Genomic DNA, 1153433 nt, shown 5'->3' with positions numbered 1-1153433 from the left:
ATGACTATGCCTGAGAGGATTGCATACTGGGGACACAGGGGTTGGCATTGACTTAGATGGCAAAGATGGACAGTGAGCAGATACACTGGGAAGGCTGAGAGGACAAATTGGACTTGTCAGACCGAGAGTCCTATTGACATCCTGGCCAAGGATGCTGAGCCGGCAGTTGGAAACATAAGTTTGCATTTAGACTTGAAGTCCACACTGTCGATGTAACTTTGGGAGTCTTCCGCATATGCTTACATATCATCACCTGGAACTTTGTCATATAGACAGGCTACTCCTAGCTGCAGAGAAGGTAGAGAAGTATATGTTCACCTTTTCCATCTTCCACAGAGAAAGGCAGCAAGAGATAAAAGGATTGATCCTTCAACTAGCAACATCTGGACTCATGTCTCTTTAGTTCTTCCTATGCAAAACAGGGAAAATAAAATTTACTTTACATGATTTTTTAAAAATTTTTTAAATTATTTTTTTATAATAAATTTATTTTTTATTGGTGTTCAATTTGCCAACGTACAGAATAACACCCAGTGCTCATCCTGTCAAGTGCCCCCCTCACCCATTCACCCCCACCCCCCGCCCTCCTCCCCATCCACCACCCCTAGTTCATTTCCCAGAGTCAGGAGTCTTTATGTTCTGTCTCCCTTTCTGATATTTCCCACACATTTCTTCTCCCTTCCCTTATATTCCCTTTCACTATTATTTATATTCTGCACATGAATGAGAACATATAATGTTTGCCCTTCTCCTGAAAATTCACCTGAGGTCAGCAATAGAAAGCTCCAGGCATAAATAATATGTTCTTTAAATATACAAGTTCCCCTTGCTTCCCTTCAAGTGATCTGAGATGTTATGGTAAGTTGTTAACTCAGTCTATAATACTTATTTTTGGACTTCCTCATTTAATAAACCAGTGACACCGCTATTTTTACTTTCACTGCTGTGGCAGAAGAAAGGAATTTTTTCTTCCCTGCCCCCCAGAGCCACATACTTTTGAGAGTTCGATTGGTTAAGCTGGTTCTCTTCCTCTCAATGACTCTTCATTCTCATTTCTAAGGGGGTGCTGTTTTCACTTTTACACTTCATTTCCTGTGAGTAGCAATGGGCAAAGAATTTACAAATTCTTAGTAATGATTAACCATTGCAAGATAGGGACAACTCTCCCCCAACCTGAGACTTCACTGGAGAATATGTGGGAAGAACACTCACAAAGTACAAAGAAGTCCAAGGCAACATGAAGGGTATCTCACTGAAGGCCAGGTGGAGGCTACTTGGCGGAATGAAGTCAGAGCAAATCCAGTGGCTGTCAGAGGAAAATAACTCTAGAGACATTATTCTCCACTTCCACATCTGGCAGAAAACTATGTAGTGGCATTCTGAAGTCTCTTCTCAGCCTGATCCGTTGGTTTTATATTTACTTTACACCCTTTTCTCTCTCACAGTGCAAAGATGAGACAAAATTTTTGTGCATACTTATACCTATAGAGGATGGCCATAAAGTTTTGACTCTTAGATAATATCATTTTATCATTTATTGTACTGTGATAACAGTAAATCTTTTCCAATGTGTTTGTCTGCTTTTCCTGACTTTGTGGCCAAAGAAAATGGAGAAAATTTGCATCTCACAAGAATGGCATCTATGCTTAGCCATTGGGCAAGAGCCATTTACCTGAAGTGTGGCTTCTGAGAATGTGGTCATGGATCCAAAGGGTAGTAGTTGGTGTTGTCACTCACTTATGCCCCACCACAGAAGGACATGTAAGCATCCATGACCACTGCAATGCTTTGGACTGGAAAAATAAAAAGGGATATTCAACAGACATTTGCTTAAACCAGGAGTTGAAAAGCCTTTTCAGTAGAAGAGTAGACAATAAATTTTATAAACTTTGTGGGCCATACAACTCTGCTATAAGATGAGAGGCATTGTGTGTGTGTGTGTGTGTGTGTGTGTGTGTGTGTGTGTGTTTGTGTGCATGCTCACACGCTCACACATGTATGTATGAGTCAGCTAGGGCTGCCATAATAAAAAACTACAGAGTGGGTGGCTTGTACAACAGAAGATTATTTTTCCACAATTCTTCAAGGCTAGAAGTCTGAGATCAAGCTATCAGCAGGGTTGGTCTTTTCTTAGAGCTCTCTCTTTGGCTTACAGATGGCTGTCTTCTCTGTGTTCTCGCATAGTCTTTCCTCTGGGGGGTTGTTTATGTCCTAATCTCTTCTATAAGAACACCAACCATATTGTATTAGGACCCATCCTTACGGTTTCATTTTAACTTAATCATCTCCTTAAGGATACTCTCTTGGGGTGTCTGGGTGGCTTAGTCAGCTAAGCATCTGCTTTTAACTCAGGTGATGATCCTGGAGTCTCAGGATGGAGTCCCACATCTGGCTCCCTGCTCAGTAGGGAGTCTGCTTCTCTTTCTGCCCCTCACCCCACTTGTGCTCTCTGTCTCTCTCTCTCACAAATAAATAAATAAAATCCTAAAAAAATAAATAAATAAAGATACTTTTTCCAAATATGGGCATATTCTGAGGTACTGAGGGTTAGGATTTCAATATATGAGTCTTGGAGTGACACAATTCAGCCCATAACAGTATGTATCTATACATAAATATAAAATATTATATATGTATAAATACATACACAAAGTATTATATGTAATGTATTATATTTATACTTCTTATGCAGATACATATATCTGTACATATGAGTTATACACACAGGATTCTGAGATATTATCCAATTTGTGCTTGAAACTTCCTCCTATCTATGGAAATACCAGTCCCCTGACTGCCTGGGGGCAGCTTCCCCCTGTAACTGTAGATGTCTGCCAAACGCTTGTTGTCCAGATTAGTTAATCTTTGTAAGATGCTCCGAAGGGCAAGCTACCTTAACCTCCTAACCTCACCATGCCTGTTAAGTGGAAGGGAGGCACCCTGCTCCTGGGACAACTTCACCTGTGGAGTCTATGAGCAGGGTCTCAAAAGAAAAAGGCCTCCTGGATGGGGGTTAAAGGGAATGGGAGTGGGGAGGACTCCGTGCTTTTGTTTCCCTAAAATTCCTTTAGCAGCAGGCAGGAAAAGTGACCACAGCAGGGTAGGCTTCTGTTTAGGCTGAGGAAGCAGGGAGCCAGCCAAAGACCAGGAAAAGACCCATGCTTCTGGGTTAAAGATAAACTAAAAAGGTATTTTAAGAGCTAGCTGTTGGTCCAGTGGGAACAATAGATAAGTTAAAGGCCTGGGGATTAAGCCAATTTCATCTCTGAGTAATTTTTTTAGGAAACTATAAATGACATAAAGATTGGCAACAATTGTTCACTTGAAAAGAGATTTTTCAAGAATCTTGACTTTTCCCTTGATATATGGTCAAAATGGGCAGAAGCCACTTAGCTTTCCCTGTAGCTCATACTTTATTCCTTTGGGGTCACTTTTCTACTTGTCAGTTACAGATTGGTCAATTTTATTTTCAATCATGTGTAGGCGCTAATTTGTCCAAGTTCTTTGCTACTCAAAGCAACAAGTCTGGACCAGTAAAATCCACATATCCTGGGAGGTTTGCGAGAAATAGAGTCTCAGTGCCGCCCTTCCATCCCCACTGCCCCAGACCTGCCAAATCAGAATCTGCATTTTAAGAAGATCCCCTGGTGATCTCTATTCATATTCCAGTTTGAGAAGCAGTAGTCTAAGGGCCTAACATCCTATTTGTGACCTTTTCTGGAAGGTAGAGGCCACATGCAAACGTATAATACTCTATTAGGAACCATTTCTTATAATATGTGATCTTGAGTAGGCAATAAGCAAACACAAGTGCTTTGATGATTGATAGGTCTAGCTTCATCCTGCTTTTCAGTCTGTACATTGTTGGCTTTATTATTTGTCTAATTGCACCATTTTTCTGCTGTGTTATCTTGGGTCACTTACTTGACCTTCTATGACTGACTCAGTTTCTCTTCTGTAAAATGAGATTTAAAATAGTATTTATCTCAAAATATTCCTGTAGGCTTTAAATGAATTAATACCTGGGAAGCACTCATATTGACATATTGTGTCTGGCATATGGTAGGAGCCCAATAAATGTTAGCTAAAAATACAATACAGCAGGACCTCTAAAAATACTTACACTGTTAAAATCTTCCCAGGTGCAAATTGCTATGATACATACATGTTTTTAAAGATTTTATTTATTCATGAGAGACAGAGAGAGAGAGAGAGAGAGAGAGAGAAAGAGAGGGAGACAGAGACACAGGCAGTGAGAGAAGCAAGCTCCATGCAGGGAGCCTGATGTGGGAGGGACTCGATCCCTGGTCTCCAGGATCACACCCTGGGCGGAAGGCAGGCGCTAAACCTCTGAGCTACCCAGGGATCCCCATGATATTTTTTTAATGTGCTATCTGGTTTCTTCCTGTGCATTTGCTACCTTTCTTGTTCTTTCGGTTTCTTGAGGGAAAAGTAAATGACGGTTACCATCTCCCTATAAAACCATATAGCACAGTGCTCAGCATACAGAAGATTCTTAGCTTTGCAAAATTATCTTTGTTCATGTGCATAACCATTTTGACAGTGAAAACTGATTTGACTTGTTTAATGTTTTTCCACTGCAGCAATGATTAAATTGGCTATAGTTCACACATTCATTCATTCCCTCTTTTGACAATCAAGGTTTCAGCACTTACTATGTTCTAGATTTGGTCCTAGATGCTAAAGATACAGCAGGAACAAATAGTTTGAAAATCCTTTGAGGAGTTTTCCCTCAAGAGATGCAGAAAAATTAGGTGTTCATGAAGGGAGTTGAGAGGTGGGTCAAGGGAAATTAAAAATATGGGGGGTGTTACCACATGTGCATATACTCATGGCAATTGAGATAAAAATGATGAGAGGGTTGGGGGGAGGCAGTTCTCTCCTTGGGATAATGAGTGGGTGAGATCTAATGCATCAGTATTGCAATTGGCCCTGGTTGGCAGCAGCGACAGCTTCACCATAGAGAAAGGAGAGAAAGGAGAATATATGGATGAGCACAACTCACTGCCAGCAGTTGGGTAGATGTGACAGCGGGAGAATGACGAATTTCTCATCTAATTGCTACTTAAAAAAATTGAAATAGGAAACAAGGTAGATATCCGCTCAGGAAGCTGAATAAAGGGGAGAGATTGGAGGTTTCAGGAGAGAGAATGTGGGAAGTAGCCATCAAAGAGAGCAGGAGAGAAGATGGGGTCTGCACACACAGAACACCTGCCCAACTATGGAAAGGTCCATTGCCCATTATGGTCGTGAGTTTAAGGAGAGACCGGGTAGCACACTGGAGTGTTTTTCTTTGGTCCCTTTCAGCTACCTGGGTGCAGGTGTGGAATAGGCCAAGAATTGTACCTCAACCAGGTTGTACTCATGGTTTGGTGCCACGTGCAAATAGCCACTGGAAAGACTAGATGTGCCAGTTCCTTAGGGATCTCACACAACAAGTATACTGGGTATGAATTATTTGCATAATAATAAATCATTTACTCCCAAAGAATATGTTATTCCCCCTGGTATTATGCTGTTTGCATTAGGTTTTTATATTTCTATTTTCAAAGACTTTCATTTCTGGAGAAATGACAGATACTCACATATTCTTTCACTCATGTAATAATTCCTTGACTTCACTTAGACCCCAAGTTCACCCATGCCTTCTTATGGCCCTTCAAAATGGCGACTTTATTTAGTGCCTACACCCTAGAATGGGCAACCCCAGCTGGAAATCTGTTTGCTTTGCTGACTCAATAGTTTGCCGAACAGCCTGAAAGCGTTAAAGCAGCTATTTTGGGGGTTTCGGTATCTCCTCTATGTCAGGATCTTGCTTTTTTGTATATTCAGAATGGAAACTTTTTGTTCCTCTCACAAGGTTGAGAAAGGCGTTAAAGATAGATTTGTGTCACCCAAATTTCCTTTTTTGTCCCTTCCTCCACTGTGTTGGCTTACATTATTACCCAACTTCCATGACTGTCCTTTACCTGAAACAGCAGTGTTCCAGAGAGCTCTTAAAATCTTATGCCCCAACAAAGAGGAAATGAATGAGCTTCATGCTTTGTAAATCTTTTGCAACCTCCTGTGGTGAGTGCAGGGGTTGCTCTGTATATTCTCAATTCTCTCTGGTTTCTGGGCCACCCTTGGGCAATGGGAAGCTGACTGTGCTCTGGTCGCTAAATTGTCCTTGACTTGGGGGTTGCGGTTTGCTCTCTAACGTAAGCATTGTTGGCTGCATATTTCTTACCATGCACAGGTGCAAGAAGTACCCAGGGGGCTTCCCCATAGCTCTGGATCATGCATATCTTTCCCTTGATCACATTCTGTACCCTCTTCACACCTCCCCTCCCTCCAGTCTTCCCTGATAATGCCAGGGTAGGGACATTCTGTTCCAAACTCATTAGTCAAGAATGTTACCAGACTGCCCTGAAGAGGGTTTTCTCTGGTGTGGGCTCTCTGCAGTGGTGCAGAAAATCTGAAAATCATGCTGTCTTTATACTGAGTTCAACTCAGGATTACATTTCCTCCCCAGTGCCCAGGCACTAAAGATATGGTCTTTTAAGACTCCAACAAATTTATAAAGATGTCCAAATTAATAGTTACCCAGCATATGGAAGTGTGCAATGAGTCCCTGGAATAGTCATCCTCGAACTCATTCTTCCAAATGGTTCAGTGTTTGGCTTCATCTTGCTAGGGAGAGTAGCCCTTCTAATGCATGAAGTCAGAAGAGGGTAACATTTGTGCCTGCCTGCAGCCACTTTTTGGGACTCTCTGGGAAAGCTAGAGAGCCAAGCATTTGAGTCACGAATATTTGTCAAGCGCCTTCTATGTGTGTTAGGTGCTGTACTTTACAAAGTGATTCTCAAATTTTGCTGCATTTCAGAATCCCCTGGGGAGCTTAAAAATAATACTGATGCTTTTGTTACAACCTATATAAAATAAATCTCCAGGGAGGGGATCAAGGTAACAGAATTTTTTAAAGCTCCTAGCAGATTTTTGGGGTGCCTAGGTGGTTTAGTCGGTTAAGTGTCTGCCTTTAGCTCAGGTCATGATTCTAGGGTTCTGGGATCCAGCCCCAAGTCTTGTTCTTTGCTCAGTAGGGAGTTGGCTTCTCCCTCTCCCTCTGGCCTTTCCCCTACTCAGGCTTGTTCTTTCTTTTTTTCTTTCTCTCAAATAAAGAAAAGGAAAAAGAAAAGAAGAAAAAAAGCTCCTAGCAGATTCCAATGTGCAATTGAGGTTGGAACCAGTGTTTTTTGACAGTGCTCTTCAACTTTAATGTGAAAGTGAATCCCCTGGACACTTTGTTAAAAATGCAAATTTTGATTCAGTAGGTCTAGGGTGGAGCCCGGGGTTCTACATTTTCTTAGAGTTCCCAGGGAGCTGCTGGTCTTCAGACCACACTTTGAGTAAGAAAAAATAGTTTCTTTATCCCTTAACGTGTCAAGCTTTCCTGTCCTTGAGGTTTCACACAAGCTCTTCCTTTTTCTCTGAAATCACCTCCCTGGAAATCCCCAGAAAAGATGCGTTCTCAGCCTTTGGTCCTTCAGGGTTTTCCTGACAACCCAATAGAGAGTAATCTCTACCTTATTTGTGTATGGTTCTCTATTTCTTGTTTTCTCACTGGTCCTGACTAGTGTAAGTGCCAAGAAGCCAAGTACCACCTCCATAAATTATCCTCAATGTCAGCACATGTCTAACACAAAGAAAGCAGCTGGTAAATGCTTGTTGAATGAATGACCACAGGGAAGCCTATTCAGTTTCACCTATTTTTCTATTTCAGGTGAGACAAGAAGCAGAAGTAAGAATAGACCAGAGTTTTCCATGAGAAAGAAGAGAGTATCTTTAAGTATGCCTTATCTGGCTCTTGTTTTCTAAAATGAACTTTGACTGAAAAATTATGGGCAAGCTCAAGAAACTCAGACCTCCTTCCTAAAAGCAGAGCTTGAGGAGAATCTACGGCACCTAGAGAATTCATTCCATGCCTCCAAAAGGCTGAATCATCAGTTTGACGGTATCATCTTTTCAGGTCACTGCAGCTCACTCAGATATCATCAAGGTGAATAATCAACAGAGAAATGCCATAAACATCTCAGACATTGAAATGACCTTGAGGTTGGTTCATTACTAACCTGAGACCATATCAGAGGCCTTAACTCACCACAGGCAGCACTTCATCCTTGCCAAATCTGGGACTTCAGATGGCAAGTACACCAATAATCTTGTTTAACTCCTCATTTTAAATTTAAATCATGAAAACCAGAAAGTTACATTGATTTCTCATGGAGGTACAGAGGTCTCAATACCAAGGCTATGGGTACTCCAAGTAAAGGACTATGGAGAGCCAAACTACAGTTATTTGATGAGATTAAGAGATACAAAATCTATCCAGTCTCACAAAATGGGGGGAGAAGGATATTATCACCTCCTTTATTCTTAGACAACTAGGGCATGAAAGAACTAATTGATCACCTAAAGTCATTCAGCAATGGGATAGAAGAATAGGACCAGATCATCTCTCTTCCCAGTGGAAGCCTGTGTACTCAGTGACACAATTTCCCTCTTCCTAAATTCACTACAAGGGATTTGTGTATTATGTTTCCTTAATTTTTCTGAACGGGACATTACAGGATCTCAAGTCTATTTCAGGCATATGGATTCTAAGGATAATGAATTTTTGTATTTGCCTTAAGCATTTATTTAGTTTTTCATTTTGAAAAACTTGACTGTTACCATTGACCTTTTGCTTAGTGTTAAGAATGCCCATGGGCTGTGTATGCTGGCAAGTGTTTGTTAGTGACACTACCTTTTCCACACTATAGAACAATAAACAGGGAAATGGCTAGTAGATGTTGGAGTAGTATTTAGGGACAGGACACATACCATCTAGGAGTCTGGTGATACTGCCTGAATCAGTGCCGCAGTATTATTTATACGATCCCCATGTAGAAAAGGAAACTTTTGGTAAGATTGCTCATCTCGCTCACATTTCCAAGGTCTAAAAGTCTCTAAAATGCCCCAAGCTGAGATATTCTGTGTGATTACAGCCTTTAGAGATCTCTACAGCAAGAATACAAATCAGGAAGAGTACATGTATTCCAAGACAAGTTTCTCTGTCCTTCAGCCATTCAGCTCTAAAGCCCAGGAGAAAAGAATGAAATTCATTCTGCTGTGGGCTCCAAGGTAATCTTTGAAGAACAGGAGTTTGATCAGCAGGTAACAAGTTACATTGCTAAAATAGCTGAAGAAGCTGCCTTGAGAGATTATAGAAGTCATAGGATCTCAGCACTGGATACCAACAGGATGGGTCTCACCTAATGCGAGCCTCCTTACAGAAAATCCTCCAGGCCTCATGAGGAATGAAGGGCTCAGAACTTTGGGGAAAGTCATTCTTTGTTGGTTCTGATTTTAAAACCGGTCTTCCTTAATTTAAGCCTATGTCTGTATCATTCTAAGTTCTACACAGAGTTTTCACCTCTAAAGCAATATACTATATAAGATCAATTCTTGGGGATCCCTGGGTGGCGCAGCGGTTTGGCGCCTGCCTTTGGCCCGGGGCGCGATCCTGGAGACCCTGGATCGAATCCCACATCAGGCTCCCGGTGCATGGAGCCTGCTTCTCCCTCCGCCTGTGTCTCTGCCTCTCTCTCTCTCTCTGTGACTATCATAAATAAAAATAAAAAAAAATTAAAAAAAAAAATTGAAAAAAAAAAAAGATCAATTCTTTTTCTAGCCATTTCACACTCTTTATAGAAATAGTTTTACTTATAAGTTTAAAAATGAAAGACTCCAACAATAATCCTGTGAGCATTTATTTATTTATTTTTAAAAGATTTTTATTTATTTATGAAAGAGAGAGAGAGAGACAGAGAGGCAGAGACACAGGCAGAGGGAGAAGCAGGCTCCATGCAAGGAGCCTGACGTGGGACTCGATCCTGGGACTCCAGAATCAGGTGCTGGGCTGAAGGCGGCGCTAAACCACTGAGCCACCCAGGCTGCCCTCCTGTGAACATTTAAACAAAGATATTAAGACCTGTCTTAATTAATTATTGTTCTCTTCTACACTTGAATGTAAATGATTGATTTTTATATATGGTTCTAGATGTCCTTATGCTAGATGCTCTTCATGCATTCATTTATTCACCAGACAATCATGTATTTATACAATGCTCTGTGTATTTTATGAAATATACAGAGTGCAGGAGGACTATTACTTTCCTTGCACCTTCAATAAAGTAGGCTCAATGTGTGTTTGCTCCTTATTAGCATCTTTGTCACATAGTTGTGATCTGCTTTCAGCGAAGTCCATCTCCTTCTGTCTGTGACTGGGAAGATATTTGTCAAAAGATTCATATTAAAATAGTCTTGAGAGAGTGGAACTATACGAAATAGTAACTATTTTAAAAAGACAAATAACTACAAGGAAACATAGACAAGAAACTAGAGTTTAAAAGAGGTAGTGGATTGTCTAGTAGGTAGTAACTTTTCCTTCACTAGAGTTTCTTCAGATATTGTTGAGGGACATCTTGCCACGAACAGCGAGAATTACAGAATTTGATTTAATTACTGCAGTCTGTGATTTCAGCTGTCTCTGTGTCTTTAGACTTCTCCACTTTGGTTTTCAACTATTTGGTTTTGTTTTTAATGAGTGTAGAGAATAAGCCCTCTCTCTGCTGCACTGCTAAATAAACTGTCCGTTCTTTGCCCCATAGAGCCATTCATGTACGAGCCAGGCAGAGGTTGTGTCATTTACTCAGTCCCAGGCATGGCTCACATGAATTTAATATTACTATTCCTCTAACAGTTTTATAGTTTTAGCTCTTTACACTTAGGTGTTTGACCCACTTTGAGTTAGTTTTTGTATATGGTGTAAGGTAAGTGTCTATTCTGTATGTGGATGTCCAGTTTTCCCAACATACATTGTTGAAGAGATCATCCTCTCCCTGTTCAATAGTCTTGGCACCATTGTCAAAAATCATTTGACTCTGTATTCCAGGGATTATTTCTAGGCTTTCTACTTGATTCCATTGCTTTAAGTGCCCAACTTTATGCCACCATCACATTCTTTTGATTAACCTTTGTGGTTAAGTCTTGAAATCAGGAGTGTGAGACCTCCAACGTTGTTCTTTCTTAAAATTGTTTTGGATATTTGGGGTCCCTGGAGAGTCCACAGGAATTTTAGGATAAATTTTTCTATTTCTGCAAAAATTGCCACTAGGGTTTTGATGGAAATCACATTGAGTCTGTAGGTCACTTTGTGTAGTACTGACATCTTAACAATGTTGTCTTCTGATCCATGAACACAGGATGTCCTTCCATTTATTTCTGTCTTTAATTTCTTTCAACAATGTTTTACAGTTTTTAGTGTTCAAGTCTTTTCCTCCTCCTTGGTCAAGTTTATTCTTCTGTAATTTATTCTTCTTGATGCTATTGTAAATGCAATTGTTATCTGATCTTTCTATTAATATCTCATTTTATGGATGAGAATACTGAGGCACAGAGACATTAAGTTACCTGGTCCATGAGTAGTAGTAGCAATAGGACCACCAAACTGTGAAATCAGGATTTGCACTCAAACTGCTTGATCTCAGAGTTGTGTTCTTAAGTGCTCCACTGTATTGTCACTGCAGAAAGAGGAGTAGACCTTCAAGGGCCCTCAGGATGGTGATTTATGGTGGAAAAGCAGGATTTCTGTGGTTTTTGACTACTCCTCCCTGTCCTTCCTTCATCCTTTCAAACTACCTCTTTCTAACAGTTCACTGCAAAAGAGAGACAAATTGTAAACAACAGACCTTCAACTTTCAAACGTTAGAAGCTTGATGAAGATTTATAGCCCATTCTCTTAGAATGCCCCTTTTCCTTCCTTTCTTAGCTGGACTGTGAATAATTCTTATCTACTTATGTGGCTTTTTAATTTTTTATTTTTTTACATTTTACTCCAATTTCCCAGAATAATTTCAATAAATGATTAGAAACTGGTTGAATACACAGCAATAAATTTTTTTTTAAATTGAGCTTTGTAGTAGCTACTGGTATTTTCCTTATTATGGATTTGTCTGGATTTTACAAGGATCTCTTTGTATAACCAAGCTCAATAAACCAATGTGCCAAACAGAGGTTTCATTTATCTCTGGCACAGTAGCGCCAACCTAACTCAGGTGGCCGACTTGAATTAGTATGATAATCTCGCTCACAAGCCCAGGTATCAAAGACTTGAAAATGTATGTGGAAAAACCCGAATGTTTCACATGTTTCATAAGGGCAGCATTTTAAGAACTCAATGGGGAACCCCCAGATGAAAGTACTAGAAAAATGTCTATTCTGTAACATCCTCTATGTAATCAAATGAGGAAAGAGTGAAGCAAAGGGCAGGATCTTCAAAGCAAAGAAAGGATCTTCATTCCTTTCTCTCTATTCATCTAAATAACCACCAAACTCTACCCATCCTTATTTCTAAATATCTTCCAGTCAATTCACTCCCTATTCCCACAGCCACTGTCTTCATTCAGGCTACCATTCTCATTGCCCCAGATTGCTACTGCAGTATCCTCATTTGACTCCTACTCTCCATCTCCTCCAAGGGTGATCCTCTAGAGAAAAATTTCATCATGGATCTTCTCACCTGAAAACACTTGATTTCGAATCACATCACTTCCTTTTTCTTTTTCCTTCCTCCATCATACTTCTTTCTTTCTTCTCTAGCTAGACTTGCTTTTAGGACATGCTATTCTTTCTTCCTGGAGTGATAGCCCTCTGCATCTCATATATCAGTCAAGGTCCAGTCAGGAAAAGGAAAACCACTATAGTTTCAGACAGAAAGAAATTTAATACCAGGCATTGGTCACATAGATGATTGAAACTGAGAAAGCAAACAAGGGAGTGATACAACTCCGAAGCCACAAATGGGAAATAGATCCCATTTTTTTGGGTTGGGGGGATAAAGAGAGAAGATGGTTTATTTGATCCCAGAAGTCAGGTAAATACTAAACTCAGAGCAGAAACTGAGGCAATGGAGGGAGAGATGATATCCTGTAAGAACTAGAGCCATTAAGAAGATGCAGCCATTGCTTGAGACCCTAATGAAAGAAGACGGAAGAAGGAGCAAATACCAAGGCTTTTTTCTCCTCCTATCATCCCGAACCCCACAATGCTTCTCATTAGCTGAATTTACATTGAAACCACAGGAGAAGAGGTCTGAGTCCCTCCTATACACAACAAGGCAGAGGAGGGTAAGAGAATGAGCTATATATTCAACTAATTCTCTCTTTTCAGGATTCAACTTAAACATCATTTCTTCTGGAATACTTTTCCTGATGTTGCCATGGTATCTAATTATGGCCCTCTCTTTAAATTTATTTTATTATTTTTACCTTTTATCTTTTAATATTTTTAGCTTTTAACATTTTATTATTATTATTTTTTATTCTAGATGCTCATTTAATTATTGCTTTCTGACCTAATCCATAAGGTCTTTCAGACTTTCCATTGTCCCAGTAACAAAGCAGTGTAATAATAAATATTTGTTAAATGAGAAAATGCTTTTGGTAATTGCTCTTCCTAGAAGTTGTACCAGTTTACACTCACCAAAACAATAAAAGTGCTTAAGTTTTCCCAGCTTCACCAGATTGTATATAAGCAGACTGGTTGATCCTTGTGGACCCGAGAGTTGAAAATGGTATGTCAATGAAATTTATATTTGCATTATTTTTATTGCAAGTGAAGATAAGCATCTTTTTATACATTTAAGAATCTGTGAACTACTTACATCCTTTGTTCTTCTTTCCATTTGGTTGTTGATCTTGGTTATATTGATTTATAGGAGTTTTTTATATCAGGATAATTAGTCCTTTGCCTCATATAAACTATGAATGTTTTTTTCTTAATTCATTGTTCATTGTGAGATTTCGCTTCTTATGGTTTCACCATATAAAAAATTTCAAATTTGTTACTATTTTCCTTTAAAGGTTCAAATACAAGATGGCTTTTGATTTATACTTAGGTATTCTTTATCCTAAGGATTACATTTAAAAAAATCTCCTGTTTTCTTCTAATATTGTATAACTTAATACAAGATGGCTTTTGATTTATACTTAGGTATTCTTTATCCTAAGGATTACATTTAAAAAAATCTCCTGTTTTCTTCTAATATTGTATAACTTAATTTTATTTAAATTTTTGTGTTTAAATCTGTGATCAGTCTGGAATTTATTTGGATATAAGGTAAGGCATTTAAAGTAAAACTTTACTTTTTTCCCTAAATATTTTTTTACATCTCAACATCATTGTTTAATAATCCATCTTTCCCTTCATGAACTTAAAATGCTATTTTATCACATTCTAAATGTGGATATCACATTGGATTTATTTCTGTACTTTCTACTATGGTCCACTGATTTGTGTATTGATGCAGCAGTTCCATAATGATTTAATAACTATATATTGAATTTTGTTTGTTTTTTTTTTTAAATTTTTTATTTATTTATGATAGTCACAGAGAGAGAGAGAGAGAGGCAGAGACACAGGCAGAGGGAGAAGCAGGCTCCATGCACCGGGAGCCCGACGTGGGATTCGATCCCGGGTCTCCAGGATCACGCCCTGGGCCAAAGGCAGGCGCCAAACCGCTGTGCCACCCAGGGATCCCTATATTGAATTTTGATTGCAATATTCAGATGTTCTGGTTTAATACCTATTGAAAATATATGACAAATAAAAAATCAAAAATAGTAGTAATAGTAGTAAAGTTTCCTGTTAGAGGTTCCAAACTAAACCATGAAGAAATATATAAAATTAAATAAGCAGGGCTTCTTCTTTCAAGTTGGATATAGGCTAATCCTTCTACTTCAAGAAAATACAGATTAATTACAAACCATGAAACCACAGAAACAAGAAGGATTCAATATACTAATTTTCAGTAAGGGGAAATGTTTCTGATGACATTTATGTCATCCAGATATATATTTCTTAAACCTTAGGGGCACTTTTTGACTATGAGCATAGGTTAAGCATTGGGTTCACTCAAGTAAAGAGACTTTAGGGGAATGGAAACCAGCAAAGCTGCAGCAGTTATACAGAGCTGGCATGACAGGATGAAAACTCACAGGGACCTAAATGTGCCACCAGATTCCCATGGAACGTTTCCTGGGTTTTGATGCTATGTGGAAGACAGGGGAACTAAGATGGAGGATTCTAAACAACGGAGTAAAACCTCTCACAGTCTTGTGTGCTTGGTAAACAAAAAACTGCTGAGACAACATTGACCTCACTGCATAGCTACTTTGCCTCTCAAGGTATCTGCCAGAATTTGAAGACACATGAGTATGAAGCTGGAACCCAAGCAGAGCAAATTTAGATCCCTTGATCTTTCAGTACTGAGAAAAAGGAGACTCTTCAGGCTTTCACTCAGATCAGAGGTCCATGGCTGAAGGGCAGAATTAAGCTGGAGAGAAGATGATTCTCACTACATTGCAACCCAGCAGCACCCAGCTCAATTTCTGACTGAATCAAGTTGATCAGCCTTCACTTTGCCTAACAGAGGAAAAAAGGAATATCCTCTGCTGTAGGAAAACATCTTCTAGGATGGCTCTTTAGCATGCAATATCTGGAAAAAAATTAAAAGTTACTGATCATGCAAAGAAATAATACTGACTGATAAACAACAGAAAAATAATATGATAGATGCAGACCCACAGATGATCAAAGTATTGGAGTTAGCAGATGAAGGCTTTATCCAAACTATAATTATTATGCTAAAGAAAAGAGAACTGGAAGTACAAAGTAGACGAGAGTATAGAAAATTTTAATAGATAAACCTATAAAAAAGAAATTAAGTGGATATTTTAAAACTGAAAAACTTTAAAACTGAAAAATAGGATGAACACAGAGAACCTTAATGGGGCAAATTGTAGTCAGATTGCTTAAAATCAAAGTATTAAAAGCAGCCAAAGGAAAGATAAGAACATTACCTTTATAGGAACAGTAGTTACAGTGAAAACTGTATCTCAACAGAAGTGATAAAAGCCAGGAGGTGAGTAAGTAACACTTTTCAGGGATTGAAAAAAAAGTAAGAACTAATTTATATCCAGTAAAAACATCCTTCAAATATGGAGGTGGAATACATATGCTTTAAAGACAGAGTTAGATAGCTAGTCTAAAATAGACTATACTAAAGGAAAAACATAGAGCTGCATCCTTCAGATATAAGAAAAATGATTCCAGATGGAAACATGGAAATATTGGAGGAAATAAAGACTAATATAATGAGAAAAATATATGGAAATTAAATAAATGCTGGCTGTACAAAACAATAATCTTAATGTCTGATGGAGCTAGGAATGCATGGCAATAGTAATGCAACAGTGATTGGAAGTAAATGGAATATAATAGACATCCTAGCAATGTCAGGAAAGTGGTGGAAGTAATAATTTATATTAGTACTGTAGTAATCCAAGAATGTCATTGCAATCACTAACAGAATAATAAAGTAATTTAAAACTAACAGGTTAATAGAAGGAAAGTTAAATTTAAAAATTGATTGCCTCAAAAGAAAGCTTTAGAAAAGAACAAAGGAGAAATAGAAATAGAAATAAGTCAAATGGAAAAGAAAAGGTAGCCTATATATCCTGTAATATATCCATGATTATGTAAAATACAAATGAACTGAATTCTCCCAGTAAAAGAATATTTTTGCTAGACTCAATAAAAAATATGATGCTTAGAAGAGCCTAAAGTTTGAAGTAAAAGAATAGAAAAAGATACACAATGTAAGCATCAATAAAAAAAAAAGCTGTACTAATCTATACTAATATTGGACATGTTATATTTTAAGACAAAAATATACAAAGCAAAAGTGAAAAACACAAATCTAAAATCATAGTGGAATACTAAGGCTCCTCTTTCAATACACAATAGAAAAAGCAAACCAAAAAAAATTCAGTAAAGATATAGGTTACGTAGATAAGAATGTTAACTAAATTGATTTAATTGACAATAGAGAATATTGCATCAAAAAGCGATTAACACTTTTAAGGGCACAAGAACATTTTCTAAAACTGACCATATGTTGAGTTATAAAGAAAACATCAACAAATTTCAAAAGATTGAAACTATTCATAATGTGTTTCTTCACCATAATGGAATTAAACCAGACATCAATAACAAAAGGATAAATAGAAGAATTCAAATGCTTGGAGATTAAACATATGTTTCTAAATTATTCATGGGCCAGAGAAAAGATCCAAATGGAAATTATAAAAGATGTTAAGTGAATGGTAACAACAACACCATACAGAAAACTTATGGAAATCCAGCTAAAGCAGTTAATGAAGAAAAGGGTTCCCTGAAGTACATATATTAGGAAAAAAACTGAAAATTTAAGTTTCCATCTCAAGACACTATAAAAATAACAGCAAACTTAAGATTAGAAAAGTAGAAGAAACCAAAAAGATACTTAAGAATAAAACAGAAAAGAAGCAAGCAACTGAGAAAATCAACAAAGCCAAAATTGGTTCTTTGGAAAAAAAAAAAAAAACACTAGAATTAATAAACCCCTAATAAAAATGATCGAGTAGAAGAAAATACAAATTACAACTATCAGTGATGAAAAAGGAACATTGGTTTAGATCTTAGAGACATCCCAAAAAATAAGAAAATATTACATACAATTTTATTAAAATGTGTTAATTTGAATGAAATATATAAAAATCCACAAAAAATAAATCTTGTATAAGAACAGAGAAAATATGAATGTTTTATACCTATTGGAATGATGGAATTCTTTATTGAAAACCTTCTCACAAGAAAACTCAGACTCAGATGGCTACATCTTTGAATTTCTTCAAGATATTAAGGGATGAAATAATACCATCTTGCATATAGTAGTCCAGGGAGAAAAAAAAAAAGGAAAAGTAAAGGTTTCTTAGAATGCGAGAAGCTTTAACTATAGCAGAAAAACAAGATAAATAGGATTTAATCAAGATGTAAAACTCTGTTCAGCACAAGAAACAAACATTAAGTGACTAGCAAACTACAGCCAAGAAGAAAAAATTCACAAAGCGTACATCTGACAAAGGACTTGTATTTTATCCAGAACATAATTTCAAACAAAGTCATCTAGGGCTCTTGCTATTTCCTGCCAGCCAGGTCCAACAGGCATAATGGCACCAAATGTCTGTGCCAGTATGATGTTTTGAGGCATACCAGGTATCAGGTTCCTTTTGGATGATACTATGACAAATAACAGATTTGACATGACTCAAAGCAAAAACAGCTAAACAGCAGTATACTGCTGTCTCTGCCTTGTGAATACAAATTATTTCCCACTATCTTTTTTTTTTTTTTTTCTGGAGGCCTAGATGACTTGGTAAAACACAAGAGTGCCCCAAAGTGAGAGAAAATAACCAGAAATTTTCAGGGGCTTGAATATATTGGTGAAATCTCCAAAGGACTAATTTTGGGAACACGTGGGATATCTCCTTACACTAATCACTAAAGAAAAAGGCACATGATGGATAGTTCTCTTTGAATTATAAAGGCAATATATGCCATATTTAAGATGCTGTTCCAATCCATTTATCAGGTCACCCACAAGGATACTGGATCAGAAGGGAAGGCTCTGAAGCAGGTTCATGCCACACTGCAAGTGTTCTGGCCAGATTGCAAGCTGTCTGACCACAACCAATAGTATTGGAAAACCCTAAGAAGACATTCAGAGAAAAAGTTCTAGGTTTTAGAGTATGGGTATGTTCTCTTCTGTGAATCATTCTCCATTTGAAAAGTAGCTCCAGATTATGCTTGATCATGGGAAATGAAATGACTATGCAACTCTAACTTCTCTTAATGAACTGAGTATTATCTGATCCAATGAATCATAGGATCCTACTGTAAAATAAAGACTGTATACAGAAAACCGAAACTCAGTAGGTCCAAAATGCACAAGTACACTGTATAAGCAGACAACATAGACTCCCATGGCACCTGCTCCTACCAGTTTCTAACTTCTGTTTTGACTCATACCCATTACCGCATGAAAGTTTCTTATGACCGGCAAATGGGGGAGGAAATAATGTGAGCCTGGTTTATAGATGTTATCTGCACACTGTCTACCTTATAGTTTTATGCAGGGCTGTCCCTGAATGATAGTGGTGAAGGGAAAGTCTCCCAGAGGGCCTAACTTCATACACTATACTTAGTTGTCCACTTTGCATGGAAGGAGGGATGATCTGCTATGGACCTACAAGTGGTCGATGAGTTGACCTGCTGGATAGGGACCTATAAAATTGAAAATTTTGTGCAGGAAGTTCTGAAGTGGAGTAGTAAGGGAATGTGCTTTTGGAATGGATATTCCAAATATTCATGTCCCACATAAATACATACCCAGACAGTGTCCACTTTAGAGATTTTCAAAAATCAAGTTGTTAAGATGTCACCTTGTGGACCTTGTGGATCTCAGTCAGCCTCTTTTCCCATCATCCTGCACTGATGAGTACTGAGGGCATGAAGGGCTAAGTTTGGAACTTGTGGATTCACTGGGAAATCTGTTAGTGCTGCTGTCTTACCTACACCTCTGGTGAAAGGAAAACCACGACAACCCAATAAACATAGGATAACCAACCACTCATATCCCATGAAAGTGAAGGTTCAGCTATACCCTCATAGAGAATCTTGCCAGGCCAAATTTAGTGTAAGGAAATATGGGATGGATGATAAAAGAAGGATGGTATGATTATCAAGTTGGTCTTGGTGACCATCTAAGTAAGTAGAAGTATGTCTTATATTAGTTGATTCTTTTTGCTCCTGCTGTCTTATACCTTATATGGAGAGAAATTCGAGTGACTAATGTTTTGAGTTTTTTTTTTAAGATTTTATTTATTTATTCATTCATAAGAGACACAGAGAGAGAGAGAAGCAGAGACATAGGCAGAGGAAGAAGCAGGCTCCATGCAGGGAGCCTTATGTGGGACTCGATCCCAGGTCTCCAGGATCATGCCCTGGGCCAAAGGTAGGCACTAAACCCCTGAGCCACCCAGGGATCCCCTGTTTTGAGTTTTTGATGGCAGTATGACTGAGTTTATCTTGAGAGGATACAACATTTGGTAAGATTTTGTGTGTCTCCTGTGTTGGGATCATAAGTTTTCATCCAAAGAACAAGAGTAGAGGGGCACCTGAGTGGCTCAGTGATTGAGCATCTGCCTTTGGCTCAGGTTGTGATCCTGGAGTCCTGGGATCCAGTCCCACATCAGGTTCCCTGTGGGGAGTCTGCTTCTCCCTCTGCCTATGTCTCTGCCTCTGTGTGTCTCTGAAGAATAAATTAAAAAAAAAAAAAAAAGAACAAGAGTAGATGTTGAGGGTCAAAAGAGGTGGATCAAATATCTTCTTTTGCCCATTGAATATGTTCTCCATCCTTCTCCAACTTACTCCATGTCCAGAAAATCCACTTTTATGAATTGTATTAATGGGCATCTTCACTTGCCTTCCTGTTGGGTTTGACCAAAAGATGTTCCAAGCAGGAGTCCAGAGGGTAAGAAGAGAGAGAGAATTCAGGGTATTTATTCCTCTGGCTTCCATCCTGGAGGTAGGTCACATTGTTTTACTTAAGGATTAGTTCCTAGTAGGAGACCTTCCTACTCCCTCTTTGCCTCCTTCAGGTCTGGTAGTGGGAATAGCTCCTTTTGTTCTGGGGTAATGCACTACCCCTTGTTGGTTTCCCAAGCCTTACACAGACCTTTGTAATGGACTCTCTACTAAATTCCTCTTAATTACTCATTTGGGGTATGCCATGTTTTCTGTTTGAAACACAAGCATTTTATATCTCTCTCAAAACTTGTCTTATTAATGCATTCCTAATGTTAGCAGATGACATTACCACCTAACCAATTACCCAAAACAAATATCTAGGTGACATCCTGGTGTGTTCTTTCCTCTTCATTCCTCATGGCTTATTCACAACCAAGTCTCTTTCTTTAACATTTTTTTAGGGGCACCCGAGTGGCTCAGTTGGTTAAGTGTCTGACTCTTGGTTTAGGCTCAGGTCATTATCCTGAGGTTGTGGGATTGAACCCTGCATCAGGCTCCATACTGTGTGTGAAGTTTGCTTCAGATTCTCTCTCTCCCTCCTTCTCTGGAGCTCCCCCCCCTGGTTATTCACATGCTCTCTCTCAAATAAATAAAGAAAAATTTAAAAACCACATTTTCAATACTTATTATGCCTGCAACTATAGCTTTATAACTCAATATTTGCAAGTCTTCTAACACAACTCTCTTTTTGAGTCTTATGCCTATCCATCCTCCATGTTGTTGCTTTTCAAAAATGCATAATTGAGCATATCTCATTATTTCTTAAAACCCTTTCATATTGCTTCCTCATTCACAGTCTCAGCCCAAAGTCCTGAGAATGACATGGAAGATTCTTCAAGCTCTGGATCTGCCTATTTCTCTCTTCTTTCCCTCACACAGTATGCTTTGGACATACTGAGTGGATTGACTTTCTGAGAACTAACCAGGCTGGTTCATGTCATCATGCCTTTGTGCGTACTGATTATTCTGCTTGGCAGGCCCTTCTTGATCTTGTCTACCTGAGAAATATGAAATCATTTTTTTAAGACACAACTCAAATATCAACTTTTATAGGTACGCTCTCTTGACTTAACTTGAAAATCACATAGAATTTATGTCATTACCTTACATTCACTCCTTTCGTAAATATTTACAGACACCCTATACCACACACTTATTCTGTCACTGAAGATATGGAACTTAATGAAACATAATCTCTACTCTCTTGTAGCTGGTGATCTAGTAGAGAGATACACACAGAAACAGTTAAATATATTGCATTTATGTTTGAGATTCAGGCTAGGGAATAACATGAAGTAAGTCGAGAGGTTGGGGATTCCTGGAAGGAATGCTATTTTATAAAGGATGGTCAGGCTAAGTTTCATCGATAAGGTGATATTTGAACAGAGGCCAGAATGAAGAGAGTAAGCCATTTGGATGACTGAAAGAATATCATGTGAGGCCAAGAACCCTGTGATCTCAAAAGTCCAGTGGCAGGTGTGCACTTAATACTTTCAAAGACCAGCAAGGTGACCAATGCAGTAGAAAGATACGAGTGAGGTAGAGGATTGTAGGAACTAAGATGAAAGAGCTATAAAACTTGGAAGAACCCTGGGTTTTTCTCATGGAATGACGGGAGATTTGGGGGAGTTTTAAGTGGAAGGCTAATGTGATCTGACTTAAGTTTTTAAAAAATGACTCTGGAGGGACCTGGGTAGTGCTGTCAGTTAAGTATCCAACTCTTGATTTGGGCTCAGGTCATGATCTCAGCCTCCTGTCAAAACCTGCCTTGAGCTCCATGCTGGGCAAAAAGGCTGCTTAAGATTCCCTCTCTCCCTCTTCCTCTGGCTCTCCCCCACAACTCTCTCTCTCTAAAACAAAGAACAAAAAACAAAAAAAGACTTTCCTCTGTGCTGACAGTAGTCTGTGCCTGGCCTAGGGCAGAGACAAAGAGGCCAGATAGGAGGCTGTTGCAGTAATCCAGAAGATAGTGGTGATGTAGACCAGGGCAGTGGTGGTGGAGGTGGTGAGAGATGCTTGAATCCAGATTATATCTTTCAAGGAAAGCCAACGGATGTACTGAAGGATTAGATATAAAGGAGATACACACACACACATGAATACACACATACACACATGACCTCACACACACACATGCAAAGACAGAGACAGAGAGATAGAGAAAGAAAAGAGTTAAGAATGACTTCATGGTTTTTGTTTCAGCAACTGACAGGTTGAGATTGCTCTCTCCTGCCCTGTGGAGTTCAACAGCAGGTGCAGCTCTTGGCAGGGAATGAGAAGTTCCATTTTGAATATAATAAATTTGAGCTGTTTGTGTGGAGATCTCAGGTAGACAGTTGAATATATATGCCTGGAGTTAGACGGCTGGGATAAATATCTAGTCATGAAAATAGTTCTCTGTAATAATGTCCACAATGCCTTGTTGGATTTATTTGTTTCCATATTTGCATCCCTAAGTAAACTGTAAGCTTATTAAGGCCAGCAACTATGCCTGATTCAATATTGTATGCAAAGCAGCTAGACCAAAGCTTAATAAATATATATTGAATAAAATGTATGTGTGCATGGTCCTCACTTGGCCTCTTCTGCCTTGCATACCTGTTTTCCTAATTCTCATGTCCTTGGAGGAAGAGATACACTGGACATCTATTTATTCTTAACACCCAGTACATCTCCATGTATATATATAAAATAGATCCTCCATATATATTTTCTACATTGAGTTAGTGTCCCATACTCTATTTACATCTATATTCTGGATATACATTTGGATTAATAAGCACAACTATAATTTTGAGATGGGCTTCTCTGCAAACCATGTGTCTCCCATCTCTAGTTACCCTTTCAGTGTCAAGCAAAATTCAACATAAGTGGGGAAAAATGAAGGAACTTATCCCATAGTCAAATACAATTGACTTTAGCACGATCAATCTTCTCTATACCATTAATATATTCCTCCATTTTGTGGCATCTTATAGTCCTCAAAGACCTTTTGCACACATTTTCCCCTATAATTCTTATAACCGACAGAGCACCAGTGAGGATATGACTCGCCAAGTGCTACACCATTATTAAATGACAGAGCTTGGAGTAAAACCTGGTTGTGTTTGTTTGTGGGTTTTTGTGTGTGTGCATGACTCTAACTGCCAGACTCCTTTCTCCACACCTTTTTGTCTTCTTGGTGGTCTCTGTATTTTTAGTGCAAAATGCTGAGTCTTGAAACTATTTTCTATTGAAGACTATTATAAGATGTGTCCTGACTCTGTACCATGATGAGTTTTTTTAGAACAATGTAGGAAACATGTAGAGTGAAGTTTGGAGGCAATTCCTCACAATTGTTTGGATGGCTATTGTAGAGAGAGAGAGAGAGAGAGAGAGAGAACAATTATTGGTGAAGATACGAAGAAATTGGAACCATTGTGCACTGTTGGTGGAGATGTACACTGGGGCAGCCACTCTAGAAAACAGTATGGTGGCTTCTCAAAGAAACAAACATAGAATTACCGTCTGATCCAGCAAACTCTATTTTGGGTATTTTCTCAAAGAGATATCTGCACTCCCATGTTCATTTCTGTGCTACCCACAATCGCCAAGTTGTAGAAACAATATAAATGTCCACAAATGGATGAATGAATAAAGGATATCTGGTACACACACACACACACACACACACACACACACATGAAGATTATTCAGCCATAAAAGAATAAAATCCTGTATCATACTACAACATGGAAGGACTTGGAGGACATTATGCTAAGTGAAATCAGCCTGTTACAGAGGGGCAAATATGACACGATTCCATTTATATAAGGTCTCTAAAATAAAGAGTTAGACTCATAGCAGCAGAGAGTAGAACAGTGATTGCCAGGGCAGGGTAGGACATGTAAATGGGGGGTTAGTGTTCAAATGAGTACAAAGTTTCACTAATGTCATATGACTTACTTCTAGAGATCCACTGTACAACATTGTGCCTATACTTAACAGTATCATATTGCACACCTAAAATTTTGTTAAAAGCATCTCTCTCAAGTTGTGTTTTTCCACAGTGCAAAAAACTGGAGATGACCTTTTGCCCAGAATAGAGAATGTAGGACACCACTCTCCTGGTAAAAGGCTGGAAAGGTCACCGATGGGCAAAACAGATTGTACACATTTAGTTTAGCATCAGGGTCACCCTGGTGTAGACCCCTGCCTCAAGAAGGAGATGACACCGTAACGGCCATATTGGTCATTTCTGTTTGCACATTTTCAGTGCACAGTACTTTTTAACACAAGTCCTGGAACAGGACACAAACTTCTGCTGGCTGAGTTATATGCTCCAAAATGTGAAGCTGATGTCACATTTTCTTCTTCTTATACTAGCCAGTCTCATTTTGTCCTTTCCTGCAGGGACCTCCCTACCACTGCCCCACCCTACTCCCAGCCCACCCAAAGCTCCTTGGCATCTCTTCCATCAATATTTCCACTGCGTATCTGGGGGGAAAAACTCTGGAAAAGAGGTTGACACCACGGCCTTCACTCTTGTCTTGGACACTTGTCCTTTCAGACCCAACATTTGGAGTATTTTCCATCTCCCTTAAATTTGCCATAGTGCCAGGAAGATATCAAAGGAGATGGTTTGGATTGTTTACAAGATGCAGACAACATAGCATCCACAAAGGACACAGGGTATCGAATGTTGAAACACCCAGGCCTTCCTTCTCTCTGAGGGGGTCCTTTGTGAGTGTTTTTGCTCTCTCCAGCGAGGAAGACATAAAGAGGTCTCTGTATAAAGCATGACCAGCTTTCACACATCTGGAACGTTTCCACAATCTGTCTGTATCCAGCTGCTGGAGGAGGACCAATGTACCCTGGCAGCGTACCTCATACCATCAGGGCACGTTGCAGGCTCTATCCAGGGAGAAGTGCTGAGCTGTTGACTGCTGCCACCACAGCCTCATTCCATTCGGCTGATGGAGATTTGTCCACTGATGACTGAGACATCCTTTTCTCCTGTTGCTCTCCAGGCTGGTGTGGACTCAGGATGTGATATCTGATCATTCTGGAAGCCATGTCCCTGGTTGTAGCTACGTGTGCACCCAACCTCCCTCTCTCTCCAGCACCCTCTCCTGTTTCTTCATGGGCATGGGCATGTCCAAATTTGACAGCCAAATGGCAAGTCTGAATTATACCATTGGCCTAGTCATCAGTGTCATACTGTCACCTGACAATTTGCCTTGCTGGTCCCTTTTTTTTTAATTAAAAAAATTTTTTTATTGGAGTTCAATTTGCCAACATATAGTATAACACCCAGTGGTCATCCCGCCAAGTGCCCCCTTCAGTGCCCATCACCCATTCACCCCCAACCCCCCGCCCTCCTCCCCTTCCACCACCCCTAGTTCGTTTCCCAGAGTTAGGAGTCTTTATGTTCTGTCTCCCTTTCTGATATTTCCCACACATTTCTTCTCCCTTCCTTTATATTCCCTATCACTATTATTTATACTCCCCAAATGAATGAGAACATACACTGTTTGTCCTTCTCCGATTGACTTACTTCACTCAGCATAATACCCTCCAGTTCCATCCACGTTGAAGCAAATGGTGGGTATTTGTCATTTCTAATGGCTGAGTAATATTCCATTGTATACATAGGCCACATCTTCTTTATCCATCATCTTTCGATGGACACCGAGGCTCCTTCCACAGTTTGGCTATTGTGGACATTGCTGCTAGAAACATCGGGGTGCAGGTGTCCTGGCGTTTCATTGCATCTGAATCTTTGGGGTAAATCCCCAACAGTGCAATTGCTGGGTCGTAGGGCAGGTCTATTTTTAACTCTTTGAGGAACCTCCACACAGTTTTCCAGAGTGGCTGCCCCAGTTCACATTCCCACCAACAGTGTAAGAGGGTTCCCTTTTCTCCGCATCCTCTCCAACATTTGTGGTTTCCTGCCTTGTTAATTTTCCCCATTCTCACTGGTGTGAGGTGGTATCTCATTGTGGTTTTGATTTGTATTTCCCTGATGGCAAGTGATGCAGAGCATTTTCTCATGTGCATGTTGGCCATGTCCATGTCTTCCTCTGTGAGATTTCTCTTCATGTCTTTTGTCTATTTCATGATTGGATTGTTTGTTTCTTTGGTGTTGAGTTTAATAAGTTCTTTATAGATTTTGGAAACTAGCCCTTTATCTGATATGTCATTTGCAAATATCTTCTCCCATTCTGTAGGTTGTCTTTTAGTTTTGTTAACTGTATCCTTTGCTGTGCAAAAGCTTCTTATCTTGATGAAGTCCCAATAGTTCATTTTTGCTTTTGCTTCTTTCGCCTTTGTGGATGTATCTTGCAAGAAGTTACTGTGGCCAAGTTCAAAAAGGGTGTTGCCTGTGTTCTCCTCTAGGATTTTGATGGAATCTTGTCTCACATTTAGATCTCTCATCCATTTTGAGTTTATCTTTGTGTATGGTGAAAGAGAGTGGTCCAGTTTCATTCTTCTGCATGTGGATGTCCAATTTTCCCAACACCATTTATTGAAGAGATAACAGGCCAATAACCAGGGAGGAAATTGAAGCAGTCATCAAAAACCTCCCAAGACACAAGAGTCTAGGGTCAGATGGCTTCCCAGGGGAATTCTATCAAACGTTTAAAGAAGAAATCATACCTATTCTAATAAAGCTGTTTGGAAAGATAGAAAGAGATGGAGTACTTCCAAATTCGTTCTATGAGGCAAGCATCACCTTAATTCCGAAACCAGACAAAGACCCCACCAAAAAGGAGAATTACAGATCAATATCCCTGATGAACATGGATGCAAAAATTCTCAACAAGATACTAGCCAATAGGATCCAACAACACATTAAGAAAATTATTCACCATGACCAGGTAGGATTTATCCCCGGGACACAAGGCTGGTTCAACACTCATAAAACAATCAATGTGATTCATCATATCAGCAAGAGAAAAACCAAGAACCATATGATCCTCTCATTAGATGCAGAGAAAGCATTTGACAAAATACAGCATCCATTCCTGATCAAAACACTTCAGAGTGTTGAGATAGAGGGAACTTTCCTCGACATCTTAAAAGCCATCTACAAAAAGCCCACAGCAAATATCATTCTCAATGGGGAAGCACTGGGAGCCTTTCCCCTAAGATCAGGAACAAGACAGGGATGTCCACTCTCACCACTGCTGTTCAACATAGTTCTGGAAGTCCTCGCCTCAGCAATCAGACAACAAAAAGACATTAAAGGCATTCAGATTGGCAAAGAAGAAGTCAAACTCTCCCGCTTCGCCGATGACATGATACTCTACATAGAAAACCCAAAAGCCTCCACCCCAAGATTGCTAGAACTCCTACAGCAATTTGGTAGCGTGGCAGGATACAAAATCAATGCCCAGAAATCAATGGCATTTCTATACACTAACAATGAGACTGAAGAAAGAGAAATTAAGGAGTCAATCCCATTTACAATTGCACCCAAAAGCATAAGATACCTAGGAATAAACCTAACCAAAGAGGTAAAGGATCTATACCCTAAAAACTATAGAACACTTCTGAAAGAAATTGAGGAAGACACAAAAAGATGGAAAAATATTCCATGCTCGTGGATTGGCAAAATTAATATTGTGAAAATGTCAATGTTACCCAGGGCAATTTACACGTTTAATGCAATCCCTATGAAAATACCATGGACTTTCTTCAGAGAGTTAGAACAAATTATTTTAAGATTTGTGTGGAACCAAAAAAGACCCTGAATAGCCAGGGGAATTTTAAAAAAGAAAACCATAGCTGGGGGCATCACAATGCCAGATTTCAGGTTGTACTACAAAGCTGTGGTCATCAAGACAGTGTGGTACTGGCACAAAAACAGACACATAGATCAATGGAACAGAATAGAGAACCCATAAGTGGACCCTGAACTAATGGTCAACTAATATTCGATAAAGGAGGAAAGACTATCCATTGGAAGAAAGACAGTCTCTTCACTAATATGCGTTTTTAAGAATCCCGTGTAACCAGGAGCATTCCTCGGTTAGTTTCTTTCAAATTTATTTTTTAAAAGTGTATACAAATTTGCATATTCATTCCAGCCCATGTGGAAGGCAATAGGCTGCTGTTGGTTCGGGCTGGGGTCTTGTAAAACAGCCAATGCTGCCTCATTGTTACACACACACTATTCCACGAGAGGAACAATTCTCTGGGAGAGTATTATTTCCATTTCCACTCTAATGAGGGGCTAAGACAATACATGAATGTACTCAGCACAAAACACAAACGTAAATGAATCATAAAAACAGAGATGTGAATGTTGAGGAGAGAGCATTGTAACTTCTTCAACGTTTAAAGTTAGAAAGATGGAAAAACCAAACTCCAGTGGGAAATACCTTAGATTTCTGTCTTGCATTTCTGTATCAAAGGGAATTTATCTCTTTACTGATATAGCATCCACTCTTTCAATGTTTATAGCTATTCCCTCCCCCCTTTTTTTTTGAGACAGAGAGAGAGAGAAAAAAAGAGAGAGCATGAGTAGAGAGAGGGCAGAGGAAGAAGCACACTCCCTGTTGAGCAGGAAGCCTGACACAGGGTTGGATCCCAGGACCCTGAGATCCTGAAGTCAGACCCAAGCTGAAGTCAGACGTTTAATCGACTGAACCACCCAGTTCCCCCTACAGCTGTTCTGAACACATTATCCTAGTTACTTGATTTTTTACCCATTTGAAAGAATCTAAGATTGTCCTGTGGGGATTATAGAATTCCATTCTCTCCTATTTTTCCTTATTGAAGTATTAAGATATCTTGGATTATTGCAGGATATAAAACAAATCTATTAAAGACGCTCTCTGAAACACTTTCACCAACACAAGCATACATTTATGCATTTATGAGCACAAGTATACACAGGCACACGTGTCTTTATACAAACATGCACTATTTCAGGGGCTGGCGGTAGGAAAATTTAGTTCTCCCCAAATATACCTTGTGCTATATGCATGCTCTGTTAGGGGTTCAGTTGAAAGGGTTGAGGAGAGGAGTGGAATTTTAGGAGTCTTCCCTGAAGATGATTAAGATGGACTTCTTAAAAGATAAAATAGAAGATCTTTTCTTGTGAGGAGCGAACAGACAGCAGTGGGAGTCCCATGTTCCTCGCTCATTTAGTCTGCTTCACTGACTTTCTGGGAATGTACTTCCTTGACACTGAATAGAACCTGATTTGCACAGGGGCACCTGGGTGGCTCAGTGGTTGAGCATCTGTCTTTGGCTTAGGGCATGATCCTGGGGTCCTGGGATCTAGTCCCATGTCAGGATCCCTGCAAGGAACCTGCTTCTCCCTCTGCCTATGTCTCTGCCTCTCTCTCTCTCTCTGTGTCTCTCATGAATGAATAAATAAAATCTTAAAAAAAGAGAAAAACTTACATATTCATTAACTTTCTCTACTAGGCTATCCTCTAGAATAACCAGAGTAAATTTTCTTACAGAAAACCTGAATTCAAAAATCACATCAACTTGTGATTCCATATAATTATGATAAGTAACAGCAATAAAACAGTAACCTATCAAGAGTTAGCACCCATCAAGAGATAACTAGAATAACCACTAGAATCCCAGGTGCCTTAGGAAACTTTCCTTGGGCGAGGTTTACATGTCCTTCCACCTCTCAAGATGGCTTTCTTCTCTCATTCCTTCATGTGGGTCTCTGGGATTCAGCTTTCTCCAGTGCTCCCACTCATGATCAGCCATCAGGTTGGCAACATTTTTTTCTCACTTCCCACATTGGTGATGATGTTGCTGTGATCCTCACTGCTTTTCTGCTTGGCTCCCTTAACCGGATGGATACTACTCTCGGACTTTGGCTCCTGGGGCAGAGAGCTTTTTGAATTCCTAGTTTCTCACTGTTCTTTCAGCAATTCAGCAGTCTATTTCCCATTCTTTATGGGGGAAAACTAGGACATCTAGTTCTCTAATCAATAAATTCATTCTCCTTGATGGCAGTCTGGAAGATAATCTGAGTGTGTGGCCCACACTGTATGTAGATCCCCAAGCCAACCTAGTCACTTTGCCTCTCCCTCCCCATTAGGATCTAGGCCCAGATGATAAAGAGTGGCCTCTTTTCCAGTAGAGCTCTGTTGCTGGGTTTCAACCATCCATCCTGGCATGTCTACTGGGTTCTCTTGGTCCTTCAAACAGGCCCAGACATGCCTGAATTCTTGGTATTCACTTGATTTAGGCTCTTGCTTTGGGAAATTTGCCTCCTATACTTGGGTCCTTTCCCCCTCTGTGTTTTCATTTCAGTGATCATCAGTCAGAATTTAGCCTTCTTAAGCCCAGATCCTGACACTTTGAAAATCCCTGCCTATACCCATCCAACTTCCAACCAACATGGTATCCCCATTTTTCTGTCTTTTATGACTAGGGTTTAAATGCTATTATCCTTTTCTAGGACAAAATTTCCCATCATTTGGTTGAATGAGGTCATATGCATCCCTATACTGAAGGTATACCAGGTTGTTCTTAGCAACTCTTTTGTTCCTATCCAGAGGGCTCCAAGTTGGGATAGTGAGCAAGACAGTCTTGGAAGCAGAGGAAGAAAATATTGAACTATTATTTTCATTTATGTTTTACCAGAAGAGAAGTAAACTGTAAACTTTATGGTCTCTGCTCTGTGTCTTGACACTGTTGCCCTTTGTTCAGATGACCCTATGGTTCATGAGGGATCCTGAGGAAAGTACTACTAGAGGCTTGATAGTCACTTGGTCACTGGTTGTTAGCATAGTGGCACATATTGTCATTTGTGTTTGCCTGGTTCAGTGGATTACAGATATTATCTGGCTTTCCTAAATTAAATCTCACAGTATGATTAAAGGGCATACAAAAATGGCTGGAAGGGATGGCTGATTAAGATAATATTGGTAATGCTGACAAAAGGGAAAAAGTAGTGAAGCTGACTCTTTTGAGTCCCATATAAGCTCTCATTGGCCAAAGTAGGAGGCAAAAACAATGACTATTTAATCCAATATCAAATATCGTTGAGTGGAGAATGAAAAAAACAGCATGCTCCTGCACAAACTTGAATTAAGAACATTTAACAATCATTGTACAATGAGTAAAAATGAATTGATTTTCTGTATTTGTCCTCTTAAGATTTTCTCTTTAGAATTCTCCTCATTTTGATGGCATCTTCATTCTGTTTTTTCCCTTTTAAGTGGAAATGCCAGCCTGGCTGACCTAAATCTTAATATCGTAATACTGTGAAAATAAGGCCAAGCACATTGCATCCCCATTCCACACCTTCCACTGACTTCCCATCAAATCAACATCCCCACAATGGCCTTCAAAGCCCTATGGGTTCCCTTCCCTCTTGTCCCCTCTCAACCTCATTGATTAAAATCATCCCTGCCCTCACTGGCTTCCTTATTCTTCGCACACATCAGGCAGTGATAAAATTATCACTTTATTATTGTATGATTTAACTATTGTAGTTTTATAACACATAGAAAGGAAGGCTTGGTTTGCTGAGAGACTAGGACTTCTTGGAAGGAACCAATACTATCATTTAGATGCATCATATCTGAGAGGAGGACAAAATGTTTCACCAGAAATGATTTGGACTTTCAATATATTAAGTATTTAATTTTGGAGACCTATGCATTTTTAAAATTCCAAAAATGTATTGAGAAGAATTCTCTTTTGACAAATTTATTTCTTGGAATATTAAAAGGACTCTATGGAGAAATTTTTTAGTAAGGATCTAAGCATGTTTCTGATAGAGTCCTTACAGAGGGGAAGTTCATGAATGCCGAATTGGAAATACTAGATACAAAAAAAAAAAAAAATTCATTGATTCTCTATTGCCGTAATAAAAGTACCTAGAAGGAAACTAATCAATGGTATCATCAAGATGCTACATCTTTGGAAAAATTAAATTCCAGGGGTGCCCTAGAATAAGTTAGGAAATAATACAATTGGGTAAATCCACCAAGGGGGAAAAAAAGACATTTTATGGTAACAGGAGAGAAGAGAGACAGCATTTAGGGTAACATCCACTTGAGAAAGCAGCAAGCATTGGGAGCAATTTCTTCCTTATAAAATAATCTATCTATCTTTTGGAAGTGGGCAGAAGTCAGGGGGCGATGGAAGCACTTCTGCAGAAATGCAATCAGAGCTATTACCAATCTGCACAGAAAATATTTCCCTTAAGCAGAACTGCCACTGGTATTGATACCTTCTCTTAGGGATCAATCTCATTCTGGCCCAAAGGTGCTTCAGGAAATAAAAACTTATGGGGATGATGGTGCCTCTAAGTTATTTCCTCTGCTCTGTTAGTCCCACTCTTTTATCAACAAGAAAGGCCTTCAGGAAAGAGGTCATACACCAGTTATCACCAGTTACACACACAGCTCTCAGGACATTCCTGAAGTCACACATTTCCAGGGCATGCTGAGATACTGCAAAAATGAACCAAGTAGTTACTTTCTGTCTGCCCTGAAAAGACCCTGCACAGGCATCTTATTCTTCAGCAGCTCCTGCAGAGTCAAGTTATCCGAGGGTCGCTGCATAATTGGCCTCACTTTTGTTTCTGACTTTACTCGGGTAGAGATATGAGTTATAGGACATAAATCTATTCTGATAGCTTCATTGGGCTGGCAGAAATTCCGCTGTTCAGGATACCATGCATGGATTAAGTTTTTAAAACGTAATGTTGCTGGGTTGCCTGGGTGGTTCTGTTGGTTAAGGGTCTGCCTTCGGCTCAGGTCATGATCCCAGGGTCCTGTGATCAAGTCCCACATCAGGTTCCCTGCTCAGCACAAAGCCTGCTTCTCCTTCTCCCCCTGGGTTATGCTCTCTCTCACTATCTCTCTCTCTCTCAAATAAATAAAATCTTAAAAAAAGAAATGTAATTTTGCTTTCATGAATCTGGTGCAGCATACCTCTACATTCTTTATCAATGGAGAAATCAGACCTCTTTTAATGGTAATTAGTAATTAATTGTTATATTTTGGGATTTGTTATGTGGGAAGAGCTTTCTTGCTAATTTTAGGGTCCCCAATACTAAGAGCTATACCTAACTCTCCATTTTTTCCCTTACAAATTTGCATTTCCCTGTGATAGATCATCAGTCAAGTTTTCTTAAATGAATGGGTCAGTCAATAAATGAAAGATTGAATTATAAATAAGCATCAGAGACATGATCTCTGTCCCTAAAACATCTTAAAATACAGGTGAGGGGGATGATCTGAAGAAAACATCAAATCGGTTAGTAGAGGCCAAACAGGTGGTACAGATGATACCTCCTAGCGAACTCCAATGGTGGAAAGGCCTCTTGGTTAGAAGTTGGATTTGAACTGTATGTTGAATGATGAGTAGAATTTCAATAACCAGAGCAGATGTTAGAATATTCCTAGCAAGGTGGTGATGGAGGGAAAGACATAGAGATGGGCCTATATTAGGTAGGCTCTGGGCATAGTGAAGAGGTAAAATTAGCAGGAGATGCAGCTTAGAGTGCCAAAGGAAAGAGCTTAGACTTTATCCTATAGAAAGCATCAAACTCTACAGTTAAAGAATTCATCTTATAGACGCCAGGGGTGGTGCTAGAGATACAGGTTAAGGACAGACACAGCCACAGGTTAGTGCCACAAAAATGATCGCTACCTGATGAACTTTGAGTTAGGGTATGGTGGTTGATTCTACCTACACTGGCTAAGCACGCAGGGCTGCTGAGGCCAAGCCCTGTCTTTCACTTTGGACATTTTCCATTGTGCTCAGATAGAGCAAGAAAATAATACTTGTGTAAAGAAGCCCCCCAGATGCACAGCCCTGGGAGACATCTTCTGTCAATCCATTTCATTTTCCAGTGTTTTCCCAAGAGAGTTGAAATCCTACCTGACACATGGGCCACTAGACAGCCTCAGTAGCACTACTTACTAGTGTTTCCTGAGGGCTCCAAATCTATCATGAATTATGCAGAAAACTTCTAAGTTATTTTCAAGGTTTTAAAAAATCATAGGAAAAAGTCATCATATCCCCAACACTTAACATATAACATAAGCATTGTCTCTCCAATCAAAACATATGATGGAAAATAACTAATATTTCTCTATATTTTATTGGCTGTGAAAATGAAGTCCACAAGCAGAATATTTTTCATTGTTTTGACCCCCTCTTAGGGAGTAGCAAGAACCAATAAGTAACCAATTTAATTTTGGGCAATGCAGAGAATTATCACAATGTCTAAAGCATGAATTATAAAAAAGTACATGCTGTTTCCCAAATCTATAACCACGGTCTTCTAACTTTCAAGTTAGAAGAGACATATTTAAGTTTGCTTGGGTTTGCAGAGGAAGTACTTCGGCTCTTACTAAAATTGTAACTTGCTTTAAAAGTAAACTTCAGAGGGTGCCTGGGTGGCTCAGTAAGTTAAGTGTCTGATTTTTGGTTTTGGTGATGATCTCAGGGTTGCGGGATCGAGCCCTACCTCAGGCTCTACGCTTAGCTCAGAGTCTGCTTGTCCCTCTCTCTCTGCCCGCCCCTTCCCTTACTCTCTTTCTTTCTCCCTCTCTGTCTCTCATAAGTAAATACAAAATCTTTAAAAAAAAGGAAACTTCAGAAATAGAGTTGATTCAGAATTTCAATGGGAGAAAAGCTAAGGAGCTTTTTTCCCTGCTAAGATAACTTGATAACTTTCCCTGTTGTGCTGTTCAGTCTCACAACTTTGTGAACGAAGAGGGTGTCGTGATCTCGGATAGGCACCATTCTAGAAAAATCAAAGCATGACAGAACTTGGCATTAATGACTTCAGTAACTTAGAGAGATGAAAACTGAGGAGCATGTCCTCACAGGATGTTAAAGGAGACAGGGTGACTTCCACATCTCCCGTGAGGTTCGGTGTTTGTAAATACTTTCAGAGTTATATACTTGAACTTATAACTAGTAAAAATAGAATAAAATAAAAAATAAGATTTCATACTTTAAACCTGTGTGCCCAGGTAGTTCAGATGACAATCCTTCCCATCCTCAGGAAATCCCACATCAAGAACCACAGAAGCAACTTCTATTTGAAGCTGACCTTGTCTAAGAACCAGGTTTACATCAGCATTATCTACTCGCAAGTGGCTTTACTTGACTTTTTCTTAGCTTTTCCATATCTCTCCTGTCCGAACCTCCGATATTGGTCTTCCCAATGACCTATGACTGTTCACCTTGGATCCTTTCTTTTCTTTCCCCGCTCTGCCCTCTGATAACTGCAAGTGCTGGGAGTCTTTTACCTTGGCTACCTGAACTCTGGACACCTGACTCATGCTTGCAGTAAGCCAGGAGTACACTCCCATAGAGTCGTCAGATTTGCAGGTCTTGATCTTGACTTTGATTTTCTTGCTGAACTGCCATTCTTAGATACTATGTGGCTGTAAGACCTCATTAAGGAGGTTTGTGGAGTCACTTCCCTGGGAAGTTTTCATAAGAAAAGCTGAATAAACTTGCTTAGGTATGAGTCTAGCCTTGGACTCAGAGACATCCTTGTAATTCTATGGTCCTTATCAACATTACTGCTCTAAAACCTCACAGCACCATGCTAAAAAGAAAGGATTTCTGTAGGTTAGTGAAAAATTCTGACAGTCTCTCTAGGTTCAATTTCAGGTCCTTCTCACGTGAGACGTGTCATGAACATATGGATGTAAGTCATACAGATCCTCAAGAAATGTGGAATTACGAAAATCAAACTCAGAAAGAACCACAAACATGAAGGACTTGACTTTGCCCAAAATCATTAAATATTTCTAGCAAGAAATTTAAATTTACATCCCTTATCATTTATTTCAACTTTGGAGAGATTTTTGAACACACAAAGACATTTTTATTTAAATTGTCATGGCTTGCTTTCTGTTCAAGGGATTGAAAAAAAAAAAAAAAGCCAGGGCTTTCTGACTTTAGCCTCCCCACACACATCTGTGGGAAGGAGATAGCTGTGGAGCCTTCTATGGAAGGGGTCTGGCTCAAAAGGTGCAAAATGAGAGCATGTCTTGAAAACATAGAACAAGATGACGTCAGACATCCAAGAGTCTGGGAAGAACGAGGCCCTGGTGAGACTGCCCCAAATCAAGCCACTGTGAGATGTAGAGGACACCCCAGAGGTGCAATGAGGTAGGTTAAGGGAATGAGGCTAAAGGAAACCTTTCTCTTTCTCCTGGGGTGTTGGCTTAGCACCTAGGGCTGCTGGGCCCTGGCCCTTCCCACCTTCCGTGTAGGACATTTCCTATTGTGCTCAGACAGGAAAAGAAAACACTGCACAAAGAAGAGCCCCAGGTACTCAGGCCTGGGAGCCACCTTCAGGCAATTCATCTCACTTCCAACTGTCCAGTGTTTTTCAATGAGACCTGAAACCCTAACCAACATGCTGGCCACCAGACAGCCTGAGCTGGGCATTTCCTTTGGTAGTGCTAATTCCTGGTGTCTTTACAGGGATCCTGACCCAGAAATGCATCTCAATAGGTAAGAAGTTAAAAAAACACAAACAAATGGGGGAAACAACCGGGTGATAAAACATTCTTGAGTTCAGGGGAGCTCAGAAAGGGTATTTGGAGCACAATTCACACTTGGGCCAGCCAGCTCTGTTCATGCTGATAAGTCATTTTGGGAAAAACAAATGAATTCATATCTGATAAACCAGTACATTGATAATACCAAATGCCTTTTGCTTTTCTAAGGCTCTATCAGGGAGGGGGTGGATAAGTTCCCGCTGTACAAGGGCTGAGGAAGGGAAGATTTACTGTGAGTGCAACACAATGGAATATTTCTCAGCATAATCAGTTTTGCAGGGATTACAGTGATAAGTTCCCTTCCTCCCAGGTAGTTAGGACATACCTTCATGTCCCCATACCTGTTTTAGAAAGATAGTTGATAAAATCCATTTCGAGCTTGTCTGTTGTTCCAATTAATCACAGACAGCAGCTGAGTGGATTCCAAGGGAGTTTTTTTGTTTGTTTGTTTGTTTGTTTTTAATGATTTTAAAAATGGTTTCAAGGGGGTAGGTCCGGCGCTGTCTAAATAGTACTTCCCATGTATGTATATATATATATATACACATAGATATATACACATACATATATTCTCCTTGTATATTGTCTATTCCTCCTAGACAGCTAGCCAGTCAGGGACCTCAGAGAAAAATAGGGTCAACAAATTAGACATTGGGCTGGATTCTGAATGGTAGCTCTTTTAAAGCACCTTCTGCTTCTGCATCTAGACTTAGCACTAACTTATATTTGTATTTATGTTTTGTGACATTAAATAGTAGAACATAAAAAGTCAGAAATGCCTGAATAATCTAGGGGCTGTAAGCAAGGCGTACATAAACCAGAAAGAAATACCAGTAGAACAATTTCTGATTCTTTCTGGGTAAGTTAAGGGTGAGTTGATATGAAAGATCTTAAAAAATGGGTAGGTCCTAACAAGCAGACAAAAGTTCTTTTTCCAAATACATCTAGCACAGAATAGGCATGCTTAAATATTCATTCATTCATGCATTGATTCATTTATTCACCAGAAAAATCTACATAAGCACCTGGGAGATAATGGTTAATAAGACAGACATCCTCATTTTCATTACACTGTGATGTGGTGGTTTAAGGACTACAATTATAACACAGTCTGATATAAACTAAAAGGGACTAGGCGAGATGGGCAGCGTGCTTTAGCAGCACACAGCAGAAGGACAAAGAAATTCCACACTGCCTCTCCTTGGGCTCTTCCTCGCTGAAAGGTAGAGTAAGTGCTCTCTTGTTTTCACAGCAATTTATCAAATGTACTTCTTGGCGCCTCTTCGAAGAGCTGTCTGATGTAATTTTGGTCAAAATATTCAGAATCAAGGCTAAATCCATCCTCTTGCTTTGCTCCTTTAGTCCAAATTAAAGGGTCTTTCTTAAAATATGGATTAGATTTTGTTTTCCATCACCAAGCAGGGGCTTTGGCACATAGCTCCCAGCACTTCTCCCTCGGAGACCATTCTCAGAGTCCCAGAGGAAGCCCTGCTGGTCCACAGTGGGATGCAGACATTGCTTCTCTCTTATGGGCAGATGCTCCATATGAGACCCGGGGAACCGATGCGTCTCTGGGACTCAGTTTCATTGTTCTTCTATAAAAAGTTGAGACTCGGTTAACTCTAAGGTTCTTTTCAGATTTCAGTGGAGAATCAGGATCCCCTCTCCTATGTATTAGGAGATGAATCTCTGAAATCAATAGTGCTTTTGCATCATTAGAGGGCAGACTTCCCTTGGAGTAGGAAATGAAGAAAAGTTATAGGAAGTCAAAATATTTGATGTGAAGCATTGGATTCTTCTCTTGGTGGGTGAGCATCAGAGAGGGAATGACTGGGAAAAGGCAGTGGAAATGATGAAGGAATTGGCCACTAGTCCCAGAGCAAATGGCCACTGTCAATCAAATGCTTAGTGTACGTGCACTGTGTTGAAATGCAGGGCCCATTAGTTGATCATGAAATCAGCTTATCGTATTATAAATGTCATTAAAAATAAAATAAAGTAGGCCCCCCTGGGTGGCTCAGTTGGTTAAGCATCTGACTCTTGATTTCAGCTCAGGTCATGATCTCAGGATCATGAGACAGAGCCTGAGCAGGGCTCTGAACTCATTAGGGAGTCTGCTTGCGATTCTCTCTCTCTCCCTCTCTCTGCCCCTTGCTTCACTATTTCTCTCTCTCTCAATAAATAAATCTTTAAAGCAAATTAATTAATCAATTAAAGTAAAATAGAAAACAGGTATGTTTCATATAATAAGAAATGTTATTTAATGAAATTTTGCTTCATATATATGTGTGTGTGGGATTATGCCCTGAATCACAATATAAAATTCATTTCTAACTGTACATATAGGTCAAACACCTTGAGAAATATTGGTCTAAGGGATCAAATATCGCTTTTTGGGTTAAATATTTAAGATATTTATATGCTAATATAGAAATTGTGGTTTAAGATCTGGTCGAAGTAGGGCAAGACTCACACAGAGACAAACCAGTATTACACACTTAATCATCTTGCAGCAATAGAATACATTCTATTTCATATACATACCAACATTTTTTTTGCCTTTAAACTTACAACATTTTCTCATCTTGTAAGTTTTGTTTGTTTGGTCTTTGTAGTCTTTGTTATTGGCTTTGAAATTAGAACCTCATCTAGATCCCAGTCCCACCATTCCCTAGATGTATGACTAGGGAAATCATTTAACCTTTTTCTGCTGGTTGCCTTACTCTTAAAATTAGGATAACTGCACGTTGCATACAGAGTTGTTTTTACTCTATCAGCTAATGCATGTAAAGTGTTGAACTCAATCCCTGGCACATAGTAAACTCTCAATAAATTATAGTTCTCATGGTTAGAAGAGAATTAAAGTTTTCCCTTCTTAATTTAGGAAGCTAAGTGTAGAACAAGCCATGTGATGGCTGATAAACCAACACAGAGATCCACCTTCTAGCAGGCTGCATCTTTGTCCTCACCCACTCTCTGAGAAACTAGGTATTAGGTAAGAGTCATAAATTAGCACACACAGCCAAGGACAAAAACTGATCTCAGCTCATATACATCTCCTTCAAACTGCTACTTTAATCTAAGAGACTGTATCATTTCTGGGCTGTTTTCCAGTTGAAAAACTAAAGAACATGATGTCTCTGTGTAGGGTGAGTAAGTTGGCCACCAACTTAGGACAATTCACTACCCTGAATGGGATCCTACTTCTCACCTCTGCTTTAGGTCATGATGCTGAAGCACAGCATAAAATGTTGTGGGTACGTGCAGAGCTTTTGGAGTACTCCATGACAGAGGAAGCCCATGTGGGTAATATCGTTGTTTTCCGAGTACCCAAGTCTTGTTATTTGTGAATATTACCAATTGGAAGTGATGAAATTCATAGGACATTCATGAAACAAGGAATCTCTTTTATCTTAAGGCCATCCGGTGCCCTGTCTATGGTCAACAATCTCAGCTGACCCAGACTTGGCACTTTTCAGAGATTGAGTTCATGCTCTTCCAAGTTACCTGTGCTGGTGGATAGATTGTCTGATGCATGATAGAATTATATAATTTTTGAGTTGTAAGACTTTACAGAGATCATCTTGAATGAATCCTTCATTTTATAGTTGAGGAGACAAAGCCAGAGGTATGAGATTATCTGCTTAATTTTATCACTTTGTTCGTGTGTGACTCAGGACCTGAACCCAGACATTCTGTCTCCAAGCCCAGTACCCTTCCCACTGCATTCTAAATTCTCAACAATGGGTATGAAGTAAAGGCAGTCAAGGTCATGGCAGGACTACTTAGAGCGGCCTTCACAAAGCAGGCCTATCAATTCTCCCTCAGCCAGGCCATGAGACATACTTCCCATGAGAGGCAAGAGACTAGGCTCTCTCACACTCAGCATCTCATATTTCTCTCTAAAAAACAAAAAAGACTGACTCCCTTTCTGAAGGGCATTTGACTATATATTTCAGAAGCTCAGTGAATATTCATGACTTTTAGCTTAATGATTCCACTCTTAGAAATTAATCATGAAGAAAGAATCTGGATAAGAGCAGAGCTTTAGCTACCAGGAGGACATGGCATCGTTTTTATAACAACAAGATCTTGGACTCAGGAGAATTATTTAAATAAAGATGTTATATTTATATATAGCTAAAAAATGATGTTTTAGAAAGTAACATCTAATAACCTGAGGGAAATGTTCTTGATGCATTGCTCAGAAAAAATGTTTCATGAAACAGTGACTATGGAATTATCTTAATTCTGTAACAAAAATCTATATTTATACCTCTATTTATTTAAAATAAGGACTCAGGGATCCCTGGGTGGCGCAGGGGTTTGGCGCCTGCCTTTGGCCCAGGGCGCGATCCTGGAGACCCCGGATGGAATCCCCCGTCGGGCTCCTGGTGCATGGAGCCTGCTTCTTCCTCTGCCTGTGTCTCTGCCTCTCTCTCTCTCTGTGACTATCATAAATAAATAAAAATTTAAAAAAAAAAGTTTTAAAATAAGGACTCAGATTAGATATTGTATATATCAAGAGTGGGTGATAAAATGGCTGAGGCATTAATATTTTTGCTTTTGTGTTTTGTTGTATTTTCCAAAATTTTGAACATGGACATATATCATTTTTGTAATGAGACAAAATTATTTAAAATCTGATTTCATCCTTTACCATACTTCTAGAGTGTCCCAATAAGCTAAAGATGTAGGCTACCACTCTAGTCCTTAAGTGGGGGTACAGTGGTGAGAACAGGAGAGAATCATACTCAGCAGATTAATTATATGTAGTATTTCCAGTCCTTTAGGCCCATTATAAACATCATCAGGCACAAAATATTTTTTAAGATTTTTTTTTAATGTTTTATTCTAGACTCCCTGAAGGAAATCGATCTGAAACACTTTTCAAATTTTTTAAATGATTTTATTTATCTATTCATGAGAGACACACAGAGAGAGAAGCAGAGACATAGGCAGAGAGAGAAGCAGGCTCCATGTAGGGAGCCTGATGTGGGACTCGATCCCAGGACTCCAGGATCACACCCAGGGCCAAAGGCAGGCACTCAACCACTGAGCCATCCAGATGTCCCTGAAACCTTTTTTTTAGATCAAGACCCAATCAGGGGTTCCTGAGTGGCTCAGTCAGTTAAGCATCTGACTTTTGATTTCAGCTCAGATCATGATCTCAGGGTCATGAGATTGAGTCCCATGTTGGACTACGCACTCAGTGGGGAGTCTGCTTGAGATTCTTCCTCTACCTCTGTCCCTTCTCCCTGCTCTCTCTCTCTCTCTCTCTCTCTCAAATAAATAAATAAATCTTTTTTAAAAAAGATGCAATTTGGCAAGAAAAAAACTCATGACTTACCCCTCTGTCTATTTCCACTTTCTATTGGTCATATAGAACTGGTGAGAAACAAAATAAAACACATTGCAGCAAACTGCATGCTGGCAATATGTAAGAATCACTTACTATATGTGAAAAATATACGAGCTTATCCACATGATTTTATGTTGTAAAGCCATGTGACATGGGGCCCCTGGGTGGCTCAGTGGTTGAGCCTTTGGCTCAGGGTATGATCTTGGGGTCCTGGGATCTAGTCCCACATCAAGCTCCCCACAGGGAGCCTGCTTCTCCCTCTGCCTATGTCTTTGTCTCTCATGAATAAATAAAATCTTAAAAAAAATAAAGTCATGTGACATAAACCTAAAACTAACCTTGCAATGTTATTATCTCATTAGTAGGTTGCAAATTACTTGCATAGAATAGATGTATAAATGGTACAGAACACCTGGAGACTTTACCATCCGAGCACATTTGGGGCTTGTATCTGCTCTAGCACAGGGTGTGGGTGAGTCATACTTGAGCCAGAACAGGCGTACCTTAGTTTAGTAATTGGGAAATTATAGACCAAAAATAAACTTGATACAAAAATGCATCATTACACACTATAGGGCCAATCAAATAAACTACATCAAACCAGATTGATGATAATGAAGCTAGACCAAGAACGATTTATCACTGAAAAGCAAAAATGACAGCTATTGAAAACTCCTTCCAACCAAAACAAAAATGATGAGGCAACTGATTTGAAAGTCACCTTCCCAAAATTTATGGAATTCCAAATAATGGCATGAACCCATACACTGTTGGACCTGGGCAATGTGGCCACAGAGCTCCAGTTTTTGGTAGCCTATGAGAGAAATTTTCCCTCGGTAAAATCCAATAATAGACTATTCTTGGTTTATGGTATGAAGTTTGTGTAATTTTTGATAATTTCCTTAGCGGATTGGCTCTATGTACAATGGAAATCAGTGGCCTCCCAGTGCTCCTGCCTGCGAGTATTTAGGAAAGGCTTCTCATTTTAGAATCCACACTCTGTCTGAGGGCCACCACTGTGCCAAGTTAGTCGCTTAGATTACTGTGAGGTTAGGGGATTCTTGATCAACGTGAAGTATGGAAATGGGTGAGCATCTGATTCATGGGTTCAACTCAAGGCCTCCAAACCTTGGCCCCAGGAGTTAGGAGGAAGAAGAAGAAGCTTCTTCTAGAGTATACAAAAATCCAGACAGCTTTTCTGTGTTTTCTGTTCCATCTTTCTTCCTTTTCTATGTCCCTTTCCTGGTTCAAGGTCTGAGTAGTGACAAAAATAGAAGATTGAGCTCCCCTCCCCATCCAAAAAAAGAAATAGAAGATCGGTTGTGGAGGACATCCCATGTCAGGGCTTTTTTTTTTTTAATTTTTATTTTTTTTTCTGATGACTTTCCATTTATTTTTGGTTCTTTTTAAACAGGCCACCTCTCATCTCTGGAATAACTTTCCTTTTCCATTGCTGTGCACCCTTGTTCTACAGAAAGAAGGGGGGAGCTTTCGAATTTTAAAAACAAAGACAAGAGGTTGGAACAGCTGTAATAGCCTCCACATTCAGGGAATTAGTGATCACGAGAACATTCCAGACTGGGCCCAAGAAGAAAACCTAGAGAACCTAACCATGAGACAGGCACTGTGATGCCCAGGTCTTCGGAGGAGGGCTGAAGAATTAGCTGTGATTTGTGGAATGGGTGGAGGACATGAATTCCAGAAACTGAAAGTGCTTTGCATAAATCCCTCCCTTTAAAAATGGTTTGGCTTGTCAGATGTCATCTGGCCCTGACAATTTACATGTTTCCCTCCAGGGACAGAGGATACTGGAACAGTAGCAGTGGTCTGGAAGCATCATGATTTTATGGGCACCAGGACGGCAAGGGCCGACGCTCTGGCTGTGTGTTGCACAGCCAGGCTCTGAGACTACTTAGGGCTAGCAGACTTGAGGGCGCCCCTGATCACCCATGCCTGGTGCAGGGGCCCTGTAATCCCTGAGGGCTCCCAGTCAGAATGAGTCAGGCCTTGGCTCCCTTGGACCTCAGCGAGACTTGTCTTCTGGCCCCTCCCTCTTACTGTCTTCTCTGCTCTGTGTGGCTTCTTTGAGCTTCTCAAGGTTTCTTTACTCTTTTCCTACTGATACCTGCACTCAGAAAAGGAGCTGATCTTTGCCTGTCCTGTGAATATCGACTTAGGTTGACCACTACATTTCTCTTAAAGACTTTTTTTTTAAGATTTATTTAATTCAGAGAGAGAGTGTGTGTGGAGGGGCAAAGGGAGAGGGAGAGAGAAGATCCCAAGCAGACTCCCTACTGAGCATGGATTCCTAATGCAGGGCTTGGTCTCACCACCCGGAGATAATGACCTGAGGCAAAACCAAGAGTCAGACGCTCAACCAACAGAGCCACCCAGGCACCCCTGACTACCACCTTTCTGAATGCAGTTGTCATTCTCACATTGTCCTCCAACGGTGCAGAGAAGGTCATGTTCCCTGGCAGAAATGGAGTGATATTTTGGGGGACCAGGAGGGTTTCTCAGGTTCCCGGACTTGATAGGATTGCTCCTTCCTTAGATAAGGTCTGCTCCTGAGGGGATGTTTGAAAAGTTCAAACTCAAGCTGGAAATGATCACTGGCTCCTGCCAGCTCTGAAAGGACTTCCAACAAAGAATTCAGATTTTTTTTTTCCTCTCAGGAAAGAAACTGGGCCTATCCAGAAGTGCCCCTGCCATGTCTTTATTTATACTCCCCTGGCTCTAGGTAAGCACCTGGGCAAGTGGCCTAAATTAGCCTTGCCTCAGTTTGCCTCATCTATAAAATGGGGGGGAGGGTAACAAAAATAGTATTATCTTTTAGGAAAGCTGAAGAGCTGAATGTGACAGTATGTGTAGAAAGGCTGGACACCCAGTAATCACACCTGGGCCATGATGACTCACCCTTGAGGCTCGAGGATTAAAGACTTAACCATCTAACTTTGGACTCAGGCCCAAAGGTGAGGTTGTTGTTTTTGTTTATTTCTAAACCGAAAGGATAAAGGTTGAGCAGCAGGCCATCTTCTCTCACTTTGTGCAATTCGGGACCCGCACGGCAGGGACTTATCTCCAGGAAGTCTCTTTGGCCTTGAAGTAGTTCTCAGTCAGTCCAGCAGAGCACACGAGCGCACGGATGCATTTCCTTCCCTCTCCTCCTCCGACGCAACCACTTAATTGTCTGGCTTGGATCACCCTGTACTTCTGCCTATTAGGTTTGCTTTGTGTCACGTGTCAACCACTGTCCCAAACCAAGAACCAAGTTCTCTCTTAGCACACAATACTCAGAGGATAAGAAAGGTAGAAAAGGCAAGGCAAAGCTTGAGGATGTGGTGGGTCGGGTAATGTGAGTTCAATCCACAAAAATCTAAATAAAACAACGTACATTTCAGTCACAGCTGCTTTGGCTGATGGGTGTCCTAGTGTATACATTGTGCATTAATATTGAAATTATATTTTTCTGTGTCTATCTATCCTGCTAGATTCAGCTTCTTTTTTTTTTTTTTTTAAGATTTTATTTATTTGACAGAGAGAGAGAGAGAGAGAGAGAGCCCAAGCAGAATGGCAGGCAGAGGGAGAGGGAGAAGCAGGCTCCCCTCTGAGCGGGGAGTCCGACTCGATGCCCGGACTCTGGGACCATGACCTGAGCCAAAGGCAGACACTTAACTGACTGAGCCACCCAGGTGCCCTAGATTCAGCTTCTTGAGCTTCCAGCATCTTCTGTTGTATTCCTAAAGCCAGCATGGGAGGTTCCAGGGATATGTTATCCTCTTAGCCAGTGCCATACTTCCCTTTGTTTACTGAGACTAGTCACAGGGGTCCAGATGAGGGTTTCTTTCTGCAGATATACTGTTGGAAAGGCAGCCTCACCTGGCATCCGAGAAGGAAGGCCAGGTATGTAGGTGTCTTCTGGAGCCTAGGGTAGTGTGGAGATCCTCTTGCATGTATCTCCACTCCAATGTCTGCGGTTGATGTGGTTACTTCTCTGTCTTAGCTTGGGCTGCTCTAATAAAATACCATAGACCGGGTGGCTTATAAACAACAGAATTCATTTCTCATAGTTCTGGAGGTGGGAGGTGGGGGGGTCCACAATTAAGGTATTGGCAGATCCTGTGTCTGGTGAGAGCTTGTTGCAGACAGCCGACTTCTGGTATCCTCAGCATGATGGAAAGAATGCTAGCTGGCTTTCTGGCCTCTTCTAACGGCACCCATCCCATCCATGAGAGCTCCACCCCTGCAATCTGATCACCTCCTACAGGTCCTGTGTCTGGATACCATTGTACAGGGATTAGACTTTCACTATCCTAATTTTGGGGGACGTGAACATTCAGTCTTTTGCAGTAGCTAATCAACACCCTTCCGTTCTCACTACCTCCACTTCTACTAACCAGGCAGGACCCAGGATGGCTGCCTGAGGGCTGAGGGTGGGGAAGGGCTTGCATTTCAGCTCATATAACTCCAGCAGCACCACACAGCGTAGTAGCAACCTTGCATTCTCCCAATCACTTGCCCTGTGCCTAAAAAGGATGAGAACATGTCAACAACACCACTTACCATCCGAGTCCCAGTGGGATCTTTGCCAATGTACTTGTGACATCAGATCAAACAGCATGAGCATCAGAATTTGAAACAAGGTGATTTTTATTCTCACCCTTGTGACAAACTGTCAAGAAACAGGAAAGAACCTGAAACATGGAAGGTTATGTCTCTAAGAGGATCCAGCCAATATTCCCAGTTCTGTGACTCTGTCCTACTCCATCTGTGGCCACAGCCATCTCTCTTATCCCCAGTAAATTTCTAAGCAATTGCTCACTCTCAGCAGGGAGAAAAGGACAGAAAGATTCACTCCAAAACAAAGGAAATCTCCTAAGGTACAAATCAAAGCTGCCTAAAGTCACCTGGACAGACAGCTGTGTTTGTTGTTTTATTTAAATTGGTTCAGAGTTGTCTCCACTTCATAAGACAAGGAGAGAAGAAACAGACAAGCAATCCACAAGGTAAGAGAAGAGGAAAGAGAGAAGCTATGAGAAGGATGATGAGCAGTTGATGTAAAAGTGAGGGCCAAGCGTTGAAATCCTGTCTTGCTAAGTAAATGATCTGCTGTGTTTCTTATCAGAATCTCTGTCTGCTTTGTCCTTAACTCTGTCTCTTTGGGGATGGAAGGGGACTGAGAGCACAGGAAGTCATCCCTAAGTGTCACCCTCCCTCCCTGCACCTGGCTGCATACCCTGTCCTACAGCTCCCTGGGAAAACCCATCACTGCAGCACCCGCCACACTACAGCGATGTTGGCCCTTGCTCGTGGAATCAGGAGTCCACTCAGGCATCAGACCAACGTATTAATCTTTATACTTGAGGTTCCAGCTCCTAAGATGTTTAACAAAGATTGTTTGAAAACAGCTGAACAATTTCCTCTGATAAAACCCAGTAAAACAAGAAATTTTGCTATTTGTCCAATTGATTAAAAATCCTTAAATTACGGATGCATAGGTGGCTCAGTCAGTTCAATGGCCAACTCTGGATTTTGGCTCAGGTCATGATCTCTGGGTCATGAGATCAAGCCCTACATCAGGCTCTCTGCTCAGCAGGGAGCCTATTTTTCTCCCTGTCCCTTCTCCCACCAAATAAATAAATAAATACATAAATAAATAAATAAATACATAAATAAATCTTAAAAAGAATACTTAAATTAGAAGAATGTGTATTGACATATTGGCAGTAAAGACATACCAAAGTGCAGTATTATTATGGTGCAGCATGTCCTTCTGTGCTAGGATGGGGTTGGAAGTTGGCTGACAGATCAGTGCTTCCTGAAGACCCCCCAGCGAGCTGACAAGAAGCACTGAGAGCTTCTTGTTATAAATGAACTGTGAGAGAACCCAATCTTTAATGACATCAGAACAAAATAGGAAGACGGTACCTTGATGCTTTAGCACCATATAGATATCAAGACCAAAACTTATCCTGGTTTGAGAGTTTATTTTCCCTGCGCTCCATTTTTCCTCTTTCAGCTTATAAACAAATAGGGTTGGAACAAGAGTCCTATAAGCAAATTGTTAGCCAAAACAATAACAACAATAACTCTCACGGTTTTTAATACAACACATCTAAAACAGGCATTATTTCAAGTGACTTAGAATGAATCAGCAAAGAGGTTGGGCACAAACTAGACAATAGCCTCATCACTGTCCCCAGGGTTTCACTGTGGCCCCAGTAGCCCTCCATCACCTTCCCATCGTGTCCCCTCCTCTTCTGCACTATGCACTCCCTGGGCAGGCTCCTTTGCTATTGGGAAGTTTGCTTTAGGTTGCTTCACTTTTACAAAGGACCTATTCTATTTTATCTTTTAAGATTTTATTTATTTATTCATGAGAGACACACAGAGAGAGGCAGAGACACAGGCAGAGGGAGAAGCAGGCTCCCTGCAGAGGGCCCAATGTGGGACTCGATCCCAGGACTCCGGGATCATGACTTGAGCCAAAGGCAGATGCTTAACCACTGAGCCACTCAGGCGTCCCAACATAGGATCTACTTTAAATACATGTTTTCACTAACCAATAAAATCCAGACGATTTTCACTTTTATAGAATGTTAACGGCTTCTTTGCTTTTTTGCTATTTCTGTTTGTGAAAGCTTTTGTAGGAACACCCTACTTTCAGACAGTGGGGGAAACCCATATTCTTCTTCTTCTTATTAGTTGGCAGCCTCTGTTCAGCTAGAAAGGCATGCGAAATGACTGCTTGTGGCACTGCTCTCCATTGTTAGGGAGACAATAAAAGGATGTCTGATAAGGATCTTACGACAGATTTTTCTCCAGCTGAAGCATATTGGCGGCACAACTTTCCAAATCTGCGTTTTACCTGTGGCTCCACAGAGCTAGCCCAGACTCCTTGCCAAGAGAGGACATTGTTCCTTCATTTCTAGAGGCGCAAACACTTTGCTGCATTGTGCAGACATTGTCTTAGAACTAGCTAATTCTCACATGACTAACTGGTGACTATAAATCTCTGGTCGTCAAAGGATTTTTGAACCGTCTCAGTGTTTTGGGAAAACCTATTTGATTAAGAAACATGGGAGCAGGTTCCATGGAGTCTGTGTTCAAGAAGGAGTAGATTTGAATATACATGTGTGGGAAATTTGGATTCTTCTCTAAAATGTAGATTGAAAGTGATGCTTTGTTTTATACAACAGTCACAAAAAGAAGATAGGGATTTTTCAGCTATTTGTCTTGCACTGGATGTTTTCAACAGAGGCTCAATGACCATTTTCAAGTACAATCCAGGGGGAGTATGTTAATGCGGGCTGGGAACTACACCACCTGGCTTTTCATTGTGAACACTAAGATCCGATATGTCCATGGCTCCCTTAAATAAGACCATCCCAGGGCACCTGGGCGGCTCAGTGGTTGTGTCTGCCTTTGGCTCAGGTCACATCCTGGGGTCCTGAGATCAAGGCCCACATCAGGCTCCAACAGGGAGCCTACTTCTTCCTCTGCCTGTCTCTGTCTCTCTCTTTGTGTCTCTAAGGAATAAATAAAATAATACCTTTTATAAATAAATAAATAAATAAATCCATCCAGGGGTGCCTGAGGGGCCTGATGGATTAAGTGTCCAACTCTTGATTTTGGCTCAGGTCTTCATCTCAGGCTCGTGAGATCAAGTCCCACATTGGGCTCCACATGCTCTCAGCACTGAGTCTGTTTGGAATTCTCTATCCTTCTCCCTCTGCCCTTCCTGCTCATGCTCTTTCTCTCTATAATAAATAAATAAATATTAAAATTAATCAATCAGTAAGAGCATCCCTATATATTTACCATATAATTCAATTAAGGAAATTTCAAGTTATGTGCCAAACTGTAGGAACGCCTCTTGGCTGAAACAAACCCCTTGTTTATGGTCTTCTAATCAACTGTATTTATTGTGTGTGTGCTGTACATAAGGCACCATACCAGGCATTTTGGATAGCAAGAAACTAAATATCTGAACAGAAATATTTATTGAGGAAACAAGTCACAAGTAGATAGAAAATTAATTTTTAAATAGCAGATGGTTGCCAAAAACTCTTTATAGGTGATATGGAGGTTCATATCAAGGAGAGAACATTCCACACTGTAATGCTGAGGAAACATTTCATTAAGGAAGTGGTATCTGATCTGTCCCCTTTGAAGAAATTTTTTTACCTGTGTGTTTCCACTGCTTCCATTTAGTTGTATATTTGTGGTTAATAAAAACTCAGTCCAGAATAATAGTTTTGGTTGTTGCTCCCTATGTCTGTCAGATGATCACAAAAGTGAATAGAAACATAAAACATAAACATAAAAGATAACAGAGAGGTACATTTGCAGGATAGCTAGAATTTAAAAAGGTAAATGTGATGGGAGGACAAAGTTGTTTATTGACAACGCATATCAATGATTTCACCTCTTGGTTTCATTCATTCAGTTTAAGCTCAAGTATTTTCAACATAACAGTCACCACAATAAAAAGAAACAGCTGGATGCAAATTATTGCCTCATACCTTCTAGGTCAATATCAACAAAGGGACCATGATTGCAACACTTTAAAATTGTTGAGAATAGCTAGTATGGTCCCTTCTAACATGATGTGAATAATAAGGAAGAATTTCGGGGATTGGACTGTATTTCTGTTTTTTTTTCTTCTGTATTTTGTAACATTTGGTAAACATAAGGCGCCTTCATTTTCTGTTCACCATATGCACCATCTTTTCTATTAGCACAAAATTCCAGTGACCCTTAAGTAATCCAGATTCAGTGACAGAACATGACTAAGAGTCTGTTACTATTAAATAAATGAACACAATTCTATTTAATCTCATACAATTTTGGTAGAAGATTTCTCCTTCTTGAAACCTTTTTGATGGTATAAAAGTATTGTTTAGAATCCAAATATTTGTTGTAAACTGGTTTCATGATAGAACAATAGCTTTCACTTGGCCTATTAATTATTTGAAACATTTATTAGGATTAAAAAGATAAGCTTCCCACTTACTTAATCTCCTTTTTAAGCACCGGGTTTCAGTAGCTTTGTTTGTCCTACTATTTTAGACAAGGCAGAAAAAAGCAAAATCGACAGATAATAAGCACTCAACTTTATACACCTGGGGAAAATTAAACCGATGACAATTATCCATAGAGCATATATTCAGCCCGGTGCTAATTACTCCTTTGAGTATAAAGAAGTGAGCCTTGGTTCAGACCCTCAAAGTGCTTCCCATCTTGCTAGGGAAAGAAAACTCCTACAAGTGACCTACTTAGGCAATAATATCTAACTTGAGTGATTCAGAGTGATAATAGGGTTAGAGATGCATAAATGGGAATCAGACCCAGGGGAATGTGTAGGAGAAAGTATGATATGATGTAGTCTTTGAGATAGATTCCATTCTGGACAGGCTTGAGGGCAACAAACATGAGAAAAAGGCCATTCTGTTCATGGCCAGTGAGAAACGATCACTTGATCAAACAAAGAAACAGAAGGCAGGATTAAAAACAGGGCAGCCCGGGTGGGTGGCTCAGCGGTTTAGCACCTGGAGACCCAGGATCGAGTCCCATGTGGGGCTCCCTGCATGGAGCCTGCTCCTCCCTCTGCCTGTGTCTCTGCCTCTCTCTCTCTCTCTCTCTGTGTCTCTCATGAATTAATAAACAAATCTTAAAAATAAAATAAAAAATAAAATTAAAAAAATAAAAACAAACCAATAAACCTTCCTGACTAAAGTGGAGATATCCTTGGGGGGGAAGAGCGGACACAAGTGAATCTGTAGCTAAAAGGTGACCAAGTAAAGGTGTGCTTTGAAGTTTAGGCAGAAGAATCTATAGTGATAAGTTGGATGCTTGACTCCAGTACAATCCTGATTAACACTGGAGAAACCCCAGCTGGACAAGGTCTTTCACAACTAGTATAAAATGATGTGGCTTTTTTTCAATTATGCTATAGAAGTTGGTGAGGAGATAACATCATTTCATTGTAAGTGATGCTTCCAAGTGATATTTCATTTTAAATTTGCTTGTTTAATCCATAATGTGTTTTGAACTTTCGGTGATTGCTAATGATTGTTTTCTAGTCCAATTTGAAAAGAAATTAGGAGTCAAAGAGCCATTCAACTATTTGAAATCTGACAGCTTGCTTTGTGCTTTATTTTTAAGGAAAGCTTGTGCTTGGGGCTCTAATTTGTTATGTATATTTATTACAGTCAGATATGGCAGCTGTTAAGCAGAATAAACAAGAACACAGACCTTAGAGGCAGAGTAAGATTGAATTGAATCCCAATTCAACCTCTTACCAATATGCGACCTTCAAGGAGTTGTTTTAGGTATCCGTGCTTCAGTTTCCTCATATACAAAATGGGAAGAGGATGGTGAGGATAATGATGATGATAATAATAATATCTACTTCATGGAATTAAATGTATGCCTATCCATTTATCTTTATCTCTATTATCTATCTATCATCTATCTATCTATCTATCATCTATCATCTATCTATCATCATCTACCTAGCTAGCTTTTAGAATAGTACTTGAGTAGAAGCTATCAATAGGTATTAACTATGATTATTTTATAGCAAACGTGTCCCCAATATTATACTGTGATTAAATGTATAAGCATTTTATCGTATCTACAAAGAACACTCTAAAATCTAGATATTGGATTAAAAGGGTTTGAGAACCACAGAGCCAAAAATAGGAAGCAATTATAGTTTTTGTTCAAAAAGTGACATGATGAAAATAATTTTTCAGTAAGAGTAGCTATCTTTCTTCTCTTTTTAATGTATTTTCACTGCCCACATTTAACCAGAACAATCTTATCCGTTCCCATGGCGTTATTGATAGTATTTCTTATATGCTGACATTCAAATGCTTATCTCCAAACCTGACCTTTTCTTCTCATTCCTAACCTGTCTATTCAATGACGTACTGGAAATCTATTACTCCTTCAGGGTACTCAGGGGCAGTGTTTCAAACTTAGCTGTTGTCCAAATCTATCATATTGGTAGACTCCAATGCACTGGTTCTCAGAATGTAATCCCCTATCAGCCGCAGCAGCAGCATCGCCAGAGAACATGTTAGAAATACAAATTCTTGGGACACATGGGTGGCACGGTGGTTGAGCGGCTGCCTTTGGCTTATGTCGTGATCCGGGGTCCTAGGATTGAGTCTCACATGGGGCTCCCCACAGGGAGTCCGCTTCTCCCTCTGCCTATGTCTCTGCCTCTCTGTGTGTCTCTCATGAATAAATAAATAAAATCTTAAGAAAAAAAAAGAAATACAGATTCTTGGGCACTATACCAGACCCTTTGATTCAGAAATTTGGGGGTGGATGGGTGGACTGAAGGGCAACCATTTGTGTTTTAATGAACCCAGGTTGATGAAATTTTGGAATATAGGTGAGGTACAGAGCCTACGACCGAGAAGAAGGAATTCTTAAGATGCCTTTGGTGCAAAATGGTGCTTTTATTAAAGCCTGGGGACAGAACCCATGGGCAGGAAAAGCTGCTGCCCCAGGCTTGTGAGGGGTGGCTTATTATATACTTGGGAGTTGGGTGAGATAGGGAAAAGGGAGATTTTAAGAGGATTTTCATATGCTAAAGAGGACCTACAAGATACTAGAGGCCTTGCGTGGTCAACTTAAAGATTGTTTTTCCCTCTAACAAAGCATTAACATTAAGACAACTGGAAGCTTCCTAAGGAATGCCACACATATTCCACCCTGGGGCGGGGGGTGGGGTGGGGGGATAATCTGTGGGATATCAGCTGTGCTTTGTCCTCAGCTAGCTCTGTTCCCCCATTAAGGTGAGCCTGATGCTTGTTAGACTCTGAAAACTATTGGTCTAAAACTAAGCTTTATACTTTATTCTAGACCTAGTTTATGACTCACTCACTCTTCACAAAAAAGATTCAGTTTTCAAGTAGGAAAGATGATTCTGGTGATCTAAAAGGAGAATGAGTAGAGGGGACAAGATGACTACTAGAGATGTACCTGGTGACTAATGAGATAATAGCCATTGGAACTTCACCTGGGGCAGGACAGTGGATTTGCCTTATGACTAAAGCCAGAACATTCTAGGTTCTATTCTCTCAAGTCTGACTTGAGACTTATTAGCTCGTTCTTTCTAACTATGCACTCTTTTTAAAAAATATTTTATTTATTTATTCATTGGAGACACACAGAAAGAGGCAGAGACATAGGCAGGAGAAGGAACAGCTCCCCGCAGGGAGCCTTCTCTGGGACTCCATCCCCGGACCCCAGGATCACGACCCAAGCTGAAGACAGACACTCAACCACTAAATATGCACTCTTAATAAGCTTCAATATTCTTAGTAGAATTTTTGAAAATTCAACTTAAATAGTTATGATCATAAATCCTTTTAAAAGGGTTGAGAAAGGTGTCTTAGTGGCCAAAGTTAAACTAATTTATCTAGATTTTCTAAATCATGAAACTTTGTGTCCATTAAGAACAGCCTTTAACCTCTATAAATTGTCTGGGCTGGATATTAGGGAGATCATTTATACAACTAAGGAAATTGTATCCATGGTATTTTCCCAAAGTTTTCTTAATGTATCTGGAAATTGTTTTACATTAAAATAAGTATGAAAATTAGATCATAAGGTGAAAACTTTTTTTTTTAAAAATGGTTTATTTATTTATTTATTTGAGAGAGAGAGAGAGAAAGCAGGAATGGGGGAAGGACAGAGGGAAAGAGTAGAGCAGATGCCCATGGAGCAGGGAACCCAATATGGGGCTCCATCCCAGCACCCTAGGATCATGACCTGAGCTGAAGGCAAATGTTTAATTGACTGAGCCACCCAGGTGCCTCATAAAGTGAAAACTTTTAAAATATTTTATTTTTAACATTTCTAACTTAAAGAAAATAATATCACAGGCATTATCAAGGTTCTTGTTTTGTCTATTGATTCTTTTGAATGCCATTCTTAGCAAGCCATGCACCAAATGGTTTTGTCTTTGGAACAAAACTATAAGAACTCAAAGCCTCTCTTTCTCTCTCTTTCTCTTTGTTGTTTTAAAGGAGGCTCTTAGTAGTGAGGTGGAATATTTTTCAAAAAGATAATACAGGGTTCAGATAATTGTAATTTAAAATAAATTATGCTTTATCTTCCAATAATCAGAGGAAAGAGAGATAAGAAAAAGTAGATTTCAGGTCAGTCTGGAATTTAGCATAATTAAATTTATCCTAGCACATTTAGGAAGCTTGTGGGGGAAATTACATAACTTTTCCTCTTTCTTTCTTTATTAATTTTTAATTTATTAAGTCTTCACTATGACCCATACATTTGCATGGTATTGGCTATAAAAAATGAATTAGACACTGTTTCTGCTTTCAAGGAATGCATTATCTAGAGAACTAAGATTGTAAAATTTCATAGTGCGTTTAAACAAAAAGTTAAATGATGGCAAAGAAAATTGATGTTCTCTAATGTGAAACAATATGTAATCTTCATTCAAAAATATAACCAGGGACACCTGGGTGGCTCAGCGTTTGAGCATCTGCCTTTGGCTCAGGGTGTGATCCTGGAGACCTGAGATCGAGTCCCACATAGGGCTCCCTGCGTGGAGCCTGCTTCTCCCTCTGCCTTTCTCTCTCTGTGTCTCTCACGAATAAATAAATAAAATCTTTAAATACATATACATATATAATCAGATAACTAAAGTCAATAGAGATTTTATGAAAACCAATAGCAAGAAAATAAGTAATTATAAAGATAAATAGTACAAACGATAAATAGTACAAATGACAGAAAAAAGAGAAGAGAAATATAAAGGGGTTGTTTTTTCCATTTTACTTTAATTATGAATACAATTCTCTGACAAATAGAATAATTCAGAAAACAAAAGCATTGAAGTAATATTGTTAAATAAAAATAAAAATTAAAAGAAGGGTGGAAGAACATAGGAAGATAAAGGAATGAAAAATTAAGAAAACTGATAAGATTTCAAAGATGAATTTAATAGGCCCAACACCTGCTTAATAAAAATCCGCCCCCCCCCCCAAAAAAAAAGAAGGAAAGGGAGGAGAGAGGATTAGAGAGAGAAGGAGGGAGAGAATGAAAGAAAGAAATGATCTAAAAACAAAGGGTTGTAATATCACAATATCCTCAATCTCCAGATTAGGTGCTAGGCTGAATAAATTTCTAAAAATAGCAAAACTGGACACATTATATTAAAATCGCAGAGTAGTTTAGGTAATAAGATGATTCTCAGAGTCTGCATGCTGAATTTTCAGAAATGCAAAGATTTAGAAAGTTTAACTCCCATGCACCATAGTTGTAAAAATTGTATAAGAATAAACTAATAATACAAGAGAATACACAAAAAGAACATGGAGTTGAAGAGAAGGGGAGCTAACTGGGGTGTGCAAAAGAATTACTGGGCGGTAACTATGCAGCAGACAAAGAAAACATCAGGTCCAAGTTCCAACATGAGTATCTGTTCGTCTGAGAAAAAAAATCATTTCAAAATGAAAATACTGTGCATTTAGCTGCATGGTATAATTAAGACGTTGGGATATCTCATTTATGTAGTAGAGGTGACATATATCTCTTCTCAACAAAAACAGGACAAAAAAAAAAGATAGTAAAAAACTATAGGAAGAACCAATAAGCTAATTATAATTTAAATATGAAACAAACAAACATTCGTGTGGTTTAGAGGAATTCAAGCTTGGTGAAAAAATTCACATATGGTGAGGGAAAAGAGGTTTCATTTATTCTTGTTCTTATTTTCATTTCAATTTGAGTGGCACAGATTTAAAGGCATAGAATTCATTTTACCTACAATCATATTAGTTGATTTTATAGCAAGCAATATTTTGCAATCAAAATATTCTAAGTGCTGTTTATTGGTTTTCCTTTTTTATGATTTCCACTTCTCTACTGAAATTCTTTCTTGTCTTTTAATTCTTTGAACATATTAAGCATAATTATTTTAAAGTTTGTGTCTGATAACTATTTCTGAATCCCTGTCATATTCTTTCTCCTCCTCCTCCTCCTCCTCCTCCTCCTTTGCCTTCAATCAATTGTTGCCTCTTTTACTTCTGGTTATTTTTTTATTTATATGTGAGGCATTGTTTATGAGAAATTGCAGAGTTAATTTGAGGCCTAGGGTAATGTTTTATTTTTCTAGAGACGATTCATGTCCACTTCTGAAAGATTGAGATGTTTCCAGAGCCTGCCTTAAGTTTCATCCTATTTCTGGTTCACTGCTTTCCCTAGAGTATCGCCCTTCAGAGACTTAAGTTAAAGTCTCAGTAGTTTACCAGGGTCCATCCAACTTGAACATCCTGGTTCAAGTCATAATTCTTCATTTTACAAACCGGCGATCCAGAATATGCTGCCTAAAGTTGAAACTGAAAGTTGGAACTGAAAATAGAGGTTTTACACATATTAAAGTTATAGATAGTAGATAAACCAAAAAACCATCAACAATGTATCTGAAAAATTTGGGACCATTAGGGAAATAGGGGAAGGTATAAGAGCCAAATCTGCCTCTTTCATAATAATGGTCAAAAAATAATGCAGAACAGTGAGAAATCAACCTTACTTGGAAATGTGGCAATAAACAACAGATCTAAGGCATGGTTATCTTTGGGGGACGGGGCCCAGGGATCCCAGGAACAGGTGGAGGACCACCTTTCTTTTACTTAGACCCACTCTAAAATGTTTAATGTAAAAAAAAAAAAAAAAACAAAAAAAAAAAAACTAATTCTGGGAAATTCAGTAAATTTTTTTTTTTTTTTTAACAACAAAGCTTCTTTCTTTTTTTTAAAGATTTATTTATTTATTCATGAGAGACACACAGAGAGAAGCAGAGACATAGGCAGAGGGAGAAGCAGGCTCCATGCAAGGAGACCAATGTGGGACTGGACCCTGATGTGGGACTCGATCCCGAGACCAGGATCACACCCTGGGCAGATGCTCAACTGCTGAGCCACCCAGGAATCCCTCAGTAAAAGTTTCATAGAGGTAGAACACTTTTCATTTTTTTTTTAACACTTTTCATTTTAATGGATAATTTCCTTTCCCCCTCTTAGTCATAGAAAATGGGTGGTAGTTTGGAAAGAGACATGGACATGTACCATACCCTATTTTACAAATGACAGAACATTCTGTCGGTAGATTGGACAATACAAATGAAGGAGGAGAGTAGTAGGAAATGAGGCAAATATGTGATTTAGGAGCCAGAACATAAATGGTCTTAGAAGCTCTGAAAGTTTTTCTCCAAAGTTTTCATTTAAAAGTCTTGGAGGTAGGGACGCCTGGGCAGCTCAGGGGTTGAGTGTCTGCCTTTGCCCCCACCCTGGGACAAAGGCAGAGTGATGTCTGCCTTTGTCCCAGGGTGTGATCCTGGGATCCGGAATCGAGTACCACATTGGGCTCCTTGCGGGGAGACTGCTTCTCCCCCTGCCTATGTCTCTTTCTGTGTCTTTCATGAATAAATAAATAAACTCTTAAAAAAAAAAAAAGTCTGGGAGGTAGTTGTCAATTTCCTGAAACAAAGAACACTAAAGGCAAAGCAATCTGAAGTGAGGACACAGTGAAGAGCAAGTAATCCTTCAGATATTTCATAAGAATTGCTTTAAAGTTTATAAAGAAGCTTCTTAGCTATTGTATAGGGTAGAGGAACTCAATTTGTTGATCGCTTTGGCAAAATAGCACTTCTAGAAGATTCAGTAAGATGACTGAATTTAAGAGCCTCTATTTCTGCCACGCTCTCCAAAGAGAAAAAAAGCTTTTAAATTGTCCTGGGTCTCAATGTGTTTTTGAAACATTTCCTTCATTCACTTTCAGCCCAAATAATCACTCTTGGTATTCTCGGAAGAGTATACAAGTCATTTTAACTTTGCATATATAAAGATCCATACCATAGTAGCAAAAAAATAATATTCATGTTGATCCTAGTAAACTCTGGGAAGATCTGATGGATCCTTCAGATTATAAACCCTCTTTTAGAATAGGATATTAATTTACCAAAATAGCTTCATGTGTACAAAACTTTTTGATTTATTAAGAGTTTGTGAAATGCGGAGGGGAAGTTTGCAAATTGTTGGAGATACTAGCAATGTGTGTAAATCTCATGTTTTGAAAGGGTGAGAGGCAGGGGTGTGTATGAGTCCTCTTCTTGATTTGCAATGACAGTGGATGTGTGGTCCTACGTTCTCATGTAATTAACCGAGAGTTCAAAGGCTTATAAACAAAGATCTCAAGAATCCAAAGTAAGGCAAAGTGAGGACACAGATGCTAGGCTAGTTGCACAACAACTGTTGATACCACACTCTTATGAAAGGGTGCATGCCTTTTAGTAGCTGGGCTAGCTGCCTCCCAAAATCATTCAGGACAATAAAGGGAGGCGACTGGGGACATCTCTGGACAGATACCTATTTTCACATCTCTTAAGTGAACCAAAATCTGTAAGTATGACTTGTCTCATATATCTTAATTTTTGTTATGGGTTGAATTATGCCCATCCCCCTTAAAAAATAAAGATATGTTAAAATCTCAACCTCCAGTACTTCAGAACCTGATCTTGTTTGGAAACAGAGTTTTTGCAGATGTTATTAGTTACAATGAGATCACACTGGAGTATATTGGGTCCTACTTAGTATGACTGGTGTTCTTATGAGGAGACAGGACACAGAGAGAAAGCCGTGAAAAGACAAACACAGAGATTGGAGTGATGCAGCCACAAGCCAAGGAATGCCTGGTGCTACCAAATGCTGGAAGAAGCCTCCAACATAGCATGACTCAGTTGTCACCTTGATTTTAGACTTCCTGCCACCAGAACTGTGAGACCATAGGTTTATGTTGTTTTAAGCCACCCAGGTTGTTGTACTTTTTAGAACACCCGTAGGAAACTAATACACCACTCTAGATCCCTAAATGCAGATACACTGGAATATAAAAATTAATCTCTCAATTAAATGCAGCAATCTCATCATAATGACTCAATATTTTGGTCTCAATATCTGTCAAGTATTTTTAGTAAAAATATATTTTTTGGTAAATATCTTCCTTAAGGGCCACATAATCTTCTGCCTTGTGGACTCAGTCATTTATTTTATTATTTCTCTGTGAGGTATTCAACTTATTTCATTTTTATCCCTTTCCCCTTCTCTTCTAGATAGAGTTATCATAAACATCTTGCTATGGAGGTATTTGTCTACTTGTTTGACTATTATTTTAGGACATATATGTAGAAATAGAGTTACTGGATCAAAGGGCATTAACTTTTTGATATTCTTAATATATGTCATCAAACTGCTTCCCATAAATGTTATAGCAATTTATTGGTTTCACCTGATATTAAAAAATCAGAACTGTATCCCAGGACTCAGAATTTTCACTAAAAATATCCTCTGCTAATTGGACTAGTAAGAAATCTGTTGCTTTAAATTTCATTATCTTGAATACTGGAGTAGAACTCCCCTCTCCCAATAATTATTAACTCTTAGTACTTCTATGACACTTTCTACTTTTGTTCTTTAGTCTTTTTTTTAAATAGGGCCTTTGTGTGAAATCTATTTCTTCCTTAGTATGTGGAATATAATAACATTTTTTAGTGTTCTCATTTGTAACATGAGGGTAAGAACAAGCATTCTCTAGAGCTGCGGTAAAAATGAGATATGCAGAATATACCAAGTACCAGGCACCCAATAGAGTCTTAAAAATGAGGATTATTTACTATAATTTCATATGAAGGTAAAATGAAATGACCTGCATATACTGTCACTTGTTCTCTCAGACTTAGTAGCATGCTTACTTTGACTTTGCCAATAAATTTATTCCCCTTTGTGTAGTGACTTTAGCAATTTTCTATTTCAGTCTATAGTCTTTATTAAGGTTGAACCAAGGTGGAGGAATAAGCTGGTCTGAAGACTCACTGTGGGGAAAAGCACAGAAACATGGAATGCATGTATAAAGTAAGGTCTGCACTCGGACCACCTGATTTTGTGTGTTGGTAAGGTGTCTTTGGACAAGTAAATTAACCTATTTATGCCTCAGTTTCCTCTTCTGAAATATGGAGATTAATAATGTAAACTATCTCAGATTATTATGGAGGTTTAATAGCTCTATTAGTTATGGATTGCTGCACACCACCTTACCCCATATTCAGCTGCTTAAAACAATACTAAACACTTACTATCCCACACAGTTTCTGTGGGTCAGGAATTCAGGTGTGATTTAGCTGGGTGCTTCCAGTTTAAGGTCTCCCAGGAAGTTGTGGTCCACATGTCCTCTGGGGTGGTGGTAATGTAAGCTTGACTAGGGCTGGAGGATCTGATTCCAGAATGATCATTCATGTGGCTGGCAAGTCATTGCTAGACCCTGGCAGGAGGTCTAGGTTCCTCACCACGTGAATCTCTTTCCAAGTCTGCTTGAGTGTCCTAATAACATGGTCTTCAAATGATCCCCCCCCCCCCAAAAAAAATGCAAGGAGAAAGTTGTAATGCCATTTGGCCAAATTGCTAAGGTCTCACACTGCCATTTCTGCCAGTCTCTAATGTAACCTACAGTCAAGGGAAGGAAAATCAGTCCCTGCCTTTGGAAAAGAAAAGGAACAAAGAATTTGCGGACTTATTTTAAAACAATCACATGTCTTAATGTATGTCCTACACGTAACTGGGACATCAAAGAAGAACACAAAAGCTACTAGCCAATGTATCATCACAATCATCATTATTGTCCATAGCACTGTCATTAAGGAACTGCAAATTGTTTTATGGTGGTGCCTTTTGAGTTCATGTGAGGCGTGGTAGAAATTGAGTCTGTAAGATACACAGGAGATAGATTTAAAAATGGGTGAGTATGTCATAATACAGCACTTGCATTTTTCCAATAAGTCCTTGGTTTTCAAACTGGGCTACCCCCAGGGCACACTAGGTAGGCACAAGGGACAAATGCTATTTAAAGTAATAGGATAAACACATATCATATCTACTGAAGTGCTACTTTATTGGAAGAAACAAAAAAGTAACACTAAAAAGAAACGTGCCATCAAGCCATGAAAAAACATGAAGGTAACTTAAATGCATGTTACTAAGTGAAAAAGCCAAGTCAAAAGGTTCCATAATGTATGATTCCATCTAGATGACATCCTGGAAAAGACAAAACTATGGAGACAGTAAAAAGGTCAGTGGTTGCCAGGGGTTAGGAAGGAGGGAGGGGAGGGAGGAATAAGCAGAGCACAGAGGATGTTTAGGGCAGTGAAACTATTCTGTATGATACTATAATGGTGGGTATAGGTTATGACATATTTGTCAAAGCCTATAGAATGAGGGTTCACCAAGAGTGAACCTTCATGTAGACTATGGACTGTGGGTGATAACGATGTGTCAATGCAGGTCCATGAATGCTAACAAGTGTTACACTCTGGTGGGGAATATTGATAATGGGGGAGATCTGGGGGCAGTATATGGTGAATTTCTCTACTTTCTGTTCAATTTTGCTATGAATCTAAAATAGCTCCAAAAATAAAGTGTACTTGGGAAAAAAGTAGATGTGTTGGAAAATAGATTGTAAAGTTGCTATTTTAAAAATGGAACATTAGGCAAGTGGAATATTGGCCTTCTGATAGGCTTCTTTGGATTACGCCCCCTGATCCTGAGTAAATAATTTACTTATCTTTCCATTTGGGGTAACTTAAGGGAGAAATTAAGGGACTCTGTTAGCTAATGAGGAATCACTGAAGGATCTTAGGCAAGGTAAGAATTTGACATTTTCAAAAGGTACTTCAGTCAAGAATACTGAAGAAATTTTTAATAAAAGAAAGGTAGTGAGGTGCCTGGGTGGCTCAGTCAGTAAAGCATCTGCCTTTGGCTCAGGTCGTGATCCCAGGGTCCTGGGATCAAGCCCCATGTCTGACTCTCTGCTCAGTGGGGAGTCTGCTTCTCCCTTTCCATCTACCTGTTGGTCTACCTGCTTGTGCTGTGTTCTTTCTGTCAAATAAATAAATAATATTTTTTAAAAAAAAGAAAGGTGGTAAATGTTTCCATTAATCCAACAGATATTATAGGTGTTCCAAAAAAAATAATAATGGTGTTACAAAGCCTTAATAATTAAACATTGAAAAAACTAGGACAAGAATAACAAAAGGATCCATTTACAAAAGTAATTTTTCCAGAAATATCTGCTGGTTTATGCCTAAAAATCTAATATGTAACTAAGAAGGCATTACCAATGAGTGGGGCAAGAAGTGGATTCAGTGCATGTTGGGGAAAAATGGACACTCTGGGAAAAAGTTTAAGTCCTAGCCTCATTTTGCATTATATGCTAAAATAAATTCCAGATAGGTGGGATAAACGTAAAAGTGAAATCATAAAAGACTTGAAGGAAATTAGATGCATATTTACTTGCTGTATGGATGGAAAGGGATTTCTAAATATGAAAGCATTAGGACTCACTAGGGAAAAATAAATGAATGGATGTATCTAAGTAAGTATTAAACCTTTGTATAATACAATAAAATTTTTAAAACATACCCTAAATACTGATGGGTAGTATTCATTGTGTGCCAGCTATGTGCTAAATACCATTCTTGGAGCTTCATCTTAATTATTTATCATTAATCCTCACAAAACAACACCTAGGGCCTAGTATTATTACCTGCACTTAACAAGTGAGGAAAGTCAGAATACAAGAAATGGTATCAATAGTTTACAATTCTGGATGCACATTGAATTATACAGAGGGGTTTACAAAACCCCATGGGTAGACCCCATTCAAGGACAGTTTAATTAGAATCCCTGAGAGTAGCAAGTGGGCATCCAGTGCTTTGTCCAGTTACACAACAGAGACAGAGCCAAGGTGTTTCTGCTTCTTAAACATATGGACTTTTTTTTACACCACATAGAAGGATTTCTTTAAAATATAAACAGCTGCCTAGTTCTCAAAGATTGTAAAATCTAAATGAAGGCTTAAGGCAGAAAAAATTTTAGAAATGAGGATATATTTGTTGATCCATCTGCAACATGGACTTTCTAACTATGTTTTGGGGTACTGGTAAAACAAAAACAAAACAAAAGAAAAATAATAACCATATGGCTGGAATGGATGATCCTCTGAAAACTCCTTCAAAGCTGTGTGCTATAGGAAATGTGCTACAGGAAAGAACGGAAGGTATAGAAAATGACTAGGGGAATGATAGCATTTTGATGGTCTAATAATTTTGAAACAATTGGCAATGCATGCCCAACAGGTAAGATGTCCATGCGAATCTACCTTCTTTGGTGTATTATTGCCATTGTACCTTCTCCTCCAAGCAATACATAACAACATGCATGAGCCACTTCACTGCACCACTTTTAAGAGCACAGATTTTGAAAACAAATCACCTCGTTTAGTCCCCAAATATACTCTCCATAGCTCTGCAATTTTACATTTGTCAACTTAACTTCCCCATGACTCAGTTTCCCCAACTGTAAAATAGGAATAATAATAGTATCATCTTAATGCTGCAAAAAATTAAGCTGACATACTAGATTAAGATTTTTTTTATAGGTTTTCTGGGTAGGAATGCAGGATCAACTTGGATTGGCAAGCTCAGGGTTTGTCTAAATAAGGGCTGTGTCATCTGATGGCTTGATTAGGAGTAGAGGATCCATTTCCAAGGTGGCTTGCTCACATGAATGACAATATGGTGCTTACTCTTGGTGGAAATCTTTGTTTTCTGTCCCCAAAGGCCTCCCTACTGGACTGCTTGGGAGTAATGTGGCATGCCATCTGACTTCCTCCAAAATAAAGATACTCAAGATACCAGGGTGCAACTTGTAATGCATTTTATAACTTAGCTTTGATCATACACTATCACTTCTGCAGTATTTCATTGGTCACACATATGAGCCCTGATTCAATATGGGAGAAGACAACACCCTTGTACCAGGAAGCAAGGATCACTCGGGGCCATTATTAGGGGTATAGCTACTTTAAGTAACTAGTTTATAGGCTTTTTGCTGCTATAAATAACTAGTTTATAGGCTTTATATATTATCTGTTTTATATATATATATATATATATATATATATATATATATATATATATCCTTAGAATAGAGCTTAGACCAATAACTTAGAACACACTTAGACCAGGGCATAATATATTGTATGTGTGTATATATACACTTCCCATTTAGAACAAAGCTTAGACCATAGTAAATATATAACTAAATCAGAAATCAGAGGGTGAGTCTAGGCTTTAGTATTAGTAGGTTAAAAATCACCTCAGATGATTCTAATAGGCAGCCAGCTTTGAGTATCAAAACTGTATCCCCATACTTAGCTTCATTATGATCATCAACCCTGAAGCCCTAGAGGAGAGGTTTTTTTTACCTTGGCTGCCCAGTCTGGAGAGCTTTAACAAATCTGAAAACCCAGACTACATAGTGGTCCAATTATGTCAGAATCTCTGGGGCACGGGACTCAGGCATCAACATTTTTTTGAAGCTTCCTAGTCAAGTTAGATACCCACTGTTTCAGTTATTTAACTTAGATGATTATATTCCAATTTCCCTATTTACTCTATGAGCTGAACTCTAACTCAGCATTTAAATCCTGGAGACCTAATTTCACTTGTTGAAAACAAAGGGAAGACCTTTGACTCACCCTAATGTGCTGGGAATGCTGAAGATGGGTGGGAATGTGCAGCATGGCGCCAGTTGCTCTCTGACTGTGCTGTGTCTGGAGGATTTGAGCCTCTAGCATGTCAGCCAGGCTCCTTTGGCCAGAAATTGCCTTCATGCAAGAGTAGAAACCTCCTAGGCATGTGATTGCTGGGCCAGGAAAATGTCACCCATTGCCAGAGAAAAACCAGCCTTCCACGAAATTAGAGTGAATGGCACATGAAACCAATTTAGCCAAAGTGGTTGGAGAGGCATCAGAAGCATTGTGAGATGGCCACTCTGGAAACAATGCCTAAAAGATGCACCTGGTAATGTTTATAGGCGCTGTTCAGGCAGAGAACATGCTCCAATTCAAGAACACAGAGCTGCCTATTTGCTGCTCTATGAGTCTGCTTTTGTAAATGAGCATTAACATGGCAAAGAAAACAGTCAATTACAATTTGAGGCAGATAAGCAAGAAAGAGCAAATGGCAGCTGTAGTTGAGCCAGAAGAATACTAGGTGAATGGCAATTTCCAGTGAATGATACCCTCAAACTAGACACAGAAAGCTTGCATTCTGGAAAAATCAACTCTTTTTGCAAATATTTGGGATTGAGGGAAGCTCTTAACAAACTGTGCTCATAGCTTTCTCCCCACATTTAAACCTATGTTTGTTTTAAGTAAAGCTTAATCCATGTGTTTCTGATTCCTTTATACATAACTCATCAGAGTCTTTATTCTGAAAAGAAAAAAAAAACTTTTTAATGTCCAAGATGCCTTTGCTTTTTAGCCTTTTAAAGCATTTTTCCCTCTTGAAAAGGGGTTCAAATAGCATGTTTGCCAAGTTTAGAACCCACTCAACTTTTGTGAATGCAGAATTTTGCTACTGTTCAGGATTTGAATTTTTCCACATTTGCCAAAAATGTGACTTCTTGTTTGTTTTTAATATTCAAATCCCCTTTTTAAAATTGAGTTTGAGACTCTTAATGAACTGAATATAGTAGATTTGCCCATCCATAGATTATTTATCTCCCCCTACTGTGGACCTTATTGATGCATTTATATTACAATCTTTCTGAGCCTTGGGGACAATTTTTGTTTGTGTTGCCTATTAATATGAGAAAAACACATTGAACTTTTGATAGCACCTTTTTATCAGGAATCTCAAAGCTGGCTTGCAAACATGGACACAGAGCTATGACAACTTTGGCCAAATACCCCATGATGGATGAATTCTTGATTTGAAGGAATAAGAAAATGAGAAGTAAGATTATAAAAGAAGAGTGTATGGATGGAAAGGAAGGCAAATGGGCCTTTTGGACCCCAATAACGATTTTATTGTACATCACCTAAGAAAACTAGTTAGGTATTCTTATTTTTAAATTTTTGAGAAATCACTGGATATTTACCCAAGGAAAATAAAAACACTAATTTGTGGGCAGCCCCGGTGGTGCAGCGGTTTAGCGCCAGGGTGTGGTCCTGGAGATCCAAGATCGAGTCCCAAGTTGGGATCCCTGTGTGGAGCCTGCTTCTCTCTCTGCCTGTGTCTCTGCCCCCCACCCCCGCCTTTGTCTCTTTGAATAAATTAATAAAACATCTTTTAAAAAAAAAACCCCACTAATTTGTAAAGATATGTGCACATTTATGTTTATTGTAGTATTATTTACAATAGCCAAGCTATGAAAGAAACCCACGTCCATCAGTAGATGAATGAAAAAAAAATATGTGGCATGTATGTGTGTATATAACATATATAATATTCCACTATGTATATATGTGTATATATATATTAGAATGGAATATTACTCAGCCATAAAGAGAATGAAATCTTGCCATTTATCACAATATGAGTGGACCTAGAAGGTATTATGCCAAGTGAAATAAGTCAGAGAAAGACAAATAACGTATTATTTCACTTATATGTGGAATCTAAGAAATAAATGAACAAATACAAAAGCCAGATTCTTAAATACAGAGAGCAAACTGGCGATTGCCATGGTGGAGGGGAGTGGGGGAATGAATGAAACAGGTAAAAGGGATTAAGAGATACAAATTTCCAGCTACAAAATAAGTCACTGAATGAAAAGTACAGCATAGGGAATATAGTCAATAATATTGTAATAACTGTGTGGTGGCAGAGAGTGACTACGCTAGTGGTGAGCATTGAGTAATGCACAGAAATGTGGAATCACTAGGGGATCCCTGGGTGGCTCAGCGGTTTAGCACCTGCCTTTGGCCCAAGGCTCGATCCTGAAGTCCCAGGATGGAGTCCCACATCGGGCTCCCGGCATGGAGCCTGCTTCTCCCTGGCATGGAGCCTGCTTCTCCCTCCTCCTGTGTCTCTGCCTTTCTCTCTCTCTATGTCTATCATAAATAAATAAATCTTAAAAAAAAAAAAGAAATGTGGAATCACTATGTTGTACACCTGAAAGTAATATAACATTGTATGTCAATTATACCTCAATAAGAAAGAAAGAAAGAAAGAAAGAAAGAAAGAAAGAAAGAAAGAAAGAAAGAAAGAAAGAAAGAAAAAGAAAGAAAGAAAGAAAGAAAGAAGAAAGAAAGAAAGAAAGAAAAAGAAAGAAAGAAAGGTATCGGTTTCATAACCTCTGTTTCTTAGAATGAGAGGTAAAGAGAACTGACCATGTTAATCAGACTCAGCCAAAGTTGGGTTGAAATATTGCAAATCACCTAATAAAAACTAAATAAATGTTAGTTATCTATTCAGATATATTTAGATCTGTGCAATGTTGTATGATCTGTTATTTATAATATCTATCTTTTTCTTTATTAAACTTTTAGTTATACATGCTTGGTTCAGGCAATCAGAAAGAGGGAGGAAATAAAGCTCAAGAAAGTTGTAATCATGGGATGTCTGGGTGGCTCAGCGGTTGGCATCTGCCTTCGGCTCAGGGTGTGTCCTGGTCCCAGGATGCAGTCCCGCATTGAGCTCCCCGTGGGGAGCCTGCTTTCCCTCTGTCTATGTCTCTGCCTCTCTCTGTCTCTCTCATGAATAAATAAATAAAACCTTAAAAAAAAAAGAAAGTTGTAATCAACTATTGTCAAGAAACTGGGATAAATATTATTTTTATAGATGCTGTAAACTGATATCTAATTTAACCCCCAGATGAGTAATTTGGATCAACACCATCTTTTATATTGATTGTTATTTGGTAATGTGGGACATTCGTACAGGAAATGAAAGTCATAGTTCTTGCCCTTGAAGAACTTACAATTAGAAGAGTTTATAAAATTTCATTATCAAATATAAACCACAGAAATAAAGGATTAATTCACAGCAATGACAGATGTACTAAGCAACTTAGTACTTGGGGAGTTGAAGAGGATAGAATGTCAGCAGACAGACTTGAGTGACCAAATTAGGGAGAATCACAGGACTTTGAATGTCAGGACACCACAGGAAGTAGTAAGCATGATTTTCCACACAATAAAAATTTATTTTTGGAAAAAAAGTATAATTGAAATCTTTCCATTTTATACAAATAGTTTCAAGTTTGATATTTAAAAAGAAGACAAAATGGAATATTGCAATGGAGAGGGATATACCTTAGTAATTACTATTGGCAGCTTGAGTTTATTTTCTAGAACAAGGTTCACATCTATTATATCTTTTTAATATTACCAATTGGATCAAAGCATTTGTTATTATAGTAATCAATTTTTTAAAGTGAATGTTATGAAGACCATTTTTCAAGATGGTTATATATTTGATATAATATATAAGCACATTTCCTTATTGTATTTATTATACTTTGTGCAGACATTTTATCTCAGTGCTGGGCTCTTAATTGACAATGAGTAATGTAAACTGAAGTTTCCTCTTGAAGATTATACAATAATTTCTTTATTAATCAGGAAGAAAAAGCAGACATTTTTAAGGGAAGATTTCAATTTGTTTTCTTTGAGTGGCTGGCCTTAATTCAGTCTGTCTCTCAGTGACTCCCACCTTTTATTTATTTATTTATTTATTTATTTATTTATTTATTTATTTATACAAAGTAGAGCTATCATTATTTCCCAGAAAAAGAAATATGAGATGAGTCAAGGGTGAGTGCTTGAAAAGGACAGTTGGACTCCATAGTTATAGAAACCGTTCCTTGGTTTCTGGGAAAGAAGTGGAGTAGTAAGCATGAGGAATCTGTCCCCCCACCTAAAAAAAATATTGTACTGGGGGAGTCTGTCTGATGTAACTATTTTGGAATTCTGGAATCTTTTGAAGGCATGCAGCATTCAACTTTCAGGGGAAGATTTAGATGGTAAATTGTGGTTAATTTTGATCAATTTCAGCCCTTAGCACAGTAGCCTCTACCCCTCCCCTATCTCCAGCTCCATGTTTGGCAGTTGTCCATGTGTTCCAGGGGCAGGTAATATGCAGCTTGTAGGAGCCAGGGTGGGCATACTAATCAGAGTTCTCCAGAAAAACAGAACCAATAGGACATTATCATCAAAGTTTCAAAAGATAAAGAGAGAAATTTGACAATAGAAAAGTCAATAGACAATAGACAATAGAAAGTGAATCACCACCTATAAGTGATCCTTTGTAAGTTGGTCAGCAGATTTCCCAACAGAAATTTTGGAGGCCAGAAGAATGAGCAGATATATTCAAAGTGCTGAAAGGAAAAACAAACAAACAAACAAACCCTGTAAACCAAGAATCCTGTATCTGGCAAAACAGTCCTTCAAAAATGAGGGAGAATTAAAACATTTCCAGGTCACTAATACCTGAGGTAGTTTCTTACCACTAGACCAGCCCTGGAAGGAATGCTTGAGGGAACCCTGCAAGTTACAGTGAAAGAAACTCAGAGCTATGACTGAAAATCAATATACCAGCAGTTCTAAAAGCTCGTAACATTGCAGCACTAATTTATAACTCCCATTTTTTATTTCTACATGATTTAAGAGACTAATACATTTTTAAAATCATTATCTGGAAGTTTGTATTATTGTCACTTTGGTTGGTAACTATACTTTTTGTCTTCTATGTAATTTAAGAGATTAATGCATTTAAAAGAATTATTAATTTACGTTTTGGGCTATACAACGTGTAAAGATGTAATTTTGTGGCAATTTAAAGAGGGGGCAGAGCTGTAATGGAGCAGAGTTTTTGTGGTTTATTCAAATTAAACTGGCATAAATTCAAACCAGAGTGTAAGTAACTTTGGATTGCCCATAGTAACCACAAAGAAAATCAGCATAATATATACACAAAAGGAAATAAGGAGGGAATTTGAATGTTTCGCTATTAAAAAAAAAATCGAATGAACACAGAAGACAGTAATGCAGGACAAGAGAGGTGAAAAAAGCTATAAGATGAGGAAAAGAAATAGCAAAATAACAGAAATAAGCCTGTTCTTATCAGTAATTACTTTAAATGTAAGTGAATTAAACTCCCTAAACAAAAGACAGAGATTGGCTGAATGGATAAATAGATCAGTTACAAAAAGACAAACACTGTATGATTCCACTTATGTAAGGTAATTAATCAATCATAGAGACAGAGAGTAGAATGGTGATTGCCAGAAGTTGGGGAGAGGAGACTGAGTAAGGAGTTATTGTTTAATGAGTATTGAATTTCAGTTTTACAGGATAAGAAGAGTTCTGGAGATGGTTGGTGGTAATGGTGGTACAAAATTAAGAATGATTTTAATACCACTGGACTGTATACTTAGCAATGGTTAAGATGGTAAATTTTATGCTATGTATATTTTGCCATAATAAAAAATGGAATAAAAAAGAATAATTATTTCTTTTTTTAAAAGATTATTTATTTATTTATTCATGAGAGACAGAGAGGCAGAGACATAGGCAGAGGGTGAAGCAGGCTCCATGCAGGGAGCCTGACATGGGACTCGATCCTGGGTCTCCAGGATCACTCCCTGGGCTGAAGGCAGCGCTAAACTGCTGAGCTACCAGGGCTGCCCAGAATAATTGGTTTTAAATAATTGGTTGCCAATTAAATTATTTTTTTAAAAGATTTTATTTATTTATTCATGAGAGACACAGAGAGAGAGAGAGAGAGAGAGAGAGAGCCAGAGACCTAGGCAGAGAGAGAAGCAGGCTCCATGCAGGGAGCTCGATGTGGTACTCGATCCCGGGACTCCAGGATCACACCCTGGGTGGAAGGCAGACCTCAACTACTGAGCCACCCAGGTGTCCCTGGTTACCATTTTAATTCTGCATTTCTGGGCAAGACCAGAGAAGTAGATGCATTTGGCTTAAAATACTGAGTAGTGTCAAATGTCATCTGAGAGTTGCTTGGTTTCTCTCAGCCTCCTATTACCTACCATCACTCCTTGGTGTCAGCCACATATTAGATGAGAGGCATTATGTAATTTTTTTTTTTTTTTTTGCATTATGTAATCTTATATGACCAGCAGTACATTAGGATCTGCTTGTTGGAGTGGGGCACCATGTTCTTATATCCAGAGCCTTGGATGTAGAGGGGTTTCAGCATGTGCTTCCAAAAAAAAAAAAAAAATCGTCAGGAAAAGAAAGATAATACATCAAATTTCAGGTTTGGTTTACATCCATTCAAGTAATCAACAAATACTTATTCAACATATATCAGGTGCCAAGTACTATCCCAGATGCTAAGGGCCCTTTGGTGGCAGAGTTTCATTCCCAAGGGAATGAAATTATTTACTTAGTGTTTCCTTAATCAGATAGGTATTGGAGAAATAATGCACCACATCAAAATCCTAACAATAATTTTGGCTAAGTCTAGAATATTTCAATTGCTCTATTTCCTTGTAGAAATGACACATAAAATCATCATATAATAGGAGACATGTTGCAAAGCACTCTCATGAATTATAAGTTAAAGTGAAAGCCATGTTTTAAACCAGGCCAGGAGTATTTTGAGTTTATAGTGGTCCCAAAGCAAGACTCAATTTCTAGCTTTACTGAGTGAATTTATGTGGATCATTTAATACCACCGAGCCTTCACTTGAAGTAAAATGCTGCTAATTCCCACCCTTCTGTGGCAGGCAGTGTTGACCTAACATTCTCATTCTCTTTTACCCTTGCTTGCCTCTTGTATAGTCTTTCAAAGCTAAATATGAATTTTCCAGCAAGTCTTGCAACTAGAGATGGCTGTGTCATGAAGCAAGCTGATGAAAGTAGAGATGTAAGTATCCAATAAGACATGAGTAGATGCATGTTGAGGTAAGGTGGAAAATTCTGGAAAACATTAACTTTCCAGATAGAATGGCACAGACTCAGCTGGGGCCACTTCTCATCCTCATTTTCTCCTCTCTTCCTTGAATGAAGTTGTGATAGCTAAAGTGTCACAATCACGCTATAGTGATGAGGTGACCAGCAGAGGACAAAATCCAATGTGCTAAAGATAGCTGAATGAAAAAGAGAATCTGAATCCTGGAAAATATTACTGAGGCACTGAGCTGACTTCAGCGAGAGCTAACCTGATTTCCTGTTCTTTTTTTTTTTTTTTTTTAAGATTTTATTTATTTTATTTTTTTTTTTTTATAAATTTATTTTTTATTGGTGTTCAATTTGCCAACATACAGAATAACACCCAGGGCTCATCCCGTCAAGTGCCCACCTCAGTGCCCGACACCCAGTCACCCCCACCCCGGCCCACCTCCCCTTCCACCACCCCTACTTCGTTTCCCAGAGTTAGGAGTCTTTCATGTTCTGTCTCCCTTTCCGATATTTCCCACACATTTTTTCTCCTTTCCCCTTTCTGTAAGGAAGACACCATGCACCCTCAATGTATTTAAGCCTGTGTTAGTCAGAGATTCTTTTTCTTGCGGCCAAATGCATTGCTATGTGGTGACTCTTTCCACCTAAGCTTACTATCAGGATTTCACACAGACATGACATCAATTGCTTATTTTACATTATTGATTTCATATTCTCATTTTGTATATGAAGAAACTGGGGCTCAGAAGGACAAGTAACAGCAACCTTAACCTGGGTCCTCAAGCTGCACTTCTCCTTTTTCTCCTTTCTCTCCCCACCCCCACCCCTACTTCCTTTCCTTCTTCTTCTTCTTCTCCTCCTTCTTCTTCTCCTTCTTCTCCTCCTTCTCCTTCACCTACTTTTCTCCTCCTCCTCCTCCTCCTCCTCATTCTCCTTCTCCTTCTTCTTTGGCACTAGCCTTTATTGTGACTGGAACCACATAAACAAAATACTCTCAAGATAGGGGAAGAGCCTTGTTAACACAAATCCACTCCCCATCCCCAAACAAATTTTATTCTATTCCTTTTGCTTTGCGTTTAGATAGCTGAACTAGTGTACTTGTAGAACAAGATGGAGAATGAAGACAGCTCACCATTTCATGGATCAGAAACCTAACATACTTACCTGATTATTAATATTTTGAAGAGTTTGAAAATTCTTATTATTCCAATACATTGCTCAGGTTCTTCATCTCAGATAAAACTGGTATTTATATATAAAAGGCTTGGGTTGTTATGCTGACCTATTTAGTCTGTGAACTAACCAATGAATCATCTCTAACCGCATGTCTTATGATCATGCTATGCCGCACATCCTTTTGAAGCATGCAGAGTAAATGAAAGCATTTTGTAAATGATGATGCTCTTATAACGTCTCTAAACATTGGTCTAGTCCTTTAACATGTTCAGTGCATTTTCAAAAATTTCAACAGGTTTGATTCTCAGAACAACCCTGCAAAGGAGATAGTATTAATATCCCTGGGTTACATAATTAATGTCAATATTTTTCTTCACTGCTTTCATGACCTCTACTACTGCTCAACTCAGCAATTCTCCTATCACACTGAACAGTTCCCACATACTGTCCTTTTTCCTCAGTGGGTTCAAGCTCTTTCTTTGCCTTGTGTTCCTGCCTTGGTCTATCTCTACACATCCCTTGTAAAATTCTATTTTAATTAAGCAGGTGATGTAACCACAACATCAGTGCAGACATCGGCTTGGCTGAGGCCAACGAGCTCTGGAAATCTCACTAAAGAGGGTGTCCACATTGCCAAATTCACTTATTAAAAAAGAAATGCTTATAGTATTAGGCACGAAATGTGATTAGAGCCAGTTCTGGCCCGAGGTGACTTTTTATATAAAGGTGATGCCTCCAATTTTGGAGGAACTGCAGCCCACTTTTTTTTTTTTTCCTACCAAGCCTGTGTGTGTACAGGAATCTCTTTGCCTCATTCAAGCTAACCTGGTAAAATCTGCCCCTTGCACACAGACCACTTCCCCAACCAAGTTGGTGACTGTAAAGTGATACCAAATGAAAAAGCAAACACCAGTTTGTTGAAATGCATTCTATGAATAAAACATGGCAATCCAGGGTCAATAGGGAGCTAAGAAGTTACTCTACCTAATATCTCCCCTATGAAGTCTTGGCTGCTCCAGGCATGGCCTCTGGACCAGCATCATCACGCTACCTTGGAGCTTGTTAAAAATGCAAAATCTCAGATTCTACCTCAGACCTACTGAATGAAGATCTAAATGTTAACAAATGTGTAGACATGCTGAAGTTTCAGAAGAGTCCTGTGAGGAGCCACCTATCATAGAGATGCGTACGTTACGGGTGACCAAGAGCCAGGTTTTGCCAGAGCATGCATTTTTGTCATCTCTCTCTTTCTCTTTCTCTCTTAGTATTTTTAAAGTTAGTTTTAGAGGTAGAATTTAGTGATTCATCAGCTGCATATAACTCCCAGTACTCATTCCATCTAGTTCTCTTCTTAATGTCCATCACCCACTTATTCCTTCTCTACACCCATCTACCCTCAGCAACCCTCAGTTTGTTCCCTAGAGTTCATTTCTTATGGTTTGTCTCCCTTTCAATTTTCATCTTATTTTATTTTTCCTTCCCTTCCCCTATGCTCATCTGTTTTGTTTCTTAAATTCCACAAATTGCCATCTCTTTTGGATCTTGTTTGCGGTGCCTGAAGAATTTCAGTGAACGAAAATGCACATTCCTTTCCCCACTTTATTTTATTACTCAAAAGTGTAAGTTGGTCTACTAATATGGCTCGATAGTGAGTACATTTGGATGCATCCACTTAGAGCACCAGTGGATATTTCACTATTGTTTGTCGTCTCTGGTTAGATTTGGACTAAAATTTGTAACTGAATTTCTGAGATCTTATTGATCCTCAAGTTCCATTCCAACTTGTAAAGTTTGTTGAATAAAGTATGTGAAAGCACATGGTGCCTATAATAGAGTGGTATGCAAAAACAAATGATATCATATTTTCGCCTCATGAATATTATTATTGTTTGTATCTTGGTGGATCCACATTTAGAGGATGTTGATGGGGATGCAGAGAAAATATGGACTGTGACAAATTTGTTTAATAATTCTTTTAACAGTTATGCACAAATTTTCTCCTAGGCTCCTGCATTGTCCTAGTGATAAGCATATAAAGATGAATGGGTCATAGTGTCTCTGCTGAAGTTGCAGATGATCCTGTGGGTGCAGAACCTTGAACAGCATGACTCCAATGGCACCAGTCAAAGCCAGTCTATGTGGACTATCAGGAGCTGAGCCTGCAGCCATCTTGAGCAGAAAATGCAACCAGCTATTGCAGAGTCTTGAAGTATCACCCCTCCCTGCTGCTCAACAGCCACATGAATGTCACTCTCAGAGCAATGAATGTAGATTGAGCCTGAATTAGCTGATGGTGGTAGCAGGTTACAGGGCCTTTAGAATTACCTTGACCCCTCTGTATACTCCAGAAAATGCTGCATTTATGCTTCTACCCACCTGAAATGACAGTTGAGTGCTCCTTTATATTGTGATGTATAACACAACAATCACTCCTTAGTATCACGGTAATGTCTCTGTCTCATCATAACCCATTCATCTCTGCAACCCCTCCCATGTGGCTCCAGAGTCTAAACTCTACAGAAGCTATTTTCAGAAGTCCTGTAATAACATAGACATAATATCTGTAATGTACATTCCACGGTCACTTTCCTTCTGCTATGTCTGACATTTGACACTGTTGATAACATCCCTTGTTGTGAAGACCTCTCTTGTCTCTGGGAAGTTAGCTATGGTCATTCTTTCTCCTCCCCTGGTTCTATATCTTTCCCAATGGGCTTTTTCCAAATTGCAGAACTTGGCCTTCCCTTGTTTTGTTTTATGCTTTCTCTTTGGGATCTCAGTCAAACATCCCACAGCTTCACAATCCCCAAATTTGTCACTCCATCTCTGACCCCACAACCCCCACATGCCTTATCAGGAGCTTTCTGTTTCCAACAGCCTTCTGAACAGTGCCATCAGGTGTCATACTTCATCACCACGGCATCAACACATTCTGAAACTGAACTCACCATCTTTGCCTACAACACTGCCTCCTTTTCTTGACATGCTTATTTTCATTCTTGGGAAATCACGGTGCTGAAGTGAGAAATTATCTTTAATATTTCACTATCTCTCACCTATTTAACTAACCAGCCACTCAACCACATACATTCTTCCTTTCAATGGCTCTTTTGTCCATCTTCCCCTTTTTCTCTCATTGCTATCACTTTGGCCCAGGCCATGAATAACCCATGCTAATCAGTATGGGGTAGAGAGCAAGAGTGCAGGCTCTGGAGCTGAGCCATTTATGTGGGTTTCCAGCTCTACTCTTTATTACGTCATTTTGGACAAGTCAGATCATCTCTTGTGCCTCCATTCCTCATCCACCAAATGGACATAATTATAGCATCCATCCTATACATTTGTCAGAGGATTAAATTAGTTGATGTTTGTCACATACTTACAATAGTCCTATCACATCAGCTGAACTTCATTCAGCTTTCATTTCAAGCATAGTAATGGAGAGATTTGGAGGAGTGAGAGAGACAGAAGCATGTCTTGGTTTTTACCAACTCAGTTTAGCTTCAGATCTAGTTTCCAATCTCATCTCTGTGTGACTTGGAACAAGTAGCTTAATGTCTCTGAACCTCACTTTCTTTATCTGTAAAAGCTGGAAAGTAATAGCATTATAAATATGAAATGTAAGTATATGTGTTAATTGTTTAAGTCCTCATTTGAATTAGTCTGCATATAAAGAAAATACCTTATTTAAATGAAGTATCATAAATGGAATGTAAAAAGAGCGAATGAATGGGTGCACATGGAAAGTATGCAGTTAAGGAATATATGTTAGTAGTTGTCCTAAATCAGACTTGCTCATTCTCATCCTTTGGCTTAGTTAAAACTGCTACTTGCTTATGCTTATCTTAACTCACTTTATCCTCCCATCTTTTTTAAAAAAATTAATTCAAGTATAGTTAATGCTTAGTGTTATATTAGTATCAGGTGTACAATAGAGTGATTCAACAATGCTCAGGGCTCCTCACAATGGTTATGCCCTAATCCCCTCCTATTTCCCCAGCCCACACCCAGCTTCCCTCTTGGAACCTGCCTTCCCATCTTAAAAGTCCAACTGTGCTCCCTACATTTGTGAGATATCTCTTTTCAACTCAGAGTTTTCTTTCTTCTTTATAATACCTATAATGTATATTGTTAATTCAGGGTTTACTATGAACTGCCCTGCATGGTTAGTTACATTTTTATGTTTGCATATTTATTCAGTTCAGCACAGAAATTAGGTCTTCATATTCCCTCTACATATAGAATCGACCTCTGCAAATAGCAACCCCTCAGGTTTGAGTTTTTAATTTAATATTCTGTGTAAAAAGGAACATTTGCCATGCTGACTTGTCATGTTATATGAATGCCATAGACTCAGGATGTCTCTCCTCCTTTGTAGAGGAAGAATTAACTACCCTCAGGCTTGCTGGGCCTTTTGAAGCCACATGGCAAAAGCTTCACTCACACCACCTCCAGCACCATGCCCTTCTATATAAATATGCTGTAGATTGATGCCCAGTATGTGAAATCTGGTTGTTCTATACACTAATTGCAACTGCTTTCTCTTTGGTGGGAACATTCTAGTGGGCTCTGAAGAAAATAAGATCCAGCAAGGGCAAGTCTCACAATAAGTTATGCATAAAGCATTTTTTAAACAATCCCTAGAAACAGCTAGCTCTTTCCTCATCTGTCAATTTTGATTTGGGTTTTCTAAAGGCCCTGTAATTGGTAATTCTAAAGGCCTTATAACCAAAATACAAATTTTATGGTTTAAAATGAGATGTATTCATAGACTCTTAACTTGCCTCATTATTTATTTCAAAGTGCAGACCACATAGATTTTTATGTATTATAAGTCAGCCTATTATAATGTTTAGGTGGTGGCCTAAGCTAACTCAGGCTTTCAGTCCAAATACATTACAAAATACATTACCCTTTTTTCAATCCTTTCTTCAACAAATGCTTCAATGCTGACATTGCTGCTGTGGGCCACAGTCCCAGCATAGTCCATTAAGGAGGAAAATAGACCATTCTTGACATGCTTTGGAGATTTATTCTGGAATGAGGTTCAACGGCCATTTCAGAGAGCCTAAGGCTATGTGAGGGAATTTGGATCCACAGACTGAGGAACTTGAGGAGAACCTCTGCTTCCAATGCTTTGTTACTCAGCCTGAGCAAACATTAGATTTCTGGCATAGCCTCACATGCTGACCTGTAAGTTGAGGGCTTAGCGATTACCTGCTGGTTTTTAAGAGAGGTAATAAGCCTAACATTGGTGGATCAGTAACTCTATCATAATCATGCTCATGCTGGGGTACCTAGGTGGCTCTGGATTTCAGCTCAGGTCATGATCTCAGGGTTGTGAGATGGATGCCTGTTTTGGGCTTCCCCTCATTGTGGAGTCAGCTTGAGAGTCTCCCTCTCCCTTTGCCCCTCGCTGACACTTGTATGCTCTGTCTAAACAAACAAATAAACAAACAGAAAAGATCTTAAAACAATAGTGTTCATGCTGATTTACAAATCAGTCTACTGAGCATTTTATATACGCTATCTCATTATACTGTCATAGCAGTCCCTACGAGGTAGGTAGAAGACTGAAGTCAGGTAAGCGACCTAGAATTAAAGTGTCAGGGATATTATTTGAACCTAGATCTAGCTAGATACAAAGTTTCTTAAGCCAATATTATATTGCCAAATGAGGACGTTTCCTGACATTGTAAATGTTTTGGTGGCTGAGTCTGACTTATTGGGGGAAAATGAATCCGTACGTTTGAAAAATGTGTTTATTTGAAGAAGATATTTTAATAAGACCAGTAACAATGGGGATTTTCACCACATGGTGGAATGAGTGTATAAATATTTGAAACTGATTTTAGAATGCCCTGACTATGCTGATTACCTTTCTATGTGTGTATTTGGTGGAAGGCAGTTATTGATTAGTAAGGGGCACAGAGAGTTGGAAATATTTAATCTCCTTATCAGCGTTTACATGGGTGCACGCCTATGTAAAAAATTTTTGACGTATATGCTTAAGATTGGTACACCACATTTGTAAGTTATATCTCAATACTTTTAAAAATTAAAATGCCTTAACATATTCTGGCCTTATTGTTATTTAGTAGATGCTTAGATCATTGCTATAAGACCTTTCTTCTTTTCTAATATGAGTGTTTTATGCTACAAATTTTTCTTAAGCACTAATTCAGCTGTATTTTCTACATTTTGCTATATTATGTTATGCTCATTCAATTCAAAATATTTTCTATTTTTCCTTATGAATTCTTAATTGGCCCATGAGCTAGTTAGTAGTGTTATTTAACTTTCCAACACTTGGGAATTTTTCTATTTTTAATTTCTAGTTTAATTCCATTGTGGTTAAAAAGTATACTCTGTTCTCTCTCTCTCACTGTGTGCCTATCATAAATAAATAAAATTTAAAAAAATTAAAAAATAAATAAAACTCTTGAATCCAATTAGATATTTAAGTAGAAGTTGTTTTCTAGTCTAAAAATGGTCCCTCCTAGAAATATTTGAAATGCAAGTCAAAAAAAAAAGTATACTCTGTATGCTTTCAATTCCTTAAAATGTGTTGTATGGTACAGAATGTGGTCTATATTATATGTGCCTGCAAAGAATGTATATTCTCCTTTTGTTGGATAGAATATTCTGCAGATGTCAATTAGGTCAAATTGTTGATAGCATTTTACCAGTCTTTTACATCCTTACAGAATTTCTTCCTACTTGTTTTTATCAATTACTGAGAGAACTATTGAAGTCTCCAACTAAAATTACTACTTGTCTTTTTCCTCTTGTAGTTCGACCAGTTTTTATTCATTTACTTGAAGGTCTGCTAATAAGTATATAAAATGATTATGTCTTCCTGATTATTCTAGCTCTTTATCATTAAGAAGTGGCCTTTATTCCTGGTGATATTCTTTGCTCAGAAATCTGAGCACTTTGTCTGATATCAGGATAGCCAATCTAGCTTTCTTTTGATTAGTATTTTCATAGCAAATCTTTTGCCACTTCTCACCTTTTTTTGTCTTTATATTTAAAGTGAGTTTGTTATAGGCAGTACATAGTTGAGTCTCACTTTATTATCTAATCTGACAATGTCTGTCTTTTCATTGGTATATTTAGACCATTTACATTTAATGTGATTACTAATATGATCAGGTTTAAATCTGCAACATTAACATTTGTTTCCTTAATGCCTTATCTATTCTTTATACCTTTTGTCCTGTTTTTCAGACTGATTTTGAATTGAGTATTTTTATGATTAAAGCTTGTTATTGGTTTATCACTTCTAGATCTTTTAAAAAATAATGTCGGTCCAAGCATTTATATTATACATATTTAATCAATTATAGGTTATTCTCAAATAATATAGTACTGCTAAAGGTAAGGTGTAAAATCCTTAAACCAGTATATTGCTAGTTCTGCCTCTCATTTTTGTGTTATTATTGTCATACATTTTATATCCTATATGATATAAACCCACAGTAGATTGCTACTACTTTTCATTTAGACAGTAAAATATTTTACAGTGATGAAAAATAAGAAAAGATGTATTTTATATTAATATCTTCATTTTAACCATTCCTAGAAATCTTCATTTTCTTGTTTAGATCCAAATTTCTGCTATCATATTCATTCTGCTTAAATAATGTTCTTTAACATTTCTTGTAATCCAGGTTTGTTGAAGAATTCTCTCAATCTTTTTCTTTTTGCCTGAACAAGTCTATTTTGCCTCCTTTTTTTTTTCTTTTTCTTTTTCTTTTTTTTTTGATAGAGAGAGAGCATGAGGAGGGGAGGGGCAGAAGGAGTTGGAGAGAGAAAATCTCAAGCAGTCTTCCAACTGAGTAGAGAGTCCAATGCAGGGCTCAGTTTCATGACCTTGAGATCATGACCTGAGCAGAAATCAAGAGTCAGACACTTAATGGACTGACCACCCAGGTGCCCTTATTTTGCCTTTAGTTTTCAAAGATATTTTCACTGACTGAAGAATTTTGGATTGATTTTTTTTCCTTTGAAATTTTTAAAGATGTCACTTCACTGTTTCTTGGCTTGCATGGTTTCTGACAAGAAATCTCTGACACTTCTAATCTTTGTTCCTATGTTTGCAATGTGTCTTTTTTTCTCTGACTGCCTTCAGATGTGCTTTTCATCTTCAATTTTCAGAAGTTTGTATCAATGTGTTTAGCTATGTGTGTCTGTTTGTGATGCTTCAGGATTATTCTACTTGGAGTTCGTTGGGATTCTTGGATTTGTGGTTTGACATCTTTTTTTTTTTTTTTTGCAAAAATTTCAGCCATTATTTTTTCAGCCAGTGTCCACATTCTGTCTCATTGGAAGAGCTTATTTCTCCTTACATTTCAGACCTGCTGGTTGCATTGAAATCTCAGCTTCCTAGGGCACTCAAGGAAAATTCTAGTATCATAGTTTACCTAGTTTGTTTTTATTATTAGAGTAGAAGCAGCACTGTTTCCTAGAAGGAAGTGGAACTCTCTTTATTGGACACTTCAAATAAGTATCTCTTTGGTATATGAAGCTGTCAAACCTATGAAGGGTTTGAGATTTTACCCTACTTGCAAGTTAACTAAAGTAGTCTGCTTCTGCTTCAGGTATGCTGGCCAAAGACATAGGACTCCTGAATAAGACAAAGGTTAGTTTATTATTCATAGCAATTAGGGTAAGCAGAATATCATTCTGCCCATTTCCCAAGCATTAAATCCCAGAGGGCAATAGCAGAGGGCCAGATGATCCCTGCACATGCAGTGGGTTGTGTTACAGGGAAGCCCTGATTTTAAGGAAACCAAACATTTTATAATTGGCATTAGGTAGCTGTGCCCTTTGCTGTGAAGAACACACTATTTATTCCCTTGTTTTCTGTACAAATATAATTGAAGAGAGTCCAAAACAAAGGGAATCAGCACTTCTGCTCCCAAAAGACACAAAAATGCAAGAGACTTATGGGGAACTTTCTCCCCAAAGAGATAGCATCTCTTGAGCTGATCTGTTTTCTCAATCCACATTCTCAATCCAATTGTATTGGTAACTCAATTCTGTATTTTGTCTCACAGAGAATCTATTTCCATCCATTTCAATGATATTTATTGGGGATCTCTCATGTACCAGCAAATGTGCCAGGTAGCTGAAGATATTAGAGTGGAGAAAATAAATATAGTCTCTATTTCTCCAAGCTGAAAAATAGGATAATTGGAGTCTTTCAGGGTTTTAAAATCCTGAAAGCCATACAAAGTCCTAATGGGCTAAACTACCAGGGATGAAAGAGTTCAATATTCAGACCATAATTTCATGTGAATGCCACTTACATCTCTAACTTTGTCACAATTCCTTTTCCATTATGCACATCTCCATAGGAACTTTAATATCACACTGTGCAGTTTTTAAAATCAAGAGCTGCATTTTATTATGCAGTGCTTTGTTGTAATTTCTCATAGACTTTATTACCACATAGGAGACACAAGAACTTTCTGTGCAAACTTGCCTTTAAAGGTGTTTCCTAAGCCTCACATGTTATTTCATTAGAAAATGATACTTCAACCTGCTTTAAAAAAAAAAAAAAGGCTTCATTTATTTATTTGAAAGATAGAGAGAGCAAGAGTGGTGGAGCAGGGGCAGGGGGGTGGGCAGAGGGAGAGGGAGAAGCAGACTCCCTGCTGAGTGGAGAGCCTGACACAGGGCTCCATCCCAGGACCCTGAGATCATTACCTAAGCCAAAGGCAGATGCTTAACAAACTGAGCCACTCAGGCACCCCCATCTTGCTTTTCAATAACATGGGAAAATATCCACACAATTTTTACCTGGATGTTTGCCACATCAGAAAGCTTTGAATCATTAGGCATAGCATGTAAATTCTGATATTTTATCACCAGCAACCTTTACACTTCATAAAACAGATATGGTGCTTCCTATTTCTGTACATGAAGGTGAAAGATAAAATTGAAGGAAGTTTGGATTTGCAAATGACTTGGAACCACATCTTGAACGCTATTTTTTAGCACATGTCCGTTTCAAAACAGATATAAAATGTAATCTTTTTTTTCTTTGTCTTCAACTGCCAGGAATAGGAAGATGATGGCATTTCATTTCTGAGAAAACATCACAGGTTTACCTATTTTCCCCCAAATAATGCCTTGGACTTAGTAAAAATCAGCCAGTAGGTTTCTTCTTTCTTTCTTTCTTTCTTTCTTTCTTTCTTTCTTTCTTTCTTTCTTCTTTCTTCTTTCTTTCAAGATTTTATTTATTTATTCATGAGAGACACAGAGAAAGAGAGAGAGACAGAGAGATACAGGCAAAGGGAGAAGCAGGCTCCATGAAGGGAGACGTGAGACTCGATTCCGGGTCTTCAGGATCACACCCTGGGCTGAAGGCGGCGCTAAACCTGCGCTAAATCGCTGAGCCATCCAGGCTGCCCCAGTCAGTAGGTTTTCTTAGAGCTTACCCCTGGACTTTTAAATTCTATAAATGCATATATGTATATACCAATATACCTACATACACGATTTAAACGGTGTTCTTTATTCATTTGTGCTTAATTATATGTCCTGATTAAATGTTTCTGTGCCTGAGATGTCTTGTCAAGACAATGGTTTAAGTGCTGACCTTTGAACCTAGGAGTTCTGTTTTACCAGCACTCAACTGTGGAAGGGCCAAAGTTCAGCTCTCAATTCAGTGTGTGCTGCTTGATTTAAATGTGAAACTTGGCACTGAGTGTCCTCCTGTGCCTGGTTATTATTCTTGGAATGCAAAAGGTACATGTTTTTGTAATTCTCTAAGGAACTCCTCTATAGCTTTTCCAGAACCTAAGTCAGGTTTCACTTCCAGGCTACGTTCCAAGTCCTAAAATTCATTTTTTAGCAGCTCTCAGACAGATGGGTGCTATTTTTGAAATCCATATGGGCTTTCCTGTCTGCTAGGGTCTATTTAATGGTCTACATCACTACTACAGAAATATACTTAGTGCATTTGTTCTTCCCTTGTTGCATAGAGGGCTCTAGTTTCCATCCAAAACACTGAAGCTGACCTGGGGAGGAAAGGGAGAGCAAACTCATTTGTAAGTGAACTTTAGTCAGCATTTCTGAACTTCCACAGATTCCGTTTCAACGTTTATTGGGAACTTCAGACATTAGCAATAGTTAGAGTATGATACCTATAGCTACCCAGGCAGCCTAAGAGAAGAAAATAAGAAGTGAAATATACATATGCATATGCTATGATGTTTACAGCTGGTAAATTCTAAATCAAAACCTATAGATTAAGGCTTGGGGAATTAAATTACATTTTAAAGGCAATAGGGGAGCATAGGAAAACAGCATTCTAAGTCAGTAAAAAAATCTTCTGTAGCTAAAAGACCATTTGGTGTCTGTTTTATAATCCCTTGTTTTTTGGAACTCTGACCTCACCTCTCTGAAAATCATGCATCCTATAACTCCTCCCATTCAGAACATAACCCAGAATCACAAAATTAGCCAAAGGTAGTGCTGCAAGCTAAAATCAACATCTCCGTGTCCGTGCGCTAAAGCCCAGGACCTTGAGTCGGAGGCAAGCCCCAGGTCAAGACCTATTCATCTGTAGTTCATGCACAGTTCTAAAAGCTATCTCCTATTCATTTTTTGTTTGTAAAACTTGGCTAGGGCCGTCATAACAAGTGCCACAGGCTTATGAAACAAAAGATGGATTAAACAAAAGAAATTTGTTTTCTCAGGTCTCAAAGCTGGGAAGTCCAAGATCAGGGAGTAGGGCAGTGTTGGTTCCATATCAAGGTCTCTCTCTGTGATTTGCAGATGGCAGTCTTCTCCCTGTGTCTGCACATAGTTGTCCTTTAGGCGTGTGCATAATCTGTGTCTAAATTTCCTGTTTTTATAAGAACACCTGTCATATGAGATTAGGGCTCACCCTTAAGATCTCATTTCACTTAATTCTCTCCTTAAAAACCTTATTTCCAAATACAGTTACATTCTGAGGTAGTGGGTGGGGATTAGGATTTCAACGTATGAATTTGGGGGAGATATAATTCATCCCATAATATTATTAGCTCTGAAACAAAAACCTGAAATAGTAACTATAGAAAGATATGACATTAATCAGGTGTACCAAGAATAGCAATAAGCAAAAATCCAAAGACAAGAAACAGGATTGCAAATTTATTTTAAAAGCTCACGTAGGTCTATTGAAAAGCACAAAAGTCTGATGCAAACATCCTTCATCTCTCAACAGGTCCTGGATCATCTTGATATAACCATAGAATTAAAACTGAGTGAAAAGTGGAGTGTTCATCAAATAGAAGCAGTGGTTTGTTATAGAATGACAGATGAGAGCATAAGTCCTAACAGCATCACTTTGAACAACCCACTTTAACTTTCGAAGTATTTGTTTTCTCATTAGTATCATGAGGATAAAATTATTTGTGCAAATGCCAGAGATAAGAAAGCCATGTGTGGGTAAGTGTTTCAGAAACTGATAAGCATTCTACCAGGAATAAGTTCTTAGATCCAATAAGAAGACATAAAAATTTGTGTTGCACGTAAATAGGATCTAGATTTACATACCAAAAGGATCAAGGAGGGAACTGTTGAATTTTTAATGAAGCATAGCCTTAGTCATCCAGAAAACTGATTTTTAATAATAAAAAAGCTAAGTCAATTTCTAAGAGTTCTTTCAGGATTTATTGCAATGAACTTTCTTAAGACAAAGCATTACTAAAATAACCAGATGAGGTCCTTCTGACTATATTGCCCTGTATTCAAATTCAAGAAATGATAGCCATAAGAAGTAACATGATATAAGAGAAAGAGTTCTGCTCTGTAAATAAAAGAAATTGGATTCTGATTAGAACTTCCGAAGACCTTAACCTCCATTTGTTTTTCTGGGTTAGTTTCCACTTATTTAAAATAAAAGAATAGAACCAGAGGGTTTTTGTGGTGTCTTCCAACAGTAAAATTTATGAAGAGCCATTTCCACTTCCTTTGTTCTCATTTCATAGAATTGGGGAAGATGTAAAAAGGAGATGGTCTCTACTTACTTACCAATTAGTTCCCTTACCCACCTCTACCCACAATTTGTGGAGATATGGAGAGAATATGAATGACCAGGAAACCTGGTCTATCTCCTCAGCCACCTGTCATGGCAACCTTGACTCTTTGAATGAGTGTAAGAAGTCTGTTCCTTGTGTAGGGACTTCCAGAACAACACATGATTGTCATGTCTAAATCTCATAATGGGTAGGTTGCTGTTTTAAGGTGCTAAGTCCTCCTTAGCAAGGTACCACCAGGCCCTACTCTGTCTGAAGTGTTTTAATCTCTGCCATTCAGAAGAAACCAAATAAGCTGACAGGGGACAGCATGTATGCAGATTGTGTCAAATCAAATGTGCCTTTAAATGCTGTCAATAATTTAGTCACTATAGGAAGCTAGTGCTCTCAGATTTCTCTGCCTAAAGTCCTAAGAAGAAAGCCTTTATCTTAGATGGAAGCACATCTAAGAGTCCCTCTTTGCTTGAAGACAATAAGTATCCACCACGTTAAAAATAAATTCTTCAGGGGCATCTGGATGGCTCAGTGGGTTAAGCATCTGCCTTTCACTTAGGTCATGATCTCAGGGTCCTACTCCCTGCTCAGGGGGGAGTCTGCTTCTCCCTCTCCCTCTGCCCTTCCCCCCACTTGTGCTCTCTCTGTCTCTCTCAAATAGATAAACTCAAAGAAAGAAAGAAAGGCAGAAAGAAAGAAAGAAATTCTTCAATTCTTCTACCCAAAGCAGTTAAGGATTTGGGGATGGCACCAGAAATGGTTATCAAGCAAGCACTTTATCAGGCTGTAAGTGATACAAGGTTGCACATGAGAAGATCAACTTCACTGAGCTCATGATCTAAGAAAGAAAGAACAGTTTGAAGTGCTAATACCAAGGACTTAGGAAATAGGGCAATGCTTCTGCAGTAGAGCATGCAGGGATACAGACTTTGAACTCCAAAGACAATTCAAATTGAATATACCAGCAACCAAACTCATTATCCACCACCCCTTCAAACCAATTCTTCTAAGTCACCCAAGCAAGAATATAACCTCCCCTCCCATCCCTAATGAGTAACTAGGACCTACTGATTCTATCTCCTAAATATTTCTGAAATCCATTCTGTTCTCCTGTTTTTATTACTATTACCCTAGTTAAATGTCTCTGCCTGCCTCTTGTCGTACCAACCTGTAAATCATCCTTTACACAACCAACAAATTATCTAAATAAAATACAAATTCAACTGTATCATTCTTTTGCCTAAAGCCCTAAATCGCTCCTCTTTTTCTTCCATAGAAGTCCAGCCTCCTCAGAAGGGCATATAAAGCCTTCTGTCATCTAACCCCCTCTGATATGGCCACTTTACTCACTTCCTTTAGAACATATCGAATCCAATTCATTTGTATTTTCTTACACATTGCTTTAATACACTTCATCTTAGAAAAGCAACATAAATGCTGATCATTTTATAGCATAGGTACCTTAAAATAATTTATGGGTTCTCTGAAACAGACAAGTTCTTAATAAGTTTAAGTGGTAAGAGCTGTGTTCTTCCACTGGATCATCATCCGCTAAGCTAAACACCTAGGTTTCAGGACTTTACAATGAGGATAAAACCCCATATTTAAAAAATATAATGACAGTCTTCATAAGCCAACAAACTGTTCTCTACTACTATAATCTTTCCTCTATACCAGGCAAAATTATAGTAAGATAAATTAGTTTAAAGAATACAAATTTAGAAATAGCAGAGAGAAAATCTAATAACGGTATTTTGATAAGCCTTGTTCAGTGCAAGGCATTTCTCCCCATGGGCATAAACTGATACTGGGGTGGGATAAGGGCGGGGGTGGGAGGAACATGAGCTACTGTCCATGGTCCTGATACAAAAATACACGCCATGACTTGGTTGTTCTCTGTGGGCCATATCCCTTCTCCCCCACATCTACCATCCTCCAGCATCCAAGAATTATATCAATACTGCTAGTTGTAGTTTTTTTCAAATGAGTCAGTGCTTTAAATGAGCACCATTATAGATTGTGTCCCTCTAAAGGATATGCTGAAGTCCTAACCCCCAGAACCTGCGAATGTGACCTTATTTGGAGATAAGGTACTTGCCGATGGAATCAAGTTAACATGAGGTCAAACTGGGTTAACTAGTGCTGTTACAACAAGAGAAAAATTTGGACATAGATACACAGTGGGGAAGGCCATGTAAAGACAGAAGTGGAGACTGGAGGGATGCATCTGCAAATTAAGAAGCACCAAATATTGCTGGCAATCTAGCTGGCAACCAGAAACTAGAAGAGATGAGGAAGGATTCCTCTGCCAGAGCCATCAAAGAGAGCATGACCATTCCAATGACTTGATTTCAGACTTCTAGCCTCCAGAACTGTGAGAGAATACATTTCCATCATTTTAAGCCACTAGTCAGTGGTCATTTGTTAGGGAAGCCCTGGGGAACTGATAAAAGTAACCTATAAATACTCCTTTGAGTTTTTTTTTTTTTATTTTGCTGTTACTTGACATCCCCAAGTCTTAGCTAATTATCTTTCTTCAAGCTATAAGTTTGGTGGCCTCCTTAGTCTGTATAAAGGATAGTATTCAGGACTATAATATGATAATGCCTATAAGTGAGGGAAGATCCCACTGTCAACACTAAATTAGGCTTAGGGTCTGAGTTCCATGGTACTTCTTTTTTTCTGCTTCAGTTCAAGTGGCAGGGCAAGTATATCTTTCACTTACAGGAACAAAACAGTTCCATATAATTCAACATTAGTGGTAATCCAGGGGCAGTTTTTGGAGATTTTGCTTCTCTACTTTTCTCTTTCGGATCTTTACTACTTATGTGTCTTTCTGAGCATTTACAGTGATTAATATGTCTACTTACTGTTTTAAGACATTGTGAGGTAAAAGAAAATGGGAATTATCCATCAAAATGTCTACTTTCTTAAGTCTTTTTTGCACAAGAGGACACACTAGTGCAGAAATGGCTGGACAGAGAGGATGGCACAGTGGACACCGCATGCTTTGCAAGCTGTAAACGTTCCTTGTGACTTGTTTCCTCCTGACTACAGTGATCCAAGTTATTTTCTCCCCATGCATAAACTCAGTGACCGACAAGGGTATCTTTATTATTCTTCTGCCTATAAATGCCATTTTTTTTGTTGTTGTTGTTGATGAGAATACAGAAGAATTCCTGTCTTCCTTACTTTCTCATCTAGGGTATGTGTATGTGACCAGGGGGCGTGTGCTCAATACTCTGCCTGCTGATGTTATCAAGATATCCTATAGGGCATACTGTTGAAGAGTTTCCTGTTCCTGCAGAACAGAATGGCCAGATTGAGTTTTCAGACAATGTACTCTGGGTGGATGATGCTGACAGGCTGCACGTTAACTCAGAAAGAGCCTTTGGCATGACTGGCAACATGACATCTAATTCTTAGATTGTTTTCTTTCTGTTCAAAGGAGTGATCTTTTCTTATCATAATCTTCCTATAGATTTCGAAACACACTGTGTATCCCAGTGTAAACACGACTCTGGGGGATGGCTTCCTAAAATGGATTTTTCTGGGGTGAATTTTGGAACTGTCATCTCAGTAGGTAATATATTAGACAAATTGACCTCATTGGAGTTGCTTTCAGGTTGCAGCACTGGTTTATTAGAATTTAACAGACAATTAGAACTTCTGTGGGATTCATTTATTTTATTTCAATCATTTGGATCAAATGGATACAGTGAAACTAAGAACTTTATTTCAAGATTATTTTCATTGGTGTTAATTGAGATAACCAGTATGTTGAAGGTAATGGGTTTTAACTTTTAAGATGTTAGTCCAGAATCTTGCCCTTCTTTCAGGCTTCTGAGAATAAGTGAAATAATTATTATTTTCTAACCAAAACTGTTTGCCAGGTGAACTAATGATCATTTAATAAAACTATTCCTGTGGTTCTTGTTTAAGTGTGGTATTACTCTTGACCATTGTGGGATTAAGTCTTTTGGATTAAGCTGAAAAATCCCGATGACTTAAAAGCAGTAAATTCTGTTCTTATCAGTTATTTGTCTAAAACAACAACAAAAAAAACCACCCATAAAAACCTTAATATGGCATTTTTCTGCTCAAAAACCTTTGTATTGTTGATTCAACTATTGAAATACTTTGTCACTTACATCTCCCTCTGTTTGATTGTTCCCCTTTTTCAAATGAGCAGCAGGATGCACAGCATGTCTTATGTTAAAAAGATGACTCTTTCCAGGGTGAAAACAATTTGTGTGCAGTGACATGGCCTATGCTCTGGGAGGAGACAAATAAGAAAATGAAGCCTGCCCGAGTTCCAGAAAAGTTGAAAACTAACTTCCTTTATTTGGTAATGATAGAGCTAGCTAATAAGCTTAGCTTGGGGTAGATATTTAGAAGTTCTCATACGATTTGGATATTGAATTTTAGCAGGACATTTGACAAAATCTTATGCTTATGAACAAGATGCTTAGTGACTGGTGCACAAACTACTTTATGGTTAAAACACGTTAAAAGAAATAGAAAACTCCTAGTAAGGTACCTATGGGTCCCACCCAGATCTGTGTTAGTCAGGACTTCTGTGAAGTCATGGGCTCAGTTCTGGGTGCTGGGCTTTATGAAGGCAGTGACTATGTAGAGTATATCCAGAGAAGAGAGGTTAACATGGCCACAAGAGTCAAAATTGAGTCATTTGAAGGAAAAACTGAATAAATTCAGTTTGGATAAGAGCTTGGATAAGAAGGATATGCAATGCTGAACAATATGGTAGGCTGGTATATCAAAGAAGGACTTATTCTATGGGGTTCTTTGATTTAGAGAGGCAGCAGGGGATAGAAAGGAAAGATCAAGTACTTAGAAGCCAGAACTGTGTTTATCACAACACTTTCTAGCTATGTGGAGCTGAACACATTTTTTTTCCTATATGAACGTGCTGACTTTGAGATGATTATAAGACAGATATTAATAAACTGCCTGGACTATAAGATGTTATGGATTGGATGCTTGTGTCTCCCTTTCATCCCAAAATCATACGTTGGAACCCAAGTGTGACATGGTGGCATTTGGAGGTGGAATCTTTGGGAGGTGATAAAGTCTAGATGAGGTTCTGAGAGTGCCACTCTCATGATAGGATTAGCGTTTTTATTTTCATTTCATTTTATTTAGTTATTTGACAGAGAGAGTGCATGAACAGGGGGAATAGAAGGCAGAGGCAGAGGGAGAAGTAATCCCCCTGCTGAGCAAGGAGCTGGATGCAGGGCTCGATCCCAGGACCTTGGGATCATAACCTGAGCTGAAGGCAGACACTTAGAAACTTACCTGACTGAGCCACCTAGGCATCCCATGATTAGTGTTTTAATAAAAAGAGAAAGAGATATGAGAGTTCCCTTTTACCCCAAGAGCACTCACCAAGGAGAGGCCATATGAGGACACAGCAAGAAGGTGGACATCTGCAAACCGGGAAAAAACCCCTCATTGAGAACTGAATTTGCTGGTGCCTTGACCTTGAACTTCCTAGACTCCAGAACTATGAGAAAATGTGTTTGTGGTTTAAACTACCCAGTCTATGGTATTTTGTTATAGCAGCCTGAGCTAAGAAAGTAGATGGTATTATTTCAAAGAATTAGAACTAGTATCTAGAAGGTCCTGGGAAGTAGTTTTGCTTCACGGTAAAGAAGGGCTTTCTTGTATTGAATGCATTCTAAGAAGAAAGTAGGGGAGTGGACTCCTTCTTGCTGGGGTGTTCAGAGTCTATATGATAACCTGACCGATCTGTGTAACCTTTCTTCCACTTTCTTCTACTGGCTTGCCTTTTGCTATATGTTAGAGATTCTAGGCACAAGCAAGTGAGAAATCATATAGGGAAGGCTAATTTAAACAGTATATCTAATTCTGATTTACCTCATGGGTTTGTAATTCAATTTCTTGAAAAAATTTGTTCATTTATTTCTAATTTGGATGTGTTCATTTATTTCAGCCAGTTGTACCTGCAAATTATATCTTTTAACATCATATCAGTTACTGCCACCCAATCACATGGCTATAGACTTAAGAAGAGTGCTCATTCTCTTAAAGTTGGAACTCAGGAATGAGTTTTAATTGCTCCAAACCAAACATACTCTGTTTTCAAATGGAGAATTATAGTCTCTAAAGAGAATAAAACTAAAATGCAAGAATGCATCTTTTCTATTTTCAGAGACAAGATGAAAACTTGACTTACATATATTCCCTGCAAGAAATAGATAAATGACCCTCTGTAAAGCACAGGGAGTCCCGGTGGATAACTGGATCTAACTTATGGCACCGTGAAGGCATGTTAGTGTAATTTATATGCCACTAATGATACTTATATAAATTTCATTAATATTAAAAAGTAAATTGTCACTATCTCTGTGTGGATAAACTATATTTCTTTGGTGGCTTTTGAAAACTATTCTGGGCCCATAATGGGAACTCTCATGGGAATTGAGATCCTGTGTATAAAATTAATGTCCATGTATCACTCACTGTAGGCAGCTCACATTATTGTTCAGTGCAACATATGTTAATAAATTAAAGCCACATGAACCTAACTAATAGACTAAAGAGAGACATTTTTTAAGTTTTTTTTTAATTGGCTTTGTTAAATTCAGTAAGAAAGAAGATTCTAAAACATGGCTGAAATTAAGAGTCATTCAAATCTAAAGGAATGGATGTTGTAAGTTTCTTTCTGGACAACAAATGTGATCTCCATATACAATACATATTTTAAAAGGTTTGAAAACCTTATCCAGAAATCAAGATACATTCATTAATGTGTTTTGTTATAAATTACATGGGATGGGTATAATTAGATGAATTTTCTCCATAACAGAGACATTTATCATATTTTATGTTCAAATAGGAATTGATTGAAAAATCTTTTCAGACATCCCTCTGCTGACAAGTTGGCTTTTCCAAAGTCATTTTTAGAATTCTTCAAGATTTAGTGAGCGAGGTATCTCAAGTGCCTCAGGTAAGAAGAATCATTCTTAGGTATGAACAGATAAAACAACTTACGTATTAACCTGTCCAAACTACCATGCAAATATGTCAATCATTTCCTGAAAAAGAAAGCATTTGAAATAGGAATAAAAATTCCTGTGAGCATTATGTAAATCTATTAGATCCATATCCATGTATTATTTGTCTCATCGACTTCCTCACACTTTAATAAAAGTTATTTTAATCAAATCAAAAGAAGAATTTGCTCTTGCTTTCATAAGTGCCTTAGGGAACTACAAGTGGCTCATTTTGAGCCTTTTGAATGTATGTGATACTCTTCCAAATTCAAAAGCGATCTTGAATTTAGGGGAGCTAAATAGTTTCCCCAAATATACAAAGATGATAAGTGACAGAGCTGGGACTCAAACTCACGAGAGATTGTTTAAAAATACCAACTTTGGTTTTCTCAAGACAGCACTCTGTCTTCTGGGAAAACCTTTCCATCCCATTTGCTGAACTCATTCCCTCCCTTTCACTACTAAACATCAGTTATTTGGGTCCCTGGACCAGACCTTCTTTCAGTATATTCTTTACCTAGACAACCTCATCTGTTCCCACATGCACAAATACCACCCAAATGTTGACAATTCCCAATTTCCATCTCTAGCTAAAAATATCTCTTCTAAGTTCTAGATTTATACACCCAAATGTCTTATAGTCAACTCATACGTAAAATTTCAAAAGCTTGCCTTCTCCACAAACCAAAATGAACCATCTCTAATTTCTCCATCCCAATAAGTGGTACTTCCACCCATGCATTTTTCCCCATAACATTGATTTGCCTTTGTCACCCACAACTACCTCCTAACTATGTTCTGTTGAAATATTTTCTAAATATCCCTCAGGTACCTTCCTTCTATCTCCTGGCAATGAGGACCCCCCCCCCCCCAAATGGTTCCTGAATCAGAAAAGCCAAGTTGATTTAATATCATCATTTAAAAAAAGTGTAATGGGTTTTATTTCTTGTTCTTTGGAAAACTATAATTATGTATTTGCTCATTTCTGTAAGAACTTGCTTTCCTTGCCTTGACAAATTTTGAACTGTCTTTAATTTTATGAAGGCAAAAACAGTTTAAGAGTTTTTTCCTTATCTTGATGCCTATTTGCCTCCTTTCTCTATGTGACAGATTTTGTGTTTTCCAGAAGTCCTTCCAATCCTCATTTGGGTCTTTGCTCAATTATTCCTCTAACAGCCTCCCTTTTCTGTCCAGCCAGTCCTCAAATCCTGGTTCTCTAGGGACTGTGTTTTTATTATTGTGGTTTACATATGAACATATTTTATATAACCAGACACGTGAAAACACTTTATTTCAGGGTTTCCCTTATTTTAAAAATATTACAGAATGGAATTCTTTTATTCTAGAGAAGGGAGAAAAAAGAAGAGATATATTAGCTGTTTTAGGTCCCAAGATTTTTCCACAGGACTAACATATTATAATCAAGGTTTTGATATCACCCAAGTTTTTTCTTTCCCGTATCAACACTCAGTCCTTCAGCTAACATTTCATGCTTATAGACAGCAGTGTGCATGGCAAATGGATATCACACACTCCTGATAATAGCCAAGTTTTCCCTCCTAAAGTCATGGCTTCTTGAGAGGAAGAGATCTAGAATCCTAGTTGCTGATCTGAGACTTGATAGAAAGACCTAATGGTCTTTTGCTTCTCATCAGACATCAGTCCTCACTCTGCATTACCTGAGCTAACTTTATAAACAGACTTAGAATACCTGTGACACCTTAGAAGGAGAGCTTTTTAAATTATTGCAATTCTGTTTCAAGGATGGCTTGCATTTATAGTATCCAGGCATAAATAGCAAAAAGGCCAGCTTCTGAGAATGAAAAACAAGGCTGAACATGGATTTGTATCAAGGTTTTCAGGCAAAGTCTTGCAGTTCTGGGAATTGACAGTAGTCTAGCAGTCCAGGGAATCGACAGTAATCACAAAGTGGAAAAAAAAAAAAAAGATTTTGTAGATATTTTATATCCAACAATATCTCTGACAAAGTCCTCATTAAACCTACTTCTTATCTATGGGTTGTTAAATATAGTCCTACATTATTGCATAACAAAGTCTGTATTCAAAATAAGGCAGGAGGAATTTTTTTTCTTTTAAAGGAAAAGTCATGAGATTTGAGAATCAAAATTATTGAACCAGAAAGATATAAAATGAATATTGTCAGACCCAGGCTGAGGAAAGTACAACAGAATTCATAGGTTTGGAACTCAAAGTCCTGCTTTGCCACTTTGTAGAAAATTGATCACTTCCTAGAAATTAACTAACTCATTTTCACCTCTTTCCTCACCTGTAAAATGGAGATCTATTTGTAATTCAACAACCATTCATTGAGCATTTATTATGTGTCAGCAACTGTCTTAGATTGGGACGAAGCGTGGCTATGAAGAGATAATGATAAAAACAAGAACAAAAACAAAACAAAATAAAATAAAAAAAAAAAAACAGAAAGGCAGGCAAATATGTTTCCTGTTTCCCAGACACTTAGTTTAATGGTGGGAAATATTAAATGGATAATCAAGAAAAAATGTATGTACTATAGCTGTGATTAGAACTATGAATTAGCAGAACAGAACAGGGTGCTATGAAAATCTATTACAGAGTTAACCTGATATAGTCCAGTATTAGTAATAGTATCTGTGATGGGCTGAATAATGGCCCTTCAAGATGTCCATGTCCTAATCCCCAGAATCAGTGAACGCTATATGGTAAAGACTTTGCAAATATAATTGAGTTGAAGATTTTGAGATTGTACAGAGTTATCCAGATAGGCCCTAAATGCAAACATGAACATCCTTATCAGAAGAAGGCAGAGGAAAACTGTAGTCAGAGAAGAAGGAGGCAGTGTGGCCACGGAGGCAGAGTTGGGTTGCTCTCAGCAAAGGAGGCCTGGAGTCACCAGATGAGAGAAGAGGCAAAGAACCGATTCTCCCCCAGAACCTCTGCAAGGAGCACGGACCCCCTGGCTCCTTGATTTCGGCCAAATGAAATATATTTCATATTTCAGGCCTCTAAAATTATGATTTAATGCATTTGCATTGTTTTAAATTTGTGATAATTTGTCACAACAGCCTCAGAAAGCTCACACAGTTCCATGTCACAGGGCTTGCCAAAAGCAGGCATGGAGCTTGGAATATTCTGTTTTCATTCATTGCCATTATTATCTAAACCATCTAAGTTAGTGGGAATCTGTTCTACCTTTAATGATCTCCCCCAAAAGAAGATGCTTTTGCTCCTCAGAGAGAAGAGTTTAACCAAGCCTTCCACTTACTAGCGAATGACAGTCATTTAGAATTTGTTGTGTGCAAAATGTGCTGGAGGGTTTTGTTAGCTCTGTAGTTATAAGGAGAAAATATTCTCTATGACATTATTTTTGCTCTTTCAGCATTTTATTCCAGTCTTTGCTACAATGCTTATATTTATATTTCAATCTATTTAGGTTTACATGTCTGAATCACTAAGGATGGGGGGCCTCTGAAATCTGGCTCTGTATTTCCAGAACAGAACAGAGTGTCTGGCAGGCAGAAGGTACTTCACTGTGAATAATGAATTGATGGGCTGACTGAATGAACAGATTCATACTTCCCGGTTCACCTCATTAAATGGTGGTCCAGGGTGGAGGAAGAGGATGACAAGCAGATGTAACAGTGAGTATCTTTTGGGAAGGACCATAGACACGTGTATGGAAGACCAAACCAGACTCCTGTGTGGCCTGGGGAAGGCACTGAATCCCCTATTTCTATTTTCTTCTCTAATAAGAATCAGATAAAATAAAATAAGGGGTTGTAGTGGGTTAAACAGTTTAGTCATAGAAAAGCTGTTTATTGAATACTTTGGCCAGATGCTATTCAAGGACCTGGGACTGTAACTATGAAAACAATAAGATCTTTTATTTCATGGAACTCAAATACAGTAGGGAGAGACAGTGGATAAACACAAACATGGGGGGAGGGGCAAGACGGCGGCAGAGCAGGGTCTCCAGGTCACCTGTCCTCAGCAAATTACCTAGAAAACCATCCAATCATCCTGAAAACCTACGAATTCGGCCTGAGATTTAAAGAGAGACCAGCTGGAACGCTCCAGTGAGAAGAGTTCGCGCTTCTATCAAGGTAGGAAGACGGGGAAAAAGAAATAAAGGAACAAAAGGCCTCCAAGGGGGAGGGGCCCGCGAGGAGCCGGGCTGAGGCCGGGGCGAGTTGTCCCCAGGGCAGGAGAGCCCCGTCCCGGAGGAGCAGGAGCTGCACCGACCTTCCCCGCGGAAAGGCCTCCCGGGGAATTGGAGCAGGATCCCCAGAAAGGCGGGGACGCCCTCGGGCTCCCTGGGACAGTAACAGAGGAACTGCGCCCCGGAGAGTGCGCCGAGCTCCCTAAGGGCTGCAGCGCTCGGCGGGGCCCGGAGCAGCTCGGAGGGGCTCGGGCGGCGGCTCCGCGGAGGGGGCTGCGGGGCTCCGGGAACAGCTCGGAGGGGCTCGGGCTGCGGCTCCGCGGAGGGGGCTGCGGGGCTCCGGGAACAGCTCGGAGGGGCTCGGGCGGCGGCTCCGCGGAGGGGGCTGCGGGGCTCCGGGAACAGCTCAGAGGCGGCGGCTCGGGCAGAGGAAGAAGCTCCGCGGAGGGGGCGGCGCGGCTCCGGGAACAGCTCGGAGGGGCTCGGGCGGCGGCTCCGCGGAGGGGGCTGCACCGCGGGGAGCGCGAATCCAACAGCGCAGGCCCCGGAGCACAGGGCGCCGGGACACAGCCCAGGATCCGGCCTCCCCCGGGACAGGCAGAGGCCGGGAGGGCCCAGGACAGCGAGGACGCTCCTGCCTGGAACTGAGCAGATCAGCGGCCCCGCCCCGGAGCCCCCAGGCCCTGCACACGGAGAGCCCCGGAGCTACTGCGGGGGCTGGATCCAGGGTCCCAGAGCTGCCCCCGCCACTGTGGCTTCCTCCCGGGGCCTCACGGGGTGAACAACCCCCACTGAGCCCTGCACCAGGCAGGGGCAGAGCAGCTCCCCCAAGTGCTAACACCTGAGAATCAGCACAGCAGGCCCCTCCCCCAGAAGACCAGCGAGACGGACCAGGTCCAAGGGAAGTCAAGGGACTTAAACTACACAGAATTGGAAGATACTCCCCCGTGGTTTTTTTTGTTTTTTGTTTTTTTGTTCTTGTTTTTGTTTTTTTTTGTTTTGTTTTGTGCATTTTTTTTTCTCTCTTTCTTCTTGATTTCTGATTGCTTCCCCCACCCCCCCTTTTTTTTTCTTTTTTCTCCTTTCTTTCTTTTTCTTCTCTTTTTCCCCTATTTTTTTCTTCTTTCTCTTTTTTCTTTTTCTCTTTTCTTTCCTTCTCTCTCTTTTTCTCCTTTTCCCAATACAACTTGTTTTTGGCCACTCTGCACTGAGCAAAATGACTAGAAGGAAAACCTCACCTCAAAAAAAAGAATCAGAAACAGCCCACTCTCCCACAGAGTTACAAAATATGGATTACAATTCAATGTCAGAAAGCCAATTCAGAAGCACTATTTTACAGCTACTGGTGGCTCTAGAAAAAACCATAAAGGACTCAAGAGACTTCATGACTGCAGAATTTAGATCCAATCAGGCAGAAATTAAAAATCAATTAAATGAGATGCAATCCAAGCTAGAAGTCCTAACGACGAGGCTTGACGAGGTGGAAGAACGAGTGAGTGACATAGAAGACAAGCTGATGGCAAAGAGGGAAACTGAGGAAAAAAGAGACAGCCAATTAAAAGACCATGAGGATAGATTAAGGGAAATAAATGATAGCCTGAGGAAGAAAAACCTACGTTTAATTGGGGTTCCTGAGGGCGCGGAAAGGGACAGAGGGCCAGAATATGTATTTGAACAAATCCTAGCTGAAAACTTTCCGAATCTGGGAAGGGAAACAGGCATTCAGATCCAGGAAATAGAGAGATCCCCCCCTAAAATCAACAAAAACCGTTCAACACCTCGACATTTAATAGTGAAGCTTGCAAATTCCAAAGATAAGGAGAAGATCCTTAAAGCAGCAAGAGAAAAAAAGTCCCTGACTTTTATGGGGAGGAATATTAGGGTAACAGCAGACCTCTCCACAGAGACCTGGCAGGCCAGAAAGGGCTGGCAGGATATATTCAGGGTCCTAAATGAAAAGAACATGCAACCAAGAATACTTTACCCAGCAAGGCTTTCATTCAAAATGGAAGGAGAGATAAAGAGCTTCCAAGACAGGCAGGAACTGAAAGAATATGTAACCTCCAAACCAGCTCTGCAAGAAATTTTAAGGGGGACTCTTAAAATTCCCCTTTAAGAAGAAGTTCAGTGGAACAATCCACAAAAACAAGGACTGAATAGATATGATGACACTAAACTCATATCTATCAATAGTAACTCTGAATGTGAACGGGCTTAATGACCCCATCAAAAGGCGCAGGGTTTCAGACTGGATAAAAAAGCAGGACCCATCTATTTGCTGTCTACAAGAGACTCATTTTAGACAGAAGGACACCTACAACCTGAAAATAAAAGGTTGGAGAACCATTTACCATTCAAATGGTCCTCAAAAGAAAGCAGGGGTTGCCATCCTTATATCAGATAAATTAAAATTTACCCCGAAGACTATAGTGAGAGATGAAGAGGGACACTATCTCATACTCAAAGGATCTATCCAACAAGAGGACTTAACAATCCTCAATATATATGCCCCGAATGTGGGAGCTGCCAAATATTTAAACCAATTAATAACCAAACTCAAGAAATACCTTGATAATAATACACTTATACTTGGTGACTTCAATCTAGCTCTTTCTACCCTGGATAGGTCTTATAAGCACAACATCTCCAAAGAAACGAGAGCTTTAAATGATACACTGGACCAGATGGATTTCACAGATATCTACAGAACTTTACATCCAAACTCAACTGAATACACATTCTTCTCAAGTGCACATGAAACTTTCTCCAGAATAGACCACATACTGGGTCACAAATCGGGTCTGAACCGATACCAAAAGATCGGGATAGTCCCCTGTATATTCTCAGACCATAATGCCTTGAAATTAGAACTTAATCACAACAAGAAGTATGGAAGGACCACAAACACGTGGAGGTTAAGGACCATCCTGCTAAAAGATGAAAAGGTCAACCAGGAAATTAAGGAAGAATTAAAAAGATTCATGGAAACTAATGAAAATGAAGATACAACCGTTCAAAATCTTTGGGATGCAGCAAAAGCAGTCCTGAGGGAGAAATACATCGCAATACAAGCATACATTCAAAAACTGGAAAGATCTCAAATTCAAAAGCTCACCTTACACATAAAGGAACTAGAGAAAAAGCAACAAATAGACCCCACCCCCAGCAGAAGAAGAGAGTTAATTAAAATTCGAGCAGAACTCAATGATATCGAGACCAAAAGAACTGTGGAACAGATCAACAGAACCAGGAGTTGGTTCTTTGAAAGAATTAATAAGATAGATAAACCATTAGCCAACCTTATTAAAAAGAAGAGAGAGAAGACTCAAATTAATAAAATCATGAATGAGAAAGGGGACATCACTACCAACACCAAGGAAATACAAACGATCTTAAAAACATATTATGAACAGCTGTACGCCAATAAATTAGGAAATCTAGAAGAAATGGACGCATTCCTGGAAAGCCACAAACTACCAAAACTGGAGCAGGAAGAAATAGAAAACCTGAACAGGCCAATAACCCGGGAGGAAATTGAAGCAGTCATCAAAAACCTCCCAAGACACAAGAGTCCAGGGCCAGATGGCTTCCCAGGGGAATTCTATCAAACGTTTAAAGAAGAAATCATACCTATTCTACTAAAGCTGTTTGGAAAGATAGAAAGAGATGGAGTACTTCCAAATTCGTTCTATGAGGCCAGCATCACCTTAATTCCGAAACCAGACAAAGACCCCACCAAAAAGGAGAATTACAGACCAATATCCCTGATGAACATGGATGCAAAAATTCTCAACAAGATACTAGCCAATAGGATCCAACAACACATCAAGAAAATTATTCACCATGACCAAGTAGGATTTATCCCTGGGACACAAGGCTGGTTCAACACTCATAAAACAATCAATGTGATTCATCATATCAGCAAGAGAAAAACCAAGAACCATATGATCCTCTCATTAGATGCAGAGAAAGCATTTGACAAAATACAGCATCCATTCCTGATCAAAACCCTTCAGAGTGTTGGGATAGAGGGAACTTTCCTCGACATCTTAAAAACCATCTACGAAAAGCCCACAGCAAATATCATTCTCAATGGGGAAGCACTGGGAGCCTTTCCCCTAAGATCAGGAACAAGACAGGGATGTCCACTCTCACCACTGCTGTTCAACATAGTTCTGGAAGTCCTCACCTCAGCAATCAGACAACAAAAAGACATTAAAGGCATTCAAATTGGCAAAGAAGAAGTCAAACTCTCCCTCTTCGCCGATGACATGATACTCTACATAGAAAACCCAAAAGCCTCCACCCCCAGATTGCTAGAACTCATACAGCAATTTGGTAGCGTGGCAGGATACAAAATCAATGCCCAGAAATCAATGGCATTTCTATACACTAACAATGAGACTGAAGAAAGAGAAATTAAGGAGTCAATCCCATTTACAATTGCACCCAAAAGCATAAGATACCTAGGAATAAACCTAACCAAAGAGGTAAAAGATCTATACCCTAAAAACTATAGAACACTTCTGAAAGAAATTGAGGAAGACACAAAGAGATGGAAAAATATTCCATGCTCATGGATTGGCAGAATTAATATTGTAAAAATGTCAATGTTACCCAGGGCAATTTACACGTTTAATGCAATCCCTATCAAAATACCATGGACTTTCTTCAGAGAGTTAGAACAAATTATTTTAAGATTTGTGTGGAATCAGAAAAGACCCCGAATAGCCAGGGGAATTTTAAAAAAGAAAACCTTAGCTGGAGGCATCACAATGCCAGATTTCAGGTTGTATTACAAAGCTGTGGTCATCAAGACAGTGTGGTACTGGCACAAAAACAGACACATAGATCAATGGAACAGAATAGAGAACCCAGAAGTGGACCCTGAAATGTATGGTCATCTAATATTCGATAAAGGAGGAAAGACTATCCATTGGAAGAAAGACAGTCTCTTCAATAAATGGTGCTGGGAAAATTGGACATCCACATGCAGAAGAATGAAACTGGACCACTCTCTTTCACCATACACAAAGATAAACTCAAAATGGATGAGAGATCTAAATGTGAGACAAGATTCCATCAAAATCCTAGAGGAGAACACAGGCAACACCCTTTTTGAACTCGGCCACAGTAACTTCTTACAAGATACATCCACGAAGGCAAAAGAAACAAAAGCAAAAATGAACTATTGGGACTTCATCAAGATAAGAAGCTTTTGCACAGCAAAGGATACAGTCAACAAAACTAAAAGACAACCTACAGAATGGGAGAAGATATTTGCAAATGACATATCAGATAAAGGGCTAGTTTCCAAAATCTATAAAGAACTTATTAAACTCAACACCAAAGAAACAAACAATCCAATCATGAAATGGGCAAAAGACATGAAGAGAAATCTCACAGAGGAAGACATGGACATGGCCAACAAGCACATGAGAAAATGCTCTGCATCACTTGCCATCAGGGAAATACAAATCAAAACCACAATGAGATACCACCTCACACCAGTGAGAATGGGGAAAATTAACAAGGCAGGAAAACACAAATGTTGGAGAGGATGCAGAGAAAAGGGAACCCGCTTACACTGTTGGTGGGAATGTGAACTGGTGCAGCCACTCTGGAAAACTGTGTGGAGGTTCCTCAAAGAGTTAAAAATAGACCTGCCCTATGACCCAGCAATTGCACTGTTGGGGATTTACCCCAAAGATTCAGATGCAATGAAACGTCGGGACACCTGTACCCCGATGTTTCTAGCAGCAATGGCCACAATGCCAAACTGTGGAAGGAGCCTCGGTGTCCATCGAAAGATGAATGGATAAAGAAGATGTGGTTTATGTATACAATGGAATATTACTCAGCAATTAGAAACGACAAATACCCATCATTTGCTTCAACGTGGATGGAACTGGAGGGTATTATGCTGAGTGAAATAAGTCAATCGGAGAAGGACAAACAGTGTATGTTCTCATTCATTTGGGGAATATGAATAATAGTGAAAGGGAATATAAAGGAAGGGAAAAGAAATGTTGGGAAATATCAGGAAGGGAGACAGAACATAAAGACTCCTAACTCGGGGAAACGAACTAGGGGTGGTGGAAGGGGAGGAGGGCGGGTGTTGGAGGGGAATGGGTGACGGGCACTGAGGTGGACACTTGACGGGATGAGCACTGGGTGTTTTTCTGTATGTTGGTAAATTGAACACCAATAAAAGTTAATTAAAAAAAAAAAAAGAAACTGTAAAAAAAAAAACACAAACATGTTAGGTAGTGCTAGTGATCTGACAATTAATTAGCAGGAGAGTATGATAGACTTTTAACTACATTCTAAATAGGAAGGAAGCGAGAGCAATGCAAAGATCTGGGGGAAATGGTTTCAGGCAGGGGGAGAAACCAGTGCACAGGCTTTAAGATGGCAAAAGCCTTGCTTGCTTGCATAGTGGAAAGAACGTAAGAGTGGCTGGAGGCTTGAGACAGAGACAAGCAGAGTACAAGATGACAACAGAGCAGCTCAGAGGAGCCAGACCTGCAGGTTCATAAAAAGCAACATAGAGAACTTACAGAATTTTTGATCTCTCAAGCACTGAAGGATTTAAAAAGGGGACCAACTTTGCTTGGGCTATTTATTTTTCAGAATCACATTTTGGGGGGATGGGTTGCAATGAAAGCAAAACACCAGATGGTACGCCATTGCAAAAGTCCAGATGGGAAAGGATGATGATGGCTTGCATTAGGGTGGGAGCAGTCAGATGGCAAGAACTGGACAAATCTGAAATCTCTCTTGGTAACCGAGTTGACAGGACTTTCTTCTCTGCTTATTGGACATAGGGATGAAAGAAAAAGGATTCAAGAACAACTCTTTGATTTTTATCTTCAGCAACTGGGTGAATCACAGGAAATTTATTAATATGAGAGAAAATAAGAGGAGAGTCAGGGTGCAGGGTGGGAATCATGATTTCTGTATTGAGATTCCTGTCCAATATTTAATGATACGTCAATTGGGCGGTCAAATATGTAATGTGGGGTTTAGAATCAGAATACCCAATAGATGGAAAATTAGATTCCTAGAGCTTCAGTAACAAATTATCCCAAACTAAATGGCTTAAAACAATAGAAACTTTATTGTCTCACAGTTCTGGACTCTAGAAAGCAGATCAACTATTGCTGGTAGGGCCATCTTCTCTCAAGGCTCTAGAGGAGAATCTATTCTGTGCCTTTCCCTTCACTACTGGCATTCCTTGACTTGAAGCTGTATAAACCCAGCCTCTGCCTCTGTTATCACCTGGCACTCTTCTCCCTACCCATCCATGTCCAAAGCACCCTCTTATAAGGGCACCAGTCAATGGATTAAAGCCCACAGTAATGACCTCATCTTAACTTGATTACACCTGCAAAGACCGTACTTCCAAATAAGATCACATTCACAGGGACTAGGGTTTAGGGCTTCCAAATCTTTTCTGGGGGGGGGACATAATTCAACCCACAGCAAATAAATGGTCTTTGCATTTTGAGCCTGAATGATATTCCTTGAGAGAAAGTTAGATAGAAAAAAGGCCCGCACATCTGGCCCTGGGGTGCTCCAACATTTAGAGGCTAAACAGAGGAGGGAGAAGCCTGGATAAAGGCAAAGAGAAACCAGGAGAGTCTGGTGTCCTAAAAGATGAGAGATGAGTGTTTTAAGGGGATAGCAGTGAAAGATCTTTGCTATTCACAAACACTAAGTCATGGGACATTCTATGCCACCAGAGGTTGATTTTACAACAGAGAGAAGTCACGTGCAGGAGCTACACCCTCTGGAAGACAAGAAGGGCTACAACTGACCTTTGACTGGAACAGGAGCACACTGTCCACTGTAGCACATCCTTGGACACACTTCTGATCTTAGACCAGAAAACAGGCAGACTTGCTAGATCCACAGGCAGGAAGCTTGAGATATGACAATGAAAAGGAGTGATGGTTTTTTGTTTTGTTTTGTTTTGTTTTGTTTTGTTTTGTTTTTGGAGTCTTCCAATTTCCTCTGTAGTGAGTGAGGCAAAGCCATTAGTCGAGAGTGAGTCAGGAAGAGGAAATGTAGGTGACACAAAGGGAGGGGGGTGGGGAGTACAAAAGGCCTTTTGGAGAGTGGGAAAGTGACAATACTAAGGACATGTACTAGGATTGAAGTAGGACAGCTTCTAGTTTGGGTTCCATGATTTGAGCCCATGATAGTTGCACATGCACACACACAGGCACACCTCTGAGCTTTCTCAGAGTTACTTATTAAAACCGATTTGTAAGCATACCTACCGTATGTATTGAAGATATTGGTATTGGCCGATTGTCATGATGTTACACTTTGTACAGTCTACTGTTTGCTCATTGATTTTGTAATGACCTTTTTGGTTTTAATTGTTCATGTTGTCAAATTGCATCCTTCTTCGTGACTTTTCCCATTGTTTTTATGCACAGGAAGTCCTTCCTTTAGAAGGGTATTACAGCTGGGTCTTTTCTTCGTGTTAAGCTGCCACCATTTCTAAGACTTTCCTAATTTATGATCCTCTTTTCTATTGTAATGCTCATCAACGTCCTAACCAGCCAAGTCTACAACTGAGTGTTGAGATCTGACCTGCACGACACTAAATTATATGTTTGAAGAGTGTGGAATAGACACAGAGCCCAGACCTCAAACTATAGCCAAGTATTTCAACCTGTTTATTTTTCCTGTACTTGAATATTCAACTTTCTCATATACATTCCTTAGATTTTTGGCTGAGAGTCAGCAGAATTAGGAGTTGGAAACAAACAAACAAAAAAACATAAAGTAGTAAGTGGAAAGAAAGAACATCCAGTGAATAGGTGGGGATTTGTTCTTTTTCACCATGGCAGCTCAATGTCAGATGCCCAGAGCAGAGAGAATAAAAAAAAAAAAAGCTCTTGGAAAAGCTCACTGGTCAAGGGAAAAGCTCTCTCTTGCTCCCTGTGTATGTCCCAAGCCAGGGAAGAGCATTTTGCTCCAAAGTTTGAGAGGCTCTCCAGGGATTTCCTTGGGGCCTGAATAAACACTTGGGGTGTCTTTTGTCACATTTCACTTCATCTAGCCAACAGGAGCTCTATCACTCCTGGCTTGGGAAGAGCAGGTCTGCCCTTGGGTGATTTTAAGTTCGATGTTAAAGAAAGAATGTGGAAGCAAGGCAGCATGAAGCATGTTACCTGGACATGTGTATTCTTACCAGGTTGGGGAGAATCAGGATGATGCTTAACCTCCAGTTTAGGAATTCATGAAAAAGCAATTATTTACTGAGCACCAAGGTTGCACCAGGCATAGTTATAGAAATGGAAACTCTTGCTTGTGTCACTGAGTTTGCATGAAGTAGACTCTCCTTTCAGAAGGAAAACTAACTGTTCATAGTTTGCAGACTGGGTTCACTGATTCCTTTAGCACCTAATTCTCCTCATGAATATCCACATCAACTTACATTCAGTGTCTTATAATGTTTACTCTCTGTCCAGTCATTTGTCTTATTCATCTAATACTACTACTACTACTGTTACTACTACTACTACTAATCAGTATCCTTTCCCCCTGCATTAGAAGGGGGGCCTGGAGATCATTAGGGGCAACGTGACTTCTATGATGTCATTAGAACTGCTTTTGCTTCTGTGTCTCTTTGCTTTACCTTTTCTCCTTCTACTCTTCATCTCCTTTTCCACTTTCTTTCCATGCACCCCCATTTCTCACACACACCACACACACACACACACACACACACACACATAAATGCACAGAGAGACCACATCTCATACCTGGCTTTCAAACACTGGGGACGCTCTTTACCACATTACTTACAAAGTGCGAAACTCTTGCTCTCTCTTTTTGTAGATTTAGTGGCTACAGAGTGTTCATGTCTATTGTCACGTACAGTTTTCTTTCTTTTGTGGAGTAATTGAAATGGAGTCATGACTCAACCCTTAACCGAAACACCACATTGTGAGGCTGACAGATTTGGAAAATACTGGAACTCCTACCCTAACCAAAGCTGTCTTTCTGGTCTCTTATTCTATTATTCTTCCTATCAGCTGCTGTCTGTGCTTGGAGACTCCTTTTCCTACTTAATTCCATTGCATGACTAGATGTAACGAGGAGCCTAAGTGAACTGCAGATTAAGAATGAAAAAAAAAATATTCTGTCTTCAGAGTAAATTAGTTAAGAAAATAAGGAAATTCTTACATCAGAATCTCTGAATGTGAAACCTGAAAAAAATCATATGGAGCTATGAGAATGAAATGATTTTGGACTCCCCAGATTATAATTGATCCATGCATATGTTGATCCATTTTAAGGGGTTTTAGTTAAATGCTAACATGGTCATACAAGTAGTACATTTTTATTTTTCTCCTGATTAGACCCCACTGTTTGCTTTATCATTTCCCTTCCTTTTTCATAAAGAATAAATTGAGATCTTTAGATGTTAAGCACTTATTGTAATTTCAGGATACGATGAGATCTGAAATGGCATTTGGAGCTTCCAACATGTAGAACCGGAAATCCCAGATCAAAGGTGGCATCTGCTCAGGCTCCATCTGTCTTGTCCTGCTAGTCAGGTGCCATGTCTACAACAATTTCCCAGTGAGTATCAAGGCCCTGACTGCATACCTGCATATGGGCTTCTCACTTCAGGTAATTTTTCTTACTCTGCAGGATTATATTCATCTCTTCTAAATAATGCTGACCAATTATTTGTGACTTTTACCTCTGTCTTCTCCTCTGTCTCTCTCCCTCCCTCTCCTTCCTCTTTCCCTCAGCCCATCTCTCCTCATTAAGAAATGGGGTCATTCAAGCCAGGCCACAGGGGTACTGAGTCTCTGACCTACTTCTTTGATGACAGCACCCTGATTTTGCCTTGCCACCTTCTTGGGTGCTTCTCTAGTTCTTACTGTTTTGATGTCAGAACTCTCTGCACCTTTTGAATTTGCTGGAAACCTGATATTTTCACTATAATTATGGGCTTTCATTTCTGTGAAATGTGCTAGTTGTTGCCTGGATTGAGTGGTGCTCTGTGTTGTTCTGCATCACACCTGATTCCGCCTTGCCCGGCACTCCTCTGGGTCTCGAGGGCTACACTTTCTTGTTGGCACTGTAAGAGAAGGTCTCTAAGTCACAGCCTCTGAGCGATTCCACCCTGTGCCACACGCCAGTGTCTTCACTCATCACATTCCTAATTCTCTCTGGGTCCATCCTGGTGGCTTTTAGGGTTTTTTTTTGACACCCGGTCTGACTGAGCAGACCCTGGCTCTGCAGCCTGCCTTACCAGAGTCCCTACTGTGCAGCTTGGCATTGGGACCCTGACAGCCACATACTGAGTCTCAGATCTCTGTGGGCCTTTTGTGGCTCTGTTGGCAGCTCTCAGCAGGCTGGACAGCAGTTTGTCTTGTCCTGCAGCTTTGAGCTGAAAGAAATAGCCTCTTGGCGGTCAGGCACCATGAAGACTTGCTCTCCTGGGAAGCATAGATTCTCACTCCTTATATAGCCTTTCCTTGCTCCCAATTTCAAAAACTCCTCTACTGCCAGACATGCAGCCTCCCCTCAGGAACCTCATCTATTAGCTGGGCCTCGTCTATTAGCAGAGAGCATCAGCTCTTTCTTGCCTGCTGTATGAGCCAGACTCATGCATAGGTCCTTATTTTGATGAGTTTTAATTCAGTCTAATCTGGAAACTCATTGGGATGGGCACAAGTAGCAGTCTCTCATAAGGTAAAACATTGTCCCAAATCCTAGGACAAGAAGATGTAATCCTTACTTCCTGCACATACATGTTCTTATGAACACCTGCAGTAAAACACATACACACACAGTCTCTAGCACCATAAAGATTGGACACACACCCTGCTACACTCATTCACACATGCACCAATGTGCCTGCAGCACTGAAATATTAGGATTCTTCTCAAAGCAGCCATTTTGAATTCAGCCAAATTTCTTTTTTGAAAATTGAATTTTAAGTTTTAAATGCTTTGTCACACTTGTACAAAATTCCCTGCATAGACAGACTTGTTTCAGGTCTTCATACAGTATATATGACCCCTAACTATTTATTCTAGAAACACATGACTCTCTTTACTTGCTATGCTATTTCAGTCCACACTGTTCACCTGGGAAACCTTAAGCACAACTCACCTTACTGAGCTAGTCCAGGAAGACTTCCCTTAGATTCCCACCCCAAACAAGTGGTTCTGGCTCCTTGTTCTATAATCCCAAAACACTTTGTACATTCTGTAATATTTTGATATAGGGTTATAGCTTTTTGTATAACATAACCATGTATTATACTGTGAGCTGCTCAGATGAAGGTGTTGTCCTTTGTCATCTCTGTGGGTCCCAGCATTTAACATGGTGCCCACGGGGCACATGGTTGACTCTTAATAAGTTTCTACTGGCATACAAATTGTCAACAGGTATATTAAAAAAGTGTTAAACATCACTAATCATCAGGAAAATGCAAGTCAAAACCACAATGACATATCTCTTCACACCTGTTAGGATGACCATCATCAAGAAGATAAGAAATAGGGGATCCCTGGGTGGCTCAGTGGTTTAGCGCCTGCCTTCCACCCAGGATGTGATCCTGGGGACCCGGGATTGAGTCCCACATCGGGCTCCCTGCATAGGGCCTGTTTCTTCCTCTGCTTGTGTCTCTGCCTCTCTCTCTCACTCTCTGTGTCTCTCATAAATAAATAAATACATAAAATCTTAAAAAAAAAAAGAAGATAAGAAATAGCGAGTGTTGGTGAGGATATGGAGAAAAAGGAACCCTTACACAACTGTGGGTGGGAATGTAACGTGGTGTACCATTTTGGAAAACAGTAGGGGGTCCTCAAGACATTAAACAATGTGGGGTGCCTGGGTGGCTCAGACAGGTAAGCATCTGACTATGGCTCAGTTCATGATCCCAGCATCCTCAGATCAGGCCCCACATCGGGTTCCATGCCCAGCGTGGAGCTTGCTTCTCCCTCTGCCTCTGCCCTTCACCCCTCTTGTGCTCTCACTCTAGCTCTCTCTCTCTCAAATAAATAAAATCTTTCAAAAAAATCTCCAATTGATTTGTCACTTCAGTCATGCATTCATACATTCAACAACAGTGTGAGTCAAAACTTAAAGTAATAAATGGCAGTGAGTGTAGACCTAGCCTAAGGGTCTCTGTGGGTAGAATCTTTCCAGGAGGATCACTTGCTTTTCTCAGGGCACGATTTTGCTTTTTCCAACACGGTTGCTTAATCCTGCTGACATATTCCAGGATACTGTTAAGTCTGATTAATTAATTTGTCTCTGTTGTCTTTTACGTTTTCCAAAAAGTTTTCTGTGGCGAGCTTGGTGGCCTCATCTACAGTTTTCTTCCCCTCTGCAACTTGTTGGGGAGTTTCTTTCAAAGGGAAATGTAAGGCCTGATCTGTCAGTGTGGGGGTTCTGGTGAGGTGATTGTTTACGAGACATGGATTAAGAACATTTAGTCCCCTGTACATAGACTATGCTCTCTTCCATCATTTTAGTGGAGGAGTCAATAAAGACATGTTAGTCTTCTTAATAAGTGACAGATAATCTGTGTGTGCCTGTTTTTCTGCCTCTAGCTTGGAGACAAATGTTGTTCACACTGAAAAGAATGATGTGTGTTTGTCTATTTGACTATTAACTTTATTCCTATATATGGCATCGGTTTGTAATTCTATTTGTCACTCCTGGCACTTTGTGCCACATGTGCGTTTTCTTTCTCTCCACTTAGTGCTATGATCATGTTGTCTGTTTCTTTGTATAATATGTGTGATGTGGGCCTCTGTGTGGAATTCCATTTGCTTGGTGATTAAGAAAGTTCAGGTCTGGCTGAAGTCTACCATTGCCTTCCATGAATATGAAGTTTTCTAAATAAACATTAAGAATAAAATAGTTCAAAGAAATAGGGAATCCACTTAAGGGAAGAAGATATAATCATCGTTTGAAAGCAAATGAATCCTGTTAACCAGGTGTTCTCTTCAATCATGAACAGGACTTCTATCTGGAAGCATTTTTGCTACATTTGTCTGCAGACCTTTGTATTTGTGAAAATAATAAATATGCATCTTTATGTTTCTATGATGAATATGTGAACTTATGGATTTTTTTTCTCCTTCTATTAATCTAAGTGAGAGCCTTGTTAACCTTAAAGATAAAAGTCAGCTATTTTACAAAAAAAATGGGCTTATTTAGGAGTAATATAGAATTACAATTCGGGATATGCAAACTATAGCCAAACTATAGGCAAGTCCAGCAAACAAAGAGGACCATTATTTTATGGAGGAGGAAGCTGGGAGGGGTTGTTTTGGACAAGAGTCCTTTGGAGAAGAGCAAGAGTTTGGGGCAATGACAGTTTCTTACTGGCTGAGTTGCAGGGGTGGTCGATGTCTTGTAGGGGAGGCAAGGTACTCCTTTCCCTGTGGGGGCCTGTCTTTGATGATTCTTTCCTGTGGAGGATTCTCTGGTGGGGTCTGTGACGGACAGACACTTCCTCTAGCTACTGCCTTGGGGCTGAGCAGCTCCCCCCTTCTGGCTTACCTTCCAGCCTCCCTTCTCTGTTAGTGAGGTTTCCCTTTATTTTTATTTTTATTTTTTTTTATTTTTTTTTTAATTAACTTTTATTGGTGTTCAATTTACCAACATACAGAAAAACACCCAGTGCTCATCCCGTCAAGTGTCCACCTCAGTGCCCGTCACCCATTCCCCTCCAACACCCGCCCTCCTCCCCTTCCACCACCCCTAGTTCGTTTCCCCGAGTTAGGAGTCTTTATGTTCTGTCTCCCTTCCTGATATTTCCCAACATTTCTTTTCCCTTCCTTTATATTCCCTTTCACTATTATTCATATTCCCCAAATGAATGAGAACATACACTGTTTGTCCTTCTCCGATTGACTTACTTCACTCAGCATAATACCCTCCAGTTCCATCCACGTTGAAGCAAATGATGGGTATTTGTCGTTTCTAATTGCTGAGTAATATTCCATTGTATACATAAACCACATCTTCTTTATCCATTCATCTTTCGATGGACACCGAGGCTCCTTCCACAGTTTGGCTATTGTGGCCATTGCTGCTAGAAACATCGGGGTGCAGGTGTCCCGATGTTTCATTGCATCTGAATCTTTGGGGTAAATCCCCAACAGTGCAATTGCTGGGTCGTAGGGCAGGTCTATTTTTAACTCTTTGAGGAACCTCCACACAGTTTTCCAGAGTGGCTGCACCAGTTCACATTCCCACCAACAGTGTAAGAGGGTTCCCTTTTCTCCGCATCCTCTCCAACATTTGTTGTTTCCTGCCTTGTTAATTTTCCCCATTCTCACTGGTGTGAGGTGGGATCTCATTGTGGTTTTGATTTGTATTTCCCTGATGGCAAGTGATGCAGAGCATTTTCTCATGTGCTTGTTGGCCATGTCCATGTCTTCCTCTGTGAGATTTCTCTTCATGTCTTTTGCCCATTTCATGATTGGATTGTTTGTTTCTTTGGTGTTGAGGTTTCCCTTTATTAATTTCCACAGCTTCTACAGTCTATAGAAGGGAATGGAAAGACCACGATACAGGGACAATGGAAAAGCTGTAGCCACTTATACTGGGAACTCTGCAGGTCTCAATGACTTTCTTTTTCTTTTCTTTCTTTCTTTCTTTTTCTTTCTTTCTTCTTCTTTCCTTCCTTTGTTCTATTCTTTCTCTTCTTCTTTCCTTCCTTCCTTCTTCCTTCTTTCTCTCTTTCTTTGTCTCCCTTCCCTTCTTCCTTTTCTCTCTCTCTCTTTCTTTCTTTCTTTCTTTCTTTCTTTCTTTCTTTCTTTCTCTTTCTTTCTTTCTTTCTTTCTTTCTTTCTTTCTTCTTTCTTTCTTTACTTCTTCCTTCCTTCCTTCCTTCCTTCCTTCCTTCCTTCCTTCTTTTGAAACAAACCCTGGAACAAAAAACTTTTCTAGGGTTTGCAGCAGAGATTCCAGAAATGTGCTGGAAAATAGGGCAGAAGTTGGCAAACTTTTTCTGCAAAATACCTTAGAGTAAATATTTCAGACTATGAGGCCCATATACCGGCTCCTGTGTCTTCCTCATTGCTTTGCTTCTTCACTCCATCTCAGCAGCACTTTAAAAAGCAGGCAGACACGGGCTGGATTTGGCCCACAGACAGTAGTTTGCAATACCCCAGGAAGAGGGGATTGCTTGTTTTTTGAGGACACTTATAATTATGTGTGTTCTGGGTGTGTGTGTGTGTGTGTGTGTGTGTGTGTGTTTGTGTATGTGTGTGTTGGAGGAGGAGGGGATTGGGATGATGGTCTTTGAAAGCCTGGAAACTTTTTTTTTTTTTCAGCTTATGAAATATTTTACTCTTTTAGTGTTCAATTTAGATTCTTCTACTGACCAAAACTAGCTACTTTAACTCCTTTTCATAATATACACGAGTAAATATATACTCATACATAAATGAGTTGAAATAACACATTAATAACCTTTTTAAATTGACATATCCATCCAGAAATGTATATTTATGAACACAGTTCTAATACCACAACCCAACAAAAATGGCAATAAAGTTATTTATGTTGATTGCCCTCCAAACTGTTTTCCTTTATATGTGTTCCTATTATATGTACACATCTATATACAAATGTTTACATGTGTACAGAGCTATACCTATAAATGTGAAAAAGTTTAGATAATTTTATATTTTAGAATCATTTCATCTATTTTCATTTAATATGTGTTTTTTGACATATCACTGAGTTTTTGTAAACATAATTTTACATTACCAGGCATAACCTTCTGTTTTAGCAAAAAAACCATCATGCATTTAATTTTCTTTCTACCAGGTTCTTTTAGTTGTAATTTTTAACGCAAGGAACATCTTCATATTTGCAGTATTCTTGAATGAGAGCCAAAGATTTCACACATATGTTAGTAGTGAAAAGCATAAAACAACTACATTAGAGGTTCCTACAAATTTATCTGACTAAGCAAAAGGAGTATAAGAGTTCACTTTTTACTGGGAAGTAAATAATCTCGAAGAATATACGTGTCTATCTTACTCAGCAAGTGCTTTGTGATGTTGTTCACCGAGTTTATCATTCCATTCTCCAAATTCTCTTTACCACTTGACTTAACCTCCCCATTCTCCAAGACCCCCTTATATTTCTACTGTACACAAGATGCGTGGGAAAACCAGAACTTGACTGCTAAGTGCTCCTTTTTAAAGGAGTATTTTCTGTTAGCGATTCAAGCCAGAGTAGACCACAAATCTCAGATTACAGGGAACTAAAGATGATTTGAAACATAAAATTCAGCTTACTGGAAAAGGTGTAGTGTTTGCTTTTATATTGTCCAGGCTATATGAATTAGTTTTGAGCTCTACAGATACAGATGCAGACATAGAAACTTCCATTAACAGAAAAGGTTTGATATTAAGTGTTGGCAAGGAAAAGTTTCAATGAAAAATGCAATTTAACTACTTGGTGTTTGTTATGAAGGCTCAAAAGATAAGAGCAAGTCAAATTGCTCATATACCATAAAAAGTGCTGTGAAACATTGTCTCACAACTACAACAATGAGAGGATCTGAATTTGAAATAGATGCAATATTCTCTTTAGTTAAAAAAAGTTGTTCACCAGTAGCAAAAGGAAAGTGAGTATCCGCTTTAGGTAGGAACGATTGACTAACTGATCACAGCCAGAGACCTAAAGGGGCACCTGTGGGGCTCAGTTGGTTAAGGGTGGAACTTTTGATCTCACCTCAGGTCTTGATCCCAGGGTCTTGAGTTGGAGCCTTGTGTTGGGTTCCACACTGAGCATAGACCCTACATAAATAAAAAAATACATAGAGCCTCCTCTGAATGATCAGATGGATTGATTTAGAGGACCTTTTCAGGGATGACCCCATCTTCTGTCAAAAAAAATCCACTTTGCACAAAGTCAATTGCTAAGTGCTTTGGGACCCCAGAGGGAGAGAGGTGGTCCTTGAAGCCAAGTCTCTAATTCTTACTTAGCCTGCCATACTCATCTCCCATTCTCCGTCCTCACTCCACTTTATTGTGTACAAAGCACTTCTGTAACATCAGTTTCTATCAACGAGGCTCAAAGAGAGTATGTATCCAGGGTCCTTCACCTAAAAAGTAGAACAATTGGACTCCAGATCTTAGATTTACTTTCAACAAACCCTGCTGTGTGGCAGGAATTGAAAAAAACTGGAATATTTCCTTGTCCAAAGAATCTGTTTCATGTGCATGTCATGATACCGTGCCATTCCACAACAGTTTAATCAATGCTGATAATAAGAAAAAAGTTGAGAATTTGTGAACAATTCACAATGGTATTTTTATGTGCTATCTGTAACCTTCTAATTTATAGGTAGAGATTCTTTCTAATTTAGTTTCTTCTTGAGATTCTTTTTTCTAATTTATAGTGTACAGAAAATGTGTGGCTCAGAGCAATTAAATAACTTGCCATAAGACCCACGGTTAGAAATGGTACACCTGGCAGGCAATTACACCCAGAGCTCTAGAAGCAGCTTTCTCTCTCACACTTTTTTTTTTTTCTAGGAATAACTGTTCAAATTTAAATTCCCCTCAAGGAGCAACATATTCACACCATCTACAGAGATTGTTTTCCTGGCTGAAATTGCAAAGACATTTGACCATTAAATATTGATGGCAAATGGAAAGACAAACCTAGAAGTAGCAGCAGCAAATCTAAGTTGATGGTGGAAAGGATAGAGCTTGAAGAAGTGGTTGTGCATTTGGGGGAGGGAGGGCATTGACAGCATTGCCAAAGGGCACAAGGATAATGTGTGTACTAGGCAAGTTATGTAGCCTCTTTTGACATCATATTCTCCTCATTTGTAAACATAGAAATTCCTACCTTCTTGTGTTGTTGTGAAGAAGGGAAAAAAGAAGATTGTGGAGCACAAAACATAATCTTTGTTTACCTCAAAATTTTGCCTCCAGCCAGCCCTCTGTCTGAACAGAATCTATTTTTCACTCTCTACTAAATCTTTGTTCTGAAAACAAAGCAAAACAAAATTGAAAACCTTATCTTGGCCCCATTCCTCCACAGCTACTGAGCCATTTCTTTGTCCCTTTTACCAGGAAATCTCCTTAAAACAGTCATCCATTCTCCTGGTCTCCGATTCCTCCACTCCTATTCTTTCTTAAACCAGCTCCAGGCAGGTTTACATGCCATCACTTCGTTGAAACTGCAGTCTGGCTCAATCCAATGGCCAGTTCTCCATCATGATCGTGCCTGACCTACCAGTGACACAATCAGCATTTCTTTCTTCTTGATTCATTTTTTACTTAGTTTATAAGACATTCCAATCTCTTGGCTTTTTTTCCTACCCAACCGGCCACTGTTTCTCTGTCTCTTTTGCTGGGCCCTCCTCTTCTTCCCAGACACCAAATTTTGGACCAGTCAGGGCATCAGTCATTTTTGCCCCTCTGTGTATTAAATCCATGGTGATCACAGATTTAAATGTCATTTTTATGATGACAACTTCAATTATATAAGCCCAGACCCAACTTTCTCCTAAGCCCCAGCTTCACTGAGCCAACTGCCATCTCCCCTTGGATATGTAATTGGCATTTCATGCTCAACCATCTCTAAAATTAAAATTTTGAGCCACCCTCACCCCATCTGAAGAAATCAGCTTTATCTGCGGCCTTCCTCATCACAGGACATGGTAATTCATTTTTCCAATTGCTCAAAGCCAAAACTTTGGATCATCTTCACTCTTTACTGTCTCACACTTCACATCTGGTCCTTCAGGATATCCCGTCTCTAACCTGTGAGACCATGTGACTCCTTCTCACTGCCTCTCCTGCTGCCATGCTGGTTTGAACTCCCTCATCTCTCATCAAGTTCATCATCATAGCTTCCTGAATTCCACTCTTAATCCTTTGTGGGAGCCAGAGTGATCTGTTAAAATGTGAGGTTACAACATCACTCCTTTCCTCAACTATTTGCTGTGTCTCTCCACTGCATGAAGAATAAAACCCAAAATCTGAAAGTGGTTTGCCCAGTGTCCTGTAGACCCTTGATCCTTTGTGGTGACCATTTCCTGCTATTCTTTCCCTCCATCCCAGCCACACTACCCTCCTCTCTGTTTTTGGAAACCAGACATACTCTACTTTTGGACTCCGCTATAGCTGTTCTTGTGCCTGGAACACTCTTCCCCCAGATGTGCATGTGGTCTCCCTTACCTCCTTCCAAGCTTCATGTCAATGTCACCTGCTTGATGAGAAAGACCATTCTATTTAATATCTCATACTATTATTCCCCATGGGCATTTTCATTCCTTCTTATACTGATCTACTTCTTTTATTCCCTATAACACTTACTGTCTTTTAAACATTCTATATAATGTACTGATAAATTATGTTTACTTTGTATTTGTTTTCACCCACTAGAATACAGGTTCCTTGAGGACAGAAATGTTTATCTGTGTTGTCTCTGGTGCCTAGAACAGTGGCTCCACAAAACAGGCACTTAATAACAATTTTCCAAAAGAGTGGTTGAGTGAATGAATTGAAAATGAACTGGATTTGATTCAAGAACAGGGAGGGCACGTCCTCCACATCAGTCTGTGGGAAAGTTATACGTGGAAAGCAGAATCTACCAGCAACCACTCTCTCATTCTGTCCCAAGGGAGAGGTGTGAGGTTTTCAGAGAAAAGTTTAGCTTATCAATTGTAATGAAAATGTATACTAGCCACCTGGAAAGAGAAATCAAAAGATATCACTTAATGTAGACTTTCATCCCTAGAAATGGATTTTTTTAAGTTTAAACAACCATGTATGCATAATGATTACATAGTCAGTGAATCAACATTTGAATTCAAATTTTATTTATAAAAAAGTAGAGATCTGAGAGTCAGATTCTTGTTAAAAATTCCCTGTTTTCCAAAGTATATTCCTGGGAACCCCAAGCCTGGGAGACACTTAATAAAATAAGTGTCTCTGGGTCCAATAAGATAATAAAGTGACTCAGTGGAGTGTGACAGGTTGCTCATACTGGCTCATGCATGTGTGTGGGTACAGCACATGCAAGAAGTCCTTCTTTAGGTAAAGTCAGTTTCTATTTCAGAGAGAATTCAAAAGCTTCTCCAGCGTTGCAGAGACTGACCCTGTTGTTTTGTTTTTTTCAAAACCTCAAAATAGGGGGGCCCGGCTAGCTCAGTTGGAGGAGCATGCGGCTCAGGGTCTTAAGTCCAAGCCTATTTTTTTTTTTAAAAGCTTACTTAAATAACAACAAACACTAAAAGCAAAATAATTTCTATATACTAAGAAAACCAACAAATTTCAGAATAAAAGGAAGTATGTGAGCTCAGAGCAGAAAGAGGGCCAGGAAAGAGAGAACTCGCTTCAGACTCAACTTCTCGTGTCCCCCTAAAAGCATGTTCCTATTTGCTCATCAACTTCCTCCCACTGGTGTTTCAAATTCAATAGTACGTTGGACTTATTTTCTTCTCCCTGAAAGAGTTCATAAAGTCTCAGACACCTTTAATCCAAGCTTAAATCTTTTTTTTAAAGGTATACACAGCTCTTTTCAACCCTGTATTGGTACCGTGAAATCTAGAGTACCAGGAACATTTACACCATGGAAATAGGCAACTGGCAATAAACAGATGCTACAAATCAGACCTCATTATTACTAATCAGATTTAAATAAAATTTAAATAAGAGAGTTCAGGGACTCGTGGGCGGCTCAGGGGTTGAGCGGCTGCCTTGGACTTTGAGCATGATTCTAGATTGAGTCCTGCATTGGGATCCCTGCAGGAGCCTGTTTCTCCCTCTGCCTGTGTTTCTGTTTCTCTCTCTGTGTCTTAAATACATAAATAAATAAATAAATAAATAAATAAATAAGTCTGTTGTTAAACTTTTGCTCCCACACAAAATTCATATTTGCCTTTTAAAATCACAGAGCTGTCTGGGAAAAATCGATGTAATGTCTCCTAGTCTAACTGAATATGCATAACTGTGGAATCAGTTTTTATTTGTTTTCTTGGGGGGGTGGTTACCCAAGGAACACAGATTAATATTTTCATAGAACATATTTCATAAAATGCTCTGATAGTAGAAATTGCATGGAATTTTTGAGCATGAAAAACCTAAGTTATCAAATATGTAACGTTGGGCAATGATACTAAAGAAATTTCCTCTTGTGAAAATGAGAATTAGCAACCAAAATCTTATTCCTCATCACACAGACATATGAATTCAGAATGGAGAATAGGAAGTGCTGTGTATCACCATTTTATTTGTAACAATGTAACAATGTAACAAGATGTGTATGTATCCTAGACTTAGATTCATCATAAAATAGTTCGTGTGATTATTTTTAAAAAACACAAATCTTACCATATAATTTCAGTGTTTGTTTTGTTTTGTTTGTTTGAGCCACCTTCTCCAGCACTCTTACTTTTTTTCCTGGTGAGTTTTCTTAGAGACAGGACTCATGGAAACATCTTTCAATTTTATTTCTTTGAGATAGGTTATTTTGTTCCAAATTCTAAGTAAGGACTTTGAGTCCAAGAAGCTTCAGGTATGAGTGAGTTGTCCTGACATCTGGTAAGTATTTTATCCTAGTAAACAAATTGTTCTCCATACACTAAGCGGGTATTTCATAACACATTGTAAAATCTTCTTAGGTAAATAACTTGGTCTGTCTTATTTATTAGGAAGACCAAATGGGTAATTATAGAGGTTTCTAGGAAACGTCACTTCCCAAACAATCCCAGTACCGATCCCAGCTCAAGCAGTTGTTTCTTGCCAAAGTCAACTTGCCCCGTACCAAATGGTATCAAGCAAGACTCCAATGACTTTCATCAGAATAATGTAGATATTCCAAATGATGTTTCAAAACAACTCTTAAAAAATCCTTCTATGTGCAAATTGGAGACACAGTAGATTATGTAAGGAAAAAAAAAAAAGTGTTTTCTGGAACAGTATTTCCCATGGGATTCTTAGGACACATCTTGATTGCAACCTGCCATGTGATTTTCCATGAGCATCACTCTCCAGATTGTGGGGAGGCTGAGTGAGCGGGGCAAGTCATCAAACAAAGTCAAACACATGCAAATGGAAGAACTCCTTGGCACTAGTCACAGAGCTCTTACAGAAACCTACGAGCGCCTGAGTGGCTCAGTCAGTTAAGGGTCTGACTTCCACTCAGGTCATGATCTCAGAGTCCTGGGATCACGCCCCACATTGGGCTCCCAGCTCAGCGGGGAGTCTGCTTCTCCCTCTCTCTGTGTGTCTGTCTCAAATAAATAAATAAAACCTTAAAAAAGAAGAAGAAGAAGAAGAAGAAGAAGAAGAAGAAGAAGAAGAAGAAGAAGAAGAAGAAGAAGAAGAAGAAGAAACTGAGACTGAGATCTATATGTGTAGAAAATTCTAACCATCAATGATCACCTAAAAGACCTTCCTTCTGATCTTCAGTTGAGTCATGAAAAAGTAATATTCAGGAACACAAAATAGTCAGCTTTAGCTATCATGTAGATTGCAAAGATTTTGCTTTCCTGTTATCTCTTGGTATGTGTGACCTTTATGATCTCTTCAATGTGTGTGTACACTTCTGTGCAGAGGAAACAAGCACATTCAAGAGGAATCATCAGCAAAAGGCCTTCCAGGACCACCAGGTATACTTTTACTACATTGTGCTGATTTTGCCACAGCCAAAATTCTTATATACTGAAACAGTCATTTTCAGTTCTGCTTAATGCAAAAGCAAAAGCCTTTGCCAAGAAGAGATTATAGCTGGAACACAGACATTAATAAGTATGTAGCTAACAACAACAGAAATTAAGCTGTTCTAAAATAACAAATACATTAATGAATTAAATAAAATAAAAGCTAATCTGTTCTTTCTTCCATGTATCCTTGCTAGTATTCGCCAGTATTCCCATGAAAGACTGTTAGTTTTTTAAGTGAAAGAAATATTTCAGTTCCTTTTTTCAATTATTAGTAAAAATGAGTGGTTTTCCACAATTGCGAATGAGTTATAGTTCCACCTTTAAAAATTTTTTGTGTCTTTTGCATATTTTAATTGCATTTTCATCAATATTTCTTATATACTTTATGTGAGCTCTTTATAAAATAAAGTGATGATTTAGTTATTGAATATCTGAATATGAAATACCCCTGAATTTTTATTATTTTTTTGTACAAAGAGAAGCTTAACATTTTTATATTGTCAGATCTATCACACTTTTCCTTTCTAACGTTTCCTCCCACACCTAACCTTGTACATTTTTTTTCCTGCTTTGGAATTCACTAAACAGATACTCTGATGTTCTTCTAGTTTTCTAAGGTTTAGCTTGTATTTAATTGCTTACTACATCTGGAATTTATTCTAATCCATTGTGTGAGTTAGGATCTCAACTGATTTTTTTAAGACTTTATTTATTAAAGAAAGTGAGGGTGGCAGGGAGGGGCAGAGAGAGAGGGAGAAGCAGTCTCAGACTCTCCACTGAGCAGGGAGCCCAATGTGGGACTCAATCCCAGGACCCCAGGGTCATGACCTGAGCAAAAGACAGACACTTAACTGACTGAGCCCCCCAAACCCCTCCATCAACTGGCATTTTTTAAACATTTTATTTATTTATTCATGAGAGACACACACAGAGAGAGGCAGAGAGATAGAGGGGGAAGCAGGATCCCCGCAGGGAGCCCAACGTGGGACTCGATCTCTGGACTAGGATCACATGAGCCAGAGACAAATGCCCCACTCCCGAGCCACCAAGGTATCCCTCAACTGACATTTAAAAAAAAAAACAAATTAACTATCCCAATATTTACCAAATAATCTTTTCTCTCCCCATTGATCTGTGAACCTTAGCAAGATGGATTGCATAGGGCAGGAATGTGCATTTGAGAACTTGACAGGCTTAGGTCGGGCTCTCAGCTACTTTTTAACCAAGTGGTCTTGGGCAAGTCCCTTTATCCTTCCGGATTCAATTTGCTCATCTGTGAAGTAAGGATAATAATGTCTAACTGCCCATATCATCATGAGGATGATGTCAGAAAAGACAGGTAAAGTGTGGAACCCAGTCCTTGTGACATAATCAGAGCCAACTGACAATGTTAATAATATTTCTGCTGTCTCATTGAGAAAGGCAAAATTCTTACCCTAGCCCTGCACAGCCTTTGCCTTACTCTTCCCCACCATGGTCACTTTCTGGCCTCATCTTTTCCCCCTAGCTCATCCTATTCCCACTGCACTAGTGTCCTGGCTGGCTCTGAATCAGCCAAGCTCACTCCTGTCTCATATGTTTACTCTTCATCTTCTGTCTCCCTGGATATTTTCCCAGACTCACCCCCAGCTTGCTCCCTCACCTCTTGAAAGTCTGCTCAGCTGACACCTGCTCATGGAGGATTTCCCTGAGCATCCCATTTAAGATCAGGCCTGCTCTCCAGCTCTCCTTCTCATCCTTGTTTACTTTTCTTCACAGCACTTGCCATCCTAATATATTTTATGTATTTGCTTATTGTCTGTGTCCGCTCTCCACCTTGCACCAAGAAAAAAGCTCCATGGGGTCAGGATTTTCCAGCCATATTTTTTTATTAGTGTATCCCCAGTGCTGGCAATAGTGTTTGGCACAGGGCATGTACACCAAAAATACTGCCGAATGAACAAATTGGACTTTTTTCCAATAGGCTGTTTGCTTCAACTAAGGATGGGAGGGATTATTATACTGACAATAAAAGAAGTGGGGGAAGAGGAGCAACAGAAAGAGGAGCAGCTCATACCTTCTTCAGGGCAACATTTTATTGGAAGCATCTGTTCGGAAGCTCCGGCTACGGAGTGTGGCCCTACTCTCATACCTGCCTATGCAGATTTGCTTGCTTGGAGGTGCCTGGGTGGCTCAGTGTGTTAAGCATCTGCCTTTGGCTCAGGTCATGATCTTGGGGTCCTGGGATCAAGCCCTGCTTCAGGTTCCCCACTCAATGGGAAATCTACTTCTCCCTCTTCCTGTACCCCTCCCTTTGCTTGTGCTCTCACTCTCTCTCATAGATACGTAGTAGATAGATGATAGATAGATAGATAGATAGATAGATAGATAGATAGATAGATATAGAGATAGATAGAGATAGATAGATAGATGATAGATAAGATAGATAGATTTGCTTGGGTACCTGCCCTCTGAGGAAGGGGACTCTTGAGAACCAAATGGCCAAACTTGAGCTGATGAAGAAGGAGCAAAAGGGGAAGGAATGGCCCTTCAGTGAGTGGGCACCATCTCTGAGTCTGAAGTGTTTGGGAGACCAACTGAGTAACATGCATGCTTAGTTAATACGTGAGCAGTAAAGTATTAATCTTGGGTTGTTAAATGCCTGAAGACTGAAAAATCTGTGACTTAGTACTCAGCCATCCAAAGTGACATAGTTCTAAAACATTGTTTAAAACAAACTCAAAAAAATAAATAAATAAATAAAACAAACTCGATTCTTAGGTCTTCCCTATCTTCTCTACACTGAAAAACAAAACAAAGCATTCAAAAACTGTAGGTTGCACAATCTTTTTGATGTCATCATTTCGTGATGCTCTCTGCACAACTATTGGGAAAATTAGATTTACTTTTAGTTTTCTGCTTATGCAATAAGATAGAAACTCCAGAGATGTCTTGGCACTTCACTCTAATGTCCTTCCTCTTTACTTTCTTGCGTTTACTTGACAGAATTGTAGTAATTTCCTAAACCGTATGAGCTATACTACCAAAATCCTTTCAAATAAACTGTTCTTACTCCAACAATGGACATGGGTTTCCTAAGGTCAGCACCAAGGGACTGTTTTCCCCTGTCTTTGGCCTAACTTTTTCCAAGCCTACATAATCTTCTTTAATATGTCCCATTTCCATTCCTATTCCCAAAAGATTCTGAATGGAACTCCTTCATTTTCTTCCAGCTAGCCATGTCCTTGGAGGACTAGAAAAGCCTTAACTTTATGAAGAGCAGAGAGGGGGAGGAGCTGGCTTCATTGTTGAAGCTACAGCTGTTTCATAACCCTCTTGCACCTGATGTAGAGCCTTCCCACCAGACAGTATTTTCTGTTGCCTTGATAACCTCCTGACTCAGGACTCCTAGCAACTCCCAGAAGTCCTCAAGTAGTTGAAGCCAATGTAATCATTATCAGGATGTCCTCTTGGCCCATGTTTACTATGAGGCACCCAACCACAATGAGTTTTTGGATGAAGGTGAGACAACCAGTGATTGCTTGCCCATGCATGAAGAGGCAGGCCTCTCGAAATCAGGATGCCTTGCTTGGTACAACCATGGATGACTCAGATGGGTTGGATTTGGGGACAATGCTTGTTAAGATTTTATAAACCAGCCAGCAGCATGGTGCTCATGTTACTGACTAAGAAGTTCTCTGTGTCATATTGATTAATGCAAGTTCACCATGTTCTCTAAAAACAGTAACAAGACGTAACTAAGTTTTTGTTCCATCAGTGTCCACATTGCATGCCTGGGTTTTTATAATTTAGGTCTTGTCTCTGTCTTTGACTCCTCATTGTTCAGAGCAAAAGAGATATTTATTCATATAACCAGTCAACAGGCATTTCCCAGGTCTCATAGTGTTTGACTGCCCTTCTCAGTTCTGTGGTGGTTGTTGCGAAGGACATCAAAGAATTACAAAATATTGTCTTGGGGTCAGGAAGGCTGTACCAAATTATTCACATCAGGATGATGAATTAGTAGTGGCAAAGTAGCCCCAAGGTCTATTTGTATATTAATTTGCATGGAAGAGAAGAGCCTTTGAGGAGATTTACACACAAAAAAATTGGAGTTAGAGGCGAGGAAGAGCATTTGCCTCTCTCTCAGCCTGGTCCATGGATTAGGTGGGAGCTTTCTCACAAAAGGGACTGAAGACAGAAACTAAAAGAGGTCGTTGAGAAATACAGGTCATTGTGCAGAAATGATCTGAGACCTCGTGACAAACGACAGCACACGATGAGGACAGGGATAAAATGAGAAGAGGAACACTCTCCCATATAGGAGCGGGACAGTAAGAGCACAGTGTGGGTGCCCACAGGCCTGTGACTGGAGGCCCCTGGGATTTATACTCTGGCAGTGGATCCAGGTCTAATGGGTTCTGGAAGCAGTAGGCGTCATGTGGGCCAATGTGGAAAAACAGAAGAGGACCCTTGGTAACCACACATGAGAACCACAAGGGAATCCCAAGAATAGGTGGGAGAGATTTAGGGTGGCAGGTGAGGGACCTCACTAGGCAAGTAGGGGCGGTGAGCCAGTAAATTTTACCTATTACTCAGCTTTGGCTTAATTGTACCCACACGTTGGAGATAGTTTTCCTGATCTGATTTTTGGAGTCTCTCCAACATTTATGAAGTGAACGTTGGTGAGGCAGTTCCTTCCAGGACATGGCTAGTCAGAGAGGGAGCAGACTGAGTGGGAAGAGAGAAGAGGCTCGGAGCCCAGGTCAGTCCTAAGAAGGGAGGTAAACGATTTTCCATTTCTCTTACCCTCATCAGAAGATTTTGATTACCAAAATGACTTCACAAGGTTATAACCCCCTGAACTGATAGAAAAAAGGAGCAGAGAAAACATTCTAATGAAGGTGAAGTAACATTAGTCAAGTGGAATATTGCTCCCACGTGAAACACCATATTTACTTGGAGGGGAGCGCTCCAATTGACCACACACATTGCTGCTGATTTTTGCCTCTCTCTCCTGCTGGCTCCATAAGGCAGAGGTGACCTGGTTGATTGCTGTGTGAGCGAGGCAAGTAATGATATGGAGACTCAGTTAATACTTGCCGCTCTTAATTATTAACAGCTGGTTATGAGCATGCTTCTTCTAATCAAGTGATCGCCAAGTGAAGAAAGATTTCACCTGCTTAAATAAGTCTTGCAACCTGTACCTTTTTCTCTTTTATTATGTGGCATTTGATCCAAATCCTCCTTATGTGAATATGATGATCAGAAACCTGGAAAAAAAAAAAAAAAGATCTGGAACTAGTCTTTTATTGATTGTGACTTCCACAAGCTTGAAAATGCCTGGAATTGTCTTTCCCTGGCATGTCACTTGCTTTTGGAAAATTTGCCATAAGATTAAAGCCAATGGGCAAGAAAGAACTTTTACAAGTTATATAATCCCTTGCTTCCTTCTATTACCTCCAGTTATAACTGGTTTTATGGATATTTCATTACAGAGTTTTAGGGATAAAAATCAATTGTTAAATCGATATATCCATTCTTCTCTGAAAAAGGATTTGAAATACAATAATAGATCTCATTTACAGGTAAGATCTCAGAGGAAATATTTTATGTCTGGTTCATTATTAAGAGCACCTATTCAAAATGAAATCATTTTACATATTCCATGTGTCAAAAACCATGTGTCAGAAGGATCTAAGATTTGACCTTATTTAGAAGCTAACAAATTAGATGCTTTTGTAGATGTTTTGTAGATGCTGGCCCCAGACATGAGACTCCTGAGTCACAGACAAAGAACTTTTGGCTTGCAGCAATAGCAATAAGCCAAGTATTAACATTCTCTTGTTCCATTCCACAGCCCCAATTACATAGCACAATTCAAAGGGAGCCAGGTGACATCTGTACACACAGTGGGTTGCGTTACAAGATAGGAACCATAAGCTCAGGGAACCAGAATCTCTTACTGTAAGCCTGCCTGTCCTTTGCTCCGGAGAGAGACACTCTTTCTATCTTCAAAGGCAGTTCACCACACAAAAAGCTCTGAAAAGGTAACTCAGAACAAAGACAGTCAATACCTCTGCTTACAAAATGTGCAGAATAAGCTATTCATTGAGAATTGTCCCGAGCCATATACACATATTTTAAAAGTGAATGTCTTTGTCAGGTCAAATTATAGAAATGAAATGTAAGAGGCCCCCTAAAGTAATTTTTAATTATGAGTTCATAATTCAATTGTGAATTTTACTTTGTAATATGTAATCTTAATGTATATGACATTCGTAGAATGTCATATTCGTAGAATATTCGTAGACATTCGTAGAATGTGACATATTCGTAGAATATTCCCAGTTAATGTTTTCATAATATAAACCTATAGCGATAAAAATAGTATTAAAATATAATATTAAAAATAATATAAGGAGAAGTTACTTTTTTCTAAAGTGACATTTCTCTTTGAATTGAGATGATTGAAAGGGTTAGCTATCAAGTAGAAGACCAACGAGAGGAGATCTTTGCAAAATTTATTCCATTACAAGAATCTGGAAGAGAAATAAAATTTTTCTCTTAAAAGTATTCATTGGAATGGAAATATTCCAGTATAAATGAATAATCAAAAGGAAGGTTATTTGTTCTCCTTACTGGGAAGGAAGCTCTTGAGCTTGGCATTAAACAACTGGGGGATACAGCTAGATGGCAGGAGGTAGTCCAAAGTCTGTAAGATGGCAAAGGTGACCTGAGGATTGCAGGATTCAAAAAGAACTTGGTCCAGTTCAGATCTTTCCAGTAACAGGTAAGTACTAGTTGACTAGTTTGGAGTTTTTTTGTTTTGTTTTGTTTTTGTTTTTAACTACCAGAAATACTTGATTGCTGAAATGCAAGTTCTTATCCTCTCTTTCACTTTATTCATTATAATTTCCCCATCCCAACCCAGGAAAGATAATAATTCTATAAGCCCCAGACATAATTTAATTTATTCAGATGCCAAAAGCTTCAGAATAAATGCTTCCACCTTCCAGAACTTGATAGAACTTTAAAGACTGACTAGTTTATTGAAAGTAAGTCTGAACTTAATTTCTTCCATTTGCTTACTGAGATAAACACACATCTCCTTGGCTGCCTACTCTGCCTTCCCATGCTACTGTTCCCCCAACCATGAACCAGAGATCATAACAGTTTTTACCTGAGGAGTTTGTTATGAAGGCTACATGATTTAATATGTGTAACAGCTTTAGAACAGTGCATGATACATAGGAAGCACCTTATAAATGTTTATTATTATTATATCAAAACCAGCATTTTTTTTCTTTTTTTTTTTTTCAGATCAGAGTGACTTTGAGGTCTTGGCAAAGCTAAAAATGTTTATATCAGCATAACTTCTATGAGCAGAGTATCAGGCACTTGGTAAGGATTCAGTTACCATATATTGAATGGATGGCTGTAATATATGACTACATAGACCAATGATGCTTACACTTATCTCTTTATTCTCATTCTATTACAGAATCTAATCATTATATTTAAAATTATGTGAAAGGGAGCTAGAGAATAATCCCGAGCCTAAACCAGCACCTGTGGGAATGCGCTGTGCTCCTGTTTTTGTCAACAATTAATGTCCTCCCTCCTTCCCAGTCTGATGGAATTTTGGTGGAGGCCTGTCTGCCTCTTTCTTTCTTGTGGTATTGAACTGTCACGGCAGCCATCGGGACAGAACAAGACAGATCTATGCCCTAAACTCTAATGTGTAATTAAAGTGAAAAGTAAAATGTACCCAGTCACGTCCTCTGAGACTATGCGGGCTGAAAACTAAAATCATATGCAATTCAGAGTCATGGCATTCTGTCCATATCTTAATCCACAGATTTTACCCTCCATCACCTTTGGGTGAAATCTATTTGTAGTGGCATTTGGTCAGAAAGCTCTTGAGCAGAAAAGGCTGTCTCTAGGGTGTGTTTTATTTTTAATTCCACATAATTACTCAAGTTGTTCTATTTCACTGCCTGATTGAGTGTAGACTGAGGTAACCTGACAGATATTTTCCAACATGTCTTGGCAATTGCCTGGTGCCCCACCAAAGGCTTTGCTAGGAAGGCAAAACCAAGTATAATTTGGTCCCATTTGGAGGGCTCTCAGTTTTGGGAACTGTAGTGGTGGCAGATGCTCCTAGGCATCAAGGACTATTTGAGTAAGAGGGTGGGTGGAGCCTCAGCACATATTACAAATCTCAAAGAAATTTTCACAGCTAGAGCAACCCTACTGTTTCTGTTGGAATGTGGAGGAATCATTTTCTTCTTAAGAAAAATAAACTCGTGGGAAAAAGCTAGCTCCTGATACTGACTTGGAAGGAAGGAGCACAAAGTCTGTAGTTTGGGTTTATTTGAGTACCAGAAAGCCTCCACCACAGAGTAAATAGAAGAAAGCATTTTAAAGGAGACTAGGATGTGCTAAATTGTCTCTTTCCCTCCTCCTCTAAATTCATATGTTGAAACCCTAATCCTAAGTGGCTCAGAATGTGACCATATTTGGAAATAGGGTCTTTACAGTGTAATTAAGGTAAAATGAGGTCATCAGGGTGGGCCCTAATCCAATATGACTAGTGCCCTTATAAGAAGAGGGAATTTAGACACAACATGTGAGGAAGGACGATGAGAAAACACAGAGAAAAGACAGGCATCCGCAAGACAAGCAGAGCAGCCTCAGATGAAACCAGGTCTGCCAACACCTTCATCTCACCTTCCAGCTTCCGTAACCAAGAAAATACATTTCTGCTGTTGGAGCACCTTAGTTGGTAGTAATTACTGACAGCAGCTGTAGTAAACTAATATAGAGATGGAAGACCAAAGTCACTGCAGACAAGCAGTGACTCAAACTTTCATGGTCCATACAGTCACAAGGGTCATGAGGAGGGTGGAAAGTTTTGCTAAAAATGAGTAGTTCAGTGTTTTCACACTCAAGTCCTGTTATGGAATTTTGCAATTTTTCTGAATAGAAATTCTGTAAAGAACCTTCCTGAACCTTGATTTACTCATTTTTAAAATCAACTGTAAGATCCTTGCAGCAACCACAGGGACTTTTATGTCATTTTGTTTTGTTTTGTTTTACCTGGATCCAGCCCCACTAGAGAAAAAAAAAATTAAATGAATAAATCAGTGACTAGAAAAAGAGAGCACAGGAGTTCTCCCTCTTCAAGGAGCTAATAACAGTTTGGGGGGAGATACTTTGCATAGACAAAGAAATACACCCAGGGAGGTGCCTGGGTGGCTCAGTTGGTTAAGCATCTGCCTTTGGATCAGGTCATGATCTCGGGGATCTGGGATCAAGTCCCAAGTCAGGCTTCCTGCTCAGTGGGGAGTCTACTTCTCCCTTTTCCCATCTGCTCATGCTCTCTGTCGCTATCTCTCTCACTCCCTCTCCCGAATAAATAAATAAAATCTTTTTAAAAAGGAGAGAGAGAAAAAAAAGGAAGGAAAGAAGGAAGAAAGAAAGAAGAAGAAAGAAAGAAAGAAAGAAAGAAGAAAGAAAGAAAGAAAGAAAGAAAGAAAGAAAGAAAGAAAGAAAGAAAGAAAGAAAAATCAGGAGGCAGATAAGTGAAGAGTACTCAACATAGTGTGGACTCTGAAGTTCTGAGAAGGAGAGATCTGGGATGATGATGGAAGCCTTCAAGGAGGATGTGAAATTGACTTACACTTTGAAAGCTGAGTGGAGACTGGATACAAAAAAAATCCCCAGATACATCTCAGGTAAAAGTAAAGAAGTAGACAATGCAATGTATGTTTCAGGGACAAAAAGAGGAACAGTTTGCCCATGTGGAGCTTTCTTCAAACTGGAGAGAACACTTTTGGGAGTTCGTGTTAGAGGATAGTTTGTCATGAGCCATGGCCTTAAAAAAAAAAAACAAAACAATAAGGTAATTTGACCAGATGTTGGAGGCAGAAGGAATTTGTCCAACTATTAAAATAAATTGAGAATATTATGAATTTTATTATGGCAGGTGAATGTTTCATCTTTCTGACCTAGAAAACTGTTCTATCCCAGGCCACTGACACCTTAGGGAGTGCATTACAATGACCTATGCTCCATGTAAGAAGAAAAGATTTGCCAAAGAAGTGAATGAACAAACATGACTCCAAAAGGAATGCTTCCAGAGCTTTAAAATACCAGTTCCATTCCAATAGTATTCTGATGATGAATCTCTGTAATCTTGTCATCAAAATAGAAATCTGGAGAATTGCCACTTGGCACTGCCCTTAGGCCTGTTTAATCCTTTCTATATGTCTTTGAAAGCAATGACTATGTTTTACAAATTAAGCTTTTAATTCAGATCGACCTTTACAATAGCAATCCAAATGATTACATTTTATTACACTGTCAATCTTCTATGAATTCAATCAACAGCAAGTTATTGAACTTCTACCATGCACAGAATCAGCTTCAGGGAAGAATTAACCCTAAAATAATTGTTGATGATGCAGTGTGATGTCTATATATTCTGTTAATGCCATGGAGGGCTCCAAAATGCTTTACTCAAATTGAGGGAGGAATTGGTGGGGAAGTTTGGATTTTGAAGATGGTGAAAAAGATCAAGTCATAGATTTATTGAGGAAGATGTTACATAGAGAAAGCTGTTAGCTCTGCTACTCATTAGCATCTTTACCAATGAGGAGTGAGAAGGGAGAGTGAAGGTAAAATTTGAATTCATTACATGTGGCTCCTCATTAACCAATTGGCCTAGAGCTTCATGAGTATGGCTGTTGAAGGAAGTTTTGTTGGGAAAAACATAGGGATGGGAGAGAAAAATCTGCATTAAAGGAAGGGCAGAAGCTCATGATCTAGAGCTGGGCTTTATTTTTTAAGGGTAATGGGGAGCCATTGGTGTCTTAGAATAAGGTTCTAATAAGATGTGAATTACATTTGGTGAATGTAGTCATCTTCACAATGCATCTTAACTAAAGAAGCAAGAAGGCAGGCTAGGTGAGATTTGGATCATTTGAATGAGAGGTGATTATAAACTATTGCTAAAGAGAGTGGTGATGGGGAAGAAGGTAAGACTATTGACAATGTTGACATGAAGAACAGAACAACAAAATGTGGAGAAAAGTAAAATAAGGAGACCAAGGTGGCTGAATGCTGGTAGACATGAAGCATAGAGAGGCTGCCTATAGAACAAGCTTTTTCAAAGGTCACTTGGGACAATTTCCAAGGAGTAAGATGAGAAACACAATCAGCTAGTGGCATATGTATTGTTGCCCATGTCTCTTTTTAATGATTTATTTATGTATTTATTCATGAGAGACACACAGAGAGAGACATAGGCAGAGGGAGAAGCAGGCTTCCTGTGGGGGGACCCCTGATCATGACCTGAGCCAAAGGCAGACGCTCAACCACTGAGCCACCCAGGTGCCCCCGTTGCCCATGTATTACAATGGTTGAGGAAGTTGACGTGTGTCTTGGACAAATGCATAAATTAATCAGTGCCTAAAGTCCCTGACTTCTCACAAGCTGACAGAGATGCTAATGAGCCACAGAACTGTCACTAAACATCGTCCTGAATAGCTATGGCTTTATGTCCCACAGTCTTCAAAATCCAAATCTCTCTACCATGTCCCATCTCAAGTTGAGTAAAATTATACACTTCCTTTGTGTTCATGAGGGATTACACTGCCCATGGTGCATGGTTTGAAGTCATGCCACCAGATTAGGCACCAAGTGAGCTATTTTTTAAATAATAATAATAATAATAATAATAATAATAATAATAACAGTAATGAAAATATAGGCTTAAAGAGGAATATACCATCTTGGGAATATATTCCCTCAACCTTTCACAGCCAAACAAGAGTTATGAGAATTCCTCTTCTCTGAAGAGTTAAGTTCTATGAGGTGAGAGATGCAGTAGAAAAAAGGAGATGTACAATTAGATACAGAACAGCTGACTAGTCATTTGTAGGTCTAAGATCTTAGGAAAGTGACACAGATTCGGATTCTGCAAAATGAGATTCTACCATGAGTCTTCTTGGAAATTTCTTTCTATGGTCTATGCTGTAACTGACAGCCATCATTACTGATCTTGTCATTGTTGGTGGTGTTCCTCTGATGATGTCATCGCCTTGCCATAAACACAGGTTCTGTGACTTTTCTTGGCTGTTTCTTTCTGAGTTTCTTTCTTTCTTTCTGAGTTGGGAGAACATAAAGTCTTGGGCTTGTCTAGGAATGTGGCCTTTTCCTGACTAAGTTCAGGTCATTTTATTTTTATGGAAGATCGAGAAAGGAATGGATTTATTCTGCTGAAAGTGCTTCACAAACTACAAAATACTCTAAATGACAGCCGTCTTATAGAAAAATTCTGAGCATGCAGATCTTCAGATGGAAAGACACGGATGGTGGTGTTGAGTGGTGTTTAACCCACAGAACTTCATAATGATCAATAATGACAGGCTGTGATAAAAACAGACTTGTGGGCTTCCCATGTGTTTTATGGATTTGGACTGAAACCAGGAAGCATCTTTCTCAGATTAGGGAGTCCCATGTGAGTTCTTAGGCTCTTTTTCTTAATGCTGTATTTCAACCTTCCAATTTGGTCATCAAGCCATATGCCACCTATGGACAGCAGTTCTCCTTTCAGATAAGTGGTCTCCAAGCTGCTATTTGGGGCAGAAGACCATATTCTGGTTATAGGTCTGCTGTCTGTAGGAATCCTATCTGTGCTCCAGTGTGCTGGCCTCACCTCACTTCTATGACCAAATCTGCGTTCATAGCTGAAGTGCATGCTTCCTAGAGAGGAGTTGTGGGTGCACTTCCAGTTCTCTCAGGGACTTTGTGACCTTGGGCAAGCTGCAGAAATACTTTGTGCCTTAGAGACAAGTTACTCCCCTTACCTCCCTCTGACAGGTGCTGTCAGAATTAGAAAGCTCTGGAAGATTCTGAAAACGCAAACCTAAAATAATCATTATAATTAATAATAGTAATTAACTTTCATCATAGGTGAGTCATCTACACCTTCAAGTTTCAGCGATAATTTATTTCAAAGCTACCCCTTAGCATTTCCTTACTTACTGGGCTCATTCATCATAAAAGCTAAAATATATTTTCTTTTTATTTTTTCCAGCTTTATGGAATTGTAATTGACCAACAAACATTGTATATATTTAAGGTGTACACTGCTATATGTATGCATTGTGAAATGATAACTATAATCAATATAATCAAGCTAATTAACAAGCAAACCCACAGCCTCACATAGTTACCATTTGTGTGTGTGTGTGTGTGTGTGTGTGTGTGTGGTGTGTGTGTGTGTGTGTATGGTGAGAACACTTAGGATCTACTTTCTTAGCAAATTTCAAGTATACAATACAGTATTGTTGACCATAGTCACCAGGCTGTACATCAAGTCTCCAAAACTCATTGGTCTTGCATAGCTGAAACTTTGTACCTACACTATGACCACCATCTCCCCATTTCTTCCATTCTCCAGCCCCTGGCAACCACCATTCTGGGATACACTTTAAGGAAAATATTCTTAGCTTTTGAAGAGAACAAAGAGAAGTTTTCCTATCTCATATTTAATGCATGTGGATGGCTGCTATTGGCAAAGTAATTTTTTTTCTTTAAACCACAATGAAAAAAAAGGGAGGTAAATGTTTTTTAAAGTAATCTAGAATTCTGTATCTGTAATTATGTCAATACTGATATTTTTGCTTTTAAATTCCTTCAGTGCTCAACAGGCCAGCTTATCTCTGTGAAATGTTTCCTTCTTCCTTTGTCCAATAACAAATGGATAGGAAGTTCAAACATTTATACTTTTTCTTTGAAGCAATTGCTCTAAATCGGTAATGCTGTTCCATCAGCTACAATTTTTATTTCCCCCTGATAAAGTTTTAGGTCTGTGCTCATGAACAAGATATATAACTGTCAATAACCATCTTTTCAGCAGATAGAGTCAGAGTGAGTTTATTAAACAGAAAGAGCTGCTCTCCTGGTCTTTCTTCCTGCGACGAATTGCCCAATTATTTCACATTCTTTGAGTGTAAAATAAACACATAAAGTCTGTAGAGATACTGCTGCGGTTATTTATTTTTCAAATGTAATAAGAAAGTAGGGGGGGAGGATGACCTTTTCTTAGGACAGGAAACAAAATTAGACCTGACAGTGATACATTATCAATTTTCACAACTATGAAAATATTCCAGAAAGCAAGCAGTTCTCTGTGCACTCAGGTGACTGGCCAAGCTGGCCTGTGGAGTCATAATACCCAAGTCTTTTAAGTTAGTGTTAGTTAATTTTCCTTTTACTTGCAGGGTTTCATTTACTCTGGTAAGCCTCATAACCATGCATAATTATGTCTGCTTTCTTCCTCATCAAATCCCACTACCTCTCCCAGGCCAAAAGGAGCACATGATTCTCTTCTTAATGAAGGTAAAAAAAGAGCATGTGGACTCTGAAAACAGGTTTAGCTGAGGGACATGCCATGGTAAATTTGCTTTGTGAAGCTGAGGCAAATAACTAGATCTTCCTATTACTTCCATTTCTCAAACAAAAGCCACCAAAACAGCTTTTCTTGCCCGACAGTGTTATGACCATGAAAATGCATGGTCAAGTTAAAAGACAACTACATGTATGTATACATACCACCCCCACCCCCAACCCTGCAGAAAGAAAATCTGTCAACCATGCAGGTAGAAACATAGAGCTTTCAGATTCTTTTTTTCTCTAATCACAAACTTGTATTTTGTTTAAGTGGATGGGCTCTCAGCCCGAAGCATAATAACCATATGTACATGGTGGTCAAGGGCAGCAACAGTTGAAGATTCAGAAGCATAAGGTTATCTAGAGTTGAAGAAAAATATTTCTAGACCTCGTACAGACATGGCAAATTCTGGCAGGGAGAGAAAGTAATAAAGTGAGCCAGGCAATGCATACACACAGCTCTCCTCTGAGAGCTTAGAGGAATGGAGATCATTTTTTTTTATATATCTGTCCTCAATAATACCCTCTCATTTTCATCTCCACAGCTGCCTGAGCTTGAATCATTGTTTGGTTTGTGTTAAAGGGGACAGATGCTGGGGAGAGGACTGGTCCCGATTTCCAAATTTGCAAAACCTGCAACACCTGGAGAGTTCTGGCGAGAGAGCTACAGTGACTGGATTCACTCTTGTCCTCTCTCTGGGTGGTGGTTTGATAAGAAGAAGCCACAGCCCTGACATCATCATCATCATCATCATCATCATCATCATCATCATCTCTCTCTCACTCAAGACTTTATTTATTTATTCATGGGAGACACAGAGAGAGAGGCAGAGACATAGGCAGAGCCTGGTGCGGGACTCAATCCAGGGGTCCTGGGATCATGCCCTGAGCTGAAGGCAGATGCTCAACTGCTGAGCCACCCAGACGTCCCTTGTTACTCTATTTTTGAGGAGCTTCAGCAGAAAGCATTCTGCTCCTCATATTCAAGCTTCATGAGCATTGGTTTGGAACAAAGGAAACTGGTAAAAGAGAGAAGTGTGAGACATTGCATAGTGTTAGAGCCAAAGCCTATGAAGCCAAGATATGTATATACTAGGAGTGGGATCTTCAGGATGAAGGTTTGGGTTGTCACGGCCTGGGTGTCAGATCTCAGTGTTGGTCCTTGTCCCTCAGGCTGCCATCCAGGCTGAAGATAGCTCTGGGAGAAGCCACAAGAAACATGCCCTGGTCGAAACTGGTCCAGATCCACTATTATATACTTCCAACCCATCCCTATCTTGAAGCTCTTTCCTGGGTGGTATCAGCCATTGCAATCAGGCTCATATTTTGAGGATTAAGCTTTCATGCTTTTCAAGTCCAGATAACACATTTTCCTGTATTAATAAATACAACTGAGAATTCTACAGGTTTTCCTCAGTGTTAGCTCCCTCTCCAACCCATTTCTTGTCTTATAATCACATTATTACCAGGCCAGGATTCTAGATCATTTCAGATATGAATGCATGTTTTCTGATATGATGAATAGAATGCTAGCTTCTCTTTGGGAGTAGATTTACACATTTTATTAGAAAGTCTGCTTTCTGATTGTGCATTTGTGTCTGTGTTTCAGATTTCAAGGTTGTGGCTGCTTTTCTCCTTTCCAAATGAAGTTTTTCTGGTTGCTCAAACAGCCTTATATCCTTTCCTAAAAATTTTAATGCATAAATTTCTGTACGTTGCTATCATGAGTAAACCACTCTTCCTCCTCCCTCTGAGCTATGCTCTTCATCTGTCAGTCATTGCAAATCACCACATGAGACATGGTGAAACCAAGACAAAATATCCTAATGTTAGGCCCTGTGGTTCACCTTCTCCCTCAAGGCTTTTTTTGTTTTTCTTTAATTTTTGGTCTTGGATAAAACATTTGAGAAATTCTTGATGTGAGCATAAATTTTATTGTGGTTAGGACTTGATCTTTTCTGGGAACAAAACAGCCAATAAAGATTCACCAAAATGTTTCAGTCAGAAAGCAACAATGCGTTTTCCAGTTCTCAAGCAACTAAGTCCTTTGCACTCTGGAGCCATCCTCTCTGCTTACTGAAAGACAGCTGTCCATGGGCAAAGAACTGTGCCAAGTTTCTATTAGAACAGGGTCTTTTCTCCTTGGCCTTCTGAGAGAAATTTCCACTGAGCTGGCTGGGCACATTCCATGTGAGGATTTGGCACTTAGCAGGGAGAGAATAGCTCTGTTGTCAGTTCTTAGTGGAATATAAATCATTCCAGAGAGGAGTGAAAGAAAGAAGTTCCTTTCTAGTCTTTGGTCCTAAGATTCACACACAGCCATCTTTCTAAGAGGTCCTCTGAGATACTAGTCTAACAGGGCTTTCCTTCTTGATCAAACCAGACATCAACAAAAGATGGAAGGGGTACCTGGAGACAGACCTATTTCTCTCCACTCTGCTCCCCTGTCTCTCTCCTGATGAGACTCCAAGGGGACAAGTATGCTAGAGACATAGATAAAAGCATAGATAAGAGCATTACTGAGAATGTTCCTTGAGGTCCCAGGGATCTCAGACAGACCTTCCTAAGGCAAGAGAGCTCTCAGGGGAAAAACCCTCATACCCAAAGCTGTACACTCTATGAGACTTTTGTTAAGGGATAGAAACCTAATAGAAACCTAACTCAACCTAGCTTAACCAAAAAAAAAAAAAAAAAAAGAGAGAGAGAGAGAGAGAGAGAGAAAGAGAGAGAAAGAACTTTTTGGAAATCAAGATATGACTGGATTCTGGATTTGAAGGCTGTCCTTAGCAGTGCTTATGCCTATTCTACTCCCACATTCAAAAGTCCCTCACAACACTGAGTCTACATAGAACTGTGAACTTGTGATCTCAAAGGAAGAGATATCACCTCTTCCAATAGTTCTGGCAAAGTCAAGAGAGGGCTCAGACTAACTTGGGGTAGATCACATGCTTATTCCCCAATTAATCTTTGTGGCCAGCAAGATGGGTGGCCATAATTGATCGAGTCCATTTCTAAGACTAGTAGGAAGTCAGACAAAGATGGGGACTTAGGAATCACCAGAATCCCTTGCACTGAGAGGATTATTAAAAATTGAAGGAGAGTTGATTCCCTGAAGAAGTATTAAAGTACAGAAAAACATATGTTCACTGCACATATGGGAAGACCCTGATGGGGCATTCATTATTGAAGGACATCATGCATTTCTCAGTGCTCAGAGAAGTAGAGGGCTCTGGAGGAGGCTTACATAAGTCTGTGAGTTACAGGGGGAGCTGTGGATTCAATTTCAAGTAATTCCATGTACTTTCCTGGATAAGCTTGTGAACTCAGGAGGTTCCTGGATGGCTCAGTCGGTTAAGCATCCAACTTTTGATTTCAGTTCAGGTCATAATCTCAGGGTTGTGAGATAGAGCCCTGAGTCAATCTCTCGCTCTTCCTCTGCTCTTCCTCCCTGGGCTTGTGCGAGCTCTCTCTCTCTTTCAGGAGATTAAAAAAAAAAAAAGACTGTGAACTTAGTTATGTTTGGGTTTGGGGTTTCTATTTCTAATATCTATAGTTCTGTTTACTTCTCCTTTCTACCCATTGCCCACCAAAGTACTTACACTTCCAAAACCATCTGGTCCTGGTGTCCCACTCCTGAGTAATGACATGAACAGGTTACCCCTCATTCTTTTCCCAAGTGACTCACCCTATGTTTTGAACCCCGAAGAAATTCAGGGGAATTGATTAATGATTAATATGAACTAAAATGAGTGTTGTTACCAGAGAAGATCCTATTGATGCTTCAAGAGAGGCTATCCCTTTACCTTGTGATTTCCAGACTTTGAGATTTTCATAGACTATCAAAATGAGAGAAAGAGCACTATTGAGGAAGTAGAGATGAGAAGGAGAGGAGGGGAGAGGAAAGGGAAGGGGAAAAGGAAGGAAGGGAAGGGAAGGGAAGGGAAGGGAAGGGAAGGGAAGGGAAGGGAAGGGAAGGGAAGGGAAGGGAAGGGAAGGGAGGGGAAGGGAAGGGAGGGGAGGGGAGGGGAGGGGAAGGGAAGGGAAGGGAAGGGGAATGAGGAAAATTAAGGATTGGTTTGGGATTTTTAAGCATTTTATTTTGGTAAGTTAAGGACCTTAAAAATAGCCACAATAAAACCATTTGATGTCACAAAAAAAGGAATAAAAGAACAGATATTTTAATGCCAGGAGATTTGGAAAGGGTTTAGTTTCATATTCAAAGAAAATTATTTAAATTTTAAAAATTACAACTTTTTGGGAAAACTCACTGAAATGTCCTGAATTAGCCAGAAATCTTTTAATACTTCATCCCAAAGCAGCCCTTGCTAAAAATTAGCATTTGAGAACCTCACTGGGAGTTTAGGGGTGTGGCTCATCCATGGGAGAACTTAATGGCCATTGGGCCTTCAGGAAAATAAATAAGTCCTCTACCTGTGAAGACCTGGCCTTGTTTTAAGCTATGGAGTCCAGCAGAATTTACACATAACAGAATCATCCTTGATAGGGACCTTTTATCTCTCAGCACATCCTTCTCTTTCCCTAGAAGGAGAAACTGAGGCTCAAGAGAAGAGACTAGGCTAAGGCCACACTCTACAGATAAATCCCATAGCCAAGGTGGAACTTGCATGAACCAGGACTCAGCTGTTATTCAAATAGAAGGCAAAGAGAAAGGAGAAGAGTTGGAAGTGAAAGATGAACACATCCCCAGATGGGCCCAGTGGACAATGGGTGGAGATGACCATAGGTGACAGGAAGGATGCTGGGCCAGAGGTGGAACACTTTAGCAAAGGAGAATGTTGTCAAGGGATGGAGCCTGGCCTGGCCCTCTGGGGGAAAATGATTCAGACCATATTGGGGGCCTGGCAGTTTCCAGGCAAGCCCCCATGAAATGTAAGCAAGACCCTTCCCTTAGGAACTCTGGATTCTTAGGCTGATTATCAAGAAGGGAGTTTGGGCCCCCTGAAGGACAAGTCAGGGTATGGCCTTGTCCTTGGAGCAATAGCAAGACAGATTTGATTGGCTTCAGACTATCAGGCCACTGGGTGGGACAAACTCATTCTGAAATGAAGATTAGTATGTTAACAGCAAAGGAATATTTTACATTGTAAATGTGTAATTTGGGAGGAAGAAATCTGTAGGACTTTTTCCCCCAGTAAAATGGCTGTTATCTTTAATATCTTCCTGTCTCTTGAACTCCATTGTTGACAAAGAGAAGCACGTTTCAAGCACAGAGTTAGAAAAGGCATGGTCACATGTGGATGAGGAGACATTTAAATAAGGCTGTGAAATTGTAAGCCATTTAGAACAAAAAAGAGATAATCTTGGTGAAACCATGGAGAAAGACAAAGACTGGCTCTCAGAAGAGCTGGAAGTGAGTGGAGAGTAGAGTGGCCAACTCTGGCAAAGTGCTTATTAAAAAAAATCCCAACATTAAGCACAGGCAGAAGGAGGACACAGTCAGGTCCTATGGAGCTCCTAACCAGACACTGGAAATTAGGGTGGACGTTCAACTTTGTAGCTAATTCTTGGATTGGAAATCCAGTAGACCCATGGAACCCTACCATGTCTACTAAGGGACACCAAGGACATTAGGCCTTAGACCAAAAGAGGTGGCTTAAGCCTTGGGAATAGGAATAATACAACTTTTTTGAGATACTTTATTTTTTAATTTTTCTTAAAGATTTTATTTATTCATAGGAGGCACACAGAGAGAGGCAGAGACATAGGCAGAGGGAGAAGCAGGCTCCCTGTGAGAAGCTCAATGTGGGACTCTATCCCAGGAACCTGGGGTCCCGACCTGAGCCAAAGGCAGATGCTCAACCACTGAGCCACCCAGGCATCCCTTGAGAGACTTTAAAAGAGAAAGTTCAGACTGAGCTCTGAACATCCCTTAAATCCAGTGGGCAACCCCCACCCCAAGATTAAATCCAGTAGGGAATGTGCCTAAAATTCTTTAATGTTGTGAGATTATAGGAAGCTATACCTCAGATTCCTTTACATTTACTCCCACCATCTCTAAACATTGAAACTGAGGCTCCAGAGAGTGGGTTCAGAAAGTGTGGCAACACCTACCCATTTCTCCCGGAACCCAACAGTGCCCTGGATATGGGAAATCTTTGGTGAAAATATCAGCCATCGAAACAAATGAAATATCCTTGGGACATTAATAATTAAACGTTCATATCTTTTACGACAAAAACAATGCTCGGAGCACGGCATTACTGGAAGTTCATGAAATGAACCCTCGTTTTTGGGTCAGTGTTTACTACAATCCTGATTGTTTCAGAAAGAAAACTTTATGAAAGGAAATCAAGAGCGTTTCTCCAACTCCACGGGTACGGCAATAACAGGAAACAAAAGTCCTATTTCTGTAGTTTGCCAGATAAGAACTGAATAGTAGATTTTTTTTTTTTTGAAGGCATGTGGCAAATACTGTTAACCACATATAAATTACTGTCTATTGCATAGTCTTGGCTGGGTGACTTACATTGTAGCTTCTATTTCTGGTGGGGGAGACACAGGCATTTGTCATTACTCCAGAAAATGGTAAAAAATGACAAGTTGGCAGAAGAGAAATTGCTGCTCAGAGAGCAGCCGCTTCAGCTCTGGTCATCCGGTGGAACCACTCTGCCCCAAGAACATTCTAGATAGTGAATTTGCAAAAGGGCAAATGCCAACTTACCAAGCAATTAGAGGTTATTTCTAACAGACTCCAAAGATACTACAGTAAATGCTGTTTAAGAGTAGAAGAAAAAATAGCACCTAGTGGCCTGAACTGGGATCATTTCTTTGAATATGCAAGGAGATGTCTTTATTCAGTTCAGTTCAGGGCACATTTGCTTATTACATATTTTATAATTCAAGCACAAAAGCTAGTTGGCCTAATGCAATATTACTTCCCCAAACTTTTCTCAAGTTCTGTTGTAACAGCAAACATAATTAGGGAGGTATATGTGTTTCATTTTAAAGTTTATCTTCTCAGTGGCTTTGCAAAAGACAGGAAAATGAGATCAGAAGCCCACAGTGGGTCATTTAAGACAAATCTCCCCAAAACACACCTTCTAAGCACATATTGATACCGAAATATGTACATTGAAGGATTTTTTAGGTTATAATGCAAAAGTTCTTTTTGGTCATGGTTTTCAACTCTTTAATCATGATGCCTGATTATCAGTTTCCTTGTTTGCTTAGCATCACTGATACCATCCATTACGGACAAGGCAGTGAATAAGGGATTTTTAATATGTGGTTATGTCAATAATTGTGAAATGTTACTGAGACCAATAACAGAGGGTGAGATTAGTACCTTTATTGAATGTATGATTGTTACAACTATTAGAGAACTGTAAAAATACAACAGAATGCATCAAAACCCCAAACTCAGATACAGTCACTGCTTACATTTTGCTATATTTTGTTATGCATTTTACTTTCTATCTTTACTAGATCACATTTACCCACAGTTTTTGCATATTGCTTTTCTTTCACTCACCTTTACATCATAAGCAATTTCCTTTGCTACTAAAACTCTATGCAAAGATCACTTTTATAAATGGATTTATTTTATATGAATATACTAGAATTGACACACAAAAGTTGTTTGTGCTGTTTCTTATCATAAATAATTCTATGTAAAATATCTTTGCAAATATATCCTTTTCCTTATTACTTATGATTTCCTCAAGATTCTTAAGAGTAAGATTACAAGGTGAAAGATATAAATATTTTAGAACTCTTGATACATATTGCCAAAAATGAATTATACACAGGGGGCATCAACTTATATCCTCAACAGAAGTTTAAGTAAGCAAGAAAAATGCACTTAGTTTTCTTTAATATGATTCTGTGGTAAACAGAGCCTTTGTTAAGAACAATCTATTGAGATATTTTTGTTTAAGATAAAATAAAGGTGGGAAACACCTTTAAATTACTAGCAAATGCCAGGAATTTAAAAATATATTCAAAATTTATAGCAGAGGCAACATCATAGGCAATTTTTAAGTCCACTTTTTAAGAATAAAAGAATCCCTGATATTCGCCACCTGCTTAACAGTTTGCAAATACTTTCATAAATGATCTCTTATGAATCACCATGAACTTTAGCAAATACTGAAATAATCCAGACCTACCAGAAACCACTAAGTGCAATCACATTTTAGAGATATCACAAAATAGTCTGGCATTTAAAATCGATTTTTCTCGTTTGTCTTAAAATTTTTATTCCCAAGAATGATTTCTGCTCTTTGTAAAGAATAAATTCTGTGGTATGGTTCTTTTATTCCAAACAGTTTCCAGCAGAGGAAGACAGGTCTGGGACTCCTGTCTGTATAACTACATGTCTTTCCATTACCTTGAAATCAAATAATGGGAAGAGAGAAACCATTGCAGCATCCTGAACACACCATGCGTGCCCCTACCTCCCAGTCTTCCCACCTGCTGGTCCCTTTAGCCTAGAGTTCCCCCCCCCCAATCCTGTGATATCATGGCTTCTTTGCCCCCTTCCCTCGGGTCTTTGCTCAAATGATATAATCTCAGCTGGGGTTCCCTGCATGGTCCTACTTAGAATTGCAATCACCACCATCCCGCCCCAATTCCCACCCCAAAAAGTCACTATCTGCTCCATTTCCTTGCTTCTTTTTTTATATAGAACTTGTTACTATGGAGGCACCTGGGTGGCTCAGTGGTTGAGCGTCTGCCTTTGGCTCAGGGCATGATCCCAGGGTCCTGGATCAAGTCCCACAACAGGCTCCTCACAAGGAGCCTACTTCTCCTTCTGCCTATGTCCCTGTCTCTCTTTCTGAGTCTCTCATGATAAATAAATAAAATCCTAAAAAAGAACTTATCATTATTTTTGTTTTTTGTTATTAATATAATGCTCAATTACCACAACAATATTAGGAAGCAGGTAGCCTCTTCTGAATATGTATTCTATGGGTCTCCACATAAGTCTGGATAATGCTAGGTAATTCCTACCTTCAATGGAATTCACTTTATGTTAGTATATATAATGTATTAATAGATGAAGAAGGTCTGCAATAAAGAACTGTTCAACTTTATTTTGGCTTTAATCTTTTATTTGACTTTAACCAAGCATGACCCAAAGGATGCTTTTCTCTTTTTACATGACATGTATTCTGATCATGTTAAGATGCTGAGTCCTGTAAATGCCCTTTAATAACTCACAGAATGCATGAATTTTCTCCACTTAACAGAGAAGAAAGTTGAGACTCCAAGAAGCTCCGGGACTTACATAAGGTCAACACAGAGAACATGCAGTAATGCAGATATCCTAACCCTGCTCCACCCGATTCAGGAGGCTGATCTTATCACCACCTCATTCTTCCTTATCACCACCTCCTTCCGCCTGTCACCTAATTTGATTATGATTATTGCACATAGAAATGACAAGACAGCAACACAGCTGCACTTCTAGAATTGTTGAAAACTCAAACACAACTGGAAAATGGACTAAAGATAAGATCACATTGTGTGAACCTGGAAGAAACATGAACTCTAAGTGCTCGGCCATGGCTCGGTGCTACCAGTGATTTTCTTCTTTCTGACATTCCTGTTGTAGGCAGGCAAATAAAAGCAAAGCCATTATCTAAAAGCTTAGAAATGGTATAATTCACCTACAAAGATTTCAATTTTATTTATTTATTTATTTATTTATTTATTTATTTATTTATTTATTTAATTTTTGAGAGAAAAAGTGAGTTGGGGGAAGAGGAGGAAAGAATCTGCAGGCTGCGCGCTAAGCAGAGTTCCTGAAGTGGGTCTCTATCCCAGGGCCTGGGGAATCATGAGCAGAGCCAAAGTCAAGAATCGGATGCTTAACCAACTGACCCATCCAGGCGCCCCTCACCTACAAAGATTTTAAAAGAGAATCACATTAAAATCAGTCCGTTAGAAACACACTGACACAAAATGAAACGTGAAGGTATTTTCCTTTTGTCAGAGAGAAATCTGGAAACTTTCAGAGTGTGGATGAGAAAAAAAGTAAGCTTCAAAAAAAAAAAAACCAAACCCTTAGGTTTCTGCTGTTACTTAACCAGGGTGAGCTTTATAGTCAGAAATCCCAGCTAGAAAGGAAGGCTTGCTCATACATAGTGCCTTGTCTGTTTTGGAGATGTGCTTATTTGGTTTCTGAATCAGAAATTTCACATTATGTAACTAGTGAGGTCTTTAGAAAAAGCCTGACAAAATGAAGCGTGGGGTTCAGAGTCGAGCAGAGAGTACTCGGGTTTTTGCTGTTGTTGAAGTTTACAGTTCATTGGAAGTGAAAGAGAAAAAAGTCCATGGTAAATAGGGAGATCATGTTTGAAGTTCATGTCTTTATTATTAATCTCCCAAAAGAATTTGCAAGTCAGGATGGGCAAAAATGACAGGAAAACCCAGGTGAGATGAGAGGCCAGAGAAATATCACAATGGTAAATTGCACGTGGTGTCAAGACAAATCATCTCAATTTGGCTAAGTTGGAAACAGTTTATGTGCCGTTCATCTAGCACGCCATATGAGATAAACAAGACTTGGAGAGGCGTCTTAAAGATTAGACCACATATCCATCTAGCTCAGTTTGTTTTGCACATTGGGTCCTTTTTATGACCCACAGTATCCCTCAATTAATGGCACCAAAATAGGAATGGATCAAAATACTCAAATCATCCCTTTTTTAAAAAAATAGCCAAGCCATGATAAACATACCCAGGTACCTGTCCCAGCCCTGGGCTGACATAGGTAGACTTGTCTTGAAATATTCTATGCATGATTAGTTTATAATTTGCCTCTAGTTGTTAAGATAGTAGGCATGTCAGATCGAAGCTGAGCTCCTTGGGCATGCTACTGTGCAGCAAAATAATGACAAAACTCCCAAGTTATTATCAGTGGCAACACTGATTATGAGAAAGACCATGAAATATTGTTCCTCAATCCAAAAGCTGTTAACAGAAGCGTTGAGACCCAGCAGGAACTTTCTCTCTCTTGCTGTCTATGGCAGAGTTCTCATCTACCTCCTTATACGCAGATTGGCAGCCCTACAATATTCACAGGAGAAAGGACTTCTTTATATTCCTATGATGTTTTTCCGGGATACTAGCATGCACGTTTCTAACATGTCACTCTTTCTAAGATAATTAAGGATTTTGGTTTTGCCAAAAATGCACTTGAAGCAGGCCTTGCAATGTCAAACTTAGAGGTTTTGCAAGATGCCAAATATCTATGTTTAGGGCAATTTGTACACATTTTGGACAAGGCAGAGCTATTTATTTTGAAATTAAAGTGTCTCCAAGCAACCATGCATTACAAAACTTTTTGGAAAGCCTTCTGGCAATGGCTAAGGAGTATTTTCCATATGTATGAATAAGCATGTAGAGATGATGGGCATAAAAACCCATTTCCAACTTCTGACACTTCTTGTGCCTGATTTTACCTTACAGAGAAGTTAAGAATGGGGCTGCATGCACTGGCTTGTTCTGTACATCTTCAGCGAGCCTCTCTCTCTCTCTCTCTCTCTCTCTCTCTCTCTCTCTGTGTGTGTGTGTGTGAAATAATACATATAATGTAAACTGCAAGAGCAATGTTCAAGTTTATCTCAAAGAGGTATATCTCTATGTTCATTTTTCAGGTAGTTAACCTTCCAGGGAAAGTGTCCTTTGGGCTAAACATTTTTTGCCCTTTCCCTATATTCTTGGCATAAAGGGAAACGCTTCTCTGAGAATATCTATCAGATCCCGCAATGGGATGAATAGGTAGGGAGAGAAGTTACAGAACATGAAAACCAGGATTACTATTTATTTATTATTATATTTATCTGACACTTGTGGGTGGCATTTCTAGAACTTCGTTTCCCTAGGTGACAGGTAAGTGAGGATTGGGGCAGGATCATCTCTCCATTACAGGGAGTCATGTGGCTTGAAAGTAAAATACTCCTGATGCTCTGCTGTTGTTAGGACAACTCTTAGTCAACTGGTGAGACTTAGCTTTTGAGGTTAACTTCTGGTTTGTCAGTGCCTCAGAGAATTGTTTTATATTTGGGAATTCTTTTCTGTCTGTCCATAAGCCTTTCTTTATTTGCACAGGGACTACCCTTTGTAGCTGTGTCTTGGCAACATTCTGTGTGTCTTACCAACCAGAAAACAATTGCTCAGTTAAATATAATTCAAGTTTTATTTCTCAGCAAATCTTCTAGAGTGTCCCAAATAAATGCATCATTAAATGATGAAATCCTTGCTGAGCTCAGACTCTCTATCGAGAGCTTGATATGTTTTAGCACCCAGTTCCTCTCTCCCCTTATGTTCTGAGTCTAAGCAAATTCTAATTGTGATTTATCTCCCCGTGGAAGTCTGACTACAGGGAGAGTTTTCACTAATAATGCCACTATAAGTATTCCAATTCTCTGACAGTTCTATTTCTCATTGCAAATTAATACATGGGACAGATATAAATGATATTCCACATTGGTTAATTTGAGACTGCCTACCCTCATTGAATGAACAAAATCTAATCAGAAGCTACAGGTCAAACATCAGATTTGGGTCCATGGTGGATAATTTCTCCAAGGCTCTCTTGGGCTTGTCAGACTGCTAATTTGCTTCCCTGGAGGCAATTCTCAGATATTACCATGTGGAAACTGTTCTAAATTCCTACAGTCCTCTTTGTACTTTCATTCTAGGAAAGTTTGGAAACTGTGTGGGCAAAAATATTGTGAAATTGCAGGTGGATATTGAGGAAATTTAGGTGATAATCATGCAGAGGGAACAGTTGCTTTGAAGGCTGGGAGTGGTAGGTCAGGCAAGGATAGATTCTATATCCTTCTATAGAGTATCCACAACATTGCCAGCATGCCAGTGTGAGGGAAGAAGAAAAGCTTCCATAGAAGGGAATGTTTATCCAATGATAGCCAAATTTTGGAGGATGAGGAAAATAACAGTTCCCTATCTATATTAACTTGGATTTGCCTCTACCCTTTATCATTAATCACTGCTCCAAACAAAGTTAATGGGAATGTTATGGCTCAGTTTCTGTGGACTGGGGAAGCTTATCAATGGGGCTGCCACTTCCTAGCTACTTGTGGAATTTATCTGTGTTAAATGAGTTCACTCAGGGATGTCACGAACATTATAAACTCTGTCCTGCTTGGATGATGAAATATTAAAAAATATTCACACACATTTAGGAAAAAAGAAAAAGGGGAAAAAGATCCAACTTCCTCCTTCCATTCAGCCATGAAGACTTAAAAGGACATTTATCATTACATACAGTAATACACATCAATGGAGCTTAATTATATTTTTAAACCCAAATAGTTTACAATTCTGTGATTATTCGGGGACACATCCCTTTAAGAAAGACTATTTTGAAAGATCATGCACAATAAATTGGTAGCATACTAAAAAGTGGCTTTCTTGGATGAAATCTACCTGAATAGCTTGCTGTCTACCTGAGACACGCACATTTCGCCACATAGATGAACAAGGTTGTTTTATTATGTTATCCAAATAGTGAGTCATTGCTACTTAAGAACTCTTGATTCCTACAACCAAGAATAAGGCCACATCAAGAACACTGTAGCTGAGTTCCAAAGGGCTATAAAATCCTTGCCCACGTTGATATGGAAAACAAGTTATAAAGCCAATCCTTCCCATTAAAGATATGTGCACTAAGTTCACTAGAGTGCCCTGCATTTCAATTAAATGATGTCTCTGAGCAACAAGAGTGAAATGCAGATGGTCTTGAGATAGTAGCAGGATGAAGACAGGAATAGCCAAGAGCTCTGCTGTTTGTTTTTGCTAAACTCTGTGCTATTTGCATGATTATGTTACTGAGAGTCCAGGTAGTTTTAGTCTTTTACATGGGGTGGGATGAAAGAATTAGGCAAGAGGGAAAGAGACCTAGCTAAAGAATGCCACACATCCAGTCTTCCTTAAAGTTGAGGAAGAATCCTGCACGTTAGTTTTAAAAGCCACTATGTGACTTTCAGATTTGAGTTTCTTAAATATGCTAAGATAAGGCTTACAGAGGGAGAGTGTGATTGAAGAGGCTAAATTTCACAAATTTTTTAGGGGCTACAAAAAACTATCTGAATCGACATTTCTAGGTAGATAACTTTCTTCCTTCCCCCATCCCAAGCCTTTTTTCCACATTATTCACCAAAAAAGTCACATGTTCCTTGTGAATTAGAACTGATTTTATTAGAAATAGAATTTACTTTAAGAAATACTCTACTGATAACCAAGACACTAAAATATCCTTTAATGTAAGAAATATTCCTAATAACTTTGCTAGGATGCTAAAAATAAATGACTTTTTATGTCTCCTTTTCAAGTGCTGTGGGCATTGGGCTGATGAAAAGCTTCTCTACTCATAGCTGAGTAATCTTGGGGATGTTGTCTAAATTTTTTGAGATTTGGTTTTCTCATGTCTACAAATGAGGTCAGTGATTCCTACCATCCAGTGGTCATGACAATTAAATTAGATAAACTATATACATTTTTTAGTTTCTGGATTACAGTCGGTCCTCGGTATAAATTCTCCCAATAATTCTTTCAATCCCAACTAGATTTTAGGCTTTTTTGGTCCTATGATAACCAACTGTAACTATAATTAGTGGATTCAATCCTTAAAAAATGATATATAAATTATTCATGATAGAATATAAATATGTTTATTATAACCATATATCAAAAGCATTAGATTAAATACATTTTATTAGTTTTTTTCCAATGATTTAATACTTAACACTTTATCAAATTCTAATATACATATTAATTCCACTGACAGGAAGATTTTCTGAAAGGATATAACATATAAGGAGAAGTAGGGCTTCTTCACTCAAAATCAAAATAAAATCATGATTTTATTATTCCATTTTTGCATAAGACATAGGCTCTTTTTCCAAATCCATTGGTAGAAGTTGGACAGGATTCTGAGCAGGGAGAGAAGTATGAGCAAATGTGCCAATAGCTCAATACCCAGATCAAGTACTATCTCCTTCAGCAATTCTTTGGTTATCATATTTGGCAAATGAAATGACTGCTAGACTCAGGGGACCCTGCTGTGGAAACAAAGAAGACATTTGCGTCCTTCAATAGGTTTACAGTCTAAAATAAAGAGAAATATTATATATATAATATAATATATTGTAGATGTTGGAGTAAGGGTATTTGGCCAATTCAATTTGGTCAAGGTGGTGCATTCCAGAAAATACTTACTATAGTCAGAACCATTAACCTGATATTTATACACAAGTACTTTGTATGCATAACTAGGTGTCCATCAAGTAAGGTGAATGAGGATGATGGTGGATAGTAACAGACCTCAGAGAGGGACCTCATAAATGAAGGTACAAAAGCGTGAAGCATCCTGGCCTATTAGGAGCCATCAGAAAATGAGTGGGCCTGACACAGAGGGGGTGGCAAGAGATAAGTTGGGAAAAGTAGTTGATGACGAGTCTTCATGGTTTTCTGCTTATTCTACAGAAGTTGGACATTGTCCTTAGGGGAGTGGAGAGCCATTGAAAATTTTAAATAATGAGAGCAAATAAGAAGACAGACATTCTAGAAAAAAATCTCTGGAAGAAGTACAAAGGATGAAGGAAGGCTAGATTGGATGCAAAGTCCAGATTGGAGACTGTTTCAATCCTCCATGCTAGAAAGTGGCTAACATTCTCTTTTTGAAGTCCTAATGTACTGATTGTCAGTGTCATTCATTTTGCCACTTAGTTGTCCTTTTATTTCACTCAGAGGAGTTTTCTTTCTACAACTACATTGAAAACTATTCCACCCCTGACATATCTTGAATTTTTTTTTGATATCTCCTCTATTAACCCTCTGGAACACACACACACACACACACACACACACACACACACACACAAACAGAGCTCCCAGGACAGGAATGCACACAGAGAAGATGAGCAGACAATGCTTAATTGACATATTCCACTGGTCTTGAAATACACACAATCAGTACCATGAGGTCATTCACACTGAAGGTCATATATCCACATAAGCTACTAAAAGATATCTGAAGGCTAACTCAACACACTGGAGAGTTGAAATGTGTGTGCCTCCATCTAGTTATTCGGTGTAACTTTATCTGAGTATTTGCATATAAAAATTTTTGGCTATCCTCATATGTTACTCTAATTTTGATTTCACTGAATGTATGAGATGACTTTGCCTTCCACACATTGCCCTCATTGCTCACACCTTGCAAACTGAGTTTTCTTAGAGCTGTATCCAACTCAGTGGAATTTTCTTTCAAAAGCATCCACTCATTTCTTTGCAAAGCTGGCTTTTTATTTTTTTATTTATTTATTTTTTTTTTCCCTGGCAGGAAATTTATTTTTTTTTAATTAACTTTTATTGGTGTTTAATTTACCAACATACAGAAAAACACCCAGTGCTCATCCCGTCAAGTGTCCACCTCAGTGCCCGTCACCCATTCCCCTCCAACACCCGCCCTCCTCCCCTTCCACCACCCCTAGTTCGTTTCCCCGAGTTAGGAGTCTTTATGTATTTGAACAAATCCTAGCTGAAAACTTTCCAAATCTGGGAAGGGAAACAGGCATTCAGATCCAGGAAATAGAGAGATCCCCCCCTAAAATCAACAAAAACCGTTCAACACCTCGACATTTAAAAGCTGGCTTTTTAACCTGACCTTTTTCTGTATGCACAAATTAAGCTTCATTGCGAGCATTATCCTAACTGATAAAGGATTACATTATAGATGTATTAGAAACAATACACATAACATGCTGTTTAGGTGTAGTGACATTTTGTGGATGACTGGGAGGTATTAGGAAGGAAAAAACTCCCTGTAAAATACCCCACAATTCTCGGTTTTAAAATTCATGGAATTGGAGGCACCTGGGTGGCTCAGTCAGTTAAACGTCTGCCTTTGGCTGGGGTCATGATCCTGGGTTCCTGAGTGGGGAGCCTGGTTCTCCCTCTCCTTCTGCTTCTCCTAACCATGCTCTCAGTGCCCTCACAAACATGTACTGTCTCCTTCTCACAAATAAATAAATAAAATCTTTTAAAACATTTATGAAATTGGACGATTATGTAGTCTAAGATAATAAGACTCTCTACTTTGAAATCAATTCCCTCCTAAGACTACGTTTAGTTTTTAGATGTGTATGGATATGTACATTTAGGTACTAGAAATTTTAGTTGATTCTGCAAGAATGCAGCTATTCTATGGAGATGTCTGGGACTTGGGGGAAGAGAAAGGGATAGAGTGGAAAAGGTGAAGGAAGAGGAAAGAGGAGGAGAAAGAGAAAGGGGTAGAAGAAATTATTTTGGAAAATGTAAGGGTTGGAGAATAACTCCTAGGCAGGAAAAAAGGAAATATCAGAGACAGAGACATCAGGAGAAAATGAAAAAGTAGGACTGCACAGGAATCCATGACATTGCAAGTTCCCCCTCACAGCTGTCCTCACCCCCATCTGGTATGTGGTATTGTACTACAGTGGTGAGAAAATGAACACTGCCTTTCTCAGATTCTTTGCAGCAGAGGTTTCCTGACATGATTTAGGTCCTGTTGATTGGAGACATTGTGAGAAGCTTTAATTTAATTCTGAACCAAGTAGGGAGCCAGAAAGCATCAGGTCAGGCATCCATTTTTCTGATAGAGATATCATCAAGGACACCAGATTCTGGGGCCCGTCATTCCGATGGCAGTTCCTTTATGCCCAGGTGGCTCAGAACATGTGATCCTGAAGATGGTGACAGTCTCAGCTCTGGATTGCAGATGTATTTAGGGAAATGGCTTCCTGATTCCCAAGCATTTTGATTGTGGTAGAAATAGATCCTGCTCTTCCAGTATCTGATTCTCTGTTTTGAATCCCTTACTGCTTAAAATAGTAGAGTGTTTCTGTTATCTGCAACTGAAACCTGATTTATACACATCATTTTTGTGAAGTGACCATGAAGAATCCATGAGAGAAAAGTTGGGAGTAACTCCTTTAGGAAATAAAACTTTATCATTATCAAAGTACCTTAGGTATAAAACTTATACATGTTACGTCTGTATTGGTAAATATCATCCACTTCATTATTCAAAGGTCACCTCTTTCTCATTATCAGTTGTCCTGACAATAGCCCCTAATACCAGAATTTAAAAAAAGAAAGAGACTTTTGAACAGAGCACCGGAATAATTCTCATTGATCCTCATCCGACGAGCATTCAGAATATCACTGACTGCTAATTAACATGAAAGTCAAAGAAATTGACATTTATAATTTCTCACTAATGTGAGCAGAAATTAGAAATACATGGGAAAAACTTATAAAGACAAGCACAAATAAGTAAGAGATTGAAATATCACAGAGGAAATGGAAAGAAATCAAAAGGAGATATGATATCATATTCCCCAAAATATCATTCAAATTATAATGCAGAGACAGCCCCCCCAAAAAAAACCAAGACTATGCTCCGAGACAAAATATAAAAATTTGTTATCATTTTATAACTTAAAAACATATGATGTAATGAGATGAAGACATTTTACAACACAAACGCTTTAAGTAAATAAATGAGCCACGGTAATTTCTTTAAAGTGGATGGGTCACCCTTGAAACAAACGAACACTCACAGAGAGAATCAAATGTGTGTCATTCCCACCATGTGTAATTCATCAATGGAAGTTGGACTGACACCAAAGAGCCTGAGTAATAATTCTCTAATTGAGTAAATAGGAAATAATGGAAGTACTTCTGGGGTTTGCTTAGATTATGTGACATAAGGACACATTGGTTGAGTGTCCTGAAATTTCAGACAGTGAAGATGATCGCTTGACAATAAATTAGAAGCCACATTAAAAAATTGCTCATCACTTTTTCACATAGCCTACTCAGTGTGGCCGCTAAATCAAGTTCATGAGTTTTTGTTCTCCCTCCCTTCTTGGCTTTATGGCAAGGTCCAAGGCAACAGTCCTTGCCTATATCCATGACATCAACTATTTCATAGAGTGTTGTTGTTTTGTGCCCTCTGCTCTGAACTCAAAGCATAGATAGATAGATAAGTGATAGATTAATGGATAGGTAGATGATAGATAAATAGATTGATAAATAGATAAGTAATACAACTTTCCAAGGCATCTGATTACATGACAAATGATTTTTTGCAGAATACATGAAAAATGTATACATGAATACATGTATACATGTATACATGTATACCTGAAAAATGATTTTTTGCAGAATAATATATAAGGTATAATCCCCATTTAAAAAAACAAAAGAAGAATGTTTGGGTGGCTCAGTGGTTGAGCATCTGCCTTAGGTTCAGGGCATAATCCTGGAGTCTGGGATCAAGTCCGCATCTTGTTCCTGGCAGAGACCCTGCTTTTCCCTCTCACTCTCTCATGAATGAATAAATAAAATCTTTTTAAAAAGAAAAAAACCAGTTGTTTGTATATATGTAGGTTTGCATAAAATACATAGAAAGTAGAAAGACTGCACAGATGCACAAAAAGAGAGAGAGAAAAAAAAAAGAACACCTCTGGGCCAAAGAAGTTAGCATAGGGAATATCTGAGGTGGTTGGGAGCACAAAGGCAGGTGCAAGAAAGCTGAAGTCATCTTAGACTCCCTGTGCACCTGGATGTAATCATCATCACATCCCTTCCATATTGTCTTCTTCATAACTTTAGAATTTGTCTATTTTGAGAAATGGCTGTCCCTTCCTTAACTTCCCCAGCTTAGGCAGCCAATATCTCCCACTTCGGCTTCAAGCTATTCTTGCAAAAGGTTTAATTGCTTCTAGTTTTGCTTACACATATTATCCTTCTGCAGCACTAAATCCATACTGATGCCTTAGCCATAATTCTTTTAAAAATCTTTGAATTTGACAATTAGGCATTATACGATTATATATTTGGCACAAATATATTTTCGGTGTAGATAATTCAAATTATCCATACATTTCCTTTCTGTCTCTACCCCCTCCACTTACCTATCCATTCTCTATCCTAAATCCCACTTGCTTCCCCAGAGGCAGCGTGATTTGTTACGCATCTCTCCAGTTTCCTTCTATGCTTCTTAACATACTCACACTTCTATACATCTTTTTTGTTATTAGTTTTTGCAAAAACATGATTTACCATATATATTATTCTGCAGCTTTAGTTTCCTTTAAAAAATTTGTCTCGGAGAATTTTCCATCTAGGTATAAAAGGTCTACCCTATTCTGTTTAATTGTTGCAAAATATTTCATAAAACGGATATATTATGATTTATTTCTTGATAGACATTCAAGCTTATTACAGTTCAATGCCATTAAAAAATTCCATATTTGTACAGCAGACTCATTTTTATAGAATAGACTCTCTAAAAGTGGAATGCTGAGAGGAAGTATGAATTTTTTTGTTTTTGATAGATACTGTCCCAAATTACATTCTAAAAAATTTTTTTACCCATTAGCACTTTATCTCTTGGCACCCTCATCAAAAGTGCCTGGGGACGCCTGGCTGGGTTAGTCAATAGAACAGGTGACTCTTGATCTCAGGGTCGAGAGATGAAGCCCCACTAGGCATGGAGCCTACTTAAAAATAAAATAAAGTGAAGGTTTCTTTTAAAAAGTGCCTGTTTCTGCAACTGATTTTATCTTTTAAATGTTTTTAATTATGATGGTAATATATGACATTTACTTATTGTTTGAATTAGTAATTCCAGAAACATTAAATATATTTTACATTTTTATCTGGTATCTCTAGCTCTATCTTTTGACAAATACATATTTTCATTCATTTTAATAGAAATTTTAAATTGCGTTAAATGAATTCTATCTATGGATGGATCAATTGATCGATTATTCTTTCATCTGATATATAGAGCCTCTGATAGGCAATGGTCAAAGACCTTTTATTGCATAGTTGGGTCTTTTTTCCAATGATGTGAAACCATTTCATAAGATACCACAATCCCACATATACATGGTCTGATTCTGGGCTTTCTGTCCTTTTATATCAATATGTTTTTACGTTTTGTTTTAATGTCACACTGTTTTAATTTCATAGCTTAATGACTTGTTCTTGTACTTGTTCTTGTCTTATTAGACAAGTCTCCTTTTCTTTATTTTTTTAAGATTTTATTTATTCATTAATGAGAGACAGAGAGAGAGAGAGAGAGAGAGAGGCAGAAACATAGACAGAGGGAGAAGCAGGCTCTCTGAGGGTAGCCTGATGGAGGACTTGACCCCAGGACACTGGGATTATGCCCTCAGCCAAAGGCAGATAGATGCTCAACCACTGAGCCACCCAGGTGCCCTTTTCTTACTTTAAAAAAAAATTCTCTTGGTTATTTTCATAAATTTTATTTGCCATATGAAATTGAGAGCTCATCAAGTATCATGAAACTTCACACTGGGATTTTCATTGAGGTCATAGAAATTTCAAGGGATAATCTGGGGAGAAATAACCATTATACAACACTGAATCTCTTTGTCCAAGAACGTGGGTAATTATTTCAGTCTCTAAATATCCTTCACTACATTTTTATGGTTTTGTTTTATATGGTTTCTGGGTTTTATTTTTGCTATTGCAAATGGATTTTTTTTTCTTCCAAAACATTTTTCTAATTAGTCATTTCTGCTATTGGGGAAATTTTTAAAATTTATGTCTTCATTTTTCAGCCTATCTACTTTTTAATCTTACACCTTTGTTATTCCTTTTCTGACTGCTTGCATTTTCGGTTTTGTGTTTGAGAGCTCTTGCTTGGGCTTCTTCGAATTTTTAGCACCTGGCTCTGGTGGGCTTAGGGTGGTGGCAAAAGTGACCCATTGGTTGTTAGAGCCCTGTCCTTTTTTGGGGTTTTTAAACTTTATTGAGGAATACTGACAAACATATACAATTGTATATACTTAAAGTGTACAATGTGAAAATCTGACATACCTACACATAGTAGAACGACTACCCGATCAAGATAATTAACACATTCATCACCTCAAAAGTTAACAGAGATAACTCGATGTGTGTGTGTGTGTGTGTGTGTGTGTGTCTGTGTGTGTGTGTGTAAGAATGCTTAAGATCTATTCTCAGTGACTTTCAAGTAGTCAGTACTGTGTTATTAACTGTAGCCACTATGGAAAACCCTATTGTCGTTTCTCAAGAAAAAAAAAAATAACTGAATTGCCAAATGATCTAGCAATCCCACTCCTGGGTGGGATACACCCCAAACAACTGAAATCAGGATCTCAAAAAGATCTCTATGCCCTCATTGCAGCATTCGCCATAATACCCAATATATAGAAACAACATAACTGTCCTTCCATGGATGAATCTATAAATATGTGATATATATAAAATATATAATGTTATAATAGCATATTATTCAGCCATGAAAAAGAAGAAAATCCTGTCACTTGCAACCACATGCATGAATCTGGAGGGCATTATGTTAAGTGAGATGAGGCAGAGAGAGAGAGTCCTTCCCATGGGAGGCCAGTATCTTCCTATAGTGTTGCTCCATTTTCCTGGGGAGCACCCACCCTCTCTGGTCCAGTGTTGGGTACACACCATGACTGTCCATGTGCTTCCTCAGATGAGGAAGCAAGAGATGGGAGGGCCATGCTCCAGCTACTTTGCCCACAGCCCCCAGGTGAGCTCCATGATGCTTCCTCACTGGATCCTGTGACTTCAAGTTCTGAACTGTATTCTGGACACAGGACAGTATATTTTTTTCTAATATTTTCTATTTTCTAGGCATTCTTCAAAATCTCAGGTCCACCAATAGTACTGTTGCTTGTTTTCTAATGTTATTATTAGTTTGTTTTCTTGCTGTCATATTTTTGACTGACAAGGAATAGAGATTGAATTCAGTTCAGAATCCTGATCACTAGAATGATTTCCTCCAGATATGAAATTTATCATATCTTTTGTCCACCTAAAACATGCTAGTGATTCTTCAGCTCCTTCCTCTATTTCATAGGACACTTGATCATCTGGTCCCTTCCACCTGTCCAGCCTCTTTTCTAATCACCTCTTCCCTACAGCCTAGATTTTCACACAAACACATCCTGAATACTTGTATCCCCCACATTCTCTCTCACCAGTCCTTACTGTCTGCTACTCCTCACACTCTTCATTAGTTTTGCCCATTTCATCAGTTAGATTAGAACTAATAGGGCACCTCCTCCAGGAAGCTTTCCTTGGCCTCCAAAATTAGGTTAGATGTCCCACATTCCTTCATCCATGTACCTTCTGCTTATTCCTGTCATTGCATTTGTCACATTATATGGAATTTTGCTTTTTACTTGTTCTTTACCTTTTTAGCCTGTATTTTATATGAAAGTCAGGGATTGCAATTTATGCACCATGTAAACAACCTGATGGAAGGAACTGCCATCGATTCTTATCTGTATAATTTCTAGAGCTCAGTACCATGCCTTAAACATAACCTCTTAAAAGCAAGAGCTTCGGGGTGAGTCAGACTTGGATTCCAAATCTATTCTGTCATTTATTAGCTCTGTGCAGGGCTGGTTACATAATTGGGGGTGGGGGGAGGAAGGGCAAAATAAAATGTGAGCCTTGACTGGGATGAAGAAGTCAATCTCTCTTCCCACAGGCCTAACTCCTCAACCCACAGCTGATGGGCAATCTTTAAGAGATCACAGCCTCCTGTGGGAATGAGATTGGTACCTGGATTAGGAACAGTTAACTGGCTTTTGCCATCACCTACCAAAAGGGGCAAGACACTGTCAGACCAGGACAGAGACCTCTCTTTCCTTGACCATTTCAAAGACTCCAACGGACCTCCCTGTGCACATGCCCAGAACTCCTCCTACCCCCATCTGGGAAACTAACAGCAATGGTGGACCGAGGGTCTTGTCCTGCAGACAGTCACTGCTCTGTCATAGGGTGGGGTCAATAGCAAAGATGGGAGGAGAGAAGCCAGTAACCTCTGATAGGCAATCGGAAGCAAGACCACTTCTAAGCTAAGGTTCCAGCTCCTGGTATATTCTACATTGTCTCTTCAGACCTTACTTTAAAAACAGAAATTCAATGGTAAAATAATTAAAATGTCCAGAGGAGATAGTAGAGCTTTGATCTCAGGAAGAAGGAGACCCTGCATAGCTGTTGTGGTTGCAAGCCCAGGAAGCTGGCCCTGACTCTGTGACCTAAAACAGTTCACCTAAATTCTGAATTTCAATGTCTTCACCTGAGAAATAGACATGATAAAACCTACCTCATCAGGTTGTAGTAAGCTTTAAAGAAGTAATGTCCTTAAAGCTCAGAACACAGTACACTAATATTTTTATGGGAAGTTCAAGATCTCCTCTTTGGAAGGACTCAAATACAATTTTTTAATGGACTGCTTTGCTGAAGCTGAAGATGTGCCAGAGTTTATGGAGTCATTAATCCTTTTCTTAGCCCTTACCTCTTTGGGGTTGGATGGTGAAGTGGACAAAATGGCCATGGGATCATTTCACACTGTGGTCCACCATGTGGTGTGGAAATCAACTCTCATCGTACACCTCAGGGTGGCTCCTGATCTCCTGAGGTGCTTAAATAATTCTGTTTCCTGAGCTCCACCATCAGAATAGCTGGAGAAAAGATTCAGGAATAGATGTTTCTTGCAAATATCCTGGGTGATTCATACACACACAAATTTTTTTCTCAATATTTTCAGGGTGTTTTTCCCCTCTTTTGAGGTCAATTCACATGCATGGAATGGGTAAATCTTAAGTGCACATTCACCGACAGATGCATCGACCCTATGCAATCTGAGCCCCTATCAACACGCAGAATACGCAATGAGCTACATGTTTGTGTTCTCCCCGAAATCATCTTTTGAAGCCACAAACCCCCAGTGATGGTATTTGGAAGTGGGTGCCTTTGGGAAGCAATTAGATTATGAAAAGCATCGCCCACACCAATGGAATTAGTTTCCTTAATAAGTGGAGGCACAAGAAAAGTCACGACTTTCTTGTGCATGTGAAAAACACAGGAAGGTGGCTCTCTATAAGCCAGGAATCTCGCCTCCATGGTACCAGATGTGCCAGGGCTTTGATCTTGGACTTAGCAGCCTCCAGAACTGTGAGAAATAAATGTTCCTTGTGTTAAAAAGAAAACCACAAAGCCCAAGCCACTTGCCCCCAGGACAGTAAACCAGGATTTCATTGCAATTTCAACTTCTCCAGCAGTGGAATTTTAAACCAAGCAGTCTGGAATTTTCTGATCGGTTCCAATGAGGTCATCTGTCACATGGGTTCTCTCCATCCCCCAAAGCAAGATAAGGCGACACCACCTAACAAGACTTCCTCCTTCCCTCTAAGAGAAGATGACCTCGCTAAAATAATCCTTTTTTTTTTTTTTTTTTTTTGCTAAGAACTTCTTGTCTCACCTTCTTTCTGAAATAAAACAAAAACAAAAACAAACAAAACCCTTCCATTTTGTACGATTCCTTAGAGCATCTCTCTGCTTGCCAGATGGGATGTTGCCTGATTTATGAATCACTTCAGAAAACTTATTAGGTCTTCAAATTTACTTGGTTGAATTTTTCATATTTATTAGTGTGTAAGCCGCCCAGTCTGTGGTATTGTTATTACAGCAGCCTGAATTGACCAGGACAGAACATTACCATCACTCCAGAAAGCTACCACCTGTCCTTTCCCGGTAAATAGACATGCTCAGCCTCCCAGAGATAATCACAATTAAGATTTCTTTCCAACATAGATTTCTTTATGCCTGTTTCAGAGCTTCACATAAAGGAATCATGTGTTACATACACTTTTCTGTAGAGCTTTTATTCAACACATTTCCATCCACAATGTTGTCTGCATCAGATGTTGGTCCCTTCTGGTTGCTGAACACTATATAAACTCTACGAGTTCCTTTCACTACAGGAACACTCTACCATTTATTTATTCATTATCCTACTGGTAGACACCTCTGCTACTTCCGATTTAAAGCTATTATAAATAAAGTTGCCATGAACATTTTTGTGCAAGCCTTTTTAGATAGATTCTTATGGCTCTTGGGTAAATACGTTGAAGTGGAAATGCTGGGTGGTAGAGGAGGGTGTAGATTTAGTTTCATAAGAAAATTCCAGTTCTTTTACACTCACACCAACAGTGTTTGAGAATGTCACTTCTCATCCTCACAGAAATTCAGTGTTGTTGGTCTTTTATTTTTTTATTTTTATTTATTTATTTTTTTTGTCGGTCTTTTATTTTTTATTTATTTATTTTTTTTGTCGGTCTTTTAAATTTACTTTTAACCCTTCTGGTAAGTATTAAGTGATATCTCACTGTGGCTGTGACTACCTTTTTCCTGACAACTATTGATTTTGAGCACTATTTGCATACTCTAATTGGCCATTCAGGTATCTTCTTTGTAAAGTGTCTGTTTCAATCTTTTGTCATATTTTGAATTAGGTTATCTGTCTTTTTTATTATTGAGTTGGAGGAGTTCTTTATCTATGCAGGATGCTAGCCCTCTGTCAGATAGGGCTTACCAATTGTTTCTTTCATTCCAAACTCTATTTTCTTTTAATGGTGTCTTTTGAAGAGCAGAGTTTTTTTGTTTGTTTTGTTTTGTTTTCTAAAGATTTTATTTATTCATTCATGTGAGACAGGGAGAGAGAGAAAGGCAGAGACACAGGCAGAAGGAGAAGCAGGCTCCATGCAGGAAGCCCGATGTGGGACTCGACCCCAGGACTCCAGGATCACACCCTGAGCCAAAGGCAGATACTCAACCGCTGAGCCACCCAGGTGTCCCAAGAGCAGAGTTTTTAACTGTTGCTCAAGTTCAGCGTAATACTTTGTTCCCACATGGTTACTGCCTTCTCCCAAGCGAACCACGTCTGTGTCCACTTATCTCTGGACTCCCAGCCTAACCGTACCTGAGAGGTGAGCTGGGAGGTGAACAGCACACATTTCCATTTCCAGCACACATGTCCCCCATTTCCATTCCTCCTCACTCTTCAGGCCCCCGCCTCCAAAGCCCTCTGAACAATGACATCAAGGAGGTGGACTCACTAGGCACCTTTTAAGAAAATCTGTCCCTGATACCACCATTTGGCAATTTTTATTTTCCAAAGAAAAGGACAGCAGCCCTTATTTCCTGTTGTTCCACATTTTTCAGAGACACAAATTACTTACTGTGTTTAAAAATTCCTGACAGCATGGAGCCTCGGGTCACGATTTAAAATCTTCAGAATTGGGGGCAGCCCGGGTGACTCAGTGGTTTAGTGCTGCCTTAGGCCCAGGGTGTGATCCTGGAGACTCAGGATCGAGTCCCACGTCGGGCTCCCTGCGTGGAGCCTGCTTCTCCCTCTACCTGTGTCTCTGCCTCTCTCTCTGTGTGTCTCTCATGAATAAATAAATAAAATCTTTAAAAAACAATTTAAAAAAATAAAATCTTCAGAATTGGGAACTCAGAGTGAAGGCAGAAGAGGAAGACTGAGATGCTTATAGTGAGCTCCTCGGGCTCTTATGTTATGTTATATTGTGTTATGTTATGTTACTCGAGGTCTCTGTGTTCAGAAACAATCATCTGGAGCTTTCACAGCATTTGACAGGGGGTTAGGGAGTGAGGTAACCATCTTTGATGAGAAACAGCAGACACAGGGAGAAGGCACCTTGCCTCAGGCCATTGTGGGGAGCTTGGAACAGAAGCCAGGCCCCTATCAGGAGGTCCCAGTCGCCTCTAAAATTCCACCATCAGAACCAGGCAGAGCACAAAAGAGAAACCCACTGAGGAGAGGAAATGTTTTCCCACAAAAGCAATTTCCTCCAATTTGTATTTCAGCAACAAATTCGTTTCCAGTTTCAGATGCCACTATTCAAAACTGACCTGTTGCCTTTCGACTATAATAGAAGCTCTCTCATTCTTCAGTGATTTGCTTGTAAATATTTATCAATAGAGCTTGGCCCAGAGCCCCCTTCCTCCGACTTTCTGACAGGGAGCCCCTGGCCCCTGCTGGCACTTCTCAGGCCTTGATTACGGTTACCTCCTTCACAGGGATCGATGTGCTTTCTCCTGTGGGTTATGAAGTGCTATAAATGCTTACCACTGAACTGTCAATGTGGAGAAAAAAAAAAAAAAACTGTAAATTTTCAGAGTTCAGTGATCTGCATTATGCTTTTTATACTTTTGCATAGGTCCGGAAGATTTGCTTTAATCTTAAGAAAGTGAAGCAATAGATTAGATTAGCTTCATTATATTACTCAGTACCCACTCTGCTAAGATCCTGAAACTGTCCCATTCCTAGAGTTGTATGTGTTTTCTCTTCCAATAGAATCTGGTTTATTAATGATAGGAACAAAGGCTTGATTAAAATTTCAGTCTTCCTCTCATTGACTGCTATAGTCATCTAAGGCAGTGGTTCCAAGCCCTCAGCCGGCATCAAATTCCCTGGAGAACTTGTTAAAACATAGATTTCTGGGCCCCGCCTCCAGAGCTCTGATTCAGAAGATCTGGAGTGGGGCCCGGAAATTTGCATTTCTGACAAGTTGCTGCTAATGCTGATGCTGCTGGTCCGGGAATGCAAAGCATTGATTTGGTGCTTCCATCTGAACAACCAAGGGTATTCACTTTTCAGTTTTGATTTCAAGCAAGTGATTGCCTTACTCCCATATTCTGAGCAGTGCAGAATAGTAAGGCTTTGTCTTCACAGGTAACAGGGTTCACCTCATGCAAAATTTGAGAATAAGTGACCCTCACACGAACAAAGACACATCTCTAGGTACCAGGGCATCCTGCCCAGTCTTGGTGGCCTCTGGCTGTGTTGGGTTTCTCCAGCCCTGGGAAGGTCTGTGAAATGTTCTTATATGTTCTATGCTTCCTCCACATCACTACCTCTTTCTAGCCAGCTGCTTTTTTTTTTTAAACTTCTTCCGCAGAGATATGTTAATTAGGATCTCCTCATTTGATCTTACCCGCTACATCCCCATCTGTTTTAAACAGTCTCCTACCCACACTTCAAGGCTTAGCTGAAACCTCACACCCTCACCCCCATGACACCCTAGAGGAACTCTCAGCACCTCTCTGTGGTCTGGGAGCATTATGATCAAATATTGCATGTAACACACGGCCCTGCCCTTTTCTGGTTACATGTTTATCCCTTTCTATGAAACTCAGGATCTTCTAGACTGAGCAGTGTCTTAGTTATGTCTGTCACCCTGCAAAGTCACACTCAGTAAATTAAGAAAGCAAGACAGGAGGAAGGAGGAAGAGAGGATGTTCTGCTCCCAAGACATATGTATCATTCATTACAGAAAAGGGTAGGATGGTATTTGGGTGGTTGGGGAAAGCAGTGAGGGCTGCTACCTACCATGACAAGGCAAAAGCTTGATTCTCACATCAACAATGGAATCAGCTGCATGAATGATTTCACCATAGGCAAGACGTGGATCCAGCCCACCAACAGAGGAGGAATGCAGAATGCATTGCCCACACCCTTCTGGTTCTTATGGCCCTTTGGCAGAGAGGATGCTGATGCCATGATAATGGTGGGGAGCTGGGTGCAGGGGGGAGGTTACTTGAGGCTGAAGAACTATAAGACTCAGGAAAGATATGGGATGAGATAAAAGCAAAGGCCGAATAATATTTGCAAATAGAGTTACTCATCATCGGCGCACTATACACCAGGCACTCATCTAGGGTTAAACTTACAACGAAATTGAGAGTTATGCAATAAATTAAAATAGTATATATTTGTATCTTTATCCTGTGTGAATAGTATTGGGATTTCCTTTAATATAAGAAAGAAATCATAGATTCTTTTCTACATTTAATTTATCTTCAATATCTTGCAATATACAAGTGACAAATGAACTCACTCATACAATATATGCCTTTTTGCGGGGTGCCTGGTTGGCTCAATCAGTAGAGCATGTCACTATTGATCTTAGGGTTGTGAGTTCAAGTCCCCTGTTAGGCATAGAGCTTATATATATAAAAACTCTCTCTATATATAGATAGATATAGGTATAGATATAGATATAGATATAGATATAGATATAGATACAGATATAGATACAGATATAGATACAGATAGATATATACAAGGCACATATATGTATGCCTTTTTGCTCTTTCCAAAAATAGTGTGAGAATATTTCTTCATAGAGCCACTTTAGAAGATATTTGGCAGTATCCTACCAAAGCTAAACAGTCTCATTATTTGATCCGGCAATCCAGCAGTCATACCTCTAGGTATTTACTCAACTGAATTGAAAACTTATGTTCACATAAAAACCCGCACACAAATGTTTGTAGTAGCTTTATTCATAATTGCTAAAAATTAGAAACAACAAAGATGTCCTGCTGCAGGTAAATGGACAAATAAACCTTGTTAGATCCATAAAACAGGATATTATTTAGTGATTAAAAGAAATATGCTATCGGGACACCTGGGTGGCTCAGCAGTTGAGCACCTGCCTTGGGCTCAGGTCATGACCCTGGGTCTGGGGATCGAGTCCCGCATCAGGCTCCCTATGAGGAGCCCGTTTCTCCCTCTGCCTATGTCTCTGCCTCTCTGTGTGTCTCTCATGAATAAATAAATAAAATCTTTTTAAAAAAGAAATAAGCTATCAAGCCATGACAAGACATGAAGGAATTGAAACCATATTGCTAAGGGAGAGAAACCAGTCTAAAAGGCTATATACTATATACTATATACTGTGTTGTGTGTTTAGAACAATATGGCCTTCTTAGAAAGAGACACTCTGGACACAGTGAAAAGATGAATGGTTGCCAGGGGTTGGGTGGGGGAAAGAGAGAGATGAATAGCTGTAACACAAGGATATTTAGAGCAGTGAAACGACTCTGTATGATACTGTAATGGTCATAACATAATCCACCATTACAGTGAATGCATGTCATTATACATTTGTCAAAACTCTTAGAATGTGCAACACCAAGAGTGACCCTAAAGTAATCAGTGGACTTCAGTTAATTATAATGTCCATATTGGCTTATCAATCATAACCAATGTATCACAATCATATAAAATGTTAATAAAAGGGGGAAATGAATGCAGGGGAGAGGGAGATTTATGGGAACTACTGTACCTTCTGTTCAATTTTTCTTTAAACCTAAAACTGCTTGAAAATGTAAAACATGGGGTGGGATAGGGAGAAAAAGCAGACTAATTCTGAACCACTCCAGAGGATCAAACTCAGGTGCCAGGAAGACCTTACTTAAAATGAAAGTTGATAAATATAGGAGTAGGTCCCTTTCATTGGTAGGCTCATGCTGCAATTCTATGTCTACCCAGAATGATGGCTCATGGAAGAAAGTCATATTTCAGTTAGGTTAGAACATTGGAGTAGATGATAACTAAGGTTACCTGCAATTTTGATATCCCGTGATGCAATAGAAAGTAACTACAAGTATAATAAACTCTATATATCAGAAAGGGAGACAGAACATGAAAGACTCCTAACTCTGGGAAACAAACTAGGGGTGGTGGAAGGGGAAGTGGGCAGGAGGTGGGGATGACTGGGTGGCGGGCACTGAGATGGGCACTTGGCTGGATGAGCACTGGGTGTTGTTCTGTATGTTGGCAAATTGAGCACCAATAAAAAATAAATTTATTAAAAATAAATAAATAAATAAATAAATAAATAAATGCTAAATTAAGATTAAAAAAAAAGTAAAGAAAAAATTAAAGTCAGGATGACATATTTCCCCAGACTAGGGGCTGAAGAAGGCAAGCAAAGCATGTGGAATGGCTGTAATTCTGAATAGTGGTCCTTGCCCAATAAGAAGTGAGGTGAGAAGGAGGAATTAAAGAGTTGTGCTTTTTTTTTCAAAAAAGATTTTATTTTTATTTATTAGACACAGTGAGAGAGAGAAAGAGAGAGAGAGACAGAGACAGAGACATAAGATATTGACAGCTGCAGAATCTCCCTCTCACCTCAATTTTCCAAAGAGTATGATCACATATGAATGCATGTGTGTCCACACACCCAAAATCACTAGTGGCATGAGTCACCACTAATGGGTTGGCCAATTAAGTGGTTGATTTGTTTTTTTGAAACATCCATACTAATCCTCAAAGATATTGTAGAAATGAGAGAATAGGGGCACCTGGGTGGCTCAGTCAGTTAAACATCTGCCTTCAGCTCAGGTCATGTTCCTGGGGTCCTGGATTGATCCCTACATGGGGCTCCCTGTTCAGCAAGGAGTCTGCTTCTCCCTCTCCTTATGCCTGCCTCTCCCCCTGCTTGTTCTCTCATTCTCTCTCTCTCTGTCAAATAAATAAATAAAATCTTTAAAAAATACAAATCAGAGAATAGATACCCTTGGAATAAGAGTCTTTAAACTAAATTGTCCCATATCTGGGTATTTTTACAAATCTCCTCTTTCTCCTCCTATAAGGGAAACTACAGGCAAACTTTATAAACACACCTGGCTACAAAGCCCCTCTGTGTTCACTTAGGTGTTCTCCTCTACAACATTAAAAGAAATTCAAGGTTCCTGTCTGCAGAGCTGCTGTTGCCAGGGCAACAAAGCCTCATCAGAATGCAGTTGCTTTGAGTCTCAGTGCCCAGCTACTGGCTCTTTTGATTGGTGGACACACAGGAATCTCTTTATATCTAAGAAAGTTAATTTCTTCATATGCATCTATTGCACAAACATATCGGTCACCTGGGTCCAGACAGACTCCTGTATCTGGTTACCTGAGTAGCACTTGTTCGTGGAGAGAGGAAAAGAAATGCCAGAGGATAGACCATTCTGACCTTCACAAAGAACAGGTGGTACTAAGGGGTCCTCTCTACTCTGCTTTCCTAGAAGTTCTCCAGAGATCCACAAAGCTTGAATGTTTGTTTCTAATAGGCAGGCATTCCATCCTCCCTGAAGGCACTGTAATAGTCTATGACACAGGTAAATTCAACACGGGCAAATTCTCCAACTAGAACTGACACTAATGTTCCCTAAATATTTAAGGCTGGGACCACTCATCAACAGAATTCCCTGGTACTCAGCTTTTATTGGAAGGTCTTCCAGAAGCAGCCTAAATTCTTATATTTCAGGTTTGTTCCAACTCAAACAACTTACCTGAGTGATTTCTGGAAAGTATGTAAACTGATATCGATTGGGTTTGAGCTATTTTGAGCTTGATAGAAATCCAGATGAGATATTAACCCATTCATACAATCATGAGTCTGTATGTATATTGATTCAATAATCCAGAAAGCCAGTCTTTTTCATGGAAATATGCTTCGGAGAACCCTCTCTATCCAATTTTTGTTTTCTTTTCTTTCCTTTTTGTTTGTTTGTTTGTTTCAATTTTTGTTTTATTGGCAATAAGTGACCTGACTTTCTCATTCATCTTATGGATGATGATACAGCAAATGTGCTAATGTGCTCGTCTAAGAGAAATCTGAAATGGGGTCATTTTCAATTTTCTTTAGGAGAACAATAAAGACATGATGACTGTCTCATTATGAAGGTTCATTTCATACGCAGCATGTAGATTTTTAGCAAAATTTTTAGTATCTTGAAGGTTTACTCTCAGGAAAGCTTCATGCCTTTTTTTTTTATATACTGTTATTGCATTTTCCCTGGGTATTCTAGTAATATTTCTAGAATTTTTACTCTCTGTTTAGCATTTGTGTAATGTACTCTATTCTTATATTTTACTTTTAAACTTGTCCCTCAAGAGGTACCTGAGTGGCTCAGTTGGTTAACCATCTTTGGCTCAGTTCATGATCCCAGGGTTCTGGGATGGAGCCCAGTGTTGGGCTCACCCCTCAGCGAGGAGTCTGCTTTTCCCTTTCCCTCTATCCTTGCTCATGCTCTTGCTCTCTCTCTCTCGCTCTCTCTCTCAAATAAAGTCTTTTAAAAAAATAAACCAGGCCCTCAAGACTTCTGATTTTCTAATTATTCCCATTAACTTACCACGGCATTTCCAAAGAAAATTACAACACTTTTTTTTTTCATTTTTTTCCTTGATAATGTCTTCCTTGAAAATAGCATCATTTCAAATGAAATCCATTTAACTTCATTAGGTCTAGAGTGGGCATTTACCTCCTCTCCTGATAGGCAAATTCAGGTTCATTTGGGTTCAGGTGGCCCACATAACCAAGGGATTCTGGATGCGATCTCCTCTGAATGTTTGTCCCATGTTTTTATAGCTAGAGCCACTTGCCAGGTCATTCAGCAACTCCAAAATGATTGTTTAAAGCAAGAAAATGTGCCTGTGTGGTAGAGTGTACAATGTAAAGCCCTAACCTAGAAGATTGACATTAAAACATTCCTTTTGCAGTAAAATAAACAGTTTTTTCTCCTCCTAGATAAGGTGCAGTAATTTTTTTGATTAATCCATATGGTTTTTGCTCTTGCCTCGGAAACCACTAAAGACAACAATTTTCCAGCTCCCTTCCTCGAAATTTTCATTATCAATAAATGCCTGTGATATCAGCTGAGATTGCTTAGCCCACACATCCGGCTTATATCTTAATTGCAATAACTTCTTGTCACAAACAGCCAACTGAGCTGATGTATGGAAACACTGGATTTTTTTTCTCCTCCCCATCCTCCCCCCTGTACCTCCAACCCCCTTCCCTCCATTCCCCATTCCCAACCTCACGGAGCCCGGAAAGTCTTGCAGCATTCCTGAAAAGTTACATAAGACACCAGGAGTAGATAACATTGTATGTTTCAAGTTTAAAATGCAGAATGTTTATGCCTGTCGGGAGAGAAGAATGAAAGAATATCTTTTTCAGGAATCCTATCTGAAATGACTGCAGTCTGAGAAGTGTTTCCCTTAGTGTAAAAACGATGTTTGAGGAGTTTGAGGGTTCTTTACTACCTAGTCAATGGCAAGTTCTTTGTTCCTTAAGAATAAATAACAAGGACCTAAGGGTCTAGGTTACAGCCACTTGGCTGAGATTTCTTAGGTTTTGTTGGAGGCAGGGGCAATGGAAGCAGAACTTCAGATCCAAGAGCAAGCAGTATCTTTGGTATGGAAGGACCAATAGGGTGGAGGAAGCAGGTTGTGGATTGGCATGAAAGAAAGACAAGCCAGGTTCTCCCTCGAGCATTTGACCACCTGGCTAATGGCTAGTTTGCAGATACAGAGAGTTAGGTCTGCCCAGCTCTTGAGCTTTAATCCCAGCAGCCTTTTCCATCTGGCAAAAGAGACACCTTCTCTGAGAACAGAAGACACTGTGCTGTAATTCAAAAGAGGAGATCGTGTCGTTGGCAAATGGAAGCACCAAGAGAAGAGGTTTAACGTGTAAACATATTTGCCTGAATCAATATGCCACACAGAATTGGTTCTTCCGAGGCCTCCTGACCTTGCCCTTCCCTTCGGTGAGGTCAGCAGCGCGCCCACACACACACACACACACACACACACACACACACACAGCCCCACGGCTGATTCCAACACACTGCAACCGTCTCCGAGCCAACACTGAGTTACGGTCATCTCAGCACTGCCCAATTTCCAGGAAACTTCTGGGGCGCTCTGTTCTTTGTGGTCTGGCATCGGGATGGAAAATTTAAGCTAAACGCAAGTGGAGGCTGGTTGGTTCCTACAGACTCTGCATTCTTTTCTCCGGGGGGTCGGGTTTGTGAACAAGGATTGGCCCCACCTGTAGTGTAAATATTTTCAAAAGGCTTGTAGAGCGTAGACATGACCTCTGCCCGGTGCACTTACCACCCATCTAGATAAGTAACAACAGAAGGGAAATGCAGGGAGCATCTCCACTCCTTTCTTCAGGATGGAAGTGACTTGGAAAAAGGAATAAATGAAAGAGAACTGAACAATACAAAACTCTTCGGCTGGTTTCTTCCCTCTGCCCACATTGGCTCCTGCTGTTGCTCTTTCTCATCCTGCTGAACTTATTTCTTTTATTTTCTGTAATGGAGATCTGCCACGGTGTGACTGGGGACTGCTGAATATAACTGAAATAAAGCACAGTGTTTACCAATGAGTCTCCTTGTGGCAACAAGACCCCTCTGTTTCATTTTATTTATTGAGCTGTGATGGGCATATAGTGAAGCTGTACCTGTTCCATGTACACATCTTGATGAGTTTGAGATAAGTATTCCCTTTATCTTAATACTGTCTCATTTAGGTCTTTCTTGCATCAGTACTTTTACCTGATGTCATTAATGAAATTCACTCTTGCCCATATTCACCAGAAGTCAATGGAACCCCTGCTAAGCATGAGACACCATGCAAACCAAAAAAAAAGCCAGGTGATAGGGAAAAAGGCCTTTGCAATGCCATCTGTAAGGGTAGTGGAAGACAAGAGAAAGTGACTGCCACATCTGGATGGTAATTCCAGGGTAATGGCCTCCAAGGGATGATCCTGACCAGCAACCTGGTCGGATTATTAATCTCTCCATGTTTCCCATCTGTAACATGGAGACAAAACTAGTATTTCTTATAGAGGTGTCTTATGAATTAGATCTGGGCTTCCAGTGACTATCTTCTACTTGTAACTCATCCCTGGCCCAGGAAGTTTAAGAGATGACCCATTTTCTTGCTGAGTTGCAATGACTTCCAATGCTGAATGGAGATGAAAGGAAAGTTGGGTTTTCTTCATCTCGGTTGGGACTGATTCTTCCTGCAGCTTCCATCACTTTGTAGGGTTAAGTTAGACATGGATGTGGCAAGTCCTGCCCAGCTAGGTAGATACAAACTTCCAACACCCAAGCCTCGGGCAAAGTGTGACTCACCAAATCTCCAGACGTTCTAGAAGGCATAAGAATGTGAACATTTGGGGCACCCGGGTGGCTCAGTGGTTGAGCATCTGCCTTTGACTCAGGTCTGATCCCGGGGATCCTGGGATCGAGTCCCACATCAGGCTCCCTGCATGGTGCCTGCTTCTCCCTCTGCCTGTGTCTTTGTCCCTCTATCTGTGTCTCTCATTAATAAATTAATAAAAATCTTTAAAAAAAAAAGAATGTGAACATTCAATTGTCTGGTGTTTGATGTTCAGACAGACCCAAGGGCCAAGAGAGCAGCTGTAATTCACATGACCAATAAGAGCCCAGATCACTTTGATAAGCAGGAAGATATACCCCCATGGTTCTACCTTAAGTTGCTATGTCTCAGCACAGTAACTCACACGGAGGAAGATCTCTGGATGAGAACTTAGAATTTAATTGTTTGCCATACTAATGAACCAAAGAATTGAAGCTGGTTAAACTCTTTCAAAGATGCTATCACTGTGAGAAACTGCCATATTAAGACTAAAATTCTCATTTGAACTGGAAGATTGAGGTAGGATGAAAAGGTTCGGAAGGTGGAATTTGGGGGGTGATACCACTTATCTAAGGGATAGATGTATAAGACATTTCCACTTATGTGACATCCAAATAACAGACACTAAAGAAACTCTTAAGTGAAAAATCTCATACTCGATGTGATAACAAAGAGCCAAAACTCAGGGAAACAAGATGATATCAGTAAAATAAGCATGCACACACACCCAAAGAAAACTCATAACTCTTCACAATCACCCCCATGAGATAGATGTTGTTCCCATTTTATAGGTGAGAAAACTAAGGCCTAAAACCATGAAGGGATTTGCACAAAGTCATCCCAAATCACCTTCTTCTGGCTTTAAAATCTGAACACTCAATACTGCAATATTCCTTCATGTCAGAGATTTACTTATGTTAAATGTACCACTTCTAAAAAGGCATGATATCCAAGGCTACTTCTGGCTCTGCAGACTTCACCTTAATATAATATTACCTAATGCCAAGGAATTTCTTAAAAATTAAATCATCCTGTAGGGCAAAGACTGAAAAACTATTGGCCATGGTTCAAATCCAGTCCTCTGTCTTCATTTTTAAATAAAATTTTATTGGAATACACTCATGCTTTATGTATTATCTATGGTTATGTTCAAGCTGCAACGGTGGAAGGAAAGTAGTTACAATAGAAATCCTATGCTCTGCAAAACTGAAAATAAGTATTTCAGTCACTTGCCATGCAGCCCTTTACAGATTCATATAAAAGGGTTAGTATAGGGCAGCCTGGGTGGCTCAGTGGTTTAGCGCCACCTTCGGCCCGGAGTGTGATCCTGGAGACCCGGGATGGAGTCCCATGTTGGGCTCCCTGCATGGAGCCTGCTTCTCCCTCTGCCTGCGTCTCTGCCTCTCTCTCTTTCTCTGCGTGTCTCTCATGAATAAATAAATAAAATATTTTTTAAAGGGTTAGTATAAAATTAATCCATCTGCCTATATATTATATACAATATTTTACAGTGTTCATGATGTTAACTGTGAGACTTCTTGCAATTTCTTAAAGCAACAAATAAATCATAACAGACTCAAGGCTACTTGATACAGTGTTAGGGGTAAGTGTATTTTATGCCAAAGTGCCAAATCCACTTTGGGTAAACTTAGTACAATTCCCTTAGGCAAAATATCCTACTCCCCAGTGATCCTGGATAAATATAATCTTGACATGAAAGTATTCAACAGGCTCTAGTCTATAGCTGAAATTGCTACAGTAGAAGATGTATACTGGTTGTGGACTCACTCAGCAAATTTATTCATATTAAAACATGCTTTAGGTTTTAATTTTGCTTTACCACCCCCCACTTGTACAATTTGATTTTTGTTGTTTGCTGTGGTTTTATAAGCCATTTATCTTTCTTTCTTAGCTTATGAGCACTTGCATTCTTTTGTATCTAAATCTTCAAACAGCCATACAATGAGTAAAATAAAATTGTTCCTGTCTCTCCTAGTTTTCTTTTTCTACTGATTCATTTGCATTAGTTTCCAAACATGTTCTGATTTTTCTCTCATCTTTAAAAAAAAAAAGAAAGAAAGAAAGAAAAAAAAAAAAAAACCTTCTCTTGACCAACCTTCCCCTCTATGGTCCTACTGGCTAACATTTCCTTAACGTATAACCCCTTCAGAACTTTCTTCCAATTCTCTTATTTCTTCCCTTTCAAACTATTCCAAGCAGGCTTTTGTCCTCCCCACTTCCACTCCAGCTACTAGCAGTCAGCAATGACCTCATTGTTAAACCCCTACTCAGCTCTCAATCCTCATGCCACCTGACTTGCAACCGCAGCATCTGATGTATTTGCTTGCTCTATTCTCCTTGTTATACCCTCTTTCCATGGTTTCCAGGATGCCACACCCTCATGGGATCTTGAGTTTTGTCCCAGTTCATACCTAGAACTATGCCTGAGACTTTGGTGCTCAGTAAATAAGTGTTTAAATAAAGGAGAATGAGACACCTAACCTCATCTGCACCACAAAATAAATTCACACCACTGCTAGCAGGATACTATCAAATAATGTTTGGAAGCTTATTTAAAAAAATGTTTATCAAAAAACCCAAATGATCACATTCCAATGCACAAATATCAAGTACCATTAACAAAATAGCTACCCTTCATCTATCTGTGCTATCTGTATACACACTTCCTTTAAGGTATTTAAAGAAACTGTAAAATTTTTATTGATAAGGCAATGACAGTATTTCATTCTTCTGGGAATACCACCCATTTGGGGGGAAAGAATTACAAATCTGAATAGACCATGGATTGAAAAGCATGGCCCAACATCTTTCTTCTTTACTTATCACTGTATTTGACAGAAGTTGTAAGAAGATCCTTAGGAATATATCAATGATGGATACAGTGGTGAATAGCCATGTTAGGAAAGCCAGTTAAGGAGGTCATTTGGATCAGGATGACACATTAACTACGGTGTTATCTCCTCTGGTCAGATAATATGTGGCATGTAGTAGGGGAATCTTCCCTGCCTTCCCACTCCCTGTGAAATAGAAGATAAGCTCATTGTGGGTGTCCAGTAATACTTCACAATAGAATGAAATTGGAAAAAAGAAAGCATCCTGGTAGATTTTAACTGAGTTGTTCCTGATTTAAGAAGCATTTTTTATTCAATAGGTCGCTCCTAGATCAAAACACTTGTATGTGGGATCCCTGGGTGGCGCAGGGGTTTGGCGCCTGCCTTTGGCCCAGGGCGCGATCCTGGAGACCCGGGATCGAATCCCACGTCAGGCTCCCGGTGCATGGAGCCTGCTTCTCCCTCTGCCTGTGTCTCTGCCTCTCTCTATCTCTCTGTGACTATCATAAATAAATAAAAATTAAAAAAAAAAACAAAACACTTGTATGTGATAAATAGAAATTAAGAAGCCAGACTCTCACAGTTATTCAAAACAGCCTTTGAGAAAATGGAAAGCGATTTTACTGAGCATCTGCACGTTTAAGGAGACAACAAGCACGTATCACAAGAACACTATAAACACAGTATGAGGACGAAGTTAGGATTGTGATATACAGGGCTTCCTCTGGGTGGGTGACATGCCACCAAGACAAATGGCATTCCAGCCACTCAGTTGGCCAACGTCTAAGATTATTAACCAACTTCCGTCCTGTTCTTTTTTTTATGGGTTTTAATGACCAGACGAGATTTCACTGTTTAATATTTAAACAAATGTTTTTTTTAATGCAGAGACAATAAAGCCACTGTTGAGGCTGGCTAGGACTGTTTAATATTCTCCAGTATGGCTGACTGCCATTCCCGCTGGAGTAAATGGCATAAGTTGATTTCTAGAAGTGTTCAGAAATTGAAGCTCTTTTGGTGACACATGTGAAAGGAATCTCCTTGAGTGGCACACAGAGCATACCAGGTGTGTGTGGTCTGCCCTGCAGGGTGAGTTCCTCTATTGTTCCGGCTCTTCTAGAAGAACATGATTTGGTTAGGATAGCTTGTGTTGGCTGAGTGAACTGGCTCGCCTCCACGTGTTCCTTCTCTGCATTAACCCTTATCAAATTGCTGATGGCCTTTAATATACCCCTTCTTAATTACCCACTGTCAGATGCAGCTGGGTAGTGGGTTTCTGTTTGGAGATTCAATATCCCACCTTGGTAAGATGACCTGTAATGAACCACTGAGGTAAGCTTACTTAGCATAAGGGCATGTTTCACAGGAGGCAGGACATCTCTCAAAAGCCACTTTGACCTACTTAAAGAGTAGTTCTATATATTTTTGTTCAAAGTTAGGTGTCATAATTTTTGGATTACATCAGGAAGCCTAACTTTACAAAATGTTCAGGATCTTTTATGTGCCTGAAAAGACTGTGATGGACAAATCCACAGACGGTGGATTTGATGACACCCCTAAGGAGGTTTTATCTCTTATAAGGTTGAGTGTGGGTAGGACAGGCTGCAAATTGGGTCACTATCCCTGAGGATATCTAACCACACAACCCTCAAAAATATTGAAGTTGTACATTCTACTTGTGCCCATCATGTTTTAACTAGTTGGGGGTTTTTCGTTTTTTTTTGTTTGTTTGTTTTGGTTTTTGGTTTTTTTGCCTAGATGAGAATGGAGTCGAAGATAAAAGCCAGCAATTGGAAATAACAATATAAACCATCTTAAGTGGTACAATCACAGCAATGAGACAGGGACCAAATAGAATTTAAGAAAAGTTTGTTGATTTCTATTGTCTAAATTGCCTTCTTTAATAACAATCTTTATACATCTCAAATGTAAAAAATAAAATCATTTGAATATGATTGTGTATAAATTCTAAAGCTTCCATAACACAGTCTGGTAAATAAGATGATTCCTCCAATCCAACACCCATAGAATATGCATTAGAGAACACAATTTCTCAAAAAGGGCATGAATTGATATAACTCATCCACATTCTCTCCCCTAGCTCTCCCAGACTCATGATGTCAGAAACGGCAGCCCAGAGCCAGAAAACCATTTAAAGCTACCTGGCCACAGGGAGAAGTATTTCTCAAACTTGTCAGATCAGAAGTATTACTTGGGGCATTTGTTAAAAATATAAATTCCCTTCACCCTTACCCACCCACTCCTCACTTCAGATCAACTCAAGAATATAGATTGTTAATAAGTCAGTTTTTTATATGAGGAAATTGTGTGAAACATTTTTCCAAGGTATAGAATCCCAAAATTATGACCTCACCAATTGAAGATGTACCAGTTTTGTGGCTTAATATATTCACAGGGAATGAACAAGAGAAACTGAAAAAGAACTAAGATATAAAAAGCATATATAAAAAATATAGATGGTAGGAGAGAAAAAATTAAGCATGGCAAGATAATGATCAGAAGTAAGTAATGACTAGAAACTTAGGATATGAGAATATGAAGGGAAAAAACAGATACAAAGACAGAGATGTAGAGAAAGAGATTGATTTGCAGAAAAGTTTGCTTTCTCACATTTACTCTGAATTAGTCTTGGACTTGTGTCCAAGATCAAGGTCCCCTGTTCTCATGACAGGGCCCTGCTCAGTAGCCCCTGTCTCTTTTATGCATGTAGTATTAGACACTTGGAGCTAATTAGGAATATGTGAAGTTTTGTTCTTAAAGTGTTTATTTTTAAAGTAAAATCATTAAGGAAAATAAATAGGAGTAGGACATGTGTTGATGGAAGAGCTACCATTAATTGAGCATCTAGCTATGTTGCGCACACTATCCTTGTGCTCTAGCATTTCTTCATTGATCTTCACAGCTCTCCAAGAGAGGCTTTATTGCAATTTTATTGATAAGGAAACAGAAACTTAGAAAAGTGGTTTATCAAAGATCACATCATCTACCAGTGGGTTTGAACCCAGACACATCTCTTTCTTTTATACTCTATATTCATGAGACAGTAAACTGTGGATTATGAGGCAAGAATCTGGATTCATTTCCTAGGTTGCCTGATAACTAATTCTGTGTATTTAGTTCCATGTTTAGTTTTCTTTGTGCCTTGGTTTCCATTTCTTCCAGTCTGTAGGCAACTTTTCTATTATCTGCTCAATATAGTATTAGTTGACATTAAGTATGGGGTTTCTATTTGGGTTCTACATCTGGTGTGAAATTGGGAGGAATGTATTCAAAAACTTTCAGTTGCTATCAAAATGGCAGCAGTGGCTCACAAGTGAGGAAGCCCATTAAAGCAATTCGAGGAACTATTCACCTATCTGGGAACCATCTGGTGGGTTACTATTGTCTTTGGACCTTGTCTCACACTTGTCAGCTTGCTAAATTCTAACAAAAGGGACAGAATGAAGCTACTATCTAAAATAAAGCATCTTGTGCCAACTGGCAAAAGGCAAACATGATCTCCCAGACACTCTTGCCTAGAAGTAACTGTTCTCTAATGAGTTGCTGTTTTTATTAAATATTATGTAGAGCTGATTCATCCTCTTGGATTATAAGAGACACAAACATAACGCAATGTGCTTTTCCTATGCAGAAGCTATTTGCAGCTATGTAACAAGTCCCGAGTGAATGTCTGAAAATCAGTCATGTTTGTACAGATTTAAAGAGGTTTGCACAAAGCTTTGAAAGAATTAAAAATAAGCATTTTTGAACAATCACTGCCATCCAAAGGACAATGCTCCCTGGTGTCAAGGCGTATCCTTTGCAAGAAGGAGATGGGGGATGTGAAAAAGAACATGAAATTAATGTTAAGAAAACAGATGTCCAGAGCCTTAGGGATTAGCAATGCAATTCCTGAGCAAGAGAGCTATAAAGTGCAAATGAGTCCAGGAAGGAAATGCGATAATGTGGGGGAGTGATATCTATTGGGTAGATCCTAGGTCTGTAGGGGTTTCATATTTTCAGCAACGACTCAGTGATGGCACCAAGAACGTATTTGTATTCGATAAGTTAATAGGTGACCCTGGGCTGACCCAGAGAAAATTAAAAGTCAGAATGCCTTTATTCAAGATGGGGGGGAAACTTGGTGAAAAATTTAAGGATAATTTCCAGACAATGCAAACACTACAGAAAGTAACATAGCAGGAGAGAGCTGTTTGCAGTTTACCATGAACTTCGTGCTATCTCTAACTCACCAGTACACAACGTGGTAATGTTTCCATAGAAGCATATAGGATGTACAATAATTAACTGGAAAGGGAGTATCCAGTGGGCTCCCTTTTCTTTAGCCAGTAAAACAAATGACAGAAGGAGAAAATAGGAGAGAATTAAAGAAAGGGAGATTTGGGTCAACCAAGGGGATGAGATTTGCAATGAAACAAACTGTTCAACACCGAGAATATCTGGTTAAGGATGTAGAATTATCATCCTTATTATCACTTTCTTGAGGTCTTTAAAAATCAGAGAATTTCTTGTCCAACCAGGACAAGGTGCTTGCTATTAGGATGACCAACATGAATTGCACCTAGGTTTAGAGGATTCTTTAAGGCTCCCTTAGTCTGTTGTTTCTGTGGACCTTAGGAGAGGAAAGTGCAGGCTGTTCAAAACTTCCCTGGGCTTCTTGCTCCCATCCTGGATCCAGACAGCTCTCAGGATAACCAGACTTAGGTTGTGCTGGCTTTTTATCTCTCTGTGTTAATTGACTCTAAAGTTGGAGCATATCCCTGTTTCTTCCCACTCTATCCCCCAAAATGGAAACGGATGAGTTCATTTTCTCCTGCCCTGAACTAGCTCTGACTTTGCTAGCTCATGTTCTCAAATTTAGTTGTCTCACATAGCAGACTGAGATGAAGAGGAAAAAAAAAAAAAAAAGGAAGAGGGATGAAAAGAAGAGAAAGCACAGGCAGTGCCAAGAGGATGACTGGGGATGTGAGCCTTGGTTTAATTTCCATTTGCACATAATCTTGAATGGGACTCAACATCAGTTAAAATGCTATCTTGACTCTGGAAATGTAGCTTTAATGTGAATTCCTCAGTCTCCCACTTCCAATCCATTTGTAACCCTAAAACTAGAAACTCTGGTACTTCCAGTTCTTTGCATTATCAAAGAAGTGCTCTCTGATTAAAGAATCAAAGTCATCTTGAGTTATAAGAGACATTAAGAGGAAGAACATCTAGTCTAACAATAGATAATATCTAGTCTTTATTTTACAAATTTGCAAACGAACAGCCAGGAGAATAAATGACTAGACCAAAACTACTCTTCTCTGGTTTACAGTCAAGATTGTGGTTCAGTTGGTTAAGCATCTGCCTTTGGTTCAGGTCATGATCCCTGAGTCCTGGGATCAAGCCTTGTGTCAGTGCTCAGTGGACAGTCAGCTTCTCCCTCTCCCTCTGCTGCTCCCCTGGCTTGTGCGCACACGGTCTCGCTCTCTCTCTTTCTCTCTGTCAAATTAATAAAATCTTAATTAAAAAAAAGATTGTGGGCTTCTTGTGAGCAGGACATTTGTCTATCTTTTTCTGCCATAACCTCAGAACTTAGCACAGTGCCAGGCATAGAGTAGAAACTCAACGTGTTTTTATTGAATGAATAAATAAATGATTCCTGATGCCCCTTCTCGTGTTCTTCCCATTCAAGCACACATTTTAGTTCTAAAAGAAAAAACAAAATCGAAAAAGCAATCTGAGGACCAATTTAGCTCACTTCACCCCACCTCAAGCCCTGAAGTGACCTAATATTTTATCTTGGAATGTTCCACTGTGTTTCCAAAAATTCTTAGTATGTTGTAGTGTGGTTTGACTTAATTCTGTTTTCACAAAAAAAGTCTGGCTAAGTGAGCCTTTCACAAATGCTCCATTGTTATCACCAGTCTCAAACTTTCACCAATGAAAAGAGTCACCTTATGAAATTTTTGCTGTTTTGATTCTCAGACTTTCTCCTACTCTTCACAATTAGAGGAACTCTCTTACCTTAGTTTATAGTAGAAGTAAATAGAGTACCATAAGCCATATGTAGGTAAATCTCACCATAAATTCTAATATTAGAAAATCTGATTTCCACTAAATTCTACCCCTGAAGCTAATAATATAGGATATGTTCAGCAAATTGAATTTAAATAAACAATTAAAAAAAAAGAAAATATAACTTCAAAACAGATACATTACAGGGGAAGCCAATTTTTTTGTAGTACTGAAGGATGTACCATAAGAGTCCTTTAAATATTGATCTAAGGTGTAAATGTGGTGCAAATTACATGCCACCTTTTCGGAACACATCTATTGTGCAAGAGAGGTAACTTCTGATACAACTGCAGGATAGGTAAGGCAGCCAACTGCTGTGGCATGTTTTAGGACTGACTCGGGGCATTGGGAGTCAGAGTTCCCAAAGCCCTGTAAAGCATGTGGACTATTTCAAGCTCCAGAAGTCAGGGATCATCTAAGAACTACCATACTTGAAACTTGCTCCACAGCCAGTTAAGTCCAGAGAGGAAAGAGGAATAGGAATAGGAAGAGAATGTTTTAACCCTTACTGAATGTCAAATGCCCTACTCCTGGCTAACTTTGACTGACACATACCAAATGCTAACACACAGGACGCCTGGGTGACTCAGCAGCTGAGCATCTGCCTTTGGCTCAGGGCCTGATCTGGGAGTCCCAGAACCAAGTTTCGCATCAGGCTCTCTGCATGGAGCCTGCTTCTCCCTTTTCCTATGTCTCTGCCTCTCTTTCCGTGTCTCTCATAAATAAATAAATAAATAAATAAATAAATAAATAAATAAATTCTTTAAAAATTACTAACACTCTGACACTGAGATATTCATAATTTTTTTAAAAAGTAACTCAGGGGGACATGTACAATACAGTAAAATAGAGAAATCAAGTGTACATGAGAAAAGGGATAGGAATAGAAAAACAGAGAAGTTAAAACAACAAAGTGCACCATAATATATGTTATTACAAGAGACATGGATGTTGATTCCTGGCTTTTTAGCAAGCAGTCAGTGAGGAAAAGAGAACTGATCAGTTATATAACTCGTTATCTCTCTAAGATTTTTTTTTAATGCTCTAGAAAGCACACCAGATAGAAATTTGTCTCCTAAGTCCTCATAAAGATGACTCTGGGTAAATAATAAATAGCATCCCTAAAGACATAGTTATCATAGATGAGTGGTTCTCAAACTTCAGAGTTCTCAAACTTCAGAGTCAACTGGAAGACTTATTAAAACACAGATTTCCAACACCACTCTCTTTCTGGTGCAGTTCATCTGAAGTAGGGCCCTAGCATTTGTATTTTTAATATGCTTCTAGGTGATAGTCATGTTGCTGGGCCAGGAACCACACTCTAAAAACCATTGCCATAGGCACAAGGCCAAATTTGCCAGGTCCTTTTCCTTAAGCATCTTTCCATATAAACTGATGACAATGCATAACTACAATTGAGCAGTTACCTGGGATTAGTTCGAGTGCGTCCAGACACATTCCTTCTGGAGACCTAGTCCACAGCAGAGGAGGAGGAGAGGTAATGACCATACCATTTATCCATGAATAATATTTGCTATATCATTCTTTGCAGTTTTGCAGCCCAAACTCTGTTGGTTTATTCATTGTATCTCTCAGGAAACATAGATTTCTTCCTCACTCATCAGATTGCTCTGGAGAAAGAACTCTACCTACTGGAACATAACCATCACGTGTCGGCAAACACAAGAACAATCTTTTCTGATTGATGGCTACCTCTTGAGTATCAATAGTCTTTTGCAACTGTATTACTCATTATTTACATGTTCCTCTTTCATTATTCATCTATTATTCATCAACTTTTTAAGAGTGAGATTCCTTATATTTCCAACCAGAGGCCAAATTCTATAGACATGTGGAATGCTTCCTTGCATCACTAAGTCACATGGCGTAGCACTTGTATAAAATGGGCACTCAATTATTTGAGAGCTGAACAAGATGCTTAAAAAGAAAATGGTAAGAAACCGGTGAATCTGAAAACTCATGTCACCAAAGGAGATTCCCCTCAGCCATCGTGGCATACCTTCTTTCTCATCAAGATGGACTCTTGTGGATTGACTACATTCTACTGAGGAAACGAAAATGTGTGTTTAAAAATGTGATTTTGCTGACAGTGTGAAAAATACATGGCATCGTTATTTTCCTTGAAATAGGATTTTTTTCCCGTATTTTAAAGCTGAGTTCATTCATTGATTCAACAAATATTCTGAGCTTTTATTACGTGGAAAGTAAAAAGAGTACTATCTTAGGGAGCTCACATCACACTATGGAGCACAGACACATAACTCATTAATGTGACCCATACTAGATTGGACATACCCATGAAATAAGCTGGGGAAGCAAAGAAAATAATGAGCTTGGATGGCAGAGTGTGGGCATAGAAGGTTCTCATATCTAACCAAAGGAGCCGAATGCGTATGAAGGGTAGCACACATTTTAGGAAAACAGGACTCATACTGTAAGGAATTGGCACACCTTTTACCATAACAGGTGAAGCAAACAAACTAATCCATTAATCAGCTGTGAGCAAGGGAAGCATGAAGAAGTTTGAGAGGACACACACAGTAACATGTTTGGAGTGGGGGAGCCGGAGATATCCCGCCTCCAGTTGTGATGGTCCTGACATTTCACCATTAAGAAGCCATTCTTCTACATCTTAAACATTCTCTGATTTTTCTTTTCTTTCTTTTTTAAATGTATTTATTCATGAGAGGCAGAGACAGGCAGAGGGAGAAGCAGGCTCCCTGCGGGGAGCCTAATGCAGAACTCGATCCCAGGACCCCGGGATCACAACCTGAGCCAAAGGCAGACACTCAACCACTGAGCCACACAGGTGCCACCATTCTCTGATTTTCTAAGTCCTCAGGTAAAAATGTCATTTCTCCTAAGACAGTATCTTTCAACGTGGTGACACTGGACATTTTGAACTAGATTATTCTTAGCTGGGAGGGACTGATAAGTTGCAGAATATTCAGCAGCATCTCTGGTATCTATCCCCTAAATGTCAGTAGCAGCCCACTCCTTAGTCATGACAATAAAAAATACCTTTGGACACAGCCAAATGTCCCCTGGGAGGCCACATCACTTCCCATTGAGGTCCACTGTTGTAGGACGTTTAACACTTTAGGTTGGGGTCAGGTTTGTTCTGTTTCTTGAGATTGAAGAATAGCTCTCCTCTCTCTAGGGAGACTGCCTCTTCCATGTAGTCATTTTGCAGCTAAGAGAGAAGTGACTGACCAGTTAAGAAGCAGGATGACAATTGCCCACCAATTGTATTGGCTATAACAACTCTGTCTATCAATGGGGCGACAGGTGTCACCACCAACTGAAAATTTATGAATCAAACTATTTAAGCAAAGGAGAGATCTTGGGAGAGGGAGGAGAAGCAAATCAGAGTGTGATAAATCAAAATGGCCCAATTTTATAAAAGCTTGGAGAAGAATGTCTAAATTAAATCTTTTCTGTTTAGGTATATCATACAGCAGAAAGGAATTTAATTGTTGATTTATTGGTTGACTAAGCATCTATAAAGTACATAATTATCACTGATACATTATTAATAATCAATCCTGAAAATAATAATGTCCTTTATGTATATATAATGCTTTACAGCTTTTAAAATTCTTTTCACATATGACCTTTTCCAAAAACAGGCGATATTCTGATGTTTCAAAAATCAAAACAATCTAGAAAAGGATAAGTGTGAAAAATCTCATTTGTACCCTTGTCCCACCCACTCATTTCTTTCTCACTTCAGATAACTATGTTTGAGTTTCTTTGCTATCCTTCAAGAATTTCTTTTTTTTTTTTTTTAATATTTTTTTCTTAATTTTTTATTTATTTATGGTAGTCACAGAGAGAGAGAGAGAGGCAGAGACACAGGCAGAGGAAGAAGCAGGCTCCATGCACCAGGAGCCCGACGTGGGATTCGATCCCGGGTCTCCAGGATCGCGCCCTGGGCCAAAGGCAGGCGCCAAACCGCTGCGCCACCCAGGGATCCCCCTTCAAGAATTTCTTCATGAAAATCCAAGAATATACAAATATATATTTATATTTTCCTGTTTCTTACACAAAAAGTACCATGCTACACATTCTGTTCTGCAGCTTGTTTTTTTTTGTTTGGCTTTTTTCCCCCCACTTAACCTCTTGGAGACTCCCATACAGAGAGTTTTCTCATCATTTGTTTCTTATAGCTACATTGTGTTCCATACATAGATATGCCACCATTTGTGTAAATAGTTCCCTATTGATGAACTCTTGGATTATTTCCAATTATTTTCTATTGCATGCAATGCTGTGATAATTACCCTTGGCCATACATTGTTCCATGCATTACCTTCATCTGATCTTGACATCAATTGTATGAGATAGACAGGGAAAGGATGTTCCCTTTGTTTTCCAAACTTGGTTCTTTCTCTGTGTGTGGAAAAAAAAAAAAAAAGCACAATCTTAATCATATTTAAGTATACAGTTCACTAGTGTTGAGTATATTTACATTATTGTGAGACAGATCTCCAGAAATTTTTCATATTGCAGGACTGAGACTCTATACCTATTAAACACTAGTTCCCTTCTTTTGCTCCTAACTCTAGCCTCTGGTAATCACGTCTACTTTCTATTTCTATGAATTTGACTCTGTTTTAGATACTGCATGTAAATACTGCATGTAAATTGTGTTTTTGTAGCTGGCTTGTTTCATTTAGTATAATGCCCTCCAGATTCATCCATGTTGTAGAATATGACAGGATTTCCTTTCTTTTTAAGGCTACATAGCATTCCATTGTGTATATACTACATTTTGTTCCATTCATCCATTGAATGGATGACCCTAGGTTACTCCCATTCATAGTTATTGTGAATAGTGCTGCTATGAACATAAGTGTGCAAATATCTCTTCAAGACCCTGCTTTCAATTTTTTTTTTTTGGTTATATGCCCAAAAGTGAGATTGCTGGATCATATGATGTTCCTATCTTTAATTTTTTGAAGGATCACCATATTGTTTTCTATAGTGGTTACACCATTTTATGTTTTACATTCCCACCAGCAGTGCACAAGGACCAAGTTGTATTCTTAAATATTCTAAAGATGATGTGTTATATATGCAGAAACCAAGACAGGCTGCAGCTAATAGAATACCAACTAGGAAAGAGAACTTCTTGACACAGTCCAACAGAATTTATTGACACAGTCCAGTGTTCTGTATTATTCTCCTCACTGTATTAAAATTCGAAGTGAAGCAAACAATGCAAATGTTATTTTCTATCATCAGTAAGTTTGATCATCTCTGTTAGAGTCTCTATAATAATTAACCCAAAGATTTTTCTACCCTTTGAAAGGATAAACTTTCCCCTCATTCCTCATGTATACTAGTGCTCTTCTCCAGCACCACTTCCAAAAATGTAGACGATTAGTATACTGGTTCATTGGTAGTTATTTATGCCAGGTTATATTCATCCTCCATTATATATAAATTAATTGAATTCTTGAACTTGGGAACACAATTATGCCCCACTGGCCCAACATCAGGGAAAGAATCTCAAATGACTAATACAGTAACCCAGCTAGATGTGTTTGCTAACCCAAAAAGCTGTGATCTCTGGGCCAGGCACGTGGGGCCAGAGGAAGAACTAACTCTTGGCTGTATTAGTGGATTTTTCCACCAAAGAATTATTGCAGGAAGACGGGTCACAAAGTCAAAGCATATATTACTGAGCAGGGAATACCATCAGAGGCAAAAACAAATATGGGCAGGAAGAAAGGAAAGGCTGGCCCATTCTCCCTCACACGTCTCACCTCAAAGATGTTGGTGGTTGGAAGCTGTTTCAATAATGATAGCTCAGACTGATGACAATGCTCTCTAGAACTGTCCTTGTGATCTGGCTGTTTTATGTTTCAGAAAATATCCAGTGAAGTAAAGGAAGGTCATTGCCACGGGGAAGGATACAACAGAATGTTGTCCAGCAGAACTATTACTTTTCCTGCTCTACATATGTCTCAAATCAGCATTCAAAGGCTTTATGCTCTAATTATCAGGGAGCTTGCCGCTGATGATAAAATCATGATCTCTGACACTGGAGTGCACATGTCAACATTTAAGAAAAAATAGCTTTTATGCATGAATGGCACAATTAATAATCAGCTAACAAGTACTGGAATCTGACATATCATAGCAAAACTAGAAATATACCCACATGTAGAAGGAGACATGGAGATGTGCCTGTCTTCGACTTGGCATTGGTTGGAAGGGGAAAGAATCCTCCCTAAAGAATTCATAACCACACTCGCACATATGTAGGTTTGCTTCCCAATTTTGCACTTCCTGTTTGGTCCAAAGAAATCTGAATCTAATCCAATCCCTTGGGGAATAAGCCTTGACCTCCAAATTCTTTCTATTTCCCAGTGATCAAACCATGAATCTGATCACAAATTATCTTATCATTTATCTTAACACTTAAATTTATTATATAAATATTTCCAGAGAGCAGTAACACATGAAGACATTATTATCCAGATATCTACTGTAACTCTATTCTTAGCCATCTACATAGCTAAAGCAAGTAACTCTTGAATCTCAGAATTCACCAATTCGAGTATTGCTCAGTTACAAGTGAGGAAACTAAAGCATAGTAATTAATTAACTTGCCCAAAGTCACAAGAAGTATGTGGTGGTGATTGGCAAAGTAGGATTCAATCCATGATAAGTCCCAAATGTTTTACTACTGTACTATATGTACTGCCTCTTTCTAGTGCACACATTCTGGGTTTTTTGCAAGAATTTAAAAATTTCTGAATATTTTAGGGCCTATGTATGGTTAGTGAACAAGTAATATAAGAAAACTGTTCTTTTGAAGAGTATATTAAAATAGGGAAACATAAAATAAGCAAGTAAAAATAATAGCTTTAAGAAAATGGTAATTGCTATAAAGAGTAGAAAAATGAAATAAAGAATGACTAACAATTAGGATAGGGCTGCTTTTTCAGCAGAGCTATTTTATCTTATCACTAAGTTGGTGATGCTTGCGAAGGGTCATGATAATGAGTTTAAAATCCAGTTATCCTGAGATCTGGAGTCACAGAGAGAACTTCCCAGCCAAAGGGAACAGCAAACATAAAGATTCTAAGGTGAGAGGTTGCTATATTTGACCAATAATCACCTAGTGGCCTGGAGTCTACATGAAAGACAGAATGGTTGGATGATTTCAGAGCAGTGTGTGGGTCTAGATCATGTGGGGTCTTGTCATTAGCTGGAAACTACTGGAGGATTTTATCATATCACTCGAACCATTTGAAGAACAGAGTTGCAAAAGCAGTACAGAGAGTTTCCAAATAATCCTTCACCTAGCTTCCTCCAATTTTAACATCTTACATAATCACAGCACAATGACAAAAATGAAGAAATTAACTGAATTACAGATTTATTTGGATTCTTTTTTCAGTATTCTTTTTCTCTGTCAGGATTCCACACTGCATTAAGCTGTTATATCTCCTTTGTCTCCTTCAATCTATGATAGCTCTTTAGTCTTTCCTTTTCTTTGAGTACCTCGATATTTTGAAGGATGGTCAGCTACATCTGTAGAGTTTTTCTCCATTTGAATTTCTCTGATGTTTTCTCATGATTAGATTGGGGTTATACGTTTTTCAAAAGAATATCACAGAAGTGATTCTCTTCTCTGTTCATCATTATATCAGAGGGAATAAGATACTATTACAAGGTGATGTTAACCTTGATAATTTGGTTAAGGTACTGTCTATTGGATTTCTCCAATACAAAATTACTAATTTTCCCTTTATAATTAATATCTTACTAGAGGTTCCTTAAAATCATGAAAATGTCCTGTTGTATCTCAACTTTGTGTCTACTGATTTTAGCATACCTTATTGAATCTTGCCTGCAGCAATGACTAGTGTGGATTTTACTCCACTTGACCACTGCCCAATAGAGAGAGCTGGGGGGACCTGGGTGGTTCAGTGGTTGAGAGTCTGCCTTTGGCTCAGGTCATGATCCCAGGGTCCTGGGATCAAGGCCTGCATCAGACTTCCCTGCCCAGAACCTGCTTCTCCCTCTGCCTATGTCTCTACCTCTTTCTCTGTGTCTTTCATGAATAAATAAATAAAATCTTAAAAAAAAAAAAAAAAGAATAGAGGGAGCTGAAGAAAAATCTAGGGCTTATCCAAAGTGAAGAGTCTATTAAAAAATTGCTATTGGATGTATTAGATGGGGATGGGTTGATAAAAACACACTCACAGAAGGGGCATCAAAGATTTGCCTGTTTTAAACTTATTTTGTGAAGGCTAAAAATATTTCCTTGGAATCCAGAAGCAAAATATGTCTTTAATGTGGATTTGCTCCCAAAGTTCAAACTTGAGATTCTATTTTAAGGTAGTCTGAGGTCACTAGTGCCCCAATAACCTCACAAAATCAAGTGAAAATAATCTAAACAGAAATCCACTTCCAACATTGACCATTAAATATTTCCCTAGATAATGTTCTACAGAACATGAATTCAGTTAAAAATCATAAAATACACAAAGGAGAAAGGTGAATTCAATGGAAACCAGCAGAAATAATATATAGTAGAATCACATAAGCCAATATTTCTGGTACTGGAATTTTTTCAATAAAAATACTTAATAGGTTTAAAAAACAAAAGAAATATTCATAAGAATATGTCTATAAATTACCAAATTTGAAAAAGGAAATCACTTAGAAGTAAAAACTGTAACAATTTAAATTTAAACTGAGAGGATAAGTTAAACATATTAGCATTTTAGACCAAGCTGAAGAAAGAATTAATAAACTGGAAAATAGAACTGAAGAATTTACCCAGAATTCAGCATATTGGATCAAAGAGAGAAAATATGAAAAAGAGTTTAAGAGACACGGAGAAAAGAAGACAATGTAACCCAGACAAGAATTTTAAAATTGGAGAGAAATGAGGGAAAAGAGGAAAGGAAATATTTGAATAGAGAATAACAGAATTTTTCGAAATTGTAGAAAATTTAAAGATTTTAGAGTTAAGAAATCCAATGCAAGATAATAAAATATATCTACAATTAGACTTATCCCAGTAAAACCAAAAAACACGAAGACTAAGTAATGGTCTAAAATTTGTCTGAAAAAATATTACTGACAAATTAACAACAATATGCCTAATTGATATCTCAACAGCAATAATTACTTACCTAAAACTGTATACCTATAAAGACTATTTAATAGTGATATTTTTAGAAAAAAACTAAAATGAGAAAATTAACAATGATATTTTTAGGAAAAAAATCATCATAAGAGAATTTTCACCAACATTTATTAAAGGAAAGTATCAAGAAAGTCCTTTAGCCAGGATAATCTCATGTGGAATTTCTGAAATGCAAGAAAGAATGGATGAGTAAAGAAATTGGTGAAACATATGAGCAATTTACACAGTGATTGTAAAAAATAACTAATATTTTCTAATTTGGTTAAAATACACACAAGAACAAAAATACAGTGCACTGATGGTATATAAGAAAAGAGAAATTGTTTGAGATTATAGTGCTATTAGATCTTATGATGTTAAGTAGAAAGGTCAAGGTAATAATTAATTTTATGTATTAGGGTTCTCTTGAGAAACAGAATCAATAGGGTTTTTATTATAAAGATTGACTCACACAATTATGCAAGCCAAGATGTCCCCCAGTCCACTGTGTGCAAGCTGGAGAACCAGGGAAATTGGTGTATCATTCAGTCCAAGTCCAAAGGCCTGAAAACCAGAGGAGCCAATGGTGTATATCTCAATCTTACTCCAAAGGCTTGAGAACTGGGGAGCACTGATGTCCCAGAGCAGGAAAAGATGGATTTCCCAACTCCAGTGGGGACTGCAAATTCATGCTTCCTCTGGCTTTTTGTTCTATTTGGGACCTCAATGGACTGGATGCTGGGGAGGACAATTTACCTTATTAAGTTCATCAATTCAAGTACTAATCCTTTTGAAAGCATCCTCATAGACACACTCAGAAATAATGTTGTACCAGCTTTCTGGGGATCTCTTAGCCTCATCAAATTGACCCATAAAATTAATCATCACATTTTAAAATTTAAGTAAAGTAGCATGGTAAAATTTTTACAGTAACTATTAATGAAAAAGAAACTGTGTTTATAATTTAAAACCAATAGGGGAGTAAAAGATGGAATGAGAGAAAAAAATTCAAATAATTTCAAAGACAAAAAGGAGAAGAAACAAATATACTCAAAGGTTTAGAAAAGGGGAAAGAAATAATAATGGTAGAAGTAATACCATGTATATAAATATAATTACAATAAATATGTGTGAACTAAATTTAGCAGCCAAATAGCAAAGATTATTACACTGTATTAAAAGATCCACTTATATGCTGTTAACAAAAGATGCACATGCATTATAATGCAGAAAATTTGAGAGTAAATATTTGAGACAAATATTAGACAAAGGAAACCCAGCATCAATATATTTATATCAAATCCTGTAGACTTTATGATTATACCGGAGGTACAGTCACTATATTGGATAAAATGTTTAGTTCACCAGGAGGATGATATTTTTAACATATCACTAATGTCTATAAAGTAAAAATCAAGAGAACCACAAGAAGTAGATCAATTAACCAACATCCATCTTTCAACTTGATAAATATATAGATTTTGAATAACACAATTAACAAGTTAAATATAAGATGGATATTTAGAACATTTTATCCAAAACATACTTTTTAATCATACAAAATAAAAACCCCCCACAAAACCTACCCTTATAAAAATCTAACCTGTAATATGCTTAGATCATGAAAACAACAAATCTCAAAATTTAGTATCATACAGACTTAATTCTCTGACCACAATATAGCAAGATTATAAATTAAATAAAAATATAATTAGCATTATTCCACATATCTGGAATTTTTTCCATGTATCTTGAACTTTTTTTTAAAATAAGCTCCACATCCAGCATGGTGCCCAGTGCAGAGTCCAGACTCTTGACCCTGAGATCAAGACCTACGCTGAGATCAAGAACAAGATGCTCAACCAAGCCACCCAGGAGCTCCTCATATCTGGAATTTTTAAAAAAGAAAAGCAGAGTTCAAAATCTGAGTCACAAAAGAAATAATAATGAAAATAAAAAATTAGAACTATCCAATACCCCAAAATACTACATAACAAAAATGAGTGATACTGAACAAAAAGCAATGCTTACAAGTATAGAGCTTAAATATTTGTATTAGAAAATATTAAAAGCTGAAATTTAAAATAATAGGCATCCAGCTTAGAAATTTAGGAAGAACATCAGAAAAAGTATAAAAGAAAGAAATGAAAAAGATAAATTTGTAACATACAAGGTAGGGATAAAATAGAGGATTAGCAAAGCCAGAAGTTTATTCTATGTAAATACTAACAAAATTTTTTTTTTTTTTAATTTTTATTTATTTATGATAGTCACAGAGAGAGAGAGAGAGAGAGGCAGAGACACAGGCAGAGGGAGAAGCAGGCTCCATGCACCGGGAGCCCGACGTGGGATTCGATCCCTGGTCTCCAGGATCGCGCCCTGGGCCAAAGGCAGGCGCTAAACCGCTGCGCCACCCAGGGATCCCCAATACTAACAAAATTGATATCAGTTCAGCGTCTCAGCTGAACTGATCAAGACCAAAATACCAAAAAATCACAGTTTTTGAAAAATTTGTTACTAAAATTGACTCAATAATTTTTCTTTAAAACTTGAGTTAAACTAGCCATTTAAGATATTGAGTCAGTAATTTAAAATCACAAACAAGTGAGAAAATCCTAGGTGCATTAATGTAGGTAATGTAAATCATTCTAGTTAATTTACAAAGAAAAGGATTTGGAACCGGGTAATCACCTTTACAACATCACTGCAAGGACTAGGCTAGATTTGGCAGACTTTTTCTGTAAAGGAAAAGATAGTAAATAATTTAGGTTTTATGAGTCATATATAATCTCTGTCACATATATTCTTTGTTTTGATTTTTGGTTTTTAACAACACCTCAAAAATGTAAAAATCGTTTTTAGTTCAGATTATATAAAAGCAGGCCATGAATTTGGCACACAGACTCTAGTGTGCCGGGTCCTGATCTTAAGCTCAACATCCTGGAATGATAAGTGGAAGCAGGTGGTTTGTTGCCCACATTCAGGATAATTGCTAACTCTTCACTTTGCTTTATGTTCTTTTTTTTTTAAGAGAGAGAGAGTGAGAGCAGGTGCAAGTGGGGGGCAGAGCGGCAGGGGGAGAGAGAGTATCTTGAGCAAGTTTCATGCCCAGCATGGAGCCGATCAATGTGAGGCTCGATCTCACGACCCTAAAATCATGACCTGAACTGAAACCAAGAGTCAGACACTTAGCCCAGTGAGCCACCCAGGCGCCCCTATTTTATGCTTTTTAAAATTAAGAGCACTTCATATTCCACCCTCAGAAAAAAAGTTGATTAGGGAAATAAAATGTCCTCAAAACTCCACAGAACTGCTTTTTGTACAACAGCATTCAACATGAACTGAAATTGAAATGTTTATTCCTATTTTCCTGCAATTCTAATGTTATGTTCTTTTTCCCTGTGTGTGTTTATTAATATGCAAGTTTACAATAGATTATAAAAGATGTGTTCATATATCTATGTAGACATGCATGTCTTGACCACTGTATATTAATATTATATATTTACATCTAATTATAAAAACATATTAGAGACTTATTTGTGTTATCTATTTCCCCAAAGCTGTCAGCTCTGACAGCTTTGGCTTCTTACAATTACATGCATTTATTGATTTGCTTATCACTTTCTTATCAATTCTTGTCACATTACCTAGCGTGTCATGTGTTAACTAAATATCACAATTCAAGACATTTTGGAAAGAATGAGACAAATAAATTGAATAAATAAAATATGAATCCTAAGAAAGTATGGAAAGTATTTTTATAGCATAGTTAGCAGCTTCGCTGTGCTCAAGATATGATATATATACCACTAAAATCATAATTGATAATATTGCATTGACAGTGGATGCCTGGAATATATATAAAGAAACAATATTTTCCATATGTCAGTTCCTTTCTGTTTATTCACTTTTGTCTAGAACTAGCAAACCCTGAATATGTCTGGATGCAATGGTAGTTCTAGGATATCTAGAATTTCTAGCCCAATTAGAAACACTTCCCTCTCATATTTTTATATTTTTTTCAATGAATGTTAACAATTTCTATATAACAAATCAAGCTGATGGTTTAGAACCATGATTTTTCAACTCTCCCTAGCCCACCACTTCTTTGGCATATGTTCTTATTGGTCCAGTTTCAAAGGGATTTAGCATGCATGTTTTTACTGAAAGCACAGGACATCAACCCTGGCACGTCTATAACATAGTGGACAGAGTCACCAAGAATTTCCCCGAGGTCGAAAAGAAATTAAATGACATTCTTTCCCTGAGTTCTCAGCTGGAGAGAAAGAACAAAACAACCTGTTCATTGCCATCTATAGAAATTTGGATCTAATCAAGGACTGAATATTAATCATGTTTTTACAGGAAGAGCAACACCAGGAAGCTTTTCTAGCTGAAAAAAAAGAAAGAAAGAAAATGAAAATAAAGCAGTGCACTTCACAGACAAGAGTTCTGAAAATGACTCATCCAGGAATCATGTCAGGAATGCCTGGCTGTTGCCAGATGGCTGATTTGGGTGTCAGACTGAATTCTTGAGATCCAGGTTGTAGGACAGTCTCTCCTTTGGATCAGATCTTACCTTAAACTCGTTGAGACCCCAGCTGATATCCAGATGGGATTGGATGTTCCAGGTACATGGGGATGACGCTATGGTCTTAGGGGTTAGCTGACTTGTGAAAGAAGCATATTTGTTCCAACTCTCTTCTCTGTAATGGAAAACTACAGACGCAGCCTCACCTGTCTTGGTGGGACTTCAAATTAATGTAAGCACGTTTCTAGAATACATACTCATTTGGATGGCAATTCAGTTCACACACTTACAGAAATATGCCCAGTCTACCTACTGTCTTTTATTTCAATTAACCACATACTGCCTTAGGATACTTCATATTTTTTTAAAGATTTTATTTATTTATTTATTTATTTATTTATTTATTTATTTAAGACACAGAGAGAGAGGCAGAGACACAGGCAGAAGGAGAAGCAGGCTCCATGCAGGGAGCCCAACGTGGGACTCGATCTTGGGTCTCCAGGATCATGCCCTGGGCTGAAGGCGGCGCTAAACCACTGAGCCACCCGGGCTGCCCAGGATGCTTCATATTTAATGCGTAACACAATTTAAACTCAAATCATTTGATTTTTCATTTGTTCTCTTATCTACCAAAGCCAGCTATAAGCTCAGCGAGAACAGGGATCATGCTTTTTACTCTCTTGTGATCCCCATCTAGACTGAAGTGGAATTCAAACATATTCTGAATTTCAAATGAATAAAAAAAAAAATCCAAGTGATGTTCTTCTTATGAAGGAACATCATGAGCTAAAAGAAATCAAGATAAAACATTTCCCAGAAACTTATCTTGTTTTATTGGAACCAAATGGCAAAATCCTATCGGATGGGCAATGTGATTGTTGGTCTGTATGCTGTTCTCACAGATGTGCTGGGCACAGCATGCTTTTTCCTGGGGCATAAACATGGGTGATGCCTTCCTCTGCTTTTCCCTTACCATTGGATTTTAGCATTAACCTCAAAAGCAAAACTACTTAAAAATTAATCTACATATATAGTAATCAATCAGCATTATTATTGAGAGACTACTGTGTTGTGGATTATTATTTTTCAGAAGTTGAGTAGGTGTTACAAAATTAAAAAAAAAAAAACATTATAACACCCAAACTAGAAGTCACTGTGATGGGTTAATATGATTTGCAGTGTATTTTTGGGGAAATAAACTTTAAGTTTTTTAAGTGTGTGGGGCGGGGGGGGGGATATTTTGCTAATTTAACTCTTCTAGACACAAGGATCATGACCCTCATTAATCAGGTAGGCACTTCTGAGTTTAACAATACCTTAGAGATGTTTTCCAAACTGTACTCCTTGATACACCAGTTTCTGGCAAGAAGTCAGTAAGTGTTCAATGAAAATAGTGATTAAGTAAGTTTGGGAAATTGTGCCTACTTTGTCACCCACTTGAATAATTCCCAATGCATGTAATCATAGTAATGATTCTGAGAAGTCCTTCTGTTAAGAAAGCTTTGCTCAGCTTTGTTTAACTCAGTGTTTCCCAAACTAATTCACTTGTAGACTACCACCCCCTTTTATTTTTGATGATTTATTAACATTTCAAAGGACATTAGTGTTCCAAGGAGCACAATTCAGAAAAAGTTCCCTAAGGAGTTTATTCTTTATTTCCATTCTTTTTGAGGACAATAAAAGGATTAGTTGAAAAAAAAAACCACACCTGCTCTCTGTAATGAGAACTTCATGTGGTTTACTCTGCATGAGTACATTGGTGTCCTGGCTCGCCACTCCCTCCTAAGAAGCAGAGAATAATCTGAAACCCGTAGGTGGGGTAAAGGAATCCTTGCTATTCCATCACCATATGAGTCTGTGTGTGTGTGTGTGTGTGTGTGTGTGTGTGTGTGTGTGTGTGTGTGTGTTGGAGCATTTATTTCTTGTTTCTCACCCCATGTCACTAAATGTAGAAAATGTACATATGTACATTAAATGTACATATTTCCTTTAGTAACCACGGAAATAATTTGTTGCTGATTGCTGAGTTTTTTTGTCTTTGCAATTTGTCTGTAATTCTCCAAAAGATCAACATTCCGTGATATTTGGGAGAAACAAGAAAGATAAAGATATACCTACCTACATCTTGATAATTTCTTCTATTGTCCAGAATATTCTGTGATGATGGGTAATGTGTGTCTTCAACTTCTTCCCTCAACCTGCTTCATTGTTTCACTTCATAAACATGTTCAAGTCTTCTCTATGCTAATCAGACAAACTCTCTTAAATCTCTTGGTTACAGTATTATTCCTCATACTATTCTCAGCCAAATTTCTAGAAGAACATTACTTTTAGTCATTCTGCTTGCACCTCCAATTTACTCTTCATCCCTCTACATTCTTCCTTAATTCCTTTTACTGATACTATTCTGAGAACAACAACCATCATGTCTCTGTTATTATCTTGCTTGATCTCTCTGATGTAACTGACTCATTAACCAGAGCCTTCGTGAACTTTCTACTCTCATAGTTTTCATTATACCACACCTTTTCAGTGATTCTAATTCTTGGTCATTTTGCAGAATTCTCCATGTCCATCTGACCCTAACTTTGCTGTTTTCTGGTGTCTGTGCTTGCTCACTCTTCTCACTCCATTTGTTCCTTCTGGGGAATGTATTCCATTCTCAAATATTTAGCCACCATTTATTTGCTGATGATTTGCAATTATCTATCTCCATCATGAATATCTTCCCTATACATCAGACTCACATTATCAGATGTTTCCCAGACACCTTTATCTAAATATTCCACATGAATTCATACTCAACATACTCACAGTAGAACTTTACACCCCTTTCTCCTACTTTTCAAGGATTTACTTTTCCAAATGTAATCCTTACTACAGTTTGTGGTAGCCATATAGTCTTGGTCATGCCAAAAAGAAGCCTGTATTGCACCTTCATGCAGTCAGCCTTTCCTCTTTTCTTGCCCTTCCTTGCAACATCTAAGAGTAACTTGGTCCTTTCAATTCTGTTGCATTGCCATGTGGAATAGCTTCTGAATTTGTGGTCTCACTCATGCAAGTTTATTGACCACAGAGCTGCTAAAATCATCTACCTAAAACACAAATCATGTCAAGTCATGGCTCCACATCATGCCTACCAGTCAAAATATAAAGGAAAGCTCTTGTCTACAGTACTTGTTCTCTTTCAGATTGCCTGCAAATTCTTCATTTTTTCATCTACTTATCTCTATGAAACTGGATTTTCTTCAGATACTTCCAAAAAATTAACACAGCAGATTCAATTTGGAAACAGAACTCTTAAACTAGACACTAAAAACATTTGCAAAAAATGTAAAGCAATGAATGCCTCTTTCCTCACTAAATGTGATTCTTGTTTTGGAAAAAATAGTTGCTTTTCATAAAAACAGGTCATTTATGTTAACATAATAAAGTTAGAATTTGTTATTTTTAAATGAATGAATGCATATTCTAGATGCCTCAGTTGTCATTTCTAATAGTAAATACAGATTGATGCAACCTGCAAAGGTCAAAGTTATTAAACATCCTCAATCATATTTAACAGTATAAAGTCATCCTGAGACCAAAAGCTTTATAAACTTCTGATGTAACTGTTACAATATAAGCTTCTATGCATGCAGATGTTCATTCACCTATTTGAAGTATTAATGATAATGTTACATCTGACTGCATTTAAGCCAATCAATTCTGGGGTCTCCTCCTTGAGAAAGGACTCCTTCAACTCCAGTCTAGATGAGGTTGTTCCTTTCCTGTGCTCCAATTGTGCTGAAATAACTTGATTTCCTTTATCTCTCCTAAAGAATTGTCAACACTTGAAAAAGGTACTGTATTTTTTTCACTTTTATATTCTCATTCCCTTGATCAGTGCTACAAGATAATCTATAACTATTCACAAATCAAAGTCAGGGCTACGGCTGACTTCAAAGAAGCTTTCAGTTTTTGTGGCTGGCTTTCTTCCAGTTGCACCCAAAGTCAGATCAGTCTCAAATTCTCTTAATTTATGCCTATAAATCACCAATTCCATGTGCTTATCCACTCACTCATCCATTCAACAAATCATGAGTGCTTACCGTGTCCCAGGCACTAGGCTAGGCATGGTTTCAATGCTGAAACAAAGCCCATGTGTTCTCTTCCCATTTGAAGCAAACTGTCTACAAAGAAAACTCTAGGGGCACCCAGGTGGCTTAATCAGTTCAGTGGTCTGACTCTTGAATTTAGCTCATGTCATGATCTCAGGGTCGTGCGATGAGCCCCATGTGGAGCTCCAGGATCAGTGTGGAGTCTGCCTCTCTTCCTTTCTCTCTGCCCCTGTATCTAAAAAAAATAATAATAATAATCTTAAAAATCTTAAAAAAAAGAAAACTCTAGTGCACCAGTAAATACACAAATACTGTATACTTGTACTTATGGCTAGGAAAAACAAACATTGTGCTATTAGATAGGATCAGGAAGGGAAAAATCTTTTGATGGTTTGGACAATCAGAGAAGGATGCCCTCAGAGGATGATATTTAAGCTAAAACTGTAAAGGGAGAAAGAAACAAGTGCAAAATGGAATAAAGAACAGGAAGTGTAAAGACTCTTAGGTAGGCAAGTGCTTGCCCTATGTGAAGAACTAAAAGGTAGGAGTCAAGAATAATCCTACTTTTTTAAGTGAGCAACTACAGGTGTCTTTTATTGCCACCACTTAACTGACTAAGCCTCCTGGGTGCCCCTAGAGTTTTCTTTGTAGACAGTTTGCTTCAAATGGGAAGAAAACACATGGGCTTTGTTTCAGTATTGAAACCGTGCCTAGCCTAGTGCTTGGGACACAGTAAGCACTCATGATTTGTTGAATGGGTGAGTGAATAAGTATATGGAATTAATGGTTTATAGCCATAAATTATGAGAATTTGAGACTGATCTGACTTTGGGTGCAATTGGAAGAAAGCCAGCCACAAAAACTGCCCCTGGGTGGCTCATTTGGTTAAGCATCTGCCTTTGGCTCAGGTCATGATCCTGGGGTCCTTGGATGGAACCCTGCATGGGACTTCCTGCTCAGCAGGGAACCTGCTTCTCCCTCTTCCTCAATCTCTCCCTCCACTTGTGTGCTCTCACTCTCAAATAAATAAATAAAATCTTTAAAAAAAATCACTCTGATTGCTACCTGGGAAATGAAGAATGAGAAAATAAAATTAAAAATAGGAGGACCATTTAGAGAGTTCCTGCAACATCCAGGTAAGAGTAGCTTAGACTAGGGTAGAAATGGAAAGATTTGAGATCTATTTGGAAGTTAATTAACAAGGTTTGATGGTAAATTGGAAGTGGAAATGTGAAGAAAATGTAGGAGTCAAGAATAATCCTACTTTTTTTAGGTGAGCAACTACGGGAGTCCTTTATTGCAAAAGATGTCTTCAGGACAGTAGGCTTATAGAGTGGGAGAAGAGCTCAGAAATCAAGAATCAAATCGTTTTGGATATTACATTTGCAATTCCTATGAGACATTCAGGTAGACATCGGTGAAAGGTGAGCTTTGTATATACGTTTGAACTCAGAAAAAGATGACTGATCAAAAATGTTAATGCCAGTCATCAGCACGTAGATAAAACATAAGTAAAATAAAGTTCAAAATATTTCCTTTGCTGTTTCTTCTACTTAAAAATGCTGATATAATTCTTGACCTCCCCCATCCCATATTTGTGATATAAAAAAAGGTTCAAAATTGGCTTCCAACTCTAAATTTTGAAAGCCTTGCTGTCTCCCATTTACGGTCATTTCAATAAATGATTATATTGCATCTTTCAAAAGATTAATTTTTCAGCTTTTCTGGATAGGACTTGTACTACAGAGTGTGGTATTCCTAAGGGTTTGAGAGTAGATCACTTCTGGGAAAATTAAATTATTTTGCAAGTATATGAATGAGGTCAGTTGTTATTTATATTAACCCATGGTGAAAGAATTTATAAAGTTAGGAATCATGTGTGATTAGTGAAACATCATCCTCTGGTGTTTTGTTTGGGAAGTTTAGATTTAGGATACCAAATTTTCTTGAACAGGTAAGACCTGAATTTTGTTTTCAAAGTTGATATAGTTATTTTCTCTATGGCAAAAAGCCTACCAGTCTAAGTCAACATTATTGCATTAACTATGGGTGGGTCTTTTCCCACTTCTATATTTGAAGCTAAAACTGAAATGCTTAGGTCATTAATCTTTGTACTCCCAAGTTCGTGTAAGAACTCATGCCTGTGGAATTCTTTGATTGAGGTAGCGATGTCAGGAATTTTGGAGAATATCCTACTAAAAATCTCCCGAAGGCTTATTACCTCTCCTATCAGTACATATAACACACAAATAAAACAAAAAAACTGTGATTTGCTAACAAACTTAACCCTGAAGATGGAGGTGGAAGACATGTATGCATGGAAAAACATGACCAATTACATTTTTTTTAAGTTTCATCTTAATTCCAGTTAGTTAACTAACATACAGTGTTATATTAATTTTAGGTGTTGGTTACATATTTTTACATACTAGTTTCCAAGCATTACTAGACATGGGGATCTTAAAACAATGACATATTACCAAACTTTTCATCTATCACTTGAAGATTTTGGAAAAAAGAATATTATGACTTTGGTTAAGCTTGTAAATTATACACATGTATATTTACGTGTATATGTGTATATACGTGTATACATGCATGGATGTATATGTGTGTAGTATATTAACATGTGTAGTATATATGTAAGTGTTGGTGTATTTGTATATATGAACATATGTGTAATGAAACCATAGATATCAAACTATTGATATGGATTTCCTCTGAAGAAGAATGTGGGAACATTGAGATGCATGAAGTGGGCTTTCATGTTTATTCCATATATGTTCATAATATTTTAATCTCTTACCATGTGAGTGTATTTATATTTCTTGCATAATTTTAAAAGAAACAGAGGGGAAAAAGAGGAAAATAAATAAATACTTGGATAATATTTTACTTAAAAAGCAGGAGGATAAAGAAGACAAAGAGAATAAAGGGAAGACAATAAAAAGTAGAAATATGACAAAAGTGTTTAGACTTGCTTCATCAACTTGTTTCAAATCTGGAAAATTGATGCAAAGACCTGGCCATCTGAACTTTGGCTAGACCAAATGTTCCCAGTAGCAATTGGTGGGTTACAAACAAATGCACCTTTATGTACTGGTTTCATATAAAGAGAGATCCACCAGAATCAAGAACTTGTCTTTCTCTGGGCTTTGCCTCCCCATTTCTATTGCTGTTCATCATAGGGATCCTTCAGAGGATGAGTCATTACCAGCATTATGCTGTTGATCTGTGTTTTCGGCTCCCATTATTTAGATGGCTGACTTTGGCTGAGATCCTTTTCTTTTTGTTTTTATTAAATTCTCTTTTTTAAAGAGTTTGAGAGAGAGAATGAGAGAGAGAGAGAGAACACACAAGCTGGGGGTGGGGTAGAGGTAGAGAATCTCAAGCAGACTTCATGCTGAGTGTGGGGCCCGATGGGGGACTAAATTTCATGACTCTGAGATCATGACTTGAGCTGAAACCAAGAGTCAGACACCTAACTTAGTGAGCCACCCAGGCATCCCTTTATTGATTTCTTTTTAAAAACAAGCTTCTCAATGCTGTTCTATCTTTCCCTTGGGAATCGTCATCCCAATCCTCCTGAATCATAAAGTCATTCCTTTAATCCTCATGAGTACTTGTTCAATATGTAACTCTTTGTAGAAAGAACCGTGAGCAGCTTCTCTCAGAGAAGGAAAACCCTCTAACTCCTGGGGGGAATTTCTATGTTATATCCACCTTGCCCTCCAACATCTGCAGAACCCCCTAGAAGAACATATACTATTCCTGTGGAGGAATTCCCACAAGCGTTGAGCAGACTCTTGTTACTAAGAATACAGTGATATTTGAATGAATATCTCTCAAGGAGCTGGAATGGAAATGGGTTTCATTACTGACAATGAAATGTCCCGTTGTTCCTTTCTCTCCTTCTGCTCACACCCTTATATTCCTCCTTTCTCTTCTCCCTCTTTCCTTCCTTTTTAACTTCCTCTTCATTTTATGTCCAGTACATGCAAGAGTCGTTGTTTACAGAAGGCTGTTCACCCCAGGGTAAGTGTGACTTTTTCTGGGAATGAAGTGTCAGCGGGCAGCCTTGGTATTATTGCTCAGAATGATGCAAAGCCCTCATAACAGGGGAGGGCCTGCGGCTTTGAGTGATGAGCTAGAACCCTAGATTTAATCTGACAGGCAGCCTCAGTGACTCGAAGGAATTCACAAGGAACACTTGGTCCCTCCTCGTGAGTCCAAGCGCTGTCTGGAGCTGCCAGTCTGTCTTGTCCTGTACTCCTTGCCCAGGGCAGGTTGGAGATCCTAACCCACACTTTAGACAGAAATAGGGTTGCTTGTTTGCCTCAGATACTAAGAACAACAGCATTTGAAAATGTCTTAAAATTGCCCAATCATACCACATTTTATTAACTGTCCCTTCCTCTGCCCCCAAAAATAAAGGCAAGAGGAACAAAAGAAAAAGAGAGCCCTATCATCTCTCTAACGTCCCATAACATGGTATATCCTATGGTGAGATGTGGCAGTGAGTACAAAAGGCTGTTCAGTCTTCCTGGATATTTGGGGCTAGTCTTCAGTATTTTTTTTAAAGATTTATTTATTTGAGAGAGAGAGAGGGAGAGCACAAGCAAGAGGGGCCAGAGGAGAGAGACTCTGAAGCAGACTCCATTCCCAGCACAGAGTCTGATGTGAGGCTCGATCTCAGGATGCTGAAATCATGACCTGAGCCAAACCCAGAGTCGGCCACTTAATGAAGTGAGCCACCCCAGTACCTGACTTAAATGAGGCAAACAACGTCAGAGAATGACTCTCTCTACAGGGTGTTGGGAGAGGACGCCTAAGATATATTTACTTTGAAGAAATGATGCACTTAAGGTTGTCATTTAAGTGATTTGATCTAATAAGTCATTGACTGAGCATGGAATTAAAATTGTTTGGAAGCAAATTTTCCATTTGATATGTTTCTTGGTAAGGACTAGCTGTTGAACAAAAAAGTCGTTGACATTTGACTCATGCAACTTTCCAAAATGTGCACGTGCAAGATTTTGAAGGTGTAGGCAAGGTTATTTAGTTGTAACTTAAGCCATATTCCACAAACTTCAAGATTTCTATTGGACAGAGATGACAAAATTATCTCAAATAAAGAAATGAAGTCAAAAGAATTTAGATTAATTTTCTTAAGTATACTTTGGGTTTTGAGTCCAGAACATTACCTGCAGGGCAATTCTCACCCTCTATCTGTTACATTAAGAACCTGGAGTCACCTGTCAACTTGAGAAAACCCACCCAGAAACATTCAACAAGTTTACTTCTCACCAAGCAGGAGAGTTGGCATTGTTTAAGAGTTTGAAGACCCTCTCTTATTTTTATGTACATGCCTGGGCATTGTGAAGTATGCTCATCCCCCAGGCAACCCAGAGCACAATATTTTCTTCCTCCAGGTCCTTTAATAACTTTGGATTTGCACTATACCAGCATATAGCACCTTAGCATTGCTGATTTTTAATGACTCAACAGGTCTAGACTCATAGGCAAGAATTTTAGGGCCATCGCCCAGGCCTGAATCAGCCAGGACTAAATCCAATTCATCACTTTGCAACGATATTTGTTTATTCTTGTTCCAAATGTGATTCAAAGAAAAACAAAGCCCAGGGAAGCTCAGTACAATGTGTTAGCCTGCAAATAGAGTTATTTTAATGAAATGTATAGACCTGGTCACCATGCCATTTCAAGGACTCTTTTGACTTCATTTATCTGAAGTGACCAAGAGAATCGCAAGTGAGTCATAATTATTTATTGTTCTCCAAGACAAAAATAAAATGAGTAATAGCCAAGCCTCACAGAAAAAAAGGATGATATACCAGAATATTCATAATCCTTCCATTGTGCCCAGTTTCAATTATCTGATTGTCAGTGTGTTTATGGCTGCCCTTTGGATAAAGCCCAAATCTGTGATCATTAGCCAGCATTATCTCAGGCAACATTAGCCTAATGAAACTCTCCTAATCTTTTGCACCTTGGGCAAGGTGACTCTAATCTGGTTATTGATAAATCACCACCTATTCTATTAATCATCTGCATTCCTATGTTGGGTGCAATAAATGCCAAAAACCTGGAAGTTGTCATTTTCTTCTCTAAGTCTCAGAATCACAATTTATACTTGTGTCTTGAGGTCCAACCAATAAGTCCTTCCAACTTTCAACATCTCTAGAGGATGTCATCTCACTCTGATTTTATAAAGATGATCCTGGCTATGGGTGGTGAAATCCTTAAGAAGATGGCAGGTAGGTGGGAGATGAGAGGCAGGCTCTGTCTCAGCCCCAGCAGTACAGCTACAGTCCTTGACCTTAGGAGGCAATGCTTCTCCATTTTTACAGTATAACCATGATAACATGACCAACCTATGGTTTTCAAAGGGTGCCCTGTTTTTGCCTTAAAGACAAATTAAAAAAAAAAACACTCACACAAAGAAACATATGTTCGTACCTTACCTCTTGGAAGGAATTAGAGACATCTGATTAAAAGTGAATCTGATTACAGGTTGTAAACAGTAGAAAGTCTTTGCTTTTGTGTGGGTTGAGTTGGTTCAATGTTCCAAGGAAAACCTGATAATTCTTCCTCCCTGCCTATATTAGAAGAAACATCCCTCTGCGGTAGGCTTTTTTAGGGGGCTGGGTCGGCCTCTGAACTTAAATCAACTACATCAGGAACCTGGGTGATGTTCTGGCTGTTTATTGAGATGGTTGGAAACAATTCTCACAAGATATTTGGAGATAATTGACTGCTTCAGGTCAGGATCACAGCTGTACAAATGGTTCTTCAAAAGGCATGACATCAATGAAGTATTTCTGATGGTTGAAATAAGATACTACTTATTGTGGTATTTTGTAGGCCAATTTATTTAGTAGACATGAAAACTCTCATAGAGCTTGTCAGGACACACTTTACCCTCAACAGACGATCTATCTTCCTTTAATTGAGTTAAAATGGATTTCTCAGAGAGCCATAAGAAGGTTCAACTGCCAATAATGACTGAGGATATAACCCATACTTAAACTGAAGTTTGGTTGTTTTCACAAGCAGATAACTTACTCAGTCAAACATCTTGGTCATTCCATACAAACAGAGTTCAACAGAGCTACTGATGGAATAAAACACTGATATCTGAGTGTATTGTGTGTTTTTACCCTTATGATGGGTTGAATTTGCAATGGAGTCTATTCATATTCAAATGGACCCCCACTTAGTCCTTTATCCCCATTTGTCTTTTGGGATTTATCTCTTTCAGTTTGTGGCCATGTCAGGCCTGTGCTCACGATCTACCCCTTCTATCAGTAATCCCCATGTTGGCTGGACACAGATCTGGATTACTTTCTCTTCCTCTGTACTACTTCAGCAATAATGCATGCTCTTGGTAAATACATTCTTAATGATTGTAAACAGATACTGTTCTAAGAACATTTCCTTTCTTCTAAAGAGAAGGCACACATTTATACATGGATGAATATGTTCATGACTGTCAGTGAAATCAGGTCTGAGAACGTCCGTGTTTCTATTCCTGGTTAAAATTATATTTAAATTCTTTTAGGGAAAATTTGCCATTACAGGTTTTCAAGAATTTCAAAAGGAGAGACGGAAAGAATGAGACTGGCAGACTTTTGGAAACACTTTGATGTTCCTCTCATCCTTGCCCCTTAACTCCTTGGTGTTTAAGCTTGTTTTCTTTTAAAAGAGAAGTCAGTCAGGGTGCCTTGGTGACTCAGTCTGTTGCTTTCAGGTCATGTCATGATCTCAGGGTCCTGGGATCAAGCCCCACCCCATATGACTGCTTCTCCCTCTCCCTGTGCCCCTCCTCGATGTTCATGCTCTCCCCCCACCTACCTCTCTCACACGTAAATAAATAAAAAGAGAAATCAAACTGTTCCTCTTTTAAAAATTCTTAAAAGTCTGGGGTATCTGGGTGGCTCAGTGGTTGAGCATCTTTCTTCAGCTCAGGTCGTGATCCCAGTGTCCTGGGATCAAATCCCACATTGGGCTCCCCGCGGGGAACCTGCTTCTCTTTCTGCCTATGTCTCTGCCTTTCTCTGTGTCTTTCATGAATAAATAAAACCTTTAAAATAAAAATTCTTAAAAGTCCTATAAAGATACTACATACACTTAATTACGAATTAATAGTAATATTTCATCATTAATTGAAACCGCAGATCTGAGATATAATGGTGATACTCCGAAAAGTTAAACTGACATTTCATTTCTTTATTGAATTGTCTCTTCTACCACACAGAATAGAATTGCCAAAAGTAATATAATCCATAATTCATATAACATTGTGGCCAGAACTACAACCTAAAATAATTTTCTTTCTACCTCATGGCTCCTAAGGAGAAATGCCCTCAAAATGCTGGAAGTACAACTCATTTTGATCACACAGACCTTCAGATCTACTGCATCCAGCAGTTGGGCAGAATTTTTGCCCTATTCAGACAGACACCCCGTTAAAAAAAAAAAAAAAGCCCAAGCACCTTTTTGATCTAACTTTAAAAAGCATTGTCAATGTCAAGAACACGGAGACTGTAAGCTGTGAGTTGTTTATTATGCTAGAAGGAGTCTTCTGTGTTGTATTGTTTGTGTGGTATGAAGCAACATTGTATGCCTGCCGTCCCTTTGGGACCCTCATGAAAAGGAGATATTTTATCTCTCTGCCTATGCCCGTAAATGAATTCTGCAAAGTAAATACAATATATAAAGACAAGCCTGGCTCCAGAGTCATCTATGTACCTTCTTTTGGTTATAGAGGAAGTTACTCATGCTTATCAGAGGACCAAATTTTGTGTGCCATTCTTAGGTCATCGGCATTATGGTAAGAAGACACCATTAAGGGTGGTTTTTAGGAACAAGGTGTGCCAAAACATGGTCTCCCTGTCTATTGGCTCCAGGGAGAGTGCTCCTTCCTTTATCCTTGAGGTAGAGGAACTTCTATGAACAAAAAGAGAAGTCAGATAGATATCCTTTGAGAATGGGCAACAGATCACTAGTCATACAGGGGAGGTGGTTAAACACATTAATTTAAAAATATTTTTTCCCATCTATGGCACTGAAGTTTGGAGAACTGGAATCCCTTTTATTTTATTAGTTTGAATCAACGTGGGATTACTTGCCTCCGTGAGGAAACCAAATATGCAGGAATTTAGCCACTTGACAAAACCGTGACCCCATTACAAGCCAGACAATGGGAAAGGACAATGGAGAAGGAAAGTCAAGTTGAAATTATATTGCTTCATGACTGAACCATGTCATTTATTTCCTGATCCTGACTCACAGCCTCTTCCACCCATGTACATCAGTTTTGTCCAATCCTTTCCATTTCTCCAGATTCCTCAGAGCATGGGAGTCTGACATCTGTCGTCAGTGTAAATGCATTGTTGGGGTTAGATAAAATTGCTTCAAAGCCACAAACATCCAGACTCAACTCCTGAATCTGCTACTTGCTAGCTATGGGGCCTCAGACAAAAGCTTTCTAAGAACTTGCTTGCTTTATAAGTGATTATAGATTTTGTAAAGTAGCTATATAACATCTGAAACAATTTCCTAGAAAGTGAGGATATAAAAGCAGATCATAATTCTAAGATGTTTTCAGAAAAACAACTCATTGAAAACACTTGAGCTATTTTTTTTTAAGATAAAGGATTCAACTGGGAAGTATTTTGTTAGTTAACCATCCTAAGACGTATAGTACTCACTATGTATAATATGTTAACAAACTTAAAGATTTAATTTTTACCCACAGGCATCGAAATGATTATTGAAATTCACATGAAAATATTAACCATATATTACTGAGTTTAATTTAAAATTTAAAAATAGAGGGGCACCTAGGTGGCTCAGTGTTTGAGCATCTGGCTTTGGCTCTGGTCATGATCCCGGGGTCCTGGGATCCAGTTCCACATAAGGCTCCCCACAGGAAGCCTGCTTCTCCCTCTGCCTGTATCTCTGCCTCTCTCTGTGTCCCTCATGAATAAATAAATAAAATCTTCAAAAAAATAAATAAAATAAAATAATATTTAGAAATAGAAATAATTTAAAGTTTTATTTATTTGATTTTACTGAGATACGATTGACAGACAACATTATGTTAGCTTCAGGCACATAACATTATAAGTTGATATTTGTAAATGTTGCAAAATGACACCACAATAAGTCTATTTAACATCCATCACCATACATAGTTAAATTTTTTTTTCCTTGTGATGAAAACTTTTGAGATCTACGCTCCTAGCAACTACACAACTTAGCAAATATACAATGCAGTATTTAATATCCTCCCTCTGCTGTATATCCTCCCCCATTACTTATTTTAAGAATAATTTAGTTTTAATCTTAGAAAATCAAACATAGGTGTCTATGAATACATAACTGAGAGTTTTATGAGCTTCTCTTTTCTTTATTCCTCCCCTAAGGAATCCTTCTCAGAAGCTTAAGATACTGTTGTCAGTATCTTGTTCAATAGCCATCATATATTAAATCTGCTAAAAATTTTAACTTACAATGTCAGCTCAACCAACATTTCAATCATGCAGAAACCTGAAGAATCAAGGTTAATTCACCAGGTGCAAATTTTATACATATATAGCGAATCTGGAAAGTATATCTTTGGATTGATTTTCTGTGGAGGTTACAGTGGTCTATTTTGGCATGTCTGCCCCTTAATATCATCTCTAAGTATAAATTAGAACCCATCAAGTACCAAATACAGCTGGAATGTAATTGCCCAACAGGGATGTCAAACTTCCAGAGAGTAACAGTCTTAAGCTAAGTATTTCAAGGGGTTTACATCAATATTTTCTCTTCCTATCACTGATCAGAGAAACTGAAGGACTGAACAATTATGATTTCCCAATCTCATTCACTGGAGGAGAAAAATACTATGGAAAGAATCACTTAGGATTCCGGTCAGTGTCCATCAGCTCCCTTTCTACGGATTTGTGTAAATCTACATTCTAAAAAGTGAAAACCCGTTCACACTACTCTCAATAGTATGGGCATCTGTTTTGACTCCTTCGGTGACTTAAAAACATCTCTGGGTCTGGATGTGTGCACTCTTGAAACTGCAATTTGTCAGCTTTGTAGTTGACAGATGGCATTTGTAGGGTTTGATTCGGGCTTGTCTTTAAGAGAAAAAAAAAATTTTTTTTTCTTAAAACTGTATGCCTTTATCAGAAGTCGCCCCTGGGCTGTTTACAAGTGCCATGGTTACAGTCCAGCTAGACTGATGATATTCACATGCAGGAAACAATGCAAGGAAAACAGGATTTGAACGGCTCCGACTGCACTGGCCCAAGAATTCCAGGAAGTGATTGTACTTTATGAAACCGTCTGTGCTCCGCTAGATTGTCTATAGCTTTTAAGGTCAAGTCCTATCACACTGAGTTTGCAATGCCCTTTGTAACAACGCCGAGTGTTTATGAAGCTGAGTACATGCTGTATTGTTTACCAGGCCGTGCGGTTTAAAGGTGCGATATCCCAATCTGCTGTTCAGGATGGCACTGGGAATCGATCAAGGGCTTTTCTGACATGGGCTTGGGATCAGTTCAAAGAGCCACTAGCAACAGGGACCACGCGACAGTCCAGAGCATGGAGAAAGTCACGACGCCTGCAGTCTCTGGCGGGACAGACGGGTGAGACGGTAGAAAATAAATGTGGGGAGCGCTCTGAGTTTATGTTTTAAGATTTCTGTGCTTCCTGCTGTGGCCGAGCAGTCGCTTGTCGGAGGGAGAGAGGGTCTGGCGTACAGTATTCCAAGAGTGCGGAAAGGAGCCAGAGACTACAATGGAATTTACTTCTTCGTAAGAGAGCTGGGAGGCAGCCAGGCATTCCAGGCCTTGCTCTTGGATTCTTTGATTTCTCTGCAGGGCAAAAGGACCAGAGATGCCTTGTGCTGCTGGACTCGGGCTGCTGGAGCTGGACAGTGGACACTGATGTGGGAAGAAAAGGCAAAAGAAAAATGAAATTTCCTTACTACTCCCAGCCCATTGACAAGTCCTTGAGACAGGCAGAGTGACCTTCATCTGGGAGCTCAGCTGCCTCCACGTTGACCCTTTGCTAAGGGCAAAAGGCAATCTTAGCTTAACTTTATCCCCACCCCCAGGATCCTGTAAGTCTCCTTTAACATATAAAAATTCCTTAGGAAACTTCCTTTATCTCTACTCCCAACCTAAGATACATGTTGGCAATCATCCTCCAAGCACATGGCCCACCGATATTCATCTGAAGGGTCTCATGACTGAGTTTTTACTAAACAGCAATAAATGACCTTTTCCTAACAATAGCTGGCTCCCTCAAGATCCTGGAGAACTCGCTTCCAAAATACCTTGGAGGATTGTGCTCTCCCTAACCCTCTCCCAACTTGAAAATATATAATCAGTTGCCCGTCATAACCCCAGTGCAGCACCTTCTGCCCATGGGTCCTGTCGTGGGCTTTAATAAAAACACTTTTTTTTGCACCAAAGATGTCTCTAGAATTCTTTCTTGGCCGTGGGCTCTGAACCCCAACATTTTCCTACATCAGACACCAAATCGACTCAAATGACCAGACCCCTGCTGCTCCTCCCCCATGAAGGATGTTGAAGCTAAGTCAAACAAGCAATAACCCATAGCTATAGTTTAGGATGCTGTAGCAACTGATCATCTAGGCCTGCAACCTTTCAGGTAGGAGCATCCACTGCTACCCCAGCTTAAGTGAACTGACTTTCTGGAGATGTTCACATGCTATGCTCCAAAGTGATGGCCCCTTAGGGACAAACATGACAGTACTGTTTTTTCAATACATGGACCGAATGAGCTTTAGGGGGTGATTGTTGCTGTCAAATCAATCAACTTAAACTTAAGGGAGTGCATTAGTTTGTAAGTTAAGTGACTTCCCATTAGGTGCCATTTCTTCAAGGATGGAAAATAAATGGACAACAGTGAAATACTCTCCATCCAGCTCCACATTATGTACCCCACTACATTACTGGTTTCACAATGGAGGGTTGTATTGTGTTGAATATATTCATTTTATTTTTAAATTTCATCTTTAAATCAATAGGTACACTATGGAGAAAATTTCACAGTTCCCTTTAAGCCTTTTAGTAAAACTTATTTCTTTCAAGTAGGCTCATAAAAGAGTCACTGTTGGATGTAGTAGTGAGCATAACCACCTCATCAATAGTTGCCAATGACTCTTCAAAATTCACAAAACTAAATAAAAATTTAAAAACACCACTCATCAGGTAAAAATATGGTAGAAAACACCAGATCAGAAATCCTATGATCTTTGTTCTGGGTTTGGCTTTGGCACTAACCACTAGGAAATTTCATTTCTGCTATTTATAGGCATTGGGACAATCACTCCCTGGACCTTTGTCTTTTCACCTGCAAATAGAGGAACTTTGAATATGTGATATGCAAGGGCTTTCACATTTACAAAGATAGAATCTGAACCTGTGGCCTCCAGAGAAGACTCTATGGAGAGAGAGGGTGAAAGTTTCCTGGAGGAGGTAAGAAAGGCCCATATGGGAAAAAGAGCCAAGGTACCAAATTTTGAGGATTAATCCTGCCATAAGAAGAAAAAGAATACTTAATACTTTACATTTGCATAGAACTTTTTAAAAAGTGACTCCACAAAAAAGAAAATGACTTCATATTCGTTAAATCCTCAGAAAAATCCTAGGATGTTGATATGGCAATTTTCTTTCTTTGTTTCTTTCTTTTCTTTTCTTCTTCTTCTTCTTCTTCTTTTTTTTTTTTTTTTGATATGACAATTATCAAATCACAAATAAAGATGGAAGGTGAGTCTTGCTGAAGGTACCTAGTACTGAAAGCTTGCATAAATAAAATAAAATAAAATAAAATAAAATAAAATAAAATAAAATAAAAATACCCCCCCACACACAAAAAAACACACACACAAGTTTTCAGGCTCCAAGACCAGGGCTCCTTAAGCAGTCCAAATAAATAAAAGGTAATGGTGTCTGATGGAGAAGAAGTCCAATTGAGAGCATGTCTATTCTTGGTTCTTGCTGTATCACGTTTAGTTTTCTCAATGTTCTATGTCGCAAAATGTAAAAGACCATTCATTGGCCCTTTGTAGGAACATCTTCTGATTTTAACTGTGTTAATTTTATTTTTCACCCTGTTAAGATATAACATTCATAGAAAAGAAAGGAAATTATGGAGGTATTTATTTGAGGCATATCTTAGGAGAAATATATATTAGAGATTATGAAAACAATTTTTTGTGTCCTAAGTGCTCTCAGCAGATTGTCAGATGATATAAATAAATGTTAATTACTTAACTTATTCAATATTTATGCAGGTGGAGCTAACAAAAGTGTTAAGTACTATAGATACAAAAACAATATGTGAGATACAAAAAAGCTGTTTTTATAGGGAAAAATACAGTTTGCAATTCTTATGCTGGAGAAAGAAGAAAGACTTAAAATTAATGAGCTCAATACCCATTCTAAGAAATTAGAAAAAGAACAGCAGAACAAACCCAAGGTAAAAAAGAGGGGAAGGGGTGATAGGAAATAGTGCAGAAACAAATAAAACAGAAGGTAAAGTTTCATATAAATATTCAAAAAGCTCAAGCTTTGTTTGCAAAAACAAAGTTATGGTAGATGTATCAAGAAAAAAAGAGAATATGCAAACAAACAGAATAGGCCAAAAAAAAGAAAAAAAGAAAAAAGAAAAAGGAGAAATTAACATTATTCCCACAGATATTTAAGAAGAAATAAGAAAATATTATGCACAATGTTAGGCTAATAAGTTTGTAAGCTGATGAAATATATGAACTTGTAAGAAACATAACTTATAAAAATTACTCAAGGGGAAATAGAAATCCCCTACAAATTAGAAATGTAATTGAATCTGTAGTTTAAAATCTCATAAAGGAAATGTCATGTCAGATGATTTTACTTATGAATTCTACCAAACATGTTTAACACAAACGCTTCCAGAGACTAGAAAAAGATGGAGAGCTTTCCAACATATTTCATGAGACTTGTACAAGCGCAGTACAAAAACTAAGAACAAAGCAAAGCAAGGAAAATTACAGGTTAGGATTATTGTCATTCACTACATTAACAGTTAAAGGAGATAAGCCATATAATTAACACCCAGAGTAGCCAAAACCTGTCCAATGAAATTCAATAACCATTCATGATAAAACTTTTGGCAAAGTAACAATAGAAGAGAATGTCTTTAACTTGATGAAGATCTATAAAACTCCAGAGCAAACATCATATATAATTGTAAAAATTTGAAACTATTTCTTCTGAAATCATGAGCAAAACAAGGATGATATTACCACTACTTCCTTTCTACATTGTCATGGAAATCCCAATCAAGATAAAACATAAACAATTAATTCAATCGATCAATCGATCAATCAAGAATTGCAAAGAAAGGAACACGTCTCTTGTTATTAATAGGTGATATGAAAACCCAAAGAGAAAACCCAATAAAAGTAGTAACAAATCAATCAGCAAAAAAATTCATTTCTAGCTATAGTCAGATACAAAATGTAACTTAAAATACCTTCTACAAAAGTAAAGGACGCCTGACGGGCTCAGTCAGTAGAGCATGCAACTCTTTTCTCAGGGTTGTGACTTCAAGCCCCACATTGGGTACAGATATTAGTTAAAAATAAAATTTCTAAAAAATAAACAAAAAGAAAACACCTTCTGTGAAAGCAAGTAGATATAATAAATGATATAAAGCACATAAATACATAGGAATAAATCTAACAAAAGATATATGACATATGTATGATTAGAAAGGTTTTTGGAGCTCATTAAAGAACTCAGCCAATGGAAAAATACACCATCTTTTTCGGTATGAAGAGTAATATCATAAAGTTGTTAATTCTCAAATGGATCAGAATAGTAAATGTGATTACGATAACAATTTCAAAAAGTTTATTCTTGGAATTTAACTAGCTGATTTTGACATTTATATAACAGAATAATGGACAGCCAGTGTGCTCCCAGGGAAAGAAAATAAGTAATTTGTGTGGCACCCCTGCGAAGCTCAGCAGTTGAGTGTTTGCCTTTGGCTCAGGACGTGATCCCAGTCCAGGTATAGAGTCCCACATCAGGCTCCCTGTGGGGAACTACTTCTCCCTCTATGTTTCTGGTTCTCTCTGTGTCTCTCAGGAATAAATAAATAAAATCTTTAAAAAAAAAAAAAAAGAAGGAATTTGTGCTCTTAAATGTAGTGACTCATGTAAAACTATACTAATTAGAATACTAATAATGTGATATTGCACTCTAACAAGGAGACCAAGGGGAATGGAATGGAGAGCTTAAAAACAAATCCACAGATACATGGAACAAATATGACACCTATAACAGAGGTGGTATTTGAGATTAATAAAAAGATCAGCCATTCAATAAAAGCTACATTCAAAAATGTTTAAAGATTTTTTAAAATAATCTCTACACCCAAGATGGGGCTTGAATTTACAACAGCAAGATTAAGTCTCACACTCCACCAACTGAGCCAGCCAGGTGCCCCTTACATTTGAATTTTTAAAACTGAACTTACAGCCCTCTTCTCACACTGTACACAAAAATCAAATTCCAAGAGGATTAGAGAAATAAACATGAAAATCAGAAGTACAGAATCCCAAGAGAATGTAGGAGGTATCTATAAACAGAACTTAAAATTTACAAACTCTAAAGAACAAGATTGAAGAATTCCATGACTTTAAAACTAAGAACAATTCTTCATCCAATGAGCCCACCAAGAGAGTAAAAATAACTAGCGATGGAGTGAGAAAACATAATTACCTCACATATCATTTATGAAAGCAAATAAACTCCACATAGTTAAAATTTTTGCCTATCACTATTCCTGCTTTAAGAGCTTGAATCAATTAATTAAATAAAAAGAGAAACAACCCAATATAAAAATGGGAAAGAGACCCAAAAAATAATTCCAAAAGAAAGGAAACACACATGGCCTGTCATAAACACTGAAAAGTTGCTTGGCTTCTTCAGTAATCAGAGAAATGCAAAGGCAAGATCACAATGAGGTTTCATTCCACATGTATCAGATTGAAGAAAGAAAAAAAATATTTGGACATTAGCATGTGTTAAAGAGGATGTTGAGCAATGGGAACTCTCATCTAGTTCTGGTGGGGGTTTAAATGTGCACTGCTACTTGGAAAACAGTTGGGGATTGCCTAGAAATGTGAACATTCATAGTTTATGACCCAGCAATCCACTTCTGGTTCATACTCAGACTCTTGTTTATGTGCACCAGGAGCCAAGTACCCGAAAATTCTTATCAGTGCTCTTAGCAGTAGTCCCAAACTAGGAAACATTCAGATGCTGATCAAAATCAAAAGAAATAAAGCAGAATGGACAAATTCAAATGTGCATCAAAAGCAAAATAAATGAATTCACATGATGGAATATTACATAACAGCAAAAAATAGTGAGCTACAGATACAAGCATCAACATGGATGAATTCCTAAAACATAGTTTTGAGCAAAAAGAGTAAGTCCCAGGGAAGTATAAATACAACATTTCTTTGATATAAATTCCCCCCTAAATCAAAACTAAACTATAGTTTGCTTAGGGATATGCACATAAATGTTAAAACTACATATGGGGCACCTTGGTGGCTCAGCTGGGTAAGTGTCCGCCTTCAGCTCAGGTCATGATCTCGGGGGGTCCTGAGGTCGAGCCCCCTGTCAGGTTCCCTTGTCAGCAGGGATTCTGCTTCTCCCTCTGCCTCCCTCCCTGCTAGTTCTCTCTCCCTCTCTCTCCCTCTCTCAAATAAATAAATACAATATTTCTTTTTTAAAAATCCTACATGTATATTTATGGGAAATGATTAACACAAAATTCAGGATACTGGTTACCTGTAATGGGGGCAGGGAAAGCAATTGCCAGGTCCACATGGAAGGGTTTGAACTATAGGTTATGTTCTGTGGGTAAACTGCATAGTAGGTACTTAGATATCCACATTATCATAATCCTTTATAGTCTACGGGTATATTTTAGATTTTTAGATTTTTGTATATGGATGATATGGATGATACACCCCATAATAAAAATAAATAAATCTTTGCTTACCACAGCATTCATGTCCAGAAGCACTTCAAAATAATCCCATTCTTTGCCACTGGATTATTTTGGTAGGAAATGCTTTTATAAAAAGCCCTGTCTTACAGTTAACATAAACGATGAGCTTTCAGGTTTGGATGGACGAGGCGATAGATAGTGAGAGGGGGCCTGTGGCTGCCAGGGGTGCACGTGAACAGTCAGAGGGCAGGAAGTCAGCGGGTACTGTGGCCGACCTACTTCACATAGCCAGTAATTTCACCCAACAGTCCCTGTCTGCAGAATTGTCGCAAGCTGGAAATCCCACATCAGTCACCACTTCCCTGGTGACATTAGGCTGTTCTTCTGAATAATGGAAGGCTGAATTTTAATCACAAAATAGAAGGAAACGGAAAACAAAGAACGAACCCAAGAAGTGGAATATGAGGGCTGGGGTTTCTCCCTAAATTTCCCTAACACGTGTGTGAATGTTCTCCTCGGTTAAGTATTTGGAAAGCACATTGTATTTCATGAGTTTTTTTTTCTTCTCCCCTAAAAAAGAACAATTTGTTCCTCTACTAGAAAGAATGGCAATGTTTTCTTTCTTTATTACATGATAACACCATGTGACACCAGACAGGAGAGATCTTATTTAGGGGATACATGTGTGTAAAACTAAAAAGAAAAAGCTGGGAATAACAGAAAAGTAAAATGGGTAGTTAGCTCTGGCAAGGGTGGCATGATCACTGAGATTTACCAGGTAAGGAGGGTGGTTCTAAAACACTGGCCATATTCTATTTTCTTAATCCAGCTAAAAGATACATGGCCTTTCCTTTTACTCTTATTCTCTAAACTGTGCATGAATTTTTATAATCTCTTTTCTACACATTATAAATTTCATAATGCCTATTTATTTGCTTTATTTTACCTGAAGTTCTTAGATGCTCCCCATCAAAAGAAAAAAAAAAGCAGAGATAAACACAGAGGGCCCCCAAAGAGCAAATATCAGAACCAAGCAGGCCAAGGTGAGAGAGATTTTTCTCACGTATACCTGGTACTCTTTTAAGGCATCAGACTTTTAAATACTTAAATACTTTTAAATACACTCATAAGAGACACTTTAAATGCTCTCCTCCTGACCCCGGACAAATCACATGCATTTGCTGGAGGCTATGGGTTGAGTGGAAAGGGAAAGGAATACCAGAAGAAGAGAAGCCACTGAGGTTGCAACCCAGTTGGTCTGCCAGAAGCATCTCAAGAAGGATTCCAAAAGCAGTGCAATAGATGTAGAGCAACAGTGAGTTAGCCCCACAGCTGCCTGATAGTATGATGAGCGTGTCTACCAGTTTGCTTCCTGTGGCCCAAGCTACGTCTTCTGTCCCAGAATAATTTTTATCAGCAATGCCCTTTTGCTCTCAAAAGCATCCCGGTGAAGTATGCGGTCATCCTCTACACAAAGGAAAAGATGTTAACAGTTGGGGGGGGGGGCTCATCCAGAAAGACATCATAAAAGGGGAGAAGCTAGAGTTTAGATGCTAGCTTCTAACTGCCCAGAAAGGATGGAGAATTTTTTTTAAAAAAGAAATCAAGACAGAGAGAGAGAGGAAAAAGGAAAAGGAGAAGGAAGGGGGGAATTCTTTGTGGATTTGTTTAGATCTGTATGAAAAAGAAATGAGGAAATGTAAAACAAGACTCCTACATCCAAAGAAAGGATTGGTGGATGCTGGAGGGGATGGCATGAGGGGAGGGGGCCGGGAGGGGGTAGGGAGGGTGAGCAGAACAGGTGAAGGGGATCAAGAGACACAAACGTTCAGCCCCAAAGTAAGTAAGTCACAGAGATGAGAAGTGCAGAGTAAGGAGTATGGTCCATAAGACTATGATCACTGGGGCGCCTGGGTGGCTCAGGAGTTGAGCGTCTGCCTTCAGCTCAGGTTGTCATCCCAGGGTCCTGGGATTGAGTCCCACATCAGGATCCCCTCTGCCTGTGTCTCTGCTTCTCTCTCTGGGCATCTCATGAATAAATAAATAAAATCTTAAAAAAAAAAAAAAGACTATGATTGCTTTATGTGGGGACAGAGGGTAACCAGACCTGCAGTGAACCTTTCGCAATGTATAGACTTGCCCAAGCACTCACTATGTCCTATGCCTGAAACTACTATGACGTCGTGTGTCAATCCTTGGCTTCAATGAAAATAAACAAATGAATGAATGGGAGAAAAAATGCCAGGGGATTAGCTCTTACTTTCTTGACCAACTTGTCTTCTGCTTTGAGCTTCTAAACGGTGTGCCTGGGCTTCTTTTCCCTCAACTCCCTTTCCATCTGAGATGTGTAAAAGACACACGGGAGGAACTGGAATAATCACAGTTGACTTAGAGATTAGGGAATTTCAAGCCCTGCATCATGTCTGGGGAAGAAAGGTTGGAGGCTTCCTACCTATTCTCATCACAGGGTTTGTGACCTGTGTTCCTGCTATTCCCCAATACACATTCTTGTGGCTTTGTTAGTTCTGACAAAGAATGCTGGAATTTATGAGCTCTCTCCTCTTTTGACCCTTTTGGCTGGATTTATCAACATTCTCTAATTTTATTAACAAAAGAAAAGGAATTATTTTTAGGTGTGATGACCACAGAAGGCTGAAACCAGACCCTCCCAAGCATGTTGCAACTCTATAAAGCGGTCCTAGGAGGCTCTCTGTCCCTCACGTGATCTCAACTCATAAGTCATTGTTTTGTAAACCTCGTCCTAAGAGGACCAAGTCACAAAGTTTCTGTTTTGTTTTTTCTTTAAAAAAAAAAAAAACCCATTTTGCATATAACCATAAAGTGAATAACAGCTTATAGCAGCAAGGGATGAGGAGGTAAGGAACAGGACGAGGTAGGAAAGTTTCAGAGAAAGAAATTCAAACCCAGCCTGGAGTATATCTCAGCCTCCAGAGACCCCAGGAAAAATACGAATGGCAGAGTTAACTAGAACACAAGCAATTTAATTTGACTCAGGAGAATGAGTAGAAAGAGAGGGTTGATCTCAGCCTTGGAATCAGACACTCCTAGAAGGAAAAAAAAAAAGGCATTTACTAATTAATTCATTTATTTATTTATTCAAAATGAATAATAGCAACCAAATCATGGTTAGCTACAAGGGGAAAATTTTATTTGTTGCTTTCAGGTACACTAAACTCTGGATATCAATTTATTGAGTACAGGAAGATCACTCAGAATTACTCTAAAATGCTGCAATATATTTAAGGAAGATCCTTGGCAGCAAAAAGACTCACACTACACAAGCTTGAGCAAATTTATGGCAACTCTAATGGGCCAGTAAACACTATCAGTAATGTCTTCATTTTTCTTGGTTTTAAGGCTACCTCTTTTGCTACGTGGACAACTCAGTTCTCCCTTTTAGTCTCCACTTAAAAAGAGAGTCAGGATTCATATGTTACACTAGCCCTAGACTCTTCGTGGCAAAGGAATATTTACCCAGTATTGAGACTTATGAATATAAAGGAGAATGACAAAGCAATCTACAAGAATTTCTCCCTATCAACACTGACTCCAATAAATGTCATAGTAATGAAGATTTGGGAAGTGGAAGCTTTTCAGTAAAGGGGAAGGTATCAATCGAGTTTAACTTGGAACAGGGAAGAGAAGCATTTAAGTTGTGTTTTAGAGCGTAGATGTCCACCACATACATACTTGTTCAATCCTCATTAAGGCACTGTGCCAAGCATTTATTTTTTCCCCACTCTTTTTCCAAATAATGGGTGAGTTCTGCTCTTTACCAGAATGGAAAAGGTGGTGATAGCAACTTCCCCTGAAGAAACCATCTGAGCCTTTTAGCTGAGATGCCAAAGGGAAGCCACCCAGAAAGAAAGCTTCCAAGTATTAGGACAGGATTTTTCTCTTGAGCATTCAAGCTTATTTGCCTCTCCAGACAACTTTCAGTGTCTCCTCCTTTTAAAACAAATGTACTTCATTTGTTCATTTGAGAAGTCTTCATTTTGAGTGCTGTTGATATATGGATTAATTTTGAAGTGATGTCTTGGTAGAAATTGGCACATGATCAGCTGATAACAAGGGTGACCCAGATGAGAGAACAAGTGATACAAGTGGAAGTCAAGGTGGAAGAGAGGTGGCAAAGACATCAGGAGACAGGAAAGGAGAGGAGGAGACAACAAGAAAGATTAATTTCTCTGATTTAAGACTTTTATCTGAACTGACTCTGGTCACTGTAGGAATTAGCTCACATAATGCCATGCAATACCCAGTCACCTGGCAAACCTTTATTGAACATCTCATAGGTTCCAGACACTCAATTCAAGTCTAAGGATTCAAGACTGAACAAGACATGGGGTGTCTGGGTGTCTCAGTCTATTAAGCATCTACCTTCAGCTCAGCTCATGATCCCAGGGTTCTGGGATGGAGCCCCATGTCAGAATTTCTGCCCAGCAGGGAATCTGCTTCTCCCTGTCCCTCTGCTCCTCTCCCCCCCCCCACACCCACCTGCTGCTTGTACTTGCTCTCAAGTTAATAAATAAAATATTTTTTAAAAAAAAAGACTGCACAAGACAAAGAGAGGACTTCTACTGCAGACTACATCCCAGAGGAAATTACATCTAAATTCAGCTTTGAGGAATGAATAAGAATTTTCAAGAGAGGCAGGTAGCCAAACATGGCCATTTGTGGCTTCTGGTTCAAAAGGATCCTCAAGCATTGCTTTTGCAATTCTTTCACTTTTCCCCAGAGTCTCTACACTTTATCTCCTGGAGCTTTCCATACTGTCCCATATCTACTTACTGTCAGGAAATGACCTAGGCTCCTGTTCCTCAGAGAAAGAGGTTCACCATTCATGAAATCCTTTAATTTCTCTCCATGATCATTCATCCATATATCCCCAATCCTACCTCATCACCTCATCTTACAGGAGAATGTCCTCATTCCCCCACCCATTACTCCTTGATATAACCAAGTCTTTCTTCAATCATTGAGACCTGTACCTTTTGTATCTCTTCTGGAACCTTTGATACCATTGTCTTCATCCTCCCTCCTGCCTTCATCTCACACCCTAGTTCAGCATGAAAAATGCCCAGCTTTTCTCCCTCTTAAAAAGCAAACACATGCATACACACATACTCACAAATGTTTATTAAAACAATTCCTGTCAGGATTTCTCCTACCTGTACTTATATTGTTTTATTCATTTCATTTACAAATCAATGAATTCTTAGTGATTCTCAACCTAATTAACCTTTCTACACTTTTAGACATTACTGACTGTTTCTTCCTTCTTGCAGTGCTCTCCTTACTAAAATATTAATTTCTTCCCAGTTCTCTTACCCATCTAATTATTCTTTCTAGATATCTTATCATTCTTTATCCGTTAAATATTTGTAGTCCCCAGGGGCACTTGGGTGGCTCAGTGGTTGAGAACCTGCCTTTGGCTCAGGTCATGATCCCGGGGTCCTGGGATCAAGTCTTGCATTCAGGTCCCCGCAGGGAGCCTGCTTCCCCCTCTGCCTATGTCTCTGCCTCTCTCTGTGTGTCTCTCATGAATAAATAAAATCTTTAAAATAAATAAATAAATAAATAAATAAATAAATAAATAAATAAATATTTGTAGTCTCCAGAGTTCAGGTTGTGAATTGCTTCTTGTTCCATTAGCTCTCCCAAGTAATTTTATTCATCTTTAGGGCTTATTTTCTCTGACTTCCCGTGCCCAACCAACAGTAATTTCCATTAGATCTTCCTTCTTTGTATTTATCAGTCCCAACCTCTTCTCTGTATCCAACCTATTGCCATTCATCAATGCTGGCTATCCTCACCTATCACCTTGTTTAGAATTAAAGCATCTTAATGCATTTCTGCCTCTATTCTGGCAACCCTCCAATTCCTCCACGGTTTGCCAGAGTGATCTTCCTAAGTGATAAATCTTATTTTGTTCCCCTGCTTAAACACTGAAATGCTCTTCATTGCCTTCAGGATAAAGTTCAAATCCTTATGAAAATTCTCATTGTGACACAGAGACTCATTTAAGGTCAATCTCGATCTACTTTTATAATTTCTCTTCCCCTTCTTTATACCAAGTGAACACTTGGAAAAAATTTTCATCACCCTTCAACCATGCCATGATTTTCACACCTCATGCCTTTGCTTCTGCTGAAATTCCAGCCTGGAATATCTTTCCTGAATTTTTCCACATGGAAAAATTATACTGATTCTTCAAAAATATGAAAAATAATGACATCCTCTGCAAAGCATATCTTGTTCTACCTCCTTACTCTCTCCACCCTACAAGAAAAAATGTCCCAGACAAATTTAGTTACTCTTTCTTCTTGGCTCCTATAATATTTCATCCATTCCACTACTTATAGCCCTTACCAGATTGTTTCACGTCATATGATAACTATTTCTCTTGGGAAATCAGGGTAAGGACAGTTAATGTCACGACTGAAACAATGATGATCTAGAACACTTAAGCTGGTGAGCCATCTCCTATGCCATGGTGTGTGCTTAGTATCATCCTGCTGGAGGGGAAAGTAGATCTGATAACCTCTGAAAGACTTTGTCTGTACTACCATGATTCTCTGAATAGCTTCTTTCACCATTGCTTCACCACAGAATCCACACAGCTGATGCCTTTGTTTTGTAAAGGCCACCCTGCGAACAGTGGCATGAAATACAGCACCTCTCTTACCACATCATAGGTGCCATTACTGAAGGTGACATCTTGATAGCCTTCAGGCTTGCTCTTATTCCCAAATGCCTAGATAAGCAGAATAACATTGTTATGGTGGTCCCATAAACTGAATCATTTTGAAAAAGGTCACAGTGGTTGGGCTTTTCCATAGGGGATTTACTATGACATACAGAGTAGTAGAAATGAATGTATTGTGTGTCATTAATCTGTTAGTTCAACAGAACTTCCTTGAGATCAATCCAAATATGAGAGTGCTTCTGAAGTCTGAAGAACTTTTCCTTTTCTAAAATGGGAACTGAGATAGAGATGTAGTTTCAAACCTCATGGGATAATTTAGTCTAATTGTAGGTACTGAAAACCCAAGTGAGCACCTACCATGCACCAATTAAGTGAAATATAAACAGACACTGTGCAAAAGCACTATTTGTCAAGAATTGAAGCTCCCTGAATAAATTCTCAGATAAAATTCTTTTAAGCAACAGTTTTATAATAGCGAATGGACATTGTGGGCCTCGTGTGGACAATATGTGATCCAAACAAAATGGGAGCAGTTCAACTTTGAACATTTGCCCTGCTCTTTTTGGAGGGAAGGGAATGAAGGATGTGAAAGAAATTGGTCTAAAAGTTGGAAGGAAAAAAAAATAAATAAATAAAAGTTGGAAGGATCTTAGATCTCCTATCACAGCTTCTCTATAACTGCTTATAGGACTTAGAGAAGACAGCCATCTGGTGCCTCACATTCTCCAATACAATACGGATAAAATACCTGCTTCGCAAAAAGACACAAATTGAGTATGATATGTGGAATGATAGTTACCTCGGTTCTTAGGAGAAGCCACACACTATAAGAACAAAGTATTTTCATCTGTATTGTGTATTATTCACTCATTCTGCAATAGTCATTGAGCACTATGTGTCAAGCACTATTCTAAGTGTGGGAATGAGTAGAGAACAGAAGAGACAAAAAAAAAAATCCCATCTTTTTAAGAACCAGCATTTAATGGAGGAAGACAAAAGGAAATACACAGCAAAAAATTATATATTGGAAGACAGTAGGTTGGATGGAGAAAAAATGAAACAGGGGAAGAAGGCAGGGAAGTCTAAGATTGGAGATGGATTCCAACTTTGAATAAATGATGCTCTGGGAAAACCTCACTGAGAGCAACAGTTGAAAAGCACTTGAAGAGGGAAGTGAGATGAATTATGAAAATGAAGATATATGGAGAAAGAATCTCTGGGGCAGAGGACACACAGGTGTGAAGAATTTAAGATGGAAACATGACTCTCTGTTCAAGGAACGATGAGAAGGCCAAGGTGGCCAGCCGTTGGGAGGAAGACCAGAGAGTTAGCAGGAGGCCAGATGCACAGAGCCTTAGAGCTCATTAAAGGATTTGCTTCTCTCAGGCAGATGAGGAGCCATTGGGAGACTTTAATCAGAAGAGAAACATGGTCTGACTTGTATCTTAAAGGTATTCCCCTGGCTGCTGTTTTGAGAATAGATGTGTGGGAAGGTGCCCAGGTAATAAGCTGTTATAGTAATGCAGTTAGTGGTTAGGGCAGAAAGGTAGCAATGGATGCAGTGAGAGATGATCACACCATGTATTTTAGAGGTAGAGACCGCAGGATTTCCTATTAGAATGAACTTGAGGGTGAGAGAAAGAAAGGAGTCAGGGTGACAGCATGACTGTCATCCTAGCAAATGACAGAATGTACTGGCCATTGTAATTCCACTGATGTGACACTAGTTCAATTTCAGGGAACTTAAGGCAAATAATTTAACATTATCTCTTCTTCCACATTTGTATGTATCTTTCCAAGTGATAAAAATGTGAATATTCAATTGGGAAGTTTTAACGACTTTGACTAGGGGCGTCTAGGCGACTCAGTCGGTTAAGCATCTGCCTTTGGCTCAGGTCATGATCTCGGGGTCCTGGGATCGAGCCCCATGTTGGGCTCTCTGCTCACGGGGAGCCTGTTTCTCCCTCTCCTTGCCATTCCTGCTCTCTTGCTATCTCTCTTTCTCTCTATCTCTCAAATAAATCAATAAAATATTTTTTTAAAAAAATACTTTGGTTGAAAGAAGCTATAAAATAAATTATATATATACATATACATATAACTTTATCCTATATATATATATATAAGTGTATATATGTATATAACTATATATATAGACTTTAAAAGGCTCACTTAATCCTAACAAACAGTCTGTGAAGTAAAAATACATCCACATGAAAGGGACAATATGGTGTTATTACCCAGGTTTTACAATGAAGAAACCAAGGCCCTGAGAAACCATCATGCAGCTAGGACCAGTTCTGATTCCTTCTCCAGAGAACTACCGTAAACACTGCCTCTCTGATCACATTAAAGCCATGCGGGTTACTTTTATAATAAAAAAATAATGATTTCTATGTGGAAGGCTCTTGGGTTTCAGCAATGAATGAACCCCTCCTCTTCCAGAGAATGTAGATTGGTATTATAAGTAAGACACAATGGATTACCAGTTGGCTTTTTCTCCTCTTTACATCTTATTTCCCCATCCTTCAAGTTAGAGAGTCATTAATCGGCAGCTTTGTCGTTCCATATGCATTAAAGCTAAACTGTGAAGATTGACTTGAAATGCAAATGCTGTTTTAACACCTTTGCAGCAAATACTACTTATTCTAATGCTAGGCAAATAGCGAGATCAGGAGATTGTGAAACTCAGTTTTTTCTCCTATTCAACTGTCTCTATTTGCTATCCTAGAATATTCTGAAGGCAGCAAGTCATGCTAGAAGAGAAAGTTTATAACAATTTGTATTTCCTCTGCTGTGGGGCAAAGAAAACCTTAAATGTCGGTTTTATAGTCTTCTGTACTCCCCAGGGAATTTAGGTATGCAGAGCTTTGGCTGAGATAGGAAAGGAACAGCTCAGAGGTGGAGGCTGCTGCTTAAAATGTTCCTTTGTTTCATTTTTTTCCTGTTATTGTATATGAAACTTTGAAACCATCCTGACTTTCCATTCCAGAGGCACAGGCCAGCACAGGTGCCAATTGCCAGGACTGCTTGGATGAAGGGCATACACCGTTACCAGCTTTTATGGGGCTCCGAGGGAACGCAGAGGGGGTTTCATGGAGAAGTTTTACTATGAGATTAAGATGTTTGCATACCAGGGGTGCCACGGTAGCTCAGTTGTCTAAGCATCTGACTCCTGATTTCGACTCAGGTCTTGATCTCAGGGTCCTTAGATCAAGCCCCGAGTGGAGCCCCATGCTCAGTGGGGAGTCTGCTTGGGAATCTTTCCCTCTGCCCTTTCCCCCACTCATATGCACACTTCCCCTCTCTCTCCCTCTCAAATAAATAAATAAATCTTAAAAAAAAAAAAAAAAAAGATGTTCGCCTATAAGGGTAAGCTGTAATCCTTTGCTACCTTTGGGTGAAAGGTGTCCTGTAAGGAAATTCAATAAGGGAGATCTTCAGGTTAGATAGAAGGTAGAATGAAGTAGGGTATGAGTAGTCCCCAAAACAGAGTGGAAATTCAAGGCTATGGGTCCTACACTCAGTCTGTGTTTACTTGTCTTGTAGGCTGGGCACAGTGTCTAAATTCTCGCTGCTTCCATTTCCTTATCTATGGATTACGGCATGCCATGGGGATAGGTGTCATTTCAATACATAGATACCATCATTTCTTGGAAAATAAGCGCTTTGTTTAGCTGACAGGGCTCTCTTTTCTGTAGAACAGGGTGTGAACCAGAGCTCCTGGGTCTCACTCCAAAACTCTGAAGATATTCAGAAGATGCTATGGACCAGGCACTTTGCTTGACTTTAGGTACGTTACCCAACGACTGTGCAGAACTTTGGGAGATCTGTTTTATTGTTCTTTGGGGTATATTACTCTGAAGTGATGGACTTAAAGACCTTCCGGACTGACCACTGTGCCATGTTGAACAGCAAAGCCACTTTAACTTGCTAGGTTTATTCTCATACTCTCACCTGTGCCACCTCTCCTCTCAAACACCACGCACACACACACGGGATATCTCCTCCCACTGGTCATTTGCCTGACCGATCCCGATGATTTGAGGGATGTCAAAATGCTTTCTGCTGCCACATTTATGCACCCCTAAACACTTCTCCTGTTATGACACTGAAACCTGTTATTAAAATGGAAAGGAGAAGAATCAAATCTACTCTGTTGTTGCTCATAGCATCAGTATGAGCACTGGGTTTGAATCCCAGCTCTGTCGCTCCCTGCTGTGTGATGCCTCTGAGGCTCAGTTTCATCCTTTGTGAAATGGGCACATTAATAGTACAGGCCTCATAGGATTTTCTATGGGAAGTATAAGCAATAATGATACAAAGTGCTTACAATCTTGCCTAATATGTAATAAACACACAATAAACACAGCTTTTATGATTATTTCTGGTTCGCCCATCTTCAGCCAGAAGAGGAAGGGCGAAGTGTTATATTTGCACCAACCATTTACGAGTGTTCAACATAATTTTTATTTTACTCCTGTTGATGGTAAATTTTAAGGGCTTGTAAGAGTTGCCTCGTCCTGTAGACAAAGACCATTCCAATCACTCTATTGCTAATGACTGGAGTGACCTCTAGTGGTACCTTTATCATACTGGGGGGGGGGGTGACCACTCAAAGGCCCCTGCTAGCTAACATCAGCTTTTACTATTTTGCTTGTAAGCCCAAAATTCACAAATTGCTTAAGTGGAAACTAATGTAGTGTTTAATTGGGTTGACTGATTTCATAATGAAAATATTAATATTCACAAAGTAGTTTCAACGGTCCCTTCTGAACATCACCACACCCGTGCCACTATCTGGGTTTGTTTTCCATTACTGCTAAGTCAGAGGAGTCATTCATTCATTTTCAGTTAAAATGGGTTGGTTGCCTCCCATGTGCCTGACACCGTGCTAGACAGGAAGAGACAGATAAAGATGAAAAATGGCCAAGCCTCTGCTCTTAAGGAGCTCCTTACTGAGTGAAAGATTTGGGAGAGAGTTTGAGGAGCAAAGTACTAAAAAAGTGTCTGCTTCTCAGAATGTACTAAAAAAGATGCCAGCACAAAGAATTAGCACTGTTTGGTGCTTTCTGGAATTGTAGACAACCTTTCTTTTTCTAATAAGGGAAGAAACAGACCCCCTTTAAACAAAGAAAGCAGAATAAAGGATTGTATCCATCAAAATACAAAAGAATTCTCTCCCGTGGGCTGGGAAGTATTGGCTGAGTGTAGAGTCAGGTAGCAAAAAAAGACAAGTACACTGCCATGGTTTTGTTTTTTTAAATCCATATGAAATAAAGCAAACTCAAATTCCAAAAAAATCCTTTAAAGAAGTTATTTTAAACTTGTTTCATTACCAGCAATCATATCTCACTTCTTTTCTGGATAGTTCTACTTTCATATAAACTTACTCCTTTCTATAAAGCAATGCATTAATAAGTAGGCAAGTAAAGATGATAACTTTTTATAGCTTGATATAAATTTTCGTGTAACTAAGTTCACAAGTCAGGAAAATATTTTGTCATATCCGATTTTATCTTGTAGAAGATTGGCAATGTACATCTAGTCTGTGTCTAAAGAAGTAGGATTCCCAAAGAGAACATTAGTGCTCTGTTATAATACCTACCCTTCAATCATTTTTATTTGATGGCTATACCAAGCTAAAGAATATTTTTTTGCTACACATGAAAAGTATAATTGTCTCTTATTTCTCTATTCACTTTCCATGAAGACTTTAGTGACGACTAGTTGACAAGCTAATAACCTTCAAAGAGCTATTCAGACATGGCAGGCATTTAGAAATTATTCAAGCCTAATTCAATCTAAAGGCCGCAAAATGAATTCACAAAATCTCAAATTCCTCCCTTTTAACTTTATTTTTTTTTTGTAAATTTATTTTTTATTGGTGTTCAATTTGCCAACATATAGAATAACACCCAGTGCTCATCCCATCAAATGCCCCCCCTCAGTGCCCGTCACCCAGTCACCCCCCCACCTTGTAACTTTATGTGGCAATACTATGGCGATAATTCCCCCCACCTATAATGTAACTGGAATTTTCCTGAAATATTAGGCTTGATCATTGGGAATTCTGTTCCATTTTGTAATAAGGTTTCTATTTAGTTGCTCACTTATGTTCATTCTCATGTCCTGGGAGTACAGACACAGTCCATCAGGAGCACCTAAAAAGTTTTGTTTTTAAAACTTATTTGTTGGTTTATTCTTACTTATGTTTTCTTTATTCTTTACATCTGTTTTTTTCTTCTTATTTATTCCTTATTCTACTGAGGATTTACCTTATTTATTCTTAGCTGGTCCTCAGTTTAAATAAGCTTTAAGACATTCAACAGGATGTACCACGTCTGATGAGGAGCTGGAATAGGATGGAACATGCAGTTCATAAAGAAATATTACAGGAAAGATGTATAGGGAAAAAACCCAGGCTGAAAATTATAACATTACCTGTCCCTGGGGAGTCTTTGATTTCTCACTGTCAGATTTTGTTGACTCAATGTTTTATTTGCTTTACACTTATAACTACATTTACAATCTAATAGTCCATCATAGGCAATTAATATCCTTAGTCAACACTGAGTGGTAATTTGGACACAGTTAAACAGCTTATGCTTTTCTAAGCACTTGTACTAAACATTGGGCTAACATTAAGTTTGTTTGCTACATTGCTTTTAGTTATTTGAACTTCTATATCACCACTTAAAACAACTATCAGCACATGTCTAAAACAAATAAAAGAGGTTAGTTGGCAGCACAGATTTAAAAACAACTTCTCATGCTAACTGGGAAAAGCTATAACATTTGGATATCTAGCTTCAATTCCAGGGAAATAATAAAACTGGGTCAGGTCTTCATTAGAAAAGTGTTAGGGCTTATTGGGTACCTACCTCTGCTCTGTGAATTTTCAAAGTAAGTAGATGTAACTTCCAGAAGCCTCAGAAAATATTGGGAGATACAATCGTTATAATTATGCCTTTGAAACTTTTCTAGCTAGCGTGTTCTTTCATACCATTCCGTTTTATCCACACCCGTTTTTTGCTTCATCTCCTTTGGAGTATCATCCACAGGTTTGAGGTTTTTTGCTCCTTGGCTAATTGCTTCTCTCAGCAGTTTGCTGCCACCTAGTGTCCAGGATGGGCAGTCATGCATTAAATCAGATTTGGTGAGTGACAGCAACTTGACCCTCACCAGAGAGCGCACAATGCAAAAACTGGCATATGAGAGTTGTGATAATGGCTCTCATGATGATCCAATAATGCCATCAGGTAAGATTCAACTCCCATTAATACGTACCTCACCGTAAGAATGACCAGGAATGGGGTGGAAACAGTTCCAATCTCAAGTTAAACTAGAAAACCAACTTACACATTTTCAAGCAACTGAGTTTCTTTCTTTTTTTTATTTAAAGATTTTATTTATTTATTCATTAGAGACACAGAAAGGCAGAGACACAGGCAGAGGGAGAAGCAGGCTCCCTGTGGGGAGCCTGATGCAGGACTCGATCCCAGGACCCTGAGGTCACGACCTGAGCCGAATGCAGACGCTCAACCCCCGAGCCACCCAGATGCCCCTCAAGCAACTGAGTTTCAAAACTTATTAATTATGAGAATTCTTCTGGCACCAGCCCTACCACATGAGTTTAGAGAACACAATCACAGAAGATTTAGTAGAATTTCAGAGGGATTTATACTGAGTTCTGCCAATTTTAGGAGTACTTTTCAATACTAAGTCCCAGTATAAGGGAAACTTCTCCTTATTTTGTCTACAAAGTGTTAGGCTTCCTCCACTTTAATCTTCCATTTATATCCAGCTACAATTGGATGGCATATTACTTCTGAAAGTCTAGTTGTTACTAGGATATGACAAACAGTGTTTGACATCCACTTTTCTTTCCAAGCCTGTTCCACTTATAGCTGTTCTGAAGAATAGACTTCATTTTGAGAAGTGAACACTGTGCCGTTACATAAAGTCTGATTGATGGCAGTTAAGGTGGGCAGGAGTTATCAAAATCTGAAAACGAAGTGTTTGAAGGGGAAGGAATGTATTATCATTAAAGAAGTGGGAGGATAGGATTGCCTGCTCTGGCTGAATGATGGGTTGGAAGCACCAGCCTTCATCATAGATCCCAACAATGGAGCCCAGCATCCTCGAGGACTCGCTCTGCTGGGCTGACCTCATAATTCATTAAATGCCATTTGTCAAAAAAAGTCCTCTTCAGCAATCAATCTAGTCACAAGCAAAGACTTGTTTGGACATCTCTCTGCATGTCTCACCAGACTAAAATATTAAAACTTACAAAAGAATGACCTCAGCAACTCAGAGCCAAAAAATGAGGGAATTGGGGAAAAGAGAGAAAAATTCAGCCTCGCTGTTAAAGTGATTCCAACATCTCTCTTCTTTCCTCCCTACTGACTATGTCACAGTGCTCACACTTGCCCACTCCCATTCTCCCTCATACACACCCACAGGTCTTCACATATTTATCTCTCCTCTTTCTTTTCTGCAAGAAATATATGCCACGGAATCACTCTCCTGGTAGTGGAGCAACCATTGCAATATTTAAAACCCTCAGTTATAAATTTTATGGCTGCTCATAAAGTTCCCAACTGATTGCCAATCTTTCCCAACCATTTCCTATATGGATATAAGCTTAAAATCTTGGAGCATAACACATGGTCTGTGTGAATAGAACAAACAGAAAGTCCTTACTTTCATAACTCTAAACATTTTCATTTAAACAGTCCCATATTAGCAAAGGTGAGACCCCTTTTTTGTTTTGATCATTAAGTACGTGGCTACCTGAAGGAAGACAGGATTTTGCTTTGTTTCTGTTTTGTTTTTAAGATTTTATTTATTTATTCATGAGAGACAGGGAGAGAGAGAGAGACAGAGAGAGAGGCAGAGACATAGGCAGAGGGAGAAGCAGGCTTCCTGCGGGGAACCCCATGCGGGACTCTGGGATCATGACCTGAGCCAAAGGCAGATGCTCAACCACTGAGCCACCCAGGTATCCTGGAAGACTGGATTTTGAATGAAGGATTTATCCTGACCATGCTGGCTCTGTTCTGTCCCTATATATCTGATGACATTCTTAATGAACATCTAAACCTATGTTACAAATGAGAAAATTTCTCAGATGCTAAGCAATAATGCAAATTGCATGTGTGTGATATATACAAATCTGTATATACACCCAATGTTGCTGATAGATTATATGCATTAGAGGGGATGAGTCAGGAACAAGAATCTAGGCTCTTTTTATGAGAAAGTCATCCAGACATATACTTTCCCTGTACAGAACTTGAGTTTCCGATTGCCAGTATTCATAAACCTAATGGTAATAAAATTCTTTTCTTTGTTTTAAAAAAAATACATAATGACACTTACTGTATTTCACAAAGAAGGCTAAGCATCCTTTTTCCACCTTGTTCTATTAATATTACGAAAATCCATCAGTTGTCTATTGGTGTGCCCTTGATAGGATTTTAAGAACAATTTCCTTTTCAAAAGGAATGGGGGGGGGGGACCTTGAGCAGTGAAAGATTGTACATTCCAAGAAGGTTAACAAATTTCCTTCAGTGGAGCATAGTGAAAGGACTGTGGACAGTGTGTGTTGTGCTTTATCTATTAAAAAAATGTATAAAAAAGAAGCAAGGATATCACCATCTCTTCCAGCATCCAGATCTACAATTTACAGAGTTAAACAGTAATTTTGAGCAACTTTGAAAAGACAATCAATATCATATGCCATTTTAAACAATAAAAACTTAGGGTACCTGGATGGCTCAGTGGTTGAGCATCTGCCTTCTGCTCAGGTAGTGAACCCAGGGTCCTGGAATCAAGTCCTGCATCAGGCTCCCTGCATAGAACCTGCTTCTCCCTCTTCCTATATTTGCCTCTCTCTGTGTGTCTCTCATGAATAGATAAGTAAAATCTTCTTTAAAAAATTAAACAACAAAAGCTTTGTCTTTTTACCTCCAGCTATCTTACATTTTAAAGACACAGACTCAAAATAGCACAATGCATATTTCTAGATTTTGGTCATTAAAATGCTTCATCTGTAGCCTGCTAGTCACAAATAGTCAACTTGAGAAAATAAACCAAACTAAAAGTCTTTCTTGTTCCTCTAACCATTTCTGGATTTTTTTTCAACCTTCTTGTTCATGCAAAGAGAGCCCAAACAAACAAAATCCAGCTGTTTGCCCAATCTTTTCGATTTACGCCTGCATAAATCAAACCAGAAGTGACCTTATTTCTTATTTCACCAAAGGGAGTTGGTGACACATCTAAACCTCCCCCTGAGTAAGAGAAATAGGATAGGCCAGAAAGACAAATCATAGACCTGTAAGTCAAGGTTTATCATAGAGAAACAACAGGAAATATCTATGAGGTTGTTTACAGCTTGTCAGGCTGACTTAATATAAGACTACATAATGTGACTTACCTTGACAATAGTTTCAACTCTGGAATTTCCTTCCCCTGTAGTAAATTTTATGGTGCCCTTGAACCAGGGAAGCAGTGTGGTATGCAGTGTGGGAAGACACAGTCTTTGCTGATAGACAAATTGAAGTGTGAATCTCCAAACATCCACTTGGCTTTAGCAATATCTTAATGAATCTGAAGTTTTTAATTGTAAAATGAGTATAAGAATCTATATCTAACATTACTGTATGAAGATCTAGAGATAATATACAAAAAAACTCCCTGAATACATCTTTAACCATTTTTAAAACAACGTTTTATTTATTTATTTGAGAGAGACTCTGAGCATGAGCCGAAAAAGGGCAGAAGGAGCAGAAGGAGCAGAAGAAGCAGACTCCCTGCTGAGCAGGAAGCCCAATGCAGGGCTCAATCCCAGGACCCTAAGATCATGACCTGAGCTGAAGACAGATGCTTAACCAACTGAGCCACCCAGGTGCCCCCATCTTTAACTATTATTGAGAGAATTATGAGCATCAAGCTATAGAAGCCAGAATGAGGAGAAGATTTTGTCCAAGACACAGGTAGTAAAAGGAGGTAAAATCAGGAGAAATCAAATATCTCTTTAGTAAAAAGTTTATTTAAGATTCAACCATCACAATGAGGCAGGAACCAGATGATAGAGACTTTGTGAAGGTATACGCTGCCCCAAACCGGAACTGCTCTACTTGATCACATCTCAGATTTGTCCCTTTACCAAAAGGCCCTCTTAGAAATAGGCCCTGTGCAAAGTCGTGCTTGTGGAAAGTGTTATTCCACAACCATTATGCTAAAATCAACCTGGTGAACTGCAATGCAGCCTTGGCAAGTACTAATTTTCTTCACCCACTGGGCACATGCCAAGTTGGTGTGTTCAAAATTTCATTTATTATTCAATTTACATAAAGAGCTATTATTTGGAGGTTTTTTTGCTAGACTGTAGACTTAGGAAATGTATCATTCAGCAGAAGCTATGCAGCTAAGGACTTTCATCTCAACTTGACATTATTGTTACTGGTGCAAAGGTGTTGCCTTTTAGGCAAGAGCTGAAGTAAGAGCTGCCATATGTCTTGGCAGAACTGGTATCTGTGAGATCCAGCACTAAGCCCCACGTGCCTTGGCACAACAGCTGCACAAATCAGTGCTGCAGAACTTGTTCTAAATACGTCACAACATAGATCTGGAGCAAGAAGGCAGAAATTTGAAATCCATAGGACTAGGTTTGCTCCTCCTGGGAGTGCTAGTTGTTTTACTTCTGCAAATATCTCAAGTATCTTTTTATGCGAGCCACTGTATACACATTATTAATGTTTTACCTGTCTTGCCCAGAACTCTAAAAATCATTTTATTTATACCTCAAAAAACATTTTTCACTGGATAAAAAGGGAGCATACCAAGTTTCAAAGCTTCAAAAAGGGAGAATTATTTCAGAACCCTGCCAATATTCACTGCAGTGTGATTAGAAATGAATCTTGGATAGGCAAAGATCTCTTGGATAAGACCCAAAAAAAATCCCTACCAAAAAAGAAAAAAATGATAAATTGCACCTTATAAAAACTAAAAATGTCTTATATCAAAGACTGTATTAAGAAAATGCATAGACATACTACAGACTGAGAGAAAAATGTTTCAATACATTGGCCAAATGACCAAGGACACATATCCAAAATATGTAATTACTACAAACCACTAATTTTAAAAATGCAATAAATATTGGCAAAAGTTTTGAATAGCGACATTCCACAAGATAAACAAGTAGACAAAAAGCACATGAAAAAGCTTTCACCATCATTAGTCATCAGTAAAATGGAATTTAAAACCAATAAAATGCCATTTTATGCTAATCAGAATAGCTAAAATGAAAACCTCTGACAACACCAGGTGTTGGCAGGGATGTGGAACATCTGGAATGCTCAGACACTGCTGGTGGGAGTGTAAAATAATAAAGTACTTAAGTACTTTGGAAAACTGTTTGACTTCCAGCAATTCCCCTCATACTTATTGATATACAGAAACAATAACATATGTCCACATACAGACTGACATGTACAAAAATAGTCATAGCAGCTTTATTCATAATAGCCAAAAGTTGAAAACAGCCCAAGAGCCACTTCCTAGGGACATGAATACACAAATTGTGCATATTCATATAATAGAACAGTCCTCTGTAATAAATAGGACAGAACTACTGATACACACAACAACCTGGATGAGTTTCAAAAACATCATACTGGGGATCACCTAGGTGGCTCAGTCAGTTAAATGACTCTTGATTTCAGCTCAGGTCATGATCTCAGGATTGTGAGGTCAAGCCCTGCATCGGGCTCTGTGCTCAGTGAGGAATCTGCATGAGATTTTCTCTTTCCCTGTCCCTCTGCTCCCCCTGCTTCTCTCTAAAATAAATAAATCAATCTTTAAAAAAATTGTCATACTGAATGAGAGAAGCCCAACACAATTGACACAGTATAACTCCACGTATATAAAGTCTAAATTCAGACAAAACTAATCCAAGGTTCTTTCAACATATCATTTGCCCAGAATATAATCCAAAATTATTCTATAAAGAAAGAGGGAATATCAAACATACTCAAGAGAAAAGACAAGCAGTGGAGACTGACCCCAGGATGATCCAGATATTGGAATTAGCAGGCAAGAATTTAAAGCAGCTATACAGCCATGCTAAAGTTTGTGACATGCCCATGAGGAAGGAAAAGGCAGGAAACATAGACAAGAAATGGAAACTAGGGGAAAAAAAGAACCAAATGGAAATCCCACCTGAAACAAATTAAATATCTAAAATTAAAAATTCAATGAACGGATGAGCTGAACAGCAGATGGGAAATTATGGAAGAATTATTGACCTTGAAGACAAAGAAGCAAATTATCCAATCTGAGAAATAGAGAAAAGTAGATTCCAAATAATATATAAGGCCTCAGGAACTCATGGCACAATATCAAGAGGCAAACAGAATTCTTGGAGTCCAGTAATAAGAAAGAGAGAATGAAGCCCCCTAAAAAAAACTATTTGAAGAAATAATGGTTGAAATTTTCCCATAGTTGGTGAAAGACAAACTCTATATTTTCAAGAATCGCAGCCAACCCTGAGTCTAAGAGGTAGGATAAAGGGGCTTGGTGAACACATACTTCAATTATTCTGTATGTTAGAAAACATTTCATAATAAAATGTTGAAAATAATATTTAAAAACTCATCAAAACACTTAGATCTGTATATGATATTGTATCTCAACATATCAACTTTTAATAAGTAATTAGAGTGTGTTAGGTGGATATTCAAGCTTCAAGCGTTAACTGAAAGGTGTTCAACATCTTTGTGATTCCTGCTTATTGAGGTAAAATGTGGTCCATGGAAAAGGCAGCCCATGATTCGCATTATCTGATATAGGGTCTACTCCCAAATAATCAGTTAATTTATCATCCCCTTGTCACTCACTGAAAGTTCTTCATCTCATCTCATGGATAAATATATACACATCTGGTGAAAAAGTTTTTGTTTTTGTTTTTAAAGTGAGAATGAAAGATGGGAGACAGAGTGCCATGCACAGCAACCTCCTCCCCACTCTTGTGTTGGTGATCTGGTCTTTCTCAGCAAGAGTGTACATTACAAAGATGAACCCGAGAGTCTAATCTTTCAGCACTATATTTGACCATAGGATGATAAAGAATAGCGTTCATTAATTTATTTGTCCTACCTCTGCCACTTACTAGTCATGTGACTATAAGCAAATCCCTAAATTTACTCAAAACTCCATTTCTTCTCTACAAGTTGAAGAAGTGAAGAAAAAAATTGCTCCCTCAAGCCCCTTTCATGCCTAATATTTGTTGTCACCACTAGGCTCTTTTGAAAAGGACAATAATTCTATGTTTCCAGGAATTCTACTGAGATGCCAGGTCAACTGAATTTGTCTGGTATTTTTCTCTTTGGTCCAAGTCTAGGATCTACTTGCAGTCGGCCCCACCTGAACCCAGCAGATTTCGAACATATTCAGATAAGCATCACCAGCTCGGAACAAGTGTTCTTGTTTTAAAAAGGGAACTGACATGAGCAACTAGGTGGGTTTTAAAAGATATGAAAATCCCCAAAGAAAGTTAATGTGCTGTGATTAAGTTCGTACAGAACTGACATCATGTGGGGGAAAAGGAAAACCACCTACAAGAAAGTGTTACGCCTGTCCCTGTTTTCAAGTTCCTCCCACGCGTCTACTGCTTCTGTTGAAACTTGTAATTGCTAAAGTACTTTTTTATCATAAAAAGAGCTATAGTTCTAAAAGGGACTATTGGCACCCAAATTCAGCTTTGGTGCTCGAGGCCATTAAATTTTGTCTGGTCATTTCTTTTCTGGGCATTTAATAGCATTACTGCTGTCAGTGTGCCCAGAAAGGGGGGCATTTTCTATGACTCATAAATACAGCGCAAATATTCCACTAATTTTTGAATATTTCTTTCTTGGGACAAAGAGCTGGATTATATCGAGGCACGATGGCCAAAATAAAAGCAAAGATTTCATGACTGGTGAAAAGCAATCTACGTTCAACTGGCTAATCAAAGCATTCAAGTAACTGTAAAAAGCTCATGTCCTCATTCAAGGTGCTTTAAATACAAAGAAGTTGTTTTCAGAGTAAATCCAAACTATGGATTGGATTTAAAAATCCAGTTTAAATCTCCATTTAAAATCTCCATTTAAAAATATAACATCTGTGCTAGCCTAATTTTCTGAGTAAGTAGGGTGAGCTGATGATCAATTCTGAGAATTAACTATCGGTGAGGCTCTGATTTGCACCCTTACCCTTCCCCCCCTGGCTCTCCATAGGTATAGCTAACACCAACCAGTATCTATTTCAGGAAATGCTGAAATCTGTTTATTTTGTAATTATCAATCGGGGCAGGCCTTTTCTGAAGCTTTCGTCTGGGCATCCAGAATCGCTGACTGCCACTAAGTTCATGACATTTTTTTCAGGCAAGAATTCTATCAATTCAAAATTATAATTCAGAGATCACTTTAGGCTTGGGCCAAAAAGACAGAGATTGCAGTGTTTTCCAAACTTTTCTCCCAGAAGCCCCTTGAGATCTACAGAGATACACCAAGGGCCTGGTCCTATTTAAGTAAAACAGCTCAGCTTTTTCTGTTTCTTTTTAAAAAAAAATAAAATGGATGAAAAATCATGGATTATATCCAACTCCTCTCAATTTAAGGTTGAGAAAAATGGAACCTCAGGGACATGCAGTGGCGTTTTATAATGTAGCTCAGCTAGGGGATTTAGACAAGTAACAATGATTAGACCAATAAATAGGAGAGAGAAAGAGAGAGAGAGAAGAGAAAGAGACAGAGAGAAGCCGAGCTGGGACCCTGTCCCACGGTGATAACACTGTTTTTCTCAGTTACCTTGGGTAAACGTCACCTCTATATCATACCTAATGTGTCTTGTTCCTTTTCATGTTTGTTGCCACCACTTTAGCTTAGGCCTTACTTGCTCACGATGGGACTAGACTGTGTCTCCCTTCAGTCTCATCCAGCATCTTCTTCCTTCGATCCATTTTACCCCCTGCCACCGGACTTCCTACTGACCATGTTACGGCCTTGATGAGAGATACCTGATGGCTCTCCATGGTCTTCTGCTGTGCTTCCCAGGGTGCAGCACTGGCCCTACATCAATGCTACCTGAAAATTTGTGAGAAATGTTGTTCCTCAGGCCCCACCCCATACTTGCTGAGTCCAACACTCCAGAGTTAGTGCCCTGTAATCTGTGTCTCATCAAGCCTTCTGGATAATTTCAATGCACACTCACACCGAAGAACCCTAGTCTACAGAAGAAACTCCAAACTCTGATGGTTCTGCATCATCAGTTTCCAACCTACCTCCCATCTTTATCTTCTACTGCTTTCTAAAATGGAACCTACGTTCCACATAAACTGTACCATTCCTTTGACCCAAGAGATGACTGAACGTTTCCTACTTCCCAGCCTTTTCTCACTCTGTTGCATGAGCCAAAAGTCTCCTTCATGCTCATCTGTATATGTCAAAACACCAGCCTTCTAAAGTCAACCTCAACTGCTCCTTCAAGAGTACCTCACAATATCCACATGACTTCAATAACTTCTCCTTATTCTGAAGGTCTACAACATCTTCCCCCTCCTTTGTTTTTTTTTATATCCTGACTAAATTATGATTATTTATCTATATGTCTTGTTAGAGCTTCTAGATACTTTAAGCCTATGAGGTAGAAGGCTGTGCTTGTAATTGTTTTGTATCAATGTGCCTACAACATTGTATAGATTTGATAAATATTTGGTAAATAAAAGAATAAAGACTTCTTTTTTTTAAAAGATTTTATTTTATTTTATTTATTTATTTTTAAATATTTTATTTATTTATTCATGAGAGACACACACAGAGAGAGAGATAGGCAGAGACACAGGCTCCATGCAGGGAGCCTGACGTGGGACTCAGTCCTGGGCTGAAGTGAAGGCAGTGCTAAACTGCTGAGCCACCAGGGCTGCCCAGAATATAGACTTCTTGAGACTAAGAACTATATCCTCCTTGGCATCCAGATGAGGTATTGTATATAACAGGGGCTTAGTATGTTTATTACTTGAATAAGAAACTGAAGAATAACAGTTTCTCTCAAAGGTCTGGTTTCTGATTTGTGGTAACATTCTTTGCACATCTTCTATATAACATTATTTTAAAAATACTTTATGACTAAAGTACAAATAGCTAGGAATTTAAAAAACCTGAATTCTAGACCAGTTACTTGCTGTATGTCACTTTACATAAGCCACTTGTCTTTTCTGGGCTTAAATTTCCCCCATTTAAAATGAAATTTTTAGACAATATGTTTTTAAAGCTCTCCTACTGTTTAAAATCTATAATTTTATAAATTAGCATAATGCAGTGAAAAGAGCACCCAATCACCAGACACTGAGTCTTTCTGTGATAACCATTCTGTTAGGCACTAGAAGTGAATTTTGAGTACCAGATCCAGCCCTGTAACTGACTAACTTTTTATATTAGTCAAGCTCCTGTAATGATTTGAATTTCAATTCTTCATTTATAAAATCAGTTTTTATTCTAGGAGTTTTATCATGCAGGGCATCTCTTTTTTCTTGTTCTCTCTTACTGCATTTACTCTGCCTTGTGCTGCAGCCATCAGTACAATCTTTTCTGTGAGATTGTTCCACTTCACCCCCCATGTTTTATCTTCTATTCATGCAAAATGTTTAATAAATGCCTGTTGAGTTTAATTGGAAAGAGCACATGTTTTCTTGCAACTTACTGTAAGATTTGGTATTTCAATGAAAACATGACTACAGTTTTCTATCAAAAATTTTAAAGTCTTGAAAATTGTGGAATATCACAACTTCAGATGCTGCTGTATCATTGAAAAGTCTGTAGGTTTTAAAAGGGATAGTGGGACTTTATTTTACTTGAAGAATTTCAAGCCTGACACTTTCTTACAGTAGAATCAATCCATAGTGGCAAGGTTAAAAATTCATGCTGACTGGAGTGACACCAGGCAAAGAAAAAGAGACTAGGAAAGAATCTGGAAAATCAAAAAGCAGAAAGGCTAGAACAACTCAACAGTCTGTATCAATGATGGTCTCAAATCCTATGACAGTCTTTTCTGAGGATAACAATGTGGTAAGATACATAGCACACTGACCATCCTGAAGTGGAGGGTGTGTAAGAAATGTGCCTTGGTGCACATGCTCTGTTTCTCAGATTATGCCTGAAGAAGAAAATGCTCCAGTGGGATTCTTTCCAATCAGCTTATATATATATATATATATATATATATATATATATATATATATATTTACTTATATATATATAATTTTGTATATAAAAAGTATATATATATATAAAATTGTATTTATTAAAAAATAAAAAATAAAAAAATAAAATTGTATTTATTTGAGAGAGAGCAAGAGAGCACAAGCAGAGGGAGAGGGAGAAGCAGACTCCCCACTGAGTGGGGAGCCCCACACAGGGCTTGATCCCAGGACACTGGGATCATGACCTAGGCCGAAGGCAGATGTTTAACTGACTGAGCCACCTAGGTTCCCCTCCCATTAGCTTCTGTGGAGAGAATTTTGCCACCTTCTGAAATTACATAAGAGAGAAGATATCCTTTCAAATCTTAGATGGAAAGAGTGAGTTAGGGTGGGCATGAAGTCTCCCAGGCACCCTCTCATCAAAATATAACCAGAATGTAACTCACCTCTTTCTACAGACCATAGGCTGAAAACCAAAGAGATAACATAGAAGGAAGAAAATATGACCACTTGGAAAGCTCTTATCATCAGGTGGTTGTATATCCATTGATAGTGAGACAATTTTGACTTTGAGGCTGTAGTAGGCTAAGGCCAAAACTATACTAAATGAATATGAATCAAAAACTCCTAAGCCATCATCCAATGCAGGAACAGTAGAGGGAATATTGTCTGGAGGCTGGACCAACAAGAATTTCAAAGCCCAGAATCTGGTCATCAGACCCAGGTGATGTAATTTGCCAAGGAGCCAAACTGTTAACTTATTTGGTAGTGTAAGTGGTTTCTGGGCCATGAATGAGCTGAGGGCATATAATTGAGCAGAATTACCAATACTCATTCCTCTGGCCACAAAGACATCACATTCCACAGTACTGAGACCTCCAAACTTAGGATACACTGTGAGACAGAAGGAAGGAAGACGCAAAGACGTGTGCATCTGTATCCCCTTTGTGTCTTTTGCATTTTCATTAGGTGCTTGGAATTAAATCCATGCAAGAGAAATCTAGAACTCTTTCCAGCTTGTCACACTTACAGTTCCTTTTTTTTTTTTTTTTTAAGATTGTATTTATTTGTTCATGAGAGACACACACAGAGAAGAGGCAGAGATCCGGGCAGAGGGAGAAGCAGGCTCCATGCAGGGACCCCGATGTGGGACTCAATCCCGGGACTCCAGGATCATGCCCTGGACCGAAGGCAGGTGCTAAACCACTGAGCTACCCAGGAATCCACTCACATCACCATCCTTGAAATAAAACCCAATTCAGCGATCTGGTCTCACTTAGAAACCCAAGCTTCTCAAAGAGCATAGATTGACATGTCTGGCCTTTTACAGATTAGGTTGATGTAGTGGATTGTATTTTTGTTCTCAAATAGTCATCACACCTACTTTGGGAGAATAAATGTACCCATCTCATTGACAAGAGGCTTGACTGTGTGGCTGGCTTAAGCTAGTGCAATGTGAGCAGAAATGTTGCTCCAAGAAGAATGTTCAAGAGCCAGTGTGTGATTCTGCCAGCAATCCTGTCCCTTTGCTAAGATGAAAGAGTTTCAGGTTGGGATCACCCCTTCAAAATGAAGAGATTGCGGAAAGGAGCCATAACAAACATAAAACACACATGAACTTGAACAGTAAATTCTTGTGATTGTGAGCCACTAAGTCGAGGGTTCATTTGTTACCACAGTATAGCTTAGCCTGAACTGACTGGTACACTCATGTTAAGTCATAGGCTTTCTTAACTGTCAGAAAAGCATGTCAGGCATCTTATTTTCCAATAAACAGCTGGTACATGTATAAAGGTGCTATGCTCAATGTTTCATCATGTTGAAATTTTATGTATTGATATTTTATGGTTTTGGTTCAAATGGTCTTATCTATTCTAGGAGGTTGGTGATTGAGAACCATATGCATCTGCATTCTCCCATCTACCAGTCTCCGTTTGGCCTGAATTCATTAATAGCCAATTTCCCCTGAGGCCAACTTCTGAAATTGTGTCACTAATCTCAAAATGTTCTACTAATTGAAACTTGAGTGTTTCCCTCGGTTTGCAATCTAAGTTCTATAAACTCCTATTGTCATTATTTGGAAGCTTCGTAGAGAAAAAAGGCAAAACGCATATTATTTTGACCTTTCCAGTGCTCAAAGAAGATATACCTGATAGAAGCCAAAGTATAGTTTAGCCTATAGAATCATGTGCATTATCTCTCCTGACCAAGTGAAGAGCTGTTACCACAGAGATACTGGCCAGAGTGTATAGGATTTTCTGCTCTTAAGAAATTATGGGAAAATTTTTCTATATTACACTTCAAAGTTTAAAGATGGAATCTTATCATCTTTAAACATGGCATTATTGTACACATTAATGTTCTCTACTGCAAAATTAAATGCAATTACTCTTCTAATTTGGAATCAGTCAGTTCTCATTGGTGTCATATCTGACAATTTTTGCCCTTTAATTGAAGAAGATAGTTCATTTATATTTAATGTAATTACTGATAAGCTACGTTTGGGTCTTGTATCATCCCGTTTGGTTCCTACATAGCCCTTTCTTTATTGCTCTGTTCTTCTTTTCTTGTCTTCTTTGGCTTAATTAGGTATCTTTCGGTAGTAGTTTCTATCTCTTCTGTTGGCTTTTAAGTTATATCTATTTGTAATACTTTTCTAGTGATTCTTCTAAGGATTTTAATACAAATCTTTGACTTACCACTAAAAGAAAGCATCACTACAACTTAGGTTACTTTGTATTAATACCATACAACTTTATATACAACACAAGAACCTTAAAACAATACCATTCTATTTATATATTCTTTCCTTTTATCCTGTTGTTACTTATTTTATTTTTATATATGTTGAAATCACACAGTACATTTACCACTTTTACTATTAATATTTAATTGTCTTGAATTAATTTAAGAAAAGAAATAAAAGACAGACACTTATAGTTACATAGTTATCCAGTATTCTTAATCTTTCCTGTAGATTGGATGTTCCATTTGATATCATGTCAGAAGTTTCCCTTAGCATTTCTTATAATGTGGATCTAGTGGCAACAAATTATCACAGTTTTGGTTTATCTACCACTGTCTTTACTTTGCCTTTGTTTAAAAAAAATTTGTTGAATATATAATTCTAAGACAATACTTGTTTTTTGTTTTGTATTTGTTTCAGAACCTTAACGATGTTATTCCATTGTCTTCTGGCTCCATTCTATGGAAAGCCAGTTTTCAGTCTTATTACCTGTATGTGATATAGCTGTTATTCTTTGGATTCTTTAAATGTTTATATTTATCTTTGATGCTCAGAAGTTTGATCACAATGGATACAGGGGTTGTTTCCTGTGTGATTATCCTGGTAAATGTATGGTTGCAGAGCTGGTTAGTCTTCGTTCACATTTGGGTTCTTTTTTTTAAAAGATTTTATTTATTCATTCATGAGAGGCAGAGCCATTGGCAGAGGGAGAAGCAGGCTCCCTGCAGGAAGCCCTGTATAGGACTCAATCCCAGGACCTTGGGATCATGCCCTGAGCCAAAGGCAGATTTTCAACCACTGAGCCACCCAGACATCCCTCACATTTGGTTTCTAAAGCTTTGACAACTTCGGCCTCCTGGTTGGCTCTGGGGTCAAACTCATGCAGCTACTAGACCTTTAAACAATGAGACCTCACACATGGAGGAGCACAAAATTGTGAGACCATGAGACTGCTGGGCATATCCATTAACCCAAAGACCTCAGTCTTATGAGTCTATAAGACCGAAGACCATGAGAAAGTAGGACTGTGGAATGACAAGGTGTTGAGACCATAAGACCTCATGTTTCAAGATTGCAAAATGTCCACATGAGACTGAGATTGTGAATATGATGGGATACACAATCTCTGTGCCTACTCAGACATCTGATTTATTATTTTACAATGCAGTTAAGTAAACACAAAGAAATTATATGTCCTGTGGCTTTATTTGGAGCTAGCTAGGTTTAACTCTGTATCTTTTTTAAACAATTGCTTATGTATTTAATCTTCATAGATTAATTAAAATTATAGGCAGGTTGCTGCTTTTAGGACTGTCAAGGAGAAATCTCTTCACCTCTTCCCTCTTGAAAACTACTCTGTACTAATAAGAACACTGAACTCAAAATCCCTTTTTGATGAAATCTGCAACCCTTGACATCAAAATGGGAAGAAAACAGTTGGAGGAATAGTACAACATAGCCGAAGAGGGGTAGGTCAATCTAAGTTTTGTTGGAGGTAATGCCAATAAGAACAAGCCCATTGCCCTGCAAAACCCAGGAACAGCTTAGGAATAGGAGGCATAAGATACTTTGTAAAATGAAACTCAGTAGGAAGGGTATAAACACAGTGGGTTCATTGAAAATTTATTTTAAGAGCAGTTAGATAATCAGTGCTTCATCCTTTCCAGATAATCAGGCCACTTCTCTTCCTTTCCACTACTGAATATAACAGGTAATTTTTTCAGAGAAAGAACATCAAAAAGCCTCCAAATTAAAAAAAAAAAACATCAGGCACAGAGAAAGATGTTAGAGATGTTCTAAACTGCAATCCAAAGACAGGTCTATTAACTACATACCTACCTTCTATCACTCACCAAATGACAGAATGCCAATAGTTTAACATAACCTTCCAGACAGGAGATTGAGAGATCCATCTCTGAAGAAAGTTAATTAACCCAGAAAAAAACCCAAATAGATACTGATATTTTGGGGTTCCCCAGTGTATCATTTAGAGAAAGCTACCTGCTGTAACAAATAGAGACCCTACCCCCCAAAACACATTCATGTTTAATTCTCACTCACTAAGAGTCATGCCATCATTTGGGCATCTGTGCAGACAGAGACTCTGCCATCTTCAACACATGATTTCCAGGATTGTACTCTGAGAATCCTTCTCATTCCAGACATAAGGGAGTAAACTATGGTGTTTTCATGGGCCGAGCTTGTAAGTGGAAGGAGTCACCTCTACTAACATTCTGTTGTGTAAAACCGTCATAAAGCCATATTAAACTGCAGAAGGGCTGGGGAATGGATTTTGGTGAGCAGCTGGAAATTTTAGCCACACTCAACCAAACTTCTAGACCCAGGACTAATGGGTCTCCAATGAGTAAACCCTCTTTGTACAGAAAGCCTTTTAGTGGCCATGCCTGATTCATAGAAACAATCCTCAAAAAAATGAGATTTGGACACAATAAAAATGCAACCACATGTAAATTAGGAAGTATCCTTGGAAATTAAAATTATCATAACTCCAATTAAACATTCAAAAAATCTTGAAGGATGAAACTGAAGAAACCTCCTAGAAAACAGAATAAAAAGGAAAAGAAGGCCAAAAGGAAAGAAAAGGAGAGGGAAGAGAGGGCAGGGGAGGAGAAGAAACAGAAGAAAAGGAAGGAAAGGGAAGATGTGAGAAGATTTTAGCATCATTTCAATAGCAACATTGGAAGCTAGAAGCAAAAGATTAATGGCTTCAAGCTTTACATAAAAATTTATTCCAAGCCCAATGATTAACTGTGTGTAATGAAAGAATAAAGAAAATTTCATATATAAACTGAGCAAAGTTTCAAAAAAATGATCTTCCATGGATCCTTAATTAGGAAGCCAATAAAGAATGTGTTCAACCAAAAAAAAAAAAAAAAGAAAGAAAAAAAAAGAAAAAAAGAATGTGTTCAACCAAAACAAGGGAGAAAAATAAAAAAAGATACAGACACAGGATTCTAGAAAAAGGCCATACAAAACAGGAAGAGAAGAAGCAAGGGAGTCTTAGAATGAGGGCAGAGGGATGTCAGAGAGTCTCACAGAAGAACTAGAGAAAGACAAGTATAGATCTAAAAATTGAACAGAAATTTTTAAAAGGGGGCTGTTTCAAGAAAAAATAAAGTGGAACTGATCATCAGAACAGATTTCACCATACATTATGGAAATATGTTAACAGAGTTAGTGGAAAATGTAGTGAAATGTAGCCACAGGGTCAAAGAAAATTAAGGAAAAGAGGGGTAAAAGACTATTCATTACAGAAAGAATAAAAAGTCACAAAAGAAAAAAATGTAATCAGAGAATGCAACACTATTAACAATATTCATATACTCTATTTGCTATTTGTTGATGTATAACAATCTACCCCAAACTTTGCAGCAACACCTATCTTGGGCATCTGGGTGGCTCAGTCAGTTAAGCATCTGCCTTTTGCTCAGGTCATGATCTGGGGATCCTGGGACCGAGTCTCACATCAGGCTCCCTGCTCAGCATGGAGTCTGTTCCTCTCACTCTTGCTCTCACTCTTACTCTCTCAATAAATAAATAAATAAATAAATAAATAAATAAATAAAATATATATATTTTGTTGTTTTTTTTAAAGCAAGCATACTTATTATCTTACAATCTGTGGTTTGGGAATTCGAGCATGGCTTAGCTGAGTCTTACACTCTGGTCTCTCAGAAATCAAGGTGTCAAGCCAAGGTCTATTGTATCATCTGAAGGTTTGACTGGAGAAGGATCTGCTTCCCTATTCAGTCAATGGTTGTTGGCAGCATTTGGTTTCCCACAGGAAACAAAGCAACTCAATTCCTCATTGGTTGTTTGCCAAGGGCCACCATCATTTCCTTGCCCCATGGGCCTCTTTATTTTGGTAGTTTACTTCATCAAAGTCAAGAAAGCAATCAAGTCTGCTAGCAAGACAAAAGGTAAAGTCCTCTGTAACCTAGTCTCAGAAATGACACCTATTTGATGTTGCTATATTCTATTGACTGGGAGCCAGTTACCTGAAGAGAGGGGATCACACAATACCAGTCATACCGGAACATGGAGATAATTAGAGACCATTTTAGAAGCTGCCCACAACACAGCAAGATAGTTTTTCATTTTTTACAGATTGAATTCAATTTTACAGACATACCTAAAAAGTGTGATAGAGATCTATTGAGGGTATGGAGGGAGAGGGTAGGAAGCATAAGAGAATTAAAATTCACAATGTATATGCAGGCAATATATAAACAATATCTAATAGATATCAACTGGAGGATAGTAACACAAACATATAGCATTTACGGATATGAAGTAAATATCAAGAGAATCTCAAAAAAGTTAACAATGATTGCCTCTAGGGAGAGGATGGGGCAGGAGACAGCTGGTTTTGTTTTTTGTTTTTTTTTTCCTAAGCAACATTAAGCAAAGACTTGGTATTTTTCAGGTAAATACAAATGGATGAAATTTTGATTGCTAAAGGAAAACTTTAATGTTGACCACATTAATTGGATTTCAGACTTTAAAAACAAAAGATTTTCTTCACTTCGTGATTTTTTCCTTGTCAGTTGCATTACTTTTTAATTAATTAAAATCATATGCTAACATGTAAAATATATTATCAGATATTCATTGTTATTTCTAGTTTTTCCTTTGGTCAGTACAATAGGTTTTATTTAAAGTCTGTATTTGTGTGTGTCTGTGTGTGTGAGAGAGAGAGAGAGAGAGAGAAAGAGAGAGAGAGAAAGAGAAAGAGAGAGGAGGGAAGAGAAATGAGACTTTGGTAAATGTAACAGAACATTTCAGTGTCTTTTAACTAGAGTTGTAAGATAACTATCCCCTCATCAGTGCCTGGGACCTATATAGCACAAGAGAACCACTTCCTGGGCATCACCCCCCCCCCCCAAAAAAAAGATGGAAGGATTTATGAGTGCAAGGAAGGAAAAGTACAAAAGGTGTTTCAGGCATGAGGACATTAATTCATGCCATTAACTAAGCACTTTTCTTTTAAAATAGGAATCTACCCATTTTTTCCACCTTCTCTTTCTAGTACCTATATGTTCTATTACATTTTTGTCTGCATTTTAACAGGAAATTGGAAAATATTTCAGTGAAATTGAAGAGCAGTAAGGGTGAGGTATCCCTTGGACAAAGGACAGCTTTCAATGATGGGAAAAAAAACAAGAAACATGAGGATGGCCCATACGTCTTGCCACTTTTTACTGTGACCAGGGATATGGTAATGTGAACAAAGGAATATTACATGTGGATATTTTTAAATTTTTGACATAAGAAAACATAAGACTCCTCTTGAATAGTTCCAACTTTAGAGATAGTTGCTACATCTTCAATTGTATTCATGAAATGTTCTTTTCTTTGTAATTAAAAAAGAAGATTTGCTTAGATTTAAAAAAGAGAGGTTTGCAAATCTAATTGCTATCTTTTGTAGAAAGTGGAAGTCTTTAACAAGCCACTCTATTCTCTTTGTATGCCTAGACATTTACATGGTTCCTTTTTTTGGTAATCATTTATCAGCTATTTTTAAAGATGACAAGAATATATTTTTTTCTTTATTTCTGACACAACTTTCTATTATTCCCAATAACAACTGAAGGAGTATTTTTATTTGTATGTTCATCTTCATATTTACTGGATTTTTTAAAAAAAATTTCTTGATCTTGAAGTACTTTTAAATTTAGTCTTAAATTTTAACTCAAACTCACCTGTGGCCACTCTTACAGTAGATGTTTCGAATGCCTGTCTTGCAAGCTGACCTTTGAGATAGGGGGCCCAAGTGAAGTCCTTTGCTCAAGGTCACATGGCTAGCTAGTGCCAGAATCGGGAGGACGTCCGCTCTCCTGACAGATTCTTATGCAATGTTCATTCCACTGTGCTTAAAATTCTCTCACTATTTCCTCTGGTAAATAAATGGAATTGAGATTTGTTTTGTTTTGTGGGATTTATGAATAAATACTCCCTTCTGCCTCTAGGTGACAAATTAAACATATGTCTGCACAACACTTATCCACTAACATTCATAGTAGCATTATCCATAGTAGCCAAAAAGTGAAAACAATACAAATGTCCATCAATTAATGAATGGATGAACAAAATGTGGTCTATTCATATTCAGTAATAAAAAGGAATTAAGTACTGACACCTGCTACCACTTGGATAAACCTTGAAAACATGCAAAGGAAGTCAGGCACAGAAGTCCATATACTGTGATCTCAGTTATATGAAATATTAAGAATAGGCAAATCTATAGATACATAGAATCATGTATGCATAGAGTTGAAAGAGGCAGGAAGGCTCAAAGATGACAGGCAAGAGGTGTGGGATTTCTGTTTGCAGTGATGACAGTGTTTTACAATTGATTGTGATAACAGCATTACATAGTGCCCTAAGTACACTAAAAGCCATTGAATTATACACTACAAATGTGTGTAATGTGGAATATAAATCATACATTAATAAAGCTGTTAAAAATGTGCCTTTTTTGGTGCTCATTTTAAAAAGAATTTAGATTTATATCATTAAGATGAAAAGAATTATCAGTAGCAACCATAGATATAAAGGTGCTCTTATAAAACAAATGTTATGGGGTGACTGCGTGGCTCAGCTGGTTAAGAGACAGACTCAGGTCATGATCTCAGGGTTATGAGGTCAAGCACCATGTCAGGCTCCCCACTCAGCATGGAGTCTGCTGGAGATTCTTTCTTCCTCCCCCTTTACCCTTCCCTTCACATGTGTACCCTCTTTCTCAAAAGGATAAATAAAATCTTTTAAAAACCCCAGATTTCTCAGAACTAAAAGAAACTTAATGTGTTTTGGGGTTTTTGTGTGTGTGTGTGTATGTGTGTGTGTGTGCTTTACCTTATGTATTAGATCCTCACTGTAAGCTGTGCTAAGAAAAAAATCAAATGCTTATTTAGCTGTCTGTGATAGGCTCACCCTTTCTGCAAATACAGACCCCCAACCTGCTCCTAGAAGCTGCTGGATACAGGGGATAAAATGGCAAATAAATAAATAAATAAATAAATAAATAAATACCACCAAGGGAGTTCATGGTAAAGATTCCAGTTTAAAAAAAAAATACAAAAATACTAATTCAAAAAGATACATGGACCCTGATGTTTATAGCAGCATTATCAACAGTGGCCACATTATGGAAAGACCCCAAAGTCCATCAACTGATGAATGAATAAAGAAGATGTGGTATATATACATATGAATGGATAAAGATTGATGCACACACACTCTGGAATATTATGCAGCCATAAAAACAAATGAAATCTTACCATTGCCACTACATGGATAGAGCTAGAGTATTATCCTAAGCAAAACAAGTCAGTCAGAGAAAGACAAATATCATATGATTTCACTCATATGTGGAATTTAAGAAAAAAAAAGAGAGAGAGGCAAACCAAGAAACAGACTCTTAACTCTGGAGAGCAAACTGATAGTGAACAGAGGGAAGAAGGAGGGTGAGGGGTTGGGCTACATAAGTGATGGGGATCAAGGAATGCACTTGTGATGAGCACCAGGTCATGTGTGGAAGTGTTGAATCACCATATTGTACACCTGAGATGAATATTATACTGTATGCTAACTAAATGGATTATTTATTTATTTATTTATTTATTCATTTGACAGAGAGAGACCACAAGCAGGGGGTGTGGCAGGCAGAGAGAGAGTGAGAAGCAGGCTCCTCGCAGAGTAGGGAGCCCAACTTGGGGTTCCATCCCAGGACCCTGAGATCCTGACCTGCGCCCAAGGCAGCCGCTTAACCCACTGAGCCACCAAGCACCCAACTAACTGAAGAGTTAGCATTTGTTGAACACATTTTACATGCCAAACACCACGCAAATAATGGTAATTAGTTTTAAAGTTATAATAATGGCCAATTGAAAAACCATTTATTACTCTACAATTAATATTGGTTGGCTATTAAGATAATGAAGTGTTTAAATTATTCAGTTGACATCTATTTCATGATGAAAGTCATCCACTGTCTTATTTCTCTCTGTGTCTCAGGAAACTATTTGACTAATGATAATCAAAATATAATTTATAATAAAAACTTGTTGAACTCTCAAAAGCAATTAATGAGTTAGCAATATGATTAGCTTGTGACTGCAGTTCATTAAAATCCAAGGAGTAGTCAAACAGTTGTCTTATTGATTCTTTTCATCTCCAGTTCAAGAGAGCAGAGCAAAGAAAACTATTTACAAAGGCAGCATATGGAGAGTTATGAGCATAATTGGAAGGCTGGCTAAGGCCAGTGCAAGTTTGCAGACTCTCACGAATATTGTGGTCTGATGACTTTTCAAAGGATTCGCAAGACTAACCACTGCTTTCTGCTTTACCTCACACACCTTCCAAGAAGCCCTCAGACACAATAGTTGCTTTATTCTTTTGTACTTGAGCTTCAAAAGTGAGTTTCTCTTTATTATGTATAGTTTGGGTGCACGGCAGGTGAAGGCAGGAGCTTGGCCATTGACAACATGTGTCGCTCGTGCAGTTATGTGGATTATACTTACCTTTCTAAGTGTGACTTTTCTCCTGAGAACAAAGTGCTTTACAAATATCTGCCGGAGCTCAGAACCTCAGCAGGGAGACAAGAAGATAGGGACCAGTAGTAAACTATTTCACACCTGAGAAAATCAAAGGAAAAGAGGCTTTCCAACTGCCACGTAAGGGAATTTTAATCTTTTTTTTCCACTGTAAAAATTTATTTTATTGTGATAAGAACACAACATGAAATCTACCCTCTTAAAAATTTTAAGTGTACATTATTGTTGACTATGGGTATAATGTTATATGGCAGATCTCTAAAGCTTACGCACTGTACTTAAACTTTATGCCTGTTGAGTAATAACTTGCCATTTTCCTCTCCTCCCAGACCCTGGAAACCACTGTTTCACTCTTTGATTCTATAAATTTGACTATTTTAGATAATTAATGTGGGTAGAAGTATGCAGTATCTGTCTTTCTGTGACTGGCTTTTTCCACTAAGCATAATGTTCTCAAGGTTCATCCATGTTGTCACATATTGCAGTATTTCCTTCTTTTATAAAACAGAATAATATCCCATCGTATGTATATATCAACAGCTGGATGAATAGAGAAAATATTAATATTTTAACTACTCAAGGCAAATGAGCTAAGAAATAATTCGAGGCTGAGTTTGCCTCCTGCGTGCTGACAATGGCAACACAATCTGAAGAATTCTGGGGGACTCTGCTTAAGCTGTAGGCATCCATGCTGCACAGATGCTCTCATTGCAAATGGCACTTTGGACAAAGAGGTGTCCCACAAGACAGTTTTGAGCCAAGGGGTTGTTGAATTGACTTTGGAAAATGTGGCATGAGGGGCACGTGGGTAGTTCAGTCGGTTAAGCATCTGCCTTTGGCTCAGGTCCTGATCCTGAGGTCCTGGGATGGGGCCCCCACATTGGGCTCCCTGTTGAGTTGGCAGTCTGTTACTATCTCTCCAGATCTTTCTCTCTCAATCTCTCTCAAATAAATAAATAAAATCTTAAAAAACAAGAAAAAGTGTAGCATGAATATGTAGCTTAAATATAAAACAATCACTATTATGCACACTACATAAGACAGCCTCTGCAATAATTGCCTCTGTGACCATAACAGAGATTTGTTAGCTGCAGAAGTTTACAGGAGGTGAACTTGATTGAATCAACTCATGAAAGGATTTGGAAATTTTTTTTAAAAGTCTGTGCATACAAACACACGCTTGTAAATTACCAATATATGCTTAATCCAGTCAATCAATAATGAATGAAAAGTTACAACTAGATTTTGAATTAAAGCTATTTTTAGATGAACTGATCATGGGTTGCCTAGGTGTGTCAGTCGGTTAAGCATCCAACTCCTGATGTCATCTCAGGTCATGATCTTAGGGTCGTGAGATGGAGCCCCTAATGGGCTCCATGCTGACCAGAGAGTCTGCTTGAGAGTCTCTCTTTGCCTTTGCCCCTCCCCCACTGCTCATGCACTCACGCTCTCTGTAATAGTAATAATAAAAGAAAAAAAATTTCAAAGGAAAAAAAAAAATGAAGGGATTGTTATCAGCAGAATTGGAACCAGAGATGGTGCAGAAACAAGACAGCAAGGACAGGCTATGCCCATGAGTGGCCGCCAGTGTCAGGCATCAACACTCTTGGGAAATGGCACTTCAGGGTTCAGAGGGAAGGCATCAATAACCCAGTAGGACCTTGACTGGTATCTATAGGGCAGGCGCTATTTTTGTCATTGGTAGGAAGCTAGCAGGCAATGAGGGAACCAGTGGGTGCCAGCTGGGGAAGGTCTGCGTGCTGTCTCACTCATCATGAACCAGAAACATCTTGAGATGGGTCCTCAGACAGAATTCCATTCAAGGGGCTGTCATTGTCCTGGGGACGCTCAGATCAACGGGAGCAATAAAAGAGGAGAGGTGATTTCTGCAGAGCAAAGAAACAGTGTTTTGTTACAACTGTGGCATTATTTTTGTCCCAGATCATTGTTGCAAGGAGAAAAAAATAGATGAGTTATGTTCACCTTCCAAAAGGATATTTTTAGTACTTTTAAAAGCCAATTATGAAAAGCCATATGTAATTATAAAATAATGCTTTGTTACTCTAATCCTGTAGTATAGTGCCAACAAGAAAAATAAAACCCAAAAATTAACTGCAATAAAGTGTCCTGTAGGTTTCTAAGTCATACTGAGATTGTAATTTTTAAAATAGCCTTTATATAATAGAAGTCTAAATAGTCTGATTTTTATTTGTTTTTGCTGTTTGCAAATATGTTACCATGACCAATATAAGTCAAGAGAATATTTATAGTATAAATGATGAAATAAATATATGCTTGTCTCTCATACCTGCTGCTACAGATAATACAGCGTACTGTTTCTATCTTTCCTGAATTAGAATTTCTTTTATTTGCTTGAGGACATGACTTCATTTTTTTTTTCATTTTTCTTAAACTTGTCAGTAAACTTATTTTTGCATTAATCAAAGTATTTAAATGCCTTTCTCTTGAGTCATGCTTAACAGAAACATAAACAGGGTTGGCTTTAGATAAAATTGTAAAAAGGCAACATTTGTTTCCAAGCCTCCAGTTTACCCAAAATGTTTTCAACCTTCCCCAAACCCCATCTCCCGCCCTCCCTCCTGTCCTCCAAAGCAAACTGTGTCAGTTTAACCTACCTGATTTAACCCATCGCAACCTATCTTAGAAACAACTACTGAAATTACTTACTATCTCCTCCTTTTATCAAAAAGTATCAAAAATAGCAGCTGAATTTTAACAAAAAACAATGCCTGGGATGCTCACATCAAGGTAGCTTTAATCCTAGGAGTGTACTTGGCCTGCCAGCATATGCAGTCTCAGGAAACATCTGATGGTACATCTTCCCGAATATAACTATTAATGGCACATCATTTTAAACATTTCATGTGAAAACAAACATGGCTATATAAATTCGGATTGCAAAGTACCAAGAATCGCAAAGAAAAAACACAAGACTGTGAGGAAATTTTATTATTGTGATAGGCTGTTTGAACAACCACCCCCCCCCCCAAAGCCATTCATTTTTGTTATTTGATCTCATGTCCCACTGCCATCAGATAGGCATCTGTAGGAAAATTGAAGCAGCACAGTCTTCAGCCAAGGGAATGAAGTCCTAATGTCTAATTATTTCAGTACCACCCAGCTGGAGAGATACCAGAAATTAGCAAGAGGACGATAACTCTTATGCAGTAGAGATAAATTGAAATTCCAACATCTACTACTGGTGTGACCTTGGGCAAGTCACTTACCCTCTTTGAGTAAATCTCTACATGCCACATAAAGGTAAGTGACTCTTGTTTCTATTTTTTGTTCTATTACTTGCTTTGTAGAGATGTTCATAGGCCCTCTCTGGAGCCTGGAATCTCATCCCCACAGCTGAGCCCCTCCCTGCCCACTAGCTGACTGCTGGTCTCCTGCTCTGGTGTGATGTCCTTCTGGGCTTCTGAATTCAATTTAAGAATTGCCTAGGGTAGAGTGTCAGCATTTGATCATAAATAATTATCCTTGTTGTATATTAAGATTTTACGCAGAAATAGAAAAACATGTCTGTGTTTTTAGAATCTGTAGATGATTTTTGCTCACATCCCTCCTCCACCTGAAGGATCTGTAGGAGCTTGTGAGGAATGCAGAATTGGTTCTGGTGATGCCTACATCAGAGGTGGAAAGAGCTCGAGAAATCACACTCCTTTCTTTGGAATCAAGATTACATCTATCTTGGGTTTATTTGCCATCTGTGCTGGTAAATCTTTTGGGGAGAGACAGATATATAGTTTTAGATTTGAGGCCATCAATTAGGTATTTATATAAATAGCAAAATGTCTTAATCTGAACTTGGAATTCCTGGTAGAGGGTTTGTATACAGACAATGCCACTTCCCTCGTAGAAAGACAAGCCATACATATGCACACAGAGAAGTGTGCAGGGTTTTTCACTCCTAAAAGACAGCCCCCAAGTGCAACTATTTTTGATAGGGACAAGACCCCTTTCAATGGCCACCGTGTTCTCCTTAGTGTTCTCCCAGAAACTGGGAATTTGAGTCAGCCCCAGGGCTTTGTTTTCAAAGGAGACACAAAACACACGGCCACTCTAAAGCTCCAAGAACAGTACCTGTCAGGAAAGGGTATGTTAGCAACCAGAAATTAAAAGTGTATTTCCCTAGAGACTTTCCAGATAACACGATCTGATACATTCTGCTCAAGTTTGAGAGTTGTTAGCACATCTGGCTTCTAATCCCAGTCCTCCCACTGTGATTGTACAACTGGTAGACGGAGCAGGTTCCTCCCCAGTTGGCATGCAAGGAGGCTCCAGCTGAGATGGGAAAGGCAAACGAACATGCTCAGGGGATGGGAACAATCTCAAATCTATCTTCCCTTTAGCTTTGAACATGTTTATTCTAATGCCACAAACTTACTCTCAATTTTAGGACACGTGGCTCCTATTTATTGTTTTTCTTTTCCTTTAAGAGACATAATTTTCTTTCTTGTTCTTCTATTTTTTTCTTTATTTTATTTTGTTTTATTTAACATAATGAACACAGACAGATACAAAGAGTACAATAAAAAAGAAGTATCGTAAGCATGTTGAAAAATTCCTTTCAAGGCTTTTAGCTATGCATATGCATGTGTTCGAAAATCAGAATCATAACATATAGAGTCACTGAACATTTGCATTTCTTCTTTAAACTACACATGTCATGTGCCCAAATTTTTAAGGAGCTATATGCCTTCTTCTGATTGATTTCAAAGCCCTATTTATATATTAAAAACAGTTACACCTTATAAAGGTAGCAGTCTTGTTCCTGGTTTATTCTTATTGTTTGAACTCTTTTTTTTTTTTTTTTTTTTAGGTTAAGGTAACCATAATTTTCTGAGTGACAAAACCAAAACACATCATCATGGATGTATTTTTTTGTTTTGAGGGAAAAAAGCTCACATTAATCTACATGTTGAGATAACCACTATTAGTGCTTGGTATGTATCTTTCTCAATACGTATATTTACATATAATATATATTTATTTTGATTGTGTTTACCTGAAAATCGTTGTCTTTTACTTTTATTTTTGACTTGGCCATATTCCTTTACTTTAGGCCTATGGCTTAAGAGCTCCTAACTCTTAGGAGCTCCTAACCTAACTGGATTCTGAATTTTTTCCCCCTCTAATTTGAGAGACTTACTGTGGCAGTTAAAACCACTTACTTTATAACGTGTTCCCACCCACCCACCACTGTTTCTGTTTGTTTGTTTAAATATTTTACTTATTTATTCATGAGAGACACACAGAGAGAGGCAGAGAAACAGGCAGAGGGAGAAGCAGTCTCCATGCAGGGAGTCCGATGTGGGATTCGATCCCAGGATCCCAGGATCACACCCTGAGCCAAAGGCAGACATTCAACTGCTAAACCAGCCAGGTGCCCCTCTGTTTGGTTTATTATCACACAGACTATTCTCGCTGTCTCTCTTCTTTTTATACATTTTTTTCTAAGATCTTATTTATTTATTTGATGGAGAGAGAGAGAGAGTACAAGCAGGAGGAGTAGCAGGCAGAGAGAGGGGCAGACATGCTAAGCCTGTGGAGCAGGGAGCCCAACGCGAGGCTCAATCCCAGGACCCTGGGATCATGACCTGAGCCAAAGGCAGATGCTTAACTGACTGAGCCACCCGGGCATCCCCATTCTTTATTTTTATAGTTTTTTACTTTATTTTTATATATAGCCTTTTTATGTTTTGTTAGTGATCACATTTTGTTTTGTCATTACTATTCAATTAGTTATTTACTGATGAGTGTTTTAATATTATACGGTTTCCCTACTAAGAACTTCTGGGGATGCCTGGGTGGCTCAGTCAGTTAAGCAGTCTGCCTTTGGCTCAGGTCATGTTCTCAGGGGACCCTGGGATTAAGCCCGGAGTTGGGCTCCCTGCTCAATGTGGAGTCTGCTTCTCCCTCTCCCTCTGCTCCTCCCCACCCCACCCCACCTCCAATTCATGCTCTCTCTCACTCTCTCTCAAATAAATAAGTAAAATCTTTATTTAAAAAAGAACTTCTGATACTTTTATTATGCTGTATGTGCATATATGTGCTAGAAGCATCTCTAATATTAATTAGTTTCCATGGTCATGCACATTGTCATTTCTCGTTTCACATAACTTACACATTTTCCAGTTCTCCATTTGGGTTTTTCATTCGGTTCTCTGGACCAGCTGACAGAGACCCAAGCCCATTTCCCATCATCTTTGTGCATAAAATATCTATAGTATCTACGCAATGAGTAAGTACTCACTCATCAGTACGCAATGAGCCCTTCTCATTTGTAGGCTCCAGTGTTCAGGACAATTTTCTTCTTCCTTTAATTATTGCTCTGGGTTCATCAACAGCACTGTTTCTCTGAAAGTCTGTTCGACATAAATGTGAGCCCTAATTATATCTGCATTGCTCACCTTTTCTTCTTCTCTCTCTCTTTCTCATTTTTATCTCTAGACTCTCTGCCTTAATTTCAGGAACAATTCTTGAGTTTCTCTTCCACTTCAGAAATTTTATATTTTCAGTATCCAATCTACTATTCATTGTATGCATCATGGCTTTTATTAGACACTTGTGTTTTTCATCTCTCTCTCTACCACTCTGATTTTAGAACTTCATGACTACCTATTTTGGATTCATATATGCAAATTTGCTTAAGGCACTTTAATAACACAGTTAGAATCATTGAATTTTCTTTTCCTACTGTTTCTTGAGGCAAATTTGTTTCAGAGGGAAGCATTTGCTTTGATTCTTCAGAGCAGTTCCTTATATTAGGTTAAAGAATATTACAGCCTCTCTTTATTTATAAATATGGCAACTTTATATGATTTCACCTAAAAGAAATATTTTCTTTTTTAGGACTTATGACTTAATCTTCCACAAGTAAACTGTTGCTGCCCAGATTGACTTATAGCCAAGTCAAAGTAAAGATGAGTTTGTGAGAGATTTATTTGTGTCTCTGTTACTATTCTTCAGGTCCAAGTAAATGGGAAGATTGAGTATTATTCTTGAAATGAACTTTTCTGTGCTAGGTGAGGTAGGGTATGGGGGAATCAATACCACAATCTCAGCAGTCAATTTTGTCCATGTAATTTCCATATGTGATGGTGGATGCTGCATAGCAAAAACCCCCACATTTCCTTAGGACTGCCTAGTTGCCATTCTCTTTTCAGTAATCATGGCAGACAAAAACAATGGTTCTTGGCTGCTATATACATTTGCCAGGAGATCCCTGGGTGGCTCAGTGGTTTAGCGCCTGCCTTCGGCCCAGGGCGTGATCCTGGAGACCTGGGATCAAGTCCCACATCAGGCTCCCTGCATGGAGCCTGCTTCTCCCTTTGCCTGTGTCTCTGCTTCTCTCTCTCCGTCTCTCTCATGAATAAATAAATAAAATCTTAAAAAAAATACATTCACCAGATTTAGCAACTAAAAATATAAGATGCCTTGTTAAGTTTGAGTAAATAACAACTTGTAATATTAGTATGTTCTATGTAATAGTCAAGACAAGTTACACTAAAAATTATTTGTTGTTAGTGCAAATCAATACCACAAAGAAGTATCACCTTCTATAGGTCAAAATGGCTAGAATAAAAAAGATAAGAAATGACAGGTATTGCCCAGGATGGAGAAGAAAAGAAACTTTCATGCACTGTTGGTAGGAATGTAAATTGGTGCATCCACCATGGAAAACAGGATGGAGAGTCCTCAAAAAGTTAAAAATAGAACTGCCCTACCATCTAGTAATTGTGCTACTAGGTATTTGCCCAAGGAAAATGAAAACACAAATTCCAAAAGATATATGCACCCTTATTTTTATTGCTACCTTATTTACAATAAATAGATAAGATATGGAAGCAACCCAAGTGTCCATCAATAGACAAATGGATAAAGAAGATGTACACACACTATGGAATACTACTCAGCCATAAAAAGGATGAAATCTTGCTAACATGGATGGATCTAGAGGATCCAGAGGATGTTATGCTAAGTAAAATAAGTCAGACAGAGAGAAAGATAAATACCATATAATTTCACTTACATGTGGAATCTATAAAGCAAAAACAAATAAACAAAAAAGTAGAAACAGGCCCATAAATACAGAAAACAATCTGATGGCTGTCATTCGGGGGATGGGTGGAGAGGTAAGCAAAATTGATGAAGGAGAATGGGAGGTACAGGTTTCCATTTATAGAATGAATAGGTCACGGGGTAAGGTACAGCATAGGGAATATAGTCAATGGTATTGTAATAGTGCTGTATAGTGATGGTACACTTCAATAAAAAAATGATTTATTGCTAATCTGAAATTCAAACTTTGTTATTCATCCTGCATTTTACCTGGCAACCTACTGCTAAGCCTAGTCACAGCATTAACTTCTTTTCAACACGACCAGGCAGTCAGTATAAATCAACCGGAGTTGACATGTGAGTTGATGCCCATTTGACATCTTATAATGGAGCTTACCTAGTAGGATACAAATGCGGACAAATAGGTCATACTTGTCTTCAATACTTGCATTTCTGAGTGTTTGGATGCTTGCTGGCGTCTGTCAGGATCTCTCCCACACGTGACCAGGAACACTGCTGTTATGCGGGAGGAATGGCATTGGTCACTCTCTATAAACTGTCATCAGGGTGGGTCCACCTCACCATCTCTCCCATAAGTTCCTCAGATGTCATGAAATGTCAGTAGTGCCCTTCTCTAGTTCCTAGTGGCCATGCAAGTTTCTGTTAAGTATTTCAAAGGGATTTGGGGGAAAAGAATATTAGATTACTGTGATATAGTCATCTTACCACCTAACCTGGAGAGTCAGAATGATTTTTCTTGATCTGAGGCAAAACAAATTTTTGCACATGGTCAATGGACATATTCCACCATGAACTTTAATAATCATATAAATCGGATTGTGATACTTATCTATCGAATGGCCAGTGTTTTCATGAATTCATTGTTCTCGTTGTAAAAACAGTTTTTAGAAAAAGGTAATCTTGAAAGTGGCTCTTGCTCCCTAGTTGGAATGTGAGGCAATATGCAGACAGTAAGACGTGCTAATTAAATAGTGTGAAATATAACCCTTTAACATGATGAACGAAACCTTGGAAATTTCCCATGAAGATAATTTCTTATTACAACACACACTGACCAAACTTTAAATGAAGATCCATTGAGAATAAAAATCAAAGAATTTAGACAGCACCTCCAAAATGATCATACGTGGCCTCTTTCCTTCTCTGCCTTTATCTCTTCCTCTCCATGGGTGACATATAAAGAAGAATTCTGCAGCATTAAATCAGATTTTATTCTCACTACTATCATCATATGCACATCAATGATACATGTCATACTCTTGTTTAGTTAAGTGGAGATTATAAGGAAAGCATTCCTTTAGAGAATTTGTTACTCAACTTCTATGGCTATTTCATTCTAGAAAAATAAGATTTTGGTCTACGTATTCAGGACTGATGCCTTTATTTGAAGTTTTCAGTAAATACTAAGGCCACTGTTTAAACCTATTTAAATACAATAGGAAACTACAAAGTTGATTCATTTTCAGTTCAAAAAGTATGTTGCTAATAATGTCCTACTGTTCCTACAGTAAGATTACTTTCCTTTTTATTTAATTAAGGTATACCTGACACACAATGTTACATTAGTTTCAGATGTACAACTTAGTGATTCAACAAATCTATATAGTGTGCAATGTTCACCCCAAGTGTAGCTCCCATCTGTCACCATGCAACGCAATCACAATACCATGGACTATATTCTTCATGCTGTGCCTTTTATTCCCATGATTTATAACTGGAAGCTTGTACCTCCCACTCCTCTTCACCCATTTTGTCCTTCCCTCTGGCAATAGCCAGTTTGTTCCCTTGCATTTAAGAGTATGTTTCTGCTTTTTTTAGAAGGTTACTTTACTTTTTTGGTGTAGAAATAGCTTTGATTTTTTATTTTAAGTTTTATATGTAATGCATATTCAAAGTAAAAATCAAAAAGTATAAAATGATATAAAAAATAGGAAAAAAAAAACTACCTTTAATCCCAACACTAGAAGATAAACTTTACCATAATGTTGGTATATCTTTCTGGATTTCTAGTCGTTTCTACTTAGAAATATAAATGTGAACATATACATGAATACAAAACTACAATCAGAATGTTGACTTTATTTTAGGTAATATGTGCTTCAGCACTTTGTTTGAATTCCTTTTTAATTTTAAAAGCCACCCTATAAAGTAGGTACTGTTAGCATTCCCAGTTTAGAGATAAAGAAATTCTGAGGACAAATTAGTCAGCTCGTCCAAAGCGACACGCTAGCAAAAGGTGAAGCCAGAATCTGAAAAGCAGATTTACTCCTGAGGCAAGACAGGTGAGGGGCTGTTAATGACTTGCATTTTTCACCTAACAGCATATCACTGACACCTTTCCACATTAATACATACCTAAACACATACATCCTCTTTATGGATGCATAGTATGCCTTTAAATGTTTGTGCCTCAATTTACATAAATGATCTCTTTGTGATGGGGTTTGGTTTAGTTCTTTTATTGTCAATTCTACAATAATGCTATGAAGATCTTGCCTAGATCTTTGCTAATTTCCCTGATAACTTATTTAGGATAAATTCCTGAAAGTAGAATTTGAGTGCTCAATTTAATTTCTTCTACACATTGACAAAATGCATTTTCTAAAGGTTACAGCCATCTACACTCCTGCAAACAGCACCCCAGAGTAACTCTTCTCTACACTGGCTCCACATAGAAAAATTCTTAACATCTCACATTCCGGGTGGCTCAGCGGTTTAGCACCGCCTTCAGCCCAGGGCGTGATCCTGGAGACCCTGGATTGAGTCCCACATCAGGCTCCCTGCATGGAGCCTGCTTCTCCCTCTGCCTCTCTCTCTCTCTCTCTCTCTCTCTCTTTCATGAATAAATAAATAAAATATCTTTTTTAAATCTCACATTCCAATACACTTTGAAAACATAAATCTCCTTCCGTAGTGAGTTAGTACTGTCATTTCCAAAGTCCAAATACTTTAAAGACTATGATTCTTTGTCTATTGGACCAATGCTCTTGCAGAAAATACGGTTCCAGGGTCCAGTCACCCAATCACGGCCAGCAGGCGGTGCTCATACACAGATTTGAAAGCTCTCTATGGCCACATTTACTCTGATGCTTAGGGCATCACTCACATCGTCTCAAACTCTTGGGCAGCACATTATGGCCTGCTTACTGGAAACTTACGTAATAGTTTGTCCAGTAATCTCTAAAATTCAGATTTTTTTTTGTTATTCCTCTTATATCAATGCCTTGGCAGGAGTGGTGTTAGCAAAGTCCAAAATAGCCTTCCCATTAGGAGGTCTACTATCTATAAGCAATAATAGCTCACTAGGACTCTTCACATGAGTTTTCAAGCATCTGATCTTAAACATGAATCAGCCAGCTTTCAGCTTTTACTTCTTTACCTATACTTCTTGTCTATAAGGAATGTCATATGCCAAAACACTACCTCATGCTCTTTCTCTGCCATATTTCACTTGTTTTAAAAAATCATACATTTCTTATTAAAACTGTGGCTAAATATTTGTCATTGCAAGACTGAGGTGAATACATTTTTCTATGTTTTCCTTCCATTAGAGCTCAGTTTATTTCTTTTTTAATGTCATTATATTGGAAACCATCATACTGCCTCGTACTTAATATAAGCACATTTCAGCCTCCTCTATGATTTCAGAATTCAAATGGAAAGTTTGAAAAATATGATCACACACATAAAAAATGTCTGAACATTCAAAATATCAGAAACAAAACAGATGAGCATATACCAAGGAAGAATAAAAGAAAAATAGCAGGGGGCGGGGAAACAAGCCATAAGAGACTCTGAACGATAGAGAACAAACTGAGGGTTGATGGAGGGAGGTGGGTGGGGGATGGACTAGATGGGTGATGGGATTAAGGAGGGCACTTGCTATGATGAGCACTAGGTGTTGTACGTAAGTGATAAATCACTGTATTCTACTCCTGAAACCAATATTGCACTGTATGTTAACTAACCAGAATTTAAATAAAAATTTAAAAATTTTTTGAGAAAAATATTTACAACAAATATGATTCACAAAAGACGACATCCTTAAGAAATGAAGAGTTTGTAATTGTCTATTAAAAATATTAAAAACCCTAACAGAAAAAAATGGACGGTGAACTTGAACAGAATTTACAAAAGTACAAATAACTATGGATGTATTTCAAGAAAATATTTAATCGAATTAGTTATGACAAAAATACAAATTAAAATGATCTTGTTCAAATTAGCAAAGAGTAATTCAATGTTAGTAATACTATGTTAGGACATGGCAAAGGTCAAAGTCACACCTTACACATGGTTAGTAAAAGTATATAAACACTCTAGAAAGAAATTTTACAATTAATAGCAAAAACATTAAAAATATTTATGCCCTTTCACCAGTAATATATTTCTGGAAATTATCAGAAACCAAGTCAAGTAGTATATATGTAAATTTCATTCTGACATTATTTATTCCAACAAAAGACTACACACCACCAAATATCCAACAATGCAGCATAATTTTTAACATATAAATGCAGGATAGATACAGGAAGAAAATATATCCTATTTTTAACATTTATTTTTTCTGGATGTAAAGTAATAGTTTTTGTTTTTAATTTGTACTTGTTTGTTTCTCATACTTTTACAATCAGAAAAAAAAAATAAATAGATTTAAAAGATCAACATGACTGAGGTATAATTTCCATAAAATAAAATGTACATACTTTAAGGGTAGAATTAACTGAGTTTTGGCAAATGGCGCGCTAACATGGCACTCATCATAATCAAGATACAGAATATTTGCATTTTTAAAAAATAAGCTCTACACCCAACCTGAGGCTTGAACTCACAACACCAAAATCAGGAGTTCCCTGCTTTACTGACTGAGCCAGCCCATTGCCCCACATACAGAATATTCTCTGCCAAATCTTTCCGCCTCTATCCCCAACAATCCCTGGTTAGCTTTCTGTCATAACACAGCAGTTTAGCCTTTTGAAAATTTCATGTAAATAGAATCAGTAGGTTATCTTTCATGTTTCTTTTCTTCCCCTCAGCATAATTTTTTGAGATTTAAATATGATGATATATATATATGTATATATACCCATAGCTTGCCTCTTTTCACTGTTGAGGAGTATTGATTTCAAAGATATACAACAATTTGTTTATCAAATCAACTAATGATGGATATTTGGGTTGTTTCCAGTTTGGAGTTATTATAAATAAAGCTTCTAATTATATTGGCACATGTGAACATATGCTTTAGTTTTTCTTGAGTAAATATCTTGGAGCAGATTTTCTGGGTAGCATTGTAAGCGAGTATTTATTAAAAAAAAAAAAAACACCTAAAAGCAGTGTTTCTAAGTAGTTATACCAATAGATCTGCCCAACAGCCAAGTATGAGAGTTTCAAACGTTCTACATTCTAACCAGCATTTATAATTATCAGTCATTTTAATTTTAGCCACCCTCATAGGAAGAAGTTTTTATTTCCTTGATTATTAATGATTCTTAGCCTCTGTTATGTGCTCATTGGCAAAATCTGTAGGTCTCTTTTTGGGAATAGTCTGTTCAAATCTTTTTCTAATTTTCAATGGGATGTTTCAGAACTTATTATCGAGGTGCAAGATTTCTTAGTATGTTCTAAATAAAAGTCTTTTGTCAAATGTGTATATTGTGAATATTTTTCCCAGCGTGTAACCTGCCTTCTTAACAATGTCTTTTGAAAAGCCCTTTTGGATTTTAGTGATGTACAATTTCTCAGTTTTTTTTTGTTTTCGTTTACGGATTACGTTTTTGGAGTTGTATCTAAGACATAGACATACAGACACTGAAACCACCCAACACCATGGACTGTATCATCAGAAGAAATTTCTCTTGAATTTCTGTTTTTCCTCTAGTGAGCAAGAAACATGAACAAGTCCTTTAAGTTATCTGAACATTCGTTTCTTCACCTACAGAATACATATTTTTATACTCAATTTCAAGGACTGTTTTGAGCATTCAAGAGAGCTTAAAATGTCTAGAGCAGCACCTGACACAGATGAGGAAAACAAGACATGTTGGTGTCTCTTTAATGACCTTGGTCAATTATGGCCTTTAAACAACAGTCAGCTACGGGTATATTAGAATGCATTTCCCCTCAGGGTTTCTAGCTGTAAATTTGCATTTCTGGCCATCTAATTTTCATTTTGATTCTGCTTCCTAATTTTGTTATGACTCTTTGGTGAATCACAAACTTTTCTGGGCTGCAGTCTCTTTCTCTGAAACGTGAGGTCACTCCTCATTCTTTATAGTCACTTCCATCAATAGCTTATGAAGAGCTGGCATTTCATCAGGAATTTAAATATCAAAATAAAAGAAATTTTTTTTTTCTTCTTTGTGATCTCTGAAAGTGAAAAGACAGTCTTCCAGCTACTGAAGTACTGAGTGCCTTCTACCACTTTCTCCTAGTCCAGAATAATAAAAATTAAAAGATAAAACATCTTAAAGAAAAGAGATGCATTTTTTTTTGCCCTGCAAACTAGTTTAGCTAGGTCCCAAGTTCAAAAACTGAAGGAAAATTAGGTCATTATTCTAGAAAATCCAACTACAAAATAAGAATTTTACATCCATAGAACCATAGCGTCACTATATTTATTTCTTTGTAGCCTGATACACTAACAGCATCAAATGTACCAATTACACACAAACTTTTTACTATGAAGGTCCACTTTTATCATGTTCTCTTCTTAATTTTTTTTAAATTTCAGCTTTATTAAGCTATTCATCACTTCTATATTTCAAAATATTTTATGAATACAATGTCGAATATTAAATATTAATTGATTATAGCATGTTTGATTCATCAAAATCTTCGTAAGTAATGGTCAGTGCATCTAATTGGCATGAGAAAAAGAAAGCCAGGTTAACTTGATGAAATTCCTCCTGCAAAAGAGGCTTAGTTAAATATTGTGGTAAATTAACTGCATTCTTTACCCTTTCTTGTTTCCACACCTTTTGTTAAAGTGACTTCGGAGTTCTTCCTCTAAAGATGGAGTATTTCTTCATCCTTGATGCCTTGATTTGACCTTTAGGATAAGTGGAAGTGACAGTGGGCTAGTTCTAAGACTAGACCTCAAGGGGCTTTGCACGAGGCTGCTTGCTGACCTTTGTTTTCCCATCATCCCCAAGACAACATGCCCTGGTTAGTCTCCCAGATAATGAATGAGACTCATATTGAGCAGTGCTGGGTAGCTCATCATCTTGGTCATGGCCAACCTGCATCAGCCACCTTCCAGCAGGTGAATGTTCTCAATCAGATCAGCAGAGACTCTTGGTTAACCCCAAGGCTGACCCCACACAATAAACACATATCACTGTGCCACAACATAGTTTTACAGTTGCTTGTTATGTAAGTAACTGAAACAATTATTGTGAGTTTTCTTGCACATAATGGGAACACATCTATTATGCTTTTAAATACTTTGAAAATAATCTCCAAACAGTTTTTATTTCCTCAAATACCTAAGCTTGGTTACTCCCTCTAACAGACCTCTTCTGTATGTGTGATCACAGCCATTGTTACAAAGAGGCCACATATGGGTCAGATATGAGTCCATTTAACACAAAACAGGAATAGCTTCCTTCAAATGCTGCCATGCTCGTTTTTAGTCTCAAAAATCAATTTCTAAGTGAAATCGCCAAAGCCAATAAATCTGGATTCAATAAAAATATGTGTACGTATGTGTAAATATGTGGGTGTCCTTGTATCATACCTACATATCTTTATTAAATGCCTCAAAATATTTTTAAATCATATACCCACTGTAAAGAAAACTTGAATAAATTCTAATAAGTACAATTACCCAGATTATTTTACCTACTGGAAGTTTATTTTAAAAAGGTTAAACCAAAATAAATAAATAAATAAATAAATAAATAAATAAATAAATAATAAAAATAAAAAGGTTAAACCAAAGCATCAAATTATTTTTAAGACTCTCCTAAAATATTTTTTATACCAAGCAGGAGGTAATTTTCACAAACTGTTAGTTAATGAGGAATATATACTTCCTAAACATAATAGTTTTCATCTAAAACCAGACACCACAACCTATTCAGTAATAAATACTTGATTTATCACAGTAATATCAGAAACAAACAAAACATACAAGGGCACCACCATTATTTATCTGGATTCTAGAAGTAAGACATCATACATTAAAATAAACAAAAGAAGATGTCAGTATTAGAAAAAATACATTTATCACTACTTGAAAGTAACATCATTTTCGATGGAGGCTATTCAAGAATACGGATAAAAAATATTTGAAGTCATGAGACGTTAAATAAGGTAGCGGGTTGAAACCCAGACAAAAATAAGTTGACATCAGATCACGTTGTACATCATTTCAATTCTTATAAATGGTGATTGATTGAAATCACCCTTTTACTGAAGAATAATTTAGAGGAATACTATCTCAGGTTTGGAGATAGATGATAGATAGATAGATAGATAGATAGATAGATAGATAGATAGATAGATATAGATATGCATATATATGTCAGTATATAGATATTCATATAACTTTAAAATAATACTTGTGACTATTTCTACTGTTGATTAATGCTATGAAGATTAGCAGAATTTAGGCACAGCACAGAAATGAAATGAAAAGTGATTAAATTTTATTATAATTTATTCCTGTGCATACTATACCACGCATATCATCAACTAAGTAAGTGCTATAAATCGTTATCAACATTTCAGTTTATCCTGCAAAGTCATTTGTACTGTGGTTGTAAAAACCCACACTTATATAATTATTTCAAGCACTCAGTAATACTAGAAAGTACTAGAAAGCACCACAATGTTTTTTAAATGCGGATTATTTTTAAACATGCCTGTAGCTATGGCAAGCACACGCATACCCTCTCTGTTTACTCTGTGTGAGGGAGATGCTATGCTACTTTGCATAAAAATCATTTCTCAGTGAGAAACAATTCAACTTTGCACTCTGACTTCCAAAAATGCTCAAGTATATATGAAGGTGATGAGATTCATGCAACCCCAGGTGGATGGATTGAAGTTCATCTTCTCTTCCTCCTTCAGCCTACTGTTTGGGAGAGACACTAATGAACACTGAAATGACCATACATTTAATACAACCAGAAACACAAAAAGAGAAAAAGAATCAATATAGCCTCCTCCTGCAAATTCAAGCGTCTGCAAGGCTTCTAAAGACAACCCAACAGAGAGCAACAGATATCAATCATTACATCACAAACAAAAAATGATATGAGTATATGAAAAGCCGATCAATCTCACTAACAATGAGAAATGAAAATTAAGATGAGCTATAATTTTTGTCTACTAGATTGGATGAAATTGAAATGACTGATAATATTCAGTTCCAACAATACAGTGGAGAAATAACATTTTCATCAAATGCTGGGGGGTCGATACATTGGTACAATTTTGTATAAGATAGTTTTGTCTGCATTTGAAAGGAAACCCAACTAGGAGCCCCTGAGTGGCTCAGTCAGTTGAGCATCAGGCTCTTGGTTTTCACTCGGGTCATGATCCCATGGTCATGAGATCGAGCCCAGTATTTGGCTCTGAGCAGAGTCTGCTTGGGACACTTTCTCCCTCTCCCTCCTCCTCTGTGTCTCCCCTGCTCACTCGCTCTCTCTCTCTCTCTCTCTCATATAAATAAATAAATCTGGGGAAAAAAGGGGGTGTGTATGTCTGGGTGGCTCAGTTGATTAAGCAGCTATCTTTAGAGCCCCATGTTGGGCTGCTAGCCCAGCAGGGAGTCTGCTTGTCTCCTCCCTCTCTAAAATAAATAAGTAAATCTTTTTTATTTTTTTAAGATACATGAGGCTTACCTTTCCTGACAGAAAATAAATTTGTGGCAGTGATATATTTTGTGTGTGACATTTTGGTGGTATCTGCCAAAATTTAAATGCATAAATCTCTAACAATGTAACATTTCTTCCAGGAATTTAGGCTAGAGATACTTCCAGAAACACTGTTGAAAGATATAGGCTTCCTTGTAGGTACTTCTGGGATTTTATACATGTATGTGCATCTGTATATCTTTACACAGTACTTCTGGAAATAAGTGTAATCATGCCAGCATCATTAATAAAAAATTGGAAATAACATATAACTTAAATGTCAGTTAATGCTTATTAAATACTTGTACCTGGTATAGTATCAGGTACAATATGTGCTAAGTGAATATTTAATGTTTTGGGTTTTGTTGTAAATTATTTGTTCTGTTTTTTTTTTTAATCTCCATCAATGTAAGATTAAATCAATATTGGAATGCCTTACAGCAATCAAAAAGAACCACATAGGTTTACATTTGCTGACATTGAAAGATGTATAAGATATATTGTTCAGAGAATAAGGCAAGTTTCTTAATAGTATGTGTAGCATCATCTTATTTTTCTTTAAAAAGGCAAGGAAAATAAGGCTAAGAATATAATTGAGAATGAGTTTAGGTTTCAATATTGCTGTATTTCTTAAATAAGACCCAAGCATTACTTGTTCATTCTTCTGGGTGATTTTGGATGTCCCTTTTTGTTTTCAGTTGCTTAGTACAATGGATATAGATAAGATGTATTTTATATTTAACCAGCTTAGAGTTCTTAGCACCTCTTGAATATATAGCTTGATGTCTTTCATCAATTAAAAATTGCCAGACACTTCTCTCTAAATAATACTACCACCCATTCTCTTTCTTTCTCTTATGGCACATCAATCACACATGTTAGATATTATTATCATCTCTTCTGTGTCTCTTTTACTCTTTTCTAAAATTTTTATCCTTTCATTTCTTTGTGCTTCAGTATGGATACTTTCTTCTATCCTACCTTCAAGGTTACTTATTCTACCTTTACTCATTTGCAATCTGCTGTTAAACCATCCACTGAGTTTGCAGATTGCATTTTTCAGTTCTGGAATCTCCATGTGATTCTTTTTATAGTTTCTTTAGAATTCATATTTGTTTATTTTAATGCCTTTGACATGTATTATGTATTTTGAAGTTCCCGATAACTCCATTATCTGCATCTGAATATCTATTTTTTTCCAGCCTTTCTCTTGATTTTTGGTCAAATCTTATCCCTTCACATGACTTATAATTTCTGATTAGAGCCAAATATTCCCTATGAAAAATTGTAGAGATGTTTTGAGACTCTAGATAATATTACCTTTCTCCAGAGAAAATATAATTTAGTTTCTGGCAGGCAGCTATGCTAGATGCATTAGTAATCCAAGATTTCCTTTTTTGATCAGGAATTGATATGATCTAAAATTGGGCTTAATTCTATATGAAATGTTCTAATTCCAGTATCCCAGTGCTTGCTTTACCTTCACCTTGGAGAATCTCAACCAAAAATCTGGGATTTTTGTGAACCATTTCCCACACATTGGTGGACCTTGAATTCCAATTTTTATAAACTCATTCCTGTTGACAACTCTACTCAGCTTCCCAACCTTTAACATAGATTACTGTTTTGAAAATTGACAAATGGTTTGAGAGACCAACTCTCTGACTCTGGACTTACTTTTTCATTGGGGAAGGGGAGGGGGCTTTGGAGTACCCAAATCTTTACTTGCCAGTTTTTCTATCTATTTTCAAAGAACATTCGTGAAAAACAAATTAATATACCATTGGCAAATTACAAATCACAAGTAGTGTTTTTTAAATTAAAAAGAAGAAAAAAAAAGACATTATAGCAAATCACACTTTGAGTTAATTAATATCTGACATTTCTATAAAAATGAGGCAGAGGTTTTAACAAAAATTCTACATTTAGAGATTATATTCTAGGGATTTGAACCCTACAAAATATCAGGGGAACCACTAAGTGCATAAGGTATTAAAAATGGGAAACTGGTTGTCTTCGGGCTACCCCTTAAGATTAATCCCACTGGAAACTGAGATCTATTAAAAAGTACCAAAGTGACCAAAGAGTAGGAAAGAGAATGAAATATCTGGGTTAAAATGTTAACATAAAGCCATAATCTTCTTCTATTAATACCATTAAGATAGCTATTGAATGCATTATTTTCTCTTAACCATATATCTGGCAGTCCATCAATGTTAATACAAGCAAGTAAAAAAATGGTTATGTAAAACAATCAGCAGCAGCAACCAAGCATAGAAAGGGCAAATAGGCTTCAAAAAAAAAAAAGGAACTGAAAATTCTTTTGTGACTTCACATCTCCTGATACCACAACTACCTCTCAGAAGTCATATAAATGAATAAAATTTTACAAAATCCTGGAAATTCCCAATAATACCCACTTCCCATTTAGGTATGCCCACATTGGCAGTAAATAGGTGAGTCAGGAAAAATTCAGAGGAAAAGATGTGAATGTAAGCATTATGAACAGTAGGAATGTTAAGTCATACTGTGTGGACAGAGTGGTCCACCTTAACCATAAATAAAAGAAAAGGAACAACAATAAAATAAGTCATGAACTGAGGAATGGACACAAATTTCCATTCAGTGCCTCATGTCAGAGAAAAACTTTAAAAAAATATAAATACATAAACCAAAGATTCAGTTAAAACAGTAAAACCATAAAATAAGAGGGAATTGAGAAAATTCTTTCCAGCCAAGGAAACAAATGGATAACAAAAAACTCACCATTACCTAGCTAATAAATAAATAAATTAGAAACCTTAAGAAGCAGATTAACCATGGCTGAAAATTAAATTACTGACAAGGACAAAAGCCTTTGAGATAATTATAATAAATGCTGAGGAAATGGGCAAACAGATAAGACAATTAAAAAGAAGACAATAGATACAAAAGATAGACAAACACCATCTATCATCATGATAGTTCCTATCCCTGAGGAAGAAAACAACAAATAAAATAATAACAACAAAAAGAATGTTTAAAGATATAATAGGTCCAGGTAATTTTCTGCTATCCTAATGTCCAACTACAACCGCAGGGTAATAATAATAATAACAACAATGACAACAATAACCTCAGAGAGAATAAAGAAGACAAAAATATAAAATGAGAGGCTGAAAAGCAAGTGGACCAATGGTAACCTATTTGGCAAATATAAGAAAGCCAAAACTCATGCAGTCAAGACAGCTGAAGCTCAACACAGTTTTCTTTACAGAATTCTCAAAAGGTTCATGGACCCACAGCCTCAGATCTCTCTAGAACTGTGGGTAAATGGAAGAGATGCCAAACTGATTGAGAGAGTTTTTCCCAAAGAAGTTAGCTTCTTAGTATCCTTTCCCATCTCGTGCTAAGCCTTGAGATTTATTATCTAGATATTTAGATTCAGTGGCTCTATGCACACTGATTTCTAACTGCAGAGACCCCCAACCCCACCCCGCAACATCCCCAGTTCCCCTGACTTTGGCTCCCAGAATGATGGCACTTGGATGTCCAAATAGGAGAAAATTGGGACACTAAGCAGTTCAAGAGGACATATTTAAAGACATCGATATTTGGAGATTCTCAACAAAAAGTCCATTAAGATCATCCTATAATGAAGTTTGAATACAACAAGCCCAACCCATTAACTCAGTGCTTCCAATCAGCTTTAGTAACTCATTTTAATCATAAACAGACAACCCAGAATTACAAGAACTAAAGGGAAACCTGTAACACAAAAGAGGCAAAACCAACCAACCAACAAAACAATAGGGAAAGAAAAAAGAAAATCCCAAATTAGAGAAAACTGTGTAGGGAAAAAAAATCCTTAAAAATGGTATTATTGATATCCTCAGAGGTAAGGAAAATCAATGCATCCTTGAAACTAGATTAGGATGCTCTTAAAAGGAGATTTCAAACAAGCAAAAGCTTTTAGAAACAGAAAATGTAAAAACAAAAACTGAAAAACTCAATTTAAAAAATGTAAGTGAGGAAGTTCTCCATAAAATAGTGCTGAAAGACAAAAAGGATTAAGAAAGAGGGTAAGAAAATCAGAAAGCCAATTTATGAATCTAACACTATAATAATAGGCACTTCAGAGAGATAAAATAAAAACAAGTGAGCAGAGAAAGTCATCAATAATATAATTTAAGAAAATCTCCCAGAACAGAGGTGCCTGGGTGGCTCAGTTGGTTAAGTATCCAACTCTCAGTTTTGGCTCAGGTCATGATTTCATGAGTCCTAGGATCTAGCCCCACATGAGTTTCCACACTTTGACGGGAGACTGAAAAATTATCACCCTCTGCTCCTCCCTCTTCTCTCACAATTAATCAATCTATCTTTTAAAAAAAAAATATTCCAGAACAGGACATACATCACCGAATAAAAATTATATGTTATGGGATCCCTGGGTGGTGCAGCGGTTTGGCGCCTGCCTTTGGCCCAGGGCGCGATCCTGGAGACCTGGGATCGAATCCCACATCAGGCTCCCGGTGCATGGAGCCTGCTTCTCCCTCTGCCTGTGTCTCTGCCTCTCTCTCTCTCTCTCTCTGTGACTATCATAAATAAATAAAAATTTTAAAAAAAATTATATGTTATGAAAATACAAACGACCTCATATAAAAATGATCTTCCAGTGCAAACTGCTCAGCAGTTTAGCGCCGCCTTCAGCCCAGGGCCTGATCCTGGAGACCAGGGATCAAGTCCCATGTCAGGTTCCCTGCAGGGAGCCTGCTTCTCCCTCTGCCTATGTCTCTGCCTCTCTCTCTCTGTGTCTCTCATGAATAAATAAATAAAATCTTAAAAAAAAAGGTCTTCCAAAGAAGATATATATATATATATGTATATATATGTATATATATATATATACATATATAAGTATATATATACGGAGTTCTTTTGTGTATATATATATATATATATATGCAATATATGCAAGAGAACTCAAAACATTACACAAACTTTTGTACATAAACTATAAATTTTCCATGATAGCTAAACTATGGAAAACCCAGGTGCCCATCAGTTGGTAAATAGCTAAACAAATTGTGATATATCCATATAATGGAATATTATTCTGAAATGAAAATAAGGGAAATACTGATACATGCTTTAAAATTAATGTATCTTGAAAATATTATGCTAAATGAAAGAAGTCAGTTAGCAAAAGTTATATAACTGTATGAATTCATTTATCTGAAAAGTCCAGAAAAGGCAAATCCGCAGAAACCAAGTAGATTAGCGATGCTAATGCTAGGAGTTCAGGTTGGAGTTAGTGTTAATAGCTATGGGGTTTCATATATACATAGTATATGAAATTTCATAATATAAATATTCTAAATTTGATTATGGTAATAATAGCAAATTCTTTGAATATACTAAAAAACATTTAATTGTACACCTTAAATGGGTGAATTGCATGATAGGTAAATTATATCTCAAAAAAGCTGTTTATATGTAAATTATATTTAATTAAAGCATTTAAAAAATGATTGGCCAGGCTTCCAGTATAATGGATGAGAATAGATGCAACCAATGCATTTTGTTACCACATTTCAGAATACCAAGGACAAGAAGACTCTATAGACTTACAACGGAAGAAAAATTAAATAATAAGAATCAGAAATCTGGATGGTGTCACAGTTCTCAGCAGCAATCAGAACCATGAAGAAATGCATCAATGCTCTCAATATTCTGAAAGTAAGCACTCTGCAGTCTAGAATTCTATAGTTAACCAGACTGTAATCAAGCATGAGGCTAAGATAAAGATCATTCTGGTATAAAATATCTCCAAAAAAGTAACCTTGTGCACCCTTCATCAAGAAGCTTCTGGAGGATGCCTTCTTGAAATGGGAATTATCAACTAAGAAGATGACTAGGGATAAGGAAATAGGTCATCCAGTGCTGGAGAGAGACAAAGAGAATTCTCCGGAAATTCCCAAGGAAAGGGGAAATCTGAAATGATAGTTATGCTCTAGATCAGAAGGCAACAATCCAGTCTGAAGTATCACAATAAGCAACAAATATACAAAAAGCAGTTTTCACCAAGAGCCTTAACTGCCATCCAACCCAAAATGCCTGGATGTACCTGCTTCAGATGCTTGTGTTTTGGATTGCATAACCATGTGCTGTGGAAATTTCTGTTCTGTCCATGCTCTGATATTAGATCATCTAAAGACACTCATTTCAGGAATGCCTGGGTGGCTCAGTGGTTGAGCATCTGCCTTTGACTCAGGTCGTGATCCTGGGGTCCTAGGATCAAGTCCTGCATCAGGCTCCCCCAGCCCCTCAAGAGCCTGCTTCTCCCTCTGCCTATGTCTCTACCTCTCTCTCTGTCTCTCTCATGAATAAATAAATAAAATCTTAAAAAATAATAAAAGTAAAACACTCATTTCAAACCACAGAAGTGCACTTCATTCACCTTTACTTGGGAGCTAAAAGTAAGCCGTGATGTGATATGTTAATCAGAGTATCCGGGATTATGCTGGGTAACAAATTATCTCTCAAGCTTTGAGGATCTATCACTTTCATACTACATGTCCAATGTGCCTTGGCATGGATATCCTGCTCCTATAGTCACTGAGCACCCAGGCTAATAAACACTCTGATTCCTAACATCTTGTTCTCACAGTTGCTGCGGAGGGTTAAAGAGAGTTGGTTTAGCAACCACGCCTGAACCGCTCCCAGAAATAATATACATCTCCTACACTCCCATCACATTGGCAAGAGCTAGAAAAATGATCCTACTAGAACCACAACGTTTCTAGGAAATGGGACAGACCACATGAATATATGGTGAGCAATAAATATCTCTAATATATAAACTGAGAAGTAAAAATTACAAAGTAGCCTGTTCTCTCTGAACCTAGCTATCCAGAACCTGGCTCACAGTCCACACCCCAGATGCCTCACCTTGGTAAGCCCTGTGTTTCCCAGATTTCAGTTGTGACCTTGTCCACATCTCTCCCCATGGGAGGCAGTTGTTGATTCTCAGGAAGCTGAAGTTAGAATATGAGACTGAGAATGTTCAGCTTGTTTTCTTCATCAGTGGGCCTTCTCCTAACATAACTATGTTTGTATTTGCTACTCAGATTTTCAAAAAATAAGAGCAGGCAGATAGAGAGAAAGAGAGTTAACACCAAAGTCAGAATAGTGATGTCTCTGGTGGAGAGAAATGGTAATACAGCTGAGAAAATGAAAAAGTAACATAAACTATTTCTTAATCTGGGTAGTAAGTGCTGGGTACATAGGTCTTTGTTTTATTAATGTTATTAAACTAAATCTCTATCTATCTATCCATCTACTACCTATCTAGTCTACCGGTATGTGTCTCCAGTTTCCTGTTGTACAGTAAGGATTAACATTGATCAAAGAAAGATTTGGCCTGAGAAGTGACCCCTAGACCCTTAGAATGTCTTTCTTGGAAAGATCGTGTTTATTATTTAGAGGCCTTGGATGTGCGATATCAGCTTGACCCCTGGAGAAGCTGGAAATACAGGTCAGCTATGGGGGCAGTCAGCTATGGCCATGTACCTGGCCTCAGTGAAATCCTGAACTCCAGGGCATGGTGGAGCTTTCTTGTTTGGCAACACTCTTTGCATGTTGACACACAGTGTTCCTGGGATCAGTGGGCCCTGTTTGCATTACTTCCTTGGGAGAGGACAGCTGGAAGCTCTTGAGGACAGCTGGAAGCTCTTGTCCCATCTGGGATGCTATCCTACGTCCCTCTTCCCTTTGCTGATTTTGATCTGCATTCTTTTCCTATAACAAACAAATAAGAGCTTTGCTACATTCTGTAAATTCTTCCAATAAATCAGTGAACGTGGAGGTGGTCTTGGGGACCCTGGGACTACATCCAGATGTAAGACAGTTTTTGCAATTAGTTTTTTTTTTAATATAACAGAAGAAAAGTTCCCTAAATATAGGAAGAATTAAATCTGCAGAACAAAAAGACATTTTGTGCTCTGTAAAAGATTTATTTACATCAGGACATGTCACAAAGAAGTTCCTGGACATTAAGTATAATGAGGGAAAAGAAATCTTTAGTCATCCAGGGGAAATGCGGTTTACTTACGGAGACAGAAATAACTGCTGCTGAATTCCAGGGGAGAATATTAAAAAAATTATAAAAATCTGAGAAAGCACTACTGAAGAATATAATACTCAACTTAAATTTATGTTCAAGCATTAAACTAACAGACCAACATTCTTACTGAGGAAACAATCATGGGGTAGTGCACCCGTAGGCCCTTGCTGAAAGCAGTTACGCCAAAGTGAAATCATGCAATCAAATACGAATCAAAATATAAATAAAGATCTCAGAAAGGGAGACACGGGACCAAATTGATGAGCATTAAGCACTGAATTCATTTTATTGTGGAACCCGGTTAAACATGCGTTGGAGGGGCCCCTGGGAGGCTCAGTTGATTTAAGCAACTGACTCTTGATCTTGGCTCAGGTCTTAATATTGAGGTCTTGAGGTCAAGCTCCCTGTTGGGCTCCATGTTGGGCTTGGAGCCTATTTAAAAAAAAATAACTGCTGGAATCATGGATGAAGAACAGAATGTAGATGTTAAAACTCTCAGCTAAACAAAAATAATAAAATAGAAGTCAGGATGTGATTGGGAAGAAGGTGGGAGGGAGGGGGAGAAAACATGATGAATTCCTCCACCTTTCATAGCAGAAAGCTAAAGAATTTTTTCAGAAATGGACCTAACCCAAAAACATGACTCCCTCTCCGATATTTTTCATAACCAACTTTCCTTAAAATAAATCTATATAATTGAGCTAATATAAAAATAACTGACATTTATGAATCACTATATCCTAGGCACTCTTCTAAATGTTTTCTTTATATTATCTCTTCTTAGCTTTGCAACACTCTATGATTTAGGTACCATTAATCCTATTTTACAGATGAGAAATCTAAGGCTCAGACAATGTGAAATAACTTGCCAAAGTTCCCACAGAAAGTTAAAGGGTGGATCCTGGAAGTAATAATTTTTCATGTATGGAAACAATTCTATACAGTTTTTTACTTCAGATTTCTTTCCTCCCTTATGTTCACTTGTAATTAAATGTGAAATCTTAATATGATATACATAGCATAATCTCATTGTTTTTACAAAAATGTCTTTCTTTGATCTAGCTATATATGCATGCACATTGAAAAATGTTCCAGATATAGTCAGTAATATTGCAATAACATTGTATGATGGCAGATGGTGACTGCACAACAAAAAAAGAAAAAAAAATGTGGAGGAACGTTGCTCACCTATTATTAGAGAAGATGTTTCAGACATTTAAATTTGGGGTAATATCTCTGCTCTATAGTTATGTATATTGTTTGAATTTACATAATTCATAAGGTCTATAAAATTAATAAAACACTCTTTAAAAATGTATCTTATAATTTGGCCAGGAAAAACAGCAAGCTTCTGCTGTACCAATACCATGAAATTTTGAGCAGCTATTCAGCTTAAGTGTCTTTCTTTTGGTTTTCCCTCCTGCCCTGATCTCAGGGTCATGAGATCAAGCCCAGAGTAAAGCTCAGGCATAGAGTCAACTTGAGATTCTCTTTCTCTCTCCTCTCCCCCTCTGCCACTCCTCTGTCTCTCTCTAAAATAAAAAAATACATCTTTTTAAATAAAGTGCTGGTGTTAAGACTTATGGATAATGGATAAACTTATTTTTGTAGAAACAGTCAATTTTCAATAAAACATGAAGAATGCATTTAGTCATGTAAAATTAAATATTGTGTGTGTGTGTGTGTGTGTGTGTTGTCATACATAGAAAAAAGTTCTTCAAGATAGTAGCCGGGGTTATATCTGAATGTTAGAATATGAGGGCAGCCAGGGGGCATCAGTGGTTTAGTGTGCCTTCAGCCCAGGGCCTGATCCTGGAGACCCGGGATCGAGTCTCACGTCAGGCTCCCTGCATGGAGCCTGCTTCTCCCTCTGCCTGTGTCTTTGCCTCTCTCTGTGTGTCTCTCATGAATAAATAAATAAAATCTAAAAAAAATTTTTTTGAGATAATTTTTACTTTATATTGTTTTCAGAGTTCTCCAAATCATTAATCATAAATATGCTATTAATTTAAGTACAATTGGGGAAATTAAAAAATTAAAATTTGGGGAATTATAAAGGCCAAGGATACATTTGTATATGTCCTCAGAGAAGTTCCCAGATTTTCCTGTGCTGGCTGTTTGGCAAAGGTGTGGGTGTTTGGGTTTTTTCCACTATTTTTTTTTCCTTTGCTCATGATTGCTTAAAACCTCTTTCTTGATTATCCTCTTTGAGATGTAAGACAGCGGGAGTTGTTCAGTATTGAGTCATTTTGACGGGGAGGGGGAAGAAAATGCTCCAGGGCCATTTGAACAACACGAAAGAATTGATTATATTTTTGACCTGTTGCTGCTCAATTAGGTGACTCTGCCCAGCTGTGGCAAGATTGCCCGAGCAGGCTATTCTGCTTAGGGAACATGTCGTTCTCAGTCCTTTGCTAGACTGATTTACCCCCTTGCTACTTAAAATGTGGTTTCTGGCACAACAGCACAGACCTCACCCAGGAGCTTATTAGGCCCGCAGAGTCTTGGGTCCCACCTCAGACCTACTTTTATCAAGATCCCCAGGTGATTCTCAGGCACATTAAAGCATGAGAACTGTTGATTCCAAGAACATCATGTTTCTGATTCTCTCTGATGGGTGGTCAAATGTGTGCCTGCATCTAGGTCAGAGAATCACAGAAGGTTATACGGAAAATACCCACATTCCACAGAGGAGAAACCTGGAGCATAGAATATTATTTCTGCTCCTTGTGGCCAACCATACCCTGGACACACAAACCTGCTCCAGGATCTGCAAAACCACAATCCAGATGTAAATTGGCAGCACTGGTTAGGATACCAAAGACAAGTAACACTGACACTAGAAATTGGAAATTGAAGACCACGTTACTTGAATGTTCTGTTTCTTCTTCAGAGAGCTGATTTTCCAGCTCTTAGTACCCAGGTTGGCACATAGCAAACACTGTGTTTTTAACCTAATAAAGAATAAACTAGGGGCACCTGACTGGTCGATGGAGCACGGATCATAAGTTCAAGCTCTACCTTGGGTGTAGAGATTAGTTAAAAATAAAATATTTTTTAAAAGAAGAGGAAGGGGCACCTGGGTGGCTCAGTGTGTTAAGCATCTGCCTTTGCTCAGGTCATGATCCCAGGGTCCTCTGATGGAGCCCCTCCATGGGCTCCTCCCTGCTCAGCAGGGAGTCTGCTTCTCCCTCTCCTTCTGTGTGTTGGCTTTCTCTCCCTGACTGTCTCTCAAATAAATCTGAAAGAGAAAGGAAGGAAGAAAGAAGAAAAAGAAAGAAAGAAAGAAAGAAAGAAAGAAAGAAAGAAAGAAAGAAAGAAAGAAAGAAAGAAAGAAAGAAAAAAAAGAAAGAAAAATTAGATGAACCTAAAGAGAAAATTAATACAGAGTTTGACAGAGGAGCCCAAGGTCAGTACCATTTAAAGGTAAATCCAGGATTTGCATTTAAATCTTTTAATGGCAGGGATCCCTGGGTGGCTCAGCAGTTTGGGCCTGCCTTCCAACTGGGGCGTGATCCTGGAGTCCCAGGATCCAGTCCCCAGCCGGGATCCTTGCATGGAGCCTGCTTCTCCCACTGCCTGTGTTTCTGCATCTCTCTCTCTGTTTCTCATGAGTGAATAGGTAAAATCTATTAAAAAAATAAATCTTTTAATGGCCGTTCTGTGTTCTTTCTACCTCCTTTCCCCATTGTTGCTTTCCTACTTGTTTCTCTTTTAGCTGGTCCTCTACCATCCAAGTAAGATAATAGACCCAATGGGAAATTATGATAATCTCAAGAGCTACCAAAACGGTAATTGGAAAAGAGTGATCACCCTTTCCCATTTAAATTTGTTAAAATCATCAGAGTAATGTGTGCTTTGTGAACATGATGAAATTATGTCGAATAAGCTTGGTGTCGAAACACCAAATATAGGGAAAACTATGAAAAAAAATTTCACAATGAGCAAAAACAAAACTAAAATCATGGACTACCTGGGGAAAAAACGTAACAAATTCCATGTGATTCCAGTTAGAACTCCAGCAGCATGTTTTCAGGAGTTCATGGGACAAGTCTAAATTTCACCTGGAATCAGAAAGAAAGGAAAACAGCCAATAAAACTCTGAAAGAAAAGAGTGATTAAATGAGACTTGCCTCCAAGAGATTTCAGCATTTACCATAAAGCTATTGTGCATGAAGCAGTATCTTACTGGTGAATTTAATTTGTACTTTAAATCACATATCAGTGATATTTTTATAACATTGAGTCTTTTTGGCTAAGAAAAAAATACAACAATATCTTACTGGTGAATTTAATTTGTACTTTAAATCACATATTAGAGATACTTTTATAACACTGAGTCGCTAAGGAAAAATACCTGTCTCCCTTTATTAATACATGGCCTTCAGTAGCATCGCATAATATTTCTTATCTATATATATCTTGTTAAATATATTTGTTAAGTATTTTATGTGGATTATAGTAGTTACTTTGTGGCTGTCACTATCTCTGTTGCTGTTATTATGAATTGATCTTTTCCAACCTTCTATTTTCCACTCTTTATAAAAAGTCAACTCCATGTTTAGGAATTGAATCTGTAGAAGTACTCAAAGAAATTAAACATACATAAAATGGTGTTTCACTGCAAGATGGCTTCAAAAAGTAAAAATAAGGTTTGACAAGTAAATTCTATTCTATCCTTACAATAACATACTCTGGAGTCATTTTTTAAAATGACTTGGATATATAACGAATTGACATGAGTCACCGTCTAAAATATATCATAAAGAAAAAGAATTTTAGAACAGCATGTCAAATAAACCATCTTATTTTCTAAATAATGCATGTCTACAATGTATTTTCAATAAAGGCTCATACTATTTTGTAATTGGACAAAATTAAAGTGGGACATCTTTAATACAATGCAGTATATTGCAAGCATTATTGTTCACTTGAGAGAAATAAATCAAAGCAGTATAAGAAAGAAATTTGAAAATCAAAATATTAAAAACACCATAATCCCATGATCTTGCCCAAGCAATATTAATATTATAATGCATATGTTCCTTTTCAGTCCTTTCCCCTATAATCCCTTTCACTATTTTTTATATTCCCCGTATGAATGAAACCATATAATGCATATGTTCCTGCCTTTTTCCACACTGACTTGTAAACATATTATACAGAGTTTACTAACTATGAATATGCTGGCAATATAATATCCTATTGTGTGATGTCCCATAAATTATTTAGTCTTTCTCTTACAATTAGAAATTTAGGTTGCTTCAGTTTTCTCCATCCTAAAGAACAGTGTGATATGGACCTTCAAGCAAACAGCAATTCTATTAAATTTTAATTACAATTAATGTGACTTCCATATTGAATATCTCAAGTTGAAATCACTGCTGTAACATTCATACTTATTTATAGATACATACCATCGCAGGATAACCACTTGAGAAATAAAAAATTCATCAAAGCTGTTTATTTGGATATTTAATAAACACAAAATAGTTACTTCAATCACTTTTCCGGACTTTTGTCTGGAATGTTTCATGTGCTTGATACTCAGAATAACTTAGCAGAGTGGAAATTGCTTTGGATCGTTAAGGTCAGCTGATCAATTCTTTTTGCGGATGTTTTGAGGCAAGAATTCAAAAAAGACTTACACTAGAATGTAGGGGAAGGACCTCAATGTTCTTTTATTTTCTTTGTAAACCACCATTTAATTAACTGTTAAAATTAAGTAAAGAAAATTGACTTGTGTTAGTAGAGAGCACTAACAATGAGCATGTTATTATTACGGACCACGGCTGAAAGCAGTCAGTCTCCATGCTTTGTCAGTGGGAGAATTTAAATGCCTTTAAGGAGAAAAATGAGACAACAGCACACTGAGCCAACTATGCAATTCTACCAAATTTTCCAGGAAATAAAGTTCACAATGTTTATTTGAGAAGGTACATGATCTCAAAAGCTGCACCTGCGAACTGCCATTAATAATTCACTTTGTCTGATTACTACAGATAAGGAGAATATTGTAAGAGTTGGTATTTAAATCAGATAAGCAGAATATTGTAAGAGTTGGTATTTAAATCTCCACTTCACAAATGAAGAACTGCCCCCCAAAGAGTTGAACCCTCTCACCCAAAGTGATGCTACACAGATATGTTCTATTTGAAATTGGTAATTCTCATGGAATGTGGGCTCTGGTTTGTTTGTCTAGAAAACAGAATATTCATTAGACGGATTGCTTTCAAAAATCAAAACAATTATGTAAATTCCCAACTACTTCAAAATGATATAAGGATTCACGACATCATTAAGTGGCATTTAAATGTGAATTTTACATCTAAGGTAGCTGAAAATCTAGCCTGCCTTTGTGGAGAGGAGGTGAGATTTATTGGGAATGACATGAGCAAACTTTCTGTGTAGATGGTGATATTTTAGAGTCCTAGGAGTGGACAGATAAGTGATAAAATGAGTATAGTAAAATTTAACAATAGAATCTTGGTGAATATTCAATATTTGTTATAAAATTCTTTCAACTTTTCTGTATGGTTGAAAATTTTCTGCATGTTATAAAAATATAATAAAAAGTAAAGGGAAAAAGGCATGGAGTTTTAGAAACCCATGTCTAGGCAGACAAATCACTTACAGTTATTTAAGAAACTCAATTTGAAAGAATGCACAAAAAATTATCTTAGGCATTTGGAACCTGACTGCATTTCTTAAGAAAATATTGATTTGTCTAAATTGTATTCAACTTTACTGTAATAAAAACTGAGATTATGGATTCTTTTCTGGATATTGGAGAGGTATATTTTGTGTTCAGAATGCTTCATTATTAATAGATTTATTTACCATTCGTGTTGTTAGCAGCTGAATAGACATTTCTAAGTGTTTCTTCTTTTGAATAACTATAGAGACTTAATTTCTCTTTCGTTGTCTTTTCAACTGTTTTCACAATTCTTAGGACAACCTGGAAAGCAAGCAAAGCAAATTTTGAGTAATTTAGTATGTCTGGGAAAGCCTTGCCATCGAGCTCACTTGAATTGCTTTTTCTGGTGCAATGGGGAAAAACAGCTTCCTCTTTCAAGGCAACAAGCTCCAGAGACAGCTGCCCTCAGGGGCTGGATTCACCTCCATGGTTTTCCTCTATTCCACGTGTCTTTCGATTTCACAGTTCAAGGAAAGAAGGCAAAAATAAACAAACAAAAGACCCCTAAATAGTCCAAGTATCATTCTCAAAGAAAATTATTTGGAACAATTGTCTTAAAAGAATAAGCAACAATCTTTTTAAAATGACCTTAATAAAGTAGTAGTTTTGCTTTTCTAAAAATGATGGACTGATGGAAGCTGTGTGTTTTCTCTCTGTAGTTCTATAAGGCGCATATGTGTTTAAGCTTTGTAAAGGCAGGCAGTCACTGCACTTTATTCTTTCTGGAAATTCTGGGCTGTCAGAAAACCCATCTTTGCTATGTTTCTCCTACTATAGAGGATGTGGATGAGTCCCGCCTGCTTGTTTGCTAAAGATATTAAAACATGTTAGAGCAATTCTTTGTTGATACTTATATGCCGCTTGAGGCTTTTTCTGATTTTTAAATGCTTCACCAGGCTTACTGCCTTTGTAATACTTAGCAGTGGGAGCTAACCCTGTCTTAATGACCATTTATATATTAATACTCTTCATAATAGTTCTACTTATTTATTTTTTTTTAGTTCTATCTGTTTTTTTAACAACTTTCAGAAACCTGAGTGTATTTGTGAAAGTTCCTTACTAAATTATCGAATAACAATGGTAAGAGGTGCATTTATTGTAACATGATTAGTTTTTCCTGGGAGAGATATGCAGGTTATTGGCATAAAAATATATGAAAAAGAAGTAACAGAGCCTACTGGCTCTCTCCCACGAACCCAAAGCGTTAGATGCAATAGAAGTGACAGCTTTAAACCTAACACAGAAATGGAGGGAATCCCTGCGGGGAGAGAAGGCTCAGAGTCTTTGTTGCCATGTATGTAGCAGAAATGGCAGTGAAGAGCCAGGAACAGAGGTTAGGGAACTAGGTGGGAAACATGTTTTACTGTGTTCTTTTCTCTCCTCCAGTATTTCATCTGCTGTCCTTGTGGAATAGAAAAACTTTTAACTTCTTGAGAACCCTCCATACTGTTTTCCAGTGTGGCTGCACCAGCTTGCATTCCCACCAACAGTGCAAGAGGATTTCCTTTTCTCCACCTCCTCACCAATGTTCATCGCCGCAATGTCCACAATAGCCACAATGTGGAAGGACCCGAGATGTCCATCAACAGGTGAATGGATAAAGAAGATGTGGTCTATAGATACAATGGACTATTACTCAGCCATCAGAAAGGATGAATACCTACCATTTACATGGACGTGGGTGGAACTGGCAGGTATTATGTTGAATGAAAAAGGTCAATTGGAGAAAGACAACTTTCATGTGGTTTCACTCATATATGGAATATAAGAAATAGTGCAAGGGACCATAAGGGAAGGAGGGGAAACCAAATGGGAAAAAAATCAAAGAGGAAGACAGAACATGAGAGACTCTTAACCTGGGAAAAAACTGAGGGTTGTTGCAAGGGAGGTGGAGGGAGGGATGGGGTAACTGGGTAATGGGCATTAAGGAGGGCATGTGATGTGATGAGCACTGGGTGTTATACGCAATTGATGAATTATTGAATACTACATCCGAAGCTAATGATGGTCTGTATGTTGGCAAATTGAATTTAAATAAAAAAAAAAAAGAAGAAGAATAGGAAAACTTTAATTCCAGCCTAATGCTGGGTAGAAGAGTAGGTAACATCAGAGAAATTTTAGAACCTGGTTTGGAAGAGAAGGGGAGAAGAAGTGGTGAGATAAATTAGCCAACCCTCCATACAGTCCCTCCTCCTCCCACCCTGCTTCCACCCTTAGTGAGATAACTACAACTACGTGAGGGGACTCTTCAGAAATAGCAGTGCCTGAAGCAGAGGTGCTGGAGGGTACCTGAGGAACAGGACCATTTTATGAAGAGGGTAGATGTGCAGTAACTCAGGTGTAACCTCAGAGGCATATGTCCCTTTCCCTGACCAGTCTGAAGGGGTGAGAGCTAGGGCTGAGGCCTTTGTCCCTTCCTCTGTCTATACCTCACTGGCAGGTAGAGTTCACTGATTTAAAAGATCATGAGCTTGTGGAGAAAATAAGGAGACATCCACAAAGCACAAGCAATACAGAAGTGAGATCACATCTGGAAAACCTAAGCTAAAGTAAGCAGAATTAAAGAGCATGAAGAACCAGAATTTAAAATAAGCTCAATAGAAATTTTCAATGAGATAAGGAGAATATTGAAAATATGTGCTTTGGTTAGCAGTTAGAGATAAGAACCATTTAGTGAGACAGGGCATGAAAAATATGGTAGCTACAGAAAGATCTTAAAAGGTGATTAATTGGCAGAATAGGTATAATCAAAAACCTAATTAAACTGGAATATCAGATCCAGGAACTCTCCAAGAAGGCATTAATAAGAAATAAAGAGATGAAAAATAGCTTATTTAATGTAAAAGTCCTAGAGAAGGAGGGGAAAATGTAATCTATGCTAGGAAAAGTAGGGAAGTGTAAATATTTGTGTAATATAGGAGTCCCAGAGAGGAAAAAAATATATATATATATACATACACACAATATATATATATACACACAATATATATATATGCTAAGAAACATAACAGAAAAAAAGTATTCATGATAAATATAAATGAAATAAATTAAGATCAAAAGATAAAACACCTCAGATTGAATTAAAAACAAGACAAAACAAAATACAACATAGCAATATAGTGTATGAGATAAATTAAAATAAAAGAATATTGAATGATTGAAAATAAGTTACCAGATAAATATGAGTTAAAAGAACACATTTTAGGCACTTTAGTATTAGTCAAAATAAAATTTAAGACAAAATTCTTAGAAATCAAAGAGAGACATTATTTACTAGAAGAGAGATAATCAAATAAGACTCCAAGGACTATAACTGCATACAACTATATACTCTTAAATAAATAAAGGAAAACTGATATAGATTGATCAACTGGTAGCTGAATATTTTAATAGCTCCTTTCCAGAGTAGAATGTAGATTATATAGCTCATGCAGAGAAAAAAGAAAAAAGACAACACAACTTACAGGTATATAATTTAAATATACATATACTTTTGTACCAAACATATACCAAATATTCACAGTAATGAACTATGAATTTAGGCAAGAAAGAGAGCTTCAAAAAATTCTAGAGAATTCAATGTAATATCAATTAAATTTCTGATCATAATGCAATAAAATTAAAAAGTAAAAACAAAATGAAACTCAATCTGAAAAGTCAAAACAGTTATATCCAGCTTCAAGAGATTAATTCAATTCAACAGACACTTGTTAAGCATCTACTAACTTGCAGTCCTTGGATACCTACAGAGGATCCAATAATGCCCATTGAGATACAGGATAAAATATAATAACCTATTTACATTTTTCTCATACTTTAAAAAAATCTATGTTAGTATATATTTTTAAATGTATATAATGTATTGGTATAATACTTGAAGTATATAATATGTACAAGTAGTAAGACATGTCATATATTAGTTATGTGTCTGTAGTGTTTATATTAATTCCCGAGGGTTGCCATAACAAATTACCATAAACTGGATGGCTTAAAACAACAGAACTTTATTCTCTCAAATTCTGGAGGCTAGATGTTCAAAATCAAGGTGTCAACAGGACCATACTTCCACAGAAGGCCATAGGAAAAAAATCCTTCTTTATAAGTGTTCTTTCCTTCCACTGATTTCTGGCAACCCTTGGTGTTCCTTGGCTCTTGGCTACAACACTCTAATCTCTGCCTTTTCTTCACATGGCTTTTTCCCCTCTGTGTGTGTGTTTCTGTGTCTCCCAAGCTCCCTCTCCTTGTTAGGACACCAATCGTTGTACTTAGGGCTCACCCTAATCTAATAGGAACACAACTCGATTACATCTACAAAGACCCTATTTCTAAATAAGATTAGTCACAGGTACTAGGGGTTTGGACTTCAATATATCTTTCTGGGGACACAAGACAACTCACAACCTTTTTTAAATTATGGAAGTATGCAATTCAAAAAAATTGAGATCACTAATGTGGAACTCAGGGGCAAGTACCATGGGAGACATGGGCATATTTCAGATATGGCTCCTGGCTTTTGCACACTAGCAATCTGTGTGATACATCACAGGTTCACTAATTACCATAATATATTTTGGCAGGAAAAATGTTACAAGAAGAGTCCTGACAATGTTATAAGGCAGTGCAAAGGAAAAAGGTCATAACCAGGTCAGGGAATCATGAAAGCTTTGTTAAGGAGGTGATGTTTATCATGAGCACTGAATACCATTTCATCCAGAGAGATGAACACTCTATAGAATGATTTCCTGGCACAGATACAGAGCCCAGGGAAGGAGCCAGAACACTGAATATAGTTTGGTTTAGAGTGATGGATAGAAAAATAAGAGGAGATCACATCACAGAATCCCTTGGAAACCAGAGGAAGATTTTATTTCCTTGTTGCTTTTGTTTCCTGACTTTTTTTTCTTTTTTTTTTTCTTTTTTTCCTTTATTTGGTGGCAATAGAGAGCTACTGAATGTTTTTGAAAATCTTATTCTGGAGGCAGTGTACATAATGGTTGGAAAGATGGATAGACAGGAGATACAGGGAGATACTGTTTAAATACCTAGGCCAAGGAGAAATAAAGACATAAAGCCTCAATATCTGTGAGAATAGGAAGGAGGAAAGTGATAGGAGGACTATTAACAATGTGGAAGAAATAACCTGGCAAGTGATTTATTGAAAAGTTGGAAGAAGTCAAGGGGCTTGAGTAATCAGGAAGCCAATACAAATGGTCATGAAAAGAGAGGAATCAAAAGGAAGATAGAAATTGTTTTTGTAAGGGCTTCAGGTTGGGGCACCTGGGTGGCTCGGTCAGTTAAGCACCCAACTCTTGATTTCGGCTCAGGCCATGATCTTGGGGTCGTGAGATTGAGCTCTATATCAGGCTCCACGCTGGTCATAGAGTCTGCTTGAGATTCTCTCTCTCCCTCTCCCACTGCCCCTCCCCCTGCTCATGCTCTGTTTCTCTCTCTCTCAAATAAATAAATAAATCTTTTTTAAAAAAAAAGTTTGACGTTGAAATTTGGACACAATTAGATTTAAACCTACCAAACAAGGATGTCAGATAGAAAAATAGAAAAGGTTTTGAGTGCTCATAAGACAATCCAGGTCAGAGGCATAATTTTGGGAGTCATCTGCCTAAATCAAGGTGAGAACTAAAGCTCTGAGAGTCCATTTGCTCTCAAGGAAAAAAGTAGCAAAGAAAGCAGAGATAGGGAGGGATGGAGTTTATGGTCTTAACTGCTTATTTTTTAAGTTATTTTTCATATCCTCCAACAGATTTTACAAATGGAATTGCTGAAGCATGCGTTTGTAGCAGAACAAGCCTTTCTTCTGCAATATACTGCTTTTCCTCTCCTCATCTGCTCATTTTTTCATTCTTTGCCTATTAGGCCAGCTAATGTCAAGCTAATAGAAGTGGGTGGCTACAGAGAATTCTGGGATAAGTCTCAATTTTTAATAAATACCTTTAAAGATTCAGACACACACACAAATACACAAGTATAGCAAGCATTGTGTTAGGAGTGGGGATATATGAGGGATGCTGAGCTTTAAGAAACCTGTAGTTTAATGAGGAAGCTTTCAATCATGTAGGGAGAAATGCTAAAAGCAGAACTGAAGGTGTTTGATGAATTAATGGGTAGCTAGGTCTCATTATTTATATAACAATTAGACATTTATCTTTTAATGAATTTGGTGGTAAGGCAAAAGTGAGGGAAAAAAACCAGCAGTAGCTTGTAGCTTGAGCAGGAGAAAAGAAAAAAATAATACTTTTCATGATGAGGAACAGGTAGGCATGATTACTCAGAAGAAAGTGGCCCAGGAGAAAGGGAGTTGGATATTCATATGATAGGATACCTAGCAGTGCAGGGTCAAAAGTAGGCACAAGTAGATAAGGCTGGAGTGCCAGCCCAAAATGAGCTCCAGTCTTCTTTCTGAAGAGGAAGAGAAGGTATGGAAAATAATTTGAGGATGGAGAAAGAATGTAGAAGTTGCAGAGATTGGATAACCAATTAATAATATCACTGGACTTTAAAGATAAGAAATAGGGACACCTGGGTGGCTCAGTGGTTGAGAACCTGCCTTTGGCTCAAGTCATGATCCCGGGGTCCTGGGATCGAGTCCCACATCTGGCTTCCTGCATGGAGCCTGCTTCTCCCTCTGCCTGTGTCTCTACCTCTTTCTTTGTGTGTCTCTCATGAATAAATAAATAAAATCTGTAAAAAAAAATAAAGATAAGAAATCTTTAAGTTGCAAGTACAAATATCAGGGAAAAAGAATCAGACTGCATCTCAGACTTTGCCACAAAAAAATTGCCCCAAAATCCTTGAAGAAAGAGTGAAGTATACACCCATCTAAGCAGTCTTTCATATATAATGACATAAATATTTTGGAATATACAAGGAACTCAGGGACTATAGTCCCAGATATAGATATACTGCACAAAAATGAATTAAGAAGCGATTGCAGAAGAGAAATTAATGAAAAGTTGAGCTTGAAAAGCAACTGACACAGGGACACCTGAGTGGCTCAATTGGTTAAGCGTCTGCCTTTGGCTCAGGTCATAATCTCAGAGTTCTGGAATTGAGCCCTGCATCAGGTTCCCCAGTCAGCGAGGAGTCTATCTTCTCCCTCTGTTCCTTCCCATCCCTGTGCTCGCTTTCTCTCTCTCTCTCTCTCTCTCTCTCTCTCTCTCTCTCTCTCATAAATAAATAAATAAAATCTTTGAAAGAAAAGAAAAGCAACTGACACATAAGTGAATATTTTTATACTATACTTAAGATACATTTAGGGTTAAACCCAACTTTGTTTCCTGGCCCAGAAAACTACATGACAAAAATTTGATATCTTTGAAAAAGATGAGTTCCAAACCAATCTCTAAGTAAAATTTGTTAAACAAATTCATTCTGAGGTTGGAGACTGCCTGGCTATAAAACCAAAAATAGCTTGTAATATTATTGAGTTAATATGGAATTGATACAATATATTACTCCAATTTCCAACCTTACTCTTAGCAAGGGAATGAACCCAGCAAGGGAATGTTACAACAATATAAAAATTTGACTTAAATAAGACTATGTTGAAATTTGTCTTTAAAAATATTTTTTTTTAATTTTCTAGTCCCTTCTGTATTTCAGGAAATCTCTACCCTATGAGTTTTTCTGAGAAGCAAAGTCATCTCCCAGTGAGAACAAGAAACACCAGGGCTCTACTGGAGATAGCTTGAGCCCCTAGCCATGGCTTGTTTCATCAAATGTACCCACTCAAGACTGAATGAGGAGCTAAAGGTAAAAAGATGTGCCTACGGGAAGCTTTTGTGGTGGACAATAGCAAAGGCAAGAGCTGCTCTGCCTTCCCAGGGGCCACAGTGGCAAAAGTACAGAGGAGCCACCTGCTTTCCAGGGCTGGGGCAGCAGGGACCCAACCCATCAGATTGTTTAGTGGTAACAGCAGCAGTGTCCCAACCTGACTCCCTGCAGGTCTCAACTGCAGTAGAACTGTGGCCGTGGCCTTAGTTCTGACCTCCTTTTATTTGCCTTTTATGTGGCCCTTTTATCTGCCACTGTGGACCCTGGATATTCACAGAGCGATCTCTGGAATACATGCATACACATATAGCCTAGGAGGAAAATTCTAGAGTTCAAATATTGTACCATTTCACTGAATACAACTTTCCAGTTGTGTCTCCCATTATTACCATGCTCTACAGGCTAAATGACTTATCACCTGTACTCACTCTCATTTCAAGCTCCTGATATTCCTTGCCTGGGATGACATTTCTCTCTCTCTCTCCAATAAGAGAGAGACTTATGTCCCTTACAAAACTTAACCAAAGAGGCCAAATGCTTCCATGGCCATGACTGAAAGGGGAATGCACAGGTGTATCTGGAGAGAAACCCATTTTGTACTTTTGATGCATGGTGGCTTCCTGCTGGGAAGCCGTGGTGCTGAAAACAGCGACCATCTCTCAGAGAGCTGGGAGGGCCGGCTTATGACTTGAACTGAGTATTCTTGTCTATTGACATTCTTCCATCGAATTGTGTAAATCTCTTCCTAGAGTGCTTTCCTACTACTTTTCTCTGTTTTCTCACAGGGATTCCCTCTCCAAAGTGCCACCCTTAAATAAGAGCCTTGTATTTCATTAGCTGCCCACTGGAATGAGCAAAAGAATTAGCCTTTTTACAAACAACTGCATTTTTCATTGCTGTTCCTGTGTCTTATTATACACAAAAGAGGACTTACATTGGAGGGTGCTCCAGGGCCCATTTCTACTAGCTAGACAGACCTCTTGCTATACTCCTCAAGCTCCCACTTAAATGCCTGGCCCTCCTTAGTGTGTTTCCTAAACCCTCACCTGCCCATTTCACATCCTGACTACATTCCATTCCTTCTTTTAGGTTGCCACATCAGTTAGCGCTTCTTTTAAAGCAATTACACTTACAATCAGATGCAACAATGACAAATGACGTGTTCTTTTATACCTTTCCTAGTCTTTCCTCTTTCCTGTACTTTAAATTACTGAAAGAAACTAACAACCAAAGATGTTCACAGATTCAGTCACTCAGCAATCACTAATGGAGTTCTTGCTTGTTCAGGCACTGCACTTGGCTTTGGTCACCCAAAGATGAAAGTAATAGGTTCTGACCTTGGGAACTCAAAATCTAGTGGGAGAGAGATGGAAACATGACAGAGAATCATTGTCCATTTAGGCAAAAAAGAAACATACAAGTTTTGGGATTTCCTAGGATCCCATACCAGGTGGGTACGGGGAGCAGGGAGGATAGAACTGCAAAAAACTTCCCCAAGAAGTAGGACCTGAAGTCATTTGTAAAACATTAGAATATCAAAATGGGGGGAGGAAAGGAAAAAAAAAATTTCAAGGTAGAGGAATAGTCTGAACAAAAGCAGAAACACAAAAAATGATCCGTGTATGCAGAACACAAGGATTTCAGTATCACTCAAGTGTGAAATACAGAGGTAAGGTGCAGAGGCCAGATGACAGAGGGACACACATAGTATGTAAAGAAGCTTGGGATTCATTTTGAAGGTCCTGGAAAGTCAGTGAAGGATGAATTGGCTTAATACTTTGGATAGATCACTCCATTGCCTTTGCATAAGATGGATTTGAAAGGGAAAATACCAAAGTCTGGTAAAGTGATTAGGGGGTTGGTACTATACTCTCCACCACAGAGTATCTATTCTAGGATAGGGATTATAGGGTAAGAGAGGATGTGATGACTTAAACAATTATATAGTAAAAAATTGATTGTGTTTGGAGATTTATTTTCTGTGGGAGATTAGGAGGGAGGGAGGAATCAAGGCTGCTCCCCCATTTTGTTGCATCAGAGAGATGGTCAACCTGGAGGAAACATAGGGAGCTAAAGAAGATGATGTCTGTATGGGACGAGTTGAGTTTAACTGTAGTGGAGTTGGTACCTAGTTGGAATTTAGATTATTAGGTCCATCCTGACTTACTAAACAACTGAATTTCAGGAGAAAATTCTGTGCTAGACAGATTTGGGCTTTACCAGTATCAAGCAGTATCTCACGGTTATACACATGAGAATAGGCAATGTAGAGAGATAATAAGATGAGAAAAGAAACACCAGGTTGGCACTAGAGCAAGGTATACCAACTGTAATGATGGGCGGCAAACAAAACCTTCCAAAGAACATGGAGACAAAATGGTCAAAGATGCATGGTGGAAAAAAAGAAGCAGATATTTGAAGTGAGGGAGTGTGCTACCATGTGAAACTGGATGAGGATCGAACAAATGCCCTGAATGTGACGACATGTCATTGTGCAGGTTGCAAGCTAGAAGCCAAATCTCAGAGAGTTGGGCAGCCCGGGTGGCTCTGCGGTTTAGCACCACCTTCGGCCCAGGGCATGACCCTAGAGACCAGGGATCGAGTCCCATGTTGGGCTCCCTGCATGGAGCCTGCTTCTCCCTCTGCCTGTCTCTCTCTCTCTCTCTCTCTCTCTCTCTCTCTCTCATGAATAAATAAATAAAATCTTTAAAAAAAAAATCTTAGAGAGTTGAGTAGTGCCCGCAAGATGTGGAAGTGAGTTAAGAACCATAACTGGTGAGGAGTGCAAAATGAATGGATGATAGAGAGGACCAGAAATCTTGCCAATTTATACAAAATCAGCTCTGCATAGTTTAAAATGGCATGTCTACAACTGTCTGCAGCCCCACCTGAGCACAATTATCAGAGTCACCCCTTGATCCCCGACCTTCAGCCATCCCTCAGATCATGGGACATGATGATAGCAGGTGTTCTCAAGATAGATCAAGCCGGCAAACCGATGTGGATGGTTAAGCAACTGTCTAGCAAAACTGATTAAAATAGATAGCCCAACCACTTGTGCATTTTAAGTTTTCTTCAGCCAGCCTTGCTATAAGGATGAATTGCAAGGCTAATGGCCTCAGTTCTCTGCTAAGGCATTCCCCACAGATAGTTTTCCATAAAAGCCAGGCAAGGAGGCAATTACAGAAAACATGGGCTACAGGGCAATTTACACGTTTAATGCAATCCCTATCAAAATACCATGGACTTTCTTCAGAGAGTTAGAACAAATTATTTTAAGATTTGTGTGGAATCAGAAAAGACCCCGAATAGCCAGGGGAATTTTAAAAAAAGAAAACCATAGCTGGGGGCATCACAATGCCAGATTTCAGGTTGTACTACAAAGTTGTGGTCATCAAGACAGTGTGGTACTGGCACAAAAACAGACACATAGATCAATGGAACAGAATAGAGAATCCAGAAGTAGACCCTCAACTTTATGGTCAACTAATATTTGATAAAGGAGGAAAGACTATTCACTGGAAGAAAGTCTCTTCAATAAATGGTGCTGGGAAAATTGGACATACACATGCAGAAGAATGAAACTAGACCACTCTCTTGCACCATACACAAAGATAAACTCAAAATGGATGAAAGATCTAAATGTGACGCAAGATTCCATCAAAATCCTAGAGGAGAAAACAGGCAACACCCTTTCTGAACTCGGCCACCGTAACTTCTTGCAAGATACATCCATGAAGGCAAAAGAAACAAAAACAAAAATGAACTATTGGGACTTCATCAAGATAAGAAGCTTTTGCACAGCAAAGGATACAGTCAACAAAACTCAAAGACAACCTACAGAATGGGAGAAGATATTTGCAAATGACGTAGCAGACAAAGGGCTAGTATCCAAGATCTATAAGGAACTTATTAAACTCAACACCAAAGAAACAAACAATCCAATCATGGAATGAGCAAAAGACATGAACAGAAATCTCACGGAAGAAGACATGGACATGGCCAACATGCACATGAGAAAATGCTCCGTCCGCATCACTTGCCATCAGGGAAATACAAATCAAAACCACAATGAGATACCACCTCACACCAGTGAGAATGGGGAAAATTAACAAGGCAGGAAAACACAAATGTTGGAGAGGATGCAGAGAAAAGGGAACCCTCTTACACTGTTGGTGGGAATGTGAACTGGTGCGGCCACTCTGGAAAACTGTGTGGAGGTTCCTCAAAGAGTTAAAAATAGATCTGTCTTACGACCCAGCAATTGCACTGTTGGGGATTTACCCCAAAGATACAGATGCAATGAAACACCGGGACACCTGCACCCCGATGTTTATAGCAGCAATGTCCACAATAGCCAAACTGTGGAAGGAGCCTCGGTGTCCATCGAAAGATGAATGGATAAAGAAGATGTGGCCTATGTATACAATGGAATATTCCTCAGCCATTAGAAATGACAAATACCCACCATTTGCTTCAATGTGGATGGAACTGGAGGGTATTATGCTGAGTGAAATAAGTCAATCAGAGAAGGACAAACATTATATGTTCTCACTCATTTGGGGAATATAAATAATAGTGAAAGGGAATAGAAGAGAAGGGAGACAAAACATCAAGACTCCTATCTCTGGGAAACGAACTAGGGGTGGTGGAAGGGGAGGAAGGCGGGTGGTGGGGGTGACTGGGTGGCGGGCACTGAGCAGGGCACTTGACGGGATGAGCACTGGGTGTTATTCTGTGTGTTGGCAAATTGAACACCAATAAAAGATAAATTTATTATTAAAAAAAAAAAAAGAAAACATGGGCTATGTGTCCCTGTGTCTGCCTACGTCTCCCTCCATGGCCTTCTCATGCTACTGTTCATTTTCTTCAACACCCTATTTTGAGACAGATTTACAGATGCTGTCACACCAACTGATGTTTGGTGATAAAAGTCATTTTCTCTGCTTCAGCCCAGCTTTTTCTGTCCAGCATTCATAATGAACATTTGGATCTCCTTCAGGATCAAAGAATGCAGGGAGAATTGTCAAATGATAGCCTGAAGACTCTCATCACAGTAGACTGGGTTTTGTTTTGTTTCTTAGTTGCCGTATTTGCAAACACATTAGGTCTCTGGGACTATATTCTATTTGCTTTGAAATCCAGGGTTTTAAAACTCAGAAACAAAGGTCAAGACCCTATGTAAGAATCTAGATGGACGAAAATATTCTCACTCTTCCTACTCCGACAAGCAGGCAACTTGAGGTGAATGCTGGGGGCTACATTCCACTGTCCAACAGGGATCCTGTTTGGTTGCTTCCTGTGGGTTGTGACAGAAATTGGCCTGAAGCGAGAAGGGGGTGGGAAGGTTTTGTCTACACTGGAAGCAGAAGCAGTTTCTCAGAGTTCATTGCTCCTATATTTAAATTTGCTTTCTTAATGCTCAGCACATCCTCTTGTTTCAAGAACGCATTCTCCAACTTCTCCATTTAGTTTGTAGACTTACCTTCTTCACCTGCCAGAAATTGGCTGGAGGAGTTAAGTGACTTCTCAGTAACCTACTTCCTACCACTACAGGGATTGCAGGCTGAGAAAGTGACAAATCTGAATGGTCATCCTGTGATGCCTGATGAAAAAATACAGAAAAATTTGTATGTAGAATAAATGTAACTTGTGTCCAAGGGAGAGAGAACATTTTGAAATTTGTTGTTGATTTTTCCCCCTTGGTTGTCTGTTAAGAAGGAGAAGAAATGTCAATCCCTCTCGTTTTCTTTGCTGAAGCAACAAAGAACAGCAAAATGCCCAGCAGGGTCTCCTAGCACATCAAATTCTGGCTGTGCAGAGACTCATCACCAGATAAACACCATCAGCCAGCCCTGCCACAAATGAAGGTGTTCCAAGCAAAGATTAAATCATGATCATCCTCTACCCTGATACACACACACACACCTCCCCACTCCTACCCCAAGTTCGAGCTGTCTTCCAACTGTGGGAAGCCCAGATTGGATTATGAGATGCAAAAAAAATCTCTTTTAACCTATTATACCAGGATTGGGATCCTGGTACTTAGTGTCCAACATAGGAAAGGGGACAAGTCTCCTGCTCAACCATTAATTCAGGCACAGGTCCAAGGGATGATTTAAGAAAGGTTGGGAACATGGGGATCCCTGGGTGGCGCAGTGGTTTGGCGCTTGCCTTTGGCCCAGGGCGCGATCCTGGAGACCCGGAATCGAATCCCACATCAGGCTCCCGGTGCATGGAGCCTGCTTCTCCCTCTGCCTATGTCTCTGCCTCTCTCTCTCTCTCTCTCTGTGACTATCATAAATAAATAAAAATTAAAAAAAAAAAAAAAAGAAAGGTTGGGAACAGAAGTGGTCTGGGTGGCTCAATAGGTTAAGCATCTGACTCTTGATCTCATCTCAGGCCTTGATCTCAGGGTCATGAGTTCAAGCCCTTTGTTGTGTTCCACACTGGGCATGGAGCCTACTTAAGAAAAAAAGTTGGGAACAAAAGTTGCAGAAGAAAGATCAATAGGGAAAAAAGAATGGAATACAATTCTCCACAGAGATATAAGAGAATGAGTGTACTTTTCAATTGTGAAATTGGAACTTTAGCCCTTGCCTGGCACAAGAAGGTATGGGTGGTGATGGTCAAGCATGATAAAGGAGTTGAAAGTAAATACACATGAGAATAGCTTTGAAGAGGAAGTCCCTGAATTACAGTAGTCAAATCTCAGGAACTCAGTTAATAAGTTAGTGTTGGATAATAGTTAACTAATTGTAACATTGCCTTTTGAAAAAAAATTAAGATTTTATTTATTTATTCATGAGAGACACACAGAGAGAGGCAGAGACATAGGTAGAGGGATTACAACCTGAGCCAAAGGCAGATGCTCAACCATTGAGCCACCTAGGTGCCCTTGACAAATTTTTAAATGCAATAACAAATGGCAGAAAACATGTATGTTACAATTTTTGAAAGTAATCAGAAGAAAAGCAGTAATGAGAAATATGAGATCTTATCTTGCTCCCAGCTCTCATGACCTGAATGTCACACAGATCCCCAAGTCTACTGCTGTTGCTTCATTTCTGTTAGTCATCCGTTAAGTGACTTGAACAGATTTAATTACATGTCATAAGAGGCAATGAAACCATTATATAATATAGCCCATTTGTAATTTTTTTTCTCCTCCACAGCTTCTGAACACAGAGATTGATTTTTTGAGTAAAACTGATTTACCCTGATGTGTCCCTCTGGTGACATCCCACAGGACTCCAGTTCCACCTGCTTTATTATCCATCCTCCCAACTCTTATTCTAGTCCTAGATCCCAGAAGGTAAGAGGAAGAGGAAGGCAAGGAGGAAATGAGAGGAAACAGTTCTAACTCCAATGCCTGTTGCCAGAGGGCAATTCTGGAGGCCAAGAGATCACTTTGGAAAATATTGCATGATTTCAGGAAGTGGGTGATGATGGTCTGTGTGGAGGGTGGAACAGAGAGAAACTGACAAATTAAGAAATACTTAGAGGATTATTGTAAAGACTAATTGGTTTAGGACAAGAAAGAGGAAATAAGAGAATGATGGCTTAAGCAAATTGATAAATATGGTGCTTGTTACTGGACCAAGGAACAAAGATGAGAAGGAGGCTATTTATGAAGTAAGATGACTAATTCTGTTCTGAATACCCTGAATATGCAGGGATCTGAAAGACCTCCAAATGGGGACCCAATAGGTAACTGAATATATGCATCTGAAGCTCAGGGGCAAGTCATTGCTGGAAATACAGATTTGAGAGTTAGCAGGGCTTACGAGGTGGCAATGGAAGCTGTCAGATTATTGCAAACCCCCACAGGGACCATAGGGAATCCACAGCGTTAGAAGAGCAAAGGGTTTTGAGAAACTCCAATATTTAAGGGATTGAAAGAAAGAGAGGCCTAGAAAACTGTAAAAATGAGGTAAGAGAAGTAGAAAAAAAAACATAGACGAAATTGTCGGAATAAAAACTAAGGCAATAATGTATTTCAAGAATGTCTGAAAGATGGTAGCAAGGCACGTAGAAGAGCAGTTTGAGGATCTTCCTAAATTCTCCATATAAAAGGAGATAGAGAAACTAAATAGCAAAACCAAAACATATGGGAGCATGTAGAAGAATTCTTAGTGACAAGACACCTTTACAGACTCCAAAATACAAGGGAGTGACAACAAACTATTAACAGTGACAAAACCCATGCCATTCCAGCATCTGTGTGGGAGAATGAAGATGGAAGCAACAGGACACCCAACAGACCTGAGATTAGGAGGACCTCAATATAGCCACCAGGAAATCACTAGAAAGTCAAGTGGGCCAATTTGGGAACAGCAGCTGAACTGGGCAGGGGTTTCCTTACTCTGAATCTCTATTTCTATAGTGACTACGCTCACAATAAGATCTCAATCAGTTGGACTAGTAACCACACTCTGAACTCTTGAAACTGAATTTCAGGGCTCCTCATGGGACAGCCCCCACACTGGAGGAGTGAAATAAAAATTGAGCATACTAAAGAGAAGTCTAGCTCAAAGTGAGGGGAACAGAAACAAGACATCTTAGACAAGCCACCAACATTTTATAATACCATGTAAGAATGACAGGAGAGTTTTGTGAAGTTAAAAATGCCATCAGAACTAAACCTCCTGTTACACATTCAGGAAAAGGAAATTGCCATAAAAAATTATCAAGTTCAAATTTTTTACAAGCTTTCTACAAGATAAAAAAAATAAAGAGCAGACTAACATCCTATCCAAAATACAAGCATTCCAAATGGTGTGTTCAAACTAGATCAAAATTACTGCATACATAAAATAAGGGAAAAGACAGGAAAATTACACAAGACATGAAAGAGCAACATATATCAGAATCAGAAGACCTCAAATGAGGTGATGGAAGTAAAAAAGAATTAGAAATAATTCTGGAGATGGAGCTATGGAGATGTGGAATCATTCACTATATTGTATACTTGAAACTAGTGTAACATTGTACTGCAACTATAGTCAAATAAAAATCGTTTTAAAAAGAAATAAAAGAAAAAATTATTTTTGAAATAAGGAGTAAGCTAGACAGCACGACAGTAAAACAAAACAAAACAAAACAAAACAAAACAAAAAAAAACACAGATAACGCCTTAAGAGAAATTTAAAAGAATGAAAAGATAGAAATGCTTTAACTCAAAAGAAACAAAGACATTTTTAAAGGGGCTCAAGAAAAAATGAAAGTATTGAAGTTAAGTAAAAATGATCTAATAAACAGAGAATATAAAAAAAAAAAGAACAAGAAAACCGAAAACAAGAGAATAGAACGGATACCCAAAACTAAAGTACAGGAGAAAGTTTCTAAAATTAAATAAAAGGATTTGAAGTTACATATTGAAAGAGCACAAGTCCACATAGACCCAAATAACGAATAGTACAACATTCTCTAGAAAAATCCTAAACTTTAAAGAAATTTATAGAGAAAGAAATTTAGATAATCATCAGACTTTTTGACCTCACAGCTTTGTATCAGATTAATATAAAGTGAAAGATAGTCAAAGATAATGATTAGGGGGATCCCTGAAGTGGCTCAGCAGTTTAACGCCTGCCTTTGGCCCAGGGAGTGATCCTGGAGTCCCGGAATCGAGTCCCACATCGGGCTCCCTGCATGGAGCCTGTTTCTCCCTCTGCCTGTGTCTGTGCCTCTTTGTGTGTATCTCATGATTAAATAAATAGAATCTTAAAAAAAAAAAAAAGAATGATTATGAACTAAGGATTTTATATCCAGCAAAACACAGACCATCAAAAAGAAGTATATAGAAAAGTCATCATCACAAAGAAAGAATAGTATTCCTATAATTCTTTTCAAAAGAATCTACCAGAAGAGAGCAAGCTTTGAGCAATCAAACAACTAGAAAAACATGACATGAAGCCAGATGATGAGCAATAAATCTATAGCAATGTGTAAAACCAAGACTAAAGAGAGGTTACAGGGAAAAAGTTTAATATGCAACAGCTGCATGATCTGACAATGTAGATATGGTGCTGTCATTACCTAAGTGTATAAGGATATTGGCATATGCAAACAATATTTTAAAATTACTTTAGTTATTGTAATTGATGGTACTAGCATTAGTGTTAGTACTCTGGGAATAGTTTGTATATATAATATGGGGATAGTTTTCTGAATCTTGGCACTATTGCCATTTTGGACTAAATAACTTTTCTGTTAAGGGCCAGTCTGTGCATTTAGGATGTTTAGCAGCATCCCTGCATCCTAGGTACTAGTAGCACTAAAAGTCCTCACCTCAAGAGTGACAACCCAAAATGTCTCCAAACATTGCTAAATGTCCCCTGAAGAGGACAATCACTCTTGATTGAGAACCACTTGGATAAATTAAATGATTAATCATGAGATATGCTAATTTTAATTCATCCCCTGAGTCTTTTAAACCAAGATTCTTGGTATAGAGGAAAAGAAATACAGGTTATAGTATATACACTGAGGAGAGAGAGAATTTGCAGTATCCAAATTTTCGTCTTCAAATGTTATTTCCCATTAAGAGAAACCAGGGCTTGTTGAGAAATGGCTGGCTCTGGATCTGGGGCAGGAAATGATTTTGGAGTTCCTTAACATGCCAGATATCAAGGAAGAAATTAAAGACAATTAGGGTCAATGTTGAAAAGACTCAGGGTCTAACTTGAAGAGTTAGATCACTGGCCAAAGTTCAAACAATTAATCTTCAACAAAGATAAGATTTGCAATTGGTTGGAAATCATTCATTATGTTTAAATTTATGAGTTCATAATAATATTTTAAAAACAATGATTGATTTTCTTCAGAAGATGATAGGGAAACAGGTAATCACCTTGAACTCTTGTAAGTAAAGAATATGAATCAATACTTTATCCAGCTTTTCCTCAATTAACCAAATAGTGGATGAGAGAAAATATCTCTAATAGGTTTTCAAAAATAAATTCAAAAGAAATGAAAGATTAGAATCTCAGCGTTTTGCAAACTCCTACAATTTAATAAATAGATCAAGGCATTGAGAATCAATGACACAAAAATATCAACAATCAGACATAATGTGCCTCCTGAATAAAGGACACAGTACCACCTATAGTCTTGCCAAAGAAATCAAACCAGACTCTGATTAAGTGTCTGGGCCCACCTGTTAGTTTATAAGAAATAGAGGGGATGGAGGAACATGCTACCAGGAGTATGGCTATCAGCAAAATTCAGATTGTGAAAAAATACACAGCAAAATGGTCAGAGCTTTTTCACAGTCAGATTGTAAGGGAAAGAAAAGAATGCAAGAGGAAATTACATGAAAAGAGGATTAAATGTTACATCCAATAGTTTTAAATGGGCGAGGCTAAGCTGTAGTGTCTAAGCTATCATAGGGATGCACACAAGAGTGATAAAACCATGCAGAAGTCCAAGGAAAATATATTTTGAAAGATTTTATTTATTTATTGATGAGAGACACAGAGAGAGGCAGAGACATAGGCCAGAGGGAGAAGCAGGCTCCCTGTAGGGAGCCCAATGTGGGAATCGATCCCTGGACCCCGGGATCATGATGCGTAACCCCTGATGCACCCAGGCTGCCCTACAAGGAAATTATTAAAGCAAAAGTCAGGGTGGAGGTTACTCGTAGGAGGAGAGCTTCTGAGGTGGCAGCATGGTTTCTATTTCTTGGCCTGAGTGATGTTTACCAGAGTGGTCAATATATATATATATATATATATATATATATATATATATATATATATATATAATATTCACTAATTTATGCACTTATTCTCCATTATCTTGTGTGTCTGTTTTATTTTACAATGAAGAGATTGCAAGAGAGAAATAGACAGGAAAGGCATAGATCTCAAAAATGAGTATTTCTAAATCCTCTCAATTTTGTGACGAGTAGGTCAATTTTTGCCTTATTGAGGCAGTTTTGGTGAAGTGAGAGATGCAAAACATACTGAAGTAGGACGAGGAAGGGAGGGAGGGGGAAATGGAAACAGCATGCACAGGCAACCCCATAAGAAATATAGCTTTGGGGGACACCTGGGTGGCTCAGAGGTTGAGCGTCTGCCTTCCGCCCAGGGTGTGATTCTGGAGACCCCAGATGGAGTCCCACATCCGGCTCCCTGCATGGAATCTGCTTCTCCCTCTGCCTGTATCTCTGCCTCTCTCTCTGTGTGTCTCTCATGAATAAATAAATAAAATCTTAAGAAAAAAAAAAAGCTTTGGGGCACCTGTGTGGTGCAGTGGGTTGAGCGTCTGACTCTTGGTTTCAGCTCAGGTATGATCTCAAGATTGAGAGATGGGGCCCCATCGTCAGGCTCACTGCACAGTGCAGAGTCATCTTGAGATTCTCTCTCTCCCCTCCCTCTGTACCTCCCACTCTCTCTCTCTCTCTCTCACTCTCCCTCTCAAATAAATAAATCTTAAAAAACAATAAAAGAAACACAGCTTTGAAGGACAAACAAGAGATTCAGCAATAGAGAGAGGGATGAGCCTAGAAAAAAGAAAGAATGTGCTTAATTGTTGGTGGAGAGTAGTACACAGAAAGGGGGAGATTAAAGAGATAACTGAGAGACAGCCAGGAGCCAAAGTGAGAGACAGCCAGAAGCCAAATCTTGAAGATCTGATATCAAAATAAATCATGATAAAGAGAGAAAATTTTTTATTTAAAAAAAATAAAATCCTTACGTCTATAGTAATTTAATTGGCTGATTGACTAAGGGAAAGAAAGTTCTTTCTTTCAGTAAAATGTTAATTAATAAACATGAAGGAATGAATGAGAGAACTGGAAAATTTCAACAGGATGGGAATAATAGGATGCTGGACTTCAGCAGTGAAATATTGAGGAAGAACAGGATATTAACATAGCCTCAAGTTATCTCCCCACAAATCACTTATTAATTATGAAGGGAAAAATAATAACTTTGAAGTAGAGAAATATGGCAGACACTTTATCCAAGTCAATATTACCAATATTAGAACAACACGACCTCATGCACCTCCTGGTACAATGCACTGAAGAAGACACATGTCAGTTATGTTCCTGGCAGAAATGAATGGCCTGAATTGTAATTGCAAGAAAAAAAAATCCAAATTACAGGACATTCTAAAAACTCACGGGGCTTTATTTTATAAAACTGTTAAGATCACAGAAGACAAAAAAAGTGGGCAAAGAACTATTCTAGATTAAAGACCCTAAAGAGATATGACAACTTAATAAAAGAGTCATCTGGGATTGGATCCTAGCATGGAAAAAGAAAATAGCTATTTAAAGGACATAATTAGGAAAACTGAGAGAATGTGAACATGGGCCATGAATTCACTATTAGTATTGTTGTCAATGTTAAACTTCATGATTTTCACCACTACACTATGTTTACATCAGAGAGTGTCGTTGGTCTTAGGAAATACGTCCTGCAGTATTTAGGAGGTAAGAAGTTGGCTCTCTCTCCAATGTATCTGAAATTATTCTTTATGAATTGAGACAGAGAGAGAGGAGCAGATGGGGCAAAATGTAAACAAGTGGTGAATCTAGATACAGAGTATATGGATTTTCTTGTGCTATTCCTGCAAAATCTCTGAAATTGCATCAAAATAGAAGAGGGGAGAGGAGGAATGATTGATGGATCAAGGTCAGTAAGGAGATGAAAGGGGAGAAGATTTAAAGCACATGCAGAGGGAAGAGCCCTAGATTAGAAGAGGGACACTGTCTCCATTGTAAAAGGAGAGAAAGGGGAAAGATGGCTTCTGGTGTCATTTTCTGTGTTAGTTGAATGGAGAGAGGATAAAAATATCATCCTACTAGCAAGGGGAAAAGTCTTTATATTACCCTCATCCACTTTTGAAAATCGATGAAGGAAAGAGCAAGTGTGAGCCTGGAGCAGAAGGACTATTACTTGGCAGAGTGTGTTAATGAATCTTTGGGTATGCAAAGAAAGGCTTCGGGTTCACTGTGTGAGCACACATGCCCACTCCTGTGTAGTGGAGGACAGAGATTGGGAGAAGTGGAGGGAGAAAATAAATAATGCAGGAGGGTCGCAGCCTCACCATTACTGGGGAGACAGTGGTTCAGAAGAGAGTGAGACACTTACTCCCCTCTACTGCCCAGGCCAGGATGCCTGGTTCTGGTCCTGCTTATGATTTTCCCCTAAACCAGTTTTCACAGGATGAGCCTTGGGACTATTTTTAAACTAAAGGCATAAAATGTGTTCTACCTGTAAATTGTTCACATAACTGTTAGCCTTAGTCATTGCTCAAATTTAAAAGCTATTTGTGGAATGATGAAATCCTACAACAAATAGTGAAATATTCAAGTTTTAAACCCATCTCTGTAAGTACAGAACAGTATTACTTTCATGGCTTTCTGTTAAAATGCCCCAAAGAGACCAATAGTCAAAATAGATGCGATGCACTTTCATTCAAAAGTGGGTTTTTCTTCCTTCAGTGGCTCGCAATTTTCACCATTTCCTCTCTTCAGCTTGTTAGAGCAAAGATTTAGTCAACTGACAGGTGCACCATAAAGTCTTAAAAATAAATAAAAATTTGGCCCCCAGAGATATGCTTACAATAGTAACGCTGTTCAAGCACAAAGTTTAAATATAGTGTTCTTTACACATGGAAGAGTATAAGGTCACTAGAAAAATTTGGTTTTTTCTAACAAATGAGCATTTACCCATTCAAATGAAGTAAAAGCCTATTTGTAAAATTTGGGGATGTTGGAAAATTGATTGGATGGCTGAATTTCTCTATCTAGCAAGATCCAGCCAGTTACTAAGTCTCTCTTATTTTCAAAAGAGAGACTAGGAATAAGATTGCTCAGAAAGTTGGACAAATGACATCAATGGCCAGAAACAAGAAGCTGGCACCATATAGCTGGATCTTGGGTTCAGATGATGGTACAGGGCCCAGCTGGGAGGGAGAAGCATCTTTGTTCCATTGTGTATAATGCAAGTGGAGAGATGGATCTCATATACAGCTCATTTTATCCACCAGGGATGGACTTGAAGGAAGGAGGATTACAGGATATTTACTCAAACACTGAAATCAAGCCTAAATTGCACACAACAGATACAAGATAATGTGTCAGAGATGCTATAAGAGCACACTGATTTACAACCATTATAACGGGACCACATCTAAGAGCCAACCACACATTTTATAGATAGTTCTTTCAATAAGCCATCTAAAAGGCAAATATCTAGCAAATACTTCGATGTTTTACTCATCCATTCTATAGACAGTATTATGTTCATGGTCCGAGGTTAGAAATAGGACAAAGAAAAGGATTGAAGAGTGCTTATCTCAAAAAGCTCATGGCCTAGAATGGGATGCTTGCCATCAACATCATCATTGCCATCATTATCCTCATGACCGTGGATATACACAACAAAAATATGCCTCTACTATTATGGGAATATCAGAGAGGGAGACAGGAGCAGTCTGTTAGCCCATTCTTTAGGAACTGGTAGAAGAGTATTGAAAGGTAAAACAGACTTACACAGGGAGAGTAGAGTGGATGGGCATAAAGAAGAGCATGACTGAGGGCAACGAGGCACCAGAAAGCAAAATGCCCTTAGAAATCAGACTTTTGGTCTGCCTAGAGGGGATAATGCTTGTGGAGATGCAATGGCATGTGACAACTGCTGAAAGAAAAATTGGGGGGTCCTGTATCTCATATTAGGGAGTTTGAACTGCATCCTGAAGAATCTCCAAAGACCACTGTTGCTAGGTAGAGCTGAAACCTTCCTGTTTTGAAGTTTTAAGATTGACTTCTCAATTTAAAAGTGTTCAAGATAGAAGATTCTAAGAGGAAACACATTATAAATGACCTAAGTTTCCAGTTACGAGTTACATATAAAAGACAAATTGACCCAGCAAAGATAATCTGTTATTGAATTTTAGCATGCAAAATATCTATCTCAGCCACTTACTGGAGTGCTTAGAACTTTGCTTCTTCTCTTCCTTAAAATTGTTGGTATGACTATCCCTCTCTGGATTTTTAAACAGTTTTTCTGTTAATGTGTTAACTGTCATGTTTCCTAACAGTCTCTTTTGGGATCAAATTCAAGTGGTCGTTCTCCAGGTACCAGGATAATTTCCCAGCAGGATGGTGTATAGAGAATTACACAGTTGAATCAGTGCCAGTGAGCAGTGTAAAAACTGACATCAAGTCCCACAAGATGTCTAGATAGTGAGGAGAAACTGACACATTTCAATTATACATGAATCTCTCACCCTCTCCATGGTGGTGGCCCCAATAATGTTTGAAGTTTGGTTTTGTCTTAGCCTTGTGATGCCTTGAGAAAGAGACTCTGATTATAGTTTTCTCAGCATCCAAAAGATTATACTAGTTTCTACTCAAAGAGCTGTTAGTAATAATTTCTACCCTAACAACTGTACAAAGCTTCCCTGATGTGAATTCTGTGCTCCCACTTATTGGCAAATCTTTAGCTCCCCAAAAGAGTCATTATAGTGAATTTTATTTCATATACTTGAAAATTTTTAAATGTATGCAAATAATCATTGTGTTTCCCAACCTTTTGAGATAAAAAGAAAATTTCTTCATAGAGATGGGGAAAACTCATTCTAGGTTTGGAAAACAACATTTGCAATGGCTTTCAGGAATGAAAGTATGCAGAAAACTTCAGAAGACCATGTGGCTACATCAGAGATATCTGAGAGGTGAGGCTCAAGCAGGAAGTGGTTTTGCTTACTGTGGCAAGAAAGGAGCTAGAAACACATCCCGGAGTCTGGATGGGTGTTAGTGAAGGAGCTCAGGCAAGTGAATGACATGCTCAATTTGAATTTAAAAGATTCATTCCAGCATCATTAAGGGGAAGGGGTTATAAGAGGCATGCCTTGGATCCCAGAGACCATTGGAAACCTTTTCAAATAACTAAAGCCAAAAATGATGAGGCAGTAGAAATGGAGGATACAAAGGACCTCAGGAGGAAGGAAAATTGGCAGGACTTAGTAACTGGCTGGATCTTGCTGGATAGAGAAAATACAGGGATTTGGGGGGACTCCCCAGTTTGTGGATGTGATTTCCTGTATGATAATGTGCTATTTACAAAGAAAAACAAAGAATACAGGAGAAAGAACAGTTAGGGCATATGTAATGATAACAGCTAAAATGTATTCAGTGCTTATTCACCATCCACTATGTTAAACTCTTTGCATTACGTTATGTCAAAGGGCATGATGAGTTTGAGAGGCCTATGCCATCCAGGGGAACATCCTCATCAGCAGCACCAGGAGGGAGCATTGCTTTGGAGATCCCAATTTAAGAGTCACGATAATAATAAAAGCAATGGTTTATTGAGTGTTTGCCATATGCCAGATACTGTTCCAAGTACCTCATGTGTATAACCCGTGTAATTCTCAGACATTCACATGAGATAGCAACTATTATTAATTCTTTCCATAAAAGAGTCGAACAAGAAACATTAGTTGACTTGCCCAAGTCATGGAGCCAGTAAAGGCTCTGAATCAGGAACCACATTCCCAGTTCCTAAACCTTAAGGTTGAAGACCCAAAGAAAGTTGCAAAACTAAGAGCCCCAAGCCACACTTGTGTTCCTTTGGTAATAGGTTACAATTTACTACATTTTCAGCCCTGTGGTGGGGTTCTACAACCCAGGGAACAAATGGGCATGTCTTGAGGGAATTTAAGTTAAGAAACCGGATTTGAAATTCTCCTTTGTGTGATTGTAGGCAAGTAACTTTATGTCTATGAGCTTCATTTTTTGTCATTCTGTCAAAGTTGTATAATACCACCCAAAAGAATTTTTCTGACAATGAAAAGAAATGGATTTCAAAGTGGAGCATATAGTGAATAGGCACTAAAAGCCTATCATACATTCAACTCTCTTCCGTCTGCAATAGCCTATTCACTTCTAAAAGTAGCCACCACCATCACAAAATACCAGTGAAGAGACAAGGTCAGGGTTGGGGAAGAGATACTTCAGAATGGACTTCCTTCACATCTTCTTTGGAAAATTAACATGTTCAGGTGAGAGAATCAACACTTTTTATCTACCCTATTTCAAGAATTAGAATGAACAGCTAATTATGTCTCTGTTCTAAGGTAAAGAGAATTATGAGATATTACCATTTCTTGGTTTTCTACAAAAACCTGTATTCTGTGTCCTTAAACTGACACAATAATTTCTTTAAAATATCGTAGTAGATATTAATCCATCTGTAGCTATTTTGCATTCTCAGATCACTGGGAGTATTATTGCTGTCATTCAATTTTTAAAACCTTGAGCTTTATGACTCTGCAGATTTTCTCAACTTTAAGTGCAGTTTTATTGCATTTTGAAAATAAAATATTTTCCTTAGATGCACAACTCTTATTGTTTTTATTGAACAAATGTTTAAGCTTCTCAAGGACAGAGAGAGTGTCTTGCAATTCTTTCACACCATCTGTAGGTACCCAAGATAGTTTGGAGAACTTAACAAGCAGTTATTGAACACAAAAATACAGACATTCTATAAATTATTTCATAAGAATCATTCCACTGGTAGGTCATTGTTGAGATTACAGCAACACTTTAATTATAGCATATCTGGGCATTTGGAAAAATCTTATTAGGATCAGTGCATAACACATTCTGAGATAATTAAGAACTCCTAAGCTTTCTGAGATCCCATTTTACATCATTGGATAAGCTAGGCTGCCAATGAATAAGCTAGACTCTTGAGAAAATTTGCAGAACTATTTAAAAATACATGGCTTAAGTCTTTCTTCCTTCTTGGAGTCGGGCATAATCCATCTGATTAAATTATAACCCAACAGAAGTAGTACTTTAGAATCAGTCAATACTTCCTTCTCCCCAACCTGATTTCCAAGGCAGAGGCATAAAAATCCCATCATACTCTATAATTTAGGTATTAATCTTTGACTCATCCTTGACATTCTACTTACACCTACACAAAGTCTTTCAGTCTTACAAAATGCCACCGTTTCAAGGTTTAGCAAATTGAGGCATACAGCTCTTTACCGCTAAAAGAAAAATCTCTCTCCTTGTCCTGACTTCTTGCTCCCTCCCTCTCCCCCAAAACTACTTCAGCACATGACGAGTTTCTATCCTATCTCTAACTTCAAAAAATTGTTGTATAAGCTCTCTAAATTAATTGAAACTCTTGAAAGTTAAGAGCTTAATAAAAATTCAAAGGTTGGGGTGCCAGGGTGGCTCAGTTGGTTAAGCTTCTACCCTCAGCTCAAGTCATGATCCGAAGGTCAGGACCCCTGCTTACTGGGGAGCCTGTTCCTCCTTCTGCCCCCTCCCCCTCGTGTTCTCTCTCTCACTTGCTCTCTCTCTCAAATAAATAACTTAAAAAAAAAAAAACAACCTCAAAGGTTTCCTAAAGAATATGCTGTTTTATGTCATCGATGATACCTTCCAGAAATTACCTTCACACCATTCTGTTGCACAGCAACTAAGGCTTCTATTATTAATACATTCCTGGTGTTATGCTCTCATTATAAAAAAATCCTATTATATTTGATTGAATTTAGATTTCTGCTTCCCCTTAAGACTTCTTAGCACAGTGATTCTTTTCCCTAGCTATACATTAGAATCACCTGTGGAGCTTTTAAAATACCAATGCCTGGGCCTTACCCCAGAACAAATAAATCAGAATCTCTAGGTGCAAAGTCTGAGCTTGGGTGTATATTTAAAGTTATTACTTTTTTTTCAATGCACAGCCAGGGCTTAAACTACTGTTTTAGCAATTCGGGGGCACTTAAGTTGGGTTTGGCCAGGGCTCACTCATTATCTTCTAAGCATGACCCATGATCTGCACATTGGCAAGAATCTACTCACCTCTAAGATATGAAGCAGGCTTTTAAACTTTACTCTTTTTTAAAGATTTATTTATTTTAGAGAATGAGCATGTGTGTGTGTGTGTGTGTGGTGGGGGCAGGGAGCAAAGCAACAGGGAGAAGCAGACTCCAAGCTGGGCATGGAACCTGAAGTGGGGCTCAATCCCACAACACTGAGATCATGACCTGGTAAAAATCAAGAGTCAGATGCTTAACCAGCTGAGCTACCCAGGGACTCCAGGCATTTAGACTTTAATGTGCGTGGACGTCACCTGTGAATCTAAGCAAAATGCAGGTTCTGATTCAATAGGTCTAGGGTGGGACCTGGGACTCTACACTTCTGATTAGTTGCTCTGGATTTCTACAAATGCTGCTTGCGGGAACACCTTATCTCTTATAACTGCACTTGTTCACACTGTTTCACATTCCAAATATATTGATTGAGAATTCATTTCCATAGGTGCAACTTCTCCCTTTAGACCCAAATTTCTTTCGAATCAACCAAAGAAATGGCAACGTTAATGGGTAACACTAAACTGTCACCAATGTTGCCTCCTTTGACTCTCTAAAAGAGTTCAGGTTTTGTTTGCTTTATTATTTTGTTTAATAAACATTTTTATTTGTGTAAGCTCAAATAGATTGCTTAGCTGCCCTAGAGAGCAACAGAGTTAAGAGATGTCGATTTAGCAAATAGTAAAAATAAGTACTCATGTATTAGGATGAACTCAAATGCATAAATGGTGGTTCTTATTAAGTTAGTGTGGTTTCTTGTCTCTATACTTTCATTCCACAGTTAGCCCCAGATAAAAGTGTCGTGCTCATCATAAAAGCGACTCAAGATCCTTCCCAAAAAAGGTGAGGCAGTTTCAAGGGTATTCTTATTGTAGCATGCTTTACATAGCTTTTCAGGCATTGCGGTTTGAAGAAAGCCAAATTTCCAAGCTAAATTCTATAAGTGGAAATTGGAGGCTATGGTTAAGTGAACAGAAATAGAATTGACAACCTAAATGCGTCAACATCCATGAAAAGTGACATCAACAGGTTTGGTGTGCTATTGCTTCTTCTTTCTTCTTTTTTTTTTTTTTAAGGTGAGTAGGTGTTTAAAACTTTTAAATGTTTAGAAAGTGTTCTTTTCAGCTTATTTTGCTTTATGTAATTTTTTTAACAAGAAAGGAATTCTTTGCAAGGATTAGAAGATATGTTAGCACCAACAAATGTAAAATCATGTATCTGGCTAAAAACAAGGACATCAAAAAAGACTACAGCCCTATCTCCCAAGAAATATAATTTGGGGACTATTATCATAATCCTTAATAATTAGAAGACACTTCTGCACCTTGGATCTGATCATGAGTATCTACAGAACTGCCTGCCATGGAACAATATCGCTACTTGGCTGTTCGTGAAGCATTTGAGGAGTCTCTTTGCTGATATCCAAAGGGCTACTTAATGAATTTTTAAGAGAATAGAAGAATAGATCAATTTAAAATTTCAAGAACAAAAAGATGAAAACATTTCCAGGCAATCTCTTCTATCATTCTGCCTAAGTTTGTTGATGTTGTTACCTTTAAAATGAATTTGTGAGCCCAGAGAAGAATATGTCGGTTGTTCTATCAAAATATTTTACCTCTACTGATGAAAGGCATTCAGTAAAATTCTTGATGAAGCAAAAACTAATCCCTCCATTTTCTTTATACCCTAATCGCCGTGTACATATTTTTATTATAGGCCATTCTTGTTTATTGTATTTTGAATCTATTTACTTTGGTAGACTGAATTCTCTGAATGCAAGGATTTTATTTTTGATCATTTCTGGATTTAGCACCTCACCAGTGTCAGGTACTTTTGGAGACTAAAAGTGGTTCAGGACCATCAAGATCATATTGTTTAACCTAATATTGTTCAATATTTTATGAATGAATACACAATCAATTACTTCAGATTAATATTCCATATAGCGGTGTTGAACTTTTCAAAAGGAAAGTCAGCACCTATTCCATGTCTTTCATGTTTTACAATGTTTATGAAATGATAGGAAGTATCAATTAGTCAATTGCTGACTTGATACTATGGGGATTTCCCCAGTTATTGTGACAAATAATTCAGCCCTAATAGAGAAAAAATAGACCTCTGTGCCTCATTATATTCTGATAAATGAATTAAAGTTTTGTGTATCTTTTGAATAGGAGAATGTTTGTTTCTAGAAACAGTTTTTCATTCAATGTGTGCATGGTTATGTGCTATATATATAGTACACTCTATATAGATTTGTCTCAACATTTCTTAAGAGCAGACAAAAAACTAAAGTGGAAAAAATTAACTCTGGAAAGTTCAAATGAGCTTTTTGAGGAAGATGCCTCCTCAACTGAAGACAACTTCAGAGAAATTCAAAACAGTCAACAAGCTAAAGGATACCAGAGTGAAAATTAATAAGATAGAGCCATATTTCTCTGAATTTCATTGCCCAAATGATGGTATGAGAAATCCTTTATACCATTTAACAATATGTTTCAACAATAGCTCACTCTGTGAAACAACATAACCACATAAACCTTCCAAAGGACCATTTTTACTTCTTGATGGATGTTTCTATCTCACTTAAATGACATATTGGCTTTGAAGCCACTCTAATTTTGAAGGTCTAAATAGACCTTCCTCAAGGAAGGTCTATTTTTGAGATATTAGGCCAAATATATATATATATATTTCCTTCATTTAAAACCAGTTTGCTTCCAATATTAGTATTCAAAATGACTCGCTGCTATGAAAAATAATTAGAGGAAGAATTGCTATTTCTCTAATGTGGAAGTCTCACAATAGGCTGTCCATGTTTAAAAGTAAGAAATATACGGGGTGCCTGGGTGGCTCAGTTGGTTAAGCATCTGCCTTCAGCTCAGGTCATGATCCCAGGGTCCTGAGATCAAGTCCTGTACCAGCTCCCTGCTTGGTAGGGAGTTGGCTTCTCCTTCTCCCTCTGCCACTCTCTACTGCTTGTGTGCTGTCTCTCTCTCATTCTCTCTCTCTCTCTCTCTCTCTCTCTCTGCTTTCTATCTCTCATATAAATAAATAAAATCTTCTTTAAAAAAAAAGAAAGATAAAACATAACCCCTTTCCAAGGAATGAAAACACCATCACGTGAGTTAAGTGTTTAAAAGTCAGCCTTTCAATCTCCCAGAACATTAACTAAAATGAATGAGATAGAAAAATGAACACTAAAATCAATTAACTTTTGGAGTGCCTGGATGGCTCAGTTAGTTAAGCATTGGACTCTTGATTTCACCTCAGGTCATGATCTCAGGGTCTGGGGATCAAGCCTGTGTCAGGCTCAATGCTAAGCAGGGAGTCTGCTTGAGGTTCTTCTCCTTTGCCCCTTCCCCTGCTCCCTCCCTCTCTCTCTCTAAAATAAATAAATCTTTTTTTAAAAAGTTGAAAAACTCAATTAACATTTCTTTCAATTAAAAAATTAACTTTCCTTTTTCGCGCTATTGCTGGGAATATAAAATGGTGCAGCCATTATGGAAACACAGTATGGCAGTTCCTCAGAAAAGTTAAAAATAAAACTTCCATATGACCCAGTAATTCCACTTCTGGGCATAAGCCCTAAAGAGTTTAAAGCAGAGGGGCACCTGGGTGGCTCAGTGGTTGAGCGTTTGCCTTCTGCTCAGGTCATGATCTCAGGTCCTGTTATCGAGTCCCGCATCAGGCATCAGGCTCCCCACAGGGAGCCCTACCCTGGGTGGCTCAGTGGTTTAGAGCCGCCTTTGGCCCAGGGCGTAATCCTGGAGACCTGAGATTGAGTCCCACATCAGGCTTCCTGCGTGGAGCCTGCTTCTCCCTCAGCCTGTGTCTCTGCCTCTCTCTTTGTGTCTCTCATGAATTAAAAAAAAAAGAAAAAAGAAAAGACATCAATGGTGTTGATGGTCTCACAATATGAGTGTACTTCACACCACTGAACTCTACGCTTTAAAATGGTGAGATGGTAAATTTTATATTATGCATACTGTATAAAAATTTAAAAAAATTTTTAATTAAAAAAATCATCATCTGTTGTCTTGGTCAGAATAGACACCCACAGATACAGGTCGGTAGGACAATGAATATTCTGAATCGGCATAATAGTCATAATATTGGGAGTGGCACCCAAACACCTGTGCTATTGCTTGGGTTCTGTGACTTACCAGTTCTGACAAGTCCATTCAGTTCTTGAGTTTTGTTGACCTCTTCTGAAAAATGAAGTCATAATCCCACTTCTGATTTCCATGTGATGTTGTCATAAGAGTGAAATGAGGATTTTTAAACTGAAAAAATCCATGTCCCATGTTGGAAGAAGGGTAGGGTCCAACAAAGGGCTTTTATGCCAGGAGACTCTGTTAATAAGCGGATGGGTTCAGGGTAGGCAATCTGAAGAAGGCCTAGTGGACACTCCTTCCCCCTCTTAGCTGAATGGCCATATGGAGGAGTCCACCTTAAACCTAACCTTAGTTTCACCACTTAAGAACCTATTTCTTATGTAACCACAGACAGGTTACATTATCTCTTCACACTTTGGTTTTCTCATCTGTTAAATGAGAATAACAATCAATAATTACCTCGGGGTTGAGGGACACCTGGATGGCTCAGTGGTTGAGCGTCTGCCTTCAGCTCAGGTTCTGATCCCAGGATCCAGGATCGAGTCCCACATCAGGCTCCTTGTGGGGAGCTTGCTTCCCCCTCTGTCTCTGCCTCTCTCTCTCACTCTCTCTGTGTCTCTCATGAATAAACAAACAGAATCTTTAAAATTTTTTAATTAAAAAATAATTATTATCTTGCGGTTGAGACAAAGATAGATTATGGTGCTTAAAGCAGTTTACCTGGCTGCCAAGAAATTTATCAATAGAACATCACGTCTGTGTGTAACTTATGGCATTGGTTCTCAAGTTTTAACGTGCATATGAATTTCTTGAAAAGCTTGTTAAAATGCAGATTCTGAAACAGTAGGTCTAGGGTGGGGCTCAAGATTCTACAGTTCCCAAGTGCCAAGGTAATGCTGATGCTGTCCACCCATGGACACATTTTGAGCAGCAAGATTCCATACCATGGGTCTCACAGGGTGATTCACTTTTAAATATTCTGGTCTCACTTTAAAAAAAGAAATAAGGGATCCCTGGGTGGCTCAGCGGTTTAGCGCCTGCCTTTGGCTCAGGGCGCGATCCTGGAGACCTGGGATCAAATCCCACGTCGGGCTCCCGGTGCATGGAGCCTGCTTCTCCCTCTGCCTGTGTCTCTGCTTCTCTCTCTCTCACTGTGTGCCTATCATAAATAAATAAAATTAAAAAAAAAAAAATTTAAAAAAAAAAAAAAAAAGAAATAAGGGATCCCTGGGTGGCTCAGCGGTTTAGCGCCTGCCTTTGGCTCAGGGCGCGATCCTGGAGACCTGGGATCAAATCCCACGTCGGGCTCCCTGTGCATGGAGCCTGCTTCTCCCTCTGCCTATGTCTCTGCATCTCTCTCTCTCTCTCTCTCTGTGTGTGTGTGTGTGTGACTATCGTAAATAAATAAAAATTTAAAAAAAATAAAAATAAAAAAAGAAATAAGAGTCAGAAAGTTTAATCAGGAGTGCTTGGGTGGTTCAGTCAGTTAAGCATCTTCAATTCAAGTCATGATTCTAGGGTCTTGGGATCAAGCCCACATCAGGCTCCCTGTTTGGTGGGGAGTCTGCCTCTTGCTTTCCCTCTGCCTGCTGCTCTCCCTGCTTGTGTTCCCTTCCTCTCTCTCCATAAAATACATAAATAAATAAAATCTTTTTTTTTAAGATTTTTATTTATTTATTAATGAGAGACACAGAAAGAGAGAGAGAGCGGCAGAGACACAGCCAGAGGGAGAAGCAGGCTCCATGCAGGGAGACGTGAGACTCGACCCAGGATCTCCAAGATCAGGCTTTGGGCTGAAGACAGCGCTAAACCGCTGAGCCACCCGGGCTGCCCAAATCTTTTTAAAGAAAGTTTAATCAGGTCTCAGTTTCACTGACTTCAGTCCTGAAAATTCTACATTTTTGAGCAATAAGTTACTTTAGACCTACAGACTCAATCATTTAAAATCTCCATCTTTTATGAGAGGGAAAGAAAAGCCCAGAGCTGATGAATATTGTGCCTATCATCACAGAGCAATAGATTTAGGATCAATATCTGAGTTTCTCAGCTCCCAGTCCTTACACTTTCCAGGAATACAGTGATTGAAGACAGAGTCTTAACCCAACACCCCCACAGACATATATCCTAACTGAGGAAGTTTTGGAGGACTGAGGGACAATTGTTAGCCTTTACAGAGAAGCCAGGGAGTATCATGCTTCATTCTGCTCCAAAATGTTCTTCTGACTCTTCCCAAAGGAACAGAAATGAATGACTAATCCAAATTTTGTCAATATCTTCAAATCTAAGCAAGTTTAATGCAAAACATCCCAGGCCATTTCCACCTTGAAAATGATTTTTCCTTGGAAATTTAAAAACCACTCATCCAAGATTCAGGCTTTGGCCTTTGGATCTTTGAATCTCAGGCTACAGGGTCCTACTCTTTAAAACAGAACCACTGGGGTCCTCCCTGAAGAACAGACAGTAATGGTGACAGCCAACACCTAGGGCCTATGAGACAGTCGACTCAGAGGGGGACTTTCTCCACACCCATGACTAACCACTCCTGAGCTTCCTGAGAATGTGTTATAAATGTTCCCAGAGCTGTGCTGCAGCCCAGTGGGTGCTTTCTTGGCTCTGTCTCACCACATATGTTATCTTCATGGTAGCTGCTCCCAAAAAGGGTTGTAACTCAAGGGAATCTCTTCACAGATTCATGTCTGGCTTTAAAACAAGGAGCTCTCAAACCTGTCAAATCAGGAAAGCAGACGGTGTCTCTATTTTGGGGTACATTTTCCCTCTGGGTGTGTAAAGGTTTCCTTCAGGAGGACTCTTCCCTTTTACATTCATAGGTTTGAGGCTTGCATGTTGGAAACCAACTCTGTGTCTGGAAAAGATCCTTTTTCAAGGTGTACCATTCAGTGAAGTTCAGGTTGAATCTATAGGGAGGGGATAGCAGCGGGTGGGGGTACAACATGCACAGCTTAATGTACACAGCATGCAGCATTAGTTGAATACTTCTGTTGGTTGCCATAGGAATGAGAAGACTTTTGATTTTAAATCATAGTTCCTCTGGAGCTATGTTAAAAATGTGACTGTGGATTCTTGCTGTTTACAGCTACGAGCTTTTTAAATCAAGGATTCTAAAAAAAAATGCAGCCCAAATGTTTACCCTGTTAAAGGAGGTTACACTAACCTGAAAAAAATGTCACTCCCAAGGCCCTACCCACTAAAGAACATGGACTTCTTCCAACTACCTTGGGCATCACAACTTCCAAGCTAGTGAAAAACAATGTGGTCCTGTTATCTTTCTTCCAGAAGGGATTTGTGAAATACAAGGAGAGTACAAGTGGTGTAAACTTGTACTGGTGGTAACTCCCCCAAGGCAGTTGTCATTACATTGTAGGGTAGGCTGGGGAGGGGTCAAGGGGAATATTTTTAAAAATAAGGAATTGGTCTAAAACCAGTAACTCTTGAGATCATTTTTTAAAAAGATTTATTTATTTATTTATCTATTTATCTATTTATTTATTTAGTTAGTTAGTTAGTTATTTGAAAGAGAGAGAGAGAGCACAAGGGGAGACAAGGGGGAGGGGCAAAGGGAGATGCAGAAGCAGGCTTCCTGCTGAGCAGGGAGCCCAACTTGGGGCTCAGTTCCAGGACCCTGGGATCTTGACCTGAGCCAAAGGCAGATGCTTATCTGACTAAGCCACCCAGGGGCCCCTGAAATCACTTCCTAAAATTGTTTCGTAAAACAATTTTAGTGGCACCCTCTCTGTTTTTGTTTCCTCTATTAATTGGCCCCCTAATAATTTTTATCACTAATTCAAGGTTCTGATATGGATTACCAGTCTGTAATTTTAAGGTTAAATGCTGCACCAAATTTGATTAGTGCCTACTCCCTCCTTCTCCCACCACCAGCTAGATGCTGCATTTTTCATCTAATTTGAAAAGCTATGGAGAAAAGTTGAGCATCTTATGTAAAGCTTCCCAACTGGCATACCAAGTTGTTGCCCCCCAAACCCTGGATGGCTGAGCCCCTAGAGCTGACTGCCCCTCAACACATCTACTCATTTATAAATATCATTTTTCAATGTATGCCTTAATATGAAAAAAGTTGGGAGAATCTAAGTTTGGTGAACTTGTACTCTCCTTGAGAAACAAATTTGTCTGGTTTATTAATGTATTCCCAACAATTCATCCATTGCTTAGCACACAGTGAATGATAAACAATTATCTACCAATTAAATAATTATGAATAAATGAATAGTGACTGAACATTTAGACCAGACAACATGTCTGGACTTACCCCTGGAAAAATATAAACTTCTGTTGTTGAACCATTTATTACCCAATGGATGCAGGGCCTACTCTGCTCCAAGCATCTATATATATTATGTCGTTTAATTTGGCTGAGGAAAGAGATAAGTTTATGAAAAAGAGTGGCCAAAATTCTGCTATAGTTTGTAACTCCCTGTTGCAGGAAAAGGAAAGCAGAGTGGTAGAGAGAAAAACAGCTGCCCTTTTGGTGAGGATATGTTGGCAGGGGTTCTTGATGCTTCCCTCCTTTGCATGGCACACCAGAAAAAGAACACATATGGAGAGCTCGTGGAGTCCACGAGCATTCTGTGGGGAAAGATAATTATAATAACTAACACTCTGGGGCACTTACTATGGGCCAGGTACCATTCTAGATGCATCTAGATGTATTATTTCAACTAATACATGAGATAGATGTCTTTGGGGTACATAGGATGGGATATATTATTCTCGCAAATCCTTACATTTGTCAGCTGTTGAAAAAATATTTTCAAGTAATTCCTAACCTAAATGCTTCCTGTGTGTCAGGTTCTGTGTTGTCTACATAGGTCATCTCATTTGATCCTTATTTCTATTTTTGTTCTACAGAGATGGAAGATGAAGTGTACAGAGGTGAGCTTGCTCAGCTAAGAAGCAGCAAAACCTGGATGCCCAAGCCAATATTTTTAAGTACTTTACTACATTGTCTCCTGAATGATTGCAAAACATTTCTTTGGTGTTTATTTTATAGCAATGAGTATTCGAGGCTAAATATGAACAAAAAATCTCCAGGTACTAATTAATAATGCTTGTGACAAACTAAAACTCAGTAAGTACCAATAAGGTTCTCTTTATTTCAGAAGCAAACTCCCACCTACCATCACTCCCTTTTATAAGCATCATGGGAAAGGTGGTTCTTCTGTCATCTTCAACCCAGTAGGAGCAAGGAATGCTGATTTGGAAACCTGATACCTGTGGTATGATGCTCCTCCATGCCTTCAGGTGATAGATCCCAAAGACATTTATCTCTGAAATCAAACCAGGAACTGTGTCATGAATAATAATAATATTTGTTATGCAAATACCCTTGCACAAATGCACAAGTAAAACATTTAGTATTAATATTTAAGCAAATAGACCTTGTTGTAGAATGTGTCAGTATATTAAAAACCTAAAAAGAAAAAAATAAAAATAAAAAAAATAAAAACCTAAAAAGGATGAAATAGTTATCAAAGTTCCTTTGATTTATACAGTTTTGTTGTTTGTTTGTTTTTTTTAACCTTGACATTTGGGAAGAAAAAAAAGGAGTTCAAGGTTATCACTGTGTCTCTATTCATTTTTATCATTTTTTCCAATGTCTTTATATCTCTGTCTACCTCAGTCTTTTTCTAATCTGAACTTGTCTATCTATCAATCGATCTATCTATCTATCTATCTAATCTATTGGTAATCCTCAGTTTACAATAGTAATATGGGATTGTAAAAATGACCTTGAAATGACCTAAAAAAATGACTTATACTGTTTTGATGCAATTCAAACTTACTCCCTGTGGGCTCTCACTGCTATATTCAATCTTATTTTCCTAATATGCTTTGAAAGTTCAGGAGCCACATCTCTGTAGAGTCTATGACTCATGCCCTCAGAGATCACTATTCCTTCTTTATATAACACAACTTGGGATATTTTCAGGCTACTTATCCCGATTTTTAGGAGGACTAGGAAAATGCAATTGAACTTGTGATTAGTTTTTGCCCCTCCAGGAGAGTTGAAAACAAATTACACATTCTCTCTACACATAAAGAATTGAAGGCAATGTGATTTTCTTACCAAAAGAAATGAAGTTAAATATCATTATAATACATGCTCAAATTCATGTTTAGAAAAGCTACTACTGTCAATTCATTTCTCCATCAGTAACTGGCCACTTTCACACCGTCATAGTTAGGGATTTGAGAGTTATAATAGTAGAGAGTTACTTGAGGATTCCTCCATTCCCTACTCAACATTTCTTTATTTCCCTATTTCTAGATGAATTAGATAAACACTAAGAGAGAAATATAATTTATGAATATTCTTTCTGCCAAGCAAAGAAATTTCTGTATTATAAGAAAGATCAACTTACTAGAATCCAGTTCGTAAAAAAGTACAATACTTTTTTCAACCCTTGTTCTTTACTCTGTGAACCAGCCCTTTTACAAATATTTAAAGAGAGGAAAGAATATTTTCAGAAGTGGGCAGCAAGTGGAGCTAAAGGCTTCATTCTCCTTGGCCTTGGCTTCTGCCATATTGGCCAATGCCACCTCTCATCTAATATGTCTTTCTCCAATGCGTCCAGAACGTGTCCAGCTGCGTGATTTTATTTTGAAGAATTTTTCTGCTAACTGAGAATAAGCCAAGGGGGAAAATTTTTGACATGATGTTCTTGAATAGGATTTAGAAGTCTGTCTATGGTCCTTTGGGGGCAGTGTCAGTCCCTGGTCCAAATTATGATGTTTTAATGCCCATCTCTGCCAGCTGAAGGTAGGCTTACCTCATTTTATTGCACTTCATAGATACTGTATTTTTTTTACAAATAGGTTTCTGGCAACCTACATTGAGCAGGTGTATTGACTCCATTTTTCTAAAAGAATTTTTTCAATCACTTCATGTCTCTGGGTTACATTTTGGTAATTCTCACAGTATTTTAAACTTGATGAGGATGAGGATGAGGATGATGATGATGTTTGTCATAGTGATTGGTGATCAGTGATCTTTGATGCTGCTATTGTAATTGTTATGGGACATCACAAACCGCACCGGTATAAGACCATGAGCCAAATCAATAAAGGTGTGTATTCTGATTGTTCCACCAACTGGCTATTCCTTCATCTCCCTCCCTCTCCTCAGGCCTTCCTATTCCCTGAGATACAACAATATTGAAACAAGGCCATTTAATAATTTTACAATGGTCTCTAAGTGTCCAAGTGAAAGAGAGTCACACATCTCTTGCTTTAAATCAAAGGCTAGGGCAGCCCCGGTAGCGCAGTGGTTTAGCACTGCCTGCGGCCTGGGGTGTGATCCTGGAGGCCCGGGATCGAGTCCCACATCAGGCATGGAGTCTGCCTGTGTCTCTGCCTCTCTCTCTCTCTCTGAATAAACAAGTAAATAAATTTAAAAAATAAAAAAAATAAATCAAAGGCTAGAAATGGTTACGCTTAGTGAGGAAGGTATGTCAAAAGCCAGGATAGGCTGAAAACTATGCCCCTTGCACCAAGAAGTTAGCCAAGTTGTGAATGCAAAGAGAAAGTTCTTGAAGGAAATTAAAAGGCTACCTCAAGGAGCACCTGGGTGGCTCGGTCAGTTTAGCACCGAGTTGGTCTCACCTCAAGTCTCGATCTCAGGGTCATGGATTCAGGCCCTGCACTGGGCTCCACATTGGGCTCCGTATTGGGCACTTTGGGTGTGGAGTCTACTTTATTTTTTTTTTTAATTTTATTTATTTATGATAGTCATACAGAGAGAAAGAGAGAGAGGCAGAGACACAGGCAGAGGGAGAAGCAGGCTCCATGCGCCGGGAGCCTGATGTGGGATTCTATCCCGGGTCTCCAGGATCGCGCCCTGGGCCAAAGGCAGGTGCCAAACCGCTGCGCCACCCAGGGATCCCTGTGGAGTCTACTTTAAAAAAAAAAATGCTACTCCAGTGAACACATGAGTGATAAGAAAGTAAAACAGGCTTTTTGCTGACATGGAGAAAATTCTAGTGGTCTGGCTAGAAGATCAAACCATCCACAATACTTCCTTAAACCAAAGCCTAAGCCAGAGCAAGGCACTAACTCTCTTCAGTTCTATTAAGGCTGAGAGAGATGAGGAAGCTGTAGAAAAAAAAGTTGGAGCTAGAAGGAATTGGTTCATAAGGTTTAAGAAAAGAAACCATTTTCATAACAGAAAAATGTCAAGTGAAGCAGCAAGTGCTGATGTAGAAGCTGGAGCAAGTTATCCAGAAGCTCTAGCTAAGATAGTTAATGAAGATGGCTGCACGAAACAACCGATTTTCAATGCAGGCAAACAGCCTTCTATTAGAGGGAGATGCCAGCTATGACCTTCATAGCTCAAGAGGAGAAGTCAACGCCTGCCTTCAAAGCTTCAAAGGACAGGCTGACTATCTTGTTAGGGGCTGATGCAACTGGTGACTTTAAGCTGAAGCCAAAGCTCATTTGCCATAAAAAAACTCCTAGGGCCCATAAGAATGATGCTGAATCGACTCCTTCTGTGCTTTATAAGTGGAACAACAAAGCCTGGATGACAGCACATCTGTTTACAACGTTGTTGACTGAAAATTTTAAGCTCACTGCTGAGACCTACTGCTCAGGAAAAAAAGATTCTTTTCAAAATATGGACTGCTCATTGACAATGCATCTTGGTCATCCAAGAGCTCTGATGGAGATGTACAGCAAGAGTATGTTTTCACACCTGCTAACACAACATCACTCTACAGCACATGGATCAAGAATCATTTCAACTCTCAAGTCTTATTATTTAAAAAATACACTTTGTAAGGCTCTAACTGCCATAGATAGTGAGTCCTCTGATGGATCTGGGCAAAGCCAAATGAAAACCTTCTGAAAGGATATCTGGGTGACTCAGTCAGTTAAGCATTTGACTTCAGCTCAGGTCACGATCTCAGGGGCCTGGGATTGAGCCCTGCATTGGGCTCCTTTGCAAGGAGTCTGCTTCTCCTTCTTCCTCTGCCCCTCCCCACCCCACTGATTCTTTCTCTCTCAAATAAATAAAATATTAAAAGAAAAGAAAAGAAAAGAAAGAAAAGAAAAGAAAAGAAAATAAAGAAAAGAAAAGAAAAAGAAAAGAAAAGAAAAGAAAAGAGAAAAGAAAAGAAAAGAAAAGAAAAGAAAAGAAAAGAAAAGAAGAAAAGAAAAGAAAAGAAAAGAAAAGAAAAGAAAAGAAAAGAAAAAAAAGAAAAGAAAACCTTCTGGAAAGCATTCACCCTTCTAGATGCCATTAAGGACATTTGTGATTCATGGGAAGAGGTCAAAATATTAAGATGAGCAGGAATATGAAAGAAGTTGTTGATTCCCACCCTCATGGATGACTTTGAAGGGTGCAAGATGTCAGTGGAGAAGTCACTGCAGATATGATGGAAACAGCAAGAGAACTAGAGGCTGAGGGTGGGACTGAATTGCTGCCATCTCATAATAAAGCATGAACAGAAGAGGAGATGCTTCTTATAGGTGAGCAAAGAAATTATTTTCTTGAGTTAGAATTTATTCTTGGTCACAATGCTGTGAAGACTGTTGAAATGATAAAGGATTTAGAATATTACATAAACTTAGTTGATCAAGCAGCAACAGGGCTTGAGAGGATTGACTCCAATTCTGAGAGAAGTTCTACTGTGAGTAAAATGCTTATCAAACAGCATCACAAGCTACAGAGAAATGACTCATGCCAGGAAGAATCAATCAATGTGGCAAACTTCATTTTTGTTTTATTTTAAGAACTTGCCACAGCCACCCCACCTTCAGCAACCATCACCCTGACCCATCAGCAGCCATCAATATGGAAGCAAGACCTTCTACTGGCAAAAAGGTTGCAACTCTCTGAAAGCTTAGATGTTGGTTAGCATTGTTTAGCATTGAAGTATCTTTAAATTAAGATATGTACATTTTTTAGACATAATGCTATTATACACCTAATAAACTATAGTATAGTGTAAACAGCTTTTGTATTCACTGGGAAACCAAAAAATTCACTTGACCTGCTTTATTGCGATACTTCATTGCAGTGATCTGGAATGGAACCTGCGATATCTCCAAGGTATGTCTGTATCTGGCACCTTCTATATAAGTGAGGCTCAAAACATGACTACATGCTTACATGGGATAAAATTAGTTTCCTCCTCCATGTGAGACTTTGTTTTTCCCAGTCTACCTTCCCAACCCTCGCAGCCTTCTTTAGCTCTCCAACGATCATGAAAATCTTTTCACAAGAAAAGTCTGGAAATTCATTTACTTTAAATTAAAAGTAACTGATGATGGCTTAAAGTGTTTCCTCTCCCAGGGAGAGTTCAATGGGAATAAAACCTCATATAAAATGTTTGCAGTCTCCTACCATTTGATGACAATCTTCAGCAAGCAGGGAAGGAGAAACTTCTTTTGAGGAATGGGTTGAGAGAGAAGAGAGTGACTTGCCAAGCAGAGAGAAACCATTGCTATTGCGACATATTCTGAGGTCAACTGTTTGCAAAAATAAATGAATATATTGTTTTCTTTACTTGTTTAGCAAAATAGCAGTTAATCAAAGATCTTAAACCTAGGGACCCCACCAAGGAATCCAAAATGTTCCCACATTCTAAGAGAGCTTCTAACATTTTAAAATTAAAGTTAGTTGAGTTTGTTGGGAAAAGAGAAACTTCCCCAATATTTCATGCAGGAAGAAGGCTGGACTTCATATAGTTCCACACAAATATAAAACATTGTCTGCTGGAGAGTTCTGGAATCCAGTAAAGCAATTAAACAAGTAAAATTAATTATAAAATTGTCAATAACACAAAACTCTTCATCTCTTAGTAAACAATAAACCCAAACTGACTCTGATGGAAGTTAGCACAATGATACAAAAAGAACAAAAAAGCCAGTTGTCTACATAAAAATCATGTGACCTTCTTTCCCAAAATGTCTAGATCTTGTGGATCCAATAGAATGAATAAGTATACCCCCAAAATAAATTAATACAAACTGGTATTTTTCCTGGTCTCTAGATTCCATCTTCTAATATACCTCCATTTTGAATTAATCAAATACTTTTCCCTTCCTATATAGAGCATTCATACACATATGCTCTTGTCATGAAACTGAATAGAAAGTACACACATCTCTGCCGCGTCATGTATTTGTAATAATCCTGGATTATTTCTTTCAATCTTACATTTCCAAACTTCCATGTTATAATGCCATTGATGTAAAAGATATAACTCCACTTTGGCCTCTTTTAAAATAGTTTTTTATTTCTTGCTCACTGAGATATGTTAACACTGAGTTAACTTTGAGAGCTGATGTTTTGAAGATGATTTGGGCTGAATTGTTCAGTGCTACATAAGTGTTATTCTGAATACTTGCCCTAACCTTGCCTCCTTCTGTGTCTGGTTCTGTTATACCTCAGAACAATAAGCCATTATAAATGTTGCTTTTGAGTGGATTAAAGTTATAAAACAGAGCTGAGCTGATCAGATCGTGACAATGGCTCTCGAACATTATGATGCTTCTCACCTTTAAAAATAATTCCTCACCCAGTTATCCCTATATGTAATCTATATCTATGCTCACAGAAAGTAAAGGCATTTTTTTTTGAAAATCTATTTCAGAAACTGATCTTATTATGTTAAAAAAAAAACAGTGGTTAATTATTTAGTAAAATGAAGTCCCCGTTTTGCAAGTGAATAATCATTCCCTTCCCAAATGTATTTCTTTCTCTATGGTGAAACCTTCCTCTCTGTGTTTTCTTAAATCATGGCCCTTTCTTATTACATGTAGATTTTGTAAGACACTTCAAATTTACCTTTCTTGGCCAACTGTTCAGAAATGACGGACTTCCAAACCCATCCCCTAACCTCTGGGAATCAACTCCATTTTTCAAATTTCCAATTTAGCATCTCTGTCTTCAGTAACACATTCATCTGTGCTCACCTAAATGTTCGGTGTTTGTCAGCACCAGTAGGTTGTGCAGTCTCTCTCCCTGTCTCTCTCTCTCTCTTTTTTTTCTCTCACCTATGAGTCATTACGATTTCAGTAGATTCACAATAGAGAGTTCAGAACCTGTCGCCCACACCTCACTGTAAGCTAAAGAAACCAGAAGACAGCTTTCTTCTCTTGTAAATGTCAAGTGTTCAGCATGTCTCCATTGGAGGCTGAATAGAAATGTAACCTTAGAAAAAGTAAGTCCTTGGGCCGGAGCACAGCTTTGAGTATTCTGCTCTAAAGTGGACTTCCCTACAAGACCATATGCTTGGTAGTTTTAGCTTCTTGTTTCATCAGGCTCAACTCAGCAGCATCAGCTTAGTATCTGATTTGTTCTGATTGGGTGGGAGAGCCCACAAGACAAACAGTAGGAGATTTTCAGGTTTGTCTCAAAAGCAGCCAGAAGAACTGTATCTGTGGGAGAGGGGAGTGTGGTGGTCTTCCATCTAAGACTTCTCAAATGTAGCTCCTTTTTTCTTAACAATCCAACACACCACACACCATGCCATACTCATTACTAATTTTTCTTGGTCAACTGAGGGTTGAAAACCCACTATAGCACTCGAATTTGACTATGATTATGCCTTTCATGAGCACATCTTCGGGTATTGTGTCTAAAAGTCTTTCCTGAGTCTTGATAGGGAGGATATCCAACCAAAGTCCTTTTTTGCTCTTGGGTTTATTTTGTTACATTCAGACAGAAAAGAACGCATTTAGACATATTGGCGTGATTTAGGCTAGAGCTTTGACCAAGCAATCAGAGGCAGGAAGAGGAAGAAAGGCCAGGGAAAAGAGGGAGGGGGTGAAATCAGATGTTCACTTTATATTTCACTCCAGAAAACAGCTCACAATTATAATTACCCACCTTGTTTTGCAGCTCAGAATAAAAGTGGCGTTGCACCAACCCCTACCCAAACAGCCATCGTGATTAGAAAGTACTCCACACCTTGGAGAACTGAGGAGACATGAGCATAATTTTAAATGCAAATTAAATTGAGGGGGTAGCAGAGAGAACACATAAAAGACAGTAAAACAAAACCTTTCAATTTTCTTAAATTAGCAGTCTAATGTGTTCTAAAGAGCAGCTCCACTCACATCTCTTCTTAGGGGTTGCATTTCATCACAATATAAAATGGGCAAATCCATCACTTTCCTCTGCTCAGTGCTCTTGAATTGAGATTGAAGGGAAAATTAGAAGCTGTTCATTTGGGCTCGCGTGCTCAGCAGCATTGCACAGCTTCATTTTATGCTCTGCGGTGTCCTGCTGCAAGAGGTCAACAAGTGCTGGTGAGTATCTGCTAACTTCAAGACTCTTCCTTTCCTGTATCTTTTTTAGCTACCTTTCTTTTGGGGGGGGGGTCTCCTAAAAGATCTATGTTATAATGCATTTTTTTTTAAGGCTGGGAAATTTCAGGCAGCTTTTTAAGCTTCTTCCAGTGACTGATTCGCAGAAGGAAAGAGTTATTTTCAGCCTAGATGCTGGTGACTGATCTATGTATGTATTAATTATAACAGGGGAACGTTTAACATATGCTAGCCAGAACGGCCTTTCTCTACAACCCGTAGCCAGCATTAGGGTAAGAACTGGGTGCCCCCAACAATTTCGAGACAACTTTTCTATCCTATTAACTATTTAATCATGTAATTCTGTTGCAATTGCAAATCAAACTGTGACTTGGGGTTATGAACATAAATTATTGAAGCCCAAATCCATTTTTAAACAACTATGGCACTTCTGTGCATAAGAGATGGAAGGGGTGAGGGGGACTGGACAACATGATGGTTACATGTCGATTTTGAAGGTGATGGTTTTGTGCCCAAGTTTTATATGGGAAACTGGTCATTTTCTTCCCTCACAGTGGAGGATACAAAGAGGCTGAGGCTGGCGTCACCTTCTGTTGCTAAGGTAACATGCTCTGGCCATTTTATGTGATAAAGGAGGTCCAGTGGACTGTATACATTATTCATCGCTGTTCTAATCAAACAATCAAAATTGTTTACTTTCATCGGGAATTTAGTGAGATCAAAGACGCTCTGGCTGAAATTGTTCTTGCTTTGACTGTCTGCAGTTAGTCCTTGATTTTTTTTTTTTTTACAGTAAGTATGATTTGCTGTTGGGGTACCTTTGGGTATTTTTTAAAGTTTTCTCTGATCAGATTTGGCTTCTTAAATTAAAATATGCACTGTTAGAAAGAGAAACGAATTGGATTAGCCTTCTGAGCTTGATTTTAATGACTTTGTCTTATAAATTCTTTCCAAAAACATCCTGCAGAAATAGACTATTTCTGCAAGTATCGGGGAAAGGCTACATATGCTAAAAAGAACCCAACAGGCTGAACGCTTTTTAATGAAGTGCATCAGCTTCCTGACAGGCTAGTGCATGATAATATTATGATCATTGCTCTACAGAGCAGAATTCTTTCTCAAAAGCAGCCTGGGTCAGGGGCAAGCAGGTGATGATCCTGTAGCACTTTATAAAATGTGCTGGAGGGAATCACCAAAAAGGAAGGAATCCAAGGCATTTTTACAACAAACATGTCAGCATGTGTCATAAACACAAGGCACCTATAAGTGGAGGCTCGGATTCCCAGGCGGTTCTCACTGTTCTAGGGGAATCGGAACTCCCGGGACCAACTGAGGATCAGTGCAGAACTGCTGACACTTAACGATGCCATTCATCAGACAGATCTTTTGAAAACGGATAGCATATGAATTTAACAGCCTAATTTCCGGTTAATATACAACAAGAAAAGACTGGTATGTTATTTCTCTTTAGCTTAAATCCTCTGAGTAGAATATATTTCTTTGAATGATGTTGATTAAATGTTGCATTTTCTCATACAGCAGGAAAGCGATGTTGAGGGTGGCTTTAGCATTGGAAATGTCAAATGAGGGAGTATTCTCATGGGATATTTCTTATTCCAAAATTTTAAATACATATATGTGTGTGTGTATATATATATATATATATATATATATATATATATATGTCCTTATAATATATAACAAATATAATACACTGTATATACACATGTTTATATATATATGGTTTTAAACATCTATTTGACAGTGTAACATATTGCGGATTTTTTTCCTTTTTCATAGGCATACAAGTAACTATTTTGTCTTGAAACTCTGCTTTTGGGACAACAAGGATGGATTACCCCAAAATGGATTATTTTCTGGATGTCGAGTCTGCCCATAGACTCTTGGATGTTGAGTCAGCTCAGAGATTCTTCTACAGTCAAGGAGCTCAAGGTAATAAAATGGGAGCAGGAGAGAAAACTCCTCTCTTTTGCATGTTGGTTTTATATTGACAGTGCAGTGTCTACTGCAGTAGCTTCAGCTCCACTGCAGATCAGTAATTGGAATTATTAAATCAATAACAAATCTCTACCAAACTGTTGCTGAAATTGCGGCAGGCGTGTAATAGAATGGATCAATGCAAACTTCTTGGATGTGATTTAAAAAAAAAAAAAAGCATTCTACTCAACTTTTGGCTCAAATGCCCCCTTTGAACAGCTATGTTAGAAAATAATTTCCACCTCCTTGCACCCAATACATAGGTATCTGGGAAGGTATCCAGAATGCTCCTAACCCTTCCCCCTGAAAAGGTTAAGTTTGCAGCCACTACACTTGAGGAGATCTAGGGCACTCTGACCTATCTGATTGAAATCCAGCTGGATTAGGGGCTCCTGAGATCAGCTGTGTGCTTCTAGAGCTGCCGTATCTGTTTTAGATCAATTCAGTTACTGCTCAAGGAATTGACAGTGCACTCGGGGAAAAGGAAGGAGCATGGCTGTTGTGAAGTGTGGCTGCTACGTGCATTTTTATTACATTTTTCAAGATGGTCAGTCAGGCTCCAGATTGCTTGCTCTTCTTGTTCCATGGTGCCTTGGGAATGTTTTGTCAGAGCATTAGAAAGAAGCAGGAGTGTTTCATGGGATCTCCTGACAGGCAGGAGATTTTTTAAAAAGTGGATTTTCTCTTTTCCATGGAATATTTAGAGTATTCGGTCAAGGCACCCTGATGATAGGCCAGTGATGCTCTGAGGAGGAAGGCAATGTCTGTGATCTTAAAGAGCAAAGTCGTCAAATTCTTGGAAGTCAGAAGCCAGAACTGAGAAGGGGTGCTGTTTGGGGGATGCTGGTATCTTTGTTAGGTGGTGACAGGTACTTTACACAGGGCCCTGATGAGATCTCCCTTGGCTTTCCCAGAGGTCTCCTCTGCACTGGCTTTCCCTCCCTAGCAAGCCAATTTCCCATGGCAACCTTGAAGGCTTGCAAGCCTCCTTCTCCTCTGCTTCCATTTTTCTGGGTATGATCCAGGCTTCTTCTTAAAGTCAGGAGGGTCTGGGAAAATATCTGGTTGATGTGCTTGGGTCAGTGCGCTCATCAGCAGAGCTCAAATTAGCAAAAGTGATACAACAGCTAATTTTCCTCGGGCCTCTTGTTGTGTGCAGTCAGCAAATGCTCCTCTCAGCCACCTCAAGAGACACGAATACCTTACTGATGTGAAAGAGTGAGAGGCTGGCCCACAACCTCCAGCCCCTTCTAGATCTGCAAGTACGAAGATGCTAGAAGTAGATGGAGGAAAGGAGGGGCTGAGGCTCAGTCCGGGCTCCAGTCCCATGTTTAAATGTTACTGCATCTGATTCATTCGATCTGGGCGCGACAGTAATGTTCAGTGGTGGGGTCATCTCTCTGAGCTGTGTAATCATTGGCACAGAGGAGAAGGGGAGTCGAGTTCGTTAACTTTGCCTTGCAGGAGAGACCATTTAAGGCTTTAAGAAGCCTGTGGGCTCCGGGCTTCCACGGAAGGAAAGCAGGCAGGGTGTGGGAGGCTCAGAGGACTCAAAGCAGCCTGGTGGTTGTCAGCAGATGGAGTTTGGGGGTGGAGTGGTCAGAATCGTCGCCATCCGTGACTGTGGTGTAGACAGCAGAACTGGAATGACTCGAAAATGCAGGGGAGGTGGTAGCGTAAGCCACCAGTGCTCCTGGGAGCACGTTCATTTTAAGGTAATCGGACTGACGTTCCAATCCAAGAATCTGGGACTCATTGTAAGGTTGAGGGGTCCCTAAACATCAACTAGGTCGATTTTTTTTTGAAAACCCCAGCCTTCCTGAGTCAGACATCCGGGTGTACAACCTAGGAGTTTGCATTTTAAGCAAGAGCTCCAATGATGATAACCTAGCAGCACATCAGTCTAGGAGCTCACATTTAAGGACCAGTCCACCCAACCCCATTTCATTCCTTCCTCCCCAGAACAGGAACATTTTCCTTCACATAAGAGGCAGGATGACACAGGAGTTGCAGACCCAGGCCCCTGACCACGGAGGTTCAAATCGTGGGTCTGCCACAGTGAACCTAGGCAAGCTCACCTCTCCCATCAACAGAAGTCATCATAGTGGCCAGTTCATAAGTTAATAAGGGCCTTCAGGAAGTAAGATTTTAAGGTGCTGAAAACTGTCTGCCCCCTAAGAAATGCTACACATCAGCAAATCAGTAAAATAAACATCGCTGGCAAAAGGCCATCCCCTCCTCTGTTTGAAATTTCATAAGGAAGCCATTGCCAAACAAGAAGGTAGCTTGATAGGAGTTTAACCTCCTATTTTTTAAAGAAAAATGAAAGAAAGAAAGAAGAAAGAAAGAAAGAAAGAAAGAAAGAAAGAAAGAAAGAAAGAAAGAAAGAAAGAAAGAAAAAATTTAATTTGACATGAATTGTAAAACACAGTGATTATTTTCTGGTCACATCAAAACTCAGGTCAAAATTGAAAAATAGTGAAAGTTTGTCTTGGTACTCCCTTCCCACATAGTCCTCCTTTTCACATTAGAAGTGAAACTTCCCTACGCCTTCCCCAGAGCCTCACCACCTAGGGCCAGTGTACCCCAGTTTCTGGAGCTCTGCTGTCACTGTGACGTGGGGCTTGTCACTACACTGCCCCAGGTCCTCCCTGCGTCTTCCTTCCACTTGGCACAGACTCCCCAGTCTTTCCTAGACAACCAGCCCCTGAACCTGATAAAGGGCTCCACTGAGTGGGCAGAGGCCTGAGAACCATAGTCTGCACTCCTTCCTTTCAGAACCAGATGGATGTGCTTGAGTGGAGATTTTGAGCACCAGTGGAAAGGGGGCAGAGTGGGAGGAGGCTCTTGGGAAAGGCATTTGAGGCAATTAGGGTTTTTGTGCTACTGCTGAATCACAGCTCATGGCAGCTCTCTCTCTACCTGGCCAGCTCAGCCCAGGACAGGGGCATGGTAGGTTAGGTACCCCTGCTCTGACATCTTCTTCTAAAAGAAAGTCCAACTGGGAGCATAGTATGGAGCTGAGCACCTGAAACTTGAGTGACCTGGGATTTGACCTACTAAACTGGTGGGCGATCATTGCCCTTTTGAGTTGTTCATTCGCGAAGTTATGTTGGTTATTTCTGTAGACTGATCAGGTGTTCTTGCAGGTGTAAATACTTTTAAAAGGGGAAGGAAGAAAATCTGAGTTTTATTTTCTGCATTACCATCCTGTATCAGTTTTATACTCAGATTCAGAAACTTCTTAGAAACCAACTCCTTCTCTAATAAGCACATGCAAAACGGTTGTCTAAGACCATGATACCAGAATTATAGCATTTTTTACCCCATCGCAGTTATTTTTCAATTCTTTTTGGAAAGTAGCAAAAGGCCTGCCCCTAAGAACGTGCTTTTAGCTAGTAAAAGCCAGAGAAACCCCAGAGGTTGAAAAAGAATGACAAAAGCCATCCAATCTACCATGGAACAAATTCTTCTGAAAGTTCCAGAGATTTTCGAAAGTCAGTCATGAGCTTTGTGGAATAAAGCAGGTTGCTCTGTGGAGCTTCATCTTTCCTTGGTTTGGTCCCCAGGTAAGGAAGATGAGTCCATGTCTCTTGGGGAGTCTGCTTTGGAAAGCATGATGTATTGCAGAGAGTAGAAAATAAAATCTAGGGTCACCCTGTTAATCATCCATCAGTGAAGGATACTCTTCCAATTAATCTGTGAGTGCTCTGTCACCAGTAAAACGTGCTTACCGAGAGGGAATTCTGTGAGGGTCTCCATGAACTCAAAGGGAGGATTCTTGCTATTAAAAATACACCTGGCATAGAGACCAGCCATGTCCCGACTTCACCCACCTTCTGGGTTTCTGACAATGATGACTCATACACTCAACTTCGGTCTGTAATATTTTTACTGAACAATTGCATTGGGAGAGAAGTCCTATTATAAGATCACAAAACTAGCATCAGGATTTTCATGTTGGAAGGGACATAGACGGTGATTCTCTTGGCCCCTCCTGAAACCAAGTGAAACAGAATTTGTGAGGGACAGACCCAGGTCCCAGAGCTACATTTTCAAAGAGCTAATAGGCTATTCTGATGAATAGGTAAGAACCACTCTTATGGATCGTTTATCACATGCTATTCAGAGAGTGGCCGGGAACTAGCAGCACCGGCTCCTTCTCAGGGCTTGTTAGAGATGCAGAATCTTAGGCACCCCAGACCTAGAAAAGCAGAGCCTGCATTTGGACAAGATTTCGCAGTAATTTATGTTCGTTTGAGAAGCAATGACTGGATCCAGTGCATATAGAAACACTTGGTGAGCTTTTATGGACTCAAGACTGGAGTCCCACAGCAGACCAATTAAATCAGAATCTTTGGTGGTGAGCTTTATACTTTGGGGATCATTTTAATTGTCCCTGGTGATTCAACTGTGCAACCAGGACTCAGAACTAGTGACCTCCTGTTTTACAGTAAAGTAACACATCTTGCAGCTATTCTTGCCTGGGTATCTTTCTCTATCTAGGTCCTTCCCTTAAATAAATCCACAGCATTGGAAAGGTGCAAATGGACTTTTTATAAAAAGGACTGGGCTATGTATGGGTGCTACCCTTTGCATATGCATTGGATCCATTAATCCTCAAAGAAACTTTGGGAGAGAGGAATTATGATGCTTATTTCACAGATCAGAAAAGACTACACATTTAGAAAGCAGTAAAGCCAGGATTTGAATTCAAGTATTTCTGACTCCAACAACCCTACAGGTAGTGAAGGAAACATTCATAACCAAATCAACACTTCTAGATATGGTGAAGTTCAAGGTGGTTCCACCACATGCCCAGATCACACAGCTTATAGCGAGAAGGTGGAGATGGGAACCCAACTCCTGTTACCACACACACCTATGCCCTCTCTGCTATACTAGGTTTCTTTTCTCCAAGATCGTCAAAATCCTCAGACAATTAAATTTCCTTCAAAAGGGGAAATATACTAAAAGGTAACCAATTGACTAAAGTCACTAGGCAATTAATTGTATGGCTCCTGCTCACAAATTTCCCCTCTTTTATCTTTTTAAATTACTCTTGGCATTAGAACCAGGTGATCTACTCATTTCATCATATAGCATCTTCTCAGTCTTGTCCAACGAAGGGAAATGCTGCTCTTGACAACTGATGAATGCCACAGTTAGTAGCTAAGAATCTTTTCAAGTTGTATTTGGAAATGGAGAGGAATTCGTTTAAACCCTCTCTTTCAACATCTTCTCTTGCCCACCCTATGAAATCTGTAAGAATAGCTGACTCTTTGATCTATAGCTCTGAGTTAAATATACTCTACACCTAAACTCTAAGCCTCTGGGACTTCTTGACATGGCCCCAAGAGACGAGGACATTTGGTAACACTTGATCAGTTGCAAGTCATTGACTACGGTCACCAGCACAGAATGTGCTCGTGCTATTTCCTCCCCTGTGCTTCATGCAAAACCCAACCCAATGTTGCCTTCTCTGTGAAGCTTTGCCTGACTTTTCTAGCCTTTTACCACAGCGTTCTGTTCATGCTTACTTTATAGCCTTTGTCCTATTATATTATTCAACTTCCACTACTTACTAGCTGCAAGAGTTCACATAAATGGCTTCGTGTCTTTAAGCATCAGGGTTCTCATCATTTCTTTTTTTTTTTTTAAGATTTTATTTATCTATTCATGAGACACACACACACACACAGAGAGAGAAGAGAGACAGAGACAGAGACAGAGACAGAGAGAGGCAGAGACACAGGGAGAGGGAGAAGGGAGAAGCAGGCTCTATTCAGGGAGCCGGACATGGGACTCCATTCTGGGACTCCAGGACCAGGCCCTGGGTTGAAGGTGGCGCTAAACTGCTGAGCCACCCTGGCTGCCCTCAGGGTTCTCATCAAAATGGATATAACCCTAGCTCTAAATTCATAGAGATTTTTGAGCATTAATGGAAGTGTGCTTATAAAGTGTTCAGTATATTATTTATTATTATTGATTAGTCATTGATGCTTTTGTTTCATTATTACTTAGGTGTCTGTTGCCTACCTAGAGAGCACTGATTTCCTTAAATATCATTTTCTGGGTGCCTAGTATCATCCTTGGTATAGAGTAGGAGCATTAAGATTTAGTAAATGTCTTTATTGAACTCAAGGAATGAAAATGCTTAAATCTCCATTACAAAGAGATACTCAGGATTCAGGGAAAGAACTTTTGACAATTAAAGATCTGGAAAATAGAACCTTCTAGGATCTTTAAGGAATTCAAATCTTTAATTGAAAATAAGAGGCTGCTGAAGGCCAAAGGGAGGGGCAGGCAAAAACAATTTTCAAATACATACAGGTGCAGGACATGGAAGAACATTATCAATTTTGCTATATCTCCCATAAAATAGAAGAAATTTAAAAAGCAAAAGCAAAAAGAAAACAACAGCAGGAGGGATTTTGTGTGCTATTGAGGAGCATTATTAACCTTTTACCTAGATTTAGAGAGTTGTTCAACAATACCATTCTTAGAAGAGCTCTTTAATTTATGATACTCTGTGACGGTTGAATTTTTATTCTGCTTAAAAGCAGAAGTATAGAATAGGTGACCAGTCAATGTTTACTTTGCTGAACTTAATTGACCTCAGTCCAAAAGCTGCTTTGAACATATTCAAGAAACTAGCTCTGAGTTGTATCTCAGTTGAGATACCTTTCCCCTTCCTTCTTTAGATGCTTACTGCCTAATCCAGTGCTTACATTCTTTGGTTGACTAACTCTCAAACCAGTTTCCATTCACACTCCTGCTTCTGACCAGACTCAATGGAAGGTGGCTGTAGATACCCACCTAAGCCCCACGCTGGAGACACCTACCTTGAGAACCACTCACTGAAAGCCTGGCCATGGGGTTTCTAGGAGTCCTGCTAGGAGTAGATGCCTGGTTGTCTTCCTTCTTTTGGTCTGTCCCCTGAGACTTTCATGCCATGGTCTTAGATGTAGCTCATAACAGGACCTAGAGGTCAAATTGTCCCCATAAGAACTGAGGTAGAAACGGTGACTGGAAAGCAACCTGATCCCCATGTGAGGCATGATTGCCAAATGGATTATAACTTTTCTATTCACCAATATGATGTCCTCCCATTTGCCCCTCAGAGTCCTGCTAGGACCAGCCAGTCACATTCATCTTCATAGGGTATGTCCTAACCAAGTACGATACATGTAATTTCCAGACCTCTGTCTCTGAGAAGTGCTTCAGAAGACACTTTTCATATATACTTTCTAGCCTTACTTTCATGGCACTCAAGTCCTCACCCTCAACAAATACTTGCTTTTTGTCTTTTTTTTTTTTTTTTCTTTCCTCTAAAATTCTATCCAGGAAGCAGCATGCTGTGCTTCACTCACGGATGACAAGCTAACTACCAAGCCTTCCCTCCTAACCTCCCACACACTCCATTTTAGACCTGTAATTGCTCACACGCAGGCTCTCCAAACCTGTGTTTAATACAAGGAACATTCTGTGTGAAGGAGAGGGTGAAGGCAGATTAAGAGAAAAAATATTATGGAGATAGCCAGCCTGCCAATTTCATCCGTAGGTAGATGACCATAAAATGTAACCTTCCATTTCCGGAGTGTGCCATAGGAACAGGGCAATTCTCAGTACACAAAGTAGCATTCTTGGTGCCAGCAATTTACCTGCATGCAGTCTTCCAAACCTTTTTTGTGCCTTTGCCCCCAGCAGGCATCTGCTTTGCCATGTATTGTGACTCAGTGCTCTTAAGTAAAGTATGATATGTGAACAAGAAGGAAGAGAGAGAGAGAAGATGAGGGGATGAGAAACAGAAAGGGGAAAAATTATGTGAAAATACAATGAGAGAATTCCAATCAATTAATAACTCTTACTTTGACATAAGGCATATGAGGGAGTGGATTATAGATTCGGCTCACACTCAGCCAGCATCAGCCATGACCCAATTAGCATAAGCAAATCACAGGTGCTTGGGAAAGAATTCTCCTCATTTTCCCAAACAAATCTGTTTTCCTAAAAACTTTCAGTACCACCCTCTGGGACTAAGCTGGCAGAGGCAAGGGTTGAGAGCCTAGCTCATGAAAATCAGTTCATGGCTAATACCATTTTTAATATTTTAAGGAATATTTCAGTAAACAATTAGACCCCTACACTCATGAAAAACCACAGAATGAATATTGGTGTGAAACAGTACTTCTGAGGGACACCTGGGTGGCTCAGTGGTTGAGTGTCTGCCTTTGGCTCAGGTCGTGATCCCAGGTCCTGGGATCGAGTGCCACATCAGGCTCCCCTCAGCCTGCTCCTCCCTCTGCCTATGTCTCTGCCTCTCTCTCTCTGTGTCTCTGTGTCTCTCATGAATAAATAAACTCTGAAATGTTAGGACTGAACAGAGAGAGAATGTTGGAGATCTATGTATCTTTTTTCAATTATAAAAGCAAAAAAGGGTAATATTGAAATATTTGGCCAAAAAATGGGAAGGAAAATCAACCCTACACAACTACTATTGACCCTTGAACCAATACAAGGGTTGGGGCAAGTACTGCCTATGAAGTCAAAAAGCAGTCTATAGCTTTTGACTCCCTCCAAACTTAATTACTAATAGCCTACAGTTGACCAGAAGACTTACCATTGATAAGCCATCAACCAACACATATTTTGTATATGTCCTATTTATTATATACTGTATTTTTTATAACAAAATAAGCTGAAGAAAAGAAAACATTTTTAAAACAATCGTAAGGAAGAGAAAATACATTTACAGCACTGTATTTATCAAAAAAAATCCACCAATGAGTGGACCCACGCAGTGCAACCCACATTTAAGGATCAACTGTGCATATGTATTATGAATATATTTGGCCAGTTTATGCTTTGCTTTCTTACTTTCTTAGTGGTATATTTTAATAAGTAGAAGTTTTTAATTTTGATGAAATCTGTTTTTTTATTATGATTATGATTTTATCCTTTAACAAATCTTTGCCATCCTGAACGTTATGAAGGTATTTTTCTGTGCTATTGTTGTTTTTTTAAAGCCTTGTAGTTTTAGCATTCACATTAAATCTGTGATCCACCCTAAATGAATTTTCTGGATGATATGGGGTAGAGGAAGGATTCTCTTTATTAAAGAGAAAGAAACTCTTCTTATTACAACTGACATTTTGAAATGGGATCATTGAGAATAGAATATTTTGCTTATCTCTTTTCTCTCTCATGTTTTCTCCTTCCCCCTTACTCTTTATAGTCTTTATGTTGCCCAGATCAAAAGTGAGTTATCATAGATGTGGTTTATATATCTTTGGAGTTTGTTCTTTATATGAAATTTGAACTAGGAAAGTTAACGTTCCATTTTTAAGTTACTCTAAAAAGACTGAAGAATTCCCAAATTGGACTTTTTCTCAAAAAGTAATGATCTACATGGCATAAAATAGCAAAAAATCTAATATAGTTCTTTGTTTACAATTGTGAATGTTGGCATACCAATCCTAGGACTACTGGAATTAGAAATAATTGAATTAAAAAAAAAGAAATAATTGAATTTATTATTCTGTCATGTAATGTTATTTAAAATGTTTTTGTACATTTAAGGTATTCTCCTAGATATTATCCACTTTAATATTCATGCTAGCCGTCTATTTCCCTATTATTCAACTATCAGAAAGTCTTCAACGTCTATTTCTGTGTGTAAAATTGTGTTCATGATCAATCTATTTGTAACACTTTACTTTTGTTATACATATACAATGTCTTGGTGGATTAATAGAATTTCAACACACAAAGCACATTCATTCTGTTGGTCATTCAACAAATATTTATTGAGCACCGGTAGACTGCCAAGTACTAGCCATGTATGACTCCAGCAGTCAATAAAACAAACTGAAACTTGCCTTTATGGAACTCACATTTTAGTGAGATTTTTTCACTTCAATTTATATACCAAATATTTATTTACCTTTATTTAAAATTAAATATTCAGATATTAACTATGTCTGAATTATTTGCAGCAGACACTTATATGCTTATCAAATCGTGTGCCCCTCCTTTTCATAGTGTAGAGTTCTTTTGAGAAATTCCTATCCAGCCAGGAATTATACTTCCCACACCCTCTTATACCTTCGGTAATGCCTATAATCAGTTCTTGCCAATGGAATGACAACAGAATTAGTGTGTCACTTCCAAGCCAAGGTATTTTAGAGGTGGGTATACCTTCTCTACGCTCTTTTTTTTTTTAAATTTTGTTTTATTTTATTATTTTTATTTGAATTCAATTTAGTCAACATACACTGTGTTATTAGTTTCAAGGATAGAATTTAGTGATTCATCAGTTGCATACAACATCAGTGCTCATTACATCAAGTGCCTTTCTTAATGCCCATCACCCAATTACCACACCCAGCAGCCCTCAGTTTGTTTCCTGTGGTTAAGAGCCTCTTATGGTTTAGTCTCCATGCTCCTTTTCTTTTTGCTAGCTGGTTGTAGATGACACGAGGCCCTAGGGGATGGTAGAGCCCAGAGGGAAAGTGCCAATCACTGTTTCGCTTCAGACAGGAAGGGGGTCTAAAGTAACTCAGACTCCAATGTAAACAAAAAAATACAAACTTAAGGTTTATTTGATAAATTAGCATTACCATCACATTGTTAATACTGACAACTGTCGATCTGAATAGGTTTGATGATATGATGAATATCATGGTGTTTATCTGATAATACAATCATTATCCTTGATCTAGTACAATTTCGGAGTTGCCAAAAAAAAGTGATACTGAAAGATACAGTCAGCTATGCATCCTCCCGAAGGACAAGGCCAACTCCTAAAAGGAGATTTTTGCTAAATATTGAGGCCAACACAAAATTAAGTGCATCCCTTAGCAGTTACTGACTTAAAAAAAAAGTTGTGTAAGAAAATAGGAGTAATTTTGAGGACTCCATGGCCCATGAACCAAATTTGCATAGTTATAGTATCAAGTGGTTACTATTGGAATTCTGATCAAATTAGGCTGAGGAATGTGGAGAATATGGCATAGGAAACCATGTCATTCCTCATTCTGTATGGTAGTGAGTGTAAACTGGGTCAAAAAAATATATATGTATGCTTTATATGCTCATATAGGAATAGAATATTTTCCCTCTGTGGGAGTTGAACCAGTGACTAGAAACAGAGGTGGAGGGGAGACTTTTCACTTTTTCACATCTAAATATTGTACCTTATGAATAATCACCTATTTAAAAATATATCTTTTAGGGGGATCCCTGGGTGGCTCAGCGGTTTGGCGCCTGCCTTTGGCCCAGGGCGTGATCCTGGATCCCCGGGATCGGGTCCCGCGTCGGGCTCCCGGCATGGAGCCTGCTTCTCCCTCTGCCTGTGTCTCTGCCTCTCTTTCTCTCTCTATGTCTATCATAAATGAATAAATAAATCTTTAAAAAATAAAATAAAAAATATATATATTTTTAAAAAATGCACAGTAGCTTGTGAGAAATTATTAGTATTAGGGAAGATATTATTTTACTGAATTCAACAAAATCCATTATGAAAATTGGTGTATGAGAGATTGCAGAATTGACACCATAATTTAGTAAGTACCCTCAATAACATCCTTCTCCTAAAACCTATACAGTTTTCTAGGTTTTCACCTACAACAGCTATTAAAATCAGTGTTGGAATAAACTGAAGTTAAAACTAACCCTCTGAATCACACTATATACTAAAATGATCAATTAAGATTTTTTTCACTTAAAATGTTTTTAAATACTGAAGCACATTGTTATTTTTGCTTCATCAAAAAGTCTGTCGTATCCTAATACATCCCTAATGTATGATATGCCAAACTTTTAATCAAATAAACAAAAAATTACTTGTCTTATTTATCATCTTTAATTTATCTGTTAACTACATCTTTTGTGTATATTTTAGGGTATATAAAATATTCATAAAGTACAATACTGACCCATAGATTAAGAAGTACATTTTTGGGAATTCAGGCTCAGTAAGCTTCTGCTGGTGGGTGGCTGAGTCTGGGTTTGAAGATGCATCTGTATCTGCTACAGAAGCTCTGATATCCCTGATGGGAGTAGTCAGATCAAGGCTGTCTCAGAAGCATGGTTTGAGCTGAGACTTGATTGCTGATAGGATTTAAATTGGAGTTAGGATGAGGAGGACATTATAAAACAAGAAGACACAGAGGGAACTGACAGGGCTTGTTTAGACCATTAAAGCAAGTCTCCAACGGGGGTCTGGGCCCATTGACAGCAGCATCACTGAAGCCATGTTTAAAATGCCTTCCCCACACTTAGTAGATCAAAAGTTCTGGTGTAGTGGAGTAAAAAATGCTCATTTTTATCAAGCTCCTACTAATTTTTAGGCTCACCAAAATTTGAAAATATCTAATTCCATGGAACTACACTGGAGGGCATGTGGATTTGTACTGCAGAGACATTATAGATTATAATAAAAAAATTAAAATAAATAAAAAGCAGCAGTCAGTCCCAAAAAAGGAAATTGAGAAATGGCTACTTTGAAGTATTCATCACAGATGGGTCAGCCATATTACTAATACTTACTTCAGTTTAAAATATTTGCATTTCCATGGCGTCCTGAGCACCCTGTTGTTACGAAACAAAGAGACTTGAAAAATTTCAGCCTCATTCCTTTTTTGAGTGTTGGACAGTGCTATTGTTTAATTACTTTGAACTCTAGAAAAAAGCCCAGAAGGGCAGCAATGTTGGCTGCGTGCCCCTCTCCTGCCTGCTTATCCTAAAGTTAAGGATATTTTAGGTATTTTAGTTAAATGTATTTTTAAAGTTGGTCAGTAAATGTTTCAGTTGTTGAAAAACCCCCTTGTGTCATTAAAGGCTCTTAGTCCATATATATTCTCAGGCTCTTCTGAGTTTCACACCTTTGTTACCCCTGATGCAACTGTAAGGTAGGAAGATGAAAAAAAAATGATGAATATCCTAGACTCCCTTTTTTCCATAAGCTGTTTCCAGAACAATGTGTGGAACTCATGGTGATCATTTTAATATTTAATATAATCTGAGTATAATTTTGCCTCAAAACATTTTATTCCAAAATGTCATGTTCCAGGTATTATGTTGATACATTTGTAATCTTGGTGCATATATTGCCACTTTGTGACAAAGGGCTTGTGTTTTTATTTTCCTTCTGTGGAGAAAAGATGGAAGACTCCTACCAGGCTACTTTAAAATGAAACCCTGGTACCAGTTAATGTGCATCAAGATTACAATAAAGCACAGTGCCAATTTAAACTGTGTGTGCATTCCCTGCATTTCTCACTCAAAAAAGGGGAATTATTTGAAAACTTAGGTTTTTACAAATAAAAGATGACCAGGGCAACTGAGTGGCTGAGTCAGTTAAATGCCCAACTCTTGATCTCAGCTCAGGTCTTGATCTCAGGGTCATGAATTCAAGCCCCAGGTAAGGCTCCCTACTCAGCAGGGAGAGTAGCTTCTCCTTCTGTGGCTCTCCTTGCTTACATGTTCTCTCTTTCTCTCTCTGTCAAATAAAGATGTAAAATCATTACAATAAAAAGTCATAAAGGAACAAAAATACATTTACAGAGCTGTACTGTAGTTATTTTTAAAAATTCACATATAAGTGGACCTGTGTTGTTAAAGGGTCAACTGTATTTTAATTTTTTTATACTTACTTTTGGTCACTTTCATACCTGTTCATATTTTTACAAAGTGATGTTGTGGCCTATACAAAATCAAGGTTATGAATGCAGTCTTTTCCAGGACTGACTGAAGAATACCATGTTTTAGGGCTGGGCTTCAGAGTCACGGATCTGATTTCACACTATGATTTCCCTTTCATAGTTTATGACATTAGGCAAGTTCTTTAATCTCTGGTTTTTCCCTTTTGAATGCAAATGAGAATAAGAGTTCCTAACTCAAACAGTTATTTTGAGGATTACGTGGAACAAAATGCGTTTCCACAAACTCTGGTCCAATATACGATTTGCAGGTAATACTTATGAACTCTTTTATAATAATAATGTATCTGTTTTCATCATGTTTTAGAAAAATGCAAATTAAAGAAATATATATGAAAAATATAGCTATAGGGGCACCTGGGTGGCTTAATGGTTGAGAATCTGCCTTCCGCATGATTCCGGGGTCCTGAGATTGAGTCCCACATCAGAAAACAGGAAACCTGCTTCTCCCTCTGCCTATGTCTCTGCCTCTCTCTGTGTGTCTCTCATGAAAAAAATAGATAAAATCTTTAAAAAAGAAAGAAAGAAAGAAAATATAAAGCTATATAACTAGACTTCATACTTAGGGACTATTGCTTAGACCAAGCAGGGAAAAGTAGGCTTACTGAAGTCTATTTAAGGAGTAACATTAAGTAAATAATAGATGACACTTTGATGGAGCAAAATCCATAAAAGTGATGTAGGAATGACTAACATTTGGAAACACTGAGCAAATAAACATAAAACACTAAGCAAAATGTCAAGTATCTAATATGCATTTAGTAAGGTTTAGCTCTTGTGTTAAATATGCTTTAGTTTTGTCAAGCTTCCAAAGGAAAATAGCAGGGCCACCCTGTCCCATCTCTGGTCCTCTCTGCCACCATTTATTCCTAATTCAGATTTCTAAGCTCCTTGAAAAAGTGAGACAGTCTGAAAACACAAGAACAAGAAAAAGCAACAAAACTTTGGTTTTTTAAAATACAGCTGCCAAAATCCCCAAAGAATTTTCTTTAAGGTTGGACTGCTGGTAATTTTCATCCTGCAAACTCTGTCAAAACATGAGCTCCACTGTACTGATTTCCTCTGGATTTACAGCAAACCCTAGTTTATCGGGTTGTGGCTTCCAGGTGGTGACTGACATAAGCCAGCATTTACCAAGGAATGAGGAAATCGATTTGGGAAAATCCACTTTAAATCATACTTCTCAATAAATATTCGTCTAAGGAATGGTAGATTGCCACAATAAGGAAAACAAAGAACATTCATGAAGTAACTGTTGTGTCTTCAAGAAGCTCAAAGACAACACATATAATGTAGTACAAAGTACTGTAATAGAAGCAAACACAGGATCTGAAAGTTGGGAAAGGAAAGAATTCAGAGAATTCTTTGTGAAGGATTTAACGACTGAGTTTCATCTCAGGATTAGCACAGTAGTGGGGCTTCCCAACAGAAAAAGCTAGTACATATAGGTCTTCCCAGAAACAATTCAGTAGGGCCAGATCAAAAAAGTAACAAGAAGGTGAAGGTGACATCTGAGATTGAAGGAAAAACCAGAGTTCAAGGAAAGAGACCTTGCATATGAGATTAAGAAATTTGCGGGGGGTGGAGGGGTGCCTAGGTGGTTCAGTCAGTTAAGTGTCTGCCTTTGGCTCAGGTCCTGAAACCAGGGTTCTGGGGTTGAGCCCTGCATCCTGTATCAGGCTCCCTGCTCAGTGGGGAGCCTGCTTCTCCCTCTCCTTCTGCTGCTCCCCCTGCTTGTGCTCTCTCTGTCAAATTAATAAATAAAATCTTAAAAAAAAAGAAAAAAGAAAAAAATTAGCAATCTGTAGAAAACACAAAGCCTTGGAAGGATTTCTAAAGCTGGGACAGTTTCTGGGCCAATTCATCCCCAATCTTGTTAGATATCAGAAACATACATTTTACAGCCCTGACTCAGATGCACTGATCAGAATTTTAGGGAGTCGGGTGTGGCAATCTGGATTTCCTTCTATTTTTAAGGGGTTGTTTTTGTCTTCTTTTTGCAGCTCCCAGATGCTTTGATGTAAATAGTATGAAGTCTAGAATTTGAAACCCACTGACTAGTCTCCTTCTTTACTTTTAAAATTCTTTTCTTTTCTTTTTAAAAGATTTTATATGTATTAGAGAGAGAGAGAGAGAGAGAGAGAGAGAGAGAGAGGTGAGAGGCAGAAGGAGAAGCAGGGAGCCTGACATGGGGCTCAATCTTGGGACTCTAGAATCACAACCTGACACAAAGGCAGATGGTTAACCGACTTAGTTACCCAGGTGCCCCTAATTCTTTACGTTTGTAGATGAGAAAAATAGAGCCAAGAGAGGTAAATAAATTAAATGGAATAAAAACCCAAGATTATATTCATTTACATTCATTATTTGCTGACCATTAACCATATTCTGGGAATTCACAAAATAGACAAATCCCTAGGCCTCAAGGAGTTAATCATCTAATATAGGGACAGATAAATAAGTAAATGATTTCAGGACCAAAAGATAAATTCTGGGAGGGCTGTGAGTTTTATAAACACAGAGGAAGGCACCCATATCAGACAGAGATAGGTTAGTGTACGCATGTATGTTGGGGAGAGAGGGTAGATGTGTTTTCACTTTAGTGTCCAAGTCCAAGATGAGATGATGGTTAGTCAGCCTTTGCCTTAGACTTAAGTAGGAGAAAAAAGAACATTCAGAGCTGTGTGAAATGGCTTGTGACAAGGCATGGACACATTAGGAGTATGATATGTTAGGAGTATGATATGTAACCATGTTACAGAATGAAAAGGAAATTGGAAATTATTGGAAAATATGAGGAATGGCAAGAGAAGAGACTAGAATAGCAGGTGGTAGCCAAGGCATGAGCATACTTAGTAAGTAGGCTTAACCAAGTCAAACCTGATACAGAAGGCACTAAATTATCTAACACAGAGGAGAGCTGTTGTGAGATCTGTTTATCAAGACCACAGAAATAGAGGTCAGGTTAGAGGGAGTGAGATTAGAGGTATAGAAAGAGAAGCAGTGGGGCACCTGGGTGGCTCAATGGTTGAGCATCTGCCTTTGGCTCAGGTCATGATCCTGGGGTCCTGGGATTGAGTCCCACATGGGACTCCGTGCATGGAGCCTGCTTCTCCCTCTGCCTATGTCTCTGCTCTCTCTGTGTATCTCTCATGAATAAATAAATAATTTTTTTTTTTAAAGAAAGAAAGTGAAGCACCTGCAATGATCCCAACAAGACATAAAGACTGTGTGAAAAAGGAGCTAACTGATAGGGCACTTGAGTTAAGCATCTTCCTTTGGCTCAGGTCATGATCTCAGGGTCCTGGGATTGAGCCCCCATGGGGCTCCTCGCTCAGCAGGGAGTCTGCTTCTCCCTCTCCCTCTGCCCCTCCCTCCCACCTGCTTATGCTTTCTCCCTCTCTCCGTCTCAAATAAATAAATAAAATATTTTTTAAGTGGGAGGGGGGCATCCCTGGGTGGCTCAGCGGTTTAGCGCCTGCCTTCAGCCCAGGGCATGATACTGGGGCTCAGAGATTGAGTCCCACGTTGGGCTCCCTGTATGGAGCCTGCTTCTCCCTCTGCCTGTCTCTCTCTCTCTCTCAATCTCTCTCTCTCTCTCTCTCTGGGTGTGTGTGTGTGTATGTGCATGTGTGTCTCTCATGAATAAATAAATAAAATCTTAAAAAAAATAAAGTGGGAGTGGGGAGGTGAATACTGACATAGTGACTTCAATAAGAGTGAGGGATCTTGGAATATTAAGAGAGTTCTTTCCAGATTATGTGGTGGTAGGGTGAGTAGACAGAAAGTGAGGAAGGGGTGCTTCCATATGTCTTATGTGGACCCATTGGGTAGAGGGTGAGGCTGTTCATTGACAGAATATAGAAAGAAAATCAAGATGGAGGGGAAAAAAAGATATGCTCAATTTTGAATATACTGAATTTGGAGACCCTATAGAACATCCAAGCATAGATGACCAGCAGGGAATAAATTCTATAGGTATAAGGCTTGATAGAGAGACGTCTATATAATAATGTCACTGACTGCTTTACAACTATATCTAAATATGTGGTTCCACTGGGCCTTTAATTTTCCTTTCGTATTTTCTTGGAAGACTGGGAGATGGTATAAAGGAAACATTTATTTTGCAAATTAAAGATTTTGACTGTAAGTACAATATTTTCTCTCTAGCACTAGTACTTAAAATTAATAGGCCGTTTGAAATATTTACATAAACCAAATGTTTGAAGTTACCAATTATTATTTCAAATTCTGACTTGTGTTTTCATAAGAAGCAAATTTTGAGTTGACACAAGATCATCTAAAGAAAACAAGTTTTTATTTTCTTTTAGATAATCTCAACGCAGTTCAATCTCTTCACAGAACTGTAGGCTCTAACAGAATGTTGCAAAAGAAGGGGAAGAAAAGAGATCCAGCTAGAGCTGTTTAAAAATAGACCTTACTTTTCTTTTGAAACTACTCAGTAAGATTTTTTGTTACATTTAGTTAATTATGTACTATTTAGTGACTGAATTATGTACTATTTGATCGATGACAGGCAGAGAAAAAACTAGTTGGCTTAGCCCAATTCAGTTCTTGTCTCTGGAAAGCAAAACCACACTCCAAACACTATCTCCCAAGACTGATTTTTACATTAGCCCCCCCCATCCTATGATAGCTCAATAATCTGGACATGCACACAGGAATTGCAAAGGGAAATGAGAAGGGGAAGAGGACTCACATTTCGTATGTCAGGGGCTTAGTGTTTATTGTCTCGTTTAGTCCCAGAAAGAGAAATTTGTGGAAGTATTTGTTGTTTATTCTCATTTTAAAGATGAAGTAATCCACGTTTCCAATAATCAAGTAACTTCCCAAGCTCATACAGCTGTTAAGAATGAAGCCAGAATTAACGATCTTGAACCTTTTGATTCTTCTTATTACATCCTGTGGTCCTATATTATATTGGCGACAGTGGCAATACTAGGAAAGATGTGCAGTCACACATGATTACTCTATTTCGACATATTCGAAGGTGGAATCTCAATATAGTAAGATACAAATATGACAATGAAGGCATTTTATGTAGTTATATTCTTAGATCCAACTTTTTCTTTCTTTTTTTAGGAAAAGATTCTACTTATTTATTCATGAAAGACACAGAGAGAGAGGCAGAGACATAGACAGAGGGAGAAGCAGGCTCTCCTCAGGGAGCTGGATGAGGAACTTGATCCCAGGACCCCAGGATCATGACCTGGGCCAAAGGCAGATGCTTAACCATTGAGCCCCAGATTCAACTTTTTCAAGTGATTTTCACCTTTATTTATTTGAAAAACTATCACTATCAGATGGTAGATCATCTCTGTCCTTTAGGCTGAATTGCAGAGTTGGGGGTGGGGGTGGAGAGAAAGACAATCTGCCTAAACCCTCATGGGAACTTTTTATTCTCAAAATTCATTTCTCCCTCTCACTACCGACATAACACATAATAACTACAGAAATTTTAGAAAATATAGACAAACAACACACCAAAACTCTCTCCATCATCCAAAAATAAGCACTCTACAACCAGTGAATATCCTTGTAATCTTTTTTATACACATTAGCGTGCACACACACACACACACACACGTACATTTCTTTTAACCTTAATCAAGTTCCTCAGCTTTATTACCTTTAATTTTCTCTGTCTGAATTTAAAACATAAGTAAATTCTTCATATCTTGGTATAGTTGATTCTAACAAATGTAGGAAATAATCAGACACAGTTTGGGCTAAGACACAGAGGTCAACCATGCTTTATTTTTGCAGAAAGGGTGACTTTGCCAGCTGGGTTGATGTTCCTGGCTCTGTTCTGCCATTATTTACTAGACAGAGTCTCTGACTAATACCCTGTGATCTGATCACTGTCATCAGGCCATCTGTAGACACAACAGAATGCAAATAAAATATCTTCTGAATCTATATTGGGCAGGCCTTCCTCTTAGACACATACATTTAGGAATTTTTGTGTTTTTCCCCTTCCACCATCACAATATGTTTTTATTTTTATTTCATCCAGCGGTAGCACTTCATTACCTACCATGAGCAAGTGCTTAGATCTAATATCTCATTTAACAGTATAACATCTAGAATAATAGAACATTAGAACTAGAAGGGACTTAATCCAACTGGCTCATTTTACAGGTGATGAAACTGAGGCTCAGAGAAGAAAAGCAAAGCAAATCGTGTTAAGCAATACCTGATATATACCAGAAGCTATGCGTGTTTATGTCAAAATCACAAGCTTGTGTCAAAATCACAAGCTTCTGATTTAGATATGATTGCCTCCAGCTTATAGGAAATTAAAGCTCAGCAGGATCATACAACTATGAAGAGGTAAAGCCATGATTCCAAGATGAGTTTTTCCAACTCTGCTTTTCCCCACAATATCCTGCTTTTCTGGAAAGAGGTGACATCTAAATCAGACATCTAGATAGTAAGAGAACAGAAAGTTCTAGTTCTGGCTCTCTACTACCTAGACTGATGCCCCTCTCTCTACATCTTGCTGTTGTACATGTGGCTCAAATGGGATTAGACCCATGGTATGCGCCTCTGAGAGCACTTTGCAAGTGATCGAGCCCAGCAGTTTGCCACACAAAGATATATCCAAGTATATGTCATCCTTTTATACATTGAACATGAATTAGAAATAGCAAAACCTTCAGATTTCACATCATGACATTAATTATAGCAACTATATTGAAAATCAACCATGTAGAAAATACAAAATCAAAATAAATAAGGCTTAACTTTACCTGTGCTATTCAACACGATTGGAAAAGTGACTTGCAGATCTGAACCAGGCATGTTCAACATTTAAGTCATAGAAAGCTATTTCAGTTTATGCCCAACTCAGTTCAACATACAAAGCCTAAAACACATTTTCCTTTTCTGCATCTAGCATGATTTAGCACCCAGCCCCCAGCCGCTCTGCACAGTATCTACTTTAAGAAGCTGAGAGGAAAGGAAGCAATGAACATTTGTTGCCCGCCTACCATTTGTCAGGCTGTGTGTTAGGTGTTTTACATTTATTATATAATGTTTTATCCTCCCAAGGCCCAGTGAGAGTTTATTTTATCTCTAATTTACATATAAAGAAACTGAAGCTTGGAGAGCTCACTAACTTTTTTCCAAGATCTAATAAGCATTAAGCTTAGGAATTATGCCAAGGTTTAATTGCGCAGTGACAGGCTTACTTGGAGCCGTCCGGTAATAATAGTTTTTAAATAATAAATGTTTATTGGGAATTTTCTTTGCCAAAAACTCCATGTATTGCATGCTTGAATCCTCATAGCAACCCTAAACCATTGGCATATGTAAAGTCCATCATATAGATCCACAAAGGGTAAGTGATCTGCATGAAATTGTACAACTTTTATTTTTAAAAATGTTTTTAAATAAATTCAATTTAATTAACATATAGCATTACTAGTTTCAGAGGTAGAATTCAGTGATTCATCAGTTGCATACAGTACCCACTGCTCATTACTTCAATTGCCCTTCTTAATGCTCCTCCTCCAGTTCACCCATCCCCCCACCCACCTTCCCTCCAACAACCCTCAATTTGCTGCTCCCTAGAGTGAAGAGGCCACAACTTTTAAGTGTGGAACTTCAGCACAAACTCAAGAAAGCTAACTGCAAAGTCTGTGCTGCTAACCTTTATTTCCTATTGTCTGAAAGGAAAATAATACCCACATCATCTCGTGTTTATATATATTCAAACAAAATGAAAATTACAATGTATCATAGGTGGAAAAAGACAAAGAAAGAGGAAGTTACTACATTCTCACAGTATGCTGGATTGGGGATGGGAATAGAAACTTTCCAGCCATAGAGGATGAGCAGAGTTTAGACAGGCAAAGATGGGGAGGAGAAGAAAAAGAAAGATTTTCCAGGGGAAAGATTTGTACTGTCATTTGATAATGTTTTCTTAATTTGTGTTTGAGCTTATGTCTTAAAATCTGCTCATTGTTCCATCAAAGTGGTTAAGATTTGGGTTTTCTGATAGACAAAGATGGCATCTAACTGTGCATGATTGATGCTCTAAGTCCCCTGAGAAGCCATGTGTATTGTATAATTGCCTCGTGTTGCATATCAAATTACCCCAAACCTTAATGCCTTAGAATAGCTAATGTTTATCATCTCACAGTTTCAATAGGTGAGGAATTCGAGAGTATCTTAGCTCAGTGGTTCTGGCTCAGGACCTGAGGTGGTAGTCCGGAGGGATGTTGGCCAGTCAGCCAAAGGCTACAGTCATCCAGATAGAGGAGGAGTTAAGGTGCTGGAGGAGTAGGAGCAAGAACCCTGAGCTCACCTGGTCCCTCCACAGAGCAGAGCTAGTTAGTTATCAAATTGTTCTGAACACCCAAGAAGTCAATCAATAGGTCTGAGAGAACAAAACTGCAAGTCTACAAGTAGAAAAGCAACCACCTTTTGGAAAGTAGGAGGTAAGGAAGTTCCTGGGGGCAAGCCGAGTTGCACAAGCAGCAAACAAAGAGGGAGCCCAATTAGGAGGCTACCACCAAGTATTAGAAGTGGTCCAGTGCAAATCTGAACTTTTAAGTTCTCTCCCGTAGAGGATGCACCTGGATTAAAGGTGCTCAGGTGGTGGAGAGGTGCAGGATCCCAGGAGCGACGGGGTGGTCTGAGCATCCCCTGGGCGGCAGGAAGATGGTGGTGCCAACGTGCAGTGCTGCTCCTAGGCCGGGAGCTGGAAAGGCTGCCCAGAGCCGGGTGCCCGCTTTCTGCTATAAACTGAGCACAGGCTATGTGGTCGTGTGACCGCTTTCCCGGGTTGTTGGGCAACTGAGGCAAGATCCTTCCATGCAGGCCAAGGGCAAATCGGAAATTTGGAGTTTTGAAACTTGATCATGCATCTGAGATTAAAAAAAAAAAAAGAAGAAGAAGAAGGCTCAGACACAGGCAGGATGAATGCAGGGTTCAGATGGAAACTGGGGAAACAAATCAGGTCATTGATTGCTTTTCTATGAGGGCTCACTGAAGAGTGGGGGGCCGGGGAGCAGGGCAATGCCTTATTCATCCCTTCCATCACTGCTGAAAGCCTTCAGGGAGCAAAACAGTGCCACCTAGTGGCATCTGGTGCGGCTTCTAGCTGTCAGCCGCACAGCCTCCCTGTGCCCTGGAGGGGCACTTCCACTGGAAAGTAGTCCACCTGAGAATCTGTGCACCAGCACCCTCCCCCAGAAGGCCAGCATGAACTCACTCACACCAATTTTACGGATTATAGAAGGCCGCAAAGCTTCAGCTCTAGGAGAAGTAGATTTGAGAGTCCTTTGTACTTTTGTTCTTTATTTCTTTTATTTTTACTATGTTTTCATTTATTTTCTTATTTTTTCCAATTCCTTTTTAAAAATTTTTAGTATTGATTTTTAAAATGTATATATATATATACTTTTCATACATATTACTAACATTACATACTTATATTTCTCATTCATATATATATTTTTCATACATATTTTTAAATTTTTTTGGTCTACTTTCATTTTATTTTATTTTCTTATTTTGGGATCTAGATTCTTTTAACCAACAGACCGAAACACACCCAGGATCTGGTGGGGGGTTTTGGGTTTTCTTATTTTTTGTTTTTCTTGTTTGGGGTTTGTTTTTCCTCTGTTTTTTTGCTTTGTTTTTATTTATTTATTTTTTGTTTTGTTTTGTTTTCCGAGGTCTTGGGGTTTTTTTATTCTTTTTTTTTTTCTCTTTCTTCTTTTCTTTTCTGGACAAAAAGATGAGATGGAGGGATTCACCCCAAAAGAAAGAACACGAGGTAGAACTCATGGCCAGGGATTTAATCAATACAGACTTAAGTAAAATGTCTGAACTAGAATTTAAAAGAATGATTACAAGTATACTAGCTGGGCTTGAAAGAAAGCATAAAAGACACAAGAAAATCCCTTACTACAGAGATAAAAGAACTAAAATCTAGTCATCCTGGAATTAAAAATGCTGGGACTGAGATGGAAACACAAATGGAAGCCATACAAACAAGATAGACCAAGTAGAAGAGCAAATCAGTGATATAGAAGTTAAAATTATGGAAAATAATGAAGCCAAAAAGAAGAGGGAGAGAAAGGTAATGAACCATGAAGGTAGACTTAGAGAATTCAGTGAGTTAATAACACATAATAATATTAGTATCATAGGAGTCCCAGAAGATGAAGAGAGAGATAAAGAGGCAGAAGGTTTATTTGAAATTATAGCTGAAAACCCCCCTAATCCAGAGAAAGACACAGACATCAAGATCCAAAAGGACAGAGAACTCCCATTACATTCAACAAAACCCAGTCATTGCCAAGGCATATCATAGTCAAATTCACAAAATACGCAGACAAGGAAAGAATCCTGAAAGCAATAAGGGAAAAAAGATCCTTAACCTACAAGAGAAGACAGATCAGGTTTGCAGAGAATCTGTCCATGGAAACTTGGCAGGCCAGAAAGAAGTGGAAGGAAATATTCAATGTGCTGAATGGGAAAGATACACAGCCAAGAATTCTTTATCCAGCAAGACTATCATTCAGTATAGAAAAGCTAAAGAGTTTTCCAGACCAAAAAAAAAAAAAAAAAAAAAAAACCAAAAACAAAAACAAAAAAACAAAACACACACACACACACACACAAAACTATAGTTTGTAACCACTAAACCAGCCTTGCAAGAAATTTTAAGTGGGACTTTTAGAGTGGAGAAATAAAGACCAAAGCAACAAAGACTAGAATAAACCAGAGATCATCACCAGAAACACCAACTCTAAAGGTAACACAATAGCATTAAATTCATATCTCTCAGTAATCACTCTGAATGTAAATGGACTAAATGTGCCAATCCAAAGACATAGGGTATCAGAATGGATTAAAAAACAAGATTCACCTACATGCTGCCTTCAAAAGACTCATTTGAGACCTAAAGACACCTGCAGATTGAAAGTGAGGGGATGGAGAATCATGTATCATACTAATGGACATCAAAAGAAAACCAGAGTGGCCATACTTATATCAAACAAACTAGATTTTAAAACAAAGACTATAACAAAAGATGAAGAAGGGCATTTTATTGTAATTAAGGGGTCTATTTATCAAGAAGATCTAACAACTGCAAATATTTATGCCCCCAACTTGGGAGTACCCAAATATATAAATCAACTAATAACAAACATAACCTCATTGATAATACAATAGTAGAAGATTTTAACACCCCACTTATAACAATGGACAGATCATCTAAACAGAAAATCAACAAGGAAACAATGGCTTTGAATGACACACTTGACCAGAGGGACTTAACAGATATATTCAGAATATTTCATCCTAAAGCAGCAGAATATAATTCTTTTCTAGTGCACATGGAATCTTCTCCAGAATAGATCACATATTGGGTCACAAATCAGGTCTCAGAAATACAAAAAGATTGAGATCATACCATGCATATTTTCAGACCACACTGCTATGAAATTTGAAGTCAGTCATAAGAAAAAAAATTGGGAAGACCTTAAACGCATGGAGGTTAAAGAATGAATGAGTCAAACCAGGAATAAAAGAAGAATTAAAAGGAATACATGGAAGCAAATTAAAATGAAAGCACAACAGCCCAAAACGTTGGGGATGCAGCAAAAGAAGTTCTTTTTTTTTTTTTAAGATTTTATTTATTTATTCATGAGAGACAGAGAGAGAGAGAGAGAGAGAGAGAGAGAGAGGCAGAGACACAGGCAGAGGGAGAAGCAGGCTCCACGCAGAGAGCCAGACATGGGACTTGATCCCAGGTCTCCAGGATCACGCCCTGGGTTGAAGGTAGCACTAAACTGCTGGGCCACTGGGGCTGCCCAGCAAAAGCAGTTCTAAGAGAGAAGTATATTGCAATATTCCAGGCCTACCTCAAGAAACAAGAAAAGTCTCAAATACACAACCTAACCTTACACCTAAATGAGTTAGAAAAGGAACAGCAAATAAAGCTTAAAACCAGCAGAAGGAGGGAAATAATAAAGATTAAAGCAGAAATAAGTGATATACAAACAATAGATTAATGAAACTAAGGGCTGGTATTCAAAAGAATTAGTAAAATTGATAAGCCCCTAGCAAGACTTATCAAAAAGAAAAGAGAAAGGACCCAAATAGATAAAATCATAAATGAGAGAGAAGAGCTCACAATCAACACCACAGAAATGCAAACAATTATTAAGAGAATACCATGAAAAACTATATGCAACAAACTGGGCAACCTGGAAGAAATGGACAAAATCCTAGAAACCTACAAACTACCAAAACCAAAACAGGAAGAAATAGGAAATTTGAACTGACTCATAACCAGCAAAGAGATTGAATCAGGAATCAAAAATCTCCTGAGAAACAAAAGTCCTGAGCCAGATGGCTTCCCAGAGGAACACTATCATACATTTAAAGAGTTAATATCTATTCTCAAACTGTTCCAAAAAATAGAAATGGAAGGAAAACCTCCAAACTTATTCTATGAAGCCAGTGTAACTTTGATTCCAAACCTAGAGACTCCACTAAAAAGGAGAATTACAAGCCAATATCTCTGATGAAGATGGATGTAAAAATTCTCAATAAAATACTAGCAAATTGAACTCAACAGCACATGAAAAGAATTATTTACCACGATCAAGTGGCACTTATTCCTAGAGTTCTGGTGGTTCAATATTTGCAAATCAGTCGTGATATACCATATTAAAAAGGAAAAGGATAAGAACTGTATGATCCTGTAAATAGATGCAGGAAAAGCATTTGACAAAATACAGCATCCTTTCCTGATAAAAACGCTCAATAAAATAGGGATAAATGGAACATACCTCAACATCATAAAAGCTATATACAAAAGACCCACAAGTAATACCATCCTCACTGAGGAGAAACTGAGAGCTTTCCACTACAGTGAGGAATAAGACAAGGATGTCCACTCTCACCATTACTATTTCACATAGTACTGGAAGTCTTAGCCTCAACAATCAGAGAACAAAAAGAAATAGAAGGCATTCAAAAATCTGCAAGAAAGAAGTCAAACTCTCACTATTTACAGATGACATAATATTCTATGAAGAAAACCCAAAAGACTCTACCAAAAATTGCCAGAACTCAAATATGAGTTCAGAAAAGTTGCCAGATATAAAATCAAAGTGCAGAAATATATTGCACTTTTATACAACAATAACGAAGCAGCTGAAAAAGAAATCAAGGAATCGATCCCATTTGTAATTGCACCAAAAATGATAAGATGCCTAGGAACAAACCTAACTAAAGAAATAAAAGATCTATACTCTGAAAACCATATGAAAACACTTATGAAAGAAATTGAAGAGAACAGAAAGAAATGGAAAAATACTCCATGCTCCTTGATTAGAAGAACAAATATTGTTATAATGTTATCCTGCTCAAAGCAATCTACAATTAGATTGTAATTAATCTAATTACATTAAAATTTAATGCAATCCCCATCAAAATACCACCAGCCTTTTTCACAGAGCTAGAACTAGAACAAACTTTCCTAAAATTTATATGGAATCACAAAAGACCCCAAATAGCCAAAGCAATTCTGAAAAAAGGAAAAACAAAACTTGAGACATCATAATTCTGGATTTCAAGCTATATTACAAAGCTGTTGTCATCAAGACAGTATGGTATTTTAAAAAAAGGATGGTATTTTTAAAAAAGGATGCCTAGGTGGCTCAGCAGTTGAGCATCTGCCTTCGGCACAGGGTGTGATCCTGGGGGCCAGTATTGAGTCCTGCATCAGGTTCCTTATGGGGAGCCTGTTTCTCCCTCTACCTATGTCTCTGCCTCTCTCTCTCTCTCTCTGTGTCTCTCATGAATAAATAAATTTTTTTAAAAAGTATAGTATTGGGACAAAAACAGACACATAGATCAGTGTAACAGATGAGAGAACCCAGAAATGGACCCACACCTATATGGACAACTAATCTTCAACAAAGCAGGAAAGAATGTATAATGGAAAGAAGACAGTATATACACATTAGTTTCATTTTTTTATTAAAAAAAAAAAAGAAGAAGAAAAGGAGAGAGGGAAACAAGCCATTAAGAGACTCCTAATGATAGAGAACAAACTGAGTTGATGTAGGGTGGTGGATGGGGGATGGACTAGATGGGTGATGGGGATTAAGGAGGGCACTTGCTATGATGAGCACTGCGTGTTGTGTGTAAGTGAAGAATCACTGAATTCTACTCCAAAAACCAATAGTGTACTCTACCTAAAATTTAAAACAAAAGAGAACAATCCCTCCGCCAAAAGAGTCTGCAGTCATCCAAAGGCTTGACTAGGGCTTCCAAGGTGGGTCACTCAGGAGTCTCTGTCCTCGCCACATGAGCTTCTCCCTGGGTTTCTTGGGTGGGTTCCCCCATGACACTGCAGCTGGCTTCTTTCAGAGCAAGAGACCCAGAGATAAAGCAAGGTAGAGTCCACAATGTATCTTATGACCTGGCTTTGGAAATGATACACCATCACTTCTAGAATATTCATTCTAGTGGTCACAGAGACCAACCTTGATATGAGAGAGGGCTACACCAGAGTATGAATACCAGAAGTTGGGGATCATTGGAGGCCATCTTGGAGGCTGGCTATCACAACACACGCACATTTTTACAGGAGAAGAAAAAGTTCAAAAGAAGTAAAAAACATGCTCCTATTCTTGAACAGATTTTGCTAATATATCTCAAAGCTTCAAGTGGCTTTAAAATTAGGTACAATTTTACAAAAGCTAAAATGTTGTCCCTCTGGAGAAGTCAGTATGTCTATGTTAAGGTAGCTGTTAAATCACCTTGTGTCCATCTCTATCCAGGTATTAATTCAAGGAAAGCTAGATATTAAAGCTTTAAAAGAAGACTCAGACCAAGTCCAATATTATAATAGGAACAGGGCTGGCTTGAATGCCTGGCATGAAACCATGGGAAGCCACCACCTTTGGGGACTGCTGTGGACTTCAAAATTCTATAGTTCTATCCACATAGACTAAGATGGGAAGGGTGTACCTGTGAAGTTGTGCAGTGTGAAAATTCTGAATTAAGGCCAGTAAACACTGTGGAGCTGGAACTCTAGACAAAAATTGTAAAAGCAAGGCAGCCACTCCTCTCCTTCATGGGCCCCACAAAATTAATCAGAAAAAAAGAGAATTCATATCAGAACTTTGTAGAATGGATAGCTCATTTAACAGCAAGTTTAGCTGAGCGAGCTAATATGTACCAATAACAATTCCACAGATTCTGGGTTTTCTAGCAAATTATTTTTAGAAAAGAACAAATGTCTTAGCAGCTACTTACCAAATTTGTTATAATAAAAAGCTTAAAAGTATTTTCAGTATATTTTTGTTAAGCTATTTAAGATATATGCTACTAATGTAAACTTTTTAGGGTTGATATTGCAGTTAATAGCACAGATCCTTATTATTTACATTTTGTATTTTCTACACGGATGATTTTGAATAACATTACTGCAGTTAGTGACATCACACTCATTTGTTTGTTTTGTTTGTTTGTTTATTGAGAGGTTAGGGAGACAGAGAGGAACAGAGTGGTGGGGCAGAGGGAGAGGGAAAGAATCTTAAGCAGGCTCCATGCCCAGCACAGAGCCCGAGGCAGGGCTCAATCTCACAACCCTGCAATCATGACCTGAGCCAAAATCAAGAGTCAGATACCCAACTGAAAGCCATCCAAGTGCCCTGACATTTAGAGGTTCTCGTATTTTTTATTCATGTTAGATATGCAAAATACCGATATACACTTCATCTTTACAGCCCAGATTCTTAATCTGCTTGGCTCCTCTATCAATCAATCAATTTTTAATTTAAAAAAAAATCAAAGACCTTTAGCATAATTGCAGGATAGAATACCCTCAAGGTCAAAACTGCATTTATCTACCACCTGTGTGAATAACCGAAAATGACAGTTTTTTAGAAAGATTTAAAGTAAGGATTGGACATCCCCTCTAATCCTTGGAAACTTTCCTAAATAGAAACATGTGTTTACTAGTTCCTTCTAATTTTCATTAGAAAAAACCTACAGAAAAGTTGCAAAAATAAAATAGTACAAAGAATACTTACCTTTACTCAGATTTACCTATTGATAATATTTTGCCCCATTTGCTTAGCATATGCTCTCTTGCCTCTGTCAAGCAACCAATTGATCAATTGATTGCTTTGTCCAGAGAGAAGTGTAAAAGTGTATGTTTATATTGAGAGAGGGCGGGAGAGAGAATATATACATGCAGTTGTGTGTGTGTTTGATTTTTGTGTGTATATATGTACATACATATTTTTTTCCTAAATCATCATGGCCCTTTATCCCTAATACTTTACTATGTATTTCCTAAGAATAGGAATAGGATAGCCTTTTTCATAACCACAGCACAGCTGTCAACTGCAGTACATTTAACATTGATACTTTATATGTTTTTATTCAAATTCCAGCTAGTTAAAATTCAGTGTAATATTAGTTTCAGGTGTATAATATAGAAATTAAACACTTCCATACAACACCTCGTGCTCATCACAACAAGTGCACTCCTTAATCCCCATCATCTATTTAACTCATGCCCCTAGACACCTCCCTTATAGTAATGGTCAATTTGTTCTCTATAGTTAAGAGTCTCTTTCTTGGTTTGCCTCTCTTTTTTTTTCCCCTTTGCTTATTTGTTTTGTTTCTTAAGTTCCACATATGAGTGACCTCATATGGTATTTGTCTTCCTCTGACTAATTTATTTCACTTAGCATCATACCCTCTAAGTTCCATCCACATCATTGCAAGTGGCAAGATTTCATTATTTTTATGGCTGAATAATATTCCATTGTATAAATATATACATCTTCTTTGCATTCATCAGCTGATGGACAATTGGGCTATTTCCATAATTTGGCTATTACAGATAATGCTGCTGTAAGCATCAGGGTTCATGTATCCCTTTAAATTAGTATTTTTAAATTCTTTGAGTAAATACCTAATAATGCAATTGCTAGATGGTAGGGTAATTCTATTTTTAACTTTTTGAGGAACCTCCATACTGTTCTCCAGAATGGCTGCACCAGTTTGCATTCCCACCAACCGTGCAAGAGGACTCCCCTTTCTCTGCATCCTCATCAGCACCTGTTGTTTCTTGTGTTGTTAGTTTTATCCATTTTGACAGATGTGAGGTAATGTCTCATTGTAGCTTTGATGATGAGTGATATTGAGCATCTTTTCATGTGTTGGTCATGCGTAAGTCTTTAGAAAAATCTCTCTTCATGTCTTCTGTCCATTTTTAATGGGGTCAACCATTTTTGGGGTGTTGAGTTTTTAACTTCCTTATATGTTTTGGGATACTAACCCTTTAACAGATACATCATTTGCAAGTATCTTCCACCATTCCATAGGTTGTCTTTTAGTTTTGTTGTTTCCTTCACTGTGCAGATGTTTTTCATTTTGATGCATCCCAGTCATTTATTTTTGCTTTTGTTTCCCTTGCCTCAGGAGACATATCTAAAAAGCAGTTGCCATGGCCAATGTCAAAGAGGTTACTTCTTGTGTAATCCTCTGGGATTTTTACAGTTTTCTGGCTCACATTTGGGTCTTTTGTCCATTTTGAATTTATTTTTGTCTATGGTGTAAAGAAGTGGTCCAGTTTCATTCTTTTGCATGCTGCTGTCCAGTTTTCCCAACATTGTTTGTTAGAGATCGTCTTTCCCATTGGACAGTCTTTCCTGCTTTGTCAAAGATTAATTAGCCATATAGTTGTGGGTTCTTTTCTGGGTTTCCTATTCTCTTCTATTAATCTACGCCTATGTTCCAGTGCCATATCGTGTTGATCTCTACAGCTTTGTAATATGATTTGAGGTCTGGACTTGATGCCTCCAGTTTTGCTTTTCTTTTTCTAAGGTTGCTTTGGTTATTTGGGGTCTTTTGTGGTTCCATTCAAATTGTAGAATTGTTTGTTCTGGCTCTGTGAAAAATGCTATTGGTATTTTGATAGGGATTTCATTGAATGTGCAGATTGTTTTGGGTAGTATAGACATTATAACAATATTTGTTCTTCCAATCTGTGAGCTTGGAATGTTTTTCACTTCTTTATGTCCTCTTCAATTTCTTTCACCAGTGTTTTATAGTTTTCAAAGTACAAATCTTTCAACTCTTTAACACTTATACTTTAATGCTTTCTTTGAATTTCAATTATCTCAGCGATCCCAGAATGTCCTTTATAGCACTCTTTCCCTGCAAGACAGGATCTAGTCCGGAGTCAGTTCAGTCAAAGTTCTGGCTTCAGTACAGAGTCAGTCTAGAGTCAAATATCTTTTATCTCCTTTTACCTGGAAATTTTCAAAGCCTTAAGCCTTGTCTTTTAAAACATTGGCTTTAAAAAAAAAAAAAAAGAAAAAGAAACACAGTTCTCCTTCTCCTTTTTAAATAAACACTTCCTACTTTTGAAGTTGTCTGACATTTCCTCATTGTTCTAGTCAGGTTACTCATTCTAGGATGGAACACTCCAAGAGTAAGGTCATGTTCTCTGGAGGCACTCAATATCCATTTGTCCCTCCATGGCATGGTAATTTTGATTGTCCAGTCAATGTGTTTTCCAATTTCTCCCTTGAAACTAATGAATCCGTGGGAGAAGTTTTAAGATCATGAAAATATTATCATCAAAGTTTCCTCCTAGACTTAGCATCTATTATGGATCTTTATTTGATCTTTTTTTTTTTTTTCCTTGCTTGATCTTTATTACAATGGCTGCAAAATGATGATGATTTTCTAGGTCCTGCACTCCTTCTGAATTGAAGTGTCACCTCTCTGCATTCTTTTGGAAACAAGAGCCCTCCCCTTTCCTGAATCTCTTTATCTAGTCATTTATCCAATTATTACCAGTTTTATCCACTCATCTATTTATTAGTAGGACTCGTGAATGCCCATTATTAACAATTTATCATTTATTAGTGGACTTAATTATCATTATTTTTTGTTTTGTTCAAATTGTTCCAGATTTGGCCAATGCAACCCCCTTCAAGTTGCCTCCTATGTTTTTGCGACATGCCCCTTAATTTGGAGGAACACTGCCTTGTTTCTGGCATAATAAGATTATTCGTATTCTTCCATTATTCTTTATATGCATTTCCAATCTAGTTATTTGTTGTTGTTTTTAATGCAGCACGGAATGCTGAGAATAGAACATTTAAAAGATCATGGTTATAAAAGACAGATATGATGATAGCCTAAAACTAATACTAAGAAAAAAAAATACAGAATTTTGGGTAGTGGAATGTAGATAATCACAAAGATGGCCCAACTCATTAGGAAACTATTTAATCAGATCAAATTAAATAGTTATTAATAGTATGGTTTTGTAAATATTTGGTACTTAAATGCAATGATTATCATATTTATTTGTGCATATTAATAAGGTGGAAGCTTTTTTTAAATAATAAATTTATTTTTTATTGGTGTTCAATTTGCCAACATACAGAATAACACCCAGTGCTCATCCCGTCAAGTGCCCCCCTCAGTGCCCGCCACCCAGTCACCCCAACCCCCCTCCCTCCTCCCCTTCCACAACCTCTAGTTCGTTTCCCAGAGTTAGGAGTCTTTATGTTCTGTCTCCCTTTCTGATATTTCCTACCCATTTCTCCTCCCTTCCCTTCTATTCTCTTTCACTATTATTTATATTCCTCAAATAAATGAGTACATATAATGTTTGTCCTTCTCCGATTGACTTATTTCACTCAGCATAATACCCTCCAGTTCCATCTATTCTAGGTTACCCTTGCATTCTTAGGGAAAACTTGGATTAGTAGGCATTTTTTTAAAATAATTTTTATTGGTGTTCAATTTACCAACATACAGAATAACACCCAGTGCTCATCCCGTCAAGTGTCCCCCTCAGTGCCCTCCACCCAGTCACCCCAACCCCCCTTCCTCCTCCCCTTCCACCACCCCTAGTTCATTTCCCAGAGTTAGGAGTCTTTATGTTCTGTCTCCCTTCCTGATATTTCCCACACATTTCTTCTCCCTTCCTTTATATTCCCTTTCACTATTATTTATATTCCCCAAATGAATGAGAACATACACTGTTTGTCCTTCTCCGATTGACTTACTTCACTCAGCATAATACCCTCCAGTTCCATCCACGTTGAAGCAAATGGTGGGTATTTGTCGTTTCTAATGGCTAATATTCCATTGTATACATAAACCACATCTTCTTTATCCATTCATCTTTCGATGGACACCGAGGCTGGTGGAAGCTTTTTTTAACTGAAAAAAGAGCTTGTGCATTTGTTTTTAAATTGATAATAGTTGTATCAAATAACTACAATACTCTACATACCATAATATTCTCCAGGATATATTTGTTTATGTAATAATGTACATATTTTATTTCTAAATGTTTAGTAGGGGGATCCCTGGGTGGCTCAGTGGTTGACTGTCTGCTTTCAGCCCAGGGCGTGATCCTGGAGACCCGGGATAGAGTCCCACTTCGGGCTCCCTGAATGGAGCCTGCTTCTCCCTCTGCGTGTGTCTCTGCCTCTCTCTCTGTGTCTCTCATGAATAAATAAATAAAATCTTTAAAATAAATAAATAAATAAATGTAGTAAATGGTGACTAGCAAATTTGTATTAAGGTAAGCAAAATTCTATGAGCTGACAAGTTTTCTAAAATTAATTTTTTACTGATATATGTATAGTGATGTACACAAATATAAAATATATGACTTAAAGAACTTTTACAATAGTAATCACTTTTTCTAAAAGGTATAATCATCACTCAAGTCAAGATATAGAAAGGTTCCTTTGTCACACCTTCTAAGACATTATCTTTCTAATTAACCTCCTATCAATGTGTATTAGCTTTATTTATTTTTCTTGAACCTCACATAAATGGAATATATACATATTCATATAATATATAGGTCTGGCTTCATCTGTTTAACATTATGTTTATGAGATTCATCTATCTTGTTTGTAGTGATAGTTTGTTCTTTTTCATTTCTATGAAGTATGACACTGTAATTTAAATATTATTATTATTTTTGTACATTTTGCCTTTATTTTTTTAAAATTTTTTAAGATTTTTATTTATTTATTCATGAGAGACACACAGAGAGAAAGAGAGGTAGAGACACAGGCAGAGGGAGAAGCAGGCCCCGTGCAGGAAGCCTGACATGGGACTCGATCCTGGGTCTCCAGGATCACGCCCTGGCCTGAAAGCAGTGCTAAACTGCTGAGCCACCTGGGCTGCCCTACATTTTTCTTTTAATGGTTATTTAGGTTGTTTCCAGTTTGGGGATGTTATAAATACATCTGGTATGGACATCCGTGTCCATGTCATAGGGTGTTTATGTGTTTATCTATACTTATGTATACTGTGTGTGTAAATAGGTGTCCAGAGTGGTTTTACAAGTTTACATTCTCACTAGCTTTCACAAGAGCCCCAATTCTTCTACATCCTCACTAATACTTGGCATTGAATGACTTTTAAGTTTTAGCCAGATTGATGGGTGTGTAATGATATGTCATTAGGCTTTTAATTTTAATTTACTTTTAAGTAATGATTTTAAGCATCTTACTGTACATTTGGATTGTCTTGTGTATGAAGTGCTTGTTCTTTTGTCCATTTTAAAAATATTGAGTTGTATTGCCTGTCTTTTCATTATTGTCTTAGAGGTTCTTTATTTATTCTGGTTACAAATCCTTTGTCATATACAAAACTTAGAATATCTTTTCCCAATCTGTGGCTTGCCTTGCCACTGTCTTTATTCTTTTACGATTTTCTTTTATTTTTTTAAAATATTTTATTTATTTATTTGAGAAAGAGAGCACAAGCATGAGGGAGAGAGCAGAGAGAGAAACATACAAAGCCAACTCCCTGCAGAACATGGAGCCTGATGCAGCTTCAGAGGGGCTTCCCAGGACCCTGGGATCATGACCCAATCCAAAGCCAGAAGCTTAACTGATTGAATCACTCAGGCACCCCTAAGATTTTATTTTATTTTTAAAATATATATATATATATTATTGAAGTTCGATTTGCCAACATATAGTATAACACCCAGTGCTCATCCTGTCAAGTGCCCCCCTCAGTGCCCATCACCCAGTCACCCCTGCCTCCCCGCCCACTTCCCCTTCCACTACCCCTTGTTTGTTTCCCAGAGTTAAGAGTCTCTCATGTTTTGTCACCCTCTCTATTTTTTCCCACCCATTTCCTAAGATTTTATTTTTAGAGTAATCTCCACACTCAAAGTGGGCTTAAACTCAAATTCTCAAGATCCCAGGATCAAAAGTAGCATGCTCAGAGCCATTGACTGAGCTAGTCAGGTGCCCTGTCTTTTCTTTAAGAACACTACATGTAGTTTATTTGTACCAAGTTGTTGAACTTATATGAGCATAAACATGTTTGTAGTATTCTCTTATTATTCTTTTAATAGATATAGGATCTATAGTGATTACTTATGTTTGATTTCTGATATTGGTAATTTGTATGCTCTCCAATTTTTATCTTTGTTATGCTTGCTAGAAGTTAATCAATTTTATTGATTTTTTTTTGAAGAATGAGCTTTCTGTTTCATTTGCTTTTTTATTGTTTCCATGTTCTCAATTGCACTGACTTCTGATCTTATCTTTATTAGTTCCTTTCTTCTACTCACTTTAGATTTATTTTCCTCTTCTTTCTCTAAGTTCTGGAGGTAGGATTATTGATTTGAGAATTTCCTCTTCTCTCATATGGACATTTAGTGCATAAATTCCGCTATCAGCACTGTCTCAGCTGCATCCCATATATTTTGGTATGTTGCATTTTTTAATTGTATCTTGTGATGAACAAAAGTTCTTAATTTTAATAGCATCAATATGCCTGTTTATTCTTCTATTGTTAGTACTTTTCATGTCCTATTTAAGAGTCTAGGCCTTAAAATATACTTATAGGAAAAAATTTTCTTCTAGAGACTTTATTGTTTACCATTCACTATTAGGTCCATGATCCACTTGGAATTGAATTTGTGGGTGGTGTGAAATAGGGACCAAAGTTTGTTTTCCACCATATGAATATCCAAGTGATCAAGCACTATTTATTGAAAAGTCCATCTTTCCCTCACAATACTGCAGTGGACCTCTTGTCATAATCAGGTCACTGTTTATATATGGGTTTATTTTTAAATTCTCTGTTCTCTTCCATTTGTCTAATTATCTTACTTTGTTTTCAAATTCTATACCTTTATAATAAGTCTTGGTATCCTCTATATCCTACATTTAAATCTCCAGTTATTTTCTTATTATTTGTCATGATAAGGCTACTCTTATCCCTTTGCATTTTCACACAAATTTTAGAATCAATTAGCCAATTTAAAAGAGTTTGGAATCTCATTTAATATATAGATCAATTTGAAGATACTGATGCCTTTACATAGTGTGTCCTTTAATCCATGAACATGAGAATGGGTTACTCATCCCACTCCTCATTTATTTAGATCTTCTTAATTTCTTTCAGGAGTGTTCTGTAGTTTTTCATATAGCGGTCCTGCTCATCTTTTGTGGGGTTTATTCATAGGTATTTGGTGGCTTTGATACTATTGTAAATGATTTTTTATAAATTATACTTTCTATTTTTTTCAGTATATTGAAACAAAATTGATGTTTTTTTACTGCTATCGTATCAGTGATGTCAAATTCACTTATTATTTCTAATAGTTTGGATTTTTATGGATTCTATATGTATATTCTCATAACATACATGACTCATCACAATTTTATTCGTTTTACAATCATTATATCTTTCTAATTATATTTCTTTTCTTTAACTTAAAAGTCATTGCATTGACCAAGACTTCCAGTATAATGTTGAATACAAGTACTGAGAATGGACGAAGTTTGAAAATCTAGGTACTCAGGTCTCATCCCCTCAAAATTCAGTAGGTTCAGGTTGAGGGCCTCAAAAATCTACATTTTAACAAGTATTCTAAGCAATATCAATGTAGGGGTACCCTAGAAACATATTTTGAGTAATACTTTTAAAGCTTCACTCACCTGAAGAGTTTTCTTGATTAGGATGGAATCAGGAGCACTCCTCTTTCTTCCTTATCTTCCCACCTTCACTTCTTCCATGCTAGCAATGTTATTTTTCTGATCACCCTCTTGTGCTGCCTTTCTTTCTCTGTCTCTAGTTCTGGATACAACATGCAGGGTCTTCAGTATTAAAATGTTGACTGGCTTTAGAAAAGAAAAAAATCTTTTTAATAGCACCAACATGCTTGAGTCAGCAGTCCTATTCAAAAAGAAACAATCTTTTTAAAAAAGTATATTCAAAAGTTGTTGAGATCACAGTTGAATTCAGTTCTTTCTATATACATATCCACACCCACACATGCATGTACACAAACAATCATATGGGTCTTACTACATGATGGAAACAGTATGAGGAAAAAAACAGATTCTAAAGGATACAAAGTTGTAGAAAATAAACTTGAATAATAGGAAATCACTAGAGAGAAATATAGAGACCATGTGGTTTCCTAAATATGGCTAGTTACAAATCAAAGACACAATGTATTTTCTTAGATTAAGAGACAAAATATGCCATGGATATTTATGGAAGGAAGAAGAGAGAGAAAAATAGCTGCAAATACAGAGTATTATAGCTAGGCAGGGCCTTAAGATCGCGTTAGGTGGCCCTGGCATTTTTGTAGCTGAAGTAACAGAGATCCAACCTGGTAGAGTGAGTGACTTGCACAGTGTTACTTGGTGAGGTAGTGGGATGCACCCAGCGTCCCAGATTCCACTTCAGAGTTTCTTGCTTGATGTCATTCACATAGTTTATGATAAGAGATCACGTATATGAAAGGAATCCCAGAGAATAAGGAATGTGGAAACAAAAGTGAGTCCTTCATATAGGATAAGAGAGAGCTACGGGAAATGGAATCAATTTTGTCAGCAAGTTGTAAGAAAAGATGTGAGAAAGGAGGCAAAGTGAAAAAAGAATGGGAAAAACTAAATGAGACAAAGAAAACAGTTAAATTACAGAAGTCAAAAAATGGAAGATAATAGAAATAAAAATACAATAAAATAATTCAAGATCATGTAGATCAATGTAGTATTTTTATATCATTTTCATCAAAAGTATATCTATCTAGAATTATTTTAATAATAAAATTTTTAATTTTATATTTTTTTATAATTTTATATTTTTATTTATAAAATATAAAATCTTTAATTTTATTATTAAAATAGTATTTTTAATTTCATTAAAAATTTAATGAAATTGTATAAAAGTACATTTAGACTCCTGTAAAGAGAAGTACACCTAAAGTGGTAACAATGTTAAGTTCTTGATCTTCTAAAATGCTGAAGGAAGAAGATATAGAAATCCAAAGAGGTACTTCTCTCTATCAGGAACCATTAAATCTAAAATCAAAGAAACACAAAGAAAGCTAAGGCTAGCTGTTTTTTCAAATGTCTGTATTGTTGTTTTTTTTCTTTTTAAGACGTGGATAATGAATGAAAATACAAGAGATGGAGAATCTCAAAGATTTTTGAACAGTCAAGTGTCACTGGTTTAATTCAAAGAGAGTAGAGTTTTTACAGTATTCAGAATTGTTGGACTTTATTTCCTTACTATTGCATTTCCTTAAGAGCCTGAACCTAAATGTTACAATCATAATATTGGTTTGCTGCCTGAGTAGCCATTTAAAAACATTAACCTTCATGGTTCATTTGATGAACCAAATACTCCTGTTGTGTCTCCTGGGAGAGGAGACATCCATTTTTAATCTATATTTAACAGGGATAAACTGGACACAATCATGAGGCATCATAGAAAAGTGAATTTTAAGTGTGACTAGTCAACCAAATATATATTTAGCAAATCAATATACTGGTTAAGGACACAGGATTTAAAATCAGGCAGACATGGGTTTGGTCCATAATTCACTCTTTACTACTCATTACTTTTTCTCTCCTTCTTCCCTCCCTCCCTCCCTTCCTCTTCTCCCTTCTTTTATTAAAAAATATCTATTGAGTATTTACTATGTGCTAGGTTCATGCCATAGACTAGTGGGCTAGTTATCTGACATTCCTGAGAGAGAACATGGAAAGTTTATAGAGAAGAAATTTGTGGTGTGTGACATAAGCAAAGGTGCAGATGCAGAAGTGAGCCAGACTGGGACAAATCTGAGCAGACTGGAAGCAAATAATGGGGGATGAGTTTGGAAAAACATGTTAAAGTCAGGTTGTGAAGGGCTTTGCATGCCAGGATAGGCAATTTCAAATTAACGGTGCAGATAATTGGCAAACAATTAGAAATTGAATGATTTGGGAGGAATCTAGTACAGAAAGCCAAAGGAGGATACTACTTCAAGAACAGTTTATTGTGTACTTCAGAGCAGACAAGAAAGAAACGGATTTAACTGTTAAAAGAATATGATGACCTTTAACATAAGTTTGGGTGGTAGGGATGGAAACCAGTGGTGGGGATGAAAGCGGGGATTGAGGGTGAAGACATGGACCCTGTGTAGCAAGAGTTCCAAGGGAAGCATAAGCAGAATGAGAAGGAAATAGTATGGTAGAGATTGAGGAAGCAGCGAGGCCAAGGGCAGGTATATTTTTCCCAAGATGAAGCGTTACTAGCTATGTGTAGAGTAAAAGATCCGTGTGGAGAGACTGAAGACTCTAGGGTGCAAGAGTTCCGAACTGACAGCAGAAGTGCAGAGGGAAGTCTTGCAGAGCTGGGGCAGCACTTCTTCCTCTGAGATGGAAGGGTATGACTTGACACTGAGATTTCCTTTGTAGCAGGGAGGGAATCAAGGCAACATTTATCTGTGTACTCCAGGTGAGCTCTTATTAGAAAGAAGAGTGGCAACATCAAGCCACAAAAAGACCAAGTGACTGAGGCCGTAGAAAGACAAACATAAAAGAGGTTAGCCCATCAATAGATTCAGTAGGAGCATCAAACCATTCTGATTCACACTCCAGAAACCTTTCTACTTCCTTCTGTGCTGTGTAATGTGGGAAATTTGCAGTGCAAACATTCAAAGAAATGTGAAGTGCTCTTGATCTTCACCTCAGTGGTACAGGGTTATAGAGACTACAGGTCCAGTGCAAAGACCATTGTGTGTCCCCTAAGGCCACGAAATAAAGAAAAAACTTAAAGGTTAAAATGAATGGGTGTTTATGTAGGCATAAACACATCCTAGAAGTTCTCTGTGAGTACTCAGAGTCTGCATTCAAAGTATCAACTCTGAAAACTCTATGGCCCAACTGCTTCCAAACTTGCATATATCTTTCCTCCACCGACCCTCCACCTCTAGGGTCAAGGGGACTGGTAAGAGAGCTTCTGAAGTTTGCAGATCCGGTGGCATCTTTATCTGAGCTCGGGGTTGGGAAAGAGGGAGCCTAGGGGTACCCTGGGTGCAGCGCCCTCCCCTGTGACCACCGTGGGGGGTGGGGGGCTTGCACTCCAGCAATAATAATCCCTCACGAAGCCGGCTGAAGTAGGTCCATCTGGCCAGGCATCCTCAGTCTGAGGGAACCCTGTGGGTTAAGGAGACCCAAGTGTGCACTTGAAGAGCCGAGTAAGTGCGTTTGGCGGGAGAGGGCACAGTGCTGACTGGGCACCTTTGCTTTGGAGTCTTCCCTTTCGCATCAGCCTATCTGTGCCAACAGCTGAAAAAACTGGGGCTGCGGGCAGGAGGCGGGGTGTCGGTCGGGAACACTGACCCATTGGCCCTGTGGCTGCAAGAGGACTTAGGGGCGCCCTGGCGCAAGCCAAGGGAGAGCCTCATCTCTGCTCCGGTCCACAAATCCTTAACGGATTTTCTTTCTCTCCCTTCACCCTTTTCTCTCCTTTGCTCCCTTTCTCTCTCTCTCTCTCTCCCCCTCTTTTCTCTCCTTTGCCCCCTCTTTTCCCCCCTCCCTCCCCGTCCCCTTCCCTTCCTCTCCCCTCCCCCTCCCCTCCCCTCCCCTCCCCCTCCCCCTCCCCGGGTGGGAGCCTCTTCCTTTCCCCTCCTCCCCTTTTCCGCCTCTCTCCCTCTCTCTGCATCTCCTTCTCCCTCTCAGCTCGCCGGGCGACCCTGCTCCTGCCTCCCACATTAATGGCGGCATCTTCGGAGGATGATATAGACCGGCGGCCCATCAGAAGAGTCCGCTCCAAGAGCGACACGCCGTACCTCGCCGAAGCCAGGATCTCCTTCAACCTGGGGGCAGGTAAGGACGACGCTGTCGCCGGGCTCGCGCCCCCACCCGCGCCCTGGCCCCCAGCCCCTGCCCCCGGGGTGTCCCCCGCCCGCCCCCTCGCTACCCCGCCGGGCGCTGGGCTCGCTCCCCCGCTCTTTGTGTCGCGGGTACTGGGAGGGGGGGTGTGTGCGTGTGATGGGGGGTGGGGGAGGGGAGTGCGCGGAGCCCTACATCCGCCCAGGACTCCCACGCGGGCTTTCCCCTTCCACGCGGAGAGGAAAGTGCTGTCAGTGGTAACAATGATCTTAGGGATCACCAAGAGCTGGGTCGGGCTGCCAGGGCACCGGCTGTGGGCGGAGGGTCTGGCAAGGCTCTGCTGGTGAGGTTTGCTGGCGGGGTTACTAGAGGGTGGAACTTGTTGGTGACACTCAGACCGGTGATCTCTGGGGGTGGGGGGGTGGGGGTTGACACCACTGCTGCGGTGTTGGCTGGGGAGAGGGTGTGGGGTTGACAGCCGGGGACAGGACCTTATCCTTTCACTGAGCTGTTGGAGAGCAACCCCAGGGATGATGATGATAATGATAACATGGTCTATAGGATACATGTTAGGTGATTCGACTGTCACTAGTCCTGGTGCCCAGAGTGGCCCAGAAGGCATTAAGTGGAAAGGACAACTGAGGTGAAGGAGGGAGGGAGGGAAGAAAGGAAGAGGCAATAGAAAGGAGTGAGAGACTCAGAGAGTCAAATTGCTTGGGTTGAGATCTCTCAGGGTACCTGATAAGAGGTACCCTGTGTCTGCGGTCCTCACTGCTGCTACTGCTCTAGATTCACAGGCGGACCTCACCCTCTGTTACTAGCAGATCATCACCATCACTGGAAGGAAGTTATTCCCCACTACCTCCATAGTGCTGCCTTGTCTGAACGCCTCCTAAGCATCCGCCCCAGTTTGTGCCTCTTCTTTTCTAGAGTCCCTCAGCATTCTAGCAATTCCAGTGCAAAAAGGGGGAAGACTACCCCTCAAAATAGGTTTGAAAACCAGATAATAGCTCTTTCTTTAGCAAACTAAATCCTTGGAAATGGAACTGAATCAAAGTATGTGTGTGCCCGTGTTGGGGGCAAAGAGAACCTTTAAATGATAAGTATTGTATACACTGTTGAGAAGTTTGGACAAAGGAGAAAACTCTGATGAGAGAAAGAAGATGTAGTGGCTAAGTAACCTTCTCTTCATGACTGAAAGAATGGCAACTAAAAGTACCAAAGTAGCCAAGTTCCTTGGAGTGTTATTTTCCTGTGTTGGTGATTTGGGGTTTTAATCATATGTTTCTCATCACTCCTAAAATGTTTTCCTTTGGATTTAGGGCTGGGGAAATGACTTCTTTATTGGGGGAAGCTTTTGCCATTTTTGTGGCATGCTGTAGTAGCCTGTGGTCTCATTTTGGAACTGTTAATCCTTCACTGGTATGTTCCAGATTCAGGATGTGGATGTGAGGAGTCTTCAAAAGTACTGAGAAGAGTTGTTTTTTTTTTTATGACTGAGATTGTTTTCTCACGGAGTGATATTAGAAATTGTACCACTGACCTCTTTGCTACCACACTCTGGTATATTCCTTGGTGTCTTTGGCTTAACACAGGAGAAAAAGGGCTAGAGTGGCAGTTAGTAAAGGTTGTTTAACCTTGTTTTACTTTTACAACAAAACAATAAAATAAAACACTAAAGGGAGCTTCAAGTTTCAGCCACTACTGAGTGAGGTTGAGCATTTGCCACCAGATTAAACTCAGTGACTTGCAATCTTTTATTCTGGTTGAATTACTCTGGAGGCCAATTAAAAGATTGGACTTTTCAGTCAAGACTTGTTTCCCTTTAATCTGGAAATACAAGCCCAATGGGCTCCACGTGCCTTCTGTATGTCCCTTAGAATCCCTCTGATAGCAAGAAAAGACACCAGCAAGAAAGAGAAATGCCATCCAGAGGATGTTGGAAAGAAGGGGGGGCGGGTGTGCAGTCGCAATGGGCTCTGTTCTGCAGTTAGGGGAGCTGTCCTCGCTTGTGGTGCTGAAGCAAAGAGCTGTGCGACAAAGACCTAACTGTGAGCAAGACACTCGAGGGAGGGGTCCCCTGTCCCTCCCAGTGATGGAGTCCCAGGGAAAATGCAGAAGATCTAGGCACCGAAAACTTTTCTATCCCTGCCCACCTACATTTACAGCCTGTTTACTACCCTCACGCCCACTGCTCCACTGCTCAAGTCAGGCAGTTCTGCTCTAATTTTGCGCAGGCTGCTCACTCCTGGCGCTTTGTTTATTTTCCAGCTGGTTTCTGGTTGCTTTCCTGACGTAGTAAGATCTATTCGCAGATGTGCCTTTCCCCCGCGTTTAAAAGTAATTGTAACCCCTGGTTTAAAAAGCAAACAGCCTTGTTTATCTCCTTGAGCAGCAAGTTGTAATTAAACTATTAGTGTCGTTATCAGCGTTACTGAGCAGAGGAGTCTGCACACTTCTAATAAATTACATAATTTGGGCATAGAGAGAATTTTGTCTCTTAACAACAATTTACAAACAATTAAGCAAGGAAGTTTTCATCTGCCCTTTATTCTCACTCCTCTTCTACCCCCCAAATACTCACTTATTGTTTATTCTTTCCAGAGAAAATTTTTATTGGTTTAAACTATTTATGTTTAATTTTTGCTTTCCCACACCCACATATTACATATTTTAGAGGTTTAGTAATGCTTCATGGACTAAATATACATATATTCATTTTATTTGGATATCACAAAGTCATTTTGGGTACCAACACCCTTAAACTAATCTATAGAGTTGCCAAATAAAGTGGACAGGGCATTTTGAATACTAATTAAATACTTAAGCATCCTTTCAACTACATCCTGTCCCTGAGGGCACTTAATATCATTTCAGAAATAACTCCACAGCTTGAGTGAAGGATATACTCCTTCACCTACAGTCCCAAGTCAATCAAAGAATAGCACCAAAATGTGGGTCTTACATCAGTTTATGAAGATGCAAATTTCAAGTTTCAGCCTAAACTGACAGGGTATAGAACAGAAGTTTTCTGAACCATGATTTCCATTTTTCAAAAAGAGCCCCTTTTATAGGTTTTTAACTTCTATTCAGCACTTAGTGTATTATGCTAATATTGATAATGATTGTTTACTGGAGGTAGTATAAATGCTGCAGAAAATTAAGCCAATGTATTTGCTGAAACTTACCTAGACACATCAGACCTCATTTAAAACATTGAAAGAGGTTTCTTTTTTCCTGAGAAATTAAAATGTGTTATAAGGACATCGTGTAACAGAAGAATGTATTCACACTATTAGTAGCAAGTGTTTCTAATTGTGTTCTCACTTGATAATGAACATCACTGACATTTAGCTTGTGAGAACTTACCCTGCCTTATGAGGTCATTCATTCACTGCATTCAATGCAGTGAATGCTCATCTGGCAGATGTTTTCCTATAGGCTAGTGTGTTTTATTTATCTTTATATTGAGAGTATATAGAAGAGTATTTGATATATACATATTTGATACACGCTGAAACTGAAAAGTTCTCTGTAATTACACACTGAGGTGAATAGAGGTATTATGGTAAATAGAAGATTTAAGCTCATCAGAAATTTCTTAGAGGAATGTCAGAAGAAGGAGGACTAGTCACCCTGATGATTTAGGATTTTTAAAACCCAAAACCAATATTGGGCCACAATTGAGAACAGTGAGTACTTCTCTAATCATAAGGAAGTTTAACTTTTGTTGACATTTCAGAATTGCTTTTATGTGGAGTAGATTTTAAGTTAATAGCATGGTCAACCTCAGAATACCTATCTTCTTTGGGAGTTCAAGATCTGTTTTAGTCTCTGATGTCATTCAAGGGTAACTGTTCCTGACTTCTACTGGTCTTCTCCACTCTTTCAGGCACTGAGGATAATAGTCAAAATTGGCTTGTTCTGGCTGCCTGTAAGAATGGATGGGTTAGCCAGATTAAGTTATAAACTGGGTCTAAGGAGATCTCTTTCTTCCTACCTTTCTTGAGAAGGAAGACTGTCTCTTAGTTAAATTATGAAAACCTATGATACTAAGAAGTGACAACCCAAAATATGCCATTATCACTTAGCAATGAGAATTCTCCGTAGGCAAAATTGTGAATATTGTCATACTGAACCAAGATTGTTTCACCAATCAGAAGGTCCTGATAAGCATCTTCTTTCACTTTTTCATTGAAGAATGTCAATGCCTCCATATATATATATATATATATATATATATATATATATATATATATATATATTTTTTTTTTAAACTTATTTCAAATTGAAGACATCATATGGGTCTGGCTTTTATTTGATGGGCCCAAAATCTGCTTGAAAGTATTGCTTCTAAGAGAAAAAGAAAGAAAAAGAAAGAAGAAAGAAAGAAAGAAAGAAAGAAAGAAAGAAAGAAAGAAAGAAAGAAAGAAAGGAAATAATGGGTTTCATATTCAGTAGCCACAATCCAAATGGATGGCCATGTAGTTCACCAGAAGCTTCAATTATTGGACTTTCTAAGGGTCTGCCCTCCTTCTTTACTGTTGTTAAAGCTAACCAACCTGTAATCTCATTACGTAATACATTCAGATGGTACTGATGAAGACCACTCCAGACAATATAAATAATATAAACAAGGTAAAGTAAATAATTAACAATATGAGGAAATGGGAAGCCCTTTGCTGTTAATATTTATCTTGGCTGCTTACAATGTCATCATTTCAACAACAATTCATACATTTATGAGACAACTCAAACATAAAATCTGTGTCACATGGTTTAATTTCTTGGGATCTCTGGTCTGAGCATTATTAATTTTTTTAAGATTTAAGTATTATATTTATTGTTATCACTAAATGATAAGTTGCTTGTTTAGTTTGTCTATAAATGTATATATATTATATATGTTGTATATTATGTATATATTTTTTTGATTTCATGAAAGACCATGGAGGTGTGTTTTATATGAAAAATATGAATCAAGAGTCAGAAAAACTTGATTTTAATGCATCTCTGCCTCTAAAAGCATGGGCCAGTCATTTAATTTTTCTAGGCTTGATTCATTCAGCCCTAAGATGAGAGATTTAGATTTTAAGATCTCTAAAGTCTCATCCAACCTAAAAATTTTCTATGAATAAACCAGTACTTCTAACTCTTGCTGTACTATTGGGTATACACTATACCACTGATTTTTATATGCCATCTTATTTATGGTATAAAGCATATAGTAGAATAGCATAATTATAGCAATAATTAAAATATTTGATCACAGCTAGTTATGAATATAAGTTTAATTAAAAGAAGAATTAACAGATATTAATAATCAATAATTAATTCTTAATAATTAACAATGTGCTCAAAGGCCTATCTACATACATCATCTTAATTAAAATGTTTTAAATTTGAATATTCAGGGATTAGAGTCTTTTACATGATTGATGCTTTGTAAATGTTTGTTGTACGATTGAATAAAGTATTGGAGAAATCATAGCAATGAATGGCAAGTGAGAAAACTAAGTATTAATCCAGTCTCCCAATTGGCATTTTAGTTTTTTAGCCTGTACTCTTTTATAATTAACATGAATAGGGTATGTAAGATCTATATTTTCCCTTTATCCTTTTAAATTACCAGGAGAGGTAAATATATTCCTTTGGAATTCAGATAGAATAGCCTTAACTTCTACGCACTAACTGTAAAATTTAGGCCGGAATTACAGAGAATTTCTTCTCCTTTTTCTTCCCAGGCATATATATTAACAGGAGCAAATAAGTTGTTGGTTGGAATAAGTGCAAAACAATATTTTTATGCATATATTTTAATACCAAACAAAAATATTTTATTATTACAGTTGGACTTACTCCCTGATATATGCAACTTCAATTCATGATTATGTGCTGTACAAGCAGGCATTAAAACACAAGTGGAAACGAAAGATAGTTTGTAGAGCTATTTCTCTCCTTGACTTGATAAGGTGAAAAAGGAGACGTATATTATAGACTGTATTATATCATAAAAACAAAAGAGGCCCTGAAAGAACTATTAATAGATATAATATGTTCCTCACTGAATGATACAAGAATTCTAACATTTTTTCCCTTTGTTTTGCCGCTGTTCCCACCCACTTTGTTTTTGTTTTTGGTTTTTTCCCACCCACTTTGGTAGATGATAAAGTGAATGTGATTTCAGGAGGAAAAAAAGTGGACTTTGTTAAGACTGTAATTGCTTTAATTTACAAGTCTTTTATATAATGTAGGATAGTTAAATAAAAGACAAAATCAATTTTCTGGCCTTATTGAATGATGATGGATTGGCATAACTTTCTACACAGGTTATCGAAGGACATCAGGAATAATCACACTACTAGTTATTTGACATTTATAAAGATACGTGTTGTGTAAAAGCCTGTAGCTTTCCTATTGATCTTTTCTTCCACATCTGTGTATCTTAAACTAACAATTCAGGAGCAGAATCCTTGAATAGTAAACACTTGGGCTGTAATAGTAGTCATGAGTATTCAATGTATATCTTGGTTTTGAAACTATACTGAACTTTATCATTATTATTGCTTGCTATTTATAGACATAGAAAGCTCATTATATCAAGATCTCTACCAAACATATGATAGCAGGTTGGTTTAATACTCAATAATGGTTTGAACAAGAGTACAGAAAAAGCTTCATTATGTTTGAATTTATCCCTATTCCATTTGGGCCCTGTGCTTTGTGGGAGAGGTGGAAGACACAAGAAGAAGTAATAATATAATAATATTTATTTATTTAGCAAATACTGAGAAGTTAAATATGTATTAGACCATGTTTTAGACATTTGGGAAACATTAGTGATCAAACAACATCTAATCCTCATAAATTTTAACTTCTAAAAGTGGATTATGGACAATAAACAATATAATATTTACATACATTGTATAGCATTTTATAAGTTAAGCACTAAGTCAAAAACAAATAAAGGAAGGTAAGAGTATAAGGCATGTGAAGGCAAAGAAAGGCGTAGATTGGAGGATAGGCAACACTGAGAAGAGGGAACGTGAACAAAGTTCTCCGAAGTAGGTGAGAGAATGAGCAATGCCAGTGTGGTTGGAGGACAGGATAAGAGAGAGCTCAGGGAAAGCAAGTGTAAAGGCCCTATGTCTGGAGTGTTCCTGGTATGTTCAAGACCTGGCAAGGAGCCCAGTGTGTCTGGAGAGAAAATTTGTGAGGCAACAGGAACCAGATTCCACAGGATCTGGCAGGTCACTGCCTGGCTTTGAATCTCCTCTTAGTGAAATGTGGGACGGTGCAGGGATTTAAGCATAACAGTAACACGATTTGAGATAGACTTTTATTTATTTATTTTTAAGATTTTATTTATTTATTCATGAGAAACACAGAAAAAGAGGCAGAGACACAGGCAGAGGGAGAAGCAGGCTCCATTCAAGAAGCCCCATGTGGGACTCAATCCCAGGAATCTGGGATCACGCCCTGAGCCAAAGGCAGACGCTCAACCGCTGAGCTACCCAGGCATCTCTGAGATAGATTTTTAGAAGGATCACTGGGGCAGCGGTGGTAAGAGAGTGGGACGATGAGGAAGCAGGGAAACTGATTTGGAAGCTCTTACAATAACCCAGAGAAATAGTGATGGCTCAGCAAAGAGGTACAGCAGCCACAGTGAGAAGTGATCAGATTCAGTATGTATTTGAAGGGATAGCCAACAAGCTTTCGTGATGGATTTAGCATGGGTTGTAAGAGAAGAAAAGGAACACGAAGTCCCTCAAAGGTTTGACCTGAGCACCTACAGGATAAAAGAGCCATTTTGGAGCTCGAGGGAATGGTCAGAAGTTCAAATGCAGACATGTCAAATGTGAAATGCCTACCAGACATCCCAGTGGAGGTATCAAATGGGCAGTTAAACGGGCCTAAGGTTAAAAATGCGGTCTGGCTCAGAAATAAATATTTAACTTGTCTGTATATATAGAGTGTTTACTAACATTGACTGTGCTAGGGGCTTTATTAACATTTGCCCATTTGTTTCTCATTGGTATAATTAATATAATCCTTATTTTATTGACTTTGAAATTAAGTCACAAAGAGGTTAAATCATTTAGCAATGATGATATAGATAATTAGGGGAATAGGTGAAGAATTGGAAGTTAGATCATCTTTTATATGACTCCAAACCCATATTCTTTTTTTAAAAAATATTTTTATTTATTTATTCATAGAGACACAGAGAGAGGCAGGCAGTGACACAGGCAGAGGGAGAAGCAGACACCATGCAGGGAGCCCGATGTGGGACTCCATCCCGGGTCTCTGGGATCAGGCCCTGGGCTGAAGGTGGTGCTAAACCGCTGAGCCACCCGGGCTGCCCTCCAAACCCATATTCTTAATGGCTATGCTTTCTTATAAGAGACCAAGCTTATGTCAGCTTTGCCATAAGGACAAATTTTAAGCGGAATGTAGCAAAGAGAAAAAAAAATTGGTAGAACTAAAAATGCATCCTACCTCAGTATTTTAAAAAATGTTTGGCTAGGCCTCACTAAAAAATTCACTTTAGGGACGCCTGGGTGGCATAGTAGGTCAAAGAGCTGACTCTTGGTTTTGGGTCTGGTCGTGATATCATGGTTTCAAGCCCCACATAAGGCTCTGTGTTGAATGTGGAGCCTGTTTGAGATTCTCTCTCACCATCCTCTGCTCCTCCCCACTTGTGCTTTCTCTCTAAAAAAAAAAAAAAAAGAAGAAGAAGAAGAAATGCGCTTTATATCACCTCACATACACACTTGCATATTTATAACTGGAATAAAATATTCCTCAAAATACCCTTAATAGGTATGAATATACTCTGATGTTTTCTATATTATCCTATCCCATCCCTTCCCACCTCATTCCGTTCTAACATAGTCTAGTTATAAAAATGCTAGTTACAACCCATCTCAAGGATTTTACAACTACGGTTTAAAAAACATTACTTCATTGGTTGTTTACCAAGTGCTATTTCTGAACTCAGAAACAGTATTTACAAGAAAATACCACTTCGATACTTCTTCAATTCCCCCAAGAATGTGGTAAGTTCATTTTCTTAACTAGACATGAGTCAAGGTGAAAGAGAAAAACCCCAGAGTCAGGACCAACTTAGCTATTGGATACAATAGGCACAGATCCCAGGCTGACAATACCTTTCAAGGCCCACAAAAATGTTTTAATTTCTTTTAAAGTCAAGAAAAAAATGAATATAATCCAACCTGGTTTACATTTGTCTTTATACCAACATAGTAATAAAATATAGTTTTTATTTTTTTTTTAATGAAAAGGATTTTTAAAGGCAAAAATGCCTAGGAGCCACGAAAGTCTTACAATGTAGCCCTGCAGAGTAGAAAGAGGACAGATAGAAGCCTTTCTTCTCCAAAGTAGTATAGTGGTCATGTGAATATACTCTTGAAACTAGACTTCAGTTTTCTCACCTATAAAATTGAATTAATAATAGTGACCATCCTGGAGGTGTTTTTTTTTTTTTTTTTCCCATAGAGTAGGTAATTTTTTTAAATGTGAAAAACTTAGAATAATGCCTGGCATAGAGTGAGTATTCATTACACAAAGCAGGGAGTGAGCTTTCTTACATTTCTGTGTTTTGCCTCATCTTCGTTCAATTCTTCCAAGATACTACAAAACAGAAAAGAATGGAAAGAATGAAAAGAAAAGGAAAAAAAAAGGAAGATGTCCTTCGAGTTACCACATCTTATAAAACTCAATGAACTACAAATTCAGGAACTTCCACGTAAAGAACAAATTTTCTTAGCTAAATTTCACCTCTACTCAATAAATCTTGTTTGGAGTACTGAATGAATATGACAAGCCCCAAATGAGAAAGGAAGCCACCTTCAGATTCTAAAAGTTAAGGAAATTTACATTTAATAATCTATCCCCTGAGAAGTTGAATGGATCAACTTTGAAAAGTTGATCTTTTGCAAATGGCCATTTGGAAATGGCTATCCCATTCAAATAACTACTGAACTTTCCAGTGATTCCCCTGGATGTGGAAGAGATGTTTTGTGGGAAGGGGAGGAAAAAAAAAAAAAAGAGCAAAGAAAGGGATACAGAGAGAAGAAAGGAGGAAGGCAAAGAGGGAGGAAGAAAAGAGAGAACACAAATGTTTAGTTTGAGGTGTCATCCACGTAGGCCAGGTGGACATCAACAAATCACAGAATCTTAGCTTTTAAAAACCAGAAGGAGTATCCTCTTCCCTGAATCATGGGCACAAGTGTTCTGTGACGGGTTTGGAGAATTACTGATACCAAAATCTGAGTATGCTACTCAAGGGCTGTATCACCTCTGAATCTTTGAAACCTATACATGGAGACAACAATGTCTGCCTATTTTTTGTTGTCACTTTAAGGACCAAATGTAAAAATGTGTTGCCAAGAGCCATGTGCTATACAAAGGCAAGAAATAGATGTGGTCAGGGTGAATGGGACAGCTTTAGAGGTCTAGCTTTGGCACAAATAAGGCATAGGAATGAAAATGTGAAAAACAGACTAATTCTACCTAAAATGTTGTCTTTGCCATAGCCAAAACTTCAATACAGCCTAATAGCCCAGAAAGACTGCCTATAGCATCTACCTTGCACCTCCACCATCAACTCTCATCATTGTATGAAGTGTGGCCGCATTGGAATATTATCATCCATCCATAAGAGACAAAGTGCTTGAATTTTTAGAAGTGCTTGTCATTTTGAAGCTAAAAGTAACCATACTGCACTCTAGAACCACTGGCCATTTGGGGCATTAGTCCAGCTTAGCCATAAACAGACACTTGGCCAAATAACCAGGTGCATTCATCTTTCACAACCTCCTCTCCCATTTTCTTCACGCTCCTCTCCTTCCCCTGATTATTATTATTATTATTTTTAACCTTAAACCCAAAGCTTTCAAGGCCAGATCTTTATTTCTGAGAGGAAGAGGCTCAAATGTCCCACCCCCTTCATCCCAACCCCCTGTGTATCTGCGGAAGTTTACAGCTGTTTATTACCTCCCACTGAAACCATAGAATTACATAGTTTGCACAGCTGTGAAGCCAGCTGCCCTGTGTTCACTCCAGATCTCCCACCACGCTGCCTTTCAGCAACATCTTTGCTTTATCTGGTTGTGACACCGGCTGTAATCAGCTAGGAAGCAACTCTTTCAGTAAGAAAAGTGACTTCCACCAGCAGTTCTGGCATGAGACTCAGAGCCATCTCACATGTAAGGCAACTTCTCAGTTCTAGAAACAATTCCTCAATGTTTGGTTTGGTCAACTGAAATAGAACAAGCAGAAACAAAATTAGGAGTGAATGAGTGCTTATATTTATTTGTACTTTTGTCCTTGTCACAGTTTACAGGGGATTTCATTCATATAAAAGCAAAAGATTTCAGCGGATGCCTGCGTCTACAGCTAGGATGGGTAATGCAGACCACGCAGACCACACCAAATTGTGGTTAATCACAGATTCCCCATTACATATAATTTATGATACCACATAATTTTCATGAGTGTATTTTACTGCATTTTTGACATAAAAAGATATTTGGTGAGTAGGCTTTAAGCAAATTAGGTGTTTGATCCATTATTACAATTTTGCAAAACTTCAAAATGACTAAGTCTTTTTTTTAAGTTGTAAAAGACCTGAGGTAGTTTTCCTTTATCTTCTCGTGTAGGGAGTTCATTTTAAATGTGCAAAAATAAATCATTAGTGTGGTTTCTGATGTTTTAGCCAAAGGTATTTCCTACACTTTGTGTACCACTCACTCCTTGCCACAAAAAATTCTCTCTGCTTTCTGACGTAACCAGACAGCACAGTCACTGCTCCCTTGGTTTGTTGTTTAGTTGATTTGAAAATTCTTTTTTGTCTTTCAAAGTCTATTAATATGTTTACACCTATACTATAGGTAATATTCTTTCTGGTGTCTTAAGAACATTTTGTATTTCTAGAAATAAAAGATTTGCCTTTATTTTTCTTGTCCACCAAGATCTGAGTCAAACCATGTCATCTTGTCTGATGGAATAGTAACCACATAAATGGAAGTATGTGTTAAGTCTAAGAACAACTAGAACCATCCATAAATATAATACCAGGTCAACCCAAAGTAAGCTCAAATCAGCCTTAAACTCACTTCATTGGCCTCTCTGTTACAGCTCATATAATATGATCTGTATGAACAATTTCTGCTGTAAAGTTACCTCATAAAGAAATATATCATCTACAGTCCTTTCATAAACCCAATTATAGGAGCAATTCAGGAGAGTTACAGCTACTAGAATCTGTGTTCTATCTCCTCCCTGGTTCCACTTATTAAGGACATTGAAGTGGAAATATTGAGGTGGAAAGGAAACAATGACTGAATTTACCGAATACAGAAAAGACTGGTATAATCACTCAATCAGGCATTACTTTACTTCTTTTATTGCCATGTTGCCAGCTTCATTTATTCTAGGTGATTTGACCAGAGAAAAGCTATCAGCAGGCCCTGTGTATGCAAATATGAATATATTTTCTTTTAAAAAATGTATTTTCAGTATCTCATTGACTTGGGTTTTTTTTTTTTCCAAGATTATTTATTTGTTTAAGAAAGAGAGTGTGTGCAAGTGAGGGGAAGGGGCAGAGGGAAAGAATCTTCAAGCAGACTCCCCAGTAAGCACAGAGTCTGGATGTGGGGCTGAATTCCATGACCCATGAAACCATGACCTGAGCCAAAACCAAGAATTAGATGCTCAACCACCCGAGCCACCCAGGCGCCCCTCTCACTGACTTATTTACACAAAATTGTGTATGTTTCATTCAAAAGTGTTGGCACTATTTAATTTAAATCCAAATCTTCATAGTGCTTGGATAACTAAGATGTTAAATGGCAAATGGCAGAGAAATAGAAGAATAGTAATTAATAGAACATCATTAATTAATAATTAAGAAAATATATTATTGAGCAAAGACAAAGTCCAATTGTAAAAGATGCGATTCCTTTTATTCTTATGACATGGTTCAGACCAGAAGGTATTCACATGAAATTTGTTGTTCTACACAGAATTGAAATAGTGATACTGAGGGCAGCCCGGGTGGCTCAGTGGTTTGGCACCTGCCTTCGGCCCAGGGCGTGATCCTGGAGTCCCGGGATCGAGTCCCACGTCAGGATCCCTGCATGGAGCCTGCTTCTCCCTCTGCTGTGTCTCTGCCTCTCTCCCTCCCTCCCTCTCTCTCTCTCTCTCTGTGTGTCTCTCATGAATGAATAAATAAATAAAATCTTTAAAAAAAATAGTGATACTGACTTTGAAAAGAAATTCCATAGGTTATAATAAAAAGGCATCAAAAGGGACCAAGCTGAGAAATGGGTGTTAATCAAATTAAAGCTTTTCTGCAAAAAAAAAAAAAAAAAAAAAGCTTTTCTGCAGCCAAGATTCATCATTCAGAACCAGAAGGAAATGAAAAGCATCTGATGGCTACTTGTACATTGATTCCAATATTTGGTGCACTCCCCGCAACTGGGCACATACACTCAACACCACCAGTGGATATATTTTTTCAAAGATTCCATTTATTTATTCATGAGAGACACAGATAGAGAGAGAGGCAGAGGCACAGACAGAGGAAAAGCAGGCCCCATGCAGGGAGCCCGATGTGGACTCCATCCCGGGACTCCAGGATCCTGCCCTGCACCAAACCACTGAGCCACCTGGGGATCCCCAACACCAGTGGATATTAAAGTGAATGTAATTTTCTTTCCAGTTGCTGGTTCTCAGAAGACTTTATTCTTTGCCAATCACTACAAACCTCAAATACGGTCCAATAACCACAATGAATCTTGAGTGCATTTCAGTCTTTCCTAAATTATAACAGGTTTCATCTCTCTCGTGCTTGCTCTTCAGTGATTCTAAAGAATTGTGTTATTTATTTTATGCTCATAAAAATATAAATTCTTCCATAAGTCTTCAGTGTCCATAAATCTGCTGCTGAGTTTTACTTATTCTCCACCCCCTGAGGGGGAGGACAGTTTCGAGTCTTAGATCCATCTAATTCCCCCCCACCCACCCCCTCCTTATGTTCCCAGCTTTGCCTATGTAAGGACAAAATGCTTTACCGTGGTGAAAGCTAGAGTCTGTATAGTTGGAAGCAGATCATAGGAGCAGGGTGGCAAGTAAAAGGTAGAGCTCTAGTTTTCCCAGGGATAAACTGCCAAGAGTGCCCACTGGCTTGTAATATGCCATCATATGTAGAAGGAGAAAAAAATGTCTGGAGATTATTGATTCACATGGGAGCTTTGGTTAGGTAAAAGTGTAGTGTGACTCGTTTGACTGCTCTTGAAGTGTTGTGTATAGAGGGAGAAGCACAGATGTGTCAAACAGACCTGAGTATGAATTCTGACTCTTTTGGGCAAGTTTATTATCTTTATGAACTTCAGACTGCTTACCTATAAAATGGACATATTCCTTTCCCAGGGTCATGAAAATGACTTGAAGAGGGTATATAAAGTACCTGGCATAGTGGATGCTCAGCAAACACCTTTCAAACCATAGCCATCAGATGCTTTTCATTTCCCTCTGGTTCTGAATGATGAATCTTGGCTGCAGAAAAGCTTTAATTTGATTAACACCCATTTCTCAGCTTGGTCCCTTTTGATGCCTTTTTATTATAACCTATGGAATTTCTTTTCAAAGTCAGTATCACTATTTTTTTTAAACAAGAAGCATGTTCAATTTAGTTTAACATAAAATCTCAGTATTGAATCACAGGGACAACTATTAGATAAACCAAAGTCCCCTTATAAAACCCATACAAAAGTTTGGGAAAAGAAGGGATGACTTGTTTATCGTGACTTATTTTATTAAATATACTTATAACACATATTCACCAAAGGCCTGCTACATGCTTGATATGGATTTAACAGTTTCCTCAACATGTAAATCCATCAGTGAGAATATCATCATCCACCAGACTCCAAACTTTTTAAGGGAAGGGACCATGTCTCCCTTATATTCACCCATGAATCCTCAGTGTCTAGCATAGAACATGGCCCATGAGAGGTGCTCAAAAGTACTTGCAATGAAAAGAACTGTTATCATGGCAATGACCATTTTGCTATGAGTCCATCTTCCATCTTTATACCAAACTCAGTGGATTTCTCCAGATTTTAAAGAAAAGGCCTCCTTTAAAATTTTTTTTTGCATTTTCATGTTTTTATTGAGATGTAATTGACGTACAACATTGAGTAAGTTTATGGTCTACACATGTGGATGAAAGGACTTCATTTTTTAAGAGCAGTTTTTGATTACTAGCAAAATGGACAGGATACAGAGATTTTCCCTATACCCTTTGCCCAAACATGCACAGCCTCCGCCATGATCAACATCTCCCACAAGACTGGGACATTTGTCACAATTGATGAACCTATATTGACATGTCACTATTACCTAAAGTCCATACTTGACCTTAGATTTCACTCTTGGTGTTGTACTTTCTGTGGGTTAGTCAAGTGTATACCGGTATGGATCCATTATTATAGTGTCATACAGAGTATTTTTACTGCCCCCCAAATTCTCTGTGATCTTCTTATTCATCTTTCTCCCTATCCCTCATGCTTAGCAATCACTGACCTTTTTACTGTCCTTATTGTCTTTTCCAGAATGTTATAAAATTGGAATTATACAGTTTGTAACCTTTTCAGATTGTCTTCTTTCACGTGCATTTAAGGTGGTATGTGTGTAAGATTTTTCCATGTCTTTTCATGGTCTGATAGTTCATTTCTTTTTAGCACTGAGTCGCATTCCATTGTCTAGATGGGCCACAGTTTATTTATCCATTCACCTACTGAAGGACATCTTGATTGCTTCCAAGTTTTGGCAATTATGAATAAAGCTGCTATAAACATCCATGTGCAGGTTTTTGTGTGGACATAAGTTTTCAACTCTTTTGGATAAATACCAAGGAGTGCGATTGTAGGATCATATGGTAAGAGTATGTTATGTTTTGTAAGAAATTGCCAAACTGTCTTCAAAAGTGGCTCTACCATTTCCCATTCCTCACAGGCAATGAACAAGGATTCCTTCTTTTCACTTCTTAATAACATCTATGGACACTTTCATATATTTGGTCCTTGTCTCCTTCTGACAGTTTCCATAAGCAGAAGCTTTAGAAGGAGACACTTACCCTCTCAGAGCTGTCTACAAGCCACGCAGACCTCTCAGTATTGCTGTATCCACCTCTTCAACCCTGCTCTCTGGGAAGGGTACAGAGATATGATATTCTCTAGAGTTTGTGTCTGGTCCTAAAATACATGGAAAGAAAGGGTTATGTTGGTTTTCAATATTATTTCATTATAATCGCAATAGCACTAGTGATGATACCATTAGCTTTTCTCCATCAATACTCAGTTCATGGTCCTCCCCGTCCCCCAAGTGATTCTCTAAATACGATGGAAGTTTGAAAGTGCAGTTCTTGCAAAGGAGATTGGCTGTTACTTCTTCATGCATCACAACTAAGAATACCTTTGATTTTGCCCATTTTGAAAATGCCAAAGTAGAAATGAAGCAGGTACAACCAATCGTAATGTGCTCCTTCTCATCAATCTGGCTTTTTGTTGTTGTTTTTTTCTTTTTGAGCTTAACTGTCAGAACTCACTTCACTGTGACAAGATCATGGGAGTCTGCCATTTTCTATATCTCTGAAAACTATAGCTAACTTTTATAAAATAAACCTCAATGAACTAGAAATAACATGCTCTGTGTAGGACATGACCCTACATCTCTAAGTCCTTAGGGTATAAACTTGGACTCAACAAAAATTTTTTAAATTCTGGTATAATTCTCAGTCTGCCTTAAATTTTGGAGTGGGCAAATTATTAAAATATTTAAAGAATTGAGCTTAAAGAAAGCCTAGAGATTACTGTTCCTGTTAACACATCTTGCAAATGAAGAAACTATGTCCTAGTGAACCCTATGGTCTCCAAGAAGAGGGGGAAGAAAAGGAAAAAGAAAGTCTTCAGAATTTAGACAGTCAGAAGCAGCTCAGTTCCAGGGGTGTGCTGGCAAGATTATAGGTTCTTAAGAACCAATGAAGCACACCTTTTCCCAACTCCACGGTCAGTGACATCACATCAGTGGCTTGAGGTCAGCCATAGAGTGACTATTTACACATAAAAATCAGCAAATACTACTATAAGTCAGGACATTTTTTTGAGAGCTGACACATCACTGTTCAGTTCCCAGAGTTGAGCCTGATATTTAGTTATCTTTCCTTTTTTTTTTTTTTAAGATTTACTCATTTATTTATGACATATATATATAGAGAGAGGCAAAGACACAGGAGGAGGGACAAGCAGGCTCCATGCCGGGATCCTGATGCGGGACTCGATCCCAGGACTCCAGGATCGTGCCCTGGGCCGAAGGCAGGTGCTAACCGCTAAGCCACCCAGGGATCCCCTAGCCTGATATTTAATAGACATACTCTAAGCACCATCAAGTATATACATAAGTGGTTTAGGCATGTTTTATTAGATGCTAAAAATATCAAAGGAAAAGTATCAGAATGGTTTCGCTTGACCAATTTAATTTGACAACTTAACATTCTAATGTTTATTTACTTCAAAGGATCTAGGAACATGTTGATAGGTAAAATTACTTTACTGCTATTTTAATATGGCAAAATCAATATGACTAAGATGCAGGATATAAGCATGTCTGTCAAAAATATTCTTTCATCTTTAGAATAGACAAAAATGCATGATACAACTTAACAATTATTCATAGAGAATGTTTTATCATCTTTTATTGTATTTTGGACACTTAGGAAGATGAAAGTGGATTTCTTTCTGCAGTCCATTCAATAATAAGATCAGGTTGGCCAACATTCCAACATATTATGCAGCATTTCCACATTTCCCAACTAATGCTACTATAATATATTAATTCTATTTGGAATCGAGTTTCAATCAAATAAATGGTGCGTCAATTGCAATATCGCTGCATACTGGCCTTGCCAACTGGAAAGGTGCATCTTGAAGCAAGAAGTCAACAGCTATTTGGAATTCTTACAGCCTATCTGTCCTTAGAACAATTGCTAATCTGTATCAGAGTGAAAAAAGTCATTACATGTAGGCTTTCCAAAGAGAGCCTCTTAAAATTATATTTCAGTTTCTGCAAGTCACATGTGTTTTTTAAGCAGTGGAGAGAAAGATTTTTTTGTTGTTTTCTGAATAGTTGTTAGCTTATAGTAAATGCAGCGATAGATGAAATCAGGGTCCCAAGGGAGCACCTGACTTGCTGGAGGGAATTTGAACAACCTCCTCTATGCTCTTCTTCCCTTTTAAAATGTGACTCAATGACAATCATAAAGGAGTGCATGTGCATACACTAAGAAACCAAATTAGAACTTCGCATTTATGCGTGAAGGCAGAATAGGGTAATAAATGAGAATGTTTTCTCTCTTGGTGTATTTTAAAGCTTTCCAGGTCATTTCTGGGCATTCTGACATATAGAAAACATATAAGCAATTCCGAATGAGAGGTCATTAATTGAGAAAATAGCCTAAGGATGGAGAATTCTAGGAAAGAATGATAAGACAAACCTAAAAGGAATTAATAAATCCCATTTCAGTTACTTTAATATATGCCAACTGAATAACGTGAATCAACAGAAAATGTTGTATGTGGCCTCAATATTATCTCATAATTAGGCTTGGCATGTTCCCTTGATGTAGAAAGTGACACCTGGTACATTGGGACAGTAGATTTGTCATTGGGAAGTAGAATTGACTGATTTTGACAAGTTTCATGTGACTCAGTACAAGGTCTCTTTCTATGGGGACAATTACTTAGAATGCTATCAAGTCCTTTTTAGGGAACAGATCCTGGGAAGAACAATTACCCCATCAAACCTCTGTTGGGCAAAAGATCTTACGTCATTAAGGTCATGAATTAGTGTCAAGGGCTGGAAATTTTCTTTTCATTTACTTTCTCTTTTTGAGGAAAGAATGAGTTCCAATCCTGGTTCCGGTTGGGGTCTGGGGGTTAGACCATGGCCCACAGAGTCCTGCCCTTGGAGTTACATCTCACCTCCAGGCCTCATTAAGTATGAGACCTTGAGTTAGTTGCTGAACCCCTCTATGTCTTTTTGTTTCTGGGTAAATTAAGGATAAAAATAGCATCTATCTTACAGTTGTGGGAACTAAATAAAGCAAAACGTACGAAGTTCTTAGAAGAGTTTCTGATACATAGTAAGCGTTCCGCAAATGTTCACTGGTTCTATCAGTAACCCTGCTGGCTGGGTCAGCCCAGGAGTCGAATAAGCTTTAGACACTCAGCACCTATCGGGAGAGAGCCATAGACACGGTGTGAGCAGAGCCAGTTGGCTCAGCTGTGTGGTCCCCTCTATGAGTCCCTGCTTTTGCTTTGTTCTGCATAGATCTGCTTAGAGGCTCTGAAGAAAACCTCTTTAACACCCAGGTCGAGTCCTGGCTGAAGCAATCTGTCCCAAAGCCATCATCAGGCTGTGACTAAGCAGATTCAGAATTCAAGCCTCTTTTAGGTAAAATGATTTATGGGGTTAAGTATTTAACTCAGCAGGCAGGTAAAAGATGTGATAACCAGTGTTTAGTCACTTATAACTCTAACTGCTTGAGATGATTATGCAATCTGAAATGCCACAAGATGTGGGAAGCAGGGTATGAGTCAGTGAAGACTTAGATCCTCTTACCCTTTCGTTTGGAAAGCCTCCTTGGTGTGTCCTCCCACTGTGGGGACTCTTAAACCTGGTTGCACAATTAACCCAAAAGGGCAGTAGTGGGACCAGAGTTCCAGATATTAACACAGCTATTTTACATAATACCTCTGCTTAGTATCCCCTACCCCCAGATCCTAGTGCTAGGCAGAAGGGACACAAAGATAAGCAAGCCCCTAGTCCTGAAAGCCTGAGTTGTCTAGGGTAGAGGGATAGTAAACAGGTGGTTCCACGGCAAAGTGTTAGCAATGTCATAGTCAAGGCACAAAGCTTTACTGGACGTGGACAATGAAGAGCCTAGCCCTGCCTGGGACAGTAGGGGAATCTTTACAAAGGAGGGCACCTGGGCAGATCCTCAGAGGATGAGTCAGATTTTTCCCATGGAGGAAATCATGGGGAATTGAAGGGCATTCTGCACAAAAGGCATCTGGCACTTAGTTTCTTCTCACAAAGGTTGTATTCCTTAAGAAATGTGCGTATATGATCTGTAATGCTCCTAACTGACTGGACGTCTCGGCCATTGAGGAGTGCAGACTGAGAGAAGAAAGTCATGGAAGGTGACTGTGATGTACCATAAGTGCTATACCAGCAGAAAATAGGGATCCCCCCAGCAGAGCCTCAGGATCTGGTGGGGCCTCACAGTGGAGACTCACGGTGGAGGTGGTGCTGGAGTAGAGTTTTGGGAATGAGAGGCATCCCTCAGGAAGGCAGAAGAAGGGGTGTATTTGTCTCTCTCTCTCTCTCTCTTTTTTTTTTTTTTTTACAGGGGAAAGCACGAACACAGTTGAAGGGGTGTATTTGAAGGTATAAAGGTCAGATGGCATGCAACCTCTCAAAGAGCAGGAAAACTGGAGAGCATGTGTGAGCAGGGACTTGCAGAGGAGATGAGGAGAGGGGACCTGACAGTGCAGGCCTCCTACAATACTCAGCAACAGTAAGGAAGATGGATTGGAGAGTGTCCATACAGGGAGGTGCATAGTTTCTCTGAAGCATTTTGCAAGACCCAAAAGAGGTATGAACTGGGGCAGTAACAGCAAGGATGGAAAATTTATTTAGAATCAAGATATTTTGAAAAGTAAAATAGCCAGGACGTAGTAACCGTGGACTCTGAAGGTGTAGGGAGAGAGGGATGAAGACCTCTACGTTTCTTTCTTGGCTAACTAAGTTCTGTTGACCAGTTCAGGGAACAGAGGATGGGGCACATACTCTCAGGACAGGTTAATGAGCGTATGTATACACAGACAGGTAGGTTTGCGGGTGCCTGTGCGGCCTCCCAGGGGAAGATCCATCAAGAAGCAAATACATAGGTTAGAAGCTAGGGAGAAATACTCGTATTTACTAAAATCAGGTAAGTTCAGAGATTCTTGTTCAGGGTATCATCAGCAATTACATTGTGCCAAAGTATAGATACCCTCAACATTGTCTTCATTTTAAGTGTACAATGTAGTGATTGGATTTATGTACTTAACACAAATGATCATCATAATAACTTTAGCTAGCATCCCATCACCAGCCTTTTCTTTCCTTTTTTGTTTCTTGTTTTGTTTTGTTTTTTTTTTTGAGTATGGTTGACACATTATGTGACTTCAGTTTCAGGCAATTCAACTTCTCTATAGGTTATGCTACACCCACTACAAGTGTGCAGCAGCTACCCTCTATCACCATATAACACTATTACAACATCACTGACTATATTCCCTGTGCTGTGCCTTTATCCCCATGATTTATTCACTCTATAACTGGAAACCTATTTCTTCCTCTCCCCTTCACCCATTTTGCCAGTCCCTCCACAGTCCTCCCCACTGGCACTCATGAGTTTATTCTTATGTATATAGGTCTGATTCTATTTTTTGTCTGCTTATTCATTTGTTCTGTGTTTTAGATTCTACATATGACTGAAATCATATGGTATTTCTCTTTCTCTGTCTGACTTATTGCACTTAGCACAATACGGTCTAGATCTGTCCATATTGTCACAAATGGCCAGATTTCTTCCTTTTTTATACCTGGGTAATATTCCATTTTGTATATATACATATCTTCTTTATCCATTCTTCTACCGATAAACATAGGTTGCTCCCATATCTTGGCTATTGTAAATAATGCTGCAGTTCACATAGGGGTGCATGTATCTTTTCAAATTAGCGTTTTCATTTTCTTTGGGTAAATACCCAAAAGTGGAATTACTGGATCATATGGTATTTCTATTTTTAATTTCTTGAGGAACCTCCTACTGTTTTCCACAGTGGCTACACCAGCTTATATTCCTACAAGAGGCCCAGAATAGTCATCACCATCCTTTTCTATATTTGCTGTGACCTAACAGAGCATTAGGAAGTGCTATGCCAGGGAAACCATGGTGAGAGACAGAAGGGGATTGGGAACAGACTCTGGAAAAACATCCATTTTAAAGGGTGCAGAGAATAAGACTGAGCACTAGCAGGTGAGGAGGAACCGAACAATGGGGAGGGAGACAAGAGCAGGCCAAAGGATAAAAAGGATTTTCTAGGGAAATACATTGGCCAGTCGCCTTCATTCAAGGGCATTCGCCGTGAAAGAAAGATGGGAACAGTACCTTCATTAGCTAGAGTGGGACAGATGTCAGAAGAGGTTTTGTTTTGTTTTTCAGTTATGCACAGAGGTGTGGCTAATCTGATTTCCCTAGTTAGGTTACAAGCTCCCTGAAGAAGCAACCGTGTTTCCTCTAGCGCTGGGCACAGCCCTGATGCTAATTCGGGGCATGAAGATTCACATACTGATTTTTGTCACAGAATTATTCAAACAACATCAATGGTGTGCACAAAAATTTAAAATGTAACTCCTTCCTATTTTTAGAAATATACGAATATACACATTTCATAATGAGAGAAAGCAGGTTTTGTGATGTTAACTAATAATAATGAGTCTTTTAAAAATACTGTAATTCCATAGATACTTATCCTCTTGCTCTGGAGATTTTCTTTTATTTAGACTTAATTTTAAAGTGTAACAAGTTATGTGCCTGCTTTTCTCTGCACACCGGCCTTTCTCCTACATTCATCTGTTAAGTAACATTTTCTCTACCACAGTGCTTGGACCATATGTTCCCCTTCTGTAGTGTTTTGACTTTCTTTGGTGGGGTAAATGGTACTTGGAGTGAGTCTCATCATTCTCAAATACCAAGCAAATACACTAATTAGGCTTAAAAATGATATCAACTCTTTCTGGGCAACAACTCATTGATCAAAAATGTCACCCTACTATTGCTCCTAAATTGAAAGGTACATGTTGGTTTATACTGGGGAACGCATGCCCCCCAAAACATGAGAGTCCACATTTAAAGTTTCTGTTTGTACTAGGATGTGTCGTTTAAGCTCAGAAAAGTGTTAGAACTGATTACAAATCATAACAAATGGACTCTATTTTCAACGGCCATTTTTAATTTAAACTTGTACCAAATCCAGTAGGATTTCCAGACATTTTTATAAAGATACAATATAGATGTGATAAAAAAGAGACCTTTAAGGAAGAAAATATGCCCTTCAAAATAATGAAAAGAATAAAACAATCTGGTGAACTCATGGAATGCATAGCAGAAGCCTCTCTTTGATAGAAGTCTGAAAGTAGTCATTAGCGAGCAGTAATTTCTGTGGTTTCTGTGTGCATTTTCCTGAGGTGAAATTGGGCGTAGTTATTAAAAGATGTTTAGATCTCCAAATAAAAAGACCGGGTTTCACAGCTAAATTCCATTTCATGCCAAGATTTCTCAACTGTGTGCAATAAATTAAGTTCCATTTCCAGGAGTTGCCCCTCATGTGTACATAAGGATGTGTACATTTTGTATCAGCTCAGTATTTTCAGAGCACTGTGACAAATGGTTCTATTTTTTCCCAACTCATATCCAGTTTCTAGAATTTGTACCATCTAGCCTCACCTGATCCACTAGTGTATCTTGCAGACCTACACAATTTGTCGCTTTCTTAGAGGGATAGGATATGCAATGTCATTAATTCTATTACCTTGTTTTAAATTAGACACTTGAAAAACACCACATTTCAAGCAGGGCTTAATAACCACATGCAGCAGAACTAGAAAGAAGGCTGTCAGTTCAAGGCATGTCTTGGTTCTAATATTAAACCTTAGATTTCACAGATCTCATAATATCTGAGCTGTGACTATTTGCTTCAGGCACAAATGTGGCATTTAAAAAAATTTTTTTTCAACCACATGGACATTTCACTTTGCCAGAATATTTACTGCTTAAAATATTAATGCTTGAAAATATGAAACTCTAACTAAAACATCCAATTTTGTCACATACCAAGAGTCAAATATCTTTTTGTCTGATGAGATCCTCTTTCCTTCTTTACATTTCCAGGCTCCTACATACTTGTCACCCATTTTGTGTTCATTGGTTGATGGATTGATTGATTAGGCAATCAAATTGACTGCCCATAAATTGCATTCTAAACACAAAAAGACCTTTTTTTCTCTTAGAATTTTTGCCTACAACTTTCACTCTGGGAAATTAAACAGTATAGATATACATGTAAAGGACCAGAGAAAGCAGTCATGGGTAAAAAAGAAAAGTGAGAGAGTTCATAAAATTTAAAATGTGTGGCAACTAGCTTGGGTAGCTTAGTCGATGAAGTGTGTAACTCTTGATTTTGGCTCAGGTCATGATCTCAGGTCATGAGACTGAGCCTGAGATCCAGTTCATGATCAGTACTCGGATTCTGTTTGGGATTGTCTCCCACTCTTTCTCCCTCTGCCCTTCTCTGTGCTTGTGCACACATTCTTTCTCAAATAAATAAATAAAATCTTATAAAAAATAAAATAAAATAAGTGGCAATTGTGTTTCTTCCAGATGAAACAGATACATATTTTTTTGCATGGGAACTACCCTGTATTTTATACTGATATATATATATGGCATTATTAGCTCTCATTGCCCATGACATTCATGATTAATGTTTGCATAACTCCCTAGAATTTACAAAGTGCTCTCAGCTCTTATCTTCTCAACTGCAAGGTAAGCTCCTTTAGACCTAGAGGCATATTTGTATTTTCCTGACACTTCACAGGCTTAAATATATCCAAATCAATAAATCTTTGAGCTGTTAGGAATCTGTGGGATGTTTAATGCAATATCACAGCTGCAGATACATATATTATGACTGAGAGTCTGTTTTCAGTAGAGGCAGGAAGAAAGAGGTACAGGCTTTGGCATCAGAGCTTAGTTCCCAAAAAGCAAAACCATTTCCCAGTAAAGTAAATGAAGATGTTGCTAAAAAGTTCCTGAATTCTTTGAAAGTGTATTTATAACTGAAGAACCCATGACTTTCTATTATCTCTCTAAGGAGACTCTGCACTTGGGTGCTGAAGAGATGGGGGCACCGGGTGAGGGCTACCCCAGGCCCTACTAGCCAGAGTAGCATATTAAAAGGATGAGCAAGGGAAGGGTTCAGGGACTCACTGTGTTATCTCTCCAGGACTCACTTCATCTCTCTTCATCTTTATGACACATTAATTACCCAACGACTCCCGCACTATATCACATCTTATCCAAATTTTCAAATAACCAATTTGCTAATATTTGTAACCCTATAATAAATCAAAGTTCAGCTACCCCAAAACACCCCTAATGAAATGACATCTCCTATTTTTTAAAATGTTAAAATAAATATCTTAATTTTTTTAAACATTTATTTAAAGGAAGTTGGATGTGGCCATCTGTTGCCACATAGTTAACCAGTAATATAGTAAATACAAGATGAGGACATAAATCTATTTCCATTCACTGAACTCATTAATCATGTGGCCTAAAGCGACTGCAGGACAGCACTCACCTTTTTAATTTGTATTATGATAGTGAGGGCTAATCCTAGGACACTGCATTTATTTTCAAGTACCAAATGACAAATTAAATAAAATTTAATGTGGTGGGTTTTTAAAAATCCATTGTGGTAGAGAAAACATGCAAATTCATGTGAGATGCAAACTGGTTTGAAATGTAGTTTGTACATATGGGAATCCAGGAGCAGGTGGGGTTTTTTGCTCTTCCTGTAGTAAATTTTTTAGAAGCTTGGTATTTTAAGATCTGAGAGTCCAAGATTCTCTCCTGCCAATAGTTTTGACTGGAATATACTGTACCATCAGGCTTGCCTACCTCCAGATCTGATGGAAAATAAGAAATTCTCAACCATTTTCATAGATTCTTGGGGCAGGAAACCATTCATTATTTATGTTAAAATCTAAAACTAAAACTAAATAATTAAAAATAATTATTTCAATCAACAATCATTTACTGAGGGCTTACTCTATGCCAGGCATTGTGCTTAGAAATGGAAAGACAATGATGAACATTAAAATATTACTCCCTGTTCTCACAACTCTCACAATCTTAAAGGGCACCTCAGTCTGAACAAATAATGTTTGAAAAAATTTTTAAAGATTCTATTTATGTATTTGAGCATGTGCATGAAAGAGAGAGCGTGCACAAGCGGTGGGTATGTGGGGGGACAGAGAAGAGGATCCCTAGCTGAGCAGGGAACCCAATGCAGGGCTCCATTGCAAGGATCCTGAAATCAAGCCCTGAGCTGACATTCAGTGGACTGAGCTACGCTGGAGCCCCGTGATGTTTTAAAAAAAAAAATTTAATGAAAAAAGATTATTGTCCAAAGACTTTTTTCTTTAAAAATGCATATATAACCTTTTAAACAAACATGAGGTTATTTTTCTACCTCTTTTGGCTATAAATGTTTACTTTCTTCCTTTTAACTATCAATATCTATGTCAACAGAAGAAAGTATTGGTTACATAGCCAACAGTCTCTTTATTTCCTTTTTCCTGTTTACTTATAGATTGAAGAAAAAAAGTGAGAATTTCTTCTGTTGTCTTAACACACTCCTCATTATCATTTACAAATTTAAGTTAGTCCAAAATAAGAAAACAATCTTCCTATTTCTGTGGAAAAAGCTTATTCTGTGAGGCCTGAATCAGTACTGGCAGCAGCCTCCAGTAAAGCAGATGCCTGACCATGTTCACCAGCTAACATTGGTGGTGGTCCTGGCAAGTCTGCACACACCCGTCCTGCAAAGGTTTCCACTCCGCTTTGATAAGCATCAGACAGCGGATGTCTGGGTAGATGTGGGCTCGGGTTCTAGGACAAATCAGAAACTCCTTGTGTATATTATCTTTTCTCTATACTCCATCTTCATATTTGGAGTTTCACATATTTTGAATAAAATCTCGCTCAACTCTTAAATGGAGTTATTTAAACAAAACAGACGTATTATTTTAAGGTTTATTTTTATTTTCATTCATCATTCATATCATCTTCCCTAATTTAAGAAACGAAGAAACCTCAAACATTAGTTATATAACCAAGTTGGTCTTTACCTTTTTCCTGTTTACTTACAGACTGAGGAAATAAGATATTGGACTGTAGAATAATATTGAAGATTCTTAGATTCTGTTGAAAAGAAAGAAAACTAGGTAGGGTCCTTTACATGATATAGCTTGTTACAGAGCATCATCTTTGATACAGAGAAGTTATGACCCATCCTTTTCCCACAAAAGAACCAGTAGGCTTCCAGAGTGGTAATCTTCATTCATGTTTTAGTAAATTTACTCACTTTTAAGGTTAGAAGTTCTCAATGTGCACACAGCATTTGTGTTTAATATCCACTGATTGGCAGAAATGGTGAATAACTGAGTAATACTCAACCATTTTTGTACTTTATTCAATGCAACACTATTTGCATAATCTGAAGAACAAGAACATGGATATGTTTGAGATATATTCAGACTACTGTTACTAAGTGGTATATGTCCATGGATGGGATGACTTCTTATAACAGCTCTGGGGTCCCACAGCAGTTCAAAAGGCATGGGTGTGGTATGGAAGGGAGAGGGGACTTCTTCAGGTTAAATAATGCATGGATCCTTTTTAAAATAAAAAAAAAAATATTGCTGGGCCCCTGGAATTGCAAACCTGGTTATAAACTCCTTTGCACTCATTCAGAGCCTTTGTCTAGCCATAAAATCAAAACAAATTAACAATCAAATACAGGCTACAAAATCAATTAAAATCAAATTAACAAAACTAATTTGATGTGGCAAAACATGTTGTTTGGTTAAAATTAAATTACCACTCAAAATGTGAATATGGTATTGACTACTATGGCAACGGGGCTTCTGATTTCAGCATGTCTATAATATTTTAAGTGCCAGGAGATAATTTTTTGGTAGAACATAGTAAAGCCTTAATTTCTTCTATGGATTTACTTGGTGCAAATAAATTATTTGCTTAAAAATCTATCTTATAGTCTGCAATAGTATTACTTATCACTGTTGCAAAAAAGTTACATTCTTTTTTTAGATTATCATCTGAATAAAAACACCAAATCAAATACATTTCTGTAGAGAATTTGCAGAATCTTAAAAAGGTGTTTAAGCACTCTCCTACCCCCATTTCCAATGACTGTGGACATCAGTTTGAAACCCCTAGAAGCCAGTAAACCTTCTGAACTTGCACAATGTCAAAGTGTTGACTCTATAATAATAACACAAAGGCTTGAAATTCAGTGTTATAAGCTATTTAAATGCCCAGTTGAGATTCCTACAAAGAATATTGCAGTTTCACTACTAACTCATATTGTTCCTTCATGCAAATTAGAAAAAGATACCCCTCTCAGCAGACCTAACCCCAAGCTGGTGTTCACAGCTTAGCCACAGGGGCCAGGCAGGATTTCAGCTCCACTTATCCCCTGACTCATGCCTTCATGTTATGACAACCTGCACAACTGTACATGGCAGACTCAGGATATTAAGAAGTTAAGGAAGCAAGATTCCTCTCCTTAATTTTGTTTTCCATAGAAAAAAATCCTGACTCTCAAATTGACTCATTAGTGGAGTTAAACCTCTTTGTAATGTCATATTTACTTCAATTGATTAAAGCAAATGCACTGGGAGATACTCCATGCAGTTTCCCTCAGGAAATTAATCTTGGTGACCTCATCTTAAATAAAAGACACTTTCTAATCATGATTCCATTTCCATTTATTTCACTAATTCCATTGCATTTTCCCCATTTTTCCCATTTACTATAATTGTCCAAGTAATCAAACCCTAACTTCAAGTCCCCTAGCACCTTCTCGATCTCATTTTTTTTTGTAGAGGCTATTTCCTTGTTATATGTGACATTGTGATTCATAAAAAAAATGTATATTTGGTCATTAAGATGATAAAAATATATCCTTCATATATGATTTGGTCTTAGTCTACGGTTCCTGGCTCAGAGCTCTAAAAAACCTTAGAATTTCCTTCAATGAAAGCCATAAAGGTGTCTTTCTTATTTTGATGAGGAGACCTTTGGAAAGCCTTTGGGTAACCCAAGGATGGAGGCTGGTTACCAGGAGAACCAACCACGTGATGCAGGATTGGACCATCAGTCTGGGAGGCGAGCTAGGCTGGAGATTGAGTCAATCAATGGTCAGTGATTTAATCAACCATGCCTATATGATTGAAGCCTCCATAAAAACTCAGAAGAACAAGGTCGTTGGTTGATGCAGTCTCTTAAGGCGCTGACTCTGGGTTTCGGTTCAGGCCCCAATCTCAGGGTGGTGGGAGCAAATCTGTGTGGGGCTCCCTGCTAAGCATGGAGGTCACTAAAGTTTCTCTCTCCTTCAAGTTCTGCCCCTCCTTTTTCTCTCTCTCAAATAAGTAAACATGTCTTTAAAAAAAAAAACGCTTAAGGGGCACCTAGGTGGCTCAGTTTGTTGGGCATCTGCCTTCCAGTCAGGTCGTGATCCTGGAGTCCTGGGATCCAGCCCTGCATTGGGCTCCCAGCTCAGCCGGGAGTCTGCTTCTCCCTCTGCCCTTCCCCCTGCTCATGCTCTCTCTCTCCCTCTTTCTCTCACTCTCTCTCTCTCAAATGAATAAAATCTTAAAAACAAAACAAAACAAACCTTAAGGACTATGTTCAAAGAACCTCCAGGTTGGAGAACATGTGTGGATTTGGAGAGAGTGGTGAGCCTGGGGAGGGCATGGGAAGCTCCAAGACCCTTCCCTTATGCATCTTGCCTTATGCATCTTGCCTTATGCATCTCTTCTGTCAGGATGTTCAGCTGCATCTTTGTCATATTCTTTTATAATAAGCTGGTAATCTGGTAAGAAAAATGCTTCTCTGAGCTCTGTGAGCCACTCTAACAAATTAACCCAAAGAAGGGGTCTGGTTTATAACCTGGCTTTCAGCTGGTCTGAGTGGATAGGGAGGCTAAAGAGCAGACTTGTACGGACTGAGCCCTTAACCTTTGGGATCTGATGCCACCTCCAGGTAGATAGCGTCAAAATTGACTTGCATTACAGGATAGGCAGTTGGTGTCCAAGCACTGTTTATTGCTGTGGGGAAACCCCTAACCCGCATTGGAATTGGTGATCAGAGCCACCAATTTACTGTGTGATGGGGACTAGAAAGTTATTCACCATGGCAACATTTCTCAGCAGCAGTGTGGGGATATATATATATATATATATATATATATACATATATATATATATACATATCCTCACTTGCTCGCTATATATATATATATATATATATATATATATATATATATATATATATCTTAGTTTAAATAAAGTATTCTTTTCATATAGATAGAGTATTTTGAATAGGAATACATCATGGAGAATTATGTAATACTGTTATCCTGAATATTGCTCACTGAGCTTGCAAATGCTGTGTACGGGTCATTTCTCAATGTGCATGTTATTGAGAAAGTCAGCTTGTGTTCCCATCCTGCTCTAACCCAGAGAGAAGGGAGGAGGAGAGAAATTTATCAAGAACCTGTGGCAGAGAACTCTGAGATGACACCCAGAGGTAGAAACCAGGAAGTTGAGGACTGAGTTTCAAGAACCTGACTGTATATTAGTGTAGTATTATTGTTGTTGTTTAGAATCTTTGAGTTATATGCATAATAAAAGCCCGATGTTTAGAAGAGCAATGGAACATTCCAGTGTGTTGTGTGTGTGTGTGTGTGTGAGAGAGAGAGAGAGACAGAAAGAGAGAGACAGAGAGAGAGAGAGTCCATTCCATTCCATGTGGGTGCATGCACATAAGCATTCTGCAGAGGCAACTTTATATATGAGCATCAGGGTCTGAAATATAGAAACAGATAATTGCTGTAACGCGATCGTGAGCTTATGTAGTAAATCCTCTCTTCTCTATGCTTCATACCCAGCAGAATTATGCAGAGGCAATTTTACTTAGTGGATTATGGCCATTTATCACAGAGTAAATCATTGCCAGATCCCTGCAGAAGTAGAGCACTAGGAACTGCCTTCTACCCAGAGTCAAAGCCTGTAGTACTTCCCTCTTACCTCTGTTTGCATGCAAAATGACCTCCTCTGGGCAAGCAAACTAACAACTGCAGGCCCAACAAGTGTATGCCCTAGGAAAGTCCTTTTCTATGCTGCCTTCCTGGTGTTTACATACATTCATTCCCAGCTGCCTTAAGGTCATCTAAAGCACAATGAAGCAAAAGTTATGGAAAGTTACCTCCAAAACTCTAAAAGCATCTGCAAATCTTAAAGGTATGCTTTCTGAAATACTACAACACAAACTGCCCTGCCTCATCCCTGTCATCCCTTATGTGATAAATGGTTTTGGAGGACAGAGGAACTGGGCAAAAGATGGGCAAAAACATATTTTGGCTTTATCTAGTTCCCCCTCCTCTACTGAAGGACACCTAGCACAATTTGTCACTCACACGGATCTCAGGCAAACTGCTGGGAGACACTCATGAAAAACTGAAATTCTTCATTATAGCCATTGATGTAGAGGCCTCTCATTCCTTGTCACTCCCCTAGGAGAGACTGCAGGGCTTTAAGAATACAAATTAATGAATTCCTCAAATATTATGGAGTTCCTCCTACATTCTGTACATGGACTTGGAAACTAGTAATGCTGAGTCGTCCTCTCCTTGTCACCCATATTCTGACTCCAGGATGATATGGCTTCTCTGTGAGTTCTTTGTTCTGTGATATCTTCAGGGTGAAGAATCTGGATCCTTTGTGCACCTGCTGTTTCATGGTAAAGTTTATGATTTTTCCTTCACTACTATAAAACCATTTTCAAAGTAGTGTTCACCCTAATAAAGAAGTGTTTCCTGTCTTCAAATGTTTGGCAAGCTATTTATTTTCCAAATAGGCCAAGGAAGGCTCTAGGGTTACCCTAATCAAAAGAACACTTCCATCAAGCTTGTTCACTGTTAGCTAAGCTCTTCATTTGGAAGGAACAGAAAAGCTCAATTTGGTAATCTCAATTCATGGGAAATTATTATAACGAAAATCATATCTATAGACAAGCAGACATTTCATGGCAGTCCAAAATCAGTCACTGTCCACACCCCTTTATAGTAGGCTCTCCAGGACCTGGGCAGTTCTTCTTATCTAATTGTTACTTCAGCAACAAGTGTTCATGATTTCTGGTCATCTCTACTTTTCCCTGGAGCAAGGTGAGCAGTAAATTCTTATTTTTCTCCCATTATCAAAATCTCAACTGAAAGAATGCATTTGTCCTAACAAATGAATATTGACTCTGTTGAGGCTTTTATACCAAGTTATCTTGTAGGATTGTGGTCAGCCTAAGTGTTGATAGGTACCCTTTCTTGGTCCAGTTCATTACATCTGGATATTTAAAATGGCAGAGAACATGAGCCCTGCACAAGGTGCTGCTTGTGGCTGCTTTCTCCCGCAAGGCATGTGAGCAAAGCCATTGTCCTCAGAGAGCACATCAGATGTGGCACATACCATGACTGACCCTTCCAGTATAACATCAGGCCACAATGATGTAGTAATGATATTAGGGTTTGAAGCCGACAGCCAAGAAAGAATTCTTGGGACATCTTTGGTGTAAAAAGGTGATTTTATTGAAGCATAGGGACAGAAAGAAATGTACTGGGATCATGAGGAGTGGCTGATTATATACTTTCAAGTTGGGAAGAGTTAGGGAGAGCATTAAGTCTCTAAGAAATTTTGGAAGCAACATTTCCAGGACTTTGGGAGACTGGCTATTGTTAAGAAAAGTTTATTTATTACTGTCTAATCAAACCTTACTCATGAGACCCTTCAGATGTTTATTGGTGGGTCATATGCTTGGTGGATGATCTCCAACTTGTATTTTGGTGGGTAGAGATTAAGGAAATTTCCAAAGGAATTTGTATATGTTAAAGTAGACTTACAGGATCCTGGGGATTGTGTTAAGATTACCTTTTGCCCTTAGCAAAGTGTTAACATCAAGGCAGATGAGCTTCCTGTTTCAAGGACTTGCCAATGGGTTGTAAGTAGTAAGGAAATTTAATAATTTTTCTTTTGCCATTATTTCCCACATCAATAAAAAGACTATATTCACAAGGACAAATATGATTAGCTTGTGTTTCCAATCCAGTTTCTAAGACTGTTGCATATTTGCATATGGATTTATTGTAGTTTTGTTTTGTTTTGTTTTGTTTTTAGAGAAGGAGAATGGGGGTGGGGAGAAGAAGAAGAGAGAAAATCCCAAGCAGGCTTTATGCCCAGCGTGGAGCCTGATGTGAACCACTTCAACCTCACAATCTTGAGATCACAACCAGAGCCTAAATCAAGAGTCACATGCATAGCCAACTGAGCCACCCAGGTGTCCCTGCATATAGGCTTGTAATAATGAGGCTACGGCTAAGGGTTTCATAAAAATATTGACTGAAAAGTATAAATCTTTTCCATCTAAGTCTTTAGTATTTTGCTTTTCATGAGCTTGGGTTGTGATAGCATATGGCATAATTACAGGAAAGGTAGCAATAACAACTTATAAGAACTGAAAGATGCATTTAGCCTTTGGGAAATGTTAGATAAGGCTGGATAGTAACCAGCAGTTGAATTTAAAAAGAGGGCCTACTATTAATTAGGCAGGCAGAGTAACTGAAAATCATGATTCTGGATAGCATCCTGATGATGGGAAATGAGGGACTAGGTAGCTACCAGGTAGACGGCATTAACTGAGTGCCTATTCTTTTATGAAATACATAGCCAGCTGGAAACTCAATTGGGAGATAGGGAGGGAGAGAAAAAGAAATATTTGTGTTCAACCTGTATCATCTTTGGATTCAGATATTTGCATTGTTCAGCTGTGGGAGCCCCTGATGAGCTGTGGCTCCCTGTATTTAGGATAGCCCTGTTTTAGGCAGGACAAATAAAATATGTTCAGTTCACATGCATCATGAGCTGCACTATTGACTAAAAAGACAAGGCTGTCAGCAGTCTGTTGCTTTGCTTGTGTACTGTCTGTGTAATGTCAGGAACCCTGGTTTCAAGTGTGTTGTCTTATCATCTCCCTGCATCACCATTCCTTGGCCAGGTGGGTTGCAGCAAATGCACAGATGCTTTCGTGTTGGGCATCCAAGCAGGTAACTAGGAAAACTCTGTGTGGGGGCTGAGTGTCTCACACTTACAAAGATCAGATCCACCCTGGATTAGTGGTTCAAGGTATAAGAATTACATTTTTAACATGTTTATTTAAAAAACAGATTATTTACTCTCCTTGTGCTCCAAAATTTGTAGGGCACAATGACAGCTGAGGTGCCATGGGTTAGGTAATAAATGTGACTGGGCTTTCTTTACCTATGGCCTTAGGACAGTGAGATCACCTTTAACTTCAAGTTTACTTTTAAACATATTTGGTTATAGTCCCAACCACATGGATTTTTCAGTGTAATAAAACATATTTTTATAGAGTGTCATCATGTGCTTGCTGCTTCGATAAGCAAATCTGCGATGGATTCCAAAATAGCATTTTTCAGCCTCAAGGAGCTTGCTATCAAATTACAGAGAAAGGCAATCATAAAAGTCACAATGGTCATAGCAATGAACATTGATTGCATGGTAAAATGCTTTAACCGCATTTCCAGCCATATCCAAAAATATTATAAATTATTCTCTCATTTTCACCAAGGAAAATATTGAGTCAGTGTGGTTAAGTGGCAAACCCAAGTAACCAGATATAGGATTCAAATTTAGATTATTGGGTCCCTGGGTGACTCAGTGGTTTAGTGCCTGCCTTTGGCTTAGGGCGTGACCCCTGAGTCCCGGGATCGAGACCCACATCGGGCTCCCTGCATGGAGCCTGCTTCTCCCTCTGCCTGTGTCTCTGCCTCTCTCTGTATATCTCTCATTAATAAATAAATAAAATCTTTTTTTAATTTTTTTTTATTTTTTATTTATTTTTTATTTTTTTATTTACGATAGAGAGAGAGAGAGGCAGAGACACAGGCAGAGGGAGAAGCAGGCTCCATGCACTGGGAGTCCGATGTGGGATTCGACCCCGGGTCTCCAGGATCACCCCCTGAGCCAAAGACAGGCGCCAAACCGCTGCTCCACCCAGGGATCCCAATAAATAAAATCTTTAAAAAATTAGATTATCTGAATTTAAAACTGCATTTTCCTATTATATCATGTTCAATAAATAAAATAGTGAAATAATAAATAACAGTTATATAAGTAATTGCTCTTAAAATTCAGAGAAGATCAACATAAGAGGTCCATTAGTTCTATATTTGCTTGATAGACTTTATAGGAGACAGTGCTAGAATGCTTAGACACACACACATAATGATATCTACACACACATGCACATATACATGGTGATATATACCTAGATACACAAACATACATACACATATATGCATATGACGATGTCTACACACACCTACATCTATGCACATACATACACGTATACATCGTGGCATGTACCTAGATACACAAGCATACATACACATATATGCATACGATGAGGTCTACACCCACATACATCTACACACATGCATACACACATATACACATACATGGTGGTATATATCTAGATACACAAACACGCACACACACGATGATGTCTACACATATAAACACACACATACACATATACATGGTGGTATATACCTAGATACACATACGCACATACATACTCGTACACGTATAAATGTAGATACACATGTATGCATCCACACATATCGTAGAGAGAGAGAGAGAGAGAGAGAGAGCAAACACTAAACTCCTTCTAGGAGTTTATGGTCTAAGAAAAAATACAGGACACTGCCATGAAAGCAATGCTTTTCATTAGAGCTGACACACAGACTAGCGCTGAGCTGCACTGACCATAATTGCATGTGTTGCCATCAGATACAAGGGGCTCCTGTGTTCACCCTCCCCCTTTGTCTCCAACTAGTAAATAAAAGCATACCTATTAGGTTAACATGTAAGGGTAGAAATAGTTCCTTCTTGTTTTGCTCAGGAAGAAAACCCCAGACAGCAGTTATGTCTTATTCCTGGTGGTCTCAAAGCAATGTAGAGGAGTAGTAGAGGGGGACCAATCACCACAGACCTGCCAGCCTGGTCGTTGGCAGTGGGATCAGTGGGAAAACAGAAGAGAGGTTCAGGTTTCTTCTCTTGGGCTGAAGCAACGGTATTTTTACAGTGTCTTGAGTCAAAACTCTCCGTTATCACAAAACTAATTTAGAAGTTTCTTAAGGTCTGGATGCTGGTTCTTAAAGCAGGCCTGATGTCCCAGGAACCAGATGCCCTCTTACATGCTTTGGTGAATATAAACGACTTCTTCCTTTGCCGTTATGGTTTTATTTGTTTATTTCTATGATATGTATTATATCGTTTATATCATATTCACTTGTATTATGCGTTCATTAATCATTCATCATGGCTTCATTTATTTATTCATTCATTCCTTTAACAAATATTTACTGAGTTGCCTACTTTGTGCAAGTTAACAGGGCACATTTCACTGATTACATTCACCCAATTGCTGATGTCTGCTCTGACATCCCTGAAGAGAATTCTTTCTCGACAAGACAATCCTTCAAAGGTCATTGTGCAGATAACAGCATAGTAGTTTTGTGATTTTAAAACCACTACTCAGAGGGAAAATAAAATCTTTTCTTCTTAATGCAGTTTTCCCTTCCCTTTGGGTATTAAAAAAATACCAACATGGTAATGAGGGACACTGTATTTTCTTCCCCAGTAAGTGGAATCTTTGTTTTAATAGTCTGGCTACATACCCTTTATTGTTGTAAATATAACACAAGGTTCACTTATGAAAGGATGTGACTGGTTTTCTTACACTACTCATAAATTGATGGTAATCCCAAACCAGGAGCTTCTAATTTTTTCGTGTGTGTGTGTGTGTGTGTGTGTGTGTGTTAGACCAATGCCACTATTATAAACGCATAGCTTTCTCAAGAGATTCTTTTGAATAGGAAAATAATTCCTGGCACAAATTCTGATATTTTGTTGATAATCAATTTCGAAGCATCACATGCAGGTATCATTGCTGTTTGGTATATAATTAGACCGATGGTTCAGAAATCAGTATTCAAGTAAGAATAAAAGGGAAAAAAAATTAAATTGCCTGTTGTTGGAAAGTGTCAGTTGTTAGTTGTCAGTTGTGCACGGTGCTTCAGGGTTGCTTGGGATCAGTATGAAGGAACTTCTAGAATCCTTTGCCACACTGTGTGAAGTAGTTAATTGTCAAGGAGGCTAGCTCTCTGGAAATGATGATTCTGAAGTTGAGTTCACAATGACAGCTGTTTACAGAGTAAAAGAGCAAAGCCCTTCGATGCCCACAGTCAGCAATCTTGATAAAAGTAGTCATTTTGTTTGTTTCCTCTACTTTAAAAACACTTAGCTAAGCCTCAGTGTCAGAAAAATGGATACTTAAAATTATGGTAGTATATAAAAATATTCCATCAATAAAATTACATGTTTTATAATTACCAACTTAAATTACCTTTGGTGGTGAGTTTTGGGAAACAGAAGGGGACGTGCGAGGGCAGACATCATGCCCTGACTTCTTTAACTATGGGAAAATTATAAGTTTTATCTAAATTCAGAAAGGTTAGAAATAAGCTGTCAAGCCATGGATGAAGTACTATACCAAGGAAAATATTTCCCTAAGTGAAACAATTGAAAAGTGGGACTATTTTCCAACTGACTGAAAAAGATGATTTGAACGGGCAGTTCTCATAGAATATTTGAATAGGAGGGAGCTTGGAGATTGCCCCCTCATTTCATGGTTGGGACAATTGAGGGAGAAAACTCGAGGCTGAATCAAGGGTTGATGCTAACCTTTGATGCAAAGCCAGAACCACTCATCAGTTTCTTTCTTCTAACAAGGTTGTCTTCTTAAGTTTGAACTTTGTTATTATTATTGTGGTTAGAACTCAGTAGGCATATAAAAGCAGGTGTAAAGCCTAAGAATTTCAAACATTGACTTAAACTCCTTAAACTCGACACAGTTACCTTTCACTGTAGAAAAACACATCCTTTAAAAAGACACCAGTATCCTCCCATGACTTGAATGTGAAAGGCAGGAGGGTCTTTTGTGGGGCAAATCTTACTGATTCACAGCCAAGAATGGAAAAGGTCTGATCCTGTGCAATGGTTTCCCAGAACAGTGATGAAAAGATGTATTGAGGGGAGTTTATTCCAACCTGCCTTTACACAAAGGCCAAGAAGGCTGTAAGAAAGGGCTCCGTTTGCCTTTGATTTATAGTCAGGCTCCTCCAACAAGCTGGCAGATACTGCTCGGAATCAATCTAATGTTAGGCGGGAGTCAATGCTAAATCACAGCTCTCCTCGAGTGAATCTGGCAGGAACAAAGCTGATGTGTTGACCCTATGGGGTCCCAGGGCTTTTACCAATTGCATTGTTCTACCCAGAGTGACCTTTCTAGACAGGAACCAGCATCTCAGGATCTCAGAATAAGAAAGGGAGCAAATGGTAGAAACCATGGCTTCCACCTCTGCCCTGGCCTAAGCCTGGGGCTTCAAGAGGGCACTTGGGCCCATTAACAGCAGATTCAGGCAAACTACATGAGAGAAAATGAGCACTGCCAAAGCCACAGCTTCCCTTTCCAAGTTCCCCTACTGTATCAGCTGGTACAACTGGTCGCTATATTTTCAGTTTGCACCATTTAGCAAGATGAGGGCTCACAGAAATGAAACCCCTTCTCTTCTTTCCAGTGATGAAAATCTAGAGACTACAGGCAAGAAAGGAGTATTATCTTGTCAGAGTTATTTTTAAAGATGTTGAATAACCTAGCAATGATATACAAAAATCACATTTTTTAAAGATTTTTTAAAATATTTTTTTATTTATTTGAGAGAGAGAGAGAGAGAGCATGAGCATGAGCATGAGAGGAGCAGAAGGAGAGGGATAAACAGACATTTGCTGAGCAGGGAACCCAACACAGGGCTCCATCCCAACATCTGAAGATCATGACCTGAGCTGAAAGCAGACACTTAAACAACTGAGGCACCCAGATGACCCAAAATTTATTTATTTATTTTAGAGAGAGGGAGAGAGCATGAGTGGGAGGGGCAAAGGGAGAGGGAGAGAGAATCTCAAGTGGACTCCCCTCTGAGCACAGAGCCCCATGCAGGGTTCAATCTTAGGACACTGAGATCGCGACCCAAGGCGAAACTAAGAGTTGGATGCTAAACCACCAGCGCCACCCAGATGCCCTCAAAATTACATATTTTTTCAGGGTGATGGACAGGAAGGAAATATAATGAATAAGAGAATTTCATCAGGACTCTGAGGATATGTTAGGCTCTAATTTTCTTTTTTTTTAAAAAAAGATTTATTTATTCATGAGAGACACATAGAGAGGCAGACATAGGCAGAGGAAGAAGGTGGCTCCTTGAGGGGAGCGCAATGTGGGACTCAATCCAGGACCCCAGGATCACACCCTGAGCCCAAGGCTGACAACCACTGAGCTACCCAGGCATCCCTAGGCTCTAATTTTCTATAAAATTGTATTTCATGTTGAGGGACTGTTATGGTTTTTGAGGTGGAATAAGATACCAGTATTCATTCATATTTGTTATTTTTCTTACCTATCAAAATATTAATAAAGTGAAGAGTTAGTTATCAGACAATATAAATTAACCTGACAGAGAACAGTGGCCAAGGCCTTATTGGGTGCCCATTGTGTGCTTAACATTCTAGTGCTCATTTAAGCAAATTTAAAACATTGTCTCTGCCTTCCAGCAGCTAATAATTTTAGAAAGAGATAAGACAGGTAAGAGAAGAATAGAGTACAGTGTGAGACAAAATTTGATGTAGTGCTGAATTGAGGCCATAGAAAATAAAGGCTTAAGTACATCTTCAGGAATGAGAGGGAGAGCATGAGTTGAACTTTGAAAGAAAGACAGGAACTGAAGAAGCAAGAATATTTGGAGAAGAAAGGAAGAAGTCACTCAACTGAAGAGCTGTATTACTTTCTTACTTACGGAGGTTCTTTGCATGATACAAACCACCATTTCTTTGTTCTTTGCTAATACTCTCTATCCCCAATTTCTCTGTTCTCTTTTCCTCTTAAATTACCTGAGTTCATGTTTTGCCTTCACACTTCCAGGGTATTGCTTTTGCTGAGACCACTAATGCCTTCTATCCTATTAAGTCTAAAGGTCAAGTCTCTATCTTGTCTTTCTAGACCTCTCAGCATCATCTGTGATGGTAGGACCCACCTCACTTCCATCATATGCCTGACTTCCAAGACAATCCTTTCTTCTGGTTTCCCTCCAGAGTCACTGGTAACTTAATCCTGGTCTCCTTTCAAAGCCCCTGATCTTTTAACATTGGACTGCCTCAGAGCCCGGTCCTTGTTCCTCTCTTCTTCATCTACATCAACTCTCTCAGTGGTCTTCTCTGATGTCATGATTTTAAATACCACATAAACAGAAATAACTTCCAAATTTATGTTCTGAACCCAGACAACTCTTCCAAACACTGTAGTCACTTGTCTATCTACTCTTTGACACCAAAACTGAAATCCTCATTTGTACCCATTAAAATGCGCTCTTACCCTCAGCCTTTCTGCCCAAGTTGATGGCTACAACCATATTCCTGGTTGCTTAGTCTAAAACCCTGGAGCCATCCCTTTTTTTGAGAAAGAGAGACAGAAAATGTGCACATGTGTATGAGTGGGGGCGGGGTGGGGGAGAAGGGCAAAGAGAGAGGGAGAGAAAGAATCTTAAGCAGGCCCCATGCTCAGCTATGGTCTGATGAGGGGGCTCAGTCTCACCCTGAGGTGATGACCTGAACCAAAATCAAGAGTTAGATGATGGGATCCCTGGGTGGCGCAACGGTTTGGCGCCTGCCTTTGGCCCAGGGCGCGATCCTGGAGACCCGGGATCGAATCCCACGTTAGGCTCCCAGTGCATGGAGCCTGCTTCTCCTTCTGCCTGTGTCTCTGCCTCTCTCTCTCTCTCTCTGACTATCATAAATAAATAAAAAATTAAAAAAAAAAAGAGTTGGTTGCTTAAGTGGCTCAATCACCCAGGCACCCCACCCTAGGGTCATTCTTGACTCTTTCTTTCTCTTATCACCTACATCTGGAAGTCTTTAAAAAACTTCTAGTGTATGACCACATCTTGCCACTTCCACTGGTACCACTGTGGTTCATGCCATCATGGTATCTCTCTTGGTTCATTCCAATAGACTTCAAATAAATCCTCATTTCCTCTTTCTCCCATTAGAAATCTATTCCCAAAACAGAAGCCAAAGTGATCTTTAAAAATGAAACACCATGTCACTGATCTACTCAAAACCCCTTACATGTTCTCAGTTTCACTTGGAGTAAAGCCAAAATCCCTACAATGACCAGCAGGGTCTGGAATCCTGTTACCTCCTCTACCCTTATTCCGTAGAATTGTCCTGCTCACTCACTCTGATCCAGCCACATTGACCTCCCCCGCCCTTTTTTTTTTTTTTTTTTTTTTTTTGGAACCATCAGGTAAGCTTATGCCTCATAGCCTTTTTGCTGTTTTTTGTGCCTGGAGTGCTGTCCTCCAGATAACACATGGCTCATTCCTTCACATCCTTCAAGTCGCTGCTCAAATGTCCTTCACCTCACTAAGGTCCCTTCTAACTCCTCCATGTTATATTGCAAACTACTTGCCCAGTCTCAGTTTATATTGTTCATCATCTGTACCCCTGAGAAAATGTAAGCTCTGTAAGACCAGTGATCCTTGTCTGTTTTGTTTAATGAGAAAGACCACATAGCAGGTACCCTGTGAGTATTCACTGAATGAAGGAGCAGAGACTGGCAATGGCTAATTTATAGAAAGAGGGTATTATTAGATGACCATGGTATGGGTCAAAGAATCTAAAGAAAAGTGATGAAGACTGAATGCATCTCCTCAGGTGCCCACATCAGGCTGAATTATGATCTCCATTTGGATCAAGGTCCCAACTGCAGAAGGAGAGCTCTGATTGGCCTAGTTTGGTCACCGGCCTGACCCTAGGCCAGGGGTGGATGGGGCAACTTGATGGACTATTCATTCTATCTGAACTGGCTCCTATGAGAAAAGAACAATTCCTCCCTTTAAAAATCAGTGTTCTATTATTTTCTGAGAGGAGAATGAATAATAAGCAAACACAATAGAAGGCCTATTCAGTAGTCATTCAGCCAGCATTGACTGAGGGCTAACTTTGTCACTTATTGGGCTGTTCACAGTGGGGTGTGTGAGAGGGACAGTCACATAAGCAAATATAATGCACTATGACATGCTAAACTTCTATGGTGATGGAGAAAATTGAACAACTGCTTCTCTCTGCAAGGAGGGAGAAGAGAAAATAAGTGAACCTTTTTAGAGGCCCTGAGGTGTTTCATTAGAGAGAAGCTCAGCATTTCATCCTTCAGTCCTGTCACCTGTGGTTGCTAAAGGGATGCTGAATTGGAGCCTCTTTCATGACAGTTTGAGATACTTTCTCTTGCTCTGTCCCTGGGATGGAGAATATATTTAAGGAATCAGATCAGCTAAGGTGGCCAGGGATGAATAAGACCCCAGGAACTTGTCCCTCATCTCACTTCCTCCACAAACAAAGTGACCTGAGCAAAGCTTTACAGTGAAGTATGAACATGGTGTCCTTGGGGAGAAGTGAAGAGATCAGATCTTTGGCAAAAGCAGGTGCTTGCTCAGCAACCTTCAGAAAGAGACAAGATGAGGCAGCAGAGCGGAGTGGTTCAATGCATTGGCAGGCAGGGCTTGAAACTGTCTCCTTGGGAGAGTTTCTTCACCTCTCCCAGACTCACCACTAGAAGGAGGAGCAAATGTGCTGGGCCCTAACCTTCATTCAGAAGATCAAATGAGAACCATTTGTAGTGCAACCAGCACAGTGCCCCATACCAAATAAGCAGCCGTCATGTTTGCATTTTGGGGAATGTTTGCTGAACATCTCTACAGTCTGGCTGCTGTTCTAGGTGCCACAATAAATGACACAGAAAAACAGTGCTCTTTTCCTAGGAGTTACCCCATGGTGAGAAAAGCAGGTAGTCAACACAGAATAGGTTTCATAATATGCAGATGGTGATTGTGTCATGAAGAAAAACAAAGACAAGCCAGCAAGAAGGTAAAGGGGCAGAGATGGGCAATATATTAGTATAAAGGGAGGCCAAAGAAGGCTTCTTTGATAATGACATTTGAACAGAGACCCAAAGGAGATGTTAATATACACATGTATATGCATGTAAGTATATCAAAGTAGGTGAGTAGATGTAGTCATTTATTTAAATGCATATATTTACATATATTTACTTATATATCCATGTATTTGCATTATAGATTATGGTTAGAAATCAGAGAATAAAGAGTTGTGACACCATCTTCAAAAAACTATATCTGCAGAATAATTTTTTTAAAGATTTTATTTATTTATTCATGAGAGACACAAAGAGAGGCAGAGACACAAGCAGAGGGAGAAGCAGGTTCCCTGCGGGACTCGATCCCAGGACCTCGGGATCACGACCTGAGCCAAAGGCAGACACTCAACCACTGAGCCACTCAGGCGCCCATGTATAATAATTTCTAATACTGAGGAAGCTCAAATACTCAAAAATTCAAATGCTACAGACACCACATTCATGCCCATTTATTTAAAGCTATCCATAATTGTGAAAATGTCAGTGTGTCTTAGAAATTAGTCTTTTATGATCATGTTCTTGCAATTTTCATTCAAAATCCTGAAAATTTTACTTTAGGCTAGGATTCTTTTGCACTCTGAGGCCTTTTAGATGCCATTAAAATGTAATTCAAGATTTAGAGACATTAAATAGAGCTGTACATTCTTGAGCTTGATATTCCCACTATATTTGTTCCTTAAATAAAAGCTTTTTTCAGGGAGCAATCATCAAAGGAATTCTGAAGCTTTTCTATCTTGACTACACCTACGTGTTTGCTATTTTTGGCAAGCTCCCTCCTAGTCAAAAACATGCTTAGATTTAAAATTTTTCTTGCTCCTAGTGAAATTCGTGAGATTTGTCATTTTAATTTTATCTTCAAAGTTGTATTTCTCCCCCTAAGGTCATCATCAACTCTTGCCTCATGTTAAAAAGAGAGAAAGAGAGAGAGAGAGAGAGAGAGAAAGGGAAAGATGATTATTAAGGATGATTCATGTTAGGTACTTCAGTATGAGATGCACTATTTCTCAAGTGCTCTGATAGATTATTAAGTCAGTATTTCAGGAGTGTTTTAGAATTAAAATTGAATATATGTCAAGTGTTTCCTTGTGTGACAGTTGGTAACCATTCCCACCAGTACTGATTCCCAGGTTTTATTGGGTTATAAAATCTTGTGACTGCAAAGCTTTGTATATAATTTTTCCTTTATTCAAGTTTGTTATTTTTCTATGATTGACGTTTTTTTTAAAGAGAGCCATTGGCAGGGGCAAGGGTCAACTGAAAGGGATAGTGCAGGACTGCAGTTCCTGTTTCTTTTTCTCCATCCTTTGTGTATACCAAGCAAACATAAGGAAAATGTCATGTGTCATTCATTATTTGAAAAGAAATACAAAATCACACAGAGAAGAAAATCTTTATGAACCTTTGGGCTGGAAGACACTTAGTGCTCCAAATTCTTATTATATTGATTAAGAAACCAAACCACTCTTTAAAAAGAGTGGCTTTTTAAAGTTAATTTAGTGGTGGAAGCCGCATCAGAATCCAAGATTTGTCGTTACTGACCTAGTGGTGTTTCAACCATAACATTCTATTGTACAAAGTCAAGAGGAAAATGTATGGTGTAAATTAGCTTTCCAAAACACACTCACATTTCTGTTTTCTTTACTGGGGCACCAGACTTCCCATGTAATCAATATCACTTCCCAAAAAGTTTCTTCCACAACTACCCTCTGGCAGTTAATAAATTGAATGAGGATTTAGTGTGAATTCATGTGAACTGTGAATAAATTGAATCCAAGAAACATTTGCTGTGCACCAAGGAAATGCTAGGCATGGTGCTAAGTCCTGGACATAGAAATAAGATAAAAAAAAAGGAGAGAGTTTGAAGTCAGAGAGCCTTGGACTCGAATCTTGGTTCAGTCACTTAGCAGCTGTGTGGCCTTGGAAAAATAAGTTAACCTCTCTGAGCTTCACTCCACTGGGCCTACTTCTGAGGACAAAATGAAACATGCCACTTTGTAAAATGCCTAGTCTTCTTCACCCATAGTAAACCCTCGAAAGTGAGACATCCCCCCCCACCTTTAACTCCCAGATTATCAATATAGTCAGACCACACTGCCAACAGATGATGGTGACACAATTTAATAAGCCTGCCATGAGTTACTGCTGAAGTGCCGAGGGCATCCTTGGGATATCCTAGAAGGATGTCTAAGGGGGAGCAGGAGAGGTGATTGAATAGGGAAACTATTTACAGGGCAGACAAAGATAAGGAAGAGAATTTCAAACCAAAGGAACTGCCCGAACAAATCACAAGCCTCAATGTGTGGGGGTCTGAACAACTCTGTCAATAGAAATAAATGAAGCTAAATTTTCTAGTAGCCACATTTTTTAAAAGATGCATTTATTTTAGAGAGAGAGCAAACAAGCAAGGGCAAGGGAGAGTTGCTGACTCCCTGCTGAGCACAGAGCTCCACATGGGGCTCCATTTCACAACCCTGAGATCATGTCCTGAGCCAAAATCAAGAGTCAGGCACTCGACCCATTGAACCATCGTGGCACCCCTCTAGTGGCCACATTTTTAAAAGGGAAGAATGGAAATGAATTTTGAGACCATATTTTACTTAGATATATATCTAAAATGGTATGTGCCGGGGATCCCTGGGTGGCTCAGCAGTTTAGTGCCTGCCTTTGGCTCAGGGTGCGATTCTGGAGTCCTAGGATCGAGTCCCATGTCGGGCTCCTGGCATGGAGCCTGCTTCTCCCTCCTCCTGTGTCCCTGTCTCTCTCTCTCTCTCTCTCCTAAATAAATAAATAAATAAATAAATAAATAAATAAATAAATAAATAAATATTTAAAAGTAAATAAATAAAATGGTATGTACCAACATGTCCTCCATTTAAAAAATTATTGAGATATTTCACATTCTTTTCCCCATACTAAGCTTTTGAAATATGGTGTGGATTTTCACTCACTGCACATCTGAATTCATCCTGGACACATCTGAAGTGCACAATAGCCACATGTGGCTGGTGGCTACCACAGTGGACAGCATTGAAATAGAACAGTGGGTGTGCGGGTGAGAAGGAGCTCCACGGTTAGAAAGGAAGGCAGGGACCGGATGACAGGGGGCCTTACAGCCCTTGTGGAAATGGACTTGACATTTCTTAAGTAGGAGAATTAGATCACCACATCTGTGACTTACAAAGATCACTCTGGGGGAAAGGGGGCTTGAAAGAAGGACTGGCCCTTAGGAGGCTGTCACAAATGATCTAGGTAGAGCGTTGCTTCTCAATCTTCAGTGCATACGTGGATAATCTGAAGATGTTAAAATACAGCTTCTAGCATTCTAGGTCTCGGATAGGGCCTGAGAGTCTGCATTTCTAACAAGCTCCCCAGATGATGCTCATGTTGCTGGTTCATGGATTGCTCTTTGAGTAGCAAAAAGCTAGGATAAAAACTAAAAAACAATGTAAGCATTATTTTGCCCAGAGAGTTAATAATCAAAAATGCAAATAAATGACATGAATTCTTCATGGTCCAAAACTAACTACTTAGTGCTAAGCCCTATTTGAAGTCACCCTTTCTCCGGGAACTAGCTGTGTCAGTTAAGGCTGTGAATGACAATCACTATCTCGCATTCCAATTTTGTTAACCTTTCCAGGAAGTTCATTAATACATGTTCAGAGGATAAAGACATTTTGAGCGCAGACTGCCTGTGATTTAATGCTCCCAGGGAAGAACGTTTTGATTCACAAATAAGTTGGAAACCATAGGACTGTAACAAAATTGCCCATGTAAAGGTTGGATGTATGATTAATGAGTCCTCGTGTTTGATGCAGGTAATGTGCCACCAAGTGATGAGACAGCACAAGTCAGGGAAGGGAAATTACAACAAAACCGGTAAATTTGGGGGGCGCCTTTGTGGCTCAGTCGGTTAAGCCTCTGCCATCAGCTTAGGTCATAACCCTGGGGTCCTAGGATGGAGCCCCTCCACAGGGAACCTGCTTCTCCCTCTGCCTCTATGGCTCTCCCTACTCATTCTCTCTCTCTCTCTCAAATAAATAAATAAAATCTTTAAAAAAAACATTATTTTTTTCATTCAGTCCATATACATTAAATAATTTGGGAGAGGTCAGTTGATCAGTATGGAGAGTAACATCATGGTTTTTGAAGTTTATTTTATTGTATATATTTTATTCAGCCAGTTTTTGAGGGCAAAGTAAATTCAACCATTGTGATGACTTTTTCTTTTCATTTCATTCTTTTTTTTTTTTCAATAGAGAATTTTCTTCAGGGAAAATTTGTCTTCCCTTAACCAGAATTTATATTTTAGGAAAAAGAATCCTCAAGTTCATTGAGAAAGAAACATAACCCTGTTGTTCTTGGAGTTCCTTAAAAACTCCCAAATGATTCTTGGCCATTTGGGGAAGTTAAATAAATAAAGAATTAATATATTCAATTAGAAGAATTCCAACACACACATCTGTGTTCCTTGGGAATGCAGAGTTAAACTGTATAACTTACTTACTTTGCCAAGGCCAACAAAGCTGGGGTTTTTTTCTCTTGATTAAGTTGAAAGAACCTCAGAAGGAAGGAAAAAAACCCAGTATCTGGGGGATTTATATACTGGGGAGATTTAATTGATGTTATTTCTAAATATATGCATTTTCTTCTATAATATTTTGAGTGCCTTCTGTCTTAAGTAAGAATGTGTGTGCTTTGTGGTTTAGAGTAGTTATGTATAAAACCCAATTTGGGGGATCCCTGAGTGGCTCAGCGGTTCAGTGCCTGCCTTCGGCCCAGGGCGTGATCCTGGAGTCCCAGTATCGAGTCCCACATCGGGCTCCCTGCATGGAGCCTGCTTCTCCCTCTGCCTATGTCTCTGCCTCTCTGTGTGTGTGTGTCTCTCATGAATAAATAAATAAAATCTTTTAAAAAAAATTTTAAAAAAACTAATTTGGGTCCAAACAATTAGGGCAAGAAAACATTTTCCTTTAACCAGCCAGGACTGCTACCCAGAAGACTGCTTGATGCCAGGACTGTTACATTGCTGTCTCATGAGACCTAGTGCAGCCAGACTGCCCTGGTGCAGCATCTCCCTTGCCCACTGACTGAGGCTGGTACAGTGCCCTCATAGCCATGCTGTAGACACCAAGATGGGTATTTAAGATGCCTCTGCAGTATGAACCATGGTGTTTGGATGCCTTGATTTCCAGATACGTTATACTCAATCAATAACTAATTTTCTTCCGATCTTTGGTTTCTAGGTCAGATTCCCAAATACCCTCTAGGCACCAATGCCCAGAGTTTCCACAAACACCTAAGGAGACAAGTGTGGTGGGAGGAATAGTTTAGAGTAAATGAAGGTAGAATCATAGAAAGAAACACTCATGGGGACTTACAGCAACTGAACGGTGGGACACTCAAAGACTAGAGTCTACAGGCAAGGTTTAAGCAGGAACAACAAGAGGCACCTAATATCTATGACCTTTGAGCTCTAGACCCTCGGCTGACACTTCTGCAAAATTCTCAGGTACTCTGCACACCAGTGCCAAAGGGCAGTTATTGTCCCTTCCATTTTACAGAAGAGAAAAGTGAGCCTCAGTAATACTAATTAAGCTATGCAAGAGCATTAATATTTCAGTGGAGGAACCTGACCTTAAATGTGGTATGTCAACCTTGCGAGAGCCTGGGAGAAGCCCAGGTGTGTGAGTATGTCTACAGGTGTGTGGAGGAGGGGAGGCCAAGAGTGGAGAGGGGATCATAGCAGAGTAATAGCAGAACTTGACTTGGTGAAAGAAGACCTGATCTTGCAATTCCTTAGTCCTTACAGGAGTAGCGGTGGTATGCCCCATACATGCAGTAAGACAGATTGATGGGATGAAAATCTACCAAAAATTCTGTAGCATCCACTTGCAAGCGGCTAAGGGACACTTTCAGTGGCCCTTGGGATAAGGTGTATAGCAGAGGTCAATAGCAAATTTAAAAAATATATATTTTTTCATATACACTATTGTGTAGTGATTCAAAGACAAATAAATGCCTTCACTGAATTTTCCATCGGCCAATCAGTGCATTTGTTAATCACTGGCCTTTCATGGTTTGAGAACTGCAATGGCTCTCACCATGAGACACACAATCAAAAGATAATCATTCATTACTTTTTTCTATAAATAATTCTTTGAGCATCTTCTCCATGATATTTTGGAGCTTATAAACTAGTAGGGAAAGGGGACCAATAATAATACACGAGAGAACAACTGAATTGCTTTGATAGAGGAGATATCAAGTGTAGTAGGAGTGCAGGGGAAGCAGGTGTGAGCCTGCCCACCCCGTGGCCAGTGGAAACCCTGGTCCACCTCAGCCCACCCATTGCATCAACCTCTTCTTAGACCCTCAGTCCCTGTCCCCCACCACACTGCAGCCACACTGGTCTCTCCGTCTGTCAACACACCAAGCTTCTTCTTACCCTGGGGTTCTGCACTGCTTGTTCTCTCCTCTCCACCCACAACACCCCTCTTAGATGGTCATAGGGCAGTTAGGTCTCCGCTCAAATGTCAAATGTCACTTGGTCAAAAGGTCATTCCTTCCTCTACCCTCAGTCTTGATTACATCTTGATGACACTAACCACTGCTTAATATTATGTTATACAATTTCTGCTTATTTCCATGTTTGTTATGTTCTTGGGCTGCCTATCCTTCACCCTTTCCCAAACATGTATAAACACACACACACACACACACACACACACACACTTATATATATTATAATCTATAACATCAAGGAAGGGATTTGAGTTCATGATTGTATCTATCCGCTGTGCTTGCCACAGTGCTTAGCAGAGACTCACCAGTCAATACCAACTCATTGAGTGAGGGAGAAGAGGATAGAGAAGGGAGGGAGGGAGGGAAGAAAGAGAAAAGAGGAAAGATTCAACTAAGGAGACCTGAGTGGATGTGTTTTTAGATAAGACAAGCAGTGGGCAGGAGGAGGGCTGCCATATGTAGTGGATGCTAGGGATATAATGATAGAGGTGACATTCAGGTTAAGGAGTGGCAAGTCCCACTGCCCGAGATGGCAGGGAAAACTTAGGGAGAGAAGTAAGAAGTAATCTGAGATTCCAAAAGATTAACAATTCTGGGTGGCTGAGTTAGTTACATGTCCTACTCTTGATTTTGATTTCAGCTCTGGTCATGATCTCAGCGTTATGAGATCAAGCCCCACGTCTACACTCCGTGCTGGGCGTAGAGCCTGCTTAAGAGTGTCTCTCTCTATCCCTCCTTTCCCCTCTAATTAATTAATTAGAAGGGAAGATTAATGATTCAAAGATTATTAATGATAAAAATATTAATGATTCAAAAAGGCAGCAAATACTGGAAGGGCATTCTAGGCTATGGGTGCAATCCAGATATTACTCCTTAACTTTCAAGTAAGTAAAGTATTACAGCACAACCGAGCTTAAGTATGAAAGGCCCATTTTAAGTCAGTACTTAGACCAACTATTTATTTCTTGAGGGTTTTCAGAAAGAGTATACATCCTGCTTGCTAATTAGGGGAATGATGACTTGTCCTGCATACTTGGGTAGTCACCTAAGAAGTCAGGCTATTGCAAAGGAAGCTGTCTTCATTGCTGGCTAATGTCCAGAGCATACCTTTCTATTGCCTTGTAAATGTTGTTGCATAATTAGCATGTGTACCCTGGCACAGTGTGAGAACAAATTCAGATGGGTGGTTGCAAAATGTCAAGGATATATGGCCCTTTCCTGAATCTATATAGTGGATGGTCTCCCTGTTTTTTATTCTAGTTGGTTAATTATAGCAAAAAGAACTCTGTTGGTTCCAATCAAAGAATGTTCAGATTCTTTTCACTCTAAAATTGTTCTCCTTTCTTTCCCTTGTAAAGATCTCCAGGTAGCAACTTAGAGCATTTCATTGATTTAAGATTATGTCAAATTGCAAAAAGGCTGAATGACACCTTCTAAATGTCATACCCTACCATAGTCACTTTTGGGAAAAGCAATATCCATTTTTTTAATTTGACCTTTCTTGGGAGCACGTTTGGTACATGTGATTCACTTCAGTTCTCCTCAAGTCATCCACATAAAAGATTTATAAAAGGATCTCCACCAGTGTGATATCTCACCATGTGGCATGGAAAGAATGTTTTACAAATGCCACAGTGTGATGAAAGGTAAGGCCATGTGTCAAGCTGGGGGTCACCCTAGAGAGAGCGCTCATATAGAGAGAATTCACCTTCATGGCTTTTTATTTCATAGCTTTGGAATATCACCCAAATCAAAATACGAATGTAAATGAGACATTCTTAACTTTCAAAGTTAGAACCAGTAATTAGGTTTTCAAAATATTAGACATTTTCCCCACAATTTCTTTTCTGGGTGAAAAATAACTGTGTTGTCCTCTTGCTATAATAAGAAAAGCATCTCATCATACTCTCTAATGGCAACATTTGGAGAGATTCCCAAGAAGTGAAAAAATTAACTATATTGTTTTGGGGAGTGGATAAATGACCTGTTAAGAAGGCACCTACAGGGGCACCCGAATGGCTCAGTCGGTTAAGCATCCACCTCTTGGTTTCAGCTCAAATCATGATCTCAAGGTCATAAGATCCAGCCCAGAGTCATGTCAGGTTCTGAGCTCAGTGGAGAGTTTTCTGGAGATTCTTTCCCTCTCCTCTTCTCTCCACCTCTGCTCCTCCCCTGCCTGTGCACACTAGCTCTTTCTCTAGAATAAATAAACAAAATCTTAAAATAAAAAAAAAAGAAAAATGCCACCTTCTTTGCAGATTCATTGCTAGAAACTGACATGTTACGAATTTCTGACATGTCAGTAATCTAGGTGGTCCTGGCCAAGCTGCTTGGCCGTGTGGTTAGACCTTATGATAGATCATCTGGTGTTGATAATATTTTCATCATGAGATAGCTTGAATCTAATATGACCTTGAAAATAAAGGAAAGGGGATTTTGATAGAATTGTTCATGGGCACACTTTTATCCAAGTGGCCGTTTATACTAAAAGGCATACATAGAAGAGGGGTAGCTGAAGATGATGCTGGTAGTAACACCAGTAATAACTCAGAACTCAATAAACTAATGCTATAGCATGTTGTTCTGTTACAGGTCACAAAAATTTTCACATACTTTATTTACTTTAATCTTTCCATCAACACTGTGTGCAAGTTTTAAAATCTTCTTATTCATATTTTGTTGACAAAGACATTGATGTAAAAAAAAACAAAAACAAAAACAGACATAGCACTAAACCCTAGATCTTCTGACCTCTGATCCCACATTATTCCACTGAGAAAGAACAAAGAATACTTGTATAAGCAAGAAGCAGTGGCAAAAAAATTTTTTATCTCCTTAAACTTACCATCTCTACGCTGGATGTTTATACTTTTTCTTGCTTACAATGAGTGTTGGGATATAGATCCCTGGAGGGTTTTTTTTTTTTTTTTTTAATCCAGAGATAGGCATTCCATATGTGCAAAAGAAAACATCTCAAAGACTGGGCATCTCACCAAAAAGCTACAACCCAAGAACAATGATAAGCGAGCAACACATGCAAAAGACATACTTTGGCATTTTGTGCCTATTGCAAACTTTTCCTAGCCTTCAGTTAAATAAATTGATTTTATGTCTCATTGTATACCATTGTTCTTTCTCTTAAAGTCAGCAGAGCGATTCTCTAATTTCAATCTGTGTAGTTCATTAGAGAAGTCATAACAAGGGAAGAAATATCCATGATCTAAAAAATTTTGAGTTAAAGAAGTTTAAAAGTCAGGATACCTGGGTGGCTGAGCAGTTGAGCGTCTGGGTTCAACTCAAGGGGTGATCCCGGGGTCCTGGGATTGAGCCCGCATTGGGGTCCCCGTGGGGAGACTGCTTCTCCCTCTGCCTATGTCTCTGCCTCCCTCTCTGTGTCTCTCATGAATAAATACATAAAATCTTAAAAAAAAATAGAGAAGTTTAAGGCAGCCCTGGTGGCCCAGCGGTTTAGCGCTGCCTTCGGCCTGGGGTGTGATCCAGGAGACCCGGGATCAAGTCCCACATCGGGCTCCCTGCATGGACCCTGCTTCTCCCTCTACCTGTGTCTCTGCCCCTCTCTCTGTGTCTGTCATGAATAAATAAATAAAATCTTAAAAAAAAGAAGAAGTTTAAAAGTCAATTTGAATAGCTCATTTTTCAGGGATCCCTTCTCCACTTCTAAGTGGTGAACTATGCTAATAAACCTTTGAGTATGGTATTTTTAAAAATAAGGTGAAGTTACTAGGAAGATAATATACAGTAATTATGTACTAGGTTTATCAGAGCCCTTGATTTTTGCATTCAAGATACTCAAGCTAAAGATAAATGTAATGGTGTGCCTTAAATTAATAATTTGTATTAGTAAAATGATTTGGAGAAAGATTTTGAACTTGTTAATGTATTTTGACAAGAGTTGAGAGGGGGAGACTCTACAAAAGATGGGAAAGATGGGTACAAATGAATCATTGGCAAATCAATCTAATTTAGCAGTGAAACTCAATTGGGCATGTCAAGTCAATGCAATGGTCAAGAGGACCACGGACTGATGGTCCAGTCAGCATCGTGGGCACCACATGCCCCCTTGAACCCATTGTTGGCTGACTTCACCTATTCGACCATGTATGGCTTGGGCATCTCATTTTCATAAAGAAGGCAGGCAAAGGAGAACAAGTTCAGAAAGGGTCACAGAAATAATTATAGGGGTTCACTTGTAAGAATAAAAATAAGAAAGAACAGAATATCCTCACTGCTTGGCTGACAGCTCTGCCAGGGCACGGATGGCAGCAGGGGGAGGAATTAATTGCAAAGAAGGAGCTAAGAAGTCTGTAGAAGTTTGGGAAGGAAGCATTTAGCAGATTCCTGGAACTTTAAAGCTGTAAGGTATCTTAGAGATCATCTAGAGATTTGGTTAGAATTAATGAGGCTAAATTAAGCAGGGAAAATGAGATAAAATGCAAGAAAAATCTTGTGCAAATGAGAACTACTTAATAATGCTTTATTGTGCAAAGTAGAAATTCTTGCTCAGTTCTTTCTTCACATCATAGGACCCTGGAATATGATATTCCCTTCCAACATTTAAGCCAATACCTTTACTAATATGAATCCAGGATTAAGCCACTGAGAAGTGACTTTAAAAACTGTTGTCAGATCCGGACTTTTGATATCCAGTTAGTATTACTTATACCATATTGGTAGCCTCATTTGATTCAGATTTATGGAGTTGTATAGAGAACATACAGTTTCTAGGCTCTGGTGTGCTCATTTAACCTCACACAATCCTTTAAATTTATATACCCCTTGAATCATAGGAAATGGAGATATATAGTATATAATTAAACTTACATAGCCAGCTAATGCCAAAGATGATGAGTAGATACTAACTTCTACCTATGTTCTCCTATTTCCAGGCCAACTTATTTATTGAAAAAAATAATTATTTTTAAGTCCCTATGAGTTTGCAGTCCTCATTAGCAATTTATGATAGTATAAAAGAAAAAGAGCCTCAGGAACAAAAAGCTACACACAAAATTAATCATTTTTATGTTCTGGCAAATGGAATATATAACTAGGGGAAAATAGAAGCTGAACAAGAAGCTAATTTTAAAAAGGAAAGATATATCTATGAGTATCAAAAGAGGAGTGAATTTTAGAGGCAACTGGCCTGATCCAAGTGATTCTAAGAAATTTGGCAAACACTGACTTCTGACTACATTAAATCTAAAATGCTATCAACTATAGGATATACCATTACTTCATCTGCCACCCAGAAAGAAAAGACCAATTAGATCATGACACAATACTGTCTTATCTCATCAATTATAAGATGCATCTTGCTTTCTTAAATGTTAAACTGTTTCTTAAAATGCGCATAGTAGAATCAATGAAATCCTTACTGTATCTTAAGTTTAAACACGTAGCAATTGATTAAGTCTGTAAACTTAATCAATCAAGTGTTGATCACCTTCCCCTCGGAAAGCCCTTGACACCCAAGGTCGTCATCTCTATCATCTTATTCTGAGAGGAGAAATTTTTAAAGTGACTATGAGTTTGGGGGTATGTTCTTTTTTAAGAAAAAAAAAACATTTTTAATTCATTCTCTGTTCTTGGGTGACGAGAGTGGCAAAAATAAAAACCTTATGTGAAGATAGCTTATCTATGTGGCTTTTAAGGGAAGAGGAGACACATTCCATTATACAGTGAAGGTGAGCATGCCTGTTGAAATATCAGGCTGCCCTTTCAAAGCTTGTGTATTCACTTGTGAAATGCTACCAAGCTGCACTAACTTATCTGTGCTCTGCTGAAGTGTGCTTCTCTTTGGTCTCATTATCTTATCACTTCTCTGTGTGTCCTCTCGTTTGAAAGTCTTTGTGTGTGTCAATACTGCTGCACTCAGTGGCTCACGGAACTGGTACCTTTAAGCCAAGCAGGGAAGCTAATCAGGACCTAAGGGCTGGGAGGAAGCAGGAGGGATTTAGAATAGACATCTCTCTCTTCTATGTCTCTTCCTCCCCCTGTGCATGTGCACCACTAACCCTGACCAGCCCGCCACTCTTCACAGGGGATGGGGGGAAGGAGGAGAGAGATTAGGGAAGGAGGGGAGTTTACATTTGAGCTTCAAGTGTAAAATGAGTTTTAATAAATAGGAAAAAGAAAAAACATTACCGTATTTCCATACTGAAACATGCTGGAAGCCTTGGGAGTGCGACCATATTCTTTTCTAAATTTCTCTAAGCTGTGCTCTAATTCAGTTTCCCAGCTTTAACACTATTGACATTTGGGGACAGATAATGATTTGTTGGAAGTGGTGGGGGCTGCCCTGGATACTGTAGGATGTTTAGCAGCATCACTGGGTTTCCGATGCAGGTAGCACCCCTGCCCTAATGACACCAACCAAAAATCTCTCCATCACCAATGTCCTCCAGAAGGCAAAATTACCTCCCCACCCCTCTCCATATGAGAACCTCTGCTCTCATTGCTCTAGAAAGAAAAGCTACAGGGAATGGAGTAAAACTCCAAAAAGTAACACATTATCAAGTGCTCCTCTACAAAGGGTGAAAAAGGATTTCTTATTCTAGAATTGGCCAATGCCAAGCAGAGAGGGAGAGAAAATTACTACCATCACTTTCAAAATACTGTCTGGAACTGCCTTGTATCTCTTAGACTTTTTTTACTTTTTCGTTTGAAACTAAATAAATGTCCATTGAATTGTATGCCAATTGATGGGGATCCCTGGGTGGCTCAGCGGTTTAGCACCTGCCTTTGACCCAGGATCGAGTCGCACGTTGGGCTCCCTGCATGGAGCCTGCTTCTCCCTCCTCCTGTGTCTCTGCCTCTCTCTCTCTCTCTCTCTCTCTCTGTCGATCATAAATAAATAAATAACAAATAAATATATTATATAATAATAAATAAATAAATCTTTTAAAAAAAGAATTGTATGTCAATTGATTTATTTGATGATCCTCATATTAAGCTCAAAGAAAACAATGCTGCATTTTATACAGTGACCTCTAAGAGGCACTTTGAAGTGCTGACTTATTTTTATATGTCTTTGAAAATTCTTTTGTCCCATAAATTTTCCCAAGTTCTTTCCATCTGTTCTGTCTTGCTTGGAATGGTCAGGTGCTGACAACCTAATGAATGAGAAAGCATAGTGCATGAGTTTAAATACCTGAAAGGAAAGAATTCACTGAAATCAGATTTATTTGAAAGATGATGATTGGTCCCATTACACAATGATCTCTGCTTTCTAAGATCTTTTCTTATAGAAATTTTAATAAGTATTATTTTATTAAGTATTATTTTTGTCAAACGTAGACTTCAATTGACCACACTAGTATGAAGATACATTCCAAAAAAATGAATGATCATTAATCCATAGAAATTTATTCAGATACCTTATTGTAACTTACATAGTTTTTGCTACAAACTTGTTCAGTAACAGCAACCAGTACATGTGCTGTTCAGAATCTCACCTCTCTTATCCTCAGCATATGTGTTGCAAAAGAATTTTCCTTTTTGGCTATATGTGGGTTGTTTGGGATTGGGCTTTTAACATTTTTTGGTAAAGTCTGGGGCAAAAATTTATCAAGCTATCTCATTAGTTAAGTCAGAAAACTTTGTCATAGAGGAAATGACTCATCTGTTCTCTTGAAAATATCACACTTGGAATCCATCAATTAACACATCGTATGGAATTTATTTAACAATGCTTTTTGAGGTGTCAAACTCTTCAACTCCTTCCTAAAATAAATCTCTTCTTAAGTGATCGGATTTCCTTGAGGTCAAAGTGCCCCAACTACTTCACTTTTCTAGAAGCTTAAAGCATGGATGCAGCTTTCAATTCTGGCTCACATTCTCTTAGCCCCAAACAGTCCTCTTTGGCCTCCACAACCTCTTCATGGTCCCCTTCATTCATATCTCAGGACCCCCTCCTGCCGACAATGACACGCTCATAAAGGCTCCAATGACTAATTGTCAAGTTGAACCACCTTGTATTTGTTTCCTTACACTGGAGTAGTGTTTGCTGCTGTTGATTCTAGTTCGGTCATGGAACTTCCATCCATTGGCTTCATGACACTGCTGTCTTCTCCTCTTCATCCACCCCAGATCCCAATGTCCTAATCTCCTATCCCTCCTTACTAATTGTATCTCTGTGTTGTATACTGGATCCATTTCTCATTCTCTACTGTTTCTTAGACATCCTAGCCAGGCTCACGGCTTTAGTATATCACTCCCAACTATACAGATTTGGAGTTCCCAATCTAGCTTTAAAACCTAACTGGACCTCATTTCCAACAGCTATACAACTAGGTCCACCACCCTGTCATTTGCACATGCTCCCATTGTAGCCTCATGGCGTCACCATTGCCTTTGCCATGACCACACTTTAATCTAGAAGAAAGCCTTCATCTCCCCCTTTCTTTCCCCTCATGCCACATATTGTATCAGTGGCAAATCAGGTGAGAGGCACCATTGTCATGTCTCTATCGCTTCCCTTAATTTTCAATCTCACATCCTGGCTCAGGTCCTTGTGCCCTCTCGTGTGGGCTAGGCACCTGTTTGATTTTCTCCCTTCTGATTTGTCCTACAAACTGCTGCTAGAGCTTACCTCTTTATAAAGAAAGCCTCCTCCCAAAGAATGCAAACAATTTTCCAAACTCCGAAACTTGCTGTAGTCCCTCCTAGTATGCAATGCCTTCTACATTCTGACCTCAACCCACTTATATCTGTGATGTCCCACATGCCAGCTAACCCAGGTAACTCCCTGTCCTCTGAATACTGTCCATCTGCATGTTGTTGTGCTCACATCATGGTTTAGGTGTTGTCTCAGGACCAGCACATCAGTGGTGCCTGAGAACTTGTCAGAAATGCAGATTTAAGCCAAATTCAGATCTGCTGAATGTGAAACTCTGAAGGAAAGTCCCAGCAATCTGTGTTTTAATAAAATAAGACCTGCAGGTAGGGTGCCTGGGAGGCTCAGCAGATTGGGCATCTGCCTTCAATTCAGGTCATGATCCCAGGGTTCTGGTATTGAGTCCCACACCAGGCTCTCCACTCAGCCGGAAGTCTGCTTCTCCTCTCCCTCTGCTCACCTCCCCACTCCATGCTCTCTCTCCTTCTCTCTCTCTCTCTCATGCTCTCTTATAAAAATAAATTAAATCTTAAAAAAATAAGCCCTCCAGGTGATTCTGATGCATATTAATGCTTGCAAACTCAAACTATTTTTCTCTGTTCTTTCTGCTAAATTTTTCTCCATCTTGTGAAAATTTACTTAGATATGAGGTTTGTCTATGGGATTGTCTCTGATTCTCTGATCTGCTCCTACACTCTTCTCTGTCTTTATCATGCCATTTGCCAGGCCATTTGTTTCCCAATTATATGCACCTGTGGGCTCACCCCCGGTAGATGTTAAGCTCAAGGATAGAGCTTGTGTGTGTTTGTGTATGTATTGTGTGCTCAACTTTATGCCTTGTCTTGTTTTTTAGTCCTTTGCTTTATATTTTAAAAATAGAATTGAAAGCAATACATAAAACTTTCCTAATTTGTGAGCGATGTAATTCATCAGAATCTGGAAGGTTATCAGAAGCAATGAAATAGCACTTAATATTTGGGAGAGTAGCTTTAATCTTTTAATAAAATAAAACTAGTCTTTATTCTTACATGTTTATTCTATTAGGAGGGGCCTGTCTGATATTGTGGTACTGACTTCAGAACATTTTGATTGTCTGATCTCTGGAAAAAAATTTAACACCTAATAACATCACAGAGACAGGAAGTTATGTTTTCAGAATGTAAAGCCCATGGGACTATCGTGTGGCATAATTGTTTTATCCAAAAGGGTGTCTAGAAGCAAAGAAGAAAATTTTCTCAGACAGGTATGAAATTTAACTTTTAAAACGAGTGTGGCTAAATTTGCCCAGTTGTCCTGCATCTGTGATATGAATTCTTATTATTCCACTTTGCACTGCTAATATTTATTGATTCATTTGACTATTATTTGGTTATAATGTAAAACCAAGTCACTCTGATATGCATGTATGTTTAATATAAAATATTCTTTACAAGCCTGATTTTCTTAGGTATGGAACAGACTGGGAGGATGAGCAAAGGGCAGAGAAACGGAAGGCAGAAAGAGTAGGGTCTGAGTGTGTCACACGGGTGGCGGTAACCAATTTATAATTTCAAATGTAGCCATAAAGTATTGAAAACTTTGCTTTAATTTGTTTCTTTGCTTTAATTGTAGGCAATTAAAGTAGTGACTAATTCATGCTTCTAGCGATTGGCCAAAAAGACTTTAAGGTAATGAGTTCTAAATTAGGAAACTCAGTGTCTACTCTATATCCAGCACCTAGAAAATGGCACCTTAGCTCTTAAAATCTCCCAGAAGGGAGATACAACAACCCTATCTGACAAATGAAGATGCCTGTGTAGGGGAGGCTACAACACTCATCCAAGGTCTACAGGCCACAGTGAAGAAACTCACCAGACTTGAGCATCAACACCAGTGGGGACTCCTTGAAAGATGAAAATCAGTGGTGCTCAACCTTGGGGTGCTTGCAGTCCTTTTGAATACTAGATATTTTGGCAGTGTATTTAACAAAAATCAAAGACTCGGAACAACTCAAGTCAATAGTAACCGCAGTGTAAACCCTTCCCCCGTAAGCAGTGGCTGCGTGTCCATGCAAGCATCCTCAGCTCTCCTGCTTTTGTTTATGACTTACTCCCCTCTGTCCTGTGGATGGTGGGCAGAGCTGTGTGTGGCTCTCCCTAGAGAGAGGAGGCTAGCCTCCCAAGAGGCTAGTCTCAGCACTCCAGTGAGGGGACTTTTCTTTGTTGTTGCTTGAGGTTATTAACTACACATTTGACCTCTACACTGTGACATATTCTCTCAACTCAACCTGACAGTCATTGCAGTATATTCCGTTATAACGAAAATAAGCTTTACACATTGCCAAAAACTTGGCAACACATGTGACAAGACTGCAATACACAGAGGCCCCCTAGAAAACATCATCTCACATCTTTTGAATGAGTATGTAGTGGAATAGAAAGGCTTGGGCTATCCTATAATAGAAATGTGATAAACAGAAAATTTCAAATGATGCTAATTGGATTTTTAAAAGCCTATTAAAAATTATGATTCATAGCATATTCATAGCATGCTTTAATACAAGAAATTATCTTTTATAGAATATTATTTAATCAAACAATGCCTTTTTTAAGTGAATCAGATCTTCATTATACATTTGGACTAGAAATCTCTATAAATTCAATCTTTAGGATGATGAATACTGAGCATCCATCAAAATTCCTGGGAAAAAATGACTGTCCTTAAAAAACATAGCCAGGAGGACATATATTTTCAGAATTGTGAATTTGTTTGCATGATAACTGCAATTACAAATCTGGAGTTTTTAATCTAGCAATCAGATGACAAGATGAGCAATTACCATTCCATGCTTAACTATTTTTATGATGACTTTTTTTTTTTTTCCCAAAGCAGCTGTTGCGGTTAAAAACGCAAAGATTCCTATTTTTTCTTCCCATGCTACAGTATTTTGGCAAACAAATCTCTGTTTCCCAAAACATAAAGAGTCTTACTCTGAAAGATGATGTAACACATGTGTGCTTTCATAGATTTTCCAGTGCTTAATGATCTTGTAGATATGGGCTTTTTTTTTTTTAAACCCAGACAATGCTTAGTACAGAATGGCTACTCAATGAGGAGTTCATGAATGGTTGAGTGAATGAATAATATTTGGGTTATTTAACTGTATCTTTCTAAAAGTGATTGTGTGTGTGTGTGTGTGTGTGTGTGTGTGTGTACGCGCACTCGCGCGTTTGTAATTGCAACTGGAAAGGAAAACCCAAAATATTTATTGACTCTATTTTCTTTTCTTCCCCAACTGGCTGATGAATTAAAGAGGTAGATAATGTTCTCTGGAGAACTTCAGACAAGAGATGTGTGCTTTATAGAGTCTGAGTCTCTGTGTTAATTACTATGTCAATGAAATACAAGGGAATGAAAAAGATAGGATGATGGATAGTTAAACAGATATATGCTGCTGATCAGATAAATATCTGATCAGTTCAGATATTTTAGTTTCCCAGCGGATTGGGTTAGAACAGAGACATAAAAAAATCTTTACAAAGAGCCGGCAGGAATTCTGATCCTTCACACCAACCCAGTCTTAGTGAATCCATCTAAAAAGATGCATCTTTTATAATGTCTTCACTATTAATCACAGGCATTGCTTGTTGCTTCCTTGTCCACGTCATACACTTACTTGCATCCTTTCTAGTACTCGCTACACTGATCCCCCCCCAAATCTTTATGTGGATGTTCTCCTAATAGCCTTGTTGTAGCTTTAATGGGTTACACCGTGTTTTAGCAATCTTTGTACCTGCTGTGTCTGGCATAATATTGTTGCTCAATGAAGTTTGTTGAGTTTGATTGAGGGAGGGTAAATATATAACTACTCACACCTCAGCTGCTGTTATTTTAAGCAGTTTTACAGTTTAAAAGTATAATCTGCAGAGCTCAAATTTTCCATCGAGGCTGCAGGACAGTTTCCATAATTTTAATAGGTTTGGTTTTAATCTATATACTATGCCATATTGGAAACAGGGATCACAGTGTAGAACCTCAGTTATTCCTGTTTGTAGGAATTTTTTCTTATTTTCTCTGTGACATCTCAAAGTAGCGCTCAGTAGCAAGTCCTGACCCATCTAATGAGTCAACATATTTCGTGACAAGCAGGTAACTTTTCCATTATAACTTTGTGTGCAAAAACGTGTTTTGTCACCCACATAGTTCCAAATATGACATTAAATGATTCATTGTAATGACGCGTGCAGAAACTAGTTTCTTGAGAGCAATTACTAATCTATACAACAGAATTGCTTAATTGGCCTCTGAAATCTTAGTACCATTATTCAGTCCTTGGGCACATTAAAAAATATACTTTCAGAGGCTCCTGGGTAGCTCAGTTTGGTTGAGTGTCCAACTCTTGGTTTTGACTCAGGTCTTGATCTCATGATTTGAGATCCAGACCCACGGTGGGCTCTTTTCTCAGGGAGTCCACTTGGTATTCTCTCCCCTACCCCTCTCCTTGGTCTCTGTCCCTCTCTGTCAAATAAATAAATCATTCATACATATATATTTATTTATATAAGATATATATTTATATATGATATATATATTTATATATATACATGCACCCATACATGCACACACATATGCTTTCAAGTTTTTTTAAAAAGATTTTATTTATTTATTCATGAGAGACACAGAGAGAAAGGCAGAGACACAGACAGAGAGAGGAGAAGCAGGCTCCATGCAGGGAGCCCAAAGTGGGACTCGACCCCAGGACTCCAGGATCACACCCTGAGCCAAAGGCAGACGCTCAACCACTAAGCCACCCAGGCGTCCCTGCTTTCAAGTTTTAAAATTTGGTGGAAAATAACTTTTGTGACATTTCAGGAGAGCTATTCATCAATACTCATCAAAATTAATTGCATGTAATTTCTTTCAGCAGTTCTGCTCATTAAAAAAAATTTTTTTTAAGATTTTTATTTATTTATTCATGAAAGACACAGAGAGAGAGAGGCAGAGACACAGGCAGAGGGAGAAGCGGGCCCCATGCAGGGAGCCCGACGTGGGTCTCAATCCCGAGACTCCAGGATCACGCCCTGGGCCAAAAGCAGGCGCTAAACCACTGAGCCACCCAGGGATCCCTGCTCATAAAAATTTATCCTGACATAGCGATCATATAGGTACCAAAAGATATGGCTATAACATTCATGAAATTGGATTTATCAAAATAGTGAAAATTAGAGACCACCATGATGTACACTAATGGTTAACCTACATAAAACTGTTACAATGGAATATAGGAAGGTATTTTAAATGATATAGAAATATTTTCATGAATTAAGATCAAGGTTAAAATATCAGATTGCAAAACTAAGGAGGCACAATCCCTCTTTGAAAAATACCTACATGAGAAAAAGGGAGAGGACATCTATCAATATTGCAGCCACATCGTTAGGTGAAAGAATGATCATGATTTCTACTGTCTTATTTGTAGCTGTACGTATTTTCTGGATTTCTGTAGTGAACATGGATTGTTTCAGCAATAAGGAAAATAAAAGCTATCATTGATATTTACACAGATTCTTTCACATAGAATTAAAGAAAGCAAACTACCTAGTGCCGGAAGAGCAGATACTCCACACCCAAGAGACCCAACTCACCAATTTCAGCACCTTGCCCTAAGCAACCTTGATGGAACCTCATTTTTTTTTCAGTATCAGGCTCTTAATTACCCATTAATCCAAGCTAGTGTGAAAGACAAAACCTGTTCGCCAATTCTACTATATCAAAAGAAAACAAACAAACAGAAAACTCTCTCCCCCAGGATTGAAAGTCTCTTCTATTCCATGGTTTTATATAATAGTGTTTTAATTTCTCTTTTCAAAAAAACTTCTCTTTCCTTCCAAGGAAGTAATGTAGACTAATAAAATGATAAATGTGAGGCCAGATGTCTTTCTCGGAGAAAAAAAAAAAAAAACTTTAAATAAGCTTCATAGCTCAATTGTTCTTACAAGATGAGACACAGATGGAAAGGCCTGTGGATTAGAACTTTCATTTCCCTCCCCCAAAAAAGGATATCAAACTTTATCTTTTATCTTTTGTGGATAGCAAATCATATGATTTTATTTTTCTTCCAATTAATGGTTAGAACAATACATATACATAATTCTTATCTTCTTGGCATTAAAATCCAGGACTCCACCCTTTTAAGGAGAGTGATCTAGGACCCTAACACTAGAGGAAGGAAGTATAGAATAAATGAACTGAATTTGTTTAGAACCTGTATCTAGACGGCCCACCTCCATTGCCTGGTAGTTCTCTTTGCTTGTCAAGAAGCCTCTTCTTATATGTAGAACATTCAGTTTAGGTGGGTATGGAACAGAACTAATCAAGTGACATCTATCCACGTTAAAAACAAAAGAGTTCCTCAGACTATTTCCCTCTTCATAAATACCCTCATTTCAAAATGTACGAATTTTTAAACTCATTTTTTTTCTCGCTGGTAATTAGTTGAAAGGAGAGACAAAATTGCTCTCTGTTTTATGACAATTGTGTTGTTCCTGTATCTCCTTCTTTCCCCAAAATAATTCATATTTCTCTTCCTGAAGATAATACTTCTTTCTTACTCCAGGCATTTATAAAAATGCTCTCATTGAATCTCACATAAGATCTGTGTGAAGTTCCTTCAGGTTTCAAGAAACAGAGATGCACTTGGGTTCTCTCTGTGCATCGTGTTTCTCGTAAAAATAAAAAAAAAAAAAAATCCTGAGAGGTATTGGCAGCTGCAGAACTGGAAGGCTATTCCTTCTGTCAGGAGCTGACAGTGGCTTGTGTTCCAGCATCTTCTCTGTAGTGACCCAAAAGCAATGGCCCTGGCATGCCCTGCTCATATCCGGCATGCCCCACTTCTCTCACTAAACGTATCTTCCTCTTCTACCATTGACTATGTCTTTGCTACCTCCTTCCCCTGTCATGGCTTCTGCTTACTTCCTTCTCTCTGCTTCTTTGCTCCTGCTCTGCTCTATTGTATGTCACTTCTCTGTGTGTCTCAAACTCCTCAAGAAAGAGCATGTTTGGCCATCAGTCACCCTCTAGTACCAGGTAGAGAACCCTCAGGAAGCAGCAGGCTTCTTAGGCTATAAATGGCCAGATTGCAAATGGCTGTCTCTGTGCTTCAGTTGTCCATTCTCCTGTGAATCAGGTGTTCCTCCGCCCTGCAAACACCTCAGCAATGGCCATGGATTCAGCAAGTACTTCTTCCATCAATGTCTGGTAGATAAACTTCCTAGATTATTCTGTGAGTTGTAAGGTGATGTGACATTTCACGTAACAGGAGGAGGCCTCATTGCTTGTTTTCCTCTCAATCTCTGATTGACAGGAATACGGGAGGTTCAGAAATCATAGGAGGAAGGAAGTGTAATAGTTTGAGAAAATGTTGAAAAATATAGAAGATTACAATTTGCCTAGTCACATAAACATTCAAAATAATGCGACACAAGATCAGGCCCTGAGTTTCTTTAAAGGCATTACACGAAATGCATCCTTGATTATATAAGGCTATGACAAAGAATACTGTCTCATCACTGAAAATAACTGGTAGGTTTTAATTTGACTTGTTCAAAGTTTACTTTTTTTTTTTTTTACAAGAAACATTCTCTATCTTGACATGGGTGTTGGTTACAAGGGTGTATAACAAATGGGAAAAAGGACACCTACTTGTACTTAATGCAGTTTCTGATGTTTGCTATCTTTCAATTTGAAGGACATTCCATGATTTCTTTCTGCCATCCCATCCCCATCTTGGCCAAAGCTTCTCCAGCTTTAGGCTGTAGCCTAAACAGGCCCTACACTGCACTCTGCTCTTCCTATTGTTCTGCCCCATATCAGTCACCTGTTCTGAAGTAGTTCTGGTCTGCTTCCGTCTTCACCAGGTACCAGTTTCAGTAACTCCTGTGTCTCTCTTACTGCCTACTTAGCACTATGCCTCCTGAAGGCAGACATCATCCTTGATTTTACCTCTTATGTCTCCATGGCAACCAGCACAGGACTTAGCTCATAGTAGAATTTCATTAAGGACATGACTCTAGAGGAGCACCTGTGTGACTCAGTCAGTTAAGCTCAGGTCATGATCTCCGGGTCCTCGGATCGAGCCCTGAGTCGGGCTCCCTGCTCAGTAGGGAGTCTGCTTCTCTGTCTCCTTCTGCCCCTCCCTGCCCCCTGCTCCTGCTCTTCCCCCCCCCTCAAATAAATAAAATAAAATATTTTTTTTTAAAAAAAGGACATGACTCCAGGAATGTTACAAATGTCAGGAATCACAGAGACCCGTGGCCTTTTATTCTTTCTGAAAGAGATAGCTGATACACAGGGTGTGTGTAGGGAAAGATGGACAAACATGAACTTTTTTTTATTAGTAAAAATTTTAGAACTTTAATCTTTTTACTTATTTTAAACATACACGTGCAAGATAAAATTAACCACTTTAAAGTCTACAATTCAGTGGCATTTAGTACCTTCATAACTTTGTGCAACTACTACTTCTATTTTCCAATACATTTTCATTGACCCAGAAGAAAACCCTGTACCCATTAAGCAGGTTCCTCTGCTTCTCCCCTATCCCCAGCTCCTGCCAACCAGTAATCCGCTTTCTGTCTCCCTTCACCTATTCTGGACGTTTCATATAAATGGAATTCTACAACATGTGGCCTTTTGTGTCTGGCTTCTTTCATTTAGCATAATGGTTTCAAGGTTCGCTCCCAAGGTATCATGTATCAGTGCTTCACTGCTTTGCGTGGCTCAAGTACGAACCCTTTTGAGCGTGAACAAAGCAGCAGATGCTGTGCCAGCTAGTTTCCATATGTATCCCCTTGTAGTCCTTGAAGCAGCCCTAAGATATATATGAATAGTATTATCCTCATTTTACAGGTCTGAATACTAAGGTTCAAAGACATGAAGTCTCCAGTCTGAGTTTGGAAAACAAGGAAACCAGCCCACCTGGTCTGGGATCCACATTCCTGACACCAGGTGTCACATACCTAGGTGTCTCTCCTGGTAGGGTCCTTCCTTCACTTCTGGGTCTGTCTATGCACTACCTGCTGACAGATTAGTGACACAGCCTGACAGTTCAGAGTGGGCCAGACAGATGCTTGTCTATGGTTTCCCTTGCTGGAAATCACTTGTTAGTTCTCAATATAGATACTGAAAACTTTACAGAAATGTCTGCTGCTCTCCAGGGGCCATGTAAAGTTTCAGACAATTGAAACCCGAACCCAATTTTCCCTCATCGCAGGCGATCACTGGAGAGAAGATCTCTTTCAAGCTCTGTTAAACTGTTGAAAAGAAGGGGTGCTTTGAATATGCATGAGCATCACCAAGGCATCAACAGCAGAGGTGGATTTTAATAATTAATTCATTAGGCCAATTTATTTCTCTAATTGGTTGTGAAGCTTTGTCAACTAGGAGATAGTAAAAACAATTAAAAATGTAAAAAAAATTAAAACCTAGTGAAGTTTGAGTATTAATGATGCACAGGGAAATGAAAACAGACAGGAGGCCCTAATTATTTCTCAAATAAGTGTTTAAATATTTACAAATTGCATTTCAATGAAACTCATTTTTATTTTTATTAATGTGTACTGTCTCCATTTGTGCTGGGGTATTGGCTCCAAACATAAGGCCTGAGGGCCCTTTGGCAGTTGAACAGCAGCATTCTTAACACTGGGGTCACAAACCACTTCAGGGGGGCTGATAACTCCTCGCAATTATCTGGAAAACATTCCGAGTGTGAATTTTTTTTTGAGATAGGAATGCAGAACTTTTTTCAGATTCTCGATTTAGGAACCACTACCTCACAGTTTTCTCCCTGACTCTCTGAGGTGGTGGTCAAGGTAGTCTGACATGTGAGACCCTAACTTTCTCTGCAATGGGGGAGGGGCTTCTATTATCATCCCAAGAACTCTTATGGCCACTTGGCCCCTTAGCAGGGGCTTGGAGCCCAACCTCAGAAAGGCTATCCCCCTATCCTTTCCACCTGTCCCTCTCTTATGAGTAAACCAGACTGTACAGCCAGGTCAGAAATGCAGCAAGCGCTGGGGGCTGCCAGATGAAGGCTGAAACTAGAAGCAGTCAGCTATTGGAGATTGTTTTCTGGAAGTGCAGAAAACAAGAATGAGCAGAGCCTGGCAACTCAGAGTGTGGTCCATAGACTGGCATCTTCTGGGAGCTTGTTAGAAACATAGAATCTCAGGCCCGCCCAGATCAACTGGATCAGATGTCTGCATTTTTAACTGGTTGCCCAGGGATTCCTAGACCTGATGGAGTTTGGGAAACACTGGTCAGGCTGGTGCAATATTCTGAACAACGCTCTCCATTCTCAGCATGGCTCCTTCTCCGTCTCGCTTAGGAAGCCACATCCTCCTCCATCACCGCCCTAACTCCCCCATGTCACATAGGATTCCTGCTGTTCCCTGAAGTCAGCTAAAGAATCACAGTTTCTAATGCATGTGATGTTCTGTCCAGCCTCTGTCTGGTACACAAACTCCTGTGGCTGCCCTCTCTTCATGGTGCTGTGATAAGGAGAGAGTAAGGGGGCACCTGGGTGGCTCAGTTGGCTAAGTGTCCAATTTTTTATTTCAGTTCAGGTGATAATCCAGCCCCATATTGGGTTCCACGCTGGGCATGAAGCCTGTTTAAGATTCTCTCTCTTGGGTTGCCTGGGTGGCTCAGTGGTTGAGCATCTGCCTTTGGCTCAGGTCGTGATCCTGGGGTCCCTGGATCGAGTCTGACATTGGGCTCCCTGCAAGGAGCCTGCTTCTCCCTCTGCCTGTGTCTCTGCCTCTCTCTCTCTCTATGTGTCTCTCATGAATAAATAAATAAAATCTTAAAAAAAAAAAGATTCTCTCTCTCTCCCTCTGCCCTCCCTCACTCACTCCTGCACATGTGTACACACTTGAACTTTCTCTCTCTTTCTCTTAAAAAAAAAAAAAGAGAAGAAGAAGGTGAGAGAAAAGAATTGAAATATTGAGTTCTCCAACCATTTCTCTATGGGCTGTACAGCCATGAGCAGGTCACAGCCTTTTGGGGCTTCTTCCCTTGTCTTCAATCATTAGGGTTTATGGTAAGAATCAAAGATACTTCTTAAAAGTACTTTATGCCCAGTTCCAAAAAGCCACTTTATTAGGTATGCGTGACATGCAAAAATATGTTCCTATTTAATGCGTCCAACTTGATGAGTTTGGGGACAGGTATGCACCCATGAAGTCATCACCACCAACAAGGCCATCATGTCCATCACCTCCCAAAGTCTCCTCCTTCCCTCTTTTTATTATTATCACTGTTATTGTTGTATTATTATTATTATTATTATAAGGTAATAACATAGGATCTACCTTTTTAGCAAATTTCAAGTGTACACTACAGCATTGTTGGCTCTTGGCACTACTCTGTGTGGTACATCTCCAGAACTTACTCAATTCTCTGAAAAGGCAATGAAAAGCAAAAGCTAGAAAGTCTGCTTTTCTTGTAGCTGATCAGGCTCTGACTAGTTTTGTGTGAGCTTGGGTAAGTCTCTTCCCCTTTGTCTCCTGGTCAATAAAATGAGGCTTTGACCACCGTGGTCTATCTACCGTTCTCTCTAAGGTATCTTCTGACTATGTCATTTTATGTATTAGCTCCCAGAGGAAGCCATCACCCACCAGAGGTTCTACAAGTAGTGAAAAAAGCTGCACGGTAGAGTCAAATGCCTGAAGGGTATCCCTCGAGACAAGTATATGTGCACTGTTCCACTTCCACAAACATTGATCCCCCTCCATTAGTGATTCTAAGTTGCTGTGACTGCTTTATACAACCCAGAGCCCAAATCCTTGGTCCTTTGTGACATATCTTCTGTTAAGTTTGCCTCAAAATGCAACACGCTTCACACTCACTAAGCAGGGTTGCAGATTTCTCTTGACAAAATGAAAAGATTAATTTTGAGCTTCAATACTTGGTGTTTATCTGTCATGGTGCTAACTGCCTTTGTAATGATATAGTCTCCCATGCAGACAATTAAAAATCATGCTGATGGAATCTGTTCTAATTGGTTTTGCTTTGAATTATAATTCAATGAAGAGGCATCGCTTATGTTATAGGAGACTCACCACGCTTTGTTTGAAGTTTCAGCAATTCTTTGATTTCCTTTATTTATTTTTTATTTTTTTGTTTTTTCTTTGATTTCCTTTAGATACAGCTCTTTCTCCAAAACATCTCAAGGAGTCCCCCAAAGCCAGGGAAGTAAAAGGAACGGTTTCCGTGGTGCCTAGAATTCCTTTTCTCTTTATTCTAGGCTCCAGGGCTACCCTCGCATCCCCTGCCGTCTACCCAAAATTCCTTTCTCTGCTAAGAGCCTCACATTCTGGTATTTTCTCTTCTTGTATCTTCTTACATCAAACTTACCCATTTTAATCGTTCCCTCAAGAAGCCAGATCACTGCCACTGACAAGCAAATGTGGCAAATGAATCTGTCTCCCAGTATTGAATAGTGGGTGCTAGTGAAGATGTTCTTTCCTCTTCTTGGTTTACAAATGGAAAAAGAAGACAATAATCATCCTCCTCTTTTCACTGAGCATAAGTGACAGTTGCATGGGAGGGGAAGGGGTAGTGACGGAACAGCTCCTTAACCCCACCTTCCCCCAAATTAAGTCATACTGGAAAAATCCCAGCTCACATCCAACAAAGGGGACCAAACACAGGCTTTGTGGGAAGTTAAAAGAGGGATCTGATTAACTATCCTTCATTGTTTTTTTCTTCTACTTTTTTTTGTCCCTTTATCTCTTTTCTGCCCTAGACAGCTTCCAATACCCAGATGAACACAGAACAGTATGCAGAACCTTTCCACAAGAGACTAACAGTGTTTAGGAACTTTGTTCCCCTTTCCTTGTGTATGCCCATCTTCCCGGGAAACAAGGTTTAGTTTGCAAGAATCTTTCCAACGAGGACAGGACAAGACAAGAGCAAGTTAACTGAGCATGGCTCTTCACCCGTGAGGGTGGACCCTTTCTAGATACATAAGTAACAGTTGTACATGAATATTATCTTCTAGAACCTTCGACCAATGCTACTTTAAATGGCCCCCTTTCAACTCAGAATTGGAACTCCATAAATGACGCTTAATTTAAATGAGCATTGACATTAACTTGAAGAGGCTGTTGACCTATCTCCTTAATAGGCCTGATGAAACCAGGTCTACTCAAAAGACATACCAGCCACTCACCCTTTTATGAGAGCTGTTTTATCAGACCTGTTCATTTGGAGTCTCAAAGAAAGGATGTCACCTCTTAAACATGTCATCTTTCCCTTAATCTGAGGTTCTCTCTAAGGTAAATTCAGGCATTCCCTTTAGTCTTTTAGACTTCTGTAATTAAACGCTGTGGGTGTGTATCTTGGGTTTCATATTAGGGAGAGACAAAGCCTGATTAGGCTCCATCCCCGGACAGATCACTGGTCTGAGACAAGACTCTTTTTGTTCTTGAGGGCTTTGTGTTCTATGACATCCTGGGTCAGAGACCTCTATCACTGGTGCCACCATCCCAGAAAATCATATCTGACACTTTTCGGCTATCTTCACAACTTTAGAGTATCATACAGTGTTTCAGAAATGGGAAATCCTGTTTTCATCTACATAAATCGCAATAGCCCTAGCTTGGGAGAGAGGCTTTGATTTTTTTTTTCCTTTTGCTTTGAAAAATCTTTCCAATTTTATTAACAGACCAGGGCAGTCAGAAGGATGTGGTAACAAGTGTCAAACGACTTCATGAATCCTATTTCAAAAAACAAGACCAAATTATCAGGACAGTATTTACATTAGAGTAGGATGTGCAATGGAATTATAGCTTAGGTGTAAGAGCCTCCAATGGGGTTAGCAGTGAGAAAGAAAAAAAACCACTGTGGCGACTCAGAAGGGCACAGGCATGTGTGTGTCCTGTACACGTGTGTAATGACAGGATTTTTATAGTGGCAGTGTGGCTTCCCTCATTGGCAGGGAGGAACAAGTTTGGCTCCACTTGCCTAGTGATCTAAAGATGATACTTTTTATAAACCCTTACTGCCTTTTGGCATTTTTTGTGAGTAGTGGAAGAAAAGACTCTTAGAAAGGGGATTTTAAACAAGGAAATAGTGATTCAAAATTATAAAGCAGGTGAGGTTTCTGCCTCCGTCTCCCTTTTCTGCAAACTTTTTACTGCTCTCCATACCACCTTCAGATTTTTCCATCCATTAAATCCTGGGAAAATAATTTTAAACTTATTCATAGCAATAATAAATGGCTTGGCAGTCCCTAAAGTAAAATGGTTAATGGTCAGAAAGATCTGAAATTGAATCCTGGCTCTGCCACATACTGTGGAATCTTGGAAAAGTTCGTCTCTGAGCCTCAGTTTCTTGAACTTGAAAATGGGAAGAATCAAACCTTCCCAGTGAATTGCTATGACTGAGTGAGATAATGCTCTAAAACACTGATTGCAGGAGCTGGGACACAGTAAATGCCTAATTAATGATAGCTTTTGTTATTGTTGTATCACATCACCCTAAAGTGAGAAAAAGAGATTTCAAACCTTGGGAATTTTTCTAACACTAAATTGGAAGTCTTTGGTGTTATTTATTAGGAAAGACAAATACTGAAATCAAACCATTTCCTATTAGGAAGGTAGGATCTTTATATTGCACAAAATCACCACTAATTAAAAATAAGCAAATGTTTAATTTATTTTTTAGCTTTATTGAGGTATAATTGACACATGAAATTGTAAGATAGTTAAAGTGTGCATCGTGGGGATTTAATACATGGATATATTGGGGAAGAAGTTCCCCGATCTAGTTAATTAACACACCCATCACCTCACATATTTACCTTAATGGTATATGAGTACATTTAGAAAATTGCAGTAATTTAGAATACAGCGTTATCAACTGTAGTCACCATGTTTCACATTCACTCTTCAGGCTTGATTCATCTTCTTGCCCCTTTGTACCTTTTCATCAACTCCTCCCTGTTGTTCCCCCCACCCCCAGCATGAGACAGCTACTTTTCTACTCTATGTCAAGGAGTTAAACTATTTTCTTTTAGAGTCTACATATAAGTGATAGTCTGCAATATCTGCCTTTCTCCGTCTGGCTTCATTCACTTACTGTAATGCCCCCAAGGTCCAGCCATGGTGTCCCAAATGGCAGGATTCCCTTCTTTCTCATAGCTGAATAATATTCCATTATACATGTATACCACATCTTCTCTACCCATTCATCTCTTGATGGACACTTAGGTTTTTTCCATGTCTTGGTTGTCGTGAATAGTGCTGCGATGAAGATGGGAGTGTGTACCTCTTCAAGATCCTTGTTTATGAAGTACCTCTTCAATATCCTGTTTTCATTTCCTTTGGATAAATATTTAAAAGTGGAATTGCTGGATCATATTGTATTTCTTTATTTAATTTTTGGCAGAAGCTCCATTCTGTTTTCTATAGTGACTGAACCAATTTACAGTCCCACTATCAGGGCACGAGCATTCCCTTTCTTCATTCTTCATATCCTTGCCAACACTTACTATCTCTTGACTTTTGGATTATGACTATTCTAACAGGTGTGAGATGATATCTTAATGTGGTTTTGATTTGCATATCTCCCTGATGAATAGTGACATAGAGCACCTTTTCATATACTTGTTGGCCATTTGTATGTCTTCTGTAGAAAAAGTATTTAGTTCAGAAAACAAAAAGAAAAAAAAAACAACAACAACAACAACAAAAAAAACGTATTTAGTTCCTGTGCTCATTTTTTCATTGTTTGAGATTTTGGGTTTTTTTTTTTTTAACTATATGAGTTCTTTATATATTTTGGATATTAACTCCTTATCAGACATATGATTTGCAAACATTTTCTCCCTTCCCATAGATTGACTTTTCAGTTTGTTTATGGTTTCCCTCACTGTGCAGAAGCATTTGGGTTTTATGTAATCCCACTTGTTTAATTTTGCATTTGCTGCCTTTGTTTTTGGTGTCTAATCCAAAAAAATAATTGGTAAGACCAATGTCAAGAAGTTTACCCTCTATGTTTTCTTCCAGAAATTCTGTGGTTGAGGTCTTACATTTAAGTCTTTAAGCCATTTTGAGTTGATTGTTGTGTGTGGTGGGACGTGTCCCATCAGTAAGGGTTGTTTATCAAGCAAGGCCACATCACAAAACCTGGCCATCTGTGGACATCACCTACTTTTGGAAACTCTGCCATCTACTATTGTCCACATAACCTTGTGCAAGTTGCTTGTATTCTCTATGCTTAGATTTCTAATTCCAGAACATGAGAGGAATAGTGCACCTTTTCATGAGATTTTAGAGGAGAGTAAAGAAGTTCATATATTTCAAAAGCCTTGAAGAATGAATGAGTGAAGAATGAATGGGCTGCCCTAAATTTGGTATTTCCAAAGAACTTTATTAAAATCAACACAGTGAACCCAAGAAGTTAATTTGAAAGCATCCATTCATTATGTGCACGATGAATTTAAGAAAAATAAAATACAAGAAATATTCCAGTGGTTCCACTACCAATAAGATGCGTGAATTTTTTCAGCGAAGCTGAAAAAACATTGTGTTAACTCTACTCCGTTGGTTATTATGTGCATAGCAAGCCCGCCTCTGAACCTGGGTAGATCTGTCCTGTTGGCTTTCATATGGATTGGAGATCTGTAAGAAACATAAAAGCCCTGGGAGTGAGCTGACCCACTTCCATGTTCAGAACACAGTGTTGTATTGAATTACACAATTGATTTTTAGAAAATCCCTCTCTCAGTTGGAGCTTCAGATTCATTCTATATTTTGCTTCTCTCTGTGGTTTCATCTGTTAGTGTAATAGAGCAGAAGTAGTTTCCTACCATTTTAGAAGCTTGCACTTAGGGTTCATTCATTACATCCATTTTCTTTCTTTATTTTGTAGACAAATATAAGCTAAAATTCATTAGCTGTTAGGGGTCATTTGCTGCTTCCCTGAGGTATAACAGCATTTTGATTTTATGCATTCCTGAATTACCTTTCTCATGATTTTCCTTCCAAAAGAAGGAAAATTCTGTTGCCGGCCTCATGTCCTCAATGGGATTATACATCTGCATACCATTAAGGCAGAGAGAAGCCATATAAGTACTTCCCATTCTCAATGTACTGCTCTGGAAGAATAAGGCTCAAGGATGGATTTCAGAAGGTTTCGGAGGGAGCAGTGAAGGCAGAGATGGAGACTAGAAGGGAAACAAATAATGCTGTCCTATTTCCTAGCTTTATTTTCATCAAACGCTTAATCCGTACTTCACCATGTAATAACGGGATCTATTAAGACACTTGGGTCCTGAAGTTTCTGTGGATTGACATTAATAGACATGGTCTAACAGCAGGTGTATCCGACACCTAGTGTAGTGGTCAAGAGAGCATCAGTTCTGGAACCAGAGTATCTGGGCTCAATTCTGGACTCCATTCTCACTTCTACCGTTGTGACCTTAGGCAAGTAACTTCTGCTCTCCGCGCTTGGGTTTCCACATCTGTAAAGTGAATGCAAAGGAAATTAAGTTAATATATTTAAAGCATCTAGAAGATTTATTGACATTATTAACTATTACTAGCTGTTTCTCTGTTCCTATTTCTGAATGAGGTAATTGATAGCTATTGAGTATTGTTTCTCTGTTTTTGTTTTTGTTTTTTTAAATTGTATTTATTCATGAGAGACAGAGAGAGAGGGGGGCAGAGGGCAGAGACACAGGCAGAGGGAGAAGCAGGCTCCCTGCAGGAAGCCCGACATGGGACTCGATCCTGGGTCTTCAGGATCAGGCCCTGGGCTGAAGACGGCGCTAAACCGCCGAGCCACCAGGGCTGCCCTCTGTTTTATTTAGAAACACACTAGCATTTTACAAATGGAATAGGGAAATGACTGAAAAACATCAGTTTTTATTAATATGGCCTATCCCTTTTTAAAAGAAATTTTGAAAAATCATGTGCTGGAAGTAATAAATCCTATCATTCTTGTTTTGCATGGCTCGCCCATTATAAAAGTCGCCTCCAAAAGAAAGTAATGAACATCAGCCTACGCGCTGTCTTTTTACTTCCCCAGGGACTTCCCTCCAGTTTCATTCTTTGCATTATTATAGTGCTGTTTTACTTTTTTTTTAAATTTTTATTATTTATGACAGCCACATAGAGAGAGAAAGAGAGGCAGAGACACAGGCAGAGGGAGAAGCAGGCTCCATGCATCGGGAGCCCGACGTGGGATTCGATCCCGGGTCTCCAGGATCGCGCCCTGGGCCAAAGGCAGGCGCCAAACCGCTGCGCCACCCAGGGATCCCTATAGTGCTATTTTAAAACAAAGATACATGTGCCCATCATACATCAGGACCTGTTTTGAAAGAAACTACCCAGACTCAGCCCTAGGCCCACATGCCTATTAATAGTAAAAGGATAACTTAACCTCTCTATTAAAATGAATGTCCAAGTTAGTTTATGTATCTTTTTTTTTTTTTTTTAGATTTTTATACTTATTTGAGAGAGAGAGAGAGCGAGTTTGTGCATATGTAAGCATGGAGGTTAGGGGGGAGGAGCAGAGGGAAAGAGAAAATCTCAAGCAGATCCCCCACCCCCACCCCCCACCGCTGAGCCACCCAGGTGCCACTATACTATTTATTTTAGAAAAAAAGATTGGATTTCACACAGGAAGGACATATTAGGGGTAAATGGTAACCAGAAATGAAAGCTCCCCTTGCTCTGCCATTGTAGCAAACACCACACTGGGCAGCTAGAAAGTTCCTCTTCACTGAGAATATTCACCCATTGAGTATATAAACAAAATCCTCCTGAATCAGTCAAGACACATGGATCTGCTTTCCCTTAGTTATGAACCATTTTGGATTAGTGATCCCAACCAGGCAGGAAGATAAATTGCAACTGTACAACCTTTAAGTGAACTTGGCATTCCAGCCCTGACCATCTCTTGAGAAACTCCTGGTCATTTTGCTTCCCCTCAGCCACTTCTTGCTGCTCCTGCTTTCTTTTTTTTTTTTTTTTTTTAATAATAGTACCCTAAGTTCTTATAGGGCTTAATGGTTTATTTTTTTATTTATTTTTATTTATTTATGATAGTCACACAGAGAGAGAGAGAGAGAGAGACATAGGCAGAGGGAGAAGCAGGCTCCATGCACTGGGAGCCCGACGTGGGATTCGATCCCGGGTCTCCAGGATCGGGCCCTGGGCCAAAGGCAGGCGCCAAACCGCTGCGCCACCTAGGGATCCCTGCTCCTGCTTTCTACCCTCCTAGCTCTACTTTCCAGAATTTCTGTCTCTATTTTTGCTCCTTTCTTCACCATATGATCCTTTGCATGTTTGGCTCTGTCACTCTTATCTGCTAGGGCATTGCCTTTTTCATCTTTATCTCATTATGAAATGAAGATTTGCTAAACTCACCATCACTCTTGATAACTTCTCCATTCATTAGGAGGGTAAGCATTCAAAATAAAGAACAGAAAGAAAAGAAAAAAAATTTAGAAGAGACTTTCCATGATGTTAAGTTTACATTAGTGATGGGGATTTTTCTTTTTTCTTTTTTTTTAAAGATTTTATTTATTTATTCATGAGAGACACAGAGAAAGAGAGAGGCAGAGACACAGACAGAGGGAGGAGCAGGCTCCATGCAGGGAGCCTGACGTGGGACTCGATCCCAGATCTCCAGGATCACACCCTGGGCTGAAGGCTGCTCTAAACCACTGAGCCACCTGAGCTGCCCGATGGGGATTTTTCGACATTTAAGTTTTCTTTGAATTTTAATGAATAATTTTAATAGATTGGGAGTGTTTCTCACTATGGCTCTATGCATTCCCTTATGTTATAAGTCTCTGTAATGTTGAAAATAATTTTTCCCCATGGCAACCTCCAAAAATCCAAACACTTCACTGATTGACTTAGAAACAGGAAAGCCAATAAACTGTACATTTATTTCATCATTTTTTTTTTTTTTTAGAGAGAGAGATTTTAAGTAATCTCTACACCCTACATGGGGCTCAAACTCACAACCCCAAGGTCGAGTCTCATATTCCACTGACTGAACCAGCCAGGCACCCATCATCTTTTTATTATTATTATTATTATGGATGTATTTACCATTTTTTCCCAAAGGAACTGAGCAGCTCACAAGGATACATACCCTCCAACAAGATCGCTTGAATTTAAAGTTGTGACACCCCTTTTCCAAATAAAAGAAGAAAAAGTTAAAGACATAGCTGGAAAGGGGGCACCTGAGTGACTCGGTCGGTTCTCAACTCAGATCTCGATCTCAGGGTCACGAGTTCAAGCCTCATTTTGGGCTCTGCACTGGGGATAAAGCTTACTTAAAAAATAAATAAATAGGGCAGCCTGGGTGGCTCAGCGGTTTGGCGCAGCCTTCGGCTCGGGGTGTCAGCATGGAGCCTGCTTCTCCCTCTGCCTGTGTCTCTGCCCCCCTCTCTCTCTCTCTCTCTCTCTCTCTGTCTCTAATTAATAAATAAAAATCTTTAAAAAATAAATAAACAAACAAACAAAGTTGGAGACAATGTGGAGACCAAGAGGCTAAACAAGTATATCTTCATGACTCAAACCTCTTCTTTGGAGTTCACCTGGTTGACTAGGAAAATGGAAATACGATCAAATTTAGTAGCAATTCTTCAACTTACAGAACTAACTGGTGACTTTTACCTGAGAGAGAAACTCCTCTGTGGAGACCCAAGCGTAGCCTTTTTGCTAATTGCTATTCATTCTCTCTGCCACTCAAGTAGAAAGCCTTCAAATGACTGTGATATAGTCATAGGCTATCCTTGAATCTTTTCTAATTTATTTCTTAAATACATAATTTATCATCTTTATTGCTTTAATATTAACAACAAAAATCACTTGCAGTACATCTCAGACATACTGTGGTAGAGAATTCCCAGGTTTGCACAATGCTCAAGGTCCATAAGTCAATATAAAGGAAACAATAGCTCAGGTTAAGGACAATTAATCTTGAAACAAAGGTTAAGCAGGGATTTCTCCTATAACTCCTCATGAAGATGAGCACAGTTTGATTGCTTGGATGTCTTTCTCCATGACATGCTGACAGCAGTATCAGGAAGTTCTATAGATTTAATTATTTTAACAGTCTTGAAAATAGGCTACTAGTAACATTTTTTAAAGCACCCAAATAAAGGCCATTCTGTCCAATACCTACATTTTATCCTTTGTCCTCATTCTTAGTTGCTTATTATCATAAAGCTGATTATCATTAAGCTATTGATTATTTAGGAAAACGACTCATCTTAAATAATGTTAGTAGCTAAAATTCCTCCTCATGTTTTCATGAAAGGATATTTCCTGTCTTTTGCTTAATCACTTTAGATACAAGGGCTATCCAGATATCTGCTAGAACTTCACTGCATAAACATGGAAGCAACTTCACTCAATCGTATTTAATGTCGAATCAGGTTTCATAGATATTTTGGAGTCACAATCCCTTGAGAAGACAACAAAAGCTGTAGACCCCTTCCCCATAATGAAGAAAAAAGTTCATAATATTAAATGTTATGTATCATTTCAGAGATTTGATAGACCTCCTAGAACCTATGCAAAACCCCTCTGCCCCAAAGATGCCATTAATTCTAATTTAAATTAACTCTAGTTATTTTAAGATATATACACATAAACAAAACCCTGTATAATAGCAAATCTTGCCCTGGAACTTAACTAGAAATGACCACAGCATCAATGTTGAGAGAGAGACTGGGAAGTGTTTCATTCACGTAAAAGACAATATAATTCCCTACACAGATGCAGATCCAATTTACTAAAATTAACAGAACCTGCTGTTTATGCCTGAAATATTCCTGGAGCTGCCAAAAATTAATATTTCTATGGAAGCAAAAACCAGCTTAAAATTGTCCCTCCTTCATGAGAAGACTGGACTTTGGCAAGCATACAATGATATTAAAAAAGGCTGAAATGAATTCTAACATAACCTTCCAACCACAGTATACGACAACCTAAAAATGAAAAGAGCTTTCCTTTCTGCCTTATGTGAGGGAGGGAGCCCTGAAATAAATAGAATATTTAGGAGCTATTAGGATTTGATATTTGGGTCTTTCTGATACTCATTAGTCATTTTGGTTTTTAACAGTTATTTAATGTCTCTCTTTTCCAAAAGAAAATTTAATTTTGGGATATGATTGTCAGGTTAATTCAGAGCTAGAATTATCTATACAAAGAAGTAGCTGTGGGCCTTGATTACCTTGCTAAACTTAGCCAATTACAGTTGACTTAGTGGGTAGACAGTAGAATTGTCATTCTATCATTTTGCTAATATGACGTCAATTAACCAAAAGGATTTATTTATAGATCATGAAATTCTGGGCTTAAAGTGGAACATTATGTTTTTCTATTCTCTAGTTAGGAATTGTCACTGATTTTTGCAGTTCTCTATCTAAATACTATTAGAACAGATTCTGTATATTTTCTCCAGCATATCTATATGTATTCAGCTCATATAGACTGATATGTTCACACTTTTTGCAAACCCAAAAAGTGAAGCAAATTTAGACTGTATGAAAGGACGTAAAATTATGTGGATGTATTCTTTTTATATGAAAATAACTGTAAGAAATAGATGATCAAAGGTTTTTTGAGGTGGAGTTCCTATTCACTTTTGGTTTTTTATTAGTAATAATTGGTGTTTTAGTATTACTTTAAATTCAGATTTGAGAACTTTTGAAAGTGTAATATTTTTGTTAAAAAAGGAGAAGGACATACATGAGAATTTAATTGTAGTTGTCTCTAGATGGGTAGGATATAAATGGTTTCTATTCTCCACTATTTATTTATCTTTGTTTTCCAATTTTTCTGTAATAGAACTTTATAGCTCTTGTAATGAGGAAAAAGCAACAAAAAAAACTTCATTTTGGGGGGGGGGGGGAACAATGCTCTCATTGTAAAAAAAAAAAAAAATATGTGCCTGAGGCACCTGAGTGACTCAATGGTTAAGTGTCTGTCTTTGGCTCAGGTCGTGATCCTGGGGTTCCAGGATCTAGTCTTACATCTGGCTCCCTGCAGGGAGCCTGCTTCTCCCTCTGCCTATGTCTCTGCCTCTCTCTGTGTGTCTCCCGTGGATAAACAAATAAAATCTTAAAAACAAAACAAAAAAACAAAAATGTGGGCCTTTTTAAAAAGCAGTTTGGAATAGGCAAGACATACTTTGAAGACTTTGGCCAAAGGGAGCCATCTCAGAGATGAGGACAGGCAATGCCTATTTTGAAGGAGTGTGAGTGGGGTGTCTTAAAAAGAAAAGAAGTAAAAATCACAAATTTTGAGGCTAGAGAAAAAGTTCTTTCTAGTAATGAAGAGGACTATTTACATGAAGTTGTATCTTAGCCTAATATACAGCCCTGAGGGACTCTTAGAAGGTTTGATAAAAGAGTTTGGGACCACATGGTAGCTGTGAGTACAAGACCAAGGAGTTCTCTGCTTGATTTAGGAGGAGATGGGAGTTCATTTGAAAGCATTTGAGTAGGTGAGTGATGAGATAAGTGCTATAGTTGAGAAAAATTAATCTGCAAACCAGGGTAAATGGCTTGGGAAAAAGAGTAACAGTAGAATGAGTATAAGGTGTTGAGGCTCTTTAAAATGGCCCAAATGTGATCTTGAATTGGGCTTTAGTTTTATGACTGGAATGGATGAGTAAGATAGTAGAAGATTATAAAAGAAAATTAAAGGTGTCTTTAGTTCCCTTCATTCAAGACACACAATCTATTCAATTCAATTCACAGCTGACTGGCTCTAAAAACTAGAAGTGACCTAAAAATTCTACTCAGGTTGGAGACCCAGCTAACCCAACTTCCCAGAATCTTACTCTATTCTTTTTATTGATTACCCTCAAAATAGGATTCAAGGGTCTTAGACAAAAAGAATCTGTGAAAAAAAGCTACTGCTAGTAAGATATTTGTTTCTTTAAATCTCTGCTTTATGGAATCAGCATATTTAAAGCTCACATTGATAATGTCTACATTGAACATGTAAATAAAAATGGTGAATTGATAGAGAGACAGAGAGAGGGAGGGAACCAAAGAACATGTAGTTTAGATCACCAGTCTATTATCAGCTAGTGACAGCATATGATAAATGAAGACTCACTTCATCTAGACATAAACATTTTAAAATGTTGAATTTTGCAAGTCTCAGCAAAATGAAATTATAAAAGAATTCTGATTTTTCAGTTTGCCCCAGAAACAGAAAATAAAGTTTTGCCTCTCTGTGTTTTCTGATTAAAAATCCATTACATAACACATAGTAGGCACTTAACAAATATCCACTGAGTGACTGGGTAAATTAACAAATAAATAAATACATATGAAATCATGGTGCATTTTTTAAAGCCATGTGAATACTTGGGGATATTATATTTACAGTTTATAGACATTAGGTTTGTCCAGAAATAGGGAATGTCATGGTACCAAAATGAGGAAAGTTATCCAGAAAAGTACCACTTCACTCAAGACCTCAGGTACATATTGTGTCTTGCACTTTGATGATCTAGAGCAAGGGATGACATCCTTAAAATAGGAGAAAATTTTATCTGTCATTTGATAACTGAGTAACTGATATGTAAGTCATACTTGGATACAAAGACACAAAGCACAGATCAGATGTCTGCTCCCTTGTTTAAATTCACATTGGACATATAAGGTATAGCTTACTTTGAAGTGTTTCCTGCCTCTTTAAGAGGAGACTTGGCCAGTCTGGAATTATTCTATGTTCTGTTACATTCTTTGGCAGACATAACAAGAATGGCAACTATGATATGATTAGCTTGTACAGTGATTATATTTAATCCTCTTGGCAAATAGAACAACCTAGAAGAAATGGGTAAGTTCCCAGAAATGTATAACCTACTAAGACAGAATTATGAAAAAAATAGAGAATCTGAACCGACTAATAATGAATAAGGAGATTGAATCTGTAGTCAAAACCTCCCAACCAAGGAAACCCCAGGACCAGACAGTTTCACTGGTGAATTCCACCAGCATTTAAAGAATTAACACCAATCCTCAAACTCTTCCAAAAATATTCAAAAGGAGAGAACAAAGAATTAACACCAATCCTCAAACTCTTCCAAAGATATTAAAGAGAGAACACTCTGAACTCATTTTATAAGGCCAGCATTACCCTGATACCAAAGCCTGCTAAGGCCACTACAAGAAAAGAAAACTATAGGCCAATATCCCTGACAAATATAGATGGAAAAATTCTCAAGAAACTACTAGCAAACCAAATTGAACAGCACATCTAAAGGATCATTCACCATAATCAAATGGGATTCATCCCTGGGATGCAAGGATGGTTCAACATATGCAAATCTCTTCAACTGTGTGGAGAAAAAGAAAAGAGAATGTTAAGTCTAAGAGTGGAAAACTTGTTTCTCTTAATATGGCCTTGGTCATTTATGGCACACACAATTTTAAGGATTTCTTAAAATAACTGTTGTCTTTGGGTTTGGAGAAGAAAGGGATCTTAGACCATGTAATCTAAACAACCTCCTCATTTGTTCGAGGAAAAAATATACCTTGAAAAAGCAAATGAGATAGCAGACGAGGGTGATACTCATTTCTGTCAGAAGCGTAGTAAGACCTAGAGCTTTTTTCCTCACATGCCTTAAAGAAAGCATTTTGAAATTCTGGAATACAACATTTGTTAAAGGAAGAGCAGTTGGAAATAACAAATCATATTAACTAGGAGTCTGAAACAGAATCCAAACTGTATAACCTAAAACTGATTTGTACACTCATATATGTTTAGTTTTAGACTAATGGGCTTATTGCCAGGTCAACACATTTCTCACATTCTAGCATCGACATGAAGAAAGTTCATCATTTTCCAGTTACGGACGCAGAACAGTAAACACTGAAAAATAATTCATGGCTATAGCATGCTTTAAATAGTTAGACAATTCATCTCTTGTCAACAAGAAGCACTCCTGGGCTTTTTCAATCTGGCCGTGGTAAGTGGCAGCAAATAAATGCTTTAGAGAGTCAAGAATTTATCATATAAAAGTTGATGAACTCTCAAAGCAAGCAAATTTGAGATGCTTGTATTAAATTTAGTGTAACACTTAAGATTTCATTTACTGTATTGCTTGTTTCAAAGTTCTCTGCCTCATAAGATTAGTTTAGTTTCAGATCTTTACACTGTTGTTACCTGGAAGAGAACTACCTCCCATGCCCCTCATCATTTGTTCCCCTTGTGTTGTCAGGAACGTAGAAGTACAGGGAGATGTAAAAGATTGGTAAATCTATGTCCATGCTAAATGCCAAGATACCTTCTCTGAGCCAGGACACTTGACTTCTTTTCCATCACAGCCAATTAAAGTCTTAGAAAATATGAGGTTCTTATGTATAAAGAGCCTTTCTGAGATTTTCTTCAAGTAACCTGCAGTGTTAGACGATCAACTATAGTGTGATCCAAAGGGCAAATTCCAGATTAGTAGTGAGCCTGAATATGATGAGGAAGACAAGATATGAAGAGATGTAGTTTTGGAGCTCATTAATTGTTTGTCCTTGAGGAAGTTATTTACTATGGCAGCTCACTGTCTTCTCATCTGTTAAGTGTCTTCTGAGGTCCCTTTTATATCAAAAATGCTACTATCCATATGCTATTGGTTTCTTTGCTTCCTTTTCTATGTGAAATTTGGGTATATCGGAGTTATCTTTTGATATACTAGATAATTATTGCTCTAGAATCCTCTGTACCATAACCCGAATCTGCCCTTCTCTCCATCCTCACCACTGCCATCATGTTTGAAAACACCATCTCTCTCACCGGAATCATTTACTGGTCTCCTGCTTGTCACTCTTGACATGCGTGCACACCGCTTCACACACAGTCTGTTCTCTTTGTGACAGGCAGAGTGAGCACTTCTAAGTGTAAGTCTTCTAATGGCCTCTTACTAACTTGCAATAAAATCCCCTTAGCCTTCCTTAGAAAACCCTGCATGATCTGGCCTCTGCTTCCCTGACATCCTTCTGCCCTTATTCACCATGCTCTGTTGTTCTGGATTTTTTTCTTCTCCTCACACAAACTGAGCTCACTCCCACCTTAGGGTTTTTGAACTAATGGCTGCCTTTATCTGGAATAGTCTTCCCCAAATCAGTCATCACGAGGCATGCCCAAGGCTGGGTCCTTCTTGTGATTCAAAGGTTTTGATTGTTGACTCCCTTAGAAAGTTTTATATAACCCTCATCTTGACATGTATTCAAATCACTCTCCATTCAGTCATCCTGCTTTAGCCTCACCATAGGACTGATCATTGTCTGAATTTGTCTTATTAGAATGTGTATTCACTTGTTTATTGATTTTAGTCCCACTCACCCAAAAATGTTTGAAGAAATTTTGCCTATTTCCATTAATGTGTCACTAGAGCAGTGCCTGGCACATAGTAAGTGCTCAATAATATTTTTTTTCAATAGCTATTTTTTAAAGACTTTGGAAAAGACTAAAAACATGTTTCCTTTAACTGAAATAACTTAGTTTTGTCAACTCTAGGGTCTGAATGGCATAATAGGTTCATAGATATTAGTAGAAATGTCTCAACCTTCTTCCCTGGAGAGACCTGAGCTAGTGGAGTCTAGCTTTAGAAACCAAAATTTCCATAGATTGGGCAGAGTTAAGTGGATTTAAATTAGTGGAGAGGAACAGTAGTATTAACCCAGAATAAGTTAAAATAGAGGATGCAAGGCATCTTCATGTAGCTTACACCTTTAGATTACAGTTATCCATAACTTAGGGAACCAAGAATAAACCAAATGTGAAACAGATCTGTTTCAGACAGAAAATTCATACAGACTCAAATATGGCCAGAGCACACATAAGTCCAGATAATTGTAGCAGTCAATGGGAAAAAAATATTAGTAATTGATACAAAATGTAATACTAGGATTGTTTATCCTTGTTTTGGGAGTGTGATGGTCGAGCCATAAGGGAATGAAATTAGAAAAACAAAAGTCTGAATTTATACATCCAAATAAATAGTTCTGTTCATATTGCCTTCAGAATGAATTAGAATATCATTTATATAGCTTTCCTCCTTGTAGGCAGATAGATCAAATCAAGCTTCTGATGGCGACTTGTTTTTGAGAAGTTGCTAGGACAACTTAGAACATCCTAGAACAGAGTGATGGACCATCCTCAAGAGGAAGCATCTGCACATTTTCAAATACACCCTTCCCAAAGATGAACATTTTATCCCTCAGAAAAGTGAAATGCTTTGCTTTTGCCTCACAACTGGTTAGCAATGAGGGGAATTCAGAAAAGAAGGAGGAGAGTAGGTGAAAAGCTTTGAGGATGATGGAAAACTGGGGCCCAGATGAAATGTGAAAAGGTGATGGGTAGCTGGGCAAACCCAGAGGGAAAGAACGATGGAGACAGTAGACTTCTGTAGGAATGTGTTCTGAGAGTAAGAGTAAGCCTGAAGTAATGATGCCTGTGGGAGAAGTGAGGAGTCAGGTGGGGGTACATGGAGTTATGAAGGTGTTTCTTCCTCTCCATCCCACCACTGGCATCTGGGCAGAGGTGTGGAGACATTTTTGGGGATGCCTGTGTCAGAGTGTGAGATGGAGTGTAGCACAGGGGAGGTATTGAGTGCTCCCTAGTCTAATACTCTATCTGGGATGCCACTGATGCAGCATACCAGGCCAAATGGATGAAACATTCTTCTTAAACATTTTTTATTGGCTTCAATTTTACTTATTTTTCAACGCATTCTTATTATTTAAAACTCAAGGGTCTCAAAAGGCTATACACATGAAACAATCTCTCCCACCAATTACTGGTATATATATATATATTTTAGGTACCCTTGTGGAAGATATTTTCAAAGAAGAAAGTGTATGTGGAAGGGCAGATTGAATAGTAATGTACTATGTTTTATTTAGAGGTGTATTTTTTACCATGGTTTCATGTAAAGTAAGATAGATATTACTGCTTCTATTCTGCTGACAGGACAACAGGGAGAAGTTAAGTAACACAACCTAGGCTTAGTACCTTTTTGGTGGGAATATCCAGATTAAGTTCCAGTTGGGGAGTGAGGGAGCACAGATGGAAGGAAAGAGATAACTATAAATGAAATTTCCCACATACTAGTTTCATGCTTAGTTTTTTTGAATAGTTACAAAGAAGAAAGTTTTCCATTTCTTTGAGGCAAAAAAATTTGAAATCATTAGTGTGTCTACATTGTTTCTTTATAAAATTCTATAAATAATAATGGTCTTTTATTTAATATCACAAAAGTGACAACAACCATGGTCTTGGTGCTGGTGAATTAAGCACCAGGGCCTTTGTTTCAGCTTGAATTACTTTCTGGAACTTACCAGGAAGCCATCAACCTCACCTGACTTTTAAAGGCATTGAAAATACGCCCACAGTAACTTAAAATATTAAGGTAATATTAATTCCCAGGCTCTGATTTTTAACTCCTGTCTTTCTCTTTCTCACCTGCCAATTCTGCTTCTTTTTTCAGTTTCAATTTCAGCATATATGATGAGAAAAGATACTTTTTAAAATATATTTTTTTAGAGAGAGAGCACACCAGCAGTGAGGGGAGGAACAGTAGGAGAGGGAGAGAGAGAGAGAGAGAGAGAGAGAAAGAGGACTCCATACCTAGTGTGGTGCCTGATGTGGTGCTCAATCTCATGACCTTGAGATCATGACCTGAGCCTAAATCAAGACCCAGTTGCTTAATTGACTGAGCCACCCAGGCGCCCCATAAAGGTACTCTTTTTTTCTACTGACCAAACAATGTATCTGAATTTTTTGGTAGCAAGTTTAGTGGACTCATAAAAGCAAAGTCAAAATCTTGATTTCTCTTGAACTTGAATTGTCAGAATTTTATCTCTTTCATCTATCTCTATTCTGGAAGCCAGTAACACTGGTCCAGCAGGAAGGACTTTAGGCTGAATATAGAAGTGGAACATCTCTAGCAATAGTGAACTAAAAGGTGAAGAAGCATCCTCAAATACTACTCAAGCTATCATCTTTGCAAAATTTCCAGAACAAGTGCAACCAAGAATGATCAAAAAAGATACTGTGTATCCCAGAGAGGCACTCATTTAGCTTTGGTGTCCACAGCTAGGAAAGATAGTTGAAATACTTCCTGTGCCATATTGCTAGAGTCTGAATTACATACTTTGAAAATCACTGTCTTTTAGTCACAGAGAAGAAAATTTTTCTATGAAAGCAAGTACCTCCTCAGTAATTCACTTATAATTTGAAATATTTAAAATTATTTCAAATATTAACTGCATTCACAATCTCCTCCAGGGAGCCAGGAGTTTCTAAACAGTATTATCTCATCACTTCAATTAGTTCCTAATGTGATGAATAAATGGGGCATATATTTAAAATCTTTTTCATCCTACTTACAAAAAAATAAAAGATAAGCAAGAAACACCATTTATTCAACTTAGTACGGTTAGACCAAATCAAGAGATGAGACAAATCATAAAAATCGCTTTCCACAAATTACCACCCTACCTTAAGGTAGATAAATGGTCCTGGGCAAGTAACTTGACAACCCCAAACATCAGCTTTTTCTCTATAAAGATGGGATTAAAGGCCTTCTTTCCAGAATTACTGTGAGTATTGTAGAGCTATATATGTGAAACCAATAATCCGGTGTCTGACAATAATAGATATCTGTAAAAACTATTTGGAGCTTGTATAACAATATCACTTCACTTAGTGGCCTAAAGCAACACAAATCTATTATTTCATAGTTTCTGCAGTCAGGAATTCAGGCACAGCTTCACTGGGTCTCACAAAGCTGCAGTCAAATGTTGGCCAAGGCTGCAGTCTCATCTGTAGGCCCAACTGAGGAAGAATTCATTTCCAAGCTAATGTCACAGTTGACAGAATTCAGTTCCTTGTAGCTGTAGGGTTGAAGAACTTGGATTTTTACTGACCATTGGCTGGAGGACCCTCAGTTCCTAGAGACCACCTTAATAAGGCCACTTGCATTATCAAACCAGCAAAGGAGAGAATTTCTTTGTGTCATGAAATCATAGAAGTGATATCTCATCACCCTGGCTGTCTTTTATTGAGTAAAAGCAAGTAACAGTTCCTGCTTACTCTAAAGAGGAAGAGATCCCACAAGTGTATAAAAATAAGAAGAAAAGAATCATGAGTCCACCCTAGAGTCTGCCCACCATAGTGTCTGATACCTAATTCCTTCTTTTTCTACCTTACCAACTCTTTCTTGTTTTTTGGTTTCTATGTCAGAAGACCATGACCTCTGCTGTCCATCAGGATATTCTTTGTGTAGGGGGTTAAAGGCGGTACTTTCGAGTTTCCTAAAAATAAAATAGAAAAAGACAGCTTGAAGTGGAAAACACTTAAATTAGTGTTTTATAACAAGTTAACTTGTGTTCTGTAAATTTATGTTAGGTAAAATTTTGTTAAAACAGAAGGCCTTTTGTTTTCTCTTGTTGCATTATGCTTTTGATGCAGTTTTGTTGGACTGTGTTCAGAAAATTATTGTGAATTAAAATTATTGAGTATAGAAGCACTCACAAAACACAGACACTACAAAATAATTTTGCTATGTAGCCTGGAAGTGGTTGTGGATTTTGTTCCCTTCAGTGTGGTTAGAAATAGCCACAAGCCCCAACATGAGACAGAATGGCATCAATGCCAGTGTTGGTCATCATAGGTAGTTTGGCCATGTTTTGTATGCCCTACTTGCATCTCCAGTCTCTGGGGTTTTTGAGAACCAGGTCTTCCAAGATGGTAGGAATTTGAATGATTGTAAGGCTCTTGCTGCTGATGATAACAATGATGGTGACGGCTAGCTAACATTTGCTTGTATTGCTTACATCCCAGTTATTCTAACATGCTTCATATATGCAATCTAATACAATCCCATGAGAAAAGAACTATTATGATTCCTGTTTCACAAATGCAGAGAGACTTAGACAGATTAGAGTCACATGGCAGGCAAGCAGTAGGGCCTGGATTCTAACCACACAAAGGTTTGATCTCAGAACCTCAGAACATGAAAAAACAGGAACTGTAAGACACAAACAAGAAGACTAACGATAGGCTAAATATAATCTTCAAAATGTTATAGGACTATCTTGCTGGGATGGATCAAAGTTTCACCTGTGGCCAAGGAATGGTGTCAGCCCTTGTCTGACACCCACCCCGTCTTAGCTGCTATGAATGTACATCCAGATGTCGGCAAGCCATTTTTCCTTCTCTTAGAGCCAGTCAGTGGGGAGTGGAACAGCACAACCATAACCCCCTCTGCCCCACATAGAGCCCTTAGTGGGATTTAGGAAGGGTCGGGCTTGTACTATGCAATGAACAAAGTAGTCAGGGCACTTCTGTGGCAGGCTGTCCCTTCTCAATACTCCATGGGTCCTACATGCTACCCTCCAGGCTACCAAGATAACCCTGTTTCCTCACACATCAGCCTCCCAACCTGATTCCAATGTCTGATGCAGTTAATAGAAGCAGAATACTGGTCACAAACCCACCAAAATGTGCACATTTAATGGACAGTGAGTCCCTCCATATCACTGGATACATATCTCATTAAATTAAAATGAATGAAGACTAGCTGGTTATATTCCACGTGCCCATCTGGGCCAGATGTGCTGAAGTTAGGCTGTGCAAGGGGAAAAATTAAAGATCTGTGGCAAGAAGGCAAGAATGTAGGTGTAATAGTTCCACAAAGTAAGAACAAAGGATCATGACCATTTATATACTTCTGTCACCAGAGATCACCCCCAACCCCAAAGCAACAGAGTTACATATTGATGAGAAATCAGGAGCAGAATTTTTATGTGGGTGTCCCATAGGAGACTTTGTGGAGATCTAGTTATTATGTCTCACTAAAAATCATTTTCAGACGTTTATATACTTTTCTCTTTTGATATTAATTCCTTCAATAATGAATTGTATAGATATTTACAGAAATTTCTTTTAAAATGTAGAATGTCTGATTGCAGTCAAGCCAATATTTTGGCATGTCTGATCAGTTTTCTTTGAACATTGGGCATTCATTCCATTAACTTACTCCATCATGCTCACAACCTAAACATAACAGAGAAAAAGTTTTCATCCATGAGAAAGAAGCTAGTGGAGCCAATGTCCAGGAAGTCCCTTGTAGAAGCAGATTTCCAGATACTTGAGTATGGAAGGAGACCTCCTCCACACCACCCAATGGACCTGTTTCTTCACCCACATAGAGAAATACCAGTGCTTCACAGTAGGGGAAATTTCTGGAGCTACTATATAATGCAGTTCCAAGTGAAGTCCTATGTATTAATGGGTAATTTAGCCATAGATTTTCTATACCTACACCTATATTTTCTATTCTTTTTAGTAATTTTATTTATTTATTTATTTATTTATTTATTTATTTATTATTTATTTATTTACTTAACTTTTTGAGAGAGACAGCATGAGTGTGGGGAGGGGCAAAGGGAGAGGAAGAGGGAGAGCCAAAGAATCTTTTTTTTTTAAATTTTTTTTATTGGAGTTCAATTTGCCAACATATAGCATAACACCCAGTGCTCATCCCAGTAAGTGGCCCCCTCAGTGCCCATCACCCAGTCACCCCAACCCCCCCACACTTCCCCTTCCACTACCCCTTGTTCATTTCCCAGAGTTAGGTATCTCTCATGTTTTGTCACCATCACTGATATTTTCACTAATTTTCTCTCCTTTCCCTTTATTCCCTTTTACTAATTTTTATATTCCCGAAATGAATGAGACCATATAATGTTTGTCCTTTTCCGATTGACTTATTTCACTCAGCATAATACCCTCCAGGTCCCTCCACATGGAAGCAAATAGTGGGTATTTATCATTTCCTAATAAGAGCCAGAGAATCTTAAGTGGACTCCCCTGCTGAGCACAGAGCCTGACACAGGGCTCCCATCTCACAACCCTGAGATCATGACCAGAGCTGAAATCAGTAGTCAGTCACTTAACCTAGGTGCCCCATATATTTTCTATATCCACACACTTTTCACCATCTCCACAAAAATAAATAAATAAATAAATAAATAAATAAATAAATAAATAAATAAATAAAGTTTGTATCCTCCACCCCAAAATTATGTGTCTCCTAAAGTAGTGACTATTTCTTCTTGCTTTTGTATTTAATTTCCAAAAGTGTAATCAATGCTTTACAGAGGAGTGCTGGGCATGAAGGAAGCATTTAATAAATGCTTATTGCATTGAGCTGGTAAGGAAATAACTCTGCACAGTCAGCAGCTGAATTGACTTAGTGAGTGACATGATCTCGCTCTCTTGGCCATGTTCAGACAAGACCTTGGGGACACTAGGGTACCCTGGCTACACAAGAGTGAGTAGCAGCAAGAAATATGATATGAGCTAACTTTGTTGCTTTCTAGTCTATTGCATAGTAGCACTGTGGTAAGTTCTTTGAATATACTTACTTATTTTGGGACCTCTGGGTGGCTCAGTCGGTTAAGCATCTGACATTGGCTCTCAGGGTGTGATCTCAGGGTCCTGGGATCAAACCTTGCTTAGCAGGAAGTCTGACTTCTGCCTCTCCCTCTGTCCCTCCACCCATTTGCATGCTTTCTCTCTCTCAAATAAATAAATAGAATTTAAAAAATATATATATATACTTCTTTTAATTTTCACAATCCTTTAGGTTATGAGATAAGGAAGCTGAGATTTGGAGAAATTAAGTGACATAGTCAAGGTCAGACATCGAATATGTTGTCAAATGGGGCTCTGACTCCAAGGCCATGTTCTTTCCATTAGACTAATATGATACTTGCTTCTTTTTCTTGCTTGCTGTATAGTACCATCATCCTACTAAACCGAAGTGTGTGCCTACAGTATTTGCACTAGGGTGGTAGAAGAGGCCACAATCTTGGACTTGCTAAGTTCTGGAAGGATCTTGTTAAGATGCAGTTGGGTCTTCAGAGTTTCCCTGCTTTGTACACTTCCAGTTGCAAGGAGAAAAGCACAATATATATAAATTGAGCATCAGATATCAAGATATCAAGCCCCACCTTGGGCTCCCTGTTCAGCGGCAGTCTTCTCCCTCTCCTTCTGCCCCTCCCCGCTGCTCATGCTTTCTTTGTCTCTCTCTCACAAATTAAAAAATAAAAATCTTTAAAAAGAGAGAGACTAGATCTGATAGTTTTAAAAATAAAAAATAAGTACTTTGTTTAAAAAATCAGATAGAGTTGGCAGGGAAGGAGTGCTATAAACATTTTAATTTTACACTAAAATTCATTTTGATAAGTATCCTGCTTTATTTGGTGTATCTCTTGTGGGAATAGTTAGGAGCTGACAATCTTCTCTTCTACTGATATTATCACTTAATTAAGCAGCTTGTTTCAGTTGCCTGAGGGCTTCTTACACCTTTATTTTAAAAATAAAAAAGTACTCTTTAGAACCACTTATTATTACCTTGACAATCTACTTCAGTGTTATGGCTTTATACAAAGCAATCATGAGAGGTTATTTTTATGCCATTGGAAATAAGGAGTTTTATTCTATGATAACCACACAACACTGTATTTCTGCTACTTAATAAGAGACCTATATAAAAAAATAAATAAAAATATGTATGCAAAATCAGAGTGAGGAAAAACTATATTTGACTATGAAAACTGCTGCTTATCTAATGTTCTACCCTTAAAAATCTAATTGGAAAATTTCTAAAAGCAACCAGATGGTTAATTTGCATTATTCAGGTATAGTTAACTTAATTATTTAAAGCATAATTTCATGTCTTCCCTCAGTATTATACACTACATAGAAAATCTTGAACTTTTGCCCACATTACTAAGAAAAATACATTATAAAAGTATATCATATTTTCTTGTAATAACAAGGCTATAAGTAGAAGGCTGTGTGACCTTAATAATGACCCAATGTCATAAATTACTGATGATCCATTTAAAGGAAAGTATATAATTTCAAGTTGTAAAGATTATTTTAAATAATAAAACACAAGGACGCCTCGGTGGCTCAGCAGTTGAGCATCTGCCTTCAGCTCAGGGCATGATCCCGGGGTCTTGGGATCAAGTCCCACATCAGGCTTCCGGCAGGGAACCTGCTTTTCCTTCTGCTATGTCTCTGCCTCTGTCTCTGTGTCTCTCATGAATAAATAAATTTAAAAACCTTTAAAAAATAAATAATAAAACACACTTTAATTAATGCATTTAACAGTAAAGATATTTTTTCTAAGTTTTGCAAAAAACTAACATGAATACACTGTAATGATTGATTATTTAAGGAATTTCAATGTACCATAAGACCCAATGTACATCTAGCACATAATTATATATATCTTTTGAGTTACAATTTGACTTATCTCCCCTTCGTTTGCTCTCTGAAATAAGCATTTTCTTTTTTTAAAAAAGTTGCTTTTTTGTCATCTGTTATATAGAAAGACCTTGAGGTGATGTTTTGATGATCCAAGTATCTTGAAGTTGGAACCAGTGGCATCCTTCTCTCTTGTTTAAATCCCCTAGAGTGAGAAGAATATGCAAAATTTCTCCTGACTAGCTAAGAGCAGTAATCAATTTGGGTCGATTTTTGAAGAAATTAAAATAAATGTCACTTCCGTAGGTCTTCTAAGAACTTTAGCTCTGGGAGCTTGGACAGCAGAAACCTTACACCTCTCGTCTTTGACTGATCTCCTTTTCATTGTTTCCGTTCAAGGACAATTGTATGGGAGTCTGGAAGAAAAGAAGAAATACAAACAAAGAGCCTTAGCATTGGTGATGATGCTAAAAGGTTGGGGAAAGCAGAGCAAGGAGACTGGGAGCTAGCAGTTACACACACACAAACACACACACACACACACACACACACACACACACACTAACTTAGAAATATGTATTTCTTTTGAAGCTGAGGGGAAAACCAGTTGCTTAGAAATCATTGTTTCCTTATACATGATGTGTTAAACTATGCATCATAAATTGACAACTGATTCCCACTGCCAATGAGTGGAAGGTCAAGGATTACAGTCCTATATGAGCAATTATGCTTTGCAGATATTCAAAGCATGGTTACAAAGACCTGATATTGAGCAGAGGAGATAATACAGGTAACAGGCCTCATATTGGTTATGACATCTTGGCAATCTATGAGCAAAGTTCCCTTTGCCTTTCATTCAGAAGAGGTCATTTTTTTTTTAAGATTGTATTTATTTATTCATGAGAGACACAGAGAGAAAGGCAGAGACACAGGCAGAGGGAGAAGTAGGCTTTCTGCGGGGAGCCAGATGTGGGACTCCATCCCAGGACCCCAGGATTGGGACCTGAGCCAAAGGCAGATGCTCAACCACTGAGCCACTCAGGTCTCCCAGAACAGGTCAATTTAATATTTGCATTTATGTAAACCTTTTATATGGCCATAAATGCCTTTTTTGTTCTTTGAATAAATACATTGCAGTAGAAACAAAATAGGTTTTAAGGTCAAATAGATATGAGTCTGAACTTCAGTTCTGTCCATACCAGCTGTGTGTCCTTGTACAAAGTGGTCAATGTCTCTGACTCCTAGATTCCTCTTACATTAAATGAAGTTAAAATTTCAACTAAGAATCAACCATCCAGCCATGAGGAGCTGCAATCATGTAGGTAAGCGCACAGGTCTTGGTGCTCTTGATGATGGTACAGACGTTGTTCTAAGCATTTGGGCCACTCAGGTAAAGCGTACAGATCAAGTCCTTATTCTTAGGAGTTTCTATATCAGTAATCAACTTCAGGAAATAGTAGAATGTCATTAACATACACGAAACAATGTATTGTAGACCGAAGGGACTTGAGGGGATATCTGTCTTGTAGAGCCTGCAATGATTCAAGAAATATTTAAGGAAAGAAATAAACATTAGAGAAGTAGGGAAAACAGCAGCAGAAGGTACCACTGGCGAAATTGGTGAAGAGGCGTCTTGGAGGAGAGTACAGGACCTCAGCTAAAGGATCTGCAGGTCTAGAAGAGAAACTTCTCTCCCATGTCAGCCTTCTAATGGTAGAAACAAATAAGTACAGTGAAAGTTTGAACAGCAACAGGCAGCCACAAATCACCTGGTTGCACAAAGGGTCACTTGGTTGCAATTCTCCCCAGAATAAGATTCTGAAGACACAAATTTAAAAACTACAACAGGTGTATGTGTGGTGTTTGTATATGTTTGTGTGCATAGTTATGCACAACTGCATCTGGGTGTTAGAGTCTATATGTTTCAAAACTTTTAAAAAAATTTACAGTGTGATTATGTGCATGATGTGCTTATAAATCTTTGCATGATCTATAGGGAAAGTGAGGAAGCGCCGTAAGTTATTTTGGACTCTTTTCTTCTTCACCAGATCCCATGATACTTAGGTGTTACCCATCACATATGCTACCAGGTGTTTTGTGAATCCGTCCCGATTCTCTCCTGTGTATTTTAGTCTCTGCTGCCAGGCACTTGCTCATTCTTCTGCAGGGAGGAAGGAATGGAGTACAAAGATGTCACAGTGAAGAATTCCCTTAATGCTGAGCATTCCTTCTGCATCAGATGGCAGTATTGTCATCCATGGCACAGCAGGCATTTCAACTCCAGGATTACTATTTCTGCTGGGCACAGAGACACTCTCATGTGCTGAGATTATTATCATATATATGGCTGTTGTGTACTATTTATAAAAAAAAAATATGCCCGAAAGGAAGATAACTCCTGAGGTTAATGCTTCTATTTAGCATGCTCCCCACAGGTTGGAGCACCCGATCTCTGTGCTTATTAAGTTCCTTCTGTGGGCTCTGCTACGGGATTGCTCACATGCGTTCCTGTGATGCAGGTTATCTTATCCCTTTTAAAAGGCCATCTGTCTCATCAAATGACAGCATCCTCTTAGATTCTGCAAAAGTAACGTTGATTTATTTAAAAGAGCTCTCGTATTGCCTTTAAAATTTCATCTGATAGAGTAAACAATTTGCTGTGAGCAGACCCCATGCACTTGCTAAACATAGATGTCTCTTTTCCCCATCATGTTCCAAAATCAAGCCCATGAGGTAAATAGTTGAAATGTAATTTGTTTGCAGATAGCAACAGTAAGAACTGTGGAAAGGAAATATTTTGAAACCATTTCTAAAAAAAAAATAAGCAAAAGTGAGATTTCAACACTATGGAACAAAGACTTTCCTTTGGAAGAATGATTTTAGCCATCATGTTGGTATTTGACTGTTGTTCAGTGCATGCACCTGGTGGACTGCCTGGCACATAGGAAGAGCTTAATAAATGTCTGCCTAGGGGATGGATTGATAAATGTTCATATCGAAGAGAGAGATCTTAAATGTTATGCTCTTTTTTTCTTTTTTTAAGAAAGACCTTACATGAAGGGGTGATTATGTGGGAAGGGGCAGAAAATGAGAGAGAGAGAGAGAGAGAGAGAGAGAGAGACTCTTAAGCAGTCTCTACACCCAGCACAGAGTGACATGGGGCTCCACCTCATGACACTGACACCATGACCTGACCTAAAATCAAGAGTCTGACACCCAATTGACTGAGCCACCCGGGTGCCTCTTAAATGTTAAGATCTTAAATGCAATGGAAATGGAATACTCTGATGCTACCTGTCAAATATTCCTTTTGGGATTACACTGCAAATTTCCCTCAATATAGTAATGATTCTAAGGACTCTGCTTTCACAAGTCCCATTTCCTTTCATATTTAAGGATCCCTACTGCTAGGTGAGTGTGCCCTATGGGCAGGGTGCCCTTTTAGAACAAAGCTTTGGGTAGACCCTGAGTCTAAGATCCAGAGCACAAGGCACTGACTGATGTTGCTTACTCATCAAAATCAGATTTCTGACATGTAGATGGGGCAAGAGCTTTGGATACTTTTTTAGGCTTTTTACAATTATACATTTGCTTGTTAACCTTTGAAATGGTGTTGTTAAAAGATAAACTGAAGCATATTAAAAATGTTAAGAACTTGCTTGAGCAAAAATCAATTCAAATTGGACAACACCAAACCTTTCCTCACTCTGTGGCAGGGAACCAGGGACAAAGCTTTTACAAAGAAGCAGAGGCAGAGTAAGGAAATTATTTGATTGGCAAAAATTTAAGGGGTTGCATTATTTGAGAAAGCCCAGTTGGCAATTTTTGGTTGGTTGTTCTTAGGTTTCAATTTCTTAACCTTGAGGCTTTTCAGGCTTAGGTTTGAGTTTGCTTACTAGGCTACTAAGACATTAAAGCCACGTTGTCTAAAGGCCTCCTTCTTTAATTAATTTAACAATATTAACCCCACAGAAATATTGTAACTATAGAAATTTAAAATGTTATCACTTGGGGCGCCTGGGTGGATCAGTCGGTTAAGTGTCCGTCTTAGGCTCAGGTCATAATCCTAGGGTCCCAGGATTGAGTCCACCCATGTCCTGCTCCCCGTTCAGCTGGGAAACTGCTTCTTCCTCTGCCCCTTCCCCCACTCATGTTTGCACTCTCTCTCTCTCTCTCTCTTTTTTAGATAAATAAAATCTTTTTAAAAAAAGAAAACAAACAACAACAAAAATACCAGTGCTCCGTGTGTGTGTGTGTGTGTGTGTGTGTGTGTGTGTTAGCAGGTATAGATCAATGGAGAGCTCTGAATCAATAATATATACACATATAGTTATTGCTATTAATGTTAGTATTAATACTAATATTGATAATGGCTAGGACCTATTAGCCCAGAGAGAAGTGGTAAAAATATGAAAACAGCCATAAAACCCTAATGAGAGCACCCATCTAAGACCATATAGTAAAAAAAGAAAAAATTTACAAAATACATGCCAAGATGTTTCAGTGGTACAGTATTCCAGTAATAAGTTATTTAAAGCGTTGCTTTATATTCAGGAGACTCTATTCCCAAAGGCTGGGAAATACCTAATATATTTGGAGATATTTCCATCCAAAATTGATTTAAAAAAAACAAAATGAGGATTTAAAGGAGCAAAACAACATTCCTCCAAATTTACCTCTTTAAAATAATTTATTTCTCAATGATACCATTTAACGGAGGGTCTTAAACTATTTGCAATTTCCCATATATTATTTTTTATTTAGGCTCTGATGTACCTCCTCATCCTGACATGGTTAGGAGAGTGTTTCCTGGGAACAACAGCTGATCATTGAGTGATGCTAGTATATGTACATTATATACATAAAGAATAGTATAATAAATGAGCCATAATAATTCAATGTTACCCTTGCAACAGTGCACCTGGATTTTTGTGAATCCACCCAAAGCTTTAGGTTGGACCAATAACACATTATAAATAGATTCGAGTTAACCAACCACATGGAGATTAGGTCTGTGTGTTCACATCTTGACCTTTAACTATCAGAAGTAATCACTTACTGATGGAAGACCAAGCCATGCCCATTGTTTTCTGCTTATAGTCTTACCAACACACATAAATATACATACATGTATTTTAAATATGCAAGATTTTTACCTAAACACTAATATCATAAGGGTGGTTGTCTCATGTTTCTTTCTTCCTACCATGTCCTTTTCCCAAGCTCCTTCAGGCTCCATTGGGCTGGATCAAGGCACCAATTCATTTCAATTAAAAATTCAGTGCAACTGGTGGAGACGTTTATTTGGAAATTTTATAGCAGTTCATTTAGAAAGGAGAGTGGTAGTGGAGTTTGATAAAAAGGTTTCTCAAGACAATTGGTTTGCAATATGCCTGAGGATTAGCTCACTTTAAATGACATTTAATAGCTTCTGTTGCACATCCTGATAAACATTTCAGTGTAACTGATCACTTTGAAGACAAGACATGGGAACGTAAGCAGACGTGAGAAAAATAGCTAGGTTGCCGGTTCTGAACTTATTTTCAAATGTCTTTCTGCCATCAGAGAACACTAAATAAATTCCCTTGAGAAATCCACCTCAATTTAAAGGAAGCCAATCTTTCTTTTTTTTTTTTTTCTTTTTGTTTTTTTTAAAGAAAGTGCTGTAAGAGTCTGGATTAACAGCTGAAAAATCAAGACATTCATGAGAACCACTAAAATGCCAAAGAAATGGAGACTTTTTTTTTTTTGCCTTTCTCAAAGCACATTTAATCTGACCACCACCAATTATCAATGATTATTCTATCTAGAATTTCAAAGGCAGGTAATTTTCTTCCTTACTACAACTCATATTACTCTGCAGATGACGCTTTGTTCATTCTGCACAATGCAACACCCTACAATGGTTGAGGAGGATTCCACTTCTCCCCAGCAGGAATCGCACGGTATGGCAGTAAGGAAACTACTGAATTCGATGCTACAGTTTCTCAGCTTATGAGCAATAACAGAAGCTCCCTGGGAGTGTGTAAAAGAATGAACCTATTAGGAAAACCTCACCCCTCCTTGGAATTCTAGAAGACTTGGCAGCAGAGCCACTATGTAAAGCACTTAGGTTTCTGTGGGTGCAGGCCCAAGAAGGTACCCCAGTCAGCCAGACCTACAGGCACCAACTTATAAGAACACTTGCACCTACTCGGAAGGGGAGGTCCCTGAGCTGGGGGAGCAGCGGGATGAAGAAGATGATGGGTGGTCTGCAACCCCTCTTGGAGAGAGCCTATAGGCAAAACCCAATGGAGACATGGATTGTGAGTCAGATCTGAGGAGAAAGAATGTAATCAACGGCACCCATTGACTGACAGCTGGACTGTGAGCATGCGGGAGAGGTAGTCTTTGGACTCAAAAATAACAGAGTGATGCTTAGGTGGAGGCCAGGACTCCATGTGAGTTGAAAGGGCAGGAGCCAGTGGGTTTTGAGATTTTGCGGTTACTGATACTGCTAGTACTTTGCCAGAGCTGGTGAGGCTTAGGAGCATTCAGATTGCACCAGCTAGGACACCAACAATAGTGTTCATAAATATTGTATTCTGTACAGTATTTAATGGCTTTCCCATTCTCAGATAATCAGACAATAGTGCAGAAAAGGTCTTCCCTCTTCTGTCCCCAGGACTCCTATGAGTATTTGAAAAACAAAACAGAAATATAGTTCTTGGCCATAAAGTTATGTTAAGAGGTTTAAGGTTCCAAAAACAAATAAATGTACATTTCTTCAAATTGAAGGAGTCAATTGCTTAGTCCCTGAGATTTCCCTAGGGACTTCATTCTATAAAAATCAGAGCCTGCTTCTTTTTCCTGGACTGGCTTTGAGATCTAGGGAGGATCTTATCTTCTGCGTCCCTTGTCCCAGCACGTCATAGGATTTGACTGCCAGGACTGGAACTGGGAGTCTCAAGGATTCATTTTGCCTTTTGCTTCAGTCAAATTTTATTTCTTCACCTCGACTACCCCTTCTTATCTCCATGCCTACCCTGCACTGATTTCCTTCCTCCTTCTCAACTTCAGGAAGCTACTAGAATAACAGTTGCTGTTGCATTCTCCTGATACCTGCTTCTTCTTCTGCATTCACTGCAGCTACTGCTAACAGATGCTTGTATTTTTTCCACCAAGTTCAGATACAGATGCAAAATTCTTCCCAACCTGTGCTCCTGGCAGCCACCCCTGGTAAATCGACTTTGCATAATGAGATGAAATAGATTTGCCATTCCTGCTATATGACAGTGCCTGGAGAAGGGAAACTTACTCCATCACTTGTCCTCCTTGTAGCAGAAAAATCTCTTTTGATCTCATTTGGATTTCCCAGGAGCCTAGAGCCTTATTCAGCATCTGTATTAGTTTCTGTGAGCTGCCATAACAAAGTACCAAGAAGTGAGTGACTTAAGACAATAGAAACTTATTGTCTCACAGTTCTGGAGGCTAGCAGTTTGAAGTGAAGCTGTCAGCAGGGCTGTGATCTCTCTGTCAACTGTATGGGAGGGTCCTTCCTTGCCTCTTTCAGCTAGTGGTATTTGCTAGCAGTCCCTGGCATTGCTTGGCCTGTAGATACATCACCCCCATCATGTGGTGTCTTTCTTCAGTGTCTTCACATTACCTCTCCACTGTGCTTGTCTATATCACAATTTTAACTTCTTATAAGGACACGAGTCATATCAGATTAGGACTGATCCTAATAATTTTACCTTAAATTCCTTAAATCTGCAAAGATCCTATTCTGAGGTGCTGGAATTTAGGACTTCAACACATCTTTTTTTTTTTTTTTAACCCAAAAGATATTCACAAAGCTATTCTCCTCTATACCAGTATCTTCTAAAAACTTTGTCAATCACATTTAGATCTTCAATCGACTTGCAACTGATCTGTGTTCAAGTGTGAGAATACAATTTCTTTTTTCCTATGCAATTGTCTCAGTGCTATTTATCCATCTTTCCCCGTTCAGCTACAATGTCAGTCATCATAAATCAAGAGTCTACTCACCATGGCTTTGTATCTAGGCTCTTTATTCTATCACATTACTGGTGGTCTGATGTATATTCCACCAATATACCATAGGTGGGGTTTTTTTTTTTTTAGTACAATTAACAATGTTATTAGTTTCAGATATACAACACAATGATTTAAGAATCCTATACATTACACATGCTCAACAGTCAGTGTAGTCATCATCTGTAACCATGCAAAGTTATTATAATACTATTCACTATATTCCCTATACTGTGTTTTATCCCTTTGACTTTTAGAGCTGGAAGTCTGTTTCTCAATTTCCTTCAATGTTCACCCAAACGCACATCTTCTTCCCCTCTGGCAACCACTGGTGTGTTCTGTATTTGAGTCCATTTCTGGGTTTTTTTTTTTCATTAAACCCACAATGGTGTTCCAATGCCCTGTTTTAATACACCCATATAGTATAATTCTTCCCAATTTTACGAAAGTTTGTGTGTTCACACATCTAAAACATTCTTCCTTACCCAAATTGCACAAACTGGGACATGATCATTCCACACTCATACAAAGGCAATAGATCCATGTAAACATGTTCCTGAATGGACTGATCAATGAGACTACTTACCATGTTCCAGGGAAGTGGGTGCTGAGCCAGAGATGAAAAGGATACAAGATAAGCTTTGGATTTTAAATAGTCAACTCAAGAAGCTTGGAAGATGATACATAGATACAAATGTAAATAGTAATCTAGGACATTAATAAGGTAACACAAGGAAACAGAGTACCACTGGGAATAGTGGTGGACTATAATGGTATTAGAAGACATTAATGCAAGGAAATACAAGAATACCCAAATCTTGTAATTAGTCAACACCCTAAAAATTTCCTGAAGAAGACAGATATAAGTAATAACAGTCTAAAGCAATAAAAATACCATTTTGCCATTAATTACACAAATATCCAATAACATAATGTGGCGTGGTGGTAAAGATGAGTTAAACATAGGATTCAGGAACTGAGTAGTATCATATATTTCACATAGCTTTATTTTGATTTTCCAAATCACCTTAATAGTCTGACAGATTCCACATACCTATTAATAACTAAAGAATTTTGAACTTAGACCTTAAATTTTCTTTCATTTTTTAAAAGATTTTTTTATTCATTTGAGAGAAAGAGACAGGGAGACAGAGCACAGCAGAGGGAGAAGCAGATTCCCTGCTGAGCAAAGAGCCTGATGCAGGACTCAATCCCAGGACCCTGAGACCATGACCTGAGCAGAAGGCAGATGCTTAACCATGTGAACCACCCAGGCACTCCCTAAATTTTCTTTAAAAAAAAGAAAAATTGTAAATAATTATGCAGAGCTGTGCTGAATGTTTTCCTCTCTTGCCCTGCATTTCAGGAGCTTTGGTTCTACTATTTAAGAACAACATTTATGGGTATGTTCTATTATGTGATAAGAAGGACCAAAGTCCTGAAGAGAAATTCTCATGAAGCCAATTTAAAGTATCAATGACCCAACTATGGCCAGGCAATGGCTCACAGCTGGAGTGATTCATACCTTTCTCCCTTCCCTTCACACAACCCTGTAAAAACAACCCAACTAACAAAAGAAAACAATTAAAATCTTACAAAGGGAAATCAGAAGAATCTAACTTAAGGGCATGATATGCAAAATTTCTAGAACTTACTTCTGGAATATGAACTCCTTATCCATCCATGCTAAAATAGTAATAATCTCTAGAAATCATTGACTCTTGGATCTGAAGAGTACCAAGAGGTAACTAAATGCATCGTGTTGCTTTGACAGCACTGGACATAAAACATTCTACACAGAGGGGTTGTAATGTGTGTCCTAAAACCTCTAGGCAGGCAATCCTTGGTCTCTGTCAGAAACCTTTTTTTTTTTTTATCATATCACATCTTGAATAATCAACAATTCATCCTTCTTTTTAACCTAAGTCTCTGGCACTGCCCATTGCACAGGACATATAGTAAGCACCTATTAAATGTAAAAAAAAAAAAACGCACTTTAGAATGTATAAAAATCAAATAAGAAATAATCCTAACACTTGAAAAGTTTAATCCGTTGCAGAAATGGCAAATCTCTGGCAAGGGTGTCACCACTGTCCTTGTTCCTTGCAGACACCATTAATTGATCACATCCCCCATCCCCCCTCCACTGGTGGACATAGTTTCAGAATCCTCAACACAACATCTGGGCAGGCAAAAGACATTGATTAAATTTGGCAGAGGGGATGAGATTGATTCGTAAACCACAACTGGCATATCACCAATAATGACTCCAGTTATATATATACATACACACATACTTATATATATGCTTATATATATATATATATATATATATATATATATATGCTTATATATGCTAAGTAGAGATTCAAATAATGTGCTAAAAGAATGAAAAGAAAGGACAATTTATTCTGAGTGGTTGAAACAGAGAAGGCTTCCTGGAGGAGAAAGTATTCAAATAAGACTTTATAGAATGACTATGGTGTCAGCAGGGACAACTTTGGAGCACAAACCTTCCTTACTGGGACAGCACAGGAGCAAAGGCACATGGTGTGTGTCTGTGGAACTCTGCGAGGTGATGATCCCATGCGACTGGGTTCTGGGGTATGTATAAAGTGGGGGCAAAAGTAACTTAGAGTCATGTTATTCAAGACCTTCAATGTCTAGGAAAATTTTTTTTTTCTGAGGTAATGGAAATGTTGGGAAGGAGAAAATAATACACATATTAATCTAATCAATTTCTTTAAAATAGAACCATAAATAGAATTACCCATTCCTCCAAAGAGCTGCCAAGCATGAGGGTCCTCCAAAAGCCACTTAAAGTTTTGTCATGGAAATGTATATGTTTCTCTTTTGTTTCAATTCCTCAGATGTAGGGTAGTAGGCCAGGCTAATAGGATGTATTTTTGGTTGACCTGCTTGTCTCAGAGGATATTTGCACCTTGTTAGCATTTTCCTTGTTTCTGTCAAATCCTGATAAAACATTCGCTTTGTTGTGTACCTATGGAAGTGTCACTGTGTGATGGATGGCTTTTGTCCAGGGACTTCCTGAATACCTTATGTTTTGAAATTTGGCTCTGAATCTGCAAACGACATGAGAACAATCTGATGTGTGAATGAATGGGAATTCAAGTCAGGAATTTATCATTTTGGTCACTTCCTGGCAGAGTGACTTACAGTCAGTTCCTGATTTCTCTTAATTCCAGAGCTGTACAGCCCAAAGCATAGTAAACCTTGAAATTAATAGTCACAATCAAAAGCTGCTAAACTGGAATAAGAGTGTGACCAAAGGCAATATATATATTTTTGATGATTTTGATGATGATGGTTTTAAGGGAGTCTACCAATGGAAAAGCTCAACTAATCAGAAGTCAACTACTACCCTATCTTCTTGGGTCCTCAGGGGACCTATCATTGTTTAGTCTCTTCAATTCATTAGGTTGCAGTCTATTTAAGTTTAATTCCAAAAATTCTCTCTTTCCTGAATTATCTAAAGGACTACTGCAAGAACAAAAGCAAATCTTCCTTTGTGATCAGTCACATATACAAGAGCCCTGTGGTTACAGAGAATCCTACTTCCTGCTGCATCTTTAGTCTAACCATCATCAGGACTCATTACCAAGATCCTAAATTCTTCCACCTTAGCTACTTTGCCTCAACCAGTTCTTGGAACCCCTTTTTGCTTGAGAAACAAGCCAGGAGCACCCTGAGCGTTCTCATCTTTGCTCAGGACTAAAGACAGAGAATGTGCTCTCCTGAACAATGGGACCAGGAAAAGGATCATGTGGTATTAATGAAATCTCAGAATCTTTCTCAGCCTATGAAAATTGAGGCCCCCTCTTATTCATTCTCTGTTGAAATCAAGGATTACTCTCTTCGTGAAGTACTGTGTTTCAAACAGATGCAAGTAGCCAACGAAGAAAAGTATGATTCCCAAACACAGAATCTGGAAAGCAATCTCCTGTTCTCAGTAAATAGTTCTGTGTACAAACTAGATCAAATGCTGACTTTATTCACAGAATGCTTGTATTTATTTTTCCTATTAGCTGTTTCCTGCCTGTGGGCCACAATTAGATGGGAATTCATTGCTTAGATAAAAATTAGGTCAAGTGTTACCCTAAGAAAAAAGATCTATAAATTACACTTAGAGCACTTAATACCAAATTAACATAGTTGCATGCTCATTAAAAAAAATACTCACATTTTCCTAGGCAGAAATATTACTCAGCTGCTGATAAAAATAATCACACTGAATCAGCTAACAATATGAGTTTATAGTTTGGAGTTTTTTTTAATATCACCAAAGCCTGAGACCATATCTTTTAGCCTTTTACCAGGGTTAATGCCTGGTTATGATTCTCCCACTCTTAAGACATGAGATTCAATCACTCCGCTTCAGCCAAACTCTGTGGACACAAAATAAGGGATGTGTAGTCACAAGATCTAGGGTTAAGTTCTGAATTCACCACTTATTCACTGCAATCTTGGTTAGGTCATTGCAGTCATTCAACAGACAAGTATTGAATGGTTCTTCCATGCCAGCTCCTGTTTTATGCATTTGGGAGGCCAAGATTAAAAAATACAATCTGATTTCAATAAATTTACTGTAGAGTGGAGGAAAAGATATGCAATATGAGAGTTGAAATAATGGAGGTTATGGAAGTCAACACAGAAGACACACAATGAGTTTAGGAAAGGACTGGGAAGACCTTTTAAAGTGACCTCACAGTAATATTGATGTATTCCCCAAGAGTCTAGATATCATTCTTTTTATTACAGAAATTCCCTTTGTCAAGACCCCAGTGCCCATGAGGCTTGGGGAGGTCAATTCATGGTGATCATACCCCAAGAAGGCTGAAGTAATTCATGAATTTACAGGTACATATATAACTTCCCAGGGTATTGGATAATCACAACTGAAGCCTTATTTTCTCATCTATCAACAGGGCAATAATGATAATACCAATACTTTCCTTAGATACTTTCTAAGTGTGTGGCTAAGTTTGGAGATCAAAGTCTGGCTATTAAAGTATGTACCATCCACAGAGTGTTGAAACCACCTAGTGCTAAGTGCTTTACATGAATTCTTTTATGGAGTCCTTCTGCATAAGGATGTAAATATTTGTATGATAATTTTATAAAGGAGGAAACTGAGATTCAGAGAATAAATAACTCACTCAAGATCACACAACTAATAAGTCTCACAGCCAACTTTTGATGCTGGCTTATTCTAAAACCTGTGGTGTTAGACTCCAAGTTTAGAATTTCCTATGAAGTAATAAATATCTCCAAGAACTTTAGTAAATGCAAACACTTTCACTAGAATGACTTAATAATGTGGCAAGAAACAAAAAGGAGCTAATGAAAATAATTGCTAGTTTTGGACACTACCATCATAAGTTACTGGCTATTCTTTTATTTACCACCTAACACATACTTTTTTGTCTACTGAAATATATAGTGCTTGGTATATAACCATGAAGGAACTGTCCCAAGCCTACACTATCTATATCAGTGAATGACACTTACAACCAGTATATATATTACATGTGCATTACAAATACAGTAATTTATAGCTTTTCTTTCTTGTTCTATACATATTGATAAGCCTTTGCCATGGCTTAAATATTTCAAGTGTATCAGGAATTCTATATTATATGAGTAGTGTGTACTAAATGATATTTAAATATGATACCATGGTGGGTGTTATGTAGACCAAAGTCCAGAGGCATTGAGAGAAAGTAGCAATCTAGGGTTTTTGGTGTTTTTTGGCTTTTGTTTGTTCATTTGTTTTACAGTAGCAGCAAACACACTTCAAGAGCCCTGTGTACAAAGTTCAGTCTTAGAGAACAGAGATAAGAATTAGACCATCATCCAAGGAGCCTGCTTGGCCACAAATGCTGATTGAGCTCTTTTCGTGGTTATGGATGGTGCCTCATTAACCATATCTTTGTACACTTGCCCAGAACCAATATGTTCACCATCATTAACTAACATGGACTCTTAATACATAAGGACAACAGATGTTAATTCCAAATGCACAAGAAATTCTCCAGAGAGAACCTTTTAAACATTGCTGGTATTATTAGACACAGGGCTTTTAGGGCTAAGAGGTTTCAACATCCATAAGGCACCATTGGGTTTTCTATAAAAATTCTCAACCATGGCTTCAGAATGGTATCTTAAGTGCACTGTTGTTCCAAGGTTATGATGTAAGGGTTGCTTGACAGTTACAAGATTAATTGCTGGTATATTACATAAACTATACCACTTTTGTTGGGCAAGGCAGGCAACATTATAAAGTAGATTTATAGTTTTAGACCACTTTCAGAATGTCGCTACCCTAAGCATGTGGTCCACAGACAGAATGCCATTGCAGGGCTGTGCCTTTTCTTCCCCAAACATCTCACACACTCTTGATATGCTGGTGACTAAAAACTATTTCCTCAATAAATTAGAAACGAATTTCCAAAATGTAAACATTTTTGTTTGTGTAGGAGTTAGGCAAATGGCCATGGCTCTGATTTCTTGAGAGAAAGGACCCATGGAGAGGCTGAAAAATGGTCACCCAAGTCTCTGGTTCTGAAGACGAAAGGCAGCGTGTGTAAGGTTCTGCAAATCTGGATCTCATTTAGACTACGCACAGGTCCTGTTAAAGAAACACGTGTGAATAATGATGGCAACTCCCAGCCTTCCTTAGGCTGGGACAGTTAATCCATGAACCTCAATTTGGAACGTGCGTGTTAGTCATGTGTTCTTTTTTTTTTTTTTAAGATTTTATTTATTTATTCGAGTGAGAGAGAAAGAGACTGAGACAGAACATGAGCAGAGGAGAGGAGATAGAGGGAGAAGTAGACACCCCGCTGAGCAGGGAGCCCGACACAGGGCTCCATCCTAGGACCCTGAAATCATGACCTGAGCCTAAGGCAGACACTTAACCAACTGAGCTGCCCAGACACCCCTTAGTCATGTGTTCTAGTGAAATATATATTGAGTTGAAGAGAAGAAACAGAGAAGCAAATGCTTTACCTAGTGGCTTCCCATCATTGCACTATTGTAGACAAAGAGGTCATCTGCTCTGGGAATAAGCATGCTGAATGCACACAGGAGCTTGGTCCTCTTACAAAGGAAGGGCACTTGTGCTCTCTGTTTTACTTACATCAGCAATGGAAACCCAGTTTACCCAAGTTTTTCTTGGTTGTTTTCTTTAGCTCTTCTTTAAACTCATAACTAGTCATACTCTCCACTATACAAATAATAAGCGTGAAATATAACCTCATCACTTCTGGCAAGCTAGAAATCAGATGCACATTTGAGTAGAGCCCATAACTGACCCTACACTACAATAGGTAATTTTGATGATGTCAGATTTAGTTAACATTTGAAATAAATGGATAATGTACATATAAACATATATTTGTAAATATACATGAACCATATATACATCTATATATAAACACACTTTACAAAAACTTTTTATGGACATATAGATAGTAATTGACATATACTAACATATATACTAGTATATAATGTACTAATATATAAAAAACATACTAATATATAATAGAGTATATAATAGATATAAGTACATATATGTTAAATATTATGCTAAGAATGATTCATATGTTGGTGGAGGTGAAGGTGAGAGGAATCTACAGATCAAATACAGTGGAGTCACAGCCAGGTCAGCTGGAAATCACCAGAACTGGGAGAATGTGAGAAAAGAAGAAATGCATCTCTGTGTCCTTATCAGGGTCACTAGCACAGATGGAGTAATGATACTTATCACAGTGATGCTTATTGTTCCAGAGCTGTATCTTACTCTCTTTCAAGCCCAAGAGGAAAGGGGGGTGGTCAGTGTCTTCTTATCACTCCCTCAGCTGTTGAGAAGTCCAACACTGTCTAGGCCAACACTCCTGCTGTATTATTATCATACAGCACAAGGTCACCAATGCAATTAGCAGGGTTGAGAAAAAAGAAGAAAGGAAATTAAAAAGGTTCCACTTTGTTTGATAATGTCTGGACAACTGAGGGACTTCGAGAGACTAAGAACATCTCTGTGTGCTTTCCATTACCAATTAATCAGAGCAAGCTGAGATATAAATTAGCGCATTCATACCTAGCTGTGACTGGGGAGACCTCTGTGCAATTGGGACAACTGTGTTGCAGTGGACAGAACAATAGTCTCTGCTTTGGAAGACATGGATTCTATCTAAGGACTCCTCCCCATCAGTTGTGTCTCTGAGCAAGGCATTTCAGCTTCCAGAACCTGAATTTTCACCAGTAAATGGAGACTCTCAATAATCCATGAAAGGGCTTCATGAATTCTAAAGTTTGATAATTACAGCATCATTTACTAACCAGTAATGTATGGAGAGAAGTTATGAAGTTGGAATCTTTATTGTATATATTAGCCATCTCAGGCTGCTAGAAAATATCATAGATTCGGAGGCTTAAACAACAGATGTGTATTCTCTCACAGATCTGAAGGCTGGGAAGTCCAAGGTCAAGGTGTCTGCAGGTTTGGTTCCTGGTGAGGGCTCTCTTCTTGGCTTGCAGATGGCCATCTTCTTGGAGGCCATCATTCCTCCCATGATGGAGAGAAAGAGAGAAAGAGATCCCTGGCCTTTCCTCTCCTTATAAGGAACTAAGCCTATCATAAGAGTTCTACTTTCCTCTCCTTATAAGGCACTAAGCCTATAATAAGAGTTCTACTCTCATGATCTCATCTAAACCTGCCTACCCCCATAGTACTTCCATCAGCTGCCATCACATTGGGTTTAGGACATTAGCATATAAATTTTGGAGGGATACAAACATTCAGTCTATAAGACTGACATAGTGAGATGACCATAGTCATCTATGAGATGAGTTAGTCCCTCTCTCTGTGCTCTTTTGTTTTTATTAACCCAAAAGAAAGGAGGTAAAGACCAGAGATTATGAAATGTCTGGAAAGAGTTCTTCCCATTTGAAGGCCAACAGCCGCAGGCAGGATCTGACCACAGAAGGACAGTCCAGTACAGCATCCTTAGGAAGTAAGTGTGTCTTCTAAATGAGGTTTAGAAAGTCAAGTTTGAATAATCACTGTTTCATCTTACAGTATAAAATGATCATTGATTTGGTTGTTTACCTTCTTCACAAAATGGTTCACATAACAATGGTTATGTTTTCCCCACTTTTAAAAGAATAAAATATCTTCAATGTAATGCTAAAATAGCGATAAAGCTCAACTGATTCTGCAGAATTGCAGGGACAGCCAGGTGCTGAGTGGCAGTTCAGGGAAGACTGGTTCGGTAGCAATTTATGATCTATGAAATTTACTTGTAGCAAATCTAGGCAAGGTAAGCAAGGAGCAGAGAAGATAGCATTGAGTTTCATGCAGGATGCTAAGGTGTCGTGAATTTGGTACCATGTGAAATATTTTCTGTTGATGGTGATGTCCAAGATTCTTACTTTCCTGTCCTTGACATAGAGTAGTAATGTAAGCTCAATGCCTGAATTATTTGGGCATTCTTACTAATCCCTGACTGTCCACCACAAGTAAGGAAGATATGGTGTGGGTACATTAATTCACTATTTCTCAAATTTTTGCTGCATGTATAAAAGGGGTCACCTGAAGGAGTTGTCCACATACAGATTCCTGAGTCCCATCCTCAGAGTATGTGATTGAGTTGCTGGAGAGATGGGGGAAACCTGAGAATTTGCCCCACATATTCCCAGCTGATTTCAATGCTGCTGGTTCAAAAGGATGATGTTCTTTCAAACTCCATGTAATTTAGAGAGGAATTATACCTCAACACTGAGTCTTAATGTCTAAGAAATAGTTGCTTCAGCTAATTTGTCGTTTTGAAAAGATCAGATGAAAACTCAAGAGATAAACATGAAGCTCTACACAGACTAGCACATAGGACTTGGTTTCCATTGAGGGATTCCTCAGTAGCTTAAAAGATTTCAGATTTGATTTCTATAGCCCAGCTTTTCATAGCCACCTGCCTTCTTTGTTGCTGACTTTCTGCTTTGTGTCATTGATTGAAAAGTCTTCCTCTCTATCTGCACAACTGAATTTGGTGTGTTAGTGCTGGCATGTTAGTGCTACCTAGGGGTAGGCAAGAGTAGGAAGTAGGGGGAGAACAGGTAGGAGGTCAGGTGAACGATGCAGCCCAATTTGCCCAGATACTGGTCCCAGCTTTTAAAAATGAAATGTTCCCCATTCCAGCAAACTCCTCAGCCTGGACAAACCAGGAGAGTTGGTCACTCACTCTAGCAGAAGGACAGTTTGCCAATGACCTTGGGGGAAGAGTGGGGAGAGAGAGAGAAGGAAATGACGACCTATCATGTCATTAATATTCACACTACTGCTTCAGATTGGTGAAATCCTTAGACAGTGATGGTATCATGGGAGCAAAATAATATCTTTTAATACTGATGAGTTGATTTGATGAATCACGCCTGCTGCCTTCCACCTAGATTCCAGTGTGAGGCTAGTGTTGAAATAACTGCTTCATGGATCCAGATGTGTGAGTTAGTCCCTCTCTCTGTGCTCTTTTCATCTTTAGTTCCTCACTCTTTTCACTCTCTCTACTGGGCACCCTTGTACACTTCTCTCATAGGCCCTGTGCTAGTTGCTCGGTAGTTCAAAGCAGTCCTAAAGGGTCATTATGGAGGCCTCCTCATTCTCTACTTATCAGTGCTATTCAAATATTATAGTTTGCAAAGCTATAAAATTAAAAGTTTTAAAGTCTTGATTTTCCAGGACAGTTCCACTTTCAGAGGACTTGTTACATTGTCCCAGCAAGTATCCTTAGCCTCCCTGGTTTGGGGGATTAATTTTTGGCTTGTGAAGTTTGATGTTATATATTCCTTCAGCTGTAAAGCCTTATGATTCTGTCCTCCCCTCAAAAAATACAGATGACTCCATAACAAACATCAATGGGGGAACTCGAACTTTTGATGCTTTCCTTTCTCTAAGAAAGGCACTCCTCTCCGACAGGAACAGCTGAAGGGGACTCCAAATTACTCTCTTTCTCACTCAAAGAGGGAATACAGGAAAGAGAAACACGACTCTTTCAATTATGTCTTACACCATCTGTGAATAGGCATGGTACCCAGCAAATCTCAGCCTAAGCAACAGTTTTAGGGAAGAACCATTATGATAAACAATATCAAAGAGTTTATACTTTCACTGTGCCTAAGTAATTCAAGCTGATGGTGATGTTTGTGATTGCAGACTTAAAGTTCTCACTTCCTCTCATCCAGAACAAATGGTACATCAAGCAAACAGATTTCATGTATTATAGGACCCAAGCTTTCCTTGGTAAGGGGAAGAAGTTAGAGAAATATTTTGATTATATTTTAGACTTCACTCCAGGCTATCTTAACTAACCTCTTCCTCTCTGTCCACCTCTCCACCCATATCCTGTGTAAAGGACTGGTTCCTTACATGAAGTGCCCCAGTGGCTCAGTCGGTTAAGTGTCTGACTCTTGATTTCAACTCAGGTCATGATCTCAGGATTGTGAGATCAAGTCCCACATCTGGCTCCAGGCTCAGTGGGGAGTCTGCTTGACATTCTCTCTCTCTTCCTCTCCCTCTCCCTCTGCCTCTCTCTCTCTCTCTTTCTCAAATAAATAAATAAATAAATAAATTTTTTTTAAAAAATAGGACTGGTTCCTTATATTCCTGAAATTCTCTCGTTGCTTCCTCTCTCCCCAGAAGAGAATGGAAAAGTTTCAAGAATTCTCCCCCTACAGCCCAGCACTCCTATTCTTTATGTCAGAAAGAACTGCTGCCTAAAAATCTCAGCCTGCACAATCCTCTTTCCTCCCACACACATGCCAGTTTTTGCAGGTTGAGATGGGGTAATTGAGAAGGCGTATTCAGAATGTTCCATTTATGTTCCCAAAGGTTAAGGAGCCTCCGCAGGTCGCCTAACTTCCCTCTGCAAATAAAACATTATGCAAGTTGCCTTGCTGAAAAGAGACTCAGTGCTTTGGTGACAGAAAAGAAACACCAACAATAGATGGTAGTTGTTTTCTGCAGGATTGTATGCTAGGGAGTTAAGGGGCCCGTAGGTGCCAAACTAGTCTCTGTGTGTTTTACTGCTGTTGAACTAAAATAAAGCTTTCAAATGAAACACATGGTCCCTTATGGGTTAGTGGGCTAGAGTCCCACTTTGCAGAATGCTTTCATTTCTCCTCCTTTCTCTCACTACCCTGCCAGTCGCCTGTTGTGTTTACTAAGGCTTGAGCTTAGATAATGGTTAGGAACTGGTGGTGGGGAGAGAAAGAGGAGAGAGAGAAAAAAGTAAAAGAGAGAGAGGTACAGAGACAGAGAGAAGAAGATAATGACCCAGAGAGAGATAGAAAGAGAAGGAGAGAGAGAGAGAGAGAGAGAGAGAGAACAGGACACAAATGTCCTCTATTCTGGGGACAACGGATGACCTCTATGAGGACAGCCCTCCCAAGCAGAGCAGTCATGTTATAAACCTGAAAGCACAGAACCTGACTTATGTAAGTAACAGGCTGGAGAATCACAGAATTTAAGAGGGTGGCAAGTAATCCAGTTTAACTACCAGCTTTCACAGATGAAATGAGACAAGAATCCAGGAGAGATTTCATGGCTTCTCTGGGCTCACATAGCTAATTACCAATAGTGTAATTTGTAAGACTGCTAAGCTGCTTCAGGCACTGGTGAAAACAAACAAATAAACAGCTATGCCCCCAGCAAAGTGGATTTTGTAGCTGTTTGGGCAAGGGTCCCTTTTGACCACTGTCCTGGGCATTTGACTGGTGGTGCCCTGGTCAATTCAGTTTGGAGGTCAGAAGCCAAGTCCATGGCATGTGACCCCTGTGCAGCTCTCTGACCATAATGGCAGGCTATGCCTTTTGTATCTGATGGGGTCTTCAATGCCTGCTTCTGCAAGGTGCCAGAGGAGAGCTGCACCTTACTGGATTCATTGCAAACTGGAAATAACACTACCTAACTGGTCAGACTCTTTCAAGGATTAAAGGAAAAGTCATTTAGCAGATACTTGTTGAGCCCTTCCTATTTGCCATGCTCTCTCAATTGCGTAGCCTGTATTAATTCATTTTCCTTCATAGTAACAATAATGATTCCAGTTCATTTATTGTCCCCACTTGACAGGTGAGATTAAGGTCCAGATAGGGCAAGTGACTGGCCCCAGACATTAATTAGCTCAGTGTTCAACAAATCACTATAAATGGAGGACTTAGAATTTTGACCCCAGCAACCTGACTCGAGACCCAGCCCATTTTCAGAGCCCTATTCCAATGCCTGGCATATAGCAGCTTTTCACAAAATATGAATTCACTTCCATTGCCAATAGTAAGAATTCTGAAGTCCTAGTGACCTGGATTGCAAGATGGGGAGATATAGGTCTACAAGTTGTGGGGTTTTCTTCCCCTCCTTTTTCCCCTACCTACTCCATTTAAGTCAATTTTTTGGAGGACGGAAGGAAGAGGGAACAAGGGCCCACCATTCATGTGGGTAAAGCTATGGGACAGTCTGGGACAAGTATGGGACAAGGTCTCTTTGTTTCCAGAGGAATATTGACATATATTCACACCAATTAATGGTCTTAACTCTCTGGCAGGAATCAGAAGTTCAGATGCTGACCAGTGCATGGAAGGACCCCCTCTAACACCATAGCTCTATGATTCCTTAAGAAATGATAACTGTCTCTTTTTTGTTTGTTTTTCATGATCCTATCTGAACCTTAATTCTAGAGATGAATTCTCTATGAAAAGACACTTCTAAAGATGTCAAATTAAATAGAGAAGTAGAGGAGAGGACATAAGAAGCAAAGAGGGAGGGGGAGACATGCTATATAGTCTATCAAGATGTGTAGATCAAGACCTTCCATCATTTTCACCAAAATAGCACCGAGGATGGATAATGGATATACTGAATAAAGACACAAAGTGGAAGAAGCAGGAAGAAAAGAGTGAGGGAAGGGAACAGAGAAGAAAGTTATCACGTGCCTTCTTAATACCCTGAAAAAGCAAATGGCACCTCCTTGTCTTTTCCCAGAGGACCATTCAGGGAACTAGAAACACATTATGAAAACCTATGGATAGTTTAAGATATGTTTGGGATCTAGACCATGGGCAGGCATTCTATTAATTTAGAACAAAGAGAAATTAGTATATGCTGGCAGTCCCTCCACCAAAAGCCAGGAACTTCAATTCTATCCATAGATCCATTCCATAAAACCTCTTCTAGGTAAGAGTAGTCTACATCTTGCCCACTGCCAGGGGCCAGGTCTTGGGTAACTTGTCCTCATTAATTCTCTTTATAATTTAGAGGGAGTGTCCAGCATACTCCCCTCTTCATCCAAGTCTCTTCTCACTGCCATCCACATCCTCCTCATCATCTGTATCCACTTCTGGGCCATGATTGTGCTTCCGGTAAAACTCTGAGCCATGAAAGACATTCACAGGGCATTGATAGATTTCCAGCTTGGAGCTGGCAGTGCTTCCCCAGGGCATGCAGAATGAAGAAAAAATTCAGTATGACATCCAGGTCCTTCTGTCAACAATTCCTATCTAATAGCCCAGCCCATTTCCCACCCCTGTATCATATACCTAATAATCCAGTTCTACCTCATATTCCCTGGACCTCTGCTGAATAGTCCAGGCCTATCTTAACCCTTGTACCTCTCCGTAATGGTCCAGCCCCATCCCCAACACATTGCACCTCTACCTTCTTGTTTAGCCCTTCTATACCATAGTGACGGTCCTACTGTGATTCTATGTGATGGTCCAGCCCTAACTCCCATCCCTTAAACTCTGAGTTTCAGCCCTATGCCCTACATTCCAACTAAGCTGGGTTCTTCACTGTGTAGCAAACACTCCCTCCTTTCTGCCATCCACAGGGTCCTTGTTAATGTTTACTCTGCCTAAATGACCTTCATGCTCTGTATTCTTGAAATATTACCACCTGTGTGAGATCCTTTTGGATCAGAATTTCTCCTTTCATCATCTCTGTCAACTGCTCTTTTCATTGTATTATATTATTCAGAGTACTTAGTGCATTCTATTTTTAGTTATATGCATTTGTAAATATATTGCCCCAACACAGAAGATTTTAAAGGCAAGGAACTTGGGTACAATGCCTCAGAACCTTTTAACAAATAGTCCCTGAGCTCCCCCTCTGTGTCAGACATGGTCCAAAGTGCTAGGGTTTTAGAGGGTGACTAAGATGGCTTTATAAGACCTTATTTTGTAGGCTGATACTTTATATGCCCCTACAGTGCCTGGCAAGGTGCCAGTAATAGGCCCTCAGTACATTCTGTTGAATAGAATGAAAGAGAAGAAGCAAATTAGTTGGCTGAATGATCACTATAGCTGAACGGACACAGTAACAAACAAGCAAACAACAACAAAACCAATCAAATACTTCCTGTGCACCAACAATATCTCTAATTGGCTCAAAGAAAACATGCACATTTTCTTCAATAAGATGTCAGAGGCATTGGCAGCCCATGTAGGTAATAACACACTGCTCTGTCTATTCAGAGTCTTTGATGTGCTTTTATTATTTTTTATCCCTTTTTTTTCAGATGGTTGCTATACAACCTGATATTCAATTCATCTAAATGGAAGATTCATTAATGTATGATTACATGTTTCATCAAGGGGATTTTATCAAGCCCCTTTTTGGAAAGGAATTTGGAGGAATGATTTCTATTAGAAAATGTCAGCCTCTAAAAGTTCAAAATTATAACTATCCAGAAAACACTGGAGCCTGATTCCTTGGGAATTTTATTTGAAGGATCTGCAGTAGATACTTCCACATTTTCACACATACAAACACTCATGTGCATTCTCCTCTGTCTCTTCCTTTGTATGTGGAAGAACATTAAGTCGCCCCTCCAAAGTACATAAAAGCTCCATAACCCATAATATATATGATATGTAATCCTCTTAACACATACATTTCCCTACCACATACTTGCATTTCCATCTAGCAGTAAAGAACTACACAGACTCATTCCATGACAGGAATCCTTGGACTGGCATGAGTTGGAAAGCTGACTTTTATCAGCTTTTAAAAGACTTCATCTAACTGATGATTTTTTAAAAAGTCAATTCTTTCTAAAAAACAAGTGCTAACATTAGCACATGAGGAAAATTAGTTAGTTTTCAGACCCAGGAAATAAGATTACCATCTTGGGAATAACACTATAATTATCATCTATAATGAATGAACTTAGGCTTTGTGACTTAGAAGAGGTCACAAAATCTCAGGAGACCATCAATAAATGTGTGGTTGAAACACAGAAAGGAAAAAAAAAAAGAAAGAAAGAAACACAGAAAGACCCAAATCCAGTCAACCCATGGAGGAATCAAAGGTATCTGATAGTAACTATGAAAGCTGAAACCAAAGAAGGAAGAAAGTTTTTCCAACAGAATAGCCTGCTAGATCAAAAAAAAAGGGGGGGGGATAGATAAAAATAGTTTGTCAGTACTTATCCAAAACTATGAGCTACTGGACGTTGGTACATGACTCAAGATCAGACACTTGATTCACTGGGTATTTGCGTGTCTCAAATCCCTTTCCCAAATGCCTCAATGATCCTCACTTGGTTCAAATGTCCTAATTATCTAACAAATGGCTTTTTATAGTTGATTGTCTCTAATCAAGACCCCAAAAGAGATCCTCACATTGCACTTGGTTTATAAGTTTTTAAAATCTCCTTTAATTCACATCATCAATCCCCTCCTTTATCTTGCCATTCACTAGGGAAGTAATCAGGTCATTTAATCTGTAGACTTCCTCACAATCTAGATGTAGCTCATTTCATGGCCATGGTGCCATTTAACATGTTTCTCTATTCCTCATATTTCCTGTAAGCCACCTTGATTAGCTACAGGTTCAGTTCTTTGCCAAAATACATCATGGATGCCATAATGTTGGTTGTTCTGCTTTGAGTGAGATTAATATTGATTAATGGCTTGGGTATTGTCAGCCTAATCCATCCATTCTGAAGTTCTTAATCAATCTTATACCTAAATATTTTAAAACCCATTGATAACTGTTGCTTAAAATTCTATTTTATAAGAGGTTGAAAATGGTTCTTTTATAGTTCTTTCATTTCTTCTGCCTTTATTAGCTGGAATTTTTTTATAAAGAAAAATGTTCCCAGGGTGCCTAGGTGGTTCAGTCGGTTAAGCATCTGACTCTTGGTTTTAGCTCAGGTCATGATCTCAGGATTGTGAGATCGAGTCCCAAGTTGGGTTCCATGCTGGGCATGGAGTCTGTTTAAGATTCCCTCTCTCCTTCTCCCTCTGCGCACCGCCCCCCCCCCCAAAAAAAAAGAAAAGAAAAATATTTCCTCATCAAACATTTGGTTACCCTGAAATAGAGTGTGTATATGAAAGGCAGGATATATGATTGATTATTTTTCATTTTATTTCCATATTTGCAGAATAATGAGTTGATAGCCAGCAAGTTTTTCTTCTTTAGGAGCACATGGGTTTTAAAATTACAAATGTGCTCAATCCCTTGTAATCATTATTCCCTTTGGTGCTCTAATTATTACATCTTTGACAAGTAGGAGGCCCTTCAAGTTACCTCCTATCCCTTTTGAAATGGCCTCAATAGATACTGAGAGCATCCTTCCTTTCTGGCATAATAAGATGTTTCTAGTTCATCTTGTGCTCTTCCCATCCTAGACCTGGAATCTGTCATCTCTCTGAGGAGCCCTCATTCCTTTCTCATGGGGAGTGATAGTTAAAAACCACAATCTAGATAGGAGAGGTGTTTGTTGGTACTGACTCTTCATTGTCTTTAAGCGTTATCACTACACAAAGCTAGGAAATTCATAAGGGTATTGTGGGTACATTAAAAGAAAACTTGCATCTGCTCAAGGTGCATACTACAGGATTTATTCATGAAATATGACAGAGTACCTTGGATTTGTTTTAAAATAGCCTAAGTTTTTTTTTTAATATAGGGATGAAAAAAAGAACCTTGGAAAATGTTAAAATTGGATGATGGGTATGTGGGAGTTTTTTATATTATGAACTCCACTTTTACTGGATGTTTAAAAACCTCCATAATAAAAACTTTTAAGAAAAAGGTGATTCTCTCTCTCTCTCTCTCTCTCTCTCTCACACACACACACACACACACACACACACCCCTACCATTTCACTTTTTTTCTCCCATTCCATGTACACCTTAAAGCAACCTTTTCATTACTCAATTCTCCTGGTATCTTGACACAAGCCAGAAAGTAGGGGAAACAGGATGTGAGTATTTTAGTCCTGATAAAGGAGAATCCCAGGGTATATTAATGAATTGCAAGCCTGGTTTGTTTCAATATTGCAGGTTTTGTAGTTCAGCTCCTTTCCCCTATGTCACCAAAATGCCCCTGAAGCTCCTTATCATTCTTGCTCTTCACTATTGTCCTAAGCCATGTTGGATCCAGGTATCTCCTCCTAAGGGCAGGCGCGGACCAATTCTCTGTGTTGAGTGCCTGGCACTCCCCTAATTGTGCAGCTCCTCTACAGCCATTTTTCTGTTTAATTCTAAATATACTTCTCAAAGCAAGACCAGTTCAGATCAGAGATGAAAAAAATCATAAACATGTATTCGGTACACACTATGCCACTGTTCTGGGCACCTGGGCACCAGATAGGCAAATATTAATAAAACAAAGTGCCTGCTCTCAAGGAAATTGTATTTTAGTGAGAAAGATATGTAAACAAGTAAGTGCATAAGAATCTTTAAGTAGAAAAAGATGTATACAATGGAATATTACTCAGCCATTAGAAATGACAAATACCCACCATTTGCTTCAACGTGGATGGAACTGGAGGGTATTATGCTGAGTGAAATGAGTCAATCGGAGAAGGACAAGCATTATATGGTCTCATTCATTTGGGGAATATAAATAATAGTGAAAGGGAATAGAAGGGAAGGGAGAAGAAATGGGTAGGAAATATCAGAAAGGGAGACAGAACATGAAGACTCCTAACTCTGGAAAATGAACTAGGGGTGGTGGAAGGGGAGGAGGGCGGGGGTGGGGGTGAATGGGTGACGGGCACTGAGGGGGGCACTTGATGGGATGAGCACTGGGTGTTCTGTATGTTGGCAAATTGAACACCAATAAAAATAAATTTATTTAAAAATTTTTAAAAAATAAGTAGAAAAAGACTTTCGATGTTAAGTACAAATGCTGCATCAGATGTTCATGGAAAGGGCTTTTGAAACACAAAGAAGGACCAATTAATGCTGAGGAAGCACAGATTGGAAGCCCAAAGAAGTGGAATGTGAAATGGGTCTCTCAATCTGAATGGGGATTCCACAGCCATAAAGGGGCTGTAATTGAGGGAAGAGGAAGAGGTATTTAAGGAGAAGGAAGTAGATATCCAAAGGTAGAGGAGTATGAAGGGACAGAGAAGGGACATAAGGGAAAGAACCTGGTGTTTGCTTTGTGTCAGTAACATCATAAGCCTTTGACTCTCGGCCCCATGAGCCAAATCCAGCCTGCACCAGGTATCAGAAAGAAGCGTACTGGAACACAGACACACAGCAGTGTTTACAGATTGTCCATGGCTGCTTCTTCACTACCGTGGCTGAGTTGAGTGGTTGTGTGCACAGCCTGAAATGTTTATTCTCTGATCCTTTGCAGAAAAGTTTGCCTAACTCTGCCCTAGAACAATATTTCACAAACTTTAGTGTACATAGAAGTCACGTTGGAATCTCATTGAAATGCAGATTTTGATTCAATAGGTCTGAATAAGCCTAAAATTCTGAATTTCTAAAAAGCTCCCAGGTGATGCCAGTGTTGCTAGACAGCTTGGCATGTTCTGAGTAGCAAATAGCTAGGGAGTCTCTGATTCTCAGGGTTTGTTCTTCCAGAACGACAGGGAAGAGTTGCATCTGAGAAAGTATCTGACAGCTGAGAATATGGCCAGAGCTGAAGTCATTCTGGACACAACCTGATTTACCAAAGTTCATTGAGATGCAAAACCCTCATTTTGGTAAACACCGTTTAAGCTTTTAAAAGAACAGTGTTATAAATGCCAAACGGCCATTAATCATACCTGCCTCCTTCCTCAAAACAAGGCTCATACCAGAATCACCATATGCTCTGCATCCACTCTCAAAGCATCTCCATTTCTTTTCCTTTAAGCTAAGGATCTCCCAATTGGTAGGCTACATAAGCCCCCCACCCCATACACTTTATCCCTCCTGAGCTACTTGCCATGTACCTCTCTCCCTTAACGGCAATAATTTGGTGATCAAACAATTTTCCAAAAGCAATGTCAAGTATCAAACCAAAAGGACACTTTATAAAACACAAAAAGAACATCCAGTGGGCCTCTACTTTGACCCATAACAGATTTCCACCTACCCCATTCCAAAACCCTTATAACGTTATAATAAAACAAGAACAGTCACCTGAGTGACTTCAAATATGTTTTCCTTAGGGGCACCTGAGTGGCTCAGTTAGGCATCTGCCTTCATCTCAGGCCATGATCACAGGTTCCTGGGATTGAGCCCCACATCGGGCTCCTTGCTGGGCCGGGAGTCTGTTTTTCCCTCTCCCTCTGCAGCATTCCCTGCTTGTGCTCTCTCTCTCTCTCTCACTCTCAAATGAATAAATAAAATCTTTATATATATGTTTTGCTTATTTCAGCCTGCTGTTACAAGAGTTGGAGTTGGGAATAGCCCCTTCCCTCCCCTTTATTTTCTTAAATTAATTTTTTTTGTATTTTTTTCTATTGGAGTTCAATTTGCCAACATATAGTATTACACCCAGTGCTCATCCCGTCAAGTGCTCTCCTCCGTGTCCGTCACCCAGTCACCGCATCCCTCCGCCCACCTTCCCTTCCACTACTGAAGGGAGAGAATCTTAAGCAGGCTCCATGCCAAGCCCAATCCAGGGTTTGATCTCATGATTCTGAAATCATGACCTGAGCTGAAATCAACAGTCGGACTCAGTTTTAGCTGATTAGGTCACCCGCCCCCTTTTATTTTTAAGTAGAGGATTAGAACTAACCCGAATTTTGGCAAATACTGAATTTGAAAGAATATTTAAAATCCTTTGGCATTCAAATCTATTTATTCCTGGCAAAGAACTTCCTATTTCTGCACCTCCCCACCCCAGCCCCCAAGAAAACACTCATGTAAAGGACCAAACTTGAAGGACACTTTGGAAATCAATAACTCTCAAAAGGATAACATTTAGATGAGCTAACTCCAAATGACTCAGAAAACATATGGATTGAATTCCCACAGAAACTTTATACATGGACTTTATATTTAATGTGTTTAATAGAGTGCCTGTTACAATTTTTCTGAGAAAAAAAAATCATCTCTCACTCATCATGACTCCATAGGGTTCTTGATTCTTCTGGGGCCCTGGCCCAGGAGCCAAGGGTGAGAGTCCCCACTCGATTACTAACTCAGCTGTGTTTGGCAATTACCTGAAACTCACTACCTCAATATCTGCATCATGCCCGCTGAGGCTCATTCCAGTGCAAAGAGCAGAATTGGGTGAATTTGCCCAAGATCACCCAGAACCAAGAGCCAAGCTCAGCCTTCTGTTGTCACATCAAGGACTTTCTTCAACATTCTGTTCTGTGCTGCTCCTATGAATAAAATTAATCTATTTATCACCCTGTTCTTGACAGACCAGAAATGGAAGCTTCCCCGTCCAATCTGACCTATAAGTCTAACCCCCAATACTGCTCAGTTGCTATCCTGCTTTGGGGGGCTAACAGTAGAAATCAGTCGCTATTGTGGGGATTTGTGCAGGCTCCCATGCAGTAATGGAGATTTTTAGTTCAAATCCACAGAGAAATTCCTAGGTAAGCGTGGCCTGCATTGTCATGTTTCAAACTTTTCTGAGAGGGTCTCTAGAGGCGAAATGTACCCACACGATGACGCACATCTTACACGTTGCTTGTAAAGTGCCTTCATTCCTTTTATAAGTATGTAACGAGGAAGTTCAGGAGCCTTATGGGGAGAAATCAGGAGACACTACTCTACTGTGTGTGTTTTAGACAAATGCCATATAATAAATCTAAGGATAATAAAAATGTGAATGGGAAGCCTGAAATAATTTATAACCAATCTGACGAAGGCTTTCAGTATGTTTTCTCAAACATTTCTCAAAGGTAACAAAATGAAGACAGCAAAGGAGTATGTGGAGATAGATACCAACTCATGACCTCTGCAAGCAGGACTGCTCCAATACTTTCGTGCCAATCAGGGAAAGGTTCCCACTGCGTGGCTTGGGGCTTATGGAGTAGGACAAAGGCTGATTTCCCACACACTTTCAGCAGGGCCCCCTATACACATATTCCAATGCTGCTTACAAAGGGCCTGGCACTGTCCTAAACTAAAGATACATAAGAATTTTGTGACCTTCATAATAATCCAACGATGTATTATTTACAGTAGTAGCTATACTTGCACCCATATGATTATTATTTTTATCTCATTTTACAGATCAGGAAACTGAGATGGGAAGGAGATAAGAGACTTATTCAAGCTGGTGATACAGCTAGTGAACTTCAGAGTTAGAATTCTGCGCTAATGAGAAAACAATCCTCTGAGCTTTAGCTTATCCCTGCCTTTGGGAGCAAACACACATTGCTGTCTTCTCAGGGCACACCTGCGAGAGCCGGCATGCACATACTTAATCAGTACAGTCTGACTAAAGAGACCCTCCCCAGACTCAGAAATAGTGATTTCAAAGTTTCTCTCAAGAAAAAATGCCCCCAAATTGCAGCGTCCTTAGGCAAGGCTCACAACCAAGCCTTAAGTGTGAATATCAGAAGCCTACAGTAGGCCACAGTAAAATGACTTGCATATATTCATGTTGTATAGTCGTCATGCCCGTGATGTGTCATGTTTTGGGTACGTGAGGCTGTTTCCTTCTGAAGCTCAGCATAGGAAATCAAAGGGTTGGATGTCAGTTTAGGGTAAAGGTAGAATAGTTTTCAAGCTCAGGCATTGCCTGGAAGAAAATACCAGTAAATAATGCGTGATGGGATAATGCACACTATCCAGTCTTAATCAACCAAGAATAGAGAGCACCTCTTACATACCAGATCATCCAGCGCACAGCAGCACCGGAATGCACAGAGTCGTAATGTCTGGCCCTTTCTTCCTCAGCTTTGCCCCACACACCATCATCCTATTTCAGGGAACAGAACTCTGCTGGTTCCTGAGTGTCCCCTGGGGCTTCACACTTGTGTGGCTTTGCATTGGCTCTCACTGCTTGGAATGAGCTTCTTGCTGGCCTACCCGGTAAACTATTCTCCATTCATCGAATGACTGTTACATCACCATCCTGTGATGCTTTCTCTGTCTCCCTGCAAACCTCCCTTCCTCTGTCAGCTATCCCACTGTACTACACACTCCCCTTCAGCAGGGCAGTTTTGGCTTAGTGCTAAGAATTCAGGCTTTAGGGTCAGATAGTTTTCTTCCACCAAGATCCATTCATTAACGACTCTTCCTCAAATGGGGACGGTCAGAGTATCTATCTTAGAGTGGGGAAAGATCACGATATACTCATATAACCCTTTAGAAATTCCCTGTATGTGTTTCCAATTCATATCACGTTGGACGGTAGTGGTCTCTTTAGTGTCTGTTGCTTTTTGAGGCCGATCATACTTTTCCACCTATGATTCCAGAGCACATAGCAGAGTCTCTGTGGAAGAGCCTTCAATGAATATTTATTAAATGAAAGGATGAATAAATATTACAGCAGCAAGGATTTCAGAACCTTATCTAATGTTCTGCCATGTGTATAAGGATTTCCTCTACAAATCAAGATTTGATGATCCCCACAAAATCACAGGTACTTTAAATATCTGTGGATTAAGTCAATAATAAGCTACTATAGATTTAGGCATGGATGGATGAACTTTGTTATGGATGAACTTTTGAAAGAACTGTGCTGCTCACCAGGGGCTTGCAAATATAATTCAACCCCTATACGGGAGAGATAGAGGGAAACTGACATTGAAATTAAGTATTTCCAAGGTCATAGAACCAATGAGCAGTAGAGCCAGAACAAGAAAGTAAATCTCTTGAGTCCCTGGTACCTATCCTGAAGGAATTTACCATCATGCAGAGAAGCCTAACTCACACATGGAAAAGTTGGAAAGAAACATCACACTGTGTATGAACAAGGGCTGAGTGGTGAGCCAGCATCTCCAAGTGCAGCTGGAGTTCAGCCTGGTAATGTGGTTGCCCTGGGGATTATTGAGTTGGCCTCAGAGAATTGAATCACTTCTGAAATATTTAGAGCACCTGTGTGCTGTTCAGCATCATTAAGTTGTCTAGTCCCCTTTTTAACTTCCCTGGGTCCTGAAAGTGTTATATATTATAGTTTGGAACTGTTGTCTAAAATGGGAGGAGGTGAATAAAAAGGTATGAGACAGATTCAGACGCACTCTTTTCAGTGGACTTATTTGGAATTTATGGCTCCATGCAATCAATCTTTCATCCACTTAAAATTTCACCTGTGCCTCTTCTTATATCAACAGCATTGAGATGACACATGTAGCAGTAGGGGGTTGTTAATAGTCTGGAGATGCAATGCGGTGGCTCACAGTTTCAATATTTTAATACGTTCTTGCTTACAGTCATGTTTTTCAAGCAGGTTAACTTTGCTAAAGTGTAGAGCGGATTACAAAGGCATGGCTGAAAGCAATGAAGATTCTAGGAGGCTGTGTAAATCCTCTGAGCAGGAAACTTAGGGTATGAGTTTGAAACAAAGCAGAGATGGGTGGAGATAGAGGAAAGACCTGAGTGGGGGTTAAGCTGTCTGAGGAGAGAGCCTTGGTCTGTCTTACTCAACTGAATGTGGAAATTGAGAAAGAAGATAGAGAACAATGTCATTATGCAAGGCCACTCAAACAATACAAATGTAACACCATGCAACAAAATCTTGAAAATCAGCCAACTGGGGAGGCTCTCAGAGACTCCTGGGTTCCTTTTTGCATCCTCCACCCACCTTTCCCTGTTGCCCAGAATCCTCTGGAAGCTTCAAGGCTCATGTTTTAATTATTTCCTTCCTCTTGGTTTCCTTCAAATCAGGTCTGTGACCCTTCCCTTGAGACCCTTGTGCCCCAGTCAAACTTACTCAGGGCTAGATCAACAACACATGATAATATCAAAAGCCAACATTTACAGAGTACCAAGTATTTTACATTTATTTGGTCCTCACAAGAACTCTCTGAAACCAATACACCATCCTCATTTCTCAGATGGTGAAACCAGGCAACACAGAGGCAAAGAGTCAGGATTTGAATGCAGGCTGTCTGGCTCCTGAACCCCCTTTCAATATTACACTTCTTTCACAAATAGGGTGTGAACCTGGTCCAAAGTGGCAGTTCTTCTATTCTTACATGGGTGTTTTTATCCAACTCTGTGGTAGTTAGAAGACTGTTATGAACATATTTATTGATTTGAATAGATCAATAATAGTCACTGAGGTCACATTATTCCCAGAATACCATGCTAAACTGGGGTGCAAACAGCTAACATTTATTGAATGTGTACCATGTGTCAGACTTGCTACACACTTAGGAGCATTCACTTCTTTAAACCTGAAGACAACTCTTTGAGTAGGATTATCATCAACTTTGGTTTATAGATGAGGAAATATAACCCTAGAGTTCACACAACCACTCAGGGACAGAAATGGGGTTCAGACTCCGAGATTGTCACTCTAGATGTCATACTTTTAGCTACTACACTCTGCAGTAAGACAAGTGGGCTCATGGTTAAGTCAAGGAAATGTATGCATGATCAAGAGCCAAAAAAATTTGATCCCAAAATAATATATGATGTGGGTTTTCATGGCCTAAGTGAATGGAGAGCATGTCCCTGAGAAGAGGAGCAAAGATTAAGTAAGATTTGAATAAGCAAAAAGAAATAGTCAAGGCATTCCAGAATGGAGGTCAGGGTGAAGGTCAGGGTGAGAAAATGTGATGGGTAAAAGTAACATTGATTTATAGATTAGCAGAGTCAGAGATTTCATGTTGGGGGGGGTAGTGAATGAGTTGTGACTCAATAGGAAAGTTGTAGGCATAGGAAATATGGTCTTTTTCCTGTAGATATTTTTTAAAATGAGAAGAAAAGAAAGAAAAAAGGCAGAGTGAGGGCTTTGATCTAGGGGTGCACTGAGCCTCAATTTCTCCATCTATAAAACAGAACTATTAATACCGCCTTGCAGATACCATGAGCCTAGGTGTGTAACATGCTAAGCACAGTGCCTGCAAAGGGTGGATTTGCATTGAATGGGTGTTATTCATCCCCACTGTGCGTACAGGATGAACCTGGCAACAAGATGCTGTATGCGAGGGTAGGGCCTGTAGGGACAGAAAGGACCCTAGGACTGTCACTGGTGCATTGAGCATCAGCAAAGAAGGCAATGATATGTGCCAGGTGGCTCTTCAGTTTCCGGCCCAGGAGGTAGAAAAGGCAGGAACGAGAGAGCCAACTCATGTGGAGAGCATAGTTGCAAAGTTTTGTTGCAGATAAATTGTTCCCACAGTGGGACAGCGGGAACAGCCAGGAAGCAATTGGAGAAAGAGAACAGGAGCTCTTTAAAGTCCTGAACTGTGGCCCTGAGTTGATCAGAGCCATCTGTGTAGATGTCATGCATGTCACTGCTGCACTCCCCAGACACTCTTTCCCCAGAGATAGCCATGGCTTCCTTATCACTCAGTGCTCAGCTCAAACGTCACCTCCTAAGAAGAGCTGTCCCTGACCACCCTAAGATGGGGCAGCGGCCCCCACACTCTCTGGCCCATCATTTTGTTTTCCTTCCTTCCTAACACTCATCAGTATCTGCAGGTGTAAGAAATGTCTGTTCACTTGTTCAGTCTCCCTCCCCAGGGGAACAGGGGCCTGGTCCTCTTCCCCACTGGGTCCAGGGCCCAGAAGAGGGCCTGGGACATGGCATGACTCAGGAGCTTTAGCAAACGGTATCAAGCACCATTGAACTCAATAAACATAAATGCATTTGAATAAATGAATAAATGAAACTATAATGTTGAAATTTGGCAGCAAATGAGGAGAGACGACGGAAGCTACAATCCACCCCTTAGATGGAGATAGAGAGCAAAAGTGAGGTCAAAGAGGTAGGGAATGAGGCAAGATTATAGAAGTGGGTCCAAGAGCAGAAAGGCAGAAGATATGTCAGAAAGAAAGGGGTAAGGGAAGAAAGAAAAAGAAAGAAGAGAGGGAAGGAGGAAGAGAGGGAGGAAGGGAGGAAGGAAAAGAAGGAGACTTCAACATGGCCAAGTGCTGCAGGGACATGAGGGAGACTGAAATATCCGAAGGAAGCATTTGCTGGGAGCAGGGGCTCCTCTGGACCATGAGCTCCAGCCCAAGAAAAGGCATGAAGACAGTTGCTGCTCCTCTCCAAGCCCTGGCCATCTTGAAATGGGAAATGAAGAAACAAGATAGTGGTTTAAGGGGAGAAGAATGTAAGACAAAAGTAGGTTTTCCACAGGAAAGAAGTAGACATGAAGAGGGGGGAGACTGAAGATGCTCAAGAAAAGAGACATGGGGCACCTGGGTGGCTCAGTCAGTTATCTGCCTTTAGCTCAGGTCATGACCACAGGATCCTGGGATTGAGCCCTGTGTCGGGCTCCCTGCTCAATGTGGAGTTTCTCCCTTTCCCTCTGCAACCCCCCCCACCACCACCACCGCTCATTCTCTCTCTTTCTCTTTCTCTCTCTCTCTCTCTCTCTCTCTTTCTCTTAAATAAATAAAATCTAAAAATATCAAAAAAGGGGGACATGATAAGAAGAGGACATCTGTCCCCAAGGGAGGGCAGATGGACTGAGCAGATCTACAACATTGGCGACCAAAATCCACAGAATGACTTTTTGATGACTTGTGGCCACATCACCTGTAAAATCATAAGCTCAAATCTATGAAGAGTAATAGAAGAATACATGAAAACGGGTACTAATGCCTTTGCCATATGGAAAGATGTTTTCATCTGCTTAAAATCAACTTAGGCGCAAAATAGAGCATCCAAACCAAACTGAGAAAATTAGAGAAAGATGACAGTAGTCAAAATAGAAGGAGAGAGGAGTTCTAGGGCTTTTGTGACCATGTTGGCCAGCTCCTTGGTCGAAGCCACACCCTTGCCTTTCTTCAAAAGCCAGCTCTGGGAGATGGGGTTCTCACTGTCTCTTGCCTTCCTTGTGAGGTTTTTGCAGAGGCTCAGTAAAATAATAATACGCTATAAGGCACTTAGAAGTATGTTATAAATGAATTTGAGCTAGTATAGTAAATGCTTGAAAGTGATTTCATTATCCCAGATGTAACGAGACAGCTTTGTGTACACCCATTGAGAGGTGATTAATGGGTCTCCAGCAACCTCATGCAAAGGCCTTTGAAAGCACCTGTTTGGAGGAGGCATTGGACCAGCAGGAGGCTTAATGACTCTAGAGAGATGCTGCTGCCAGCAGCAGGGTCCTCACAGGTTCCCCAAGTGATAAATCAGAGTTATGGAGATGGAGCTTGGTAGGGGGACCTCCCCCCCAGCCCCTGCCTAAGGGAAAGCCGGCTCCACTGCATGCATTGTCAGATATATCAACACAAGAACATGAGGCCTTTTTTTTTTTTTTAGGTATAAAATCTTAAAAAAAAAAAAAAATCACACAGCAGAGAAAAAGAAATACCCCAAACTCCAGGCCCCAAGGGATTTGAGTTCTCTGTGTTACATGCTCTCAGGGATGGTCTGATCCTGCTGTGCCCTCCTCCCATCCAGGGGTCAGAGCTCGGGCAGGTTGATGAAGCTGAGACCTTGAAGCTGATGGATTCATATTTTCTCCTCATTTTTCTGTCTTCCTACATATCACCATTCTCTCTTCATTTGTACCAGTCCTTTGGGTTCATCAGGTACTGTCTTGTTAAGAGTACAGTACATACATGCTTTCATCTATGCACACACACATGCCCATGGGCACACATTACCACAGCAGATCCTAAGGGCAGGACCTACTCCCAACCCTTTAATCTCCCAGTACCTGGCACAGTGCTCTGCTCAGTAAATCTTCGTGGATTTTATTTCCATTTTCACATCTTTTTGTGCATTTGTAAATCAGTACAAACTTTCATTAAAGGGATCGTATACACAGAGATGGGCACCATGATTTATTCCAGAAAATCATAGCGTTAGATTGTTGAATTATTTTAGAATTTCTCATACCTCAGCATGGCACCAATATACCACCCATTCACTCATTCATACACCAGTGAACACTTATCATTTCCAGACACTATGCACTGTGCACTGTATGTACACATACACACAGATCCCTGCTCCCTAGTAACTCAGATTTATAAAGGAAATACTAATCGTAAATAAATAAATAAATACTGGATGACTTAACATATTCTAATAAGAGTACCAGACAAAAGAGCCACTGGGGTTGTCCTGATAATCAAGCAGTGGTCACAGGGAATTAGGGCTCTTTTTTTAAGATTGATTGATTGATTGATTTGAAAGAGAGGGAGAGAGAGAGAGAGAGAGAGAGAGAGAGAGGACAGAGGGACAGAGGAAGAAGGAAAGAGTCCCAAGCAGACTCTGCTAAGTGTGGAGCCCAACACAGAGCTCAATCTCATGACTCTGAAATCACGACCTGAGCTGAAACCAAGAGTCAGTCACTTAACTGGCAGAGCCACTCAGGCACCCTGAGAGTAGGGTTCTGAATGATGAATACGAGCTTCCCTACAGTGGAAAGCCCTTGTTAGGCCTGGTGGTTCCTTTTTTTTTTTTTTTTTTAAGATTTTATTTATTTATTCATAAGAGACACAGAGATAGAGAGAGAGAGAGAGGGGCAGAGATACAGGCAGAGGGAGAAGCAGGCTTCATGCAGGGAGCCTGACGTGGGACTCGATCCCAGGTCTCCAGGATCAGGCCCTGGGTTGAAGGCGGCACTAAACCACTGAGCCACCCGGGCTGCCCAGGCCTGGTGGTTCTAACATTATCCTTGCAACTCACTCGGAGACAGTGCAAATCTAAGGGCCTGGCCACTGTTTGCTAAAAATCTGTAGATTGGAGTCAGGGTATCACACATTCCTGTGGAGTACAGGAAGTGTTCCTGGAATCTCCCTGAGTTGGACCCAGACTGCGCCAGGGGGAAGAGACAATTACATCTAGCTCCAGAGTGGCTTTTCCATGTTCAGTAGGTGCCTTTTGAGAAAGTTTTGTTGGGAGGGTTACCCACAAGCATCTGTCCAAATCCCTCGCAAGCTCTCAGAATGCTGAAGGGTTTATTAATTTGGGTGTTTCATGTAGACAATTATCATTTGACCCATTTAAAGGGAAGTGCCTGTATGTCTTTGATCAGAGAATTCCTATTATCTGGAAAATTGCTTTTCTAGTAAGCTGGGACAGGGGATGTTGAAGACTTTGCCTGTTTATTTCACTTTGAAGTTTTAAATCGTAGTCTGGCTTTAGAAATAGCAAAGTTACATTTGCTTTCTATCTCTCTGTGCCACTCCCTTCAAAGGATTCATTTTATGAATCATTTCACCAGAAGGATGTTGTTTGAACATGTCCCTCTCAATGACACTACCATGCTTGTGGCTTTATTTTTTATTTACAGCTTTACAACACGGAAATTGAGAGAGGATCTCATCCGTTGACAAGGACACAGGGAATAGGGTCTAAGAACACAATTGACCATTTAAAACCCTGTCCGAGGAAGTTTAATGAGATGAAAAAGAATTCTCTGATTCTACTATGACCTTAGGTTATTGGATCATCGTTGCATTGTGATGAAGCAAACCACAGGAACGCATATCCTCAGATTAAAATTTATGTCTTAATGCTAAAAAAGCAACTTAAAAAACACATTCAAATGGTAAAGATTTACACATTCCTGAAAATGAAGAAAAATGTTTGCAAGTTAAAAGGTCACTCTCAATGCTTAGCAATTCCCATATTAGAGACAAGTATCTCAATAGTAATTTCTTATTATTATAAATGGTCCTCACTGAATACTTGTTGGCACTAACCACTTTAAATATTTTTTTTCCATGTTAAATATTCAAAACAACTCTTGGGAGGTAGTATTATTATGCCAATTATACAGATGAGTAACTGGTGTGAAGTAGCAAGATTAGGGAACTTCCCCAAGGCCATGCAGAACTGCAGCTCTCAAATGCTATCCCCACATCAGTGCTTTGCTGGGGAAGCAAAGGAGAAGCAGAAAAGATGGCCAATCAGGCTTCCAAATGAACTGAAATCCTAGCTTTAAAGTTAGGTGATTCATTGAGACCCAATGTCATAGACAATATAGGCTTCAGTTGCTAAGATGGATCCCAAACAACACGGATCCAAACAGAGAACTCACAAAGAGAAGCAGTTAACAGCTCTTGATAGTGATTGGTGCAGAGGGAGGAGCTGGGGTGAGCTGAGACTGGCTTGGTCATTATTCCTATCTGGTGCTTGCCTCTGCTGGGGTGAGTCAGTATTCTGAGGCAGATGGGACCTTAAGGAATGCAGATCCAAATAATGCTTTAGCTGTCACTTCAAAAAAGAAAAAAAAAAAACCAGTAGAGGAAGGAATAGGGAATGTAGATGATGAGGCAAAAATATTTGGGTCCAAGCATAGCATCCTAAAGGAAGTCAGTTGGTTTCAGACCAGCGTGCAGTGCCATCCTCCTCTTTCACCTTCACCTTCTCCTTCTCTCTTTATGAGCTGGGAGACCTTCCCACTCAGCCATGCACAGTCCTACTCGGTCAGCCAGCACCAGGCGACCCTTTTTCTCTTGCTTGCCAGCCCTCTTGAGTTTGGGGAATCAAGATCTCTCCTGAGCGCCACCTCCCAGTTCAATACACCCGTCCCTCTCAGAGTTCTCTGCTCCTCTGAACATGCACCAACAGAGGAAAGGAGGGGACTTGCAAGCCAGGATGCTCAGTGGCTGAAGACGGTAGAGGGGATGGTTAACATTATCATAAGCTTAACAAATCACTGCTTCTGGGTTGCCTGGGTGGCTCAGTTACTTAAGCATCGGACTCTTGATTTCAGCTCAGGTCATGATCTCAGGGTCGTGAGATCGAGCCCCACATCAGACTCTGGCTCTCCCTCTGTTCACTCTCTCTCTTTCTCTCTCTCAAATAAATAAATACATCTTTTAAAAAAAGTCACTGCTTCCTGCTGAGTTCTCTGAACTATGCAATGCAGCTCACATGCTCTTCTGTTCTTTCCTCCCAAATCTTCCTGGCCAACTCAGAAATGCCAGCCAAGCTAAGCACTCATAGTCCTTTTCCTCCAATTCATCACTGATGCCTGCCATCCAGCAGTGCCCAACCATGGAATATCACCTTTCAATCACAGAAGCAGTCATTCCTCTAGCAGTGATAGAGTGATATTAGCACTTTGTAGTTGTATTCATTTGCCACATGTAGCAGCAAACACTTATTGAGTCCAATATGTGCCAGACATCATTCTAGGTGCTGGGGAAAAATGGGTACAACATTATTCCCAATATTAAGAAGCATGCCATTTAATAGAAAAGTTTTGAGTGGAAATCCAGATTTTAATAAGCTATATCTAGATTAGCACTTTATAGTTAATCATAAAAATTTAAAACCCAAGGTCATTAAAAATGAGTTTTATTTAACTCTTTCTAAAGGCCACGCATTGCATAATAAATTTTTGGTAAATAAAGTATGTTTCTAATTAGATTTGCACCCTAAGAAATAAATCCTTCTGCTAACTAGAAAATGCACCCATCCTGAATGACTTTGTATTAGTTAGCTTTGCTGTGGTAACAAACAACTCCAAAATCTCAGTTGCTTGCAACACTTGTTTCTCATTCATGTTATGTGTGGGCTCTTTTGCCAGCTGTGGCTCTGTTCCATATGTCTTTTAATTTCAGAACTCATGCCGGAGGGAACTTCCCCAAGGCCATGCAGAAGGGATCTCTCTGGTGCATACTGATCTAGTGGGAGGAAAACAGTAAGGAAAGGGGTGGCCTCTTGCAAAGCCTCTTAAAGCTTCTGCTTCATGAGGTGTATGTTTTACTTAATCATATTTCATTGTCCAAAGCAGGTCACAACATTAAGGTCAGTGGGGTGGGAATACTCTTCACACAGACAAAGGGTGGAGGAGGAAAGTAAATGGTTACCGAATTCCAATGCCTTCAGAAAGTCTATGTTGTTGGCTGTATCTATATCTATATCTATTGCAAAGATATTTAATGATCACATGCATACTAGTCAAGGCATGCTTGGAGAATTACAAATGTCAAGAAATCATGATACTTGGGAATATATGCTAATCTGACACCAGAGCTCCAACACTCTTGCGCCTTGCACGTTGGAGGCCTGGAAAGAAATGGAAGTGGTTTTGTCAGCCTTCTCTCAAATTTCTGGGCCATCTGGGAGCAGATGGCAGCAAGTAAGATTTACTGATGAGCCAAGCAGCCTTCCTTTAGCCAGTGTTTCACTGTTATCCAATGCCATTTTGATGCATTTAATGAAGTTTTTTTTTTCCTCACTGATTCATTCCTTTAATAAATCAGATAACTGAAAGATAGACTTAAAATATGATTACAGCAAAAATCTTCTGTGGTTCAATTTCCCCTTTTTAAATTTTTTTTAACTATCCCCAGACTAGCAGAGCTTGACTGGAGTCAAGCTTTAGGGGGTGAATCTTACAAACACATGATCCCACCTGTGAAACTTCCTCTTGCCAGTTGCTCTGCCTTCACTGCTACCCCCTGGTCCAAGACCGCTCAGGTCATGCTGCCACAGTCTCCTGATGGGCCTCCTACTTATGCCCTGCTCCCCTATCATTCTCAGTAGCTTCCTGCTCCCCTATCATTCTCAGTAGTGCGCCAGCCTGAGCCTTTAAAGTCAGAAGTCAGACCATGTGCCTCCTCTTCCCCAAATCTGTAATGGCTCCCCTTTCATTCAGAGCAAAAGGCAATACCTTGCAATCATCACCTACAAGGTCCCACCTGATCTGGGCCCCAGGACTCTCCCAATTCCCTCTCTGTCCTTCTCCACTCACTCTGCTCCAGCCTCATTGGCCTCCTTTTCCCTAAAACTAAATATGTTCCCATCTTAGGGCCTTAGTTCCAGGCATCTCTTCCTTTTGACTGAAATGATCCTCCCCTGGATATCTGCTTGGTTAATTCCCTCACTTACTCAAATATCACCTTCCTGGGGAGGCAGAGGCTGGTCACCATCTTTGAACCATGAAAACTGCCCCAACATTTGGGGTCCTTCTGACCCCATGCTGCTTGTTCTTTTTACAAATAGCACTTTATCACCATTTAACCCTCATAATAATTTCTCTGTTATATTTACTGTTTGTCATTTAATCCATACCTTAACCCTAATCTTTTTAAGTGCTGGTCTTCTTCCCCTGAGTTCCTCAAATGTGAGATGAATGCCAAAGACCAAGGAGACTGCACTAATGCTTGGGCTTTATTACACAAATTATGCTGTCCTTACATGGCTTGAGAAATGGATGCATCAGAAGGCTCTGACTTAAGTAGCATCCTGAAATTCCAGTTCTTTCTTTCCTCATGATAAAATGCATACTCTTTTCATAAGCTAGTAGCTGTATAGGGAAACTGTGTCTCTCATGTAGACTTGGGCGTGACGGTGGAAGCCCTATGTGTATTACCTCATTTGATCCTCCCAATGCCCTATAAAGCAGATCTATTATTTTTGGCTCAATTTTTATAATCTAATCAAGGATGGGCTTTATGTTTATACAGACTCTGAAAAATGTGGTCAGGGAGCCACAAATGCTGTAACAGGAGCCCCAGGTTGTAAGGAACTTTGTAGGAGGGGCAGGGGGAGTAGGAAGGATTTTGAGAGCAGTGTAAGTTACAACATGAAAAGTAGAAGTTATCTCGAGTAGCCAATTCAAGATCTGGTTTTACTGTCTTTTAGGATTTGGCACATAATAATAGTTAACCCCGAAATCACACTGGGTGTGTATTCCACTCACTTGCTGGCTGTATAACCCTCAGTAGCCCACTCACTCCCTAAGTGTCATCTGTAAAATGGGCATAACAATAGACCCGCTTTATAGGGTGTTGGGAGGATCAAATGAGGTAATACACACAGGCTTCCACCATCACACCCAAGTAGAATTCGCAGTCTACATGAGAGACACATTTTCCCTATAACTTTATAAAGCTACTAGCTTATGAAATGAGTATGCTAAAAGTTTGTATTAAATGTATGAATGCCAAAAAAAATAAATGTATGAATGCCATAGTGCTCCCCATGAACCCTCAACCTGTCCAAATAAAGTACTGAAAAATGCAGCTCCTCTTGCATTGTTAGTCTAATGATGGGAATGGGCAAGCAGTTTTGTTCATTTTGAGCCATCTTGTCAAACTGAATGGTCTCTGCCAAAGGAGCACATTAGAGAAAATTGTTGTCCTGGTAAAAACTGAAAAGCCTGGGATAGTGTCCAGCTCATTTATGATTTAATGCATTTAATGCAGGCTTCACCTTATGCAAATAATAAACTACACATGCATAACTTCTTTTGCCTTGATAGTGGCTCTTCAAACCTGGACTGAATTAGGAGAGAAACATTCTGGGTCTGTCAGAGGGAAGCAGTGAGACAGACACACCCATATGGATTTACAGTTACATGGGAGGTTTGAGGACCTGGTTGCAAAATCCTCACGTATAGGACCCACTTTGGTTGTCAAAATAATACGGTCTATTAAAATGTTTCATTCTCTTTCGCTGTATCTTGAGTTAATGGTGGAGCAGAGCAGAAGCAATGGAAGCTGTTGTTTCAGACATAGTTTTCCTTTTCATGGAGAAAGGATAGTGTGAGTAATCAAAGTTCATCCTCCTACTTGTTCAAACAGGTATGAGGAGCTGAGACATTGTCATGACCTCTGTCCTCAAGGAATCCACAATGTAGGTGGGAGGTGGGAGGAATACAAGGAAACTATCAACGCTGAGTAGGACAAGTCCTGCAGGTCATATGAATGACAACAGCAAAGGAGAATAGGTTTCATTAAGAAGGGTGTTGAGGGACAGGGTGATGGGGCTCTGAGGAAGAAACAGGCTTTGGAACCAGGCTTTGAGGCAATGCTAGGATTTCTTAAGGCAAAGAATAGAGGCTTCCAGAGGGTTAAGAGGGAGAGAAAAACTATGGGGTCTTGATGGTATAGAGTGTCCAGGCAACACTCTTAGGCCAGTAATGTGGCTAAAAATGAGATTGGAAAGGAAGGAGAATCTCATTATTCCAGCCTGTAATATGTGCTGGGCAACTTTACAAACACGATTCCTCGACTCCCCCTGCAAGCCCTGTTGGACAAGTGAGAAAACCAGGAGCTCAAAAGGGAACACAGTCCCGTGCAAAGCTGATGCCAAACCCATAGCTATCTGCCTCCAGTGCCTGTACTCTTTGCATCCAATACCCAAATGCTATGAATTAAAATCTAAAAATAGAGTCAAGAAGAGCAACAAACCTTCAATAAACATTCATTCATCAACAGTAGATAATTGCTGCTGAAGATACTTCCTGCTCTCCCTTCCTCTCCAGATTTTCCACAGAAAATGCTACCAGGATGATAACAACAGAATGGTTTGAAAATCAGTGAAGCAGGAAGGTACATGGTAAACTAGCCAGCTAATCCCTGGACAGGTTCTAGGTATATGCATGACCCCTTCATTGTTATCTGTATGACTTTAAGAACTTGTATTTAGGGGATCCCTGAGTGGCTCAGCGGTTTAGCGCCTGCCTTTGGCCCAGGGCGCGATCCTGGAGTCCCAGGATCGAGTCCCACGTCAGGCTCCTGGCATGAGGCCTGCTTCTCCCTCCCCCTGTGTCTCTGCCTCTCTCTCTCTCTTTCTCTATGTCTATCATAAATAAATAAATCTTTAAAAAAAGAACTTGTATTTAGGGGCCTCCATCCCTCCTCCTGGTGGCCTGCTGTGCCCCTGGCCTCTGCAGCTGCATGGTGAGAACACCAGGAGCTTGCAACCTGTCAGCCACAAGATTAACCAAAGGCGAAGAGATGGTTAGCTTTCTTCTTTCTGGTTTCTTCCACTATTACTGCAGATACCACTTCTCCCTCTGGGACAAAGAGCCCAGGTCCTTCTCACACAGGCAGCTCACTCAAGACTAAAGCCCTTTGCTAATTCAGGAGTCCCATGAGCCTCCAAACTCAGCAAAGCAGTTCTGCCCTGGGAGGGAGAGAAGATTCAAGAACCCCATTTCTATTTGTGTGAGGCCAGCTGCACCCTCTGCGGAGCAGGGGCAAGGGACGGGAGGCTCCGCAGGGGGGAGATAACGTGTGCTATCAGTTAGCTCACATTAATGGCAATTTGCACAGCAGCACTTCTTCATTTCTGACCTGTGGGATTTTTAACTTGAACCACCCTACTTCACTTTTTAAACTTTATCGCCATCTCGCGACTACTCTTAATATTGCAGGTGGACTAAGTACTTCTAGAGCCTCTGTCTCTCGCACAGAAAAACAAGCAGATAAAGAGAAATAAAGCCTAAGAGTGTCATTGTAATTATGACTTAATATCTTTAAATATCAATAGTCAGGTTTGCGTTGCCCGGTTACAGTGAGCTTCCCTAACTTCTAGCTGATGTCTCAGCCCAGCCAGGCTGTTGCCCCTATGACATCTAGACAAGAAGTCCTGCTGTCTGACAAGTCACTTAGGACCTGTGGGATATCTGAGAAACGGAATGGAATATCTACCCTACATACATAAAATTACATTAATAACACGTGCCCAGCATAGAAAAAAAATCCAAAAAGTGAAAGTTCAAATTGTCTTTAATTCCATCACACCGAAGTAACTCTCTCAACATTTTGATGTATATCTTCCATGTGTTTATGTATATATGTTACAAAAGTAGTATCATTATACACATGTTCTTGTTAAACTTCCTTTTAAAAAATGTGAAATCCTCTTTCTTGTTTGCTGCTAAACTCCTAAAGCCTAGAGCAATATTTAGCCCAGAGGGATCCTCTAAAAGTAGTTGTTAAATACCTCTTACACTGTTTGGTGGGAATGCAAACTGGTGCAGCCACTCTGGAAAACAGTATGGAGGTTCCTCAAGAAGTTAAAAATAGAACTACTTATGATCCAGCAATTGCACTACTGGGTATTCACCCAGAGGATACAAAAATAAAGATTTGAAGGGGTACGTGCACCTTGATGTTTATAGCAGCGTTATCTACAATAGAAGCAGCCCAAGTGTCCATCGACTGATGAATGGATAAAGAAGATGTGGTGTATACATATACAATGGAATATTACTCAACCGTCAAAAGAATGAAATCTTGCTATTTGCAACAACACGGATGGAGCTAGAGGGTATAATGCTAAGTGAAATAAGTCATAGAAAGACAGATACCATATGATTTCAGTTCATGTGGATTGTAAGAAACAAAACAGATGAACGTATGGAAAGGACAAAAAAAGAGGAGGGAAGCAAACCATAAGAGACTTTTAATGATAGACAACAAACTGAGGGTTGTTGAAGAAGAGGTAGCTGGGGGGATGGGGTTATTGGGTGACGGGCATTAAGAAGGGCACTTGAAGTAATTAAGTAATTAAGAAGGGCACTGGGTGTTATATGCAACTGATATATCAGTAAATTCTACTCCTGAAACCAATCTTACACTATATGTTAACTAACTAGAGTTTAAATAAAAATGTGAAAAAGAAAAAAAATAAACTTTAAAAATTAAAATAGTTGTTAAGTGAATGTGAATAAACAATGTGTGTGATTACTTTGAATACATGTATAAAATTCCACTTTGGGGATATCCTCTAACTAACCTCCTCTCATCTGATATTATGATCCTTTCTATTCTATTATTAACAAGACTATAAAAAGCGAAAGCAGTAGAGTTGTATGAGTTTTACTCTTTAGCAGCACAATAAAGGGGTCCCTCTGCAGCAACAGTGGTGGTGACCGCTTGCCAAATAAATACAAGCTCTGATACAGAAGATTGCTGTGTTTGCACAAACTTTACCCATCAGAATGAGACCAAGGTGACTTCCTCTCCTTCAGAACCATAATCTGTGGGCAGCCCCAGTGGCTCAGTGGTTTAGCACTGCCTTGAGCCCAGAGCCTTATCCTGGAGACCCGGGATCGAGTCCCATGTCGGGCTCCCTGCATGGAGCCTGCTTCTCCCTCTGCCTCTCTCTCTCTCTCTGTCTCTAATAAATAAATAAAATCTTAAAAAAAAAAAAAAAAGAACCGTAATCTGTGATCCTCCAGTCTGTCTGCAAATTACAATTACCTGGGGAAATCTTAGAACTAGGGAGGCCTACGTCCGGGCCCCCCGAGATTGCGACTTAATTGGTCTCAGGTGGATGTCACTCACATGTATTTTCCAGAACTCCAGGGTAATTCTAAGTGCAGCCAGGATAGAGAAACTCTATATGGAGTTACCACATATTTGGTATCAGGGAGATCCTCCCAAGAAGGGAAACAGCTCCAGTAAATAAGCCCTCCTTGAGTGTGTGTGGCTCAAGATGAACACACAACGCCATGGGTAGCCTCCCTGCTCAGATACGAGGCAGTGAGTTCTGCACCCTCAGGCTCATTGGAACCTCTCAGAGCTATTTTTGGGAACTAACAACACAAGTAAGGCAAGTCGAGTGGATATCTATTAGATAGCTTGCCAATACCATAATGACTTTACATATGGCTATCGTAACCCGTGTGCACATAAAGCCACGGACTGCATCTGTTAGATACAGTAAGCCCGTTAGTACGGCCAGACATAGGTCTTAAAACAGGCTTCAGTTGCCAGGTGGAGGAAATTAGCTTTGGAACTACATGTATACTTTGTGATGGGTTTAGCACCATTTGGGAGATTGATGAGGGAGCTTCCCCCGGATCCTTTAGGATCTGAGACCACATATTCCTTTGAGAATCCCATAGCCTGATTACATAGGCTCTCCTTTCACATGTACTAGACTTCTGAGCAATGCTGTCTGAACTGAGCATGCCCAGATCACTTAGCCCTCACCTCCCCCCACCTACTTAATAGGACTTCACTTGGGACCAAAATGCCAGACAGTCCCATGGGCTGGAAAGGAGCTAAGGTCCTTGGATGTAGTCCTTGCTAGTCCAGGAGATTCCAGTTAAAAATAAAAGTAAACAACAGAGAAACATTATTAGTGCCAAAAACAGCTCTAACCATATTTCTTTAGGGAATAAAATGTCTCATTTTTAAGACTCCAGTGAACTGACAATTCCTTATATGTTTCTCTTCCCACGTAATTGGTTTTGATCTGGGCAGTTCTTTCTGGTCTTTTCGAGTATGGCTGCTGCAATTTGGGGAGGGCCGGGAGGGTCTCCCTGGAGAACTGGAAAGGTCGGGTTTGTGGCTCTCTGCAAGGTGTTAAGAGTAGAATTCAAAGGAAAGGAACCGAAAGTTCTATTGATGCCTTCTGGATGTTGAAGTTTTAAGCTGCCAGTGTGCCTGCCTGTGCAGCTTGCTGTGACAATGAATTCAATCTAAATGTGCTCACTCGGGCCAGCGGCAGGTGCGGAAACCTTGGATTCAGATACACGTGCTCACATCAAGATGATCACATACTCTCTTCTTCGAGGAGTCATTTCTCAAAAGAACACCTAGTTGGGATGAGTAGTGAAAGAATCATCAACAGCCTTGGTTTCTGTGTCTCTTTGTTACACAATGGACACGAAAAATCGTTCACGACCTCTCCTGCTAGAACATTCAATAATATTGGCATTAAGTGTGCCCAAGCCCTCCCAGACAAGAAAATAAAGCCTCCTTCAACCCTGCACCCTCTTGTTGCCAGGGGCCGTCACCCTAATGCACACATATCTACACGTGTGCAGGGGCACGCACACGTACGTCACCTCATCGTTAGTGTCCACTTCCCCACTTACACTTATATCCTCTCCCTGGCTTCAGCCTCTATCACTCCACTGAAATCTCTCCAGTCAAAGAAGACAAAAAATGTCTTCGTTCCAAACTGTAATGAGCACTTTGCAGTCTTTACCTTACCTGACTTTCCTGGCAGCATTTAGTGCTCTCCTTGACACACCATCTTCCTAGACTTTAGGCCACCATATTCTCTTAGGATTTATTCCCTACTTCTCTGGCCATTCCTGGGGTCCTTTTTGGCCTCCTTGTCCTCCTTGACTCCTCTACACTTTGTGGTTACACACTGCCCTTCTCTCTCCCCTTTCTTCTTCTCTCTGTAGCTTCTCTGTGGAGAAACCCATCCACACCCACGCCTCCAAGTCGTGAGCTCAGGGCTCACGACTCTCGAATCTACTCCAACCCAAATCATTCTCCAAACCCTGAAACCATGTCTCCAACAGACTCCATAATCACAGCGTGTCCTAAGCTCGGCTCTACCACTAGCTTGGCTCATTCTCCATATGTCTATGACATATAGGACATATATTCAATGTGTCTCCAGGAGGCAACACCCAGAGCCCATTCTCCAAACCAGAAACCTGGCCATCACTCTTGATAACCCAGCCACCATTCCCATCAAATCTACTTCCTAAATGTCTCAGACACATCACCTCTTCCCATCTTACCTACTGTCTCAGTCCATTCCGGCTGCCAGAACAGAATACTCAAACTGAGTGGCTTATAAATAGCAGAAATTTATTTCTCAGAGTTCTGGAGGCTGGAAAGTCCAAGCTCAAGACACTGGTAGATTCCATGTCCTGCAAGAGCCTGCCTCCTAGTTCATGCTATGACCTCTCATGACAAAAGGGGTGAGGGAGCTTCTCCAGGGTCTGTTTTATAAGAGCATGAATCCCATTCGCAAGGGGTCCACCCTCATGAGCTAATCACCTCCTAAAGACCTCCACCTCTAAACATCACTGAATTGAAGATGAGTTTTCAACACAAGAGTCTGGGTCAGGACTTGGCGAGGGGCTACAATCATTCAATCTACAGCAGCTGCCGTGGCTTTATTCGGGCATCCTGCATGGGGATCACCTCAGGCACTTCCTGACAGGGCACACTGTTCCCATTCTTGCTGACCCACTCTCCACATAGCAAACCAGAACCCTCTCTCTATATAGCATCCCATCTTGTCAGGATCTTCCGTCACGTTCAGCATACGACCTCTTGGCATGTGTTCTGTAAGGATTTCTCTGCTCTCCCACCCACTTGCCTTTCCAGCCTTCTGTGTCAACCAGCTCCCCTGCACCACACTCCAGCATATGACTCGGGCACTTGCTTTGCTGTGTCTTACCCCAAGCCCTTTGCATATGCTGCCCCCTGGGCCTGAAGCACACTCCCCACCAAGCCCTTCCCACTGTTTTTTCATCATTATCATCTACATATTCTTTTTTTAATATTTGATTTATTTATTCATGAGAGACAGAGAGAGAGAGAAGCAGAGACACAGGCAGAGGGAGAAGCAGGCTCCTCGCAGGGAACCCGACATGGGACTTGATCCCAGGTCTTCAGGATCACACCCTGGGCCAAAGGCAGCACTAAACCGCTGGGCCAACCACTGGAGCTGCCCATCATCTACACATTCTTACATACAGCCTCCCCAGGAAAACCTCCTGCAGCCCCTCAAGCCTGCGCCATAATGGTCTCTTGTCTTCTCGTAGATCACCTGTGTGTACTTCTATCCCAACACCTATTACACTGAGTGAAGCAGCCTGTTTATCTGTTATCTTCTTGCTCTAAGCAGACTGCAAATTCCATAATGGTAGAGTCTGAATCTTTTTCATCACTTGCTCACAATACCCATCAATTGCCTGACAAACAGTAAGTGATTAATAAATATCAAATGAGTAAATGCAACCTGATTTCACTTCTCTAGTACAGGGATGATATGAGGAATAGTAATGGAAACAATCATTTTAAGGCATTAAAGTCATAAAAGTACCCCTAGAAGAAAGATAATAAGCCCTTTACCTCACACTAGTTAATGTAATCTTTAGTCATATGTGTATGCCATAAACTGTTAAAATAGTCCAAGTAGTATGGTTCTTTTAATTTGGCCAAGGGAATTAAATTGTAATTTAAAGGGGTGTCTATATGTAGGTACCTGCAAGTGTTCATAAAATTCTGATATTAATGTAATTAAGCAGCCCCAGTGGAAGGAAATGAGCTAAACATTTCCTTCTTTCTGGGATCAACCTGTGTTGGCCTGCGCCCTCTTCTGGATGAATGAAGAATAGCTTAACTGTGAAAAATTCTGTAAGGAAAAATTTAGGACAAACCCAACAGTGTGTTCTGGGTTCAGATCAACTCAGACTTTCCAGAGGAGAAAGAGTACTTGAAAACCCAGAGAGGAGGGATCCCTGGGTGGCGCAGCGGTTTGGCGCTTGTCTTTGGCCCAGGGCGCGATCCTGGAGACCCGGGATCGAATCCCACATCGGGCTCCCGGTGCATGGAGCCTGCTTCTCCCTCTGCCTGTGTCTCTGCCTCTCTCTCTCTCTCTCTCTGTGTGACTATAATAAATAAATAAAAATTTAAAAAAAAAAAAAAGAAAACCCAGAGAGGAAAGTGTGTGATGTTACCACTGGTCAAGAAACTGTGTCACACAAGCCCATTCTGTAGGAGATCTTCACCCTGTGATGTGGCCTTGTGTCCCTCCAGCTGAGAACCTACAGATTTCCTGGTGGCAGTGTCCGTCCCCCTGAACACAGTCTGGCCATCTTCTAGAAGACCAAACCAAGGACCACCTCTGCCCAGACACTCTCTTTAAGGCCTGGTTGCCAGATTTCTCAAATATTTGGCAAATGTTTTCTTTTATCTGGAAACCCTATCTCTGACATACCAGCCACACCAACTCTGGTCTCCTGATGCTGCCTTGCTTCTTCAATTCACTTGATTTTCTTCTTAAAGTCCATTAGTTTCTTCAATTGCTTGAATCATTTTCTTAAGAAATATTTTTATCCTATTTTATTTGTATTAAGTTCTTCCCCATTGTTTCTACTTCATTATATGAATTTTTACATTGAGTTTATTTTTACTTTCTATTAATTATTTTTGACTACTTCCTTTTCCTTCATAATTTTTTTTCTAAGTTGGTAATATTGTCCAGTGACTTGTTTTTATTTTAGCCTTACTACTCCCCCTCATCCTTTCACTGAGAAACTTTCAAGCTTTCAATTTCTCGGTCGATTAAATTATATGCACGTTTACACCATCTTCTCTTATTTTAATATTTTACTGATTCTTTTCTATTAAAGTTCAGTTTCAGTGTCTGAAACTCTTGGCTATGAATTATTCTTCACTTCATTTTTACTTTATCTACTGTCCACTAATTATTCCTGACTCTTGGGTGTTTCATTTTAATTTGACATTTTACTTGACATTTAAGCCTTTTTGACTTTTTCTTCTGTTATTCAAACAAGTATTATCTTCTGATTTTATTTTTAAATCGGTATTTTTTTTCCTCTAATTTTACAAGGAGCAATTCAAGAGACATGCTGATAAAAGCAATTGGAAGGATAGCATGCATTTTGAAGGAGAGCACACTATGCTCCTTCTTCCCCAGGGCACTCCCTGGGGAGAGAGCCAGGACAGCAAGGGCTCCTGCCTGCTGCTCTCTGTCACTTAGTTTTTTCATGGGCAAAGAAATAAAGAACGTTGAGTCAGGAAACGAGATAAGGAATGGGATCTTGGATACTGTTTTCTGCTTATAAGAGTAATTTTGCAATAATATCTATATATCTGTACCTAAAATATTATTATAGGCAATTTCAAAGGGACAGCTGCCCCTTGGCCTTGATAGTAAGTAAAGTTCAGGAGACCTCAGAACAAGAGATTACTCTTATGTCCTATCCAAAAGATGGTAATATGTTAAGAAGGAGGAGGAGGAGGAGGAGGAGGAGGAGGAGGAGGAGAAGAGAGGAAGAAAGAAAGAAAGAAAGAAAGAAAGAAAGAAAGAAAGAAAGAAAGAAAGAAAGAAAGAAAGAAAGAAAGAAAGAGAAAGAAAGAGAGAAAGAAATTTTAAAAAAAGAAAGAGTAAAAACAGACAAAAGGAAGGGGAAAGTGAAAATGAAATTTCAAGAGTTTTTATATTAACCTCCTTTTTTGCATGACCTAGGAGAGAAAAGACAATCTGCACCTTAAAAAGACTCAAATCTTCAGAAATTCACCTCCAGTGTGGCTGCTTGCACACAGTAGTTTTCAAGAAAGGGCAGGGGTAGGGGATATTTTGTCCTCCAGGGGACATGTGGCAATGTTTGGAGACACTGTTGGTTTTCACAGCTGAGGAGGGGGTGCCGCTGACATCTAGGAGGTAGAAGCCAAGGATGCTCCCAAGTTCCCTATAATACACAGGACAGCCCCCAGACACAAAAGACATTGCCCAGCCCCAACTGTCAAAATAGCTGAGGTTGGGAACTCTGCTATAATGACAGGTTTCTAAACAATCTTACTCTCACCTGACAGGACTTCTATTTACTCCCATTTGATGACCTCTTCCCAAAGATCCCCTCTGGTGAGCACAGTGTCAGCTCCAACAACCAATCATGTCCAAGATGTCCTGTTCATGTCTTATTTCTCTACAAATTATTTCTCTACACATCTTCCTGGGTTGAGGAGCTCAGACCTCAATTTTTTCTTCCCATAATCCTGCTTCTTCCTTATGAGCCATAGTTCAAACAGTCAACTCTCCCTGAAAATGCAAATCTGGCCTATGGAGCATGCAGTTTCTCACTAGACAGGATAGACTATCCCTGCTTGGACCAGAGCCACATAAGCCCATGCTACCCATCCCAGCAAGTCACTACCAGCAGCCCAGCCACAGAGAACAGCTGAGGCCCATGGCTATACTTTTTCCAAACCCAGTAGGTTCCCTGTGACTGCTTTCCTCCACCAGCTCTGAATACCCCCGGTCGCTCTTTCAGCTTACAGGTTTGAGGCAAAGGGAGACAAGAAGCTATGGATGAAGGGAAGGCATCCACATGGAAGGTGATAGAGTGTGGGGGTGAAGAAGGTGAGTTCTGGAATCAGAACACCTGCACTCAACTCCCAGCTTCTGGTCACATGTCTTAATCCCTCTGTGCTTTGGTTTCCTTATATGCAAAGTAGAGCTATCCTAAAGGGTTGTCGTGAGGATCAAATGAGTTAGGACAAGAAAGTAGTTGGAACAGTGCCAGACACAACCTGCTGGTAAAGGCCATGCCATTTTTCAACAGCCAAGAAGCAAATGTTCTGGTCACTAATACTACCCTTAGATAGCATTGTTACAAATGAATCAACCAGATAGTAGCATGACCAGAGGTGACCTCTCTCCAAGGCTAAGGGAAAACTTAAACAAATGTCAATTCCTTACAAGGGCAATGGGACTGGACTCCGTCCTACTTGACATTGATTCTGTTTCCTTTTTGCTATTTAAGAACGAGTACACCAAGTACAGTTCTCCAAGCTTCCCCACTGGTTGATTCTCAGCTCCTTCTCCTTTGCCCCAGGGGAGTTCTTGGCCTTCCCCCTTGTAACTCTGTACATAATTATTATGAAATACAAATGAAATGGGATTTCAATTATTTTATTAAAGATAACAAATATAGCTATACTCTTGGAGTCATATAAAACAAAATAGTTTTTGAAATCACTGGAAATAGTTATATTTTTCCATCAGCTGAGTATTAAAATATGTGAAAGGCCTGGGGTAAATTAAGAGAGATTTTGGCCTATTAACATTCCTAAACAGTTCTAAATAGGTCAAGAATCCAGTCGTAATATCTATGGATTTTTGCTTCTTTCTTATTTCCTGATTGTACCACATGTTTTATAATTTAACATCTTTTTTGAGGGGCAGCCCAGGTGGCTCAGCGGTTTAGTGCCACCTTTAGCCCAGGGCCTGATCCTGGAGACCCGGGATCGAGTCCCACATCGGGGTCCCTGCATGAAGCCTGCTTCTCTCACTGCCTGTATCTCTGCCTCTCTCTCTCTCTCTCTGTCTCTCATGAATGAATAAATAAAATTTAAAAAAATAATTTAACATCTTTTTGAAGCAACTGCCTTAAAATCTAAAATAAAATCCCATTTTCCACCTTCAAAAAAAATTTTAATGGTGGGTTTGCTTATTACGTTAACAGAATATCTATGTCCATCTTAAGATTTAAGATTTAGGGGATGATTGAACTATTTTTTTTCTTGCATCCCAGTACATACTACAGAATCTGGAACAGAGAAGACATCTCTTTTATGTTTGCTAAATGAATAAAACATACGTATAAACTAACAAATGAACTGTTAAAACTATTCAAAATTTTTTTTTTGTTTTGGGTTGTTTGTTAGTTTGTCTGTTTAGCTAGCTTCTTTCACAGAAACTACTCCCAACAATAGTTTTCCTGGCATGAGAATCACATTCAACATCAAGCCTTTCCATTTTTATTACCTGACATCTCTTTGACCTGGGGAAGGATAAATAGTTCATTATCAGTAGGGAAAAGCAATTATATACCCAGAGGTCACTAACCAGGTCAGTCTAACATAATCAGAATCCCATCCAACCAGCCCAGTGTAGTATCCTAGAAAGGACATGGTCTGGCCACTGAAAGAGGTGGCTCTCAATCCAGGGTCTATTGCTTCCTAAGCCTTGGAGCCTTCATTGCCTTGTGTATGGAAGGGAACAATTGGGATTTTGTTGAGATGATATATGTCAAGTGCCTGGGACAGTGAGCCCTCTGTACATATGCTACATATTAGGACCTGATCCCAATCACTTCCAATGAAATAATAGGAAAGTCATAGGAAAGCCAACCAGATAGTAGGAAGCACTCCTACCCGTTAGCTGCTTCTGTATTTCTCAATCCTTGACTAAATGTTGACATTACCTACTGAACTTTTGAAAAATTCTGATGTCTGGTACTTATCCTTAGGGAGCCTGATTTAAATGGGAACAAGGTATCTATATAGTCCTAGAGTTGCCCCAGGGGATCCTAGTGACCATCTAGGGCTGATTGTGATACCTGACAGGTGTACACAATTGTGTCCCTGTACTCAGGTAGGTCATAGGTTGGGTGATAAACAATCACTGAAGAACATTTTCATTCGAATGTATGTTCTTGTGCTTAAACTCTATTTAATTTGATGTGTTGGATATCTTTTTTGTTGTTGTTGGATATCTTTTAAGTAAGATCTTCAATGCAAATTCTAGAGCCTTCCTCCCAAAGCACTCATGTAATCATTAAAATAGCACATTTATTACATAGTAATTTATGTGTTACATAATTTTTTAGCATAACCTATGTGCCAAGTACTGTGTATTCTTCTGGGATCCAGAAATGAGCCTGATGCAACCTTTGCCTCAAGTTGCTCCCAGTCTGCTAGAGGAAACAAAGGACAGTGACAGTTTAATGTGACATGTGTTCCCATATGGGTATGCATTGTAGAAAGGTCACTAACCCAGGCTTTGGAGCGAGAAAGAGAGAGAGAGAGAGAGAGCTTGAGAGCACATTCAGAGTAGGTGATGATAAGGATAGATAGGAATTATCTGCCCAGAGAAGAGCAGTCCAAAGACAGAAGTTGGAGGCATGAGTGGGGAGGAGAGCTTGTCAATTTCGTATAATAATCATGAATAAATCTTGTTTCATCTTCAAGGTATTAGAGTAAGTCTGTAGGCACCTATCATACATTAAAGATTTTATTCAATAATAGGGATTTAGAATTTTCCTACCTGGCAACATCTCATTAATTAAATTCCCAAGGAAATATGTGTGATATAACCTGACATAGTATGTTAAGAAGTTGAATAAATAACTCCTAATATCATTTCTATTTTTTAAATTCTACAACACAGATAAAATTAATTTGCAAGCTTCCTTTTCTCTTTCTTTTCCTTATCTAATAGACTAATTAAGGCAGGTTTTGTGTGCCTGTCATTGTCTGTATATGAGATAGAAGAGTGGAAATGTCAATCGTGTTCTGAGTAAAATAATTCCCAGATAGTTGACCTGTTGGCAGCTCTGGTTTTAACCACTTAGATCAATTTAAAAATGTATTAATCCATATGCTCAGTGGTTTTCAGCCATAGATTATTGCATTTTGAGAGGGACATCAAAACATTGCAGAAATGACATTGTACTTAAAATATGCGTAAATGTGGTGTTTCGGTGTTCTTGTCTCCCATTATCCTACTCAGGAGTTAACTTTTTCACCTTCCAACAACCTCATGTTTAATGATGCTTTATGATATTTATTTATTTATTTATTTATTTATTTATTTATTTATTTAGCTTTCTGATCTTTAAGTGAAAAGTCCTGTTGATGATAAACTATTTCATTTCCCTCAGATAATCTGTATATCATAACTTTGAGTTCAGTGCAGGGTATCTAATTTGTCAGTATTCTTTCCTTTTAAATCTGGACTTTATGAAAGAGAGAACTTATTGACTCAAGGAATTGTAATAGGTGAGAATGAATGCAGACCCTCCACTGATGCTATTAAGACTCTAGCTGAGTCTCTTAATCTCTTGGTTGTTTTGCCTTCAATCTCTGGTAGTTTCCATCTCTGCAGAGGGGAAACTGGGCTCTGACAGGCCCAAAGCCCCAAGTGCATACAGCTCATGGTCTCTGAAAGGGAAACTATCAGTAATCCACCCCTTCAAGTCCCCAAAAGAGCTCTGGCCCTGGTTGGCCATATGCCCACTCTGGCTCAATCACTATGTCTGGGAACATGAGCTTTTCTGATTGACCCTTGGACCTACCACTGTGGTGAGATGGGGCCCTTGATAGACAGGCCTACCAGAACCACAAGGAGAGAGGAAGAGCAGTCCCCATAATAAAGAAATGGAGGCAGATAAATTAAGAGATGAGCATTGCCAAAAGTCGCATTATTATAGTTTCTCTCATTCCTCCCTCAAAATTGTACTATTTTCACAAAGTATAAAATGAAGATCCAATAGAAAAATTAACCACATTCAACATGTAAATTTGAAATAAACCTCTGATCCCAGAACACTGGGACAGAGTAAGTAGGTCTGTAATTAATATTTGAAATGGTATTATTTGAAATGGTAGTTCAAAGGGAGGGGAGAGCCAGCGATTTCTCTCCTTCAGAGAAGTTTCTAGGAGAAGCCAAATTTTAACCTCCAAGTTGCTTCGGGAACATGACATATTAGCAAGATCTATTACTAGGATTCACTTAATTGCTAGTAGTGTCAAGCTATGCCAGTTTGATGTATCCCTATCCACTTCATCAACAAATTGGATCTATAAGCCAGCTGGTCAGGAAATCTTCTCTGAAATAAAAGAAAGTTCTCAATTTCTCTATTCTCAATTCCATTTTTTTTAAAGTTTCCTGCTTACTATATCCCTTCTGCTTGTATATTCATTCTTTAGAAATGGTAATGAGGGGTGCCTGTGTAGCTCAGTCAGTTGGGAGTCTGACTTTTGATTTTGACTCAAGTCATGATCTCAAGGTCATGAGTTTGAGCCTCATGTTGGGCTCCATGTGAGGTGTGGAGTCTGCTTGGGATTTTCTCTCTCCCTCTCTGCTCCTCCCCACCTGTTCATGCTCTAAATACATACATATATACATACATGAAATGGTAATAAAACCAGTAGGCTCCAGCTGGATGCTGTCATTCCAGACTTAGGCCTAAGAGATCATTTTAAGGAGATTAGATAGTAGATTGATAGATGATAGATAAATAGATAGATAGATAGATAGATAGATAGATAGATAAATGACCTTTAAAATATACATGCTTCTGGTTCCCTTCTTCATATCTGGATTTCAACTAGCTTAACTAGTTGACCCACTGACACATCTATGTTATAGTGCCTAATATAGTATCTGAACTCTACTATGTATAAATTATGTATATTTAATAAATAAATACTTATTAATGATGGTGGAATGAGGAAAGAAGTACTAAGAATAACAAATCACTACATGAGAGAGTATATTGATGAGTACCACATAGAACCACTCAGAAATTTGGCACCAGGGGGAAAGGAACTAACACTCCCAGTACCTACTAACCCTAAAATGGGGCTGTCCTAACCCATCTTGCTAGAAGCTCCCAAACATAAGCCTTTACATACTGTTGCTTCCATAGCAGTTTTGTTCAGTAATTTCCCTGAACACTAAGTTGGCATCTCTAGCTGGTTGGACTGAGGTCAGATTGATAAGTGGTGGCACAAGGGGCCACATGCTCTTAGGTGACAACAGATATGAAGAGAATATGAAATGCCTCCTCTTGACTGGGTGCTTGCTTGGGGACCCAGCAGAGTCAGTATCCTGAGATGTGTTTCTCCCGTACAATGGTTGCGTACTTCTAGACTGACTAGAAAGGTGAGAAATCAGTATTAGCGTTCTATTCAATCATGCTACAAATTTTGCTCAGGAAGCTAGTTTCTCTGGCCTGAGCTCAGTTTAAAGGACCTTGCCTGATCTGCAGCCTAAATGAGTTTTTAGGCACGTGACATTTCAAACAGCCATTGTCATCTTTAAGAGGATACTTTAACACTAATGTGAGTCCAGTTTCCTCTTGGCCTATTTAGAAAATAACAGATTGTACTCATGAGGTTGCATAATATAAAGCAATCTAATTTGGAGCCTTACAAGGTTTGGCAGCTGCAGTAAAATGGGAGTTTATAAAGAAAGGGGAAAATGATCAATTAGCTTTGTGCCACCATAATGGTCCAGCATCTCAGATTCACCTCATCATTTTATCTTTTCCATACTGCTGAAGAAAAAAAAAAAAGCAGCATAAAATCACGTAACCTATGAAATCTTGAATAGTGATGGGTCTTTAGAAGTATCACAATAGTATTACTATTTTTCTCAAAATGCACAGCTAACTTTTAGCAAAAACAAAAAGTCCCAACCAAACATGGGAATGAATCTAAACTATTAATGCAAATAAAAACCATAACTATAATCTTGATGCCACCTTACGGTGAAGTTAGGAAAGTGGAAACTTCTTTTCAGTTCCACCCTCAAGAATCATAAGGACATACCCAGTAACATGAAATATCATTTGCAAAAATCAGAATCTTAAATGTTGAATTATGTTACAAACCTTTCTGGAACTACATCATACATTCAGTTATTGTCGTTGTAACAAGTGTCGATAATCTTTAACATTCAATAGTTAGTATCAAGCATCTGAGGATAATGGTACAGACAAATCTGGGTCCTTACAATTTTTTAAGATCTTATTTATTTGGGAAAGAATGAGGGGGCGAGCAGAGGACGAGGGAGAAGCAGACTCCCCACCGACATGAGCCTGACAAGGGCCTCGATCCCAGGACCTCGGGATCATGACCTATGCCAAAGGCAAATGCTTAACCAATTGAGACACCCAGACGCCTCAGTCCTGACAATTTTATTTAGGTGTGGGGGGGGGGGGGTTAGATACAGAGAGTTAGGGTAATAGAACATCAATGCCATGTTTTAATTATTATATCATAAAACAGAAAGATATAACCAGTGTGGTCATCCACGTGATACTTGAATAATTCCTACAAAATCTCCAGCTTAGCCTGAGTACTTCAATAATCAGATATTTACTACCCATTTCAGAAGGCAGCTGATTCTCTCTTTGCACAACTGACCTTTAGGGCATTCTTCTTTATATTATTCCTATCTCTCATTAAGTCATCCATGCACTGATCACACTTCACAGCCACAGCTAGGCAGAAAAAATCCTCTTTTCCATATAACCACCCTTCATATACTTCAAGACACTTACCAGCTCCCCTCTATCTTCTTTTCTTCAGACCAAAATTGTTCTTTTTCAAAAACAGAATTTAACAATCATATGGAGATTGTCTATTACAGATCTAGCAGTGAGCTAGGTCCTAGTGATAGATGGGACACTGGTGGTTGTCCTTTAACAGCTCACAGTTTAGAGAAGGAGACAGCACATGATCATAATGGATAAAAATGAAATAAACGCAGTTGCATTATTAAAAACAAGATGCTGGCACACAAGATGGAGGGGATAATCTTCCTGGAAGAATCAAGAAAGGCATGGCAGAGGAGGGGATGTTTGGGTTGAGTCTGGAAAGGCAGGTAAGAATGGCAGGCAATTATGGGCTGCGGGTTGACCTGGAGGAGATCTGCCTGCCTCCCTACCTAGAGGGAATGTAAGCAAAAACATTTGCATGTAGGGGAGGTACCGAGTCAGGAAGAGGACATCCATGGAACTGCAAGGCAGCCAGGCATGGGATGTCTGGGTGATGGGAAAAAAGGGAGGGAGGAGATGGTGGTATATGATCCACGAGAAGTATCATCTCCAAGGGCCTCATAGGTTTGTTTGGTAACATGAGAACCACTTATTCCAAAGGTCGTAAAGAGCCACTGAATGATCTCTAGCAGAGAAATGACACTGTCAGATTTGCATTTTAGCAAAACGTATCAGATGGTTGTGTAGAGAGGAGGAGAAGGGATGATAGATAGCACAAGGGAAGTGGCCAGAAGATGAGTATGTGGCAGTCCTTAGGCAATAAAAACCAAGAAGCTGGGTGGGGGCCCCACTGTCATGCAGGTGACATCCTCATCAGCCCCTCGTACCTGACTAGATGTGAGAAACACATGGTCAGGAGGATTTTTAAAATTAGTTTTTCTTAAAGACCCATCTTTTTCAGCCATCATATACCAGATGGTGGTTTTCCATATCCGTGCCATTTTGGCTTCTTTCTTGATATTGATGAAATCTGGTGACCCTTCTACCATAATTTAATTGCAGCCTGTTCTTCCCCACAGGGTAATGATCCTGAAGTAATACCAATGTCACTATTTACATCATGGTGTCAACTTAACTACAATTAGGTCACAGTTCCAGGCTATTAGGAACTATTATCATAATAGCTACGGCGTCCTTTGTTTGCAAATGCTGAGTTGTGAGATAGAGAATTATGTGCACGAGTAATTAGTTTTAAATTTATTTTTGCAATTATATTAATTGAACATGGAAGCAAATTTAAAAATATGAAGGGCATGGCATTGAGCCTGACGCAATGTCTTCACAATAGGCAGATTAAAGATGTGGATTATTCCCAGTAGCTGAAAACAAACCTTGCTCTTCTTGCAACAGCACACTGCAGATACAATGACCCATGCATCCGCTCCAAGTTCAATGAGCACTCAGTACATTTGCCATGTGGAGTCTTCATGAGAGTCACTTTGAAAATGGACTGATTCCCAAAGCAAGAGGAGGGCATCCCAGTCTTCCTGCATCTCCACTCTCCACTTGGACTGCTCATGGGCAGGCTTCCCACATTCCCCAACTTTTAACAAAACACACAACCATTCGTGATCGCTCTAAGCACCTCATCCTAAGACCCCAGTTGCACTCAGCATCCAGCCAGCCCTATTCTGGCAAGCTGTCCACCCCTTCTATTGGTCATGGAGTGAGGCTGCTTCATCTCACTTGGCCCAGCTCCTTATTATGTGCCCATCTGCTGTTCAATTCTGTGTAGATTCCAGTGCAGGCCAGCCTTTGAACTGAACACGGAGGGGCCCTGGCGGGTCAAGTAGGGGGTAGGAGTAGCAGGTTCTCCCCTGCATGTCTTCCTAGACCCACTCTGTGATGCCAGAGAGACGTACAGGAAAAAAACGTACTGAGCAAAACACTTGCAGTACTAAGCGACCTGCTAGAGGGCAACATATGTTAAATTATAACATGGCTGTTTTTCTGTGGGATGACACGGGGTTTTTTTAGTTCAAAACCAAAGTCCAGTTTGTCTGATTAAAAAAAATTTCCACAGTGTCCAAAGCCATTGTAACTGAAAAACAGTAGCCTTTGAGTTCTTGTTACTTTTCAAGGGATGTATGTGGACACCTTTATTATGGCTCCTGTCCCCTTTCCAGATTCACAAAACAACCTACCATGATTCAGGGCAGCTAACCTTCTCCGCCACCAAGTGTAAAATGCCCTCTTGAAAGCTCTATTAACTTGACTACCTAAATACCAACAGGTAAGAGAGGAAGTTCGAAGGAAAATATAGGACTGAGGACAAAGGGACATTTTGTGATTGTTGTGCCTCTCCCACAGCTTTTAACCTCCAGAGTCGACAAGGGCAGGCTTTTAGGGGACCTTGTGTCAAAACTAAGCAGAAGGTCCATTATTTTGGTATTTATAGTGCACAGCTTGTGTTATCTAAAGAGAGACTCAGTTGTTTTGCTTGAAAAGGTTTTGTCAGCTGCTAACGTTTGCACATGTCTATAAAGCCAGGATGTGCCCCCTGTAAGGAAAAATATGTACACGGTGCAAACACATCTTCCACTCCCTCCACTCCACTCCCCTGCCTTATCTAATAAACGGCTTATGTTTTGTCCTTGTGTATTAAGAAATGACAGTTTTTTTAAAGCTGGCATTTAGAGCCGTCAAGAAATAATGTTCAAAGGATGCATCCATCCTGCTTAAAAGGCTTTATATCTGTCCCCTCAATCCCCAGGAAAGAGAGTTTAACTTATCAGATTAGATACTGAGTTTCTCATAGAAAAACCCAATGTAGACATACGACCAAAACATAAATATCAAATGGCTCCATCTGATATGAGCACCGAAGGCGATTTCCCCCCAGGTCTCAGTGGAAAGAGATTGTGCAGATTACAGAACAGCACAGGATCTACAGGTTCATCAAGTGACTTGTCTATGAAGCCAGGGTGCCCTGCAAATTGACTGTGAGCTCTCACTGGGTCCCAGAGGCACTTAACAATGTCAAAAACTACATGCAAATTTTAGCACTCAAAGTCCCAAGACCCTCTTGCAACAAAACCAAGAGCCGTGTGCCAGTTATGCACTGGGCAGCTCAGAACTTGGGAAGATTGATAAAACACTATCAGCTTCTGCCTGAGACCATATCACCCCAGGGAAAGTCTGAATGGATAAGACGGCTCTCAGATCATGTCAGGGGCTCCCAGGTGACGCCAGGTCTACTCTGCATGCCGCCGAGTGAAGGCAACTCCTACGAGGTGGAATTATGTTCTTTCTTCCTCAAGGAAGAAAAGGTAGTAATACACCAGGTATCCCCTGATAACATTTCACTTTCAGCAAACGGAAAGTGTTCACAGAGATGACATGTGTACATCCTACACATTTTGACACTCTTAGGGCATTATTCCTGAATTTATAATGCCAGAATTTATAATTATAATTTATAAGTATATCCAGAATTTCTGGAACTTCCCAGGAAACTCTGAAGACACCCTGATTCTGCTGAACAGTTTGGACATCTTGTTATGTTCTTCCTCAACCTCTGCTAGCTTCCCCACTTCCAGGGCTGCTCCTTTTGCCTCTTTCACCGACACCCTCACTCTGCTCGGTCCTTCAACCTAGGAAATCTTAAGGCCTCCATTCTTGGTCTTTCTGGGCCGTGAGACTTTGCATATCTCCCCTGGTGACTACGTCAACTACCATATTTGTGCTTGAGATATCCGAACCCCCAGTCTGAGTTCCAGATTCTTGTCCCCATCACCTGTTTGATTTCTTCACCTGAAGGCCCCACAAGCACCTAAAATGCAGCAATTGCAAATGTGAATTCATTAGCCTCCACCACCAAAAGGTGTTCTTCCTCCTCCACCTCCATTAGGGCTGCCATCTGCTCAGTTGCTCTATTAGCTGGTTCCAACCAGGATACAGAAACCTCACCATAACTGAAATTAGGAAGCTTAATATAAGAAGTATATTAAACTATGCTGGGTGGCTAACTATAAAGCTACAGAGAGGACTCTAAGGGACAGCCTAGGGCTGAGGGAGAGCACCCAAGGAAGGACAAGTTTGGAAATGGGCTGGCATTCAGATCTTACTGGGATGCTACTGTTGTGGGTCCCCTGGATTATGGAAGTGTTAGTTGGATGTCCAGGTACAAGCTCATTGATAGTCAGAGTGGCGAGCCCTGGCCCTCTGGAGTTCAGATGAGCCCAGGCTGGTGGGTGGGGCACACAGGGAGTCCAGACCCCAGTGTATGTATGAGGTCTGGAGTGTGTTGTATCTGCATAGGGAGGCTATGGCAATATGGCACCAAGCCACACCAGAGCTGCTAGATGACCAAGGGACTACACATAGAGGGCCTGCATCTGGGGCAGGGAGCCATTGGATGTCTCCATGGTGAGACATCTAGACCATGGTGAGACATGCAGCAAAAGCAACAAAAAGTGCAACTCAGCACACGGAAAAGGTAGGGAAGCTTCCTTCTTCCTGTCTGCCACTCCAGCACCCCCTAGTGACCTGGAAAGGAGGACTGCTGGAAGACTCCAGCTCATTCTGGCAGAGCGGGTCCAGAGGAGTGAATCTGAGGCTGAGCAGTAATAAATCGATGGCTGGCACTGTTGCCTACACTAAGGTCCTCACATTTAGTTACCAGACCTTGCAGTTACCATACCCTTAGCAGGTAATCTGTAGGATGGAGTCCATCGTCTCTCATCCCTACCACCCTCTCTTGGGTTTATCCTCCTCTCAGCTCTCAGGTGGACCTTGGCCATAGCATTGTGACTGGTCTTCCTGCCGCCAGTCCCACGACCACAGGCTACCAAGAATCTTCCTAATATAACAAAATTATCTTTATTATGTCCTTACTTAAAAACCTCTGGTGGCTAATTGGCTGGTACAAGACGTTAATAACAGCAGCAACAACAAAAAAATGTGTGTATGGAGCATGGGAGGGGGAGAATCACGTGACATTCTCTGCTCATTTTCCTATGAGCCTAAAAACCTCTCTTCAAAAAAATAAAATCTTTTAACTTTTAAAGAGAAAACTCCTCTGTGGCTTCCCTTTGCCAACTGCCTTCTCTTGGGATCAGGTTATATCCAAATTTCACGTCCACGTGGCCTCTTTTCACTTCTCACCAGAGTTCCTCACACCAAGCCCCGAATTTCCACCACTGTCCTCCAAAACAAAGCATTTCCTTTGTGTGTAATGTCCTTCACTGCCTTCGTCCACAAGGAAATTTCTAGCCATCCTTCAAGCCCCAGCTCAGATGCTAGCTTACAGCAAAACCTATCCAGAGAATCAAGCAAGCCAATTGATTCTCTCTCTGCTCTCAATTTATTTCCTAACCGCAATATTTTAAATTACCCCGTGTACACGTCAGGCTTTGTCATCTGTTTATAAAGCAGAGGCAGGGACTGTTTCTTATTCAACTATTTGTCCCTGGCCCCTAATGTCATGTTTGGTACAGAGGAGGCACTCAGTAAATGTTGGTTGACTGGTAATAGATGAATGACTGAATGATGAGAACAGCACCAAGAGCCTATGTAACAAACGTATTGCCACGTCGCTACCCTTGAGAGAGCAATGGCATTTAGGGAGTCAAGATACTTGTCTTGTGTTGGGGGAGGGGGGAAAGAATAGATCAAAATAAAAATGCTAGACTTTCCTATAGACACACCCTTAATGAAAGTATAATGTTGACGATCAGTGAATTTACAAGTGCTAACTCAAAATGATTAATAACTAATAAATCTCGGGAGAATTGGATACTTCTGGGCCTGGGTTCCTAAGTAGAATAAATTGTCAAAGTGATAAATGACTACTGGGGTGGTTATTTTGTTGTTTGTTTTGTTTTGTTTTGCTTTCAACATATCAGCATTTGAGGCTGTTGTAGCACTTCGCCTATGGTAACTCAGAAATCCGGATGGCTTCCAGTTGAAGGGTACTATTACCTTTTCATAGAAAATGAGCAGCAAAGTAAGCCTCAGTCACATGTGTAACTATAATTAGGCTTCTGTTAATAGTAAGTTAGTGTGCCAGGGGTCTAGTTCAGCACTACACACGCATCTCCTTGTTTACAACTCACATGGACTTAATCAATCCCTTCTTCCATGACTGGGGACAGTTTTCTGAATAGTACGTCAGTTTACAGTCCACAAACCAGCCTCTCTATTAGCCAAAGTGTTGTGGGATGAATCTGTCTCAAGGAGACTGGCAGTGTAGACTGGGGTTTTCGTTAGCCAGTCAGTATAACCAGATGCCATTGAAGGGGATATAGGTTGGAGCCTAGCTCTGGATCTACAGCTTTTCAGGTTGACCTTAAGGAGGGACTTAGATCAGAGACGCCTGGGAAGCTCAGTGGTTGAGCATCTGCCTTTGGCTCAGGTGGTGATCCCAGGGTCCTGGGACCGAGTCCTGCAATGGGCTCCTTGCGAGGAGCCTGCTTCTCCCTCTGTCTGTGTCTCTGCCTATGTCTCTGTGTCTCTCATGAATAAATAAATAAACAAACAAACAAACAAATAAATTTTTAAAAGAAGGGACTTAGGTTATATCAGAATCATCCATGTTTATTTTGCATTTGCTACCTTTGGCCAACTCCAAGGAGACAGCCATAAATGAAAGGCTGCTCTGACCAAGAGGCGGATGTGGACCCTTGGTTTCAACCCTTGTCCTCACTCACTGAGCTCAGGAACTCAAAACTGAGGAATTCAGAGGTGACTGGCCAGCTAGGCATCTCTATTCTGATGGTATCACTAAAAATAGAATCTAATTTGTTCGGTAGTAAGGCCAAAACAACTATATAAACACGATCCTGCCTTCTAGAACATGAAGCTTCAGCACCACCCGTAATGATAGGAATCAAGTCCAATGACAAGAACAGCTTTATGCACTCAGAGCCTTCACCTTGCAGTCTCCCCTAAGTAAACAAAAGCACTGCATATGGGTCATCTTTATAAATTGGTCCCTACAAGAAGCCACAAGGTGGTTTCTCCCAAGCGGGACTCATCCGCAGTCTTAGATAGAGGGCTGGCCATTTGGCCCACACGCTAATCATCCTTAACACTTTTTTCCTCGTCAGGGAAACTAGGAAAACACTGGGCTGACATTTTAAATTTTCCATTACTCCTGCACAGCCCAGAATTCCATTTCAGGCTATGGCCTCTGTAATCACACCGGCATATCTGTATCTCCGATTGCGAACACAATTTGTTTTATACATGATTACGTCTCCACTTAGTGGAGGGTGAGCCCAAATTTTAACAGTGCATTTAGAATGATGTTTGTTGACATTATATCTGCCATTGTACGTAAAATTAGCCTTGCTTTGTGAGAGCTGCCACGGCTCTCTATCACTGTTCCATTTGCATGTAGAGATTGTCTGTGTTTTTCAATATTCATTAATTTGATGTGATGTCATTCTGACCATAAAACATGTTATATGTCATAAATGAGCAAGCTCCCTAAATCAGGACTCCTAATACAAAAGCATTGACCAGTGCCAAAAACCATTAGGACATGTTGACATGTCATTAAATCTGAAGATAGAAGCAAAAAGAACCATCTTTTTTCTCTTTTTTTGAAAGAATTGGCATTTTATTTTTTTTGAGATTTTATTTATTTATTAATGAGAAACAGAGAGAGAGAGAGAGAGGCAGAGACACAGGCAGAGGGAGAAGCAGGCTCCTCGCAGGGAGCCCAACGTGGGACTCAATCCCAGGTCTCTAGGATCAGGCCCTCGGCTGAAGCCGGCGCTAAACCGCTGAGCCACCCAGGCTGCCCAGCATTTTATTAAAAAAAATTTTTTTTATTTAAATTCAATTTGCCAACATATGACATAATACTCAGTGCTCATCCCATCAAGTCCCCTCCTCAGTGCCAGTCATCCAGTTACCTTCATATCCCCACCCACCCAAAAAGAACAATCTTAACCAGAGCCATCTAAGTGGGCCAGGTGTCAGTTTCTGAAGATCATTAGAATTTAATCTACACCCAGGATAGAAACAATAATTCTTTCAAGTCACTTGAGCTTTAATTTTTATCTTTTAATCATCACCCAAGAGCAAAAATAAATAAATAAATAAATAAATAAATAAATAAATAAATAAGAGAATTTTAAAATATCTTTGATTCTCAAATGCCATTGCTTTGTAGGGCTCAGCGCTGACATTATAAATAAAGGCTTTTAAGGCAAGAAAGAAACACAACCCCTTTGGATGTGCACATTGCTAAGATCATCTTTCGAATCTGGAAGTGATGTTTTAGACTCAAGAAAATATGATAAATATTTTACTAGGATGCCTTACAAAACTTAGAGTTAACTTTCTCAAGCACAAACTGGGGACTCATTTTTCTGCTGCGACGCTTCCTGTGACTTCTAGCTGTTCTATGTGGATCCCTCAGTGCAGTCACTGAGAAATTCAGAAGTCCATTAAACCATCATTTTCTGTGTGCAGCAGCAATGCCCTTAAATGTGTACTGTGCTTGAAGTCAGTTTAATCTCTGCCAGACTCTGATCTCTCCAAGAAGAGACCCTTCTACTCTTCTGTGTATTTTATTTTTATTCTTGTACTGTGCTGACATTGTAAAAGCGCTGGGGCACATTGTCACATAGACTGTTCACAGCCCACTTGTTCCATTGAACAAAATCACTTCCTGATCTCAGCCCCAGTTCGTTTTCCCATCTTCAAAGCATCATAATAGGTAATAGTGACCTTGAAAGAGAACGGTTTAAAAAGGAGAGACAGAAATAAATAAATAAATAAATAAATAAATAAATAAATAGACATTAACAGGCGCATATTTTGCCTGAAACACATGATTCACTCAAAAAATGTTGATATTGGGGATCCCTGGGTGGCTCAGTGGTTTAGTGCTTGACTTTGGCCCAGGATGTGATCCTGGAGACCAGGGATCAAGTCCCGCATCAGGCTCCCTGCATGGAGCCTGCTTCTCTCTCTCTCTCTCTCTCTCTCTTTCTCTGTCTCATGAATAAATAAATAAAATCTTTAAAAAAAAAAAAAAAAAGAAATGTTGATATTATGTTTGTTACTATTATTGTTAACAGATAAACTCTTGTTGACAGATAAATATCTGCTCAGATGTTGGCTGAAATTTTCCAAATGAACTTAAATGTGTGGTAAACAAACGAAGAGAGGGTGAGAGAAAACAAACCTTGTTTCTGTCCTGTTTCCAAATTACGCAACAATGAATTACTGAAGCATAAAGCTTGTCATACTCATAAACCAGTAAAAGAAATCCCAATAAATTGTATTAAGTTCAAAAGCCACATTATGGGGGATGACCTTGAGCATTTCATGCCATTTGCCCCTGTGAAACTTCGGCTGTTCCCCTTCCTCCCCAATTTGAGTCATTCCTAGGTTAACAGAGGAGATGAAGAGCTTTTCCAAACCTGTCACCTGAAATAAACTGCCAAAGAGTCTGCGTTTGCCAAGATGATAATGTATATTTTTCACGCTCTCTTCATTAATGGTAATCCATGCATTATCAAGCTTTTGCTCTTCCTGTTTCTATTTTCTCTGCCTGGCACTTAAGGAGGGACTGAATGTAATGATGAGGTAAATTTGTATCTGCATTATAATTAACAAGTAAGTTGCAGGGGCGCCTGGGCGGCTCAGTCGGTTAAGTTTCTGACTTGATCTCAGCTCAGGTCTTGATCTCAGAGCTGTGAGTTCAAGCCCTGCGTTGGGCATATACCCAATGTGGAGCCTACTTTTTAAAAAATTATCATTATTATCATATTTATAAAATATAATAATAATAATAATTATTATTATTATTATTATTATTATTATTACAGGGATGCCGGGGTAGCTCAGTGGTTGAGTGTCTGCCTTTGGATCAGGGCCTAATACGGGGTCTGAGGATCTGTTATGCATCAGGCTCCCTGCAGGGAGCCTGCTTCTCCCTCTGCCTGTCTCTGTGTCTCTCTCTGTGTCTCTCATGAATAAATAAATAAAATCTTTAAAAATAATAATAATAGGGCAGCCCCGGTGGCGCAGCAGTTTAGCGCCACCTGCAGCCCAGGGCGTGATCCTGGAGACCGGGGATCCAGTCCCACATCTGCCTCCCTGCATGGAGCCTGCTTCTCCCTCTCCCTGTGTCCCTCTCTCTCTCTCTCTCTCTCTCTCTCTCTCTCTGTCTCTCATGAATAAATAAATAAAACCTTTAAAAATAATAATAATTATAATAATTAACAAGTTGTAGAATTACAGTGAAGGTAAAAGGCTTGTTGTTATACAAATGTCCCAGAGAATAGGGGAATTAGGAGCAAAATAAGTAGAAGGAAAAAGTGGCTACAAGATGATGTGCATTCCTGTCTTAAATTAACTGTTTCTTAGAAGGAAGAAGGAAGACTTATATATTGAAGTCCAAGGGACCTGAAAAATAGTATTCCCAGTATTAATGGCTACTATTTTTTAGTAATTAGCTGTGTTTCCAGAGCTGGGAAAAACATTTCATTTATCCTTAAAGCCTTTTGTGTTTGATGCTGAGTTTGGAGTTCTGAATTTGGTGCTATTAATTAGCACTGATTAACAGATGAGGCTTAGAGAAATGAAAGATCTTGTCCAAGATCCAGAGACAGGAATAGAGAGTCATATGAAGTGCCTAGGTTGTAAAATTTGAGGAAGCACTCGCTTTCAGGTTTGTACAAGTGGAGAGCTGGCCCTGTACAGTGAATGCCTCCTTAAATTTTATGCCCCAGGTACCTGTTTGGTATACTCTACTCTCCACCCTGCCAGCATCACACAACTGAAAAAAAGAAAAAATGGCTGGGGTCCCTCGGTAGCTGAGTCAGTTAAGCATAAGATGGTTGATTTCAGCTCAGGTCATCATCTCAGGGTCGTGAGATCGAGCCCCACATCAGGCTCCATGCTCATCAAGGAGTCTGCTTGAGATTCTCTCTCTCCCTCTCCCCTTTTCGTCCCCTCAAAATAAATAAAAATAAATCATTTTAAAAAAAGAAAGGAAAATGGTCAGAGCAGACTTTAGATCTGATCCAAAGTTTTTGACCATTCTGTTAGGTACCATACCAGGTAATCATCCTCAGCTTTCTAGAAGATAAATTCAATAAATAAATAAATGCCCAGGACAGGTATGCGGGGCACACATGGGTTAGAAAGGCAATACCTGTCTTCAAGACTACAGTGTCTTAAAGTACACCATAGTTGGTGTACCACAAATTGCTAATATTCCAACCAAGCTAAGGAGAAGAAGAAAGGGAGGAAGGACCAAGCATCGCCCTACCTTGTAGTATCATCTGGCTCTAGTGCCAGCAGGCATCATGGGAATCTTATACTCTCTGAGTCTCATTTCCACAGCTATGAAATGGGAATACTAGCACCTGGGTTGTCTACCCCACAAAGTCACAATGATGACAAGTACCAAAATGAGATGGTCCACTTCATGGGACTATCAAGTAGAGAATAAATATGAGCTCCTATTAGAAGGAATGCTGACTGTAGCGTACAGGGCAATGAATTTGGAGTTGTATTCCCTGATTTCAAATTCCGGCTTTGCCTTTTATCCTCAGTAGAACCTCAAAGAGGACTCTTCTTGCAAGATCCTATTTCCTTATTCATTAAATGAGGGAATCTGATTCAAAATACTCAAAGCATTTCATAATTATGTGACTGAAGCATTAAAGGAAATAGTTAGCAAAATTTGTAACATTGTTTGTAATCCCATTTTATGGTACATAGATTAGTACACATTCGATGATGTTGACTCTAGAGATTACTATGCAAACATATTGATGATATTATAAATAAATAAATAATAATAAATAGCAATAAGGAAGAAAGAAAGAAGAAAGAAAGAAAGAAAGAAAGAAAGAAAGAAAGAAAGAAAGAAAGAAAGAAGAAAGAAAGAGAAAGAAAAAAGAAAGAAAGAAAGAAAGAAAGAAAGAGAAAGAAAGAAAGAAAGAAAGAGAAAGAGAAAGAAAGAAAGAAAGAAGAAAGAAAGAAAAAGAAAGAAAAAAGAAAAAAGAAAGAAAGAAAGAAAGAAAGAAAGAAAGAAAGAAAGAAAGAAAGAAAGAGAAAAATAATAAAAGGTAAATTTTAGGTAAGCATAAGGAACAAGATCATAACAATCCACTTATTCAAGAAATATGTGTGGAGCACGATGATATGATACGTTGAATCTGTATCTCCAGAATCTAAGCCCTTTGTTCTACTTTGTTAGAATCTCTCCCAAGCTACCAAATAACGGAATGGAATTACAGAAAAACCAGAAGGCTGTGGGGATGGCTTGACCAATGTTCAAATTCTGACTCTGACACTAACTAGCTCTGTAGCAGCTGCTGGGTATATGTCACCTTTCTGAGCCCCAATATCCCAGTGTGCAAAGAGAGTTAATGATACTTTGGAGGGTTCCATGAGGATTTGTGGAGCTTATAAAGATCCTTACACATGGCCGCTGCTCAATAAACTATCTGGAGTACCAGAACTCTAGTTGGTGATCAGAGCCAGCAGTCGCACCCTGGAGAACGGTGGGGGCAGGTAGATTTATAGGTTCTGTTCTTCTCCACCTCAACCATGTCCTCTTGAAGGGTCTCACAGGCAACATGACCTTCCGATCTAAACAACCTTGCCAGGCTTTATTGTAAAAGGAGAGGATGTCTGTACAACCTTCTCACGTATGAATTCCCCAATTCATGGCTGGGTGTGTCTCCTGGCATGTCTGCTGTCCCCCAAAACCCAACAGATTTACACTCTGCCTCCTTGACTCACAGGCAGTAAGAACAGCACTGTAGGAAGAATTTTGTACCTGGAATCCAAAGACTAGCATCTGAGTCATATCCTCTCTTTGAGCTCATGTTTTTTTATCTGTAAAATGGGAATAATGACAAGTGCTGCACTTTGCAAAACTTTGATAACTGAGCAAGATGTTTTTAAAACGTTTAGAAGCCTACAGTGTTGTACAAACATAAAGATCCATTGCAGGGTACAGGGCTGGCACCCAGGGCACATGAAACAAGAGCAGGTGAGTTAGCCTATGTGGAGCCAGCATCACTCCTAGATGAATAAAGCAGAGTTCACACCCTAACATCAGTAACCCAGAAGTTATCTGCAGCTCCTCTAAATTGTACTCTATCTGTTTAAGATTTTATTTATTTATTCATAAGAGACACACAGAGAGAGGCAGGGACATAGGCAGAGGGAGAAGCAGACTTCCCATGGGGAACCCCATGTGGGACTTGGGACCCTGGGATCGTGACCTGAGCCAAAAGCATATGCTCAACCACTGAGCCACCCAGGTGTCCCTGAAGTGTACTCTATATACTGAGAGCAAAAAATATTAAGATGACACTGCCTTGGAAGTCAGGTCCGTGGACATTAAAAGCCATGGCACTTCCTCCTACAACCTTACCCTGGTCCCAGGACTCCGTATTGACATTGGAGTAAATTGAAAGAAATGTATTCATTTTTAAAATATTTACTGAATATTGCCCACAAGCAAAACACAGTGGGAGATTAGAAAGAATCAGAAACGGAGGCTTCTTTCATAGATCTATTACCGCTGCAGCTAAGAATGTTTAAAGAGAATTCCAGCAGCTCAAAATTTAATGCAAAGGGGACTAGGGATACTTTAAAATTAGAAAAGATTCAGCAGATCTAAGGGATGATGGACAGGTCCTTATCAAAGGCCAGCGACGTGAATCTACTCAAAAATTGGCTATATTTCAAAATGAAGTAGCAGAAAAAATGTATGACTAAGGTTTTGCCTTGAAAAATCAATCCACGTAAGCTATTTCATCCTATTTTTAGCAACATTTAGGATGAAATGCCATTGTGCGGTAACTCATGAAACAAACATAAAAAAGAAGTTATTGCTTAAAATAACTTTGCAACAAGTATTACGACAGCCCAATGCACCATGCCAGACATTGTACCTGGTTTCTGCAGGACGATGCAGAAGAGAATCACATTTACGACGTCATATGAAGACCTCCCGCATTTTCCTAATATTCTTATGCTACTGCAAGTCTGGAAGCATCTATCGTATCATTACCCTGACCAATTTTTTTTTTTCTCTTTTCTATCACTAACTGATCTCTTAGAAGTTCGTCTTTCCCTGGTGTTACAATTCCCCATCATCGTATTCACTCATTCCCTGAAACCATACAATCCTTGCAAAATTTGCTGTTTCTCTTTACAATCAATTGACATTGTGTTGTCAGAGAACATCATTCATCAGCAAGAAACAAATCTTAATAGGATGGGCCTGAAGATGCACAGTGGGAAGAGGGGAGATACCATGATGACTTAATTTGTAAGTGGAGGTTTACACGTGACTTACTTACCCCTATAATGATACTTTGCTTCTCTAAACTTTATAAATGTGAAAGTCTGGATAACGAGGAGTTTCTGTTAGTGATAATAAGGTTTCTAATGTAACCTCTCTACATCAAATATAATTCCTTTTTAAAGACTTTATTTATTTATTCACGAGAGACACAGAGAGAGAGAGAGAGAGGCAGAGACACAGGCAGAGGGAGAAGCAGGCTCCACGCAGGGAGCCTGACGTGGGACTCGATCCGGGGTCTCCAGGATCACACCCTGGGCCAAAGGCTGTGCTAAAAAGCTGAGCCACCCAGGCTGCCCTATAATTCTTAAATTATAGTAAGTGATCATATTTTGCAGTTGCTTAGACTCATTTATGCCCATCTTAGAAATGCTAAGTGCTTTTTCCTATGATTTGTATCACAAGTTGATGAACATAATGGAAATAGATGTTTTCAAGTCATTTCTTTTTGCATTGCCCTTCAATATGTACCATTTCGGATAGAAATCATGTGTGAGAAGCTCATTATGCCAGCATGGATTGTTTCTCTGGTTTGGGTCCTCTTTCAAATCCATCACCTAAATTGCCTGTTTATCTTGGCATATACTTTCCTGGTGGTAGCTGCTAATACAGACGCATGGCAGATGCCCTTTGTATTTTATATACAATTACCTGGTAGAACTTCTGTGATGCAAATTTCAAGCACAAATAGCTCCCAATAACTATGTCACTTTTTGCTGAGGGCTCAACTGACCTGTTGATCAACACAGTTGAGTTGGGATATCAGCCATAGGTTGGAAGTGAAAATTTCTCTACTTTTTCCTCTAAGTGATAAACATATTTGAGTAAACACAACAGCCTATTAGCTAATCGACAAGTACTGAGAGCCTATTAGTTGGTCAAGACTGTGGGGAGGCCAGTACAGCAGGTGTGTGAAAGGCAGGAACTCCCCTGAAAGAATACAAACGTGAACAAAATGAAATTAGTGCCTATTCCTCTGTTGCATGCTGTTTGGGATGAACAGTCCTCGAGTCAACAGTTCTTAGTGTTTTGGAACATGTAGATCATCTCATTAAAGCTATGAACTATCTGTCAAATGCCACACGTACATACGCAAAAAGTTGAATAAAAGGTAATGTATCTCCTGGTTAGGAACCTCTGTTCTGAGAGAAAACTTCCTGGGAATCTCTGGGTGGCTCAGAGGTCTAGCGCCTGCCTTTGGCCCGGGGTGTGATCCTGGAGACCCGGGATTGAGTCCCGCATCGGGCTCCTTGCATGGAGTCTGCTTCTCCCTCGCCTGCGTCTCTGCCTCTCTCTCTCTCTCTCTCTCTCTCTCTCTCTCTCTCTCTGTGTGTCTCTCATGAATGAATAAATAAAATCTTAAAAAAAAACTTCCTACATCCCTATAGTCATTCTGAGCATTACATCAGACAATGTACATAAAACTAGCATGTGGAGTGGAATTTAGCACATATGCAATAGATATTGATATAGTTCCTCCACCACCACCCCCTTACTTTTTGGAATGCAAATTGTATTTTAAAAGTTCCTAGATTTGGCTGAAGACTGTCCCCACTAGAACACCACATTAAAACAGCATCTTACCTTGCCATAGCATTTATATTGTAGAAAGCCCAGAACTGAAATCCAAAGGTAAAAAAAAAAAAAAAAAAAAAAAAAAAAATTGGCCTAGGGACTCCTCTTTTCTCCTACCCCCCAAAAAGTCTCCCATTTCTTTGCTATCCAAAGCAGAAATATATAATCCAGTTCTAGGAGCCTCTCCTTAATATATCTTCAGACTCATTCTTTTTTTTAATTTTTTTATTTATTTATGATAGTCACAGAGAGAGAGAGAGAGAGAGAGGCAGAGGGAGAAGCAGGCTCCATGCACTGGGAGCCCGATGTGGGATTTGATCCCGGGTCTCCAGGATCGCGCCCTGGGCCAAAGGCAGGCGCCAAACCGCTGTGCCACCCAGGGATCCCCTTCAGACTCATTCTAATAAACCATATATCTTTTTCGTTTCTTCACTCATCTCTTTGAAAAAATAATCTATGTTCCTTCCTCCACATTCTTCCCTTAAACTCACATGGCACCCCCTCTGTAGTGTTCCTTCTGACTTTACATCACTACAGGAGCTTCTTTAGTTAGGTCCCCCACGAACTCCCAAATGCTACCTATCAGACCTCATACTGCTAGAACTTTCTGCAGCCATTAGCCCCATTGGCCTAACTTCTTTCTCTTGTAGAATTGTGGTTGCCCTTGATATCTTTCACTCCTGGCACTGTCTTTCCTGGATTTTCTCCATGATTCTGAGCTCTACTTATTTGTCTGTTGTCTTCCCGTCTAGTCTCTAATTGATGTTTCCCAAGATACTATCCTGGATCTTCTTTTCTCCTTATATGCCCTCCCCAACAGATTTCATCCATTCCCATTGCTTTAGTTCTGCCCTACAAACTGATGACTTCCAAATCTGTGCCCTGATCCTCACCTGAATTCCACATCCATATTTATATTTGGATATGCCACAAAATATCTATATTTTGACATACCTCAAAATCTGTGCTCCCCCAAGCCCAGGTCCTTGCCTATTTCACCTGTTCCCTATCCTGACATCAATATCCATCAAGCCTCTTGATAGACAAAGTGACTTGGACTCACCCTTGATTCATATTCTTTATTTCCATCGAAAGTTGTCCAACAAGTCCTGAAGAGTCTTCCTTTGTAGCATTTCTGGCATTGGCTTCTTCTCCATCACAACCTGCTTTGGGCCCTCATTCCTCTTATCAGGATTTGTAGAGTGGCCTTCCCTTTCCACTCTCTGTTTACGAATCCATATCACAAATGTCCAGCAGGCAGTGAGCTCAAACAGAACTGATCATGAGCTCACAGTGCTTAGAGACAAAAACACCAAGCTCTTTTGTGTGGCATTCACAGCTCTTCACACTCTGGTCCCAGAGCTTTCTAGCCAACCTGTTTCATGACTCCATGCCTTTGTTTTGCTTTTTTCTGGCAAATCTTGCAACCACTTGTTAAATCTAGTCATTGCTTAAGATATAGTTTAGATGCCACCTTCGTTGTGAAGATTTATTTTACCTTTCCCACCCCAAGTACAATAATCACAATTTCGCTAATGCTGCTGGCATAGTTCATGTCACATATGGTCATTATGCACAGTTGTTCAGATTGTTCAGTGAGCAAGGACACATGGCCAAGAGGGCAAGGGCCTAAAATCCAGCCTCCTGGCAGAGGGAGTATCTTTTTTTCTGATTCACATAAAGGTGCAATGTTGGAAGTGTCAAACAGAACTTAAGTTTAGAGCTCTTAAGTGCATTTGACTCTCTAGACTATGAGCTTTTTAGGGGCAAATCTTGTTGGCCTTCTTAACCTCAAGGCCGAGTGCAATTTCCTGCACTGATTTGCAAAAATTGTCAAATTTGAAAGATTAATGATAGCAACAGCAACAATAATCTAGTCAACATGTTAAATCCCCTATTATGTTGAAGGAACAATTCTGAATGTTTTTGCATGGACAATATTTTGTTATCAACATAAGCCTATGAAGAAAGTACTATTATTACTTCTGTTATACAATCATAAAACTGAGACTCAAAGAAGCTTAGTTATTTGCTTCAAGTCACATAGCCAGGACTTGAATCCAGGCCTATCTAAATCCAGAGCCTGTATCCTTAAACACTATGGCAAGTAGAATAGGTATGGGCAGGTACACACCGAAAAGGCCCTCACGTGCCCATGATGGTAAGATCTGTGGCTCAGGACCATCTGCGAATGTCAAGTTTTTTTGTAGAAAACAGTCTGATGAAGAGCAAACCCAGAGGCATCCTGGAAGTCTACCTGCAGAAGAGAGACATAATCTTTCTGTACAGGTAAAGGGCAAGTTCAGCTCCTGCTGTCTCCTGGGAGTCTGAAAGCATGCTCCCAGCAGGTTAGCACCCCAGAAGTAAGATGGCTAACCACCCCTGCTGACTGCAGGTGTCTCCTGCTCCACCTCCCACCACCAGCGCCATCTCTCTTTTACCTGCAATAAATGTCAGCTGACTTGTTGGCTCTCACACAAATCCTAGTCATATCCAAGCTCTGTGTAAGCTGTGGAGCCCCTCTCTCAGGCTCAGACAAGGGGGGGGACAGTATAGTCATCCAGTCATTCATCATTGCAAGGATGGTGGCGCCCACCCCCATGCCCCAATGTGTCACCCAGGATCCATTAATACATTGAACAGGACAAAGAGAGACACCTGCTGAGAAAAGACGTGCTAATGGATGAATGATCCTTTTCAAATGACCGTGGGAGAAAGGTGAAACCTCTTTCCAGAGCAGTTTTCACTGTGTGTGTTAAAAACCATGATTGGTCCCTTCTGGAAGGCTACCCAGAGGAGCACCAACAATGCTGGTTCATCCAGCTTCCATCTTGCTACCTATCACCAAAACTGGCTTGAAATTAACCCCCAGGATTCTAGGTAGACTGAGAAACTGGGAAGTGACAGTGATTTGTTTTCCTTTTTTTCCTTAAGAATCCTGGTTTAATTTCCCTCAAAGCCGGGGGATCCCTGGGTGGCTCAGTGGTTTAGCGCCTGCCTTCGGCCCAGGGCATGATCCTGGAGACCCGGGATCGAGTCCCATGTCAGGCTCCCTGCATGGAGCCTGCTTCTCCCTCTGCCTGTGTCTCTGCCTCTCTCTCTCTCTCTCTCTCTCTCTCTCTGTGTGTGTGTCTATCATGAATAAATAAATAAGATCTTTAAAAAAAATTCCCTCAAAGCCTGCTGCAGCACTGAAGGATTACTTCCTCCTCAGAGCTGTGGAGCATTTGTGTCTGTCCCACTCATTTGAAAAGTTGTATTCCATCCATTTATCCATTCGAGTCATGAACCCCGAGGTTGTCCTCTGTGCCAGGCACTTTGGTAGGGGCCAGGATAGACAAAGCTCTGTTCACATTCTCAAGGGAGAACTCAGTGAGATGGGCAAGGGAGCTGGGGAGGAAGACAACCCCAGTAGAGGCTGACGGTTTCTGTAACACAAGAGAGAGAGGTAAAGGCACCAGAGGAGAGCAGCATTGATGTATTTAGCCCATCCCAAGGCAGGACCAAAGAAAGGCTGCACAGAGGAAGGGCACATGAGTCATGAAGGAGAAGAGGGAGAAGTCGGAGAGTTTCAGGCAAAAATGCTTTAAATCACAAACGTCTGAGTGTCGATGCAACACAGTGGCATTTTTTTAAAGATCCCCCGGAGACTCCAGTGGGCAGGAAAGTTTGAGAAGCACTGCTCTGGAGAAATGCCCTAAGCAAAACAGAACTGCTGCATCAGGAAATTATGTCTCTCTTATTCATTTATCCTGCTGCCACCAAACTCCTCCTCCACCTAGGGCAGCTGGCAGCCTAAGAATGGATGACCAGCACACAGGGACCAAATGCTTGCTCCCTACCTAAAGGTGGGACCCAACTCTGTGGGCAAGTTCATGCTTCAAGCCTCCCCATGGGGTCAAATGAGACCACATCCTTTGCTTTGAGCCCCCTCCCTGCCCTATAACCTACTCCAGCTCACCCTTTCTCCTGAGAGCATCACTGAGCAAGTTACATGCACCTGAATCTCTGTCCTGGCTCTGTTCCAGGGTACTGACTCCAGATTCTTCAGTCCTTTGAACTATTCATTACAGACACTCAGTGTGGATTGAATGGTAGTGAGGCAGTACAGCTTCCTAGCCAGAGGACGTATGGACCCTTACAATGTTACTGCAATAATGCGTTGTCCCTTAATTGGAAGAGCGTGGAGGGCAGTGGCTCAACCCAAGGAGTCTGAAGAGCCACAGTGACTCTCAGACTTGAAACAGACAAATCTGAAGAACAAATGACTCATTGTTCCTTAGTCACATACAAACAGCTGCCAATCTTACCTCTTTTGAGGACTATTCATTCATGGCCAAAGCTTGTCATTTCTTCACTGCGTTTTCTTCATTTAAAAAAACACATCCAAGGGGCGCCTGGGTGGCTCCATGGTTGAGCATCTGCCTTCAGCTCAGGGCGTGATCCCAGGGTCCTGGGACTGAGTCCCACATCGGGCTCCCTGCATGGAGCCTGCTTCTCCCTCTGCCTGTGTCTCTGCCTCTCGTATGAATAAATAAATACGATATTTAAAAAAAACACACACACATCCAAGATGCCCAGATGATACACTTGAATGGTGTCTCACTGATCAGCCTCTACTGAGACTGCTCCCTCATTCTGGCTTGTCAGAGTATCATTTTAATTTCATGTAAATGCTTTCATGACACTTTTTGGTTAAGTAATCATTGTTTTAAATGTTGATGCAAATGACAATGTCTTTTGAGTCACAAACATAGCTACTGTCTCCCTTTAATTTTTTTTTTTGGCACTTTTTAAAAAAGATTTATTTATTTATTTATTTGAGAAGGGTGGGGAGAGGGAGCATGAGCAGAGGGAGGGGCAGAGGAACAAGCAGACTCCCTGCTGAACAAAGAGCCTGACTCTCCAGGCTTGATCCCAGAACCCTGGGATCATCACCTGAGCCAAAGGCAGACAAGACACTTAACTAACTGAGCCACCCATGTGAGCCAGCACCTTTTTTAAAAAAAGATTTTCTTTTCTTTTTTTTTTAAAGATTTTATTTATTCATGAGAGACACAGAGAGAGGCAGAGACATAGGCAGAGGGAGAAGCAGACTCCATGCAGGAGCCTGATGTGGTACTTGATCCTGGGACTCCAGGACCACGCCCTGGGCTGAAGGCAGGCACTAAACCGCTGAGCCATCCAGGGATCCCCAAGATTTTCTTTTAAAGTAAGCTCTACACCCAACATGGGGCTCAAAATCACAACTCCGAGATCAAGAGTTGCACACTCGGAGTGTCTGGGTGGCTCAGTTGGTTACACGTCTGCCTTCAGCTCAAGTCATGCATGATCCCAGAGTACTGGGATCAAACCATGCGGGGCTCTCTGCTCAGTGGGGAGTCTGCTTCTCCCTCTCACTTTGCTCCTCCACCTACTCATGATAGCTCACTTGCTCTTTCTCAAATAAATAAAAATCTTAAAAAAAAAAAAAAAAAAGAGTTGCACACTCTACCAAGTGAGCCAGTCAGGTGCCCCAATTTTTTGCACGGTTTTTTAATAAAATATTTTATATCTAAAATCCTTCAAGTAAAAGATTTTTTAATCTTCTGGTTAAACCTGCAAACGCACCTTTTGAACAGAGTTTTTTTGTGTGTCTGGAGAACCTCTTTGGGGGCTACAGGAAAAGAAAGATAATCCCAACTTGTTGACCACTGATCCTCCAACAATTACTCAAGTATCTCACAATAAGTATCTTGGCCTATGTTGCTCTAACAGCACTTGTGTATCAGCATTGCCAGCCACACTCATCCTCCAGCACTGGGGGAGGAGGACCATCACCCTAAGTGGTGAGTCACTATAAAGGAAGGCACAGGGGACCAGATCTGGTTGAAACAAATATACCAGTTCTAGGTGCAAGAAAGTTTGTTTCAGTACCATAACTCTAGGAGTAGGAGCTGAATCTTGAGTCCAGAAGCTACACATGCAAAGGACAACCATACAGGCAATTGTATTGGTTAAGATAAAGGCTAAGCTGCTAGAACAAAGAAGCCCTCAAATGCAGTAGCTTAAACAAGATAGAAATTTGTTTTTCTCAAACTTAACAGCCGAGAAAGGAGTGGGCCATGGCTGGTGAGGTAGCTTCTAGGATTGTTCTAGCCATTGTCACTTCTCCGAGAGTGGGAAGGGTAGAAAGGAAGTTGGTACTTCCTACCAACTGTTTTTTTTTAAGATTTTATTTATTTATTCATGAGAGACACAGAGACAGAGAGAGAGGCAGAGACACAGGCAGAGGGAGAAGCAGGCTCCATACAGGGAACCTAATGTGGGACTCAATCCCGAATCTCCAGGAAAATGCCCAGGGCCAAAGGTGGCACCAAAATGCTGAGCCACGCAGGCTGCCCTCTTTATCCTGTTTTTACGAAGAAACTAAGATTCAATAAAGTTGAACTACTTGCCTGGGGTTTCAGAGCATGGAAATGACTAGGCCCATATCTGCAAAGAGAGACACATTACCCTTGCTCTTATTTATTAATTAATTAATTAATTCATTCATTCATTCATTCATGAGAGACACAGAGAGAGAGGCAGAGACATAGGCAGAGGGAGAAGCAGGCTCCCTGTGGGGAGCTCAACACAGGACTCACTCCCAAGACCCCAGGATCATGACCTCAGCCAAAGGCAGATGCTCAACCACTGAGCCACACAGGTGCCCCTACCCTTGCCCTTATTTATTTATCTATATGGCTGGTATTTAATGCATCCCAAATCTTGGTTAAGTAATGATTTCATATTTTTCTTAAAGTTGGAAATTTAATTGCAGATTATAAGTTTGAAATGTCCTGCAGGGATCTCTGGGTGGCTCAGCAATTTAGCACCTGCCTTCGGCCCAGGGTGTAATCCTGGAGTCTTGGGATCGAGTCCCACATCGGGCTCCCTGCATGGAGCCTGCTTCTCCTTCTGCCTGTGTCTGTGCCTCTCTCTCTCTATGTCTCTCATGCATAAATAAATAAAATCTTAAAAAAAAAAAAAGAAAGAAAGAAATGTCCTGCAAATAAGGGGTACCTGGGTGGTGCAGTTAATTAAGCATCCTACTCTTGGTTTTGGCTCAGGTAGTGATCTCAGGGTTATGAGATTGAGTCCCACATTGGGCTCCGCCTCAGCTCAGAGTTTACTTAATTAAGATTCTCTCTCTGCCTCTACCTCTCCTGCTCATGCCTGTGCTCTCTCTCTCACTCGCTCACTCTCTCTCTCTCTGAAATAAATTTAAAAAAAAATGTTCTGCAACTAATATTATAGGAATTAAAATATTCATGGGAAATAACACTTTGTAGATGTTATAAAGGCATATTTCAAAATCTGGTGATCAAATAATCATAATTTGAGAATCCCAGTGCCATGAAAGCTAGGAGGAATGAGAAGATAAAGGTAGCAAAGAAACCTGTTAGAATTGATGACTATAATGGACCTTCTCTAACATAACTCACTTTATCTTCATGGGGATGAGCACCAAAAGCATCCAAGTGCCTTCTTTTTCAAATTACTTCATGGGCAATCCCCCTGCTAGGTCCCCAGCTCTAGAGGAGGACTTTGCACTGGGTATGTGTTCACCATATAGTTGTGGAACTAAATAAACAGCTGGCTCTTCATCTTTGAAGAGGACTAGAGAAATCAGTCAGGTGGATTTCAACTACTGTCTATCCCTAGAGACCTGCTTGTCCATGCTCTTTGTTTTCAGATGAACAACTGGAAACCATGCAGTTATGTAGCATGTTCAAGATCCTACAGATGGATAGTGATAGAACCGGAACTAAAAGTCAGCTTTCCTACATGGGTTATACATTCATTAAAATTCATCAAACTGACAGCTCAGATTTGTGCATTGCACTGTATGCAAATTATACATTTAAAATAAAACCCTTTCCAACTCTTCTTTTCTGTCATTTCTCTTCCATTATAGTTCTCTGCAAAAGGATGAATCAGGATAAAAGTAGCTGATACAGTTCTGGCTACGAACAGCCTAACCAAGGTCAGATTTTGAATTTCCATGGAACACATTATGAAGTCTCAATAAACAATCAAGGCTTGATATAGGGATACCAACTTTGTTTATTTTGCCAAAGAAGGGAAATTAAAAGATTAAAAACTTCACTATGTAGAGTCACCTTCATAGCATAAGACAAAGGAGATGTTGGCATCTTAATAGGAAGGACATAATCTCAGAATAAAGACAATGTTTTCCTCAAAAAAAAAAAAAAAAAAGACTGTTTTTGTTAAAGACTTATGAAGATTCTTAAGGGATCAGCACAGAGGAGTATCCGGAATTCCTAAACTTGGTCAGAAAGAGCTGACAAATGAGGCTCAGTGCCTGACTGTAGGCAGAGATAGCTTTCCTTCTTCTGACCTGGGCTCACACCATATTGTGTTCCTGTTCCCACTAAGCCTAGAATTTTTTCATTTGAGGGGGGATATAGATCAAGCAAGAGTGAGACCAGTAGTGTCAATGCTTGGTAGCCTTGGTAGAGTCCATATATCGTTCCATGTAGGATTCACGTACTCCTCGAGAGAGCTCCTATATAAACTGCATTAGCCCACACCTGCTGGGACCCCAGGTATAGCTGTGCAGATCTCTACTCAGCATGAGGCCTGCTCAGGAAGCCTTTACATAGCATCTACAATTTGATCTATTATGAAAAAGGAAAAATATGAGTTGGTGTATATTGTATATTGGATTCTTAGAGCCTCTTCTATCTTCTGGCGGGAGTCTGCAATCCTTGCATTTCTTGCCTTGCAGATGTATCCTTCCAGTCTCTGCCACTCTCATCCCATGCCTTCTCCCCTGCATGTCGTCATATTATCTTTCCTCTGTGCATGCCTGCCTCTGGCTTCTTCTCTTCCCAGAGGTCACCAGTCAAACGGGATTAATTCTATCTGCAAAGACCCTATTTCCAAATAAGATCACATGCACAGGTTTCAGGGCTTAGAACTTCATATATCTTTTAGGAGTACACAGTTCAACTCATGGCAGTGCATAAGATTTATTCCATGGCTCCGGTGAGCCAGGGTTTTGAGGAGGATTTCAGATCTGTATCAACTCCCCCAAGACCCCGACAAAGAATGCATCTACTCATCTCGTAGGGTTAAACTCTAATGACTAGCTACTTGCTGGTCACCTTGTATGTGTTTGCAGTGCTTTTTGAGGGACACTCAAGGCGCACAAAACCTAGTCTCTACTTTCAGTCCCTGATCTACCTCTCACCAGATATGGATCCCTTCTGTGCCCCAGTGTCTCAGTCTAGAAATTGGAGATAATAGGGCACCTTCCTCAGAGGCTTGCTAGGAGGATTACAAGAGAAAATAGATGCTGTGTGAGCCCTACCAAAGGTTCAGTAAATGCTACCAAATGCTATAATCCGATATGTGCACAAAATACACCCATGCTTTTGAGAATATATAAGAAACAAATGCACAGTATAACATACAGACATTGATGCTGCGATTTAGAAGTTCAGACAAAGAAAGGAAAGCATCTCAGATATTAACTAATACCTTATTTATGGCTTTTTAAAGAGATTTCATTTATTTATTCAGAAGAGACAGAGGGAGAGAGGCAGAGACACAGGCAGAGGGAGAAGCATCTCCCACAAGCAGGGGGAAGGCTCCCACATGCAGGGAGCCTGACTCGATCCCAGGACTCGATCCCAGGACTCTGGGGTCATGATCTGAGCCAAAGGTAGATGCTCAACCTCTGAGACACCCAGGTGCCCTTTATTTATGGTTTGCATGTGTTTGTGTGTGAATGCGTAGATGTGGGTAGTTTGATAGGGGAGCAGGAATCTGGAGGATGGCTATCTTCCCTGGGACTGAACAGGAATTTAGGACCTGATCTTCCTCATTTTATTTCCATCTAGCCATGTGGTTCCTGCAAAGGACAAACTCTGTTCTGTGTTCAGCCCTGTGCTCATGGTGGCTGCCTGCCTGTATGTCTTAGGTAAAACTAAACAGACTCTGAAAAACCTCTTAGACCTGTGCATTGAGCTGGTCACCCCATGGCTGAGCAATGTATTCTTCTGCCTGAGAAGAGATTATTCTTGGACCCAATCTTTTTACAATCTGCTCAAACTCCCTGTTCACTGAGAGCCTTTGATCAGGGCCACTGCCTTGTGCTTTCAGATTGAGCACCACAGAAAACAAGATCAAGAGACAATTTGGCTGCCCCTTAAAGAACTATGCATAACTGCAGGAAAGAATGAGTTGACTTAGCACCAAACCAAGACCAAAAAACATCTAAACCCCTAATGTGCCTTTAGGGGTTTTGCACTTCCAAATAGCCTGAAAGAATTTTCCACAGCCAGACTCTTTATTCAGAATGAAAGTAATGTATCTGCAGCTACTGTAGCCACTTCTCCACTTATATTTATATTGGTATAATGCTAATTGTAATACTAATTGATTAATCTAGCTCAAGGCTCTCAAGTGTCTGCACACAAAATTGCAATGTAATTGCAACAATAAAGAGATCAAATGAGGTTAATTAAAACATAAAAGATGACAAATGCTAAGTCAGGAGGCCCTCGGTATGCGCTGAAAAGTGTGCTACTTATTTATCAGGCATTGTTTGCAGATTCCTAAGGAAAGGGCTCAAGGCAGAATAAATTCAGTGATCTGTTTACACATAGATATCAAATAAAAGTACTCACACAAGGGCTGATTGCAGCACAATTGCACACTCAAGCATATATTCCATAGAGCACTGTTCAAATGCGTCATTATAGGAGACATAACACTGAACTGGCATTAGTGCCATTTTCACATTTCTCCTAAAGCTACGAACTTGAAGGAATAGCATCTACAGGAGACATGGCAGGAGGAGGACAAGACAGATAAATGGAAACAAGTGAAAAATGAACTACTTCAAGGTTTAGACATGTAATTTGCATTTGTAGAATTAAAAAGAAGGAGAAGGGGACAGCCCGGGGCACATCTTGGGTTAGCCACACCAGAACAAATTGCTTGCACTTTCAAGGGCCACTGGGGGGCAGAGGGGGTGACATTGTACCTCAGACCTAATTTTTGTCCAATTTCTCCTCTTATCGACTGTAATAGAAAGAGTCTAAGGACCCATCACTTCAAAGCCATCACAACTTTCTAAAGCTTAAGATTTCTGTTCTTCGTCATTTTAGTAACAATCTCTGGCTCTAATCTTATTTTTTTATCAAATATTTTGTTCAGCCCAGGCAGTCTCTTAACTCCTGCAGAGCCAGGAATGAAATGAGATGGGAACTTCACTGATCTTAACAATTTCAGATCTTTTTTTTTTTTTTTTTTTACTTTATTTATGAGAGAGAGAGAGAGCCTGCATGCCTGTATGCGCATGAGCCAGGGGAGGGGCAGAGGGAGAAGGAGAAGCAGACCCCTTGCTGAGCAGGGAACCTGGACCCAGGGATCATGACCTGAGCTAAAGGCAGATGCTTAACCAACTGAGAAATCCAGGTGCCCCAACAATTTTGGATCTTTTTCTACTCAGCTACCTGGGTCTGTTGGGCCAGCTGCATGGAATCACAGGGGACCATAAACCTGTCCCCACTACCAGCATCAGCAATGCATGTCACCACCACCCTGGTCCCATCACCAAGGAAGTTTTTGGACATTATGTGGTCATTCATTTATTCAGTATTCAACACATATTTTTTGAGTGACTTTTATTGGGGAACCAACATAGTCCCTGGTCTCAGGGAGCTTATGTCCAGTGAAGAGAGACAGAAAATAAACAAATTAACAAGGAAATGTGTCACATAATGTCAGATGATGGTAAGAGTCGGGAAAGAAAATAAATCAGAAAAGAGTCCAGAGAGTGATTAGCGTAAGGGCACTATTTTAGAGCGTGGCCAGGAGAAAGCTCCCAGACAGGGTGCTGAGCAGAAACCAGAAAATTGGCATGAGTGTGCCTCACTTCAATATTCCTTAAATAGACTCATGAACTCAAGTCTTATGGGAATGAAATGCAGAAGGTAAAACAGAATCCTTTCTCAGTAGTTCCAGGAAAATAATAGGAAGAGCTAGGTTTTACTGAGCACCTCACAGGTATGAATTTAATCCCCCAAAACCTTTATCCCCTGGCACCTTTGTGAAGTAGGAATGAGGATTACCCTCCTTTTGCCAATGTGGTTATTAACTCACCAAAGGTTATAAAGCAAGTGGATAATGAGACTGAGTTTCCACTCCAGGCCCCTATGGGTTTTTTATTTTTATTTTTCGGAGCAATTAATGTACTATAAATGGCACATATTTAAAGTGTACAATTTGAGGACTTTTAACATAAACATATGCCTATGCTCATGAAACTATCACCACCATAGGAACCGTAGACTTATGCCACACTCATGCTTCGTTTTAGTCCTACCAGCTGTTCCACACTAACCTCCAAGCAATTACTGGTCTGCTTTCCATCATTTCAGATGAGCTTGCGTTTTCTGCAGTTTTATATAAGTGACATCATACAATGCGAACTTACGAACTTTTTGGTTTTGCCCCTTTCACTCAGTATGATTATTTTCTGATTCATCCATGCCGTTGTGGGTATCAGCAGTTCAACCCCTTTTTTCGCAAAGTAGCGTTCTGTTGTATAGACGTGCCACAGCTTGCTTATCTGTTCACCTGTTAGTGAACACTGGCACTGTGTCCAGCTTTGGTTATTACAAATAAGCTATTGTGAACATTCATGCACAAATCTGTATCAGACCCTCACTCTTTTTTTTTTTAATTTAAATAATTAACATATAGTGTATTAGTTTCAGAGATAGAGTTTAGTAATTCGTCAGTTGCATATAATACCCGGTGCTCATTACATCAAGTGCCCTCCTTAATGCCCATCACCCAGTTACCCCATCTCCCCACCCACCTCTCCTAGAGTTAAGAGCCTCCTATGGTTTGTCTCTCTCTCTCAGATTTCGTCTTATTTTTTTTACTCTCTCTTCCCGTATAATCCTCTGTTTTGTTTCTTGAATTCTACATATGAGTGAAATATTATGGTATTTGTCTTTCTCTGATTGACTTATTTCGCTTAGCATAGTACCCTCTAGTTCCATCCACGTTATTGCAAATGGTAAGGTTTCAATTTTTGGATGACTGAGTAATATTCCATTGTGCATATATACCATGTCTTTATCCATTCATCTGTCGATGGACATTGGGACGCTTTTCATATTTTGGCTATTGTGGTCATTGCTGCTATAAACATTAGGGTGCAGGTACCCCTTTGGATCACTATGTTTGTATCCTTTGGGTAAATACCCAGTAGGGCAATTGATAGTTCTTAGGGTAGCTCTTTTTTTAACTTTTTGAGGAACCTCCATACTGTTTTCCACTGTGGCTATACCAGCTTGCATTCCTATCAGCAGTGTAAGAGGGTTCCCCTTTCTCCACATCCTCGCTACTATCTGTTATTTCCTGGCTTGTTCATTTTAGCCATTCTGGCTGGTGTAAGATGGTATCTCATTGTGGGTTTGATTTGTATTTGAAAAAATGTTGAGCATTTTTTCATGTGTCTGTTGGCCATCTATATGTCTTCCATCAAAACCCTAGAGGAGAACACAGGCAGCAACCTCTTTGACCTCAGCCTCAGCAGCTTCTTGCTAGACACATCTTCAACGGCAAGGGAAACAAAAACAAAAATGAACTATTGGGACTTCATCAAGATAAAAAGCTTTTGTACAGCAAAGGAAACAGTCTACAAAACCAAGACAACCTACAGGATTTGAGAAGCTATTTGAAAATTTCTTATCAGATAAACGGGCTAGTATCCAAAATCCATAAAGAACATATCAAACTCGACACCTAAAAAACAAACAATCCAGTCAAGAAATGGGCAGAAGACACGAACAGACATTTCTCCAAAGAAAATATACAAATGGCCAACAGACACATGAAACGCTCAACATCACTTGGCATCAGGGAAATACAGACCCTCACTCTTTATCATTATACAATAAGCTTCTCTAAAAAACAAGATAAAAATAGAACACGTAGGAGCTGCTTTGTGTGGCAAAGTAACTGAACTGGAACCAAAGCCAGTAGATACCAAAAGCTGTGACTCTTTCCTAGTCTGAGGTAATGAGTAGCCATTGAAAAATGCAGTTGTAAAGGCTTTCATTCAGATGTCCCTTGGTTTCTCCATGATTTAAGGAGAGATTGCCTTAGATAACCTGGCCAAGAAATCCCTGGCTTGCACTCTCTCTCCAACATTTATCAATGGTGTGACAGTCAACAAGTCATTGTCCTCCCCAGGACTCTTCCCTCATCAGTCAAAATGCCAGCCAACTCTAGGCTGACTCATGACTTGTACCAATTAGAGGAAAGCAGGAGATTATCTAAGTAGTTGGATATTCTCATGTCACCCCACTCCTCTTTACTGCTACCCAATCGTGGTCACCAGGATCCTCAAAGCCACATGCAACCCCAGGAAGCATGTAAGAAAACCGAGGCCCCAGGAGTAGAGGGTGCCATGGTACCCCCACTAATCACTGGCAGAAGGGATTCCAGAACCAGGCTTCCTGACATCTAGTACAGAACCCTTCCTCCTACATCAAACTGCTGCTTGTTGATTCTTCACGTTTTATCTCCAACAAATGTAATGAATTAAATGAGTGCATTTTCTTTCCTATTTTATAATGAATTAGGGTGGCAATCGTGTATTGGAATATTTACTATACAATTTGTGATCAAATCCCAGTTGCTGAAGTCCTCGGGACACAGAGTAACACCTCGCTACCTAGGTAGATGCTACAAGAAAAGAAATACTTTTGAGGGAGAGAAGCTGTAATATGAGAGGCAGCAAATAAATGACTCATTCCCCCACACACACCCCACTGTTAATTTAAGTTATAATTACCCAAACTTTAAAAATAAAACCTGAAAAGCATCGCTGTCTCTGCCACACAACAGCAAAAGCACACCCCATTGCATCAACTCAAATCACACATTTAACAACTGCTGTTTTAGGTTTCACTAATTAAGGAACGATTCTTGGTACATGCATTTCTACTGCAATTAAATAACTCACAGTGTAGGATGGAAATGTTAAGTCTTCTTAAAGCTGCTTTTTCTCTTTTGGTGTAAAAAGATGAATTTCTCCTGGAGACCAGAGTTCTAAGAGCTTTGTGTTTTAACTCACGAAAGCCTCAATATATTGGTTTAGAGTGACTTCTTTAAAGCAACTTAAATTATAGGGTAACAGGCTGGAAGTTTCTCTTTAGGATAGTGAAATATTCAGTGTAGATAAAATTGCTTTATAGATGGCTGACCAGCACTCAGTTTAGAATTCATAATACATGTCAAACCTTGAGTGGAAGGCGGCATAATTTTTCAGTGAGCTTTATTGCTTGGGAGCTATGTGCTGCCAAAAAGTGACGAAATGCCCCTTTGCAGCCTCCCTGTGTCTTGTTCCTGTATGCAGCTCATGCTGGCTTTGCCATGTAAAAAGCAAACAGGTTGGAGATTTTTATGTTGATGATCATGTTTAATGTATCCCTAAGTGTTATGCTGGTTTATACCATCTAAGTTTCTCAGCCTGTCATGAATAGATCAATTCCAATATTTTAACATGCCTATCCCTCAATATGTATCATTTGGACAGAGACACTTGATGTCTTCTGATTGCAGGTGCGAAGGTAGAAAAATTGGGACAGACTGAAATGATTCTAACTCCCGTCACCCAAGATAATGGTAGCTTCAAAATGTCTGTATAGATTTGCCTTGGGGATTTCCTTATGGCTGAAAGAGGAGGCTGGGGGCATGGCCTTTAGAAAGTGTTTGCATAGCAAGCATATAGTCTTCACTTGGATGTTATGTTTATTGGACTCCCTATAACACCAATTCCATGTGAGCAATCATTTGCTACTGGTGAGGTTCATGGCCAAGGCGACTTCCCATGCCAGTCCACCTACAGAAAATCTTGGGCACCAGTTCTTTTGGATAAACCTTTGGCTGGGGAAAAACTAAACCAGATCAGCAGTAAATGCCCCTTAAGGAAGTACCCCCAGGGGATGCCTGAGTGGCTTAGTGGTTGAGCATCTGCCTCTGGCTCAGGTCGTGATCTTGGGGTCTTGGGGTCGAGTCTCACAACAGTCTCCTCGCAGGGAGCCTGCTTCTCCCTCTGCCTGTGTCTCTGCCTCTCTCTCTGTGTCTCTCATGAATAAATAAATAAAATCTTTTAAAAAAGAAAGCACCCCCCATAGTAGTAGCAAATTAGTGATAGGTGCATGATAATTAGCCAACTTCCATATCATCTCTGTCACTTGGCCCATTGCATGGGGTACTCTTTATGACCATTTCTTATGACATAAATCATCTCTGTGAAGTAGAGGAAGGGTCTTCCCTGAATATTACAATGGGGAACAGTAGCAAGTAGAAAACCATAGCACCTGAAGGCTGACAGAAGGAAAAAAAGAGATGGAGGGCTAGTCCGGCAACAAACACGTGTTCTAAAATCTTTCTCGACATGAAAAGCTCACCACTGGATGCCATTCCCTCTCTCACGACCTCCTATCTCTCCACTTGAATCTGGATCTTTCACTGGAAGGGGATGGGAGCTAAAATCCCTTCAAGTTTAACGCTGGGATTTTGGGAAGCTGTAGAGTTGTGAAATATGGCTATATTTCACAGCAGGTGTGAGTCAGAGATGTGGCATTAAGAGAACTGAGAGCAGATTATAAACCAGAAACAAGTACACAAGCCAAGGTATATATAATCTGATGTTTGTAGAGCTGAATATACTCGCTGGCATAAAAAACCATGCAAAGTAGACTGAACTGTTATAGGGCATTATAAATGGCATAGGGCTTGCAATCAGAATGCCACAGATGGACCTTAATTAATAAACATAAATTTTCTAATACACTCAGAGTTTTTGGATGTTTCCTTTTGGAGAAGTTCCTCAACAAAGTATACACAAATTTGAGCAGGGAACACCAGATTCATGAACTCACCTATGCTGCCCACAACTAACGTCACCCACAAAGTGATTAAATGAGAACACCCATGAGGGAAACTCTTCCCATATTCATGGACACTGGATCTCCAAAGTCAAATTCCATCTGTTGATCACCCTTTAGGAAATGAAACATTCTAACACAAAATAGGAAGGAAGGGAGAGAGGGAGGGAGGGAGGGAGGAAGGAAGGAAGAAAGAGAGATTCATAAACTTCAAAATGACCAAAACCATTAAACATGTTACATATTCAGTTCTAATTAAGTGACTTTTATGTGCCCAGCACGGCACTACTTAAACACCACAGGGATACCAGGATGTATAAATACAATCCACATTTAAATTTCTTGAGCATTTATTAGCCAACTGATATAGTAAGTCTTTTAGATATATTATCCTCTTGAAGGTAACCACAACCCTATGTTGTCATTACAGGTAGTTCCCCCATTTATAAACAATGAAACTTTTAGAAGTTAAGCAACTAGTTTAAGATCACACCTTGAAAAATGCCAGGTTTGGTATTGAAACTCACATAATCCTACTCCAGTGCTCAAGTGTTTAGCAACAAAGTAGCCTGAAGAAAGTAGCCTCGGAACTAATGGAGAGAGGAGTGACCCCACACAAATTTTCCTGACTCATTGTGAGATAAGCAAGCACATCTCAGGGCTTAATAGCATTTTCATTAAGGCATTTCAGCAAATACATTCAACCTTTGCAGAATCCTGATAATATTCAATTTAAAAAAGAGTATACATGCACCTAAATAAGTTAAATATGAATTTCCATATGACTCAGCAAGTCTACAGTTAGGTAGATACCCAAAAGAATTGAAAATGAGTGTTCAAACAAAAACTTATACAGGAATGTTTATAGCAGCATTATTTACAATGGCCAGAAAGTGAAAACACCCCAGATGCCCATCAAGTGGTGAATGGATAAACAAAATGCGGTATGTAGTGGAATATTGTTCACCCATAAAAAGGAATGAAGTACTATTACAGCTATAATATGGCCGAATCCTGAAAAAAGTATACAAAGGGAAAGAAGCCAGACACAAAAGGCCACATATTATGCAATTCTGTTTATATTAAACATCCAAAATATGGAAACCCATAGAGACAAAAAGCAGACAAGTGGTGGTCAGGGGCCGGTAGGGAGGAGGAAACCAAGAGCGACTGCTTGGGTACAGTGATTTCCTTTTTGGTTGATGAAAATATGATGGAGCTAGATGGTGGTGATGGTTGTACAACATCATGAAAGTACTAAATGTCACTGAATTATACACTTTGGATGGGTAAAATGCTGAATTTTATGTTATATGCATTTTATCCCAACTTAAAAGAAAACATTGGGGTACCTGAGTGTCTCAGTTGTCCGACCTTGATTTTGGCTCAGGTCATGATCTCAGGGTTGTGAGATAAAGCCCCGCATTGGACACTTCCCCCACCCCAACCCCCATTTTCACTTTAAAAAAAGAAAGAAAGCATAATGGATCTGCGGTAAGACATTTCATGAAGCATTTATCTGTAGGGGTTGATGAATGCACAAGGCACATGCTCTATCCTCAAAGAATCTAGATATGTTACTGTCTGATGAAATTAATTAACTAATTCCTGTTTTTCCAAGACCATGATGGTCTGCTTGAGTGACAAATGGTGTATCTAATCCAATAATTTCTCCACTGTGGTTGAATCGACACCAGTCAATGTGTGATGACTTGCAGAGGTTATAAAACACTTGGGGGTTCAGAAGATCTGAGAGGCATGTGTACATTTCTATTTTCAATTATATTTAAGAATTTATGATACTATAAATCTGTAGACCTTTTATGCATCAAGCCTTTGAATTTTCTTGTTTTTGCTGGAACAATAGGAAAATGATAAAAGATGATCGCTCCCCATATTTAGATCCTAGGTCATTTTATGCATTATTAAGTTTGCCAAACTGCATGTGGGATTAATTGGAAACAATTGCAATATTCTCACTACATTGCACCACTTCCTTTCGTTAATTAAGAGACATTACCCTCTGTTCTACAGATGACAAAAGGGATGGTTCTTTTTTTATTACCAGGTGGCAGCCATAGACAGAAAGGCAGGAATTACTATGTGTCTGAGAACCAAGGAGATGAGAGCAGTCTGGAATTCCAGTATGGCAGCTGCAGGGAGAGACGCTGGGTCTAATCTCTTGGCTTTTAGGTACTCTTGATTCTAAGCATCTTATTCAATATGCCCAGTTACACTTTTACCTCTCTCTTTGCTAGGTCACAAAAGCAACCTGCCTGATATTGGAAAACATGTTAAAGAGGATTAAACAACAATGGAGTTAATTAAGACTGTCACTTCACCATTCACAATTACATATCTATATTTAATTTTTTAATAAAAAAATAAATTTGGAAATAAAATTAATAAAAGAACATCCATATACATTTTTAGCAACAAACCTCTTTAAAAAATTATCCTTTATTTTGGGGCACCTGGGTGACTCAGTCCATTGAGTGCCTTTGGCTCAGGTCATGATCCCAGGATCCTGGGATAAAGCCCTTCACTGGGCTCCCTGCTCAGCAGGGAGTCTACTTCTCCCTCTCCCTCTGCATGCTGCTCCCCCTGCTTGTGCTCTCTCTCTCAAATAAATAAATAAAATCTTTAAAAAAAAACTCCTTTATTTTGAATTTAGGAGTGTTGGGGATGGTGTGTGTGTGTGTGTGTGTGTGTGTGTGTGTGTGTGTGTATCTCTGCTTCAACAGATCATATCTGTGATCACATTATCATAAAGGAAATAGCAATTCAACAAATGTTTATCAGCTAGATGTGGTTAGAGGACAGAGGAAGATTCAGGAAATGGTGATGAAAGGGATATCAAAGACTTCATGGTGGCCTTTGAGTTGAGACTGTTTCTGGTCACTCGGACAGCTCAGGCCCTCTCTGATTCGGGGACCTTCACATAAGCAGTTGACCCTGCCTGCATCACACTTTACATTTCTGCCCCTGATTTCCATCTGGCTATTTCCCACATCACCTTTAGGTTCTCATATAAAGCCACTTCTTGGGCAGCCCCGGTGGCCCAGAGGTTTGGCGCCGCCTTCGGCCGGGGGCATGATCCTGGAGACCGAGGATCAAGTCTCACGTCAAGCTCCCTGCGTGGGGCCTGCTTCTCCCTCTGCCTGTGTCTTTGCCTCTCTCTCTCTCTCTCTCATGAATAAATAAATAAAATATTAAAAAAAAAATAAAGCCGCTTCTTCCAGGAAGCCCTCCCAAATCATTCCCCCAGACTGTTCAAGTCCCAACCCTATGCAGTGCCACAATTCTATTTCCCTTACAACAGCTCTTACCACATTCTGTGTTTGTAGCATGTTTACTTATCTGCCCTCAGGCAAGATGATAAGCTTCATGACCACAGGTACTATATCCACCTTGCTTTCATTGTCCTTCCTGTACATTCTCCAGTGTCTGGCATGGTGTTAAATACATATTTGGCAAGCAAATGAATAATGGGGAAATGAATGAACGATGAAGAAGATTTGAATATATCAGTGTTTCTCAAACTCTAGCTAATAAATTCTAGTTCCTAAGAGCTTTCAGAAAAAGAGGAGTCCAATGTTTAGAAAATATTGGGTTAAGCAAAGCTAGCCAGGTTTATTTGTTGCAGGACTTCTTAGAGCATTTGAAATGCTAACGTAACCTCCAAGGGGAAAGGGGATATCAGTAAACAGGATTACCCACAACCATTGACTACACCTCCTTTTTTCAGTAGAGCATTTCCTAAAACCAGTATTATGAAGAGAATGTACTGATAAATGGTGCAAAAGACAGAGAATAAAGAAAGTGCATTGTCTGGTGAGTTGCTTATTTTTTTAAAGTAGCTTAGAAGTAAGGGAGGCTGTGGACGTCAAGAGAAGAATTGCAACATGATGTCCAACATAATAGAGGGCTCAGAGGTTTGAAAAGGCTTTGCATACAGTACTGTAACCTGGTGGATTTTTAATGGAAGTTCCCTAGATGATTAAGAAATTTTGTAATATTTCCAAACTTTTAAATAAATCATGCCCATAAATTACCACATGGCCAGAGTAGCTCTTTCTGGTTGGATGCTGACTGGGCTGCGCAATTTAGATCAGGATGGACCTGGAGGATGTTATACTAAGTGAAGTAAGTCAGACAGAGAAAGACGAATACAGTATGATTTCACACATATGTGGAATGTAAACAACAAAGCCAACAAACAACAAAAACAGAAACAATCACAAATACAGAGAACAAACTGGTAGTTGCCAGAGGGGAGATAGGTGAGGGGATGGGTGAAGTAGGTGAAGGAGATTAAGAGGCACGAACTTTCTTTCTTTTTTTTTTTTTTTTAATAAATTAAATTTACCAACATACAGAGTAACACCCAGTGCTCATCCCGTCAAGTGTCCCCCCCCAGTGCCCGTCACCCATTCCCCCCCACCCCCCGCCCTCTTCCCCTTCCACCACCCCTAGTTCGTTTCCCAGAGTTAGGAGTCTTTATGTTCTGTCTCCCTTCCTGATATTTCCCAACATTTCTTCTCCCTTCCCTTATATTCCCTTTCACTATTATTTATATTCCCCAAATGAATGAGAACATACACTGTTTGTCCTTCTCCGATTGACTTACTTCACTCAGCATAATACCCTCCAGTTCCATCCACGTAGAAGCAAATGGTGGGTATTTGTCATTTCTAATTGCTGAGGAATATTCCATTGTATACATAGACCATGACTTCTTTATCCATTCATCTTTCAATGGACACCGAGGCTCCTTCCACACTTTGGCTATTGTGGACATTGCTGCTAGAAACATTGGGGTGCAGGTGTCCCGGCGTTTCATTGCATCTGAATCCTTGGGGTAAATCCCCAACAGTGCAATTGCTGGGTCTTAGGGCAGGTCTATTTTTAACTCTTTGAGGAACCTCCACACAGTTTTCCAGAGTGGCTGCACCAGTTCACATTCCCACCAACAGTGTAAGAGGGTTCCCTTTTCTCCGCATCCTCTCTAACATTTGTTGTTTCCTGCCTTGTTAATTTTCCCCATTCTCACTGGTGTGAGGTGGGATCTCATTGTGGTTTGGATTTGTATTTCCCTGATGGCAAGTGATGCAGAGCATTTTCTCATGTGCATGTTGGCCATGTCCATGTCTTCCTCTGTGAGATTTCTCTTCATGTCTTTTGCCCATTTCATGATTGGATTGTTTGTTTCTTTGGTGTTAAGTTTAATAAGTTCTTTATAGATTTTGGAAACTAGCCCTTTATCTGATATGTCATTTGCAAATATCTTCTCCCATTCTGTAGGTTGTCTTTTAGTTTTGTTGACTGTTTCTTTTGCTGTGCAGAAGCTTCTTACCTTGATGAAGTCCCAATAGTTCATTTTTGTTTTTGTTTCTTTTGCCTTCGTGGATGTATCTTGCAAGAAGTTACTGTGGCCAAGTTCAAAAAGGGTGTTGCCTGTGTTCTCCTCTAGGATTTTGATGGAATCTTGTCTCACATTTAGATCTCTCATCCATTTTGAGTTTATCTTTGTGTATGGTGAAAGAGAGTGGTCCAGTTTCATTCTTCTGCATGTGGATGTCCAATTTTCCCAGCACCATTTATTGAAGAGACTGTCTTTCTTCCAATGGATAGTCTTTCCTCCTTTATCAAATATTAGTTGACCATAAAGATCAGGGTCCACTTCTGGGTTCTCTATCCTGTTCCATTGATCTATGTGTCTGTTTTTGTGCCAGTACCACACTGTCTTGATGACCACAGCTTTGTAGTACAACCTGAAATCTGGCATTGTGATGCCCCCAGCTATGGTTTTCTTTTTTAAAATTCCCCTGGCTATTCGGGATCTTTTCTGATTCCACACAAATCTTAAAATAATTTGTTCTAACTCTCTGAAGAAAGTCCATGGTATTTTGATAGGGGTTGCATTAAACGTGTAAATTGCCCTGGGTAACATTGACATTTTCACAATATTAATTCTGCCAGTCCATGAGCATGGAATATTTTTCCATGTCTTTGAGTCTTCCTCAATTTCTTTCAGAAGTGTTCTATAGTTTTTAGGGCATAGATCCTTTACCTCTTTGGTTAGGTTTATTCCTAGGTATCTTATGCTTTTGGGTGCAATTGTAAATGGGATTGACTCCTTAATTTCTCTTTCTTCAGTCTCATTGTTAGTGTATAGAAATGCCATTGATTTCTGGGCATTGATTTTATATCCTGCCACGCTACCAAATTGCTGTATGAGTTCTAGCAATCTTGGGGTGGAGGCTTTTGGGTTTTCTATGTAGAGTATCATGTCATCGGCGAAGAGGGAGAGTTTGACTTCTTCTTTGCCAATTTGAATGCCTTTAATGTCTTTTTGTTGTCTGATTGCTGAGGCGAGGACTTCCAGTACTATGTTGAATAGCAGTGGTGAGAGTGGACATCCCTGTCTTGTTCCTGATCTTAGGGAAAGGCTCCCAGGAGGCACGAACTTTCAATTATAAAATAAAGAAGTCACTGGGATGAAAAGTACCGCATAAGGAATAGAGTCAGTAATACTGTGATGACGTCATATGGTGGCAGATGGTAACCACAGTCACTGCACTGAGTAACATAGAATTGTCAAATCCCTGTTGTACACCTAAAGCCAAAATAACATTGTATGTCAATTCTATTCCAATAACAAAAAATTTTTAAGACATCCTTCATAACCCAACACTTTATTCCAGCTTCCCAAGTATAACCTGAAGAAACATAACTATTCCTGTTACTTTTTCTGTGACAACATGGTTTGCCTTGTGACTTTCATATCGGTTGATGCTTACTGCATCAGATTCTGCAGAAGAAAGATAAAAAGGCATGGTAAAAAAAAAAAGACATGGAAAAACTTTTTTTTCAATTTTTGAATGAGTGATAAATTAATGAAGGAGGAATATCAAAATAGATGTAATTAGAAAATTCCTTTAAAACCACAAATATGCAAGCCAGACATGCCTGGGTTTCTATCCTGACTGCAGAACCTACCAATTATGTGACCTTTAGGAAAACAGACATACGCATTGCCAGATAACATGGTGGGCATTCTCTGCCAATTCATGTAAACCTCACAATGACCCTAAGAAAAGGATGAGGCTCAGAAAAAGTTTAAGCAAATTCAATATGTAGCAAGTGATAGAGTCAGATTCAAACTCTAGGTTATTTAATGACAAAGCCAATTCCTTTCCACCAGTCTGAAAACTTCATGAGGACAGACATTACATCTGCTTTGTTTACGTTTGCGTGTCCAGACTCCGGCACATGGTAAGCTGTTAATAACTATCTGTTGAATGACCAAATGAATGTATGAATATATGAGTGATTAAGCAAATTATCATGCTGATTTCAATATACCTTCTCTTTTTGGACCTTAATTTTTTTTCTTCTGTTGGCTCATTATAGGTACTTAAAGTCTGACCTGAATAAGATAGATAGTCCTTGGTCTTACGGATAGATAGTTCTTGGTCAAAACAGATCTCCTGCTCCAGAATATTTGGCCATTAAGCAAGGATGACTATGACAGTTAAGAGCATTGAGGGTAAAAAAAAAAAAAAAAAAAAAAAAAGAACATTGAGGGTAAAGTGATCGCCAATTGTGGGTAAGCTGTCCAATGCAGCTAAGATTGACTAGATGGTTTGAAGCAATTCCTTATGACTGTAACATTAGCATGAAGATTGAGAAGTGTAGTTGTACAAAGTATGAGTTGAAAAGAAAGTTGGCTAAATGGAAGGAAGTGTAATTATAAAAAGAAAGAAGTGCGTGCCAGTTAGCCATAATGCCTTGGGAGCAAATCCCATCTTTTTTTTTAATTTTTTTATTTATTATTTATGATAGTCACAGAGAGAGAGAGAGAGGCAGAGGGAGAAGCAGGCTCCATGCACCGGGAGCCCGCCGTGGGATTCGATCCCGGGTCTCCAGGATCGTGCCCTGGGCCAAAGGCAGGCGCCAAACCGCTGCGCCACCCAGGGATCCCGCAAATCCCATCTTAATGATTACCATAGGGTTTCTGGTGATGGTGTTGGCATTGGTGGTAGAGGTGATGACAAAGAATATCTAAGATTTGTCTACCCTGTGTCAGTTTTAATGCTAAGTACTTAACCAGAACTACCTCCTTTCTCCTGACAATAATCCTATAACTTAGTCCTAATTTTTATCACTTTTTTAGACCTGTGGACTTAGTAAAGATCCAAAGCTAAATAGCAGGGTCCATTTAAACACTGGTCCTCCCAATTCCAGAGCCTGAGCTTTAAACCCAATACTGTTGTGCCATAGGAGAATATAATACAGGCCATATTTCCATTCCAGTTAGGTTTTATTGTGTGTTCAACATCCACATTTCATTGACCTGGATCAGGAATTCAGGAAGGGCTCGGCTGGGTGATTCTGGTTCTAGTCTTTGATAAGGTTCCAGTCAGGCAATGACTATGGGGGCTGGGGATGGAGCATCTGGGAACTCCCTCTATGGTGTCTCCATCTGGGCTATGTTGGGCTTCCTCATAGGATGGCAGCTGCAGGGAAGTCAATTGTTCACTTGCCAGCTAAATGCTTCAAGAGTAAATATTCCAGTTAGTAAGATGGAAGCTAACTTGTCCTTTATGACCTAGAATTATTTTCACCACACTGACTACAAGCATGCTCTAAGCTCTCCCCTCCACCCAGATTCACAGGAAGAGGAATTAGATTCCACCCCCTGATCGGGAAGTGGCAAGGTTCTAAAGAGTAGGTGGGATGGAAGACAGCTGTGTCCAACTTTAGAAACTGTAATCTGCCATGTAGAGGCTTTGGGATGGGTGAGAGGGAAAATACACACACTCAGTACTTAATCATTTGCTGGAAGCCTCATTTAACTTACACCAAGGAACTTTAGAAAGGGGGCATTGTAATTTCTTTCCATTTTAGAGTCGAGGAAACAGAAACTCGGAAATGTACCTGGCCAATGTCATTCAGCACCTGCTACACACCAGGTCACTTGACAGATGCTTTACCAACACCACCTCCAACTTACCCTTGATCTATGATTATCAGCATTGTTCACAGGAAGAAGCCGAGGTTAGTAGGCAGCAGAACTAAAATCCAATCCCAGGTCTCTCCCTACTGTATCCTCCACCTTTTAAAACCTCACTCATTTACCCCATTATGCAGTCCACTGTGTATCTCCCTCCCTTCTGTTGTTTTTCTTGGGTATCAATCCTTTTTGGATGCATGTCATCACATAACTTCCACATGGTGCTTTGGAGAGAATTAAAGGAAGCATCAAAACCACCTGCCCTCTGGGAAACTGCCTTTTTCTGTTTTCTCCCAAAGCTGTCATATAGACGTTATGCTGAGCTGGCCAAAAGACAATTTGAAAAATGGCTTCAGAGATTGGCAGTCGTTCTGACTTGGCAGAGAGTGAGGTATTAACTGCTCTGTTATAGATTATGCTGGAGGTCTCCGATCTTTTTCTTGTCAGGCTCTGCCTGCCTTCTGGAAAGTCCTGTGTGAAACAGCCCCCTTTGCTCTGAACAAGAATCCTTTGACCTCATACCTTTCTTGTTTATGGTATCATGGACCTTCTAAGAAACAGGTTGGTCTAAGTTTAGCAACCCTGGTGAGCTTAATATGGCTTTGGCAAGAAGATCCCGATACAAAGAGTCTTAGTTAGCCAAGAATAGCAAGGGACAAAACAAACTTGTTTTATTTTATGTTTTTAGTCATAATTTCTCTTTATTTTATTCTAATTCTGGTAGTTAATATACAGTGTAATATTAATTTCAGGTGTATAGTGTAGTGATTCAACACTTCCATGCAACACCTGGTGCTCATCACAAGTTATAACTCCATACCCCAGGAAACACATAAGGCAACTAAAAACAACGCATTTTAAAAATAATCAGTGGAAAGGAGAGAAAAAGAGAAGAGTGAAGGAGGAAGAAGGAAAATGAAGAGAGAAGGAGGGAGGGATGCAAAAAGAAAGAAGGAAGCAAGGAAGCAGAGGTTGGGGAAGTCAATCTGCTCAGAATGTGGGTCAACCTCAAGTTGGATTGAAAGAAGGTAAGTGAAGTAGAAGAAGAGGCGTTCCCGTGGGCACCGCCATCTCTCGAGCTTCCCAATGCCATCTCTAGTATTTTGTTATTATCATGTCATATCTAATGATACTTAATATTAAGAATAAGGCGCACCTGGCTGGTGCAGTTGGTTGAGCACTCAACTCTTGATTTCAGCTCAGGACATGATCTCAGGGTCTTGAAATTGAGCCCCGAGTCAGGCTGTGCACTCAGCAAGGAGTCTGCTTGAGATTCTCTCCCTTCTCCCTCTCCCCTCCCCCTACTCATACATGCTCTCTCTCAAATAAATAAATCTTAAAAAATATTAAAAATAAACCTTTACATTAATTGACACAGACATTAGCCAATAGCTGATCATAGACATGATCTCCTGAAGCATACACAACAACCCGCAATATCCTCATCTCCTCTTTATGGATGAGGAAATTGAGGCTCTCAATACCTCACCCTGCAGAGGCAACCCTGCTGCATGCAGTGTATTGTAAATCCAGCAGGTGGGGGCATACAAAATACTTCCAGGATTGAGTCCATGAACAGGTTAAATTTTCCCAAGACTCAGTCACTCTTCCAGCCCTGGGTCAGACCTTCTAGCACAACCATCCTCCAAGTCTGAGGCTGTCCCAGGCTCCAGAGTCTCCAGAAACTGCATCAGTAATAGCTTTGTGTTGACATGAAGGCTATTATGCTGCTTATGTAGGTGGAAATACGTATTTATTATTTGAAGCATAAGTGTATTTTCTCTTCATTTCATTTAAACAAGAATTTATTAATCCCTTAGTACATGCACTATCATTTATTTAGTGGTGTTGTGGAAACAAAATAAAGAAAACGATTAATAAACTTGAGTAGCTGACAATGTGATGGAAAAACAATATATCACAGTAGAACCCAGTGAGCACCCATGAGGAGCCTAGACTTTATTTTTTATTTAATTTTGTTTATTTTTTTAAGGATTTTATTTATTTATTTGAAAAAGAGAGAGAAAGAGAGCATGAGCAGGGGAAGGGCAAAGGGAGAGGGAGAAGTAGCTCCCCACTGAGCGGGGGCTCCATCCCAGGACCTTAGGATCATGACCTGAGCTGAAGGCAGACACTTAACTGACTGAGCCATCCAGGTGCCCCAATTTATTTTTTAGGGCAGTTTTAGGTCCACAGCAAAATTGAGCAGAAAGTACAGAAAGTTCCCATATATCTCCTTCCCTCCCACACATACCCACAGCCTCCCCATTATCAGCATCTGGCATCAGAGTTACATTTGTTTCAACTGATGAATCACCACTGATGTGTTACTACAATAACTACATTGACGCATCATTATTGCCCAAAGTCTGTAGCTTACTTAAGGGTTCACTCTCAGTGTTATACACTCTATGGGTTTGGACAAATGTATGATGACATGTATCCACCATTGTAGCATCATACAGAGTCGTTTCACTGCCACAAAAATCTATGTTCCATCTATTCATTCCTGCCACACACACACACACACACACACACACACCCTCCCTAGCCCTTGACAACCACTAATCTCTTTACTGTCACCATGGTTTTTACCTTTTCCAAAATGTCATATAGTTGGAATCATACAGGATGGAGCCTTTTCAAATTGGCTTCTTTTATTTAGTAATAGACACTTAAATCTCCTCTATCTCTTTTCATAGCTTCATAGCTCATTTCTTTTTTTGTTTGTTTTTGCAAAGATTTTGAAGATTTTATTTATTTATTTAAGAGAGAGAGACAGACAGACAAACAGCACAAGCAAGAGGGAGGAGCAGAAGCAGACTCCACGTTGAGCAGAGCCCATTGTGGGGCTCAATCCCAAATCCCTGAGATCATGACCTGAGCCGAAATAAAAAGTCTGATGCTGGGCAGCTCCGGTGGTGCAGCGGTTTAGCGCTGCCTGCAGCCTGGGGTGTGTTCCTGGAGACCCAGGATCGAGTCCCACCTCGGGCTCCCTGCATGGAGTCTGCTTCTCTCTCTGCCTCTCTCTCTGTCTCTCTCTCTCTCTGAATAAATAAAATCTTAAAAAAAAAAAAAAGTCCAATGCTTAACCAACTGAGCCACCCACATGCCCCATTCAGAACTCATTTCTTTTTAGGCTAAATAATTTTCTGTCATCTGGATGTACCAAGTTTGTTTATCCATGCACTTCCTGAAGGACGTCTTGTTTGTGTTTAAGTTCTGGCAATTATGAATAAACCTGCTATAAACATCCACGTGCAGGTTTCTGTGTGGACAAAAGCTTTCAATCCTTTGGGGTAAATACCAATGGGTGCAATTGCTGGATTCTACGTCAAGAGTTTATTTTGTAAGAAACCATCAAACTGTCTTCCAAAATGGCTGTTTGGCATTCCTACCAGCAACGAATGAGAGTTCTTGTGGTTCCACACCCTCACCGCCATTTGGTGTTGGTCCTTCCACTTTTTAAAGCCCTACTAAACTGAATTATGTGGAAATGACTGGAGAGCCAGAAATAAGGCCAAAAATGATTCCAACCAACAAAACTAAATGTCAGTGCACCTGGGTGGCTCAGTGGCTGAGCATCTGCCTTTGGCTCAGGTCATGATCCTAGGGTCCTGGGATCAAGTCCCTCATCTGGCTCTCCACAAGGAGCCTGCTTCTCCCTCTGCTTAGATCTCTACCTCTCTCTGTGTGTCTCTCATGAATAAATAAATAAAATCTTTTTTAAAAAAGAAAAAAAAAACTGTCACATCTGTGATGTCCATGTCACAGGGTTTCTCAGCCCTTCCTCAAATATGTCATATTCTTGCCCTGTACAAAATACTATTAGGTTAGGCTTCCTGTTTTCCCAACCCATAATAATTAAAAGCATTAAACAGATAGAGACAATAAACTATAAGACAAGACACAAGCATTAGCTTGTTAATAAATAAATTAACAAGCAAGTATGCGATTCTACATTCTTTGGAGTCATAACTGCACATCAACCTCTCATAAATGGTGTTTATAAGAATTATCTTCAAATGATACATGCATCCTGGTGTTTATAGCAGCATTATCTACGATATCCCAATTATGGAAAGAACCCAAATGTCCATCAACTAATAAATGGATAAGAAAGACATGGTGTGTGTGTGCGTGTGTGTGTGTGTGTGTGTGTACACATATATATGTATATATTTATATATAATGGAATATTACTTAGCCATCAAAAATAATGAAATCTTGCCATTTGCAGGGATGTGGATGGATCCAGACGTTATGCTAAGTGAAACAAGTCCATCAGAGAAAGACAAATACCACATAAGGTCACTTATATGTGGAATTTAAGAAACAAAACAAATGAATATGGGGAGGGAAGAAAAGAGAGAGGCAAACCATGAAACAGACTCTTAATTGTAGAGAACAAACAGGATTGCTGGAGGAGAAGGGAGGCAGAAATAGATGATAAGGATTCAGCAGGGCATTTGTTGTGATGAGCACCAGGTTGTATGTAAATGATGAAGCACTAAATTACACACCTGAAACTAACATTACCATCTATATTAACTAGCTAGAATTTAAATAAAAACTTGAAAAAAAAAGACTACCTCAAAACACTTGTTGAAAGAAGGAAATGGTATTCAAGATCCCACAGCTATTGAAAATTGAGAAGTCCCAGATTTGTGCTTGCAGATTTGTGGTTGAAGTTAAATGCAATGTATGTAAAATGCTCAGCACAGTGCCTGATACGTAGTAGTGCTAATCCACATCGGCTGCTATGTAATGATGGTGATGGCGATGATGGTGATGATGTAACAAGTGGTTAGACAATAAGGAGGGGGAAATGGAAAGGGAAAGGCATTGGAATTCCTCCAGCGTTTATCGAGATCCTACTACGTTCCAAAGTGAATTCAAAGGTAAACAGTATGTGGTTCCTCTCCTTGAGGAAACACTTGTCTAGCATGTCACATAATTACAATAGACTGTGATAAATGTTGTACACATCTATTTATAAAAGTAGAGTGATAACATAGTTGAGGGGGCTGCTAATTTCGACTATAAGATTAAGACAACCTACAGTAAATACTGGAGGTAGGCTCAAAGAATTTTACTGTTTGGTAAGGGGTAGGCATTTTAAGATAGGACATTCCAGGCAGAGGGAACAGACTAAACAAAGGCATGTTGTCATGGAAATCACGGCACAGTCAAGAATGCAGACCATGGTAAAATCAAAGAAAGTACAGCCAGGAGATGAGCCAGAAAGTTCCCTGAAGGCCAGCTTATGATTACCTGATTACCTAGATATCACAGCTAGGAGTATGAATTTTATGTGGAAGGTAGCAGGTTGCTATTAAAGGTTTTAAGCTGAGAAGCTACATGATTAAATGTCTGCTTTCACCATGTGCTCAAACTAGAGGCAGGATAGAAACTGGACCAGAGTGGGTAGAGAATGGAGGCAGGAAGCCCAGGCAGAGGCTCTTGGGATCTTCTGGGATATTGCAGAGGTCCTGGAATTGGAGAAGAGATGACAGGTAGATTCTACAGACTGAGTGGTCTGTTGGAAGGGCTCCAAAGAGCAGAGGGAGATATAGAAAATGCAGCGAAACATGACTCGAAGGTCCCTAACTTTGGTAATTGAGATTGAGGCAAACCAACAAGGGAATTTTTTATAAACCTGAGATTTATTTTTAAAATTTTTCCTATCCTCTGGTGAGGGATATGAAAAAAAAAAAGCTGAAACCTTTAATATCATTTTTTTAATTTAAAAAAAATGTAAAGATTTTACTTATTTGAGAGAGAGAGCACAAGGTAGGGGTGGGGCAGAGACAGAGGGAGAAGCAGACTCCCCACTGAGCAGGGAGCCCGATGTGGGGCTCCATCCCAGGACCATGACCTGAGCTGAAGGCAGACACTTAACTGATTGAGCCACCCAGGAACCCAAAACCATTTCAGTTCCAAGCTTATTTGATATTTTCTTGCTCCGCCTAGAGAACACCACTTGATTTATGGCATAAAGCTAGAACCAAATGAATGCAGTTTTATTTTTCCAAAAGTTTCAAGTAGGGATAGACAAATACTACTCAAATTCCGAGCCCCACATGAGCAAATATAGTCTGAGGTGGGACCATCCAAAGTGGCTAGGTGTGGCCACATGTGGCTATTGAGCACCTGAAACATGGCTACTCATAATTGAGATGTGATATAGGTGCAAAATACATATAATTCATATCAGATTTCAGAGATTTAGTATGAAGATAAGAATACAAAATAATTTGTGAATAATTTTCTGTTGATCACATGTTGAAATAATATTTTAGATGTATTAGATTAAATAAAATATATTACCAAAATTAACCACTAATTTTTAATGCAACAACTAGAAAGTTTTAAATTACATATATGGCTCACATTGTTTTTCTACCAAAGACGCTGATCTAGGAAATTCAATTTTTGTGGCATCAATATTTAACGGTTATATACGGGCCAAGGGTACATTTTGTATTATCGCTTGTCTTCTCATTACTGGGGAGAGTCTCACCAGTAAATAGAAAAACCTGATGCTTTCTATTATCTTACTATGTATCCTTATTTTCCTTAAGACAGAAGTAGTTACCATAGCAACTGTGGCAACATACTGTATTTACTACACCTAGAGGGGGTGAAATAAACAGACATCAATCTGTCATTCAGATTTACACTTTTTTTTTTCATGTGTAGCTGGTCTTTGCAAAACTGAGTGCTGCGAGTAGGAAACCTGACTTGTAATTCCTGCCTGTGTCACTGGCTTCTTTGGGTCTGTATAAGAAGGGTAATAATGATCCCGTGCCAGCTTCAGATGTGTGGACAGACACTTATAATGGACACTGAAAGTTATTCTTAGGGCACAGTATCAGTATAATGTCAACACAGTTTAACATAGTAATGGTATCTAATATTATGTCCAAAGCCGAGGCAGGTAGGAAGGACAAGGTAGTTTTCTTTGATGGATATGGGTGAGGGGTGCAGAAGGAGAAACCAAACGATGGTGATCAATATTAATATTTGTTCCCATAAACTTTAACTGTCTTTTTAAGGTACTTAACACATTCAGCAACAAGACTCCACTCGCTGAGAGAAGACTGGGAGCCCAGAGCCCCCTCTGTGGACAGAGCCCCCTCTGCATACTGGTCAGCCTGGCTTTGATATGGACAGAGCCAAGAGGCTGGAGTTTTTTATGCTGATCATCCTGTTGCATGATGCTTTCACCATTATGCTTATTTGTGCCATCTGAGTTTCTTAAAGAGCCATTTATTCATGGGCCCATTCTATACTCTAACATATTGGTCCCCCAATAAGTATCTCAGAGATGACACAGCGGCTAAGAAAGGAAAATTAGGATAGATTGAGACAATTCTTATCACTTTCACCCAAGACAGTGCTGGCTTCAAATTATCCAGAGAGATTTGCCTTAAAGATTTCAATTTGGTGGGAAGTAGAGGCTGGGGGAATTGGTACTTGCATAGCAAGCTTCTGCCTTTTGGTTGGATGTTATGCTTTTTTTGGGGGGGGGGGCGCTGGGGAGGGTTTATGATGATCAGGTTCAGGTGAGGGGAGGGGGATTGGCTAAAGACCCCTCAACCCAATATATCCCTTTGGCATTTCAGGGAACTTAGATATGTGGCAAAAGTAGAAACATTCCAGGTTTTTATTTTATTTTATTTTATTTTATTTTATTATTTATTTATTTTATTTTTTTCACTCCAGGTTTTAGAGCTCCTTTGCACAGGTGCTATAAATCTATGCACTCTATCATTTGAAAACTCCTTCAGTTAATGTATCACATCTACAGTCCCCCTAAAAGAAAATCAAGGAAAGTGCTACACTTACATCTTGAGATGTTACACGTTCAGAAATCTCTGCTAACTCAGCATTGGCATTTAGGAGGTCCTCTACCCCAGAAGAATCAAACCAAAGGGAAATAAAAATGCCCTGCAAAACTGTAGCACGCCCCCCACCCCCAAGGAAGTTTCAAAAAAGGATAGTGGTCTTCCCAGCCTCTCCCTCTGGGCCTCTCCTTTCACTCCAGGGGGTGGGGGAGGTAGATGGGGGGACAGGAGGGGAGTGTGGGTTTCTGATCAGAACTCAAATAGCAGGGTTTGAATTATATAATGGAGCTGCTGTGAGTCAGGTGACAGGCTCACTGAGTAATTCCCTGCAGAAGGAGACAAACTGCATGTTAAAAAGCTCAACAAATACTTAAAAAAAAAAAAAAAAAAAAGTAAAATAAAAAGCCCAGGCCGTGAGTTCCAGACTTGCAAGCTGCAGTTTTCTCTGAATGTGCTCGCAGCTGAAACAGCTGGGCGGCCCGGCCGGTCGCAGCCTCCCCCGCAGAGGCTGCTGCCAGGGCCAAGTGCAGGTCCGGGGGTCCGGCTGGATCACCGGGTTACTTTCTGTTTCATTTCGAAATGTTCCCTGCTTCTGGAATTGGTTGCCTCCAATGTCCAGGAAAACGCATGACTCCTTGGAGACTCCAGCCAGGCTTTTAAGAGCTGGGGCTTTGCGAAGGTAAGAGGCATCCCCCTGCGAGCCCGACAGCCAGGGGCAACCTGCCAACTTGGGGGGGGGGGGTGTCGGAGCGAGGCCCGACAGACCGCTCCGGAGGGGTCTGAAGGTTAGCAAAGGGATACGGGGGTCCCTCCCACCCAGATGGGTGGCCAGCCGGCCCACGGTGGGTGGAATCGGTCCCCAGCCCCTGGGGGCTCCCTTGCCCCCCCATTCTGCCCTATGGAGGAGTTGATCAGTAGTCAGGGACTTGGCACGGGCTGGCCCAGGGCTGGGAAGGAAGGCAAGGGGCTGCCTGGCACCCAAGGGCTGCCTGGGTGGGTGCAGCATGTGTATTCCAGAGCCTGACACTTGAGGCTGTTGCTGGGCTGAGAAAGCGCAGCTATTAGGAAACCAGAAAACAGACCCAGAGGGGAGGATCCTTGCACGAGCAAAGAGCTTTGGGAAATCTGTAAGGTAGGCATTTTGAGTTTTATTTTTATTCATTTATTTACTTTTTTTTTTTTTTTTTGCATTTTGAGTTTTAAATGATTTTATCGCCTTTCGTGTATTCGTTAGTTGGATTTCGTGGTTTTTAGGTTTTCCCCTTTTGGAGCTGCCAGTGTGGACTGGTTTGGTCTCTCGGTCTTTGGAGCCGGTTCATAGGATGTCTTGGAGCCCACTGGCGTTTGGGAGGTGGGTGCCTGGAAGTCACAAGACGTTGATGGGAAACTGGCCCCAGCCGTTGTTCAGATCAAGGGATTCACTTGCAAATCTCACTGCAGTCGGTGGAGGCTGGGCCTGGCCTCGCGGAGGCGGGCAGCACTTGGGAACCTCAGGAAGTTTCTGACTTAAAGAGACAGGAAAGGAAAAACCGGGTCAGCAGTTGTTATTTGGGGGGAAGTGGGCGCCTGGAGAAGTTGTGCATGAGAAAAGAGAAAGATGACCGGAAAATTGAAGGATAAGTACAGGTTTGGTGAGATCCCATCTCGGGCCGTGGCATTTTGAGGTTTGAGGCATGATGATCAAAATCAATAGGGCAATGGATACCAGCCCACTGGGCTTGAGTGAGAGCGCTATGATGGATTCTTTTTCTTGGGGACTCCTAGGGACCTCGAGAAATAGGCTAGGCGTTAGTTTCCAAGACTTCCTCTCTAATGACTTTTCTCTTTTGGCCACACCGAGGTGCTCTACACAAAATATGGTGATGTTAGAGCCAAAGAGAAAACGTGCTGTAAAGGAGGTCTATGAAGAGTTATTCAAGTTTTTTGCTTCCCAGCACCCCTTCCCCATCTAACTTCCTGTTTTTGGTAAATTACCTGAGCTGAAGGTGTCTAATATAAACAGCTCTTTTGAGTGGTACAGTGGTCCCCGTGAGAGGATGTTTGCATTTCACAATAAAAATGATCTTTACTCGGTGGTTGTTAAATCTTTGAGACCATGGGCCACATTTGGGAACAGAAAATATTTTGTGGATCATGAATTTCTACAGTCCTCTCTCTACTACGGCCCCATCACCCCCATCTCTTCCGTGCTCAACAAACACAACTAAATGATGACAACAGAACCCAAAGGCATAACATAGTGAGGTTGCTAATTAAAGCCCACGTTTGGAATATAGAGAGTGTCATATTGTAAATGTTCATAATATAAGAGAACAGCTCATGGAGCCCCCCCCCCATCTGCAGGCCATGGCAGTCCCTGGAGAAAGCACTGCTTAAATAATTAATGTCAGCACAGTGAGGTCTTTTTATCCACATTTCCATCATTTGAAACCAATGGAAAATCTGCATTTCTACACTTCAATAATATAATGAGGAATGAGATTCATAAGGAGGACCTCCAGACACCAGAAGGTCCACCCGTGCCTTTCAGATCACAGAAGATAACATGGTACTCTGACTAGTTTTACTTCTGAGTGCATTGCCTTGCACTCCAATTCACTAAAATTTGGTAATCTGCCTAAATCGTAGTGCCCACATTTTCCACCCCAAGAAACAGGACTTGTGGTTTTTACAAAGGATTTTTGTGTTACTTTCAGTGTGAGGCACAGTCTGGGAAATGCAGTTTGGATACCAATATATCAAGTGTGGATGTCCATTTCTGGGACAGTTCAATAGTTCATGTGACAGCTCGTCAGAAGGCATGAGATAGGAAGGCTTTTGAAAATCTGGTTCTCATAGAAATGTAGACACTTTGCTTAAAAGCGTAAGTCTTTTGTGTTCAGGCTGACTTGGGTTTGCGTTCCAAATTCTTTGACCTATTGAGTGATGTCGAGCAAGCTTCTTGACTTTCTATGATTTTTTTCTTTCTCTCTCTCTCTCTTTTTTTTTTAAGACATTATTTATTTGACAGAGAGAGAGAGAACACAGGCAGGGGGAGCAGCAGCAGCAGGCAGAGGGAGAGACAGAAGCAGGGAGCCCAATGCAGGGCTCAATCCCAAGACCCTGGGATCATGACCTGAGCCAAAGGCAGACGCTTAACCAACTGAGCCACCCAGATGCCCCCTAAGCTTGTTTTTTCATCTGTAAAATTAAATAGTAACAGTAATTACCTCATCGGTTGTATGGGAAGTGAATAAAATGATGTATAAGTAGAACAGCACATAGTACAATTCTGGCATAAGTAACATCTAATAAATAATATCTGCTATAATTATTGTTATGATGTGCTATTTAATGACCATGAAATAGTTGAGGAACCAGGTCATTTTTTTTCCTTTTAAAATCCCAGAAGGAATAATGTTGTGCAACTTTAGAACAAATTTGGGATCCTCAGAATGTTCTGGAATGAAGTTATTTGCATATCTGTCCCTCTGCGTGATGAGGCATCATTGCCTCATGTATTGCACAGAAGAGACTATTGAACTGGATAAAGCCACAGAGCACATCAGTGGCAGCATAAAGGTGGGGGGAGGAATATTTGTCTCCAGAATCACTACACCCTACTCCCTGGATCACTCTAGTCCTGATAATCTCACTGGGGACCACACCAGGGCAGGAGGGTGAGCAGCAAAGACAAAGTAGCCCTTGTTTCTACTTCAAACACCTTCCCATGGCTGGAGTTTGGTGCAATAGACTTCGTTTTCCCTGCTTCATCCTGTGTTAGTTGTGGCTCTGCTGGGTTCAGGATTGCTGGGCTCAGAACCCCTCCAGGTGTCACCCATGTGGCCAGCTCATGCAGAAAGGTGATTGTGATCATGACTCCAGGCCTCCAGTGGGGTCAGTATAAAATCTGATACCCTGTACAAGCCCCTTATGGGCTCAGCTTCCGTTTTTTTCTTGCAGTCTCTTAACATGGGATTTAATGCCTGCCATTAAGCAAACTCCCGATCATATGCTATAAAGTCCAAAGACAGTCATATAATTAATCTAAAGGATAAAGATGTCAAAAAGACCTTGATTTCTGCATTCCATGGGTATTCTGCTTCCTGTGAAATTCTGAATCCATATTTACAGGAAGATGCTAAGAGAAGGATTTTGTAAAAGGTGCTCTAGGAATAGCCTAGGCTTCTCAAAGAAACTAAATAAAAATCCATCCCTCCCACCCGCCCCACGCACACAATGGGAGAGTGAAGAATGGTGTAGAGTGTCTTCTTTTAAGCAGTGCACCACAAAGACAACACAAAAGTCTAAAATCAAGAGAAACAGAAACAAAATCCAATAGAATATCAGAGGAGTAAGACACAAGATTCAAAAATAAAGAAGCAAATTTTGAAATGTGAAAACACCCTAATTTGGAAATATGATAATGCTAAGGAATAAGAAGAAGAAGCAGAATATGGGAGAAACCACAGAGAGAGAGGTTATAAATTCAGCCCTGTAGCCTGGATCAAACATCCTCATTGATAAAATGCAAAAATAATTCCTACCCTGCTCCCAGGGTTACTGAGGGACACAATTAAGAGACTGTGTCAAAACCAGAGATTAGCAGTATTCCCTCAACAGTGCTGAAAACTTGAACTTTAGCTGGGGCTGTCCATAGTTTTTTTTTTTTTTTTTTTTTTTAAGATTTTATTTATTTACTCATGAGAGACAGAGAGAGAGAGAGGCAGATACACAGGCAGAGGGAGAAGTAGGCTCCATGCAGGGAGCCTGACGTGGAAGTCGATCCTGAGTCTCCAGGATCATACCCTGGGCCAAAGGCAGTGCTAATCCACTGGGCCACTGGGAATGCCCTGTCCATAGGTTTTAATAACTATTTAGGATTTTTAAAAACTGACAAAAAAGAAGGAATATGTGTATTACTAAAAACAAATAAACCAAAAAAAAAAAAAAACCAGGATTTTCAGGGCACCTGGGTTGCTCAGATGGTTAAGCATCCGACTCTTGATTTTGCTCAGTCGTGATCTCTGGATTGTGAGGTTGAGCTCCATGTTGGGCTCCACACTCAGGGGGGAATCTGCTTAAGATTCTCTCTCTCCCTCCGCCCTTTCTCTGCATGTACATGCTCATTCTCACTCTCTAAAATAATAAATCCTTTAAAAAAAAAAAAACAACCCAGGATTTTCTTCTTAGTAATAGAGAAGAAACTCACTTTGGGTAAGCTATTGGTAATAGCTTAGTGAATAACTGGTAACTACTGCATTAGTTTGCTCGGGCAGCCGTAACACAATACCTCAGACTCAGTGGCTTAAGCACTTAGTCTAAGAAACTTATTTTCTGGGACGCCTGGATGGCTCAGTGGGTGAGCGTCTGCCTTCGGCTCAGGGTGTGATCCCAGGGTTCCGGGATCGGTCCCACATTGGGCTCCCTGCATGGAGCCTGCTTCTCCCTCTGCCTGTGTCTCTGCCTCTCTTTCTCTCTCTGTATCTCTCATGAATAAATAAATAAAATATTTTTTTTTTAAAAAGAAACTTATTTTCTGATAGCTCTGGAGCCTGTAAGTCTAAGATCATGGTGTTGGCATAATTGGTTTCTCCTGAGGCCTCTCTCCTCGGCTTGAAGATGACTGCCTTCTCTCTGTGCTCTTGTATGTGCGTGTGCTTGTCCTCCGTGGGTACACACTCCTGGTGTCTTTCCTCTTCTTAGAAGGACACCAGTCAAATGGGGTTTGAGCTCCACATGTATGACTGACCTCATTTAACTTTTTGATTACCTCCCTGTAGGCCCTGTCTCCGAATACAGTCCCATTCTGAGGTACTGGGGGTTAGGGCTTCAACATATGGATTGAGGGGGAGCACAATTCAGCCCATAATATCTATCAATTAAGAAAGCTCATTAAGGGACACCTTTGGCTCAGGTCGTGATCGTGGGGTCCTGGGATTGAGTCCCACATTGAGCTCCCCGCAGGGAACCTGCTTCTCCCTCTGCCTATGTCTCTGTCTCTCTCCATGTCTCTCATGAATAAATAAATAAAATCTTAAAAAAAAAAGAAAGCTAAATAAGGGGTGCCTAGGTGGATCAGTAGGTTAAGCGTTTGCCTTCAGCTCAGGTCCTGATCTAGATTCAGCCCTTCTTTGGGCTCTCTGCTCATCAGGGAGCCTGCTTCTCCCTCTCCCTCTGCCATTCCCCCTGTTTGTGCTTTCGCTCTTTCTGTCAAATAAATAAACAAAATCTTTAAAAACAACAACAATAAAAAAGGCTCATTAAAAGGTATGTTCTTGTTCTAGAAATCTATCAGGTCCCTAAAGGAAAATGTTATCTTCATAAAGGAATAATGAAATCTCCAAACTGTGATAAAGAGACATCATGGAAAGTAGTCTGGTAGACCAGGTCCAAGATTGAAGAGGAGCTTGACTTCCTGGTGTATTTCGACTAAGAGGGGGGAGTGAGGAGCTTGTTTTCTGACTTCCTCCCAGGTGGTCTGTCAAAGAACTAGTAGACTAGTCCCTGTGGAGGTTGCATCTCTATGGTGACAGCTGTTCTTAGAAGATGGATTTAACATTGTTTGGAATTAGATGCTCCTTTGAGGTCAAAAGGATTGTGGCATTTCACTGGCTAATTTCGCACTTCCTTTCAATATTCTCTCTCTTCAAGGAGGTCAAATGTTGATCCCACCATCTGGGGTCCTGCTATGCTTAGTGTGATTGTGTATACTTTTCCCCATTTCTTCAGTTGGTCTCCAGCTCTCCTTGTTCACAGTGTGAACAGTAACATTCAAGGACATGGTTACCTGAAATACACATACATACACATATGTGCACACACACACATTTATTCATTCCTGAAACAAAATTTGTGAGTAGAGAGGAAGGTTTTTTGTGATATTTACACATCACTTTCTTTTAAAATGTCAGATTTTTTATTTCAGAGAAAGAGATATGGGGTCCAGCTCACAGCTGAGGTGTCCCCACAAATATGAGAAGCACAGGGGAACTGATACCTATTTTCAATTCACAGGCTCAAGAGGGGAAGCAGGTGATTTGCAGGTGTTTGCAGATAAGAGTGAGCATGCTTACTGCCTGAGCATGCTGTTGCTCCCTACTGCTCATAACCATGCCATTAGGGGACAATTTGCACACTGGTTGGGGCACATCCAGGGTATATCCAGACAGGAAACATGAGGAGATCATGCAAATAAGGCATACCCTGATTTTCTTTCTTTTTTTTTTTTTCTTTTTAAAACAATGGATAGTGGTGGAAAATTATATTGGAAGAAACAAAGAAGCACAAATTTAGTAATTTGTAAAACACCCTGTTGTGTCCTTTTGCATTAAAAATAAGGTACGCTGGGGTGCCCCTGTGGCTCAGTTGGTTAAGCATCTGCCTTTGGCTTAGGTCATGATCCTGGGGTCCTGAGATTGAACCCTGCATCAGGCTCACTGCTTAGCAGAGAGTCGACTTCTCTCTCTCTCCCTCTGCTGCTCCCCCTGCTTGTGCTATCTTGCTGTCTCTCTGTCAAATAAATAAAATACTTTTAAAATAAATAAATAAAATAAAAATAAGGTATGCTTCCATGCCCAAGGAAATTCCCTGAGCATCACAATCATACCTTCTGAGTCTGCTCTTCATACTGTCTCGGCACAAAGAATGCACTACATTCTTAGTTTTCTCCTTCTAACAGGATCCATTTCAAAGGCAGGGGAAGAAACATGTGTTAGTACACTAAATTAGTCTGCCCAACCTTCAAGCTGGATGGGTGCAATGTTCTCTACAAGTATCAGGTACTCTCATCTGGGTTATTATAAAGAGGCTCTTGAAACTATGATGTAATTCAGTTTATGTCAGAGCCTGGATTACTTAGCACTGATTCAAAGGTTCATGACTTGCCCAAAAAAGGACCCAGAGCCTGAAAAGGTTTAAGGACACATACTCAGGAATGAGCCATCGGACTTTAAGAAAGCTAATACTGGTTCCCTTTGGCTTTCAGATAAATTAGGAACTCTTACGTAAGTTGGTTTGTTCACATATAGAACTTCCCAAAGTAAAAATGTAGGATTCTTGTTTTGTTTTGTCTTGGATAAAGCAAAGAAATCACTACCTTGGGGTTTTGTTGTTGTTGTTGTCATTGTATTTAACCAGTAAGCACTTACTGTCTACTGAACTAAGAACAAAATGTTGTACAGAGGGTTTTGCAGGGGAAGAAAAGATGAATCAGATCTACTGTATTTAGAGAAAAAAAACATGTACATAAAAGTTTTATGAAGATACAGAAGATGACAGCTTCATGAGAATGGAAAAAAATAGTTATTGAAGTTGAAAAAAAGGGAGATAATTCTAGCTAGTGAGGGCTTTAGGAATGTTTTTAATAAAGGTCTTTTTTTTTAAAATTGGAGTGTGATTCCTTTTTTTTTTTTTTTAAAGATTTTATTTATTTATTCATGAGAGAGAGAGAGGCAGAGACACAGGCAGAGGGAGAAGCAGGCTCTATGTTGGGAGCCTGATGTGGGACTTGATCCCGGGACTCCAGGATCATGCTCTGGGCCAAAGGCAGGTGCTAACCCGCTGGGCCACCCAAGGATCCCATTAATAAAGGTTTTGAGGGATGAATAGGTCTATTTCAGTATAGAGGGGGAGGAGGAGAAGGGGGACATTCCCAAGAGAGGAAATGGAATGAGTGGGAAGCAAAATCATACACAAGGCAAGTGAGCAGGCCAGTTTTGTTGGAGGAGCAGGTGAAAAGAAAGCAACCAGTTGTACATGCATTGGAAAGAACTTGGATGTCAAGCAGAGAAGGACAACAGCCTGTGTTCTTTCTGAAATACACATACTGGTGGAAGCTGAACAGTATGTGTAGGATGGGGTGAATGGAGAGAGAGGTGAGTGAGACAGTCAGTTACAATGTTCTTGCAGGAGCCCAGAACCAAACAATGGTTAATAATAATGATAATGATAACAATAATACTAACAACAACAACTAGCTCTTACCTGCTGAGTGCCTAGTAGTTGTTGAACATGTCCCGTAGCCGATTGCTTTTAACTTGCCCAGCAGACCTGGGAGGTAGGTACAAATAGACTTGATCTTCATTATTCACAAGTTCTGTATTTGCACATTCATTTATTCACTAAAATTTATTTGTAGACCCAAGATCAATACTCATGACACTCTCATACTCATTCATGGACATGAGCAGAGCTGCAAAAACTTTTGCGCCACACGTACATTCCCAACTGAAATCGAAGAAGGTGGTGCTCTGCCATTTGTCCCAGCTCTCAAACTGTAAACACGTGTTGTTTTCATGGTCTATTTAGTCTCGTGATTTTCTTTTTTTTTTTTTTTGGCTTTTTATTGGTGATTTTGCCATTTTTTTTTTAATTTATGATAGTCACAGGGAGAGAGAGAGAGGCAGAGACACAGGCAGAGGGAGAAGCAGGTTCCAGGCACCGGGAGCCTGACGTGGGACTCGATCCCGAGTCTCCAGGATGGCGCCCTGGGCCAAAGGCAGGCGCCAAACCGCTGGGCCACCCAGGGATCCCCTGATTTTGCCATTTAAAATAGTCCCCCAGTGTAGTGCTGAAGTGTTCTCTGGTGTTTTCAAGCACAAGAGGGCTGCAGCGTGCTTACAGAGGAAATATGTGTGTTAGATAAGCTTCGTTCAGGAATGGGTTATAATGCTTTTGGCCAACTTCAAGGTTAGGGAGTTGATAATATATACTAAAATAAGATGTCTTTAAACAGAAACACACATAAGACAAGGTATCAGTCGGTTAGTTGGTGAAAACATAGAGGCTCATGGGAACCTTACCTTATATTTCCCCAAGGAGCAATGGTTCTGTATTCACTACTTCAATGTTCACAGTGACTTTATTGAAGAAGGCTACTTGAATATCAGGAATCCTATAGTACTCTCCTTTCCACAGAGGAGTAAGCTAAGACTAGGAGAGACAAGGGCCTTGCCCAAAGCCAAACAGCAGGCACAAACCCAGTCTGCCAGACTCGCATGTCATCATGTGATCACATACATTTATAATGACATAACAAGGGTCTGGATCAGGTGATACCGATGAAAATGAAGGATGGTGGAGAGAAGATAAATTACAAATGGTTTAGGAAGTATAATCAACAGGACTTGGTGTGATTGCACATGGAAGGCAAAGAGGAGTAGGGTCCAGAAAGACTGAAGTCAGGAGGAGAAGATGACTCAGAGGCCAAAAGTTGCAGGAAGGGTAACCAGCAGGTTCAGCTGGGCTTAAGGACTGGGGTTTGAGAAGAGAAATGCCAGTTGTTATTTTCTGAGCACTCATATATTCCAAGTGCTGTTGTGAGACTCTACCCGAGTAATCTCATTGAATCCTTATAACAGCCCCCAGACAGTCACTATGATGCCCATTGTACAGATGAGGAGAGTGAGGCTCAGAGATAAAGTAACTTGCTGACGGGCACCTTGCTTATACACAAAACAGGAAATTCAAACCCAGGCAGAGTGACCCCGGAGGTTACAATAACAGAAAGAAACTTTGGAGTTTGAGATCTCGGAGGAAGAGAGGCATTAGTGTTAGCAATACTCTGTCTTGTTCTCTAATCTCTTGTTTTTAATTGTATTCTTACAATGTTTTCTCTTTTCACCACATTTTCCTATCTTTGTGGTTCAAATTCTTCTGTCCCACAGGAATGTTGTTTTCTCTCCTAGCCCTTAGGTTTCTTTTCTTTTCTTTTTTCTTTCTCGATGTTCAAAGGGTTAACTAAAATCATTTAATAGCTGGGGCACCTGGGTGGCTCAGTTGGTTAAGCATCTGACTCTTGATTTTGGCTCAGGTCAGGGTCTCAGGGTCGTGAGATTGAGCTCCACAGGCTCTGTGCTGGGCATAGAACCTGCTTAAGATTCTCTCTCTCCCTCTGCCTCTCCCCACCCTCAGATGTGTGTTCTCTCTCTCTCTCTTTCTCTCTCTCTCAGAAAAGTTATTAGTTGCAGGAACTGAACATGTTACATTGAATTAGTTTGTGCTATATCGTAAAAAGTTAGGATTTCAAGGTTTCTAAGAATGTAATAAACGTCACTTAGCAACATTTATTTTCCTAATCACTTCTGCATTTCACATTAATAGACTTATGGTTTATTGACAGATGTGCTCCTTAATATAGGAAAACATGATTATGCTATTTGTGTATTAAATTTGGATAACCTGACATAAAAAGACATGTTTTGCATTTCATCTCAGATATCAATTATCTTTTAACTTTTTTTTAAAGATATGAAGTCTCTAAGTTTCCCAAATCCATATCCCTGAGGCTTATTTGTCTATGTCCCGGAGATATTAAGAAATTAAATATTCCCTTGACACTTAGATATTAAGCATCATTTCCACAGGACTCCCAGCAGTGCTGTTCCTGGGGAAGGAATAGTTTCCAAACACAGAGGGGGTCTCTTCTAAAAAGTGCCAGAGCTGTTTATTATATTCAAAAACACACTAATGATAGGAAAAAATTCCCATCAGGATCTTAGGCTCCCTCCTCCTTTGCAAAGCCCCTTCAAAATGTCTAGAAGGTGAGCATTCTTTCTGGCCACACAGAAGGGACTCTCCAGAGCTGTGGTATTTCATCAAAACACCTCTGCCCACAGAGTTCAAATGCCAGTGGTTGCAAGAATGGTTAGCTTGAATCTCTGCATGCAAGCAGGAAAGAGTTCACCTACAAGGGACTTTCTATTCTTTGAAATAACCCAAGTATGAAAACGTTCCTTTATGAATTAAAAAGAAACCTTTTGAATGATTCTGAAGTCAAAAGAGAGAGTTGCAATGCATCTGGTAGCTGTCCTATGTCCTCATTCAGCTCTAAGTAACTCTTAGGTGAATAAAGTCTGCATTGGTATAGAGCTCTGGTAACTCGGGAATAAAGGCTACAGCAAACCCAGAGAAATCTTTGTCCTCTTCTTAAACTGCTGTAGCGTAAAAGGGAACTGGGAAAAGTGAAGCCATGTTTGTTTGATTCAACAAACACCCGAAACCATCTTTCAAATATTCTGGATGGAATGGAGTCCAAAGAGTGTTTTGCCAAACCCGAGGGAAATTCACTCCATGTGTTTCTGATTCATTTATAGTTTAATCATCAAAATACTGCTTTGTAAGGAATATTTATGTCCAAGAAACCTTTTATGAGCCATTTTAAAACATTATCTTGAAAACAGGAAGCACTGTTTTGCCAAGAGCGAGCAGATGCCTGGGCAGAGGTTCTGGATTTGGTTGTGGGGGCAGAGCCAACTTTATAATGCCTTTGGGGGGAATCTGTTCTGTGTGTCTGTCTCCACTAACGAGAATCACAGAAATCCTTCAGGGAAAATAACCCAAGGGGAAGGTGACCACTAGCTTTTGTGATTTCTGCTCAAAATTATTCCCTTTCTTGGATTTTCATACGCTTTCACTGTATTCCATTTGTTAAATGCTAATTCAGGAGATAACTCCTCTGCTGAAATCTTGCTAGTATCTTAGCCCTTAAAAACCTAAGGTAGCATTTCATAATTGAGCTTAGAAAACAGTAGCTTCAAAGGAGCTATTGACTTCATGAATAGGGGGAAAATATTTTTCTCTTTATTTTTGAGGATTTTTTAAATGACTAAAATTGTCAAAATTGAAGCCTCCTAAAATTGCTTTTACATAAAGTAATGTTTATGTCACTTTCTCTCTTGTTGCTCTTCATGGTTTTTTTTTAAGATTTTATTTATTCATGGGAGACAGAGAGAGAGAGAGAGAGGGGCTGAGACACAGGCAGAGGAAGAAGCAGGCTCCATGCAGGGAGCCTGATGTGGGACTCGATCCTGGGTCTCCAGGATCACACCCTGGGCTGAAGGTGGCGCTAAACCGCTGAGCCACCCAGGGATCCCCTTCAATGGGGTTTTTTAAGTAAATTCTCCATTTAGCTTCACCCAGAAAATTGTTAGAAATGAAAATTCTCTGAGCCCATCTCACATCTGCATCCAGCAGTTCTCAAACTCCATGTGCATCAGAATCATGGAGGCCTCATCCCTAGAGTTTCTGATTTGGTAAGCCTGGGTGTGACCTGAGAACTTGTATTTCTAACAAGCCCTCCAGGTGGTCTGCTGGTGCCAGGACCCCACTTGGAAAACCAGGATTCTGTACTCTTCCTAGTTCTCACCACTGGCCTGCAGTTGAGTGGCAAGGAGGCAAGTTCGGAAGCACAGGTGTAAGTGAAGACCATTCCGGGGTGCATCCACTAATGGTTACTTGGGGATATGTTTCAGTGATTTAGCAAGGATGCCATCCTGAAATTCCTATGGATCATTATTCATGACCAAAGAAGTGAAGTAGTTCACATAATTATTGGAATTATTGTGTAAATTTGGCCCCCACAAAGATTTAGTTTGTGAAATAGTACCACCAAGCCAAAGTATATGAAACATTTATAATCTTCAGAGACCCTCATGAATTAGTAGACTTTAAAACTATATAAGTTAGTAACTAGATTCATCTGGTGACAGATGCTTTTTCTGTCATTAAAAGGACTTTTATTGCATGGATCTTGCATAAGGAATATTGAGTATATAATAGGAAAACGCCCTTGATGAGAATTGTATAATTGACACTAATAGGTTGTACTGATCCTCAGGCAAATCGTGAAACTGGAGCTCACTGAGGGCATTTCACCAGAGAGTTCTGTTGGCATGCTGCTTTTTGATGATCTGACAATACAAATAAAGAGCGTATAGAACCTTCCATTTAAAAAAGTGGTTCACAAACTTTCACATGTGTTAGAATCACCTGGGAATCTTGCCAATATGCAGATTTTGATTCAATAGGTATGGATGGAGTGGGGCTTAAAGTACTTCATTTCTAATAGTCTCTCAGGTGATGCTAATACTGCTCATCCATGAGCCACAGTTGGAGAAGCAAGGTTCTAGCATAGTGGTTCATGGCCCTGAGAAAGCTTTAAAAGATTCTAAATCAAATATTCTGGGTGGGACTCAGCCGTAGGTATTTGTAAAGCACCCCAGGTGATCCTAATGTGCAGCCAACATCAAGGAGCTCTGACCTGGAAAAGTAGTGGTAGCCATTCTAGACTACCTCTCTTGAAATCAAATGTGTTACCTGAGTCTTTGGTGAGTACTTGATTGCAATGAATTCACACTTGACTTCTCTCCTAAGTGTCTTAAGTGCCTATTTCTACGTTGCTGATAAAGGAAAGAGCCAAATGCTTGAGATTCCAGATGGGTTGACTACAGAGTTGACATTCAGTTATGAAAATGTAGCGACCCATCATATATCCTCACCCCTACAGAGGCTTTCCATTTGCTCTTCCAGGTGAGCTACAGGTATAACTATGAGCACAACCAACATTGACATGCAAATAAAAAATGTTTGATATGCTCAAGTACTTAGACATGTATTTGAGAACTCAGAATCTTGCACTTAAAAAAAAAAACTGAGATAAAAAATTGCCTGAAAATGTTAAGAGCAGATGTTACAATTCACTTGTCTCTGGCATAAAATAAATATAATATTACTTCTGTGGAACATCTGCTTCTGCTTATAACTGCATCCCAGTGGACTTGTGGATGAGCCACCTGTAGCACGCACCCTGAAGTAGCTGAATGTGCTATCTGCGGTTGGGGTAATTAAATATCGTACACCAAAATATTAGAGAATACCTGCCTAATAAAATTATTTTATTTTTAGCCTAGCTGATGTGGAACTTCTCTTTCTCACAATAATTAGCCAACAGTTGCAGTTACTTCTTCAGCTCACTCCTAATTTCTGTTAATAAGACAATGGCAAGATAGAAAAGAATATACTACTATTTATTCTGGCAGAGGAATACAGACCCCATTTGTCTAATAATTGTATCCAGTTATTTAAATATGAAATCCTAAAGAAGGGGACTTAAACACATAGCATATTTTAGAAGTTAAATGTAATCCACCAAAAAGCCATTCTTATCTCACCCACCCCCTCCACCTTTCTTTTTTCTTTCTTTCTTTCTTTCTTTCTTTCTTTCTTTCTTTCTTTCTTTCTTTCTTTCTTCTTTCTTTCTTTCTTTCTTTCTTTCTTTCTTTCTTTCTTTCTGCTAGTAGTATTATTATGACAGACGTAAAGAATTGATATTCAGGATGCCATGTAAATGTTTCCCACTTGATGCTATGAGTAGTTCGTAGGCATGAACCTAAACAGACCAAAGTGGTTCTCATTATAAAAGTGGTCTTCTTAAGCATATGTCCATGAATTGAAACTGTAGAGCAATGATCAATAGAATGATCAGTAATACAACAGACATGGCCAGGACAGTCATAAAGAGTGATTTCTTGTTCATCAGGACACTACACTGTAGGGCACCTCATGTGTACTTGGAATTAACCCTCTCACCTACCAGGGTGAGCAGCACAAAGCAGCCAGTCCTAGAGGAAATGCTTTAGGAACCCTTTTACTTGTTTCTTCTCTGATTTCCTTGTCACCCAACAGTGAATCACCTGGAACACCTCTCTTGGCCTCTTTATACATCTCCTTTTATCTGCATTCTTTTTTTAAAATTTTATTTATTTGACAGTGAGAGAGCATAAGCAGGGGGAGTGGCAGAGGGAGAGGAAGGAGCAGGCTCCCTGCAGAGCAGGGAGCCCAATGCAGGGTTTAATCCCAGGACCCTGAGATCATGACCTGAGCTGAAGGCAGATGCTTAATCGACTGAGCCACCAAGGTGCCCCTTTTATGTACATTCTTGTCAATATTTAGCCCTCAGACTTTCTCACAGTCTTGGTTGTGGCCACTCTATGACTTACAACATCCCCTACTGCTCCAAGTGGAAACTTACTGTCCAACTTGATCCCCAAGGAAGCCATTCCCACTTTGACAACCTCAGGCAAGCCCATTCAGCTACAATTACAACAGACCACCTAGAAGCCTGGGACCAGCAAAGTGACATGGCTCTGGCACTCAGATTACTGAAGACACCCATGTAGAGTGAAGGGATGAGTAGGGAGTAGGAACCACCTGCATTCACTAGGAGAGGGGGATGGTATTGGTCCCTCTTGGACTTCGGGTCCATCTGGATTCATCTCTAGAGTTCTTGGGCCTCTCATCACTCAGATTAGAGTTCTGGAGGTGGGGCTGGAGGAGGAGGAATGACAAAGGGAGCTTTTAAACTTGTACATTCTTGGAAAATCATGATTTGAAAATGTACCATTTGAATTTAATTTCCCTTTAATACTGAAAGTTCTGACCAATAAAACCCACTTCCCTTCAGAGGCCCTTCCAGGTAAACCTAGTTGCTCATTTTTAAAAAAGAAAAGAAGCTGACATAGAATTTTGAAGTGATGGCCAGTACACATGTGGGTGTCTCTTTGCTTACATAGTGAGATTTTCTTTTTCAAGCAAGGGAGGACCACATTTGGAATCTATCTGCAGGAACACAACCTAAAATCCTGTCCTTGACAATCACTGGGATAGGCCCTATAATTCTAATAGCTAGTGGTTGTTTTCAGCTTTTGGTGATTAATCAGATGTCTTAGGGTGGATGGGTTTTTAATACAGAAGTGGGCCAGACAAAGAGAATGGAAAATTGCCATAAAAATTAAAAACAAAATAAATAATAACAAAGGAAGGGCAGAAACAGAACCCGTCAGAAACAATACCAAGAATTGAGGCAAGAAAAGTGGTAAGAATTGCATTAAGTAAGAATTAGAAGGTCATCCTCAGAGCCTAAAGGATAGGTCCATTGAGGAAGTCAAGAGCACCAAAAGATAGCCCAAGTAGATGGGAATTCAAAAAGCCTAACAAATTATCCAGACTGAAATTGATGTCAAAATTGATAAAGAACACCAACAATAAGACAAATATAAGGAATCTAGGCAAGTTCTTCTGGTAGTTCTTACTTAAATAGCCTGGGAACAGACCAGTTTCAAAATACTGATTCCAAGATTTGTCTTAGATCTATTAAAATCTCCAGAGGTGGGGCATAGGGATAGGAACTTTGTTTAAGCATCCATGAGATTATTTACATGCACACTGAGAGCCTAGGATCCACTAGCCCAACCAGTAACCTTCTCTTGTGCTTTCTGTTGGGACAAAAGTTAGTTCTAGGAGTGGACATTCTGTAGCTGCACTGTCTAATATGGCACCCACGCGCCACATGTGGCCAATGGGCACTTGAAATGTGCCTCTTCCAAATTGAAATCTGCTAAATACACACTGAATTTTAATTTTTTAAAAGATTTTATTTATTTGAGGGAGAGCATGTACAGAGGGAGAAAGTGAGGGAGAAACAGACTCCCCACTGATTCCAGGACACCAAGACCATGACCTGAACCAAAGGCAGATGCTTAACTGACTGAGCTACCTAGGTGCCACTAAATACACACTGAATTTTGAAGACTTAGCAGAAAGAGAATAGAGAGCATCTCATTAACAATTTTTATATTATTCACATGTTGAATAATTATATATATATAGTATACACACACACACACACACACACACTTGGGTTAAAGAAAATATTTTTAAAAAATTCATTTCACCTACTTATACGTTTTAAATGCAGCTACTAGAATACTTTAAATTACATTTGTGGGTCACATTATATTTGTCTTGGGCAGTGCTGTGCTTGAACCTGTGGATAAAACAGCAACATTTTACTGTATGGTATACAGGAAACAATGAGAAGACCATAGAAATGAAGGACTTTTAAAAATTAAGGTTTACTTATTTGGTTGTGTTAGAAAATGCAGGTTTAAAATTAATTGTAATTGTGTGCGTCTGTGTGTGTGTGTGTGTGTGTGTTTGATTTTGGGTTTTTTTGTTTTTTTGTGGGGTTTTTTTGTTTTTTTTGTAGTTCAGTACTGAGTAAGGTAGTTATTTAGTAGAGATTTAGGAATGAAAGAGCATTCCCAATATGCCCCTGGTGGAAATATTTCCCAGATTAAGTAGAATACTGATATGTAAGTCATTCAGCCATGTTTTGTCCAGAAATTAGTCAAGGAAAATGAAATGAGATATAGATAGATAGATAGATTTAATTAATTAATTTAATTAATTGATATAATTAATAATATAATATTTAATTTATTTATTCATTCATGGAAGACACGTAGAGAGAGGCAGAGACACAGGCAGAGGGAGAAGCAGGTTATGTGCAGGGAGCCCGATGTGGTACTCGATCCCGGGACCAGGGAATCACGCCCTGAGCCAAAGACAGGTGCTCAACCACTGAGCGAACCCAGGCGTCCCTGAAATGCCATATAATGCTATATATCTCTTGATATATAACACATTTGCATACACACGCACCCCCCAAAAAATATCTATTTGTAATATGTAGGTGATAAGTGGATCCAGATAATGTCTGATATATCAGCCTTAGTTTAGCTTCTCCGAATTTAGCAAAAGAGAAGTCTGAACTCATTCAAATTGGAGACATTTTTAATCCATCCTAGTGATAAATATCTACGGTCCCAAGTACCATGCAAGATCCTAAGGATACAGTGATGAATAAGCTAGATTACAGGTCCTACTTTTTCAAGGCTTGCAGGGAATGCGACAAACAGGGAGTTATAATGCACTGTGATGAGCTGTAGAATCAGGAGCTAAGAAATCACGGTGTGGATGCACCTGCCAAAGACTTCTCGAAAAGAACAGCGTCTCCCTTGAGCCCTGAAGGATGTACAGAGGTTGTTCCAAGCAGAGGGGCGTGTGTGTTGATAAGGCTGGAGGCAGGAGAGTGTAAACTGTGAACACTTGGAGAACTGAAAATAAATTTTTGCTGTCATAGTACGTTGGGGGGGTGGGAGACTGGTAAGGTGTGAGCCTGGGGAAGTAAATATGGGCCACATATTTTCTGGTGGTATGAAGTGGCCAGAAAAGGCAAACCTAAAAAGGCAGAGCATTGATTAGTGGTTGCATGGGGGCTAGGGTGAGAATAAGGAGTGATGGCCTTCTCTTCTTTTTAGGATATTGGCAATGTTCAAAAATTGGATTGTGGTGATGATCGTACAACTCCATAAATATACTAAAATCCATTGACGCGTTACACTTAAAATGGGTGAATGTTACGGGGTATAAGTTATGTTTCAATGAAGCCGTCGGGATAAACAGGCATCTTATAACCCCTGCTAAGAAGTTTTGATGCTCTCCCAATTAAGGCAAGAAGGTATTAGTGATACAGATTCGTGTACCTGCATTTTAGAAAGCTCCCTATGGGATCATACACAATCTCTGCTGTTTAAGGCTCTGGTGAGGGGACGAGAACTGACCTCAGCTGAGCATCTACTGTGTGACAAACACTGCCTAGACACCTTATGCGCATGATCTCATTTAAGTGCCACAACAGCCTACTGGTACCTTTACTTTAGCTGGATGGTTTATTGCTGTTGCAGTAGAGATGCAGTTCTATTAGATCTGAAATATAGAAAAGCACTGCTTTACCTATGAGACATTTACGCCTCAGGGAGGTGAAGTCACCTGCCCCGAAGCACCTGGACAGTAAGTGACAGAGCCAGGATTGGAGCCGAGGAGATGTCTGATTGATCTAAGTAAGGCTTGGTCTTTCTGCTCACCCTGCTTTTCTGAGATTGGGCGCATGAGTGTGCACCTCACAGAGTAGAGCTGCTTGGTAGATTGTCCAGCAGAAATACTTATACACACTCTTTGTATTAGTTTGCCATGGCTGCTGTAAAAATTTACCACACATCTAGTGGCTTAAAGCAATACAAATATATCCTTTCTGGGGGGACAGAAGGCTCCTTCTAGAGGCTCCAGGGTAGAATCCATTTTCTTGTCTCTCAAAACCACCTACATCCCTTGGCTCGCAATTCTTTCCTTGAGATGGGATCACTCCAACCGCAGCTTTTTTTTTTCTTTTCTTTTTTTTTTTTTTTTTTTAGGATTTTATTTATTTATTCATGAGAGACACAAAGAGAGAGACAGAGACATAGACAGAGGGAGAAGCAGGCTCCTTGTGGGGAACCTGATGTGGGACTTGATCCTAGGACCCCAGGATCATGACCTGAGCAAAAGGCAGATGCTCAACCACTGAGCCACCCAGGCGTCCCCAACCTCTCCTTCTTCTTTGACCAGACTGTCTTGTCTCCTCCTTACAAGGGCCCTTGTAATTTACATTGGGCCCATCTGGATAATCCAGGATAATCTTTTTATCTCAAGAGCCTTAATTTAATCACATCTGCAAAATCCCTTCTGCCCTGTAACATAGTCAGAGGTGAGGGAACTAGAATGTGGACATCTTTGTAGGGGGGAAGGAGCCTTATTCAGCCTACCACACCCCTGCGTTTAAAAGGAGAAAACCTGTGTTTGAAAGGAGTCTCAGAATAAATGTAGTCTTCTATATTTTGACCTTGAACATAAGCTCAAAAGCTTCTCTTATTCATAACCAAAATCAAGACTTAAATAATACTGTTATTCATCTCCCATTTTAAAATGTCCTCCTCTGGAAACTTGAGTAAAATAATTAAGAAACTTGATGATATGCCATTAAGAATATTATTTTCCTCTGAAGGTATTATTATTAGTTGATAAATTGCAGGCCTGCTTTAACATGGCAAGCCCTCAGATCTCACACCGAAGGAATGTGGAAGTTTCGACAAATAAGAACAAACACACATGTAGAATAATATTTATATTGCTCAGAAACTGTTTTGAGGCATACTTTCCCTTCTACAGTGTCACTTAAGACAACCGTGTGCTTCATAAAGCACTGTTTAAATAGGCCTGTGTCTTATTTTTTTAAAGGTTGTGTGGTGTCTATTTTGCTGTAGGTTTACCTCCTACAGCAACAGCTGTAAATTGTCAGTTAAGGCACCAAATTACAACAGGAGAATAAGAACAAAACCAGAGGCCATGAGGCAGCCTTGAATCTGCTGACTGAGAGCAAAATATGGAGAAAGAGACTTAGTCGTTGTTATTTAAGGGTTCAGGGCTCTGCAGGTTGTTCTTTCAAGGTGGGAGACCTTATCCTATACGTGTGTGTATGTGTATTTTTAAATATACATTCAAAGTATTCAATGGTAGGAGGTTGGGAGTTGGAGAGGATGGAATGTTCCCTCAGCTGTTATTCAGAATTCTCTGGTATATTCTTGTCTCTCTTTGACCAATGACAATAATACCTTTCTCTGTTAACTCCTGTCACCCTCACAGGACAGATCACCCTCTTCATTTTTTGTTGTCTTAAATTCAGTCTACCAATATGGGCTTTTTTTTTTTTTTAATTCACTTTGAACCTCATGGCTGAGTTTGCTAGAAGTAATGTTTTAATTAAAAAATGTCCTAGGGGGATCCCTGGGTAGCTTAGCGGTTTAGCGCATGCCTTCGGCCCAGGGTGTGATCCTTGAGTCCTGGGATCGAGTCCCGTGTCGGGCTCCCAGTATGGAGCCTGTTTCTCCCTCTGCCTGTGTCTCTGCCTCTCTCTCTCTGTGTCTCTCATGAATAAATAAATAAATCTTTTAAAAAAATAAAAAATAAAAAAATAAAAAATGTCCTAGGTGGTCGACTAGATTTAGCCTCACAGAGTAGAACCCTGGGGACTCAGGGACCCTGCTCTCTGCCATGAACTGCTTGTGTGACCTCGGGGTCAGTATGTCTGAATCTCTGTTTTTCCACATGAAGTTCAAGCCAGTGTTGTGTAATAGGACTGTGAGGTGCTTTTCGGTTCCAGTACCTTATAAGCTCAGAACATTTAGTCAATATGGGAACTATGTGTTCAGTCTTGTTTTGGGGTTTCCAAGAAGTGACCCAGAGATACAATTTTGTGTGTAAGTTGTTTATTTAGGAGGCATACACAGGAAATGCTGGCAGAGGTTTGGGGAGATAAGACAGGAAAAGAGAAGAAAGGTGACAAGGAGTGCTTTATCAAGCCAGTCACCACTGTATGCAGCACGCCTCCACATTAGCCCAGTTTGGGGGTGCGGAAATTGGGTGTTTATTCACACACTCCTTCTCCATCATTGGTTGAATGCTGCTTTGGAGGGCATTGTCTTTCTAGCACTTCTTGCTCTTTTACTCCTACAATCAGGGGGGAAAAAAGCCTCTGTACAGAGTTGCAGGTGTTCCCTGTAAGCTTTCTAATTACGGAAGTGAGTGCCAGTGAGATAAAGGCAGGGCGCTGACTGCATCTGCTAAAATGTGTATAAGGTTCAGGGAGGGATGGGAAGTGAATGGTCAATTAGGAAATGAGAGAGCAGTGGTCTAACGTTTTGTTGGTTTCTTTTAAACTTGCCGCAGAGGTTCCAGAGATTACAAGACATTGGTCTGCAGTGTTCAGCAGCATATGCATGCTACCTACATGGTGGGTAGAAACAAGAAAATAAATTTGTAGCTCAGTGTCGAAAAGAGCTTACAAAAATCCTGACCAGTGTGGAATCCTGACCAGTATGTTAGTAAATTATGGGTTGTCTATATTATTTACATAGAAACACTCTTAAAACACCACTCTGCAAAAATCTGCAGTGCAATTTTTCTCACTACCTGTTCTTCAGAAAAATGATAATAAAATGTCATAATGCTATGACATTTAACTAACAAAGAGTTCATCCCTAATTTCTTGGTATAGAAGGTTCAGTCTGGCTAGGAGCATTCCCTTATGTGTTTGGGTCTTTCACGCATAGGCCAGTGCAATGTGTAAAATGGGGCAATTGGTTCTATGATCATGCATTGTTCCTTGAAAGGCTTTGGCCTTCAGAGATGCTCTTCGAAATAAGTGGTGTGGGAAGAATGGGATAATTAAATTCATTTCCCCCTTCTGAACTTTATTTCTGAGAACCCAAGTTGCCAAGATCTATGAAATAGAGGAGGCTTAGCAATCAATCACTTCGGAAGGAGGTGATGGAAAGGGAAGGAGACAGCGGGCCAAGGAGCTCTAAACCTCAGTCATTTTGCATTTCAAGACAAGAGAGCAGGATTGCTGACTTGTACATTTCCTTTGAGAGGTGGCATGCTAACGGCATATTGAAGAGTCTAATAAAGCCAGGTATAGGTATAACCTCTTTAGGAAACAGTCAAACTAATAAAAAGTGAAACTCCTTGGGTGAATATTAAGTAACATTTGACTTACATTCAACTCAGAATCTTAGAATAAGAACATCTGAATTGACCCTATTATTTGGCTTAAGGAAAAAAAAAAAAAAAAAGACCTTGAGAGTTTTGGACATTTGTCCACCAGGGCCAGAGAGCTTATGGATTCAAGTGTCCTGTGCTCTTTCTATCCCACCACATGGCTATATAGTCCTTCCTCCTTCCTTCCCCTCTTCCAGCCTCCTCCCCCACTCGCCCATCTCTACCTCCCTCTCTCCCTCTCAAAACAAAGCTGTTCATTTAAACAGGAAAACATGGGCAGCCCGAGTGGCTCAGCAGTTTAGTGCTGCCTTCAGCGTGGGGCATGATCCTGGAGACCCGGGATCGAGTCCCACGTCAGGCTCCCCGCATGGAGCCTGCTTCTCCCTCTGCCTGTGTCTCTGCCTCTCTTTCTCTCTCTGTGTGTCTCTCATGAATAAATAAATACAATCTTTTAAAAAAATAAAAAACAGGAAAACACCTGATTTGAAAGGACAACTATCAAGGATTAATTTCTTTTACCTTATGCCTACATGTAATAGCTTCACACACAGCACCCCTGCCCAAATGTTGTGAAGTTACCTTTGGCTTTACAATGATAAAAACAAAACACTGTAAGGTCTGCAAGGATTTGCATTGTGGTAATTTGTTTAACACGGAAAGCAAGATAATTTACCCCTATGTAGGGATGGAAGTTGAATGAGCATGCCAGGAATGGAGACAGAGGATGTTCTCATAGAAACCATCTTTTTCTCGACCTGGTCTCTATTTGGTCTCCACTTTGAGCAGTGTACCAAAGACCACTTAGTTGTTTTTTCCTTTTTTTAAATAAAGAAATGTTTCTGTGTTCTCTGTCTTGCTTCTGTCAGTGTCTCTTTGCCTGACTTGCTCCAAGGTAGTTTTCATTTAATACTTCTGAACCACAGATTCTCTGTGTTGCAATAATACTTCTTGGCAGGGATAGATCTTGTTTTGGAGGGGTCTTTCTAAGAAAAAAATAGAAAAAATCTATGACTTGGGAAATTTAGGAAAAACCATGACCCTGTGAACACATTGCTGGGTACTCCCTCAGAGCCTTGGAAGAGGCCTGTGTCTAATTTAAGCATCATTACCTTCTCAATAAATCCACCCATATGCCCCAATGTCTGTCCATCTTAAGAAATCTGGCCCATACCCTGTCTGGCTGGGTTTATGGCAGGACCCTTGGCTGGTCCCCTGCCTGAGTGCCATTTCTCATGGGTGGCCCCAGTAAGTAGTCAAAATCTGAATCTAATCATGTCACCCCCCCAACGCCACCTTGTGCAAATCTCCCTGATTCTCCATGATCTTATGGATAACCCCAAGTTCCTTAGAAAAGCATTGAAGGCCCTCCATGGGAGAAAATCCTTGCCCCTCCAATACTTCCTCTTGCCCGGCCCTGAGGACCACCTCCACACTCCAGCCACCCACACCGTCTGATGTTCCTGAAATAGGTCGGGCTTCCCTGCCTCTGAGCCTGCCACGTCCGCTCTCTCGCCTTCAGCATCTGTCCAGCCTACTCCTCTTTTGAACTCTGCCCCCAGATCACCCACAGCGACCTCTCCAGGACCCCTGCCTTATTAACTCTGTAATCACCATGGTAGACTCATGTCTTAAGGGAAATGTGTGTTTGACAACTTTTCAGAATGATGTAAAGGAACTAATAAGATAGGAAATGCACAATGACTCCATTCAAGTTCCTGTAATACCCGGATTGTTATCATAGATTTTCCCGGAATAGTCCTAGCCATCATCAGGCCTGGTCTACCCCTCTTGTCGATCTCTGCAGCAGGGATAATGAGGCCAACTGGTGAAAAGGAGATGGCATATTCTTGTATGCACAGAGTAATGATTGATTGGTTCTAAGTCACACATTTCTTGGCAATTCCAAAATTAGTCACATTAGCCCATTGAAAAGGCTGGCACTAACACCTTTTCCCAAAATGTAGCACTTGTACAGGAAGAGAAATCGACTGCAGTGTCGCGTGGAAAAGATTGAAGAAGAGAGCGGCCCTGAGACCGCTCAGGTGAGACGTGAGGCCAAACAGCCATCTCCCCTCCTCATCTCCAACCCAACCACCTGGCACATTGTTCCCGAAGGGCCAGGGGGCTGCCTCGACCAGAAACCATTGTATTTGTCTTCCTTCAATGAGACGAAGAGGGAGGGTGAATCCCAATTTCTTTTTGCCACTTGAAAAAATTCCACCTACCTCCCAGCGTGTCCCTTTGCACGGATCCCTTCTGATCATTATTATAACCACTCGATGTGTTTCTGAATCCATTGGGTGCCTCTCTAAATGTGGCAGTGATGTGCGGGCCACTGACCTAAGGATATAAAGCAGCTGGTGGTCTTACGTTCAGGAGTTCATAGTGCAAATGTGCTTACAAGAGAAAAATCCTAGGGGTCCAGGGAGCTCTCCTGAGCTCTGCTTTGCAGTTGGCAGTGGGCCCCCAGCAGTCAGATGTGAGGAGAGACCCACCCAAGGACTGCCAGTGTATACAGTTTGCATATACCTGCATGCAATCCTTGCTTGCATTGTGTCGCTCTGGCATAGCTCGGATAACAGCTGTTGGGTAACAGGCATTACTTCGAGAGACATTCCCTTTCCATGTTTGTGTGTGGAGGGGATCCAATGCAGTGAGTTTTCCTTTCAAGTAAATGATCCCCTAAAACCATGCAACAAATGTGGCAGTGTATTCTGGGAATTCACTAAGACACTGTGATTCTTTCTAAAACAAAATCAGATGGTAAAAGTTCCCTCATCCTTTAGTTGTCAAATACTTGCTAAATAACACAGTTGATTTGGAATGGCTTCTTTAAGACTTGCTTCTCCGGGCACAAGCGCAGCTCAATCAGTTAAGCATCCAACTCTTTTTTTTTTTTTTAAGACTTTATCTATTTATTTGACAGAAAGAAGGAGAAAGCATGCACAAGCACAGGGAGCTACAGAGTGAGAGGGAGAAGCAGGCTCCCCAGTGAGCAGGGAGCACGATGTGGACTCAATCCCAAGACCCCAGCATCACGACCCGAGCTGAGGGCAGGTATGCAACCAGCTGAGCCACCCAGGCATCCCTACGCATACAACTTTTGATTTCAGCTCAGGTCATGTTCTCTAGGTGGTGGGATTGAGCCCCGTGTGAGGCTCCCCACTCAGTGGGAATCTGCTTGAGATGTTCTCTTTCTCTCCACCCCTCCCCGCCACTTGTGTGCGTTCTCTCTCTCTCTCTCTCTCTCTCTCAAATAAATAAATTTTAAAAAGAGAAAACAAGAAATTTCTCATTCCCAGGATGGCTGTGCTCTCCAAATAGTTCCTTCATGTCTGCATAGGAATGAAATCACTTTCACAGTTAGCCAGATTGATCAGCTACAGTAGAGAGACAGAGTTCTCATCACAATCCAGAGAAATGTTCAGTGTCGCTGCTGGTAAAATGGTAATGTGATTATGACATCATGATCAAATTATGGAAGGTTGTTTTGTGTCCTAGCAGAAGGAAGGTGGGAAAAGTCCAAGTCTTCAACATTGTTTCTTATCCAACAGTGTGAAACACTGGTGATTCAAAAACCTTACAGGAAAAAAAAATTAATTGTGTGTGTGTGTGTGCGTGTGCAAGCACAGCAGATAACAAATACTGAAAGGTTTATTATTTTGCCTCTCTCACTCTCTTTGCTCCTGCACACCCAGCCCCTGTTGTCCTTAAAGGGACCGAGTTGAGAGGAGGATTCATCGTCCCCCACCCTTCACCCTTCCCCAGCCCCAGGCCAGGCGCATCAGGCTAGCTCCATAGAAGTGGGTCATGCAAGCTCCACTTTTGTGGGTAGTGCTTTGGGCCCGGTGACCTCTCTGCTTGTTCTCACACTTTGCTCCTTGCTTAGAATACCCCTTGCGCTCTTTCCCATGGCTGCCTGTTCGGGTCAAGGTGCGACCTGCCCCAGGGTCATGTGTTGATCCTCTAAACCAGAAGCTTTGCACTCTAGTAACATTTGGTTTGGATCTTTTTTATGATGCTGCTCATAGGCATTCTTTGCATTGCTATTACTGTCTTACCAGTTTACACTTAAATTCTTTAATGGAATGAGCTCTCCTTGGGCTGCAGGACACAGTGCCTTGCACTTCCCTAGCAGTGCCCGATAAGCATTGGATTGAATGCATGAAAGAGTTAGGGGGGTGGAACTGTGGTGAGTTTGGAGTCACATTTCTGAGTTACAAATAGAATGACTTCTCTGTGTGGTTGTGGCAAGGTGAGTAGGATGACATGGGCTGGTTTTTAAAAGCTGCCCACTGCATGTCTATGAAAACTGTTTATTTGAGACTCCATCTCCTAATTCTTATACAAATTCTTTTTACCGTTTCCTAGAGACATGGGTGCAGACCAAAGATATAGACAGCCGGGAGAGAGAGATAGCCTGGCTCTTATTTATATGCCTTTATAAAATCTTTCCTTCATCTTATTTTAACTTTTCAGAAATTCCCTTGTAGAACTGAATCTGCCTACACAATTTCTTTATAATTAAACTTGTGCATCAATATTCATAGCTCCACCTACTCTTCCTCCCATTTTGGGGCTGTGTGCAGGTTATACAGATGTCTAGGGATGTACTTCCATTCTCTGTGACATACACCCGGCCAGCTTCCCCCCGGATTTACTGGTGGGAATGTTCACCAAACAGGGCTCCAGATTGGGAGTCCCCAGGTATGCAGCCTGCCCCAGATGGGCTTGTCCATGCAACATCGCATTTGGTTTCTTTTCCTGCATAAGTGTAACATTTTGGAAAACAGTGTTAATACCGGCCTTTTCAATGGGCTGATGTGATGAATTTTGGAATTATCAAGAACTTTATGATCTCGGAAATATAACAGTATATGGTATTATTGCAAATAAATAAATAAATAAATAACCCGAGAGATGCTAAAGACCGTACTATGAAAACTCTTCTCATCTCTGCCTCTCTTGCAAAGCAAACTGGTGTTAACTCACATTAGCCAAATGTCTTCTTATGAGCACATGCCGTGGCATTTCCTGGTTCCTACCACGAATAGGAAGAAAATTTTTAGGCTGAAAGAGATAAGGCATATGTCCATTCTTTCTTATGTTAGGATGTGAACAATCTGAGAAAAACTCATGTTGGAAAGATTTCTGGTCATGTAGGAGTAGTTTCACAAAGCATCCCCAAACATAGGCACTTTCCTTTACATATTCTTTAACTTCTAGACATGTTCGTTCTAGTTAAAGGATTAGGAGTTTTCCAGTTCAGAATCTGACCACGGGATCACTGTCTTGACCTAGGTTCATTGCCAGCCCTCACGAGGGCTCCTTAGGTTCAGGGAGCTGATTGAATCAGAAAGTTCCTGAAATGCAGGGGGAGGATTCTTCAAGGTATAAACCATATGTAAGTGGATAATTGTACCAGGTAGCTTTATTGTGGGCCTCAGCTTATCTTGACTTACATATTTTTTATATATATTTTTATCTTTTGTGGTTTATCCCCTTCTTCAGGCCGAACACTAAGATACCAGTTACTTGAACCCATCAAATTGCTCAAATTTCCAGAATCCACTTTCCTGCATCATTTTTCTTTCCAAATCCCAGGAAGCCTCTTTTCCTGGTTGTCTTTGGGAAAAGATTAAATGTTTGCCTATTGATTAGAAATCCCAGAACTGAAACTGATATAAACCGTGAGTTCACATTTCCCCTAACCAGCAAGTCCCCACATCCCTATTCTTTTTTTAAGATTTTTTTTAATTTTTATTTATTTATGATAGTCGCACAGAGAGAGAGAGAGAGGCAGAGACACAGGCAGAGGGAGAAGCAGGCTCCATGCACCGGGAGCCCGACGTGGGATTCGATCCCAGGTCTCCAGGATCGCGCCCTGGGCCAAAGGCAGGCGCCAAACCGCTGCGCCACCCAGGGATCCCTCCACATCCCTATTCTTAATGGGGATGTGGCTTCTCCTGTGTGACTTCCCCTGAATCAATTGGCCTCTGCTTGCTACTGCCACTGCTGCTTTTGCAACACCATACACCTGATATTCTTCTGCTAGAACTGCCTAAGCTCCATTTCCCCCAATGCAACTTTCTCCAGCTACTGTTTAAATCCATTTTTTGCTCTTTCCCTTGAGATATGAATGATGACCTTTCTACTCCTTCCCAGTTATTTACTATTATAAGGATTAACCTACCTACAGTTTCCTTTCTAGGTTGGCTCTCAAGAGACAGTTTACCTGCATAAAAAATACTAGACTTGAAATCAACCAACGTAGGTCCAAAGTCCAGTTTCTATCACTGGTAGAGCCTCTACGTTCTCATCTTTCCAGTGGATAAGTTCTTGACCCTCAAAAGATATTCTCCCCATCTACAATTAATAAGTGTATATTCACAATAACTGCGTAATTGGTGATGTGACATTCATTGTAAACAAGAGGATTTTTAAATGTCTTATTTTACCATTATAGCTAAGATCCTTGAAGGTATAAAGATCAATATCTTGATTTTACAAGGAAAGAAGTAGGGTCCCCAGGTCCCACAATCAGAGAATTAGTAGCAAAGCTACTAATAATAAATAATAAATAATAAATAAATAATAAATAAATAAATAATAAAAGAACCAAACTCTTGCCCAAGGGTTTCCAGTCCATTGGGTTTCTTCTTGTGTAGCATTCTGAATCTGCGAACTCAAACACATACAAATTAATTTTGTGCTTCCTACAAAAAATTAGGTTAAGCATTAACAGTACAGAAAGCCTGGGCAGCCCCGGTGGCTCAGTGGTTTAGCACCCCCTTCAGCCCAGGGTGTGATCCTGGAGACCCAGGATTGAGTTCCATGTCAGACTCCCTGCATGGAGCCTGCTTCTCTCTCTTCCTGTGTCTCTGCCTCTCTCTCTCTGTGACTCTCGCGAATAAATAAATAAAGTCTTAAAATAAAAAAGTACAGAAAGCCTAGCTCTTGCTCCCCAAAATAATTATGAACAAGCAAAGGAGAGAAGGATGTCACCAACTAACTAATACAAGGTAGAATGAAGTAAATGCTACAAAAGATTAAACATGTTTGTAATTTCTCTTAATTTAAAGAGAATATGGCATTTAAACTGGGGTTTGACCATCACATGAAAAATTTGGAAACATGGGGAAGTAGGGGTAGGAAACACATATCAGGCAGAGGAGATTGCTCAAGGAAAAACCAGAGTTTTGAGAGCGTGTGGTGAGGACTGGAAATATAGGAAAGACTCGTGTTAAGTAGTATGTAGAATTTCTAAGTAGATGTGTTGAGAATTTATATTAAAATCATAAATAGTTTGGGGCCATATCATCTAGAGGTTTGGCTTTTTGTTTTGTTTTGTGTGTGTGTCTGTGTTTTGTTTTTGTTTTTGTTTTTGTGAATGAATATCCATTGCAGCTTTGAAGAGGCTGAGGGTATGAGAAAACTTAATCTTTAAAAAAAGTAATCCCTAGGGGTGCCTGGGTGGCTCCGTTTGTTAAGCATCCCAACTCTTTCTCTCTCCCTCCTTCTGCCCCTCCCCTTCCTACCTGCATCCCTACCCCCCCTAAAATAAGTAAATAAATCTTAAAAAATAAAAGTAACACCTAGAAGTTCAGTCTAGGTTGGGTTGGAAAGGGCCAAAAGGACAAACATGATGGTAATGGAGAGAAGGCAGATTCAAGAAACATGTCATGTCAGGACTGAATGTAAATGGACAGTTCTAACCTCAAGAATTCATATCACTGTTCACTTCTGAGCTACCCTCTCTGGTTTCCCAGAAAGTGTATCTTTCAACATGATTTTGTCATCTCCCAGACACTAACCAAGTCATATCATTTACTTATAGAATATTAGCTAAAATTGATTCCTAAATATTTTTTGTATTTTTGCTGGGAAAATAAGAGGGTAATGTTACTTACACAGCTAAGTAGCTTGTTTCATAAGGAAACAGCAAACCTTCCAGTTCTGGTTCAATAATACTGGAGTATCCACTGACGATGGTTTCAGAACTTGTGCTTAATACACAGGGAGCCTGTGTAGATTTCTATAGCACATTCATGGAAATGTAAGAACAGAATTTGACCAGAGTGTATAACTAAAATAGGTACTTTGGGTTTGAAACTTCTGATTTACAAGTTCTGGAACTAGTTTTATATTAACAAAAGCCAGGTTGACCCTTAAGTTAACATCATCTAAACCACAGTATTCCACTGGTATATACAACTGAAATGTCGTCCAATTGAAACCACTGACATTGAATTTTCATTAATAGAACATGAGGTTTGTCAATGTTATCATTGTTCTAAGTTGATACTTTAAGAAGCACTTTGAAAAATACTCTTTATATTTTCTCTAATTCACACCTGATCTATGTTAATTATCTCAATAATCCAAATTTTCCTAGGGTTCAGATTTTCTCTACAGGCAAATGTTTAAGCCTGAGGTCTTCTCTCCAAATGAGACATTAACCTCCAGAGACTAGATATCTGACTTCAAGGGTTCAAAGCAGCAGATAGGGGTTTAAAATTGATTGAGAGTAGATATAACTGGATCTCCAATGTTCTAGCAAGTGACTCCCTTTTCATTCCAACAAACATCAAGTTCATTTGTATTTAAATGTTGCTGCTGTTTACACTGAACATACTGCTCCATCAGAAGTTTGTAAAGTACAAATTAAATTATATATATATATATATATACACATTTATGAAAATGAATGAAAAAAATTTCCATTTATGAAAAATGCTATCAACTTGCGTGTGTGTGTGTGTGTGTATCTTAGAAACTTTATCATTGCTTACTTTCAAGCTATCCCACTATCTTTCTGGAGTTCCCAAACAAGTAATTTTCAATTTGATTTTGTCATTTCCTAGACACTAGCCAAGTTATAGCTTTCATTTATAGAATATTAGCTAAAATGAGTTTCTAAATATATTTTTTATTTTATTTATTCATGATAGACACACACACAGAGAGAGAGGCAGAGACACAGGCAGAGGGAGAAGCAGGCTCCATGCAGGAAGCCCGACGTGGGACTCAATCCCAGGTCTCCAGGATCCGGCCCTGGGCTGAAGGCGGCACTAAACCACCGAGCCACCAGGGCTGCCCTCTAAATATTTTTTGCACATGTCAATATGTATGTACCTATATATATATGAGGTAAATAGCTTTTTAATAAAAGCTAAAACCTAGAAACAATTCAATGTCCATCAAGAATAGAACGGATAGGGCAGCCCCGATGGTCCAGCAGTTTAGCACCACCTGCGGCCCGGGGTGTGATCCTGGAGACCCGGGATCGAGTCCCATGTTGGGCTCCCTGCAAGGAGCCTGCTTCTCCCTTTGCCTGTGTCTCTGCCTCTCTCTCTCTCTTGCTCTCTCTCTCTCTCTGTCTGTCATGAATAATAATAATAATAATAAATAATAGAATGGATAAATTATAATCATGATGGTATACTACATAGCAGTAAAAGTAGCAAACTACAATTATATAGATAAATCCCATAAACATAGTATTGAGTGAAAGAAGCTAGGATACATATTGTATGATTCAGTTTACATGAAGTTCAGAAACATGCACAATTACACTGTTATTATACTTTAGAAACAACTTAGTTACCATGAACTGGGGAGGAGGGTGTGGTTAGTGATTGGGATGGAGCATTAGTGGGGCCTCATCTTGATCTGGGTGATGTCTGCATGGATATTCCTGGAACTTCATTCACAATGATATGGACATTGGTATATTATGGAGCTGGATATTGGATTGTCTAGATCTGTTCCTGATCTTTCATTCCTAATTGGGCAACATTTTTACCATAAAAGATATGATGTTCTGGGAACATAGGTAAAATCAACCATATGTGCTTATTACTGTGGGGCTTAAAAATGACGTACAAATATGGTTTCAGTCTTCAACTCACCAGGTGAGGAACCATAAGTAATACGGATATATTCATTATTCACTTAGCATTTTTTTAAATACCAGCTCTGTGCAGGCAAGTGTGCTAAAGACACAGGGATGGCTAAAATACTCTTTGCCATCAGCGAGCTCCCAGGTTTGTTGAGGTGATGGATGTGCATGCTTCCATGACATGTGTATATGTATGCCAGGTACATGATGCCAGTGTATTAGAAACCCATGGAAGACTGGGGTGGAGGAGGATTAATCCTATCTATGAGGAGGGATTTAAAGGATAGTTTTACAAATGAGATGATATTTGGATAGTTCTTGATTGATGGTGATTTGAGAAGACCTAGTAGGACAATATAGTTTAGGAGGAAAAATGTGAGTAAAGGCCAAGATGAATGAAAAAGCATGGTTTGGTGGAAAGCACATTTGAAGGACACCTCTCAAGGTACTAATGGGGTTGCCTTGGAGTGGTAGATTTTTCCTACTTCTTTATATAAGACTATCACTGCACATTTTCTAGAATAAGAATGTACTATATTCACAATCAGAATATATATATATATATATATATATATATATGATTTTAAAGGAATGTAATTTGGAATGTTATGAATAGGTTAAGAGGATCCAGAATCCTAAAGATTTGGATTTTATTATGTAGGTAAATGGGAGATAAGGAAGGCCTTTTTACAGAAGAGTGACATTAATTTCAACTGGAGACCAATTCAGAACAGTATTCGATTCAGCTCCAAAATGTATTATATCAACATATGCACTAGGTCAGAGAAGACAATAGCAATGTGGATCAGAATGTTAATGATAGGCTTCATGGAAAGACATGGGATTGGAGCTCATCCTGGAAAGACTTGTAATATTTAGATCAAGGAAAAAGCAGGGGAGGGGACGTTTTAGGCTGAAGCAAAGTGTGATCAAAAGCAAAGGGATGAGGACAGATGCTTCTGTTTGGAAATAATGAAATTGGAGGATGCATAGGTGAAATCAAGGGAGGTTGTGACAGCTTCTAGTTCTAGGAGGGAGGTTTTGGACTTGATTGTACAAGCCAGGGGAGATTTTCACGGAGAGGAATGATAGGATAAAAATAGTTCCTGAACAAATAAAGCTCATTCAGCAGCAGTGCTCAGGGAGATGTGGTGGGAGAAGCACTAACTAATCTCCATGTAGGGTGAGCCAGTAGAAGCAGTGGGAACAGAGCAGCAGAGGTAGCACATTTTAAAGTTAAAAGACAACGGAATGGGTGAAGATTGGCTAGGGACTGAATGAGAGGAAAGAGTTCATGGTCCTTCCACTGTAGAGCAGAATTCCAGAGTCCTGTGGATAACTATAAATTGCCATAGCATCCCATTCAAATGGAAGTGTCAACATCAATCTCTATTATGGAGGCATACATTTTTCCAGCAACTAAGCTGGGTTGGACTAGCCACTCGTTATCCTGATGAGGCCCCTCCATGACCCAGGGGGGACATTTATGAAAGGTTTGATCAGCCTATGGCCATGAAAAAGAGCAAGCCTATCTGACAGCGGAACACCTCTACTACTACTAATTTTATATATACCATGTGACAGCCAACTAAGGTAATCAGGTTGAATCAATACTGAAAACTAAACGGTTTGGGCTCCATTGCAGTGTGTCTTGATAGGCAAAAGACACGGGGAATAAAGGTACCCTTTCCTTCAGAGCTTCTTAAAACATGGAAGAATTGTCATAAGCAATTACAATTAAAGAGTCTTCATCTAGCTTGATTGCTGTAGATGACCTAGAAATAATCTCAAAGTATTATGTGCCACAAAGTCACATCACACAGATCACCAATTACCATGGGTGGCTAGCAAAAGGGTGTGAAAAGTGCTTGGATGCCATGTTAAATATTCATAATGAAGTAGTGAAGCAGAAGGTTCCCCTTTGATCCTTGGTTACAAAATTATCCACAATGCTGGTAGGGGTGACGCATTATGAATGCATATGAATAACATGTCCATCAAACAATCCTGGAAAAACACCACCAAGATGCAAAATGATATTATTTGCAAAGTACTTAAGCAGCCTTTTAATTCCTTCATCCTCCCTCCCCACTGCATAGGAAGCAGGTCTCCTTTTTTAGAAGAGAAATCTTAAAAGATTGCTGAGAGTTGAAGCAATTTGGGTGGCATCACGGTGACAAACGAATAGTGGGAAAAACTCTGAGTTGGTCAAGATAGTCATGTTTGAACTCTGGGGAGCAGGGATGTATTGGTTAACCAGTCTGTCGTGCTTTCTTTTCCTACAAAGTAAAAGAACCTACCCATCTCCCAGGGTTTTTGAGAGGATCAAAGAGATAATGGATGTGAAAGCAGGGTTCAAATGTGAGATCCCGTCAGTGTGACTAGAATGTGAAGTTCCCAGACATTTTTGAACTTTGCAGAGCCCACTAAGGAATATCGATCTCCTAGAACAATGTGCTACTTGTTCAGCCTGCTGCTGCAACAAAGGTTTAAAGAGGAAAGCACTGTTTTTAACCATTCATATGAATATTTAACACAGCATCACACTGCATGTCATAGAGCTCTCCATCCTCAACGTGGTAATTAGCAATCAGCATATGGAATACCACTACATGAGGTGACTTCCAGGTGGACAAGCCTTTCTTTTCCAAACATCATTGCTATTCCATGTGTACAGGCATTGCAGACACAGGGAAACATAAGATATAATTGCTCTCCACAGAGTCTCAGAGTCTACAGGGGGAGGCAGAGAGATAACCACATGTACATACAGCCATGTGAGAGCTGAGGCATGAAGAAAATATTATAGGAGCACCAAGGGAAGAGTGAATAACTCTGCCTACATAGGCAAGAAAGTTTCATCCAGGAGTTGAAGTCTGAGCTGCAGGTCATAACAGTGTCTGGCAAACCAGCTAGATAGGATATTGGGGTTGTGGGCTGTCAATATAACCTCAGGACTCCTGACTGAGACCTTACGCTACTCAACTCCCTACCCATCCAACTCCTACTTGGAAGCAAAGCATTTTCTTTGAAGTTTTCTAAGGCTTTATTGGGTACCTGGGGCCAGAGGGATATCAGCTAAGTGGGGAGCTCTGGACCTAGGGTAGAATCACTGAGGACTCTGGATCACTATTCCTCCTTTTTAGGATAATTTCAAACCCTTTAACTATATCCCACCCCATGCCTGGCATGTGAGGTTGACCAGATGCCCCAAGGAACTCAGCATTCCCACCATGGCTTGGTTGTGGGCCATTGAGGCCAGGAGGGTGGACTGCCTAGCAAGTTTAGCACATTGTTCCACTAGCCAGTATGCTAGTACGTGTGTGTGTGTGTGTGTGTGTGTGTGTGTGTGTGTGTGTAAATCAGGTGAGATTAGTGCTGACATGCTGATTTGGGAGGACTCAAATCATTTCTATAGACAAAAACTCTTCACACTGTAGGGATGGCTGTGGTTTGTAGAACAGTAGCATGTGTCTCCCCAGGACTACCCCACACTGGAAAATTCTCCACTTATAGAGCTGACCAGTAAGTCAGTGCTCAATAATTCCAACAGGTCACCTCATTGTGACAGAAAGAGTGGAGCTGGGCCATTATCTTATACCATACCCGAAAATTAACTCAGAATAGATTAAAGACTAAACATAAGACCTAAAACCATAAAAATCCTGGAAGAAAACCTAGGTGGTAAGCTCCATGACATAGGTCTTGGTGATGATTTTTTTTTTATTCTGACATAAAAAGCAAGAGCAAGTAAAGCAGAAATAATCAAATAGGGCTATATCAAACTAAATAGCTTCTTTGCAGCAAAGACAACCATCAACAGAATGAAAGGCAACCTGCTGAATGGAAGAGAATATTTGTAAATCATATATCTGTCGGGACAAATAATCCAAAACATATAAAGAATTCATGCAACTCAATAGCAGTAAAATAATCCAATTTAAAAATGGGCAGAACATCTGAATAGACATTTTGCTAAAGAAGACATACAAATAAATGATCAACAGGTATGTGAAAAGATGCTCTACATCATTAATCATCAGGAAAATGCAAATCAAAACTATAATGAGATATCACCTCATATCTGTTAGATGTGCTCTCTGTTAGAAGGGCTCTCATCAAAAAGACTAGAAAAAAGTGTAGGTGAGGATGTGGAGAAAAAGGGACCTTGTGCATTGTTGGTGAGAATATGAACTGGTCCAGCCACTGTGGGAAACAGTTTGGAGATTCCTCAAAAAATTTAAAATAGAACTAACATATGATACAGAAACTCTACTTCTGGGTATTTTTCCAAAGAAAATAAAAACACTAATTCAGAAGATATATGCACTCCACATTCATTGTAGCATCATTTGCCAAGACATGGAAACAACCTAAATGTCCATTGATGGATGAGTGGAAAAGGAGATGTGGTATATGTATGTATGTAACACATACACATAAGGGAATATTATTCAGCCATAAAGAAAGAATGAAATCTTAGCATTTGAGACAACATAGGTGGACCTTCAGGACATTACACCAAGTGAAATAAGTCAGAGAAAGACAAATACAGTATGATCTCTCTTATGTGTGGCTCTAAAAACTAATTAAAAACTAAGCTCATCAATTCAGAAAACAGATTGATAGTTGCCTGAAGTGGGGAGTAGGAGAAATGGGTAAAATGTATTTAGTTTTGTGTTTAATTTAAATAAATTGAATTGGAAAACTAAAGTATGTCAAAGAAGAATGAATGAAACCAGGATTCCACATTGCTGATTACAAACTTTATTTTAAAGGTACTTTTTTTTCTTATAGTTACTTTTTGAGTTTAACTCAACCCCCAGCCTCCAAATTCAATGGTACAAGATGCTGGGGCTCTTCCTAATGAATTTAAACATAGATATAGGGGCATCTGGCTGGCTCAGTCGGTAGAGTTTGTGACTCTTGATCTCCGGGTTGTAAATTCGAGCCCCATGTTGGGTGTAGAGATTACTTAAATTCTTAAAACACAAACCAAACCAAAAGAAAAACCATGCCCCTAGCCCAGGAGCTGGAGAAAATGAAGGAGGCTCTAGCAGGGTCAGCCAGGCAGGCTGGTTGATATGACCACATGTCTGAGTTGCAGCAGCATCTAGTGACCCTGGAGCAACCTTCTGAGCATAAAAGGTACATGTCCTCTGCTTTACTTCCCCCTTCAAAATTAAAAAAAAGAAAAGCTGCCAACAGAATGCTTTCTGAGAAGCCAGCAATACAGAAAAGTAGTCTTCTGCCTTTTTTCTGATTTTATTAAAATATTCCCTTCTGCTCTTTGGTTTATTCTCTGACACAGTTCTGTTCCTATATCTTTTTCTTCCTCTAAAAAAAAAAAAATCACACAAAAAAACCATAACTGAACTCAAATTCCCTCATCAGCATTTTGTTGCCATATGGAGGTGGCTGGCCCCAGAGGAATAAGTTTGAGACTTGGATGGATGACGAGGCACATTATCCAGAGTGGCCGGCCCACGATGTTGAGCACCAAGAAAGAAATGGACTTAAGTTTAATTAAACTGTCATGTTGGGGCTGCGAGGGGAATCACATGAACACTATTTTCTGAACACACCTCATTAAAAGCTTGCTCAGGATCTCAGATAATGAAAATATCAGGTATTCAATGTGATAAACCTTGTAAATTTCACACCAAAATGCAAGGCCTTCCTCAGTGTGGCATTGACATAACTCTGTGTGTGTGTGTGTGTGTGTGTGTGTGTGTTTTACTCTTATGAAAGGTTTTTGACCCTAATTGGTATCTGCTTTTTTTAAATTCAAGTATAATTAGCATGCACTGTAATATGTTTCAGGTGTACAATATAATGATTCAACAAGTACACACACTTCCCAGTGCTTATAGCAATAAGTGTACTTTTAATCCCCTTTACCTATTTCGCCCACCCCCCCACCCACCCACCCACCTCCTCTCTGGCAACCAGAAGTTTGTTCTCTGTATTTAGGAGTCTGTTTTTTGGTTTGTCTTTTTTTTCTTTTTTTGGCTTGTTTCTTAAATTCTACATAGGAGCTATTTTTTTATAACCAAAATACGCTGACAACACATGCATTGTTATTTACCATGTCCAGAAGCTAAACAGCTGACTTAAACTAAGGTGAGCAAAAGGATGAGTCCCAGGTTAATGAAAGACAAGGCTTTCCTTCCCTCTTTCTCCCTCCTCCCAATTCTCCACCTGAATCCCCCAGTGACAGATGTTGAAGGACAAATCAGAGTACCTTCCTCCTGCACTGTAAGCCCCTTGAAAATGAAACATCCCAGTATTTTTAAGAAATTGAAGATCTGGAAAAAATGTTAATTAAATTGTCAAAAAGCTCCTTGCCTCATTTCAGTGCAGTGCATAACTAGGTAGCCAGAAGCTATATATAGCATCAGAGTGCTATTCTTGGCTCTTAATATAGTTTTAATTATTTAATTTACACAGTGTTTCAAACAATGAGGGAGAAAACTAGTTGTGACCGGGTCAGAACAGTCAGGTACCACAGAAATCTTGCAGTGTCTCTCTCTCCAATCCTACTCATTTTCTGACACATCTCCTATCTGTGTCTTGGAAATATTCTACATCATACTGCAAATGACAAGTTGTAGAGAAGTAGTAGATGTCAGACTCACCTATATTAAAGCTATCATTCATCCATCCATCCATCCATCCAATATTTACTGAGCTCCTATTTAACAAGTGCCAGGACTGCACTAGAAGCTAGGGGAGCAGAGTGGAGTGGAATGATAAATCATAAACTGTGATTCTTGCCTTAGTGATGCTTATTGAGAAGGAGGGAGACAAACATGCAGAGACACAATTAAAAGGACTTTCAGCAGTACAGGCAACTGAACTGCCATTACCCAGGGTGCCTAGCCTGGATATACACACCAGACAATAAGGGCTAGAGTTTCAATGCCCAATTGAGGGACAAGAAATGTGGCCTTGGCTTTGCTTAAGGCAATGATCAAAGACCCTGCTTAAGGGAAGATTCCTCAGGGGTCTTCCCACACTTAACCCTGGAAATAGTACAATAAAAACAAAAATATTTTTTTCTTGCCTGGAAGGGCAGGGAAGTAGTGAGAAGCCTTAAGCTCTGGGGATCTGGGTATAAGTTAGGAATGCCCCTGGAATAAACCAAAACTGCAAACCTGTCCCACTCTTTATGTTAGGGATTTGAATTGATAGTGCTGATAAGATTTGGGAATCCCAGCGCTAGAAGTGAACATAATTTTTCTTTTCCCTGGGCCATTGGAACCACTGGGATACTAACAGAAGCAAATTAAAATTCTATAGGAATGAAAAACCATCCTGTTGAGCATAAATTCACAATGAAAAACTCAAAGTTGCATGAAGAGATAGACCACAAGAAGGAAGGTCAGCAGATGTAACAAATAAGGACTAGAAATAAGAGAAAAATCTAAAGATTATAAAACACAATGCTTACAATAAGAAAATTAAAGAAAAAATAGAAGCCACCATGAAAGAAGAGATCTTTAAAAACCAGAGACAGACTAGAAAAGGAAATACAGCATCTAGAAATGAAAAATATAGTCTTGGAAACCACAAGTGGTTGGATTCAGTAGCAAAGTAGACAAAGCTGAAGAGAGACTCAATAAACTGGATGATCTAAGGATTTGAAAACCTAAGTAAAATGAGGAATTTTCTAGATAACCTATAAATTATCAGTATGGACCAATAGAAAACTGAAATCCCTAAAATTTCTAAGGACATTGAATCCACAATTTAAAAGAATCTGATAACCAGAAACCACTAATACTAGAAGGTTTTGCTAATGAGTTTTTTTTAAATTAATTTTTATTGGTGTTCAATTAACCAACATACAGAAAAACACCCAGTGCTCATCCCGTCAAGTGTCCACCTCAGTGCCCGTCACCCATTCCCCTCCAACACCCGCCCTCCTCCCCTTCCACCACCCCTAGTTCGTTTCCCTGAGTTAGGAGTCTTTATGTTCTGTCTCCCTTCCTGATATTTCCCAACATTTCTTTTCCCTTCCTTTATATTCCCTTTCACTATTATTCATAGAGCATTCAAGTGAGGTTATCTTTAGGGGCACCTGAGGGGCTCAGTCGGTTAAGCATCTGACTTGATTTCAGCTCAGGTCATGCTCTCAGCGTAGTGAGATCAAGCCCTGGTCAGGCTCCATGCTGAGCCTGGAGCCTGCTTAAGACTCTCTCCTCTCCCTCTGCCCCTCCCCACCCCCAGTCACACTCTCTCTGCTCTCTCTCTCTCTAAATAAATGACAACAACAAAAACAGGGGTTATCTTTAGGTTATAAAAGCTGTTCTAGAGAATAAAGATGTAACCTCCATCTTATACAAACTATTCAGTGAAATTGAAAAAGAAGGAATAGAACCCTGGACAAGGGCCATATAAGAGAGAAATATATGAACCTAAGTGCAAAAATACTAAAAATTTGAAAACAAAGCCAGCAAGCTAGAATAGAATTATTTCAAGAATGTAAAGTTGTTTTAACTTAGGAATGCTATTTAGGATTTCACCACATAATTTATCAAAGAAAAATAAAACAATGATTATCTCAATAGATACATAAAAACTATTCAATATAACTTAATATACTGGGGAACAACAAAAGTAGCTTTATAAATCAATGAGGAAAGATGTGCTATGCAATAAACAGTAATCAGGAAGAAAATGTCTCGCATGAGTAGAATAGGATCCACTGTCTTTTTTTTTTTTGTCTTTGAATTATATTTTAAATAAAAACAATATTTATAGGGGATCCCTGGGTGGCTCAGCGGTTTAGCGCCACCTTCAGCCCAGGGCGTGATCCTGATGTCCCGGGATCGAGTCCCACATCGGGCTCCCTGCATGGAGCCTACTTCTCCCTCTGCCTGTGTCTCTGCCTCTCTCTCTATCTCTATCTCTCTCTGTCTCTCATGAATAAATAAATAAAATCTTAAAAAAAAAACAATATTTACAGAATGTTACAATAAACGTCCAGTTAGCAGTAGGTTCCAGGGTGGCTCTGAACACTGGGAGCAGGTACCTCTTGTCTACCCAAGTGTGCTAAGAGAGCCTTCCAAAATGTCATTCTTAATGCTATGACATGAATGAAAAAGAGGCTCCTGAAAGAAAGAAGAGGGAAGGTCTTCCAGATGAGGAAGTAGCAGGTGGGAAGTCATGACAAGGCAAAGTGCCTGGGAATGGGAGCCACCTGGAGTAGCCACGAAGCGGTAGGAGATACACAAGGTAGTAGGAGATGTGGCTACAGAGGAAGATTTGGCTGGTCTTGGCTCTAGGTCAAGATTTGTTATCTCCGGAAAGTTAAATGCTCCCCGAAAGCTCCTACTTCTATCTAGACTGTCATTTCCCTCTTCCAAACACAGTCAAACATACTTTTTATGTATCTTTCCTCCTGAGACCTTCTTCCAGAGGTTGCAATGTATCCACTTTTAGAGTCAAAAATTGCATTTTTGGAAAGATCATCTTAGCAATCATCTACTAGTCCAGTCCCCCTCATTTTAGCCATCCAAGAATGTAAGGATCACTTTGATGACAGGCCACTCTGAAGGTTTTTATCTTTGCAATCCAAGTCAATTCAGTGGCTTTTTGGGAGAATTGATTCCTAGAGAAGATTTATGAAGGAGTCAGGGGAAAGACTGTATCCAGAAGTAGTTCATTTTTCATTGGTAGAAAATTTCATGAAAGTAACACTGTCATATAGGCATATGGGTGCTTAATATATTATACATTATTTTAATGGGTTCTTATAAAAATTAATAAAAGAATTTGTCTCTTGAATTCATGTTTTGAAGAGTGAGATGGGATGCCATCTCCTCCCACCCCTCGCTCTGGGAATTTTTATCACAAATGAGAGAAGAATTAAGATGAAGGATACATAAGGCTTGGTGCAGAAGATGGAGTGACATTGAGGAGGTGAGAGGATTCAAGTCCAAGTGACAAGGAGGAATGAGTGACCTGGGAAGAAGCAACAGTCTGCACAAGGAAATGATGATAAAGATTTGGGGCCAGAGTGTTGAATTTCAAAATGTGACTACACATTCCAAATCAGTTTGATTCATCCCCTTGCCCCAGCAACACCACTTGCAATAGCTCAAGCAAACATAATCAAGTCTTTCTCAAGGATTCTCTGTAGTGTTTTGAAATTTGGTTTCTTAATTCAGCTCCACCTCCCAAGGAAAATGTGGCAACCTGAAACATGCAGTCTAACACATAGTGTGCCCTCACTTTGGAGAAATGCTCTCGTGTTTCTGGTCTTCTCTTTCCCTTCTCACTTTGGTTGAAACCTTTGTGTTTCCTGATCCTCCAGGTCATGGTTGAGCCATGGGTAAATCAAAACATCCAGGAAGAATCCATCTAGTTTATAAGACTGCTATCACCGGAGGTCTCTGTCCAGCTGATACTGGCAGGTGATTAGTGTGAATGATAGCATCAGTCTGGATTTGCAGATGGGGATTCAACTGATTCCTTCATTCCTTCCTCCAACAATTAGTTATCCAAAGAGTTCTGGGCTCTTTTCATGCTATCAAACTCATCTTTGTATTTATAATTAACATCCTGAACTATCTATTTGCATGGAATGGGCCCTTTACTTCCTGGGTTACCAATCTTGTTCCTATTTTACACAAATTTGAGCTAAGGTCACGTTGGACAACACAGCAGCTCATTGCTCATCTCTTTGAGCAAACCACACAGTGTCAGAGATAAAGGCTAAAATGCCCGCTATGTTCGCTCAGCCACCCAGTTTCTTTCCAGACTTGGCAAAAATGCCAGCATACACTACAAAGCATTTTATACATTTCTGCTCATTCTCATCCTTGGCTGTAAATATTTATTCATAGCAAATAGCTCAGTTCTCTTTTTATTCCCCTATTACTCATGGACATATCTGTATCTCTCATTAGTTACATGTTTAACAAAACCCAAGGGAAAATGTAAGCAGAACGCTTGCATTACAATCCTGTGATTTATTGTGTCTTCTATGATGCCTTCATATTTCAAAGCCCAGTTACAGAAACAAAGCCTGTCTCTGTTTCAAACTATCCCGAAGATTGACACAGTGTCAGTTGTTTGCTGATCCGGTGTGACTGTCAGAAACTAAGCTTAGTTTTGCCAATGCCTGCGTTGGGAGTTCACTCTATGTGAATATAATGATGGGTAATAGTTCCCAAACTGTGTAGAAAGTGTTCTGAACACCTCACAGTTGACTTAATATGCACCATTTAGGAAAAATGAGCAGATCCTAATATACAGACATTCCCTGTGTGGGCTTGTGGACATATGAGCAGGAAAGCTTTATGAGTAATGTTTATAATTCATACACACTAATAATGCCTTCAGCATGTCTGAGAACTTTTAACTTTGGAACCATCAGGTTTAGGCTGTGGAGCAGTGTCTGCATCTCTCTCGTGGAAGCAAAACAGTAATGTTTTATTTTTAAAGTAAAGTTGAGATTCGGATTTAGAGGCATGAAAGGCTTCTTCGCCTTAAGGGAATTGACAGATCTGGGGGACACTAGACTTGGGATACATGGCTATTTTCTTGAAAGCAGAGGATCTTTGGGCACCTGGGTGGCTCAATGGGTTAAGTGTCAGACTTGATTTCGGCTCAGGTCATGATCTCAGGGTTGTGAGATCGAGCCTGTGTGGGTCTCTGTGCTCAGAGTGGAGTTTGCCTTAGAGCCACTTATCCCCATAAGAGCAGGTAATTTTTTGTCAAGGATTTAATAAATCTTTTTTTTTTTTTACCTTCTGTGTTGCAAGAAAGAAAAAGGGCATGTTTTACCATGTTTTTAAAAACAAATGACAGAATTTGCGAATGAAAGAATGTTTGTTTGGGTACTTTTTTTTAATCCATAAAATGGAAAAGTAGATTGACTTCCAGTGTCTATAGGCAGATCCTAATGAATATAACAGGCTTGCCCTTCATCTTTAAGAAGCCCTCTAGGAATTTCTTCCTGAGCTGGCTTAGAAAGATATTTTTACCTTCACTATAGCTTCTTTCCTGTGGGCACATTTCTGGACAGCAGTGTGATACGGTGGAAAGGGACTGTGTCTGAATGGTGAATGGCTTGCATTCCTTGCAGATCTGGACTCTGCCTTGTTCACATGATACAGCTTTGTGCAGCTTCTCTCGTCTCCTTGGATCCTTCTTTGTCAGATGGTGGTTGGAACATCTCAAATCATGGAATTGTTGTGAGGATTACATGAGACTTTTTTTTTTTACTTAAAAATAGAAAACATATGCAAAATATACAATATTATGTACCATTTAATTTTAATACACAATATCTATTTGTTATTGCATAAATACGTGTTATAAATAAGTATATAAATAAAAACATTTCGTATATTTATTAGTAAAAAGCCCAGCAGAGTTTCGCCATCACTCTGGAGCCTCACCAAGTGATGTGTCCCAGCCTGCCTACCCGCACAATGGACTTTTTCCCTGCAGACTTATCGTTGTGACCCTGAATGGGTTTTTAGAACCTATGTTTATCTCTGTATACAAGTGTATCTACAATTCTACTCTTAAATTCCAATAGAACATTCTATATGATCTCTCTTGAGACTCTTCTTAGCCTTTTAATGTGCCCTTCCAGTCCTGTAAATAACATTCTTTTCTCATATAACATGGCTACAATCTGTTGTTATAATAACTTATGCAGAAATAATATGCATCACAGAAGAAAATCCTACCGACATACAATGTATAAAAATAAATACAATTCCTCTTTAGCAAAGCTTCTCTAGTGTAAAACACACACACACAAACAGTTTTGGAAGCTCACTGGATCACAGCATCCTGGCGTGTTGGGAAGAAGAGAAAAACTTGGCTTGTTAGAAGCAGATATATGCCTTTGATCATTCACTTCACAAGTCGTAGAGCATATTATAATGTTCTCCTCAGTGAATTAGACCCATCTTACCTTCCGTGGTAGAAATAATTTGCATGTCATACATTTATACACCTGCAATTCCCACTTACGATCTCCCTATTGCTGGCTACTCACAGCTACTCATACCACAATTATGTTTCTTGAATAGCTAAAGTTCTCACACTTGGAAAAAAAAAGGGGGGATGGGAGGGCCAATTTGCATTTCTCGCCAATGTCACATTATCCTATTACCTTGTTCCTGCACCTGCTCTGTACAAACACAATTGTGATTCGGTCCTAAGGGCCAATTATCATTAGCTGATGTGAGCTTTTGTCAGACAGCCCTGAGGGGCTCACCACACCAAGGATATAGAAACCCAGCCCTAAAAGGATAACATCCATGAGTATCAACCACAGTCTGTTTCAAGACTTAATGGCAGAAATCTGCCAATATAGATGAAAGGTAAGAACCTGCGCATCCTATTTTTGCCCCTGTTCTTTTTACCCCCGGCAGCGCCGCTCGAAATGGCAGGCAAGGTTTCTGTGTCCCATGCCTGTATCTGGATAACCCTTCTGGGTTGTGTTGCATGATGCCATATGTTTCTGTCCCAAAATAGTGCTGAGGGTCCTCTGAAGGAAAACCATCTAGCAGCTCTCTGCGTGTCAGTGGGATGGTTGGAAAAGGAAAAGTATGCTTTGCAGTTTAACATATTTTGGCTCTGATTTTTAACTGGCAAAGTGCTAATTGTGTAACCTGGGAAATTTATTTAATCTTACCCAGCTTCTGTTTCCTGAAGCATAAGATGGAAATAATAGTTCCATTTTATGGTGTTGGCGTGATAGCTAAATAAAGGGATAGATAATATTCAAATACATACACGAAAACGTCCCTCATACACATTTGTCATTATTGTATTAATCTTCATAGGTTAGATTAATCTCCAGCTCAGAACAGCACAAGTTCATTTCTCGTACTGCATGGCCTTGTGGGTTGGCAGGTAGGTTCTGCTCACTTCAGAACACAAAAGAAAGCAGCTGCTATCTTGAACTTCAGCTCATCACTCATAGGTTACAATTGGCCACCTGGTTCTATCCGTTACCCTCAAGGGGAGTTAGATGTATAAATTGCAATCCTATCATGTGCCTGAAGATAGCGAGTCAGAAATATATGGAGAATAATACGAATGCCCACCCACAATATCTGTCTTACAAAAATGAGTCAGTTCTCATTAACAATACAGTGTGGAAATCCTTCCAAACCAATTTGTTAAGATAGAACTCATTATTTTTAGTGGCATCATGCTTTAAATATACTGTAATTTATGCAACCGTTTCTTTATCAGTGGACTTTTTTTTTTTTACTTTATTGCAATATAAACACACTTAACGTCATCTCTGTGTTCAGGTGCTTCTATAAGATAAATATCCTGAAGTGTCTAAATCACCAAAATCAACCTGTTTCTAAGAAGAAACATAAGGTTGTGTTTATACGGCTATAAATCTCATTTAATATGGGATTTATGATTTAGAACAAAATGTAAAGAAATGGACTACTTTGGAACATCAGACTTCTTAGTTACTAATCTTTAACAATTCTTGGGGTGCCTCAGTAGGTTAAGCATCTGCCTTCGGCTTAAGTCATGATCTCATTGTCCTGGAATCCAGCCTGGAGTCAGGCTCCCTGCTCAACAAAGAGTCTGTTTATCCCTCCACCCCTCTCCACCCAACTCATGCATTTTCTCTCTCAAATAAATAAAATCTTTAAAAAAAAAAATTTCCCAACCTCTACTTATTGTATCCTCTGTCTTCCCGTGGACATGAACAGAAATACCTGATCCCAAATTTTAAAATGTAGACTGAGAGCCTTCCTTGGGTATCAGCAATATAGACTGTAAAGATGCTTGACCCAACAAGACCATGCAGAAAATGCCCTACCAGACTGCTCTTTCCATCCCAGCCACAAAGATTAGAGTCATTCTAATCTCATGGCAAAGTTCTTCTTCTTTGGAGTTGAGAACTAGACCACTTCAGCCCTCTTCCCATCCATGGCAATGCAAAAAAAAGAGAAAGAAACATTTCTGGATGACACTGCCATCAAGCTATAGGAGTACATGCCTGACAGTTGTCCTTCAAATCACCTCTTTCGCCACCTGTTTTGTCTAAATGCTTCCAATCTTCCTTTCTCATCGGGTTGCTATCTGCTAAGTGTTTGTAGAACAATTTGCACAGAACAACCCCTTAGTAAGCATAATTACCATAAGCCTAGAAGGAAAATTGCTCTCTATTCAGTTTTAGAAGAAGAAGAAGAAGAAAAAAGCAAACCCTTAGCTAAGACAAAACAAAAATCCCACAAACACACACACAAAACTACTCACACCATTTAGATGTCTCAACTATATTTTTAAGAATTCAAGTTCTAAAAACAGACACATGAAATTGTTTCTTCAAAGCAACTGTCCACCGACTGCTCTCTGGTTCTTATACCAAAAACCTGCCAGGTTAGGTTAAGAAATAATAAGAGAGGGACGCCTGAGTTGCTCAGTTGTTAAGTGCTTTTCTTCGGCTCAGGATGTGATTCTGGAATCCCGGGATCGAGTCCCACCCACATCAGGCTCCCCATGAGGAGCCTGCTCTCCCTCTGCCTATATCTCTGCCTCTCTCTCTGCGTCTCTCACGAATAAATAAATAAAATCTTAAGAAACAAATAATAAGGGAAAAGCTAAGGCCAGAAGAAATTTTGCAATAGGCTCCTAAACACATTTTCAAGAACATGATGGGAGAAACTCATCTTTTAGGAGAATAAAAGTTTGCCAGTCATGCAGCTGCTTACTAATGTTTATGGGAGTGACATTCAAAATCTTAATAACTAGATTTTCAAGTGTCAGAAAGGATACTCAACCTATTAGAACAGATGCCAGCCATAGTGATGCCTACAGCTGTACCAGTGCACGGGGCTGGTAGGAGCTCTACTAAACGTCACTGTGTTGTCTGAAGAATTTTCACTGGCCTCCCACAGCCAGCTCTGCTTCTGTCTCCTTGCTCAGCATACAAATGCATTATACTAAATATAAAAAAGCCTGGAAGCTGTATTCCCTTCTTAATGAAAGTCTACTTCCATTCCATTCCATACTTCCATCCCAGCATCTGCAAACACAGGAACACACATGCACATACACACACACACACACACACACACACACACACACAGGAGTGGCAGTAGTGGAGCGCAGTTCTATGTCGTAACCGCTTAGAAGTCATTTTTAACACTGTTCTCAAGTTTGTATTTTGTAGATGAGCTTATGGTTCTGGTTTTAACATGGGACACATTTAGATCAAACTTAGAACAAAATGGCTATGTTTCTGAAATTAGAAATATACTGCTAATATTTAGAGAGTGGATTTTCTATGGCTGCTGTCACAAATTACCACAAAGTTGGTGGCTTAAAACAACAGATCCTTATCCTCCCACGGTTCTGGGGACTATAAGTCCAACTTTAAGGTATGGGCTGGGCCATGACCCCCCCCCCCCCCGAAGTTCTTTGGGAGATTCCATTCCTTGCCTTCATCTAGCTTCTAGTGACTATGGCATTTCTTGTGGCTACCCCACTCCAGGCTCTGACCTCAGTTTTTACATTGCCTTTTCCTCTCCTACCTGTGTCTCCTTGTCACTGTGTGTCTCTCTTCGGTGTGTCTTTCATGAGGACACTTGTCATTGGATTCAGGGATCCAGGATGATCTTTTCATTACAAGATCCTTAACTTCCAGGGCACCTGGGTGGCTCTGTTGATTAAGTGTCTGACTCTTGATTTCAGCTCAGGTCCTGATCTCAGGGCTGTGAGATGGAACCCTGTGTTGGGTTCTGCACTGAGTGTGGAGCCTGTTTAAGATTCTCTCTCCCTCTCTTCTCTGCCCACCCCCAACTTGAACACACATGCTCTTTTTTTAAAAAAAAAAATAATTATTTATTTATTTATTCATGAGAGACATAGAAAGAGACAGCAGAGACACAGGCAGAGGGAGGAGCAGGCTCCATGCAGGGAGCCTGATGTGGTGATGTGGGACTCGATCCTGGGTCTCCAGGATCACACCCTGGGCCAAAGGCTAAACCACTGAGCCACCCAGGGATCCCCCACATGCTCCCTCTCTTAAAAAAAAAAAGTCTTAACCTCATTATATCTGTAAAGAACCTTTTTCCAAATAAAGACATATTCACGTATTCCAGGGATTTGACATGGATATATACCTTTTGGAGGGCCACCATTCAATTTGCTTCAGGGATGCTAGGAAAAGAAAGCAGACAGTTCCCTAGCTGGCTTAGTCGGTAGAGCATAAGACTTTTGATCTTGGAGTTGTAAGTTCAAGCCTCATGTTGGGTATAGAGATTACATAAAAATAAATATAAAAAAAAAGATGGGCGGGGGAGGGAATGTAATGGGTCGCTTGAGTATAAATTGAAGAGAAAAAATGGTGAGGAAGAACAAAATTTAATCTTTCTGTGCATCAAATATGTGTAGTGATATTTACTTAAGCTCATGTCTCTTTGAATGGTTCCACTGCTTTGCCTTCTTTTGACATTAATATTTTGTATTTCTAGTCTATCTTTCTCATAAGAGTTAAAGCACTTTGTATTTACAAATTTCTATTCTTTGATTTTAATTTCCGTTAAGCCTAATAACTGTTGAGCTTTAAAAGGAGGTTGGCCAGAGACAAGCAGAAAGCACAACAAAATCTGAGCTCCAAGTTGATCACACTCAGTTTCTCACATTTGACCTTGGGGAATTTTAAGGTTTATAGTTACCTTCATGTCATCATAATGGTGATATCTTGTAGAAAGCCCAATTTTCACATGCTGCCTTTCTGGGTATAACACTCCTGTCGGGCTAAGAATCATCATAGATCCCCACCTACCTACCCCATTACCATGAATTCCACTTAGCCTGTGACCTTGCAGGTTCTCCACGCGGCCACCACCTCTGCCACCACCCCTCTACCCCCCAATACCTCAAGCTGACTTTCCCAGGGAAGTCTTGCTTCACCTGCTCCATCTTTTCCACATTATTCTGCAGAATTCCCTTTTCACATGGCTCCCACTCAGATATTAAATGCCTATTTCTTCCTGGCTGCTCTGAGCTATATAAATTTGCACGTTTCAGCTGGGTGGGTTCTGTTTCTCTTTCTAAAATATTTTATTTATTTATTTATTTGTTTATTTATTGAGAGAGAGAGAGAGAAAGAGAGAGAGAGAGTAGAGGGTCAGAAGAAGAAAGAGAATCTCAAGCAGACTTCCCACTGAGTGCAGAGCCCTGACTCGAGGCTCGATCACACGATCTTGAGGTCATGACTGGAGCTGAAATCAAGAGTTAGCCACTTAATTGACTGAGCCATCTGGGCGCCCCAGTCCTCTTGTTCTTATAGGTCTTTCATTGAGTGCATCTTCTCTCCTATTAAATTTTAAGCTCTGTGAGATCAGGGGTCCTGTTATTTACAGGATGTAAGTGTATTCCACCGGTAGGCAATTAATAGTATTTTGGGGCCGATGCCCCTGGGATGCTTCTCAAACCTTACTGTGCCTCCAGATCACCTGGAAGTCTTGCTAATATGCAGGTTCTGGAGTAGAGCTTGAGAGGCTGCATGTCCCCCCAAGCTCCCAGGTGATCAGGATTAGCTGTTTTGTGCAATTGTACTTTATGAGTAGAGGTCTTAGGGTCCCAAAGAAGTTTCAAGGAGAGGATCTACAAGTTAAGTGTATCCTAAAGAAGAGATGGGACCAAGATTGCCATGTAGATAAGTGATGCTGAGAGGGACCGCAGGAGAGTTTTTCCCACTTGGATCATCTGAGTAAGAATCCCAAGCAAGCTCCATGGGCCCTGTGTCGAGAACCTCTGTTTTAGGTGGCATAATGTTCTGCACTGTCTTTCCTTTCAATGTTTCCCTCCTTCCTTGTCTTTTTTTAAAATATTTTATTTATTTATTCATGAGAGACACACACACACACAGAGAGAGGGAGAGAGAGAGAGAGAGAGAGAGGCAGAGACACAGGCAGAGGGAGAAGCAGGCTCCATGCAGGGAGCCTGACCTGGGACTCGATCCTGGATCTCCAGGATCACACCCTGGGCTGAAGGTGGTGTTAAACCGCTGAGCCACTGGGCTGCCCCCCTCCTTCCTTTTCAAATTAAAAAATCCCACAAAAAAAGCTTTTTCTCGAGAATGCTCTCAGATGACAGGTTTCTTTCATTATCCACGCAGGGAGATGATCATTCATAGCCACAATAACGCTGGGCCATAATTGCAAGGATCATAATTAACAGGTGTGTCTTCTGGGATGACACAAACCCAGACTCCATATAAGGTATCTTGTGGCCTTGGGAGCTATAGGGACTTTATAGTAATGGGTATCAGAGGAAGGCTTTGCTGAAGTAGCATTCAATGTAGATAGGGCTTCTCAGCTTCCCAGCTCCGCCTGAGATGCTAAAATCCCGACGTCCTCTAAGACCAGCATGGTCTAACAGAACTTTTAGGGATGATGGAAATGTTCCGCCCTGTGCACTAATACAGTAGCCACTGGGTACATGTGACTATGGGGCATGTGACTGGTGGCTGGTACAACCAGGGGACTGAGATTTAATTTTATTTAATTTTAATCAATTTAAGTATAAACAGCCACAGGTGGCCAGTTAGAAGCTGCAAACTCGAGAAAAGCAGTTTAAGGAGATGGATCACCAACGAAAGGAATAGCACTCAGAGGTCTACCTTAGTCTTTTTAATTTGAATAAAGAGCCCCCATAGCTGCGGGGCATCGCCTTTAATATTTGAGCCCAAGCTGGTGGTTGTGTCTCTGTGCTACGCTGCTTGGCCAATTAAAATAGAGGCCCCCAGAGCCTGTAGGTCTGGTTTAGTGTTCAGTGAGTGCATAAAAGATTGCAATGGGCTTAGGACCCTATGGGGTTTATGCAGGTCTCCTCTTCTGACCTGTGAGGCATGCAGCATAGGTGGGAAAGGCGTGCAATTTTAAAAAGCCATTTAAGAAGAGATGTGTCTTTTCTTTTCTTTTTTCTTTTCTTTTCTTTTCTTTTCTTTCCTTTTCTTGTCTTTTTTTTCTTTTCTTCTTTCTTCCAGGAGGTAGTTAAGTGAAATGGTTTGGGAGAGGGATCTGAGCATTTGAAAAAGAGGGTAATGAATGTTTTCCTATACCACAGTGTGGTAAATTCTATCATATACTCCACCAGCATAAGAAACGGGGCCTCTGCTATAAGATAAGCCTTATAAAGCAAGATACCACCATTATGATGACATGAAGGCCAACAGTTATTAGGCTTAGCCAGGGACCGAGTGACATGAATCTGACATGAGAAGATACAAGTGAGATTTGCCTGCGGCTGGTTTGGCTGGTAACCTAGGTGAGGGGGGGGGGTCCCTAAAGGCCCAATGGACACCAGGAGAGACTGGTGTCATTAAAGGGCACTGGACACTTGAGGCCCCTAACCACTCAATGAAGAAAAAACTGAATGTGCTGATTTCGTCAGAATATTTTGCAGTTGAGAAGTGGTATCTATGATGGGGCAGTACAATTGCAATGATCAGAAGCTTACTATAACACAGTAATTTAATATCCCCAGGGGGGTGCTGACACTTTTACCTGGGAGGGGAACCCTACGTGCAGTTTGCCCCGTTGGAGGAGAGACAAGCAGTGACTTGCACTTCATGGAAGAATCAGTCACAGGGTATTATGACATTAACTTTAGGGAAGTTCCTAGAAACAATAGCAGTGATAGTGCATCCTGTGACACTATTTTAGTGGGCTAGGACAAAAAAGAGAAAGGCCATGGCTCATAAGGAATGAGGTGTGGTGGGAAGACAGAGGCCGGATTTATACACCCCTGGCTGTAAGCACCTGTTTTCACCACTTATGCTTTGCATCAAGATCACCCCAAGGGAGCTTGTTAACGCTACAGATTCCCGGCCCTACACTTACCCACTAAACCAGAATCCCAGTGCTTTGGTTCCCCCACACACACCCCTATTTTTTTAAATAAGCACCCACGGTGGTTAAGATTTGAGGCTTCTCCAAGCCTTAGTTCTCTGAAAGGTGATGTAGGATTCGCAATATCTGAGCCCAGACTACTGTAATAGAGTGTGACTTATTTTTTTTTTTAAGTGCACAACAACAACAACAACAACAACAACAAGGGTTCAGCCTGTAGCTGTTATTACCATGGAGCCCTGGGTCTCCCTTACTTAAGGCACTGCTCTGTCTTTGGAGATCTCAGTAGATGTCATTCGCCTGGCTGAGCCTTAGCCACCGGGTTCAGACAGCTGGGGAACCTTCAGCCACCTTAGCTGGGGTCCCGGAGCCGCAAGTTGTTGTTCCTGAGGATTGATAAAAGCAGCCTTTTCTCTCTGTTCCTTGTTCTTCTTAAGTTTTAAGGACACCGGTGGAGGAAGCCCCCCCCCCCCCTCCTTCTCCTCCCTGAAGGTGGGGGAGTTTCTACAGAGGGTGACAAGATCAGTTGTGTCCTAACAGGTTGCCAGGTGCAGGGAAAAGTCCAGGGGTGTGGGCAGGACCCCCCCCAGAGGAGGGTCCTGGGCTCTGGCCCCCAGGGAGGCGCGGGCACCAGCAGGGCTGGAGCGCAGCAGCCGCCTTCGGTGTGGCACATCCTGCTTTCGTTTGGCAGAGGGCGGCTGGAAGGAAAGGGGGAGGAGGGGGAGGCTGGCATCGCGCCCCGGAGCTCGGGAGAGTGAGGGTGCAAGTCGCCGGTGCTGGGATCTGCGGAGGGTGGGGCTGCCCGCGGGAGGCGGTGCCCGCGAGGCCGCGTCCCAGGTGGGACCCGGGGCGCCTCCCGGATCCCTCCTGCGGCCGCGGGGCTCCGGCTGGCTCGGCGGCGAGGTCGAGCCCCTCTCGGCGGCGGTCGCGATGCCGTAGGGGCGCGGGTGCAGGGGGCCGGGGCGCCCGGGGGCCGCGGCGGGGAGGGGGCGGGGGCGCCGGGGCCGGATGGCCGAGCCCACGCGCGCCGCGGAGCCGGGGAGGTTCGCGCCCCGCTCGCCGCGCTGCAGGGAGGGCGCGGTGCCAGCCGCGAGCGCCCGGAGACCCAGAAAGAAAGCTTTTTATTTGCTGAAGATGAAGCCCCTGAAGGAGCCCGCCCCCAACAACAACGTGTCCTTTGTGATCCATTGTCAACTAGGCAAGGAGATCAAACACATTTGCAGCAACTGCAGCCGGGGGGAGGACGCCCGGGACGGTGAGTGCCGGGGCCCGACGGGGCGGCGGCGAGCGCTGGGGGGGGCCGGGGCCCAGTTTGGGGGCGCAGCCGGCGTGTCTGCCTGGAGAACTGCGGAGCGCTTGGCGGAGCGCTGCCCTGACCCGAGCCGGACCGCAGCCGAGCACAGACACCGATGGATGGATGCATGGATGGATGCATGGGTGGATGCATGGGTGGATGCATGGATGTCTTTGCTCCTTCCAGGGAGGGGTTTGCAACAGTTAAATGGGAAGCTCTGGGATTTTCTCCCGCGAAGGTGGGGTTTGGGGGTGATGGGTGGCTGTCAGGGGGGTAGCATCACTCGCCTTAGAAAGCTGGTGACACCTGCTCGCCTAGCTTTCCGGGCTTCTTAGCTCTTCTCCCTCGCATCCTTGCATTAGGATAGGGCTCTGCTGGGCTGCGTTACAGATGTGCGGCTCCGGTGGGTGCACTTTGGGGAGGCGGTTCGGCCTCGGCCCCGGCGCCCCGGAGACTTGTGGAGTTGGTGAATGATGTCTGTTTGGAGTAAAACATGGCTGTGATTTTTTATGGGGGGAGGGGGGGCGGGGGGAAGCGGGGGAGCGCACGCAGCTGCTGCCCCTCCTGGAATGGTGCCTAATGGGCCCAAATGTGGGAGGTGGGGGAGGGGCTTGCAGCGGCTTCTCCCAGGTGAGCCTGGGCGTGTGTGAACCCCGGAGCTCCCCCCTCCACCCCGACCCCAGATCGGATCTGAAGGGAGGTGGTGACAGGGCGCCGGGCTGCCGGCCACTCTGGGCTCAAGGAGCCAAGACCGAGGAGGGACCGCTCGGCGCGGTCCAGGCTGAAGCCTCTGCAGATGTGGAGGCGCCGGTGCATTTCGCCGGAGCCTCCGCGCGACTCCGAAGCAGCTCCCACAGCCCACTCGCGAGGGCCACTGAAGGTCGCAGAAAAGTTTCAGGCAGCAGATTTTGCAGAGAAAGCATCAGCTCCCGGCCAGCCGGAAGCTCCTGGCTCCAGCACTCACCTGCTCCTGGCCTGGCTGACACTCACCTGCTCCTGGCCTGGCTGACACTCACACCTGCTCGGGCAGGCGGCCTTTCCTACCAACCAGGCGGGTTGAGCTTGTTCCCTTTGGAAGAACAGATCTTGCTTAGGATCCCTCCACTCACTGTCTGCCTCTGAAGTGCAGAGTAATGAAGTGACTGTGGCTTGGCTAATGTCTTTGCAAAATTAGAGTCCTGCCCGCGTAATTATACTTTTCTTTGATTAAACTGTAAGAGAGGCTAGGGAGGATGACACTAGGCATCCAGGAGGAAAACTGGAGCCACAGTTGAGCACACCAGTGCTGCTCCTGCTCCATGAGGGGGAGGACATCCTTTTATGAGAAGCGCACGCTACTCGGCATGTGTTGGGTTCTTTGGTTACTGTATAAACTGATGACACTTCTGGAATATAAATGGATGAACAGAATGATGCAAAGCCAGGCTTTTACCATATACTGTAATAGAGCATGGGATGTGGGCTAAAATTGTTAAGATATTTATTTGACAGAGGACAGGGCAGGAGAGGGGGAAGCAGGCTCCCCACTGAGCAGGGAGCCCAAGGTGAGACTCTCTCCCAGGACCCTGAGATCATGACCTGAGCGGAAGGCAGACCTTTACCAACTGAGCCACCCAGGCGTCCCTACAATATTTATTAATGAATCACTCTGTTGACCGAATTGCTCCCCCAAATTGGCTGCTTCCACAACCTTGGGGATTTATTTAAATTAAGACTTGTAAATGTTGCTCCAGTAGGGAAAGGTCTATTTCTGCACTCAAGATTGTGGTTACATACGTAGTTATACACACTGTCATGGGTAAATGTGTCAGTGTACACGGTCAGCAGCGGCAGGCATGTATTTTAGCCTATAGCACAGATCTCTGCTTGTAACATGCATCATCTCTATGGTCCCAGATGCTCTGGAATGTCTTAAGGAGCTACCCATGGATGTTGGCCTGTCTTCTGATACGACTAAAGGATTTAATTCAGGGGAGACCTTGTACGGTGGTGCCCACACTGCTAATCCTGCCTTCCTCGTGTGCGGTGCGCTCCCTTTAGTCTGTAAAATAGAATGAGGTCAAGTGTTTAACCCTTCTACTTTTACTGCCAGAGCCCAAAGCTGTACCGTCAAAGGAAAGGAAGTTCAAATTTCCTTTCCTGCAAAGATTAACCTTGCCTGATGGTTTGTCAGGAGTGAATGTTCTGTTAGATAAGTTCTCCGGACGCTATTTTCAATTTGACTTCTCTTTTCTGTATGCCAGGAGAGCCAGCGACTTGGAAGGAAATGTGTAGTGAAGATTGTAGGCACGCAGGCAGATTTGGTAGGGCTCCATAGAGGAGGAGGCTTCTTGCTTTGTGTTCAGCACCATAAATGTGTCTGGTTTCTCACTCAGCACTGAAGAGGCCATTTAGTGGCAACCAAGGAAAATTTTGGTCCAGCTGGAAAGCCTTCATTTGAGATTTTACATTAGCAGAATTTTACAGAGGCCTTGCCCACTCTCTCTCTCTCTCTCAATTTCTTTATATATAAAGATAGCAGTTATTTTAAACAGATTTAAAAGCAAATTTTAGTAACTTGCAGTTTAAAGGAAACCCATAACTAAAAGTATTTGGCTAATAGAGAACACACTTTAAAAGGAAAAAAGTATTCCTAGCTAGTTGAACATTTATTAAAGGTGAAATTACATTTTAGGAATTGCCATTTCACGTAAGAGTGTCAAAAAAAAAAAAAAAAAAGTTCCTGGTATCCACTAGCTAGTATTAAAGATGCTTTGCTGACCTTACTTCAAGTAATCATCTGTTTTGAAAAAGTTGGAGAATACAATTCACCATTAATGCTCAAAGATAGGTTTGCTTCTTTCATTTTTGGTGTTTCGGTTACAATACTGAAGCCATTTTCAGATAAAGAAACAAGCTTCCATAGCATTTTGGTGCTAATGGCCAAATACACAGAGCACATACAGGGTAGAATAAAGATTCAGACCCCTATCTTTGAAATCAAGGTGCTCTCTACTATGCCATCAAACTGTTTTTTTTTTTTTTCTTAAAGTGTCACCCACACTGAATGTAGAAAGTTAGGTGCTATGGTGTGTGTATGCATGTGTGATAGACAGGTGCAGTCTTTTTATTTTTTTTTAAGATTTTATTTATTCATGAGAGATGCAGAGAGAGACATAGGCAGAGGGAGAGAAGCAGACTTACTGCAAGGGGCCTGATGTGGGACTCGATCCATGGACCCCAGGATTACGACCTGAGCCAAAGGCAGACACTCAACCATTGAGCCACCGAGGTACCATCTTAATAGACCAGGTTTATTGGGATATGGAATTAGAAGGAATTACAGAATTTTTTAGTACACTTAAATTTTGTTTTAAAGATTTTTTGTTTGCTTATTCATGAGAGACACACAGAGAGAGGCAGAGACCCAGGCAGAGGGAGAAGCAGGCTCCATGCAGGGAGCCCGATGTGGGACTCGATCTCAGAACTCCAGGATCACGCCCTGGACCAACGGCAGATGCTCAACCACTGAGCCACCCAGGCGTCCCTCACTTAAATTTCTTTTATCTGCCTTATCTACCTGACAGAGAAGCTGGAACTGGGGAGGAACAGAGAGAGAAAAACTTTTAGCCAAGTGAATCAGAAGTAATGTACATTGTATGGCCACAAGAAATATGGCTAAATCATCACAGGACTTACATTGGTTAGTCAATACAGAATATGATTTAGTTTACAAGTAAAAGATCAACTTCAGGGAGGAATCTATCCCAGAAGGCAAGGGATTTCTGGAATATAATTTTACACATATTTTCTATTCTCATTTGAATTCCTTTTAAGTCTATTAAGAGTGAAGGATTATCACAGGAATTACAACATCATTAATCATTCCTAGGATGTCTTTTCAAGTAAATTTAATAGAAACAAGACATTTTAACATTTTAAACACTTTAGAAATATTTTAAACAGATTTAAAAGCAAATTTCAGTAACTTGCAGTTTAAAGGCATACTTTACCAGTAATCAAATGATAGATTTAGAAAGAAGATCTATTGATCACAGCTGCTACTCAATGCGTTTCACGTGTGATTAATCAATATTTCAAGGTGGCCTTCGTTTTACTAAGTATAATTTCTATTCAAATATTCATACAGACATTCCCGAATCCATTGACTCACTAGACACGTTTCCAAATTTCGTCTGAGGGATTGCAAATACCGTGTTTTCTCGTGAATTCTAATACGAACTTTTAGAGTGACAATAATTTGTCATAGTACTTCCCGTTAATGGCTACAGGGTTCATTCTGCAAGACAGCCTTTTGGAAGAGAACGCCTTTTGGGTTTCTGTGGGTCAAATCCTTCATTTTGCAGAAGAGAAGATTGAGGTGCATCATGATTATGTGAGCAGTCCTTCATGCCCCAACCACCTCGTGGTGTCAGGGCTAACAGACCCTGTTCCTTCATGAAGGAAGTAGTTCCCAGTAGCAGTCTAAGACTGGTTACTGGCTACTCCACTCACTAGCTGAGTGACTGCAGAATACGACAGTAGTAACTTCTGTATGGAATTGTGTGGATTAAATGAGATAATTGGTACAAAGCGTGTAGTGTGGTGCCCAGCAAGAGAAGGTGTTCGAGAAATGCTAGCTGTGATTATCATCATTTGTATTATTACTACCGAGTCCAGTTGTGTCTTGGGTTTTTCCTCCTGTTCTCCTGTGCTGCTTGGCCTCTTCCTTGAATTGGGTCCAAAGTGAAACCACCCATTTCTACTCTCTATTTAATGGGGCAAACCTACATTTTTAATAAGGCAAGTGAAGGTGAGACTGCAGGAGAGCCCCTTCAGCATTGCACAAGTCAACAGTATTTTGTTATTATTGTTGTTGTAGTCGTTTTAAAGCTTTAATGGTGGGGTGCCTGGGTGGCTGAGTCGGTTAAGCCTCTGCCTTCAGCTCAGGTCATGATCCCAGGGTCCTGGGATCAAGCCCCACGTTGGGCTCCCTGCTCAGTGAGGAGCCTGCTTCCCCTTTCCCTCTGCCTGCAACTCTGCTTGTGTTCTCTCTCTGTCTCTCCCTCTCTCTCTCTCTTTCTCTCACGCTCTCTTTCTGTCAAATAAATAAATAAATAAAATCTTTAAAAAATAAATAAAGCTTTAATGTCATGACCAGTATGTTCTTTATTTAAAAAATAAAGTTTTAATGTCATGACCAGTAAAAGGGCTCATGTGTAGATCTAAATTTACAATGACTAGGCATTTTGTGGTCCATTGAGTAATCAAAAAAATGGTCAAGAGGAGATCCAGTTGTTTCTCTGGGAGGAAGGCCAAGAGCTGAAGGAAGTAGTAGCTAGAGAATTTTATCGGCAGGGGCCTGATAGACCCCTCAGTCAAAGGGACAGCTCTGGAAGACCTGGGGATACAGGTTGGAAACTGCTTCCATGAGGTCAGGAGAGCCTAGGAAGTGCTCTGACTTGAGTGGAGTGTAGAGGTTGTGTGTAACCCATGTGACCCTGAGAAGAAAGCATCTGTTGGAGCAGTGGGAGGAGAGGTATGGAAGGGCTCAGCAGGATGTTGGGACTAGTGTACAGAGCGGGAAATCCTAAAGCAGTTGGGCTCTTACATTCTGTTAGAGTATCCTGTACTCAAACAATGGAGTTGTTGACTCATTCTCTTACAATTGTTTATCAAATCAGCAGCTTGAGTGTGTAGGGTCCCCTCGGCTTAGGGGTAGATATCAACAGGTACAACAGCCCATTGTTACCCTCGAACAGTCTGGACTCTAGTGAGAGCAGCAGGAGGTAAACTGCTGAATCACCAGAGGAAGCCATTAACTGTGTGAGTAAAGCAGGAGGGCTTCCTAGAGGAGGTGATATTTGAAATGGGACATAACAGAGGAGTCCTTTCGGGAAAGGAAAAAACCACACACAAGCGATTGAAGCTGTCAGAGAGCATAGCTTGTTCGGGAAAGGGGAGAAGTTTAGTGGGTAGAATTTGTGAAACGTCAAGGGGCGGGTGGAAATGACCTGACTTAGTTTGGAAATATATGTTGGGGAAATTCATTTTCTTCTGGCAATACGTTTGTGAAGCATTTTTTATGTGCCATGTCCAGTATGAGGAATATAAAAATCGGTAAGACCTTATGGTCTCTGCCCTCAGATACCTGATGAAGCAGTAGGGGGAGAGAGGTAGACAAATGTGCATGCAGAAGTTTTAAAAATGTTTGAGAGAGAAAGGTATTGTTTTAGGGGCAGAAAGTGGAGTGTGGTCAGTCCCACCTTGGGTATGAGGGAGGTCAGGAAAATTCTGGTACAGTTTATGGAGTTTGGATTCCATCACTGGAATCCAGGATCACTGAGGGCTGCGTGGGACTTTTTTGTTTGCTTTAAAGAGTCTATCTATTTATCTCTTTATCTACTTATATATCCATTTAATTATCTACTTATTTATCTATTTATCTATCTATCTAGAGTAAATGCAAGCAGGGGGAGAGAGAGACTCTCAAGCAGACTCCACACTAACCACAGAGCCAGACTCAGGACTCAATCCCACAACCCTGAGATCATGACCGGAGCTGAAGCCAAGGGTCAGATACTTAATCTGCTGAGCCACAGGTGCCTCTGCACAGGAGTTTTTAAGCAGAGGTGGTGTGACCGAGTTACCTTTCTAAAACTATCATATGGAGAATTGTACACAAACACAGAAATAGAAAAGGATAACAGGCCCCTCTGAATTTATCATCCCCATTGCCCCACTCCTGTGTTATGTCGAAGCACATACGAGTGGGTTTTTATGACGCTGTTGCTGGCAGTGCCTAGGCAAGGACCAGACAAGAGAAAGGGCCCTAATGCCACAGCCACTCATAGTTCCAGACTTTGAGCAGTCTAACAATGTCAAAAGACCAAGATTCTGTGATTCTGTTACAGATTCCTAAAAAGCCCCAGGAACACCAGCAATTCAAAGTCCATTGGCCTTATTTTTAGCAAAGCTTGGAACTTATATGTGATTTTCCTAATAATTTCCCCTTCCATTTTAATATCTTCTGATGCTTTACAGATGACATCTATAAATATTCACTCCGTTTAGGAGAAGAGAGGCTAAAAATATTTGTAAAATCTATAGCCTGAAATATACCCATGTGTCTAAAGGAGATAAAAAGGATTAATGCAGAAGATAAATACGTAAAACTGTATTGGTTGGGGGAGGGCTCAATACTTGTTTACTAACCCCAAACATTCATTTCTGCAGGTTGCTAATTCATGTGAATGGTAAAAACTTGTAGGGCTTCAGTAGGTGTAGAGAGTTTTTGGTTTGGTATTTTTTTTTTTTTTTTTTAACTTTTATTGGTGTTTAATTTACCAACATACAGAAAAACACCCAGTGCTCATCCCGTCAAGTGTCCACCTCAGTGCCCGTCACCCATTCCCCTCCAACACCCGCCCTCCTCCCCTTCCACCACCCCTAGTTCGTTTCCCCGAGTTAGGAGTCTTTATGTTCTGTCTCCCTTCCTGATATTTCCCAACATTTCTTTTCCCTTCCTTTATATTCCCTTTCACTATTATTCATATTCCCCAAATGAATGAGAACATACACTGTTTGTCCTTCTCCGATTGACTTATTTCACTCAGCATATTACCCTCCAGTTCCATCCACGTTGAAGCAAATGGTGGGTATTTGTCGTTTCTAATTGCTGAGTAATATTCCATTGTATACATAAACCACATCTTCTTTATCCATTCATCTTTCGATGGACACCGAGGCTCCTTCCACAGTTTGGCTATTGTGGCCATTGCTGATAGAAACATCGGGGTGCAGGTGTCCCGACGTTTCATTGCATCTGAATCTTTGGGGTAAATCCCCAACAGTGCAATTGCTGGGTCGTAGGGCAGGTCTATTTTTAACTCTTTGAGGAACCCACACAGTTTTCAAGTGGCTGCCAGTTCACTTTCCACAACAGTGTAAGGAGTTTCCCTATTTTCTCCGCATCCATCTCTAAATTTGTTGTTTCATGCCTTTAATTTCACTCCATTTGCAAATTGTTGTAGGTGGTATCTCATTGTTGGTGTTATGATTTTGTATTGTCTGATGGCAATATGTTTCACCCAGAACTATTTTCTTCATCATGTGAATGTTGGCCATTGTCAAGGTTTGGTTTTTATTGAGAGAGCAAACATGTGCGTACCAGTGGGGAAGGGGCAGAGAGAGAGAGAATCTTAAGCAGGCTCCTTGCTTGGTGTGGAACCCAACACAGGGCTCGATCGCACAACCGTGGGACCATGACCTGTGCTAAAATCAAGAGTCAGTCACTTAACCCACTGAGCCACCCCGGCGCCCCACGTGTTTAGAGTTTTAAGCCCTGTCTGAAAGGAGGGGGCATGATGAGCCAGTTAGGAGTTGCCTCTGATGGCTCCAAGCTCTGTGCCAACTGGGCTTTGTGATGAAATCATTGTTGCAGTCAGAGGGCCTGGGGGCAGAGAAGGGATGAGCTTCCTTTCAACCAGAAGGTCAATAGGGGAGAAACAGCCAAAGGGGTGGAAGTTGCAGAGTTCTGGGTAAGGGAACAAGGAGCTAAGCAAGAATCCGGTAGTTGGGTTGGAAACAAATGAACAGTAGAGACAACTCAGCTGGAATGCTCGCCATAGACCAGCTGGAAGAAACCATGTGATGGTGGCTTTTGCAGCCGTATTCTTTTCTACATCTGAGGCCAGAGGAAAGCTAGAACACGGAAATTCCTGTATTCACATAACAGGCATTGATGGTGGCCGTGAACTTGACATGCGAAATAGGTAAGGGATGAGTTTCTGCTCTGGGGGAAACTTGCAAGGGACGTTGCTATGTGGAAGTAGGCTGAGGATGCTACGGGCACACAGGTGGGACACCGGCTTCTTGAGAGTGAAGGGCACCAACGTCATATGAAGGGAGATGGCACTTGAGCTGAATTGCGGTGGGTGAATAGCATTGGTCTGGCAGAGATGCTGAGGGAAAGAGTCTCTCCGGCAGGACCACGAGCAGAGACAGAAGAAAGGTTAAGAGGTCCAAGGAGAGGACATCAGTTGTAGACCGCTCAGGGCAAGGGGCTGTCTCACCTCTGCTCTTCACCGCTGTATCTCTAGTACCTAGAACAGTGCGCAGATACGAGGCACTTAAAAATATGTTCAACCTAAGAATATGCATGTTAATTTATTCATTTTTGATCTATTCTATAAATATATATTTACTTATTCAAGTGACTGCAGGGACAGAAGTTTGCTATGACCAGAGTGGAGCATGCACACCTGGGGAGGTGAGACTGGACCTGGAGAAATGGGTAGAGGTCCATAATGAAGGGCTCTTGGCTACCATGCCAAGGAGCTGGGATATGTGCTGTGATGGGATGCAAGAGGCTTTGGAGGATTTTAACAGCTTAAAATTTGTTATTTTTCCTTTTTTTTTTTTTTTTTTTAGAGAGTGAGAAGTGGGGAGGGGCAGAAAGAGGAGAAGGAGGAGAGAGAATCTTAAGCAGGCTCTCTGCCCAGCATGGAGTCTGACTCAGGGCTTGATCTCAGGACCCTGAGATCATGACCTGAGCTGAAGTCAAATCGGTTACTTAACCAACTGAGCTACCCAGGCACCCCTTAAAATATTTTTTTATATTTACTTTTTTTAAAATTTCAAGCCATAATTGACAAAACAATTGTAAGATATCTAAAGTGCATGTTGTGATGATGTGGTATATGTATACATTGTGAAGGGAGTCGCACCATCTAGTTAATTAACACATCATCACTCTCCGTATTTACCTTTGTTTTATGAGAACATTTAAGTCCTACTCTCCTTAGTAAATTTCAGTTTTTTACAGCACTAGGTTATCAACTGTGGTCACAGGTTTACATTAGCTCCCCAGACCTTATGGTCATCTTCTAGCTGAGAGTTAGTACCTTTTTACCAACGTCTCCTTATGCCCCTCCCTCCACCCGCAGTCCGTGGCTACCACTTTTCTGTTTCTATCAATTTCACTTTTTAAATTTTTTTTATAAGATTGTATTTGTTCATTGGAGACAGATCACCCATGAGAGTAGGGAGAGGGGGAAGCAGACTCCTGGCTGAGCAGGGAGCCTGACTCAGGGCTCGAACCCAGGACCCTGAGATCATAACCTGAGCCAAAAGCAGACACTTAACCTACTGAACTACACACAATTTTGCTTTTTAAAAAGCAAGTTGCTACCTAGAAGTGATCCCATGCAGTATTTGTCTTTCTTTGCCTGCTGTATTTCACTTAGCATATTGCTGTCAAGATATATGTATGTTGGGCAGCCCTGGTGGTGCAGCGGTTTGGTGCCGCCTGCAGCCCAGGGTGTGATCCTGGAGACCTGAGATCGAGTCCCGCGTCGGGCTCCCTGCATGGAGCCTGCTTCTCCCTCTGCCTGTGTCTCTCCCTCTCTCTCCATGAATAAATAAATAAATATTTTTTTTAAAAAAAGATATATTATGTTGTTGCAAATGGCAGGGTATCCTTCTTTCTCTTGGCTGAATAATAGTCCAATGTATATATACCACATCTTTATCCATTCATCCTTTGATAGACAGTTAGTTGGCTATCGTGAATAATTGTGCAGTGAACATGGATGTGCAAATATCTCCTGGATATCCTGTCTATATTTCCTTTAGACATATACCCAGAAGTGGATAGCTGGATCATATGATAATTCTATTTTTAATTTATTGAGGAACCTCCCTACTGTTTTTTCTGTAATAGCTGTGTGAGTTTAAATTCCCACTGACAGTACACAAGGGTTCTCTTTTCTCCAGATTCTTGCCAACGCTTGTTACTTCTTTGCTTGCTTACTTAAGATAATAGCCATTCTAGCAGGGGTGAGGTGATCACTCATTGTGGTTTGGGTTTGCGTTGTCCTAATAATGAGTGATGTATGTGGGGTTTTTTTAAGATTTTATTTATTTATTCATGAGAGACACAGGGAGAAAGGCAGAGACACAGGCAGAGGGAGAAGCAGGCTCCCTGAATTCAGCCCAATGCGGGACTCGATCCCAGGACCCCAGGATCATGCCCTGAGCCAAAGGCAGACGCTCAACTGCTGAGCCACCCAGATGTCCCATAATGAGTGATGTTGAACACCTTTTTAGGTACCCGTTGACCATTTGTAGTCTTCCTTGGAAAAATGTCTATTCAAATTCTCTGCCTATTTTTAAATTAGATTATTTGCTTTTTGGCCACTGAGTTGTATGAATTCTTATATATTTTGGATATTAACCCCTCATTGGATATATGATTTGCAAATATTTTCTCCCATTTCATAGACTGACTTTTTGTTTAATTGATGGCTTCCTTAGCTGTGCAGAAGCTTTTTGTTTGTTTTGTTTTTCCTAGTTTTTATATAGTCCCAATAGTTTATTTTCACTTGTTTTTTTGCTTTTGATGTTGAATCCAAAAAAAAAAAAAAAATCACTGCCAAGATCCATGTCAAGGAACTATTTCTTATCTTTTCTTCTGGGAGTTTTATGGTTTTAGGACTTAGACTCAAGTCTTTAATGCATTTTTGAGTTAATTTTTGTGTGAGGTATAAGACTATGATCCAATTTCATCCTTTTGCATGTGGCTGTCCAGTGTTCTCAACACCATTTCTTGAAAAGATGAATACCTTCCTCTGTTGAATATTCTTGGCTCCTTTGTCATAATTAATTGACCATATATGTGGATTTTTTTTCTGGGCTCACTATTCTGTTCTATTGATCTGTATATCCGCTTTTGTGCCAGTACCATACAGTTTTGATTACCATAGCTTTGTAATATAGTTTGAAACCAGGAAGTATGATCCCTCTTGCCATTTTTTTTCTAATAATGAATGGGCAGCCCTGGTGGTGCAGCGGTTTGGTATTTTTTTATAATACCAAATAGCGGTTTGCTATTTTTTTGTTGATGATTTTTACAGCTTTATTTATTTTAGAAACGGAGAGAGAGAGAGAGAGAGAGAGAGAGAGAGAGAGAGAGAGTAGAGGCAGAGAGGTGAGAGAGACACTCCTTAAGCAGATTCCCCACTGGGTACGGAGCCCAACATGGGGCTTGATCCCAGGACCTTAAGATCATGACCTGAGCTGAAATCAAGAGTCAAGTGCTTAACTGACTGAGCCACCCAGGCACCTTGTCTCCTGCCATTTCTTTTCTTTTCTTTTCTTTTTTTTTTTCTCTCCTGCCATTTCTTAAGAATGCTTTGGTTATTTGGTGTCTTTTGTGGTTCCATATAAATTTGAGGATTTTTTTCCCATGTCCATCTTCCATGTCTGGAAGATGTTATTGGGGTTTCAGTTGCTTTATTGAGATGCTTTATTGATTTATTTATTCATCCATTTAAAGTGTATAATTCAGTGGGTCTTAGTATGTTCACAGAGTTGTGTATCCATCACCAGAATGAATATTAGACCATTTTCATTACCAGAAAAAGAAACCCTGCCCACCCCGTCTTCAAGCCTATCCCTGCAATCCTATCCTCCACTAACCACCAATATACTGTTTGTTTCTGTAGACTTCCCTAGTCCGTACATTTCATATAAATGGAATCCTGCAGTATTTGGTCCCGTGCCTGTCTTCTTTCACTTAGCATAATATTTTCAAGGTTTTTTTTTTGACAATGTAGTGTCGGTATTTCATTTCTCTCTATTGCTAAATCATTGTGTGAATGTGACACATTGTGCTTCTCCATTAAGTAGTTGATGGACGTTTAGGTCTCTACTTTTTGTCTATATTATGAATAATATGGCTGTGAGCATTCATGTGCAAGTTCTAGTATAGATGTAATTCTCATTTCTCCTGGGTGTGTACCTAGGAATAGAATTGCTAGATCATAAAGTTATGCTGTTTAACCCTCTGAGAACTGTCAAGCTCTTTTTTCAAAGGGGCTGTACCTTGTACCTTCCCACGAGCAATGACTCTATGAAGGTCCCATTTCTCTATATCCTTTCTAATACTTGTTACCTGTGTTTTTTATCATAGCCTCCCTAGAGGATTTTTTAAAAAGAAAACGATAAGGTTCTGAGCTGGTGGTCAAGAAGAGAATTAATGCAGTCCATTTAGGGAAGCCAATAAGATTTTTTTTTTTTTTAAGAAAGCCTAGACACCTTACATGTATATATATTACACTTTGTAATTGGCACATGTTCTTTGCTTGTGATCATCACAACAACCTTTTCAGGTTGGAATTACTCTTGTGAGAGTGTTAGAGAAGAGGGAACAGAGAACCAGAGCAAACACGGCTTCCTGCATGTCACAAGCTGTTGCTACTGTACCCAGACTGTCCCTCTGGTGCCACCACCTCAGCCATGTCGGCTGCTTCTGAGATGTGAACCTCTGAGAAGAGACTAGTTATTTTGGTCAATGAAATTCAGCTTCTTTAAGTGATTAATTAAGTGGAGAAATGATTCTATCAGGAAAATCTGGGCAAAAACCAACACCCATAGCCAACTGTCAATTCCTTGAAAAGGACAAGAAGAAATTATGTGGTGGAAAGTGTTTGCTTAGCATTAGGAAGTGTTGGGGACTTGGGTCACCTTCATCCTGCATTTCTTCCACTTGTAAAATGAATTTACTTCTCTTCTCTGAAGACATTGTTGAGATGCATGAAAACCCAGCTTGATCAGAGGTTGGTAAGCTTCTGCTCATGAGGCCTCTGCCTGTTTTTTTGTAAGGTTGAAAAGGTTTTGTTTGTTTTATGATTTCAAAAGGCTGGCCAAAATCAAAGAAAGACTAATATTTATTTAGTGACACAGATACTTAGGTGAAATTGAAATGTTAGTGTTAATAAATAAAGTTTTATTGGCACACAGCCATGCACAATCACTTATGTACTGACCATGGCAGCAGCTGCAGAGCTGAGTACTTGCAACAGAGACTGGTAAAGCCTAAAATATTTCTTCTCTGACTCTCATCAGAAAAAGTTTGCTGACCCCTCACTACATCAAAGTTCCTGTGATGAGAAGTTGCCACTCCTAAGCGTCTCAGCACCATATCTGAATTAGAACCCAGGGGGACCCTATCATGTCTGTGACGCTCACCTGAACTGCACTTCTGGTCTTATCAAGGGCTACTTGACATTCTAGAGTGTCCAGAGGGACAGATTTAAAGTGAAAATCTGCCTAAAAAGAAACAACTTGTGGGAATTGGGTTTGTGGATTATCTTTGCTCCCCACCCCCACCCTGACCTTTGTGTGGGCTTCAGGCTGGCACATTTTACAAAGGGAATGGATTTCAAATCCCCACCTAAGAGCTCACCATCTTGACTCTCTATTATTGTTTCAGCATGAACTTTAGAATAATCGCTTCTGCTATTTTGGCACATGGAGATTTGCCTCCACAGTAATTATTTTGCAACCCACAAAAGTAATTATAAAATCAAATAATTATCTTCTAAACAAGCTGTAACTGCAGCCATGGTTCTTTGGGGGGAGGGGACTTCCCATTCTTTAATTTTCATTTTTAGGGTTGCCACATTCTGCTTCCCTTATCCCCTCCCCCTTACCTCTGTTCTTGTGTTACTTCCAGTACGATAAAAATCTATAGTGAAGCAGCAGCTCCTTTTGATGGAAGCTCTTCAAAACAATAGCCTTGCTCCAAGATTATGAGTAGAAGGACAGAAGAGCAATCAAGAAAAGGGAAAAGCAAAGCCTGATTTAATTCTTCGGGTGATAGGAAATAAAATTGCAAAAGGGAAGATCAGCCTACCAGACTACATTACGGGTTGGCTTGAATTATTGAGAGCTGCACTGTAGTGAGGCCTCCAGAATCTGAAGGTGTTCTCAGTAAGGGTTGGCACCAGTACTTCCTGGCACAAAGGGAGGAATGAAATCTGCCACACAGTTAGCGACCATCCGTCGCTGACAGACTGGGCACAAATCAGAATTAGATTATTTCCTGAGAGACTTAAAAGTCTGTTTATGGGTGTTTGTCTGACATGTGCCGCAGACACTGTACATAACATATATTTATGTGTTTGGAAATTGGCACCTGTCTGATAAACTGAATTACTTGCCTATAATGAAACAGATCCTAGTGACCGAGACCATCACAGATCTGCTACACATTCAAGAATAGCCCTCTGCAAATGTCAGTAACTCACTAATTTATAACTTTCTTTGCCAGACCACTGAAAAAGTCAAACATGCCACAGCCGGGAACTCATCCCCCAAATGAACACATAGTGAACCTTTTTGGCTTGCCCAGAGTCCTACCTAATGTTGTCATATCCAGAATAAATAGTATGGTGCAGTTTCCCAACAGCCATGGTATGAATTATTCATGCACTATTAAGTAGCCTATGGTCAGAACACCACAACCCAAAGTAAAACTGAATACGAAAGATGAGATTTTAATATTTGCCATTGAAAGAGCCTTTTGCGGTGGAAATAGAAATAATGGGGGGGGGGCACCTGGGTGGCTCAGTCGGTTAAGCATCCCTCTTGGTTTCAGCTCAGGTCATGATCGAGAGCCCTGCATCAGGCTCTGCACTCAGTGGGGAGTCTGCTTCAAGGTTCTCTACCCCTGCCCCCCCAAATAAATAAGTAAATCCTTAAAAAAAAAAAAAGAAATGATGAGCTATAGACCCCACCTGTCCTTGCCCAGGGTCTTTGAGATTGAATTGTGAAGGTATATGTAGATTGCTTATGATGGGACCATAGAAATAGCTTGGAATACCTGGTGAAGGTAATAGCTTTGGGACTACATGTGTGGGTTAACTTTTCAAGTTTTTCTGGAAGGCAGGAGGGGGAACATTCAAAAAGGAATATCTGTATTCAAGAAATAAAAGACTCAAAACATAACTAAGGAGAATAGAGATTCTTTGGAAGAAAACTTAGAAGTGTCTTGGAAGATCCCCATATATAAGCCAGATAAGGGGAAGGGGTTGCTCTGTGTGCCCTCCCATAGGGTCCTAGAATCCTAGAGATTTTTAGAACCACAGTTTACATGTTGTTCTCTGAACTACTCCATTTAGATGAGATACAATGTATTACAGAGTGATTATTGCATTTCTAGAATATAAACCTCACTTCCTAAGAGGAGATTACACCCTAAATTTTAATTCAGGGGAGATGATAAAACATCTAGGGCAGCTATGATATAAATAATGTATAACCAAATAGGTAATAGTGGGGGTGAGATGGGGGTGGGGGTGGTGTGTTTGTGAAAGAGCGAGAGCATTCTCCACATGCACACCCCAGGGTAGAGTTAGCTTTGGGAAAATGTACAAATTGACTGAAGAAGTACATCACATGTAAATGAGCAGGAATATAACATTCTTAGATTCAAATTATTTCAGTAGGAATGTTTAATCTCACACCAACATTAATAATCACCTTTTAAAAAAAGACAGCTGTTTAAAATGAGATTAGACTAAGCGCACAATCCCTTTCACTCCCTTCTTCACATTGTCTGATGGTCCTGAAACCCACCACTGGATTTATAAGCGAGGGTTGAAGACCAAGCCGGAGTGACATTTAGCATTTAAACCATAAGTGTGACAGATGGGTCAGTGTGTGTTACTGGTTAAAGTACATAATTCACTGTGAATGAAATGGCACAAATTTACTTTGAAACTATCCTAGCCTAAATTACAGTAGGATTGAACTGGGAGGATTTCCACCATGATTTTGGAAAGCAGACACGGCTTATTTTTATTGCAAAATCCTAAGAGTGCAATTCCTGGCAGTGTTTACCAGAGAGAAGGAATTAGCAGCCTCAAGGGGAGGGTTAGGAAAACAGAGCACCCTCTGGGAATCAGCTCCTGCATCTCCATTCCAATAGCCTCCTCAGCAGAAAACGGCCTCAGACAAGTCATTGGGTCCCAACCTCTCTTTACCTTCTTGCAAAAGGAGGTGAAGGAGAGGAGGATCGTGCTTGTTTTTGCAGAGGGTCTCAGAGATATTCAGAAGGCATCTGAAACGCTTTCAAAAATAAACACAGGGGTGTGTTGTGCATTTATATCCATGGTGCCAGCTTGGCTTTGCACATTCTCAGGGAGGAAGGAGATGCAGCATTTCTCTTTTCTCTTCTTCTCCTCTCTGTTCATTGGTGATGGTGGGTCAAAGAACAGAGGACCGACAGGCTGTGTGACCTGTAGGACTGGGCAAATGACTGCCGTCTTATTTCAAGGTGAAAGAGCAGAGGGGTCCCCTGAGCGAGGTGAACAGATGGCAGTATTGTTGCTGCTACACTGCTTCTGGCTGCGAGTGTCCCCCCACACACACCCCCAGCCTCAGCCGAGCCCTTTTCAGACTGTGCAGGTCACTCGAAAGAGCAGTCTCCTGGAGGCTGATGTAGAGACCGAGTGCATGCTGATGGCCAGTCCTCCTGCTCAGAAGAAAAGGGCTGCACGTTCTTCAGCAAGGGTGGGTGGGCTGAGGTCCTCTGGGAAGTACAGATCCTCTTTGGGATTCATAGTCCTCTGCTATTCAACTAAATCCATAGAAGCCACAGAGTTTTTAAAAGAAATGACTGTCTATGACTTAGAGATCCAAGGTGTTGGAGTGGATTAGGGAGCAGTCTGGAAGTGGGTGGTAAAATTGGAGTACTTTGCACCTCCACCTTTGGTCTTGATTTGCTCCCTTCCTTTGCTTCCTTATAGGTATTCAGGGTCATAATATGTTGGGCTCCTCCCAAAACACAGAAGTTTAAATTCGCCTTACCACTTGTGGGAGAATAATTTTTTGCCAGGCGTCTAAATATGTTGAGATCTATGCTGTTATAACCACTCCAAGGTAATAAAGCAGAAAAGACAAAATCTTCCATTTGGAAATATGGTCTGCCCAGATTCTGGGGTCTGTGCCATTCCAGCAGAGACCAGCAGAAAGCATTCCCCTTCCTGCCAGAGGCTTAAGTTAAGGGGGGGCTGTGTCATGCTTCTCTATTTCGTCTCCCAAAGCAGCTCTGATTACAATGGGAGAAACTTTATTTTTTTTTTTAATTTTTTACAATGGGAGAAACTTTATAATTCAAGTTCTAAAGTTCAATGTTGAGATTTTTGTCAACTTTAATGAGATGTTTTCTGGAATGTGTTCCACATAACACTTGTTCCTTAGGATGGTAATAGATGGTATGTGAAAAATTTCAAGATCAAACTAATTTGGAAAACTGAGCTAAAACAAAGTTAAGTAGATTGTTTTAATCTCAGAGCCCTTGGTATGCCCGTGCACATTGTGAAGGTTCAAAAACAAAGTGTATATACTTGTTTACCCACATTATTAGTGGGTTTTTTTGTTTCTGGGGGTGGAGAGAGCATCACAAAGGATGAATGCCCCAGAGGAAAATTAATGTGCTGTTTCAGAAGTCCTCCTGTAGAAAATACTATATTGATTGACCATGTTTCCTACTTTGAATCACAGAACAAAGAGGTACGTTCATGAATATTTCCTTCTACTGGGAGCTATTAGCACTAAACTTTACATACTAACTGAAAAGAAATACTTGTGCTGAACATACTGATTCAGTGATTTTTTTTTTTTTTTTTTTTTTTGGTTAAAAGAGCTCTGAATGCAAATTAAACTATTATATTGATTTTACCTGTGCTTCAGTCAATCCAGGCATTAGGGACTTTCTGCTTCTCTAGTCAGGCTCTAGAGCCATATGGCAGGGCTGGGGCTTCCAGAGACCTTGTGGTCACCACATGTGGAACATTTTAGGTCTGTGTTACTCAACTGTAGGACTATTGACATTTTGGACTGGCTGATTCTTTGTTGGAGGTGGAGGGTTCTGTGCATTGTAGGATATTCCGCAGCATCCCTGGTCTTTACCCACTAAATGCCAGAACTCTTTAAAATGTACCTGGGACTTTATTTCATCATGTATGATAAGGGGACAGACTTGGAGAGAACTGCCTTTAAACAAAGAGTTTATTTCTTACAGTTTGCAAGAGGTGGGGCATGCATGCATGCCGTGCGGGGCCTGCCACATGGAGAAGTATTAGGGTTGGTTAGGAGGCAGAAAGAACAAGGGGAGAGCCCAGCTCAGAGCCTTTAGTGTGTGTGTGTGTGTGTGTGTGTGTGTGTGTGTGTGTGTGTGTGTTGTGGTTTTGTTTTGTTTGTTTGCAGGGAAGGAATGTGCAAGTCAGGATAGGCAAGGTTGAGCAAGTGTAGGATTGGATAGTTTGAGTAATTTTGCCTGGCTCAGAGCTGTGGAGTGGTTTCTGGTTGTAAGGAACCTGACCCTGGGGTGACTGAGGACAGAGCAAATATTAACTTGGTACCAGAGGATTAGATAAAGGAGATGTTTGAGGTATAAGCTTTGGTTTGGTTGGTTTGCATAAAAAAGGTGAGGCAGCAGGCAAGTTATTTACTATCTCTAGGAATTAGCTGGCCCTGGGAGGGGCCAGGTCTCCTGGATGTCAGAGCATCAAAAAATACAAAAAAATATTAAAAACATGATTGATACGGCTATCTCCCAGTGATGACAACCCAAAATGTCTCCAGACATTGCCACATGTCCCCTGGCGGGGGGGAGGGGTGCAAAATCAGCCATGGGGTTAGGAACCACTGCTTGAGGGCCAAGGTGGGTAGTGCCAACCATGAGTGGTCTCACCAAAGCAAGAGAACACCGTGACTTATGTCCCAGAAGACAGCTCTGCGTGAAGGTGCTGATTTGGATCCGCAGAAGACAGGAGGATATCCTGAGGAGTGGGATTCATGTGACCTCGAATAAAGGGTGAGGAAGGCGGAGACTCAGTGGGCAATAATATCTCGTTCACTTACTGTACATCCAGCCCTGTGCCAGTGATGGGAATTTTGTCCTTCCTCTTCCCAAAAGATCAGTAGTATTTATCTCATCTTGACAGAAAAGGAAAATGAGAGTCCAGGATTAAGTGTCAGGCTGGGTCACACCGTGGGCATGTGTCGGTGTTGGGATCTGCAATCAGGTCTCTGTGATTAGAAATAACATCAGGTTAAGGTGAAAGGATATTCAATTACAGACAGAAGTGTCTAGACTGAAAGGTAGGTGGTACCCGGAACGGTGGCAGATTCCTAGCAGGGGACTGGTATGATGCAGAGGGCATCTGGGTTCATCTGGCACCAACACAGGGGAGCTGCTCACAGGGGGGCTGGGGTGCTGCGTGGCTGGGTGAGACCAGGTAATACAGGTGTGATGATGCATGCGTGGCCAAGGGTGGTGACGATAGGATTGGGGCGAAAAGGGGGGCATCAGAGATGTTTCCAGGCAACAGGAAATAAGGACTGAAGAAATGAGTGAAAGGTCATACCTCGTTGGGTCTAAGACAGAAGCAGAGCAGAATGGGGCTCCCCCCCCCCGGGGGAGGGACCTGGGTGTAATAGGGAAGTGGGGCTGGGAGGTGAGGGGAGTGTATCAGAGTGTGGTGGAGTCTGGGCTCACCTAAAGAGCTGAGTTTTCCATTTCCATGCCTTGTTTTTAATTTTCAGAATTAGCTCCCTCATTTGACACTCCCAGGAGCCAGGCACTGCTCCTTTGCCCTTGACATATATGAACTCACTTATTACAGTGGCTTCTGAATATGAAGGCTCAGAGGTCAGTGACTTGGCCCCCATCTGGCTCCAGGGTCCTGCCCTTAGGTCGCCCGCTGTGCAGCCCCTGGACCACGTTATTAATGCTCAGCTGCTGGGCGTTCCTGACAACTTTCTCTCCTATCCTTGCCTTTCTCATCTTTGGAACAAAGGAGCTGAGCTTGTAAATCCTTTTGCTCTACCATTCTGTGTCTAAGGGTAATAATTCCACTTGCTGAACAGCCGAGCCATAATTCTGTTACTTAATTCAACATGACGGAGACCTTTATCTTAAAAAGAGAAATGGGTTTTCTGGTGTCTTCTCTACGAGCCCTTGGAGGATGGCTTGGGAAAAGAGCCTCCTCTGGAACCCTAGCACCCCGCCGCCCAGCATAGTTTGCAGAAAGCCATTCTGCGTGTACCTCAGTTTCCCCTGCTCACCTGTGAGCTCCTTGAGGGCAAGATGAGGTTTTATTCGCTTTTGTATTCCTGGCACATAACTTGTTCCCAGTGGAAAATCAATACTTGTTTTGTTTTCGCTTTTTAATGATTTCAGACTGTGAGGGAATCATATTTAATAAGTTTCACTTGTGTAGCATTACCATCATTCAGGGATACTCTTTCTGGAAGAAGAGGATAGTATTTAGCCCTTAGCATGCTTACAAAAATAGAGGCAGGGAGCCGCGTTAGAAGGAAATGAAGCTTCTTAGCCAGCTTGTGTGAGGGCAAAGGACTTCCGAGGCCTGAATGTATGGAGCGGGAGGTCAAGTTGACGTTACTTAGCACCGAAGAGTTTAGACAGGCGTTGGCGAACTTTCTCTGTAGAGGGCCAGATAGCAAACATTTTAGATCTCACCATATGGTCTCTGTTGCAGCTAATCAATTCTGCTCTTGTAGCTCAAAAGCAGCCATAGGCAATATATGAAAAATGAAAAATACATGAAAAATGAAAAAGCATGGCCGTGTTCCAGCACGATTTTATTTACAAAGATGGGCAGCCAGCCGGACTTGAACTAAAGGGTCAGAGTTGCCAAACCCTGATGTTGACTCGCAAGCGTGATAGAACAGGGCATGTATCCCAGCCACTTACTGTGTGGTCTTCATTGGAATATGCCTCTCATGTCCCCATCTATAAAATGGTGCTCTAACCACATCCACACCCAGGGCTGGGGTAGGATTAAATGAGATGACATAAAGCATTTGGCACTGACCGACCCTAGCATACATCAAGCACACAATAAAGGGTTATTATTATTATTATTATTATTATTATTATTATTATAAGTAGTACGTATCTCCTCTTTGCCTTTTTATCCTTCTTTTTTTCCCCTTTTTATCCTTCTTGCTTATCATTGTATTAAATACGCTTCCATGAACTCATTCTTTTTTTTTTTTCATGAACTCATTCTTGTGAATGCTATGTCAAACGTTTTACTTTCAGTCTTCCTTTTTTATCTTTACGCTTCTTCAGTTTGAAGAAGAATAAGGAAAATATCTGTAGTTCCTCCTAACTAGAGTTGTTATAAGAATACAATTCACGTGCAGTGATTCACACGGCGCTTGGGAAATAGCACTGAGTATATTGTAGCTACGAGGATAACGAAGAGGTTTAAAGGTGTAGGCTTGCAGAATGAAGAATTTAAGAAAGTCACAACTTAGAAATCTTAGGAAATTTCAATTGAATGGGAATCTGATGGAGAGATTTTTAGTATTCAGGCTAAAAACTTCATTTTTTTTTTGTTTTGTTTTTAACATTTGGAATCAATTAATTGGTTGGCTCAGTTAATCAGTGATTTCCTAAAGTGGAATCCATTGCTCATAAAACTAGGAACTTTAAAACCAGTCAAGGCATTTGCTTTTTGAAATGATCTGTTTATATTATAGCCGAAACAAGATAAATCACACATGCAAAACAGCTGCCTTGTTGGTCGTGAAGAACAGACTGTGTTCTGCTTATTGGGAACACTCATGAGCAGTCATTGTGCTGAGCCGACGATTGTTCAGTAACATATACAAGAGGTGAATGCAGGACTTATCCAACTGGGCCTGGCTTCTTCCAAGACATGTGTTTTAAGGCTTGGAGAACAGATTGGAGACACCCTTGGCACTCCTGACATTCTGGGCCAGCTAATTCATCATGATGGGTGGTTGTCCAGTGAATTGTAAATGTGCAGCATCCTGACCTCTACTCGCTAGATGCCAGTAACAACCCCCACCTAGCCCCAGATTTCGCCAAAGAGCTTCCCCTAGTTGAGGATGGCTAGTGTAGACAGATGCTTTGACAGTGCCTAGAGACCTCCTGTTGCAACATTTCCAAGCAATGGCAACTTATTCCTATGGAAACATGCATGCCGCATTTCTTGGGGTTGTCCTGATTTCAGATAGCCTCCCCCACTGATTCAGCATGCATGCCTCAACTTGGAAGCCCACCTAGGCTGATTTTCTTAAAATTGAAAACAGGGTGTGACCGTCCCTATGCAGCGTTAGTCTTGCTTAAGCTCTGAAGTTTGAATAATGTGTATTGTGCCACCTTTCCTCGTAGTCTTTATGAATTTTGCTTAGACTAATAGTTGGTGCGCTTCATATTGGTTAACAAAGCTAAATGTCATCATATATCGTAAAAGCGATGAAAGTCCACCGTTAGTTAGACTGAAAAAAATTTTTCATTTAAAACTTTAATAAAAGGCAGAGCAATACAATTTTTTGGTCTCCTGTTTCCCGTACTGGTGATAAAGTAAAACTTTTTAGTGGCTTTCATGTGTTCCACAACCATTGATTGGTTTAGTAATGCGTTATATTATATGTGTCTGGGAAGGGCTGGCTTCCTGGAGTGCATGAGAAGAGTGCTATATACCTGTTTCCTGGAATACCTTTCCAGGCTAATTCTGGCACATTGCCTATATTACCTGAAGCAGATTCATTTATCTTTACCTTTTTTAAAATTTTTATTTGTTTATTCACGAGAGACACAGAGACATAGGCAGAGACACAGGCAAAGGGAGAAGCAGGTTCCCTGTAGGGAGCCCGATGTGGGACTCGATCCCAGGACCCCAGGACCCCAGGACCATCACCTGAGCCGAAGCAGACGCTCAACCACTGAACCCTTTGCTCGATTCTTTAAAACAGGTACCAAAAATTACCAATTTTCTTTTTAACTCACCTTTGTCCGAATAATACAATGATAGCAAGAAAAAAATTGAAGTTTCCTTTTTTTAGTAGATCTTACCCCCAGGTGCCACATGGCAAGGTGGCTGTGTATTAAATCTATAATAAGGCAAGTTATGGGGAACATTGAAACAGGTGTCACTATTTAAATTGCGTCTTGAAAATATTTATGCTAGAACCTGTCTATAGCTTTCTATATCACTATTCTGAGACTTACGGAATTTACCAATCTAATGAAATACCACAGTTTCAACACTGGGGAGAATTTGTGAATATACTATTCCACCTAATGCTGTAAAATAATTACCCGCGGAGCTATCTTTTCTGGTATTATATAGCCTGGGAATAACTTTACCAAATTATTCCTAGGCTATTCTGTATTTGTCATTTATTAAAGAGATACATTTTACACTAAACAGTAATACCTTGAAAAGTAACTGTGGCCCATAGTACTGTGTATTTTTGGAATGTTGACTTTCCTGAGACATAATTAAGCTCAACCTATTTTGTACTGAATCTGTGTACAGATAATAATCTGCCTTTAGTTCCTCCCCTATTTTAGAGCATTTGACTAAATGCTCTTAAAAAAATAGCTCTTAATTTTGAGCTCTAAGTCCTGGGGGAGGTCATGGTCTCACAGTAGAATAGATCTTGTTTCTGTGTGTTGTTAAAATAGTAATTTCTAGGTTCTGCTTATTACTGTGTACAGAATATCCCTCGTGCCTTGGATCTTTGTGACATTTACTAACTCTGCGATGAATTTTTATTCTGCTTGAGAATACGGAAGATGATATGAAATCAATACTTTTGTTATTATATTGGAGTCTTGGTCAAAATTTCCAGTAAGAGCAAGTCTTAGTTTTGTGAAACTTTTTTATTCCTGAGTGTCATGGAAAGTGAAGCTGGCTAACGTCTCCCTTTCCTACTCTTTTCCCGTACTTTCATTTTTCTTTAATGCTACGGTTTTAATCTTAGCTTGCAATTACGTTTATAAGGAGAAAAATCTGGAAGACAGCGCTGATTAGCTAAGAGTTTCTGTGCCATAGTATGAAGATAGCATTGGTGCATATTCTTGTTAAAGGAACAGCCTGGAGCTCCATTCCTAATGCCCCCACCCCACCCCCCTAACAACCCAAGTCAGATCCCAAACTTTGGATCTTCACACAAAATCTTCAAACTCTTTAACATTAGATTTTTTTTCATGTCAGCAAAATATTTACCATTGCTCTCTGGAAGACACTTGATTTGGAAGAACGAGGTGAGACTGTCCTTCCATCTTTCTAGCTCCAGCCAAATTGCAGACTGCGACTATATGAAGATATTTCTCATTTTCGGGATGCAATAACTGCAAACACTTGACCTATTCTACTAGATTAGGACAATAGTTAGGATAGCTACTGTTAGGACAGAACTATAAAAAGTATTACTGCCAGTTTTACAGACAAGTGGTCCTGTATGGGCACATTCTGCGAGAATGTACCATTATATTTTTGATTCTTTCTGCAGAGAGCTATCTCTAGCAGTTATTGGCAACTAGACAAAAACATTTTCTAAAAATCACCATATGATACTGTTTGTTTTCAGATGTTTATTCTAGTTGGTTGACTTCAGAACCAGAGAGGAAAATGCACTAGATGGTATTGATTCAATCTGTCAGAATTCAGAAGCTTATTAATTCCTGCAGATTTGATTGCAGGCATAAACGTTGCTTTACAGTATGAATTGTTCTAGAAAAGAACTTTCCTGATGCTATACAGAGCTGATTTGCCTGCTTCCTGTCCCACAGGGCACCCTAAACAAAGTGCTAGATTATGGTTTTTAATAAACCTATCTACATACCTTCTACTGAATATAATAGAGCAAAACAGCCGCAGGAAATATTTCTGCTGACATTTCAGTACAAACTTAACTTTAAGAAAATCTGAAAAACTGTTTTCTCTAGATCCTGTCTGAACCATTAGATGATTGTGTGTGCCCCATAATATTGTACTTTTGAAGAGCAGAGACCCCTCTCTATCCAATTCACAAAGCTGCACACAGAGCAGATGTTTAATAAATGTTTGTTGAACTCAAGTCATGAAAGGTGGTTTGTTGGGGAAACTGATTTTTGTTAAAAGTCTTTAATATAGATTCCCCCCCCCCCCCAAACCACTTCTCCTCATATTTTATCTTAGGAGTTCAGTTATTGTTCTCTCGGTGAGCCAAGGGAGAACTCAAAGTGAACAGCCACTGTTTCACGCCCCTGTGGATAATTCATGGCTGAATTCTCCAGATAATTAAAAAAAAAATTCCCTTTTATTGGCTTTAGGGTTGTGATTGTATCAGACTGTGACACAAAAGACTTCCTTGTCAGACTTAAGTTTACTAGCTGTGTCTTCTCCACTTACAAATACGGATTCCCTTAACCTGGCTTGTCGTCCTGAGTTGAATCTTTCTCAAATCCATTCAGTCCCATCACCGCATCTAATTTTTAAATCAGCATCAAAGAGAACAGTTATATTTACATGCGAGCCAGTATAAATGGCAAAAATTTACTTTTCTGTGTAGCAAAAGGGCAGGAAATAGACCAAGGAATTACCTTCAGTGTTTCTTGAAGGATAGTTCAATAAATATCAAATGCTGTTAGAAAACCTATGAAAATATTGACTTCATGGGGTCTAATTCCTTTCTGCTTAATGGATCTATACCAAATCTCAGGCAATTTCCATCTAAATATATGCCTCCAAAGCCTTCCGAGTGTTCACAGAGTGTTTGCTTTGTGTACTGCATGATCACATTGTGAATATATTTGAATTCCTCTTTGCCTTTTTAGTCAACTTAGCTATAAGATTAAAATCCAAAATTTTTCCCCAAGACAAAAAAATTAACCATAGCTATATCTTATTAGATCAGCCAGTGGGCTCTGTTGTTTTTATTAGTCTATAAAGTACTTGACATCCATTTTTTCATGAATGCCATTTTCATGTGAATTAGATTCTGTAGAATAAAGATGGTTTTGGCATCCAACTCAATTTGAACTTAGCTATACACCCTCCTCTCATAAAGAGCGCCCTCATTTCCCCCTCCACTTTTTTGATGGGGGTTTATCTCCTTTCAGAATACAAATATTCCAGAAAAGTTGTAAGTGGCTAATTTTTTTTTTAAACCCAGCAAACCATTTTAGCGCACTGTTGTTTCTATTTAAATAATTCTTACAATTCCAATTTGAAATGCAAGAAATTTGCTAGCTAGAAATTATGACTAGTGGAATATCAAGGTGATATATTTTTAAAGTTTTTTTTTCAGTTTTTTTAATTAATAGGAGTATCTGAGTGGTTTAGTCAGTTAAGTGTCTAACTTTGGCTCAGATCATGGTCTCGGGGTCCTGGGAATCCAGCCGAGTCAGGGCTCCCTGGTCAGCGGGGAGTCTGCTTGTCCCTCTCCCTCTGTCCCTCCCTCCACTCGTGCTCGCTCAAATAAATAAACCTTTTTTTTTAAATGTTATGAATTTATAATAATATTTGGTTCTTAACTATGGCCAGGAGCTGAATTAACCATTTTGGTGCATTATCTTATGTAATACAACACTATATAAAGATATTGGGATGCCTGGGTGGCCTAGCGGTTGAGCATTTGCCTTTGGTTCAGGGACTGATCCTGGAGAGCCGGGATCAAGTCCCACATTGGGCTTCCTGCAGGGAGCCTGCTTCTCCCTCTGCCTACGTCTCTGTCTCTGTCTCTGTCTCTCTCTCTCTCTCTCTCTCTCTGCCTCTTGTGAATAAGTAAATAGAATCTTAAAAAAAAAAATAAAGAAGATCTTCTCATTCTAAAAGATTTTATTTTTTTATTATTGTCATTTTAAGGTGAGGAAACTTGCCTTAGGTCAAGAGGCTCATTTCTACCCATTCCAACACTGAGCTCTTAAATGCTGCATCACACATACTCCACTGATAGCCTCCGGGAAGAGAGACAACATTCAAAATTATCAGTAACCCCTCTATTCCCTTTACATTCAACCACAGCTCCACTAAGTACCATTTTGTTAGATTTAAACCCAAGTGCAATATTCACATTATAATAATGGCAATGTGCTTTTCATAAAGTCATAATAGCTACTGTGCTACATGCCATGCTAAATGCTTTCACATATATTCATTCTTCATAATATTCTTCATTCATCCTTCATAACAATTTAAGAGATAAGTCTTGGGACGCCTGGGTGGCTCAGTGGTTGAGCGTCTGCCTTGGGCTCAGGGCATGATCCTGGAATTCCAGGATCGAGTCCCACATTAGGCTCCCTGCAGGGAGCCTGCTTCTCCCTCTGCCTGTGCCTCTGCCTCTCTCTGTGTCTCTCATGAATAAATAAATAAAATATTTTTTAAAAAAGGATAAGTCTTATTTTCCCTCTTGTACAAAGGTAGATGCTGAGGCTTTGCCTCTGGCTTATAGATGGCAGAGAAGGAATTGAATTCAACTCTATCACCACACCCCAAAGCAGAAAAAACAATTATAGAGAAGATCATCTATGACTTTATGGTGCAAGTAGAACCTCTCTTCATAGCTGAGTTTCTTCTTTCAGATCCTATACCTGTAGATACACAGGTACATAGATAGGTAAGTAAACTTCTTTTAGAACAATCTAGCTATTTGATACATAATGTTTGGCAACTTGTTATCCATTGAACTGGCAACCATGACAGTTTTTCATGTCAGTAATTAGAGATGTCCATCCTCATTTATAACGGCCACATAGTCATGCATCTGATTGTCATCCCTTAGGTAATCCCTCATGGCTGGACAGTTGGGTTACTTTTTGTGCTATTAAAATACAAATGAAATTTAATTTGTGATGCAACCCTTCAATTTTGATATATGTATCAAACTTGATAGCAAGTCAGCAAATCACCATGGCACATAGAGACTTTTGTGAACAGCCAGTTATCAAGTCGAAGCAAAAGCAGTTCAATCAGATTGGGCATAACCCTTATAACCAAAACACACCTTTCAAGAAACCTATGACAGCCTCTCATCTTGCCCTTGCATGCGTGAAAAGGCTCCCTGTGTCTTACCTGTGGCTTGGAGGTAGATACCATCTCCTGTTCTGTAGCCCCGCCTCCAGCCAGGGCTCTCTCTAGAAGTAAATAAAGAATGAGTCATACCTATAGTTGATTGTCCTAACCATGAACATTCCAGGAGATGGGAAATATTTTATATAACAAGCCAGAGCCTACCCTGTCCTTTTCTAAGAAACCTGAATTCATTTATTCATTCAAAAATCCTTAGTGATCATTTCCTGTGTGTTATAAATAGTCCTTAGCCACCAATCTAGTAGGGACATGTCAATCAGGATGCTTTGGCTGCAGTGAGAGAGCTCCCTGCACATTTGCCCTTAAACAAGGAGATCATTCACTAACATAAATTTGTAAGTGGGGCTAGTTCCAGGCCCGATTCCACTGCACCACAATTCTGTACTTTGTCCTCTTTTGCTTCTGGACTCCATCCTCAGGCTGATTGAAAAATGGCTGTAACAGTTCAGTCCTCACATCCGACACCACAGTGACCAGGGCAGAAACAGGACTGTCTCTCGGCTATTTCTCAGAGCAAGGAGACTGTTCTTAGAAGCCCCACTACCTAAAGGCATCACTTATGGATCTCACTGGCCAGATCCGGACAGCCTACCTACTCTTAATTACTGACCAGAGATCCACCCACTGGTGTTGGAGGTAGGGTCAGATTCTGGAAAGCTCGTGCTCCTGTGGAGAAGATGTAAATAACTGAGCCTGATCTGGGTTCTCTCTTGGGAAGGAGGATGCACAGAAAAGGGCTTGACATTCTCTGTTAAAGGGGAAGCTGGCATTGCAAAGTGACACAAATAATCATCCAGGCAGAGGGAATGGCAGGTGTAAAAGCCTCGAGGCAGAAATTACATGTTTCTTGTTGGCTTTGAAGAAGGAGAAGATTAGCAGGGTTAGAGCCAGTGAGGGGGGCAGATCATGGCCGTCTGAGTTGACGTGACATCTGTGAGTCCTTAGCCTGAAAACAGGATGACTCACTGGGGGCTTTACAGCAGAGCAATGGCATGTTTGTGAGGGAGTCCCAGGCTGCTGTGTGAAGGCCTTGGAGATGAGTAGTAGGATTAAGAATGGAAGTTAGAGGTGCCCGGGTGACTCAGCTCTTGGTTTTGGCTCAGGTCCTGATCTTAGGGTTGTGAGGTTGAGCCCCTTATTGGGCTCCAGGCTCAGTAGGGAGTCTGCTTGAAGATTCTCTCCCTCTGGTCCTCCCCATGTGCTCATGTTCTCTCTCGCCCTCTCTTTGTCAAATAAATAAATCTTTAAAAAAAATAAAAGAATGGAGTTGGTGTTCTGGACAACTGGTCTACCCTGAGGAGAGTAGAGAGGGCTGGGAACTATCGAAGAATTTGTTTTGACCACTCTTGGTGATAAATTGGATGTGGGGGAGGTTATGGAAGAGGTGATATCAAAAATGACTCTGGATTTCTGTCTGAGTGTTTAGAAAACTGACCTTGCCATTCCTAAAGAAGTGATCAGATTGGGGCATCTGGGTGGCTCAGCTGGTTTTAAGCATCTGCCTTTGGCTCAGGTAATGATCTGCTCAGGTAATGATCTCAGGGTCCTGGGATCAAGCCCCTGTTTCTCCTTCTCCCTCTGCCCTCCCCCCACCCCTCTCCCCACTTAGGCTCACATTCTCTCTCTCAAATAAATAAAATCTCTAAAAAAATCCTCTGATTAAGGGTGAAAATAATTCATTTTCAATAAAGTGAATTTGAGGTGACTGTAAAATATTATTTAGAGATGAAGAGTAGTAATAATAGAGTGATTCAGACACCATTCAAAATGTTTTCTTTGTATGAAATAATCATGTTTTCACAGTAACCCAATGAGGCTGATGCCGGTATTAACCCCATTTTACAGATATGGTAACTGAAACTCAATGAAATTAAGTAATTGGGCCAGAATTAACACAGCTAGTAAGTTGTTTTATCAGTTAGAAGAGCCTTCAAGGCTAGAAGCTTACATTTAGAAATATTCAGCTTATCAGTGTTCCAGCCACGAGAGTAAATGAAGTCTAGGGACAGCCAAGCTATGGGAAATTTCATGATTAAATCCAAGTCTGGTGGACACACAAGAACTATAGAGGAGGGGGCGCCTGGGTGGCTCAGTGGTTGAGCTTCTGCCTTGGGCTCAGGGTGTGATCCCAGGGTCCTGGGATTGAGTCCCACGTCGGGCTCCCTGCAGGGAGCCTGCTTCTCCCTCTGCCTGTGTCTCTGCCTCTCTCTCTCTGTGTCTCTCATGAATAAATAAATAAAATCATGAAAAAAATAAAAGAACTATACAGGAGAGGGAAAAGGAAGAAGAGGGGGAAAAAGGTCTTCCTATAGGTTGGCTTTAACGAATGTTAAATTGTTAAAAAAAAAACAAAAAAAAAAACCATAAACTATTTGACTCCTTTACAAGCTAAGAAGCAGGTTTTAAAAGGTTTTGAACTTCTGCCAGAGAGTGTGTGGAACATGGACATGTTATGTCAACACCTGATTCTGTCATTGACAAACTACAGTTTGTATAAACTTCTGCAAGTCACTCCTTTGCATTAGGATTAGGTTCGACTGCATAAACCAAAATCATAATAACTTAAACAAGGTAGCAGTTTATTTCTCTCTCATGGAAAAATGCAGAGGCCGCCAGTTCAAACCTATCATGTGTGATGGCTCCATTGTGCTACCTTACTACCCTTTCATTACTATGAAGTGACTCTTGTCCTCATAGCGGCTGCCAAACTCCAGCCATCACAGCTTTGCTCTAGAAAACTGAGTGAAGGGAGAAGCAGATGAAAGAAATGGCACATCCCTTCTCTTTAGCAGACTTAGCAGAAGTCACAAAACATCAGCTTACAGCTCAGTGGTCAAAGGTTAGTAATATGGCCACACCCAACCTCCGAGGAGGCTAGGAAATGGTCTTTTAGTTGGGCAGGAAATCAAGAAACTTTCACTAAAGAGAAGAGAAGAATGGATATTGGCAGGCAACCAGCCATCCCTGCCACTGTCAATTTGCTCTTCTCTAAAATAAGGATTAACATATTCACTCTACCTCTCCTGTTGGCTTGTTGTAGGGATCAGATGATACAACTGGGCAAGTGCTTGATAAATGGTGAAACACTATGCGGATAGTTGCCTGAGAAGGGCCATCATTGACTCCTCTTGCACACAGTAGGCATATATATTTTGAATGAGAAAAATCTTTGGAAAAGTTAAGATTTTCCACTAATCTGTAGGTGCAAAAACAGAAGCCAGGAAATGTGACCTGGGGGGAGAGGATATTTTTCCTACAAATTTTCCTACAAATTTCCATGACAAGGCTTTCCCTTGCTTTCAGAATCAGTTTCAGGACAGCCAAGACTGATACTTGATTAGCTCCGCAGTAAAATGTGCCATCGGTGTTGCCAAATGCAGGCACTGTCTGAGGAATGCAGGAGAATGATCTGTGGGGGCAGCAGTCATGTCATTAACCCACCTGTCCTTCCCACTCTGACTTGCCAGTATCATGATGAGGGTTCCAGACCAAGGTCCCCCGGGAGGACTCCACTGAAAGGAGTGGCTCTATCGTTCAGAGATAGTTGCACTGGTCACTCAGAAATCGGATGCATCGTGTAGCTAGTTATTGTGCCTGGAGATTCTCGGAGCCGATGAAGTTCTTTTCCCTGTTCATCCCTGACTGCCCTGGATTTATTTCATCTGCGAATGTCATATCCTTTTTAAGTTTTGAGTTTGCCTCCTCCAGAAAGAGGATGCTTTTGCCTTTTAATGATGACTTTTAAGATTGTTCTTAGAACAAAGTAAAGAATTTCTATGGACTCTCATTATACATGTGCTTTAGATGTTCCATATCAATTTCCCATTCCGCTCCGAATGGAATGGTGTTTACTTTTGTGTGGCACTTTCCATTTTAGGGTCTTTTTTAAAAATTTATTTTAAAGATTTTATTTATTTATTCATGAAAGACACCCAGAGAGAGAGGCAGAGACACAGGCAGAGGGAGAAGCAGGCTCCATGCAGGGAGCCCAATGTGGGACTCGAACCCGATCCCGGGTCTCCAGGGTCACACCCTGGGCTGAAGGCGGTGCTAAACCGATGAGCCATCCGGGCTGCCCTCCATTTTAGGATCTTAAAGGGGAGGAGCTTCACCTTCTCCCTCCTCAACTCCCCTACCCCATAACTCGGGTTGTATGATTCATGTGTAACAAAGGTTTGCAGAGTTAATGCACCGTAACCTCATGTGCTTTGATACCTCCCAAAAGTACCCAAAGGGACAGAGATGAGGACAGAGGCCCAAACCTGGCCTATTTCTTGTGACATCCCTGCTTTTGCCTTTAGTGACCTGAGGTCTTATCAACTAATACCTGGAAACTTTGAAAAGGGGATGGAGACTAGCAAAATCAGAGCTAATTTAGTTGTAACAAGTTTTATTATGTAACCTCAAAGAAAAACTGAAGAGATGCTTTATAAATTATTATTATTATTATTATTATTGCTTTACAAATTAAACTACTGTATTGCCAGTAAAACTGTAGGCCAAAATTCTAACTTAAAACTTAACTTCAGCAACGTGGGGAGGTTTCCCAGTTGGAAGTGGTGCTGTTCCGTTAGTTTCATTGCTGCTCTGGAGCATTTGATGGTCATTAACTGTACTTTCTGAAGCCTTGCAGGTAAGACACAGCAGCCTTCCTCCTTGCCACTGTCAGCTGAGATGAACCAAGAGTAAATTCAGACAAGGAATAACCCTCAGAACCTCTCAACACCCTCGAACTGGAGTCAGGAGGGGTTTAATGTGCACACACTAAGTGCCAGTTATTAGTCTAGAGTTTTCACGTGTTAATATAATGATTATACCATGAGAAGTAGATATGATTCCTATTTTGCTGTTAAGGAAATGCAGTTCTGAGACTGATTAATTATGTGCCCATGCCCACAATGCGAATCGATGACAAGCACTTGTATCTCAGTGTTCAGAGTTCAAATTCTAGGCTCTGAGGTCATTATATTCGGTCAGTAAAAAAAATAAGAATCTAAAAATGCACTCCTAATTCGATGTGAGTTCAGAACTTCTTAAGGGGAAAAATTAATTGATGACTTTCCCTGCTGAGATGTCTTGAGAAATTGAACATCTTTCATGCAGAAGAATAATAAAAGGTCCCCAATGGAATTATTGACAGGACAAAAAGAATAGGACATTTACCTCTGGGAAAAAAAAAAAAGACTAATGGAACTCAGTTTCTGCGTTCTGAAACAAGAAAAATTAAGAATTCCTTGTGAAATAAGCAGTTTCTTTCTTTTTTGAGTAATGGTTCAAGCAGACCCACGTTAGAGCTTTGATGGCAAATACACATGGAAATTATACACACAAGGGAAAGAAAGCAAAGCTGTTTTAGTAAAGACCCACATTCCTGCGAAAATATTTTCTCCAGGAGTGCTGTTTATATTTCACATGCTCACTACGCAAATGACAAACAGTACTGAAAAATTGGTCTGAACTAATGGGAGGTAAACAAGGAAACTGTTGTGTCATCAGAGAAAGAAAATGGAAGTAGATTCAGGCAATGACTCTTCCATGGAATGTGAGGTCTTCACAAGGTTCTCTATCATTCCGTGTTCAATAGGTAACCCAGGGGCTGTTATCATGAGATCTTACAAGGAGCTCAAGGGAGGAAAAATGCTGAGGAGTGTGTTAACCTTGATAGTATCACGGGAGAAGAGCCTGCTGAAAAGAGTTGGATCAAAAAGCCTACACTGCTTGGTTTCAGGCACCCTCAAGCCACCCATGTGGTTTGAGGTGTGAGAGATGACTGGCCCATCTTTAGTCCCAGGAGTCCTCGGCCACGTTAACTGCCTGTTTGAGCTGTGCATTCTGGGCAAGTCACCTGACTCCCCTGCATCTAATTTCCTGCACCTGTAGAAGGAGTCATAAAGGACACTGCTTTGGCATGTTTAGAAATGATGCCCCTTGATGGGATGAGCGCTGGGGGTTATTCTATATGTTGGCAAATTGAACACCAATAAAAAATAAATTTATAAAAAAAAGAAAAGAAAAGAAATGATGCCCCACGGAATGCTGATCTATTTTGAGACCTCAGTGGTGTCCTACCCTGGAAACCAAGGAGCCATATTTGTGGTTAAATTAAGTTTGGGAACCAAAGGGTCAAACAAAGTTTACAAGGTGTATTATGGACCTTCTCAGAGCCTTAAAAAGGCTAAAATAAATTGTGATGTGATTCTTTAAGAAGAGAACATGGTATGTCAGCCATAATTTCAGGGCAACAATGTTAGAAAATTTGATACCCTTCCACATAATGCAAATGTTATGAAGATCTAATGAAATAATAGATGTAAAAGCACTTGGAAAGAGGGGCACCTGGCTGTATGGCTCAGTCAGTGGAGCATGTGACTTTTCATCTGGGGTTGTGAGTTCGAGCCCGAGGTTGGGTGTAGAGATTACTTAATTTAAAACACACACAAAAAAAATAAATAAATAAATAAAAAATAAAAAATAAAACACACACACACACCTGGAAAGAATGAAGCACTATGTGAACATTAGACGTGTGCAAAGAATTCAAATTCTTTGAATGTTTTGGAGCTGGCTAGCATCGCTGAAGGGATCTTCCTCCTTAGCCACCTGAAGGCTGTGGATTTAATTGAGAAGAAAGGTGTAAGATCCTAGGCTTTGGCAGGAATGCCATAGTGTATTTTCTGAAATGTAATTCTTTGACTGTTCACACCAAAATTACCTGGGCTGCTTATTAATGCATTTATGTTACGGGTTCAGATCTAAGATCAAGACCAGGGATCAAAAGTTTTAGCAGATACTTGAGTTGATTCCTAACTGCACTGAAGCTTGAGATCCACCAGCCGGAGAATCAGAGGCCTGATCAGAGCCTCCAAACTTCATGTAATTCCTTAGTGGTGAAGTGGTAAGGAACTTCACCTTTTTGAGCAGGTGGTCTGCCCGGTACTAGAAGAGACCTTTTTTTTATTATAATTTTTTTTTATTTTTAGATAACTTTTATTGAGTCTCTGTTCCATGCCCCCAAGGAACGCATTTAATATACACCTGTTCATCCTTATAAGTCAGTATTATTCCTATGTTATAGGAAAGCAAGCTGACAGGACGTTCCTAAGGTCACACAGTGAATTTGTTAGAGCCCCTTGTTTAAAAGTGAGAGAGAACCCAACCCACTTGGGCTAAAGTAAAAAAGAGAAGGTATTGGTTCATGTAAAGAAAATGTCCAGAGTTAGAATGGTTTCAGGAAGGGCTGGATCCAGGGGCCCAAATGATATAATGAAGTCTCAGTTTCACCTGAGCCATCCTTCCCTCAGTTCTTCTCTGTTGTTTCAATTCTGACAGGCTCTCCCTTTGAGGTGGCAGGAATATTACCAGCAGCTTCCTGCTATAGAACAAGGCTTGGGAAACTATCGTCACAAGGGCTGGCTACCTGGTTTTGTAAATGAAATGGTATTGAACACAGCCATGGCCACTTGTGGACATTTGTCTGTGGCTGTCTTTATGCTGCAGTAGCAGTTGAGTATTGGCAAGGGAGCTGTATGGCCCATAAAGCCTAAAGTATTTAGGATTTGCCTTTACAGAAAGGGTTTGCTGACCCCTGTGGGAGAAACCAAGTTTTGTTGGTTTGATTGTGAATCTGTGAGAGGCATTATTTATTTATTGTTAGAGTATCCGGACCCTAGGGCCTGATGTGTTAAGATGAACAAAGAACTGGGGCGCCTGGGTGGCTCAGTCAGTTAAGTGTCTGCCTTTGGCTCGGGTCATGACCCCAGGGTCCTAGGATTGAGCCCATGTTGGGCTCCCTGCTCAGCAGGAAATCTGCTTCTCCCTCTCCCTTCGCCCCTCCCGCTCTCTGCTTGATTTCTTTCTCTCTAATCAATAATCTTTTTTAAAAAGAAAGATGAACAAAGAACCTGCATTACTTAAAGATTGTTGCTTTGGATTAACAGAGGGCTTGGGCGTTCATTTACAGTTTAAATAAACAAGGTCCAATTCCCAACACAAATATATCCTATGGATTACAAGAACAATAGAATGTGTTGTAAGATTTTGTAGTCATTATATGCTTCAGTGGTTGAAGGTTAGATTCCTGGAAGATGAAACAGGAATTTTTTATTGAATACCCCAGGAAGAACTTTGTTTATAATGTCTAGTATCTCAATAAATATAACAACACAGACATGTATAAATTTAAACAAGACATTGCCCCTACCTGTCTGCTCCTGTAACTTTAGGCAGTAATAGGGAGATTCGAAAAGCCGAGCTTTCCTAGAGTGGGCAGGTATTCTTGAAAATAGACAGGGCTTAATTTGTAGCAGTTGTTTCTTCCTAAGCATCCTCTCTATTTATTTATTTATTTATTTATTTATTTATTTATTTATTTATTTATTCATGAGAGACACAGAGAGAGAGAGAGAGAGGCAGAGACACAGGCAGAGGGAGAAGCAGGCTCCATGCAGGGAGCCCGACGTGGGACTCGATCCCGGGGTCTCCAAGGTCACGCCCTGGGCTAAAGGCAGCACTAAACCGCTGAGCCACCCGGGCTGCCCAGCATCCTGTCTTTCTGTTCATTAGCTCCTCCTCAATTTCCCCAAATGTAAGATGGGGATGATTGTACCACTGCCTGGTGAGATTAACTTAGGATCCCGGAGGAGAGTATGCTCTAAGTGTCTTGGTCAGTGCCTGGCACAGACTCGGTGGCTGAAAAGTGGTAGGCGTATCATCGCTGTCCTTGTCATCATTGTCTATGACTAAGGAAGCACCATCCTGCTTAGAATCCCCCTTCCTGTTGTGTGCAGAGTTCCGCAGACCACATTAGTCACTGAACCTCTTTCTGATATGATGGCCTGCAGCTCCTGAACCGGTACAGCTTCTGTCTTCGCTCTCTTTAAAAATCAGTGCATCACAGGGCCCTGGATTTAGGGGCATTCTCGTGTTCCTCAGGGATTTCAATTACTGCTTTAAGAGAAGATTAACAGACTCGGGTCATCTTTGGTCCCAAGGGATCCACGAATTCCCTTTCTCTCCTCCCTCCCCATACTGGCATAGTGTCCTTGTGTGCTTTTGCCAAGGTGCCTGGAAGGGATGCTCTCAGTCTGTTCTCAGTGTTGCAGGCAGTGGCAAGCCTGTGAGCATCCTTTGGGACCCACTCCTGGCATGGGTGGAACTGCCTCCTACCGGGCAGAAATCGCTGGAGCCAGAAGAAAAGGAGCATGTTGGCCAAGAGCCTGAGCAAATATGCTGAGAAGAATGGGCCCAGGTGTATGTGGCCTCGCTCTTCCCCCACCGCATCGTACCAGCACACCCTTTATTGGTTCTTCCCTCAGGAAGGATCCTTTTCTTGTAGCAGCATGACTGAGAAGCAGCTCTCTCCGTATAAACATCTGCATGTCCCTGCAGAGGCACAATGCACAAGACCCAAACGTCACGATGGTGTCTAGTGGCTGTGTCTGAGGTGTGCGTGGTTTCCTATAGTGTGTAATTGGAGTATCCTCTGGTGAGTCCCAGGTAGAGGAGGCAGCCCCTGTGTGTCCAGAAAACTGAGGGGCACAGAGCTCCCTCTCCTCTCCTCACTGGGGCCTGCAATACTCAAGCAGACTTGGATTAATGGATAAGCCCTTTGTTAAATGCAGCTGTATTCCCATTAGCACTGGGCTAGGCCAGTGTCTGTGTTTATGCCCATCAGTTCTTTTTTTTTTTTAAGATTATATTTATTTATTCATGAGGGACACAGAAAGAGAGGGGAGGCAGAGACACAGGCAGAGGGAAAAGGAGGCTCCCTGCAGGGAGCCCGATGTGGGACTCAATCCCAGGACCCCGGGATCACGCCCTGAGCTGAAGGCAGGTGCTCAACCGCTGAGCCACCCAGGCGTCCCTATGCCCATCGGTTCTAATGGGCAGATCGGATCTATCCTTGACCGATGGTAAGGAATAGCAAAGAACGTGGTGTTCCAAGGTTGGAAGACCAGGTATGGGCAGTGAAGGTCAAGGAAAGGGCCAAGGGAGAAGATGGGTGAGAATACCGTAGATCCTCATACTCGGCATCACTAACACACCCGTGTGTTTCCAGGCATTATGTCTGCATTTGCGTCAAACGCTCTAGTGGCCCCCTGGTCAGTGGGGCAGTGTTGCTTTATCTCCTATCTCCTTATGGGCTGGTGGGTGTTCTTTAAATCAGATAGCCCTCTCTGGGCAGCAGAGCCTCCCTGTGCCCCCGTGGCCACCTCCTGTAATGCCCACCCTTCATCTCCTCTACCCTGTCCTCCCCATCTCCTCCCCACCCCTCAACTCATGGACAGGGCAGGGGCTTCTGATTTTTAGAATAAAAATGTGTCAATCCTTTTTTTGGTTATTCTTCTTGTAAATATACTTCACAGCTAATACAGATCAGTCCTAGATTGGACGGAAGCTGTTCAGAATTCTGGCCTCTCTGAGACAGTGTGCTGTAACTTATGGAGTGGAAAGGGGAAAATACTGCCATCCTACTCCTGATAAATCATACTAACCCTTTCCTTGCCCTAAGTCATGTCTGTAAAACTGAAAATGTGTGTTTAAAAGCGGGGAAGCCACAGTCGTGGAGAATTTCCTGCATGGCTGGGACCTGCAGGCGTCCTTCTGCAGCTGTAAGAGAAGGTCGGACTCCTTGCAGCAGAAAGGTGGTGGTGGGTTTCGGGCCTGGGCCGTTCAGCGTCAGTAACCCACCGATGGCCTCACCTCCGCCCCTCACTTGGGCCACCAGTGTGGTGAAAACAGAAGCCCCATCTAATGAAATTGGAAGAAGCGAATGTTATCAGATCCTGCTCCCTAAGCTTTCTATTTCTGAGTTCACTTTGGGTTGAGAGGCCAGTATTTGTGAGGATCTTGGGTCCCTCCAAAAATCTAAGGAGCACTTGGTACCTGGAGAGATCCAAGTGGGGGTGGGGGCGCGGTATGGAGGGACTCCAGATGCCCTGGCCTTTCTGCCTCTGTTGGTGACTGGACATCAGATAGCATAGATGCTGTGGCATCTATGGGGGATATGCTATCCCCCCTTCTAAACTTCTCAGGGGATCCCTGTATATCTGACACCTTCTAGGACACTAAAGTTGGTTCTTCCTTTGGATGAGCCTTGAAAGCCAGGCCACCATGAGAAATTTAATTGTAAGGATGCTGGCTGAGGTGCCCCCCCTTGCCCACACTCCCATTGCACACTCTAAGGGCCCACCAGAAGCAGCCCCAGGGTGCCAAGAGGGGTGGGCTTCAGGGCACCGGCCCATGCAGGTGCTTGGGTTCTAGTCATGAAAGTCATGCACCAATGAAGTCCCTCCTCTCTGGTTTTTCAAAAGGGACCAAAAAATCTTGTCCCCCACCGTGTCTCTCCCTCTGAGTAAAGTGAATCCCGGACTGTCTAGTCCCCTGAAGAGCATTTACATGGATGGAGGTGCTGGAAAGACCCCAGAGCTCATCTGGCCAGGCCCCCCCCCCTTTCCCCCCTTGCTCCTGCAGATCTTTGAAGCAGCTCAGCTGCCCGCCTCATACCTTTTGGTCCAGCATTCTGTCCTGGCAGTTGACATTCGAGCTGATTCATGTCGAAGTGAACAATTTCTCCAGACAGCTGGCTCCTCTCTCTGCAGCACGAGGAAGCCACCTTTGAGAGCAGTGGGCTTGGCAAAGCAGCCTTTTCATCATCTGTTTCAAAAGAAGGCTGTTTTTATAAATGTGCCGGGCCTGCCTGCCCTTCCGGTACCCTTGTCTTCATCCCGTTCTGTCCCAGGCTCCTGCGAGGTTGGGGACCACTTTATTCTGAGCCTGGTTGTACTTTCTGTTGCTTTTCTTCCCATCCCTACTCAGGAGTGCCAGTCCTCGCGCTCAGACCTTCCAATTTCATTATCTGGTGGTGAAGCAGCCAGGTTGGGAGTCAGCCCCTATCATCAGATGAATTGGGGAAAAATGTAATGTGGATGATTAAAATATAAATCAATTAGAGTAATCCAATCTGCTCAATAATCTGTACTTAAGAGCTAAACATCTTGAATTTAATAATGTACGTATTAAAGAGCCATTTAACTATGGAGTTGTAATTATGCCTTTATAATCCTCTGTCAGCTTCTTGCCACTCTAAATTTTTCTAAGGCACTCCTACTTTCTTATAATTATTTTAATGTGGTAATTTTGGAATAATTTTTATTCATTTTTTTAAGGTGATCATGAGACAGCTTTTGGGTCTTGGTGGTGCATTTTTCTTAAGACAGCTAGCGATACTGATTTTATACTTTTTTTTAACAGTTCATTTATTTATTTGACAGAGACAGCACAAGCAGCGGAAGCAGTAGGGAGAGGGGGAGGGAGAAGCCGACTCCCCACTGAGCAGGGAGCTTGACATCCCAGGACCCTGGGATCATGACCTGAGCTGAAGGCAGATGTTCAACCACTAGGCCACCCAGGAGCCCCTGATCTTACACTTCTTAAGATGTGTTGTCTGTGAATGAACTGAATCAGGTGTCCTCCTCATTTATTCCCTTTTTAAATGAATTATCATTGGATGCCAACTGTGAGAGCAAACCCCAGCGCCAATTCTAAAAAACCCGTATCTTGAATTTTTTTTTTTTGAGGGATTCGGCATATAATCTCTTTATCAAACCCTTAACAGAGATGTTTCACCTTGGCTAAACCTAGGTCTCAAACTTTAAAAGTTTTATCTTTTGTGTCTTAGGCTAGAGAATCAAAAGAAAGATGGAAACTCTTCCAACCAAATGCAGATACCCAGATACATATGAACCTGTGCATGTATTTTCAGGGGTATGTTGCCTCCTGAAGCCTGTTGGGATCCGTGGATCCCAGGATGGGCACTTTGCTGAGCGAGCTTTCCAGTTTGGCAGCAGTGTGTGTTTAGAGAGGTACTGGCAGGTAATTCTGGGCCGGCCACTCGGAGGTTCCTGAGGCCAAGGCAGGAAACCAGAACTTTCTGCTGTAAGTTGTAGGAAGCCACTGAAAGCTTCTGGAAAAAAAGCAGGCTTCTGGAAGAGTAATCTTGCAATAATATAAAATACAGGTTTAAAGGCCAGAGACTGGGATTAGGAAAGTAGGTTTGGAGACTTGTAAAAGCTGGTTAAAGAACACTCAGATTATAAATGAAGGTAAGAAACAGGAACACAGTGATGGATGTGAAAGAGAAAGTGATTTCGTGCAAATCAGATCACTAGACTTTCCTGGACTCAGAACTCCCTTGGTACAATGCCCACATCTGTCCCTCCCTGCTTGGCGACCCAGCTACTGAGCATCACTGAAGCAGCACCCACTCAAAGCAATGGATACCATTTAAAGAGAATAATTTCCAGATTCAGTGGTTCCAGAGCCTGTTCACTTTTTCTGTTTGGATTCTCCTTCCTCACTGTAGCTGGTTTTGTTCCCTTCTCTCCTTAGCCAACCCCCCCACCCCTGCAGCCCAAACTTCCTCAAAGTCTCCCCAATCTGTCTCTTCCTCCCCTCCGCCCCCAGTCCCCCAGGGCTGCTGGATTCATCTCCCCGAGGCCCACATCTGATGTGTGACACTTGTGATCAGAGACCTCCGTTCCGACTTTTGGAAAGAAGTCTCCTGGTGACTAACCATAGTTCAGAATAGAGTCTTCCGGTGACTAACATTCCCATATGTACTCCTGATCCCTCCCCCTTCTCTCCTCCCGGAAAACTCTACTTTGTAAATCCCTCAGCCTGGCTGCTACACCTGCAGCCCCTTCCCCTCCCCGGGAGCACGGCCCTCTGTCCGCATCCAGTCTCTCCACTTGCATCCAAGGCAGATTTCCCTCAGTTGCTCTCTCTTACCCTAGGATGTGAAATCCAAGCTTCCAAAGATACTTTGCTGGAAGCTGCATTATCTGGTTCCAAAGGCCTTGTTATGGAGCCTGCCTACCGTCCTTTTCTTCAGCTTCCTTCTCTAATCAAAGTCTTAAAAAAAAAAAAAAAAGCAAAGTCTTGGGCACCTGGGTGGCTCAGCAGTTGAGCATCTGCCTACGGCTCAGGGTGTGATCCTGGGGTCCTGGGATCCTCCCCACAGGGAGCCCACTTCCTCTGCCTATGTCTCTGCTTCTGCCTCTGTGTCTCTTATGGATAAATAAATAAAATCTTTTTTAAAAATGCAAAGTCGTGGGACCTCTGGGTGGCTCAGTGGGTAGGCATCTGACTCTTGATCTCAGCTCAGGTCTTGATCTCAGGGTCGTAAGTTCAAGCCCCACATTCCGGCTCCACACTGGGTGCAGAGCCTACTTTAAAAAAAAAAAAAAAAGAAAGAAAGAAAGAAAGAAAGAAAGAAAGAAAGAAAGAAAGAAAGAAAGAAATGTGTTCGAGTGATCACTGTCTACCCAGTCATGAAACACAAAAGCTTCAGCCATCCCTGCTTCCTTGTCCTCCCTCATGCTGGTCTGGGAAGCTGCCAGGAGCCTGTGATTTTGCCATTTGGTTGGGTCTCATCCTTTCTCAGGTCCCTTCTATCACACCCTACCTGCGTTCCAGTCACGTCCCCCCAAGAAGACCGCAGTGGCCTCCTCATTACTCTCTGCCACCTTGTCTTCCAGTTCGGGTTCCCATTGCCTATGCAGTGAGAGTTCTAGAAATAAATCTAATTGTGCCTTCTCCAGCACACTGATTAACCCGAAGCCCATCCCCCACCTAGACCCTCTTGATCCCCTTCTCTCTGTTCTACTTTTCCTTTAATTTTCCCCCCAAACACAGATCTTCCAACATAGTGTACAGTTGACTTAGTTGTAACATGTATTACCCGCTCCCCTCCCCCTGCCCTGCCAGCCGAGGCTCTGAGAGTTGGTGCTCTTATCTGTTTTGTTTGCTGACGTAATTTAAGCAGCTGGTACATAGTGAGCGCTCAGTACATATTTGTTGAATGTCATAATGTCAATTCCTATTTTTACATCCTCATCCTATCCCCTCTGCTTATAGAATAAAACCTAAACACCTACTAGGAAATTTCAGAAGGTTGCATGTTCTGGTTCCACACTCCTCCAGCCCCTGTCCCTCACCACTGGGTGTCCATTATGAGATGGACATTAAGGGATACTCCGGGATTTGATGGGTTTCTGGACATGCCATGTTCTTTCAGCCTTCTCTGTACCTGTCCGGTCTGTTCTCCTTTCCCCATATGGGGGGAAACAGTTCCTCCTTTTTCAAAATCCAGCCAAAAATTCCATCCCCTGTGGATCTCCTCCTATGCCCTGAAGGAGAATTAGTTTCTCTCTCCTGTTTGCTTCCTTTAATTTCTGTGTGATTGCTCCTGGTGTGCAGTTTTACACGTGGACCTCTGTGTCTCCTCCCCTAGACTCTGTGCTCAGTCATGTCCATTTTTTTCTGTGTGTCTGCCCCCAAAATGATCACAGGGTCCATTACAGTATTATTATGTTGTCACTTAATGCAATGATTGAAGAGAGGAGCTGCCATATGTTGAACCATGTAGTCAAAGGTTTGAGGGCCATCACCACACCACATACCCAAATTATTGCTGTCCTCACCCCCAAACCTGCACCTGCCCTGTGTCCCCTGTTTCTGTGAGTGAAAGGGTGTCAGTCCCCTGGCATGAATCTGGGCATCGGGAATGATCTACCTCCTTTTCCTCAGATCACCCAACTAGGTCCTGTTGACCCTGCTCCCAGACATCTCCCAAATCCATGTACTTCCCCTCTGTCTTGCTCTCGGGAGCCTTTGCCTACCTGTCATCTCTGTCACCAAGCACACTGCCTGGCACATCGTGGAGGTGTCATATATATTTCTTGAATGAGTGAGTCTCTGAGTTAGAACCATTTCAGGTAGCAACAGGCACAGATTACCGGGCTATGAGTTCGAGCTTCTGAGGAAGCCTATGTTGTTGCAAAAGTCTGGGTGATTTTTCTGAAGGTGGGGTTGGAGGCCCCATAGAGTGGTTTTGGATCAGCCCCATGGCTCTAGATGTTATCTGACTTTCTAGACCAGTGAAGCTCTCTCAGCCTCCTAAGTTTGCCAAGGGGATCATGTTTTCTGATCGCTTCTGTCTTAAAAATTCAAATCCTGGCATATTTCCCTCACTGGGATATGTAAATTCTCATGTAAGTTTGGAAAAGGGTTTGTTTCTTAACAAGTGATGAAAGAGATCAGGGCAATTGTGACCCCTAAAGAAGGGTCCACTAGGAATAATGAGTTGGAGGGTCTTCGTATCCTCACACATGGAGTTACGGGATTAGTCTCGATGTTCCCTCAAGTCACTTTCAGCTCCCAATTTCTATGAATATTATTATTATTATCATCATTATTAAAGCAAAATACCAGGAACAACAGAAACAACAACAAAACCTAGAGGAACCGAGGCGGTTGTAAAGTCTAATGAAGGGTGAGTGATTCTAAAATCAGTCTAAGCTGGAGACATCACTCAACAGATTCCAGTGCTGCTTTGGGTCTGGGCAAAGCAGGAAGGAGAGTCGTGGGCGGTAGAGGCGTTGGCATTGGAACAGACAGTTGATAAATGTTTTCAGCCTCCTCTTTTCTCGGCAGACGGTGCTATAGTGATTGCATCTGCCAAGTCTTAATCTGAGATATTGCTGGACCACTAGTTACACAGACTGTGTCACTTGACTCCTCTGATGCCCTCTTCCTGCCTCGTTGGGGAATCTCGTTGTGTCAAGAGGGTTCTGTTCCTCCTCCACCCCATTGTCCTCCTTTATCAGGTCTAAGTCGAGGTTGGGTACATTTGGGGTGCTCCAGATGCCTAGGGTTTGGCTGACTGTCTCCAGCCTTTAGAACAGGGTGGTATGACTTCCATTCCAAAAGGCAAAAAAAGAGAAACGGAACTTCAGTCATGTGGTTTCTGTTATCTGTAACCATGGAAAACGTTGGCCATCTGTGAGGATCCCATTTTAACACTTTCTCTCTCTCTCTCTCTCTCTCTCTCTCTCTCTCTCTCTCTTTCCATCTCTTTCTCGGGGAAAACAAGCTGAGGAAGTGGAGAGGCTGGCGGCCATGCGTTCTGACTCCCTCGTCCCAGGTACCCACACCCCACCCATCCGCAGGAGAAGTAAGTTTGCCAACCTGGGAAGGATTTTCAAGCCTTGGAAATGGAGAAAGAAGAAAAGCGAGAAGTTCAAACACACATCCGCAGGTAAGATGGTTGTTTCCTTCTCTTTGGGAGTTTGTTGACTTCAACTCTGTATGTTAATTAGCAGAATTTAATTATTGTGGACCATCTGAGCCAAAGGGAAGAAAAATCAAGCCTTAGAATTGCTCTTGTGTTGAATAATTCTTTGGTGCAGTTGAAAAATGGCTTTCAGATCTTGTGTGTTTTCTCGTGTGTTAGGTTTTTTGTTATGTTTTGATCTGCCACTTGTGTCTAATCTATAAATATCTGAGCTTAGAATTCCACCTTTTCTGTAATTGAATGCTTTTATTCCACCACTGACAATCCATTTCTTATTGTTCAGCCTCATTTGGACTGCTTTGGTAGAAAGCAACCCGTAGCAGAAAATAAGTTATTTGTGGTCTTTGGCAGATGAGAATAGGTTATTCCATGGAGGAAAAATCTTGAATGAATGATTGTTGGACACGACAGGAAAATGCAGGAGAATGAAAACAAAGCATCATGTAATGGCAGGGACAACTCTACAGTTGATGACTTAGTGGGCAGAAGGGGAATTGGAGGGAAGTCAGCATTAGCTGAGGGGTAAAGAGCACACTCTGGAGTCAGACTGCATGGGTTCAAGCCCCAGTTCTGATATTCGGCAGTTTTTTGACCTTGCTCAGTTTATTTAACTCTGTATCTCAGTTTTCCCACCTGTAAAATAGAGCTAAGAACAATATTTTACCTGACTTAAAATTGTGAGTTTATGTGACATGCTATGTGGATCTATTTTAAATGAGTAGGAGTGTGCGGAGGGAAGGGTATAAGGAAAGAGGCCTGATTTCACCCTGTTGGCTTTGAGATAAGATGATGGAATAGCTCTGCAGATATTTTTTATTTGTTTTGTTCTGATTTTGCTTACTGAATGCCCAAGTCCTTTCAAGTCTACACTCCAGGGCTTTAATCTCCTCCTCCCTCTTCATCCTCAAAACCTCAGCCTGCCCTTCTCCTCCTGAGAATCATCACCTCTTCTGTGTCTTGGTCCTCTCCCCACCTTCCCACTTGCAAACTAACTGTGAAGTGGGAGATGGGGCTGCTTGTTGTACCTGAACATAAACCCGCAGATCTGGGAATTTTCATCCTAATTGCTTTGGGGGAATGAAAGAAAATAGCAAACATAGGAAAGTTGCAGATAGTCTTAGAAATCCATAAGATAGAAATCTTAAACGGTTCTCATGGACCTCTCCAGCTTGTGTTTTCTGACCTTTCCTTCAATGGAAGCCCCAATGCCCTGTTGCTGTCATCTGTTAATTCTTGAGATTGGAACGAACCTCCAAATTACAGTAATCTCAAACCTGTCAGCCCTGGGACTGCGTCCCTTCACTGGACTACATTCTGCACCCTCCTGGTCATTGGACAGGTGTAATAAAACCTGTAGGCCTTTCATGTATTTCTAAACACTGCTGAGAGATTGACGTGCAAGCAAAACCTAAATGGTCCTTTTTATCCCCCCACCCCAGGGGAAAACTAGACCATGACCTCTTAGAGAGTGTTCTGTGAACTCTGGAAAAAATAAAGTTTTGGGGCTCCTGGATGGCTCAGTCATTTCAGTCTTGGTTTCGGTTCAGGTCATGATCTCAGAGTCATGAGATCAAGTGGGGTGGGGGGGTGGGGGGTCTGCGCTCAGCAGGGGGGTCTACGCTCAGCAAGGAGTCTGCTACAGATTCTCTCCCTCTGCCCCTTCTCTCATGGTCTCTGTCTCTGTTTCTCTGTCTCTCTCTTTCCTTCTCTCTCATAAATAAATAGGTTTTTTAAAAAAAAAAAAAAAAAATTCCATAAGATCCCTTACCAGGGTCTTCCTGACTTTGCGGTAGAAAATGGCTTACAATCACACAAACACACATTGAACCAATGTCCATTCATCAGCATGAACCCCTGAATGATGGTGTCCCAGATGCCTTTCCTACCAGCAAATCAGGAGCTTTGTTTTGTCCATTTGACGAGACATTTAGGTAAAGCTCGGATGCTCCTGGCATGCAAAGATCTAGTGTGCTGACTTCAGGATGTTGGGAAACTGGTTCTTTGACAGATGCAAATACAAGAACTTCAAATTACTCGTGGATCATTCAAAGTTTGAATATTATTTGCATTTAAAACTCTTTGGGGAGAAAAAAATTTGAACACGTGACTGGCAAAGTTGCGGTTTGAATCATTCTTATCATTAACTATTCTTAGCAAGTTCTTGTGATTGTGATTTCTCTGGCCAAACTGATGAATTTGGCAGTTGAATGTGATATTTGGATGTAAGCTTTTTTTTTTTTTTTTTAAAGAGACATTGACCTCCTGAAGTAGAAAAGGTAGAGGATATACTATAGAGTATATCCAAATAGGTAGAGGGATACCTGAATTGAGTGAAGCTATTCTAATTTTTAAAAAAGTCAGTGGTTTGCACTGTCATTTCCTTTGTACATAACTGGATTTAGAAATATTATTCCTTATTTTTGGAGAGACTTGTAGTACCAGTTCTTAGCCCACAGGAGAAAAAACTGGACAACATAAGGATGTTTAGCATGACAAATTGTATATATATTCAAGTAATACTTTGAAGTACAAACTTTCCTATGCATTGGTTAGAGTTAAGTACATATACAAGAGGATTGATTGATTATGGGATTGTTAATGGTTGGCCAGTGTTAGCTGATATGCATATATTTGTCTTGTATGTGTGTATATGTAATGCCCTCCCTTTCATGTGTAAAATAAGGTCCACAGTTTTGATACAAAGATCAAGTCCATAAATTCATTTATATTATGCATTTGTATTTAAAACTGTACTTTTTTTTTTAAACACATGAAAGAACATGAACACAATGCACACTTGGCCTGTTTGGTACTTCCACAGTGAGTTGCCACTTTTTAAGTTGCCACTTAAAATTTGCCATAATTAGCTATGCTACGGTTTTCTTATAGCTCAAGTTATGGGATAGGTGTGTCTGTGTATACCACATCTTCAAAGATAAGCCCAGAAACATTACTTTCTAAGTTGTATAACAATAAGAAAACTGCATTGGAAAGTTAGGATCTCACTGTTTCCCTCAATTTTGGCATCAACAATTATATGAACTTTTCAAAGGCCCCCGTGTCTTGTGCTGCTTGTACATCCATCCTATGCTAGGCGGAAGGCCAGGGTCCTGACAAAGCCTTCAGCATTAAGATCCTGAGACTGAACTCCAGATGGTGGTGGAAACACTGGAGGACGAAGCAGCCCTGCATCATAACAGTAGGGAAACAACAGTAATGGTTGGAAGGTAAAATAATGGGTCCTCCGGGAGGTGATCCTTACGTGCTTTGCAGCCTGTGCTCAGAGGCCATGCCCACGGCCTGCAACACAGCCTGACACACCCAACCTCCTGTGTGGAGTCGGCAGTGTATGTCCACAACACACACCCCCAGAGCTACTCTGGGAACAAAGACAAATGATAACATCCCCTCCAAAGTAGAGCAAGCAGAGCCTCCCCAAAATAGTCAATTGCAACCATCTTATCCAAATTCCTTGAAAATGAGGACTGTATTTATAGAAAAATAGAACTGGCAGGAATAAACGATGAAGATGCCACTGAGTTATGCTTTTATTTCCTCTTGACAGAAAATCATAAGCTGTAGGGGGTTGGCCCTGGAAATCTGCAATGTGCCAGAAGTCCCTTTGTGCTTCTAAGCTTTTCCGCATACCTAGGGCCTTGAGCAACACGATATTTTTAAAAATTAAAAAACGTTACTGAATGCCTACCCATGCTGAAACTGTACCCGCTCTGGAGATAGATAACTGTGAGCAATAGCAGACCTTGTCGGTGACCTTGTGGCATGCACAGTGTAGTGGGAGAGGCAGGCAATCGAAACACATGGATACAGGTGGGATCACGATTATGATTAGGGCAGTGAAGGGAAAGTACTTGGGAAAGGGAGGGGGACACTTGATGCCATCTGAGGGACCAGAGAAACTGTCTCGAGGAAGAGAAGTTTGAACTGAGATCTTGGGGAAGTAGTAAGAATTTAGAAAACAAGAACTCCAGGCAGCAAAACAGCCTGTGCAAAGGCCCTGTAGTAGAAGAAACAGGAATGAACAGGCTGGGAAAACAATGGCTAGAGAGTGGAGAGCTAGGAGTATGCTGTCAGTCGAGGCTGGAGGGGTCACCAAGGACTGGACCCTCTCTAGGCCTTCATCCTGCACAGCAGATTAGACAAGAGTGTGTGTGGCTCCAGGAAAACCAATTTGGCCATGTACAGATTATGGTAACTTGGACTCATATTTGCTAGTAGAAATGAGTGGGTTTGGGAGATGTTATGAGGAATAAGTTACAGGACCAAATGACAAGTTGGATTTAGGAGGGAGAGAGAGAGAAGGGTCATATTTGACACTGTAGTATTGTTTTAGGGCATTAGTATTAATGCCCTTAGTATTGTTTTAGGTTATAGGGTTTCCTGAGATGAGTACTTTGGAAGAGTGGCAGGTTTGGAGGAGCGGGGGGAGGGAATGGGGGATAGAGGAGCTATGATCTCCATTTTAGGTGTGAATTGGAGTTGATTTTGTGATATCCAAAGTTGGGAGTTGAATATATGGAATGCAAAGAAGTGGTCTGGACTGGGTGCATAAATCTTGGGTCTTGGCATATCCGCATTAGAGTGATGACCGTGTCAAAGATGGGCTGGGAATACGTATAGAGTGGAGAGAATGGAAAGAAAAGAGGATCCAAGTCTGTCTTAGAGGCAAAGACTATCATCACTAGTGACTAGATAGAGGAGGATGAACCTGTAAAGGAGATTGAGAGGCAATGACTTTCTCTGACCGACTTACTTCATTTAGTGTTATACGCTCTAGCTCCGTCCGTGTTGTTGCAAATGGCAGATCTCATTTGTTTTGTGGCTGAGTAATATTTCATTCAATATATGCCACCTCTTCTTTACCCATTCATCTATGTGTGGACACTTGTGCTGCTTCCATAGTTTGGCTCTTGTAAATAATACTGCAGTAACCTCAGGGGTGTGTATATCTTTTCAAATTAGTGTTTTTGTTTTCTTTGGGTAAATACCCAGTAGTGGAATTGCATGATCATATGATATTTCTATTTTTAATTTTTTGAGGAACCTCCATACTGTTTTCCACAGTATGTGGCTACACCAGTTTGCATTCTCACCAACAGTACATGAGGGTTTGTTTTTTTTTTTCCCACGTCCTCACTAATACTTGCAATTTCTTTTTTTTTTTTTTAATTTTTATTTTAGCCACTCTGGCAGGTGCAAGGCGATGTCTTGTGGGTTTTTTTAAAAGATTTATTTATCTATTTATTGATGAGAGACAGAGAGAGTCAGAGACACAGGCAGAGGGAGAAGCAGGCTCTCCGCAGAGAGCCTGAAGTGGGACTCGATCCGTGGTCTTGATTTGCATTTCCCTGGTGATTGGTGATGTTGAACATCTTTTCTTGTGTCTGTTGGCCATCTGTATGTCATCTTTGGAAAAATATCTACTCAGGTCCTCCAACTGTTTTTTAAATTATGGTTGCCAAAGGTGACAGTGGGGGGATGAGTGAAATAGGTGAAGGTGATTAAGGGTGCACTTACCATAATGAACACTGAGAAATGTATAGAATTGTTGAATCTATTATATTGTACACCTGAAAGCAATATAATACTGTATTGTTAATTATACCTCAATTTTAAAGAAATTTTAAATTTTTAAAGAAAAAAGGCAATGGCTAGAGAGGTAGGAGGAAAACCAGAAGAATGTAGTGTGACAGGATCCAGGAATGGAAAATGTTTTAAGGAGGGTATGATGAACCATGTTCACTGCCATGGAGAAGCCAAGTGCAACACACCTGTCGACTTTAGGGATTCTGATCAACTTGAGCTCATTGATGACTTTGCAAAAGTTTTCTGGGCAGATTATTTGGGGATAGGTGCCAGATTACAGTGGGATGAGAAATTAGTAGGAAACGGGGGAAAACAAGCTTTTGAAGGAGTCTGGCTGTGAAGTGGGGAAAGGACAGGACAGGACAGGATGAGCCCCAGAAGAAATGTACACATGTCTACAGGGGCTGTCTGTGTGCCTTCTGATTTGTCATTGTCATCGTACGATGGAAGTGACATAAGTGCTACAAACCAGTGTCAGGGATCCAGTAGAGAGAAAGAGTCAGAAGATCTATGAGAGGAGAGGTGGGGGTAAAGTGCTGAGAAGCTAGGAATGAGTGGGATATAAGGTACAGATAGAAGGGCTCTTACCAGAAAGGGAATTAAACCTCCTGCAGTGAAATTGGGCAGCAGAGGGGCTGGCTGTGGAGGGAGGGAGGGAAGGAGGAAGGCAATTGGGTATGACTCTATCTGGCAGCTGAGCTTTTCCACGTAATAAATCAGCTCATCTTTTCATGGAGAGGGCAGGAGTGGGACCTGCAGAGTTAAGCCAGTTTCAGGATGATGATTATGACACTATGTGGCACCAGTGACTTTCTCCAGGGGCTTTGGCTGTCCAAATACAGCTCTAGATGAAGCAGACAGTTGGGTCCTTCTAGCACTGGGATTTTGCCAGATGGATTAAAAAGTGGGGGTGGGTGGAGCAGAGGAGATTAGGGCATGTATATCAATTTCCTAGGCCTGCTGGAACAAATCACCACAAATTTCGTGATTTAGAACCACAGAAATTCATTCTTTCACAGTTGCAAAGGTCCAAAGTCCAAAATCCAGGTGTTGGCAGGGTTGGTTTCTGCTGGAAGCTGAGGGGAGTGTGGTCCACACCTTTCTTCTAGCTCCTGGTGGCTGCTGGGCTATCGTTAGCATTCCTTGGCTGGTGGCTACATCACTCCAATCTCTACCTCTGTCTGGACATGACCTTTCCCCTATGTCCTTCTGTGTTACCAGTCTCCCTTTGCTTTGTCTTATAAGGACAATAAGACATTGGATGAAGGGTCCACCCTATATCCAGGGCCATCTCATTTAGAGACTTTTAACTGAGTTATATCTGCAAAGACCATTTCCAAGTAAGGTCACACACACACACACACACACACACACACACACACACACACACACCAGGTAAGCTCTTAGGGCTTGAACCTATCTTTGCACAGATACAGTTTAATCCACTACAGTATTGACTTTAAATTGGATAAGAAACGAAAATCGATAGACTTTCAGGTTCCAAAGGAGTCCAAGAATTTTAGAACCATCAGTAGGCCTGGTAGCCAGAAGCATGCTAGAAGAGCAGAGGCACCTGAGTCCCCAGCTGTGTCCTGAATAAGTGATTTTCAAAGTAGAGACAAAACACAGACTAAAACTAAAGAAATGGGTGGCTGAGGTAGAGGATTAAGTTAAGAAATTATTTAACCATTCATCTTTTGATGGACAGCGAGGCTCCTTCCACAGTTTGGCTATTATGGATATTGCTGCTAGAAACATTGGGTCAATGATCCCATCCACTAGTAGACACACATACCTTATTTGCCAAATTTTGTGTGGATTTAATTTGCTATATTCAATCAAGAAACAAAAGGAACTTTTCTCTTTGGTTTCAGCATTCAACTAATTCCTGAATTAACATTTTCTTGGAAAGATTCTCCTTCCCTTTTTCAAACTGAGACATTTCAGTCCATCATACCTTTAAAGTACTGTATCCTGGGGCACCTGGGTTGGCTTAGTGGTTGAGCATCAGCCTTTAGCTCAGATTGTCATCCTAGGGTCCCAGGATTGAGTCCTCTCTGCCTAAGTCTCTGCTCCTCTCTCTAAGTGACTCTCATGAATAAATAAATAAAATCTTAACAAAATAAATAAAGTACTACAACCTAAGTGATTCATAAAAAATCAAAGGTTGCCTTTTAAACGTTCACTCTGCCTATTAGCACACCCACCTAATGAACTGGTGGTATAAGGCAGGGAGTTTGAAACAGGATTCATAGGAAGGAAGGAAAAAAGAAAAGAAAAGAAAAGAAAAGAAAAGAAAAGAAAAGAAAAGAAAAGAAAAGAAAAGAAGAGAAAGAAAAAAGAAAGAAAGAAAGAGAAGAAAGAGAAGAAAGAAAAAGAAAAGAAAGAAAGAAAGAAAAGAAAAGAAAGAAAAGAAATAGGACTCCTTGATGGCCTGTCCCCTGTGACACAACTGGGGACACGTGAACCATGGACTCTGTCCGTGTCAGCCCCACCTGCCTGCTGGTGATAATGAAGGACCAGGCCTGAATATGTTGGGGGGGCTCCCTTCGTATTCATGATGGAGTGCAGGAATAGTCTGCATGCTTTTGCCCAGTGTTTTCTGTACAACATGATACTGATGTTGTGGGGTCTGTGGACAGGACACTTACAGGTACTCTCATGAGCATGAGCCCCTCTGCTCTTCTGCTGTAGGTTCTGCTCATCCCAAATCTCCCAGTAGAGTAAGAGCCAACCCTGAACCCTGGCCTGTGAGCTAACTACTTCCTCTAGTTGCTGGCTACCCCTTTCTCTCAGGGTCAGACTCCTCTTCCTTTATTTCTTGCATTGATTTACCCAGAGTCTCTGATGACTTCGGCAACTGCTCATTTCCAGGAATCTCTTCCTGGGAAGCCTGTGTCTCTGGACTTGTTGCTTTTCAAATAATTGTTGCTCCTTGGATAATGAAGACCATCTACACTGGATTCTGCCTTTGGACTTGGTGTGATGGGCTTCAGAGCTCTTCAGAAAGAGCCGTGGCTAATATCCAGAGTGGTTGGCTGGCATGCCAACCCCACATTGCCAATTCCTCGCTACTAGGAATTCCTAGCATGTCCTGCAGTAAGGGGAGTGCGTGTACACTTCCTGGAGAGAGAGAAACCCTAAGGTTTTCATGGAGGCTTATATTGACATCATTTTGTCATGCAGGATTGAAAATCACTGTTAATCAATGGAATCATTGGCTTTATGTCCAGCATAAGACCAGCTCTGCCCACTGTAAATAAAGGTCCTGTGGACCATCACTGGCACAGCTCTGGAGTTGAAAGTTTGTATTTTTCCCCCTCAGGCATAGGCATGAAATCGATGTATTACAAACATTAATGCTCATGATCAAGTGTGTGTGTGCTTGAGAGAGATGGTGTGGGCCTTTGCACCCTAACCTTACTGTTACCTTGGAGTCTCCCTTTCAAACTAACAAAGTAATATTATCTACTTGGTCAGAATTTAGGTTTTTAAACTTCTGTAAAGCCATAGAGAGTTTGGTAAGCTTGGCATGTTGTTTGTTTATGTGCCAGATACCCCCATTATCCCCAAAAATGTAACGACAAGGACAGACATGGCCCCTGCCTCCAAAAGGTTATGATCTTGAAGAGAAAAAAAAATAGATAATAAAGCTAGCAATTACGGTACAGTGTCTGTGATATTAGAGGAGACACGTAGGGGCTCCAAGAACTCAAATTAGACAAACCCAGCTGAGTTACAGGTTAGCGGGAAAGGTTCCCCCAGAGAACTGGTTGTTTAACCAAGGTGTTAGGGAGGGAGTCTTCTCTCCTGGTGGGAAGAACAGAACACAGGAGAGTCTGGAGAAGAGAGAAGGAGAGATTGCCAGTCTACAGCTTGAGAGGGAGGCTGTGGTTTGAGAAGGATTGCTGGGGGAGAAGCAGAGTAGTGAGCGATGAGGATGAATGAAGAAGTGGGCAAGGATCTGCTCATGAAGGGCCTTATAGGGTCTGTTACAGAATCCAGACTTTATCCCAATGCAGCATCCTACTAAAGCTGTCAGAGGACTCACCTTTTAGAAAGATCATTCTTACAGCATGGGAAATGTTTGAAGTGTGACCAAACATCATTTTCAAGTTTATAATAAAACTATTTCTGTGTATTTGTGGAATGAGAGAAAACCGTGATACAGTTTAAGGGGTTACCTCCTTGCCATCATGGAATCAAATGGGATATTGTGTATTCCTGTTGATTCCAGTCACAAGAAAACCGTTGGTGGAAGGAAGCAGGTGGTTGATTATGATGCTGGAGAGAGATGAAGATAGCCCAGACTAAAACAGTGGCTTTAGGCTCTGAAGACTATGGATGGTGGCAAGAGATCTTTAGGAGACAGAATGAGCATGACTTGATTACAGACTGGATGTGGAGGGTGAGGAGGGCAGTAAGGAACCACTCTGGCTTCTTGCTGAGCAGTCAGGCAGGTGGAGGTACCACTCACCCCATCAGGAACACCGAAGACCAATGGTGGGGGAAATGGTTTATTTGGGAGTATGCTGGCTTTCAGGTGCTTCTGGGATACTCAAGAGAAAAGGATATTGGATGTAGAGAACTGGGATCAGGAGAGGTCTGGCTGGAAATGCAGATTTGGAAGTCATGTATGTCTGTGGATTCATTTGAAGCCATGGGATAGAAACTCCAAGGTGAAAATAGGAAGTCGGAAGCAAAGTAGGGCTGCAGTAGGAACACCCTGAGGCCGCTACCAACTTGTAAGTTATACGTACAGGCAGTGGAGCCTTTGGGGAGACAGGCAAGACCCACTAGAGAGCTAGGGGGTAAATAACAAGAGGCACTGGTAGTATCATTTGTGCAGAACAGGGGAGCATTCAGGCATGGAGAAGGGTCTGCTCTGGTGGGTCCTGACGGGATGGTAAGGACTTGAGAAGTATCCCATGTGTTTAGTGACCAATCATCATGGGTGTTTTGGGGAGAACAGGTTCAGGGAAGCCTTCTGGCTGGGATTTAGGAAACATATGGTTAAGATATGAATGCGAGAAGAAGTAGACTTCTTTTAAGAGGTTTGGCCAGGAGGGAGAAGGAGAAATAGATAGTAGTCAGCAAAATGGGAAATGAGCTTCGAGGGAGGTGCTTTTTTTTAAGATTCGTTGTACTGTGTCAAGATGGAAAATTTGCCTTAACGTGGCTTTGACATTCCAAGTGAAGTAGAAACATCGGCAGAGTGACTGCGAAGCCAAATAAATATATTTCCACACATTTTTCAGTAATGACATTTCTTGTGACTAGGAAAAACAAACATGCAAATAATTGGAGCACTATTTAGCATCTGATTTTAATAAGAAATCATCAAACCAAGCTGTCTAGCCTTCAGCATCTGGGTAAATCACACATTCTCTTTGGGTAACTGGAGCTGAGCATGGACATGCAAAGAATATTCTTACCTGCATCTCCATCATGACCCTCAAAGGGAACACCTAGGGGTTGGAAGGCAAAGTAGACTCAATGGCCCAGTTTAAAAAAAAAAAAAATCTCTGATAAAGGCAAAAGACTCTGGAGATCAGTACCTTCCTAGGGCTGGGATGGTAAAGATGTCACTGTTTCCTCTCAAGGTGACCTTCATCCATCACTCTTTTCTTGTGTATCAAGGCTATAAATTCTTTTTTTTTAAGATTTTATTTATTTATTCATGACAGACCCAAAGAGAGAGAGGCAGAGACACAGGCAGAGAGAGAAGCAGGCTCCAAAGCAGGGAGCCCGATGTGGGACTCGATCCCTGGTCTCCAGGATCATGCCCTGGGCTGAAGGAGGTGCTAAACCGCTGAGCCACCTGGGCTGCCCAAGGCTATAAATTCCTTAATGACAGACATCCTGCCTTTTCCTCCTGTCTCCTGGGATTGAGCAAACATCTGTCATAGTGGGTGCCTAATGAGTACATATGGAGCTGAAAGGGAGGTAGCCAGCCAACCATACGAGCTCCTTAGTTTATCAAGATCTGAAAGTGGAGAGGTGAGGGCATTTACTGAAACACACAACTTTCAAGAGATTTTTCATCATTCAGGATTGTTTTTCAGTTTTTCTGAATTATAAATGGGGCAGTTATATGACATTGTGTGTTTGATTTCAGATTATTTGGGCAATGCTGTTTTTTGGGTTATCTCTTGTAATGTAACAAAACACCCCTCAACATAGTAGTGGCTTAGAGCAACAACCTAATGGTATTCTGTGACCTGATGATTGCTTGAGCTCAGCTGGGTGGTTCTGTGGCCAGGCTCTCTTGGGATGTCCTATGTCTGCAGACACATGGGATTGGGGTCATCAGGAGGCTCACCAGGACATAGGGTAAGCTGGACCCCTCTTTTTCTCCATAGAGTCTCAGTGTCATTCCATGTGGTCTCTTCATGTGGTCTTTCCAGCAGGGCAGCTCAGGGCCTCCAAGAATGCAAGGCCTTTTAAGACTCAGTCCAGAATTAGTCCAGTATCTCATTCACAGTTGTCTGTTGGTTAAAAGCAGTCACGGGACCAGACTTACTGTTGGGTCAGACTAGACAAGGGGGTGAGGGTGTGAATGCCAGGAGCATGGTTCATTGGCTGCTGTCTATGGAAGCTATCCACCATTGTTCAAGGTGTAACAAGGCTACAACTCCTGCTCCTTCTGTTCTTTCTAGGTAGGATGCGCTTCACCAATTTTATATCGAGAACAACAGCAATCACTATTGTGTCTTCTGTGCATGTGAAATGCACTTGACCCTTTCCATGCCTTATGAACCCTAGTTACACAAGCAGACCTCCATGATACTATTAACTTAATTTGGCAGGTGAAGAAACCAAGGTCTGGAGGAGTGAAATAATTTCTAATTAGAAATGGCAGACCTGGAATTTGAACTTAGCCTATAGTCTTATCACCTATATTGTGTTTCAGAGCCATGAGTGTGGGAACTCATGATTCAGATGCTTTCTAACATGGAGTTCATCTACACTTCCCAGTGATGTCCTAGAACAGTTTCCTTTTCTGACACATCTCTGAAAAACCAACTTGTGAAGGAAGAGAAGCTCATCGATGAAAATTGTCACCAGAAGTCACAATGTGAATCTTTCTTGAAGGCCTTTCAAGGCAGTGGTTAATATCTTACTCATCCCCGTTTGTGTCTCATAGTATCTATTGCCATGCCATGTCTACCCACGTGTTTTCCATTTGTTGAATGGCCAAGAAAGAGCAGATTGATACTGGCTCCAGAGAAATACCATTCGAAACCATTACATTTGTATTTACAGCAGAACATGATGTGTCTCATCTAGGAACAAGACATGTGTACATCAGGCAAGCAGTCGGTGATCACATAGACCTCAGAGTGGTTGCTAGATTTACAGCTAGACATTTGCAGAGCTAATTCAGAAAGGACACAAGCCATAGAGCATTTACCATGAGTTGTGTTCTTGGCCCACTGACTTCTATGACAAGCCAAGAGTTCAGTGTGACAGGTGGTATGGAACCATGGTTAGGACACGGACCGTGTAGCCCGACCACCACATTACCACAGACAGGTTGTTTGTACCCTGTGTGCTCAGTTCTCTTGTCTAAAATAGGAATACTGGTGCCTGGGTGGGTCAGTCAGTTAAGCGTCTGCCTTCAGCTCAGGTCATGATCCCAGGGTCCTGAGTTGTCCTCCCTGCTTGGCGGGGAGTCTGCTTCCCCCTCTCCCTCTCTGCCTCCACTCTATTTGTATTCTCTCTTGCTCTCGCTCTTTCTCTCAAATAAATAAATAAAATCTTTTTAAAAAATAAAATCGAAATAAAACTGGTACCTCATAAAGTTATGAGGATTGAAAAAGAATTTAATGTTGGAAAGCTCTTAGAACAGTCCCTCACACATGATACGTTGTATGTAAGTTTTATCTACCATGACTTCTACCCCCCCCCGACAGAAATGCATTAAAAAACAATCATCAAAGAGTAAGGAAAGACTTATCTCATAGTCTTTGGATATGGTGTACGTATAAAGTGACAATTCCAATGAGATTCTCTTAGATTTAGGTAGTTTTATTTAGGCACTGGGTATAGGAACCTGCTTTTAGACACGTTGTGTAATTGTGCATAGCAGGAGCTTATCCTGTGTTTTCCTAGGTACCAACGAGTATTTCCTGCTCTCTATGAATTTACAGTTAAGTGAACAAACACAATGGCTTCTGAGGAAATGCCCCATCCTGTTTCTCCCTTTGCGATACCATCGGCAAAAGCATGTGTGATTTATAAAAAGATGTTCTTGTGCGAGGTGAAACAACGTGGGTGTAGTCTCCTTTGGAAAATCAGCTCAGTGGCCAGGCAGAGTGGTCAAAAAAATAGAGAAAGGTGTAAACAGGATGACCATATACTTTATTTTCCAAACCTGGCCATTTTTTGACTATAAAATGAGATGCCATTACCACTTAGACTGGGACAGGAGCCCGAAACAGGCCTGTGCCAGGCAAGGTAGGGGGCATGGTCACTCTGTATAGACTGCCTGGACACAAGCCACAGACTCTGAGGTCAGTCTTGTTCTACAGACAGAAGAGAAGTGCCAGTTAACTCGCAAGAGAAAGTAGAAGGGACCACTTGGAACCAAGACTCCTAAGAACATGAAAAAGGCACTCAACTGCCTGCCATTTCGGCTAAATGAATTCATGGTGGTGGGGTCCCATAGCATCTTTGATGGATTCAGTACCTCCTTTCCCAGCCCTCAAACTGTGTGTCTGCCTCCCATCTTGCTCTTCGCCTGCCAGATGTCTTGATCAGAAATTCTGTCCCAGTGCCAGTCTCTTCCACCAGGAATTCATTCTGTCGTCTCCCACATGTCTGTCCTTCTCTGAGGCTCCGGACTGCTCCGGTCACCTGCTTGCATGCCAGCAGACCCCAGGCAGGTCCCCACTTCCAGACCCTCCTCTCATGGCTTTGGGCGTCGCTCTTCATGTGCAACACCATGTTCTTTCTTTCCTCCTCTTCCCTAGCTCTGGTCATCCTCTTTTTTCCCCCCTCCTCTTCTGAGAGCACTCATTTATCCTGTCTGAAGCTCTGATGTCTCCTGAGTTCATTAAGTTCCCAGATATGTGCTGGCTGCATCCATAAGGCAGCATTAGAGTCCATTCTCCATGAGCCAAAAGCAAAATTCCATTGAATTCAGAAATTCAGTTTTGTAAAGATTTCAACCCTGAAGCCAGCACTTTGCAGGACCTTCCCACTACCCCTCTCTCCCCCCCAAATAAGTATGCACACACCAAATGCCTCTTTTCTGCTCTCACAGGCTTCTCCTCCAAAAGCACCCTGATGCTATGAAATGAATCATCATTGTTCACTCTGGAAATACCTTAGAATCACGTATCAATTTTATTTCCATAACCAGTTCTGATTATAGGCATGCATCACCTTCCTTCCTCCACTACCACTTTAATATAGACATTCAGCTGGGTCTCTTGGGTTTTCCCAGAAATCTTTGGCTTTTTCCCTTTGCTTCACTATAAACAACATCATAACTTGCTAGCACAACTAATCACAGAGGTAATAGCTGATGGTCAGTGGGCAATGAATGACAAAATACCGAAGCAGGTGCAATGCAGCTCTTACTGCCTCTCCAGTCCTAGGAGTCCCCTACTGCTAACATTGTTTTATAGATGACGATAATGCGGCTTAGGAAGGGTCACTAACTTGCCTAGGATCACTCAGCTGGTTAACGGTAAAGCCCTAGAGGACTTGAATGCAAGCCTGTCTCCCTTCCCAGTCTCCTGGGCTTTGCTCGGAAATATCACCGTTCCACGTGACTAGGAAGCATAAAGAGTGAAAAGGTTAAGAGGTACGAATGCACATCTAGGTTAGGTAGGTGTTAACCACTCTTGAATTCAGAAAGCTGATCTCCTTAAAACAAAATAATACTGGAAATAAGACTCCATGATTTCAGTGACTAACACTGGCATTCCCGAGGCAAAGAAAAACACCTTCATGATGTGTGTACCTGGTCCCTTTAAAAAATGAGTTCCTGCGTGTCGGTTGATTGATTTTGTTGTCATTGGTTTCCTTGTTGAGTCGTAGAAGTTACAGGGAAGATGTTAGGCAATTAGAATTTAGGGCTTATTTGATGAAAGAAATACCAAGTAACCGTAATAGAAAAACAGACCGTGAGCCCACACATGAATCAAATGGTTTTTGAAGGTCAAGTTTTAAAGGTCTTCCTTCTTTTTGTTAGCCCAGGGGAGAGTTGGATCAGGGGCATTGTGTGAATACAAAATGTGTGTGATTTTAATGAAACCACATGGATGAAAGAAAGCGTTGTGTACCACGCACCTGTTTTGAGTGGCAGCCTGACCTGGGGAAGAGGACGTGGGGGCTCACCCCAAATGCCTGGGGGGTACCTTCCTGTCTAATCACAGGGGGTTATAATTAAGTGGCATTGTGAGGGGTCTTTGTGGGGAAGTCAGGGAGCAGTGCTAATGACGTTCAGACACAGATACAATTTTGGCATAGAAGACTGCTGTAATGTCTCATCTATTTTTGTCCTTTAACAAGTGTTAAGTTTCTGAAGGGGACAAATGCATTTCTGGGTCCACAGAAAAGCTGCTCTGTTCTATGTTCCCAGGCTCTCTACTCCATGGCTTCTTGGGAGACTTGAGATACTCTGAGATTGTAGGAAGCTGCTTGCTACCACTGCAAATGGTTTTCAAGGAAGCCCGTGAAAAGGGCTTTTAAATGCTTCTTGGCACACAGGAAGGGGTTGTTGAATGCAGTGGTTAGAGCACCAAGCTAATTATATTTCCAGACGTTTCTGTGAAGATTATATGAAGCAGCTATGAACTGTAATATTCTACAACCTCCTTATACAATACCATATCCCTACGTTTAAAAAAAAAGCTGTACAATTTATCCATCATAACACAAAACTCTATTTCATGCATGGGCAACTGGGAAGATTCGTTACCAGGACATCTGCCATTACAACGAGGATAATTCTCACCTGCCTCGTGAATAACTGAAACATCGTTTGATAGATCTGGGTCAGGTAGATATTTACAGAGATTCCGGTAATTGTGTGCCTTCCCTCACGGCTGTAGTCACATCGGTGTCTGGTGTGTCTGGGAAGGCTGGTGGGCTCCTGTGTGTTGAATTCTAATCCTAGGTATGTAACAAAATCTCTCTCAACAAGTCAACACGTTCATCACACACTGCACCCCTGTATATGGTAATTATGGTCATAATTTTGTATTTGGATTCTAAATAGCAAATTTGAAAGAGATTTATTTAAATGAACATAATAAGAGTCCATTCAAGTTCAAAATAGAAAATTCACCTTTCATCTTGACATCCTTAAAAATTACGATCATTTATACATATTTGCTTGCATTTTTACTAATTTCACATAGTTGAAAGCAAAACAGTCATCTCCTTTATCTCCACGCATCCCATTAAAAAATATCTCTTATTTTAGTTTTTTAATGTAGTGGTATGTGGTAGTAGAATTCTTGCTCCTAGTCAGCCGAGGCTGTAACACATTCCCTTGGGTGTGTACTGTTATAAATAACCCTGCCACTAGCATCTGTGTACGTAGCGTTTCCTTCTTATGTACTTTTTTCTTTAGCGTAGAGACTGGTTTAGGGGCACCCTGGGTGTGAATATTTTTTTTTTAGCCCTTGCTTTCCAGAAAGGTTGTGATGTGATGCAGAGAGTAATGACTTCACACTCTCATGGTTGCAACAGAGAGACATGTAGTGTGAGGTTATAAGTGTGGTCAGTGAGAAATGAGGCGAGGAACAGGGGGCTTCTTTCCTAGGATATGCCAACACTAGACAATCTGTCCAGAGTGACCTCAACAAAACTGTGACCACTGGCCTCTATTTGGACATATTTCTTCTCTTGTAGCTAATATTAAACTCCTGGTGTGAATGTTGCAACCCAAGCGTAGTGTAACATTTTCCCCATCAGAATACCTAAACTTTAGGGAGAACTTTAGTAGCGGGCTAGAAGATCTCTTGATATTGTTACCAGAGTGAACAAGCAGAAACCACAAATGAAATATTATTTACAAAAGGTCCCCTATAGTAGGATTGACAAGAACAAAATAAAATACTCGAGGAAATAGTTGAATGGTCCAAGACAGTTCTTTAGTTAAGGTGAATTATATGAAAATTGGAATTTCTTCAATTAACCAGTGAATCTGTATTGAAGACCCAGTGAGAACTAGGAGCCACAAGCAGCCACTTGTTATTGGACCATCAATGTTGAGTCAGGGTAGCAACCATGAGAAGAGGCTTAGAATGAACTAGGTCCTAGCCCTTATTTGTCATATTAGGGATGCCAGACCTTATCTTACAGACAGTGGGTTACCAATAAAAGTTTTAAGCAGGACTGTAGCAGAGGTCTTATTTCAATTCAAAATAAATTGGGCACAGGACATGAACTAAAAAATTGAAGAACACAAATGTTCCATCAATATAAAAAAGGTCTCACCCTCACTCATAATTAAACACAAATTGAAACTAGTAAGATACTGTTTTTCACTAATGACTTTGGTAAAAGTAAAAGAAATTGATCGTTACACCATGTCAGCTAGTAGAGGACAATACAGCCGCTCTCATATGATATTAGTGGAAGGGTGAATCAATGCAGGCTGTTTTAGAGGATGATTTTGGTAAGAGTAATCAAAAACAATTTTTTAAAGATTTTAATTCTTTTTAAAGCTGACCATTTTTTTAAAAACGATTTTTGAGGCAGCCCAGGTGGCTCAGTGGTTGAGCGCCTGCCTTCATGGAGCCTGCTTCTCCCTCTGCCTGACTCTCTCTCTCTCTCTTTCTCTCTCTCTCATGAATGGATAGTCTTTAAAAAAAAAAAAAAAAAAAAAAAAAAGGACTTTTGAGTAATCTATAAACCCAACATGGGACTTGAACTCACAACCCTGAGATCAAGAATCACAGGTTCCACTAACTGAGCCAGTCACAGCCAGGTACCTCAAGAGTAACCAAAAAAATTTTTAAAAATTTTATTTATTTTGAAGAGCATGCATGCATATGCAGGGGGCAGGGGCTGCAAAGGGAGATTCTCCAGCCGACTCCACACTGAGCAGGGAGCCCAATGCAGGGCCCCAAACCACAACCCTGAGATCATGACCTGAGCTGAAATCAAGATTCAGAGGCTCAACCAACTGAGTCATCCAGGTGCCCCAAGTAACTGAAATTTTAAACACACGCACCCTTGACCTCGCAATTCATCAACCTAGCAAAGGATGGTAAGGCAAGGAAAGATTCTGGAGACAGGAAAAGATGCTGCAAAGTGACAGACTTGAGGAAGGACATGTCCAAAAGGAGTTGAAAATCCTACACGTTAACCTACACGTATGTGTGCAGATTTATAGGGAGATGGATATACAAGGTGGTTCTTTACAGATTGTTTATAATATTAGAAAACTGAAAAGAAGACAAATGATATCAATTGAGGCTGGTTACATAAATCATGGTCTTTCTATACCATGGAGTACCAGCAGAGCCACAGAAAAACACAGGGTGGATTTGTATCCCCAGATATTGAGAGAACTTTAAGATGTACAGCTTTATTCATGTCTGTTTATTTCTTTTTTTTTTCATGTCTCTTTATCTCTTGACTTCAACACTCCCCTTATTTTTTTAAACAAAAATTGCGTATATTTAAGATATGCAACATGATGGGTTGGTATACATGTGGTAAAATAATCATTACAGTCAATCTAATGAACATACCATCTCCCCACATAGTTACCGTTTTTTTGTGTGTGTAATGAGAGCACCTGAAATCTACTCTCTGAGCAAATTTCCAGTGCTCAGTACAGTATTAACGAACTAGTTTTGCTTTCTGGGTGGAAAATCCAGAGTTATCCTTCCCCAGTGTGCTGTGCTCCGGGTCGTGGCTGGCCAGGACACATCCATATCTGTCTTCTATCATCCAAAGCTGCAGGCTCCCAGCCTGGGCTGCCTGCCTGCCCCCTAGCAGAGCGCTTTGTAGCTCAAGGTCATATGCCAAGGGAGCTTTCTGCTGTCCGACTCCCTGCATCAAGCTTGGAAAACAAAATACTGTACATCAAGCTAGATCTGAGGCCAGGGTGATTATTTGAATACAGCTAAGACTTTCACTCTTTTCAGAATTATGCCATAGAAATGATAGCATTTGGTCACATAAACCTCAGCAATGAAGTATTGGGGGGAAAAATTGTAAAAGGAGCATATTTTTCTGTCTGATGCTCCTTCGTGGCTCACACTGCCCCATTGTTTAGCTCGGGCTTCTCTGGCAAATTCTTTTGTTCAACAAATACTTACCCAAGATCTCCTAAATGGTAGGCTCAGAGCAACGAGAGCTAAATAAGACAGAGTCTGCCTACACTGAACACACTCTCCTGGAAGACACCGAGCTGGCAGCCAGTAATTAGAAGGCTGTGAGATAAGTGATCATGAGGTATACACAGTGCTGTAGCAGCACAAAAGAAGTGATTCCTTGATTGTCTTAATTTAGTCCCAATTGAGAATTACCGCACAGAGAAATGACCTCATGTCTCCACTGGAAAATACTGGTGCCTCAGCTTATCTCAGCCCCTCACCTGTGCCCGAGTGCATTAAAAAAAAAAAAAAAAAAAAAAAAACCTGTGTGACTCCTAGAAGTGCCAACACTGGCGTCTGTGGAGAGACGTGGTGATCACTACGGCCCAGTGGGGTGTTCACACCTTCCAGTGGTTCCATGTTCAGTCTTCTACTTGTTTTGCGAGCATCATGTTGTGTTTACTGAATGTTAAGTACTGAGCCGGGCCCTTGGACACAAAGATGAAAAATGCAGTTGGGGCGCCTGGCTGGCTCAGTCGGTTAAGCATCCGACTCTTGGTTTTGGCTCAGGTTGTGATCTCAGGGTTGTGAGATCAAGGCCCACGTCAGGCTCTGCGCTGGGCATGTAGCCTGCTTATTAAGATTCTCTCCCTCTGCACTCCCCCACTCAACCTTCCTCCTCTCTAAACAAGAAAAGAAAGAAAAAGACAGCTCCTCCTCTCAGAGTCTTGAGTCTGGCCCAGCTGGGGCAAGAGCAGGGCTGGCAACACGGTGCTGATGAACAAGGAACACAGAGCGTGGTTCTGAGGGGATTCTAGTACTATTGTTCAAGGTCAGTAAAAGGGAAGAGACAGGATGGGATGCTACAAAGTTAGGGATGTGAGGAGAAGCGTGTCCAAAAGAAATTATGAAAAGAAACCTACGTAGCCTAAGAGTGGATTCGTGGAGATATTCTGAGAGGTCACGGAGAGCACTGTGACCTTCACCTTCTGCAAAAGTGTGTGTGAGTAAAAACAGTAGATGAGAGTCCTTGCAAGCCCCACAATCCAGGTACTGTTCTCAGTGTAATTCATGCACTTTCTTATTTAATTTTCCCTGTGGACACACAGGAGTTTGCATTTGTGGACACTGCCACGCAGGGAAGTTTGGATAACTTGCTAGTGTCACCTCTTGGCGAGGAGGGGAGCCAGCCTCTATCTGGTGCGCTGCCCTGTGGAGCCCACAGACTTAACCACAGCACCACACCTATGTTCCATCCACTGTAGGAGTTTGACAGGCACGGTTAGGGGAAAGGATATTCCCCCAACAGAGATCAACGGAGGCACCAAGGTGGGAAATCAGAAGTGTGTTCTAGAAGTTCAGAGCAGTGGTTAATAGCAGGCAAGTGATGGGATGTCTATCAAGGATTAGATCATGGAAAGTAGTAAAGACTGCAGAGTTGGACTTTTCTTCCCTTGGAGACTTCCGAGCGAGGAGGTGACATAATTGCAGCTGGCCTTTGGGTGACTCACTGGAACAGTAGAGAGCCCGGCAGGGGGAGGCCAGTTAGAAGGCTATTGTAACAGTCTAGGCAAAAGATAATTGGAGCTTGCAGGGAGTGGTAGCATCAGAATGAAAAGGGGCGGGGGGGGGGGGGGGACAAGAGACACAGAGGAGGCAGAGGTGATTGGACACGGGAGACAGAGAGTGGGGCGAAGCAGAAATCAAAGATGCCTCTGAGATGTTGACCCCGATGACTCATGATTGGTAGTGCTTTTTTAACAGGAGTGTGTAAGAGTTGAAAATGTAGGAGATGAGAAGAGAGAAGGCATTTGTTTTTGACAGAGGTCTCCTGGCCCGAGAGGATTCAGAAAGTCTCCATCATGCAATGAAGGAGAGGCCATCTGCTGGGAGTGCAGGGTGCCCAGGCTGGGTTCCGTCATGTCTTGAGAAGAGAGGGAACATTCTTAACCCCATTAGGGGGGTTTGTTTTCTTGGCCTGCCGCAGCAAAGTATCACAGACTGATAAAATTGAATTCTGGAGGTGCATCACCTCACAGCTCTGGAGGCTGGGGAGTCAGAGATCAAGGTATGGGGCGGGGGTTCCTTCTGAAGGCTGAAGACGAATCTGTGTCTTGCCCCTCTCCCAGCTTCCGGTGGTTCACTGGTAACCATTGTCACCCCTTGGCTGGTGGCAATAACACCCAGATCTCTTCCTCATCTTCAGACATGGTGTTCTCTCTGGATGTGTATCTGTGTCCAGATTCCCCCTCTTGATAAGGACTTCGGTCATATTGGGCTAGAGATCTACATGACCTCATTGTAATCCAAGTATTTACATCTTTAATGGCCTTATTTCCAAATTAAGTCACATTTGGAGATGCTAGGAGTTTGGACTTCAACATGTGAATTTTGGAAGGAATATAATTCAACCGATAACAGCGAATGAGATGAAGGCCTTCTTGCTCTCAAAAGATAACCAGGCTTTTCTTCTCCTTAGGCATCTTCCAGAGGTTTGTGAGCCAAAGCCATTATTGGCTTAAAAGATGTTATCAAATCTGTAAGGGTTGAGACCTGTTGACAACTCATTAAGTGACTTGCAAACATTCTTAATTAGCAGAAGAATGCCAGTTCCTTCTCCCAAATACCAGAGAACTCCAGAGAAAGTAGTTGCTTAGCTGGGAGCACATGGCCTAATTGCTAAAGAACTCTCACTTGGAAACAGCTGCTTGAGAGAGAGAGAGAGAGAGAGAGAGAGAGAGAGAACAGGCGCAGACCAAAGCCTGGACTGGGAGTCCCACGTTATCCTACTTTGGCCATCAAGTTTTGCCAATAAAAATAGTTTACAATTTTTAGCCTGAATTGAATTTTTTTCTTCTTGGAAACTGAATTCTATCAGCTTGTTGAAAAGAAAAAAACCCTCTGAAAATTTTTGTTTAAAAGGTATCTGATTTTTTTTCAAATCCACCCTCATCAGCTCATGGGCTATTAGACCTAAGCAGGGTCAGAGGAAAACACACCTGGATCAAGATGTGTATAGTCCTCCTCCAGGAAAAGGAAATGTCAGCTCCGAGAGACCTGAGCCTCCTGTGTCAGATGGCTATAGGTTTGGGCATCCCGGAGATGGACAGACGCCCATGAATGAATCACAAAGAGCTCTGCCCTGGGTGTTTATAATTCAGATCCAGTGCTTCCCTAAATCGCTCTTTGGTGGTTTTCCATTTCTGTGTGGGTATATTTACATTTACACCCCATTTATATGATTTGCCAGAGCTTGAGGCTGATAGCTTAAACTTTTCCCTTCACTTCCAATTTTCATTTGCCCTCCCAATCTCTGTAGCCCTGAAAATGAGCTTTTCTGAGCTCCTCATTAATTTTTCACTCCTTTCCCTGCAGGAGATGCACAGACACACAGCACTAGGATTGCAGGCCAAAGAATTCTTGGCAAGCTACTGCTTCACCCAGCAATAGATTTCAGAAATACACCTCCAGGGATTTTGACAAGTGAAATGCCCAGGGCCTGCTCATACTGTAATTACGAGGTTCCCATTAGGCCTTGAGAAAGTTGCACCATATCCCAGTATCAGGGTGTGCAGTGATTTGCTCCTTCTGTTTTTAATTGGGTGTTAAATTAAGAGTAGTGGTGTGATACACTAGCAAGATCACTAGTCTAGCTACTACTCGTGTGACCATAGACAAGTGAGTTCAACTCTCTGAACTCTTTTTATCTTCAAAATGTGAGGCTTAGATTAGCCCATCTCCAAGAGTCTGTTATATCTAATAGTCCTCTCGTTTTGACAACGAACAGCATTCTTTTCAACAAGTATAAAGAAAAGCCATTTAACAGGTTCCCTCTGTGTCACTGTTTCTGTGGCCAAGAGCAGGATCTATGTGTTGGAAGTCAAAAAATTCACTCACACCCGCTTTATGTAAGAAACATGCCACGTAGAAGTATTCCCATTAGAACAGCTCCATTGCCAGCTCACTGTCGTGACGTTGGAGGCCGTCTCCTGGCCTTGGCCCCTGTCCTTCCCATGTGACCCATACAGCCATCACTCCTGATTAGAAGATTAAATGCATTTCTTAGGGGCCCTTTACAAAGTTATTTCAAGTTCTGGGGTTTTGGGTCGCCTAGGACAAGCACAGGCCAGAGACCTCTGTAATGAGCCTAGAGTCTCAGTGAGCATGAACTTGCTCCATTGGCAGAATTAACCCTATCGAAATTTTTACCCAGGTGTCTCAGTTGGAATGGGAGTGTCAGCAAGGTCCAAATGGATCAGGCTTTCAGGATGCTAAACTACATCCGTGGTGCTCATGATTTCCTTCTGCAGAGTCCCCTGAAATGAAATAAACGTATGAATATATAGGTGGTCTTCCAAGAACTAATAGTCAGATGCTCAGTGAATAAAGTAGGATAAATGCTGGTTTTCATCACTACACCACACTGCCTATATCTGATGTCTAGAAGTAATTGTCTTGAGAATAAACTCTTTTGATCAGGAGCCAGGACTGCTATCTGTGAAAACTGGATTCCTTCACATTGTCCTTGAGGACAATAAGCAATGTCACAGGAAGGAAAGTATTAAAAGCAAACCTGCTAGAAAAGAAAAGAAAGAGGTGTTAGAGATTAAGTAGTACAATCATGTGAGAAATTTCTCCACCTGAATTTTGTCATCTTGGTTAGGACTTTTTGTAAAAGAAAAAAAAAAGTTTTTAATGGCTTGCTTCCCTGGCTAATAGAAAATGAGAAGAATTTTCAGGCTGAGCTAAAAATGAGAATATTTTTAGAAAAATACAGCAAGCACTTGGAGTGCAGACAATTTGTTGCATCAACATTAACTCAGAAATGTGTTGAACAGCCAATGGATTACTTCTTCATGTGAGCAGAGAGTAGGACGGAGTGCAATATTTAAAACAACAGGTAAGAAGGGCACCTGGGTGGCTCAGTGGTTGAGCGTCTGCCTTTGGCTCAGGTCATGATCCCCAGGTCCTGGGATCAAATCCTGCATCAGGCTCTATGACCATAGGGAGCCTGCGTCTCCCTCTGCTTGTGTCTCTGCCTCTCTCTGTGTGTCTCTCATGAATAAATAAAATCATAAAAAATAAAATAAATAAGATACAATAAAATAAAATAAAACAAAACAAAACACTAGGTAAGAAAATCCTGAATATGTTACTCATTTCATGTACCAAAAAAAAAAAAAAGTGCTAGAAAATAAAACAAAGGGTAGAGCAATAATTATTTTGAGTGAAGCTCTAACACTATTCAAGTCCTTGACATAACCCCATTTTCTTTCCTAAACTTGGTTCTGCCCCTACACTAAGTCCCTCAGAGCTCATAAAGTGAAGGATTCAGAAAAGATGGTCTCTGAGGCCTCTGCTAGTTCTAATATTCTTTGGTTTTAAATCAGCACATATGAGAAAAACATGTCAAATTTTATTAAGTAAGTTTTCAGCTGTATTCAGATATAGTAACAGCAGAAATGATAGACACAATATTTACCCTTTCTGTTAGCTAACTATCTCTCTTTGCACAACAGCCTTGCCAAGCACTGCTCCAGGTTATAACTATTTGAAAAGGCTGTATGATGATATCTGAAAACTAATTTAAATAAGCCGGAAAAAAAAGTATGGTTTGCCCTTTTAAATGCTATTGCAGTAGGCTACCCTCACAAGGAATGTAAGAACAAAGGGTGGCCTTCTCGTCGTTGCTAGCTCTTCTTCTCGGTTGACCAAGGAGAACTGCAGGTAAGATCATTCTTGCAGCCCTTTTCTCATGAGCCAGAGCAGATGTTAATGCTTAAAGAATACTTGTGGTCCAAGAAAGGACAGTCAGGCTTAGGCACAGACTTTTGGGAATAGCACTACCTTTCCTGTGTTGGGCACTCACCACTATTCTTCCTCCTATCTCTGTTTATCCTAATGTTTACATCCTTTTTCTTCTTGCCTTATGAGTCTGACTCACTAATGGCTCTCAGAGGCATCACTTTGCTCAAAGTCATTACACTGGAGATGACTGACCATGAAAATTATATCTTCAGAACACTGGGGAAATACTACTAACCAACAATTTTGTGCCCTGGTAGGACATTATTCTGGTGAAATAAAAATGGTTTTAGTGATAAAAATCTAGAAGTTTATCATGAAGAGAGAGAGTCCCAAAAAGAAATGGAAAAGAAGGACTAGCTCCCCCAATTAAGGAGCACAATGCAGAAAGCAATAATGAGCAAAGAAATTGGTAACATTTTATAAATAGGAATAAGTGCTGATTGTTTAAAAATACAATTATATGCAATTGGGGGTGTAAACGCAATGAAGGCTGAGCCAATGTGCTATACAACAACCTATAAACTAGAAGAGGATGATCTGAATAAAATTCTTCTAAGATCACTATAGTATTCTGGAGGTGGGAATTAGGAATTCATTTTGAACTCTTTAAGTCAAATAAGCATATTAAGTATTTAAGGGTAACCCCTAAATGAATAGAAGTAAAATGGATAACTTAAACCAGTGAAGAGAGAAATGGAAAAAGAAACCTCATCACTCTAAAAGAAAATAATGGGGATCCCTGGGTGGCGCAGCGGTTTGGCGCCTGCCTTTGGCCCAGGGCGCGATCCTGGAGACCCGGGATCGAATCCCACGTCGGGCTCCCCGTACATGGAGCCTGCTTCTCCCTCTGCCTGTGTCTCTGCCTCTCTCTCTCTCTCCGTATGACTATCATAAATAAATAATAATAATAATAAAATTAAAAGAAAATAATGAAGGAAAGAAAAAAGGAAAATCATGATAACTAGCACAGAAAAAGAGTTGAAATATATCCAAATACATCAGTGATTACAATAAACATAAATGTTCTATATATTATCAGTGAAAAGATGGAGGTTGCTAAAAAATATATAACAAAAATCCAGGTATAAGCTACTTCTGAAATATACTTAAAATATAAGGATATAGAGAAGTTTCAAAGGGCATAAGAAGATATACCAACCAGTATTTTTTTAAAGATTTCATTTATTTAGGGAGCACAAGCAGGAGGAGCGGCAGGCAGAGGGAGAGGAAGTGGGAGAAGCAGGCTCCCCACTGAGCAAGGAGCCTGAGGCAGGGCTCTATCCCAGGATTCTTGGGTTCATGACCCTTGCCAAAGACAGACAATCAACTAAGTCACCCAGGTGCCCCCAACCAATATTTTTTTTTAAAGAATGCTAGTTTATCTACATTATTACCAGGCAAAATGTATTTTTAAGTCAAGAAACATAAAGTTCATTATGTATTGATAAAAGGAGCAGTTCATTAGGAAGCTGTAACAATTCAAAATATGTATGTGTCTAATGGCAAAAATTGGCAGGATATAAGGATAAATTAACAAATCTAATAATATGTCTCTCAGTAATTGATGAGTCAGACAAAAAAAAAAGTAAGAATATAAAAAACAAAAGTATACAATTAACAAGCTGTAAGACAGCCAAAGCTCATTATAAGTTCAGAAATTTAAAAATAAACATCTAAATAGTGTACGGATTAAAGAATTAAAAAAAAAAAAAAAAAAAAAAAAAGAATAAGTTATACTAAGGGTACCCGGGTGGCTCAGTTGGTTAAGCAGCTAACTCTTAGGTTTGGCTCAAGTCATGATCTCGGGGTCCTGATGGGCCCCCCATCAGGCAGCATGGAGTCTGTCCCTCTACCTCTCTCTCTGCCCCTCTCCCCCTCCACTTAAATAAGTAAATAAAATCTTTAAAAAAAAGAATATACTCAACAGTAAACATTTAGAATTGACTGAAAATAAATATATTACATGTCAGACTCATATGAAATATAAAACAGTAAGGAAATATATAACCTTAAATGCATACCTTTGACAAGAAGATTGCAAAGTGCCAAAGTTAATCAGAAAACAGTGAAATGGTAAAAATAAGATCCATAAAACCTTCAAAACAGCTATTTGACAAAACACAATTTAAAAAATCTAGCAGAATTATTTAAAACAAAGACACAAGTTTAAAAAATTATCAGAAATGAGAAGAATGTAGCTACAGATAGAGTACAGTCTTTTTAATCAAAAGGAAAACTTGAACAATTTATACAAAAACTTAAAAACTGAAGTTAAAAAGACAGCTTCCCAGGAAACCATATGAATGGCTGAAATGGATGCTAATAGAAAAGCCTGAATAAATTATAACCAGTATCTAAATTAATCAGGGAGTTTAACAATCCTCTTTCTTTTCTAAGGCTTTTTTTAAATCGAGATATAATTTGCATACAGTAAAATTCACCCTTTCTCATGTATTAGTTCTGAGTTTTGATAATTCTGTACAGATATGTAACCTCACCACAATTAAGATGTAGGTTTTTTGCTCTAAAAAATTCCTTCCTGCCTGTTTGTAGACAGCTTTTTCCCACCCCAGCCCCAGGGACAGTTGATCTGTTTTCTGTCCCTGTCCTTTTGTCTTTTCCAGAATGTTACATAAATGGAATTAGAAAGTTTGTAGCCTTTTGAGAATGCATTTCAGATTCATCCATGTTATGGTGTGTATCAGTAATTCCTTCCTTTTTCTTGGGAGTAGTATGCTATTGTGTGAATATACCAGTTTATCTATTGGACCAGTTGAATGGCTTTTGGGTTGTTTCTAGTCTGGGGCAATTATATTTAAACATCTTCTCATTTCACCTGGGTAAATAACAGAATGAGATTACTGGGTCACGTGCTAAGGGTATGTTTCCCCTTAGAAGAAATCGCCATGCTGTTTTCAATGTGATTGAATTTCTACTTGCTTTGTGTTCTCATCAGCACTTGGTGTTGTCACTTCTTTTATTTTAGCTATTCTAATACGTATGAATGGTGTTTCATCGTGGTTTAAATTTGCATTTCCCTAATGATTAAGGACATCGTGCATCTGCTCATGTGCTAATGTGTTATTTTTATATCTTTGTTCAAATCTTTTGACTCTTTTTAAAAAACTGGGTTGCTTTTCTATTACTGAGTTTCAGACTGCGTCATATAATCTGGATAAATAAATATTCTATATAGTAGTTTAAAATCGCCTTTTTTAAAAAAAAGATTTTATTTATTTACTCATGAGAGCCAGAGACGCAGAGACATAGGCAGAGGGAGAAGCAGGCTTCCCATGAGGAGCCTGATGTGGGACTTGATCCTAGGACACTGGGATCATGCCCTGAGCGAAAGTCAGACACTCACTGAGCCACCCAGGTGTCCCTAAAATCATCCTTCTTAAAAATGAAAAAGATAGGCCTAGGTGGTTATTTAGCCAAATTCTACCATACTGTCAAGGAATAAATTTTTCCAAAACAGAAACTAAGAGAAAACTCCCCATTCTATTGAATAATCACAATACCAAAAAAGACATTATGAGAAAGGAGAATCCATAGATCAACTTTACTTGCAAACATAGATTAAATATTGTCAAACTAAACCCAGTAATTGGGAGGAAAAATCTTATCCAAGTGGGGTTTATCCCTCCAAGGACAGGTTAGCATTAGAAAATATATTAATGTAATTTACCATATGGCCATATTAAGGAGAAAATCTGTTAATTATCTCAAAAGAAGAAAAAACATTTGGTGAAATTTAACATCCATTTATGAGTATTAAAGGAAGAAAAATGCATCAATTCACAAATGAAAGCAGACACTTATTACCTGGTAAAGTATGACTACAAAATAGACCATATTGAATGGTGAGGCAGTAGAGACATTCTTTCTGGAGGATAGCTAAAAAAGAAGAGTGTTTACTCTTACTACTTCTATTTACCACAGTCTGGAGCTCCTACCCAAAAGAATGATATGGTGATTTCCACATAAAGAATACAAGAGAACCTATGGGGAATATAGAATAATATGGAAGAGGGGTCACCTAGTTGGCTCAGCCAAGTAGACCAAGCAACTCTTGATCTCAGGATGGTAAGTTCTAGCCCCACATTGGGCATGGAGCCTACTTAATAAAATAAAATAAAATAAAATAAAATAAAATAAAATAAAATAAAATAAAATAAAATAAAATAAAATAAAAAAACTAATATGGAAGGTTTGGAAAAATGGTTGAATATAAGATTAAGATGTATTTTAAAAAATCAATAGAAGTCATATGTAACAGCTAAAAGTAGTAAGAGAACATAATGGTAATTTTTAAGAGAATTTATTCTTGACAGGCCAAAACAACACTCAGAACTATGACTGTAGTTTCTATAGTTGATTCTCTATTTCGCTACTAAAGGACTTGACTCCTTATGTTGCCCCTAGAAGAGATCTGATTCTCCCTATACCTTCCAGTTTCTTTACAAACATCTATTCCCAGTGGACTATTCACTGTGTGTGTATATATTAATCCATTTAATTTGATTCCCAAACCTTTAAAAAGGAGCCACTATGTCTCTGGTCAACTTCAACATTTAAATGACTTTTACCTGTAGGAAAACAGAAGATATAGTGCAGTACACAATAAAATACTTTCTCATGTGCTCCCAAGAGCAGGGACAACATGCTATTATTCAACTTTGTATCCTGTAACAGAGTGTCTTACAGAAAAAGATGCTGATTATATTTTTTAATGGATTCTATAAAACCTCAAAAGTCCAGAAAACAGAGTGTTTGATTTTAGGTCTCCCATGAGGAGTAGGGAGGTGTTGCTTCATTCTATCTCTTTGACCCCCGCTGTCATTGTGCAATTGTAAAGCAAACTCCATCTTCTGGAAGCTCTTGGCCATGTGGGCAAGAAATTCAGTGGTCCCAAGTACCTACTGCCCAGAATGTGGTTTAAAAGTGGGTGCAGGATTCAGGGTGTACCCTTGACCCAGATGTCTTACCTTATATGGAGGGTCAGAGTGGGGGATAAGTGTCTTCTTAGATACCAGGCACAGGACAGACTTTCTCTGCTGCCTGTATAACCAGGAATACATCAGCTCATTTCAGAATTCTGACTCAACATACTATCATTTTTTAGGTAAAAGCATAACATGTAAGAACTTAGAACTTTGAAACCATCTTATCCAAACTTTTTGTTAACTGGGGAAACCAAGGCCACAGAAATGAACTGACTTGCCAATGATCATGTGAAAAGGTCGGCATTAGACAACAAATAGAAAGCCAAGTCTCCAGAGTCCAGATAATCCTTTCCATTATCATTCTTCTACCTATACATTCAGTGCCTGTCACTGTGGTTCTCCAGTGCTTTGGCAAACCATGTTGCTAGCTCTGTTGCTATTGAGTAAAACTGGCCCGTTGTAACCACAATGGAGCAGACTCCTGCATGGAAGGCCAAGGAAAATGTATTCACATGCTTTCAGCTTATACATAACTCCTAATTGTGAAAAAAATAAATTCCATGTGATGAATAGGATATGTCATTTAGAATTAGAAGTGGACACCAGTGAGCTCTCAGATAGGCCGAAATGCCAGAAGCCAAGTAAAAACAATGGAAAGGAATAGCATTGCATTGTTGGTTTTTATTAAAGTTGTCCATTTTCATCTCTTCAAAGTTCCCTCCAGAATAACATACCCAAGACAACTATACTTGGATCCAACATGGCACTGTAGCTCGGCCATCACTCAGCCTTGAATGCTGTTGCTGTAATTCATTGATTTTATTCTGAGAAGTGAAGTGAGAAGAAAAGGAAAAATATAGCTCAGAAAATAGCTCTTCTTTCATTCATGTGTATATTATTTTTCCAATAACTATCTGTGGAGTGGTTGCTGGGTACTAGGTCCTGTGCTGGGTACCAAGACAGGAGGTGAATGAGGAACATATAGTCCTTGCTCTTGAATATTTTCCAGTCTAATGGAAAATCATGGGAGATCTTTGAGAAGGAAAAGCAGTGTGTGGAAGTGCTAAGCCAAGAATGTGGGAAGCCTTGACAGAGCAGAAAGCAAAAAGGAACACGACCTGTTAGCAAGCACCTGTTAGCAAGCCTTGGTGAAGATGCTAGGTGCTTTGCTGCTGGGATGAGGAATAATGTTTTTCATCTTTGCAGGAGAACAAAGTGAACTACAGCCTGGGGGGATTCAGGCGGGGAAATAACATTTACATATTTTAAAAGCTTTTAGAATAGGAAATAGATACCTAGAGGGAATTATGGAATATTCTTATCTGCTAATCTTTAAAGCAGACCCCCTGGCGTTGGGTGGTTTAGCCATGATCTTGTTTGTGTCTACGAGAGTGATGGATTGGGGAACCCCTCAGGGTCACTGCAAGCTCCATTTGCCTTTATACGGTTGACAGAAAGCTTAGTGATGTTGAGCAAGATGAATCTAATTGTTATTTAGAAACTGCTACTACAGTGTTTAAAACTGATGTGTGTGTGTGTTGGGGGAGGCGCTTGGGTGGCTCAGTGGTTGAGCGGCTGCCTTTGGTCCAGGGCGTGGTCCGGGGATCGAGTATAAAATCTTTAAAAATAAATAAATAAATAAAACTGATGTGTGGGTTTTGTGAACTATAAGTGAGATACAAGTAAGTTTTATTAAATGACTGAAATCAACAAAAATAATATATTATAATATATATAATATATAATATAATAATATTAATAATATTTGTTGTGGGAAGAGGAAGTCAAGCGCCTAGTTTTTATGGCACTTTTTCAGTATATTAATACTGAATTACAAAGAAGAGGCATGGTCTGAGCCAGCCAGGTAGTTCTATGTGTATTATCTCTGCAACAACTTTATTTTTTAAATTTTTTAGTTTTGATTAGTTGTCAGCATTTTATTTATTTAAACAAATAACCTTTGTTTTTTTGTATTTTTATGTACAGATGGTTGACAATACAATGTTATATTAGTTTCAGGTATATGACATAGTGATTCAACAACTCTAGGTTTTGCTGTGCTCCGTATTTGCAGGTGTAGCTCCCATCTGTTATCATACGTTACTTCAATACCATTGACTTTATTTCCTATGCTGTACTTTTTATTTCCTAATTTATTCATTCCATAACTGGAAGCCTATATCTCCCATTCCCCTTCACCTAATTTTGCCCGGCTGCCCACCCCTTTCCCTCTGGCAGCCATCAATTTGGTCTCCATATTTATAGGTCTGCTTCTATTATTTGTTGTTCATTTGGGTTTTTTTAGATTCCACATGAGTGAAATCATACAGCATTTGATCTTTCTCAGTCTGACTCATTTCACGTAGCATAATACCTTCTAGGTTCATCCCTATTACTGCAAATGGCACGATCTCTTTCTTTATGGCTGTGTAACATTCCATTGTACATATATAGCACATCTTCCTTATCCATTCATCTATCAATGGACACATAGGTGGCTTCCATATCTTAGCTATTGTAAATAATACTGCAGTAAACATAGGAGTGCATGTATCTTTTGAAATTAATGTTTTCATTTTCTTTGGGTAAATACCCAGTACTGGGATTATTGGCTCTTACAGTATTATTATTTTTCAACTTTTTAAGGAATATCCATACCGTTTTCCACAGTGGCTGCACCAATTTACATTCCCACCAACAGCACCTAAGGGTTCCTTTTTTTCCCGCATATCATTGCCACAACTTGTTTTTTTGTTTTTTTTTTTTAAGATTTTATTTATTTATTCTTGAGAGATAGAAGGAAAGACAGAGCCAGAGACACAGGCAGAGGGAGAAGCAGGCTCCATTCACCGGGAGCCCGACGTGGGATTCGATCCCGGGTCTCCAGGATCGCGCCCTGGGCCAAAGGCAGGCGCCAAACCGCTGCGCCACCCAGGGATCCCACAACTTGTTATTTCTTGTTTCTTTTTCTATTTTAGCCATTCTGACGGGTGTGCAGTGATACCTCATTGTGGTTTTGATTTGCATTTCCCTAATGATGCATGATGTTGAGCATATTTTCATGTGTCTGTTGGCCACCTGTATATCTTCTTTGGAAAAATGAAATGAAAGTTGTCTGCCTAATTTTTAATTGTATTTTTTTTTTTGGTGTGAAGTTGTATAAGTTCTTTATATATTTTGGATATTAACCCCTTATTGGATATGTCATTTGTAAATATCCTCTTCCATTTAGTAGGTTGCTTGTTCATTTTGTTGATGGTTTCCCTCACCCGGCAAAAACTTTTTATTTTGGCATAGTCCCAATAGTTTATTTTTTGCTTTTGTTTCTCTTGCCTTAGGAGGCATATCTAGAAAAATGTTGCTAAGGCCGGTGTCAGAGGGATTACTGCCTGTGTTCTCTTCTAAGATTGTTATGGCTTCAGGTCTCCCATTTAGGTCTTCAATCAATTTTGAGTTTATTTTTGTATATGGTATTAGAAAGTGGTCCAGTTTCATTCATACATTGAAATCCTAACTCCTTAATATGACTGGATTTGGAGGTGAGGCTTCTAAGAAAGTAGTTAAGGATAAATGAGGTCATAAGGAGAGGCCCTAATCTAACAGAGGGGGTGTCCTTGTAAGAGGAGATACCAGAGGAGCTTGCTTGCCTGTCTCTCTGCACAAAAAGAAGAGATCATGTGAGCACACAGCAAGAAGGCAGCTGCCTGTAAACCCAGAGAAGCCTCAGAATGAAACCTACACTGCCAGCACCTTGGTTTTGGACTTCCCAGCCTCCAGAACAACACATTTCTACTGCTTAAACCACCCCATCTGGGCTATTTTGTTATAGCAGCTCCTCATACCCTCCCCATTTCTAACATCATTTGTAAGAGAGAAAGCCCAGTTGAAGATGTGACACCATTAATGGCCTATTGATTTATCAGATAAATAAACTAAGAATAGTACATACTCTTTTAGTGTGAGTGATTTAAATTATGTGTCAGTGGTAGTCTTCATCACCATCATTGACACTGGCTTACATTTGGTCTACAGGATGCAAGTAAAACAGGCATGGTCTCCTGTTTCGGATTTTTTGTTGATTTCAGTCATTTAATAAAAAGAAAAATGTTGTGGGATCCCCACAATATCCTAATTTTACTGTGGCATTCCTGTGTAATCTCACGGAGCCTAAAAAATAAACCCACCCACAAGGGGAAGATGAAAGTGAAGAGTGGGAGAAGTAATATGACCTTGAACTTAATTTGGAAATATAATTCATATTCATCTTTAACAACTAAAGTGGATTGCTCTGAAGTTTTCTGTTAGATCTAAGACTCGTAAAACTAACAGGATAACTTATCAAGAGGAAGAATGGCGTTTTGATCCATTGGCTTGTCCCATGTCATGTCTATGTGTTATTCTCATGTAAGTATGAGAAGTTAAGCACGTAAGAAGAGCTGCAGTTTTTGAAACCCAAAAGGTAGAAGGGAAGTCTCTCTTGATCGGTGTGTCTATATGCTTTCCAGTTGCTAGCATCTGAAATAATCACAGCTGGAGATGACTTTCTTTGCCTTTAGGCTCTCTAGTTTTTGAAGCTTGTCCCCACAGATGATGTTAACTTCCGAGTTTTTATGCCACTCCACAGCCAGCCGGTGTATTCAGGCAGCTGATGGAGATTAAAATGAGTCCTTCCAACCCACTCCTTTCTTTTTTCCTCTTTCTCTTTTTACCAACATGCTTTCCAGGATAGAAATCAAATTGATAAGGAAATAAATTTGACCATTTCTTTCCCACTCCCCTCGTGTTAATTCGTTTATCCTATGAGCAAACAAGTGATTGGCTCATTTACAAGACTCTCTAAAGGTGAAAGAAATTCCTCCCCTGATTAGAGATTAAACTAATGCTTCAGATCCTTCAAACACATTGGCTAATTAGAAGTAGTTGGACAGCCTTTAGAGGGCAGATAGAGCCTTGGGAAGGAAAGCTTCTTACATATGTGTCATCTGTTTTATTATTCTGTAAACTTGGGAGAAACATACCTTAGAAGCTTCTTTAGGAAAGTGAATCAAGTCTTGGTGACATTCTGGGTGCAGATTACCATTAGCAGCAAGACTTGCAAGGGTGTGGACATTAAAAAATATGTACAGTGTAGAGAAAAGAGCAAGTGCAAAGTCTGCAGATGTGACAAAACCCAGGCAACTGATGCTTGTGTGTAAATTCTTAATTAGTAATTTCTAAAAGATTTTAATTTGGGATATAAGCAAATATTGTGATAATTTTGTTTATTAAGCAAAGCCTTTGTGAGTATTACTCTTAGGGAAGGTCTCTATATGGAGAGGTGCCAGGAAAAAAATAACAGGTGAAGGTTGGATCTACTCTATGAATTGTTTCTAGAAGTACATAACTTCTTCTGCCTATCACGTGTGACCACTAGAAGTTCTATATATATATATATATATGCTTTATATATATATATATTTTATATATATAACCACTGAGAAGGTTCTATATATATCTGTGCTCAAAAGGAAAAACAAAGATGGTATAGAAGGGCAGGATAGCATGAGTTTTAGATGGCTGGGGGAGAACTATTCTGATATTAAAAAAAAAAGGCTCAGGGGTCTTCAGTGTTAAGCATTCATAAGGTAGAGGGAAAATAATTAAAAACTGAATTTCCATAAATGCAAACTTTGATGTCAGGCATACACCATTTTTCCAGAACTAAGTTAATTCCTTGCAACCTACATGGTTGCAAATAGAATTGGTTTGAACTCTCTTGAGCTCTGTTTGTATTCTAGGTAAGGAACACTGTTTATAAATAATCTCCAAATGGTCTACTGGATTATAACTTTATGTTTTCCATGGAGACTGGAAAGCATCAAACCAATTAAAGATGGATTTATTTCTAAGAATTTATTATCTATGTTGATGTAAATTAGTCTCTGCCTTGCCTTCCCTAATTCCTTCTTCCCTACTCTCCCTCCTGCCACAGCTGGCCCACAGCAGTGGTATAAAGAGTGATGATGCTCTAAAATAATTGGACGTAATTTATTGTTACTTTTACACTCTATGATGAGTTATTTGTAGTAATACTCTGCTATTTTATTTTCTTGGTTGTTAGAGGAAAGCTATTTTACTTTTGAGCTCGAAGAAACCATGCACCTTTCTACCAGGAAACTGGTTTAAAGCTGAAGAATGTCCCTTTTGCCCTGGTTGACTGGCTGATGGGCACTAGTGGGTCAGAACCAGATTCACCTCCCACCATGCGGATTGCCCTACTGAAAACCCTGTAAACCCAGCAGCCTCAACTGGGGCCTTGGTTCTGCTCTCTGCTTCTCCAGGACATTCATGTCCCCCCTGTCCTCAGTGGCTCTGCTTTTCTCCAATATCTCAGTTCCTCTAGCCTGCTCCCAATCTCTTACTCCTCACCTCTCCACACAATTTTACCTTAAGAGCCTGGTGTAGATGGCAGCAGCCCCCAAGCAAGATCTCTCCCAGCTTCCTACCCTCTACCTATTCTCTGCCACATCCTGCTACACTTTAGGAAGATCCCTCTACTTTCTGAAGATCTGTCTGGACCCTCTTTTCCCACCTAGACAGAACCTCCTATCACATCCTTTCTCTCTTAGGAGTCCATTTCCACTTGTTACTGGATTTTGCCCCTACCCGAAGATGCTGTAGGGCCTCCCATTTTCACAAGCTCCCCCTTGACCCTAGCTGAGCTTCACACCTTGCTCCTGGCTTTACTGCACTTGCTCCTTGGAGATCCCAGCCCTCCATGTGGCTACTTCCAGTTTCCTTTTCCTTAACATCCCAAGGGCTCTTCCCTAGCGGACCAGTTCCTCTCTTGCATAAGTGATGTGGTTTGGCGTGTTTGGGTCCAGAGCCAACAGCCAAGAAAGAATTCTTGAGACGTCTTTGGTGCAAAAAAGGTGGTTTTGTGAAATCACGGAGACAGGACCTATGGACAGAAATTTCTGCACTGGGTTCATGAGGAATGGCCAAATATAGAAGATTTTCTATCCTGTGGAGGGGATGATAATATCAGGGTTCCAGGAATTTCATCTGTAGGTTTCTTCGAATTTGGCCATTGATAAAATTGCTTTTTTCCTTCTAAATCATTAAGATGGTTGCAAATGGATAGAGGTTCTTGTCTGGGGTGACTGTGATCTCTCTTGGTTAACCACTTGCTTTTCCTCCAGCAAAGCATTCATGTTAAGACAATTGGGCGATCCAGGAGGAAGGTCACTCTGCTGTCTCAAGAACTTGTCAATGAGCTGTAAGTTGTAAGGAAGTTGAATTTTCCATCTGCCTTTGCTTCCCACATCATCAGGACCAGTCCCTCCCCTCTTGGCTTCAGTTTCATGCATTCTCCTCCTTTTCCTCGGCTCATAGCCACTCCTCTGCCTTTTCCCAGTGCCTCACTGTTACAGTCCATACAGGTTTGAGCCTGAGCCCCCTCTCTTTGTACCCTGCCTCTAGAACATTTTCATCATGCATGTGGCTCTATGTATCACATTTGTGCTGATAGAACCCAAGTCTAGATTTCTATCTATTTCCATCCACATTTTCTCCTAAGGTCCAGGCTCACACTTGATACTTCCCGTCTGTCTTACAAGGACCTCAAATTCATGATGGCTAAAATCAGGCTCACCATCTACCACCTCCAGCCATATCCTCCTCCTGTGCTCCCTTTCTCTATTCTCTCATACAAGATGAACGCAGCAGTGATTCTGAGCTTCTCAGAATCTTCCCATCTACCACATTGAGTCAGTCTTGAAATCTGATTGATTTGTTGGACATGTTCCCTTTTGTCTAGTTCCCGTGACTCCTTCCTAGGCCAACCACCACAGTCTCTCATCAGGACTATGGCCATAGCATCTTCTGGTCTCTCCTTACGTCCACATTGGCACCCTACGATCAGTTCTCTGGCCGGAAGCAGCAACCAACGTGGCTGTATCCCCTCACCCCTTTAACACATTTGAGTCGCTTCCAGCATGCTTATAAAGTCCAGAATCCTTGACACAGTCTACAAGGCCCTGCTTGAGCTAGCACCACCTGCAGGCCTCCAGCAGTCCCCGCCACCCTCTCCTGGCACACTGGCTCCAGCCACACAGCCTTTCCTTTGCTCATACTTCCCACTCCATAGCTCTGGCACATCTCCTCCCACCCAGTCTTCAACTCTTATTCCTTCAGACGCTTCCAAATGTCACTTGTTCACATATCCTCCAATTTAAATCAGGCACCACCACCATAGTCATTCATCAGTCATTCATGTCCTTGTGTTACTAGAAATTCCCGTAGAACTTCTCTCAGTGCACAGTCCTGTGCCTCCTCCTCTGATGATGTGACAGCTGTCACCCACAGCAGTCTGCCAGCCTGGAGTCCTCTGTCTGTGCAGTCCTCTTTGCTCCTGGCACATGGGAGGTGCCCAGTGAGAGGTGCTGAATGAATCAGTGAGTGACAGATAAATAGAGACCTCCTCCTGGAACTGACCTAGAGCTCTGGTGGCTCTGACTGGCTGCTTCAGTGCTGCAGGTGACTGGACAGGCTCTGTGCCCTGGTGTGCAGCTGCTTCTCAGGTGTAGCAGTGAGTCTTCCTGCTTCCCATCAATCACTCCCTCCTAATGGCAATGTTCTGTTTATATACATGTGAACACTTTTACCTTTTGCCTCTGAAGAGTGTTTACTTTAAGAATTGCTTTTTTTCCCCTTAGATTTTATTTATTCATGAGAGACACAGAGACATAGGCAGAGGGAGAAGCAGGCTCCCTGCAGGAAACCTGATGTGGGACTCGATCTCAGGACCCTGGGATCACGACCTGAGCCAAAGGCAGACCCTCAACCACTGAGCCACCCAGGTGCCATACCTTAAGAATTTCTAAGTAGACATGAAAGGAAGGTTAACTCATCTGCTAAAATCTAAATATAGCTGTGTTAACCCAGTAGAATGGCATCAACTTGAAATGTTTCTAGAACTATTCATGCTTGAATACATCTTTTCAGCTTATACTTACACTGAGAGTTGATAGTTGCCTTTTTCTTTAAGTTGGGAAAATAAACAAAAGACATATTTGAAAATTAGCCCCTGCCCCAGCGAAAATCCTCTAAGTTTTGTGGATGATGCTAAATCAGGAAGCGTGGCTGATTCAGTGTCATGAACAAGGTTGGTTTTACTCTGCTTGACTGCATAACAATCCATAATATTCGAACACACAAACATGAAATGTGCTGTGAAACCCTCGTGGTGTGAAGGAAGAAATAACAGAAATAAAATTGAGAAAAGGAAATCATACACTATCACAAAAGACAGAAGCCACAAGCCATACTTTTTGTACCGAGGCCACTCACTAGCAGAAAGTTTCATTTTCTCTTGATTAAGGAATGTTGTGAAAATTTCAAATTGTTTCCATTCGAATCGTCTTTTCACCTATCTCGTGTGAATACAAAAGCATTTGAGCCAAGGTACATCTTGAAACCTGTGAACAATCACGTTCAAAATCTCAGGCTCTCAGAATAAAATTTTTTTTTCTCAGATTTTCAAAAGAGAATTCCATTGAAGACCTGGCCAACTGTTTAATTCCCAACACTGGAATGTGATCAGTTGTCTGCCTGTGGTAGATACGTCAAAAAACTATGGAGATATACCATTCTGTAAATGATTGAAGAAAAAAATGCTTCTTTGAGCTTTCCCCAACCAACCTCCAAAATTCTGTGTCTCTATACACACTTCCACATGTTACGTTTATTTATTTATTCCTCTTCTGCCCTTTAATGGCACTCTTGATATTCCTGTTTCCCACATTCTTGAATCCTAAATTGTGAACTGGCTGGTTGGTTGGTATTTTAATATAATTGCCTTCACCAAGTTGTGTGATTATCAGCTTCAGGAAACCCTCTGTGGAAATGAACAAGCACCAATAATCAATCGACAAGCACCTTCCGTGCAACCATGAGCTGTAAGGAAGGATTCTCTGGAAAATGAAAAGATTGGTGCCTGAGCCCTGTTCATGCCTCCCCAGGTACTTACCAAGGCTCAGGTAATTGGGATAAAGGAAAGGTCAGAGACAAGACGTAAAGAGATGTCCCAGGTTGCAGTTGTAATGACTAGAGTTTATTTCTCCGGGTTCTTCTCTTGTATATCAGAATCTTTTGAAGATCTTGTTAAAACTCATGTTCCTGCTCACTGCCCCCCCAACCCACACACAACCCTCCAGAGATTCTGACTCAGTAAATCCTAGATAGGGCCCATCAGTTTCCATTTTTAAAAGTTTCCTAATGATGCTGCTGCTAGCAGTCTGACCACACTTTGAGTAGAACTGGTTGAGCTGGTTTAGCCCGGCCAGCCAATAGCGGAAACTGGTTTAGGCCAGCCAACAGTGGGAACTGGTTTAGCCCAGCCAGCAGCAGAACTGGTTTAGCCTATCCAGCTAACAGTGGGAGCTGGTTTAGCCCAGTCAGCTAACAGCAGGAACTGGTTTGGCCCAGCCAGCAGCAGTGGGAACTGGTTTGGCCCAGCCAGCAGTGGGAACTGGGTTAGGCCTGCCAACAATAGGAAGAGCTGACCCATAATTTCCCTTATCCCACTCTTTTGCCACTTTTGCAATAAACCTGTGTTAAGATCTAAGAAGTTATATGGGAACCATTAGTCATGTAACCCACAGCATCAAAATATGATGGACATGGAACTCAAAACAGCATATTCAGTGGTGACAATATTCTACTCTGAGTGCAGGTAGCGCTTAGGCTGACCAGGGCAGAAACTTATGGAAGCCAGAATCTGAATAGGTAGGGAAGGACAAGACATCTCTGAAGAGACAAAGAAGCTTAACTTTATCAGTAGTCGTGCCAGTCATAAGCTCAGTGGTACAGCTCTGGGATGCTGCTTAAAATCAACAGAAGCCCACCCTGTCCTTAGAGGAGCCTCCTTGGGTAAAGTCTGATACTTGGAATGCTGGGTTTCACTGGGGGCTTCTTGCTGTTCTTGGGTTAATACCACCAGGTTTCTTTTCTTTTTCTTTTTTAAGATTTTATTTATTTATTTGAGAGAGAGCACACAAGCAGGGGGGAGGAGGGATAGAGGGAGAAGCAGACTCAGGACCCTGGGACCATGACCCGAGCTGAAGGCAGCTGCTTAACCCACTGAGCCACCAGTCGCCCCACCAGGCATACCCCCACTCTCTAGGTATCCCAGAGAGCCTCTGAAAAGGTTTTTTCCACCAGTGGGAGGAGCATGCTTGTCAGAATTTGGCTAACTGAGAAAACATTTGTATTGCTCGTTGACCCAGACTTGCCCTCTGCAATTAGAATAGCACTTTGCTTTGTTTTCCCTGAGGGGGAAGCAGTTGCCAAGTTTTAACAATCAGCTTCTAACAAATCTGATGGAAGGAGCAAATCGATTGGGCTGGTGGAGAAACAATTAAGTTTCAGACTAATCATCAGAATTCAACTTTGACCAAATTATTCCAGGGATTCATGGAAACCCCTCTTCTTGGCTTGGGGTAAGGTAGTTTCTAGGTGTGTTGGAGAGGGTCGTTGACAATGTAAAAAAATACGGTTCGGCAATTTGGAGTATTTTCTTCCTCTCAAGGGATCAAAAACAAAAATGAACATTGTAAATCGCCACAGCAGGTTCTGTAATTAGAAATGAAAAGCAAGGGGGCACCTGAGTGGCTCAGTGGTTGAGCGTCTGCCTTCAGCTCAAGGATCCCGAGGTCCTGGGATCAAGTCCCACATCAGGTTCCATTCCGGGGAGCCTGCTTCTCCCTCTGCCTATGTCTCTGCCTCTCTCTGTGTCTCTCATGAATAAATAATTTTTTTAAAAAATGAAAGGCAAGGACAGTTTTAGTATTTAACAGCATAGCCTGTTCATTTACAACCATTGCACTATAAATGTTGTGTATTTTTTTTGTCAGAGTTTTGTGTGTGTATATGTGTGTGTATTTGGTTTGGGAACACTGCAGAGTAATCAAGGCTGCTGATACATCTGTTATGGGTGCCTAGGTACCCTGGGTGCAACCTCAAGGATGTGTAGGATTGTGTTGGGAGGAAAAAAAACCTGTTTCTATGTATATCTGCTTTTAGCAGCAAATCTGTTCATATTTTGAAAAGCTCGCAAAACATCCTGGCGTAATAGCAGTGTATACTGTGATGAAACTGTAATTGATGTTGCATTATGCATTATTCATATGCAAATCATGCCTTTTAAAATAATCTCTAAAGTGACAGATGGACAGACGTTCTCTGCCTCCTTTATGGCCGGTCAACCTCTAACCAAGCAGTTCACTTATTAAAGGAGCTTATGACCTTTACTTCATTCTTTGCAGTGTAAGACAGTCCAAAGGGCTATTTTATTTCTTCCCGGAGAGGCTCGGCCTGGCCAGACTCAAATGTGATTGGAATTCATTTCATGACACCATCAAAACAAAAGAGATACATTTCTACTTCCTTTCACCTATTAAGGTTTGTCACAAATATGGCTTGGAAACGTTCTAAATAAATTACTTTGCCCTGTTGGAAAGAGTGCCGTGCTGTTAATTTTATTGCTTTTCTGGCAAGCACATTAGTGTTAAGCAGTAGATATAATTGGAGGCATATTATAAATTAGACATGACTGCTGTTGAACACAAAATCTATTCCAGCTTTAGATAGAGGAAAACATCTGAAATATTTTCCAAGGAAAAACGGGAGAGTTGCACTAAGCCCTAGCAGTGGTTTGTTAATTGTTGTGAGAATTTTTAAATATTTTCCCGGTGTTGGAATGGTGACTATACTGCTTTTATAATAAGAAATCATAGTAGCAATAACAGATGTGACGATGTGCAGGATTGCCATTCCTTTGCCAACATCCCAATACCTGCAGTAATTTCTTGAACTTTTCTTCTTTCTGAAACTATATATATATATATATGCATATATATATATATTTAAATCTAAACATGTTAATATGGGGTAGAAATGTTTCTTTGCTTTGAAATTCTAAATTTGAACTGATTATAGACTTACAGAAAAGTTGCAAATGTCGCAAGAGCTGCTCCAGACCCTAAATCTTGCTTCCCCAGTGTTGGCATCTTATACAACTACAGGACATGATCAGGGGTAGGATATTAACATTAAAACCACATTATCAACTAAATTACAGATTTTATTCACATTTCACCTATTATTCCATTGGGTTTTTTTCTTTTCTGGATTCTATCTAGGACCTTGAGTTGAGTTTTGTAAACACTTCTCTTTAGTCCCCTGTAGTCTGTAACAATTCATCAGTCTTTCTCTTTCATAAAAACGTTTATTCAAGCAAAATTTCTGTGTGTTTGGTGAAATATGGCAAGGTCATGTGTGTGTGTTTTGGGGAATGGGATGGCAATGGAATGGGAAGCTCTTGAAATACTCGTTTGCTTGAAGAAAAATTTTATGGAGTCTTTTCCAATATATTAATAATCTATGACAACTTAGTCTCATTCAGTGGACTTTACTAATTCAGATTAATAGTAAACCACACAGATTTGGTTAAAAACAAAGGCTGAATTTTAATTTTAAAAATCTGCTGTTTTAAAAATAGGTGGTTTTATTCCATTAATTTTTTATTAAACTCTCAATTGATTTAGATTTTTCATTCTAATTGTTGACTAGGAGATCTTATTGAACATGAAAGACAAATTTGTAATTAACGTAAGTATTATTTGTACATTGTAGATTCTTTCAACCTCACAAATAATTCTGTTCCTTAAGTATCCTCCCTAGGAAGGATTTTACCTCTCTTTTTTTCCTTCACTATAAAAAAAAACATTGGCTAAGCAAAGATACATTGCAGCCAGAATCTTGCCGAGATTCTGTACACTGCAAATTAGTGTGATTCAAATTAATAAATTGTATGAGAAACTTAAAAGCTGTTACCAAAATATGATTTTAGAGAACAGTTGATTTATAAACTAATCTATTCCTTAGTACCTTGGCCCTCCAGGGTAAGAAAGACAGGAGTTCTCTGCTTCATCTCTCTTTACAAATGATTATTGAATGGAGCTATATACACCTGCCCCAGTTCCACAAACATTATTTTTTTTCCTTCTCTTCTATTTCAGCTATGCTCTGTTTCAACTGTTCTGTAGTTCACATGGTTTTTTAAAAATGTTTTATTTATTAATTTGAGAGAGTGAGAAAAAGAGTGAGAAAGAGCACAAGCCATGGGAAGGAGCAGAGATAGAGAAGCAGGGAGCCTCAACACCAGGTTGATCCCACGACCTCGGGATCATGACCTGAGCAGAAGACAGATGCTTACCTTACCGAGCCACACAGACACCCTTGCAGGTCACTTCTGACACCCCCCAGAATGAGCTCAGACCCCACAAGTGAAAGGTCACAGTCACAAGTCTGCCCCAGTGTCTGATGCCAGCAACAAGAATCACCTGCACTTTTCACTGAATCTCTACGAATCCAGGGCTTCCCATTTCCAGTTCAGTCACTTTTAGAAAGACACACAGAACCCTGGAAAGCACTTATACTTACAACTACAGTTTTATTATAAAGGACACAGATTAGGAACAACCACATGAAGAGAAATATAGGGTGAGGTCTGGGCAGGGTCTTGAACAAGGAGTTTGCATGCCTTCTCCTCTTGGAATGGGGCATGTCATCCTCCCACAACACATCAGTGCGTTCACCAACCAAAAAGCTCTACTGAAGGGCATTTTTATTAGTGTTTATTATGACTGGAGTTTGACCACTGGATTGAACTCAGGTTTCAGGCCTCTCCTCCCTCCCCAGAGATAGGAAGGTCAGGCTGATATCAGGTGACCCAAAGCTCCAACCCTCTCATCAAATGGTCTTTCCAGCCTGACCATCCTGAAATTATCTAGAGACCCACAGTGAGTTACCTCATTCTCCTCAACTATCCGGGCCAGCCAGGAATAACAAAGACATGCCTGTGACTCAGGAAATTGCAAGGATTCAGTCTTTTCTCAGGACAAAGGCCAAATTCTTTGGATTTTTTTTCCTCTTTAATTTTTTTTTTCTTTCTGATAGTAAAAAACAGGATATTGCATACTGTTTGGGAAATAGGAAAAGTGTTAAGAGGGAAATAAAAAGCATACATAATCCTACATGGTGATAACACCACTATGAACATTCTGACATACAGTTTTACCAATATTTTTCTCTGCATTTTAAATGATATTGAAACATAGTTTTTTTTTTCATAGTTAAATTTATACCTAAACATTTGATGTTTGGATGCTGTTGTAAATAGTACTTTAAGAAACTTCATTCCCTGACTACTTATTTTTTGTAGAAATAGAGAAATGCAATTAATTTCCGTATATTGACATTGTATTTAGGATTTTCCAAATATATGATCATGTTGCCTGCATATAAAGTTTTACTTCTTTTCCAATCTTCTCCCTCCCTTCCTACTTCCTTCCTTCCTCATAATGCGTCATTGTGTTGGCCACCTAAGATATTTTTAAAAACCATTTTATAATACAGTACAGTATTAAATAGAAAGAGTGGGAGTGTATGTCCTTGTTCCACATTCCTGATGTTCGGGTGGATGTGTCCAGGCTCTCACTATTAAGTATGATGTTAGCTATAGGTTATTCACAGATGCCCTTTATTAAGGAAATTTCCTTCAATCCTAGTTTTCTGTGAGGGTTTTTTGTTTTAATCATACATGGATGTTGCATCTTTTCAAATATTTTTTCACCTTTTAAGAAGATTATTTTTTTCCTTTATTCTGCTAGTGTGATAGATCACAACTGAATCATTTTTGCATGCTCTACCAACCTTGCATTTCCTGGGATAAATATCATTTGGCCATGCTATAGTATACCTTTTATATATATTGCTGGATTTTTTTTAAAGATTTTATTTATTTATTTATTTATTTATATGAGAGAGAGAGAGCGAGAGAGAGAAGGCACAAGCAGGGAGCCTGATGTGGACTCAAACCCAGGACTCTGGGATCATGACCTGAGCTGAAGGCAGACGCTTAACTGATGGAGTCATCCAGGCACCCCTGTATTGCTGGGTTTCTTAAGGATTTTCATGTTTATGTTCATCGGAGATACTGGTCTGTAATTTTTCAGTATTGTCTTTGTTTGGTTTTCTCACCAGGATCAAGCTGACCTTACAAAAGGAGCTTAGAAAAAATATCCTTTCTCCTCTAGGTTCTGAATGAGTCTGTGTAAAATTATTGTTTCTTCAATAAATGTTTTATGGAATTCAGTAGTGAAGCCATTTGAACCTGGCATTTTCTTTGTAGACAGGTTTCAATTTGAAATTCAGTATCTTTAATAGATATAGGACTATTTGCATTTTTTCTTTCTTCTGGTATCATTTATATTTTTTTTAATATTTTATTTTATTTATTCATAGAGACACAGAGAGAGAGAGAGAGAGAGAGGCAGAGACACAGGCAGAGGGAGAAGCAGGCTCTATGCAGGGAGCCCGACATGGGACTTGATCCCGGGTCTCCAGGATCCCACCCCAGGCTGCAGGCGGCGCTAAACCGCTGCGCCACCGGAGCTGCCTCTGGTATCATTTATAATAATTTGTCAGGCAATCTGTTATTTCATATAAGCTGTTGATATGTTGACAAAAAAGTTATTCACCCTATTTGCTTATAATCCTTTTTAGTGTCTGTTGTATCTGTAGTGATGTTCCTTAGTTTATTTCATTCCTTTTTTTTTTTTTTTTTTTTTAATTTTTATTTATTTATGATAGTCACAGAGAGATAGAGAGAGGCAGAGACACAGGCAGAGGGAGAAGCAGGCTCCATGCACCGGGAGCCCGATGTGGGATTCGATCCTGGATCTCCAGGATCGCGCCCTGGGCCAAAGGCAGGCGCCAAACCGCTGCGCCACCCAGGGATCCCTGATACTGACAATTAAAAAAAAAATTATTCTTGATCAGTTTTGCTAGGGAGTTAGCAATTTTGCTGACTTTTCAAAAGTCAACTCTTAATTTTATTGCTTTTTGCCTTGTTTTTGCTCATTTTCTTTCTCACTGATTTCCAGTCTTTATTATTTCCTTCCCTATACTTTTGTTCAACTCAGTTTTGCTTCTCCAGCTGCTTTAAAATGGGAAGCTTCTATCATTTTTTTCCTATAATATGGACATTTAAAATTTTATTATTTTTCCTTTAATGACTGTTTCAGTGACATCCCACAAACTTCATAGGCTATATTTTCATTATTATCTGGTTCCAAATATTATCTAATGTTTCTTATGATTTCTTTTTAATCTCATCAGTTACGTACACTAGTACTGTCTGTTTTGTAATATATAATTATTTTAAAAATGTTTTTGTTTTGATTTCTGAGTTAATATCACTGTAGTCATAGAACATATTCAGAATGATTTTAACTATTTTACATTTTTCAAGACTTATTTTATAGCCCAGCATATAGAATATCCATGTTTTTGTGCCCTGAAAAGAATTATATTTTGCAGATTGGGGTCAAGTATCCTGTAAATAGGTCAAGCTGGTTGATAGTGTTGTTCAAATTCTGTGTACCATTACTGTGTTTTGTTTATTTTTCTATTAAATGCTACAAATGGAACACTAAATTTTCCAAGTAAAATTATGAATTTGTCTATTTTTTCTTTCCATACTGTCAGTTTTTGATTAAGATATTTTGAAACTCTATTGTTAGGATTGTTATATAGCTCTTTTTCAAAAATTGACTTATAATATAATGGCATTCTTTATATCTGGCACTCTTCCTTGACATGAAGGTTATTTTGCCTGAAACTAATGTAGCTATTCCAGCTTCTAAGCATTAGTTTCTGAATAGTTTATCTTTCTTCTGTCCTTTTACTTCCTTCTGTCCTTTTACTAAGCTCTACTTGTAACCAACCTCTATTTATGTGTTTGTGTTTGTATGTATTATACTTTTTAAATATGTAATGGATTTTATTAAGTAATTCATGAGTTGGGCAGCATCCATCTAGCAAGTAGAGAAATGCTCTCTCTGTATTTAAATATTTAAAGTGTGCGTTGTCTGTAGTAGATAGTATACCCTGCCTTTTAGGGTATTTTTTCATGTAATTACCAATGTAGTTGTATTTAATCTACATTCTTGCTGTTTGTTTCCCACTTGTCCCATTTGTTCTTTGTTCTATTTTCCTGTGTTTCATTCCTTCTTTTAGATTGTTGAATCACTTTTTTATTAACTATATTCCCTTGTTTTATTTATTGATTTTTTTATTGCTCTGGGATTTACTATATTCATCTTTATTTTTTCAGTCTACCTTTACTTTATATGGTGCCACTTTATATATAATGTAAGAATCTTTACACAACAAACTTTCATTTCCCTTCTCAGTCCTTGTGCTACTCTTCTTTTTTTTTTAAAAAAAAAAAGTATTTTACTTATTTATTCATGAGAGACAGAGAGTGAGAGAGGCAGAGACACAGGCAGAGGGAGAAGCAGGCTCCATGCAGGGAGCCCGACGTGGGGACTCCATCCTGGGTCTCCAGGATCATGCCCTGGACTGAAGGCGGCGCTAAACCACTGAGCCACCAGGGCTGCCCTTGTGCTACTCTTTTTTTTTTTTTTTTTTTTAAGAGCTCTGGTCTCTTTATTTTTTTTTTATTTTTTTTTATTATTTATTTATGATAGTCATACAGAGAGAGAGAGAGAGAGGCAGAGACATAGGCAGAGGGAGAAGCAGGCTCCATGCACCAGGAGCCCGACGTGGGATTCGATCCCGGGTCTCCAGGATCATGCCCTGGGCCAAAGGCAGGCACCAAACCGCTGCGCCACCCAGGGATCCCCCCTTGTGCTACTCTTAAAAAATGCATTTTATTCCTTTATACAGCACAAACCTCACAATTCATTTTATTACATTTTATAGTTCTCTTTTAAAAAAAATTAAAAACTGAGAAGTCTTTTCCACTTTGCTCCTCTTTATTCTTTTGTGTAAATCTAAGTTTATCTGATAAATTTTTCTTTGGCTTAAAAAACCTGCCTTAATATGTCTTATAGTTCAGGCTTACTGGAGATGAATTTGCACAGCTTTTATTTATCTGAAAATTTCTTTATTTTACCTTCAGCTTTGTGGGATGTTTTCTCTGGGTATAGAATAATAGGTGATGTGTTTATTTTTCCTTTTGTGACTTAAAGATATTATTCCATTGTCCTCGATTGCCTTATTTCTGATGAAAAGTCAGAGATCATTCTTTTTGGTTGTTGTCGTTCACCTTTATGTAATATGTCTTTTTGACTGGTTACTTTTTTAAAGACTTTCTTCTTATCACTAATTAGAATAATTTGATCATATTATTCTCTTGTGTCACTTTTTAAATATTTATCTTGCTTGCTGTCTGTCAAGCTTTTTGGATCTGTGGCTTTATTCCTTTATAGTTTTTTATCAAATTTGGAAAAATTTAACCATTATTTTTACAAAAAATATTCTGCACCTTCCCCTCATACCTGTCTTTTGGAACTCAACTGACATTTGGATTAGTTCATATTGTTCCATAGTATTCCTAGGCTCTACTCATTTTTTTCAGTCCTTTTTCTTCTAGTTTTTGAGTTTGGATAGTTTCTATTCCTATGTGTTCAAGTTCAGTATTCTTCTGCATTGTCTGATCTGTTAATCCCATCCAGTGAAACTTTTAATTCAGATACAATATTTTTATCTCCACAGGTCTTTGTTAGTTCTTTCTTATATCTTAAATTTTTCTCAACTTCTCAATGTTTATGTTTACTTTTGAATCCTTGGCCATGAGTAAAATACTCTTTTTAAGTCCTTGTTTACAAATTCCATTATCTCTGTTATTTCTGGATCTGTTTCTATTGATTGGTTTTCCTCCTAGTTATAGTTGACAATTCCCTTTTTCATTTGCCTAATAATTTTTGATTGAACATGGACCATCATGGTGTGATATTGTCAACTGTCTGGATTTTGTTTTACTCCATTATACGGAATTGAGTTTTGTTCTGGCTAGCAATTGTTATTTGCATTAACTTTCCAAAGCTTGTTTTTAAGTTTGTTTTGAGTGGGTCCAGAGTAGTTCTCCATTTAGGGTAAGGATAGCCCTTCTAATGCCTTCTGGCGTCTCTACAGAATGCAACAGGTGTTTAGTGAATTTTCTTCCCTCTTAACAGTATTTGAATGAGTCCAGCTTTCCCTAGAAGTTGTATTTTGCTCAAAAGCTTTGAATCTCAGCTAAAAACTCCAAAGGACTTCTGTTCTCCTATCCCAGCTGCCTCAGCCTCCCTGTTGCCTCCAGTCTCTGTCTCTTCAACAGGACCACTAATCTCTACTTGATACCTGCATCTCTGTACCAGTCTGGAAAGTGCCTTCAGACAGAAATCTGGGGAGATCAGAGGACTAACCTCATTTGTTTTCCCTTTTCTCATAGAAAAGTCCTGTCCTCCTTGTCTGGACTGTCTGAAAACAGTTATTTTCTAGGTTTTATCCTCATTCTGAGTTTTTTACAGTCAAAGTCAAGTCTGATTACTACTCTGTCATAGCTGGAAACTGAAATTCTGCCCTTCCTACAAAGTTCTATGCCCTATTTTTTCTTTCACTCTCTCTTAATCTTTTAAGTATTTCCTACTCTTCAGAAATTCTCCTTTAAATGACAGGAGAACAGTCTTTTGAATAGATATACCATAATTTGCATAAGAATCCCCCATAATTTACATGAGCACATAGATCCCAGTTGTGCATTAATATTAATGTACTCTTTTTATTATTTCTATAGGATAAAATGAAATTACTATGTCAAAGGAAATAGACATTTGCATGGCTCTTTGCACAAATTACCAAGTTGCTATCCAGAAAGATGATTCTGGTTTAAACTCAGCAGCACTATTTGAAAGTGTGCATATCTCCATGACCTTGCTAGTACTGGATATTAAAATATTTTTTTAAATATTCAATTTAAGTAAAAATTGATATCTTATTGTTGGAATATCATTTATCTAGAAGTTCATTATTTTATTATTGCTGTGGTTGAATTTGTATGACATCTGTTATTGTTCACATTTGTTTTTTGAAAACCTATTAACTTAAAATATGTTTATGTTTTTAAAATATCAATAGTGGAGAAGTTCTTACATTTCCTGTCCCATACCTCATCATGCCAATTTTATTGCTCAAAGAAACCAAGTTTTAACACTAGGTTTCTAACTTAGATCTTATGCTCTTACTTCAGTTAGTCATTTTAATATTTACTCTTTACTTCCTACTGTTATAGGTTAGACTCTTAATTTAATCCTCCACCTTCCTCTCCACATCCTTCCAGTATACTTAAGTAGTTAAATCAGTGAACACTACTTACATTTGTGGGTCTGTGTAATGATATTCTCTGCAGAGATCCTAGTGTGTTGTTATAGTTCTCATTCTTGCAGAGCTTTCTCTCCTTCAAGTGTTTAGTTCTTTGTTATTTTTTTTTCTTCTTGTAATACCTTCCTTAAAACAATTTTATTTTTTACCTCTGGCATGTTTATATTTATTGAGCCCTCATTTGCTATGACTGCCTTATTTTCACCCTCCTCTTTTAAGAATGGGATGTTTACTTTCTAGGTCACCATTTTTTTTCTTCAGAGGACTTCTTTCGCTGTTCTCTGCCTGCCTCTCGTTGTTTTGTGGATTCCACACCATTATTCTGTTTTTTCTGTTGCTTTGCTGCAGCACATTCTAAAATAATTGTAAAGAACCTGACACACTTTGTTTCATTAAACATGGAATTCCAAGTTCAAATTAATTTTTACGAAAAATTGAGGATATTATTTTGTAGCATTGAGTAAGTAGTTTTGAGACGTTAAATGCATTCTGATTTTTATTCTTTTGGGTATGACCTTTCATTCCTTGGAGTGTCTTTATCATCGATGTTTTAGAATGTCCTGATTGTGTATCTAGACATTCATTGTGCATGGCATCCAGTTGACATTTTCAACCAGAAGACCTTTGTCTTTCAACTCTGGGAACTTTTTTTTTACATTATTTCATTTAAAATTTTACTGTCTTTGACTTTCCCTGCTCTCTCATTCTGGAAATTTTTTCAGTCAGATGTTAGACTTCACTGAGGGACTGTATCTCTTTATTCTCTTATTTTCCATCTTTTGTCTTTTATTTCTAATGTCTGGGGTATTTCCTTGACTTGGTATTCTAACTCGTACACATATGACTTCATTTATCTTGGTAATCATTTTTTATTTTCAAGAGGTTTTTCTTGTTTTCTGTTTCATTTTTATAGTATACTCAAAGGACATTTTATGGAATTATTTGCTGTTGATCTTTGTTGATCTTTGTATTATCTGTTTCTCCTATGATCAATTTTGTGTCATGGTATTCCTCTTTCATGTAAGAGTTTTCCCTCACATTCCAAGTGGCTCATGGCTGTGAATTTATATTTAACAGTGAGGCCTTTAAACTTCCATTTCCAACTGTGTTTTGGACTAGATTCTCTGAAGGGCCTTCCTGCAGAAAAACAAACAAACAAACAAAACAATTAGGTCTTAGATGAGTCCTATTATAACGCATGCTGAGTTTTTAGGAAGTGACAAAATTTTTCAGCTTCCCTTTCCTCCATAAAGCAACCACTGCAATTGAATAAATAGTCTGATGCTGACACCTGAGCAGAATCTGGTAGGCAGAATGAAAAAACTGAAGTTATGAAAGAAAACGCTGATCAAAGGCAGCAACAAAAAGATACATTAAAAAATTTCTGTTGGGCAGCCCTGGTGATGCAGCAGTTTAGCGCTGCCTGCAGCCTGGGGTGTGATCCTGGAGACCCAGGATCGAGTCCCACATCGATCCCACATCCCAATCCTTGCATGGAACCTGCTTCTCCCTCTGCCTGTATTTCTGCCTCTCTCTCTCTCTGTGTCTCTCATGAATAAATAAATAAAATATTTTTTTAAAAAAATTTCTGTTGGGGATCCCTGGGTGGCTCAGCGGTTTGGCATCTGCCTTTGGCCCAGGGCGCGATCCTGGATTCCCGGGATCGAATCCCACGTCGGGCTCCCAGCATGGAGCCTGCTTTTCCCTCCTCCTGTGTCTCTGCCCCCCTCTCTCTCTCTCTCTCTCTCTCTCTATCATAAATAAAAATAAATAAATAAATCTTTTTTAAAAAATTTCTGTTAAGGGCACCTGTGGGTGGCTCAGTTGGTTAAGTGTCCAACTCTTGACTTCAGCTCAAATCAGGATCTCAGGGTTGTGAGATTGAGCACTGCATTGTGCTCTCTGCTCAGTGCATGGTCTGCTTGAGACTCTCCCTCTGCCCTACCCCTGCTTATGTTCACTCACCCTCTCTCTAAAATAAATAAAACTGTAAAAAATGAAATAAAATAAAAGCTTCTGTTAAATGTGGAACTTAAACATACATTTAAATAGCTCAAAAAAAAAATAAAAAAAAATAAAAAAAAATAAATAGCTCATGGGCAAAAGAATAAAATATAATGAAAATGTAAAATATCTAGAACAAAAAAATAAAGTACTACATATTAAAACATTTGGAATATAGGGAAGTTCATAGCCTTCGGTGTTCATATAAAAGAGAACAGATTAAAACATCCACGTGCCTCGGTGTCCATCGAAAGATGAATGGATAAAGAAGATGTGGTTTATGTATACAATGGAATATTCCTCAGCCATTAGAAACGACAAATACCCACCATTTGCTTCGACGTGGATGGAACTGGAGGGTATTGTGCTGAGTGCAGTAGGTCAATCGGAGAAGGACAAACAGTGTATGTTCTCTTTAATTTGGGGAATATAAATAATAGTGAAAGGGAATATAAGGGAAGGGAGAAGAAATGTGTGGGAAATATCAGGAAGGGAGACAGAACATAAAGACTCCTAACTCTGGGAAACGAACTAGGGGTGGTGGAAGGGGAGGAAGGCAGGGGGTGGGGGGGAATGGGGTGACGGGCACTGAGGGGGACATTTGATGGGATGAGCACTGGATGTTTTTCTGTATGTTGGTAAATTGAACACCAATAAGAATTAATTTATTAAAAAAATAATAATAAAATAAAAATTAAAAAAAAACAAAATAAAACATCCACGTTAAGAATTAAGCATAAGAACAACAGCATAAATACAAAGAAAGTAAAAGGAAGGAGATTCCGAAGATACAAAGCTTAATAAAATAGAAAAGTTAATAATATAGGGGATCAACAAATAGAACCACTAGATGAAGAAAACAAGTACATAGGGTGATATTAGAAATGAATAAAGGGCAAAGTTTAAAAAGGTAATGAGAATACAGTACATACCTTTATCAGTGATAAAATGTAAATGAAATAAATTTAGAAAAATATTAACTGATCCAAGAAGAAATAAAAGCATGAATAAATCTGTAACCACTAAATAAGAGGAATCAATAGATAGGGTGCCCGGGTGGCTCAACCAGTTAAGCATATGCCTTGGGCTCAGGTCATGATCTCAGGGTTCTAGGATTGAGCCCTGCAGGACTCCCTGTTCAGTGGGGAGCCTGCTTTTCCCTCTGCCTCTCCCCCTCACTTATGTTTTCTCTTGCTCACTCTCTCTCTGAAAAAAATAAATAAAATCTTAAAAAAAAAAAAAAAGCTGAATCAATAGATAAAAATCTTTCCCCAGAGAAGGCATCAAAGATTTTAAAGCAAATTTTACCAGACGTTCAAGAAACAGATCATTATAAACAGATTATTATAAACCTTCCTTTCTCTTTGAGAGAAAGGAAAAAGGAGAGATGCATGCTACCTCATTCTGCTGGACTTGTTCATAATTCACACTAACAAATAATAGGATAAAATACATGTGATCATTTCAATAGATACAGAATAGTTATGGTGTGAAATTTAACATCTACTCATGATTAACAAGAAAAACACTAGAAAGGGAGCCTCCTTGCATTAATAAAACATAACAACAGCAACAAAAACAAAACCAAATATAACAGAAGTAAGCATCATTTTTACTTATTTTTTATAAGCATAATTTTTAATGCTGAAATGTTAAAAATACTTTAAAAACAGGAATAAGAATGCTCATTGTCCAGGTTTTTATTTCATCATCCTACCAGTAGCCTCAGGCAGTGCAGTAAGTCCAGAAAATTACATTAACATTATGAGATTGAAAGGGAAGAAACAAACTGTCATAGTTTGCAGATTATATGAATTTAAGTAAATATGCAGGTCTCAGACTAGTTATTAGAAATAATACAAGTATTGAGCAGGATAAGCTATAAGTAACTAGGCTCCAACTGTATAAAAAGCAATAAAACTATGTTGATTTTGGAAAAATAAAAAGACTGAGAAAATCCAAAAAGGAAACTAAAAGATCTGCAAAAAACATTTTGCTCACAGCCATGCACAATGCAGATATCTGTGTGTGCAGATCCTAAAAGTAGCTGAGTGCTAGGCACAGGGTGCTGGTACCCTTCAGTCTTGGCTTCTGTGCCCTCTGGTTCCCAGAAGCAGGGTTGCCTTGATGGCTTGACTTTCTCCCACTTCTCTCTGCCAGGAGCTATTTCAATTGCTCCCATGTGTTGGCTCAAGAACAGAAAGACTACAGTTATTTTCTTTCCAAAGACTCTGTGTTCCCTTGAGACTTCTCTGCCTTCTTAAAGTCTCTAGAGTGGGGAAGGAATCTGGTCTGAGTTCATTTCTAGAGCTTTTATGGATACCTCCACAGGAAAAATAGCTTGGTCTTTACAGATACAGGTGTTCATTTCAGACCTAATCAGGAACATCTAGTTAAATCTCTCCCCCACCCAACTTCCTGGGAAATGTTATTTTATTAGAGGATGAGAGTATCCAGATACCAAAAGTATTAAGAAACAGCAGGAGGATGTTCTGCCACATGATAAAGTGAATTTTAGGATCAGTAATCAACAGGTTTAGAGTTAGAGCCTCATTTCTCTAGCTGAACGGGTTTCATCTGGGGCAATTTTGCCCCCAGGGCACGTTTGGCAATCTCTGGAGGAAGTGTTGGTTGTCACAGTGTGAGGGGGTGGTGGGGTGAATAGAGGTGCTCCTGGCATCTAGTGGAGAGAGACCAGGAATCTTGCTAAACATCCTAGAATATACGGGACAGCCCCAGAGCAAAGAATGACATGGCTTAAAATATCAGTAGCGCTGAGGTTGAGAAACTCTGCTCTAAATCAACAACTCATCCCAAAATTATAAATCTAAACCATCATCACAGTAATAAAAATTAGCATTTATTGTACACTTAGGATATCCCAGATGAAGTGCTAAATAAATTGCGTATATATTCTCACGGAACCCTCATGGCTTCTCCTGTGAGGAAGGTACTATTTTTGTACCTTCTTTACATATGAAAAAAGCTGAGCTAGGACGCCTGAGTGGCTCAGTGGTTGAGTGGCTGCCTTCGGTTCAGGTCGTGATCCCAGGGTCCTGGGATCGAGTCCCACTTTGGGCTGCTCACAGGGAGCCTGCTTCTCCCTCTGCCTATGTCTCTGCCTCTCTCTCTCTGTATCTCTCATGAATAAATAAATAAATATTTTTTTAAAAAAGAAAGAAATAGCTGAGGGAGGCTAAAAAAAAAAAAATAGGTAAGATTACCTAGTGACTAAGGGGTAAAGCTGGAATTCAAACTGGTCTATTGGACTCCAGAGCCAGACCTCACAACTAAGCTAAACTGCCTCCCGAGTAGGGCCGGTGCTTCATGATCTAGATGAGAGACTAGAGGATCCTGATTAGGCTTGTTCCTTTTTCAGCTCTTCTAGTTAAGTGCTCTCTATTGATGTGGGATGGGTTTAGCCCAGAACTGGTTTTATACCACCAGAGAACTGTTTGGTTGAAGACCTAGATAGCACTTAATTGTTTTACTACTGCTTGATTCAACATAAAATGACCTTCCTAAAGCCATGAGGCTGGTTGAAGCTGAAACTGACAACTGCCCCCCCAATCCACCCCAACACGCACACTCCCAGGTATTGTCTTTATGGCACTTGATTCTGTACACCGCCTCCAACGCACGTACACACACACACACCCCCACACACACACAGGAATCCCTTCTGAAGCTGCACCTTCATCTCCCTTCCATCCATGTCTTCATCTGGGTTAGCCTAAAAGCAGAGCCTGAGATAAGGATTTGGGTGTAGATAGTTTATTTGGGAGGTGATCTTGGGAAACAAGAATGAGGCAGAGTAGGTCAAGAGGAAGAAAAGCCAACACGAGGTGTGTTGTTCAGGTTGTCACTGCGAGCGTTGGGAGCTCCCGGCCCCATTGCTTTAAATCCATCCCTTTCTAAGCTGCACTTGTACTCAGGCTGAGCATAAAAGAGCTTGGGGCAAGTAATGGGAAAATGCAGATGCAGGCTGCATGCCTGAGAAGGAAAGATTTGAGTGAAATTGGGTTGTTTTTTTTTAATTGGGTTTTAGCTCTGGTTTTAGCTCACATGGGATTGTCCCCTGTAGGTATAGCTGCATCCAGAGTTAGGCCTAAGGGATATGAACCCTCTACCAGTGAAAGGTTCACCAAGCACAGTGGCAAAACAACAGGTGCATAGTGATTTCTCAACTAAGTTTGGATATCCTTCTTCTTCACATAAACAGGAGATTGGCTGGACCTGTCAGGTTATGTGATCTGATGGCCCCAGTATGGTGGATGTGCTATGGTCAGATTTCTTCTTCTTCTTCTTTTTTTTTTTTTTTGAGATTTTATTTATTCATGAGAGACACAGAGAGATAGGCAGAGACACAGGCAGAGGGAGAAGCAGACTGCGTGCAGGGAACCCGAGGTGGGACTTGATCCCAGGACCCCAGGATCACTCCCTGAGCTGAAGGCAGACGCTCAACCACTGAGCCACCCAGGCGTCCCCAGACTTTCTTCCTGATACATTAGCTCTCCACTTTTTCCTTTCAAAATGGTGCTCGAATTATCTGTTTTTTTTAATAAAATATAATCAACAAGAGGTAATCCTTAAGGCTGCAGTTCCTCATTGCTATTCTTGAGGAAGCTACTCTTGAGGATGTTTAACTAGACTGAAACTGGAGAGATGTGCACTAAATTAATACACTTTTACAAATCCAGCATGCCGTGGAGTCCAGCGACTATATTCGGAATGACGAGCGCAAGCTGGTTGTGCCCTGAGACAGGCTAAGAGGGAGAGGCATCACATACAAGTGCAATTATGAAATGAGAGTCATGTGACGTACAGCAGCAGAAAACTCCCCAAGGGTAGCTTTTATTTTCTTTAAAAAAAAAAAAGAAGAAAAAGAAAAACAGTAGCCAACATTCCTGGAGCACTTCCCATGCATTAAATCTTTTAAGGCCAACTTGAGAAAATATTAAAGTGTTCTGGAAGACAGAAGGGCATTTACTTTTAAGGAGAAAGGAGGGAATTGGGATGGGGAGAGCCATGTGAGAGTCTCTGGAGCTGGCAATGTTCTTTCTCTTCTTTCCAAGGGGTGTTTAGAGAGTAGGACTCTTTATAATGAACAAAGTATTCAGCTGTGTACATGTTTTTGTAAGTATATTTTGCAATTTAAAGAAGGTAAAAATAGGGGCACCTGAGTGACTCAGTGGTTGAACATCTGCCTTCGGCTCAGGGTATTTTCCCGGGGTCCTGAGATCAAGTCCTACATTGGGCTCCCCATGGAGAGCCTGCTTCTCCCTCTGCCTGTGTCTCTGCTTCTCTGTGTGTGTGTGTGTGTGTGTGTGTGTCTCATGAATAAATACATAAAATCTATTTTACATTTTTTTTTAAAAATAAAGAAGATACAAATATTGACAATTTGTTGAACTTTAACTCCTGAGGAGGAGGGAACCATGAGAAACCTTTCAGCCTGCTCTTTGCGTTACCTCATTTCATTCCTGTGACAGCCTATCAAGCAGATGACAAAGTGTGTTATCCCTCTTGTGAGAGGAGGAAACTGAGGCACACAGAGGTTGAGTGATTTGCCTAAGGTCACACTTCCAGCGGGTGGCAAGTTTTGTTATTTAGACCCAATGCTTTCACTATATGGAGTGTCAGAGCTGGCCGGTGAAGAGAAGTGCTTGGCAGCCTCTTGGTTTATTCAGAACCTGAGCTAGCCTGCCTTGGCTCAGTTATTCACGGACTGGGCCCCGGACCCTCAGAACCTTGAAGCGGGACATGACGAGGGCACAGAGCCCCGTAGGAGGAAGTTGGTTCATGTTGTTTCAGAGCAGCTGATACCTTTCTATAGAAACCTGCCACTTTCCTCAGTCTCTTGGATTTTTCCTTTAAATTAATAATTACCAGCCATAGTGGTAAAAACAGGTGTTTCATGGAGGGGGGCGGGGGTGGTATATGCAGAAGGACCTCCAAAGACTGAGGTGCTGGAAGACTGAAGGGAAAAGGTAGCAAATCCAGCTCCTTGAGAAATGATTAAGGACACTTAGAAGCATGTCTTGGATGCCTCAAGACCAAGTCCATGTCCCTAACCACATTTCCCCTAAGAGCTGCTTATATGGCCTTAGAGGCTAGGGGGACGTGCTGAGGGGACCCCCGGGAGGAGAATGTTTGAGAATCGGTATGTGTCAGTCATGTCTTCAGGGCATATCGAGGAGGTTATGCCTAGGGGCACCTGGGTGGCTCAGCAGTTGAGCGTCTGCCTTTGGCTCAGGGCGTGATCCTGGGGTCCTGGATCAAGTCCCACATCGGGCTCCCCATAAGGAGCCTGCTTCTCCCTCTGCCTATGTCTCTGCCTCTGTGTGTGTGTGTCTCTCATGAATAAATAAAATCTTAAAAACAAAAAGAAAGGAGATTATACCTAGAGGGTGTGCTTAAGGCTGTGGTTAACCCAAGGGAAAGAGTGAGAGAGGGGAGCTGGTGTGTTCTAGAAGGTTTCAGATCATAGAAAACTCATTATGTTGGAATTATACAAGTCTTAGTCTGGTTCACACTCTAGTATCTGCACATTTGACCTCAGCAAGGTGCCATGTTTAGTGGGGTTTGGGGTTTGATTCTGGTTGACGTTCTTTTCAACTTAGGTCTGGTCATTTATTTTGAAACTTGGGCTCTTCCTCGGTAGTGATGTCATGTTGGATGTGTTTAGGAAATGGATGTCTATGAATAATCTTGGAAGACTGTTAAGAAAGGGTAGTAAATATCAAATTAAAGTACATCCTTGGCTCTTAAAAGGCTACAATTTGAATCTCAGTCAACATCTGACATGCTCTACTCAACCAAGCAAGTATTTATTTGGCATCTGTTGTGTGATCAGTTAGCACATGTTGCAAGTTTCACAAAAATGGCATCTTGGTCAGGAGAATGGGATGTATATGAATGTGTGAGTGTTGGAAATCCTATTGAGTTAGGCTTTTGAATTGGTGTGTAACAAAATTATCCATAATTCGCCTTGTAAGCCTAGTCCACGTATCTCCTAACACTTTCTTTTTCTCTTATGTTCAGTGGTGGTCATAGCGTTATATCCTTCTATCACCCTCTGGGTATTGTAATCTTTTTTTTAACCACCTTCTTCTCTTTTTCATTCACCCTCATGGCACCTAGCACAGAGTTCTGCACCTGGTAAGCACTCAACAGAGTTCTCAGATAAATTAATGCACCCCATAGCCTCTCTGTTCAACTCTTGATGTTTCTGAGCACCAGGATAATTTTAAATATTCATGTTGTATGTAAAGTCAATTACTCCCTTCTGTAAACCAATGTGTAGTCCTCAGTGCTGGTCTAAGAAGCTAGATGGAATCAAACAAAAAATACAAAATTCAGTCAGTTTCTACCCATGAATTAAAACTTTACAGAAATATTCCAAACTTCTCTAAAATGAAGAAGGACTATTTTTAACTCTTTGAGGAACCTCCACACAGTTTTCCAGAGTGGCTGCACCAGTTCACATTCCCACCAACAGTGTAAGAGGGTTCCCTTTTCTCCGCATCCTCTCCAACATTTGTTGTTTCCTGCCTTGTTAATTTTCCCCATTCTCACTGGTGTGAGGTGGGATCTCATTGTGGTTTGGATTTGTATTTTCCTGATGGCAAGTGATGCAGAGCATTTTCTCATGTGCATGTTGGCCATGTCCATGTCTTCCTCTGTGAGATTTCTCTTCATGTCTTTTGCCATTAGAAACGACAAATACCCACCATTTGCTTCGACGTGGATGGAACTGGAGGGTATTGTGCTGAGTGCAGTAGGTCAATCGGAGAGGGACAAGCAGTGTATGTTCTCATTCATTTAGGGAGTATAAATAATAGTGAAAGGGAATATAAGGGAAGGGAGAAGAAATGTGTGGGAAATGTCAGGAAGGGAGACAGAACATAAAAACTCCTAACTCTGGGAAACGGACTAGGGGTGGTGGAAGGGGAGGAGGCCGGGGGGGGGGGTGGGGGTGAATGGGTGACAGGCACTGAGGGGGACACTTGACGGGATGAGCACTGGGTGTTTTTCTGTATGTTGGTAAATTGAACACCAATAAAAATTAATTTATTTAAAAAATGAAGAAGGAAAGTGAACTGAATATGCCAATAAATTTTCTGTCTTACCCATTTTTATTGTCTGGACACACCTAGGCTGTGTGCAAGTGCATGAAGAATTATACAAGCTCCTCCAACTATGTTGTGGCACTGTGGCTCCCCTCCCATTTCTCAGAAAGGCCAGAATGGAGGCATTGGGTTTGGGGAAGTAAGAAAATCAAGAAGCTACTTGCTTGAACTCTTTACCCAAGTCCTGGTGGTTTATTAACTAGTATCCTTTTCCTACCCCTCCATGAAGTCACTGCTCTGATGCATGCCCCCAAGACCCCTGCTAAGAGGGGCTGTATGGGAGAGTGGAAAGAGTCCATCACTGAAACTAGACCCACTGCGTTTGCACCTCTGCCCGACCGTAATTTAGACTGATTCTTCCAAAGATTTATTTATTGAAAGACAGTGAGCAAGAGTGAGTGAGTGAGCATGTGCGAGCAGAGGGAGGAGCAGAGGGCAAGGGAGAGAGGGAATCTTAAGCAGACTCTACACTTAGCACAAAGCTCAACTCAGGGCTCGATCCTAGGACCCTGAGATCATGACCTGAGCCAAAATCTGGAGTCAGATGTTTACTCGACTGCGCCACCCAGGCGCCCTTACATCAGTCTTTTGATATCATTCCTACAGTGCTGAAACTTAGTCGTTTCACCTGTAAAATGGTAACCAGAGTACGTAAAATTCTAGGTCATAGTGAGGGTACCTAGCCACTAGGATAGGCCCCAGACAAACATTTCTTCTCCCCTTATTGAAGAGTTTATAAGAAACCTCTCTCTGGCTTCCATTTTCAAGCTTTCTCTGTGTTTCTCAATTCCCAAGACACAGAGTAGTTATTTTTTTTAACATCAGGTCTTTCCCCCCCTGCCAAGCATATTTTTCAGATGGTTGAAGTTCAAAAATAAGGCTTGTTCATGAGGAAAAAAGCATCTTTTCCAGAGAAATTCTAGTGTTAGACAATGTGTTTATGAAAGCCCATGAGATTAATGTAAACCTGTAACACTTGCTGGAAAACACCAGGTGACTTTGGAATTGACCCAAGATTTCTTCAGTGGTAAAGATGACCACTCTCATGATAATTGGTCACTTAGAACACCACAGTCATGCTCACGTGGAGCTTTTCAGTGCTAAGTGAAGGTTCTTCAAGTTGGAGGAAGTTGATGCTGTGTGAGGTGCAGGGAGTGGCTCCCTGCCCTCCCCTCCACCCCACACCCCCACATCCCTGGGTGCAGGACAGGCACTGGCGGAAGAGGCCCCAGCTCCCAGCTCTGGTATCTACAGCTTGCAGCACAGGGCTACTTGCCTTTCCGTCCCTGCTTCCTGCCTAGGAGAAGTTTCAGACCCCACATCTATTGAAGCATTAACCCTTTCGACCTCAAAAAGCCAGATCTTTAGCTATAGGGCTACTTCCAGCAGATGGGAGGTTTCTGTGAAAACCTGGCACCTTCCCTGGCTCCCCTGATCCCCCAGCCCCAGCCCCAACTATTGCTCGAGTCACCTCTGAGGGATCTGAACTTGTAGAGAGGAATTCAAATGGTAGGAAAGTGTGCCAGAGGTTTTCCACTGCACTGAGCAGCCGAGCCTAACCTCACCCCTCTTAGACTGTGGGCTTGGGCATTGAAGATGCACCCTGTGAGTAATGTAACATCCACTTGCACAGTGACATACTTGACCAAGGGCCCGTGGTCACATGGACCATCTCTCATCCTAACTTTAGGTTAGTCTTGATTTTCGAAGTGCCTTTTGTCCGTTCCCCTTGGGGAGAATGCTTCCCCTTGGCAGTGTCTTGGGTGTACAAATCTTTTATGACTTGTTACCATATATAAGGAGTAAATGCAGAAATATAATAGAGGGCTTCCTCGAGCTCTGCAGTCCAGGTTCCTAAACTAACCTCCTCTCTCACCTCACTCCTTTCCTCCCTTCCTAAAAGGAAAACAATCTGTTTAAACAAACTAGGGAAAGTGAATACTCCCAAAATGGAACAGTGAGGCACCCTGCCGTGGTGTTGCAGACACTGTGCATGGAGAGTTAGTAGGGAAATGATGACCTTGAATGAACTCCCTGCAGACTCTGACCACTGAAGTGTGGTGCTGGCCTGCTTCTGTCCTCATGGATGGTGAGGAGTGGTGTCAGAGCAGGGGCCAGGGTAGTGATGCGATGGAGACACAAGGTAGGGAGTATTGGGTTTCTTCCTTCACTCAAGCCACGGAGTACAGCACCTCACTTCTCCTCCTGTAGACTGCCGTGTCCATCTCTGTCCTTTAATTCTACAGCCAAGGAGGGCAATCCAGCCGAGGATACACTGCCCTTCATTGCCTTCCCACCACCCCTGCCCTAGGTCTGTGTTGGGAAAACCAGCATTTGAGGAAAGGCAGGGCAAGCGTCCTGAGGATGCTCCTGCAGCCCTCGTTACTGATGTCCTTTTAAAATCTCTGTTCGCCTCTTGGGGGGAAACCTTACTCAGCATTGTGGCATCGGTGTCACTGTGCTCCTCCACTTTTTGATGATTCGGATGAGTGGCTGGCAGTTGAATGCTATCATGCCAGCACTCTGCGTGAGAAGGAACAGGTGCTTTCTAATCCAAAGTGTGTACAGTCTGTGGTACGTACACGCAGGTGTGCAGCTGACAGTGATGCAAGGCAGGACCAGATAAGTGTGTAATGGAGGCAGGGGGGTGGGGGGCGGAGGCAGGGAGGGTGGGGTTGCTTGCTCTGGAGTCTTGGGCAGCTCAGGGAAAGAATTTCTCCTAGTTCAAGATGAATGTTTTTCCGGGGAGGGGGGAGCAATGCAGTGAAGAAGCCTGGTGTGCTGGGAGGGGATAGCCAGGGTGCTGGGTGGATTGGGATGGAGGTGTTGAGCGGGAGCCTGGGTGGGGGGGAGGTGGTCAGGGGCACCAACTCCAGGGCGGAACTGCAGGGCCTCAATTCCCAGTTCTGCCCCCTAATAGCTGGGTGACCCAGGGGAAGGTTACTTAATCACTCTGTTCTTCTGTTTGCTCAGTAAAATGGAAGTAATAGTACCTCCTTCATAGGATTCTTGTGTAGTAAGCTCTATTATGGATTGTATACCTTATATTATTGATCACATAATATGTAATTAGGTAAGAATATATGATACTGCATATGGTATGATAGCTGTACCATGTAACAGTAATTTATGATATAGTTATGAGCTATTATTATAGCTATTATATATTGTAATTTGAGGCTCAGTGGCATAGGGCCTAATATTATGCCAATTTAGTGACCGGCAGTCAATTCATTTTCTAGACAATGGAGAGACTCAAAAGGTGCTCAGGGTCTATTTGCATATGATCGGACCTGTTTTCTAGAAAAGAATTCTGGCAACAGGATAGGTGGGTATAGGTGAGGCTGGCAGCAGGAAGACACATCATATGCCTCTTTCCATCGGAAAGGGTCCTCTTTCCATCGGAAAGGACTCTGGACCATAACCAGAGTCGCAGAGGCCCACGTGGAAGGCCGGGCTGTTATAAGTGATAGGGATCATATAAACAAGATTTTACAGCCAACTGACGAGGGAAGCAGAAGAAGAGACTGCGTTCAGATACATGTCCTGCAACATGAAGTCCAGGACTACTGTGGGCTTTAAATACATGGATTTATGCACGTATATACGTGGCTGTATGTAGATAGATAAGTGTGTGTGTGTATGTGTGTGTGTGTGTGTGTGTGTGTGTGTGTGTGTGTGTGTGTGTGAAAGAAAAATTGCAGGAACTTTTATGGCTTGCCATGTGTCTATGATGTGATTACGCATTTGCCTCAGTGTGATACAGAAGCAATCTGTTCCCAAGCCCCATGGCCACCAATCTTCACTGAGGAGTCATCTCTGTGTTAGAACATTTGCCAGCACTTTCTAAATAGTGAACAATCTAATAACAAGATCACTTTTTCAAAAATTCACTTTTAAGAGTTTCAGTACAGAAGGATTTCATTCTTTACATCTAGATGCCTTGTGTTGTCACGAGTTTTTAATTGGGGTTACTGATTAAGTCCCCAAACACATTTTCAGCTTATATATATATGGAATTAGATGAAGTGTACGTCTCCTGAAATAAGGGGCAGATGTGGGGAGCTTCCTCCACACCTGATCAAAGATGAGCTTTATAATTACCGTAGAAATTAAGCTTTAAAAATATGTGTGCACAGCCCTGGCTTTGCATGTTAAGACATCCTGACAATGTCAGACTACCTGCATGTTGTTCTACCCAAATACGGGACTTTGAGCCTAGAGAGGTGCTGCTTTCCCAAAGTTGTAAGAATGATAGTGACGGTTATTGAGAGGAGGGGATGAGTAGGTGGGGTTTCATTGCACTAATTTCTCTGCTTTTAAATACTTAAAATCTTTCCTATTCTTCATTTTTAAGGAGAATTACACTTTCGGAAATAGGAAGATACTGTTCAGAACAGTTGCCTAGAGAGGTGGTGTGGTTTTAGGGCTATTGGAAGGACCACTGATCCATGTCTAGATTGACCTGATCGGTTAAGGTCATTGGCTTTAGTCTTTTTTAAAATGAGCAGGGTGACCTGGGAGTTTACACAGTGCCCCACAAATAGCCACCGCACAGAGCATGTATTGGGTGTCTTTGTGTCATTTTGTTTATTTAGGAGTCTTCTTAAAAGCCAGAGGCAAAGTTTGGGCCTCTGAGGAAATGGTTCATGGGATGAATTTTGAAGAAGTAACATAAAGGATGAGCAGGAACTTAGCAAACTTCCCACGGAGTGCAGCTCCCAGAACTTGGAGGGAGGAAAGGGTCCTTAAAATGTGAAAGAATAATTTAGATGTGGAAGACAAACATGTCTTCCTTAATTTCACTTAGAGCCAGGTCAGCCTGGATCCAGCTCCCGCATGTGAGTAATGGTTTACAAGAGAATTTTATTGCCTTCTTCCTCTCTGAGTGGCCAGTTACTATCGTGCTCCCACTGCAACATTGGATCCTTTTGAAATGGGAACATTTTAAAGATGTTGAGAGAATCCAAATCTGTATATTTTTACTATTGTAAGAATAGTGAGCATTGAATGGGGCTGTCACAGGAATATAAATGAAGGACAAGAAGGAGAGAGTAGCTTAGCAGATTGTCCCTTTCTCTCACCCAGGTGCAAAGTATTGAACGTGAAAAATCTTATAAAGGATGCATGTTTCTTAAAACCAGAATTGGGGGCACTTAGGTGGCTCAGACAGTGAAGCACCTGCCTTTGGTCAAGGTCTTGGGATAGTGTCTCGTGGCCTGCTCCCTGCTCAGTGGGGAGTCTGCTTCTCCCTCTGGCCCTCCCCCGGCTTGTGCTCTCTCTCTAATAAATAAATAGAATCTTTAAAAAAAAAAAATAGAGGGAACCGGAAGGGCACTTAAATTTAGATCCTACAACCAACTCTGCTGGGGGTGGGGGGGAATGAAAGTCATTAATATCTTCCATCAGATTGGCAACATCCGTCCTTCTTGCTGATTTGAGAGGGGTTGTGGATGTGAATATGTAGAGTGTTTTGTTGTCGTTAATCTCCGAAATTTTGACCAGAGTCTCAGTGTCCATAACTGTTCCTCAAAAACAGATAAAATAAAACCAAGTTGAACTCAAAAAACAGTTTTGAATTGTGTGCTGCAAACACTGGCCCCGTCACATCCCTTTCGTTGCCTGTGTTCCCCAGCCAGGTAGAGGGCACTACTAGGGCTGTCATAGCAGCGCATGTTCTGAAGGCAGGGGCAGGGGCTCTGACAGTCCTGAGAGGCTCTGGTTCAAATTGCTGGCTTGCACATGAAGGAAGTGAATTCTGACAGGAGGTCAGATAGCTCAGGTCTCAAAGGGGCAAGAGAAGGTGCCATCTGGAGTTCAGGAGGATGGGTCCTTGTGTTTTCAAATGATTCCCCCAGTATCCAAAAGGTTGAGTTAGACCCTCATCAGAAAGATCCAAGGGGCCCAGGGGCATTAAACCACAGAGAGCTCGTTCAAGAGCAGTGATTAATCCCCTGTGCAAGTCTCCCTCTCCCCAGTGTTTTAACCAGAGGCATACCACTGGGACCTCGAGGTGTGGATGCCAGAGCTGGGCTGCATCTCCAACCAACTTGGAAGAACCATAGAGCGTGACTTCCCATACCATGGTGTTCCTTGGGGTTCAGATCATTAAAGGCAATTGTAATATCTGTTTCCATTTATTTTCTTAAGTGAATCCATGAAATAATTACGTCAAGTGTGTTGCCTATAAAATGAAACTATTTGAGAGCATTCAAGTATGCATGTGCAGGCTCATTGTGACTCAGTCACTTGATAAGTTTATAGTTTAGCGGTACCCTGTGTACCTGTGGGCATCGTGGCTATTAAGAGAGGTCAAAATTGATTTTATTCTGAGTCAAATATTGTTTCCTTTATATCCATAAAGGCCTTTTGATTAAAGACAAGAATTTGTATCAGTCAGCTTGAGTGGCTGTAACAAAATACCAGAGACTGGGTGGCTTAAACAGCAGAAAATTAGAAAATTATTTTCTCAGTTTTGGAGGCTGGAAGCCCAAGATTGGGCTGCCAGCATGGTTGTGTTCTGGTGAGGACTCTCCTCCTGGCTTGTAGGTGGTTACCTTCTTGGAGTGTCCCTCACATGGTGGAGAGAGAGACAGCAAGCTCTTGATGCCTCTTCTTTTATATGTATTTTTATTTTATTTTAGAGAGAGAGAGAGCACATGCTTGCACAGGCCCTGCTTTAAAAAAAAAAAAAGAATAATATTTAAAGCATTTCTCTTATTCAAATAAGATTTCCTTCTTGGGATTTAGACCAGAAGAAAAAAAGGCATAAAAGTAGATCAAATGATAGGACTGAATTAGCTGTGTGTGAGAGTGAAAGAATACGAATTAGAAATTATCTTAGTTTACTAACTCATGAATGTACTTTATTGCATTTATGTTTATGAAACAATAAACATCCATGTATCTGGAATCTCTAGTAAGTACTAAATACTAAATGTGCTGGCTGGGAAGGAAAAAAGACCAAAAAGAAGGTGGAATGAAGGGGGAAGAATTAGCTACTTAGTTCTATGGATATCCAAGAAAGAAAGTAGGGGATCCCTGGGTGGCTCATGGTTTAGCGCCGCCTTCAGCCCAGGATGTGATCCTGGAGTCCTGGGATCGAGTCCCCCATAGGGCTCCCTGTATGGAGCCTGCTTCTCCCTCTGCCTGTGTCTCTGCCTCTCCCCCCCCCCCCCCCGTGTCATAAATAAATAAATAAATAAATAAATAAATAAATAAATAAATAATCTTAAAAAAAAAAGTTAACTACAGATGCCCACAAAATACTGTTTGCTGGGGTACCTGGATGGCTTAGTCTGTTAAGTATCTGACTCTTGATTTTGGTCAGGTCATGATCTCAGGGTTGTGATCTCCAGCTCAAAGGGGAGTCTGCTTGAGGATATTCTCTCTCCTGCCCCTTCCTCTTGTTCTCTCTCTCTCTCTCTTTTTCTCTCTCTCAAATCTTTCAAAGAATTACTACTTGCTGGTGGAAGCTTGTTGAATGCTGGACAGACCTCTTCAAGAGAATGGGTGACTGGTTTATACCAAGAGATTGAGGCTTTCCCATTACAGATTGGAATGGATTTGAACAATCTTCTTAGCCCTAAAATCAAGAGTGTGACCCATCACAGTATCCAAGCTAGGTGTCCATGTGTTGAGTGTCCACCTGTGCTCATTTAAACATTATTCCAAACTAGTGTCAAACACCATTATTTCTAATCTACAAACAAGAAAATCGAGGCTCAGAGAGGCTCAGGAACTTGTCCAGGGTCACACAGCTAGTAATGGTGGAAATGGAATTTTAGGTCAGGTCTGTCAGACTCCAGACTCTCTGCTTTTAACCAAATGTCAAAACCTTACCATACAGATCAACCCATTTATCAGGATGGCCAGTTCATTTAATAGAAGTGTGCTTCAATATTCTCATTTGCCCTTTCTCTTGGTAGTAGGTGCAGTCATGGGGCATAAAATAATGTATTTTTACAATACTCTATACAGTGCAGGCTCTCCCTACTACTTCTAAAGAATCCTGTAGAAGTTGGCTGGAGATATAAATTGTCTGATGGAAGTTTTTTAAAATTTTGGCAGAAATTGGCTACCTAGAGAAATTTTTATGATTAGCCACTGGTTGGTTCCTTCTTGCTTTCCCACTTCTCACACCTGGCTCCTCAATATAAGGTCCATATGAAATGCCTATCAGGTTATTTTGGGGGAAATAAGAAAAAGGGTAGAAAGTGCAGATGTTAGTATGCATCTGGCCTTTCTGAGATTGATTCTTGGTGTGATTGGAAGTATCCTAGAGTTTCACTTTTGGTCTTAGTTACAAAATGTTAACCTTGAGCAAATACATCATTGGAACCTCTCAGCCTCTGTTTCTAAGAAAGTTGTCTTCTCATCCCTTCATAAAATAATTGATTCCATAGCTCTTTGTTTACCATATAGACCTATTCATTATACTTAAAGAATTTAAAATGGCTTCTATGTATAAAAATATAAGCACAGATGTATCTCTGATGTATCATCATAACTCTCTAAATGGTAGATGACTTTAGCTGACAGCTACTAGAAATTTTAACTGCCACTGGCCCTCAGGAATCCAGATTTAAATGAACCCAGGCTTGATGGGCATTATGTTGTGGAATTAGAATTGTCTTCTGGCTCCCTCACTTCAAAAGTTATTCTGAACTTTGAAAACACAAGCTGGTAGTTAAAGTGCTGAGGAAACAGTAACATCAATATACCTTTATTAAATTGTTAATTTATTTGATTGATACTTTTAATCAGGTGCCAACACACAGTGTTATAGCTCTATAGGTAATCATGTCTCCGTGTGATTTATGTCAGTTTACATCATTATGGAAATATCATAATACTTCATTAAGCATTAGGAAATTAGGTGTTCTGTATGAGTGATCTTACCAAAAGATTATCCCTTCTAAATGCCTTAAAGAATTTTTTCAATCAATCTCAATAGAAGCCTCTTGAAAATATATGCTTTCCCATTTCTCCTTAGAATAAAGTAAGCCTAATTTTATGTTTTCTTGATGCTTCGGGGTGTTTATTAAAACATTTCTTACTGTGCCATGCACTGAATGATTGGGCTAATAGAGGGAGTAGGACAATTTAGTCTGTTGTCTTTAAAATCCCCTCCCCCATCTCCATTTCTGTAAACTATCACTTCTTCCAATCTGCCTCTTGCTTTGTGATTTATGTTTCTAATCTGGAATGGGCTAGGAAACCAGACTACCAAACCCATTTAAATTGTAACTACAATTAAACTAAACTAGCTAGGTGTGGGAGTTTGGGGAGCTCTCAAAATGATTAACTGCATGAGTTTTAATATGTGGATTTGTGCCATCCGTTCTGCTGGCTGCATTGCTTTTCTGGCTTCTTGCTAGCTAGCTGGAAGCTCGAACTGCAATTTAGATAAGGGAATGCTGTAGTGACTTCAAGCTCTGGAAAGTATTTTAAAGTAATTCCTGGAGTCATCTGGAGGACAGTCATTAGTAAACGTGAAATCCCTCTAAATTTAAATACATCATCGTAAGGAACAATTATTAATTGAGCTTCAGAATCCCACTCTAATCAGATCATCTTCTATTCCAGTGATTTCTTTGAATTGTGGGAAGAAATGACACCGATATGGAAGATTTCATCCTTTAGCTTCAGCTCATAATCTGAAGGATTTTTATTTTTCTTGCATATTTTTGTTAAGCAACCATGAACCTAACTCCATTGAGCCAAATTAAAATCTTAATTGAACCTTCTCATTAACTGGTAATGTGAGGCCTGAAAGGGGTTTAATAACCTCATTAGAAAATTCATCCAATCTGTGCTTTTAGACAGGTGTATGCATTTTAAAATAACCTTTTAGGTTCATTCTAAATTAACAGAGCCTGGTATAGGTCCACCACCTTCCCTCCCCACCCCACCCCCATCACTATCTGAAAGTAGAACATTCTCATGAAACTTTTTGTAAGCTGGAATGGCATAAAGCAAAGAAGTGGTTACAGTTGACCCTTGAACAACAGGGGGTGAGGGGCACTGACCACCCCCCAACACACACACACACACACACACACACACACACACACACACAGGGACATGGAAAAATCCATGTAAAACTTCCAACTTCCCAAACACTTAACCACAAATAGCCTACTGTTGACTGGGAGCCTCACCACTAAAATGAAAGCCGATTAACTCATATTTTGTATGTTATAAATATTATAAACTATATTCTTACAATAAAGTAAGCCAGAGAAAAGAATGTGATTGAAAAAATCCTAAGGAAGAGAAAATACATTTATAGTGCTGTACTATGAGTAGACTCGTGCAGTTCAAGCCCATGTTATTCAAGAGTCAACTGTACCATTAGTTTATGTTAACTTTTTTGAGCATTTCGGAACCCCCCAAAATAACCTCTTTAGGCTTTTATGATACCTTAGGACACATCTTGCTAATGGACACACAAAATGAATGCAATACAAAGACACATAGTTCAAAACTGGCGGCTTGATGCTGAGATGCTGGGTGTAGTTCCCAGGGAAGGTGCTTGGTGACGCCACTCTTGCTGCTCAGGGTGCACCTGCCTTTATAGCAGCTCACCGCAGAACAGATGCTGAACGCTATTTTTGCTTTGCTCCCCCCCCTTTTTTTTGTAGAAGTGAAAATTATCTTTGGATTTCTCTCCATTAACAAAAACAGATACTAACATAGGTCTTTCCCAAAAGTGACGTGGCAGGGACACCTGGGTGGCTCAGTGGTTAAGTGTCTGCCTTTGGCTCAAGGCCTGATCCTGGAGATCTGGGATTGAGTCCCACACGGGGCTCCCTGCATGGAGCCTGCTTCTCCCTCCACCTGTGTCTCTGCTTCTCTCTCTCTCTCTCTCTCTCACTCTCTCTCCCTCTGTGTCTCTCATAAATAAATAAAATCTTAAAAAAAAATAAAAGCAATGCGGCATAATGCGAAGTTTCGAAAAGCAAGGGAGACCATGCCTGTCAAATTCCCATCTCAAATTTGTTAGCTGAGACTTGGATTTTTTTAATCCTTTTATTTTCCCTTTACAGTTCTATTTCTTCAGGGTCTTGGTTATGGAATAAAAAAATTATATCTGAATATGTTAATGTTTATAAAGACGTTCATAAATGGAGTATCCATATATGGAGTGTGGAGTTTGTCACTGCCTTATCTGGAAAATTAAAATGCCTTTCCTCAGATATGCAAATTAGGAAATGACAGTAACTTTGAAATGAGCATGTAATATAAAAATTATGAATGACCTAGTAAATCCCACTAACTGTGTTATTCAAACAATGGTTACACAACTTCGTGTGACATAGAGTACCAAAAGGAAACAGGGTAGTAGTACTCCTTACATACAGTGTTCAAAATACCTAGAATTTGTTAAAGCCCAGTTTCAAGCAGCTTTGTTTTCTCCCCCTCTAACTTCTGGTGAAGATTTTTCCTCCAGCCTCAACACCATGGTTGTCTCTAAGGCTCAGTGATGTCTCTTTTGTTGCTTCTCATTTAATTTCAATTCCCCAGGAAGCCCCTGCCCTCCATTGGTTGTGTACCGAACTCTGGTTGTCTCATTGCTTCTGATTTCTTGTCAGTTCTCCAATAATATATATATTTGGTCGACCATCAACATTTTCATTTGGATGCCCCAGCTCATTCAGAAGATAACACCACCTGCTCTGTCCCACCCCCAGCCCATAGCAGACACTGCCCCACACAACCTTAGCATCATGGTGGGGGCATCATTCAAGTTCAGTGCAGAGAAGAATTTAATTTAGAAATTAGGTGCTGGGATCCCTGGGTGGCACAGCGGTTTGGCGCCTGCCTTTGGCCCAGGGTGCAATCCTGGAGACCCGGGATCGAATCCCACATCGGGCTCCCGGTGCATGGAGCCTGCTTCTCCCTCTGCCTGTGTCTCTGCCTCTCTCTCTCTCTCTCTGTGTGACTATCATAAATAAATAAAAATTTAAAAAAAAAGAAAGAAAGAAATTAGGTGCTTGGGATCCCTGGGTGGCGCAGCGGTTTGGCGCCTGCCTTTGGCCCAGGGTGCGATCCTGGAGACCCGGGATCGAATCCCACGTCGGGCTCCCGGTGCATGGAGCCTGCTTATCCCTCTGCCTGTGTCTCTGCCTCTCTCTCTCTCTCTCTGTGACTATCATAAATAAATAAAAATTTTAAAAAAAAGAAAGAAATTAGGTGCTTGGGATCCCTGGGTGGCGCAGCGGTTTGGCGCCTGCCTTTGGCCCAGGGTGCGATCCTGGAGACCCGGGATCGAATCCCACGTCGGGCTCCTGGTGCATGGAGCCTGCTTATCCCTCTGCCTGTGTCTCTGCCTCTCTCTCTCTCTCTCTTTCTGTGTGTGACTATCATAAATTTTTAAAAAAAAAAATTTTTTTAAAGAAATTAGGTGCTTATGTCACTAGAAGAATGAAAAGTAACTAAGTTATCTGAGTACATATCGATGGGTAGGTAATCAGACTCAGGTTGGTCAGCACAGCAGAAACTGACACAGGCCTGAAGATTCAAGTGCATGGTTGTGATCTCTAGCAAACATCTTTAAGGGGGGAATAAAATCCCTGGCAGAAATGGAAGAAACAGGAGAATCTGAGTCCCCAAGAATAGAGGGTTCAAGGATAAAATAGAGAAAAGGACCAAGTTTACTATAACTGGGTTTTCAGAATCAGAATATTTCAGGCATTAGCCCTGACCTAAAAGAATTTTTTTAAAAATATTTGAGACAGAGATAGCAACAGAGATGGCGAAAGAGAGCACAAGTGGGGAGGAGAGGGAGAAGCAGACACCTTGTGGGGCTCGATCCCAGGACCCCAGGATCATGACCTGAGCCGAAGGTAGATACTTAACTGACTGAGCCACCCAGGCATCCCAGCTCTGATTTTTCATACCAGGTTAGGGGCTTACTCTCCACTCTATCCCCAAAGCCAAAGCCTCAGTGTGTGCCCAGAACATAGGATGTGCTAGAACCAAAACAAATTGTCAGAAGAAAGAATGAGTGAAATCCACAGATCAAATATTAAAAATTGATTCATTGACTTGAAGCCGAGCAGACAGTTGAGATCTGGCTGTCCTCCCTGTCCTGAAGACTGAGGGCACAGTGGCCTCGGCGGGATCTACCCACAGTGAGAATAGGAAGAGCCTGTTGCTGAGATCTGTCCCTGGTACTTCTCGGAAACTAACTTTAGTTGCAGGAGATGTAGGTGCTACCTTTAATTCCTATGACTCTCAATAAGTCAAGAACAAGGCTTATTTTAAAAATTTCTCTGGTTATTGTTTCCCTATTTTATAGCCTATTCAATTTTTTGAGGAATTCTGCCTTCATCTAATTTGTTAACATGTGGCATTCTGGTTTTAAAATAATAATATAAATATATTAAAAATCTGCTCAACTTTTACACCTGCTGGGCCAACCTGTTAAATAGTTTTAAGGATTTATTTCAGTGACTTGACTGAATGTGAAACACAAAATCCTCTCATGTTCTTTTAATAACATAGAAAAGAACAGCTTTCACAAAGCCGGAAGTTTAGTAAAAGTAGCTTGAACTAAAAAAAAAAAAAAAAAAAGTAGCTTGAACTCAGATGTCATTCAAAATTTGACCTTCATAATATTTCCTAATCTTTTTTTCCAAATCCTTTCCAAGAATCATTGTAAGTAAAAAAAAGTGCATTAGACCCCTCCTCAGGAAAAGAAACGCAAATAGCCCCTTGCCACATGACTGAAATAGACATGAAACTTTGAAGATTGACCCACATCGCAGACATCGGTTTCTTTTAGATACTCGTGTACTAACCCTATAACTCAGAGGGGTTGCAATTGCTGAGTAGGGAAGCTGGTTGAGACCTTTTGTTCCAGTTCTGGTTAACTAGAGAACTTCCTGGCTCCTCTGATCATGGAGCTGAGCTCTGAGGCCTTCCCAGCCCAAGTCCCACCTGACTCCTCCCTGTCCTCTCTCCCATCACTTGGCTGTCTCCAGAGACCCATGGCCTCATGTAGACCAAGATCTCCACCACCTTTGCATCCTATACATGGTATTTACTTAGCATATGTCTATTCATGATGTGGCGGTCAGTGATACAGTGAACTACATTCATGTTATTATGGAGTAGTAACTATCTTTGGGGAGCACCAGAGGGAAATTAGTTAAGACTGCTGAGGTAACGAGGGGACAATCTTTTGTGCTCAGGATGTCTAAGCTTAAGCCTGGAAACCTTAAGCGTTAGATTTTGGTTTGGCTTTGTTCAGTCCTTGGGTTTGTTTTTGTTTTTTTAAGTAAATACAAAAGATAAGTAAATTTTCAAAGTGTACCTAGAAATCAAGTTAATGGGATGGGTCTGCTACCTAAATGTAGTCAGTATCTTACCTATAAAAATACTTAGTATTTGGGGACCAAGTTAATGAATAACCAATGGAGTGAACTAGCTTTCGACACAGTCATATTTCAGAAGTTTCAACATACAGTGGTACTTTTGAGGGTTGCCTCACTAGTAGAGTTAAACTGCTTGGATTAAGTCATCCGTATATCTTTTCTCATCCTCTTTTGTCCAAAATAAAAATAAAATAAGATTCAGGTTACTATATTTCTTAATTCCTGTGGTTTGTGTCATTACTACTTATATCGTGCTAAGATGCGGCGATACTACACACATGCCCTTGTGGGTTGGGAATAGGAGTGGGTGAATCTGTTCCTGTTGTTTTTCCACACTAGGCAAAGAGGCTTTCTCCAGAAATTGAAACACAGAGGGCAGGATCCAGGTGGTAGGAGAGGAAATAGGTCTCTTGGTCTCACCTGTGAAGCATTAGTCAAGAGAGTTGCTGGGCCTCCTGGGATTGGAAGGGGTGACTTGCTAAGGAAAATCACAGAGGAGAGAGTTTTGTCTTTCACGGGCTCTGAGCATTAAAGATGGGAGCAGTGTCCCCTGAAAGTAACATGGAGCAATAATCACTGGCAAAAAAAGAAACAAAGCTGGACACAAAGGCAGTCAGACAGATTTTATTACTTACTTTTGCTGTAGAGGAGAGACCCCAGTGTACCCTGAACTCATCTCCATGGAAACAAAGAACAGGAGGCCTTTTAAACACTGGGGATGTGCTAAAGGAAAAGTAGCAACAGGCCTTATGGGATGTGAGTAGGACATCTGTGTCTGCTGACTGGGTCTTATTGAAGATAGAAGTTTTTAGGCTCCTTCCCTCCACAGAGATTGGGAGACAGAGGCTGCTCTGTCTTTTTTTTTAAAGGAGAGAGAGAGAGAGAGCGAGAGAGCATGCCACTGGGGGGGGGAGGGCAAAGGGAGAGAGGGAGAGGGAGAGAGAGAATCCCACACAGGCTCCATGTCCAGTGCGGAGCCTGACGCAGGGCTCGATCTCATGACTCTGAGATCATGACCTGAGCTCAAACCAAGAATCTGACATTTCACTGACTGAAATGTCTTTTTTTGATGCTTACACTTCAAAGGAGTTACTTTCTTGAGAAAGACACTTGGGTCATGGAAGATCTACATCTCCAAGGGACAGAGAAAGGATTTTCTGTTGTAAGTTTTCTAAAGGAAATGCTCTAAGAAAAGAGAGCTGAGGGCCTTATGTCAGGTATTGGCCAGAACAAACAGGAAGCTCCCTTGGAAGCCTTGAGCTTTCTCAGGCAGCCCCAGAAAATGGGGCTAGGATCATCACCATCCTAGGAACATGGCCTTGAGCTGCTAGAGAGTGTGCTAGTGTTTCCTCAAGTCTTGTATAGATCGTTTGTGTTGGAAATGGAGCTCCTGTAGGCCAGGACTGGAGTCTTTGTCCTCACTTTGGGTGAAACTCCAAAGGGAAAAAACAAGACAGATGCCAGAGGGACATTCACCCGGCCATACCCTGAGAAGAACTTCCTTCTCTGGTTGCCTTGGGGCGTCCAGTTACGTCAGTAAGGAAAATGTCATTTCCACAGATGACAACAGAATTTGTTAAGTGACTTGGATGAATGGTGTAATTTCCACCTGAGACTTTCTTCTTCGTAAAGTCAAACATTAGCTTTTAAGGAAGTTAGAATTTTATGGTTATGGTGATTTTCACGTATCATAAGCTTTTTTAAATCAAAGATCAAAACTGTGAACATGACATGGGCCATTAAATGCATTTTTTACATGAAGGCACAATTTTATACTTCCTTTTGAAAGAAATCACATCAAGAGGATTTGCTTTGCCACTTGTCTTTTTCTTTCTCTCTTTCTTTCTCTTTCTTTAGCCACAGAAGTTGAAGGCTTTTCCTCCTCTAACTTGTGGGAAGACTAATTTTTTAAAAAGATATAATTAATTTATTTATTTTAGGAAGAGGGAGGGAGAGACTGAGTGAGAGGAGGGCAGGAAGGGGTAGGGGTAGAAGGAATCTCAAGCAGACTCCATGCTGAGCATGGAGTTCAACATGGGGCTCAATCCCAGGACCCTGAGATGGTGACCTGAGCTGAAATCACAAGTCAGGGATGCCTGGGTGGCTCAATGGTTGAGCGTTTGCCTTTGGCTCAGGGCGTGATCCCAGAATCCTGGGATCGAATCCCACATCAGCCTCCCTGCAGGGAGCCTGCTTCTCCCTCTGCCTATGTCTCTGCCTCTCTCTGTGTCTCTCATGAATAAATAAATAAAATATTTTTAAAAAATTTTTTTTGAAATCACAAGTCAGCCACCCAACTGAATGAGCCACCCACACTCCCTGAAAATTCTGATTTTTAAAGTTCTTTCCCTTGGTCTTCTACAACAGGGGTCAGCAAATTCTGATGTACAAGGCAAATCCATCTCTCAACCTGTTTGTAAATAAAGTTTTATTGAAACACAGCCCTATTCCTTCATTTGCACACTATCTGTAGCTACTATCGTAGAGCTGAGCAGTTTCCACAGAGACTGTAGCTGTCTGTCCTTTTGCGGAAAAAGTTTGCCAAGGCCTGCTCCATGTATTCACAAACAAATTCTTTTTTCTGTTATAAATATATTTTCTATCTATTTGAAACATGGAGCTGGAAGGCTTAGAGAATCTGGATTGATACTTTGTTTTTTGTTTTTGTTCTTTTTTTAGTGATTTGAAGATAAAATCATTTTATTATATCTCATAATTTATGGATTCTGAATTCAGGCAGGGTGCAGCTGGGAGATACTTCAGCCTCCTGTGGCTTTGAGTGGGGTCATTCATTGGTATCAGCTAATAGCCAGGCTGGTCTGAGTGTCCTAAGATGGCTTCACTTGAGTGATTGGCACCCTGGGACTGATACTTTGGACTTAGTTATATCCCCCCAACTTCCCAGATTTGCATTTGAGAGATTCAGCTTAAAGGCACTTCATTGTTTGAAGACCCAGTGAAGCTTCAAGAAAGAGAACAAGTGCATACCAGGCAGCCAGGTTTCCTCAAAAACTAGGAACTTTGACTCACATATTTAAAGACCTTCACACACAATGGAAGGAGATGCACATATTCCTTGTGAAGCTGCAGTTCTTAACTTGGAGAAATGTATGGATAAGTGTCTATTTTAAAAATTAAAAGAAAGCTATAATAATAAGACCTTCTTTCTCTGAAAAATAGAACCTTTCCATCTGGAGAGCCTGGATGGCTCAATCTGTTGAGTGTCTGCCTTTGGCTTGGGTCGTGATCACAGGACCCTGAGATTAAGCCCCACCTCCGTCTCACTGCTCAGTGGGGAGTCTGCTTCTCCCCCCACCATCTCTCCCCCTGTCTTGTGCTCTCCCACACTCATACACACTCACTCTTTCTCTCTCATGAATAGATAAAATCTTTTTTTAAAAAAACTTTTATTCAACCTTTCCATAAAATTCATCTCAGTGCTCCTCTAGAAAGAAATCAAGTCTTATAATCAAAGAGTCAAAGGAGGTCTTTAGTTCATGATGTGATTTCTATGACCTTAGGTGAAGAATCAACAACTTTCTTTTCTTTAAAGATTTTATTTATTTATTCACAAGAGACACAGAGGAGAGGCAGAGACACCAGCAGAAAGAGAAGCAGGATCCCTGCGGGGAGCCTGATGCAGGACTTGATCCCAGGACCCCGGGATCCTGACCTGAGCTGAAGACAGACGCTCAACCACTGAGCCCGGTGGTATCCCGAATCAGCAACTTTTAAAGGCATTTAAGCTCATAGCCAATTATCATAGCTCCACATTCTCACAATTACCCTCTCTGAGTTTTGATCTCTTAAAACTAAGCTCATTACCTCATACCCATTAGGTTGGCTATTATCAAAAAAGAGAAAAAGGAGAAAGAGGACCCAGAAACTAACAAGTGTGGCAAGAACGTGGAGAAATTGGAACTGTTGTGTATGGTTAGTGGGAACATAAAATGATGCTGCCAGTGTGAAAAGCAGCATAATGATTCCTCAAAAAATTAAAAGTAAAATTACCATGTGATCCAGCAATTCCACTTCTGGTATGTGTCCAAAAGAAGTGAAGCAGGATCTCAAAGAGATATTTGTGCTCCCATGTTCATAGCAGCACTATTCATAATAGCCAAGAGGTGGAAGTAACCCAAGTGTCCATCAACAGATGAATGGATAAAGAAAATGTGGGTAAAGAAAATGTGTAATTACAATGGAATATTATTCGGCCTTAAGAAAGGAAATTTTGTCACATGCTACAAGATAAACGAACAATGATAACAACAGGTTAAGTAAAATAAGACAGTCACAAAAAAGATAAATACTATATGATTCCACTTAGAATGAGATACCCAAGGTAGTCAAATTCTTAGAGAAAGTGGAATGGTGACTGCCAGGGGCTGGGGACAGAGAGGAATGGGGAGTTGCTTAATGGGTGTAGGATTTCCGTTGTAGGAGATGAAAAAGTCCTGGAGATCTGTTGCACAACAGTATGAATATACTTTACACTACTGACTGTACACATAAGAGTGGCAAAGATGCTGGATTTTACGTGTTGCCCTACTGTTTTTAAAAATGCTAAGCTGATGGCATCACTGAACTAGCAGCTTTGACCCCACACATAACAGAATCTAGACAGTTTCTGTTTAGACTGTGTCTTCACGGTTTCACAGAAATTTGTTTATTTGGCTCACTGACAGGTGATGGGGTATTTTAATAAGGGAAACAAATCAAATGGAGTTGATCGATCTGTTCTCATCACCTGCTCTTGTAATATTGTGTGGGTACATCCTTGGGCAAGATTTTCTATTAATCTGATGATGAGACCAGCACAGCCCCTTTTATGGGGTTGCCAGGAAGGAAGAAAATGGATTGGTGATGGACATTTGCCTCTGGAATGCCACTGAGATGAGCTACGTTCCCATCGGTACCCCAGTCGCACTTTGTCCCCTCGCCCCTCACTCACTCATGGAGTGGTACTAAGAATCAGAATTCTCCCTCTCGGTGGCTGCCTCAACCCAGACCTTTGCTCACAGCAGCCCATCTCTGTCTGGGACTCAGTCCCTAACATTGGGCAACTGCCAGACAGCATTCTGGAACCAAGTTCCATTTGTGATGTCCTACACAATCAGTCTCAAGCAAATGAAAGAAATGGAATTCTGCTGTTTTTTTCATGAATTAAGGGTTGTACCTTTGTCGGCTTCCACCGTGCATGCCACAGTTATTTCAAAAGACCTGCAGAAATAGCCGTCAGAAACAAAGGTTGCAATCACAAGTTGCGATCACAAAAGATGAGCAGTCTGAGCATTCATTTAAGGGAGCAGCGTGCTGCCTGCCGTGTCTCCCTGCCTTGTCATCACTGCGACGACTCATGGCATTCTGTAGAAACAGGCAGTGTCTCCAGGAAAGCTTTGAGTAGCACTCTGTTTCCAGAACTTTCTTTGCTATTGCATATGTTATGAGGTTTCTTCTTTTTGGCGGTGGTTGTGTTTTTCAGTTTCTCCAATTGCTGTTAGGATAGATGTTTGACTTACAACCCTGCTATTTAAATATTCTGGGATTATTTTTTTTTTCAAGGATAATATCCAGGCTGATTTTCTCCCCCCTAAGACAGATTAATTATTCACTTCTCCTCTTTGAAAATAACGGATATTTCACCATACTGGGTTTTTTAATCATTAGTTGGCAAATGTGTAAAGTACAGCCAAACCCAGTCCGTCTTTTCTGGGTGAAGCATCTTACCATGCAAAAGAGAAGCTTGAGACAGAAATGAAAAAATGTTTTGTATGCAGAATAGGAAGGGACGTTCCTACATCCCTTGGACTTTCTCTTAGATTTGGAAGGATTTGTTATTTAATTACAAGCAGCTATTACGCATTTCTTCTTCATGAGCATTTCTGTTATGCTTCGGTGTTAAAGTCTCAATACAGCTCACTATTTCAATATACAGATCAAAATCCATGGTGTAGCTGCACATTCTTTGCTATATAATTCTCTCCACCTGAAGTGACCAATGATATGCACCTTCCTAAGCCTTCATCTCCATGGAAGACTATGAAATTACAAATTTATGTGTGACTCTGTATTTCATCTGGCCAGTTTAAGTTTTTCCTGAAGGAGAGAGTGGTAAGAATAACAGTCACAAAAAATAAAATAAAATAAAATAACAGTCACATGGTTTAGGAGTTTTAGGTGCAGGGCCAGTATGCTTGGTCTTTGTAGGTGAAACGTCATTTAGTGATAAGTAAATAAATGCTGAATTTAATAAAAGGATTTAAGAAATGATCATAGTTTTACAAGCAACAAAATCCTGTCCAGGAAATAGCAAAAATTGTGTCTTTAGTTCTTGTGTATATCCACTGTGGCCCATCTGTGCAGGTCTGTTCATTCATAGACAGGCTGGGCAAGTTTGAGAGGAATTCCTGGTTTTTAAAGACACAGATGGGGGTGTGTAATGGCATGTTCATGTGTGCACATGCTGGAATCACACATTGTGAGTGGGTTCCAGTCCATCTTTACACTTTGGGCAAGTTACTTAACATTTTCCTTTTCTGCAAAATGAAGATAGTAGTATCGACCTTGTAGAGTTGTGCTGAGATTTACCTAAAGTACTACATGGAAAACACGTAGAGTAGCACCTAATGCATAGTGAGTGTTACCATGGCAACAGAAGGGAGAAACCAGGTCTTCGTAAGACATGTCACTTTCAGGCAACGTATCTATGTGAATAAATATCTGACATAACTGCGCACAGGTAGAAGTTTTGCTAAAGACTCATTTATTTATTTGAGAGCCAATGAGTGAGGGAGAGGGAGAGAGAGAATCCCAAACTGACCGTGGAGCTCGATGGGGGGGCTCAATCTCACCACCCTGAGATCATGACCTGAGCCGAAATTAAGAGTTGGATGCTAAACCGACTGAGCCACCCAGGTGCCCCTGCGTAGGAACAATTTTTTTTAAGACTTTTGCTCCAAGAGAGGGAAAGAGAGCATGAGTAGACGGGGGGCAGCAGAGGGAGAAGGACAAATGCAGAGCTTGATGTGGGGCTCAATCCCATGACCCCAAGATTATCACCCAAACTGAGATCAAGAGTTGGACACTCAACCAAGTGAGTCACCCAAGCACCTCTCTGTTCTTTTTTTTTTTTTTTTCGAATTTTTAAAAATCTGTATTCTTTTGTTAATTTTTTCAGTTTCTTCTTTCTGTCAGCCTAAACTTGAAGGTTAGGATTCCAACAAATGATGCGATTTAAGAGAATCACCGCACAAAACAGTTTCCCTCATTGCTTTTTATAATGCCTAAAAATTAACCATGAGGACTCCGTCTTTTGAAAATAAAAACTTCTCTAAAATTAAAAAAAAAAGACTTGCTCCAAATTATTAGCTGACTTTAGTTCTGACTATAGCTAATATAAATAAAAACTCTCGATCTAATGCTGCTGGCTTTCTCTGATTTATAAATGCCAGAGAAGTAAGATTTTAAAAGCCTAAAATGTCTTAATACTGCCTTCTAAGGACTTTATCCAGCAGTGTTGATCTGGCCATGGGTAGAAAAACAGGCAGCAAAAAAAAAAAAAAAAAGAAGAAGAAGAAGAAGAAGAAAGAAAAGAAAAAAAAAGAAAAACAAGCAGCGAAGCAGGCAAGCTTATTTACATGAAGTTGGCACTACAAAACACTTGGACAAGGATCCTATTATCTTTTAGGTAACAGGTGGTAGCTGGGGTATTAAGCTGTTCTGGGCAGGATTTCAGACTTCCATTCTTCCATGCCTCCGGCAGTATATACTTCTATCATAAAGTGATCAATAATAATTAGGTGTCTGGAATGAAATACAGCGCAGCATTATGCTTCCCACATCTGGAAGGAGAAACTCACTTAACTAGCTCTAAATCAGTGCACTTTCTTTTTATTCCTGGGGGGCAGTGTTCGAGGCAGCAGAGAACACGGTGGAAATGTGAATTGTGGCTCGGTGCACAATCACACAAAAAATTAGGTGTTATGACACACTTTCCTACAAGTAATAGAAGCAAGCCCCAAAGCACAGAACCTTTATTTCTGACATGAACACTTTTATCACATTGCCTTCTCTGACTGTAGGGCCACCTGTTTCACATTTAATAAAAAGTGGCTGTCACAACGGGTGATGTATAGGTGAAGGGGACAAAGCGAAGCTTGTCAACGGGGCTTCATGTAAATTATTTTTCAGATCTTATAGTTTATTAAATCATGTTCTAGCATGTTCCCATCACAGGGTGCCAATAAATGGACAAGGAATTATTTCTCTTTTGTGTCTCGTAGATCTCAAAAGAGACAACTGATATTCACTCTGTTAGAATTTGATTTGAAGTTTTCCTGTGCAAGTGGGGGCTTAAGGAGCCAGAACATGGGCACTTTTCTCAGGGTGCTCCCAAGAGTGCTGAGCCTGGTCCTCACAAAATCACTTCCCCTAAGTTGACTCCTTTGTCACTCCAGGGTTGGGTGGCAAGAGCAGTGCATCCTGCTTTCAAAATTCAGAATCCTTACTTGTGCAAAATTACCTAAAATATTCTGCCCCCAGGCCTTCCGGTCCCTGCCCTGCTGCCTAGAGACTTACGAGCATCAAGCGCAGCTCTTCCACACTCTTGGCTGACCTAGTTGAAGAAATGACCAGGAAACGAATTACAGTATTTATTGCCTTATAATCACCCGTTCTTTCATTAACCGGAGAGAGTCTGCTGGCCAACTGCATAATTTCATTATCTGGTGGCTGAGTTTTTTATTCCTCTTCAGAGACCATTGCAGCAGTACAAAGGGAAGTCCAGTTAGTGAGAATGTTCTCTTAATGTTTTTATTTTGGAAAATAGAATATATTGGAAAAGTGCAATTTAACAAGCAAATTCCATGTAACCACTGCCCACGTCAGGAGAATTACCAACAGCCCCTGGCAGTGCCTTGATGTGCTTTTCTTTTTTCTTTTAAGATTTTATTTATTTATTGTGGGGTGACAGGGGCAGAGGGAGAGAGAGAAAGAGTCCTTAGCAGATCCTATGCCCAACAGGGATCCCAGCATGGGGCTCGATCCCATGACCCTGAGATCATGACCTGAGCCAAAATCAAGAGTCACATACTTAGCCAACGGAGCTACCCAGGTGCTCCAATTACATTTCTAATTATGCATCTCTAAAAATAAGGGAAATGCCCTATATAACCATAAGACCCTTATCATATGTACCAAAACTAATAATAATTGCCTAATAATACTCAGTTCATATTTGTGTTTTTCCAACTGACCCCAAAACACTTTTATAGCTGGTTTGTTCAAACCAGGATCCAATTAAGATCCATAAAGAATTTTTGAAGTAGTTTTAACAGTCCAACTTGCAGCTTAAAATGAGTCTGTGACCCTGCCTTTTTCCCATACACTTAATCAGTGGCTAGAGCTCCCTTGGGACCTGGCTGCAGGCCCTTTGCCCACAGGAAAGAGGAAAACAAATCACCTCCTCTCTGCTAGTAACATGGTCCTACTCTTCTGCTCTGTAACTCCAGAGGAAATTGTTCAGTCCAAATTACTGTCAGAAATAAGTGCCTAATATCAATTATGTCAAAGCCAAAAATGTTATTTTGGGCACATACTCTGTGGTACTGGCCTTCTCAAGATTAAAGAAATCTAGTTGTATTTATCTGGGAAATGCATGGGGGACCAGCCCATTTGGGGAGCTCACTGGAATGCAGCTCCAATCTCTACCAGCTACAGCTTTTACCAGGACCACAAGAGGACAGGTGGATGGGTGGCTGGTCCCTTTGCTTTGTTAGGATCTTTCTAGGCACTCGTATCTTGCTTGCTTGGTATTGCAGGACTTTGGGTTTTTGGATGTGTTTGTTTCCTTGGCCGAAAAGCTCTTTATGAAGGAGCTTGGCCCTCTCTGACCCTGCTAAGGTAAGACGGGCCGACCTCCTGGCTCCTCTTTATAAAAGAACACCACAGTGGTTTCCTGTGATCTGGTATGATTTTAGATCAGCATTTTCCAGAAGGTTTTCCTTAGAATGAAAGTCCCAAAGTACTCCCAAAGTACCCCATTTGATCATACTGTCAAATGAATTTGAGAGAAACACTGGCTTCTCTACCATACGTCCTTTTGTGCTAATGAATACTGTGATTCTCCAGTGGTACATGACATTTCCCCAAATTATTGTCCTCGCAACCCTTTCCACAGAGCATCTCTGGAGGTTACTGTTCTGCAGAAGAGACTTTAGAAAGTGCTGGTTTGGAGGACTTGGAGAGAATCACAAACAATAATACATAAACAATCTCATCTACCTCATACATTATGAAGACTTTATCCAAGCTAGCTACATAGCATTACTCTAGGACAGTGGCTGGGTTACTGTGTTGGAGACGAGGAACTTTGTTCATGTACCCCCTGCACTTGGACTTCTGCTGAGGTTCATACTGGAATGATGGGGGAATCAGGATCTGTACATGGGACAAGGGCAGTTAGGCCTGAGATTCCATCTTATAGATGGAATTTCCACATGGTTTGGACTTATAAAGGAAGAAAAAAATCCATACTGGTCAGCCTCTCTGATTTTGCGGATCACTTGACTTTAATTGCCAGATATTTTGTTCAGATTTTATTTATTTATTAAGAATTTACTTATTCATGAGGGACACACAGAGAGAGAGGCAGAGACACAGGCAGAGGGAGAAGCAGGCTCCCTATAGGGAGCCCAATGTGAGACTCGATCCCAGGACCCCGGGATCACGACCTGAGCTGAAGGCAGATGCTCAACCACTGAGCCACCCAGGTGCCCCTATCTATTGGTTGATTGATTGATTGATTGATTGGAGAGAGTGGAGTAGGAAGGAATAGATGGGAAGGGTGACAGAGAAGGAAAGAATCTCAGGCAGACTCCACGCCAAGCACAGAGCCTGACACGGGGCTTGATTTCACCACCCTGAGATCATGACCTGAGCCAAAATCAAGATTTGGACATTTAACTGATCGAGCCATCCAAGTGCCCCACCAAATTTTTTTAAGCTTCATTTTGACTTAGTAATTCGGTAAGCTTTCTTTAGATGATCAAGTAATCAAACCTTCTTGCCTACTTATTCCACATTTGGCAAAATGTTTGGATATTCCTAGAACTTGAACATCTTTGCTAATAAAAGGCACAATATATGGTGCTCATACCAATTATTTCTAGATTAACATGACTTCTTGAATATGTTTCTCATACCATTCTGTCTGAAACTAGACCTTCACGGGGGCATTCACCTCTACTTTCTCTTCTTTTTCAATATAGAATTTAGATTGACCACCTTGTTGCTTTTATCATTAATTTTCTTGGGAAATAACTGATCAGCTGGTGTTGGCCATTTGGTTTTTCAAAATGGAAGATCTCCAGGTTTATCCTATTTCTTCTTCCTTGCCTTTCTTGCCTTTTATAGATTGCATGTGTAAATTTAATTTTGAAACCGTCTCTTTATCTTTAAAGAAATGAAAGCATTTCACATGAAGACAGTGTGAATATGGGTTGATTATTTTATACTGGGTTTCCTAGGCTATCGCTGTTGTATTATATGAATAATCCTCATTATTCATACTCAGGTGGGAAGGAGAGGTATGTTCTAGGTTCTTGAGGTACATTCCATTTGTCATTTGTAGATTTCTAGACTAAATTCACATTCCCTGGGGTTATAAAATGTCAAAGAGATGAAAGCCACCAATTTTACATACAAGTTGACTATTTTAACAACTGAAGGTATAAGACTCTGGAGTAAGCTACTGCAAATTTCATCATTGCTCAATTGTTTTTCCTACTTCAAATGTCTGGCTCCTCCAGAATGTAATTTTAAGGCAGCTGAGCAGAGAATTCAACAGAGATGGGTTATCTTAGAGGACAAGCTGCACAAGTCCCTGCATTGGTACTCTGAGTAGAACCAAATAACTTGTTCTGGCATCACTATTGCTTCCCCCACCACTGGCCCTGTTTCCTCATTTTTTAAAAAATAAAAAAACAGTACTTAAAAGTTATGAAACATAGGTTTTTTTTCCTTCTATCACTACTGAGAGCATATAAAAAATGGGCTGCCCATGGGGCACGTGGATGATTCAGTCAGTTAAGCATCCAACTCTTGGTTTCTGCTCAGGTCATGACCTCAGAATCATAGGATCGAGCTCCATGTCAGGTTCCGTGCTCAGCAGGGAGTCAGCCTGAGATTCCCTCTCCCTCTCCCTCCCACTCTTTCTTTATCTCTTTCTCTAAAATAAATGAATCTCTTTAAAAAGATGTACTACCCAGAAATTGTACATCTTGTGATATATTCTAGAAGAACTCAAAAAATTAATTTAAAAAAAGGAAGGATACCTGGGTGGCTCAGTCAGTTAAGAGTCTGCCTTCAGCTAGTCATGATTCTGGGGTCCTGGGATTGAGTTCCACGTTGGACTCCCTGCTCTGCGGGGAGCCTGCTTCTCCCTCTCCCTCTGCTCCTCCCCCTGCTCATGCCCTCTCTTGCATGTGCATGTGCACACACACACACACAGTCTCTCTCTCTCTCTCTCTCTCTCTCTCTCTCTAATAAAAACATTACACCTGTTCACATGCATGCTGGAAGAAATACATTCATGGTATAAATGTTTGTATGCCCCAAATTTGAAACAAATTTCCGTTAGTTGCAGGTGGGTAAATAAATGACACTTCTGGGGATCCCTGGGTGACGCAGCGGTTTGGCGCCTGCCTTTGGCCCAGGGCGCGATCCTGGAGACCCGGGATCAAATCCCACGTCGGGCTCCTGGTGCATGGAGCCTGCTTCTCCCTCTGCCTGTGTCTCTGCCCCCCCTCCCCGTGTGTGTGTGTGCACATGCACATGCAAGAGAGGGCATGAGCAGGGGGAGGAGCAGAGGGAGAGGGAGAAGCAGGCTCCCCGCAGAGCAGGGAGTCCAACGTGGAACTCAATCCCAGGACCCCAGAATCATGACTAGCTGAAGGCAGACTCTTAACTGACTGAGCCACCCAGGTATCATAAATAAATAAAAATTTTAAAAAAATAATAAATGACACTTCTGTCCCATGTAATGGTATGTGGTGTTCAAACAGAATGAGTAAGTACTGATAGGGAGATTTCTAAAGCATATTGACCAATAAGAGGGAAGAAAGTGTTATAAGATAATACGAGCAGAATGATCCCATTTATGTTTTTAAAAACTGCATTTATATATAGTGAAGGAGTGAGTGGAAAGGGAAGGAGCAAAGAGCAGAAAAGAAGAGATAAACAGAAGAAAAATCTCAAAGGAGGGCAGTAGTGAAATTTGAGGAGTTTTGTCGAGAGAAGGACAGAGTAAAAAGGACTTTTTTCACTCTATTTCTTGAATTATTTACAGTAAAACATTTTCATAAACGAAATAAAAGCATATATGTGTATGGGCACATGCACAAAAATAAAAAGAGAATGTGTCTGTTATTTTTTTTAAGATTTTATTTATTTTAGAGAGAGATAGAGTGTGAACAGAGGGAGGAGCAGAGGAAGAGGGAGAGGGAGGGGAGAAGAATCTCAAGCAGACTCTGCACTGAGCACAGAGCCCAATGAGGGGCTCGATCTCATGGCCCTAAGATGATGGCCCGAGCCAAAATCAAGAGTCAGACACTTAACTGACTGAGCCACCCAGCTGCCCCGAGAATGTGCCAGTTATTTTTAACAAATTCATCCAACTCAGGCATTTGCTAGGGAGAGCAGCCCACCCAAGACATCTCTGTGTTTAAGTTCATCAATGTCAGAGAAGCGTGGGATTCCTTGGCTGAGCACAAACCTGTGTGGATAGGGAGGCTGAGAGGGTAATGGAGGGGAAATGCTGGGGACCTGGCTCCTGGTAACCATGGCATACCCTACAGTGCTGGCTCAGAAGAGCCCCCAGGCAGCTCCGGTGGCTCAGCGTTCAGCGCCGCCTTCGGCCCAGGACATGATCCTGGAGTCCCGGGATCGAGTCTCACGTCGGGCTCCCTGCATGGAGCCTGCTTCTCCCTCTGCCTGTGTCTCTGCCTCTCTCTCTCTCTTTCTGTGTGTGTGTGTGTGTGTGTGTGTGTGTGTGTGTGTGTGTGTGTGTCTCATGAATAAATAAATAAAATCTTAAAAAGAAAAAGAAGAGCCCCCAGAAGCACTTAGACAGGAACCACTCCATTGGGAGGGTTGGTCTCTGGGCTTTAGTGGAAGGATCAGTTCTTCACCACACTCTGCATTTCTAAAGCATTTGCTCAAGTGAAAACAGGCTTCAGAACAAGAGGTTAGAATGTAAAGCTGTGGGAAATACCCTTAGTCTTTCCTTTATTTACAAATCACTGTGGGGATAGGTGGGCTTTAAGACGTAAGTCTTGCTATTATGTAGGTATGGTGAGGCCAACAGATCAGGAGATGCCTGCCATTAAAAAGATGGTTTGGGGATGCCTGGGTGACTCAGTGGGTAAAGTGTCAGACTCTTGATTTCAGCTTAGATCGTGATCTCAGGGTCCTAGGATTGAGCCCCATGTCGAGCTCCCCGCCTCGCACAGAGTCTGCTTGTCCCTCTCCGTCCCTCTCTGTTCCTTCCCACCCCCCACCCCCCAGCTCTCTCTGTCTCTCTCTCTCTCTCTCAAATAAGGAAATAAAATCTTTAAAACAAGATGGTTTGTTATACTCACAGAGTCCAAGAGAAAGGACCATGCCATGGAGGGCCATGCAGGGAAGCACCAGTGTCAGTCAGGAGGCAGAGAGAGGAAGTAAAATGTGGAAAATGCAGTTAAGAGCCATAGTGTGTTTTCTACAGGAAAGAATGGAGAGAGTAAGCAAGCTTGCCTGGCTGGTATGAATCACTGCAGCAGGCTCTGGGGCATAGGGACTGTCTCCAGTTGTCTTGAACCTGGGCCTGGGCTGACTAGGGCTGGGGCAAGTGGCTGTAGAGTAAGATCTCCATGAAGGAGGTGGTTGGGGTATGGGCCCTGGGTCAGTTGGTTTGCATGTGGAAGGTATGTTCACAGGCTAGTCATGTACTGCCTGTAGGATCTGGCTAGGCCTGGGAGAGGCAGTCTCACCAGGAGTTACCCAAAACTAACGTAACGTTGTAGGTAGACTATATTTAAAAGGAAAGAAAAATACAGAAAGTCAAAAGACAAGATGAATAGGTAGAGATGCGAGAATAATTATGCGTCTCAAGGTTTTCTGCGTGGCTTCTGTATTGAGGCTGGGTTTGATGGCAAGCTTTGGAAGTCTTCCTTGGACATCCTAACTTTTGATTATGGTTGGTGAGGGGTGGGTATTTGGGGACCATTTTGGGCACAGTAATTGTGAAATCTTTCCATTCATTTCAGGCAAGAGGATACGGGAAGTTTCTTTTTGTGTATTTGGATCTACTCAGCTAATTCTTTGTCATCTATAAAAGCAGATAAGAACTTTTCCCCCTTTTCCTCTTCAGATTTATCTCTCCATTGGGCATAGAATTTCAGACCGAATGGCCCTGCCGTAGACTTTCACAGGTTTACTGGCTTATGCGATTTTGTTTTTGATCTTTTGCTTGCCACAGGACCACCTCAAAAGCCTATTACAGCATTCTGCATTTACTGCAGCCTGCAAAATTGGTCCTTTTTTTTTTTTTAAAGATCCACTATCTGATCTGTATTTTCATTTTGAGGTGGGTGGGTGAGGATTAGATTCCTGCTTTTTCTATTTTGGTTCTACTGCTTAGAAATTTGGGAAAATGTTTTTAGAAATACCTTCATATGATAACTTCCTAACCCTTTGATTTTAATGTTGTCCTCATGCTTACTGTAGCCTAATGTTTATTTTATTTTTTATAATGCTTTTTTTTTAAAGATTTTGTTTATTTATTCACGAGAGACAGAGAGCCTAATGTTTATTTAATTGTCTGTTTAGATGTACTGTTTTTGTTTTTAATGGATGTTTTTGCCATTATGAGAATTTTTTCTCATGGTCACTTTTTTTTTTCTTTTTCATGTCTTAATAACTATATGGAGGTATCATTTACTTACCACACAATGAACTCATTTCAAGTTTGTAACTCAGTGATTCCAGTAAGTTTAAGAGTTGTACAGCCATCACCGTGGTCCAGTTTTATAACCGAAATGTTTAGTCCAGAGCATTCCCATGTGTGATCACTCAGATTTCATTCTGCCCTGTGCTTTAATAACTCAGTGATATTTGAGTGATCCTTGTGTTTTATATTTTCTTGTTTTAAAATAAGCCCTTACTAACTTTATCTTTCTCTTATATCAATTTTTTTTGAGAGAAAGAGTGAGTGAGACCAGGGCTGGGAGGGGCAGAGAGAAAGAGAGATTCTTAAACAGGCTCACATCCAGTGGCAAGCCCAACGTGGGGCTCGATCTCACGACTCTGAGATCATGACTTGAATGGAAATCAAGAGTTGGATGCTCAACCGACTGAACTACCCGGAGGCCCCTAAAAATACTGCTTTTTACCACACCTCTAACAAGACCATTTTTCAGTTTTTTTATTTTTATTTTATTTTTTTTAAGATTTTATTTATTCCTGAGAGAGAGAGAGAGGCAGAGATACAGGCAGAGGGAGAAGCAGGCTCCATGCAAGGAGTCCAATGTGGGACTCTATCCTGGGACTCCAGGATCACACCCTGGGCCGAAGGCAGGCACCAAACCACTGAGCCACCCAGGGATCCCCAGTTTTCTTTTTTTTAAAGAGATGGATGACTTTGTGCTGTTCCATTTTCTAGCATCCAAAGGCCAGGCATTGCCCAGTGAATCAGCTCATGGTCATGCCTTGGATCTCACTTTATCTGATTTATTCCTGCTGTCTTTTGAGCAGATGTGGTACCCATTACACCTCCTCTCTTCCCTGAACTGTCAATTCTCTGTCTCTGACTTTAACTTTTTGTAATTTCTTCTCTGTTTTCCTTTTTTTCATCTTTGTTCTACCCAACACCAAAGTTGTTGGAGAGGGTAGATTGGATCTAGTCTTGGTCAGTGAACAGGAAAAACCATTACGTTTTCTTTCTCCCCACATCAAACCCTCCTTCCCCCTGAGTTTTGTAGTTCAGTAGTAGACCAGGTCAGAGGATCTTCTGCACCACACAGCCTACACAGCCCATTTTACTTCACTTCCCGGAGCAGTGGGGAGCCTATCTTTGCCTGTAGTCAAACTTAGCTCTCACTTTGGAAGGGCTGCTAAAAATAAGACTGGAAGAGAGCATCACGTATACCTTGTGTAAAAGAGAGCCCCAGATGGAAGACTCTCCTAAGAATAAAGTGTAATTATGCCATTTTACTATGACATACAGCCCCAAATAAACTAATAAGTAAATTGCTTTCCATTTTTAGAGCCTTGTACGTTAGATTATATTTAGAGCCTATACTCACCGTAATGATCTTCACAATGTGGTATGGGAAAAAACAAGCGTTAATAATTCTTCCTGCCCTGCCACTTACTGCTATTTGACCCTGAGCAAGTCAATTTTGCAGGGTTTCAGGTACCTCTGAAAAATGGGAATGATAATACTTCACAGGATGTGGTGAGGATTAAGTTAAATAACGTGACATGCCACGCTTCTCAAAATGATCTGGGTATCCCCTGTGGGCACAGGGTTCTGTGCTAGGAAATAAGACAAAGCGAAAGGATAAATAAGCCATCTCTTCCCAAGATGTCAGTTCAACTTGGAAATTGGTTGGGGGTGGAGTGTATTTTTGGATTTAAATAAGAGCAGATAGATCTATTATGTGAGCTCCACTTTAGTTCTTTTTTTTAAAGGAAATATTTTATTTATTTGAAAGAGAGAGACAGCAAGAGAAGGAGAGCGTGAACAGTGGGGAAGAGCAGAGAGAGAGGGAGAAGTAGGCTCCCAGCTGTTCAGGGAGCCTGATGTGGTCCTGGAATCATGACCCAGGCTGAAGGCAGATGCTTAACCGAATAGCCACCTGGATGCCCCTCCACCTTAGATCTTAAGGAAAAACTCAGTACAGTAAAGAAATGGCATGCTTGGGACAACCAACTCATTCCTGCCCTTGGAGCCCCTGGCATTCATTACTGCTTCACCATTAGAAGTGTTTCCATGGGGCAGCCCCGGTGGCTCAGTGATTTAGCACCGCCTTCAGCCCAGAGTGTATCCTGGGGACCCGGGTTCGAGTCCCATGTTGGGCTCCCTGTGTGGAGCCTGCTTCTCCCTCTGCCTGTGTCTCTGCCTCTCTTTCTCTCTGTGTCTCTCATGAATGAATAAATGAAATCTTCCAAAAAAAAAAGTGTTTCCATGGAGGGACCATGGGTGGCTCAATGGTTGAGCCTCTGCCTTTGGTTCAGGGCATGGTCCTGGGGTCCTGGGATCAAGTCCCACATCAGGCTCCCTGCATGGAGCCTGCTTCTCCCTCTGTCTGTGACTCTGCTTCTCTCTGTGTCTCTCATAAATAAATAAATAGAATATTTTAAAAAAGGGGGAGGGCAGGGAGTATTTCCATGGAAAAGTTTGAGAGACACTGGTACCTGAAAGAATTTATTGCAGTCTATGCTAATAAGCACAATCTCAGTTAGCCCCTCATCCTTGTCTTAGAAAGTATCCAGCTTCATTTCCCCAGCATGTGTTTGAAATCTCTTCTTAGGCATAACTAACATTGGGCGCACCATCTTCCCTACAAACCTGCTTCTCATCCCGCATCCCCCACTGCGTAATCACCACCACCTGCCCATTCAGTTGTGCAAGTCAAGAACCAAGCAGTTGCCCTCGACTCCTCTCTCTCCTTCACATCCTTACTTGACACCATGGCAACATTGCCACCTTCGCGTGGCTTGAGTGCATCCTTTGCCTTCATGTCCATCACCAGCACCTGGATCCAAGCAACCACCATCTCTTGCTTAGACTAGGTGATCCCTAGACCCAGCCTCCCTCTGATCCATTCTCCCCACGCTTAAGTAGGCCCTGATCTCTGATCATTTATTCCCATTGCCCTAAGAATAACACGGTCCATGAGGCCCTGCCTAGCCCAGCCCCATCCTTCTGGCCACATCTCAAGTCCTCCTCCATCTGGTATTGGCAGCTGCAGCAACATCGGGTGCTTTCTCTTCACCAGCGGCACCATGGCTCCTCCATCAGGAGCCACTGCCCAGCTTGCTGTGCCTGGAGTGTCCCTCAACCCCTACCTGATTGTCCTTTGCCGAAATAATACACATTCATCTTCCAAGCTCTGCTCCTGGGTCTCTTCCTCAGAAAAGCCTTTTCTCGTGGCCCAGTAGGGGAGTTAGAACATGTCCCTTTCTTTTACCATCTGATGACCATCTGAACCACACGTTAGTCAGTCAACTCTGTAAGGGGTGGGACTGCCCCTTAGGTCACCATCATCTCCTCCCCCTGCCAGAATACCTTTCTCCATGAGCAGGGTGTCTGCCAATGTCAAATGAGCACAGAGAGCCCACAGAGGTCCATGTGGCTGAGTGCTTGGCCTAGAAGCACCCACATTCTATGGAAACTTGCCATCTCAGACCACCAAGCCCACGGTTTTGCCCACCTTTCTGCAGATTCTTCCTTTGGTGCTGGGCATCAGGTCCTTCTACTTCTGTCTGTGGTTTTGAAAAGCCCCCGAGAAACCTCATTCTGATTAAGAGAAACCCATTCAATTGGTGGTTCGATATGGGACTGCAAGGCACCTCTTTCTGTGTGCTTTCTGGGTGGCTTTATGCCACCCACAGGATCTATTAACAAAGTCCTTTCTTAAAAACCCCTGCTCCACCTTGCCTGTTGAGTCTTTTCCCATGGGGCCCCTAAGCAAATCTTGGCTTTAAAGGGCTACAGGATTTTTGCCCCTCAGTGTCCACGGTTCTTGGTCACACCACTTTTGAAGAATGAAGTGTAGTGCCCAGGAAAGCAAAGTTTACTGAGCAATAGTTATAAAGCTCCTGAAGAGGGAGGGCGGGGGGCTCTGAGGGTTGCCTCAGAGTTTCTACGGTTAGGGGCTTTTATGAGCTCTTTTGCAGAACTATCTTAGGCCAGGCAGCCCGGGTGGCCCAGCAGTTTAGCGCCTGCCTTTGGCCCAGGGTGTGATCCTGGAGACCCGGGATCGAGTCCCACGTTGGGCTCCCTGCGTGGAGCCTGCTTCTCCCTCTGCCTGTGTCTCTGCCCCTCTCTCTGTGTCTCTCATGAATAAATAAATAAAATCTTAAAAAAAAAAAAAAAGAACTATCTTAGGCCATTAGAGTGTGCTGGGTGGTGCCCATCAGGGCTTTGGTCACATATCTGTCGACCTATTAGGTTAACATCTCTGTGCTGATGGTCTTTTTTTTTTTTTTTTTAACTGACATCTGTGGGCTTATCTCTTAGCTGCTCCTTGCCCTTGACGTTAACAAATGCTTTGTGATTAATTGTCTTATTTACGGACATTTTGCAGAAGTCATTTCTGCAAAGGCTGCAAAGCAGAATGCTGGTGTGGTCCTGTCTTCAGCTACAAATCAGGATGTTAGTGCTGTTTTATTTTTGCTGTCGTGACTCTATATTTTCTTGTTGGGGACCCTGGCCCTGACTGCCCACTTGTCCACCTAACTTTTGTTAGCAAAAGCAGACAGGGCTTTGTAACCTAACTGCGTGCAGGTCTGTCTCCCTTCCCTGGGTGTTCCTCTTCTGCAGAGAGGATATCTTCCTGCCCTCCTGCTACCAGAGGGTGTCCTTTGGTATGAGTCATAAAACTCATACATCCTGGAGACCCAGGATCGAGTCCCACGTCGGGCTACCTGCATGGAGCCTGCTTCCCCCTCTGCCTGTGTGTCTGCCTCTCTCTCTCTCTCTCTCTCTCTGTGTGTGTGTGTGTGTGTGTGTGTGTGTGTGTGTGTGTGTGTCTCATGAATAAATGAATAAAGTCTTTTAAAAATAAGTAAATAAATCAGAGAAACTGGGGCTGGGGCATCAGTGTTTTCTCAGACTGGCAAGTGACTTGACCACGGTCACATGGCTAGGAGGTAACAGAATCCTAGTCCCTATTTCTTTGCTTGCTTTCTAGTGCTTGCTTGTATTCTTTGGACTAAATTCTACCGAGCGTGGTCTGTGTGTAATTAATCTGTATTTGAATTTATCTGCATAAAAGTGTCTTTATTTTTATAACTCGCTCCCCCCACCCCAAGGAATAACTGTGTATCCGAACCAAAGGGTGTAGAGCTTCTCAAACTGACAAAAAACAACCAAAATAAGCTCTCACCTCCTCCTCTCAGTGTTCAGGCAGGAACAGAAGTGTCAGCTGCTGGCTTTCCCCACCTTACCTGGAGCCACAGGCCTGCCCTTTGCGCTGCCACTCACTTTTCCACTTCTGGACTCTTCACTCAGATCTCCCTGTCATGCCCCCTGACCCCAGAGAAACCTTCCCTCTTCCCTCCTCCAGTGCCACCTGCATGCGTGTTTGGCTCAGGCGCGCAGCTGGGTCCTGGTGGGTGCGTTTCATAACTGGGCGGCTCTCACCTCACTTGTCTGCTTGGATTTGGAGCCTAAGAGAGGAGAACAATGAGCACCTGTCCCCCGGGGGTCCTCCACTACCTGGCCCCATCCCCCATCTCTCAATCCAGAGCACTTTGTAGGAGATATTTTCATACCTTTTTTTTTAATAGTTGGGAAGCAACAAAATTCTCAACATATGAGACGTGATCCATATGAACTACATAATTTTTTTTTTAAAATCCCACTTACAAGGAAATGCCACCATCAGGAAGATGGGCCAAGAGTGGAGGTAGCATTTCCACCTTTGAATCCTGGCTCCTCGTGTCAATGGTTTTGTAACTCTGACAAGTTATTGAACTTCTCTATGCTACAGATTTCTCCACCTTAAAGCAGGGTGCAATAAAATGAAATAAAAGTGCCTACCTCGTACGTGGTTTGAAGATGATTGTTTTGAAGATCAAGTGAAATAATCTGATTAAAATGCCTATCAGGTTTCATTCATTTGCATGAATAAAATGTGACTTATAGAAGCTTTCCCATAAGCTACTTTTTAATACATGTTAACATAGGAGTCCTTTGAAAAGCAGCTCTGCTACTGACTCACACCTGCTTCTCTGTCTTTTGCTGTAGCCCTGGAAAGGAAAATATCAATGAGGCAAAGCAGAGAGGAGCTGATAAAACGAGGAGTCTTGAAGGAAATCTATGATAAAGGTAAGGGAGACTGGTCCCCCCCACAGGGAATCTGTGTGCATATTTCTCGGAGTTGGATTCCTTTCTCTGCGTCCCTTTATCAGGATTTGAACCTTTAGAACTCCAGACGGTTTTGGAGAGAAAAGAGAATTTTGCAGACCACTCCAGAGCTCTCGGTATTATATTAGAGGAAAGAAATCAAGCTCCCTTTTTCTCAGCTTTGGAGTCACACCGCAGGATGCTGCACAGGCTGATGTGGCTGGAGGAATGATGTGGGTACCGGTGGGGAGCCTGTTGGTGTGCGAATACGCACAGCTGGGGCGAAGTTAATTGCTGAAGCTCTTTTGGGCACTAGGGGTTCCCAAGACAAATGTTAAAAATCTGCAGGCATCTCGAATTTCCTTAACAGATTGCTTGCTGGCAGTCTGTCTCCCCACAATAAAAGAAGTCGAAGTGAAGAAAATGATAAAATATAACTGTATGCAGAAGAGATTTCAGATGATAATATTGACAGTGATGCTGCAAACGCTTTGTGAAAGTGGCCACAAGTGGTTGCCAAGGAACACCGCGCCTTTTGCTTATTGAAGGACGGTCTTTAAATACAAATTATGCAGCGGTTTAAGTGGTATATTAAGTATTCTTCATTTTTATTTTTTAAGAGGTTTGCTGTCCTAAATTAGGCTTTCTCTCCTACTCCCTCATTCCTCCTCTTCCCTCAGGTACCCTCCCTTCTCCTTCCTCCCCTCTCTGCCCCTCCCTCCTCCCTCCCCCTCCATTCCTCTCCTTCCTGCCCTCTCCCTCCTCTTCCTCCATTTCCCCTCCTCCCCTCTCTGCTCCTCCCCTCTCTGTTCCTCCCTCCCCCTCCATTCCTCTCCCTCCTGCCCTCTCTCTTCTCCTCTGTTCTCCCTCCTCCCCTCTCCGCTCCTCCCTCCTCCCTCCTCCTCCATTCCTCTCCTTCCTGCCCTCTCCCTCCTCTTCCTCCATTTCCCCTCCTCCCCTCTCCCTCCTCCCCTCTCCTCCCTCCCCCTCCATTCCTCTCTGCTCCTCCTTCCCCCTCCATTCCTCTCCCTCCTGCCCTCTCTTCTCCTCCTTCATTCTCCCTCCTCCCCTCCATGCTCCTCCCTCCTCCCTCCCCCTCCATTCCTCTCCCTCCTCCTCCTCCTCCATTCCCCCTCTTCCCCTCCCTCCTCCCTCCTCTCCCCACCCTCCTCCTCTCCCCTCCCCTCTTCTCTTCTCTTTCCTGTCACCTCTTTCCCATTAGGCTCCATGAAATGACAAACTGTCCTCTTCCAGCCTTCATGCAGTCATCACCAGTAATTTTCTATTTCAAGTCTTACTATTGTTTGAAGCTGGTGTTATCTGGTGGGCCAGATTATTGAGCACATATTCTCCTGTGAAGATCCATCCTGATAGTTCAGGCAACCCCGTGATCCTGGTTTTACCATGTTTCTATGCGTCTTCTGCAGGCCTGATATAAAACGGCAGCTTGCGTTTCTTACTCTGGTACACCCTTCTGATTCCACCGTTGTCAGTGACTTGGGCCTTATGCCTCGCGTACATTTGACCTTGTCCATTCCTGCCACAGGGCTTCCCGGTGGCACTCCTCGAGTACTGTTTCTTAGCACAGATTGCCCCCCTGAAACGCTACAAGGAGGAAGTGGCCCTGCCCTGCCCTGCCCTAAGTGGCAGGGGTGCTGGAGGCAGGGTGTGAAGTTGTGCTATTTCTGACTGTCTTCTAGAACTATCAGAGCCTCCTGGGGCCCAGAAATCCACTTGGTGAGCCACTTTATCCTTCTTGTTCTGGCTAAGGCCTTACCAAAATACAAAACACAATACAATTGGCCAAGCTCTCCAGGGAAGAGGAATCCACAGCTTTGTCAATTTTCTCCAGTGTCTTGCTCTCTTTACAACCCCCAGGCCTCCCCTTAAATCTTCCTGCTTCCCCCTTAGGCACTCTGCAGCAAGGTGGTCAGTGACTGTAGGTGTCATGCAGCACGATAAGCATCCACCTGCTTGAATAAACACTCCCGTCGCATTTAAAGCCTGCTCACATCTAGTGAAATGATCCCTTCTAGCTTCTTGCAATCTTTATGTCTCTTACTGTAAACCTCCAAGAATACTCTAGAGAACACATTCTACTTTAGCATTAATTATTCGCCTTGCACCTAAAACTCGGTTAAGGTAAGTGTTGCCCAAGGAACTTCTGACTTAACCAAAGAAGCCACAGGTTGTTGGAGCAGAAGCCTCATTTTCTAGAGACAGAAACAGGGGGCATTGAGGCTGGGGCCTGCGGGCACTGCTGACAGCTCCAGGGGCTTCGTTGTGTGCGCTCAGAAACTGCTTGCGGAGGAAGGGACCAGCTGAGCTTCTGCTTGTCACCACCCCTTCCCGACTGGCTTGTCTTTTCGCTGTACTGTCTGTGCCTCTCTGTTTGGCTGGTGGCTGCCTTTCCTTACCAGCACGCACACTCCAGGAGAACACGGACCTCAAGGCTTGCTCCCAGGTCCCGCCAGCCTCAGGTAACGCTTGAGATAGATGAGGCTCCCACACACATTTACTGTTTGGATGCTGGGAAAAGGAGAAGCAGAGAGGGACTAAAATTAGAAATCCCTTGCACACCGGACATGCAGAAGCGTGTGTTTGCTATGGGTTTTTCTGATTAAAAGCATGCATTTGAGGGGCACCTGGGGGGCTCAATCAGTTAAGCATCCGACTCTTGGTTTCACCTCAGGTCATGGTCTGGGGTTCCTGGGATCGAGCCCTGCACTCAGCAGGGAGTCTACTTGAGGGTCTCTCTCGCTTGCTTGCTCGCTCTCCCTCCCCCTTCTTGTGAGCTCTCACTCTCTCAAATAAATAAATCTTAAAAAAAAAAAACAAAAACATCCATTTGTATCGCTGTGGATATTAGTCACGTTACCTTATATGCTATCAGCTGTTAGGAACATGGGCCCTGGCATCCGATCGCTTGGGTTCAATTCCAGCTCCCCTGCAGACTAGCTGTGCAACTTTCGTCAAGGTGCTTACCTTCTCTGTGCTTCAGTTTCGTCACCTGAAAGCATGGACAGGGCAGCCCTGGTGGCTCAGCGGTTTAGTGCCACCTTCAGCCCAGGGCGTGATCCTGGAGACCCGGGATCGAGTCCCACGTCGGGCTCCCTGCATTGAGCCTGCTTCTCCCTCTGCCTGTGTCTCTGCCTCTGTCTGTGTCTCTCATGAATAAATAAATAAAATCTTTAAAAAAAAAATGAAAGCATGGACAACGCGATGAGGTTTACCTGGGCTAACACACGTGTGTTAGCTGGTAGGGCTGCTGTAACACGGTGGCACAGTCTGAGTGGCTTAAGCAGTGGAAACGTACTTCCTCCTCATTGTTCGGGAGGCGGGAAGTCTGAGATCGTGATGTCACCTGGATGGATTTCCGTGAGGCCTCTCCGCTGGGCTGGCAGATGGCTGCCGTTGCACTGTGTCCACATGTGGCCTCCCCTCTGTGCACACATGCTCCCGCTGTCCCTTCCCCTTCCAGGAAGGACATCAGCCCTATAGGATCAGGGCCCTGCCCTTAAAACCTCATTTAACCTTATTCACCTCCTTAAAGACTCTTCTTCCAAATAGAGCTGCACAGTGGGGCGGGGGGGCGGGGGGATTCAGCACATGCATGGGGGGGCTGTGGGGAATGCAATTCAGTCCTCAACAACATGCGAGGTTGCATAGCAGCCGTCATCCCATACATCCTCAAGAGGTGGTGACACACTGTTATTAGTATCATCCTCACCTTTCCAGGTGTTGAGACCCTTTTCATGCCTCACCATCAGTCCACAGGCCCCAGAGTTAGGAAGGAGCATTGCTGCCCCCTTTTATCTGAGGTGCCAGGATCCACAACCCCCCCTTAGCAGTGTTGGGGGGGGGGGGTGACGCAAGACACCTCACCCCAGGCCTGATTCAGTTTCCCTCCTACACCTCTGCTTTTGGTTTTCCTGTCTTCCTCCTTCCCCTTCTAGGGCATCGCTCCCCTTGCTGTAGCTGGGATCCTGGTGGGTAAAACAGATGCAACTCTGTTCCCACGACCTGAGTGAAATAGCAAGTGGCAAAAGGATTTCTTAATCATTTTCCAAGTTGTGTGTTTCCAAGAGACGTTTCAGATATTTGGAGTGATCATTGCATAGTGGTAATTCCTCATTGTGTGCCGCCTCCTGGACTAGGACAAATGACTCCAGTCACCTCCTGGGACGTGTGGTCCCCGACAGCTGCCTGGTGTCTGGAACTACTGTGCCCGCCCATCCACCTGCCGCGAGGGCCGGCCTCCCTTCCCACGGTGGCCACGCTGTGCTGTGCATGAGCTTGCTGACCTGGCGCAAAGCGGTTTATCCTCAGTAGGTCAGCTTTCCTCTTCCAGCTTCTTTACATTATTGATTTTGCTTAATAATGCCCCACTTGGCCATAGAAAGTATAAAGGGAAACAGTAGTGATGTGAGATTTATCAGTATTGGGGCAGGGTGAACTCAAAATCGATGAGATTTTATTATCCTGATAGTTCTCCTCAAAATTCTTTATATTTTTCTTAGCAGGTTAAAAATCCCAAGCTGAGACATAAATTTAAATGAGGGAAAATGAGAAACTGGGTGGAAGAGGGAAAAAGATCTCAGATATCTATAGGAACAAGGTCAAGAATCCTTCATTTAATGAAATGCATTTAATGAAATGCAAATAAAGAGTACAAGCACTTGATGGCTTGTGGGTTTGTTTGCTTTTATTGATTTCCATATAGAATCACATAATTTTTGAGACCAGATGGAACTTTATTTTTTTTAAGATTTTTTTAAAATTTATTTATTCAAGAGAGACACACAGAGAGGCAGCCACATGGGCAGAGGGAAAAGCAGGCTCCCTGGGCAGAGCCCAATGCTGGCCCAGGATCACGACCTGAGCCAAAGGCAGATGCTCAACCACTGAGCCACCCAGGTGCCCCTAGAAGGGACCTTAGATAAAAGTTTTAAAATCCGAGAAAATAATTTATTCTCTGGGCATATTGAGACCATGTAAGAATGAAGGACACTTTAAAGACTCCATAAAAAGAAAAGTTTTCATGGTTAGCCAAGTTGTAGTAGGGACATGAAATCATAAATTCTTTTAATCCCATTTTCCAAAATTTCCACAATAGGGATACAGCAGGTTTGGGAAGAACACAAGGTAAATGTTCAGAGAGGCCATCATCATTCTAAATTATAAAAATGTTAAAACCAACTAGTGATGGAAGATAATCTATAATTTGATAGCTTATTTTTTAACTGCTTATTTCCCGACCCTGTGGCCTGTTTGTTTGAATCAGAAGAACGTAAGGGCTCTCTTAGACTCAGGGTCATTTGTTCATCCAACAAATTGGTACTGAGTGCCCCCAGTGTGCCGGGCGGTCCCCCAGGTGTTGAGCTACAGCGATAACCAAAAGATCAAAATTCTTACCTTTTCAGAGTCTCTATTCTACTAAAGGAGATAGGAAATAAATAAACGTGTGATCTGCTGTCAAGGAGTGACAAGCCTCATGAAGAAAAACAAAGCAGCAGGGCAGAAAGATAAAGTCATAGGTAGAGCCATGATTTTAGATAAAGACAATCATGGAGAATTTCTGGAGGAGGTGATACTAACACAGAAATTAAGTGATCTGTGGCTGAAACAGGGGTGTTGGTCCTACCACTTACTTCCAAAAATCTTTGACTCACTATGTTCCTTTTAAATTCAAGCCTGTAGGAATGCCTGGGTGGCTCAGTCGGTTAAGCATCTACCTTTGGCTCAGGTCATGATCCCAGGGTCCTGGGATTGAGCCCCGCATGGGGCCTCGGACAGTGCATGGGATATAGCTGGTGTTCACTTAAAGGTTTATTGACAAGTGCAACTGGCAGCTGTCTGTCTCTGGGTTTATTCACTTGTGTTGCTGAACTTCCTATTTCTCTGATCCCCCTTGTTTATTCAGCTCTATGGTCTGTGAAACTTCATTGCCCGTTATTTATTTATTTTTTTTTTTTAATTTTTATTTATTTATGATAGTCACACAGGGAGAGAGAGAGAGAGAGAGAGGCAGAGACACAGGCAGAGGGAGAAGCAGGCTCCATGCACCGGAAGCCCGATGTGGGATTCGATCCCGGGTCTCCAGGATCGCGCCCCGGGCCAAAGGCAGGCGCCAAACCGCTGCGCCACCCAGGGATACCCGCCCGTTATTTAAATAGACAGTATCATGTGTATATTTATGTAGATGGATGCTACATATCCTACTTCCAAATAGTGACTTTTAAGTGTTAAGGAAAAAAAGATCCTGAAAACAGTGAATGGTTTGGCCATTAGTAAAATCCTGATGCTATCTCTCTGACTTAGCAGGGATCTCAAGAGGTCACCTGGCCAAGCTGGTGGTGTTTTTCCAACATAGAGATTAAGTGGTGGAAGCCCAGCGAGGTTATTGCCCTGTTGAAGGGCACACGGCCGCCAGCGAGTGTAGACTCTTAAAACCCCTGCTAAGCCCGTGTGTCCTCCATTTGGAATTTAGGGGAACACAGGAAAACTTTGTAACGTGTTGACAGTTGGTGGTCAGAGGATCTCAGTAAGTATTGCTGTTTGTGTTGTTGCAAATAATCTCTACAAATAGCCGTAATGCTGGGTTTGAAGAATATCAGGGGTGTTAACGGTGGCAGTTGTGTGGATTTTCCTGGAAAACCTCTGTTCTCCCCCAGGGTCACCTGCTGCATATGGGATGGGTGTGTTTAATTTCACATGGATGTAGCCACCAGTTAGCAGGAGGGCAGGAGAGGGAAGGGAGACCTTGTCCGAGGGGTGGCCGGGACTCACTTCCACACCCAAAGGGGAGCCTGATGCTCCGTGCAGGGGTTGTAGCTGGGGCCGTGGCAGCTCCTGCAGGAGTCTCCACGCAGTCCCACTAAGACCCTGGGGAAGGAGAGAGCCCCCGGGGGAGGGAAGGGGAGCACGGGGCATGCAGGATAGAACTGCCTGGACGCCAGTGAGCAACTTCCTTCCCACTGTGTGCTGGGAATTAGAGATAACGTGTCACAGCAAATAATAAAGTGCCCTGAGGTGTGCTTTTGGCCTTAATTGAGTGAGAGCAACATTTTGGAAGGTGTTCTTTTTAATGATAAGCACAAACAGAAGCTCCCTGCAATGGACAAGGCTTTTTGTGCAAGAGGCTGCATTTTCCCTTCTCTGGGATTCAAGAGAAGAAAAAGAAAAGAAAAAAAAGCCCGATATTTAAATTAAAAGGTCATTATGTTTTAAAAATAAAGATTCTCCAGCAGATCGAAGGAGACAAATGTAGTAGTTGTTTATCTGGTACCCCAGGTGCGTAGGCTTTTCAAGTCAGAGTTTGTGGGAAATGCTTTTCACAGCCTTTACCAGGCACAATTACTTTGTCATGTTTTTTAGCTGTTTCTGATGCCTCATGTAGGAATGGCATCTTCGGAAAGCTGTGGTATAGGGTAGCTGTGTCGAAATAGAAAGAGTGCTCAGCTTCTGCATCAGCGACATGTAATTACTGATGAAGCTCCTCAAAGCCCAGTACAGTGGAATGCCCTAGTGGGGTAGTTGGGAAGTGCTTTAAACAATAAAGAAAATTTAAAAAGTTGTGACCAAAATTCTCTTAAGCAATATGGTTCTTAAAAAAAAAAAAAAAATTAGGGGCATCGGGATAGCTCAGTGGTTGAGTGTCTGGCTTCTGCTCAGGTCATGATCCCCGGGTCCTGGGATCGAGTCCCACATCAGGCTCCCCACAAGGAGCCTGCTCCTCCCTCTGCCTATGTCTCTGCCTCTCTCTGTGTGCCTCTCATGAATAAATAAATAAATAAAATATTTTTTTAAAAAATCACCACCACAAGCCAAAAAATGACTGACATTTTTCTTATAGCCATGAGCAAACATCCCCAGGAAATTTACTCACCTCTTGCATGTATGGTGAATGCCTGTGATGTTGCAGGCACTGTCCTGGGCACCAGGAATATGAAACAGAGACAAGCCTGGCTTCTCTGGACAACAGAACCCATAGTTCCAGAAGTAGGGTTCAGGCACTCAACAGTTATGACAGGGAAAGTACAGTATGTCCGGGGATACCTGGAAGCATCACCCACCCAGGCCTGGGGACTTAGGGAAGGCATCCTGGAGGAGTAGTGTCACAGAGGAAACCTGGCATGCAAGGAGAATTATCCTACAGAAGCTGACAGGCAGGGGGAATGTCACAAGGGGAAGGACTAGCCCATGTAGAGGCACCAAGTTGAGGATAGAGAGGGAGAGACTGTGTGTCCAGTGTGTCTGTAAGGTGAGGGAGTGTTGGGGCAGATCATGCAGGCAGGGACACTATACTCGTTGCTTGTCCTTTGTCCTGAGAGCCCTGAGGGGTTGTGGAAGGCTGCTCTGCATGATCAGATTTGCAGCCTCATTGCTCTGCCTATGGAGAAGAATATGGAGGGAGGCCAAGACGTGCATCAGGATGGCCAGATAGTGACTATTGCTGGGATTCAGTGATGTGATGGGGGGTAGCAGGAATGGGGTAACTGGGGAGAGATCAGACTGGAGAAATAGAAGAGATGGAGTCAAGAGGACTGCTGAGATTTGTGGAGAGAAGAGGGTGGTGTGTGGGCTTGGCTGATACTCAGGATTCTGGCTTGAGCGACCAGATGGGCAGATACAGGGGCCATTCACTAAGCCAGGGAACCCAAAACAATCCAGCTTAGGGCACCAAATATTGCCATGGTTTGACCACACTGGGTTTGAGATACCCAAGTGTCTATGTAGATCACTAAAGATACAGATCTGGGAACACCTGGGTGACTCAGCAGTTGAGCATCTGTCTTCGGCTTGGGGCATGATCCCCGAGTCCCGGGATCGAGTCCCACGTCGGGCTCCCTGCATGGAGCCTGCTTCTCCCTCTGCCTGTGTCTCTGCCTCTCTCTCTGTGTCTCTCATGAATAAATAAATAAAATCTTAAAAAAAAATAAAATAAAAGCCTTCAAAGACTGAGAAGTGGATGGAGAAATAGGATGTAAACTAGAAGTGTGGATCAGAATGGAAGCCAAAACAAGCGGCAGAGTTTTGGGAAAAAAGTGGTCTGAAGTGTCAAATATAGACATGTCAAATAAGATAGGAACCAAGAAGTGTCCTTTGGGTTCTTTTTATGCCACTTAATTGTAGGCTTTTAAATTACCTGTGGAGCCAATGTGTAGTCAACAGGGTGTAAGTTAAAGATTTACACAAAGTCACAAAGACTTCCCTTAAGAAGGATGAAGCAAAAAATAAAAAAAAAGATGAAGCAATAAGCAAATTTAGACCAATGATCTTTTGTGTTTTAACCTCTGTAGCACTCCAAATGCCTTGAGCAATGGTTGGCACTTCTCTGTGTTAATGTAATATTTATGGCATGAATGAGTGAGTGAGTGAATGAATGAATCTCCCATCATAAAGTCCAGTGGTAGGACAGCTCCAAGGATGGTTAATTCATCAGTTCAACAACATGGCCAAGGGATGCCGTCATTGGGCTCCAGCCCATCATGGTAACAAGACGGCTGCAGGAGTTCCAGCCCCCCATGCAGACCCAGTATCCAGAGGAAAGAGAGAAGGCTATATCTTCTTGGTATCTCTCTCTAAAAGCAAGCAAACCTTGCCCCCAAAGTTTCTCCAGAATAACTCTCATTTGTCATTGACCAGAATTTTGGGAGATAACCACTAGATATTTTGTTTCCCTAATTATCATGGATGTTTCCATAAACTGAAGTGTTACAGGCAATCTGCTCCCATGGTCAGCTGCCTTGGAGGAGTTATCCTTGGAAGACCCATCACTCTACCACCCTTTCCAACTGCCGATCCAAGCAGGGCAGGGTACCATGGGCATAGTGGGCATCGCTGTCCCCCACCTACCTGGCCCCAGCCTTCTGATGCTTGATCACTCCACAGCCAAAGATCTGCGCTGATGTTTGCAAGGCCAAGGCCAGCCAAACTTTGGAAGGCTGGTAGCTAATAAAAGGAAAACTAAAAAAATAAATAAATAAATAATAAAAAATTAAAAAAAAAAAAAAGGAAAACTGATCATACTTAGAAAACCCTCCTTTTTTTTTTTTTTTATTAATTTTACTTAGTTGAGAGAGCATGACCAGGGGGAGAGGCAGAAGGAGAGGGAGAAATAGGCTCCCCTCAGAGTAGGGAGCCCAATGCAGGGCTCAATCCCAGGCCCTAAGATCCTGACCTGAGCTGAAAGCAGACACTTAACTGACTGAGCCAGCAGGTACCCCTAGAAAACCTTTCTTGACCTCCCTGGAATTTGCGTCGATTTAGACAAGTAAGCAGGGCATTCAGCTTTAACCATCACATAAGTGTCTGTAAAACAACGGCACTCGGATAGAAGCTCCCCACCCAGGATTCTGGTCCCAGCTCTCTCATCTTCTGTGTCTACAAGGCACAGGGCAGCTTTTCATCTCTCAGGACTCTGATTTCAGAGTGAATGCAACCCCAGGACCCTGACCGCTCCAGCACCAAAGCCATGCTTTCCTTTATTCCCCTCTCACTGTGCCTGGTCCTTCGCCCGCTTGGTGGAAGGCCATCTGTCTGCCAACCAGGTGGTCCCCTAATGTCTCAGGGATACCCACGGAATGACGTACTCTTCAACTCCATCCTGCCCTGGCTTGTCTTCTCATGGGGCTGCTGGAGGATCAAAGGACAGAGTCACTTTGGCCTTTTAAGCCACCGGGGAGATTCCATTGTGAGGCCTCAGGACTTCGCTGCTGGCTGGCCATGCCCAGCTCTGAGGCTCTTTGCTGCTGCAGTCAGGGCCTTCCACATGTGCCCCAGAACCTGTCTTCATTCCCCCAGCCCTCTCTTAATTTCTTGGAAGGAAATATTATCCACTAAACTGACCACGTACTGGGATGTGGGCCAGGTAAGCAACCTCATTTCAACCTCCCAGTTCCAGAAATGCATTCCCTTTTTCATAGTCATTAGGGTCGTTATTGTGATTTTCAAGTGTGTCGTGAGCTAGTGCTGTCCAGTCAAATTTTCAGCCATAACAGAAATGCTTTACCATCATCTGAGCTGGCCACCACGGCTGCCTTCAGCTAGCCTCACGTAGTTGTTGAACACTGCAGGTATGGTCAGTCTGACCAAGGGGAGGGGGGTCTGCATTTTAAATTTCATTTAGTTTTAACCAATAACAGCTACATGGGGCTAGTGGGGGCCCTATTGGAGAGCCCAGCTAGAGAAACAGAGTTGCTTACATCTTGCCTAGACATGGCCAGCCCCTGACACCTCCTTTCCCCATTCTAGCCATTGAGGATTTTTTCCTTAAATCTTAGATTCTAGTTTTCAGCTCGGCTATATCCCAATAACCATGCACGGCCCCTTGCACAGGAATGCGTGATCCTGGGAGAATCGCATGATCACATAATAGCATAGGGGAGAAGCTGTGCCACCTCCATCAGTTTATGTTCAACCCCTGCCCCAGTTGCATTTTTGATATTAAAACGCCCAGGAATAGCAAGGCAGTAAGTCCTCTTCCAGCTACAAACCTTGGAGCCAGAGTCGTCTTTTGGAGTTCATGGTCAAAGCCTTCATACTTCATCAGGATAGTTGGTGTCAGAACCAGTGGCCCTCAGTGTGAAGATGAGGGAACAGGCGGAGCTGTACCCAGTACAGATGAAAGAAATAGCTCTGGGAGGAAGGCTCCACCATTTGACACAATGCGGGGTTTGCAGTCCCAGCAAGCAACTGAGAATCCACGTGAGCTGTAGTTTGTATCGAGGAGAGGCAGGAAATGCTGATAAATGCAGCAGAAAACAGCTGCAGGAAAACACAATTGAAACAGGCTCCCAAGGTCAATACCACTCTTGTGATAAGAAGTCCTTGCACCTCACGTATTTGATGGTTTAGGCAGAGGCCTCTTAATTTCAAAATAGGATATTCAACCCAGAACAATTGCAACAATAAAAAAGCAAGATGATTCTCCAAGTACAAAAACATGTACCATTCCACTCTGTGTAAGAAACCAGAGTATCACAGAATTGATTAAATTATGATATTGAAACACATCTTGAACAGATTTTCAAGGTAGTAGGTTCAGAAGGACAGTGAGTTACGAAGATGCTTGTATCAGACAGAAAGGAACCTCATGGCTCTTGCCAAAATTGTTCCTCTGTGTAAGCTGGTCAGAATATTCCAAAGACTTGTAGCTGCAAATCAAGTGGAAGATTCTCTAACTTATAGATTCCTAAAATATTGGTTCCCTGATCCTGCATAATCCTGCAGTGCTGCCTCAAATCCTGGTGATACGCAGAGACTTTTAAACACAGAGAGAGGCACACACTCAGAGTGACCTTTCCACCATGGGAAAGAAAGCTCACCAGAAGAGAGAGGCTGCAGAGTGTTTTTGGTTTGGTTTGGTTTGGTTTGGTTTGGTTTGGTTTTACAAAAAAGATGTTCAGTTCAAGTGTTTTTAAATGCTCAGGAATCAAATGCATTCATCTGCAAGCAGGCAATAGGAATGTATTACTTTCTGTGTATGTTTAAAATTCTGCAAAATATTATCTGTAGCTCCATTTAGTTTAATTACATCCATTCCTTGAACTCAGGCAAATTGAAGAAAGTATCTCCCATAAAAGTTAACACATGCCAGGAAGCCACATCCAACTTCTTGGGCTTAAAGCTTTTAATCTCTCAATAAACTCATTCAATAAATTATTTCTTAGCTAACTGTTGGTCAGCAAATCATTTGGCTGACTATGAGAGCAGCTAGTAGCTTTGACTACAATGATTTAAAAGGTTATTGGGATTCGTGGAAGCTTTGCCAAAGCTCTGTTATAGTGTTGCTAGAGTGACCCCTTTGTGGGTTTCAAAACGATGACTCTGCCACCTTCATGGGTGGATTTTTTCCTACTCTAGTGGGAAAAGTCTGTGTCAAGAAAAAAAGAAAAGTCAATGAGTCTGTCCTTGGTGGCTTATTCATATTAGGACCATCGCTACCAGAGGAATGCTTTCTTGAGAAAGCATCTTCAACTTTAACTCATCAGCCACCCAGTGGAGGTTCCCCTTTTTGGTCAAATAGCATATGTGGGAAGCTAAAATAGGCCATGAAATAGGCTAAATAATAGCTCTTGTCTCAAAGGGGAACAGGAGTTAGCAAATGCTTGCATTAGGCTCTCCTTACATGTCTTCACAAAGATAATGGTTTGCTTTAACATATGTGGCTCTGCTTTTTGGTTTTGCTTTCATTAGAGCCATTGGGGATCACTAATGAATGAAAATGTGTTTGAGTTTTCACCAGCGCGCAATTTCATGATGCTGTTCGCTTTTCTGTATTGTAAGTACTTAATGGTAACAGAATTGGGGTTTTAACTCTGACATCGATGTGCTTTACATATAAAGGATTATTCTACTGTTCTTTTGCCATCCTTGAGGAAGTAAACTTTCAAAATAAGTCATTTTAAGTGAGATCACATGCTCTCACCACTTACTAGCTCATTACCTACCAATTATGTAACTTTATGCAAGTTATTTTAACCAACTGGGGTTTACTTTCCTTTCTATAGGGAGGGTAATTTTGGTATGAACCCCATAGAACTGTTTTATGTATATATTAAATGAACAAGCACCTGGCTTATAATCAAGTCCCCACGTATCCTTTAAGGGGTTGTTACTATTATATATAAAATGTCTGGCATTGTACTTGACACTTCCAAATACTTAAAAATATTTCTTTGACCATCCCTTCACTGTCCCATTTTTTTTCTCCTTGTCTTTCTACTGAATATATAGAGGCTTTGTATGTAGAGCGCAGGCTTCTAGCCCTATGCTAAAATTTAACAGTTGTTTTTAATAAAAATATAAAACTTTACTGGCAAACAATAAACCTGAAATTCTTCAATGTAGTTCCTGGTTCTTGTGACATGCCCAAATAGAGCAAGTAGACAAGGAGAAGAAAGCCTAAATGAAAAATGGTTTGCTATTTTAGCTTCTCTGTTATTTCAGGCTTATTTGCAAGTTTTCGGGGGGACTTCTTATTTCTTCCCACTGCCTTACACATAGCACTTGGATGTGGAAGGAAGTTGGGCATTATCCAAAACAGTCCTTTTTTGTTTCCAAGGGAAAGAAACAGAAGTCCCAGAAGTTTAATAGCTTGTTGCAAGCCAATGATGGCAAAAATTAGAACATGGCCCTGCCTATGCTGAGAGTCTGGTTTCTTTCCACTGTACCTGCAGCTTCTCTCTTCCCACCCAGCCCTCCTGAGAATGAGTTAGGAGTGCTCACCAGCACCCTTCTGTTTGCAGACACATGGAGAGCATGGTTTATAGCACCATCCTGTCACCTTTCATTTCTTTTTACCTGAGATAGAAAAAGCATTATCTTCCCTTGAGACTCCAGACTCCTAAGGATCTGAGGGGTCCAATATTAGTGCTCTTGGTAAAGGCTAGTCTACAGGAAGTCATAGATGGGCCTGACAACTTTCTACTCATGTCCTCCCCCAACCCTGGACTTCAGCCCCCCAAGAAGAAAGTTTGAGTCCTGGATCAATACTGGTCCAAGGTGAGGAGGGGAAAATGCGGAGTACACCCGCAGCACTCACCATTTAGATTCTCTCCACCCAGTAGAGAAACAGGGACCTAGCAATGAGGTCACTGCAGAGAAGGGATTTGCCAGGCAAATCTTCCAAGACTTCCAAGACCATATGGTGTACCCACAGATCCAGCTGCTGGTGGTCCTTTAGGTCCATGGGGAGCCATGTCTTATGGACCTTGGGTGCCTAGAAGGGGAGGCCAGTATACTATCCCTAATATGCCATATCCTCCTCCAGGGCCATATCCCATGCCCCCTCCCCAAGCACCCGGGGCAGTGCCACCTGTTCCACGGAGCACTGTTCCACCAGGATCCTGGGGACCACCAGCACCATATCCTGCCCCTGCAGGATCATATCCCATGCCAGGACTCTATCTCACTCCCAATAATCCTTTTCAAGTGACTTCAGGACCTTTTGGTGCTGCACCAATGCCCGGTGGCCCCCATTAAGTTGATGAATGAAGAGATGCTTTGATTTTTGAAGTACATATATATACACATGAATGTACATATAAAAATTACTGGTTTCACTAATCTTAGAGGGCATTCATGAACAACTCTTACACCTCTCAGAGAAGGTATCTGCCTCTTGTATGTATATTACATCTTATAGTTACAATCAGATAAAAATATAAAAGTAAATCATTCAAATATGATTTTTTACTCAGTTTTTATGGAACGTTAAAGTGATATATATTGAATAGCTCTTTGATACAATCTGTTTACATCAAGTTTTCGATTTGTTTAAATTATGAAACCATACACTTAAAAATCTAAGACTACATGGATTATTGTTAAAATCTGCAACCTCATTGGCAAATTACCTTTCAGTATTTTTTTATAATCACTTTTTCCCCCAAATAAACACACTTTGAGAACAATCACATTGTCACAATTTAAATAATTGATGCCTCTCAACATCTTGAACTGCTCTGTCTATAGGATAAATAAACCTGGCTCTCTTGAAGTTATACTTTGGGTATATATTTTAAAGCTATTGGTAATTATTGTCAGATGTTGAGGTCATTAGCCAGGAGTGTTCATTTTTATCCTTGATCTTTTAGTAAAAACTTCTCTGAAAAAAAAGAAAAAGCAGCCAGACCAAAAAAAAAAAAATGAGGACTTGGGGAAAATTAGTGCCTCATCAAGAAATCAGAGGAGTGAGGGAGGGGTTTTCCCTCCAACAAAAACTTATTTTTTCATTTAATGTAACAAGGCAATATGAAATCTTTATGTTGTTGTTGTTTTGTTTGTTTGCCAAATATAAGCATCTATATATAGAAAAAAGTTAATAATCATTGAACTCTGTTTCTATCTTACCAAGTTTACTTTGGAAAATTTGCCATCCCGCATACATATTTCATTTTGATGTGATCCTGATCCACAGGTACATATTGTTCTACATTCCTGCTTTTGTCCTTGACATTATTTCAGACACATTTTTTAATGTCTGGGCACCACCCACATGGTCACTTCATTTGCATTTCTTTCATTCCAGCAAGGCCCTGCGTTTCACAAGAGGCACCTGGGACACTTGATTTTGACTTATTTGTACACATACTCTTCATTCTTGGAATAGTCCATCTTCTATTAGCTCTGTTTGCTTATGTTCCCCCACTACACTGCTCTTTCTTCTTGTATTTGGTGTACACATTTTATTTTGCAAATTAAAAATCAAAAAGTTTTGTAAGCCAGCAACTCTCCATCTGGCCTCCCTCTTATGCAATCTGAATAAATAAATATGTGTGCACACTTTTATTTGTACTATTTAATCTAGTTTTAAAGTTTTACCTTTTTTTTCTGATCCACGTGAAATATATTGTCATAATGGTTCAACATATAGGTATAAAGCAATCCTTTATACTTGTAGTCAACTATTATTTAAGCAAAGATGTCTGATCCAACTAGAAATACATTTTTAAACATAGATTTTTACATAATTCACATGCATGTCCTATAAAATCAGATTCAGGGGTGAGCTTAAGTTTATACTAAAATATTTCTTCAGGGATGCCTGGGTGGCTCAGTGGTTGAGTGCATTTGGCTCAGGTCGTGATCCCAGAGTCCTGGGATTGAGTTCGGCATCAGGCTCCTTGCAGGGAGGGAGTCTGCTTCTCCCTCTGCCTATGTCTCTTACTCTCTTTGTCTCTTGTGAATAAATAAATAGTTTTTTAAGTATTTTTCAGGATTAAAACTTATTCTTTTTTGTCTTCAACTTCAAAGTGCCATGAACTGTGAGTCCTGTTAGAACAAAATATCTCTTCTGTTCAATTTTTTTTTTTTCTAAAGCAGGTTTTATTTTTTTTTAATTTATTTTATTTATTTATGATAGGCACACAGTGAGAGAGAGAGAGAGAGGCAGAGACACAGCCAGAGGGAGAAGCAGGCTCCATGCACCGGGAGCCTGACGTGGGATTCGATCCCGAGTCTCCAGGATCGTGCCCTGGGCCAAAGGCAGGCGCCAAACCGCTGCGCCACCCAGGGATCCCTTCTGTTCAATTTTTAATGTGATTTAATGTAATGTTGTTACATGGCTATCTCTGAGAACCCAAAGAATTCCCATTGCTCATTCTCCCTGTGACCTTTGTGTATTAAAAAAAAAAAAACAGCTTCAGTTCATCTTAAGCTTTGAGAAAATTTAACTGATTACAAGGTGTCAGTCACCCTAAAGCCAGAGTATTCCTAAAACAAAACAACAATCAAGGAAGGCCACATGGGTGGCTCAGTGGTTGAGGGTGTCTGCCTTCTGCTCAGGTCATGATCCCCGGGTCCTGGGATCGAATCCCACATCGGGCTCCCCGCAGGGAACCTGCTTCTCCCTCTGCCTATGTCTCTGCTTCTCTGTGTCTCTCATGAATAAATAAATAAATAAAATCTTTTTTTAAAATGGAGGAAAATTAAAACAAAACAAAAAAAAAAAAACTTCAAATATAGGCACAAAGGTAACATCCAGTTACAGGTGGATACAACTCCTAAATAAAGCAAAACATTTTTTAATGTACCTTTGGAGCCAGTCCTCTGGAGCACAACTTTTATGTAAATCATGCTTTCAGAAAGAACATCAAAAACAACTCCAGGGGAGACAAATCCTCCTCAAACACGTGGTCCCGATGTTGGGAGCTCAAGTCTTCTAACTTACTTCAACTCTTTTTCCTTCTTTTTAAAGTCTTATCAGGGTTTAACTTCCCACTTTTGCTTCTTTTCCCCACGTCTCACACTAATGCCTGCCTGTGTCTGTTTCTGCATTTCCGCACCTGTGCTGTGTCCTCTTAGCACTTGGCACCGTGCCAGGCTCGTGGGTGGGCAGGCAGGTGCACTGTGGTAAAGCTCCAGGGCTGGGGGCAGGGAGGGGGGCAGCCAACCGGACAGGGGTCTCTACAAGCATCATAAGGTGCTGAAAGCAAACATCTGCCTGACCCGCAAGGTCATTGCGAGCGCCCGCAGTTCCTGGGTTGTGATGCATGTTGTTAGTTACAGGCTCTCGACAGATGTTTGCCTGTTGAACGAATTAATTCGCTGTCACGGCTCCCCTCACTCTCCTTGACTCGGTGTTAACCTGACTCTACCAACATCTTCATTTCTTAGGTCTCACAAGGGGTAGAGGGGAATGAATAAGGCTGGCACAATTTCCATGGCCAGTTCCATACCTTAGACCCCATGGCTTTCTGTCTCATCATTTATAATTTACGACCTTGACTTGCGCCCACTTCTGCATCATGTTCTTTGTCACTTCTGTGACCTGATTTTACCCTGTTGAATATGTCTGCATCTGGCTCAGATTTTAATTTTCCACCCTACCCTACTGCTCTTCCCAGTGCCCTAGTCCTTTGTGACAAGCTCAGATTCATGATCCACGGCTAAACAATGCAACTTCCTGCTCTCTTGTCTTCTTTGAGATTTAAAACAACTGTCTCTATTCCGTGCTAGCCACATAAACAGCATTTTCTGCCCCAAACCTCATCATATCAAGGCACTGTTGTCATTCCAGATTATCTTGCATCTCTGATTCCTAACCTCTAATCCAGTGGGTCTCAAAGTGTGGAACTCTGACCAGTAGAATCAGCTCCAGGGATCCCTGGGTGGCGCAGCGGTTTCGCGCCTGCCTTTGGCCCAGGGCGCGATCCTGGAGACCCGGGATCGAATCCCAAGTCGGGCTCCCGGTGCATGGAGCCTGCTTCTCCCTCTGCCTGTGTCTCTGCCTCTCTCTCTATCTCTCTGTGACTATCGTAAATAAATAAAAAAAAAAAAATAAAAAAATTTAAAAAAAAAAAAAAAAAAAAAAAAAGAATCAGCTCCAGCATCCCCCAAGAGCTTGCTAGCCATGCATGTTCTCTGTCCCACCCCAAAACCACTGGAAACTCTGGGGATGGAGCCCAGCCATCTACTTTAACTTCCCTGCAAAGAATTGTGATGCCTGCTGAAGTTAGAGCAGCACTGACTCAACCCCTCTGGCCTTGCATGCCTTCTCCTGCTTCCTATTCCTACTACTCATCCTGGTAGGAAACTTATTACTGGCAGTTGTTTTGGTTTTTATCTTTTTAAAGATTTTATTTATTTATTCACGAGAGAGAGAGAGAGAGAGAGAGAGAGAGAGAGAGAGAGAGAGAGGCAGAGACACAGGCAGAGGGAGAAGCAGGCTCCATGCTGGGAGCCTGATGTGGGACTCGATCCCGGGTCTCCAAGATCACACCCTGGGCCAAAGGTGGCGCTAAACCACTGAGTCACCGGGGCTGCCCCTGGCGGTTGTTTTGTGCAATTTTTTTTTTTTTTTTAATTAACTTTTATTGGTGTTCAATTTACCAACATACAGAAAAACACCCAGTGCTCATCCCGTCAAGTGTCCACCTCAGTGCCCGTCACCTACTCCCCTCCAACACCCGCCCTCCTCCCCTTCCACCACCCCTAGTTCGTTTCCCCGAGTTAGGAGTCTTTATGTTCTGTCTCCCTTCCTGATATTTCCCAACATTTCTTTTCCCTTCCTTTATATTCCCTTTCACTATTATTTATATTCCCCAAATGAATGAGAACATACACTGTTTGTCCTTCTCCGATTGACTTATTTCACTCAGCATAATACCCTCCAGTTCCATCCACGTTGAAGCAAATGATGGGTATTGTGCAATTTTGAAAGCCATTATTATGGATAATTTTAGAAGCTCATGTAAAGCATCAAAATAATTTCTGATATTACATAGGGCAATATTATTTCTAACATTATTTTTTAAAGATTTTATTTATTTGAGAGAGAGAAACAGAGATAGCAAGAGAGAGCACAAGAAGGGAGGAGAGGGAGAAGCAGGCTCCCCTCTAAGCAGGGAGCCCAATACAGAGCTCAGTCCCAGGACCCCAGGATCATGACCTGAACTGAATGCAGACGCTTAACTGACTGAGCCACGCAGGCGCCCCTCTAGTATTATTTCTAGTATAATTTCTAATATTACTATAAAGAGCAAATTCTTTCTCATCCCTGATAACAAGAGACAGTGATGATCTTGATAGATAAAAGTACAAATAGTCCATGAGACTAGACTCCTCCTAATCTGGAGTGTTAAGTTCTTTCTAAAAAAGGAAAATAGGACAGCCCGGGTGGCTCAGCCACCCTGTTTAGTGCCGCCTTCAGCCCAAGGCCTGATCCTGGAGACCTAGGATCGAGTCCCACATCGGGCTCCCTGCATGGAATCTGCTTCTCCCTCTGCCTGTGTCTCTGCCTCTCTCTCTCTCTCTCTCTCTCTCTCTCTCTCGTGTCTCTCATGAATAAATAAATAAAATCTAAAATAAATAAATAAATAAATAAATAAATAAAATCTTTTTTAAAAAAGGAAAATAGTTTTTCTAATAATGCTAATTAAAATGCCAATAAAGAGGTTGATAAATCATCTTTGTAAATTGAAAGGACACAGAGAGTTACATACTCTTCAAATTAATCAAATATGGAATTACCAAACATTAGGAATTCCCAGCTGATTTCTTGGCTTGATGATGAGTATATGGGATCAGTTACATTAGTATTTCTACTTTTGTGTATGTTTGAAAAGTAGAAAAGTATTTCTACTTTTGTGTATGTTTGAAAATTCACAATAAGAATTTTAAAACAACAGTTACTTAACAATGGCATCATCATGGGAGCCCCATGTTATAAGAATCCAAATCAGATGGTCTTCACTTTTCTTCACTACTATTCTTGGCCATAAATGATATTAATAATGAATTTGTCATATCTATTGAATGGCTTCAATTTATTTCTGCTAGATCATTATATGTATATAGATAGGTAGATAGGTGGCTCAGTGGTTGAATGTCTGACTTTGGGTCAGGTCACGATCCCAGGGTCCTGAGATGGAGTCCCCACAGGGAGCCTGCTTCTCTCTCTGCCTATGTCTCTGCCTCTTTCTCAGTGTCTCTCATGAATGAATAAATAACCATTATTAAAAAATGGTTATCAAGGTTAATATTGAAATGGCCAAAAGCTAAGAAATTCATGTGATCTGTACACTGCTGCTGTGTAAATAGAGAAATGCTTCACAAAACAATTATACAAGATTCAGGTATATGTCACTAGATATTGAAATATTAACACATAAGTTTCACCTATTGTGATTTCTCTTAAAAGGTCAGAATTCTAATTGCAGAAAAGGCTTTATGTAGGGAGGTGATCAGCAGAGCCTCCTTTTTTTTTTTTTATTATATCATAAAACATTGGAAATCCCTTTATGACCAGCCATAGGAAGATAGCTAAATAAAGTTCAGTTTATTCGGGGTGTTTGAGTGGCTCAGTCAGTTAAACGTCTGCCTTCAGCTCAGGTTATGGTCCCAGGGTCCTGAAATCAATCCCTACATCCACTCCCTGCTTGGCGGGGAATCTGCTTCTCCTTTTCCCTCTGCCTCTCCCGTGGCTTGCGTGTGTGCGCTCTCTCTCTTTCTCTCTTAAATAAATAAAATCCCTTTTAAAAAAAATTCAGTTTATTCATCCAGTATAATCATTAAGATTATAATTATGCAAATTATAATGTTTATAATAGTAAAAAAAACCAAGACAGGAAATCTGATGCATAGTAAAATCACAACTATGAAAAATATATACAAACTGTTTCTGTTAGGTTGTCTTACTCTTTCTTTTTCATCTTTATTTTTTTGGTGGAAATGTGTATTTAGAAATTATGACAGTGGAATTCCCTAGATTGTTTCCTCTCCAAAGTGGTTTGAGTCTCTGTGACTCAGCAAAGGTACTTTTAATGTATGGGGAGCTCAATATTTTGAGAATTGCAATGTCCCAAGGAGCGCATCTCCATTATCAGCAAAGCCTCCAGCCCTAAGTCAGCTGCCTTGATGAAACTGAGATTCATAGAGTCTAAGGTAATCCAACTACAATTGTATCTTTGCCCCAGAACTGTTTCCATGGTACTTCTTAACTGTTAAAACGTACAGCAGTCATTTGTATCATTGCCCTGAAGGAGCAGAACTTGGCAGTGGCACTGAAAACCCCCCTCCTCTGGTTGTCTTACCAGGACTTCTTTACATTGGAAACATCAAAAATCAAAGTGGTGGTGCTACTTCCCACGGCATCAGTGTGAACATGCTAAATTAAAGTGTGCTGCGGGGACTGGGGACCATCCCTTATGGGATGGCGATGCAGTAACCCACCTCCCACTCCACCTTCCCTCCTGCAGATGCTCAGTTTGGCAGTCTACTTTCCATAGCATCAGCCTTAGAGTCCACACTGCTCTTCTTCTCTTATTAATGAAGAGTAGTCACCTTTTTATTTATTACAATTATACTAACTCCCATGCCCTTCCAGGCATCCAAAAAGGCTAAATGAAAAGAACAAGGAAAAAAAAAAAAACCACACACACACACAATCTTAAAGTATGTCAGTGCTTTATATCATCTGCCTCAGATGATTTTTTGGTAACTATTCTGTTTTTCTCTGTTTATATAAGACTCAGGTCAAATATCCTGTGTCCTTGAACCATATGTTGTCTAAAGCCTGTTGGTTTGTAGATTAGTCTGTTGATTGTTTTTCATCAGGCCAGTTCTAACTGGGGAGGAAGGGGGCCCACAGAGCATCCTTTACCACTGCTTATTGTTGTGTATAAAATTAACCCCTTGGGAGGAGCATGACAAAAGAAAAGGATCACTTATACAAGATTCACCTTGGAGTCATCTCACTGTTTCATTCCTACAAGTAAATCATCTTTTGTCCAGTTTTAAGGCTTTGCTGGTTCCTGTGTTTCTGACTAAGCATAACTTGGGAGTCTTTCGTCTGGATGTTTATTCATCTTACTTGGAACAGCTTTCCGTCCTCTTTAAAAATTAATTTGACTTTAATGTCTAGTTATTTAGGACTCCCCTGGGCTAGGATGAAATCACACTGGGGGAATTTTGATTTGACAAATGGCCATTGTGCGGAAGCCTTTGATCCTCTACCATGGTGTTAACTAGACGCCCAACCCTTGCTTTGAGAAGCTTTAAGCAAGATCAAAGTCTGCCCTCCCCACCCCCCAAGGCGTGATTGCTGGTGGGCAGGGGGAGAATTCTGACACTCCCAGCATCCTTAGGATGCTGCAGCCCTCAGCTTTGGTCCAAAGCCCTCTGAGTGGTCAGTACTTGCTCCCTCAGAAGGTTTGCCGAAGATGGGACCTTCCCAACAGCCAGTGAGCAGTGGTCCCTATTGTCAGGAGGTGAGCCTCAAGGAACTTTGAGCCCTCCTAAACATTTATCTCTCTAGAAAAATTGGTTGCTGGTAGGAATAGGAGAAAAGAGGATGAATTTTTCCTAGAGCCTTCGCGAACCATGCTTCTGGTGTGTGTTGAGTGGTATGAAGCCCTGGGCTCCCTAGAGTAGGAATTCCTACTCAAGGTTTTCCAGCCTCTGAGGCTTGCTCGATTTTACCAGGTTTTCCAAAATTACAAAGAATAGTTCATTTTAATTCACTTGCATTAAAAAAGATACATCCAAAATATGGTGATTATGGTTGGAAAGATGGAGAGCAAACAGGCAATTTACTAGAGGTCACTGGAAATTGCTGCCTTCGTGATCAGATGCCATATGTCTAAAAATAAAGTGTCTGAAAAGCAAAAGATCAAGTGTAGATTTTACAGACTGACCTTGAAAAAGATTGTTCAAAAACATTTAGATTCGATTAGCAAATGATAAATGTCACCCTTCCCTGGAAGGTGGGTGTTGTCTAACTGGGCCATCTCCTCTCGCTCCCACAGATGGGGAACTCTCCATATCGAATGAAGATGACTCGCTAGAAAATGGACAGTCCCTGAGCTCCAGCCAGCTGTCTCTGCCTGCCCTGTCCGAAATGGAGCCGGTCCCAATGCCCAGGGATCCCTGCTCATACGAGGTGCTCCAACCTTCAGACATCATGGATGGGACAGGTAATGTAGGACGCGATGGGACATGGAAGGGACAGAGTTGTGGGGTAGGCCCCCAGCACGTGACATTCGGGACCTGGAGCCTTGGCTGGACGAGGGGTTCTATTTTGAACCACCCTGAGCTTACGAATCGCCTGGAAATGGGGACGAAACTGCCCAATTAGTAGACATTCACACATGCCGTTCTATAGTTTTTTAACAACATTTTTTGTAATCTTAATGATTTTAAAGAAGACATGCCCTGTTTTTGTAATATCGGGGATTTAAAATGTCATTTTTTTTCTAGCACTTGTTTGTCTTAAGCTCAAGCTAAGGAATCCTATACTTTACACAGTTCCTACCTAACTCACATGTTTGTAAAGCCCTAGCACAGCCTTTAAGTCCAGTCTGGGCATACCAGCTAATGGTTGTATCTGGGTAGCAAATTTTATCAGTTTACAATCAACGTGTTAATTGGCTATAGTATACAATTTACCGGTTAACTCACATGCTGCTGATGGATGATGTTTGGTACCATCAGACTCACTACTTCTTTGGTTCAAAGCCCTCTGAATGGTCAGTACCCACTCCCTCAGAAGGTTTGCAGAAGGTGGGATCCTCCCAACAGCCAGTGAGGAGTGCTCCCTGTTGTCAAGAGGTGAGCCTGGGTGGGGAGGGACCTCCTGAAATCTGCAGAGTTTGGGCAGAAAGGCCATGTCCTTTCACCACACCATATGCAATGTCTGCGTCAGCAGAGCTCAGGTGGGAAGACAGGAGAGCTGGTGTTACAGAGTCCATTCCAGGCTTCACTTGGGGACCTGGTGAGTCATTTGCTCCATCGGTGTGTCCGATGCTAATGGTGTCCCTTGTGAGAGGGGGAGAACTGAGTGCTCCTGAGGATTATTGGCAAGGCTTTGATGCTGCTACCCAGATTGGGGAGGAAGAAGAGGGTGACGGGTGAGTCACTAGAGTCATTCCTATTCCAGCAGCTTTGGGAGGCAAGAGGCTATGCATCTGAGTTACAGTCCCCCCAGGCTGAGGAGATTTTTTTCCAGCTAAAGAAGGGAATTGTGTTTCTGATCCAGCTTTCCTTGTGACATTAGAATCATACAGATTTGACTGTTAAAGGGAGATCTGTCATCCCAGTGAAATGAGAGTTTCAGTCTCATTGGCCAGGCTGTCAGCGTGGAATGAAAGCCTTTGTTTCCTACCCCCTCCTCGCCAGGACAGCTCTTAACTGGAGCCAGTCGGGGTCACCCATGGTAGAAAGGAAGAGTCAGACCCAATGCCAAGCCAAGAGAAATGGGAGAACCCAAACAGAAAGCCATAATTCTGGCAAGTGAGAGGACAAAGTGGGAGACAGAAAGACATTGTCTTGGTGCATCCCTTGTCTCATCAAGGTTTAGAAGAGCCCCTAAAGCTTCAAGGTGCCTGCTGGCAGCTGCTGCCCAGCCCAGGAGACACACGTCAGGGCTGCTCCATTACTTCCTGGCCCAGACCCAGGGAAACCCAGGGGGGCAAAAACAAGACCCCAGAATCTACCATGGCTTGCTCTCAGCAAAGGACAAAGAGGCCCAGAGGAAGATGCTGGTTTGGTTCACCTGGGGGCCTCTTTGTCTGCCACCCACTGCACCTGCCATCCATGGATTGTCACTGTGGTCCCATGAATCACGTGTGAGAGCACTCACAGAACATGTCATATGAGTGCCAAGATTGAAGTGGTGAAGTTTGGGATTGTTTTGAGAAAATAGCCTCTTCCTAACTCCCTTCTTGCCCCTCCTACCTCTCCCTTACTGCCTCAACCTCCCTGGTGTGTTCCCCCACCCTCCCCACCCCCTGATTGATTGGATTTCTAGTGGCCTCTCTTGAGCTCTCCACACATACGTGACGACCTAGAACAAGTCGGTGCTCTGCTGTGTTGCTAACCCACACCCCCGTCCTGTGCGCTCCTGCCGGTCCCACCTGCACTTCGTTTGTGTAATGTCTCCTGTGTGTCATATGGTTGTCCCCTCAGTGTCTGAAGAGAGTCCCTCTGCCAGTGAGTCTGGAGTCCTCCTGGCCCAAGATCCTTCAGCCAAACCAGTCCTGCTACTGCCCCCCAAAAAACCTGCTGCTTTCTCTGGAGACCATGAGGAGACCCCAGTGAAGCAGCTGTCCCTTCTCAAGCAACCCCCCGCCCTGCCTCCCAAACCCACTGCCAGGATTGCCAACCACTTAACAGGTGAGTCCAGACGTCTTCTGCGGGCGTGCGGCCCTGCCTTCCCTTCAAGGGATAATCTCTTGCTCTCTTTCTCTTTTTAGCCAAGGCCTGTCGCACCTCTTTGGTGAGGCTGCTCTGTGGGACGTTTGGGTGTTTCTATGTGCGTCTCGGTACACACAGTCATGACCTGGGTTTGTGTGTCTTTGTCAAGAAGCATTCGGTATACACCTGCCAGCCGTGTGCCAAGAGCCTTTGTCGTGTGTATCTGTAAATATGTACATTGGTATTTATGTGATTGACTCACGATTGTTTGCCCATCGAGGTGAATTAGATTCAATGTCAAAAATCTTTGCAAAGATGAAGAGTAGTACCTTGTTCCCTTCATAATGAGTTTGCCGAAGCTTTAAATTTTTTGTCTTTAAATTATTGATCTGAAGCCCAGCATATTTCCTCTATTAAAATTCATGTCTGTGCTGTTTGTTCTATTAAGAAAAAAAAAAAAAAAAAGACAAGTAGAGACAAATCTGCAAAGCCTCACGGGAAATACAGTTAAAAGAAGAGAAGGTTTAGGAATGCGGTCCTGAAGTGATTTTTTATATTTTCAAGTTTAACGTGTTAGTGAACACACCCAGCGCTATTAAATTGGGCACCTAGTGAAATTGTATTTCACTGCACACGAACCAGATACTCCTCTTGGATTCAATGCTGTGGTTTGGGATTAAAGAGTAAAGATTTCAGGGGGTTGTTTCTGCAACCCTGAGAGTCCTTCCACTGACCAGTTGCCTTTTTACAATGCGCTTAGTATTTTTGTAAATGGTTTCTAATTGATCTCTGTAGGTTTTTGGGAGACGTGATGAGGATGGAAGTAGGAAGAATTTTCACCTGTTTTGTAGTGGAGAAGCTGAAGCTTCAGAAAAGTCAGGACCTTCAGCAGGGCCAGCAAGCGTTGTGCAGTAGGATCATCCGGGGAGCCTGGTCTCTGGTAGGAGGCTGTCTCCCCAGTGGTGCTGAGTTTTATTCGAGTCCAAAATAAACACAGGAGTGAGTCAAACCACTCTATCAGCATATGTGTCCACCCAGGTCAGATGTCTGTGGCTCGAAAGAGCACATTTCCATCTACAGGAGCCGTCCAACACATTAATAACCCTTTAGTGCGGTGTCCTAAAATGTGAATGCATAGAAAACCACAAAGGAACAAATGCCCCCATAAGCTTCCTTCTAAGAGATGACCCCTGTCCGTTTATCTGTCTAATGAAAATCAGATGCCTGCTATACATATCTCCTATCACTGACTTTTTGCACATGGTGGTATCTTCAGAACTGGTTCTCCTGTTTGTGAATACTGCGCAACACGGTTTTGTTAGCTGCCCGGTGTGGAGTAGGGTTCCCTCATTCGGCTCCTTGTGGGCTCTCCCATCTTCTGCCGTAAAAATCACCACAGCAGACATCCGCTGCAGCATACCCTGCATTATGAGCATCTGAATTTCTCCTAATTTATTTCGAGAATTAGAGTTGCTTATTCTGATTCCCGAAATCATCTATGTACCTTGGAAGAGCTATAGGCTTTTGAAGGCTTTGATGCCAAATTTTCCCAAAGATTAAATATTACAGAATCAGCTTCTGTATGTGGTTCATATTTATTCATCAAACATGTGCTAGGTTTCAACACAGGTACAAATAAGTGACAGTTTACTGTATACATTTTGCATATGTATTTTTTATATATTACCTGTGTTGTATAGACACACAATAGAGCGCCAAAATACTGTCGGGAGTATCACTTCGAGTTCCGTGCAGTCTGATCAAAGGGCATGCATGGAAGGGCTGCGGCTTGAGTTGACCCTTAACACATGAAGGGCATTTATGGAGAATGAGGGGAGAACATTCCAGGAGAGAAGCCCCGGTCAGAGAGGCCCAGAGATGGCATTGTTTTGGGTCTGTGATGAGGTGGCTGAGCTGGGGCAGAGGGTCTGTCTCAGGCTGTATTGAAAAAAAGGTTCACTAGGTAAGGCATAGGAGGATTTAGATTTTATTTCTGGGGCAGTGGGGAGCCTTGGGAGGCTTTTGAGCAGGGTAGTGGTGTGATGAAAATGAGCCTTTTGAAAGTTTTCCCACAATCACTGTGTAGAGAGTGAACGGAAGGAGAAAGTTGAAGGCTTAAAAAGGCCAGCCCCATGCCTCATTCTCCAGAATCACACTAGTTGAGTGAAACTGAATAATTTGGACCAGGGAGATGACGGAGGAAGCTACTCCTGTTTCTGAGATAGGACCTAACAAGCAGGAGGAGAGCGAACAGAACAACAGAGACAGAATCTCGTAGCCGGTAGCATCCTCTAACTTATCTAGTTATCTAATTAATGAAGGCACACTTCATTCATTCACAGCTTCAGCTATGAGCTGTGAGCTTGGGCAGCCTGGTATCCATGGGACTCTTGATGTAGGAGAAACTGAGCCCAGTCTCTGGCTTCCCTGGTCCTTTTATAGGGAGAGTGGACTTCTCTACTCTCTATAAACCTCATCTCTACAGAGCTTGGATCACATGGATAAAAATACCTAAGAGCTAATAATCCTTGCCATGTTGGGTCTGGTAGCCTCTTAAATGAGAAGACAAGACAGGTGGAGGTCTCTGTGGGCTGCAAGCCTGGTACTGGCCTTTAGGTTTAAACTCATTTAGACGTGCTTAATTTTTGTAAGCGAACAATTATAATGAATCTGCATCACCACAAGGCAGCTACATTAACCCTGTTCTGTTAGTAATTACTCTAGAGACAACTGGGCTGTGTCAGAAGAAATTAATCAACGAAGAATGCGAGAACTCTACGTTGAGACTTAGCAGTTGTAGCATGTTCATACTGTCTGTTGTCCTGTTGACATTTTTGAAAGGAAACCCAGGACAGTTTGAAAGCCACCAAGCATGATTAATAAGAGAGTGACAGTGGCTAATGGTCCGGTGGGATACTAGAGGAAGCACGAACCTGACCTGGGGCTACTTCCAAGTACATGATCAGGCAAAGACAGGCAGAAATATCTCTACTTTGGCATGTGCTTCCATTGTCTCAGGAAAACCATTATAGACTTGGAGAATGTTCTCCGTTCTACAGCAAGTGGAGAGAAGCCTCCTTGCTCTCCCAAACAATCTTTCTTCTTCCCTTGTCATCATCCTGTCTGTTCTTCTCTTCTCCAAGAGCAGCTGCAAGCAGCTCTGCCACGCACTGTACTTCCAGAGTGGAAGGAGAATCTGATGCTCCATTATTACATGCCTCTGCATAATGCATATGATCTGAGATGAATGATTCTCAAAATGCATCTCTCTTGGAATGATGATGGACCCCAGAGGAAAAGAGTTGATTGAAGTGAAGAAAAAAAAAAAAAAAAGAACTCCACCACTGTCTCCTATCTTTCTAAGTCTTCATCAATCACCTCTCCAGCCATCCTGGCTCCCAGAGTCTGATATGACACACTGCATGAATAATCCATGCCTCTGCATATGGTACCTGTGATTAGGTACCCCATCGATGCTATTTGAAGGAAAGATAATCAACTCCCGTGAGAGCTGGACTTCGTGGTCTGGCATTCACACTTGGGTGATAATGGCAGCTACCACTTCTTGAGAACTTGACGTCATATTGTTTAGTCCTACAGAGTCAATGCTATTATCATCATTCTTTTTCTTGGAAGAGGAAAACGAAATTTAGATAATTTAAATAACTCTGTCATGGTTACATAGCTAGTAAGTGCCAGAGATGTATCCACTTTTTTACTCCAAAGTTCTTACTTGTAATCATTGGTTTCTAACATCCTCACTAGATACCTATTCTTACAATTCAAAACAATGGAATAATGAGCTTTCTTTGTTGTTTTTGGTTTTTTTGTCTTGTTTTGTTTTTTTGCCTTGTGACTTTCAGTCCTTTTAAGAAAATTGGCTTCTTGGGGCACCTGGTTGGTTCGTTTGGTTAAGGGGTCAACTCATGATTTTAGCTCAGGTCATGAGATCAAGCCCCGAGTTGGACTCCGTGCTGAACCAGGAGCCTGCTTAAGATTCTCTCTCTCTTTGTCTCATCCTTCAGGACCACCACCCCTACTCATACTCTTGCTCCCCCTTCTTTCTCTCAAAAATAAATAAATGGATTGGTTGGTTGAATTCTTAAAAAGGAAATCAGGGGTCACCTGGGTGGCTCAGTTAACTATGTGACTCTTGATTTCAGCTCAGGTCATGATCTCAGAGTCCTGGGATCCAGCCTTGCATCAGGTTCCTGGCTCAGCAGGGAGTCTGGATTCTACTTGTCTCCCTCTTCCTCTTCTTGCTCTCTCTGTCTCTCTCTTAAATAAATAATCAATTTTAAAAAAAGGAAAGGAAATTGGCTTCTTTATTTGCATAAGTCAAAGACAAAATGTATCCAATCTTTCAAAAATAACTAATATTCTCAAGGCACTTGATTATAAAGAGGAGGACCTGAATGCAGTTGGGTTGGGTTTGGAAGAACATGTTAAAAGTTGAGAGTCTGTAAGAATCAAGAACAGGACAAATCACATAGGAAGCATTTGGTCACAATTAGAGATTGGCAGTTTAAGCAAAGAAAAGGAAATGTTGGGGAGGCTGGGTGGCTCAGTTGGTTAAGCATCTAGCTCTTGATATGGGCTCCAGTCATGATCTCAGGGTTATGAGATTGAACATTGTGTCAGTGTGGAGCCTGCTGAGATTTGCTCTCTCCCTCTCCTTTTGCCTTTCCCCTACACACTCTTCCCCTCCCTCTCTAAAATAAATAAACCTTTAAAAGAAGAAAGAAAGAAAGAAAGAAAGAAGAAGAAGAAGAAGAAGAAGAAGAAGAAGAAGAAGAAGAAGAAGAAGAAGGAAGGAAGGAAGGAAGGAAGAAGAGAAAGAAAGAAAGAAAGAAAGAAAGAAAGAAAGAAAGAAAAGAAAGAAAGAAAGAAAACGAAAGAAAAGAAAGAAAAAGAGAAAAGAAAAGAGTTGCTGATCCTTTACAAATAAGTCCTTCTTCTAATGTGAACCTGCCCAGGGCTTCTTTGTCTTTAGACCCTGAAATACAAGGAACTTCTGTTGATCAATGGCTAGTTTCAACATCCCGAAGTTTTACAACTTTCCTGGCAAATGGCACCCATGCCCTGTGGTACTTCTTAGCCTCACCCAGGTCAAATGAGAATCTTCTATCCAGAGCTTATCATACCAAAACCAATGTTTCTCTTTATACCATCTCCCTAGTTCTGTGGACACTATCCATGGCTCACTCTTCTGTATTCCCATTCTCACCTCTGATTTTGTTGTTCCTCACTGACCCTGTTACTGTGTGTCCTCATTTCTCTCCAGTATCCTTCCCTATTCTCCTCCTGCAGATTCCTCTCCAACTCCACAAAATCATTCACTCTTACCTCTACCCTTGCATTCTACTTCAAAAACACAAGAAAACCACTAAGTGGACCACTGTGACTTTGGACCTCGTGTCTGCCTTTAAGTGGGAAACATGAACTATAACCCAGAGGCCCCAGAAGGTTTAGGGTTCATAGTCTCTGAGTAGTTGATACCTTGAAAGAATGGGAAATATACCCAAATTTACTCTTTATACCTAATTTTCTGTATTTTTCCAGTCTTTTTTTTTTAAGATTTTATTAATTTATTCATGAGAGACACAGAGGGAGACGCAGAGACACAGGCAGAGGGAGAAGCAGGTTCCCTACAGGGAACCTGATACGGGACTCAATCCCAGGACCCCAGGATCACGCCCTGAGCCAAAGGCAGACACTCAATCACTGAGCCACCCAGGTGCCCCAGTATTTTTCCAGTCTTGATTTTCCTTTCTTAAAATGCAGAAATTCTTTCTGGGTGCATTGGAGGACTTTCTATGAAAACCGTTTTTATTTTTATTTCTTTAGATTTATTTATTTATTCATGGGAGACAGAGACAGACAGAGAGAGAGAGAGAGAGAGAGAGGCAGAGACGCAGGCAGAGGGAGGAGCAGGCTCCATGCAGGGAGCCTGTTGCGGGACTCCATCCTGGGACCCCAGGATTACGCCCTGGGCCAAAGGCAGGTGCCAAACCACTGAGCCACCCAGGGATCCCCTAGAAGCCTTTTTTAAAAAGGCGCTTTCTGCTCTCACCTCTGTGACCAGCGCAAAGATTACACCAAAATATCTTTCTTTTTTTTTTTTTTTGTAGCACTGTTAGGTGGGAGATTTAATGCACTTGGCACTTTTTTTTTATTGTGGTGAAAACATAATATAAAATTTACCTTCTTAGCAGTTTGTAAATGTGCAATTCAGTAACGTTGACTATATTCACATCGTTGTGCAACAGATTTCTGGAACTTTTCCATCTGGAAGAATTCAAACTCCCCTTTTTCCTTCCTCCCCTCTTAGCTCCTGATACTACCATTTTACTTCTTATTTCTATGAATATGGGGTACCTCCAGTAAGTGGAATCCTACAGCATTTGTCTTTTTGTCAGAGGCTTATTTCATTTATACGCTGCCCTAAAGTTCTATCCACCCTGTAGCACACGATCGAATCTCCTTTTTTAAGACTGAATGGCACTTCTGCTCTGAGTGCCCACCATGTGCAACGTGTCCCACCAGCCTTGCTACAGTTTATAAGAAGTGTTCCCTCATCAGCTGTAGGGCTTGTAGGCAATTATAAGCTACAGAAAATGCTTCATACGAAGATGTATAAACATGATTCTCAAGAAATTCAATAGCAAGAGACCAAATCCTCTTGAAAGAATTATACAGAGCATCATAAAGGAGGATGTATTTAAAACAGGCCTGAAAGATGAGTAAAATTTGAAAAGTTAGGGAGGGGAAAGGAGACTGTGGTGGAAGGTGAAGCAGAGTACACAGAGGCACCTGAATACAAGGCCCAGGCTGTTCAGGAATTAGCACACGGCCCAGCTTGGCAGGGGTGCAGGATTTGTGGAGAGAAGCAGGCCAGAAATGGGTTGAAGGGAAACTGTGGAAAGCCTCAAATGCCATGATCATGATGATGGATTTAACTTTGGTGGGGGAAGTGGGCATGTTTTGTGGACATTTAGCGGCATGTGCTTGATCTCAACTCACCTGTCTCCTTGACACCCTTGTGGATTTGATGGACAGTAATGCTGGGGGATAGATGCGCAGCCAGCTGTACAAAGGAAACTGGGGGATGGCCATCACATCATCAGTGGAAAGTGCAAAGGGCACCAAGCTACTGCCCTTGGTTCTTCCTCTTGGACATCGTTTCAATGTCCCGGGGTCAGTTCCCTGAGAGCAGGGATGGAGTCGGCCTTGGTCCCTTCTGTGTCCTCAGCTAGCGCTGAGCAGTTTGAGAGAGAGAGAGAGAGAGAGAGAGAGAGAACGCCTGTGGTTGAAGCATTAGAGGAGGAGCTGGATGATCATTTGCCCACGAGTTCCTAGCAGGATACTTGTTATCTCAGGCTCTGAGGTGTGCCATAAAGGCGGTCTGACTCTTGTGCTTCTGTAGTGCTTGACGGAACCACAATACCTAGATGGAAAAGCAACCCCTTATTAGACTCACAGATAGAACATGACAGTCATCCATCAGTCAAACTAGGTGGCAGAGAGCACGTTGGGAATGTCAAGGGAAAATGGGGACACCCCTTGGAGACCACCAGCTGCAGGTGGTCAGACCAGCCGCCACCATCTCTGTAAATGCAAGAGGTAGGAGTGTGTCTTCCAACAATGAATGAATATCGTGCATCAGGTAGAGGCGAGGTTGGAGATGAATTGCAGCCATCCTCTTTTTCCCTTTATAACATCTAAGGATCTCGCTTGAACTTACACCTTCATCCTGCATGTTCTTCCTCTTTATAGTTCCACATGGTCTGTGTAGCATTTCAGTTTATAGGATCTCAATTAACAACTTCCAGACATCATCGATCAGTCCCTTGGTTCCAGCGTCCTGAGGTCAGATGAGCATGTTTTGCTTGCCTTCGTGACTGTGTGGCTTGGATTTGACTCTCCCAGCCTTCTCTTGGACAGTCACAAATAGCAGTCCTCACAGTGGGCACTGTCCGGTCCATGCTTCTTACTGTTGTCCAACTCTAGAACCTTCTCACTGTCCTTTGTCCCTGTCTTGCAGTAGGCATAGGTTCCACAGCTCAGTTATCGATGGGACAGTGCTCTCCTCCCCCGGTCTCCCCGAGAGCAACGGTGCTCATCCACATCACTGCAAAATCAAACCACCTAATAATGGGCTTTTGCGCAGATGATTTATAATCTCTAGCCAAATGCTGGTCTCAACAGGTGTTTGCTGTCATGATATAGGGACACCTACAGTTGTGACTCTTTAAAAGCAGTTTCCCGACAATGAATAATGTATACTTTGATTTCAAAAAAATCGAATTTAATTGCATGCCCTATGAAGATGACACGTGGCCCCGCTGTGATCCCCACCCTCCCACCACCCAACATCTCCATCCGGTGAGGCACGTCCCTCCCTCCTTGTTGTCATCTGCCTAGATGGTTTTGTGGAAAGTGACTACCCAGAGTCACTTTGTGGGAAGTGACTCAGAAACAAAGTCAGGTGCTCGTGATGAGTGTGCTATACTGGCATTCAGTTTTAGGACCCTGGAAGGTCTCAGGACACGTTTGTCACAAACCTCAGATGTTCGTTAGTTTCCACGTAGGGCAAGTCACTTCTTCGTTTCTCTTTTTCTCCGCCCATCCGTCTTACCACGGGGGGTTGGTCGACACATTTGGCCTTTCCAGGCATCTGACCAACGAACCTAGAATCCCTGGGATGGTCTGAAGGAATTCACCAAGCTTGTATGAGCACTTTTGTTGCAGCCAGGAGGAGTCTGATTCCAGGCTTTGGTGCCCCTGGACTCTCATTTAAGTTCTAAGTACACTTCGTAGAGGCTCTTTATGTTCTTGGGGGAAGTGCCTGTATCTATAAAAGGAGATCGGAGACTCTAACCCATTGAAACCAGGTGGCAAATGGCTGAGAAATTGTTACAGCACCTTCGCTCATTAAGGCGCTAAGTGCTACTATCATTGACAAGTGCCCTGATGCATATCTCAGGCAGAAATGGGCTTCCACAGCAGGTGTTAATAAAAAACAGAGAAGAAAGGTTTGGAATGTGTGCCCTTAGCCCACACTGGTTCTGTTATAGACTGTGGTCCTATGGCACAGGAGTGGACTAGAAAAGTAATCTGGAGTTTTCATCCCCTGGTCTGAAGTCAGAAGGCAGAGCTGTGTCATGTCTGGATATACAGCCTTCTTGGGTTTTATGGCTCTGTGACACTCACAGTTTGAGTTTATTTTCCTTGTTCTCTGGAACTGGTTGTTTCTGCCTTTCCCACTCCATCAACAGAGACAGTTTTATGAATATACTGCATCCCGATCAGTCTGGCTGCAGAGGGACTCATGCATTTCTAAGTCAGCGGGCAGAGAGAGCTTTGTGTGCCCCAGCAGGACCGGCCACTGTCATCATTATAAATGCAGGAGGCAGAGTGTGTCCTCCAATGATCCATAAATACCATGCATCCCATAGATGCAAAGCATTTTATTCAGTGAGGTGCTATTGAGGCAAAGGAGACATTTTTTTATCCCTGGATTTTTAGAGGTAAAGAGTCTGAATCCCCCCAAAAAAATTAGCTCTTTCCCTCTGAACAGCAGAAAATCTAGGTTGTCATTCTCAGTTTTGTGTTCTTTTCCACTAGCCCTCAATACTGATGCAGGGCGGCATGCATTAGAACAGCACCCCAAAACCTGAGTGGCCTTGCCCTTTTTGCTTTGCTGCAAGCATTGAAAGCTGCCAAGAGGGTCCTTTGAAAGCTCTCTTTTGCATTATTGGATCCCCTTTCAGCTGGCTTACTTAGAACCACCACCTACTGTACTCACGGCACTCCTGGGTGCTGTCTTGGCTTCTCGCTTCCCACTCCAGATGGGAAGCATCAGGCTAGGGGATGCTCACAGGTACATCAAGAGTCCCATGAGCAACAGGCCAGGATGTGGCACTCGGCAAATTGCAAAGTGTGTCCGCATCATCTTGTCTGCCCCTCAGGACAACCCCTGAGAGAGGCAGAGAATATCTTTTTTTCATTCAGTATCAGAGAAGACTACATTTATTGAGCTCCTTTTACATATCAAGGAATCAAGGACTGAACTGGAGGGATTTTAACACAGGTCAGTCCTCCGCTGATCCGTTCAGGGACTTTGTAAAATGATTAATAGGTGCCCTTTGGAAGAATGAGTCTCCTGAGTGAGGGTCTCTGGGCCAGTGTTTGGATTTTAAATGCTTCCCAGGTGCTCATCATACTCAAGGAGTAAGAGGAAAGGATTAGGGAGAATCACTGATTTGGGGGCACTTTACAGCTACCCGTGGCAGGGATATGATGCATCGGTTCCATCCAGCCCCTGGGCCAGTGTCCACCCTGAGTGTTCAGCGGCAGGGTCTCCAGGCTCTATTTCTATGTCCCCAACATATAAAAAGTAAAAGACTAATCTGCAGGAAACCAGTGTACTGAAAGCTGAACTGTCTAAGATCTATTCACCTAATGACTAGCTTTGCCTAAATCTAACATTTGCAATTAAGGGATTTGTCTTAAAACCAATTTGTCTAAAGGTGCTTCCAACTTAATTTTATATTTATAAAAATTTTACATAAAAATCACTTATGGATGAGTACTTTGTGGATGAAAAGATTTCTTATATCCTTGTGGGTGAATTTTTCTGTTTTATTTGTTTTAGAATACTTTGAGGACATTTCAGACAAGTTTGCCTAAAGGAGCATTTCTTCCAAATTTTGTCTCAAGCAATAAATACTTAATCAGATGTTTAGCTTTTCCTACTGACTTGATTCAGTGCATTAGATTCCTCATTTCCTTCTTGCTGATTTTGGTATGTCCTATGTGTACTGTATGGATGTATTAAACAAACAAGGAAACATACACCCAATACTCATTTCTGTTTAATGAGGCACTGACATTTTTGTGACACAGATGACAGCCTGAGATGAATGGATTGGGAATGGAATGCATGCTCCCCACTGCTTCCTTCCAAGATGCCACACACTTAAGGCAGTGATTTCCACCAACCTAATTAGGGAAGTTTGGGAGACTCTTATTCGGGAGGTCAGAGGTGAAGCCCAGGAATACAAACTTCTAGCAAGCATCAGGCCACCATTGCAGGTGGTCCAACAGCTCTGCTTAAAAATCCGTGCTCTTGGGATACCCAGGTGACTCAGTCAGTTGAGCATCTCACTCTTGATCTCAGCTCAGGTCTTAATCTCAGGGTTGTATGTTCAAGCCCCACATCGCTGGGCTCTATGCTAGGTGTTTGGCATCTGTTTAAAAAAAAAGGAGTTAGTGCTCTTTTTTTTTTTCTGTTGTTTTCAGAGAACAGGACAAGAATAAGAGGTTGCGTGGTTTTCAAATATGGCTTTTTTTTAATATTTTATTTATTTACTCATGAGAGACACAGAGAGAGAGGCAGAGACACAGGCAGAAGGAGAAGCAGGTTCCACGCAGGGAGCCCGATGTGGGACTCGATCCCGGAACTCCAGGATCACGCCCTGAGCCGAAGGCAGGCGCCAAACCTCTGAGCCACCTGGGCTGCCCAAATATGGCTTTTAAAAGACAAAGCTGGCACCCACCCCAATAGAATCCCTAAGAGGGGGTGGGAGGGTCTGCATCAGTGTGAGGCTAACACATCCCTGGGGTTGAGAATCATAAGGCTGCAGGAGTCCGGGCTTCACTAGTGGAGCCAAAACAAATGGGAGGAGCCATCCAAATGCAGCTGGCCTTAACCAGCACAAAGTCGAGCAGAATGAAATGGAGGTGCTGGCCATCTGGGTCACAGGAGTTCGGGGCAGGAAAGGCTGGAAGGGGGATGGGTATTGGGTCTTCAATTGTGCTTTGAAGGGTGAATGCAATTTTGATCATTGGGCAGAGAGGGTGCTTCAGGGGGCATGTAGGACAAAGGCCCTCAGAGAGGATGAGCATGGCTACTGGGAAACCCAGTGGGGAAGCTGGCCTGGCCAGAGTGTCCAGGGAGATGCAGGGCAGGAGGTACCTGCTGGCGCTGGGCTGGGCTGGATGGCCCGTAGCACTGCCTGGGGCAGAAAGTCATTGTGTGACCTCCAGCATGACATGTGCTTTAGGGAGATGTCTGGTATGGGGTGCAGATGGAATAGGAGGATGGACTCTGTGATCCACCCTACAAGAGGATTTAAGGTCCCAGATTGGTGTCGTGGTCAAGGGGGCAGAGAACACAGAAGTTTGCAAGGGACAGAAAAAGCGATAGACAGAAACTCAGAATGGCAGACCGTGTTCAGCTAGCTCCAGATCTGTTATGAGCAGTGACTTGGTATTACGATGTCATAAAGATATAAAAATAAGCACAGAGAGTGACTACACATCTGGGCTGCTCAGGCCTCCTCGCTTGTCTACCGTGATGGGGATTACCGAGCTAATTCACTGATAATTCTGATAATACTAAGCCACCTGATTTTAACCTTTTCCCCAACTTCCTCCCTTTTTACCAAATCTCCTGAGCTAAAAAATTATTTTAAGTAATTCATTTTTATTTCCTACCCACCTATAATTGATGACTGTGTGTAGCGAAACAATTAGAAAGGGGATGCAGGCAGGAAAAGAGAAAGGCGTCCTCTAGGACCCCTCCATCTCTTCTTGAGCAGTGAAAGTAACCATGGCCACTAATTTGCTCACTACCTCCTTGCCCATTCTGATACAATTTCTGGTGTCCCCTTGGCCATTTTCCTAGTGAAGAAACCAAGTAAGCTTTGCTGTAGAAGTGGTGGCAGGAAACACCGTGGTAGAGTGTGTGCAGGAAGTTGTAGTTTTGCAAGATGGTAACCCAGGTAGTCACTGTTCCTTCCCAGGTAGATGGCTCCATGCTGCCCTCCTGGCTCTGCTTCCTCCTGCCCAAGCGAGTGAGCACTTACCTGGCTTAGACAGACAGCTAGACCTACAAAGGAAGGAATAACGGGTAAAGGTTCTTGGATAGAAACCCTTAACATTTCCAGACATATTGCATTTGCGCTACGTTTGCGCAAAGGCTTCTGAGAGCCAAAGGGATGGACCCTTCAGTAACAGGAACTGGACAAAGGGGATGAGTTTCTGGTATCTCAGCCTCTTTGGAGTAAGCACCATTGGTCATTCACCTGAACGTGGTTAGGTTACTTTGTGTCCTGTGCATGGGGGATGGTGACAAACAGGATGAGCCTTTGCGGAGGAGCATGAGGGAGCCCTGTGGTTATGACCAGTTGGCATTTTGGTGTTGGGGAGCAATCTTATCAGGCTCTCTGGAATTATTAGGCTTCCCTGTGTATCTCAGCTGTAGGATCCATACACCTACAGCTGCATGATCCTAAAATTTCATTTTATGCTCATATTCCACCCCCCACCCCCGGCGAGTATCTATTTCTGGGGAAGGTGTGAATGCATCCCACAGCAGAGCCTCAGCACATCAGCTCATCCTGTAAATGAGTTGTGAGCCTCTCGCTCTGTGAGCTAGGCACCATACAAGATCCTAAGTGTAGAGTGACCAAGTATCTGAGGTCCTTGTTCTCCAGGAGAGGAGCCAGCTATGTATACAGGAAGCGCCATTTGGTGTCTTCAGAGTCCAGCGGCATCGTCTGCAAAAACAAGATGAGAATGTGTCTCCACCACAGGCTCATTGTGAGGATGACATTGAAAAGCACTTGAACAATATCTGGCCCGGGGGGAGGGGCAGCTCGAGTTCTTCCCACCATCGTGGTTGCCACCGTTGCCGTGGGCAGGGATGAACCCCACATCTGCAGTAGACCCACTGGCGCGGAATAGAAGGGGCGATGTAATGACCCAGGAGTGCTCCTCGGGGGAGGGGAGGTCATTTTGCAGTTGGATCTTGAAGGGGGAGGACAAAACAGGAATACTCTGACCTGAGGAGGGAACGTGGCAAAGGCCTGGGGGTGGGCAGACATCAGGGAGTTTGGGAAATGCAGATGTTCTGGAGGGAAAGAGAGGTCTCACGTGTGTACTTTGGGCTTCTCTGCAAAGTAGGAGCAGTGCTCTGCCAAGGGAAGGGGGCCTCAAGGAGACCAGGGAAGACAATGACAAGCCGTGGAGAGAAGATGAGGGCAAAGGCCACCCTGTCATGGAACTGGGGGGTGTTGGGTGTGTGCAGGTGCCACCATAGCCCGGGAGTATCTATAGCAGCCCCCCTGTGGTGTGAATAGCCCAACTATGGATGGATGGGTAGACCAGCTCAGACCTCAGGAGGCCACCATGCTCAGACCTCATGGAGGTCAAGTGTGGCCATGAAGAGATGAGCTGCATAACATGCAGACCATGGGGGGCTTGCCTCTTCATGGGGCACCTGAGCCCACTCTGTGACAGTGACTCCTCATAAAGCATCCTGCCTAGGTTATAGATGAGGGAATTAAAGTTAGCACCATAGATGTCCCTTGTGGAGGGACATGCTGTTGATGGATGTGAGCCTAGGACTGGCTTCTAGTCCTGTGCCTGTATAAAGGTGCCAGATGAAAGGATATTAGCACATTATAGTGGCAAAATTGCACACATCATGGTGTATCCTAGGACAGGTCTCTTTGAAGTTCCATGGGTTTCCATGAATAGAAGAATGGACCATCATGTTCATTTCCCCTTCCTGCTGCTGGTTGGCCTCACTTAGCCTGACAGCTGTGTGACAGATGTCACTAATGCCCCCCGAGGGCCCTTGAGGGCAGCACGCTTTAGGCGGGAAACGAGTTGGTGGGTGCTTGCTGAGTTAGCAGCCACCCTGCTGGTGTGTTCAGTCAGTACATTTTATCTCAGGGCCCATGTCAATGCCCACAGTCCCAAGGTGGGCACGTGTGGTGTTCTAGTTTCTTCCCACACCCCAAAACTCACAGCTGCCTCTCGCCCTCCTTTTGCTGCAGATCCTGGCGCCCCTGTGAAATTGCCTTGTCTGCCAGTGAAACTGTCGCCTCCGCTACCTCCAAAGAAAGTCATGATCTGTATGCCTGTAGGGGGGCCAGACCTCTCCCTGGCATCCTACGCAGCCCAGAAGAGTGGCCAGCAGAGTGGGGCCCAGCACCACCATGCAGTCCTGCCATCACAGATCCAGCACCAGCTGCAGTATGGCAGCCTCGGCCAGCACCTCCCTTCCACTACCGGCTCCCTCCCCATGCACCCCTCCGGCTGCAGGATGATAGAGGAGCTGAACAAAACGCTGGCCATGACCATGCAGAGGCTGGAAAGGTAATTGATGGGGGGGGGAGGGCTTGGCTAAGTGGGGGGTTAGGATCTGACCATAACCCAGGAGTATAAAGACCAGAGTTAAGAGCTTATCCTCACTAGGGGAAAGGTTTGAAAGTAAAATCAGACCAAAACCTGAATGTCAAGGGAAGTGTGGAAGAAAAAAAAAATAGTGTTGCCAATTGCCAGATTCCAGAAAAGTCACATTTATCAAAAAGTAATATATATATATGTACACATACACATACTATAAAAGAGCATAATATGTATAAATATATAAGTAATACATAAATATACTAATAAGTATGAATATGTTAATATATTTAATACAAATTTTAAACAAATATTTAACATAAACATTTGATATAAGTATATTAACTTGGGGATCCCTGGGTGGCGCAGCGGTTTGGCGCCTGCCTTTGGCCCAGGGCGCGATCCTGGAGACCCGGGATCGAATCCCACGTCGGGCTCCCGGTGCATGGAGCCTGCTTCTCCCTCTGCCTGTGTCTCTGCCTCTCTCTCTCTCTCTCTCTCTCTGACTATCATAAATAAATAAATAAAATTTAAAAAAAAAAAAAACAAAGAAAAAAAAATAAGTATATTAACTTATATATTTACATGTACATGTATCTAAATACATAAATATATAGAAAGAGGAACATATAACACATACTTCTATAAGCCTTAATATTTCTTGAAAATATATGCATATAATTATTATAGTGGTTACTTATCAGTTGGGAAGATGGGAAAGAAATTATTTGACTTTTATATTTCATATCTTTCCATACTGCTAATTTTTTATTTTGTATGTATTGTTTTTATGATAGGAAAAAGGGGGGGGGGAGACAGGGATGCCTGGGTGGCTCAGTTGGTTGAGCATCCAGCTCTTGGTTTCACCCTAGGTCATGATCTCAGGGTCATGAGATCAAGCTCCATGTAGGGCTCCATGTTCAGTGGGAAGTCTGCTTAGGATCGTCTCTCCCCCTCTCCCTCTGCCCCTTCCCCTGCTCACATCCATGCTCTCTCTCTCAGAAAAAAGAAAAAAGATCTTTTGAATGTAAAATAAGGGAAGATGAGAGCTGACAGGATGGTGGTGAAAAAGCAGTGGGATGGGAGAGGTAGAAAGGCACGCCCTTGTTTTTGCTGATGAAAGAAGCAGAGTGCCATAGCTTGATTATTGACCATTAATGTTTAGCCACACCTGGTGCAGTTGCCTCTTTCACCAGAATCTGCCTCCAGTAGCATTGCTGGGAGGTCTGCAAAGACCCAAAGGACTCATTCTGAAGTGTGTGTGTGTGTTCAGATACCGCCCTACTTCTACTAGATTTCCCAACATGATCCCAAGGCATGTTGCTTCCCCTAATTTCCTAGCACAACAAGAACAAAGTGTTGCAATCTGCCATGTAGGATGTATCTGAGCTTGGGACCCTGAATGCCTGTCCCAGAGTAGTGACCACTGTCAGCTGGGTCCTACAGATGGGAAAATCAACAGTCTGGAGAGCCTGCTGGTCACCAGACAGAGAGCCAGAGGCAAGATGGACACAGTCAGGAGCTTTCTGTAATAGTTTCCAGACTCTTGGCGACATATTCTGTGTTTGGGCTAGAAGTGATTCCAAGGGAAGTAGTCGTTGCTAGGAATTCTGACTTGATTAATATTAATTAATATCTGCCCTCACTGAAAAAAAAAAGATGTCTTTGGACCCTTGCCATCCTTTTCAACTACTATTATTGCTAATAAAGAAGGTAGTTGTTTCAATTTTGGATGGCACTTTTTAGTCTTTGATATATGTTTATTATCGTCTTGATCCTCCCATGAGCCAGGGAGACCTAGTAAGTAGAGGATGCAAAGACAGGATATACAGTATCTTTAATGAATTGGAAACTCTTTCATCAATTGAAAAAGATCCTCGAGAACAGCATGGTAGTTGCTAAATACATGTCTACTTACATATGCCATTTTAAAAGGTCCAGTGCGGAGACAGAACATGAGAGACTCCTAACTCTGGGAAACGAACTAGGGGTGGTGGAAGGGAAGGTGGGCGGGGGGTGGGGGTGACTGGGTGACGGGCACTGAGGTGGGCACTTGACGGGATGAGCACTTGGTGTTATTCTGTATGTTGGCAAATTGAACACCAATAAAAAATAAATTTATTAAAAAAATAAAAATAAGAGGTCCAGTGGAAAATACTAACCAACAAGTGACAAACCGTGTTTCGATTCAGTCATTCTTGTATTTGTAGATTATTTCAGTTGCATGTAGACCAATAGGTAGGTCTGTTGGACCTAAACCTGGTCAGGTTCTCTACTGAAATGAATCAAAGAGAACAGATGATATTATGGGAAGAGGGTGCAAGAAGGGGAACAGCATGATGTTGGCAGCTGCACCAAGACAATCCCATGTGCTTCGTGCCACCCCGGGCTCTCATTACCCCTGTCTCCCTCCTCTCCCGCTTAGGTCAAGGCACAGGGTTGTTCTGATAGACCAGCCAAGACATAGGGAATTAACATGTGTATCACTCTGATAAGATCATCCTCCAGAGAGAGAGAGAGGCCTTATTTCCAAACAAATCAAGATGGAGAGACTTTTCTGAGCATCCCCATCTGGGTCTTCCAGATGCCCTGGATGGATCTGAAGCAAGGCCTCACAGGCCACCTTTTCATTAGTTGGGATCACCTTACTTTTAACTGCCTAAAAATGCTCCCGGTTGCCTATCAACATGACTTCATTTTTGTTCTGACCAAGTTTAACACAGAAAGAAAGAATCATTTCTCTCTTCTGGCAATTTCCAGTGACCCCAAAAAACACTGCAGGAAGGAAGAAACATTACCGAGCACTTAGGCATGCTGCCCGCAAAGGCCCTGAGGTCTCATGGAATGTCACCTGTCGGGCACTGGTGCATTCCTGTGGTCTGCTCCTGATGAAACACTGTAAGTCATGTGAAAATCAAATGAAGAATTAAGGAGCATTAATGCCAGACTTTGGGCCATAAATCTGAATAAATAGTCCTGTTATAATTGAAAGGGGCAATAAAGAGCATCCAGGCAACCAGCCCACTGCCTGTCGCAGCATTCCTGGCCATTTGTCTTCCACTCCCTGCAAGAACAGGAGCCTCCCATGGGCCCCAGAGAGTCCACCCCATGGTCAAGAAGGTATGATTATTAGAAGGTTTCTTATATTAAGTTAAAAGTTTTACTTCTCCTAACTTAAACCCCCTCGGTTATATTTCTAGTCTTCCTTTCCTGTGAAAAGTTTCCAAATCTTTGAAGGTCACTACCATTGACTTTATGAAAGACTTCTCTCTTCCACACCAATAATCAATAATGGAATCCAAATTTCATTATAATAACCATTTATTGAGGGGCACCTGGGTGGCTCAGTGGTTGAGCATCTGCCTTTGGCTCAGGTCATGATCTTGGGGTCCTGGGATCGAGCCCCACATCGGGCTCCCCACAGGGAGCCTGCTTCTCCCTCTGCCTTTGTCTCTGCCTCTGTGTGTGTGTGTGTCTCATGAATAAATAAATAAAATCTTTTTAAAAAGATAACCGCTTATTGAGATGGTTTCCTTTTTTAAAGATTCATTTATTATTCATGAGATACACAGGCAGAGGGAGAAGCAGGCTCCCTGCAAGGAGCCGATGTGGGTCTTAATCCCAGACTCCCAGAATCACGCCCTGAGCCAAAGGCAGATGCTCAACCTCTGAGCCACCCAGGCTTCCCTGAGATGGTTTCTAGACCCTTTACCATCTTGCTTGTGTTCTCCCAAGAATACTCTAAATCTCTGATTTGTGTGAACAAGTTCTTTTTCTTTAAGTTTTTTTGAAAATTTATTTAAATTTTACTTAGTTAATATACGGTGCACTATTGGTTTCTGGAGTAGAATTCAGTGATTCATCTCTTACATACAACACCCAGTGCTCATCATAACAGGTGCTCTCTCAAAAGACATGAACGGAAAACTCACAGAGGAAGACATACACATGGCCAACATACACACATGAGAAAATGCTCCGCATCACTTGCCATCAGGGAAATACAAATCAAAACCACAATGAGATCCCACCTCACACCAGTGAGAATGGGGAAAATTAATAAGGCAGGAAACCACAAATGTTGGAGAGGATGTGGAGAAAGGGGAACCCTCTTGCACTGTTGGTGGGAATGTGAACTGGTGCAGCCACTCTGGAAAACTGTGTGGAGGTTCCTCAAAGAGTTAAAAATAGACCTGCCCTACGACCCAGCAATTGCACTACTGGGTATTTACCCCAAAGATACAGATGCAATGAAACGCCGGGACACCTGCACCCCGATGTTTCTAGCAGCAATGTCCACAATAGCCAAACTGTGGAAGGAGCCTCGGTGTCCATCGAAAGATGAGTGGATAAAGAAGATGTGGTCTATGTATACAATGGAATATTACTCAGCCATTAGAAATGACAAATACCGGGATCCCTGGGTGGCGCAGTGGTTTGGCGCTTGCCTTTGGCCCAGGGCGGGATCCTGGAGACCCGGGATCGAATCCCACATCAGGCTCCCGGTGCATGGAGCCTGCTTCTTCCTCAGCCTGTGTCTCTGCCTCTCTCTCTCTCTCTCTCTCTCTCTCTGTGACTATCATAAATAAAAAAAAAAAAAAAAGAAAAGAAATGACAAATACCTACCATTTGCTTCCACGTGGATGGAACTGGAGGGTATTATGCTGAGTGAAGTAAGTCAATCGGAGAAGGACAAACAGTGTATGTTCTCATTCATTTGGGGAATATAAATAATAGTGAAAGGGAATATAAAGGAAGGGAGAAGAAATGAGTAGGAAATATCAGAAAGGGAGACAGAACATGAAGACTCCTAACTCTGGAAAACGAACTAGGGGTGGTGGAAGGGGAGGAGGGTAGGGGGTGGGGGTAAATGGGGTGACGGGCACTGAGAGGGGCACTTGACGGGATGAGCACTGGGTGTTATTCTGTATGTTGGCAAACTGAACACCAATAAAAAATAAATTTATTATTTAAAAAAAAGAAAAAGAATTCAAAAAAAAAAAAAAAACAGGTGCCCTCCTTGATGCCTATCACCCAGCTAGCCCACCCCCCACCCACCTCCCTCCATCAACCCTCCATTTGTTTTCCTTCATTAAGAGTCTCCTATGGTTTGTTTCTTTGTCTTTCTTCCCCACCCTCCCCATATGTTCGTCTATTTTCTTCCTCAAATTCCACATATCACTGAGATCATACGGCATTTGTCTTTCTGGGACTGACTTATTTCACTTAGCATCATACTCTCTAGCTCCATCCACATTGTTGCAAATGGCAAGGGTTTATTCTTTTTGATGGCTGGGTAGTACTACACTGCATCTTCTTTATCCGTTCATCAGTCCATGGACATTTGGGCTCTCTGCATGGTGTGGCTATTGCCGATAATGCTGCTCTAAATATGAACAAGTTTTTAATCATTACTCTAACCTGAACTTCCTTGGTGACACAAAGAAGTGACTCGTGGTTGGTCACTTACAGCTTTGGCTCACCAGATTTGGGGGAGGGGATGCAGAAGAAGGGAACTACAGACCAAGTTGATGCAAACTTGAAGAGTGCCATGTTCGTCCAAGGTCCCAAGATGAGAGCAGCCACGCCAGAGGCAGTGTCTATATCACAGACTGCCACCATCTAACTGCTGGGGTGTCAGCCTCAGGTACCACTTCTCTTTGCCTTTAATTCCCCATCTGTAAAACAGGGGTAATAATGCCACCGCCAACCTCATTAGGGCTGTTTGTGAAGAACAAGCGACTTCTTCCATCCAGCTCAGTCATCCTCTTTGGCATGCAGTAAAAGTGTCCAAGAAACGGTAGCAAGTGTTAAGCCAAATTATATACAAATTCACCTTCAGTGCCCCTGAAGGGCATATTACAAACAAGTTTGATCCAGTGTCGGAGATTTTGCTTGTGTCAGTTTCCTAAAATGACATGGTCTTCATTTGTTTCCTTTCCTGATGATTCATCTCTTCTTTGAAAGTGACATTTTCTCATTTCAGTTATCATGCAATTTTTAATATCTGCAATAAGCTCTATGATCTAATTGACATAAATCTGGGAATTCAGACTTAAAAATCCTAATCAGCCACTCATTTTCTTTCTCATCTTAATTCAACCCATCAGTTCCCTGTGCTCTGGCTTCCCTGTTGGTAAAAAATGAAGATGGGGTATGTATCCTTGTTGACCCTGAAGGAATTTGGGGGTGATTCTTAAGGGAATACACTTTAAAGAAAGAAGTCAATTAAAAGGGAAATTCAAACTTCTAGTTGCTCAGGCCAGAAATCTTGGGCTCACTCTCGACACTCTTCTTTCTCTTGGACCTCATGTCCACTGGGTTGGCAAAAGCTCTTGGGTCTACATGGAGGATGTGTCTTGGATGAGCCATTTCCCACCAGCCTGATCTTCTGTTTCCACTCCTGCCCCTTCAGTCAAACGGACAATGTGTAACAAAAATCGGGTCATGGTTGCTTTGGTTTCCTATAGCAACCATAACAGAGTACCACAGTCTGGGTGGCTTAAACAATAGGAATTTATGTTCTCAGAGCTCCAGAGACTAGAAATCCAAGAACAAAGTGTCAGCAGTATTGCTTTCCCCTAAAGCCTCTCTCCTTGGCTCGTAAATGGGTAGATGGGGCCTGGGGCGTTCACATGGTCTTCCCTCTATGTGTCTGTGTCCTAATCTCCTGCTCTTAGAAGGACACCAGTCATTTGGTTAGAACCACCCCTGCCCCCATGACCTCATCTTACTCAGTCGCTCTTCTAAAGACACTATCTCCAGATGCATTCTGTGGGTCTGAAGTACTGGGATTAGAATTTAAACACATGAATTTTGAGGGAGACATGATAACCCATAACAATGACTGTGCCCAAAATGTTCCTTTGGCCTTCCAACGCACTTATGAGTATAAAGCAAAGCAGAGGAGCATGGCATGGACCTCTGTCCTCTCCCTGACTCGTTATCTGCACTGCCCACCCTCTCCTACCATAAAGGCCCTCTTGCTTTCTCATAGCCTTCGACATCCCAGATACCCTCTGAAAAAGGGCCTTTGCACTGGCTGTTCCCTAGCTAGACTGCTCTTCCCTCGCATATCCTCAGGGCTCCCTCCCTCCCCTTCCTTGGGCCTGTACTCTGTTGTCGCTTCCTCAGTGAGGCCCTCCCTAATCCCCCTACTTAATGCTACAATCCTCCTAGCTACACAGCATGTTCTCCAGCTCCCCTTCATTCTTTTTGTAGCATTTTCCCCCACCTAGCATTCTGTATTGCTTGCTTTTCATTTTGCTTATTGCTCTTCTCACCTAATAGAACATACTGTCCACAGAGATGAGAACTGTTTTATTCAGGCTTGTATCCAAAGTGCCTAGAATAGGGCCTGGCTTACAGGCACGAGGTGCTTAATAAACATTTGAGTAAATAAACAGATATGTGAATGAATGAATATAGAGGCCTCAGTAGCCACTATGGTTGGATTGTTAATCTCTTCCCTGTTGATGGATATTTAGAGTGGTCCTGATGTTCTTTGTCACTGTTAAGCTTGGAGTTCTCACAAGACACACGTTAGTTACATAAATTCTAAGTGATGATGTGGAGAATGTGTCTTTAACCTTTTTTATTTGTCTCATAACCCTAAAATCTTGAACATTCCCTCTGTATAGAATGCACCCTCCTCTCCTCCACCACCTACTCCACCTTGTTTTGCAAAGCAAAATTCTGCTTATTTTTCAAGAAATACTGTGTCCTCCTTGACCACTTCTCAGATTCCCAGAGGAAGCTCTGCCTCCTTCTGGGCTGCCTCTGTCTCCACACACTACCTCATGTTGTGCATTTCTCTGTATATTCTCTCTTAGATGTGGGTGGGCACAATCCTTGTCTTCCCACTCACCGCTAGTCCATCACGGGACCTGTCATGCAGGAAGTACTCAGTAAACATTTATTAAATGAATGTGATTAAAAGTTCTTCTGATCTTTGAATAGAAAGATACTTTAAGCTGATGTTTACTGTTTAATTAGAAATTCCCTTAATTATAGAAACAAGCTTTAGCTGTGGATACACTCCCAACCCCATGGTTGAGCGCTGTGATTTTTTTTTGTAGATATTAGAAACAAAGTAAAAGTGGCTTCCTTTAAAGTTTAACACAGGTCTTTGTCACATTGAATAGTATCAGACTTGAGTTCAAGATATTGTAATGTTGATTAGGAACTTTACTCACGGAAGTTCAATGTCCCTTCATTTAATTCTCTTGTACTATATTCATTGTACATGATAAAATGGGGGAAGTGACCATCCATGGCTCTTCTAGCAAACTGTTGAGGTGTAGGATTTCATACTGGATCATCCAGCTGTCTTCAGGATCCTCAGGTTAAAACTAAAACTTAACTTTCAGAATTTTGAGAATTTATAGGGACCTGAAAAATCAGCACAAGCAGATGAAAGGTGGATGAGGGTGCATCCTGACAGATTAGAGGAAGGGGGAGTATATTAGCATGGCAGGAATAATTGAAATCTGGGGAGTATATTAGCATGGCAGGAATAATTGAAATCTCTGGGTTGAAACTAAAATAAAAAATTTTTTTTAAAAATAAAACAGAACAAAAATTCACATTTTTGTTCCTATTATTGCTCATGTGTATCAATAATTGATATTTTTAATTCTGTTTTATTTCACCTATGGGCTTTGGTTTAGGGAATTTTAAGAACCATACATTTAGTTCTACAGAGATGCATTTATTTACTACATATGGGTCTTAAAGTGGACAAGTAAACGCATCTCTAATAAATTTACTTTTCCTCCACTTTTTCCTACCCTGCAATCCCTCAACTGCTAGAATAGGAAAGCTCCAGTATTTAAAAAGGAAGGTACCTGTGTTTCCTTAGTATCTGTAAGATCAGTTAGCAGTTTTTTATGGAGTACCTTTTCTGGACCAGGCTCTGTGCTTGACACTGGCCACACAGCAGTGAACCAGGTATGGAGGGCTGCTGGCCCCAGTGGGTCATGGAGTCTGTGGGCAGAATAAACCGGGTGAGTCAGTACCAGGAAGAGTGCAGGGAGGGGGACAGCTTGAGACATGGGATTCAAGATGGGCTTCTCTGGAGAGCTACATTTCAACTGAAATCCAAAAGATGGGAATAATCAGATGAAAAGAGAGAAAGGAAATGAGAGAATGTTCTAGGCAGATGAGAGGAAGGAGTGGTGAGATTTTTGTGAAAAGGAAGTTGACAGTTACTCCCCAAGTTCATAGAGGACCAATCATTGAGAATGAGAGAAATAACAGAGGACTGTCATCTGACATAAGAAAGAACCCAGGAGCCACTGGAGAGAAGATGCTGGAGGTCTTCAAGAAAGATAGGCTAAGAGCTGTCTCAGATGCTTTACCTGAGTACTTCATGAAGGAAAACCTAACAGGTGAGATCATCTGTCAGGGCCTGTCCCAACTCTATAACCTTGTGTTAGATAAATTGAAGTAGGTTATTAACTTCACTGTGTTTCTAGAAATAGAAACATGTTTGTATGCCAAGCATTGTGGTAGACACACAATAACATCTGTGGTCTTTCTTTTAAAATAAAAAACTTTTTTAAAGATTTATGTATTTATTTTAGAGAGGAGGAGCAGAGGAAGGGGCAGAGAGAGAGAGAGAGAGGGAGAGAAGCAGAGTCCACACTAAGTGCAGAGTCCAATGCAGGGGTTGATCCTACAACCCTGAGATCATGACTTCAGCTGAAATCAAGAGTCAGATGCTCAACCAACTAAGACTCCCAGGCTCCCCTAAAATAATATTATTAATTTTAAGTATGTGAATAGTTTATTTTGTATGCTGATAATATCCCCATTTTTATATGTATATATTAGCTGGGAATTAAATTGTTACCTGTCAAGAATACTGAAAAAGGAACAATTTCAGCTTGGACAGGAGAAATTAAAATCAATAGCCCCCCCTCCCCACACAGATTCCTTCAATCTCTCACATCCTATTATTCCATAATTACTTTTAGACCTTCCAAAGGGCACAATTCATTTGTAATCCTAGTATAAATACATTCCATGGTGGCAACTACTTTTTTTCATGTGGCCTCCAGGATCACAGGAAATTCTAAAGAATAATTAGAATAATTCTTGGTGGTGAACTAGATGATTTCCAAGGTTTCTTGTAGCCATAACAGTCTAATTCCTACGTTGGCTTGTGGTAAGAATGCTTCTGTCTGCAAATCAGAGTGCTCCGTGATGATAAGCAGATGTGTATTGGTGCCCTGGCAAGAATGGAACCGAATGCCTAAATGTCAATTGCTTGTGAAGTAGCATTTGTTTGAAGAAGCTCAGTGTTTTGTTCATCATCTATGAAACAACATACCAATTTAGTCAATCGGAGAAGGACAAACAGTGTATGTTCTCATTCATTTGGGGAATATGAATAATAGTGAAAGGGAATATAAAGGAAGGGAAAAGAAATGTTGGGAAATATCAGGAAGGGAGACAGAACATAAAGACTCCTAACTCGGGGAAACGAACTAGGGGTGGTGGAAGGGGAGGAGGGCGGGTGTTGGAGGGGAATGGGTGACGGGCACTGAGGTGGACACTTGACGGGATGAGCACTGGGTGTTTTTCTGTATGTTGGTAAATTAAACACCAATAAAAGTTAATTAAAAAAAAAATAAAAAAAAATAAATAAATAAATAAATGAAACGCATTTCCAGGGAAGGATTCTTTCTTACATCAGTGATCATGTGTCCCTGACCTCTGAGGCCAGAACCGTCAACCTCTTACTTTAAGTCATTTCTTTAATCATGAAGCATATATTTATCTGTAAGTGGCTCCATGTCGATATCGGTTTATAACGTAACTGTGATTCTGAGGGGCGTGATGTGATTTCAGTGCAAAGTGATGTCACTATGAGCAAGGCAGATGCTCCCCTGTAAGGTGATGAGCTAACTGCTTATGGAAGGTTAAAATGAGACTGTACAAACTACTAACATCTTTTGAAATCTTAAGAAGATAAAAAAGGAAGTATATTTTCAAAAGCGAGAGAATCTGCTCCTGAATTCCATGTGTGCATCGGTAGAAACCCTGCTCTTGCCCAGATTACTGATTCTTTTATCTTCTTGGAAACCATCATCCAGAAAGACATTTCAGGCCAAAAATATAAAAATGCTATAGGAAGTGTTTTTAATAAACTCATGGATAGTAACCATAATGACTGGTTTATGATAAATGGTCATTGGCCAAGTACATTTCTAGTTAAAACAGTGACCACCAACACTGACATTTACGAAGCACGCTGCACACCAGCGTGACCCTCTGAAAGAGCCTAAGAGGTGGACAGACAGGTCTGTCCATTTAACCAATAAGGAACCAAACTAGTGAGTGGCCCATCTGGGTCTCAAACACAGGCCTTCTCGCCCCACATCCTGCCCTCCCGGCACCACCATCCAGCCAAGCATGACCTGAAACATCTGCTAACGTCTATAGATGAAGTTCTGTGAGAAAGACACCAGTGTCTGGCTCCTCCATCCGAATTGGAGAATGCTGGGACGGATGGCCTGGGGGTCAGACTCTGCTTATCTTTTGTTTTATTTCTCCCATCCCCTCCCTAGACAGGATTTCAGAAATGTGGGTCCCTGGTCCTTGGAAAGGGCAGAGGAAGGGTTATGAATGAATGAATTTAAATTTATCACCACTACTGGAAAGAAAGCAGCTCAAAACACACTCTCGACTCAGGAAGGTTCGGTGCCCTAATCTATATATAGAATGGCATAGTTTCCTGCTGACTGGAGTCCAACCCAGAAACAAAAGCTCTAATGTTGAGTTTCTTATCTTAGAAGGCCACGATAAAACACACAATGCGGGCCTGCTTGCCTAAAATGAAGCTGATTAACTGTTTTCTTGGATTTCAGTGGTTATTTCTGTCATTCTTCAGCCTAAGGCACTGCAATTTGTAGCATAATTTCTCACACATTTTTGGTCTCCAAGAAGAAAATTGTTCTCTCTCCCCTCTGAAAACTCTCTTTATAACTCGTGCACACCAAATTACAAAAGCTGTTCCTTTGGAAGTTTCATTTCATTCTCAGTGTTATATTTGTAGATAATAAATTTTCTCTGTCCTTTGAGGAAATTAATGTCTTTTTTAAAAACTTGAACAAGCACTGCATCTGAAATCAGATACTGCCAGAAAGCGATATCTCTTTATTATACATTTTTCTTCAGAAAGGAGGATAAAATGGTTCTCAAGTATGTTTGAAGAAGATTAGCAGTTTAAAATAGGCAGTGATTTTTAATTTCAAAACCTACCCCCGATTTCCTAAAAGAGTATCAGAGGTGTTTGATGACCTGTCATCCCCAACTCATGGATGAGGCCCAGTGCCCTGCCATGGAATGTGCCTGCTACCACAGGACACAGATAAAGTCATGATATAAAGCTGTCTTGAAAAGAGACCAACTGTTGTCATGACCCTGAGTGGTTGTTGGCATTTGTTTCTTTATGAATTATTATAGTAAACTGCCTCTCCCTCACCAGTAATAAACATGACAGGTAAGGCAGTCTTCAATATTCAAAGTCCAAGGATTCCTTAGAAACATGCAACTATTTCAATAGGAAGAAAATGGCAGAAGAGAAATAGATGCAAAGCTGAGGGGAGGGGGGCCTTTGTGTTCTCCACCTGTGTGTCTCCTATGTGGCTTAATAGAGTCAAAAAGAGAGTTGGATTTTCCAAAAAGAAAACTTGCTAAATGTTTGTCTTGATGGAGGTAGGACTGAGGGAACGAATAAAGCTTTCACATCCATGGATTATCTTGAGGGCATAATGAAGAAGAAGAGAGTTCGAAATATCTGCTTTTGCAGATTTGGGATTGCCCTTTTACCCTCAAGCTTTCAGAATTTTTGTTGTTACTTTGTGTGTTGTAAGTAGTAAAGTAGTAGGCATCCTGTCTTAGGCAAATTTTTCTTTATTCTTCCCTGTTGGTTCTTTTTTTTTTTTTTTTTCCATGAAGGAAGATACTATTTTTGGTCAATGAGGACAAAACAGAGTCCTCATCCTTGTGGGCATACCTCCTTTTAGGGGAGGAGACCAACAAATATATAATGTGCTGTGAAGTGGAGAAGGAGCATTGAAGAAAAATAAGGCAGGGAAGTGGGAAGAGTTGATGGTGAGGCCTTTCTATCCTCAATGAAATGGGTCAGTACCATGACCACAGTAAACCCATGTGTTCCCCCCTTTTAGTGACAAACACCCCACAATCCAAGGTTGGATTATTGGCCTACTAATTATTGTCTCCTCTCTCTTGTATCCTCTTCTGTCTGCATAGCTACTCATCTCCAGCCTTGTGCTACCCACACTAAAACTGTTATGCTGTGCGAGTCTAGAATTCAAACCTGCCTCTGTGTTCCATAATAGCCTCTAACCTTGGGGCTCTTCAAAGTAGAATTCATAGCAAAAGAGCAGTTGGGTTCTATGAGCATCTGTTACCCTTGCTTTTTGTTACATAGAAAGTTGTTATGTTCCATGTTTTTTCTTGAGTTTGTGGAGCAATTGCATTTCATAGCACATATATGTACAAGAAAATCATAGGCAAAAAAAAAAAGAAAAGAAAAAAGAAAGAAAATCATAGGCATTGAGGGTTCTCTGGGAGAGGTTAGTGTAAAGAACACAGGCCCTGGAGTCTGAAGACCCAAATTTACATCCCTGCTGTGATCACAGCCATGTGATAACTCATTTTTCTCAGAAACATAATGCCTCATCCATAAAATCAAGATAATAGCAGTACCCTTCCTAACTCCTCAAGTTTTTGTGAAGAATAAATGAGAAGATGAACATTTACAAAGCACTTTTATAGGACCCTTAAAGGACCATGTGTGTTAGCTATTGTAGTTTTTCTGAAAAATGCCCTGCTCCTTCATCCTGAGCCTCGGAGCACCTGATATGTTTAATTAATAGAATGGAAATACTCCAAGATGGCATAGCTGTCCAATGCCTCATGAATATCACAGAATATTCATCCCTATGACATTTTCTGGGAAAATGACATCATTTGGAGCTAGGGAGATGGAGAATCTCCTCATTCCCCCACCCCTGGAGAATAATTTAGGTTCTTTGGTGTTTATTTAAATTCGTCATAGAATGTCATACAAGAAGAAACCTTCTAGATTCCATCTAGTCCAACTACCTTACAAGATGCCCTAACTCTGGACAGTCTCTTTTTTTTTTTTTTTAACTCTGGACAGTCTTAATGGAAGTAGCCTGATTGGCTGCAAGTGTAAAATGGGAAAATGTAATGACTTCACACCCTCTCTTTCATATGTTCTATGCTCACATCGTCCTGAGTTGGAAGGCACCATGGGTGCCTTGACATCCATGACCATGACATCTTTCCTTGTGTAGGTCTTCAAGCCTTGTCTCTTTGGATTATTTTCTCAGGGAAAAAGTCTAGGTCATGATTTCCAAAACCTTAATTCTCCTTCTGCAAGGATATTTTCCCTATAACAGCAAAACTCTAAAGGTCACAGAGATAATTATTTTAGTGAATTAAATGTGTGACCTAGTCTGATTCCGGGGGACTTTGGTTCAAATATTTGATTGACTTTTCCATCAGTTCCAAAAACATGCACAAAAATGGGGCTAAGAGATGAAGATCATTGATAACCTCTGTCTGTGACACAGCCGGTGGGCCAGGGGGTAGTAATCATAATACAACAGATGCTGTGACAGAGTTCAGAGCAAAGATGGGAAGCACAGAGAAGAGCCTGGTGTTCCTTGGAAAAATCAGAAAAAGGTGCTCAGAAGAGGGGACACCTGGGTGGCTCAGTGGTTGAGCGTCTGCCTTTATTTAGCTCAGTTCATGATCCCGGGGTCCTGGGATAGAGCCCCACATCAGACTCCCTGCAGGTGACAGTGAGATCCTTCAGAGGTCTTCACTGGGAGAATTAACATGATCAGATCCATTTGACAGCCCTAGAGAGGGTGGGGAGGGGAAGGTTCTGGACAAAGAGCAAGTTCAAAACCATAGCAGGGCTTTTGCTTCTGTGTAGGCAGTGGTATTGTGACATCAGTAAGGGATAAGATTCTGTAGTCCTCCTGCCTGAGTTCAGCAATGCCTGCACTGCTCTAGCCGTGACGTGATATTGGCCATGTGCCTCGCTTTTCCTCTCTAAAAGGTGGGGGGGCCCTTACAGTAGTACCTACCCAACAGGGTTGTTGTGAGCCTCACCTGAACCAAGGCATGACCCATGAGGTGAACATTTAAAATGTTGACTTTTATCCTGTTTGCACGCAGTAGTGCAGTAAGAGTAGAGGCAGGCTCCGTCCAGGAGGCTAGGACGAGAGGCTTTATGTTTACCTGTGGTTTCAGTCCCCATCAGCTATTGGAGGGTAACAGTGGACACAAACCACCGGCAATGAGAGCCATTTGAGTTCCAAGCAAACTCAGTGCTTAATCCTGAGGAGTTTTGATGTGAATGGTGTAGAATGGATCTTATTACACGAGTGTCAGCTTTCCCTCGGGCACTTTGACAGGTACTCCGAAAGGCGTGGTGACTCAGGCCACCAGAGTGTCATTTTGTAAATCATGACTTGGGCCACATGGTGAGAAAAGCTAGCTCACCCAAGAGTCTGCTTGGAGCCCTTGCATTATTGGGGTAACTGCTCAAAGGCTGGATCAGGGGCACAGAGAATGTGTTCAGTGCAAGCCTAACAGCATCAGTGTGTTGGTTCTACCCCCGGGGTCCAGCCTGGGACACAGCAAGTCAGGAACTTAGGAGAAAGGATCCGTGTGGTTCTCAATCATCCAGAGAATGCTGCAGATTCTCAGCAGTAAATGCCAAGGTTGCTTTGGAAGAGACTCCCACGGTACAGCTCTGAGGAAGCAGCAAGGAGCAAAGCTGTTGTAGATATTCTTGGCCAGTGGCTCCCAAATGGGCAGTTTTGCCACCACAGTACATTTGGCAGTGTCCAGCGATGTTTTTGGTTACCACAACCAGAGGAGATGCCACTGGTATCTAGTGGGTAGAACCCAAGGAAGCCACTGAACACTCTACAATGCACAGGACAGCCCCTTACCATGAAGAACTGCCTAGCCCAAGTGTTCATCATGCCGAGGCTAACAAAATCTGGTCTAGGCCATTATTTAACCAAAATGTGATACATGCATTTACTGGTAGAACGTTAGTTGAGTTATCACAGTCACATATTTATTTTAACCTAAGTTATAAACACATATAATCATTAGCACAAGAAACCTATGATTACAAATGTATTACTTTAGATGAGGCTAACATGGTCTTTATGATCTTTTAAACACTGACTTAAAAATACAAAGTAAAAATGGTATAAGTGTACTTTACATATCGCGCACACACAAAAAGGGCATGTGGGTATGACCAAGCTTAGGGAAACATTGATTTAAGCCAGAAGTCCGAAAACTTCACAGTTTTTCAGCTGGCTCTATTCCCCATGCTGTACCTTCATCCTCATGACTTCTTCATTCCGTAACTGGAAGCCTGTATCTCCCACTCCCCTTCATCCATTGGCCCAGCGCCCCATGCCCTCTGGCAACCATCAGTGTCTTCTCTGTATTTTATGGGTCTGTTTCTGGTTTTGTTTGCTTATTCATTTTAGTTTTCAGATTTCCCATATAAGTGAAATCATGTGGTATTTGTCTTTCTCCATCTGACTTATTTCACTTAGCATAATACCCTCTAGGTCTATTGTTGCAAATGGCAAAAAACAAACAAAAAAAACCTCATTCCTTTTTATAGTTGCACAATATTCCATTGTATGTATATCCCACATCCTCTTTATCCATTCATCTATCGATGGACACATGGGTTGCTTCCATATTTTGGCTATTATAAATAATGCTCCAATAAACATAGGAATGCATATATCTTTTCAAAGTAGTGTTCTTGTTTTCTTCAGGTAAATACCCAGTAGTGGAATTACAGGATCATAGCTAATTCTATTTTTAATGTTTTAAGGAACCTTCATACTGTTGTCCACAGTGGCTACACCAGTTTGCTTTCCCACCAACAAGTGCATGAGGGTTCCTTTTTCTCTACATCCTCACCAACACTTGTTATTTTTTTGCATTTCTTGTCTTTTTAATACTAGCCATTCTGACAGGTATCAGGTGATATCATTGTGGATTCTACTTGCTTTTCTGTGGATTTGACATGCTGAGTGATGTTGAGCATCTTTTAATGTGTCTGTTGGCCATCTGGTTGTCATCTTGGGGAAAATGTCTATTTAGGTCCTCTGCCCATATTTTAATTGGATTGTTTGTTTTTTCTGGTGTTGAGTTGTGTGTATTCTTTATATGTTTGGATATTAACGCCTCATTGGATATGTCATTTGCAAAAATTTTCTCCCATTCAGTTGGTTGCCTTGATGGTTTCCTTGGCTGTGCAAAAGCTTTTTATTTTGGTGTAGTCTCAATAGTTTGATTTTGCTCTTGTTTCTGCTGCCTTAAGAGGCATAGCTAGAAAAATGTTGCTAAGGCCAAAAAGAGTCTGCCTGTGCTCTTTTCTAGGATTTTTATGGTTTCAGGTCTCACATTTAGATTTCTTAATCCATTTTGAGTTTATTTTTGTGTATGGTGTAAGAAAGCTGCCCAGTTTCGTTCTTTTGTAGCTGTCCAGCTTTCCCAACAGTGTTTATTAAAGAGATGGTCTTTTCCCCATTGTATATCCTTGTCTTCTTTGTTGTAGATTAATTGACCATATAAGCGTGGGCTTATTTCTGGACTCTCTATCCTGTTCTATTGATCTGTGTGTGTTTTTATGCCAGTAGCATATAACTTAGTGGTATATCCTGAAATCTGGGATTATGATACCTCCAGCTTTGTTCTGTTTTCTCAAGATTGCTGTGGCTTTTTAGGGTTTTTCATGCCCCCCCCCATACAAATTTCAGAAAAGATTTTCTGATAGTTGAGATAGCAAATATTTGAGGCTCTATTGCAACTGCTCACCTCTGCTGTTTTGGAGCAAATGAGGCCAAGACAATCAATGTGATGAGGTTGTCAGATGAGTCAACAGATGAATCATCAGATGAGTCCCTTCACCATCCTGAACATTACAATATAGTGTCTAAGATGAAGCCTTTAAACTCAGTGCCCAAGGATGGCCTGACTGTAGCAAGATAGAACACTATTACCTACCCTGGTTAGTAAGATTTAAAATACTTATAAAGTAATAATGCTCTCTTATACATTTCCTCCACCTTGCATGTGTATAGTTAGTGGGGTTTGTGAGTAATCAGAGTACACAATCCTTAGGTACAACATTTTGAAACAGGATGAGTTCAAATTCCAACTCCCTTCCTTTTTAAAAAAAAAAAATTATTGAGTATCTCAATGTATGTCCTCCTTTTTTTTTTAAGATTTTATTTATTTATCCGAGAGAGAAGAAGAGAGTGTGTACATGCACACAAGAGAGCATGTGAATAGGGGAAGAAGTAGACACCCTGCTGAGCAGGAAACCTGATGTGGGGCTGGATCCCAGGACCCTGAGATCATGACCCGAACCCAAATCTGGAGGCAGGTGCTTAACCAACTGAGCCACCCAGGTGCCCCCCAACTTCCTTCTTCACAACATCTATCCTCATGGGCTGGTTAATTACCCTCCCTCAAGCCTTAACTTCCCACTTAATAAAATGAGGATAATGACATTTCTCTTGCAGAGTTATTATAGAAATGAAATGAGATACCAGATATGGAAGTTTCTAAAACAGTGGACAATACAGTAAATGTTCACTTTTCACTCCCTCCTTTCCTTATCTATCTCAGTTCTTTTGCATATTTTTTAAAGATTTTTATTTTATTTATGACAGAGAGAGAGAGAGGCAGAGACACAGGCAGAGGGAGAAGCAGACTCCATGCAGGGAGCCCGACGTGGAACTCGATCCAGTGACTCCAGGACCACACCCTGGCCTGAAGGCAGCGCTAAACCGCTGAGCCACCCGGGCTGCCCTTTTTTGCATATTTGATGAAGATGCCCTTTTTGTCAGTAAGCCATTGATGAAAGTGCCAGCCAAGTCAGGGGCACCCACAGCCCTGCAATACACCACAAGTGCCCCCCTGAAATTTTTTTTTAAATTCTTAGTACTCTTGGAAAATGATTTGCCAGCCCCTTAGAAAAGCTCCTAAATCTCAGGGATTCCAGCCCATATTCACTCACCAAACATAATAAAAGTTTATTGAGTGTCTGCTTTGTGTCAGAACAGTGTTCAGCATCTGCTACAAACATGAGTAAGACACAGCCCTGCCCCTCCAGGAGACCCCAGCTTGGTTGGGGAGGGGAGGCAGCAAGCAAACAGATGTTCACAATTTTCACAAGGGTGGAGTCTTTGGAGAAAAAAGCAAAAAAGCCAAGTATCTTTTAATGCTTTGTCCCAAAGCATCGCCTGGGACAAAGTATTAAAAGATAAATAGAAATCAACACAGTAAAGGTGGAAGGGGAGCACATTTCAGTCGAGGAGCATGTAATGCATCATTACATATGTTGTATGTGACCGAGGGAGGAGTTGTATGGGTACAACTGGGAGAAGGGCTGGGAAGAGGAGGGCTGGGAAGGGGGAAAAAGGGTGGGTTTAATGATTTGGGTCGGATTGTGCAGAGGATTGCACATCATGCTGTGCTTGAACTACTGCTTCCAGGCTGATGGTTTTCACTTCTCTTTAACGATAAAATCTTTTACTGAGAGCAGATCTGCCAAGGGACAACTCTATTATAGAAAACCAGCCTACGACTTATACCCACCTAGGTGTTCCCCTTCTTGCCTACAGCCACCAGGGGTGGAGGCCACATGTGATCAGGTGCTACATTTATGTTGATTTAGTTCTTGGCCTTGGCGAATAGAGCTCATAAGGTGTTAATGGGATCTTCCATTTGTGTCACTCTTGGAGCACTGGTTTTGTGGGCGAGGCAGGTATTGGGAGTTCTCATGGGCAAAGCTGTGAGATCTGGGTTTTAGCAAGTTGCCCTGACAACAGTGTGAATAGTCTGAAGCTGAGAGTGTTTTGAATTCACTTGGAAGGCTGCTTCTGTCAATAATAGAAGAGGGCCTCATTTCCAGGCACGCCCATGGCCACTTGACACGCACCAGCCCTGCTATCAAGGTAGGTTTCCTCGGTGTTGCTCAAGGAGACAGGGACTCAGAGAGGTTACATAATTAGCCCAATGTAAAGATTTGATAGTAAGTGGCAAAACTTGGACTCCAATCTGTATCTCGACTCCTCAGACTGAGATCCCATAATAAACTTTCCAGCCTCTGCTCAGCTAACTCTTCTCTCCTTTGTCTTTTCTTGCTGTCCTTTGGCTCACCAGTTACCCAATGTATGGGATCATCTGGGTATTTGTCTTCCACCCAGCACCTTCCTTGACATAGTTGGCAGCCAGTGGATATTTATGAACCAAACCCTTTTGGTAGATTCATTTCACTTCCTGGGAAACACTTTTTTTTTTTTTAATCCTTGTGGTAAATTAGACGTTCTATCACCTGCTAGAGTCATAGAGGGAAGGGAAGGTGACCTGACTGGCCAGGTGAGATCTTCAGATGTGTCTGTAGTACCCCCAACAGGCAATCACTGATCACCATGACCAGTCCTTGTTTCACAAGGCTGGTGGCCTGACCACTCACACCTGCCACCACGACTGGCGGGGCGGGGGTGGGGAGGCTCCTTATAATCCTGTCCCACTCAAGGCTTGCCCTTCTTCCCTTGCATCTGAAGGAGGAAAAACCACAGCCTCCTGTTTATCACAGCCTAGCTATAAGGCTGAGCTTCTTACTTTACTTTGCATAATATTTCTCCTTTCTCTGACCCCTTGAGATAATTGGAAACTTCTATCTTAAGGAATTCTTGTGCTTTCTCATTTCTAATGTTTTTTTTTCTTTTGGCCTCCAGAGAGGCCACCACACAGGTACATCTGTTAGCTGCTGATCAACCGCTTTCTCCCACGCAGCATATCCCCAGCTCCATGATTGTATCAGAGCCATTGTTAATTAAGCTGTCAGTGATGGAGAGGAGAGGGCAGGGGTGGGGAAAACATGGGCCAGGCGTGCAATTACGTTTCTGCCTCCTCCATGTCTGCTTTCCCTAACTCTCAGTGTGGAAATCCGAGCACAGCTGGAATGCAGCAGGTACATAGCCCAAGACAGGGCCACATGGCAGGCGGGCCCGTAGGTGCCCACCACCCAGCTCTTCTGTTTGCCACCTCTCACATGCTCCAACTGCCGGCTCTTATTGCCATTGGTATTAAATCAGGTGGGAAATGGACTCTTTACACGGCCAATGGCTAATAAGATGTTGCATTTTTGTAAATATGTGTTTCAGTCTCCCTCAGCCGTCGAAAGGTGTTTAAGTTGATTGAGTTCATTGCCTGGAACATCATAGCTCATAATGTGTTAACTAGATTTTCCATTTGTGTCACTGCAGAGTTATGTGCAAAACACAGAGAGGAAAACAGCTCTTTGGAAACAATAGAAGGAAGAAAGTTAATTGAATTTAAATCAGACATAGCAATAATTTGAAGTATAATGAATGTTTCAAAGGAGACTCTCATGCATTCGTATGTCACGAGTAAAATTTTTCTTTTGTATGAGATATTCTAATGCAAAGTTTATTGATATATAGTTGATATACAGTATAGCATAACCGCACCCCCCACCTTCTTGTGCAGGTCAGACATTCTTAGATGGTAAAATGCATTGAGTCGCCTATGTTTACAAATTCCTTAAATGAAAGATATAAATGCCACTTCTAGTTAACCCAAAAAAGAATTATAAAATTGCACTGTGTTTCTGGCTCCATTTTTCTTGCTGGATTTCATTCAGAGCCTGTCCTTAAAAACATTCTAAAGTACTATAGAGACCTAGGAGAGACTCTTTTAAAATAATAATAATAATAATAATAATAACTATTTTCTTTATTTTTGTTATGCATTTCCTAATTTCCCTACAGTGAATTTATATGACAAACCACTTTTAATTAAATTTGTAATGAAGCAAATCATTTTTAATTAAAATACATTTTTTATCTGAGTTGGTTCACCTTGAGAGGTAAAACCAAGAACGTCATCATCACTGCCTCCTGGAAAATTAGCCTATGACAAAATCAGACTAACACTACCCATAGCTGCTGAGAGTCTGGCACTGTCCTTTGGAGAGAAACCCCTATAAGTCATCCATGACCCTGCCCACCACGACGATCATGCACACGTCTCCAGCCTTATGGTCCCTTGTCTGCTCTTCCTCTGCATCTCCATCCATGACATTTCAAAGAGTCTCTGTGAGACTCAGCCCCTATCAGTCATGCTGTATAGCTCTGAAAACTAGAACCTCATGCAGTATCTCTCTTTCCTAAATTCCTAGCTTTACCCTCCAATTAATGCTCTTACTCCTGCAAAACATGTGGGTTGCAGATGAATCTTGCTTTGATACTTGGAGATGTTGATCTTAACCATAAATATTTCTGGAATTCAAATTCTTTTTTTAAAAAAAATGTTTGTGTTTTAATTTTTTTTAATGGTGAAAAATGCTCCAAACCAAAAAAAAAAAAAATCATAACAACTTTAAAGTGTACAGTTGAGTAGCATGGAGATGTCCACACTGATAGGTAAGCCGCACCCCCATCCCGTCAGGAAACTCTGCTGCCCTGAAATAAGAAAGGAGATGTGAATTGCCCAGTAGACCCTTTGTCTCTTAGGATGGGACAAATGACTTTTTAAAAGATTCTAATGCATTTATGTGATGTGTTGGCCAGAATTAACATCCTCTTTCCTCTTCCTCTTCCAACAGCTCTGAACAGCGGGTCCCCTGCTCCACTTCTTACCACAGCTCTGGTTTGCACTCTAGTGACGGTGTCACAAAAGCGGGACCTCTGGGCCTTCCAGAAATAAGACAAGTGCCAACTGTTGTGATTGAATGTGATGACAATAAAGAAAATGTGCCTCATGAATCAGACTACGAAGACTCTTCTTGCCTATACACAAGAGAAGAGGAGGAAGAGGAGGAGGACGAGGACGATGATAGCTCGCTGTACACCAGTGCGTACATCCCAGCGCTTCTCAGAGGGTGGGAGGGCAGACTGGTGGAGGAGAGCTGCCCAGGGTACCCCACTCTCTGGCTTCTGATGCCGGCTCGGTGTCCACTCACCCAGAGCCATAGGGCAGTTCAGTTGGGAAAATGAAAGGGTAAATGTCCTCCAGACACCCTCCTAGCTTTAAAAATTGCAACACTATGCCACCACTTCTCATCTCTTAGGTGGCTTTTTCTTTCTTTGACTCCTTCCCTTGAGATCCAACCCCCTTCCTCAAAAAAAGAGAGGGAGGGACCCAAAAACTCAGTTCCAATCTATAACATACTCAGAAATACTAGCCATTGTGTAAGCAACAAATTCATTTAAAAGCACACCTCAAGGGGCGCCTGGGTGCCTCAGTCAGTTAAGCATCTGCCTTTGGCTCAGGTCATGATCCAGGGGTCCTGGGATTGAGTCCTGTGTGGGGCTCCCTGCTCAGGGGAGGGTCTGCTTCTCCCTCCTCCTCTGTCCCTCCCCCACCTTCACTAGTGCACTCTCTCACTCTCTCTCAAATATATAAATAAAATCTTTTTAAAAGATAAAAATAAAAAAAAAATAAATGCACACCTCAATAACTCTACAAGGCCTGAATTTAAATGTCCTAAGGCCTTTCCATGGAAGAGAAGCTTTAAAAAAGCAAAGTTCCAAAATCTGGCTGTAAATAATAAATTCTAGTTAAATGAGTACAAACTGATTACTTGGTCAACTTTTTTTTAAAGATTTTATTCATTTACTTAGCATGGGGGGGGGCAGAGAGAGAGAGAGAGAGAGAGAGAGTCTCAAGCAGACTCTGGGCTGAGCATGAAGCCCGATGCAGGGCTCAGTTCCATGACCTGAGCCGAAACCAAGAGTCAGATGCTTAACTGAGCTTCCCAGGCACCCCTGTTTGGTCAACTTTTTAATGAATTTACACAATAGCTACCTTTTACTGAAATATATACTGTGTGCCTAGGTGTTACAATTTTATTCTGTTACATGCATCTTATAATACCTGCTGACATGGATGCCATTGGCCTATTTCACAGATAAGGAAAGAATATGGAGAGGAAAGGGGCTGGGCAAGAACCTCAAATCTAAGAGGCAGTGCTGGGATTTGACTCCAGCTAGGTCTTATTCCAAGGCCCTTGTTCTAAAACCAGTGGAGAAAAAAAGGAGACCAGCTCTACTAAATAAAATCCAAAGGAACCCCTAAATGTGCTACTTCCTAGTCTCTTCCTCTTACTTTCCATGCACCAGGCTTCAGACAGCTGAATTGGAAAGCTGGGAGGACGCCTGGTGAGCAAGCAATGATATGGTCAAAATAATGTCAAGGAGACAAAAACCACAGAGGGGCCCCGGGGACCCAATGACTGGAAGCAGTGCCCAGCCTCTGCTCACGTTTCCTACCCAGAGAATTGAAATGGTTCTCAGCCTTGGCATCCCTGACATTCAGAGCAGGTAATTTTTGTAGGGCCTGCCCTGTGCATTACAGGGTGTTCAGCAGCACCCTGACCTCTGCCCACTAGATGTCAGGAATCCCCACCCCCTCCACCGCACCCCAGTTTTGACAACCAAAATCTATCTCTGGACTTTGCCAAGTGTATCCTTGGCAGGGGGCGGGAAGTGGGGTGCAAAGTCCCCCCTAGTTGAGAACCGTAGATTTATTCCAATCATAAGGAAGCCCTGCCCTCTGCTCCATCCCAGAATGTTACTGGTTCCAGTGACCTCGCTTCCACTCAAACCCCAAACTCACCCCACTTTGCCCAACTATACTTTCCTTTGCATGCACACACCCCCCAGTGGACCCCCAGCTCCACTCGGCTGACCTCTTGTCTCCTGCGATTGCCTGGCTTCTCCATCTTCTCTGGAGCTCCCCCCTGCAGACGGCTGCCAGCTGCTACCTTTTTCTCAGCTGGCACCTGTCCCTTGAGTGCCAACCCCTCCTCTCTGAAGCTCCCGTGGCCGCTCCAGGCCGCCAGCCCTTCCTTCTGTTGTGCTCCATGGCCCGGCCAGCCCTCCTTTGTGATGTTGCCTGCCTGCTGGGGTTCCTGGGGGCAGGGACCAGAGATCCCATCACAGACTCCCCATGAGCCCCTCACACCCACAAGACAGTGCTAGGTCCATCGAACATGTTGGTTGCAGGAACTCTATCAGTGACCATTTGAACAAGGCCTTAGGCCACTCGCAGGTGTTAAGCTCCTTGGGTCTGTCTTCCTGCCTCGAACCTCATGGCTCACCGCTGGCCACATGGAGCCCGGGCAGGTTTATGTCAGCATTAAGGACTTCTTTCTCCCTCTCGCAGCCTCCCTGGCCATGAAGGTGTGCAGGAAGGACTCCTTAGCCATCAAGCTCAGCAACAGGCCCTCCAAGCGGGAGCTCGAAGAAAAGAACATCCTTCCTAGGCAGACAGATGAGGAGCGATTAGAGTTGAGGCAGCAGATCGGCACCAAACTCACCAGGTAGGACTGCCCGGCTGTCGGCTCTGCGGCCTCCCTCCCCGCATCACTCCCGGGTCTCTGGAAGAGCCTCCTGTGGGGACAACTAGGTGGAGAACAATCCAGGTCTTCTCCAGGGTTACTTTTATATAATCCCTTCCCCTTCACTCAAGCAGATCTTGAACAAAGGTTCGGGGAGAAGCTAAAAGGTGGATTTCCAGGGAGAATAGTGCCTGTAGGAGAATCACCGGCATCCAGTGGATAACGATGACCTGCAGAGAGCAGTTGTGGTTTGGTGAAGCTCCAGGCAGTCAGATAAACATATTTTTGGCTCTTCCTTGCAAGTGCATGAGGCCAGCGGTCCCCTGTGCCTCGTTACTAACCTGTGATCCTTCCTGAGTGGTTGCCTTTATATACAGATATTACAGACATAGGCTCAGCGGCTTGTTACATTAGTGCATTGAACACCTATGTGTGCGTCCACGATCTAGGGCACAGGAGTGTGGCATTCATTAACGTCCGTGGAGCACTTGTCATTTGCCTGGCATTCTTCTAAATATTTTATGTGTATTAAATCATTTCATCCTCGAGCCTCCCTAGGAAATTGGGCATCTGTGTGCCCATTTTACAGAGAGGAGGCTGCCGGGTATGGGGAGCTGTCGCTACCTGCCCCATGCTGCAGAGATCGACTCCAGGGCACTCCTGCTTGCCAGGTGTGTCTTGCCACCCTCCCCACCTTGGTCCTGGCTGTGACCACCTGGAGCCCTTCCTTGTCCCAGGCACTGTGCCCAGGTTTTGAGCTGCCCTCTGTCCCTTCCCAGCGGGACAGGCCCGAGGAATCCCCTTGTTCCCTCTGCATATGCTTCTGCATTTGTGAAATGGGAGCTGTAAGGGTTCAGAAACATAAGTAAAGCATTTTAAACACTCAGTTATCCTCCCAACAACCCCAGCCGGTAGCTTTCATTTTCTTCACAAATATAGGTGAGGAAAGGGGTAAGGAGGGAGCTTACAGGGCCATCGATGTCACCCAGCAGCATGCTGGCATTCAGCCCTCCCCCCTGACTTATGTCCTCACTTCAGGGCAGCTTCTGGCTCATGGTTAACTTGGTTTCATCCCGGAGGGGTTTGTTTTCATGGTACGGGGCTGCGTAAATTGCTCAGCACCGATGGATGATTTGGTCTTGTGTTGTGCAGTCTTTAGAGCCCTGGGATGGAGATCTCTAACCACCTGCCACACGCACGTGCACACATCCACACACTCTTGGATGCTCGTTGAATGTGGTAACACGTCCAGGGTTTAGTGATCCAGGTCTCTGTTAATGCTGAGGTGACAGCTCCCTACAGCCTCCTGGGGAGCCTGCCCCATTGTTGGATTGTTAAACGTTCTTCCTTCTATGGAACAAAAATCTCTGCCCATGCAACTTTCCCCCCCCCTCCCCCATCCCATTCTCTTCCTCCAGCGACTGCCCAGAGCCTCATCCCTGTTTTCCACCCTCTTGGAGACAGTGATACTCCTCTCTCAGATCTTTTGGGGCACAGGATGGGTGGATATGGTTGTGGGCTGTTTCCTCCAACAGTTTGTCCACTTTTATACCTGACATGAAAAGACCTGCCTTTTAGGGGACTGGTGGAAAAAGAAGGAGCAGCTCCCCCTTCCTTGAGGGTAGGCACCCTTTATCGTGATTCTTTGCCCTAAATTCTCACCTCCCCAGCTTTGCTACAAAACAAGCAGAGCCCCAGGTATGTGAGGGGGTCATGGAAGGATTCCCTGTAGGAAGTGGTGTGGGGGAGAGGCCAGCACATCTGGCTGCCCGGGGCAGGGGGGTGCATCGTCAATGGAGGGGGGGTGAGGAAGATGGGACGTGTAGAAAGTAGGTGTGTGACTGGCCTCTCTGCTTATCCGTTGTAGAGCTGTTCCACCTGGAGGCAGCTACAGAGTAACAGGCCATGGATGTCCCACACCGCCACCAGGACTGGCTGGCAGTGGCGGTGACGGGACCACGGGTTGGGAGAGACACAGACCCTGCATGTGCTAGGAGGAGTTCTGCACAGTTGAAGCCTCATCCTTGCATATCAACCCTTCCCACCTCTTTTCTTCTAACCACACTTCACTCTGCTTGGAATTCCCAAAATCCACTGAAGGGTCCTATTCCCAATGCTTCTCTCTCACCCTGGTCATGGCCTGGGGGCAGGAGGGGGAGAAAGAGGGGAGTTGGGAGGGCTGTGGTGGGCTGGCCTGCATCCTTGCCCCAAATCCACCTCATCTTTGTTCACTCTTCCAGCTAGGGAGTTTATTTCCTCATGGCAAGACCCCGGGCATTTCCAGCCAGACTCTAGAAAGTGGGTCTGAAAGAGAGGATGTCAGGAGGGCTTAGCTGGTTGACCAGGTGTAGTACAGAGGCCAGCGAATCAGGGCACAGGTCAAATCCACATCTCACCGTCGTCTTTGAGATAATGCAGCCACTGATTCACAGCCAAGGAGTTTTCAGGGCTATTCCTTTTATTTTTTTAAAAGATTTTATTTATTTATTCAAGGGGGGAAGCAGGCAGAGACACAGGCAGAGGGAGAAGCAAGCTCCATGCCGGGTCTCCAGGATCACACCCTGGGCCAAAGGCAGGCGCTAATCCACTGAGCCACCCAGGGATCCCCTATTCCTTTTAGAATAAGAACCCTTCTCGGGATCCCTGGGTGGCGCAGCGGTTTGGCGCCTGCCTTTGGCCCAGGGCGCGATCCTGGAGACCCGGGATCAAATCCCACGTCGGGCTCCCGGTGCATGGAGCCTGCTTCTCCCTCCGCCTGTGTCTCTGCCTCTCTCTCTCTCTCTGTGACTATCATAAATAAATAAAAAATTAAAAAAAAAAAAAAAAAGAACCCTTCTCTGTACTTCCAGCCACTCATTTCTCCTGAAGTCAGGGCCCAATGAAGGGGAAATCTGAAGAATCTGAAGGTGACTGTGCAGAAGTAGTCAGAGGGCAGGAGCCTTGGGTTCTAGCTCTGATTCTACAGTTTCCTGAGCAGGCATCTCCCCTGGGCCTTCACTTCCTAACCCAAGGGGATTAGATTAAGTCATCTGGTGACCTCGTGCCATTGGTGAGCTTTATTATCAAAAAAGTAACTAAAAGAAGGTAGGACTCCGCATTAGAGCTTGCAGTTCTGGGGCTACACTGCTGCAAGGAGGCAGTGAAATCGTGCTGGAAATCTTACGTGCTTTGAAAAGCACATAGCCACGTCTGCGGTGCTCGTAGAGTGACAAGCAAAACACAAAACATAATTTTAGCTTGGCAGTTTTAATAGTATAAAACAAACAAACAAACTATGCAGCATTCCAAGAATAATCCCAACTTGGGAGTGGGAAGCAGAAACTCCAAGTAAAATGATGTCAAGCATTAAAGGCAGGGTTTCTACATAAGAATGCAAAAACATTGTTCTTCCAAAAATATGTTCTCATTGATGCTATTGGGCACTCTCCAAAGCCTCAATCAGCAAGTCATCTGGATGTTTTGACGGTAAATAACTATTTCAGTCAGTTGCCATTTGAGAAATGTGGGCTGCCCTAGAGACATGAACAGGGTCTACTGGGTGGACATTGCTCTGTGCCTTCTGTTTATAAACTCAGGATGGGTGCAGAGAACCAAGGGGTGAGCGAGCCTGTCCACTGGGGTGTTGGGGGAAGGGAGCAGTACAAGTAGCAGAACTTCTATTTAAATTTCTTTTGTATCATTCTTCTTAAGCTGATGACTTGTGTGTGTATTAAAATGCACATGCTCTATGAGTGCAGTAGCACTGATAGGAAGCTGAAAGAAATGGCATGTTTGGGGGTGCCCACCTAGATTATATTGATGGAGCCATGGGTCTAAAGGCCCCTTCTCAAGCTGTGTGAGGAGGACTTTTCATCCCTGGTGACCTCTGGCCATGGAAGTGTGCGAGCTCAGAGCAGCTCCTCACCCCCACCTGAGCCCTGCCCAAGTGCAAGACCACACTGCTTTCTCTCGGGGCCTCTTCTCGGGGCCCTTCAACCCAAACCCTAGGAGGTGGTCAACATGATCACGCCTTCTGGCTCTCCTCCACTTTCCAGCTTGGCGCATTGACTGGCTCAAGAAGTGAAAGTCTCCCTAGAGGCTGGAGCTCAGGGCCACTGGGGATGGGGCTCTCAGGGACTAAAAAGAAGCACCTCAAAATGGCATGAGCTTGTCTCTGAAATATCCTTTAGAAAGTCATCCTGTAAATCACCAGGACTGCTGGTTTTCAAAGGAAAGAACGGGCACATGGCCCATTCGTGGCCACTCAGCAGCCAGTGCACTTAGGCCATTTCTTGGGGGAGCAGCCAGCTTTCCAGACCCAGCCGGCGTGGTCCTCTCCCACCGAGACCCTCTCCTCCGGCCCCTCCAGAATGTTTAGATCAGACGGGGAGGAGAAGCCGGGGAAGAAAAATCAAACAGAAGGCACCTTGCAGTGAATGCAGGAGTGGAAAGCACTTAGAGCGTGAGGATTCAGACAGTCTGCTTCCATGACACACTCTTTCCTTAAAAATACCTCTTCTCGCTTTCCGTATCAGCCTCCCCCTGGGTCAAGTGCCTTCATCTTTTTGGCAGTCATGGTTGACCAGAATTTTTCGGCACCACCCAAGCAGGAGCAGACACTTTCCCACTTATGATTAGAAGCATCTATCTCTATGGGGAGCTCTTGGAAGCTTGCTCTGTTTGGGGAAGAATGGGTTTCCCTGTGATGCCCTTTCTCTAGACCAGACATGTCGAGTGATTTAGGCTCCTCGCCTATGATTCCACCCAATGATCAAAGGAAGATACTTAATTTAAGCTACTCGGAGTATTCGTGTTCTAGGGCTGCCATAACAACATACCAGAAACTGGCCGGCTCAAACTACAGAATGGATTATCTCCCAGCAGCTAGAAGTCAACACCAGGGTGTCGGCAGGGTTGGTTCGTTCAGAGGGCTGTGAAGGGGAATCTGTGCCGTGCCTCCCCCCTGGCTTCTGGGGGTTTGCTTGGCCGTCTTTGGCTTTCTTTGGCTTTCGTTAGCTTGTAGATGTATCATTCTGATCTGCATCTTTATCTCTACTTCTCCCTGGGAGCATGTCTCTGTGTCAAAGTGTCCCCTTTTTGTAAGGACACCAGTCACATTGGTGAGGACCCACCCATAATGGCCTTATTTTAACTTGGTTATCTCTATAAAGACCCTACCTCTAAGTAGGGCCCTATTCTGACCTACTGGGGTTAGGACTTTGATGTGTGAGTTTGGAGGAGACAGGATTCAACCCATAACACTTGGGGAGATACAAAGTGGGTCTACATGGGGAAGAGGTCACCGGTTCAGAGACATGCCAGCACCAGCCAGATCGTGATCATAAGTGAAGCGGGCATTTCTAAGATTGTTGACAGAGTATTGGGAACGGGGGCAACATGGAAAGTCCACCCCTTACCCAAAGCACTGGTACTACCCAAACAGCTGTAACCCCTGTTTTGCAGAAATGAAGGACTATTTTGTCAGAGCCTCTGAAAAAAGCCTGATTTTTTTTAACACAAGTTCTGATTTTTTTTAAGATTTTATTTATTTATTTGAGAGAAAACAAGTGGTAAGGAGGAGAAGATGGGGGGAGAGAGAGAGTGAGAGAAGCAGACTCCCTGCTGAGCAAGGAACCTGATGCAGGGCTCGATCCCAGGACCCTGAGATCATGACCTGAGCCGAAGGCAGATGCTTAACCAACTGAGCCACCCAGGGGACCCTAAAAGTTCCAAATTTTTAAAACACGGTGCAGGGCAAGCTGTATATATTTATGGACTAAACTCAGCCCAAGGACCACATCCCAGCCTGAAAGAGAGGATGTCAGGAGGGCTTAGCTGGTTGAGCACCTGGTTTTGATCTCTGATTTGGAAGCTATAATTTTTCTTCTGGGGACCACAGTTATGCATTCTTGGGGGAGTACACTACACGTTTTTCCTGAGATTTTGAGAAAAGAATATTACTGTGTGTTGGGAGGGGCGCCTGGGTGGCGGCTCAGTCGGTTAAGCATCCGCCTTCGGTTCAGGTCATGATCGATCTCCAGGTCCTGGGATCGAGTTGAGCCCCGAGTCAGGCTCCCTGCTCAGTGGGGAGTCTACTTCTCCCTCTCCCTCTGCTCCCTGCCCGTGCATGTGCTCTTTCTCTCTCTCACAAATGGACAAGTAAAATCTTTAAAAAAAAAAAAAAAAAAATATATATATATATATATATATGTAAGAGTATACATGTGTCTATTTGTAGCAATTTAGAATTAACATCTTATAGAATCCTGATTCATTTGAGCCTGTTCACTTATGTGGATTGATCATTAAAGCAGCCTAGCACATCCCTAAAAAGAGGACATGGTCCAGCGTTCTCTGTCTCAGGAATTCAGGAGATGACTGCAGAAGAACATGTTAATTTGGTTGGAGACCTACCTGTAGTTGCTTTTTTTCCTCAGTGTCTATGAATTTTGGAATCAGGAGGCTCTCAGGTTAAAGCACCTGCTGGTTGTTGATGGTTTGAATGTATGCTTCAGATATGAAAACCAGTGCTAAGGGATCCCTGGGTTGCTCAGCAGTTTAGTGCCTGCCTTCAGCCCAGGGCATGATCATGGGGTACCAGGATCGAGTCCCACATCAGACTCCCTGCATGGAGCCTGCTTCTCCCTCTGCCTGTGTCTCTGCCTGTCTCTTTCTCTCTCTCTCTCTCTCTCTCTCTCTCTCTCTCTCTCTCTCATAAATAAATAAATAAATAAAATCTTAAAAAGAAAGAAAGAAGAAAGAAAGAAAGAAAGAAAGAAAGAAAGAAAGAAAGAAAGAAAGAAAGGAAAGAAAACCAGTGCTAAGCATGTGTCCAGATGAGAGGTAGGACCCTCTGTTGATAAATATGAAAATCCTCCTCTCCTCCCCACTAGGGATGGTTCCCCTCATTTAGGGAGCCACTGTCTTTGTGGTGGCAGGAGGCAGTAAACCAGCTGCGGCCCCTGGGAAAATGTTAGTCCTGCCCGTCCCCCTAGACCCTAGTATGTTATTCTCTCTTATTTAGAATGTAATAACATGATAGAGAGAAAGGGTATGCTAAATCTACATGTTCTGCTGCCAGGCAGCTCACTACAAGAGTCACTATAAGCAGAATATAAAGTCATATGTGCAGAGGATTAGGTCCTGCGTTAAATGATAATACAGCGTTCAAGGCAGAAAATTGAAATCCATTTTTATGCTCACGGCACAGGCAATAAAGACAGTAATTCTGACTTCTGGCTGATGCTTGTGCCCTGCTTATGGTTTGGGAAGATCACTACCATGAGTCTGATGCACCAGAGCCTTCTTCTGAGGTGGCAAACAGCATCTCCTTCCCACCCAGCAAAGTCTAAGCACCGATGCTAAGTGTGAACCGGCATCTCCCCAAGGCTGGGTAATTTCTTCTGCTGCAAAAGCACATCCCTAAAATAAGAATAACACTCAAAGGCTGTATAAATTCAGTTCAACTTTGGCTGGCTGGGTAGCCCTGGGCACAAGCCCCTGGGAGTGAGCATTCCCGTGAAAGAGGGAGGAGAGTAGACCCGAGGGCAGTTTAGGAGGAGCTACTTTGTGGACCTGGCCCTTGCAGCCCCAGCATCTTGGCCGTGGTGGTGACAGCGGTGGTGCTGGCACTGAGCCCAGCTCAGAGAGGACCAGGACGGAAGGGAAAGAAGGTACTGCTCCCCATCCACGAAGCCCCGCCGGGCGTGCCTCGGGCTGGTGGTCTCTCTCTGTGGATTCCGAGACCACCCCTAAAGCAAACTGAAATGAAGTACAGGTCGCCTCTCTGACACTGAGTGGACCTGGTTCTTTGCACAGCATTTGCACAGCAAGTGCGTGGACCCTTCCCATCGCTCAGATGCTCGACACCTCCCATTAACTGGCTGCACCAAATAGCCCTTTTTAGAAGCCCTTCGGAAAAGCTGACATCTCGTGAAGTCGAGCCAAGGTTCCAGTACTGTCTGCCTGAAAGAGAAGGGCAGTTGCACATTTTTTAGGTTTTGCTGTTCAGGAAAGGTGCAAGACCTGTCCCCGGAACACTTGACTGGGACGCCCTGGGAGAAGGTGGAACAGAACTTCAATAGCACAGGTGTGGCCTCAAGGCATGAGCCCCGCACAGCAGGGGACCCACAGCCCCTGACCTGTTGCAGGGCCCAGTGACACCCTGCAGGGTGGCCGCTGTTGGAGTCCCTTCTTGTAGAGATGCAAGAGCCTCTTGCTCCCCCACCCCCACCTCCAGCTGTTAAGAAATGCAGTGAAGACAATTCCTGACATCTTGTAACCCAGGCGGGGTTTCTGAGCCCTGACCGTGTGCGTGCGAGCCCATGTGCGTGTGAACCTGTGTGCACATGTGTGCATGTGCATTCAGGAGAAGAGGAGTCGCAGTCTGCAGGCCTTACGCAGGATGTCAGGGAACAAAGCCACATCTTGTCAGGTGCTTCCAGTGCCCCGTGTGTGTGCCTCGCGGCTCTCCTGGCCACCCGTGTGTTCTTCGGTGATACAGTAAGTGTGGAGGACAAAAGAGCCGCTCCTCTACTCAGCAAAAGCAGAATCAGTCTGGGTTTGAAACTTGCAGAGGTTTAAAAAAAAGAAAAAAAAAAGTGGCTGTCCCTGGGGGTTAGGGAGCCTTATTTTGTTTTCTGTTCCATAGCTTTTTTGAACAGCTGCGCTTCAAAAGCTGGGGCGCTGGGGTGGGGAGGGGGCCACGGTATTGCCCCACAGACGAAGCAGAGAATGGGCCAGCCTTCCAAGCTGCTGTCCAGCTACATTTGAAGTGGTTAAAAGCCCTTCTAATTCTCCAGCAATTTTTGTCCCCATCGCTCTGGGGAGGTAATCTGCAAGGATTGTTCTTGTGGTTTACCTTAGCAGATGGCAGAAAGAAAGGCCCCGTTTCTTGGAATATTTGGCTAAGTAAGAGAAGAATCAGCCTGTCTACATGGAGAGGCAACCACGCAGGGTGATGGTCCCTGACATAACGTTACCTAAGACTCCAGAGGCCTCTCTGTTGATAACATGCTTTCCCGCTAGCACTTCCGCTGATAATCTTCGTCTCCACCCTGCAAGGTGGCTGCTGTTGGGATCCCTTCGTGTAGGTGAAAAAACTTTGCTTTAGATAATTCTGAAGACAATAAGGAACAAAGAGAAAACACACCTTTCATATCCCAGACTTCCCTATCTGCAGCAGACATGCTGAGAAAAATGTTTAGTTTGGTTTTAGTTTATAGGTTGAACAGAATTTCCATCCCCAGGTACCTGTGGTTGGGAGGGGATTGGGTGGGATGGTGGTGGAGTTCTAGACCAGAGGCTCTGTCTTGTGTGTGCACATGTCCTCAAGGAGGAGAGGCGAGCCATGAAAGGGAGACGGGGTAGGAGATTTTCTTCCATCTCAGACTTAACTGGGCTTTTTCTTGCATTGCAGTAACACTGTCCACAATAAGTAGGAAGAGCTGAAGCACTTGGAGCTGAGGTTTGGTTCTAGACACACTCCTGCCTGGTGGACTGTGTTGAGCCAAGGTCATCCAGTGCAGTGGTTCCCACAGTATGGTCCATGGGTTGGTGGCATAAGCATCACCTGAGAACTTGTTGAAATGCATATTTGCAGGCCCCACCTAGTCTCTAAATCAGAAATTCTGAGGATGGAGGCACCTGGGTGGCTCAGTGGTTGAGTGTCTGCCTTTGGTTCAGGTCATGATCCCCGGGGTCCTGGGATCAAGTCCCACATCAGGCTCCGCACAGGAAGTCTGCTTCTCCCTCTGCCTATGTCTCTGCCTCTCTCTGTGTGTCTCTCATGAATAAATAAATAAAAATCTAAAACAAAAAAAAAAAGAAATTCTGAGAATGGGACCCCAAAATCTGCATTTTAACCAGTGTGATTCTGAGGCACACTGATGTTTGGGAAGCAGGGGTCTAGTAGACAGAGCAATGTAGCCTATTAAGCTTATGAACCTTAGATTGAAGTCTCCATCCTCCATGTACTGACTGGGTTCCTGCCCAGCCTCAGTTTCCACATCTGTAAGATGGAACTCCCACCCAAGGTCATCAGGAGCTCTAAATGAGTCATTCTCCCAATTGCAGTAGATAATGAACACTGGTCCCTTCCCTCTCACTGTGAATTTGAGTGTTAATATTACGCTAGACTCTTACTACTCAGAATAAGTAATGCTATCTGCCCTAACAGGTAAATCCTAAATCCCAATGGCTTAAGGCAATAAAGGTTTATTTTTCCCTAGAGTAAAGCCTAATGTAGTTCAGACAGCCTCTCTATAATAGAACCATCACACACTTTTAGAACATGCAGCACCAGCATTTCCATAGCAAGGGAAGAGGGAATAGAGGAGATACACACATTGCTTCTGCTCACGACCCACTAACCAGACTAGGCTCCAGACCCCAATCCAGCTGCAGGAGAGTCTGGAGGAAGTAAAGATGCAGTTGGAATATTTGATGAGCACAACGTGTCTTTTTTTTTTTTTTTCATGCACAAAGTGTCTTAGCCACAACTTCACCGAGCCAGGTTTGTCGTACATCTTCTGTGATGGTTGTTCTGGCCATGGCCCCATCATATGAAAGGGACCGTCGTATCCAAAACAGCCGTGATTAAAAGACTTATCAGAAATCATGGTATATACATAGAGTGGAATGTTGCTTGACCTTAAAAAAAAAAAAAAAGAAGGAAATCCTTCCATTCCTGACATAGGTGAACCTGGAAGATGTTATGCTAAGTGAAATAAGCCAGACATAGACAAATGCTTCATTAACTCACTTGTCTGTGGAATCGAGAGAGAGAGAGAGAGAGAGAGAGAGAGCAGTGGGTGGAAATGAGGCAGAGGGAGAGGAAGAGAGAGTATCAGTCTTAAGCCGGCGCTGCGCCCAGCATGGAGCCCAATGCGGGACTCCATCTCATGACCCTGAGATCACCTGAAATCAAGAGTAGGGTGCTCAACCAGCTCAGAGTCCCACTTATATGTAGAATCTTCAAAAACAATCACTCTGAGAGACAGAGAGTAACAGGTTGTAGAATGGTCATTACCAGAGACTGGGGAGTTGAGGGCAAAGGAGAATTATGGCTCAGATGGCAAAAACTTTCAGTCATAAGATGAATAAGTTCTGGAGACATAATGAACAACATGATGACTAGAGTTAATAGTAACACAACGAAAAAGAAATAGCAACACAACGTATACTGTAATTTCCCCTGAGAGTAGACCTCACGTGTTCTCAGCGCACACCCAAAAATGGTACCTTATGATGGGAGGTGATGGATGCGTTAATTAGTTTGATTGAGCTAATCATCTCACAAGGTATGCATATATCAAAACATCATGTTGTGCATTCTGAATACATACAGTTTTCATCTGTCCAAAATAAGAAAAGCTTTTTCACTGTTGGCTGAGGGAAGAAGGCAGCCAGCTGGCCGTTGGAAGGCAGAGAGCATGGTCTCTCCGAGGGGAGCCGACCACGCGAGGGTCTGAGGCTCTGTGTTGGGGCCAGCATCACTGCATGCTCCTGATCTGCATCCGTGAACAGTTTAGCAAAGCAGCTCACAGACATCAAAACAATGTAATTAGAGAAAAAAGAGACTACAAATAAACACTATGTCCATTTAAAGGGAAAAAAAAACTGGTTTAAGTACAAATGGGAGATTCCCAGAAAGGAACAGTTGGACCTTGAGCTGAAAGAGTCTGGTTTTGGTAGGTATGAGGTTAACATTGCAGAGTCTCAAGTCTCTAAAGGAGACTGTGGAACCTCAGTTTCAGCAAATTGATTCCATCATGAAGTGTTGACTGAGCACCTACTATGTGCATGGCACTGTACTGTGTCACTTAAATGTAGCTGGATAATCCTTCTACAAGAATTAAGACAAGCTAGTCAAGGCAAACTCATTGTTTTCAGGTAAAGAGATGCTAAGGACAAGTTCTGTGGGGAAAGGGTGGGTCCTTCTGAAATAGTTTTTTTATTGGTATAAATTTCTGTTAGACTGTCTTCCCATTTTTTTCCCTTAAAATATTCTCAAAAGAATAGGGGTGGACAAGGATGATATAAATGTTGAATAATCCAAACGCTTGATTCAGAAACCAACACGTTAACGGGAGCAAGTTTAACTCAAGGTGTCGAACCACTTTTCCTGCGATATATTCTTTTCCTCACCTACAATCTTTTGATCCCCTTCTAAACCAGAACAGATAAGGATGTGTCATTTCTACCACACTGTTATCCTGGAAAAGATCTCTCAGAACCATTTGTGAACTTACCAGGAGGCAATAAATAAGCGGAGTTAAGTCATCTTGAGAAGCAAAGTATCTTTCTTTCAATCTTTTGGTTCTACCTCAAAATCGGGCCTTGTGCTTCCAAATTGGCTTATTTTTTTTTTCTTTCTCTCTGAGCTTTGTGCCTGTATCTCAAGGAGACTGAATTTCTTCCCCTACTTGACAGTGGCATCATCTGAATCTGAAAAAGTAATAGAATTAGAGCACTTTAGAGGCCCCGTGGACACTCCTATCACTGCCTAGAATACCTGTAATTTCATAGATAAGGGAACTGAGCTCAAAAGAAATTAAGCTGCTAAGTTCACGTCATTACTTGGCTACACTAGGATTTGAAACCACTTTCCCTGCCCCTAATCAGTGCTAAAAAATTAATACACCTGCAACTAATATCACACTACATGTTAACAACTGGGATTTAAATAAAAACTAAAAAAATGATATCCCTCAGAAAAGGGAGAAATGTATTCACTTCTCACTGGAAGAAACAGGCCAGTGATTTGATTCAAAGTCTGACGAGTCATACTCTTATTTTTCTCAATTCGTGTCTGAGAGAAAAGGCCTTAAAACAGAGGTTTTGAATTAAATCTTTGAGGAACATTTTCAGTCATCAGAAGGCCCATGAGAAAGGAAACCTTGTCTTCTCACATAGGGGGGTTCTTCCAGGGGCACTATTTCCCTCCTCGATCCTGCTTAGTGAGCTAAACATTTAAATCATGCCCAAGCAAGAGCTGTTTCCGCATTTTACTAATTCATAGTTAATCTCAGCTCAGAAAGTCTCATTAATAATTTTGAAGACTTAAAATAATAATAATAATAATAATAATAATAATTTTGAAGACTTGAGCGGGTTCTTCGGAAGATTCAGTGGCTGGTGCCTTGCTTGGAGTTTGCCTATTGTGATAGTGGTCAGTCAAATGAATGAAGCTCTAATGGTTTATCCTGAAGATTTTTTGTTGTTGTTGTTCCTTGTTTCAATGGTGGAGTTGGCCTTTCCAGTCTCCAGAATAATTTCCTTTTTTTTTTTTAAAGATTTTATTTATGTATTCATGAGAGAGAGAGAGAGAGAGAGAGAGAGAGGCAGAGACACAGGCAGAGGGAGAAGCAGGTTGCATGCAGGGAGCCCTACGTGGGACTCGATCCTGGATCTCCAGGATCACGCCCGGGGCCAAAGGCAGGCGCTTAACCCCTGCACCACCCAGGGATCCCTCCAGAATAATTTCCATTGAGTGCCATGCTTTTTCTCCCTCGCCCACCAAAACTGGCTTCAGGTTTGATTAAATGTGATTTTTCTGCAGCTTCTATAGAGAGCTGGCACTCGGCTCTGAATACTTAAATAGCAGGAGTGGATTACGGTTGAGAAGTGCGTGGTGCAGTTGCTTTTCATGTGTCCCCGCACATCTTCGCTTACTGGCAAAATACCTCAGATCACATGCAAAATGCTAATAAGAGTAATTCATTTTATTTATCTTCATTATGTTCATTTCACTCTTCTTGATGACAATGCAAAGATTTTTATAACAGCCTCAAAAATTGCATATATGCTCACTAAATAGAATATAAACAGGGAAAATTATCCAAAGATACAAACCCTGGAAAATCGCTTTTCCCTCTGATTCTGAAGGCAATTCCTTTGAAATATAAGTGAATACGCTTCTATTTTAGGAAGTGTGATCATGAAAATTTTATGTTCTTGGCCCATCAAATCATTAAAACAAGAGTTCTTCAAAACGAGAAACCTCGTTAGTTCCTTTGGGGGGAAAAAAAAAGTAGGCAGACAGATAAATAGTGCGTGCTGCCCGGTAGTCAGTACGTTGCAAAGAGTTTTAGCCTCTTTTTGACTAATGATTTTCCTCATTTTGTTTATCTTCATATTGTAACTTACTAAGCTCCCTCTTAAAAGATGCTAAGATAGTGGATCCCTGGGTGGCTCAGCAGTTTAGCCCCCGCCTTTGGCCCAGGGCGTGATCCTGAGGTCCCGGGATCGAGTCCTGCGTCGGGGTCCCTGCATGGGGCCTGCTTCTCCCTCTGCCTGTCTCTGCCTCTCTCTCTCTCTCTCTCTCTCTCTCTCTCTCTCTCTGTGTGTGTGTGTGTGTGTCTCGTGGATAAATAAATAAAATCTTAAAAAAAAAATGCTAAGATAGGCGATGGCATCTACTGTGTGTTAATGACACAGGAGCTGCCCCCCTGAATCGACTGAACCAATGAACCTGCCACCTGCATGTTGGGAAGCGTGGCCCCCATCCCACACAAGGGAAGCCCTCGGCCCACCCTCCTTCTGTGGCTTGGGGCTGCCTTCGTACTTCTGGAAGCCGAGTGGGTGGCTTCTGCTCAGAGCCTGCGGTGCCTGTCCAGCTCCGCCCTGGAGCACCTCCCCTGCTCACCCCAGCTTTTCAGCTCTCTGTCCAGTAGCCCTCTCTCTTCACGGTCCTTAATGACCAAAGTCATTTGGGACCACAGCCTGTGAAATCTGATTCTCAGTCAGCAAGCAGTGTGACCAGGATACACTCAGGCATTTGCCACAAAGGGACTATAAATCCATATGGTTTAGTCCAGGCAAAAATAAAATAAGCCTGTTCTTCTTTTTTTTTTTTTTTTTTAAGCCTACATGTAATCTCAGATTCAACCTACTTAAGAAATTAGTGAAAAATTATCAGAAATGTATATCATGTGTTACATGATATCTGTTTAATAATTTATTAATGATAGAAGGCTGGGGTATGTGTAAAACTGTGTGGAACATTTTCTCTTTTTTTAAGGATTATTTTTTATTTTTTGAGAGGAGGGCGATGGGGACCGTGGCAGAGAGCATCTCAAGTAGACTCCCTACTGAGCACAGAGTCCGATGCCAGCAGACCAGGATCTCATGACCCTGAGATCATGATCTGAGCTGAAACCAAGAGTCAGACACCTAACCGACTGAGCCACCCCAATGCTCCTATATGGAATATTTTCTTAAATATTAATCATTTCCATAAAAGTTTTCAAAAGGCCTGTTTGATAGCAAACTTGATTCAAAAGTATATTCTGATCTCCTTTACGTACGTCACAGTTATCCTCCTGTTGAGCTGATAACAGATCCCTGAGGTCATGGACCCTGTGAGAAGGAAGGAATCCTCCTATAAGGCCCATGAATCGGTGGGGCAAAGAATCCTACTGAGGGAAGCATGCCTTTAGCTGCCACAAGTGGAAGAACTCACAGCCATGCCACCACAGCTCAGTTCCAACCGTGGAGCCACCAAGGCTAACCCCCATGTGGGCCAAAGTTTGATAAGGGGACAGGAGTCCAGAAGCCACAGTGGTGGATGAGAGCTTAGCATGGAGACAGTTGGCATAAAAAAAATACCGTGTGGCTATCCAAGTAATGGGCCATGTAAGGAAAGGTGGCATATAGGAGATGTGACATCTTCCAGATATTTTATTTGTTTAAAGATTTATTATTTGTTTGAGAGAGAGGGTGGAGAGAGGGGCAGAGGGAGAGAAAAAAAAATCTCAAGCAGACTCCCCACTGAGTGCAGAACCTGACTCCGGATCCCAGGACCCTGAGATCATGACCTGAGCCAAAACCAAGAGTCAGATGCTTAACCAGCTGCACACCACCCAGGCACCCGCAGACACTGGTTCGTGGTGATTGATGGTGGTGAGGAAGACAAGAGGACTGTGCTCAGTTTCTCAGTCTGACATGTTGGGGGACTCAACATATTGCCTCTTTCTTACCAGGTCATGAGTTACACAGCACAGACTATAGAAGCCCCCCACCTCCATTTTGCATTGAGGAACCAAAATAATTCACAATGAGTAACCTGCGGCAGGGCCTCCAGTTCTACTCCACTGGTTGATCTGCCAGGACAGAGTCCAGCCCAGGTGACACCTGTGGCAGAGGCCACAGACCACAGCCTGGGGGCCAGATCTGGCCCGTTTGTACATCCATCCAGCTTTGGTGGCGCGCTGTGGCTATGCTCATGTTGTGACAACAGACTAGAGGAGTAGTGACAGAGACCACACGGTCCACCAAAGCCAACGTGCTTACTATTTGGCCTTTTTCTTTGAAGAAGAAAGAGATGACACGTTTAAGGATCTAGACTGAGGACACTCAGAGAAGGTGGCCTTGCCTCTTGCAGTATTGACAGTGGATCCATTTAGGAAGTGCATACGCCTAAAATATCCCTGTCACAGGGAGAAATTTTCTCTTCACGCCAAGATGTTTTCCTCTGTGCTAATTTCTCTAATCAGAATAATTGCATTTGCTTTTACTTATGTGTCCAAATGTGAAGCACCATATTGTTTTACAAATTATACTGGGCATACAGTCGATTCTTTTAAATTCGATTTATTACCTGAGCAATTAGGAAAGCTGTTTTCAAGGACAACCAGGTACCATCAGAAGCAGCACAGCTGAGCTGCTGGCCAGCAGAAGAGGGACTGGCTGTACAGGCAGATGAGAGAGGGAATACAGTTTTTTTTTAGAGGTTTTATTTATTTATTTGAGAGAGAGAGAGAGAGAGAGAGAGAGAGAGAGAGAGAGAAAATGAGCCCAGGGAGCAGCAGGCAGAGGGAGAGAGAGAAGCAGATTCTCCACTAAGCAGGGAGCCCAACATGGGGCTCGATCCCGGGGCCCTGAGATCATGACCTGAGCTGAAGGCAGATGCTTAACCGACTGAGCCACCCAGGCGTCCCGAGAGGGAATCCATTTAGCAGAAGGTGTGTGTTGTCCTCAAGAAGGAAGGCCACACGCCATGCCAGGCAGGTCCAGCTGGGAAAGGAGTATGAGGAAGAGTGATGAGCATCTTCTTGTTTTTGCTGCTGGAGCTGGATTCAGGCCCCAGGAATAGATATGAAAGTGCGAGGAAGAGGGACACAAGGAGGCAAAGTCCAGGCCTGAGCCTGAAGCTCCAACCTCAGGACGCTCAGGACGGGTGATCCAGACGACACCTAACCCAAGCACCACACAGGTGGGAAGAGAGGTTGTGGTGGCAGTTCCAGCAACTCACAGAACCGCAGATGTGTGGGATGTGGATAAAATTGAGGTGACCAGAGCCTAACAGAACGTCTGTACAACACTTACTGCTTGAGGAAAACGTGTGCTTTACACACACACGTGTGCGCCCACATCAGGAGAACCTGTCTCCTGACTAGAGAAGTGAGCTGCTGAGAAGGGCCTGGAGCTTTGCTGTGGGTGGTGGTTTCCATCCCTTTCCTGCCGTGAATGCCCAGAAGGAAGCCTTCCAGGGCTTTGAGAGGCTGAGCCTTCCTAGTGGTCGGTTGGGACTCTGCCTCCAGACAAGATCAGCCTCACAATTTCCTCTAATTAAAACATGGCGGTCATGAGGTGCCTGGGTGGCTCAGTTGCTTGAGCTGAATTGGGCTCAGGTCATGGGCTCAGGGTCGTGAGATCGAGCCCTGTGTTGCCTCCACTCTGAGTGTGGAGTCTGCTTGAGATTCTGTCTCCCTCTCCCCTTCTTCCCTGTAAAAAACAAAAGACCTGGTGGTCAGGATGCTCTCCCCGGGGTAGGAGACCGCTCCTGAGGGAAGGTTCCTCAATCAGCCATTTCCCTCAGGATGAGGGTGGGTGTTTCTCTGACACCTCGGGAGTTGGTGTTGCTGGCGGTCCCACGGGGGACATTACAGTCATGGCCCAAGCCACTCATGGATTCCACCCAGTTTCCCTGGGCTCCTACTGGGGCCTTGCGACCCTGAGACACTGACTGCTCATGCACTGATGCCACGGTCCCCTGTGATTTCCTCCAGCATCACACATCGAAGTGCACATGTGGGAGAGAGGGGGGCTGTGTGAGGTAGGTGCTATGTACCTCACATGACCAGATCGTCAAGACATAGAGCAGAAGAGCAGAAGGGAGGGAAGAGAACTTGGACCCTCATTCACCAGGCTGGGAGCTAAGAGTCCCTTAGTGGATATGTGCTATGAGTTCAGTCAGTTTGGGGGGAATATATTTAAGGGGTAAGGGAACAATCTCTTCTCCTAAGGGATTTCCCAAAGCATTGGGTAGATAAGGCCAAGAAAGTCTCAAGAAATCATTTCTGTTAGTTTCCTGTATAATCAAGGCAAAATCTATTCAGAGGGTCCCTATCACTTGATTTTCCCGTGGTTATTCCTCTGTCCCTTTCCCAGATAAATAGATCCTTTCCCATACAGATAAACTCATCCCATTCACCTTTCCTGATTCTTTTCCTATTAAAAAGATTTCCAAAGAATACAAGCTTGCAAATCCAGACTACTTAGACATTCCTAAAGTCCACCATGCTGCCAGGAAGAAAAAGTATGTGTGGGGAGGGGGTTGGGTTGGGGGAGACGATCTGGCCCTTTTTTGGTACATTACCTACGTGGAGAGACAGATCCTCAGGAAAGTGCTTACAGTTTAATGAGAGTAACAACATTCAGTCCCCTTCCTTTGGACTGCAGGGCTATTGGCTTTAAAATGAAGATTTACAGGGCGCCTGAGTAGCTCAGTCGGTTGGGCATCTGTCTCTTGGTTTCAGCTCAGGTCATAATCTCAGGTTCGTGGGACTGAGCCCCGTGTTGAGCTCTCTGCTCAGCATGGAGTCTGCTTGAGGTTCTCTCTCCTTCTTCCTCTGCCCCTGCCCTTGCTCATGTTCGCACACAAGTGTGAGCTCCCTTAAGGGAGAACTGTAGGAAATTTTGCAAAATAATGTAACCGAAACCCACTCTGCATGGGCATCTGAGACTCTTTGGAGGTTTTATGTGTTCGTCTCCAGGTTTCTAAACAGCATGGGATCTCATTTGAACCTGAGTGGTTATTGTTTCTAGAAATAGGGGCTCGTGGGAGGCAGCGGAAGGACATTGGCTGGAGCCCCACTGAGTGAAGAGGGGGAAGGAGGCTGGCGATTCCGGCCTCCTCTCCCAGCTCCTGCCTCACCCTGTACCCCCAGAACTCTCCCCAAGGAGTGCTGATGGCCCCGGGAGATTGGCCCATTGGGAGTGAATGTGGACAAAAAAGAAAAAAAAAAAAGAGCATGAGCTGCACCTATGCTGCTGCTCCATGTCCAACTCTTCATCCTTACATGCCTTGCTTCAGAAAGTAAAGATGGGTTGTGCATGCTGTTTGAGGCCCAGCAAAGCAGAAACATTGGGGAAATCTGTGACTGTAATATTTTTTAAATGAATGGATGAATGAGTGGGTGAATAAATTAAATGTGTACTCTTACAGCATTTTAGTGTCGTCTGGGCTGTGCTCATCGACCTGCCCATGATACTGCCCATGATAGTCGCTCAGCAGTGACACCCAGATCTTCCTCTCTTCATTGGAATCACTTTTTGTCCTTGCCCCAGTGGTCCGTGTCCATCAAAAGCAACATTGTTTAAAGGAGTAAGGACAGTCAGTACAGGGATAATAAGCCTCTCTGGCTGCCCACAAATACCTGAAGTTCTTGCTTGAGCTTAAATCAAGTCTTTTGCTGAGATTCAGACAGTTGTGGGCATGTTTGGTGGACATGTCCTGAGCCCACTAGAGGTCAACTTTCTGGTCTCCACTAATGGATTCTGAGCATGAACATCCATCAGTAGTCAAGTGACCGGGTATTGTCAGGTGGCTTTTCCAGCAGTGAATGCAAGAGTCCTCAGTGAAGGGGCTAAGGCATAAAGGAGGAGAGTGGCCAATGCCATTTGATCATGGTAATGGCAGGACACATTAAAAAACACATTAAGTGGGGACTCTCAGCAATAGTTGGGATAATTTGTAAAGATTGGAGATGATGGGTTTGTGTGACATGGGGAATATTGTGTGTAAGTCATCTGAATAGTTCTCATGGCTTATTCCTCTAGAGGACTTAGTTAGAAGCTTGAGCTTCTACCTTTAAAGAGAAACGGCACAATACCAATCTTATCAAATGACCATTAGCTGTCACTCGCTTGATGCACCAGATTTGCTGTGTGTGACAGCCAAAGCAGCCATCTCCTTCCCCTCTGGTAGTCCTCAGTGTCTCAGACCTGAATAGCTTCATCAGAAAGGAAGACTTTCCATACTATAATCTTCACATCCATCTTCCACCAGGAAACAGGGCTCACTAATTACGATAACCTGAGGAAGATTTATTTGCAGCATGACTCATAACAAAGATGTGGGCAGACTTCAGAATCCTTCTCAACACACAGTTCCTGGCAGCCTCTGTCAAACGGCCAGAGTTGACAAATGAGATGAATCTCTTTGGCATTGTGATTCCTGTAGATTACTGTTGCATCTTCTGTAAGAACCGAGAAAGTGATAGACTGCTCATCTGTTAAGATAAATAGTTGAAGGCTTAGCCCAAAGTCTGGTATGTAACGGATGGACAGACAGAAAGACTCACTCATGCATGGATGGACAGATGGAGGGACAGATGCACAGATGGATAGACAGATAAAATTAAGCTAAAGTTGACCAGGCCTCCTTAATCACTTTAATGTGGTAGATAGAACAGTGGACATTTTTAATTCCCACATTCCTTATCTTTTGACATCACATTGTTTTAGCCTTTGTACTGATTGATTCTTCAGGTAGGGATGGCCTTGTTAAAATGAGTATATTCTTCGGGTAACTTGATTAGCTATCTTAGTTTCTACTGTAACAATTCAAATACTCTTTCAAAGTAAAATCTTACTGATTGCTAATACTGGATTTATGCCTAATAGTGCTGGTATTACTGAAACTACTCACTATGTAGGCTCTCAGTTTTTTTGTTTTTAAAGATTTTTTTTAAGTCACCTCTGCATCCAGTGTGGGGTTCAAAATTAGAGCCCTGAGGTGAGGGATCCCTGGGTGGCTCAGCAGTTTGGCACCTGACATTGGCTCAGGGCTTGATCCTGGAGTCCCAGGGTCGAGCCCCACATCAGGCTCCTTGCATGGAGCCTGCTTCTCCCTCTGCCTGTGTCTCTGCCTCTCTCTCTCCTCTCTGTCTCTCTCAAATAAATAAATAATAAATAAATAAATGAATAAATAATTTAAAAAAAGAAAAGAACCCTGAGGTCAGGAGTCACATGCTCTACCAAGTGAGTCAGCCAAGGCAACTCCAGGCTCTCACTTTTCATACCGTTTTGGTTTTTATTAAATGGGCTTATCGCATAGCAAAACAGCTGGTCCCCTTGTCATTTCCATACTGATTTCAACTCCACATATTTCAGTGTTTTCTCTGGCTTTTACCTCCCAGTACCTGAGCTTGGTCATAGGGCCTCACAATGGGGCCACAGCCTCCAATGGACAAAGCCAAAAACATGTCTTTCTTAAGAGTAACCTGTTTATCTATTTGAAGTCAGAGACTTTTCTTCAAGGTACCCAAAATAAAACGTCATGCCTTCTCCTTCCTTTAAAAGGGATTTTTATCTCTCATCCCCATTTGGGCCTCTCAGCGCTCCTGGGTGGCAGGTAGGCCGAGCTAGTGGTTACAGCCACCTGCCGGACACCAGAACTGGGCACGGAGGTCCAGCAGCGTAACATGCCCAGGCGACCTCCTGGTTAACGGGGGAGGCAGGCCAGGAGTCAGGCTCTGGACCCCAACCCGTTTTCCCCTCTCTGGGCTCTTTCCCATGCTGTAAGCAAGCTATTTGGGAGGAGAATGAGGAGGAGGAAGAAAATTGAAAGCTATTGCCTGGAAAGAGGTGGGTGCATAAATCAATAATTGTAAGACTTGTTCCGCCTGGCAGGGAGGAAGGGTAGCAGGGCACAGGCCTGACGTATAAAAGCCAAACTGCCGTTCACTCTTCCCAGAGGAACCTCTTCAGGGGCAGAGGCCAGGACTGGGTTCTGGGCTCCACTCCATGGGCTGAAGTGTTACTTGTTAATCGAATCATCAGAGATCTGCAGAGCCCCTCCTGGGTGCCAGGCCCCGTACTAAGTCTAGGAGCTCAGAGGTAAATAAGACATAATGTGCCTGTGGAGGATTCCCGGTCTAGTTGAGAGGATGGTCACATCAGTGGGTAGTGCCGGTGTCGTGGGCGAGGCCGAGATCCCGATGAGGGCGCCCAGCAGGGGGAGCTACGAGCTCTGCTGATACAATCAGAGGTGCCCCTGCCACTTCTCCAGGCCCTGGATGTGCACTCGGTTATCTCAGGATGTGCACCTCGGAACCGAGGGTGAAGGTATGGGGGCTCTCCACTCACACCACTGGACGCGGGGGGAGTGAGTGTGAGCTCGGATTTCGTGCAGTGTCACCCCTCTCATCTTAGTTTTGAGATCCAGATTGAGTTCCAGGTGTCAGCAGAGTGGAACGAGCTGGCTGTGGCCTCCGTGCCCTCCCTCTGCCCCCACTCCCTCCCCCACTCCTTCCACACACCGGAATTCTAGGCAACCCACTGCCCTGCCCACGGCAACTCTCCGTGCCACGGAATGCGGGGAGGCCGAGGCTGGGGAGAAGGCCAGCTCCCCCGAGGCCCCCCGCCTGTCGGGTGGCCGACCCAGGCTGGGCATGGCACACGGGGTGCTGCTTCTGAAGCCACCCCCAGGACGGGGCACCCCTGGGGCTCTTGCTATGCATACAGCCTGCAAGCACCCCAAGCTAAGGGTGCAGAGAAGCTGGGAGACTGCTGACCACCAGGGGACTTGAACGAGCTTCCAGAAGTAGCCATTCATCAGAGGTGCCACACGGTAGAGAAGGGTCAGGTACGATGAGGGCTCTGGAAAGGCCACCGCATTTGGCAGTTCCGTCCTCAGTGACCTTGGCCAGAGCTGATCCCTGATGCTGGAAGAGCAAGGTTTGAGAACCAGTCATTGGCTCGCCCTGGCGTACTCCAGTTAGCAGACTGCAGAGCCCATGGTGAGCCAGTGAGAGGTTCCTTGTCCAGAAAGGACACTGAAAATTTCATATGTCAGCAGAGCAGGAGAGCCCATGCAAGAGGCCCTTCCTGCGGGGCCCCTGCAGCCGCCCAGGTCTGTGGTCATGAAGCAACCCTGATGGGGTGAGGGCGCCGGGTGGCCCCGTGTTGCAGGGCTCGAACCCCCGGGGCCAGTGGACAAGCCAGGTGATCACAAGAAATAGGTCCAGTAGGACGAGCACCGGCGTACAGGAGACACAGGACTGTTGTCACACACTGTGGAGGCACCGTCACCAAAAGGTTAGTGACCAGAGGAAGTGATGTTTCAGGCTGACACTGTGAGTTTGAGGACTATTACCAGTTAGCCCAACAAAGAAGAAGAAAAAGGCATGCAAATCGAGAGGAAACCAGAAAGACACATTATGTCTAAAGGACAGAGTAGGGGTGGGGAGATTCTTGGCAAGCATCCGGATCACAAAGACTCTTAGAGGACCCTGGGTGTTTGAAGCCACCCCACCCACCGAAGGTCCCGGGTGGACGTGCATAGTTTTCAAGCAGGGAGGGGTGTGGCCAGGTTTCCCCTTAAAAAGGGCATCCCGTCGGGTGGAGGAGGACCCAAGAGGCATGGGCTGCAGCAGCCAGGAGAGATGCTCAGGCCTGCTTTCCTGAGGAGGCTGTGCTGGGCTGGAATGGGGGATGGTTTGGACCTGGTGGTGGATTGGTTGTTGAGGGTAAAGCACCCCAACGATGATTCCCAGTTTCCTGGGCTTGGACAGCTCAAGGGGATGCAGATCTGTCCGGGCAGAAGGGAAAGATGGATTCAATCACTGAGGACCTCCTGAGTCCGACAGCTTGTAGGAGTATATATTGGAAAAGGAATCTGCAACTCAAAACTAAGACAAGAGGTAGAGATTTTGGAGTCATTGGAATATCAGATGTGAACTAAAGTTGTGACTGGGGGTGGGATCCTCCCAGGGGCTTGTGTGGCATAAGAACTGGTAGGATCCAGGCTGAAGAATGACTAAAAGCAGCTATTTTGTTCTCCGTGGTCTCCTAGGACCTGGGGATGTAGCAGTGACCAAGGCCAGACAGAAACTCCCAGCCCACACATAACCGATACATCCTCTGGAAAGATTCCCAAGGAAGGGCTGGAACTCACTGTGTCTCCCTCCCTGGCCCCACCATGCCTGTCTTCACTCATTCCATCTCCCACCCGGGGCAGCAATTGGGAAACCCGTCTCCTTCCCCCTTAGGAGAGAGGACGAGTCCTTCCCATTTTTCTCTTCCCACCTGTCTGGAAGGGCTGTTCCCTCCTCCTGGGGCCGAGATGCAGAAGAGCAAAGGTAACCCTGCTTTGCCTTTTCCTGAGATGCAGATCCAGCTTCAGAGATCCAAACTTTAAAATCCGGGCGCTCCGAACAAGCAGCAGTTGCAAACGCTAATGAAATCCGTGACCTTGGCAGTTCTGACACCAGCAGAAGGCTCATTAGCTCCTTGCGGCAGAACAAATCCTTGTCAGCATCAGGAGTCAGACCTGCTAAGGTTTTGTCACCACGTCTCTGGGGGAGACAGCCTCCCTGCTCTGCATATTGTTTTAAGCATCTTGCCACTACATTCTCTCTCGGTCTCCTTTTTCCGAGGCCAAAACCAAAGTGCCATTTGCTTCAGGTTTGTTTTTCATGGTCCCTGCATGAGAAAAGAAGAGCCTCGGTTTGTTTCCTTGTTTCCTGCTGTCACCAGCATAGAGTTGTTCCAACTGATACTACACAAAATCCATGTCTAACTTCTGCAAGAACCTAGACGGCTCCCAGGTGGCGATGGATGGCGCGTGGCATTTAAATAAGAGCTCACTGATTTTTCACTTTGCAGCCAATGCAGGTCATTTAGCAGTGGTCCATGTAAGGAAGAAATCGTTTTGGAGTGACAACGACTTTGCAGCTCAGAGATACCTTATAAACCAGGGCCACATATATAAATAGAAGCTATTTAAATAGATCACTTGAGAGCACGTTAAAACTTCCACTTTCCGATCATTCATTTTATAGAAAAGTTTAACTCCCAAGAACGTTTCCCATATACATGGTCATGTCTAAATATAGAGTCTGGAACCACTTTTTAAATGTAATTGTGAGTTTAAATCCGACATAGTTACTTGAACGTACCCTCAAGGCAGGGGTAAGAGATACAATACATTCAGAAAGCACCTCTGTCTTTATTCCTGGAGTTAAGGCCGCTCCTTGGGATTATTCATAAAACTGACCACTATTCATTAATAGAGTAATTGTGCTCTGCTATCCGGCTTTCTAGTAACCAGTATTTCTGTACAAGGTAGATCTGGAAAGGAGCCCAGCAGGAGGCTGCTTTACTTGGACCATGTCAGGCTGCCCTGGGTCCTTCCCTGAAGGACCACTGGCCACTAGAATTCTGAAGCTAGAGCTTTATGCCTTCGGTTTATGAATTTGGCTCTGTCCAAAGACCAACCGGTCAAGGAAAGGTAATATTTTAAGCTGATATAAGTCATCCTTGTGATAGACTGACTTAACTTGTGTTCTAGTAAGTGAAAGCCGTCAGTTGGGAACTCTTCATTAATTCCCATCCCAAGCATACACACCTACGTACAACACCTACACACAAGCCATCCTGCTTGCCCTGTCTTGGTAAAGAGCCATCCCTCCATTTGAGAAGGAAGGCCTCTGTGTCCCTGGACAACCCACCTCCCCCCCAACCTCCTCGGGACTCCGCACCGTCAACCGAGCCTCCTCCCTCCTTACCTAGTGTCTCGACAGGACCACCTCATCTGGATTCTTTCCATTAAACACATCCAGTCTTGTCCCAGTAAAAAGTGTAAACCTCACCAGAGCCCACTTCACCTGCAACTCTCTCGTCCAGCCAGGCTTTGGGAAGAATCATGTCTCCTTGTCCATCTTCCCACCTCTGTTCTCAAGCCCCTTCAGCCTGGCTTCCAGTCCCTGCACCCCCTGAAAGAACTCTAGATGAGGTTGCTAACAGCCCACCTGGTCCTGGACCCCATGGGCAGTTTGCCAGGCTCACCTGACCCCTCGGCAGCACTCGGCACCCGTTCGTTGTTGGCCGTGCCCATCTTGCCACCTTGCTTCCAGGATGTGCTTCGTTTTCACCTGCCCTCACGGCTTGCCCTCCTCTAGCTCCCGGGAGGGTCATTATGCTCAGTCTGAGTGGTAAATAGTGAGATTCTGTGAGATTCCAGCCTCAGTCCTCTTGCCTCCTCAGGCTGTGCTCCATCATATTCCTGGCTTCAGATATTCTCCATATTGCAGACCAGCTCCAGATTTCTTTTGGTTTTATTTAAATTCAATTAATTAACATATAATGTATTATTAGTTTCAGAGGTAGAGGTCAGTGATTCATCAGTTGTATGTGTAACACCCAATGCTCATCACAGCACATGCTGTCCTTAATGCCAGTCACCCAGTTACCTCGTCCCCCCACCCACCTCCCCTCCAGCCACCCTCAGTTTGTTGCCTATGATGAAGAGACTCTTATGGTTTGTCTCCATCTCGATTTCATCTTGTTTTATTTTTCCCTCTCTTCCCCTATGATCCTTTGTTTCATTTCTTTTTTTTTTTAAAGATTTTATTTATTTATTCATGAAAGACAGAGAGAGGCAGAGACACAGGCAGAGGGAGAAGCAGGCTCCATGCAGGGAGCCCGACGTGGGACTTGATCCCGGGTCTCCAGGGTCTCGCCCTGCGCTGAACCTCTGAGCCACCCAGGCTGCCCTGTTTTGTTCCTTAAATTCCACATGAGTGAGATTATAAACTTGTCTTTCTCTGATTGACTTATTTGCTTAGCATAATATTCTCTAGTTCCATCCACATCATTGTAAATGGTGACATTTCTTTTTTTTTTTTTTTTGATGGCTGAGTAGTAGTCCACTGTGTATCTGTACCACATCTTCTTTATCCTTTCATCTGCTGATGGACATCTGGGCTCTTTCCATAGTTTCAGCCCCAGATTTCTCTCAATGGCCTCAACCTCTCCACTGAGGTCTCCACTGAGCCCGGTGCATGCACCTGCCTACCTGACCTCTCCACTTGGCTGTTACAAAAGCATTCTGACTCAACAATCCAAACTCAAACTCATGGTTCCCTTCCACCCTTACCATCCTCCAAAATACCCTGCTGCTCTTCCCTCGTTCCCATCTCAGTGAATTGTTTTACTATCCATCCAGTTGTGTAAGCCGTGAAACCTAAGACAGACAGACAGACAGATCTTATGTATCCCTGCTTCTCCCGCCTCTGTCCATCTACTCCATGGTCTGTCTGCTTGGCTTCCTAAGAACGGGCCATGTCAGCTGCCACCGCCTGGCTCAGGTGTCCCCTCTCCCTTACCATCTGCACAGGAGCCTCCTGTGGCTTCTTCCCAAACCGTCTCTTGTCCCCTCGCCGCCAATCCCTTCTCCAGACAACCACCAAGGAGATCCGTTGTAAATCTGAAATGTTCACTCACCCTTCCCCTCACTGATGCTAAAATATCAACTTTCTCATTGCCAAAATCCCGAACACAGCCCCCACAGGCCACGTGGCCTGGCACCTGCCTGTTCCCCACCATCCTTCCTCCCCTGGCTGTCCACCTTCCAGCAACGTGGCTCCCTCTGCCCTTCACATCGGGGCACAGTGTCACTTCTGCTGGGGACCCTCTCCTGACCCAATTGGGTCAGAATCCCCACGCACGTGCCTCCTGTCGGAAGCCTTTTACTACAGATACGTGGCCTACTTACTTCCATGACTACCTGGTGAATGACTGCCTCACCTGGAGGCAGGACCTTGACCTGCTTGTCCTCACCCGGTGCCCCTAACACAGAACCTGGCACAGAGCTGGCCTCTAACAAATAATTTGTGAAATGAATAAATGGGTTTATTTATTTTTATTATGCATTTTCTTTCTTTCTTTCTTTTTTTTTCTTTCTTTCCTTATTTCTATCCCTCCCTCCCCAGCTCACTTGCAGTAAAACAGTCCTCATTCAGATGTGGCTAAGTACATAGCATATGTTTCTAAAAACCATGCCTTAGGCAATTAAATTGCTATTTATTATTCGCAGCGGAGTCCCACACCTTGTCCACGAGAAAGCAGGTTCTGAGCAGAGCGAGAACGAGAACCCAGATCCCCTAACTCCTGAGCTGTTTAGTGCTTTGTCATCACGATGCCACAGTATCATTTCCCTACCCAGTCTCATCTTCAAAGCCAAAACGACTGATTGCCGCCCGTGTCCTTCGGGAGAGCTTTGCTACGTTTTATAGCCGTGATCGGCCTCAATGTTCTCAGACCCTTTCAAGAGAAATGACACCTCAACAGAGGGCCTCATTTGAAAGCGTGTGTCTTTGACTCCGAGGCCTCCTAGCTAATGGAATTTGTCCTGCTTAGAGCTCAGTCACTTATTGTTTTGTCCCCTCCAAACATGACCCATAAGGGAAAGCAAAAATGAAAAAGCCAGCACAGAGCCAGGCAGTGGGTCCGGGGAGAGAATCGGTGGGCTTCTCAGCACAAGCCAGTGGGGGAACTTTCTGCAGATGCTTCTAGCCATAAGGCTTCTGGGATACAAGCTTGCATCCAGAGCTTCAATCAGAACCTACTGACCTAAAACCCTGGCTTCAGCCAAAGCCTGGGTTCCACCAAGTGGTCCCATAAAGCCACCTGCACATCCCTCCAGACAAAGCGAGCGTTCTGGGGTAAGATAAATGGAAAGGTGAGACAGGGCCTCCGAGAAGCTCAGTCTGAGTGTGGTCCTTATTCCAGACCAATGACATGGTTTCCTCCCCAGGTCCGCGAGTGCTATTTTCGGAAAGGCTTAGAGATTGTGGAATCCCAATTTAGAGCCTCCAGTATTGCAAATTTCCAAAATATACAGCTGGCCCAGATCAGTGGGAAGCAACAGTGTCTTCATGGGACATTTGGGAGGGAACGTGACTAATGAACATGAAAACGCTCTTATAAACTGAAAAATGCTTCGGATTACAATTTCTAGCCATTTCCAGGGTGCTATAGTTTACAGAGCAGCATCTGACCCCAAATCCTTTCTGTAGCATCAAAGCCCGTGCCCTCCCTACTAGAGCATCTATGGTGATGACATGGGGTCTCACAAAGTCCAGGGCAATGAGGAGGATGACAGGTGACAAGTCGCATTGAATTTAAACTGCTTGCACTTGGTAACTCCACGGACGATGTTTTCACGCCGGGTCTCTCTCGAGATTCCATGGTGTGGACGCCTTGCCAGCCGGAGACGCTGGTGGCCGATGCTGGGATTGGGGGCACAGCCTGTGCTGCCAGGAGAGCACCCCCTCCCCACCCACCCCGCCGGGCTCCTTCTCATCTCACACACACCTCCTCCCGGGGGTGAAGCGGGCTGCTCAACTTTGCGGGGGTCTTGAGATAACTGCCCAGAGCTTCAAAAAATGCAGGCATCTCCGTGAATACCGCGGTGCACGGTTTGTGTTGCTCATTCCTAGAACTTTTTGCACCACCGCGTGCCCGGCCCGCCTGCCACCGACTTCAATCCGGATGCAGGGGCCGCTGCTGGCTGTCCCCGCCCGCCACTGTTGCATCCTGGCAAGTTCACGGCCCTGCTGTGATGCTGCACTCAGTAGGGCTCAGTTACGGTGCTGGCAGCAGGAGTGGCAACAGGAGTGTCGCTGCTGTTCCCGTCCCTTCCCTGGGATGGGCGGAGACCAGAAGAAGAGCACCTATTGTTCTTCGCAGACAAGACACACTGTCTTGCATCCCCCCGGGGCCATGACCCTCTTGGTGCTCTAACTGGCTCTGCACAAACATGGCAAGAAGCGAGCTCTAGCCTGGGGGGGAGGGGGTGGAGGAGGGCAGAGGCCACGGTCCCCTAGTTAGGAGGCCACAGGAAAGAAAGGGATCTCTGTGAAGGGGAGTGTCCCGGTGGCCCCAGGCGGTGGGGGAGCAGGGCTGCGGAGGGCGGGGGCAGGGGAAGGGGGAGGGTTAGCTCCCGGACGCGCCTTTCCTGGGGTTGAAATTGAGGAACTGAGCCTGGGGCCGTGGTGAAGGCCCGCAGCCCGGGGCCCAGGATGGGACAGCGATTGGAGCCACTCTCCCTGCCTCATGTATCTACGCGGGCCACCGAGACTAATGACCCAGGGAGGATACGATATGGTCCAAAAACTTTTCCTGGATTTTTTCCGTAGGCGGCTGAGCCAGAGGCCGACAGCAGAGGAACTGGAGCAGAGGAACATTCTAAAACGTAAGTGACTCAGCCCCTGGCCATCGCGGATGCCGAGCGGTGGCTTCGGTTCTTGCTCGGGGTGGCGGCCTCGAGGTTTCTCACATGTGCCCCAGGTGGCAAGGACCGCCAGGGGCTCTGATGCTTGCTGCCCCGCCAGCCTCCTGAGTTAGGGCATCCGGGCAGCCTCCCCGGCAGAGGAGGCGGGTGCGCGTGCCCTGGCTCGTGGGACGCTCGCAGACCGCAGAACCACCTGCCCTTTCGTGGGCTGGAAAGTCGGAGAAGCTGCAACATTAGAGCCAGTGACCTCACTAAATGATTTGGAGCAGAATCAGGGGCCCCTTCAAACCAAAACTGACCTAAAAGCCACAAGTACTGTGGCTAAAATAAGGTAGACAGGCCATGGGAAACCGGGGCGGCTGGCTGCTGTTGATAAACCCCCCTCCTTCCTTTGAAAATTAAATGTAAAGTCGAGGGGCGCCCAGGTGGCTCAGTCGGTTAAGCATCTGCCTTTGGCTCAGGTCATGATCTCGGGGTCCTGGGATCGAGCTCCGTGACAGGCTCCCTGCTCAGCAGAGTCTGCTTCTCCCTCTGCCTCTCCCTCTGCTGGTGCTCGCTCGCTCTTGCTCACAAATAAATAAAATCCTTAAAAATGTTTTTAAAAATTAAAAAATGTGAAGCCTAGGAAAGCATTTCCAAGTGAGAATGCTTCAGGTCCACCTTTCAGGACTCATACAACTGGCCCTTGGTAGGCCGGCCAAGTGCTCTCGCCCAAGAGAAGCTGGCCGTCGCTCTGGCTGTGGCCGGAGAACATGAACGAGCCCCTTGTTTGGCTCAGGACGCAGTCCCTGGGATGGAGAGAGGGAATCCACTGAGTGCCAACCAACAGGAAACTAAAACGTCTCAGGGACACCGGGATTCCTCCATATGGTGGGAGCTATTAATTAAAACGACAAAATCTCTCTGCCCATGTCTGCCCCCTCATTATCACTACTCTCACCAGCACTGTCCTCAAGATGCTCTCAACAAACACTATTTTTAATAGTTTAATAGTTAATAGTTTAATAGTTTAATTCATGACCCTTTCTCCCTACACACACGTGCACTTCTAGTTTCTTCCTAGAAAAGAGAAATGCATGCTGCAGAGACTTTCCTAGGAATGCCATGCCATGTGCACGCATGTGTGTGCACGCACACACACACACACACACACATCCAACCACGTGAAACCTCAGTTTGAGTGGCTGGATATTTCCACTTAGACCAAACTAAAACGCTCTTGATCTTGCTTTTCTACTCCTCTCCACTGTGGTCTTGGGAGTCGGTCAGCTTTGAATGGTTTGCTGAGGGTGAGCTGTTGAATTTCACCTTGGGGATGTTTTGGGGTGGAGGGTGGCCCTCTGTCCACCTCCTGTCCCCCTGCTCCAGGCCGGCTGCTGCCTCCCCAGCTTTCAGGACTGGCCTTCCTCAGTGTCGGCTGCACCTCACCTAATTCCCAGTTCTCTAGGAATGTGTGTATATGTATTTTTTCTAACCAAGAGGTGCCCTTAGCAGTTTCGAAGCCTAATATACTGTAAAATGAATGAGACCTTTTTTCGGATGATTTCCATGGTCAGGGAAGTGTTTGGCCTGTGTGGGGTCTCCCTTTCTGCGCCCATCTCTGCTACGTGATCCATCATAAGCTTTCTGCGTTTGCAGAGCAAGAAAGACATGTGTCTATTTATTCCTGAAGCGGGAAACCGGGTAAACATGCTTCCTTTCCCACCCACATACACCTCACCCACCTAACCCAGATCTGTTGTCTTCTGGAGGAATCTCAGTACAGTTTGCCTACCGGGCCAGGCTGTTTGGTGGCCTCCAACCTACTCCCAAAGAGGCTACAATCCTCTGGGGGGACTGTTTGGATTTCAGAAAATAGTGCTTCCCTCAGCAAGGGCTCGGGTTTTAGAAAGAGGAGGTCTGAAGCCCCCAGCTCCCTGGGAGAGTACAGGGAGACCACGGGTCCCTCACGCTGGGCTTTTATTGCCGTCTCGGAAGATACTCAGATCTCAGAGGCGTCTAGTGAGCCCGAGCGGCTTAGATTCAGGCGACCCACGCAGCCGTCTAGACATCGTTCCCAGGGTCCCCTCCTGTTCTGATCCCTCTCCCTCCTTACCGTGTTGGAATGGCCAGATTAGAGAACTGCCTGACCAACTTCAGACAGGCTGATCATATCAGTCCCAAAACTTTTCAGAAATGAACTTCTACTTCCTATTAACTCTTCACTTTTCCCCTGTGTTCTGGACCTTTGTTTTCCTAATATTTGGGTTTGTTTTTGTTTTTTTTTTTGTAATCTGTTCTGATTCTTAAACAAGAAATGTTTCATAGTCTGAGAGAACACCCTCAAACCAGTTCTTCTGAATCTTATTTTCTGAGCTTGAGATCATTTGAGGAAGCACATGTGTGAGGGGGCTGAGCCCTGGGGCCTGGGGTCTGCGGCCCACCTCAGCCCCACCCTGCCGACCCCCGGAGGGCAGCACTGGCTTTGTCCAGCAGCCAATGAGACACTGTGCACATTTGAGCACATAATGAGTGCACTCTGATGGTGGCAGCAGACAATGACATCACGGGCCCTTCCTAGCCTCTCTTCCCAGTCGCCTAATGGGGTTGTCTTGGTACCCTCAGCCCAAGAATTCATGGCCCTGGGTTTGTAAATGGCTTTGAACTAAGGTATAGATTGCACAGGTGGTAGCTGGCGGCCCCGCCCCCTCCCGGGGGGACCTAAGAAACACACACACACACACACACACACACACACACGCACACACACGGGAGATGGCTTCATGCTCTGTGGTGGCTCTCAGGGGGGCTTGTAGGATGAGGAGGCCCCAGCCAGAGCCTGGGGCCAGGAAGCAGGAATGAAGAGGAGGGACCGGCCCCAAGCAAAAGACGACAAGGAGAAGAGGCAGCTTATTCTAGCAAGAAAAAAAAAGAGCTGGGCTGTTTGTCTAATGAGTTAGGTAGCCGTGTAGTGTTGTCGCGTGTGACCAGCCGCTTAACTCCCCCGGGCTTTCACATCATCATTTACAAGCTACGGAGTGCTAGGCTAGGCCGTCTCTTGGTCTCTTGGGCCCTCATGGACCTACTATCCCATGAGCCTGTACATTTTAACCAAGGGCCCTGGAGCCACCCCCTGGGGTCCTCACTATCCAGACTCGACATCTTGCATCCTTGGGCCACCTACGAGTGCACTTGTCTGCAATCTCCCTTCTTCTTTCTGCCTCCCAATTTATCTCTGATAGATTGATTCATACTAAGATGTCAATGGCTGACTAGTTTCATGAGTTTTTATCCAAGACAAACTTGCATTTTTAAAGGGAACTCTGGGAGGGAGATTAGATCTTTAAAGGAAGATCTTTTAGGAAGGAGCTCTCCTGGAGGTGAGGGGGGAGCGGGGGCAGGGGTGGGGAGGTTGGGGCCCTGTGGGGCATGTTGCAGTGGGGTCTTCTGGTCACCTTGGCCCACTGCAGGATGTGGGCATCCCTGGTGCCCCTTACAAGATCCTGAAACTGGCCCCCCACTCCAGGCACTCAGAGGCCAAATTGTGCCCCTGGGGGTGTCGCTCAGGGCCTGAGGAAGTGGCCACCCGCAGCGTGAGTTGCCTCTGGTTGTGGTGGCTGCTGCCAGGGCCGGCAAGGAGAAGCTGGGTAGGACCCCACTCCTGGGCACAGCGGCTTCCCTTTTTTAGAGACCCGTTCTATCCTGAGATGACTGAATTGCAAGTGTGTGCTGATAAGAGGAGTCGAGTTATTGAAACCTAATTTAACGACAGTGATTTCCAAATGAGAGAGAACAAGTGCCAAGTGCCCGGGGTGTTCTAGATTCCGTGGGTGAGAAGCAGAGACCCTCTTTGATGTGGTCTGATGGGCAATGCCAGGCTTCTACCCATGCCTCCAACCCCAAGCCCGGGAGGAAGATCACCCGCTTTGCTCACAAGGAGAAATCAGCCGCATTCCCTGCCCTCCAAATCTCTGCTCCATCCCCAGACCCTCTAACCCTAGGCTCTTTAAACATCTGATGAGTAAGTCAGCCCACCTATTAAGCTGGGAACGCTTAAACTCCGAAGTCCTCTCCTGAGACACTCCCTAAAAAGTCTAAATGCAGGCAATTGTGTCCCACACTCTGGCCTCCCACCTGTTCTGTGGACTTCTTGGAAGAGTCAAAGAATTAATGGAATCAGGGCTTACGAAAGGTGAGCGCTTTGAAGTTCCTCGTGCAGCGCATGCTGGCATTTGGCGGCAGTCGGGCCGCCTCCTGTTTTGGTGGCGAGTGGCAGGTGCCCCCGCAGGCCACCTTCTGTCCGGTCCCCACCGAGCTCCAGGCCCGAGGCCACGTGCCCGCGAGCCCCCGTCGGGCCCCCGGCAGAGTGGAGTGGGCCCCCGGGTCTCGTCCAGAGCAGGGAGCCTCGCCTCTCTCCCCAGATGCCCCGGCCCCACTGACAGCAGTTGTAGGACCTTGCAGGGCCCTTGCGGGACCCACCCCCCTTGCCTCGCACCCACTTCTCAGCCCGCACGTCTGCCTGGAGACTCGACTGCCCCCTCCACGTGGCCCAGGAAAGAAATGAGTGAGGAGGCCCGCGGCCAGCGCACCCTCCGTGGACACAAGGGGCGGTTGGGAGAGCACCCCGAGCGGATGGTCGCAGGATTTGCCTGCGTGCGACTCGGTTTCCCAAAATCAGGGGCGTTCTTCAATGTTTCTTGCAGCTCGGAATGAACAGGAAGAACAAGAGGAGAAAAGAGAGATCAAGAGGAGGCTAACCCGCAAGGTGAGCGGCTTCACCCTGGGGCTGGGGCGGGAGAGCACGTGGCCCATGTGGCCCACGGGACGGGTCAGGCACTCCCCCCGCCGTCCTGCTCCTTGGCCCCGAGAGCGAGCGGCTCTCTGGACCCCACACGGCCTCTCCCGGGGACAGTGGGCAGCTCCATCTCATGCCCCTCAGTCCTTTCGGCGGGTCACATTGTGCTGCTTGATTTTTTTGGGACACGCCCCCCTCCCCCACCCAAAGCAATTTAATGTCAGGTGCATCATGTCAGTTAACCGTGAATATTTTGTTTTTTAAAAATTCACCAAATTCGCTAAAAGTTCACCTCACTGAGCACTGGAAATGCGTTCTCAGAATCAGCAATGCAAATATATTGCACTTATGTGCTGTGACCCTGGGAGAGGAAATCTCCCTTGCCCCCCGCCCCCCATACTATTCCTTACCTATTCACTGAGAACTCATTGACTTCATTAGGCCAAGTCCAGCACGAATTACTGAATTAGGAAAATGCCGAAAGTACTGAACAATTTACTGAAGGTGTTGGAAAAGCAGATAAAATCTTATAAAGCCAGAATTTTTATGTATGTTTAACCCCCAAAATAGACGGGTTGGCCAAGCAAAGTAGACCCAAATGGATCCAATTCTATATGAGTGGCCTAATAACAGACTCTTATTTGAAGCTATTCTTGGATGGCGTTGACGCATTTAATTAATTGATAGCACACAAGAAACAATACTACATTCTGTTTTTAATCAGCCTCCTACAGTGACCGTCTTGAGAGAAAGATACTCAAATCTTAGAGACAGTTAAGAGACCCATTAAAATTAATTTTTAAAGGTTTATTAATGGGTTTTTCTCCCTAGAAATATTATATGAAGGAAGAAATTCAGAGATCCTAAAACATGCCCTACAAACTATTAGGGTGATGATTTGTGTTTCTTGGCACTTACTCTCACTTGGAACATCCCATACATCTGGTGACAAACCCAGTGCCACCCCAGTTATAAGGAGTAGGACAAACAAGTGCCTGAAAGGCCAGATGATGGTGGCATCCCCCTGGACTGGCTCCTCTTCCTCCCCATTAGCTCTCCTTCCTTCCCCCCAAGAAAACTGCCTGATAATTTTTGCATCTGCCCTCCCTGGGGCTGGCATGGAGGATGAAAAATAATGACTTTAAGGGAAGGGAGAAGTGCTTTTAAGGGAGAGGCTGGAAGGAGCTTTTCCATCTGGTTTTGCCGACAGAGATGTGAGCCTGCCGGTAGGTCGGGACTTCATATGGCCTCCTGGCCCTGGGCGGGTCCTTTCCCTCTGGAGCATTGAGTGCAGCAAGACCAGATGCCAGTGGTGGTGCCCGCATTTCAGTTACCTGCAGTCCAAGGGTTTCCTAAGTGCAGCTCCATCTAATTTTAATGTACTAGTGAGAACAGTGGAACCCAGGAGCTGATTCGGATAGCAAAAGACCAGTCTTATTCTTCAGCCAAGTTGAGACTAACTTAAAAATTATATGCTCCGTCTTTTAGGAAATGCTGGCCTCCCCTTTTCAAAAAAAAAAAAATGCTAGCTAGCTAAATGGATGGATGGGAAGAATGAAGGAGAGACAGAAAGATGGAGGGGAGGAGGGGACATGCACTTGGGTCAAGTTGTATTGATAGTGGGAATTGGGTCTCAGGTAGCTTACTCTTCAGTATTTGGTTGCAAATGATATTTCTGCTGTAGGTTAAAATGCAATGCTACCGACCCCTGCTCCCTACCCCTGCTGCTAACCCACCATCCCCAGAAACCTTACTTTGGCCACAAAAATTATGTCCTCACCCTCTAAGGAGGGAGCCCAGGTTTTTGTACTCCGAGGAGCCAGGAGCACGAGCTCAAGCTCCCAGGGAAGAGTCCGGAGGGGGGTGGTTGGTTGGTTGGTTGGTTCCACAACCCCCGAGACTCTCCCAGTGGAAGAAGTTGGTGCCTTCACTCCCTCCCTCCCTCAGCGCACTTGGGTGCAATGCCTTGTTGATTTGCAGAGATGGTGCCTAACGTCTCCATGGAATTCAGGCATGAAAAATAGTCACTGACCTTTAGATCTAACATTTAGTTTCCTGTTCACTCCAGATTTCTGCCGTTAAGTCTATTCATAAAATATCCAGATCATGATTTCCAGAAATAAAAACTAGAAATTCCATGTTTAACCTTTCTCTGGTCATGGTGTATTTAGAAATTAACACCATTTGTCCAACCCCCCCCCCCCCCCCCCGTGGTAAATCTTGCTAGTCCTAAGAAATACCAAAGGATTTCGGGTGGGAGGGGTATGGAAACAGCATATGTCTGTATGTATTTTAATGATAGTGCAAAAGCTCCCTGAACTCACATTTTAGAGAACGCATTTTCGATTCAGGACGAACCCATAAAGCCTGGGACACCTATGGTTTCCTGGGACAGGCCAGCACTGCTGCCAGAAGGTCCTGTCCTAGGAAAGCTAGGGCTGTCTCAGCACAGACTGGAATCACTTAAACTCAGGGAGCCACATGTTGTCCAGGCAAGTAGGCTGGTGCCACAGCCCCTGAGGCCTCTGCTTCCCAGATCTCCCAACCACTGGCCAGGAGGGAGCGGCACGCTGCTCTGGCCCTATCTGGAACCTCACCATGCCCAGCTCCATTCTGTCCAATACCAGCCTGGCAGTCATCTAACCCTGCTTGGGGTTAGATCTAACCATCAACCACTGTCAGCCAGCCGGCAGCAAGCTGGAGCGCTCTGGCACCAGCCGGGGGTACAGGGCAGCTGCAGGAGACAGGGTCAAAAAGCCAGGGTGGTTTGGATTCACTTGTGGGTGTTTGTTTCATGCACCTTGGCGGTGAAGATTGTATCTGACTGTGTTTTCTATTAATAGAAGTAAATACAGTCTAGGGCTTAGAGGAAAAATTGCTTTTAAATAACATGAATAGACGGTCTCCTAAAGAAAGAGCGACAGTGTTGCTCCAGGAGAAAAACCGAGTGGCAGGAAATGATAATAGAAACATCACTCTTGTGCCATTTAAGTAAAAGGCAGGGTGTTGGTGACTAGGACCCGGAGGGGGCTCCGTCCGTGTCCGTGTGAATTCTCCTCCTCCTCCTCCTCCTCCTCACGCCCCTTCCCACAGACCCATCCCGTAGGCCTGTCCCCCGGCTTCCCTGGCAGAAACTAAGCCCAGCTCTACATTTGTGAACTGGCTTTTCTTTGGAACTCCCTGACGGGCAGGGTCTCCTCTGACCTCCTAATCATCCCTGCATACCCTGACTTTGCATACTGTTTGCATATACACCTTTTTTGCATCTGAGACACACACACACACACACACACACACACACACACACATTTAAAATGATTTACACACCCATCCTGCAGAGCACACTCAATTTGACACATGGATGTGGACTTACAAAACCAAAACGAGACAGAAGCACAATGGAAGGTGCCTGTCACCCACGGGGAGAAGTAGCACAGGTGTGGGAAAATCCACACCCACGCAGACGGAGGAGCTGCGTGCGAGGGGACACTGCAGTGTCGTGAAGAGCCGCAGGCTGTCTATCCGGAGAAACCTGTAGATAGCTCCAGGGGCAATGAAGCTCTGTCTCAGAGTCCTGGCAAAGGCACAGGTCCAGGAGTCGGAAGCCCTAGGTACCCCCCGCCCCCAGGGCCCTGCCCCCTCACTCTTTGTGTCGCATGTTGGTGCCTCTCACCTGGCCCGCCCGTAAATTCACAGACTGACCCGGCAGCCTCAATTCCTCCGGCTGACGGGGTCCATGTCTCTCTTCTCCCCTGCAGCTCAGCCAAAGACCCACAGTGGAAGAACTTAGAGAAAGAAAGATCCTCATCCGTTTCAGCGACTATGTGGAGGTGGCTGATGCTCAGGACTATGACCGCAGGGCCGATAAGCCATGGACCCGCCTCACCGCTGCTGACAAAGTAAGCAGAGGGCCCGGGGTGGGGTGGGGGGTCCTCATGCCTCAGTTGGCCCCTGTGTCGCGGACAGCTGCAAAGCTGAGGTCACGGTGTCAGTAATGGGGGTGCCACAGGGCTGCGGGGCCTGCCTGCCGAGCCAAGGGCGCCATGTCCCCAAACCTCACCCCTGGGCTCCAGATACTCTGCAGGGAGGTCACTGAATTGACTCTTCACGGCTGCAGAGAAGGCGCGAGACAGTCACAGATATGCTGCATGACAGCGGGAGGACAGGCAGTGTGGAGGCTGTGCCCAGAGGAACAGAATAGCCCCTGTATGGGCACGCAACTGCTCACGGGTGCCAGGCTCCACACCTATTGTGGACCTTTGGTGAGCAGGACACTGTCCTCGGAGCAGGATTCAAAAAACCACAAAGAGACAAACTCACTCTGTAAATTATTATAACCTGATGGTAGAAACGGGACACAGATCACAGGGACCGCGAAATCTGCCTCGCTACACTAAACACTCATCCATTTGGAAAACAAATAATCTGAAGTTGAGTTTGTTTTATAGGAAATGCAGGGAGGCAAAAGATTCATCATTCTTGGGGCACTGGGGTGCCTCAGTTGGTTAGGTGTCTGACTCTTGATCTCAGCTCAGGTCTTGATCATGGGTTCAAGCCCTCCCTCTACTTAGAGAGAGAGACCTCATTCTTACTTGTCCACTGGACCATGTATCAAAATGAACCTCTGCTTTGTAATCCTTTGTGACTCTAGTCCGGTCACCATGAGGGACTAACAAAAAAGTCTAAATTAATGACTATGTCCCATGTGCAAGTTAACAGTGGGAGGAGTCTGGGGTACACTGGGGGCCTTCTCTTAAAGAGTCCTGCCCATGAATTCCCAGAGCCAGTGTTGTTCTTATATGAACCACAGGGCGAGGTCATCTACAGCTCAGTCTCCGGCCTGACCAAGTGCAGGCAGTGTGAACGCAGGGAAGCTGTTGCACTCGAGTAGGAACGATGGGGCCAGAGGCAGACAGACTTTCCAGAGGTGCTTTCCACATGCTGGGTCCACCCCACAGGTCCTGAGGAACGGAAACCTCTGCCCCCTCTTAAACACAGCACTCCCCTCTTCCCTGTACAGGCATCTGTGGGGATTGACCCAGGGAACGGCAGCACCATCCACCACACATACACACACTCAGTCCCAAGCGGTTGTGTCACATACACAGGAACGCAGGAAGGGGCCTTGGCCCTTGTTGCCTTTTGTTCCTGCTCTGATGACAGGGTGCTGGCTTACCAAGGATGAGGGATCAGCAAAAGTGGAGGAAAAGCACAGCATGTCTCCACACACACGTGCTGAAACTGTGAGCAGCAGGGAACTCTCTAGTTCCTCACAGGCTGTTGTGGCAGAGGAACAGGAAGCGGTGTCTCAGGCTGATAAACAGGCACAGAGGTCGTGTGTGCCACCTCTCTTGAGGGGGAGCCACACTGATCCTACCTAAGGAATTTCAGCCCCCAAGGAAGAAGTGAGGTTTCCTCCAATGCCAAACCTCCTATCCCGTCCATCCTCACCAGTCCTTTTGGTGTGATTGCCTGACTCTCCTCTTGGCCACTGCACATCTGCGGACAGTGCTGGGAGGAGGCGGCCATCCACACATGGCCCATGGCCTTGATGATGGCATAGCCACCTTAGAGTAAATGGAGCTGTCAACGAGTGGGGGCTTTATACATCACAGGATGGCGCAATCACCCACCCCTTCTAGAAGGATCCATCGTGAGGCATCACCCTGCCCATAGTGAGCTCAGATCATTTCCCCAGGGAAGATGAGAGGTTGACATTTAAAGCCCCAAGGAGTGTGGGGCAGATCTGTGTGGGCTGTGGCTGCCTAGACAGCAGTGCTCCATGGAGACAGGAAGACAACACTTGGGGCAACATGCCACGTACCACCATTTACAATTTACATTTAGCGGGAGGGGGATCCTTAGTAGGTTCTGGGTGATTTTTTCCCCTCCCCATGAGAGAATTCGTGTTACGTACTTTGTCGAACGGCTTTGTCGAAGAACACAGAAAATAGAGGTGAACTCCTTTCCATCTGCCTCTTCTGCATGTTCACGGGATTTTCTTTATTCCAGGCTGCCATTCGAAAGGAGCTCAATGAATTTAAAAGCACTGAAATGGAAGTTCATGAATTGAGTAGACATTTAACAAGGTTAGTGTACCAAGCAGTTCTTTTCCCTTCCCCCCCCGCCAAAAAAAAACTGTAATATTTGCTTCCAGACAAAACTATCCCATCTGCTTCTGGATCACAGGTTGGGTGGCAGGTGTGGCGCAAAAGAAGGTGAGAGGTCAGTGTGAAGTTCCCCTACGGTTACCAAAGCTCGGGGAAGGAGCATTACAGCCCAGGCTAAATGGGACCTTCTGGAAGCCTAGTTTTTAAATTATCCAAACTAAAGATCTGATTAAAGATCTGATAAGTGCTGAGCCACCAATGATGCCAGAGTGGGTTTCTATGGAGACAAGCGAGAAGTCAAGACCAGTGAGAGTTTACAGCTCGGCCCAAGCCAAACCTGGGCAGAAATACCAAATCCACACGGGACTTCCAAGGTGGAGGTTCCCTCCTATGATTCCAGACTGAAGCATAGAGAGATTTAAGGGGCTGATATAAAGTCACATGGCTAGTTAGCAACAGAGACATCGACTTAATTCTTAGGACTTGTACTCACTGGTGAACATCTTAGAGAAACAGGACGTACCAATTCTATAGTGCGTGGACTCGGAGACACAGGCCAGGTACTATACCTGGCTGCTGAGTCCAAGCTGAGAGCATGGGCTGAGGGCTAGCAGGGCCATCCGGTTTGACCCCCAGGAGCTCCAAATTAGACCATCCCAAAATCAAAGGTGAATCCCATGGGGCTCAAGGACCTCAGGAGTTCTGTAGGGATGTGCCTTTTCGTGGAGGTCAAACCAGATTCAACTTGGCACTTGTCAGCAGTGGGGAATCTGAGGATGGGAAGCTTGGATGGGGGTGTCTGGCACCTTTGGCAGCCCCTTGGTCTTGATTTAATTATTTGTTTTTCTAGGTTTCACCGACCTTAACAGTCCAATTCCTCTTGAGTGCTATGCTGTCTTCAAAACATAAATTTATAAGAACCATAAGTGCTGGTATTTATTCACTTCCCCATTATGATGTAAATCTTCTGAACTGCCTTTTTTAAAAAGAAGAAGAAGAAAAATAAAAGGAAACATGATCAGGATTCTCTTTGCGAAAACGCGATGGTCACCGCTCCATGATCAGAGCTGCTGGCACCACCGCTGATACGGAGGGCACCGGCAGACCGGACTGAAGGCTTCCCAGCGCTCGGAGCGGGCCCGGTCCTCTCCAGCCAGGCCCGGCAGGCCAACCTCATTTAGGCTCATTTAGGCCCCAGCCAAGCTCTTCTCCTAAAGTGTGTGTCACCGGGGTCCAAAGAAAGCCGAAGCAGTGCGTTTGGCCTGGATATGACTGTGCAAAGCAAGTGGTCTGGTAGGCCTTCTAGACTCGGCCAGACACACTGGCTCCAGGCGCGGCATTGGGCTCGGGGGCCTCTTAGGAGGAGGATGCTGAAAGGGAGCACTGTCCTCAGTTGCCCCTGTCCTTCCTCTCCCTCTAGCCATCATCCATACGGTGAATGAAAGGGAAGGTGCTTTTCTGGGGGCATCTGTGGTTGACCTTTGGTCCCAAGAGCGTGTGCTCCCGGCATTGTACCTGTCGTGTCCCGGCAGACTGAGCTGAGCTGCCTTCCAGGGAGCTCTGGTTTAGAAGGGAAAACTGTCATCTGCTCAGTTCAAATTAACTGACCCGTCTGTGTCCAAAAAGCCAAATGTCACGGGTGATCTTATGCGCACAGCCACGGCTGTGGTACTCCTGTGGTATTCGTGCATCCGAGTGTAAGGACCCTGTTGAGGACAGAAAGGCTGGGGTAAGAAACTGCTTGGCTGACGTTCTTCATTTTCTCCGCGCATCCCGGGGTGAGTGACTGTGTGGAATGGAAGTTAACAAACAGCCTCTGAGTATAGGACCAATGCATGCAAGCCAGAAACCAGTCCTGAAAGGCTGGCTGTCCAGTCACTGAGGGACTGGTACTCCAGAACCACTTGATGGCCTTCTAGTCTCCTTTCTTTGCACTGAAGAGTTTCCGTGGAGGAGCTTCAGGGTTTGGCATATGCCAGAATCGTGCAAACACCAGCCACGCCTGCTCATGCTGTACCTTCCTGCTCCTATCCGGAGAGAATCCTTCCTCTCCCTCATGGTGCTGGTAAGACTGATTGGAGATGTCTCTCCCACTGTCCCATTCACTTGGGACCACAGGAAGGCAGTGCTCTTCTGACAGAGGGACAACAGGGATAAGGATGTGCAGTGAGAGGAAGGACAGCCCCCAAGCCCTAACAACTCTCTTGAGGCCCATTGCAGCTTCTTCTGTTTTCCCTCCTAACAGACCTCATAGGGCCCTCAGGCACACAGCTCTGCCTGGCTTTCTGTTGTGGTCTCACCGTTACCACCACTTCTCTGGGTAACGGCTCGCTCCCCTCCACACGTGCCCAAGAGTCAGAGAGATGCCAGATTGGCCGTCACAAAAAGGAGTTAAGCGGCTCCCACCCCAAAACGTGTGGAAAGCGTTACTCTGGGGAGGCACACCCCTCAGTGAGGCCATTTAATTTTCGGCAGGCGTTAACAGCTCCTCTGGCCAGCATTAATCCAGGAGCTGGGCATATTTTGGGGGGGAGCTCAGGGCAGTTCTTTAGGCAGTGCCCACTAGCCGTTGCAAAGCTGTCATGCGCTTTTCTCCTGCCATCTGGAGTGAGCACGCCACTGCCCAGCCCAAGGAGGGCCGCCATCACTAGATCCTTTTTTTTTTTCTTTGAATGTTGAATCTGAATAGTTAACTGTCGTGGGAAGGTATATTGTTCAGGGAAAACGTGGTCGGGATTTCAGTATGGCTGTGTAAATACAGTCTTCCCGAAAGGCTTACTGACGTTTGAATGTGCAAATGGTATGACGAAAGATGTAGGGCTCTTTCGTTTGACTTCTTTACGGCAGGCACGTGTTCCAGGCAGAGGTGCCTGCCTTGCCAGGATTTGAGTCGGAGCTTCCTGTGACTCCCAGCTGTCTTCGTGTGGCTCACAGGGCCCTGGCACAGTGGTCGGGCCTTCCCTGGGCCCAGGAGCGAGTCCTATGGGAACTCATTCCATTGCCTGGACTCCTCCTCTGAAGGCCAATGGCTTCTCTGCTGGCTTCGGTTCTGGGGCCTCTGAAGCCCTGGGAACATGACGCCCAGCTCAGTTTCCCTGCAGCCAGCCAGCAGCCCAGGTATCCTGCCCAAAGTGCAGTCCACTTTGAGCATGGAAGATATGGAACACAATTTCCACTTCCATTCCTGCAGAGCACCCTTTTTGAAAAGTCAGTTGCAGGAATTAGGGGTGAACCTTCCACACCCCTGAAATCTCACCTACCATCCAAGTGGGCTATTTCAAGCCCACTTTAGGGGGCTCAGCAATCTCAGTGGACCACAGGATGGGGCCTCCGTCTCTTTCCTTCTGTGAACTCTTGAGGTCTTTAGAGAAATCTATCCACATTTCTTTATTGCCATATTGTTAGGACAACTGGAAGAAGTTACAAATAAAAAAAAAAAAAAGTGAGATGGGCTAGGTGGTTTTAAAATGCATCCATTTTCTGAAAAAGCTGCAGTTCTCAAAGGTCTTGTACGTATACATTCCCAGTTGAGCCTTTTGTGATTTGGATTAGCGTGAGAGGAACAATGTGAAATTTCGCAAATCAAAAGGTTTCCCTCCCAAAATCAGACATTGCCCCAACTTCCCCACCACCATCTGTGACAGAAAGGACTGCCATTGGCCTACTTGCTCTTTCAAAATTGCTATCTATTCCTCTCCAAAGGCCCTCAAAGCCCTGTAAAACTTTTAAAACTTTAGCCTTTATGTCAAATTAGAGAAACCAAACAATGTGATGGTAGATGTGATAAAAACCTGAGTTTATTTTTTCTCCCGCTTATGAACGTGTATTTATATTTGCCGAATGAATATCGTGGTGTGTGCTTCGGTGAATGGGATTTCAGGCTCTCCCCATGCACAGCCAGTGGGTGAAGGTCACCTTAGATGACTTTTTCTTCCCATCTGTCTGTTAATCCCCAAACCAGTTGCTTTTTCCAGTTGCTTCCCGGGTGTCTGTACATAGTTTGTCTGTGTATAGGAGCGCTCTCCTGTGTTCTAATTTAACAGATGATGGCTGTATGAGGAAGACAATGTAAATAGAATACAAATTAAACTGGATCTCTATGGCCTAGGTTTTGTACATACAGAAACTGCATGGTATTTAAATTATTGTTTGTCTCTGATGATGTATGCAGTTTCTTTAAAAACAAACCAAAAAAAAAGTCTAAAAAAATTTCCTCGACTCCTGTGTGTTTTATCAACCACTGAAACACTTTGAAGACTGGGTTTGGGAGGAAGGCAGGTCTGTTCATCAGCAAACAGAGTTATGGAGATGGAAAACCACTTCATGTATCAGGTATTATTGGGGGGAAGGATGGCTGTACAGAAATTAGCTTTCTAGGACTAAGATGTAGCACCCAACTGTCTGTTCTTTAATAATCTAGGAATAATGAATATAAGTTAACTTGTTAAATCCCTCAGAGTCATCTCTGTAATATGTGATATCAGACAGCTTTGTATAGCAGCAATGGCTTGGGGAGCCTGTGGGGTGTCACTGCCCCAAAGCAAAAGTCCCAAACTACTTTGCTTTTGAGTACTTACCTCTGTCTCCAGGACAAGTCTTGAGTATTTGCCCTGTAAAGCTAAGAGCTTTATCACTTATCTTTCTGGTTCTAACTTGTCTCTTGGAAGGTTCTGGAGGGAAGCAAGAGGGACCTCAGTGCTTTCTGGCTACATTTTAGGTGGGTAAGGTTACTAGATATCATATGCTCAGTCTCCCAGATGCCAACTCAGTAAGTCTAGGTGGTCCTGAGATTTCTGCATTTCTAGCTAGCTCTCAGGACACACTGATGTTGCTGGTCCAGGAATCATGCTTCTGAGTAGCAAGGTGTGGAACAAAGGGAGCTGCTCTTCCTTCTCCTGGGAATGTCCAGCCTCAGAAGGTTGGACTGACCACATGCACTACTTACTTCTTTGCTAAGCAACAGCTGCAAAGGCCATTGGATGTTAGCCTTCTGCATCACTGTACCAGCTCTCACCTGTACTAGCCGCAGGGCTCCTGGAGCAGGAGTGGCAGCAGGAGAGAGGGTTGGCATTTACAGAAAGGGTTTCAGGTTTCAGACTGAAAGCTTTGCCCCCATCCTGCCCTCTGCTCCCCTCCAGAGCTCTCTGACTTTGATACATCTAATTGGCAGAACAGGACTACGGTTATCCCAGGGAGTGAAAGACCTATAAAGAAAAGCTTTGGTAACACCCCCAACAGGCTCTGCCCTGCAAGAGGGAAGGAAACTGACCACCATCTTGAGGGAGCCCTTTCTGAAGTAAACAAAGGTTGTGGCTACACATTCCCGATAGATAAAGGTGGCCAGTACACCCATCAGATCTGTTTCGTCATCCCAGGACAGACAAGTGGTGGCTGTGTCACAACCCGTAACTGGGCAATTTGGCTGAGTCACTTCTCAGGGCTTCACCTTTCTCATCTCACCAATGAGAACACAGATACCCTGTGCTATCCTTTAGGGCATCAGCTTTCTATGACTTGGGCTTACCTGAATTTTAAAACACTAAGCCCTTAGGAGAGAGCTTTAGATAAGTCCTGCCAGGGCACTCTCTTGAAGAACAGTGTGGATTCCTCTTTTTCAGACCACCTGCAAATGTGACCTGCATGCCTGCTACCCCTCCTTGCCTTAGGTTGACCTCTTGGAGGGCTCATTGGCAGTGGGACCTGCCCCCTCTGCCATGTGCCTTCAGGGGGGCTCAGCCTGAAGCTGCTGTCCTTTTTCTGGGCAAAGCACCCTGGGGAGGGGAGGGACTTGAGAACCTTGGGAAGTGATGCTTAAGTACAACCTATTGTGTCCCCTCTACAATGCCTCAATTTCGGGGGCACATCAGTGATATGTTTATACCTGATAATTAATCAAAAGGACAAATCTGACACCACGAACACTCCCTAGATGGCTCTCTATAGGTCCTTAGCACTCCCCTGGCCTCAGATGAACGACATTATGTACAGCTACAGCTCAGATCTACCCTGAGCTTCTGGCCTGGGTTTCCAAATGTCACAAAGTGGCAGTGTAGCATGGATGTTAGGAACATATGGTGCAGCCCTAGAGCAGAATACCCTGGATCTCCTGGCCCATCAGGTTACACCCTGTATGGTACCCTTGAGAATCCCCTGGGCTGTACCTGTCTTGGCTAGGGCACCCTCCCAATGCTAAGCACTCTGGAAACCTTCAGCCTATACCCCACTGCAGCTCTAGCTGCTCTCCGGGACACCCTCTACATGGAGCACCTCAGAAACTCCTGGTCTGTGCCCACCTTGACTCCAGCTGCCCCCATCAGAGTGCCTCCTGCATGGGACACCCCAGCTCATGCCCACTTCAGCTCAGGCCATTCCACCAGGGCAGCTTAAACACAGGGTGTCCTGAGACGCCCCACCCCCACCCTAGCCCATGCCAAACATAGCTCTAGCCAGCCAGTCACCAGTCATACACACAAAGTCTACGTAGGGAATGACCATACATAAAACCATTCCTTCAAATTTAGGAGAAGTAGCACTCCCCCTAATTCATATAAACAAACACAAAGTCAAGCAAAATGAGGATACAGAGGAATAGGCTCAAAACAAACCTCAGAAAAAGAAAAGGAAATGAAGATAATAATTTTACCTGATAAAGAGTTTGAAGTCATGGTCATTAAAATGTTCACATGATTGGAAAGAATAGATGAATTTAGTGAGAAAGAAAACAAGGAGAAAGAAAAGATGAAAAAAAACTGGGTTAAAGAATACAATAACTGAAATGAAAAATACAGTAGAGGGAATCAGCAGTAGATTAGAGGATGCAGAACAGATCAGCAATCTGGAAGGTAGGGTAATGAAAAGCACACAAGCTGAACAGCAAAAATAAATTTTGTAAATGAGGATAGGTTAGGGGATCTTTTGAACAACATGTTCAGCAAACAAACATTGGCATTATGGGGGTTCCAAATGGAGGAGCGGAGAGAAGAGAGCAGAAAGTTTATTTGAAGGAATAAGAGCTAAAAACTTCCCTAAACAGGGGAAGGAAACAAACCTCTGGATTCTGGAAGCACAAAGAGTTCCAAACAAGAGGAACACAAGTAAGTGCATGCCACAACACATAATAATTAAAATACCAAAGATTAAAGAGAGAAATTTAAAAGCAGCAAGAAAGAAATAACAAGTTACACACAAAGGAAACCCTATAAGACAATCTGCTGATTTTCCAGCAGAAAGAAACTTTGCAGGCCAGAAAGGAGTGGCACGATATATTCAAACTGTTAAAAGAAAAAAAACATACAACCAAGAAAACTCAACACAGCAAGATTAGCATTCAGAATTGGAGAGAAATTGAAATTGGAGAGAGAGCTTTCCAGACCAAAAGAAGAAGAAGAAGAAGAAGAAAAGAGAAAAAAGTTGAAGGAGTTCATCATCACTAAATCAGCCTTATGAGAAATGTTAAAGGAGCCTCTTTAGGTGGAAAAAAAAAAGGCCATAATTAGAAGAAAATTATGAAAGGAGCAAATTTCATGAGCAAATACACAGTAAAGGTAGTAAAGCAATCACTTATAAAGCTAGTGTGAAGGTTAAAAGACAAAACTTAAAATCAACAAATTAAAAATACTGGTTAAGGGTAATCACAAAAATTTAAAAATGTAAAATATACAAAATGTGGAGGAGGGAGTAAAAATACAGTTCTTTGAGAGTGTATTCAAACTTAAGTCATCAACTTAATACAGACTGCCATATATTTAGGATGAAGTAGCACTATATGTGAACTATATGTGAAGTATATATGAGCCTCATGATAACCACACACCAAAAACCTGTAATAGATACACAAAAAATAAAGCCAAAGACAGCCAATCATAACAATTAGAAAGTCAGTAATCACCACAGAGCAAGAAAAGCAACAGAGAACTACAAAAAACATCCAGAAAACAAAATGGCAACAAATACATACCTGTCAATAATTATTTTTTTAAAAGATTTTCTCTATTTATTCATGAGAGACACATAGAGAGAGGCAGAGACATAGATAGAGGGAGGAGCAGGGAGCCCGATGCAGGACTCAATCCCAGGACCCCAAGATCATGACCTGAGCCAAAGGCAGACACTCAACCACTGAGCCAATCAGGTGTCTCTCAATAATTAAATGTAAATGATCTATATGCTCCAATCAAGACATAGAATGACAGAATGGATGAAAAAACAAGACCCAAAAAAACAAGACCCATCTATATGCTGCCTACAAAACATCATATCTAAAGACACACATAGGCTGAAAGCAAAGGGATGGAAAAAGACACCCCACACAAATGGAAGTGAAAAAAAAAAAAAAAGACCAGGTAGCAACACAACACTTGTATCAGACAAAATAGACTTTATTATTTTTTTTTCAAAATAGACTTTAAAACAAAGACTATAATGAGACAAAGAAGTGCGTTATATAATAAAGGGATCATGGGCAGCCCTGGTGGCTCAGCGGTTTAACACCACCTTCGGCCCAGGGCATGATCCTGGAGGTCCAGGATCTATGCATCCAACACTGGAGCACCTAAATACATAAAGCAGAGCAGTCCAGGTGGCTCAGCGGTGGGCCGTCTTCAGCCCAGGGCATGATCCTGGGGACCCGGGATCGAGTCCCACGTCAGGCTCCTTGCATGGAGCCTGCTTCTCCCTCTGCCTGTATCTCTCTCTCTCTCTCTCTCTCTCTCTCCTTTCTGTTTCTCATGAATACATAGGTGAAATCTTAAAAAAAAATACATAAAGCAAAATACATAAAGCAAATAAATATTAACAAACATTAAAGGAAGAAATGGACAGTAAAGCAATAATAGTAGGGGACTTTAACACCTCTTTGACATCAATGGATAGATCGTCCAGGTAGAAAATAAGGGAAGAGTGTCTTTTAACAACACATTAGACCAGATCGACTTAACAGATATATACAGAACATTCTATCCAAAAATAACAATACACATTTTTTTCAAGTGTATATGGAACATTCTCCAGGACAGATCACATGTTAGGCCATAAAATAAGTGCCAGTAAATTTAAGAAGATTGAAATCATATCATGCAGCTTTTCTGAACACAACATTATAAAACTAGAAATCGATAAAAAAAAAAAACCTGGAAAAACACAAACATAAAGGCTAAACAACATGCTACTAAGTAACCAATGAGTCAATAAAGAAATGAAAGAGAAAATAAAATACATGTAGGTAAATGCAAATAAAAACAGTCAAAAATCTTTGGGATACAGTGAAAGCAGACATAAGAGGGAAATTTACAGCAATACAGGCCTACCTCAGGAAACAAGAAAAATCTTTTTTTTAAGATTGTATTTATTTATTCATGAAAGACACAGAGAGACAGGCAGAGACACAGGCAGAGGGAGAAACAGGCTACCTGCAGGGAGCCCTATGTGGGACTAAATCCCAGAACTTCAGGATCACGACCTGAGCCAAAGGCAGATGCTCAACCACTGAGTCACGTAGGCGTCCCGAAACAAGAAAAATCTTAATCTAACCTTACGCCTAAAGGAACTAGAAAAAAAACAAAACAAAACAAAACTCAAAGTTAATAGAAGGAAGAAAGTAAGATCAGAGCAGAAATAAATGAAATAAAGACTAAAAAAGTTGAAAAGATCGAGAGTTAGTTCTTTGGAAAAATAAACAAAACTGATAACCTTTAACCAGACTCACCAAGAAAAAGAGAAAGAGGACCCAAATAAATCAGAAAGGAAAAGAGGAAAACAACCAACACCACAGCAATACAAAACAAGAATAACTACTACAAAAAAATGATATTCCAACAAAATGGATAAGCTAGAAGAAATGGATAAATTCCTAGAAATATACAATCTTCCAAAACCAAATCAGGAAGAAATAGAAAATCTTAATAGACCAATTACTAGTAACAAAACTAGTAACAATACTAGTAACAAACTGTAATCCAAAAATTCCAAACAAACCTAAGTCCAGGACCAGATGGATTCACAAGTGAATTCTACGGAACATTTAAAGAAATAATACCTATTCTATATTCCAAAAAAACAGAAGAGGAAGGAGAGGCACATGGGTGACTTAGTGGAGCATCCAACTCTTGATCTCTGCTCAGGTCTTGATCCCCAAGTCATGAGTCCAAGCCCCATACTGGGCTCCATGCTGGGCATGGAACCTACTTAAAGCGAAGAAGAAAAAAAAAAAAAAAAACAACAAACAGAAGAGGAAGGAAAGCTTCCAAATACATTCTACAAGGCCAGGATCACCCTGATACCAAAACCAAAGGCATTGTCTAAAAAAACAAAACTATAGGCCAATTTCCCTGATGTAAGAATCCTAAACAAAATATTAGCACACCACTTAACAATACTTCAAAAAAATCATTCACCATTATCAAGTGGGATATATTCTGAGGATACAAGCATGGTTCAATATTTTTGTAAGTCAATCAGCACTATATACCACTTTAACAAAATAAAGTTTAAAAAATATATAATCATCTCAATAGATGCAGAAAAACCATCTGACAGAATTGATAAAAACTCTCAACAAGTGCATTTAGAGGGAACATACTTCAATACAATAAAGGTCATGTATGACAAACCTACAGCTAACATCACACATAATGGTGAAAAACAGCTTTTCCTCTAAGATTAGGAACAAGAAAAGGATGTCCACTCTCACTACTTTTACTCAATACAGTACTAGAAGTCCTAACCACAGCAAGCAGGCAAGAAATAAAAGATATCCAAATTAGTAAGGAAAAAATAAAACTGTCACTATTTGTAGATGATATACTATACACAGAAAACCCTAAAGACTCTACCAAAAACTATTAGAAATAATAAATGAATTCAGTAAAATTGCAGGATACAAAATTAATATACAGGAATTTATTGCCTTTCTATATATACTAATAATGAAGTGGCAGAAATTTAAAAAGCAATTCCTTTGGGGCTCAGTCAATTAACTGTCTGACTCTTGATTTCCACTCCGGTCATGTCAGTCAATTAACTGTCTGACTCTTGATTTCCACTCCGGTCATGGGATTGAGTCTCGAGTCAGCATCTATGCTTAGCATAGAGTCTGCTCCAGATTCTCTCTCTCCCTCTGCCCCTCCACTCACACTCACTCATGCTCTCTCTCTAAAATAAATAAAAAGCAATTCCATTTACAATTTCACCAAAAAGAATAAAGCACCTAGGGATAAAGTTAAGCAAAGAGGTGAAAGATTTGTACTCTGAAAACCATAAAACATTGATGAAAAGAACTAAAGGTGACACAAATAAATGGAAAGACATACCATGCTCATGGATTAAAAGAATATTGTTAAAATGTCCATACTACCCAAAGCAATATATAGATTCAATGCAATCCCTATCAAAATGCCAATACTATTTTCCCAGAACTAGAAAAAATAATCCTAAAATATATATAGTACTAAAAAAGATCCTAAATAGCCAAAGCAATCTTGAGAAAGAACAACAAAACTGGAGGTATCACAATCCCAGATTTCAAGATATACTACAAAGCTATAATTAATTCAAAAGAGTATCATACTGGCACAAAAAAACACATTCAGATCAATGGAATAGAATAGAGAACCCAGAAATAAACCCATGAGTAGATCATCAATTAATCTATGACACAAGAATGTACAATGGGGGAAAAATAGCATCTTCAATAAGTGGTTAAATGGTGCTGGAAAAAGTTGACAGCTACATGCAAAAGAATGAAAATGGACCACTTTCTTATACACGATACAAAAAATAAAATCAAAATGGATCTAAGGACCTAAGTGTAAAGCCTGAAACCATAAAACTCCTAGAAGAAAACACGGGCAGTAGTAATCTCTGACATCAGCCCACGAATATTTTCATAGATAAGTCTCCCTTGGGCAAGGGAAACAAAAGCAAAAATAAACTATTGGGACTACACCAAAACATAAAATTTTTGCACAGCAAAGAAACATCAACAAAAGAAAGGCAACCTATTGAATGGGAGAAAACAAATGATAAATCCAATAAGGGATTGATATCCAAAATATACAAAGAACTTACATAACACAAAAAAATGATCTTATTAAAACAATAAACAGAGGAGGGTGACCTGGGTGGTTCAGTAGGTTAAGTGTCCAACTCTTGATTTTGGCCCAGGTCATGATCTCAGGGTCCTGGGATAGAGCACTGTGTCAGGTTCCGTGCTCAGCCTGGAGTCTGCTTGAGATTTTCTCTTCTCCCTCTGCCCTTCCCCTGCTTGCTCTTTAATAAATAAATCTTTAAAAAAATAAATAAGCGGAAGACCTGAATAGACATTTTTCCAAAGAAGACATACAAATGGCCAACAGACACATGAGAAAATGCTCACCATCACTAATTATCAGGAAACACAAATCAAAACCATAATGAGATATCACCTCACATTTGTCAGAATGGCTAGTATCAAAAACACAAGAAACAACAAGTGTTGGTGAAGATGTGGAGAAAATGGAACCCTCATACACTACTGGTGGGAATGTAAATTGGCACAGCCACTGTGGAAAACAGTACAGAGGCTTCTCAAAAAATAAAAAATAGAATTACTGTATGATCCAGTAATTCCACTACTGGGTATTTACCCAAAGAAAATGAAAACACTAGTTCCAAAAGATACATGCACCCCTATGTTTATTGCAGCATTATAATAGCCAAGGTATGGAAGCAAGTGTCCACTGATAGATGCATAGATAAGGAAAACGTGGTGTGTGTGTGTGTGTGTGTGTGTATGTATGTGTATATATATAGGTACAATGGGGGAAAGATAGCATCTTCAATAAGTGGTTAAATGGTTCCACAAATTCAACTATGTCTCAGACTTTTGTTTTCATAATTTCAAAGCCTGCCCCTCTGCCCTTCCTCCCCTTCCTTCCTTTTCCAGTGAATGTCATCACCTAGAAGTCACTCTCTCTTTTCTACTGCCAGCTGATCATAAACCCCTGCCAGTTAGTTCTAGAAGCTGGTCCACTGCCCTCTAAAAGGCCCTCACCTCTCGCCAGGATGATCATAGTCATGTGCCTCTGCTGGTGCAAAGTCCTCCATATATATAACAGATTATATATATATATATATATAATTAGTCATAAAAAAGAATGAGATCTTGCCATTTGCAACAACATAGATGGTCCCAGATAATATTATGCTAAGTGAAATAAGTCAGATGGTGAAAGACAAATACCATGTGATTTCACATACATGTGGAATCTAAAAAACAAAACAAATGGACAAAAGTAGAAACAGACCCATAAAAACAGAGAACACACTGATGGTTGCCAGAGGGCATGGGGGGTTGGGCCAGTAGGTGAAGGGGAGTGGGAGGCCCAAGCTTCCAGTTATAGAATGAGGAAGTCACAGGGATGGAAGGTAGAGCATGGGGGATACAGTCAGTGGTACCATAATAGGGTTGTATGGGGACAGACAGGTAGCTACACTTGGGGTAAGCGTAGCAAAACACAGGCTTATCCAGTCACTATGTTGTACATCTGAAACTAAGGCAACATTGTGTGTTGACTATACTTCAATAAAAAAGAAAGAAAGAAGAAAAAACAACATGGTGCTGAGCCCCAAAGCTCTGGAGTCTAATTCTGGCGCTACCTATTACTAGCTGTGTCGGGCAAGTTACACTGTGCCTCTGCTTTCTCATCTGTAAAATGGGAATAAAGGCACCTATTTTATAGGGCTCTTACAAGAATTAAATAAAACATGTATAAGGTGCTTAGAAGAGTCAGGTCTTACCAAAGGTAAGATGGCATACTGGACACACGCCTGACAAGTTCCACAAATTCAATTATGTCTCAGACTTGTTTTCATAATTTCAAAGCCTGCCCCTCTGCCCTTCCTCCCCTTCCTTCCTTTTCCAGTGAATGTCATCACCTAGAAGTCACTCTCTCTTTTCTACTGCCAGCTGATCATAAACCCCTGCCAGTTAGTTCTAGAAGCTGGTCCACTGCCCTCTAAAAGGCCCTCACCTCTCGCCAGGATGATCATAGTCATGTGCCTCTGCTGGTGCAAAGTCCTCCATCCACAGACCTGCTCGCACCACTCTCCTGCCTGACATCCGCAGCGCTCCTGCCCTACTGGTAAGATCCCAACCTCCACTGCACCAGCCCTGGGGCTGGTATGGCCCACCCCCTGCCTTGTCCTGCTGAGAGGCCCCAGAGTAGGCCCCTGCTGCATGTGAGGCCCTGGAGCCCAGCACAGGGGCTGTTGATGGGGCCGTGCTGTAGTGACCACCCCGGGGACAAGACATGAGCTTTCACAACTGAGTGATAAGATTCCTTGAATGGAGTCCAAGGGAGGCCTCGCTTAGGGGACCCTGGAGTCTAGGGAGGAGCCAGAGTACTTACGGGTACAAAAACAAACAGTATGAACAAATACTTATGCCCTACAGTAGCTGACATGCGGCCAGTTTCTAGCAGAGAGACTGTGTGGACACTTAATTCCTGTCGATACCACTCGCAGTTCCCAGATATTACACGCTGACCACATACCGGGAGCTGGGCTACATGGTTTTCATATCAGATTTTATTTAATCCTCACGACACCTGGTGGCTTCCAAACCAGGCCTGACTCTAAAGCATTGCTCTTAGCCTCTCTGCTAGGTCACTGCATGCATGGCTTCCCCACCGCTTCCTTGGACTCTTTTCTCAGCTTTCATCCACTTATCCCAGTTGCCTGTCTTAAGTAATCATATCATCTTCTGACACCGAGAACCACAGATCAGGAAAAACACCCAGGTCTCTCCAAGCCCTCCAGGTAGTGCACGGCCTGTCTGCGACTCACACCAGTGGCGATCTCACCCCACCAACCATGAGCCAGTCCGCCAGTACTTATGACTTCCTGCAAAGGGAACTCATGTTGAGCCAGGCACTGGCACAGCATGGGTCCCACGTGGGGCTGTGGCGAAGGCAGGACAAGAACAGCAGGCTGCCTAAAGCCAGAGAGGAAGGACACATCTGACATGTAATCAATCGTGGGCACGCAACCAGTCCCTTTCCCAAGTGCTATTATTTGGTAAAAGGCAGTTCTGCTCATTTTGTGCCATTAATTAAAAAAAAAAAAGCTCCTTATTTCATAATAAGAGGCCATGACCATCCTTATTTCCATGGGGCAACACCCCAGATGAAGGCAAAGGGCCTTTTAAAAAATGAATTAATGAATTTGTTTGTAAAAGAGACAGGAAGACTAAACCACGAAAGCATAACTTACCGATTCTTCTTCTAAGCTTTGACAAACCGGTTAAGATGCATGCTACCCTGAGCTGGAATTCCACATGCTTGTTTCTCTTCCCCTCTGTAACAGATCAAGACCATACCTCATGATCTCTGAGGCTCTGAGTCTCCTGCATGGTGACGTCATTGCAGTTGTTGTTCCTTTAGTTAAAAAAAAAAAAAAAAAAAAGAATGGAAGGGAGGGAGGAAGATTCAATCTGTTCCTTATTACCAACCTGGGGTTGGGGGGGATGGTTGTCACTGATACCTTTGTTCCAGGGGGGTTTCCAGGGATCACAGGAGGCTGTGTCTTTACAAAGCCTGTGACCTCACAGCCCCCTCCCAGAAGAGGGCAAGCGAGTTTCTTCAGCTGAGCAGGTACAAATACATCACATACTGGCTGGTGAAGCCTATGATCTCAGAAAGTCCTTCCCATGAAGAGAATCAGGGTAAAGAGCATGTATCCTGGTATCCCAGTGGGCAGTGAGTGTGCAAGAGCTGAGGCTTTTTGCCTTAGCACCTGAGCCTCCCAGAAGGAAAGCCCCAGCCTGGATGCTGGCTCTGCAAGGCCCTGTGGTTAAAATAGTGAAAATATCACCAGGTGGGAAGCTGGCCTTGTTCATATTATGAGGTGCCTTGCTGTTGGGGGTGGGGAGCACTTCTCCAAGCTACCACTAAAATGCTTATGGTCATCCCCAGTGGCCCCCAGACTCACCCCCCCTCTGCAGAACACCCACCCACCCACAGCACGAGAGCCTCTTGCTGCCGGTTAACTCTCAGGTTTTCCTCAATTCTGACTGGGTTATGACATTTCCAAAGCAGGCAAGATAAATCCCTATGCTGCCCTCCCTTCTTTCTAGAAAAGCATATGTGATCTCATGTATGTGTGGAGGCTGACAGGCTGCTTCTGAGGAAGGGAACTTGGGGCTGCCGCTGTTGGCCGCATACCCTCTTGCCCTGGCTGCCTTCTCTCCCCACACAGCACATATCCCTCTTCTACTAAAAAAACCTAGTTATGGGGTGCCTGGCTGGCTCAGTCGGTAGAGCATGTGACTCTTGATCTCAGGTCATGAGTTCAAGCCCCACACTACGTGTAGAGATTACTTAGATAAACAAAACATTTTAAAAATTTAGTTACAATTATTAAAAAAAAGAAGAAGAAGAATTTATAAATGCATATAGTACTGGTTACCTTTAGACTTGCCTGAACAAGGAAACTTACCTATGTGTAATCTGTTTACTCTCACAGACCTTATTTCAATTATATCAAAATTAAAAATCTAGGAACAGACCACAATAAGGAAATGTGGACATTTTTCAGACCATCTAGCAGCTGGTCAGAAAAACGGAGCCTCATGGGGCCAAGCAGTAAGAGGTTCCTATTTCAGGTCTCTGCCCATCACCTCCCCGCCAGCACCCCACAAGCTGGGAGATAAGCACATCTCTTGATGGTTTCAGTTCATTGCAAAGACATGGTTTTGCCCTCCAGGAACCAGCTGGCTCTGCATGAGTGAAAACAGTGCAAGTGCAGAACATAATTAATTGAAGTGGGAAAGAGAGAAAGGCAGAGAGGAATGGCTTTGGGTTTGGACAGTTGTGGAGATAAATCTAAAGCAAAAAAAAAAAAAAAAAAAAAAAAGGTCTTTGATTTGGACAGAAAAGGTGTGGACCATTCTGCTGTGGTTGAAGATATTTCACTGTAGGTTCCTGTCAGTAGGCGAGAGCAGACACTAATGGTTGACCACTGGTCCATGGAATGGCTTAGAGCAAGTAGCTGGGGGAGCGTCATTTGCATTTCCGCAGCAAGCCAGTGAGGGGAGTTGAGATGTCGCCTGAGCCACCTCCCAGGCCTCAGCTCAGAGCTCAGATGCAAAGGCATGTCTCTCAAGGCCTGGTTGAGAGCTGCTTGTGTTCCACCCCTTCCTCTGAACAAAATCACTCATAGAACATTAATGGTGACAGGAGCACTTAGTCCAACCCCTTCTGGTGCTCTGCTGCCCTGTAGCACACCAACGTGCGCAACCCTAACAGAAGCTCTGGGTGGTGTATCCCTGCCTCCCCCCTAAGCTTCACCTCTGCACCCCCTCACACTGCTTGCATCAGCCCTGGTCACTGCTGCTGGGTTGACCTTTGTGTCCTTACACCATCATCCTCAGACCACCCCAACACCAGCTGCCATTAGCTCTGCACTCTGGCACTGTGCTGGACACTTTCATCTCTCATCCCTTTTCACAGGCAAGGAGACTGAGGCTTTAAAAGGAACAGAATCATACAGCTAGGGAAAGGCATAGCCTTTCTGAGAACCCCGGGGCTTCAATCCAGTTGCCCTGCCCCTACATTGACCAGCAAATCCCACAAAGGTTGCCCAGAAGGATGTTTAAATACCAATTTAACCCTGTGTCTATGCTACTAAACCACATCTGCTCTGATAGTGTCAGCACTGCGTTCAGCAGCCTTTACATAACAGGAAACCCAAAGAGTGGCCAAAACTAGTGTTTGTTTCTATAAAGGAAGTCTGGAGCTAACCAAGGAAAAGCTTGTGACATCATCAGTATGCCGCAAGTCTGTTTTTCTGCCCCAGCATCCTTATCATGTGGTTTCCATCCTCATGGTTGCCTCATGTCACAAGGTGGCTGCTGGGGTTCCAGCATGATGTATATTATACAGGCAGGAAGTGAGAAGAAAGTTTACCTACCTGACAAGTAAATTCTCCTTAAATGAAGACCTCTTCTGGATGTCCTAATGACTTTGCCTTCCATCTTATTGGCCACCCCTCTTTGCCCAAGAGGTTAGTAAATAAAGTTTTATTAATATACTCCTACCTCAAATAAAACTGAGGTCTGGTTAGTAAGGAAGAAGGAAAGGATGGATATGGCTGGTTAGCTGCCACAGAACTAACCTGGGTAATGAACTGACCTATGATAATGTTATAATGAAGGCACTTCCACTGATCCAGGGGAGACAGACTTCCTGGAGAACATTCGAGTCTCGAGCAGAGGTTCTGATGAACTGCTGTATAAACTTTTAGCGATATTCCCACCATCACCTAGAAATGAAGTCAGACTAATTACTTAAAAATGAGAAAGGGGTTACAAGCAGGTGGCATCCCTTGCAGCATATTTCTTTCTTTGGCAGTCAGGGTTAAGCCCTGTACTAGGTGAAATCTACATTCCCTAAATCCTTGCTCCTCAAACCATGATCCCCGAGGACCAGAAGCATTGGCATCACCAGGGAGTGTATGAGGAATTCAGAACCTCAGCCCCCACCCCAGGACTAAACCAGAATCTGCATTTTAATGAGGGGCACCAGGGGACTCCTATGTACATTACAGTTTAAGAAGCTCTGTTCAAAAGGCATGATTTAAAGAGCCCGTAATGGGTCTGTAATCCCCTAAAAGCCTCATCTCAGGAAGCAGCCTCCTCTGAGACATTTCGTCTTTAGGGAGACTGAAAATTATAATGCCACCTCCCTGAGAAGAATACACATTGAAACCGTTATCACTTGTGATGCAGTAATACCTAATATTTATTGAGAGCTTAGTCTGTGCCAGGCACTGACCTAAGAGCTATGTGCGTATCCTTCTGCACTTAATCCGAACAATTCTGTGAGGTGGCTACCGCAACCATCATCCTTCCCATTTTACAGATGAAGATGGCATGCCAGCCAGAAAGCATCAACAGGGGGGCACGTCGACAACGTTTTACCCAGATGCAGGGATTTTAAGGATCAGAGAATAGACAGAGGTTGTGTTTCAGGATGAGGAAGTAGCTTGGTCAAATACAGTCCAGCCAGGATGCTGCTCAGCTCTCTGGGTGACCTTGTATAGCCTCCTGGAGCCTCACCTCTCTTACCTGCGTACCAGGGGCAGGGTTGGGGTGGGGGGCGTGGAGTCAGACGACTTGCAAGCTCTCATCCAGCTCTGACATTCCTCAAGTCCAGGTGTGCCTCCCCTGTGATCTTGAGATCAATTGGCCTTAGCGGCTGCATACCCCCATGATTCTGAGCAGGTGCACCCAGCTGCCACCAGGCCTGGCTGCAGCCCAGCTCCGTCTGGAGCCCCAGATGTTGGACACCCTCCCAAGCAGTCAGAGGCAAATAAACACAGCTGCTGCCAGCCACTCCTCACCAAGGCTTCCCACTTGACTCATGTTGGGGGAAGGAGCTAGGTGAAGCCGATTTTCTGTAGAGTTCCAGAATAAATGAGACTTGATACGAAACGTTCACAAACACCTAGCCAAAGGAGACACTGTTTGCCAGAGCTCCTAATGCTCACCCCACCTGAAAGGACTGGCTGTCTCATCTTTCAACTGGTTGACAGAAACCAGAAATAGGTGGGGGAAGGAAAAGCCACTCAGACTTAGTTCAAGGCAGTAGGTGCCTGATGCCCCTCCTGGAACCTTTGCAGGGTACAGATGCAGTTAACAGATTTGCTAAGTGGAGCAGAAAACTTTTCAGAGTGTCCTCTCAGTTCAGACTGGACCCCATAACAACGTCCCTCCTTCAGCACCCGTACACTGCCATGGACACCAGGGAGGCTCCTGGTAGCCGTGTGTCTGCCGTACGACCCCTCCATCCCCACACAATAGATGGCTGGTCTGTGGACAGCACCAGACCCAAACTGGACCACAGCCTCTTTCTCACAGTCTGAGAAACAGAACCCAGAGACTCTGTCTCCAGAGGCTGGACCTATGACAAATAAGCTTACCATCTTAGAGTCAGGTGTCTTCTACCAAAGGAATCTGGACAGCAGAGGGACAGAGAACGCATCAGACACAGAGTAGGTCAAAAAGAAGAGTCCAAGAGCCCAGGCTCTCTTTGGTCCCATCCCAGATCTAGCCAGCCCTAAGTCCTCTGGGTCCTGAGCCTCACCCTGTATCCCAGAATAAAGGTCTCCTTTAAGCAAGCTAGCTAGCTCCAGACGATTCCATTACTTGTCACCACAGAAGTATTTTTTTTAAATATTTTATTTATTCATGAGAGACACACAGAGAGAGGCAGAGACACAGGCAGAGGGAGAAGCAGGTTCCATGCAGGGAGCCTGGTGGAGGACTTGATCCTGGGACTCGCCCTGTGCCGAAGGCAGGCACTAAACCACTGAGCCACCCAGGGATCCCCACCACAAAAGTCTTAATCAACACTGAGGCAGGCATTCACGTACTCAAACTCATATGAGTTTGAATGAGCCCAGGCCAGCTGAGATGTGCTTTGGCTCTGAGAGAAAGGAAAAGAGAATGAGACATGATCTTGACCCTTAAGGAGCTCACGGGCTAGTGTGGGGCCTCAACCAATGTATTAAATGTGGCAAAAAGGACACAGAGTGCCAGGAAGGAAACAGGCCTGGGGCAAAAGGAAAGGTGCAGAGAGCCAGGAGAGCTTCCTGGAGGAGGAGCTGCCTGAGTTGAGCCTCAGAGACGGAGCCCTGCAGTGGGGAGAGGACATTCCTGGCAAAGACACCAGTCTTTTTCACCTGTGCCCGGAGAAGGGCAGGCTAGCACAGTTTGGGGGAGCAAACAGGCACAAGGGGCTGTCCTAGATAAGATGGGGATCAGGGAAAGGAAATAAGACACAGCCCCAGAGCTTGCAGTGCAGAGGGAAACCACAGGGAAAGTTCAGTAGAAGTCCAAGACTAGCAAACAAGAGCCTTCCAAACAATTACCATGAAATGAGCGGTGCTTGCAATGTGACAGAGCCAAGAGGAAGAAGAATCCCTTTTCAGCTTGGCAGTTTACTAGAAACTTCAGGACGGGCAGAGCAAAGTTAGGCCTTGAAGTGCTGTGCTGATTCAAAAGGGCAACTAGCACCCGGCCACCTTCTTGCGAACTATGCTATCAAAAAATATTCAATATTACACGGAGCTCCAGATTCCTTAAACCGCTTTCACACAGAACTCACTGGATGCCCACGAGCACACTGGGGGGTGAGGAAGGTAACAGAATGGGTTTGACCACAGGGAAGCAAATAGAGACTGCACGAGCCCCCGGGGTCACAGAGCTAGTGAGTGGGGCCAAAACCACGCATGCCAGAGTAACCCAACCCTGCGCTGAAGCTTCTCTCCTGTGGGGCAGCTCAGAGGAGCTGAGAGCCACTCTTAACGATGAGAGAACACAATACGTACTTGTGTAATTTAGTATTTGCCTTCCCCACCCGACTACAAGCTCCAAGAGGGCAGCCGCTGTATGACTTGGTCAGCAATTAAGCTCAGCACCTGGTCCATAATTGGGAGCTGGAGTGTGTTCAAACTGACTTCACAACTGAATGAGAATGACTACCAGGGTGAAGGAACCCAACGGAAAAGGAGAAATGAGGGTGGGGGCAGAGGATCACTAAGGCTCGTTGAGCGCAACCTTCGGACATGTGGAAGTGAATGGTCCAAAGCTCTCCTCTTCCTTGCTGCCTCCCTCACAAACCATGGCATTAGTCCGGAGGGCGGGCAGAGTTGGATAAAGAGAGATGCCAAAGCGACAAGTGCCAGGTTGCTACTTTCCAGCCGCATAAAGGAGGTGAGGCTAGCATGTGCGCCAGCGGTCCCCGGTGATGTGCACATAAGCTTTTGGTAAACACCACAGTCATACCTACTTTTCAGGTGTGATCCCGAGTTCTAAACACTAAGCACCTGCTGTGATATTCTATTTGGAGTTCTGCTCCATCAGGACAGGTTTCTGGAAGAATTTTTCCCATGTTCTCCTTGGGTCACATTCTCCAGCTTCCCCCTGTGGTTTCCCTACAGTAAAACCAGCTCCCAGGAGTAAGGTGGGAAATGGTCAACTCACCTGGCAACAAACTGTCCACTCACTTTGTAACCTCCAGAAGGCAAGGCTGAAAGAAACCAAAAAAGACAGGGAGGAACAAGTCAGAAAAGCACTAAGAGAGGACCGTACCCCCACCCTCCTGTGGTCCTCCAAGAATATTCCAGTCTCCATTCTCATCACCCCTTTCTTCACCAACCCCCCAAACTGGTACCAACTCTGGGTAAGCCAGCGGCTGACCCAGAGAGGGGTGGCTGGTGCCAAGACCCACAAGCAGTTTCATTTGGCACAGAGTCTAAAGGAGAAACAGCTCTTTGTTTCAGCCATCAGAGGGATGACACAAAAATTCCCACACTCTCCTCTCAAGGCAGACAGAAGTATCCTCTGGCCCTTCCAAAGCCAGAACATCCAGCTGAAGACAAAAGCTGCTTATCCGATGGGACTACTGGCAGATGCCAACTGCAGGGCCAGCCACCACCCTGCCGGCTGCCCACACCCCACCCCTCCCAAAGGCTGCCCCTGGCCGAAGAAGTCCAGACTCGTCTCCTGCTTGAAGCCTCACAGCACCAGCACAGGCTGTCACTCGGAGCAAGAGACTCGTCCAGGGCATAGATGCTCTATTTTTACCCTCATCCTCACAGACTTCCCTCCAGACTCTTTGCTCTTAAAGAGAATAAACCCCCACGGTGGGGAAGTAATAACCACACGACAGAGAACAGGCCAGAGCCAAGGGAGGATTCTAAGTAATTCAACACAGGGCAGGCGTGCCTGACAGTCAGAGCAAGAGAGGATGGAGGCCTTCAAGCTCTTCCTCCATCCACATCATGTGATGAGGATTGCCTCATGATTTTCAGGCAAACTTTCCATGAACAGCAACAAAAAAAAGTGCTTCGTTCTAATGAACCCTGACCTCATTTACTGAGGGAACCTCAGACACACCCCACAAGCCTGGGCGCACGCAATCTGTCCACTCCATTTTTGTCAGGCAGAAGTCACACATGCCCCGACCTTCCTGGGCTCTCAGGAGCTCCCAGCAGCACAGACTTGAAGCTTTTTCATTGTGTTTATAAACACACTGTAAAAAAGATGAACTGAATGAATGAGCAGATGTTAAAAAAAAAATGATACTGTGTAAAGGAAGGACTAAAACTATATTTAATAACGTTAGACCCCTTGGGCAGCCCAGGTGGCTCAGTGGTTTAGCGCTGCCTTCGGCCCAGGGCCTGATCCTGGAGACCCAGGATTGAGTCCCACGTCGGGCTCCCTGCATGGAGCCTGCTTCTCCCTTTGCCTGTGTCTCTGCCTCTCTGTGTCTCTCATGAATAAATAAATAAAATCTTAAAAAAAAAAAAAGTTAGATCCCAGTTTTCCAAAGGAGCGGGAGAGCCCCATAGGTTAGCCCTGACAGTTTGGGCTGTAACAAAACCCCTGAGCTGTGACACCAAAGGGACATTCTGCAGCATCTTGACAAAACGTCTCGAATAATGGGACTGGGGGTGGGGGGTAGGGGGGATATTTTCATCGGGAGCCATGCTTCTCACCAAAGGCAGTAGGCAGAAACGTTTTCAGAATGCTGAGGCTCTTGGCAAAACAAAATTCTGGTATCAAAGTGCAACTCGACCCTCACCCATACTGCCACTGTCCTCACAGGGGACCTTAAAAAACCCCTTCTGCTGAGATGGAGCCCTTTGGTTGCCTAAGAAAGAAAACTCTGGATGGTATCAGACTGACTTTTTTTTTTTTTTTAAGGATTTTATTTATTTATTCATGAAAGACACACACACACAGAGAGAGAGAGAGACAGGCAGAGGAAGAAGCAGGCTCCATGCAGGGAGTCCAGTGTGGGACTCGATCCCAGGACTCCAGGATCACACCCTGGGCCAAAGGCAGATGCTAAACTGCTGAGCCACCCAGGGATTCCCTTGACTCACTTTAAAAGAAAATCCCCACCTCCCAGCCCTTCACCAGAAAGGTTTTGACCAATCTGAATTTGGCAGAACACTTCTGACCCCTTCGTAGGACAGCGAGTCTTCCCTTCAGCTCATCTGGACCTTCCCCAAAGTTGTGAAGGGGCATGTGTCAGCCTCCTAAGCTTTCTCCTGCCCAAGAATTCCAGGGACCCCCTTGCCCCCCCACACTCACTCTATAGTGCGCTAGTCTTCTCTGAGAATTCAGAAGCAAGCAGGAACACATACCTTGAAACTATCCTCTTGTTCAGAAGTTGCTGAGTCTTTGTTTCCTCTTGGAGTTGAGATTTACTATCACTTGACTTTTTAATCTGTTTTTTAGTAAAAAGCTGTACTAACAAGACATGGCTCATAAATAGAAGTAAACTTATTTTTGTTTTCTGACTTCTCAGTGAATTTTACGCATCCCCCAGGAGCGCCAAATAGCAGACAACTAGAGCAGGAGTTCCTTCTTAGGTGTTTGCTATCTCCAACCAGCTAGAAAGTAAATGTAAAGCAGGAAATGGCAATAGCATTTTGCTTTAAGAAGTTTTCTTCTGGGTGTATTTTTGCGTTTTAGAAATGAAATACTTTGGGATATGTTACTATTCAGAAGTACCAGCTGGTTTCAATGACTCTGTTCGCTCTGACTTCTCAAGTTATTTTACACGTTAGGGAGGGAATGAATGCTCCAAATTCTAACTGCAAAATTTCATGGTCCCGCCTCCTCTTCTGAGAGTGGGGCTGGGTAGGGTAGGGAACCAACTCACCACTCAGGTTCCTGCAAGTCCACAGCTGAACCAGTCTTGAACAAAGGGCCTCATCTCAATCACCAGTCTCAAAGCCTACAACTGTCAATGAACAGTTACCATTTGTGGCCTGGGGGCATTAACCCAGCTATTAACCTTAGCCTGCCGCTTCTCCCATTCCAATTCTGAGTGGCACAGTGCTTCCTAGAGCCCATCCAACATTTAACGACCCATCAGGAAAAAGCATGAATTGGGCAAGATATCCACAAGTACTCTCTCTCCTTGTAGGTAAATTTAGACACATTTTGTTCAATAACTTGCACTCCAACCGACACAGAGAAAATGTAAGATTTTTATTGAAACCTATTTGGCAAGACAAAGCCTCAGAAACCAGACAGCTTAGATTTAAACAAGTACTGCATCAAGGAAAGCCGAATCTGAGCTGTCAACAAAAGGAAGTTGTTCTTTATTCCAGAAATAGCCTTAGAAAGTAATGAGCTTGGTGCTAATTAGAGAGGAACGGGGCAGGCTTGGTTATACACTGCCTATCAAAGCGCCCGCCTTCCCTGCCTGAACTGTTTTGAAAATGGGGAAGTGTTTTCGAATAACCCTTTTCAATGCTATTCAGAATTGAACTTTGTACTTCTGTGAACCACAAGATGCTGCTCCACGATATGCCACCCAATCTTACTCGGAAAAAATTATGCTTTGGGCACAAAAGCAAGAACCCTATTTTTGGTAAGTTTAGTGACTGGGCCTGGCAGGCCGTGCACATCAGGAGCGGTCAGGCTGAGTGCACTGGGGTCCCGCAGTGCTTGTGCCACAAGTCGATGGCCTTGCTCACAATCGCGTCCGAGCTGTCCTGAGGAATCTGTGGACAAGCAAACGAGTCTTTGTGAAATTGCCATGTTTATAACTTCATTGTCTCCCTCATTCATCATGCCTCAGCAATTTCCCCTGGAGTTTTCACTACTTTTCAGAAAGTGATCCTATGAAAGGCTGCAGCCAAGATCTTTGTTTAGTGGGCCACTGGAGGACACAGTAAGGAGCTCTGGCCAGACTGCCCGGGTTTCAAGCCTGGCCTGCCCATCATGTGCCCCTGGGCAGGTTACCTAAAGCTACCTGAGTTCAGATCCCATCTTTAAAATGGGGCAAACGACAGTCTCTTCCTAAGGCTGTTTAAGATTATGTGGGAGAATCCATGAAAAGTACTTAGCGTGGGCCCTGGCACTGTTCCCCACTAAAAGAATGCTGATGACTCATTTATTCATCACATTGTTCACTGGGTACTCACTATTTACTGAGCCACTATTCAAATGTTAATAGTGACCAATTAAAAAAAAGAATAGATTTTTGGATCCAGTGAAATTCATCCTGGCATAAATCTCTTGCCTAGTTAAGGGTATTCTGAGATACACAGAGATTCATTTAGACCTTCTCCTACGTGCACTATGTACGTATTTAAGCGCATTAACAAACCCAACTGGGATTCGGCCAGAGATAGGAACAGCAATGAGAGGGCTTATTAGAGTCCCTCATGACATCAGGCTTCCTTTTTCCACTGAAAAGGATCACTCTACCTCAGATATTAGATCTCCCCTCCTTTCTCAACAAGCCTCCTGGTGGTCACATAGGGAGAGAAGACTCTGGTCTGCATGCACACATTCATGATAACAGTCTCACTGCTCAGACCGTCATCCCCCAAAGAGGATGCAAACTACAATCCACAGACCAACTCTCTGCTAAATTTTTCCAAGGGGATAAAGTGTTTCTTACAAGGTAAAAGTATCAGAGAAAATAATGTAATGTGGGAGGAAAACCTGGTTTGCTAAACAGACTTCCTTTCTAGATTCAAAATCAAATTTTTAAAAAAGCACACTTACATTTTCCAGAAACTTTGTTATCTTCTCTGCATTGTTCAGAGCCATTACTTTTATTTTAAAGGTTAATAAAATTTCCACAGCTACAAAAACCAGGATCTTACAGGATCCACTTACAACTTTATCCCAAACCCTATTAAGAAAAAAAAAAAAAAAAACAAGAGATATAAGATCATTTGAGTTTGAAATTTATGGTTAGCTAAACATCTAATTATAAAATTAAGTCAAAATTACTCCTTTTAAGTATAAATTTCAGAAAAAAGCTATAACAAAATAATCATCAAAAAACAAAAGCAAACTAAATCAGCCATTTGAAATGTATTTCACATACAACATTGGAAGGGAAAAGGAGTGATTACTAAAAAGGACTTGCTCTACAAGGCATCTGCAAGGCACCCGTCCTCTAATGACTGAAACTTGACATTTTAGGGAAGGAAAGTCTTAAACCAAAGTTTGGATTTTACTAATAGTAGGTAATGTTAATCTAATTATTATTAAATACTAAGGAATAACAAAAGTGGTGTATGAAATGAAATCAATGCAATTTCATTTTCCAGTGGTTGAAATTCCTAAAACTTCTCCAAAAGCTTAAGGAGCTAGGGGGCACCTGGGTGGCTCAGTCAGTTAAGCATCTGCCTTTGGGTCAGGTCATGATCTCAGGGTCCTGGGATCGACCCCCTGCATGGGGCTCCCTGCTCAAGGGGGAGTCTTCTTCTTCCTCTACCCTCTGCTCATGCTCTCTCATAAATAAATTAAAAATTTTTTAAAGAGCTTAAGGAGCTAGTTATTGATTTGCAACCACTCTAAAATAACTATTCTCATAATTCCTATACCTATTTATTTATTTATTTAAGATTTTTAATTTATTTATTCATGACACACACACACACACACACACACACACACACACACACAGAGAGAGAGGCAGAGACACAGGCAGAAGGAGAAGCAGGCTCCATGCAGGGAGCCCGACATGGGACTCGATCCCGGGTCTCCAGGATCATGCCCTGGACTGAAGGCGGCACTAAACCGCTGAGCCACCCGGGCTGCCCTAATTCCTATACCTCTTAAAGTTGGTTTCACACTCTATGTGCTTAGTCATGTACTGTCCTGTGATGTTCTCTGCATGTTGCCTTTTCTCCCAACTACCTCATACAGTCTTGTGGGGAGGGCCAGGACTCTCAAATGCCAGCAACACGTCTGAAATGAATAAAAGTTGGATGTGAGCCTCTGATCTCTGCCCACCTTCAGCTACTTTAAAGATGTCAGGAGGAACAAAGAAACAGGAATATTTCCTCCAGATCAAGGTCTACCATATTTCTGGAAAAGAAACGCTTAGACCTCTGCCTGGAGACGGTTTTAGATGTGAATATTGTACAGCATCTAACATACTGAGGGCCTTCAAGTTTTCTAATTGTACACTCTAATGTCTCTAGCATTACCATTAAGTTGTATTCACATCAGGTTAACATTACTAATATTCTAGCATTTCTAATTGTAAAAATAATAAGCTGAATCAAGTGTTGCTCTGTTGCCTGCCAAGGAGTTAACTTCAAATTATGGTATTGTCCTAAAGCAGATTCATACTCTGAAGGATAATCACACAAAAAACCAGGATCCTTCTCTGCTACAAGCCTTCAGATATCTTTGAAAGAGATACTTGCCTCTGTAAACTTGATTCAGGCAAGCACCCTGCGAAGCACCTCTTGAACCAGAGATCGTAAGGAAGTCTGGACAGCGCAGAACACGTCTTCAGATGACTCAGCAAACGGCTATCTTCCAGATTCAAGTACTGTTCAAAAGCCTTTGGCTAATGATTAAACAGGAAGGGAGATTACTTGTTTCCTGTGACATAACATTACCCGATTTTACAGCTTGTGATGAACAGGATGAATCAAACGTACATGCTGAACGCAAAGTAAGTGCCAGAAAACAAAACTCCAGACTCATCCAAGTCACTGGTGACGCAAAGTTCCCAAGTCAGCAACCAGCAACACAGGACTAAGGGGTTTTCCAGGGCACTACTGGGCAAAACCAAACAGCTCTTCCCCCAATGTTCCCCTAACAGCATTAACAAGGTTCCACATCCAAAAGCAAGAGTCCAAAGCACAATTTATTTATTTATTTTTTTTTTTCCCCAAAGCAAAATTTAATTGTTCCGGGGAACTAAGAAAGATCCATGGCACTCCTGGCTATTCTGGAGCAGTAGATGAAATATTCAGGAAAAGGGGAGAAGGGGAGGGATGCCTGAGTGGCTCAGCAGTTGAGTGTCTGCCTTTGACTCAGGGGCTCAGGGTATGATCCCAGGATCCGGGATCAAGTCCCACATCCAGCTCCCTGTGAGGCATCTGCTTCTCCCTCTGCCTGTGTCTCTGCCTCTCTCTGTGTGTCTCTCATGAATAAATAAATCTTAAAAAAAAAAGGGGGGGGGGGGAGAAGGGGAAAGAGTAAGACCAAAGAAACAAGAGTAGGACCGAAGTGGGGAGAGGGAATTAGGAAGAATGGGACAAAAAAAGAGCTGGATGTGAAAAGGGCCCACCAGTCCTTGACCACCCACACCCAGGCCAAGCGTTTCTGAGCACCACACCAAAGACACCCCTACAACAGAGACATCCAGAGGAGGCACTCTGTACCCCACATGCAGGAGAATTCTCGGGAGGCAGAGAAATAACATGGAGGGAACAAAGCACCTGGATTCCATGTGGAAGCCTCTCCCATAAAAGGGTAAGTATCAGCCAACTCTAGGAGCCTGGGAGAGCTAACAAAGCCATCTCCCAGACCCGTCAAATCCACCTGGCACAAGCTGCTATATTTATGATCCACCAGCCAAGAGTAGTGCCTGGGGGTCAAACTCTCAAGCTCGTATCAGTATTAAAAAAAAAAAAAATACAACCCAAAACTACACTGAAGTATCATCTCTAGTAATCACACTGAGTACTTACCCAAAAAATATAAAAACACATTCAAAAAGATACGTGCACCTTGAGGTTTACTGCAGCATTGTCTACAACAGCCAAACTATGTAAAGAGCCCAAATGTCCATCGATTTATGAATGGATAAGATGTGATGTATATATATAGTGGGATATTACTCAGCTGTATAAAAAGAATGAAATATTGCCATTTGCAACATGGAGCTAGAAGTTATGATGCTCGGTGAAATAAGTCAGAGGAAGGCAAATACCATATAATCTCACTCATGTGAAATTTAAGAAACAAAATAAATGAACATAGAAGGAAGGAGAGAAAAAGGGAGGCAAACCAAGAAACAGACTCTTTAGAGAACAAACTGATGCTTACCAGAGGGCAGTTGGGGGGGATGGGTGAAATAGGTGATGGAGATTAAGGCTACACTTATCAGGAGGAGCACTGAGTGTTGAATCATTAAATTGTATACCTGAAACTAACATAACACTGTATGTTAACTCTATTGGAATTAAAAGTTTAAAACTTAATGAAAAAAATTCATCCTTAAAAACAAAAAAAGAAGATATATGGAGGTATCATCTCTCACCTATCAGACTGGTGAAAATGACACACCATGTTGGCAAATGAGACTGTAGGGCAATGCATCCTCATCTACTGGTCATAAGGATGAGGTCTATGAAGAAGAATTTGGAAATATCTAGCAAAATAACATAGGCCTTTATCCTTTGATCTAGTCAACCGATTTCTAGGAAACACATCCCCCAAATATACTGGTAAATAAAAATGAAAAGGTAGGTGTATCTGTATTTATCTGTAACACTGTATAATACAAAAGACTGGAAACACCCTAAGTGGCCAATAGAGGACAAGTCAAATAAATGAAAGTATATACACACAGGGGAGTCGTATGAACCTGTGAAAAGGAATAAGGAATGTCTCTATATACAGTTGACCCCTGAACAACATGAGTTTGAACTATGTGGGTCCACTGATATATAAATGTGTTTTTAATAAATACATGTACAGTACTACAAAAGTATTTTTCTTCCTTATGATTTTAATGACATATTCTTTTACCTAACTTTATTATAAAAATAGAGTATATAATATACAAAATATTTAGTATGTGTTAGCAGACTGCTTATATTCTTGGTAGGCTTCCAGTCAACAGTAGGCTAGAGTAGTTAAGTTTCTAGGGAGCCAAAAGTAATACATCATTTTGAACTGTGTGGGGGTTTGATGCCTCTAACCTCAACACCATTCAAGGGTCAACTGTAAAACTTAAGGCATGATTTCTAGCATATATCAAGTGAAAACAGAAGGGTAGAGAAAGATGCGTATCATATTATTAAATCTATTAAATAGATGCTATTATTAAATCTAAGAAAGATAGTAAATATAAATACATACGTATATACTTTCTTTTTGGTGGAAAAAGATAATATTTACATTGCCTGAAAGTTTTAGTATACAGCAAATGGTAGATGAGGTTATTATATTTTACTGCTAAACTTTTAGGTTATTTCCAGTATTTCCATGACCCTCAAATTCTTTACTTTATGAAGAAAATAAAACACACCTGAACAAGAGAAGGCAAAATCTGACAGACTTAACCAGTCTGAGAGGAATTTATATTGAACTTAAGATGAGGTTGCTAACAGTGTTTATTTAAAAAACAAAAACACCTCTCTTTAGGATGGCTTTTAAAAAGCAGTGCAATGGCAATGAAAGAAAGCTCACTTACTTTAATGACTGAACACAATTAAGTCTGAGATGGCTTAAGGACAGTCTGTTCTGAAAAAAAATTAACCAAAGGCCATTCATGTCACACACTGAGGCTAGATTCTATTCTCCTTGCCAAAAGCAGGATTCATCAAAGGGCAACATTTCCTAAAGCGTGTAAGCAGAGGAACAGCTGTGATATAACCCTATCAATCAGAATATTATGACATAATAAATGTGTCACCATCAGATAGTGTCTCATCTTTTTGTCATGCCAAAAACCCATCGCTGCCCATTAAGCGTACATTTTCCTACAATGATAAAACAAACTACGCTTTGTGATAACCAATTTAGTTGGTAAAACCACAAAATCTTGAAGATGCTAGACAAGATTATAAAAATTACTTTAACAAGAAGCTAAGAAGAAGAGATCCACTAACCACAGTAATAAAAATTTTATGGGAGACTAAACACAGCTTAAATAAAGAGAAAAGTTCAAGTAAGCCAGTAAGTCAAATAGCAACACAAAGGAAATTTAATTTTTCTTACACATACTGAAGAACTTTAAAAAAAAATTTCATAACTATTTAAAACTATGTGCGGAGTACTAAGACGTACATATTAAACCTCCTTTTTGAAGAGGAAGAAATTAAGGTTTAGGGGAGGTATTTAGTATACCACTGATTCAAAATTCACTTCTAAAAAGAAACCAGAAACCAGTGTTCAAACAGAGCCAAGGCACTTCTGAAACAGAACAACAATACAACAATATGAAGGAATTTTCTTTACCAGCTACCAAAACATATGAGGAAGGTATGTTAAATAAGTCATATGGTATTAGTCCAGGAATAGACAAATAGCTTGATGGGGAAAAAAGCCCAAAAAGAGATGCTAATATATATGGAAATCTAGTATATGATAAAGGTGTCATTTCAAATCTGTAAAGAAAAGAATGAATTGATAGTGTAAGCGGTAGGTAGTTCGGCTTACTAACTGTGTGACCTTGGGCAAGTTACTTAACTGCTCTGTGCTTCAATTTCCTCATCTATAAAAACAGAGAAGTGTGTTAAAATTAAGTTTTCATTAACATAGTAAATTGCCTGGCATGAAGCAGGAACTCAATAACTGTCAAACAGAAAGAGGAAGAGGAGGCAGCTGACTGAAGGTTTACTGCAGTTAACAAAGAAACAAGGTTAAATCTGTGTCAGTACCAATTACAAACACAAATCCCTCACAAATTAAAGGACTAAATTTTAAAATGTTTCAATATAGGGACACCTGAGTAGCTCAGTTGGTTAAACATTCAACTCTTGATCTCGGCTCAGGTCATGATTTCAGGGTTGTGGGATCAAGCTCTACTAGGCATGAGGTCTGCTTAAGATATACTCTCTCTTCCTCTGCCTGTCCAACTGCACCCTGACTCTGGCTTGCTTGTGCATGAGAGCTCATGCACGTGCTCTCTGTAAAAAAAAATTTTCTTAATATTAAATAAATAAAATTTTAAAATATTTTTAGAAGTTAGAGGAAAGTTTTTTAAAAACCTGTTTTTTAATCCTGGAGTTAGGAAGGATTCCCTACGTAAGATACAAAAAGCAAAATACTGACAGATCCAGTTGCATCAAAACTTTAAAAATCTCTCTACGACACACAGGGAGAAAAGATTGTTAACATATGTAATGCAGGATAATTATCCAGAGTATATCAATGACTTTTACAAATAAAAAAGAAAGATGCAAAAGAGAGAGGTGGACAAATACAAAAGACTAAGCATAGGCAAAATTGCTCAGCTTCATCAGAAAATGAGGATATGTAAATTAAAATGAGATACCATTTTCACTATCAGATTAACAAAAATTTAAGAGACTGATACTATCAAGTATTGGCAATGGAGTGGAAAACAGAAAATCTTATCTGTTGGGGAAAGCAAAATTGGTATGCCTTCTGGGTGAGCAATCTGGCAATTAAAAAATTAAATACGGGGTACTTGGGTGGCTCAGTCAGTTGAGTGTCTGCCTTTGGCTCACTTCATGATCTCAGGGTCCTGGAATCAAGCCCAATGTTGGGCTCCCTGTTCAACAAGGAGTCTGATTCTCTCTCTCTCTCTCTCTCTCTCTCTCTCTCTCTCTCCATCCCCAGCTACCCCCCCACCCCCGCCACTTGTGTGTGCTCTCAAATAAGTAAAATCTTTTAAAAAAAAAAAACAAAAAATTTAAATACAGCACTCTTTCAACCAGGCAATCCCCTCATAGGTACCCGCTCTACAGAAACACATATATAGAAAAGCTAACATAGAAGAACATGCTGACTGTCAACATGGACCTATTATATTAAAATATGGCAAAATTCTTAAACAGTAAATACTATGAACACATTTTTAAGAGAAAAAAAAGTGGTTCTAAATGAGTGGCTCTCAATCCTAGCCATACTTCAGAAACACCTGAAGCTTTTTAAAAAATAGAATTCTGGAACCCACACACCCCCCAGAGATTCTGACTTACTGGGTTTGGGGAGAGGAAAAGCACTGGTAATTTTTTAGAAGCTCCCAGGTGGTTCTAATAGGAAGTCAGGGCTGAACACTACTGATCTGCACTGACTTGGAAAGTGTTCCAAGACATTAAGTTTAAAAAAAAAAATTGTAGAGCTATATGAACATAATAATATTTACGTTTTTTAAGTTACATATATAAAATATAATCATTATATGTGCGTATGTGCATATATATGTATGTGTGTGTGAATGGATTCCATCCATCCTCATGTACATAAAACAGTCTAGGATATACACCCAGCTAATGACAATGTTTACTTCTTAGAAGGTGGGGGATGAGGAGATACAGATCTATGGGAACACTGGATTCATCAGAATACTTTAAGAATGTACTCATTACTTGTGTCATTAAAAGTAAAGAATTCTTTAAATGTAAACTAGCAAAATGCTACTGGATTGGCTTCAATACTAAATAAGAAAAGCTAATGAAATCATGGTATAATTTGGACCTCTTGATCTAATTAGGCAACTAACATTATGTTTCCATTGCCATGCTTATTTTTATTGAAATTAACTAAGTGGATTAAATTTTAAAATTCTGAAAATCAAATTTTACATAATTGAAATCTATAAAACACTCTAGGAACAGTGCTCAACAAAGCTAAAGGGTCTTGCCAACGGTTATGATGACTGCAGTTAGCACAGTGATCCTCAGGGCTTAATCAACTTTCATCAGCACCCCTCCTCAGGCCCTGCAACCACTATCTTCAGTTACTGCTTTCAACAGACTCTCAAATGACACAACTCAATGATTTAAGAAGAAAGACATTCATTTTTATAAATGAGAGAAATTAAGAAAAACATTTGAAAAATAGAATGGCAAAGAACCACTGGCTTATGCTGAGTAAGCAGGTGCCATGCTATTGTCTGGACTCCTGAGTCAGAGCGCAGCAGCCAGCCTACTTACATCCATTCACCATTCCCTCTTCACTAACAGAATTCCATTTTAACAGATCACAATATGCCTGGCTTTATAAAAACAAAAACAAAACCACATTTCCCAGCCTCTGTGGCAGACAGAGGTAGCCAGGTGTCATGGTCTTGCCACCAACAGATATGCAGAAGGAAAGTCTGCCCAAGGGACTTGACTGACTGTCCCTCCTCCTCCTTCACTTTTGTCCTTGCACTTCCCCTCCTACCTGCCTAGGACACGGATGTCACCGTGGTCTCTCAGCATCCATCCTGAGCAAAAGAGGAAGGACCACAACTAAGACTGCTGGACTGCAAGGACAGGAGCCTGGGTCCCTGAAGATATCATGGCACTGTGGCTCCAGCTCTGGACTGCCTTACCTCTAGACTTCTGGTTACATGAGAGAGAAAAATAAAGCTTCAAGGATATTTGGGCTTTCCATTATATGCAGCCAAATTTAAACCTTAACTAATACAGAGAAGTAATTCTAGATAAAGCCAGTAGATTCTAGACCAGATAAGGAATACAAAAGAGCAGGGGTTTGCAATCTATGGCCTGCAGGAGGCTAAATCCACCCACAACCATTCTTTTATGCATTGTCAGTGGCCGCTTCTGTGCAACAACAGCAGAGCTGAGTGTTTGCAAGAGACACACAGAGACATAGAGACCATCTGGCCCATCAACCTGAAAATATTTACTATCTGATCTTTTATGGAAAACATCTTTGGTTCTTCCTATAGAGGGTCCACTCATAATTGTAACAGCACCAGGAAGTAAGGGTAGTTCCCCAGTATCACTGCTCACCCTGACTCACCAACAGCCAAAAGGCATTCCTTACCAGCTGAGGTAAAGACTCCCGGTACTTATTGTTTAGTTGGTTCACAAAGCATCGGATGATCCAGTAACAGTCGACACTATCCTCTACCATTTCTTCCACGGCTTTGGCAATGGCAAGAAATACTTCATCTTCTGGCTCCTGAAAGATCAATAATAAATCTCCGGTAAAGAGAGGGAGCCAGCAGAATAGAGGAATACATATTTCTTTCATAAAAATGAATCCTTACCCCCTAACTTCTGAAGAGGCTGTCTTAATCAAAGTGGAACCAAAAAGCACACAGTCCACCACTAAAAAGAAGACCAAGGCGGAGATAAGAATGGGTAACCAGAGAAACCTATTTGGATTAGTGATGCTGACGACTATCCATGTTTCAGGCTGAGCATGCAGATGTTTTTCCACTCTCTACCATTTAAGGTCACCAGAGAAAACATAAATCATAAGCAAGGTCCTGACTCTCTACACCCAAAAATATTCCCAGGGCTAGAAGAGAATTTCTTTGAAAAATATGTGATAAACACCACAATTGGAAACATTTGTTAAGACAGTGATTTGCAAAAAGTTCAATGACTCCAAAAGAATAAAGCATTTTCTTTATTTCAAAGTATTCATTCATATATTCCTTTAGAAAGGAGCCTCGGTGTCCATCGAAAGATGAATGGATAAAGAAGATGTGGTCTATGTATACAATGGAATATTACTCAGCCATTAGAAACGACAAATACCCATTTGCTTCGACGTGGATGGAACTGGAGGGTATTATGCTGAGTGAAATAAGTCAATTGGAGAAGGACAAACATTATATGGTCTCATTCATTTGGGGAATATAAAAAATAGTGAAAGGGAATAAAGGGGAAAGGAGAAAAAATGAGTGGGAAATATCAGAAAAGGAGACAGAACATGAGAGACTCCTAACTCTGGGAAACGAACAAGGGGTGGTAGAAAGGGAGGTGGGTGGGGGGTGGGGGTGACTGGGTGACAGGCACTGAGGGGGCGGATGAGCACTGGGTGTTATGCTATATGTTGGCAAATTGAACTCCAATAAAAAAATAAATAAATAATAAAAAAAAAAGAATTTTGTTCTAAGCACCCTTAAGCACCTAATAAGTTAAAATGTCCTTAGAATCAGAACTTCAGGAATCAGAAGAATGGCATTTCTCAAACCCTGTGTCAATACTCAGAATATGAATGGAAACCCTCAAGTAAATTTCAACAAAGTAATCTTATAAGAACTAGAATCTACTTGAAAATCGATTTTGTTTTCAAACACCATATCTTATACAAAATTACATCTTCAGCGGTGCCTGTGGCTCAGTCAATTAAGCCCCCAACTCTTGATCTCTTGATGTCAGCTAAGGTCACAATCTCAGGGTCATGGGATTGAGCCCCACATGAGGTGTGGAGGCTGGTTGGGATTTATTCTCTCTCTCTCTCTCTCTGTCTCTCTCTATCTCTCTCTCCCTGCCTTTCCCCCAGCTCATGCACACATGCATATGCTCTTGCTCTCTTAAAAAAAAAAAGTTTTCATCTAGGATTTAACAGCCAAAAGACTTCAGTGTTAAAAAGAAACTAAAAAGTATCTCTCTACTCCCCTTAAGAGCCCCAAGTTAAATCAAAATTCCTATTTTAATAAAAGCATTTCAGGGATCCCTGGGTGGTTCAGCAGTATAATGTCTGCCTTCGGCTCAGGGCATGATCTTGGAGTCCTGGGATCAAGTCCTACATCAGGCTCCCTGCATGGAGCCTGCTTCTCCCTCTGCCTGTGTCTCTCTCTGCCTGTGTGTGTCTCTCATGAATAAATAAATAAAATCTTTTTTTTTTTTTTAAAAAAAAAGCATTTCATTTTAGGCCTCCTTTCAACCTCTTAATATTCTATAAAATGTCAAGAGTAACAGAATCACAACAGGAAACTGAGGGTTGCTGGAGGTGAGGTGGGTGGAAGGATGGGGTAACTGGGTAACGGGCATTAAGGAGGGCATGTGATATAATGAGCACTGGATGTTATGCAACTGAGGAATCACTGAATTCTATCCCTGAAACCAATAATACACTATGTGTTAACTTAAAAAAGTTTATTTAAGAAAAGAGTAGGGATGCCTGGATGGCTCAGCAGTTGAGCGGTTGACCTGCCTTTGGCTCGGGTCATGATCCCAGAGTTCTGGGATCAAGTCCCACATCGGGCTTCCTGCATGGAGTCTGCTTCTCCCTCTGCCTTATGTCTCTGCCTCTCTCTCTCTCTCAGTCTGTGTCTCTCATGAATAAATAAATAAAATCTTAAAAAAAAAAAAGTAACAGAATCACAGAAAATAATTTTCTCTAAATATTAATTAATGTATCAGAGGAAAAGAGAGAAGGAAGGGAAAGACAGCCTCCTTTCTTGGACTCCCATCCCATACCTGGGCACTGTACTGAGTGTTCCTGAACATGGCATCTCACTGGCTCCAGGACAGTCTGAGAGGCAGGGAAGAAGACCAATGTCCTTGACTATGTTCCCAGCCCCGTGTGGAGCGCTGTCACACACTCTACTAGATAGCAATACTAATGAGGCTGAGTGGGTCTTGATGACCGGGGAGATGTGGGAGGCAGAGCCAAAACCAACACTTTGATGGCACATCTGCCCAAGACTACAGTGATGTGCCATCAAAGTGTTGAGACATGCTGAGCAGGAATGAGGTGAAAACCATAAACTATCATTTAGATTTCTTAAACTAATAGATAACCTAACCTAATTTAATATATAAGAACTTGCAGAGTACTACCAACTTTGCTCTGCCAGAGATAAGGAAAATTTAAAGAAGTCTGTCAAGACTTCCAATTATTTTCAGAGCCATTCTCTCTTTATAAACTTAACATGAATGGACATCCTCAGGTCTATCCATGGGAGCCACATCATTAACTTCAAAAAGAAAGAACAAGTGAAAACTCAAAGTGCTATACAGGTAGATTGCAAACTGCAATAAAAAGTAAGTTTTGGGGTGCCTGGGTGACTCAGTTACGCATCTGCCTTTGGCTCCAGTGGTGATCCCTGGGTCCTGGGATTGAGCACCACATTGGTCTCCCTGCTCAGCAGAGAGTCTGCTTCTCCCTCTCCCTCAACCCCTCTCCCCACTTGTGCGCTCTCTCTCTCTCTCTCTAATAAATAAAAAAATAATAATAAGGTTTACAGAATACCACAGCTTGCAGGCAAATCCTGATTTGAGCCATCACTGTTTTAGCCTCACACAAAAAAAGTTAAAATGCCTAAAATGAACTTTGAATTGCATTAAAATAGCCAAAGCCCAAGAGCTATAATCATTCCTTTACCTGAACTTTCCCTCTTCCCTTCTTTTCCCTTTACAAACAATAAGCAGTCCAAGTAACTAGGGTACGGGTTTGTCAAAGGTGGAAGTTTAAAAACAGGTTGGGGCCTGCTGGGCTGAGGCCTTAGGTCAAGGTCAAGGAGGTGACCTATTGCACCAGCAGGCAAGGGTCGAAAGGTAGCTGGGAGTATGGGTTACAACGAGAGGAATGAGCAAAGCAGTAACCATACTAAGGAGAATAGGAGCCTTTATATATTTGCAACTCTCAGACAAGGAAGCTGCAAACACAGAATAGTGAAGGTAAGAAGAACTCACAGGCCTGGACTGGAATCAGAGGTATTGGTACTGGAATCAGAGGTGTGAAGTGAGGGTTTTTAATATTCAGAGGTCAAAAGACATATAAACATACACGTGTGTGTGCACATGATTCTGTATACTAATAGAATGTGTACTTATTTCCTAGCTCTGCCTACAGACAGGACCGAGAAGCAACAACACACCAGAAACAACAAGCACGTCTAGTGCCCTATTCTTGGTTTCTAAATACCACCCTTTATTCAAAAGGGACATGGCTGATTTTAGGAGTGGGGTAGAAAAAATACAAGATGGGCTTGGAATATCTTTTTGTGCCGGAAGGTAAGGAAATGCTCAATGATGGGGGCTTGTCAATTAAAGACACAGCAGTCAATTTGAAGGTCTCCCACTGACCTGAGACAAGCTGAACATGAAATAAATAATCATATTAATGGGTTATAGGCCACTGAATAAAAGAGGAATCCATAAATTCATACTGATATAAATAAATGAGAAAGGAAACCCCTTACTTATAAAAGAATGCCAACTAATAATTGCAGAGGGAATGAAACAGGAAATGACCACTTGACAATCAGCAGAGTAAAAATTATTTCAGGCAGGAATCATTACATGTGGATGGATATTCACATAATCTCAAAGCATCTCCTCACAAATTATTTATTAATTACAAGAGGAAAAAATAGTAACCTTAGACTGAAGAAACCGGGCAGATGCCACCTTAACCAAGTGATCAAAGTTAGCAGCAATAGTAATAAGTATCATACTTCTGTGGTATTCCTGACAAAAGTGCATAATCAAATTTTAGTCACAAGGAAACTTCAGGGCAGCCTGGGTGGCTCAGTGGTTTAGTGCTGCCTTCAGCCCAAGGCAGGATCCTGGAGACCTGGGATCAAGTCCCATGTCAGGCTCCCTGCATGGAGCCTGCTTCTCCCTCTGCCTGTGTCTCTGCCTCTCTCTCTCTGTCTCTGTCTCTCATGAAAAAATAAATAAAATCTTAAATAAATAAATAAAAAAAATCTTATCTTAAAAAAAAAAAAAGGAAACATCAAATGGACCCAAACTGAGAAACACTCTACTGTCCAAAACTCTTCAGATGTGTCAAGATCATCAAAGACAGACTAACGAACATCCAAATGAAAGCAGAATAAGAAGATGTGGCAATGAATGCCACCTATGAGCCCACACTGGATCCCAAACCAGGAAAAGGACAGCAGAATCTCAGTATGGCCTATAGATTCATGATATTTTATCACTGATAATTTTCTGAGTTTGATAATTATACTACAGTTACAGAAGATGAAACATCTGATGATGCTAGGTAAAAGTACATGGGAACACTATACTATGTCTTCCAATTTTTCTATGTCTAAAATTATTTTTTAATGAAGAGTTAAAACATTTAAAAAAATTTTAAGTCACCAACAAATGATAAAACTACTGGCTGAAAGTTTCATAAGAAAGTCTGATAAGTTCTGAACCAAAACTTATTGTTTATGATAAAGGGCATTACTGGGGCAATTGCCAAATGTGAATGGAGTCTGAAGATTCAATGTTAATACTGTATCAATGTAGACTTCTTGGTTTCAATGCTTGTACCATGGTTACCCAGGGAAATGTTATTCTCTTTAGGAAGTCTATATTGAAGGAATCTGAAGTAATGGAATATCATGTTAAAAATTTTTTAAAAGATTTTATTTATTTATTTATTCATGAAAGACACAGAGAGAGAGAGAGGCAGAGACACAGGCAGAGGGAGTAGCAGGTTCCATGCAGGGAGCTTGACCTGGGACTTGATCCCAGGTCTCCAGGATCACGCCCTGGACTGAAGGAGGTGCTACACCACTGAGCCACCTGGGCTCCCCTGCATCTTATTTTCAAATGGTTTAGGAAAAAATATGTATACATGCAAAGGAAAAAAAGGACAAAGAAACATGGCAAAATGTCAATGCCTGGGGAACCTGGGTAAAGAGCATATGGGAATTCTTGGTAATGTTCTTGCAAAAGCTTGCCATCATTTCAAAATAAAATTTTAAAAATTTTATAAAAATTAGACAGGTACGCCTGGGTGGCTCAGCAATTTAGAACCGCCTTCAGCCCAGGGCGTGATCCCAGGGTTCCGGGATTGAGTCCCACGTCTGGCTCCCTGCATGGAGCCTGCTTCTCCCTCTGCCTGTGTCTCTGCCTCTCTCTCTCTCTCTCTCTCTCTCTCTCTCTCTCTCTATCATAAATAAATAAAAATTAAAAAAAATTAAAAAAATTAAAAAATAAAAAATAAAAAATAAAAATTAGATTAAGTCAGAATATGCAGGACCAGGAGTGCCAGGGAAATATGTGTTGCTTTTATTCCACAGAGAGTCACCGAAAGTTTTGAAGACAAAATACAATGCAGTCAAAAGGTCAGCAGGATAGGACAGACTAGAGTTGAGACAAGTGTCAAAGAAAAGCAGCACTAACCAGTGGAAAGGAGGGACTTCGAGGCAACTTTCCAGACTCCAGCTGATACATGCGGAGATAGACTTCAACCTGAGGTGTGGCATCGCTTACAAAGCGAACAACGTGCAGGGCATGAAGCACATCGCAGTACTGCTCCTTGCGATACATCATCACCTGGGCATGGGATTCATGGTGTGGAGGCAGGATCCCTATACAGAGACCGATGGGGGAAAAGAATGGGCAAAATACTGAGACACAGACCCAAAGCCCTCCTCTATTACAGGGAAATCAAGTGAGAGCTGTCCTGTCATGATTAGACTGCAATCACACAGATATTTAGTTACCGTACAGATTTTGTTTTACAAATTCTCTTTATAAAACAATATTAAATTTTAAGTGAACTATCAATATTTGATGCCAATTGCATCACTGAAATTTAAGAGAAATTCAAATGGCATCATAAAGCCCTTGAACAAGTGTGCCACCTAAAGTCAAGACAATAGCTACCTCAATTATCATAATGATTTAATTTTTGGTTGTTGGCCTGGGGCCACCCTCAGCTCCTACAGACCAATCTCCAGTTTCTGCACTTGGCCCCTGCTACAGACTGAATTGTTCCCCACCCCCCAGATTCATATACTAAAGCCCCAACCCCAGTGTGCCTGTAACTAGAGATAGAGCTGATCAGGAGTGACTAACGTTAAATGTGGCTGTAAGGGTGGGTGAACAGAGCTATTGCCCTTCTAAGAAAAGGAAGACATACCAGAGTCTGTGGTTTCTCTCTCTGCCATGTGCGGACAGAATGGGAAGGTGGCCATCTACAAGCCAAGAAGAGAGGCCTAAAGCACCAAGAGCCAAACCAACCAGCACCTCAATCCTGAACTTCTCAGCCTCCAGAAGCGTGAGAATATACTGTTGTTTAAGCCCCCCAGTCCATGGTATCTCGTTATGGCTGCTCGAGCTAACAGTACAGGCCCCTCATCTCAGAGCCACTCACAACTCCTCAAAGCCTTCTCTTCCCCAACAAGCAAACTTGCTCACAAAGTAACCTAGCTTCAGGAATACAGAATCTGTGGCTGATGAGGCCACCTTACATTACATTCTGATACTATTTGTGCTCATCAACCCAATCAAACACGTCTACCTGTGAGGCTTTGGAGCAAAAACCGTATCTTTTTTTTTTTTTTTACAAACAAATGGCATGGAAAAAAGCAGAGTGGAAAGAGCACTGGACAGGTTTTCAGCATGTCTGATAACCCCAGAATTCTCACAAATGTCTTTCTGGGAACTTGTTTCCTCAGCAAGCAGAGGTGAGAAATGGGATGGATCTCATCTTAAGCATCTCACCAAATGTCCTTCGTACAACACTAGCCCCAAAAGCCTGCATGAGAAAAAGAGTACCAAGGGTCAAACAGATTTGCAAAATGTTGACATTGAATTTTCTAGGTTCTAAATTCTGCTATAAAGAAAAACATCTTAGGGACACCTGGGTGGCTCAGTTGGTTGAGCATCCAACTCTTGATTTCGGCTCGAGTTGTGATCTCGGGGTCCTGGATTCAAGCCCCAGATCAGGCTCCCAAGCTCAGTGCAGAGTCTGCTTGGGATTCATTCTCTTTGTCCCTCCCCCAGTGCTAGCTCGTTCTCTAAAATAAATAAATAAAATCTTAAAATAGAAACTGTATTTATTCTAGCTTCATTAGATTTAACAAGACTGTATAGGGACATGGAGTCAAAGTTCATGTCATAAGTTCATAAGGTTTGCTATCCGGCTCTACAATTAACTGGCTAGATGATGGTCAGCAACTTATTCAGTGTCCCTATACCTTAGCTGCTCCATCATAAAAATGAGACTAATAATACCTATCTCATACAGCTGTTGTAATGATTAAAAAATTAACATATATAAAGTACCTAGGAAGCATATAGCACATACTAAGCTAGTATAAGAGTTAACTGTCCATTTGATTAAGGATCACTCTTTGCTATAAAACAACAGTATTCTAAAGAATAAAAAAATAAAAATGTTTTATTCTAAAAAAAAAACAACATCCAGTATTCTAAAGAAGTGTCACAAACTGCAACTGGACATCTCCCACTAATCCACTGGTATTATTAATAAGACACGTAGCATTTCCCAGCCAAAACAGATGGTATTGACATTACCACCTAAAAGGCATCCCTGGAAGGCATTTATTTTGATGGCCACCGGAAACACCAAGATTTAAGAAAAAATGCTCAGGGAAAAACTAAAATAGTTGATACTCGCTCTCAAGACATAAACTGTACAGTGGCCCACCAGAAATACAAGTACATAAAGATGTGCCAGGACGCACAACACCCAAAGGCATCACACAGTACTTTCCAGTATGGGTTGTATCCCCTCGCCGCCTCCACATTACATAATCAGACTTAGGATGGCAGGTTTCTCAAGTTCTGAAAGTCCAGTACATTCTGGAAAGAAAATGAGGTCTGCTGTCTATCCTACCTTCAGATGGGCTCTACCAACCTGAGATCAAATCCCAGCTCTGCCACTTACAGACTGGAAGGCCTTAGGCAAGTTATTTAGCCTTGTGGCCTTTGACCCCATTTGTAAAAATGGGATGTTAATACCTACTTCACAAGAGAAGTCTAGGATTACTCTCATTTTTTTTTTTTTTTAAAGAAAGAAAAGTTAGATGGTTAATGGATGGATGTTATATGCAACAGCAGGCTGAGCAGTAACAGAAAAAAATCCTTGGCTCAAAAGGGACGCTGTCAGTCACTTTTCCTCCACAGAAACTGAGCAGGTTCATTTGTCCTTTCCTTCAGCCACTCATCACTGAAATCTATCCATTTGTGCTTCTAGGAAGTAAAAACTTCAATTTCTTTCTGACTCTGATAGCACTCATTAGGAAGTTAGACCTTTGCAGCTGGGAATCACAGAAATAACAAATTGAGGGCTACGACCTACGAGTTAATGTGGCTAAATAACCTCACTTTACAGGTGCAAAAATTGAGGCCTAGCAGGGTCTTCCTCACAGTTACCCAGGTGACGGTAAAGCCTAGGCCAGTTCTTTCTCCCATTCGATGCTCTTCCCACACCTAGTTTCAGGAACACACGTTACTTTCTCTTCTATTATTACTAAACTGACATTCTTGGAGTCCTATTTAATGCACTGCTACTAAAGTCACCTTCTTAAATGCTCTCACAGTCCATAGTAATCCAGTCTCCTAAAACCAGACCTAATATGCAGTAAAGGGCCTAAAAAAAAAAAAAAAAATGCTCTTTTTTCTGATAAGATGACAAATATCCCGTCATTCAATACTTTTGAAGATAAATCTTCCTACTGTTGGGTCACATACCTAGAAGCACCTTCCATACCAGTGCACGGTACATGGATGGGAGAGGGAACCTCTGACTAAAAGTACAAAGTTTCTCAATATCTAGAGGAAGAGAAAGAAAACAGCAATTAGGAGCTTTTTCATGCTGATCAAATGAAAGTGCATTTCAGTCTTTAAAAATGACAGACATTTCTTCAGAGGAATTCTACTCAGTAAATCTAGGAAACGCAAGGTCTGATTTCTAGCCCAGGTGTTTCACCAACTAGCTATTTAAAAACAATTAGTGCTTCACGGAGTAGGTGATGTATTTAGCATCTATTACTACATTCCCTACATTAGCAGTAGTTACTATTTATAGAATTTATTTCATTTAATCTATACCTCAAGCTTTTGGGGTTGTTATTGTTTTAAAGATGCAGAAACTGGGGCACCTGGGTGGCTCAGTTGATTGAGCATCTGACTCTTAATTTCAGCTCAAGTTGTAATCTAAGGGTGGTGGGACTGAACCCCGAGTATGGCTCCTTGCTTAGCGGGGAGTCTTGCTGGACATCTCCCTCTACCCCTCCTTCCCCATTCATGTGCCTGTGTGCACCCATGCATGTGTGCTCTCTCAAAGAAAGAAAAGATTTCTCTTTAAAAAAAAAAAAATGCAGAAACTGAAGCTCTAAGAAGTTAAATGACTTGATGAAGTTAGCACAGCTACTGAGTGGCATTGTCAGGCCTCAAGTCCCCACATTTTCCAATAAACCACACTCAACTGTCCCGGACCTCAACTCCCCCTACTTGTCAAATGAGAATAATTCCAGACATACTTAAAACATAGACTGTCTAGTGAGGATCAAAGATCAGGTGGGAAATTGTTTAGAAATTTTAAAAGCAGGATGCCTGGGTAGCTCAGCGGTTTGAGCATCTGCCTTTGGGCCAGGGCGTGATCCTGGGTTCGAGTCCTACATCGGGCTCCCTACAGGGAGCCTGTTTCTCCCTCTGCCTATGTCTCTGCCTCTCTCTGCGTCTCTCATGAATGAATAAATAAAACCTTAAAAATATTTTTAAGCATTCTACACATATTACTTTTAACCTATGATTCAGTTTATTTTAGTCAACAGAACAGACCTTATTATTACTATGAAGAAACTAAAATGTCAATACATAACGTAGTCTTGGTATTTCCATAGAAGAAAAATCATGGCCAAGAGTTGTTGCGAATTTACCCAGAAGCTAATAACACCTCTGAAAACCGAGGAAAGGAAATATATAGGTATAATACGAGAAAAAAAGCATCACTGACTTAAGTCCTCTCAAAGACGTCTGACTCGGCCTCAGCAAAATATAAACCTGAAAAATCCATGACTTCTGTCAAAATACACCATTCACCTTTCATCCTATCACTAAAAATACAGCAGGTAACAAATAGTGCTGAATGTCTTTTAAGATAGCATTTTTTTTTTTTTCCAGAACAGCTGAGACGACTAAAACGCGATAACCCTGAGCTTATAAAACTCACCTAGTCGGTCATCTTTTAGGAGAATTTCCAGTGATTTCTTTTCTTCAACTCCACGAAACCCCACTTTCTCATAATATACGGAACGGAAGTTTCTCTGAGAGTCCTCAGTCATGTTTCATTCTTGGAGGGAAGAGAAAGAACAGGAAGGGGGAAAGAGCTTAAAAACAAAGAGTAAAGGATTAGGAACGTCTCCAATGATTTTCTGCGACTTCGCCATGAATTTGATATACTAAAATAAGCTGGCTGCCCTCGCACAGGACTCAACGTTAAATATCTCTTTTTAAACAGCTAACACCACCTCACCGGTGTTCCTTGGCCAAAAACCGAGACATAAAACTAAAGTCCTCTGAGCTACTAAAATAGATTTTGCAAGGTGCAGATACTAAGGAGGACCACTTGTCGGAGTTCCTAGCCATCACACAGGTTGAAAGAAAAAAATTAGTAAAATTCAAAGACGACTGGATAGGGGTTACCAAACAGTATCCACCAGGATTTTCGTTTTACAAATATTATGCATTTAAAAAAAACTGGACTCTATTCTAAAGCACTGGCAATTAATTATCTTTCAGTGGTAGGATTCCTGGTGGTTTAAATCTTCTTTCTTTTGCTTAGCCATATTGTCAAATGGGGATTTTTGTAAAATGAAAAACTAAGCTATCAAAGTAAAAAGCCACATGCTTCTCGTTGAGTTTCCCTTCAAACACAGTCCTATCAAATGCAATTACCCAAACCCAGAACCCACCAGAGAGGAGCAGCACCAAACTGCAAACCAGAAGAGGGGGAGGAGTGTAGCCTGTTCACAAGTGAGGCCACAAAGCTGGGAACAGAACAACGAACTTAAAATGTGGCATCAGAACTCAAGACAATTCAGCGGCCTCAAGTTCCTTCACGATAAATGTTCCTAAGACTGAGGGCAAGTCAACCGGGAAAAGGTCAAATTAGGTTGGCCTTTTAAGCATAAAATGAATGTATTTTTCAGGAAGTACTGCACGCCCAACTCAAATACTTAAAATACCCATGCAAAAAAAAAAATATATATATATATATACATATATGTATAATCCCCAAGTTTTAGAAATCCTGAGACGCCTCCAGTGACCCGAGGATGGTTGTGTTCCAGACAGCCACAGTCTTCCTTATTGAAAAGATGTTCAGGGCAGGCCGGGTGGTTCAGCGGTTAGCGCCACCTTCGGCTCAGGGCATGACCCTGGGGTCCTGGGATCGAATCCCGCGCCGGGCATCCCTGCATGGAGCCTGCTTCTCCCTCTGCCTGTGTCTCTGCCTCTTTCTATCTCAAATAAATAAAATATTTTTAAAAAAAATCAAAAAGAAAAAAAGGCATATAATTAAAAAAAAAAAAAAAAAAGATATGCTCGCTGTCCCTTCAATTCCAGGAAGAGGAGGGATCATTTACGAATCAGAAATTCTCAAGGGTTCTGAGCTCTGGGGCCCAAATGTGTTTTTTTGTTTTTGTTTTTTTGTTTTTTTCGAAAAAACAAAATTCCAAAGCACTAAAGCCGCTCGTGAGTTGGGGGATTCATTTGAAAGCAGCATCCAAACAGCTGCAGGCGGATGAAACGCCATCCTCGGGGCAGCCCGGGTGGCTCAGCGGTTAGCGCCGCCTTCGGCCCAGGGCGTGACCCCGCGGTCCTGGGATCGAGTCCCGCGCCGGGCATCCCTGCATGGAGCCTGGAGCCTGCTTCTCCCTCTGCCTGTGTCTCTCATGAATAAACAAAATCTTTAAAACGCAAAAAACAAGTAACAAGCCGCCATCCTCGGGTCGCACTACAGCGGGATGCGGGTCCTGCTGGAGGAAATACTGCAAACGCGCCCCCGGCCCCGATGCAAACACACCCTGGTCCGAGGGCCCAGGTCCCCCTCACTCCGCTTCACCTCCGGTAGAGGAAACCACACCCGGCTCGGGACTAAGCGGTCCGGGTGCAGCCGGGCGACCCGTGGGCCGCGGACGACACGGACGCGCCCCGCGGCGACCCCCGCGCCCGGGAGGCCAGCGCCTCGCAGCCGCCGTCGCCGGACGTGACGTCAGCGCCCTGGGCGGGGCGACGCCGAGAGTGGCAGCCGTCCAGAGCATGCGCAGAAGCTCCACGCGCCCTGAGCACCTGGGGTCCGAGGTCGGGCTTCCGTGCCGCAGCCGGGCAGCCGGCCCCCGGGCACCGATCCTCTAGCTCCCCCGCCCCCCCGCTCTGGCCCGGAGAATCTCGCGGCCACCTTGTCCCCTTGTGCGCTCTGTCCTGGCGGCCGGTGCTTGGGATGCTCTCTCCTCCCGGGCGGGGCGGCGGGGAGGTCCCCACGGCAGGGCACCTGGGAGCCTGGGAAGATGCCCCGCAGACAGGTGGCAGACTCCTGTTTTGGTTGCTTATTTCCTTTTTAATTCTTTCGGTACGTGAAGACCAGCTGCATGAAAAATGCAAAGGGGGAATCCCTGAGTGGCTCAGCGGCTCCGCGCCTGCCTTCAGCCCAGGGCGTGACCCCGGAGACCCGGGATCGAGTCCCCCAGGGGGCTCCCTGCATGGGGCCTGCTTCTCCCTCCGCCTGTGTCTCTGCCTCTCTCTCTCTCTCTCTCTCTCTCTCTCTCTCATGAATAAATAAATAAAATCATTTCTTAAAATGCAAAGGGAATTTATTCACAGCTCGCTGTGCAACAGAGCCACCATCCCTTGAGTTTTCTCCAAGGCGGCGGAGGAGTGGAGGTGGTTGATGGGGGGCAGGAGGGTGGGGGAGCGCAGGGATGCTTCAGGCGGCCCCTCGCTGGAGGCTGCTGATCTGGGGAAGCTGTGGGGAGACTAGTTAGAGGGGGGCAACCTGGGTGGTCCGAGCCTCCATCATCCATGTGTGGCTTTCCATGGTCTGAAGTTGGGACAAAAATCAGAGAAGCTGGCAGTTATTAATCAAATCCTGGCCACCTGGGGCCAAATGTTACTATCATTTACTGATTAGCTTCCTGGGCTTGTTCCTAAAGCTAGCAATCTGGCTTCCTTTAAGTCTGGCTCGTAGCAGGCAGGCTTCCTAGGCTAGTTATTACAGATAGGCATTGTTTTTCTTTATTTTTTTAAAGATTTTATTTATTTATTCATGAGAGACACACAGAGAGAGAGAGAGAGAGGCAGAGACATAGGCAGAGGGAGAAGCAGACTCCACGCAGGGAGCCGGACGTGGGACTCGAACCCAGGTCTCCAGGGTCACAACCTGAGCCAAAGGCAAGTGCTAAACCGCTGAACCCCGCCCCCCCCCCCCCCCCAAGGCTGCCCGGTGTTGGTTTTCTAGCTAGGTTGCTGCAGGTTGTGAGTCAGAGCTCTTTTTTTTTTTTTTTTAAGAAGTTGGTAGCTTCATTCTTTTTTTTTCTTCTTTATTTATTCATGATAGACATGAGAGAGAGAGAGGCAGAGAGACACAGGAGGAGGGAGAAGCAAGCTCCATGGAGGGAGCACGACGTGGGACTGGATCCCAGGACTGTAGGATCACGTCCTGGGCTGAAGGCAGGCGCTAAGCTGCTGAGCCACCCAGGGATCCCCCCAGAGCTCTATTTTTATATACAGTTGAACCACTGTATCTTCAGATTAAACACTATAAAAGTAAATTAGGAAAAGTGAAGGTTAAAAACAAGATATACTAAATGTAATCCCCAATTTATTAGGCTTAGCAGCCATAAAGCTACTCTGTAAAATGGCTATTAAAGTCTATAAGCATTTTCAATTTCTCTGCTTAACCTGTCACAGACCAGCAGTGGTCCTGGAGAGATCCCTCTGAGCATTGACTGCACAGCTTGAGAGGAACACCCTCTTCCCCCCAGAGAAAAGTCAGTTCAGTGGTGAGTGCTGCCTCCTTAAAAGCCCAAACATATGGGCAGCTGGGGTGGCTCAGCAGTTTAGCATCACCTTCAGCCCAGGGCCTGATCCTGGAGACCCGGGATCGAGTCCCATGTGGGGCTCCCTGCACAGAGCCTGCTTCTCCCTCTGCCTGTGTCTCTGCCTCTCTGTGTGTCTCTCATGGATAAATAATTAAAAAAAAAAAAAAGCCCAAATGTATACAGAAAAGATCACACAGAGGCCAAGCTCTAGAGGGAAACTGGCATCAATGGTGCAGAAATCATTCTGGTCACAGGAAGAGGGAGAAGCAGGCTCCCCGCCAGGAAGCCCAATGCAGGACTCGATCCCAGGACCCCAGGATCACAACCTGAGTCAAAGGCAGACACTCAGCCACTGAGCCATCTAGGTGCCCACTAGATAGAACTTAAAGAAGCAAGTGGTGATTGAACTTCCAGTTCCCAACTGCCCCTCACCATCTTTAGTTCCTCAGCCCTGAGGTACTAAGCCTTGCTTTGGCAGTGTTTCTTCACATTGGGAGGAATTCTTCAAGTTACAGCTTTAAGAATTTACTTCATTTACTTCACCTGAACCTTGGGCCAGTCACTAATGTTTACAATTTCCTTTTCTTTTAGTCTTTAAAGTAGAGCTAATTAGGGTGACAATATTGCAGGTATTGGAAAGATTAAATGGGAAAGTGTGTAAACTGGGGCAGCCCGGGTGGCTCAGTGGTTTAGTGTCTGCCTTCGGCCCAGGACATGATCCTGGAGACCTGGGGTCGAGTCTCACGTCGGGCTCCCTGCATGGAGCCTGCCTCTCTCTCTCTCTCTGTGTCTCTCATAAATAAATGAATAAATAAATAAATAAATAAATTTTAAAAATCTTAAAAAAAAAAAAGGAAAGTGTGTAAACTGCTTGGCACAGTGCCATGGCACAGTGAGGAGTTCTGTGAATCAGCTGCCAATAGCGTATGCGTGACAATATGGTTGTCTTTAACTGCCATTCACTGTGCTTTTTGGTGAGCTGATAAACTGAATATTTGGAGGTTTCTCTGTTCCTATAGAAGTCTCCTAGAGACCCTTTCAAAATGTCGTTTCTCTGCTTAAAATCCTGCGGTGAGCTTCCTGTTTCCCTTAAATACCACAATGTTTTCGTTGTATGCCTTACCTCCACCTCGTCTTCTATCAGGGACCCTCTTGTCTTAGGATCTTATCATGTTTGCTTTCTCGGCCTGAAATGCTGTTTCCCCAGCCAGCCACACTTCCTATTTCCTCACCTTAATTTTGGTCGTATGTTTCCACCCCCTAACCACCCTACCAAAAATCTGCAAACTCATTGCCCAAGTCTCAATCTCCTCCCTTACTCTACTTGTTCTTCCTTCCACAGCACTTGTCACCTCACACACTACATTAATCCACATGTTTTCGTTGTCGAGTCTGGTGGGAGGCCACCAGAATGTCAGTTCCACAAGATCAGGAAGCTTTGCTTTGTTAACTTCTACATCCCTAGTTGATGGTACAGTACTTGACACATAGTAGGTACTCAATTCAGACTTGCAGAGAGATCCCACACACTGAATGGATGGCCATCCTTTCCTTCTTAACACTGTATATTTGGGCTTTGAGATGTCAGAAGACATTATTAGTCATTGGATGCCTGCCACAACACAGAACATAGAGTGAGGTAGGCAAGTGTGATGTTGTCATTCACAAGAAATACATATTTGATTCTTCATCCCTCTTTTTTTTAAGATTTTTAATTTATTTATCCATGAGAAACACAGAGACCTAGAGAGAGAAGCAGGCTCCCCTCAGAGAGCCTCATGTGGGATTCAATCCCAGGACCCCAGGATCATGATCTGAGCTGAAGGCAGACGCTCCAACCATTTAGCCGCCCAGGTGCCCTTCATCCCTGTTTCTGGCTCAGAACTCCTAAAATCCTTGAAATGTCCTAGGTATTGAGAGTGATAAAGATATGTTATGTTAATGAGGTGACTGTTGGACTACACCTGAGCATGGGCCTGCCCCCTGACTTCCCGGAAGGTGAGAGAGGCTGGAAGTGGAATCAGGCCTTAATGGCCAATGATTTAATCAATTGTGCCTATATAATGAAGCCTCCATTAAAACCCCCAAAAGGAGGGGGTTTGCAGAGCTTCCGGGTTGGTGAATTCCTGCAGATTTGGGGATAGTGGTGCGCTTGGGAAAAGTGTGGAAGCTCTGTGTCCTTCCCTATATCTTGCCCTAAGCATCTCTTCCAACCGGCTATTCCTAAATTACATCCTTTTATAACAAATTAGGAATCTAGTAAGTAAAGTGTTTCTCTTTGTTCTGTAAGCCACACTAACAAATTAATCAAACCCAAGGAGGAGCTTGTAGGAATCTCCAGTCTATAGCTGGTGGGCCAGAAGCCAGGGAGACAGGCTAGGTTTTCATCTGGAATCTGAAGTGGGGTGGGGGAACCAGTTTGTAGGATAGACCCCTTAGTCTGTGGAATCTGATGCTATCTCTGGGTAATCTCAGGATTATTTAAAATATAGGACACCCAACTGCTGTCCAAGAACTGCTTGATGCTGTAGGGAAACCACCCCCTCCACATGCACGTGTGGGCACACACACACACACACACACATATGCACACACGTCAGAACTGGATGACATATCTAAGCAGGCATTCCATTTTTATGGAATTTCATTGAAATATGAATTGTAAAGGTCACAGGTGCACTTCATTTTGAATGTATACCTTGCTCCCCATTTGTGGCTAGCATCACTCTTTACTGCTTTGTAACCGGACTGCCCTCTGGTGGTGAACTGTTTTTACTAAATTACGGGAATAATTGTACTAGTCCATCGAATGTCGAGGTTGAAAAGGGAATTCAAAGTCAGCCATTAAATCTGGGGCAGTGAGCTAGACTTCAGGGTATGAAGACAGAAGAATATAGGAATGGCATCATAGCTTTCAAATTTGAAATTCACTTTCGACAGGATAGTTGTTACCAAATACCATCAACCTCCATCACTTCCTCCCTTTTCAAATAATAAAGAAATGGAGACCCAGGGAGGTCATAGCTCCAAGGCAACAGCATGATTGGTGACTATAGAAATTCAGGTAATCAATGTATCAGATCACATCTCTAAAACCTCTGAAGAGAGACAAATCTGGATGTTCCTGCAGGTTAATTTTCTCCTTCATATTGGTCACTTGGTAGAGAAGAGGCTAAGCCGCCCTGAGTTGGCTCAATCGAGTATGCAGATACCAGCTGTGAGACTCTGGAGGCTCCCCTTTTCTGACCAAACAGAGCAGTTCTATACTTCGCCCCACTCTAACCCATCATTGTAGTAGATAGGGAAAAAAATAAGGACAAAGGACCCCTCTTGTTGGAAAGATTGGCCACAGTGAATATAGACCCTCTATAACTGGCCTGAACTCTGGGATAATTAGATTTGAGGGATCCCATGCCCTTGACTACTTTCCACTAGTAAGCTTTCCCTCTAACAAATCATGTGTTATACCTACATCATTTGACACTGCTGGTGTTTTCATGACCCTTTTTCATGTTGCATAACGATACACAGAAGTGTAGCTTTGGGATACGGGATACTCTCATATCCCAAAACTGGGAGCATATGTATTATGTAGATGTGATTATAGACTTCAGTACTGTCCCTATGGTTAGGGTCATGATTTTCCTAGTGCGTAAGGGGTCACTTAACAAATAATAAATCCATCAACCACTGATAATTATTTGGTCTGGGCCCTGGCTGATATTTTGAGTAAATCTTTGACCCTTCTAGTGTCAGGATGGCATATAAAATCAGCAGGGTGGGCAGCACGGGTGGCTCAGTGGTTTAGCACCACCTTTATCCCAGGGCATGATCCTGGAGATCCAGGATCGAGTCCCACATCAGGCTCCCTGTGTGGAGCCTGCTTCTCTCTCTGCCTGTCTCTCTCTCTCTCTCTCTCTTGCTTTCTCTCTGTGTGTGTCTCTCATGAATAAATAAATAAAATCTTTAAAAAATAAAAAAAAATAAAGTCAGCAGGGTAAAAATGAAAACTTCATTTTTAGTGAAACTGGAAAAAAATTACAAAATAAGTGAAGAAATTTCCAAAAGCAGTGGAGATGAAGCAGGGCACATGCAGGAGAAAGAATCGTGAGTTCTGGGTCAGTTTCAGTTGCTCGATTTTTCTTCTCATTATAGGTAATGTTTTCTCCTTTCTTTACATGCATGATAACTTTTCAGTGGATACCAGACTTTCACCATTTTGGGTGCTGAATATAATTGTATCCCCCAAATATTCTTAAGCTTTGTTCTAGAATGCATTTCGTTCTTTGGAAACAGTTTGATGCTTTTGGGTTTTGCTTTTAGGATTTGCTAGGTGGACCCAAAGACGTGTTTATTCTAGGGAAAATTATTTCTGACTTCTGAGTACCTGCTGCTCCATGAATTAAGCAGCTTCTCAGTCTGGCTGGTGAGAAAAGGCACTAATTCTCCCCAACACAATGTATGTAGTTCTCTCTAATCCTTTAAGATGATTCTTTCCCCAGCCTTGGGTTGTCCCCTTTCATTTTTTTTAAGATTTTATTTATTTATTCATGAGAAACACAGAGAGAGAGGCAGAGACATAGGCGGAGGGAGAAGCAGGCTCCCTGCCAGGACCCTGATGCAGGGCTCAATCCCAGGACCCTGGAATCAAACCCTGAGCTGAAGGCAGATGCTCAATGACTGAGGCAACAATCAGCACCCTCCTGGAAACTTGAAGGGGACCGTGGGTAGATTTCTGGAGCTTGCTGTGGTTCCTTCCAGTACTCTGTCCTGTCAACTCTGGCCACTTTGCTTTCCCCCAGTCTCTCAGCTCTGCATCCCCAAATCAAGGAGTCCACCAGGCTCTACCTGGGTTCCCCCTCACTGCGCCACAGCTTGGAAACTCTCTCCAGGCAGTCAGCAGGTAACTGACATCATAGGTCATACCTCATTTGTTTACCCCTTTTTGTGGAATCACTGTCCCTTGTTGCCTGATACCCAAAGTCTTGAAAACTACTGTTTCATATATTTTGTGCAGTTTCTTGTTGTTGTTGTTGTTGTTGTTGTTGTTGCAGGTAAGAGATGCATCTGTCCTCGTTATGCTGCGTCTTGGTTAAAAGCAGAGGTCTCCGGGTGCCCGCGTGGCTCAGTCGGTTGAGCATATGACTCTTGATTTCAGCTCAGGTCTTGATCTCAGGGTCGTGAGTTCAAGCCCCACTTTGGGCTCCATGCTGGGTGTGGAGCTTACATTGAAAAAAAAAAACAGCAGAGGTCCAATAATTATTTTCAATTTTGTCATTTTATTAATTCCACACATTTCAACATTTTGTCAGGAAAAAAAAATGTTAAGGAGAATTGTACCCAAGTAACAGCACATTTCATAAAGGAGACCTGAGTAGTATGTTAAGAAATGCCATAGGAGTTGAAACAGTGTTTCTTGGAATGGAACGAGAAGCACTGTGAAAGGAACAGCATTTGAGATGAGGAGTAAAGAATTTGTAGGAAAGGGGGTATTTCTGGCACAAGAAATGGCACCCACTGAACCACAAAGGAAATGATGATGGGTATTTGGAGAATGGGAGTCATCCTGCAGCAGCTGTGTGGGTGTCATGAGAGATAAGGCTGGAGAGAAGGAAGGCCAGATGTGGAAGGTTGAAGGAACTAGGACCAAGAACCCTTCAGGTGGAAGGGGGCAGTGACCCAGATCAGTGGGAACGTTAGAACAGTGGACATCAAACACCTGTAAAGGGGAGACACCAGGAGGCCAGAGGGCCTCTCTGGAGGTGCTAAAAGCCATTGCAGACGGAGAGAGGGATGGGTTTGGACAGCTGAGAAGATGTGAGAGGTCGTAGCTAACCTGGGACCCAAATCTGGACATCTGGGATACGGTGGCATGAAAAACCAAAATGAGGAAGCAACCAGGAGCAGGTGTGAGACCCAGCTGTGTCAGTCACAAGCTAGCTAAGCTAGAGAGAACAAAGATCAGCATTTGATGACAATATCCAGATGCAGTTGTAGATGATGTGCCCATGAAAAAGTGCAAAGCAAAAAAAAAAAAAAAAGAAAAGAAAAAGTGCAAAGCTAGGATGTTACAGGCACTTTAAGATGAATTCCTGAACAAAGTACCTATTGAAAATTCCCTCCACATGGGTTTTGATTTTGCCCGGTTTCCAGCCATAGAAACTCTACATGGTATAATTCTCAAGAGCAGCAGCAGAGGGCAGCAACTGTAGGTGCTTGGAATATTCTTCACAAGGCGCTGAGAGGAACTGGAGATTTTCCCTTCACCAAGAGTAGGTATTTCCTGGTGCTGGAGAAGAGAAGGCTGGCCCTGGCTTGCCAGGTAAACCACAGATCCATCTTCTTGCAGATAGAAATGCTGAGCAAGGCAACAGGGACTTCTTTATTCCCTCAAGTAAAAAGAATAACAGCTAAATTCATTGAGTGCCTACTCTTAAAAGCTATGTGTATATTATGCCATTTAATTATCTTAACAACCTGAAGAACTTGGTATTATTATTACTACAATCTACATTTTATAGGAAATGAGTTCAAGTGGATACAACTTGTAAATGATTGATATCTGGTTCCCGAGTCCACATACTTAAACATTGTGTTACCTCTCCAGGAAGTGGTATTGTTAGTAGAGTATGTGTGTGTGTGTGTGTGTGTGTGCATATGTGTGTGTGCATGTGTGCTTTTCGATGCATGGAGAGTTTTTGTTAGTTGTTTATTTGTAGGGTAAGATGGATGACTTGTAGTTTGGCTTTTTTTTTTTTTTCCTACCAGGATGCTACAAGGCAGAAACGAGATACTTTGGTTTAGGGAGCAGAGCCACTTAAAATGTGGTCTCGTGGCTACTGCTGGTCCTTGTTATGGGTGTGCAGCAAGGGAAGTGCAGAAACTCGGAGCAAGCATTTAGATACTCGTATAGCAGCTTGAATGTAATTTTATGCCTCTTGAATCTAATAATAAAAATTGGGGACTCATATTTTGTAGGTCTTTTCTTTCATTTTTCTAGTAATTTCTATTATATTTGAGAAAAGTTAAGTCCATGACAGATTGGAATTTTTATTTTTAAAAAGCTGGTTCTGGGGCACAAGGGGTGGCTCAGTTGGTTAAGCATCCAACCCTTAATTTTGGTTCAGATCATGATCTCAGGGTTGTGAGAGCAAGGCCTAGATTGGGCTCCGTGCTGGGTGTGGAACCTGCTTGAGATTCTCTATCTCCTTCTCCCTCTGCTTAAAGCTTAAGGAACAAGATATTCTTCACTTCTTGGCCAAATCATGGCCATGAGTACAGAAAAAGCACATATGAAAAAACAGATGGAGTATGGAATAATTTTTTGAAAACCTGTTCTTATAAATTGCAGAAGCATGTACATTTGATTCAACAAAGGATTCTGAGATCCATGTAACCAGCCAGGCTTCCACCTCAATTTATTCCTAGTCACTTAGCTTTAAAATAAATAAATAAATAAAAAACCTGACTTTTCATTGAAAGATGAGCCTTTGGCCTCCCTCCAGCTTTGGCATCAAAAAGTAGCTATTTGGGAATGTAGAGAAAAAAGTTTTAGAAGTGACTTTTCTCAGAGAAAAACAAAAATCAAACAGAAAAAGAACTTCCCACGGCATAAGTAAGATTTAAAAATAGGAGTGGAGTTTGTTAGGGTAAAGGAGGAGAAAAATGGGGAAATAAAGGGGAAAATGCTTAGCTCTCTGTCCTGTGTCCTTAGCAGCACACAAACAGGGTCGATGTCCATCTATATAATATGATTTGCCAGGAAGCGTTTCTCAGTTCCCCCCAAATCTTTTCTCCCCTGCAGCTACTCTGCATTTTTTTTTTTGAAATTTTTTTTTAAGGTAATATCTACATTTGACGTGGGGTTTGAACTCACAGCCTCAGGATAAAGAGTCGCTCACTCCTCCAATGGAGCCGGCAGGGGGTTCCCTGCTCTGCACCTAAGTGCCATTCTTTTTTTTTTTTTTTTTAAGATTTTATTTATTTATTCATGAGAGACACAGACAGAGAGAGGCAGAGACACAGGCAGAGGGAGAAGCAGACTCCATGCAGGGAACCCAACATGGGACTTGATCCCGGGTCTCCAGGATCAGGCCCTGGGCAGAAGGCGGCACTAAACCTCTGAACCACCCAGGCTGCCCCCTTAATGCCATTCTTGAGTTAAGATTCTTCCTACCATGAGAGAGCAAGGAGCCCTGGGAGGTCAATGCATGCAACCAAATCCATCATTTGTATCTTGGTTTGTAGGAGTTTACCAGACCCATCCAGAGAGCGGGATTTGAAAGAAGAGCTAGATGGGATCTGGGGGTGTTGCAAGCGTTCATTCTTCTCCAGCAAACAGTCTGAGTCACCGTTATGTGCCAAGCACTGGGAACACATGTCCCTACCCTCAAGGAGCTTACCATCTACTGAAAGCGACACAAATGAATCCAGAAAATGACACAGATACAGGATGCTTTAATGCATCCACGAAGGTGGTATGGAAGGGTCAGAGGAGAATGCATTCACAGTGGGAGAGAGGGAGGGGCAGCAGTGGTCAGAACGGCTAATGGGAAGGTGGTTGGATCATACTGGTGACTGTGAGAACGTGGGTCTGTCCTCAGAGTGAAGTGGGGAGTTGTCAGCTGAGGCACAGTGACGCGATCTGACGTGTATTTTATTAAACACACACACACACACACACACCACATTTGCTGCTATGTTGAGAATAGACTTCAGAGGGGGTAGAAACAGGAATATCTGTTTTGACCCATTGCAGAAATTCAAACAATGGATTATATTAACCACATGCTTAGCTTCCACGAATTTCATGTGTAAACATCTTCCCTACATGTGTGTGCCAGACACACCTCGTTCTGGACAACCCACGCCATGATCCTGGACAAGCAACTTAATTCTGTTTTACCCATAAAGAGCGATCTTGATGATTATTGTACTTATACCTAGAAGGCTGTCATGATGGATCAAATGAGTTAAACTGAATAGAGTATTTAGAACAGTAGCTGCTGCATATAAATAAACCGTAAGCACTAGATCATGTTAGTCAATATTTTTAATCTTCCTTTCCTGTTACTTTCCTTTTTTAAATTGTCTTATCTGGATTAAGTAAAGGAGGATATGTCCATTCCCGGATGAGGATAGCTGAAGTCAAGTCTTTAAGGAGTGACGTAAATCAAAAGTCAAGTGTGGCAGCAGCTGAGAACCTGGAAGTTAGTTCTAGGTGGGTCAGAGTGGGGAAAGCTCCTGTAGGGATGTCACAGGGTCATCAGAAATACAGCCTTGCTCGCAGGTAGGTGTGGCCACAAGACTAAATCCTAGGCCAAAGGAGGGGACAGGGACAGTATGTGTGAAATTTTGGGTCATGTCCTTAAAGAGAAGCGACATGTGGGCACCTGGGTGGTTCAGTCGGTGAGGTATCTGCCTTCGGCTCAGGTCGTGATCCCAGGGTCCTGGGATCAAGCCCCATGTCAGGCTCCTTGATCGGCAGAGAGTCTGCTTCTCCCTCTCCCTCTGCCTCTGTGTGCTTGCTATCTCTTTCTCTCATGCTCTCTCTCTCTCTCATGTTCGCTCTCAAATAAATAAATAAATATTTAAAAAAAACAATTCAAACAGAGATGTGAACAGGCATAAAGCTACCGATTTCACATCTGTAAGAAGGTGCAGCTGCAGAGAAGAGACTTAGCAGTATCTGCTCCCATCCCCTAATTCTGAGTGCTTTTACTCTCCGAGTCCTGTTAAGTTATTCTGCATCCAGTCCTCTCTCCATCTGTGTGAAGCCTTCACTCTCTTCTTCGTTGCACCCATATGCAAGCCATTTTGCCATCACCCGATCCCTCCAAAATGTCTGAAACTCAATCCAGTCGTTCAGCTCTTACACTTGACCCAATTATCCTAAGTTTCAAATCAGAGGCAACTCGATGCTGGTCTCCCCAAGGACTCTCTCCACACACCCCTCCTCCATGTCCTCACATTATCCTGGATTGGATTCTCCTGCTGTGTAGTTCCCAGGAGGACCCTGAAACCATTTTCTGAGCCGAGAGGCAGCTCATCCAATGTAAGTTTACTCTTTCTCCCTCTTCCCACAAACATTTATTAAGCTCTTTTTCTTTGCTGGGCGATCATACCGGAGACCAGCCAAAACAAGTGCAAAGACCAGTTGTCATGTGGCACAGGTGTTTGGAGGCTCACTTCTATCTGTAGGATCCAGGAAAAATGTGTGATGCAGGGAAGGGGAAGGGAGTATGTGCGAACTTTTCTGCATGGGCTTGGAGTAGGATGTTAACACAATATGAAGAATTCGTCTAATGTTACACAGGTGAGTGATAGGTAGCCATAAAGAAAAGCTAACTTAGGATTTAGGACATTTCCAGAAATCAACATGCTAGTATCCCTCAACATTATCTTTTTTTTATCAAATAAATTGCATTGCTGACCTGGGCTCAAATTAATGTTCTATTGGTTTATCAAGCAAGTCCAATGGGAAGCCAGAGGGATCTGATTATTTTTATCAAACAATACAGAGCCAAATTTTGCAAGCTGTAGATTGCAAAGAGCCCTCTTGGCTTTGGATCACTGGTGCGCTTTCTCCTCGGATATGCTCTCCCAAATGCCACATGGAGTTTGTGTGTCCTGGCCCTTCTCATTGCCACATCAATGGGAGATTCTTAATACTGATTAGATGAGTGAAGGTATAAGATAAAGGTAGGAGTGCATCAGACATTACCGGCATTTCACAGTGTAACCTGCCCTCTCTCCAGATGTTGGTTTGGCTACTACATCCATCATTTGCCATCTGCATTACTCTTGGCAAATTGCTTATGAGTGTTGGATATGTGAGAGGTTTAACAAGAGCTAGGCTGGTTGTAATAATTACATGAAGGCACTGTCACACTTCTCATGCTTTCCTGCCTAAACAGAGCTCAATTTTCTGCCAACTCTCCATGGGCAAAGCTCTTGCCCCCTACCTCTGGTCCCTTCTAAATTCATCTTTCTAGACAATCATTATATAGAGAGACACCCCTCCCTATGATGCCAAACTCACTTCTATACAAGTCCTGCTTCTGACCTAGCAGCCCTGAGTGCCATGCCCCCTGCTGGTGTTTGGGTAGCTGTCTGGATTCCCTCTTTCATCCATCAGCAGATGGCAGGGCCCACTTGCCCCTACCCTCTGAAATTGTCTGTCTTCCATCAATCCCACATAGACCAATCAAGGCAAGGCAAGCACCAACCCCCCCCAAAAAAAGACTGTGAAAAAAGGAATGTGAGAGGCAGAGAAACCTTGCCAAGCTCTCTGCTCTCCCTACACCTGCTCCTCCAAATGGGTGCCATATTGAAAAAGAACTGATCAATCAGGTATCGATCTGGCAAAATCAATTAGCTGCTTTTTTAAGGGGTATTTGTTCTTTGGGATGGGTAAATCACTAACCAGTGGGGTGATGTTTCAGGTGTAAACAATAGCAATGGAAGAGAGAAATTTGGACTTTAAGCAGTCCCAGGACCCTCAAGTCATACCAGCTGGACCAGTTTATTTCACCAGAAGGCAGGTTCCATTGATCCTAGAATTATACAATGAGCTTGTTGCCTAAGTAACCTTGAAAAGATGTCTTATGATGCACCTGTTATGCCAAAAGGTGGAAGAAGTTGTCTTGGAGGTTACTCTGTCTCATCAGGGTTTAACAATAGAAGTCAGAACATCCTCCCAGTGAAAAACAAGGTGATTCAAAGACCCAACCAAAAACTTGAACAGCACACAAAAATCCCTTCAGTCATAAAGGCAGTAGGAAGTTTAAGAATTAGTGTGTGGAAAAAAAAAAAAAAAGAATTAGTGTGTGGAATCTGCACACCTCGAACGCTTTCCTGTGTCCCTGAGAATTTCTAGGTGGCAGGATCAGCCTAAAGACCTGGTGCCCAGAGTACTAGTCTCAGCAGCAGCAAGGGACGAAAACATAAAAGAGAATAAAAGCCACCTGCTGGATCAGAACACCAAATAAAAAGCATGGCCCTCATTTTTAGCCAGCTGCTCTGAGTCTCCCCAGTTTAAGCTGAGAAAAGGCTGGGGGTTGGGAAGCTGTGCAGCTCAGTGGCTGTGCGTGGCCCCTTACCTGCACATCACCTTTGGGAGAGGGATGTTCTCTAAAAATGGGGTGGGCAGGAAAGCCTGGGTGGCTCATTGGTTGAGCATCTGCCTTCGGCTCAGGTCGTGATCCTGGGGTCCTGGGATGGGGTCCTGCATCAGGACCCCCTGCTCCATGAGGAGCCTGCTTCTCCTTCTGCCTATGTCTCTGCTTCTCTGTCATGAACAAATAAATAAAATCTTAAAAAAAAAAAAGAAATGGGGTGGGCAGTGGGCATCTCATTCGAAGGTGGGACACCGGTGTGTGCAACACAACATTCAGGCTAAGCTGTCCCCAAGGTGACCCAGGCCACAGCTGGGAAGTTCCTAGTCTCCTTCCATTTGTAGTTTTTCCTTTTTTCTTATTTATTTACTTGAGAGAGAGAGAGAGAGAGAGAGAGAGAGAGAGATCTGTCTTTCTGCAAGAGAGAACATGAACGGGGAGGAGAGAAGCAGACTCCCGGCTGAGCAGGGAGCCTAATGTGGGGCTAGATCCCAGGACCCCAGGATCATGACCTGAGCTGAAAGCAGATGCTTAACTGACTGAGCCACCCAGGCGCCTGCCCCCCTGTTTTTGGTTTTTTTCTTTCTGAAGGAATTCCTAGGCATGGCAGGTTTATATTGCATTTACACAGTATTCATACAATGTCACCTTGAAACAGTTTACTGTCTGCCCTTGGCCCTCTAATCTTATTACTTAAGTGTTAGCAGGCAGGGCATGGGAGGGAGTGGAATACCAAACTATTTTGTTTTCTGGGAAGAAGAGAGTGAGCATACGGAAAAAAAATAAATAAATTAAGCATCTGGCTAAGGAAACGTCTGACCTGTTCCCTTTCTCCACCCTGACCCATTCTACTTGTTTTTCACATAGACAAGCTCCACAGAGATTAATCACAGGCTGATTGTTGTACACTTCTTGCAGAGCCAAGAAAAAAAAACTGAAAGGAGGCATTAGAAAACCGGGTAGCTGGCTAGAAGCAGAAGGACTGAGATGCCCATGAATGTGGGGGAACCGGGTTGAACGGGAAAGCAGTCTGCTCTCCGGATAGACTGGTGAGCGCCTGACGTTAGGGCACGCTAAGAATACAAACCACTGCGGTGGCTTTCTTTTTGGCATCTGTTTGCCTGAGTATACCAGCTTCTTTTAGGTTCGACTCCTATTTGTTAGCGCTGGGGGGAAAAAAAAAAAAAATGGACTATTTGTTAGCACTGGAAAAATACAAAATTGACCAGCTCGCAATATTTTTGCCCATCCCAGAGAGAGTCAAATCAATTTTAGCAATTCTAAGCCGAAGACCAGTTCTGACCTTTTAAAGCCCTTAGAATCTGAAATGTATTTTTCTGCTAGAAAAGATTTTAGGAGACTATCAGCTGGCTCTTGAAGAAAGAAAGGAATTATTAATGCAGTTTCTGTTCTGGAGTGAGGCAATTGAAGTGGAGAACATCCCAGGAATTAATTTTCCTGAAGCCCTGTAGCCAGTTAGGGGTGGGGCGTTAGAGTCCAAGCCTCCCCCTTTGGCAGGGTTCCGTCTTACAACCTGTGGTCTCCTCAGCTGATGAGCAATCATGATGCATTACAAGCAATCCGCTCCTTCTGTGCTGGAAGAGGCGGTGGGGAACAAACAGGTGGTTCCTCCCCCAGGCTGCCGAAGTCTGCAAAGGGAATGGGGCGAGTGCTTCTTGAAGCCTGGCTGTCCATTAGCATCACCTGAAGACCTGTGACTGCACCCCTGGCACATGAGTCAAATCAGAGCCTCTGGGGTGAAGCCAGGGCCTCTCTAGTTTGTGCAAGCTCCTAGGTGAGGCTGAGAGCCACTGCTCTAGAACCCTGACCCTTAATGAGGTGTGGGGATGGTAGATGGAAGAGAGACTTGTCTGGAGCCATGCCCACACTCACACTCACCTGGAGGGCTTGCTGGACCCAACCCCAGTGTTTCTGATTCGCAGATCTGGGGTGGGACCAAAGGTTTGTATTCCTGCGGAGCTCAGGACAATTCTCTGATAACCGCTGACCTAGAGGTAACGCCCCCCTTTAAAAAAATTATATTTAAATTCAGTTAATTAACATATAGGGTATCATTAGTTTCAGAGGTAGAGTTCAGTGATTTATCAGCTGTATATCACACCCAGTGTTCATCACATCACGTGCCCTCCTTCATGCCCATCACCTAGTTACCCCATCCGGACACCCCCCTCACCTCCAGCCACCCTTAGTTTGTTTCCTAGAATTAAGAGTCTCCTATGATTTGTCTCCCTAGAGGCAACTTTTCAGACTATGCTTGTCTGTCCCAAGCCTGAGACTGTCACCACTGGAGAGGACTTGGTGTGCACAGGTGGACAAAGAGGGGAATTCTGACTAAGAACCCGGGTAAAATGATTACAGAGCATGTAACTCCTGTTGCAGTTGTGCTATTTCTCAGGTGTCCTGGAGCTGGAAAAAGTTGCCAACTAGCAACCCAGGATATAAAAACCAGAATTGAAAGTTGATCCTATTTCTTTTCTTAGCTCCAAGTCAAGTCTCTTGAAACTCATATGAGAGCTAGTAGATTTTCAGCAAACAGCTCTAAAAAGTCTATACATGGTCTATTATCAGGCCTTATGACAAGCCAGCAACCCAGAGTGAGGAAAGCAGCATGCCAGGAGATTTGGGCCTGTTTGACCTCTGTGGGGCTTGTCCTGACTCCTTCACTTCACCTTATAGGGTAATTGCCAGGACCTCAGCCACAGAATGAGGTCTGAGAACAATTTGCTCTCAGAGGAAAGGCAGCAGTGCAATGAAAACACACAGGGTGTGGCAGTTCCACAGTTCTCCGAATATAACCACCAGTCTCTGCTGCTCCCTGGATTCTGTGTCTTCAAGACCTACCAAGCCTGAGCGAGGTCCACAATGGAAGGAATGGTGTGTGAGTCCATAAGACCCCAACAGAGGGGGCAGCGGAATAGAATTTACGCATGCATGGGTGATGTCAGTAAGGCAGGGGGAGAGGGTTATGTGATGATGCAGGAGAGACGTTAGGGTTTGAAGTCGACGGCCAAGAAAGAATTCTTGAGACATCTTTGGTGGAAAAGGTGGTTTTATTAAAGCACCAGGACATGACTCATGAGCAGAAAGAGCGGCACCGGGGTCATGAGGGGTGGCCCATTCTATACTTTCAAGTTGGGAGGGGGTTAGTTACGGAGAGTGTAGGTCTCTAAAGGAAGTTTGGAAGTCAGGTTTCCAGGACCTTGAGGGGTCTAGCTGTTGTTGGGGAAAGGTTATTTATTACTGTTAATAAAATCTGAGTCATGAGACCCTTTAGTCTTGAGACCCTATTGGTAGGTCACCTGCTTGGGGGATGATTGCCAACATGTATTTTGGTGGGTAGAGGTAAAGGAAGTTTCCTTTATAAAAATATATATATATTTATTTATTTATTCATGAGAAACACAGAGAGACACAGGCAGAGGGAGAAACAGTCTCTATGCAGGGAGCCTGATGTGGGACTTGATCCCAGGACTCCAGGATCACATCCTGGGCCAAAGGCACATGCTCAACTGCTGAGCCACCCAGGCATCCCGGCAAAGGAAATTTCCAAAGGATTTTTTATGTGTTAAAGTAGACTTCTAGGATCCTGGGAATTGGGCTAAGATTGCCTTTTAAGAGTCTTTAGCAAAGCATACATTGAGGCAGCTGAACTCCAGAGGTCACTCTTCCTGTTTTAAGGACTTGTCAATGGCTGTAGGTAGTAAGGAAATTTAATTTTTCTTTTTTTCTTTTTTAAGATTTTATCTATTCATTCATGAGAGACACACAGAGAGAGGCAGAGACACAGGCAAAGCCTGATGTGGGACTCGATCCCAGAACCCTGGGATCAGGCCTAAGCCGAAGGCAGATGCTCAACCACTGGGCCACCCAGGCACCTGGAAATTTAATTTTCCCTTTGCCTTTGTTTCTCATGTCACGTGATGGCTATTCCAGAGAAGTGGCTATTAATTACCGTGTAGAAAGGAGAAAATTGAACAGAATCTCCTATGAGCTTGTAAGTTCAGAGCCGTACTTCACCAAACCAAAGATCCCTTCCATGAAATTCTAATGTATGCAGCGGCGTGGCATTACCTTCACACTCTAGGGAGCAACAAAACCTTGGGGGAATTGCCAACAGAATCACCTCCCTGTGCAGGACCCTACTGATGGGATTTGGACAAACCCATGGAGGCCAGCTACTCAAATGTGGGAGATCCTGAGACTCTTAAACCCAGATTTTGGGGTTACCGGATGACTCAGTTGATTAAGTGCCCACCTTCGGCTCAGGTCATGATACTATGGTCCTGGGATGGAGCCCCGCGTCGGGCTCCCTGCTTGGATGGGAGTCTACTTCTCCCTCTCCCTCTCTCTCTCTCTCTCTCTCTCTCTCTCTCTCTCTCTCTGCCTGTCAAATACATGAATAAAATCTTAAGAAATAATGAAAATAAATAAACCTGAGATTTTCAGTGATTCCCTAGTGGGGAGAGACAAGAATTTGGGTACTGCAGGTCATGAAGGCCCCTTTGGCAAGTGTCTGACACGGCGCCCTGGCACAGTCTGCGGCCAAGGCAATGCTTCCCCTTGACTTCTCTATGTGGCACAGACAAACGGAGGCTCTTGGGGAATCTGTCTGCCTGGGGCTGAAGGTTTCACGATGAGGCTGTTCTCTGGACTAGCTTCTGTCCCCTACAATCTGAATTGCTCCAGAGTCCGTGGATCAAGGGAAGTACTTTAAAGCACACAGGTACACCACATGGCGTTGACTTTCAGGGGATTTAACTTAATCTGAACATGTCACTTGTGAAGAGGGTTTTTCCGAGCCCTTTAGCTGGGTCAAGGACACCAACACACCAGTTAAAGAAAGTACAAGGAGGCTTTAGCACAGACTTTGGGGGTGGTTTGTGACGGGACTTGAATTGTTTCACAAGCCCTGGCCCAATTTCCGCAAAGCTTTCAACATTGAGGATGAAAGGCATTCCAGAGCTGAAAAGGATTCTATCCTCAGGAGTGCTGGGACCGCCGGGGGTAAGGCCAGCTCTGGGCTGACTTCTGACAGGCTTAGGAGAGAGCCCTTTCATGCCACTTAACACTCCGTGTGAACAGCCGCCCCCTAGAAAGGATATCATCTTTCCCCATAAAGAAATACAGACCTGTCATTTTGCTTTTAGGTTCTCTAGAACGAAAGGGCTCTGAACAGTGGCAAAGAGGCAAATGAGAGTAGACGTCCCCAAAATGTCAGGCCTGCTGACCTGATCAGGGAAGAGAGATGGGGAGGAGGGAGCTGGTGTTGCAGCTCTATTACCTGGGGAACTTAAAAAAAATTTTTTTTTTTAATTTTGGTGAAATATCCAAAACACAAAATTTACCAGTGTAACCATGCTTAAGTATATGGTTCAATGGCACTTGGTGCGTTCACACGATCGTACAACCATCACCACCATCTGTCTCCCGTCTTAACATTTTTTAATTAGAATTTGAATGTAGATTTTTTTCTAAAGCCATTAAAATGAATGAGGTCAAAAAAAAATGAATGAGGTCATTCTTATAGGCTGATGTGGAAAGATGTTAAAAATACATTTAAGAGAAAGAGCCAGACACCGAGCAGTGAGTACGGTAGAAATCATGTTTGTGTGTACCCTCGGGGAGGGAATACAGATTGTGGGTGGGGGTTACCTCAGATCGTAGGGGCAGCCTGGTGGGCACTGTCTTTGGAAGCTGAGGAGGGGTGAGAGAACTGTATTTGCACACACACAAAAAAAGGCTACAGGACAGATTCCTAAGCGGAGGGTGTGCCCCAGGGGCTCAGGAAGGAAATGGGAGACAAGGTAAAAAAAAAAAAAAAAAAAAAGAAAAGAAAAAGGCAGATGTTGAATCCTTGAAGACTTCAGGTTTGGGGAAGTCCCAAATAGGAAGACCAACAAGAAAGGAGGGTGGGATCCAAGATATACTTGGGCTCTGGTGCTCATTTAACACAGCGGTTGGTACTGAAAATTCTGCAGCCAATGCCAACAGTCTGATAGCTCTGAACAGCTCTAGAAGTGAATTAGCCAGAATTTTTAAGATTCCTGTAAGAATTCCTCCTTCATTCCTTCTCATCTGCTATCCTCCTTCTCCTCCTCCTCCTCCTCTTCCTCCTCCCACCCTCCTCCAAGCTGTTCTCAGAGCACAGATCAGCCCTGCCAGCCACAGAGGAGCTGTATTCCAGATACAGTTACTTGTCTCCAGAACCTTCCATATATTAAGTGCATAGGTCTGGTCTTATATCTGTTTTCTCCATCCTCTGCTTTTACCCTGAGTATGAACCACCAGGAGCATGCTCCTGCCCTCCCTTCTCTCTGCTGCCCCTCCTCTCGCATCCCTCCCACTTACTTCCTCGGTGATCCATACAGTGTGAGCACTTCACAACCAGCTGATGCACAGCTGTTCTTTCCAGGCCAGCTCTCTCTTCCATTTCATGGCAGCAACCTGCATGTCAAGTGCAGACTCAGCCTAGCATATTGAGGAGTGCCTGATTGACTTCTCCAGGCTCCCCTGTTAGGTCCCATGTCCCAGACAAGCAGCTCAGAAGGCTTAGAGGGACAGTGGGGGCTCTGGTCTTGCTACCCCACCCCGACCCCTGCCTCTTGTTGTCTCACTGGCTGTCATGCATTCCTGGTCCTGGAGTCTGAGGAGTCTGGAGTGATTGATTCCTCATTCTGAAGGCAGCCTCAAATAGCCTTTCTGATTTAGACCCCTCAGTGCTCCCTAAAAGGGCTTAGTGACTTGGAGCTCAAGACTGAGGACTGCCCAGCACCTTGTGGGCTGTGGACATGTTCACCACATTAGCGGAAGCCACACAGGCCCTTTTAGGGTCCCTCCTTCCTGATGGCTCAGAGACAAAGGGGCATGCAGGTTGCAATTCTGGGATGGAGCCCGATCAGTATACCAATCGTTGACCAAGAAAGGAATTAATCTAGAACTGCCCAAGAAGGGATCCGAAAAGTTTTGTAGTCTTTCATTTTCACGGGTGGAGAAAAAGAGAGGGTTTGGTTGATGCAAGGTGATCAGACCTGTGTAAAAGTAGGAGAGGGAGGTGTTCCCATAATTAGGATGCCATTTTAGAGGAAGTCCAGCAACGAGCTCAGATATGGGGAGCACAGCTTCTCAAGTTGTGGTTGGCCTCTAGTTATGCTACAAAGCTGTTGTAGTTCAAGTCATCTCTTCGAGATCTAGCCAGCAAATGGAGATGCCAAAAGCAGAACTGGAGGAAGCCTGAACTTGAATGAACAAGGCAAAGGATTTTGAATATTTTGCATCAGCTTTTGTGTAGAGGTTTTGGCCTCAGGAGGCTGTACGGCCGTCTATCTGGTTGTGACTTGGCCCAAACTCTCTGAAGTGGCGTCTTTTTCATCGTTGTCTTGGGCAGCCTTCCAGCTGGCAGGCCCCACCGCTGCCAAGTGCACCTGCCTAGGAATATCTAGGCAGAGGGATCTTTTCTGCTTAGGCAAGATTAAGGTAGGTGTGGGTTAATAAAGTGGGAGCCTACTATGTAGAATGAAGTGAAATGATTTTTTCCATATTTCTATACAGAATTCTGCATACTTTGTGTATGGCTGTTATTCATTTTCATAACAATTGTTGCAGTCAGTTTATTTTTTCAGACTGAACCACCCAGACTTGCCACAACATGTGCTAAAAATGCACAAGTTAAAAGAAGCAGGAGAGAAGAGAAATGGGAAAATGGTGCTACGCATCTGTGAGTGGTGGCGGGCGTGGGGAGAGGTAGACGGGCACAGGTGGACACGCAGGTTTCTCTTCCTTTGACCAGTGAACAATCTGGAGGGCTTGCAATACGACTGCATCTGTTCTTTTAAAGCAAAAATCGAGAGGCTCTGAAAGCACTGCTAATCATATCCTGTGATTTCATAGGAGGCAGGATAATCCCTGGTTTACAAAACAAGAAATGGGCTTGAATGGAAGGAAATCAACATCATAGCGAGATTCCAAATCTGTGGAGGCACAAATGGTTGTTTCTGAGTTGAAAAAATACCTAAGTGCTAAGGAGAGTGTAGTCTCCCGTCAGGGTGGGTTGTCAGGGCAGTCTGGCACTCGGAGGACTAGACCCCATCGCAACCATCCCTTGTGTTTGGGCAGATGGTACTTGTGGCTTTGACAATGCACTCACCCTGACGGCCTTCTTCAGAACAGCTCCTGGATGGACAAGTGTCCTAAGATGTGAGTGTTACACGAGCACAGTGATAATCCGTGTAGATGCAGGGCTCTGCTTTATTCTCTTAATGGACGGATCATGTTCTGAATTCATTAACGTCAGGACCTGCTCATCAAGGGGTGACTAACGAGAAGGCAGCTTTGTACAATAATGTCTAATTCTTAACTGTTTTTAAGTGATGGGAAAGCACAGCCCAGAGGAAGTATGTATTTGCGGAGAGTTGGAAAGACAGCAGAGGATGGGAAGACCAGCTCATCCGCGAGCAATCTCATGTCATGCAAATCTGAAATTAGGCTGAGCTCCATCCAAGATGATGGCCCTTGGACGTTGACAATGGAGTCAGCAAAGATGCTCTTGTGAACAAGTGAGCCTGCTAGAGGGTCTTTCAGAGCTTAGTGTGAGATATGAGGTTAAGATATTAAAAGAATAGAGAATTCTAGAATTCTAAAGTCTATATTGACATCTTGTCTGGATGAGGCTTTCACACACACACACACACACACACACGCCCCCTCCCAAGTCAGGTGGCCTCTCCCCTCCATTTCCACATTTCCAAAATGAGATTTTGAACCAGATCGCTCTAAAGAACCTCCAGTTTTTTTTTTAAGATTCAGTGAATCTTCAGGACAGTTGATTCCCACTGTTTAGTTCCAGGCATGCTGACACAAGGACAGCCTCCCTCTACACCACACACACACACACACACACACACACACACACACACACAGACATCAGATGCACCACCATCATTCTCACCCCCATTCTTGCTTTGGATCCCACAGACTGGTCAGGTACCTAACCTGAGCTAGAGCACCTGGCTCTAATAAACAGGAAAACAGCTGAAATTGTATCTTCTCTTCAATCTTTATTTGCTGCTTCCATTTCTTTATCCCACCAATGCAAATTGGGGAGGACAGCAAAAGGCCACATGTAAGGTGGCACCCACCAGCTGGCTGAGCAATGCCAACCACAGTCCCCTGAGCATCACAGAGGTAACAGTGGGCATCAGCTCCCAGGTCTGGAGCTCAGACTGCATGGCCTCAGGGCCCAGCAGGGAAGGTCACCTCCCACAGTAGGTTTGGCCTTAAAAACACTAAAAACAGTTGCATTCATTGTCTTTTTTTTCTTTTTTCTTTTTTGCTTTAATAATAATAAAAAAAGAAAACCAAAACCTTCTATAATTTATAAGCTATTTTTTGCTATCTACATTATATATAAAATATAGACTCTGTTTACTTTATAACACACATCTTTTCCCCTTGATAAATAACTCTTTAAAATATCTAGTATACATGCCTTGACTTTTTATATATAAGTTTGGTTTTATACATATACATACATATATATATATACTCATGTTTGTAAAACACAATAAATACATACTCGACAATGACAACCAAACAAATGTAATTTTGGTTAAAAGAAAAAGAAAAAGAAAAAGAAGTAGTACTGTAAAAGCACCAGGCAGCGAAAAGAAAGCCATAATTGCTAGAAACTTCTCCCTCCCCTGGGTGAGGCACAGGGCACAATACCAATGAAGTTTCGACGTGTTTGGATGCCTGAAGGAGGAAGAGGGGAGCAAAGTAGCTGGTCAGGTCACTTGCTTTTTTTGTTTTGTTTCTGAACCTGGGATTAGACTAGAATCACAAGTAAGTCATTGCGTTTATAAGGAGAAGTCATGGGGCTCATTCAACAACTTAGCCCTTGTGAGGATGGCTGCAGAGAACAGATCAGGACGGGGAGTGAGAGAAACAGCAGGACACGACCTATGATTATTCTGCAGGCCCTGCCCACACCAGCCCAGGCGAGCTTTTGATGCTGCACTAAGCGTAGAGCTACTGCATACGACACAGTCTTGTTGAGTCTACTCACTGCTGGTTTAAACAGAAAAAGAGTACAACAGAGTTAGGAGTATTCAGTAGTGCAACAGTTCAGTAGCCAGACTGAGAGTGAGAGGCTTCAGTGGCCCCCTCCAGGGCTCCAGCAAAGAAGGACTGTGACACGAGGACGAGAAAGGTCAGTACACCACCGCCTTCCACTGCTAACCGATGTGGTCACTCAGGTATGATCCTGGCCTCACCTCCAGACTCTGAGACCACTGAGCCCATCACCTCTGATGGCAGCAGCATGGGAGGCCTTCGCCCCTCCCGTGGGAAGTTCTGGGAGCCTGACTCAGTCAGGCTGTCCGTGAGACTCTGAGCACTGCCACCAGCCTGTTCCTCTGCCCAGGGTAGGGCGGGCCAGGTGGGGCGTGCCGGCTGCCTGTCAGGATGCCACGCTGCAGACACACACAGCTGTCCTGTCACTACCCTCCCCCCTGTCCTCAAAACTGAAATGTGGGGCTCTGATAACTTCTTAATGAGCTCCCCAGTGTCCTGGCCTCTGCCCTGCAGACTTCAGGGCTTTAATGGCCAAAAAAGGAGGCAGCAGGTGGGGCAGGCATCATAAGCCAGCCAAGGCCTGGATCTGTATCTAGGAGAGGAGTGGGTGGGTAGGGGCACTAAGCAGAGCTGGCCTTAGGAAATCTCAAAGATGGGCATCTAAATGTGTGTCCCTCGTCCTTGCCACGTACAATACAAACTACAGATAACTGTTCCCATTACAGTCTCCAGGGGACACCAAAACCAGCTAGCTTCTGAGTACATTCAAGACATAACTGAGTTGCTAAAAAACGCGGGAGCTCAGGGAATACAGCCGGTTGCAGGTCTGAGTCCTAATCTCGACGCCTCCACCAACTAGCCATGGGACTTCAGACAAGTCACTTCACCTCTCTGCCTCCCTAACCCATCTGAGAGCTCTGAAGGTGCCATGTACAGCAGGATGGGACCTGCAATGAGGGGCTTCCAGGCCTGGTTCTAACCCTAAGGAATGTGTTGACCTCCGCCATCAGTCTCTGGGATGAAAAATAAAGGATGTGAAGACACTTGGCTCAGAAGTCCCTTTGGATGCAACCGGAGCTACTTTCTCCCTGGGATGTCTCCCCAGCATGCTGAAATTTCCCTCCATACCCACCAGAATAAAAGCGATGCCATCCGAGACCTGCTTTATGACCCAGCTCAAATTCAACAGCTGGGCTAGGGGCTAGGAGACAAGATGAAGAGAGTTGAGAGAGCGTAGAGGTATGAATGCAATGCACAGGTAAAATCGGTGTCACAGACAAATGAACTTTAAAATCTCCACTCCCTGAGAAGACGTTTTCCTGTATTAGACCACCCAGAGCAAAATCCAAGGCCACCTCTAAGAGCGGGCCAATGATGTCCTGCAAATCCCCAACCCTGCGGTTTGCTGCATCACAATCAAAATCAACTTAGGAAAGTCAATTTTAAAAGACACTGAGTGCAATTTCCATTTTGGAAAGGGAAGAAGAATCGACTGCTTCTATTTGCAGCTCTATAAGGAACCTTCTAGCAGAACATCAAATGTGGCATCCTGCTCAACAGGAGGGCGCGGACGGCAGGGGAGCTGAGCCCCGTGCAGGTGCAGGTCCCGGTCCCAGGCACTGCGAATCACGGATGCTCCACAGGACATGAGAGGAGCGGCTCCCACCCACCCCCACCCCCCGGGGGTTCAATAAGGAGTGAACAAATCTATCTTCTTGGGAGGCTAACGTGGTTTGGAGAAGAAAAGTTTTGGATTCGGGTGACTCCACTTCTGCTTAACAGCTGTGTGACTTGGGGCAAGTTATTCTTCCCAGAAGAGCCCCGATTTTCTCATGTGTATCATGGGAATAACAATACTCAATACCACAGGGTGGCATTGGGGGTTAAATGAGATAATTTATCTAAAATACCCTACACACACTGGGTGATCAAGAAATGTGGGCAACACAGCGAGTACCTGGATGGCTCTCGAAGGGGTCCGGGTAAAGCTCATCTTGAAGTGGAGTCAGCCAAGACTGCCCCTAGAAGGAAGGTCCAGATACACCTGACATACAGATACTTGCCACCAGGTAGGTAAGGAGTATGCATGGTACCTGCAACGTCTCTCCCATGGAGAGGAGAAGTCATAGAAGAGCTGACAGTGGTCATGGACTCTTTCTGCAGAAGAAAACTCAAGAGAATCCAAACTTTCCACGTAAGCCCAGATCATTCCAAACACTTGTGAATACCAGGTAAGCACCACTGACCTCCACCCTCTCTCTACCAGTAGCGTGAGCAAACAGTAGCATGAGCCCAAATTTCCAAGACCAGAAGCATCTACACAATGATGGCCACAAACCAAGCAACAGTGACTAAATATGAAGGCCTTGCAGCGGTACCTCCCTTACACGGGGTCTTTGAAACACAGTAACCGGAGCAGAAAGCGGCTGGATTGCTGCTGGGGCCTCGTCCTGGGTCAAAGTCACCTGGTGGCACCCAGACCCCACAGCACACCATGAGGTGTTGGGCCTTGCCCCCCGTAGACTTTGTTGAGAGCTTGAGATCTCAGCTTCCCATTGTGGCTACCAATCAAGGCTTTGCAAGTGGTAGTAAAGGGGCAAAAGGCGCACTAAGGAAGTATCTTAATTTCCTAGAATTCTTGCATTTAAGAAATGAACTACCTAGGTCTTCTCTTCCTCTTCTTCCTGCATCTACCTACGACATGCATTTCAGTAGATAAAATTTGAGTATGCTTACTAAAATATTTTTCATGCTTCTTTTAAAGAATATAGTTTCTCTCTATATACCCTAGCCTCAAATGACAATTTTTGTTTTAGACACTGAACATTTATCACAGAACTCAGAGGCCTTTGGAAGAAAAAAACACTTCCCAAATCTTTTGGTTAAGCATAGAAACATAAAATCGAAACCTCCGGAATATGCCTACTTATATTACAAACAACTCAGAAAAATGGGACCCACAGAGTCATCTAGTTTCCTTTCCCTTCGTCCTTCATCACAGCCTTTTGGGCTAAATAGAAAAAAAAAATTCTTTCTACTGTTTCTACAAAAGTTATTTATCCAGGGGGCTATTTAGGAGAACCTGAAACAAAGCAGCCCACCACATGGCCCTCTGCTCACACTACTATTGAAACTCATTCATTCCACCAACTCTCTAGTTTTGAAATGACACCTGCAAGAGGCAGCACGCTCATCACGAACTCGTGATGTCAGGGCCCATAAGGTACCGGGGAGAGTTTCAGCTGGCTAACCTAGCCAGGCTGCAGCAAGGCCCCCAGGAAGTAGGGTGACTTTTTCTGGGAAGGCAACCCCTCCTCCTCTGTGCTAGAAAATGACCAGCAATCCCGTGGTGCTTGTGGACATGCCCACCCTGCACCCAGGGGCAGCCAGGGAGGAGGATGGAGGCTACAATGGACTCTTCTGTTCATTCTCAGATTCTGACTCCTCAGAGCCTGGGGGGCGGGGGGGGGGGGGCGGGGGAGGTCCTCATGGCCCCTTAAATTCCCTTCCAGTTCTACCGCCAGTCATCTGAAAGGACTCTGTAACCTCCATTGTGAGCCAAAGACAACTGTTGGACTTCTGTGACCTGGGAACAAAAGCTATGGAGACTTACAAGTCACGGTCTCCACATCCGACCCTGGTGAAGGGCTAATGGGGGATGAAGGACTAAGAAAAGGTTAGTCCCCCACTTTCAAAATGTTTGACTCGGTGTCTCTTTCAAGAAAGGGTTGAATTGCAGTGACACTTGGTGGTGGTGAGCGCTGACGACCGCTTAGGGGTGTGTGTGTGCGTGTGCGTGTGCGTAGCTCCAATTCCTCCCTTTGGAACTGCCCCCCTCGAAGCCTGCAGGCTACCACCTCCACTAAGAGCTCTGTAAGCAGAGAGGGACAAGACAAGAGACACAAGAAACCAAGGAAAGGAAGACTATGGGTTTTTTTTCCCCCCCCACATTAACATTCTCGGCCCTACATGAAGATACACCTCCGGGGGCTTTAAAACCCCCCAGGAGAAACACTGAAAATTATGTTCCTGGTTGTCCTTTTGTTTAATACCTATTCAAAAACTTGCAGGTGTCAGCATCTTGAAAGCTAAGGTAGGTCAAAGCTAAGGAAAAGAGCCTTGACTTTTTTTTTTTTTCTTAAAGAGAAAAAGATTCTCCCTGCCTGGAACCGAAGGCTTCCCTTTTAAATCCACAAAGCTAGGTGAATCTCCTAAAAGTCCTTTATCGGTTTGGTAGGAGACACAGGTGTCAGAGCCCAAAGCCCGTCCAGGGCGGGCTCACCTTCCTGGGGCCCCCAGCCCAGCCTGTGTGCTGGTGCTCAGACCCCCTCCTGCTGGGCCCCGACCCTGCTGGAGAGCCACGTGAACAGACATTTCAGTGCCCCATCCCCTGCCCTCAGTGCCACCCCACCCGAAGTAGTAGCATAAGGTGGCTCCTTGCAATTTTTGGACTGTTGCCAAATCCCAAGGGCTATTTTATTCTCCACCTCCTCTGTCTGCAGCCCGGAAGGCTGGTGCCCTCCACTCCGCTTGCTATTCCTGGCGCTCCCTTACCCCATGGCAGGCCAGGCCGAGGGCGAGGAACCACTTAGGAAGACGCTCCCCCCCCCCCCCGCTTCCTATGAGCAACACCAATCTATCAAGATCGCTGTACACTGTGCTACCAAGGGCCTCCTCCTGGAGACCTCTGGCGTGGCTTCCTGGAAGTCGAGCTCTCTCCTCGGCCTGCTGCACCCCCTCCTCTCCCCAGACCACCAGGCTTCTGTGGACATCCGAGGATGTGCCTTCTCCTGCCAGGGGCGGGCGCAGGGGGTGGAAAGCCGGCACCGGCTCAGCTTGCCATTGGATGGCAGGGACCCTCAGCCTGCCAAGGAGGCCGAGGCCTAGGGGCGGATGAGATGCGGGAGACACCAACCCCTCCCTGCTTCCCTTGGCAGCGGGCAGCAGGAGCTGCTAGGCCTCCTCCCCTTCATGCAATGGCCCAGCAGGCCCCCCTGCATCCTGCCCCCGTCCGGGGGGGGTGGCTGTTGAGGTTGAGGTTGAGGTTGAGCTCACCCTGCCAGCAGTCTTACTGGGTGCCCCTCACCCATCGTCGGATGCCGCCCTCCACCTCTGGCCCCGCACAGCCCAGGCCGCCTCTGCAGCAGCCTTCACCCTCGCCGGGCCGGGCCCAGGCCTCCCCGGCCTCCCCGGCCTCCCCGGCCCCCCGACAGGTGCTAGCAGTACAGGGACATCCTGCTGCGGCGCATGGCCTCGCTGATGAGGTAAGCGGGGCTCAGCTCGGGCTCCTCGGTCATGACGGCGATGTTCTGCCACTCGCCCGTCTGGCTGGACCTCTTGATGGTGTCCACCACGCACAGGGCGTACAGGCAGTCGTCGAAGGTGGCGGCCATGGTCAGCGGCCGCCCGTCCCAGGTGCGCCGGTCGTCCTGGTCCTGGAAGGCCTGGCGCACGGCCTGCATCATCTTGATGGTGCCGCGCAGGTAGGGCGACGGGATGTCGCTGAAGGCCTTCTCGGGCAGCAGGGCGTTGCTGACGGGCGTGGCGTCCTGCAGCAGCAGCTCCTGCGCCGCGGCGCTGTTGCGCTGCCCGTACAGGTCGGTGCCCGCCGCCAGCAGGCGCCCGGCCGAGCCCACCACCGTCACGTCCTGCTTGAACTCGCCGGGCACGTTGAAGTTGAGGGTGACCGTGCAGCACACGCCGCCCTCCAGCACCATCTGGAAGGTGCAGAAGTCGTCGCTGGTGATCTGCCGGATGCCCTTGATGTGGTCCGTCTGCTTCACGAAGGTCTTGAGCAGCCCGTGGACCTTGACGGCCTTCTGGCCGGTGAGGAAGGTGAGCAGGTCGATGATGTAGGTGCCCACCGAGTGCAGCCCGCCGCCGCCCATCAGGTCGTCGCAGCTCCAGTTGTACTTCTTGCCCAGCAGGCTGCCGCTGTGCACCTGCACCTCGCACACCTGCAGCTCGCCCACGTAGCCCTCCTCGATGAGCTGCTTCATGCGCACGAAGGCGGGCAGGAAGCGCAGCACGTTGCCCATGATGCTCATGAGCTTGGGGTAGTAGTGGGCGGCCGACATCATGCGGAAGGCGTCCAGCGGCGTGGCCGTGCGGTCGCAGATCACGTTCTTGCCGATGCCTGCGGGCGGGAGGACAGACAGCGGTGAGGGCGCGCGGGGGGGGGCGACCCCAGGGGGGGGGGGCAGGCGGCCTGCAGCCCGGCGGCTTACGCACAAGGCTCGGGGCCCGGCTTACGTTTTTTTTTTTGATTTCTTATTTTTTATTTATTTATGATAGTCACAGAGAGAGAGAGAGAGAGAGGCAGAGACACGGGCGGAGGGAGAAGCAGGCTCCATGCAGGGAGCCCGACGTGGGACTCGATCCCGGGTCTCCAGGATCGCGCCCTGGGCCAAAGGCAGGCGCCAAGCCGCTGCGCCACCCGGGGATCCCGCCCCGCTTATATTTATGCTACAACCTACGATCCCATTATTCTATTTAACAGTTTGTGTCCTCATGAGAGAGGCAGAGAGAGACACAGGCCGACGGAGAAGCAGGCTCCCTGCGGGGGCGCGATGTGGCTGGACTCGATCCCGGGACCCGGGGTCCCCACCTGAGCCCCGACGCTCAACCGCTGAGCCACCCAGGGCCCCATGCTCGATTCTAGACACTTTGGTCGAATTACTTTGCTATTAAGCCAACTTCATTTATTAACTCATTTTAATATATTTACAGAGCACCTGCTTTGGAGATGTTTTTAAAATTTTACCACTATAGAATATATATATATATATATATATATATATTATATATAAGATTTTATATATATTAAAATGTTATATATTATTTTTATATTATATTATATTATATAATATATTATTTATATATAATTATATATTTTATATATATAAAATACATAAATATATATTATTTTTATATTACATATTATATTATCTATTATTTATTTTTATATATATATTTATATATAAAACATATAAATATATATTATTTTTATATTATATATTATATTATATATTATATATTATTCATTTATAATATATAATATATAAAATATATGAATATATGTCATTTTATATTATATATTATATATTATATATTATTTATATATAATTATATATTTTTATATATATAAAATACATAAATATATATTATTTTTATATTACATATTATATTATCTATTATTTATTTTTTATATATATAATTATATATATTTATATATAAAACATATAAATATATATTATTTTTATATTATATATTATATTATATATTATATATTATTCATTTATAATATATAATATATAAAATATATGAACATATATCATTTTTATATTATATATTATATATTATATATTATTCATATATAATTATATATTTTATATATAAAAGTATATAAATATATATTATTTTTATATTATATATTATGTATTATATATTATATATAATTATATATATTTGATACATATAAAAATATATAAGTATATATTATTTTTATATATTATACATTATATATTATTTATATATAAAATTTTATATATATAAAATATATAAATATATTATTTTAAATATTTTATTAAAATGTATTATATATAATATATATAATAACCTATAATATAGGTTATGTGCCTTTATATATATATTATAGGATATAAAGCACTTCATGTTTCATTTCTATGAGTCTATGACATTTTATTTATTTTATTTTATTTTATTTTATTTTATTTTTAAAGATTTTTTATTTATTCATGAGAGACACATACACAGAGAGAGGCAGAGAGAGAAGCAGGCTCCATGCAAGGAGCCGGAGGTGGACTCGATCCCAGGTCTCCAGGATCACACCTTGGGCTGAAGGCAGCACTAAACCACTGAGCCACCGGGGCTACCCTATGACATTTTATATACAAACATATTTTACTTCTAAAATATCGATAAAGGGCAGCCCCAGTGGCTCAGTGGCTTAGTGCCACCTTCGGATCAGGTCGTGATCCCGGGGTCCCAGGATTGAGTCCCACATCGGGCTCTCTGCATGGAGCCTGCTTCTCCCTCTACCTGTGTCTCTGCCTCTCTCTGTCTCTCATGAATAAATAAAATCTTAAAAAAAACAATAAAATTAAAGTTTAAATATAAAACATAAGGCCTTACACAATATCATTTTTTTTTAACCTATAAAACGTTTTATTAAAACTGTATTTCCAGATGCCTGGGTGGCTCAGTGGTTGGGTGTCTGCCTCTGGCTCAGGATGTGATCTGGGATCAAGTCCCGCATCAGGCTCTCCACAGGGAGCCTGCTTCTCCCTCTACCTATGTCTCCGCCTGTCTCTGTGTGTCCCTCATGAATAAATAACATCTTTAAAAATATAATTAAAAATTTTTTTAAAGTATCTTTCATATGAAATATTTTATAGCTTATATATATATTAAATATAATTTCTTTAAAAATGTATTCTTAGAAATATCATGGGTAAAGAAGGTAACAGTGTCTCTGTTCAGTGAACCAGAATATGTAAGCTTAAGTCATAGCCAAAGCAAGTCTGATTAAATATGAGGAAGAATTTCTTAATGATACCCTGTGAAGGTCTAAGCTTTTAGCTCTCTCCTCTACAACCACAAACAAAGGATTATATTTTGAGTGTTATCCTGCTTGTTTATTTTGCATTATGGATTAGGGCTGGCAGTGGTCAGAGTTATGTTTGCTTAGTTTTCCCCGCTCTTGACGGGAAGAGTGGTTGGGTATTCCCTATATCTGAGGGGTGAGCTGTGGCTGGTTCCTCCCAGACCTCCATCTGTTTTATGGTGGGGTTTGGTGATTTTGGCCAATGCGGCTGAGGCCAAATAACAATTAGGCTTATGTGATGACTGTACTGGATGCATAAATTACAGGTAGATTCAAGCCCTTTGGGAGACTATGTGATTCTGGGTCTAGAGAAAACAAAGGATCAAAGGAACGAAGACTGACAGGAATGAGAAAGGGATTTATTCTGTAGAAGCCAAGAATCAGGGAAGGAAAACAATTCAGCTGAACCTGTAGAGACAGCCAACTGGAACATAATAATAATAATAATAATAATAATAATAATAATAACAATAGCCAAACTGTGGAAGGAGCCTCGGTGTCCATCGAAAGATGAATGGATAAAGAAGATGTGGTTTATGTATACAATGGAATATTACTCAGCAATTAGAAACGGCAAATACCCACCATTTGCTTCTACGTGGATGGAACTGGAGGGTATTATGCTGAGTGAAATAAGTCAATCGGAGAAGGACAAACAGTGTATGTTCTCATTCATTTGGGGAATATAAATAATAGTAAAAGGGAATATAAAGGAAGGGAAAAGAAATGTTGGGAAATATCAGGAAGGGAGACAGAACATAAAGACTCCTAACTCGGGGAAACGAACTAGGGGTGGTGGAAGGGGAGGAGGGCGGGTGTTGGAGGGGAATGGGTGACGGGCACTGAGGTGGACACTTGACGGGATGAGCACTGGGTGTTTTTCTGTATGTTGGTAAATTGAACACCAATAAAAATTAATTAAAAAAAAATAATAATAGAATTACATGGATTTTGTTAGTAAGCCAGATTGAAGGCTGCTAGGTAGAAAGAGTTGGAGAATTTGAGTCAGGGTACATGTCTCTTTTCTGGTCATGCTCTGCACATTGACCCTCTACTGGGGACCCTCCAGCCATACACAAGGGAGATACCACAGGAAAGGGAGCAACGAGACATACATTCCCATCCCAGTTGTCTTGACTGTAGGCATTCAACTTGACAAACTATGAAATCGCACAATAAGCTAGGCTGAGATAGGATTCTGGGCGGGGGGAGTCCCCTGCAACTGTGGGTGTCTGTCCAGTGGAGACGCCTGGATGAGGACACGGTCTGGCACATGGCTCTCATTTTCCCAGTGGAAGAACCAGCCGAACAAACAGACATGGTCAGGACAGATTGTAGAAAATACAATCAATGGGCTGTCGATTTCCTCACACACATTTAATTTGGGCCCTGAGTGAAAGGCCTGGAAGCCACACAATGACCACATCTCCTTGCCTTGTCCATACTGGCAGAGCTGGCTGGCTTTTCTGATGACCATGAATGATCAGTAAGAAGCGCCTTTAACTCTTAGCAACCAGTTGAGTAGAGGGACAAGGAAACATTGGTTTGTATGACCAAATGTGCCATGTGCTTGCGAAACATAATGTTCTGATAACACGACCTGTAGGCATTAGGTTCAAGTAACACCAGCTCATGCTGGCAGGAGCAGATTTACATGTAAACGGATTGGTAGGTCACTGCCGGGACAGGTGACTAATGCTGCCAAAATCTGCCTCACACCTGCTAGGTATGGGCTGTGACCTCTCCTATACCCTACCTCAAGGTTCCCCCAAACCAGGACCCTACCTGTCATCTTCCTAGTACACTCTTGTTGTCATCTTAATGGCACATGAGAAAAAGTTTCTTATTCTTCTATTATACTCTCTATTTTTTTTTAAGATTTTATTTATTTATTTGAAGAGAGAAAGAGGGAGAAAGAGCATGAGGGGGGCAGGGGCGGGAGCAGAGGGAGAAGCGCATTCCCTGCTGAGCCTGGAGCCCAAGGTGGGGCTGGATCCCAGGACCCTGAGGTCACAACCTGAGCTGAAGTCCAAGGCTTCACCCACTAGGCCACTCACATGCCTCATTTTTCTACCATAAAAAGATTATAAAATAGTAAAAGAAAAAAATAGGGAAAATTAATTTACTTCCCATCCCCATACATTCCCCTGAAGCCATCATGAAATAGGTAATTCTTTGCAGCTCTAAAGATGAAAAGATGCTGTTGACAGCTCCTTCGCTAGAAAATGTAACGTGAACAGACACGAAACCCCCTAGCACTTTCTGAAACTCATGCATGGCTCCCCCAACGTTCGGAGATAAAGAATCTCTTCTGTTAGGCTAGTTATGTATGTTGTGGCTACACACTACACAATAAAGTCCTCAAAGACAGACACTGGCTCTCATTTCTCAAGCCTCCACTGTACCCACAGCACCCAGTGAACATTGCTGCCTGCCCCACCTCGCGGCCTGCGCTCTTTAGCAATATCCACACTTCCCAGATGGCTCTCAGCAACATCTTAACTCATGATACCTACAAAATGCAAAGGAGACTTCTAGGAATCTATCATAAAGAAATAATCTAAAATGTAAGCAAGGCTTGTTGCCCAAGGAGGCTTCTCACTGAATTATTTATTAAAGCAAAAAGCCAGAACAATGCAAATGCCCAATGATAGAAGAATGGCTATGTAAGCTGTAGTACAGCCATATAATAGAATAATTGTGAAGTCGTCCAACATGATGCTAACAAAGACTTTTTAATGGCAGGCAAGATGATTATGATGTCATGTGAAGTGAAAAGGGCTCTATTCATAGACCTACTATGATCTCAACTCTCTCTTAAGAATACAAAAGAAAAAGAGAAAATCTGGAAGGAAACACCTCAAAATGTTCACAGTGGCTAATTCATTCGTAGCATTATGACTGATTTTTATTTTCTTTGCTATGTTTTCTTGTATTTCCTAAGTTTCTAGTTTTATGGTCAGAAAAAAAGGTTAGCTTTTTTTTTCTTTTTCCTTTTCTTTTTTTTTAAGACGGGGCAGAAGGAGAGGGAGAAGCAGACGCCCCACCCAGCAGGGAGCCCGACGCGGGGCTCGAGCCCAAGATGCCAAGATCACAACCCCAGCCAAAGTCAGACGCTCAACTGACTGAGCCACCCAGGCGTCCCTTAGCTTTTCTTTTTTAAACTCAAAGGAGAGTGCTCTCTTCGGCAGCATCCATACTAAAATAAACTCAGAGGAGACACAAAGACCTTTGAAGGATGGTATTCACATGATGGCAGAGAGTGCCTCCAAAGCCTAGGCTGGGCAGGCAGGTGCGAGAGCCAGTGGATCTGTCCCAGTGCTGTGCCCCAGCGGGCTGGTGAGCTCTCCACTGACCCTGAACTGTGAAAGCTTCAGAGGCTCAGGCTACATTGCTAGGTCTCCTGGCTCCAATTCCTTAGGACCTCTTTATGATTCTGATGAAAGCTACAGACTCTCTTCAGAAGATGCAATTCAAACATACACACAAAACCGTACCCACACCCCAAGCCTGAATACAGTTCCCTCAGGTTCCCAAGAAGCAGGCATCTCCATCATAAACTGTACAGTAACTTATTTTTAAAGTATGTATGTATATATGTATTTATATATTTTTTATGTCCAACATGGGGCTTGAACTCACAACCCCCAGATCAAGAGTTGCATGCTCTACTGAGTCAGGCGCCCCTGTACAATAACTTCTTAAAGGCTTTATGACATACTGTTAAAAACAAAATTACACTTCTGTTTTAAAAGAAACCCCAAATGCAGAGCTAGGAGGCCCTTCACTGATTTATAAAGCAAATTCGTTTTCTCTCTATTCTGAACACTCTCACCTTGACCCCACCCCTTGGTAGGACTTCTGCAAAGCACCCTCTGGAGCCCCATAAATCCTCAGGTCCTCTTTCTGAGCTTCTCCCCATCAAAATGCCCAGAACCTGAAACTCCAAGGTCCTTAGCAGTTTAACAAGAACAAAGGGCTTAGGCCAAAGAAATACAATTCTACTTAACAAAAAGTAGAACAAAGCTTGCTTATTTGGATTTTCTGATTTTTGTTTTATTTCAGATTTACTGAGATATAATTGACGTGTAAAATTTTAAGATTTTTAAATTTTTTTAAAAAAATTTTAAAGATTTTATTTATTTATTCATGAGAGACACAGAGAGAGAGGCAGAGACACAGGCAGAGGGAGAAGCAGGCTCCCTGCGGGGAGCCCGATGGGGGACTCGATCCTGGATCCCGGGATCACATTCTGAGCCAAAGAGAGATGCTCAACTGCTGAGCCACCCATGTGTCCCAGATTTTTTTTTTATTTTTAAAGAAGTTTTTATTCATTTATTTTGAGGGACAGGGGCAGAGGGAGAGGGAAAGAGAGGAAATCTCAAGCAGACTCCCCACTGCCTGACGTAGGGCTCAATCTCATGACCCTGACGACCTGAGCTGATACCAGGAGTTGGACACTTAACCAACTGAGCCCACCCAGGTGCCCCTAAAATTGCAAGGTATTTAAAGTATACATCACGGTTTTTTGATATATGTATGCATTGTGAAAGTATTTCCACCATCTGTTTAATTAACCTCTCGTGTTGATCTTTTTATGTGTGCGAGAGAACATTTAGGTGTTCTACCCTCTTAGCAAATTTCAATTACACAATACAATGTTATCAGGGATAAACACCATGTGTACATAAGATCCTCAGACCTCACTCCTGTTATAGGTAAAAGTTTGTACTTAAAGGAATATAATTCTAATTGTAGACTTCCAGTCATCAGACACAGTGAGTGTGCATCGGGGTGTGTGCAGGCGTGTGTGTAAGCACATGAGTGCGGCACAGAGCATCCCCTCACTCCTAAAATCACATGCGGTGGAAAGGGAACTTCCGTTGTCTGGGTACACGGTTGACACCCCCAACAATCCTGGGTGTGTCAGATGCCACTGAATACATGCTGGGTTTCTTCCAGAGACAGCACATAAATACCTGCCTTTCCAAATCGCCTCTGTCAGCCTGGGCTTTGGTCTGGCTCTTCAGAAAATACCACGGGTCTTTGGTATCTTTGTGATTTTCAGGTGTCTTGTAGCACAATGGCATTCCATGAAAAAGTGCTAGAAAAGCCTCTTTAGAGAAAAGCCCTTCTTTTTTTTTTTTTTTTTTTCCCTTCTCTATTTTGTGCTGAAAAGGAAATAACAAGTGGGGCCCAAGTCTTGTACTGCTCCCTAAGAAGCACACGACTCTGGCGTTCCTTTGATATGAAGGTAAATAGATACCACCAGGGTGACAGGAGCTGAAAGACTCCATTTCTCAGGGAGGAAAGCTCAGGGAGAGACAGAAGTCCCCTTTCTCTTCCTGCCCCCAAACAGCCAACGACTGCTTCCTAATGGGGAACCACGAGGGGAAGAATATGACCCTGGTCCCCGCTCTGCAGACCCTCTGAGGAGTCTCACTTCTGGGAGGGCTTTACCAGAAGACCAAACACGCTCCCTTAGGAGCTTATACTCTCTTGTGGCAAGATGTGGTGTCCTTCTAAGGCCAAGGATCCACATCTCTGGGACCCCATGTCATCTTAAAGGAAATCATGCTGCAGAGGATCAAGACAAATCAAGGACTTGGAACATATGGATTCAATTTCACTCCAAATAAACAGGCCATGCAAAATGGAAAGCAGAGATAAAATATGACATGACTGAGAAAGAAAGGGTGTTTTGTGTTTTGCCAAGCCCCAAACCTTTTCCCAAGCAGTTGGGAGAGTTTTAGTGAGGCCCACTGGTGCTCACAGTGACGTAAAGGAACAGCAGGAGCTTTCTGGGCATTTGGGGACTATGGTGTCTATGGCCACCCTGCTGCTTCCCGCCATACCTTCCCCTGGGGATATGATCTGACCCATGATACCATCACCGTCTGCTTGGCTATCTCCACCGAGGGATCTGCCCTTGTGCCCAGAAATGGATGCCTTGGCATCTCGCCACATGTGTCAAGGCAGTGCACTGTGACTCCGGGTGGGTGGCAGCGAACACATCAGGACTGCCCTGGCATTGTGAGGAGGTCTTCAGAGCCCGCCTCCACTGTAGACCATTTATGCTTTTGCACAAAGAGCCTAAGCTTCTTCGTCTTTTGGGGATTGAGGGGAGCGGAATACATTGCCCCAGAATGTTACCACGCTGGCATGTGGATTATTTCGAGATTGAAGACAATCAGGACCCAGCAGACCTAAGAGGAGGCTTTTTACCTCCCCCTTAACTGCCTGAAAGAATTCAGATAGAGGGGCTGTAACCAGGAAGAGAGTTATTAGCAGTGATAACTTTTTATATCAGAAAGGTTTATCTGCATGGCCTGGCAAGCATTTGTCTATTAAATACTTGCCTTTTCTCATCTTCCTGTGAAATGTCTTCATTCTCCCCTTTGAAGCCCCAGACTCCTGTCCTCTTCTCCTCGGCTCAGTTCCGATCCATAAGCCTCAATTACTTAGCTGCCAGGGAGTCCCATATTTTAATGGGGGCTCCCGTGTATAAGAAATTTGCTTTTCTCCTGTACGTCTGTCTTACGTCAATTTAATTTTTAGCCAACCAAAAAACTTAGGAGGGAAGATAGGAAACACTGTCTGTCCCGACAGCACCTTGGGCTGGAACAAACAATTTTTCAAGGGAGGACCCCTTGTCAGTGAAGAAAGTGAGAGCTCCCTTGTCCATACAATGGGAGGCCTAGGACCCTTCCTTACCTCTATCACGGAGCTGAAGGAGGGGAGGAAGTGAGATCAGTGGGAAAATTCTGGAAGGTGAAAGAGCAACATGCAAGACCGTGTGCCTGCTCTTTGTCAGAAGCTTTTAAATGAAATAATTCCAGAAGGAGTTTTACTGCCCTCCTGAGATCTCTCATGGGGAAACAGGAAACCGGCTCCCTCCCTCCAACAGCCTGCTGCCTGTGTTTTCTGTAATGAGCCACAGTATCCACAGCCCTCAGGAGGGGTTCCTGCTGCAGAGGACAGGTTTCCAACCAGGATCCTAAGTCACTTCCAGGCAGCTGTGCCCCCACTCTCCAAACTCAAGTTTGGGCCCACATTTCTTTCCAGAGATCAGAGCTTTTTCTTTTTCTTTCTTTTTTTTTTTTTTTTAAGATTTTATTTGTTTATTCATGAGAGACACAGAGAGAGAGAGAGAGAGAGAGAGAGAGAGGCAGAGACACAGGCAGAGGGAGAAGCAGGCCCCATGCAAGGAGCCTGATGTGGGACTTGATCCTGAAGGCAGACACTCAACTGCTGAGCCACCCAGGCGTCCCAGATCAGAGCTTTTGTAGGGGCTGGCACTCCATCCAAATGAGCCCCCGAAGGAGCAAGAGGCCAGGGACTTCCCAGCGACACCTCTAGGGAAAGACACAAGCCGTCTGCTGTCCCAAAGAGCAGCTACCCTTTCCTGCCCCTGATCAAGTAGGTTATCCCTGGGCACCTGGAGTGTGCAGGTGCCACCCGGCCACCCCGAGGACACAGCCACCCCCTAGCACAATCAGCCTGAAACTTCAAAGCACACTTCCCTGCCAGCACATTGCCAATTACACACTCCCTTATCTAATCGATGGTGTAAATCTATGAGGCCAATGCTACCTCCCCCCTCTGATTATTCCACTTGTGTTGACAGCACCTTATCTTCTGAAAGCCAAAGTGGCTTCTGGTCCTCCAGGCTGGCTCACAGAGGTCCGGGCATGTTGGCAGGACTCCCACACGGAGCCCCATCACATACAGCCTCCTAGTTCTTCCTCCCATTCACAGGAGGTGGAAAATATTTCTGTGCAATTCAGGCAGGGAACTCGTCGTCTTCATTTATACTCTATTCTGCCGACGTTTCCTAGCACGGGGACTGAAAAATGAGTGCGAGAGATGGATAGGAGCTCTCAATCTAGTAGAGAGGACTAACCAGAAATGAGGGATTACAGTATCTTATACATGATGGGATCTAACGGGGGAGAAGCAGTGAGAGCAAGAAGGGCTGCCCAACTGACCTGGGTGGGGTAGGAAGCTCTGCCGCAGACGGGACATTTGAGCAGGGTTCTGAAGTATGTGTAAGAGTTTCCGTGAGGGGCACCTGGGTGGGTCAGTCAGTTACGTCTCTGACTTTTGATTTCAGCTCAGGCCACGATCTCAGAGGCGTAAGATCAAATCCCACATCGGGCTCCATGCTCAGTGCAGAGTCGGCTTCTCTCTCTCCTCCCTCGGCCCCTCCCCCTTCCTTGTACTCTCTCTTCCTCGCTCTAATAAATACATTTATTTATCTTTATTTTTTCCTAAAGGTTTTATTATTTATTCATGAGAGAGAGAGAGGCAGAGACATAGGCAGAGGGAGAAGCAGGTTCCCTCCAAGGACTCTGATGTAAGACTCGATCCCAGGACCCTGGGATCATGACCTGAGCCAAAGGCAGATGCTCAACCACTGAGCCACCCAAGCATTCCTAAATAATTTCTTTTTTAAAAAAGAGTTTATCTGAATGACTATTCAGAAGCTTTGGGTTCCATTTAGAAAACAGTTGAAAACCAGAGTGTTTAACCTAGGATTTGAGAAACCACTAAAATTGGAAATTGTATGTACATATCCTGATATTTAATTTTCTGAGAGATCCATTAGCACCTTAAAAGATTTTATGACTCAAAGGAAATCAAGCAGAACTGGAGTCTAGAGGGAAAGCAAAAACGAAGGCAAAGTTAAAGAAATCTCTGGTTTTAAAGGAATTAAGCATCTGAACAAACTAGGCTACTTACAACCCTTCCTTCCATGTTCCCCATGGGTTTCACTCACTCCTGGCGACACTGCATGTGTCTCAGCTCCGACTCTGCCCTCCTTTCTTCCCTAGGGGTTGGCATCTTCGGTGCCTCTGCCCTCCCAATCCCCCCCGCCGCCAATCCCCCTCACACACACACAATTTTCTTTCAGCTGAGAACGTTTCTTTCAGCACCAGCAGGGATGGTGCTGAAACCCCACTCTGTGCCCTCTGGTCCCTCTTCCTTATAAATTAGGAAGAGAGGTCCTTTGGAGAAATCCCCTCATCTTCAATCCCCATGAGAGTTCCTGACAAACAGCTTCCCAACTCAAACCACTAATCTGGTCTGTCCATAACAATAATGATGTACTTTAAGTAGATCTTTTTTTTGTTTGTTTTTAAGAGAGAGAGAGAGAACGCACAAGCAGGGGGAGAAGCAGTGAGAGACAATCTCAAGCAGACTCCCTGCGGAGCATGAAACCCAATACAGGGCTCGAGCCCATGATTCTGAGATCATGACCTGAGCCAATATCAAGAGTCACTTAACCCAGAATGCCTGGGTGGCTCAGTGATTGAGCATCTCCCTTTGGCTCAGGTTGTGATCCCAGGGTCCTGGGATCAAGTTCTCCCTCTGCCTATGTCTCTGCCTCTCTCTCTATGTCTCTCATGAATAAATAAATAAAATCTTGAAAAAAGAAAAGAGTCACTTAACCCACTGCACCACCCAGGGACCCCAGCCATCTGTTAAGCACTTATGCCAGAAGAGGCTGAGCATTTTACGTGCACTCTATTTTTTTTTTTTTTAGTGTACACAACCCCTTGAGGCAGGTACTAATATTGTCCCCATCTCCCAGATGTGGAAACTGAGCCTCAAAGAGGAGAAATAACTTGCCCACACTTCTACAAATCAATGGCTGGGATTTGAGCTCAGATTGCTGGGCTTTAGAGCAAACCTGGTATTCACTTTTACACTCCTACTACCTTCTGAACACCCTTGTCTTAAGACTGACTCGGTTGTTCTTGTATCTGAATTATATACAACATGCAGAGGTGGCATTCACCTCCCTGATATGTGTTCCCAATGCCACTGGCAACACATGTCTGTGCACATGTGTGCAATGCCTGTAACACATGGCATCTCAGGAGGGCTCCAGGGAGAACCATATAGCTGACCATGGTGGGCATCAAAAACCAGGGCCCTGGGGGTAGGGGTGCCTACTGCTCAAATGGATGACAGGCCAAAAGCTCCAGAGCACCATGGTTAAGTTTCCATTCTAGTCTCAGACCTGACATGGAAATGGGTCGGGGTGTGACCTGCATTCAGTTCCTCCTGTCAAGGCCCCTGACTGGTGGGCTCTCAGAGAGGTGAACAACCACAGAAAGGAAACCAGCACAGCTGACATTGATGGGACTTAACATTGAACTGAATTCAAGGTTCAAGTGGTTTTTCTCTATCCAACCAGCCCTGAGAGGCTAGCCCCTACCCTACCAACCCTTTTTATGGGTTCCCCCATCACTACTCAGGACTGTGGTCTGAAGCCTCCTTTTCCAGAGGAATCCCTACCAGTAGTTGGATTTTCTCAGACTGTTTCATGTGCATCTGAGCCCATAAGAGCAGGGATATCCAGAGCAGGACAGTACTCCTGAAGTACCTTTTACTTTGGGCACCCATCTGCATCACTATGGCCTGTAGGTGTTGACAGTGAACATAATGTTGGGAAGTCACTAGCCAGCCCCTTTCTGGGCATTCCATAGGAGAGAAAAGAAAAAAGAAAAAGCTGGCCACTTCTAGCCCAGGGGAGATCAACAGCAGGTAGGTAGGTGCTTGGGAACCAGACACCTTCTAGGCTAGTGGCAAGCCCCCCCACCCCGCCATAGACAGGCCTGAGGCAGCCCTTCCCTGCCTGTAGGTGGCACATACAGACCCCAGTGTGAGGGGCAGGAGGCAGTGGGAGAGCCCATGGGAGAACAGAGGCCTGGGGTTGGGTGGAAGGGCTGCAGGGGTCAGGGACTTAGGGACACAGGAAAACAGCCAGGCTACGGGCTCACCGGTGGAGTCCTGCTATGGCTGGTCCCAAGTAGTCAAATGACACCCACTGCATCTTAGTGGTCCTTCTTCCAGGGAGTAGCCTGGAACAGCCCCTCTAGAGCCTGCACCACTATCACACCTGGACAAGTCAGAATTCAGAGGACACCACCTGGATGCAGGCGGTGCATGTGAGCCACACTTTCCCCATAGAAGTAGCCATGTTCTGCAGTGGCAGGGGACACGCAGAAGGCTGAGCAATTGGGTCACCAGAGTCATCAAAAAGATACTGAGCTACTTAAAATGTAAATGATTGGGTTGGGCAAGTTACTGGATTGCACTATAATTCCATTCTCTACCCACCCAGCTAGCAGGATGGGAGCCTAGAATGATATAGTAGTGTGAACTTTCATCACACATCCCACAGGTGGGACATTATCTCCCCAAGTCCCTACACCATCCTCTCCAAAGCCTCAGAACCGAATGGTCAATTTTTGAGTCAACGCTCTCCAGAGACACACCATCCTCACTGTGCATATAGTACGCAAGACGGTAGACTTTAGGCAACTTCTCAAACAACCCAAAAAGTCTCCATTCAAGACAAAATCTCTAGTGAAGGAATCATAGCTACCCACACTTACCCAGTGATTTTTTTTTTAATCAGGATACTTCACACAGCCTAAGTTTTTGGCCTCTCTTCAACAACAGAAAGATCCAGAAACATTGGGTTTCTTCCCCCAGAGCCTCCTGCATGACAACAACCAGCTGGAGCAGAATCGTGGCTTCCATAGCTGGGTGGTGCACACATCTCCCTGCCAGTCCCTAGTGAACGGCTACGTTAGATTTCTACTGCTGCCATACCAAACTACCAACAACGGAGCAGCTTGACCCAGTGCCCATTCATTATCTTTCAGAGCCCTGGATCAGAAGCTGGGCAGGCTCAGCTGGGTCTCTTCTCAGGGTTTCACAAAGCCACTCGGGGAAGAATGTGCTTCCCAGTTCACAAAGTTGTTGGTGGAGTTCAGGGCTGTGGAGCTAAGGGCCTGAGGTTCTGTACTGGTTGCCTTGCTGGCTGTTCAGCTTCTAGAAGCACCTGCATTCCTCAGGTGCTGGGCCACATGCAGGCCAGTGATGGTAGATGCAAGTCAGTCCTTCCCACACTGGAATCTCTCTTGACTTCCTCTTTTGTCACCAGCTACCGAGAACTCTGTCTCTCAAGGGTTCCTGTTATTACATTAGGACCCACCCAGATCATTTCCCTTTGGCCGTATAACTAATCACAGGAAGGACACCAGGGAGCAAAGGTCATCTTAAATTACACCACTGCCCTTTGTCCATGGGCACATGAGCTCTAGAAAAAAAGTCCTGCCAGGAGGAAGACGCTCATGTACTCTCCCAACATTAAAGTACCCCAGACACGTGCTGACATGCCTTTCAAATCAACCTCTGTTTCTGTGTTCTCTCGGTAATTTTTACTGCATCAGAAGCCTCAGTGAGGTACTCTAAACTTTAAAAATCTATTATTAGTCTCCTTGTTACCACGGAGATTGTGTCCCCAATTCAGGGCTCCCCGTAGGCAGCCGTAATAGGAACAGCGCTGGGCAGGGTGGCGGTCCAGGTCTCGGGGGCTGAAATGAGCACGAGGAAGGGAAGAGGAGCTGAAATGGTCTCGCGCCCGCTGGGTGCTCGGCGGCTCAGTTAGGCATCACGCCGGCATGGGCACCATTATCCCTGTTTGTCCCGAACAGGTCATTGAGGCTCAGAGAGACTAGGATGGCCCAGGATCACAGAGAGGTGGCAGGTCCCCACTACAGATTCAGTTCTGTGTTCCCCAAGCCCTAGGTTTTCTACTTTGCACCTAAGGAACCACCGCAAGTGGAAGGGGAGCAGCAGGATTCAATGCCTGAGCCTCAGAGCTACCAGATGCATTAATAAAGAAGCCCCAGCACACTGGACCACACTGGACCCCAGCATGGAGTCCCGAAGTGATTTGGGAAGGCAGCGGAGGTGGGGGTGGGGGTGGGGAGGTGCCAAGGCCAGTGCTTGAGGGGGACAAGTGGGAAGCAAAGGGCTGGGGGCTCAACACTGGACCACAGTGCTTGCCATCCTGGCAAGGCAGGTGTCCAGTTGCTCCACATCTGGGGCAGTGAGCCCAGAGCAACGGAAAGAGGACAGGCAGGAAGGAGAGAGGCTGGGGAAACTGGTGGCGGTGGGGACAAGGTTCCCACAGCTGAACACAGGAAGCCCTGCAAGGGCTACAGCCCTGTGCACGCAGGCGGCCACCAGCTGGCCAAAGGAATGGGCAGCAAGGTGCTTGCTGCAGCAGCAGAAGCATGTGCCAGCAGCAGAACGACAGCAAGGCCACACTACCACCACTTCACTGCCCCGTGAAGCCCAGGAGGGCAGATCCTCAGGGGGAATATGCAGCTCAGTGAGGTCAAAACCTGCCTGGGAGAGGAAGGTAGACCAGTGGTCCAGGCTTCCTCACAAGGAAACCATGGACCTGACCCCCGCTGCCAGAGCCCTGGAAACGATCTTCAGTTCTAACACAGTGCTCCTGCGGATGTGGCAAGACAACAGCAATAACGCCCTGGCACAGCCAGGAGGCAAAGCAGACCTGGATAAGGTTTGTTAATCAGGATAATCATTAACAAACCACTTCCCCGAGCACTTTCACCTATGCTATCTTAGAGCAGGGCTGTGACAAGATGTGGGGTGTGATGGGAAGGTGGTGGCGGTTAGAGACAGAGGAACCTATAATTAGGTGACTGTGCTTGGGGTACGGTGGGTAGTGGAGGCTTGTAGTTTTCAGGGCTGCCTAACATCTGAATCTCCTCCTTCTATCTGGGAAATTTCTCACCAGTCTTGGTGGGCGGGAGAACTTCTCCCCTACTATGGAAGCCAAGCCAGGGGCATGCTTTCCCAGCAGCCTTTGCAGAAAAGGCATGGGCACACAGCTGGGTTTGGCTGACCAGGGATCCTGCCTGGGTTTGGTTCGTAAGAAAGGAGGAGGATGGAGAATCCACGCTGGCAGTGGGGGGTGGTGATAGCCAGTTTCCAAGGGATGCAGTGGCGGTGATTCCAATGAGGACACCTATGGTCCAGAGCCAGCACCATCGAGAAAGCAACAGGGTCCATCCATGTTGGCTGGGTTCTCTGGCATGAATTAGATTGGGATTCCAGCTGCCAAGACTTCCTTTGTCCCTTTTGTTTTCCAAGCCTACTTTCTCAGCCTGCCTCACATTTCCGTGATGAACTAATAATCTCAAGAAATTCTATTCTGCTAAAATCAGTCAGGTAGTTTCTGTTGTTTGCCACTAAAATGCTTGTCCAGTACAAGGTTTACAAGCTTTCTGGACCCCTTTTTGAAAAGATTGATTAGAGTGCAGCGGAACCAGTCAGTACCTATTAATAAAGGACCCTAAGATCCAGTGGGGTTTGTTGGAAATGGAAGTGGAATGAGGGTAGGGTGATGTGTTTTAAAGTTCTGATTCTAGGGCACTGGGGTAGCTCAGCAGGCTAAGCATCTGCCTTTGGCTCAGGTTATGATCTCAGGGTCCTAGAACCGAGTCCCACATCAGGCTCCCTGCTAAGCAGGGAGACTGCTTCTCCTTCTCCCTCTGCCTTTCCCCTCCACTTGTGCTCTCTCTCGCTTGCTGGCTCTCTTGCAAATAAATAAATAAAATCTTTTTTTAAAAAAAAACAAGTTCTGATTCCAGCATGTGGAACTGTGTGACCCATGCCATTTGACACTGAGGAAACTCGGTTCCCTTATCTATAAAATTGGAACAGTAACACCTTCACAAGGCTGTTTTGAGGATGAAATGACAGGTGGACAACTGCCCCACCACGTAAAGAGTACTCGTGAATGTCTACTGAGATCAACAATGGATCCAACTAAAAACTGCTCATGTCAGCTCCTAGAGCTACAACAATTAACAAGTTGGGCAAGAGGGACATTACTGCATGGCAGTGGGGTGGCGGGGAGGCGGTGGGTCGATAGCAAGACTTGGAATTGAAATGGGTTCAAGTCCGGCTCTGCCACCAATTCAATGTGTGAAAACCATCTTTGAAATGGAGCTGATATCTGGCCCTGGCAGCTTTATAAGACCGCTGACAGCATGACACAAACAGCATAAAGGGAATTCTGCTGGAAGAAATAGCCTATTACAAGAAGAAAGTTACTGCTGACATGGGTTAGTGAAACAGGAAACCTAAAAAGCAAACCTGTGGATGCACTCCCTATCTGGAATCGCTGGGCTGGATACTAGATGCTCCCGGGAATGAAAACAAAATGCAGAGCCTACAGGCACCGGGTTGGGGTGCTGAGTCACTCCATACACCCCAGGCAGGGAATTCTGTTAGCATTACCGGCTGTATGGGGTGGCAACAGGGGTCAAGACTGGGAAAATGCAAAAAGCAAAGACACACTGAGACATTTAGCTGTGCACCTTATTAGCTGCTCCTAGCAAATAACTGAAGCTCAGCTAGTGATGGAAGGCTGCAAAGGAGAACCCCTCCTTCCTGAGAACCAAACCTCACCTTGGTTGCAGCTAATATTTTGACAGATCTGGGCTAACATCACGGCGAGGAGCAGGATCCTGTCTACAGAGCCCAGAACCTTGGCAATGGGCAAGATTGAGGGAGGAGGCTGTTAGGGAGGTGGGGATGGGGGGTGGGGAGGGTCAGTTTACACAGCACCTCACTGAACACAGAGACCCAGAGGCCAGCCAATTTCTTCCCTCCTCTACCCTTCTCTCTTAAAGGGACAGTCCTTAGTTTCTCATCCTGGGACCAGATGACAACCCCCTGCGCATAGCTGATGACAGTTCCAGCAAGCCCTGTCTGCTGAGGCCAAAAACTGGAAACTGCTCATTGGGAGCGGAGACCAGTCATTCTGCCGCCACAGGCACTAGCTAGGGTGAGCCTTCAAATTTTTTTTTGGGGGGGGACAACAATTTGCAAACAATGTAGACTCTTTTTAAAAGAAAGAATCCTAGTTAGCAGGTAGTTTCAGAAAACTGGGCACACCTAGATCTATGTTTGTCCCAGCGATACTAGTTGAAAGCCTGAGAGACTGGAAAGCCCTTGGCTTGCTTGGTGATGTCAGGTGGCAGTGGCCCCATTTTACAATTGAGGAAATGGGCTAATACTGTGAGGCCCTGGAGGGGGCTGAGATACAGACACACAAGTAACCAAAGCTCTAAACGCTTCAGCCCCAGGGGAAAGAATCCCAGCAAGGCTGTCATGGCTCCAGATACATCCTGAGGATGCTCCTGCATGGAAGGGACTCTTCACTCCCAGGAGAGGGGTCTGCATGGGCACAGTGCTGGAACAAGTCTGGCCTGGTGCTCCTGAGTACCCAGGCATGCATCAGACTTGTACAGGACTCGGGTTGAGTATGTGGGGAGATGCCCGGATGTCTTAGACACAGCGATGCCCTAACGGTGCACCAGACATAGAGAACGAGGACAGAGACCAGGTTTGGTGGGCTGTGTCCCACACTGGGGAGGGTGTTGGAGCAGTTATGAATGGTGTCTGTGCCCGGGGAGCAGTTCTTGCGCCTTTCAGGCCCTCTGAGAGCAGAGCCAGCATCTGCCAAGGGGCCTCACTGTGGCTCATCCCCTTCCCTCTTGGTAGGGTCCTGTCCTCCACCTGAGCCCTCACCCACCCTCCTAGCCCGAGCACCTCATCCTGTGAAAAGTATCTCATGCTCAATCACACTGAAGTCTACATGCACCCCAGGAGTAAGAAGAATAATAGAACTAACACTTATGGGTCGAAGCATTGCCACGTACCAAGCACCCAGCAAAGTACAGTTACATTCGTCCCAATGATCCTGGAGGTCACTGCCATTCCCATTCCACAAACCGTGACGAGTCAGTACCCAAATTCATACACTTGTAAGTGACAGAGCCGGGATTCGAATCCACATATTCTGGTTCCGTGTATCAGTGGCTCATCTTGAATAATACGTTGCGATTCTAAACGCAATTTGACAGGCAGCAAAACATGACTACATAGGAATCAAGTTGTAATCACAGATTTTCACGTAACTTTTCATTCAACTGCAAACATTTACTTAAAGCCTCCTGGGGAAAAAACAGGAGGAGGTGCCCTGGCCTCAACCTGCTTGTGTATTTTCCACGACTACTTTCCACTCTTTAGAATCATGGTTCCCAACCTGAATGCCTCGGCACCCAAGGTGTCCCGAGGCGCCACAGGGAGCTCACGGGGGGCACTGCAGTGTATTTTAAGTATTTGAGGAACATATAGTTGTGCTTAGCATCTACTGGACATTACAGGAACCACTAGATCAAGGAAATTCAGTTTCATTATTGGATTGCATGCATTCCTTTCAATAACACCCAATCTCTAAGCAGCTTGGTTTTTGGCAATTGCTGCAATGAAAATAAAACAAACAGAAGTACCAGGCAAAAATCCAGGTTGGACAGAGAAGAGAGCGGTTGTATTTTGCCTCCAAGGTTTGAGAAGTTGCACAGTGCCCAAAAGGCACACCTATACCATTACAATTCGTTCTGAGTATTTAAGAACGAAACACAAATGCTATCATTCTTTCAATTTATGTGTTTTTTTTTTCAACTATCCTGCATGTTAGAACATAAATACTTATTATTTGGATTTACTAAATTGCTAGGTCTTTCTATTGTCCTAGGAACACCATGAAAAAGTACTGAGACACTAAAGATGTGAATGGAGAATGTTTGGAACTTCTGTTCTAGAACATTCTGTGAACTCCCTCCTCTCACTCATAATTATAAATTCTGTAAAGGTAGGAGCCAAAGTATTGTATTGGTCAATACTTTGATTTGCCCTCAGCAAGGTATCTGGCTTGCTGTAGATACTTTTTAGCACTTGTTCACAATTGACAATAAAAGACTGAACCTGGCCGTGAGAAGTCCTTAAACATCCACAGAGGTCTAGCAAGGTGTAAGTGATTATGGGGTGATTACACTCCAGCTCACAGGTCCCACCAGCTGGGGGTCAGAGATGCATAAAACACCTGCTGGGCCCTAGCAAATAAATACAATTTTCTGAGCTCTCTGATGCAAAGTGAAATAATCAACTGCCTCTTAAGGGCTTTGAATACAAATGAAGATACAGCATTTCAGGATAAACCACTTTAAACTCCTCTGATAAGGAGATTTCTTTGCCCAGAAGCTGGGATTATTTTATGTAAGCTCCATCCATTTTTGTGTGGGATTGATCTACATCACTCCCTCCAGTCTCCAAAGTCTCCCTCTACCCACACCTCCAGGGAAGGAGGGGCGCTCAGCAAGCAGGGGAGGGTCATTGCTGGTGGGCAGCTGCAGAGTTCAAGTGCCAGCTCCCACCGCCCCCCACCCCCCAAGCTGGTTTCTCAGGGCTGGAACTCTCCAGAGCAGGAGTTGCTTGCCTGCTTCTCTATCTGCTGACCAGGAGATAAACTGGTCGCTTAGCAACAGCTGCATCCCGCTGCCAGAGCAGAGTTGTGTGTCCAGTGTGAGGCTGACATTCTAATCTCCGGCGTGTGCCAGTCTTCTGTGTGGGTATCTCAAGATAGGGTAGGGAGGAGCAGACCCACCCAGGCACCTGCTCCCACAGGGCTCCAATCCCAATAAACTGCAGATGATATCAGCAACCTAAAAGCACCACTAGAAATGGAAAGAGTTCACGGAATTGTCTTTAAAACTGTGCAGAAGCAGCATTCACCCAGCAGAATCTGCTCTTGGCAACCCACCTGCCTGCCAGGGAGCTCTATGCCCCCAAACACCCCTCATTCTGCTGCTCTCCCTGGTGGTTTTCAAGGGGGCAGCGTTCACCTCAACAAACACCTCTGCCATCTGAGGTTGAGTAATCAGTATGCATGGGTCTGAGTCCATGACAGCGGTCGGGATTTTATGTGGACCTCTGTTCCCATGTCCCAGCCCCCAACTCTGCCACTGTTTGCTCATCTGCAAAGGACGGGACTGAGCTAAAGCAACATTTCCCAAAGTGCGTCTTAGGAAAACCAGTCCTACTGGGTGTTCACTGCCGGGCCGTGCACCAGAAAAGGACTCCAAGGTCAAGGAGTTTGGGAAGTGTTTGCTACAAATGTTAAAATGGTTTCGATTCTGTGTTCCACCCCCACTGCCAGTCTCCATCTCATTCTTTGCAGTGCTGCCAATGACCACCTTTGCTTGTTTTGATGTTTTTTTAAAGTGATTTTAAGTACCCAGTCACAAAGGCACACGCAATAAACTGAGGTTGCAAGTACTGTCTCCATAAAAAAAAAGTCTTCGCTAGTATTAGCTCTTCTTTGCACTGTTCATGTTCCATGAATCTCTAATGAATCCATAGTGTGACACAATCCCAAGATTATCTGACCATTTCCTTTTATAATAAATCAGAGAGAAGAGTGACAGCTAGTGTTTAGACTCGATGTTCTATAGGGTCCCTTCAAGTATAACGTTCCATGATTTATCCTCTCCACACTTGCCTTGTTTAGATTAAACAGCCAATATGCATTTGTTTGGGGGTGTTGGAGTAGAGAGGAGATGAGGGGACCAGAGGGGCTCTGAAGCCTTGTCAGGGTTACCAATGGTGCCACCAGCTGGCCCTCCCATAGCCTCAAGAGAGGAAAGCACAGTAGCCATTCTAGAAGGTACCATTCAGGGAAGGCGGGGATGTGAAAACACTTCAAAACACATTGGGAAGCACACGCTACCCACCTTCTATCACACACACACACCTTTAGGTTGAATTAGTAGGAAAGAAAGAAGTTCATATGAAAAACTGCTCAGAAAAAAAAAATCTCAGCAACTGGAAATGTAAACTCACCGCAAAATTCAAACAGACACACTTTTGCCAACTGTTGATATGCAATCAATTCTTCTCAAGGTCCACAGTGTTAATAGTGAGTCTTTTAAAATGCCCAACATCTCTTTCCAATCTATCTATTAATCTCTTCCAAACATTGATAGAGTACACACACACACACACACACACACACACACACACACACACACACCTCCTGTTTAGAAACTTAATCTGCCACTGCCCACTGCATGCCATTTGAGACTTTCCATGCACTGGCCATGATTTATTTCTTCAAAGGGTTTCTCCGCTTTCCTGCTGCTAAGTCCTCAAGTTCCAGCAGGTTCAGCCTCACTGCGCACTTTCCCATCTCATCCCTTTGCTCCTTCCTCTGCAGTCCATATTATGTCAATGCCCATCCAAGGCCCAACCACAGTCCCATTTCCCCTGGGATATCTTCCCTGGGGACTCCGAGCCTCAGGTATCTCTCCTTTTCTAATCCTTGCTACCTGAGTCAGGTATACTTTCTGAGTCTTCTTCTATAGACATATGGAATTTGATCATATTTTCATCTATGGTATTGGAGCTCCAAACCACCTGCGAACTCCGTAACGGTGAGCAAGGTCTCCCAAACTTTCCGAACTTCTGTTTATTTCTGGTTTATATAAAAGAGGGAGAACCATAGTATCTACCTCAAGAGGTTGTTATGATGGGGAAATGAGGCAATGCGTGGAAGCTGCTTATAGCACCCAGCAGAGTCGGTGCTTACTAAGAGGCAGTCTTCAGTAACCAGATGATGAAACCCTTTTGAATAATCAGACCATATCATATCTACTTCTCGGTGTCCTCCAATGGCCTAGCATGATGACCATCTTCCACAAATCTGTGTTGCTTAAAATGAACACAACAAGGGAAGAAAAGAAGTCCAGAGGAGAGAATGTTGAAAGGATACTTACTCTAGTTTTCAAGGATATAAAGAGTTATTTTACAAAAGATGGTGAACATTAGATGTTTTTGTTTCTTTGAAGACAGAGGATGAAAAAAAGACTTGGATTTTCAGTACTCATGGCTGGAACTTCCTGATGCTGCCAACGAAGCTGCAGTAGAGAAGGATACACGTGGGAGAGCCAGACCCAGTAGTGAGTCTCACCTCAAAGCTCCACCGCTTATTTGGATAAGTAACTGCACCTCTAAGTTGTGTCTTCATCTGTAAAATGAAGATAACTAGAATGTCAACTTGACTGGGAGGTTGTGAGCGCTTGTAAGAGCTCAGCATAGGTTCTAGAACATACTGAGTGCTCAGTGAATACTAATAACGGTGCTCAGTGAATACTAATAATACTAAATACTAATTTACCTACTTTCAAATGTTGTACCAATGGGTGTGGTGCAGTTTCTTTCTTTTAAATGGCCACTCATCAGTTGCTTCTGGTAGATAGTTGAATAGGTTTGCCCGTGGCACGTGGGGGAACTACTTCAGGTTCTGAAATCTGTCAGACCAAGGACCACTCTGGTGGGCAAAACAACTCTGCTGACTGTGTGTGCAGACTCTTCACTAAGAATCACTTCTTCTGGGGCGCCTGGGTGGCTCAGTTGGTTAAGAGTCTGTCTTTGGCTCAGGTCATGATCTCAGGGTCCTGAGATCGAGCCCCATGTCAGGCCCCCTGCTCAGTGAGGAGTCTGTTTCTGTCTCTTCTCCCTCCCCAACTCATGCTCGCTCACTCTCTCAAGCAAATAAAAAAAAAAAATCACTTCTTCTGATCCATGTGTGTTTTGCTTCTGGGTCCTCTCTGATAATTGACTGACTCTGTGATTTCACCCTGGTGGAGAGGAGGTGAGCAGATTAGGTGGGTGCAGAGGAACAAAGAACTTTCCAGAGAAGAAGAGGAGTGTGAAGTGACACAGGTTGTCATGGTGGCATTCCCCAGCTCACTGTCCCTGAGGAGAGGCACTCGTGGTCAGTCCAGTGGGACCCCACCCAGCACAGTGTCATCAGGACTCTCCATCCCTGGCGGAGCAATAGGGTTCCATAAAAATACAGTCTCCTTCCTCTCTCACTTACCTGGAATCTGGTGACACCAAAACTTACTGAAGTATGTCTTTTTATTTATTTTTATTTTTTTAAAGATTTTATTTATTTATTCATGAGAGACACAGAGAGAGACAGAGGGAGAAGCAGGCTACACGCAGGGAGCCCGATATGGGACTCGATCTCCGGACCTGGGATCATGTCCTGAGCCGAAGGCAGATGCTCAACCACTGAGCCACCCAGGTGTCCCTGAAGTATGTCTTTTTAATAATGCCAAGCAACACTTGAGTTTCAAAAAAAATTTTTTTTAATTGCTCAAGGGGCACCTGGGTGGCTTAGTTGAGTAATGGTCTGACTCTTGATTTTGGCTCAGGTCCTGATCTCAGGGTCCTAGGATTGAGCCCTGCATCAGGCTCCACACTCAGCACCGAGTCTGCTCGAGAATTCTCTCTTTCTCCCTCTCCCCTCCTGCTGTCTGCACTCGCTCTCTCTCTTTCTCTCTCTAAAATAAATAAATAAATCTAAAAATACATATAAAATAAAAAATAAAAATTGCCCCAAACAGTATTTTTTTTGGTGGAGAGTCATCCCTTATTCAATTCATTTGGACTCTACAAGCAGTAAATTATTTTCCTTCCCTAACTTCTTAAAGAAATAACTTATAAGTAGCTTGCTAGCTAGCTAATAAACAAACATGTGGCCTGGTTTTAAAAGATTTACTTTGTCACTAAATAGCACCTTTCTCATGACTTTAAATTCTGCATTTCACATGAAAAATAAAGTTCTTCCTACATGGTATAGAAGTTAGAAAGAAAAAGATGCAGAACAAAGTGCATGGTGCACTTACTATTTATATATAAGAAGAGAACAAAAGTATATTTGCTTGTATTTATATAAAGTATCTCCAAAAGAAAACACAGATAACCAGTAACGCTGGTTTCCCCTACACAGGAAATAAGTGCCTCAGAGCAGGGGATGGAGGGGGGCTTTTCAATGTATCTGCTTTTGTACTTCAGATTTTGAACTGGTTGACTACATTCCTAATTCCGAAATAAATAAGTAAAATTACAACTTTTATTCCAAAAGGACAAAAAATAAGGGCTCCTGGGTGGCACAGTTGATTAAGTGTTCGACTCGGTTTCAGCTCAGGTCATGATCTCAGGGTCCTGGGATCAAGCCCCATGTCAGCCTCTGTGCTCAGCACAGGGTCGGCTTGTCCCTCTCTCTCCCCTCACTTGTGCACATGCATTTGCTCTCTCGCTCCTTCAAATAAATTTAAAACATCTTAAAAAAAAAAAAAAAAAAAAAAGGATGGGGCAGGCCCTGTGGCCCAGTGGTTTAATTCCACCTTCAGCCCAGGGTGTGATCCTGTAGACCCGGGATCGAGTCCCACATCAGGCTCCCTGCATGGAGCCTGCTTCTCCCTCTGCCTCTCTCTCTCTCTCTCTCTCTCTCTCTCTCTCTATCATGAATAAATAAGTAAAATCTTAAAAAAAAATTTAAAAAGGAAAAAATAACCATTACTATGTCCTTGGGATGGAAGTGGGGGGCTTAGGTTTCAGGAGGGAGGGTGAAGACAGATTCAACGAGGAGGGACATTTCCAGCACCATGATAGCTTTGGCATGGCCCCCTGCCAAGAGGCACTGGATACAAGGTAATGAGCCTATAAATCACCCAAGAAAAGTCATATATCATGCCTCTGCCTCTGATAGGGGAATCTTGGTTTTCATTATAATACAATACAGTCAAGAATTATCCAGAAATTCAGCTGTTGCAGTGTCATGGGTTGGTTGGCTTAGAAGTTGGACAGATGCCAGACCCATCCCTTGGTAGCTGCACACACTCAGGTAAGAAGAGTTAGCCAGCCGCTCAGGGCTGTGACTTCCTCACCGGTCACATGTGGCCAGTAATATCCTGAGGAGCGACTAACCATAACTCATGTAAAGTGACCAGCTGCCAGCACTCACTTATAAACGAGAGATAAGGAGCCCAGAAGCCACTACAGGGGAGGCTTGAAGAGTCCCCTGGTCTTTACCCGACAATGAAAGAAACCTCCTTGGCATAAATACTGCTACCCCCAACCCCCAGCCTCACTAAAGTTAGTTCCCAGCCAAGAGCAAGTAAATCTGGGGATCTTCCCGGGGAGGTCCCACTTAGGCTTGTATCTACCCTGGTCCAGGGTCCCAGGACAATTCTAGGTCCATCTGGGGTTCATTCATTCTGGAAAGATCCAATCTTGGGATGAAATATGCCAGCCACTGAGCCTGGGGTGAATAGGGGCGCACAGAAGGCAGTAAAGGAATGTCATCCTACTATGCTCCTCCTTATTACCTTTTCTAAACTTGCAGATGTAGGTTCTAGAGTCTGGGAGCCTGGAGAACAGCACTTATATGTTCAGTCAGTATATATACATTCACAGTTCTTATAAACACATATATGTGCAGTTAGTACTTACACAGAGAACCTATGAATACCCATGAGGCGACCCAACATGAAAACTAGGTGGAGGCACCATATCAGTCCCATTTCTATAAATCTCACCAGAAAGTCTGCAAATTGATTATAGGCATAATTTAATGAACACCTACTATTTGCCAGGTACTGTGTTAGGGCTTTACTTTCGATCTTTCCTACAAAGTTAGATTACTGTTCCCATTTTACAGATGAGGAAAATGAGGTCAGTACATTGAACCTGTGAAGGGTCACAATGCCAATCACTGGTCAGAATTTGAACTCAGGTCTGAATGCCCACCTGCTTTCAAATGTACCCCTCAAGGTGAGTGCCACATTGAGTGTCTGAGAGCTGGACCAGCAGCACTGTCACCTATAGGACAAGTGGTCTGACCCAGGAGCTGGTGCCAAAGATTCTGTGTCCCCTGGTAGGCTGAATGTCAACATCCTAATCCCCAGAATCCATGAATGTTTCCTTGTATGAAAGCATAAGGGACTCTGCAGATGTGATTAAGTTAAGGATCTTGAAATGGGGAGATTATCCTGGATTATCCAGATGGGCCCAATGTCATCACAGGGTCCTTATAAGAAGGAGGCATAAGATCCGAATGGGCGGTAGGGAAAGTGTCAGGAAAGCAAGAGGTTAGAGTGATGTGAGAAAGTGTTCACTAAGGAATATAGTCAAGGCAGCTTCTAGAAGCTGGAAAGGTGAGTGGATTCTCCCCTGAAGCTTTCAGAAGGAACACAACCTAGCTAGCACCCTGAATTCAGACTCACCTCCAGAACTGTTCAGAGAATAAATGTGTGTTGCTTGAAGCCACTAAGTCTGTGATAATTTGTTACAGCAGCCACAGGAACCTCATACACAGGCTTCCTGTCCAAAGGAGGGATACTTACTGCCCAGGGAGACATAAAGCCTCCTGGGTGGCAGTGATCACAGTGCACAGTGATTCACTGGAGGACCCACACCTTCTGAGCCACAGAGAGGCCCAGCTGGAGACAAGTGTGCAGGGAAAAGACAAGAGCACCCATGACTATCACATAGGGAGGTGACCTGTGCTCCTCCCCATTACCTTTTTTTTTTTTTTTTAAGATTTTATTTATTTATTCATGAGAAACAGAGAGAGAGAGCAAGAGGCAGAGACATAGGCAGAGGGAGAAGCAGGCTCCATGCACGGAGCCCAATGTGGGACTCGATCCTGGAACTCCAGGATCAGGCCCTGGGCTGAAGGCGGCGCTAAACCCCTGAGCCACCTGGGCTGCCCCCCATTACATTTTCTAAACTTGCAGATGTAGGTTCTAGAGTTTGGGAGCCTGGAGAACAGCATTTATATGTTCAGTTAGTACATATACATTCACAGTTCTTATAAACCCATATATGTGCAGTTAGTACTTACACAGAGAACATATAAATACCCATGAGGGTACCGATGGGGGCCCCAGGGAGGCTAGACCACAAAGGGAAAAAAAGAGGTCAGGCCTCAGCTCCTCCCTCTCCACTTGCTCTGAGAATTGATCTGTTCTTTCACTGCCTGTATAGCTTCTTACTTCCACTGTCACTTCCAGACCCTAAGTTATCTCAGGGGAGAGCGCGGTCATATCCCAAAAAGGTGGGAGCCAGTGCTGTATCATGAGACCCAGAGGCAGACTTAAAGGGAGACCTGGGGACTCTGTGACCACCTGGTACGGCAAAACATTTTCCTCCAGCTACTTCCACGTTAGAAGAAAACACAAAACAGGAGAGCAGTGGGGAACAGGCAATATATCTGGCCAAATACCAACTCAGTCACAGGAGTTATGAGAAGACAGTGGTGTCCGGAATGACACATGGCCCACATGGCATCTCCCTGGAGTGTCCCTTGACTTGACTATTTGGGGAGGGGAGAAACAGTTTTCTATTAAACATATTTTTTATAAATTTATTTTTTATTGGTGTTCAATTTGCCAACATATAGAATAACACCCAGTGCTCATCCCGTCAAGTGCCTACCTCAGTGCCCGTCACCCCCACCCCCCCACCTACCTCCCCTTCCACCACCCCTAGTTTGTTTCCCAGAGTTAGGAGTCTTTCATGTTCTGTCTCCCTTTCTGATATTTCCCACTAATTTTTCCTCCTTTCCCCTTTATTCCCTTTCACTATTTTTTATATTCCCCAAATGAATGAGACCATATAATGTTTGTCCTTCTCCGCTTGACTTATTTCACTCAACATAATACCCTCCAGTTCCATCCACGTTGAAGCAAATGGTGGGTATTTGTCATATTAACCATATTTTATATTAAAATGAACACAAGCATATCTGGAACCAAATATAAATTTTGCATTAACTGTAAGAAGAAGAGATTTCTGACTTGAGACCATGTCCTTAAGATATTCCCTCTGATTCCCAAAATATGGGAATTTTTGGGCTGGGGCTGGGAGGGGAATATGGACCACAGGTCACATAGGAAACTTTTTAAAATATTTGGGACATTCTACATTTTGAGATTGGGGCAGTGTTACATAGGTATATATTTCTTTGTTCTTAACAAATACATCAGAAGAAAGTCTGAGAAGCATAGTTTAGGGAAAAGTGCCAACACCAGAGCCTTCCCAGCTGTGTCTGATTCCTGGGGTGGGCAGCAACTAGCTGTATCATGTTAGTTACATAATATATGTTAATTGTTATTGTATATTACATACAAACCTTTTATATATATAAAATATATATTACATATAAACACTTTGTATATTATATATATATATATATACACGCATACACACACACACATATACACAAGGAAATAAAGAGTATATTTAAAATATATACTATAAGGACACCTGGGTGGCTCAGCGGTTGAGCGTCTGCCTTCAGCTCAGGGCATGATCCCAGAGTCTGAGATCAAGTCCTGCATGGGGCTCCTTGCGAGGAGCCTGCTTCTCCCTCCGCCTGTGTCTCTGCCTCTCCTCTCTCTGTTTCTCATGAATAAACAAAATCTTAAAAAAAATACTTACTATACCTTGTACGATGTTATATAATGTTATATAACATAGTATCTACAAACATATATGTATTTTACACATATGTTAGTCATGTCTCTATGCCTATTTCCTCATCTGCACACTAGAAATGAGAACTCATAGTAGTTTTGATTAATGGGCTTTCCTGCACTTGGAAAGGACGTAATTTGAGATCCCAAAGCCTGGAGGCAGAACAGAGCTCTGCTGAGCAATGGGCCCCTCTCAGTCGCCTGCTCAGCCAGGGGGGCCCCTCGGTGAGTGGTGACTTCTCTTTCCCCCCAGCTCAGGGCTCAGGCCAGCCTGTGGCTGCCACCAAGCACAGAGTGCCCCAGAAGAGGTACCGGAGAGGGGTGGTCAGGGGTGCAGGGTCGTTTTTGGAAGCCTCTCTATTGACAAAGATGCCACAGACACCAATCAACTCCACTCATTCTCTTGGTTTCTCCTAGTATAAATCATGAGCTAGTTAATAGTGCTAGTTAATAGGCACTGAAAAGAGACAGCTGGACAAGCATTTTGGAAAACAGGCATTATTTTTAATAATGTAAAACATATATCTACCCTAAAGCCCAGAAATTCCACTCCTAGAAATGTAACTGAAATGAAAACATATGTCTACACAGAAGACCAGAATATGAATGCTCACTATGCGGTTTTATTTACCCTAGTAAATAGTAGGCAGCCCCTACTAGATACCCTAAATACCTAAATTTTATGTTTAGGGGCTATTTAGGGGCTACCCTAAATAGTAGCCCCTAACTAGAGACCACTCAATGCACATTAGCAGCTGAGCGGACAAAGACAGTATGATATACCCAAAAAGTAGACTATATTCAACAGAAAAGAAATAAGCTAATCGGACATGCAACAATATGGAGAAACCTCAAAAATACTATGCTGCGTGAAAGCCATATGCAAAGGAGCACATACTACATGACTCCATTTATAACAAACCGTACAATAGACAAAAGTAAGCTACCATGATGGAAGGTGCACCAGTGGGTACCTGGGCTGGGGCTGGGAGGGGAATATGGACCACAGGTCACACAGGAAACTTTTTAAAATATTTGGGACATTCTACATTTTGAGATTGGGGCAGTGTTACATAGGTATATATTTTTTAATTCACCCAACTATACACTTAAAGCATATTTTATTATATGTAAATTATACCTCAATAAATAGAAAAAAAAACTAAGGGACAGAAGGAGGGGAGAGGTAGGATGGAGGAGAGATGGAGGGAGGGAGGGAGGGAGGGAGGGGGAGAAATTGCAGGAGGAAGGAGGGCACGGGGGAGGGATAGAGGGAGAGGTGTCCAATGTCTTTGAGGACAGGCTCCCTTTCAGGAAGGCCAACACACCATTTTTCTTTCTTTCAAAATCCTCCACACGGTTGTTCATGCACAGCCTGAGTTTCATCCTGAAGGGGTTGTAACCTATGAAACCATGGGAATATGGGCTTTTGTTTTTCAAGGAGAGACCTCCAGCCTTCTGCCACATTAAAGAAAGAGAGTAAAGACTTTATGGAGGATGAAAGCCCTAGAGAGGACACAGTACTATCCCCCTGAACCAGGCACAATGCCTGGGCCGATACTAAGCTAGCACACAACACACACTTTGGAGGTAGAAAAAATTAAACAGTTGGCACCTAGTGGATGCCCTGAGATTCCTGAGTATCTCCTCATCACCCAGGACCCCTCTTCACCTCCTCACCTCCTCACCTCCCCACGGTCCAGCAGCTTGAAGTCTTGGCAGCTGCACCGCCAAAGACCCTTATTCCAGCTCTAAGGTGGTTTCTGTATCGATAAGTTGGTGCCTGGCCATACTTGGAGAAATACTTCAAATGCCCTCCTCCGACACAACAATATAAATGAGGAATAATCCACAAGCATATGGTGACTAAAAGAGCACGCATTTTGTCAGAATGCAGAATGCAGTGATGTCAATGGGAAAAAAAAAACCCACACAAAGTGGGATGTTTTGAATCACGTGCCATGGAAAACTCTTACAGGATTTTTTTCCACTTGTAAGCTCTGCTTTGACCCTCATTGCAGCCTTATATCCTGCTTCCAGATCAACATTTTAAATGAAGGGAAGGGGAAGAATCGTGAAAGAACAGAAAGAAGATCACATCTGGTGACAGGAGGCCAGGGATGAGATGTGGGAGCCCGAGAGGCCGGGAGGAAACAGAGCCCCTCTCTTCTGTGGGGCTTAGGGAATCCAGCTCTCCGCCCTATTAAATAAAGTGAGATGCGCAAGAGCCCTCTCTGTCAGTCCTTACAACAATCAGTCATTGATGCTCAAGTATTGGGGATGCGGACAGACAACAATGAGGTTCTGTCCAATATCTTCAGTAAGGATTAATTCTCCTTAACAGGTGCCCAGAGAGCTGACCACAGCATCACATACTTGTACAGACCAGTGGCCCTCCTGCTGAAAAATATAATTTCAGGTTTCAAATTTCTTTATATGAAATAGGGATCCATTTAATGAGGATAGTCTGACTATCAGGGTTAGCTCTATATGTGGTTAGAGGCTCAGCATGCCTTAATAATATAAATTCGAATCCTCAGGGCATAAAAAAGGAGAAAGAGGGCTGTTAGGGAGGAAAGGAGACATGACCAATAAAACTTCAGGTACAGGGACGCCTAGGGGGCTCAGCAGCTGAGCATCTGCCTTCACCTCAGGTTGTGATCCCAGGATCCTGAGATCGAATCCCGCATTGGGATCCCTGCAGGGAGCCTGCTTCTCCCTTTGCCTATGTCTCTGCCTCACTCTGTGTGTCTCTCGTGAATAAGTAAATTAATTAAATCTGAAAAAAAAAAAAAAAAAACTCAAGTACAAGGGGAAGGCTTGTTTGGACCCTGATTTGAAAAGGCTGACCGTGACATGGCATTTTACAGACAATCAAAGAAATCTGATTCTGAACCATGTAGTAAATGAGAGCAGGGAATTTTGTTAATCGTTATGGGTCCAATAGTGGCATGGTGGCTATTTAGAAAGGAAAAAAACAAAAAGCAGAGGGCAGGAGGAAAGGAAGGAGGGAGGGAGGAAGGAGAGAGAGAAAGAAGGAAAGAAAGAAAAAAGTAAGAGACCAACAGACGCTAGCTCGGATCAGAAAGCTTCATACTGTTAGGGATGGAATGCTGCCCAAATTGATCTACAGATTCAAAATAATTTCTACCAAAATTCCAGCTGCCTTTTTTTGGGGTAGAAATTGGCCAGCTGATCCTAAAATTCATATGGTAATACAAGGCACCCAGAATAGTAAAAACAATATTAAGAGCAAAGCTGGAAGGCTTGTCATTCACGATTTCAAACTTACTATAAAGCTATAGTGATCAAGATGGCACGGTACTGGCATAAGGATGGGCAAATCATTTTTTTAAATATTTATTTATTTATTCAGAGAAAGAGAGAGGCAGAGACACAGGCAGAGGGAGAAGCAGGCCCCACGCAGGGAGCCTGACGTGGGACTCGATAGGATGGGCAAATCATTGAACAGCAGCATAGAACTGAGAATTCAGAAATAAACCTTCACATGCAGGGTTAATATATTTTCAACAGGGTGCCAAGACTATTCAATGGGTAAACCAGTATTTTTTTCAACAAGCAATATTGAGACAACTATAGACAACTTTCCATCTACATGGAAAGAAGCTGGACCTTTAGCTCCCACAATGTGCAAAGATTAACTCAAAAATGGATCAAAGACTTAAATGTAAGAGCTAAAAATATAAAACTTCTAGAAGAAAACACAGAAGTAAAACCTTGAGACCTTGCATTAGTAGATGTTGACAGTAGCATCTGAAATACATGGGCTCGAACCTCATTTCTGCCACTTTCTTGCTATGGCCAAGTTGGGTGGCTTGATTTCCCTGGGCCTCAATGGGAATGAAAATGCAGTCATCCTCACAGGATTGTTAGGAGGCCTATATGAGGCGACACTCTCCTGGCAGCTCCCAGAATATGAACTCAATGTGAGTTAACTGCTAGGCACGTTCCCAGTAAGTACAGAGTGAAGCCTATAAGTGGACTTGGGTGCTAAATTGAAAATAATGCCATTTCAAGATTTCAAAAAGAAATTCCAATTTACAAAGCTGGGTTTGAACTGTCTGCAAGGGGTACTTTTCATGGGCTCTGTTGTGTACAACAATTTGTTTTCAAATATTAAAGGCTCTAAGAGTAGCATGCAGGAGTCCCTTAGGCCAAATTCCACCTGAAGACATTGCTTATGGAGCACCTAGTGTTTTACAATTTTGAATTTGGATGCTTTTAACGTAGGTCACATTGCCCCGGTGAACCACAAGCCCTGCAGTGCCATATCGTCTAACCTCAAGCCCATCCCACCTGTTTATATCATAACCTGGTTCCTGAAGCTGATTACGATTCTCGACTCTACCTCAAATGCTGGGAAGTCTTTTTGTTGGTTAACCAAGCTTCTTCCTACAAAGGTTTGGAGAGCCTTTTTTTCTTTTAGAGACTTTTCATGTTTTAAAGGTTTTAAAAGTTCTTTTTTAGTATCTTCAAAAACATAAAATACAAAGTTCTAAAATATCTGAAAAGATAACCTAGCCATCGTTGCCCCAATAGAAGTGTAACAAGAAGTACAAGCTCCATGTATAATTCTAAATTTTCGAGTAGCCACACAAAAAAAGTAAAAAGAAAATCATTTTCATCATACTTTTTTTTTTTTTTTTTAGTCTCATACATTTCAAGTGCTCAATAGCCACGTGTGGCCAGGGTCTCCCGAACTCAACAGGGAGATACAGACAACCAATGACAAACCAAGACCTTAAAAGGAGAATTAGAGGAATAGAGGAAAAGAACACCCATGTTGCAAAGTATTGAAGTGGCAGGTTCTGGGGCTTTGGTGGTCCTAAGTGGTGACAACAGTCACACTGAAGCTTCAGACAAGTGAATCAAGACCACATTATTCCAGGGTAGAGGGGAGGGGAGGATATTCAGGGTTTCTGTTTGTGCCATTGTTTCTGCAGCTATCCTTTGTATTCCATATGTTTTGGGTGGTGAGACAGGGCAGGCTGAAAAAGAAGGAAGTAACAAAGAGTAGAAGGTGGGCTTGACAGACCACCACTCCTAACATTTATCTCTGCCTCAGGTCCTGGCCCTGAGTCATTAGCTGTTTGCAGAGTCCCCAGGCCAGGAGCTTGCTGGGTGGGGATTTCTCCTGCCACTCCCGACTTCCCCTCCCCAACTCCCAAGGCAGCCTTCTCCATCTCCAAAGAAAGACCTTCTGCTTCTGCTATTCAAGGAATATTATGTTCTCCCCACTGTGATATTTTGGGCCTTTTTGGCAGGAGGTGGGATGGGCAGGGGTGGAAATAACTCACGAATGTTCTCTGAACAAGGAACCAGTAAAGTACAGACATCTGGCTCCGGGATTTTGCTGGCTCCAGGGATGTCACCATAAACCCACTAACACTAATTGCTTTCACGTCTGCTCCCATTTCTAGTGGAAATAAAATGCCTCTCTAGCTAATGGAAAATGAAACACCCATTGGCTGGCTGTTTACCACGTTACGTAAGAGCTCTCTATACCACCACTCCTCCCTCCAACCCCCATCCTGAAACCCTCTGGAGGAACTCTTGCTCGAAAGACTCTAAGGGCTCCCACATACAGGGTAACGAGGATCAGAGAGGACACCTGCCTTCCCACCAGGGCTGTGGAACTCCTTAATCCTAGACGAAGTCGCTGAGAGGGGATGGCAGAGAGAAGAGAGAAAAGGCAAGGCATCCTTCTTGTTTTTAATTTACATTTCCAGGCATAGTTTGGATCTCCTTACTTGACCCTAAGCACAAAGACCTGAACCTCAACTTCTGAATTCAGTTTGACTGGCAAAGATGGGAAAATATAGGCCCAGCTAAAATTGGGGTTGACTAAACTTGCTAAAATCACCTTTGGACTTGAACTGAAACATTGGTTCTTCTTGGGTCTCAAAGGTGCTGGCTTTGGACTAGAACTTACACCACCAGCTCTCCTGGTCCCCGTGCCTTCTGACTTGGACTGGAACTACACCATTTGCTCTCCTGGGTTTGCAACCCACTGACTATAGATCTTGGGACTTCTCAGCCTCCATAACTGTGTGACCCAACTCTTTTATTCCTGGAAACCACGGGTCCAGCTAAAAGTTAATGGTTCTGTTACTAGAGAAGGTGAGAACTGATTAGGGGGAGGGGAGGGATAGTGAGGGGTCTGTGGTAGGTGCTGGAGATGATGGTGTGTAAGATGCAGGCTTTCCAATGGTCAGTGGGGGGACAGACAAGGGATTGTGTAATTATAGCATACTGTGATCTATCTCTCCTTATCTCTATCTCTCTGCCTATCTCTAGCTCTCCCATTGGCTTGATTTCTCTGGAGAACCTTCACTAATACATCCACTATTTGGCTTTCATTCTGAAGATCCAGCTTCCAGAAGACTCTTACATCCCTCACCATACAATTTGCTCCTGGGCTGCAAAGTCTCATCTTCCTCATCACCTTCTTTGGTTCCTACCTCCCTCTATATGCTGCCTACTCCATGGCTGGATACAGAGCAGTACCTCTTGACCAGATTGACTTAGACATTTGGAATAAAGATCATATTCAAATCAAAGCCCTTTGTCATATTTCTTTGGAATGCCTTTGAAACACTCTGTTACAATGGCTGAGAAAATTGGCCAAGATGGCCAAGTTCAAAGGGCTTATCTTAGAATAGAAACTTTCTTCAAAGCAGCGAGTGGGTTTGTATACACATCTCCCGCGTAGTTATAAAGTTCTATGTAGCAAACTTTAGGGAAAATTAAGATCAAATGGGGCTCCGAGAAGCAAGCTATTACCACAGGGTTTAGTCATATGGTTTTTTCCTGAGTCACTCAATTTCATCAGGAGAGAACTGCAAACACAAACCCTCTGTTCAACCTAGACAGTGACTCCAGCCCAACCACCTCCCATCTCATATGCATCCAACCGACTCTCCGAGACTGCCCAACCAAAGATCATAAGTTCACAGCATATCTTTTCTTGGGTCAGCTCCCAAAGGATGGGAGCACTTGGCTTTGCTCCCAGAAAAACTGTGATCTGGCAAAGGTATGTGAGAAATGTGCCCTTCCCTGCCGACCACTGCAGAAGAGAGTGGCCAAGAGCCCTTCAAAGTAGCGTTTGTCCCTCATGTGGAGAGTGTTTATGAACTGACACATTCTCTGTCTAGCTCAGGAAATAGCCGCCTGATCAGAACACAATTGAACATGACCTTGGGCCCAGCTGTGGCAGGCAGAGGTTAATTTCCTTTCCTGCTCAGGGTAGGACCCAGTTCCAATTGTCTCGCTTTGCCTAATTAAATTTTCTGCACAATGTAGCAAGTGCCTTATCTTGGGCAGCGAGGCAAAAGCTTCCCCTTGTTTCTCCTTGTGGTTTAAAATGGAAGTTTGATAGAGGGTCCATTTGGCTTCAAAATACACACACGCGCGCACACACACACACACACAGCATTAATTGTGAGGAGAAAGTACTTTTTCTACTGGTGGCTGCTATTCCCATAAAAATTTATATTCCCCTGTAAAGACTTCTCCATGGGACCCAGCAGGGAGGAAAGATAAAGCAACCATGTAAAGGAGCTCAGCTGAACAGTGTAGGACCTAAAAGAAAGTAGGCCAGTGGGCCTAAATAAAATCCAGCCACAGGTGAACAAAAGGTTTAATAAACAGGAGATAATGTGATGCCAGCACAGTTCCCGGGCCTTCTACCCTTCAGCATTTTCATGGCCAATGTCACTCCATGCTCACCTGGTCAAAACAGCTCTGCCAAGGGAAACAAAAGTGAGCTGCTGTATTTGCTTACTTACATATTCATTTATTTTGGAATGACTTTATTGCTTTTTGCAGGAACGGTATGTATTCTTTTTTTTTCTTCTTTTAAGAAACTCAGAAAAATCTGAAGAGGAAATTCGAACTCAAACCCCCACCACCTGAAAAGCATCGATCAGTAAAAGTTGGGTGACTGTAATCCAGTTACCTCTTCGTGCACATCTACGTCGAGGAAAGTGGACAGATTTTAGCGAGAGAAATAATGCTCATGGAGTACGCCGCACACCATCTCAGATAAAAAGGATTCCATTATTTCAACTCAACGGAAGAAAAAGAAACTGGAATGAAACAGAATCTTCTCGCTTTCTGAAACGAGGCAGATTTTTAGCCTGGCACAATTCTGAAGGCAGGGTGAATGTCTAAGGCCAGCTGGGGTAGATGACATCAGAAAGGCAGGTAATGCAGGGAAATAAAGCTCCAAACCTAAGTGATGTGAAAATGTTTCCCTTGACACTCTGGAGAGATGTCTTCAGCTGAGATAAGAGGAGCGAGCTACTCTGGGCTCTGTGCTGGGAGCCCAGGGTGCAGGATCTCACAATGAGGCTGTATCTTGATAGATTATCTGACCTCTTAAGAATGGAACATCCACCTAGCACCGGGTAAATCCAGTGAAGGTGCAAAGAAGGGTGTTAATCGCCTAATAGCCAGCAGGAGAAAAGTGGGAAACAGTTTGAAAGCTCAGAATCAGTGTCAAGGAGCTCCCAGGATAGGCCAACAGAGGTCTGGGCAGTTTGAATCAACAAAGAAAGAAGGAAGGAGACAGTAGGAGAGAAAGGTGTCTTGCAGCCTCAATAACAGAACCAAAGCCTTTACCCCAAGCCCCACCCCTCACCTCTGCCTTGAGCAGCTCAGGCCTTATCATTATTCACATAGCCAAGCAGTTTAACTTGCAGCAGACAGTGGGAAATGCTTTCATAGTAACCAGGACCAGAGTGCCTGGGTGGCTCAGTCGGTTGAACATCTGCCTTCAGCTCAGGTCATGATCCCAGGGTCCTGGGATAGCGCCTGCGTCAGGCTCCCTGCTCAGCGGGGAGTCTGCTTCTCCCTCTCCCTCTGCCCCTCTCTCCCCTGCTCATGCTCTATCTCTCAGAGAAATAAAATCTTAAAAAAAAAAAAAAAAAAAAAGCAACCAAGATCTAACCAACTGCCTGGTAAAGCCTTAAGCTCTTAAGCCTTAACGAAGAGTCCAGGGCCGTACCCACAGCCCAGCGCCTCTGTAGTCCTGCAAACTCGCTGTCTCTATGTCGCAGCACTGTCGGGAGGAAGGAGGAACAGCAGCACAAGGAAGGCTCCAGGCAAAGTAACACCTCAGATCAGAGACGGCAGCTGTGAAAACAGCAGGCTCCAGCGCGGTGGGCCTGCCTCCTCTCCTACCCTGTGAGGACTCATACGCACATCAGCTGCACGCAGTTGTAACTCGTGGCCTGTTCCTTTTGGATTCAACAAACTGGGTGTCACCTGGGGGATCTCTTTCCCATCTGGAGAGGTGGGCGGCTGGCCCACAGATGAAGGCCTATCCCAGTCTGTGAGGGGTATCAGGCCTGAGTATAAAAGAGTACCTCAGTGTCTCCTTTTTGATGAACTGGGATCAGGCCTCTTCCCACCCTGCCTGGTGACGTGACTTCCAGTGAGAAACATGGACAAGGCCTTTGCCTGGATGCTGTGTGGAGAGGCTCAGCACGTGGGCGTCGGAACCAGGCTGCCCAGCCTAAGTTCTGGCTCTGCTGCTTTCAAGCTGTAGGAAAATACACAAGACACAAGAGACCTTGTGTCTCTTTTTTCTCATGTGTAAGATGAGGGAAACGCTAGTAGCTACCTCAGAGATACTGAGGAGGTGGCACACACAAAGTGGCAGGAAGCAATTCAGGAAGCAATGCATGGTAAGGGCCACGTGGCCCATCACCACCACTGAGCACCGTAACCACTGCTGTGGGCTTAGCTGTCTCCCCAAAAATTCATATGTTGAGGCCCTAGCCCCCAGGACCTTGGAATGGGACTCTATTTGGAGATAAGGACTTTAAAGAGATAATTAAGGTAGAGAAGCCTTTGGGGGTGAGCCCTAATCCAGCATAACTGGTGTCCTTATAAGAAGAAGAGATTAGGACACGGGCAGACATAAAGGAAAGACCACAGAGGACACAGGGAGAAAACGATCGTCTGCAAACCAAAGAGAGAGGCCTCAGGAAGAAACCAGCCCTGCTGACACCTTGATCATGAAGTCTAGCCTCCAGAACGGTGGGGACACACACACACACACACACACACTCACCCGGTGTGCAGTACTTGGTTATGGCAGCCTGAACAGAGCGATTACACACCAAGGTTGCCTGCAAGGGGCACCTGGGTGGCTCAGTGGTTGAGCATCTGCCTTTGGCTCAGGTGGTGTTCCCAGGGTCCTGGGATTGAGTCCCGCATCGGGCTCCCCATAGGGAGTCTGCTTCTCCCTCTGCCTGTGTCTCTGCGTCTCTCTGTCTCTCTCATGAATAAATAAAATCTTAAAAAAAAAAAAAAAGTTGCCTGTTACTGTGGCAGAGCTGATGTTCACCCAGTATGAACCAGTGCCCTAGTACAGCCAGCATCACATCTGATTGGTGATATCAATTATAAAATATTTCAAATATTTTTAACACCTGCCCCTCTTCATACTTGTGAGCCCTATCCTTGTGGTGCTGACTTTTGAATTGTAAAAGAATCAGCTTTTGGCTACAGAAATCAGCAAGACCGTGTCTGCTTTCTGCTCCCCCCCCCCCACACACACACACCCTTGTCTTGCCTTCTGTTCTGGGCTTTTCTGCAGCTCAGAGCTCCTCGTGCTCTGAGTAATGCCCCCCTTCGAAGTATGGGACTTGTGACAACCGAGTACAGTGAAGGGGTGAAGGGGGCTCCTCTGAGCAGAGGCGTCACTAAACCGTCATGAGAGAAGCCCTCTGGGATCCTGTCTGCTTCAGACAGTGTATGCGTCTGAGGACTAGGACGGGGTTGCTATGACAATTAGCATGCTCACTGTGTGCGCGATACCCTTCAGTCCATCAAGTGGGATCAGTGGCATCCACCATGCACACAAGAAGCCCAGAGAAATCTCCCTGCAATGGAAGTTGTACCAGAGCATCAAGTAGACCTGCCCCTTGGCTCTGTCACTGAGTTAGTCTTCACCTACATGGTCCCCTGGAATGTCTGCACCCAACACTAAGTGCCAAGTTTGTGTGACACTCTCTGGTAGGGCTGCTGGCTGCACAACTTGGTGGAATATTTGCCCACGGTGCCCTGACCCTTTCATACCCTCTTGGGTAGCAGGAGGAAGGAACCAAAGTGACCTATCAGTCTTAAAAATCTGCCTGGGTACGGGCACCAGAAGGTTAGGTCCCTCATTTGCTAGGGGTTGTTTGGCCTGCCACTGGCCTCCATTCTGTCCCCTGCCACAGTTGGCAGACGCAACAAGCAGTAGGTATGCAATCCCCGTCCAGAGATAATCAAAAGGAGAGGTCTGATCCAAGAATAACCGGTAAAATCCTTTCTAATGGAAGGTAACCACTGTGGCATTCAGCTCCGGAAGGGCAGGGAGCTCCCAGATGGCTATAATTTAGCTCTTTACTCTCCCCATCCACGGTAAGCCAAGGGTGAGGCAAGCTGAAAAGAATGTCTGAGCATTCTTTGGCCAAAAGGGGAAAAAACCCAAACAAACACAACCCCCCCCCCCCGCCCCCGTCACTCTGAAGCACTCTCCTCCGCAGCTACACCCAGCTACCACCGCCTGGCTCACTGGGCAGCCGGAGCTCCTTCTCGAACAAGCACACGTGCAAACCAACCCCCGGCAAAACAGAAACCACCTGGTAGGTCAGACCTCAAAGCCCCACCAAGCCAACCAGGTTCAATCTCTGAGCTCAATTTGGTTCTGTCTTCTGAACAGATTACTGAGAACAGCAGTCACCCAGGAATGACACAGCACAAAAACAACCCCATAAAAAGAGGCCAATATAAAATGCACAAGGTGACCAGGTCCCTGACAACTCTCCCAAAAGTCAGAGATCTGAAGCCTACAGATGATGCTTTCATCTCCCTTATAGAGAAGGGCTTTGTTAGCAGCCTAATGCCAAGTTCCATCCACCTACAGGAGGCTGCTCTGTCCCCTCGTCAGGCTAAGGGGCATCACGCCACTTCTAAGCACCCATTAATGTGCCAAGTGCTCTGGGGAAACTAGAGGAAAAAAAAAACAAGCACAGGCCCTCTCCGTTAGCATCTTGCAATCCAGAGGGAAGAAAAGAAGCGTATATTTGGAAATGACTCGAGATGGCAGTACGGTCCCACTGGATGGAGTGCCAGATTGTGTGATGCAGGCCTGTGAGTGCTAGAAGAATTGGAGAGGGCCAGAGGCAGCCAGCCCCACCACACACCCAACCAGCTGAACAAAACTGGCTTAAGAGAGCAAGAGCTGAGCTGTTTGTCTTAAACAGAAAGGGTGATGTATTTGGTGGGTGATCACGGCTGACTCCACGGAGCTGAAGAGAGCAAGTCTGAGAGTCACTCTGCTAGGGTTCAATTCCCAGTAGCCCACTTGGCTGTGTGGGTAGTCCTGGGCCCCTCACATGGTGTCTCTGGGCCTCCCATGACCCCATCTGTGAAGTGGAGACCAACAAAGCCTACCTGAGATAGGCTCCACGCCCAGCGCAGAGCCCCACATGGGGCTTAGATCCACACGATCCTTAGATCACAACCAGAGCTGAAATCAAGAGTTCAACGCTTAACCAACTGAGCCACCCGGAGGCCCCCAGAATGTAATTTTAAACAAGATTTTCTTGGGTGAGGGCTGGGGAGGCCCCAGGTTCCTGGGAATACGGCATCTGTCGGAAGGGCCTGCAGCTCAAAGTAAAGACCCTTGTAACCTCAGCTAATGCAGCGGCCAGAAACAGAAGTGGCCTGCTGTTCCTGCTGGTAATCAGCGGCTACAGAGCCCAAGCAGGGAGTAGAAGTCCGCACTGATGAGAACATGTGTCAGGGATGATGTCCCACAACACTCAGCATCAAGGAATGAACCAGCTCTTTGCTGAAAGGCTTCCCTCCTTAACCTTGCACTGCTTGCATTCAGATCTTTCCCCAGCACTGCTGGCCTTTTTGGTGAGAACACTTAAAATATTCCTCAGAAGCTAGACCCAAACAACCAACTCTTCTCATGTCCTGGTAATACTGGTCCCCTCCCCTTCTTTCACTGTTTCCAGAGCTTGAACATACAGGTCTCCTCATGAGACAGTTCCAGAACATGCTTGGCTATGAAAAACATGGCTGGCCTCTCTTTGCCAGTTTGCCCTGCACTTCCATCCACTGAGCCCCTTCGACACTGATATCCCTCCCACCTGAGGGAGGAAGTGGAGAGACACAGTATCACTGAGTCACCCTACCTCCTCCACCCACCTGGCCTTGGCCACTCAAGCTCCCAGTACAAAACAGAGTTCTCAGAAGTGGACGGGAGGTAGCTGCAGACCTCAGATGCCTTCCTACCCCTCATCTTTCTTCAGGGTGAGCCATCTGTCCAGGTCCTGGATCCAGGGGGGGCGGGGGTATGGTTTCACTTCCACAGGGCATCACCTAACAGACCAGACCCTCTGTGGCTCTGGATTCAATAGTTGGACAAGCTGACCTATTGGATGGCTCACTTCCTGGTCAAATGAATATCTGCTTCGAGCTGGGGAAATGGCTAAATGAGATAAAGACCACAAAGCACATAGTTTAGAGTTTGGCACATGACGACCATTCGTCTAACTAATCATTAGCATTATTATCTGTGTGGTTATAATGATTAGCGTCCAGTTTCCTATTCATTCATTAGACAAACATTGACTATGTTTCTCTACCATCAACCATGCGCCAGGCACACAGTGGTAAAAGACTGGCCTGGTCCTCAGCCCTCATGGAATTTAAGGTCTCCTGGGAGAGACAGACAACAAACAAGCAAACGAAGAGAGAAACGTCATTTCAGGGTGTGGGAGTGCTATGCAGGAATCAAAGGGAATATGTGACAAAATAACAAGAGGGAACTTACGTTGGATAGCACAGTCAGGGAAAACCTCACTGCTGTGACCTTCAGGCCAAGACCATATGGATAAGAATGGGTAAGAAAAAGCTAGCCACATGGAGAGAAGCAGAAAGAACAGCACGTCTAAAGGGCCTGGGGTAGAAAGAAGCTTGATGGGTCTGAGAAATGAAGAAGGTCGGTATGGCTGATGTGCCATCCAAAAAAGGAATGTGTCACTGGATAAGGTGGGAGAGCCGGGCTGGGCCTGTAAGCCCTGGAAGTGAGTTTGATTTTTATCCTAAGGGAGGTCTCAGAATGTTTGTTTTTTTTTTTTTAAAGATTTATTTATTCATGAGAGAGAGAGAGAGGCAGAGGGAGAAGTAGGCTCCATGCAGGGAGCCTGATGTGGGACTCGATCCCGGGTCTCCGAGATCACACCCTGGACTGAAGGTGGTGCTAAACCACTGAGCCACCCGGGCTGCCCCTCAGAATGGTTTTGATCAAGAAATGGTACCTCACAGGGGTGCTGGGAGGCTCAGTCGGTTAAGCATCTGCCTTCAGTTCAGGTCCTGATCCCAGCGTCCGGGAATCGAGCCCTGTGTTGACTTCTCCCTGCCTATGCTCTCTCTTTCTCTCGTGTTCTCTTTGTCACTAACTCAGTAGCTATCCCTTTCTCTCTCTCTAATAAATAAAAATCTTAAAAAAAAAAAAAAAAGAAACGGTACCTCATAGATGCATCATGCTTTCTCCAATTATTCACAATCAACATTTTCTATCTACGCTTTATTGAGCACTCCCCATACGGCAGGCTCTGCACTAAGAATTTTACCTGCATTACCCAGGCACGGCTACCAGCAACAGGCGCTAGGGTGGTGGCGGTGAGGACACACAGAAGTGGATGGATTCGAGAAGTATGTGCTGATAGAACGAGTGGGGCCCAGGACAGACACCAGCACAGCCACTGCCACTAGCTTCTCAAACTGTCCCATCACCCTCGTCATCGTCCCCAGTCACGATTATCATTCGCCCAAAGAACAAGATTAAATCACCTCATCAACTTCCTTATAAAGCCCCCATGACACACACTGCACTTGGAAAGGCAATATGTTCCATAACAAGCGCGTGCTAGGTTACTCCGTGCCCTAGAGGACTCTAATAATCCATGCTTGGGTACTCTGCCCTTACCTACCTCCGAGGGCTGAGTCTAGAAATAGTTTCCAAAAGAACAACTGCTGAATGGTCCCATTGATTTAGGCTGGCTCTGAGAACAAAAGCAGAGAAGTGGCCCAAAGACGCCAAGTACCAGTGCTGCTCACTGACGCAGCTAGGACTGACGGTGTCACCTAGATGGAGGAGTTTTCCCTACGTCCCGCGGTCTGTCACATGAACGCCCAGAACAATGTCAGGCTCAAAGCAGGAACCAAGGCCTGAGCCTGGAGACAGCGTCCCCACAAACGTGGGTTCTTTCAACCACAGGATGAATAACACTATCAGTTGCCACATCATCACCAGAACCATACTGCATGAAGGGACCTGCTGGGAAACCATTCAGCTGAAAGAGCCCCATCCAGCCCTTAGGTGTAGAGTGCAGACTCCAAGTTAGTAAGAATGTCCTGGAAAACGTACATAGTAAGGATGACTTTCACAGTGGGTGGCAGGTGCACTGGGGAAAAGGGGACTTTCTAAAGGTGGATGCCTTGGGTCTCCCATCCTCCCCTCAGCCTGGAAGAACTTGTTAACTTGTAGGTAAGAAGAAAGGTATCAGGCTTCCCTGACCTGGCTTCAGCTTGTCATTTCTGGAAGGCAGCCGTTCACTTACTCAGTAAAACCTTACCCCCAAGCCAGTGCAGGGGACAGGCGAGACAATAAATCGTAACAAAACAGAGAGTGAACAAAAAAAGAAGGAGGAGGAGGAGGACGACGACGACAATGACGATGAACTGGCAGGAACAGCCACATCTTGGGTGGGTGACTGTGCCCCTCTTTATTAATTATTATCCCAAAAAAATAATTATTATCCCAAGATGCAAAAATCCAACCAAGACACGCAGTCTGGTTGACACAGGGCTGACGAAACCCAGTCCTTTTGCAGAATATGAAGTTGTCAGGGGTGATTCTCCGGGCATGGCGGTTTATTTTCTTCTCCCACCCTTCTAGCTTGCTCATCTCTGACACAAGTCATGAAGCCTCTGCTATCTTGAAACTACTGAATGCGGATGGCACAGAGAAGCTTGCCGTCAATTCAGACCTGGGCCGCCACTCGCAGGAACCCCTCTCCCGAGGCCCAGAAGATTGGCTTCATTGGTCATCTCTGCTCTTTATTTCTCGTCCTGTTCTTACTTAGAAGTGTGAGATGTTAAAGCTGAAAGGCATCTTCGAAGTCCAGCTGTCTAGGACTCACAGAAGAGCTGAAGAAGCCGTCCCAGGGAAGATGAATGCTCACAGGGACGCATCTGGAACAGGTGCAATGAAAACCAAGGTCTCCTAAGCACTGGTAGAGCGAGAGCCTGGGAAACACTTCTCAGCACCTTCTGCTAATATCATCAATAACACAAAGCCCCCGAAGGAAGTCAGACGGGCATGGACACACACAGACATTCAGAAGGCAGCCTAACGATGGCCTGTTCCGTGTTTCCTGCTCAGCCTGTGTTGCTGGGGAGCTACAGCAGGTGGTTCCTGGTTTTGTGGTTTTCTTCCCCTCAAGTTCCCACCCACCAGAAGGCTTGGCATGGAGCACAAGGAACAGATGGCTCATGCTCAAGGCCAGGCTGCCATGTTGGACCTTTCCTGCATTTCCTGTAGAACGAAAGTTGTGCCAGTTCGAAGGGGTGAGCAAGTGTCTTTCCAAAGGAGATGGATGTGATTGGAACCTGGAGATCAAGATACTGAAAAAGGAAACAGATTATTTTAGAGGCTCTTATGTTTCCCTGTGGGAGGGAAGGAAGCCAGGGAGCTGCTCATGCCTCTACTGGCCAGAGCTCTACTCCCAAGGGACGGCGTGAAGGCAGAGCACACCTGACCTCCCTACAGGGTGTGATACCGAAGGGACCGCTCCTGAATCTCCACCATCCTCCACCACCATCCTCTCCCACCCAGACTCAGTCAGTAGCTGCTGATCGCCTTGCCTCACCCCAACTGAAGGCTACACCAGAGCTGAAGCCAGGCTCTTAAAAAAAAGGGACATCAGATCACACCGCCCTCCTGCTAGCCACCCTCCAATGCCTTTGTGGTGCTCTTAACAGAGAACTCCAAATCCTTACTGGCTCAGTGAGCAGTCCTTGGTCTGCCCCTACTCCTGCACAGCCAGCCCCATGCCATGGCTCCTGGGCCGCCTTCTCCCATCACTTACTCCCTCCCAGCCCACTGGCCTCCTCTTGTTGGGAAACATGCCAACACATTCCCACCCCTTTGGTGTTTGCTGTTGCTTCCACTTCAAATATTCAATCTGGGAATGTCTCCACATCTTGCTCCCTTGCTGCCCTCAATCATCTGCTCAGATGCCACATCGTCAGAGAGCCCTTCTCAGGCCATCGCAGAAGCTGGCGCCCCCCGCTCCGGCTCACACGCCCCTGTCACACTCTGTCCTTGCCTGGCTCTGCCTTCTGCAGAGCTGCTGTCATCCCGTTAGTGTTTCTCTTTCCCCCACTGGAAGGCGTGCACCGCCATGCTGGCAGTGCTCGGTCTGTTTGCTACCCTGTTCCCAGTGACAATGGTTGGGACAGAGAAGGCATTCAGTAGACTTGCTGGCTCACGTGGAACTAAACCTGTACCTTTAAACCTGGTCTGGAGGAAGAAAACTTGATTTCCACAGGAAAATCCAAGGCCAGTGGGGCCCCTGATTTCTCTGCATATGCAGGCTTGTTTCCAAATATATATTCTCTCATTGGTCCACATAGTCCTGGTTTTTTATTTTTGTTTTTTTGTTTTGTTTTGTTTTTTAGTGAGCTCTACATGCAATGTGGGGCTCAAACTCATGACCTTGTGGATCAAGTCATATGCTCTACTGCCTGAGCCAGCCAGGTGCCCCCACACAGCCCTGTTTCTAAAGGGTGATGACCAAGCCTCAGGACATGCCACCTAGAGCCGGGCAGGGAGACCAAGAAGAGGGCTCAGCAGTGGACTTCCCAGAGGGAATGGGCCTCATCCCACTCAGAGTCTGGGGAAGACCCCCTCCCATCTCCTTCCAGGAGACAGCTAACTCAAGAGTGGAATGCTAAGGAAAAGTGGAAGAGAAGCACAGGGCAAGGATTAAAAATTGTCATGAGCCATGACAGCCCCCAGAGCCCTCCTGAAAACATCCCAGCTCCACGGAAGTAAAGACAGAGCTTTGCCTTTCCAACTTTGCATCATATGGAGACCTAGGAAAAGAGCTGCTGTTGTTTCTCCTAAGTCATTTTTTAAAAAGATTTTATTTATTTATTTATTTATTTGAGAAAGAGAGAGAGAGCACAAACATGGGGAGGAGCAGAGGAAGAAGCAGACTCCCTGCTGAGTGCAGAGCCCAATGTGGGGCTCAATCCCAGGACCCCAGGATCATGACCTGAGCCAAAGGCAGATGCTTAACTGACAGAACCACCCAGGCTCCCTCTTCTAAGTCTTTAGAATGAACTTGTTAGGTAGTTATCTTAACTCTCTACACTTCTATTTATGCAGCGGGCTGATGCCTCTACTTCACCAGGACTGATTTTCCAGAGTCTTTGGGAGGCAATGGGCACAGGCGCTCCATGTGGGAGGAGAACACGGCCCTGCAGCAATGCTGCCGCGTGTTCCAAGTGTGTTTTTTTTAAATTCCATGCCCAGTAATTGTGCTTAGAGAAATCCACTCCAAACAGGATGTCATAAATCAGGCAAAAAGTGATATGCTAAGATATTCATCTAAGCACATTTATAATAGAAAAAAGCTGGAAACAACCTAAATCTCTAAAAATAAGAATGATCACGCATGTAAAATTCTTAGCCCAGTGCCCGACACCCAGTGAGTATGCAACAAGGGGTTGATATATGGTTTGCATTGTGAATAATTAAAGGAAGTGTGGTACGCTTATATGATATAGATCATTTCTCAAGCTTTTCTCCCCTACTGGTGTGGCCACATGCATATCAAAATCTGAGTGAAAGAAATACTTGAACAACTACCTTTCAGCGGGAGACTGTATGTCCTCCTGTATTGTCAGAAAAAGCCTCATGACCCCAACTCCTATATTTGACAGGTGCACAGAAGGCATATGCCACCCCCAAGACCTGTTCTCTCTCTACCCCCACTTCTGTGTTAGTAGTCCTTATTAGCTTTCCTTCTCGGAGGCAGAGAAGAAACATCATTCTAGAATCCCATCAGCATTTCTAGCATCTCTCACGTTTTGGACCTTGGGTAGGATGAGTGTCACGGAGGCAGGGGCACTGCACAGAGAATCAGGCTGGAAGCCCCTCCTGTCTACGGGAGGTCTCTATGAGAGCACAGGCAGTCTGCTGGGCAAGCATAGCCCTCCTCCAGAGCTGTCAGTCAAACGGACACAGCAACTGTGCTGGACAGATTGACAGCTGGTTTCTTCCTCTGGGAAGCACCAAAGGGGCAAAATCTGAACTCATGAGCTGTAGGTCCCTGGAGGAGAAATACATCCAAGGAATGAATACTAGGGAGTGCTTGGGGCCCTTCCCTTTTCTCACCGCGATGCACACATCCAGGCACGTACATACTCACACACACAGACCTCCTCACCCCCCATAGATATGCCAACCACACACACACAGACACACAAATACACAACACACAAACACAACACACAAATACGCACAGACACACAAATACACAACACACAAACACACAAATACACAACACACAAACACGCACAAACATACACAATCTCCCTCCCTTTCCTCTAGTGATGCCCCTTCTCCAATGAAGGCTGCAGTTCAATCCTGGCATTCTAGTAACAAAAAGAACCAGAAGTTTCGTGGTTTCTGATGCTGTGAAGACCTCAAGTGGTACCACAGGCTGCCAGAACACTTGCTGCCCAGCTAGATTCTCAGGAGAGAATAAGACTGAAGGTACAGGTACCAGAAAGCCATCCCCAGAAGAGACCAGAGAGACCGCCCACCCTGCAACAAGGTGCTCTGAGGTTTGCCAAGTGATGCTGGGTGTCCCCAAGTTCCTGCTGCATGGTCTTCCCTCCCCAGGAGATCTCTCCCATCGTCCTCCCACTGCTTCATCATGATTGCTTCCTGCGCAATAACACCTCTAACAAGACAGATGCAGATGCTTCCCGAAAGCAGAGATGCTTAGGTGTCTGCACTTCGACCTCTGCAAGTAAGTCACTCACTGTCTCAGGTGCATGAGAAGAAGGGAAAGAAAGAAAGAATGAATGAATGAAAAAGGAAACCCACGTTCCCTTTGACTCAGATCATTTCCATTTTAGTAGGAAGCATGTGTTCACCCAGATACTAGCTGGCTGGTTCCTTTGTTTAAACAAAAGGCTTTCCTGAAAGCTGCAGGGAACCAGAGGGCAGGGATTCTACACAGGGATTTTCTCTTAGTGAAAAGCAGGAGGTTCTCTGGTGGGAACCACTACCCTGGTTTGACAATTCTGGAAAGCCAGCTAGCAGAGTAGACTGCGAATATGTGTGCCTGGGGAGTTCACCCAAGGAAGTGTCGTGTTCTAATTTTATTTTATTTATTTTATTTTTCCAAGGAACTATTTTAAATCCACCTTCCTTTAATTGGCTATTTCTTCTACAGCTAATGCTGATTGAAATACAGATTTTCCAGGCTGGAGCGCATGAGCAGGAATGAACATGGCACCTGCAAAACAGGGCATGTCACAGGGCACCACGGTACCCCCTTTACAGCTAGCTGGCTTACTCAAAGCTTTCTTGAAAACCAACCAGGTGAATGCCTTTGAACGTCTGTTTCACTTCCAAAAGAAAATAATGGAATGAAACCTCAGATAGTATTACATTGGAGAAAAAACCGAAGTGCCCAGCATAATACCTGGCAGATCAATAGCAACAGAAGTACCAGACCCCCTCACTCCAGCATTCAACTGGGACCAGATTCCTACTGACAGCTGAAATTCATGGGCAGTTACTGACACAGATGGTCCTGAGACACAGGATGGGTCTGTTTATCAAGCACCTGCCACGTGCAAAGCACTAGGCTAGCATCCCTCTCTCACTGTCATGTGTCACCCTGAGAATACAGTGACGACCACTTTACCCTCCAGAGGACAATGCTGAGGGTGCTCAGGTTATGAGGCCAAGGTCATCCAGTAGTAAGTACCTCAACAAACGACACCCACGTCACTAGCTCAGCTTCTTCACAGGCAAAGAGAACTCACGACATTCAGATGTGGGATCTCTGCTGCCTGGGATGCTCAGTGAATTCGCTGCCGGTATTTTGCAGGCACTAAGGAGTGAATGATCCCTAGAGCCTGGGAGCAAGCAGAGGAATGACTCTGGGACCCAGGAGCAGAGGTCAGGGCGGATTGATAAGGCAGGCCTCCAGCAAGGGACAACTTAGTACCCTGCAAGCAGGATGGGGACTGGGAACTAAGCACCAGAGGATGGAGAGCTTTGAGAAGGAATGGCTGGCAGCGTCCACTTGGGAGAGAACACAGCCCTGGTACCAGAAGGTTGCAGTTCGAGTCTCAGCTCTTTCTCTTATTTCCTGTGTCTGGGGGCAGGTTATTTAATGCCTCCGGGCCTCAGTTTTCTCCCCCACAGAGCAGGAATATGACAATGTTTCTTATGTGGTTGATGTGATAAGCAAGACTATGGGAAAGCATTTTCAGAAAACACAGGAAGGTGGAAATGGCCCTGATGTGGTGATGTGGGAACCCACAGAACAAACTTAAGGTTTGTTCAGAGGCTTACAAAACACTGAGTTTTTCCAGTCTGACTCAGTCATGTTGAAACTACATTTTCAAGGCCATGCAGAGTCTGTCCAGAACCCAGGGCCACGTGTCTGGGATATACATCAAGCTTCTGCAGGGAGAACATGTATGTGCAGGAGGGCTTGCCTTTCAGAAAGTCCAGTAACCGTGCAAAAATCCAAACTGACCAAATGAGAAGCTCCGGGGAGGTAAGAGATGTGAGCAAACAGTGAAGAGTTAAAAACACGATTTTTAAAAGCACTGCTGGTAGCAAACTTCTCCTGACGCTCCTGGGACACTCAAATGCTGACACACCTCCGTTTCACAAATGCCACTGTTGCATTTGATCATAAAGTTTATGCCACCATCTGCTACTTTGGTCTGTGCACATCTGGGACCCTGGGAGGGGAGGGGGTGCCTGCTGGGCACCTCTCCATCATTAGCAGGCCCCAGGGCACAGATTGAGCCTCCTGACACTGAGGCCCCTAAGCATGGGAAAGGATCGCTCAACTCTGAGGTCAACTCTGCAAAAGAGAAAACCGACCGGCCCCTGATAGCAAGCTGCTGACTGCTCCCTTTCCAAATGGCTCATAGCCAGGCAGAGCAAAGAGGCCTGACAGTGTGCCAAGTCTCACCAACGCAATCAACATTCAAAGACTCGCAGGCCCGGGAGTCCCAAGCACCTTGTGGGTGGGAAAATCTTGGTGGGAACGAGTTACTTTTTCTATCAACCATCTTTGAGTTCCACATTCTTTTCTTGTTGGCATTAGAAAATGTAAGGAACCCCAGCCCCTGTGCAGGGTCTGGAGAAGGCAGGGGTCCTATCTCGACTCCCAGCCTCCCGCTCAATTTCCCTGGCTCTGGTCCTAGTGCCTCTTTTGACAAAACATGAGCCTCGCTCAGGCTTAGTCCGGGGTGACACCCGTCACCGAACCGTGCGAAAACTGGGGGCTGGAGAGGAAGTGGGGAGGATGTGCAAGTGGCAGGAGGAGGTGCCACCCGAAGCCCTGCTGCCGGCCGTGGAAACACAAACTTGACGTTTTCATCTTCCTGTCACCTTCTCATCTCGGGCACCCCCAGGGTGGCTGTGCTGGCATCTCCTTTCCACCACCTCATGCACCCGGCATGTGAAGGACTGCCCCAAGAAAGAAAACAGGATTAAGCATTCAAATCATGAAGCTGAGGTTTCTCAGCCATTTCTCCAATTAAAGCACAGAGAACTTTCTCTAAGGGAACCCCCAACCCATGCTCCCCCCGCCCACCCCCTGGACAATGGAGATGATCGAATAAACCTCTGCGTTGCACCTGCATGCTTCCTGCCCATAGTCTTCCATCAGGAGCAGAGAGGACTTTCTGATTATTCAGTTGCTCTAATGAACAGGTCTGCTAGGGATTCTATGACATATAGCTTCCTGCCTTTCTCTCTGGCCTGGTTAAAAAGTACCGTGTTGGACAGATATTTTCTTGACCACCCAAGAAGTGGGAATTAAGATCTTAAGTAGCAGGGATCCCTGGGTGGCTCAGCGGTTTGGTGCCTGCCTTTGGCCCAGGGCATGATCCTGGAGTCCTGGGATCAAGTCCCCACGTCAGGCTCCCGGCATGGAGCCTGCTTCTCCCTCTGCCTGTGTCCCTGCCTCTCTCTCTCTCTCTCTCTCTCTCTCTCTCATGAATAAATAAATTAAATCTTAAAAAAAAAAAAAAAAAAGAAGATCTTAAGTAGCACCAAAGTCCCTCAACATGTGATGCTAGTCTGCTAGAAATCCACACAAACCCTAAGAATATGAGCCTAGGCAGGTATCTACAAAGATGCACTCCCAGGAGAAATCAAGGTTGAGTGGGGTCCATTAGTTCCACGACAGAGAGAAACCTAGGGGCATCTCCCCGGCCTCGGCTCCTTGCCAGGAAGCGATACAATGGGTCACAGGGAAGACCGTGTCTCCTGCGTGTGGCAGGCGCTGGCATTGTCGAAGGGCTGTGTGGCCCCAAAGCAGAAGGGTGGCCACCCTCAGGAGTTGGTTCCTTTGTATACCATCAACCAAGACACTCTGCCAACTTGTTGCTGCTTTACGAACTGCCAACTACAGGAAGCCTGAGTGGCTCAATGGTTGAGCATCTGCCTTCAGCTCAGGGCGTGATCCCGAGCCTGCCTCTCCCTCTGCCTCTCCCTCTGCCTCTCTCTCTGTGTCTCTCATGAATAAATGAATAAAATCTTAAAAAAAAAAAAAAAAAAAAGAACTGTCAACTGCCTATTTAACCAAAGGAAGAAGCTTTCACAAACTGTGAGTTCCTTGGTGCCCTCGGGTGTCCTGCTGACCGAGAACTAGGAGTTGCTCAAGTACTGCTGCTGTAAAAAGCTTCACCAGAAACTTAGTCAGCTGGTGCCCTGGGCCCCTGGGCACAGCTCAGACACTAGGGCTCCTAGAAACAGCTCTTTGCCTGGGGTTTTCTGGAAGAACATAACAGTATGTTGAAATAGACTGGATTAGCAAAAATCATCTTTCTTAAAAGAGTAGTACAGAAAATAGATTGTATCACATGTAATAAAGGAAATATCATCTTGCAATACTTGTCCTGTATGTTCATATATTTATGCATTAATATATATGTATGTACACATGCAAGCATTTTATATATATACAGATCCATGGAAACATTAGTTGGACAAATGTATTTTTCAAATGTGATCACAGGACTTCTGGTCTCACATATTCTCCTAGAACCTTGCCACTTCTTGATAAAGAGTTAGAATCTATGGCCCTCCCCTTGAATTTAGGTAGGTCTTTGTAAGTGGCGTGTGAAAGAAAAAATGATGAATGATGCCATGTGACTTCCAAGGATCAATATTAAAAGGTGACACAGCTTCCAGAGGACTCACGCTCTCTCTCAGGATGCTCTCTTACAGAGTCTAGGCACCAAGCTGCGAGGAAGACCAAGCCGCCCACAGGGGTTTCTGCGAACAATCCCAGCTGAGATCCCAGCGACGTGCCAGTGCCAACTACCAGACAAATAAGTGAGTGAGCTTTCAGGTGATTTCAACCTCTTGCCCTCTTTAGAGCCACCCAGATGATGCAGCATGGAACAGCGATGAGCTGTTCCCACCAAGCCTGCCCAATTTACAGATTTAAGAGCTCAATATATGACTGGTATTATTCCAAGCCACTAAGTTTGGGGGTAACTCATTATGCAGCAGCAGGGAAGCAGAATCAGTGGGTTGCAATATAAAATGGATGTTCTCTCTTAATGTGGGTCGTATTTTAAAAGTTTGAGCGACACTGAACTAGACCATCTGTACGAGCAAAACTTAAATGTATTCACTAATTTTTCTAAGCTTTTATTCACTTATTAACTCTATAAATGTTTGCTGTGCCTCATACTCTGCTAAGCATATTATATACTGTTTGTTCAGTTTTCCCAGCACCCCCGGAGGAGCGTACCTCAAAACTCAAAGCGTAGTGGAAACAATTGATGTCTGGAGCCTGTGCCTCCCAAGGCACACCTCCTACAAAAACCAATTTTCTCCACCCTCGACATTCACAAATGCGGAAATGAAGGTCATGTTGTCTTAGCAGCATCCTCGCTCTACTCTCTCAAGGGGCTTCTCACTCATCAGCGACTCAGTCCCAGCTGGTCTCTCTGCACACCAGGCGGCTTCAGAACCCACCCTGAGCTGCCGGATGTCAAAACAAGAAGCTACAGGTGCAACTGCATGGATCAGTGAAGGAAAAGAAGACAGCCAGTGTCATCCAACCAGCGACTGACCAGATCTCACCTGGCTAGATGACATTCCAAAGAGCTAAGACTCTTCTTAGCGAGACAACACAGGAGGGAGACACAGTGGAACTCCTCTTTCTTTGTCTAGTTTGACACTTTTGCCAAAGTGAAACTTCAGGAAAGTTTCCCCATCTGGTCTCTTCACCTCTGTCTCAGCCAGCGTAGGCTGCTATCGCAAGATACCGCAGCCTGGATGGCTGAAACAAGAGACATTTCTTTCTCACAGTCCTGGAGGCTGGGAGTCTGAGATCAGTGTGGCGGGTTCCTGGTGGGAGCCTTTCCTGGTTTGCAGACAGCCACCTGCTCCTCTATCCTCACATGAGGGAGAGAGATCATCTCTCTGGTGACTCTTCTTAGAAGGGCACTAATCCCATCATGGCAGTCCCCCCACCCTCAGGACCTCATCCAAACCTAATCATTTCCCCAAGGATCCCCCACCAAATACCATCACAATGGAGGTTAGGACCTCAAGTTAAGAATGTGGAGGGACACAACACTTGGTCCACAGCACCCTTCCTCTCATCAGGACGCCCTCCTATGTGGTTTCTCTTGTGGTTCGACACCTGTCAGTGGCCTGTGCACACACACCCGGCCACTGGGGCTGTTCTAGGAGTGGGCAGTGCACAGGATTTTGCAGCCTCTACTTCCTGTGTCTTCCCATCTCACACCCCGATGGTGTAGCCCACCAAGCCTGGGTCCTGAGAAAAAGCAGAAGATCTTAATGAACAAAGCAGCAATCTGCCCCCAACCCACTTCCTCTCAGCATCTCTGGTCATAAAACACTTCCTGTCAAATGTCTCTGGTCATATGTGCAAGTTTAAATAGGGATATTCATCATTTACTCACCTAGCCCTGGTCTATGTAATCAGCATGTGCCAAAGCCTTGGTCTGCTTTTAACAGGGCTTTTCAGCAGCAGCATAAGGGACATTTTGGAGGGGATCATTCTTTACCGTGGGAGTGACTGTCCTGTGCCCTGCAGGGTATTCACAATAGCATCCCTGGCTTCTACTCCCTAGATGCTAGTAGCATCTCCCCAGGTGGGACAACCAAATTTACCTCCAGACATCGCCAAATGTTTCCTGGGGGCAAAGTCTACTCCAGTTGAAGACCACTGGGGTGACCTGCAGGAGGGCTTCCAATGGGGAGAAGCCCATAGAGGTTTTCCACATGCTGCCACTCTTTCTCTCGCCCTCCACTCCCCTCACATCACATTCTCTCTCTTTGGTGAGTTTCCACTGCCTTTACCCAGCTACCCGTGGCTTCCTCCCACTCTGCTACAAGGGTTGACAGAGAACAGTCCCCCCCCCCCATTAAGGCTTTATGGGTTCCTTTGTCCACACAGCAACGCCTGCTCCAGCTCCTAAATGGGTTATCTGCAGACAATTTGTTCAAAAAACATTTTCAGAGCCTTCTTGAACAGCCTCACCAAGTTCTTGACACTAAGAGAAAGCAAGCAGAGATCTGTGAGGCACCAGGTCCCAGAAGAGCCTGGAAGTCACAGACAGGGTGCCAGGCAAGTGCAGGGTTATTGCAGAAACACGGAAGTCCAGTAGCCATCTCTGGGCTCAGGCTTGAGCAAGATGAGGAAGGAGGTGACCCCATAAAGTGATATCAGAGCCACATCTTAAAAGTCCAGAAGGAATCAGCTAAGCAGATGGAGCAGGGAAGGCATTCCTTGAAGACAGGGAGGAGAGCACAGTGGGTTCTCAGAAGAGCAGGCTGGAGGCCAATAAATCATCAGAAAAAACCAGCAAGACAAAATGTGGTGGGGAAGCCAGAAGCCTAGAGAATCTGCCACCTGCTCAGCCAGCATCTGATGCACTTCAACAGGTTACGTGTGGCAGCAAAGGTCCCTACACGAACTCACATCCTGAGCCATACAACCTGAGAGTGTCCCCAACCCAACACCACCAGGACAACCTCAGAGCTGCTCCTTTCTAGAGCTTTCTCTTTGGGGCACATCTAAGCACAAGCTGTACTGCACTTGTGACCCATCCCCCTTCTTCCAAGAGGTTGGCAGCCTGAAACGTCAGGTACTACTGTGATCTCTATTTATCTACCTGGGAAGGGGGTTGCTCATAGAGAAGGCAAGCAACTAAACTCAAGCACAGAAGAACAAAGAGCTCTAGAAGAAGGTATCTTCGATTTGTAAAATGATGACTGTGGTAGGGGTGCTCTACAATCTCTGCTCTCATCATAAGAAACTTAGCAGGTGAAGCTTTTGCATGTGCTGTTCCCTCTACCTGCAATGCTGCTTGCTCCCCATTCCTTGCATCTTCCCCATTTCCGACTCATCCTCTCCCTGTCAGCAAGACTTTACTAATGACCTTCATCAGATCCCTAGGACACGCTCTCTTCTTCCTTCACCTTTCTAACTGTAATTAAAGAATCAACTGTGTTTCCCTCCACTACACCGTAATCTCCCAAAAAAAAAAAACACAACAGAGCCTGCAGGGCTTTGGATACAACATCTCCAGATGGGTCTGGCCAGAGATGACCTCCAGCACACCAAGCAGGTTGTTAAATTGTTGGGATACTTCTCTACTGGCTGGTGAATAGCTGCTGTGCCAAACCCACTGCATGCCTTCCCCAAGACCAAGACTCAGTCCAAACTATGCAATGACTTTTCACGTCAAGGTTTCTGAACTTCCTGGACAGAAACCAGGCCCTCAGAAATGGGCTAGCCTGGGACTCTGAACAAGACCTTGCCCTTTATCCAGGGCTAACAGACATAGAAAAATTTAGTTCCTTCCCCAACTAGCTTTCTTATAAAATGCCACTGTTATAAATACAGTAGTTGGGGAGTGGAGAGTGTGATAGAGGGGATTTTAGCATGCGTTCATGTTTACATGTGTAATTAGGAAGTTAATTTCAGGAACTTCTCTTGTGCATGCATAGAACGGGTCTAGACGGACATACACAATGCAGGTAATAGGTAATGGTGGGTACTCCAAGAAAGGAAGCTCGACGACCATGGGGTGGAGGAGGAGGGACATTAGCATTTTGTGGTTTATTCTTTTGTATTTTTGGATTTTGAATCACATGCATGTACTCCCTGTACACACACACACACACACACACACACACACACACACACAGTTTTTAATTTAAATTCAACTGACCAACATATAATACATCATTAGTTTCAATGTAGAGTTCAATTCATCAGTTGCATATAACACCCAATGCTCACCATGTCATGTGCCCTCCTTAATGCCCATCACCCAATTACTCTACCCCATTACCTACCCCCCTTCTAGCAACCCTCAGTTTGTTAAAAATTAAATTTTGGAAGTATGTGGGCAGCCCCAGTGGCGCAGCAGTTTAGCACCGCCTGCAGCCCAGGGCATGATCCTGGAGACCCTGAATGGAGTCCCACGTCAGGCTCTCTGTATGATGCCTGCTTCTCCCTCTGCCTGTGTCTCTGCCTCTCTCTCTCTGTCTCTATGAATAAATAAATAAATAAAAATCTTTAAAAAAAATTTTTGGAAGTATGTAAGCAAAATTTAATTTCAAAATAAAAGCAAAATAGGGACATTTAGAAAAAAAAATCTAATACAATAGTAGGATATAAAATGAAATTAAATTCCCCCCTCCCAAAACCCTATCCATTCACCAAATGACTGTGAACAGTTTCTTGTATATCTTCCCAGAATATTTATCTTTTAACAGTAATTAACCTAAATGGGATCATGCTATATGTTCTATTTCACACCTTAATTTTTCGCCTAATATCTCAGAGATCTTTCCATATCCATGGATATGTATCTAAATTATGGCTCTATAGGTTGCATATTACACTGTGTTAATATAGCACAATGGACACAATCCATTCCCCTACACATATACACTTAGGATGTTTCCAGTTACTCAATATTATAACTAATGCTGCAATAAACGTTTGTGCTAAAACAGCTAAATGAATCCCCAGAGGTGGAACTGCAGGGGTGAAGAAGGGTAGGTGTGATTTTAACATCGCTATTGCTGCACTGCTTGGCCCATACTCAATCACTGTGTGGCTTTATTTTCTCCATCTATACATCAGGAAAATATCGATGGGCTATCAGGTTACTTCTGTAAAAGGCTTGGCTAGCCTGAGAAATACAAAGCAGGGTCATTTAAGGTGACATTCGGTCAAAGGCACTGTGTTCATGCAAAATCCCAACACAGAACCGTTGTCTGGGGCCAGATACGAGGCTGGACTGCTGGTCGGTCCAACAGCACCTGCCTCAGCAGCCCTGGATGCCCAGTGGCCAAGGAACAACAGGTCTGCTGTGTCCAGGAGGACCTTTTATTTTCCTCCTAAAATCACTTTCAAAGAAAAGAAGTTGCTCTCATAAGTGAGGTATGAGAGTAAGGGGAAGCCCAACCCAAAGGCAAATGGGTCTCAGTGAAGGCAGTGATAAAAAAATAAGTAGAGTTCCAACCTCTAAGGCCGGAGTTTAGGAAAAACCCAAGAAAATCTAAGAAGGTTGGATATCTGCTGGTTTTCCCTTTACCTTGATCCACCTTTGAGTTCCCACAATGACATGCCAAGCCTCATTGCAGGCACATATTTGAAAATATCCTTCCTCTAATCATGGCATATGCAGCAGAGACTGAAAGGGCCTCTCTCACCAATACAAGCCACATTTATTCATTCATTCATTCATTCATTCATTCATTTAGTGAGAGTCGGGGGAGGGGCAGAGGGAGAGAGAAAGAGAATCTCAAGCAGACCCCTCCGCTGAGCATGGGGTCCGATGCGGGGTTTGATCTCATAACCCTGAGATCATCATGACCTGGGCCGAAATCAAGAGTCAGAGGCTCAACAAGCTGGCCACCCAGGTGCCCCTCTATAAGCCACTTTTAACTCTCTTCCCACCCACCCTCTAATGCAGTGTCATCCAGGGACGCCTGGGTGGTTCAGTCAGTTAAGCAGCTGCCTTCAGCTCTGGTCATGATGCCATGATTCTGGGATCAAGCCCTGGGCTCCCTGCTCAGCAAAGAGTCTGCTTCTCCCTCTATCCCTACCCCCTGCTCATGCTCGCTCTCTCTCTCTCTCTCTCTGTCAAATAAATAAATAAAATCTTTTTTTAAAAAAATGCAGTGTCATCCAACAGAACTTTCTACAATGATCCCATCGTGCTCTCCGTCAGCACTATCCACCATGGGAGCTGCTAGCCACATGTGACCACTGACCATCTGCAACGTGGCTAGTATGACTAAGGAACTGAATTTGTTATATTATTTTCTTTTAATTAACTCGAATGTGAATAGTCACCTGTGGCTGGTAGCTACTGTGTGGGCAGAGCAGCTGTAATGGCTTTTAAAGTACACATGCCCTTTTAGCCCAAATCTCTCTCAGTCGGCTCGCTGAACACCACAAACTCTCCAGCTATCACATAACAAGTGGAAGCACAGCAGTGAATATTCCCTGGGCCGAAATCGTGATCATGAGCTGTGGCAGTCACTGCTTCTGTCTGGTGGCACGCTGCTGCACACCAGACACTGGACAGGGTCGCATCACTGGTACGCTGGAGTCTGGGGAAGAAAAGACTCTCCCCTCCTTCATTCCACAGACATCAGGGCTGGGCTGGGCTCTGGGGTTACAGATGCATAATAAGCCAAGGGAGTGCATGAGAGGAAGAGGAAAATATACATATGTGGAGACAGAACCCAAACCACACAAACCACGTGCTGAGCATTCTGTGCATGCTTTTCCATGTGTCATTTCACTGATTTAGCTTTAATAGAGAAGACAAGTGCCAAGTGACAACGTGACATGATAAAAGGGGTTAGTTGTCTTATGTACAAGGAACTCCAGGAGTCTCAAAGGGCATGTGGTGAGTTCAGCCTCTACCCCTATTCCAAAGTGTGATTTTGCAGAGATCTAGGCCCGACAACCCCCTCACCCCCACCTGCGTCCAGTGATGCCCAGCCTGTTAAAACCTAGAATAAAGAAACTGTGCACAGCGTGTTTACATAAGACAGAGTAGAAAGGAAAGTTATGTCAACGTGGAAAGCAAGAGCAATGAAAACGTTGGGAACCAAGGATATAAATTACCTTCTTTACAAAGAAAACTACTTGCAATCACAGACTCTTGATAGATCTTGCAACCCGAGAACTGTTCCCAAGCCTGAGAAAACACAGCGCTGTCTATAAAACATAAAATCATACCTTCCCAAAAATGAACTGAAAAAAATTTTAATTTTAAAATGCAAATGACTTGGGGTACCTGAGTGGCTCAGTCAGCTGAGTCCGACTCTTGATTTCAGCTCAGGTCATGATCTCATGGTCGTGAGGTTGAGCCCCTTGTTGGGGGGGGGGGCTCTGTGCTCTGTGGGGGAGAGTGTGCTTAGGGCTTTCTCTCTCTCTACACCTCCTCCAGTTCACCCAGGCTCACACATGCACTCTCTCAAATAAATAAATGAATCTTAGGAAACTCCAATGACTTGTCTCAACTAGTAATATATTAATATTAATTCTCTAACATCATAATATGACATGTTTTGCATGTATTCTATATAAGATTCATATATTAATCTACATTACCGAGCACTTAATGGACTTGACATATATATGATTTCTATTATTTCCAATCTTTACCATCCACCACCTTGCAACAGGGGCTGTTCCCATTTTACAAATGAAGAAACTGAGGCTCACTGGCCAAGTATTGACGTAGGTCCCTAACCCAGACCTCCTGAGGTGTGAAGCTAGTGCACTCCACGCCATCCCCTGGTCTCGGCGCAGTGCTGTAACTTCTATTTCACTCCAGCGGCAAGTCCTCAGCTTTGCCATGTCCCACACACAGCCCAGCGCAGTGGTGAACATCCAGCCCCACGCAGGTATCACCAAAACCCCCTGAACCGGCCAGTCTGTGTCAGAGCTGGTGCTATGGTGGAGGCACTAACTGATAAGGTTCTGAAAGCAGAATTGTTAACCCAGACACAATGTATTAATTTTTTATAATTGATATTTACGGAGGTGACATAGACACCTACTAATATTCCACAAGTTGGACATGATTTTATATCAGGGAACGAGAACAAAATCGCAGAGAAGGAGACCGATTTGTGTTCTTGACTTCTGGAGACAACATCCCTGCCATCACAGCACTTGGGAATTAACTCTTTCAGATGTGTGGTGTAGAAGATTCAAGACAGACCACCCAAACTTTATTGACATGTGACTTTTCTGGAGACTGCCCCCTTGTCAAACCCTGAAACAGGATCGGTTGTAAGCAGCTGTTGTAATGGTAACGTTTGGGCAAAAGAGAGGGAGGGGTCAGAGAACAGATAATTGCAAATAAAAGATGATGAGTTCCTGGGATTTCGGTGCATCCGGGGGTGCCCACAAGTCTGAAAAAATAAGACGACAGTAACATGGTGGCCCCGGGCAGGCTGAACCCAGGAGAGGCTCTGAGGTCTAGCTCTCCTTCACAGCACTGCTGCCAGCTTGGAGGCTGTCTGTCTGTCTCAAAGGCAGGAACTATTATCCAGAGCCTTCCTTCGAGGACATGAGAAATACCACAGTTCTGCATTTTGAGAGTTTTCTCTGCATGTGCAGAAGCTGAGCTACCAACGGAGGTGGTTGTTTCTTGAGCACTTACTATGGGCCGGGCCCTGGACTAAGCACCTGGCATGTATCACCTCTTTTTATCTTCATGGGGACCATCGACGTTAGATATTATTTTCCCTGCTTGACCGACAGGGGAACACAGCTACTGAACTAGTCAACTTCTCTGTGGTCTGTCTTGAACTGTGGTTCTCAACACGGTTATCCACTACTACCACATGGAGATGAAGAACACTTTACAAAATACCCATGCCTGTGTTCCTTCCCCAGAGATGCTTAATTCTGGCTCGGGGGGGAGGGGAGGGCGGGTAGCCTGGCATCCGGGGCCTGGGTGATTCTAGTGCTTAGTCAGGACTGAACATCACCACACTAAGGCAAGCTGGGGGCAGGGAGACAGGATTCGGACCCAGGTCTAATTCTAGAGCCTGTGATTTTAACTGCTTATCTCTCTGGCCCTCTGTGCTGAAATTAGGAACATGAGGTGCTGCCAATCAGTAAGAATTGTTACAGGAACACCAAGCTCGACCAGTTCTTCCATTCCAGGCTGCCCATGGCTCCCCCTGTGGTTGCAGGTCTTTCCACCTAAGGGTTAACGCGAGTTCTTTGTGAACCGTGCCCATGTGGATCATAATCAATCCTCAGATGACTACTCTCAGGGCCCTGCCCCTGGGCAGCACCTCTCATTTCTAGAAAAGCAAGAGCTCAGACATCCTCCCATTCCAGGACTGGCTTGGTCTCCTGGCAGCAATTTTGCTAACAAATGTTTTCAGAAATCAAAACCAGATATGTTTCCTATTAAATCAGAGAACAGCTTTCAATGTAAACAGTACTCGGGTTATTATCCAAACATCCGTAGCCCATTTTGAGAAATGCAGAGCCCCCTTTAATGCTTTCAAAGAAGGGCTTATGTCACTACCTTTCAATGCTTCGGCTTTGCCAATACTTCTCTGGTGTGTGTCCGTCCTGCTCTCCCTACGTCCTCCACTCTTTCCTCTTCCCTACTGTTCCTCCCCCATGGGACAGACAGAGCCACTACAATTATCTGGGTATTCAGACACACGAGGATAAAAAGAACAGGCTTTGGCCTGTGGCACTGATTATTTCATCTGCTAATCTAAAAGTAATCAGCCACTGCAAAGAACTCATTCTACGATTCACATCTGCCCAGGCTGATATAATTTCATGATACCATAAAGCATTTCACATTAAGTTCATCTCCCCCAGCCGTCCCTACGAGCCTGGGCAGCGCTGTACCCAGAGAACCACCCCCAATAATGAAGGGCAAGATGGGGTGCAAACATGTTCGATATAAGCTCATCGGGCAGGAGGGTGAGAGGGGATGCATATGCTCCCCAGAGCCCATACTGCCCATGCCTACGTTCAAATGGCTTGCCCTTATTCCTGGAGAAATGGCCAAGTCCACAGTGTCATGGAAACCATCAGACCTTATCTCACCAACCATTGATTTCAAACTAGCTATGACCTCAGGCCAGCACCCTAAAACCACATGGGCCCCAAGTGTCTTCCCATATTCTGAGACCCTCTCAAGCCCCAGAGGTCTATGAGTGCCAGCATGGACATCCGCTCTCCTCCTTGGTCCTCACATGCATGCTACCATTGCAGATACGGGGGTTTTGCCCCAGTTTCTGAACTAGTAGGGGTCTGCGTGAAAAGCTTCATTCAGAGACAACAAATCTGGGATCACTGCAAATACCAACATCTCTTTAAAATGAAACACGGCACACATATCTGACAGGTCCCACAGACAGACACCTGCCAAGAGGCAAGGAGGGAATATGTGAATGTAGACTTCAATTTCATACTCTGTGCAAAGAATTTCTCTCTTCATCTTTTCAGCTCCACTATAAAAATCAACCTCCTCTAATTAGTAAGTGAAGCCCCTTAAATGGAACTCGATTAATAATACAAATACCAACCCTCCTGTAACCGTACATTTATCATCAGTAATGCATAACAGACCAGCTTGTGCACACAGCAGAGGGGATTGAACAGCGCAAAGCAGCAGAGCTCAGCCTCTGGCAGAAGGCAAAGTGGAAGAAGAGGGAGGAGGGAAGTCGTTAGCATTCAGGTAAAGGCGAAGGCTGGCAGCCTTCCAAGCCCGCACATGCTCGCACTCCAGTCTCCATAAAGGGCCAGATTTCCTGATGCTCACTAAGCACCACTTCTCATATTCATATGTGAATATTCAGGAACAAATATGCATCTCAACGAGACCCAGACGCTGCCATGCCAGAATCTATTTGATAATAGTAATAATGTTGGCACTTGTACTGAGCCATTAATCTAAGGAGACCAAGATCCAACCCCACCTTTCCCCATATCAGGAGAGCCATAGAATTCAAACAGTTTAGGAAAACAAGCTCTCATTTTTAACATTTTCCAGGCCCAAAGGCAGACAGATCCTGTCCTTTGGCAATGCCTGGCTTCTTCTCTCTCAAAGTTATAGTTCTAACATGGAGAGAAGATTCCTGCCACCAACCAGAGGGAGTGACAGCTGGGTCTGACATCACTTCTTGCTACCAAGCGCGCTTTCAAAGGTATCATTCTCTCTTATTCCTGCAGAGTCAAGGGCCGTACTCTGGAAGAGGACATCTTAATGATGTAGCTTAGGGCATACACAAACATAATAAAAATGCAAGTCTAATCTTTCAGAAGCCAGTAGCTTGTCCTGCTGGGTTGCACGGTCTGTACATCCAACCCTTTGCCATCCTAAGCCTCTGGGGTGGACACCACAGTGCAGGTCTGATCTCTTAATAGAGCATCAGGTCTAGGACCAGCCAGGTATGGCAGCCTTGATTAGAAATAAGGTAGTAGTAGAGGGAAGGTGGGAGAGTGCCTGTTCAACTGCAAAAGGAGGCAAGAGATGCTGGCAAGGACAAAAAAAAAAAAAACCTAGCAAAGGGAGAGAGCAGCTCAAAGCCACCATGCTGGAGCTAGGACCTATCACCTCGTCCACGTTGCTAACAAAAACAGCCCCACTGCCAGAACGGAGACCCCATATTGGTCTGCAACTTCCAAAATCGAAACCTAAGAACCAGCACTCCCAGGGTTAATCCAGGAGAATGAGGCCCAAGCCTCAAAACAAGAGACCTGTATTTGCTAGAACAATGGGGGCCACCAGCCGGGTGATTAGTTATATCTGGGATGGCCCTGATCTCAAAGGGAGGACCATCCTTCTGGAAAGGCCACTCAGCCTGGGAGGGGCCTGGCTGTACAGCCCCAGGAGAAGAAGGGCTGAGCCAGGAGAGGCTGGATAACTGTCAGGTCCAAACAGGCCTGCTGCAGCCACCTGCTAATCCCAGAGTGACATTCTCAAGAAGTGTCAGCAGACATGTTCCCGAGATTGGCGGTGAATCACACGCACAGGCTGCATCTACTCTCTCAGACAGGTTTATGCAGGTGGCAGCCAGTTAGTTATGGGAAGGGAGGACTTGCAAGGAAATGGGCATCCTAAGAGAGAACCTGAAGGCCGCCATGATCCCATTAATCCATCCTACTGACAGTGAACACAGCCTCTAGAAGGTGGAAGCGTGCATCTGAGGCTTCTGTCCTTCTACCAGCCCCCAGCAACGTGTCCCTAATCCTCTCTGGACTCTTCTCTGCCCACCTTGTATGGCCTGAAACTCAAGCGGCCTCCTGAATTCTAATCTAGGCCCATCTGTTTTGGGTGTCAAAGTTTATTGGCAAAAATTTCCTAAGCTGGAGGGGCGCTTGGGTGGCTCAGGCAGCTGAGCATCTGCCTTCGGCTCAGGTCATGATCCCGGGCCCCAGGATCGAGCCCCACATCAGGGCTCCCAGCTCAGCAGGGAGCCTGCTTCTGCCACTCCCCCTCCTCCCCCACTCCACCTCCCCCCCACCCTCCCACCCCCACTCCCCACCCCCGCTCATGCTTGCTGGCTCTCTCTCTTCCTCTGTCTGAAATGAATAAATACAATCGGTACACCTGGGTGGCTCAATGGTTGAGCGTCTGCCTTCAGCTCAGGTTGTGATCCTGGGGTCCTGGGATCGAGTCCCACATCGGGCTCCCCCAGGGAGCCTGCTTCTCCCTCTGCCTATGTCTCTGCCTCTCTCTGTGTGTCTCCCATGAATAAATAAATAAAATCTTAAAAAAAAAAGAATAAATAAAATCTTTAAAAAATTTTTTTCTAAGCTGGAAAGGGATGTTTAAGAGACCTTTCAGGAACCTATGTGCCCTCTGAGATGTTAGATAACTGTTTTACCATCATTAGAAAAAAATGCAAGATTTAAGTTGGAAGGTGTATGAGCCTGCTAGGGCTCCCATTACAAAGCACCCCACACTCGGTGACTCACAAAGCAGAGATGTATGGTCTCACAGTTCTGGAAGTTGGAAGATTGAGCTACCAACGGGGCCGGTTCCCCCTGACCGTGTGAGCGAGAATCTGTTCCATGGCTCTCTCCTGCTTCTGGCAGTCTGTGGACAATCCTTGGCTTGCTCTGTATCATCCCAGTCTCTGCCTTCATCTTCACGTGCAGCTCTCCTTGGGCAAGTGTCTGCCTCCAAATAGTACCTTTCTTTAAGGACACCAGTCATAGTGAAGTAAGGCCCATCCAATGATCACGTTTTAACCTGAAGATCCTATTTCCAAATAAGGTCACATTCTGAGGTATTAAGGGTTAGGATTCCAACATAACTTTTTTTGAGGGTTGGGGGGATGAGGTAGGGGCACAATTCAACCCATACTGGAAGGAATCTGAAAGACCCAGGGATCTTTAATTATGGGTTAAAGATCCATAAAGCACAACTTGAGGGATTTTCAAGCTGTGTTTTATGAAACACCCACTTAAAAAATTCTCAATAAAAAAAGAATTTTTCTGCAGGTATATACTTATCCCTAGATTCACTGAGTTGCATACATTAAATAAATATAGCTTTTGACATGTCAATCATACCTCAATGAAGTGTTTTTTAAAAAATAAAAGATTTTAGGGATGCCTGGGTGGCTCAGTTGGTGAAGCATCTGCCCTCGGCTCAGGTCATTGCCCCAGGGTCCTGGGATCAAGCCCTGCATCAGGCTCCCAGCTCAGCGGGGAGTTGGCTTCTCCTTCTACCCCTCCCTCTGTGCTCTCTCTCTCTCTCTCTCTCTCATGCACTATCTCAAATAAATAAATAAAATATTTTTAAAAGATAAATAAAAGATTTTAAAGATAAATAAGTTAGAAAAAGAGACAGAGAGAATCCTCTGGTCCAATATGTTTGAGAAATGCTCCAACCGGTAGCCTAGAAATCCATTATTACAACACAAATTTATAAAGCACTGCTCTTCTACATCAGTTCCTAAGCTGGTGGGGGACTCCAAAATTCACCAAGACCTGGTTGTTTCTGAGGAATTGGGTTTTTTGAGGGGGATGATGGTGAAGGTGTACAGAGCAATAGATGCCAGTGTATGTGGTAAATGCTATGACAGAGGCAGGCACAGGTCACTGTGGGAATCCAGAAAAGAGAAACTCGCCTTAGCCTTGGAGAAGGCTTCCTGAGGGGGAAACCTAGCTGGTTTTAAAAAATGCCCAATAAAGTCATCAGGACAAAGGCATTCCGGTCAAGAAAGGAAAGCGAACAGGGGTATAACAGAGCAGACATTTGAGGAAACATCACAAGCAAAGTGCTTCTAGAGAATTGAGGACAAGACAAGCAGGGTGGAAGGTAAAAGATGAGTGTACCGTGAAGAGTGAGAAGAACCAATGGAAGGACTTCTGCACAGAGGTGACAGAAAGAGAACTGCCTCTGAAGAGACACGGAGTAGGTAGGAAAGAGGAGAGGCAGGGAGGCCCATGAGGAGGCTGTCTGCTGCACTGATCCAGTCAAAAGATTACAGTGAGGCTGGAGCTGGCAAATTATTTTGCAGCCATCATAACAAAGACTGGATGAGACACACCATCAGTGGGTGCTAAATCTAGGAAGCAACTGTAGAGGTAAGCCAAATGGGGTCTTAAAAAGTCTCCCCACGGGGTGCTTATTAGTTGTAACCCCAAAAATAGTAATAGAGGAGAAATCGGGTATGCCTGGACATGGTGATCAAAATGACCATCTCCAATGCTGCACAGAGGCATCGTGCATCTCTACATGGGATCCAACTGAGAACACACAATCTGAATTTAACCGTGAAGAAACTCAGACCCAAACTGAGAGCCACTGTATTTGTAAAAGAGAGAGAAAAGGAACTGTATTCTTCAAAAACGCGATTGTCCTAAGAGACAAAGAAAAACTTGAGAACGTTCCAGGGTAAAGGAGCCTAAGGAGACTGAAGTCTGGCGAGGGGGTAGCGGTACAGCAGACATCACTGGGTCAAGTGGCAAGGCCAGATCATGGAAGGCACTTTGCAGGAAGGTGCCACCTTGATGGTTAAGTCACTGAAGTTCAGTAACGGCCTCATGGTGATGTAATAGAACATTCCCCTTCTTAGGACACACAAGTATTTAGAGGGAAGTATTTAAGAGTTAGAGGCCATGAGCTATGCAACTCACCCTATGTGTGTGTGTCTATGTGCATATGCACACCTACGTACATGGGAGAGAGACTATGCGCACACGTGCGACAGAGATGCAATGTTAACAGCAGGTGGATCTGGGTGTTCTTTGTGTTATTTTTATTCTTGAAATTATTTCCCAATAAAAAGCTGGGAGAGCGAGAATGCTGACGGCCTGAACTAGGGCAGCAATGGGGAGTGCGAGAGGTAATATCTGCAGTGGTTGGTAGGATTTGGGGAGATGAGAGGTCAGGGGGGACACCAAGAATGGCTTCAAGTCTCTGCTATGTGTACCCTGAACATAAGGAGGGAAGAAAGAAGGAGAGCAAGCTGACCTAGAAAGGAGAGGAGAGGATTCTGGATTAATGCCCAGCATTCATGATTCCTTCAAAAACCTTTCTTAATGACATCTGTGATTGGCCACACCTGACTCTGGCTACAGACCATCCTATACATAGAAGGGAAGGCTCACCGTAGGCAAGTGAGCCTTCTCTTTTTGCTCTGCAAGCACCATCAGTCATTTTTCTCAGGTGATGGTGGAGCTGTGGTATTGCCTCCCTGTCCTGTCTGAAGGAAAGTTCTAGAAGCCCCTTCTCCCAAGTGTCCCCTCCACCCCCATAAGGCAGTTGGCCCAGCGAGTCCTCTCCATGAAGGAAGCGTTCCACAAAAGGGGCCGGGCGACGGTTCCCCTCTTTTGTCATGTTAGCCTACACAAAAGGGTGCTCTGATTGGTCTCCCACCAAAACAGGGATCTCTGAACAATTTTGAAAAGAAAATGAAAAACTTCCAAATGCCATAGCAACACTCAGACTTCTTCACAAATGCCAAGAGGGACAGCATATCTGCCCACTCCATGCATGTCATCTGCAGCGGCTCCATGTGAGATTCAATGCCTTGTCTCCACTCTCCCAAGGATAAAGAGAAATGTGCTTAAGAGAAATGTGCTTCAGGTAAAGTCAGTGTCTCAAAGCCACTAGGTTGACAGGGAACGTACGTACAGACTCCCAGAAGGGCCGCTGAGGATCATGTTTCCAGCAACCCAGCGGGTGAAGTTCCAGCAGCACCTCCTGAGATGCTCCGTTCATAATGCTCTGGCTCCAGAGACAGCCAAAGCCTCTCTCAAGCAGGGGCTAATTTTAAATACTGGAGCACAAACCGTGATCTTCTGCCCTTGGGAGAGCAAACACAACCACCCGGGCAACCCAGGCCAATTGCAAACAGAAAAGAGAGCTGTGTAGAGAATCAGATACCATCACTGAGTTCTCATGGTCCATAAAAGACCCGACGGCCAGACACAGTAGTTCATACTCTCCACTACTTACAGACTCCCAGGTCTTGCTACTAAGGGTGCAAGACTCTACCTCCCTCAGGACAGAATTTTTTTCGAAACGGAATGCTTTCCTAAAGCTTTCAGGAAAAGGTATATGGTTTCTATTTAAGGTTCATGGAAACAGTCTAAATATGCTATGGTTATGACCTTGCTTGGCGTTTCTTCTCCAATGACTCTTCTCTACCCGTCATTTTCTCCCCGATAAGTTCCGTAAGGCTAACTGGCTTTCCTACTCGGCTCTGGAGAATCTATAACCTCATCTGATAAAGAACCCTGAAGCATGCTGCCAGTGTTGCCCTGATGAGAAGGCATGCCAGCCAAATTGTTTCAGAAAATTCCCTCTAGGATCCCTGGGTGGCTCTTCAGTTTAGTGTTTGCCTTCGGTCCAGGGCGTGATCCCGAGGTCCTGGGATCAAGGCCCACATCGGGCTCCCTGCATGGAGCCTGCTTCTCCCCCTGCCTGTGTCTCTGCCTCTCTCTCTCTCTCTCTCTCTCTCTCTCCCTCTCTGTGTGTGTGTGTGTGTGTGTGTGTGTGTGTGTCTTTCAAGAATAAATAAATAATCTTTAAAAAAAAAAAAGAAGAAGAAGAAGAAAGAAAATTCTCTCCATATTCTGGAATGTCAAGCTGAGCCAAGAGCTTCTTGCTGATTTTTCACACGTGGACCACAAATGATCTGGTTCCTCCGTGGGGAGTGCCACATCGGCATTCTACTTGGGGCAGGTGCTCAGGATGCAATTTTAACTAAACTGAAGCTCCTCTTTGAATGGGTAGCAGAACCCCGAACCTCTCTGCAGTGAATTAGCTGTGGGGAACCTCACAGGGACGTGGGGCTTATCTTTGTTGCTCTCAGGCACTTCAAAGTCCATGAGTGCCCAGAGTCCCCAAGACCACGCCTGGGCTTGGTAGGAAGATTCACAGGACTCGGCCTACAGGTGGCTATACTCAAGGCTGTGAAAAAACAGGAAACAAGAGCAGCAAAGGGAAAAACGCTCACAGGGCAAAGTCTGGGGGAACCAGGTAAATGTTGTCGAGACTTTCCTGGTGGAGTAACACAGCAGCCACCAGTGACCACAGGTGTGGCCAGAGAAGCCTATTAGGGACTTCGTGTCCACTGGTTTTATTGGAAGCTGGTCACGTAGGCACTTTCTGCCTGGAATTTCTACCAAAATTCCGGATTTCCAGAAGGAAAGCAAGTGTTTGATATAAACCAAACTGTTTGTACTAACAGTTCAGGCACAGCAAGCCATGCTTATCACTTAGGGAAAGTTTTATATCAGTGTAGGGAACTATTTACAGCCAAGCTCCCAGACGCCAGCCAAGGGTCAACCTCGCGAGCCAGCCTTTCTCAGGCCAGCAGTCTTGGGCCTACACGACAAGTAAACCAAGACTCAGAGTTAGCTTCTTTGCTCTTTATGACAAAGAAAGCTTGTGAAAATGCTCCAAGTTAAAGGAGTCTAAAGAGAGGAGGGCTGGGGATGGAAGGGGCCAACAGGTGAGATGACCACTAAGAGGTCTGTCCCCAGCACTTTCTCAGCACTGAGCCTCCAGCCCAGAATCACGCAGTGAGTAGGCTTGGGGCCCTAGGCTAAGAACGTTGGTTCAGAAAGCCAGTGCCATCCCTTCAGAGCTTTGAGACCCGAGCACATGGTTCATTCAACTCCTCTGGACCCCAGTGCTCCTTGTCTATAAAACATCAAATTATACAGGCCCACCATCCCCTTTCCAAAGTCACTGGCCAGATGCAAGTAAGGACTCCCAGATTTCAGAAAGATAATATGGTGAATTTACTAGATGTTATACATCACCCCCAACATTTTTCTCTACAGAGGAATGGGTTGAACATTCACATGAAGTGGGGTAGAAAAATCAAACAATAAATGGTCTCCCATCAGCCCAGCTTAGGTTCTGTGATCAAATGAGCTTACCAAAAAATCAAAGGACAAATTTCATATTTCAGACTTGGGTTGGTTTGTTTGGGTTCTTTGGGGTGATTCTTGTTTTGGTTTTGGTTTTCATGCATTCAGAACTGAGGCTTCAGGACCGTGGCCCTGTATCTATCTTGCCGGATTATTCTGAAGATGATACAGGTTAATCCTGGGGCAGCACTTTGCACAATGCCTGTTACCACCTACGATTACATCGATGTCAATCTGTCTCTCACTAGGCTGCAAGCTCCTTTAAAACCCAGAGATACTATCGTAGTCGTTTTTAAATTCACCTTAGCACCTAGTGAAGTGTTCCGTGCATTGCAAGGCTTGAATAAATGTTTGCTAAATGCATAAATCGAGTTTCAAAGGTAAACTTTTTTCAGCCTTCAAAATACAATGGATCCTTGCAGATTCCCTGCAAGGGGGGAAGGGGGGGAATTATGTAATCATTTGAAGATGTACACACATAGAAGTCCTTACTCCTTTCTTTTTTATTTTTATTTTTTCCCCTTCTTTTTTAAAGCATCCTTTATAATACAAAGTCCTCGGAACTTTAAATGAGCAAGTCAAATGGTAGAGATAGCAGCATGGCAGCTTACATTTAGTGAAAGCTACAATATGCCAAGAGTTTAATGCACTTTATATGAATTAACTCATTTGATCCTTTAAACTTTTTTTTTTTTTAATTTGCCCATTTTACTGATATGGGAACAGGACAGGTAACTTGCCTAAAGATACACAGCCAGTAAGTGGCAGCTTTCCAACCACCTGCGCTCCCATGGCCTCCCCCATGAGGGGGACACAAAAACCCTTTCACTCAAATCTTATGGGTTCAGTTGTGTCCTCCCACCCCCACCGAACCGCCAACCTTCCACAAAAGATGAAGTCCTAGCCTCCACCACCTGTGAACGTGACTTTGTTTAGCAATGACATCTTCGCAGATGATTAAGTGAAAATGAGTAAACTTTGTCCTTATAAAAAGGGGGATTTTAGACACACAGACACGCAGACACACACAGAGACCACTACTGAACATGAAGGCAGAGATGGAGGGATGCCTCTACAAGCCAAGGGAAAGACAGACACTCTCCCCCGCCCCTCACAGCTGCAAGGGGAAAGGCCTGGAAAGGATTGTCCTGACACCTGGATTTCAGCCTTCTGGCCTCCAGAACTCTGAGAAATTAACTTCTGTTGCTTAAGCCACCCAGGCGGAGGGATTTTTGTTAAGGGAAGCCCAACAAACTAAAATACAAGTGCATCAAGGCGCTAAAAGAGACGTGCTAGAACCAGGAAGGCCAAAGTGTCCCGACAGAGGGTCCTGCGAATGAACAGGCATGACACAGTACCCCACTCTTACTGGAAGGACAGCAAGGGATCGGGGCACCAAGGAGCTTCTCGCTCGCTGGCACATCACCAAATCCTACTTCTTCCTGGCCTTTCAAGTGCTGACTTCTTTTAAAACCAACCGAAAGGAAGCCAAGAGAAGACACATTTCCATGCCGCCCACGAGCTCCTGAGAATGAGCAACAGCACCCAAGTCCCAAGAGCACGTGTGTTCTCACTCACATCACCACCCCTCTCTGCTGCGTGAATCCACTGCTGGTATTCTCCACCTCCCACAGACCAAGGTCTGCTCATGATTCAGAAACGAGCGAGAGCAGACAGCCAGGGACCCATGCCAAAGCTCCCTGCCCCCCTTGTGGGCTGCAAGCAGGAGACAGAAGTGGCCCACAAGGGAGACCAGAGCAGGAGTCAGGAAGAGGGGTGTGTGTGCGTGTGTGTTGGGTGGGGGGTGGGGGGGGGTACTTCAGACCCCAGGACCCTGGCTTCATCCTTTGGCTGTCACTCACAGCAAACTTCTGGCTGTCCCCATATGAAAAACCTCAAAGAGATTATAAATGCATTGGGATGAGATTGTAAACCATCTAATGCTGTGGCTCCCACCAGAGTTTAGGGTTTAGTCATCTGAGGCCGTCTGATCTCAATCTCTCTGCTCATGTGCCTGTCACACTGGGGCTCTGTGCACCCTCCCCACCACCCTCACCCCCCTCCCTGCTACCCCCAGGCTCCTGTCCTCGCAAGCACCTGAGCAGAAGCCACATGCTTGGCAGTGGGCAGCTATACCTAGAGAGGTGTGCGGTGGGTCAGGTTTCTGACCGGCTCTGGGCTGAGTTTTACGCTCAGGGTTACTTCTTTCAGAAGTCCCTATCACTGAATCACCTTGGTAATTCCAGACGCCCATCAGGGGTTTTGTTTCCTGAGAGGGAAGCCAACCCCAGGCTCACAGGAGCCGTGGAGAATGGTTCTAGGCAGGGAGGCAACCACGAGTGGGAAAGCCCCCTCATCTCTGGTCTGCATTTGGTTCTAGAAATTCTGGAGAGGTGGACATGTGTTACTCTACAGAGAAAAATCCTCACTTTGTCTCCTCAGAGGTTGACAAATTGACAGGGAGATGTCTGGAACTAAGCAAGCTCCATGGGGCCGAGAGGAATTAGGGTTTCTTATATATTGGTTTAGCTTTCTATTTATTTATTTTTTTGACTTTTTTGAGATTTTATGTATTTATTCATGAAACAGAGAGAGAGAGAGAGAGAGGCAGAGACACAGGCAGAGGGAGAAGCAGGCTCCCTGTAGGGAGCCCTATGTGGGACTCAATCCCAAAACCCTGGGATTACGCCCTGAGCCAAAGGCAGATGCTCAACCACTGAGCCACCCAGGTGCCCCTGGTTTAGCTTTTTAAAAAATATCAACAACAACAACAAAATATCAACACATATTGTCATAACAGATTGGGTTTACTCCACTCTCTGATCCATTAAATACAGGCTAATTTTTAAACTACCTGTGGCAGCCACCTCTAATCCTTTCTAGAAAAAAAGCAAAAATCTAAAGAACATACAGACGGATCTCAATGGCTCTTACTGCAGAAGATCAATGCCGAGTGGAGCATGAGGTCTGATGCACGCCTCTTCGAGGTTCACAGACTGAGGCACCTGCACTCTCCCCTCCACCCCAGGCACATGGCTGCCTCCTGGGAATAAAAGTTTTCCTAGTCACACAATCATAGGAACATTATCAAGGAAAATGAAGAGTTCACATGAATTTCTGAAGTAAGAACAAGACAACCCCAAAGACACCTCCTCGTCCCTGAAGAGGTGGTGAGCTGTGCTCCTCCCCCACTCGGGGGAACCCGGGCAGAGAAGTCTGGGGAGCACCACACAGGGGCATGTCACTCCCACTCCTCTCTGCTCCCATGACTCAGAGGTGACTCAGTGGGGAAAAAATCAAAGACGGGGCTTTCTATCATAAATTTGAGGCAAAGAGGCAACGCTGCCTCCAGCATGCAGCTGTGTAGACCAGAGACACACATGCTCGACGTGGAAAGTGGAAAAGATGACATGGGGAGCTTAACCTTCCCAGACATGCTCCCCCTGCAGATCCCAAGCCAGACTTGCCAGAAGCAAATGGGCACCTGCCAGGGATTTGAGAGGTGACCTGGACTTGCTATAATTTTCTAGAGCCTAAATAAAATGGAGGAATGGTCTCTAGAAGGTTCTGCACCCTGTAGAACTCTGCTACGGATAGCAAGTGCTCAGGAAATGTGTGGGGAGGATGACTAGTAGGTCTGCCTCCAGCGGAGAGCCAAACAAGAAATGTGGCTCCCCCATCCACCGATGGTACCCCATATTGTTGAGCAGGCCCAAGTATCTCCAGAGAACAAATCCTATGCCCAGGGAAGGACAGAGCTGGGGCTAGAACCTGGGTCTGGATGACACCATACCTGAAGCTTCTATGCCAGGTTCTTGATTATTGATTATTGATGGTGAGCCCACTAAGTGTGAGCAACCATCTGTAGCTAGATGTGATTCAGGGTAAGCAAGACATCCTTAGTGTAGTTTTAAGCTGGACTCTATAACTTAGATTCTTTGGAACTAGCTGCCAGTCTCTTCTTGCAAGAAAAATAAACATGGAGCTTTCACTGGCTCTGCTCTCAGCGCTCTTAAATCATTAGCTTGGGCTACTTCAGCGACAGGCTTCAGCTGAAACCTAGAAGCATTTTCTATCCAGGCAACAGGAGAGGTTCCAGATACGATTCCTGGAGCTCAGACTGGGATCAGTGGTTCAAAAGGATGATTTCACTCCTTCCTCCAGCCTATCCCATCCCACAAGCCTAGAGACTCTGGCTCACCCAAAAGAAACTAAGGACAATTAAAACACAAGTCTAATTAATTGTTTCCTAGTCCCTTGGCCCTGTTTCCCTCATCCAGACTTTTTAAACCTTCTTCATATTATTTATCATCTAATAAGCCATCTCCAAACTCCTTTGAAATAGAGATGTAATCAATAATGCTCTCCACTGAACCTGTAAGGTGATCTGGTGTGGCGGAGCAGACTGATCTTGACTTCAGTCCCACCCCCGATTAGCTGTGTGACCTTCAGCAAATGACCTAAACTCTCTGGGCCCAACTTTCTTCCTTTAGAAAATGCTACAAATACCTGCGTTACAGGGTTGCTGCAAGGCTAAAAGGATAAAAATGAGATTATATGAAACTGTTTTGTGGGGGTGGTATTGCCCCAGCTGTCATCACTCAGGCAGCCAGAAAAAATGATCCTATGGCTCCTCAGGGAAAAGAAGTTAATTTGAAGGAAGATGACGGAGTATTTCTTTCTTTCTTTCTTTCTTCTTTTCTTTTCTTTTTTTTTTTTTTGATGAGGGAGTATTTCTGATGTGACTTCTACGATGTGATATGGGGCAGGGAGAAGAAAAGCCCGAGGGGCAGCCACGGTGGTAACCAATAGATTAGACCAGTGTTTTCGTTCATCAAAGGCAAGATGGGCAAAGAAAGGGACAGGCAGGAAGGATGCAGAGATCGCTGTCCCATTTTTACCAGCTGTTATGAGTCGAATAACATCTCCTCAAGAGATAAGTCCTAAACCCCAGTACTTTAGAACTAACCTGATTTAAAAATAGGCTCCTTGCAGATGATCAAGGTAATAAGATGAGGTTGTTAGAGTGCACCCTCATCTACTGTGACTGGTGCTCCTGCAGAAAGGGGAAATTCAGACAAAGGCATTCACGCAGGGACAACATCACGTGAAAAGGAAGGCAGAGTTTGGGACGATGCCTCTATAAGCCAGAGAGCGCCAAGAATGCCAGCAAACCACCAGAAGCAGGAGAGAGGCATGGAACAGAACTTCCCTCATGGCCCTCGGAAGGAACCAGCCCTGAGGACACCTGGATTTGGGGCTTGAGGCCTCCAGGACTGTGAGACGATACATTCCTGTTGGTTAAGCTCCCCCTATTTTGTGGTATTTCCTTAGAGCAGCCCCAAGAAACTAATGCACCAATCAACCAGAGGAGGCTGTTATTACCATTATGATGAATTATTGTATTTTAACACTACGGGGCATAAGACTGGTGCTGAGAAATGATGCCTGTGGCTCATGCCTTCATCCTCTCATCCTATTTTTTTTTACAGATTTTATTTATGTATTCATGAAACACACAAAGAGACCGAAACACAGGCAGAGGGAGAAGCAGGCTCCCTGCGGGGAGCCCGACGCAGGACTCAATACTAGGACCCCGGATCACACCCTGAGCCAAAGGCAGATGCTCAACCACTGAGCCCCCCAAGGTGCCCACCCTCTGAAGCACTGACCAGTTTGTTCCCACTTCCCACGGCCAAGAGCCCAGGACAATCCCACCCTGGTGCCATCTTTGTCAGCAACGGCCCCACCAAATCCCATTCCCTCTGAACTCAGACTTGGAATCTAAACAATCTGCTCCTTAAAAGAAAAAAAAAAAATCAAGTTAGGACAACAGCTGAGTCTGGCAGAGAGCCTCATATCTCTACAGAATAAGCCTACATCTTCTCTAATTCACAGGTCCCTTCCCCACCTCCTTGTGTGATAGATAGGATTCAGTTCACTTACACACTCGGTGCTCCCAACAGGGTTACAAGCACTACTTTGTCCTCTCTAAAAAACACATTGGTTAAATTTAATTGTATACTTGTGGAGGGAGGTTGGGAAAACCCCCACAAATCGCTTGCTGTCCCTCCCACCCAGAGGGGTGACCTATGTCTTCTCACCTCGAACCCAAGGCCTTTATAACAGACTCAATTAATAGAATGAGTCAGGGCTGATGGTGGCCTCTCACATCCCTTGGGGGGGGGGCCTCTCGGAGCTCAGAGTGACTCGCTGTGCCCGGGGTATTTGTGATTCATTGTGTGGCACCGACATCCTTGGTGCCTGCGACCTCGAGGAAAGGAAAATGAAACCTAAGGCAGATTCTGGGTTCTGGGTTTATAAGTCTGGGTTTGTAAGTCTGGGTTCGAAAAAGCCACATAGTAGCATCTGCTGTTTTCTGAGATACTAGGTCTGGAAGCTTCCAGACCCTCTGGAAAAAGTCCAGCTACCCCTAAAATCTCATGATAAGAGAGAAGGTGGTGGGGAGCCAAGGACTCCCACCTGTTCCAGCTCTCTGCCTCCCCCCGTTGACCTCATCTTCCCTGCCCAGGTACCCAACAGGGATGGGAGGAACCTTCGAGAAGATCCCAGGCCCGTCCATCATCAGACTGTAACAGCATGAAGGACCCTGAGTAAGAACCCTTTAGCTGAGCGCAATCGACCTCTAGGTTGGCACACAAAAGAAATGATTTCTGGGGTTTTGCTGTTCATGTACTCAGGCGCTGTTTTGGAGAGATGCGTCAGCGGCTCTAGATCATCGGCACGACTGTTAGGTAGTGTGCTCGTCCGTCGGTGACACACACAGTGGTCTCACACCCACTGGGAGGAAGCTCATCCCTCCTTCCGTCTCTCCTCTCCCCTCTCCTTCCACCGCCCATTCCTGCCATCCGGGGGTCTGCTCTCCCACTACCTGTGACTATTACAGTGACATCCTGCATGTACCACGCAGGTCCCCCCACCAGGCTGGCATCCCCACCTCGGAGGCCCACCGCCTCCAGGCTCGCCCACACAGCCCCCGACAGGTGGTCCGGACCCAGGGCTGGCAGTGTCCCTCCCCACTGCCTGGAGGGCCCTCTGCTCCTTGGGCTGGTGCTGAGGCCCTCCGTGGTCAGAGTGGTTCTACATCTCTAGTGCCACAGCCTGCCAGTCACTCCGCACACCAGCCTCCAAAGTCCCTGGGGCCCTTCCCTGAACACCATGCCCATCACCCATGCTGCTCCCTCGCTGGGAAAGCTGTTCGCTCCCTGCTAAAGCTTCACCCTCTGGGCCCCGATGCCCTGGTGCCCTCCTCCTCCGGCTAGCACAGCCCGTCACTCCTGTGTCCCCAGGGGACTGGGAACTCTTTGAGGGCAGGACCCCAACTCACTCTGCTTCTAACATACTTGATGCTGGCCGAATCACTGCCAGGCTGACTTCCAATAATTCCAGTGGGCCTCCCCAGAGGCCCCAGGCTCCTGGCATCGGACGGAGGGTTTTCCAAGGAAAGAGATAAAGGGAACCGATCACCCCTTTGGCCAGCGCCAGAATCCGCCTTAGGTTTCATTTTCCACTCCTCGAGGTCGCGGGCACCAAGGATGTCAGTGCCACACAAGGAGTCACAAATACCCTGGGGCACAGCGAGTCACTCTGAGCTCTGAGAGGCCCCCCAAAGGGGTGTGAAAGGCCAAGGGGCAGGTTTAACTTTGGACTCTGACAGTTTGTTTTATTCTGTTTTTTGGTTTGTATGTTGTTGTTGTTGTTTTAACATTTTATTTTTAAGTCATCTCTCCACCCAACGTGGGGCTCGAACTCACAACCCTGAGATCAAGAGCCGCATGCTCCACCGACTGAGCCCACCGGGTGCTCCGGTTCTGCTTTTGTATAATGCCTATTTTCCAATGTAAAAATGACACAGTGATAGCATGGTAGGCGAGCTATGTTAGATCCCCCACACATAAATGCAAAAAACCCTTTTGTGAAAAACACAAATTTCCATCACAGGCCAGGCGTCTCCCTTAACTCTTACTACCAGACTCAGAGGAAGTGAATTATCTTCATTTACAGATAGAAAAACAGAGAGGTTCATGCGCATGCACGCGCTCCCCCTCTCAAGTAAATAAATAAAATAAATCCTCAAAAAAAATAAAAAATAAAGAAAAACAGAGAGGTTAAGTAACTTGCTCGATGTTATACAGCCGGGAACTAGCAGAATCAGAACCTGAATCAAACGTTTGGGCTCCTAAATTGCTGTGCTGCCTCTCAACTTCAGGCCTGATGAGTGGAGGGTGGCCTGCTGTGTCCCGGGGTACCGATGACTCATTACACCATCCTTGGTACACGCATATGGTGCATGAGGCTCACGCTGGCATCACTCCAAGGGGTGGGAAGGCCAGTCCTCCGCTCGTTGGCTTTCTCGGTGGAGGCTGAGCCTGGCTTCTGTGTTTTCTGGGAAGATTTGCTGCTGGGCGAGGTGGAGTGATGGAGAAGGAGCCTTCTTCCTCTCTGAAGTCAGAGGGAGGGAATTCACGGTGGTGCAGGAGAGTGCGCCCCATGCATCCCGGATGCAGGGAAATACAACAGCACACCACTCACACATTCAGCTGGCAGGAAACAGCTGCCAAGGGAGAAGCGGGCAATGTGGGGGCAGAGTGGTACCGCCCTGCTCCGGAGGGTGGAAGGTGTGAGCTGACACGGATGGAAAGACAAAAGGGGGTGGGGAAGGCTGCTGTGGCTCATTAGCCAACCCCGTCTGCACTGGAGGAATGGAAACTGTGGGAGCTGACTCAGGAGTCCCCGGGCACTTCAGATGGCACAGTGGCAAGGGTCTGCACAGGGCAGGGGAGGGCGGGGGAGGTAGAGGTCTCCCCTCCCCTCTGAACTGGGGCATCCTCCCTCCTTCCCCAGCGGCTCAGGCTCAGTGACAAGAACAAGCCTGGGGGCTCATGCACACACAGACAAAATGAGAAAGAAACAAGATAAGTGCTCCCAACAGCCTGGGGCCATTTGAATCCAGTGGCAGGGGGCTGAATATTTTATTCCCAGTTTCTGAATGTCCTGAATTTAAGGCCCTCCCTAGAATTTCTGTCCCTCTTTTAGTCCCTCCCATCAGAGCCAGAATAAACTGGTGGGACATCCCCAGTCACTGCTGGGCTCGGCACAAAGCAATGGGCTGTGAGCTTCTCACCCAGCTCACCCAGGGCCCTGCCAAAGCCAGCCCCAGCAGAGCTCGACTCTTATTACTGGAACTTTTGGGAGACAGGAAGAAATCACCTCATCTCCGGTCCTTTGCTGGGTTCCCTTAATTTTCCCAGCTGGGCCAGAAGGTCAGCGAAATAACGGGTCTTTTGAAATCCCGACTGCTAGAATGTAAACAAATTTGGTCCTCCTTGAACATAATCAGTAGCTCCCTAAACCACATACAACAAAAATAACCCAAGCCCACCCTGACGGCTAACCCAGGCATCCAAAATCCCACTGTCCTCTTCATCTGGTGCCAGGACACCTGTCTGGAGAGAGGGAAAAGCAAAGCACCTCGTGTGTGGCTTACAGATGCCGTCCGTGGAGCTCAGCACGTCTGTGAAGATGGGCCCCTAAGATCTCATTAAGCAGAAAGCGTCTCTCTTTTCAAACTGTCAAGTCACACGAGTGAGCAGTTAAGCAACTGTAAGGGAAGATGGGAAGGGCTTCTTAAGGAGCATTTAAAAATGCACAGCACGGTTACCTGTAACATCACCCTGGGCATTCAATTAAGTGCCAGGCCCTGGGTCAGCCTTCAGCCTGGCTTCTCTGACCACGAGAATCCAGAAAGGTGGAGCTAGCAGGCACGGTGGCAATCACACAGCCCAGCCTCCCAGCGTGTAGATGCTGTGCGAGGCCCAGAGTGTGGGGCAGAGGGTGTGATGAGGGAGGGGGCTCACGGCCATACACTTAGTCGGAGGCAGAGGCAGGGCTGTACCCCCAGGTCTGTGCTGTCCACCATGGGAGCTACTAGCCAGGCACAGTTACTTACATTTAAACTCATCAAAATAGAATAAAATATAAAATCCACTTCCTCATTTGCCTGGCCACGTCTCACGTGCTCAACAGACACATGGGGCCTGCGCTAGATGGTGCACCACGGTACATTTCCATCACCGCAGAAAGTTCTACACTACAACGCTGCTTTGGATTATAAGACTCCTGAGTTTTTCCCACTCTGCTAAAGGCCTGGGTCGCATTTTTACCGCAGGTGTCCACCCATTAAGCATTGTGAAATGGGTTCAGTGGGACAGAGCCAGCTTTCCTTCTTTGTGATGAAATAGAAGACAACAGAAAATACAGTGCATCATCTGCAATGAAATATGGGTAATGCCGGGCCATAAAACCTTTTCGGTTTCATGCAATTTTATTGATGCACACACACACACACTATCTACATCTATGCATTTATAGTTTTATATCCACTGGGCCACAATGTAAAATGCATTCCCTCCTGCAGGTCAAAGCCACAGAAAGTCAGACCCTCTCATGGCAGTGTGCTCCTTATCTACAGATATTTGAATGCTCTTGCCTCCATTCATCGTCCCCTTTTCCAGATGACTCAGATCAAAAGCTAGTGAGGCGGAGTGTCTGTTCCATAGCATCACATGTGGGTTGTCCTCCAGACCTGATTTTCTCTGTGTGCTCTTCCCTGTTAATTTTCTGTGTCAATTTGGCTAGGCCATGCTAGCCAGGTATTTGGTCAAACATTATTCTGGATATTTCTCTGAAAGTATTTTGTAGGTGAGATTAACATTTAAATCAGCAGACTTTGAGTAAATCATATTATTCTCCATAGTGTGGGTGAGCCTCGTCTAATCAGTTGAAGGCCTTAATAGGAAAAGCCTAATCACCTCTAAAGAGGGAATTCGGCCAGCAGACTGGCCTTTGAAGTTGAATTGCAACATTGACACTTCCCTGAGCCTCCAGCCTGCTGTCCTGCCCTGCAGGTTTCAGACTTGCCAGCACCCACCACTGCATTAAACAACTTCATAAAATAAATATCTTTCTCTCTCTCTCTTTATACACACACACTTCCCATTGGTCCAGTTTCTCTGACAAACAGAACTTTCCCTAATACACACTCATATTCTGTCCAAAGAAATCCTCCCCATCGTTCAAGGCTCTCTCAAATCCCACCTCCTCTGTGCAACACCCTTGACTTCCTGTTAGAAATGCTGCTTCTGCTATGCTCATTTCTGTGGTATATTGCTTGTGTCACATTTTTGCAGATTATTGTGCTTTGTACTGTGGTTAATACTTAGATTCTAAACCTTGCTTCTCAAAGTGTGGCCCATGAACCAGTGGCATCAGCATACCCTAGAAACTTGTTAGAAAGGCAGGATCTCAGACCCCACCCCAGACCATGGAATAAGAATCTGCATTTTAACAAGATGCTCCAGTGAGCCGTGATCACATCAAAGCTTGAGAAGCACGTTTTTTTTTTTTTAAGATTTTATTTATTTATTCATGAGAGACACAAAGAGAGAGAGAGAGAGAGAGAGGGAGAGACACAGGCAGAGGGAGAAGCCGGCTCCATGCAGGGAGCCCAACGTGGGACTCAATCCCGGGTCTCCAGGATCACGCCCTGGGCCGAAGGCAGCGCTAAACCACTGAGCCACCGGGCTGCCTGAGAAGCATGGTTTTAAAGATAGCTCCTCAACTGTGAGGAGCATTAAAAGATACTGATGCCTACTTACTACCCTCAGACTGGTGTAGCTGCTCTGGGCTACAGCCTGCGTGAGCATCGGGATGTTCAAAACCTTCCCAGGAGTAGGAGTTCCTAAGGTGCAGCCCAGTTTGAGAACTACCATAACCGAACCCCTCATCCTGTAAGAGGAACTGAAACAGCAGAGTCCAGAGACCGTCAGGTCCCAGAGTGAGTTCGTATCAGGAACAGAAGCCCACCAAGGTTTCCTGTGTCCCTGAAAATGTTAACGAAAGAGAAAAAGGATCCATATGCACCATCAGCAAATTTAAAACGAAACCTGGATCATCCAACACCCAGCTGACGAAGGACACTGGCATTCCACCCAGGGTCTCCCTCGTAAAGAACAACGGAGAGGATTCTCTATGAATTCAAAGAACCACTCTGTTTAGGTTGGATCTCAGGAACCCTCCCCATTTACAATGACGGTCAAGCACTGAAACCAAGTATATAATCAGTGCTGGGAAAGACAGGAGCTGCCCCCACTGCCCCCCACCCCAGGGTCTAGGGTGACCCAAAAACATCCCGCGCCAACACAGACACTACCCTCCACTGGCTCCTTCGTTCTGTGCTGGTCCCTGATCGCTGCTCCTGTGCTTTCCATGACAGGTACAAGATGATGCTATTACTGTGCCTTCTTAGCACTGTTGCCATATGGCATGGATTCCCTTACCTGAGTTAGCAAATGAACAGGTATTTGCCATTCAGGTCAGCTTTATGCTGACCTGGTCATCTAACTCCCCTGCCAGCTTTCCGATCTGTAACAACAGGCGTTCATTCCTGTCCCCCCCTTCCTTTGGCTTCCTATAAACTGTCCCAGGTCAATCTCCGGCCTGGAGTTGGCTGGAACAAATATCTCTTTGACATTGACATGAACAGCCTCGGACGTGAAGATTCCTACTGCTGCTGACAGTGCAGTAGTTCTTTTTGGGCCAAACGACATCTTTCCTTGGTATAATGGAACACAATCTGCTTAATGAGGCACCGCAGTAAAAGCTACCACCCAACCCACACTGTGCCGATAAATCTGTGCCCAGAAATTATACTGAACCCCACAGAATGACCAGCTAGACAGCTGGTTGCAGCAGCTACTCATACAGATGTGTTCTCGGCAGTGACATTAACAGAAAGAAAAAAAAACCTGCACACACCATCAAGGGCACAATGCACATCAGCAGGCACACGCGTAGGCGCACGCACGTGCACACATAGACACAGCTGGCAAGCAGCCTTCCCCATAAGCCATACCAGTCATGCCACTTTGTCCCCAAAATGCATCTCCTCCCTTGCAGATGAAGGGAAAACTGCTTCCTGGTCTAAAGGAGAGCTATGTGTGTTTGTGTAATAAATTAAAAAAAAAAAATAAAGTCAAGCTAATCAACAATCTGGCAGCAACAGTAATAAAACAATGCTTTAAAATATTTAGCAACCTGAATAATTGCAGCCGGCAAGTTCCAAGCTTTTTAAGAGAGCTACCGGGAGTAGCCAGACAAGCTGGGAACTGGCAAGGACTCTTATAAACCGACGGTGGCACCTGCATTTTACAGTTAAAGAAACAAAGTCTAAGAGGTCACTTGCCCAAGGTCACACGGCTAATTAGTTACAGTGTCGGGCCCAGAACCACCTGTCCAGGCTCCCAGGGCAATAGCCCCTAGGCTACAGCACACCCCCATCCCCCACGGCCCAGAAAGAAGTCCCTGCAGACGGTGACAGGTGACGAATGTGCTCTGTGCAAGGATTCTGAAGCGGCTTCCCATCTATACCGGGCGCCAAGTTTGGCTAAAAAGAAAACTTCCTGCAAAGCAAAGGGGAACTACACACATAGCAACGGGACGGCTCCCAGATCCTTTAGGAAGGCTGAAGCCAACAGGAGCTTCCCTTCCCACCATGTGGCAATTTCGGGAAGGCAGAGGAAAATGATGGGACCACACCAGCCCTTTTCAGCCGCGTGTGGGTTTTGGCAGTCCAAGGTCAGAATGATAAATTACCCTATCACCAGGAGGCAGCGGCTTCTCCTCAAATTCAGAGTCACATCCAGTTATCCCCCCCTGCAAAAAGCAGAGCTCCTTGACCTTTATATATCCACTTCCACTTCCTAGATGACCGCTTTTTCCCTTCGGCCAAGGCCAGACTAATTTTTGCTCCACCACAAATGTCTGCACATGCCTGGGGACAGCTGTCCCAGATTCAAAGGAGCGTAGGATGTAAGAACCAGAGGGTCACCCCAACCAAGCATTTTCCCCTGTGCTATTGTCTCTCTCTCTCTTTTTTTTTTTGAAAAATAAATTTATTTTTTTCCATTAAGATCAGATTTTTTTAAATTGAAAATTTAGAGAAGAAAAACAACCCATAATCCCACATAAGAATCATCATTAGGGGACGCCTGAGTGGCTCAGTGGCTGAGCATCTGCCTTCAGCTCAGGTCATGATCCTGGGGTCCTAGGATCAAGTCTCGCATCGGGCTTCCCGCGGGGAGCCTGCTTCTCTCTCTGCCTGTGTCTCTGCCTCTCTCTCTCTGGGTCTCTCATGAATAAATAAATAAAAGCTTTAAAAATAAATAAGAAACATCATTAAGATTTTGGCTTATGATCTACTAGACTTCAATTTTCTGGATGTGTGTGTGTGCTTTCAACAGCCACTCTCATGATATAGAAATATTTCTGCATCTTTTTCCTTTATCCATAATCATTAAAAATATCCCCATAACGCTGCAGCCTTCCTATCCATAATTTCAATGCCTATTTAGTATTTAATTAGCTGCATTTGCCATACCGGTTTCCCTGCTGCGGATTGATGTTTGTCTCCAGTGTTTCAGTAACATAAACAAGGCTTCGCTAAACACTAGTGTGTGCGCAGGTTTCTTCACAGAAAACATTTGATGTTACTTCCTTAGGAGAGCTTCCCCAGAAGTCAAATTCCCCATTTTCCTCATTGCTGGAGAAAGGTGGGCCCCAGATGAATAAATACCTGATGAGCTAAAAGGAACACTCTCTGGAGAGCCAGGCTCGATGAGCCGTGTGAGCAACAAGTCACTCAACCCCTCCGAGACTCAGTTTCCCTCATGCATCCGGGGCTGGGTCCCTGCAAGGCAGGTCACAGTCTTCTGGCTGCCAGGAGTGGGATAAATTTAAAATTAAATAAAATTAAATAAATTTCTGCTACTTCACATGGCCTACTGTGGACACAAGTCACCGAGTCTGTCTCCCTCCTGCTTCTCTGCTTTTCACAGCAGCTGCTCAAGAAAAAGGACTTCGTCAAAGCCCATCGTGGGACGTGATTTGTTGAAGTATGTGGGGGCTGTGCAGATCAAGTGCAAGGTGTGCAAAACAGGCAGGGTTTACTGGCTGCCCACCTCCCCGCCCCCCCCGCCCGCCCACTGCCCCAGAGTCTCCAGCAATGCCCTCTGAATCCAGGTCAGCCGTGGAATTACACCCAGCTTGCTGCATACCTGGAGGTGGTGACCACAGGGGACCGTGACGATAATAAACACACACAGGGTGTCTGGGTGTGTACAAGCTGTACAGCAGTATGCTGGACCGTAAGGGGTGGTGAGAAGACGTCAGAGATGTAGAAGATATGGTGGGAGGAGGGAGTCAGCCCGTGTCTCCTCCGGTGGTTCTCCGGGACAGTACAGGGGCCACTGTGTCTGCGGCCACGGGTCACATTGCTAATGAATGTCTGCAAGTCAAAACGCTGCCCTCGGCCCAGAGCCACCAGGACAAATGGAAAACCACAACAGTCCTGTTTTACTCTTATCCAAGATGACACGTTGCCATTTATCTTTGGCCTGTTTTAACCATGGGTTGTGATCAGAAGGGAAGGGAAGCCCAATCTACTGGCAACACAGCTCCTCCGGCTATGTACTGTCCCCTCCGTTAGGAAATTCGATGGGGGGACGCCTGGGTGGCTCAGCAGTCGAGTGTCTGTCTGCCTTTGGCTCAGGTTATGATCCCCACGTCCTGCGATCGAGTCCTGCATCAGGCTCACCATAGGGAGCCTGTTTCTCCCTCTGCCTGTGTCTCCGCCTCTCTCTCTCATGAGTAAATAAATAAAATCTTAAAAAAAAAAAAAAAAAAAAAAAACAGGAAATTCGACGGGAACTCCAACAGAGTCATCCTGACTCCCTTTTCATATCTTGAAAACCATAGCAGACTGTGCATGCGGAGTACAGATTTTGCAGCACGTTGCGCTGGCAAACACACACAAGCCTTAGAGTCCAGCAGACCTACATCCGACTCTGATTCCACCGCTCAGCTGACAAAATATAGCACTTGACAGAGGGAAGGCACCCCTGCAAAGACCTACGGTGATTTTTACCAATACCAAGAAGCCAGCCTTTGCCAACTAAACTAGGACATGCCATCGACTGTAAGACAGGTCTGCATTGTAGATGCTGAAGACTGAAAAAAAAAAAAAACTTAGTACCCTAGAATCCATGATATGTGAGGAGCGCCTGGGGGAGGCTCGGTTGGTTAGGCGTCCAACTCTTTTTTTTTTAAGATTTTATTTATTTATTCATGTGAGACAGGCAGAGACAGAGACATAGGCAGAGGGAGAAGCAGGCTCCCAGGATCATGACCTGAGTCAAAGGCACCCACTGAGCCATCCAGGAGCCCCAGAAGTCTGACTCTTGATCTCAGCTCAGGTCTGGATCTCAGGGTCATGAGCCCCATGTTGGGCTCCACAATGGGCATGGTGCCTACTTTAAAAAAAAAAAAAAAAGATCCCTATCTCCAAATTAAAAGAAGAAAAGTACTGGGTAGGTTCTGGGTAGATTATAAGCTCTTTCATAGTAGATACCATATCTTATACATCTCCGACCTCTTCTTACCCCCACTACGGTCCAGCATACTGCCGTACAACTTGTACACACCCAAAAAATGGATGGTGAATACAAATGTTGAACCAGTTCGAAAACTGATACCCCCAACAGGGAACTGCTGTCCAGAGGGGATGTAGCCAATGCAATCCCACTGGCTTCCCCAGCACCTAGAAGCAACAAGTGCACCTGCCAGTACTGTCCTGACCGGGGTGTGGGGGCGGGAAAGGAGACAAGCCAGTGTCAGCGGCTCAGTGCATGTCCCCCCCTGAATCACCCACACAGGCAGACTGTGGTGGCGCCCACTGCAGTGAGTAAGCACAAGTAGCCACGTCTCAGTTCCACAGACAAAGCAGCACGGAGGTACCCCTGGGCCCCCCGGGGAAAGCCAGGCAGCCTCTGTGCCCTAGATGTGAACGGCTGTGCATATTAAGTCAGACAGGCTATGTCCCCCAGGGCTCTAAACCTGTCCCCCAGGACTCTCTGAGAACAGCACTGTGCAGTGTAAACAAATGTCCCACGTGGGTGGAGCTAGAAGGAGCAGTTTAGACAAACAGAACCATGTGGCATTATTTTTTTTTCCCCTTAAATGTTTATCCCTGCTGGTTTTTCCTCCTCTGGGGCCCCAGCTCTATTGGAAAAGGGGAATAGACGGAACAGAGGAAAGAATCTCATTTTCCACCGCCCACTTTGGATTATTCATAGTCATGTAGGAGATGAGAGGGGCTGCCAATGACAAATTTCAGCAACAAGTCATCTCAAATCCCTACCTTAGCCCTTGACTTCAGGCAAGCGCCATTCTGTGGGAGGCGCATTGGCCATGTGTGTGCCCACACCGTCACCAAGGCACACTCCCCTCACTCCCAGCTCCAATCAGCTGGAACTCCCGCAGTCCCAGCGCTCCAAGCAATGCTCACACAAATGGGTACTGATTTCACAAAGGGAGTGGGACTTGAGGGCGGGGGAGTGCCAGTAATAATTAGAAAAGCAGGGGCACCTGGGTGGCTCAGTCCCTTAAGCGCCTGCCTTCTGCCTTGGCTCAGGTCATGATCTCTGGGTCCTGGGATCGAGTCCTGCATCAGGCTCCCTGCTCAGCGAGGAGTCTGCTTCCCCCTCTCCCTCTGCCCCTCCCCCCACTCGTTCTTTCTCTCTCTTTCTCAAATAAATAAAATCTTTAAAAAATTAAAAAATAAATTGGAAAAGTGGATTTACCTATTTGTTGAGGCTTCACGTGCTACTACTTCTGCAACCTTTCCCCTTGGGTACAGGGAAAGACGGGGGAGTAGAGAGAGGAGGTGTTCGAGGTGTGGGGGGGGAACCCAAGTGCCGGCAGAAGCCGAGAAAGCAACTTTCCCATGAAGTCAGGGTTCTTTCCCAAAGCCGGCCCTCGGGAACTGGCTGCCAGTGTTCTAGGTTGTTGTGGGATGAAGACTCCTGCGGCAAGTCCCTTCCCTCCTGCCTATGCTGCTCTCTGCTTTGAGCTGTACATTGGTCCAAAGTTGGGAAACCCTCTTTGTTTCCCTAGGTTGTTGGGAGGGCTAAGGAAGCATCTGCTACATTCCCACCCTGGCCTCACGCCAGCCTCAACTGTGCCATCTGCTGCCCAAAATACCTGTGGTGACCCCCAGTGGGCAGGGGTACCACTTACCTGCTTACTCATTCCCAACATCTACTGGGGATTTTAGGAGACTTTCCACAGCCGGCCTATCTCCTTCTTGTTAGAGTCCTTACTAATACATAGAGAAGGTCATGCCCATACTTTCTGAAGCTTCTACTCATGAGACACCAAACCCACTGTGCAGACTCTCTGCCCATTCTTGGGAGGAAAAGAGATGCACTCAACAGTTTGGATGTCTCAAGAATCCACGTCTAGGGGCACCTGGGAAGCTTAGTCATTTGAGCACCTGACTCTTGATTTGGGCTCAGGTCATGGTCTCAGGGTCCTGGGATCGAGCCCTGTGTGTCAGGCTCCATGCTAAATGCGGAGGCCTTGAGGAGTCTCTCCTTTTCTCTCTGCCCCTCCCCCCACTCGCAAACTCTCTCTAAATAAGATCTTTAAAAAATAAAAAATAAAAAGAATCCACATCTACATCAAGCATAAATGAGTGCTATGTTCACTGCTGAATCCCCAGCCCTGAGATTAGTGCTGTCTGCTAGAACTTTCTGCAATGAGGTAGATGTTCTATGATGCACCGTCCAATATGGAAGCCACCAGCTAGCCAGACGCAACGTTTGAGCACTTGAAATGTGGCCAGGGCAACTGAGGAACTGAATAGCTTATCTCATTTAGTTTTAATTTATGTACATTTAAAGAGCCACACACAAGAGTATAGCAAATGGCTACTATATCACAAAGCATGGAACTAGGCAGTGCCCAGTATGTGGATGGTGCTCAAAAAATAATCTGTCCAAGGGAAGAGTGACTAGATAGTAAGCAGCCCACCATAATAAGTTCTGATGAAGCAGGATTCTCACATTTATCAGGTATTCACTTTAAACAAATTCCTGTTTATTAAGTCAACAACCTTCTGAGTCAGGTACTTTGGTTAACTCTGCTTCACAAATGAAGAAACTGAGGCTCAGAATAGTTTAAGAGGAGGATCCATGGCCACAGAACTCGGCAAGGCCAGCACAGGGATGGGGCCGCCTCTTAAAAGTGGTCAACTTCGCCACTAATGGAAAAAGCATTCAGGAGCCTCCCTTTTCTTTCCACAGGATGACACCAAATTCAACAGGCATCTTTTCCTTTTGAAATAAAGCAATGAAGATACAGTGTGTCACCTGTGGTGATGTTTTAATTTAAAGACTTTATTTATTTATTTATTTATTTATTTATTTATTTATTTATTTATTTATTTTATTTGAGGGTGGGGATCTCAAGCAGACTCCATGCTGAGTGAGAAGCTGGCTCAGGACTCAATCCCAAAACCCATGAGATCATGACCTGAGCTGAAACCAAGAGTTGGACACTGACCCATCTGAGCCACCCAGGGGCCCCTGTGGAGACATTTTAAAAGCCTAGCCAGTGCACTCACCTAGCAAGGCTCTGGTGACCGACCACTGGATCCCTGGTCAAGAACTAACCATCCATCCCACCACTGTGGCATTTCCCTACAACCATCTCCCCTGACAGCAGGCTACCCTGCAGGAGCCTCACAGCCACGGGAGACCTCCGGTGCCCTGATGCTGACAAGCCTGTCCACATGTCAAGCACTGAGTGTCCTTCTCCAAGGAGAGTCCCTTACCCTTTCTCCTGCAGTGAATCACAGCCCCACCCCAGCACTGACCCTTGTACCATAAGGGGTTCAACTGTATCACACACAGACACGAATTTCCAAGTTTCTGTCACCATGGAACACAAGCACAAAACCAGGAGCTGAGCAGAGACTCCCCTTCTCCTCAGCTGACTCCACTCTCCAACCACCACATGGACCCAACTCCATCACACAGGGAGCTTTTGTCTTTACAGTGTCTCTCACTGAATGGATTTTTGCAGCTCTTTTCACACCCTATAAGACTGCCATTTGTGCTTCTCTCAAGGGGGTTCTTTCCAATGATCCTGCAAGCTGTTTCCTTCCCCTACCCCAGAGGAGTGTCATCTGTGACTGTCATCATTTGGAATTGAGGGGAGAGAAAGATTTAAGTGGAACTTAATGCTGATGGGGTGGGGAGATCGATTTGCTGGCAAACAAAAATAATTTTAATTCTAGATAAGAACAAAAAAAATTTTTTTTTTAATTTTGGACATTCTTAAAGTACCCTCACTTTGTCCTAAATGTTCAGTCGTAGGAAACACCATTTTCCTCTGAATATTACTCCAGAATCCTTGAAAAGGATTTTATATCATAGAACCTTCTATATCTTCCTTCACAATTATTTAAATCCGACCCCCCCTCTTCTGGATCCAGTATAAGCCCCAGAAGGTCCTCCTGGACCATCCAGGCCCTCAGGAATTCCTCTTCCTTCTGCTTTCAGGCAGGATCCATTATCTGTAGGGCCACCTCCTCAGAGACCCATGCTGCCTGAGAAGGGCGCTGGGGACCAGCGTGGCCTTTCCCCACAGGCCCTGTGCATTTTATCTCTAACCTCAAACTCAAGTTCACCACTCAGCAAAACAAAAGCTCCACAGTGAACCTTTTATCCAGCCTCTAGATCTAACCCTTCTAGAAGACAACATAGCAATATTAGAGGAAGCCCCTTCCAGATCTCACTTTTGCAAAGTCTCTCATTCACACATACAACACTTTTTGTGAGGGGAATTCTCCGTTTGGTCTGTTTTTGTTTTCCCTGTTTTTTCTCTTTCATCTGTTTTAATACCCTTTGTGGATTGCCATGGGGAAGCTACCCAGGTGGCTGACACTTAATCCAATACTGATATTTTGAGGTTATTCAATTGCCTTAAGCAAATACTTCCTGGCTTTACAGTATCACAATTCACTCTGCACTTAATCATATATTTTATTGTATTGTTGTGTGTTTGCATATACTTATCTTGTGTCCAGAACAAAGACCATATCTTACTATCTGGGTCATTGCTAACAGCCAACACAGTGCTACAGGCATTCAAACGCATTTATTAAATAAAAATAAATGAAGAAGAGAAACACTCTCCAGACACTGGGCAGGATAAGTAACTGAGAGATCCTGGACCACCTCAGAGAATCTTCAAATTGGGAATATCCCAAAAAGAATGTTTAGGGCATTATCAGGGCCCAAGGCAACACTGGTGCCCGAGAAGTCAGCATCCGCTCACATGGCTGTCTCGCTTTTCTAAATAATGAACCATTTCAATGAATATTTGGCAAAGCTAATTTTACTTGGGCTGGAGAACTTGTTCAGCTGCATCTAGTTCCAAAATCAAAAATAAAGGGAAGTTATTTGAAAACCAAAAAATCTACCCCTAATGGGACAACACAACAAAATCACAAAACCAATGCTTACAACCCAATAATAAGAAGACAATCCAATTTTAAATGCTCAAGAAATTTGTAGATAGATGACTGACCAAGAAGCACATGATAAGGTGCTCAAAATCATGAGCCTTTGGGGAAATGCAAATCAAAATCATAATGAAGTAGCGCTAAATACTATAATATTGGCTATACTCAAAAAGGCTGACAATACCAAGCGTTGGTAGGAATATATGATGGTAAAGCTACTTCAAACAATGGGGGGGGAGATCTACTTATTTGTGAGAGAGAGTGTGCAAGCAGGGGGAGGGGCAGAGTGATAAGGAGAGGGAGTCTCAAGTGGACTCTGCTGAGTTTGACCCTGAGATTAAGACCTGAGCAAAAATGAAGAATTGAATGGTACAGCTGCTTCAGAAAGCAGTCTGGTGGTTAAATAGGTAAATATATACACACCATACAACCCAGCAATTTCACTCTTAGATATCTATCCAAGAGAAGTGAAGGCATAGGTCTAGAAAAGACTAGTATGCAAATGTTCACAGCAGCATTATTCATCATCATTAAAAACTGGAAAGAATACAAACATCCATCAGATGGTGAATGGACAAACCAATCATGGTATATCCATACAATGGACTATTACCCGGCAATTAAAAAAAAAAAAAAAGGAATGAATTTCTGACAGATGCAACAACGTGGATGAACATCAAGAACATGCTAAGTGAAAGAAGCCAGGCACAGAAGACTACATATCATAGGATTTCATTTATATGAGAGCTTTAAGAAAAGCAAAACATGTGTGGTTGCCTGGGGCTTAGCCTGGGATTGGGGACTGGCTGCAGACACACACAAGGAAACTTTTTGGGATGTTAGAAGCATTCTAGAACTTTGGACATGACTATTATAAACATTTACTAGAAATCACTGAGTCTCAATAGGTAAATTTTATGATGCACAAAGTTTATCCCAGTAAAGCAAAAAAAGCAATGCTAAAGCTACAAACCAACTTAATTGGGGCTTCAAAACCCTATAGCTTCAGCTTATGCATACTATGCCAAAAGAGCCTCTCAGTGCCATAAAAGCTATTACAGTTGGAAACGAGAAATTTTAAAAATAATTCGGATCATTTTAACATAAAGTTATTTTTTCTGCATTTTTTTAATACTCCACAGGGCATTAACAATTCTCAAAAAAAAAAAAAAAAGCCTAAACTCCAGGGTGTCCCCAGCTCACCTGAGAAGCCAGGGCACCTGGGGGGGCTTGTGGTTGAGCATCTGCCTTTGGCTCAGGTCATGACCCCAGGGTCCTGGGATCAAGTCCTGCATCAGGCTCCCTACAGGAGCCTGCTTCTCCCTCTCTGTGTATCTCTCATGAATAAATACATAAAATCTTAAACAAATGAACAAATAAACAAAAATCCCTAAGAAGCCAGCTTCCCCGAAGCCCTGCTGAGAGACGTAGACTCAGTCAGGGTAAAGGGTCCATGTGGGTCTCAGCAGTGAGGATTTTAAAGCTTTTCACCCAACAGTCACCTTGGTCAAGTCTGAACCAAAAAGATCTTTTCTTTTGCCTTCAAGGTCTTCCTGCTTTAGAGGAAGATGCTCAAGAGAGTGCTCTCTGAGGGACCCACACTCACCAGCTGAACTCAGTGGAGCAGCTTCAACAACAAGTCTTTCCAGACCCACACTCACATGACACGTCTGCCAGGTTTGTCAATGCCCAGCCTGACCGGCCAGGTGGACTTGATCCAGGCCAAATTTGTATTCATCAGGGTTCTCCAGAGAAACTGAATCAATGGGGAGGGGGTGGATGGGTGTATGTGGGGGGAGAGGGAGAGAGAAGGGGAGAAAGGGAGGAAGGAAGGGAGAGAGGGAGGGGGTAGGGGAGGGAGGGGGACAGGAGGGGGAGGAAGACCTCGGGAGGGTGAATGAAAGCAAGGTAGATTTATTTTTAAGGAATTGGCTCATGCAATTATGGAAACTGGCAAGTCCAAAATTTGCAGGGCAGCAGGCTAGAGACCTAGGGAAGGGTTGATGTTGCAGTTTCCAGTGTGAAGGCCATCTGAAGGTGGAAATTCTTCTTCCTCGGGGACCTCAATCTTTTTTCCTGACTCCTGACTCCTTGGAGGCCCTACCCTAATACTTGTGCACAAAGGGTCTCTCCCCGCAGTTCTCTGCTGCCACATCCAAGCAGGAGGTGCTGGACCATAAAACTCCATGGAGTCAGCTATGTTTATCTACTTTCCCATCACATACTTTACAAACATTTACATTCTAAATTTAATAATAAGGTTGGCATCATTGGATCATGACACACATTTTTTCTTTCCTGTTTTACTGTGGTCCTTATAAAAGCGATGAAATGTCAAATGTGTGTTTGAGGACAGTATATATACAGTATATATACTCGCAGTATACATACTGCGAAAGCAAGAAATGCCTACATTTGTAAAATCTTCAACGAAGTCTGTGTTTTCGTCATTAGCGCTTTCTGGGAGTGCGGCGCAGCTTAGGATGCCCACTCTTAACCCCTCCAGCCCCACTTCCTGCAGTAGAGGGTCCCCATGGCATTTTGTGATGAGTCCCCCACATTACCAGATAACCTCCAAAGACTGGGCCAGGAGAGAGCATCAGACACAAGCAGAGACAACTAGGAGTGGGGGCTGGAGTGGGGGAGGCTAAACCGGTAATATTCCTATTTGGGAGCTCTGTCTACCACCACATGGGCCCCCGAAGCAGAAAAGACCAAAGAGCGATGGATGATGAGGTCACCACACGAACAGAAGCACAGCACAGAATGATAAAATTCCAGGAGTTCAGAGTTCCCAAGTACCCACTGGGGCCTGAGCTATGTCCCCACCCCTGAATTCCACAAAGGGCCCTGCATCCTTCTCACAGGCGATGATAAAACCTCACAGGAGCATGGTGAGTTCCTGGGAACACCATCAGCACCTTCTAGATCGTGTCTCTGTAAAGCAAGTACCGGATTCTCAGCAAATCCCACATCTGAAGCTTGGCTTATGCACATTCCCCTTAAAAAAACAAAAATAAAAAGGTGGGGGTGGCACCTGGGTGGCTCAATCAGATAAGCCTCAGACTCGTGATTTCGGCTCAGGTCAGGATCTAGGGTCGTGAGATCGAGCCCCGTGCTCAGCAGTGAGTCTGCTTGAGACTCTCCCTCTGCTTCTCCTCCTCTCCCGGCTCATACTCTCTTTCTCTCCCTCTCTCGCTAAATTTTTTTTTTAATGTAAAAAATAAATGTAAATGAATTAAAAAATTTTTAACTATTTTCTGAATCTAGGTAGATGGAATCATCTCTTTATAAAATATGAAAAGCAATCCTCAAAAGTATCATTTGGAATAGGCTGAAGAATTGATCACCTCAATGAGACGTAGAATAATCTTTATTAGGTTTATGCAGATAGCTATGGGCAGAGGTGGGGTGGCTAAGCCTGTCCACATCCCCTCTCATTTTAATTGTCACATCAATTATATACACTTAGGTTTTTTTTTAAGTTTTTAAGATTTTATTTATTTATTCATGAGAGAGGCAGAAACATAGGCAGAGGGAGAAGCAGGCTCCCTGCAGGGAGCCCGATGTGGGACTCAATCCCAGGACCCCGAAATCATGACCTGAGCCAAAGGCAGATGCTCAACCACTGAGTCACCCAGGTGCACCAGTTATATATACTTATATCATAGTATCCTAACACAGTATCTTAACATACTATGTCATAGTATCTTAACCCATCTTTTTGATCAGAAGCCTGAAGTTCAGCAGGGATGGTTACACAGTCCTGACCCACCAACCTTTTGTATCATCCATGCTTCTGTGACTCACAAGGCCATCTACAGTGACAAGCCATAACTGCCCTGAATCAAAATATGTAACTAATTGCCCCTATATTTCTTTCTTGGTAAAACCCTTAAAACATGCTATTTACTTCCACCACTTTTTTTTTTCTTTTGGTTCTTCCCCCATTTCGGGATCAAAATGACCAATTTCTTCATCTGGCTTCTCCTCACTCCAATTTGCACTTCTGCAGAATCGAACATTTTTGAAGCCAGATATCATCAACAAAACAATCACTCAACTGCACCTAATTTCAGTTAGATGAAATGGGACTGGCGAGCCTTGACTTTTCCTCACCCAACGCTGTCATTTCTTCCATCTACACAATGCCCCAGGACTTCCTCAGCCCTACACCAGGCTGATAGACCAAAACCACTGCACTTGGGGCTCAGCGGTGGAGAATACCCAGAGAGAAAAAAAAAATGCAATTGCCTCTTCTGCACAGTCTTCGTAGAAAAATGCATCCAGAATAGGCTTCAAGGGGGAGCTGGAAATGTGGGCTGTGCTGGTTATTACTGAGTCCAAAAGGGACATCTGATCATCAGTGGCCGTCTGTCGGCCTGTGTGGCAACCACGCTCAGCACCCCTCCACCCGGGTCTCACTCCTGTTCCCGCAGCCCTTCTCCGGGTACACCTGCTGCTACTCCGCAGTAGGGCATTAAAGTGCGGGGTGCTCCAGGTCCTCAGCTGAGGATGCCAAACAAGTCAGGGCAAGGTTACTGTGCACACAGTCAAGGAAGGCTCCACGGAACTCTACAGTCTTCTTCGCAGTCCCAGAGGAGCCTCCCGTCCCCCAGAGAGGCTTCCCCCAGAGAGTCTGCACTACTGTCTCCAAAAACTGGGGCAGGGAACGTGAAAACAGATGCTGTCACATTACACACAAAGGCGGCAGATATTTTAACACAGCTCCCCCGCCAGGTTAATTATTCACAGTAGGGTTGGTCTTGTTTTCCCCAAAGGCAGAGAGCCATCCCAGCTCTGTGTCCAGCAGCCACCACAGGCACATCACCCGGGAGCTGGAGAGACATTCTGAATCTTGGGCCCCGCCTGGGAATCTGCATTTTGACAAGATTTTCCCCCTCGGGTGGCTGTCTGGGAGGCACTGCGCTACTGCAGGCAGGACAAAATGTTACTGACTGATTGACCCATCCTGTTTATGACCTTTTGCCTTCTTCCCCCAAGCATTCATTCATTCACTGAAAATGCATTCATTCGTCATTTGGCAAATATTTATAGTGTGCCTACTAGGTGACTCAGAGCCTGGTACTGTCTAGGGGAGATAAGGCCACCCCGGTGAGCAAAGCAGGCACGGGCCGACCTCACAGAGCTTTCGTTCCAGCTGGGGAGACAAACAGCAAATGAGAGAACAAGCAAACAAATGAGAGAGGTCATCACAAACAGCGATAATGCTACCAAGAACACAGAGAGGCTGCAGAGGTTAAAGTGAGAAGTGGGAAGAGAACTTCTGGTTGGGAGGGAAAGACCAGAATGGTTTCTCTGTCTCTGTCTCTGTCTGTCTGTCTCTCTCTCTCCTGATAGAACATTTGAGCTGGAACATCAGAATGAGTCCAGAGGAATGAGGGAGAACCCTCTGGGCAGAGGGAGGAAAAGCCAGTCTGCAAAGGCCCAGAGTCAGGAAGGAGCTGGTGAGTTTGAGTTAGAAGGCCCAAGTAGGGATCCCTGGGTGGCTCAGTGGTTTAGCACCACCTTCAGCCCAGGGTGTGATCCTGGAGACCCGAGATCGAGTCCCACATCAGGCTCCCTGCATGGAGCCTGCTTCTCCCTCTGCCTCTGTCTCTGCCTCTCTCTCTCTGTGTGTGTCTCTCATGAATAAATAAATTAAATTAAATTTAAAAAGAAGGCACAAGTAGCTGGAAGGTAGTGAGCCGGGGGATGGGGATTACTAGACAGGGCTTGTCCAGGCCAAGAAAACTGAATGTTGCTCCAGGTGCCATGGCAGCCACTGAGAGATTCTGAGCAGGGAATGAATGACATAGCACCATACATATGCATACACGCCACTCACCTGTTATACAGAGACTAGCCTGGATAAGGAACAAGAGTGGACCTAGGGCGGCGGCGGGTGGCTCGCTGCACAGCCTAGGTGCAGGAGGACAAACCGGACATAGGTTTTGACGGACTCCCCAAAGGCCAGCTAGGAGCTGTGCTGCTCTGGATACAAAGGTGAGGGAGACCATCCTGGCTGCCTTCAGGCACCTGGCAGTCAGGGGGCTCCTGGAAGTGAGGCCTGCAAGCAGCTCAGCAAAAAAAGCAGTGTCATCTCGAGGGCCGGTAAATTTGGCAACATCTATCTACATTAAAGGAAATGAACACATACTTTTTGACCAGCAGCTCACATATTTACCCTACAAGCACAGTGGTGAGTGTGCAAACCGACATAGGTTCTAGGTTATTCACCACAGGTTCGTATAGGCAAAAGATTGGGAACAACCAAAATGTGGGTAGTAGAGAACTGGTTAATGAATTTTGCTTTAACCATACAATGAAATACTATATAGCAAAAAATAGAAACACGGAGGCATGCCTGGGTGGCTCAGTCAGTTAAGCCTCTGCCTTCAGTTCAGGTCATGATCCCTGAGAGTATCTCCCAGTTGAAGAACAGAGACTGGGGAGGGGGGGGAGGGAGGGGGAAGGGGGGGAGACACTTGCTCTTCCCTGTAAAATTTTATGGTATTTTTAATTTATACCACGTAATACATAACTCATTCAAAAATAAATGAAATTTAAATTGTACACTAAAATAGGTTTGAGATGGGGCACCTGGGTGACTCAGTGCATCTGCCTTTGGCTCAAAGGGTGATCCCGGGATCCTGGGATCAAGTTCAGCCTGGGGTTCCCCAATAAATTTTTACTTAAATAAATACATAAAATGGGTTTGAGAAAAGATGAAGACAGCCTTTGGCACTAGACCACAGCAGGGTATGGGAAGGGCGAGACTCTGGAGAGGAGGGAATCCTGGGGCCAAGTCCTGCAGTATGAACAGGCATCCATCACAAACATGAGCCAGAAGGTGTTCCAGACAGAGGCATGGACCTATAAGCAAACAGGGACCATTCCAGGACACCTCAGTCATTCTGGGTTTCACTAAAGTGCACAGGGTTCCAGAAGAGCCAGCAGCCAGAAGAGCCTGGGCAGGCTTGTCATGAGGCCAGCTCCTGCCTGTCAAGCCAAGAAGCTAGGACTCTTCTAGAAGTGACAGCAAGGGGCACGGTGACATGATCAAGTCTGCAGCTCTTCAAGGAAAGGCTGGCAGTGGTGTGGAAGCTGGAGAGAGGCAGTGGTGAGGAGGGGCAGACTGTAAACTCACCCAGAGACCTAGAGAGGGGCCCCTGTTCCTTCTGTGGAGGAAGCAATGATGGAGAAAAAGGAACTGAGCCCACGCATGGGGCAAACAGGAATAAAAGATAACACCAAGAACCTCACCCGAGCTACTGTGATCTGAGAGAAGGAATTGAAGCCAAGAAGCAAGTTTAGGAGGCGAGAGAGGAAGAAAGGACTCTCAGAAGGTAGAAGCGTGGGTTCAAATCCCAAGCTATCCATCCCTGAGCAATTCTGCTCAGCTCTCCGAATTTTAGTTTGCCTTATTTATAAACTGGGGCTAACATCTATGTTTGAGGGCTATTCTCATCATGAAATGTTTTATTTTTTTTAAAGATTTTATTTATTTATTCACGAGAGATACAGAGACAGAGGCAGAGACGTAGGCAGAGGGAGAAGCAGGCTCCCTGCAAGGAGCCCGATGCGGGACTCAATCCCAGGACCCAGGATCACGCCCTGAGCTGAAGGCAAGATGCTCAACCACTGAGCCACCCAGGCGTCCCAAATAAAGTGTTTTATATGCAGCACCTACCACATCGCCTGGCACTCACGAGGTACTTAGTAAAAGACAGTCCTAGGCACTATCGAAATTGTACAAAAGAAGTGCAGGAAGTCTCCACAACAGAGAAATATGACTAGCTCACCAAAGTAGGGATTTCAAGGGAAGTCTTAGAAATTAAAGGAGGATGTATATGATTCCTATTGATTCCAAGTGTCATTCCCTGATGGTCCCCAGGCCAGCCCCTCACCTTGACAGACTTGAAACCAGTCACGAGTATGGACAGAGGGACCACTCGCCGTTGCTGGGCAAGCAACTCAAAAGCCCAGGCCTTTGCCAAAAGAAGGACAATTCACCAGGATCAGTCAAGACTGGCTTGTTCCAATTTCAGGCAAACACCAGCATCTATAAACCCCCCAACGGCCAAACCAACTCTGCAACTGTCCCGGGTGTTTCACTTCCTGTGTTAGGGATGTTGAACCTCACCACGACAGCAAACACACCAAGACAATCACCCAGCTGCACACTCGCAGGTACAACGTGGAAGAAAGTGACCTCTCGGGATTTTCCAGTGAAGATGAACTGGGGAAAGAGATGAAGGTCCAGCCCCATCTAAATTCAATACCCCCACGTTTTCTATAATCACAAACTATCTGAAATGACCTGCCAAAACAGAAGTGGGGGGAAAAAAGTCCCAAGACTTACTACACAAATATAAACAAAACCCTATTCCTTAGTCATGGGAATATTCCTTATTCCGGGGTCTATTTCCGAAGACTCCTGCTTGGTTTTGAAGAGATTAACTCTTGTTAATCTTAAGGATTTTTGAAAATAAAAACAGAAGTATCCAGAAATGTATAATTTATGCCACCTCTCTCCAACCCAGAGCAGCCCAAATGCTTTCTTGGTTAACGTACAAGAGACTGTCAGAAAATAGGAACATTCTTGTTCCCCGAATGGCTGCTCATCTGGAGATACGCCTGAGGGGTGCTGACCTGCAAGACTGTGTTGTCATAGTGGGGGGAAAGCAATGTTACAAGGTCTTTCTGATATGACCAGTCCTGGGCTTTCCACAGACACGGATTGGATACAAATTGTCCTTACAGGGCAGCCGGGGTGGCTCGGTGGTTTAGCGTCTGCCTTTGGCCCAGGGCATGATCCTGGAGTCCCAGAATCGAGTCCCACATCAGGCTCCCTGCATGGAGCCTGCTTCTCCCTCTGCCTGTGTCTCTGCCTCTCTCTCTCTCCTCTCTGTGTATTCTCAGGAATAAATAAATTCTTTTAAAAAACTGTCCTTACAGATTTATGCCATATGATGGTTATGACCCATCTGGTATGCACAGATCCACCGTAAACACGAAGGTTAGCAACCCGATTACTATATTACATCAAACAGAAAACTCAGAACCCCATAACATTCAATCCAAGGCCCAAGAAAATAAGCAACAAAGGTCAGAAACTTAGTAAAGTACAATAAAAAATGGTTTTCTAGGAAGAAAGAGTTCTAACATTCTGGTCATTCAGATCTCTGAAGACAGAATTACACACACACACACACGTATGTATACATTTCACCTGCCCTAGATCCATCCCTGTTTTAAAAGATAAAACTCGCCTTTACATAAATTACCACTGGCTTCTAAGTACTGTCCCTGCTCTTCGCCTTGTAACTTCAACGTCCTGTCCTGTGCCATAAGCTTTGTCTCTTTTCCTCGCCAATAAAAATTCCAACTCTCAAGGGTGGGTGTTACATATCCTGCCTGCCTGGGAGGGTAAGGAGTGAGCCACAGTCCTGGGATTGTCTTCGGTAGGTGTGAGAACTGCTGATGGACAAAACAGGCGCTGCTTTTTCCTCTGGGCAGGGCAGGGCAGGGCGCGGATGCTCTGTGCTCTGAGATGGTTCGGGGCTGCCTGGGTTAGGTGGGCGCGGGGGGTGGGGGGCCCAGGGTGGGGGGCAGGGAGTTCCCTCCCAACCTGCTCCTCCACGTCAGGCCTGGGAACTTTCCCGACGATTAAGGAGGGACTCCTTGCATGCTCCCGCGTGCAACCGACAGCCTTGGGCTCCCTCCCACTCAAAGCAGCCATCCCTTGGAAACTCCTGCGCCCAGCCCCTCAAAATTTCAGATCCCTTATTCCAAGCCCACGCAGAAGACAATTCCTGAGCTGCCACCAGGGTTCAATTCCCCTGGTTTTATCAAACCGGTGGCTACGGACCCAGGGCGCCCCCCCCCCCGCACCTGGAAGGCGTCGCAACGCATCCCCTGACCCCAGTCCCACCGCTCCCGCCATCCTTGCTCCCGGCTAACGCGGAATAATCCCAGGTGGACGTCACATTCCGAGCTCACAGCCAAGCAACAGCAGGAGGAAGCGAAGCGGCCTAGCCGGGCGCCACAGCCGCCCCCGCCAGGTGGCCCCCGCCCCCGCGCCCCGCGCCCCGCCAGGTGGCCCCCGCCCCCGCGCCCCGCCAGGTGGCCCCCGCGCCCCGCCAGGTGGCCCCCGCGCCCCGCCAGGTGGCCCCCGCCCGCCGCGCGCACGTGTGCGGCCCCGCACTCGCGGTCCTGGGCGCGCACTCGCAGGCGCGCACGCACGCGGGCGGCCCCGGGCACCGCCGGCGCTTAGTCCTCGCGCCCCGCGCTCCGCACCCGGTCCGCCTCCTCGGCCCCCGCGCCACGCACGTGGGAAGGCGCGTCCAGGTGGCGCCGGCGGAGAGCGGCGAGCGGCGAGCGGCGAGCGCGGCGGCGGGGGGGGGGCGGCGCGGGGGCCTGGCGAGCCTCGGGGGGAGGCGGGGGGAGGGGTCGCTCACCCAGGGTCTTGACAGCGATCTGCCTGGTGAGGGGCGGCGGCAGGTTGATGCACACCAGGTCCACGTCCTGGTGCAGCAGCACCTCGTCAATGCGGCTGGTGTAGAAGGGGACGCTCATCTCCTTGGCCAGCTCCTCCGCCTCCTCCTGCGTGCGGCCCCACAGCGCCTTCACCGCGAAGCCCTCGTCTTTGAGCAGCGGGATGATGACACGGGCCGTGAGGCTGGTGCCGAACACGCCCACCCCGGGAAGCATGGCTGCTCCGGCCGCCGGCTGCTGCTCGGGCCCGCTCTCCGGCCGCACAGGCTCGCGCGCGCGCACACGCCCCTCGGGCCGCTCCTGCCCCGGCGCTCGCCGCGGTGCGCCCGCCGCCCAGGGGCCCGGGCAAGGCGCGCCCAGCCGCAGGCGGAGCAGCCCGGGCAGCCTCAGCGCGGCGCCTGCCGCAGCGTCCGCCACGCGGGGCCCTCGTCCCTCCCGGGGGCGGCGGCGGGGACCCCCCCGGGGCCCCGGCTCAGGCAGCGGCCCCGCCGCGGCGCCCGCCGGCTCCGCGAGCCCCGCCGAGGCCGCCCCATGGCCGGCTCATCCCCGCGCCCGCGCCCGCGCCCGCGCCCGCGCCGCCGCAGCCCGGGGCCCGCTGCCCCCCGCGGGCTTCCCGCAGCCGGACGCTCGCACGCCCGAGTGGTCCGCCCCGCCGGGGCGCCGCCGCAGGGTCCCCGGCTGCCGCGCGCGCCCGGGGCTCCGAGCGCAGGAAGCGGGCGGCCGGCAGGAGGCGGCTAAGCGCGCGGCCCGCGGGGCGCCGGGCGCGGGTCTCGGGCTGCAGCGCGGCGCCGGCGGCCACGACCCGGCGCCGGCCTCATTCTGCTGCCATGTCCGCTCGCGGCGCGGCTCGGGCTCGGGCTCGGGCTCCGGCTCCGGCGCGGACGGGGGCGGAGTTGGGGACTCGGGCTGTCAGCAGCCGGGTGTCGCCGCCCCGCCCCGCCCCCGCCGCAGCGCCGCGCGCCATTGGCCGCCGCGCGCCGCCCCCGCCCCGCCGCCGGGGCTCCGGGTGCGCGCCGCGCGGGGCGCAGGAACCCGCCCGCCCCCGGCCCCCCCGGCCCCCCCGGCCCCGCCCCGCGCGCCCGCCGCCCCTCGGCGCCTTCCCTTTCTTCGCCCTCGCCTGCTCCTCCGCTCGCCGCCGCTTCCCACGCCCCGCCCCGCCCCACGCGGCCCGGGCCAGTCGTCGGTCCCCGGGAAAGGGGCCGGCGGGGGTGGGGGGTCCCGGCCGGGGGGGTGGGGGGTCCCAGCCAGGTGTGCGCCCCGGAGCGGGAGCCTTTCCTGCGCGCCCAGGACCACCCCAAGGAAGCCTTCCGGGCACCCCCTCTTAATCCTTGCACCAACCTTAAGGTGATCGGAAGCCCATTTAACTGACAATGTCACCGAGCCCAGGGAAGGGTAAGTGGCGCGCACAGGGTCACGCAGCAGGTGAGCCGCGGGCCGACGCCGCCACCCGGGCTACGACGCGGAGTGGGGCGCTGGGCTGGAGCGGGCCCCTCCGAGAGGGCTTGCCCCGGCCGCGCCTCCCCTCGCGCCCCGCGCCCAGCCTTGCTGCCAAGCTCTGCCCTCCCCGTGAGGCCAGCGGCTCAGTGGACGCTACGGGAGGGGTCGCGGGGGCTGCGGCACGCGTGTCCACGCCTGGGTATCGGGGTGGAGAGGACGCCCCGGCCCGAAGCTCCGCCAGTCCCTTGACCTCTGGCTTCGGCTTCTTTCGCCGCTTCCTCCCCCCCCCCCCCACCCCTGCTCCTTTGGAGGGAGCCTCCCCCCCCCCCCCAAGCTTGCCGGGCACCCGCCTGCGCGCATTTCCTGGGCACCGATCACACTGACATGTAAGTAGTAAGCACTCGATAAACATTTGCTAAATAAATAAATATTCACTGAATGTCCACTTTGTGCGCACTTGGTGCTGGGATCCGGGACCCAAAGCTGAATCGTACGAGGCCCGGCTTCCAGCTCCGAGTCTCTTGAGAGGTCAGGGGTCCTGGCATGTCCCTCTCCTGCCTTCGGCTCTCAGCTCCCTGTGGCACAGGGTCCGCTTCGACACCGGAATGGAAAACGTGATACTTGCAAGCTTTTGAAACGACTTGTAACAACTGGCAATGAGGCCGGCGCGTGGTGTGTTGCAATGGGGGGAGGTGGCTGACCTCAGGGCGTTAGAAGAAAGGGACAGAGGACACTGAGTGCTCTGAGTGGCTGCCAGCGGCCTGGGAAGGTCTGAGACAAAAGGAGTATTGCCATCAGTACTGACAGGCTTCTTTTGAGCAGAGGTCTTGTAAGAAGCAAGGCAGGACCGCCTACGAGGGCACAGGGTGCAGGCAATGGTGTCAGACACCAGGCACCCTCTCGGTACACAAGAGGCCAGGCCATGTGTCAGCGATGGCAGCGGTTCATCTGGAGCAGGAGATGTGGAGCTGGGCACCGGGCTTGGAAGCAGAGCCCGAGCACCTGGGGTTGACTCTTAGCTCTGCCGTTATTAGCCATGGGACCTTAAGCAAAATACTTCCCCTTTCTGGTGCCACAGCTATATCTGTTAAGTCAGGGTAATAATGGCATAAACAAAGGATTTTCAAGGACTAGATGAGTTATTTTTATAAAGGCCTTAGAATAGTGTCTGGCACATAGTAAGCTCTAGATAAACGTTAAATAAATATGGAGAAGGGTCCGTTACCAGCATCATTGCTCCATGTGAGAGCCAATTATATTGGCCAGGGCAGCAATATCTAGCCAGCAAGAGGTAGTTTGTGTTCCTTTAAAGGGAACTGTACCCTTAGCTTCCGTGTGAATAAAAATAAACCTTACATCTGTGTAATATCAAAAGAAAACTATCACATTTGAGTCTCATCAAATGTATAAAGCAAACATCATCCCCATTTCACAGAAGACAAAACTGAGTCCCGGCAGCAACTCAAACTTACAAGTCTAAAACAATGCTTCATTTCCAACCTTCCCCCCCAAAACCGTTGCTCCCCCCAGGCACTCCCATCTCAACAAATGGCACTGCCCGCCCACCGTTTGGCTAAAAACTGTAGAGGCATCCAGGCTCCTCACTAGCATACACTTCTATAGTCCAGCTTTAGCAGATCCTCTCTGCTCAGCTTTCAAAATCATCCAGAGTCTGAGAGCTCCCCTGCATGGTGGTCTCCAGGTCACCATCATCACTGCCTGGACCAGAACATTCACCTCCTCACTGGTCTACCTCTTTGTATTCTCAGTGCTTCCCCCGGAGCTCACATTCTCCACACAGTAGCCAGAGTGAGCCTTGCACGAGCAGAAGAGGGAGAGAGAATCTCAAGCAGACGCGCAACACTGAGTACTGGGCTCCATGTCACAACCAGGAGATCACGACCTAAGCCAAAACCAAGAGTCAAATGCTCAACCGAGTGCGCCACCTAGGTGCTCCAGCCAGAGTAAACCTTTAAAAGATAAGTCTGATCATGTCCCACGAGGCTTGACACCTACCAGTCAATAAATCCCAAAGGCCTCAGGATGGCCTGAAGAGCATTGCCTGAACTAACCTACCCTGCCTTGCAGGTCGCTTCACCTACGGCTCTCCACCCTACAGCCTGCATTCCAGAATACTGCCCTCCCCACTGCCCTGTGTAGACCGAGCCTGTTCCTGTCTCATGGCCTTTGCACTTGCTGTTTCCTCTGCATGCCCCGCTTCCACGCACACCCTCCTTCCACCCCCACATATCGGTGTGGCTCACCCTCTCACTTTACTCAGGTCTCTGCTCAGATCTCCCCTCCTCAGATTGCTTTGCCCAACCATCCTGGCTAAAATGACATCTTTGTCATGTTTCATCTTTTTATCTGGCTTTATTTTTCTTTCTACCTCCTCTCACTGCCTCACAACATATTATACACCTGTTTATCTGTTTATCATCTGTTTTCCTGAACAGATTAGAAAATCACAGAGATCAGAAGTTTGTGTGTCTTATTCACTTCTGAACCTCCAGTGCCTAAAATTGTATCTGGCACCTGTAAGACACTCAGTATGCATTTGTTGAACGAATGCTTATAGGTTCTCCCAATAACCATGTGATATTATGAGGAGTATGAGTTAATATTTATAAACTGCTTAGAGCTGTTAATATTTATAAACTGCTTAGAACATGCCAAATGCCATGGTCTAGGTCCCGGAGAAGAAAGGCTGAGTATGGCAGGGTGCCTGCCTTCAGGTTGCTTATGCCTGGTGGCCTGTTAATTGGAGACATGAATGGACAATGGCAACACAGTATGGCTCATGCCACAGTAGGAACCGGCAGGGGGTGATTTGAAGCAGAGGAAGGCTTTGAAATCAGAATGGGAAGCCTTTGAAGACTTTCAGAGAGAGGAGAGGACTAGACCCAGATTTTGAAAGACTTGCTAGAGTTAGCTAGAATAAAGAGGAGAGAATATTCTAGACTGGGAGAGGCTAAAAAGAGGCTAACTCAAGGTGGAAGGGTTTGTGTGAAAGAGACCAGGACATGATGGACAATCACCAAAGACTTAAAGCAGACAGTGAACAATTTTAAAGATGTAAAAAAAAAATGTTTTTAAGTAATCTCTACACCCAAGGTGGGGCTCAAACTCACAACCCTGAGATCAAGAGTTGCATGCTCTACTGCTGAGCCAGCCAGACACCCAGACTGACATTTTAGAACCATCACTCAGGCTCTGATATGGAGAGGAATTACAAGGGGGTGCACCCTACACAGCCCTGCAAGGTCACCAATGCAATACCCAGAGAATGACGGAAGGCACCGGCAAGGGAATGAAGATGCAGGCACGGGTACGTGAGAAAAAACAGGGCACTCTGCTGTAATGAGATGGAGTCTCCCTGGCCTTGTAGCTAATCAGATGTGGGAAGTGAGTGAGAAACACTTGGGGCGACTTACCAGGTTGTAGTTGGCAGAGAAGCTGGCTGTCCGTCTGTGTCATACTAGTTGACAGTACTGGACAGGGGAGGATTGCTCTTAGCATGCATCGGTCCTGAGCTTCTGATAACATGGACCTTTGAACCCCAGGGCTTTTACACATGATACCCTCACAAATACTGGTGTTTATTCTTCATGTTCTTTGTGTGAGACCCTCTTAAATCTGGAGCCTGAATCCCAACACAACCTGATATCTTGACCTTTTAAACAGTTTTGAAAATAAGTTCTAAAACAGTTCCCTTAAAAGAAATGTGTGGGAAATATCAGGGAGACAGAACATAAAGACTCCTAACTCTGGGAAACGAACTAGGGGTGGTGGAAGGGGAAGAGGGCGGGGGGGTGGGGGGGAATGGGTGACGGGCACTGAGGCGGACACTTGACGGGATGAGCACTGGGTGTTTTTCTGTATATTGGTAAATTGAACACCAATAAAAATTAATTTATAAAAAAATAAAAATAAAAATAGTTCCCTTCATTCCATGATTTATCTGCCAATCTCTACTTTCTGCATCTGGGTGAAGGTTTTAGGCCTATTTTACTGTCATTTAGGATGATTGGCATATGACTCCAAAAAGAACATTCTAAAGGCTTTTTTAGAAGTAAAAATAGTGAGGATCCTTTTTTTTTTATTCACAGCTCTGGGATAATGATAAAATGGGATTTCTTCTCATATTACTTCAGTTTAATGATAATTTTAAATATTTTCATTGTACAAGTCACTGATATAGAAATTTCAGAAGATGAACTCTACCTTAATCTCTCCATCCTTACTTAGCCACTGTAAAAAAATTGGTTTATTTGCTTCCACAATTTTAGAACTATTCTATGGTTTTAATGAAAAATAAAATATTGCTATCTAGTTAGATTTGTCTGTTCTTTTTGATACAAAGTAGAAACAAGTTTTGCTTATTTTTAGTTGAGTATCCATGAATCCCCAATACCCTTATAAATCTTAACATTTGTAAAATGAAATGCTTTTGCTCTTGGTAGAAACATAGCTTTGCCAAATGTCTGCCAAAGACCCTGGAGCAGTTCTACTAAACACTTCTAATATGCATAGTGCTGAAATTTATTCCTGAACTTGTCATTAGATGTCTTTTTAAAAAGATTTTATTTATTTCTTTATTTGAGAGAGACCGTATGTACACACATGGACCAGAGAGGGGGACAGAAGAGACGCAGGCTCCCCGCTGAGCAGGGAGCCCAGCTCTGGGCTCCATCCTGAACCCTGAGATCATGACCTGAGCTGAAAACAGACACTTAACCAACTGAGCCACCCAGGCACCCCTAGAGTTTTTAAAAGTACTCATTCATCATTATACCTTCAACTCTTTGGGGGGTTTTGTTGTTAATAACAGCTACCATTTATTGAGTGTGTGTATGTATTCACTCCTCACAGCTTTTCCTGGTAAGTACAATTATCCCCATTATTACAAATAAAGAAACTGCTACATTAAAAAAAAAAAAGTTAACTTGCCTGAGGGAGATCATAAAGGCAAGCATTTGACTGAAATCACCAGACTCCCAAATCACAGTCTTACCACGAAGCCCCTGAACTTACATGAGATACCACAGCCTCTGTTTTCCCCTGACAGCAGTGCACTTGGCCCTCTAGAGAAGAGAAGCACACTTGGATTTCCCTTCTGTCCTTCTGCCCTTCCCCTAGCAAAGGTCCACAGCCTGCCTGTGGAGGGGCTCCCTAGAGCTGTGTCCAGGTCAGAAAAAGCAATACTGTGCCTGTACTACTGCTCCCGGGGACAGGGGCATGGGACAGTACTGTCCACTGTCATCTCTCCCTTTGACTCCTGTGATAGCCTCTTCACAGGACAAACGCTCTTGCCGCCTCCCACCTGTAAGTAATCAGAGAGAGCTTTAAAAAGCATCAGCCAGGCAGCACCTGGGTGGCTCAGTGGTTGAGCATCTGCCTTTGGCTCAGGGCGTGATCCTGGGGTCCTGGGATCGAGACCCCCATCCGTCTCCCTGCAAGGAGCCTGCTTTTCTGTCTACCTATATCTCTGCCTCTCTCTGTGTCTCTCATGAATAAATAAATAAAATCTTAAAAAAAAAAAAGGCGTTGGCCATGATACTTAAATAATAAGTAAATATATTAAACTTAAAAATTGTATGTCAAATATTCAACGATAAAAATGAATAAAAATAAAATCACTGGCTCTCTTGATGAAAACCCTCCACTGCTTTCCTCCTGCATCTACAATACAATCTAAACCCCTCAAAATGGCCTGTGGGCTCTCAGCTCTGTCCCTCTGTTTAACAGGAATCAGGTTCTTGGGCCCAACAAGGATAGAAGAGAGAAGGACCTAAAAACCTAAGGTACAGGCAAGGCTTTACTGGGGCTACAGATGGAACTGAAAGAAGACAGACGACCAACAGAGCACAGGTCGCACATCCTCCCCAACAGAAAGAAGTCCTGCTTAAACAGAGAAAGTTCTTGCTCAGGGTCCCATTGGGGTCAATAGGCTAAGAGTAAGGAGGAAAAAATGCCTCATCCTGATTGGCTAGAAGGGCGTCGTCCTGACTGGTTGGAAGGGACTCCCCCTTATTGGTTGGCAAGGTCTCATCCCAATTGGTCGACATTGGCAGACCATTCAGGCAGTTCATTGGTGCTTTTTGGAGCCTTAGGTGGGTGGATGTGTATTTAAAGATTTCATTTATTCGCTTGAGATAGGGAACACAAGCAGGGGGCAGAGGAAGAAGGAGAAGCAGACTCCCCGCTGAGCAGGAGCCCGAAATAGGGCTCCATCAGAGGACCCCAGGATTATGACCTGAGCCAAGGGCAGGCTTTTAACATACTGAGCCCCACAGGCGCCCCCTGGGTCCTGTTACATGTCTGGCTTGTTATATAGGCCTCATCCTGGCCACATCCTGGTTCTTTTCTGTAAGAGAAGCAGCTTAACAATATCACCTTAACAGTAAGGTGCCCCAGAAATAGCATAATATTTGTCACCTGGGGCTTGTTCCTGTAGTCCCTAACTATGTCACCCGCACCTCCTTTGTCTGACACAGGCATCTTTGAGCTGAGAGTCAGACATGTGGCAATCACACCTACACCTCCTCTTGATTCCATTTTTTTAAAGATATTTATTTATTTATTTATTTATTTATTTATTTATTTATTTATTTATTTATGAGAGACAGAGAGAGGCAGAGACACAGGCAGAGGGAGAAGCAGGCTCCCTGCAGGAAGCCCGATGTGGGGCTCAGTCCCCAGATCCGGAATCACCCTAAGCGGAAGGCAGACACTCAACTTCTGAGCCACCCAGGCGTCCCCTTTTCTGTCTTTTTTGTTGGAGTAAAACATATGTAACACAAAATTTACAATTTTAGTTATTTTTGAGTATACAATTCCCATGGTCATGCATACAAATCTATATTTTAAGAAAGAAATAACCTATGAGATGCAAAGAAAACCACTTCGTTCTACATTTCTGTGTTTTCCTTACATTTAAAATGAATCTTAAAAAATTACTGTTTTTTTTAAATTACTGTTATTGTTTTTTTAATTTAAATGTTTAATTTAATGTTTAATTTAACAATTAGTTCTGATCACATGCTCAGAAGTTTCTCTTTTTTAAAAGATTTTTATTTATTTATTCATGAGACACAGAGAGAAAGAGAGAGGCAGAGACACAGGCAGGCAGAGGGAGAAGCAGGCTCCAGGCAGGGAGCCCGATGTAGGACTCGATTTCAGGACTACAGGATCATGTCCTGGGCGGAAGGCAGGCGCTAAACCACTGAGCCACCCAGGGATCCCCTCAGAAGATTCTTTAATTTCCAACTCCCCCAAAAAAAAAAATTCCAACTCCCTCTCTGAGTAAATGAACACAGTGAAAGAGGGAGCCTAAATGCATCTAGCTATTTTACTAGTCTTCTGAAATACCAAGAGTAATAGTGACCCAACTAGATTGCATAGCAGCAGGTTTTTTTAATCTGTGTCACTCACCAGGTCAAGAGAATTGGAGACAATTTAAAAGGCTTCCACCAAACCTGTGACTCTTAGTGGAAATGGTTTTAAAATAAATACACAGGGGCTTGGACATTACTAGCTCCTATGGAAAATACAGAATTTTCCTTCTGGATGTGTGAAAATTCTCAGAGCACCTGTCCTCTTCCTGCCCCCAGTTTTTCTAGGAGAATACTATGCTATGTAACTTTCTCCTGCCTCACTGGGTATATGAGGGCATGGGGCAGATGGTATAATTGTTCTATACATAAACAGAAAGAAAGTATGGTGTTTTTTCTGGACAGATCAATAAGTACAAAGGAAAACTATTTAGAATCCCAAATCATTAACACGCTGCTTACACTCACAGATGAGCACACCAGAAAAATAACCCTCCTAACAGTCTGGCAGAAAGTAAATATTATTGGAGAGAGAATAACATGGCCTTTGCAATTCAAATTAAGAGCATAATTCCACTCCCTCAATTTCTGGCTTAAAGGGTAGGCACATAAAACAATAAATTCTCCGTTTTAAACATTTCTCTCCTACTTATTAATTAAGGCATCATACAGAACCCAAAATCAATAACTTGAACTGTACATATCTAGGCAATGTACAATTACATGTACAATTACATGGGCTGTGGCCCTGTAATTCTGGCGTCCAACAGAGGGCCACCCAAAGGGTGGAGAGACATAGGGCTTGTTCTTAGGTAGAGGTAATCAGGGCCAAAGTGTGGCCTGGGAGAATGATGACAGAATATGTCAATCACAATGAGAATAGAAAGGAACCAAGGCCATTAATTCACTCATTTATTCATCTAGGGATGGTAGAAAAATTATTTAACATCTGGTATAGTATGGGCAACAACCAGTCCAAACCCCAAGCAAAGGCTTGGAGGTCCCCTGTAGATGAAGCCTCAACATGTTATTCCTGAGTCATGGTCAGGCCTGGAAGATTTGGGGAAAAGGTCAAGGCAGTGGGGTGGTAAAGCAGCACTCAAAGGAATAGGAAATGCTCCTTGCCTCAGTTAAATTAATTTTAGAGCTTCCATAGTAAGCAATAGAGGGGACAGTCCCCATGGGAATGACAGTCCTGATTCTCCTGGGATTCTCTTTCCTCTTGAACTCTCACCAGCTATCACTAACATCACAATGATGCAGCTATCCTTCCCCATGTCCCCACCCCACTCTCCACCATTACCTCCTCCCCCATCCCCATGCCATGCACATTCACTTTTTGTTTTTTCTCTCCGCACACAGCCAAGACATGACTCCAACTTTTATTTTTTAAAGATTTTATTTATTTATTCACAAAAGACATAGAGAGAAAGGCAGAGACACAGACAGAGGGAGAAGCAGGCTCCCTGTGGGGAGCCCAATGTGGGACTCAATACCAGGACCCCATGATCACGACCTGAACCAAAGGCTCAGCCACTGAGCCACCCAGGTGCCATGACTCCAATTTTTAAACAAAGGGCTAGGAGCAGAGGCAGAGGGCTAGGAGCTAATGGCTGGGGAATAATACCAGGTATAGCATTAAACTTGAGAATGTGGCTTACAAAATAAAAGCATATTTATCTTCAGCTTGGAATCCCTCACAGGCCTTCCCTACTTTTACCATGTCATGGTACACAGAAAAATAGTATTTGACAGCACACTGGGGTAAAACAAGGAAGGCCTCATGCAGCTTGGGTGACCTGCCTATGGGCAGTCGGGTCCCCTGAGGGAGGAGAGACCATCTCTCAAGCAGATTGAGAGATCCCTCTGGCCCATCCCTCTCAGAGGGGTTGGGAAGCTTGCTTGTGTCCCAACGGAAGGGTGTCATCTAGCAGTGAAGTGGTATTCATAAATGTGCAAAATCTCCATCAGAGAGACAAGAGGACACCTTGGCTACCAAAGACCATAGCAACAACACTTAAGGAGAAAGCCTTCTCTATGAGAGTCCAAACTAAGAAAATTAGAGAGAAGTCCCCAAAGAAGTTCCTGCCCCAATGAATATCTGGTGACAATTTTCCTAGCTAAAAGAAAAATCCAGCCCCACAAGGACTCATATGAAAGTAAAAGAAGGGCTGGTTACAGAGCCAAGACCTCTATCTAGCCACCCTTAGGTAGAACACCAACATAGGGCTAAGCTAAATGAGTATGAATATTCAATTCACTTTAATTCAATCCAATCTGACCTAATCAAATAATATCCCTAGTGAAATAACCCTATCAGGTATTGGCAAAGGAGAAATATTCAAAACAGGAAGGGCCCAGTTAACCACCAGGTCAAAACTGTGCTGCTTGAGCAGAGGCTGGATCACTCAGAGTGCAGAGGCAGTGACACAACTGGCACTTACACTCTCCTGACCTGTTCTGGCATTTCCAAGGGCAGGACTGTTGCATTAGACCCTCCCCCATCTGGGGGTCAGAGAGGGTCTTCGTTTTTCTTTTTTTCTTTTTTTCTTTTTAGAGTTAATTTTTAATTGATTTGATTCACTGTTAATTTTATTTTTTTTTTAATTTTTTTTAAATTTTTATTTATTTATGATAGTCACAGAGAGAGAGAGAGAGAGAGAGAGGCAGAGACAAAGGCAGAGGGAGAAGCAGGCTTCCTGCACCGGGAGCCCGACGTGGGATTCGATCCCGGGCCAAAGGCAAGGCGCTAAACCACTGCACCACCCAGGGATTCCGGTCTTCGTTTTTCCAGGACTATATAGTTGCTATCGTGTTTGGCTTCCCAGGATCATACTCAGGTTCTGCTTCTGGAACCCTTCTTCCCTTCCTGACAAGATGAGTTCCTAAAGGAGAGATACAGTTTTACTCTTTTCCAAATAATAAATCATTTATTTACTAGTAAAACAATAATTGTACTTAGGAATAATAACAGATATTTAGAGAGACTCTTCACTCAACAAATACAGAATACATATCCTTTATAAGCCCACCCAGAATGTTTACACACTTGACCATTTGTTCGGCCACACAGGAAATCACAACACATTCCAAAGGGCTGATATCATACAGATCATGTTCTTTCACCACAATGCACTGAAAATAGAAACTAACAGTAAATGTGTATTCTCCCAACCCATAAATTTGATGATAAAAAATACCATTCTAAATAATCTCAGAATTCAAAAAAGAAACCATAAAGAAAAGTAACAATATTTAGAAATGATACACAAAGAAAGCACACATATAAAAACGTATGAGGGGGGTGCCTGTGTGGCTCAGTTGGTTAAGCATCAGCCTTCAGCTCAGGTCATGATCTCAGGGTCCTGGGATTGAGCCCCATGTCATTGGGCTCCCTGCTCAGCTAGGAGTCTACTTCTCTGTCTCTCCCTCTGCCTCTCCTCTCTGCTTGTGCTCTCTCACTCTGTCTCTCAAATAAATAAATAAAATCTTTTTATAAAAGGACATATGAGGTACACCTAAAATCGTGGTCAAGGGACTCCTGGGTGGCTCAGCGGTTGAGCATCTGCCTTTGGCTCAGGCCTGATCTCAGAGAGCTGGGATTGAAGCCTAAATCCAGCTCCTTGCATGGAGCCTGCTACTCCTCCCTCAGCCTATGTCTCTGCCTTTCTCTCTGTGTCTCTCAAGAATAAATAAATAAAATCTTAAAAAAAAAAATTGTGGTCAAGAGGAAATTTAAAGCTCAAATGCATTTTTTTTTTTTTAGAAAACAAAAGAGATTTGGAAATTAATGAACTAAGCATTCAACTGAATGATGGAGAAAGAAAAAAATCTAGAAGAAATGAGAAATTAATAGGAAACATGAATAACAGTCTAAAACCAAGAATAAAAGCATTAGAAATGAAACCAAAAGATCATTAATTAAAAGAATGATAAAAAAGACAAATTTCTGGACAGACTAATTGGAGAAAAAAGGCAGAATAAACAATATGAGCAATAAAGATGCTACAAACAATTTTTGCCTATGATTTTGAAAACATTCATGAAATGGACAACCTCACAGAAAAAATATAAATTACAGAAGTGACCAAAGAAGAAATAGAAAATCTGAATATACCAATCACTATGAACATAATTGAATGACTAGTAAATATCTCTTCTCAAGAAAGGCTATAGGTTCAAACAACTTGACAGGCAAGTTTAATTAAACCTTCTAAGTACACACAATTTTTTTTTCTTCATGAGAGACACACAGAGAGAGGCAGAGACATAGGCAGAGGGAGAAGCAGGCTCCCTGCAGGGAGCTTATGTGGGACTTAATCCCAGAACCCTGGGATCGCAACCTGAGCTGAAGGTAGACACTCAACCACTGAGCCACCCAGGTGCCCTGGAACACATAATTCTTGTCTTAGTCAAATAGTTCCACAGAGTGAAAGAAAGGGAAAAGCCACCTAGTTCATTTTATGAGGTTACTATAGGTAGAAAAGTACTTTTTAAAACAACAAAAGAAAAGCATAGGTCAATATAATTTATAAATATAAATGCAAGAATTCTAGGGGTGCCTGGGTGTCTCATTGGGTTAAGCAACCTACTCTTGGTGTCTGCTAAGGTCATGATGTCAAGGTCATGAAATCAAGCTCTGCATTGGGCTCCACACTCAAAGCAGAGTTTCCTTAAGATTCCTTCTCCCTCTCCCTACACCCCTCCCCCTGCTTGTGCACATGTGCTCTCTCTCTCTCTAGTAAAAAAAAAATCTTTAAATACAAGAATTCTAAATAAAAAACAATCAAATCTAATTTTGCAATATATAAAATAGTCATAATTAGGGTTTATCCTGTAAAAGTATATGACTCGATATTAGAAAAATGTATCAAATTACTATAAAACATGAAGATGTTAAGAAGAAGAAAACCATATGATTATCTTGAGAAATATAGAAAAATGTCACCAATAGAATTCAACATTCATTCATCTTAAAAAATAATAAAACTTTTAACAAAGTATAGATAGCAACACTTTTAACTTGAGAAAATGTTTCCCCCATAAAAATCCCTATAATAATATCACATTTAGTTATGAAACTTTAAACACATTCCTATCAAGTTCAGGTACAAGTTAAGGTGACCATTATCACCCCTACTGCCTGATATCGGACTGGAAGTCCTTGCCAATGAAAGAGAGAAGAAAAGAAGAGGCAAGGATGCTTGGGTTACTCAATGATTGAGCCTCTGCCTTTGGCTCAGGTCATGATCTCAGGCTCCTGGGATCGAGTCCCGCATCAGGCTTTCTGCAGAGAGCCTGCTCCTCCCTCTGCCTATGTCTCTGCATCTCTCTCTCTGTTTCTCTCATGAATAAATAAATAAAGTTTTTTTTTAAAAAAAAAAAAAAAGGAAAGAAGAAGCAAACGATTCAGGGAGAAGAAGACAAAATCCTCATCATTGCAAATTGTCTTCATTGAAACTCCAAGAAAATCTTCAAACTATTAGAAAGAATAAGAGGGTTCAGCAAGGTTGCTGCATATAAGATCAACATTTTAAAAAATAGTATTCCTTTAAACCAAAAATAACCAGTTAGAAAATTTGGTAGGAAAAACTCTCATTTGCAATAGCAAAAGAAATGATATTGAATCTAGGAGTGGCTTAAGCAAAGGACATTAGGGGCTTGATAGGGAAAATATAACGTGTTGAAAAAAAAGAAAAGGTGAATATATGATCAAAAAGAAAGACTTAGGGCAGCCCTGGTGGCACAGTGGTTTAGCGCTGCCTGCAGCCCAGAGTGTGATCCTGGGGACCCTGGATCAAGTCCTGCGTCGGGCTCTCTGCGTGAAGTCTGCTTCTCCCTCTACCTGTGTCTCTGCCTCTCTCTCTCTCTCTCTCTCTCTCTCTGTGTCTCTATGAATAAATAAAAATCTTTAAAAAAAAAAGACTTAGTATCCTTTACCTCAGTGAATTTACAAGGTCAATATAATTTTGAAAAAGAAAAGCAACATTGGGGAAAAAACTGTCTCGGTTATCTACTAATGTACAGCAAACCTTCCCCTGAATTTAATTCCTTACAACAGTCATTGTGACTTTGTGGCCTGGGATGGGCTCAGCTGGCTCAGCTGGACAGCTGCCCTCGGAGGGTCGCTCAGGTGGCTGCATGCCGCTAGTGGCCCAACTCAGGGCTGGGCTCAGGGCTGGGCTCAGGGCTGGGCTCAGTGGGCTTGCTAAGATGGCAAGGCTCCTCTCTTTCTCTAGGGGGTATTAGAGCTTATCCCTACCCACTTGGTCTCCCCCTGTAGGTTTCTCCAAAAAGGCAGCCAGAGAATTCACACAGTGGCTCAGAGCTCCCAAGAGCAGAAAACAAAAGCTTACAACATAAGTTTTAGGCCAGGAACTGGCATAGGATGACTTCTAGCTTACCCAAAGGCTAAAGCAAGTCACAAAGCCAACCTAGATTTCAGAGGTGGGGACTACAGGGGTCTGTATATAGGAGGTGTGGTTCATTGGTACTGCAGGGACCTTTTGCAAGTCAAGATGTGTGAAGTTAAAGTGTAGTGGTGCAAATCCAGAGGAGTAATCAGTGGATCAGAACAGAGACACCAGAAACAGGTATTCGCTTAAAGGAACCTGATAAATGATTGGAAGAGTCATTATAGGTCAGTAATTTTTAAAAATAAGTAGGGGGGTGCTGGGTTAAGTTAAGCATCCAACTCTTGATTTTGGCTCAGATTGTGATCTCAGGGTCATGGGATTGAGTCCCATGTGGGGCTCTGGACTTGGCACAGAGTCTGCATGTCCCTTCCCTCAGCTCCTCCCCCCTGATCATGTGCCCTCTCTATTTCTTTTTCTTTTTTTTTTTTTTTTTTTGCCCTCTCTATTTCTAAAATAAATATATAAAATCTTTAAAAGTAAGTAAGGATAGGACAAATGACTCCTCATACTTACAGGGAATTTCTACAAATGCTTTGACATTTCTCCCTTTAATATGTAGAGTGTAAGTAATGTTCCGTTGAGCGTTAACTAGACTTCATGAACAGAAGTGGGCTCACTTCTAATGAATAGAATAAAGTGGAAGTGACAGCATATGACCTCAAAAACTATGTCCTAAAAGACACTACAACTCCCTGCTCTCTCACATTTCTCTTGAATGGATCACTGGCTCTGGGGGAAGCTCGCTACCATGTCATGAGGACTCTCAGGCAGCCTTGTGGAGAGGCCTCTACAGAGAAGGGTGCTTCCTGCCAACAGCCATGTGAGTGAGTCATCTTGGAAGCACGGCCTTCACATGATTGTTCCCCTGACCAACATCTGACACAGCCTCAGGAGAGACCCTGAGCCAGAACCACCCAGCGACGTGGCTCCCAGATTGCTGACTCTCAGAAATTGTTGACATAATAAATGTTTGTGGTGCTAAGCTGCTAAGTTTTGGAGTAATTCTGATGTAGCAATAGGTAACCAACATAATTTGTCATCCTCCACATGAAACAAAATTGGATCTTTCCTCACACATCACACAGAAAACCTTAGAACTTTCTAGAAGATTATATGGGACACTGTCCATGATTATAGGAAAGACTTCTTTTTTTTCTTTTTAAATATTTTATTTATTTATTCATGAGAGACACACAGAGAGAGAGGGGCAGAGACATAGGCAGAGGGAGAAGCATGCCCGATGTGGGATTGATGCTGGGAATCTGGGATTATGACCTGAGCAGAAGGCAGATGCTCAACTGCTGAGCCATCCAGGCATCCCTATAGGAAAGATTTCTTAAAACAAACATATAGACACAGACATGTACCATAAAGGAAAAGAACTACAACCAAGATGAAAGGATAAATGGCAAAAGGAAGAAGGTAACTTCCAACACATAGTATGCAGAACACACAAAGAGCCCCATCAAATAACTCAGTAAAGACAGGCAGCCCAATAGAAAAATACGTAAATGTAATAAATAGACAATTCATAGAGGAACTAACCTAAATAACCATTAACCATCTCACTAGTAACCAGAGAAATGCAATTTAAGCCAGGGTCAGAGTCCATTACTCGTCCCTCCAATTGATATAAATCAACAAATCTAAAAATATCAAGCATGTACCATGATGCGGGCAAATGGGAATTCTCATACATTGCTGTATAATTTGTTACAGCCAGTGTGGAAGCAGTTTGGCAAAAGGAGGTCAAGCTGAATGTGTATATACACTGTACCTGAGACAAGTTCCAGTCCTGGCCATCGTAGAGTTTCCAGAGACCATCTCTGGTACCATTGCCCAAGAAGACCAATTGTTATAGATAGTTATTACTGAACCAATTATGGTAGAGAATATTTGAGACAACCTAAACATCCGTTAACAGGATGGAGAAATACTAAAAGTGACATATTTAAACTAAAGACACTAGAGCATACTGTTGATTAAAATAAAAGTATATGGGCAGTCCTGGTGGCTCAGCGGTTTAGCGCCACCTTCAGCCCAGGGTGTGATCCTGAAGACCTGGGATCGAGCCCACGTTGGGCTCCCTGCATGGAGCCTGCTTCTCCCTCTGCCTGTGTCTCTGCCTCTTTGTTTCTCTGTGTCTGTCATGAATAAATAAATAAAATCTTTAAAAAAAAGTTTGCTAAAATAAAAGTATAATATTATTCTGATTTTTAAATCATTGTGCAAACAATTCTTTTTATGGATATATTTGCAGTTTCTGTGTGTTTAAAAGAAAATGTGAGAACTCATAGGATGGTATGTTACAACTGTAAGCATATTAAGCCTAAATAAGAGACTTTAAAAAATAGATTGGGAAGACAGATAGTTAACTTATGGGTCAACTAGACCGGGCCACAGGGTGCCCAGGTATTTGGTCAAACATTATTCTGAGTGTTTCTGTGAGGGAAAAACACAGAAACTGTGTTTGAACTGTTAGACCGAGTAACGCAGATTGCCCTCCCTAATGCGGGTGGGCCTCATCCAGTTAAAGGCCTGAATAGAACAAAAAGTCTGACCCTCCCTCAATTAAGAGAAAATGCTTTCCTGCCTGACTGCCTTCAAAGTGGGACTTCTACTTTTTAATTTCCTTTGGATTTGAACTGAGACATCAACTCTTTCTGAGTATCCAGGGTACCAATTCACCCTACATTTTAACAACTTCTGAAGCATACTGCCAAGCTACCTTCCTCAACCTTTCCAGAGTTATAAAAAACAATATATACTTCCCCAAGCCCTTGCCAGCACTGAAAGCTGGGTCCTCTAGGACTGTCTTGACCAGTATCTTCTCTATGGTTTATTTATTACCTCTAAGAAGGCTTTAGCTTACTGGAATTCTTAATCAAATCCCCAAATCTGGGATATCTGGGTGGCTCAGAGGTTGAGCATCTGCCTTTGGCTCAGGTCATGATCCTGGGGTCCTGGGATCGAGTCCTGCATCGGGCTCCCTGCAAGGAGACTGTTTGTCTCTCTGCCTCTCTCTCTGTGTCTCTCATAAATAAATAAATAAAGTCTTTAAAAAACAAAACAAAAACCAAATCCCCAAATCTTTGACTAAAAACAGAGTTTTTGTTTGTGCCAACATCAAACTGAAAAATCTTAAGTGTATATATATATATATATATATATATCCACTTCCCAAGTCAGTAAATAGAACATTTCTGGCACCTTAAATATATATATAAATTTTTTTCCATCAACGGATAGATGGGTGCATACTGAGTTAATTAAATATACACATATATACATGTATATATATTTAGGAATATATATGTATATATATATATATATATATATTCCTAAATTCCCATTTCTCTTTAAACTAATGGAATCTCCTCTTGTTTGGAGAACCATATATTTTAATTTCAAACACTCTTTGAAGGCACCCAGAATTGCTAACCAAATTCTGGCTCTTTTTTGAAATGAGATCTGTATTGATGGAAGTCACAGAATGTGCAAGGTGTCCATGGGGGGCATCTGTATCAGTCACCAAGGATGCGCTCCTGCAAGGTTTGTGGACCAGTGTCCACCGAGAACCTAGATGAAGGGCAGGGGCTTGTCCCAGATCTCAGGGGTGGCATAACCAGGTTATTTAAGGATTTTCAAAGGTAGTAGCACCAGTTTCATTTTTTGTTAGCTGCTCAGGATTTCTTCCTTCTATGAATGACTTTTATTTTCAGCCATTTTCAACTTGCAAAGGATTCTACTTGGCTGAGGGCCTAGCAGGTGACCTGTCCCTCCTGCATACATTATAGAAACATACGTGAGGCCATGTCTTCATTATATGCTGTCAAAAGAGTCTGCAGAATAATTCAGAGTAGCAACAGAAGCATCTTAGGATCTGTCCAGCCCCGAGGGGGAAAATGAAAATCAGCCAAATGAAAATCATGGCATTTATTTGGAACCCTCAGTAAAGAGAGCAACATCTGAGACGGCTATTTGAAAGCCACAGTATGGAATTAGAAGCTGAAGATAGATAGCCCTAGGGATGGCAGGATGGGGTAACAGGTTTCTAAAGTCAACTAGACCATGTACGAGTGGCCAGCGGGGTGACAAGAACTAACAAACCCTCTGCTGTGGCCTCTGATTCTTGGATCAGCTTCTCTGCCCAAAGTTCTGCCAAGTAGAGCAGCAGACAGCAGCCCTGTTCCACCAGCCAGAGGGGCAGAGAGGGGACGAGACCAACAGGAACCTGCAGCCTCTCTCCATCCTCATGGCCGATTTCGGTTGGTGGCTCCAGGTGGTTGGTGTTAATCCTTCAAGGACTCCCTGCATTGTTATTCTTCATAGGACCATGTTACTGTATTGAAATATATAGGAAACCCTTTATCATTTGCACACTTGGCAATTTTCTTTGCCCAAATTTGAGTTCCAACCCCATGTCAAGATTTGGAAATCTATATTACCCTAAAAAAGAGTTGAGCTGTTCAAAGGTGAATTCTTTCTTTTTTTTTTTTCTTTTTAACTAACAGAAATGAATTTTTAAATGAACTGCAAGAAAACTTCAGTTTATCTGTAAAGAGAGCTATAAGAATCTACAATCAGGAGACCAACTAATTAATTTTGTTCTAACCTCATTAAACTGATGTCCATTCTGGGGATTCCAAATGATTGAAATATGTATTTATGTACTTTATAATAGAGGCTACCTTCTAATTGGATGGAGTAATGGGAATGAGAGTGGAAAGGAATATATTTTTTCAGTTTTAGTTTGCTCTCCTAAAATATGTTAAGACTCGTGAGGTTTAGAATGCACTCATTTACTTATCAATTTCTCTATTTTTAAAAACCTGTTCACTAATCAAAAGTGGTAGTGAATTATCACTAAGTGCTTACAGTTGTTTGTCCACTTCCCAAGTCAGTAAATAGAACATTTCTGGCACCTGAGAAGGCCCACTCCAACCGCCCCCTCCATCCCTATATCCTCCCCACTCCCCACTGTCCACTATTCTCACCTCTAACAACAAAGACCAGTTTTGCTAGTTTAAACATTTTTTTTTTAGGTTTAAAGATTTTTTATATAAATGGAATGATATAATATGTATTCTTTTTTGTATGGCTTCTTTAACATGTTTGGGAAAGTCATTTAGGGTGTTATGCACAGCTGTAGTTTATTCATTTTTAAAAACTTTTGATTCCAGTATAGCTAACATAGTGTTGTATTAGTTTCAGTTATACAATATAATAATTTAACAATTCTATATGACACCAAGTGCTCATCACAACAAATGCGTTCCTTGATTCCATCACTCGTTTCACCTACCCCCCACCTCCTCCCCTCTGGTGACCATCAGTTTCTTCTCTAGAATTACGAGTCTGTTTGTTGGGTTGCCTCACTCTTTGCTCATTTGCTTTGTTTCTTAAATTTCACGAGTGAGGTCATATGGTATTTGTCTTTCTCTGACTTATTTCACTTAGTATATTACTCTCTAGCTCCATCCATTTGTCGCAGATGGCAATATTTCATTCTTTTTATGGCTGAATAATATTCCTCTGTGTGTATTGTCTTTTTTATCCATTCATAAGTCAGTGGACACTTGGGCTGTTTCCATAATGTGGCTAAATAATGCTGCTATAAACACTGGGGTGCATGTATCTTTTTGAATTAGTTTTTCTATTTGGGAGGTAAATACCCAGTAGCACAATTCAGGGATTGTAGGATATTTCTATTTGTAACTTTTTGAAAACCTCCATACTGTTTTCCAGAGTGGCTGCACCAATTTGTATTCCTAACAACAGTGTGGAAATTTCCTTTTTTTCCGTATCCTCACCAACAACTGTTGTTTCTTGTGTAGTTGATTTTAGCCATCCTGACTAAAGGTGTGAGGTGATGTCTCATTACAGTTTTGATTTGCATTTCCCTCAGAATGAGTGATGTGGAGCATCTTTTCATATGTCTGTTGGCCATCTGGATGTCTTTTTTGGGGAGTATCTGTTTATTTCTTCTGCCCACTTTTAATCGGATTATTTGGTTTGGGGGTATTGATTTGTATACATTCTTAACATATTTGGGGTATTAACTCTTTATGGGATATGCCATTTGCAAATATCTTCTCCCATTCAGTAGGTTGCCTTTTAGTTTTGTTGATTGTCTCCTTTGCTGTGCAGCTTTTTATTTTGATGTAGTCCCAATAGATTATTTTTGCTTTTATTTCCCTTGCCTCAGGAGGCATATCTAGAAAAATGCTATTACAGCCAATGTCAGACTGAGGCCTTACTTCCTGTACTCTCTTCTAGGATTTTTATGGTTTGGGGTCTTATATTTGGATATTTAATCCATTTTGAATTTATTTTTGTGTATGGTATAAGAAAGTGGTCTAGTTTCATCCTTCTGTGTGTGGCTGATACAGTTCATTTGATTGCTATGTAACATTCCATTGTATGGACAATACAATATCTTATTCATTCATCCTACTGCTCACAGATATTTGGGTTTGCATATAATTTGATATTGTTAGAAATTGTGCTGGTACGAACATTCTGGTATATGTTTTTTAGTACTTATCTCTGCGTGGCTTTCCATTGGATTTATACCTAGAAATGAATTGTTGGGTCATGGGTTATATGAATGCCTGATTTGGAGAAATAACGCCAAAGAGTTTTACAAAGCTATTGTGAAGCTTCATTTATTTTGGCAGACACCCTTTTTCTATTTCTGGCAAGGGAAAGTTGAGTGAGTAGGATTTTTAATGCCTTACAGGTTTCTTGGAACGAAATATCTTTTTTACAAACACTATTTGAATGAGTAAAGTTTAAAGTAATTAAAGGTTTAGAGATTTAATTTCTTTCTAAACTATAGACATTTTTCTTGGTAAGAAGTGTAAAAGTGCTTGGGGAAAAATACATTTTGTTGCCAAAATATCTGAAAAGTAATTCCAACCACTCAACTCAAATAATCCACAGCAGGGCCAGCCAGCCTCTGACTTGATATCATCCTGGGGTTTCCAACAAAATAAACAAACAAAATACAGAGAGAAGCTGGGATTCCCCACTATGAAAGCATTGTCACTCCTGCGAACTTGAGCAAATTAGCAAACATTTTCAATAGATCCATAGCCCCACCAAAAAGTAAGGCAGCATTGAATACTTTTCTTTCTAATTTCTAATGTGAATCTTAGTTTCCATTTCCCAGATATGGAATACAGGTAGAAATAAGCAACTGTAGTTGAGAATAGAGGGAAGTGTTTCTAAGAACATTAAAAAGTTCATAGGTGGGACGCCTGGGTGGCTCAGTGGTTGAGCGTCTGCCTTCAGCTCAGGTCGTGATCTCAGAGTCCTGGGATCAAGTCCCACATCAGGCTCCCGTTAGTTAGGGAGCCTACTTCTCCCTCTGCCTATGTCTCTGCCTCTCTCTCTGTGTCTCTCACAAGTAAATAAATAAAATCTTTAAAAAAAAAAAAAAAGTTCATAGACTGTTCCCTACAACCTGAGTCTTCAGTGTAAAAGTTAACTATTTTTCTTCTCCCAGAAAGGCTAGGAAGTCACTCTCTGGCAGGATTTAATACTCTTCTAGACTTAAAAAGGTAATTTAAAAAAAATATTTTATTTAAATTCAATTTGCCAACATATGCTATAACATCCAGTGCTCATTCCATCACATGCCCTCCTTTATGTCCATCACTCAGTGGCGCCCCTCCCCTTCTGCAACTCTTTGTTTCCCAGAGTTAGGAGTCTCTCATGGTTTGTCTTCCTCTCTAATTTTTCCCCACTCAGTTTCCATCCTTTCCCAAAAAGGTGACTTTTTTGCATACAAACATAGAACGGTTAAGTAGCTGGTCAAGAAAATTGTCCATACATCTCATGTTAAAAACCATTTTTAGGAGACCACAACTAAAAGAAAGAAAGAAATGGCAGTATATCCATACACTGGAATACTATACAGCAATGATAAAGAACCATGTACAGCTAGAAGGATTAATACAGACACATCTCAGACATAACGTGGCATGGAAGACACCAGTCAAAAAGAGCATGTCATACTATGCAATTCCAATGCACAGAAAAGTCAAAACTAGGCAAAAGTAATTTATGGAAATGGAAGTCTGACCAGTGTGCTGGTGGTAAGGACTAACCCAAAGGGGATGCTGGACAAGCTTCTGGGGTGCTGGTTCTTCTCCCTGATCTCAGTATTGGTGACAGTGGAGTATTCATTTTGTAAAAGTTTAACAAGGTGTATATTTATCAATTTGTGTGCTTTTCCGCTATGTTTGTTATATTGCAGTATTTTTTTAAAATAAGGTTGCTATTGAGAGAAAAGGTGAGCTAAACTTAACTTTGATTTTTTTTAATAGTCCAGCAGCTTAGGATGATGCTGAGTAGCCCTCTCCTTACTCAGGAGCAAAGAGGCTCCCCCAAACCTTAGCAGTGACAATGACCATTTTGTGGCATGACAACTACGTAGTAGTAGGCTTTGTGTAAGGTCCTGTACATATATTCTCTCCAGGCCTTAGAACAAACCTTCAAAATAGGTAACATTGTCCCCAGCTTACAGGTAAAAAGTTCCAAGACATTGAACTATTTCCCCGAGGTCACGCAGCTAGTCGATGTCTGAGTCAGATCTGGGTACAGCCAGTCTGCATCAAAGCCCAGGGCTCTCTCTTGAAGTAAGATCCAGGCAAAAAATTCTACTGTGGGCAGTCAGCTCCCCTCTACCTCTTGGGGGGAACCTGGATAAAGATAAACATCCAGGTGGGCCTGGCAGGGGGCTAGTTCTGGAAGGCCATGCACCAGAGGGCAATGTGTAGCCTGAGGACCAGGCACCCGGGTGGAGGGGTGGGGCCCAAGCCGCTGGTCCTACCAGTGCAGGTTCAATGCCAACGATTTGCTGCCTTCTTTCTGGCCATCCAGCTATTTAGGAAGTTGTCCTGGCTCGCCACTGTTGCAGGACAGAGGGAAGTGTACACCTGGTGCCATCCAATAGAGGCTTGCTTGCTTAGGAGCTCGAGACAGGCCCATTCACAAGAGGTCCATGCAACCCGGGCTTACTCTTTGCAGTTAAACCCTGATGAACCACATGTCTGCCTGAGTGCTGTTTTCACAGCCTGGAATGTGCCCTCCTCTCCCCAAACTAAATACACACACACACACACACACACACACACACACACACGTTTCCTCCTCCAGGAAGCCTTCCCAGCTACCTGAGCTCACATGGCTCTCTCTCATTTTAGGGAATCTCTTCTGAATACACTGTTTCATTTAATCTTTGCAAAAAAGTGACAACTCAATGCGACCTTTTTTTCTCAGACCAGGAAACCAAAGCTTAAAGAGGTGGTCTGCTGGAGGCCAAAGTGCCAGTGAGCGGCACAGCTGGGATTCGAAGTCAAGTTTTGTCTCCTACCTGCCCACTCCCACTCTGTCCTACATCTCTCTCCTCCATTATCCCATAGTCCCCGTGCAGCTGTATCTTTGAATGTATCACCCGTTCCTATAATCACGGACTTATTTGCATGCCTCCCTGCCTCGATGTGAGGAAAACTTGAAGAGTTGTATGTAAGTAGGTTGTAGAGCCCCCGTCCTTCGCAAAGTGCCTAATAAAGAGTAAGCGCTCAAAAAGACTCTCGAAAGAGGCACCTGGGTGGCTCAGGTGGTTGTGTCTGATTCTTGATTTCAGCCCAGGTCTTGACCTCACGGCGGTGAATTCGAGCCCTGCATTGGGCTCTACATGGTGCGTGGAGTCTACTTAAAAAACAAATTTAAAAAATAAATAAATAATAAATTAAAAAACAAAACATAGGGGCACCTGGGTGGCTCAGGTGGTTGGGCGTCTGCCTTCAGCTCAGGTCGTGATCTCAGGGTCCTGGGATCGAGTCCTGCATCAGGCTCCCTGCTTGGTGGGGAGCCTGCATCTCCCTCTCCTTCTGTGTCTGCTCCTCCTGCTTGTGTGCCCTCTCTCTCTGTCTCTCAAATAAATAGATAAAAAAATTTTAAAAATTAATTAAAATAAAAAGATTATGGAAAGAATAAAAGGATGAATCTGTGCATACTCATCTTGCATTCCTCTTAGCTAGCTGCTAAATAGCAAACAATGATTTATAAGTGGGACAGCCGAGGGGGCCTCAAAACATCTGCTGTGGAATCACAGAGGCCAGGAGCTCTCTTGTCTCTTCCTCTAAAGCCACCAGTCCCTTCATGGGGAGGAGGGCAGCCTCCAGCCTCACTCATGACCTAACCTAAACCTAATTACCTTCCAACGCCCATCCTACCCCTCTGATACCATCACAGTGGGAGGTAGAGCTTCAACACATGAATTTGAATTCAGGGAGGACAAAACCATTCAGTCCCTAATAGTTGTTATAAGAACTCAGTGAACTGAAATATGGTCAGCACCTCAAGCCATACCTGGTAATAGTAAAAGTGGACATACCTAGAATAGGGTGAAATTAGCCACGTGAGCAGGGCAGCTTACAAACCGTGGTGGGAGTGCAAAGGAAAGAATTGTCACCTCTTCCAGGATGTGTACCGAGGTGCCGGGTGCTGTGTTCTATACGTACCTACATGTAGTCAATGGTCACCACCTAATACTGTGTGGAGGGATATTACCATCTGTGTGTTATGTATGAGCAAGGAGAAACCCAGAGAGGTGAGAACACTCACCCAAAGTCACTCAGTCGGGCAGCCTGGGTGGCTCAGTGGTTTAGTGCCGCCTTCGGTCCAGGGCGTGATCCTGGAGACCCGGGATCGAGTCCCATGTTGGGATCCCTGCATGGAGCCTGCTTCTCCCTCTGCTTGTGTCTCTGCCTCTCTCTCTCTCTCTCTGTGTCTCTCATAGATAAATAAATATGATTTAAACAAAAAACAAAGTCACCCAGCCAGCCCATTGTACAGCTGGGGCATGAGCCCAGCTGTGCCTGCCCCTGCGGTCCACACTTTTCATCTATGGGCTGCACTGAGACTGAGTAGGGGCACTTGGGGTTGGCTTCAGGTGAGAGGAGGCAGCAGAAGAATCTTGAAAAATAAAAATAAACAAATTAATTAATTAATTAATTAATTAAATAAAAAATCTTGAAAAATCAGTCCGGTATTACAGAGTAGAGAAATCTCCGTCGTCATCATTTTGGCACTTAATGCTCAGTATTGGGTTTTGGGCTACCTGCTTTGGCTGTGTCAGGGCTTCTCAGCCTCAACACCATTCACATTTGTCGTGGTGGCTGTCCCGTGCAGTAGAGGATGCCGAGCAGCATCCTTGGCTGCTGCCCACTAGATGCCAACAGCACACCGCTCTCTCCCAGTTACGGCAACCAACGAGGTCTCCAGATATTCCTCCCTTGGGGGGAAAGACCACCCGTGGTTGAGAACTACTGATCTCTGTGTGTACATAATCCCTGTGGTCAGCGGCAAGCAGCCAGGAGTACGTTATGCCTTTTTTTGCATTCGACAAACGAAAAAGCCAAATCTGGAAACACAGTGATTGTCATCTGTTGTCACTGTTGTCATCATTGTTCCTTTCGTACCTGTCTAAGCAGCTCTCCCACTTGTCCTTCGGATCTCACCTCTGATGTCACCTTTTCAGGGATGCTTTCTCCAAATCTGGACTTGTCAGCTTCTCTCTGTTCACTTGAGTGCCCAGTGCCCCCTGAGTTCTCTCATTGGACTCCCAGGCACCCCGGCAGGGGAGCAGAAGAGCGTGCTTTAAGCTCTCTATTTGAGTTAAGGGAGCGAAGGCCCAGAGCGCTGATGTGACAGCTTCAAGATCACACAGCAAAGAAGTGACAAGCTAAAAATCCCCAGTCACATGATGATGGAGCGGGTCCCCAGGAGGGCAGAACAGTGGACGCCCAGCAGAGAGAGCATCAGGTGGGCTGGCACCTGGGGCAGAGTACCTGTCACAGAAGAAAACTGGAGTTGTAGGGCAAAAGTTGGTCAGAAGCTAGAGGCCAATGTGGTGGGAACAGAAGACTGCATGAGGGCAGGTGCCCCCAGAACACACCAGATGCCAGCTTTGTGCACAGGACTAACCTGGAGGAAAAGCTACATCCTGTGGACATGCCAGATGGTGAATCTGAGGATGCTAACAATCTTCTGGCTTAGCCCGGGTTTGAGGACTGTTGAGCTGGAGGCTGAAGGAGGAATCTGGAGGAGACAGTTTATGCATCGCGTGGGCCCAGGTGAGTTGATGTCCAGCGAGCTGTATACACTGTCCTTTCATGGGAAGATGTCAGCTGTGCATTTCATTGCTGATGTCAGTGATTGGCACCTTCTGCCATGCCAGGTCCTGCAATAGGCTGAAAGGGTGCGAAAGAAAGTGCAAAAGTAGTGGCCCCTGTCTCTCAACCCTGACCTACTTATTGCAGGAGTAGATGTATGGTTATAAGCTGTGACAGGAGCTGAGAAGGAAAGGGGCAGTGTACCATGAGAGCGTCTAATGAAAAGACATCTCCTCACGTGAGGGCTAGGGAAGGTTTCCTGGAGAAGCTGGTAACTGAGCTAAGATCTGAAGAGGGAATCAGAAGGAATTATGTTCCTATGTGTGCATGTGCTGAGGTTAGGTGGTTGCTTCCAGGCTGAAGAGACAGCAAAGATTCTGAGATGGAACCACAGGGAGGGTATAGAACCATAAAACAGACAGTTGAGCCCAATTAAAAAAAAGGGGGGGTAAAATGATTAGAAACAAGGAAAATAAAGCTAATGCTCCATCAGTGTTTTCAATGGTGAAGGGTTCCCCTCCCAAAAGTCCAAAAATAATGCACTACCTCAAAAAGAGAGGTAGACTGGCTTTGCAGTCAAGACCTCCATTTTAGTGATGGCATCTTAGTAGGCGTGTCAGTCCAGAGTTTGACCTAAGAATGTCCAGCAATTCAGTTTTTCCAATTCATCAGGTCAGACAGTTTCAGGGGATTGATTCACATTGACCAAAGTCATGGATAACAGATGGATAAATCAGAATACCCTGTAGAATTTTGATGCAACAAATGCATTGCCTTACAAATTGAAATATTCATGTCTGTTGGTCAATGCACTTCCTTCCCTGTAAAGTAGTCCACAGAGGTAAAGCAAATACTGATCAGAAGGCTAATGGGAGAGCAAGAATTGGAACGAAGCCTACTGGTCAAGTAATCCATCTGTGACTGTTTGATGCTCCATTCTCTGCTAGAGATAAGCATATTTTCTGAGCCTCAAATCAGAGCATAGAGCTTAACAAAGAATCTAACCTGATTTGTGGCTGTCATTCATTCATTTAGCTCTCTTTAATGGCTTTTTATGAATTAATAATAATATTAAATAACTATAACAGTTAAGCAATTATATAATTTTATATATTTATTTCATAATACAATATATAGTACAACCTAAAAATAATATTTTGTTATAAGTTAAATAAACCACCAGGATTAGAAAGAATAACATAAAAGTAAATGCTACACTCAGGAAAATATACAACATTTAATTAAATTTTTGTGTCATTATTTTTATAAAACATTATCTATCCAAGTTGATGGTTTGATTTCCTGCTGACACGTATTTTCTGCTAATACTCAGTTTTCTCCATTATTATTTTTTCTCTCAATTAAAAAAAAATCTCTTTAAAAGCCTGGGTAATTTAAGAGATATTTATGGTTCCATTCATTATGTAAGACATTTTCAGTTCTTTACTATTATTCATCAGACCAAGAAGGAATGACGGACAATTCAGTGGCAATGAACAACCCTAGCACCAGGTATAGTTTCTAAATGCCATTTTTTACTGAAAGAAACCAGGGCTCCTTGGCAAAACAAGCAATTCAAGATCTGGGGCAGGAATTGTTCAAGATAAGACTACAACATGTTGTATTGCCTGAAATCAAAGCCACCACCAAAGGCTCCTGGGGTCATGGTAAAAAGATACAGAAATTAACGAGAAGGGGCTTTCTCTCTGGCCGTAGTTGGGTCCATTTGAACACCAAAAAATACTCAGACTGAAACACATCAAATATATAAAAATCCCATAGCTCGTATCCTGACAATTTTAAAACAAATTAGCGATTTCCTTTAGAGGTTGCTAGGAGACCAACTCCAGACAGGCTGTTAAATAAAAGGAATGGATCTTTTCCTGCCTTTTCTGAATAACCTGTATTTCAGGGTAACTGACTTGTCGTTTTGAGAAATACCTTCTTTGTAGAAAGATCACAGCTGATAAAAGCAGGAGGAGTGACATAATTAGACAATCATCATTTTCAAATCCCTAGTGAGTTCATGGATCTAGGCCATGGACATCAGTGGGCATGAAAACCATTAGGTAAAAGATTCTCGGGATTTGTATTACGGATATATCAGGCTGACAATATCTAGAAGCATCAGTCAACTTAAAATCACAAAAGATGGAAAACACCAGACATCATGTTTTTCCTGATGTGATGCAGTAGGAATGCACACTGGATTACCACCAGAGAATTGTTGCCAAATGAACGTGAATCTAATCGTGACTCTGGATTTAACTATCTGTTTACAAAAAATATGAGGGTAAGAGGAATGTGTTGGGACGCCTAGGTGGCTCAGTTGGTAAAGCAGCTGACTTCGGCTAAAGTCATGATCCCTGGGGCCTGGGATGGAGCCCCAAGTCAGGCTTGCCGCTTAGCAGGGGGTCTGCTTCTCCCTCTCCCTCTTCCCACATGTGTGTACTCGCTCGCACTCTCTCTCTCTCACTCTGACGAATGAATGAATGAATGAATGAATGAATAAAAGGTAGGTAGATCATAACCTGAGCTGAAGGCATATGCTTAACCCACTGAGCCACATAGGTGTCCCAATAAATAAAATCTTAAAAAAAAAAAAAAAAGAGGAATATGTTAAGTGACATCAGGAGAAAACAATCAGTCAAATCTGGAATGTGAGGATCACCGTAGGATAGATGACCCAGTTTCTTTGACAAATCAATGGCATAAGAAGTAGGTGAGAGTGGGGGGATGTGAGGAACTTATGATGTATATTGTGTCAATCATCTCAGGTTGCCATACTAAAATGCCTTAGACTGAGTGACATAAACAATGGGAACCTATTTTTCTCAAAGTTCTGGAGGCTGGAAGGCCAAGGTCAAGGTGCCAGCATGGTTGGATTCTGGTGAGAACTCTCCCCCTGGTTTGTAGGTGGCTGCCTTTCCTCAGTGCATGCACACAGATGCCCTGCTTCTAAATGTTATAATCCACCAACTGGATTGGGACCCCACCCTCATGACCTCATTTAACCCTAATACCCCTATTTCCAAATATAGTCACCCTGGTGTTTAGGGCTTCAACATCTGAACTCAGGTAGAGGGCACACAATTCATTCTATAACACATGTCAACCAGATGCCAAGCATAGAACTTCCTTCCTTGACTCCTGATTGCAACAAACCAGCTGTAAAACACATTTATGGGACAGAGAAACTTTAACCAACACCTATTAGATACTAGATGATGTTAAGGGATTATTTTTTGTAAATGTGACAAGGATGCTGTGGTTGTTTTTAAAATTACTTATCGCTTAGAGATGTACACAGAAGTATTTACCTTTGAAGTCATGCAGAGTCTGGGACTTGTTTTAAAATAATATGTAAGGGGACGCCTGGGTGGCTCAGCGGTTGAGCACCTCCCTTCAGCCCAGGGTGTGATCCTGGAGTCCTGGGATTGAGTCCCGCATCTTGCTCCCTGCGTGGAGCCTGCTTCTCTTTCTGCCTATGTCTCTGCCTCCCTCTGTGTGTCTCTCATGAATAAATAAATAAAAATCTTTAAAAAATATGTAGGAAGGGAATATAGATGAAACAAGATCATGTATATATCAATAATTGTTAGAGCTGGGTGATGGGCATTCAGGGCTCTTTGCTATACTATTCTCTCTACATTTGTGTAGAGATTTTTCATAACAATAAACAATATTTTTAATGCAAAAGAGAGAGGGAGGGAGACTCAAGAGACATCATCAACCATGCATAATGCATAGATCTTTGTTAAACCCTTATTCAAACACACCATGTGATTAAAAAGACATTTTGGGACAATTGAAGCAAACTGATTGTGAACTGTGTGTTAGGTGACATCATCTAACCTAAATATTGTTAATTTTTTTGTGTGTAATTGTGAGGGTTTTTTTTATTTTTAAGGTCCTTACTGTTAGATATACATATTAAAGCATTTACAGGCCATATTAGTCAGGATATTCCAAAGAAACAGAGCCAGATATAAGATACAGATAGATATTTCTTTTAAGGAATTAGGTCACATGATTGTGGAGGCTGGTGACTCTAAAACCTGCAAGGTAGTTTTAGAGATCTAAAGTAGATCAAAACAGAGTCTATCTTCTAGCAGAATTCTTTTTTTCTGAGTCTTGTTCTACCAAAGCCTTCAACTAGTTGGATGAGGCCCACCCACAATATGAAGCACAGTCTGCTTTACTGAGAGTCAGCAGATTTAAATGTTATCCTCAGCGCCCCAGAAACAAAAAGCTAAACCGAAACCCCAAAATACAAAAAAAAAAAACAAAACAAAAATCTCCACAAAAATTTCCAAAATAACATTTGACCAAATATTGGACATCACAGATGCTATGGACTAAATTGTGTCCCCTGCCAAATCTCTATGTTGAAATTCAAACCCCCCAGTATGACTATAATTTGGAGATAGGGCCTTAGGAGGTAATTAAACTTAAGATTATAAGAAGTGCTTGATCTTTTTTTTTTCTTAAAATTTATTTATTCATAAGAGACACACATACCACACACACACAGAAAGGCAGAGACATAGGCAGAGGGAGAAGCAGGCCCCTCACAGGGAGTCCAATGCAGGACTCCATCCCAGATCCCGGGATCACGACCTGGGCCGAAGGCAGGTGCCCAACGGCTGAGCCACCCAGGCATCCTAAGAAGTCCCTGATCTAATAGGATTGGTGGCCCTCTGGGGTAGGCACGAAGAAGAGGTCATGTGAGCACATAGCAAGATGGTGGCCACCTACAAGCCAAGAGAAGAGGGCTCAGAATGAAACCTACCTTGCACCTTGATCTCTGACTATCAAACTCCAGAACTGTGAGAAATAGATTTCTGTTGTTCAAGCCCATCTGTGGGTTTTTACTAGGGTAGCCCAAGCGATTGACACAATTAACCAGCACACAAGCATTTATATTATCTGGAATTTTCTTTAAAATACTCAAAAAGAGTTAAAAGTAAACAGGGAGAGCAGATGTGACATGATTGGCAAAGTGTTGATAATTATTAAAAAGGATGGGTAAAGTGGGATTTCATTACATTATTACCTGAGATTTTCTATCATAAACCATTTATAAGAACTATTCATGTTCCAACCCAGTAATGACAGGAAGACTTCACACACCCTCTTTGTACTTGGAAGATGAATGTTTTAATAATGACATTCTTTATGTACTTTTGTCCAGCTCTGATCTGTAGCTTCTTTTTTCCCATTCAGCCACCAAGTCCTCATTAAGGTATAACTCAAGGACGTAGAGATCGTTAAAATGATCATCATATCACAGAGGGAAGAACACTGTCAAAAATATTGGGCAGAGGGGTGCCTGGGTGGTTCAACGTCTGACGTCGGCTGAGGTCGTGAACTTGGGGTCCTGGTTGGGCTCCCTGCTCAGCTCAGCAGGGAGTCTGCTTGTCCCTCTGCTACATTTTCTCTCTCTCAAATAAATAAATAAAATCTTTAAAGAAAAATTGGGCAGGGCATGTCATTCAGGGCTTTCTACAACTGAAACCACAAGAGCTGATAAGGATGTTTGAGATTTGCCTTTCAAAGATCTAGATAACATGTCACATCATCACATAAATCCCTGTATCGAGATTTAAAATGCAAGCTGCTATATTTTTACAGTTCTCATAATTGGCCTGGGGAAAGCTTAGAATATTTTCTTCTAAAATTGTATATAAATGCAAATATTTGCACCCAGCTTCCTGTTACTATATTTCTGTTCTAGCTAAGTGGTATCATTGGTGAAATGGTGTCATCAGTGAAAAAAACCCACCAGAACCAAAGTTGCTATTTAGGATATTTGATTTTTCTTAAGAAGAGCAGAAGTCTTTTCACCTAATACTAAATTCACACTTGAAGGTTGAAGCATTTTTATCACATTAAGCATATCTAGTTTCAGAAACCTCATACTCTTTATTGAAATTTGCAAAGTAAAGAAAAATCATTAAAATTTTTCAGCACAACTACTGGGTATTTTTCCCAAAGACACAAATGTAGTGATCCAAAGGGGCACCTGCACCCCTATGCTTATAGCAGCAATGTCCACAATAGCCAAACTATGGAAAGAGCCCAGAGGTCCATTCACCAAGGAATGGATAAAGAAGACGTCATACATACACACACACACACACACACACACACACACACACACACACTGGAATACTACTCAGCCATCAAAAAAATGAAATCTTGCCATTTGCAACAATGTGGATGGAACTAGAGGGTATTATGCTTAGTGAAATAAATCAATCAGAGAAAGGCAATTATCATATCTCACTCATGTGGAATTTAAGAAGCAAAACAGGATCATAGTGGAAGGGAGGGAAAAATAAATCAAGACAAAATCGGAGAGGGACATAAACCATAAGAGACTCTTAATCAGAGGAAATAAACTGAGGGTCGATGGAGGGGAGGTGGGGGGACTGAGTTACTGGGTGATGGGCATTAAGGAGAGCACGTGATGTGATGGCCACTGGGTGTGATAGACTGATGGGAGCACCTGGGTGGTTCAGTGAATGGCTAAGCGGGTTAAACATCTGACTCTTGATTTCAACTCAGGTCATGATCTCAGAGTCCTGGGATGGAGCCCTGCATCGCATCACATCCAGCTCCCTGCTCAGCGGGAAGTCTGCTTCTTCTCCCTCTCCCTCTGCCTCTCCCTCCCTGCTCTTGCTCTTTCTCTCTCGGTCTCAAATAAATAAATTAAAAAAAAAAAAAAAAAGACTGATGAATCACAGACCTCTACCTCTGAAACCAACAATACATTATATGTTAATTAATTCAATTTAAATAAAATTTAAAAATAAACAACAAAACTTTCAGCTCAAGAAGAACTGGGTCAGAGAACCTGTTGAAGTGGACAGAAAGGAAGGGTCTCCCATCTGCTCTGTCCCCTGAATAATTCATTGGTGGGGCCCAAACAGGCTTGAAAAATGGGGACTCAGCATAATTGTTTCTAAGTGAAAATGGAAATCGGGTGTTGAGGGTTGTTTGCTGGGAAATCTGGACCAGTATAATGAGAGCCTTGGCATCCTGCTGCCCTGATTTGACATTCCAGCGCACTATTCCGGACCTCTGACTGTCCTCCTCTGTTCTGAGAGGTACTGGCTGGGCAAGGGGAGAGCCCAGCTTCCCCTGAAACCCCAAGGTGCACCTCAACCTCCCTGGGCTGCTGGGAAGGGGCTGCCCCCACTCTACCATCTTCCAGGTCTGAGAACAATGCTTCTTCAAAACTGTGTCATTGGGATCCCTGGGTGGCGCAGCGGTTTGGCGCCTGCCTTTGGCCCAGGGCGCGATCCTGGAGACCCGGGATCGAATCCCACATCGGGCTCCCGGTGCATGGAGCCCGCTTCTCCCTCTGCCTGTGTCTCTGCCTCTCTCTCTCTCTCTCTCTCTGTGACTATCATAAATAAATAAAAATTAAAAAAAAATTTAAAACAAAACAAAAAAAACAAAACTGTGTCATTTAACTGGGGCTTCCCCAGGGTCAATGCAGATGGGACACTGCGTGGCCTGCAGGTGTCTGCCCATTGCATCCAACAAAAGCAAAACTAAAACATTCTGGGAAGGGGGAATGGGATCAATGTGGCGTAGAAGTGATGGGAGCATAGAAGCATCCCATCACCCCGAGGGCAATCAAATGAAAGCCACAAAAGAAAGTGTTTGCCAGAAAAAGAGGAGGGCTGTTTGAGAGGAGAGGATAGCCTGGAGCTGCAGGAAATGTGTATTTGGGGCACTCAGGCTGGAGGGGTAGCCCTCAGGAGGCAGATGCTGGGAGAGCCCCATAATAGCCTCTGGGTGATGGCCAGGGGGAAGGCCAGCTTCAAGCACTGAGAGCCCATGGCCCCGGGTCATGCCTTGGGATGTCAGCAAGTTCACGGAGGAGCCACAGGGGCTCTGGGAATTCTGACCCTGCAGGGTTTTCCAGCCATCAGCTAGAACAAGGAGAACTGGGTATATCACATAAGGGCGGTGGGTGTCCAGAGCTCTCGGGGTACATGAGACAGAGTAACAGCAAAGCTCCCTCTGCACCTGTTTACCAGAAACATCCCTGGACAAGGGGCCACTTTGCGGAGGGGGGTTGAGGATCTACCTGTTGGGCAGCATCCCAAATGTTGGCCTGCTGTGGAGAGATGCAAACACAAGTATCAGGTGACAGCCTTAGGGTTCCTTGTGGGGCCGGGCCCCTGGGGGAACAAGCAGGGGTCTCTGTAGCCCCCCAGCCCTTTGTCCACGCTGACCACCCTGTGCTCTTTCCCTCCCCCAATGGCCGAATATTCCAGGTCTGCTCTGGGCCCTGCCCCGCCTTGTCAGATTTCCAAGCACATCCTCAGGCAGCCGAGCAGGGCTGGCCTGGGGCTCCCGGAAAGCTGGAGAGAGTGTCTCCCCCCCACCCCCTCATACCCATCACAGCTTCCGTCCACAGCCCCCACGCTACCTTTGTCTTCCCTCCCCTGGATGAAACTCTGTTCCCTGCCAGTATTCCACGCAGAACACCCGTTTGTCCTTGGGACCCTCCTGGGGGGGATGGTAACTGGTAAACCAGAGCAAAGACCCACAGGTGGCGGAAAGGAATCTTCCACCACCGGGTGGGCCAGATTACCCAAGATGCGTATCGCATGTATGGTGGAGAATTTATGAAGACCTTTCCCACCCATCGTTCTGGTTTGGCAACTCCCGAGCAAAGCAAGGGTTATTAATTAACAATTCATAATTATTAATCTAGGTAGAACTTTACACACGCCAAGCTGCAGTGATAGTGGCAAGGGTGCCCAGTTACTCGGTGGCAGAACTAGAATTCAAGCCTTGGCTTTTAATTTCAAGTAAAATCCTTTCTCCAATAAAATCAGAATGCTAGCTACTATTTATTCAGATGTATTGCATGTCATCCCCCATCCTGCGTGCCTGACACATTTAAATGTAGTTAAAGGGGATTCCTGGGTGGCTCAGCGGTTTAGTGCCTACCTTTGGCCCAGGGCGTGATCCTGGAGACCCAGGATCGAGTCCCATGTCGGGCTCCCTGCATGAGGCCTGCTTCTCCTCTGTCTGTGTCTCTGCCGCTTGCTCGGCCCCCCCTCATAAATAAATAAATAAATAAATAAATAAATAAATAAATAAATAAATAAATAAATAAAATCTTAAAAAAAGAAAAAACGTAGTTAAACCGCAGGAAAAGCCTTTCAGAGTAGGTGATGCTGTCACTGCACCCATTTGGGGGAGGAGGAAAACTGAGGCAGAGGGAGGCTGTGTAACTGCCCGAGGTCACACAGCTAGACCTCACTATCCTACAGCTGCCGAAAATTTTGCTATTTCTGCTTTGCTGCAAATCCGAAACTCAGACTAAGAAAATGAAGTAATGAACAGATAGGGGCCCCAAGAGAAAGTTTGGGGAAGACGGGACCAGCAGTTAGAACCCCCGCCAGCGGGGCTCAGCCACCAGCTCAGCCCACAGGCAGTAACGTGTAGATGTTTGCTACTAAATCTGGTAGGCAGGCAACACCAGCTTATCCGAAGCCTAAATGAGATGCGGGTTTAGTGCCGGTGTGGGCCCAGGCCCCGCAGGAAACAGATGGTGCGTCCTCCACTGTTCTAACTGCAAAGAACTCAACAAAGATGCTGTTTACAGAAGGGTGGGCAGAAAGAGAGGAAGCAAGGAGGGGTGGTGAGACACCCAGAAATCATGAATGCCCAAAATTGTTACCGCCTCGAGGACAGCAAGGACCAAGGGAGGGAATGTGTTACCAGGAGGCAGGGATCTCTGGAGCCAGGAGAGGGACAGCGTGCCAGGAGCTGGAGGTGCCACCACTGACGGGGACAACCCTGTTACCCTTCCATCTTCTGTAGGTAACCCCCCCACCAGGGGCAAGGGCCTTGGCGAGGCCGTCTAGAGACAGCTCCTGGGCCAAGGTCAAGGGCCTCCAGCCCAGCCACACCGCAGGGGAGGGAGGAGCGTTCTCTCCCCACCTGCCCCCCTTTATCAGAGACGAGGGGAGGCAATGCCCCAGAGCTGGTTTTCTTCTCTGCACCGGGCTTTCAACCCTTGGCTTCTTTCACCTTTTAAATTAGGAGAAGTAGGGACATCTGTGTGGCTCAGCGGTTAAGCCTCTGCCTTCGGCTCAGGGCGTGATCCTAGGGTCCCAGGATCGAGTCCCACATCGGGCTCCTTGGGTGGGGCCTGCTTCACCCTCTGCCTGTGTCTCTGCCTCTCTCTCTCTCTCTCTCTGTGTCTCTCATGAATAAATAAATAAAATCTTTTTTAAAAAATTAGGAGCAGTAGTATTTAATTCGAGAGAACACAGGGGTGAGGGAAGCTAGTGGAGAACACCCGGCAGGTGGCCCACACTGTCATCCTGACCCTGCCCACGCAACAGCTTGAGCGAGAGAGAGCCACAGTGTTTGAGCACCAATTGCCTGTAACAGAGCCGACACGGCCTGGCCCGTGCTTTCTCCCCAAAGGCAACGGCGTGAAGTAGGTCACATATTAAAGGGAGCCACACCATCATGTGTTTCTTGTCCCAGAGGCTGCACTGGGCGGGGGGCTCTGTCAGCACCCAGAGCCCTCCAGCCCAGCCACACCACAGGGGAGGGAGGAGCGTTCTCTCCCCACTTGCCCCGCTTTATCAGAGACAGGGGAGGCAATGCCTGCCCCAGAGCTGGTTTTCCTCTCTGCACCTGGCTTTCAATCCTTGGCTTCTTCCACTTTTTAAATTATTATTAGTAGTATTTAATTCAAGAGAAAGGCAGCAACAGGAGAGCAAACCAATTTCCAGAGCAGCTGTGCTCGCACGGGCCCAGGGCAGAGAGCATCTGGTTGTCCCTGCAGGCAGAGGTGACAGGAAGCTGCACAGTACCTGCTGAGCATGTCTGCTGGCGCAGGAAGGTGGGAAGGAAAGGGTGGGGGTGGCACCCGGAGCTCTATCCCTCAGCATGCAAAGAGGAGGGGAAGGGCTGTCTCCTGATAGGCAGGAGAACATGGAGAGTAGAAGAGAACCTCAAAAGAAAAAGCAGTCTCTGAGGCCTGAAAACAAAATCCCCCTGTAGAGGGCCTGAGTGGGGGGCCGGCCCCTGGGGCCTGGGCCCTCCTGGCACTTGGCTGGGCCCCTTAGAAGCTCCAGAATCTCAAAGCTCCAGTGCCAAGTGCTCAGTAACCTCTGGGTTGGGCAAGGAGCATGGGGGAGACCGAAAGAGGGGTTTCCATATTGAATCTCCTCTTAGTGATGAAAATTTAAATAATGAAAAGCGGGGGCTTTCTTCCCACCTGTTAGACTTGTCACTCAGCTTCATCTCCCACGGCACCAGGAAGATCTGGATCCTGACACTGTTTGACAAGAACTGCTCTCAAGTGAAGAACAATTATATAGAATGGCAAGCAGGGATGAGGTTCGTGCTGACAGAGGAGCGAGTCACAAATCCACTGGGGCATGGGAAGAGGCGGGGGAGGGACTGTTAAGTGGCTCAGCCAGTGCTGCTTACTCTTAGTCTTTGGGGTCCCTCATGCTCTTCTTTACTCACTGCTTTAACAAAGGGTCCTTGGTAGTAACTGGGGACTCAGTGGAGATAGAGGTCAAAAGATCACCAGTGTCGTATACCCTGGGCTCTTCCACCTGCAGTATTTCTCTACTCACGGCTTGCCCGTCAACCTGGTCACTGGGGCCCTAAGCCAGGAAGTTGCCTTTGGGTATTTGCCTCTCCCCCACCATCCATATCCCAGTGAAATAAAATATACGGATGGTGCACCTATGATGTGCCAAGCAAAGTTGAGATCCTGAGAGATTACGAGCATAAGGACCTCATGGGAAGGAGCTTATGGCTTTACCAGGTGAGACAATAATAAATATATAAATAAAATCACCTCGGGTTGGGTGTTAGGCTGCTTTGGTCTGCTGGGTAAAAAGAAACTAGCTTCATTCCAGTTGTAGAAAAGACCTTAGGCATTTGTGACCAGTGGTTCCAGGCCAGCAAGGATCCAGTTCCTTCTGTCTCTCTGCTCTGCATCCTTGTTTTGCTTTATGGTAAAGCTGCAAGCAAGATACAGCAGCAACCCGGGCATCATGTTCAAATGTTACCAAGGCCAGGGGAGAAGAGAGGCGTCTTGTCTTGCTGTGGCTCTCCCGGGAGAGAGGAACCTTTCACTGGCAGCCCTCACTGACTTCCCCTCGGGTCTCTTCAGCTGGAATTGAGTCATTCATTTGCCCATTCTAGAACCCCAAACTAGCAGAGGGAATGGGATTATCACTTGGGCAAACCAGATAGAGTCTCTGCCCCAAGGGGGTATGTGGGAGGATGACCAAAATTTGTTAAGAAAGAAAAAGAAGGGAACAAATTCTGAGTTGGCAGCCAACAGGGTTGACAAAATATTTTAAAAGCATTAAAAATAAGATGGGGTAATGGGACAGAGAGGTCAGGAAAGGCTGTGGTCTTGTCCCCATTGCCACCACATGGAGTTAGGACAGTGGCTTCCTAATTGGTCTTCCAGTGGCCAGCCTTCCCTCCCCCACTCAATGAACCCATTCTTCACTTTGCCCCCTTGGATCTGCCTAAAAGACTGAGCCTAAAAGACTGCTTACCTAGTCATGTCTTCTTCTTGCTTAAAATGTTCCCGTAGGTCCTTGTCTCAAATAGAATAAAAAGACAAACTTGGGCAGCCCCGGTTTAGCGCTGCCTTCAGCCCAGGCGTGATCCTGGAGACCCAGGATCGAGTCCCACGTCAGGCTCTCTGCATGGAGCCTGCTTCTCCCTCTGCCTGTGTCTCTGCCTCTCTGTGTCTCTCATGAATAGATAAATAAAATCTAAAAAAAAAAAAGAATAAAAAGACAAACTTATTAGCATGATGTGCTAGTGGAGTACTTAGCACATGCAAGGCCCTACAAGCCCTACCATGGAAACGCTATTACAGCCCACTGAGGAGACCATCGGGCCCTGAGATGTTAAATTACTTGTCCCTGCATTATTAGTTTCCTAGTACTGCTGCAACCCATCACTGCAAACTTAGCGATAAAGAACAACACAAACATATTATCTTATAGTTCTGGAGTTTCAAAATCAAGATGTCTGTGGAGCTGCCATCCTTCTGGAGGCTCCAGGGGCAAACCTATTTCCTTACCTCTTCCACCTACTTGGGGCTGCCTGTGTTCCTTGTCCTGTGTCTGTACCACTCAACCTATGCTTCCCACTTCCTTCTTTTTGATTTCCTGCCTCCTCTCATTGTGATCACACTGGGCGTGCTCGGATAATCCAGGATAATCTCCCCATCTCAAAATCCTTAACTTAATCCCATCTGCAAAGGCCCTTTTGCCATGTAAGATAATATAGTCACAGGATATGGATATTAGGACAGGGACGTGTTGAGATAACCACTACTCCGGCTACTACTCCCGAAGTCATGTGACAAGGAAGCAGTTGAGTCAAGGTTTCAGCTCAAACTCTCAAATTCACAAGAGTCACGTCCTCCTTCATAATCTGGTTGTTTTGGCTTCCACCTGGAAAGCCTTTCTTGCATACATACCCAGCCCCTTACATGGCTAATTGCCACTTAATACTAGGACCTAGCTCACAGTGACCTCTTGGGAAGCCTTCCATGACAGCATTCTTCCCCTACTCTTCTAGCCCCATATGGACCCTTCAGCTGGACTGGATGTCCCTGCTCCGTGAGCCCACGTACCAGAGCTCACTACTAAATGTCATTTGTAACTCTAAAGTTATAAGCTTCCCACAGAGCACATGGAGCTCAGGAAAATTGGCTGATTGGTTTGTTGGTTGGTTGATTGAGTAAAGGAATCAACTGAGGGTAAGGTATTTGCAAGGAGAGAAATAATTTTTTTTTAAGATTTTATTTATTTATTCATGGGAGACACAGAGAGAGAGGCAGAGACACAGGCAGAGGGAGAAACAGGCTCCCTGCGGGGAGCGCGATGCAGGACTCAATCCCAGGACCCTGGGATCATGACCTGAGCCGAAGGCAGACGCTGAACCACTGAGCCACCCAGGCATCCTGCAAGGAGAGAAATAATTATAAGAACTACGAGATACAAGGAAAGGGAGCTTTTGGCAATTTTGTGAAATCTGTTTTTGGTTGGGAAGAACTTTGGGGGTTTGGACCGCCTTATCCTTCCAAGAACCAGTAGGGATCAGCGTGGTGCTCTGAGAAAGAGGCAGGTAAGAGACGCTCTTGGGCTGCTCTGGTTTTCCAGCTAAATCCCCAGGTGGGAAGGAAGTGAGTTTCAGGGCAGGAGCTGGCTTGTAGAACAGAGTGAGCTTGTGGCTGTGCTGTGTCTCTCTGGGACAGGTTTGTGATGGGTGAGGCACAGAAGGAAGGGTTTTGCAGTCCTGAATGACAAACTCTTAACCACTCCCTAACTTGTGAGCATACTTGTGTTTCATACTCCCCCTCCCCCACAACCCACACATAGGGGCAAAAAGACATGGGTAGCCACAGTCTAGAACTAGTAAGCACTAGAACCAGGCTGTGAACTCAAACTAGGTGGGCTCAGGTCTATGTGCTTACCACTGCACCATACCACCAACTGTGTTTTTTTAAAAGAGAGTAGTATCTGGGGACTTTGGAGCCTGGGCTAATGGACAGCCTGGTCACATATAGACATAAAGTCCAGGAGAAGAAGAGGGAAGAAGGTGGAGTGAGGACTAATTTCAAAGCCAGTTCTCCCAAGACCAAGCACAACACAGTGCCCACACCCCTGAGTTAGGCCAACTCTTTGTCTCCTAAATGTTTTTCCTTCTCGAAATTTGCAACGGTTATTCAATAAGCATTATCATCTCTACCAGATAGAAAGGAAACTTTGATGTAAGGAGTTTTATGCTACAATTCTAGCTAATTAGGTCTTAGTAGGGGCACTAGGGTGGCTCAGTGGTTGAGCGTCTGCCTTTGGCTTAGGTCGTGATCCTGGAGTCCCAGGATTGAGCCCCACATTGGGCTCCCCGTTTGGAGCCTGCTTCTCCCTCTGCCTGTGTCTCTGCCTTTCTCTCTGTGTGTGTCTCTCATGAAAAAATAAATCAAATATTATTTTAAAAATTATGTCTTATTAACAAGAGGCAGAATGACTTCTCTCCCAAAAGGGCAGATTTATTTCTACTATGTAATTTCATCAATGAGTTCAATCAGTGAGGGGTTCCTAAAAAGGCCTGCCAAATATTCTGAATTATGTTTTTATCAAACAAATAAATATAAGAAAGGAAAGCTAAAGATTTTACTTTAGCCAACGTAAGTCCATACAAACCAGGGCTCCCCTGAGGAAATTTGGGTATACTTTGTGGGATAATAGAAGGACTATGGCTTTAGTTCTTATTTCCCCAAAATAGGTGTCCACAGGGACGTGCGAATGCATCACACTTCAACCCTGCTTACCCAACCCAGGGCACATTACTAAGGTAAGCCAAGACCCCTAGCACAGCAGGGCATTGGCAATTTTCCAAAGCTGTACTTTTTTCTACCACTATGAAGCTCTGCAGCCATAAAAATTGCTCCATGGCTTGCTTAAACACAATAATGACACCTTAAAACATTGCAGTCCTGTCTTAGACCTCGTCCAGCCCGCCATCTCACATATGAGGAAGTAAGGGCGAGGGATCTGCTTGACTAACCCGAAGCCCCAGAGTACAGGGCGCACACCCAGCCTGGAGGTATGGGTGTGGTAGGCTTCAAGAAAACCAAGGGAGGAGGCAACCAGAAACAGCAACATTTAAGGGTAAGTGGAGGATGGGGTGCCTAGCTGGCTCAGTTGGTTGAGCGTCTGCCTTTGGCTCAGGTCATGATCTCATGGTGGAGCCCCGCATTGGCCTCCCAGCTCAGCAGGGAGCCTGCTTCTCTCTCTGCCTCTACCCATGGTTCATGCCCTCTCTCTCAAATAAATAAATAAAATATATTTCTTTTAAAGGGGGTAAGTGGAGGAAAAAACAGCAAAGCAGTGGGAAGCATGCTCCTAAATGTTGAGGGAAAACCAGCAAGGGCCAGGGGTCTGAAAACAAGGGGAGGCAGATGTTCAAAGCAGCTGTCAATGGTGTCAGGTGCTACAGAGGCAGGAAGAAGGAAGAACCGAGAGAATCCCATTGGGCGTGGTGACCAGGAAGTCCATGACCTTTCAGCCCCTGGTGGAGACTGAATCAGACCTTAAGGGCTTGGTGAGTGAGTGCAGGGGTGAGTGAGGGGAGACAACAAGAGAGAGAGCACTCTAGCTAGAAGGGGTGCACCTGTTCATGCTCCCCACCTTCGGGAGGAGCGTCCAGGGGCAAGAGACATGAAGCAACGAAGCTACCATGAGAAAGAGACAGGAAGCCCCATCCGCATCTGAAACCCAACCGGAGCATACCGGCCAGAGGACACTAGTGGGAAACGTGCTGCTTCCAGTGACCATAGAATTCACTCAAATCTTGGTTACTAGAGGATATTGTGCTAAGCAAAAGAAGTCAATCAGAGAAAGACAATTATGTGATCTCACTCATGTGGAATTCAGGAAACCAAACAGAGGGGGGCACCTGGGTAGCTGGTGGCTCATGATCCCGGGGTCCTGGGATTGAGTCCTACATCAGGCTCCTAGTGGGGAGCCTGCTTCTCAAAATGCAAAAAAAAAAAAAAAAATTTATTTTATGAATAAATAAAATCTTAAAAGAAAAAAGAAAACAGACAATCCTAGGGGAAGAGAGGAAAAAATAAAACAAGACATAATCAGAGAGGGAGACAAAGCATAAGATACACTTAACCATAGGAAACAAACTGAGGGTTGCTGGAGGGGAGAGGGGTGTGTTGATGGGGTAACTTGGGTGATGGACATGAAGGAGGGTGCATGATGCAGAAGCACTGGGTATTATATGCAACTGATGAATCACTAAACTCTACCTCTGAAACGAATCCATTACATGTTAAGTAATTGAATTTAAATTTTTAAAAAAAATTTAAGATTTTATTTATTTATTCATGAGAGACACAGAAAAAGAGGCAGAGACACAGGCAGAGGGAGGAGAATGCAAGGCAAGGAGTCCAATGTGGGACTTGATTGTGGGACCCTGGGATCAGGCCCTGAGCCAAAGGCAGACACTCAACTGCTGAGCCACCCAGGCATCCCTAAATTTTAAAAAATCTTTTTTTTTATTATTTAAAAAAATCTTTAAAAAAAAATCTTGGTTACTTGAAATGCTTAGGGAGGACTGACCATCTAGCCATACATGGTGATCCTCCATCTTGTGATTTGAAAGACTCTAGGGAGGCCCCAGGTCTCCCTAAACCACTGTCCCTGGCTAAGGTGCCCTAACACCCTCACTTTTCCTTTCTCTGTGGCAGGAGAACACCACAGATATTCCTCTTTTTATAAAATTTGTTTATTTGAGACACAGTGAGTGCATGAGCATGAGTGTGTGTGTGTGTGTGTTGGGTGGGTTGGGGGGGTGGATAGAGGGAGAAAGAACCTCAAGCAGACTCCCTACTGAGGACAGAACCTGACACGGGGCTGGATCCCACGACCCTGAGACCTGGGTGGAAATCAAGGGTCAAATGTTTAACCAACTGAGCCACCCAGGCATCCCTGAAGGGAATTGTTTCTAAACCAAGACTCTCAAAGAGTACTTTCTGATCCCAGCAAATGACCACACAGGGTCCCTAATGGTTCCTAATTTGGCATTTTGACACAACCACTAATCTATTTGGGGGATAATTTGTTTTCTCTAGAAACCGGCTGTAAACACTGACAACCATTTGTCAATGATTGTTCTTTAGTTAACAGGCCCTGCCTGTTACCCCAACCCTACAACCAGTGGGTGTTCTCCACTGGTTCAGAAGGGAATAAAATCCAGTGCATTTTGAGGAGGTCAAGGAATGCCAATGGAGTGCAGCACTGGTGTTTGTCTTTTTTTTTTTTTTTAAGGTATTTATTTATTTATTCATGAGAGACACAGAGAGAGAGCCAGAGGCATAGACAGAGGGAGAAGCAGGCTCCCTGCAGAGAGCTCGACATGGAACTTGATCCCAGGACCCCAGGATCACAACCTGAGCCAAAGGCAGATGCTCAACCACTGAGCCACCCAGGTGCCCCTGGAGTTTGTCTTCTCAGGAGTAACAGGGAGAGGTCTGAGAAGAAGCCCAGCCTGCACAGGCATAGGCTAGCTGTGGAGTTGGTGACTGAACATTCAGCAACTCCCATCCCTCACCCAGTGGCAAAAAAAGACATTTGTCAGACACCAACTGCGCACCAGTGCTTTGCTAAACATTGGACACATTTCCCCTCCCAACAACCTGTGAGCAGGATATAATGGGTCTATTTAACTGACAAGGAAAACAATCTTCAAAGAGATTCAGGAATTTATCAGGTGTCACACACCAGTAAGTTCCAGAACCAAGATCATGAACCAGACCTGCCTGCCTTGAAATTCCTACGTTTCACGACTCCAAGACGCGGTTTAGGCAAGTCTGGTCTAGCTGTTTGTTCTGAAGATTAGGCAAGATAATGACTAAAAGTGCTATGAAAACTTCAAAGAGGAAGAGCAAGGCCTCCTCCCTGATCTCCTTTGGGCACCTACAGCGAGCAAACCCTCCAACCCGAGTGGAGGCATCCACGCAGTCAGGGGGTCCTGGGAAGGCCCACATTTCCAGACTACTGACCGAGTGTGCTGCACCCATGGGGCCCCACGGGAAGGTTTATACATGAAGGGGGCATCTTGTTGCCTCTCTGGTTACAACATCATTTCCTCCTCGGGTGTTTCGACCCAGCCCTCTATAAAAGTTGTAGAATCGATTCCGGAACTCTCTTTGCCCAGCCTTTTGCTTGGCTGACTCATTATTCAGGTCCTTCAGTTCAAATGTCTTTCTGTAAAGGGCCCACTCCCATCACTCTGTTTTATTTTCTTCATCTCTATTCTTTAAAATTACCTTTTGTTTGTTTGTTTGTTTAGGGTATTATCCATTTCCCACACTCACTCCCCTTACCCCCAAAATGAAAGTAGAGATTTGTTCTATTTCCCACACCTAAAATCATATCTTGTATCTCACAGGTACTCAGCGTATTTGCTGGATGGATAGATGGACAGATGGATGGATGAGATTATATAATGGTGCTTCCCCTCTTTGGGCTGCTCCCCTGTGCTCAGACCCAGGGACATTCTCTTTCACTGATGGTACGGCTGGTTTAGGACTTACAAGCTAAGCTACCATAAAAGCAGGGTAAGAGAGAGAGGTTGCCCTAAAGCTTGCCCATGAGAGGTGCTGCAATATGGCAGGCAGAGAATGGCCAAGGTGAAGGTCTAGTGAGCCGCCCTTTGTGCTTGCTGGCATGGAAGGCCTGGGCAGGAGACAAGACTGGTAGGGAGGTGAGGATTAGCCAAAGAAAGGCCATGAATGCCCAGAGAAGGAGTTTGGATGCATCTCATAGAAAATGGGGAGCCCTCCCATTTTCTATGAGATGCAAAGGCAATGCAAGCACCCTCGGAGCTTTTGGCTTCCAACCGTGGATATAAAGCAAAGCTGATGAAAAATGACATTTGTGATGAAGCAGGATCATCAGCCATGAACTCATGGCTCCCTGCTCATTTCTGAGAGTCCGTGTTTGTCACACCTGTTCTAAACCTTTACTCAGGTACAAGGTGAAGTGCTATGAAGACAGAGATGCCAATAAACCATTCGGCTGCTGGTGAAAAATAACACATTTCTGAAATATCAAACCTCTAGAAAAGTACATGCAAATAGGTTATGCCTGGGACATATACCACCATCACAGATTTAAAAAACGATTAATGGTCATTTTTAGCAAAAATCATTAGTACTCCATATTCTTTCTATTGTTGTGGTAATAATTCACCTGATAATAGTGATTCTTAGCAATAGGAAAATTTTCTGGCCAGGTAATCAATTCAATGGCTATGAGTTACGCCTTCGATTTTCATTGACATATGCCCAACCAGTTTTAGGCTCTTCAAAATTGGATTCTGTTCCTGAAAATGTGACTGTTCAATAACAAGCCAAATGAGCATTTATTTATTTTTTTAAGGATTTATTTGAGAGAGAGAAAGCGCACACGCAAACAGGGGAGGGGCCGAGGGAGGGACTCTCAAGCTGACTTCCCACTGAGCATGGAGCCTGACTCCAGGCTCCATCCCATAACCTTGAGATCATGACCTGAGCCAAAATCAAGAGTCAGAGGCTTAGCAGACTGGATCACCCAGGCACCCTGAGCCAAATAAGCATTAAATTACATTATTGAAAATTATTGCTTACAGTACCTGAAATTCTCAATAAAACTGTAACAGCAGTCCAGCCGGTCTTAAGGGTTAACTTGCTTCGGGCTTATGCACATCTTGCTTGCTGACTTAAGTCCCTTTGATCTGCAGCAGAACTGACTTTCTTTGAGATTTGCAGACCCCTGGTCTTGAGGATTGAAAGACCAGAACTTCCTAGAAGATAAGGGCTGATTGCATTCAAAAACAGCCGCCAGTGATGCAATGTGTCTGTTCATGGTCATGTACACATACCGCTAACCACCTGGGCACCTGCTTCTCCTGAGCATACCCCCTCTCTCTTTCCCCATGCCTTCCCCCTTTAAACCACCCCGCACCCCTGGCACCCCCTGGACAGGGAAGATGGTTTTTGGGACTTTAGTCCACCTTCTTCTCAAGTTGCCACCTTCCTGAATAAAGCAATTTTCCTTTCCCACCATCACTTGTCTCTTGACTATTGATTTTCGAGTGGTGAGCATCCAAAACTGAGTTTAGAACCAGTTCTCTGCCCAGTAACAAAAATGCCAGAAAGCCTCTTTTTAGGGAGAAAGGCTGGATCCCACTATTATAATCACTTGGAAAACTTACAAATCCGGATGTTCCATCACACTGGAGGCCAATTATATTCCAGGCCAAGTGAATTAGAATTTGGTGGGGGAGGGCTGGGTGTCAATAGTTTTTAAAGCTTCCAGGGGTCCCCCAGGTGACTTATGCACCTGGGGCAACCCCAAATATAGAATCACCTGGAGAGATTTTTTAAAATATTGATGCTGGGCCCCCTCTCCAGAGATTCTGATCCAGCTGATCTGTAGAGGAGATATACGCAGGTGAGTCTACTGTGCAGCCAGGATTGAGACTCTCTGGCCTAAAGCTGCTTCCTTAATTAAATTAGTCCAGACCAATGAAACAGTTTTGACTATTTCCCTGTATCCTCCAATTCTCTGCTGTTTTCTGTAGTCAACCATGATAGGGTAGGGTGAAACCACTTTTTTTCCCTTTGAATTTATATGTGGATTAAAACCAGCACCATCTTAAACTGTCAGCCGTGTATATCTTTGTGCATTAATACCTTTCTTCCCTTTGGGGCAGCAGCCCTTTGGGAAACTAACTCCTTGGAGTGCTTGTGGCTATCAGACATGCAGAGGAAGGCAAATAGGATAACAGCAACAAATTAACCTGATTCCTTCATAGGAACTTGAGAAGCTTTTAAAAATCCTGATGCAGGGGGAGTCCGGGTGGTTCAGTGGTTTAGTGCCACCTTTGGCCCAGACCCTGATTCTGGAGACCAGGGATCGAGTCCCGTGTTGGGCTCACTGCATGGAGATTGTATCTCTGTCTCTGTCTGTCTCTCTCTCTCGTCTCTCATAAATAAATAAAAATCTTAAAAAAAAAAAAAAAAAAAAAACTCCTGAAGCCCCATCACACTATAATGCAATTATATTCCAGGTCTCTCTATCCTCAGAATTCCATAGAACTTCCCCCTGGCCTCATTCACCAGTCACCTGTGGTACAGTCAGCTAAGCATGCAGTGAAAGGGTGGCCTGAACAATGCAGGCATGTAGCAATGTCCAAAAATGAGGGGTTGTGGGTGAAGATCAACAAAGAGAAAGATACATGGGGTGGGGGGCGGCGTGCAGAATTCGATGATAGCCACACCTTGTGCAGGGAAGGAATGATCTGTCAACCACCTGAGATGTTAGGGAAGTTAAGCAGCTTTCCTAGGCCACAAAGTGGATGGCCAGGCCCAGATTCAAAGCCAGTTGCCTATGAATCCAAAGTGGTTTTTCTCTGAGTTGTGGGCAACATGGTGAAACAGGCACATATCGGCTTATGTGAAAACTTTGGGGCCAGATTGTCTTGGAATTTAGAACTTGGGGGGCTTTAGGAAGGTATATAAACATTTCTGCAGCAGAATATGTTAATATTTTCGCTAAAGAGGTCAGGAAGCCTCAGGTCAGGTTGCAGTTTCTAAACTTCAGGGGCTTTGGGCACTGCAGACAAGAAATCGTGGAAATGAACATCAGAAAAGAGAAATGTATGTATGTAGTAAACATTTGTTGGACGGTGAATATTGAGTGAATTGAGACATTCTGCAAAGCTCCGGACACCCATAACCCTAACAATAACCTTGCAAGCTAAGTCCTATTACTACCTCCATTCTCCAAATCAGGAAATTGAGGCACTGGTGGGTTAATTAACTTGGCTAAAATCAGCCAAGTCCATTCGTTTATTCAGTCTCGGTTTCTTTTTTTTTTTTTTTTTCATTTGAGAGAAAGCACATGAGAGCGGTGGGGAGAAGCAAACTCCTGGCTGCAGGAAGCCAGATATAGGGCTCCATCCCCAGGACCCCGGAATCATGACCCCAACTGAAGGCAGACATTTAACCAACTGAGCCACCCAGGCACCCCGTTCAGTCTGTTTCTATTAAGATCTTACAGCTGAAATTTTTTAGAGAATTTTTTTTTTTCTTACTGAATTGTGGAGTATTTCCAGAGTGACTGGGAGGCACTGGGCTTTGATCTGAAAGTTTTAGCTCTGTAGCTTTAAATATGCCTTTTCTTTGGTGTTATCTTGTTTTAGGAGCAGCCAATCCACACAAAACAGCTGCAGGTTCTCCCCTCTGAGGTCTGTTAGAAGTCTTGGGAAATTCAAGGGGAAACTCATGGTTGATTCAATTCATTCATTTGCTGCTTTTTGAACACCCACAAAGTACTGGCACTTTACCAGAATTAGACCCACTTCTGATAAAGCGGAGCAGTGTGTGAACTTCTACGAAAGCAGTATTATAAAATAATAGTCTCATGACTGGGGAAGGCTTTTCCTTAATAATGAGACTCCACATGTAGATGCAGAGCTTGGCCATAGACAGTGTGTTCTGCTTCCTATGTGACTCAGTTTCCCCCGGAATAATAACCTTTACCTTCCTAAAGTGATCTAATGAAATTCACAGGAGTGGTTTCCTGCTACTGTGCCTAATGTATTTCAGAATAAATATTCTCAGTGATTAGAAGAGCACTGATATTCTAATAATTCTTGAAATAGAAAGTCTTAAACTGCACGATCATCCAAAACGCTGAGAAGGGACGCCTGGGTGGCTCAGTGGTTGAGCATCTGCCTTCAGCCCAGGGTGTGATCCTGGAGTCCCGGGATCAAGTCCCACATTGGGATCCCTGTATGGAGCCTGCTTCTCCCTCTGCCTGTGTCTCTGCCTCTCTCTGTGTGTCTCTCATGAATAAATAAAATCTTAAAAAAAAAATGCTGGGAAAACAATGTACTTTCATGTTTAGTGATTACTTAACCTTTCACTTTTCCCCCTCTAGACCTTAAAACTATTGTGTAATACTTACAAATAACCCTAGCTGTCATGCATCTATTTGGTGATTAACTGAATTTTATTATTTCAGAAAGTTAGAAAATGGTTTTCTAATTTAATTTTCAGGATTTTTGAGGTTATGAAAAGGATTCAAAATTGACTTGTTTATCCATAAACATTTTTTTAAAATATGCTATCTTTAAGAGTAATTTTATTATGCTTGGGTAACGGAAATATTGATAATGAAATCCAATGGAAAGAAGGGTTTATCTATAGAAATTCATTCTATGGACAACTTTGAACAAATTTATTCTTTTTTTTCTTTTTAAAGATTTTATTTATTTATTCATGAGAGACACAGAGAGAGAGAGGCAGAGACACAGGCAGAGAAGCAGACTCCAATGCAGGCAACCTGATGCAAGACCCGATCCCAGGACTCCAGCATCATGCTCTGGGCCGAAGGTGGACACTCAACTGCTGAGCCACCCAGGTGTCCTGAACAGATTTATTCTTAAAAGAAAAAAAAAAAAAAAAAAAAAGATCACGAGCCCTTATGCTGAGTTGGCTTGCCCTACAAGTCTACCACTTTCTTCTTCATAAGGCTCCCCCTGGTGTTTCATAAAATCCAGCTTTACCCAATTCTTTCAAGTGCTTTTAATTATCCAAAAGAGCTATCCATTGATGTCTCATCAAACTATTACCAAAGCTAGAACTGGCCAAATTTGAAAAATACTAGGTCATAGTAATTTCTCAACAAATATTTGTTCAATGGATTAGGAGGATATTCTTACCAATCTCACACCAGAAACCAGGCAGCTAAGGCAGAAAGAAGCAACTTAGCTCTAAATATTCACCTGTTGGCTGTGTGACCTCAGACAAGTCACATTATTTCATTTATATATTGATTCAGCAAACTTCCCTTGATAGTTATTCTAGGCCAGGCACCAGCTCCCAACTTCCACCTCTCTCCTGGGCATTAGGGACATAAAAGTGACCAGAAAGGTATGGTACCTGCCTTCATGGACCTTATAAACTGAGAGAATCTCAACCTTGGGGAGCATCAGAATCACCAATAGGATTTGTTTTTTTAAAAAAGGTGGCTGGGGCCCACCCCTAGATTTTCTGATTCAGTAGGTTTAAGTTTGCATCTGATAAAAAAAAAAAAAAAGTTTGCATCTGATAATTTGCATTTCTAACAAGTTCCCAGATGATGATGATGATGCTGGCCTGGAAACCCTACTTGGAGAACCACTGCTTTAGGAGGACTAGAGTCACAATAGTATAAGTGCTATGAGAAGTAGTCTTTGGGGACAGATTTGTTTCCCTAGACACACAGATTTAGTCAATTCTAAGATCTTAACATCTCTGAAATTGGGATATAGTAAACACTACTATTCTTCTCCACATTTTAAGATCTCCAAAATCAAAATGCATTTTATGAAATACTGTAACAACATTTAAGCAGACACCATAATTGAGACAGGCAGTACTGGCACGAAGAGAGACATAGATTGATGGATTAGGATGGAGAGTCCAGAAATGGAGCCACACATCTATGGGCAACTGATCTTTAACAAGAGTATAAAAAACAACCAATGGGGGACATCTAAGTGGCTCAGTGATTAAATGTCTGCCTTTGGCTCAAGTCGTGATCCTGGGTCCTGGGACTGAGTCCTGCATCTGGCTCCCTGCAGGGAGCCCACTTCTCCCTCTACCTGTGTCACTGCCTCTCTCTGTGTCTCTCATGAATAAATAAAATCTTAAAAAAAAAAAAAAGATCAATAAGGTAAAGAATGGTCCTTTTCAACAAATAGAAATGGGATAAAACATGGAAAAAACTGAAGTTAGACCCCATCCATTCCCATGCACAAAAAATTAACTCAAAGGGGATCAAAGACCTAAGTGTAAGAGCAACAACTATAAAACTTGTAGATGAAAATATAGAGGTGAGTCTTCATGACCTTGGATTTGGCAAAGGATTCTTATATAAAACCAAAAGCACAAGCAACAGAAGGAAAACACAGGTAAATTAGATTTCATCAAAATTAAAGATGTTTATGCTCAGAATGGGAAAAAATATCTGAAAATCATGTAATCTGGCAAGGGAATTGAATCTGGAATATGTAAAGGATTCTCACTACTCAAAAATTAAAAGATAGCCTAATTTTTAAAAATGGGTGAGGGGTATGAACAGACATTTCTCTGCAGGAGTTATATAGATAGCAAATATGCACATGACAAGAGCTCAACATGCTCAGAGCTGGTGGTGGAAGGGCAAGAGGGGAGAGAGGGTAGGGATAGCTGAAGAGCACAGGATTTATTTTTGAGGTTATGAAAATGGTCCAAACATTGACTGTGGTGGTAGTTGCACATATCTATGACTTTACTAAAAAACCACTGAACCATTTACTTTGAATAAGTGAGTTGTGGTATGTGAATTATGTCTCAATAGAGCTATTTAGGAGTGTCTGGGTGGCTTAGTTGGTTAAGTGTTAGACTGAATTTTGGCTCAGGTCATGATCTCAGGTCATGAGATTTAGCCCTGTGTGGGGCTCTGCACTGAGCATGGAGTCTGCTTGAGATTCTCTCCCTCCTTCTCCCTCTGCCCCTCCACATATTTGTGCACTCTCTTTCAAATAAATTAAATTAAATTAAATTAAATTAAATTAAATTAAATTAAAGGCACATAGACACTCCATATAAGCAGATCCCTACAGGATGGATGATAGGTAACCAAGCCAAAAGTGGAGGGAGGGAGGCGATTGGAAGGAGGGAGCAGGGAAGGAGAGGAAAGGAAGTCTCAGGCTGAGGGAACTGTGTTTGCATGAAGGCCTGGAGAACATGAAGCATTCAGGAAAACAAATGAATTTTTATATGGTTGGTAAATGTTCTCTTTGAGGGAGAGAGGGCAAGAATTACAATAGGGTCCGGCTCCAGAGAGCTTTGTTCTCCCTACCTTCACTCTAGGCCAGCAGACCCCAGAGTATGGTCCCAGGATCACAGACAACCAGAGGCAACCTGAGTGCTGAGAGCCTATTAGAAATGTAAATTCTCGGGATCCCTGGGTGGTGCAGTGGTTTGGTGCCTGCCTTTGGCCCAGGGCGCGATCCTGGGGACCCGGGATCGAATCCCATGTCAGGGCTCCCAGGGCATGGAGCCTGCTTCTCCCTCTGCCTATGTCTCTGCCTCTCTCTCTGTGTGCCTATCATAAATAAAAAATAAAAAAGTAAATTCTCGACCCCATCCCAGTAGCCCCACCCTGATCTGATGAATCAGAAACTCCAGAGGAGAGGTGGTGGCAGCAATCTGGGTTTTAACAAGCTCTCCAGCTGATAGCACTCAACCACTTCTCCTGTCTTCTTACAAATCTAACTTGTCTCCAGAAGCCAGCGTTTTTTGATAGAGTCATCTGGTCGTGGGGCCCTTTGCTTGAAATTCTCTGACATTTCCCAGTGAACTTACAGTGCATTAGTAGACCCAGGGCTGACCCAATTGGAGTTATATTTTGAAGATCCCACCTGGTTGCTCTGTGGAGAAGAGATGGAGAAGAGTGAGAAGGAACACTTGCAGACAGAAGAAGAGGTCACTGCAATAATCCAGGTACATGTGGTAGAGAGCTGAACCAGACTCAGAGCATGAGAGGGTGGGGAGAGCACTCCTACCTGGGACATGGAAGAAAACTCAACAGGATTGGGCTTTTTATTTCCAGGTGGCCTCCTGAAACTTTTTCTGTGGTTAAAATATACACAATATAAAATTTACCATTTTAACCTTTTCTTTAAAAAAAAAAAAGTATTTATTTGAGAGAGAGAGCACGAGGAGGGTGGGGAAAGGAACAAGAAGACTCTGTGCTGAACATAGAGCCCATCATGGGGCTCCATCTCACCGTGGGGATCATGACCTAAGCCAAAATCAAGCATCAGAGGCTTAAACCACTGAGCCACCCAGGTTCCCTGCTTTTGAACCATTTTTTTTAAATGTTTAGTTCTATGGCATGAAGTACATTTGTATTGTTGTACAAACCATCACTGCTATCACCCTCTAGAACTTTTTCATCTTCCCTGAGACTGTATACCCATTAAACAAGCACTTCCTATTCTCCCTGCCTTTAATAATCTCTATGAATTTGGGCAGCCCGGGTGGCTCAGTGGTATAGCACCGTCTTTGGCCCAGGGCGTGATCCTGGAGACCCGGGATCGAGTCCCATGTCGGGCTTCCTGCATGGAGCCTGCTTCTCCCTCTGCCTGTGTCTCTGCCTCTCTCTCTGTGTGTGTCTCTCATGAATAAATAAATAAATTTTTTTAAAAAAATAATAAAATAATAATCTCTATGAATTTGTCTATTGTAGGTACTTCAGATAAGTGGATCTATATGGTATTTGCCCTTTGTGTCTGGCTTCTTTCACTTAATGTTTTCAAGGTTCAACACTGTTGCAGCCTGTATCAGAATTCCATTCCTTTTTATAGCTGAATAATATTCCACTATATTGTTTCTCCCTTTGTCTGCTAAGGGACTTGGGTTGTTTCCATTTTTTTGCTATTGTGAATAATGCTGTAACCCTTGTCGGTGTACAAATACCTGTTTGAGTCCCTGCTTTCAATTCTTTGGGATAAATACCCAGAAGTGGAAATGTTGGATGGTACGATATTCTGTGTTGCTCTTTGAGAACCTGTGAAACTGTTTTCCAGAGTAGCTGTACCATTTCACATTCCTACTAGCACCATATGAAGGTTCCAATTTCTCCTCATCCACACCAACATTTGTTATTTTGTTTTTTTTATTTTTTTTAGATTAATTTATTTATTAGAAAGAGCACAAGTGAACATATGAATGGGAGAGAGAGGCAGGGGGATCCCTGGGTGGCTCATGGGTTTAGTGCCTGCCTTTGGCCCAGGGCATGATCCTGGAGTCCCAGGATCAAGTCCAACATTGGGCTCCTTGCATGGAGCCTGCTTCTCCCTCTGCTTGTGTCTCTGCCTCTCTCTTTCTGTGTCTCTCATGAATAAATAAATAAAATATTTTTTTAAAAATGGCGGGGGCAGGGGTTGGCAAAGGGAGAGGGACAGAGAGTCTCAAGCAGACTTCATGCCTAGGTCAGAGTTCATTGCAGGACTTGATCTAACAACCCTGAGATCACGACCTGAGCCAAAACCAAGAGTCAGACACTCAACAAACTGAGCCACCCGGGTGATCCTTATTTTTTTTGTTTTAAGATTTTATATATTTATTTGAGAGAGAGGGAAAGCACAAGGGGGAGGAGAGGCAGAGGTAGAGGGAGAAGAAGACTCCATTCTGAGCAGGGAGCAGGGCATGGGGCTCGATCTCAGGACCCTGAGACCATGGCCTGAGTCAAAGGCAGGTGCTTAACCAACTGAGCAACCCAGGCACCCCTATTTTTTTTTTATAATAATCAGTCTCATGGGTGTGAATTGGTATCTCCTTGTAGTTTTGATTTGGGTTTCCCGAATGGCTAGTGATATCATCATTTCATGCGCTTATTGGCCATTTGTCAATCTTCTTTGGAGAAATGTCTGTTCAAGTCCTTCGCCCATTTTTGCATTGGGATATCTGTGGGAGAGGGGTTGAGTCATTTTTAGGATTTTTTGTTCTTTGGGGTTTTTTTTTTGCTATTGTGTTGTAGGAGATCTTTATATATTCTGGATATTAATCTCTCTATTGGACAGCCCCGGTGGCTCAGCGGTTTAGCGCCACCTTCAGCCCAGGGTGTGATCCTGGAGACTTGGGATCAAGTCCCATGTCAGGCTCCCTGCATGGAGCCTGCTTCTCCTCCTGCCTATGTCTCTGCCTTTGTCTCTCGTGCACTCTCTCTCTCTCTCTCTCTCTCTCTCTCTGTGTGTGTCTTTCATGAATAAATAAATAAAACCTTTAAAAAAAACACCTTATAAAAAAACCTCTCTCTTTTTTAAAGATTTTATTTATTTATTTGACACAGAGAGAGCACAAGCAAGGGGAACAGGAGATGGAGGGAAAGGGAGAAGCAGGCTCCCTGATGAGCAGGAAGCTTGAGCAGGGCTCCATCTGAGGACCCTGGGATCATGACCTGAGCCCTAGGCAGATGCTTACCTGACTGAGCCACCCAGGCGCCTCTGGATATTAATCTATCAGATCTATGATTTGTAAATATTTTCTTCCACTGTGTAAGTTCTTTTCTCTCTCTTGATCGTATCCTCTGATGCACACCTGGGCCTTGATGAAGGCCTGTGCCTCAGGAGCTATAGAGGCAGCAGGAATTTATCAGGGAAAATACATGCTTGGTCCTGGGGTGAGAGAGGGAAGTGGTAAATAAGGGGATTTAGAAATGCCCCTTGATGGGGATCCCTGGGCGGCTCAGCGGTTTAGCGGTTTAGCGCCTGCCTTTGGCCTGGGGTGTGTGATCCTGGAGTCCTGGGATCAAGTCCTGCATTGGGGTCCCTGCATGGAGCCTGCTTTTCCCTCTGCCTGTGTCTCTGCCTCTCTCTGTCACTGATGAATAAATAAATAAAATCCTTAAAAAAAAAAAAAAAAAGAAATGCCCTTTGAAGACCCCAACCTGCGCCTCAGGGCAGAAATCTCCTGCATAGTCCTATGTTGCATATCAGAAGCAGAGGATTTTGTTTTTCTTTTGGCATTATTTCTCTAACCAACTCCACTTATCCCAGGCAAGAAAGATGCCTAGAGTCAAAGAAGGCCCAGATCTTTGTTGGTTCCTGAAAAAAGCAAATAAAAATCCAGCGGCTTCCTCCACAGAATACAGGTAGCCTTTGAAGAAGCCTGCACAGCTGGCTGGCCCTACAGCTTAGCTCCAACGTAACTGTCCTCCAGGCTTCTGAGCCATCTGGGAACTTGCCTGAGGACAGAATCAATGGTGTGGGCCAGTGTCGCCAAGAGGAGCCACAGAGGAGCTGGGCTTGATTTTGAAGGAAGATGAGAGTAGAACTTTCTTGATCAACTGTGGTTTTCTTTCCCAGATGGGGGCAACCCTACTCTTTTTGGCTGTGGATTTAATGGTTAAGCCCAATATTCTATGGTACCAAAAAGCTGAGCAACGTAGGAAAGAATGCTCCCCCCACCTGTCTGGTTCTATGAAGACAGATTATCCCCTGAAGAGTGTTTCCACACCGATGCTCCTTCCTCCTCAGGGGAGGAACAGCTGAACTCAGACTGGTCACTTTGGGACAAGTAATCCTCTGGTGACTTTCTCTTTGGGACACAGTTGTACAGAAAGCACTGTCCTGTTAAGACACAATTTAAGATCAAGGTCTACATCTCCAAGCAAAGTTTCATTGCTGAGGAAGAATATTGTACAATCAAAGAACATTCCAATCAACCACGTTAGAAAAAAAGACTGGCTTATCTTCTCATTCTTTTTACATAAAAGGATATTATAAAACCATGTTTTTGGTGAAGAGGTAATTAGAATAGGCAGCAGCCAAAAAAAATGTAGAGGAGTATCAAAAATTTTATTTTAAGAAAATCCTATTACTTCCTAGATTTGTAGTACCTGTCAACTTTGTTATTATTATTTTTTTTAAGATTTTATTTATTTGAGAGAGAGCACAAGTTGGGAGGAGGGGTAGAGGAAGAGGGAGAAGCAAGTTCCCTGCTGAGCAGAGAGCCCGAGTGGTGCTCCATCGCAGGTCCCTGATTGTGACCTGAGCCAAAGGCAAATGCTCAACCACTGAGCTGCCAGGTGCCCCTAAAAAAGAGGGTCTCCCACATTGTATAAGCATCAGGCCTCACAAAACTCACATCCATCCCCATCCCAATTAACTAAGGTACTAAAAGGCCTTTTTTAAAAAAGAGGGTCTCCCACATTGTATAAGCATCAGGCCTCACAAAACTCACATCCATCCCCATCCCAATTAACTAAGGTACTAAAAGGCTAAAAACCCACTTCCTATGCAGTTTCCCATCCCAAATTAGGCCAGTCATGTTGTCCACTAGCCTACCCGGGGTCCTGCAATGAGCTTAAACGACATCATCATAATAATAAAATGCCAACAGCACATGCCTCCTCTCATGATGTTCCCTGTGGATTTAAAGCTCAAAGAGAAAAATCCCAGAGACGTCAAATACCAGAACTTTAAAGTTCAAGTTCAAAGGAATTAATCTAATATTTCCACTCTTGTGAGTCTAAAGTCCAAATTCCTTAGGATAATTTTAAAAGAAATTAACAGTATCCTCCAATTTCTTCTAGTGATTCTAACCACAGGGGCTCTGGGTGTCTGGGTGGCTGGTAGGGCTCCTCTGGGCGACCCAGGCTAGAATGACTGCAGTCCTCCAGGGTATCCAAAATATCACTCATCACGCCACTTTTCAGAAAGTCCAAAGTGTTTACAAGAGCAAAGGCTCTGAGTGGCCCTGGCCCCACACCTACTCACTGGCAAAACAAAAACAAACAAAAAGCCAAATTCTGGCCTTTGTAGTAGTTACCCAGGCTGTCTGTAAATTAGGTTCCAGAAACCAATACCCTGATCCATAGCTGAATGGAGAGAGGGCAGAGGAAGTCTCTGGGTGAGCCTCTCCAGGGAAAAAAATAGTTAATCTCAATTAACTATTAATTAACAACCCATGATTTGTGTACTTCTGTTTCTTTAGGAGGCTCTTCAACATTGAGAGCAATTGAGAGCATGTTCTCTGCTGTGTCCACTACTTCCTTCCAAAGAGGAGCAGTAAAGACATCTCCACTTTCTTGCAAAATTTAGAAATTTGCAATGGCCTGATTGTTACATCTATTTCTTTTGGTTCTCCGGCATACTGAAGACCTTCAAAACTCCATTTCCCCTCTGAGTCTTAATTATTTAAAGCTAGAAGCTTATAAACCACTGCTCTGTACCACACATGGAACTCATTGTAGTTGACAGTTCTGACCTGCCAATCCGGATGAAGAAAAAACCACAATGAAAAGCAGCAAATGCTTGTTCCAATTATAATGATTAAAAGTGCTTTTCTTTGTAATTTGGCTTCTCTCTCCTTTGTCCCTTTGCTGTACAATAGAATCATCTAGGAAACTTTTTAAAAAATACTACTCAAGGAGAGCCTGGGTGGCTCAGTTGGTTAAGTGTCTACGTTTGGCTCAGGTCATGATCTCAGGGTCATAGGATTGAGCCCCGGCATCAGGGTCTCTGCTCAGTGGGGAGGCTATTTCTCCTGTCTTTGCCCATTACTCCCTCTCTCTCAAATAAATAAATAAAGTCTAATAAAAAACAAAAACAAAAACCAAAACAAAACAAAACACTACTTGCTGAACTTCATCTCAGAGAAATTAAATCAGAAGGAGAGGTGGGGAAAAAAAAAAAAAAAGGAGAGGTGGGATGCAGAGGGGTGAAGAGGTAGAAGGATATACGTATCTGTTCAATCACTTTTCCCAGGCAATTTGAGCCTGCTGCCAAGGTCAAAAACTGTGTGACCTCAGCAGCCTGGGTGGCTCAGTGGTTTAGCGCTGCCTTCAGCCCAGGGTATGATCCTGGAGACCCGGGATCAAGTCCCACGTTGGGCTCCCTACATGGAGCCTGCTTCTCCCCTCTCTCTGTATCTCTCATGAATAAATAAATAAAATCTTTTAAAAAAATGACTGTGTGGCCTGCTGAAGCCTGCTGCCTACCACCGATCACCCCAACCTCTGCTGTTCCTTGGCTTACTTTCTCATTTTGATGAAGTGCACCCTTCAGTAGCCTCATAAGGAAGGTGTGTAGGATATAAATTTTCTGAGTCTGTAAATGCCTGCAATGTCACTCATAGAGTGAACCATAAGCTCACTACATGAACTCATGAGCGCATGGTTTTCCTGTGCATTGAAGTTTATGTTGAAAATAACTTTGGCCATTGCTCAGGAATCTTAGGTGGTGCTGTTGAGAAGCCCCCTACCATTTTAAATGTTGCTCATTTAATTGGAACCTACTATTTCCTCTGAATGCATTGGATATACTGGGCCATTTTAGTCAGAAGACTCACATCACACATTTAAAAATTCTTTTTTTTTTAAGATTTTATTTATTTATTCATGAGAGACAGGCAGAGACACAGGCAGAGAGAGAAGCAGGCTCCCTATGGAGAGCCCGATGTAGGACTCGATCCCAGGACCCCTGGGATCATGACCTGAGCCAAAAGCAGATACTCAACCACTGAGCCACCAAGGTGCCCCTAAAAATTATTTTCTTATTAATCTCCTTCCTTCCATTTTCCCTATGTTTGTTTTCTGGGACTCCACTCCTTGATCTGACTTTCTGAATTGAGCCTTCGGGTAATTTTTTCTTACTCTTCTATTTTCTTTTTCCCTGAAGCTGTCTTTGACTGTTTTCCAACCTCATGACCAGATTTCTTACTTCAGTCAACCTATTTAATTTCTTTCGAATGCTATTTCAGTAAACACAGCAAAACATTTTCCCTGGAAGTGCGCAAGCTGATTTTGACATTTATATAGGAAAATAAACAAGAAAGGCCATAAAATTTCTAAGAGGAAGTACACCGAGAGAGGACAAACCCTATCAGATACTAACACAGTTACAAAGGCTTAGTAATAAAAGCTGTGGTATTATGCAGAAAAGGACACATGGATCCTTGGAGCAGAATAGAAAGTCCAAATATAGATCCAATAGATTATAGATAAATTTCATATGTGAGGGATGCCTGGGTGGCTCGTGGTTGTGCATCTGCCCGATTCAGCTCAGGGTATGATCCTGGGGTCCTGGGATTGAGTTCCACATGGGCTCCCTAGAGGGAATCTCCTTCTCCCTCTGGTTGTAGCTCTGCCTCTCTCTGTGTTTCTCATGAATAAATAAATAAAATCTTTTTTTTTTAAGTTTCATATATGACAAAAGTGCCATCTCTAATTAGGGGGTAAAGATAAACTTTTTAGTAAAAGATATTCCAGTGACTAGGTGGCCATTTGGAGTACACTAGAGTTGGATCCATACTTCATCCCATACATCAGGATGGACTCAAAATGGATCAAAGATCTCCATGAAAGGTATTAAACTGTAAAATATTCGAGTATCTAATAGAAGAAAACAGGAGTGAATTCCTTTATAACCAAGATATAGAGAAGGTTTTTCTAATTATGATTCAAATTTCACAAGTAATAATAGAAAAGATTGGTAAAGTCAACTACATAAATAACAAAAATGTTTACACGGCAACAACATCAAAAGCAAAATCAAAAGACAGAGTAGGAAAATATTTGTAAATGATATGACAAAGAGCTAATTTCCCTGAAACATAGATAGCTATAGATACGTAGCTAGAGATATAGATACATAGGTATTTATCTATCTACCTATTTATGTGTATATATTGCTTCTAGAAATCAAAACAAAGCAAAAGGCAAAGGACACAGGGAGTTCATGGAAGAAAGAACTATAAATAACATTTAAATATACGAAAATGTGAGCAACTTTAATAAGAAAAATGTAGGGGCACCTGGGTGGCTCAGTGGTTGAGCTTCTTCTGCTTTTGGCTCAGGGTGTGATCCCAGGGTCCTAGGATCAAGTCCTACATCCGGGTCCTCTCAGGTAGCCTGCTTCTCCCTCTGCCTATGTCTCTGCCTCTCTCTCAGTGTCTCCCATGAATAAATAAATAAAAATTTAAAAATATATATATAAATTAAAATTGTACCCGGGTGCCATTTTTTCACCTATTAGATTATCTGCACCACACCCTCCCCGGGAAAAAACTCTAAAAGTTTGCTATCATCGTACTTTGTTGGGAAGGCTCAGAAGAAATAGGCACTCCCATATTTTATTGATGCAAAATCATAGAACCCCTTACAGAAGGGAATCTGGCAATATTTACCAAAATTACAGACATATTCTCACTCTGACACAGCGGTCACTCTTCTGGGAATATATCCTATTCAATGTTCTATCTAAGTATGCAAGAACATGGGTACAAATGTACTGACTGTGGCATGATTTTTTAAATTTACGGATTATAAACAACCCAGGTATTTAGCAGCTAAATGCTAGCTCAGTAAATGAAGGTGCATCTATTTGATGGGATAGTATACATCTATAAAAAAGAATGTGGAGGATCCCTACTGATGTGAAGAGATCTATCTATAGACCATACCATTACAAAATGAAAAGAACACTGTGTATAGAATATTATTTGATTGAATATGTACAGTATGCTGCACTTAGTGGAATAAAAAGATCCATTGTATTTGTCTTCAGTCATAGAAACACCACAAAGATAAATAAGAAACTAATAAAAATATTTTCTTTGGGAGGAATAATTAATCAGTACTCAATTTGTCTAAGGATGTGAAATAGATTTGAGGGACTCATGAGTTTTGTTTTTTTTTGTTGTTGTGGTTGTTGTTATTCTGTTTCCTGAATTATTTATTTTGGTCTCTGTATCAGTTAGGAATGCTTTCAGCTATAAGCAACAGAAAAAAAAATAAACAAAAAGAGTTTATTTTTCTCAGATAACAAGAAATAAGGTAATAAACAGATACTGGGCATCAGTTAGGATAGGTATCTCTACAGTTCTTTTGGCCTTTCCCTCATGACCATAAGATTGTTGCCACAACTCTAAGCATCACATCCACATTCACAAGAAAAAAAAGGATAGAATAAGTAATATCATAACATTCCTGATGCTTCTATCAACATAGCAAAGCTTTTCCAGAAAGCCCTAACAGATTTCCCTACCCCCGGTCATTTGGCTCCCAAAAGAAAACAGGATTCTCATCATTGGCTTGGACCATTGATGATTCATCACCTAGAATTGGGCACGTTACTATCTTGAATACATTTAGGGTTCTAGTCAAAGAAAGAAATGGAGAATGGCAGGGTTGGTTATGATTTCTTTCTGGCATATTGGAAATTTTCTTCCCAAATCACTGATTATCCATTCTTTTTTTTTTTTTTTAAGATTTTATTTATTCACAAGAGACACAGAGAGGCAGAGACATAGGCAGAGGAAGAAGCAGGCTCCCTTTGTTAGTGTTAGTATGTTCCAAATATTGCATTATTTATCTGAAATTCACATTTAACAGGGCATCCTATATTTTATCTGGCAAGATGGAGGTACCCAGGGAATATTTGGCAACGGCTGGAAACATTTCTGGTTGTTACATCTCCAGAGATGGGTAGAGGCCAGGGATGCTGTTAGACCTCCTGCAATGCCCAGGGCCAGTCTCCCACCACAAAGAATGATCTGATCCAACATGTCAGTAGTTCTGAGGTTGAAAAAACTTTCTCTAAAGCAAAGCCTTTTCTTTTCAGCTTGTCCAGAAAGCTCCAGACTCTTGTCTGACGTTTTGTACCCAGGATGGGACATATTCATTTATTTTTCACATCTCAGCATGATCTATTTTCCATGGTCATGTTAAAGACTCAAATGTGGGGTGCCTGCGTGGCTCAGTCGGTTAGGACTCTGCCTTTGGCTCAAGTCTTGAGCCCAAGGTCCTGGGATGGAGCCCCTGCTCTGCAGGGAGCTTGCTTCTCCTTCTTTCCTCTCCCTCTGCCTGCTGCTCCTCCTGTTTGTGCTCTCTTGCTCTCTGTCAAGTAAATAAATAAAATCTTAAAAAAAAAAAAAAAGACTCAAATGTTCTATCTATCTTCTTTTACACGTAATAAGCAAACCAAGGAAGTGCTGGCCAAGATAATGCAGCATTTCTATTTTGTTCGGGGCCATGAGGGCCGGCCTGCATACAACGCCTGCCCCAGCCTCTTCTTGGTCAAGGCCATGCTGAGCCCCAGCCTGACAAAGCAGCCCTGAGTAGCTGGGGTGTGGGGTGGAGGGGGACTTGGCTGGCTCTTTCAGGCAGGGTTTCCACCTTCCTGGCCATGAGGGGAGGGGTATGAGCCACACACAGCTGCACTTCTCATGAAGAGACGCTTTCTTCCCAGACCCAGGGGTGGGAGGGGAGCCGGTGGCAGAAGGTGGGGATGTATGACATGGCCGTTAATCAAACAAATTTTAAGAGCACAGGGGAGGAAGGAAGCAAAGGGGTGGAGAAGGTTCTGGGGGTTTTCTGGTTATAAGATGTGTATAAATTCGTGTGAGGTTATTTGAGGATATTTATCCCAAGCCCTATTCACAGTTGTCCTTGAAATGAATACCAGAACATTAGAATTCAGGGGTAATCGCTCCTCTTCTGCAACCACCGGCCCCATTTCCTTCCCTCCCCCAGACCCGGTGCCTCACACATGTCAGTGTGTGTGCAAACAGAACATGGACATTTTCCACTCGATCTGTACACCTTGATGTCTCCAAGGAAAAAAAATTACTGGGAGGTTTTCTTCCCCTTTATTTTATTCATTTTTAGGATAAGGAATATAATTTTTTTTTAACCGCTCACTGCTGACTCAAGGGTAGGGATTAAGGGGTATTTTTGAGAATTTAAAAATAAAAATCCATTCAGGCATTCATTAAGTCAAGCAAGATGAATCAGGCTGTTGGTTACATAAAAGCTTGGCTTTTTCTGGGAAATCTGTGCAGTTCGCTGCTTGCTGCAGAAAGGAATGCATGGAGCCTAAGAGGGGCTGTACAGACAGCTTCATAAACACCGGAAAAGCCCCTTTGAGGCTCAGCTATGGCCTCACATGGCCTAGATAAGAAATCCAAGTAGAGGGGGCCTGGGTGGCTCAATGGTTAGGTGTCTGCCTTTGGCTCAGGGAGTGATCCTGGAGACTCAGAATAGAGACCCACATCGGGCTCCCCGCAGGCAGCCTGCTTCTCTCACTGCCTGTGTCTCTGCCTCTCTCTCTCTCTCTGTGTCTCTCATGAATAAGTAAATAAAATCTTAAAAAAAAAAAAAAGAAAAGAAAAGAAAAGAAAAGAAAAGAAAAGAAAAGAAAAGAAAAGAAAAGAAAAGAAATCTGAGTGGATGAGGGGCTGAGGGGTGCTGGCAACCCCTCCTTTCTCCACAAACTTTCATCATTTGTGGGTACAGTAAAGTCACTGAGTTTAGTGTCAATGAATGTTTGTCATTTTCACCTCAACTTTAGCGACTGAATCTATTTTTCTCGTCTTTGGAAAGTACTGTAAATCAAACTGAATTATAAAAATGAAAAAAGACCCTGATCTCATCATGCATCCAAAAGGCACTAGAGATATCCAAGGGGAAAAAAACTCTTTCTTTCTTTCTTTCTTTCTTTCTTTCTTTCTTTCTTTCTTTCTTTCTTTCTTTCTTTCTTTCTTTCTTTTCTTTCTTTCTTTTTTTCTTTCTTTCTTTCTTTCTTTCTTTCTTTCTTTTTTCTTTCTCTTTCTTTTTCTTTCTTTCTCCCTTCCTTCCTTCCTTCCTTCCATCCTTCCTTCCTTCCTTCCTTCCTTCCTTCCTTCCTTCCTTCTTCCTTCCTTCCTTCCTTCCTTCCTTCCTTCCTTCCTTCCTTCCTTTTTCTTTTCATTTCATTCCCTGTGTGGAGCCCAACACAGGGCTTGAACTCATGACCCTGAGATCAAGAGTTGGACATTTAACCAACTGAGGCACCCAGATACCAAAAAAACTATCATTTATTGAGCAATAGTTATTTGCTGGACACATTACACTGTATGCACATAATTCCACTTAATGATTCAACAACTTGATGGGAAAATACTGTTGTGACTTCCCATTTTAAAGATGAGAAACAAGGTTTCTTACTAGCCACACAGTTAGTAAGTGGCAGAACAAAGCATATTCCACTTTTTTTTTTGGCTTCATATTGAACATGACCTCTTCCATGTTATATCTTTAACATCATTTTAATTGTACAATGTTTTGAGTTGCTTGCTCACAATTTCTTGCCAATCATTGAACATTTGGGTTACTTCCAATTTCTTATGGTTGTGGATAATGTTGGACTTGCTTTCTTTATGATTATGAATAGTGTAATGACCATGTTGGAGCAAAATTATTTTTGGATTTAGGTCTTTGTAAGGATAGATTTCCAAAAATGAAAATAGAATGTTGTTGTCCTTAATTGTTTTTATTTTTAAAGTATAATTACATGCAATGTGATATTAGTTTTAGGTGTAGAATATAGAGATTCAACACTTCCATACATCACCCAGTGCTCATCACAACAAATGCTCTCCTTAATCCCCATCACTTATTTCACCCATCCCCCCACCTCCCTTCTGTGACCATCAGTTGTTCTCTGTATTTAAGAGTCTGGGTTTTTGTTTGTTTTGTTTGTTCATTTGCTTTGTTTCTTACATTTCAAATATGTGTGAAATCATGTGGTGTCCATCTTTCTCTGACTTATTTCACTTAGCATTATACTCTAGGTCTATCCATGTTGTTGGAAATAACAAGATTCCATTCTTTTTTATAGCTGAGTAATATTCAATTTAATATATATGTATAAATATATAACATATATTTATATATAATGGAATATATATATATATATATATATATATTACCTCTTCTCCATCTATTGATGGATACTTGGGTTGCTTCCATATTGTGGTTATTGTAAATAATGCTGCAATAAACATAAGGTGCATATATATCTTTTGGAATTAGTGTTTTCTTTTTCTCTGGGTAAATAACTAGTAGTGAAATTACTGTGTCATATGGTATTTCTATTTTTAATTTTTTGAGGAACCTCCATACTGTTTTCCATGGTGACTATACCAATTTGCATTCTCACCAACAGAACACAAGTGTTCCTTTTACTTTTTCTTTTTTTTTTTTTTTTTTAAGATTTTATCTATTTATTCACGAGAGACATAGAAAGAGAGAGATAGAAACACAGGCAGAGGGAGAAGCAGGCTCCATGCAGGGAGCCTGATGTGGGACTCGATCCCGGGCCTCCAGGATCAGGCCCTGGGCTGAAGGCTGTGCTAAACTGCTGAGCCACCGGGGCTGCCCAAGTGTTCCTCTGTCTCCACATCCTTGCCAACTCTTGTTATTTGTTGTCTTTTTGATATTACCATTCTGACCAGGTGTAAAGTGATATTTCATTATGGTTTTCATTTGCATTTTCCTGGTGATTACCGATGTTGAGCATATTTTCATGTATCTGTTTGCCATTTGTAGGTCTTTGGAAAAATGGCTATTCAGATCTTCTCCCTAATTTTTAAATGGATTATTTGTGGGTATTTTGGTGTTAAGTTGTTTATATATCTTGACTATTAAACCCTTATTGGATATATCATTTGCAAATATCTTCTCCCATTCCATAGGTTGCCTTTTTGTTTTGTTGATTGTTTCCTTCATTATTCAAAAGGTTTTTATCTTGATATAGTCCAACAGTTTAATTTTGCTTTGGTTTCTCTTGTCTGAGGAGACAAGGAGGAGACCTACCTAGAAAAAATGTTTCTATGGCTGATGTCAAGGAAATTACAGCATATGTTTTCTTCAATTAGTTTTATGGTTTCAGGACTTGTAATCAGGTCTTTAATCCATTTGATTTTATTTTTATGTTTGGTGTTAGGAAGTGGTCCAGTTTTATTCTTTTGTGTGTATCGCTCCAGTTTTCCCAAAAACATTTATTGAAGAGACTGTCCTTCTTCCATTGTATATTCTTTTCTCCTTTTTTTTTTTAAGATTTTATTTATTTATTCATGAGAGCCAGAGATGCAGAGACATAGGCAGAGGGAGAAGCAGGCTGCATGCAGGGATCCCAATGCGGCACTCGAGCCGGGGACTCCAGGATCACACCCTGGGCCAAAGGCAGACACTCAACCCCTGAGCCACCCAAGTGTCCCTTCTTTTCTCCTTTGTCAAAGATTAATTGACCATATAAGCATGGGTTTATATCTGACCCCTCCATGCTATTCTATTGATCTATATGACTATTTTTATTCCAGTTCCATACTGTTTTGACTACTGTAGTTTTGTAATATATCTTGAAAATGGGGATTGTGATACTGCCAGTTGTTTTATTCTTTTTCGGGGATTGCTTTCGTTATTTGAGATCTTTTGTGGCTCTACACAAATCTTAGGATTATTTGTTCTGTTTCTGTGAAAAAATGCTCTTGGTGTTTTGATAGGGATTGCATTAAATCTGTAGATTGCTTTGGGTAGTATGGACATTTTAACAATACTGTTTCTTCCAATCCATGAACAAAGGATACTGTTTCCATTCATTTGTGTCATGTTCAGTTTCTTTCATCAATGTTTCATAGTTTTTGTACTATAGGTCTTTCACCTTCTCAGTTAAATTTATTCCTAGAGCGCAGCCCGGGTGGCTCAGTGGTTTAGCGCCCCCTTTGGCCCAGGGTGTGATCCTGGAGACCTGGGATCAAGTCCCACGTTGGGCTCCCTGCATGGAGCCTGCTTCTCCCTCTGCCTCTCTCTCTCTCTCTGTCTCTCATGAATAAATAAATAAAATCTTTTAAAAAATAAAAATAAAATAAAAAGTTCATTCCTAGGTATTTAATTTTTTGGTGCAGTTGTAAATGGGATTATTTTCTTAATCTCTCTTTTTGCTACTTCCTTATTCATGTATAGAAATGTAACAGATTTCTATACATAATTTTGTATCCTGTAACTTTACTGAATTTATTTATCAGTTCTAGCAGTTTTTTTGGTAGAGTCTATAGAGTTTTCTTTCTTTTTTTTCTTATCAGGATTTTATTTATTTATTTGACAGAGAGAGAGTGCACAAGCAGGGGGAGCAACAGGCAGAGGGTGAGGGAGAAGCAGGCTCTGCAGGATGCCTGACTTGAGGCTTGATCCCAGAACCCTGGGCTCTGGGTGCCCATTAGAGTTTTCTAGATATAGTATCATGTCATCTGCAATAGTGAAAACTTGACTTCTTCCTTACAAATTTGGATGCCTTTTATTTCTTTTTTTGTCTGATTGTTGCAGCTAGGACTTCCAGTACTATGTTGAATAAAAGCCGTGAGAGTGGACATCCCTAATCTTTAATAGAGATTAGAGCAGGGATGCCTGGTTGGCTTAGCGGTTGAGCATCTGCCTTTGGTTCAGGGTGTGAACTCAGAATCCCGGGATCAAGTCCTGCATTAGGCTCCCTGCATGGAGCCTGCTTCTCCCTCTGCCTATACCTCTCTCTGTGTGTCTCTTATGAATAAATAAATAAAATCTTTAAAAAAAGAGAGAGAGATTAGAGCAGAAACAAGTGAAATAGAGACTGAAAAAACAAAACAAAACAATAGAACAGATCAATGAAACCAGGAATTTGTTCTTTGAAAAGATTAAAAAAAATTGAAATCCTTTATCTAACCTCAGCAAAAAGAGAGAGAGAAAGGACTCAAAATCAAAATCATAAAGACACTACAAAAAGAAAACTATAGGACAACATCTCTGATGAACATAAATGTAAAAATCCTCAACAAAATATTAACAAACTGCATTCCACAATACATTAAAAAAATGTTTCCCACAATCAAGTGGGATTTAGTCCAGGGAATGTAAGGATCTTTCAATATTTATGAATCAATCAACATGATGAAGCACATTACTAAGAGGAAGATTAAAAACCATATGATCATCTCAGTAGAGGCAGAAAAAAACTAAACAAAAGACAACATCCATTTTTTTAAAAAAAATTTATTTACCCATTCATGAGAGATACAAAGAGAGGCAGAGACATAGGCAGAGGGAGAAGCAGGCTCCCCATGGGGAGCCTTATGTGGAACAGGATCCCAAGACCCCAGGATCCCAATTTGAGCTAAAGGCAGAGCCAAAGGCAGACACTCAGTCACTGAGCCACTCAGGCCCCCTACAACTTCCATTCATGATAAAAAAAAAAAAAACAACTCTCAACAAAGTAGATTTAGAGGGAACATACCTCACCATAATAAAGGACATATATGAAAAACCCACAGCTTACATCATATTCGGTGGTAGAAAACTGAGAGCTTTGGGATACCTGGGGCTCAGTGGTTGGGTGTCTGCCTTTGGCTCAGGGCCTGATAGCGGGATCTGGGATCAAGTCCCCCATGGGGCTCTTGTGGGAAGCCTGCTTCTCCCTCTGTCTATGTCTCTGCCTCTCTCTTTGTCTCTCATGAATAAATAAAATCTTTAAAATATATATTTAAGAAAGAAAAATGAGAGCTTATCCTCTAAGAAATGGAAATGTTTTTAAGCAGTTTTATGTGTAGAGAATCATTGATGTCCAAATAGGCCTGTTTCTCTGTATCTCCAACAGCAGTAAAAGTTATTACTGAAAACATAATTTAAAAAAAATTTTTAGAAAGAAATTTATAGTAAGTGGTTTGAATTTAATTTTGCTTTATAAGTAATCAAGTCAATGTTTTTTCTCATCCATTTCTTTTTTTTTTTTTTAAGATTTTATTTATTTATTCATGAGTGACACTGAGAGAGAGAGAGGCAGAGACACAGGTAGAGGGAGAAGGAGGCTCCATGCAGGGAGCCCAATGTGGGACTTGATCCTGGGTCTCCAGGATCACACCCTGGGCTGAAGACGGTGCTAAACCGCTGAGACACCCGGGCTGCCCTTGTCATCCATTTCTTGACCAGATACAAACCTCCTTTTATGGGACACCTGGGTGGCTCAGCGGTTGAGCACCTGCCTTTGGCCCAGGGCATGATCCTGGAGTCCCAGGATGAGTCCCACATCGAGCTCCCTGCATGGAGCCTGCTTCATCTGCTGCCTGTGTCTCTGCCTCTCCTCTGTGTGTGTCTCTCATGAATAAATACCATTTGTTTTTTTTAAAGATTTTTTATTTATTTATTCATAGAGACACAGAGAGAGAGAGAGAGGCAGAGACACAGGCAGAGGGAGAAGCAGGCTCCACCCAGAGAGCCTGACTCAATCTAGGGTCTCCAGGATCACGCCCTAGGCTGCAGGCAGTGCTAACCCGCTAAGCCACCGGGGCTGCCCTTTCATGAATAAATAAATAAAATCTTAAAAAAAAAAAGCTCCTTTTATGAATTTCTTTTAATCCAATTGTCTATAGGGGCTTTAATGTTTATCTAATCAATTGCAATGAATAATTAGCAAATATTTTGCCATTTGCTATACTCTCAGTATTGCCCTTAGGTTGCTATCTCTTTGAGTATTTGATACTTCTTTCATAACGCTTGTTAATATTTATTTAAACCTCTTCGTGTTTTTCATTGTGACATCCTTCATTCAGAATTCAGGCAGCCACTTCTCTTTTCTCCAAGTAACTTGTGTTTAACAGTTCTGAGACATTTCTCAGTAGTATTTATAAAAAGTAAGGTTGGAAATAACACACAGAAAAACAGCAAACCCTACCTCAACCTCAGCTTTACTAGAACAATTGGTTGCTGAAAGTGACTGTCTCAAACTACCCAGAAGTGATTAGTGCAAACCATCCCAGTATTTAACAGCTCTCATTATGTGATGTTGAAAATTCTCCATTACAGCTAATTTGAAACTCTTCTGCTACGCAGCACCATTTGCCTTTGTTCCATCCTCCAGCAGAGACAGAACAGCTAAGCATTGTTCCTCAGGCAATTATTTCTCATGGGTAACACTCGCCCAGCGCATGGTGGGCTCTCAATAAATACTTACTGATTAAAGCTGATATTGAAAATCTCTAATTAGATCTATTCTCAGGCTTTCTTTCTCAAAGTTGAATGAGCGAACAACTCTTTTCTTTTCTTTTCTTTTTTTTACATCCCTCAGATCATCTCTGTGTCTAACTAATTTCAGGAAATTCTTGGTCCTCTTGAAGCATAGTCTCAAAGTTGAGATGAGAAGTCGTGTGTCCGCACTCCCCCCATCACCTCTGCCCCAACACTCTCCCAGGGTGGGAGTCCGCTTTGTTCCTCACCCCCACTAAGATGTGGTGTTCACAGCCTTCACTAGGGAGTGAAAATATTTATCATCAATGCAAGAAGATATATTAAAGTCAAAGATAGGGACACCTGGATGGCTCAGTGGGTTAGCGCCTGACTTTGGCCCAGGGCATGATCCTGGAGTCCGGGGATCAAGTCCCCCATCGGGCACCTTGCATGGGGCCTGCTTGTCCCTCTGCCTGTGTCTCTGCCTCTCTCTCTCTCTCTCTCTCTCTCTGTCTCTCATGAATAAATAAATAAATAAATAAATAATCTCAAAAAAAAGTCAAAGATAGTTTTGTATGTATTACATGTAATTCTCTCTCTCTCTCTTTTTTAAAGATTTATTTAAATCTTTAAAGACACAGGCAGAGGGAGAAGCAGGCTCCATGCAGAGAACCCGACATGGGACTCGATCCAAGGTTTCCAGGATCATGCCCTGGGCTGAAGGCAGCGCTAAACCGCTGCACCACTGGGCTGCCCTACACATAATTCTCAAAATGACTAAGATAATTTTTTTTTTTCTGAGAATGTTTTCCATTCCCCAGTCCTTAAAATACCCTCAGGAAACACCAGACTAACAAAAGGAATAATGCTATAAACCCTATTTCTCTGTCACTGTCTATCTAACTAATCTGATGGCAGAGGCCATAATTACTACTTTGGAATGAAGGGGCTGCAGCCTGAAGAGGGGGTGGCCCTTGACCCACTGACGATTGTCTTTACTTTGGTTCTAGGGGGTTTTGACTTAGCTTTTAGAGTGATGTTGTTGGGATCTGGAGCCAACGGCCAAGAAAGAATTCTTGTGACGTCTTTGGTGCAGAAAGGTGGTTTTATTAAAGCACAGGAACAGGGCCCTGTGGGCAGAAAGCACTGCGGCCCTGGGGGGTGGGGTGGGGTGGGGTAGGTGGACAACTGGTTATATACTTCGGGATTGGAGTAAATAAAAATAGGAAATTCCAGAAGGATTTTCATACACTAAAGAAGACTCACAGGATGCTGGAGGCCTAGCTATTGTCAAGCAAAGGTTTTTCCCCTCTAGCAAGGCATTGACATCGAGACAGTCAGGAGCTTCCTGGAGGAAGGTTACACTCTGCCCGCCTCAGGTATTTGTCAGCTGGCTGTGGGTTATAAGGACACTTAATTTGATCTACGTTTCTACGATCTGCCTTTGTTCCCTACCCCAGTTTGAAATTTAAATCTTCAGAGGTTTCTCTTTCCAATGTTTCACAACCTTAGTCGCCACTAAAAGTGAATTGACAATGCGTGATGGGAGGCCCAGATGCTGTGCAAAAGCCTCGTTCACAGGCAAAATCCATTACATAAAAAAAGAACTATTCTGTTTTCCTTATTTGGCTTAAAGAGAAACCCATTTCCCATCCCCCTCTTCACCTCCAGTTTCATTTTTTGTCAGAGAGGAAGGAGTTAATAACCTCATAAAGACTCCCTGTTGCCTTCCTGGATGCTAAATAGAGTCCCCAAAAGAGAGAGTTTCCACCTTCTACTGCTAATGTTCTGTGACTTCTATTTCATAAGCATCTTCCTTATGTACAGCGTTGAATCTGGAACACCCTGCATTATCAGATTTGTGTGACACTTTCATTCTGCATCCTAAAAGAAAGTTTGACAACAATCTCTCCCACCCTCTGAGTGAATCAACCAAGAAAGCCTTGGGAGGGTGGGTTGGTTGTGCTCCGCCCAGCTTCCCAGTAAGGGGCCTTTCCAAAGCCCCTACCTGCCTGCCTTTTGTGACCTGGACACGGAGATGTGGCTTAACCCCCCAAACCTTTCATTCTCCTTTTGAGCTGGCGGTAAGATGACTTAAGGGGGGAAAATGACTTTTCAGCAGTTTAGCTGGTGGGTTTTGTTTCTCCACACTTAAATGGCTGCGTTCCTACCTGCTCTGGATATCAGATGACCCCTTACCTTCTCCAGAATACTGCTTTATGCTGCCTAGGAGATAAACAACTGACAGCATAGGCCTTAGAAAATTAGTTGGTGCCATGAGGATGGAACATAAGAGTGAACAAAGAAGTTGATTTACTCAGATTGAAGAATGATCCATTTTCTTATGAGGAGGGAGCAGAAGGCAAGCTGAGGACAAAGCAGAAGCTGACACCCCTCAGCCACCCCTTCTCCAGGTGGGCTACCTGTGACCTTCCTCAGGCACTCCTGGCTGCTCTAAAATCAAGGAAAGGAAGAACAAATAGTTCACTTACAGAGATCACAGCCCTGTGAGACGTGAGCTCCCTTAGTCCACAAATGTCCTAGAAATTAATATACAAGAACAAAGCATTTTTGTCAATAATCTAGCATCCAGAAAGAATAGAAATACAATTAAATGTCTTTATAATGTGCAGCCCATTGACAGGTGTTTGAGGCAGGCAGAGTGTGCTGTTCCTCTGGGAAGCTCCCAAGTATCTTAATGTGAATGTCCTGCTAGAAGGAAAAACAACCTTAACTTGCCAATGGCAAGACCTCTGGTATCTTCTGCATCTTTATTAACCTTTGAAAATACTTTTGAGGGGCACCTGGGTAGGTCAGTGGTTAAGCATCTGCCTTTGGTTCAGGTCGTGATCCCAGGGGTCCTGTGATTAAGTCCCATGTCAAGTTTCCCACAGGGAGCCTGCTTCTTCCTCTGCCTATGTCTCTGCCTCTCAAGGATGAATAAATAAAATCTTTTTTAAAAAGAAAGAAAAGAAAGAAAATACCTTTGAAACTTACCTTTTCCTACCTCTGCCAACTCCCAAGTATATCATCAGCCACCCCTCACAACCCCAGGATAGCTCTTTTTGCCCATGGGTCCAGTCCCTGGTGCTTTAATGAAACCACCATTTTGCACCAAAGGCATCTCAAGAATTATTTCTTGGCTGGCTCCAGACCTCAACCCATCAACCCTCACCTATATTCCCAAACTACATCATTTAGATTCTCTCATTAAGTCACTATTGCTTGATTATAGGGTTCTCCAGAAGGCAAAGGAAACTGAGTTTGAATTGCCTTCCAGAGCTTTCTTTTTTCCCCCAGCCTTTCTGAGGAGCATAAGAAGGGGCTTTGGAAGACAAGCACTAATCTGACACTAAAGCCCAGAGGTAGCCAATATTGATTGTGCATGGCAATGCACCAGATTTCCTTCTGGTATTTTTAACCTTTCCTGGCTTGAGTGTCCTACAAAAAGGTATAGTAGTTTTGCCACTTATATTTTAAACTGACCCTACTCTTAAGAAAAGCATAATAGGACATTAGCTATCAATTGCATTTAAGAAACGGTTACTGCATTAAGCTAAACTTCTTTCTGTTTAATATCAATTTTAGTGAGCTTGAGTCTAAATCACCTTTTCCATTAATCCCTCAGAAGGTCATTTTTAGAACACGGGTATGAATAGATAAAACACAGGGAGAAATATCTTGAGTGACAGTTTTAGTGTCCGTGGGTACAGCGATGAACTGGATTGATTTAGAAGTCCCATCATGGCAAGGTTATCGACCCTTCCCTGGCCAGCACTCCCCTAAGCCAAGCTTTGCAGCAAACCAGCTCAGAACTTAATTAATCCTTCTCTTTGCTTCGACTTTTAAAGCAGTCTTGATCACGGGCAGCCTTCTTCCAATGAGTGATATAGTGTTAGAATTTTCTTTTTCTATCAGATGATGCAATCCCAGTCTTGACAGTGCCTCGCCTCTGACCTTGGGCCAGCCACTTACCCTCTACATGCAGGTGGCTGCAATTAAAATAGAAGATGTTAACATTGACCTGAAGCTTCAGGGACAAATAAGTTATTAATGATTTGAAAGCACTCAGGACCTATAGAGTGCCATAAAAATCCCTCCTGCAATTATATACGGGTAGCACAAGGGAAGCACAGTAGCCAATCACCACAGTGCAAATGAACCACTTGGGTGCCATTTTGGTTTTCTGTGAAAGCAAGCAAAGGAGGTATAACCCTTTTCTGCCTCCAGGTTTTTGTCAAACTTCATGAATACTCGTAAACCCACTTTCTAGTTATTTTCCTGTGGCTGTACTGTGTCAGTTCAACATGATTCAAAGCTGTCTTTATATGTCAAAAAGCCTAGGGTGTCCTCATTGTCTTTGGACTTCTTTGACCTAGAAAGTAGAAAGCAAAGCTTGTGTTACTAAACATGTTAGCAGAAAATGCTAGCAGGTTTGGAGCACATAAGGCTCCATCTAGAAACTGGGACAGAATATGTGGAAGAAGAGATAGGGAGGCAAGTGGATGTCAACTATGTCAGCCGTCTTCGTGTTTTGGAAAATGTGTAGGTACTCTACTGTCATGTAAAACGTTTCTAGAGCAAAAGAGGCCAATTTAAGACAACACTTTAAAGAAACAGTGCTTACTGTTGGGTGGACATTGTCCTCTTTGGCTCCTCAGCGTCTGTACCCCCTTCCAATATTTGGAGAATTCTCTCACTTTAGGAGTTTTGGTGGGAGACAGAGCCTGCCTTCCACTCTAGATGGTGAAAATGCGAGATACTTGCATTTCCCCAAGTATAATAACCACAAGTCAGAGGTCGACAGAAAGGGGGATCTGCTCTGGACTTTGCTTTGTTTTAAAGATTTTATTTATTTATTCATGAAACACAGAGAGAGATTGAGGCAGAGACACAGGCCGAGGGAGAAGCAGGCTCCATGCAGGGAGCTCAACATCGGACTCGATCCTTGGTCTCCAGGATCATGCCCTGGACTGAAGGCAGCGCTAAACCGCTGAGCCACCCGAGCTGCTCTGTTCTGCACTTTGAAAACAGAATTGGTAACATGAAGAAAGGACCAGAGGTACTTTGTGTGACAGTGGCAAAGAAGCCCACCTTCTTGGGCAACAGAGGGAGTGGTGCATTGGCAGCATCCAGATCCAGAATGAGAAGTGTGTGGTCCTCCTCTCAGATGTGTTCTTCCTATGGAAGTTCTACAGTGGAATTTTGAGTACTGCTCCTGGCTGAGGTCCCAGACCTAGTCCCAGTGATACTGTGAGATACCCCAATACCCTTTCATTATTAGTAACTTTTTAATATGGAAAATGTTCATCGTTTGCATATGTATTTGTATTTGTTCAAACATATACCAACCATTTATCTTCTCCCCCTCTAGTTCTCCTCATACACTTTACTTACCATAAAATTCACACACTGTAGTTGAACAACTCTATAAATTTAGAACAACTCTAAATTTATAGAGTTACATCACCACTACCACAATCTAGTCACATCTTTGCTTGGTTTTAGTGTATCATTCTAGGAATTTTGACACATATTTGATTTGTTTAATCACCCCCACAATCAGGACTTCATCACCCCAGAGGACTCTCTCCTTCCTGTTATAGTTATACCTTCACCACACCTAACCCCTGGCAACCACTGATCTGTTCTCCACCTCTAGAATTTTGTATTTTCTAGGATGTCATACAGTAGGTAGTGTTTTGTGCTTTTACATAATGCTTTAGAGAGTCACCAAAGTTGTTGCTTGTGATAATAATCTATTCCTTTGAGCTAAGTGGCAACAAGTTGTATAGCTGGACCAAAGGTTATCCATTTACTTTACTTTTCTTTCTTTCTTTCTTTCTTTTTTTCTTTCTTTCTTTCTTTCTTTCTTTCTTTCTTTTTTTTTTTTTTAAGATTTTATTCATCCACTCATGAGAGACACAGAGAGAGAGGCAGAGACACAGGCAGAGAAAGAAGGAGGCTCCATGCAGGGAGACCAATGCAGGACTTGATCCCAGAACCACGGGTTCATGCCCTGAGCCAAAGGCAGACACTCAACTGCTGAGCCACCCAGGCGTCCCTCCATTTACCTTTTGATGAACATTTGTGTTGTTTCTGGAGTGTGGGGTGGGGGGAGGAATTATGAATAGAGTTGTTATCCAATATCTTTTTTTGTCTTTTAAAAAATACTTTTCATTTTAGAATAATCATGAATGTATAAAAGCAGTTGGGAATACTATACAAGTAACTATTTTTCTAAACCATTTAGGAGCAGTTGATAATCTGATGTTATCCCCCAAAACTTAACTATGTAATTTCTACACACAAAAACATTCCCCTACAAAATCACAGTATGACAGTCAAAATCAGGAAATCTACCTTGACACATCACTACCACCTAATCCTCAGAGTCATTCAAGTTTATGCAGTTGACCCAACAGTGAATTATATAGCAAACATCTCAAAGTCACAATTATGCCAAGTATTTAGCTATCAAGTTTCTTGAGTCTCCATCTGTCTGGAAGAGTTCCTCAATCATTTAATGGCTTTCATGACCTTGACACTTTTGAAATTAACAGTCTAGTTCCTTTGTAGAATATCCTTCAATTTGGTCTCTTTCATGTTTCCTCAAAATTAGATAAAGGTTATCAATTTTGGAAGTAATTGTATCCTATAATTTCTACCTGTCCCATTATTGATGACATTCACTTTGATTATTTGATTAGGTGCTATATACCAGGTTTGATAAATTGTCTGTGGGGTGGTATTTAGAAATTATCTAGATATCCTGTTCTGTATCACACACACACACACACACACACACTACAAATAAAATAAATGCATATTTTAAAATATACATATCTTGAATCTATATTCCTATCATTTCCTGTGTTATTTAATAAGTTATAATTATTAATCCTGTGTCCTTCTGATGTCCCCATCATTCTTGGGGCATGTTCTTGCTTTCTGGAACTACAAAATGTCCCAGGATCATCTTGTTCTTTTCTTGTGCAAGTATGTTTACTGATGTTGGGTATTGCTGCTCCCATCTTTCAGTAGACAGAACTAGGAAAAATATGTATGTATATGCACATATACATTCACGCATTTTTTAAAAGAAATTTTATTTATTTACTCATGGGAGACTCAGAGAGAGAGATAGGCAGAGACACAGGCAGAGGGAGAAGCAGGCTCCATGCAGGGAGCCCAATGTGGGACTTGATCCTGGGACTCCAGGATCACGACCTGAACCAAAGGCAGATGCTCAACCACTGAGCCCCCAGGTGTCCCCATAAATGCATTTTTTAAAAGATTTATTTATTTATTTGAGAGAGACAGATAAAGTGCACACAAGTGGGAGAGGCAGAGAGGGAGAGAGAATCTCAAGCAGACTCTACTGCGCTGAGTGCAGAGCCCAATGTAGAGCTGGATCTCCCAACCCCCAGATCACTTGAGCAGAAACCAACAGGTACCCACACATACACACATTTATGTTACATCTTTCTTTCATCTATCATCTAGCATCATCATTTATCAGAGTTTTTATATATTTTAGATCTTAATTTTTTTATCACATATATGATTTGTGATTTTTTTTTGCCTCATTCCATAGGTTTTTCTTTCCATTTTGTTGATGGTTTCCTTTGCCGTACCAAAGCTCCTTTGTTTGATGTACTTCCACTTGTTTACTTTTGCTTTTGTTACTTTAGCTTTTGGCATCAAATCCATAAAAATCACTGCCAAAACTAATGTCAAGAAGTTTACCACCTAACTTTTCTTTTAGGAGTTTTATGATTTCAAGCCTTACATTCAAGTCTTTAATCCATTCTGAGTTGATTTGTGTGCATAGAATAAGACTGGGGTCCAGTTTCATTCTTTTGCATGTGATTATTCCGTTTTCCCAGCGCCATTTACTGAAAAGACTATCTTTTCCCCATTTATATTTGTGACTCCTTTGTCATATATAATTGACCACATTTATGTGAGTTTATTACTGAGCTCTCTACTTTGTTCCATTGATCTATGAGTCTCTTTATGTCAAAACTATACTGTATTGATTAGTATAGCTTTGTCATGTAGTTTGAAATCAGGAAATGTGATGTCTCCAGCTTTATTCTTTCCCAAGATTGCTTTAGCTATTTGGGGTCTTTTGTGGTTCCTTGCAAATTTTAGAATTGTTCTATTTTTGTGAAAAAATGTTCTTATTTTGGAATGCCTGGGTGGCTCAGTGGTTGAACGTCTGCCTTTGCCTCAGGTCGTGATCCTGGGGTCCTGGGATTGAGTCCCCTGTGGGGAGCCTGCCTCTGTCTCTGTCTCTGCCTCTCTCTCTCTCTGTCTCTCATGAAAAATCTTTTAAAAAAAAAAGTTGGTATTTTGATAGGGCTTGCATTGTTTCTGTCATTGTTTTGGCTTTGAGTAGATGAATAACTTCAGCAACATTAGTTGTTCCAATTCATGACCATATAATATCTTTCCATTTATTTGTGTCTTCCTTAATTTCTTTCATCTGTGTATAGACCTTTACCACTTTGGTTAAATTTATTCCTAGGGGGAAAAAACTTATTCCTAGGTATTTTTTTAAAGATTTTATTTATTTATTCATGAGAGACACAGATCGAGAGAGAGGCAGATACATAGGCAGAGGGCGAAGCAGGCTCCGTGCAGGGAGCCCGACATGGGACTCAATCCTGGGTCTCCAGGATCAGGCCCTGGGCCTAAGGTGGCACTAAACTGCTGAGCCACCTAGGCTGCCCTATTCCTAGGTATTTTATAAAGTCTCAAAATATTTCTGAGGTGATTGTAAATGTTATTGTTTTCTTAATTCCTCTTTCTATTAGTTCAGTATTCATATAGAAATGCAGCTGAGTTTTGTATATTGATGTATCCTGCAACTTTATTAAATTCATTTATCAGTTTTTTTGTTAGAGTCATTAGGGTTTTCTGTTTACAATATCATTTTATCTATAAATAGAGAGACGCCTGGGTGGCTCAGCGGTTGGGCATCTGCCTTTGGCTCAGGGTGTGATCCTGGAAACCCGGGATCGAGTACGGCATCAGCTTACTGCATAGAGCCTGCTTCTCCCTGTGCCTGTGTCTCTGCCTCTCTCTGTCTCTGTCTCTCATGAATGAATAGATAAAAATCTTTAAAAAAATAGAGATAGATTTCTTTCTTTCATTCTGATTTGAATGCCTTTTATTTTTCTTGCCTAATTGCTCTTGCTAAGACTTCTAGTACTATGTTGAATAAGAGTGGCATAGATGGGCATTCTCATCTTGTTCCTGATCTTTGAGGAAAAGCTTTCAA

General features: G+C 41.6%; 3 protein-coding genes across 15 annotated transcripts; 1 reads left to right on the top strand and 2 right to left on the bottom strand.

Moving 5' to 3' along the window:
- Positions 1 to 332233: 332233 nt before the first annotated feature.
- PHACTR1 (phosphatase and actin regulator 1) lies at positions 332234 to 893146 on the top strand. Of its 9 annotated transcripts, XM_041770861.1 has the most exons (17): positions 332234 to 332405; positions 332978 to 333024; positions 333729 to 333875; positions 334224 to 334376; positions 376198 to 376344; positions 682191 to 682355; positions 780846 to 780926; positions 804698 to 804865; positions 806856 to 807062; positions 821933 to 822254; positions 845044 to 845291; positions 847605 to 847761; positions 877968 to 878023; positions 882745 to 882806; positions 886595 to 886735; positions 888849 to 888925; positions 889797 to 893146. In XM_041770861.1, exons 4-17 carry the CDS (start codon positions 334274 to 334276, stop codon positions 889810 to 889812), a joined length of 1950 nt encoding a protein of 649 aa, XP_041626795.1. In that variant the 5' UTR covers positions 332234 to 332405; positions 332978 to 333024; positions 333729 to 333875; positions 334224 to 334273; the 3' UTR covers positions 889813 to 893146. The 9 variants fall into 9 exon arrangements, with proteins under 9 accessions (XP_041626795.1, XP_041626798.1, XP_041626797.1 ...); XM_041770864.1 differs by lacking the exon at positions 333729 to 333875; XM_041770867.1 differs by lacking the exon at positions 806856 to 807062 and having other exon boundaries at positions 332236 to 332405.
- A 20827-nt stretch (positions 893147 to 913973) lies between these two features.
- LOC121500483 (TBC1 domain family member 7) lies at positions 913974 to 937376 on the bottom strand. Of its 5 annotated transcripts, none has more exons than XM_041772210.1 (8): positions 937185 to 937375; positions 935331 to 935487; positions 933848 to 933928; positions 930527 to 930714; positions 924462 to 924599; positions 917180 to 917325; positions 915519 to 915648; positions 913974 to 914506 (listed from the first exon to the last, which is right to left on the bottom strand). In XM_041772210.1, the coding sequence occupies exons 2-8, from the start codon at positions 935440 to 935442 to the stop codon at positions 914420 to 914422; spliced, it is 882 nt and encodes a 293-aa protein (XP_041628144.1). In that variant the 5' UTR covers positions 935443 to 935487; positions 937185 to 937375; the 3' UTR covers positions 913974 to 914419. The 5 variants fall into 5 exon arrangements, with proteins under 5 accessions (XP_041628144.1, XP_041628143.1, XP_041628146.1 ...); XM_041772209.1 differs by having other exon boundaries at positions 935331 to 935450; XM_041772212.1 differs by lacking the exon at positions 933848 to 933928 and having other exon boundaries at positions 937185 to 937376.
- Positions 937377 to 960368: 22992 nt separating this feature from the next.
- On the bottom strand, positions 960369 to 1072405 carry GFOD1 (glucose-fructose oxidoreductase domain containing 1). Its single transcript, XM_041770859.1, has 2 exons — positions 1071800 to 1072405; positions 960369 to 967539 (listed from the first exon to the last, which is right to left on the bottom strand). Exons 1-2 carry the CDS (start codon positions 1072050 to 1072052, stop codon positions 966620 to 966622), a joined length of 1173 nt encoding a protein of 390 aa, XP_041626793.1. The 5' UTR covers positions 1072053 to 1072405; the 3' UTR covers positions 960369 to 966619.
- Positions 1072406 to 1153433: the final 81028 nt, after the last annotated feature.

This window comes from Vulpes lagopus, chromosome 10 (assembly GCF_018345385.1).
Source record: "Vulpes lagopus strain Blue_001 chromosome 10, ASM1834538v1, whole genome shotgun sequence".
Taxonomy (NCBI): domain Eukaryota; kingdom Metazoa; phylum Chordata; class Mammalia; order Carnivora; family Canidae; genus Vulpes; species Vulpes lagopus.
Note: the sequence above shows the minus strand (reverse complement) of the source record. Positions and strands in the feature narration are given on the sequence as shown.

Excerpts from the sequence above, each read along its gene's own strand:
- GFOD1 (XM_041770859.1), bottom strand. The coding sequence starts at position 1,072,052 with ATGCTTCCCGGGGTGGGCGTGTTCGGCACCAGCCTCACGGCCCGTGTC. Across the intron at positions 967,540-1,071,799 it reads GATCGCTGTCAAGACCCTGG|GCATCGGCAAGAACGTGATC; the intron begins GTGAGCGACCCC and ends TCCCGCCCGCAG.
- PHACTR1 (XM_041770863.1), top strand. The coding sequence starts at position 334,274 with ATGGATTACCCCAAAATGGATTATTTTCTGGATGTCGAGTCTGCCCAT. Across the intron at positions 780,927-804,697 it reads GAAGGAAATCTATGATAAAG|ATGGGGAACTCTCCATATCG; the intron begins GTAAGGGAGACT and ends TCGCTCCCACAG. Across the intron at positions 807,063-821,932 it reads GATTGCCAACCACTTAACAG|ATCCTGGCGCCCCTGTGAAA; the intron begins GTGAGTCCAGAC and ends CTTTTGCTGCAG.
- LOC121500483 (XM_041772210.1), bottom strand. The coding sequence starts at position 935,442 with ATGACTGAGGACTCTCAGAGAAACTTCCGTTCCGTATATTATGAGAAA. Across the intron at positions 924,600-930,526 it reads GAAGTCCCTCCTTTCCACTG|GAGCCAGAAGATGAAGTATT; the intron begins GTTAGTGCTGCT and ends TTGATCTTTCAG. Across the intron at positions 917,326-924,461 it reads GGGAGTCTTTACCTCAGCTG|CCAAAGGCTTTTGAACAGTA; the intron begins GTAAGGAATGCC and ends TTTAATCATTAG.